A 1,151,111-nucleotide genomic window follows, 5' to 3' on the forward strand; every position below is an offset into this window, starting at 1 on the left:
GCCAAGAAGGCGAATAAGGTGATGGGGCAGGTCTGGGGGTGGGGAGAGAGATTATTTGGAAGGGATATAGGAGAAAGGAAGATGATATTCGAGTGCTTGATTAGAAGTGTTATGATGTACGGGGCGGAGCTTTGGGGGTGGAAAGAGCAAGGGCTGTTGGAAGGCGTACAGGCTAGGTATTGGAGATGGGTTTTGGGGTTGGCAAAAGAGACGCCGGAGTACATAGTCAGAGAAGAGGTGAAGGTTGATAAGTTAAGAGTGGAGGCGGGTAAAAGGGCGGTACGTTTTGAGGAGAGGGTTGAAGGGAGGTCTCGATGTAAAATTTTGGGGGAATGCTGGAAAGAGATTAAGGCAGGGAAAGGGGGTTACGGGCAACGAGGAAGGGAGGAATATTTTAGAAGGGTGGGGTACTCAGTGAAAGCGGTAGATGATAGAAGGAGGGAAGGGATTGAGATGTGGAAAGAGCTGGAGAGCAGGGATAGAGATGTACAGAGGCAAGAAAGAAGGGGGCAGATAAGGGAGAGCAGGTACAACCCTAAGTACGAGGAAATAATAACGGAGGGATTGCCGAAGTACCTGTCGGTGGAGGGGGATGAGGAGGGGAAGAGGATGGTGGCAAGATTCAGATGCGGCAATGAGGAGAGAGCGGATAGGTATTGGATGAGAGATGATGAGAGGGGTTATAGGCTATGTGGGGGGGAGTGGGAGTCGTTGGAGCACCTACTGAGGGAGTGTGACGAGCTAAGAGAGGAGGTGATCGGCTGGAAGCAGGTGCTGGGGGAGAGGGCAGAGGGAAGAGAATGGATGAGGGAGGTGGTGGCGACAAGGCAGCGTAGGGAGATGCGGGGAGGAGATGGGGAGGGGTGGGATAGGAAATAAAATGTATTGTATTGTAATGTGATATATGTAATTGTAGTATTGTTAAAATTTAATTGTTTGTGGAATGTAATGCTGATTTTGTAGCAATAAACTTAATTATTATATACTAATATATAATATTGAGAGCAAAATATTTACATGGGACCGAAAGGCAGACCGAAACGCTGTTGAAGAGCAGCTTATTGTTAATTTTCAGGCTGCGAGAGACAAAATATTAAAGCAAGGCTGTAATTCTCTCTTCCGACTCTTACATTATAGCAAGTATTTAAGTGTTCCTTATTGCACCGAAACAATAAGATTATGTATGACGAGATTTCGATACTTTTATGAGAGTGGAGGTTGCGAGACGAAACTTGATACAAAACTTATTAGTTCATCGGCGAGACGAGACAAGAGTTTATAGAAATCTCGTCTCGTTGGTCAAAATTTGCCATAAATATTCTATAAAGAATAATTTTTAATCAATTTTAAAGAATTGGTTGATTTTAATAATTAAATTTACAATTTACCATAAATATTCTATAAATAATGATTTTCAATTTAAACCCAATTTGATTACTTCATCTCAATTAGGAAGTAAGAAACATCTTGGACGTCTATCATTGTCAACATTTTAATTAAATTTTTTTTGTAGGATTTCTACATACAATATTTAATACTTATACAGGGTGTCTCAGCGAGATCGGTCATTAGACGTTTCTGGGGTTGTGGCGAAAATAAAAATTTGAGAATTCAGACTTAAATATTATCAATTACGATCTCTGCGTCTAAAATATTTTCAGATTTCTTGCACTTCCGGTTATACCGGAAGTCGCCACCAACTTTATTTTTTTAAATGGAACACCTGTATATTTTTACATATTTGGATTTGTCTGTTTTCAAGGTTTATAAATAACTTTACTTTTTGCAATTTGATTCGGTCGTTCTCGAGTTATTCGAATTTTTATAGAAAAATCTGCTCCAGCAGACATTTGTTCAAAAAATCAGAAAACACTCAATTTTTGGGATATCAATTTAGGATTGAGAACATGCTTAAGCAACATGATGGAGTATGTTTTGGTGCCGAGAACGGCTGTCTAGATCGTTTGGTCACTTCGATACGTTAACTTTTCGAAATTTAGAAGCACCATAACTTCATTTTTTTAAATGACACCCCCCATATTTTATTACTTAGTCGTCTGCGGCGTCTCATTTTACATCTTTTATATTTCATATGTCCTATGTCCTATGCCATATAAATTATTAAAATAGAAATTGTTAAAATAAAACCATTTTTTTAAATACTTATATATATACAGTTATTACAGTTATGTAAATACACAATAAATTCGTGTTTATGTACAGAATATATACGTAACTAAATACAGTCTTTCTAATAATTAAATTACATTTAAATAGACAACGTCCTCCAAAACGAATTCTTCACCAAGTCATAAGACATTTTTGGTTTTTGAACGGTTATGGCAACATCTAAGGTACACAACGCCGATTCCGACAAAACCAAGGGATAATACTCCAAACAACCGTTACTCTCTACTGATATTTCAGTTGTATTTTCTTTTCTGCAAACAACAACAATTAGGTTTCATAAAATAACTTAGTTCATTTTACTTACGACACAAATTTCGGCGTTACAAACATTGAATCCGTAGATAATCCGGTTGGATTTAACGTAATAACTTTGATACCCAACGGAGCCAATTCCGTTCTTAAAGCTTTGCTTGCTCCTTCTACTCCATATCTAGCAGCGGTGTACGCAACCAAGCCTGAGTCTGTTGGATTAACAGCTCCGATTGTAACGATACGGCCAGAAGCGGTTTTTAATAAATTTTGGAAAGTCCGTGCTGTTCTTAAAACACCAACGACGTTTGTTTTTAAAACAGCATCCCAATGAGTTATATCTTGTTGATCAAATCGACCGCGATATACAGAACCGCTTGTATTTATTACAGCCCATATACCTTAAAATTGTATCAAATTAATTAAGTTAGATTAAAATTGGGATTATATTACCGTCTTTTCCTGCTGGTAAATGCGCCCTAATTATATCGACCGCTTCATGAAGCAGATCTTCTCTTGTAACATCCAATGGTAAAGCCACCAAAGCGCCTTGATGACCAGAAATCGATTCTCTATGTTTTTGCCATGATCTAATAATTCTCGATGAAGTGGTATCGGGGGATTCCTCACTCGTTGAGATGTCTTTTAATCCAGCAAATACTCGAAATCCTCGATTAGCGAGATGAATCGCAATCTGAAAAATCTTAATAATAAAGGAAAAATGAAACTATATTCTTTTACCGACCTGTAATCCAACTGCGTTATCGCAACAAGTAACAAGAACTGGTTTTCCAGCACCTGGTGATAATTCTTGCGGTTCAGAACCGAAACCCACTCGAATTTTACAGATTAAATACAAAAGTAAAGCGCCGGCAATTGAAAATAACGCAACCAATTGAATGGCTAAAACTAAAGCGGTTTGTTCGTCCATTATCTGTAAACAAAGATTGAAATTAAAACGTACTCTATTTTATTTTATTTTATTTTAATAGCCCATTGTATTCAATGTATTCGACACTGTCATAGTTCCATTTTTATGAATCCATTACATCGAATACAAAATTGAGGCGTGACTCGACTTGAATAAGCAATTGTCCACACCTCATTTGATGATAACATCTCAATTAAGAATAACCAAAAAAAATCGCGATATTATTACAAAGAGAAAGTACGGAATCGTTTGAATCCAACACGGTTGTTCTAGCGTAACGGAAACAGGAACTATATCCGTTAAGAATATTATTGTAATAAATGTAGACAATAATAAACTTTCATTATATGAAAGTAAAATTTCTAAAGAATAGAATGCGACTGTAGGAAGTCTTGTATTAATTGTGTATGTGAGTAATGTGAGAGTGCGACGATTATGGTGGAACTAAACGATAAAATGCGTGTAAAGAGAACGGCCTCGTTAAAGATGTTAAAAAATTAGCACTTAAAAAATTTTATATGATATCACATTACATTTCTAACTGTACATTACATTACATTACATAGAATACATATCGGGTAGGTGGACCAACCAACCTTGCACCGCGACCCTAAGGATCTATTGTACCCCGATAGATATCGTTATCAAATTTCACCGTGCTCTTAACGAACATTAATACCTTGCTCGGCGAAAGGTCATTCAGATCTTTTGAGGAGATAAACTACGACCCAAAAATCGAGAATCTGATACGGTTAACGGCAGGGCAGTGGCATAAAACATGCTCAACCGTCTCTGCTTCCTCCGCACATAGTCGGCATTCAATATCGTCGGCTAAACCCAACAAGTTGAGGTGTGCTTTTAATCGGCAGTGCCCAGTAAAAACACCCATTAGAACTTTTATGCTACTACGGGCAAGTCCTAAAATATTTCCGGGTTTGACAGTGGCGATGTTAATAAACACCTTAGCATGTCTCATTCCAGGAGAACTGGTCCACAGTAGGCGAAGTCTCTCTTCAGCCCACAGTCCAATCCTATATTTGGCCATCGCAAATGATACACCAACTGCTGGTTCCGGCCCCACAAACGCTTCAGCGCTGCCATCTCGTGGTAGCTTATCTGCCGCTTCATTGCCAGCAACCCCAGAGTGACCCGGGACCCAGATCAGAGAGACTCTGTTATCACAACTCAGTGTGTTTAATGTTCTCTTACAATCATTAACCAGAGCCGACACCGTTTTCACGGCTTGCAGCGCCTGGAGAGCGGCTTGACTGTCTGAGAAAATTCGTACTGTCATGTTCTTCACCCCTCTTTCAAGAAGGATTTTAGTACCCATGTCAATAGCAAATACTTCCGCCTGGAATACAGTACAGTACGTACCCAGGCTGTAGGCTTGCTTAATTCGAGGTGTCTGGCAGTATACTCCTGCTCCTATCCCTTCAGGCGTTTTTGATCCATCTGTGTACAAGCAAATGTCTGCCCGAACCAGAGAATTTTCATTTTCGATCCAGGACTGCCGCTCAGGCAGTACAATGTGGTATCGAGCGTTAATCACTGATAGTGATACCGCCAAATCTGACGGCATTGATAGCACAGTATCAGTGCTTATAATGTCTTCCGCAGCCCATTGGTAGGACATGTCGGAACAGTTTTGAGCATATTGCTTAAATCTGTAAATGGTTGTTCTAGCCACTTTCTCTATATGCAAATGCAGAGGAGATAGGCCAAGCAGAACCTCCATTGCTAGAGTTGGCGTTGTGCCTATCGCACCAGAGATTGCCAATCCAGCTACTCGTTGAATTCGTGAAAGTTTACTGATAACTGAAGTCTGTCGGACTTTCCTATACCAGGCTGCTGCTCCGTATGTGATCATAGGTCTAACCACAGTCACATAGAGCCAGTACAGTCTTTCAGGGGTAAGACCCCAATTTTTTCCACAAAGACTGCGACAAGTCCACAAGGATAGTCTAGCTTTGTGCAAAACTCCCTGCAAATGTCCATTCCATGACAGAGTTTTGTCTAGGATTACTCCTAGATATTTGACTTCCTTTGAGAAAGGAATTTCTTCACCTTGGATAGTTGGGCGGATTAGTCCATCCAACTTTCGCTTCCTGGTGAAGGGCACAACAATTGTCTTTTGCGGGTTTATTGAGAGGTTCTCTCCCTTACACCAAGCGCAAATGGTATCTAGGGTCACCTGGAGGACATTAGATATCCTCGGCAAACAGGTTCCTTTGACCATAACGACAATGTCATCAGCATAAGCTTGTATTTCCACACCAACGGCTTCGACTATCGCAATCAGATCGTCAACTAGGAGGGACCAAAGCAGGGGAGATAACACCCCTCTCTGCGGGCAGCCACCTCCCGGGTTGAAGCGTATCGTATCACCGTGGAGTGAAGTAGAAACTATTCTACTATCTAGCATATTGCGGATCCAACCCGCTATAGTGGTATTAAGAGATTGTGGTATTGCGTTGTTGAACGCTCCCTCTATATCCAGAAACGCACAAACTAAGATTTCTTTATCCTGCAGCGTCCTGGATACTCTACCAACTAAGTTGTGTAGAGCCAATTCTGCTGATTTTCCCGCTTGATAAGCATACTGGTGGCGACTCAGTGGACCAGATACCAATGGCACCGTACGGATATACCGTTCCAGAACTTTTTCAAGGGTTTTCAGCAGAAATGACGTTAGGCTGATGGGTCGAAAGGCATTAGAAGTAGGGACCGAACGGCCCGCTTTGGGTATGTAAGATACCCGTACCTTAGTCCATTCTGCCGGCACATATTTCCAGGCGACACTCGCTCTGAAAATTTTTACCAAAATTGGCAACAACAAAGACCTCCCCTGCTGTAATTTTTCTAACTGTATCATAATAACTAAATCGAAATCTCATTAAAATATGCTTCGTTACCGTTACAAGAATAAAACGCATCAAAATTCTTAACAACCTAACTGTTCTTTTTCTTCAAACTCAGCTTAAGATACTGATATAGCTTTTATAAAATTTCAATCAATACCAATCACTCGTTCATTACAAACAGATGTTCGATTTAACTCGATACCTTCTTGCGAAATGAAAACGTTTTTTACGTAACAACTATCTTTGAGGCATATGGTATTTTCTTCCCATTATTTTGTAACTGTAGTTGTTTCACTTTCGTCGATATTCGCACTATTGTCTTAAGAAAAGTTACGTAACTAAATTGAAAAAAAGAAAATAAAAATGTAAGAATTATTTTTTAATAGTGCTAATAAATCGTTACATAAACCATTCGAGTCACGCGAAAATTCTATTAACGTTTATAAAAGAATAATGTTTGAGTAACGTTTAAAATTAATAAAAACCCACTTCATCTGAAATATCTTAATGTTTAAAGTTCAACGACCGAAATGTATTAAATCGGCTTCTTAAGCAAATGCATGTGTATAACATGCGGGTAATAATGGTTTAGGAATGTGTAACACTTTTGAAATTACTTTTTTATGGACTTGACGCAACCCAAGTTTAAATTGAAAGAAATGATTTTTAGAAACTCGAATCTTATTTTAGTAAATTTAACACATCTTCCTGTTGTTGGCCAGTTTGCGACTGGCGAAACCGTTCGGTCACGGTTCCGACTTTTTCCTGTGACTAATAAGTCACTTCCTCGAGTCACTGCACAAATATAACAAGAAACTGAGCTCTCCCATAACCACCGGGATGTGAAGAAATAAAAACGAACTTAATTGGTATACACAGTGATTTAATTAAAGAAAAATCACTCGATTTAAATTTAATTAAAAGTTATGTGTCATTTTGAAGAGAAAAGTTCGAAATTTAATTTGGTATAAAAATAGAGATATGAAGATATGATTTTTTAAATTTGTTATAAGTTCGTGATTAAAATCAAAATTGCAACATTTTCATTAAAAATTATTTTTGAAATATTTCAATATAAGATATTTATGTTATACAGGTGTCTCCGAAATGCGTGTACAACGGAAGACCACAAATTCCTTGACTCAAAATAAGTCGATTTAAGTTAAGTTATCTATATCCCAAGTTGCTTCGTTTCGCCGCTAGACGACTTCAAAATTAGCAACAAAAATTCTTTTATTTTTTATAACTCGAAAACGCGAAAACCATTTTTCAGAAGTGTATTCACGTTAAACATAAATTGCAATTAGTTGAAATCATTGCCAACTACGATAAGGTAACTTTTGTAACTGCAATGACGAAAATAAAGGCTTGCAGATATTTAAAAATACCTTTTTTCTGGCTTAACCACTTATGTAATCAAAATCTTATAAGAGACAAAAACGGTTTAGAACTAAATGGGCTATTCAGAAATTATAATAATGTAATTGTCGCCTGGCCAGAAAAAAAAATATGGAGTAATATCCGGTGAACACATGACATTTCCATCATTCCTGTGTTTCTAAAATCGTATCAAAAACCATAAAAAGACATTAATTGAACCTATAGGAACTCACTTCTGAAAAATGGTTTCAATTGATTTACATGTTTTCGAGTTATAAAAAATAAAAGAATTTTTTTTGCTAACTTTGAAGTCCTCTAGCGACGAAACGAAGCAACTTTGGATATAGATAACTTAACTTAAATCGACCTATTTTGAGCCAACGAATCTGTGGTCTTCCATTGTACACGCATTTCGAAGACACCCTGTATATTATTTTAAAGAGAAAACTTTACTCTTTAATTTGGTATAAAAATCATTTCTTAATCTTTATAAATAAATGAGGTATGATTTTTTAAAGTTGATACAATTTCCTAAGAATTAGGTTAAAATTAAATTGCAATATTTTCATTAAAAATTCTTTTTGAAGGATTTTGACATACGATTAAGAGTTATATATCATTTCAAAGAGAAAACTTTACCCTTTAATTTGGTATAAAAATCATTTCTTAATCTTTATAAATAAATGAGGTATGATTATTTAAAGTTGACACATTTTCATGATCGATTAAGTTAAAATCAAAATTGCAACATTAACATTAAAAATTCTTTTTGAAGGATTTCCACCTACAATATTTAATACTTATATATCATTTTAAAGAGAAATCCTTAATATTTAATTTGATATAAGAATCATTTCTTCAACTTCATAAATAAATGAGGTTTGATTTTTTAAAGTTGACACATTTTCATCGATTAAGTTAATATCAAAATTGCAACATTAACATTAAAAATTCTTTTTGATGGATTTCCACCTACAATATTTAAGAGTTATATATCATTTTAAAGAGAAATTTTTACTCTTTAATTTAGTATAAGAATCATTTCTTCAACTTCATAAATAAATGAGGTTTGATTTTTTAAAGTTGACACATTTTCATCGATTAAGTTAAAATCAAAATTGCAACATTAACATTAAAAATTCTTTTTTAAGGATTTCCACCTTCAATATTTAATACTTATACAGAGTGTTTTAAAACAACGTTTAAATATTTATAGGGGTTATAGGTTAATCAACGTGGGTCGGAAAATCAACCGTTTTCGAGATACAGAATAAGATATAGATACAGATAAATTTTTTGGGACTCTAGGTTTTTTTTTTTAAACTATAACTACTACAGATTCGATATTTGGCTAATCGACAAAGTATGAAAGTAGAAAGGCTGTGCTCTCAAACTATTTCCATTGGCACGGCCGTACATAAACACCATATCGCTCATTTCAGCATTTGAATACAAGACCATTGCAAACGATTTCACTTCAGGTTTCGCAAAATCAAATTACTGGAGTTTGGTTATTTCGTAATTTGAACGAAACGTTAAATTAATGTATGTTAGCAGATTGTACGTAAGGCAAAGCCTACTCCTTGTAATGGTCAAATTTTGGTAACTAATGGCATAACGTTTTGTAATGGAATAACTTATACTAACTGGAAGCAATGGAAACATCATACTACTCTCAAAAAGAGACAGTTTCATACTGTGTCGATTTGCCAATTATCAAATTTGTAGTAGTTACAGTTTAAAAGAAAAAACGTAGAGTCCCAAAAAATTTGAACATCCTGTATCGCGAAAACGGTTGATTTTCGGACCCATGTTGATTAACACTTTTCGACTTGTTTTCTACTGTAGCACTACCCCTATAAATATTTAAACGTTGTTTTAAAACACCCTGTATATCATTGTAAAGAGAAATCTTTACTCTTTAATTTGATATAAGAATCATTTCTTAATCTTCATAAATACATGAGGTATGACTTTTTAAAGATGACATAATTTCGTGATAGATTAAGTTAAAATCAAAATAGCAACATTTTCATTAAAAATTCTTTTTGAAGGATTTCCCAATACAATATTTAAGAATTATATATCATTTTAATGAGAAAACTTTATTCTTCAATTTGGCATAAAAATCATTTCTTACTCTTCATAAATAAATGAGGTATGATTTTGTAAAGTTGACATAATTTCCTAAGAATTAGGTTAAAATCAAAATTCCAACATTTTCATTAAAAATTCTTTTTGAAGGATTTCCACATACAATATTTAATACTTATATATCATTTTAAGGAGAAATGTTTACTCTTTAATTTAGTATAAGAATCATTTCTTAATCTTCATAAATAAATAAAGTATGACTTTTTAAAGTTTACACAATTTCGTGATAGATTAAGTTAAAATCAAAATAGCAACATTTTCATTAAAAATTCTTTTTGAAGGATTTCCCCATACAATATTTAAGAGTTATATATCATTTTAAAGACAAATCTTTACTCTTTAATTTTATATAAGAATCATTTCTTAATCTTCATAAATAAATAAAGTATGACTTTTTAAAGTTGACACATTTTCATGATCGATTAAGAAAAGATCAAAATAGCAACATTTTCATTAAAAATTCTTTTTGAAGGATTTCCCCATACAATATTTAAGAGTTATATACCATTTTAAAGAAAAATCTTTACTCTTTAATTTGATATAAAAATCATTTCTTAATCTTCATAAATAAATAAAGTATGACTTTTTAAAGTTTACACAATTTCGTGATAGATTAAGTTAAAATCAAAATAGCAACATTTTCATTAAACATTCTTTTTGAAGGATTTCCCCATACAATATTTAAGAGTTATATATTATTTTAAAGAAAAATCTTTACTCTTTAATTTGATATAAGAATCATTTCTTCAATTTCATAAATAAATGAGGTTTGATTTTTTAAAGTTGACACAATTTTTGTGAAAGATTAAGTTAAAATCCAAATTGCAACATTAACATTAAAAATTCTTCTTGAAGGAATTCCCCATACAATAATTATGAGTTATATATCATTTTAAAGACAAATCTTTACTCTTTAATTTGATATAAGAATCATTTCTTCAATTTCATAAATAAATGAGGTTTGATTTTTTAAAGTTGACACAATTTTGTGAAAGATTAAGTTAAAATCAAAATAGCAACATTTTCATTAAAAATTCTTTTTGAAGGATTTCCCCATACAATATTTAAGAGTAATATATCATTTTAAAGAAAAATCTTTACTCTTTAATTTGATATAAGAATCATTTCTTAATCTTCATAAATAAATGAAGTATGACTTTTTAAAGTTTACACAATTTCGTGATAGATTAAGTTAAAATCAAAGTTGCAACATTTTCATTAAAAATTCTTTTTGAAGGAATTCCCCATACAATATTTAATACTTATATATCATTTTAAAGAAAAATCTTTACTCTTTAATTTGATATAAGAATAATTTCTTAATCTTCATAAATAAATAAAGTATGACTTTTTAAAGTTTACACAATTTTGTGATAGATTAAATTAAAATCAAAATTCCAACATTTTCATTAAAAATTCTTTTTGAAGGATTTCCACCTACAATATTTAATACTTATATATCATTTTAAAGAGAAATCTTTGCTCTTCAATTTGGCATAAAAATCATGTCTTAATCTTCATAAATAAATGAGATATGACTTTTCAAAGTTGACACATTTTCATGATCGATTAAGAAAAAATCAAAATAGCAACATTTTCATTAAAAATTCTTTTTGAAATCTTATCCACATAAAATTTTTAATTGTTATACATCGTTCTAAGTCCTATTAAAATCTTAATCTCCAAAACTAAGGTTGATTAAATTTTTGAAAGATGACAGTATTTTTTATTAAATTAAGTTTATTCCAGTAGAAAGCTCTTAATTACTCTTGAAGAATCTTTCTCGGTTTCTAACCCATTTAAATATTCTTTAATTACATTTTATACATTCATCTTAACAAAATTAAATGAAAGCTCGATTTTACATCTTCCTGTTTAAACTCTTCTTGGAGACTATGTTATGTAAATTTTCAGCGATTAATGCAGAAGGCGAACTTCGCCATAAGTTGTTTGGTCAGTTCCATCAACCAGCTGGTTATACCAACAGGTGAAATCTACAAGAGAACCTGCAGGCGAATGTTAACCTTTGGTGAAACTGATTTTCTACACCGTATAAGAATGTTTAAGTTATCTATTAGCAAGCAAATCACATATGGCACACTTTAATAAATCAAATCAAGAATTTTTTGGCGAGATTTTTAAGAAAAAAAATTTAACCGTTAATTCGAATGTTTAAGAAACTTGAAATCCTTGGTAAATTTAAGAATCGCTTTCAAAATAACCTACAAACTAATTAAAAGTTGTCTTTAAACAATATTTATCAACATGCAACCGACAAATAAATTACGTCAAGGTCGGTTCATTTAGATGACTCAATAAAGGCGGTACCATCTCTGACTTACATTCTTAACGTAGATGTTCTATTGTTCGAAGACGTGCGTTTGGTAAAACGAAGAAGTCGGAGAATTTATCCCTGACCTTGCCGAGAGGAGCAGCACAATTGAAGGAGGAAAACAATACAACTTTTCGTTGCTTAAAAGATTGAATAGAATTGTTTTTTAAATCGTCATTGTAATTTTAGAACGGAGTTAATGTTTATAAACAGAACATGAAGAATACAAGGATACAGTCACCGCTATTTAAACTCAAAACTCAACCGATTATGATTGTTAAATTAAATTTGTTGGACTCGATTAAATTGTTGAATGTGATTAATTTGTAGATAAAAATGTTGTGATTAGGTAAAGCGTTTTAATTTGAATTAATAAAATAAAAAAATATCTCTTACTTTTATTTTTGTAATAAAATATAATCCAAAACTTTAGCACTATCTTCACTTATACACTACGCACATTATTAAATCGAAATATAAAAGGTTGGGTGTTAAAAAGTTATGTTCCATACAATATGTAAGAACGTAAGTGGAGAACTGCGGCGGACAAGCGTCCAAGATTGTTGTAATAGGCTCCTGGTCGAGTTGAAAGCATTCTCTGAAGACCAATCGGACGCAGTCGCACCAGTCCTTAAGGAATGTGGATAGCTTGAACTCTACTACAAGTTCTCCATCGAGTACAGTTTATATCAGAAAATACATTTAAAGACACAATTACCTAAAAAAATCATTCTGTGATTATGATTTAACAAGAAAATAGATTTAGGTTAACCTAGATTCCATAACAAAAAGAAGTAGTAATTAATTTTACGTAAATTTCGCACGTTATTAGCGTAACCAAGACTTCTTTGTTCTTCTCTTGGTATTTTTTAAAACAACAATAACATAGTAATAATAATAATGGGTTTGGTTTAAAGTTTAAAGAAAAGTAGAAAGATAATTTTTTTTAAACTTTGAAAGTAACACTTTCTTGGTAAATAATAATTGTTATTATAATAATACGGTTAGAAAATGCTTTATTTTTTAAGAAAAGAAAGTGTATATCTTTGCAAGATTTTATACTTGTAAATAGTTATTATGGAAAGTGACGTGCCATACAAATCGAAAGTAGAGCTAAGAACCCAAGATTTAATGGTATCTAGTGCAGAGAAAATTTCATTTAAGCGTTCTTCATCTCGATTGAAGAAATAAACAATTATAAAATAATTGAAGAATTATTTCTAAAGAAGTAGATCAAAAAAATTAGTTAAGGCAAAAATGGGTCAGAAAGAAAAGTATATCAACTTTAATTCTTATTAAGTTTAATCTTTAATTTCCGCCGATTACTAAAATTACCCAAAGATAGCCTAATTATTAAAATATCCGCATGTTTCAGCTTTTCCAAGAATTTCGAGGAGATTTACTCGATTACTAAAAAGTTTACAAGAGATATTATCCCAAAGAGTTAGTGTAACTTTACAATGCATAGCATTAAAGGGGTAGTGCCGAGGTCGCTTGCGGCCGAGGCTCTAGAATTTAATCTATTAACGAGATTTTAACAAAAACTCTATAATTTACAGTGTTAAAAAGATAGTGCCGAGGTCGCTTGCCGCCGAGGACCTGAAATGTACTCTATAAACGAGATATTAACCGAGATTCTATAATTTGCTGTGTTAAAGAGATAGTGCCGAGGTCGCTTGCGGCCGAGGCTCTAGAATTTAATCTATTACCGAGATTTTAACAAAGACTCTATAATTTACAGTGTTAAAAAGATAGTGCCGAGGTCGCTTGCGGCCGAGGCCCTAGAATTGACTCCATTATTGAGATATAAACAGAAACTCCATAATTTACGGTGTTAAAAAGATTATGCCGAGGTCGCTTGCGGCCGAGGCCCTGAAATGTACTCTATAAACGAGATATTAACCGAGATTCTATAATTTGCAGTGTTAAAGAGATAGTGCCGAGGTCGCTTGCGGCCGAGGTTCTATAATTTAATCTATTAGCGAGATTTTAACAAAGACTCTATAATTTACAGTGTTAAAAAGATAGTGCCGAGGTCGCTTGCGGCCGAGGCCCTAGAATTGACTCCATTATCGAGATATTAACAGAACTCCATAATTTATAGTGTTAAAAAGATTGTGCCGAGGTTGCTTCCCGCCGAGGACTTGAAATGTACTCTATAAACGAGATATTAACCGAGATTCTATAATTTGCAGTATTAAAGAGATAGTGCCGAGGTCGCTTGCGGCCGAGGCTCTAGAATTTAATCCATTACCGAGATTTTAACAAAGACTCTATAATTTACAGTGTTAAAAAGATAGTGCCGAGGTCGCTTGCGGCCGAGGCCCTGGAATCTACTCTATAAACGAGATATTAACCTAGACTGTATAATTTGCAGTGTTAAAGCGATAGTGCCAAGGTCGCTTGCGGCCGAGGCCCTGGAATTTACTCCATTACCGAGATATTAATAGAGACTCTATAATTTATAGTGTTAAAAAGATAGTGCCGAGGTCGCTTGCGACCGAGGCCCTAGAATTGACTCCATTATCGAGATATTAACAGAAACTCTATAATTTCAAAGATTGTGCCGAGGTTGCTTGCGGCCGAGGCCCTGAAATGTACTCTATAAACGAGATATTAACCGAGATTCTATAATTTGCAGTGTTAAAGAGATAGTGGTCGAGGTCGCTTGCGGCCGAGACCCTGGAATCTGTTCTAATTCTATTGAAGACATATGCGAAACTTTACAATGTATAGCGTTAAAGGGGTAATGCCTAGGTAGCTTGCGGCCGAGGCCCTAGAATTGACTCCATTACCGAGATATTAACAGAAACTCCATAATTTACAGTGTTAAAAAGATAGTGCCGAGGTCGCTTGCGGCCGAGGCCTGAAATCTACTCTATAAACGAGCTATTAACCGAGATTCTATAGTTTGCAGTGTTAAAGAGATAGTGCCGAGGTCGCTTGCGGCCGAGGCCCTGGAATTTACTCCATTGCCGAGATATTAATAGAGACTCCATAATTTATAGTGTTAAAAAGATAGTGCCGAAGTCGCTTGCGGCCGAGGCCCTCGAATTGAGTCCATTATCGAGATATTAACAGAAACTCTGTAATTTACAGTGTTAAAAAGATTGTGCCGAGGTTGCTTGCCGCCGAGGCCCTGAAATGTACTCTATAAATGAGATATTAACCGAGATTCTATAATTTGCAGTGTTAAAGAGATAGTGCCGAGGTCGCTTGCGGCTGAGGCTCTAGAATTAAATCCTTTACCGAGATTTTAAGAAAGACTATAATTTACTGTGTTAAAAAGAGAGTGCCGAGGTCGCTTCCGGCTCCGGCCCTGGAATCTACTCTATAAACGAGATATTAACCTAGACTCTATAATTTGCAGTGTTAAAGCGATAGTGCCAAGGTCGCTTGCGGCCGAGACCCTGGAATTTACTCCATTGCCGAGATATTAACAGAAACTCTAGTTTACAGTGTTAAAAAGATTGTGCCGAGGTCGCTTGCGGCCGAAGCCCTGAAATCTATTCTATAAACGAGATATTAACCGAGATTCTACAATTTGCAGTATTAAAAAGATAGTGCCGAGGTCGCTTGCAGCCGAGGCTCTAGAATTTAATTCATTACCGAGATATTAAGAGAGACTTTATAATTTGCAATGTTAAAAAAATAGTGCCGAGGTCGCTTGCGGCCGAGACCCTAAAATGTACTCTATAAACGAGATATTAACCGAGATTCTATAATTTGCAGTGTTAAAGAGATAGTGTCGAGGTCGCTTGCGGCCGAGGCTCTAGAATTAAATCCTTTACCGAGATTTTAACAAAGACTCTATAATTTACAGTGTTAAAAAGATAATACCGAGGTCGCTTCCGGCTCCGGCCCTGGAATCTACTCTATAAACGAGATATTAACCTAGACTCTATAATTTGCAGTGTTAAAGCGATAGTGCCAAGGTCGCTTGCGGCCGAGGCCCTGGAATTTACTCCATTGCCGAAATATTAATAGAGACTCTATAATTTCTAGTCTTAAAAAGATGGTGCCGAGGTCGCTAGCGGCCGAGGCTCTAGAATTTAATCCATTACTGAGATTTTAAGAGAGACTCTATAATTTACAGTTTTAAAAAGATAGTACCAAAGTTGCTCGCGGCCGAAGCCCTGAAATGTACTCTATAAACGAGATATTAACCGAGATTCTATAATTTGCAGTGTTAAAGAGATAGTGCCGAGGTAGCTTGCGGCCGAGGCCCTGGAATTTACTCCATTGCCGAGATATTAATAGAGACTCTATAATTTATAGTGGTAAAAACATAGTGAAGAAGTCGCTTGCGGCCGAGGCCCTGGAACCTACTCTATAAAAGAGATATTAACCAATACTCTATAATTAGCAGTGTTAAAGAGATGGTGCCGAGGTCGCTTGTGGCCGAGGCCTTCGAATCTACTTCATTACCGAAATATTATCCGAGTCTCTATAAGTTACAGTATTAAAAAGATAGTTGCAGCTATGTATTGTAATCTACTTCATTAAACAGATATTAACCGAGACTCTACAATTTGCAGAGTTAAAGAGATAGTGCGAGGTCGTTTGATACCAAGGAACAACAATCAACTCTATTGAAGAGGTATTAACTGAGATACCACATTGTTTAAGATTACTCAAGGTGTTCTAATCATTGCCAAAATGTTCAAGAGTTTCTAATGAGGTATAAACATAATTAAATAATTCTGCATTGTATTCGGTTAGGTTGAGTTGGCTTACTTTGGAGATGGATTACTTCGAGGTTGAGTTGCTTCGGGGTGCAGTCGCTTTGGGATTGAGATACTTTAACTAGGATTAGCTTACTGCCGAAATGGATTAAATTGTTTCTTCTGAGTTGGTCTGCTTTTGGATTAGAAGCATGCAGTAGAATTGAAAAGTCATCAACTTCAAAGCAACGCATCTAGTCCTAAAGCAACCCATCGTCAAAGGAACCCAACCTCGAATCAATGATTTAAGATAAAAAATAATCTTGGGTAATCTTAGTAATTCCTAAAAAATTTTTGGAAATTATTTAAAACATGGAAATTATTAGAAATCTTATTCAATCTTTGTAGTAATTATATGAAAATCATTAAAAATCGTCTAGATATCCTTATTCAAGCTTTTAACCTTAGGTTGGCTTTTTAAGATTAGCCAGGAAATTCTAATTATTAAAATATCCAGATGTTTCCAAGGATATTTAAATGATTTTCAATGATTTTCATAGAATTATTACAAACATTGAATGAGATTTACCCAAGATTATTTATTATTTTAGCGTTAACACTAACCTATCGCAAAGTTCCAAGAAGAAGATTCCAAGAATTTTTAAGGAATTGTTTCGAGGTTGAGTTTCTTTGATGATGTATTGCTTTGGAGCTAGATTACTTTGACGTTGCGTTGCTTTCAAGTTGAGTTACTTTACGATTGAGTTGGATTGGCTTAGTTTTAATATTGGAATACTTCAGAGTTGTGTTGCTTTGTCATTAGGTTACTTTAAGGTTGGGACGCTTTTAATTTTAAAATTGTCAATATGGTCAATGGTTTTCTATTTTGTCAAAGCTTTGAAACTTTTGAAGAGACTCCCTTTTAATTTTATTGTATTGTTTTATCTTTTCCCAATATTGTGGAGAAGTTTCTAATCGATTAAAATCATTTTGACACACACCAATAAAATCGTTCTGTTCCATGCCAACAAAAAAATTCTTCTGCAAAAATTTCAAATGAATTCTTTAGTTTAATCGTTTCGTATAGCGTAAATAATCATGTAAAGAATTTTTGTTACAACAAAAAAATTAAATAAATTAATTATCTTAATCCTTGAATACATCCATATATAGATAAAGTAACTTAACACATTCTTATAGATAAAACGGGATTTCGCTAAGAAACGGTGCCTAACCATCGAGTATTGAGAACGTTAAGGTCATAGGAGCAGAGACACGATTAAAATAGCTTGGTGTTGGCATCATTCGTGTTTTACTTGGTTGTCTTTGGTATGAGTGACACAAAGTAAAACATAACATCGGTCAGGTCATGTAACTGTAAATTCGATTTTACCATTTACAACAAATACTATTATTATAGCATTCATACCACATCTGAACATAATAGGTGTTAATTAAAATTTTTAGCGATCTAATGAAATTATGGCGTGAATAAATTCTTTTCTTATGTAATTTAAATCGATTACAATTAAAATTTCTAACCGCGAAGAGTTAGTCGTGCAAAAGAATCGTAATGCCCGTACAAGGCAGTGAAAGTTTAAGGATAACGAACGTTCAAGAATTTTTTTTTGCACAATCGATAAAACTAATTTACATCGAATAACAATTAAATTGCAACAATTTAAATTAATTTAAGGTGAGTTATTATTATTACCTTAGAATCTAATTTATTTAATTATGCATTCATAACTTTGCATAGCCTCCAAATTATTACAAAACTAACAAATAGAGCTTGTTTACATTTTGCTCGGTTCCTTGACCGCGTTCTGATTGATTTGTTACGTGCAAGAACCTTTCACGTTAGAACTTTCTAATGATAATATATTACAGATTGAGCCTCTTCGAATCAAAATGAACATATTTAATGTTTAAAAAAATCGCATGCTAGAAAATTCAACCGGACGTTAAATTACATCTACGCTTGTCCGGCTTTAATGTAAAATGTCCCGTTGCGTTTCTGCAATCAGTCATTTATTTGTGCTTGGTTTCACACAGTTAGAATTTCTCACATGATAGAATTTGATTGACAGGTAATTTAAGTTGTTTTATTTAAAGTTTAGCGCCAAAAATATCAATTTCTTTTTTAATAAATTGGTTAAGTTTTGAATGGGCTTCTTGATAATAAGGCGCCGCTTCTTTTTGAACTCTTTGCATCCAATCCTTTAATTTTTGATGATTCATTGTTGGATCAAATCCAGCCATTCCTATAATAGTGATTTATATTACAAGTGGGCTAAAAACATAATTACAGTACGAGTGTGGAGTAATCACACGAGTACTGTAATTATGCTCTAGCCCACGTGTGATATACAGCATTTTATCTACGACTGCTAAAAATTACTAAAAAATCAATTTCTTTAGAAAAGTCTATTTGACATTTATAAAAATATTTTGAAATGATTGTTGTCAATTTTGAATTGTCAGTTTCAACATGTTTACTCATCTGGAATAAGTGTTTCGAAATGTAAAAACATAACAATTAATGTTTATAATAAATAGTATTGTTTCTCTGTAAGTAGGTAGCACTTTTTCTTTTGTATTGTTGCTCGTTTCAATAAATTAAGTCTGTTCTGATTAGGCTAAAAATGCGTTACGTAATGAAACCAGTGCGGTAATGAACTTCATTACGTAACTCAAATGAGTGCGGTAATGATGACTTATCCAAGCAATCGTAGATAAAAAAATTTATTAAATTAATTTTATTAATACTTAATACTTACTTAATTGTTCGATTTCACAAGCAGCCCAAATATCAGCTGCTGTAAGATGATCTCCATTAATAAAAGGACCAGGGGTTAACCATAATCTTTCAATTTCACCCAAACATTTCTCAACGTTCCCTTCTAACGCTTCTAAACGATTTCGTGGAACTTCCTTTCCAAACAATTTAGGAAATAAGAACTATAAAAAAAGAACGTTTCTTTTTGTCTAATTTAAAGAGATTATTATTTACAGCTTTTTGGAAATAAGTTGCGCAAAATAATCGTGTGTTTAAATGTTGCCATTCTAAATATTCGTCGATTCTTGCTTGGGCTTGAGGATCGTCTGAGTACCAATTTGTTGGTAATTGTCTGGTTCGAGATAAATATCTTAAAATAGCGATGCTAAAAAAATATTTAATTTAATTGAAACAAATTATTTTTTTTTTTAATTTTACCTCTCGCTTAAATTGAAATCGTCGTCGGAAATAGCTGGAACTTTTTTTGATTTATTTAATTTGGCGAATTTTTCGGTTAAATGCTGACCTAAAAGTTTGCACATCATTAATTAAATTAACTTAATTAAATATTGTAAATTTTACCTTGACCGATCAGCACTTCAACCGGTTCAAAAGGAATATTATTTCCTTTTAGAATAATGTATATCGCTCTGGATGGTTGTGATAAAAAATCAAAATAAAGTTTGAGTACCATCTTTTACAACGTTTAATCGGAGAGTGACAAACAAAAATTTAAGTGGTTGTTGTAGGCTCAGTATCTGTTTTTATACAGCGATTAAAAAGTACAAACACTCTATTTTTAAATTTTATATCTACAAAGTGTCTACATATCTACAAATTTAAAACATTCTTCACTTCAAATTTTAGTATTTTCGAAATATATGCAACCCAATTATTTATTGGATATAATTCATAAATACGATTTTCGTGAAAATTCATAAATATAAATCGTATCTCAAAAACGAAATGAGATATCATCCTGAAACAAAAAACATTTTAAAGTAGATTTAATGAAGATTAAAGGTGCCATAAATAATTTCTTATTTCCCATAAGCAGCATTGTTATGATATTTTATTCAATCTCTGCATGTTTGATTATTATAGATTCTAAAAAAATCGTATCTCAAAAACGAATTGAGATATCATCATGAAATAAAGATCATTTTAAAGGAAATTTCATAAAGATTTAATGTGCCATAAATAGTTTCTTATTTCCCATAAGCAGGGTTGTTATGATTTTTTTAATCAAAGTCTGCATATTTGATTATTTTAGATTTGAAATGTAGATATTTTAAAAAATCGTATCTCAAAAACGAATTGAAATATGATTATGAAATTAAGATAATTTTAAAGCAAATTTCGTGTAGATTTAATGTGCCATAAATAATTTCTTATTTCTCATAAGCAGCGTTGTTATGATTTTTTTATTCAACCTCTGCATATTTGTATTTTATAGATTTTAAAAAAATCGTATCTCAAAAACGAATAGAGATATCACCATGAAATAAAGTACATTTTAAAGCAAATTTCATGAAGATTTAATGTGAAACAAATAATTTCTTGTTTTTCATAAGCAGCATTGTTATCATTTTTTAAGTCAACCTCAGCATGTTTGATTATCATAGATTTTTAGAAAATCGTATCTTAAAAACGAATTAAGATATCATCATAAAATAAAGAACATATTAAAGCAAATTTTATGAAGATTTAATGCGCCATAAATAATTTCTTATTTCTCATAAGCAGCGCTGTTATGATTTTTTTATTCAACTTCTGCATGTTTGATTATCATAGATTTAAAAAAAATCGTATCTCAAAAACGAATTGAGATATCATCATGAAATAAAGAGCATTTTAAAGCAAATTTCATGTAGATTTAATGTGCCATAAATAATTTCTTATTTTCTATAAGCAGCGTTGTTATCATTTTTTAAATCAACCTCAGCATGTTTGATTATCATAAATTTTTAAAAAGTCGTATCTCAAAAACGAATTAAGATATCATCATAAAATAAAGAACATATTAAAGCAAATTCCATGAAGATTTAATGTGCCATAAATAATTTCTTGTTTTTCATAAGCAGCGTTGTTATCATTTTTTAAATCAACCTCAGCATGTTCGATTATCATAAATGTTTAAAAATCGTATCTCAAAAACGAATTAAGATATCATCATAAAATAAAGAACATATTAAAGCAAATTTTATGAAGATTTAATGCGCCATAAATAATTTCTTATTTCTCATAAGCAGCGCTGTTATGATTTTTTTATTCAACTTCTGCATGTTTGATTATCATAGATTTAAAAAAAATCGTATCTCAAAAACGAATTGAGATATCATCATGAAATAAAGAGCATTTTAAAGCAAATTTCATGTAGATTTAATGTGCCACAAATAATTTCTTGTTTTTCATAAGCAGCATTGTTATCATTTTTTAAGTCAACTTCAGCATGTTTGATTATCATAAATTTTTAAAAAGTCGTATCTCAAAAACGAATTAAGATATCATCATAAAATAAAGAACATTTTAAAGCAAATTTTATGAAGATTTCATGTCCCATAAATAATTTCTTATTTTCCATAAGCAGCGTTGTTATGATTTTTTTATTCAATCTCTGCATGTTTGATTGTTATAGATTTTTAAAAAATCGTATCTCAAAAACGAATTGAGATATCATCATGAAATAAAGATCATTTTAAAGGAAATTTCATAAAGATTTAATGTGCCGTAAATAGTTTCTTATTTCCCATAAGCAGGGTTGTTATGATTTTTTTAATCAAAGTCTGCATGTTTGATTATTTTAGATTTGAAATGTAGATATTTTAAAAAATCGTATCTCAAAAACGAATTGAGATATGATTATGAAATTAAGATAATTTTAAAGCAAATTTCGTCTAGATTTAATATGCCATGAATAATTTCTTATTACCCATAAGCACCGTTGTTATGATTTTTTTATTCAACCTCTGCTTATTTGTATTTTATAGATTTTTAAAAAATCGTATCTGAAAAACGAATTAAGATATCATCATGAAATAAAGTGCATTTTAAAGCAAATTCCATGAAGATTTAATGTGCCATAAATAATTTCTTGTTTTTCATAAGCAGCGTTGTTATCATTTTTTAAATCAACCTCAGCATGTTTGATTATCATTAATGTTTAAAAAGCGTATCTCAAAAATGAATTGAGATATCATCATGAAATGAAGAACATTTTAAACCAAATTTCATGAAGATTTAATGTGCCACAAATAATTTCTTGTTTTTCATAAGCAGCATTGTTATCATTTTTTAAGTCAACCTCAGCATGTTTGATTATCATAAATTTTTAAAAAGTCGTATCTCAAAAACGGATTAAGATATCATCATAAAATAAAGAACATATTAAAGCAAATTTTATGAAGATTTAATGCGCCATAAATTATTTCTTATTTCTCATAAGCAGCGCTATTATAATTTTTTTATTCAACTTCTGCATGTTTGATTATCATAGATTTTTAAAAAATCGTATCTCAAAAACGAATTGAGATATCATCATGAAATAAAGATCATTTTAAAGGAAATTTCATAAAGATTGAATGTGCCATAAATAGTTTTTTAATTCCCATAAGCAGCGTTGTTATGATTTTTTTATTCAACCTCTGCGTATTTGTGTTTTATAGATTTTTAAAAAATCGTATCTCAAAAACGAATTGAGATATCATCATGAAATAAAGATCATTTTAAAGGAAATTTCATAAAGATTGAATGTGCCATAAATAGTTTTTTATTTCCCATAAGCAGGGTTGTTATGATTTTTTTATTCAACCTCTGTGTATTTGTATTTTATAGATTTTTAAAAAATCGTATCTCAAAAACGAATAGAGATATCACCATGAAATAAAGAACATTTTAAAGTAGATTTAATGAAGATTTAATGTGGCATAAATAACATCTTATTTCCCATAAGCAGCGTTGTTATGATTTTTTATTCAATCTCTGCATGTTTGATTATTATAGATTCTAAAAAAATCATATCTCAAAAACGAATTGAGATATCATCATGAAATAAAGATCATTTTAAAGGAAATTTCATAAAGATTTAATGTGCCATAAATAGTTTCTTATTTCCCATAAGCAGGGTTGTTATGATTTTTTTAATCAAAGTCTGCATGTTTGATTGTTTTAGATTTGAAATGTAGATATTTTAAAAAATCGTATCTCAAAAACGAATTGAGATATGATTATGAAATAAAGATAATTTTAAAGCAAATTTCGTCTAGATTTAATGTGCCATAAAAAATTTCTTAGTTCTCATAAACAGCGTTGTTATTATTTTTTTATTCAACCTCTGCGTATTTGTATTTTATAGATTTTTAAAAAATCGTGTCTCAAAAACGAATAGAGATATCACCATGAAATAAAGTACATTTTAAAGCAAATTTCATGAAGATTTAATGTGCCACAAATAATTTCTTGTTTTTCATAAGCAGCATTGTTATCATTTTTTAAGACAACCTCAGCATGTTTGATTATCATAAATTTTTAAAAAGTCGTATCTCAAAAACGAATTAAGATATCATCATAAAATAAAGAACATTTTAAAGCAAATTTTATGAAGATTTCATGTCCCATAAATAATTTCTTATTTTCCATAAGCAGCGTTGTTATGATTTTTTTATTCAATCTCTGCATGTTTGATTGTTATAGATTTTTAAAAAATCGTATCTCAAAAACGAATTGAGATATCATCATGAAATAAAGATCATTTTAAAGGAAATTTCATATAGATTTAATGTGCCGTAAATAGTTTCTTATTTCCCATAAGCAGGGTTGTTATGATCTTTTTAATCAAAGTCTGCATGTTTGATTATTTTAGATTTGAAATGTAGATATTTTAAAAAATCGTATCTCAAAAACGAATTGAGATATGATTATGAAATTAAGATAATTTTAAAGCAAATTTCGTCTAGATTTAATGTGCCATGAATAATTTCTTATTACCCATAAGTACCGTTGTTATGATTTTTTTATTCAACCTCTGCTTATTTGTATTTTATAGATTTTTAAAAAATCGTATCTGAAAAACGAATTAAGATATCATCATGAAATAAAGTGCATTTTAAAGCAAATTCCATGAAGATTTAATGTGCCATAAATAATTTCTTGTTTTTCATAAGCAGCGTTGTTATCATTTTTTAAATCAACCTCAGCATGTTTGATTATCATTAATGTTTAAAAAGCGTATCTCAAAAATGAATTGAGATATCATCATGAAATGAAGAACATTTTAAAGCAAATTTCATGAAGATTTAATGTGCCACAAATAATTTCTTGTTTTTCATAAGCAGCGCTATTATGATTTTTTTATTCAACTTCTGCATGTTTGATTATCATAGATTTTTTAAAAATCGTATCTCAAAAACGAATTGAGATATCATCATGAAATAAAGATCATTTTAAAGGAAATTTCATAAAGATTGAATGTGCCATAAATAGTTTTTTATTTCCCATAAGCAGCGTTGTTATGATTTTTTTATTCAACCTCTGCGTATTTGTATTTTATAGATTTTTAAAAAATCGTATCTCAAAAACGACTAGAGAAATCACCATGAAATAAAGAGCATTTTATAGCAAATTTCATGTAGATTTAATGTGCCATAAATAATTTCTTATTTTCTATAAGCAGCGTTGTTATCATTTTTTAAATCAACCTCACCATGTTTGATTATCACAAATTTTTAAAAAGTCGTATCTCAAAAACGAATTAAGATATCATCATAAAATAAAGAAAATATTAAAGCAAATCTTATAAAGATTTAATGTGCCATAAATAGTTTCTTATTTCCCATAAGCAGCGTTGTTATGATTTTTTTATTCAACCTTTGCATGTTTGATTATTATAAATTTTGAAAAAATCGTATCTCAATAATGCATTGAGATATCATCATGAAATAAAAAACATTTTAAAGCAAATTTCATGTAGATTTAATATGCCGTAAATAATTTCTTATTTTCCATAAACAGCGTTGTTATGATTTTTTTATTCAACCTCTACATGTTTGATTATTATAGATTTTTTTTAAATGGTATCACAAAAACGAATTGAGATATTATCATGAAATAAAGATCATTTTAAAGGAAATTTCATGATGATTTAATGTGCCATAAATAATTTCTTATTTCCCATAAGCAGCATTGTTATGATTTTTTTTATTCAACCTATGCATGTTTGATTGTTATAGTTTTTTTAAAAGTCGTATCTCAAAAATGAATTAAGATATCATCATGATATAAAGTACATTTTAAAGCAAATTTCATCAAGATTTAATATGCCATAAATAATTTCTTGTTTTTTTATAACCAGCGTTGTTATCATTTTTTAAATCAACCTCAGCATATTTGATGTCATAGATTTTTAAAAAATCGTATCTCAAAGACGAATTGAGATATCATCATGAAATAATGTACATTTTAAAGCAAATTTCATGTCGATTGAATGTGCCATAAATAATTTCTTATTTTTCATAAGCAGCGTTGTTATGATTTTTTAAATCAACATCTGCATGTTTGATTATTATAGATTTAAATCTACATTTTAAAAAAATCATATCTCAAAAACGAATTGAGATATCATCATAAAATAAAAAACATATTAAAGCAAATTTCATGAAGATTTAATGTGCCATAAATAATTTCTTATTTCCCATAAGCAGCGTTGTTATGATTTTTTTATTCAACCTCTGCATGTTTGATTATTATAAATTTTGAAAAAATCATGTCTCAAAAACGAATTGAGATATCATCACTAAATAAAGAACATTTTAAAGCCAATTTTATGTAGATTTAATGTACCATAAATAATTTCTTATTTCCCATAAGCAGCGTTGTTATGATTTTTTAAATCCAACTCTGCATGTTAGATTATTATAGATTTGAAACACAGATTAAGATTTGTTGTTTTGAACACTTCGATTAAATCAAGAAAACACGTTCTTAAAGAATTCCATTACATAACAAACGTGCTCATATGTAAATTAAATTTTTAAATAAGCATATAGTAGTACAACCAAGGTTAAATGTATCAAATACTGCACTTAATTTAGTTATATAACATAAATACCGTTACATACTTAAAATGTAATAAATACTATAACGAAGGATAATACACAGTTAGATTACTTTTTCTTCTTGCTCCATTAACATAAATAAATTTATTCAAAGTCATTTACAATAATCATGTTTTGATGATAAAAACGTATATTAAGATAAAATAAATCGTCGATCATTGCAATAATAAAATAAATGAACTTCTCATCACAACAAGTTAAGAGGTTAATAAATACTAAAAGAAAATAGGAAATTTATCAGTGTTTGATGTAAAACAGCACAAAGTGGTGCAAAATGTTTCTAATAATTTTTGTTATAACATCACTAATTTTGATCTATATAAAATTAACAAACCTTTATTCGACATGGACTAAAAAAGGGATAAAGCAAACGAAACCTTTATTTTTACTTGGAGATAATGCCGGAACAATTTTAGGGTCTCAGTCTGTGTACGATTCGATGAAAAATCTTTATAATTCATTTCCAAATGAGAGGTAAATCCAATTTTATTTAAAATTAACTTTATTTATTTGATTTTTTAGATATTTTGGAATGTATCAATTAACTTTACCGACCATACAAGTTAATGATCCAGATTTAATAAAAACTATAGCAATAAAAGATTTTGATCATTTTGTAAATCACCGACAATTTTTACCAGGCGGTGTTGAACCAATGTGGACAAAAAATTTACTTTCAATGCAAAATTCTGATTGGAAACACATGAGAACAACATTAACCCCATCGTTTACTTCGAATAAAATGAAAAGTATTTTCAATTTAATCTCAGAGGTTTCACAAAACTACGTTGAACATTTTAAAATTAATAAACATATTAACGAGATTGAATTAAAAAATTTCTCCACAAGATACACAAACGATGTGATTGCTAGTGTTGCTTTCGGAATTCAATGTGATTCTCTTAAGTATCCTGAAAATGATTTCTTTGTGGCTGCATCGAATATCACCAATGGGAAAGGATTAAGATTGTTTGCGTTTCTTGGGTACATCATATTTCCTAGATTATTTAAAATGCTAAATATACCAGCATTTTCACGTTCGGCAACGAATTTCTTAAAAAATGCTGTTTTAGAAACCATTAAAACACGAGAAAAACATAACATAGTTCGTCCGGATATGATCCATCTTTTAATGGAAATGAAAAACGATTCCAAATCAACTCAAATTGGATTTAGCGATGAAGATATTGCAGCACAAGCTTTTATTTTTTATTTAGGCGGTTTTGAAACCGTGTCAGCCACAATCTTTTTACTCGGTCATTGTTTAAGCACTCATCCAAACGCACAAAGAAAACTCCAAAAAGAAATTGATGATACCTTAAAAGATTGTAATGGAAAATTAACTTATGAGGCTTTATTAAAAATGAAATACTTAGATATGGTTATTTCGGAAACGCTAAGAATGTGGCCTTCACTCCCAAATACAGATAGAGTGTGTACCAAACCGTACACTTTACCTCCAAGCAACGAAAAAGGAAAACCTTTAGATATTTATCCAGGACAACCAATAATTTTTCCAATAATGGCGATGCATTACGATCCTAAATACTTCCCAAATCCGAATGAGTGGGACCCTGAAAGATTTAGCGATGAAAATAGAGAAAAAATCCATCCCTACGCTTATTTACCTTTCGGAATAGGACCAAGAAATTGTATCGGATCAAGATTAGCTCAACTGGAAATAAAAATTTTTTATTTTAACCTTTTATCACAATTTAACCTGGTAAAAACGGATAAAACTGTAATTCCTTTAAAATTACATAAAAGATCGTTTAATATGAATACACAACATGATATTTGGGTTGGTGTTAAAGAAAGAATTTAATTGGAAATTTGAATTTTTTAAATAAGCTCCATCTGTTAATGAAAAGCATAAACAAAAATTAAATTAAATTTATTTAGATTTATTGAATTATAAATTATAAATGATTATAAAATAAATATTAAATTTAAAACCATTTTTTTCTTAATATTTAAAAATAAATGATATTTTTAAATTATTTTGAATTAACTTTGAATACCACGTGGTGTGGTGTTTATCTGTCAATTTAGCTGTCACATTTATGTCAAATATCAGCTGATTCGGATTTCTTCGTTTTTATGTCATAATCGTTCGCTCGTTGAAGTGGGAAATTAAAATTTCAAGTTAGAAAAAAATTGTGTTAACAACAAATGTTCCTGAAACAATTCTAAACAAACTTTGTCAACAAATTTTTTTGATTTAATCAATAATTAAGGAGATAACCTCAAAATAATAATTTTTCCGTTTTTATACATAATTATACTTAGGCCCACTTTTACCACCTCTTGATAAATTTAACCGATAGATAATTACGATGGTTACAGCGGTTTTAAGCGCTCTCATTGGCTAAGAGCGCCAATTTATCTATCGGTTAAATTTATCAAGAGGTGGTAAAAGTGGGCCTTAGACGGTTAATTTTAGAGAAGTAAAAATTTTTTATTAAGATAATTGATTCAAAATCGAAATTGAAACAAATTTTATTTAAAACATTTTTTGATAAAAACAATAATTATTGAGATAATTAATTTTGATAGCATACTATTCAGAGGGAAATTAAAATTTAAAGTTAGCAAAAAGTTGTATTAACAAACACTGTTCCTGAAGTAATTCTAAACAAATTTTGTTAACAACATTTTTTGATTAAATCAACAATAAGGATATAACCTCAAAAATATTAATTTTTGTAGCATACTGTTCAGTGGGAAATTAAAATTTCAAGTTAGAAAAAAATTGTGTTAACAAAAATTGTTCCTGAAACAATTCTAAACAAACTTTGTCAACATTTTTTTTTTTATTTAATCAATAATTAAGGAGATAACCTCAAAATAATAATTTTTCCATTTTTATACATAATTATACTTAGATGCTTAATTAATAGAGATGTAATAATTTTTTATTAAGATAATTGATTCAAAATCGAAATTGAAACAAATTTTATTTAAAACATTTTTTGATAAAAACAATAATTATTGAGATAATTAATTTTGAAAGCATACTATTCAGAGGGAAATTAAAATTTCAAGTTAGCAAAAAGTTGTATTAACAAACACTGTTCCTGAAGTAATTCTAAACAAATTTTGTTAACAACATTTTTTGATTAAATCAACAATACGGATATAACCTCAAAAATATTAATTTTTGTACCATACTGTTCAGTGGGAAATTAAAATTTCAAGTTAGAAAAAAATTGTGTTAACAAAAATTGTTCCTGAAACAATTCTAAACAAACTTTGTCAACAATTTTTTTTGATTTAATCAATAATTAAGGAGATAACCTCAAAATAATAATTTTTCCGTTTTTATACATAATTATACTTAGATGCTTAATTAATAGAGATGTAAAAATTTTTTATTAAGAGAATTGATTTAAAATCGAAATTGAAACAAATTTTATTTAAAAGATTTTTTGATAAAAACAATAATTATTGAGATAATTAATTTTGATAGCATACTATTCAGAGGGAAATTAAAATTTCAAGTTAGCAAAAAATTGTATTAACAAACACTGTTCCTGAAGTAATTCTAAACAAATTTTGCTACCAACCTTTTTTGATTAAATCAACAATAAGGATATAACCTCAAAAATATTAATTTTTGTAGCATACTGTTCAGTGGGAAATTCAAATTTCAAGTTAGAAAAAAATTGTATTAACAAAAATTGTTCCTGAAACAATTCTAAACAAACTTTGTCGACAATTTTTTTTGATTTAAACAATAATTAAGGAGATAACCTCAAAATAATAATTTTTCCGTTTTTATACATAATTACACTAGACGCTTAATTAATAGAGATGTACAAATTTTTTATTAAGATAATTGATTCAAAATCGAAATTGAAACAAATTTTATTTAAAACATTTTTTGATAAAAACAATAATTATTGAGATAATTAATTTTGATAACATACTATTCAGAGGGAAATTAAAATTTTAAGTTAGCAAAAAATTTTATTAACAAACATTGTTCCTGAAGTAATTCTAAACAAATTTTGTTAACAACATTTTTTAATTAAATCAACAATAAGGATATAACCTCAAAAATATTAATTTTTGTAGCATACTGTTCAGTGGGAAATTAAAATTTCAAGTTAGAAAAAAATTCTGTTAACAAAAATTGTTCCTGAAACAATTCTAAACAAACTTTGTCAACAATTTTTTTGATTTAAACAATAATTAAGGAGATAACCTCAAAATAATAATTTTTCCGTTTTTATACATAATTATACTTAGATGCTTAATTAATAGAGATTTAAAATTTTTTTATTGAGATAATTGATTTAAAATCGAATTTGAAATAAATATTATTTAAAAGATTTTTTAATAAAAACAATAATTATTGAGATAATTAATTTTGATAGCATACTATTCAGAGGGAAATTAAAATTTCAAGTTAGAAAAAAATTGTGTTAACAAAAGTTGTTCCTGAAACAATTCTAAACAAACTTTGTCGACAATTTTTTTTTATTTAAACAATAATTAAGGAGATAACCACAAAATAATAATTTTTCCGTTTTTATACATAATTATACTTAGATGCTTAATTAATAGAGATGTAAATTTTTTTTATTAAGAGAATTGATTCAAAATCGAAATTGCAACAAATTTTATTTAAAACATTTTTTGATAAAAACAATAATTATTGAGATAATTAATTTTGATAGCATACTATTCAGAGGGAAATTAAAATTTCAAGTTAGCAAAAAATTTTATTAACAAACACTGTTCCTGAAGTAATTCTAAACAAATTTTGTTAACAACATTTTTTGATTAAATCAACAATAAGGATATAACCTCAAAAATATTAATTTTTGTAGCATACTGTTCAGAGGGAAATTAAAATTTCAAGTTAGAAAAAAATTGTGTTAACAAAAATTGTTCCTGAAACAATTCTAAACAAACTTTGTCAACATTTTTTTTTGATTTAAACAATAATTAAGGAGATAACCTCAAAATAATAATTTTTCCGTTTTTATACATAATTATACTTAGATGCTTAATTAATAGAGATGTAAAATTTTTTTATTAAGACAATTGATTCAAAATCGAAATTGAAACAAATTTTATTTAAAACATTTTTTGATAAAAACAATGATTATTGAGATAATTAATTTTGATAACATACTATTCAGAGGGAAATTAAAATTTTAAGTTAGCAAAAAATTTTATTAACAAACACTGTTCCTGAAGTAATTCTAAACAAATTTTGTTAACAACATTTTTTGCTTAAATCAACAACAAGGATATAACCTCAAAAATATTAATTTTTGTAGCATACTGTTCAGTGGGAAATTAAAATTTCAAGTTAGAAAAAAATAGTGTTAACAAAAATTGTTCCTGAAACAATTCTAAACAAACTTTGTCAACAATCTTTTTTGATTTAAACAATAATTAAGGAGATAACCTCAAAATAATAATTTTTCCGTTTTTGTACATAATTATTCTTAGACGCTTAATTAATAGAGATGTAAAAATTTTTTATTAAGATAATTGATTCAAAATCGAAATTGAAACAAATTTTATTTAAAACATTTTTTGATAAAAACAATAATTATTGAGATAATTAATTTTGATAACATACTATTCAGAGGGAAATTAAAATTTTAAGTTAGCAAAAAATTTTATTAACAAACATTGTTCCTGAAGTAATTCTAAACAAATTTTGTTAACAACATTTTTTAATTAAATCAACAATAAGGATATAACCTCAAAAATATTAATTTTTGTAGCATACTGTTCAGTGGGAAATTAAAATTTCAAGTTAGAAAAAAATTCTGTTAACAAAAATTGTTCCTGAAACAATTCTAAACAAACTTTGTCAACAATTTTTTTGATTTAAACAATAATTAAGGAGATAACCTCAAAATAATAATTTTTCCGTTTTTATACATAATTATACTTAGATGCTTAATTAATAGAGATTTAAAATTTTTTTATTGAGATAATTGATTTAAAATCGAATTTGAAATAAATATTATTTAAAAGATTTTTTAATAAAAACAATAATTATTGAGATAATTAATTTTGATAGCATACTATTCAGAGGGAAATTAAAATTTCAAGTTAGAAAAAAATTGTGTTAACAAAAGTTGTTCCTGAAACAATTCTAAACAAACTTTGTCGACAATTTTTTTTTATTTAAACAATAATTAAGGAGATAACCTCAAAATAATAATTTTTCCGTTTTTATACATAATTATACTTAGACGCTTAATTAATAGAGATGTAAAATTTTTTTATTAAGATAATTGATTCAAAATCGAAATTGAAACAAATTTTATTTAAAACATTTTTTGATAAAAGCAATAATTATTGAGATAATTAATTTTGATAGCATACTATTCAGAGGGAAATTAAAATTTCAAGTTAGCAAAAAATTGTATTAACAAACACTGTTCCTGAAGTAATTCTAAACAAATTTTGTTAACAACATTTTTTGATTAAATCAACAATAAGGATATAACCTCAAAAATATTAATTTTTGTAGCATACTGTTCAGTGGGAAATTAAAATTTCAAGTTAGAAAAAAATTGTATTAATAAAAATTGTTCCTGAAACAATTCTAAACAAACTTTGTCAACATTTTTTTTTGATTTAATCAATAATTAAGGAGATAACCTCAAAACAATAATTTTTCGTTTTTATACATAATTATTCTTAGATGCTTAATTAATAGAGATGTAAAAATTTTTATTAAGATAATTGATTTAAAATTGAATTTGAAACAAATTTTATTTAAAAGATTTTTTGATAAAAACAATAATTATTGAGATAATTAATTTTGATAGCATACTATTCAGAGGGAAATTAAAATTTCAAGTTAGAAAAAAATTGTGTTAACAAAAATTGTTCCTAAAGCAATTCTAAACAAACTTTGTCGACAATTTTTTTTTATTTAAACAATAATTAAGGAGATAACCTCAAAATAATAATTTTTCCGTTTTTGTACATAATTATTCTTAGATGCTTAATTAATAGAGATGTAAAAATTTTTTATTAAGATAATTGATTTAAAATTGAATTTGAAACAAATTTTATTTAAAAGATTTTTTAATAAAAACAATAATTATTGAGATAATTAATTTTGATAGCATACTATTCAGAGGGAAATTAAAATTTCAAGTTAGCAAAAAATTGTATTAACAAACACTGTTCCTGAAGTAATTCTAAACAAATTTTGTTAACAACATTTTTTGATTAAATCAACAATACAGATATAACCTCAAAAATATTAATTTTTGTACCATACTGTTCAGTGGGAAATTAAAATTTCAAGTTAGAAAAAAATTGTGTTAACAAAAATTGTTTCTGAAACAATTCTAAACAAACTTTGTCAACAATTTTTTTTTATTTAAACAATAATTAAGGAGATAACCTCAAAATAATAATTTTTCCGTTTTTATACATAATTACACTAGACGCTTAATTAATAGAGATGTAAAAATTTTTTATTAAGATAATTGATTCAAAATCGAAATTGAAACAAATTTTATTTAAAGCATTTTTTGATAAAAACAATAATTATTGAGATAATTAATTTTGATAGCATACTATTCAGAGGGAAATTAAAATTTTAAGTTAGCAAAAAATTTTATTAACAAACATTGTTCCTGAAGTAATTCTAAATAAATATTGTTAATAAAAATTTTTGATTTCATCGTTTAAGGTCATCCAGTTTGATTTTATTCTCCCTTATATATAATTATAATTTATTTAAATTTTTAAATAAGCTCCATCTGTTAATGAAAAGCATAAACAAAAATTAAATTAAATTTATTTAGATTTATTGAATTATAAATTTTAAATAATAACAAATATAAAATTTAAAACAATTTTTTATTTTAATATTTAAAAATAAACGATTTTTTTAAATTATTTTAATATTTTAAATTAACTTAGAATACCACGTGGTGTTTATCTGTCAATTTAGCTGTCACATTTATGTCAAATATCAGCTGATTCGGATTTCTTCGTTTTCATGTCATAATTGTCCTTCAAATGACTAAAAATTTCCGACTTCTTATCTAAAGTCTGCATGATAATGTTATTCCAAGTCGCATATATGCGCAGTTTTAGTCTACCTATTTAACAGTCAACTCCTAAGCGTCCATTAACTTGTTTATCGTTGAATTATTTTATTTTCTCCTATCACACAAACAACAATGAATTAACTTAATATAATTAAAGCGTATTAGGTACGTATTAAAATTTAAGTTATGTTTAATATTTTGTATAATCAGCGTTTCTTATCTTTAAGTACAAAGGCTAAATTTATAAATTAAATTATATTTGGACGTTGTTTTAGTAAGATAAATGTGTCTTGGCTGTTAGTTAATGTTTGAATTATAAAAGAGGTTCAATTACAAGTAAAATGGGTGAACAAGGAACGGATTATTCATCAGATAATTGTAATAGTGAAGGAGATCATTTGCCATCTGTTTTGAGTTTGAACAATAAACAATTAGACACAACAAGATTGGAGGAATATTTAGAAGAAATAGTGGTTAATGAGCCGGAAAATGTGCGAAAAATCGAAGTTTTAAAAGCAACAAATAATTTACTTAGATCTGTACCAAAGAATATTAATCATTTCACAAGTTTGAGAAAATTAGATATAAGCGATAATCGGATTACTTATTTACCCGATGTTTTTAAACATTTACCTTTAACTTCTTTGATTGCAAGAGGAAATTTATTAACTAATAACTCATTACCTAAAGTTTTTACATCGAGTAAATGGGTGAGAGAAATTAATTTTACTTCAAATTTATTTACTGGATTTCCTGAACAAATTTTGGTTTTTAAAAATTTAAGATATTTATATTTAGGTTCAAATAAAATTTGTTCTGTTCCAAATGCTATATCAAAACTTACTAAGTAAGTATATTTTAAAATTATTAAATTAAATTAACCAATTTTTGATTAGTTTAAGGCTGTTACATATTTACAACAATTTAGTAGAATCAATTCCTGAAAGTATAGCTAATTTAAAACATTTAAAAGCTTTAAGATTGCACGACAACAACTTAAAAACGTTACCAAGGGATATAGTAACATTGGACAATTTATTATATGTAAAAAAATTAAATAAATTACATTTTTTTATTAAAAAATGATTAAAATACTTTTTTAGTTAAGTTTACGAGATAATCCATTAGTAAATCGATTTATATCAGATATGACACACCAACCAACTAGCTTAATGGAATTATCAGCACGAGCTGTTAAATTGTTTAACATTCCAGTCCAAGAAGGTGAAATTCCAGCTACATTATCAGAATATTTGAGTACAGCTCATCGATGTGTTAACCCAAGATGCAGAGGTTTTCATTTCACTTAAAATCCAATTTAATTGTTTAATTAATTTTTAATTTGTAGGTGTATTTTTTAACAAACGCGTTGAGCATGTAAAATTCGTCGATTTTTGTGGGAAATACAAAATACCCTTATTGCAATATTTATGTTCGTCGAAATGTATAGAAGGCGAAGAAAATGGTTTGGAATTAACAAGTAATTCTGATATGATGAGAAAAGTGCTTTTGGGATGAATCAATTTCTAATATTTTTTTATTATGTGTAAATACAGGAAGGGGAAAAGTAATAATTACATTTTTTTTATGGTTATTAATATATAAAATATTAATTTATTTGTTTGTTTTTATATCCAATCTAAAAATTGAAATTCAATGAATGTTTTCAAAACAAGATAAATTTTGTTTATGTTTTAGTTTATCATAATTATGTTTATCACTTCCACTGGAGTCACTAATCTATATATTGTGATTCTAGACCTCTTCTCATCTCTGAAATGTAAACAATGTCATTTCACACTTTGAGATAGAGTTTAAATGATGAATCTATTTTTTGCAAAGCAATATCAACTCTTTCATGGTAATATCTAGTCCTCTACCAGTTTTATATCATCTTTTGTGAGCATTATTGTTGCAATATTCACATCTTGTTGTTCACTAGCACTAAGCTATCTCAAGCAGTCTTTACTCTTCCATTAATAGTAATAGTCCTCTATCAGCAATATTTTATCTTCTGCCAGCAGTATCTAGCTTTCTATGAGGTTACAAGCATTATTTTTTTGTCAACAAACACTAAGTGATTTTCTGAAAGCAATCACTACTCTTCCATTAATAGTATTTAGCCCTCTATTAACAATGTCAAGTCTTCTGCCGGCAGTGTGAGGCTTTCTATGAAAATCTAAACCTCTACAAACATCTATATACTGTGATTCTAAACCTCTTCTCATGTCTGAAATGTATACAATGCCATTTCACACATTGAGATAGAGTTAAAATGATGAATTAATAAACCTCAATTTGTAGTGTGAGCAGTGCAATTCGAATTTTTCTTATAATTTAGAGATTGATTCGAATCAAACAAAATACCTAATCCTTTTTCGACATTATCTAAATCTATTTAAGAAACAAAATATTGTTAGTGATGCAAATGTTTACTAGACATACTCAAAGCGTTTTTGACTCTTCATTTCAAATGTATATCCATAGTAAGCAGTACCTAGTCTTTTGGCTGGAGTAACTAGTCTTCAGCAAGCAATATCTAATCTTCTATAAGCACCAAGTCATTTTTTACGACCAATATCAACTCTTTCATGGCAGTATCTAGTCCCCTACCAGCTATATCTCATCTTTTGCGAACAATATCTAGCTTTCTGTGAGGATACAAGCAATATCTTGTTGATCACTAACATTAATCTGTCTGCTGCAAGCAGTACTCTTCCATTGATAGTATTTAGTCCTCCACCAGCATTTTTTATCTTCTGCCAGCAATGTCTAGTTTTCTATGAGGATACAAGCAGTATTTTGTTGTCAATAAGCACTAACTGATTTTCTGAAAGCAGTCACCATTCTTCCATTCATAGTATTTAGCCCTCTATCAACAATATCAAATCTTCTGCCGGCAGTATGGGGCTTTCTATAAAAATCTAAGCTTCTACAAGGACCAAGTGACCTTCTGTAAGCAGTATCTACTCTTCCATTGATAGTATTTAGTCTTCTACCAGCAGTATCTAGCTTTCTATGACGATACAAGCAGTATTTTGTTGTCCACAAGCACTAAGTAATCTTCTGCAAGCAGCATCTATTCGTCCATTGATAGTATTTAGTTCTCTACCAGCAACATTTTATATTCTGCTAGCAGTATCTAGCTTTTTATGACGATACAAGTATTATCTTGTTGTCCACAAACACTAAATGATCTTCTGCAAGCAGTCGCTGCTCTTCTATTGATAGTATTCAGTCCTGTACCAGCAAGTCTCTGTACCAGCATCTAGTTTTAGTAATCTTCTGCAAGCAGCATCTATTCTTCCATTGATAGTATTTAGTTCTCTACCAGCAACATTTTATATTCTGCTCGCAGTATCTAGCTTTTTATGACGATACAAGTATTATCTTGTTGTCCACAAACACTAAGTAATCTTCTGCAAGCAGTCGCTGTTCTTCTATTGATAGTATTCAGTCCTGTACCAGCATCTAGTTTTCTGCCAGCAGTATGGAGCTTTCTATCCAAACTTCCACAAGCACTAAATGATCTTTTGCAAGCAATATCTGCTTTTCTATTGGTAGTATCTAGTTGTCTTTTCTATATCAATCGATTTGGAAACATGGTACGCAGCAAATTCATTATTAATCGAACAGTATGGCATGTTACATCATCTTGCTGGAACCAGTAATCTTAACTAGTAGCATCTACTCTTACATTGGTAGTATCTACTACTCTGTCAGTAATATCTAGCACAATGAATGAATGAATGTCAACAAGCACTAACTGATTTTCTGAACGCAGCATGGTGCTTTTTATGAAAATCTAAACTTCTACAAGGACCAACTGATCTTCTGCAAGCTGTAACTACTCTTTCATTGATAATATTTAGTTTTCTACCAGCAATATCTAACTTTCTGTGATAATACAAGCAGTATCATGTTGTACACAAGCACTAAGTGATCTTTTGCAAGCAATATCTACTTTTCTATTGATAGTATTTAGTCCTCTACCAACAATTTCTTATCTTCTGCTTGCAGTATCTAATTTTCCATGAGGATACAAGCAGTACCTTATCGTCTACAAGCACTTAGTGATCTTTTGCAAGCAGTATCTACTTTTTCATTGGTAGTATCTACCATCCGTGCCAAAAGTCAAGGCCCCCACTTTAGAAATCGATATTTTCGCAACCACTCCATAAAAAAAATTGCGAAACGTACGTTCTAGAATCTAGACAGTACGTCGCGCCTTTATCTTACCTACATAAAGAAATAAAGGTGCGACGTCCTGTCAGTGGAACACACATCAGGACCATCTTTCCCTATTGGACAAAACTCTATCAGCAATGTCAAGTGGTTTGCAAGCAGTATTAGTAGCTTTCTATAAGATCTACAACTTCTACAAGCACTAAGTATTTCTTCCATTGATAGTATTTAGTTCTTTACCAGCAACATCTTATATTTTGCTAGCAGTATCTAGTTTTCTATGACGATACAAGCAATATCTTGTTGTTCACAAGCACTAAGTGATCTTCTGCAAGAAGTCGCTGCTCTTTTATTGATAGTATTCAGTCCTGTACCAGTAACATCTAGTTTTCTGCCAAAATTCTGAAGACCTAATCTTCCATCAGTAGTATTTACTAAAAACAATCCCGGCAGTATCTACTCTTATATTGGTAGTATCTAGTACTTTTCCAGCAATATCTAGTCTTCTGACAGCGGTATAGAGCTTACCATGAAAATCTAAACTTTTACAAGTACTACGTGATCTTTTGTAAGCAGTCACGCCTTTTTATCACGCCTTTTTTTTGCAATTTCAACCCTCCATTATGTTTACTCTTCTCCCAACAGTATTCTGCTTTATACCAGTAGATTATACCAGTAATTTGCACTGCTCACTTTGATAATTTAGGCTTTTATAATCATTAAATAACTTTCTGCAAGCAGCATCTACTCTTACATTAATAGTATCTACTACTTTGTCAGCAATGTCTTGTCTTCTGTCACCAGTCTGAACGTTTTTTTAAAGATCTAATCTTCCATCGGTAGTATTTAGACTTTTACAAGCATTAAATAACTTTCTGCAAGCAGCATCTAGTTGTACATTGGTAGTATCTAGTATTTTTCCAGCAATGCCTAGTCTTCTGATAGCAGTATAGAGCTTACCATGAAAATCTAAACTTTTACAAGCACTAAGTGATCTTTTGTAAGCAGTACCTATTCCTCTTTAATCTTATGCAATCAATATCTCGCCTTTTTTTGCAGTTTCAACTATCCCATTATGTTTAGTCTTCTACGAGCAGTATCCTGCTTTATACCTGTAGATTATACCTCACTTTGAGAATTTAGGCTTTTATAAGCATTAAATAACTTTCTGCAAACAGCATCCACTCTTACATTGGTAGTATCTACTACTTGGCCAGCAATATCTAGTCTTCTGACAGCAATATATGATCTTTTGTAAGTAGTATTTACTTCTCTTTAGTCTTATACAAGCAATATCTCGCCTATTTTGGCAGTTCTCCATTATGCTTAGTCTTCTACTAACAGTATCCTGCTTTGTATCAGTAGTACCAGACTAGTCTAATCTTTTGTTAGTAGCATTTAGGCTTTTACAAGCAATATCTTTTCTTCTGCCATCAGTATTTAGTTATCTGCAAACGATAAGTGGTGTTTTATAAGCAGTATCTAGCCCACCATTAGCAGTATCTGTTTTTTCTGCCTTCTCAAACGATGTTGATAGTACGAATCGTCATTCTTGGCATCATATGGAGTACATTGATGACAAAATCGTGTTATATTTGAGCATACAGTATAAATTTGCGCAATGTTTTCCATTAACAATAACTACATTGTCACAGACTGTTTTTTTAGTACTTCATAATTTTTCAATTGATATACTTACCGACAATAATTTGATGAGTTATTACATTAATTAAATGATTAAACAAATAGGTCGTTGAGACAGATTAATAAACGTGGGGTAATTTTATGAAAATAAATTTAAATAGAAATTAAAAATCAAACGTTTTTTGATAATTATTTAATTATAGTTTCACTTATTATATTGCATCGTCAATAAACATATAAGCGGTAAGTATTTACAAGTATAAAACATCGATGTTATAAAGGAAAAGAAAATTGTTAAATAAAATTTACTCAAAATTTAAAAAAATAAAAGAACCAAAAATACTCAAACCATGTTATTTTTTTAAATTTACTTAAAGCTGAGTATCTTTGGTGTTTTCTCTTCGCTAAATAATCTTTCTTATGCAAGATTCACCAATTTTTTTTAATAGTATAATAAATTACATATAATTTGTTTTTTTTTTTAGTAGTAGTAATAGTATTTTTTTATTAAATAACCTGATTCGTCCTACATTTATTTAATATAGATTTTTTTAAGGTTAAAGCAACAATAGGAGAATGAAGTTGATATTTACATTGATAAAAGCGACACAATTTTTATAGTTTATTAAATCACATTTTAATTTAAATTGTTTAGTATTAAAACTTCTTTCTCCTTATTCACCAAAAAAAAATAAATTAAATAAAAAGAACTATTTTATTTATTTTAATTTTTATAATTTCTATAATTAAGTCCAGCAAAGATTAATTAATTAATTGAAAATTTGTTATTCGAGAGAGCATTCATAGAATGCATAATTTTTTAAACAAGGTTGGTTTTAATTAAATTAAAGAATTTTTTTTTTGATACATTATTAGTTGAAGTAATTATTATATTACACATACATTGCACATATGAATACATAAAAATAAATTTAGTGAAATATATTTTAATATAAGATAATATAATATACCCTAGCTATTAGCTAAAGCCTATTTAAATTTCTACTCAAGTTTTAGCTATTAGCTACTTCTATTGTAAACACCCATCAAATACTTCTTTGTTTGTTAAATTTCCTTAAAAAGAGATAAATATTTAGATTTAAATCTAAATAATAAAATAAACAAATACTAATTTAATCCACTATTTATTTTTTTTAAATAACATTTTTTTAACATAATAAAATGACAGTTTTAGCAATTTAAATTTATATATATATATTTTGTTTTTTTTTTTTTAATTTGTTGTATAGAGACGTAAAATCGTTCATCAAAATGAACGTTAAGAGGAAATTACCTGCAAACGCCTTTTATTACGCAAATATATCTCATCAATCAAAATTATAGTTAATGTTAATAATAATATGTATGGACAAAACAAAAATGGGAGAAAAAGAAAAAAATTATATATAAAAAACGCACTCGTTTTATATTAACACAAAAACTGTACAAGTCACTCCTCCTCCGGTTTTTTTTTCTCTTTTGTGGTTGATACAGTGAGCATAAAAAAGATCTCCAAAAAAAGAAAATGCGAAAAAAAATAAGAAAACCATACACAAAGAGTGCACGTCTACACATAACTTAAGTTATATATATATATATAATGTTTATATATATTAAATTTTTATCTAAAGTCCATGTTTTTTTTTGTATCATTATTTTTTATCCTTGTAGTAGTAATAATACAGGCGTGACACAATTTTTTTTTTAATTTAAATGTATCTTTCGTTATTATTAAATTTTTTTGCTTACTTTGGTGACGAGATAATAAACTTGAATCATGCACGCATTGCACTTCTTATAAGCTATTACGAACATCTTTAAACTACGTTTTTTTATTTAAATTTTCACCCTTTTTCTTGTATGTCTAAAGCACAAGCTAGAGTTTACACAGTTATGCATAATTTGTCCAGTTGATAAAGAGTTTTACCCGGTTCTAAGGCTTGTCTCGAGCAATTCGTCGCAATCTACCCATCGATATTTTTGCTTTTTAGTATATATTTATTTTAACTTTGTGATCGCTACTTCTTCGGGCGAGTCTTCTGTGATTTTACGTTTTTACGGTTTTCTACGGGCCTCTAAAATAACATCGAGAAAACTTTAAATACATTCATTCATAAAAATTAAATAAAAATTAACTTAAATTAATATCAATTCATTTTGGAGATGAATTCATTTAATATTCATATCCAAAATAATTATCCACAAATATATTAATTAATTTGGGGTGATCTGCAAATTACAATTTTAATAAAAAGAGGATTTAATTTGAAGCAATTTTTTAAGATTAACTCCTACACAACTTTATTACTTCATCCTTGGTTAAAATCTATTTATAACATACACGTCATCTAAGGAAAAAATAATAATAAGTGGGGAAATTAAAAAAAAGGAAAAAATTGAGTGTAAAAAAAAAATACAAAAAATTTTATCGAACTAATTTATTTAAACCCAATAAATATATTTACTTATAATCTAAAAAATAATCTTTTTCTAGGAAAAAAATAAAAATAAGAAATACATCAAAATTCTATTTTGCAGATCACCTTTTTTATTTTTGCTATATTTGTGTTGCTCTTCAAATTCTTTAATTCGATATGATTTTAAAGCATGCGTGATAATCAATCTCTTAATTTGATAAATTGCACACGGCTCATCAGGTGATAATAATAATTAACAGATTTTTCGACGATTTCTTCTTCCTCAACTGCCTTTATTTTTGCATTCAATTGGATTTTATTTTTATTTTATGTTCATTCGGTTTATGTCGTTTTTAGATAAAAAATCTCGTCAATTTCTTCGCTAATTAATAAAACAATTTCGATCAACATAAACCGCAATGACGATAATTAAAAATATCGCGTGGTTATTGGCTAAAAAAAATGCCGTTTTACACATATCTTAAGTTTTTTTTTGTATGTAGTTATTCTGTACAACTGACGGATCGCGTATTATAATAATTAATTAATTAATTAACCTATGGTACAGCTGTATCTTAATTTTTTCCGATATTTTTTTTTAAACGGGAATCGAATCGTGGTCACACACGCAGATCATCTACCTATAGTAAGTTAAAAGTGTTCTAGTAGCAGGTCAGGGCAGGGCTAAGGTGCCACGCGTCATTTTTTTAAAGGGATATTTTCGATGGGCGATAGAGGGGAAAATAGTGATAACAAAAATTGGTAAAGTAATTTTTTTAATTTTACTTTAACCGATTCGGTTATTATTTTTTTTTAAATTGCGTATTGTGGGGGATTTGAACTACCTAAGCTATGCCTGACGCCGCGGCTTGTACCGGAGGACTTGTTGCATCGGTTGTGTCCGCGGCCGTTGAAGCTCCTGCTCCGTCCTGTGGACTATTTGATGCCTCCTGTACACCGCGTGGTACCAAAATTGTATTTAACGATGGCTGGATACTTAACTCTGGAACAAAAAATATAATTATTTATTATCATGATAATAATTATTTGAAACTACTTTACATATTTGTATTGAACTAAAACTAGAACTAACACTAGACCTAGAAATGTCTGGTATAATAAAACTTTTGAGTGTTATGGAAACATCTCATTTGAGATAATTAACTTCGTTTAACTTGGTCAAATAACGTTCAGACATTTTCCATCAATTAGAAGCATTTTAACGCACACCAACAACCTTTTTTATTATCTCGCAAATTCCAAGATGTCCAAAAACAAATGACACATATATATTATGATAGATAATTAAGAAACGTTCAAAATGAGTCCAAACTCGACCTATCTAAGTGTTGCGAACCCCAAAATATACTTGTTTTTATAAAATCAAGATGGCCGAAAACAAAACACTAATTATTTGTGTCATTTATGCTTTTAAAAGTGAATTTTATGATAAATATGGGATGTGATACATCAAATTAGGTCAAAATTTTCTGATTTTGACGAAAATCTTAGTTTTCTTTTAATGAAATTGAATATTTGTGAAATTCAAGATTGCCGAAAAAAAGCAATTCCTAAATATTACTAAAGATAATTAAAAAAGGTTCAAAATGAGTCCAAACTCGACATATCTAAGTGTTATAACCTCCAAGATATCATTATTTGTATAAAATCAAGATGGCCGAAAACAAAACACTAATTATTTGTGTCATTTATGCTTTTAAAAGTGAATTTTATGATAAATATGGGATGTGACGCATTAAATTAGGTCGAAATTTTCTGATTTTGATAAAAATTTCAGGTTTTTTTTAATAAAATTGAATATTTGTGAAATTCAAGATTGCCGAAAAGAAGCAATTCCTAAATATTAATAAAGATAATTAAAAAAGGTTCAAAATGAGTTCAAACTCGACATATCTAAGTGTTATAACCTTCAAAATATCATTATTTGTATAAAATCAAGATGGCCGAAAACAAAACACTAATTATTTGTGTCATTTATGCTTGTAAAAATGAATTTTATAATAAATATGGGATATGGCGCATCAAATTAGGTCAAAATTTTCTGATTTTGATAAAAATTTTAGGTTTTTTTTAATAAAATTGAATATTTGTGAAATTCAAGATTGCCGAAAAGAAGCAATTCCTAAATATTAATAAAGATAATTAAAAAAGGTTCAAAATGAGTTCAAACTCGACATATCTAAGTGTTATAACCTCCAAGATATCATTATTTGTATAAAATCAAGATGGCCGAAAACAAAACACTAATTATTTGTGTCATTTATGCTTTTAAAAGTGAATTTTATGATAAATATGGGATGTGGTGCATCAAATTAGGTCAAAATTTTCTGATTTTGACGAAAATCTTAATTTTTTTTTAATAAAATTGAATATTTGTGAAATTCAAGATTGCCGAAAAGAAGCAATTCCTAAATATTACTAAAGATAATTAAAAATGGTTCAAAATGAGTTCAAACTCGACATATCTAAGTGTTATAACCTCCAAGATATCATTATTTGTATAAAATCAAGATGGCCGAAAACAAAACACTAATTATTTGTGTCATTTATGCTTTTAAAAGTGAATTTTATGATAAATATGGGATGTGACGCATTAAATTAGGTCAAAATTTTCTGATTTTGATAAAAATTTTAGGTTTTTTTTAATAAAATTGAATATTTGTGAAATTCAAGATTGCCGAAAAGAAGCAATTCCTAAATATTAATAAAGATAATTAAAAAAAGGTTCAAAATGAGTCCAAACTCGACATATCTAAGTGTTATAACCTCCAAGATATCATTATTTGTATAAAATCAAGATGGCCGAAAACAAAACACTAATTATTTGTGTCATTTATGCTTTTAAAAGTGAATTTTATGATAAGTATGGAATGTGGCGCATTAAATTAAGTCAAAATTTTCTGATTTTGACGAAAATCTTAATTTTTTTTAATAAAATTGAATATTTGTGAAATTCAAGATTGCCGAAAAGAAGCAATTCCTAAATATTACTAAAGGTAATTAAAAAAGGTTCAAAATGAGTTCAAACTCGACATATCTAAGTGTTATAACCTCCAAGAAATCATTATTTGTATAAAATCAAGATGGCCGAAAACAAAACACTAATTATTTGTGTCATTTATGCTTTTAAAAGTGAATTTTATGATAAATATGGGATGTGATACATCAAATTAGGTCAAAATTTTCTGATTTTGACGAAAATCTTAGTTTTTTTTTAATGAAATTGAATATTTGTGAAATTCAACATTGCCGAAAAGAAGCAATTCCTAAATATTACTAAAGATAATTAAAAAAGGTTCAAAATGAGTCCAAACTCGACATATCTAAGTGTTATAACCTCCAAGATATCATTATTTGTATAAAATCAAGATGGCCGAAAACAAAACACTAATTATTTGTGTCATTTATGCTTTTAAAAGTGAATTTTATGATAAATATGGGATGTGATACATCAAATTAGGTCAAAATTTTCTGATTTTGACGAAAATCTTAGTTTTTTTTTAATAAAATTGATTATTTGTGAAATTCAAGATTGCCGAAAAGAAGCAATTCCTAAATATTAGTAAAGATAATTAAAAAAGGTTCAAAATGAGTCCAAACTCGACATATCTAAGTGTTATAACCTCCAAGATATCATTATTTGTATAAAATCAAGATGGCTGAAAACAAAACACTAATTATTTGTGTCATTTATGCTTTTAAAAGTGAATTTTATGATAAATATGGGATGTAATACATCAAATTAGGTCAAAATTTTCTGATTTTGACGAAAATCTTAGTTTTTTTTTAATAAAATTGATTATTTGTGAAATTCAAGATTGCCGAAAAGAAGCAATTCCTAAATATTAGTAAAGATAATTAAAAAAGGTTCAAAATGAGTCCAAACTCGACATATCTAAGTGTTATAACCTCCAAGATATCATTATTTGTATAAAATCAAGATGGCTGAAAACAAAACACTAATTATTTGTGTCATTTATGCTTTTAAAAGTGAATTTTATGATAAATATGGGATGTAATACATCAAATTAGGTCAAAATTTTCTGATTTTGACGAAAATCTTAGGTTTTTTTTTTATAAAATTGAATATTTGTGAAATTCAGGATTGCCAAAAAGAAGCAATTCCTAAATATTGCTAAAAATAATTAAAAAATGTTCAAAATGAGTTCAAACTCGACATATCTAAGTGTTATAACCTCCATGACAGTATTATTTGTATAAAATCAAGATGGCCAAAAACAAAACACTAATTATTTGTGTCATTTATGCTTTTAAAAGTGAATTTTATGATAAATATGGAATGTGACGCATTAAATTAGGTCAAAATTTTCTGATTTTGATAAACATTTTAAATTTTTTTTAATAAAATGGAATATTTGTGAAATTCAAAATTACCAAAATGAAGCAATTCCTAAATATTACTAAAGGTAATTAAAAAAGGTTCAAAATGAGTTCAAACTCGACATATCTAAGTGTTATAACCTCCAAGATATCATTATTTGTATAAAATCAAGATGGCCGAAAACAAAACACTAATTATTTGTGTCATTTATACATTTAAAAGTGAATTTTATGATAAATATGGGATGTGGCGCATCAAATAGGGTCAAAATTTTCTGATTTTGATGAAAATCTTAGTTTTTTTTAAATAAAATTGAAATTTTGTGAAATTTAAAATTGCCGAAAAGAAGCAATTCCTAAATATTACTAAAGATAATTAAAAAAGGTTCAAAATGCGTTCAAACTCGACATATCTAAGTGTTATAACCTGGAAGATATCATTATTTGTATAAAATCAAGATGGCCGAAAACAAAACACTAATTATTTGTGTCATTTAGGCTTTTAAAAGTGAATTTTATGATAAGTATGGAATGTGGCGCATTAAATTAGGTCAAAATTTTCTGATTTTGACGAAAATCTTAATTTTTTTTTAATAAAATTGAATATTTGTGAAATTCAAAATTGCCAAAAAGAAGCAATTCCTGAATATTACTAAAGATAATTAAAAAAGGTTCAAAATGAGTTCAAACTCGACATATCTAAGTGTTATAACCTCCAAGATATCATTATTTGTATAAAATCAAGATGGCCGAAAACAAAACACTAAATATTTGTGCCATTTATGCTTTTAAAAGTGAATTTTATGATAAATATGGGATGTGACGCATTAAATTAGGTCAAAATTTTCTGATTTTGATAAAAATGTTAGGTTTTTTTTAATAAAATTGAATATTTGTGAAATTCAAGATTGCCGAAAAGAAGCAATTCCTAAATATTAATAAAGATAATTAAAAAAAGGTTCAAAATGAGTCCAAACTCGACATATCTAAGTGTTATAACCTCCAAGATATCATTATTTGTATAAAATCAAGATGGCCGAAAACAAAACACTAATTATTTGTGTCATTTATGTTTTTAAAAGTGAATTTTATGATAAATATGGGATGTGGGGCATCAAATTATGTCAAAATTTTCTGATTTTAACGAAAATCTTAGTTTTTTTTAATGAAATTGAATATTTGTGAAATTCAAGATTGCCGAAAAGCAGCAATTACTAAATATTACTAAAGATAATTAAAAAAGGTTCAAAATGAGTTCAAACTCGACATATCTAAGTGTTATAACCTCCAAGATATCATTATTTGTATAAAATCAAGATGGCCGAAAACAAAACACTAATTATTTGTGTCATTTATGCTTTTAAAAGTGAATTTTATGATAAATATGGGATGTGGCGCATCAAATTAGGTCAAAATTTTCTGATTTTGACGAAAATCTTAGTTTTTTTTTAATGAAATTGAATATTTGTGAAATTCAAAATTGCCAAAAAGAAGCAATTCCTAAATATTACTAAAGATAATTAAAAAAGGTTCAAAATGAGTTCAAACTCGACATATCTAAGTGTTATAACCTCCAAGATATCATTATTTGTATAAAATCAAGATGGCCGAAAACAAAACACTAATTATTTGTGTCATTTATGTTTTTAAAAGTGAATTTTATGATAAATATGGGATGTGGGGCATCAAATTATGTCAAAATTTTCTGATTTTAACGAAAATCTTAGTTTTTTTTAATGAAATTGAATATTTGTGAAATTCAAGATTGCCGAAAAGCAGCAATTACTAAATATTACTAAAGATAATTAAAAAAGGTTCAAAATGAGTTCAAACTCGACATATCTAAGTGTTATAACCTCCAAGATATCATTATTTGTATAAAATCAAGATGGCCGAAAACAAAACACTAATTATTTGTGTCATTTATGCTTTTAAAAGTGAATTTTATGATAAATATGGGATGTGGCGCATCAAATTAGGTCAAAATTTTCTGATTTTGACGAAAATCTTAGTTTTTTTTTAATGAAATTGAATATTTGTGAAATTCAAAATTGCCAAAAAGAAGCAATTCCTAAATATTACTAAAGATAATTAAAAAAGGTTCAAAATGAGTTCAAACTCGACATATCTAAGTGTTATAACCTCCAAGATATCATTATTTGTATAAAATCAAGATGGCCGAAAACAAAACACTAATTATTTGTGTCATTTATGTTTTTAAAAGTGAATTTTATGATAAATATGGGATGTGGGGCATCAAATTATGTCAAAATTTTCTGATTTTAACGAAAATCTTAGTTTTTTTTAATGAAATTGAATATTTGTGAAATTCAAGATTGCCGAAAAGCAGCAATTACTAAATATTACTAAAGATAATTAAAAAAGGTTCAAAATGAGTTCAAACTCGACATATCTAAGTGTTATAACCTCCAAGATATCATTATTTGTATAAAATCAAGATGGCCGAAAACAAAACACTAATTATTTGTGTCATTTATGTTTTTAAAAGTGAATTTTATGATAAATATGGGATGTGGCGCATCAAATTAGGTTAGAATTTTCAGATTATTACGAAAATCTTATTTTTTTTTTATGAAATTGTGTTTCATTAAACTAACTAGAGTTTATAAAACGAACTAGTGTTAGTTCTAATTTTACACTAGCACTGTTACTATGCAGAACTAATACAAGACCTAGAACTAGAATCATTCGGGTTTAGCCGTCTTGAGAGACGTGCGGCTAAATCCGAATGTTTCTAGTTCTAGGTCTAGTACTATTAAGCTATGTTGCATTTTATGTGGGAAAGTGCAAGTGCATAGTAGTTTCGTAACTATGGTTACTGCATTCATATATTGTGAGTTATATGAAATTCCCGGTATGAGCCACTGCCTCAGCAGCAAAGCTGCTTCAGTCTCTAATAATTGCTTTGTAATATTTGAACCAATGCCTCTACAGCACAGGCGTCTAATGATAAATTAATACTGAAATTACATCTTTAATAACATAGAATTTATAAGCTACTGCCTCGGTCTTCACTACTACGTTAATATAGAAGAGAAACATTAATTTATTGTTTTGTAATGCTTAACCTTTGCCTCGGTAATCTAGCTGCCTCATTTACTAATAATTTTCGAAATAATTAAACTAAATATAATTATTTACCTTGTTCTGTAAAGTTAAATAATGGGGGCAACTCATTTCCGTTGGGTAGACGTGTATTCGGTTCTCTTAGTTCATTAAAGAACGAATGGGCACAAGCCTGTAAGGGGCTAATACGTGATGATGGTGTATATTCCAGCAATCGGGCGACCAATTCGATCGCTTCCGGTGGTGTACGTGCCCTAAAGACCTAAAGGAAACAATAAGAAGAATAACTAGAAATAAAAAAAAAGTTGCCCAACCCCAAACGGACGTCACAAAGATAGATATCATGTAAAAAAACGGGAAAAGTTATTTCTTGGTAGTTTTCAAAAACACCAAAAGAAACTTTTTTATTTTCATTTAAAATTTGTTTTTAATTATTTTTTGTATGTTGTTAGTTGGTGATCAAGCGACAAAGAGACGGCACAAGGCGATTAGCCTCTCAAGTCCACTCTCGCCTACTTACACGAATTCTTTGATGTTCAGTCGTGCATTTCGGCAGCGACATTCTAGTCAGCAATAACTGCAAACAAAGGTCCGTTTCTAGTAAACTTTTGTTGAGTGTCAAAAAGCTTAGAATGAGGAAAATGAAAAATCAAAGAAATTAAAAATCACACTATTAAATCGTTAGTTTTTAGATTAAAAGGTGTGTTTGTGTAATTTGTACCTGAGGACCAAAAGTTTGAAGTTATTGCGTTGATTCGTATAAGTATTCAAACCAAAAAACATTTTCTATTTTATAAAGTTAGTTAAATAAATAAGCATACACTCTATCTTTTAATTAATAACAAACAAAAATCTTACCTGTTGCCAAGGATGAGACTTAATCTGTGGAAATTTAAACTCGGTGTAATTGGGGTTCATTTCACGTATTTGTTCCCTCGTTGGCGTTCCAAGTACTTTAATGATTTCGACCAATTGGTCAACGCCGGAATCGCCAGGGAAAATTGGTTGACCAAGAAGCAATTCAGCAAGGACGCAACCTGCACTCCACACATCAATCTTCGTCGTGTAATCGATTGCGCCAAAGATGAGTTCTGGGGCGCGATAATACCGACTGCAAATGTACGAGACATTCGGCTCGCCTTTTACCAGGTGTTTCGCGCTTCCGAAATCGCAAAGTTTCAACACGCCAGTGTCCGGATCGAGCAATAAATTTTGCGGCTTGATGTCTCTGTGGCAAATACCCAACGAATGGATATATGCCAACGAACGAAACAATTGGTACATATATAACTATAATCAAAAGAAGAAATATTTAGTAAAAAAATTTTTTTTAATATAATATGATATATAAAATATATGAAATATATAAAATATATAAAATATATAAAATATATAAAATATATAAAATATATAAAATATATAAAATATATAAAATATATAAAATATATAAAATATATAAAATATATAAAATATATAAAATATATAAAATATATAAAATATATAAAATATATAAAATATATAAAATATATAAAATATATAGATTATAGATATATAAAATAATTTATTGTGACTAAAATAATAAATAAAATTTACGAGGAAAAAGATGATTCAGTTTAAAGTAAATTCAACTGATTAGTATTCATTATTGCATCAATGACGTACTTTTAAAACAAAGCCGATTCGAAACACGTGATTTTAATTACGCACCATTGTGATACGCGATGGAGTCAGTCATTTATAGACAGTGTCAAATGAAATATTTAACCTCTTTATACCTATAATTAAATGAATTTACTATTTCAGGGTCGATGAAATTTAACAATTCGATACTATTAATACGTTACCTTAATAAAGCTGATAGGTATAGTCTGCTTTGATTTGCTATAATGCCTCGCTACTTTGTATACTGTTTCCGGGATATATTCTAGCACCAAATTAAGATACACTTCGTCTTTCTGTAAAATACAAAATAAAAGATTTTTAGTGCAAATACATTTCGAAACGCGCATGATTAAACAAAGAAAATGTTAAAGCAACGATGCTAAAAGAAAAATATGATTTTGTAGTTATTCCAATGTTGTTAGGCGAAAAAACTCTAAAATTAATAAAAATTGGTCAATGTAGATCAAAGTCAAAGACGGTAGAATCAAAGAGGATCGCTACATCCCGGGAAACTGTGCATTGCTCGATGGCCCGTTCGTGACGTCACGCAACCACTTAAGTGGTTTTCTAAATCCGAATGATTCTAGTTCTAGGTCTAATATTACTTTTACTAGAAATATTTTGTACGTTATATCCGTACTAAAAAGTAAATCTAAAGTACAACACTTCCATTGAGGTGTTAATAATCTAGAGTGTGTATGTGGCGGTGAAACAATCAGAAAGTCAGACATGTTGGATGTACCGACCTGAACTTAGCTATAGTTTCAAGTTTTTATTGTCCCTAGAATTATAACAAAATGTAAGTTTTATTTCAACATTTTTTTTCTTAATATATTTCCAATCCAACCCAACAATTATTATACATCATTTTAAAGAGAAAGCTTTGAGCTTTAATTTAGAGCAAGTCTCATTCCTTAATTTCAATAAATACAACTTCCAGGATTTTTTAAATTAGCATCTTTTTTTGACACTTTTAGGTTATACGAAAATGTAAGTTTTATTTCAACTTTTTTTTTTCAATATTTTTCCAATCCAACCCAACAATTATTATACATCATTTTAAAGAGAAAGCTTTGAGCTTTAATTTAAAATAAGTCTCATTCCTTCATTTCAATAAATACGGCTTCCAGGAATTTTTAAATTAGCATCTTTTTTGACACTTTTAGATTCTACGAAAATTTAAGTTTTGTTTCAACATTCTTTTCTCAATATTTTTCTAATCCAACCCAACAATTATTATACCTCATTTTAAAGAGAAAGATTTGTGCTTTAATTTAGAGCAAGTCTCATTCCTTAATTTCAATAAATACGGCTCCCAGGAATTTTTAAATTAGTATCTTTTTTGACACTTTTAGATTATACGAAAATTTAAGTTTTGTTTCAAAATTTTTTTCTCAATATTTTTCTAATCCAACCCAACAATTATTATATATCATTTTAAAGAGAGAGCTTTGAGCTTTAATTTAAAATAAGTCTCATCCCTTCATTTCAATAAATACGGCTTACAGGAATTTTTAAATTAGTATCTTTTTTTGACACTTTTAGGTTATACGACAATGTAAGTTTTATTTCAACATTTTTTTCTCAATATTTTTCCAATCCAACCCAACAATTATTATACATCATTTTAAAGAGAAAGCTTTGAGCTTTAATTTAAAATAAGTTTCATTCCTCCATTTCAATAAATACTACTTCCAGGAATTTTTAAATTAGAATCTATTTTGACACTTTTAGGTTATACGAAAATGTAAGTTTTATTTCAACATTTTTTTTCTCAATATTTTTCCAATCCAACCCAACAATTATTATATATCATTTTAAAGAGAAAGCTTTGAGCTTTAATTTGAAATAAGTCTCATCCCTTCATTTCAATAAATACGGCTTCCAGGAAATTTTAAATTAGCATTTCTTTGACACTTTTAGGTTATACGAAAATGTAAGTTTTATTTCAACATTTTTTTTCTCAATATTTTTCCAATCCAACCCAACAATTATTATACATCATTTTAAAGAGAAAGCTTTGAGCTTTAATTTAGAATAAGTCTCATTCCAATAAATACGGCTTCCAGGAATTTTTAAATTAGCATCTTTTTTTGACACTTTTAGGTTATACGAAAATGTAAGTTTTATTTCAACATATTTTTTCTCAATATTTTTCCAATCCAACCCAACAATTATTATACATCATTTTAAAGAGAAAGCTTTGAGCTTTAATTTAAAATAAGTCTCATCCCTTCATTTCAATAAATACGGCTTCCAGAAATTTTTAAATTAGCATCTTTTTTTGACACTTTTAGGTTATACGAAAATGTAAGTTTTATTTCAACATTTTTTTTCTCAATATTTTTCCAATCCAACTCAACAATTATTATACATCATTTTAAAGAGAAAGCTTTGAGCTTTAATTTAAAATAAGTCTCATTCCTTCATTTCAATAAATACGGCTTCCAGGAATTTTTAAATTAGCATCTTTTTTTGACACTTTTAGGTTATACGAAAATTTAAGTTTTGTTTCAACATTTTTTTCTCAATATTTTTCTAATCCAACCCAACAATTATTATACATCATTTTAAAGAGAAAGCTTTGAGCTTTAATTTAAAATAAGTCTCATCCCTTCATTTCAATAAATACGGCTTCCAGGAATTTTTAAATTAGCATCTTTTTTTGACACTTTTAGGTTATACGAAAATGTAAGTTTTATTTCAACATTTTTTTTCTCAATATTTTTCCAATCCAACTCAACAATTATTATACATCATTTTAAAGAGAGAGCTTTGAGCTTTAATTTAGGATAAGTCTCATTCCTTAATTACAATAAATACGGCTTCCAGGAATTTTTAAATTAGCATCTTTTTTGGCACTTAGATTATGCGAAAATGTTAGTTTTTTCTCAATATTCTATCAGATTTCAAAATGTACTGCGTGCAATGTTTATTTATGTTGTAATGAAAGAAAGAACTGTTTTTCTGAATATCATAATGTAATTTAGCTAAAGCAAATGTTACTTATTTTTTAACGTAATAAAAGATGTATTATTCTTATATTAGCAACAAAAGGTTTTGTATACTGCAACATCACTAAAATATATTTTAATGCTTTTTTAATACTCTTAAGTACCATTATCCCCCTGGAATGGGGGGGTTGCATATTTTGCTAAAATTGATTCCAAAGGTCTTTACTGAGTGTATTTTGATAGCGTTTTAATTCTGCCACAAAGTTTCAAAATTTTTTGACTTCTTGGGACACAAAGGGTTAAGTAAATATAAGTATGTCTACGATAAAACTTTTAAAAACAGAGCGTGACACGTGTTATGACGTATCGTTCCGATACTGACGTCATTTTATAGAATACAAAAGAAAAAAGGATATAGCAGTCCTGTTAGATTCTACCGTCCTTGGATAAAAGCTATAAATTGGATAAAATTCTAAGAAAAAAAACGCTATTAAAAAAAAATTATTACCAGATTAGCAACTTACAAGTGCTTGTATGTTAAAAACCGTCGTATGTTAGGTGATTTTCGGTTCATAGCGGAACTAATTTGCCACACAAGGTACGGTAATATTTATATAAAAAAAAGGAAAAAATGTTTCAAGCTCTGTTCTAAATAAGTTCTATTAATGTACAGGGTAATACAATACATGATCGATAACTTGTAATAGCTTGATGAGTTCACTTTTGATAATGATCGAACACTGACGATTTACAATCAAAACATTTCTCGCAATCATTTTCAATTGTAAATCGACGCCCAAAATGTTTTTTTATGGAAACAAAACCAACAACAAGAAAACAAAGAAAACAAATTCAACAAATTAAAATAATGGATGAATAATCTAACAAAAACGCCTCAACCTCATTCATTTTTTGATTTCTGTACATTTACTATGTATGATTTATTTCTCTCAGCGTTCACATCATCGTACCTCACTTCTGGTTGCCATGAAAATACTCAGTTCACAAGGTATTTCTGCTCTCTAAACACACAAACACTTGTAAATTACGATGAAAACAAAGTTTTAATTGATAATTGAAAGTGTTTTGTTTTCAATTTAATCATTTAAAAATTAATTGTTTTTGTATCGATTAAATTAATATTTATATTATGGATATAACATTGAGATTTTTGAAAAAAAGAAAAAAAAATTAATGGGTTTATGATGATTTGAGTCCAATTATGAAATAAACGTGTTATTCCGATTAATATAATAACTATAAAAATAAAATCTTACCTTGTCCCCACTTGAATAGAAGAAATACTTAAGTTTTACTATGTTACAATGCTCTAGCCGCCTCATTATCTGTAATTCTCGATTCTGCAACAAAAAAAAATAATTAAGAAAAGTAATTTTGAGATTTTTTAAGAAAAATTATATTGGTGTGTGTCAAAATCATTCAAATTGATTAAAATTATGCATAAAATACTTAAAAATGATGAAAGAATTAAGAAAAATTATTTTGACATTTTTTGAAACTATTTCAAAGATATTAGGAAATAGGAAAAGATTATTGGTGTAAGTCAAAATAGTCCTAATCGATTGCAAGCACCTTCAGGTTATTTTATATAGCCAAAATCCGTTTTCCAGAAAATTCTAAAATTTTAGAACATCAGAAAAGGTCTAAATTCTTTGGATACTTAACAATGTTGAAAATTATTTTGGTGCCTTTGCAAAATGTTGTGCAAAACACATAATCGATTGTCTTCTGATATTCGAAGTAGTGTTAACTAGTCTCATTATTATTAGGAATATGTTAATTCATAAACGATTATCTAAATAAGCAAATATTGTTTCAAGTCAAAAGAGAAACACGGTGCCTAGCGCAAAAATGCGTGCATAATTGTTACCGTCAACATTGATGCAGACAATTACCACAAACTTTATACAACAAACATTTACGCCGTATCGTTCACATGATAATTGATCGGATTCGTAAATAGAAATAAAACCATTCGCGAATTTTGCGACACAACAAAAATATTATTACAACTTTGCATAAGAAATCAGGTTTTTTTTTAATGGAAAATCTTGTTTACCTTAAACCTCTTGTCTTGTAGGACTTTCTTAATTGCGACCATTTCGCCAGTATCACACAATTTGGCCTGATAGACCACTCCAAAACTACCATTCCCAATCACTTTGGTGTCCGTATATGAGACTTCCTGGGGTCGATCTGGTCCTTGACCCGGAGTCGCCACCACAGTGGTCACTTTACCTCCATCTTTACCTTTAAAAAGTAAAAAAAATAAAATAAATCATTTCTCAAAATCCGAGAAAATCCATGAATAATGGAACGAAATAAAAATATTTTTTAATGATGCCATCTTTTACGTAATCACCTTTTTTTATTTGACCGTGTTCTAAGCCGCACGGAATAGCGCAATTCAAATTGCAATGTAAACGGGACTTAATGAGGCACTTTGATGCTGACGGAGTTCTATAATTTTACGATTTCAATTTTCTTTGGATTTTATTTTTATTTTTTTTTGTATTTAAGTCCGGGAGGTGATTAGTTTTATCCGTGACCTTTAAACGAGGATAATTCTATCGATTATCGATTTTACAATTTATATACATTACTTAACCAAATTAAGCAATTCACAATTTCATTTATATTCCTAATCATTTTTTAATAAAATACAATAGTGCAATTAATTTTAATAACATACAATAAAAACCTCGATATAACAGATTAATACGGGGAAAGAAGTGTCCGTTATTGCCAAATGTACATTATATGAATAATTTTAATGCATACACATTCGGATAGCTCCACATCGTTGCATCAAGTCTACGTGGCTTTATATTTATACAACGATGGTAGAATATAAGAGGATGCTACATCCCGGGAATAGGACACAGCTCGAAGGCCCGTTCGTGACGTCAGTGCTGAATAATAATTAAAACTAGAAGTGTAACACTAGACCTAGAATTAAAAAGTTTCTGGTTTAGCCGTGCGTAAAAGTTTCTAGCTAGTTTTAGTTCAATAAAGGTACACAACCTAACTCTAGTGTTAGATCGGGTATTGCACTATCACTAGAACCAACACTAGACCTAGAACTAGAATCATTCGGGTTTAGCCGTCTTGAGAGACGTGCGGCTAAACCCGATTGTTTCTAGTTCTCAGTCTAGTGTTGGTTCTAGTATTGCACTAACACTATTACTAGAACTAACACAAGATCTAGAACTAGAATCATGCGGGTTTAGCCGTCTTGAGAGACGTGCGGCTAAACCCGATTGTTTCTAGTTCTCAGTCTAGTGTTGGTTCTAGTATTGCACTAACACTATTACTAGAACTAACACAAGATCTAGAACTAGAATCATTCGGGTTTAGCCGTTTCGAGAGACGTGCGGCTAAATCCGAATGTTTCTAGTTCTAGTGTTGGTTCTAGTATTGCACTATCACTATTACTAGAACTAACACAAGATCTAGAACTAGAATCATTCGGGTTTAGCCGTCTTGAGAGACGTACGGCTAAACCCGAATGTTTCTAGTTCTCAGTCTAGTGTTGGTTCTAGTATTGCACTAGCACTGTTACTAGAACTAACACAAGATCTAGAACTAGAATCATTCGGGTTTAGCCGCCTCGAGAGACGTGCGGCTAAATCCGAAAGTTTCTAGTTCTAGGTTCTACTTTTAGTTCAATAAAAATATACAACAGTCTAGTGCGGATTAACAATTAAAATAGAACTAACACTAGACCTAGAAAGTTCGGGTTTAGCCGTCTTTAAAGACGTTCGGCTAAACCCGAATGTTTCTAGTTATAGGTCTAGTGTTAGTTCTAGTTTTAGTTTTAAAACTAACATAAATATACAGGGTGTGTCAAATGTCTGGAATATAGCCAATAACATCGCCATTTGTGGTTTTAAAGAGAAAACGGGCGCATCATTATTAATTATTGATAATTGTTGAAACTGTATTTTCTTTGACATTTAAAGCTGTCAATGGCGTTATTTCGGCGTCTGCTTTGATTGTAATTAGCTGATTTAAGACTTTCAAAAAACGCATTTTTTCTCGATATTTTTCTTATACAACCATATGATTTGATATGTTCATCGCATAGAGGGACTTATCCTCTATCAAAGTATGAAAAAACATATATGCATTCCATTTAAAATAACAATATTGGTTGCCATAGCAACGAAACAAAAAACAATACAAACAAGCAAATATCGCCAAAAAATGCGCCATGATTAATAAAGAAACTTGTATTTGAAACATTTTTCTTTAAAACCACAAATGGCGAAGTTATTGGCTATATTCCAGACATTTGACACACCTGTATATAATATATCTATAAATATATACAGGTGTCCATTATGTATGGAATATAGTATATATCTTGGTAGGTATCAACTTTATAAAAAAACATTTTCTACAAAAGTTGTTTAATATTTTATTTGCCATAATAAGACAGCATTCAATTGTTTTTATTTCAGAAAACAAATGAGCAACGAATAACACTTGAAGTTTTTTAAATGGCAATGTACCCTTTCGTTAGATATCCGAGTCGTCAAGTACCTCGAATTATTGGAGATGTACACTAATTTTTCGTTTATTTGTTTTATTTTGTATGTAAATTTAATTTACAGTAATAATTCGAGGTACTTGACGATCTCGGATATCTAGATTAATGTTATTGATTAATTTTTATTAATAAACAATTTTTCTCAAACATTTTCTGATGTAAGGATACAAAAATTTTACGCCATCGTAAAGAGAAAAATAATCTCTATCAAATGAGCCTAAAGAAAGAATACATTGCTATTTAAAAAAATTTAAGTATTATTCTTTACTCATTTGTTTTCTGAATTAAAAACAATTGACTGCAGTATTATTATGGCAAATAAAATATTAAACAAGTTTTGTATAAAATGTTTTTCTATAAAGTTGATACCTACAAAGATATATACTATATTCCATACATAATGGGTACAGGGTGCCCATTATGTATTATATAAACATAAATATATATAAATATAAATATATATAAATATAAATATATATAAATATAAATATATATAAATATAAATATATATAAATATAAATATATATAAATATAAATATATATAAATATATATAAATATAATATATATTATAACAATCAAATTTTTTCTACTCATACTTGATACACCATGTATATATAATATATACAGGGTGAGTTATTAGTATCCCGGCGGACCGATAGTTGCTAAGAGTTTGAGAAAGAAAAAAATATTTTATACAAAAATTGTTTAACTCGCCGCTTTATTACGTAAAATTATTTTCACTTATACAGGGTGTTCCATTTAGGGGTAACGAAGAGTGTATAGATTTGTTTAAATGGAACATCTGTATATTTTATCATATTATGAATAGAATTAAATTTGTTTATACAACCGTATATGTCACTAACTCGTAGCGTTCATAGTTCCTGAGATATTCAATTGTTTTTCCAAAATGTGTCAATTGCAGGATCTTTTTAAAAACGATATAAAAACGACATTTTTTCCAATTTTATTTTGAAACTGTGTCAGATAATAGTAAAAGCCAGTAGGTAGATGATAGTATCCAAAGATATTAGATACGCTATACAGCGTGTTCATAGAGGTTACCTAGTTACTTTTGATGTTTTTTTAATGTCTTTTTCATAAGTTTATATTTTAGTTTTTAAGTTTTATATTTTTTGTTTCTCAAACGGTTTAGTAACTATCAACCACCGGGATACTAATAACTCATCCTGTATATAATATACAGTGTGACCCATTTGAAAGCGGAACACCCTTGTAAAATTAGTATTTATTATCCGATTTCGATAAATTTTGTTTTGAATTGTAGAGCATAAAAAACTGTACCTTAGGACAAAGAGTAATGCTTTTCTTAAAAAAAACAAGGCCTACTATTTCACTTTTTAGGTGCTAAAAATGAAGAAATCATATTATGAAATTTTTTACAAAAAATCTAAGTAAACCACTGCTTTAAGCGCCTTTTGAAATGGGCATATACCAAATTTCATCAAAAATGGTTAGAAATTAGAACCGTTACAGAAAATTGAAAAATATAATTTTTCATGAATTTATAAAGTGAAATAGTAGGCCTTGTTTTTTTTTAAGAAAAACATGACTCGTTGTTCTAAGATACAGTTCTTTACACTCTACAATTCAAAAAAAATGTATAAAATCGGATAATAAATACAAATTTTACGAGGGTGTTCCGCTTTCAAATGGGTCACACTGTATATAATATACAGGGGGATGATGGTCCCCTAAATTTTGACAGATTTTTTTAACCTTTAGGTGGATTTAATACATTATTACCTCATTTCATGTGGAATTTAATTCTAAAACTTTTTTTACTCTTATTATTTTTTAAAAAACATTGTCGTTTTCATAAAAAACTCAAATAACTAAAGACACGTATTTCGCTACTGCAGGTGTACAAATATATATATAATATATATATTTTTCTACGTCTAGTGTTAGTTTTAAAACTAAAACTAACACTAGAGATAGAAACATTCGGGATTAGCCGTCTTTAAAGACGTTTCTGGAGAGAAGTTCTGGGTCTAGTGTTAGTTCAATAAAAATACACAACCTAACGGTGAATAACAACTGATACTAGAATTAACACTAATGTTGCAACTAACACAAGACCTAGAACTAGAATCATTCTCATTTAGCCGTGCGTCTCTTACTTCTAGAAGAAATGTTTTATACGTTATATCCGAAGTCCGTTCCAACAAGGTTCGTTATATCGAGATTTAATAATTTAGTTAAATAAATTTATTATAGAACAAGAATTTGTAAAATTTTAATGTAACGTTACGTATATCATGTAATTAATTTATTTTAAGCATAAAAAAATAAACAGAAATAAAAACTTGAGTGTAACGATTAATAATAATAATCTTATCAAACTGTAACATAAATAAGAATGAAAAAAAAATCATCTTGTAGATAAAAGAAATATTTGAAAGTGCGCAAAAGAAATTGTGACATCAAACAAGAAGTGTATATACTAAGATATTTATCAAAAAACCACTTTAACCAGGTAAGCTACTTTAACCGGTTTAAACATTGATTAAAGATAAAAACTTTCCTCTATTAGAATTAAATTAAAAATACTTTGAAATGATTTCAAACCTCTTTTTTCAGTTTCCACCGATAAAACTATATTTTGAGAGTCAAATGAATCTTGTTGGGGTCTGCTTCTAGCTGCGTGGGGGGGAACGTTATTTGTAAGCGCCATAATTTCTCTTAATTTTTTTTTTAATGATTAATAATCAATCTTGTTATCTACAAAATAGTTTGCAACTTATTGTTCTTGATGATACGGTCAATTTCGTTGGGGGATGGGGACGGTTTCGGTTGTAGATAATGGCTTTTACTTTGCTGTCAGTGAACCTTGCCGCGTCCGTTCTTTGGGAAGCCGTCAATATCCATGTTCATGCAAAATCGTGTAGTGTTCTAGCAAACTAAAGAAATCAATCAAGAGTTAATAGGGAATCGAATGTTATTATTTAAAACCAGATAAGACTAGGTAAAAGTTATGACATTTATTACCTCTTTGACGTGTTAAAAATTTTTTTTGACGGATGACGCGATGACGGGCAACCCAGCCACACCACAACCGACTTTTTTATCATCAATTTTGACATTTTAAACAAAATAATCATTTTTCTTATGTCTCTACGATAATTTAATTAATTTTGTTTTTAATTTTATCATAAAATGTTTGTAAAAATCCCCAATATCTCCTCAACTCTTTATAATATATCGATTTATACTTATTTATAGCACACTCATTGTTTTTAGGTCATTAAAGATAATGGTTAACAAATTGATGGGGTATTATGTTATATCACGTAATGTTATAAAAATATATTTCTTAATTTAGTATTATTTAGATATATTAAAGAGCATGTTGATGTATGAAGAGGAAGATGTTGATTGATGAATCTCAATGAATGATTGAGAAAGACAAGGAAGGCATTGAATAACATTAAAAACAACGTTGAAGTATATCAAGAATAAAGATATCAAAGACGATGTTATTAGATGACAAGAGATGTTGACAGAGTCAGAACAACATTATGAGGAGAATGTTGAAGGAACCAAAACAGTTTTGAACAATTTTAATATCATAGATAATGTTGAGGAACGTAATAATCTAGAGTATCAGGTGCTATGTTGAGATATGTCAGGATTTAACGACATCAAGGACGATTTACATAGATAATAAGGAAAATATTGAGATACTACTCCAAGACAATGAATGAGGGGTGCCATAAAAAACTGAGGAAGGCCAGCGAAGATGTTGCAGGTTATCAAGGATGATGTTGAAGGAACCAAAACATGTTTTGAGGTATGTCAGAAACAATTTTAATGTTACAAAACTGAGAAAAGCCAGCGATGATACTAGAGACTATCAAGATGATGCTGAAAAAACTAAAATGTATCAAGAACAATTTTATTGTCATACACAATGTTGAGGAACTCAATAATGTACGGTATCAAGTTGCCATTTTGAGATGTGTCAGTATTTAAAGACATCAAGGACGATTTACATAGATAATGAGGAAAATATTGAGAGATACTACTAGAAGACAATAAAAAGGAATGCCATAAAAAACTGAAAAAGGCCAGCGAAGATGTTGCAGGTTATCAAGGATGATGTTGAAGGAACCAAAACATGTTTTGAGGTATGTCAGAAATAATTTTAATGTTACAAAGCTGAGAAAGGCCAGCGATGATATCAAGACTATCAAGATGATGTTGAAAAAACTAAAATGTGTCAAGAACGATTTTATTGTCATACACAATGTTGAGGAACACAATAATGTGGAGTATCAAGTGCCATATTGAGATGTATCAGTATTTAAAGACATCAAGGACTATTTACATAGATAATGAGAAAAATATTGAGAGATACTACTAGAAGACAATAAAAAGGAGTGCCATAAAAAACTGAAAAAGGCCAGCGAAGCTGTTGCAGGTTATCAAGGATGATGTTGATAAAAGTTGAAGGAACCAAAATATGTTTTGAGGTTTGCCAGAAACAATTTTATTGTTACAAAGTTGAGAAAGGCCAGCGATGATATTAGAGACTTATCAAGATGATGTTGAAAAAACTAAAATGTGTCAAGAACGATTTTATTGTCATACACAATGTTGAGGAACACAATAATGTAGGGTACAAAGTTGCCATATTGAGATGTGTCAGTATTTAAAGACATCAAGGACGATTTACATAGATAATGAGGAAAATATTGAGAGATACTACTAGAAGACAATGAAAAAGAGTGCCATAAAAAACTGAGGAAGGGCAACGAAGCTGTTGCAGGTTATCAAGGATGATGTTGATAAAAGTTGAAGAAACCAAGACATGTTTTGAGGTATGTCAGAAACAATTTTACTTTTACAAAGCTGAGAAAGGCCAGCAATGATATCAAGACTATCAAGATGATGTTGAAAAAATTAAAATGTGTCAAGAAAGATTTTATTGTCATACACAATGTTGAGGAACACAATAATGTAGGGTATCAAGTTTCCATATTGAGATGTGTCAGTATTTAAAGACATCAAGGACGATTTACATAGATAATGAGGAAAATATTGAGAGATACTACTAGACGACAATGAAAAGGAGTGCCATAAAAAACTGAAAAAGGCCAGCGAAGCTGTTGCAGGTTATCAAGGATGATGTTGATAAATGTTGAAGGAACCAAGACATGTTTTAAGGTATGTCAGAAACAATTTTACTGTTACAAAGCTGAGAAAGGCCAGCGATGATATCAAGACTATCAAGATGATGTTGAAAAAACTAAAATGTGTCAAGAAAGATTTTATTGTCATACATAATGTTGAGGAACGCAATAATCTAGAGTATCAGGAGCCATGTTAAGACGTGTCAGTATTTAAAGATATCAAGGACGATTTACATAGATAATGAGGAAAATATTGAGAGATACTACTAGAAGACAATGAAAGGGAGTGCCATAAAAACTGAGGAAGGCCAGCGAAGCTGTTGCGGGTTATCAAGGATGATGTTGATAAAAATTGAAGGAACCAACACATGTTTTGAGGTATGTCAAAAACAATTTTAATGTTACAAAGCTGAGAAAGGCCAGCGATGATATTAGAGACTTATCAAGATGATGTTGAAAAAACTAAAATGTGTCAAGAACGATTTTATTGTCATACACAATGTTGAGGAACACAATAATGTAGGGTATCAAGTTTCCATTTTGAGATGTGTCAGTATTTAAAGACATCAAGAACGATTTACAGAGATAATGAGGAAAATATTGAGAGATACTACTAGAAAACAATGAAAAGGAGTACCATAAAAACTGAGGAAGGCCAGCGAAGATGTTGCAGGGTATCAAGGATGATGTTGATACAAGTTGAAGGAACCAAAACATGTTTTGAGGTATGTCAGAAACAATTTTAATGTTACAAAGCTGAGAAAAGCCAGCGATGATACTAGAGACTATCAAGATGATGCTGAAAAAACTAAAATGTATCAAGAACGATTTTATGGTCATACACAATGTTGAGGAACACAATAATGTAGGGTATCAAGTTTCCATATTGAGATGTGTCAGTATTTAAAGACATCAAGGACGATTTACATAGATAAAGAGAAACATATTGAGAGATACTACTAGAAGACAATAAAAAGGAGTGCCATAAAAAACTGAAAAAGGCCAGCGATGCTGTTGCAGGTTATCAAGGATGATGTTGATAAAAGTTGAAGGAACCAAAACATGTTTTGAGGTATGTCAGAAAAAATTTGAATGTTACAAAGCTGAGAAAGGCCAGCGATGATATGAGAGACTATCAAGATGATATTGAAAAAATTAAAATGTGTCATGAACGATTTTATTGTCATACACAACGTTGAGGAACACAATAATGTAGGGTATCAAGTGCCACATTGAGATGTATCAGTATTTAAAAACATCAAGGACGATTTACATAGATAATGAGGAAAATATTGAGAGATACTACTAGAAGACAATGAAAAGGAGTGCCATAAAAAACTGAAAAAGGCCAGCGAAGCTGTTGCAGATCATCAAGGATGATGTTGATAAATGTTGAAGGAACCAAAAGATGTTTTGAGGTATGTCAGAAATAATTTTAATGTTACAAAGCTGAGAAAGGCCAGCGATGATATTAGAGACTTATCAAGATGATGTTGAAAAAACTAAAATGTGTCAAGAACGATTTTATTGTCATACACAACGTTGAGGAACACAATAATGTAGGGTATCAAGTTTCCATATTGAGATGTGTCAGTATTTAAAGACATCAAGGACGATTTACATAGATAATGAGGAAAATATTGAGAGATACTACTAGAAAACAATGAAAAGGAGTGCCATAAAAAAATGAAAAACGCCAGCGAAGCTGTTGCAGGTTATCAAAGATGATGTTGATAAAAGTTGAAGGAACCAAGACATGTTTTGAGGTATGTCAGAAACAATTTTAATGTTACAAAGCTGAAAAAGGCCAGCGATATTAGGACTACCAAGACGTTGAGGAACACAATAATCTAGGGTATCAAGTTGCCATATTGAAATGTATCAGTATTTAACGACATCAACGACGATTTACTCAAAGACAATGGAGAGGGTTGTCATAAACGAAATTGAGAAAAGCCAGCGACCATGTTGTGTAGGATATCAAGGTTGATGTTGATAAATGTTGAATGAACCAAAACAGTTTTGAGGTACGTCAGGAACGATTTTAATGTTACAATATTCAGGAAGGCCAGAGACAATACTCTAGAGCGTCATAATGATAATGAGAAAAAATATAGAGTGAGGGCACGATACTACTCAAAGAAGAAGATCACACCAAACGAAGCGGAGATTACCAAGATGATGTTGATTAATCTAGAAAGATCCAAAACATGTTTTGAGAAATATCAAGAACGATGTTAATATCATAGACAACGTTGAGGAAGACCATAATGTTGCAGATATTAAAAATAATGTTGATGGAATCTGAAGGGGGGCAGCAATATTGAAAGATTGTTGTCAGAGATTATGTTAGAACATGTCAAAGATAGTTTATGACAAGCTAAGATAGCAATTTTAAAATATTTGCATTAATTTCCCTTCAAGAGATTTACATTGAAGACCACTTACTCCCAATATGTACATATCGAGAATTTAATTTCCCACCACGATGTAGAAATTGATTTCCTCTTAGTTTCCGCTTCCAGAGACATCCATCTCCGGTATAAATCCATTATCACGGAGTTAACTAACCCCCGATTGTTTCAACGTCGGTTAACACATTTTCCGCTTCCCCGTCTTGTTATCTAACTTCGTAACGGCGTAAGAAGAAAATGTTTTGTAACTTTAATAAATATACTCGAATTTTCTCTATATAAACCACAAAGATAATTTTGGTCATATCGATTTAATCAAATTTGTCATACGAATAAGATGAATTGATATCAAAAGTATACATTGAACCAATAAAAGCTATAAATAAAATTTTTATTTTATTGATTTATTTTATTTAAGCTAATATTTATTTATCGACGAGATTAGTAAAAAAAAAAACGATTTATTTAAACTTACTAGTAATAGTTTTATGAATTTTTCTCCAAAATTGTAATAATTTACTAAAACCGTGCTTCTTCTTTTCTTCTTTTTCTTTTTTAACATAACCCAAATACGGTACAGAACATCGACTTTTATTGAGCTGCGATTTTTTCTCTTTTAAATTCGCTAAAGATGTAGGTGGAGTTTCCGTTTGCCCCAACGGTACATTTGTAGCTTTCGAAATCGGTTTTAAATCCAAATCACATTCCGATATCGATCTGAATCTTGGTCTCAACCGTTCCTTTTTATTATTAGTGTTATTATTATTATTCGTTGATTCACTAACAACTTTAATAACGTTCGTTTCACACGTGCAACTTTCATCGTCGCATCTTTCGCTATCTTTCGGTTCGAATTTCGGGGCCATCATTCACAGCGCGTTTCGAAAAACGACTGTGTAGATACGAAACTAAAACGCGACGCACAATCCAACTCGAGAGAATACAATCTAACTAGACGTGTAAACAATTGTATCATATGATTTAAACGAGTCATGTGATTTCAGTTTTTTCTTTTTTTATTTTAATGTTGTTTTCTTTTTAAACTGTAAAAATGGTGGGACCGTACGGTTTGAGGAGCGAGAATGAAATGACCTATAACGTTTACCGTTCTCCATTTTAGTACTGAGATTAAACAAAAATACAAAGTCCAGATAAGCTTAGAAAAATGTTATCTTGGCTGCCAATTTTCAAACTAGATAGATAAGGTTCTTGTCGATTGTGGCACAATAGTATCGAAGGTTAATGTAAATACTGACACGAGTATATACTAATATATTCTTTTATATTACTTTTTTCAAAAATAACAAAAAATAAATAAATATTGATTCAAGGCCAAAATACAAATGTTAAATGTATTAAGTATAACTTAATTCCATTCTTCTCCGATTTTAAATGAATATTTAAAAGGTGATGGCATTCATCAAGGTTAACAAAATATTTTGATGCAAAATCCGGTTATTTGTAGATTTAGATCTAACTCGATTAGAAGTAGTGTAATGGAAAAGTACTGGGTATGAAATAAACAAATAAATCGTAATAATTTGTGATGCTAAATCATCAAGTGACTTTGATATACAGTGTGTGGCAAAATTATGACAATGATAAGTCGGTAATAAAGATCGAAATTAGCCGCACGTCTCTCAAGATGGCTAAACCCGAATCATTCTAGTTCTAGATCTTGTGGTAGTTCTAGTAATAGTGCTAGTGCAACACTAGAACCAACACTAGACTGAGAACTAGAAACATTCGGGTTTAGCCGCACGTCTCTCAAGACGGCTAAACCCGAATGATTCTAGTTCTAGATCTTGTATTAGTTCTAGTGATAGTGCTAGTGCAATACTAGAACCAACACTAGAACTAGAAACATTGGGATTTAGCCGCACGTCTCTCAAGACGGCTAAACCCGAATGGTTCTCGTTCTAGATCTTGTGTTAGTTCTAGTAATAGTGCTAGTGCAATACTAGAACCAACACTAGAACTAGAAACATTCGGATTTAGCCGCACGTCTCTCAAGACGGCTAAACCCGAATGATTCTAGTTCTAGATCTTGTGTTAGTTCTAGTAATAGTGTTAGTGCAATACTAGAACCAACACTAGACTGAGAACTAGAAACAATCGGGTTTAGCCGCACGTCTCTCAAGACGGCTAAACCCGAATGATTATAGTTCTAGATCTTGTGTTAGTTCTAGTAATAGTGCTAGTGCAATACTAGAACCAACACTAGAACTAGAAACATTCGGATTTAGCCGCACGTCTCTCAAGACGGCTAAACCCGCATGATTCTAGTTCTAGATCTTGTGTTAGTTCTAGTAATAGTGTTAGTGCAATACTAGAACCAACGCTAGACTGAGAACTAGAAACATTCGGGTTTAGCCGCACGTCTCTTAAGGCGGCTAAACCCGAATGATTCTAGTTCTAGATCTTGTGTTAGTTCTAGTAATAGTGCTAGTGCAATACTAGAACCAACACTAGACTGAGAACTAGAAACATTCGGGTTTAGCCGCACGTCTCTTAAGGCGGCTAAACCCGAATGATTCTAGTTCTAGATCTTGTGTTAGTTCTAGTAATAGTGCTAGTGCAATACTAGAACCAACACTAGACTGAGAACTAGAAACATTCGGGTTTAGCCGCACGTCTCTTAAGGCGGCTAAACCCGAATGATTCTAGTTCTAGATCTTGTGTTAGTTCTAGTAATAGTGCTAGTGCAATACTAGAACCAACACTAGACCGAGAACTAGAAACATTCGGGTTTAGCCGCACGTCTCTCAAGACGGTTAAACCCGAATGATTCTAGTTCTAGATCTTGTGTTAGTTCTAGTGATAGTGCAATATTAGAACCAACACTAGAACTAGAAACATTGGGATTTAGCCGCACGTCTCTCAAGACGGCTAAACCCGAATGTTTCTAGTTCTAGTGTTGGTTCTAATATTGCACTATCACTATTACTAGACTGAGAACTAGAAACATTCGGGTTTAGCCGCACGTCTCTCAAGACGGCTAAACCCGAATGATTCTAGATCTAGACCTTGTGTTAGTTCTAGTAATAGTGCTAGTGCAATACTAGAACCAACACTAGAACTAGAAACATTCGGATTTAGCCGCACGTCTCTCGAGACGGCTAAACCCGAATGATTCTAGTTCTAGATCTTGTGTTAGTTCTAGTAATAGTGCTAGTGCAATACTAGAACCAACACTAGACCGAGAACTAGAAACATTCGGGTTTACCCGCACGTCTCTCAAGACGGCTAAACCCGAATGATTCTAGTTCTAGGGATTGTGTTTGTTCTAGTGATAGTGTAAAACTAGAACTAACACTAGACCTAGAACTAGAAACATTCGGGTTTAGCCGCACGTCTCTTAAGACAGCTAAACCCGAATGATTCTAGTTCTAGGTCTTGTGTTAATTCTAGTGATAGTGCAATACTAAAACTAACACTAGACCTAGAACTAGAAACATTCGGGTTTAGCCGCACGTCTCTCAAGACGGCTAAACCCGAATGATTCTAGTTCTAGGTATTGTGTTAGTTCTAGTGATCGTGCAATACTAAAACTAACACTAGACCTAGAACTAGAAACATACGGATTTAGCCGCACGTTTCTAAAGACGGCTAAACCCAAAGCATTCTAGTTCTAAGTCTAGTGTTAGTTCTAGTTTTAATTCAACAAAAATATGCAACATAGTGATATCTCATATTAACATTAAACCTAGAATTAGAAACATTCAGACATGTTACATTTTATATGGGACAAAGTAAGTAATTACGCCCTGATTTATATGGACAATATGATACAGTGTGTCCCAGGATAGATGTTACAAGAGGTATAATGACTTAAAAATTTTTGAACCTTATTTCAAGGCTGAGGAATTAAGCCCTGCTTGGTGTGGAGAGAATTTTAAGTATATTTTCATATTTTGAAAATCAACTCGGCATTGATAGTGAAGCGAAAACTATTTTGAGTTCAGGTAAAGTAAGCTTTTTGTTCATGATACGGCAAAATATCATCAAGAAAAATTATTCAGAATGAAAAATTATGGCACTATGCAAAATTTCAGAAAGAAGTACCTAGATTAATTAATCCACCATATTTTAGATTAGATCAAAGTGAAGAAAAAAAAAGCAATGAAAATGCCATGAAAAAAAAAATGACTTAAGTAGTCGCAAATATTGACAAATAAATTGTATTATCCTTCAGTTTTAGTTCATATTTCAATTACTATACAATATTTATGTTATTTAAACTAAAATGTGATGGTTCAACCAAAGTAGATAGATCCTTCTGAAATTTTGTATAGGATCATAATTTCTTATTTTGAACAACTTTTCTTAATAAAATTTTTCAGTATTATGAACAAAAAGGTTACTTTACCTAAACTAAAAATAGTTTTTGATTCATTGTCAAGACCGCCTTTGTTTTCAAAATATGAAAATATTCTTAAAATTCTCTTCACACCAAGCAGGGCTTAATTCCTTAGCCTTAAAATAAATTTCAAAAATTGTTAAGTCATTATACCTCTTGTAACATGTATCCTGGGACACACTGTATATTGCATTTTAAGTGAATAAGCGTTTTATTAAATTTATTTTGCTACACACTGTATATGAAACATAAAATGATTAAAAACATAATTTGTAGTTGTACAAAATAACATAAAAGCAACGTTGGTTGCAGATACACCGTTTATTAAATACAATATAAAATAATAAATCGAGATAACGATGTAATCTGTTTTAGAATAAAATTTAAACCGAAACAGATTCAGTTTCATTTTTTCAATGTCACGCCGATTATTCAATCAGATTTATCCTACTCTAATAATAGGTAATACGCATTAAGTTCTTTATATAACAAATTGTTTAAAATTGGCTTACCAATGAAAGAAATCATCCGTTTTAATTTGTTCACTATTATTCGAGTTTAAACACGTTTTCGATCGGTCATCGCCCAACGTTAATTAATTATTAATGCACTTCTTATTGGATAGTCAGAAAGGACTATCGTATCTTGCTTTATAAATCAGATAAGTTATCAGTCATTGTGGAACCGCGACAGCGTGGCCTTTAAATGCAACTTAACGACAAAAAATGTTTATTGTACGAAATCTTTTAATTTAGATTTTTAAATCATCGCGGGATTATAGATGATGTCAAAAAAGATATGATTAATAGGTAAATTAGTGGAGTAATTCCAAGAACTTTTTTTTTATTCCGATTTCAATTTTACCAGATTTTTTTAAATAAAAATTTGATGCAGTTTATCTAAACATGGCATTAAATTACGATAAATTGGATCATTATGTCAGTTATTGTTATCAATTAAATGTTAATGAACTTGTTTTGCGTTCATAAATTATACTATTAAATAAACACCTCGACTTTCAGTTTTAATTGAAAAAATTATTTCCTTAAGATTTATAGGACAACTAAAAATGTTATTTTAGATTGTTTTGTTTAGGAATTTTTTATAAAGAAATCGAATATCGCAGATATCTAAAATTATAACAAAAACAAAGATAAACTCTTCGTTTATATTTTTCCATGAAAGAAAAATATACATGACTATGCCAAAAATTATTTTGTTTCTTTTACCAATTTCGTGCATTTAATCATCATCAGGCGATTTCTTTGATTATATAGACCATCTTTATTACCGACTTATCATTTTCATATCCCGGAATTGTTATCTTTTGCAACAAAATCTGTATGATGTCATAACTTGGGTCGAGGTCATTTGCGGCTTAGTAATTAATACCTTATCAATGCGGAACTATTAGGGCGACCGGAAAATAATGTCGTTTCTGCGCATGCATATCGATATTCGATTGCCATTTCGTGTTAAAAACATGTTTCTCGTTATAGCGCAAGTATTAGTTCAATAAAGATAGGACTAACACTAAACATAGAATTAGAAACATTGTCTAGTGACTTTCTGATTGATACTTTAAATTAGGCGCCTCGCCCGCAAGCGACCTCGGCGATGTTATATGATATCGTTCATTTGAAGAAATCGTTTATTCTCACTCCGCCGAGGTCGCTTGCGGGCGAGGCGCTAGAATCTTCTAAAACTGACAAAATCGTCTAGTGATAGTGCAATACTAGAACTAACACTAGACCGAGAACTAGAACATTCGGATTTAGCCGCACGTCTCTTAAGACGGCTAAACCCGAATGATTCTAGTTCTAGGTCTTGTGTTAGTTCTAGTGATAGTGGTAGGCGATGGGGGAAAGGAGATAGCAGAAGAGATGGAAGCAGTGCTTAGGGGATTGAAGAAGGGAGAGCCGCCAGGTGAAGATGGGAACCATAACGAGGCATGGTTGGAAGCATCAAGGGTGGTGAGAGTGAAGTTGTTGGAGCGAATGAATAGCGTATGGAAAGCTGGTGGGATCCGGAGGGATGGAAAGTGGGGGTAATTTGCCTAGTATATAAAAAGGGTAATAAGGAAAGTGTAGATAGCTACAGGGGAACTAACCTACTAGACTCGGCATACAAGGTATACACGAAGATACTGTTGGGAAGACTGGAGGAGGAGATGGAGTTGGGGGGAATTTTGCCGGATGGGCAGGGAGGCTTTCGGAAGGGAAGGGGACCAATCGACAACAGGTATGTGTTGAACCATTCGGCAGATAGAGAGCTGGATAAGAAGGATGGGGGGGGGGGGAATTGTACGCCCTGTTTATAGATCTGAAGGCGGCTTTTGGTGGATAGGGGGAAATAAAAAAATAATAATAATAGCGAGAGTGAAGGAAATATACATGGAGACTAGGGCTAGGATAAAACTGGGGGATAAGCTAAGCGACGTGTTCTGGACGACGAAGGGACTGAGGCAGGGATGTCCACTGAGCCCAAGTCTGTTTGCATTGTATACGGTGGACTTGGAAGATAAATTGGGGAAGGGACAAATAGGAGGATTGGTGGTGGGAGGTAGAAAGGTGCATATGTTAGCATACGCGGATGACATCGTGGTAATGGCGAGAGAAGCGGTGGAGATGAAGGAGATGATAAAGACATTGGAAAGATATTTTAGGGGGAAGGGGCTGGAAGTGAATGTAGGGAAGACAAGGATGATGAAGTTTTGTAAGGGTGGGAGAAAAAGAACAGAAAACTGGAGATGGGAGGGAAAGGAGATCGAGGAGGTTAGGGAGTATACTTACCTGGGGTATGTGTTTATGGAGGATAACAGGGAGGGGTCGCATGTGATAGCTATGGCAAAAAAGGCGAATAAGGTGATGGGACAAGTATGGGGTTGGGGGAAGAGAATCTTTGGAAGGAATGTGGCAGCGAGGAAGATTATGTTTGAAGGTCTGGTTAGCAGTGTGATGATGTATGGGGCAGAGGTATGGGGATGGAGGGAGCAGGGACCGCTGGAGGACGTGCAGGCTAGATATTGGAGATGGGCGCTTGGGGTGGCGAGAGAAACACCGGGGTATATAGTGAGGGAAGAGGTAAAGGTGGATAAGGTCAGGGTGGAGGCGGGCAGGAGGGCAGTGAAATATGAAGAAAGAATAGAAGGGAGGCCAAGCTGCGGGATCTTGGGGGAGTGTTGAAGGGAAATTAGAGAGGGAAAGGTCAGATATGGGAAAGGACACAGAGACAACTATTATAGACGAGCGGGCTACTCGGTAACGGAGATAAATAGTAGAAGAAGGGTGGGTAGGGAGATGTGGAGGGAGTTGAGAGACAGGGACCGAGATGTGCAGAGACAGGAAAGAAGGACACAAATAAAAGAGGGAAGGTATAACGAAAGATACAGGGACATAATTACGGAGGGGCTGCCTAGATACTTGTTATTGAAAAGAGATGAGGAAGGGAAAAAGTTGGTGGCTAGATTCCGTTGTGGAAACGAGGAGAGAGCCAACAAATACTGGATGGCCGATGAGGAGAGATGGTGTAGGCTGTGCAGGGAGGAATGGGAAACGTTGGAACATATGTTGAATGGGTGCAGTGAGTTGAGGGAAGAGGAGATGGACCGAGGGCAGATCTTGGGAGAGGGAAAGCGATGGATGAGACAAATGGATGGTGGTGGCGTGGAAAAGTAGAGGTTTTGTGTAGATAATGATGTACAATGATGTAAAAATTGTAAACAGGTCATTGTCAACAATAAAACTCTTAATAATAGTGGTAGTGTAAAACTAGAACTAGCTAGAATCTCCAAAATTGACGATTTCATGTTGATATATTAAGTCTGGCGAATCATTTTGCAATTGAGATGTTTGTATAAACGATTGTAACCTCTAAATCATTGCTTTTCCATCTTCTCCCAGAAATACTCTTTATTTAGGAGGTTGGCAGTTAACTATTTTAAATATATGCCGGAGCAACATCAATTATGAACCATGTTGCAAACTAGGAAAAAACTTGTGATAGATAGATACAGCAAATGTCATTTGGAGATCTCTTCATTGCCATTCTGTGGCAATATTATATCGACAAAGTTTTTGAGCAAGCATTTTCATCTACTTTGCATGCTATTTAAGAGTTCCACCAAGTCTAAGAAAACGCATCTGTTTTGCAAGCACTTCAAGAATGCCTAGTCGATTATCGATATACCAAACTTATTTATAACATCTACAAGAATGTTACAATGACTGTAAAATTGCATGAAAGTACTGAAGAGAGTAGAAGTAGTTGAACACAAATTGTTCATCACAGTCCTGGAGAGTGCATTTAAACACTGGATTGGACCCAAAAAGGCAGAAACATTCCTAATGCAAAATTATTAGGCAAATGCCTAATTGGCGCTACGGCTTGGAGAGATTAAACTAATGATGAACTACTTAAAAGAGGTGTATGAAAGAGTCGGACTAAATATCAACGAGGAGAAATCAAAATTTATGACAAATCTTGTTCCCAACTCTAACATCAATATTGGGGATAATGAGATTGAGACGGTTGACAGCTATGTATATCTTGGCTATGAGGTTCGTGTATCGAAAGATAATCAGATCACACTCGTATGGGCAGCCTAGGAGAAACTTAGAGACATCTTCAAGAGAAAAGGTTTTCAATCAATGCGTGTTTCCGGTTATGACATACGGCTCCAAAACTTTAACATTAACGGTAGCCACTGCCAGGAGGATCCAAGTAACGCAACGATAGATGGAGAGATCGATCCTGGATGTAACTCTGAGGGACTACATACGAAATAAAGACCTATGAACGGTGGGTTACGTCGCGCGAATGAAGAATGAACAGTGGACAAAACGGTTGTATGAGTGTAGACCGCGAGAGAACAGACGAAGTAGACGTCAAAGAAATGACCAACAATTGGATTCATACAGCACAGAATAGAATCGAATGGAATAGGGGAGGTCTATGTCCAATAAGGGACGCAGAGGGCTGCTTGATGATAATAATCATAATAACTTGATCTAATCTAAATTACAACAGATTCGTATGATGATAATACGTCTTTGTTGATTGTTGACAATACCACGTCTTCAACGTCCATTTCATCATCTTCCTCTTAATTTTATTTTTTTGAATCTGACATATTTTCACTGGTATCACTTTTATACCCACTGTTTGGATAAATACCCATTTTAGAAATATCTACCCGCCGGGTATTTACCCAGCGCCCATCACAGGGCATAATACGTATCTTAGATGGAATATCTTTCAGAATATTAAGTTGTCTTGAATCAAATGAAGAACAAAAAGTAATTTAGAGAAGAGCAACTTGCAGAACATTTCCACATCATTTTAGTCAACTTGAAAAAAATTTCATCTTGAGTTATTGACATATTTGTGGTGGATCGCAGTTTACAAAATTCAATATTAATTCTATATATGTGACTCCGTATGTGACCTAGTACGTAATCAGAATACAATATCAGACATCAGAAGTTCTAAGATCTTCAGCCTTTCCTGGGAATGCATTTTAACATTTTTGAAAAGTTCTCCACATTGATGCATCTAGGAGCAAAAATGTTACAGACCATTGCGTTAAGGGTATAATTTGCTACAGCTTTTGTAGTAAAAGCTTTTCTGTATTATGCTCCGGATACCGTTTTTTTTTTCAACACTCTTCTAATTTTACCATTTTTGAAAAATTCCCCACATTGATGCATATGGGAGCAAAAATGTTGCAAACCATTGCGTTAAAGGTACAATTTGCTACAACTTTTGTAGTAAAAGTTTTTCTGTATTATGCTCCGGATACCGTTTTTTTCAACACTCTTGCATTTGAAAACGCACAGCTAAACCCGAAGCATTCTAGTTCTAACGATAAGTCTAGTGTTAGTTCAACAAAAATATGCAACATAGTGATATCTTATGTTAACTAGATGTTAAGAACATTTTAAGTGGGACAAAATGTCGTCTACTATGTCTATTATTTGTGCTAGTACATTCAAATTTTTTAAATTATTAAATAAAATAGTACGTTTTTTACTACGTAGTATTCGAAAAGAAAAGAAATTATTGGATCATTGACCGTGAAGATAAATATGAATTTTTATTGTGTGTCCAGAAGGAGGATCGTCTGTTGTTCCCAAAAAACGGTAACGTCACGTCTCGACGCAAAACCTTCGTAAACAGCGTCGTGGTCGATGACGTCAACGATCTATATTTCGTGAACTTCAAACGGTTGCCAACGTGGGTTGGTTATAAAAACGATGAAGTATTATTTCGTTTCGTCGTCGGCACGCAGATGTCACGGAAACACCTTTCTCTATTTTCATGCTGTACAAAACCAAAATTAAACATAGAAAAATTTGAAATGACTCAATAAAATGTTGTGGGCAATAACATTCAACAAAATCATAATTGAGTTGGTAAATCGTAATTGACTCAAAACCCTAAAACATACACACATAGCAGAGGGGGTCCTCTTGTCGTTGTGTCGAAGCATATCGATTTAACCGTAGAGGCAAATGAAAGCGAGGGCTTCGACGTTGGAATTTACACGAGCCGAAAATAGCTTGCGCTGTGGGGTGCTAAATGTGGCGTTCTGTTGCCCAGTCAAGTTTTTTTTGCGGATATCCCAAATGAAAATTATCCATAAAGAACTAAAAGCTAAAGAAGTAATCAATACAAAACAAGATTTAATCAAAATATTATTCGTTCAAGATTTTAATTTTTGATGATTTATAGATTTATAGCGGGTTAAATAAACTATGTATCTTTTAACAGTTGCAATTACCATGAAATCTTAAACGTGGTAAAATAAACGTGATGTTTTCGAGTTAAATAAATTTATTACAAATTTATGGTTTTATCATTTCTAAATATGACAATTTTTAGAATCGATTTGAGGTAATCAATGTCCTCTAGTGCTGAGTAGGTAATCAAATACATTAAGGTAGTTATATAGAGGATGTATCTGAATTCCTTGAGCAAAGTTCACCAACGTGATTGCTTATTGAGAATTCATTTTTATCGTAACGTGAGTTTCCTCCAAATTTCTTGATTGTTGGTTTCTTTGTAAAAAATTCCTAAACGCAAGATAACATATAATCGTGAAATACTTTCTTTTTTATTCCATTACTTTTAAATCTGCTGGTTAGAGATTAGTTATGATGAGGTTTTTAAGTCGGAATTTACTCCTTATTTATCTTGTTTCACGGTACAGTTGGTATATTAGATGTATTGGAAGGTAGATGGATCCACAACAACCATCAGAATTTTCAAAGTTTCTATTAAGTGAAGATATAGGTTGTAGCTTTGCTAGATGATGGTTCAAGATAAAGTCTTTAGACACATGGCTAAACCTGAAACTTTGTAGTTCAAGGTCTAGAACTAGAATCATTCGGGTTTAGCCGTCTTGAGAGACGTGCGGCTAAACCCGAATGTTTCTAGTTCTAGATCTAGTGCTAGTTCTAGTTTTGCACTAGCACTATCACTAGAACTAACACAAAAGCTAAAACTAGAATCATTCGAGTTTAGCCGTCTTGAGAGACGTGCGGCTAAAGACGAATGTTTCTAGTTCTCGGTCTATTGTTAGTTCTAGTATTGCACTAGCACTAACACAAGACCTACAACTAGAATCATTCGGGTTTAGCCGTCTTAAGAGACGTGCGGCTAAAGCCGAATGTTTCTAGTTCTCGGTCTAGTGTTAGTTAAATACAAATATATAACAACCTAACACTGAATCACAAGTAAAACTAGAACTAACACTAGACCTGGAACTAGAAAGTTTCGGGTTTAGCCGCACGCCTCTCAAGACGACTAAATCCGAAATCCGATTCTAGTTGTAGGTCTTGTATTAGTTCTAGTGATAGTGCCAGTGCAAAACTAGAATTAACACTAGACCTAGAACTAGAAACATTCGGGTTTAGCCGCACGTCTCTCAAGACGGCTAAACCCGAATGATTCTAGTTCTAGGTCTTGTGTTAGTTCTAGTGATAGTGCTAATACAAAACTAGAACTAACACTAGACCTAGAACTAGAATCATTCGGGTTTAGCCGCACGTCTCATAAGACGGCTAAACCCGAATGATTCTAGTTCTAGGTCTAGTGTTAGTTCTAGTTTTAGTTCAATAAAAATACACAACATAACAGTGAATAACAACTGACTCTAGAATTAATAATAGCATTGGAACTAACATTAGACCTAGAACTAGAATCATTCGGGATTAGCCGCACGTCTCATAAGACGGCTAAACCCGAGTGATTCTAGTTCTAGGTCTAGTGTTAGTTCTAGTTTTGCACTAGCACTATCACTAGAACTAATACAAGACCTACAACTAGAATCATTCGGGTTTAGCCGTCTTGAGAGACGTGCGGCTAAACCCGAATGTTTCTAGTTCTAGGTCTAGTGCTAGTTCTAGTTTTGCACTAGCACTATCACTAAAACTAACACAAGACCTACAACTAGAATCATTCGGATTTAGCCGTCTTGAGAGACGTGTGGCTAAATCCGAATGTTCTTTGTTGATTTTATATAATGCTTAACAAACATAAATCTCTAGTTAAAGGTAGCAGAAAAAGTTGTTATATTGTTATCAAAACAATTTTAAAATATATCTAAGAACGATTAAAATCGTTTAAATTTCTCCAATTAGTTGAATTAACGATAAAACTGATATTTTTTTATATTAGTTAATTAATAACATGAAGAAAGTACGAAAATCGATTTAAATCCCTTTCCAGAGTCGATAATAATTCATTACCAATCCCTCCCTCGACGAAAACTTTACCCGGCAAAGCTCTAAAGTTAAGACATAAATGAAACAACCCAAAAGTTAAACTTTTTTACATCAAAAAGTTTCAAATTATAAACGTTTAACAAATTTTAATCGAATTCATTCATAATAACTTTACGCTTTAGAAAAAGACAACGCTATTTATGTTAAAAACCAACAAAGAAAACTTGTTATTACATAATCGAATGAATCACACTGCTACTTTCACTTTAGTCTAAAGACTTAAGCCGATTTAACGATATATGATATGTTTAATTTCGAAGAGAAAAGCAAAGACAAAGAGAATCGGATTACATTAAACTTTGGTACGCATTCGATTATTTTGTAATCGATATTTCAAAATGTTTTTCATTGAAACACCAGTTGTAAGAGTAGTTTATTATCTGTTTTAAACATTTCTGATAACATTTTGATTAATCTTACTTCCTGATAAATGTTTTTTAACCTTTAGAAATTAGATGACAGATAAAAAAGTTAGGTTATGTGAAATTTCACTGAGTTATTTGGGGAGAAAAAAATTAAAATCGCTTTAAACAAATAATTTACACTTTAAATAAAACGTTTGCATGTTCAAAAACGTATTTTGTATTTTACTTTTATATGTATCTAAAATTTGTTAATTTTAGGAGGAAATAAAAATAAGACTTAATATGTGTGGTTACCGCTAGATGGGGTGAGGAAACTTGGATTGTAATAAATTAGTTGTTCTGACTCCTTCAGTGGGATGTTTAAACATTAATTTTTATAAATACCTTACAGAACAAATTTGGATTCATAACCGAAAGAATTAAAACTGCTCATTATGAAGTACGATTTTGATTAAAGTAATCGCTCAACACCATCGTGTTCTGTGGCTAACTTCACTTTCCCGTAAAATTTAAGTAATAGCCAAAAATATTGCTTCAAAATGTAAAGATATCGACTATGACTGTTTAAAAACGTTTTTTCTGTTATTATTGATGCTTTTTATGCATTTATACAATTAGTGTAACCGAAATTTATTTTGTAATAACAAATTTTTATGGTTCTGTATAAACGTCATTTTGACAGTTCCTGTCAACAAGATATTTTGACAGATAAATTAAAATAAAGCTTAATTTACATACAATGATCACAATAAAATACGAAATAATAATCGTAAATGTATTAAAATAAGATTGAGAAACTTTATGACCTAGTAAAAGAAAGGCGGTTCCTCTTGGTGAATTACTACAATTGGGTAGGCGTTAAACTTGAATCTTCTTGACATTTGAGTTGGATTCGATTAGAAATTTAGTTTCAATTCAAAACTGAATTTGACAAAGGGTTAATCTATGTAATTGAAATGGGGCAGGTGCATTTTCGATTTTGACAGAAGGGTGATTGTGTTAGGGAACAAGTGTCCGACATTTTCAAGTCGGTCAGTATCGTTTAAAATCTGAACGTGGTCAACTAGGTAGTTTTACTGGTGGGGGCCCCAACACGATCGATTACGGTCATCGGATTTCACACAGTTACGATCTAAAGTAGAGAAGAGAGAGTAGAGTTTTTTTTGTACGATTTGAGAGAGTCTTTTGAACGAGGATCATTCAGAGTTTGCGTTAGTTGTAATAAATGGCTACTGAGTGGCGCTCGATCGACTTTTATATACTATTCTCTCCGGTTGGATCCAAGTGCGATCTGAGCAGCCATGTTTGAATTGAAGCCATAGCCTACTCGGCACGGTATGATCGTCGAAACTTACTGCTAATTTTCACACCTCCCAGGGGAGGATTAAGAGCCTGTTTGTTGCCCTCGGCGAAGGACGTCGTCCTCGGGCGTCCGCCACTCATCGTCTATTTATAATAAATCTGCTACAACGCACGACACGAATCTATTCTTTTTTCAGTATAGAAACGGAATAAAAGAATGATAATAAAAAACGATAGTCCTCGCACTTATTATTTCTATTCCTGTTACATTGCTCGACGAGATCTTCCTTTTACTCCCGTCAAAAGTATGAGAGCGTCGATCGTATTCGCTTGTGTGTGGCCTCTTTACAAAAGTTTCTTGGTGCTCGTCGAGAGTTCGGGATGGCCGCATAAAACGGTCCGGGGGGCGCACCGGACTCCACCTGACACTTAATCGAACGGCCCGCACTGCGTTCCCGGAACGGCACAACTCGCGTTAAACCATTTTCGACACGCCACGGGTTTCACCTCACCACCATTAATTTTCACGAGCGCAGACATTGACCCACTCGGCCGATCCGGTAACTAATCACCTCGCAGCCGGTAACGTCAATACCGACACGACGACCTTTACGAACAAAGAACTTCAATCACATCATCTAACGACATCTATACTTGTTATACATTACTTTTAAACTTGGTTTTACAGATATCTGTAATTTTTCTTATAAAATAACCTCAATTTTTTATTATGATTTATTGGTAAGTTTTCAATCATTTTTATCGTCTAAATTAACATTTTTATTTCAGATTTGATGAAATTTTTAAATGTGGATAAGAAATTTATATTAAAATAGCAAAATCAGACGAATAACAATAAGATGACTAAAGATTCATGCTTAAATTACCTGTGGAGTATTGCTAGGTGCAAGAACTAAAAGCAATGTGAGTTCCAATTGTAACTTCTGCTATTCTTTCATCCTAGGTCTTCCTGTCTTTTTGTTATCGCAATATCCGTTATAATTCAATAAAAATATACAACAATCTGGCGCTGAATAACAAATAAATCTAGACTAACACTAGAACTAACAGTAGACCTGGAATTAGAAATCATTCACAGGAATTAGTATCTCTTCTAGATGTTGGACACTGCAGATAATAATCAAGTTCAACCCCAACAGGACCTTTTTCATTGAATACAACTTTATTTATATCAACCTCATAAAATCTCTTGTTGCAGTTTCGCCTAGTTTTCTTCTCTTTATTTGTAATTCATCATCACATTCATTACTAACAGAACTGTCGCTGTTATCACATTCGATTATTAATTAAAGTATTCTCTTTTTAATGCAAAAAGCCGTTTTGAAAAATCGCTTTTAGTTTTTGAGAAAACAATATTTGAAGTTTTGATAAAATTTTCGATGTTGCAATTTTCGTCGATAACTTTCAAAATTCGCTATAAAATTCATTTCTTGAAGGATCCTTGTGGAAATAGCACCAATTATTAATTAAAGTATCCTCTTTTTAATGGAACAAGCCGTTTTGAAAAATCGCTTTTAGTTCTTGAGAAATAAATTTTTGAAATGATCGACAATTTTTTCGAATTTTGCAATTTTCGCCGATTAAGTTTTAAAAATTCGTATAAAATCCAGTTCTTGGATTTAGTTCTTGGCCAGTTCTTGGCCTTACGACTCAGCATTTCCCGCGCGATTGGAAGACGTCTATTATAACTTGTATTCCCAAGAAGGATTCTTCTCTATCTGATCCAGCCAACTATCGCCCCATCTCACTGCTCCCCGTAATTGGAAAACTCTTCGAGACGCACTTGAAGAACAAGCTCCTGGCTGCGGTATCAAAGAAAATTCCGCCTTACCAATTTGGCTTCCAATCCGGCAAATCAACATCCCAGCCACTAACTATTCTGGTTTCCAACTTCCAGGCGGCACGTTTTATAAAACTGAAATCTGCAGCAGTTTTTCTGGACGTCCGAAAGGCCTTTGACTCCGTGTGGCACAAAGGATTGCTATTTAAACTGGATAAGCTAAAAACGCCATACTATCTTCTAACCCTGATAAACCAATTCCTGTCGAATCGCTCCTCCATCGTGAAGTTGAAAAATCATTTCTCCCACAGCTTCTCCGCTCAGCAAGGCCTTCCTCAGGGTTCGCCTATCTCTCCCTCTCTATACAATCTTTTCTGCCACGATCTTTACAACGACAACCCAGACGCCTTTAACCTCACTGCATACGCACTACTTTATGCCGACGACACAGCATTGGTCTCGCACAGTAGGGATATCACTTCCTCGGTCCGTAAGCTGCAGACGCTCATAAACGAAACGGAAAATTGGTACCGAAAATGGCGCATCCTACTCAATCCCACAAAAACACAATTTTTTGTCCCATTCCTCTCACCCCGCGCTCCCTCTCCCACAATTACAATCCAATCAACGGCAATCTCCGTCTCATCAACCTGTAAGTATCTGGGCATAATACTTGACAGAACGCTTAAGTTTTCCACTCATGCAATCAAGGTGAAGATGAAAGTAAAGACACGCGCCAAACACTTTAAATCTCTCTCGTTCAGCGGTCGCGGAATCTCTACCTCATGTGCCTCGCACATCTACAAGACCATATGCAGGCCCATCATAGAATATGGATCAATACTGCTAAGCAACGCACCAAGAAGAACGAAGTACCACCTGGAAGTAGCGGAAAGATCTGCACTGAGATCCATCACCCGAATTAGGAACCCCCGTAATCCCCTCTTTAACCCTAGCAATAATCTGCTATACCAACTTACCGATATACCCCCTATCCATACCCGTCTTCAATCTTTGTCCGATAAATCCATTCTAAATTTTCCTACCAACGCCTTGCAACACACGCTTATATCGACTCCATTACTCCACCCTCGCAACAACCCACCTCTTCTCTTCCAAAAACTCCTGGCCGTCAGAGAAGACTGAAGCAAGCCGCCGACTACAAAAATCACGGGCAGAAAGACCTTGGTCGGTAGCCCTATTCTCACCCCTTAACTTTTTTATTTTTGTTTTATACACATATAGATATTTTTATTGTTATTCTTATTTTTTTTTATGTAGTGGGTACAGAATAAAATTTGTTTTTCTTCTTCTTCCAGTTCTTGGAATATGAGTATGAAAATTTCCCAAAGTGTTAATAAAAGTGTCTTCTTTCCAATGAACCAACCTGTTTTCAAAAATAACTTTTAGTTTTTGAGAAAACAATATTTGAAGTTTTGATAAAATGTTCGATGTTGCAATTTTCGTCGATAACTTTCAAAATTCGCTATAAAATTTATTTCTTGAAGGATCCTTGTGGAAATATCACCAATTATTAATTAAAGTACCCTCTTTTTAATGCAACAAGCCGTTTTGAAAAATCGCTTTTAGTTCTTGAGAAATAAATTTTTGAAATGACCTACAATTTTTTCGAATTTTGCAATTTTCGCCGATTAGGTTTTAAAAATTCGTATAAAATCCACTTCTTGGAATATGAGTATGAAAATTTCCCAAAGTGTTAATAAAACTGTCTTCTTTCCAATGAACCAACCCGTTTTGAAAAATAGCTTTTAGTTTTTGAGAAAACAATATTTGAAGTTTCGATAAAATTTTCGATGTTGCAATTTTCGTCGATAACTTTCAAAATTCGCTATAAAATTCATTTCTTGAAGGATCGTTGTGGAAATATCACCAATTATTAATTAAAGTATCCTCTTTTTAATGCAACAAGCCGTTTTGAAAAATCACTTTCAGTTCGTGAGAAATAAATTTTTGAAATGATCGACAATTTTTTCAAATTTTGCAATTTTCGCCGTTTAAGTTTTAAAAATTCGTATAAAATCCAGTTCTTGGAAAATGAGTATGAAAATTTCCCAAAATGTTAATAAAAGTGTCTTCTTTCCAATGAACCAACCCGTTTTGAAAAATAGCTTTTAGTTTTTGAGAAAACAATATTTGAAGTTTTGATAAAATGTTCGATGTTGCAATTTTCGTCGATAACTTTCAAAATTCGCTATAAAATTCATTTCTTGAAGGATCCTTGTGGAAATATCACCAATTATTAATTAAAGTATCCTCTTTTTAATGCAATAAGCCGTTTTGAAAAATCGCTTTTAGTTCTTGAGAAATAAATTTTTGAAATGATCGACAATTTTTTCAAATTTTGCAATTTTCGCCGATTAAGTTTTAAAAATTCGTATAAAATCCAGTTCTTGGAAAATGAGTATGAAAATTTCCCAAAATGTTAATAAAAGTGTCTTCTTTCCAATGAACCAACCCGTTTTGAAAAATAGCTTTTAGTTTTTGAGAAAACAATATTTTAAGTTTTGGTAAAATGTTCGATGTTGCAATTTTTGTCGATAACTTTCAAAATTCGCTATAAAATTCATTTCTTGAAGGATCCTTGTGGAAATATCACCAATTATTTATTAAAGTATCCTCTTTTTAATGCAACAAGCCGTTTTGAAAAATCACTTTCAGTTCGTGAGAAATAAATTTTTGAAATGATCGACAATTTTTTCGAATTTTGCAATTTTTGCCGATTAAGTTTTAAAAATTCGTATAAAATCCAGTTCTTGGAATATGAGTATGAAAATTTCCCAAAGTGTTAATAAAAGTGTCTTCTTTCCAATGAATCAACCCGTTTTGAAAAATAACTTTTAGTTTTTGAGAAAACAATATTTGAAGTTTTGATAAAATGTTCGATGTTGCAATTTTCGTCGATAACTTTCAAAATTCGCTATAAAATTTATTTCTTGAAGGATCCTTGTGGAAATATCACCAATTATTAATTAAAGTACCCTCTTTTTAATGCAACAAGCCGTTTTGAAAAATCGCTTTTAGTTCTTGAGAAATAAATTTTTGAAATGACCTACAATTTTTTCGAATGTTGCAATTTTCGCCGATTAGGTTTTAAAAATTCGTATAAAATCCACTTCTTGGAATATGAGTATGAAAATTTCCCAAAGTGTTAATAAAACTGTCTTCTTTCCAATGAACCAACCCGTTTTGAAAAATAGCTTTTAGTTTTTGAGAAAACAATATTTGAAGTTTCGATAAAATTTTCGATGTTGCAATTTTCGTCGATAACTTTCAAAATTCGCTATAAAATTCATTTCTTGAAGGATCGTTGTGGAAATATCACCAATTATTAATTAAAGTATCCTCTTTTTAATGCAACAAGCCGTTTTGAAAAATCACTTTCAGTTCGTGAGAAATAAATTTTTGAAATGATCGACAATTTTTTCAAATTTTGCAATTTTCGCCGTTTAAGTTTTAAAAATTCGTATAAAATCCAGTTCTTGGAAAATGAGTATGAAAATTTCCCAAAATGTTAATAAAAGTGTCTTCTTTCCAATGAACCAACCCGTTTTGAAAAATAGCTTTTAGTTTTTGAGAAAACAATATTTGAAGTTTTGATAAAATGTTCGATGTTGCAATTTTCGTCGATAACTTTCAAAATTCGCTATAAAATTCATTTCTTGAAGGATCCTTGTGGAAATATCACCAATTATTAATTAAAGTATCCTCTTTTTAATGCAATAAGCCGTTTTGAAAAATCGCTTTTAGTTCTTGAGAAATAAATTTTTGAAATGATCGACAATTTTTTCAAATTTTGCAATTTTCGCCGATTAAGTTTTAAAAATTCGTATAAAATCCAGTTCTTGGAAAATGAGTATGAAAATTTCCCAAAATGTTAATAAAAGTGTCTTCTTTCCAATGAACCAACCCGTTTTGAAAAATAGCTTTTAGTTTTTGAGAAAACAATATTTTAAGTTTTGGTAAAATGTTCGATGTTGCAATTTTTGTCGATAACTTTCAAAATTCGCTATAAAATTCATTTCTTGAAGGATCCTTGTGGAAATATCACCAATTATTTATTAAAGTATCCTCTTTTTAATGCAACAAGCCGTTTTGAAAAATCACTTTCAGTTCGTGAGAAATAAATTTTTGAAATGATCGACAATTTTTTCGAATTTTGCAATTTTTGCCGATTAAGTTTTAAAAATTCGTATAAAATCCAGTTCTTGGAATATGAGTATGAAAATTTCCCAAAGTGTTAATAAAAGTGTCTTCTTTCCAATGAATCAACCCGTTTTGAAAAATAACTTTTAGTTTTTGAGAAAACAATATTTGAAGTTTTGATAAAATGTTCGATGTTGCAATTTTCGTCGATAACTTTCAAAATTCGCTATAAAATTCATTTCTTGAAGGATCCTTGTGGAAATAGCACCAATTATTAATTAAAGTATCCTCTTTTTAATGGAACAAGCCGTTTTGAAAAATCGCTTTTAGTTCTTGAGAAATAAATTTTTGAAATGATCGACAATTTTTTCGAATTTTGCAATTTTCGCCGATTAAGTTTTAAAAATTCGTATAAAATCCACTTCTTGGAATATGAGTATGAAAATTTCCCAAAGTGTTAACAAAAATGTCTTCTTTCTAATGAACCAACCCATTTTGAAAAATAGCTTTTTGTTTTTGAGAAAACAATATTTGAAGTTTTGATAAAATTTTCGATGTTGCAATTTTCGTCGATAACTTTCAAAATTCGCTATAAAATTCATTTCTTGAAGGATCCTTGTGGAAATATCACCAATTATTAATTAAAGTATCCTCTTTTTAATGCAACAAGCCGTTTTGAAAAATCACTTTCAGTTCGTGAGAAATAAATTTTTGAAATGATCGACAATTTTTTCAAATTTTGCAATTTTCGCCGATTAAGTTTTAAAAATTCGTATAAAATCCACTTCTTGGAATATGAGTATGAAAATTTCCCAAAGTGTTAACAAAAATGCCTTCTTTCTAATGAACCAACCCATTTTGAAAAATAGCTTTTAGTTTTTGAGAAAACAATATTTGAAGTTTTGATAAAATTTTCGATGTTGCAATTTTCGTCGATAACTTTCAAAATTCGCTATAAAATTCATTTCTTGAAGGATCGTTGTGGAAATATCACCAATTATTAATTAAAGTATCCTCTTTTTAATGCAACAAGCCGTTTTGAAAAATCGCTTTTAGTTCTTGAGAAATAAATTTTTGAAATGATCGACAATTTTTTCGAATTTTGCAATTTTCGCCGATTAAGTTTTAAAAATTCGTATAAAATCCAGTTCTTAGAATATGAGTATGAAAATTTCCCAAAATGTTAATAAAAGTGTCTTCTTTCCAATGAACCAACCTGTTTTCAAAAATAACTTTTAGTTTTTGAGAAAACAATATTTGAAGTTTTGATAAAATTTTCGATGTTGCAATTTTCGTCGATAACTTTCAAAATTCGCTATAAAATTTATTTCTTGAAGGATACTTGTGGAAATGTTACCAATTATTAATTAAAGTATCCTCTTTTTAATGCAACAAGCCGTTTTGAAAAATCGCTTTTAGTTCTTGAGAAATAAATTTCTGAAATGATCTACAATTTTTTCGAATTTTGCAATTTTCGCCGATTAAGTTTTAAAAATTCGTATAAAATCCAGTTCTTGGAATATGAGTATGAAAATTTCCCAAAGTGTTAATAAAAGCGTCTTCTTTCCAATGAACCAACCCGTTTTGAAAAATAGCTTTTAGTTTTTGAGAAAACAATATTTGAAGTTTTGATAAAATGTTCGATGTTGCAATTTTCGTCGATAACTTTCAAAATTCGCTATAAAATTCATTTCTTGAAGGATCCTTGTGGAAATATCACCAATTATTAATTAAAGTATCCTCTTTTTAATGGAACAAGCCGTTTTGAAAAATCGCTTTTAGTTCTTGAGAAATAAATTTTTGAAATGATCGACAATTTTTTCGAATTTTGCAATTTTCGCCGATTAAGTTTTAAAAATTCGTATAAAATCCAGTTCTTGGAAAATGAGTATGAAAATTTCCCAAAATGTTAATAAAAGTGTCTTCTTTCCAATGAACCAACCTGTTTTCAAAAATAACTTTTAGTTTTTGAGAAAACAATATTTGAAGTTTTGATAAAATTTTCGATGTTGCAATTTTCGTCGATAACTTTCAAAATTCGCTATAAAATTCATTTCTTGAAGGATCCTTGTGGAAATATCACCAATTATTAATTAAAGTACCCTCTTTTTAATGCAACAAGCCGTTTTGAAAAATCGCTTTTAGTTCTTGAGAAATAAATTTTTGAAATGATCGACAATTTTTTCGAATTTTGCAATTTTCGCCGATTAAGTTTTAAAAATTCGTATAAAATCCAGTTCTTGGAAAATGAATATGAAAATTTCCCAAAGTGTTAATAAAAGTGTCTTCTTTCCAATGAACCAACCTGTTTTCAAAAATAACTTTTAGTTTTTGAGAAAACAATATTTGAAGTTTTGATAAAATTTTCGATGTTGCAATTTTCGTCGATAACTTTCAAAATTCGCTATAAAATTCATTTCTTGAAGGATCGTTGTGGAAATATCACCAATTATTAATTAAAGTATCCTCTTTTTAATGCAACAAGCCGTTTTGAAAAATCGCTTTTAGTTCTTGAGAAATAAATTTTTGAAATGATCGACAATTTTTTCGAATTTTGCAATTTTCGCCGATTAAGTTTTAAAAATTCGTATAAAATCCAGTTCTTGGAAAATGAATATGAAAATTTCCCAAAGTGTTAATAAAAGTGTCTTCTTTCCAATGAACCAACCTGTTTTCAAAAATAACTTTTAGTTTTTGAGAAAACAATATTTGAAGTTTTGATAAAATTTTCGATGTTGCAATTTTCGTCGATAACTTTCAAAATTCGCTATAAAATTCATTTCTTGAAGGATCGTTGTGGAAATATCACCAATTATTAATTAAAGTATCCTCTTTTTAATGCAACAAGCCGTTTTGAAAAATCGCTTTTAGTTCTTGAGAAATAAATTTTTGAAATGATCGACAATTTTTTCGAATTTTGCAATTTTCGCCGATTAAGTTTTAAAAATTCGTATAAAATCCACTTCTTGGAATATGAGTATGAAAATTTCCCAAAGTGTTAACAAAAATGTCTTCTTTCTAATGAACCAACCCATTTTGAAAAATAGCTTTTTGTTTTTGAGAAAACAATATTTGAAGTTTTGATAAAATTTTCGATGTTGCAATTTTCGTCGATAACTTTCAAAATTCGCTATAAAATTCATTTCTTGAAGGATCCTTGTGGAAATATCACCAATTATTAATTAAAGTATCCTCTTTTTAATGCAACAAGCCGTTTTGAAAAATCACTTTCAGTTCGTGAGAAATAAATTTTTGAAATGATCGACAATTTTTTCAAATTTTGCAATTTTCGCCGATTAAGTTTTAAAAATTCGTATAAAATCCACTTCTTGGAATATGAGTATGAAAATTTCCCAAAGTGTTAACAAAAATGCCTTCTTTCTAATGAACCAACCCATTTTGAAAAATAGCTTTTAGTTTTTGAGAAAACAATATTTGAAGTTTTGATAAAATTTTCGATGTTGCAATTTTCGTCGATAACTTTCAAAATTCGCTATAAAATTCATTTCTTGAAGGATCGTTGTGGAAATATCACCAATTATTAATTAAAGTATCCTCTTTTTAATGCAACAAGCCGTTTTGAAAAATCGCTTTTAGTTCTTGAGAAATAAATTTTTGAAATGATCGACAATTTTTTCGAATTTTGCAATTTTCGCCGATTAAGTTTTAAAAATTCGTATAAAATCCAGTTCTTAGAATATGAGTATGAAAATTTCCCAAAATGTTAATAAAAGTGTCTTCTTTCCAATGAACCAACCTGTTTTCAAAAATAACTTTTAGTTTTTGAGAAAACAATATTTGAAGTTTTGATAAAATTTTCGATGTTGCAATTTTCGTCGATAACTTTCAAAATTCGCTATAAAATTTATTTCTTGAAGGATACTTGTGGAAATGTTACCAATTATTAATTAAAGTATCCTCTTTTTAATGCAACAAGCCGTTTTGAAAAATCGCTTTTAGTTCTTGAGAAATAAATTTCTGAAATGATCTACAATTTTTTCGAATTTTGCAATTTTCGCCGATTAAGTTTTAAAAATTCGTATAAAATCCAGTTCTTGGAATATGAGTATGAAAATTTCCCAAAGTGTTAATAAAAGCGTCTTCTTTCCAATGAACCAACCCGTTTTGAAAAATAGCTTTTAGTTTTTGAGAAAACAATATTTGAAGTTTTGATAAAATGTTCGATGTTGCAATTTTCGTCGATAACTTTCAAAATTCGCTATAAAATTCATTTCTTGAAGGATCCTTGTGGAAATATCACCAATTATTAATTAAAGTATCCTCTTTTTAATGGAACAAGCCGTTTTGAAAAATCGCTTTTAGTTCTTGAGAAATAAATTTTTGAAATGATCTACAATTTTTTCGAATTTTGCAATTTTCGCCGATTAAGTTTTAAAAATTCGTATAAAATCCAGTTCTTGGAAAATGAGTATGAAAATTTCCCAAAGTGTTAATAAAAGTGTCTTCTTTCCAATGAACCAACCCGTTTTGAAAAATAGCTTTTAGTTTTTGAGAAAACAATATTTGAATTTTTGATAAAATGTTCGATGTTGCAATTTTCGTCGATAACTTTCAAAATTCGCTATAAAATTCATTTCTTGAAGGATCCTTGTGGAAATATCACCAATTATTAATTAAAGTATCCTCTTTTTAATGCAACAAGCCGTTTTGAAAAATCGCTTTTAGTTCTTGAGAAATAAATTTTTGAAATGATCGACAATTTTTTCAAATTTTGCAATTTTCGCCGATTAAGTTTTAAAAATTCGTATAAAATCCAGTTCTTGGAATATGAGTATGGAAATTTCCCAAAGTGTTAATAAAACTGTCTTCTTTCCAATTATCTTTTCCATTTTGTCATCTCCTGGCCGGAATTATTCACCATTATTCTGTTCTTCTATTCTCGCATCGAAATTCGCCAGAGAAAAGAGTGTTTATCCACTGGAATTATTATGAACCAACCTAAAAGTCTATCCTCATGTTAGGCAGTATTTGTATCCATTAGATATAGGTGGGAGTCCAACCAAGTCAATGTAGTAGATGTCACCGAAGCTTTCAGTTGGAGGAATAAAATCTTCTTCTTTTCCTGATCCTTATGCCTGATGGCGTCGGATAAATCGGATTTTCTTATTCCTCCATCCACTTCTTCCACTCCCTCCTGTTCCTGGCTAATTCCTTTATATCTGCTAGAGTCTTCGCTCTCTTCATCCCAACTTCTGGTATTCTTTCCTCCTACTTCTTCCTAAGTTTAGCTTTATTTCGCATTATTTCTTTAAAAATTCTCCACCTTTTTTCCAGTGTTAAATTCTCTGTTTGTTCTAGTTTTTGAAATTCGCTGTTTATTTTTTCTTGGTATTTTAGTCTTTCTTCCTCTTGCCTTAGTTTATGGATTTCATCTCTTCTCTTTCGACTTCTATATTATTAATAGTTGCCATGACTAGTCTGAGGTTGGTTCTCATTTCTGCTTCTGCTTCAGTCTTTACCACCTCGACTCTGTTTTGGAGATTCTGGGTGTATGTGATGTAATCAATAATACTTTTAGCATTCCTTTTTCCGCCACAAATGTATATTTATCTTGTCTCCTCTGACTCCACATAGTGTTTGCGATCAATAGATCATATAAAGTCCATCATTCATTGTCTCCCAAAACTACGCCAATTCAGTTTGCCGCATCTTCTTTGCTCCTGTGATGGCTTGCAACACGCAGTTACTGATGTTCCAACCTCAATCGGGGGAAATTCTTATTAGATATAAACTTCATTTTCTCTGTCTGCTCTTTCAATCCATCGACAGCTTTCTCTTGATTTGAAGTCATCGTTTTTCTTTTTGCACACCGAAGACATAAAACTGATGCTCCGTAATCCTTGTTGGTATAACTGGTACTCTGGTTGTTGAGGTATACTTTTAATCGGCTGTGCCCAGTAAAGACACCCATTAGAAGTTTAGAGCAAGTCCTAAAATATTCCCGGGTTTGACAGTGGCGATGTTAATAAACACCTTAGCATGTCTCATTCTAGGAGAACTGGTCCACAATAGGCAAAGTCTCTCTTCAGTCTAAAGTACAATCCTATATTTGGCCATCGCAAATGATACAGCAACTACTGGTTCCGGCTTCCGGCCCCATAAACGCTTTAGCGTTGCCCTCTCGCGCTAGCTCATCTGCCGCTCCATTGCTAGCAATCCCAGAGTGACCGGGATTCAGATCAGAGAATCATTACCCAGAGCCGACACCGTTTTCACGGCTTGCAGCGGCTTGAATGTTTGAGAAAATTCGTACTGTCATGTTCTTCACCCCTCTCTGCAGAAGGATTTTAGCACCCATGTCAATAGCAAATACTTCCTTCCTCCGCCTAGCATACAGTACAGTACGTACCCAGACTGTAAGCTTGCTTAATTCGAAAACCCTTCCGCCGTTTTTGATCCATCTGTGAACATGCCTATATCTGCCTGAACCAGAGAATTTTTATTTTCAGGACTGCCGCTCAGGCTGTAATATCTGGTATCGAGCATTAATCACTGATAGACACTGTGTCAGTGCTTATAATGTCTTCCACAGCCCATTAGTAGGACATGTCGGAACAGTTTTGAGTATATTGCTTAAATCTGTAAATGGTTGTTTTAGCCACTTTCTCTATATGCAAATGCAGAGGTGATAGACCAGGCAGAACCTCCATTGCTAGAGTTGGCGTTGTGCTTATTGCACCAGAAATTGTCAATCCAACTACTCGTTGAATTCGTGAAAACACTTGTGGACTCTTGAAGTTTATTTTCGCATATGCAACAAACAGGTTCCAATTTTATCATAGCAATATCTAGGACAGGAGTTGTTCCTTTAGTATTTTCTGCATCAAGAAACGGAGTTGATCCTCCAAGACTTTCTGCATTAGGACCACAAGTGGAATTCTTCTGCTCCACAGTAGTTGCTTCAAGATCTTCTTCAGTTCTAAGAACATTTTTGATGGAATCAGGCAATGACTGTATTTCGATATGGGCGTTTCTTCTTTTAATGAAATAGAAACTGTTATTAATTACCGAACCTCACTTCAAAAGGTGTTTGTCGTATTCTGCATTGTTTTTCTGAAGCTGACAAAAACGAAAACCTTCGCTCCAATGCTTAGTCTTATTGTCTTCCATCCACGGAAATAACATATCTTCTACGTCCCGGTTAGATCTCTCCATACTCCCTTAACTTTGCGAGTGTCTGGGTTTGCCATGGACTATTGCTAGCTCAGGCTACTACCCGATTAGCAAATTCTCGTAAGTTGTGTCTTAAAATACAAAAAGCATCCGATAGTATGTGATCCACATACTCTGCTGTCTTCGTCTTCTTACTCGATTTCTTACTTACTTTCTTTACAGCTTCTACTTCTTGAATAATTTCCTGGTAGCGTTGCTTGCTTTCAATTAGAAATTAATACTTATTACTTGAAGAGTGCGTCGTGCGCATCACTGACAAGGAAAGCACGTGAAACCCAAGTTTGCCTGACCTACTTTAGGCAAAGTCCATAGTTAATTTACACTTTTCGGACTTTGCCTGAGCCTCATTTGGCACACCTAAGATTGCCTAGTTGCATACCAGACAAACCCCGAAATTAAAGTTATTTCAGACTTGGTCAAAAATGCTCGGGCAATGTGCGAATTGCCTAGTCAATTTCAGGTGTGCCGGCGTAATGGAGATTGCTGGTAACATAAATATAGAAATATGAGTTTTATTACAGGAATAAATATATAAGCATAAATGGGGATACAAAACTTAATTAAAAAGAGAAGTTAACACTTTACCGACCGATTAATCGACCGTTCACGATGAGCGAAAAGAATGGTATTGAAGAGTTTTATTTAGACGATTTATCAGATTATTCTGACAGTTATTCAGAAAGTGATAGTGATGACGAAAGTGATGACAGCGATATAATAATTCAAAAGTGGGGTTCTGTATTGCCAGTAAGATGTAGTTATTCAGAAGACGACGAGATGAGTAGCATCGAAGACGGTACAAATAACATTGAAAATATATGGTCGACAGAAGATGAAGCGATAATTTTGGAACCTTTTGAAGGCAGCCCTGGTATAAAAATAATGCCTAGTTCTACAGAAAATGTGATGGACATCGTCAATTTATTTATTGGAATAGACTTTTTCGAGCACTTAGTGAAGGAATCCAACAGATATCATTACCAGATCATACAAAAAGATAAAATTCCATCAAGAGTGAAAAAATGGACAGATATAACAGTAACGGAAATGAAAAAAATGTTGGGATTAATACTTCTAATGGGTCAGGTAAAAAAAGACGTGTTTTACGACTATTGGTCAACAGATCCAAGTATAGAAACTCCATTCTTTTCGCAAATCATGACCAGAAATAGATTTGTGCAAATAATGCAGAGCTGGCATTTTTGCAATAACAACAATATTCCTCACAATGCAAGGCTTGCTAAAATCCAGCCTGTCATTGATTATTTACAGCGAAAATTTAATGATGTATATAAGCCCAATCAACAATTATCTTTGGATCAATGTATAATTCCGTGGAGAGGTCGGTTATCCATTAATCCAGCAAAAATTGCAAAACACGGAATACATGTAAAAATGCTGTGTGAAGCTGTCACAGGATACATATGCAATTTTCACGTATATGCTGTCGATGGCAAAAAATCGGAAAATTTAACGGTTATTGAACCATATAAAAGCATATGGCACCACATTTATCAAGACAATTATCATAACAGCGTCAAAATGGCTAAAATCCTACTGCGAAATAAAGTGCGAGTATGCGGAACCATTCGAAAAAATAAAGGTCTTCCTCCATCTCTACAAACATTACGACTTTCAAGAGGTCAGCACAAATTTCGTAGGAATCGTCAAATTTTGTTAGAAGTATGGAATAATGGCAAAAAAAATATAAATATGATATCTACTATACATTCTGCACAATTGACGGAATCCACAAGCAAAACTAAAAGATCAAATGCCCCAATACAGCCCAATTCCATCGTAGATTTTAACAGATATACGAAGGGAGTAGATCGCGCGGAACAATATCTAGCATACTATTCCATTTTTAGAAAAACAAAAAAATGGACTAAACGGGTTGTAATGTTTTTTATAAACTGTGCGCTTTTTAATTCATTTAAAATGTACACAGTTTTAAACGGAAAAAATATTACGTACAAGAATTTCTTGCACAAGGTGGCAGTTTCGTGGATAGAAGATGGTGAAACTAATTGTATGGAACAAGATGGCAATATACCTAGTTCTGCACCCACGAGGAGAGCACCCAAATTAGACAATCCCGGAAGACTCGCGAATTTCGGAAAACATAAACTTATAAACATAGTAACTAGTGGTAAAAGTGTAAAACCCCAAAGACAATGTAGAGTTTGTGCTGTTCGAAAAAAAAGAAGTAGAACATGTTTTGTTTGCAAATTTTGTAATGTTCCATTACATAAAGGTGATTGTTTTGAACGGTATCATACCTTGAAAAAATATTAATTATTTGAATTATGGTATTATTACATAATTATTAAACTGAAAGCCGTTGTAATAGATAAAATAAATATAATTTTTTATTAATATCATGAAAACAAAACATTTTATTAATTCTAATTATCCTATAATATGTGTTTTAATTATTACTTAATAATAACTAGGTTATTTGATATCTTTCGAATTATGAATGGAAATTCAACTTTCGTTTCTTGTCACTTCAAGTTAACATTTTTTATATGCTAGGACTTCTTTTTGTGCCAACATTGTTTGATGGTTATGAATAGCTTTTCCGAATAACCTCTCATTTCTTCATACTATACTTAATTTGTATGAAGTAACTAAATGTTTCTCTCAAATTTTTAGTGAATGTTGCATAGCTGGCCAAATCTTTACAACCTTGTCAACGCAGAATTTTTAACATCGCCTTGATATGGTTTGAGATACTCTAAGTGTTGTAATCATACGATGTTGGTTGTTTCCAGAATTAGCTAAAGTTAAAGGCTGTCTTATCAGCTTTTACAGTTTTTTTAAAGTTATCCTCCTTTCGATTCAGTCTCTTTTTTCTTTCCAACATACATTCAGTCTTTTTAAAGCATCTTTCATCTCTATCTATTTTCTTTTTGAGTTTAAAGTGTATTATTTAGTCTCTTCTTTGTCTTTACAGTCTTTTTCTAGTCTTTCTTTTCTCTATTTTCATTTTTGAGTTTAAAGTGTATTATTGCAGCATTTGTTCAACTTTTTTCCCCTATTACTAGCTTTTTTCTTCTTTTTCTAGCTTTTGCTTAACATTTTTCCGCAATTACTAGCCTTTCTTCAGTTTTTTGTTCTCTGTATAGCATGTTTCTTGCACTTATAACTTCTTTCCAATCTCAGTCCATTCTGCACAACCTCATTCTTGTAGTATTACTTTATGTTCAGTCTCTGTCTTGCCTTTAGTCTTATTCTAGTCTTCCCCCCTTCGGTTTAGTTTCTCCTTTCTTTTTAGACTATGTTCAGTCTCTTTCAAGTGTCTCTCTTCTCTATTTATTTCCATTTATGAGTTCAAGGTGTATTATTCCAGGGTTTGTTCCACTTTTTTTCCTCTATTACTAGCTTTTTTCTTCTCTTTTTAGTTTCTGCTCAGTCTCCTGCTGCAATTATCTAACCTCTCTTCAGTTTTTTGTTCTCTGTACAGCATATTTCTTGCACTTACAACTTCTTTCCAATCTTAGTCCATTCTGCACAACCTCATTCTTGTGTTATTAGTTTATGTTAAGTCTCTTTCTTGAATTTGGAGTCCTTTTCTAATCTTCGTCCTTTTGGTATAGTCTCTCCTTTCTCTCCAGTATATGTTCAGTCTCTTTCAAGTCTCTCTCTTCTCTATTTATTTCCATTTATGAGTTCAAGGTGTCTTATTCCAGGGTTTGTTCCACTTTTTCCCCTATTACTACTTTTTTTGTTCTCTTTTTAGTCTCTGCTCAGTCTCTTTTCGCAATTAACTAGCCTCTCTTCAGTTTTTTGATCTCTGTACAGCATGTTTCTTGCCTTATAACTTCTTTCCAATCTTAGTCCATTCTGCACAACCTCATTATTGTGTTTTTAGTTTATGTTAAGTCTTTTTCTTGCTTTTAGAGCTTTTTTCTTGCCTTTAGAGCTTTTTTCTAGTTTTCCTCCTTTCAGTATAGTCTCTCCTTTCTCTCCAGTATATGTTCAGTCTCTTTCAAGTCTCACTCTTCTCTATTTATTTCCATTTATGAGTTCAAAGTGTATTATTCCAGGTTTTGTTCAACTTTTTTTCTCTATTACTAGCTTTTTTCCTCTCTTTTTAGTTTCTGCTCAGTCTCCTTCAACAATTAACTAGTCTCTCCTCAGTTTTTTGTTCTCTGTACAGCATGTTTCTTGCACTTATAACTTCTTTCCAATCTTAGTCCATTCTGCACAATCTCATTCTTGTGTTATTTGTTTGTGTTAAGTCTTTTTCTTGCCTTTAGAGTCTTTTTCTAGTCTTCCTCCTTTTGGTATAGTCTTTCTTTTCTTTCCAGTCTATGTTCAGTCTCTCTCTTCTCTACTTATTTCCATTTATGAGTTCAAAGTGTATTATTCCAGGATTTATTCCACTTTTTTCAACTATTACTAGCTTTTTTCTTCTCTTTTTAGTTTCTACTCAGTCTCTTTTCGCAATTAACTAGCTTCTCTTCAGTTTTTTGATCTCTGTACAGCATGTTTCTTGCCTTATAACTTCTTTCCAATCTTAGTCCATTCTGCACAACCTCATTTTTGTGTTTTTAGTTTATGTTAAGTCTTTTTCTTGCTTTTAGAGCTTTTTTCTTGCCTTTAGAGCTTTTTTCTAGTCTTCCTCCTTTCGGTATAGTCTTTCCTTTCTCTCCAGTATATGTTCAGTCTCTTTCAAGTCTCACTCTTCTCTATTTATTTCCATTTATGAGTTCAAAGTGTATTATTCCAGGGTTTCTTCAACTTTTTTCCCTTATTACTAGTTTCTGCCCAGTCTCCTTCCGCAATTAACTAGCTTCTTTTCAGTTTTTTGTTCTCTGTACATCATGTTTCTTTCACTTATAACTTCTTTTCAGTCATAATCCATTCTGCCCAGTCTTATTATTGTGTTATTAGTTTATGTTCAGTCCCTTTCATGCCTTTAGAGACTTTTTCTAGTCTTCCTCCTTTCAGTATAGTCTCTTCTTTCTTTCCAGTATATCTTCAGTCTCTTTCAAGTCTCTCTCTTCTCTATTTATTTCCATTTTTGAACTCAAAGTGTATTATTCTTGAATTGGTTCAACTTTTTTCCCAATTACCAGGCTCTCTTCAGTTTTTTGTTGTCTGAACTTCTTTAAAATCTTAATTTATTCTGCAAAGTCTTATTATTGTTATTAGTTTATGTTTTCCCTATTTATTTGTATTTTTGTGTTGAAAATGTGTATAAACTTACAGAGGTAACTTTTGAATAAAATAAAAAGTCAAATAGTACTTTCACACATTTATTTATAGAATGATGTGAAAACAATAAGATGATACTCGGAAACGAAAAACTAAAAGATCAATAAGCGACCACGAGTAGAGCGTTAGGAAGGCACCTAGAAGGCGTACAATACCTAAAACGTAAAGAATCGCACCGTGAATCGAATCCGAATGAACCGACCTCGCTAATAAACAACAAAAAACCGAACCGCTTTATCAATAATTACTTTCTTTGTTTCATTTAATTCTGTTGTGTTGTGTTTATTACTTTTAAATTGACTATGTAACGAAGATTTCGGAACTGTGATTTTATCTTTAAATCGATTTACGTTTGTATTGTATGATTTAGAAGAATACAATCCTTAAAAAATAAAATAACAAATACAGGAAAAAAAAATAATGCTATTTACGAGTTTAATCCTACCATGAAAAGGTTCTTGTTTTCGTAAATAAAATAAATTAAAAAATAACGTAACTTTGGCTACAATAATTTATAACGACTCGCTCTAGGGAGCAAACAAAATATATTAATAATTTTTTTTTCAATAATAATAATTGTTATAGAACTAGCAAAAAAAATTACATAATAATAATAATATAGAAATATATTAAGTATATAAGAAATAAATTGTTATATTAATTTCAAATTAACATAATAGTAACAAAAAAATTAAGGTTTTTTTAGTAACTTTTAAGATAAATTTTTTTTTATTATAAACACTGTAAATTTAACTTCTTTTTTTTTTAATTTATTATTTTAACCACCTCAACATTGATAAAATGTAAAGGATTTTTCTGGAATGTTGATTTTATTAATTTTTTTTCTTTGATAACGTGAATATCTAATTTTAAATGCGATTTTTTCGTTTTGATGTTATAATTGACGTACAATTATAGTAAAAGTGGTTAAAATAAATTTGTTAGTCAAAAAAATTAATATACAAGGTGTTGTTTTCTAACTCACCAAGTATAATTGTGATTTAATTAAAAAATAAAGAAACTACACGCGCTCCAGACAAATGCAAAAACTTATTGTAATTGAAATTTATATTACAACATTGACTTGCTATTCTCTATAAGCTCACACCATGTACACCGGCAATTCTATTACTAAAATTATAAATATGATCATCTGTATGTTAAATATATAATCTATATTTTTCTATACAATGTTTTCATTTTTTTTTCTCATTTTTTTTAGTAAAACTAATATACAAATGTTCCCACTTTTATATATATTTAAATATTTTGTAACAATATGTACTTTTTTAGTATCAAATAATACGTGTGCTTTTACGTGATTTTTTTAATTTTTGAAAGACCTACTAGGTAATGTTGTCACTTTGAATTTTTGTAAAACAAAATTAACTCGGATTCTTAACGATTCTTTTCTGTCGAAAATCGTAAACTCGACGACAGAAAAACACCAAATCCGGTGCTGTGACAACATTTGCCGGCGGTTGCCGTATTATTCTCGGATACGGCTCGTTTGTGGGAATAGTTGATGGTATTTCCTCCAAACCATGTTCTAATCTTCTTAAATTTTTGCGATACCTAAAACAAAAAACACAAATCCATTAACTTTTTTCCCTCTCGCTATTGTATTACAAACACGACGCATGATTTTGTTCATAAACCGAAAACAACCCCTCCTCGTTTATAATTGGCGAGCAACATGTGGTTTGAATCTCTCTTTAATGTAGAACCCAGCCCAGAGCTTTGTAATAAAAACGCGGTAATTGCCTCATGTTTACATCTGCCATTTTAACAGCCATTTCGAAATACATCATAACTAAAACACCTTACCTGCAGTATTCGTTAAATGTTAACACGTAACATTTATCTTCAATACAAGCCACGCTGTTTGAATCTTTGTGTCTCGATGCGAAAACTTCATCGATTTCATCCGAAAGGAGTCTTCCTTGATCGGTATGTTCTGGTCGATAATACCATAACAAACTAAACATCATTTCACCTAAAAAAAAATTATAACTGTTGATATCCATGTTACAAGTTTCGTTTAAATATAACTTCTTATCTTGCAAAATTCAATTTATTTAACGGAACCTGTTTCGACTAGTCATCTTCAGCCAAATCTACAATTATATTTTAATTACAATTTAATAATAAAAAGTTAAAATTCTTATAGAACTTACAGTCAATAAAATAAAATCAACATCACAAAGAGCAGACATATAAAAAACATTTTAAAAGTATGAAATTACACTTTAAAATACAATATATAAGTTCTAATCAGTTCTAATTAAGTTTAATAAACTTTTAATTATTAAATTGTAATTAAAATATAATTGTAGATTCGGCTGAAGATGACTAAGTAAAACTAGTCGAAATCGGTTCCGTTAAATAAATTGAATTTTGCAAGATAAGAAGTTATATTTATTTGTTTATTATTTTAATAAAAAAGAATTAATTTTATTTATTTACCATCTTCAGGATTTTCCCATAATGCGGCAACTTTCGCAACAAAAGGCAGGTCGTTCTTTTTTTGTCCAGCTTTTAATAAGACACAATCTCTTGGTTCTATTATATCACCTTCTTCGTGTCTCATCGCTGGGTAACATTTTCTTGAGATGTTAGCTTCATCACTCTGTAAAAAAAAATAATAATAATTAATATTTTTTTATTAAACTTTTAATTTTAGGTTTAGTGTTAGTTCTAGTGCTAGTGTTAGCTCTAATTTTAGTTGTTATTCAGCGTTAGATTGTTGTATATCCTTATTGAAGTAAACTAGAACAAACAGTACACCTACAACTAGAATCATTTGGGTTTAGCCGTCTTAAGAGACGATCGGCTAAATCCGAATGTTTCTAGTTCTAGGTGTAATGTTATTTCTAGTGACAGTGCTAGGTAATGCTAGTTAGCACTAGATATTATATTTTCATTGAACTAAAACTAGAACTAACACTAGACCTAGAACTAGAAATATTCGGGTTTGGCCGTGCGTCTGAAGACGCACGGCCAAACCCGAAACTTTCTCGGTCTAGGACTAGTGTTAGTTCTAGTTTTACTTGTTATTCAGCGTTTGATTGTTGTATATCTTTATTGGACTAAAACTAGAACTAACACTAAACCTAGAACTAGAATCATTCGGGTTTAGCCGTCTTAAAAGACGAACGGCTAAACCCGAATGTTTCTAGTTCTAGATCTACTGTTAGTTCTAGTGCTAATGTTAGTTTATACACAAAATAACACTAAAACTAGAGTTAACACTAGATTTAGAACTAGAATCATTCGGATTTAGCCGTCTTAAGAGACGATCGGCTAAATGCGAATGTTTCTAGTTCTAGGTGTACTGTTATTTCTAGTGACAGTGCTAGGTAATGCTAGTTAGCACTAGATATTATATTTTTATTGAACTAAAACTAGAACTAACACTAGACCTAGAACTAGAAACATTCGGGTTTGGCCGTGCGTCTGAAGACGAAACTTTCTCGTTCTAGGTCTAGTGTTAGTTCTAGTTTTACTTGTTATTCAGCGTTTGATTGTTGTATATCTTTATTGGACTAAAACTAGAACTAACACTAAACCTAGAACTAGAATCATACGGGTTTAGCCGTGTTAAAAGACGAACGGCTAAACCCGAACCTTTCTAGTTCTAGATCTAATGTTAGTTCTAGTGCTAATGTTAGTTTATACACAAAATAACACTAAAACTAGAGTTAACACTAGATCTAGAACTAGAATCATTCGGATTTAGCCCTGTGTCTCTCAAGACGGCTAAATCCAAATGTTTCTAGTTCTAGCTCTAGTGTTAGTTCTAGTGTTAGTGTAAAACTAGAACTAACACTAGACCGAGAACTAGAAACATTCGGGTTTAGCTGCACGTCTCTCAAGATGGCTAAACCCGAATGATTCTAATTCTAGGTCTAGTGTTAGTTCTAGTTTTATTTGTTATTCAGCGTCAGGTTGTTGTATATCTTTATTGAACTAAAACTAGAACTAACACTAAACCTAGAACTAGAATCATTCGGGTTTAGCCGTCTTAAAAAACGAACGGCTAAACCCGAATGTTTCTAGTTCTAGATCTAATGTTAATTCTAGTGATAATGTTGGTTTATACACAAAATAACACTAAAACTAGAATTAACACTAGATCTAGAACTAGAAACATTCGAGTTTAGCCCTGCATCTCTCAAAACCCGAATGTTTCTAGTTTTATTGTTTTTTCTAGTTTTAGCTAGAACATAGCTCCATTTTAACAAATTGTTCTGGGGCACGAAAAACTTTTCCGTAACAATACCCAAAGTCTTTTGCAATTAGTTTATTTTTCTGTTAGGTATAATCAAAGTTTCACACTGATTATAATCATTTTTAGCAAAATTAAAATTTCAAAAATTTGTTTATTCATAATTGTGTATATAATAGGAGCTACCTCGTTGTTACTATCAATTTACAAAAAAACTACTTTATTAGCATTTTATAGATGTTGAAACGCATTTACAAAATCAATCATTTATTTAAACAGCTATTCATTTGCGTCATCGTCAGTCATATCAATGTCATCATGATTTTCTACCACCTTACCAGATTTTAAGGATCTGTAGAATAGTAAATCATTTTCAGGTACATAAGGGATACAAGGGGTTCTAAAGGGATGTGTCTATTAGTTCTGGCTATTAGGAAATGTTTAAAAATCATCAAATTTTTAGGGAGATATTCATTTCAACAGATTCAAAAGATAGGTCACAAGGCAGAAAACTGTGGCCAGGCTCAGGAAAACGATGAACTATTTTTTTTGATTCTGTCAGATTGGACCAATCAATATAAATAACAGTTGTCGGAAAATAAAAAGCTTTTTTGGTGTCCTTTTACCTTGAGTTTCATGATACTAGTACTACTAGTTTAGTAGAGACTCTAGGCAGTGGAGCATTCTGTTGAAAATCAAGCGAAAGTGTGTCAACTGTAGGATCATTTCTCACCAAAGTCTGCTTAATTTTTAGATCATCATAAAATACTTGGCATTTATTGAGGTGCAACTTTTTTCAGTTTCTAGCTCGTTCTTCTGATCGTCGGTTAACTCCTTATTTTTAATCTTATTTTCTAATCTATCAAAAATTTGACACGTGTCACTTCTAGGGTGGCCAAAAGAAAGGTAAAAAGAAATCGTAAGAGACCAAGAGTTTTTTTTTTCGTTTTCATGTCACTATATATTGTAGGTTCATATATCTTCAAGTATAACTCATACAGAAGTTGCTTTGTTGTTGCCATAATTTAAAGATGGAGGCAGCTCCGTTTAACATTACCCTACCAGGATTTCATTCGGTTGGTGCCTCGCTGTTGCACTTACTTTATTAGATGCAACCGTATATTTAACTCATTTTTGACAATAAGTGGAGCTGCCTCGTTGTTGCTACAAGGTCTTCAATTGTTATTCAGCGTCAGGTTGAGTTGCAGGAGACGCATGGTCAAACCCAAATATTTCTAAATATTCTAGTTCGAATAATAATAGTCCTAATGTTAACTTATACACAAAATAACACTAAACCCGAATGTTTCTAGTTCTAGGTTTTGTGTTAGTTTTTGCAAATATCTGAGACAATGTTGCAAATGCTGGTAGGTTAATATTATAGTAGTATATAATTAATGTTTCAGTAACCACCGATATTCTGTGACGAATTTAAAATTTATGTGTGTAATCACATTGAGTATCAGATACCGTACTCTCTTATTAAACGGTTTATTGCGATCGGATTATAGTAATTTTACGATAATTATGGATTATTATTACAGTGATGATCTTATTGTGATTTCCTTGACAGTAAATACGAAATGATTTATACCTGTTTTAACAAAAATTCTAATAAACATTAACATTAATGAAATGTTGTACGTACAAAATAGATTAAAAAAGCTATTTGGCCAAATAGAACTCGAAGGCTCGTTCGTGACGAGATAACACTAGACTTAGAACTAGAAAGTTCTAGTTTTAGTTCAATAAAAATGCACAACATAACAGTGAATAACAACTGATTCTAGAATTAACACTAATATTGGAACTAACATTAGACCTAGAACTAGAATCATTCGGGTTTAGCCGTGCGTCTCTTAAGACGGCTAAACCCGAGTGATTCTAGTTCTAGGTCTAGTGTTAGTTCTAGTTTTAGTTTTAAAACTAACACTAGACCTAGAAACGTTCGGGTTTAGGCGTCTTGAAAGACACTCGGCTAAACCCGAATGTTTCTAGTTATAGATCTAGTGTTAGTTCCAGTTTTAGTTCAATAAAAATACACAACCTAACAGTGAATAACAACTGACTCTAGAATTAATAATAGCATTGGAACTAACATTAGACCTAGAACTAGAATCATTCGGGTTTAGCCGCACGTCTCATAAGACGGCTAAACCCGAATGATTCTAGTTTTAGGTCTAGTGTTAGTTCTAGTTTTAGTTTTAAAACTAACACTAGACCTAGAAACGTTCGGGTTTAGCCGTCTTTAAAGACACTCGGCTAAACCCGAATGTTTCTAGTTCTGGATCTAGTGTTAGTTCCAGTTTTAGTTTAATAAAAATACACAACCTAACAGTGAATAACAACTGACTCTAGAATTAATAATAGCATTGGAACTAACATTAGACCTAGAACTAGAATCATTCGGGTTTAGCCGCACGTCTCATAAGACGGCTAAACCCGAATGATTCTAGTTCTAGGTCTAGTGTTAGTTCAATAAATATAAACAACAATCTAGCACTGAATCAGAAATAAAACTAGAACTAACACTAGACCTAGAACTAGAAAGTTTCGGGTTTAGCCGTGCGTCTTTAGACTTTAGAAGATTCGGCTAAACCCGAATGTTTCTTGTTCTAGGTCTAGTGTTAGTTTTAGTGTTAGTTCTAGTTTTAGTTCAATAAAAATACACAACCTAACAGTGAATAACAACTGACTCTAGAATTAACACTAGCATTGGAACTAACATTAGACCTAGAACTAGAATCATTTGGGTTTAGCCGCACGTCTCATAAGACGGCTAAACCCGAATGATTCTAGTTCTAGATCTTGTGTTAGTTCTAGTAATAGTGCTAGTGCAATACTAAAACTAACACTAGACCGAGAACTAGAAACATTCGGGTTTAGCCGCACGTCTCTCAAGACGGCTAAACCCGAATGATTCTAGTTCTAGGGATTGTGTTTGTTCTAGTGATAGTGTAAAACTAGAACACTAGACCTAGTGTTAGCTCTAGTATTGGTTTTAAAACCTTTAGTTTTTTTTTAGTTTTAGTATATAACTTGTTCAGTTATTTTATATGTTATCAAAAATCAATTAATTTAACTTACATTAAGAAAAACTTTTCCTTCATATGGTTCACCCATCCAAGTCCATCCATTAGACCACTTAGGTGCTGGAAGACTTCTCCTTGGTTTAACAATAGGGGCAGCAGTAACAATAACTTCCGGTACTTTCTGCTTAATTTTTTTCTTAACAACAATCGGCGGTTTTTTAACTTCAACCGGCGCCGCAGGTTTCGGAATAGTTTTCACCAGTTTCTTCCTCATAACAGGCTCCTTCTTAATTTCGCACTTCGCTTTAACGCCGTTATTAGTCACTTTTTCACCGTTCGTTCTTTGGGTGTCACTTAACACTTTTGTCCGCGATTCATTCACAACACAATCGATGGTCCGGTCAACGTTGCTTTTCGGATAATTCTTTTCCGTTCCATTTCCTTTGATATTCTTTAAGTTTCTCGAACAAAATTTTTTTCGTTTGAGTTGGTGGTTCGGTGAGGGTTCGGTGTTTTCTATTAATTCGGAATCGTCGTTCGACGATTGTTTTGCGAGTTTGGTGTGTTTCTTGGCGTCGATTTCTTTTGATGTGCTTCTGGTTCGTTTGGGTTCTAATTTATTCGTTTCGGATGATTCTTGATTTGCGGCTAAAAGTTTTCTTTTACCGTTGCTAATTTGAAGTGTGTTATAGTTTTTATTGATCAAGTCTTTGTAACTTCCGTTTAATTTCGGGTCGATTTTTCGTTTTTTCGGCGGCGATTGCGGCGGTTCATCCGTTTTGGTACTAGAGGATCGTCGTTTCATATTTTTTACTTTCACGTTTTCGGCTACTGTTTTAACACAAGGTTCTAATAAATTTTTTTCGGGCACTGTCGGCAACATTTCTTCTATTTTTATTGTTTCTGGGTTCTCATTGGTTTGTTTTTCTCCAGATTTTGATAATTGAGGAGTTATTTCTTCGATTACTTCGTCACAATGACCAAGTTTTATTTCCGTTCTAGGACACTCTTCAATATTTTCGCAAGGCGATTGTGGTGGTTCAACTTTAGAATTTATTACAGCTTTGATTGGTGCCTCAATTACTTCTATGAGCACTTTCTTTGGATCCTCTTTAGGACTCTCTACTTCCCGCTTAACTTCCCCGAGAAGAAGACTTTGATTTTGATCTCTTTCCTGGCACATCAACAGCATCGTACTCGTTTGTTGCAAGTTATTTCTAACTGCCATCTTCCCCACTCGAGCTGTTCTTCGCTTTTCCGTGCATACTTTACTTTCCGGCTCGATAGCTTCTTGTTTTGGTGTTGGAGGTGCTTGGTAAGTACCTGCTACTGCTGGAGATGTTGGTGCTGGCATTCCTGCGGAGCCCCGAGCTGGACTTGGAGGTCCAGTTGCACTTGCTGGTTCAAGAGGAAGTGCCAAAGCGACCGGAAGCAACACTTTATCTTTGGTTAATGACGTGATATCTGACCTCTTACTACTACCAATAAGAGGTCCAGTATGGACGTTTTTTGGACAGGTGTTCATTGGGCATGGACAACTTTGATAAGCTCCATCTACAAAAAAATAAATAAATAAAAACAGGAAGTTAAACAATTCGAGATTAGATAAGAATTGAAATAGAAACATTTTGTGCACTTGACTTAAAAAATATTTGTTTTAGATTAATGCTTAATAATGTACTTCACCTAAACAGTGAAACAACATTTTCGTAACTTGAGGTCGACACTAGCAAAAGCAGCTGACGACAAAACACACAACAACAAACGAGGAGTGGAGTCTCTAACGAACTGGAGCAGACGACGACTAACAGTCTATAAACCAAAACATCCTTCTCGTCTTCTGTCTCGCTTTCCTTGCGGGGACGAAATGAGAGTTTTGCAGTCAGGTAAAACTTATCGCATCTGTTCCGGCCCTTCTTGCATCGAGGTCCGACCGGTATAAAGAGGGACAATGCGCCGAAAGAGATGAATGAAAAGGAGTTTGGAGAAGATTAACGGTGCGCGAATTGCCGATGACGACGCAAAACCCTCTGGCGAGACGATCACTTTCGTGGACGAAGGTTCATGTCGGATTAAGACCAGTAATCGACGCGAACGCCCCATTACGTGTTTTGGGTTCGGAATGATTTTCAACATTGAATGTTCGTTAATGTCAAAGACTTTCTTTTTATAATTTTTTACTTACAGGGTAACGTTCTGGCGGGCGGGTGTGAATAACACGGCGGCGGTGGTGCATATCCTGGATAATAATGCGGGGGTGGCGGATAAGATTCGACGAGCGTTGGCGGAGGTTGCGTAGGCGGTGGGGGATACGTATCTAGTATCGTAGGCGGTGCTGGTGGTGGTCCACTCGGGGGTGGTTGGTAACCCGTTGTTCCTCCGCTGCTTCCAGAAGTTGCAACGGCCGCTGATTGCGAAGCCGTCACCACCTGAGGACACAAATTACAAGACAAGTGTTGATGGTGAAGTTTCTGCAACTAGAAGATAAAAAGAAAACAAAGTATAATAATACGGACTATTTTCGTTAAGTTGTGTGATAAAAAATTGAAATTGAATCGTTTCAAAGATTGATCATGTAAAGAGATACTTTTCTCGGTGGAGGTGGTGAATGATGTTTTTCGCAAAAACAAACCTGTTGACTGGATTGCGACGAGACGGTCTGCTGGACCGGGGGTGGGGTGGCGTATAAATCAGCGGGGCCGGCGGGGAAATAAGGGCTGCTGGTCGAGGGCGGCATGTACCTTCTGTAGGGGTACTTGTGGAGGTACGCGGCGGCCGAAGGGTAACAGAGGTCGTGGTGAGTGTAGGTAGCCGCGGGATGCGGGGGCGGTGGGGCTGGATAATACGGATATGCGTACGGGTAGGAGTGGGTCGGGGGCGGCGGGTACTGCGCCACACGATATGTTGGCTGCTGTTGCGGCGGAGAACTGTCCTTTGTTATAACCGAAGTTATTATCACCTGAAACAATACAAATTACACTATCAAAATTAAAACCGTATTAATATTCTACCGTTTATACGAGTATTTAAATTAATTATCCTTAAATTATTTATTATTAATTCACTCTAAATATAACCTACAATAAACTAAAATAAACATATCACCACAACAACCACAAAATGATAGCTATCACATCGTATATACCCACCAAACATTTAATTGCAATCTAACATCACATTTTTATTATTGACAATAAGTATAACCACATTAATAAACTTTACAGAGTTGAGTTTCCAGGCCATTCAGGAGATTGATTGATCAAAAATTGTTTTATTTACACAAATAAAAAAAAGGGGTGTGCAGAAGCAAGATGGAAAAAGATTGGAACGACAAGAAGATTTGTAACAGATTAAGAATTTATTGAAGTACTACAAAGATACGAATGGGACTGATAAGATAAGAAAGACATGAACTGGAACTGAAACTGGGAGGAAAACAAAGAGACTGGACAGAAATTAGTGGTAATAATAAAAAAATATTGATTAAAGATGAATTGAAACAACAAGGAGATTGGTAGCGGAAGAAAGAGATTGATCAGAATCAGGAAAGAGAACAAAGAGAGTCGAGACAACGGAAATTGGACAGAAGAGGAAAAGTTTGAAAAAGATAGTAGAAGAAAGTAGGAGATAGCCATAGAAGAGGAAGAATGGAAAGTGACTGGTAATAGTAAAAAGATAATGCAAAGAAACTAGAACAAGAAGAAAGAGAGTCAAAAGAGAATGAGATTAGGTGACAAGGCGTAAAAATTGATTTTAAATGGAGTAGGTAGAACGAACAGAGTGCTGGAAGAGACTCGAAACAGAAAAAAGAGACTGAATAGAGACTGCTAAAAGACTGGACGGACAAGGAAAACACTAACACTCCATAAAAAAGCAAGTATGGAAACAGACTTTTAGAAAAGACTGGAAACAGAAGAAGATTAGTGCCAAAAGAAAGGCTGTATACACTCTAGACATTGAACAGAGTCTGGAAAGAAAAGAATGTCTATAATTAAGCAGAAAAGACTAATCATAGACTAGGAACTCTATAACGATACTGAAATTGCAATTATGAACGCATAAATAAACCAATCGCGACTACTATTAAAGTATACTTGATGAATGGGCAAAAAATGTATGTAATCAAGATAACCAAATAAGGTAATCAAGGGGAAGGATGAGGTTGCTAATTTCGAAAATGAAGATATTACCGAAACATAAATACTACCAGTTATATCTTTTTTGGGATGTATACTTTAGAGATATAAGAAAGAAACACGAAAGTGGGCTGAGAAGGGAAAGACCGAAAAGGAACTACAAATGCAAGAAGGTGATTATCCATAAAAAAGCAAATATGGAAATAGACTAATCAGAGTCTGGATAGAATAGAGAGAGGCTAGGTATAAGGCGTGAAAGTGGAAGTTAAAGAGACTGGGTAGAGCAAACAGAGCGATAGAAGAGACTGGAAACAGAAGGAGATTGGTATCAAAAGAAAGGTTGTACAGACTCTGGAAAGAGAAAACACATTGATCAGAGTCTGGAATGAAAAGAATTTTTGCAATTAAGCAGAAAAGACTAAACATAGAAAGAGATTGAAATTGCAATTATGAACACATAAATAAACCGATCGACTACTACTGTAGTAGACTTGATGAATGAGCAATCAAGATTGCCAAACAAGATAATCAAGAGGAAGGATGAGGTTGCTAATTTTGAATGTGAAGTTAGTTTCGAAACATAAATACTACCAGATATACTGTTTTTGGGGAAGTAGAGTTTAGAAAACAGAGACTTAAGCAGAGACTTTTCCAGAAATGCTGGGTTAGATAAATTGGTGAAGATTGGATTGTTATTATTTATTATCGTTATGAACCTTAGTTATTGAGTTTGATCCTTCAAATTAAGCTCATGAGATGGTTTTGTATCAATTGCAATAGATGGAAGTAGTTTTGCAATCTGCTGCATGGAGCAGTTCCTATCTTCCTATCGTCGATTTTGTTGTTGTAGTATGGTATTTGTATTTAATTCTTTATTTATTATAAAACTTGTATTTAAACTTAAACTTGTCCTCCTGAACTTGGAGATTTGTGCAAAATAATAAACATATTGTTTGAATTGCAAAGTAGATGTTATAACAATAAAAATTTTAAGATTTTGACGAAAAATTTTGTAAATTCAAAAACAACTTATTGTATGTAAATTTGTAGCGGTCTACTGATGAAGGGCATAGCCCGAAACCTGGTTTAGGACCACTTTTACCATCCTCCTGATAAACTATCTAGAGGATAGTTGCCATGGTTACGGCGGTTTTAAACGCTCTCATTGGCTGAGAACTGGATTTATCTATCGGATAAATTCATCAAGAGGTGGTAAAAGTGGGCCTTAGACAATTAAATAAAAACAAATCACCTTAGTATAAAAATTTTTCTTATAATACAGGTGTTTCATTTAAAACTCCCAAGCAAACTATATCTGGAATGGCTTGAGATATTGTACCGAAAACATTCAAAAATTTATCCACAAACTTTACCAATTTTGGAACATTTAAGAAACAGAAACGACAAAGAGAAAAACAAGTTCGATATGATGAAAACTGTAACGATCTTGCAAATAATAACTGACAACTAGCATAAATCATTACGGCAATTAAGAAAACTCGCAAATTTCTGTTACATGTCATCGAATTTAAAAAACAAATAAATTTCTGCCGTATAAATGCAATTTTGTTCAACATTTATAACCAGGCAATGATATACGTTGAGTTCAGCTCTTGGCTGAATTTTTAGTTTTAGCATAAACTCAATAACATTCTACGGTGCAAGGAAAGTAGTTTCCATAATAATGGAATAGTATGTAAGCAAGGCAATTGATGTTCTTTTTATTGCAGATAGTGTTTAATTTTAAAGAAACTTTGACCCGCTATATCTCGTTAAGGTGGCATTTGCGACCGGATGCATATTAAGACTATTCATCTTAATTTTTCATGTATTATCTACTCTAGATGTCTGTCAGCGGTTTTTTGAATCACCCTGTATAATAATTTTAAATTGTCGGATGAACATAAAAAGAGATATAATAAAGTGATATGACATTTGATAGTTTTGTACAAGAACTACGAAAACTGGTGAAAACATGCAACTTTACAGAAGCCGATGAAATGGTATTGTGTTGTTTTACTTGTGTGAAGTTTTATACACAAGTTATTAATCTATAAATTTGGGTTGCTTTAATTTTAAAAGACTCTTATTAAAAACTCAGGGTTTCGGGCAAGTTCAGGTTCAAAAGAATATTAATCAGGTTCGACAAAAAATTCATTTAATTAAACACAAAATCAAATTAACTCATTATATGAGTAACAAAAATAAAATGGTTTTCCTAAATTTACTTTAATGCTTATTTACAAGAGAAAAATTTTTAAATAAAATAGATAACTGCGGTTATCGACTGAAATATCGATATTAGAGAGAACCCGTTTATTATTTGAGAGAGAGAGAGAGTAGGATAAAACTAGTTAGAACCGTTCTTTGAAAATAACAAATGGCCGATGTCTTAAGTTATCAAACTCGTTAAAAAAAAATAGAATTAAATAAATGAACGTTATTCAAGAAAACTATTAAATCTTTACACACAAGTAAGTATTGATCAAAATTATAGGAAACTCTTGTGAGTTGTTCTTTGAGTTTGATTCTTTGAATTTTCTTTTTGTAGGTTATGTTAAATAATAAAATAAAATTATCATCCGACTCACTGTGAAAAAGAAAGGATTGGAGTTCAATGTGGTATCTGGATTATGGATTGTCTCTTGTGTTCGGGGCAGTAACTAATTTTCTGGATTGTCTACAGGATTCTTCTTACGGGAAATTGAACTGTTTGTTCTTCGGAAATAGGGTCTTGGATGATCTCGAAGAAGTATCGGAATAGGTTGTAGGATGATTCTCTTTTTATTTTAATTTATTTAAAATTATCTTAAATTTTTGAGGTTATCTCTCCAAAAATTCTTCTATCTGACGACGTAGACTCGACGCTGGTCCGACGACGACTCTCTCACTCCCGGTTCGCGATCTCCTTATATACCCCGGCACTCCAACTGTTTTTTCCTCGTTTCTGATTGGCCCTTAGCTTCGCGCCCTTTTCAAAATTCAAAATTCTTGCTTCGAAACTAGCGCCATCTCTTGATTTTTCTCGGAATTAACCTTCAAAATTTAATTCTTTTTTCGTTGATTTCTCCCTTATTCCTTTATGAAACGTAATAAAACTTCGTATTCAACGTTGTCTTTTCTTGTTTTTAGACATACATTGGAGTACACGCCAAATTTCAACAATGAGTAAAGTTGGAAAAATTCAAATTTAAATCAAGGATTTCTTCCTCAAAATAACGTTAAAACCTCAAACGATGGATGAAAAATGTGCTTTAGGAGCTGAACTACAATAATTGATACATTTGGAAGTAAACAAAACGGTTTAAGATAAGATTTTCACCAACAAAAAAATCTCTCTGTCACAAATTCTAGGTTATGTTCTCTCGGTGAACTAAGAGAATGTTAAAATTATTACAGTACAGGATGTCCCGTTAAGCGTACGGAGCGGCTGTATCTCAACAACAGTAAGGCCTAGAGGTTTGGGAAAAAAATCTTTATAAGCAAAGTGGGCAAGAGAAATAGCTGGAAATTATTTTGAAGTTTGTAATTCGACCGCTAGGGGGCGTAACTGCCATTGAGAAACATAAAATTCCCGCTATCTCAGAAAGTTAGACGATGAGCTATAACTTTGACAACATCATTTAGTAGCTTGGATAATACCGCATCGCTTTTGTTTTGCAATATTTTTCATATCTGTCATAATAAGGGAGGGGGAGGCCAATGCGTTTTCAAATGTTTACATTTTAATATCTCCTGGACCATTCAACCGATTTGAATATTTCTGGTCTTGTTTGAAAGAGCATTTCATGCTCTTTTAAAAGATATTTTCAGTAAGACCGCTTGGTTTAAAACAAATAAGCTAGAGGGCGTTATCTGCAGCGGTTACACATTTTTGTGATTTTTGAAAAAAAGTTAATTGGAACGGTACTATTTACTTCACAGACCGTTATTCACCATAAAATTTGCTAAATATTAGTGAAAACCGCATCGCAATATCTCCATCCATTCTCGAATTATAAAAGAAAATGTTAAAAATTCGTATATCTTAATCGGATCAAGTTACCTTAGGAAACAAATAAGAGAGAACAAAAATTTTATTATCTAGAACCTTCCTTCACACTTTATCCAAGCTTAGAACTGCTTCAAAACTACTTTTGAGGCGTGTTGAAAAGCCAACGGATCAATGAAACATCAACAATGATAATAAAACAAAATAAACCGAAATACTTAGAATAACTTAAATTTTTGGAAAAAATAGCTCACTAATGTTCGAAATGTCTTACATAAACCTCGATGCATTTATTTAATCTAGTTTCGACGAAAAAAAAGCGGTGCTAAGTCTCTTCCCTGGACACGTTTTTACTGGTATTTAGTGTTTTGTCATATTTTCCCTGGTTATTGGTTTTTCTTGAAAAGTCAGGTCGTTTAGTCTACCCAATAGATAAAGGGCTGAAAGCAATGTGGGTTTTGCTCGAACCAAGAATGCATATTATTCAAGTTTACATCAGCTTGTGGACAGATGCTTCATGCATCCATAGCATTTGTGATAAAAGGTTTGGATTTGCCCAAATCATATTTAAAAGTCAATGGTAATAGTTCAGTCTGTTATCATAATCGGTATCTGTTAAGGCCTGACGTAAAACAACGTGGTGGAGATATTATTCTCTTGAGAACTCTTGTGGACAATTGTTTTCGGAGTTCCCAGATTATGTGGGATCACATTGCGCACCAATATGATTTACGAATTCATAGAGACGTCTGAATGAGCTACACGTTGCCAGTTTTCCGTAATCGCTAAGTCAATCTTAAAAACACTTCTAGAGAAAAATGTCTTTCTTTGTCGTAATTGCATTGCACATTTTTGCCATGCAGTTGCATCGTATTCGAAACATTGAAAATAAATCATCATACGCTCTATCATACGCTTCTGCGTTAGTAAATGACATGTTTACAGTTACCATGATAATGTGATTTGTTTTTCTCGATGAGGTAACTGGATCCGATTGATGGCACTCGAGTTTTTAACATTTTCCTCTATAACTCGAGAACGGGTGGCGATATCGAGATGCGGTTTTCACTAAAATTTAGCAAATTTTAGGGTGACTAAGGGTCTGTGAAGTAAATAGTATCGTTCCATTTAACTTTTCTTCAAAAATCACAAAAATATGTAATCGCTGCAGATAACGTCCTCTAGCTCATTTGTTTTAAAGCAGACGGTCTTACTGAAAACATCTTTAAAAAGAGCATAAAATGCTCTTTCAAACAACACCGAAAACATTCAAATCGGTTGAATGGTCTAGGAGATATTAAAATGTAAACATATGAAAACGTATTGGCCTCCCCCTCCCTTATTATGACAGATATGAGAAATATCGCAAAACAAAAGCGATGCGGTATTATCCAAGCTATTAAATGATGGTGTCAAAGTTATAGCTCATCGTCTAAGTTTCTGAGATAGCGGCAACTTTATGTTTCTCAATGGCAGTTACGCCCCCTAGCGGTCGAATTACGAACTTCAAAATAATTTCCAGCTATTTCTCTTGGTCACTTTGCTTATAAGGATTTTTTTCCCAAACCTCTTGGCCTTACCGTTCTAGAGATACAGCCGCTCCGTACGCTTAACGGGACACCCTGTACTTATATATAATAAAGGATTGCAAGAAATTGAAAGCCACGAGGAATTAACAATGGAAAGGTTTATGGAAATTTGTAGAGCGTTTGAAGCGACAAAAACACGATGTAAAGATGTTCAAAAAGAAGAATTCAAATGCAAAAGATGTTTGAGGAGACACAAGTTCAAAGAATGCCAAGCTTATGGAAAAGTATGCAATAATTGTAAAAAAATATAATCATTTTACTATTGCCTGCAAAGCAAAAAGTGTTTATGCAGTAAAAAACGATATAGAAAGTAGTGAAGAAGAAGAATACACAGTGGGATTGGTAAAAATTGCTCAAGTGAGACAATATGGAGAAATGATTAGAAGAAATAGAGTACAGCTAATTAGATTTGACAATGATTTGGACATAGACTTGAATGTAAAGAATAAAGACCAGGGAGAGTAAGTAAATCAGCAAATACAACAAACAAGGACAAGAAGAGAAATAAGAAGACCAAGTAGATTTAAGGATTATATAATGTAAAAATAAGAAAAAAGGAGGATGTTATATACGGTGTTAGGTTGATGGCGTTAGTAGTAAGGTTGATAAAGAAGAGATATACATAGTAGAAGTTAATTAACGAACATAAGACCACCTTGTTGGGTTATATGAATATTTTTATTGCAATTATTTTTTCTTTAATGTTAAATATCTTCGAATCTACCAAGTTTTGAAAGTTGCACAGTTTTAGATGCTCTATCACATGCATCTAATAAAAAGTTTGTGATGATGAAAAAATTACTTATTCCAGAGATACTTGGCCTGGGAGTTTTATTAATTAAATTATACTTATTACTTATTTTCTACGTACATCATTATCGGAGGAATCTCCTGCAGAACCAGTGGTGGGTGGATGCTGCGTCGGTGGTGGTGTAATAGATGGAGATGGTTCCGATAGAGGAGCAGTTTTGCCCAGCGATTGTGGTTGCGTGTGGGCATGGTGCGGAACGTTTATCAACGGTCCAGCCGGTTGATAATATCCTGAAAACAAAAAAAAAATCAAAACGGATTAGTCACATCCTCTAAACACTTTTAAAATGCGATAAATTAAAATGATAAATAGATTGATAACTTCAAATCGATAGCTAAATTATTAAATCGATAAAAATAAACCGTCAATTTAGCCGATTTGATAAGGATAAATGAGTCAATAAAAATTTTTTTGTTGTTGTTAATATCCGGAGGTTATTAAAAAGAATAAAAAGAACCTAAAATATTCAAATGGGGATATTGGCGAACGGCTTGGATCGACGGCGCACCTGGTAACACGTGTCCGGGCGATTTTAAATTACGACTTATGTGGAACGCATAATTTCAGAGGCTTGTTGCCTTGAACGCTCTCCGCCAATGTGAGATGTGACTCGGTCTCATTAATTTGCCGCTCCAAGGTGAACGATACGGACAAGTGGGCCTTGGACACCACTCGGTCGAAAACGACGTCGAATTTCTTTTAAGCGTCGCGACGTCCAACGATTCCGCTACAGTTACTTTTATTATAACCGTTGCGGTTTAGCGAACGACGAAACACATGCTTACGTGACCGGAATCGTGTAAACTAATGGGCGAACAGCTTTCGAACGGATAAAATCAAATGACGTCGTTCCTATCGAGTATTATACTTGCTACCGCTTAAGAGAAATATACTTAAACGCCTATTTTATTATGCGGAACATGTACTTTAAACGCCACTTCTTTACATTTTAATTTAATTTAATTATACACATCTTAAATCGTTTCATGCACGACAAATTGTACTTTAATCATAACATTTTTTATATTAACAAAGTTTTTTTTGAGCTTTTCGAATGGTAATCTGAAAGTTTGTCAAATCGTGTGATTTTGGCTCAAAGTAGGTCTCTCACTATGTTGAGACCTCGGAGCTTCTGGTAGCAATGAGCCAAGCTCGACGGTTGGTCGATTTCGTGACCTGGATGACGTCGCCGGCGAGGTCAAGATCGTCTCTTTCTCTCGCGGCGACGTTATCGCTCCAAATGCCGCTACTCGAGATCCCTACGCGCGTACCACTTTACAAGACAAAAAAAAATGATCTTTGTAAGACACATTGTCTCCTTATACTTCTCAAGAAGAAGAAGAAGTAGGAGAAGAAAAGGGGCGTTATACATTTAAGAGAAAGTATAACAAGAATTTAAAATTTAATTTAAGTCAGTCGTCAAAATCTACATATTCAAGTAACTTTCTAAACGAATATGATCAAATCAATTCTTTACGTGCCTCAAAAGCAACGATGAAGAGTTTTAGCTATAAAAGTCAGTTAAAGACCTAGGAAGTCAACACATATTGACTTAACGATGTGTGTAGGTACAAAACACGCTTTAGCACATTTGCTATCTTTCTATGGAGATGCAATCAGCGATCATTACCACCATCAAGTACTTTACATCATTGAAAGCGTTTCCCGCTAAATTTCAACCATTCCAGAAGATAAATTCTAATCAGATCCTCGAATGGCAAATTCTCGCGAGTCGAGACCAACTGTGACTCCATCCTTTTCGCTCCTTTCGAAGACCTAACGGTAACAAGAATCGCCAACAATCGCGTTTTAATGAATTCCTCGGATGTGTAAGCTGTCAATTCGTTTCTGTGGACGTTTATCGAACCTTGTTGTGCGCATTATGAGCATCGAACGGAAAAGGTAACGCTTTGGATGGGCAAGAAGTGGTCGGCAACGAGAAAGAGATCGAGCGAAGGATCTGTTAAGAACGTGATGGATTTTCGGGCAGTTAAAACGGATGGGCTAATTAAATGTTCGCTTAATTTGGCGATAAATGCCGATTTACTGGATAAAATCGTAGCCTTTTTTTATTTAAAATTCTTCTTATTTAAAGTTAAAAAAGAAATTGAATTACCTAAACGGAATTTTCCCCACGATTAATGAATAATTTAATAGGCAATAACGAATTTGTACTTTATTAGAACCAAAAGGATTAAGAAAAGTTATATTTATTAAATGAGAATGTAAATATATACGAATTATACATTAATATTAAAAAAATTTTTTTTTTTGTACAATAACTTTTGATATTCCCCGTATGTAAAGATATCTCAACGAGTTTGTAAACACAGACGAACCGAAATCAAGAGCGCCGGGCGGTCGGCCATTTTATGCCTTGAGAGTGGTTGGTGGGGGGAGAGTGAACGAGAGAGATGGAAGTACGGCACGAAGCGAGACGCGTATAGGTCGCACGATAAACTGGGACTCCCCCACCATTTAACAAAACACATACGGACGCACGGCCGACGCGATTTACCGAATCCGCTCTTTTTGAACGCGGCAACTAACGACATCGACGGTGGCTCCACGCGATCCGCTTCTCTTTTATCAGTCCAATTAAAATTGCTAAAAGTGACGTTTTGTAACGGTCTAAACTCGAATAAAAAAGCATTTAGTACAATACAAATATCAAAGTATGTTAACGATTATTTTTAGCCGAAATTTATCAAAAAATATGTATATTATCTGTTACAGATAATTTTATGTACTAGGAGGTAAAATTTCTTCCAGATTATATTAGTCTCAACCCATGGGAAAGGTGAAAACTTCATTTTAGATGTTAGTATGTGGATCTTTCAATATGCCCAACCCAATCCAACAATAAAGCCACTCCTGTTGCTGCTGAAGAATCTAGTGGAAACTGATGAAGTTGTTGTTTTATGCTTGATGCATCAAATGATAACCACAACAAAGTTGCCAGCCATTAATATCACGGAATTTGCCCTAAAAACCTTTATGAAGATCAAAACCATCTATACTTCAGAAACCTTCTTTAAGTCCAAATATATGATCTTGTGTTCTTCTACCACTTTTTTCGATACCTTTTCTTTAATAGAATAGAAAAAACTCTTTGGTATGTTTCAAAATGGTTTTCAAAAAAGAAAAAATTGATTTTTTGATGATTTTGGTTCAAAATTGTTTTAAATGGTTTAAAATATCTCTGTGACACATAAAAAGGATAATTAAATTGAAAGGAGCATTTTACTGGGTTTTGATGGTGTTTCAAAGTTTCCGAAAGGTGAAAATGGTTGTTGATGAACAAATGGGATGTTGTCCATAAATTTGAAAGAATTCAAAAAATGGGAATAATTGATTTTGGATTAGATTGTATATTTCTATTGAATCTAGAACTAACACAAGATCTAGAACTAGAAAGATTCGGGTTTAGCCGCACGTCTCATAAGACGGCTAAACCCGAATGATTCTAGTGCTAGGTCTTGTGTTAGTTCTAGTGATAGTGCTAAGTGTAAAACTAGAACTAACACCAGACCTAGAACTAGAAACATTCAGGTTTAGCCGTCTTATAAGACATGCTGCTAAACCTGAATGTTTCTAGTTCTCTAGTAGTGTTATTTCTTGTTCCAGTATTAAACTAATAGGAAATAGAGAAAGCTCTTGAGTATGTGTCAAAATGGTTCTATTCAATAAGAAACATCTCGAGGATACTTAACAAAGTGAAAATAAGTTAAAAGGATGTTGTCCATAAACTTGAAAGAATATACGATCTTGTGTTCTTCTACCACTTTAGAATCCGCACTGTGACTCCAACAGTTGCAAGTCTTTGTATCGCCTTTTTTGTGTATTGTACTACTTGCCAATCTTTTTTGGCTGTCCTTCCCAACTTTATTCTTCTTATTGCAATAATATGCTATGATATTCAGTAAGTATATCAGTTCCTTCTCTTCCCAGGAATAAAACAAGGTGATAAGTTAAGCTCTACCTTTTCAATCTGATTATATACAAGAGATATATATTATATATCTAATAAACAATTTGACATCCTCCAAAAAGCTGTTTAGTTTTTGAGCGGTTTAGAGTTTTTGTATTAATGTAGCGCCTCGCCCGCAAGCGACCTCGGCTTAATTCGGTCTTATATCAATTTCTTTTTGAATTCTATTACAGATAATTTTATGTACTAGAAGGTAAAATAGGCATTCCCAAATTATATTACTCAACCCATGAGAAAGGTGAAAACTCCATTTTAGATGTCTATATGATTTCTGGCAAACTTAATATCGTAATGCAGTCTTCATTAATTAGTTCATGATATTAATTAATATCGTAAAGAATCCCTCAATCTTCATTAATACACAACCAAACACTTTTCAAGGATGTCAGGTCTAACTAATATAACCGAGATCGCTTGCGGGCGAGGCGCTACATCAACAGGATTTAAATTGCGTGACATCCTTCTATTGATCACCTTTACTAAACTGTTATCCTTGAACATTATTCACGTTTTGTGTCAATATGGTATCAATGTAGCGCCTCGGGCGTAAGCTACCTCAGATTAATTAGATCTCATGATACGAAAAAATTGGTATAATGCGTAGTTTACTTAATCTACTTCAGTACAGAAACTGAACAGCCTTATATTAGGTTGGATCTCGTGATACGAAAATTGGTAGATCACTTAAGCCGAGGCGCTACATCAATACTATAACTAAACAATTTGATCCTTCAAAAAACTGTTAAATTTTCGTATTAAGAGGTATCTTATATCAATTTCTTTTTGAATCGAGCACCTTATCCAGAAAGAACCTCGATTTTGCTTTTAAATTTCATCGTTGAGAAAAATAAAGCTACAGCGCTGACCTTGAACATTTCCTGTATACTCATTAAGAATTTTCATGGCTACAAGTCGAGTTAACAAAAATTTCATGATTCACAAAGAATTTTAAGATGAAGTTGTTGAGAACATATAAACATTTCAATAATATAAAAAGATGATTTAATGGAAAATATATTTTTTTTATTTTTTAATTCTCACATAATTCCTTAAATCCTTTTCCCATGTCAAATTATATTATCAAAATCGATCAGCTTAAGAATCACGCAATTTATAAGATGATGATCTTGCTCACGTTACCAACACATCATAGTTAATCGTTGAACGGGCAAATGATCACGGATCGAACACATTCTCAGGCTACTTCTTCGAGCATCATCTCTTCGGCTTCGTGTTAACACAACTCCGTGTTACCTCTGAAACTCTGCGTGCCGCCCAAAGACGTTCGTCTCTGTTTCTGAGCAGGTTCTCGTCGCACTCTCATCCTATGTAGTTTGGTGTAGGTTTATAAATCGATATCGGTGAGTGTCGGCTCAACGTCCATTAATTGAAACACGCAACACTGTGGTAACTTCCGTGAGCCCCGGCCTTTTGTCACCGCTCATCCCTCCCCTTTTTGTCGATCCAGTAATTATTAATCTCCCTATAACATTGTGATGTTATCAATTCATGTTGGAACCCTCGTTTTCGGACTATGTCAAAATTTACCGACAATGTACACCGCATTGCGATATTTATTGGACGAGCTAATTTGCGACACGAATTGATCGGCGTGTAAGTGATCAATCAGTAATTTCGGGTGGGGAATTTAGGTCAACCTATTATCATTAATACCAATAACAATATTATAGCAAGTTATTGCATTATGTTATTAAGAAAAAAGTTGCATAAAAATATGTACGTGATCTGGTTCATTAAAGATTTTATTAATACTTCCAAGACAAAAACTGGTCGATAAATTGCGGCTTATTCCCAATTACGAAGAGAGTTTTGATGTTATCGATTTGTAGGTAGGTTTAAAAAAGAATATGTATGAATTTATTAAAATGAATTGAAAACGCATTACATGCAATCTTTATTTATATGGTAATCGTTCGCGGTCAATGCTGTTCTATTAACAAATGAGCTATCTGCGAAACCTTGGCCGTGAACAAACCCAATAAGTGCCATAATTGCGGCGTAGATAACCGCAAACTCGAATCGACCAACCGCTTAATGTTTGGCCTTTGCGATAAGGCAATTAGATAATAAACTCATCATTTTCAAAAAAGAATCTACAAAAAAATGTTTCTTTAAGTTTCTTTCAATTATCTAAATCTCTACTTCGTCAACACAAATTTTATCCTTTTATTTCCTTTATTTTATTTTTTTTTGTAATTTCAATTCCCATCAGAAACAGTCTGGGTCGTTTTCTTGGCGCCCCTTTCAACCTAGGGATCAACCATCTAAAACACCTGTTTTCTACCCCGTCGACGTGCTACGAGGGGACGTAATCAGACGTATTTCGAGCGTAGATCGCAGGCCCTTTGTATGCAAATCTCAATTAGAATGAAGATTAAGCCGGCCGATTGACGTCTCTACGGTAGAGACTGGCGTCGGTCGCGTCCGGACTGTCTCCATGCCCGGAATCGTAAATCCGAGGGGGACGTTGTGCCGCGTGGGGCGCACCAAGAGAAGAAGAGAGAAAAGGAACGCGTCCAATTTGTGACCATCGCATGGGAAACCGTCCGTGGTTTCTTTATTGTGTGCAGCGTTGCGGAGGAAACTGCCCGCGTCCGTTGGGAAGCGCCCAACCGACGCGCCAGCGAATCGAAGAAGTCACTTAACGTGTGCGTGCACTAGAGAATAGGTTATTTCACCAGTGGTAATAATGGAGATTATCCATCAATCTTCATAGGGACAAAGTAAAACGAACATTGTTTTTAGAAAGCATTTTAAAAAATTCTACCTACAACCATTTTGACACATATTTTTAATCATTTTGAGCCAAAGTAATCAATTATTCCCATTTTCGGAATTTTTTGGGGTTTATGGACAACATCCCATTTAATTATTTTCACTTTGTCAAGTATCCTCGAGATATTTCTTATTCAATAGAACCATTTTGCCACATACCAAAGAGCTTCTTCTATTTCCTATTAGCTTTAACACTGAACAAGAACTAACACTAGAGGTAGAACTAGAAACATTCGGGTTTAGACTCTAAAGACGAATAAACCCGAATGTTTCCAGTTCTAGTGTTAGTTCTAGTTTCAGTTCCATGGAAATATACAACAATCTAGCGCTGAATTATATCTCAAACTAGAACTACCACTAGCACTATCAACAACCATTTTCTATTTTTGGCAAACACCATCAAAACCCAGTAAAATCCTCTTTGCAATTTAATCATCCTATTTTTGCGTCATATAAGTATTTTAAACTATTTAGAATAATTTGGAACCAAAATCATTTTGACACATACCAAAGAGTTTTTTCTATTTCCTTTTAGCTTAGAAACACTTTCTATTTAAATATCATATCGTTATAGGACTTAAAAAAAGTTTGCGAAAACTCTAAAATAATGGTTATTTGTATTACAAGTGGGCTAGAAACATAATTACTGTACAAGTGTGGGGAATTACACGACGAGGTCGTAGACTGAGTCGTATAATCACACGAGTACTGTAATTATGCTCTAGCCCACGTGTGGTATACAGCCTTTTATCTACGACTGCTAAAAATTACTTAAAAATCAATTTCTTTAAAAAGATCTATTTTGACATTTATAAAAATATTTTGAAATGATAAATAGTATTGTTTCTTTTTAAACAGGCAGCACTTTGTCTTTTATATTGTTGCTCGTTTCAATAAATTAAGTCTGTTCTGATTGGGGTAAAAATGCGTTACATAATGAAACCAGTGCGGTAATGAATTTCATTACGTAACTCAAATTACCTCAAATGAGTGTGGTAATGATGAGTTATCCAAGCAGTCGTAGATAAACATCTTTTATTAATACTGTTTGCATATATCATGTAAAAACAGAATTATCTATAAAACCTTGACAGAAAGCAAATATGTACAACTTCCCTTTTGAAGTTATGCAATTTTTATTCGATATACGGCCGTCACAAGGCGTACTTGTGCTCTTTTTATACGAGACCTGGAGAGTGGCCAACGACGCGGTAAGTAAAATGAACATTGTTTTTAGAAACCATTTAAAAAAATTATACCTAGAAACATTTTGACACACATTTTTAATCATTTAGAACCATTTTGAACCAATGTAATCAATTATTCCCATTTTCGGATTTTTTTTTGGAGTTTATGGACAATATCCTATTTAATAATTTGAACTTATTTTCACTTTGTCAAGTATACTCGGGATGTTTCTTATTGTATAGAACCATTTTGACACATACCAAAGAACTTTCTCTATTTCCTATTAGCTTTAACACTGGAATAAGAACTAATACTAGAGCTAGAACTAGAAACATTCGGGTTTAGACTCTAAAGACGACTAAATCCGAATGTTTCTAGTTCTAAATTTAGTTTAATAAAAATATATGAAATCATGGCGTTGGATAACAACTTCAAGTAGAACTAACACTAAAACTAGAATTAACACTAGACCTAGAACTAGAAATAATAATAATAATAATAATAATAATTTTATTCATGCTCGATATTTCAGTATACAATACATTATAATATGTCACACTTGTCATAATTCATATTAAACAATACATGTTAAAAACTACTTGAAATAAAACAAACAATCTACGGCGTAACAAACACAGCATAACAACTGATCGTTAATTAATTTTAATAACAGGTTCAAAATCACCCACATTTACAACATCATCCAAATACTCGAGGCACGAATAATAAGCCCTCTGAATAAGAAAAGATTTCATTTTTAGTTTAAAAAGCCTATGTGATAGCCTTGTAACTTCTGCAGGAATTTTATTGAAAAATTTTATTGCCACAAAATTAAAATGGCGTTGACTTCTGGTAAGCCTGCAGAAATTAGGTATCAAGTGTGCTCCATTCCTAGTTTCATATCCGTGCACACTATCGTGAGTAACACACTTGTGAAGGTTTTGCCTGACATAGATCACACATTCCAGGATGTACAATCCCGGGAAGGTTAAAATTTTTTGCTTTATGAAAGAGTTACGACAATCATCTCTGTATTTTAAGTTGTCTAAAATTCTTATTGCTCTTCTCTGAAGTCGAAATATTCTATCGCAGCTTGAGGCACCTAGAAAGTCTCGGGTTTAGCCGTCTTATGAGACGCACGGCTAAACTCGAATGTTTCTAGTTCTAGGTCTAGTGTTAATTCTAGTTTTGCACTAGCACTATCTCTAGAACTAACACAAGACCTAGAACTGGAATCATTCGGGGTTAGCCGTCTTATGAGACGTGCGGCTAAACCCGAATGTTTCTAGTTCTAGGTCTAGTGTTAATTCTAGTTTTGCACTAGCACTATCACTAGAACTAACACAAGACCTGGAACTAGAATCATTCGGGGTTAGCCGTCTTATGAGACGTCCGGCTAAACCCGAATGTTTCTAGTTCTAGGTCTAGTGTTAATTCTAGTTTTGCACTAGCACTATCACTAGAACTAACACAAGACCTAGAACTGGAATCATTCGGGGTTAGCCGTCTTATGAGACGTGCGGCTAAACCCGAATGTTTCTAGTTCTAGGTCTAGTGTTAGTTCTAGTTTTGCACTAGCACTATCACTAGAACTAATACAAGACCTAGAACTAGAATCATTCGGGGTTAGCCGTCTTATGAGACGTGCGGCTAAACCCGAATGTTTCTAGTTCTAGGTCTAGTGTTAATTCTAGTTTTGCACTAGCACTATCACTAGAACTAACACAAGACCTGGAACTAGAATCATTCGGGGTTAGCCGTCTTATGAGACGTCCGGCTAAATCCGAATGTTTCTAGTTCTAGGTCTAGTGTTAGTTCTAGTTTTGCACTAGCACTATCACTAGAACTAAGACAAGACCTAGAATCATTCGGGGTTAGCCGTCTTATGAGACGTGCGGCTAAACCCGAATGTTTCTAGTTCTAGGTCTAGTGTTAGTTCTAGTTTTGCACTAGCACTATCACTAGAACTAACACAAGACCTAGAACTAGAATCATTCGGGGTTAGCCGTCTTATGAGACGTCCGGCTAAACCCGAATGTTTCTAGTTCTAGGTCTAGTGTTAGTTCTAGTTTCAGTTCCATGGAAATATACAACAACCTAGCGCTGAATTACATCTCAAACTAGAACTAACACTAGCACCATCATTTCAACTAACATTATACCTAAAACTAGAATCATTCGGGTTTAGCCGTCTTGAGAGACGTGCGGCTAAACCCGAATGTTTCTAGTTCTAGGCATAGTGTTAGTTCTAGTTTTAGTTCAATGGAAATATGCAACAATCTAAACCAAAAGAAATTATTCCCATTTTTTTATTTCTTTCAAGTTTATGGACTACATCCCATTTATTTATTTTGACTTATTTTCTCTTTATCAAGAATCCTTGAGATCTCTTTTCGATTAAAAGAATTTTGACACACATCAACAACCATTTTCTACTTTTCGGAAACTTTGAAACACCATCAAAACCCAGTAAAAATGCTGTTTTCACTTTAATCATCCTATTTATGTGTCACAGAGATATTTTAAACCATTTAGAACAATTTTGAAACATACCAAAGAATTTTTTTCTATTTCCTATTAGCTTAGAAACACTTTCTATTTAAATATCATATCGTTATAGGAGCTAAAAAAAGTGTGCGAAAACTCTAAAATAAACAACTTTTATTGGTAGTGTTTGCATATATCACGTAAAAACAGAATTATCTATAAACCTTGACAGAAAGCAAATATGTACAACTTCCCTTTTGAAGTTATGCAATTTTTATTCGATATACGGTCGTCACAAGGCGTACTTGCACTCTTCTTATACGAGACCTGGAGAGTGGCCAACGATGCGGATGTTATTTGGCACAAATCGCATGTTTTTCCTCCCGCGACCCGCCTGCTCGCTACTACTAGATTTCCTCGCGCTCAAATCATGCGCAAATTGCATTTTAAATAATCGTTTCCCTACAACTCGTTTATTTCGCATCGCCGGTTTGTTCCTACTCGCATTTCCCCTTTCTTTTTATTTATTCATGCAATCAAAATATCAGAATTGAATGTAATAGAGTTGTTATATATATAATTATTTTTATATGTATTTAGTTTGAAGTTGGGTTGATTTTGTAATATACGATGCGTTAATGAATTTTTCAGGTAGCCGGGCAAGCTAATATTTTGGTGATAAATCACCGGTTAACCGCATTATGACGGGGCACGGCAAGGCCCCGCGCTCTCTGTTGGCACGGTCCTCCGGCCCCAGTTTATCATGTAGTCGGACGTGGCTGACGCCCGCAACACCCGTCCCTAATAAATCTCTCTTAATAACGACAATTAGCGCTTTACTCGGCTCTATCTCCCCGCAATCTGTCAACAAGAGCGTCGCGACGCCCGGCCACTGGGACCTTTCCCAAAACTGAAACGGCAATAAGCCCCATCACATCGGAAATAGTGCACGTCGTGATTTACGATGTTGAAGAAAGGAGGCGCCTAGAACAGTTTGCCGGTAGCGGTTATTTCAACGACGTTTTCTTTATTTCGCGCGAGTTGAGAACATTGAGGATTCTTTCGGCCGCCGCCGGTGAGAGGTTTCTGAGAGGAATAAAAGGTTGTCGGGGCTCTTTCTCTTCGCCGACGACACGTGAAAGCGACTTTCTTCGAACGGTCGACCCCAACGGATTCGAGACACGAACTCTTTGCCATCACCGTTCTTTCTCTCTATATCAAAACACGATCCATCGGAGTTTCCAGACTGTGACTTTACAAAAATTTTCTCTCTGTGTATTAGATACTATTTATATACTTTTTATTCTTATCGTTTTTGTTTCAAATACATTTTCATTTCAAAATTAATCTAGTTTGATACTTTGAAGCATCGTCAGATAATATAACTTCTCAATCCTTTTCAGCAACGATGTCAGCGATGTGTTTGATGATGAAATGATTGCTTGGACGCTCATCCAAGTTTTGTGAAATCCTCTTCTATAACTTGATCTCAACATTATGTCTCAAATATCATGTATTACCAAATTAACCATTACCAAAAAAAAATGTTAATGAACATATGTCCTATTTCAATTATTTACGAAATTATAACACTTTAAAGTTTTCTGCAGCGAATTTATTAATAGTCAGTAAAATCAAACACTCAACAGAAACAAAGTTGTCTCATTGTACTATGTCAGTTTGCTGTAAGGTTTAATTATTACATACAAGAAGAAACTCAAAATATACGCTTATAGCACTGAAGAGTATGCTGATATAATTTTCGTGTATGGTTTTTGCAATGGAAATGCTCGACAATCAGTACGATATTCTATTATCATTTGCCATATTATTCAGTTTTTAGCGATTCTTTCAGAAGACTTCGAGATACAGGTAATCCTGCTCCAGCAAAAGGTATTCGACCGCATGTAGTTAATGTAGAGGACGAAGAAGCTGTAAGAACCGCGAAGTCCTTCTCCGTATTGTAAAATGTTCAAGCTCTACAGCCAGGAGATAATCAGCAACGATTAGCATTTTGTGAATGGTTATTGCAACAACATGGCCAAAATAATGACTTCATTTCAAATGTTCTATAGACAGATGATACGTTGTTCCAAGTTGTTGTGGAAATAAAGTGCCCTTTCTGCCTTTTCATCCCAAAGATGCCATAAAACAAAAAAAAATACTTTCTGGAAATGGAATCAAGAAAGAGACTGTTTTAAAATAAATAAAAAGATAAATGGTACTATCAAGTACAAGGACAGTTGAAAATTACCAACAGAAAAGGAAGCATATTTGTGGTATGGACCGATATAAACTATCCATTACAAGTTTCATATATAAGACGTGATATGAAATTTTAGAAGGACAATATGGAAAGTAAATTACAACAGTTTTATAAAGGGTGTATGTTTTCAGAATTGATAAATTAAAGTTGTTGGTTGCGTTGGATATTTGGGCAATGAAAATAGTAATACCGCCGTAGGACATTATATAGCAATTTCATATTGAAATAGCATTAAATGGGTTGTAAAGATGTCGCTAAAGAGGTTCGGCCTACTTTGGAACTATACCAACATTAACTTTTATTAACATTAACATTTTACTTTTAATAAAATAACATTTTATCTTATTAGTTGTTTGTTGTTATATCTCCATTTCAAGTCATAGACCGGATGTGAAGTTAGCTCTACCTCACATATACATCATACTAAAATCGTCAATTCTGGTTTGAAAAACAACCGTGGTAATGTTTGATGATGTACAATAGTTTTGCTCACGATTTTAGTATGGTAATATTGAGCCTTACGTCATTAATACGCTACTATCGTAACTGTAAATGGAATACTGTAATTGGTCTTTAATATGACGTTATACCAATCCTTAGTAACGTTTGATGACGTGGGCGAAAATTTAAAGTATGCCTTTAAAGTGCAATACCTCAAAAATTATTCATAAAAAAGGACGCGACAAATTTGTAAACTTTACGACAAATTACAACAAATTATAAATTTTTTATTCAAATCGCAAGATGTAGTGCCAACTTGACAGACGTGAAATCAACCAGACATTTTAATTCGGCTGAAGAACTCTTTAATTCGTCGTTGTGAAGCATGTATTCTAGCAGAAGGATGTTATTTTGAACAATATTTGTTATATTTGTGTTTTAAAACAAATGTAGCAGTTAATTATGATATAAAAATTAAAACTTTAAAGTGTTATAATTTCGTAAATAATTGAAGTAGGAAATATGTTCATTAACATTTTTTTTTTGGTAATTAGATTAGCTATCATATTTCAAAATTTGATGGTGAGCTATTAAATCACCCTGTATAGTACCCCTCAGAGATTAGCTCATTTTTCCTCAAAGACATCATTTCTAATCCTCCATTTTTGGTTTTAGCATTCTCTGCTTCTATACATTCTTATCTGCCGCTATCTATTCATGGTCTTCCTTTTCTAAACAAACTCTCAGCTTCATCACCTAATACTTTCTCCTTTTTGAAATTTACTGATACTTGACTTATTTCATGTCGTTCCTGGTGGAGCATAGAGCAGCAGTATGTTTCCCGGTTTTCATTGCTTCATCGTAATTATTATTTGTTTCCATTATTGGTATTAAAATAAAGAATTGCACTTTTTGTAATGGATCTGTGATTTTTGTATCACACCCATGGATGTGACACATCCACCCATAATTACGCAACTTTTAAGTTCTTGATATCCTTACTGGTTTTTAATCACGAACAAATGTTCAATAATAGTACCATGGTTTTAGTTCAAACTGTGACGTGTTCCTGAAGATGACTCTAAGTTGAGTCGAAACCGGTAGAACGAAAATATAATAAACTATCCATTTCAAAAAGTGTAATTCTTTATTTTAATACAATTAGACAAGACTGATAGCTGTGACTGATAGAAATATACAAATAACAACGTTCATTTTTTTTATAAATTTCTCAAAAATTGATTAATAAACACTTTTGACCTCATCACGTTGCTGTTGAACAAGCGAAGTTTTGTTCTTTTTCGCCAGATAGGGTACAATTCATTCGTTTCTTCACATCCTTCTTTTCACAATGCTACCAAGTTATATGAACGTTTTAATTCGTTCCAGCTTCGACGATTTTTGAAAACATCTTTTTCGTCTACTAAATAAACATATCCATTTCCTGCTCAATATCTTCTTCTCAAGTACTCCTCTCCATCTTTATTTTCTCCGGCAGCAAATTATTTCTCATCTGCTAACAGATCCATTTCAACTTTCGGAAAAAACTTTGTTGATGATTTACCAGCTATATCTCATGATATGTTCCACATCTCCCATCTAACTTAGACGAGGTAGTGTGTAGCAAAGGTGGTAAAGTAGTGCGTTACTTTGCTTCTTTTATTTTACAGATGATCCAAAAGTTGCAAGGATCAATACACAAATGTAAAAGATGCATCACTTGTTCCTCTTGGTTGATTACACCAGAATTTTCCATTGGATGTTCTGTGTTCTCCTCTTAGTAAAATGAGGAGAAGAGAAAGCAGTATCAAGATTTTCTACATCTTATGATAATAATGTTTAAATAAAAAAAAATGTTAACATAAATAATTTTAGGTGAAACCCGTTAGGTAAATTTTCCTATGTTGTTGAAACGGTTACCTAGTATTTGCGTAAGATTTATAGGTTGAGTTAATTATTCTTGGCGACGCCTTAAATCTGTCAGTAATCTAGGCCTAAGTAACCGTAGTTTATAAAGAAGTAGTAGTTGAGTCGATGCGCAGTTAGTTTTCTTGGCGGCGACGACGACGATCACTTAGCATCGTTCGCTGTTTTGTTTTCCATGTGCGCACGTGTGACCTTTTGCGATTTCGCGCTCCTTTTAACGTTCGGACGCGCACGTTCGCGCACGTCCACAAACTACGACGCGATCGCCCGCATATAAATGTTTCCTAGCTCCTAGCTACTATACCCACTCATCGATTTGCACTTGACATTTTCGAACGCGCCACACACTCGTTGTTGAAGCTCACGTCTTAACACGTCAATGACACGTAAAAGAAAGGATTGTTTCAAATAATCAAAGAACGTAGAAAATGAGTAACGATGTTAAAAGATTTAAACCGGTAGCTAAATACGGTGGGTATGAATTAATTATACCTACCTACATCATAAATTGTAAAGATAATAATTTGTACTAGTTGTAATTGTTGAGTCGTTAACAATGGAGCACAACGTTTTAATTGGTTTGGAGGTGTCGAGTGTTTAACTTTGTCACAATTCTTAACGAGATTAATTTGTTTCTTAATTTATTACTTAATTTATTAGTTAATTTATTTGCTGGTTAAATTTGAACTGAACTCCGCCCTGTGTTTGGTTGTGGGAAGGCGGCAATAAATCCTATTAGTTTACATGACCTACAGTGACAAATCTAATTGGCGCAAAAAGCCATTAAAACGTTGTTTACCAGTCACTTTACCGAGAACCACCTTGGTTTTGTAAACATTTTTGAATATAAACATTTCACGATATTAAATAAATCGTTTCGATAAAGTTACAAGTGGAAGTGCAAATCGGAGGAGAGTAAATGATGAAGCTACAACCTTAACAAAGATAGGTTATAGAAGATATATGAGCAAATATGGACTACAGAAGAAATGTTTGAGGAGTGTAATCTGGGAATTATCTGCCAAATCCATAAGAAGCCTGGTCTAAAAATGTACGGCTAAACCCGAAACTTTCTAGTTCTAGATCTACTGTGAGTTCTAGTTTTGCACTAGTACTATCAGTAGAACTAACATAAGACCTAGAACTAGAATCATTCGGGTTTAGCCGTCTTGAGAGACGTGCTGCTAAATCCGAATGTTTCTAGTTCTAGATCTAGTGTTAGTTCTAGTTTTGCACTAACACTATCACTAGCACAAGACCTAGAACTAGAATCATTCGGGTTTAGCCGTCTTGAAAGACGTGCGGCTAAATCCGAATGTTTCTAGTTCTAGATCAAGTGTTAGTTCTAGTTTTGCACTAACACTATCACTAGCACAAGATCTAGAACTAGAATTATTCGGGTTTAGCCGTCTTGAGAGACGTGCGGCTAAATCCGAATGTTTCTAGTTCTAGATCTAGTGTTAGTTCTAGTTTTGCACTAACACTATCGCTAGCACAAGAGTTAGAACTAGAATTATTCTGGTTTAGCCGTCTTGAGAGATTTTTAATATATAAAACTGGTAGATTTCTCTTGCTATCCATACATTTTGACATATTTTGTACATTTTCATACATTTCCCTCCCTTTGTCTAAATCTCCCCACTTCCTCTTCCATGCCTTCATCACATGAGTAACTATTACCAATGACTTTATTCTTTATATAGTTTTTTGGGTTCATGTTAGATTTAAAGAAAAATGTGTTATCTGAAGCTGATGAAACTCCGTTCCAAGATAAGTGTCGGATGTGTATATTTTATTTGTTCCACAATAAGTGTCAATTTAAAAAAAAGTGAAATATAAGTAGTATTATATTTTAATTTATTAACAGAACTGTATTAAACGATAATTGAATCAAATTTTTTATAGTATAATTTAAATAAAAATTATAAACTATTTAATGCCATCCGTGCAGTTTCAACAGCTTCTTTTGAACAAATTACATTTCTTTGTAATTGTCCAGTAGACCGTAATTTTTCTTTCCCTGTATGAGAGATTTTGTAATTGTTACCTCCTTTATGAAGCATGGAGAAGCATTTCTGCAGTGTCATAAAAACATTGTCTAATTTATATGCAGGTGTATCATCCCATGCCTTCAAAACAGCAGCAATTAATTCATCTATATTATGCATCGACTGAATTGCATTAAAAAAGCCTAAATCAAGAACATTAAAGTCAGGGCTGTTTGGTGGCTGACAAATCAAACTAATATTCCATCCATCAGCTGTTCCGGCTCGAATTAATTCACCATCATCTATACTACAATGTGGTCGGGCATTATCTTGTTGAATTTTGATGGGCATCTTTTTGCTGCCCTTCGGCCACTTTTCTTTTATAGCTGGAATAACTTTTTTGGTAATCATGTCCACATAAATTTGACGAGTAACTTCAACAGGTGTTGTCACTAATGTACACGATTTTTTGAATTTCGTTTTGCAGCTAGAAACATGACTTTTGTTAAGAATCTTTTACATGTTCGATGAGGTGTTTCTTCTTCGGGAAGAAGGTAGCAGTTTGTTTTAGTTTTAGTTATGTAAAACCATTTTTCATCAATATGAACAAACTCATTTCTTGAAAATATAGGCTAGGTTCTTGAAAGTGCAAATACTAATCGACGCTTCTTATTGTTATTGGTCAAAACAGGTTTCAATGTTCTTGAAACTCTCTTTATGACTCCTTCCTTCAAAATTCTGTGCACTGTTATATAGTATAATTTAAATAAAAATTATAAACTATTTAATGCCATCCGTGCAGTTTCAACAGCTTCTTTTGAACAAATTACATTTCTTTGTAATTGTCCAGTAGACCGTAATTTTTCTTTCCCTGTGTTAGGGATTTTGTAATTGTTTCTTCTCTTCTGTTGTCTTTGTAACATTTCTGCAGTGTCATAAAAACATTGTCTAATTTATATGGAAATGTATCATCCCATGCCTTCAAAACAGCAGCAATTAATTCATCTATATTATGCATCGAGTGAATTGCATTAAAAAAGCAATGGCTCAAGAACTAAGTGAGATATCTTAATGAGATAAATAGCATGTTAAAGCAAATTTAATCAAGATTCATCACTCAAAAAATAATTTCTTATTTTCTATAACTCAGGTTGTTGTGATTTTTTTAATCCAACCCTGCTTTTTTTCTTGTTGCGGATGGTTTATAAAAATTGAAATTAATATATCTTAAGAACCAATTGAGATATCGTGATGAAACTAAAAGAGTTTAAAAGCAAATTTAATCTAGTTTTAATGTGAGAAAGCTCAATTTTTAATTTCGGTTAATTCGGTTGTTATGATTTTTTTAATTACACCCTGTCTATTAATAGTTAAAAAATTGAGTAAAAGCTCAAAATTAAAAGGGTCGTATCTCAAGAACTAAGTGAGATATCTTAATGAGATAAATAGCATGTTAAAGCAAATTTAATCAAGATTCATCACTCAAAAAATAATTTCTTATTTTCTATAACTCAGGTTGTTGTGATTTTTTTAATCCAACCCTGCTTTTTTTCTTGTTGCGGATGGTTTATAAAAATTGAAATTAATATATCTTAAGAACCAATTGAGATATCGCGATGAAACTAAAAGAGTTTAAAAGCAAATTTAATCTAGTTTTAATGTGAGAAAGCTCAATTTTTAATTTCGGTTAATTCGGTTGTTATGATTTTTTTAATTACACCCTGTCTATTAATAGTTAAAAAATTGAGTAAAAGCTCAAAATTAAAAGGGTCGTATCTCAAGAACTAAGTGAGATATCTTTACCATTTTATCCCTATTTTATAGCTATTATGGGCTTTATCTTTATGCTATGGAAATTTCCGAGATTTTCTTTTTTATACCTTCTCTGTCTTTACGTTTCCTTCCAGAATGTCCTTTTTTCTTTGAGTCGAAATTAGATGTACAGGTGTCCTAATTTCGATGGGTTTGCAGGGTATCTCAGTTATTATGAAAGATAGAAAGTTGTGGCTTTCGCTAACCCGAGCTATTTTTTTGTGAAACTTACAATGGCGCAAACCAAATTTTCATAGCCCTCTTCGTTTTTGATATACAGGTAGTGTTTGAAATTTACGATTTTCAGACACCTCCTGTATCTCGGCTATCCGGAAACCTAGTAAAAAAATAAAAACAGGTTCTAATAGATTTTTTCACGTGGAATCCAATGGTGCACGTAGAATTTTTCTAGTCATCGCGGTTTTTGAGTTATAAACACAACTCAAATACTGAATACTCAACTTCTAAAATACTTAACTCTTTATAACTCAAAACCCGTGATGACTAGAAAAATTCTACGTGCACTATTGGATTCTAGGTGAAAAAATGTATTAGACCCAGTTTTTACGTTTCCGGATAGACGAGATACAGGAGGTGTCTGAAAATCGTAAATTTTGAAACTCTTTATATCAAAAACGAAGAATGTGATAGAATCCATGTTGCAAGATTTTTATATAATTAAGAAATAAAAGACAATAACTTCTTTCTTGCCTTTTTATATTAAATTTCCTCGGTACCGGTTTCGACTAAACAGTCATCCTCAGCCGAATCTACATATATGTTAAAAATATTTTGCACAAAAAAATTAATTCTATAATTATTACACTTACGGTCAAATAAAATCTAATTATGAAAAATTGAGCACATCATATTGAAATAAATCTTGCATAAAACATTTTTTAGTGAAAATACTGGAAGTCAAATTCAAAGAAGAGGGATTCAAAATCCAAAATGGGGTTATGTTACGTTTTTTGAGAGAAGTAAAACTAAAATAGAAAAAATAAATGTAAACAGCAAAAAATGACCACTTATATGATAAAGTAAAAGGATAAAAACACTTTAATAAACGGATGTTAACAGATTAAAATGAAAAATTTAAAAAACATGAACACGACATGATATCAAAACGAAGAGGGCTATGAAAATTTGGTTTGCGCCATTGTAAGTTTCACAAAAAAGTAGCTCAGGTTCGCGGAAGCCACTTTCTATCTTTTATAATAACTAAGATACCCTGCAAACCCATCGAAATTTGGACACCTTGTATAAAATCCGACATTATAATCCTATTTTGCTGTATTCCAAATTCGGTTTATTGTCCGCGTACAAACGTTGAATTTGGTGCTGCACTGCTTTCAACTTTTCATTGCTTACATTTTTCAGCAGATATTGTAAGACTTCTTGTCGCTGCTCGTCGTTTTTTCAACGCTCCTTTACAATTTCGTATATTTTCTGACATAATTTTTTTCAATTTTTATACTTGGCGGAGAATATATAAAATTAACTTAAAAAAGAATTAGTAATTGACACTGGTTTAAATTTCTACTGTTATAAACATACTTGACTTACTATGATCAATGAATACGTGTTCTATGTAAATAAATAAACTCTTTTTTGTTTATCCAATAATCCTACAAAAAAATCTCAAATCTGACACTTATTTTGGAACAGAGGTGGTAATAGTTTAGATGTAGAAATATAAAAAAATGAATCGTTTCAATAAAATTACAAGTCTGTTTTTCTTTGCCATAGATAATTGACCATAATTGACCCAAACGTTCGTTCAAGTTTTACAGCCAACACCTTGTCTCCAATATACCACTTTTCTCCGACCTAATGACTACCTAAGAAGCCTATTGTTGTCGCGAACGGAAGGAGGCAAACTACAGGGGGAAATAACCGCCCCGAAGGATGGTAACCGTCATTAATAGGTGATCGGGACGCCCTCATGCCGTCGGTCTTTAAGAACCGGGACGACCGACAGCAGGTGTGCCAACCGCAAAGAGCTACCCAGGCAAGATGTTGGCAACGGAAGAAACCGGTTGGCCCGTTGGCCGGTTCTGCCTTTTGTGCGAAATCGGAAACTGGCCGACACCGCGTCAACGTCTACCTCAGGAAGCTGGAGTCTGTTATTAAAACATTACGTAATCGAGGACGTGTAATCAACAATGTTGACCCAATCTAAACTTAAGATTGATAATTAAATTTTAATTTGTTTTGTTAATGAAGACCTTAATATCGTACCCTTAATCTGTAAACATTAAAGATGTACCGCATTAGATCTCATTAATCTCGTCAAGATAAGAAAAGGAATGTGTTAAAGCTAAAACGGTGACATGAAAAAACGATGTTTTAGACCCATTAAGTTGTCAAGACGAGTAACACGGAGTAATATCGTAATCTACGCGAAACGCAGCTCGTAATCCGTTAATTTACCCGTTTATTAATAAGACTTCACAGCAGCTTTTAGTTGAAGGAATTGGAGAGCCTTCCAACTCTCGACCGAGTAAAGCAGAAGCATGGTTGATATTATTTCAGGAAGTGAAGGCAGCCATCCGACTCTAAATTTGCATCGCCAGAACAGCAACTTTCACCGTAAACTCTGACCTAAACAGACCCGACAAATGGTAGCGCTAATGAACCCAGTTAGGCAGGCGCTTAATCCACGAAATAAGGAGAAAGAGCCTTAGTTACAGTTACGTAGTTTTAATGCGACCTGCGTCGTGCCGCCTTTGCTGGAAACAGAAATTAATCTTCGTCGGGCGTCGTCGACCTAAGAGAAAGAGACGGAGGGCAAAAACGCGGTGCACCGGTGTCTTAGCTTTTTCATTATTCAACGCGTTAATCAACATCTTCACAGACATAAATTATTCAAAACCATATATCAACATATTTTTTAATAACATTTAAACAATAATGAACCAACTCTATAAGGCAGATGTTTCGAAACATTTAAGTCGAAACACTTAATACATCATTAAAACAGATTTTAAGTTTCTCTCATAAAAACAAGTCTGGAAAGCATAAAAGCAAAGAAACAGCTTGGCAATCAATGTGTTAACACCCTATTTGTAGTAAGATAAATGCGTTAAGTAGGGCTAAAGTAATTCGGGACAGCTGTTTATTAACGAACATTTTATATTTTATTTTTAAAACATAATAGAGTTAAAAAAGATTAAAAAAAAAGTTAAAGTTTTCGACTACACTCTTTCTTATTGTTAGTAAAAGATAAAGTGTAACTATCAAGCAGATGTCGCAATCATTCCAAGAAGAGAAAGAACGTTGATAGTTGGAAAAAGAAATGGTCAAAAAAATAAATGTTGCTGCAAAAATTTTCAGAACCAACAAAGACACTAAACGAAGAAGCTATATGATAAGATGGTGAAGTGTTTTGCAAGTGCAAATTGGAGGAGAATAAATGATGAAGAACGGGAAGCTCCAATCTGAATAATGATAGGTTACACAAAATATATGAGCAAATATGGACTATAGAAGAAATAAGAAAAATAAGTTATAAATAATTAATACTGAGGTCATCATTCTTTCTCTTTATTGTCTATACCAGGTTTCGGGACCCTTCCCTTCTTCGGTAGACCCTACAAAGTACAATAGACCTATTAGATAATTATTAACAATATCTATATATCTAATAGGTCTATTGTACTTTGTAGGGTCTACCGAAGAAAGGCAGGGTCCCGAAACCAGGTATAGACAATAAAGAGAAAGAATGATCACCTCAGTATTAATTATTTATAACTTATTTTTCTTAAACTCTCTGGTGAATATGGATATAAACGATATCAATATAGAAGAAATGTTTGAGGAGTGTAATTTGGGGATTATCTGCCAAATCCATAAGAAAGGGGACTGGTACTCTCGAATGTACTATATAAAAGAATGGCCAGAAGATACCTCGCTAAACCCGAAACTTTCTAGTCTAGGTGTAGTGTTAGTTCTAGTTGTGCAGTGATAGTGCTAGTGCAATACTAGAACTAACACAAGACCTAGAACTAGAATCATTCGGGTTTAGCCGTCTTGAGAGACGTGCGGCTAAATCCGAATGTTTCTAGTTCTCGGTCTAGTGTTAGTTCTAGTATTGCACTAGCACTATCACTAGAACTAACAAAAGATTATCCGCCTTGAGAGACGTACGGCTAAATCCCTATCACTAGAATACTATCACTACAACTAGCATTTGACCTAGAACTAGAAACATTCAGGTTTAGCTGTCTTAAGAGACGTGCGGCTAAACCCGAATGTTTCTAGTTCTCGGTCTAGTGTTAGTTCTAGTTTTATACTAACACTATCACTAGAACTAATACATGACCTAGAACTAGAATCATTCAGGTTTAGCCGTCTTGAGAGACGTGCGGCTAAATACGAATGTTTCACATTCTCGGTCTAGTGTTAGTTCTAGTATTACACTAGACCTAGAACTAGAATCATTCGGGTTTAGCCGTCTTGAGAGACGTGCGGCTAAATCCGAATGTTTCTAGTTCTCGGTCTAGTGTTAGTTCTAGTATTGCACTAGCACTATCACTAGAACTAACAAAAGATTATCCGCCTTGAGAGACGTACGGCTAAATCCCTATCACTAGAACACTATCACTAGAACTAGCATTTGACCTAGAACTAGAAACATTCAGGTTTAGCTGTCTTAAGAGACGTGCGGCTAAACCCGAATGTTTCTAGTTCTCGGTCTAGTGTTAGTTCTAGTTTTACACTAACACTATCACTATAACTAATACATGACCTAGAACTAGAATCATTCAGGTTTAGCCGTCTTGAGAGACGTGCGGCTAAATACGAATGTTTCAAATTCTCGGTCTAGTGTTAGTTCTAGTTTTACACTAGACCTAGAACTAGAATCATTCGGGTTTAGCCGTCTTGAGAGACGTGTGGCTAAATCCGAATATTTCTAGTTCTCGGTCTAGTGTTAATTCTAGTTTTACACTAACACTATCACTAGAACTAACACAAGACCTAGAACTAGAATCATTCGGGTTTAGCCCTAGTTTTGAAACACTTAACCGTCTGTTCTCCAGTTATTTTACATGGCACTAGCCAGTTGGTTGTGGATGAATCCATGATAATCTTCAAAGGGAGGTGTATGAAACAATGTAATCCCATGAAGGTCATAAAAAGAGGTTATAAGCTGTGGTGCCTAGCAGATAAGAAAGGGTACATAAAGAAATTTGATGTGTATGACAGAAAATGTCCTGAAACTGAAGAAAGATTTCAAGATTATGGATTAGATAAAAACATTGTCCTACAACTTACTGAAAATTTTTGGAAAAACTGAAAATTTAGAAAACCTTAGCTTGTGGAGCAATTAGGTCTCACAAAAAAGGTGCACTAAAAAATTTGGTAGATGATAAATGAACGAAATGAGGAGATTATAATTACGATTAAGTTATTAGTTATTACAAATGGAAGTGCCTGAAATTTTGCTCTAATTTTCATGGAACAGAAGATACCACCGTAAGAAAGAATGGAACAAAAATTGATGTGTGCTAAAAACATGGGTTCAGTAGATCCTGTTGATCAACTTCGACAAGTGTAAGCAATCGACCGCCGTTCCAAGAAGTGCTGGCGTTTCTTTGGTTTTGCAGATATATGCTTCGTCAATTCTTTTGCCATATATTCTGAATGTGAAGAGGAAAGGATGAAGCAATTGGATTTTCGTCGGTCTGTTAAATAAATATACAAATTTATTGCGTCCACAAAAATGTCATAACGGAAGTTCACCAGCCCAGTTACTCAAAAGATGAAAGTACGGCTATTCTGTTACTGACGACGAAAGACATTGGGAACCGTGGTTCAAACTGAATTACTTTTGGGAAAGAAAGAGGAAGATGTGAAAATTGTTCTGCCAAAGTTATTCAGTCCAAAGTTACTGCGTGCAATGTTTATTTATGTTGTAATGAAAGAAAGAACTGTTTTTCTGAATATCATAATGTGATTTTGTATACTGCAACATCACTAAAACATATTTGAATGCCAAGTACTATTATTGTCATATTTTGCCAAAATTAATTCAGTTCAAAATTTTTGACTTCTTTGAACACAGAACTAAATTACTTACATTACTTAACTTACCTAACTTTATTTACGGTTACATTTTACGACAAAGCACATAAAAGTAGAGTGCAAAGCGATTTTATTATTACATCTTCCTTAAATGATTCCTAAGTGAACTTTTATTACGTTCGTATTTTGATAGAAACAAAACGAAACGTACACTATATGATTTAAGCCTCTAATAGAGTAGATGTGCCGACAAGTACTAAAACCAGTTTTACGACGCATTTTAATTCGCAATGAATAATGTATTAAAACGTGTGACGCGTTATCGTTGTTTTCGGTAGATTGCCGTCATAAATTGCCGACCACGTTTTTATTGGTACGTGCCGCTAAACTTCGTGTTATATCTATTTACTAACGAAACGTTACCGAGATAACGCTTACTAAAGCTGTGTTAATCTTATAGTGAGGGTGCCTCGGAAACACTAATTAGATGGTGTTAGTTAAAGTCGACTGGTTATATGAAGTACGTATCATCCATGTCACAACCTTGATATTCCTTAATCAAGATATTTATCGCCTTATTAATTTTATAATTATTGCATAAAACGATTAAAAATTCGGTTCCTTATTAAATATTAATGGTCCTCATTAAGGATTCAGTGGTTATCATCGCATCCATCAGCATTTCTCTAATTATAACAGCGCGATCTCGACGACGAGAAAGGAAACGGCACTCACTCCGTGTCGTCCTTTTATCTAACCCACCTGCTGAAGAAGCATCTGCTTCTTTTATTCCGAATTGCACGCTGATCTCCGATCAATATCAAAAGACGATAATTACAATAATTAATTTTTGGGGCTCCAAAACATCGAAAAACCCCTTTGTCACGTGTCGAACACAATAGGATCCAGGTGATGTCGTCGCAATTTATCGGCGGCGATTCCTTTCCTTTTTTTTTATTGCTCAACCATCGAGAGATCGGTCGCGAATAGATTCCCAACAAGCATATCTCGGCGATAAAAAAGCGATCGCTGCACCTTTTCCGCCATTATACGGGCGACAATACAACACACCAGATAGATAGAAACAGTTACGGCGCGGCTATAAATCCGTTGGGATCTATAAATCACTTGCCCGATACTCGTGCTGTATATTTCGAGTTCTAGCTCTGCCAATCAATTAAAATTAACGCGTTCATCACCGCGAGCTTCGTAACCGGATACATGACTGCTGCAATCAGCATATGTGTTATGTATTGATGACCAGAGGTATAAACTCGATTTCATTAAAAAATTTCGTTGATTCATATTTTTTATATTTCTAAATCTAAAGTATTATTAACTTTCCAACATTATCCAAGTGTGATTCTATAGTTTCATGAGCTACAGATAAAACATTTTTCTTTAAATTTAACATCAACCCAAAAGAATATATAAAGAATAAAGTCATTGGTAATATTTAATGATGTGAGGAAGGTATGGAAGAGGAAGTGGAGAGATTCAGTTAAAGGGAACGAAATTTATGGAAATGTACATAGTATGTCAAAATGTATGGATAGAATGAGAAATCTACCAGTATTACAAATATACCACAATCTAACGCTGAATAACAATTAAAACTGGAACTAACACTTGATCTAGAACTAGGAACATTCGGATTTAGCCGCACGTCTCTTAAGACGGCTAAATCCGAATGATTCTAGTTCTAGGTCTTTTGTTAGTTCTAGTGATAGTGCTAGTGCAAAATTAGAACTAACACTAGACCTAGAACGAGAAACATTCGGATTTACCCGAACGTCTCTCAAGACGGCTAAATCCGAATGATTCTAGTTCTAGGTCTTTTGTTAGTTCTAGTGATAGTGTTAGTGCAAAATTAGAACTAACACTAGACGTAGAACGAGAAACATTCGGATTTAGCCGAACGTCTCACAAGACGGCTAAATCCGAATGATTCTAGTTCTAGGTCTTTTGTTAGTTCTAGTGATAGTGCAAAACTAGAACTAGCACTAGACTTAGAACTAGAAACATTCGGGTTTAGCCGTCTTAAGAGACTTACGGCTAAACTAGTTGTAGTCTAGTGTTAGTTCTAGTTTTGCACTATCACTAGAACTAACAAAAGACCTAGAACTAGAATCATTCGGATTTAGCCGCACGTCTCTTAAGACGGCTAAACCCGAATGATTCCAGTTCTAGTGATAGTGCAAAACTAGAACTAACACTAGACCTAGAACGAGAAACATTCGGATTTAGCCCAACGTCTCTCAAGACGGCTAAATCCGAATGATTCTAGTTCTAGGTCTTTTGTTAGTTCTAGTGATAGTGCAAAACTAGAACTAACACTAGACCTAGAACTAGAAACATTCGGGTTTAGCCGTCTTAAGAGACTTACGGCTAAACTACTTGTAGTTCTAGGTCTAGTGTTAGTTCTAGTTTTGCACTAGCACTATTACTAGAACTAGAAACATTCGAGTTTAGCCGCACGTCTCTTAAGACGGCTAAACCCGAATGATTCTAGTTCTAGTGTTAGTTCTAGTGATAGTGCAAAACTAGAACTAATCCAAAAAGGTAATAATCCAAATGTTTCTAGTTTTAGGTCTAATGTTAGTTGTGATGATGGTGCTAGTGTTAGTTTTAATTTGAGATGTTACTTAGCGCTAGGTTGTTGCATATTTTCATGGAACTAAAACTAGAACTAACACTAGAACTAGCACAAGACCTAGAACTAGAATCATTCGGATTTAGCCGTCTTGAGAGACGTGCGGCTAAATCCGAATGTTTCTAGATCTAGTGTTAGTTCCAGTTTTAATTGTTTTTCAGCGTTAGAAAATAATCTATAGGATTATTGCAAGTTGCAAAAGTATAATGGATAATCGTATCCTGTAATTTCAGTCTTATTTTCGTGTTTTCGCCATTTTCTATCAAATTTCTACCTTGTTCTTCTTCTTGGGCCTTTCACCACGTATTTCTACTACTTCAATGTCACTTTCCACATTTTAATTAGTTAGTTGTTCTATTTCTTCATCTTTCAGCACAGGTACCTCACTAGCATTAGTAATAACTGCCATCTTCTTCATCTATTTGTTCAGAATTATCCAACGGGAGATTTTTTAATTCAACTTTTTCAGCCTCAACCAAACGTTCTTCAACAGTCAAAGCTTTCTTCAAGTACCAAAACGTATCTATATTCGCTTGGCTCATTTTTACATTAATCTCAATATTGTAGCTGTTATTATCCTGGCAATATATTTACGTACCAAATACACAATGTAACTTTTTTCGAGATAAAAATAAGAAATGTTAGAAAACTGTTTACAAATCACACATAATAACCATCACTAAACTGCCAACCTCACATCTTGATTATTAAGGTTAAAAAAAACCTCAGTGTGGATTGTTTCATTTTTTATACAGAATCTTTCTTATATAGTAGGAGAGCTCTAAATGCGCCGAATAGATTTAAAATGATTGTTTAAAAGTACTTTAAAGTACTATCGGGATACAAAGAGTTAAGTAAGGTGCGTAATTCAAATGGAAAATTGGAAAATGTGACATCTACGAGGACATAACGTCATCGCATCGGCGTACTGTGCCGAAAATATGACACGTTTTCATCGATTTTACAACTCGGCTTCTGAGAAATCGTCCAGGAAGCCGTAAAACATAAATAAACCACGCGAAATAGTACTGGAGCTCCCTCATATAACGTGAAGAGCTGTTTGATTCTTGAAAACATGTTTACGAGCTGTAATGGGGTACGCTGCATATTCATGTTTAGCTTCCGAGTATTAAACAATAAAAGCTATTGAATAATTCCTTAATCATTAACGTTTTGAAACTCAACCAAACCTTAATTTAAAATATCAACCGTATAGAACAACCCGTATTAAAGATTGATTGAGACTTTTAACAAGGTTTGCGTTAGTATCTTTACAAGTATCTTCGGGTTGTAATTGAGTGGAGATTTATGGTTGCGTCAAGATTTTTTTTTATAGACAGTCGTTCGTGCTTAAAGTCCAGTTTGTAAGCTCAAACTGATACAAATTGGCTCGATTTTTTCGCCGTGACGGTTCCGCATTGAACGACCTCGTGGGACAAACGAATCGAAGGCGAACGAACGTTTTCGGCATCAAAGGAACGCGTCACAAAAAAACGACCACGGCATAATGACCATAATAATTTCGGGAGTTCGCTAAACTTCACAGTAGGATAGTGACCCGCGATTTTCGAATGGCATGCTAGAGATCCGATCTAGCCGAATGGAACGTTCGCGCAAAAACAAGTTTTAAAATAACTCCGTGATCTAATCTTGTCGAGAATCCGATATGGGCTAATTTTAATTCCGGCTTAAAAACTACGTTGTTATGCTAATTTTGCGTATCAAAATTTCAAACAAAATTATTATTTAGCCGAAATGAAAATTTCTTTTGTGTGCATTGGATAACAGGAACGTTACAAAACACTCGTCCCCATTGTTGTGCTCGTCCAGAAGGCTAAAAGCAAGCACACGATGGCCAAGGTCGAGTTATATTATAACACCTGGCGAAGGCGAAGCACCGGGCGTTTTGTGCTAATACCGTATGGATTATAAAAGAAGTGAAAAATCACAAGTTTAATTTGAGTTTTCAATCGAGAAGTCGGTAGACAAGAAACTTGATAGATACTACGTAGACTCCAAGTTCTCGTCCCGCCCACGTTTTAGCCGAGTTATGATAGTGCTGACGTAAACGGAACGTGACCGAGAAAACCTCGGTATATCCGTTAAGCAAAAGAGAGAAAGAAGGAGAGAAACGCCGGGAAGGATTCTGTCGCGAATTTCCACGCTAACACACAGCAACAAGTCGAGTACATATTTAATGTTGACCGGTGCCGCTGTCAGACCCCAAGCCTGTTATTCGCTAACGCGTCACAATCGTCCTCTCTCCTTTATATGACAGCGACATAAGTACTTTGATATAACACCCGTGTTATAATGACAGTACCACCCACGAACACTTCATAGAATACCAACTTAATAAAACATAATAAGCAATATTTTTTTTTATACAGGGTGAGTCAGAAAGAATGGGAAATCCGAATACCGGAAACACTACACACCAAAATATGATGATTTAGCCTAACATGTCTTATACAAATGTTCGAAATTTCTTGATAACTTTGAAGGTTTTTGTACTATTAACATAAAATTTGGTGATTTGTGATTACTCGTAGAGGGCGCTAGATACACAATGTACGTTTGAGATATCAAGTCATGACTATTTTGTCAGTTGAGGTATGGTGAATTAGAACCAGAAATCTGAAGGAGTTTTTAATTCTGCACAAAAAAGGTACTCTTGCTTACATTGTCTAAGTCTACTGGTTTTCAAGTTATCTGCTTTTAATTGTTTCAAAGTAATTTTAATGTTAGCATTTAACATGTAACTATAGCAATTAGTAACGATAATAATCGATAACAATAACAATTAATTAATAACAATAGAATATTGTGACCATTTTCAAAAATCCAGTCGACTTAAATCTGGATTTCTCACTATCAAAAAACTCATTATGTCGTGGCATTTTCAAATTGGTAATAACTTTATTGTTGGTAAAAATGATTATTGCACACGGAAATTAGATCAATATTGACAATTAACGGGCAATTGTCGAAACTTAAGCGGAAAAATAACCCAACTCTGCTTATGTTAAAAAATAAATATTTTAGAAGAAAAAATACATTTAAACATTTAAACGTAAAAAAAAACCGATAGACTTAGACAATTTCAATAAGAGTACCTTTTTTATGTAAAATTGAATGCTCTTTCTATTATGGATAGAGAGAAATCTATCAGTTTTATATATTACAAATATACTACAATCTAATGCTGAATAATAATTAAAACAGGGACTAACACTTGATCTAGAACTAGGAATATTCGGATTTAGCCGCACGTCTCTCAAGACGGCTAAATCCGAATGATTCTAGTTCTAGGTCTTCTGTTAGTACTAGTGATAGTGCTAGTGTAAAACTAAAACTAACACTAGACCTAGAACAAGAAACATTCGGATTTAGCCCAACGTCTCTCAAGACGGCTAAATCCGAATGATTCTAGTTCTAGATCTTTTGTTAGTTCTAGTGATAGTGCAAAACTAGAACTAACACTAGACCTAGAACTAGAAACATTCGGGTTTAGCCGTCTTAAGAGACTTACGGCTAAACTAGTTGTAGTCTAGTGTTAGTTCTAGTTTTGCACTAGCACTATCACTAGAACTAACACTAGAACTAGAAACATTCGAGTTTAGCCGCACGTCTCTTAAGACGGCTAAACCCGAATGATTCTAGTTCTAGTGTTAGTTCTAGTGATAGTGCAAAACTAGAACTAACACTAGACCTAGACCGAGAAACATTCGGATTTAGCCCAACGTCTCTCAAGACGGCTAAATCCGAATGATTCTAATTCTAGGTCTTTTGTTAGTTTTAGTGATAGTGCAAAACTAGAACTAGCACGAGACCTAGAACTAGAAACATCGGGTTTAGCCGTCTTAAGAGACTTACGGCTAAACTAATTGTAGTCTAGTGTTAGTTCTAGTTTTGCACTAGCACTATCACTAGAACTAACACTAGACCTAGACCGAGAAACATTCGGATTTAGCCCAACGTCTCTTAAGACGGCTAAACCCGAATGATTCTAGTTCTAGTGATAGTGCAAAACTAGAACTAACACTAGACCTAGACCGAGAAACATTCGGATTTAGCCCAACGTCTCTCAAGACGGCTAAATCCGAATGATTCTAATTCTAGGTCTTTTGTTAGTTTTAGTGATAGTGCAAAACTAGAACTAGCACTAGACCTAGAACTAGAAACATCGGGTTTAGCCGTCTTAAGAGACTTACGGCTAAACTAGTTGTAGTCTAGTGTTAGTTCTAGTTTTGCACTAGCACTATCACTAGAACTAACACTAGAACTGGAAACATTCGAGTTTAGCCGCACGTCTCTTAAGACGGCTAAACCCGAATGATTCTAGTTCTAGTGTTAGTTCTAGTGATAGTGCAAAACTAGAACTAACACCAGACCTAGACCGAGAAACATTCGGATTTAGCCCAACGTCTCTCAAGACGGCTAAATCCGAATGATTCTAATTCTAGGTCTTTTGTTAGTTTTAGTGATAGTGCAAAACTAGAACTAGCACGAGACCTAGAACTAGAAACATCGGGTTTAGCCGTCTTAAGAGACTTACGGCTAAACTAATTATAGTCTAGTGTTAGTTCTAGTTTTGCACTAGCACTATCACTAGAACTAGAAACATTCGAGTTTAGCCGCACGTCTCTTAAGACGGCTAAACCCGAATGATTCTACTTCTAGTGTTAGTCCTAGTGATAGTGCAAAACTAGAACTAACACTAGACCTAGACCGAGAAACATTCGGATTTAGCCCAACGTCTCTCAAGACGGCTAAATCCGAATGATTCTAGTTCTAGATCTTTTGTTAGTTCTAGTGATAGTGCAAAACTAGAACTAACACTAGACCTAGAACTAAAAACATTCGGGTTTAGTCGTCTTAAGAGACTTACGGCTAAACTAGTTGTAGTCTAGTGTTAGTTCTAGTTTTGCACTAGCACTATCACTAGAACTAACACTAGAACTAGAAACATTCGAGTTTAGCCGCACGTCTCTTAAGACGGCTAAACCCGAATGATTCTAGTTCTAGTGTTAGTTCTAGTGATAGTGCAAAACATATAAACAAAAAAGTCATGACTATTTTGTCAGTTGAGGTATGGTGAATTAGAACCAGAAATCTGATGGAGTTTTTAATTCTGCACAAAAAAGGTACTCTTGCTTACATTGTCTAAGTCTACTGGTTTTCAAGTTATCTGCTTTTAATTGTTTCAAAGTAATTTTAAGGTTAACATTTAAAATCAATAATTGTTTTTGGTTTTTCTTAACATCGTGTTGATTTAGATGAAAATACTTTTTCAATGTTATATTTATTTAAATTCTCTATTCTACATGTTTCGAGGATCCAGTCCTCATCTTCAGGAAAATTCGTCAATCAATTTTTAATAGTTTATTTCTGTTTTAATTGTTTAATCGTAAGAATTTTGAATTGTAATCCGAGGGATATGGTTATCTTTTATTCAAAAAATTGACGAATTTTCCTGAAGATGAGGACTGGATCCTCGAAACATGTAGAATAGAGAATTTAAATAAATATAACATTGAAAAAGTATAGAAAAAGTATTTTCATCTAAATTTAAAATCAACAACACACAGTAACTATAGCAATTAGTAACGATAATAATCGATAACAATAACAGTTAATTAATAACAATAGAATATTGTGACCATTTTCAAAAATCCAGTGGACTTAAATCTGGGTTTCTCACTATTAAAAAACTCATTATGTCGTGGCATTTTCAAATTGGTAATAACTTTATTGTTGGTAAAAATGATTATTGCACACGGAAATTAGATCAATGTTGACAATTAACGGGCAATTGTCGAAACTTAAGTGGAGAAATAACCCAACTCTGCTTATGTTAAAAAATAAATACATTTAAACATTTAAACGTAAATAATTCGAAAACCGATAGACTTAGACAATTTCAATAAGAGTACCTTTTTTATGTAAAATTGAATGCACTTTCCGATTTGCAGCTCTTATTGGTCGTAGCTGTCGAGCCAAAAAACTTATGATTTGATTTATCAAACGAGCAGCGTGTATCTAGCGCCCTCTACGAGCAATAACAAAACAAGTTTCAAATTCGTATTTCTCATGCTAGAAAACATAAAACTACCAAATTTTATATTAATAGTACAAAAACCTTCAAAATTATCAAGAAATTTCGAAATAAGAATTTAACTTTCAACATAGGGTGTTGAAAGTTAAAGCCTCGAAAACCACTGACATTTGTATAAGAGATGTTACGTTAAATCATCATATTTTGGTGTCTAGTATCTCCGGTATTCGGATTTCCCATTCTTTCTGACTCACTTTGTATAGTCGAAGTTGATGTAGTCCATTTTTAACCAGTTTTTTCTTTAATTTAGAGGTAACAAAGGTTTTTTTGTGAGTTTTGCACTTTTACTGGTTAGTAAAAAATTCTTGTATTATATAATAATACTACGTCTCTTTATTTACATGTTTCGCCTGTCCTAGTAGGCATCTTCAGAATAGCTACAAAAGTTAAATTTTTGGTAAATTAAATCTAAATAAAACGATACTTACAGAGTAACAAGTACAAGTTGAAAATAACATTTTTTTTGGACAGCGGAAACTATTATATTGTTAAAGTAATGGCGAAATTACGTTTAAAAATCACAAATGGGCAGATTTTAGAGATAAAACAATTTTTACAAACAGTCATGGTAACGTGTCGAAAATGTCTTAACAAGTGGATCGAAAAATGTAAAAAACTAACAGGACTGCTACATGCATTGTATTTTTGTAGCCCACTACGGGTTGGTTGCCCGCACTCTACGTCACACTATTTGCCACGCCCTGTTAACTGTCATTGAGTACTATGCGTTTGCTGTGTGTTTTTTGAGATTTAGAGGTTACATGATAGACATTAATACCACTAAAAAAATAAAACTTCAAAAATAATATGAATACGTCTACGATATAACCTCTAAAAATACACAGCAAACGCATAGAGCTGGGCGTGGCAAATGGTATGACGTAGTTAGCGGGCAGGTTGTCACAACAATGAATGTAGCAGTAAAAAACATGTTTTTATGTTGATATCTAAATTTAAAAAGTAACTAAATACGCATGTGCGTGGAATTTAAAGCGTGTAAAATTCGAAATTAAAATAAACATAATATACTATATCACAAATTAAAAGGTCGAAGAAAATAGACTATTCCTGTATGATATGTACGTTTTGTACAAGTTTTTACACGTTTTGTAATACACGTATTAATTTGAAAATTAAACCAAATTAAACACACACTGCATTACAAAATTAAAAGGTCGAAAAATGAAGAAGCCACTGTATTATGTTGCACAACGATTAAACAAAAGGATAAGGTCGGGATGGTGATATAGGAGGGGGGGGGGGGAAAGGAAAAGCCAATTAAAACCCAAAATCTGCGACTCCTATGTATGGCTAAGCTTAGGAGCCCTCGGTATTAGGGTCAGATAGGGATTTATATATTATAAACAATTTCATAGTTTTCGAGTAGGTTAAGTTTATGGCTTTTATTTTCTTGATGAAGCAGAGTTACGTTTTTGTCTTTATAGAAATTGTGATTGTATGTTGAAATGTGTCTACCGAAATTGGATTCCTCTCTTTGGATGTGTTTCTTCACCCTGATTCTTAGTGAACGACCGGTCTCACCCAGATAGTATGCACCACATGTGTCACAATCTAATTTATATACCCCGTTTTTATCTAGTACATCTATTTTATCTTTGGCGTTAAATAGTATTCGTTGTAGAGTATTGTTATTTTTATAGGATAGGGTGATACCATGTTTTTTACAGGCATTTCCAATATTATAGGCTATTTTTGCTGGGTACGGGATGGCTCTATATGTTTTACTTTCTGAATTTATAGGTTGGAGGGCTGTAGAATTTATGGAAAAAGGAGTTTATTTGTTTTAGTTGAAAGCCAGTATTAATACCAATTAATTTTATTAAATTCAGTTCTCTATTTTTGTCTTCTATAGATAGAGGAGTATGGTTCCATCGATAGGTAAGTTCCAAAAGTTGCTTATTGGTTATGAAAGGATATTTCTGGGATTATGGTGTCGGTCTGAGTTGGCTTTCTGTAAATTTTAAAGTTTATTGAATTGTCGTTGTTTATAAGAGTCAGGTCTAGGAAATTAAGTTCGTTATCAAATTTGATGTTATTATGTGAGCGTAAAAATCTTCAATTACACTCAATCCATCGTCGTTCCATATCACTAAGATGTCGTCCATTATATCTTCGCCACCGGATGATGTTATCGTTAATATTATTGTGTTTATCAAGTAAAGGTTAAGAAATAAATCACATAAAAGGCCACTCAAAGGTGGGCCCATCGGTTTTTTATATGGCAATAAAAAATTTAACAGTTGCGAATATTTCAAATACACACGATAACTGTCGGTGTACGGTTTATTTGCGCAACATCACTACGCAAACAAGTCGAGTGATGGGGGCTTGAAAAGGTAACGTGTGTGGGAAGGGACTGTTAGCTTATCTACTTATTATTATCACAGCTAATGGTGCTACCGATTATAAACACTACTCATGTTTTTGACACCACAAATAACTTATGATACATATACTCGATTAATCCCTAATAACTAATAATAATAACAATCACATCACCCTGGAATGGAATCATTTTATCCATCTCACTCCCAAACCACATTACGTTATTCCAACCATCACATTCCCTCCATTCCTTATCCACCGTATCTGATTCGAACCGCACACGGATCGGTAACGAGAAAAGACGACGTCATAAAACGTCGCGTATTAACAGCTTATTACAGGCGGTATTGCCGTTCAATTAGCATAACTAACGGCAAATCAATGCTCTCTCTTCCACCATTCGTTTCAAGAGAGAAGGCTTACAACAAATAGAAGTAGAAGACAAAACGGACAGAGGAGACAATCTGATAGTATAAGAAGAGGTAACACAAACACAAACGTGTTGGTCAGAGAGGCAAATAGAAAATCGTATTGAATAACGCGACGGCACTCGGTATAAATAGCTGTAGTGAGCCGTGATTGAAATAGCGAGTGCGGGAAAAGGGGAAATAAAGCAAACGGTACAAATGCGAGAGCAAATAGATGAGAAACTTTACGACCCAATAAGCAAGTGAGCCGACGCTGCCCGCGATGAGCCAGGCACAAACTCGATCGATATTATCCTTTTGTTTAATTATTTATCGTCCTCGCACAGAAAGCTAAACCTAAAGCTTGTTTCAGTTTTCTCCACAATTTCTCATCCGCATTGTGATGACGCAACTTCAAACAACGCAACCTTTTCATCCCCTTTCCCAATACGTCGAAATGCCGCGAGGCGGATATGTCGCAATGAGATGGCGCTGCGACGTGTTGTAGGGTACGTCAAGGTTACGGTATATTTTTAAACGGCTATACCGTTCGCATTGGCGGCAGTCGGAAATAGAAACTGGCATTCGAATATCGAATTGGACGTGTGTTAGCACTACCAAGAAGTTATCCAAATGTTTTTCAAACTATGCCTAATACCACTATAATTCTTTTGATGTTTCCGCAAGAATACGTTTGTATAGAACTAACATAACAGTATGTCAAGAGCACGTCATCAACCAGATGTTACAATACCTAATACACAATGTACACAGCTTAAAGCGTGCTTAAGTATTTGTTTACAATAGAAAGATTTAGAATTATTATGTGGAAGAAATTTTTATAAAGAAATCATTTTAGTAAATTAAAACACTTTAATTGGTGAAAATAAATCAAATTCAAATCAAAAAAACAACGACGAGATGAAGAAATTGCTGATAAAATCGAAGTTTTTATACCAAGAGATTTTAATGAATTCAACGGGAAGAATTATGCAAAATTTAATCAGATAAGATTAAGCATAAAGAATACCTAGATTTCTATGTAATGCAATTAAGGAATTTTTTGTGGAGTAAATTGGAAGATATGGATCTCAACGATATGTGGCTTCAAAAAGGAGCATTATTAACTGAAAAAATAACTAACTTAACTCTGAATTCAAGTTTCATGATTTTACCACATTTAAAAATGGTGTAGTAACACTATTATAGGAAATTGGGTTACTGTTGAAACTAGCTTGTTAGTTTGCATTAGATACCTACTAATTAATAATTAATCATTCTATTTAAGTCATTTTAAACCAAAATCTTCAATAAATCTAATTTTTTCAAGTTTATGGACAACTTTCCATTTAATTATTTTAACTTATTTTTTCTTTGTCAAGTATCCTTGATGTGTTTCTTACAGATTAGAACCATTTTGACACACACCAGTCACCCTTTTCTATATTTTTCTATGTACATTGTTATTGAAACTAGAACTAGAAACATTCGGGATTAGCCGTACATTTCTAAAGATAACTAAACCAGAATGTTTCTGGTTCTAAATTGAGTTTAATAAAAATATATGATACCATGGCATTTAATAATAACTTAAAGTAGAACTAACACTAAAACTAGAACTAACATTAGACCTAGAACGAGAAACTTCCTTAAACTCGAAAGTTCTAGTTTTATTTCCGATTCAGTGCTATGTTGTTGTTTATATTTATCGAACTAACACTAGACCTAGAATTAGAATCATTCGGGCTTAGCCGTCTTAAGAGACGCACGGCTAAACCCGAATGATTCTAGTTCTAGGTCTAATGTTAGTTCCAATGCTAGTGTTAATTCTAGAGTCAGTTGTTATTCACTGTTAGGTTGTGTATTTTTATTGAACTAAAACTAGAACTAACACTAGACCTAGAACTAGAAACATTCGGGTTTAGCTGAGCGTCTTTAAAGACGGCTAAACCCGAACGTCTCTAGTTCTAGGGCTAGTGTTAGTTTAAAAACTAAAACTAGAACTAACACTAGACCTAGAACTAGAATCATTCGGGTTAGTCGTTTTAAGAGGCGCATGGCTAAACCCGAACGTTTCTAGTTTCAGGTCTACTGTTAGTTTTAAAACTAAAACAAGAACTAACACTAGACCTAGAACTAGAATCATTCGGGTTTAGCCGTCTTATGAGACGTGCGGCTAAACCTGAATGATTCTAGTTCTAGGTCTAATGTTAGTTCCAATGCTAGTGTTAATTCTAGAGTCAGTTGTTATTCACTGTTAGGTTGTGTATTTTTATTGAACTAAAACTAGAACTAACACTAGACCTGAAACTAGAATCATTCGGGTTAGTCGTTTTAAGAGACGCATGGCTAAACCCGAACGTTTCTAGTTTCAGGTCTACTGTTAGTTTTAAAACTAAAACAAGAACTAACACTAGACCTAGAACTAGAATCATTCGGGTTTAGCCGTCTTATGAGACGTGCGGCTAAACCTGAATGATTCTAGTTCTAGGTCTAATGTTAGTTCCAATGCTAGTGTTAATTCTAGAGTCAGTTGTTATTCACTGTTAGGTTGTGTATTTTTATTGAACTAAAACTAGAACTAACACTAGACCTAGAACTAGGAACATTCGTGTTTAGCCGAGCGTCTTTAAAGACGGCTAAACCCGAACGTCTCTAGTTCTAGGGCTAGTGTTAGTTTAAAAACTAAAACTAGAACTAACACTAGACCTAGAACTAGAATCATTCGGGTTAGTCGTTTTAAGAGGCGCATGGCTAAACCCGAACGTTTCTAGTTTCAGGTCTACTGTTAGTTTTAAAACTAAAACAAGAACTAACACTAGACCTAGAACTAGAATCATTCGGGTTTAGCCGTCTTATGAGACGTGCGGCTAAACCTGAATGATTCTAGTTCTAGGTCTAATGTTAGTTCCAATGCTAGTGTTAATTCTAGAGTCAGTTGTTATTCACTGTTAGGTTGTGTATTTTTATTGAACTAAAACTAGAACTAACACTAGACCTAGAACTAGGAACATTCGTGTTTAGCCGAGCGTCTTTAAAGACGGCTAAACCCGAACGTCTCTAGTTCTAGGGCTAGTGTTAGTTTAAAAACTAAAACTAGAACTAACACTAGACCTAGAACTAGAATCATTCGGGTTAGTCGTTTTAAGAGGCGCATGGCTAAACCCGAACGTTTCTAGTTTCAGGTCTACTGTTAGTTTTAAAACTAAAACAAGAACTAACACTAGACCTAGAACTAGAATCATTCGGGTTTAGCCGTCTTATGAGACGTGCGGCTAAACCTGAATGATTCTAGTTCTAGGTCTAATGTTAGTTCCAATGCTAGTGTTAATTCTAGAGTCAGTTGTTATTCACTGTTAGGTTGTGTATTTTTATTGAACTAAAACTAGAACTAACACTAGACCTAGAACTAGGAACATTCGGGTTTAGCCGAGCGTCTTTAAAGACGGCTAAACCCGAACGTTTCTAGTTCTAGGTCTAGTGTTAGTTTTAAAGCTAAAACTAGAACTAACACTAGACCTGAAACTAGAATCATTCGGGTTAGTCGTTTTAAGAGACGCATGGCTAAACCCGAACGTTTCTAGTTTCAGGTCTAGTGTTAGTTTTAAAACTAAAACTAGAACTAACACTAGACCTAGAACTAGAATCATTCGGGTTTAGCCGTCTTATGAGACGTGCGGCTAAACCTGAATGATTCTAGTTTTAGGTCTAATGTTAGTTCCAATGCTAGTGTTAATTCTAGAGTCAGTTGTTATTCACTGTTAGGTTGTGTATTTTTATTGAACTAAAACTAGAACCAACACTAGACCTAGAACTAGAAACATTCGGGTTTAGCCGAGTGTCTTTAAAGACGGCTAAACCCGAACTTTCTAGTTCTAGGTCTAGTGTTAGTTCTAGTTTTAGTGTTAGTTCTAGTTTTAGTGTTAGTTCTAGTTTTAGTGTTAGTTCTAGTTTTAGTGTTAGTTCTAGTTTTAGTGTTAGTTCTACGTCAAGTTGTTGTTCAACGCCCTGATTTTATATATTTTTATTAAGTCGTCTTTAGAGATGCACAGCTATACCCGCATGTTTCTAGTTCTAGCTCTAATGTTAGTTCTAGCTTCAATAAACAATAGTACATAGAAAATGTAACTGGTGTGTGTCAAAATAGTTCTAATCTGGAAGAAACGTCTTGAGGATACTTGATAAAGACAAAATAAGTTAAAATAATTAAATGGAAAGTTGTCCATAAACTTTAAAGAAAGGGAAAAATTGTTTTAAATTTATTGTTTTGATCGATGACCATTCTTATTTTTTCGCCGAATTAAGAATGAATGTTTTAAGTAGACGTTAAGTAGCAAAGTAATATATGTTTTTACGTCGTTTACGATTAGAGGGGGTCGAACCCATCATCAAATTAAACGTAATTAAATGACGCACATGCAAAAGGTGCCGCCGTCATCGACTTTTATGGGGGACTAATTATGACGCCCGTGTTAACCTGACGCTACTGTTAGCCAGCGCCACTCTCTAACAATATTAGACGTGCCGAACGTAAATCCCTCGGCAGCAACACGGACGCGTAAAGCTCTTTAGAAAAGTCCAGGCAGCTTTAAAAGCAAAAGGAGGCGACCGCCACTCGAAGCGGAAAAACCGTATTTAAAAATGCTATTACGCCGAGAGTATCTCAACTAAGATCATTAGCTGTGCTTCTCTACAACGCATTTACGTTTAGTTTACGTACGCAGGTGGCTGCACCGAGAGACTTATTCTTTCCTTATTCCGTCTTCTCCGTTTATAATGGAAGTGTGGCCGCACGGGCGGTCCACAGTTTAATTGGGTGCAAAGAGTTATTTCCTTGTAACTAAGTCGTCTTGTTTTCGCAATAGTACAACCGAGTAAATACAACAGACTTATACGGTCACGGATCGTGCCCTTTTAGTTGTCTTATTGCAACGATCTTCCCCAACGAATTTTTCCCCTCGTTTTATACGCAATTGGAAACGTCTCGAGCTCGGTAATGTACGGTAATGAGGAGTTTAGGGAGGGAAACAAAGAGACGGTTAAACAAAGAAGCGAGAAAAGAAAGAATTCCGAAAGAAATACCGCTCGTAAAAGGTGTAATGTAATAAATTTCATTCTAATAATTTATATCTTAGATTTAATTACATTAGAATAGGAAAGTTTATGCGTATGAAAGTATTCAATTTCAATTTATTCATACATCATCAATTCCCTGCAGACGGAAACGTATGGCAAGGCTTCCGTTACAACACCAATGCGGCCAAATCCTGCCTTCGTGTAGAAATTTGCGCCGGCAACCGCCTCCGAGGCATTTACTCGTGCAAATAACTCCATAAATATTTAAATTTGCCGCGAGGAGAACGGCGCGGGTCTTCCTCAACACCGAGGGCGTAGGTGAAAGAGGACGCAAAGCTCCCTCTTTTAACGGAGCGGCGGCGCGCGAGCCAGTGGAAAGTGGCGTGTGATTTATGAGCGACTTTCATTCCGCCGTCTCTTTACGTAATAAAACTTTCATGTGTTAAAAGATCAACGGGTTCCATTTACCGCGAGCTGTGTGCGGCTATTCAGGGGGCCTACTTTCTGTTTGTCTATACTTGACAAACCAATTGGCCGACTCTGATTTACTACGTGCGTCCCGCAAACTTTATTATTGTTTATTGTTTGCACCTTTTATTAAACAATATGACACGAATATGATACAATTTCCCGTCATTTTGTTACCTCAGATGTGTTATGAAAGCAAATTGGCGTAGGAAACTTTCCATACGTAAATAACGAACCGCGTTTGAAAGGATTTCGGATAAAATATTTTTAAGTTATACTATTTATACATCAAAGCTAATAGGAAATAAAAAAAGCTCTTTGGTATATGTCAAAATGGTTCTTTTCAATAAGAAATACCTCGAGGATACTTCACCAAGAGAAAAAAAGTTGAAATAATTAAATGGGATGTTGTCCATAAACTTCAAAAAATTCAGAAAAAAATCCAAGAAAGTTGATTTATTGATCATTTTAGTTCAAAATTGTTCTAAATGGTTTAAAATATCTCTGTGACATATAAATAGGATGATTAAATTGAAAAAAGAATTTTACTGGGTTTTGAAAGTGTTTCAAAGTTGCCAAAAAATAGAAAAAGGTTGTTGATGTGTGTCAAAATTGTTCTAACCGACAAGAAACGAAAAAGATTCTTGATAAGGAGAAAATAAGTTAAAATAAATAAATAGAATTCTTTATTGAAACTAGAATTAACACTAGAACAAGAACGAATACTAAACCAAGAACTAGAATCATTTGGGTTTAGCCGTACATCTCTAAAGACGACTAAACCCGAATGTTTCTAGTTCTAAATTGAGTTTAAAAAAAGATATGAAACCATAGCGGTTAGTCTAGTGTTAGTTCTAGTTTTAGTTCAATAGAAATATACAACAACCTAGCGCTGAATGACAACTCAAACTAGAACTAACACTAGCACCATCATTACAACTGACATTAGACCAGAACTGGAAACATTCGAGTTTAGCCGTCTTAAGAGACTTACGGCTCTAGTGTTCTAGTGTTAGTTCTAGTTTTGCACTAGCACTATCACTAGAACCAACACAAGACCTAGAACTAGAATCATTCGGGATTAGCCGTCTTGAGAGACGTGCGGCTAAACCCGAATGTTTCTAGTTCTATGTCTAGTGCTAGTTCTAGTTTTAGTTTCATGGAAATATACAACAACCTAGCCCTGAATGATAACTCAAACTAGAACTAACACTAACACCATCATTACAACTAACATTAGACCTAGAACTAGAAACATTCGGGTTTAGCCGTTTTAAGAGACTTACGGCTCTAGTGTCTAGTGTTAGTTCTAGTTTTGCAATGCCACTATCACTACAACTAACACAAGACCTACAAGTAGCAACATTCGGGTTTAGCCGTACGTCTTATAAGACGGCTAAACCCGAATGATTCTAATTCTAGGTCTTGTGTTAGTTCTATTGATAGTGCTACTGCAAAACTAGAACTAACACTAGACCTAGAACTAGAACCATTCGGATTTAGCCGCACGTCTCATAAGACGGCTAAACCCGAATGATTCTAGTTCTAGGTCTTGTGTTAGTCTGAAGACGTACGGCTAAACCCGAATGTTTCTAGTTCTAGGTCTAGTGCTAGTTCTAGTTTTAGTTCCGTGGAAATATACAACAACCTAAATAACAACTTAAACTAGAACTAACACTAACACCATCATTACAACTAACATTAGACCTAGTAGAACTAAAAACATTCTGGTTTAGCCGTCTTAAGAGACTTACGGCTAAACCCAAATGTTTTTAGTTCTAGGTCTAGTGTTAGCTGTAGTTAGAGTGTAGTAGTATTATTACAACTAACACTACACCAAGAACTATCTACTTAAACATTAATTCTTAATTCGGCGAAAAAAATAAGAATGGTCATCGATCAAAGTAATAAATTTTATATGAGTTTGAAACGAATAATGGATATATCTACACATTTCCACTCGCTTATCGTGGAGAACACTTTAATATCTTTTTATTGTCTGCTTTATGTGCCCATTAACTTTGTCAACATAGTGAAATACCGCGGCGACTCGTGTTTGCGGACGACCTTTTTTTTTTCTTTTCTTTCTTTTTTAGCACTTGTCTGCGCGCGTTCGGGTCGGGAAGGTGAACAGCCACTAAATTATGTATAAAGGGAATTGAATCCGCCCGGTTAATATTTTATTAGGCACCCATCCCGCGTCCACGCCGATCGCGCGAAAATATGTTTCATTACACTTTTATAGGTCATAAAACTGACGTTCGCATTTAGTAATTACCAGACGTACTTGGCACAGGATTCTACTTACACAAGGAATTACCAGCAGGCCGGCTAATAACTGCATATATCGCCAGAGCTAATTAATTATAATACGTATAATTGCGTATCAATTTGTACACTCGCTAACGTAATGAATATATCCATTGTGCATATTCTCGAGAACGTATGTGTATGTGTGCATTGTTAATTTGCGGATACAGTAATGGGTATACTCGACTGACATGGGAATTCATAATGCGTTCACTTACACGAAGGGGAAATTAGTAGTCTTGTTTATAGATAATATATAATTTATAATGTCAATGTGGAAACTTAATGTGGTTTCATTCAGGAATTTGTCCCAATAAAAGAACTTTTCTCTACGAATATCTAACACTAACAATGAGAGAAAGCTGGATATTATGGGTGTATATAAGATTTATAGTATTGTAATAACCTGGCGTATATATAAGCGAGGTAAAATAATTATACAACAATAGAGTCGAGGTAACATTAAATAAATTTAAAAAGAATCTCCCAACACAACCTATTACGTGAGATCGTAAAGATATTAAGGAAGATTTCACTGAATACTATAATACTGGATAATATCATATGAACCCAGAACTGATCAATATACATTCCAGCGCTTTAGTTAATCTGATAGATATAGCTCGATTAAGCTCAAGTTGATTGCGGTTGAGACTACATTGTAGCGTATCGGTCGTAAGTGACCTTGGGTAGCCGAAACTCTGTACATGATATCATATGAACCCGAAACTGGTCAACACATCGCAACCTTGACTAAAAGCACAGAATACACTCCAAATCTTTACCACCAATAACAGCAAAATTTGGTGACCCTCCATAATATGGCAGAATACCGCCAGTGTCACTTCTGGTTATACGACAGCGTCGACAGAAACAAACCTCAATATATCATCCAAATGAGTAATGTTGGTCAAATACACATATAAGTTATTACAGAAACCGGAGTCGATCTAAACGCAACCTTGATGTACAACTCCATCTAAATGGTGAGATATGCAGATGACCTTAACATTCTTAGCAGATCAATGTAGACGGTCAAGGAATCTTTGGAAGCCTCACAATTTCAGCTACCTAAGCAGCAATGTAAATACCGACAACTCTGCTGGGCGGGTACAACGCATGCCAGAGACACGAATTGCAAAGAGAGTGTTTTTGAGCCAACCAGGCTGGTAGACTAAGAGCAAAATGATGAGATTCTCGGGATGAGAAGCTGAAAAACAGTTAGAGCAGGACTCGAAATAAGTAATATGATTTTAGAATAATGTTGACATTTTTTCAGCAACCTCAAAACTTTGCATCATTACTTTGTATTACTATTTAGTAATAAAATTCATTAAAAATTTAAAAAGGTGTCTTTTACCGTTTCATTTCAATTTTTATTTCCCCCCCGGCATTAACGCCAACAGAATTGCGTACGGCTTTAATTACGCGGATTTTAATTAAAATTACCGCTTTCTCCACATCCACGTTCAACTAGTACTACAAGTTAAACTACTATTTTAAGATTTACAGTAACAGCGAATTATTTGTACCAGTAGGTTTCGTACTCTAAATACAGTCGATAATAACGCTCGATTTTAAAGAGCTTTTAAGATTAAACGCCGAGTAGTAAGTAATTAACCGTGTTCCAACACTTGTAACACCAACAATAACCTTATATTGATTGCCGATTATCACCGGTTATAATCGTAAATGGTTTAAATGATTCGATTTCATCATTTTCCTTTATCAATAATTTTAGATATGACATATTTATTATAAATTTTTTTGCTTAAAATATCAGTTAAAGTATTGGTACTCAAACATTTTTAATAAGTAAAAGGATTATTTATTATTATCTCAGATACAAGCTTATAAAAAATCACTCAATTACACAAATACTATATTTGTTTAAGGTGGACTCAAAAAATAGACTGTTACCCAAACAAGAACTTATTCATATCATGTGACATAAACACATCATCACACTTACAATGATTAATAATAAAGTGTGTATAGCTGCAACCTGCACAAAATCAACAATGAAGTGTTATGTATGTGGCAAGACGTTTGTATATGCGTTGTTGTGTATATAGTGTCATTATGTCAATAGTGACCTTACCAAGATTTTGTCTCATTTTATATGTAAAAGAGAATGATATGTCAGAGATTCTACACATTTTGTGGAATCTAACAAAAATATAAAGTTAGATCCCCATTATAAGTATCTAGTTCTAGTATTGTACTAGCACTATCACTAGAACTAACACAAGACGTAGAACTAGAATCATTCGGGTTTAGCCGTCTTGAGAGACGTGCGGCTAAACCCGAATGTTTCTAGTTCTCGGTCTAGTGTTAGTTCTAGTTTTACACTAACACTATCACTAGAACTAATACACGATCTAGAACTAGAATCATTCAGGTTTAGCCGTCTTGAGAGACGTGCGGCTAAACCCGAATATTTCTAGTTCTCAGTCTAGTGTTAGTTCTAGTTTTACACTAGACCTAGAACTAGAATCATTCCGGTTTAGCCGTCTTGAGAGACGTGCGGCTAAATCCGAATGTTTCTAGTTCTCGGTCTAGTGTTAATTCTAGTTTTACACTAACACTATCACTAGAACTAACACAAGACCTAGAACTAGAATCATTCGGGTTTAGCCGTCTTGAGAGACGTGCGGCTAAATCCGAATGATTCTAGTTCTCGGTCTAATGTTAGTTCTAGTTTTACACTAGCACTATCACTAGAACTAACACAAGATCTAGAACTAGAATCATTCTGGTTTAGCCGTCTTGAGAGACGTGCGGTTAAATCCGAATGTTTCTCGTTCTTGGTCTAGTGTTAGTTCTAGTTTTACACTAGACCTAGAACTAGAATCATTCGGGTTTAGCCGTCTGGAGAGACGTGCGGCTAAACCCGAATATTTCTAGTTCTCGGTCTAGTGTTAGTTCTAGTTTTACACTAACACTATCACTAGAACTAGCACAAGACCTAGAACTAGAATCATTCGGGTTTAGCCGTCTTGAGAGACGTGCGGCTAAACCCGAATATTTCTAGTTCTCGGTCTAGTGTTAGTTCTAGTTTTACACTAACACTATCACTAGAACTAGCACAAGACCTAGAACTAGAATCACTCGGGTTTAGCCGTCTTGAGAGACGTGCGGCTAAATCCGAATGTTTCTAGTTCTCGGTCTAGTGTTAGTTCTAGTTTTACACTAGACCTAGAACTAGAATCATTCGGGTTTAGCCGTCTTGAGAGACGTGCGGGTAAACCCGAATATTTCTAGTTCTCGGTCTAGTGTTAGTTCTAGTTTTACACTAACACTATCACTAGAACTAGCACAAGACCTAGAACTAGAATCATTCGGGTTTAGCCGTCTTGAGAGACGTGCGGCTAAATCCGAATGTTTCTAGTTCTCGGTCTAGTGTTAGTTCTAGTTTTACACTAGACCTAGAACTAGAATCATTCGGGTTTAGCCGTCTCGGTCTAGTGATAGTGTTAATGTAAAACTAGAACTAACACTAGACCGAGAACTAGAAACATTCGGATTTAGCCGCACGTCTCTCAAGACGGCTAAACCCGAATGATTCTAGTTCTAAGTCTTGTGCTAGATAGTGTTAGTGTAAAACTAGTACTAACACAAGACCTACAACTAGAATCATTCGGGTTTCGCCATACTAAGAGACGTGCAGCTAAACCAGAATGTTTCTAGGCAGCCGGCAACATCTCGAATTATTTTCCTAGTGTAATTTTTGCTTAAAACTGCCCAATAGCAACCCTTCTTTTTGGCGCTTCAATTTTAAAACATTCCTCAGAATTAAAAAATAGAGTATAGAGAAATACTACACAAATTGTTTCATCAAAGGGAAAATTCTATGAGCAATTCGAAGACGCAGTCATTTGTTACGTGGATGACATCTCTGCGATCTGGCAACATGGAAAACTACAATACTACTAATACATATCAAATTTATGTCATTATTTGTATGAAACGCTGTGTTTTAAGTAAGTTATTCCACAAGATCTTCCAGAATATTCCAAAGTCGAAAAGAATCTACGCACTTCGAGAAGGCAGTGTTGACGGTTTTAATTTTATACAGGTCCAAATAAAAAGTAATGACACAAAAAATATCTATGCTTATTATGCATTGTTTGGGAATTACAAACAATTAAGATGATGATTTAAATGATGATAAATTATAATATCCCCACTATTTAATGACAAGAGGGATTATAAATTCAGCGTGTAAATGCGCCCTCAAGGTCGGTTCAGATTGGCGTCGACACAACAACACACGGGTGATATTTGCGCGTCCCGCTTTCGAGCGCAGGCCCCGCGGCAAGTGTTTCGCAAGACTCCTCTTACTCGGGTCGGTATTGGAGGGACCGGTGGAGAGTACAATCGCGGGACGGCTCATCGATTAGCCAAGGACGTGTTTCCCTCCCCGTGAACCCCCGAGGCTCCTCATAGTCGGCTCACGGCATACTTGACCGGTCCGCGCGGTACTTAGCGTAATGATATCCAGTTTCCTTGAAGGACTAACGTTGCTCGCTGGTTTTAGCCATCGGTAATCGACGCTTCTTCGTACGGTTGTCAGATTATTTGTAAGGGTTTATAAATCGTTTAAACTAATTTCAAACAAAAAAGTCGAAATTAATTTATATAGAAATAAAGCGTTATCTTCCATAAGCACGCATCCTCGGTGATCGTGATAATTGATAAAATCTTAATAATTAATTCCGTAGAATTCCTCGCAATGCTTCGATTAGATATGTTATGCAGATACGAAAATGGTTCGTACATCAACAGCAATTAAAATTAATGGGTATAGGGATCATGTCAATTTCATATTTAATGCGAAATTATGCAAATGCCGTCTTACTTACAATTTTGATTCGCATTTTTCTTCGTATTTTACTCGATTAGATCACATTTCCTGTATGGGACAGCTGCTTGGTCGATTTATAGTAAATCGTAAATTTGCGTTATTGCAATTCGATCGATGATTAAGAACGATGTCACGTTCCTCAGTGAATTCTTATTGCGTCGGCATCCATTATGTGCAAATTAATAGCCAGCAAACAGTCGAACCGGTGGCGGTGTTTTCTAGACCGGGACGAGTTTGTTTTCGATTGTTTGCTACTTCGATTGTAGTTTCTATTTTTAATAAGAAAATTTTTTAAAATTAAGCAATTACTCACTAAAATATTGTATCTATGCGAAAACGATAACATAAATTAAATTTAATTATACGTTTTTACCAAGAATGCAAATTAAGGTGTTTGTCGTTTAGCAAAAACAATATACTTAGATAACAAATGTTGCGTAATTCGTTATTCATAATGGTGAGATAAAGTTTTGTAGTAAGTAACAAGTTTTTGTGTTTTAAAGACTTTAAAAAAATTATTTATTTATTGTAGTCGAGACGTAACAGCTTGAATCTTTTTTTAGTATACTCTATTTTTTAATTCGGAGGAGTGTTTTCAAATTGAAGCACCAAAAAGATGGGTTGCTATTGGTTTCATTTCAAGACGGCTAAATCTAGTTCTACATAGATCTTGTGTTAGTTCTAGTGATAGTGCTAACATAAAACTAGAACTAACACTAAACCCGATATTTTCTAGTTCTAGGTCTAGCGTTAGTTCTAGTTTTAGTTCAATAAAAATATACTACATAGTAATATCTTATACTAACTAGCGGTACCTACCATTGCCACTAGAACTAACACTACACCGAGAACTAGAAACATTCGGGTTTAGTCGCACGTCTCTCAAGACGGCTAAACCCGAATGATTCTAGTTTTAGGTCTTGTGTTAGTTCTAGTGATAGTGTAAAACTAGGACTAACACTAGACCTAGAACTAGAAAGTTTTGGGTTGGGTCTAAATTTCTAAATTTAAACTATTATTAACTTTTCAACTTTATCCAAGTGTGATTCTATAATTTCATCAGCTACAGATAACACACTTCTGGGTAGTTGTTATCTACCCAAAAGACTATACAAGGTGATTCAAAAAGCCGCTGACAGACTTCTAGAGTAGATAATACATGAAAAATTAAGATGAATAGTCTTAATATGCATATAGCGGGTCAAAGTTTCTTTAAAATTAAACATTATCTGCAATAAAAAGCCCTATTTTAAAAATATTTTCAACGCCACGTCAAACGGGCAGTATTTAATAATAATAATAGTTTATTCTTCAACAATACATATACAGTGTATCCCCGGATAGGTGAAACGACTCTTATAAAAGGTAAAATTTTTTCTATATTAATTGTAATTTTTTTGGGTTTAGCCCTGCTTGATGAAAGACTAATTTTGAACATATTTTCAACTTTTAAAAAACAAGTGAGTCTTGACAGTGAAAGAAAAACTTTTTTTGTAGCAGGTAAAGTACCTTTTCTGTTTACAGTACGTGAAAGTGTTACTAAGAAGTTTTGTTCAGAATGAAAAACTATGCCCATACGCAAATTTTCGAAATGATCGGCCTACTTTGATAAAAATCCATATCAAACAATTTTATTTCTGAAAAAGACTGCCATGGAAAAACAAAATTGCTTTCCTGTCAATGTTAATCTGTCAAACTGTAATTTAGTTCACATTAGAGGAAAAAGTTTACGTGATTCAATGTTATGAAACCGGGGAAAAACCGATAAATATGGCTATTACTTTATTTAGTGGAACATTTTCAAATACTGGAATTAAAAGAAGTACTTGGCGTTTAATCAAAAGATTTCTTACAGCAGGACGTATTCACTCTAAAAAAATTATGATGAAACTGATTAACTGTTAATTATGATTAACTGTTTTCTTTTGTGGGCGAACACACAATTAATTTTTTGTGAAAATTTTAACAACGGTTTATTTATTTCTCCCGAACAATTTGAATCTCAAAACAAAAAATCTTGATAAAGTATCTAATCTTATAAAGTAGTACCATTTTTAGTAATATTTTACCATACTGTAAAAAGAAAAGGTAAACACACAAGAAGTTTTCGCTTCAGTGTCAACACTCACTTAAACTTTTAAAACTTGAAAATATGTTTAAAATTAGTCTTTAACTAAGCAGGGCTGAACCCCAAAAGATGACAATTAATATCGAAAATAATTTACATTTTATAAGAGTCGTTTCACCTATTCGGGGACACACTGTATACAAAAACTGTATTAATGCTAATTAAACTTAAAAAGAAAAGAAAACTTAAAAAAAAACAAAAGAAAAATAATAATAATAACTGTTGAAGAATCATAAGGTTGCGGATTCAGTGCCATGGCCAAAAGACCATTAGTGTTCTTCCACCGCAGTCTTAAATTTAAAAAAAGCTATCAAAACAGGCCAGTAAATGCCTAAAAAGAGCTAAAATTCCGTATTATCCCTAAATTACCGATCTTAAAGAATCAAAATTTAAACCAATGCTATCAAACAACATAACATAAATTTAAAAACTTTCCGAGATGTTGCTCAATGTTAAAATCACTGCATGTTAAAAAGGTAATTAAACAACAAACACTTATCAATCAATTATCTATCAATTGGTCTCTTACAAAACTTTAATTAAAGCAACAGTTTTTGATTGGATTAACAAATTTTCGACAAACGTTTTTGTTTGTTAAAATTAGTTCAGCAGATTATAAATATCTATATACAGGGTGTTTCGGTGACTCGGGGAATAAATTTAACCACATATACTAGAGTGAAAATGATGACGATTCATGTAAAAAAAAATAGTAATAGTCTTCAAATTTCAAAAATACAGGCCATCAAAGTTAGGAAATTTTAACACATTTTTCCAAATATCTTAAACATTATTTACAGTAAAGCGCTGAAATTTGGTACAGTATAAATCAATGTCGTGTAAAATTGTTAGGCAATTTATGAGTTGGATCTTCCTAAAGTTTGTTTGCTCAGAACTTTTTTATTCTTTCATAACCCTACATTTATTTTTGCAGTTTCTAATAGTAAATTTAGTTTAGAAACTTTTATTACTCTTAGATAATATTCATAAAAATCACCGTTTTCGTGTTAAATCCAAAAATGTTGGGTTCCGATTTCAATAGTGCTATTACTAAAAAAAAGAAATGTAAGTTTTTGAACATCCTTTAGTATTTTTTATTACTTGTCTTGTTATTTTATGTACTTTTTTTATTATTTCTGTTAGTGTTGTTGGTTTTTTGTTTATTTTTTGTTAATTTTTAATTTATTGTTTTTGAATTCTTTTATTAAACCAACTAAAACAAATTAAAAATGTGATTTAGCTAAATCTACACTTGGACATGTTGCATACATAATAGTTATGACAGCTCAGTTCGATTTTCACTTGTCATTGCTAATTCAAATTATTTATTTATTTATTTTTTTTAGTGTTATTGAATTCGGAGCCGAACATTCTTGCATTTAATACGGAAACGGTGGTTTTTAGCAATATTCTCTAAGAGTGATAAAAGTTTCTAAACTAAATTTACTATTAGAAAATGCAAAAATAAATGTAGGGTTATGATAGGATAAAAAAGTTCTGAGCAAACAAACTTTATGAACAGCCTGTATAGCATTGTTCCCGCGTACCGATCCAACTCAAAAATTGCCTAATGATTTTACGTGATGTTAGTTTACGCTGTACCAAATTTCAACGCTTTACCATAAATAGTGTTTAAGATATTTACAAAAATGTGTTAAAATTTCATAACTTTGATGGCCTATATCTTTGCAATTTGAGGACTTTTACTAATTTTTTTTACATGAATCGTCATCATTTTCACTCTAGTATATGTGGTTACATTTGTTCCCCGAGTCACCGAAACACCCTGTATATTATTTGTGTTCATTTTAACATGTTTGTAACAATTTTGTTTGTAATCGTTATTTGATTTCTTTGTAGTTCGACTGAAGATGAGCTTTGTACCTCGAAACTAGTTTCGAATAAAATATAATAAAAGCAAGTAAGAGGTTTTTATTCCTTATTTATTTAACCGATATTTTCTAGTTTCTAGTTAGAATGATTCTAACTCTATGTCTTGTGTTAGTTACACTAGTACAAAAATTACACTGTGTAAACTTGACTTTTCATTTCACTCCTCCGAATTAAAAAAAATAGAGTATAGTAATATTAGACGCAATTATAAATGAGTTACGAACTGCCCACTTGAATCGAATACTCTTCGCGTGCCGAGCAGTGATGATGTCGATGATAGACCCATCGCGGTAAAGAAGAGATCAAACAACTGGGATGCTGGGCGACGGATGTAAGAAGAGATAAGGCGGACGTGTACACGAGATAGAAACTCTCTACTATCGGTTTCTGAAGGAGCCAATTACGTAGCTCCCGGATATAAGGTGATCTTTAAGCTAGTGAGACACGGAAATTATATTTACGCAGATTGTATTAAAGCGTCGCGACGCTCGTCCTTCAACGGACTTTCTCACGGTGGATATGGAATTCCCGTTGAGTGTACCGAGATATTGATTTGTAAACAAGATCCCCGTATAACTTGAGATCAATAAAACGGGCAAAGTTTGTGTGATGCAATAACAACTCGTAGGAAACACTATTTAAATATAAAATATTTTTAAAAAAACACAAGCAAACAGCAGTCTAGTCAGCGTTAATTACCAAAGGAAGGCATATAGAGTAGAGGATTGTTAACAAACCATCCGGTTTAAAGCATTTCGGTCATCGACGACACAATAACAACTTCGTTCAAATCAGACGGTCGTAAATTGGTCGGGTTGCAAGTGTTCAGGGAAGTTTATCAACTTCCCGAGCAACAACGTTTGTTTGTGAGCTCGCGGCGTGCGTATATAGAGAACTTCAGAGGCCGTCAGCGGCGTTAATCAGTGAAAGTTGCTTTGTTCTCGAGCCCGGGTTTCATTTGAATACACCGAAGGTTGCTATTTTTCATCCGGACAGAAATTCCATCTCATTGTTACAAGTGAATATTAACCTTTAGGCTTCACATCTAGCCTAGAGTTTCATATTTTCATCACGAAAGTAGCCAAGTAATCGTTGAACCGAAAATACCTATTATCGATCGCCGATAATTTGAGTGAAGAGAAGACCCCGAGTTATTCGAAAGACGTTAATTGCCCGTATACTTCACTTTGTAAATTAAGCGTAGTGAGTGCTCCTAATTTTGAGCACCGTTCAAGGTCATCGATTATATACAGTTTGTGTACTCGGCTCGAGATAAATAAAAGAGGTCGTCAAACGCTAATGATCCTAAAGGCGACAGACTTTATTTTATCACTAAAAAAACCTTGCTCTTGACTATTATGAATGTCATAAAAAAATATTTTTAACAAGTATTGTGTTATTTAATAAATTAAAAATAAAGCTACTTGAAATTAATAATAATATTGGAGAAGAATATATTTATTGCTATTATTCCAAAAAAATTAAGAAAATTATCATTTTTAAAAAGAATGTAGAATTTTTCTGTATATCGTATGCAAAAATAGCTAAACTAAGAGTAGAGAATATATGACATCGACAATTAACACATTGGCTGCCACGTGATGACGTCATGAGTGTCATTCATATAGGAATGACATGGCAGCCAATGTGTTAAGTCGTATATGACCGAGGCACAGCAAATTAATACTACAGGAATACTTAATTGGACAACATATTAGTACTTCGGCTGCAAAAATATAAGATTTTCTTTGATTAAGCCGAAGCTCTCTATATGATATCATATAAACCCAAAACTAGCTATCACATTCAAGCAACCTCGGCTAAATTTATAACGAAAACCCTATGATATCGCGCGATTAACATGTATATTAATATGTATATGATATTATATGAACCCGAAACTGGTTAACACATTGTGGTGTCTCGGCCGTAAGCTACCTCGAGTTAATCGAACGATGTCGTAGATTCTTCGATCTAAATTTAGCCGGGGTCGCTTGCGGCCGAAGCTTGAGATATGATATCATATAAACCCAAAACTAGCTATCACATTCAATCAACCTCGGCTAAATTTATAACTAAAATCCTATGATATCGCGCAATTAACATGTATATTAATATGTATATGATATTATATGAACCCGAAACTGGTTAACACATTGTGGTGTCTCGGCCGTAAGCTACCTCGAGTTAATCGAACGATGTCGTAGATTCTTCGATCTAAATTTAGCCGGGGTCACTTGCGGCCGAAGCTTGAGATATGATATCATATAAACCCAAAACTAGCTATCACATTCAATCAACCTCGGCTAAATTTATAACTAAAATCCTATGATATCGCGCGATTAACATGTATATTAATATGTATATGATATTATATGAACCCGAAACTGGTTAACACATTGTGGTGTCTCGGCCGTAAGCTACCTCGAGTTAATCGAACGATGTCGTAGATTCTTCGATCTAAATTTAGCCGGGGTCGCTTGCGGCCGAAGCTTGACATATGATATCATATAAACCCGAAACTATTCAACTCATTGTAGCCGAGGCTTTGTATATGAAATCATATGAAACTTGTTAATACATTGCAGCATCCCCGCAAGCAGCTTCGATTTAATTTGTATGTTAATCTGTATATGACATCGTACAAATCCGAAATTAGTCATCACATTGAAGTGCCTCACTCAAAGACAACCTCAGCTTAATGTGCAGCAAAGAATCTATGATAATGCTGGATTAAGTCAAAGATCTACATATTATGATATATATCTGTATACAGGTGTCCTGTAAGTCGTGGCATAATTTTAATTACAAATACTAGAGTTAAAATGCTGATGATAAGATATAGGCTTTCAAAGTTGAGACATTTTTAAATATTTTCAATATGCTTTGTCTTAGAAAGATAAAACTTGGTAAACAATGCAACTTTATCTTGATAAATCGTTTAAGATCACTTTTGAAAATATGCAACCACGGGATCAATGCTATACAGAGGTTATTTCCTTAAAACTTTTTTGTTATGTCATAAAACTTAAATTTTACAACAGATTCTAAAAGCCTTCATTATAAAATTATTTTAACTCTTAGAAATTTTTATTTAGACGCATCGTTTCGAAGATACAACCTCGATTATGAAATGTTTTTTCATTAATCGGAGGGGCTTATGAAAACAAATTGTTACTGGAGCTGTAAAGCATCATTATGCCACGACTTACAACAAAACCTGTATATGATTACAATGTCTTTAAACTAAAACGTTTTTGAGGTTATACAAAATTGTTTGAGATTAGGTTGTATCAAAATCTAAGTTTCCAGGTGAACGATATTTACATAAAAATTTAAAAATCATTCATATCGATTTGACGGTTTTTGAGATAAGTAAGGTTACAGAAAAATATTCTTTTCTCCGAAGTAGGTTGGAATTACAAATTATAACTTTTTTGAGGTTGTAATAAATTGTTTGAAGTTAGGTTGTATCATAATTTATAAATATTTTATCGATTTGATGATTTTGGGAATCAGAAAAATTAAATTAATGAAAATTTGTTTTCTGCAAAGTGATTATAAACGCAATTTGTCTGTGTTGTAGATTGTAGAAGAACGTTTGAGGTTAAATTGTACACAAACTTTAAATGCGAGAAAATTGAGTGTAGCTTTTAAAATTGTGTAAACAAGGAAATTAAAAAAATTGTAGGTGTTTGCAGATATCATACATATTGATGTGCCTCGGAAAACATGAATAGAGCTAAACTGAGAGTTAATTAACACGTTGACTGCCGCGGGTATATCACGCGCATTGCTACACTACAGAAGTGTGTACCAGTTTTGATACACACGGCAGTCAACGTGTTAATTAAGTTGTATGTAGCCGAGGCATAGCAATTAATACTACAGGAATACTTAATGGACAACATATTAGTGCTTCGACCGCAAAAATATAGGATTTTCTTTGATTAAGCCAAAACTCTGTATATGATATCATATAAACCCGAAAGTAGCTATTACATTGAAGCGACCTCGGCTACATTTATAACGAAGAATCTATGATATCGCGCGATTAATATGTGTATGATTTTATATGAACCCAAAACATTGTGGCGTCTCGGCCGTAAGCAACCTCAACTTAATGGAACGATGTCATAAGGCCTGTTTTTGTTCAAGATTTCTGCAGATCCGAACGATTCTGAACGTTTCTGCGCATACATTTAATGCACTATGTATGCGCAGAAAGATTCAGAAATGAATCATCATTCAACATAGGCCTATAGATTCTTCGATCTAAATTTAGTTGAGGTCGCTTGCGGCCGAAACTCGACATATGATATCATATAAACTCGAAACTAGTCAACTCATTGTAATTTACCAATTGTAGAAATCCAGGTTCATCGTAACTCATTGTAGCGAGGCTTTTCATATGGCCGTAAACAAAGAATCTATGACATCGCTCGATTAAGCCGAGGTTGCTTGCGGCCGAGGCTCAGTATATGATATCACATGAACCCAAAACTTGTTAATACATTGCAGCATCTTCGCAAGCAACCTCGGTTTAATTTGCAGCAAAGAATCTATGACACCACTCGATTAAGCCGAGGTCGCTTGCGGGCGAGTCTCTGTATATGATATCATATAAATCCGAAATTAGTCATCACATTGAAGTGCCTCACTCAAAGGTGACCTCAGCTTAATGTGCACCAAAAAATCTATGATAATGCTAGATTACGCCAAAGATCTTAGAAACCATAAGAGATCTTAGAGCTCATCATTTTTCAACTAAGTTTTTGGATCTAGCCGTTTTAGTTTTTAAAATATGGCCGAAAAACAAAAAAATAACTTTTTCGTTTTTTGCCTATAACTTCTTTATTTTTTGTTTTTTCATGAATTTGAAAAAACATTCTTAAGGAAACTTTTGTATGAAAAATGTCATAACACAACTTGCTTACATGCTTACATAATAATAACTGCTTACATAAAAAATTTTAAAATCATTCATATCGATTTGACGGTTTTTCAGATAAGTAAGGTTACAGAAAAACATTCTTTTCTCCGAAATAGGTTGGAATTAAAAACTATAACTTTTTTGAGGTTGTAATAAATTGTTTGAAGTTAGGTTGTATAAATATTTTATCAATTTGATGATTTTGGGAATCAGAAAAATGAAATTAAAGAAAATTTATTTTCTGCAATTTGTCTGTGTTGTAGATTGTGGAAGAACGTTTGAGGTTAAATTGTACACAAACTTTAAATGTGAGAAAATTGAGTGTAGCTTTTAAAGTTGTGTAAACACGTGTGCAATAAAATTAAGCCTCTGAGAGGTGGTGGAATAAACGATATCGGCATGAGATTACTTACCTCTTATTAAATACGCCATCATCATCATATCCCTTAACTGTGGTGCAAAAGGATTATTCTGTAAATGTCCTAAATCCCCAGTAAATGGTAAAATAGAAGGAAATTGTGCTAAACCAAAGCTGTGGGTACAGTTCGAAACGCCCAACTTTTGATGGTCGATTTCACACAATTTGCACTGAGTTTTGATCTTCATTTTTGTGTTGATAAAATATTTTTCTTAAAAAAGTGATTCTTCTTAAATCTATCAATATGACGCCTTCGATTAAACAAAAATAAACGATTATCTCTATATAGGTAAATAGTAAATATCACAATTCCTCTTGAAAATCACACTCGAAAAATAATCCTATATGCGAAGGACGATTTGCTCTCGTAGAAAACTAGTTTTTCTTCATTTCTTGTAGGTAAATATATGCGCTCGTCTTCCGAACGGTGTGCAATTCGAGTCTCGCGCTGCTGTCATCATTTTCCTTGGACGAGAGACGACGCCGTGCGCCCGTTTGAGGACTTAATAGGGCTCTCGCGAGACTACAGCGGTGCCTGTGGTCTCTTTTTGCGAACCGACGAGCGGCTCCGGAATTCGAACGCAGACGTTCGCATCAAAATCCATCACGATTGTCTACCCTGATGCGTTCTCACAGCTGTTTTTTGTCTCTTTACCCTTTTTTTGTCGATATCTAAAAAAATAGTTTCGGATGAAGGGAAACATCCAATTTTACATTACGCCTTTGATTTATACAAACCAAAACTACTTTCGATATTAAAAATGTTATCATATAAAAACCAATAGTTTCTATATATAGAGTTATCTTTTTTTTGTGTAACGTCATGTGATTATCTTATCGAAAATCTTTCTGCATCATAAATATAGGTACAACTCAATATTTAAATTGAAGAAGAAATTTTGTAACAAAACGTGACATTATTTTCAAGTTGATCGGAAAACAACCGTATTACTTGCCAAATACCTGGTTAGAAAATACACCCGGATGAATTGGCATAGTTTTAGTAGTTCTGGCTCGATAAAATTTTGGCTAAAATGTAATGTTAGGAAGCGCCACTCACTTCGCAAAACGTTATCACACTCTTCCTTATATATATTAATCCAAAACTTTCATAAAACTCCTAAAAACTTCACAAATTTTATTTCTTGACACAAATTTCATTCATAAAAAACCATATATTTATAGATCACATCGTGGACGTCTCACTAAGTCATCATAATCTTAATTTTTTTTATTGCCAAAATAAAAAAACTTAACGAATCAAAACGTAAAAAAGAAACAACAGCAACACTATCACGACGACGTCCGATTCTCAACTAACTGAACCAGAATGTTCGTTCTCCACTCTCATAGACTCCGCGGTGCTGCTACTTTCAACCAATGGGAGTCGAGGACGTCACGCTACGTAGTAATGACGTCACGTTGTGTTCGCCGAAGATTCCTGACGGTGGCATTTGTACCTTTTTTTGTTGTTGTTCTTCTTCCGCCGTAGTTTAAACACACTTCCTACGTGGTTTTGCTACTAGCGACATCCCCAACAGAACGGTGACAGATTTACGACATTATCTTCATATTGTTTTCAACAACCTTTCTAGATCTTAATAGAATTTTATTTTAAATTTAAAATTCTTATATTTAATCGAGACGAAAAATAAATGAAAGTTAATTGGTAATTGAAACCGTGCGCTAAGATATAAAGGGATGGTATCGATCGGTTGGGTTTGCGGATGCTTTAACTTTGACGGATCAGCTTTTGGGGTGGACATACAGAGTGGGGTAGACAAAAGGGGTTTGTTACGGACTTACGGTGGTTGTTTTGTGACCTTATAGGGCGAGGGTTATTTATTTCGACGTGTTTTTACTTTGTAACTCAGTTTTTATTGTGCGTGTCTAAACACGTGATGACAAAGTGATTGAGTTATAAAATATAAGGGGTTATTTTTATTAATCATTACACTTAATATCAGATCTAAACATAAAATGAATAAATTAATTTTAAATTTTCATTATTTCGGACCAACTATGTTTATCCTTAACCACATCTATAATAACTTATGGTTGATATCATGTTATAAGTAAAATAGAACGAAGCTCAACAGGTAATTCTAATCAGATAAAAGGAAGCTAATGATACGACATTTACGAATACATTAACAATTGTTACAAGAACGTTTCCAATGAACCTGAAAAGCGCAGCTACATACTCCGTCAAACGTGGAGATGAAGAGAAGTTAACAGAATTGCTGAGAAGCAGACCGGAACGACTTCAAGATATACACAATGCTATGTTAGATATTTAAATAAATTCAATTTTCTTCTCAATGTCAGAATGACTGAAATAACCAGATATTTATTAGAACGTTTTTTATTAATATTATTCTCATTTAGCATTTTTGATTTTTTATTTGAATTACTTGCTATATTTTCTAAGAGATTGTGATGTAATTTTATGACAATATAGTTTAGATTGTATAAAGAAAAGATAAAGAAGTATTTCAGAATGTTTTCCTTACATTCCTGCAACAGTCAGTTATGAAGTTAAAGTCACTCTTAGAAAAGTTACATTATATTATGGCACAAAGTGAGTGACAATATCGACGCTCTTTATGTTATAAACAACAACTAGCATCAATTTTATGTGGAACACTTTGATTACAGCAACACTAAGAGGTACAACGTTGCCATAACGCGATCTTGAATGATTCTATTTCTAAGTCTTGTGTTAGTTCTAGTAATAGTGTTAGTACAAAACTAGAACTAACACTAGACCTAGAACTAGAATCATTCTGGTTTCGCCGCACTTCTTTCAAGACGGCTAAATCCGAATGATTCTAGTTCTAGGTCTTGTGTTAGTTCTGGTGATAGTGCTAGTATAAAACTAGAAGTAACACTAGAACTAGAAATATTCGGATTTAGCCGCACGTCTTTCAAGACGGCTAAACTCGAATGATTCTAGTTCTAGGTCTAGTGTTAGTTCTAGTTTTAGTACAATAAAAATATGCAACATAGTGATATCTTATGCTTACTAGCGCTACCTATCACTGTCACTAGAATTAACATAGACCTAGAACTAGAGTCATTCGGGTTTAGCCGCACGTCTCTCAAGACGGCTAAATCCGAATGATTCTAGATCTAGGTCTTGTGTTAGTTCTAGTGATAGTGCTAGTGCAAAACTAGAACTAACACTAGACCGAGAACTAGAAACATTCGGATTTAGCCGCACGTCTCTCAAGACGGCTAAACCCGAATGATTCTAGTTCTAGGTCTTATGTTAGTTCTAGTGATAGTGCTAGTACAAAACTAGAACTAACACTAGACCTAGTTTTATTTCTGCTTCGGTGCTAAGTTGTTGTTTATATTTATTGAACTAACACTAGACCTTGAACTAGAAACATTCGAGTTTCAACTAGAAACTTTAATTATGTAAATAAAAAACTTTGCTTTTCAGAAGGGTATTTTTTTTATTTTCGGCTCTACCGGTTTCGACTAATTCTTTTTAGTCATCTTCAGGAGCAATAGCCACGTCTGTTATACTTTTAATTTTCGAAATCTGGAATCATCTCTTCTTTCATCAGTACTTTCTTGAATTATTCGTTCTTAAATGTTGTTAAAATTTTCTCTATTTTTATGTTTTTCTTTATTTTTAATAGCATATAAAGAAAAACATTAAAATAAAAAACATAAAAATAGAGAAAATTTTAACAACATTTAAGAACGAATAATTCAAGAAAGTACTGATGAAAGAAGAGATGATTCCAGATTTCGAAAATTAAAAGTATAACAGACGTGGCTATTGCTCCTGAAGATGACTAAAAAGAATTAGTCGAAACCGGCAGAGCCGAAAATAAAGAAAATACCCTTCTGAAAAGCAAAGTTTTTTATTTACATAATCTAACAAGATGGGAAGTAATAATATTAATAATATAGAAACTTTAAGTTTTTATTTATTAACTTTCTTACTTCGGCATTATCTATGGTTAGGTAGCTTCAATTTTTGTCTTAACTTTTCTCTGGACTCTATAAGCCTTTAGAACAAGATCTTTATGCAAAATACGGTGTGAAGTGATTTATAATATCCTCAATCCCTATGTTTTCATACGATCTTGCTTAATGACCAACAGTTTGAGTTTTAACATTGACAACTTATCCGAAACGTTTAAATGTGATGATAAACTCGATGTTAGTTGAGCAAGCAGGAAGATAATTAATTTTGCAACAACCCACTCAGCTGCATCCATAAATTTAAGAGCTTCGAAGACAAGAACTATAATATGAATAATACTTCTTCATAAATTTTTTTATTAATAATTTCCATATAATATTTATTCTTAAAGAGTTAATTTGACAATTAAAAGGAACTAAAAATAAATGAGTTAAATGAAATTCGATTCGAAGGAATGTAAACTTAACCATGTGCTTCAACAAGAAAATACCCAGTATTAAATTAACAAAACCTCTTGGAAATGCCATCAGTAGAATGTCTCCCGGTGCCATTTCAAGTAGAAATAAAAATCAAAAAAACTAAGAAGCTCCGGACCAGAAAGATAAAAAAGAAGATAAAAAAATGTAGCAACCAGAAGCTCTTGGAATCAGCACCGAAGAGAATGACCCGTGGTACAATTTCCAAGAATACCTCTTTCATTTCGCCCCGATCACCTTGTAAATGGTGGGAAACGCACGCACAGATTCCGATAGTCCATCGGTGCTATAAAGGCGCTAGACCCGGGGCGTTATTAACACCTAATGAAGAGATTAGCCGATTGCTGCCTCGGTAAACCTGTTGTGGCTTGTCCTTGACGACTCGACGCCGGCGCTGAGACCATTTTCTTAAGCGCCAGTAGCAACGCATTTTCACATCTTGATAGTTATCATCGTAATCAACGTTATCATCATCACCGTGATCTCTATTACCGAACCAAAATCGTTTCGAATTTCCTTTCTTAGAATTATAAGGGAAATGTTATTTTAGTGAGATTATCAAGTAAAAAAAATGATGAAACAAGTTGATTTAAACTTTGATTTATCGACCACGTATATCACACCTATTCCTCGATTCATAATTTATTCTACGAAGTAAGAAACTAGATCGTTTCAATGCATTCTCGATAGCGTTGGTATTCCGTGTAAAATTCTATTAATAAATTTTGATACGGTTTATCATGAATTTGAAACCAATTTAGCGATTAAGTTAAACCTAATATATGCAGCATAATTATACAAGATAAGAAACTAACAAACATATTAAGAAAATATAAGCACGTGTTTTTAAGGATTACACGTCAAATTAATCTTAATCTGCCGGAGAATTCAAATTACTGACTTTAAAAGAGTTTTTAAAATTTGACATGGATTTTTGATGATAAAAATGGCAACCGAACGAGTTCGGAAAACTAGCGCCTCTTGTAAACGAAATACAATTACCCCTTCAACACGGAGGACTAACAATATTTTGATGTAGCGCGAACCAAAAAATGAAAAAAGATAACTATGAAACGGTATCACATAGACCGACCGGGCAACGGTAAATGAGCGTTTAAAAAGGCCGTTGTTTTATTCATTTTCAGCCACAGATTTTGGGAAGTTGGGGCAAAAACGACAAGCGTGCGAACAAAATGGGGGGGTGGATTTAAAAAGAGACAAAAAAAATTCGTTTGTCCCCCGACGCGTTTAAAAATTCATGCTGCATCACCCCTCTTTCCAGCTAAATTAAAAACTAACAATGAGAGAATCTGGTGTAGCTTTCAGTGTGATTAATTGCAGGAATTATCGGTTTTAATTTTAAAAAGGTCGTGAAGACAAAATGTGTTGAAGTAATAAAATTCTTGTGTTAGTCTAGTTTTAGTTCAATAAAAATACACAACCTAACAGTGAATAACAACTGATTCTAGAATTAACACTAACAGTGGAACTGAACCCGAATGTTTCTAGTTTTAGGTCTAATGTTAGTTCTAGTTTTAATTGTGCTGACGTCACCAACGGGCCTTCGAGTTGTACACCTGCTCCCGGGATGTAGTTCTCCTTTGGTATAAATATAAAGCGACGTAGATTGAACGCAAAGGTTACTAAAGCCCGAGGAGCTACAATCGAGACATTTACAGATAAAACACTGCAATTCTTAAAGAATAGTAGCATACAAATTGCATCTATATTTACTATTAAGATAATTTAAATTATAATATTTATTCTTCAACCTTTTATTGAGCACATATTAAGTTTATTAACACGTTGGCTGCCATGAGGATCACCGGTGTTCCTCAGAAAAATTTTACTAATATGCCGTGAGGATAACAGTGGATCCTCAAGTCAAAACCAATTTTGAGGTTAGTTCCTGAATATTTTCTTCACTTTCTGTTATTTATAACGACCAAGTGCTGAAGTGATAATTAGAATTTATTTATAATATTACAGATTTCATCATCGATTCCAAACCTGGGCCTAGTGGTGTAACTAGACGTAGGCCTATAAAAAAATTGAAAGAACATGAACCTGCAGCCGCACTTAAGAGTGATGATGATTCTGAAGGAAGCTTATTCTCATCATTCTGCCTGGAATTTGAGGTGGATGATGAGTCATCGGAATCTGGGGATGATGTGGATCCTGAAACGTCAGTTCAAGAGGAAACAGAAGAATGGCAAGAGATACGTGTGGACAAATTACCACTTCATATACAGTTTTTAGGCTCAGAATCATACAAAATTGATGACATTGATACACAAAATCAAGAAAGTGTAACTGGCATGCAGATATACTGGAAGTTTTTTGACACAGAAGTTTTGAATGTTATTGTTCGCAAAACAAATAAAAATGCTGCAACTACTATTCAAAACAGTCGACCAAGTCAGTCGGCCAGAAGCAATAAATGGATGGATACCAATGAAGATGAAATGTGGAAGTTTTTTGCTTTCCTTCTTTATATGGGATTTGTAAAGTATCCTAAAATAGCTGATTATTGGTCCACCAGCATTTTATACAAAAATTGTATCATTCCAAAAGTAATGAGCAGAAATAGATTTCAACTATTGCTGAGATTCGTTCATTTTGTTGATAATTCGACGGCTGACAAAAGTGATAGGTTATACAAAGTTAGAAACAATGATTCTGGACAAATGATAGCTGTTGATGAAACAATGATTCCTTTTCGTGGCCGATTATTATTCAGACAGTCAAAAGCCACAAGTATGGAGTGAAAATGTTCAAGTTGTGCAATCCAATTGGTTATACATTGAGCATGTCACTGTATTCTGGACAAATAGTTACTGGTTGCAGTCTGCTGGACTTGCTGAAAGAGTAATTATGGAACTTGCAGAGCCATATTTATCTGAAGAAAGGCTTATAGTAGTAGATAACTTTTATACATCAGTGTCATTGGCAATTTCGCTTTTACAGAGAGATACCCATTTATTAGGTACCCTAAGGAAGAACAGGAAGTACTTACCAAAGGATATCACGACAAAAATTTAAAAAAAAGGAGAAATGGTTGGTAAACAAAATTCGAAAGGAATTGTTGTTGGAAAGTGGAAGGTCAAATGCGATGTTTACTTCCTAAGCACAAAACATACTTTGGAAAAGATGACACTGGACGAAATAAGACGTTGGGAGAGGAAGTTTGTAAGCCAGTTGCTGTTTTAGAATACAACAAGGGCAAGCAAGGGATAGACATTTCAGACTAAACGTCAAGTTATTTTATGCCCTTCAGAGAAACCATCAGGTGGTATCATAAAGCAGTTTTTGAGGTTCTAGTGAATACTGCTGTAGTCAATGTGCTTTTCACATAATCATTTTCATAAAAGGAAAATTCATATTGCCTCTTTCAGGGAGATGCTTGTGCTTGAGATGCTAGGTATTGAAAAGAATAACGTTACACCAAAACGTTCAGATTCCTTGAAGCACAGCTTAGTGCAAGGTGAAGAAAAGGATAACAACAATCGGCAAAAAAGACGAAGATATACAAATTGTTACGCAGAAGCTGCAAAACAAGATGTCATGTTTGTGACAAGTATATGTGTCTTCCATGTTTTACAAAACTTCATTGAAAATACAAAAATAATTTTTGTAAGTCAAGATCTCATTGCCCTTGAATAATCCTGGTGATCCTCATGGCACTAAAGTAAAACAGTTGTTACTGCAGTGCCATAACTCACAAATATATATACTATTTACAGGTAAAAAAGATGTCGTTTTTCAAAAAAGAAACTCTAGTGTACCATTTTTTTACAGTGGCCCCTAGGGAATTACTTAATTGGTTGTATGGTGGCAGTCAACGTGTTAATAAATAATTTAATTGGTAGTTTGGATGTAGCCTAAAAAAAAAACATTAGGCTAATAATTGGTGGGTTTTGAAACGAGACGAATTACGTAAAACAAAAATTGGCTATTTGACCACGATCCGTTCCACTCTATAATTAATTCTCGTACATAATATATACGTGGTGTGCGATCGTGTTGAGTTGATATTCGGTAGTGTTGGCTTAGCGCCAACGGCATGCTCATAATCATCGATTGGGATAGATGTACAGTTCTGCGCAATCTGCCATAGATTCGCACTGCATATCGGACGTATGTTTGAGGTCGATACAATTTACGGCACCAATACTAATCCAGTTTGAATACCAATTACCTATCAGTTACAATTTAGAGCTATTGTAATCATATCGGATTGATTAAGATGTGTGGAATGCTTTGATTCTGAAACTAATTGATAACTATTCGTATTTGTTTAGTTGATTGTTGCGTTTTGTTTAAATTGTAGGTTAATAATATGGTTATAGTTGCGATTAATCTTTATTAAAACGATTAAATACTATTTAATTACTACTTCTGGTTGGATGCTTATTAAATCGGACTCTATTATTATGACCACCAACAAGGAAACAATAAAGCTATCTAGACGTAATAATTAATTCCTTCATGACAAGCAATTAATCACTTGTATAACTGCACATCGATACCGTTTTCCCAACAATATTTACGAACTTTGACATAAAGACATCGTAAAATATCCCCGTCATCCATATAAGATCCCGCATAACAAGAAGAAAATTATTTTCTCTCACTGACAAACGGTAAAAGAACCGAACAATGAAGAAAAAAAATGTCGATTACGTTTTCAATTTGTAGTGCGATTTTTAAAGGTGTACACGCAACCGAGAGAGAGCTTTATTTAGTTTTATTTTTCGTGTCTTTTTAACGCCAATTACGACCAATTAGTTGAAGCGTTTCGAAAAAGCGTCTCGACCGTTAGCGCTTATACACGCAGTTAATTTTTAATTGTGCAACAACTCGCTGGGCGAATTATTTCTTGACTACTCGCGCTCAGTTACCGTTAATTTAGGATCTCTGTCGCTGGTAGCAAACCAGTCAAGTTCATAATCTCCAAGTAACTAAGAAAACGAGACACGTGAAGTGAAAGGTTTAATCCATTTATAAAGAAGATTAAAAATTTTCAATATTTATAATGAGTTAACTGTTCGTTAAGGGGAGCTTTAGTTGGCTATTAAACAAAGCGATAACTTTAACTTTTAGATAGTTGGATATTAATGTCGGCTAATGTATGTCCAGTCGCGGTATCCATTATAACTTACCAAAAGCTGATAAGCTCGAGTTTCCCTATACGCGTGTATTCCCGGACGATTCAAACAAACTCTCACCAATTAATTCCGGGGAACCCCCACGGATAAAATGTTCATAGCCCGGAAGGGGGTTAGCTTTTAATACGCGAGAGTGAATGGACCGAAACCCTAGGCATTATTATAACGCGATAAATCCATTGTTAATTGGGGTACTTTTAAAATTGATTTTTTTTTAAATATTGTTTAAAACATCAGCGTTTAAGTACATCATCAACAAATCGACTTTATAGCGCCGTAAAAACGTAATAAATTACGTTATTGCGCGTATAAAATTACAACTTATTTAACATAAGTGTAAAATTTTTCTCGTTGCGTAATTTTTAGAATTAATGTAAAGTTTTAATAAATATTTAAAGTACTTACTGTATTTACGGCATTTTAAATATCTTAAAAGTTGACTCACCTGCAATGAAAAAGAATGCGTTAAGAAATATATATAAAGAACATTTTAGATTGAATTGTTTACTACAAGCTCTAAGTTTCTCTTGGATGAATCATCCTAAAGTAACACAACTTACAATGCGATCTATTGTGTTTTAGGCAGCAAAACAACTACCAGGAAGTAGTTGACGTCATTAAGGGACTTAAATCAACGTCATAGTAATAAAACAAAACTATAACATAGAAAACAAATTATGTAACATAGTTGCAATAATTATAGCTTTGAATTGTTGAATATTTTTTGCTGCTAATAACCATTAATATTCACCTGTTATGTAAATATGGAAAATACATTCTAACGAGTGGAATGTCCTTTTCCTCGACTTTTTATTTATGATAATTTAGGAGCAATTATGTTAAAATTATTATTATATCATATTATATAGGGATTCAAATATTAATCTATTCATAATAAATTTACACCTGATTAACAGTTTAGGAACGGCAGGGAAGAAGACTACAATTACAAGCGCGGCAATGGCCGCGGGACATAATTGTAAAAAATTCTCCCTGCGCTACGCTTTTTAATACAGCATTTTTGTCGCCACCGGCAGCAATTCTTCACCACAAAACGACCCCCCTTTTCATCCGTCCTCCGTTTTTAGCTCCCGTTCTACGCGGTCCAATCTACCGGGGCTCTCAACTCTTTGGACCAAGCGCGTTTCTTTGTCTTTGTCTATCGCACGTCGACGTCCCGGTCCCGTTATAATTCACAACATTAAAGCAGGTCGTAGCAGTTAACCGTTGCCGTAAAATACGTTCGCCGGGCATTGTGAACCGGCCCGAACAGAACCGCATCTGTTATTATCACGGCCGTTGAGCGGTAGTCGCGGTGATAAATGCACGATTGGCCGACGGCTGCCGGTAGATTTGCGGAAAACGGTGCGAAATTGACCGCAACCATGTCGTCGCCAAATAAATTTTCAACACTCGATTACCGAAACATTATCAAACTGAATGGTTTTCATTCAATTCTCATTTTCAAGATAGACTAACCATCTCGATATAACTAATACGCACTTCAAAGATTAAAAAATCGTATTCGGGCTAAATCCCAACAATAACTAAAACTAGAATTAACACTAAACCTAGAACTTGAAACATTCGGGTTTAGCTGCACGTCTCTCAAGACGGCTAAACCCGAATGATTCTAGTTCTAGGTCTTGTGTTAGTTCTAGTGATAGTGTTAGTGTAAAATTGGAACTAATACTAGACCGAGAACTAAAAACATTTGGATTTAGCCGCACGTCTCCCAAGACGGCTAAATCCGAATGATTCTAGTTCTAGGTCTTGTGTTAGTTCTAGTGATAGTGTTAGTGTAAAACTGGAACTAATACTAGACCGAGAACTAAAAACATTCGGGTTTAGCCGCACGTCTCTCAAGACGGCTAAACCCGAATGATTCTAGTTCTAGGTTTTGTGTTAGTACTAGTGGTAATGTAAAACTAGAACTAACACTAGACCGAGAACTAGAAACATTCGGATTTAGCCGCACGTCTCTCAAGACGGCTAAACCCGAATGATTCTAGTTCTAGGTCTTGTGTTAGTACTAGTGGTAATGTAAACCTAGAACTAACACTATACCGAGAACTAGAAACATTCAGGTTTAGCCGCACGTCTCTCAAGACGGCTAAACCCGAATGATTCTAGTTCTAGGTCTTGTGTTAGTACTAGTGGTAATGTAAAACTAGAACTGACACTAGACCGAGAACTAGAAACATTCGGATTTAGCCGCACGTCTCCCAAGACGGCTAAATCCGAATGATTCTAGTTCTAGGTCTTGTGTTAGTTCTAGTGATAGTGTTAGTGCAAAACTAACACTATACCGAGAACTAGAAACATTCGGGTTTAGCCGCACGTCTCTCAAGACGGCTAAACCCGAATGATTCTAGTTCTAGGTCTTGTGTTAGTACTAGTGGTAATGTAAAACTAGAACTAACACTAGACCGAGAACTAGAAACATTCGGATTTAGCCGCACGTCTCCCAAGACGGCTAAATCCGAATGATTCTAGTTCTAGGTCTTGTGTTAGTTCTAGTGATAGTGTTAGTGCAAAACTAGAACTAACACTAGAGCTAGAACTAGAATCATTCGGATATAGCCGCACGTCCCTAAAGACGGCTAAATCCGAATGTTTCTAGTTCTCGGTCTAGTGTTAGTGTAAAACTAGAACTAACACTAGACCGAGAACTAGAAACATTCGGATTTAGCCGCAGGTCTCTCAAGACGGCTAAACCCGAATGATTCTAGTTCTAGTGTTAGATTTAGTGTTAGTTCTAGTTTTTATTCAATGACAAATATAGAACAATCTAAAGCTGAATAACAATTAATTCCAGACCTAACACAAGCATTAGAACTAACACTAGACCTAGCCAATCACCAATTATAATATAATGTGATTAATATTTTTCAAATTATCAATTACTACAGGTTGCGTAATAGGTTTGATTGCTTTAATCAACCCTGGAATCACAACAAAATGATAGAAACGATAAGCTAAAGCTATAAAGAAGAAGAGTAATCTAGTAGGGAAATATTAAGTGAATGAAGAAGTCATGATGACTATAAAGAGTAACGATGGTGGTAACATGAATAAAGTGGATCAGCTAAATTTCATTGTAACTTTTTAGATGTTTTTTGTAAGATCTAGGATGTGGACTTTCAGGCTATTCAACAGTTGGCTAGAGTATCGAAAATAAGTCTCAAATATTGATATTTTAAATTTGATTTATTTCACGCTCGACATTATACAGCTGAATGGCTAATATTTTCCAGAAAAAAAAGGCAAACCAAGTAGTAAAGAGACAAACCATCAAGTACACAAAATTCTTCAACGGGTTTACCTTTTACTGTGTGTACTTCAACACAAAATAAAAAAATAGCATCCATTCCATTCGCAAGTTACATTAATACCCTAAATGTATTGGAAAAGCTCATATTTATTAGAAAGAAAACTGATTTACGGTGTATTAGGAACTTATAGTAAACAATAAATATGAAAAACTAAAGCAAGTATGGTTTTCCAAACTACTCCAATGTGTATAAGGTACCAAGATGAATAATATGAGAAATTTTGTTTTTACCGTAAAGAATCATGTCAATCATGATGGAAAGTCATGAGACAACGCTTTATAAATGATTAAACGGTGTAAATTAAAGAATTGAATGGTGTTGTAACCACAAAACACAAATATAAGAAAACATTTTAACAAGAAGAATTTATTCTGCTTGATCAAGTCAAGGTTGCTTGCAGCTGAGACACCACATGGATTGTGTTTTACCTTTAAAGGTAATCAGAATTGTCTACCATCATTGGTATAAAACAGTTTTGCGTCTGCAAGAAATCCCGAAACTATCTAGGAGTTCTAGTTTTAATTCAATGAAAAATATACAACAATCTAAATAAAATAAATAACAACTAATACCAGAACTAACACTAGACCTAGAACTAGAAATATTCGGGTTTAGCCCCATTACTCCCATTTTTTAAATTCTTTCAAGTTTATGGATAGCATGCCATTAATTATTTTAACTTATTTTCTCCTTATCATGTATCTGCAAGATATTTCTTGTTGATTACAACAATTTTGACACACACCAACAATCTTTTTCTACTTTTTGCCAACTTTGAAACACTTTCAAGTATCCAGTAAACTTCTTTCTTCAATTTAATCATCCTATTTAAGTGTCAAAGAAATATTTTAAACCATTTTGAACCAAAATCATCAATAAATCCCATTTTTTGAATTCTTTCAAGTTTATGGACTTTAACTTCCCATTTAATTATTTTAACTTATTTTTTGTTTATGGCTTTGCTTCGGTGGAGTTTATTGCACAATCTGTAATAACTGTGTCCCAACTTATTAAACAGATTCAAGTCTGGTGTGGAGATAGATATTTCGCCCCATGACCTCGGAGGATGGCGTGACTTCGATGCAGTCGAATCTTGATATCTTGGTGGAATGGTGCGATCGTAATCAGCTCAGGATTAATGTGGAGAAGTGTAATGCTATCACTTTTACATGTAGAACTACTTCTATCAATTCATCCTACTATATAGAATCTCCCTGCTTAAGTTGACTTCTGTCAGAGATCTGGGAGTGACTTTTCGTTTCTTGTGCTGCGAGGATGCTTGGCTTTGTGCTCCGTACTTCATGTTTATTCACAGATTTTACAGTATACATATAGCATTTTCGAGCGCTTGTTCTGCCGAGACTGGAGTAAGGTTCTGTTATAATCTTTGTTGCAACGTCACCATTTTTCTTCACTTGACACTCGTAGGGATGATCTCGATGTTAGATTTATTATAAAGCTGGTGAGTGATGAGACAGATTATAACTGGTTACTCTCTTGCATCAACTTCAGTGTGCCGAGATTGATCCTGTAATTGGTACTTTGTTGGGCAACAAAGATATATATTATTATTATTATCCTCAAGATGTTTCTTCCAGATTAAAACCATTTTGACACACACCATTTCGTCACCTTTTTTTATTTTTTTGGCAACTTTGAAACACTTTCAACAGCCATACAAATATTTTTTCGGCGATTGGCAGTTACTATTGGAATCGGAAGAAATGCTACTTCACTTAGAGAAAATCTTTTAAAGTTGCATAACATTTCGTTACATTACCAGTTATTCGAGTGATATTTTGCTGAAAATCTTGATAACAGAGTGAGCTGCATATAAGAGATGTCTTAGGACAAGTCTACATTGAAAGCTCTTTCTGATAGTTGGACTCCAAACAATATCTCTTGAGAGTATTTATAGATATATTCTTGTCCCTTAATGAGGTTTTGGTAGAGTATAATCTTCCTACACTTTGTTCTAGACAGCAAATCATTGGCAACCACACCTAGATAATAAAGTCAAGAAATCGAGATATATACTTGATAAACCTATCACCTCTGCAATAATAACATATTACAGAAGATGATGCTTTTTAACACTTTCCTTGATTTTAAAGCAATTAAATTGGAACCCAATTATTAAGAAATCTGTAATTCTAAACCTAGTTTTATGAAGTTAAAGTGTTGATGCTTCGCATTTGATAGTGCAATGAAAAATAACTTTAAAGTTAAGTTCTATTTCTCAAAGGGGAATTCAATTACCACCTCATGGACTTTCTTAGTGGCAAGCGGGTAGAAACTTTCAAGTAGCACGTTTCGTAAATAAATAAAAATCCTGACTTGTTTCGCACCGACCGTTACGTTATAACACGTTATGCCCGGCTATTACTTTCTCTGCGGCTCTCTTCACGGCCGTTCCCTACAGGCGAGCCCAAGCCCGAACTCGCCCATATAAAATGTATATTTTTTATAATCTTCGTAGTCCATAAACAATTTAGTAACCTATCGGAATGGAATCGATAAGATCGCGTGCCGCCGGCAAGTGCTCGCCCGCAACTCGAAGATGTACGGATTCGAATTAAATAGAATCGAAGAACAACAACAAGAACAGTCTCGATCTTTTACTAAACGAACCAACGAAGGAAGATCGGCGCTCGGTGTACGTTACGTGGCAATAAAATCATGAGGAGGGGAGGAATCGTGCCGTAATGCGGCCGTATTTGGCAACCTGCCAACTCGCCAGTGTGTGTCGTTGTAAATTTATATGTGCGGCCCGATAAACTAGACACACTTCGCGATTCGAGATTATCTCAAAACCGCGATGTTATGCCCCTATGCTCTTTTGATTATTATTGCGGCTGACATGTTATACAACAATTTCTAAACCATTCATGTATAGGTAATCAAGGATGAATTCATTTGCTTGTGTAAACTAAACACTTAATACCTCCCCTACTAACAGAAATATAATAAATCATTTTAAATTTATTATCATATTTCAATTAAATCTTATCTGAACATCATCAGTTACAGTCAATTCTCTCCGTGTAATCGATAAAATCTATTGGAGAATACCCACAGGAACAATTTATTATTGTTTTTTTACACATCGCAATTCCTTAATTACATCATTTATTTATTAAATAATATTGTGTAAACAAGGTGTAAGGTTTGTTACCCCATTAATCGGTTTATTATTTTGACAAAGTTTCACACGATCAAAGTCACGTACGACATCGTTTCCGCTAATGCTAAAAATAACGTTAATTGTACTATGAGGAGAGTTCGTTGCGAAGCCGACGGTAACGCGTTGAATACGTGAACGTTATAAAGCGGTAGCGTGTCATAACGAGCGGTAAATAACCTATTCCTGTGCAACAGGAGAAGCTCGAAGCCGCGTTTATTTTTCCCGAGCGTACGAAAATTTACGGTCGAATTCAGTTTGTACGTATACAGTACATACTTTAACGTTGTGAGATAACGGAGTTCGAAGAAATGAACACCCGGTAGGTGTTCGATACGCGTTCGGGCGATGAAATAACTGGGTACGCGCATGTGCGCGTAGTTAAGCCAGTGGAGTGTGAGTGTAATTTAATGTTCCATTTAACTAACTCGCACTTGTTTATGCAAACAGGCTGACCGTTTCGATCGGACATTATTAATGATTCGGTACAGTGAGGTACAACTATCTATCTTGACTTATATTTAAGAGTAATTCCCATTAGAACACGATCTTGCATATAAATGTCATTACAAAAAAAAATCCTTTTAAAACGTTCAAATCGGCTCGTCCATTTATTAGTGTCAAAACAAAACTACCAATTAGCGAAGCGTGTCCACAAATTTTTACGGTCGTAATTTCATAGCTCGTATAGCGAGGAGAAGGGAGCTGCAAACGGACACACGATACTTAAAAAGAGAACCCCTTTTACCGCTGCGCCAGAACAAATCATGTTAACTGCATTTTTGGTTGAGCCTTAATTAGCGGGGTAACATAATTTGAGGGGCTAATGGAGGCACGCACAGTTACTGGCTGGTAAAACAGGCCGCGACCGCGAAGCCGTGCACTTTGGGGGACCGTTCAATTTTGTTTATTAAGAGCGAACCGCTCCGCCCAGCTCTCGTTTCGAAATACACTTTTAATTAGGTGAACCCGTGCGACGTCGCGTGGTTCTGCGATACACCTGAGGAAAAAAAATACTATTAAAAATAACTTCCTGTGTGATTACGTTGGCTTTTAAGACCACCAACTAAGATTTATGAGTGCTTGTTGTCAACTCAATTTTTTCATCAAAATAAAATTTACATTTTTTAATTATCATCTTTGATCTTCCTGATTTCAACGTATCAGTTACTTTATTCTGCGTGCTCGTAACACACACAGAATCTTATATGAAAACTCCATTAAATGTACGTACTTTTCTAGATACTATGGGTTGGGTTATTGATTCATTACAATGCTATTTAGATCGTTCTGCAACACTAAACCTCCGATTTACAATATTCATTCAAATCCGATTTATTTTGTAGGATTATTACCACATCCATATAAAATTGACCTCAGCTAATCTTGTACCAAAGGATGTGTGATAACCCATATTTAAGTCAAGGTCGATTTCGGCCGAGGCGCTACATTATCTGTTGTCGTAATAGTGTGTCGGTATGATATAAATTGTAGCTCCTCAGCCGGAAGTTAACTTAATTCCCAGTAAAACTTTTAATTTAAAGATAAGCCGAGGTTGCTACGAGCATAGCATATAATGTAGCTTCTCGCCCGCAAGCGACCTTGACTAAGCGTGAGCCAGAGGATGTGTAATAACGCAAATTTATGCTGAGGTTGCTTGCGGGTGAAGCGCCAATATTAATACCATGTTGATATAAAATTACATAGCATAATGTAGCCTCGTTGCCAAGACTTCACATTCTATATTTATTATAAAATTTTGTTTTCCGCCATATTGACTTTATAAAAATGAAGATAACATCCAAGATGTTATAATATCTAGGTATATCGAGTTTGGACTCATTTTGAAAGATTTTTAATTTATCTACCACAATATTTATGAATACTAGATTGATAAGGTCGATTTTTGCTGAGGCACTCATTATATGTTGTCGTAATATTGTGTAGGTATGATATCAATTGTAGCTCCTCGGCCGCAAGCAACCTTAATTCAAAGTAAAACTTTTAATTCAAAGATAAACCGAGGTCACGGTGATATAAAATTGCATACCATAAAGTAGCGCCTCGCCCGCAAGTGACCTCGGCTAATCTTGTATCAAAGGATGTGTGAAACTCAAATATTAATACCACGCCGATATAAAATTGAGGTGCACATATTGGAGCGCCTCGCCCGCAAGCGATCTTGGCTAATCTTGTACCAAAAGATGTGTAATAACCCATATTTAAGTCAAGGTCGATTTCGGCCGAGGCGCTACATTATGTGTTGTCGTAATATTGTATCGGTATGATATAAATTGTAGCTTCTCGGCCGGAACCAACCTAAGTTTCATTCAAAGATAAACCGAGGTCGCTTGCAGGCGAATCGTTAATGTTATTACCACGTTGACATAAAATTGCATATCATAATGCAGCGCCTCGCCCGCAAGCGACCTCGGCTAAGCTTGAGACATAAGATGTGTGATAACGAAAATTTATGCCTAGGTTGCTTGCGGATGAGGCACCAATATTAATATCAAGTCGATACAAAATTGGGGAGCACATATTGGAGCGCCTTTTGTACCAAAAGATGTGTGATAGCCCATATTTAAGGGTGGAATTGCAGCTGTCAAAAATCGGTATATTTTTAATATGCTATGTTGGGTGCATAACTATAGTAATCCCACATAAATAAAGACTATTTTATGTTGGATGTTGGAGAGAGTAAGCGATTGAAGGGATGAAAGTGGCGTTGCCAGATCGGTGGTATCATATACCCCGTATACGACCTATACGGCATACAATATAATATTTATCATAGGGTAAAATTTAATCCCGCCATCTACTTCAGAATCGGTGAACTTTTGAAAATAACTAAATCAACTTATCTACACTAAATACCCTAAATTCTTTGTCAAAATTCAAACTTCAGTGATTTTGTCGAAAATATAATTTGTTTATATTGTTCCTCTCAGTATATGTATTATTATACCCATACTGAAGGAAACCATTCATCTAAACTCATAATTAAAGATTTAATTTGGAGTACTATCAATTGAAAGTTTGTATATAATAATATGAGTATAATATATGAGTATAATATGAGTATAATGTGAGTATATAATAATATGTATATAATAATATGTAATAATTTGAGGCGCTACATTATGTGTTGTCGTAATATTGCGTCGGTATGATATAAATTGTAGCTCCTCGGCCGGAACCAACCTAAATTCATTCAAAGATAAACCGAGGTCACTTGCTGGCGAATCGTTAATGTTAATACCACGTTGACATAAAATTGCATAGCATAATGCAGCTCCTCGCCCGTAAGTGACCTCGGATAACCTTGAGCCATAAAATGTGTGATGACGCAAATTTATGACGAGGTTGCTTGTGGGTGAGGTGCCAATATTAATACCACGTCGATACAAAATTGGGGGGCACATATTGGAACGCCTCTTGTACCAAAAGATGTGTGATAGCACATATTTAAGTCAAGGTGGATTTCGATAGAGGCGCTACATTATGTGTTGTAATAATGTGTCGGTATGATATAAATTGTAGCTTCTCGGCCGGAACCAACCTAAGTTTCATTCAAAGATAAACCGAACAAAGCTATCTTGGGTGTTATATCTAGATATATCGAGTTTGGACTCATTTTAAAAGATTTTTAATTATCTACAACAATATTTATGAATCATTTGCTTCATTCTTAAATTTATGTTCATTTCAGATAAATAACTTTTTAATACTAATAGGGTGACTAAAATAATGTTTTTATTATATGATATTTTAGATGAGAATAAAAAAAAGAAGTAGACATCCACATTTAATAAATACCCCCTAAAACTTTCTGCTATCACAATATCCGCCCTTCGCCCAACTCAGCTGTTATTTCCTGTAGGTTCGTACATCCGCTCTATTTCCACTGCATCCTTCCACACCACAATCTTCCACAAGATATATTATAAAGCCACTCCTTAATTACGTCCCGGTGCGCATAAAAACGGTAGTTTTATCACCCGTTTTGACATTTTAATTTGGATTATCGTGATAATCTCGTTCTAGATTACAAAATCTAGACTCAAGTGCAATTAGGGTCGATTGCAAACAGACTAGAAAGATCCCCTGGTGAACAAATCACCAAAGTTAACGAGGGATTCTCTTCCCGATGAATACATTCAAGCGACATTGACGCTTCTTTCAACCTATTGTTTGCGACCATTGTCTTGGGTAGATTGGGGTGTAAGAAAAGAACTCGTAAATCCGTTTCTTTCTAGGTTTCCGTAGTCAACGGGGAATTCAGTAAAATGCGATAATAGTAAAATGTACACATAAGGGACAGGAAAGTAAGTAAGGATCTGGATAACTAACGTTCTTCTAAAATAGTTTCACGTAGCCGGGAAAAAGTTCTTAAACCGACACGAAGTGGCCATTAGAGACGAGTCCGCGACGAAGCAATTTCTTACTGCAATTCGACTGCGTCCCACGAGAAGGGGTACACCCCGTACGGTACCTACTACCGAGTTTAAGTAACAAAGCCCCTTCGTCGGAACACTTTTAGTTAGATTGTTTTACAACGTTAAGTGATTGTGGGCAAGCGAACTTCCGAATGAAATTACTATCCGCTAAGGTAACACACAAAAAAGATGTAATTACAAGTTTTAAGATTATTGATTTGTTGAGTTAGTGTTTCGCTGAAAGATCTCACATGTTAAATTAAACGGTGTCAGATGTAGACATCATACTTTGTAAGCAACACGTTTCGTCCTTCGGCAAACCATGAAAACAATGGTCTGACCATCTGACTGAATAAAAACTGCCTTGGAACAGGTGAAGCGAACGCGACGGCGACGACTCGACAGGTGAGAGGTAATAAAACAACCCAATGTGTATCTAGTAGACACCAACAAACAAGAAACCTACTGTGACCACCCTATGAGATGGTTACCCTAACAGTTACACTACTTAGATCAAAGAAGACACGACTCAAAAAAGAATTGTATAAAAAAAAACAGATATGAATAACAACTTTCATATGTATACGAAAACCGCGTGGGATTAAAAAAATGGTCGTAATAAGAGAAAGGAACATACGGTATGTAGTTGTTTCTGGGTTCACTTTCTACCGCTTGTAGGTAACATCACGCATGTAGTGAAGTCCCAACCCTTTGTCTTGCAATTATTTCGCAGCTGCCGCCCGACAGCTGGTTACCGAATGGATTTCGAACGTTAGAAGAGAGTCCTTTGTGGTCGGTCTCTCTCCTTCTTTGTTGTGCCAAGTGTCACCTTCGAATCGGCTCTGCCTGATCCGAATGGTTAACAATGAGTATTAGAGTTAGTGAAGCGACTAAATTTCAGGTATACAGCTTCAAACGCGTAAAAACTATTTAGATGAGGCGGTTTTACGGTATGAATTACCGATCCCAGGATGATACACTGTTATAACCGTTTTATTCCTCATCGATCAACGTCTCGTTATAAAAAGGTGCGCAATAATATAAATAACATCAAAACAAAAAAATTTAAATCATGTATGACGGATATCGCAGAAGATAATAAACTCGAAATTATCTTCCCTCTCAATACATCACTTTTTTATTGTAGTCACTTGAAGACTTTTACGTATTGAATCAATTTTTGCAAAACGTTAAAACCCAATGTGACATATTACACCCGCGATTCTGAATCGTTTTAAATCCGGAATTAATGCAGTAATTATGCCGACTCATAAATCGTCTTTGTATTTCTGGAACAACAAGACATTTCCATCTTGATTTAAACACTTTAAAACCGTAAATTAATTGGAGGTTCAAGATTGTATATTTTACCGAGTAAGATTATTATATTTAACCACAAACAAAGAGATCTAATCGCTGTTACGAAAGCAGAAATGAACAGCTAAGCATATTTGAGCGGAGCATGCAAGGTGTCATAACTTTTTTTCTCAGATTAGTGATAAGTGCATTGTGACCGCGTTCAATCAAAATTAATACGATTAAAATAAATAATGTTATGCAAAAAGACGGTCAAAAAGTTAATGTTTGAGGTTGGTACTGCATAGCTACTACCAACGAACGGAACGCCATTTATCAATTTATGTGTGGACACGAAGTTAAGTCATTGAATACCGGTTTATATGGCTCCGAACGCTGTGGACTGTGACGAGAGAGACACAGACTAAACTCACAGTAATCGCCACGTCAATTATGTATAAAAGATGGTCACCTATGTTAATAAATTACAATTAAAAATTAATGGGCCATAATGTCTTCGTATTCAATACAAAAAACTCTTTGACAATAATTGACCAATTAATTTTTAAGTTCATATCACTGTCTAATTGTTTATTTAACCACACAAGAACATACGCAATTAAAATAACACCAACGCAGTACAACGCATTATGAATATAAAATGCTTGTACCTCAATAATTGGGTTTTGCAATATACAAAAATATATTTCCATAGAAACCATTTACTCTATCCCACATAAAATGTAATATGTCTGAATGTCTGAACACTAGACCTAGAATTAGAAACAGTTGGCAATGGGTTCTATAATTGTAAACTAGCCAAGTCATTGGAAATTGAAAAAAAGCAATTTTTACTAGCAATTTTCTCAAAACTACGTTTTTACAACTCTTGGACAAGATATACCAAAAACGAATATCATATAAATATAAACAACAACTTAGCACTTAATCAGCAATAAAACTAGAACTAACACTAGACCTAGAACTAGAAAGTTTCGAGTAGCCGCACGTCTTTCAAGACGGCTAAACCCGAATGATTCTAGTTCTAGGTCTTATGTTAGTTCTAGTGATAGTGCTACCGTAAAACTAGAACTAACACTAGACCTAGAACTAGAAACATTCGGGTTTAGTCGTCTTGAGAGACGTGCGGCTAAATCCGAATATTTCTAGTTCTAGGTCTAGTGTTAGTTCTAATTTTATACTAGCACTATCACCAGAGCTAACACAAGATCTAGAACTAGAATCATTCGGGTTTAGCCGTCTTGAGAGACGTGCGGCTAAACTCGAATGACTCTAGTTCTAGGTCTATGTTAATTCTAGAGACAGTGATAGCTAGCGGTAGTAAGCATAAGATATCACTATGTTGCAAATTATTATTGTACTAAAACTAGACCTAGAACTAGAATCATTCGGGTTTAGCCGTCTTGAAAGACGTGCGGCTAAATCCGAATATTTCTAATTCTAGTGTTACTTCTAGTTTTATACTAGCACTATCACCAGAACTAGCACAAGACCTAGAACTAGAATCATTCGGGTTTAGCCGTCTTCAGAGACGTGCTGCTAAACTCGAATAACACTAGTTCTAGGTCTATGTTAATTCTAGTGACAGTGATAGCTAGCGGTAGTAAGCATAAGATATCACTATGTTGCATATTATTATTGTACTAAAACTAGAACTAACACTAGACCTAGAACTAGAATCATTCGGGTTTAGCCGTCTTGAAAGACGTGCGGCTAAATCCGAATATTTCTAGTTCTAGTGTTACTTCTAGTTTTATACTAGCACTATCACCAGAACTAACACAAGACCTAGAACTAGAATCATTCGGATTTAGCCGTCTTGAGAGACGTGCGGCTAAACCCAAATGACTCTAGTTCTAGGTCTATGTTGATTCTAGTGACAGTGATAGTTAGCGCTAGTTAGCATAAGATATCACTATGTCGCATATTTTTATTGTACTAAAACTAGAACTAACACTGGACCTAGAACTAGAATCATTCGGGTTTAGCCGTCTTGAAAGACGTGCGGCTAAATCCGAATATTTCTAGTTCTAGTGTTACTTCTAGTTTTATACTAGCACTATCACCAGAACTAACACAAGACCTAGAACTAGAATCATACAGATTTAGCCGTCTTGAGAGACGTGCGGCTAAACTCGAATAACTCTAGTTCTAGGTCTATGTTAATTCTAGTGACAGTGACAGTTAGCGCTAGTAAGCATAAGATATCACTAGGTTGCATATTTTTATTGTACTAAAACTAGAACTAACACTAGACCTAGACCTAGAATCATTCGGGTTTAGCCGTCTTGAAAGACGTGCGGCTAAATCCGAATATTTCTAGTTCTAGTGTTACTTCTAGTTTTATACTAGCACTATCACCAGAACTAACTCAAGACCTAGAATTAGAATCATTCGAATTTAGCCGTCTTGAGAGACGTGCGGCTAAACCCAAATGACTCTAGTTCTAGGTCTATGTTAATTCTAGTGACAGTGATAGTTAGCGCTAGTTAGCATAAGATATCAGTATGTCGCATATTTTTATTGTACTAAAACTAGAACTAACACTAGACCTAGAACTAGAATCATTCGTGTTTAGCCGTCTTGAGAGACGTGCTGCTAAACCTGCATTCTGAATAAGACATTTTACCCCATCTCATATCAGTTCTAATATCTCCAAAAATAAAATCCAACCCAGAAAGAAGATCAGCAAATAGCTAAATCCAACATGGAAGGTCTCAAACTCATCGTTTACGCCAGGCTTCGGAAGATTGACCAGAAGAATAAAAGATGAAGATAATAAAAAACAAAAATCAACTAGATGAAAGCCACGGAAGTCCCAATAATGACGCAACCTCAGTTTAAATTCAATACATCTGGAGAAGAATATTGGTTCTTTTTCTCATCAGTCTCGATTTTGACTACGTAGTTTAGTTTTCTCTCTAAACCTATATTTCCAATCACACTGCTGATTCATGTCATAAAGAGTATCTCTACGTTGTCTTGTTAACCGCTTCTCGCCACCATATCGTAATATTGCCAATGTGAAATTAAACACAAAAATGTTATTACTTATTTCAAAAACAATGTTGGTATCAGCAATTAAGCTAATATCTTGTCTTATCTCACCTTGTTCAGGTGAGCTTTCGCCTCCTCACACCTTGTTTTTTGTGTTGGCGTATTCCAAAAACATTTAGTTCCAACGCATGTCATTCTCTCGCCCGGTTAAGCCCCCATTATACAAGATCGTCATCAATTTAATCAGTGTGAAAAGATCCTCTTCCAGTGGCAACAAAATCTCATCCCAACGAGTTGTGCTAGAGGCGTTGAAGATGTCAAACAGAGCAAAGGCTTCGAAAAAATTATAATTTGAAACACTTAATTTTGATTGAAGTAATTTCAACTTATATCTAGATAAAATAATGTAAATAATATGGTAATTGACGAGATAAATCAATTATATTAATCATATGTAATAACAAAATTTGTATAACAAATTTATTTGCATCAAATAAAAGCGCAACATGTTAACCACAAAAACAAATATTTCGTGGAAATTACGTGATAAAAGCGATCGAGACTATTTGCGCTAGCGCGGGAATGTATTGTTTGTTTTGAACTAATAACGATATTTCCATAATGGTGATATGTGTATAACATAGAGCGTAAATATATCAATTTATTTGTTGCGTCGAGTTAATTCTGGTTTAGGTTCGCTACAAATATAATTGTGGCAGTGTCATCAGTTGATATTTCGAGACGTGGCAATATTTCGCAATAACTATGTAGGCGAATGCAATGCGTGGGTTGTTATCAATGACCAACACTATTGAATGACCTCATCAGCCCTATTTAGTTGGAACAGTAATAAAATACGGTTTTATAACATTCTGAAATTAATACACAGGTATATCTATAGATAAATCGTTTTAATCTCTTTTATAACCTCAATGAAATCAAATTTCAACTCGAATTTCATTCAAATCAGCTTTGTTATTGTTTTATGTATATTTATTTAGAGTTATTTGGTTTTAGTTATTAAGAAAGGGACAAGCGTAAAACAAGCTGAAAGCCACTTTACAAGTATACATTAAGCAAACAAGGATTAAGTAACAGGTAGACGCGTGAAAAATACACGTGGAATTTAGTTCAAAACAGGGGGGTTCTGAAGAATGAACGTGGCAAGCACAGATAGGAAATGGCTCACAAATTACATGTTTACCGACCAGATGTGTAATTACTACTCGCCGCGAATTCTCGAAGGTGCAACTCGATAATTCCACCGCGTTCTAATAAATCAAATTGTGCGAATCATACGATGGAATCAACAACAAACATACAGCGAATATTATAGAGGTGGCGTGGCTTTAACAACAACTTACCGTTTTAAACAAAAAAAAATCCCTTCCTTAATTATCAAGAACACACATATCTCGACGAAAAATCACATACACCGCACCTAATTAGTGTCTGACTTTAATAAAGACCACGTTTTAATTTAGGATGTACTGTATCAAGCCTGTCGACGTTGTAGTTCGTCCGGCATTCATTAGATGGCGCCGCGCCATGTAACATTTATAGCTTAATTTCAGAATTTACATATTTATATAATTTGAAAAAAAAAAAATTTCCTTGTTAATGAATGTAGTGGAGAAAAATTGATTTATTATGAATCAATTAATACTTATTCAACCCGTTTTAAGTTGAAATTTGTATATTTAACTCCTCCTTAATTATCTACAAACACTTTGTAAATGTTAGAGGAAGTTTATTGTTTTATCGCAAATAAATTAAATGTTTGTGAGTTTTGATTAAACAAATCTTTTTTTATAAGTTATAAAACTTGTTGAATAAATATAAATTATTTCTAATATATAGGTGTTCTAAAAATAAGTTTAAACACCTACAATCTCATCCAGCTTTGATTAAAGGGAGGCATCCAAATTCTTGACCCCACTATTATATTCTGAGTGATCGACGTCGACTGTAGCTGATATGCTGATTCTCCAGTTGACCAGCAAACCACAAAGCTATCAGCAATTTCTCAAATTCATTACGCTTCTGTTAATATTCTTAAAAAAACTGCGTTGAGTATCCTTCTATTTTGTCTTGACTTTATCTGCAGCGTCTTGTCTACCCACTTCGTCATTATACTTGCCATCTCAGCTTTCATGTAGAGTCCTTGATAGGGATTTTGTACTATTCCTAGACTTACATATTTATTCCAAGCATGGCAGATAATGATGGTAGTCCAAGATATGCCAAGTTCTTTTGCAAGGACCTGTCAATACGGCAGAAATTTTTTTTGGCGTTTTTTCGCCAGATATGTCCAAATTGATGTCAGCACACCAATTTTCCACATCGACTAATGCCTTTCTTGTTCTTGTTTCAAGGTTTTTACCACTGTTATCAATCTGTATAGCTGTACCTCCCTTAGAAGCAATTGGATAATTCTCCAAGGGTCTACGAAAGCTGACATAAAGTCTTCTATATATACGTAGAGGCTAAGTACTTTCGTCAACATTATCATGGAGTACCCGGGCTCAACTCTTAACCTCCAAATCTTAGTGGGACTAACTCAAAATCCTCTCATTGCTACTTCAGCAACAAATTTTAAGGTCTCCAAAAGTCCAGACACGTTTTGGCTGAAACGTTCTACGCTATAATCTCTTATATTACATGACATACTTTTACAAAAGTCTTCAGTAAGTACATAAGGACACGTTTTGCCCAGCTCGTCAAAGAACTTGCTTGGAATCGAAGAGTCCCAAGAAACGCAGATACGTTTCTACAGTGCAGACTTGGGCAAATATTTCGACTCCGTTGTCTAAGCTACCATAAGCAAATGGCTATATCAGTGGTCCAACATTTCACCACACCATAGGGTTCATTCTTCAAAATCAATTCTAGAAATAGTTGGGTTTCTAACACCATTGGCTTCTGTTGCTGTAAGATAATGTGACTGACACAACTAATACCTTGGACTTGGACTACGAACATAATGACAAAACAGTCTAGTTATAATACAAAAATAAATGCCACGCTTGGAATATAATGTAATCTTCATCTTGGGTTGTTCCAAGAGTGATGGAACCTCGACAACTGGGTACTGGGCATTTAGGACTCTTGGATGTAATAAGAAAGAACTATTTGATTCTAGGAGTAGGGTTTTGATTCCAAAAGAAATTGATAATCATTTCTATAAAGAATTTTTGGAGACACCTATATATTCATAATTCAATAAAATTTGTTTCAATAGATTATTTGTCCTGTTAATTTAAATATTTGGATAAACGTGATTCTTTTTCCCAATTCCTACTGTCAATAAAACAGCGCTAAATTACTCGAAAAACAATAAAAATGACATACGATTTGGGTACGAGCCGGAAAAATCGATGTCCCGGACCGGTTACGCTTTGAACATCACGCCATAAAATGACGATAATTTATGTTCTAAATAAAAATAGGCGAAAAATCGCCCAACGGCGTTAAACCACTTGTTGCCGGGTAGCTATAAATTTCTTCGGTTGCGTATATAGGCTTCGCGTTCGAAAAATATTTTTAGAAACGGTTTCTAGCAAACAAAAACAGACTAAGAAGAGGTTTACTTTAAAACTTTACTATGCCGTTATTTGATATAACTCGTAAAGTCTTTTGTAAACTGAGGTTAATTTAACGATTGGATCAATAAATAACGTTAACTTATTGTTAGAGTCAATGAATCATTTATGTTATGAGATTGGAAGTGAATCATATCAGTTTTTATATAAACATTTTTTTATAAATACCACAAATAAATTCGCTGTAAATTTTTATCCGATAAAAATATTTGATTTATTCATGAAATGTTGTTGTAAAACAATCTGTGTGATTTTACAGTAATCGACATGCGAAATTGTAAAAAAATGAATTCATCGTTTTGCATATACCCAATTTATTAAAACTGATTAAGAGTATCCAGTAATGAATCTTTAAGGCGATTACCGAACCTAATTGGAAACCATCCTCTCGGTCTCGCAGGGTTGTAGGAAACCATTAAATTTATTATACAAATCCCCATCGCGTTTAAAATTTACGAACGACATCCTACCCCTTTTAAATAATAACGGAGCCCGCGACGGCACTTATCGCAACGGCATCGTCATTAACTATGCTTGGCGACCGTTTAATATTGATAGTGGCAGTCACAGTGTAAAGGAAGCGAAGGGAATTTAATTAAGCACCCCCCGCCGGTTCATGGAACTTACCGTGCACGTAACCCTGTTCCGGGTGGAGTTGCGTTTGTGGGTGGTGATGGTGGTGTCCGGTAGCTGGATAATGTCCTGGTGGGGCCGAGAAAGCGCTCGAACAACCGTGGCGACGCGGTAACGGTGACAACTGGGGACTAATATGCGGTGGCCCCAAGTGATGGTGTCCTATTGGTACTGAATGTTGTCCAGTTGTCCCCGTGGGGGGTTGCATATTCGATAATGCATCCAAAGGGGTGTAAGATTTACTTGGTGTTGATTCACCATTTGACTAAAAATAAAACAAAATTATTTTTTATTAGATGCATATGTTATAATTTATAATAAAAGAGTTTATATTAATATGGTTTATCCAACTCCCTTGTAATACTTACAAGGGAAGTGTCACAACTGTGTCTCACCGATTTCGATGCAATTTGGTACAGTCATAGAATGGGCCAAAATAAGGTTCGCACATTTTTTTATACGTGCGGTAAAAGCCCCTGGGGCGAGTTATAGGGGTTGAAAGTTTGGAGAAAAAGTACGTTTTCACTTATATTTTGAAAACGAAAAGTGCTATCAAAATTTGGTAAATTGTAACTGATATTCATTTTAAAAGAGCTTTCTTTTGATGTGTCACACATATAGCAGAGGGTTAAATAGGGCGAACTACCCCTATTTTTTTGGAATTATTTTAAAACCACCCTATCGATTTTGGCGGCATTAAGTATACTTCTAGTGCGTTCAAAAATATTAGTTAAGGGTTTTTTCCCATTCGCCCTAGATCAACCCCAGCGAAGTTACGGGGGTTAACATGTAAGCACTTTTCGTAAGAATGATGTGATAAAATTGTCAGGTATTTTGAAAATACTTTAAACAAAACCGTAAATTAGTCGCACAATAAAATGTTTAGTGTAAAATAAGGCATAATACACCATATAGGGGTTGTTGGGGTTATCCACCCCCTTAAAAATTAATTCTATCCCGGGCGTTATTTGTCGATTACGGCGAAATTTGGTACTGTGTTTGTTTTATATTTGAAGTAAAAATTTTTGAAAATGGTTATAAGGGTTACAAATTAGGGGTAGTTTTTTGTTTATACCTCGTAGATGAAAACTGCCATCGTAACTGTGGTATTGTTTTTTAAAAATCTATCTATCGATGTTCCACGAGGTAAACTACCCTCATTTTCTTTAAATAATAAATATAAAACTACTAGATAAATAAGATATTTTATTTATTTATGAGTTAAAAAGCAACTGACAAAAAAAATAGTTCAATATACCAAAGAAGTTTATTCTACATTACTAATTGACGTTTTTTATGTATTATATTAATTTTCAATATTAAATTTATTTTTATTCTACGTAGTGTTGGCAAAAATGAAAGTCGTGGAAAAAATGTTTTAAACATAAGGATTTTTTACACCATGCACATGTTATGACCGCTATATCCCCACAGATATCACACGTTGGCTTCTCACTCGAAAAGCAAACTTCCACGGGATTTTCAAAATGGTCTGGTCTCTCCTCTATATAGCCACTTGCAAACCATGCGTATTTAAAAACATTTATAAACCGAGGGGAAGCCAACTGGTTATGCGTCAACGATTGCAATTTTAATATGTTATCCCTCTGATGTAAATTGACATCATACTGGTAAAGAATAATCTGATCAGAGAATCTTCTAATAAAATTTTTCCATATTCTGAAACCAAATACATCTAGGGGCTGTATTTGACCTGTTGTCCCTGCAGGTATAGATAAATGTTTAAAATTAGTACCTGATGGAGTTATTTCACTAATAACTTCAGGACAATGGCCACTCCAAGAATCTAATAATAATAATGATTTAGAACCAGTATTTGGAAAATATACATTTTGGAGCCAATTTTTCATGTGTTCTGAAGTTAACTTTCCAGATTTTGATGCCAAAACGTATATATTGTCTGCTTTAAACATTGTATTTGCTACCCTCGGTCCAAAGCTGCCAGAGGGTTCTTTTAAAACAATAAAAAGTGGAGAAAGAAGTTTCCCATCAGCAGATATTACGGGTTGAATTGTGTAACTGTGCGTTGTAGATGACACCGACTGGACCACACTTTCTACGGTTTTAACTCCTAAATCGCTTAATGTTCTTCCCGAATGGAATTCCAAGTTAAAACCGCTCTGATCCGAATTGTAGGTGTTTTCAGGTCCATATATTTGGATTTGTAGCTTTGCCTCTTTAACGAAATCTTTTGCTAAAGTTTTTACTCGATCAACATTTCCAATTTGTTTTTGGGATAGAAATTTTGTTATTTTTCGGCTTACTAACCGATTTGCTTTCTTAAAACGTTGCACCCAGCTATGAGATGCTTTGAACAGTTGAGGAGATAAATTCTTTTCATTTCTAGCTTGTATAGCCCATCTGCGTATATCAATATCATGTAGTGGCAATTTATTATCTACGGCGGCTCTCGCTTGATTAATTACAAATTCGGTAATTTCTGCTAATTTTTCTTTGTATGTCCCTCTTTCTTCAATATATTTAGACCATCTGTGCAATTGGGTCTTTGACGTTACTTTTCGGTATTTGTTTTTTACGGTTTCTAGTTTCAAATAACCTTTCTTCCCACTTGTCCAGTAATTTACCGCCTCTAATTTGTACTCGTAGTCGATGTCATCCTTCAATGGACAATGAGCATCAGTATCTTCTACAAACCTGTCAGTTGTATCCTGGTCTTCAATAATTTGCTGACCGTCATTGATGCCATTGGATGAATCGAAAATTAATACAGTTTCGTCTTCAATTTGCATATTGTAGTCTTCCATACTTTCCATTAAAATACGCTGTATATTTTCTTTTAAACTAACTTCTGCTTCATTTACAGGAGTCTGGGGAATATTCATAACAGTAAAAACTGTCATTAGCAAATTTAAAACGTTTATTGGGTTTATTGTAACCATTGCTTCTGTCAGTTGCTCTGAAACTAAAATCTACCCACTGGGCACACGTTCTTTTATACTAGAAAAAACTATTTTGAGAAATGACCTTTAGCAAGCGGCACTAAAAAAACAAATATTGTGCCAAAATTTTTTTGGTAGGTGTATTTTTGGCAACATTATGTAGAATAAAAATAAACTAATAAACTATATAAAACAAACACAGTACCAAATTTCGCCGTAATCAACAAGTAATGCCCGGGATAGAATTAATTTTTAAGGGGGTGGTTAACCCCAACCACCCCTAAATGGTGTATTATGCCTTATTTTACATTAAACATTTTATTGTGCGACTAATTTACGGTTTTGTTAAAGTATTTTCAAAATACCTGACAATTTTATCACATCATTCTTACGAAAAGTGGTTACATGTTAACCCCCGTAACTTCGCTGGGGATGATCTAGAGCGAATGGGAAAAAACCCTTAACTAATATTTTTGAACGCACTAGAAGTATACTTAATGCCGCCAAAATCGATAGGGTGGTTTTTAAATAATTCCAAAAAAATAGGGGTAGTTCGCCCTTTTTAACCCTCTGCTATATGTGTGACACATCAAAAGAAAGCTCTTTTAAAATGAATATCAGTTACAATTTACCAAATTTTGATAGCACTTTTCGTTTTCAAAATATAAGTGAAAACGTACTTTTTCTCCAAACTTTCAACCCCTATAACTCGCCCCAGGGGCTTTTACCGCACGTATAAAAAAATGTGCGAACCTTATTTTGGCCCATTCTATGACTGTACCAAATTGCATCGAAATCGGTGAGACACAGTTGTGACACTTCCCTTGTTAGAAATAGTTTTCAGTATTCTATTCTATTAACGCGCAAGATTATATGAATAGGTGTCTTGAACCAATACAATCCCTATCTCGACATGGGAGCAAAAAACACTTCATTTTGACACTGTTTCCAGGCTGTGCAGAACATCATCTTTGGGAAATGATTAGATGATGTGATACTAAAATATTAAAGCGATATTCCAAGTATTTCCGGAGTAATCGCTGCTTTCCCTCAAAATATTGCTAGAAATAATCAAAAATGAATGTATTGGACATGTTGAAAAGAGCACGGTTTCTCGACTCTGAAATATAAGAAAAACACACAAGCTTGGAGGGAAAAGAAAGTTGATAGATGCTCTAATAAGAAAACTATGCTATGTTATTCGCAGAAATATAGACAGTAAAGAGAATATTAATAAGGCGAAAAGCAACTGGATCGTATCATTTAGTGATACATCCTTTAGCATTTCATCCAGATGTACAAAAACATGTACTGGCAATTTATAAAGATCTATCTCAAGATAATTTGCTAGTTAGATGTTTGGGAGATCACACTCTGAATGTTAACACAACCTTCAACTAGATGGTTTGGTGATTGACCCCAAAGCACCTACATTCCGGTTTAAAAATCGTAGAAATTTCTGCTTTTATTACGCCTGGTCTGTGTAATGAAGGACGCAGTGCCATTTTAGATATGATGAATTCATTAAATATCGTTATTGGCAAGCCAGCCAAAATCTACGCCAATAAAATCGATGAACAGAGAATTATGCGGCAAAAGCGATGTAATGAATCGCTGTACATAAAAGCTCGAAAAGAACAGTTGGCGATGGAAAGTTCATTTTATGAATCAACGGAAGGTTTATTGTATGATCCTACAATTGCAAATTAGCCTATAATAGGTCATTGGATGTTGAAAAAATCAATTTTGACTAGCAATTTTCTCAAAACTACGTTTTTGCAACTTTTAGAAAAGATATATCAAAAAAAAAATATTGGTAAAATACATATTCTATAAGTTTAGTATACAGCTAAGAAATGTTAGGTAAGGTTAGTTTTGTTTACAAATGTCAATGAACCCAAGAAAGAATGTTGGGTAAGGTTAGTTTTCCTTTGTAATGTCAATTATACCGTGAAGCCCACTACTAAACACGAATGTTTCTAGTTCTAGGGTTAGTTCTAGCGCTAGAATTAAAACTAGAACTAACACTAGACCTGGAACTAGAAACATTCGGGTTTAGCCGCACGTCTTTCAAGACGGCTCAACCCGAATGATTCTAGTTCTATGTATTGTGTTAGTTCTAGTGATAGTGCTAGTGTAAAACTAGAACTAACACTTAACAGTGCTAGGTTGTACCCGAAACATTCTAGTTCTAGGTCTAGTATTAGTTCTAGTTGTACACTAGCACTATCACTAAAACTAACACAAGACCTAGAACTAGAATCATTCTGGTTTAGCCGTCTTTAAAGACGTTCGGCTAAACCAAAATGTTTCTAGTTCCAGGTCTAGTGTTAGTTCTAGTTTTGCACCAGCACTATCACTAGAACTATTACAAGACCTAAAATCATTCGGGTTTAGCCGTCTTGAGAGACGTGCGGCTAAATCCGCATGTTTCTAGTTCTAGGGCTTGTGTTACTTCTAGTGATAGTGTTAGTGCAAAACTAAAACTAACACTAGACCTAGAACTAGAATGTTTCGGGTACAACCAAGCACTGTTAAGTGTTAGTTCTAGTTTTACACTAGCACCATCACTAGAACTAACACAATACATAGAACTAGAATCATTCGGGTTTAGACGTCTTGAAAGACGTGCGGCTAAACCCGAATGTTTCTAGTTCCAGGTCTAGTGTTAGTTCTAGTTTTAATTGTTATTCAGTGTTAGGTTGTGGTATATTTTTATTGATCGAAAAGTAGAACTAACAGTAGACTTAGAACCAGAAACATTCGGATTTAGCAGCACACAGAAACTCAGAGTTATCATAAGAACGTCACTTTTTCTAAGCAAAACTTTTCCTTTTCAAAACTTCCCAATGCCTGTACTATTAAGCTATGTTACATTTTATGTGGGACAGTGCGAGTACATAGTAATTTCGTAACTATGGTCACTGCATTCATATATTGCGAGTTATGAAATTCCCTGTATAATGTTCAGAAATGAAGCTGTAATACACAAAGGTGTATGGACTGATATGTTGAAAATTGAAGATGTTGCTTCATCGAAACATTTTGTTCCCAAATTTTTCAAGTATTACCAAAAGAAAACAATTTTGTATATAAATGTATTAAAAATGAATCTTGACTATTTTAAAAAATGACCCTACAAATACTCCTTCAAAGGGTTAGCAGAAAGCTTCGTGTGCAGCTGGCGGCGACGGTGCCGTTGGGTCGATCGGTAATTCAAATTGAGGCATTCATCTTTGTCTGCAGCCGTGGCGATTAATAAACGTCACGGTCGATATTTCGCACAGCGCCACGACAAATTAATACAAATGTTGCGATGCCGACACCGGTTTATCATTCCGCCGCGACGTAAGTTTATTAAATTTTTCCATGCGCTCGGTATGGCGCGGTAAACCCATTTTACGTGTCAATTAACTTCGATGTTTATTCCCGCTCCAATTCGCATCGAGCGCGGACTTACTGGTGACCATGCCACCAGTAAGTGAAGCAGAAGCTCATTCAGTAGCGATGTTCACCGGCGTTAAATTATTGGTTGTTACCCACGGAATTTATACCTACACTATCGTACCGGTTATATTAAATTTAATCAAAACCTTAATTTAATTCGTTTGGTAAATTATTTAAAATGAATAGAATACGATGACTTGAATGTTGTTTGAAAACTCATCCATCACAGAAAAATTGTATGTATACGTCGCATTCTAAAACCCTTCCTCGAGTTTCTTATCTCTTTCGTATAAGCAATCTTACAAATCACAAAGCCGTAGTAAACCCAACGAACCATTAAACTTACATTCTCCTGGCTGCTGCTCGAGGCGGACTGCAGAAGAGTTTCCGTGGCAACGGCGGTGGCAGCCGTCTGCGTATGGCTCGTGGCCGATATCCTGTACTGCATCCCGGCGATGCTGCAATATCCTTCGTGATGTGTTGACCTCGTAGTGCTATTCACGTAAACCCCGGTGATGGTGACGTCCGTGTCCTGATTCACAATAACGGCCACCTTCTTGTTCGATGGCGTGGCCCTAACCTCGATAACCTTATCGCTGTTGTCCTTTTTCGCGTCTTCGTCCGGTCTTCTGGGGATGTCGTAATCGTCGCTGTACGAGTCCGATTCAGTGTCTGAATCGCTCGAATTAAGGGGACTCCTCGAAGAATTTTTTTCTAAAGAATAACTAGCCGCTAAAATAGCGCTTGCGTTCAAACTGGCCATACGTTTCCTCACGACCATATCCTTCAGATCCATGATAACCTCGTTCCTCTTCCGACGTTTAACAGGCGCCTTCTTCTCCTCCGGTTTCGAAACCGGTTCGTCCTTCATTTTTTCAATTACGGATTCGTTGGCGCTTTCGTAACTATCTTCAGAACTTGAAGAGGACATCGTGTCGTGCATATCCCAATGTTTTCCAACTCCGCGAAGCCCCGGCGCTGTTCGCAATGTTCTCGTCGGCGGCGGATCTTCCGACGAATCTCTTCTTTCTCTCGCTTTTGGTTTAGATCTTTCTCGTCTATCGGACGGTTCTCGTTTAATAGGTGGGATGTTATCGATGAAATTACCACGAGATTCGTTTTCGTATAAACAATGAACTTTTGCTAACGCGTTCAACGAAGCGACGCGATGTCTTTTTGGGCCATTCCATAATGAAAAAAGTTTCATTTTCTTTTTTTGCTCATCTTTTGGACTTAACTTGGATTTATTAGATGATTTTGTGGGGGCTTTTTTCTTTGGTTTGGGACTTGGTGTTTTGCGTTCATCGTCAGTAACAGATAACGGAATGGATTCATCGTCGTGTTTTGGTTCTTCCTTAATTGTTGGTGCCTCTTCGATACTGATATTATCAGTTTCTTTCTCAATCTGTTTCTCTTCAATATTTTCAGTTGGGATTGTGGGCGTTTCTTCGACAGGTTCTATTTTTATTTTTGGTGGTTCGTCATTTTTTGGCGTTAAATCCGTCGTGGGTTGAGATTCTTTTGGGGAAGAAACAGAAACAGGTGTTTTCTTTTTAGGAGCGATTTTTTGGTCTGGTTTGCTTTTTTCTTTTGGTTTTGATATTTTTTTGTTGGGTGTGGTTTTTGATGATGTGTTGGTCCCGAAGGTTTTTGCGGTCACTAAAATCTTTTTACATTCCTTTTTGATTGTTGGTTTATTATTGGTTTTCTTTTCGGGTAATCCCGGGTTTTCTGATTTTGATGATTCCTCGTCCCCTTTTTGGTCTTTAACTTTTTGCTTCTTTTGCGAAGCGATGGTTTTGGAAGATTCCGTTGGTTTTGATGATTTTCGTTTTGGATTTTGTGCTTTAAGGCTTGGCAGATCTTTTTCTTCGCTTTTTCCGGCTGTCTCAACTTTTGGACCTGATTTTCCGCTTCTCGTTTGTTTCTTCTCATCTTGATTCGGGGATTCTTTCTGTTGCTTTCGTATTCGGCAAACTTTTTTCTTTTGCTTTATATATTTGATTTTGTGCTCTTGTAATTTTGGCGGTATTTTTTTCCTCAACCTCTTAAACTTTGCGTTCTCCATAGGTTTCAGCGGGGTTAACTTTCCTTTGATGACAAACGAGATAGTCTCGTTCATCGATTGCTCCAGGTCTTTCTTTTTCTTCTTTCGCACTATTTCCTTCGCCTTCTTATTGACAGAAGTCCTCTTCGTCATCGCTGCGTTTTTCATATGGAGTACCTCCGACTACTCGCCTGCTTCGCTCATCATCTTTGGCACTATAACACAGTCTTTATGTGGGGGCCCCCGACGCACCAAGAGCCCCACAGAACAATTCCGCACAGGATCTCGCGGTACACTGTGTCCAATACAACGTGGTGTTAACTTGAGTCCTGCGCCTTCGTCCACCCAATCACAATACCATCGATTTACCCTCAGCAAAGACGAAGAGATGTTCCCGTCCTTAGTTCATGATTGGGGGGAAAAAAGGAAAGAAAATTATTAGTAACCGTAACAGAACAATACGTTTTTCAATCACAATTCATGGAGTTTGTTCAAAAAACATTATCGTGAAATACCGCACTGATAGTTTAAAAAAAACAAGAGAGAGATGGAGCGCGAGTCACAATTGTTTACCTTCGATTGTCACGGACACATTTTCACACACGCACACGTATCATGAGCCACATTTCAAGTTTTGGGATCGATAGGAATCCCAATTCTTTACTGTTTAGATACCGGACACTTTTATTATATCATCCAGAATGGAAATTTTTGACGTATTTTCACAAAAACTTTACGTACCGAACGAAAACCCGAACGGCGATGTAAACTCCCCGCCCTATTTACGTGAGTGCCTGACAGACCACCATTTTACAGCTGGAGAATTTTATCTACACACCTTATACGCAGTGCCATCTGTGTTATTTCACGGAGAGTTTAAGGTAAAGTTGAAAAAAGTTTTCTACTTTACAACCAGCTAACATTTAAAATAACGGTTTCCACACACTGCAAAAAAAAGGAAAAAGCAGCTTTCATGCAACTATTTCTTAACAGAAGTGGTACAATATGGAGTAATTTTCATACCAACCTAAATTTACCATAGATCATAACATTCAGTTATTAAATGATGCGCCCTTATATCCAAAGGGACGCAAATTTTTCTGTCCTAGCTAGGCATATATTAATGATGAGATAAAGCTGATCCAGAAAAGTCTGCAACAGAAACGAATTATTGAGTTGAAGGATTTAAGAGTAAAAAATGGTAATGCAGTTAATTTGAGGAACATTCCCAGACGTTTAGGACATATTTTCTTGGAACAGGAAAAGAAATTCCTGGAAATAAATAAATTGAATGCATATTTTATTATATACAGAAATTGTAACATCATTTAACATGATTGTAATACTGATTAACGACAGTAATACATTACAAAATTCATACATCAGTCATTATTAATTTTTAGTCATCACCTAAATACAAAAAGATGTCCTTAAAAGCTTATATTCTTCACAGTGCGATGTTTGTTACGCTTAAAACCGATTTTACATAAATTTTCAAGAAATTGGACAGGTACTAAGTAAATCACTTTACAAAAAAATACAAAATAAATCACCATTTTGCCCGTTTCCCCCAATCTTTGGGCGTCCAATGTAAACATTTCGGATCGATTCGAATGTACCTAGTTTCCATCGCTTTTTTATGCGTTTGAATGATGTCTTTGTTTAAGGTGATGATGTATTGACCTTTGTAATAGTTGATGAGATTTAAATTTTGTAATGTTGAGATCACATCTTCTTTCTTAATACTAGTCAGTTCGCAGATTTCGCTTTAACAGAATCAAAACAGCAAAATTAAAAAGTTAAGATTTCTTTTTTGGGCTTACTTTATGGTAATTTGTGGTTTTTCGTTATCACCAACTGGTTTCATGGATAATAAAATTTCTAAAATCGTCTGCGCCCAATAACTTCTATACGAAAGTAAACCTAAATCGGATAATGGTTTTTCAGGAGATCCAGTCTTACCCTCAAATTTCGATAGTTCATAACCTAAAACAAATTTTATTTAAATCCATAAATCAAAATTATTTAAATGACTCACTAAATTCTATAAGTAATTTCCCATATCCTTTTCGTTGATACGGAGGCATCGTTAAAATACAAGCTACGTTATAATCTTCGGTAGATTCTTTTTCTTTCGAAAAATACCCGACAATGTGAAATCCTCGATTATCGAACACTGTCATTACGTAAAAAAGGAACGGATCCGTATCGTAGTACAAAGTTTTATGGTCCAAAAATAATTTCGCCAGCAAACACAAATTTTGAGCGTAACATTTGTTTTTGCGACCGTCGATTTCAAAGAACGATATGTTTTCTTTACGGTAAATTTCGTTACCGGGAGGATGTCTTAAATTACATTTAGCTAGGTGTCGTTCTAAACACTTGCGACTTTTACGATATTTTAAACAAAATTCGCAAATATAAATGCATGGAATTCCAACCATCTCCTTTTTTGTAACGGTAAAAAAGATGTTGCCCCAAAAGAAAAAAAAAATACAAATAAAACAATCTCAGAATCACACGTTTATTAGTTTTTATGGTACAATTCAAGAATCATCATGTTAAAGTTTCGACGTGACGTCATCGACCTTGCTACGGTTGTTGGATATCGTTGTTTACTATCTATAAACTAAAGATCACCTAAAATCTATACCTGATGCGCCCTCTTTAACTTATTGCTGCCTGAATACTAGATACTGTTGGAAAAAGACTAATTATTGCTATCAGAAGATTAAATACTGCTGATAAAAGACTAAAAACTGCTTGAAAGACGGAAATACTATTTCAAAAAATTGCCTACTGATTTTAAATGCTGGATATTGCAGAAAAAGACCACAACTTACTTGGAAAAGACTAGATACTGTTGTCGAAATAATACCTATTGCTTCCAGAATGCTAAACACTGCCGTTAAAAGTTTTGACCTACTTGGACAGGTGGAATAGAGATATTCTTTCCGAAAAGAATGTTAGATAGTGCTGGAAAAGACTAGTAACTGCTTGTAAAGAAGAGATATGCCTCCCAAAAAGCTACCTAATGCTGCCAGTATGCTAAATACTACTGGAAAAGACTAATAACTACTTGGAAAGAAGAGATATGCTCTCCAAAAACGGTACCTACTGATTACCAAAATGCTAGATACTGGTGGAAAATATTACATTCTGCTTGGAGAAGACTACATAGTGCTAACAAACAACTACAAACTGATTGGAAAGACGAGATACTGCATCCATGACTACTTACTGCTTTTAGAGCGCTATATACTACTAGAAAAGATTACGACCTGCTTGGAGAAGACTAAATACTGCTGGGAGAAACTATTATCTGCTTGGAAAGACAAGATACTGTTTCCAAAAAACTATTAACTACTTTCAGAATGCTAAATATTGTTGGAAAGACTACTAATTGCTTGGAGAAAGCTAGATATTGTTGGCAAAGACTATTTCATGGTTTCAGAAGACTATATACTGCTGTCAAAACGCTACTAAGTGTTTGGGGATTACAATACTACTAGCTGAAGACTATTTACTGAAACAATTCTTCTGTTGAGTGATATCTTTCTAAACGTTACACCTAATTTACTGATTTATGGACCAGAAGGTGGGTTGTAAATTCCGGGTTGTCGTTTGTCTGAAGACACACGACTAAACCCGATACGTTCTAGTTCTAGGAATAGTATCAGTTCTGGTTTTACACTAGCACTATCACTAGAACTAACACAAGACTTAGAACTAGAATCATTCGGGTTTAGCCGTCTTGAAAGACGTGCGGCTAAATCCGAATGATTCTAGTTCTAGGTCTAGTGTTAGTTCTAGTTTTGTACTAGCATTGTCACTAGAACTAACACAAGACCTAGAACTAGAATCATTCGGGTTTAGCCGTCTTGACAGACGTGCGGCTAAATCCGAATGATTCTAGTTCTAGTGTAAGTTCTAGTTTTGCACTAACACTATCACTAGTACTAACACAAGACTTGAACCTAGAATCATTCGGATTTAGCCGTCTTGAGAGACGTGGGGCTAAATCCGAATGTTTCTAGTTTTTGGTCTAGTATTAATTCTAGTTTTGCACTAGAACTAACATAAGACCTAGAACTAGAATCATTAGGGTTTTGCAGTCTTGAGAGACGTGCGGCTAAATCCGAATGTTACTAGTGTTAGTTCTAGTATTAACACAGAGTCTATTGTCACACAGTCTATCTAACGACAGGTAGTCAGTCGTTATGCATTGAAACCCTAAGAAAAACAAGGGTGTTTCAATATACGTTGTAACATCGCCGAGTTTAGTGAAAATAACTTTACTTTCAAGTTTATCAGATTGATTTTGTGCGTGGCTATAAAATAAACAATTTGTAGGTACATGTTGAACCAGTTTAATAGAAAAATGCATGGTTAACATTGCTTGTGACGTCACAAAACGTGATATCACATCGAAACTTTAATGTGATTTTTCTTTCTATTTTTAACGTGTTTTTTTGGGTCATTTCACATTGATTAAAAAAAAATCTTGGTATTTAAATAAAATAACTTTTATCACGCTATAAAAATTAATATATTCAGAACCAGTTTTGGCTAATAAGCCATAATCAGTTGAATCTTTAATTCAATATCTTTGTTAGTTTAGATTCAGCTGATGATGGCTTCTTAGCCAAAAGCGGTTCTGAATATTTAAATACCAAAATTTTATTTACATTTATGATTCACAACATGGATTGTCAAAGATAAAAAAAAATCGTCGATTTTTAAAATGATGATTCTTGAATTTTTCCTTTTTTATTTTTTTTTACCTGTGGATAAGGTGCAAAATACCACGGTTTAATCCTATGCCTTCCTAATTCGATCATATCAACATTTTTCATCCTAGTAATAACATCATCATGATGAGAAACCATACTACCTGATTGTCTAGGACCAGGGGGTGGTTGACTGGTTGGAGTTTGATTTTGTGTGGGTTGTTGAGGTTGTGGAGTATGAGGTGTTAAAGGCATTTGGGGTGTATGTGGAGTGTAAGGTAAAGAAGGAGGTGCATCCATGGAGTCTTCACTTTCCAACGAAGGCAACTTTCTTTTTTTGTTATGAATGGTTTTTCTTAAAGCAGCTGCTAAGACTGCACTTCCATTTACTAACTCACCACTACTTGATACAGGACTTGAGGGTCTCGACACAGACCCTCCAGCCCCAATGTGAACTTTTTTAGGCGTTGAAACACCCGTATTACTTCCACCATCTCGTCTGGGGAAATGGACTTTTCTCGTATCGAGAGATTCTTCGGTAACCCACTCATCCAGTCGCTTATTAACTGATTTATTTTAAAACGATTAGATGAAATAATAACCAATTAAATAATCAATTTAACTTACAATCAACATAATGAACATAGTATTGCCTTTTACCCTGGTTATCTTTTATACTTATTATTTCTGCCAAAGCTAAAATACACCAAATAGTAACGATTTATTATTAGAAACGAGATGACTTACGCCAATCGTCGGTTCCTTTCATATGAACCGGCAATCGACATCCTTCTATTAAAGAAGACTGAAATCGTGAAAACAAACAAAGTGAGGTTATGTTTGGCGAAGGTGGTTTATGTTTCGTTTTACTTACGACGGAATCGCATATTGTGGTATCGTCAATGTCTTCCATTTCCACTTTCATCGATACGGTTTTATCGGAATAGAAATATTTCAAAAACAAGGGTTTTAATACGAAAAAATCGTACTATTGTTAAATCGAGTACGGCTAACTTCACACCAATGATGCCAACATATAAATGTTTGTAAATCCAACAATGGAAATGAATTTTAAATGTTGAGGTGAAATGAAGAATAACTTGTTATAAATAATTAAATAAAAACAATTTAAATTAAAATAATAAAGACTATTTAAGTTTGACATTTTTGTACATAACCTAACAATTTCGTTTTTAAGAATTATTTAATATTACTTTTTGTTACCATACCTTATTGTATTTATATAATTTTGATTTTCAACTCCATCTTCATCTTCTATTTCGTTGTATTTATTTTATTACTAACTTTTAAAACAATTAATAAATATAAGAAATAAACTTTTAAACAAATTTTTATGTTTGGTTAGTGTCGACATCTATTATCATTATTTACCATTAACTTTGTGATAATTTTCGACGAAAATTAATTTTTAATTTTAATTAAAACTTAATCAAATAATTTAATTAGTTATATGTAAAAATTATATTAATGGTATTAAATTTATTTGAAAATTTAAACTTTGGGTATAAAATCTCAAATAGTAGCGCCATCTTTAAAGGATCTCATTATTTAATTTTAAATAAATTTTTCTATCAATAATTAATTATTTTATTGTTTATAAAGTGTTTTTTAGATTAAATTCATCTCACCAATTAACAATAAAGACTTATTTATCTTTATTTGTGATATTAGATATTTCTATTGTTATAATGTTGGTAGGTCTGATTTTAAAATAAATTTTTTTTAAAATGGAGCGTCCTTTATATTTTATCATATTATGAATACAATTATGGTGCTTTCATCTCTTCTATGGTGCGTGGTAGTTGATGACTTGAAGAGAAAAAGGATTCACGATTCAAGGATATGCTGTGGACCTGGTAATCACAATCCGAGGTAAATATAGCACAATCATAACCTAACTAATGCAGAAAGCCCTACTACTTAGAACTGGGGTCTTAAATACATAGTAATAATCAGACCATTGGCTGCTTATACCTCACTGGTTTGGTGGCCAAAAACAAATCATAAGAGAGCACAACAACAGCTGGTAGCTAATCCAGCTATTAGCATGTCTTAATATAACGGGTGTAATGAGATTTTGTTCGAGGGCTGCTCTTGAAGCCCTACTCGGTCTTACACTATCAACTCTTCACTCAAGTTGATGAAGGATAACTTCAGAGGATACTTTGAAATCCCCAAGGACCCATGTCTAAAACACTTGATTGAAATTAAAACGGACCTCATACCGACAGAATGTAATTTCAACCAGCCATATAAGGTTATATTTAGAAGCAGTGATGATTGGATGAAGGGTGAACCTCAACTTAAAAGACTTAAGCTTGTCCCTTAGCTTGGATGTAACCATTTTTCATGAAGAAGTTTTTGCTATAAACTTCTGCACCATTTTGAACCTAGAAGAAGGACAGAAAGATGCATCCATAAATATGTTCACAGACAGTCGGGCCAAGGATGTTACTCTATGGTGGGTTCCAGGTCACAGAGACATTGAGGGCAATGAAAAGGTGGACAAGCTGGCCAAAGAGGAAGTGAAAATGCCCTTTATTGGACCCCAACCCGGTTGGGAGACCTTAAAGGTAGCCTTACGCTGGAAAGAACTTCCAGGTCATAAACAAGCAAAGAATAACTTTGTCCCAAAACAAAACCAAAGAGATTTTATGCCTCAGCAAAGGGGATCTAAGGTTGCTCTCACGCTTCCTGATCTCTTCCACATTAGACAAGCTGAGGAACATATACTATGTGAATGCGTTGCCAGAGGCACAAAATTGTCGGTATAGAAGGCCTTACAACTACCGACATAAAGGAACAAGACTTTGGAGCAATAGTGAGGTTCATCCAGGATCTACATTTGTCTTAAACATTTGGAGGGTTTAAGTTACAATAGATCTTATAGGTCGCGCTGACGAGAGGGGCCGCTCCTCTCAGCCCGGCAGCAATAATAATTTAGCTTGGTGTGCCGTTAGTCGGCGAGTATTTGTTGTTGGTAAAATTGGACATGTTCTATTTTGGTAGTCAAGTAGCGGCGATTAGCAGGTCACGTAACTCACTCGCACCCGCTGCCATCAGCGAGCAGCGCAGTCTGAACACGCAAGCAGTGCATCAGCGTCGATAAATCAGTACATGCCACGTGGTTCTTTATTTATGTTTGATGTCTTTTCTGTTAACCCACTCTTAACAACTGCGTAATTAATTGTTTGCGTGGACCCACGGACGACATGGTTGTTGAAAGCGACTAAATCTGGCGAGTAGCAACAGGCATTGTTGCCCGCCGCCTGACAAGCAGCCTAGTGTGATCTGTGCTTATTCAAAGATATATGATGTATTTGATACGTGATGTATGATATATGATAGGGAAACTAGTGTGGATACGTCAAAAAGCAAGAAACACCGAAATGAGAACGCTAAGAACGATTAAAGGAGTAACCCTGAGAGACTAGATAAAAAGCTCAGCTCAGCAATATTCGTCTAATTTCTAAATTTTCTCGATATTTATGCATCTCAGAGTAAAACTGAAAGAAAACAATGTTATTAAGAATAGAATTTGCTACAACTTTCACTATAAAAGTTTTTTGTAACCTGCTCTGAATCCCGAACATAGTAACGCTAAGGATTATCTTTCAGATAATCATATAATCGTATAATTCGTGAAGTTTATAGAACAAATAATCTCTCAATAGTACTTAGGGTGGCCCACATCCATAAACTTCAATCATTGTAGATTTGGTTTCACGTTCCGAATTTATTTAGATAATTTTATTGATTAAAACAGACGATATATTTGTTCGTATTTTATTATACAAACTTACGGATGTATTTACAAATAATGGTCACATGTATTTTAAACTAAAAATTCCCCATTACACAAAAACGACGATAATGATGTAAATTCATATTTACAATCATTCAACAAATAGTAACTTTAAAAAGATGATTTCGATATAAATTGTAGCTAAAAACTAATTATATTATGGCAGTATATAAAATAATATACATTGATACAACATGATTAACTAAAAATAAATGGAACAATAATAATAATTAATAATACAATTATTACGTTTATCTTTTACAACTAGATAAAGAATGAAGATTAGATTTATTTAGGTTAAGAGGATTTGTGTTATTGTTTCTGGGGTTAATTTTAAGCACAAAGATTTTTTTTCTTATTCGATATACAATCATTCAAACATTTTAAAAACATTTAAGATTTTTGTGTCCATTATTTTTTTAATATATTCACGAAGACTAGAAGTTATTAAGTAAATTTTTTTATGTGATCATAACGAAAGAATGCACAACTTCTGATGCACCATGATTCTTGGTAAACAGTCAGTCTTTTTTTCGTTTATTTATAATAATTTAAAAATCGCCCAATCAATAAAAAAAAACTACTTACTATAATAGTTTAGAGAAAAAATGATTAAAATAATTAGTAAATATTTATTAGCTTGGCTATAATAAGTATATAATTTCTTATATTTATGAGAGAATGTAGGTTTAATAGAAATAAAAAAATAAAGAAAAATCTTTGTAACAAAATAAAAAGTTTAGGGCTTATTTACATCGCATAATAAATTAATATTACGATATTAATTAAAATTCGTAATGCGGATATGTTATTTTATATAATAAAAAATCGATAAATAAAATATTAATGATAAACTATTTACAGAAAAGAATGCAATTTTTATATACAACTCAAATACGGTATTACAGTTGTGCCCAACTTTGCAAATTACTTAAAACTAAACTAGGATTTCTACGCAATATATTTTTATTTTATCCATCGTCCTATGTATCATCAATATCAGAAGGGGGATCCAGCGCTGTATGTAATGTTACACTAACACCCCTATTAATGCTTACCGCCGGATAAAAAACTCCGTATAAATCCCGAAAAGCAATCGTTCCTTGCGGTTCTTCGTTCACAAAGAACGCCAACGTATGTCTGTTCAAATCTAAAAGAACTCCAACTGTTCCTCCGGCTGATATCCCGCCTTCTACACGTTGTTCGTGACCACCGGCGTGTTGAAACCAAGAACGTTGACGATCTATGTACATCGCCCAACCTTTATCGTCCTTACCTAAAGAAATTGTTATGATAAAATTTTTTATTTAATTTTTTTCGTATTAGTTTTCCATACCCAACATTTTATCTCTACAGACATCTATTCTGGCAATGCCAAAGGCAGGATCGGTGTCTGCATCGAATTTATCGACGGTGAACTCCCAATAGTGAACGCCCCTGCTAAATCCAACGCTGCCCAAGGCGACACGATATTCCCAACCTTCACAGGTCACCCTAGTACTATCCTCTGAATATTGTAGTCCAGGACCCGATAGGATCGGGTCATACGTGAACCAGGCCACTGAAAACGCAAAAAAAAATGTTTTTAAAATTATTTATTCACTTTGATAGTTTAGTAGACAAATATAGGTTTTGGAATGAGGAAGAAGACGCTTTCGAAGTTTATGTCTATTTGCATACCAAAGCTGAGAGGGCTTTCGGAAGATGGGTTGGTAAACAGGGGCAACTTGGGAAGCGGAGGGGGGTTTATTTTTTTTTGGCGAAACCAAACATCTTTATTATAAAAACATTTAAAAAGAAATTGAGTGATTAAAATGTTTTATAATAGTTCCCATCAAGTTTATATGGACCACAATAAAAATTTTAAAGGCGTCGCAAGTCATTACTCGACAATATTGCGAATAAATCGCCTCGCCCGTTCCATTACGTCCGCACGAAAAGTCGTAATTCATCGTATGAGATTTTCCGTTATAGCGAAGGTCCGGATTATACGGTGAGTTTTCTTCGTAGATAAATAACGTAAAAGGACGTACAAGTATATTTCAGTACACTTTAACATGCAATGTGGTACCCTTTTACGGTTGGCACAAAAATATTTTTGTTTTTCATTTTGAAGATATTAAAAGTTTTATGTCTCCTAAGACGACTAAACCTGAATGTTTTTAGTTTTAAGTCTAGTGTTAGTTTTAGTGCTAGAAATCTGAAGTCTGAAGACGTACGGCTAAACCCGAAACTTTCTAGTTCTAGGTCTAGTGTTAGTTATGGTTTTAATTGGTGTTCTAATGGTAGTGTTCTAGCTTTAAGAATGATGATACTTAAATGGAAACTGTTTCAAAGCTAATAAGAAATAGAAAAAGCTCTTTGGTATGTGTCAAAATGGTTCTAACAAATAAGAAACATCTCAAGAATACTTAGTAGCAAATTGTAGCCTTAACACAATGACTGTAACATTTTTGCTCCCAGATGCATCAATGTAGAGAATTTTTCAAAAATGTCAAAATTAGAAGAGTGTTAAAAAAAAATGATATCCGGAGCATAATACAGAAAAGACAGAAATAATACAGAAAAACTTTTACTACAAAAGTTGTAGCAAATTGTACTCTTAACACAATGGAAAACTTTATAGTTCTAGGTCTAGTGTTAGTTCTAGTTTTAATTGTGATTCAGTACTATGTTGTTGTATATTTTTATTAAACTAACACTAGACGTCTCACAAGACGGCTAATCCCGAATGTTTCTAGTTTTAGGTCTACGGTTACTTTTAATGCTAGTGTTCTAGTTTTAAAAATGATGATACTTAAATGGAAACTGTTTCAAAACTAATAAGAAATAGAAAAAGCTCTTTGGTATGTGTCAAAATGGTTCTATTCAATAAGAAACATCTCGAAGATACTTGATAAAAAGAAAATAAGTTAAAATAATTAAATGGAATGTTGCCCATAAATTAGAAAGACTTGAAAAAAAGTGGGAATAATTGATTTTAGACCTATTACAAGAAACATTTTGATTTAGTCTTTTTACGAGTACTCTAATGGTTGAGTTAACCGAAAGTTCACGAATCGAACGTTTTAGAGCCTTAGGCTATTGAAGCGAAATTGGAAGGGTGATCTTTTAGAAGAGAAGATTTTCTTTCAGCACGGTTACTCGACAGGCGGATTCGATACGGTGGATATTTCGATTTATATTTGGATTTATGTGCACGTCTTTGCCGAAGCCTCTGCCGCGAGTTCTGTGAAATAATGGCGATACGCTCTGGCTTGTGTAAAGGTTACCGAACGTGTTGGGAATGTGGAGCGTGTTGGGTCTAGTTCCTTCAATCGATAAGATGATGCGGAGGAGCGAACCTACCTTCGGCCGTCTGAAGGCCGATCAAGTCGCTGTATTCGCCTTCGCCGGAACTATTGAACGCCTTCACTCGGGCATTGTACATGCAATGAAAATGCAGACCATCCACCGTGCATATTGTCTCGGTCCCACAATAAACTTCCTAAAAAAGAAAGAAAAAAGAATTAATAAAAATTTCAATCAACGTTTTGTTGGAAGATAATAATTTTATTTGTTTATTTATGATGACATAAAGTATGGGGACCTCCTTGAAGATAGAGGTTCTCCTCTTCTAAAACGCTATTAAGCGTTCATAATGTTAGGTAGGTTTCACCCTGAGGCCACGTTTCCTCACTAATCGCCATCCAGAATGGAATTACCACATCAATCCCGACGGTTTGGTAGACGTAAGTGGCCGTAGCTGCCCGTTCATTTGCATACCTACCCGTTTGCTAAATTACACCGGGAGCAAATTGAGTATGGTGTAAATGGAGTATGGATGTGTTACTACATAGAGGAGGTGACTTTACCACGTTAAAGGATCGAACATGCTTTCTAACCAACTCTCTAACACATCAACATAATCTACAACATTCCAAAACGATTTTAATTATCTTAAGATTCAAACTTTATAATATATATATTTATATTTATTATATATAGTAATTCGTAGTGCGTCACGGATGAAATCTCGGATCGACCACAATAACATACAGTGTGTTCATTAATTATTAATTATTTAAGTATGCAACCAATATCACAGCGTAATACGCAAATCGCGTATACTGTGATATTGGTTGCATAGTTGCAATGATGACGTTGGGTACGATTTCATTAACACACTGTATATATAAAACAATTAGTTTTAAAGTTTCGCATTTATTTGCAAATTTTGCATGTACTAAAAGACTTTGTATAAACTTTGATTCATAAGTTAGTTTGAAATAGTGTACAAGAGGGTCGCATTTGTGGGTAGAAAAGTTTTTGTGCATTCTAACATCAGTCAACTTCGGCCGTCGGCTGCGAATGTCTGTTAATTAAAGTCAGTTGCCGAGTCCGCACACTCCTCTCTACGTATTGCGAAGCGGGCGCGTTCTGGTGATTACCACTTCCGGCAGTTGCCAATTTGCGAGTCTCCACGGTCGCGAAGACAATGCGGTTGTCGACGCCGCATCCGTAACAATTAAAATCGACGCCGTTTCGGAGATAATTTCGTGACTACGTCAACGTAAAGGAAGATTTTGCTTTAAAGGTGGTGCAAAAAAAATCTTTTATATAATATATTTCTTTGTATTTAGATACAATAACGTTCTTTGTATTCCCTTTTTTTCTTTCGTAACGTTTAGCTGCCAAATTCACTCCACGTTCGAACCATCCCCACATAATTGCGCAGTATAAAAAGCATCACCCTCGTTGAGAAAAAAAAAAATCCGTTGACGTTGCGTTCAAATCCAAAAAAAAGACGTCGTAAAAAAGCCATTAATATTCCCGTTTCGAGCCAATCAAACTCAGATTAAACGAAAGTTCGCGTGTTACGTATCGCGACGCCAACAACCCCGTCGCTCTGTCCAAGAGATGTACGGGCGCCATTCTTTGTTTGGTAAACTTTGGAGAGGTCGGTTTTTGCGGGACCGTCTAATTGAAATTGATTAAATTTTAATATGCGACCAACGGAGGTGAACTTGCCTTGTTGGTTGGTAAGTTGGGGGCGTCTCGCCTCATGAATATGTACGCGCGTTTTCTGGATAGGGGCAACCGCCCCCGCGATGCCATGAACTGCTCGATAAGGGCAATTTTCGTGTAGGCCAACTACGTATTACTACAGTTTATGGATAGGGGGTGGAACTCGGTGGGCTTTTGCTTGCTCGTCTTTATTAGATGGGGAGAACGAAAAAAAAATGTAAAAAATCAGTAGGGAATGTTTTTTATTCGTTTTCTTTTTCATAAATATGTATGAGAAAATGTGATAAGAAAATGTTTTGGTAATGGATTATTAATTATTATTTAAACAGATGGAAAAACCGTTATCTATCTTTAGATGTATCTACACAACAGTCACGTTTCGATGACATCAGCTGGTAGTGCGGTACGCAATCCATATTTCGTTCTGGCATTTGCATACAGACTGTGCGAAACCTGACATGATAACATCTATCAAATTAACGTGATGCTAGCACCGAATCTGGTTTAGTTCTATTTGATGTCAACTCAACCCCATCCTATAATACGATTTATTATATTTATATGTATCTATTAATTAATTTATTTATAAAGAAAATAAGTGGAAAATATCTTCGGGGTTACTGGATGATTTTGATGTTTATTTATCCGCAACGACATCACCGCTGGATATGAGCCCATATAGATATCTCATATATTTCTTAAATCCTAATCGTTGAAGATATGCAGAAAAAACAACAAAAAGGGTTGTACAAATTATAATTTTCTCCTAGATTGATGCGACCATGCAGGACTCTGGAATGAGCAAGTTTCATGAGTGCTAATGAAGAGACTGCCGATTTCCAGAAATTGCAAATCAACATCTAAAAAATCCAAAAAGATCGTCCACACCACATGAAACGCAGGCAGCGCAAAATGGATTATTCATCATATTGTGGCAGATCAAGCAAATGGAACGCGTTAGCCTAGATTGAAAAATGCCGCGGTCTAATCAGAATACTTATACACGTGGCATGAGGGTTTTCGTTTGTTTAGACATGGCTGTTTCGAGAATTGAGAACACAATCTCAAGTAAAGTGACATTCATCTGTTAAGAGAATACGCCGTGGAAATAGGGGCTCATGCAGCAGTGCAGAAACCATGTACAGAACTCAAAACATGGTACAAAATCGGCTGGAAGTAATGAATGTATCCTTTGGAGGTGATATGGACGTAGTTGTTATTCCTGCAGAACGTTCCAAACAATGCTGGGAGCAACATCATGCATACTGCATAATATTCTTCAACGTGATGCAGTATGGCCTTTTCCAATTTGGGAGTTCGGCGTCTTCTTGGATTGCCAAAGTTATTAGTGCAGGCGGTGAAACCGTTGTGTAATTGTGGAGCAGCTCTTCCATTACCTGTGTTCTGAAAACGTATTGCTCTAACACTGAAAGACACGTGAATGAGACTGAAACTAGCTCCGAGGGGTAGGAGACGTCAATTGACATTACCTCATCCGAAGTGAACACCTTACGTCATGTAACTAAGCAAACCTGTTTTCAAACGGCTGTAGCACACGGACACGGTATATTTTTGACATGGGTTCCAATTCAAAACATTATCTACTTAATCTCCTCTCCAAGTCCTAGATGTTTGTAAAGGGAATTTTAGATCACCCTGTAAACTCAGATGTAGGTATGTAAGCCCTTGAGATTTAATGCAAGAACTGTAGGCGCAAAATCTCGGCATTAATTCCTTGATTTTCTCTTTGATGCATTTCATGCAATGCTCATTTAATTTTACATCTCATTGGTCTTCGATTCTACAATTTTCTATACTCCAGACTGATATTTATAAGGAACGAACAGCTCCAAAGTGCAACGTGACTATCTACTTCTATGGCGTGATAGCACGATGTCAGAATTTGGTCTCCTTTATGAAGCTGCTTATCCCTAAACCAACACCTTACACCCAACCTAACTCAACCCACTTCAACTCAACCCAATCTAACCCAACCTTTTTTTTATTTACGAGGTCGAGGAAAATCTGCTACCAGACATCCGGCCTGGGATCTTGAGCGCCCACTAAAAACCCATTTCCTCATCTACCTGCGGAACCGCCAACAGACATTTCTTGAGGTGTCCATCTAACAACTGGGCTTCTTCCATTTTCGGCCTCTTCTTCATCACTCATCCCGTTTCATTCGGTACTGCATCCATGAGATAATATAAAATAAAAGGAACCCAACCCATCTACTTTTTGGCTTTCTCCGACACTCCTCTTACCATCAAAATCGTCTTAGGGAAATCCTATTTAATATCTTCGCGCGGAGCATGGACTATACGCATGGAGTACATGAAAATGTAAGTAGGTCTTTATTGTATCTCATTTTCCACAAACCGATCCACAGATTCGCCCCAAAATCTTCTAACACAACCATAGCAGAGTACATAGAGGCCCATAGAATCATTACAGTTTTATTTTATGGATTATTATGTTCAAATTAGTGTCATAACAAGCTTTTTAAATCGATTATTATAAAATTAAGTAATAATTTTAAAAAGTCATTTCAAAACCACAATAAATAACGCATTTCACGGTTATCAAGGCACGAATCCACGTTGTAGTGATCACCGGGGGGGATTCCCCTATACACGATCCAATTAAAAAGTTCATTTGGCCTGGTCCAGACGCGTTTATAGCGCTATATTGGCGCGGTAATTAGGCCGTTATGCGCTCCCGGACGTCGTCGTAGCAGGGATCGAAATCGCGAACGTCGCGACGTTCCGAGGGTCGATTCTAGAGACTCACGCGTCGAGGGGTGGAAAGATTAATGGTCACGGCGCGTCCTGAGTCCTGACTCATTGGCGATATACATGAAATGACGCACTGGAAATGGGCGGAGAAATAACAACAACAAAAATTGAATTAATAAATTATGTGGTTTAACAAAGATGCTATTACAAATTTGTATGAAGATTATCTCGCGGTGTGTTCTAGTATAGCGAAAGGTAATTAATCGGTGAGTAACGACCGGCTTCAACCCTCTGGATCCGGAGCAAACTCATTATTAGCGAAGTAATTATCCCTAATCGATCTGGTTTCAATAAACTACTTTATGGCAGCCGTTAATATTTGTTGGATTAAGCACTTCGATTAATTAGTTCCTTTTTAGAAATTAATGAAGATTAGAATTTTTTTTTAAATTTTAAATTAATAGGTAAAGTAATCTACCTTTACTAACTAACTTTAAATTGCAATTTGCGACGTCGTCATCGCGTATTACAACTTAACAATTTTGAGGGGCCACGCCCACGATCTCTCCGACGTCAGCTCACCCCCGAAACCGCATCAAGTGGCCAATCACAAACTAATTCGAGAGCCCGTCCAACGATGGTTCACCGGGTCCTCGAACGTCCATAATTAATAACTTTGGTAATAACTTAGCCAGACGGTTCCAACGGTCGCCCTACAATACCCAACTTCCGAAACAATACAACACAAAATTTCGAAATACCACTTTCAATGTTAATTCCGAATGAAAATAAGTAAAAAAAAGTACTTACTCGAAATTCGCCTCCATTTCCATCGTCTAATTCCAAGACGTAACCTTCGACGTGGCTCTGCGGAGGTGGTTGCCAAGCTACTGTAACGGAGTTGTTTTCAGCGCTGCACTCTTCAGGGATTATTGTCGGCGCTGCAGGAGCTGCACGTGCGAGAGATAGAAATACAAAAAAAATAAAACGTTTTAGAAGTTGTCGTGTTCAGGAAGTGACGCTATCTCAAGAACGAACTACTGGAGCGAAAACTACGTCGACGGGATCATGCAATATTAATAAATAGAACTATACAGTGAATTTCACTTAAAATGCAATATACAAAAATATATTTCCATATAAAGTATGGTGTACCATACTTATTTTGTTCCACATAAAATGCAACATGTCAATATTATTTCGTTCTAATTTTGCACTAACACTATCACTAGAACTAACACAAGACCTAGAACTAGAATCATTCGGGTTTAGCCGTCTTGAGAGACGTGCGGCTAAATCCGAATGTTTCTAGATCTAGGTCTAGTGTTAATTCTAGTGCAAAACTAGAACTAACTTTAGAACTAGGACCATTCGGATTTCGCTAACTCTGGAAAGACTTTGTGATCGATACATTAGAGATTTCTGTCTTCCAACTAAACCAGTAAATCCTAATTAACACGCTTACACTCAGGGCAAGTCCACACTAACGGTTCTTCACTCAGTGACCAGCTTTGTTGGTGGAGCGATGGACCTAAAGGAATCCGCCCTGGGTGTTTTCATAGATATAGAGGGAGCTTTTGATAAAATAACTTTCTCTGATATTAATGATGCCTTGTTAGAGCATAATGTTCCACCGACTCTTTGTGGTTGGATTGAGAATACTCTCAAACATAGGATAGTTAAGCTTAGTGCTGGCGATGTCAGTGTTCAAGGAGGAGTTACTCGAGGCTGTCCACAAGGGGAGGTACTATCCCCACTTTTGTGGAACCTCACCCTGGCTAGCCTTTTGAAACGCCTCGCTGAAGCTAACTTTACCACAGTTGGTTACGCAGATGATTTAACCATTCTCCTCAAAGGCAAGTACATAAACGTGCTTTTAGATAGATAGCTCTATATAGGATGCAGATTCAGATAGGATGCAAGTAGCTCTCAAATTGATGAGGAAGTTTGGCAAGCCCAGAATGCCATCCCTTGCTAATACTCCATTGGTGTTGTCAAAAGAAGTCAAATATCTGGGTATCACACTTGACAATAAAATGACATGGAGAGCCCACCTAGAAAATAGAGTAAAAAAAGCGTACGTTGCATTCGATCAATGCCGGAGGGCTGTTAAGACATGGGGTTTGTCAAAAATGCCCTCTGGATTTACACGGCTGTAATCCGACCTATGCTTACATACAGTCTACATCCACTGCTGCACTTAATAAAGTACAGAACCTTGCGTGTTTGTATGTTACAGGTGCGCCGCGGACTACCCCCACTGCAGCCATGGAAAACATGTTGAACCTAACGCCACTTCATTTGTTCATCCAAGAGGTGGCACTGGTGACCATGATTCGACTGCGAGCAGTAAGAATTTTAATGGGTGAGAGATATAGCAAAAATGCCATTCTCTGGAATGAAATGGTGAACTATTCACCAATTCTGGAATGTATAACGGACTACAACACATTTTTACGAAGAAATATCTCACCCACCCAAGTTCCACAGAAGTAGAGGTAAAAAACAGCCTTAAAATTTACACTGATGGTTCAAGGAGACAGGAAGGAGGAAATCAAGGAAACTTGGTAGGTAAGACTTTTACAATTTACACTGATAGTAGACAAGCTATTTTAGCCCTGAGTAGAATAACAATTATCTCAGGACTTGTTATGGGTTGTCATCTGACATTGGAGAAGGCCGCAGTCCATAACTGTGTTATACTTCAATGGACAAAAGGACACTCGACTTGTTCAGGTAACAAGCACGCTGATAGGCTTGCCAAAAGGGCTGCCAAGCGAGCGCCATGTTCGCCTGAACCGATAATCGCTCCGTCCTTATCAACTCAGATTGAGATAATTAAAGATTTTACTCACAAAAAGTTTATGAACTGATGGGATAGGGTTAAGGGCTGCGATCTGTCTAAGGAAGTATTACATTATCCCTCAGCAGTAGTTCTAGTTTTGCACTATCACTAGAACTAATACTAGACCTAGAAAACTCAGGGTTGTCATAAGAACGTCACCTTTTTCCAACCAAAACTGTTCTTTTGCAAAACTACCCAAAACCTGAATGTTTCTAGTTCTTGGTCAAATGTTAGTTCTAGTGACAATGCTAGGTAGCGTTAGTTAGCATTAGATACCATTGTGTTGCATATTCTTATTGAATCAAAACTAGATATCTAGTTTTGCACTAACACTATCACTAGAACTAACACAAGACCTAGAACTAGACTACCCAATGTCTGTACTATTAAGCTATATTGCATTTTATGTGGGACAGTGCAAATACATAGTAGTTTCGTAACTATGGTTATTATTGCATTTATATATTGCGATTTATATGAAATTCCTGGTATACCACTAATGAAAACAAGAAATGAAAAATTTTAAATTGGAATTATTACTCAAAAAAGTAATAAATAATGAACACCTCTGAAACATTTCAGCGGTATATTTTCCAACGCAATCGTTAAACAACGTCAACAGGAACGCGTGATTATTTTAAAATATGCAAAAGGTTTTATTTGGATGTTAACAATCTCAATTTTATCAAATAAAAATGTATGGGTGATATAAATTAAAAAATGTTTTAAATAATAAAAAGGTTTTCGAGAAATAATTGTAAGTTAGAGTCGATCCAATAAATATTGTTGGTCGACCATTATTTGAAGTTACTGTCCCGTTTTAGTCGCTCTCTCTTAATTGAGTTTTGGAAACTGTTCAATAAACGTAACCCGTCGGCAATCCAACAGGATTGTTCCTGCGGATCACGTCCATGGAACTATCCTCGAGCATTGTTCGCTAGCGAAGGTAAAGGAAAGTTCCTTTCACGCCGTACCGTCCAAATAAACAATACAAAGTTCCTTCCATCTATCTTTTTCTTATTTGATATTTGAGAACAATAGGAAGTGTGATTGGCAAACGTTGTTCAAGAAAGCTTTAGAAGTAAATAAATAAACAAAAACGAAGGAACGCGGAAAAAAGTTTTTTATTACTTTTACGTTAAAAAGTTAAAAGAATAAAACATGCCAATTGAATAAGTTAGCAGTAAACTTTTCAAATAGGAAAAAAGCATTCTAAATTTTTAAGGAACATTAATTATTTAGTATCCATGCTTCTTATAATAAAAATAAGAAAGATTCTCCAATTAGATTATTTTTACCTGCAGGAACTCTTTCTTCTCCATCTTTGTATGCTAACCAAATAAAATTGAAAGATAAAATAATCGTGTTGTTTACGTTTAGCAATTTATTAACAAGTTGAAATCAACTTTGATTATTCCTTATTAAAAGGTTAATTTAAAGTTCATCCTACAATTCAACGAACTATAAATATAGTAAATATCGATATAACGAATTAATATGAGAAAGGAAGTGTTCGTTATAGCCAGAAGTTCGTTATATATATAATTAGAACTAACACTAGAACTAGAAAGATATATTTCACTTTTTCACCTAATAATAAGCATTTGGAACTTATTATGTTTTTGACAAGATGTTCTCTTCCCCAAAATGATTTTAATTACACTTCTTCTCTTTATTTTTCGCTTTTTCATGTAATGATTTCTTCTGCCTTCATTAATAAAGTTATTTCCAGCAAGAATGTTTTGATTCCGACTGACATTTCCTTTCTAAACAAAATGTTTTGTTTCTGCACTCAATTTTTTCTTCTCCAAACATTACGGTGGAACTTCCACACTTGATATTTCACTTTTTACCTAATAATTTGTATTTGGCAATGATGTTATGTTTTTGACAAGATGTTCTCTTCCTCAAAATGACCTTAATTACGCTTCTTCTCTTTATTTCTTCTAATAATCTTTATATCTCGCTTTTTTATGTAATGATTCCTTCTACCTTCATCAAAAACGTTATTTCCACCAATAATATATTAAATTTTAGTGACATTTTGTTTCTGAACTAGATATTTTACTTCTGCACTTAATCTTTTCTTCTGTAAACATTATGGTGTAATTTCCACACTTGATATTTCACTTTTTCATCTAACAATTTGCATCTGGAAATGATATTATGTTTTTGGCAAGATGTTCTCTTCGAGCCCTCTTCGTTTTAGCCGTCTTGAGAGACGTGCGGCTAAACCCGAATGTTTCTAGTTCTAGGTCTAGTGTTAGTTCTAGTTTTAGTTCTAGCACTCAAACTAACACAAGACCTAGAACTAGAATCATTCGGGTTTAGCCGTCTTGAGAGACGTGCGGCTAAATCCGACTGTTTCTAGTTCTAGGTCTAGTGTTAGTTCTAGTTTTGCATTAGTACTATCACGAGAACTAACACAAGACCTAGAACTAGAATCATTCGGATTTAGCCGTCTTGAGAGACGTGCGGCTAAATTCGAATGTTTCTAGTTCTAGTGTTCGTTGTAGTTTTGTACTAGCACTATCACTAGAACTAACACAAGACCTAGAACTAGAATCATTCGGGTTTAGCCGTCTTGAGAGACGTGCGGCTAAATCCGAATGTTTCTAGTTCTAGGTCTAGTATTAATTCTACTGTTAATTCCATAGAAATCTAGATCTTGATTTATACATCATATAGGCCAAATCGGGGAATACCCCGAGTTAGATTTTATTTACAAGCACTAACAATAAAATAACTTAAAATGTTGTAAATAAAACCACCATCTTTTTTCTTTTATTTTCACGTTTCTCAACAAAATACTCTTTACTCGTCCACATTACACAACCGTATACATCGTTTTCACGTTTCCACACGTGCGGTTTTATTTGCGTCTGGCTCTGTCCGGAACCGCGCGGGGGGTTGTATGTAGGAGGAGGGTAAAGTTACGAGGCTGTTTGTCTATTTAGTCTGGAGGGCGAAAACGTACATTTACCTGGGCCAAAAACTTTTATGACAAACGCACGGATGAATACTCGCGAGTTTGCGGTGCTGGGTTAAAAGCAATTAAAATTTCTGCGGTTTTCTTTTCAACCTCTAAAACCTTTTGTTCGAATCGGAAAAGAATTTTTTTCATCGAACGTAAACAACACGTTTGAATTTTAAATTGAAAAAAATTAGCACTTTTTCTACTAACTTTTGGGGCCTTTTAAATTTTATTACGCCTCCGGGCGTTAATTGAATACCATATTTTTAAAGAGAAGAGGGGTGAGTTATTTCGGACTTCGAGTTCCGTCGAGTAATTCAATATGTCCACAAAGAGGGGCTAATTAGGAGTAGAAATAATTAATGGTTGACGAGGGATCTGACGTGGAGACGGCGGATAGGAGGATATTTCACGGGGACGGAGAGAATACCTTTAGAAATATTTTTTTTAAAAACCACCAATGAGAAATAAAGCCTCGAATTCTTGCAAATACGGCGGAAAAGGGAAGCGGAAGAAAGAAGGAATTAGACACGAAATGAACGAGACGAAGCTTACGTTTCATTTGTATAAAGTTGAGTTGGTCGATCGCCCTAAGCACGGACTTATCGTCGAGGGTGAGATCGAAATGAGGTGATACTCTTGGGGCCGACCATTCCTTGTGCCAAGAGTGATCTGTGTTAGCCACTCTGCTAATCAGCATTGATCCAACCTGAAAATAATTAATTCATTTTAAAATTGCATTTAAACTCATTAATTCTTTTTCATAAAAAAAATATGAACAATATTAAAACATTTCTCTTAGATATTATTAACAATCTACTTGGAATGGAAGTAAAGTTGTCTAAAAAAGACTATTTGGCTAACGAGGTTGGGTTGGATTGGGTAGGCTTTGATTGGGTTGGGTTGGGTACCAATAGACCTGATGGCTAAAAAAGAAAGGCGGCGATGGAAGAATCCCAAAATAAAATCGAATATTACAGCAAGCTATAGATAATTGGGAAGCCAGATGGGCTAAAGACACTGCTAAAGCTAGATGGACTAAAAGACTATTACCAAAAATAGCGGCATGGATAACAAGAAGATGGAGAGAAATGAATTATTTCCTAACCCAGCTTATGAGTGGACACGGGTGTTTCAAGGTGATCACACAAGTGATCCAACAGTGACCAGTGCATGTATTGTGGTGGGACGTGCGACGTGGAATACACCTTCTTCGAATGTGAAAGAAGGCGAGAGATGAGAGGCAAAACTAAAGAACACAATAAACTGCACTGACATTATGCTACAAATGAGGACAACTGGAAAACTATTGAAAGGTTTGTATGGGAAGTTGTTGAAACAAAAGAAATAGAAGAAATACTGCTACAAAATATGTAAGAAAAAGCTAGAACTTTTATAGACGACCAAGAATGGGAGAGGAGAGGGGACGGTCTATCATGCCCCTCCTTCCAGATACGTTTTTATAGGTAGATAACTAATTAAAAAGTTAACCGTATTTTTGTATTATAATTATTCTCATCCAACCGGAGAATTCGAAGAAGAGAACAGGAGCGAAGAACCAAGAATAGAAGAGGAGTGGGAGCTAATTAATTAAAAAGTGAACCCTTTTTTTGTAATTGTAGAGGAGGATGCAGTACGAATGAACTCTGGAAAAGAAGATCTACTCGATAAAGAGAATTAGAGAGATAAATAATGGAGCTTAGGTTGTATTCTTGACAGGACAGAAATCTTAGTTACAAAGTAACTCATTATCTAAGCAAGTCAATGTCTATGTAACCCAAACCATACCCAAACTAACTCAAACCTACCGAAACCAATCCAACCCAACCCGGCACTAAATCAAGCCAAGATAACTCCATAGCAAAACAATCCAGCATAAAGATAATAAGAATGTGAAATCAATTTAATGGAACATGAAAGCAAGCCGACACAATCGCAAAGCAAGCCAACCCAATCCCAAAGGAAACCATTGAACCTCAGAACAACTCTAGCCAATTTCAAAAAAATTTTACCCAATTAAAGACAAAATAAGTCAATCAAGCTCGAAAGCAACTCATTCCCAAAGCAGTTCAATCGTCAAAACAATCCAGATCTCTAGGGCAAATCAACCCAATTCTAAAATAACTCAACCACATGGTATCTATTAAGCAATACAATGATAAAGTGACCCGATAATTCAGCCGAACCTCAAATCAACCCAACCAAACACCAAAGCAAACCAACTTGATCCTAAAGCAACTCAATCCCACGTCAAAGCAAGCCAATCAAGCTCTAAAGTATGCCAATCCAATCCTAAACTAACTCAACCATAAAGTATTTAACAAGATTTTATGCGGTTTTGAAGAAGTCTTGATTATTCCTTATTAAAAGGTTAATTTAAAATTCATCCTAATTCAACGAACTATAAATATAGTAAATATCGATATAAGGGATTAGTATGAAGAGGGAAGTGTCCGTTATAGTCAAAAGTTCCTTATATGTATAACTAGAACTAACACTAGAACTAAAAAGATTCAGGTTTAGCCATGCCTCTTCACAGGGAACTTCCATACTTGATTTTTCACTTAATAATAAGCATCTGGAAATGTTATTATGTTTTTGACAAGATGTTCTCTTCCCCAAAATAATCTTAATTACACTTCTATATTTCAATATTTTGATTCCTAGTGACATTTCGTTTCTAAACAAGATGTTTTGCTTCTGCTCTCAATTTTTTCTTCTCCAAACATTATGGTGGAACTTTCACACTTGATATTTCACTTTTTCACCTAATAATTTATATTTGGCAATGATAATATGTTTTTGAAAAAATCTTCTCTTCCCCAAAATGAGTTCAGCAATCACAAACTAGTCTAAAATCCAAAATAATTCAGCCGAACCCCAAATCAATCCAACCAAACACCAAAGCCACGTCAAAGCAAGCCAATCAAGCTCTAAAGTATGCCAACCCAATCTCAACGCAACTTAACCACGAAGTAATACAGCCCGAAAACATCACAACTATAAAGTAGACTAACTCAACCACAAAGTATTTAACAAGAAGAAGTCTTGATTTAAGATGTAGCTTTGATATAAACCCAATTGAGATATGATACTGTGTTTTGTAGATTTAATCTAGTCTTGATATTGCTCAAATTATAGCATGATGACTTGATAGAAACACGGTGAAGAATCGATACAAAAATGACAAAATCAAATCAAGTCAAGAAGCATAACGTAGACTTTGAAGATATGGTGCAGACTTTATAACGAGGTACTGCGATTATATGCAATCTTGAATGAGTTTTGATGCACTCTTAGTATTGATACGGAGCTGATAAAGATGAGATATATATCTTATATATTTTACAAAACCATTAAATAGTGTTATTATTTTGAACCAAAATTTATACACAAAGACATAACACAAGATGCCTTACATTACAAGGTAGGAATGTTATAATGAGGTCCTGTATATGGAAAGACGACTTTCAGGCGCGTCATTTAATTAATGAAAGGGTCGTTCTCACCTGGAGGAAAGCCGCGCTATCTGTCTCCTTAAGGGCTTCTATGCAAAATTGTAGGAGAGCCGTCGTATGCTGTAACCGTGTTGTGCAAGTAGCCACTTGATCCTTCAACGCTCGGATCCTCAACTCTTTGTCCTGTCGGATGCACTCCATAAGCTGTGCTCTTCTTGCATGAATCGCCGCCACTAGATTTTCGCATTGAGCTGTTACTATACTCTCGAATTCTACGCAGTTTTCCTGAAATTAATTAAATTTATGTTACTTTGATATTATTCGAGATGAAACCGCAATAACTTATTCAATATGATTGAGAGCTTAAAAAAAATTGAAAGAGAATATCTCAAGGCAACGGTTTTCCGGTGACGGAACCAAATATCCATATTTTTAATAAAACCAGCACCACCCGCTTCTCTCTGAGAAAAGAATTAGAGTGAAAGCGGGATTTATTAAGTTCGCTTCTGGTACGTAAGGTCGTAAAAGGAAGTCGCGTTTGACTTGCAGATTCAATATTTCCTCTTGCAACGTTGCGCAATTGAAGCTACCGTTCGTGGCATTTGAATTTTTATCATCAAACGACTCTCATTGTTTCTTAATAACGAAATAAAAAATTAAAAAATATATTAATCTTACGTTCACTTTGTCGCTCATTCCTTTCAATCTTTGTATAAATTCCGTTGTCGATCTTGCTCGTTCGGATAATTGTTGTAGATTGTGTGATAATTCAGTCTGAAAATAAAAAAGAATAAATAATTTATTATTTATGAAAATGAATTTTGAGATGAGAATCTCGGGTTTAAAATATTTTGATATTTTGCATGCCGAGGAGATTCCAGTCATATTTCTAAATTCATAGAGAGTAGGGATCTTTTACAATGCAACGAGTTATTTTAATATTAATTTTGTGTTGAATTAAAATTTTGAGGGGTCAAAAGGTCATCGATATCAACAAAAAATCCTTCAAGTAGGAAGAAACAAAAACTCGTATTAAATTCCAAGAGATTGGCAGTATTACGATCCAACACAACCCAAGATACCATCTGGCGTCGTAACAATAAATTCACTTTTAAGACATCTCCGTCCCACCGAACGCTTGTTTTCACGTGAAATTAACAAAGGGTCTCGGAAGTGTTTGTTTTAGCTCGTGCCATTTCTTTCGTCGGATTTTCCTCGAAACGAAACCGCTCGTTTTTTTACTCTCCCATCGTTAAGTTTCACTGCCTCGTTATTAGAACCATCTAATATCCCTCACATATGTGCCTTACTACTCTTGAACAAAGCGCCATCAAACCACATCGATTGCGCGAGAATGGGCCGAACGTTACAGTTATTACCACATTTACGATTATGTGTCGGCCACGGTACGAAAAGGATCGCGAAAATTGAAAGTATCTTGATTTTATTTTTATTTTCAGAGAGTAGTATGCAATTTTAAACACGTGGGATATTAAATTCAAACCGAAAAAGGATAAAACAACAATAACCTTGGTTGTAAATCTTTAGTTGGAGAAAGTTACTTGTTTAATATGTTAAAATTTTTAGTGTTGCTTTTAAAATACAGGTTTATTATTATAAAGGAATAAGTATTAAAGGAATCAACGCTTCAAAGTTAGTAGGAAATAAGGAAAAGGTTTTTGGTATGTGTCAAAATAGTTCTATTTAATTAGAAACATCTCGAGGATACTTGACAAAGAAAAAATATGTTAAAATAATTAAATGGAATGTTGTCCATAAACTTGAAAAAATTCAAAAAATGGGATTTTTGATGATTTTGGTTCAAAATTGTTCTAAATGGGTTAAAATATCTTTGTAACACTTGAATGGGGTTTATACAGACGATTTAGCTGTAAATTTAAATTTAAAAATTTAGCTGTAAGAGTTAAATGTATTGAAACCCCATGTATCGTTTATACAAAGCTGTAAGATTTTGCTGTAAACATAAAGTTGGTCAACTTTTCTAAATTTACAGCGTCACACATGCGCAAGACGACCTCAATGAGCTGTATCCAATGATCGGCCGGTGTAAATAGCGCGTTCTAACCTAACCTCAACTGTTGTTTATTTCTGTGCCAACAAAATGAGTGAATTCGATGGAAAATTAATTAAAATAGTATGGAATACTATCCTTAGTTCTTATTTTGTGAGGAAACCTTAGCTGGAGGGAGATGTTTAGGTTTTTTCAAAACGATATCATAATGTTGCCCCACGTGAATTCCAATGGTAGTTATTCCAACAAGATGGCGACCACCGAAATGTGGTGGTACCACCGATCAGTAGTACCAACCCAACGCAAAAATAAAACCAAATTTTGGGGTTTTTGACGATTTTCAGTTATAACTTATTAATTATAAATGATGGAGAATTACTTTTCAAACAAAAAACGTTTAGAATTAACTCATAAAACGTATTGAATAAAGATATTTACTCCATCAATCAGTATTACCAACCCAACCTAAGTAAATTAGAAATTTTGACGTTTTCAAGAATTTTTTTATAACTTAATAATTATAACTGATGGAGAGCAATGTTTCGTACAAAAAAGGTTTAGAATTAACTCAAAAAGCATATGCAATAAGTTATTTTAATCCACCAATCAGTACTACCAACCCAACCTAAGTAAAATAGAAATTTTGACGTTTTCAACAATTTTCTTTTATAATTTGTTAATTATAAATGATGGAAAGAAACGTTTCATACAAAAAAGATTTATAATTAACACATAAAACATATGCAATCAGTTATTTTAATCCACCGATCAGTAGTACCAACCCAACGCAAAAATAAAACCAAATTTTGGGGTTTTTGACGATTTTCAGTTATAACTTATTAATTATGAATGATGGAGAAGTACTTTTCAAACAAAAAACGTTTAGAATTAACTCATAAAACGTATTGAATAAAGATATTTACTCCATCAATCAGTATTACCAACCCAACCTAAGTAAATTAGAAATTTTGACGTTTTCAAGAATTTTTTTATAACTTAATAATTATAACTGATGGAGAGCAATGTTTCGTACAAAAAAGGTTTAGAATTAACTCAAAAAGCATATGCAATAAGTTATTTTAATCCACCAATCAGTACTACCAACCCAACCTAAGTAAAATAGAAATTTTGACGTTTTCAACAATTTTCTTTTATAATTTGTTAATTATAAATGATGGAAAGAAACGTTTCATACAAAAAAGATTTATAATTAACACATAAAACATATGCAATCAGTTATTTTAATCCACCGATCAGTAGTACCAACCCAACGCAAAAATAAAACCAAATTTTGGGGTTTTTGACGATTTTCAGTTATAACTTATTAATTATGAATGATGGAGAAGTACTTTTCAAACAAAAAACGTTTAGAATTAACTCATAAAACGTATTGAATAAAGATATTTACTCCATCAATCAGTATTACCAACCCAACCTCAGAAGAATAGAAATTTTGACGTTTTCATCAATTTTCTTGTATAACTTGTTAATTATAAGTGATGGAAAAAAATGTTTCGTACAAAAAAGGTTTAGAATTAACCCATAAAGCATATGCAACAAGTTATTTTAACCCATCGATCAGTTAGTACCAACCCAACCCAAAAATAAAACTAAATTTTGGGGTTTTTGATCATTTTCGGATATAACTTATTAATTATAAATGATATTGAATTACTTTTTACACAAAAAACGTTTAGAATTAACTCAAGTATCATATGGAACAAAGATATTTACTCCATCAATCAGTATTACCAACCCAACCTAAGTAAATTAGAAATTTTGACGTTTTCAAGAATTTTTTTATAACTTAATAATTATAACTGATGGAGAGCAATGTTTCGTACAAAAAAGGTTTAGAATTAACTCAAAAAGCATATGCAATAAGTTATTTTAATCCACCAATCAGTACTACCAACCCAACCTAAGTAAAATAGAAATTTTGACGTTTTCAACAATTTTCTTTTATAATTTGTTAATTATAAATGATGGAAAGAAATGTTTCATACAAAAAAGCTAGAAACATTCGGGTTTAGCCGTCTTGAAAGACGTGCGCCTAAATCCGAATGCTTTTAGTTCTAGGTCTAGTGTTAGTTCAATAAATATAAAAAACAACCTAGCACTGAATCAGAAATAAAACTAGAACTAACACTAGACCTAGAACTAGAAACATTCGGGTTTAGCCGTGCGATAGTTTGATAGTCTGATAGTTTCTAGGTCTAGTGTTAGTTCTAGTTTTACGCTAGCACTATATATGTTATGTAGCACTATGTTCTAGTTTTACACTAGCACTATCACTAGAACTAACATAAGACCTAGAACTAGAATCATTCGGGTTTAGCCGTCTTGAAAGACGTGCGGCTAAATCCGAATGCTTTTAGTTCTAGGTCAAATGTTAGTTTTAGTGACAGTGCTAGGTAGCTGTAGTGAGCATTAGGTATCACTGTGTTGCATATTTTTATTGAATTAAAACTAGAAATATCACTAGAACATAAGACCTAGAACTATAATCATTCAGGTTTAGCTGTCTTGAAAGACGTGCGGCTAAACCCGAATGTTTCTAGTTCTAATTGTAAGTCTAGTGTTAGTTCTAGTTTTAATTGCAATTTACCAAGTTGTAGTATATCTTGAACACTTCGCAACTTGTTTCTGAAAACGTTATAGCGCTCGTGTTAGTTCTAGTTTTAGTTCAAAATAATACATTAATTATAATAAAAGTAGTAATAATTGTGTAAATAATAATCTATTATGATATTGTAGCCAGCGCGCATATTTTAGCTTAAAATGCAAATGGGTTAATTAAATTGAATAATAAAAGTTTACAATAACTTTTAACAATATATTTTAAAACGACTTCCTTTCTTAACCACATAAACTGTCGTTTTTCTTTATTTGAAGAAAAATAAACCGGGAACTTTACAGCCACCATTACGAACATAATCCGGAAAATAAAGATAAGCGAGGAGAGATGACGACGACGAAGCTTTTAACCCGACGAAACATTTTATTTTCGAGTTTATCAGAATCACCCGGATTTGCAGTAAAAAACCAAAAAAATGGAACAAACCGGGAAATAAAAGCGGAACCGGAAAAGGGGGAGGGCACGGGCGCAACATTAATCCGGCGCCCCGGAACAAAACATCGCGACGATAACGGGGGTCCGTTCGTTTGTTTTTCATTTTGGTTTTTCGAACCGATATATCCGTAGAATCGAAACAAAGTGGTCGAAATCGGGGTCAATAAAGAACAAAATGCGCTCGCAAGAATAACATTCACTATAAAATAAGCTTACAATGGGTTACAATCATGAAAAATAATGTAGTTAGGGAATGTTGAGGGAACAAATCAATATTTTTTTTTGTGAACAATATTAATTTGGCTTTTTTGCGAATTTGTGTCCTTTGTTTCATTTTATAACAAATACATCAAACAGAATGGGCGAGTACATCGCCTACAGTCATCAAAAATATTTATTTGATGAGATTCATATTGATATTTTATTCAGCATTTTTTTTCAATTTCAAATATTCGATTTGATTAAATAAATAATTCAGATAAAATATTTAAATTAAAATCTTTTAAAGTGCACGTTAACATCAATTTTCCACCCTAAAGACTGACGAAGGTAAAAGAGCCAACTAAGATTTTCTCTCTTTAACGGGGGAGGGGGCGGCAAGTTGTTTACGACTAAGGCATATAGAGCCCTACGGCGTTTACAGTCACGTGCACTCGGTGCCGCCGGCTGCATTTTGCCAGATAAGAGGATTATAAATTCGGTAATAATTAATAATCTGTACGGGATTTGCAGAACGGAATTTTAGATACAACACGCGGTGATGGAAAACGAGGGGGCGCAACGTTGTTTCGCTCGCGGCCCTTGTGTCGCATCCCCTAAGAGGTGATTAACCCCTCTGTAGGTAGATTTAACGTTGTAGGTGATTAGGATGTGTGTAATGTGAAATGAAACTGGGGAATTTTTAGTAGTTATGTACTTACAGAGGGTTGAACAGAGGTTTTTTTGAATTTTTAACATATATTTTCTTTTTATTTTCTGCCTCTATGTTCTGTTGTATACTTTGTATCCCTTTTCCCAAAACTGTTTCTGTGCTTACATGAGCTTTTAATACACCACACTTAATCACGAAAGAGCAAACACTGTAGTAAGACCAGCTGTTTTGTTAAAATCAGTACAGAACAGAAACGAATTCAAGTAAATCCAACCAAACCCAACCAAGTGATGATGTTCTTCCAAAACCAGCGAAGAATAAAAAACATCTTAGACACTTGGAGGCGGAAGTTGATTTTGTCTTTTATCCCATTATGCCATTCAAAATGGAAAACGGATATATTTCTAAATGTTCTGCCAAAGTTATTTTCAAAGGATTCCAAAGACCTTTTAGCCTCCAACAAAGTATCAAGTGTCACAAATTTGGGGAACGACTAGAAAACGCTTGGAGTGTCCTTTTTGTCTAAAACCAAGAAAAAGTAGACACTGCTTTTAGAAAACCAAGAGAATGAGCTGCTTCATAGAAAATAGAAGATAACAGAGATTGACATCGGCTTATTAAAGCAAAATCATACATTCTCACCCTAAACATGGGATTTTTTATGAATAAGTTGAGGTTGCTTGCGGATGAGGCTCAACAATTAATATTGTATCAATCCAAAACTGTCCAAAACATTAAAGCTGATGAAGAAGATGTAGAACTAGAATCATTAGGGTTTAGCCGTCTTAAAAGATGTGCGACTAAATCCGAATGTTTCTAGTTTTAGGTCTAGTGTTAGTTTTAGTTTTGCACTAGCACTGTCACTAGAACTAACACAAGTTCTAGAACTAGAATCATTCGGGTTTAGCCGTCTTGAGAGACGTGTGGCTAAATCCGAATGCTTCTAGTTCTAGGTCTAATGTTAGTTCAATAAATATAAATAACAACCTAGCACTGAATCAGAAATAAAACTAGAACTAACACTAGATCTAGAACTAGAAACATTCGAAGATACCTTCCAGTTCCAGATCTAGTGTTAGTTCTAGTTTTACACTAGCACTATGTATGTTATGTAGCACTATGTTCTAGTTTTATACTAACACTAGAACTAACATAAGACCTAGAACTAGAATCATTCGGGTTTAGCCGTCTTGAAAGACGTACGGCTAAATCCGAATGTTTCTAGTTCTAGGTCAAATGTTAGTTCTAGTGACAGTGCTAGGTAGCGCTAGTTAGCGTTAGATATCACTGTATTGCATTGCACTAATTAGAATGTAATGTGGAATGAAACTGGGGAATTTTTAGTAGTTATATATTTACAGAGGGTTGAACAGAAGGCTTTTGCAATTTTTAACATATTTTTTTCTTTTATTTTCTGCCTCTGTGTTCTGTTGTCAGAATGTCTTTTTTTTTATTCTGAACTTTCCTAGCTCTCAACTATTAGATGAATCGCGGTTTCTTATATTTTGCTAAGGTTTCTGTGTATTTCTGAACTCACTTTTCCCAAAGTGTTTTCGTCATTACATGAGCTTTTGATCCTTTCTTTTGCACCTTGTACTAGTTCTGTCATCAAACATAATCAGGAAAGAGCAGAAACTGTGTTTCTAAGACCAGCTGTTTTGTTAAAATCAGTACAGAACAGAAACGAACCCAACTAAACCCAACCAAGTGATGACGTTCTTCCAAAACCAGCGAAGAATAAAAAACATCTTGGACACTTGGAGGCGGAAGTCGATTTTGTCTTTTATCCCATTATGCCATTCAAAATGGAAAGCGGATATATTTCTAAATGTTCTGCCAAAGTTATTTTCAAAGGATTCCAAAGACTTTTTAGCATCCAACAAAGTGTCACAAATTTGGGGAACAACTAGAAAACGCTTGGAGTGTCCTTTTTGTCTAAAACCAAGAAAAAGTAGGCACTGCTTTTAGAAAACCAAGAGAATGAGCTGCTTCAAAGAAAATAGAAGATAACAGAGATTGACATCGCCTTATTAAAGCAAAATCATACATTCTCACCTTAAAAATGGGATTTTTTATGAATAAGTTGAGGTTGCTTGCGGATGAGGCTCAACAATTAATATTGTATCAACCCAAAACTGTCCAAAACATTAAAGCTGATGAAGAATAAGTAGAACTAGAATCATTAGGGTTTAGCCGTCTTAAAAGATGTGCGGCTAAATCCGAATGCTTCTAGTTCTAGGTCAAATGTTAGTTCTAGTGACAGTGCTAATATCACTGTGTAATTATTTATTTTCCTTATTTTCTGCCTTTGTGTTCTGTTATCAGAATGTCTTCTTTTATTCTGAACCTTACTAATTCTCAACTATTAGATGAATCGCGGTTTCTTATATTTGGCTAAGGTTTCTGTGTATTTGTGAATTTACTTTTCCCAAAGTGTTTCTGTCCCTACATGAGCTTCTGATCCTTTCTTTTGCACCTTGAAGTAGTTCTGTCATCAAACATAATCAGGAAAGAGCAGAAACTGTACTTCTAATGCCAGCTGTTTTGTTAAAATCAGTACAGAACAGAAACGAACCCAACTAAACCCAACCAAATGAGGACGTTTTTCCAAAACCAGCGAAGAATAAAAAACATCTTGGATACTTGGAAGCGGAAGTTGATTTTGTCTTTTATCCTATTATGCCATTCAAAATGGGAAGCGGATATCTCTCTAAATGTTCTGCCAAAGTTATTTTCAAAGGACTTTGAAGACTTTTTAGCATCCAACAAAGTATCAAGTGTCACAAATTTGGGGAACGACTAGAAAATGCTTAGAGTGTCTATTTTGTCTAAAACCAAGAAAAAGAAGACACTATTTTTAGAAAACCAACAGAATAGCTGCTTCAAATAAAACAGAAGATAATAGAGATTGGCCCAATTAGCTAAAAGCTGGAAATGTTTTCATAAATAAGCCGAGGTTGCTCAACAATGAATGTTATATCAACTCAAAATTAGCCAATACAATTCTCACCCTAAACATTGAATTTTTCATGACTAAGTTGAAGTTGCTTGTGGGCTGGGCGAGGCTCAACAATTAATATTACATCAACCCAAAACTGACCAAAATATTGAAGAACAGTTGGCTTCTATGAATTACCATTAATATACGAAATTTTTGCAAAACTAAGAGAAAGCAGAATATTTTTCCAAATCCAACTCAATTCAACCCAAGCAGAGTTGAGACTCTAGTTCCAAAATTAGGAAACACTACGATAATAGTTCGCAACTAACTTCACCAACAGAGTTTTCCAAAACTAACTGATAATGTCACTAGGAAAGAGAAGGGACAATTTTGTCAAAATGAAGAATCCCAACAAAAAAGATTGTTTTTGAAAAGCTAGAAACTAGTTCAAAGACTTCTTAATAATTCCTTTTCAGTATTGAGAGAACAACTAATCCATTAATTACTATTTCTTTTAATCCATTTATTACAGTCTGGAAAAAAAATCTTATTGCATGAGTAGATTCATCTATATTTTCTTTGGGTGTGAAAGCAGGTGAATTGACGTTGGGGTATAAAAGGCAACGATGTCAATCAGTTTAACCCTCAGGAGTTCGGTCGTACGGAAGGCGATCACGTACAAAGTTCCCCTGGAACATTGTACGTCTGTCAGAAGGGGAGTCTATCGGAAGTGCACGCGGAAGTGATGTATGGTTTTAATAAAAGGAACGATCGAACCGCGGTTGTCAAACGTCGTGTAATTAATATGCGCGTCGTCAGCGAAAATGAGAAAAACTCTCCGTTCTCTGCTTGTCAGAGAACTTGAAGGATGAAATTTCTAAGGATATTGATAAGAAACTTCAAGATAATAAGATTACGAACGACGAAGTGACGTATGATTTATTAAGAAAAAAAAACGATAAAACATTGTGATCTATTATAACAATAGATTTCATAAATCGATTTCCATATTAGTTGTATATAACAAATGGCCTAGAAAAGACTAGTTCCAGATCATAAAGTACAAATACATTTCTTCTCCCACGCAATAAGGCGGGTTATTAATTATACAAGATCTTTCTACGTGTAGAAATGGTGGTAAATAATTTCAACGATATCGCGTATTGTTTGCAAGCTAAAGGTCATAGTTAACCCAGCATCGAGTTTCACAAAGACGACCTCCTCTATTTACCTGTACAAAGAGAACGAATTTATTACACTCGGAACTGTTTACAAATTTCAGTTTAATAATCTCGATAACGGGTGAACTCAAATATAAATATTGAACGTCGTCGTTATTAAACAAGAGAATTTGAGAGGAGTATTAAATATATAAAGGTAAACTACGTACAATTCAATACAACACATTCTTTGTCCTTATTTTTTTTTTTGGGTCACATTTAAAACTCGTATGTTTGTCGAGAATTTAATAAAGACGACCCCTTTTTGAAGAGTAAGAGGACCCTTTACCATAAATTACGTGCACCACACGTGAGTTTGTCCCGCTTTACCAACTCGATTTACATACATATTGATCAACCCTTAAAGACCCCAACTTGCTTTGCCTAAACAAACAAACAAGAATTTAATAAAAAATTGTGACGTAAAGTAAGCAAAGTGTTTAACTTTGGGTTTCTCTTTCCGTCTACTATATTCTATTTTTTAATTCTGAGTAGTATTTTCAAATTGAAGCGCCAAATAGAAGGGTTGCTATTGGTCAGTTTTAAGCAAAAATTACACTAGTAAAATAAAAAATGTTGCCGGTCGCCTAGAAACATTCGGATTTAGCCGCACGTCTCTCAAGACGGCTAAACCCGAATAATTCTAGTTCTAGATCTTGTGATAGTTCTAGTGACAGCGCTAGTACAAAACTAGAACTAACACTAGACCTAGAACTAGAAACATTCGGGTTTAGCCGCACGTCTCTCAAGACGGCTAAACCCGAATGATTCTAGTTCTAGGTCTTGTGTTAGTTCTAGTGATAGCGCTAGTACAAAACTAGAACTAACACTAGACCTAAAACTAGAAACATTCGGGTTTAGCCGCACGTCTCTCAAGACGGCTAAACCCGAATGATTCTAGTTCTAGGTCTTGTGTTAGTTCTAGATATAGTGCTAGTGCAAAACTAGAACTAACACTAGACCTAGAACTAGAAACATGCTAGAAACTTTCTAGTTCTAGGTCTAGTGTTAGTTCTAGTTTTGATTCCATAAGAATACGCAACATAACAATATCTAATGCTAACTAGTGCTACCTAGCATTGTCACTAGAACTAACATTTGACCTAGAACTAGAAACATTCGGGTTTAGCCGCACGTCTCTCAAGACAGCTAAACCCGAATGATTCTAGTTCTAGGTCTTGTGTTAGTTTGAGTGCTAGAACTAAAACTAGAACTAACGCTAGATCTAGAATTGAAACTAGAACTAACACTAGACCTAGAACTAGAAACATTCGGGTTTAGCCGCACGTCTCTCAAGACGGCTAAACTCTAGTACTAGGTTTTGTGTTAGTTTGAGTGCTAGAACTAAAACTAGACCTAGAATTGAAACTAGAACTAACACAAGACCTAGAACTAGAAACATTCGGGTTTAGCTGCACGTCTCTCAAGACGGCTAAACCTGAATGATTTTAGTTCTAGGTCTAGTGTTAGTTCTAGTGATAGTGTAAAACTAGAACCAATACTAGACCTAGAACTAGAAAGTTTCTGGTGTAGCCGTGTGTCTTCAGACTAAATAGCTTTGGAAAATTACACCATATAAAAGTGACTTTTCATTTTACTCCTCCGAATGAAAAAATAGAGTATAGATAACATAATTTTTAGTTATTTACCTGTCTATTCAGTATCAATGATAAGCATTTAGGGTCGATGTAAATGAACCGTATTCACACGTTGATTCACGCGATCCCAATGAAATACAGCTGGCGGAGTCGAATAACAATCCACACCGCATTTACGTGAGTCCTGCAGCGCGTGAACTGTGCAAGGCTCCGTGACAGAAAGTCTTGGAAATTTATTATCTGGAGCCCCGGGGGTTGCGGATTTATGACCGCCTCGTTGCCTTCTTTCTATTTTGCCAGCGGATAAGTTTATAAGGCAAAGAGTAAAGGGATAATAAATTATCAATGAGATAATACGGGTTTTACTATTTTGTTAATCTTTTAAAATTGAGTTGAAATCGCGTGAGGATTTCAGATTTTCCTTTATAAATTATTCAGAAAATTTACAACAACCGTACATTTCTTTTTATTTCTTATCGCGACTAACTTAAAACAAGCTTACGTTTTAAACTTTTAACGTTCATAAAACCAGCAATAAAAAAGTACTTTCGTGAACTACAAAAGGGCTTTCACGATTCTCGATACCCCCCCGCGCACTTAAGATGTCATCGTAAAATAACTTTTACAATTTGACTACTTTGTTGGAGTCAATAATTTTTTTTTTCTTTTTATGGTGTTCCAAACAAATTAATTATTATTATTATCATTTTAATGTATCAAACACAATCTTGACTGTCTGACACCTATTTGATGGCTACAACATAATCCAATGAGTAATTCCTACAAATTTGGTCAAAATCATGTTTTCGTTTAAGCAAGACAATGTAGGTACTGCAAATTTTATGCCGGTAAAATATTTTGAAGAGTGCCATCTAACGAGAAATGCGCATACTTCATAATGTTGTCAGAAACACTAGATAATCATTTATCTCTCAGAAGTCTATTAGATCATTCTGATACTTTATTTTCTTTCACACACTTTGTTTTTCTCTGGTTCTCCTTTGGATGTAACCTTCAGTCATATTTTCCTCCTCTATTACTTGTCTACATTCCTCATCAAATCAGACAACTCATTTCTTTTTCTTTTTACCGTCTATAGTTGTTTTGGCTAATTTAACTACTGTTTTGATATTATTCAAATAGTCTTTAATATTCACCTATCAGTCTTGATCTTGTTCCTCTTTCTAAGTTTGTCATTGCGTTTTGCAACTGTAAACTTAGTGTTATATCTTTATGACCTCGAGTAGAAATGTTGAGCAAAGTTATGGATTGTACACAATGCCAGGTAGATTTGGAAAGATCAGGTTTATTTATTAAGGTTAATGACCGCCATGCAGAAATGTTGGGTAAAGTTATGGACGTTGCAGAATGCCAGATACATTGAAATAGATTAGGTTTGTATACCAAGGTTGAGCAAAGTAACGGACCATACGCAATGTTAGATAGATTGTGAAAGATCAAATTTATTAACTAAGGAAATCCACAACTATGACTTCAATTTTGAAATTTGTAGAAGAATTTTCAACTTTCCCAGAAATTTCTTTTCATGATCCTTAATAATTATAAAGAGATGTTAAATTTCGCATCTTGTACCAGAAAAATCCCAATCTTTTTTATACCAATATCACGCTACCTAGCATTGTGTCTAGAACTAACATTTGACCTAGAACAAGAAACATTCGGGTTTAGCCGCACGTCTCAAATCAAATCTTTCAAATGAGAAAGTGAAATATCAAGTGTGGAAATTGTACCATAATGTTTGTAGAAGAAAAGATTAAGTGTAGAAGCAAAATATCTAGTTCAGAAACAAAATTTCACTAAAATTTTATGTGGAAATAACGTTTTTGATGAAGCCAGAAGAAATCATTATATGAAAAAATGAGATATAAAGAGAAGAAGCGTAATTGAAGTCATTTTGGGGAAAAGAACATCTTGTCAAAAACATAATATCATTGCCAAACGCAAATTGTTATATCGAGATTTTATTGTATTTAAACTCGCCATGAATAGTTGGGGATAAAGATTTTTCTTGTATTGTTACCCTTCTCACGTAACCATCAAGGTTGTCTTGTCAAATTACGTTACGAATTTATTAACCCGGCTCAGAGTACAGTTGGGGAGTGCTTTTGACAAAGTGCCCCCCTTCTAACTTAAAATCCTCTTTCAGAATATCGACCGTTATAACTTCTTATAACTTATAAATCTAATTGTTTCGACTAGTTTAGTGTTGTTTAGCGACGATTTAGTCCCTTGGGAATTGGTAATAGACTAGGATTGAGATTTAAATGGATTTGCTGATCGAACAGAGTTCGAAATAGCCCACGGTCGTTAAGGGAACAGTAATTTTGGCCTTGTGCGTTGAACGGTATTGGAACAATTGCAATTTACCGGGCATTTTCGGAATCCTTAATTTTAGAGTGTACATGTAAAAATAATAAAAGTTTTTTTTATTAAATGATAAATGAACGATTTCTGACAGTCCATTACTTCCAATTAGTCACCATAAACGAAGAAACATTCTCCATTTCCACCTCGACAAGTGTTAGCCTTTGATCAAAACGTCGTTCTATATACGGTGGTCCCCCCTTTGAGAAATTCGAACTGAAACCCGCTTTCTTTGTACGAAACGATACTCGACGACGTCTCGAGACACTCGACAATGATATAATTTATTAGGTCCGATGTCAAGAGGCCGAGAACAAACCGTTTTCTCAAAACTTGTTCGTTCTTTACTTCCTCTTTTTCGTATTTTTCTACATATAAGCCGCAACGATCGCACTTTTGAGATCCTCTAAGGCGTAAAGAGTTTCCGCACGGACTCTTCCTTTATTGCTATGTTTATTCGGTCGTAACCTATTTTACTGCTAAAACCGTAATACATGTTCTAACTCGACGTTGTGAAACCCAAGAGAAATAAGAATCCGCCCCGGTTGATGAGACTTGCGACCTTTATATCATAACAAGAAAATTATTCCCCAACAATGATAATCGGAAAAATGTTAAAAAAGAAGCTTTAATTAAGTTTTAAAATTGGTTAAAAACATATTTCGGTGTAATTTCCATGGTTGCGGGTAACAGGTCCATCCATCCAAATTAAAAACGTAATTAAAGTTGGTAATTCGAGATTGGGGGGAGGACAGGAAAAAATAAAACTGAAAGAGTTGATTGCTGTTGTGAACTAGGCCGGAGTTTTCCGGTGTTTATCCGGGATAGTAAAGAATCCCGTGAAAAACTTCCTTCCATTGAAACAGACGGGAAGGCGGGCGAAACCTGCCACAAACAAACACCTCGTTCCCGCAGGGAAACGCTTAGGATCAGATTAATTGTTCGTCTTCATTTGAAGCAAAATTCTCATTTGGAAAAACAACTGGACGTAATGGAAATTTAAGGAATGAAAACGGTGGATGAATCTGTTTGGAGACTCTTTGGGGTGATTAGAATTAATGAACGATGTTGGTATAAAAAAGATTGGGATTTTTTTGACACAAGATGCGAAATTTAACATCTCTTTATAATTATTATAGATCATGGAAAGAAATACAAAATACACCAACGATAAAACAATATAATGAGTGCATTTGATTACATTATGGCAGAAGAAATCGTGAACTTCCCATACTTGAAATGAATTTATGAGAGTATCTTCTGGATACTCAATAGAGGATGGTTGAGACTCAATAGTGTATATTTTAATAATCGTAATTATTGTTGTGATTCCTTAACATCGTGTCTAAATTGGAAGTAAAGGTCGATTTATTTACACTTTAACGATGTTATTCTTTATTTATCTTCCTTCTACATGTTTCGGGGAGCTAGTCCTCATCTTCAGGAAGAAGTCGTCGGATGTATGAATATAATGTTACCATATTTGAATCTGTCGGTTGTTTTATATCTGTTGGATATATGTTCTAGTGTTAGTTTGAGTGCTAGAACTAAAACTAGAACACTAGGCACTAGTTCTAGGTCTAGTGTTAGTTCTAGTTTTATTTCTGATTTAGTGCTAGGTTGTTGTTTACTAAATAGATATGGTTTTCAGAAACTAGGAACTTACACAAGAATAGGGGGTAGTAGAGTTAGATAATGCTGGCAGAACATTAAACTCTGCTGAAACTAGACTTAATATAGATAATGGATTACTAGAAGTTGTGATCACACAATACTTTATTAAAATCTCTCTCTTTTAATCCAAAATACACCAACGATAAAAGAATATAACGAGTCTAGATACTCTATAGATAGTTGAGACTCAATAGTGAATATTTTAATAATTGTATTAATCGATGAGATATTTTCAAATTTATTATTATAGAACATATTCAATTCTAAATTGATTTCAATAAAGGCAATAAACTGAAATTGATCGGCGACATCCGCAGGGATACCCGAAGCTTTAAAAAATATGCATATAAACGACGCCCAGTCCATATTACGTTCTAAAATTTCCATAAAGCCCGTCATACAATCGGAACGCTAACGCGCAACTTCGTTAATTTACATTAAGCCACTGATTGACGGCGTGTTCAAGCCGAAAATTACTACCGCATAGAAACTAGGTTTTCAGTTAGATAATAATTTCATTTACGTTCATTTTACAAACAAAAATCAATAATTATAAGGTTTATTTGTTGTTACTGAAAATTAAATAGACAAATTCGTACCACACAACAGCATATTGCATAACCGTGGGGAATAAATGCGAATAAATATTTCGACAGGGTGGGGAAACGTTGGAAAAGCCGGTTATACGGTTCGGGGTGAAATTCAGCGTGAAATGAACAACCACCGCCCCACTGCTGTAAATCTACTGTACCGGCTGGTTCGCAAATGCTTTGGTGGAGGCGCCGGGATGGCATGAAACCACACGCTTTCAAACGATGAATCGTATTTTGTTAAAAAATATGATTATTAAGTTAGTTCATAATAAAATATCTATTAACCACAATATTCCCAGTATAAACACTATCTCATAAGATTAATCTCCCGCAATCCCATTTTAAACGTTGGATGATCGCCAGAATGATCCAGAGAATGCAACAAAAGTGATGGTGTAATTCCCATCTCTCGTACTCACTTGAGTAGGAAATCCTCCTCGAGTGGCTGTAAAACAGCTTTAGGTTTATATCGGGTCATTCATACTTGATATTTGGCCTCTTCCTATATCATCGGGTTATATTTAGAAAGGGGTTTGCGTTTTGAACTTTTCCAACGAATTCCACATCTGTTCGAGCACGCGATTTCAAGTACCATGTTTACTTTGCATTACTACATCCCGTTCTTTTTGTTTGACGATGGCGGCAAAATTGATTTTAAGATTTAAAATAACGTTTCTCGTGTTTGCTTCAGAAAAATGAATCATTTTAAAACTAAACACACATTTTTTTTTAATAAATTTTTGTATTAAATTAACGTTTAAAATACTTGTTTCTGACACAAGCCTAACGTTATCGAGGGGTGAATAGAAGTTGGACGAAATTGTCGTGGGGTGTATTTCACAAAAGACGGGAGTTGGCTTTAGGTCTCTTCCGCGTAATGACAAAGTTTTAATTGAATTCTCATTTGAGTTGAGAAAGGGTTGCGTGTATGCGACTCGATAATTCGTAATTATTTTGACGTTCTCAGCTCGACAATGAACTGCTGAACCTAAATCGACGAGTTCCACTGTTAATTTGTAATATAATTCAAATTAACACTTATTATAGTAAAGTCTCAATATAACGGATTAATACGAAGGGTGTGATCGTTTGCACTTTAAACTGTTTTGAATGAGTAATTAGTCTAGTTTTAGTTAGAATAAAAATACACAACAATTTAGCGATGAATAATAACCACTCTTTTATTTGTGGTATTTTGTTTTCTATTAGTAATATCAAGTCTCCTGCGAGTAGTATCTGGTCTTTTGCTTAGTCATCTGCAAACAGTATTTAGTCTCTTTCAAGCAGTATTTACTACTCTGGAAGCAGTATTTAATTTCTGCCAGAAGTACCTCGTCTTTTACAAACAGTTTTCCTACTACTTGCGGTTCCAGTCTTTCGTTAGTAATATTGAGTCCCCTGCAAGCAATATATGGTCTCTTGTAAGCAGTATCTAGTATCCTGGAAGCACTACCTAGTCTCCTTCAAGCAGTATCTACTACTCTGGAAACAGTATTTAACTTCTGCCAGAAGTACCTCGTCTTTTGCAAACAGTATCTAATCTCCTACATCCAAGGTCTTGTCTTTTATGTGCGGTATCTAGTCTTTTGCAAACATTATATAGTCTTCTATTACTAGCATCTACTCTCCTACAATCAGTATCTAATCTCCTATTAGCAGAATCCAGTTTTCAATTCACGGATTCTAGTTTGCCAACAATAATATTTAATCTCCTACATGCAATGTCTTGTCTTTTATTTGCGGTATCTAGTCTTCTTAATAATATCGAGTGTCCTGCAAGCAGTATCTAGTCTTTTGCAAACATTATCTAGTCTTCTATTACTAGTATCTACTCTCCTACAATCAGTATCTAATCTCTTATTAGTAGTGATGGGAATACCGCTCATAACCGTGTCGCGCTCCAGGAACGGTCGCTACACAAAAATACCGTTCCAAAATACCGCTCCAAAATTTGAGCAAAAACATAGCTGGTTTCGTAGCGAGGTAGAAAAAATAATATATTCGCTACCCCAGAATCGGGTAGTTTAAAAATCGCGCAGGAAAGGTATGTTCTATTAGAATAATGCTCCAAAATATCGTTTCTCAAATACCGAACCATCACTACAAATATGTAAGTATATTAGTAACGTTCTGTAACGGGTATTTCAAAATCGCGTGGAAGCGGCACGCTCCTCAAAAATACCGCTCCAAAATACCGTTCCTCAAATACCGTCCCATCACTACTTATTAGCAGAGTCTAGTCTTCAATTCACGAATTCTAGTTTTCCAATAATAATATCTAATCTCCTACATGCAATGTCTTGTCTTTTATTTGCGGTATCTAGTCTTCTTAATAATATCGAGTCTCCTCCAAGCAGTATCTAGTCTTTTGCAAACATTATCCAGTCTTCTATTACTAGTATCTACTCTCCTACAATCAGTATCTAATCTCTTATTAGCAAGTCTAGTCTTCAATTCACGGATTTCAGTTTTCCAATAATAATATCTAATCTCCTACATGCAATGTCTTGTCTTTTATTTGCGGTATCTAGTCTTCTTAGCAATATCGAGTCTTCTGCAAGCAGTATCTAGTCTTTTGCAAACATTATCTAGTCTTCTATTACTAGTATTTACTCTCCTACAATCAGTATCTAATCTCTTATTAGCAAAGTCTAGTCTTCAATTCACGGATTTCAGTTTTCCAATAATAATATCTAATCTCCTACATGCAAGGTCATATCTTTTATTTGCGGTATCTAGTCTTCTTAGTAATATCGAGTCTCCTACAAGCAGTATCTAGTCTTTTGCAAACATTATCTAGTCTTCTATTACTGGTATCTACTCTCCTACAATCAGTATCTAATCTCTTATTAGCAAGTCTAGTCTTCAATTCACGGATTTCAGTTTTCCAATAATAATATCTAATCTCCTACATGCAAGGTCATATCTTTTATTTGCGGTATCAAGTCTTCTTAGTAATATCGAGTCTCCTACAAGCAGTATCTAGTCTTTTGCAAACATTATCTAGTCTTCTATTACTAGTATCTACTCTCCTACAATCAGTATCTAATCTCTTATTAGCAAAGTCTAGTCTTCAATTCACGGATTTCAATTTTCCAATAATAATATCTAATCTCCTACATGCAAGGTCATATCTTTTATTTGCGGTATCTAGTCTTTTTAGTAATATCGAGTCTCCTACAAGCAGTATCTAGTCTTTTGCAAACATTATCTAGTCTTTTATTACTAGTATCTACTCTCCTACAATCAGCATCTAATCTCTTATTAGCAGAGTCTAGTCTTCAATATCGAGTCTTCTAAATAATATCGAGTCTTCTGCAAGCAGTATCTAGTCTTTTGCAAACATTATCTAGTCTTTTATTACTAGTATCCACTCTCCTGCAATCAGTATCTAACCTCTTAATAGCAGAACCTAGTCTTCAATTCACAGATTCCAGTTTTCCAACAATAATATCCAGTCTCTTGCAGACACTATCTACTTCTCTGACAGCAGCAGTATTTAATTATATACTTTGCAACATTTTCTTAAATCTGGAATTTATAACTAACTTATACAATTTAATTCCATACTACTTCCTAGAATCTAAAATCTATAATCAGCGTAGTGTAATCTAACAACTCCGGCTGGAGGTTAGAATCTGAATAAAGAATTCGTGCTAATGTAGGTAGTGGCAAAATATTTAAAAATATATATAAATTGATAAAAGTGGTGTTAACACAAGAATTAAAATTGAAAATTGTTGATTTAGCAAAAAAAAACAGATATCTCGTTGAAATTGCGAGATAAAAATCGTTCAAAACAAGAATTGATTGACAGATAAAATAGCTTTTAAAAAGCGTATTCAACAATTTTTCGGGTATTTAACAATTTCGCAAAATTAAATTTTACGTTCATAACGGAGTCGTGTTTACATAATTGAATTCAGCGTAAAATTGCCATTATCCCTTCGGAAATTACCTCGGAAATTGTATACTATAACCTGTTGACAGCACACCAAATAACTATAGTAAAGAGATTGGAAACTGTTTTAAACCGAACAAAGTAGTTAATTTAATAAATTTTCGATACCTTTTTACCGCATACATAATTTTTGTTTCGATACAAAGGATACGTGTTTGCGCTTCATTTCAATTAGTACATCGCTTCGTTTCCATTAAGGATTGATTAACAAACGTTTTAGTTTTCAATTGTGGTCTACCACGAAACGTTAATGGAACACGTTTTCATTCAATAAAAGCTTTAGCGGTCGAATCATAAATTATAAATTTTTATACATAAAATAAAATGAGATTTCTGTTATATACAAAAGAGTATTAACCGTCATTGAAATTTTTAATAAAGGAGCGTTGGGACGAAAATCGTCCAATTTAACGTTAGGCTATAACCGGGTGCGTTTGTGCTTTGCTAAAACACCTTTTTCCCCATTTCGAGCTGGTACATAATTGCGAAAGACGCGAAGGCGTCTGGTACGAGGACTCTTGCTAACGGGCAATCTCCAGTCGAAACGCCATTTTCATCCGGCCACGATAACTAGGTTATGTTTAGTGACGGAGGCTGTATAATTTCCGCAAAAGGGGACTTTTTTTTATCAAATGGAAGGAGACGACAACGTTTCCTCTGATCTCAGCACCATTTTCCAGGTGTTCAATTTTAATATCGTTATGGGTTCATGAACTTTGTTTTAAGAAGAAGTGCAGATTGTAATTAAATTGCCAAACACATTTACCTTTTAAAAAATTAAGGGGGGCAAAGAATTCTTTTAGGTCATAAATAAAATTATCGCACCTAATTGAACCGAAGAAGAACACTCGGAAAGTGCACCTTTTATCTTAACAAGTAATTTTAGATACGTTTTGGAAAGTTGCATCAATTCCATGAGGGCTTTGAAAATTTTGCCAAGAAATAGAAAAAAATGACTGGTGTGTGTCAAAATGGTTCTAATCTGGAGGAAACATCTTAAGGTTACTTGATAAACAAAAAATAAGTCGAAATAATTAGATGGGGTGTAGTCCAAATGGGATTTATTGATGATTTTGGTTCAAAATGGGTTTCGAAGGTGTTTCAAAGTTGCCAAAAAGTAGAAAAAAGTCGTTGGTGGGTGTCAAAATTGTTGCAATCGACAAGAAACATCCCGAGAAGTCTTGATAAGGAGAAAATAATTGAAGTGGATGTCCATAAACTTGAAAGAATTAAAAAAAAATAGGAATAATTGATATTTGTTTAGGATTGTTCTATTTTTTATTGAACGAAAACTAGAACTAACACTAGATCTAGAACTAGATCAGGTTTAGCCGTGCGTCTTTAGACTGAAACTTTCTAGGTCTCGTGTTAGTTCTAGTTTTAATTGTGATTTAGCGTTAGGTTGTTGTTTACTAAATAGATATGGTTTGCAGAAATTAGGTATTTCTGGCAGAATAATTCTGCTAGACACGGCACATATAGATTATGCTGACGCGGCATATCCTGATCTTCCGGTAACACTACGAAATAAACTGCAAAGACTTCAAAACAACTGCATACGGTATATCTTTGATCTCGAGAGATCTCAACACATAACTCCATACCGGAATTATTTGCAGATATTAAGCTGTCAGAACCGTAGATCGTTTCGTATATTAACTATGTTATATACTGTTCTTGACAATCAAACACCAAGGTATTTGTACTGTATATTTCAACGCTTGTCGTCGCATGGTTTACCCACTAAATCTCATTTAGATTCTGTGCTTATGTTCCCGACCCACAGTACCGAGATTTACCATAAATTTTTTACTGTGCAGGCGATAACCCTTTGGAATAGTCTGCCTACTGAGATCCGTAATATTCCTCACCTTGTGACATTTAAAAACCATCTAAAACGTCATTTATTTGTTCTCCAAGTATCTTCCTGAGTTCTTCATCTCCCTCTTTTTCCTGTTCTTCTACTTTTACTTCTCTTCTTCTTTTATTCCAGCAACTAGCTATCGTTATGCACCGTTTTTAGTGACCATAAGTTTAGCACAGCTGCTTGCCATTTATTTATTGTTTTTCTTATATAACTTAATATACGGCTGATTGATTAGGTCGTTTGGAAGATATCGCTTACGCGATAAATCGACCTTTTTGCCCGTACTTATACATTTTCTTTAATTTGTATTTTTTGTTTTTTATTATGGCAATAAATTTAGTTATTATTATTAATAGAAGACTAGATATTGCTTACACAAGAGTAGGGGCTGCTACTGGAAGACTAGAATCTGCTAGTAGGTTAGATACTGCTGGCAGACGACTAATCTCTGTTGGAACAAGACTTAACATAGCTAATGGATTACTAGAAGCTGTGATCACATAATATTTTATTAAAATCTCTCTCTCAGCAAAGGATGAACAAGCTATGGCATTTTGAACCATTCGGGTTTAGTCGTAAGTACATCTCTTAAGATGGCTAAACCCGAATGGTTCTGCTTTTAGGTCTAGTGTTTTTTTCTTGTGTGTGAATCACAATTAAAACTAGAACTAACACTAGACCTAGAACTAGAAAGTTTCGGGTTTAGCCGTGCGTCTTCAGAAACTTTCTAGGTCTAGTGTTAGTTCTAGTTTTGCATTAGTACTATCACTAGAACTAACACAAGACCTAGAACTAGAATCATTGGGGTTTAGCCGTCTTGAGAGACGTGCGGCTAAACCCGAATGTGTCTAGTTCTAGGTCTAGTGTTAGTTCTAGTTTTGCATTAGTACTATCACTAGAACTAACACAAGACCTAGAACTAGAATCATTCGGATTTAGCCGTCTTGAGAGACGTGCGGCTAAATTCGAATGTTTCTAGTTCTAGGTCTAGTGTTAGTGCTGGTTTTAGTTCTAGCACTCAAACTAACACAAGACCTAGAACTAGAATCATTCGGGTTTAGCCGTCTTGAGAGACGTGCGGCTAAACCCGAATGTTTCTAGTTCTACGTCTAGTGTTAGTTCTAGTTTTGCATTAGTACTATCACTAGAACTAACACAAGACCTAGAACTAGAATCATTCGGATTTAGCCGTCTTGAGAGTCGTGCGGCTAAATTCGAATGTTTCTAGTTCTATGTCTAGTGTTAGTTCTGGTTTTAGTTCTAGCACTCAAACTAACACAAGACTTAGAACTAGAATTATTCGGGTTTAGCCGTCTTGAGAGACGTGCGGCTAAATTCGAATGTTTCCAGTTCTAGATCTAGTGTTAGTTCTAGTTTTGCACTATCACTAGAACTAACACAAAACTTAGAACTAGAATCGTTCGGATTTAGCCGTCTTGAGAGACGTGCGGCTAAATTCGAATGTTTCTAGTTCTAGGTCTAGTGTTAGTGCTGGTTTTAGTTCTAGCACTCAAACTAACACAAGACCTAGAACTAGAATCATTCGGGTTTAGCCGTCTTGAGAGACGTGCGGCTAAACCCGAATGTTTCTAGTTCTAGGTCTAGTGTTAGTTCTAGTTTTGCATTAGTACTATCACTAGAACTAACACAAGACCTAGAACTAGAATCATTCAGATTTAGCCGTCTTGAGAGACGTGCGGCTAAATTCGAATGTTTCTAGTTCTAGGTCTAGTGTTACTTCTAGTTTTCGTTTCAAAACAAACACTAGACCTAGAATTAGAAACGTTCGGGTTTAGAAATCTTTAAAGACGCTCGGCTAAACCCAAATGTTTCTAGTTCTAGGTCTAGTGAACTAGAAACGTTCGGGTTTAGTCATCTTAAGAGATACATATAGTATGTTTTGTACATACTTTCCTTCACAATTTATTTACAGGAAAAAAATCCTTTTCTAAAAGATTAAGTAAAGTTCGATTGAGTAAAATTCCTGTTGTTATTGCGGTTATCGAAGATCAATTTAACTTCCCATACATATAATCATAAACTTTCACGTTATTCAAACGCTATATTTAACCATAAACTAGCTCAAATGTTAAAGGTTAGTAGGATGTTATTAGATCTTATAATTAAATTCAATCCGATATAATCTACGTGGAATGATTTGAATTTTAAATTTTCTCTCTTACTCAATTAATGTAGTTATGTTTAATCATCAGGGTAATGTAGAAGATTAAGTTACATGTTTTATTCAAATTTTAATTTTAATTTAAAATTGGGTACAAGAGAAATTCGCTTTTTTCTTGTTTAATCAATACTCGATCTCGGGGGCTAAAGTACTGTATGAGAATGCAATGAACAATCCCAGGGCAGGAAGATAGTGACAGAAGAATAAAAACAAAAAGGACAAATACGGCTTGGAATTGCGGCCAAAAAAGCCACGGATCCGGACTTCCAATTACTGCTGCCCGGTCTCATAACAGACAGTCCGACCCGGAAGTGGGAAAACCTCGAGCGCCGTTTGAATGTCAGTCTCTGGGAGGTCTGAAAAGGTTCAAAAGCCTCCGGTTGGTTCGTAATGACTGGCGATTATACCGTTTTCCTGTGGGTGCAGATTAACCCTTTTAAGCGTAATTTAGTCAAAAACGGTGTTTTGACCAACCTATAGCTCAAGGTCTTTACAACGAAAATGATAAGCCTTTAAGGATTCATTTATTATCTTTTCTTAACACATTATTATTCAATCCAAGTTTCTCTTGCTTTATTGAAAATATCTTTTCCCCCTTCTTTTTATGGAACTGATTTCTTTTTATCAGCACCACATCCCCAAAATTTGTTCTCCCCCTGGGTTGACTTTAAATTGAACAGAAACGGATTTTGTAATGACACCCCCGTTCGTAGGGCGTCTGTGCATTTTACGACGGGGTGCCATTTGTAATCTTATTGATATCGAGCGTTAGAAATTCCTCTTTGCGCTTGAAAGAAATTCGATTGAATCCGCTTTCCGTATTTCCAATGTTATTCCAACTAACTGTTTTAACGAGCGTAACAAAAACATTACTAAACCATCCCCCGTTTCTTTGTTCCTTCCTCCCACTAAACCAGCATCAGTAAGGTTTTGTAAAAGGGAATTTTCAAGCGGAAAGGGGGTCGTCGGTTTTAGTGTTGCGTCCGTTCACGCATACAGTCGGTATGAGGAGAGCCGTTTGTAGTCAATGGGGGGTTGCCAATGGTTGTGATAAAAGAAATTGTGCGGGAGGGAGAAATCCCAGGCAATCCAATTAAGAAATAGACCGCCTTCCATGGCTCACTTCCAACCTGACGTTTTGAATACTTCAAATCCGTTCGCACCGGCCTCTTTTGCGCAATTATCGTTTGCACGAGTAGGGGCGAACATGGCTAAATTGGCAACTTCATTATTTTGACGACAGCGATTCTTTTACGGATAATGGTTAAGAACTTTGGTCGGAGCATTAACAACGATAAAAACGCGTCATATCGAAGCTAGGGGGAATATTTAATAAATATGCTAATGAGTAACGTTATAGTGGGTTATAGCGTGTTGTTATTGATTAGCGTTGGGTAAATGTCTAATTAAAATACTCTTCAATAAATTGAATTACGTAATCCATTTAAATCCATAATTAATAGCAAGGGTTCAACGCATATGTAGGACTTTTTAATATCCTTATTTGCAATCATTTAAATACTTCTTCGATTCATGTTTTGATTAATGGATTCAAGTTTTTTTTATACAGATTAGTACAAAAAGTTAATACTAACTAGTACTATCTAGCACTGCTACTATAATAAAAGCATGTAACCATGCTTTTTAAGTGTCAGAGATATTTTAAACCATTTTGAACCAAAACCAACAATAAATCCCATTTTTTCTAATTCTTTCAAGTTTATGGACAACGTTCCATTTATTTATTTTAACTCATTTTTTCTTTATCCAGTATCCTCAATGTGTTTCTTCCAGATTAGAACCATTTTGACAAACACCAGTCACCTTTTTCTATTTTTTGGCACCTTTGAAACACTTTCAAAGGCTATTCTAAATTTTTTGGCGTTTATAGACAAGATCCCATTTAATTGTTTTAACTTATTTTCTCTGTGTCAAGTATCCTCGAGATGTTTCGAACTTTACTTAATTTTTTAAAAAAGGATGAATGTTCTAGGTCTAGTGTTAGTTCTAGTTTTAACTGTTATTCAACGTTAGATTGTAGTATATACAACCCAACCCAGTAAAATACATTTTTCAGTGTAACCATGCTTTTTAAGTGTCACAGAGATATTTTAAACCATTTTGAACCAAAACCAACAATAAATCCTATTTTTTCTAATTCTTTCAAGTTTATGGACAACATTCCATTTATTTATTTTAACTCATTTTTTCTTTATCAAGTATCCTCAATGTGTTAGTTCCAGATTAGAACCATTTTGACAAACACCAGTCACCTTTTTCTATTTTTTGGCACCTTTGAAACACTTTCAAAAGCTTTTCTACATTCTTTGGAGTTTATAGACAAGATCCCATTTAATTGTTTTAACTTATTTTCTCTGTGTCAAGTATCCTCGAGATGTTTCGAACTTTACTTAATCTTTTAAAAAAGGATGAATGTTCTAGGTCTAGTGTTAGTTCTAGTTTTAACTGTTATTCAACGTTAGATTGTAGTATATACAACCCAACCCAACCCAACCCAACCCAGTAAAATACATTTTTCAGTGTAACCATGCTTTTTAAGTATCACAGAGATATTTTAAAGCATTTTGAACCAAAACCAACAATAAATCCCATTTTTTCTAATTCTTTCAAGTTTATGGACAACGTTCCATTTATTTATTTTAACTCATTTTTTCTTTATCAAGTATCCTCAATGTGTTTCTTCCAAATTAGAACCATTTTGACAAACACCAGTCACCTTTTTCTATTTTTTGGCACCTTTGAAACACTTTCAAAAGCTTTTCTACATTTTTTGGAGTTTATAGATAAGATCCTATTTAATTGTTTTAACTTATTTTCTCTGTGTCAAGTATCCTCGAGATGTTTCGAACTTTACTTAATCTTTTAAAAAAGGATGAATGTTCTAGGTCTAGTGTTAGTTCTAGTTTTAACTGTTATTCAACGTTAGATTGTAGTATATACAACCCAACCCAGTAAAATACATTTTTCAGTGTAACCATGCTTTTTAAGTGTCACAGAGATATTTTAAACCATTTTGAACCAAAACCAACAATAAATCCCATTTTTTCTAATTCTTTCAAGTTTATGGACAACGTTCCATTTATTTATTTTAACTCATTTTTTCTTTATCAAGTATCCTCAATGTGTTTCTTCCAGATTAGAACCATTTTGACAAACACCAGCCACCTTTTTCTATTTTTTGGCACCTTTGAAACACTTTCAAAAGCTTTTCTAAATTTTTTGGAGTTTATAGACAAGATCCCATTTAATTGTTTTAACTTTTTTTCTCTGTGTCAAGTGTCCTCGAGATGTTTCGAACTTTACTTAATCTTCTAAAAAAGGATGAATGTTCTAGATCTAGTGTTAGTTCTAGTTTTAACTGTTATTCAACGTTAGATTGTAGTATATACAACCCAACCCAGTAAAATACATTTTTCAGTGTAACCATGCTTTTTAAGTATCACAGAGATATTTTAAACCATTTTGAACCAAAACCAACAATAAATCCCATTTTTTCTAATACTTTCAAGTTTATGGACAACATTCCATTTATTTATTTTAACTCATTTTTTCTTTATCAAGTATCCTCAATGTGTTTCTTCCAGATTAGAACCATTTTGACAAACACCAGTCACCTTTTTCTATTTTTTGGCACCTTTGAAACACTTTCAAAAGCTTTTCTAAATTTTTTGGAGTTTATAGACAAGATCCCATTTAATCGTTTTAACTTATTTTCTCTGAGTCAAGTATCCTCGAGATGTTTCGAACTTTACTTGATCTTTTAAAAAAGCATGAATGTTCTAGGTCTAGTGTTAGTTCTAGTTTTAACTGTTATTCAACGTTAGATTGTAGTATATACAACCCAACCCAACCCAACCCAGTAAAATACATTTTTCAGTGTAACCATGCTTTTTAAGTGTCACAGAGATATTTTAAACCATTTTGAACCAAAACCAACAATAAATCCTATTTTTTCTAATTCTTTCAAGTTTATGGACAACGTTCCATTTATCTATTTAAACTCATTTTTTCTTTATCAAGTATCCTCAATGTGTTTCTTCCAGATTAGAACCATTTTGACAAACACCAGTCACCTTTTTCTATTTTTTGGCACCTTTGAAACACTTTCAAAAGCTTTTCTACATTTTTTGGAGTTTATAGACAAGATCCCATTTAATTGTTTTAACTTATTTTCTCTTTGTCAAGTATCCTCGAAATGTTTCGAACTTTACTTAGGTCCATTACTACCATCTTTTAGTTAAATTTATCTTATAGATAAATCCATCTACTAGCCAATCAGAGCGCGTGAAATAGCCGTATCCATAGTAATAATCCCATAGATAGCCTTAGGCCCGTTACTACCAAACCAATGCTATCTGTCAGTTAAGCTATCTATAAGATATAATTTATCTCGTAGATAACAGGGTCGTGCGTACTACCACCTCCATTTATCTCATACTTAAGAAATCCTTGAGATAGCCAAGGAATCTAGGGATTTTTTGGTCTATTATGTTAAACTGACAGCTCTATGTGCTCAAAAGACCTACTATTAGGTATTTTGACGATATTCTAACCTGTTCAAATCTTAAAATTAAAATTTGAAGACTGAGAAAAGGCGACGAACCACTAATTTCATCAAAGAGGAATGCGAACATCTTGAATTTGTTATCAAACATAAAAACGTAATAGAAAACAAAAAAAGTGATGCAGTTACATGGCAAGGAAAGCAAAAAGTATGTATATCTCGTATTATTGTATATTAAAATGTGATGGTAAACAATAATGGCACAATTAACATGATGAACGACTGAAGATGCCAATTGTGCACTCACTCCTGCAAAATCAGCTATGGATAGCAACATGTTACTTATTGCATAAAACCGAAGAGTTTCAACGGTTGAAGGAGGTACAGCATTATTACTAAAATTTTGATGAATTTTACATTAAATAATAGCAATCAACAAATTGCTTGCATCATGGTGATGAAAACTTTTTTTCGAGAGACGAAATCTCATCATAAATTCAACATCTGAATGAATATTTGAATGGTCAACTCTACCCCTTATTATCCTTTCGCTTCTTATAGGAAATAATTCGTTAATTTCTTCAAAAATTTGTTCTCCATCTCCAATGTCGAAGAAATTATCCATGATGATTTTATCTAATGTTAATTATTAATAGTTTTTTATTTAAGTTTATATTACTTTTCTTATTTTAACTGAAATAGTAAAACGCTCGAATTTTATACGTCAGTATAAATCGTATTTGAGGTTAGATTATCCCTTAGATAGCAAATTATCCCACACCCAATCCACGGGTTACAGATATTTCAAAAGTTATCTCTTGGATAGCGGTATCTATAAGATAAATACAGTGGTAGTAACCAATTTTTAAGCTATCCGATAGATAACGCTATCAGAGACTTTCACTATGAGTGGTAGTAGTGGGCCTTAGGCCCACTTTTACCATCCTCCTGATAAACTATCTAGAGGATAGTTGCCATGGTTACGGCGGTTTTAAGCGCTCTCATTGGCTAAGGCCCATTATTACCATCTTTTAGTTAAATTTATCTTATAGATAAACCCATCTACTAGCTAATCAGAGCGCGTGAAATAGCCGTAACCATAGTAATAATCCCTTAGATAGCTTAACCAGAAGATGGTAGTAACGAGCCTAAGAGCTGGATTTATCTATCGGATAAATTTATCGAAAGGTGGTAAAAGTGGGTCTTAATCTTTTAAAAAAGGATGAATATTTTATGTTGGACGGTTATCCTGTAAATAAATTGTGAGAGAAGGTATGTAGAAAACAATGGAAGAACATAAATTATGAGGGGTTCCCCCAAAATAACAGAATTTGTGGTCGCTTTTGTTTAAAAGCTTCCAAAATAATAAAAGGAATTGTACGAAAGGGGACAAAAACACTTAATTTACTAAAATAACCCGTTCTAATACCGCGTTTTCTCCCCCTCCGGATATATAAGCAATACTCTTAATGTACGTCGTCTTCCGGTTTTCCTTCACAATGTCGATTGAATAAAAATATTTGCACAAAAATGTTCAAACAACTTAAGAAAATTAAATTTACTTACATTTTCACTTTTTAGGATGTTTATTTAATACATATCCGTTACACGCAAATATTGATCGTACCCAAAATCCATTATTTATCAGTTTGTTTTTTATCAATATTTGTTTGTTTTTTGATAAATAAGTTGATATTTGCCGGCGTATTACGTAAAAGTTATTTTTTAACTTTCCCGCTTATCTTTTACTGTCTCTTTTTATTTATTTTTTAACCGTCGAAGGATTTAAAATAAACCAACCGCTCTCGGCTCTGACAGAATCGAAGATAAGTAAAGAGGCGATGAGACCGAAGCTCGGCCGTTCAATGGATCCCTAAGGAACAGTTTATTAGAACGACGGGTGATCTCAAACTCCCGAGAGGTAGATAAAGAGTACGAAAAACGGAGATACAGAAGAGAAAATAAAAGGAATCGAAAGTTTACTCAGCAAAAAAGAATTAAATTTCGCCTATTTTATGGTCTACTTTTAGATATCATTAAATTTTTTATTTATTCATTTATACATCGAGAGCTATTCGGAGCAATTTTGCTATTTCAAGCAACAGATAGATATTTTCATGTACGAGAGTCAATCAGAACAAACGGGGGCATTTAAAATCATAAAGTATTGGGAGAATCAAGTTGCAAGCTATTTGTAACGAGCCGGATTCAATGAAAGACATTCGGAGTCATTAAGTGCCTTTAAAAGTGATGTTTTTAGAGATTAAGGCTTCTAGGCGTGTAAGCTTGAGATAACTGGGATCTATCAGCGGTTGATTGCAGATATCAATACTTCGTCAAAAGTTCGCAAAATAAGATTTCTCCTTCTGGAGAGTTGTTGTAACAGGAAAGTTAGTTCCGCAAAGTTTCTGGACATATTCTGCAAACATTAAGTTGATGAAATATTCTTTCCTAAATATGTTATACAAAACTGAGGAAGAGGTTTCATGGTGTCATGGACATGTCAACGTGATGCCTGAGCTACGCAAGGAAGCGTCAAGTTCCACAATTAGAAAGATCGTTGAAGACTTAAAATCTGACTTGAAGCAGATTCGAGCAAATCCATAAAAACATCTCGTGATTAATTTCTAATTCCTACTATGTGGTATATAGTAGAGTCCAACCATGCCTAAAAAAGTTTTGACAATGTAGTCAAAAGGAGAAAGTTCAATCCAGGTTGACACGAATCTTTGGACATTTTAGATTACAATAGAGCGGGAGCGAGGATGTCAAGCGACTTACTCTCCATAATGACGATGTGGTATTCATCTATCAGCGGTTCACAATTAGGTATGCTGAGGTATACTACATCTCTATTGCAGATATCAATGCTTCTTTTTAGTAATTTAGTTTTGCAAATTTCCTTCTTCCATCATCTAGAGTCTTCAAAAGTTCGCAAAATAACATTTGTCCTTCTGGAGAGTTGTTGTAACAGGAAGGTTAGTTCCGCAAAGTTTCTGGGCATATTCTGCAAACATCAAGTTGATTTAAAAAATTCTTTCCTAAATATGTTATACAAAACTGAGGAAGAGGCATTGGTGTCATGGACGTGATGCCTGAGATACGCAAGGAAGCGTTAAGTTCCACAATTAGAAAGATCGTTGAAGACTTAAAATCTGACTTGAATCAGATTCGAGCAAATCCATAAAGACATCACGTGATTAATTTCTAATTCCTATCATGTGGTATATAGTAGAGTCCAACCATGCCTAAAAAAGTTTTGACAACGTAGTCAAAAGGAGAAAGTTCAATCCAGGTTGACACGAATCTTTGGACATTTTAGATTACAATAGAGCGGGAGCGAGGAGGTCAAGCGACTTACTCTCCATAATGACGATGTGGTATTCATCTATCAGCGGTTCACAATTAGGTATGCTGAGGTATACTACATCTCTATTGCAGATATCAATGCTTCTTTTTAGTAATTTAGTTTTGCAAATTTCCTTCTTCCATTATCTAGAGTCTTCAAAAGTTCGCAAAATAATATTTCTCCTTCTGGAGAGTTGTTGTAACAGGAAGGTTAGTTCCGCGAAGTTTCTGGGCATATTCTGCAAACATCAAGTTGATTTAAAAAATTCTTTCCTAAATATGTTATACAAAACTGAGGAAGAGGCATCGGTGTCATGGACGTGATGCCTGAGATACGCAAGGAAGCGTTAAGTTCCACAATTAGAAAGATCGTTGAAGACTTAAAATCTGACTTGAATCAGATTCGAGCAAATCCATAAAGACATCACGTGATTAATTTCTAATTCCTACTATGTGGTACATAGTAGAGTCCAACCATGCCTAAAAAAGTTTTGACAACGTAGTCAAAAGGAGAAAGTTCAATCCAGGTTGACACGAATCTTTGGACATTTTAGATTACAACAAAGCGGGAGCGAGGATGTCAAGCGACTTACTCTCCATAATGACGATGTGGTATTCATCTATCAGCGGTTCACAATTAGGTATGCTGAGGTATACTACATCTCTATTGCAGATATCAATGCTTCTTTTAGGTAATTTAGTTTTGCAAATTTCCTTCTTCCATCATCTAGAGTCTTCAAAAGTTCGCAAAATAACATTTCTCCTTCTGGAGAGTTGTTGTAATAGGAAAGTTAGTTCTGCAAAGTTTCTGGACATATTCTGCAAACATCAAGTTGATGAAATATTCTTTCCTAAATATGTTATACAAAACTGAGGAAGAGGTGTCATGGTGTCATGGACATGTCAACGTGATGCCTGAGCTACGGAAGGAAGCGTTAAGTTCCACAATTAGAAAGATCGTTAAGGACTTAAAATCTGACTTGAATCAGATTCGAGCAAATCCATAAAGACATCACGTGATTAATTTCTAATTCCTACCATGTGGTATATAGTAGAGTTCAACCATGCCTAAAAAAGTTTTGACAACGTAGTCAAAAGGAGAAAGTTCAATCCAGGTTGACACGAATCTTTGGACATTTTAGATTACAATAGAGCGGGAGCGGGGAGGTCAAGCGACTTACTCTCCATAATGACGATGTGGTATTCATCTATCAGCGGTTCACAATTAGGTATGCTGAGGTATACTACATCTCTATTGCAGATATCAATACTTCTTTTTAGTAATTTAGTTTTGCAAATTTCCTTCTTCCATCATCTAGAGTCTTCAAAAGTTCGCAAAATAACATTTCTCCTTCTGGAGAGTTGTTGTAACAGGAAGGTTAGTTCCGCAAAGTTTCTGGGCATATTCTGCAAACATCAAGTTGATTTAAAAAATTCTTTCCTAAATATGTTATACAAAACTGAGGAAGAGGCATCGGTGTCATGGACGTGATGCCTGAGCTACGCAAGGAAGCGTTAAGTTCCACAATTAGAAAGATTGTTGAAGACTTAAAATCTGACTAGAGTCCAACCATGCCTAAAAAAGTTTTGACAACGTAGTCAAAAGGAGAAAGTTCAATCCAGGTTGACACGAATCTTTGGGCATTTTAGATTACTTTGTTATGCAATAGAGCGGGAGCGAGGAGGTCAAGCGACTTACTCTCCATAATGAAGATGTGGTATTCTGAAACCATACGAAGCATCAAACATGTTTATGGCAGCTTGGTGATCAACAGTATATATACAGACTTTGCCATTTATCGATGAGTCAGTCCATTCTTTGCCCCTATTTTTTCCTTCACGCGCTTGTTTTTTCTTAACGATGTGTTCATCATGAATTACATTGATGTTTCTTTGGAGAGTCATATGTATCTAGGTTCATTGCCTTGAATGTTGTCTAGAATGTTCAAAAACATGATCATTTGAAGATGGTTATTGTTTAAAAACCGAAACCAAGACGTTGAGTAACAACTTAAAGTAGAACTAACACTAAAACTAACACGAGACCTAGAACTAGAAACATTCTTCTGAAGACGCACGGTTAAACCCGATACTTTCTAGTGTTAATTTATTCAATAAAAATATGCTAGAATCTAATAAATAGAAAAGAAATGAATTTTTTAAGTGGAATTATACAATGTTTCGTAAATTCGAGGTTTAAACGTAATGTTAATCACATATATAATTTATTAGGTTTATTTAGATTTAATTTCTGTTAAAATCATCAATATTATTAATCACGCAATGCTGCAATTAACGTAGCACAATGAATAGGTGTTGTGTTTTTAAAATAAATGCATTTAAAAATGTATTGCAGTCTATAATTAAAGCTTGGATATTAATGACACGACAGTCGTGTACCCGAGTCTTAGTAACACCGTTCGATATTTCAAATTGACCCTTTCTAATTGTAGATAACGCCTTGATGAATATTAATAGATAAATATTTCGAATTCTTTTTTTGTGTGAAGGTTAAACAAGTTCGATTACTTATTTGTGTCTTATTCGTTTAAAAGTTGTTAGTGTATTATACAGCGCCATTGTTCATACTTATGATTGCAACGCGAACTTTTCTTGGTAGTTACGAATGCGGTCGTCGTAATTTGTCCGGGCAGAAGGCGTTCCTTGCTGTAATTGCCTTTTAATGGTTTCCTCTTTAAATTCAACCCCAGAAAACGGTTGCGAATTCTTTTCCGCTTGGTGTGGAACCTCCATTAAATCTCGTAGTACTTTCAAAAAGAGCACGTCATAAAATTTCCTTCTACGGATGTCTATGTGTCTCTCGGGATTTAGTCGCTGCTGGGGCAAAATCTATAGGGAAGTACTATCCAATGTGTTTATAGTCTTCCTTCTTTTTCTTCTTTTTTTCTTATTAATAAAAAAGTTGTTCGAAAAGAGTAAAATTAAATATTGATTCTTTCACAAACAATTTCCTTGGGAAATGACACAGCACTATAGAGGTTCTTTCAATTTTTATAGCAGTTCGAAGCTTGCTTAAAATAGCTTTCAGCTGGGAAATCCCAGCTAATTAAACGTCTTTAATGCACTCACTTCAATACATTCATTAAAACTTGTTATCCCAAATATTTGATGTGCAGCTTAACTGCGGTTTATATTTGACGTTCTCGATTGTAGCCCCTCGGGCGCATTGTCGTCAAACATAACATAGTTTCGCTGTATAAATATCCAAGGTTGCTTGCTTAGTTCTAATTTTAATTATTATTTTTGGTGAGAATTAACCTTACACGAGTTTGTTACACTCATTATATCTTCAATACATTTATTAAAACTTGTTATCCAAAATATTTGACGTGCAACTTAACTGCGGTTTACATTTGACGTTCTCGATTGTAGCCCCTCGGGCGCATTGTCGTCAAACATAACATAGCTTCGCTGTATAAACAGACAAGATTGCTTGCTTAGTTCTAATTTTAATAATTATTTTTGGTAAGAATTAACATTATCTAAATTACATCGCCGAGTAATTTTCGACGAAAATATTATCAACGTCTCAAAGGAGATTTATTACACGATCGATGGTGTTTGAATGCAATTTACGGTTCAACGTAATTCGGCGACACTCTGATCAGTGTTTAAGGGCACGAGTTTGTTACACTCATTATATCTTCAACACAACTTGTTATCCAAAATATTTGACGTGCAACTTAACTGCGGTTTATATTTGACGTTCTCGATTGTAGCCCCTCGGGCGCATTGTCGTCAAACATAACATAGTTTCGCTGTATAAACAGCCAAGATTGCTTGCTTAGTTCTAATTTTAATAATTATTTTTGGTGAGAATTAACTTTATCTAAATTACATCGTCGAGTAATTCGCAACGAAAATATTATCAACGTCTCAAAGGAGATTTATTACACGATCGATGGTGTTCGAATGTAATTTACGGTTCAACATAGTTCGGCGACACTCTGATCGGTGTTCAAGGGCACGAGTTTGTTACACTCATTATATCTTCAATACAACTTGTTATCCAAAATATTTGATGTGCAGTTTAACTCCGGTTTACATTTGACGTTCTCGATTGTAGCCCCTCGGGCGCATTGTCATCAAACATAACATAGCTTCGCTGTATAAACAGCCAAGATTGCTTGCTTAGTTCTAATTTTAATAATTATTTTTGGTGAGAATTAACCTTATCTAAATTACATCGTCGAGTAATTCGCAACGAAAATATTATCAACGTCTCAAAGGAGATTTATTACACGATCGATGGTGTTCGAATGTAATTTACGGTTCAACATAGTTCGGCGACACTCTGATCGGTGTTCAAGGGCACGAGTTTGTTACACTCATTATATCTTCAATACAACTTGTTATCCAAAATATTTGATGTGCAGTTTAACTCCGGTTTACATTTGACGTTCTCGATTGTAGCCCCTCGGGCGCATTGTCATCAAACATAACATAGCTTCGCTGTATAAACAGCCAAGATTGCTTGCTTAGTTCTAATTTTAATAATTATTTTTGGTGAGAATTAACCTTATCTAAATTACATCGTCGAGTAATTCGCAACGAAAATATTATCAACGTCTCAAAGGAGATTTATTACACGATCGATGGTGTTCGAATGTAATTTACGGTTCAACATAGTTCGGCGACACTCTGATCGGTGTTCAAGGGCACGAGTTTGTTACACTCATTATATCTTCAATACAACTTGTTATCCAAAATATTTGATGTGCAGTTTAACTCCGGTTTACATTTGACGTTCTCGATTGTAGCCCCTCGGGCGCATTGTCATCAAACATAACATAGCTTCGCTGTATAAACAGCCAAGATTGCTTGCTTAGTTCTAATTTTAATAATTATTTTTGGTGAGAATTAACCTTATCTAAATTACATCGTCGAGTAATTCGCAACGAAAATATTATCAACGTCTCAAAGGAGATTTATTACACGATCGATGGTGTTCGAATGCAATTTACGGTTCAACGTAATTCGGCGACACTCTGATCGGTGTTTAAGGGCACGAGTTTGTTACACTCATTATATCTTCAATACAACTTGTTATCCAAAATATTTGACGTGCAACTTAACTGCGGTTTACATTTGACGTTCTCGATTGTAGCCCCTCGGGCGCATTGTCGTCAAACATAACATCGTTTCGCTGTATAACAAGCCAAGGTTGCTTGCTTACTTCTAATTTTAATTGTTATTTTTGGTGAGAATTAACCTTATCTAAATTACATCGTCGAGTAATTCGCAACGAAAATATTATCAACGTCTCAAAGGAGATTTATTACACGATCGATGGTGTTCGAATGCAATTTACGGTTCAACGTAGTTCGGTGACACTCTGATCGGTGTTTAAGGGCACGAGTTTGTTACACTCATTATATCTTCAATACAACTTTTTATCCAAAATATTTGACGTGCAACTTAACTGCGGTTTATATTTGACGTTCTCGATTGTAGCCCCTCGGGCGCGTTTTCATCAAACATAACATAGTTTCGCTGTATAAACAGCCAAGGTTGCTTGCTTAGTTCTAATTTTAATAATTATTTTTGGTGAGAATTAACCTTATCTAAATTACATCGTTGAGTAATTCGTAACGAAAATATTATCAACGTCTCAAAGGAGATTTATTACACGATCGATGGTGTTCGAATGCAATTTACGGTTCAACGTAGTTCGGCGACACTCTGATCGGTGTTTAAGGGCACGTTACCGACGATTCATTGTTGTAAAGTGGGTCGACGTGAGTAATGGGTTTGCAGACATTCGACCAAACCCCTCTCAAACGAGTTGTGTGTATGTTAACCTCTTTTACAATGTTCCGATTAGGAAACATTAATTAATAGCAAATAAAATTTATTAATAAATAGAAATCTAATACCGTTAAGCCACTTCCAATTGAATACATTTATACTCAATGTTTAACAAGAAACCTTATATGGAATTAAGCTCCTTTCGCCGTTAATTAAGCGAATACGTCGTTCGTTGGAGCGTTCAAATATCGAACCAGTATTAGTTATTTAATAGTTTATATAGAAGAAACGCAATTTCATTTATTTATTTGAAATATTATCTGTCGTTATGGTCAAGGTGCCGTGTAATGGTACAAAATGTGAAGTGGACCGTAACCACACACTGTTTTACTTCCTTAGGAGCTTGTAGATGAATATCGAGATATCGTAAATCTGAGACAACCACAACATTCTTTTGTATCATCCAATACAAACTTGAAACTTTATATTAACATCGTAGTAGATACTTGAAATATAGAACAAATTCGAGGAACCGCGTTAATAGCAAGGGCGTTAAGGTGTGTGCAGAAATCGAGTTTTCCGATAACCCGTTACACCGAGCTCTCACGGCTTATGCTAAGTTTACCTGGTACCCAAGGAATTGCTTACGGCAGCAAGATCTTTTACAGTTCTCGCTTGATACAATGTAAAGAGAACACGACAACGTACTCAATTTATTGTTGTGTAAAGCGATTGTTAACCAGAACGAATCGCTTATAATTTTTTAACTTTCACTCCACACAATATTTTAAAATTAAAAATATTTGTTATTTTAATTTTGAAGTGTAAAGAATATTTGCGATAAGAATACGTGATAACTTGGTCGTAGTCTGGGAATCGGTCCCAAGAGACACAGCAAGTTTCATTACGAGGCAACATCTCCTTCTCCCTCACACAAGCTTAGTAGTTGCGTAGGGAGCGAGGTCTCTGCATTGGTGAGATGCTCTCACCAAGATACTCGCACAAAAGATCCAGACAAAAAATAGGGTGTGCGATACGACGCGGCGCCGCTTTCACATCTCTTTCTTCTCATCCTCTCCGGATGCTGGAGCATCATGTATATTTACTTTGTATGCAGATATCCTCTTTAACAAAACTTGTAATTTCAAAAATCGATCTCCTTAATTTATAACTAATTGAATCCAGTTTTTCTCCACAACCTAGTAAACAAGCAGGATTTCCGCAGAATCAGCTTTTCTGCAACTCATGAATTTTAAGCGACGTAGTAGCCCAAGCCAATAAAATAGTCGATTTTTTTATCCTGCTCCTCCACCAATATTTCACTTAAAACTAAACGGTTTTTCTCGGTGAATTTCGTAAATTCCCATCGGGTGATGAAAAATGCAATTGGAACGTTAACCGGAGTGAGAATTGCAGGTAACACGGAATTCCGTCGGGCAGATGTTCGATCGAGTACACGTCCAGACCGCAGCACGGCGGCGAAACATATTTTATTGACATACGCCCCGATCGGGCCCCGGTCATTGGACAGCAGACAATTTCCGTTGCCAACTTCGTGTTTAAAACGGGCAATATGCCTGCACAAGTTGAAATTCAATTTTCAAAAAATTCGATGGGATTCCATGCGCTGTACGAGGGGAATGTATGAAGAGCTTACAAAAAAATATGTAGCAGGAAGGGTTTTATTTCAATCTGCAAATCCATTTTTTACTAGGATTACGTGGTAATATAGAATTTCACGAATTTTTGAACTTACAAGAACACCGGTTTCGACTTTTAAATAATAACCATCTTCAGGCGAAGTCTAATTTAGATCGTATGTCAAAAAATGGCATTTTGAGCTTATTACGCTGAAGTAACCGCTATGTGGTGCTCTCTATATTCTTTATAAGAAAAAAAATGATCATGTTTCTGAACATTCATTTGGGTTTAGCCGTAAATACGCAATTTCCGTATTGCAATATCAATACTGTGATATTGGTTGCATACTTGTAATAATGACGTCGAGTACGATAATTAATTAATACACTGTACTTCTCCATTCGTGAAGCACTACGCACTACCAATACATATACCGTCTGCCGACAAGAGACTGCGACAACACAATGAAGATGCCAGGTGAGAGCTTGGCGAAACGTCTGCCCCTTTCCAAATAGAACTAGCAGGAAGAACGGATGAAATCTCGGACCGACCATAACAACTAATATATATACAGTATTGGAAAAAAGTAGAGAATGTTTTAATTTTACATTACTGTGGTAGTGTATATTATATTAAATTTATGTAGTGAATATTTCACAAACCTAGCCTTATTTTATTAGAAATAAAATAAAATTATAAATCTTGGGTTGGAAAAAGATACATTCGATAAGACCAGTCTTAAACATGCTTCATGGTGTAGCTGTTTGTAAAACTGTGAAAGATATGGTTATTAATGATTTTAAAAACCATGTTAAACAATGTGATATCGCTCGCAAATTCTCCTTACACAAATGTGTAGTATAGCAAATTATTAAAGAATATCGTGAGACGGAACTTGTAGACTTGAAGAAGTGTGGACGTCCCAGAAAAATTAATGGATGCCTTGATAGAATAATTATAAGAACAGCTAGAAAATATCAATTTTATTCTTCAGCCAAAATTAAGGCTGAGGTGTTACAAGAAACACACAATTTGGAGGTATCAACACGTACAACACGCAATAGATTAATTTAAAATAGACTATTTGCACGAAGACCAGCTTACTCTTAAAAGTCAGCTTACCAGCTGACTTCTAAGTACATGCAGCGAACATTAAATGGAACATGGAGGTGGTTCTGTGATGGTTTGGGGATGTTTCTCTAGTTTTGGCGTAGGCCCTATACATCGTATTATGGGAGTAATGGACAGATTTATGTACTGTGATATATTAAGAAATGTTATGGAACCTTATGCCGACGAAAATCTGCCTATCTCTTATAAATTTCCACAGGACAACGATCCGAAACGCACATCCAAAGTCGTAAACGAATGGTTTGAACAAAATAAAATAAATCCTATAGAAAACCTATGGAAAATAGTTGATGATAAAATTCGAAATAAAAATAGTAATTGTTTAGCTGCTCTTGTCATCATTGACAATTTAATAAACTCAATGTCACGAAGGTATCACGGTGACATTAATAATAAAGGAGATTGTATTAAGTACTAAAAAATCTTTGCTTTTTATTCAATTTAACTGTTATTTACCTAGAAATTGTTAAGTTGTTCTCTTTGATTATATATAATATGGATTGAGCTAACTGAATATATCTACTAACAAAAATGTGGCTCAAGGTGAATAGACGCAGATGGAAAGCGATAATGTGAAAGTGTAACAAAGATAGACATAAAACGGTACTAAACAGACGGGCGCATGCGCACAAAAGTGTCAAACCTCTTCCATTTGACGTTTATCGTTTTGTTGTGTCACAGCCAGTCACACCGTTATGTTTAAAAATGTATTGTTTCGTGTGCAAAGTTCGCGATAATACAGTTTCACATCACCTGTAAGTATTATAAATGTTACTTCTAATTGATAGTTTTTATCTTATAAATTAACGCACGCCCATTATATGTCAGTACGCTTCTATGTCTATCTCGGTTCGATCACCTTGCGCAAGCTATCTCTCTCGTTGGCTCAATCCATATTATATATAATCAAAGGTTGTTCTACTTTTTTTCCAACTCAACATTTGCAATTCTGTTTAATTTCTATAAAAATAAAACTATCTTTTTCAAATTTCGACTACATAATTACTACATAATACACATTACCATAGTAATTCTGATAGTAATGTAAAACCTGTCGAAAACATAATTTTAAAATTTAATATAAGAAAATTAAAAGTTGCTCTAGTTTTTTCCAATACTATATACAGGGTGAGTTATTAGTATCCCGGCGGATGATAGTTGCTAAACCGTTTGAGAAAGAAAAAATTCTTTTCTACAAAACATATTTACGTAATATATATTTACGTTTATCTATTATGTTCCATTTAGGCATAACGCAAGGTTTATAGAACATAAGGTTACCTCATTCCCTATGCCTCTGTAGTATCGATTATTACCCCGCAAATTGACGTCACTGGTTCGATACAGTCAGAATAAAAGATAGATACGTGCCAACGTGCCTATACTGTGGTACAGTCTATATAAAATATTTAAACCTCGCATCGTGTTGTCCTTGTTTATAGATATATCTATAAACAAGGGCGTTGTGTTGTTCATAGAAACAGCTACGTCACTGACCCACCTTGCCTCTCAGAGGAGGAGAATCGGTATTGGGTAACCTTATGTTCTATAGACCTTGGGCATAACGGAGAGTATATAGATTTTTTTAATGGAATCAAATTTGCTTATACAGCCGTATATGTTCCTAATTCATAGCGTTCATAGTTCTTGAGATATCCAGTTGTTTTTCCAAAATGTGTCCATTGCAGGATCTTTTTAAAAACGATGCAAAAACGACATTCTTTCCAATTGTACCTTGAAACTATGTCAGATAATAGTCAAAGCCAGTAGATAAATGATAGTATCCAAAGATATTAGATCTTTTATACAGCGCATTAATGCTTGTAGAAGAGAAAATGGGTGGCATTTCGAAAAACTTCTAAATATTAATTAAATTAATAGCTACTTGTTTAGCAACGTTTAATAATTGTTTATAGTTTGTTGCTGCATTTCCTTTAAATAAATTAGTAATTAAAAAAGGTATTTATTGTTTTGCCATTTAATTGTATGTTTTGTATTTTTATCACGTTTTGATTATTTAATTATTAAATTTTTTTCTTAAATTGTATTTTAATATAATATTACTGATTTATAAATGACAGACAAACAAAAAAGAAAAAACAAGAAATAGTGACAAAAAAGGACAGAATATATTACATTATGTCACTTTTTTAAGTACAATAATGACATTTTATTACACATTTTTCTTTAAATTCTAAATATTAGGAAAACTATTAAAGTTAGACATATGACATACTTAATTAATTAAAGGGAACTTGATGAGCAATTCAACTAGCACACAATATATAGGGTGTTCCATTTAAAACACTTAAGAAAAAGCCATTTGAAAAACATCAAAAGTAGCTAAACTTTATAAACAGCCGATATAGTGTATCTAATATCTTTGAATACTCTATCTATTATCTTTGAAAAAATGTCGTTTTTACATAGTTTTTAAAAAGATCCTGTAATGGGCACATTTTGGAAGAACAATTGAATATCTCAGGAATTATAAACGGTGTGAAATAGTAACATATACGGTTATATAAACAAATTTAGTTGTATTCATAATATGATAAAATAAACAGGGTGTTAAACTTAAATAAATTGACGTACTCTCCGTTATGCTTAAGTGGAACATCCTGTATAAGTGATGAATCAAACAACTTTTATATAAAATATTTTTTTGTTTTTCAAATGGTTTAGTATCTATTAACCGCCGGGATACTAATAGCTCTCTAATAGCGGTTTTAAGGAGCATGTTGAAATTCACCAAAAAAAGCTTAAAACCAAAATAAATCGAAAACGAAACACGCTAGGTACTAATAACTTTTATCAAAGTCAATCTATTTTTTTACATACAATTAAACGGTGTAATAAAAAGTATAGCATTCCTTTTCAAATAGCGAAGTTATGGTCTACTTCCGGTAGGCCGGAAATGGCGGCCATCTTGAAAATATTTTAGATCGAAAGTTCCGAATGAACAATCCATGCTACCAAAATTTCAAATCTCTACGAATAGTGGAACCTGAGAAAGTTCTAACGAACCAGTTACGTGAGCCACCCTGTATATTACAGCCGTGGCCATAAGTATTGAGCACCCAGGTTAACTTTGGAAATATCAAATTAATATACTTTTGCCTTAATCAGGGCCGAAATTCTTTTTGGTAAAGAGGACACAAGTTTTTTGCAGTCTTCGGAACTTATAGCGTTCCACTCTAGGAGCAAGCTATCTTTTAGCGCTTCTTTGAATGAATAGTGTAACGCCTAACTTTACGCTTCAATAAACCCCATAAGATTTAGGTCCGGAGATTGGGCAGGCCAGTCCAGGAGCTCTATATTGTTTTCTCGAAACCAAGTCATTGTGCGGATAGCCCAAGACATTTTTAGGGTATATTTCACTGTATATAAAATAAATAAGTATAATAAGTAAATAAAGTCTATCCGTAGGTGTATACGCGTGTCCCTATCTCGTTTTTTACAAGTAAATGTTTTTTTTTATTTTTGTCTATACTTTTAGCTTCCTGTACAGTTTTTCCTTTCTTCGCTATCATCCTGATTATTGCTTTATTCCACGTGTCTCTCAGTCTTCCCCCCCCCCTGCGTTCTCTATAGATATCCCCACCAACTGAGCTGCTTCTTTTCTATAAAATCGTTCACTGCCTCGATATTTAAATCTTTCCTTATATCATATTGTCTCTCTTCGTCACCTCCTTTACTCTTCTCACGTATTACAATAAGTATGTTGTTGTATTATAATTATAATAATATAATATCGATAATAAGAAATTAAATTTAAATAAACCAAATAAATTATATATATATAACCAACATTGCGTTTACATCCTCCACAATTTTTAAGATCGGATCGTGTCGGGAGGACAGATGAATCGCAAAACTTCGCAATGGGCTATTTTTAAGGTCGAATGGGAAAAACGCTCGAACATAGCGTAGCCGGTCCCATCCTTTCAGTGCCAAAGTATTCGGCGTGATCAAAAAACCAATACTAGTTAGTATCGTTTCGCTCAATCAACGTAACTCATTTGATTTTTTAATTAAGGTTAACTCGGTTTGAATTAGAAGTGAAATCATCGTTTGAGTCATCTTTAACCCAAACAATAAAGTGATAAGAACGATTTCAGGTTAGTATAGGAGGTATAGAAGCGAAATTGGTTCAGTTTGGTTGGTTTCTACGGTTAGAAAGTTAGTTTGTTGTAAACCAAGCGTGAGTTTGCGCTAATTCTCTCTTATAACCTTGTGTGAAGCATGCGGTGTGATAAAAATAAAAGTGAAGTCAGTCACATTTCAGCTTTTTAAGCGTCATCTTAACATCTTGACCTCAGGTAATAACCTCGATTTTACTAAGCATTGCATAACTCCATATAAAAAATTCATCTCCTTTCTATTTAAATCGTTAAATTATCCTTTAGTACATATTGTATTCATATCTTCCTGTATTTATCTTGGACAAAAAAGTTATTGACTTTAATACTTTGCGGCTTCGCATTACAATAGTAACCACGACAACTGCACAACCCTGACTAAAACGATAACCGTATCTGATCCACGTTCTCTCCAACTATATTGACACACGATTATCTATCCCTAACCAGACACGTGTCCAAAACACCGTATGTATTAATAATAACATGTTTCATATCTAAACGCACACCCATCGATCGTTATCGTTGCAAACATAAAGTTTACGTCAACTTTATTTTGAAGGAATAGGAAGAAAAAGGCTTCAAAATTAATCTTAAACTCGCAAAACGCCGTAAAAGGCGTAACAACAATCATCAAAGTAATAAAAAAAAAGAAATGGACCCAAATTCGGATTCGTACACGACGAAATTTAATCAATTAATAAACAGAAAAGGAAAGATTTTTTCGTACACGTTTTGGAGGACCCAAATCAACGGGGATGTCTTCTGGAGTATGCAAGGTCACGATGAAAACGGCGCAACATGGATAGCTACTCAGTATTTCGGCCCAACCGATGAAGCTTATAGATATCAACAAATAGTGATATTAACTCACCCCGTCGAAACGAAAATAAAAATGGTTTATAATTCGACATGCGAAGAAAATCGGAATAAAGTGTTCATATCAAAAACAATAGTGCAAAATTTCCGGAACGATGATAACTCGTTCAACTTTGAGTTTAAATTGATGAGGTTGAAACGAAGATCGAAACAAATTGTTGAAAATATGTATCGTAACGTACACAGTTGTTATTTTCCCATTGAAAATGTTGCTTAATTTATTGTATTAATTTATTAACTTATTATAAAATTAAATTAAAAAAATCAATTCGTTTTTTTTTTTTTTGTTAATACACACATAAAATGATCGAAGTAGAAAGTACCAAAGAGGTAGAACTAATTGGACGGGTAATTAGAACGGTAGATTACGAAAAGTTGAAGTTTAATGAAATCCGAACACCGTTAGGAGTTGGCTCTCGAACGTTCCTATCTATTAAAACGATAACAAGAGGGCAAACAATAGTCTCCGTTCAGTCTTGCGCAAGCTGAAAACGTTTCTAATGAAACGTTTTCATTCGTATAATCTTCATTTTCAAACGTAATCGTCTCATGCCACATTAAAACTTAATTAGCTTTTGATAGAATGAAGAGTCTGTTCATTAAATGATGGTTCATTTTGTGATTTATTTTAATGATAGAAAAAAAAATTAAAAAACAAGATTATGAAGTCAACAATTTTGATACACCAACAACTTTTTTTCTACTTTTTGACAACTTTGAAACACTTTTAAAAGGCAGTAAAATTCGTTTCTAAGTGTCACAGAGATATTTTGGACCATTTAGAACCATTTTGAACCAAAATCAACAATAAATCCCATTTTTTGAATTTTTTCAAGTTTATGGATTACTTCTCCATTTAATTATTTTAGCTTATTTTTTCTTTATCAAGTATCCTTAAGATGTTTCTTCCAGATTAGAACCATTTTGACACACACTAGTCAAGTTTTTCTATGTTTTCTATCTATTATTGTTTATTGAAACTAGAACTAACACTAAAGCTTGAACTAGAAATATTCGGGTTTCGCCATGCGTCTCTAAAGAAGACTAAACCCGAATGTTTTTACTTCTAGATTGAGTTCAATAAAAATATATGACACCATGGCGTTAAATAACAACTTAAAGTTGAACTAACACTAAAACTAGAACTAACACTATAACTAACACAAGACCTAGAAATAGAATCATTCGGGTTTAGCCATCTTGAGAGAAGTGCGGCTAAACCTGAATGTTTCTAGCTCCAGGTCTAGTGTTAGTTCTAGTTTTGCACTAACACTATCACTAGAACTAACACTAGACCTAGAACTAGAATCATTCGGGTTTAGCCGTCTTGAGAGATGTGCGGCTAAATCCGAATGTTTCTAGTTCTAGGTCTAATGTTAATTCTAGTGAGACTATAGTGCTATTTAGCATAAGATATCACTATGTTCCATATTTTTATTGTACTAAAACTAGACCTAGAACTAGAATCATTCGGGGTTGGCAATCTTGAGAGACGTGCGGCTAAACCCGAATGTTGCTAGTTCTAGGTCTAGTGTTAGTTCTATATAGTTTTGCACTAACACTATCACTAGAACTAACACTAGACCTAGAACTAGAATCATTCGGGTTTAGCCGTCTTGAGAGACGTGCGGCTAAATCCGAATGTTTCTAGTTCTAGGTCTAGTGCTAGTTCTAGTTTTGCACTAACACTATCACTAGAACTAACACTAGACCTAGAACTAGAATCATTCGAGTTTAGTCGTCTTGAGAAACGTGCGGCTAAATCCGAATGTTTCTAGTTCTAGGTCTAATGTTAATTCTAGTGAGACTGTAGTGCTAGTTAGCATAAGATATCACTATGTTCCATATTTTTATTGTACTAAAACTATCACTAGAACTAACACTAGACCTAGAACTAGAATCATTCGGGTTTAGCCGTCTTGAGAGACGTGCGGCTAAATCCGAATGTTTCTAGTTTTAGGTCTAATGTTGATTCTAGTGAGACTGTAGTGCTAGTTAGCATAAGATATCACTATGTTCCATATTTTTATTGTACTAAAACTAGACCTAGAACTAGAATCATTCGGGGTTGGCAATCTTGAGAGACGTGCGGCTAAACCCGAATGTTGCTAGTTCTAGTTCTAATTTTGCATTAACACTATCACTAGAACTAACACTAGACCTAGAACTAGAATCATTCGGGTTTAGCCGCCTTGAGAGACGTGCGGCTAAATCCGAATGTTTCTAGTACTAGGTCTAATGTTAATTCTAGTTAGACTGTAGTGCTAGTTAGCATAAGATATCACTATGTTCCATATTTTTATTGTACTAAAACTATCACTAGAACTAACACTAGACCTAGAACTAGAATCATTCGGGTTTAGCCGTCTTGAGAGACGTGCGGCTAAATCCGAATGTTTCTAGTTCTAGGTCTAGTGCTAGTTCTAGTTTTGCACTAACACTATCACTAGAACTAACACTAGACCTAGAACTAGAATCATTCGGGTTTAGCCGTCTTAAGAGACGTGCGGCTAAATCCGAATGTTTCTAGTTCTAGGTCTAATGTTAATTCTAGTGAGACTGTAGTGCTAGTTAGCATAAGATATCACTATGTTCCATATTTTTTTTGTACTAAAACTAGACCTAGAACTAGAATCATTAGGGGTTGGCAATCTTGAGAGACGTGCGGCTAAACCCGAATGTTGCTAGTTCTAGATCTAGTGTTAGTTCTAGTTAGTTAGTTTTAGTTCCATGGAAGTATACAACAACCTAGCGGTCAATAACAACTCAAACCAGGACTTTTTAAGGATCACGGAGATATTTTAAACCATTTGAACCAAAACCAACAATAAATCCCATTTTTTTTAATTCTTTCAAGTTTATGGACAACGTTCCATTTCATTATTTTAACTTTTTTTTCTTTATTAAGTATCTTCTTAAAGGCGATAGGGAACATATCAACAATTACAGACCAATAAGTTTACTCCCGGTGATGTATAAAATATTTATGTCCATAATCACAAGGAGAATAGAGCAACACCTACCATCCTCCGAAGACCAAACAGGATTCAAGAAGAACTTCTCCACGTTAGACAATATTTTAGTCGTGCAGCAACTGATAAAAAAATCGAATGATTATGACTTCCCAATGCTGTTATTATTTGTAGACTTTGAGAAAGCGTTTGACAATGTAAGACCAGAAACAATCTTATAGGTCATACAAACGTCTGGTATGGAAGATCAATGGAAACTCAAAACTAAACATCGAAATGAACAATAATAAAAGGACGATAACTCTAGGAAATGGACTGAAGCAAGGTGATGTGACTTCTGCAAAGCTATTCAATGCAGTATTGGAAACAATGTTTGTAGAAGAAGAATGGAAAGACCTGGGAATAAGAATAAATGGGCAATGGTTGAACAGGCTAAAGTTTGCAGATGACATAGTACTTATAGGAAAAAACGAAACGGAAGTAAGGAAAATGCTGGAAACAATATCGCGAAGAGGGAAGCAAACTGGTCTGGAGATAAATATGAGCAAGACAAAAGCAATGTACGTAAATTGTGAACAAAAAAATAAAATAATTGTTAATGTAAAGGAAATCGACAAAGTAGAGCATTTCGTATATCTAGGACAAAAGATTACAACTAAAAACACAGGAGAAGAAATAACACGGAGAATGGCAATGGGATGGCAGATGATTAACAAATACAAAAATATATGGAAATCAAACATAGAAATGGAGAAAAAGAAAAAATTGTGGGAAATGTGTGTCCTCCCTGTCATGATTTATGGATGCGAGACATGGATATTAACAAACAAAATAATTAAAAAGATAGAAGGATGGATAGAATGGATAAGGGAAAAGTCAAACATCGAGGATATTGGAAGAATAGTATTGGATCGAAAATGGAACTGGGCGGGTCATATTATAAGAGTACAAGATGAGAGATGGACCAAGAAAATCTTAGAATGGTACCCAATAGACAAAAAGAGAAGAAATGGAAGACCAACTGCCAGCTGGGAAGATGAGTTTAAGAGGCGTTGTGGAGGAGTAACATGGCACAGGGTAGCTTGGGACCGACAAGAATGGAAATATTCAAGGGTAAATATCCTGAATATATACCCGGGGGTATTTACCCAAGATGGGTATTTTGAGGTATTTATAAATTTAATTTAAATTGAGTTGATGGCAGTTTTGCAAGCACTTCAAGAATGCCACTGCCAAGAGGGTCCAAGTTGCGCAAAGATAGATGGAGAGGTCGATCCTGGGTCTAACTCTGAGGGACTACATACGAAATGAAGACCTATGAAGAAAAAGTGGCGTAAATGATGTGGTCAACATTGTGGCAAAGCTTAAGTGGAACTGGACGGGTCATGTCGTGCGAATGAAGAATGAGTGGACAAAACGGTTGCTTGAGAGTGGAGACCACTAGCGAACAGACGAAGTAGACGTCAAAAGAATGACTAACAATTGGATTCAAACAGCACAGAATAGGGAAGGTCTATGTCCAACAATCAGTGTTGTTAAATACCCGGGTATTTATTTTCAAGGGTAAATTTCCTGGATATATACCCGGGGGTATTTACCCAAGATGGGTATTTAGAGGTATTTATAAAATTTAATTTAAATTGAGTTGTTGGCAGTTTTGCAAGCACTTCAAGAATGCAGAGTCGATTATCGATACACCAAACTTGTTTATAACATCTACAAGAATGCTACAATGACGGTAAAATTGCATAAAAATACTGAAGAGAGTAGAGTGTTAGTAAAGTGCTAATAGTAAAGTGCTGATTGTGAGTAAAATAAAGCGATACAATGTTGAACCCAAATTGTTCATCACAGTCCTGGAGAATACATTTAAACAACTGGATTTGATCCAAAAAAGCATCAACATTGATAGCAAATACCTAAGTATTTTACGCTACGTGGACGATATAGTTCTTATTTTGGATAGGCTTGGAGAGATGTAACTAATGGTGAACGACTTAAAGGAGGTGTGTGCAAGAGTCGGGCTAAATATTAACGTAAAGAAATCAAAATTTATGACAAATCTTGTTCCCAAGTGTACCATCAACATTGGGGATAATGAAATTGAGAGGGTTGACAGATGTGTATCTTGGCCATGAGGTTCGTGTATCGAGAGATAATCAAACAAGCGAACTGAACAGCCTACAGGAAACTTAGAGACATCTTCAAGAGCGATATATTTGAAAAGAAAGGCTTTCAATCAATGCGAGTTTCCGCTTATGACATAAGGCTCCGAAACATTAACATTAACGGTAGCCACTGCCAGGAGGCTAAAAGTAACGCAAAGACCGAAATGAAGACCTATGAAGAAGAACTGGTGCAAAAATGTGGTCAACATTGTGGCAAAGCTCAACAATTGGATTCAGACAGCCCAGAATAGAATCGAATGGAACAGAATAGGGGAAGCCTATGTCTAACAATGGCTTGATGATAATAATCATAATAACTTGATCTAATCTAAATTACGACAGATTCATCTGATGACGTCTTCAATCGTTGACAATTCCTCGTCTTCAACGTCCATTTCATCATCTTCCTCTTCATTTTTTCGGAGTCTGATATATTTTTACTTGTATCACTTTTATACGTACCGTTTGGGTATTTACCCTGGGCCGGGGTAAATACCCGGATAAATACCCATTTTCTAAATACCTACCCGTCAGGTATTTACCCAGCGCCCATCACTGCCAACAATGGACGCAGAGGGCTGCTTGGTGATAATAATCATAATAACATGATCTAATCTAAATTACGACAGATTCGTCTAATGATAATACGTCTTTGATTGTTGACAATTCCTCGTCTTCAACGTCCTCATCGTCTTCCTCTTCAATTTTATTGGAATCGATATATTTTTACTGGTATCACTTTAATACCCACTGTTTGGGTATTTACCCTGGGCCGGGGTAAATACCCGGATAAATACCCATTTTAGAAATACCTACCCGCCGGGTATTTACCCAGCGCCCATCACTGTGGAAGAGAATGAAGGAAATATACAAGGAAGTATGGCTTTACACGGACTAATACCAAGAGCATACAAACTCAGTCCCATTATGGGAATGCCACGGTTAACACCGAAAAAGTCACCAAAACAAAAAAGGAGTAAAGATGAAATTTTGATATGTTAAATTGTAAAAAGTTTATAAGAGTTGTTTCTTTTGTTGGTAACAATAAATGGCTATCTATCTATCTATCTATCTTCAAGATGTTTCTTATTGAGTAGAACTATTTTGACACAAACCAAAGACCGTTTTCTATTTCCTATTAAAATGTAAATTATAAACGTTGACTTAAAATTAGATTGAAAAGAAAAAATGATTTTTTTTCAACCACCAAGTATTTGGGTTACGTAAATAAAAAGTGTTGAGTAATACAAATTATAGGAAGATTCGAAAGAAACCGATGACTAACTAAACCAAATCTTACGAAACAAATTTATTTTTTCTCAAAAATTGTTTCGATCCTTTTTTATTTCTTTCCAAACCATTATCCGATCGAGTTGTTTCAGTTTAACGCACGAAACAATCTCCGTTATCTGTGCGAGATTGATTTGAAAAAGTCCAGAAGCCACGGAAACCGATTACCTATATTTGCTGTTGTCGGTTTGTTTTCACTTCCGGTGTACGAACAGCTTGCAGGCTCCTGCTCGATCAGTCGAGGATTTCCTTCGGATCCTCTCAACACGGAGAATACTCTCGTCAAGGGTATAAATAGAACCGAATCCTATACGAAAAGAAAGACTCCTTCTTGCAAGGAAATACGCAAATGTTTGGTTTAATTCTAAAGTTTTTTTTAAAGAATTGGGTTAATGACTATAACGATGAGATGAACTAAGGCTATAAATCCTCAAAGTGATTTTGAAATGTCAGCTTAGAAGTAATGGAACTGAAAGTTAAAGAAACACCAAGATTTAGGGCCGGTTGTACAATATAGCGATAAACTTCCCGACAGCGTTATCTGGTAGATAAGTTAGTTTGTACTGTATTACAATGTACGGATATTTTTGTCGGTGAGATTATCGGCAGGATAATTTATCGGGTACTCAGCGGTGCCGATAAGACACTTATCCGGCAGATATTTATGGTTACCAAAATCATAATTCAAACTTCAGAGAAAGACGTTGGCGTTACCATTCTACGGCATAAATCACTAGATATGGGGAAAAACTACTACCAACCGACTCTTGTTTCGCCGATAGCAAACCTACCGACAAAAACAGTTTGTACAACAGCGAATATCTTTATCCTCCTGATAATTTTATCGGGCGGATAGATATCAGGTAGATTTATCGGTATATTGTACAACCGGCCCTTAATGATAATTATAATTATCTTGGAATGATTTTGCTGCAAACGAGATTGACGCAAAAGCGGGTTAAGTTAAGTTAAGCCAGATTATTAGACAATACTTTGCCAAAAACTCGGTATTACAATGAATAAACACGACTATAAATTTAAAGTTATTTTTGTTAGGTTCTTTTTCTAATTTTAAAATAACAATAGCTCGTTTCAAGTTTTATTTGAAACCCTTTTTTTTTAATCTAATCTTTGTGTTGATGTTTGTTTAGATAAAGACGATCGATGTAATGAAAAAAATTCAATAACAATTCGTGACAACCACAGCTCGCCGGTTGAGTCACCCAGAAAATATATTAATAGAGGCGCAGTATTTATAGTAGGTTTTGAGCGGTCGTTCGTTATATTCTGAAACGCCTCAACGATGAGAACTTGAAGAGAGGAGGTGAGGTGAAGGCAGAATTACTCCGGGACCGGTTCGCGATATGAAGAGAAGGCAAAAAGGAGAAGAGTAACCAACCTCTGTAATCTCAGCGCGCCGTCTTCGACTACCTGAACCAACTCTCTCAGGTTTTCTATTCCATAGAAAAGAACGTTGAATCTCCCCCAACAATACAACAACTATTTGAATGAAAAATCCCAATTTTTTAGTGAAAAAGATTGTTTTGAATAATTAAAAACACCCAACAAAACAACAAAAAATCGTACAAATTATTCATAACTCCTCTTTCCACGTCACGGATAACAATCGCGAATTAACGTGAGTACGGGATCAATGCATAGTACGCAGTCGGTGTAATTATTACGGACACGCTACAAACAGAAAAGCTGTCGACGTGCGCATTGATGCAGCTTTAAGCGAACAAACCCGGAGAATGCGTGAGAGAGAGATTGATAGCTTTTTCGTTGAATGATTGATTCGGTATTGATTGCGATTCGTCGCCAACCCCCTTCCCAACAACTCCAGTAACATTAAAGTCCAGGTGCGTTTCGATTTTCCATTTCCGGTCAATTTTAGGGTACCTTCTCCATCTACTATAACAATAAGAACGTCACTTTTAATTGAAGTATCATGTTTAAAGCGGTCACGCATAGTCTTTGAGTCACGAGTTTGTTTCAAACGCGTTTTTCACGCTTCAAGAATCACGCGAATGCTTTTCTACATATTTTTTTTTTTAATCAAGTAAACACTTTTTTATTGCTATGTTGACTTTTTAGTTATCTGCTTTTACAACAATCCATTATTCTTCAATGTGTACCATATGTGTGCAAAACGGCGAGTGCAAATGAAATCCCATTCGAAAACATTAATAAATCGCGCACATTTCCGCCAGTTGGTCGTCAAAGGGTAGAGAGTGCGCAGCCGAAATTCATTACAGCAGTCCATTGGAATGGAATAAACCAATAAACGCCCCTCTGAACTGGTTGGAACCGCCATCGTAGATGGGCATGGTATCCCATTTAGGGTGTTATTTAATTTTAAAGTATTTATTCAAGGAATTAATTTCCATAAACATATTTTATTAGCCTAACTACATATTACTGAGCTTTATGTCTGAATATTTTTGGTTGTAGGTCTAAAGCTACTCTCAACTCTGTGTCCACGTGAGACTGTTTTAGCTCTCCGAGAGCTTGTATAAAACTTCCGAGAGCTTTCTCTCAGACAGTTCTCTCAGGACCGTCTCCACTAGTGAAATGTGTCCGTGCTATGGAAAGTAAAATTTATTTTCTTTCAGTGCTTGGTGTTTGTAAACATGGATGTAAACAAAATTTCAAAAAAAAACAAACTGAAAAAAATAAAAAGAAGCTGTTGGGTGAAATCATGGATTTGGCGTAGATTAGAGCTGGGTGTCAACAAATATCAACATTCGTTGTCAAGTTGTTAGTTATTTGGCATACTGGATTCACAAAAAAGTGAATTCGATTGCTTTAATGGTACTTATAAATGCAAACTATAAGTTTATTGTCGTACACGTGATACCTTAGAAAATATAAACTTAAACGCCTCAATTGCTGAAAGAGACTAGATATTGCTGGCAGAAGACTAAGTACTACTAATGAAAGACTAGATGTTGCAAATGAAGCAGATTCTTCTCACAGAAGACTGCACACCACTACCAGAAGACGAAATACTGTTGGTAGAAGAGTAGATATTGCTGCAAAAGACTAGATATTGCTGGCAGAAGACTAAGTATTGCTAATGAAAAACTATATATTGCAAATGAAGCACATCTTCTTACAGAAGACTACACACTACTACTAAAAATCAAATACTTTTAGCAGAAGACTTAATTTTACTGCCAGGACACCAAATTATGTTGTCAGAAGTTACTATTACTAATGGTACAAATCCCGTTTAAATTTCTGTCCAATACTTGTTAAAATTGCATCCTTCGCTTCCCGATTTCTATGATCATTAGATTTGATATTCCAAATGCTTAATGCTAGTTCTAGTGACAGTGGTAGGTAGCACTAGTTAGCATAAGATATCACTATGTTCAATATTTTCATTCTTCAGACGCACGGCTAAACCCGAATGTTTCTAGTTCTAGGTCTAGTGTTAGTTCTAGTTTTACACTAGCACTATCACTAGAACTAACACAAGACCTAGAACTAGAATCATTCGGGTTTAGCCGTCTTGAGAGACGTGCGGCTAAATCCGAATGTTTCTAATTCTCGGTCTAGTGTGAGACTAGATATTGTTGGCAGAAGACTAAGTACTACTAATGAAAGACTAGATGTTGCAAATGAAGCAGATTCTTCTTACAGAAGACTGCACACCACTACCAGAAGACGAAATACTGTTGGTAGAAGAGTAGATATTGCTGCAAAAGACTAGAAGCACATCCTTCTTATAGAAGACTACACACTACTACTAAAAATCAAATACTTTTAGCAGAAGACTTAATTTTACTGTCAGAACACCAAATTATGTTGTCAGAAGTTACTATTACTAATGGTACAAATCCCGTTTAAATTTATTGTCCAATACTTGTTAAAATTACATCCTTCGCTTCCCGATTTCTATGGTCATTAGATTTGATATTCCAAATGCTTAATGCTAGTTCTAGTTACAGTGGTAGGTAGCACTAGTTAGCATAAGATATCACTATGTTCGATATTTTTATTCATCAGACGCACGGCTAAACCCGAATGTTTCTAGTTCTAGGTCTAGTGTTAGTTCTAGTTTTACACTAGCACTATCACTAGAACTAACACAAGACCTAGAATTAGAATCATTCGGGTTTAGCCGTCTTGAGAGACGTGCGGGTAAATCCGAATGTTTCTAATTCTCGGTCTAGTGTTAGTTCTAGTTTTAATTGTTATTCAACGTTAGATTGTGGTATATTTTTATTAAACGAAAAGTACAGTGGGTTTCAAAAGAAATGAACCACCCCGAAAGAAAAGACGCAGAACTTCAAAATTACGTAGAAATAGTTAGTGCCTAGAGATAAACAAATGACAATATTTATTGACAATATCGTTAATAATGTGTTGCATCTCCGCGTACTCTTATACATTCAGTAACCCTTCGTGGCATGCTGGAAATCAGATGGTCGATTGCCTCTCGGGGCAGCTCATTCCAGGCTACCTGTAGGTGTTGACATAATTCCTCTAAAGAGCAATTTTCTGTCCATCATATACCAGACATGTTCAATAGGGTTTGTTCAATAGAATATTGTTTTGTACTAGGAACTCTAACATTACGTGAGCAATATGAGGTTGCACATTATCGTGTTAGAAGATAGGCTCTGGAAGGTCTTGGAGGAAAGGCATTAACACGGGCTCCAGAATGGCGTCAATGTAACGGCGCGCGTTTAGGGTGCCCTGAATGAATGTCAAAAGAGACCTGCCACCATAGCGTATTGCTCCCCACAGCATTACACCAGGAGTTTGAGCCGTGTGGCGACGCTGAACAAACTGTAAATTTTGCCCCTGACCTCTAGGTCGTCTGATCCGTAAACGTCCGTCAGAATTCCATAAGCAAAATCGGGATTCGTCGCTGAAGACGATAGTTTCCCATTCATGTTCCCAATGTTGTCGGTTTTGGCTCCACTGCAGTCTGGCATCTTTATGTTGTTGAGTCATATGAAGATGAAAATAAGGACGATATGAACGTAGCCCAAATGTGCGTACTCCACGATAAATCGTACTCATAGACACTCTGCGACCAATTGCTTGTATCCAATTGATTGCAACAGCACGCGTTAGTTCTACTGGGTTTTGTCCACTGCCTCTACGATGGGTTTCTAAGTGTTCTTCCTGCCAATCCATCCAAGTCCGTCTGATAGTGTCGTAAGGTCGGCCCATGCGTCTACCAATTTCCCGAAAGCTTAAACCGTGTATCCCGATAATTCGTCCTCTTTTGAAGGGCTTAAAATGGCGAAAATTTGCACGTCTACTCCGAAAAATACTATTCAACAACACGCAATTTCAAGATCTAATAGACAGATAATTTCTATCAGCTGTGGCAGATGACCGTCAAAATTTAATCATTTGTTTGTCTACATGGACTAACTGATTCTACATAATTTCAAAGTTCTTCGCCTCCTCCTACGGGGTGGTTCATTTCTTTTGAAAAACAGAATATAACTAACCATAAACTAGAAACCAGAAACATTCGGCTTTAGCCGCGCATCTCTTAAGACGGCCGAAAATTCGGGGTTATCATAAAGTCGAGGTTGTTATGTCATCCAATATTGTAGCGATATGATATCAATTGAGACTGCAAGCGAGTTCTGCTTAATATTATAGCGATATAGAATTCTTTTTCTTCGTCCTCTTGAGCTCCTGCATAGTCTTCCCTCGACTGGCCGCTATTTGCGCCGCCACTTTGTCCCATGTTATTCTTGGTCTCCCTATCCATATACATCCGTTCTTTCCTGACCTGTTTCATTCATCCTCAGTCATCCATATTGAGCTTTCCTCAAATACACTTCATTTAGACCGCATTAACCAATATGGAATTAGCTGTAATAAAACATTTCCAGCTTAATCTCAAAACTTATCTATATTTGTCCTCAATTTGATTGTATTAATTAAAGTAGGTATCTTCCAGTTTCCATTTTGGTTTATTCCGCGTCCCGACGAAATCAAATCACAAATTTTTTGTTCCTTTCATTTCACACCATAAACGATGACAGGACTTCATCGTGAAAGACTGTTTTTTTAGTTACGCAAGATGAAGAGTTATTAACGATGCCTAAAAATGGACTGAATCGAGAGACGGTTCGGTAGTAATTACGATAATTGGGCGTCGAATTGACATCTATCAAGATAAAAATGTTGTTGTTAAACCGATACGGGTTGGACGCTTTTAAACTGATTAAATTTGGGGATAAATTCCTTAAAATTTTTTCAAACTTGAAATTCCCATCTTAATTTGATTTTCTTTACAAACAACCCTCACACACATAGTTAATCAAAGGTCTTCGTGTACCACGGATTTTACCTTCCGTCCCCGTATTCGATTCGGTTGAACGGCTGCAATACAACATCTGTCCTCGCCTTTGTGCCAAGCTCATTGTTAGGCCGTCCTCTATCTACTATACACCAAAAGTGATCGTCGACCCAAAATTATACCCTTCGCATATTCGAGGCATTGTGCTTTTCTGGATCAGATAAAAACGGGACAATAAAAAGCGACGAGAACATAAAGTTGTCGGTCGCGAATAATTTGCGGGAGTAAATATTGGTTGCAATATATCGGCTTGGTACGACCAACGTTTCTTATCGGTTAATAATAATCAAACCAATGTGGATTACGGAGGAAAACGCATTGCAAAAGTGTAGATAAGTGAAATTGGCTTTCGCTCTGTGCACACCTGATGCCCGTATTGTCAAACAAGCACGTTCGTACGTTTATTATGAAGTTTTATCGCTTTCCTGTAGTATATACTTCGATATCGGATTATCAAAAAGGATTTATTAAACCGTTATATTAAATTATTCAGTAACGATTTATTATTTCTTTAGAAATCTCTTCTCGGTGTATATTGTAACGCCTCGATCCCAAACCACCTTGGATACTGTCTGTTTTATCGGCATAGATTAGAGTGCCTCGGCCAGAAGATACCTCGGTTAGGTTGAGTTGCGTTTTTGATGATATATAAATTGTAGCGTTCGGACGCAAACGACAGTTACATAACCATCACCTCGAATCTCCTGAAAAAAGTCTTTCGGGGTTTCGAATCCCTAAATTCTACTCGCTCTTTGACGATATAAATTGTAGCGCCTCGGCCGCAAGTGACTCCGGCTACTATCTCTTTATTGGTATAAATTGTAGTGCATTTGCCGCAAGCGACCTCGGCTTCTATTTGTTTGTCGGCATAAATTATAGTGCCTCGGCCGCAAGCGACCTCGGCTGCTATCTGTTTGTCGGTATAAATTGTACTGCCTCGGCCGCAAGCGACCTCGACTGCTATCTGTTTATAAGTATACATTGTACTGCCTCGGCCGCAAGCGACCTCGGCTATTATCTCTTTATCGGCATAGATTATAGTACCTCGGCCGCAAGCAACCTCGGCTACTACCTCTTTGATGATATAAATTGTAGTGCTTTGGCCGCAAGCGACCTTGTCTACTATCTCTTTGATGATATAAATTGAAGTGCTTTAGCCACAACCGACCTCGGCTACTATATCTTTGATGATATAAATTGTAGTGCTTTGACCGCAACCAACCTCAATTACAATATCTTTATCGACGTGAATTGTAGTAATTGTAGTCACCGAAATCGCCTGATCTTAAACACAGCAGATTACTTACGATGCTCTTATTTAAAAAATTTGGTGTTTACAACGTGGCCAAGAAAGGTGGAATATTTTGTTGTTATTTCGACACTAAAGAAATGAAACCTTTAAGGTATAATTCCGTGATAGGCGACAGACTGCAAAGCCCAATCGCAAACTGCAGGCGACACTACCGGTTTAAGATAAGTACAATTCCGCGACAGGCGGAAGTGCAAATCGCAGATGACACTATTGGTTGCTAAGACATTAATTCCAAGTGTAGCGGTAGTATTCACATACAAATTATATATACAGGGTGATTCATTAGCTCTATGACAAACTTTGGCAGATGAAAGGTGATGCGATTCTAAGGAAAAAATGTTATATGAATATGGGTCCGATTCATTTTAGTTAAAGAGTTACAAGCCTTTGAAAATTTTACACAGTTTAATAGGCAAATGAAAATGTAACATAAAAAATAAGTTTAAAAATTACAAAAATTGTTCGAAATGTCCGCCTTCAGCTTGAATGCACGCTTCACATCGACGAAGTAAAGATTTGCAACAATCGCAACAATAATTATGAAACACAAATACAGAGTTGGCTGTGATAACAAAACTGAGTTCTTTATGTCAAACATTTCAATTTACTCTATTCTGTGTGTTTTAAAGTTTATAATTGTCAGAGTTTTGATCGAAAACGAAAATGCATGTATTTACGACTGAAGAATATGCAGATATTATTTTTGTATACGGGCTTTGTAACGGAAACACTCGGCAAGCAGCAAGAGAATACCTTCGTAGGTTTCCAAATAGACATCAACCTGCCCATACACTGTTTAGTGCATCATTTCGCAGACTGAGAGAAACAGGTAACCCCGCTCCACTACATTCCGTTCGTCCCCATGATGTGAATGTACAAAATGAAGAACGTGTTATTGATTTAGTACTTGACGACCCTTCAATTAGTACTCGGCGTATAGCGAGCATGTTACAAATATCCCAAAGTTTTGTATGGCGTGTATTGAATCAAGAAATGTTACATCCGTTTCATCGCCAAAATGTTCAAGCATTACATCCTGGAGATACTGAGCAACGCTTAGCATTTTGCCACTGGATTATTCAGCAACATGCTCAAAATAATAACTTCATTTTCCAAGTTCTGTGGTCTGATGAAGCGTGTTTCACTAGGGACGGCATAAATAATTATCATAACGAACATGTGTGGTCCTTGCAAAATCCACATGCAATTAGACCAGGAAGATTTCAGCAACGGTTTAGTGTAAACGTTTGGGGTGGCATTTTTAACAATTCTTTGCTACCTGTATGGGTGATAAATGAACGCTTAAATGCAAATATGTACAGAAATTTCTTGGGACATAACCTTTTCGATTTTATCGACGACGTATCACTTAACATTGTTCAAAATATGTGGTATCAGCACGATGGTGCACCACCACATCGAGGAAGAGAAGTCATCGCTTGGTTACATGAACATTTTCCAAACAAATGGATTGGCAATGGAGGTCCAGTAGTCTGGCCACCACGATCCCCAGATCTAAATCCGCTGGATTATTATTTCTGGGGACACATGAAGCAGCTTGTGTACCATGTAGAAATTACTACCCGTCAGCAACTACTGGACAAAATTCAAGATGCAGCTAATAGCATACGGAATGATCCAAATATCATACGTCGTGTGATAGAATCTTTACTTCGTCGATGTGAGGCGTGCATTCAAGTTGAAGGCGGACATTTCGAACAATTTTTGTAATTTTTAAACTTATTTTTTATGTTACATTTTCATTTGCCTATTAAACTGTGTAAAATTTTCAAAGGCTAGTAACTCTTTAACCAAAATGAATCCGACCCATATTCATATAACATTTTTTCCTTAAAATCGCATCACCTTTCATTTGCCAAAGTTTGTCATAGAGCTAATGAATCACCCTGTATACCAAAGTGATATATACCTTTAACGTTATAATTTAAGTTGTGCAGTGTTTGCCAACAATTAGATATGTCGCAACAAATGTGCAACTAATACTATTGCATAAAAGTTATTGTTGCTGTGTATATTGATGTGGATTTAGGCAATCTTGCATATATTAAATATTACAGCTTCATCCTCAACTGTTCAAAACTCGACCTCAATAAAGCATGACATTAAAAGAGTTGTTAACTTACTCACGATTGCTAAATTTAATAAAATTTTTATGATAAAATTGCAGGAAAAGAATGAATAAAAAAGGAACCTTGAAGATGGATAAGAATAGATAAGAATAAATTTGTATGTTAATGAATCACTTACCTTTTGAGCTTTACACATGTGAGCTATAGCTTGAACATCATGAGAAGTATGTCTTGAATCCATTAAACAAATCGCACAAACACCAACCTTACACACTAAACAATACATAGAAAGGATTTCATCTGAATGTTCTGGGCATTTAGTGTCTTTTCCTTTGGCCAAACTGGCCGTGTTTCTCTTCGGTTCGCTAAGTGTGTGTTTGGCCAAAGGGCCACGTGCTGGATGGCATGTTTCCTTGCACGAATCGCAATACAACACCTCACATTGCTCGCACATAACGGTCGCATCTTTCGCAGGCTCAATCTCGCACATCTGACACTTAAAAGTCAAGTTCTTGATCTCACCGAACTTGTCGACGATGTGCTGCATTACGCGGTACTTGGGTAGATTGTGTGCGCCATTCTCATCGAAATAAACCAACTTGTGGCAAATTGGACAAGACAAACTTAAAGCCGTTGGAAATAAGAGTCCGTTCGGTGTTCCGACGTAACTGTTGGGTCTTGAAGTGCACACGACCCCGCTATCTGTCTCGCTAAGAATCGACAGTTTATCACTTTCTTGGTAATCTCCCGAGGAACTTGATGCGACACTTTCGGCGTTTTCCGAATTCGCCAAAGACGACGAAACGGTCGCGGTCGCGTTTTGAGCAGGCTGTTGTAAATTAATCGCACAGTTTAAACAGAGTGCATGATAACACGGCAACAGCACCGGGTTCACGTAGAACTGTTTACAAGCGAAGCAACGGAGCTCGTCTTCCATAATAACGATAGGAGTTGTACAGAACTCCTCTGGGTTCGCCTGCGTACTACGTGGTACTACGCTCCGACACCGCAGTCAGGTTATGTTTGAAAACAAAAGACGAACAACCACGAATATAGACGAAAAGTTACGATTACCAACCCAAGAAATTATGCAATTTAAAAGGTCAACGATCTAAAATAATCATTAATTTTTTATTTATAGTTTTTAATTAATAACAATCAATTTCGTTATTAAATATGAAAAAAGAATAAAATTATTATTAATTTTAAATTAATTCTTTAGTGTAGCGCCATCTATGTTTTTGTGGGGGAACGAAAAACGCGTCCAAAACATTCAAAAATATAATCCTCATCTTAATTATTTAACGATCATTAATTAAATTCGAAATAAACCTCATTAATATAAATAAGATTTAATTAATAATAAACAATTAAATTTCATTTTAAAAGCTCCATCTATGACACAAGAAATTAAATGTCACTTTTTCTATATGTCAAATAAAACATAACCTAAAAATACAACACAAAATAAAGTTGTAAATATTCACTGAAAATTAACAACTTATTCAATCAAAAATGATCATCTCAAAAGAAGCACTAGTCGATCTTCAAGAGAAATATGAAAAAGTGAAAAAATTGATTGAAGAGGACAGCAAATTAGACCCGGAATCCGAACCTTATCTCTCAAAATACGCCGCTCGAAACATTTTGATTTCAATGAATGCTAATTTGGAGAATATGCTTCGTCAAAACTCTCAAGATTCTTCGGATCACATAAAACTTCTTGGTATGATAATAAATAATAATATAACTTGCTATAATTCAAGAATCATCATGTCGCTTCTAGGTCTAGTGTTAGTTCTTGTTTTAAATGTTGTTTAGCGTTAGATTGTGGTATATTCTTATTGAAAGAAAAGTAGAACTCACAGTAGACCTAGAAATATTTGGGTTTAGCCATGCGTCTCTTAAGGGGGCTAAACCTCAATGTATCTAGTTCTAGGTCTAATGTTAGTTCTAGTGACAGTGGTAGGTAGCGCTAGTTTTCACTATGTTGCATATTTTTGTTGCACTATCACTAGAAGTAACACTAGACCTAGGCCTAGAAAGTATTGGGTTTAACTGTGCGTCTTCAAACTAGTGTTAGTTCTAGTTTTACACTAGCACTATCACTAGAACTAACAGAAGACCTAGAACTAGAATCATTTGGGTTTAGCCGCACGTCTCTCAAGACGGCTAAACCCGAATGATTCTAGTTCTTGTATTAGTTCTAATGATAGTGGTAGTGTAAAACTAGAACTAACACTAGACCTAGAACTAGAAACTATCTGGTTTAGCCGTCTTGAGAGACGTGCGGCTAAACCCGAAACTTTCTAGTTCTAGGTGTAGTGTTAGTTTTAGTTTTATTTCTGATTCAGTGCCAGGTTGTTATTTATAGAACTAACACTCGGCCTAGAACTAGAAACATTCGGGTTTAGCCGCACGTCTCTCAAGATGGCTAAACCCGAATGATTCTAGTTCTAGAACTTGTGTTAGTTCTAGTGATAGTGACAGTGCAATACCAGAACTAACACTAGACCGAGAGTCTTCAGACTAGTGATAGTTCTAGTTTTACACTATCACTAGAACTAACACAAGACTTAGAACTAGAATCATTCGGGTTTAGCCGTCTTCAAAAATGTGCGGCTAAATCGGAATGTTTCTAGTTCTCAGTCTAGTGTTATTTCTGGTATTGCACTAGCACTATCACTAGAACTAATACAAGACCTAGCCATCTTGAAAAACGTGCGGTTAAACCCGAATGTTTCTAGTTCTAGGTCTAATGTTAGTTCAATAAATATAAACAACAACCTATAGTCTGTTTTTAAACCAGGAGGAGTGAATCCGAAAGTTAGATTTACACTAGGAAATATCACCAGAAAATATCACTAGATATTTTACCGGTAAATTTAAATTAATAATTATTATTTATTTTATTATTTATTACTAAACATACAAATTAACATTGATGTTATGAGTGTATTTATTTTAAAATATAATTTTACAAAAGTAAATAAAATAAAATGAAACTGTCGAATGATCAATAACCCAAGGTTTGTAAAGCGTATTGTACCAGGTTGACCAGAGATGGAAAAACTCGATTTGAAGAGTGAAGGGGGGGATGACGTCACCAGATCTGGAGATCCGAGTCGGAGTAGACAACGAACCTTTTTTGATATAAACAGAACAAAAAGTTAAGTCTTTATTTTGGTCTGTTTTATTTTTTATTCAACATTTGTTTAATTTTATTGATTTTGCACTTGCTTTACTGCTTTGATTTTTTTAACGATTCATACTTTTCATTTAAAAAGTTAATTTAAATAAAACGATATATTTAAACCAACAACTGTTGATACAACATAATTCGAACGACAATTTTTAATTGCACATGAAAAGGGCATCTAAAATTACAAATTTTGATATGGGGTTATAATAAATCATATAGCTTATCTGTAAATAATTACCTTGGTATTGAAATTATTGAAAAGTTTCTTAATACTAATTATAAATTTTCAACAATAAAAACCAGTAATAAACAAAAAAAACTATTTTATAATATAAAATAACATGAAAAAAACAGAAATCGTATTACGGCTGGATCTGGTGACGTCACGATGAGGGCATCTAAGGGGGGGAATATTTTCGTTTATTGAAAAGGTTGAGTCTGGCCAACCTGGTACAATACGCTTTACAAACCTTGCAATAACCTAACTGTCAAATTCAAAATTGCCTGTGTGTGAACCTTCCTCGCTTTCAACCAATCACGTGCAAGGTCAATCTGGTGAGAAATTTAAAATGCTCTTCCTGGTTTAAAAACAGACTATAGCACTGAATCAGAAATAAAACTAGAACCAACACAACACAGAGAACAAGAAAGTTTCGGATTTAGCCGTGCGTCTGAAGTGGTGGGTAGCGAAACTTTCTAGTTCTCGATCTAGTGTTAGCTCTAGTTTTACACTAGCACTATCATTAGAACTAATACAAGATCTAGAACTAGAATCATTCGGGTTTAGCCGTCTTGAAAGATGTACAGATGTAAAGATGTAGGTCTTGTATTAGTTCTAGTGATAGCGTTAGTGTAAAACTAGAACTAGAAAGTATCGGGTTGGGTTGTTTCTAGTTCTAGGATTAGCTCTAGTTTTAGTGCAATAAAAATATGCAACATAGTGATATCTTATACTAACTAGCGCTACCTACCACCGTCACTAGAACTAACATTAGAACTAGAAACGTGCATCTTCTTCAGACGTACAGTTAAACCCCATACTTTCTAGTTCTAGTGTTAGTTCTAGTTTCACACTATCACTAGAACTACCACAAGACCTAGAACTAGAATCATTCGGGTTTAGCCGTCTTGAGACACGTGCGGCTAAACCTGAATGTTTCTAGTTCTAGGTCTAATGTTGGTTCTAGTGACAGTAGTAAGTAGCGCTAGTTAGCATAAGATGCACTAAAACTAGAACTAAACGTAGACCTGGAATCATTCGGGTTTAGCAGTCTTGAGGGACGTGACACATTTAAAATTAACACGTGACTAATATTAGTTCTATACTCTGTTTTTAAACCAGGAGGAGTATTTTAAATTTGTCACCAGATTGACCTTGCACGTGATTGGTTGAATGCGAGGAAGGTTCACACACAGGCAATTTTGATTTTGAATTTGAAGGTTAGGTAATTGATAATTCGACAGTTTCGTGTCATTATTGTATATTTTGTGTTCTTAAACCCTTTTTTATTATATTTTGAAATAAATACACTCATAACTTCAATGTTAATTTGTATGTATAGTGTTGACGATAACAAACGAAAATAAATACAATAATAAGTAAATAAATAAATAATAATTATTAATTTAAATTTAACGCCAAAATATCTAGTGATATTTTCTGGTGATTTTTCCCAGTGTAAATCTGACTTTCGCGTTTACTCCTCCTGGTTTAAAAACAGAGTATAGTTCTAGTGCAAGTGTTAGTTCTAGTTTTAATTGTTATTCAGCGCTAAGTTGTATATTTTTAAGTTTCGGGTTTAGCCCTGTGCCTTCAGACGCTGAATATTAGGTAAGGTTAGTTTTGTTTACAAACATTAATTATACCATGAAGTATTCTTTGGCAATTTGTAATGGCAATTATAGCGTGAAGTTTTCTTTTGTAATGTCAATTATAGCGTGAAGGAATGTGAGGTAAGGTTAGTTTTGTTTACAAACATTAATTATACCATGAAGTATTCTTTGGCAATTTGTAATGGCAATTATAGCGTGAAGTTTTCTTTTGTAATGTCAATTATAGCGTGAAGGAATGTGAGGTAAGGTTAGTTTTGTTTACAAACATTAATTATACCATGAAGTTTTCTTTGGCAATTAGTAATGGCAATTATAGCGTGAAGTTTTCTTTTGTAATGTCAATTATAACGTGAAGGAATGTTAGGTAAGGTTAGTTTTGTTTACAAACATTAATTATACCATGAAGTTTTCTTTGGCAATTAGTAATGGCAATTATAGCGTGAAGTTTTCTTTTGTAATGTCAATTATAGCGTGAAGGAATGTTAGGAAAGGTTAGTTTTGTTTACAAACATTAATTATACCTTGAAGTTTTCTTTGGCAATTATACTCTGTTTTTAAACCAGGAGGAGTATTTTAAATTTGTCACCAGATTGACCTTGCACGTGATTGGTTGAATGCGAGGAAGGTTCACACACAGTTTCGACAGTTTCGTGTCATTGTTGTAAATTTTGTGTTCTTAAACCCTTCTTTATTATATTTTGAAATAAATACACTCATAACTTCAATGTTAATTTGTATGTTTAGTGTTGACGATAACAAACGAAAATAAATACAATAATAAGTAAATAAATAAATAATAATTATTATTAATTTAAATTTACCGCCAAAATATCTAGTGATATTTTCTGGTGATTTTTCCTAGTGTAAATCTGACTTTCGCGTTTACTCCTCCTGGTTTAAAAACAGAGTATAGTACTAACACAGAATCTATTGACACACAGTCTATCTATCAAAACGTGACATCACACGTGTTTCTTGGGTCATTTTATTTTGAAGCCACATGATTACTCTTGATTTTATCTCCTAACTTATTTATTAATTATTTACTTCCTTTTTATTAGGGATGATTGCAACGGTTCAATTACTATTAGGAATAGTTTCAATCGACACAGAAGAATTATCCGTAGGTGAGAAGCATTTAACAAAATGCCAAGAATTAATAGAAGGAAATCAAACTAAACCAGAATTAGCATTCGTAACGTTACACATGTACAATCAATTGGGGATTTTGTGGTCAAAACGTGAATCGGAAGTTGCTCAAAAATATCTCGAAAAATCCGAAAGCTTTTATTTTACAATTAAAGATTTAAATGTAATCCCAATTGACCCCAACGATCTTTTCGATAACAACCTAGAAAGTTACAATGAACAAAGCGAAAATATTCGATTTGAAAAAGGATACACGTTGACTTTGTTTTATCTCGCACAAATTCACGGTAGTTTAGGGAACGCTTTAAGAAGTTCCGTTTATTGCCATAATACGTTAAAAAGACAATTAGAATACGACGATTATGAATCGATCGATTGGGCTTTAAATAGCGCGACTTTATCACAATTTTTTATGCAAAAGCATGGTTTTAAACAAGCTAGACATCACTTAGCCGCGAGTAATTACATCTTAGATAAACATTTCGAGAAATTAAATGAAGAGGAAAATCAAGAATCAGAAGAACATCAAGCTAAATTAGAAACTTACAAGCATCGAAGTGCCGATGTAGCAAGATGTTGGTTAAAATATGGTTTGATGCTTTTAACAAGTTCTAAGGAGAGATTATTAAAGCATATTGAAAATATTGATGCTGAAGTAAACGATTGTGATTCAAGTACGGATTTATCTACGATGATTTTAGATGAATCTGATAAAATTAAATCGGAGGATATTCAAAATTTATTTTTTCCTTCGTTAGATTTAAAAAGTTATGAAGAAAAAATAACCGATCAATTTTTGTTGACATTTGATGACGCAAAACAAGTTTTTTTAATAGTCCAAACTTGGATTAATCAGGCGCGCTCTTATTACACGATAGATACATTAGCTTCTGATTACATTGAAATCGTTCAAGATGAAAGTCAATCTTATGATTCATTAGTTTTTTACGAAGAAAATCCAGATAACCAAGCAAAACTTTATAAACGAGCCGCAGATGCTTTAGAAAACGTCGTTAAACAAATAAATCCCACTTATTATCTTCACCACTGTCGACAAATTTGGTTTAGATTGGGTCAAATTTATTCCGACATGATCGATATTAAATCGGATAAATTAAAAGAAACGACCGGAAGACCAAGTCCCGTGGCGCTAACAAAAATTAATACTTTAACTCAAAAAAGCATCACTCATTTCCAAGCTTTCATCGATTCTTTTATGAACCCAAAAAAGGAAATGCCTAAAGTGATTGAGGAAGATTTTCAAAAACCTTTCTTACAAGCTTACTTTCATATTGGAGCTTTAAACGGACGGTTTATCACGTTGGATAAAAAGAGGCAATTGGAGAATAGCACGGCCGCTTTAGAAGCTTATAAGAAAGTTGCCGATTATTGTAAAGAAAATCCGAAAGCCGAGGAATTAATTCCCGCTGAAATGGGGATTATTAAAGAAATGCTTCAGTTATTACCGATTAAATTGATGAAATTGAGGCATGAAGTTCAGCAAAGTTCTTAATAAATTAGCGTTTAAATTTTTTTTTTCGCAATGATGCTTTTAGCGGTGTTTATAATTACTATTAATAACATTTGTGATAATTAATAGATATTTATTGCTTGGTTTTTGTATTTAATAAAGATGTTAGCCAAGAAAATTTTGTTTTAATTTATTGATTACAAAAAACGTAATCAAAAAAGCTTTGCACTAGAACACTAAAACTAGAAACATTCGGGTTGAGCCGTCTTAAGAGTCATCTAACTAGCTAAACATAAGTGTTTTATGTTATACAGGCTGTCTCAGCCAGATCGAGGTCTTTAGACATTTCTGGGATTCTGGCCAAAATAAAAATTTGAGAATTCAGATTTAAGTATTTTTCGATTTAAGTTCTTTTCGATTAAATATTTTCAGATGTCTAGAAAATTTCGGTTATACCGGAAGTCGCCACCCTGTATATTTTTACATATGTCTGTTTTGAAGGTTTATAAATAAAAAAAAAATTGGCTCCAGCGGACATTTGTTCAAAAAATCATAGAACACCGAAGTGTCTCATTCTACATCTTTTATACTCCATACCTAACATTGATAGTTTGGGAGATAATTAGAGTTTTTTGAAAAATGTACACATATATGAATATTTAGCCTAGTGTGCCATGGAAAACAAATGTTTAATGACTTATTGACAAACGTCAAAGTCTGATTTACATTTTCTGATGCTTGTGAGTCGAAAACCAGTTAAAATGGATATTAATAACGGAAATAATGCGGAAATTTTCCAAGAAAGCGTAAAACTTTAACACTTGAGCTAAAGCACAGTATTGTGAAAGATTTTGAAGAAGGCATGAAAACATACAATACTAAAAGATAAAGTGAATGTCAAAAATTATCCAAAAGATGAAACTTTTATAGCTAGCACAATATTGCAGGGAGTGGGGAAGCAGCAAGTGCCGATAAACTCGCAGCATCTGTTTTTCCTATCGCATTAAAGAAGTTAATAGAAGAAGGCGGTTATAGCACACAGACCATATTTAATGCAGACGAGACAGGGATTATCTGGAAGAAAGGGCCTCTCATAGAACGTTCATAACACGTAAAAAAAAAATATTTCCAGGATTCAAAGCATCGAAAGATCGATTAACAGTTATGCTTGGTGGAAATGCTGCTGACGATTGTAAACTAAAACCTTGTTGTATCGCCCAGAAAATCCAGCGGTAGCATGTCCTAACATAACGGGTGCAAGAGATCCTGTCCGACGGTTGCTTTAGAAGCCCTACTCGGTCTCACACCGCTCCACATATATATACAAAAGGAGGCAGCCTTAAGTGCCTTATCACTGAAAACAGTTTCTTCACTCAAGTTGATGCAGGGTAACCTCAGAGGACACCTCGAGATCCTCAAGGACCCATGTCTAAATCACCTGATTGAAATTAAAACGGACCTTATACCGACGGAATACAATTTCAACCAACCGTATAAGGTCATATTTAGTAGCAGGGATGATTGGGCGAAGGGAGGGCCTCAACTAAAAAGAGGAGCCCTAGCCTGGTACACCGATGCTTCAAAGACAGTAAGATCTGGAGTAGGCATGGGCGTCAGTGGACCAAATAGCCACATCAAATTGCCCCTCAGCTCGGACTTAACAATTTTCCAAGCAGAAGTTCTTGCTATAAACTTCTGCACCGCTTTGAACCTACAGAAGGGACAAAAAGGTGCATCCATAAACATTTTCGCAGACAGTCGGGCCGCCTTAAAGGCAATTCAGGCCTACATGTGTGGCTCCGCACTGATCAGAGAGTGTACCAACAACCTGAGAGAACTCGCTAGGGGCAATGATGTTACCGACAAGCTGGCCAAAGAGGCAGCAAACACGCCCTTCAGTGGACCCCAACCTGGATGTGGACTACAAAAAAGCCACCTAAAACAAATAATCAACAACTGGGAGGCTTCAAAGATAGCCTTACGCTGGAAAGAACTTCCAGGTCACAGACAAGCGAAGAGTATGATAACTCCGTCGCAAAACAAAACCAAAGAGGTTTTATGCCTCAGCAAAGGGGATCTAAGAACGCTCTCAGGCTACCTGACCGGCCATGTGCCCCTAAAATACCACTTCTTCCACATTGGACAAGCTGAGGATCAAACTTGTCGACTATGCAACGACGAGTCAAAAACTGCTAAACATATACTGTGCAATTGCGTCGCCAGAGGACGTCTAAGGCACAACGTCTTCGGTAAAACTCCCCTGTTACCTACCGACATAAAGGTTCAAGACCTCAGGACAATACTAAGGTTCATTAAGGACCTACATTTGCCCTAAACCTTTGGAGGGCTAAAGCTACAATAGATCTTATAGGTCGCGGTAACGAGAGGGGCCGCTCTCCTCAGCCCGGCAGCAATAATAATAATAATCGCTCTGAAAACCCCAGAGCCATAAAGAATGAAACAAAATCAGAATTGCCAGTAATTTGAAAGTCCAATCGGAAAGCTTGGGTTACTGCTTCTTTATTTGAAGACTGCTTTGGAAATCATGGAAGTTGAACGGTATTGTTCCTCTAGGAACATTGCATTTAAAGTGATGTTAATTATTGACAACGCGCCCTGGACACTCGGCAGCTAACCTTATCAACAATGATTCTCGCGTTAAAGTAATATTTTTGCTCCCAAACACGACTAGTTTACTTCAACCTATGGATCAAGGTATTATGAAAACGTTTAAGGCGTATAATGCAATGGAACGAAGTTTCTTCAAAAACAATGAAGGGAGCTTGGAAAAAGCTTTGTTTACTGATTCACTTGATACTATTAGAAAACGATGCTATACTCGAAATAGTAGCAAATATTGTTACTTTGAAAAAGTATGTCGATTTGGAGCATTATAGCGAAAATGTCATTGAAAATAATGAAGCACTTAATTCCATACAAAATGGAATAGAAATTTTAGAGGAAATAGATTACAATGAAGAGCACGTAATGACAGTTAAAAAGAATATACAACAATCGATTGAATGTTATCAAGAAATTCTGAGGCAGAAGAAAAAGAATTTATGTCGCCAAACTACCATCTCTAATTTTCTAAAACCATCACATTTAAATGGTTAAGGCCCACTTTTACCACCACCTGATAAATTTATCCGATAGATAAATCCAGTTCTTAGCCAATGAGAGCGCTTAAAACCGCCGTAACCATGGCAACTATCCTCTAGATAGTTTATCAGGAGGATGGTAAAAGTGGGCCTAAGGGCCGGTTTATCAATATCTAGTTAAGACGATTTATCTGTCAATTAAAATTGTAGCTGATAGATAACGTCGACGAATCGTTTATCCACCCGTAGCTTAGGGTAATCTTATAGATAAATATGACATTTGGATACCCACCAGATTGAAGTACTGGTTAAGGGTTTACCTATTAGATATTATCAAAAAAATGTGAGCACAAGTTTGGTTGCTTGGTGAAAGGAAATGACAATAAAATCAAAATATAACGTCAAAAATAAATTAAGCTTATCTTATAATTGTGGTGATGGATAAGCAAGAGAAAGAAATTATCATCAAATTTTAGTACAACAGAAAAGAACTTGCTGATGGATTTGGCAAACGAATATAAAAATGTTATAGAAAATAAATAATAATCTAGTAATTAAAAAAAAAAATAATATAATCTATAATCTAATAGAGTATAATCTCGTCTCAATTTTAACCAAGATTGACAAAACTGTGTCCTTTTTTAACCAAAATCTAACAAAAAAACGTGGTCGTCCAACTCCTCAAGGTGGTTTTGACATTTGTCTTTCTTTTATAATATATTTATGGTCGTCGCTTATAATTTAAGAGTTGGACAATATCCTCATCTTTATCGCTGTCTAATAAATATTCATGTAGCAATTCCATTATAAAAGAGGTTTTCGAAAACAAAGCACAATACCGAAAGCACACGGGAATGATAACCTCCAAAATACGATCAGCTGTTTATATCAACTTCATAAACTAAAGTCAATTATTCAAATTTCACCAATTACGTTTCATTTCCGTTTCTAATGTTAACACTCAGGGGTACCATCTATGTTCTATCTCGTAGGTTGCTGCCTGTCGAGTAGAAAGTTGCTGGATAAACGGTTCACTGAGGTTATCTGTTAGACAAGTTTATCCATGAGTTGCATATCTAACAGATTTAACTCGACATTGATAAACCGGCCCTAAATCAAGCTACATACATTGTAAAACAGTTAAATAATATGTTAATAATTATTGTTTCATAGAGTTTAATAAATACGTTTGAATGAAGATGTTTAACATTAATTTTGGTTCAAGCCTTTAGATACTCAACTATTTTCAGGGTATTACTGAATTTCAATATACAATTCTTCAATTAACCTATACCTTATAAATTTTTCTTTGTCAGAAAAAGTATTTAACGAGTTCAAGTATCAATTTGAAATTTTGGGAGAAAGTCGCCTTTATAGTTAAAGCTTGTTGGAATTGTATCACATTTCCAATCAACATTTAAATGATCTGCCTTTTGCATTTTATGCAGCTCAAACATTTCGAATTCATAAATTCCTTTGTATTAATTTTAAAGTTGTCTTTAACTTACCTTAAAGTATATATGTATGTAGTTTCATGTAGGGGTGAATTCTTACATAGCACTTAGGGGCCAGAAAACCAACCCAAAGTTTTAATGAACGTTGATATAGAAGGTATGTTCTTTATGTCCAAAATTTGGCGCCATGGTACGCCAAAAATGGGTTTCCTTAAGTACGCGAAGAGTACCGTCTCGTCTTCCATTTTACATCCTCTATAAAAGGATGTGTTCGCCAGCTTCATGTAGAATTACGTAACCAGCAGTGTCTAGTCAGGAAGTGGTCAAGTCACTTTTTGATTTTCCCAGGAACTGAGTTGATCTCTTCTGGTCAGGGTAGATTTCTTTGCAAAGACATCTAGTGCAGTCTCATTCCATCTATCGCAAAAAGCTCGATGCGAGGTGTTGGTGAGCAGCTTTGATGCTGTTTTAAAAGTTAGTGGTATTACTGTTTGGGTTCAGGGGAAATCGGTGACTTCTTAATCGCCCGTTTCGCCAACATGTCCACATGATTGCGTCCCTTATTTCCAGTATGTCCGCTGTATCGTGACATTGTTATAAACATTAGCCTCTTCAAGTGAGTGCCGACAGGACTTCACTAACGATGATGTAGCTTCTACCAACTTCTTTTTATAGCAGTTATTTCGGTGTAAGCAGTCGTGCAGTACGAAAGTAGCGAAATGAAAGGTGCAGCTGGAGATTGTGGGAGAAAATTCCTACTCTAGAGTTCTTTGATCCATCAGTGTAGATAGTTAGCGTTTTACCAGTCCTTAAGTTGGTGTGGGGTATCATCTCAATTAAGTAGGTGTGATGTAGTCTACGCGAGCTTTGAGGAGGGTGATATTGGGTGCACTTAAAATGGGGAAAACTTTCTTAAATTTTAATCAAAAACTTCTTTCAAATTTAAACTAGAAAAAAAAAATTGTGGGTTGATGATTCGGTAATACTATTGATCGATACAAATTTGGGTTTTGTATCATTTTGTCCTTACTTACATGGATCTGCTGCTATTACATCCCATCATCCACCATCGTCTTCATTTTTGTAATTGTTGATGCCACCAAAACTTCTAAGTTATACATTTCCCTCTAGTGTTGAAGTGGAAATTGGGATTGTGTAATGCGGAATTAGGATATAAAAAGAGCTACAATAAAAAAAAATAAATAAATTAAATACTTTTTATTTCCAAATAAAATAAATTGAGTATTGAAAAAAAAAATAACAAAAACGATTGTTGCATATATTTAATAATTTTTTTAACTTTATCAAAATGAGATACCTCCAAGACTTTTAACTATTGAAAAATTAACAATCAATTAGCGTTACATTTTAAATAACCCAAAAACGAAATCAATAAGTAAATAAACAATTTCAAAATTTATACCAATGCTAAGAAGACGGAAAAAAAACAATTTAATCAATAAAAGTCTGCAAATATCTCGTACAAATTTGGTTCTGCCAAAAATATTATTGTAGTTTTCCAAGAAAATATGCGTACAATATTAAAAATAGGAAAATCGGAAGAAAAATTTTATAAGAACATTTTTTTTTTAAGAAATATTCATGACACCCAGATAATAAACGTTCGGAAATAAATTAAAATCGTTTTGTAAGATGAATCGTTACCCAAAAAAAAATTACGTCAAAATAAAAACAATTAATTTAAATTACCTTACAAAACGATTGCAAAAATCGTTATTTTATTCGGTCCACCCCTCCCCAGAAATTACAACAAAAAAAAAAAACAAAGTAAAAGACATTGTATTCCCTATTTTGTCGGTTTACAACAATTTATCATGATATGCATCATCATTGTTTAAATTTAGAAAAAAAATCGCCAAAAATTAACGAAATTATTTTTGTTTTAATTAATTTCGTGTTAATTATTAAATTAAACCTCCGCCGAGTTAATTTTTTGTAAATATAAAATCCCGAAATGTGACAGAGGTCCTTCTCAAAATGTTACAACACTCAAACTGTAAAAAAATAACTCTGTTATATCGACACGTACAGATTTTTGAGTGAAACATTCTGAGAAGATTGTTTTCAGCCTCAAAATTTTTTTTGTAAGTTATAAAATTATTTTTTGGTCGGCTGATACACAAAAAAAAATTCATTTTATAGAATCTCCGTAAAAAAAAAGGTTAGAAAGATACACAACATCTTTCTTCATCTTCATTTTATTTATCTTCCCTCTTCTGCTTAATCACTTTTCATCCTTTTCTTATTTTTTGATGTTACACCAAAAAATTATCACTTGGAGTCTTTTTTCTCCTGATTAAAAGGCGTTGAATCACTCTTATCCACAAATAATCACATCTTAACTTTTCTTCTTCATCAGCATTATTAATAATAATGTCACTATTGTTATTATAAACAGTAAACTTAAAATTATATTGCGTGTGAAAAAAAATTAATTGAAAATTGGTGAGATCTAATTTTATCACGTTGAAAACTCGGAAAAGTCTCTGTAATAACGGAGATTCAGATGGACTAGCTTTAAATTAATGTTGTTTATATACAGAGATTCAACAAAGTTCTCATTTACCAACAATAAATCTTTTTCAATTGATTTTATTTAAAATTGTATCCATCTTTTAGAAACGTTGGGTAACATAAACGTTTCTAAAAATATTAAAAAATTTAATAAAAGCAAAAAAAGGTGATAAATTAGATTCTTTTTTTCATTTAGATAGTTACAATTTTTATGTAAAAAAATCAATTGAAAGAGTGGCGAAAAAAAATAATGATCTCACCGAAGAATTTTGAGGATCGCTTATTTTATTTGAAAAAAATATGAAAATTTCGATTTTTTTTAACCGGTTTTTCCCAAAAAAAAGTAGAATTTCCCTTTAAAAGTTCTTCTACTACTTTTAATTTTTTTTTTTTTAAATAAAAAAATATCCAACAAGAAAATGCAAAATCAATAAACGAAAACAAAATTCTTCCTTTTTTCCGAAAATAAAAAAATCACCTTTTTTTTAAATAAAAATTTTTCACTTTCGCTTCATTTGTGAACAAAATTTACGACTTATTCCACCACTTTTTCTTCTTTTGCGTTTAAATACATATACTATTTACAAAAAGTCTTTATCGATGCGGCTCGAAACCGATCCATTTTCTTTTTTTTCTTTAGATTGAACTCGCGGTGAAAATTTTTTTATTACAATTTTATTTCATTAATTTTTTTTTACGATGGAGCATTACCTCACCGCGTCACACGACGTGTATTGTTTTTATTTACTGCGCTTGATTACTCTCCATGCTGTCGTCGTCGTCGATTTTCGGCACGTATAAGGCCGGATCGATCACTTTTGGGATCGGTTTAATTTCCGTTCCCAATTCTTGTTCGATACGATGGAGACCGTAACGATCTTCGTAGGTTATTAAATTTATAGCGACACCGAGATGACCAAATCGTCCCGATCTACCGATCCTGTGAAGATACGTTTCAGCTATTTTAGGAAAATCGAAGTTAATCACTACATTTACTGCTTGGACGTCAATACCTAAAAAAATAAATTATATAAGTCAAAAAAATATCGTTTTAACAATTTTTATTTTTAATACAAAAAAATTAAAAGTAAAAATGTTTGAAACTCTAAAAATTATAAAATTAGAGGGAATTTTACAATGTGATTTTAGAGATACAAGAATTATTTAGCATATATGTCCCCCAATTCTGATTAAAAGAGCATCAGATTAGGTCTACTATTTATATGCACACACAAGGGACACAATATGGTGAAGAGATATTTGAGGTGTGTCTTGGGGTTGAGCAGAGAGATTCAGGGATACAGTGAGAGAGGAGATGAAGCTGGAGAAAATGATGGTGGAAACAGACCGATTTTAAGATGTTGGGAGAGTGATAACTCAAATCAGAGGAGACACCTAATTACACCTTAATATACAGAGTGTGTCAAATGTCTGGAATATAGCCAATAATTTCGCCATGTGTATTAATTTTATAATAATTTTAAAGAAAAATATCCCAAATAAACAATTCTTTATTAATTGTGGCGCATTTTTTAGCGATATCTGCTTGTTTACATTGTTTTTTATTTCGTTGCTATGGCAACCAACATTGTTATTTTAAATGGGATACATATGTTTTTTTTTTTGCATATTTTGTTAGAGGATAAATCCCTCTACGCGATGAACATATCAAATCATATGGTTGTGTAAGAAAAAAATCAAGAAAAACTGCGTTCTCTGAACATATGAAATCAGCAAATTACAATCAAAGTAGGCGCAGAAATAACGCGTTTGACAGCTTTAAATGTCAAAAAATTGACAGTTTAAACAAATATGGTGCAATAGACTGCCAAAGTCTGACATCACAGAGAACCCCCCCATACATTATTAATATTTGGATTCTTTTTCGTTCGCTTAATGGACAACCTAAGCCTTGACGTCATAGAGATGGGCGGAGCTTAAAATTTCGTTGCTAACGATAAATCGCCAAAAATGTCATTTGAAATGTCATCACTTAGTTTATTTTATTTTAACACTAATGAAAAATTGCATATGGTGATTTACCGTTAGCAACGAAAATGTTTGGAGTCGGTATAAGCTCCGCCCATCTCTATGACGTCAAAGCTTAGGTTGTCTATTAAGCGAACGAAAAAGAATCCAAATATTAATAATGTATGGGGAGTTCGGTGATAGAAAACGCACTTAAAGTAAATTTTGTACACTGCTCAACAATATTTACCCGTATACACAAATTACACAATCCACAGTGTCCAAAATATTAAAAAAATTCTTTAACACCGGAAGTGTTAAAAACCTTCCAAAAACTGGACGGCCGAAGACAGCTACCAATGACGAAACTACATTAAATATATCACCATATCCATACATTATTAATTATTCATAATTGTTGAAACTGTCATTTTCTTGGAATTTAAAGCTGTCAACGGCGTTATTTCGGCGCCTACTTTAATTGTAATTTACCGATTTAACATTTTAAGAAAACGCATTTTTTTCTTATACAACCATACGATTTGATATGTTCAGCGCATAGAGGGATTTATCGTCTATCAAAGTATGCACAAAAATATATTCATCCCATTTAAAATAACATTGTTGGTTGCCATAGCAACGAAATAAAAACAATGTAAACATTGTCAGCAAGAAATATTGCGGTAATTTATCTTGCACGCATGCGCAAATGACGCGTTCTTTTTGATATCCTTGCACTTGCAGATGATAGGTTTGGACATGTACAGGTGTATCTAAATTGATGCAAAAGATTTTAAGGGGTGATTTTTCAACGAAAGTTAAGGGGGGTCTTTCATATAACTGTTTGGTCAAAACCCCTTCTCCTCCAAGTTATAGCCCTTTAAAGTTAAGGGTAAAAATCTGCAACTTTCTTATCCCTTGACATTTTACAACTAACAAATTGTTAGTTTGATCACAAAAAATAAGATAATGATGAGATCAATTTGACATAACTTCATTTCTTTGACTAACAATAACCAATCTCTGAATTAATTCACCTGAACCTGTGTTATTTCATTTTTTTGTGATCAAACTAACAATTTTAGGAGAAAATGTCAAGAGACAAAAAAGTTGCGTATTGAATCCCACTATTTAAATGAAGTTTTTAAATAGAAAAATGTAGATGTATTAAAAAGTTCTAATGCAAAGTATTATGGGGTTGATTTTTGCAACCTCTTGTAAAAACATATTAGGGTTACAAAAATCGTCCAAAAATGTCACCTTATTTAAATTCCAACATAGTGGATTTATTATTTATAAGAAAAACAATTTTTTCCCCTAATTTTAGGGGGCTGTAACTTGGAGGAGAAGGGGTTTTGACTAAAAAATTACTTTAATTTTCGCTGAAAAATCACCCCTTAAAATCTTTCGCATCAATTTAGATACACCTGTATTTCTTGTACTTACGTTGAAAGTATGGTTAGTTTTTTAGTTACTTTTTGTGTTACCAACTGTGTTTTATTGGGGTGTTTGTGAAAAATATGTGTTAGCAGCATTGATTGCAACTGAACTATTGCAGTTCAAAGTTGCCAAAAGTAAAGCCAATTGCGTTAGAGATTGCTGCAATAACTTCGTGTAAGATACCTTGCATGCAAGAAAAATTACTTACTGCAAAGTGGCCTTTACGAAATTTATTTTTTATTGGCTTATTCGATAGTTTAGCAAAATTGAAGACTTTTATAAGATTTTATTTTTCAAACTGGGCTTTAGTTTTTCCAAAAAATAACGAAAATTTGTAAAAACTTTGGTGACGTCACCGACGTTTGGCACGAGGTTGGTTGAAATAAAAATCAATAAAAGGTGCATGAACGAGATGCCATAAGAATTTTATGCGCTAGAAGAAGAGATCCGAACGATGCACGTTTGTGTCTTCTTGATCTTACGCGAAAACTTCGTAAACGTCACCAAAGTTTTTACAAAGCGGATTTTGAATTTAATATTAATTATTGTAAAAATTAAACCATTTTAGGATCTGAAAATGTTACCAATCTTTCTATTTTTACATAGTTTATCGATTTTTTTGAATAATACTGAGAATTTCTATTCCCAGTAGTGTTATACCTCGCCTGCAAGCGACCTTGGGTTGGAATGAAAAGTACGATATTATTCTATTAAGCCAATATCGCTTGCAAGTGATGCGCCACATATACTAGCACATAGTTAGTATATTATATGTTAGGATACAAAATAGGACGTCATTTTATTAAGCCAAAATCTCTTGTGGCGGACTCAGCATATTTGATCCAGCACATAGTGTTATGCCAAGCGACCTTGGCTTATTATAAAAAGTACAATGTCATTTTATTAAGCCAACATCTCTTACAGATGCCATATTTGATATTAAGACATAGTGTTATGCCTCAAGCGACCTCGCCTTAGTTAAGACATAAAGTACCAAATTACGAATTTGATATCATATTAAACTTCACAAAAAATAATAATTTTAGTATTTACCTCTGGTAAATAAATCTGAACTGACAAGATTCCTACAGAGTCCAGCTCTGAAATCATGGAAAACTCTGTTACGATGAGCCTGTGCCATTTTAGCGTGAATATAATAACAGCAATAGCCGAGTTCTGTGATTTTCTTGGCGAGCAATTCAACGCGTTGAGTCGAATTGCAAAAAATGATGCTCTGATTGATTTGTAATTTGGAGAAGAGCGTGTTCAGGCAGTGCACTTTCTGACGTTCCTGGACGAAAGCGTAATACTGGGTGACCCCTTTCAGGGTCAATTCTTCCATTAAATTAATTTCGTACGGATCGCGCAGATGCTTCTCCATAAATTGTTTCACCGTCAGCGGGAACGTCGCCGAAAAGAGAAGGATTTGTCGCTCCTTAGGCAACCGGGAGATTACGTGGTCGAGCATTCCCTTAAAATCTTGCGAGAGGAGTTTATCGGCCTCATCAAGAACCAGCATTCGACACTGATCCATATTCGCAACCTGTTTATCCATCAAATCTAAAATACGACCCGGCGTTGCTATTATCACCTGAACTTTTTGGTAAATACGCATTATATCGTCGCGTAAATTTGTTCCACCCGTCGTTACCATCACTCGGACAGGGTGCATGTGTTTTGCGAGTTCTATACAAATCTGGGACGTTTGTAATGCTAATTCTCTTGTTGGGACGATTATCAATGCTTGTATACAATCTTTTTTTGGATCTATTTGTTCCAGTACAGGAATACTATACGCTCCAGTTTTTCCTAAAAAAATTATTTATTTAAGTATTAATAAATTAAAAATAAGGAGTTATATTTATCTAGACTGTATGTTTTTCTTGTTATCTTATCAATTATTAGTTTTAAAATCAACAACTATACAAAAACAAACATAAATTATCTCGCATATCTTTTCCCCTAAAGTTTGAAATGGATTCAATCCAAACCAGGTCTAGTGACATGCTATATTTGAATTTAAAAATAATAATAATAATACCTGTTCCGTTTTTAGCTCTTGCCAAAACATCCTTTCCAGATAAAGCGATTGGAATGGAGGCTTCTTGAATAGGGGAAGGTTTTTCCCATCCTTTCTCAAATATACCCATCAACAATTCCCTCTTCAAACAAAACTCCTCAAATTCGTTGCCTCGCGTATCAGTGACATCCTAAACAATTTTTATTAAAAAAAAAAAATTAATCACAAGTTTTATTTAATACAAAAAAGATTTAAAAATTAAATTATTATTCAGAATAGGATTTATCATTTATTTGTTTAAAATGAAGGGGAATCCACAAATCATCATATTAACCATTCTAAAAATCCTTCATACATAAGAAACGTTAAGATAATAAATTAATCTGCTGAACAAAGCGAAATGTGTTGAACAGATGGTTACTATACAAACAAAAAGAAAGAAAGACGGATTAAAATATCTTTATTTTCAAAACATCACCTCGATAATGATAAGAACAGAGAATTAAAAGATTCATTACCAAGCATGACGCGTTATATTTGAAATGTTAAGAGTTACGTGAAAGTTTGCAAAAATTCTTTTTATTAGAAAGTGTTGATTAAAAAAAAAACTTTCTAATTAATTTATTGTCTAGAAACGGTAATTTTCGAAAATGAATTGATATGTAATCAAATGTTATCTGTATCGCGTATCGATTATTAAAGTTGATATTATATTATCGAACATTAAAACAATGATTGATTGAATTGATCGGTTAAATTTTATAAATTGAAGTTTTGATGCTGCAATTAATCAATATCTATATATTTAGATTTTATATTAAATTTATATCTCATTATATAAATTGAAGATGTTTTTATCCTGGAAGATAGATTATTTCAGTTTTTGAGTTGGAGAGAGAAGCAATTCAGAAATTTACGAAGATTCAAGCAAACGGAAACGAGGAATCAATTACTTTGTTATATTAGAAAGAAAGAATAAATTCGCTAACAATGTTAGAGTAAAGAGAAAATGGGTAAACTGCTTACTTAGCTTAGAATGATACTGAGGAACATCTTTATACTGAGTTCAATACATGAGAAGGCGATACAAAGAACTTAACCACTTGTTCAAAGAAGAGCTTATCGCAGAATTCGTCAGGTTGCAAAGACCTGAAATAGAACGCTAAAAATGTTCTTAAGCAGCAGAATGCAAGGAGACCAAGAGGAAGGACATAAACTTGGAAGAAAGTAGCTCTTGATCGGCAGTGTTGGAGGCAAAAGATAAAGGAGGCTCAATTTGGGTTTTAAGGCCCAAAATACCATCACCCCCAAGATGATTTCATTAACCAGCGACTTGGGGAGATTGATCATTGATTGTTGCAAATAATACATCTAATTTAGACAAGCTGGAATTGTGATTTGAAAGTTATCATTAAATGTAATGAATTGCAAAAATCCCAAAATGTTGTTTGTCACTCAGAAAAATTTCATGGTGCAGTCTCAATTTGGTGGCTATCATTTCGCTTCTAAAAGCTTTGTGGCTTTCTGTGGTTCCTAAGGTTTCAAAAGTTTCCTTGGCCAGTTGCATTGATTTGTCAAGGGTGTTAAGGTCATCTGTATAACTCATTATTATGGTAGATTTGTTCATCAAAATTAGCTTTAGATCAAATCTGAGTTTTCTCATAATATGTTGAAAAAGTGTATGAGTTGGGTTGGCCCATTTCCTTATTTCAGTCCCAAAAATTAAAGTGTTCTTATTCGCTTGAGAGTTCCCTTTTCTATGCATTTGATCAGAATCACTAATTTGGATAGTACATTGATGTCGTCCATTATGGTGTAGAGCAAGGCTTTCCAACCTTGTTTTTAAGCCTCACCAGATTTTCTTTGATATAAGAAATAATCTCGCTCCAAGTATCACGAACAATACTTATGTAGCCACAGTATCGCCCACCGTTTGGGAAATCCTGGTGTAGAGTTAATCCAAACTCATTTGAAAGTTACTGCTTTTTGGTGTCTATCTCAGCCTAATGTCCTTCTAATTTATCTCTGATAATTGGAGTGAGTACTTTATATTTGTCAGCACTCCCATTATTACTACGTATTATATTTGTACTTTTAATATAAGAAAAAAGATTCACTTATCTTTATTATCACTCTAATTTTCAATTAATAATTTATTCATTACTGTTTGATAATAAATAATGGTCTCCATGTACAATAAATAAGATAGACAGAATCAACTTTTCTTTATAATAGTTATCTAATTTTTTTTCTTATCTATTAGTAAATATTTAAACAATTTATTAAACAGAATTTGTAAAGAAACTTTGAAATATTCATTCATATTTCACAACATTAAAGTGTCAATGTCAAAATGAACTAGATTCAATGGAACTTGATAAATTGGTTACAGAGATGATTATTGGTCAAAATTTGCCCTTTAATTTTGTGGAAGGTGTCTTTTTTAAACGATTACTGCAGGCAACGTCACCCAAATATAAATTAAGAAGTAGCCAATTTTTTACAGACATTGTGTGTGATGAGATTAAAGTGAAACAATAGCTTAACGAATTTGAAAAGCTAACATTCACTACAGATATTTGGTCTGATCCCAGCGCAGGCGTTTCACTTCTAACCCTAACAGCTCATGGAATAACGGAAGATTTAAAAAAAAAGTTAACATGGTTTTAAAATGTGAACCGATTGATAAACTAAGCTTAATGCTTAAAGAGTGGAACATAAGTGAAAAGGTTCACTCCTATATTCACGATGTTCAAATTTATTTAAAAATCAAGATGCCATAAAAATCGTTGAAAAATACCAAAAAATTGCAACCCATTTTAATCATTCCACGCTGGTGAAAGACGAACTACATAAAATTCAAACCGAAAGACTTGGCCAATCTTTCTTATCAATAATTCAAGACTGTCCAAGAAGGTATGATGGAACGTTTCTTGAAAATAAAAGATTCTATTCTTTATTTAAGTACTAACAATAGAATATCAGTATTGGTATCTTCTGAACACTGGGAAATTATGGAAAAATGTGTGAACATATTGAAGAACTAACTAAAGAATTAAGTAGTTACTCAACATACATCAACTGCCACCTCAAAATCAGATCATTCCAATATTAAGGATGTTTTGAAATATTTATTAGGCTCAAGTAGTGAGGAAGACAATGAAGAGGAAATGGTTATGAATGACACACATCCCAATACTGCATGAAGTCTCTTTTGTGGACTCTAATAAGCAGAAAAAAATACAGCTTTCAGAAAATCACTTGTTATGGTGGTACACTAATAGATTAAAGTACAAAGAGAACTAGTGAACAGTTGTTTAGCTGTGCTGATTTAGTATATGATCCTTTAAAAAATCAACTTAATAGTGATAAAGCAGCAACACTCCTTTTTCTAAAATACAATCTTTTTTTGTTTAAGTTTAATTATTAATTTGTTAAGTAGTAAAGTTAGTTACCAACAAAACATTTAATAGAATACTATATTAAGTAAAACTTATCTTTTGTGTTTTTTAATTTTGTTAAATGTTTTTCCTGTAATATTTTTGTTTAAAATTAGTAACAACCATAGTTCTAGTTCTGCACTAGAACACAAGACCTAGAACTAGAAACATTCGGGCTTAGAAGGCTCAAGAGACGCATGGCTGTATTGTTGTGCAGCGCTGACATCACGAGCGGGCCTTCAAAACATACGCAATTAAAATAACACCAACGCATTATGAATATAAAATGCTTGTACCTCAATTAGCTTTTGGAATATACATAAAGATATTTCCATAGAAACCAGGGCGTACATAGAAACCTACTTACTCTGTGCCATATAAAATGTAACATGTCAGAATGTTTCTAGTTCTATGTCTAATGTTAGTTCTAGTGATAGTGGTAGCGCTAGTTAATGTTACATATTTTTGTTGAAGTAAAAGTAGAACTAACACTAGAATTAATACAAGACCTATAACTAGAATCATTCATCAACCCTAGTTCTAGTTCTGTACTAGAATTAGCACTAGACCTAGAACCAGAACAACGCCATGCGTCTCTAAAAACGGTCAAAAAACTCAGGGTTGTCATAAGGAAGTAGGTAAATAATTTAAAATTTGAATCTGTACTTTTAAACTGGTTTTTATTTAATATAAGTCTAACTAGTTTCGTCCCTTGGCCATCTTCAAAGGCTATTTCTTATTAAAGAGGTCACAAATCGAAATTGAAGGTCATACCATTAATTACTAAATTTTGAAAATTAAAGTCCAACAAATTGTAAATTAAATTTAAGGACGAATTGTTGCACAGGTTGAAATTTAAGAAAGTTCTTATATTTTAACATGGACTTTAATTGTAAATTTTAAACAAGTTTAAAAGTACAGATTCTAACTTCAGAATTTAAATTATTTACCTATTTCAAAATTAAGAACTGGTAGAATGGATTTCAATTACAATTCTTGTTATAAGGACCTTACATTTTTCCAAGCAAAACTTTTCCTTTGCAAAAATACCCAATTATTATTAAGCTATGCCATATTTTATATGAAACAATGCAAATGCATAGTAGTTTTGTAACTATGGTTATTGCATTCATGTATTTCAAATTACATGAAATTCCTGGTATATCATTGCATGAAAGATGGTAAATATATCATACAAAAAATAACTTACACTGGTTTTTATCCTTTTGTCCTTGGGCGGTATTTTCAGTTTGGACTTCCAACCAATGTCGTCGACTTTTTCCATGTCCCTAAATCCCAAGGAACAAAAAAAAAACTTAAAAAAAAATTAATTTAATGAATAAAAACTTACAACTTCGTCTGTACAGGCATAACATGATTGTTAGCAGCAATCGACTCGGTCATCATCTTGTTTTCGTTTCTATACACTTTTGCAAAAGTAAAAATGTTTAAATGGGTTTATAAAACCCGCAAAAATCTGGGTTTCTACAATATGTAGGCTATATAAAATGTAATTCTCTTCTGTAGGGCTTTTATCTCTCTCTTTCTCGCTCCCCTGTAAAAAAAAAAGACAAAGAACATTCTGTTCCCGTACAAAACTCGAAACTCACGTGCGTTGAACTATCCACAAAGAGAAAATAATCCGTTAATAAATTTATTTATAGATTATTCTACGCAGTTTTATGGATAAATGCAATATTTTGATAGATGACATAAATTCTCTCTTTGTGTCTCAACGGTTTTATGACCCAAAAATTAACAAATATGAAAAAAAAATTATGGATTTAGGTCGAACGTAAAAATACACGTTGACTAATAATGGATGATAATACAAAAAACGAAATTTTAACGTTAAATAATCGATAATAATAATAAGAAACGTGATGATTAAGGATATAATCTGAACTCACAAATTTAAGATGGCTTCGTGAGTATTGCAAAAAGAGACCAACCAATATAACGCATATTTGTAAAAAATAACGTTTCCTCATATTTACCTCTTTCTTAATCTAATCTACGTGGAACGCTGCAAATCCGTATGAGACGTCCGCGCATTTCAAGCCACCAGAGTTCGTTTTTTAGCAGTAAACCGCTACTAAAAATTATAGTTTGTCGCGAATTGAACAAGTATCACACACCTTTCTTCGTCGCCAGGAACAAAATGATTTTTATCTACCAACCCGGACAGATGTTGCGAACTCTAACGTCCGTTTCCTCAAACAACCCATATCCCGCGGTTATTTAAAATTTTAACATTTCAAAATCGAAATAAACTTGGAAACCAACTTATTTTATCAAATCATTCAATTATATACAAATAAGTTACATTTAAATTTCATCTAATTTATTATACTAAATTAAAATGTAATTATTTATTAATTATTAATTTAATTCATCTTTTCAATCATAGATGTCACTTAATTTCGACAACTGTCAAAACTCCCGCTTAAGCGATACTTAACCGCAAATTTCTTTTAATAAGAGTTTCTTTTAAATTTCCACCATAAAAATGAGTACATCACAAAAACATCGAAATTTTGTCGTTGAACCCATGCAAGAAAAACCCGTTACGGACCTCGCTGGTGTAGGTGATGTTCTGGGTAGAAGATTAACGGAAGCTGGCTTCGATAAGGTTAAGTTTTTTCTTGATTAATCATTCATATTAATTAACTCATTTTCTTTTATTTTAGGCTTATGTGGTTCTAGGTCAATTTTTGGTATTGAAGAAAAACCAAGAGTTATTCCAAGAATGGATGAAGGAAGTTTGCCAAGCGAACGTCAAACAATCATTGGATTGCTATACTTGTTTGAAAGATTGGTGTGATGAATTCTTGTAAATAGGAGTTGTTTTGAATGTGCTTAATGCAATCATTATTTTGAATATGTGTAATAATTATGTGAAAACATCTTATTCTCTAACAAATTTGTACTAAAGTTTTTATTTTAAAAGAGTTTTGTAATAACTATATTTAATAAATATCCACGAAATGAAATAATGTAACAAATAATACATAATAATTTATTTTAATAAAGTATTGTTGTAACTTTATTTTTTCTAATTTAATCTAGATTTTGTATAACTTAATTCTTGATCCATTCAAATGGTTTATGTTATCTTGGAAAATAATTTTTTTTTGGATCAAAAACAAGCATGATTTTAAGTTTAACTAAATAGAACTCTCCAAAATAATTTCTATAGTAAGCACAAAACGTAATTATATGATACTTTGAGCCTTGAAGAACTGGCTGCTATAATTACCAATTAAAAAATATTTTTGTGTTTTCTTTTCAAAACGGTACTTCGCATATAAATACAGAATTGATGTCTCTTGTTATCACAGCAGTATGGAATAAAAGTCTCAAAGTACAAGAACTCACCCTAGAAACAAATTAACAACCTCTAAAATAAAGAATTGACGTCTTTTAATTCTGTAGCTCACGCTGCCAACTAGTTGGCAGACTGTAGAACATAGTATAGATGTTTTAAAGTACAAGAACTCATGCTGCCAATAAGTTGATAGTTTCTAGAAAGCAGGATTGATGTCTGTTTACAATAATCCATGCTGCTAACAAGTTGGCAGTGTCTAGAATGTAGGATTGATCTCTGCTGATCTTATAACTCATGCTTCCAACAAGTTGATAGTCTCTAGAATGCAGGATTGATGTCTATTTACAAGAACTCATGCTGACAAGAAGTTGGCAGACTATAGAATGTAGTATAGATGTTACAAAGTACAAGATTTCATGCTACCAACAAGTTGGCAGTCTCTAAAATACAGGATTGATCTCTGCTGATCTTATAACTCATGCTTCCAACAAGTTGGTAGTCTCTACAATACAGGATTGATGTCTGTAGACCTCACAACTCATACTGCCAATAAGTTGGTAGTCTCTAGAAAGCAGGATTGATGTCTGTTTACAATAATCTATGCTGCTAACAAGTTGGCAGTGTCTAGAATGCAGGATTGATCTCTGCTGATCTTATAACTCATGCTTCCAACAAGTTGATAGTCTCTAGAATGCAGGATTGATGTCTATTTACAAGAACTCATGCTGACAACAAGTTGGCAGACTATAGAATATATATAGTATAGATGTTACAAAGTACAAGATTTCATGCTACCAACAAGTTGGCAGTCTTTAGAATGCAGGATTGATGTCCGTTTACAATAATCCATGCTGCTAACAAGTTGGCAGTGTCTAGAATGAAGGATTGATCTCTGCTGATGTTATAACTCATGCTTCCAACAAGTTGGTAGTCCCTAGATTGCAGGATTGATGTCTATTTACAAGAACTCATGCTGACAACAAGTTGGCAGACTATAGAATATATATATAGTATAGATGTTACAAAGTACAAGATTTCATGCTACCAACCAGTTGGCAGTCTCTAAAATACAGGATTGATCTCTGCTGATCTTATAACTCATGCTTCCAACAAGTTGGTAGTCTCTACAATACAGGATTGATGTCTGTAGACCTCACAACTCATACTGCCAATAAGTTGGTAGTCTCTAGAAAGCAGGATTGATGTCTGTTTACAATAATCTATGCTGCTAACAAGTTGGCAGTGTCTAGAATGCAGGATTGATCTCTGCTGATCTTATAACTCATGCTTCCAACAAGTTGATAGTCTCTAGAATGCAGGATTGATGACTATTTACAAGAACTCATGCTGACAACAAGTTGGCAGACTATAGAATATATATAGTATAGATGTTACAAAGTACAAGATTTCATGCTACCAACAAGTTGGCAGTCTTTAGAATGCAGGATTGTTGTCCGTTTACAATAATCCATGCTGCTAACAAGTTGGCAGTGTCTAGAATGAAGGATTGATCTCTGCTGATGTTATAACTCATGCTTCCAACAAGTTGGTAGTCCCTAGATTGCAGGATTGATGTCTATTTACAAGAACTCATGCTGACAACAAGTTGGCAGACTATAGAATATATATATAGTATAGATGTTACAAAGTACAAGATTTCATGCTACCAACCAGTTGGCAGTCTCTAAAATACAGGATTGATCTCTGCTGATCTTATAACTCATGCTTCCAACAAGTTGGTAGTCTCTACAATACAGGATTGATGTCTGTAGACCTCACAACTCATACTGCCAATAAGTTGGTAGTCTCTAGAAAGCAGGATTGATGTCTGTTTACAATAATCTATGCTGCTAACAAGTTGGCAGTGTCTAGAATGCAGGATTGATCTCTGCTGATCTTATAACTCATGCTTCCAACAAGTTGATAGTCTCTAGAATGCAGGATTGATGTCTATTTACAAGAACTCATGCTGACAACAAGTTGGCAGACTATAGAATATATATAGTATAGATGTTACAAAGTACAAGATTTCATGCTACCAACAAGTTGGCAGTCTTTAGAATGCAGGATTGATGTCCGTTTACAATAATCCATGCTGCTAACAAGTTGGCAGTGTCTAGAATGAAGGATTGATCTCTGCTGATGTTATAACTCATGCTTCCAACAAGTTGGTAGTCCCTAGATTGCAGGATTGATGTCTATTTACAAGAACTCATGCTGACAACAAGTTGGCAGACTATAGAATATATATATAGTATAGATGTTACAAAGTACAAGATTTCATGCTACCAACCAGTTGGCAGTCTCTAGAATACAGGATTGATGTCTGTAGACCTCACAACTCATACTGCCAATAAGTTGGCAGTCTTTAGAATGCAGGATTAAGGTCTGTTAATCTAACAACTCATATTGCCAACAAGTTGGCAGTCTTTAGAATGCGGGATTGATGTCTGTTTACAAGAACTCATGCTGCCAACAAGTTGGCAGACTGTAGAATATAGTATAGATGTTACAAAGTACAAGATTTCATGCTGCCAATAAGTTGGCAGTCTCTAGAATACAGGATTGATCTCTGCTGATCTTATAACTCATGGTTCCAACAAGTTGGTAGTCTCTACAATACAGGATTGATGTCTGTAGAGCTCACAACTCATACTGCCAATAAGTTGGCAGTCTTTAGAATGCAGGATTAAGGTCTGTTAATCTAATAACTCATATTGCCAACAAGTTGGCAGTCTTTAGAATGCGGGATTGATGTTTGTTTACAAGAACTCATGCTGCCAACAAGTTGGCAGACTGTAAAATACAGTATAGATGTTACAAAGTACAAGATTTCATGCTGTCAATAAGTTGGCAATCTCTAGAATACAAGGTTGATGTCTGGTAATCTCACAGCTCATGCTGCTAACTAGTTGGTAGGTTTTAGAATACAGAACAGAAATGTTAAGGTTGGCAACTGCTAGAATGCAACAACGATGTCAGTAAAATACAGTAAATGTCAAAAAGTGAAGTGTCTGAAGTGATACAGAAATAAAAAAAAAGTTTATGTAAAAGGAAAAAATTTCCTCTAACACAACAAATAAAAACTCTCATTATTCTTGTATATAGATATATCTTTACTTTCATTTTTTTTCATTAATAGGGCGAAGAAATACAGTTTTTTTATAATTCTTTATTTAAAATCTAAAAAAAAACTCATCGCGAGCTTTTTCATTCTATTATTGGAGGTGTGTGATGCATTAAGGTATGTATACAATATAATTTATATATATATTTTTTAATATACTCAGCACTGTATCTTTTTTATTACGTTTTAACAAAAAAACGACTTAACCAACAATAGTCACAAGGGACCCTCTTTGCATATCTTTTTTTATTAATAATTCAATAACAGTCACAACAAACGAACGAACGCAAAGCACTCGATGCGACGACGCTACTTAATAATAAAAAAAAGTAAACTTTTTAATAATAGCATCGGCGTCTGCTTCCTAGTGTCATTACATTTTTTTTTAATTTAAAAGCATTCGTTTTTTTTTAATCATTATATTTTTTTTTTCATCATATTTTTTTTTCGGATAGAAAAATACACGTTTCCGTAATACCTCTATGTCTCTACGATAATAAATTACATAGTTTAGTCACCCTTCGTTAAACATCACAGACTACAATCATTTTTTTTTCGCTTAAATTTTGTTAATCGCTAGGGGTTAGTTTAAAAATCAAATTATAATTAAAAAGTTAAAATTTCAAAAAAAATTAATTATAATAAATCGAAGCTAAAACGAACATTTTAAAATAATAACGGTAAAACGGACTATTTTATTTTTATATACGTATATCGCCGTGTATAAAAAAAATAAAAATTAATTAATTAAAAGAAAAAATCGATTATACAACTTAAAATCTAAAACCTGATTTATGTGTTTTTTATCTTTATACAATTAATTAATTAAAGTCGGTGTGATTACTTATTTTTTTATCCCTTACATATTAATTGTACATTTTTAAACATTTTATGTTTTTGCAAATTAATTCATATAAACAAATGATGCAATTAATGAAAAATTAAAACCGAAAATTTGAATAAAATCCTGCTTAAATATCATACCCTATTTTCTTTTTTCGTCATCATCTAATCATTCCCTACATCTATTATTTTAACTAATATCTATTATTATTATCCATAAAACAATTATTTTTTTTATTACTATGTAGAGGGAGAGAGAGAGAGAGAAAAAAAGGTGAGCTTTGCATGCAACAATGTTCTTTTTATCTAACTGTATGTAATGTACTCGTATCTAACCTGTATTATTAATTTATATTTTTAATTATTTGCGGAGATTATTATTTCATATCGACGTGATTCTCATATTGTATAATGCGTTTTGGATTGCACTGATTCATTTGATATATTTTTTTATTAATATTGCGAAATCGTTTTTATTGAGTAATGGTGATTGCGAAATTAACAAAACAAATAGGATTAAAATCAATAAATTATATCTTAAATCTCGATTAAAATGGAATGTTATTATAAAATAGAAAGAAAAATATAATTAAAAAAAATTATTAATTAAAATAATAAAAAAAAACTGGTGTTTCATTAACGCTACAAAAGAAAAAAAAAAACTTAAAGTACAATTTAATTAAATAAGCTTGGTGCAATGCAGCTTGACAAAAAAAAATAAAAACAAAAAACCTATCAGTCAGATCTATACAAATGTAATAATACTGATTTGATAACCTAAATGGGGCGCATTATTTAGTTCTAATTATTTAAATTTTTGTTAATGATCCAAGTAATGATTAAAGGACGGCCCCTTTTTGTCATAAGTAACTCTTTAATTAATTAAAAAAAACTTACACAAGATATCAAATTATACAAGGTGATTATCAACCTATATGTGTAAACTTGATGAAAAAAATTGTAGTAAAAGTCATCAAGGAGATGTTACAAAGTACAAGAACTGCTGCCAATAAGTTGGCAGGCTGTAGAATATAGTACAGATGTTACAAAGTACAAAAACTCATGCTGCCAAATATTTGGCAGACTGTAAAATATAGTATAGATGTTACAAAGTACAAGAACTCAAGCTGCCGACAAGTTGGCAGACTGTAGAGTATAGTATGGATGTTACAAAGTATAAGAACTCATGCTGCCAACAAGTTGGCAGTTTTTAAAATTCCTTATTGATGTCTGCTAACAAGAACTTATGCAGCCAACAAGTTTCCAGCCTCTAGAATGCGTGATTGATGTCTGTTCACAAGATCTCGTGCTGCTAACAAGTTGGCAGACTGTAGAATGTAATATAGATGCTACAAAGTACAAGAATTCATGCTGCCAACAAGTTGGCACTCTCTAGAATACAGGATTAATGTCTGTTGATCTCACAACTCATACTGCCAACAAGTTAGAAGTCTCTAGAATGCGTGATTGATGTCTGTTTACAAGAACTCATGCTTCCAACAAGTTGGCAGTCCTTAGAATGTAGTATTGATGTCTGTTTACAAGAACTCACGCTGCCAATTAATTTGCAGGCTGTAGAATATAGTATAAATGTTACAAAGTACAACAAATTATGCTGCAAACTTGTTGGCAGCCTCTAGAATGCAGGATTGATGTCTGCTGATCTCACAGGTCATGCTGAAAATTAGTTGGCAGACTGTAGAATATAGTATAGAAGTTATAAAGTACAAGAACTCATGCTGCCAACAATTTGGCAGACTGTAGAATATAGTATAGATGTTACAAAGTACAAGAACTCAAGCTGCCAACAAGTTGGCAGACTGTAGAATACAGTATGGATGTTACAAAGTATAAGAACTCATGCTGCCAACAAGTTGGCAGTTTTTAAAATTCATGATTGATGTCTGCTAACAAGAACTTATGCAGCCAACAAGTTTTCAGCCTCTAGAATGCGTGATTGATGTCTGTTCACAAGATCTCATGCAGCTAACAAGTTGGCAGACTGTAGAATGTAATATAGATGCTACAAATTACATGAACTCATGCTTCCAACAAGTTGGCAGTCTCTAGAATGTAGTATTGATATCTATTTACAAGAACTCACGCTGCCAATTAATTTGCAGGCTGCAAAATATAGTATAAATGTTACAAAGTACAAGAAATCATGCTACAAACTTGTTGACAGCCTCTAGAATGCAGGATTGATGTCTGCTGATCTCACAGGTCATGCTGAAAATTAGTTGGCAGACTGTAGAATATAGTATAGAAGTTACAAAGTACAAGAACTCATGCTGCCAACAACATTTTTCGTTGGAAGTGCGTTGACATCTAAATAATGTAATTCCCTGAAGATGGATAGATTGAGGTTGCGATTGGTCGACCTAAATCCTCATGATTTTTATTTTTGAATTTAATACTGAACAAGAATTGCGAAATCGGATATTTGCTGTTATTGAGACAATCCGTCAATACTGAAGAAAAAGAAAAATTTACGGAATTACAATTTTTTGCATCTATTGCTCATTATTTTTAACTTAATTTTTTTTTTAATCCCCAAGTTTATGCGTATAGGTTGAGAATCATCCTGTATATCGTCGGTAGCACAAGAAAAACTCTAAAATACGTAAAATTTTATCGCTACTTATTTTTAATACATTTTTAGAGATCACAAAGTTGGATTTTAACTTGGTTATCTCAAAAACGTTTTTTAAGAGTCGTCATTTCAGTAATATTGGTTCAGTTTCAAATCTTGATTCGTATCATAACTCATCTTCATTTACATCAACAGCAATTAACACAATAACTAGCTGTTACTGTACTCAAAATAGTGACGAATGTGATGTTAAAGAAAACGACTATAGACTACAAAGACTCTAATATAAAAACTTTCAGATTAGATTTGCAAACAGTACTATTAGCACATCCTTTGCAGAGTAAAAATGTTTAGGGAAAATTATAATCATATACTGTGATAGTAGTTAGATAAAATATAACAATACTTTTGCGTTTTTTTTTGTGCTACCGATATCTTGGACATATGAATTATTATAACAACATTAACTCAAGAAATATCAAAAAATTTTAATCGATCAAGTTTCCAATTAATGAATAATAAACGTCCCTTTTTTAATAAATTCTTTTCTCTTGATATTTCTAGTGTTAAATAACAATAAAACAACCTGAAAATATTGTTTAAAAAGAATGGCAAGTAACCAATGCGCAAGTCCCGCTTACGCTTTCATTTTGATTCTAGTCTCTCACAATCAAACAAAGACAAATTAATTAATAATACAAAAATCAAAATTTAAAGCCCTGTTATAAATTTCAATTTTAAATTTACCTTTTATCATCCGCTAAAATACTTAAGTACTTCTACGTTTTATTTTATTTTATATTAGTAAATTTTTTTTCACTTAAATCTTATTGTTATGTGATTGATTTCATACTTCTTTGTAAATATTTTGTACGTTTCATACTCTTGTTATTATTTACTTTTTATTTTATTATTTTTTTTTTAGATTTAAAAGATATCTTAATCTTTTTTTCTTAATTTTTAATAATTAAAAATTTCTTTTAATTTATTCCCGCCTTGTTCGTTTAGGTCGAACGTTACCATCCTCACCCCGACTCTTTTTACCAATTTGCACCTGCGATTGTGCCGTTAAATGCAACGAAATCGCGTGCGTATTTAATTTCTCCGCCAATAACAAACCCTTTAATTCTTTCATTTTTTGACTATGCAAAATAATCGTTGGTTTAGATTTATCGGGAATATCAATTGGTTTTTCTTCTTCTTTTTCGATAATCTCCTTTTTCTCCTGAACTTTTGATGTACTTGGACTCATTCCATTCGTTTTTTCTTCATCACCACCTAACACACATAAATTAATTTTAATAAAATAATCCGCTCCTGGTATTTTAACAAGGAAACACGCGCGTAAATCGTACAGGAATAATAAACGTACAGTTTTGGAAAGATCATCGGACGATATGGAAAAAGAAAAAAAGAGACGTCCTATAAATCAAAAAACTAAGTGTAGAAAGAAGAGGAGACTTTACTGAGGATGCAAGAAGAAAATAGGAGAGTTATAAAGATGGGGACGTGGAATATTACAACTTTAACGGGAAAAGAAAGAGAAATAATGGAGGAGATGTTTGGGATAGAAATAATGGGAATTAGTGAAGCTAAAAAGAAATGAAGGCATACAATTATCAAATAATTGTAGTCAGGAGTCGAAGAAATACGTTTGTGGCAGAAGAAAGGAATGCTAAGAGTAGTATTGATTACATCACATACACCTGGAATCTCCAAAACAAATTCCAGGAGGTAAAGACTGAAGCAGAAAGAGAAATGGGAACCAACCACAGACTAGTCATGTTAACTATTAATAATATAGAAATCGAAAATAATACCAAGAAAAAACAAACAACGAATTTCAATAACTAGAACAAACAGAGAATTTAACACTGGAGGAAAAGTGGAGAATTTTTGAAAAGATAATGTGAAATAAAGCTATGGTAGTGTGTAGAATGAAGAGGTCCGACAGAGCAAATCCGAACGAGCAGAGATATAGCTAAGAATATGGTAAAAGAGGCATAAAAGAAAAGTTGGGAAGAATTAGGAACAAGCTTAAATGAAACATACGGATCAAATAACAGGAAATTCTGGAATAAAATAAGAAAAGTGAAGGGAGATCAAAGGAAACATATAAAAGCCGTTAAAGATAAAAACAACGACGTAAAGACAACTACAAGGAAAATTCTGGACATATGGGCGGATTTTTATGCAGAAAAGTTCAAGGACGGAAAACAGGCACAAACAATGGAGGAGAGAAGAGAAGATCAGATAAGGGAAGACACTACAGACATAGTAACTACTGAAGAGTTAACAATGAAAGAATTAGGAGAAGCAATGATGAAGATGAAAATACACAAGGCTTACAGCAAAGACAAGATAGATCCAGAGATCACAAAATATTTGGCAATAAAAGGAAAGGAGTGGTTTCTAAGTATATATAAAACCGTAATACATAAATAAAAGAAGTTACTTGAACTGTGAAAATTACAGAGCCATATGCCTATCATCTACAAGTTACAAATTGTACACATAGATAATAGAAAAAAGGTTAAGAAGAGTATTGGAAAATAAACTAGAAGATGAACAAGAAAACGAACGAACAATAACATACATGTAATCCGAAATATCATTGAAAGGAAAATAGAGACAAACTAAAACAATTAATGGTACCACAAAAACTAACAAAAATAATTGAAAACCTGTACAAGAAAGTCAAGGACATAGTACAAATGAAGGGAGAAACATCAAAATGAGCAAGGGAATAAAACAAGGCGATATCCTAAGTCCCTTGTTATTTATAATATTAATAGACAGAGTGATAAAAAATACAAAAACAAGAACAAATAAATATCAAACAGTAAGAGGTTATAAAAGTTTGGAACCAGTAAAAATAGATAATTTACTATATGCTGATGACATAGTGCAAAAGGCAAGGAAGTTGGTTGAAATATGGACAGAAGAAATTGAAAAGATGGGCCTAGAATTGAACGTAAATAAATATAAAATCGTGATAATAAATACAAAGGATATAAAAAATAACCAGAAAGAAATAGTTATTAAGGAACAAAAGATAGAAGAAGTATCATCATATGAGTACTTGGGCATTCAGTATCACATGATGGAAGGATAGACTTAGACATAAATGCAAGAATAAGGAATACAAACAACGTATATCATACTCTAAACAAGACAATTTTTGGGAAGAAGGAGATAGATAAAAAAATAAAATTGAAAGTATACAGGGATGGCAAATTTGGGTGTTATTATAGGCTATTTCAGAAACTATAAGAAATAGGAAAAAAGTAGGGGAGATCTTCTTTTCAAATTTTCGTGATTTCAAAAAATGCTCATATTTCGTTTATTTTTGAAATTAGAGAAATGGGGTTGATACGTTCTTAAGACACTTTTTTACTTGATGATTTTTGAAATACAACGCAAAGTTGTATTTTTTTAAATACAAACTATAGTTGATGTTATTGAAAAGAGCATATTTATAGCTTTCCAATGATGTATCGAATGTAAACGTTAATTTTCAGTTCTAAAATAGTACCTAAGCGCCAATATTCAAAATTTTGATAAAAATTTGACTTTTTAGCTATAACTTAAAAACAAAAGAAGATAGAGGTTTAGTCTTTGCGGGATTGGATTAGTCTCGAAAAAAGAGACCGGGACATGGGGCCCACTTTTTTTGTATCTCTTATAGTTTCTGAAATTAGTATATTAAAAAACAAGTTTCGTAAGACACGCTTGAAACGCACGAATTAAAGTTGAAAAACGAGTGGCGAAGCCACGAGTTTTTTAATGAGTGGGTTGCTTGAAGTCTTATGAAACGTGTTTTTTATGCTATTTTTTGTAATTCGCGTTTTCATCCTTTTTTTTAACAAAAATAAAATAAATTTTGACAATGTAGGGAAATAGGTATGCAGCAGTTGGTAACACCGTAACACTTGAAAATCGAAATTTGAATTGACAATTAAAAAGTGTCAAAACACAAAATGTATTCACATGAAAAAAATGTTTCATGTACACCTCCCAAAATAAGAGAAATTGCTCAGTGTTCAATGTCCTCATCATTGTGGACCTTGTATTCGATGCTAAGAACGTGTTTAAACATCCATAGACAAACATTGTCACATTGACAACTATACTCCGTTTTTAAACCAGGAGGAGTATTTTAAATTTGTCACCAGATTGACCTTGCACGTGATTGGTTGAATGCGAGGAAGGTTCGCACACAGGCAATTTTGAATTTGAATTTGAAGGTTAGGTAATTGATAATTCGACAGTTTCGTGTCATTATTGTATATTTTGTGTTCTTAAACCCTTTTTTATTATATTTTGAAATAAATACACTCATAACTTCAATGTTAATTTGTATGTATAGTGTTGACGATAACAAACGAAAATAAATACAATAATAAGTAAATAAATAATAATTATTAATTTAAATTTACCGTCAAAATATCTAGTGATATTTTCTGGTGATTTTTTCCAGTGTAAATCTGACTTTCGCGTTTACTCTTCCTGGTTTAAAAACAGAGTATAGTTCTAGTGCAAGTGTTAGTTCTAGTTTTAATTGTTATTCAGCGCTAAGTTGTATATTTTTAAGTTTCGGGTTTAGCCCTGTGTCTTCAGACGCTGAATGTTAGGTAAGGTTAGTTTTGTTTACAAACATTAATTATACCATGAAGTATTCTTTGGCAATTAGTAATGGCAATTATAGCGTGAAGTTTTCTTTTGTAATGTCAATTATAGCGTGAAGGAATGTGAGGTAAGGTTAGTTTTGTTTACAAACATTAATTATACCATGAAGTATTCTTTGGCAATTAGTAATGGCAATTATAGCGTGAAGGAATGTTAGGTAAGGTTAGTTTTGTTTACAAACATTAATTATACCTTGAAGTTTTCTTTGGCAATTATACTCTGTTTTTAAACCAGGAGGAGTATTTTAAATTTGTTACCAGATTGACCTTGCGCGTGATTGGTTGAATGCGAGGAAGGTTCGCACACAGGCAATTTTGAATTTGAAGGTTGGCTTATTAGGTTTGTTCCAACCAGCGATTTGACTCGTCGTGGACTCGTCAAATGCAATCACACAGTTAAATAATGCAATGAAATCCGCTGAAATGTGACGACATTGTTATGACGAATAGATCCCCAAGTTTATGCGTACATGTTGAAAATCACCCTGTGTTATAAGAGAACACTAGCAACTAGATAACTTATTTGATCGACTTTGATGATATATTTATAGGCATTTAGCTTATTCATATCAAGGTTGTTTTGATTCGTTTTGGCTTCAATTCTTGGACTTTAACGAGTTTGTTAAAAGAACAAAGAGGGTTGTCACACACATTGTGCAAAAAACGAATATATTAGAATATCCAAGAGATGATTCTTTTTTTTGCAAAGCTTTTATCTGCGTTTCGATTTTTACACCATATCATGTGGAATTCATAATGGATTCTTCTAATTCTTGGGTCTTTCTTGGATTGTCGTCAACCTTCGCCGAATGATCCGTAGCTTCGTCCTGCTACAGCTTTTACAGTCTCTATCTAGTCTCCCATGTCGTGGCTTAGTGTCTCTCTATCCTTGCGGTATCTCTTCAACCTTTTTCATTCATAGACAATCTCATTCCAGACACTATCTCCTCAATATAGACCTATTTTAGCTTTTATAGTATCTTTTCAGTCTCTCTTCTCATCGCATAATATTTTTCTTACCTGCTTGGTGTTTCTTTTGCTTTTACAGTCTCTTGTCAGGCTCCCACTTCGCTGCTCAGTCCCTTTTGAAGTTATTTCATGCATTATCAACTCTCTGCAAGATTTGTTCTCCTCTACCTAAGCCTATTTTTGCTTTAATAGTTCTTTTTCAGTCTCCTGCTTCGCTGCTCGATGTCTTTCATTCATTATTTGCTTTGACAGTCTGTTTTCAGTCTCCCTGCTCGCTGCTCAGTGTCTGTCTTGTTCTTTCAGTATTTCTCGAAGCATTTTCATCTATGACCAGCATCTCTCCAGGCTTCTTCTCCTCTACCTGCACCTACTTTTGCATTTACAGTCCTTTTTAGGCTCCCAATTCGCTGCTCAGTATCTTTTGAAGCTTTTTCATGCATTACCAACCTTTTTGTAAGATTTGCTCTCCTCTACCTGAGCCTATTTTTGCTTTAATAGTCCCTTTTCAGTCTCCTGCTTCGCTGCTCGATGTCTTTCATTCATTATTTGCGTTGACAGCCTGTTTTCAGTCTCCCTGCTCAGTGTCTATCTTGTTCTTTCAGTATTTCTCGAAGATTTTTCATCTATTACCAGCATCTTTCCAGGCTTCTTCTCCTCTACCTGGACCTACTTTTGCTTTTACAATCTCTTTTCAGGCTCCCAATTCGCTGCTCAGTATCTTTTGAAGTTATTTCATGCATTGCCAACCCTTTGCAAGATTTGTTCTCCTCTACCTGGGCCTATTTTTGCTTTAATAGTCTTTTTCAGTCCCCTTCTTCGCTCTTCAATGTTTTTCATTCATTATTTGCTTTGACAGTCTGTTTTCAGTCTCCCTGCCCGCTGCTCAGTATCTGTCTTGTTCTCTCAGTATTTCTTGAAGCTTTTTCATCTATTACCAGCATCTCCCCAGACTTCTTCAAGACTTGACATGTACGATTGCATTTGACGAGTAACGGAATTCGACAGTTTCGTGTCATTGTTGTAAATTTTGTTTAAACCTTTTTGCGTCTTCAATTTAATTGAGTGAAATCTGTTCTTTTTAGAACATGGTATGGATCGTGACCCTAATAGTCGTTCACAACAAATTTCACAATAATAAGTAAATAAATAAATAATTATTAATTTAAATTTACCGCCAAAATATCTAGTGATATTTTCTGGTGATTTTTCCTAGTGTAAATCTGACTTTCGCGTTTACTCCGCCTGGTTTAAAAACAGAGTATAGAAAAATTAATGATCCAATGTCACCAACTTGAACTGATTCCATAAAATGTTACTAAAATCTCATTACAGCATCGGATGTTGTAAGGAGTTTTATTACAGCACAGTTTGAGTACTGTTAGAGCTTTCATTACCGTCGCGAATTACAAAATAGCTTATAACATCCAAATTTGCCCACCCTATGCAACTCGGTGGCAGTCCCAATATTAACATATGCCAGTGAATAAGATAAACAAGAAGGAAAGATCACTGCAATGGAAATGAAATTTTTACAGAAAATAGTGAGGAAGGCGAAGTGGGATAGGATAAGGAATGAGGAAATAAGACTGGGAGTAGATGAAGAAGAGATAATCAGCAAAATAGAGAGAAAGCATAATGGAACATAGCACAATAGTAAAATGGGGAATTGAAGGAAAGAATAAAGATAAGAAAAAGAAGTTGGGAAAAAGAGAGGGATGACTCCAGCAGATATAAAGGAATTTGCCAGGAACTGGAGGGAGTGGAAGAGGTGGATGGAGAAATAGATGGAAGATAAAATAATTTTAATTAAAATAAAAAAATACCCATAAAAGGTGATCCACCTCCTTGTAATAAATACTCAGGGTTTAAAATTTTTTCTGAACACCCCGCCGTAAGGGCTTCAATACTTGGATGAAGATTTTCTTTAGTTTCTTGATCCCCTGTTTTATTTTTCGGCTCTTCAGATATACAATAATTATTGTTATTAAAACAATTAACACTGTTTCCATTCGTTTTATTAATCGATTTATCTTCATTAACGGGTTCCGCCTCGCAAACGATATTAACTTGAGCTCGAACGTCCGCATCGAATTTCGAAATCGTATTCACTAACGGCTTAGCCCACCCAATATGTAAAACCGGGGTGGCACTACCTTCCTCCCACTGACAAATTCCATCATAAAAACGTAATAAATTTGCGAAACATTCGGGTTTTTTAAGAATTGTGTTTGCACTAAAACCAGAACTTTCAATTTTCATGATATACGGGATTAATTCGTTGGCTATTTCAAGAAATTCTTTATAAATTTCTTCGTCGTCTCTTGAATAATTGTATCTATAAAAGAAAAATTATTATTAACAAAAAAAATTTGGATTAATAATGTTCTTACGATCGAATCACATCGCTACCGTTTGCCCAACTTTCAAAAGCTTCTTTATACATTTTATTACGATAAAAATACCCTCCTTGATACGTATATGGATAAACATGTTGATTATTATAATAAGTTCTAGATGAAAGAATCGCCTCTTGAAATAAAACGCTGCAAGGAACCCTCCCGGGAGTTGGAGCAATTTCCTCCAAGTCACCCAAATTTCCAATCGCCATCGGATATCTACTTAAATGCCCCAAATCGTATAATAACCACAATAATTCTTGTTGAAGAGTTGCAACTTCGCTTGCATCATGTGTTGCATCCAAAGATGGATTTATAGCAGAAACTAAAGCGACTACTTCCATGGCTCTTGTACAAACTACAGGTTTATTATTAACATATAACCAAGATCGTGCTGAGACTCCTTTCCCAATTTCTTGGCCGCGTTTATCTTCATTTCCTTTCCCATGCCAAGTCACCTCAGCTGTTTCTGTACCGTGTTCACCAAAAACAACCCATGCATGATCTTCTGATAAAGCTAAATGGACGTCTGCAAATCCTAATGAAAAAATAATCAAAAAAATTTGTATTCACATAAAATTTGAAATTTTACCTAACGCTTGACATCCAGCAACTACAGCAAAAGCAACTCCAAAACAATCCAATTTATTACCCGTCATTAAACTATACAAACTCTGCAAATGAGCTCTGTCTTTATAATAACTCCTCGTAAGAGTACTCCAGATGATATCGGATACTTTCTTGATAAGTTCCCTGGTGCACGGTTTATTCTTATGGTCAGATACATCAACTGAACCGTTTAAAACGGCGTGAAATTTATGATAAAGTGTTTCGATGGTTGCAAGTTCAATAATTGGAAGGGACATCTGCTCGGGTACCTGCATGATGCGCGTGGACCGGCACGTGAGGGTGTTCTCGACGGCGCCGGCGATTATCGATAAAAGCGTCAAGTCCGGTTCGAAGTTACTTTCAAGTTGATTTTTGAATATTTCAACGACGGACCCGATACCTTTTAATGGAAATAGGGCTTTGTCGCGCTCGGTAAAGCCCGCCATGTCGGGTATCACATTTTCTGTCAAACGTCAAAAAAAGCGTCGAACAGGTAAGGCCGGTTAGTTACTTTTATATCTTTTAAAACGACGGTTGGTATTAAATTGATATAAAATGACATTTATAAAACGTTGATTGAGGTTATGTTATTAATTACTCTAAAAATAATAAAAACTTAAAGAAATCAAGATATAAAATAGATATTAACTATAAGTACACGAATTAAAGTGGTTATGTCGACCCGAAAATCGTTTACAATTCAAGAAAAAGCTGAAGTTATCAAATTGTTAGAAGCTGGGGAATCAAACGGATCAGTGGCGAAGAAATTTAAGGTAAATTTATGTTTACAATTGAAATAAATAATGATTTAAATAAAATCTTTTTGTTTTTATGGTGTGTTGTGTATATGTGATGTGGAAAGCCAAAAGGGACCAGTTGTCTAAAAAAAATCAAATTTTTTTACACCAAAACAAAGTTGATATATTAATAAGTATCTTAGTTATACCTAATTTTAATGTATCAGACAGGACAAAGGGCATTTTGAGAGAAATGTGTTTAAAGTTTTCACACTTTATTTTTCATATTTAAGAAACAAGTAGTAATACATCAAATTCCTGTTTTAAAACAACACAATATGATCACATTATGATTTAGAACATTGAATCTGTCTATATTAAATGGATCATTTGTTGAGGTTCATTAGGATCTTCAACTACTTCAGGAATGTCAACAGGTGGGCATAGAATGCTCTTTGATTCTTCTTTACAGTACTTCCTTATATTTTTATAAAGATACTGTTTCCTTTCTTTAGTCATTCCTAAAAAAAATTTAATTAAAATGGTTATGAGGAGAAAATTAGTTTTTAAATACAAATTAATTTAACTTACCTGGTGGTGTTATTTCTTTTGGAAATCCTGAGGAACCTGTTCTGATGTGAAAATTGTTTCTATGGATATTAGTTTTGCATAGTACTTTTCCTTTGTTGTTTTCATTGAACTCAAAATAATTGTACTGAGTGATGAGAAGTATTTTCTTGGATTTAAAATCCTTAAAAAAGTTTAGCCAGTCAAATACCTGGATCTTAACATCGCCCTTTTCCAGAGTTTACTTCAGAAGTTGGCGTAAACTGAAATACGTAATCAATCAGTTCTTAGATGTACATTGTTCAGAACTTACCAGGCACCATAATAGAGGTGATAGCATTTTAGTCAGCGACTCGCCTCCCAGACTGGCTATGATCTGCCGACTTTTCAACATGGTTATACACCATTTTATTGTCTTTTTTATTATCTTTTACGTTTAGAGCCTTCTCTTTGGGTTCATAGGAGGTGTTATCAAACGCACCCTCTATGTCTATGAAAGCACATAAGGCTATCTCTTTGGTTGCAATTGCCTCCTCTCAAGTGCTAGTCAAAGCATGGAGAGTAGTAATTGTTAATTTTGCTTTCTGGTAAGCATGTTGGCTAGGCTGGAGAGGATTAGTGACAAGCACTCGATTCCTAAGGTATTGATCGATTACCTTTTCCATCCCTTTGAGGAGAAATGAAGTTAGGCTAATTGGTCTGTATGCCTTGGGGTCGGCAAGCTTTGAACCTTTAATAGAGCTTACACTTTCTGGGATTAGGTAGTTTGCCTGTTTATTAGTTGCTTCACACATAACCCTCCAAAATTCTGATCTTAAACAGCACCAAAAAATAAATTGGGCCAGGTTGTAAGAGGTTGCTGGGAACGTGAACTTGTTGGGCCATATCGAAACTGTAAAGGGCACTTGTCTCATGCGGCTTATCAAGACAGTCTGTGGTCGTTTTTATTGTATTTTTCTAAAACATTGGCTATTTTCTCTTTTTCACTTGCAACCACCATAACAGCCCCAGAAGTATAATGTTTTAGGCAAAAGGAGCACAGGCCTGAGTTTGGTCTCATGATGACAATGGTGGAGCATGTTTCTCGCCAAATGTTTGTGAACACAGTCAATGATACAGATTTTTTCTTGCTATCACTAGAAGGCAACAGTTTTAGATTGGTGTTATATACAATACTACTTCTGGCAGATAAATCGCATGTTGCTCAGCATAATTGTTCAGGATCTTCACAACGTACTTTCTGTCAGTAACTGAAGTAGCATTCTTATCAATTTTGTTGCAGCCTTTGCAACAAATCCACTGTCATTGTATATTTTCAAAATTCGTTTTCATCTCTTTGTTTTGATTTGGTGACAAAACATGTAAGTATCCCTACAGACCTGCTGACCTTTGATTAAATAAGTGTTTTGTAGTTGATTTCTGACAAAATTTTCTTCATTTTTCAAACATCGCAGTTGGCCCAATATTACTTGATCCAATATGTTTACGTTATTCCAGTATGGTCGATTTCAGCAGCTTCAAGACGCATTTTTGAATAGGTATTTATTGAGAATTTAGTTGCGCACACTTTCTCCAAAAAATCTACAATTAGCTGGCGGTCATTTTCACTGGCAAAGCTGCCTAAATTAACATTAACTTTTTCTAAAGCTACTATTTCGAGACCTTCGACATTTTCATCAACTATTTCTAGGTCATTTTGATTTGCTTCAATTTCTATTACAACATTTTCTTCAACAATAGGAATGTCGTCATTATCGAAATCCGCAGAATCCAATGTCGGTACTTGATCAAGAAAGTCATCTGTCAGTAGGCTTTGGCCAACATCCTGTTCAGCCTTTTCATTGTTTTCACTTGATTTGTCACTATTTCCTGATTGCACATCAAAATAATCATGATAAGCTTTAAAATCTTCCTCATTTACTGCTTTTTTCGGTCATACTGAAAATTTTACTCTACCGACAACTGGTCCCTTTTTGATTTCCGCATCATATATACTTAAAAATATAGTGTGTCCATAAAGTCATGGTGCACTTTTCAACAGTTCACAGGAAAGCAACATAGAATTGCGAAATCTTCATCAATTAAAAGAAAAACTCTCCAAGTCGCGTGTACAACGAAGCACCGCCACATAAGAATAAGAATAGTTTGTTGTTCTTGTAGGCCATCACTAAGTGTTGAGTCATTAAAGGAAAGCTACCTAAGGAATTCTCAAATGTCTATGATTCATAAGTACACAGAACAGGAGATCTATTTTCCTTTATTGCTTTCCTGTGACTGATTATGACTTTATAGACACCTATAAAATGAAAAAAATTAAAAAAAAATTAATTTAATTTGAAGTAAATCCAAAAAATGACGTCAGTAACGGACCTGTGTCACTCTCAATCAGCTGTTGTTGTGTTCATTGTGTGCTTTTAGGTAAATCGCAGATATATTTATCCTTCTTTCTAAAGTAAGTTTATTTTGGAATGACTTTAAGCTAATATTTACCACAAGTACGTTTTATTAATTAAACTTTACATTTATGTGCTTATAATCAATATACTTATAGTGCCAGGCCGGAATTGTGCCGTTTCAACCTGTAAGAACAGTTATATGAAAAGTAAGAAGGAAGGAAAATCAATAATTTATCATAGTTTTCCAAAAGATCAAAAAATGCAAAAATTGTGGGCAAAAAAAACCGGATGTACTAATGAACGGAACTTCAAGAATTGCCAGATTTGTTCCGATCATTTCTGCGAAGACGATTACGAGAGGGATTTGAGAAATGAATTATTAGGTATCGATTAAATTGATTAACCCTTTTAGTGCCGGGCGAAAAACTATATGTATATAATTCAAAAAGCAGTGTATTAAGGATGACAAAATGATGACACAAATTTTTCTATATTCATTGAAAATTATATAAATAGTAAAGGTATAAAATATAATAAAGAAAGTAAAAGATGAGTTCTCTCTTACAAAACGTATTTGTAAATATGAAAAGTCATCTTTACATCATAACTTTATATGGATCATTTATTACAAAGTATATGCTTTGAATTTCTAAGATATTTTGTAACAAAATAAATAATATTGGATGGGAAAAATAAAGAATAACTCCAAGGTACTTACATGATAAGTAACATTTCTAGGGTTCTGGCCAAAATAAAAATTTAAGAATTCAGACTTAAGTATTATCAATTGCGTTCATTTCGACTAAAATATTTTCAGATTTCCAGCACTTCCGGTTATACCGGATATCGCCACTTATTTTATTTTTTAAATGGAACACCTTGTATATTTTTACATATTTGGATTTGTCTATTTTCAAGGTTTATGAATAACTTTATTTTTTGCAATTTGATTCGGCCGTTCTCGCGTTATTCGAATTTTTCTAGAAAAATCTGCTCTAGCAGACATTTATTCAAAAAATCAGAGAACACTCGATTTTTGGGATATCAATTTAGGATTCAGAACATGCTTAAGCAACATGATGGAGTATGTTTTGGTGCCGAGAACGGCTGTCTAGAACGTTTGGTCACTTTACTATGGCACGTTAAGTTTTCGAAATTTGGAAGTACCATAACTTCATTTTTTTAAATGGCACCTCTCATATTTTATTACTTAGTCGTCTTCGGTGTCTCATTCTACATCTTTTATATCCCATGTGTCTCATACTTAACATTAATAGTTTGGGAGATAATTAGGGTTTTTTGAAAAATGCACACATCATATGGATATTTAGCTTAATGTGCCAACCCCAGAACCGTCTAATGACCGGTCTCGCTGAGACACCCTGTATATTTGTGATATAATTTGGCATAATACTTCATTATCATAACATAAATATTTATATTTAGATATTGTAATGTGTAATATGCAATTCTTTATTGCACCTATTGCAAATTGTGCATGATTTTCGTTTTGGTCCACCATCCTTTATGCTGGTGGATGTTTCAGCCAATTTTTACTGTCATCCATTCTCTGGTTATCGACTGAATAATATCGATTATAAATTCGAGTCGTGTTTAGATTCTGCCTTCTGTATTTTGCTAATACAAGATGTAAGAACCATTCGGAAGAAAATGGCGAAAACTACTTTTTTGTAATTCGCGACGGTAATGAAAGCTATTACAGTACTCAAACGGGTGCTGTAATGACACTCTTTACAGCATCCGATGCTGTAATGAGATTTTAGTAACATTTTATGGAATCAGTTCAAGTTGGTGACATTGGGTCATTAATTTTTCTAGTTGTCAATGTGACAATGTTTGTCTATGGATGTTTAAACACGTTCTTAGCATCGAATACAAAGTCAACAATGATGAGGACATTGACTCTGAGCAATTTCTCTTATTTTGGGAGGTGTACATCAAACTTTTTTTTTCAGGTGAATATATTTTGTGTTTTGACAGTTTCTAATTGTCAATTCAAAGTTTCTATTTTCAAGTGTTACCAACTGCTACATACCTATTTCCCTACATTGCCAAAATTTATTTTATTTTTGTTAAAAAAAAAGGATGAAAACGCGAATTACAAAAAATAGCATAAAAAACACGTTTCATAAGACTTAAAACACTCATTCATTAAAAAACTCGTGGCTTCGTCACTCGTTTTTCAACTTGAATTCGTGCTTTTCAAGCGTGTTTTACGAAACTTGTTTTTTAATATACTATTTTGTAATTCGCTACGGTAATGGAAGCTATAACAGTACTCAAACGGGTGCTGTAATGAGACTCCTTACAGCATCCGATGCTGTAATGAGATTTTAGTAACATTTTATGGAACCAGTTCAAGTTGGTTACATTGGGTCATTAATTTTTCTAGTTGTCAATGTGACAATTTTTGTCTATAGTTCGTTTTTTTTCTATAATACTTGTCAATGTAAATTATTTAGGGTTTCTGTTGGTATTATCTAGGACCCTTATAAAATTTATGTTGTTTTCATGATTTTTAGTAACATTAACACTAATTAGTTACTGACATAATTAGTTGAGGTTAAAATACTAATAAATTTTTAGATAAATACGATTTTGACGAAGTACATATTTGTTATAAAAACGTGCTACAAAGTAATTAAATAGAATAAAATACCTTTTCTAGGTAAGTAAATGGCAAATAAAAACCCCACAACACTTTTTATGCACCTTTTCTTTTTGAATAACGAAAGCTCAAACGTCAATGTGACATATTTACTTCAAAACATGATAAAACAAAACTCCCTGTTAATTTTGCCAACTTTACAACAATTTGACAGGTATTATAGAAAAAAAATGAACTATATGGATGTTTAAACACGTTCTTAGCATCGAATACAAAGTCCACAATGATGAGGACATTAACTCTGAGCAATTTCTCTTATTTTGGGAGGTGTACATGAAACATTTTTATCAGGTGAATACGTTTTATGTTTTGACAGTTTCTAATTGTCAATTCAAAGTTTCTATTTTCAAGTGTCACCAACTGCTACATACCTATTTCCCTACATTGCCAAAATTTACTTTATTTTTGTTAAAAAAAAAGTATAAAAACGCGAATTACAAAAAATAGCATAAAAAAACACGTTTCATAAGACTTAAAGCACTCATTCATTAACTTGAATTCAACTTGAATTCGTGCATTTCAAGCGTGTCTTACGAAACTTGTTTTTTAATATACTATTTTCCAATATTTGAGAGTTCTTCTTTCATCCAAATAGGAATATAACATCATGCCTGATGTGTCTACACTTCCCATATGTTTATTATATTCAATCATAATAGCTGAGTGTTTTATTGAGCCTTTTTCTATGTGGACAAGTTGTTTCGGGCGCCCTCTTGCAATTTCTGCTTCATAAACGGTGGAACATAATATTTTCTATTACTACGGATTGTGCCAGTCAGTTATGTCTGTTTTTCGAACTATGATCTTGCTACTAAGATGCTTGTAAATAAATTGTCGGCTTCCACATGATACCCTTTCATAAGATAATTGCCCATATTCAATAATTTATGCACTACGATGTAGCTAAGATCGTTTTCTCTTAACTGCATCAGTCAGCATTCAAAATTTTATGCCCCATTTACGATACTTTTTATTTGGAAGATATTGACTCAACGACGTTCTACATTTCGTGCCGACTAACGATTTCAATACTCAAATGTTGATAATTCGAATGAATGATATTTGAATTTATTATTTACGTGGGTTACAACTGGTTCAAATTTTGCTGTAGAGTCATATCCTGGGCTATCACGTGTTGCTAATTTGTTATTATCTACAACATGGAAAAACGCGCAAATTAATTGAAACCTAATTCGGCTAAACATTTGGCCAAACCATGGTTTGTTGACCAATAACTGAAAAGTGTCCGGCTACGTGCGATTCCTATTTTTAATAGAACGGCAGTAAAAGCCCTCATTTCTGACACTTTGGTTGTCTTCTGATTTGTTTCACTCTTCAATAAGCTCTATTTTGATGGCATAAGTTTAGGCCTATCAGCCTTCGGTACTAAAAGGGTTCAAATTGATTACAATAAATGATTTTATTTGTCATTTAGGAATCCCTCCACGAAAAGTTTTAAAAAAGACAGCTGTACCATCACTCAGATTAGAAAATGCGAATCAAGCAGAGGTGGAATACGCAATTACAAAAAGAAAAAAGCCACAACATGAATTTGATGACCAGGTTAAGTATTTAATATTTAGAATAAATCAAATACGCTTAAAAAACACTAATTGATAAATATTTTTATAATAAAGTTTTATTCAATACAAGATCTGCCTTTTATATTACATTTTGATACCATGGTTTAATTAAAACTTTGTAATTATCCCATTTTAATCATAAAATAATAATAAAATTTTATTATTTGTTTAGATGTCTTCATCAACAATTTCGACGATATGGAAAAGTCGCGATACCGTAAAACAAGTTTTTGAAAATAGCCCAGCTGCAAAAAGATTACGTCCTTGCAATGAAGTCTTAATAGATAAAGCTTTATTAAAATGGTTAAAAGCTCAAATGAGTAACGATATTGAAGTAACCACAACCGCTTTGCAAGAGAAAGCAAAAGAATGCGCTTTAGAAGTAGGAGTCACCGATTTTCAATGCACTGGTAGTTGGATTCAACGTTTTCGTAAAAGATACAAGAATATTTGCGGCAAAAAAAGCGAAATCGTGGATGTACCAGAAGAATTAAGCGTTAATTGGTTATCAACAGTTTGGCCAAGTTTAAGAAAATCCTACTTAGATGATGAAATTTACAACGCGGTTGAGGCAAGTTGTTTTTATGGATTTTCTTCAAATAGATCCTTTGTAACGAATGAAATTAATCCGCAAATTCGTCGCGATTTTTCAAAGGAACGCTTAACCATTTTAGTAGCAGCTAATATGACGGGGACAGATAAATTGAAACCTTTTGTTATTGGAAAATGTAAAGAATGTTTTTTTAACTCTTTACTCGTTGATTATGAATATCATCCGAAAGGATCGATTAATTCAAATATATTTGAGAGAATAATAAAAAAATGGGACGATAATTTTTATCAGCAAAAAAAGAAAATACTTTTACTTCTTGATAAATCCTCAATGCGTTTGATGTTGGACGATTTAGAAGCGATTGAAGTTGTATTTCTCCCCACAAATATAAAATCACCTTTCAAAACGGGCAAAAAATCATCAGAATCAGTTATAATAACCGTAAGAAATGATTTTAGATCATTAGAAATTAAAAAATTTCTCGAAAATATAGACAATTCAGATACTCCAAAGCAAATAAATATCGTTGAAGCTTGCGATATGATTTCAACGGCTTGGAATAACATTTCCCAAAGCTCCATATCAAACAGTTTCATCACCGGCGGTTTTAATGTTGACGCAAAATTTCAAGAATGTTCCAATGAGCCTTTACCCATAGAAGTGTGTCTTACTCCTTCGATAAAAGAAGAATTTATGGAGGAAGATAACGAAATTAAGATCAAAGAGGAAAATGAAATAAGTATAACTGAAAATCAAATTATACCAGGGAATAGTATCAAAATTAAAGATGAGGTTGATTCGGAAATTGTTCCACCAACGCTCGAAGATGCAGCTTTTGCAATTCAAACTTTAAGAAACTTTTTTACGTTTAATCAAGGATCTGATTATGACAGAACAACGAGTGCAATTTCTTATTTAGAAAATTTAATTGAAGATTCAAAAGTATTAAATAAAATGTAATTAATAAGATTATTTTTCTATATATTTTTTTTAATTTTACCCCGTTATGATTATAGTCCTGAAATGACATCCATTCTGTGCGAATTTACTTTATTCTGGTACTACATCTTGCACATTTTCTTCGCGTACTGCGTTTAGGTTGGTGATCGGAATTTATGGTTTTAATTTCTTCTGAAATCGTTCGTTTATGTTTGTTTATATCCATTTTTTGTGCGTTAACAAAACTAACTTTTCTGCCAGTAATCCATCAATCTTGCTTTCGAAAATCTTTATGCTTTATGGAATTGCCTAAAAGTTTGTACACAATAAAAGAATTCACTACACTGGCATCTAAACAATGAAAGAATATATGATGCCACAATTTCTGACTTTTTCTGTCCAATTCATAATTTAACTTTAATTGGTCAAACTTGGTTTCGTTATAATCTATAATAGTGATTTTTCAAAACGGCTTTTTGCATTAAAAAGAGGATACTTTAATTAATAATTGGTGATATTTCCACAAGGATTCTTCAAGAAATTAATTTTATAGCTAATTTTGAAAATTATCGATGAAAATTGCAACATCGAAAATTTTATCAAAACTTCAAATATTGTTTTCTCAAAAACTAAAAGTTATTTTTCAAAATGGGTTGGTTCATTGGAAAGAGGACACTTTTATTAACACTTTGGGAAATTTTCATACTCATATTCCAAGAAATCGATTTTATACGAATTTTTAAAACTTAATCGGCGAAAATTGCAAAATTCGAAAAAATTATCGATCATTTCAAAAATTTATTTCTCAAGAACTGAAAGTGATTTTTCAAAACGGCTTTTTGCATTAAAAAGAGGTTAATTTAATTAATAATTGGTGATATTTCCACAAGGGTCCTTAAAGAAATTAATTTTATAGCGAATTTTGAAAATTATCAATGAAAATTGTAACATCGAAAATTTTATGAAAATTCCAAATATTGTTTTCTCAAAAACGAAAAGTTATTTTTCAAAACGTGTTGGTTCATTGGAAAGAGGACACTTTTATTAACACTTTGAGAAATTTTCATAGTCATATTCCAAGAAATCGATTTTATAGGAATTTTTAAAACTTAATCGGCGAAAATTGCAAAATTCGAAAAAATTGACGATTACTTCAAAAATTTTTTTCTCTAAAATTTAAAGTGATTTTTCAAAACGGCTTTTTGCATTCAAAAGAGGATACTTTAATTAATAATTGGTGATATTTCCACAAGGATCCTTCAAGAAATTAATTTTATAGCGAATTTTGAAAATTATCGATGAAAATTGCAACATCGAAAATTTTATCAAATATTGTTTTCTCAAAAACTAAAAGTTATTTTTCAAAACGGATTGGTTCATTGGAAAGAGGACACTTTTATTAACATTTTGGGAAATTTTCATACTCATATTCCAATAAATCGATTTTATACGAATTTTTTAAACTTAATCGGCGAAAATCGCAAAATTCGAAAAAATGATCGATCATTTCAAAAATTTATTTCTCAAGAACTGAAAGTGATTTTTCAAAACGGCTTTTTGCATTAAAAAGAGGTTACTTTAATTAATAATTGGTGATATTTCCACAATGGTCCTTCAAGAAATTAATTTTATAGCGAATTTTGAAAATTATCGATGAAAATTGCAACATCGAAAATTTTATCAAAACTTCAAATATTGTTTTCTCAAAAACGAAAAGTTATTTTTCAAAACGGGTTGGTTCATTGGAAAGAGGACACTTTCATTAACACTTTGGGAAATTTTCATACTCATATTCCAAGAAATCGATTTTATACGAATTTTTAAAACTTAATCGGCGAAAATTGTAAAATTCGAAAAAATTGACGATTACTTCAAAAATTTATTTCTCTAAAATTTAAAGTGATTTTTCAAAACGGCTTGTTGCATTAAAAAGAGGATACTTTAATTAATAATTGGTGATATTTCCACAAGGATCCTTCAAGAAATTAATTTTATAGCGAATTTTGAAAATTATCGATGAAAATTGCAACATCGAAAATTTTATCAAATATTGTTTTCTCAAAAACTAAAAGTTATTTTTCAAAACGGGTTGGTTTATTGGAAAGAGGACACTTTTATTAACATTTTGGGAAATTTTCATACTCATTTTCCAAGAAATCGATTTTATACGAATTTTTAAAACTTAATCGGCGAAAATAGCAAAATTCGAAAAAATTGTTAATTATCAGTCTTCTCAAGACATTTGCACGAGTCACGCATGCTCTTGCTTTTCTCGGCTTTAGCGTGTTTAATAGCAGTGGTTTAATTAAATTTTAGTTTACTACCTACGTGAACAATTTTCCTATCTGTGGGGGTGTGATCACAACTATGGAAACGCAAGGTTCGGGGGCTTCGGCCTCGGAATCCGACCAGGACCCGGACGGTGAGTTCAGACTCCCTAACAAAAAACGCGGCCGCCCGAAAAAATACACACACACGGATCGTCCTCACAAAAAACAAAACACTAGCGGCAGTGATTCCGCATTTAAAGTTCCGCATCCACCTAAAAATAAAAATTATCCACCGCAAACACCAACAATTTTTCGAACTCCACGTGCTCCAGCCGCTAACCGGTTCTCTGATCGCCCGCTTACGTACCAACAACAGACAAAAATCTACAACTCGGTGTTCTTCATAAAAACAAGTCTTCCGCTAAGCAGGATTCAGTTGTCCGAAATTTGGACGAAACACTCACTTAATCCACGTGACATTATAATAAAAACAAAAGAGGGCTTTATTATTAAATCGGAAAATTCCAAACCACAACAAACCATCAATTTAAATCTACTAAAAAATCAAAACATCATCTCAGAGTTTTCTGAATCAAGAAATTTTACACCATCTATTAAAAAAATTCCATCGGCCTCATACTCTGCAGTTATTGCTTCCGTTGATCTTGAAATTACAGATCAAGAAATTAGCGAACATCTGAACTCGCTTAATATATCACACAGATACTGTAAAAGAATTATCTCTAAAGCCACAGATAAGCCCACCTATAAAATTAGGATAATTTCCGGGTGTGTCGACTCCTATCAAAAGCTTCTGCAAGCAGGAGTATTCTTCAAAAACAACCACTTTCCTGTGTTTGAAAGCCGCGCTCCACCGCCAATGCCGATCCCGTGTAGTAGATGCGACGAATTTTCTCATACCTCAGACAAATGCACTGCCACAGTGCAGTGCTCAAAATGCCTCGGCCCACACAGTACCACTAAATGCACCTCACAGCTACCTGAGAAATGTAAATCCTGCGGCCTAGAGGGACACAGTGCCTGGTCACTAAAATGCAAGAACCGCCCCACAGCTCCCATTCGAGGAGTCCCTAACGTTAGAATAAAATCGGCTAATAAAAAATCTGACCAAATTTCTACAAAAACAAAAGAAACACGCATACATAAACCAATCACCATTCACGACCACATTATTGATACCTACCTCTCAAAAATTAACTCACCCAAACCACGCGATCGTCAAGAGCTTATCAATTCCCTCAAACGGAAATTTGTAGAAAACTACCAAATCGATACGATTGTCGCATTTTCTGGAAGTTACATGTACGTTATCATGATTGATCTTCAGGACACCTCTAAGCCATCTCCTACAGAACCTATCCACGGCTACCAATCCTCGATTCCGCAAGATCAACAATGACCAGCATAAAATTATTGTACGCAAACATTAACAGCTACCACCCGAAATCACACCTGATCGGAAACTACATCATTGACAATCATATCCGTTGCGCAATGTTTGTGGAAACAAAATCGAAGTCTTCCATCACATTTAGAAACTGGACGTCAATCCAAAATCACGGCAATATTATAAATAGAGGAGTCAGAGGAGGAGCGGTGGCTATGGGCCACCCCGCGATACAATTGAGAAAATCCAACCCCCCCGCAATCAACTCTCCATTAAATAATGCACTTCATTTTTGTATCACTATCGGGACAGACTTAATACATGTTTTCTTAATTTATATCCACCCGTTTAGTAAAATTGAAGAATCCATATTTAACATGGCCTCACTGCACGACAAATGTCTCATAATTGGTGACTTCAATCCGAATCCAACCAAAAGGAAACACATAAGACATTTCCTGAATATGTCCAATTTCGTACAAATCACGACTCCCCCCACGTACGTTATGGAAAACAATCCGAACTCTACTCCTGATCTACTGTTCTGTACAAGAAACATCCGCGGTCTAATTACACAGGTAGAAGTTGTTCCGGATTTATGCTCCGATCACTTGGGCATTTTAGTTTATGTCAACGTCACAACCAACATACCTAAACCTGTTCCGACTTTAATTAAAAACTATAAGCTTTGCGACATGGAGACAGTTAACTCAATAATGAAAGACTTCATAGAAGCACATCAGACAATCACAGTTGACACGATCTCAAGGTTTAACAAATGTCTTAAGGAGTCAATAGACAAAGCGAGCCCATCCAGAACCACCAAACACTACAGTTTTCCGCTACCTCCATTTATTATCAGACTCATCAAGGAGAAAAGACGCCTATATCGAGACTTCAGGGTATATGAAGTGCCTGAGTTGAAAAAGAAGTTTAATGAGTTCAACAAAAAGATACAGAAACTAATTCAGCAATACAGAACGGAAAAGTACATGGAAGCCTGTGACAAAATAAAACTGTGTAAAGGAAGAAACTATTGGCACGAAATTCGAAAACTATCAAGATACCAAAAGACACCTGGAACGGAGGAGCTCATTGATCCTACCGATGGCGGTGTGCACTCCAACCCTGAAGAGATTGTCAACATACACGCTGACTACCTAGAAGGTGTATTCACCTTTACCGAGGATGTTTCGTTTTGTCCCCACAATAAAAACATTATAGATAATTGGTACGAATCCGCATTTTTGACACCGTTCGAGACACCCGAAGATGCTCTCATGTTGGAAGACGAATATTTTACTCTTCTTGGACAGGGAAAAGATACTGCTCCCGGTTATGATAACATCACAAGGAAACTGCTTAGAAGTCTAGATCTTAACATCCATGGCTTTATCAGAAAAATAATTAACTTTTGCCTTACGACTCAGCATTTCCCGCGCGACTGGAAGACGTCTATTATAACTTGTATTCCCAAGAAGGATTCTTCTCTATCTGATCCAGCCAACTATCGCCCCATCTCACTGCTCCCCGTAATTGGAAAACTCTTCGAGACGCACTTGAAGAACAAGCTCCTGGCTGCGGTATCAAAGAAAATTCCGCCTTACCAATTTGGCTTCCAATCCGGCAAATCAACATCCCAGCCACTAACTATTCTGGTTTCCAACTTCCAGGCGGCACGTTTTATAAAACTGAAATCTGCAGCAGTTTTTCTGGACGTCCGAAAGGCCTTTGACTCCGTGTGGCACAAAGGATTGCTATTTAAACTGGATAAGCTAAAAACGCCATACTATCTTCTAACCCTGATAAACCAATTCCTGTCGAATCGCTCCTCCATCGTGAAGTTGAAAAATCACTTCTCCCACAGCTTCTCCGCTCAGCAAGGCCTTCCTCAGGGTTCGCCTATCTCTCCCTCTCTATACAATCTTTTCTGCCACGATCTTTACAACGACAACCCAGACGCCTTGAACCTCACTGCATACGCACTACTTTATGCCGACGACACAGCATTGGTCTCGCACAGTAGGGATATCACTTCCTCGGTCCGTAAGCTGCAGACGCTCATAAACGAAACGGAAAATTGGTACCGAAAATGGCGCATCCTACTCAATCCCACAAAAACACAATTTTTTGTCCCATTCCTCTCACCTCGCTCTCCCTCTCCCACAATTACAATCCAATCAACGGCAATCTCCGTCTCACCAACCTGTAAGTATCTTGGCATAATACTTGACAGAACGCTTAAGTTTTCCACGCATGCAACCAAGGTGAAGATGAAAGTAAAGACACGCGCCAAACACTTTAAATCTCTTTCGTTCAGCGGTCGCGGAATCTCTACCTCATGTGCCTCGCACATCTACAAGACCATATGCAGGCCCATCATAGAATATGGATCAATACTGCTAAGCAACGCACCAAGAAGAACGAAGTACCACCTGGAAGTAGCGGAAAGATCTGCACTGAGATCCATCACCCGAATTAGGAACCCCCGTAATCCCCTCTTTAACCCTAGCAATGATCTGCTATACCAACTTACCGATATACCCCCTATCCATACCCGTCTTCAATCTTTGTCCGATAAATCCATTCTAAATTTTCCTACCAACGCCTTGCAACACACGCTTATAACGCCTCGATTACTCCACCCTCGCAACAACCCACCTCTTCTCTTCCAAAAACTCCTGGCCGTCAGAGAAGACTGAAACAAGCCGCCGACTACAAAAATCACGGGCAGAAAGACCCTGGTCGGTAGCCCTATTCTCACCCCTTCACTTTTTTATTTTTGTTATATACACATATTATAGATATTTATATTGTTATTCTTATTTTTTTTTTATGTAGTGGGTACTGAATAAAATTTGTTTTCTTCTTCTTCTTGTTAATTATTTCAAAAATTTATTTCTCAAGAACTGAAAGTGATTTTTCAAAACGGCTTTTTGCATTAAAAAGAGGATACTTTAATTAATAATTGGTGATATTTCCACAAGGATCCTTCAAGAAATTAATTTTATAGCGAATTTTGAAAATTATCGATGAAAATTGCAACATCGAAAATTTTATCAAATATTGTTTTCTCAAAAACTAAAAGTTATTTTTCAAAATTGGTTGGTTCATTGGAAAGAGGACACTTTTATTAACATTTTGGGAAATTTTCATACTCATATTCCAATAAATCGATTTTATACGAATTTTTTAAACTTAATCGGCGAAAACTGCAAAATTCGAAAAAATTGTTAATTATTTCAAAAATTTATTTCTCAAGAACTGATAGTGATTTTTCAAAACGGCTTTTTGCATTAAAAAGAGGATACTTTAATTAATAATTGGTGATATTTTCACAAGGATCCTTCAAGAAATCAATTTTATAGCTAATTTTGAAAATTATCGATGAAAATTGCAAAATCGAAAATTTTCTCAAAACTTTAAATATTGTTTTTTCAAAAATTAAAAGTTATTTTTCAAAATGGGTTGGTTCATTGGAAAGAGGATACTTTTATTAACATTTTGAGAAATTTTCATACTCATATTCCAAGAAATCGATTTTATACGAATTTTTAAAACTTAATCGGCGAAAATTGCAAAATTCGAAAAAATTATCGATCATTTCAAAAATTTATTTCTCAAGAACTGAAAGTGATTTTTCAAAACGGCTTTTTGCATTAAAAAGAGGTTACTTTAATTAATAATTGGTGATATTTCCACAAGGGTCCTTCAAGAAATTAATTTTATAGCGAATTTTGAAAATTATCAATGAAAATTGCAACATCGAAAATTTTATCAAAACTTCAAATATTGTTTTCTCAAAAACTAAAAGTTATTTTTCAAAATGGGTTGGTTCATTGGAAAGAGGACACTTTTATTAACACTTTGGGAAATTTTCATACTCATATTCCAAGAAATCGATTTTATACGAATTTTTAAAACTTAATCGGAGAAAATGTCAAAATTCGAAAAAATTGTTGGTCATTTCAAAAATTTATTTCTCTAAAACTAAAAGTTATTTTTCAAAACGGCTTTTTGCATTAAAAAGAGGATACTTTAATTAATAATTGGTGATATTTTCACAATGATCCTTCAAGAAATCAATTTTATAGCTAATTTTGAAAATTATCGATGAAAATTGCAAAATCGAAAATTTTCTCAAAACTTTAAATATTGTTTTTTCAAAAATTAAAAGTTATTTTTCAAAATGGGTTGGTTCATTGGAAAGAGGATACTTTTATTAACATTTTGGGAAATTTTCATACTCATATTCCAAGAAATCGATTTTATACGAATTTTTAAAACTTAATCGGCGAAAATTTGCAAAATTCGAAAAAATTGTCGATCATTTCAAAAATTTATTTCTCAAGAACTGAAAGTGATTTTTCAAAACGGCTTTTTGCATTAAAAAGAGGATACTTTAAATAATATTTGGCGATATTTCCACAAGGATCCTTCAAGAAATTAATTTTATAGCGAATTTTGAAAATTATCAATGAAAATTGCAACATCGAAAATTTTATCAAAACTTCAAATATTGTTTTCTCAAAAACGAAAAGTTATTTTTCAAAACGGGTTGGTTCATTGGAAAGAGGACACTTTTATTAACATTTTGGGAAATTTTCATACTCATATTCCAAGAAATCGATTTTATACGAATTTTTAAAACTTAATCGACGAAAATTGCAAAATTCGAAAAAATTCACGATCATTTCAAAAATTTATTTCTCTAAAACTAAAAGTTATTTTTCAAAACGGCTTTTTGCATTAAAAAGAGGATACTTTAATTGATAATTGGCGATATTTCCACAAGGATCCTTCAAGAAATTAATTTTATAACAAATTTTGAAAATTATCGATGAAAATTGCAACATCGAAAATTTTATTAAAACTTCAAATATTGTTTTCTCAAAAACTGAAAGTTACTTTTCAAAACGGGTTGGTTCATTGGAAAGAGGACACTTTTATTAACATTTTGGGAAATTTTCATACTCATATTCCAATAAATCGATTTTATACGAATTTTTAAAACTTAATCGGAGAAAATTGCAAAATTCGAAAAAATTTACGATCATTTCAAAAATTTATTTCTCAAGAACTGAAAGTGATTTTTCAAAACGGCTTTTTGCATTAAAAAGAGGATACTTTAATTAATAATTGGTGATATTTCCACAAGGGTCCCTCGAGAAATTAATTTTATAGCGAATTTTGAAAATTATCGATCAAAATTGGAACATGGAAAATTTTATTAAAACTTCAAATATTGTTTTCTCAAAAACTAAAAGTTATTTTTCAAAACGGGTTGGTTCATTGGAAAGAGGACACTTTTATTAACACTTTGGGAAATTTTCATACTCATATTCCAATAAATCGATTTTATACGAATTTTTAAAACTTAATCGGTGAAAATTGCAAAATTCGAAAAAATTATCGATTATTTCAAAAATTTATTTTTTATTTTTTTGGTTTCTGCGCACATTTTGCATTTTGGCTTCTTTTATCCCTCCATTTGAATCAACATCGCCTTATTTCATATCTATATCATGTCTCATTTGTAGTATACACTTTCTTGTATTATTTATTATACCACAAAAACACACTTTTTATCTCCTAATGTCCAAACTTTGTAGCCTCTTTTTATAGGTTTTTTTTTGCATCATTGTTTTATATTGCTTTTACCCTTGGATTTGATCATCGATTCATCGATAGCCAAAAATTCATCCAGATTCAAACATTTTTGAAAATTGTACACCAAGTCATTTAGAAACGCACATACTTTGTATAATTTGTCGAAATCAGGTGAATTTAGATTTGGGAGGAGAGTAAAATCGTTAAATCGATTCACTGGCATGAATTAACTAAGGTAACTATCATGTAGGGCAGAACTTAATCTTCAAAAATCTGTACAGCTAGATAACTGTTTTATTCCCATTAGAAGATTTAATCCTAAAAATATTTTGATTTCTGTACTATTTGTACACTTGAACGATTTTTCAGGTGTTGGGTTTGTAATTTCTTTGACAATATCCGTTATTCCAACTATTTTCATAAAATCATTAAGATCCAAATCAATAGATATGTCGTGCCAGTATGGACTTGGTTGAGTTTTTTGAACATTACTCTTAAAGCAAGAGGGTATGTTTTTATAAATAACCAAATGTTTCTCGTTCTAGGTCTAATGTTAGTTCTAGTTTTATACTAGCAGTGTTGCTGGAACTAACATTATACCTAGAACTAGAATCATTTGGGTTTAGCCGTCTTGAGAGATGTGCGGCTAAATCCAATTGATTCTAGTTCTAATGTTAGTTCTAGTTTTACACTAGTACTGTTGCTAGAACTAACACTATACCTAGACTAGAATCATTTTGATTTAGCAGTCTTGAAAGACGTGCGGTTAAACTCAAATGTTTAGTGATTATGCAAGTGTAGAACGTATCAAAAGTATTAAATAAAATTGTTTAAAATTTTTTTATTCATACTTAAAAAATATGAAACAACAAATAACTTATTATTTAAGAAACCTAAACGAACAAATTACTTATTGAATAAAGATTGTATTTTTAAGAAAGAGAAATAAAAAGAAAACACCTAAAGAAAAATTAAATACTATTTCCTAACATTATCAGGAACGTAATTGTCCTTATTTGGTATTCCCGTACCAGCGGCATCGCCCAACCACGGATATTGATTGGGACATTCCGCGCAAGTTTCCAAATATCTCGTATCGGTGAAGTTAGAATCGGCTTTTCGGAAAGGTAATGCGCATTTACTTGCGTTGTTGCACCCTTTCGGGGGATAATTATTATTTTTTTTGCAATCCCAAGGTTCGTAATTATTGCCTTTAATCTTTTGGGGTTCTCTAACCCATTCTAAAGCTTGCGATACAGTTACAAACCAAACGTTATCTCTAAAAAAAAAAAAATTAATTAAAAAATAAGTATTTATAAAAAAAAATGATTCAAACTCACAAAGTAGTAACCCAATCTAAAAATTTATGTAATCCTTGTTCTAATTCTTTAATCGAAAACCAATTGGTGTGGAACGGCATCATATAGGGCGCTTTATTTTGATCGTAATATCTACTAAAATCTTCTTGAAGCCATTCCAAGACGTCATCGGCGTCGTGATTGTGAAGAACGCATTGATCTAAATAAGGGCAATGTCCGCCTTCGTAATCTTCAACGTAATGAGCGTTTAACGGTACTTCCCAGATACCTGAAAAACTATGATTTTGAGCATTTTAATTAATAAAATGTGACGATGTGGGATGTTGAACCTGGGTATGTTTTAGATGGGCAAGTTCCCGATTTACATTCATGTGGGATTTTATAATCTAAAGTGTAAGGCCAAACTGGTACGGGAGATGGTGGAACACCTATTGAGCTATCATAAACATAACCAAAGTCTTCGAGAACCTAAAAATTAAAAAAAAATGATTTTGAGATTATTTTGATTTAAATTAATTTACTTTATATTGAGTATTTCTCCCCGGTTTTAAAAACGGGGCTCTCATCCCGATTACATCAGCTGTTGAAACATTAGAAAAGTGTTTTAAAATTTCTCTCATCCCAATCATTTCTCCAACCCATTCTTCGTAACCTTTATCTTGTAACCCTTGTTGCAATCTAAAAAAAAATTAATTAATACAATTATTAATAAATAATTTTTAGTAACACACGAAATTGTTTCAGTTGCTATTTCATGTCCTTCACTGGCTAGTTCTTGTATCATATGATAATTACTGTATTCGTGGGAGATAAAGAATGTTCCTTTTATCGCGCAACCATTAGGATTAAATCGCTTCTTATTAAAAACTTTTCTGTAATGATCGTAATTGTTTAAGTTAACCGCTCCGTCGAATGTCAATAGCATCATTTGTGGTGTCTAAAAACTTAATGTTACTTTAATCGCCCCTTTCCTCACTTTTAAAAAAATAAATTCAAAAAAAACATACATCTTCAGCATCGAAACCTCCCGGAATGATCGTTCCATCTTTTGAACAGAAACAATATGGTAATTGGCATTCGGATAAATCACATTTTGTGGCTAAATCGGTGGGTGGTTCCGTTATAGGTGCTGGAGCTGTTAATATAAAAAAATTAAGATCAGTTAAAAAATACGGGGAAAAAATTATTTACTTGTAGCAATTGGCCCGCATCTTGCTTCATTTTTAAAAGTACAAAATTTGCTTATATCATCGAAATAAAGTCCTGATGGGCATCTATTTACGTAAGGATAACCATCGACGCATTGATAAAATCTTCTACATGTTTGGGGATCTGCAAAATTTCCATTTCCTACGCCTTGAGGACATTCAAATTCTTTTTGTTCTTGTTTTTCAGGTTCTTTTCTTTGGCAATGTACTGAAAAATAAATATATCTTTATGTAATGATGCAAAATATTCAACACTCTTATAAGAAGACATGATGTATCATCACTCCGCCGAGGTCGCTTGCGGGCGAGGCGCTGGGTTTGATATATTAACATAAATTCGTCAGGTTTGGAAGGTTGTAGCGCCTCGCTCGCAAGCAACCTTGACAAAACTTTTTGTACATTTTGTACATCTTGCTAAAGATTAAATGTTTCTTATGATAAGATATTAACAGTAACTCCGCCGAGGTTGCTTGCGGGCGAGGCACTGGATTTGAGATATCAACACGAAATCATAAGCTTTGTAACATTCTAGCATCTCGCCCGCAAGTGACCTCGGCGATTTGAGCCAAAATCACTCTTTATACATCTTTGTGTAACGATGCAAAGTATTCAACACTCTTATAAAACAACATTTACTTTCTCTCCGCCGAGGTCGCTTGCGGGCGAGGCGCTGGGTTTGATATATTAACATAAATTCGTCAGGTTTGGAAGGTTGTAGCGCCTCGCTCGCAAGCGACCTTGACAAAACTTTTTGTACATTTTGTACATCTTGCTAAAGATTAAATGTTTCTTATGATAAGATATTAACAGTCACTCCGCCGAGGTTGCTTGCGGGTGAGGCACTGGATTTGATATATCAACACGAAATCATAAGCTTTAAAACATTCTAGCGTCTCGCCCACAAGTGACCTCGGCGATTTGAGCCAAAATCACTCTTTATACATCTTTGTGTAAAAATGCAAAGTATTCAACACTGTTATAAAACGACATTTATTTTCACTCCGCCGAGGTCGCTTGCGGGCGAGGTTTGATATATCAACACGAAATCATAAGTTTTAAGTGGGAGTAAATGTCTTTTTATAAGAGTAATGACTACTTTAGATCTTTACACCACGATATACAGTATGTCCCAGAATAGATGTTACAAGAGGTATAATGACTTAAAAAACTTTGATTTTTATTTTAAGGCTGAGGAATTAAGACCTGCTTGGTGTGGAGAGAATTTTAAGTATATTTTCATATTTTGAAAATCAACTCGGCCTTGACAGTGAAGTGAAAACTATTTTTAGTTCTGGTAAAGTAAGCTTTTTGTTCCTGATACGGCAAAATATCATTAAGAAAAATTGTTCAGAAGGGGAAATTATGGCACTATGCAAAATTTCAAGTCATTATACCTCTTGTAACATCTATCTTGGGACACTCTGTATAAAGAGTGACTTTGACACTGAGACATTGATTATTCGATTATTAAATTAGTTATTTTTTTTTATTACAAAAATATGGGGTTAGATAGGTCTATTTCTTATTGTTTTAGAATAAAGCTAAAAATAAACTTTTTTTTAGTGTCGTGAAAGAAATTTAGTTTACAGTTTCCTGTAAATTACGGTACTATAACTAACAATTATTCTACTAAAAATTTATATAAAATTTACTTTATTGTCTAATATGTAACATTCTAACATGTTAAACTTTTCGTAATTTTCATAATCCAGCTTAAAAAACAGGATTTTTAATTTGACACTTTAGAAAATTTTTCGAATTAAATAAAATAAAGCGCCATCTATCAATAATTTATCAAGTCACTTAATAATAATATTAAATATTAATAAAAATTGTGAAATAATGCAGTTTATTCCAACTTTTGTGTAAAACAAATATAAATTAAATAGTTCAACAAATGTATTTGTTTCAAATATCAGAAATATGTTTCTTTAATTTTTAGTTATAATTTACAGGAAACTGTAAATTCAATTTCTTTAACGACACTAAAAAAAAGTTTATTTTAAGCTTTATTCTAAAACAGTAAGAAATAGACGTGTATTTTTGTAATCACTAAAAAATAACGAATTTAATAAGCGAATAATCAGTAGTTATTTCCATTTAAAAAAACCAAAATTGTCATGATAACTCAAAATCTAAAACCGAAATTTTTTTTGACTACGTCATGTCCATATAATGTTTTAGTTATAATACTTCACCTATAAAAATAACCAAGATTATTGGACTTGTTGGTTTTACGATATTTACAGTGTTGGCCTTTAGGGGAAAAACAAAAGACACGCACTTAATTTAGAACAGGCTGTATAAGGAACATTTTTCTTCTCTTTGAACTCACTTTACAATTCCCTTTTTAGTTACAACTTATGTACTAAAATCAACATTTCAAATTCTGAAGCTATTGTATCTTCCATTTTTAAACAAAGTTACTTTAATTAGTGAAAATTGAAAATGAAAAGTGATCGCATTTTTAAGTCATTATACCTCTTGTAACATCTATCCTGTGACACACTGTATAAAGAGTGACACTGAGACATTGATAATTCGATTATTAAATTCGTTATTTTTTTTATTACAAAAATATGGGGTTAGATAGGTCTATTTCTTATTGTTTTAGAATAAAGCTAAAAATAATTTTTTTTTTAGTGTCGTGAAAGAAATTAAGTTTACAGTTTCCTGTAAATTACGGTACTATAACTAACAATTATTCTACTAAAAATTTATATAAAATTTACTTTATTGTCTAATATGTAACATTCTAACATGTTAAACTTTTCGTAATTTTCATAATCCAGCTTAAAAAACAGGATTTTTAATTTGACACTTTAGAAAATTTTTCGAATTAAATAAAATAAAGCGCCATCTAGCAATAATTTATCAAGTCATTTAATAATAATATTAAATATTAATAAAAAATGTGAAATAATGCAATCTATTCCAACTTTTGTGTAAAACAAATATAAATTAAATAGTTCAACAAATGTATTTGTTTCAAATATCAGAAATATGTTTTTTTTAATTATTAGTTATAATTTACAGGAAACTGTAAATTAAATTTCTTTAACGACACAAAAAAAAGTTTATTTTAAGCTTTATTCTAAAACACTAAGAAATAGACGTGTATTTTTGTAATCAGAAAAAAATAACGAATTTAATAAGCGAATAATCAGTTGTTATTTCCATTTAAAAAAACCAAAATTGTCATTATATCTCAAAATCTAAAACCGAAAATTCTTTTTGACTACGTCATGTCTATATAATGTCTTACAATTAGTTATAATACTTCACTTATAATAATAATAACCAAGATAATTGCACTCTAGGGGAAAAACAAAAGACGCGGACTTAATTTAGAACAGGCTGTATAAGGAACATTTTTCTTCTCTTTCAACTCACTTTACAGTTTCCTTTTTAGTTACAACTTATGTACTAAAATCAACATTTCAAATTCTGAAGCTATTGTATCTTCCATTTTTAAACAAAGGTACTTTAATTAGTGAAAATTGAAAATGAAAAGTGACCGCATTCTTTTCCGCCGTATTTGAACGATGGAAAAGCAGAAAATAATAGAAAGCAAGACGAACGAATTTTCAAATAAAGAATTTTTTGTGTAGATATAAATCTTGGAATGTTTATTTACGTGTTAACTTCTCTTTGGTTAGGTAAGGAACGTGTTATACATACATAATGGAACTAGAAGTCGCACCTTGGCATGTAAAGTATTTTAAATATAAAACAAGGTTAGACACTGCGATAGCAATGACCTCTACCGGTTTGCACTTTATATATATATTGAAAACGTCGCTTTTAAATCGAATTCAAAACGAAAAACAAGTCAGATCGTTACTACTTTCTACTGCAACCTCGTTTCATTGCCGGTACTTTTCAAGGTCCTCATATGAAAAAAGTTTTTAATCACAATCATCGTTATTATGTTTTAATGACATATTCTACGCCATTTTTCTTTTGATTTAAGTTAAAACTTTTTTAACCCGCTTGACCAGTTTTAACAAAGTTTTTATTTATATACACCATCACTTTTCCCAAATTACAAGGTTATTCTGCGGCTTTAATATTAATTCCAAACATTTCATAATCAACCTAACACACTAACTCGTAAATAAAAGAACGTTTTTAATTAACAACTTTTTAAAAAATGTTGACTTTTAAAAAAGAAAGTCCGCGAAAAAAGAATCGTTTAAGATTTAATTATTTTTTTATCCCTCCTTTTTTAGTTATAAGTGAAAATTATCGTTTTGTATTCTCTTCTTTTAGAAAGGAATCCAATTCAAAAATTTCTTCGTCACTGTATATTTCTTTAGGTAATTATTCGGTGAAATCAAATTTCGTTTACATAACGGAGAGGTTGCAAGATCGTTTTGCTCCTCCTACGGGTATTGTACCATAAAATTTTGAACATATGTCTGATTTCTCTGTCCGGTTTTATATTCGAATGGGTCACAGGTGGCACTCGAGAATAACTTACCAACGGAAATCACCAACAGCACCACCATCACGTTCCAGAACACATCTCTTCGCCGATTCAACAACATTCTTTCGCGGTCGTCTTCTGCTGCTTACTGAAAACCGAATCGAACCAAAGTCGTTCCGACCGCCTTCTACCTCCACTTTTTCTTCTTTACCACTTTTCACCTTCGCAATCGATCAGGTTTTCTTTCAATCGACGTGGAAGAGGTGCATCAAATGCATAAGATATGTTATAAGAGTTATATCGATTTAAGTTAAATACTCTTTGGTGGTGAGAAAGAAATAGAAAGTATTTTCAAAGTTACTTTCACTCGATTACCTTAGTAATACTTCGGTTATTTAGTGAATATTAATTTTTTTTATTTCGAATTCATTTGGTGACGTCAAATTGTACGTTGGGTTGTATTAGAAACTTTAATTTTATTGATTCAAAAAAAAGTATTGGCATTATATAATGAGATAATTCAATTTCTGCAATATTATAATACTTAACACATAAAAATACAGTTTTAAAATATTCCAAATAAGTTATTGAATACGATAAGTACTCATATTCAAAATTTGGCAATGAAATAAAAATGTTTCGCGGTTTTGAACACATTTTCCACAAAATGTTAGGAAATTAATTTTAAGCAAAAATTATTGGGTTTAAAAACACCATCGCAAAATTAACACGTTAAACATGGGTGTAGAATAAATTTTCTTTCACTAAGGACTGCAAACTATTTTGATAGTATTTCATTTGGAAAAAATTTATAATAAATGTTTTTATAATATATATTATTTTGAAGTTTTGTCATAAATGCTCATAAAATACACTGTAATTATGAAACATGTATAAATATTCGTGACCAACTAATATAAATTGTTCGTACAGACGGTGGATTTTGAATATTGTAGTGTGGCAAATAGGAAAGTCATGCCGTCTTTTTGAATTTATGAGCTGAGGCACTCATTGATGTCACGCCAGTCAAAGTAGAGCAGCCAGTGAGGCACTAATGCTGTACCACGCCATGCCGAACGTGTTAATAGATCATTAATTCACCCAGTTATCCGTTTCCTCTAAAATGCTTAATATCGAAGGATTTTGCAAAGCTGGGATGCACTTATCGTGCTCTATTTTATCTTAAAATGTTTAAAAAGACTTATTGAACACGATGAGTACTCACAATCCAAATTTGGCAATGGAATAAAAGAGATGGGTGTTTTTGAAAATTTGTTGTAACAGCTCAAATCGTATTCTACTGATTTCTCTGTAACCCAAAACGGTCTGCCAATCAGGCGTAAACTAGAATTTTGATTTTATTTAGAAATCATCTCCAAAGCATCCATATTTGAAGTACCTAAGTACTATGGCAAAGTAAGCATCATCGGGTCTGATGGCAGAAAGATAAAACGGGAGTATTCGGCTCAATTCTGCTAAGTTGTCCAATGTAGCCATCAACCATTACAACAAGTTTGCCGGGTATTTTCATCAGTTGCATATTCCTCTCAAGTTTATTCCTGTCAATGCTGTCAAAGGTTTTTGTTTGATACAAAATGTGGTTCGGTATTGGTCAGATACTGACGTTTCTGGATTACAAAAAAATCAAAGATGTGGTAGTCTTTTTAGATTCTACCGTCTTTGGTTGAAAAGCTGTTTACCGATTGGGGTTGGACAAGTTATACCAGTGATTGCTCATTTACCCGCTTTCTACAAAGAAGAGGTGCAAATTCTGACTTTTCCTTCATTAAGATTAAGATCAAAAAGCATTGCTTAATGCCATCAGAGATTTAGAAGGTATATTAATTATAAATTATATAAAATTTGATCTAATGTTCTGCTATCATAATGTATTAGAATGAAATTGGATATTGAAAAAACAATCCATGAAATACTACAAAAACTATCAATAGTGTCAGAAAATTAATCGCGCAAGTTCCCAAACAAAAACACTACTGTCTAATGACTAAACCAGATCATTGAAAACTAATTTGGCAAGCTTATCTGATTTCGAGATGTATTATTATATTTATTATTCATATCCTTAGTATCTGTTTTTATCGATTTTAATTTTCGAAGCAATTCCAAAGCGATAAGGAAGAAGCAGGACAACAGTTAACAATAATTGTGAAGTTCGCGCTATCTCTGCAATTAAAGCATTTCCAAAATAGACTATCAGTTCCATAATGTACTAATTCTCGTTAAAAAATTTTAACGCAAACGGCATGGAAATATTTGTCGCATCCTCCTCAATGCTGTAGATGTAGATGTGTTGCAGAATAAGATTTGTTATTTTGGAAATTATGCCAAAGGCACAGAATAACCAGAAGTGACACTGGTAGTATTCCGCCAAATTTTTAAAACCAATAGCAGCATATCTTGGCAACTCATTATAATATGGAGTCAGATTTGGTTATTCTGTGACTAGACCTAGAACTAAAAACATTTGGGTTTAGCCGTACGTCTCTTAAGATGGCTAAACCCGAATGATTCTAGTTCTAGGTCTTGTGTTAGTTCTAGTGATAGTGCTAGTGCAATACTAGAACTTACACTAGACCTAGAACTAGAATCATTCGGATTTAGCCGCACGTCTCTTAAGACGACTAAACCCGAATGATTCCAGTGCTAGGTCTTGTGTTAGTTCTAGTGATAGAGCTAGTGCAATACTAGAACTAACACTAGATCGAGGATTAGAAACATTCGGATTTAGCCGCACGTCTCTCAAGACGGCTAAACCCGAATGATTCTAGTTCTAGGTCTTGTGTTAGTTAATTCTAGTGCAAAACTAGAACTAACACTAGACCTAGAACTAGAATCATTCAGATTTAGCCGCACGTCTTTCAAGACGGCTAAACCCGAATGATTCTAGTTCTAGGTCTTGTGTTAGTTCTAGTGCTAGTCTAAAACTAGAACCAACACAAGACCTGGAACTAGAATCATTCGGATTTAGCCGCACGTCTCTTAAGACGGCTAAACCCGAATGATTCCAGTGCTAGGTCTTGTGTTAGTTAATTCTAGTGCAAAACTAGAACGAACACTAGACCTAGAACTAGAATCATTCGGATTTAGCCGCACGTCTTTCAAGACGGCTAAACCCGAATGATTCTAGTTCTAGGTCTTGTGTTAGTTCTAGTGCTAGTCTAAAACTAGAACCAACACAAGACCTGGAACTAGAATCATTCGGATTTAGCCGCACGTCTCTTAAGACGGCTAAACCCGAATGATTCCAGTGCTAGGTCTTGTGTTAGTTAATTCTAGTGCAAAACTAGAACGAACACTAGACCTAGAACTAGAATCATTCGGATTTAGCCGCACGTCTTTCAAGACGGCTAAACCCGAATGATTCTAGTTCTAGGTCTTGTGTTAGTTCTAGTGCTAGTCTAAAACTAGAACCAACACAAGACCTGGAACTAGAATCATTCGGATTTAGCCGCACGTCTCTTAAGACGGCTAAACCCGAATGATTCCAGTGCTAGGTCTTGTGTTAGTTCTAGTGATAGTGCTAGTGCAATACTGGAACTTACACTAGGTCTTATGTTAGTTCTAGTGCTAATCTAAAACTAGAACCAACACAAGACCTAGAACTGGAATCATTCGGATTTAGCCGCACGTCTCTTAAGACGGCTAAACCCGAATGATTCCAGTGCCTAGGTCTTGTGTTAGTTCTAGTGATAGTGCAATACTAGAACTTACACTAGACCTAGAACTAGAATCATTCGGATTTAGCCGCACGTCTTTCAAGACGGCTAAACCCGAATGATTCTAGTTCTAGGTCTTGTGTTAGTTCTAGTAATAGTGCTAGTGCAATACTAGAACTAACACTAGATCGAGGATTAGAAACATTCGGATTTAGCCGCACGTCTCTCAAGACGGCTAAACCCGAATGATTCTAGTTTTGGATCTTGTATTAGTTCTAGTAATAGTGCTAGTGCAATACTAGAACTAACACTAGACCTAGAACTAAAAAGTATCAGACACACGGTTATCAGAAATATATTTTTGTGTATTGCATTTTAAGTGAAATTCCCGCTATGGGAAGAATGGCATTGAACAGCGACATCTGTTGTTAAGTAGTTGCAACGATAAAGTTATAAATAGAAAGAATGTTATTGAACAGCGACATCTGTTGTCAAGTAGTTGCAAGATAAAGTTATAATAAATATAATATAAAAACCTTTAAACATTTTTTTTTATTAAACTTACAAATTATAATACTTAACATTCAAATTAAAATTTAAACATAGTCAATACATAATTAATTAAAAAAATAAATAATAAAAATTATCACAAATAAAATAAAAATTATAACCTTACAATTTTATTAAACTCTATAATTAGGTGTGGGCTCATAAACGGTGCCCCAAAACAACGTTAACCGCGTTTGTTCGTTTCTAATGAAGAACAAAAATGGAACGTCGACCCTAAACGTAACGATATCTCCTCCTCTGTACAAACTGGTCGATGTAACGGCGGCCGCTTCAGTCCCAGTTTCAGTAATATCAATATAAACTTTATGTAAAACTTTATCGGCGTAAAGTCCCGGATTTTCAACGTTTAATTTACTCGGATCGCCGTTTAAAACACTCCTTAATTTATCCAAAGAATCGATTCCGATTTGTCTTGTAACTCTTCGTCCTACTTTATCTCCAAATTTTTTATACGTCACTTGTTTGTGGGTTATTTTATCAACCTCTTCGCATCTTGTTATGTTGCTATTAGGATCAAAAATTTGCGTACAATTTGTTTCCGAATCGTTCGATTCATCATCATCATCGTTTCCAAATCGGTTGAATATAAGAAATTCGTTTCGATTATTTTTATGATTTTGCGGTATAACCGGGCTTCGATTTTCTAAATTACCAGGCCCGGGTGAAAGGAGAGCCAAATTAGCTAATTGAGGATTAAATAAAGCATTTACACCGAGGTTTTGTAAAGTTCCTTTTAAACTCATCGTCGATTCTAATCGCATTTTAGGAAAAAGAACCACGGAGCTTCGATATTTTGTGTTTGAAATTAATCTTTCGATATCGTTAGCTGTTAATCTCCTTTCGAATTGTTTCAAAACTTCTTTGTTGGATCCCGAGGGCATAATTACGTATAAAGTCGTTTCGTTTCCTTTGTAGGGGAATCCCATTATTTCGCAATTAAGCGATTGATCTTTGTAATAAGGAAATTGACCCCCATTCGCCATCATTTCCGCTTGAATATTCGATTGGGATTTTCTTCCGTTTGGGTAAAAATTTCTCCTTCTTGTGCTACCATCGAAAAAAGGCATCTCCCAAGCTCCGTTAAAATATAAAGCACTCACTATGATTACTTTTGTATCAGCCGGTGGGGGTTCATCAATTATGTTAGTGATTTTACCGTTGGTTTTTTCGTTAACCCAATTGTTAATTACGTTTTGGGCGTAACCTGGTTGGCTAGAAAATCCTAAATTTCTTATTTCCGTGCGATAAATACTCGTGCTTGTGTCTTTGTACAAACTCCTTATTGGGAAATAATTTTCAACAAAAATAGCAGCTGCGATTCTTACAATCCCATTAAAATCAGCAGAGTTTCTTTCTAAAGTTTTAAATAATTGTCCTAAATGCTCGTGAACATCTTGTGTGCGAGAAGAAACGTTTATGCCAGAACTTAGCCCCATTACATTCGTTAATTCTTGAAAAGTTCTTCCATTTGACGCCAACAAAAGCAAAGCTAACGCACTCGCTATGCTAACTGGCGAAAAAACGACGTTTTTATTCTCGTTTAAATTTAAATTATTTATTGAAATCGCCAAATTTGTTATTCCCTGCGATAAAAGCAAATCGATTTGATCGTTTGTGTTGATTCCTCGAGCTTGTTGAGTTGATGTGGGAGGTGATCCAAAAATATTTAAGACTCTATCATCTGGATAAACCAACTGGGCCAATGAAACGTGATAAAAAAGTATCGTTGTTATTATGACCTTCATCTGAAAAAGATTTAACAATAAATATTAAATATTAATAATATAAGTACGTATGCTTTTACGGCCGGTGTTAATTAAACTAAAACTAGTACTAACACTAGACCTAGAACTAGAAACATTCGGGTTTAGCTGTCTTAAGTGTTGGTTCTATTGATGGTGTTAGTACTAGTTTTAGTTTAATAAATATTAAGTTTACAAGAAAAATAAAAGATATAATCAATTTTTCTATAATGATGATTGTTTTCGTTCAAACAAACTCAACGCGAAGGTTGAATTTGAATTGGTCATATGAATAGATAAAATGGAATTGTTGTTACATGACTGTGGTAAATGAATTTATTTATTTCGTTCTTTCTGATTTAATTTAAACATGTAATTCAAAAAGTCGATGTGACCGTATTTGTGGAAATTAAATAATGATTTATATATCAAATTAAAGCGAAAACTGTCTATTTTGGGATGATATATAATAATTTGTGTATTAACTCTATGAAATTTTGAGATATACGGAGATAACGATGCTCTCGTTCGCTATTTTTATTAAAAAAAAATGATGTAATTCAAAAAATCGTACCGATTATATTTATGGAAATTAAGTAATGACTTATATATCAAATTAAAACTAAAACTGTCTATTTTCAGATGATATATAATAATTTGTGTGTTAACTATATGAAATTTTGAGATATCTGGAGATAACGATGCTCGCTTTAGCTATTTTTATTAAAGAAAATGAGGAAATTCAAAAAATCGTACCGATTATATTTATGGAAATTAAGTAATGACTTATATATCAAATTAAACCTAAAACTGTCTGTTTTGAGATGATATATAATAATTTGTGTGTTAACTATATGAAATTTTGAGATATCTGGAGATAACGATGCTCGCTTTAGCTATTTTTATTAAAGAAAATGAGGAAATTCAAAAAATCGTACCGATTATATTTATGGAAATTAAGTAATGACTTATATATCAAATTAAACCTAAAACTGTCTATTTTGAGATGATATATAATAATTTGTGTATTAACTCTATGAAATTTTGAGATATACGGAAATAACGATGCTCTCTTTCGCTATTTTTATTAAAAAAAAATGATGTAATTCAAAAAATCGTACCGATTATATTTATGGAAATTAAGTAATGACTTATATATCAAATTAAACCTAAAACTGTCTATTTTGAGATGATATATAATAATTTGTGTGTTAACTATATGAAATTTTGAGATATCTGGAAATAACGATGCTCTCTTTCGCTATTTTTATTTAAAAAAAATGATGTAATTAAAAAAATCGTACCGATTATATTTATGGAAATAAAGTAATGACTTATATATCAAATTAAACCTAAAACTGTCTATTTTGAGATGATATATAATAATTTGTGTGTTAACTATATGAAATGTTGAGATATCTGCATATAACAATGGTCGCTTTAGCTATTTTTATTAAAGAAAATGAGAAAATTCAAAAAATCGTACCGATTATATTTATGGAAATTAAGTAATGACTTATATATCAAATTAAACCTAAAACTGTCTATTTTGAGATGATATATAATAAATTGTGTGTTAACTATATGAAATTTTGAGATATCTGGAAATAACGATGCTCTCTTTCGCTATTTTTATTTTAAAAAAATGATGTAATTAAAAAAATCGTACCGATTATATTTATGGAAATTAAGTAATGACTTATATATCAAATTAAACCTAAAACTGTCTATTTTGAGATGATATATAATAATTTGTGTATTAACTCTATGAAATTTTGAGATATACGGAAATAACGATGCTCTCTTTCGCTATTTTTATTAAAAAAAAATGATGTAATTCAAAAAATCGTACCGATTATATTTATGGAAATTAAGTAATGACTTATATATCAAATTAAACCTAAAACTGTCTATTTTGAGATGATATATAATAATTTGTGTGTTAACTATATGAAATTTTGAGATATCTGGAAATAACGATGCTCTCTTTCGCTATTTTTATTTTAAAAAAATGATGTAATTAAAAAAATCGTACCGATTATATTTATGGAAATAAAGTAATGACTTATATATCAAATTAAACCTAAAACTGTCTATTTTGAGATGATATATAATAATTTGTGTGTTAACTATATGAAATGTTGAGATATCTGCATATAACAATGGTCGCTTTAGCTATTTTTATTAAAGAAAATGAGAAAATTCAAAAAATCGTACCGATTATATTTATGGAAATTAAGTAATGACTTATTATCAAATTAAAGATTAAACTATCTAATTTGAGATGATATATAATAATTTGTGTGTTAACCATATGAAATTTTGAGATATCTGGAGATAACGATGCTCTCTTTCGCTATTTTTATGTAAAAAAAATGATGTATTTAAAAAAATCGTACCGATTATATTTACGGAAATTAAGTAATGACATATATATCAAATTAAACCTAAAACTGTCTATTTTGAGATGATATATAATAATTTGTGTGTTAACTATATGAAATTTTGAGATATCTGGATATAACAATGGTCGCTTTAGCTATTTTTATTAAAGAAAATGAGAAAATTTAAAAAATCGTACCGATTATATTTATGGAAATTAAGTAATGACTTATATATCAAATTAAAGCTAAAACTGTCTATTTTGAGATGATATATAATAATTTGTGTGTTAACTATATGAAATTTTGAGATATCTGGAGATAACGATGCTTACTTTAGCTATTTTTATTAAAGAAAATGAGGAAATTCAAAAAATCGTACCGATTATATTTATGGAAATTAAGTAATGACTGATATATCAAATTAAAGCTAAAACTGTCTATTTTGAGATGATATATAATAATTTGTGTGTTAGTTATATGAAATTTTGAGATATCTAGAAATAACGATGCTCTCTTTAGCTATTTATATTAAAAAAATAAAGTAATTCAAAAAATCGTACCGATTATATTTATGGAAATTAAGTAATGACTTATATATCAAATTAAACCTAAAATTGTCTATTTTGAGGATGATATATAATAATTTGTGTGTTAGTTATATAAAATTTTGAGATATCTGGAGATAACGATGGTCGCTTTCGCTATTTTTATTATAAAAAAATGATGTAATAAAAAAAATCGTACCGTCTATATTTATGGAAATTAAGTAATGATTTATATATCAAATTAAAGATTAAACTATGTATTTTCAGATGATACATAATACTTCGTCTGTTAACTATATGATATTTTGAGATATTTGAAAATAACGATGCTTGTTTTAGCTTATTTTAATAAAAAAAATTGATACTACTATTATTTAAAAAATCGTACCGACTATATTTATGGAAATTAAGTAATGATTTATATATCAAATTAAAGCTAAAACTATCTATTTTGAGATGACACATAATAATTTGTATGTTAACTATATGAAATTTTAATTCTAGCGCTAGAACTAACACTAGACCTAAAACTAGAAACATTCGGGTTTAGCCGTCTTAAGAGATGTACGACTAAACCCGAATGGTTCTAGTTCTAGGTCCAGTGTTAGTTCTAGTTTTAATTGCAATTCAGGGTTAGATTGTTCTATACTTTTCATTGAATTAAAACTAGAACTAACTCTAGACCTAGAATTAGAAACTTTCAGGTTTAGCCGCGCGTCTCTCAAGAGGGCTAAACCCGAATGTTTCTAATTCTAGGTCTAGTATGAGTTCTAATGATAGTGTTGGTTCTAGTTTTAGTTTAATAAATATTAAGTTTACAAGAAAAATAAAAGATATAATCAATTTTTCTATAATGATGACTGTTTTCATTTAAACAAACTCAACGCGAAGGTTACATTTGAAATTGATCATATGAATAGATAAAATAGAATTGTTGTTACATGACTGTGTTAAATGAATTTATTTATTTCGTTCTTTCTGATTTAATTTAAACAAGTTTTTCGTTTAATTTCATAGTTTTTTTTTGGTTAATTTGGAGTGTGTTCATTTAGATTGAGGTCACATCATCAACGAGAAGGTCGTTGGTATTTACATAAATTTAAATTTAGAAAGTATTATGCATGCACACTTTACAAAAATTGTTACGACTTGTTTTACAAAGTTCTTTTAGTAGTGATGTTTCAAAGAAATGAATAAATTAAAAAACTTACATTTAGTATTTCTCAACATCAATTTCTTTCTTTAACTTCTTTTTTCATTAAACTGTTTGTTTCACACAAAATCAAAATGATTTTTTTTTGGTCACGTTCCTTTCTGCGACCGCTCGCAACACATGAATGACTCTCGGACATGTGCAACCTCTGGTTTGTACACCAGTTGACCTTCCCCACTAAAACTTGATGACGCTCTCGATTTTTGCCTGGAATTTATCTAATTTTTGCTTTGCGCATATTATCTCAACAGCATCCACTCCTTTTCAGAGTACAAAAACCTGTTCTACCAAACTTAAATGTTACTCAATTTTTGTTTTATTTCGTCTTGGTCCAAACCTTGACTTCAGTTTTTGAAGTGCTAAAAACTTTACCGTAAATCGCCCCAGGATACTTAATTTTTTTTATGCATGCGGTGATGAAGAGGTGATCTGTTAATTCTAAAGAAACGCGGGGATTTCTTTATCATATCATTTTTCCTTTCTTATGGTAATTAGTTTAATTTTTTTATTGGACTTTAAAAGTTTTTGTGACGTTAATTTCTTATTAACGCAATTTTCTCGGAGATTAAATGTAATTCTGCAGAAAATCTTTCTTCTAAGAATCAGTTTTTTTGTGTAGTGTGGTCTGAGTCATAATTGGTTTAAATTAGGCTTTATTTTTTTATATCAAATTAAAGCTTAACCAATCTAGTTTCAGGTGATATATAACAATTTGTATGTTGGATGTATGAAATTTTAAGATAACCATGCTCGTTTTAGCTCATTTTGATACAAAAGTTAATAAAATTCAAAAATTCGTTCTGACTATATTAATGGAAATTAAGTAATGATTTATATATCAAATTGAAGCTAAAAGTATCCATTTTCAGATGATATATAATAATTTATATGTTGAATGTATGAAATTTTGAAATATCCAGAGATAACGATGCTCGCTTTAGCTTCTTTTTATATAAAAAAATGATGTAATTCAAAAAAATTGTACATACTATATTAATGGAAATTAAGTAATGATTTATATATCAAATTGAAGCTAAAAGTCTCTACTTTAAGATGATATATAATAATTTATATGTTGAATGTATGAAATTTTGAGATATCCGGAGATAATGATGCTCACTTTAGCTTTTTTTAAAAAGAAATTGATGTGATTCAAAAAATCGAATTTGTGGAAATTAAATAATGATTTATATATCAAATTAAAGCTTAAACTATCTATTTTGAGATGACACATAATAATTTGTATGTTAACTATATGAAATTTTGAGATATCCGGAGATAATGATGGTCGTATTAGCTTCTTTATAGAAAAAATGATGTAATTCAAAAAGTCGACGTGACTGTATTTGTGGAAATTAAATAATGATTTATATATCAAATTGAAGCTAAAACTATGTATTTTGAGATGATATATAATAATTTGTATGTGAATTATATGAAATTTTGAGATATCCGGAGATAACGATATTTGCTGTAGCATATTTTTATTAAAAAAAATGATATAATTCAAAAAATCGTACCGATTATACTTATGGAAATTAAGTAATGACTTATATATCAAATTACAGCTTAAAGTATGTATTTTGAGATGATACATAATAATTTGTATGTTAACTAAATGACATTTTGAGATATCCGGAGATAACTACGCTCGCTTTAGCTTATTTTCATTCGAAAAATGATGTAATTCATAAAATCGTACCGACTATATTTATGAAAATTAACTAATGACTTATATATCAAATTAAAGCTTAAAGTATGTATTTTGAGATGATACATAATAATTTCTGTGTTAACTATATGAAATTTTGAGATATCAAGAGGAAACGATGTTCGCTTTAGCTTCTTTTTATAAAAAAAATGATGTAATTCAAAAAATCGTACCGATTATATTTATGGAAATTAAGTAATGATTTATATATCAAATTAAAGCTAAAACTATCTATTTTGAGATTATTCATAATAATTTGTGTGTTAACTATATGAAATTTTGAGATATCCGGAGATAACTATGCTCGCTTTAGCGTCTTTTCATATAAAAAAAACGATGTTATTCAAAAAATCGTACAGACTATATTTATGGAAATTAAGTAATGATTTATATATCAAATTGAAGCTAAAAGTATCTACTTTAAGATGATATATAATAATTTATATGTTGAATGTATGAAATTTTGAGATATCCGGAGATAATGATGCTCACTTTAGCTTTTTTTAAAAAGAAATTGATGTGATTCAAAAAATCGAATTTGTGGAAATTAAATAATGATTTATATATCAAATTAAAGCTTAAACTATCTATTTTGAGATGACACATAATAATTTATATGTTAACTATATGAAATTTGGAGATATCCGGAGATAACGATGGTCGTATTAGCTTCTTTTTGGAAAAAATGATGTAATTCAAAAAATCGACGTGACTGTATTTGGGGAAATTAAATAATAATTTATATATCAAATTGAAGCTAAAACTATGTATTTTGAGATGATATATAATAATTTGTATGTGAACTATATGAAATTTTGAGATATCCGGAGATAACGATGTTTGCTGTAGCATATTTTTATTAAAAAAAATGATATAATTCAAAAAATCGTACCGATTATACTTATGGAAATTAAGTAATGACTTATATATCAAATTACAGCTTAAAGTATGTATTTTGAGATGATACATAATAAATTGTATGTTAACTAAATGAAATTTTGAGATATCCGGAGATAACTACGCTCGCTTTAGCTTATTTTCATTCAAAAAATGATGTAATTCATAAAATCGTACCGACTATATTTATGAAAATTTACTAATAACTTATATATCAAATTAAAGCTTAAAGTATGTATTTTGAGATGATACATAATAATTTCTGTGTTAACTATATGAAATTTTGAGATATCAAGAGATAACGATGCTCGCTTTAGCTATTTTTATTAAAAAAAATGATGGAATTAAAAAAATCGTACCGATTATATTTATGGAAATTAAGTAATGACTTATATATCAAATTAAAGCTTAAAGTATGTATTTTGAGATGATATATAATAATTTGTATGTTAACTATATGAAATTTTGAGATATCTGGAGATAACGATGCTCGCTTTCGCTTATTTTTATTAAGAAAATGATGTAATTCAAAAAATCGTACCGATTATATTTATGGAAATTAAGTAATGATTTATATATCAAATTAAAGCTAAAACTATCTATTTTGAGATTATTCATAATAATTTGTGTGTTAACTATATGAAATTTTGAGATATCCGGAGATAACGATGCCCGTTTTAGCGTCTTTTCATATAAAAAAAACGATGTAATTCAAAAAATCGTACAGACTATATTTATGGAAATTAAGTAATGATTCATATATCAAATTGAAGCTAAAACTATCTATTTTGAGATGATATATAATAATTTGTATGTTAACTATATGAAATTTTGAGATATCTGGAGATAACGATGTTCGCTTTAGCATATTTTTATAAAAAAAAATGATGTTATTTAAAAAATCGTACCGACTATACTTATGGAAATTAAGTAATGACTTATATATCAAATTAAAGCTTAAAGTATATATTTTGAGATGATACATAATAATTTGTGTATTAACTATATAAAATTTTGAGATATCCGGAGATAACGATACTCGCTTTAGCATATTTTTATAAAAAAAATGATGTAATTCAAAAAATCGTACCGACTATATTTACAGAAATTAAATAATGACTTATATATCAAATTAAAGCTAAATCTATCTATTTTCAGATGATACATAATACTTTGTGTATTAACTATATGAAATTTTGAGATATCCGGAGATAACGATGCACGCTTTAGCTTATTTTTATAAAAAATGTGTAAAAACTGTAAAAAAGAAACAACCAAATATAACTATAACTGCACAAATAGTTCTTGGAACGATTCTCATTTAAATAAATACGTAACTTATTTTAATATTTGCTTTACCCAGATATTTCGGTGACACGCTTTGGTAAATTTACAGTTTGTCATTCATATCGCTGCAGTATCCACTTGGAAAATCCATCCCTTTTATTTTAGTTTCTTTATTCTCGTATAACTCACCATTCCGATTGTTAACTTTTACGGTGATATTGCGTCATTCTTTGTTTTGTTGTTTTCTAATCTCTTTTTAAAACCACAAGATTAAATCTTATCGCTTCAGAAATTAATTGAATAAAAACATATTTTCGTATCGTTTCACGTTTTTTTATGTGCAAAACGTGTTAATTATTGAATAGGTTATAGATTAAATTAAAAAGAAACATGTGTTTTTATCAAGATTAAATTTAAATAAATTTTTATTCTGATTATCAAGAAATTAATATAAATTTTTATATAAACTTTAATTATAACTTAAAAAGTTTTAATTTTTTTTAGATTTGAGTCGTAGACGATCTTGAGCATGGGAAAACCACAACATCGTCGCTCTTTGAATATCGCATTCTTTCGCGTTAGCATGCGTCATTAAAACAGCGTCTCTAACAGCGTTATTTAGTTTCATATTTCTTAGGCAGTGTTTTCCATTCGCTCCGGTCCAACATATTTTTGCGGCTAATGTTGTGGTACAAAGTTTGTTCCAAATTTTTCTTGTTGTTGCTTCGACGGTTTTTCCCCCAATTTTTCCCATGATTACTACCTAAATTTAAAAGATAAAATTTAAAATAATCAACAAATTATTTATTAAGTACTAATTCGTTGTAATTCCATTTGATTTTGATGTATTCCTCGATCGCCAAGAATTCTTTTAAAGAGTTTGCTGGTTGGGAAAAATCAATCTCTGGGATATGTTCACCACAAGCTACAGAAAGTATAAGATCAACACTTTTTTGAAGTTTTATTAACATCGCCTTGTTTTCGATCACGTTTTGAATCAAATTTTCAAGGATTATTTCTAAAAAAGACCAATTTATTAACACATTTTAGACCAATTTTGAATTTCTTACTTACTTGTACTTTCAGAATAAACTGGATCTATTAAGAATAATCCATCAGTTTTACTAGATCCGGATTCTGGAGATTTTACATTAATGTTTTCTTCCTCGTCTACATATTTAAGTAATTTATTTATTAATCACTTAAAATAATCAATTTCTTACCTCTTATTGAGTTATCTATATCCGATTTTAACTCAATGTCCATTGAGGTAATTTCCTCGAATACATTTTCAAAATTATGAGACATATTTTAAAAATTTTACCCAGAAAACACGTTGAATTGTAAGAGAGTTATAAAATAACACGTTTATTTTATATTAAAAGGTTTTTTTGGGTGTTTTCGAAAAAACTCGTTTTAAACAGCGCCATCTATTTTTTAAAGAACTTTTCTGAATTTAAAGAAAATAATAAATTTCTTTTTATAACATTAAATTTTAAGACATTTTAATAATAATTTATTAACTTATAATATTAATACTAAACAATATAATCATTTTTAAACTAATTTAAACAATAACTCAAACAGTTTCCTTTTTTATCACAGTCAACGTCAAATTTGTTTGTCAATAACCTCAAATACAAACATCATGAATTTCGACGACGATTTAGATTTTATTTCGGGAAAAAAGGTAAAATTTATTTAGTTTCAACTAATTTTTCACTTATTAAATAAATTTTAGGTGTCTGCTTTACAAGGTCGAAGATCCGGAGGTAAAGATAGTAATAAATCGGATTCTTTGGATGATGAACCAAGTAATTCACCACCGGAGGCTTTAATGTACGCTAGAAAAACTGGGAAATGGGCTGAGGATAGTGCGAAATCTGGAAAGTACGATTTTAATTTGTTAGTTAATTAAAATTTGTATAAAAATTTTGATTTTAGGCGTAAAAATTCAACAAACATCATTGAATTGTATGTAAAAAGATAAAAAATTTTTTTAATCAAACCAAGTTTATTTTAGGGAACGCTTCCAATCGGAAAAACACGAATCAGATGAAGATGATATCCCAATAATACCTGATATTGAAGATTTTCAAGATGATAGTAGCAGCCCAATTGATGATCAAAATCTTGTGTATGCCCAAATTAATTGATTTTATAAAAAAATAATGGTTACATGTTTTAGTTCCCATGGATTTAAATCAACTTATAAAGAACTTGACTCAGAATTGGTTAAAATAGAGACTCACCAACAATTTGTAAATAAATCAAAGATTGATTTATCTTTATTAACATCAAAATTAATCCCCGAAAAGGATATTAAAGAAAATGATGAGATTTGGACGATTGAGAGTTTATTTGAGAACGTTATGTCATTCGTAAATACTTAATTAGATTAAGAATTATTTATATTTTTTAAAATCGCAAATACGGTTAGAGGTTAAATTCTATCAACCTCTATTTTTATCCAAAGCACAAACACTTTCAGTTTAATCTTAAACTTCTTTTAAACAAGATGCTTACAATAATTTTTATTTTTCTATTGTTAACATTATTGTTTATAAAAATCGTTCAAACACAAAAATATTGGAGTAGACGAGGAGTTATCCATGGCTCTTTATTGCAAGATTTCGTTCGAGTTTTTATTAAAAGAGAATCATTTTGCGAAGCTCTTATTAGAGTTTATACAACATTTCCTAATTCGAGGTAAAAATTTAAATAAATTATAAAATGTCAATTCTAACCTCTCAAACTTGCGAAATGACACATGTCAATGAAAGTTTAATTATCAAATTTACAATAAATAATTAGTGTTTTCAATTGATTACACTTAATGTTAAACGTTATATATATATATGATAAATATATATAAATAAATAAATGTTTATAAATAAATTATATTAAAAAAATTTTTTTTTCAAATTTATGTTGGTAATAAAACTTATTGACGTTTAAAATCGATCATAACCTCACTTTTTTAAATTTAAATTTTTTTTAAATTCCAGTTTTGTTGGATTATCTCAAACTCTTCTCCCCGATTTAGTTCTTACAAACATAGATTTAATAAAAGAAATTTGTATAAAAGATTTCGATCATTTCACTGACCACAGATGGTTCATCCCGGATGGTGTTGATGAATTATGGTCAAAAAATTTGTTTGCATTAAAAGGAATCGAATGGAAACACATGAGAACAACGCTAAGCCCGTGTTTTACATCAAACAAAATGAAAATACTTTATAATTTAATCGCTGAATGTTCTCAAACTCACCTCGAATTTTATTCAAATAAAATAAGTAACATAAAAACCGTCGAGTTAAGTGATATCTTTACACGTTATACGACTGATATTATAGCAACGGTCGCTTTTGGTTTAAAAAGTGATTCAATTACGAATAAAAATAATGATTTTTATGTGATGGGGGAGAAATCGACTTCTTTTGGATTTTCAACAAAAATTTTTATGTTGTTATACACGATAATGCCTGCAATTCCGAAAATGTTGGGTTTAACATTTTTGAATAGAAAAGTAAGCGAAATATTTAAAAGGACTGTAAATGATACTATTAAACTAAGAGAAGAAAAAGGAATTTTTCGGCCAGATATGATTCATATATTATTAGAAGCTCGAAAACATCGAATTAAAGAAGATGAAAATCAAACGATAAACGAGAACGAATTCGCTGTTGTTAACGAAATGTTAAAAGGGGGTTACAAAAAGCCTTTTATTACCAATAATGATATTGCATCTCAAGCTGTAATATTTTTCTTTGCCGGTTTTCACACAGTTTCAGTTTTATTATGTTTCATGGCTTACGAACTCGCTTTAAATCCACAAATACAAAAGAGATTACAGCAAGAAATCGACGAAACTTTAAATAAATGTAAAGGAAAAATAAATTACGAATCATTAATCGGAATGAAATACATGGACATGGTTGTAACCGAAACTTTTAGAAAATGGCCTCCAGTTATCGGTGTTGATAGAGCTTGTACAAAAAAATACACCTTTAAACCTACAAATAATAACGAAAAATCATTAAAAATTTATCCGGGTGAATTAATTTGGATTCCGGTTGGTGCTATTCATCGAGATCCAAAATTTTACCCAAATCCCGATGAATTCAACCCCGAGAGATTTAACGAATACAATAAAGACAAAATTAAACCGTACACTTTTTTACCGTTTGGATTGGGACCAAGAAATTGTATCGGATCTCGATTAGCTTTGTTAGAAATAAAAATGTTTTTCTTTTTTATTTTAACTAAATTTGAATTTGTTCCAAATCAAAAAACCGATAGAAATTTAAAATTAAAGAAGTCATCGTTTAATTTGCTGGAAGCGAAAGAAATTTGGGTTGATTTAAAATTACGTGATTTATAATATATTGTCACATAAAATTTTTTGTAAGCACAAAAGAGTTTTATTCTTTAACTATGCCAAAACATAGGACCTCTCGACTGAGAGATCGATATCATTCATTTGATGTTTTGGAAAATAAATCAAGCATATAAAATTTTAATTTATACTCACTTCGCCGAGGTCGCTTGCGGGCGAGGCGCTAGATATTTAGTTATATGAACGTAAATCCAATATAAATAATCGTTTTTAGTGCTTCGCCCGCAAGCAACCTCGGCGGTGTTAGACGATATGGTTCATTTGATGTTTTGGAAACTAAACCAAGCACACAACATTTCAATTTATACTCACTTCGCCGAGGTCGCTTGCGGGCGAGGCGCTAGATATTTAGTTATATGAACGTAAATCTAGTATAAATAATCGATTCTTGTGCCTCGCCCGCAAGCGACCTCGGCGGTGTTAGACGATATGGTTCATTTGATGTTTTGGAAACTAAACCAAGCACACAACATTTCAATTTGTACTCACTTCGCCGAGGTCGCTTGCGGGCGAGGCGCTAGATATTTAGTTATATGAACGTAAATCTAGTATAAATAATCGATTTTTGTGCTTCGCCCGCAAGCAACCTCGGCGGTGTTAGACGATATGGTTCATTTGATGTTTTGGAAACTAAACCAAGCACACAACACTTCAATTTATACTCACTTCGCCGAGGTCGCTTGCGGGCGAGGCGCTAGAGTCTTCCAAAACTAACTGATAATGTTGTGTTGATATATTAAGTCTGCCGCCTCGCCCGCAAGCGATCTCGGCGATTTGAGATGATACCGTTCATTTGATGTTTTGGAAAGTAAATCAAGCAAACAAAATTTTAATTTATACTCACTTCGCCGAGGTCGCTTGCGGGCGAGGCGCTAGATATTTAGTTATATGAATGTAAATCTAGTATAAATAATCGATTCTTGCGCCTCGCCTGCAAGCGACCTCGGCGGTGTTGGACGATATGGTTCATTTGATGTTTTGGAAACTAAACCAAGCACACAACACTTCAATTTATACTCACTTCGCCGAGGTCGCTTGCGGGCGAGGCGCTAGAGTCTTCCAAAACTAACTGATAATGTTGTGTTGATATATTAAGTCTGCCGCCTCGCCCGCAAGCGATCTCGGCGATTTGAGATGATACCGTTCATTTGATGTTTTGGAAAGTAAATCAAGCATACAACATTTTAATTTATACTCACTTCGCCGAGGTCGCTTGCGGGCGAGGCGCTAGATATTTAGTTATATGAACGTAAATCTAGTATAAATAATCGATTCTTGTACCTCGCCCGCAAGCGACCTCGGCGATGTTAGACGATATGGTTCATTTGATGTTTTGGAAACTAAACCAAGCACACAACATTTTAATTTATACTCACTTCGCCGAGGTCGCTTGCGGGCGAGGCGCTAGATATTTAGTTATATGAACGTAAATTTAGTATAAATAATCGATTCTTGTGCCTCGCCCTCAAGCAACTTCGGCGGTGTTAGACGATATGGTTCATTTGATGTTTTTAAAACAAAACCAAGCACACAACATTTTAATTTATACTCACTTCGCCGAGGTCGCTTGCGGGCGAGGCGCTAGATATTTAGTTATATGAATGTAAATCTAGTATAAATAATCGATTCTTGTGCTTCGCCCGGAAGCAACCTCGGCGGTGTTAGACGATAATGATTCATTTGATGTTTTGGAAACTAAACCAAGCACACAACATTTCAATTTATACTCACTTCGCCGAGGTCGCTTGCGGGCGAGGCGCTAGATGTTTAGTTATATGAATGTAAATCTAGTATAAATAATCGATTCTTGCGCCTCGCTCGCAAGGGACTTCGGCGGTGTTAGACGATATGGTTCATTTGATGTTTTGGAAACTAAACCAAGCACACAACTGTCACAAACTAGCTCTCGAGAACTTCTCGTTTCCCGTAGTGGGTTTCCTAGCTAGGTCCACGGAGCGGCTCGCGTACCCAACTGTCCACGCACTACCGTTTTCTTGATAGCTAGCAATGACTGAGTTAGGGTTTGGCACACTGCATTCGTTCACTTGAAAGCGAACGGCAGTAATTTGAAATTAAGAATAAAAATAGATTGAAAGAAAACGAAATTTCACTGCTAAAGAATAAGTTTGCTTTATTTTTGAACAAGAACGTATTATATTATATATAAAAAAAACAACTGACAAAGATTTTAAAAAGTAAAAATTACATGACATAAGCTATTCAACAACATCATTACGAAATTTGCCGAGGTGGTTAGCAGGTTCAATGAGAAATCGGAAGTTTAAGATTTTAATAACGCTTACCCGTTTGTTAAAGTAAAATATTCATCGAAGAAAGAGAATCCAATTCAACGAATTTTATAACTAAATTGCTATAAGTTCAAATCGCACGACTCGAATTTAAAAACACAACAAAAACTTTAATTTCCCGGTTTCGCCCGATGCTTTTCTGTTCCAATCCCGTAACCGACTCCCCGATTTTTTCTTCATTTCTTCCCTGCTCCATCTACTCTAACTGCCACCTCGGCACATTCCTGCCAGAACCGCCTACGTAGTATTTAGTCTGGACCCTCGGTTCTCAAGACGCAACTTCGTAATTAAATTACAAAGTTCTGCCTGTATTGCGTTTTATTATTTTTTTTTAATCGCTTTCGAATCCCAAAATGCGGTTTGTTACACAACATTTCAATTTATACTCACTTCGCCGAGGTCGCTTGCGGGCGAGGCGCTAGATATTTAGTTATATGAACGTAAATCTAGTATAAATAACCGATTCTTGTGCCTCGCCCGCAAGCGACCTCGGCGGTGTTAGACGATATGGTTCATTTGATGTTTTGGAAACTAAACCAAGCACACAACATTTCAATTTGTACTCACTTCGCCGAGGTCGCTTGCGGGCGAGGCGCTAGATATTTAGTTATATGAATGTAAATCTAGTATAAATAATCGATTCTTGCGCCTCGCCCGCAAGCGACCTCGGCGGTGTTAGACGATATGGTTCATTTGATGTTTTGGAAACTAAACCAAGCACACAACATTTCAGTTTGTACTCACTTCGCCGAGGTCGCTTGCGGGCGAGGCGCTAGATATTTAGTTATATGAATGTAAATCTAGTATAAATAATCGATTCTTGCGCCTCGCCCGCAAGCGACCTCGGCGGTGTTAGACGATATGGTTCATTTGATGTTTTGGAAATAAAACCAAGCACACAACATTTCAATTTATACTCACTTCGCCGAGGTCGCTTGCGGGCGAGGCGCTAGATATTTAGTTATATGAACGTAAATCTAGTATAAATAATCGATTTTTGTGCTTCGCCCGCAAGCAACCTCGGCCGTGTTAGACGAGATGGTTCATTTGATGTTTTTGAAACAAAACCAAGCACACAACATTTCAATTTATACTCACTTCGCCGAGGTTGCTTGCGGGCGAGGCGCTAGATATTAAGTTATATGAACGTAAATCTAGTATAAATAATCGATTCTTGTGCCTCTCCCGCAAGCGACCTCGGCAGTGTTAGACGATATGGTTCATTTGATGTTTTGGAAACTAAAGTAAGCGCACAACATTTCAATATATACTCACTTCGCCGAGCTCGCTTGCGGGCGAGGCGCTAGATATTTAGTTATATGAATGTAAATCTAGTATAAATAATCGATTCTTGTGCCTTGCCCGCAAGCGACCTCGGCCGTGTTAGACGATATGGTTCATTTAATGTTTTGGAAACAAAACCAAGCACACAACATTTTAATTTATACTCACTTCGCCGAGGTCGCTTGCGGGCGAGGCTCTAGAGTCTTCCAAAACTGATTATGTTGTGTTGATATATTAAGTCTGCCGCTTCGCCCACAAGCGCCCTCAAGACAAGAGTATACCAGTAGAAGAAGTCTTCCAAGTTAATACAGGTAAATTAAAGTCGCCAACTACGAAGATGACATCATCTGGATTACGATCATTAATCCTCTGCAGCTGTAGAAGAAAGCTGTCGATCTCAACAGTATCATTGGAAGGCAGATAAACAACACGACAAAACAAGCGACATTAGAGACACAGGAATACTCCTTTTGGCCGCCACAAGAACACCACCTCCATCGAGCTTGGTAGATAAAGAAGATCTGTCACAACGGTAGGTCACATATCTATCGCGGAGAATCTTCCCACTAAGCACTGAGTCGTTCAAAAATGTCTCCGTAAGAAGTATAAAATCGTATTAACGCTGTGGAAATTAATAAAACATTTAGTGGTTTTCGTATGTAGACTACGGACGTTTTGGTAGTAAAAAGACCAGACCATACAAGATTAAGAGAAAATCACCAAAAAAAAATCACATCTTAGAGTCTCAACAAATCAACATGAGACTTTATAATCACCATCCTCGATCTGTCATCCTTGCGGGCATGAACAACGCAATTTTTAGTCCATATATACAGGGTGATTCACATAAGAACCGACACAGAGCAGAGACATGTAGAGGACAATAAATTAAGATGATTTAACGCAACTTATCTCTATACTAAGTTGTACCCCTGAGGAGTTATAGGCCTTCAAAGTTGGGTCTTACATTTTTAAAATATTGAATATCTTCGTAATACATTAAGCTAGAGAAACCAAATTTGGTATACGTTATGAGTGTACCGAGGGTATTAATTGGTAGCAAGTTGAGGCATTCCAAAGGATTGATTAAGGGTGATGGTCCCCTAAATTTTGACAGATTTTTTTAACCTTTTGGTGGTTTTAATGCATTATTACCTCATTTCATGTGGAATTTAATTCTAAAACTTTTCTTACTCTTATTGTTTTTTAAAAAACTTTGTCGTTTTCATAAAAAACTTAAATAACTAAAGACACTTATTTCGTAATTTTATTTAAAATAAGCGGAAATACAGTAGTCGGCTATGAAATTGTACGTCAAACTTGACAAATAGATTATAAAGTTATTTGACAACAAGGTTTTATAACCTATTTGTCAAGTTTGACATACAATTTCACAGCCGACTACTGAATTTTCGATGATTTTAAGTAGCTTTAACGAAATACGTGTCTTTAGTTATTTCAGTTTTTTATGAAAACGACAATGTTTTTTAAAAAATTATAAGAGTAAAAAAAGTTTTAGAATTAAATTCCACATGAAATGAAGTAGTAAATTATTATATCCGCCAACGGGTTAAAAAAATATGTTAAAATTTATAGTACCATCACCCTTAATCAACCCTTTGAAATGCCTCAATTGAGATCAATTTGCTACCAATTAATATCCTTGGTACACTCATAACGTATACCAAAGTTGGTTCTTCTAGCTTAATTTATTACGAAGATATTGAACTTTTTAAAAATTTAAGAGCCAACTTTGAAGGCCTATAATTCCTCAGGTGTACAACTTCGTATAGAGGTAAGTTACTTTAAGGCTCCTTAACCGAGTTTGTCACCGTAGATTTCGAATTACTTCCTTATTTATTAATGGATTGGATTAATTTATCATTTGTCATGTTTCTACAATAGTTATGAATCCGGGACAAGAACAGAAAATGAAATTTGAAGAAAAATATTGCCTTATTTTTGAAAATAGTAAGATTTTTACGATTTTTCTTCTTGGCCCGGATGTAAAACAATAAAATAGAAACATTATTCCTGTAGCACTTTTACGAAATATTAATAATAAACCCGTAATTAGTAATTTACGGTTTTACATTAAATTTTAATATTTTGGAATATATTTTACTTCCCGGATCTCACGAGCGATGATTGGTTAATGAAAAAAACATGTGGGCTGGCTATGTGAATCTCTGGCGAGTGGTTTGTAACGTAAAAAAACCGCAGACATAGATAAAAAACAAGTTTGTAGACATAGTTCTTGTCTACCGACTGCATACTATGAAAGGGGAGGAAGCTTACTTTTTCTGATATCGTGCTATACAATGTTCTGATTATCGATTTGCGCGTAAATACGAACCAAAAGTGTATTTTTATATTATTATTATTTTATATAAATACAGGGTGATTCTCAACCTATACGCATAAACTTGGAGATTTACTACTCACGACGAATAATGACTAATAGGCAAAAAAATTTTTAGTAAAAGATTTTTTGTTTCATAGATATCCGTGATATTAACTATCAAGAATACATAGAACATTTTAAAATAACATCACAGCAAGTGTTCGACGTGATTTCCCATATTTTCTATCAATTGGCCTCCCGGAATCCACGATCTCCCATTAGCGCGGTCTAAACCAGGGTGTTGGCGAATTGTCTGGGCAGCAGCATGTAAATGATTTTGCAATATTGGCTCAGTATTAACTTCCGTTACGTACACTTTGCTTTTTAAGTGACCCGACAAGTAAAAATCAAGAGGGTTAAGGCTGGGCGATCACGGTAGCCAGGTCATTGGACCATCTCGACCTATTCATTTTCCAGGAAACACATTATTTAGATTTAGAGAAACTAAAAAACTTTTACTAATAATGAATAAATCCTCGAGTTTATGTGTATAGGTTGAGAATCACCCTGTATACTTTCAAGTAACACTAGGGAAGTGCCATACGGCGATTTTCTTGAAACTTGACATACAAGTAGGGTATGGAAAAATATTCGACACGTGTATTGTCATTTCTGCCCGATCGCCGTTTTAAGGGTAGAAATCACCCTTTCCGATTTTAGAGATATGTTCGATTATTTTACGAATTATTTTTACGATTGTTGAGAAATTATGTCACTAGGGGTTTTTCTTCTATTTTCTTCTGGTTTACTTCTGTTTCAAAAACTGCAACAACTTGTGTGTACTCTGCAATAATATTGCAATAATTAAATATGCTTGGTGTTTGACATCAATGTACATGCAGCACTTCTTTGCGGTAACAAACGGCAACCCTTCACATTACTGTCTGTACTAATTTTAAAGTATAGGTCAAAAAGCTCCCCGCTTGCAAGCAACTATTTACTAATTTTGGGTTTCACCGATATTTAATTTATTATTTTTATTCAATATTCTTAATGTTCTTAATTGTTTCAGGTTGTAAATACATTATTCATAAATCTATTTATTCATTCCTTTATTGATAAAATGCATATTACCCAATAGGAAAACAGTGGGAATGTCTTGCCAGTACATGCTATCCTTTTTTGAACTTTCGTTTCTCTGTCGTCAAATATATTCTCATCAAGCGGTTAAGGAGCCTTAAATGATCTTAATTTATTGTCCTCTACATGTCCCTGCTCTGTGTCGGTTCTTATGTGAATCACCCTGTATTTATAATTTTTATCACGATATGATACGATACGATATGGATAGAAATAAAAAGGATGAGGGTTACCAGCTTCTAGTGGAAGTTTGAGAACACTGTTTCCGTATTTTCAGACAATTTTTTACCCATTTTGATCTCTTCCTTTCTTTCTTCTTCTTCACTACTATTGCGGTAGTAGTAGCAATTAAATAATATAAATCATGTTGCCGTATTACATTCATTATAGTTTTTCATTTCACATTTGCTCTCATGCAAACATGCTTCAGTTTTGCATCACCGTGTATAGGCCTCATCATTTCTCAACTAAGTTATTGGATCTAGCCGTTTTAGTTTTTAAAATATGACCGAAAAACAAAAAAATGACTTTTTCATTTTTTACCTATAACTTCTTTATTTTTCGTTTTTTCGTGAATCTGAAAAAACATTCTTAAGCCAACTTTTTATGAAAAATGTCATGACACAACTAGAAATTTTCTCTAGTTTCGTCTCCGTGAAACTATCATCAGGTTTTAATTCAATGTTTTTTTAAATAAAATACATTATGTGACAATATCATTGAAATTAGAATTAATCCTATTTTTTGGTGTGAAAATGAAATATGGCGTTCATAAGAAAAAAATAACCTGATGATAGTTTCATGAGAACGAAACGTCGGAGAAAATTTCTAAAGTAAACGTTAAATACTCGCGTTGTAGGTAAAAATTTCGGATAATGTCCGAATTCGGGTATAGCGAGCGACATATATAATATATATAATGAAGTAAATACAACTCCCACCTTCTTTCCTTTTTGTTAATTCCCTCTCATTCTCAAAAATGGAAACGAAACTCAATATGTTATAACGATACATAAACAACGAAACAGAAAGAGATGTGGAAATTACAATTTTTGTATTTATATTTATAGTAGGTGTATTACCTAACTTAAACATGAAAGGAAATGGATATGAGAAAGAAAGAGACGGAGAGTACGAAGAAAGAAAGGATTAAAGACACCCAACTCAAGTTAAGCCTCAACTTAACACACTTTTTCTACCCGGTTCGCTCGAAATGTGGGACATTCACTTCTCAGTCTAGATTCAGTAAGCTCACGTTAAAACTCGAAGAAAAAAAGCAGCTTGTTTAAGATTCGTTTTAATTGAAATATTTAAATTTAAAACTTGATGTTTTGATAACTTTCTATTATCTATATATACAATTTTTAATTTTTTTGGGTGTTATTGTATTTCAAAGTTAATGCGGTTTACTTTCAAATTGGGTGAGTAATTAAAAAAAAATCTTATCTTTTAATACACGTTTATTAAATGACTCTTATTCTTAACGAGTGATTCAGACGTTTTTAGTGGAATTCTTAAGAAAAAATTTTTGTTGTTGACCTTGGATGACCAATATGATAAGTTAACAAATCTTATAAGAATTTAGTGGGTTATAACTTTTTAATAAAATTTATATTTACTTTATTAATATTTGCGGCTTGTTGTTTGTAACTGAAGAGCAGATCGGTCGTTGACCTAAAAATGATGAACTAAATAAGAAGAAAGTTATGCTTCAATTTCAACTCGATTCTTATTTAAATTCTTATTTGAAAAACTTAACTTGCATCATTATTTTCTTTTTGTGCCAAAAGAAAATATGTTAATTAAATTATTTCTTCACCCAACCTACTTATTAAATAGATTTAGTTGATTCCTTTTTAGTTTTAGAACCTTATTTATGAATATAAACAATTTTAGGATGTTTTTTACGATTTTCATCGTTTTAATCATCGCATATTTACCAACATCAAACGGACACGGAAGATTAATTGAACCTCCAAGTCGAGCTTCAGCTTGGAGATATGGATTTAACACACCCCCAGATTACAATGATCACGAATCGTTTTGTGGCGGATTTACCCGGCAATGGGTGAAGAATTCTGGTAAATGTGGGATTTGTGGAGATGCTTGGGATTCAAGGTAAATTACTAACTCAAAGATACAAATTTTAATAAAAAAATGAATTATTTTTAGTGTTCCACGTCCTCATGAATTCGGCGGTACTTTTGGTAAAGGTGTTATCGTTAGAAATTATTTTCCAAACAGTGAAGTTCCAATAAAAGTCGAATTAACCGCCTCGCATATGGGATATTTTACATTTTCCCTTTGTCCTGATTACAAGAATCCTACCGAGAAATGTTTAGAAGATAACTTTTTGGATAATTCGCACCCCCAAAACGAAGTCGACCACAAAACGAAACGTTTTTACCCGAAAGATGGAAACAAAATTTACGAAATGACGTTCAAACTACCGCCACAACTATCATGTAAACACTGCCTATTAATTTGGAGATACATTTCCGGAAATAACTGGGGCGATTGCCCAAATGGAACATCTTCCATCGGTTGTGGACCTCAAGAAGAATTTAGAGCATGCGCGGATATCTCAGTTTCAGATAAATTCGAGATTACAACAAGAATTCCTTTCCAAACAACTCAAACTACTTTCATAAATACTTCATCTACAACAACACCAATTCAAGAAAACGTTTATTCCCCATTAAATTCGATTTTAATTATATTAATTACTTTTTTAATAGTATGTTTGGGTATGTTTATGATTTATTTTTATTTCTATCAAGTCGGTAAAAGAATTAAAGATTGGATTGACAAGATACTTTGTATAAATGATCATCAAAACGAGAAAGATGCCAAAAATGACTCCAATTCAAAAGAATCCAACGAAATCGGGTCATTTCCGGTTGTACCACCCAGAAATAAAAAGAATAAACCCGTAGGAGACGTTGATATGGAAGAAATAGACTTAAATACCGTTCAAGTACTTTAAATAAAGACTGTAATATAAATAATTAGTTAATAATTATTATTAAGGTTAATTCCCCAAACAATTTTATTTAATTATAAGGTAAATAATTCACTTGAGAATTAGTAGAAATAAAAATAATTTATTTTATGTAAATATTGATATAACCTCAATTTTCATCGATTTTGACAAAACGTTTATGAATTAATAAATAAAATTTATGATATGATTAATTAATTATTTAAATTGTGTTTTTATTTTTACCCATCATTTTTAAAAACGTTAAGAATTATTGAAACCAGCAAAAAACATAAAATAAAGATTTGCTTGGAAAGAGATGACATCGAATGTTCCTAATTCTAGATGTAGTGTTAATTCTAGTTCTAGTGATAGTGCAAAACTAGAACTAACACTAAACCTAGATCTAGAATCACTCGGGTTTAGCTGCACGTCTCTCAAGACGGCTAAACCCGAATGATTCTAGTTCTAGGTCTTGTGTTAGTTCTAGTGATAGTGTTAGTGCAAAACTAGAACTAACACTAGACCTAGAACTAGAAACATTCGGGTTTAGCCGCACGTCTCTCAAGACGGCTAAACCCGAATGATTCTAGTTCTAGGACTTGTGTTACTTCTAGTGATAGTGCGTCTGAGGACGCACGGCTAAACCCGAATGTTTCTAGTTCTAGGTCTAGTGTTAGTTCTAGTATTAATTCAATAAGAATATGTAACACAGTGATGTCTAATGCTAATTAGCGCTACCTAGCATTGTCACTAAAACTAACACAAGACCTAGAACTAGAATCATTCGGGTTTAGCCGTCTTGAGAGACGTGCGGCTAAACCCGAATGATTCTAGTTCTAGGTCTTGTGTTAGTTCTAGTGATAGTGTTAGTGCAAAACTAGAACTAACACTAGACCTAGAACTAGAAACATTCGGGTTTAGCCGCACGTCTCTCAAGACGGCTAAACCCGAATGATTCTAGTTTAAGGTCTTGTGATAGTTCTAGTGATAGTGCTACTGCAAAATTAAAACTAACACAAGACCTAGAACTAGAATCATTCGGATTTAGCCGGACGTCTCTCAAGACGGCTAAACCCGAATGATTCTAGTTCTAGGTCTTGTGTTAGTTCTAGTGATAGTGTTAGTGCAAAACTAGAACTAATACTAGACCTAGAACTAGAAACATTTGGGTTTAGCCGCACGTCTCTCAAGATGGCTAAACCCGAATGATTCTAGTTTAAGATCTTGTGTTAGTTCTAGTGATAGTGCTACTGCAAAATTAAACTAACACAAGACCTAGAACTAGAATCATTCGGGTTTAGCCGCACGTCTCTCAAGACGGCTAAACCCGAATGATTCTAGTTCTAGGTCTTGTGTTAGTTCTAGTGATAGTGTTAGTGCAAAACTAGAACTAACACTAGACCTAGAACTAGAAACATTTGGGTTTAGCCGCACGTCTCTCAAGACGGCTAAACCCGAATGATTCTAGTTTAAGATCTTGTGTTAGTTCTAGTGATAGTGCTACTGCAAAATTAAACTAACACAAGACCTAGAACTAGAATCATTCGGGTTTAGCCGCACGTCTCTCAAGACGGCTAAACCCGAATGATTCTAGTTCTAGGTCTTGTGTTAGTTCTAGTGATAGTGTTAGTGCAAAACTAGAACTAACACTAGACCTAGAACTAGAAACATTTGGGTTTAGCCGCACGTCTCTCAAGACGGCTAAACCCGAATGATTCTAGTTTAAGGTCTTGTATTAGTTCTAGTGATAGTGTTAGTGCAAAACTAGAACTAACACTAGACCTAGAACTAGAAACATTTGGGTTTAGCCGCACGTCTCTCAAGACGGCTAAACCCGAATGATTCTAGTTTAAGGTCTTGTATTAGTTCTAGTGATAGTGCTAGTGCAAAATTAACTAACCCGAATGATTCTAGTTCTAGGTCTTGTGTTAGTTCTAGTGATAGTGTTAGTGCAAAACTAGAACTAACACTAGACCTAGAACTAGAAACATTTGGGTTTAGCCGCACGTCTCTCAAGACGGCTAAACCCGAATGATTCTAGTTTAAGATCTTGTGTTAGTTCTAGTGATAGTGCTACTGCAAAATTAAACTAACACAAGACCTAGAACTAGAATCATTCGGGTTTAGCCGCACGTCTCTCAAGACGGCTAAACCCGAATGATTCTAGTTCTAGGTCTTGTGTTAGTTCTAGTGATAGTGTTAGTGCAAAACTAGAACTAACACTAGACCTAGAACTAGAAACATTTGGGTTTAGCCGCACGTCTCTCAAGACGGCTAAACCCGAATGATTCTAGTTTAAGATCTTGTGTTAGTTCTAGTGATAGTGCTACTGCAAAATTAAACTAACACAAGACCTAGAACTAGAATCATTCGGGTTTAGCCGCACGTCTCTCAAGACGGCTAAACCCGAATGATTCTAGTTCTAGGTCTTGTGTTAGTTCTAGTGATAGTGTTAGTGCAAAACTAGAAATAACACTAGACCTAGAACTAGAAACATTTGGGTTTAGCCGCACGTCTCTCAAGACGGCTAAACCCGAATGATTCTAGTTTAAGGTCTTGTATTAGTTCTAGTGATAGTGTTAGTGCAAAACTAGAACTAACACTAGACCTAGAACTAGAAACATTTGGGTTTAGCCGCACGTCTCTCAAGACGGCTAAACCCGAATGATTCTAGTTTAAGGTCTTGTATTAGTTCTAGTGATAGTGCTAGTGCAAAATTAACTAACCCGAATGATTCTAGTTCTAGGTCTTGTGTTAGTTCTAGTGATAGTGTTAGTGCAAAACTAGAACTAACACTAGACCTAGAACTAGAAACATTTGGGTTTAGCCGCACGTCTCTCAAGACGGCTAAACCCGAATGATTCTAGTTTAAGGTCTTGTATTAGTTCTAGTGATAGTGCTAGTGCAAAATTAACTAACCCGAATGATTCTAGTTTAAGGTCTTGTATTAGTTCTAGTGATAGTGCTAGTGCAAAATTAACTAACCCGAATGATTCTAGTTTAAGGTCTTGTGTTAGTTCTAGTGATAGTGCTACTGCAAAATTAAAACTAACACAAGACCTAGAATTAGAATCATTCGGGTTTAGCCGTCTTGAGAGACGTGCGGCTAAATAGTAGTTCTAGGACTTGTGTTAGTTCTAGTGATAGTGCAAAACTAATCTAAAACGTGTAGTAAAAGTGTAGTTCAATAAAAATGTGTAACATATTTAAAAAAATTTCTCATTCTAGGTCTAGTGTTAGTTCTAGTCCTAGTGTTAGTCTAGTTTTATTTGTTATTCAGCACTAAATTATTGTATATTTTTATTGAGCTATAACAAACACCGTATTAATCGAGGTTTTACTATAACGTCAAATTATATTATTAGATTTAATTCTTTATTTAATTTTTGTTAGTTTGCGCATGCGATTCAAATATGTATTGATTATTGTTGAAAGCTTGACTTTGAGGAGGTGAGCTTGAAAGCTCACTCGCAGTTGGATGCGAGAATTGAAGGAGAATTGTGGTATGCACACAACTTTTCCTACACGTTTGTTGAATTGGTTCAAAACGCGATCATAAAATGGTAAGGAAATTGTGTATTTATAATAAAATTTGGTTTGAAAATATTTTTTTGTAATTTTCAGTACGGTTTTGTAAACTACGCGTTGGAATTGCTCGTAATTAAAACGTTTGGAGAGGAAATTTGGGAGAAAATTAAGTTGGGTTGATGAAAACGTTATAACGATTCAAATAAATTCGACTGTTCATTTTGTAGGAAAGATGCTGAAGTTCAAATGGAAGGGCAATTTTTGGTTCGGCAAATATACGAAGATGAGTTAACTTATAATTTAATTTCTTCGGCTGTTGATATTTTAAGTTGGCACAAATTTTATTTACGTTATACAGAAATAACTAATTTGTGATTTCCAGATATTCCAGCAACTGCAATTTTGGAATTGTTTGGAAAAACATTTTTCGAATTCTGCCAAGACTCCGGTTACGATAAAATTTTACAAGTTTTAGGAGCCACACCACGAGATTTCTTACAGGTAATTAATTAAGTTACATAATGAGACGAATAATATTTAATTTCAGCCGCTGAAATGTTTTTCTTGGAACCATTTCATTTTAAAATAAATATTTAGTTGAAAACGTTTAATTTATATTGCAATTAATCTTAAATAATAGATTTAACTTGTCTTTTCGAGGTAGTATTTACGAACAATCATAACAACGTTTGTTTCTAAACAAAGTTTAATAAACGAGCTCTTCATCTGTAGATGTAGGCAACCACTTTAACATCAGATGCAAATTAGTTGTAAATGAATCTATAATAGACCAAGTAATGACGTTTAACTATCTGGGGGTGGAAACATCTAGCAATAGGAGTCTAATGGATGAAATTGAGTAAACATTCTGTATAAGGTTATCCAACTCCATATGAACGCTGTTGTTATGAACGTATCCACCCGCAAAGGCCTTGCTGTGACGTCATTGGAAGAATTGACATTTCTATGTTTTTATTTATACAGTGTTTTTCAATTAAGAAGCAATACACAAAAATATAAAAATATTAAAAAAAATATTAAAATATAAAGCGAAATATTAAGACTTATAATTTTATTATTGTTAGGTTATCCAACTTGACTCGGTTACCATGGTGATTAAGATCCAAATATTGCAGGTGCTTGTCAAAATTGAAATTGAATTTAAGTTCTTTTAAGGAAAAAGTCTTATTTAATTGGTTTAAAAGGCTGTATTTAACTCAAAATTGGTTTATTTAGGGAATTATAAACAAGGTAAGTGGTTTAAATCATAAAAAGATATTTTTAATTTATCTCTCGTAATTAGAATCGATTTAAATTAATTACAATTAACGAATTTGTTATGAATGCAAGATAATCGTAAAGAATTCGAATTGTTTTAAAATTAATAAAAATTAGGTTAGAATTGATAAAAAAATCGAAATAAAATTTTATTATTTTAAGGTTATCCCACTTAACTCGGTTACCATGGTGATTAAGATACAAATATTGCAGTTGCTTGTCAAAATTGACGTTGAATTTAAGTTTTTTTAATGAAAAACACATAGTTAATTGAAAATATTAAACAACTTTTGTATAAAATGGTTTTTTATAAAGTTGATACCAAGATATATACTATATTCCATACATAATGGGCCTCCAATGACGTCACGTTTCCTACTTCACCAGTCAATGTCAATTTGTTCGAGTTGGATAACTTTATAACCAATACTCAACGGACCTTGAGTCTGAATATTATACAAGACCTGTACTCATCTATGCGCATGAGCCATAATAAGGACTAAAAAAACGGGAACTTTAAGAAATGGAACAATGTTGATAGAATGAGCCCGACACGAATTGCTAAAAGACCCAACCCAATCGAACTGAACCTAACTAAGAGACGAGTTGGAATTCCGGCCAAACGCTACACAGCTTCATTACAAAAAAGAATGATACAGAATAATCAGAACTTGGCCCAATAGCAAGAAAAGGAGCTTTTATTGAAATACAACTCATTTAGTGTGATTCCAAACCTCGTCTTATACTTGAAGTGTAACTTAACACCTAGTAGTAGACTTTGAGCAGTGTAATTCCTCCATGTTGTGACATTTAGTTTCTGGGCAGTGTAATTTCAGACATCTAACTAAGTCTAGAACCTGTAATCTATTTGGTGTGATACCAAACTTCTTATACCTGAAATATAACTACTTCCTCTTTTGTTGTTGAATTTCTGACTATCTTTTCTGGTCCTACCTATTATTTGCCTTAAGCACCTCATTTCTGCAGCTGTTACTTTGGTTTTGTGCTTATCCTGCATTGGCCAAGTTTCCGTATTGGTCCTATGCAATAACCAGACAAGTCCATTGGTTTCTTGTTCATATTCTTCGCATTTTGTTTCTTCTGAACAGTAATTTCAAAGTCTGGTCTTTCACCAGTATAATTCTTAATTTTTTGCTAAAATATGGATTATGATCATCCATATTTATATATAAAGATATCTTTAAAGTTGTATTTTTAAATTAATTTCCACAACCATAAAAAATAATTATAATATTAATACGAACTTTTTTTAAGAATTTAGATGCTCTTCACGATCATTTAGGAACTTTATACCCTGGAATGAAAGCGCCATCATTTCGATGTACGGAAAGACCAGAAGACGGAGCTTTAGTCCTTCATTATTATTCAGATCGACCAGGTTTAGAACATATTGTAATTGGAATTGTAAAGGTAATAAAAAAACATTTTTTTTTAATTTAGTATTAATAATTAAAAACTTAGGCTGTCGCGAGTAAACTTCATAACACCGAAGTTGATGTTCAAATCCTTCTAACGAAACAAGAAGGAGATCACGTCCAATTCGTTATAACGGAAACGTCCGCTCCTAAAAGACAGCAATTACCGGAAATTGAAGAAATCGAAACATTATCTTTAGGTAAGAATGATCTTTTTTTTTGTAATTTGATTTTAATTTTTAATTTTTGATTTTTAGAACCAAAATTAAGCACTGCAACGTTTTGCCACATTTTTCCTTTTCATATAATGTTCGATAGGGATTTGCAAATCGTTCAAACTGGCGATTCCGTAGCGAGAGTTATTCCGCAAGTTTTATTATCCGGTTGCAAAGTAACCGATGTTTTGGATACGGTAAGAAAATAATCTTATAGAAATTAATTTCTCTTCGCTGTATCTAAATAAATTAAAGAGACACCATCTGGTACACTCTCGTGTTTTCTCATTTAAACTTTTCGTATCGTTTCTGTAACATACAAAAGAACGAAACCGGCACAGATCCATACGAAACGAGTCTCTTCTATTACATATTTTCTAGGTCCGTCCCCATTTAGATTTTACATTCGCCAACATCCTTTCGCACATCAACACGATTTACGTTTTAAAAACTCGACCAGGAGTGATGTGTGTCGATGATAACACCACCATGGAATATCGCACTTTGCGTTTAAAGGGACAAATGTTGTATGTTCCCGAAACGGATTTAGTTATTTTTTTGTGTTATCCAAGCGTTATGAATCTCGACGATTTAGTCAGGTAATAAAAACCGAAGAAGAAATTTATCTTTAAGTCATGGTTATTTTTAGACGGGGTCTTTTTATCAGCGACATTCCTATTCATGACGCGACGAGGGATTTGGTGCTTATGTCCGAACAATTTGAGGCTGATTATAAACTAACTAGGAATTTAGAAATATTAACCGATAAACTTCAACAGACGTACAGGGAATTGGATAGTGAGAAGAAAAAAACTGATAGGTGAATTAATTTTATCTTTTAGTGAATTTATTCGAAAATTATTTTCTTTTAGATTGTTGTATTCGGTTTTACCGATTAGCGTTGCAAACGAATTGCGTCATAAAAGACCGGTTCCAGCGAAACGTTTCGACTGTGTCACTTTACTGTTCAGTGGGATCGTTGGGTTTGCTAAATATTGCGCGAGCCACTCAGATTCAAAAGGTGCCATGGTTATTGTTAAGATGTTAAATGAATTGTACACGGAATTCGATGAATTAACCGATCCCAAACAAAATCCTAATGTTTATAAAGTAAGAATAACATATTGGGAAGGAAATAATGTCTTGAACTAAAACTAAAAGTAACACTAGAACATATAACATTACACCTAGAACAAGAAATATTAACTTGATGTTACACATTAAGTTAAGAGATTGAAACCGAGGTCGCTTGCGACCGAGGCAGTAGTTTGATCATATTTTATGTGTTAGTTTATCGATTGTATACGACTTATGAGACTAAAGCCGAGGTCGCTTGCGGCCGAGGCAGTAGCTCGATCATGTTTTATTATTAGTGTTTCGATTGTATACGAGTTATGAGACCAAAGCCGAGGTCGCTTGCGGCCGAGGCAGCAGCTCGATCACGTTTTATTTTTAGTTTTTCGATTGTATACGAGTTATGAAACTAAAGCCGAGGTCGCTTGCGGCCGAGGCAGTAGCTCGATCACGTTCTCTTTTTAGTTTGTCGATTGTATATGAGTTATGAGACTAAAGCTGAGGTCGCTTGCGGCCGAGGCAGTAGCTCGATCACGTTCTCTTTTTAGTTTTTCGATTGTACACGAGTTATGAGAATAAAGCCAAGGTCGCTTGCGGCCGAGGCAGTAGCTCGATTAACGTTGCTTATACGGTCATTGGTTGAGAATAAATGGAAATGTATCAACGCAAATAAACCAGAGGGAATTAATTACTAAACAGAAATAGTAATTAAAACATCGTTTTCATTTCCATCTAAAAGTTACGACATGTAATATATATTTATGCTTACTACAGAAAATTAAATTGTGTATTGTTTCTATTCAATTTACAAAATTTAAGATAAACAAAATCAAACTTTTTACCCCGTGGAAAATAATAATGGTGACCTCCAACCTCGCTAGGTCGAGAAAATCCTGATTTATCGAAGAATGCGCAGCAGATTTAATATCGAGTATCATTTCTACTAAATTTATTTCGGGTCAACTTCACTTGAATAAAATACAGATAAAATGTGATACCACAGTATTTCCCACGAAATTGTAACTTTGCCAGGAATTCAACAGTTTAGTATCCATTATGATGGGAAGCTGATTTATACCTATTCACTTAATGAGAACATTGTCACATATATCACACAAAAATGTGTGTTTAACAAGAAAATTGTAATAAATTTCACGAAAATGTTTGTAATTCTTTTTTAAAAGATGTAAATTCCGACGATTACTGATGTTTTTGTTAAAAATCTATTCTATAAATCATTATAGTCTATTTTTAATGATGACCTTAAGCTGAGGTTAGAATGGATACATATACATGTATTATCAATTTCAAGTCTACTCAAGTTTTTATTATAAGTATCCGGTTTTTTAGAAGCAAAATATAGTTTTCTGCAAGCAACATTTGGTTTTTGTCAAGCATCATACAGTGCTTTGATCTCGTTTAAGCAGTATCTACTTTTTTTTAAACAATATCTAGTCTTTTATAAGCAGTAGCTAGTCTTGCCCAAATAATATCTTCTCCAAGTAATATAAAGTCTTTTGCAAGCAGTATGTAATCGTTTACAAGCATTATCTAGTCTTCTCCAAGCAATATCTTGTTTTCTAGCTAGAATCCTGCAAGAGCAACGATTTGGTATTCATCTATTGACTCCGCCGCCTTGCACACAAGCGACTTTGGCGATGCTATATAACATCGTTCATTTGATGTAATGCAAAGTAAACCAAGCAAACAGCATTTTAATTTACGCTCTCTTCGCCGAAGTTGGTTTTTTTTGAACCTCAATTATAGCGTGAAGGAATGTTATAATAGGTCAGTTTTGTTTTGAAACCTCAATTATAGCATGAAGAAACTGCAATTATAGCGTGAAGAAACTGCAATTATAGCGTGAAGGAATGTTAGGATAGGTCAGTTTTGTTTTGAACCTCCAATTATAGCGTGAAGGAATGTTAGGATAGGTCAGTTTTGTTTTGAACCTCCAATTATAGCGTGAAGGAATGTCGGTTTTCTTTTGAACCTCAATTTTAGCGTGAAGGATAAATTTAAATTCTTAAACCCATCTCAGCGATTTTTCCATAAATTTATTCCGAATTTATCCGTTACTTTTGGGAAGCCCTGTATAATTATATTGACGTCTCGTGATCTTTAGTTTCGTAACTCATAGTAACATTGAGATTTGCTCTCGGCCGGAATCAACTTCGGCTTCAGTCTCTTATCTCGTGATAACATCGAGCTAATACCTCGGCCGCAAGCGACCTCGGCTTTGTTTTCTTAACTTGTGACAGCAGGCAGCGAGAATATATCTACTGAAACCCAGGTCATACAATCGAAAAAGTAAAAGTAAAACGTGATCGAGGTACTGCCTCGGCCGCAAGCAACCTCGGATTTAGTCTCATAACTCAGGATAACATTAATATGAAGCTTCGGCCATAATCGATTTCGAATTCAATCTCTTAACTTATGATAAGGCTATATAATCGATAAACTTACAAATAAAATATGATCAAATGAGGCCGCAAGCGACCTCGGCTTTAGTGTCCTAACTTATGATAATGTTTCTAGTGATAGTGCTAGTATTAGTTCTAGTTTTAGTTCGATTAACACCAACCGTGAAAGCTTTCGTACTTACATAAATAAATTCTTATTTAACGGTTGAATATCAATTCATAACGAGGAGATTAGTGAAAGTTATAAAACGTTTCTAGTTTCTACGTAACAATTTTTTTATGCACTTTGTATTTTCGCGGAAGTCTAAGATTTAAAATCAAATTTTTTATTTATTAATCTTTATCAAGGTAGAAACTGTTGGTGATAAATACATGGCTGTTAGCGGCCTCCCAGAGCCATGCTCAACCCACGCAAGAGACATGGCGAGATTAGCTTTGGATATGATGGATTTGGGTAAAAAAGTCATGATCGACGGCGAAACTGTGGTTGGTTATACTTAAATTTAATTAAATTGATTTAATAAATTAATTTTAATTTTTATTGTAGAGAATTACAATTGGAATACATTCCGGAGAAGTTGTAACTGGGGTAATCGGTCATCGAATGCCTCGTTATTGCCTCTTTGGAAACACGGTAAATCTAACGAGTCGAACTGAAACAACGGGAGAACCAGGAAAAATAAACGTTTCTGAAGACGCTTATAAGTAAATACAATTAATTTTTAATCCTCCATAATATCCAAGTATCTAAACAAAATCTTAGGAATAGGAAGTTTTCGAATCCCTCCAGGAAGCTCGTAATTCTCCCACAATCTTTTTCTAATCACACATCGACACAAATGTTTTAATTCCGCCGGAATCAATCCACACCTCGTAGGGGGAACAACCCCATGAGTAATTAATTCGGAGTAATCCTCAATTAAATCATCTTTTTGGAAACTCCTCGGTAAAACTCGTAATAAAATTTGTAAGCAAGCAACGAAATTATAAGGGTACCTCCCTTTAAATTCACTTAATTTATTAATTAACCACATCAAAACATCATCATCATCGTTTTTATTAATCGTGGCACCGTATCGAAGTAAAATTAACATCTTATCCGGTAACCCTAGTTGTATCGAAATTTTTAAAGGTGTCATCTTCCCGCAACTCTCAATTGGGACATCGATAAACCTTAATTTTTCGATTAAATATTCGTATTCTAACGAAGCGTTCGTGGCGTGATCCAAATAATAAACGACGGCTCTTAAATTTTCTTCTTGATCGCGAAAATCGCTTTTCCAGCCGGCGATATAAAAGGGGGCCCTGGTTCCAAATAAAGCCCCGATAAAAATTCGTTCAAACGTATGTTCGCAACTAAAAATCGCGTCTAATAACGTCGCAACCATTTGGGTGTCTTTTAATTCCCAATCGTAACATAATTTAATGGCGATATACAAGATGTCGTGGTACTTTCCCATTAAACACACGTTGCCGTTCTCTCTACGTGCTTTTTCGTGGAAACGAAGTATTTCTCGTATCGCTTCTCTAACAACTTTCTCCGATGATACATTTTCACCTTAAGAGGAAAAGAAAATAAATGGGATCTGTTTTATTTAATCGTTTGAGTTATTTAAAATTACCTAATCGACAACCTTCTATGAGCGTATTAAAATATTCCACCATCACCTGTCTCTTGTATCTGGCGTGGAGACTGTTACGCTCTGATTCTGAGAACTTTTCAAAAAAATAACTCAATAATGCTTCCATTTTAGAACACACAAAGAGTACATTTAGAACAAAAATCAACTAAAACTACGTGTCATTGAATAATTTGATTATTCGTCGAGGGAAACCTTGTCATGGTTACAAGATTAAAAGATTAAAGATTTTTTTTTTTAGGTTTTTGTGTAAAGAGGAAAATCACGACGATAGTTTTCATTTCGAATACCGAGGACCGATCGCGATGAAAGGAAAAGCGGAAGCGATGAATGTTTGGTTTTTAACAAGAGTTAAAGTTTAGGATTTAAAGTAGAAAGGTAAATATCTGTTTAAACTATTCTTTAAAGCAACTTTCTTTACGTTTATTTATTTTAAATTTTCTTGCAATTTCACTTAATGTTTTGAATTTGACTCAAGTTAGCATAAAACCGGAGGTGTACAATACTTTTTATCATGACGCATAGATAAAGCCTTTCCCAGATATTCTCCTTAATTTTTCATGTCATTTCCGGTTTAATGGCAGTCACGTCCTGCCAAATTTAGCAACGGTGAAATAAACTGTTACATAGAGGTTCTAAGTTGTCGTTGGTAAAGTTTCCGAGTTTTTTCTACTGCTCAATAGCGAAAATTAAGTATGGATTGTATATTTAAGGGTTCTTCTCGCACTCTTATCAAACAATGCGGAAAGCTGCACAATGAGTACTTGATATAGCAGAGTATCGTCTTGCTCCATATAGTCTCTAAAATTTGTCAACCTCGTTTCTGGCTAACCTCATTAACCTCATTTACTGTCTGATATTCCACGATGTCATTCAAGATAAATCGGGCCACAGTACGTTGACAAGTTTGAGGTTGATATATGATAATTACTGAACCTCGGTCACAAACGACCTCGGCTTAATTAGTAAAAGATCTACAACAGTAGCCGATAAAGAAAAGGCCTCTTGTGGCGAGGAGCCATAGTATGTTGACCAGTTTGAGATTGATATATTGATAATTACGGAGCCTCGGCAACACGCGACCTCGGCTTAATTAATAAAAGATCTGCAACTTTAGCTTATAAAGCTGAGACGGCTTGCAGCCGAGGCGCATCAATGTGGTGATCAATTTTAGGTTGACATGGCATTAAATGAAGATCCTCGTCCGCAAGCGACCTCGGCTTAATTAGTAAAAGATCTACAACTTTAGCAGAGAAAGCTGAGACTGCTCGCAGACGATGCCTGCCACTATGTTGACAAGTTTGAGGTTGATATCTTATTAATCAATGAGCCTCGGCCGCAAAACCTCCGCAAACTTCTGTTGATAAAGCCCAGACCGCTTGCAGCCGAGGCGCAGCAATGTGGTGATCAACTTTAGGTTGATATGACATTAATTGACTAGTAAAAGATCTACAACTTCAGCTGATAGAGCCGCAAGCGACCTCGGCTTAATTAGTAAAAGATCTACTAGTTCAGCCAATAAAGTCGAGGCTTGCAGCCGAAGCACCACAGTATGTTGACAAGTTTGAGGTTGATATATGATAATTACTGAACCTCGGCCACAAGCGACCTCGGCTTAGTGGCTAATGGCCGAGGTATTACAGTATGATGCCACCGATGATTAGTTGACCAGATGATCAGGTTGATATTTCCTAGGACGTTTGAGGTTAATATACGATAATTAATGAACCTCGGCCACAAGCGACCTCGGCTTAATTAGTAAAAGATCTACAACGGCAGCTCATAAAGCTGAGGCCCCTTGCCGCCGAGGCGCCACACTATGTTGACAAGTTTGAGGTTGATATCTTATTAATCACTGAATCTAGGCTGCAAGCGACCTCGGCATAGTGAGCAAAACGTCTACAACTTCAGTTGATAAAGCCCAGACCGCTTGCGCCGGAGGAACAGCAATATGGTGATCAGTTTTAGGTTGATATGACATTAATTGATGGGCCTCGACCGCAAGCAACCTCGGCTTAATTAGTAAAAGTTCTACAACTTCAGCTGAGAAAGCCGATGCCTCTCACTATGTTGACAAGTTTGAGGTTGATATCTTATTAATCACTGAACCTCGGTCGCAAGCGAGCTCGGCATAGTGAGCAAAAGGTCTACAACTTCAGTTGATGAAGCCCAGACCGCTTGCGGAGTAGGCACAGCAATGTGGTGATTAGTTGTTGGTTGATATGACATTAATTGATAAGCCTCGTCCGCAAGCGACCTCGGCTTAATTAGTAAAAGATCTATTAGTTCAGCTAATAAAGCCGAGGCTTGCAGCCGAAGCGCCACAGTATGCTGACAAGTTTGAGGTTAATATATGATAATTAATGAACCTCGGCCACAAGCGACCTCGGCTTAATTAGTAAAAGATCTACAACGGTAGCTCATAAAGCTGAGGCCCCTTGCAGCCGAGGCGCCACAGTATGTTGACAAGTTTGAGGTTGATGTATGATAATTACTGAACCTTGGCCACAAGCGACCTCGGCTTAATGGCTAATGGCCGAGGTGCTATAGTATGATGATTAGTTGACCAGATGATCAGGTTGATATTTCCTAGGACGTTATTTACATTTTGAGATCATCAATAAACTTCTCCTAAACTTTCTCAACTTAAATTTTAAGTTCTTAAACATACCAAAAAATTGTTTGCTTTCAACTTGAAGGGAATATTTGTCGAAAAAAGTGTTCTAGAGTATGTTCAAAGTATGCACTCTGATAATTGTTGATATTCAAATTCGTTTTGCCAAACCATTACCAGGTCATCTTTTATACGATGAAAAAGTATGCATCTCTTCTTTCTGTTACTACCATAAGAGCTGAGTCAAAGCTGAAATTTTTACAAATAATTTGTATTTATTTCAGTAGTAAATCATAACAATTGAAAAATAAAATACCAACAATTTATGTCAATAAAATGTTACATCACCACGATTATTTATGCATTGTCTAACTCTACGAGAGATGCTCTGAATGAGATAATCAATGGTATCTTATGAAATCTCATCCTAGGCTTGCTGTAGATGACGACGAAGTTCCTGCAAGGTGTTTGCTGATCACAATGCTCGATCGGGTTTAAATCCGGAGAGTGAGGAGGCCAGGGGTGAATTTCTACTCTTTCTTCATGTAGGAAGTTTTGGCAGATGTGGACGATATGAATTCGGGAGTTATCTTGCTAGAACATGATGTCAGGGCGTTCGTGCATGTATCGGCGTGTATTTAAACTTTAAGGAATAACAACAAGAGGAGACTTAATCCTCTAAATTTTAATACTTTCAAGTATAACACAAAAAAAGAAAAATACTAATTAAAAGGAACTGGACGTGTTTACCAATATTATAAACAAAGAATTACAAACATCTTCAATAAAATCTTTTATAATTCGGAGGTTTTGTTCCTGAGAACTACAAACTTGCTCGTAATACGTCGTTCATTATACAAGCAACGCTTAACTAAACATGTCACAATAAGATCGACGATCCTAACACCCCACACATCATTGACGTCCCACACATTGTCAACATCCTACACAATTCTCACAACCTCCACTCCCTTAGATAACGAAGATCCAACAATGTGTCATCAATGAATATTGTTAATTTAAAAAGTCGAGATGCATTTTGTGCTCTAAATTCTAAATATTGTTTGTTGCTCTCATCTACTTGTCGGTCGTTAACACAAATCGCAGCTGGATTGCGGACCACATCTTTCTTTAACGACATAAAAAAAACTACCATAATGGACTATTATAACAATAGTTGTGACAAAACTGGGCCGACACGGGAATTAGGTCCGGTTCAGATTAAATTGCTAACAAGAAAATGTAAATGTAATTTCCATCTTTTTAGAAATGCGTGTACAATAAATTTCTTGAGCTGATGTTTTTGGCAACCCAAATCAAAATCTTACGAAATGCGGTCGTTCACCTGTTCAATCGTAAAAGTAAAAGCTGTAACCGTTGTGAAACCGATATCTTATCGACCACAGTAACATTATATCAACGTTTCTTAATTAAGACGATCGGATTTCTCAATTATATTAATAGAATCGAGAAGAATCAATTTCTAAATCAATAAAATCTTATTTTCAGCGAAAATTCTATGAAGAAATTTAAAATCTACTTATTGAAGAAATTTAAAGCTTTTGATGTTTATTAATAAGAAAAAATATTGTGTAGAGATAAATTAACTAAAAAAATATAAATAAATAAAATTATTAAAACACGAGTTGTTGTTTATATTGAAATATTCTTTACAAAACGAGTTCCAAGTTCCACCAGACGGTTATTAAAGCAGACAAAAAAATATGGAAATGTTAAGTGTGTTGTACGTTTCAAACGAAGTGGTTTACCTTCGAGTTCTTAAGAATAACGCGATGACGACGTCGAATAATCTTAACACTATCTCCAAAATAAAAAAAAGAATCTTTTTAATCTTAACACAAAAGACATTGTTTCCTCATAATTCCTTATTAATTAATCCTTTTTTAATTAATTTATTACATCAAAACCGTTATTTACTTTTGGATCATCTAAGATTATTTGAAAACATTAAAAATTATAAAAAATAAGAAAGTGTAACTTATTTCACTTATTTCATTTTGTTCGCGTGTATGGTTGAAAACGTGGAAGTGCAACAAGTTAAGTCGAGCTAAAAAACACAAATCGATCCATTTACACAATAGCAAATTACCGTTTTTACTTTTACTCGAACACTTTCACTGATTTCAAACTAACTCGGTTTATTTAATTTATTTAAGCAAATACAATTTTTTTTTTTTGATTAAATTGCTAAAGAAAATATTTTGTATTTATAAATTCACTCTTAATAAAACACGTGACCCTGTTTTTATCGAAAACGTTTGCTTCTATCACGTGTCCATAATAAGACTTCCACTCTTTACCAACACGGTTGATTTTACACTTTACACCTGCGGTTTTTTTTTTTGCGTGAATAAGAAAACGATTGCGTAAAACTTTATGTATCCACCAAGAAAACATTCTTTGTACAAATTCCTTTTGTTGACTCATAACTTAAAGATCTATAAAATGTTTATTACAAAGGATCTTTTAAAAATGTAAAAGGTCATTGGTTCAGTAAAAAAAGGAAGGTGTTAAACTGGTTTTTGGGTTCTTTTGAAGGTCGAAACGCCCGAAATAAACCGATCCAACATGGAAAGACAAGAAATTTTATTTTCATTGTTCTATTATTATTGATAGTGTTTATCGAAACGAATAGAAATAGCAATAAATTTAATATAATGTTATACAATTAACCGATCTGAACGGTCAAGCTTACTTTCTTCGGTTAGAAAGTTAATCAATTGGTTATTTGATTTCTTTTTTTGGGTTATTTTAATTAAGCTGGATCTTATTAAATGTATTTGTCTTAAAAGTGCTTATAAAATAAGATTATAATGTAACGAAAACATCTAAAAAGAAATTATTTGACTTTTATTAAAAGTGAGGTTAAGATAAAAAAGTTTATTTTCTTCGAAACGGTTAAGATTTAAACAATGAAATTTTTTGAGGTTATAAAGTAACGTTTGAAATTAGGTTGTACCAAATATTAAGTTTTCATGATAGATAGTTCATTAAATATATTTATTTAAAAATTACCTGTTTAATTTGACGTTTGTTAGAAGTGAGGTTAAGGAAAAAAAATATTTTCTCCGAAACAGTTAGGATTTAAACAACGAAACTTGTTGAGGTTATAAAGGAAGGGTTGAGGTTGGGTTGTACCAAATTTGAAGTTTTCATAGTGAACAGATTATTTTATATCATTGTTTAAAAATCACGTATCTAATTTAACGTTTGTTAAAAGTGAGGTTAAGGAAAAAAATTATTTTCTCCGAAACGGTTAGGATTAAAACAATGAAACTTGATGAGGTTATAAAGGAAGGGTTGAGGTTGGGTTGTGCCAAATTTGAAGTTTTCATAGTGAACAGATTATTATATATCATTGTTTAAAAGTCACGTATCTACTTTAACGTTTGTTAGAAGTGAGGTTAAGGAAAAAAAATATTTTCTCCGAAACGGTTAGGATTAAAACAATGAAACTTGATGAGGTTATAAAGGAAGGGTTGAGGTTGGGTTGTGCCAAATTTGAAGTTTTCATAGTGAAGAGATTATTATATATCATTGTTTAAAAATCACGTATCTAATTTAACGTTTGTTAGAAGTGAGGTTAAGGAAAAAAATTATTTTCTCCGAAACGGTTAGGATTTAAACAATGAAACCTGTTGAGGTTATAATGGAACGTTTGAGGTTGGGTTATACCAAATTTAAAGTTTTCATGGCGAATAATTCATGATATATAGATGTCTAAAAATCAACTACAGTGATACAATAAAGTAGCTACATACACCCTAGAAAATGATAATATCTCAGCTCCTAAAATATAATTCAATGACTTTTTTAAACGAAGGATATTAGAAGTATATATTATTTTAATACAAAGTCTTGTGTTGGTTCTAGTGATAGTGCTAGTGCAAAACTAGGTGAACTTGAACTTGCTATAAACTAGTTCCTATTCATTTAGATAAGTTTTTCATGACTATCAACTAATTTTTAGTCATTTTGAGCAACATGGATTGTTTAAAAACTAATTATTAATCATTTAAACAAGTATAAAACTATGCTCAACCAGTTCTCAATGATTTTGAACAACATGAGATGGCTATGAACTTATTTTTAATCATTTTGAACAATTTTGCTACGCTATAAACCAATTTTGGACAATGTTGGTGCAGTTTTCAGTCGTTCTAAGCAACCTAGTCATTTGCTATAAACTAGTTTTTATACATTTAGACAAGTTTTTAATGACTATCAACTAGTTTTCAGTCATTTTGAGCAACATGGATTGTTTAAAAACTAGTTGTTAATCATTTAGACAAGTATAAAATTATGGTCAACCAATTTTCAATGATTTTGAATAACATAACATAGCTATGAACCTATTTCGAAACATTTTTCTACCTTATAAAGCAATTTTGGACAATGTTGGTGCAATTTTAAGTTATTCTGAGCAACCTAAACTTGCTATAAACTAGTTCTTATACATTTAGACAAGTTTTTAATGACTATCAACTAGTTTTCAGTCATTTTGAGCAACATGCATTGTTTAAAAACTAGTTGTTAATGATTTAGACAAGTATAGAATTATGCTCAACCAATTTGCAATGATTTTGAATAACATGACATGGCTATGAACCTATTTCGAAACATTTTGCTACCTTATAAAGCAATTTTGCACAATGTTGGTGCAGTTTTTAATCGCTCTGAGCAACCTAGAACTTAGATACTTTCTAATTCTAGGTCTGTGTTAGTTCTAGTTTTACACTTGCACTGTCACTAGAACTGATATTAAACCTAGAAACATTTGGGTTTAGGCGTAGGAATGATTCTAGTTCTTGGTCTAGTGCTGTATAATAATTAAAACTAGAACTAACACTAGACCTAGTTTTACACTAGCACTGTTACTATATAGAACTAACACTATACCTAGAACTAGAATCATTTGGGTTTAGCCGCAAGTCTCTAAAATTTAATTTTACATTTGTTAGAAGTGAGGTTAAGAAAAAAATCATTTTCTCCGAAACGATTTAAGCAATGAAACTATAGAGATCCAACTCAAGATTTTCAATGTTTTAGCGCCCCCGATGGCCGGGGGCGGCCGATGTCTTCGAAAACGGCCGTGTTGATACTCGAAAATGATGTTAAGGATTCTGAATCTCACTTTTCCGACACAACCTAACCTCACTTTTTCAAATGACATTTTTTTTGACGTTTCATTAAAAAAAATTATTTAACTTACTCAGTTTTTGATTTAAAACTAAAAAGGAATTTGCGTGATAGACGTTTTAGTCACTCGTACACATTTTACATTATAAAGAAAGTAATTCGTGTTTAACGTGGTTCTAAATTAGGTTAAAATATTTGACATGATGAGAAGATAGTTACAAACGTATATTTTAAGGCTTTTTGCGGCAGATGGCGCTATCTCCTATGCGTCTTAAAGTGACATTTTTTGACGTTTCATTAATAGTTCGAAGTATTTATTGTGTAAGTATTAAGTATTTAATTTTAATTTTCTTAAGTAAAAAGCATTGGGAGGTCTTGAATTGTTGCTATTTATTTTCGATTGTATATCGACTCCAGTTGTAACATTTGCACGTCTTTCAAGACGGCTAAAATCGAATGATTCTAGTTCTAAGTCTTGTGTTAGTTCTATGCTGGTGTAAAACTAGAACTAACACAAGACCTAGAACTAGAATCATTCAGGCGAAATATTATCATTTTTGGGCTGTATGTAGACTTTATTGTATCACCGTATCTAATCTGACGTTTTTTGAAAGTCAAGTTAAGACAAAAAAATTGTTTTCTCCGAAACGGTTATGATTTCTGAGGTGGTAAAGGAACGTTTCAAGTTAGTTTGTACCAAATTTTCAGGTTTCATCTTCAACAGTTCTCTTTACATAAAATTTTAAAAATCACCTAATCAAAAATTGACGTTTATCAAAGTGAGGTTAAGTAAAAAAAATTAATTTCTCCTAAACGGTTAGGATTTAAGCAATGAAACTTTCTGAGGTTATAAAGGAATGTTAGAGGTTGATTTGTACTTAATTTTAAGTTTTCAAATCAAACAGTTCGTTTTGCACAAGTATTTGAAATCACTTGTTAAAATTGAGGTTAACGAAAAAATTTATTATCAAAAATTTTTTTTCTGTCAATTTACATATTTATTTTATTTCAAAATTTTAGTTAATCAATAAGAAGAATGTTAAAACGTTAGACGTCCGTGTAGAGGTCGTTTGGTTGTTGTGAGTAAAAGAAGAGAGAGTGTGTGAGAGACTCATTGGCGACGCCTCGCGATGTTCCTCCAACGTGTGCACGTACGAAGACGGTTGTCATTGAGAAAGCCACTCAGCCACGTTCTTGAGGAGACTGCAACGTTGGCGCAAGTGGCACACCTTCAGTCGTATCGTAGCCGGTCTACAACGCGGTTTAACAACAGTTAAACGCTAGTAATAAAAAAATTTTAAATAATTTAAAAAAAATTCGTATCGTTATCATAATCGAAAAATTGATAAAAAACTTATAGTGTGAGATAAGACGCGGGGTCTTATCGGAGTGGAAAAATGAAGCAAATTTCAGTTTCCTCGCCGCCGCCGCCGCTGCCTCCAAAGACCCGTAGCCGAAGTTCCCCACCAGAAGAAGAAACAACGGTACCTGAAAGATCCGTTGTTGTTACTGGTACTGCTGATGGTATTCCTTCAGATTCCGCGTTCATCTCGCATCAACCCGACCTCAACTTAAATCGTCATGTTGTTAAAATCCATATTAATCCAGAAGAATCAATATTAAACGAAGACCCAACAGTTAGTAGCAGCAGTAGTATTCGGATAAGCGTTAATAACGAAGAAATGATCGCCACATCAGGGATATCAGAAATCCATCAGGATAAATCAACGTTTTTTTATTACGGCAGTGGTTTTAACGGAATGTCCAGCGGGCAAATTTCGCCAAGTGATACCCTCGATTCGGGTACTTGCAGCGACATGGACGGAACACCACCACCGTTACCAAAGAAAAAATCCTCAAATGGTGTAACCGTAACCTTGATTCAATCAACAACAAATCAAAACAAACGATTATTTCAACAGGAAGATAGCGATAACGATAGCAATATAAGTTGCGATTCATTAAACAGTTCCGATTCGAAACAAGCAAGCGCGTATTTACCTCAAGGACTACTTAAAGATATCCGGGAAAGGTCGTCGAAGATAACCACGCAATCTCAATCACCAAATATCATCGACGAGGACGAAGAAAACACTAAATTATTAGACAAACCTATCGTTACAAAAGAAATCAATAATTTAATTATTACGAAAAAAATTCAAGTTGACGAAAATTCGTATCAATCGAGGAAAGAATTGGAAAAGGAAGATCGACGACTTTCAAAAATGATGATTTACGACACCGATAAATACTACAAGTTCCACTTAAACGAGAACGTTATTGATCCGGATGAAGAAATCGGGAAGACGAAAAAAAATCATCCCGACGATGAGTATTTTGCGGGATACAAGGATTTTTCGGGGGCCGTTGAAGGCCCAAAAACGATTCGTAGCGCTAAAGGAACGGTGCGAGGTGTTAAGAATCGTGTTCGAGCCGGTATCGCGACGTTTTTACAAATTAACTCAACAGAAAAGGTAAGTTATTAATGTTATTGTAAAATCACTTTGGATTAATAATTTTAATACACACAAATTCGACCAGCTATATGTACAACAATCTAGTGCTAAATAACAATTAAAACTAGAACTAACACTAGACCTAGAACTAGAACTAGAACCATTCGGGTTTAGCTGTGCATCTTCAGACGTACGTTCACCTTGAAATCTTAAAATTAAGTACAAATCAAGCTCCAACATTCCTTTATAACCTCAGAAAGTTTTATTGCTTAAATCCTAACAGTTTTGGAGAAATTAATTTTTTCCTTAATTTGACTTTCGATAGACGTCAATTTCAATAGGTGGTTTTTAAATATTCCTATATAATGAACTGTTCACCATGAAAACTTAAAATTTGGTACAACCCAACCTCAAACCTTCCTTTATAACCTCAAAAACTTTCATTGTTTAAATCCTAACAGTTTCGGAGAAAATAATTTTTTTCCTGAACCTCACTTCTAGCAAATGTCAGATTAATGAGGTGATTTTTAAACAATGATATATAATGAACTGTTCACTATGAAAACTTAAAATTTGGTACAACCCAACCTCAAATCCTCCTTTATAACCTCAAAAAGTTTCATTGTTTAAATCCTAACAGTTTCGGAGAAAATATTTTTTTTCCTGAACCTCACTTCTAGCAAATGTCAGATTAATGAGGTGATTTTTAAACAATGATATATAATGAACTGTTCACTATGAAAACTTAAAATTTGGTACAACCCAACCTCAAATCCTCCTTTATAACCTCAAAAAGTTTCATTGTTTAAATCCTAACAGTTTCGGAGAAAATAATTTTTTTCCTGAACCTCACTTCTAGCAAATGTCAGATTAATGAGGTGATTTTTAAACAATGATATATAATGAACTGTTCACTATGAAAACTTAAAATTTGGTACAACCCAACCTCAAATCCTCCTTGATAACCTCAAAAAGTTTCATTGCTTAAATCCTAACCGATTCGGAGAGAACAATTTCTTTATCTTAACCTAACTTTCAATAAACGTCAAATGAGATAGGTGATTTTTAAACGTTTATATATCATGAGTTACTCGCACTGAAAACTTAAAATTTGGTACAACCCAACCTCAAACCCTCCTTTATAACCTCAAAAAGTTTCATTGTTTAAATCCTAACAGTTTCAGAAAAAATAATTTTTTTCTTGAACCTCACTTCTAGCAAATGTCATATTAATGAGGTGATTTTTAAACAATGATATATAATGAACTGTTCACTATGAAAACTTAAAATTTGGTACAACCCAACCTCATACCTTCCTTTATAACCTCAAAAAGTTTCATTGTTTAAATCCTAACTGTTTCGGAGAAAATTATTTTTTTCTTAACCTCACTTCTAACAAACGTCATATGAAATAGGTGATATTTAAACAATGATGTACAGGGTGTGTCATATGTCTGGAATACGTCAATGGCGTTATTTCGGCGCCTACTTTGATTGTAATTAGCTGATTTAAAACTTTCAAAAAACGCATTTTTTCTCGATTTTTTCTTATACAACTATATGACTTGATATGTTCATCGCATACAGGGACTTATCCTCTATAAAAGTATGCAAAAAATATATGCATCCCATTTAAAATAACAATATTGGTTACCATAGCAACGAAACAAAGAACTGTGTAAACAAGCAAGTATAGTCAAAAAATGCGCCACAATTAATAAAGAATTTTTTATTTGAAACATTTCTCTTTAAAACCACAAATGGCGGAATTATTGGCTAAATTCCAGACATTTGATACACCCTGTATAATGAACTGTTCACTATGAAAACTTAAAATTTGGTACAACCCAACCTCAAACCTTCCTTTATAACCTCAAAAAGTTTCATTGCTTAAATCCTAACCGTTTCGAAGAAAGCAATTTTTTTTTCTTAACCTAACTTTCAATTAACGTCAAATTAAGTATTTGATTTTTAAACGTTTATATATCATGAATTATTCATCGCCAAAATTTTAAAATTAGTACAACCCAACCTCAAACCTTCTTTTATAACCTCAAAAAATTTCATTGCTTAAATCCTAACCGTTTCGGAGAAAATAATTTTTTTCCTGAACCTCACGTCTAGCAAACGTCAGATTAATGAGGTGATTTTTAAACAATGATATATAATGAACTGTTCACTATGAAATCTTAAAATTTAGCACAACCCAACCTCAAACCTTCCTTTATAACCTCAAAAAGTTTCATTGCTTAAATCCTAACCGATTCAGAAAAAACAATTTTTTTATCTTAATCCAACTTTCAATAAACGTCACATGAAATAGGTGATTTTTATACAATGATATATAACGAACTATTCACTATGAAATCTTAAAATTTGGCATAACCCAACCTCAAACCTTCCTTTATAACCTCAAAAAGTTTCATTGCTTAAATTCCAACAGTTTCGGAGAAAATAATTTTTTTTCCTCAATCTTACTTAGCCGCGTCTGAAGACGCACGCCTAAACCCGAAACTTACTAGTTCTAGGTCTAACTTTAGTGCAATGAAAAATTTAAGGTTTTACTGTCTTTTAAAACAATTTAAAAAAAAACAATTTTGATATAAAACAATCGCGTATAACCAATAATAATAATTAAGATAACAATTTAAATCGTATTAATTGTATAATTGTGATTGACTCGCGATTAAAAAAAAAAGGTTGAATTGGTTGTTTTTAAAGTTATTATTCCAATTAAAAAAACGAGTTTTGAAAAAATAATTTCTAAATTGTGACGTATTTCATTAAAATTCCATTGCGATAACATCCTTCCGAGAATAAAAAGAACCATTTCATTCTACTTACGTTCGTTTTAGCCGTACTTAAACTGTACAACTGTACATTTTCCGGTTTACAAAATGATTTCTTTATCTAAAATTGAAATAGAAGTTGTTTTTGTAATTTTGTTCTCGTAATGAGCGAAAACAGAAAAAATCCATTTTGATATCTCCGATATAAATTGAATACAATGCTCAATTAAATAGATTTACGTTTTTGTTTGATATAAGAGTTTATAACACGTAAAGGTAGTTTACAACGAAATTTGTATTGAATTTTTATGGGGAATTAAACTTGAAAAACGCCTTGATTTATTTAGGGTTAAAATAGGTTCATTTTTTTTTGTTGTTGTTGCAATTGGAATTCTATTATGTGGTAAGGTTCTGCAATAGAAGACTGTTATAGATACTGCCATTGGAATAATATATTTGCTAATAAAAGACTATAGTATTAATAGACGGGTAGATACTGTTGATAGAAGATTTCTGCTAATGCAAAAGCCTAGGTACTGCGTATTAGAGACCAGTTACTGCTAATAGAAGACCAGATATTGTTGGCAAAGGGCTAGATACCACTTAAAATGGACTACTTACTGCTAATATAATTCTAGATACCGCTGGCAGAAAGTTAGATACTGCTAATAGAAGACCACAAATCCTGATATGTTGGCAGAAGACCAGGTACTTATAATAGAAGACTAAATAGTGCTAGCAGAAGTGTAATGTTGCATGTTGCAAATAAAGATCTGCTTACTGAAGACAAGATACTTAATAATGCTGGCAAAAGATTAGGTATTGCCAATTAAAGCCTATATATTGCTAATAGAAGTCTAGCAGGTTCTATTGGTAAAGGACTCATCATTTAATTTTCCGAATTCATCCATATATTTTTGTTTTAAGTTGACATCCTGCGATACTGAAACACGTAAATAGAAATAATTTCTAAGTTTGCTGTTAGTAACAGCCGATAAGAGTAGCTAAAAGAAGTAGATACTTCATTTTCTAATTATGCAACAACTTTTTACATATCTATCGATATTTATGCATGTCTATCTTTTAGTAATTTTGTCTCAAATTTAAGCTTAATCAAATAAATGTCTTTGGTATTGAAATATTTGAAATTCCTTAACGCCATCTAATAGTCGTCGGTTGTAAATGTAAAAGACTGTCGTTTCTGATTGTATAGGTGAAATTAAATAACTGTAACGCTTTTAAATTCCGATCGATTTTCTTATTTGAATCAAACAAAGAAAATTCCCGCTTAAATCCAATTAATTTGAGACATTTCCATAATGTTCTGTTAGAAATAAACCGTTTGAAATTAAAATAAAATCAATTTACAATTATTAGATTAAACAATTAGTATCTAAAATATGTTATCAAATAAGCAGTAATTTTAAAGATAAACTAAACGACCTTACATAAAAATGTTAAACGCACCTTTCAAGTTAAGTGCTTAAAAATTCGTATTTAATTACACTTAGTTTCGAAATATCGCTTCGGGATAGAATAGATATGGTATAATATCAAAGTTCATAACGAAATATGTGAATATATACCATAATATACCATTGAGTGGAACGTTGTAATAACTAATAAACGACGTCAATGCTATCGGAATTTATGTGGAAAAATGATCTCCATTATTTTAAGATTTATTATCGGAAAACAATAGGAGTCGCAAATGAACGTTTAATTCTAATTCAACTTCAACGACGTTTTGTATTCTTTTTTTGTAAATTTTTACTTTGGGGAAATCGAATTTTTGTTTCTTTGACCCGCTTTCTCCGGATAATTCGGGCGCACCTGTAAGTTTTTTTTAAAAGAAGAAATCTTTTTAAAACAACCATCAAGTAATTAACCAAATCAATTTTTTTGTTCATATATTAACAAATTCGTATCATATATACTTAGATATGCTGGAAAGAAGATTTGTCATAAATTTTGATTTCTCCACATCGATTCTTGCACACACCTTTTGTAAGTCGATAAGTCAATAAGGACTACCGGGAATTTTATATAAAAGTATATGAAAGCAGTAACCATAGTTACGAAACTACTATGCACTTGCACTGTCACACATAAAATGTAATATAGCTTAATAATACAGGCATTGAGTAGTTTTGTAAAGGAAAAGTTTTGCTTGGAAATGTTTCTGTTTTAAGAGACGCACGGCTAAACCCGAATGCTTCTAGTTCTAGGTCTTGTGTTAGTTCTAGTGGTAGTGTTAATGTAAAACTAGAACTAGCACTAGAACTAGAAAGTATCGGGTTTAGCCTGAAGCCCAAGAAATTAAAATTTAATTTGACATTTGTTAGAAGTGAGGTTAAGAAAAAAAATCATTTTCCTTGAGTTGGATCAAGATTTTCAATGTTTTAGCGCCCGCGATGGGTGGGGGCGGCCGATGTCTTCGAAAACGGCCGTGTTAATACTCGAAAATGATGTTAAGAATTCACACTTTTCCAACACAACCTAACCTCACTTTTTCAAATGACATTTTTTTTGACGTTTCATTAAAAAAAATTATTTAACTTACTCAGTTTTTGATTTAAAACTAAAAAGAAATTTGCGTCATAGAAGCTCGTTTTAGTCACTCGTTTTACATTTTACGTTATAAAGAAAGTAATTCGTGTTTATCGTGGTTCTAAATTACGTTAAAATATTTGACATGATGAGAAGATAGTTACAAACGTATATTTTAAGGCTTTTTGCGGCAGATGGCGCTATCTCCTATGCGTCTTAAAGTGACATTTTTTGATGTTTCATTAATAGTTCGAAGTATTAATTGTGTAAGTATTAAGTATTTAATTTTAATTTTCTTAATTGAATAAAATCTAAAACACGCATGCAATACAACGTTTTATCCACAATCACACTCATTTAGAATCAGAATCGCCAAAATTTCATCTGATGCACAGAGTAAGGCAGAGAGTTAGCTCACCGGGAAAATGATAGGCCATTCTCTATCTCTTATTATCACATCATAATACCGATATTTTCTCTTTGTCATCTTGATAGAAATCCTTAGTAGATGGCGTACATGTCGTTAGTAATATTACAGAAAGCTGTTGACTTTGTTTAAGCGGTTTTGACATTTTATGTATGTCACATGTCACACAGTCCAGTGAGGTTAAGGAAAAAATCATTTTCTCCGAAACGGTTAGGATCAAAACAATGAAACTTTTTGAGGTTATAAAGGAACGTTTGAGGTAGGGTTGTACCATTTTTCAAGATTCCGCGACAAATAATTCATGATATATAAACGTTTAAAAATCACCTATCTAATTTGACGTTTATTGAAAGTTGGGTTAAGATAAAAAAAATTGTTTTCTCCAAAACGGTTAGGATTTAATCGATGAAACTTTTTGAGGTTATAAAGGAAGGTTTGAAGTTAGATTGTGCCAAATTTTAAGGATCACACTCGAATGGGTAGCCTATAGGAAAGTTAGAGATATCTTCATGAGCGATATTCCTGTATATTTGAAAAGAAAGGCTTTCATCAATGCGTGCTTCCGTTTATAACATACGGCTCTGAAATTTTAACATTAACGGTGATCACTGCCAGGAGGCTCAAAGTAACGCAAAGCTAGATGCAGAGATCTATAGATAGATGCGAGAATATTAACTTGATTTATGATAAATCTTTAGGTCTCAGTAAATTTTATCCGAAGGTTCTCTTAAAGTTCGAACTTTCTAACTCTAAAGGACCCTTGATAAGTTGTTTCAAGGATGACTACTTGACGTAAAAAGGGAAATAGGTTAAAAGATGAGAGAGGTTCACGTTTTACGAACGAAAATTAAATTTCGACATTGATTATATGTGACGTGTTAATTTCCGATTTTACTTCTCTTCCCTTTTCGTTTTATTAAATGAAATCCGTTCTCGGTAGATCCTAGCTATATGATAAAGGACCCCGAAAACAATGGATCCGGTAGCTTTCGAAACAATAAGCTCCGTACAATGAGGAAGTATTAAGTTCGTTTCAAACAATTTATTTGTAAAAAATTTCATTAAAATTGACTCGAAATACTTAAAGAGATTTATCCGCCTACGTTAAAGAAAGTGGTGAAAGAAGCGGAAAGATTATTTATGGGTATGTGAATCCGGTGGCAAAATCTCGTGGCGAAGTCACATTATTACCTTGGAAGACTCCTTGTCACGTTGGTGCGAAACGTGCCGTGATTAAATATATATTATCTCTGCTAAATATACGAGATTTTGTGCTACTGACGCACGAAATGTACTCTATTAACAAAACCGGACGCAAAACGAAGCAACTTTGAATGATTATTATGCAACGAATGATTGTGTTAGTTTCTGAAAATGTTATTTCATTAATAAGACGAATACTTTTTTTTAACCAACTTTCCTTTCACTTTCAAACCGATTAAGTTGTAAAAAGAAAAATGCAATAAATAAATATATGATTGCACATTCTTGTAGTGATTCCGAGAGCGAAACTTTCGTTTCGAACAAAAAATTAATAAGAACTTTTAAAAACATCACACGCGATCCTTTTAAAGTGAAGCGAATCGATTCCGAATAGAAACGAATCTATTAATATGATTTAAAACAAAGAATTTATAAAATTATGAACAAAGAAAAAATTACCTTGACTTTCAAAAGCATGTTTTCAATACGTTCCCAACACGTGTAATTAATCGTTTTCTCAACACTCACCGTGTGTTAATTCATAATTTTTCAATGTCAAACTTTTAAAATGAAACCTACTTTCTTAGGTTGTGAATTTTAATTGAAACGTGTTTATTATAAATCGTGTTTCAATAAAGTTCTTTATCATTTTTTAAAATATTATTTTAAAAACAAAAAAGTTTTATTTATCCTTGTTTTTCTTTTCCATCTACTTTACAAAGCGGTATATCTTCGTTGTTTTTAGAGATAGCGCAATATTAAATACACCACTAAGTAGAAAACTTGATTTTTTCTTCATCTAACTAAAACATAGAAATAGAAACATTTTCGTTTAGCCGAATGTCTCTTAAGACTTAAGATTTGTTAAAAATCAACCTCTATTATGAGGTTATAAAAGTTCTATTGTTTAAATTTTAACCGTTTCGGAGAAAATAATTGTTTTTATTTTAAGCTGACTTTCAATAAACGTCAAATTAGATAATCTATTTCGTCCTCATATCAGTATCTTGTTTTTTCTACGTTTAAACCTATTTGGCCTTCTTTTGCAGTTCGTTGTAAGTTTCCTTGAGTTGGTTTTCGTTCCTGGCAATAATGACGATGTCATCCGCATAAGCAAGGATCATCTTGGACTTGTAGATAATTATCCCACTATCCACGATGTTTGTTAGTGCCAGGTTGAATAATATGGCTGATAGGGCGTCATCTTGTCTTATACCAGTGGTGTCCATAACGTCGATCGCGATCAACTGGTCGATCGTCAAGAAAATCATGAATCTGAAATATCTATATCTGGGCCTCAGAGCCAGAAAGTAAGGGAAAAAGTAAGGTTAAACCTTTCAGTCGATCTTGGCAAGACATTTACATATATAAAGAATCGACTTTGATCAAAAATTAGTGGTTTTTGGTAAATTGATTAAACGTCAAAATTGTTGATTTTCGAAAATTAACTCAATCATAACTCAAAAACTAAAATCGATGGAGAAATATTTTTTATACATAAAACCTTAGTAATAGACCATAAAGACTAGATCCATAAAAAGATTGAACCCAATTATTACCATTTTTTATTTATAAGCTCAAAATCGATTAAACATCAAAATTGTTGATTTTCGAAAATTAACTCAATCATAACTCATAAACTAAAGGCGATGGGGAAATATTTTTTGTACATAAAACCTTAGTAATGGACCACAAAGACTAGATCCATAACAAGATTGAACCCAATTATTACCATTTTTTATTTATAAGCTCTAAATCGATTAAACATCAAAATTGTTGATTTTCGAAAATTAACTCAATCATAACTCAAAAACTAAAAGCGATGGGGAAATACTTTTTATACATAAAACCTTAATAATGGACCATAAAGACTAGATCCATAACAAGATTGAACCCAATTATTACCATTTTTTATTTATAAGCTCTAAATCGATTAAACATCAAAATTGTTGATTTTCGAAAATTAACTCAATCATAACTCATAAAATAAAAGCGATGGGGAAATATTTTTTATACATAAAACCTTAGTAATAGACTATAGAGACTAGATCCATAAAAAGATTGAACCCAATTATCACCATTTTTTATTTATAAGCTCAAAATCGATTAAACATCAAAATTGTTGATTTTCGAAAATTAACTCAATCATAACTCATAAAATAAAAGCGATGGGGAAATATTTTTTATACATAAAACCTTAGTAATAGACTATAAAGATTAGATCCATAAAAAGATTGAACCCAATTATCACCATTTTTTATTTATAAGCTCAAAATCGATTAAACATCAAAATTGTTGATTTTCGAAAATTAACTCAATCATAACTCATAAAATAAAAGCGATGGGGAAATATTTTTTATACATAAAACCTTAGTAATAGACTATAAAGACTAGATCCATAAAAAGATTGAACCCAATTATTACCATTTTTTATTTATAAGCTCAAAATCGATTAAACATCAAAATTGTTGATTTTCGAAAATTAACTCAATCATAACTCATAAAATAAAAGCGATGGGGAAATATTTTTTATACATAAAACCTTGGTAATGGGCTATAAAGACAAGATCCATAACAAGATTGAACCCAATTATTACCATTTTTTATTTATAAGCTCTAAATCGATTAAACATCAAAATTGTTAATTTTCGAAAATTAACTCAATCATAACTCAAAAACTAAAATCGATGGAGAAATATTTTTTATACATAAAACCTTAGTAATAGACCATAAAGACTAGATCCATAAAAAGATTGAACCCAATTATTATCATTTGTTATTTATAAGCTCAAAATCGATTAAACATCAAAATTGTTGATTTTCGAAAATTAACTCAATCATAACTCATAAACTAAAGGCGATGGGGAAATATTTTTTATACATAAAACCTTAGTAATGGACCATAAAGACTAGATCCATAAAAAGATTGAACCCAATTATTACCATTCTTTCTTTATAAGCTCTAAATCGATTAAACATCAAAATTGTTGATTTTCGAAAATTAACTCAATCATAACTCATAAACTAAAATCGATGGAGAAATATTTTTTATACATAAAACCTTAGTACTGGACCATAAAGACTAGATCCATAAAAAGATTGAACTTAATTATTACCATTTTTTATTTTATAAGCTCTAAATCAGTAGTGGCCATAACGTCGATCGCCAAGAAAATCATGAATCTGAAATATCTATATCTGGGCGTCAGAGCAAAAAAAAAGGAGGGTTACTTTAAACCCTTCAGTCGATCTTGGCAAGACATTTATATAAAAAGTCGATCTTGATCAAAAATTAGTGGACACCACTGTCTTATACTAATATGAACTCTCTGCCACAGCGTCGATTCGCAGAAACTCTTGCCTTAGTATTCTGTAGCGTAGCTCTTGTCATTCTGACAAGTTTTTTTGGTATGCCACTTCTCTCCATGAAAACATTTTGAGTTTACATCATGAATGACCGTAACATCACTCCAAATTTAGCTAAAATAATCTTTCCACAGTAAAGCTAACGAATTTAATCCCAGCATCACTCTGTAAAGTATTTTTCCATAACATTGCCTACCGTAGATTTTATTTTGTATTATTGTATATTTTTATTTGCTCTGTAAATTATAATTCTTTTTAAGGTGGTAAACTTAGTTACTGATTACCAACGTTAGACTCAAAGGATAATTAAAGGGACAAACGCTTAAATTATTACATTTCAACTCCCAAGCACTGTTATGCATTTATAATGGCTTAGTTCATCATTAGCAGCTAAACCCGTTCCTGCAGGTAAATTCAAGCCGATAACATATTTCCCAGAGGTACCTAACGTAAAGGAAAAAAGCGACCTGCGTAACCACAGGAAATAGTAGTTCATAATCCTGTTAGCGTAAGTAAATTCTAGAAATTTTATAGTATATTCTCCTCTTTTGTCTGTAATTATTTTGATATAATAATTTTTTTTTAATTGAATTAATTTATAAGTGAGTTTATGAGATGGTGAATATCTTAAAGAAGGAAATACCTTGTATACAAGAAATTTCTACAGAGAGGGGATTAATAGAAGAGAAGTATTACATGCGGTTATGGTGACTGGTTTCCGACGACCCAGTTAATGGATCAGAAATCCACTTTTCATCGATGTCGCCGGCTGGCTAAAATTAGAAATCTCGCATTGTCCATTATTGTTTGGTTCGCGGCGACGTTTCAATACGGCACACAATAGAAAATGCATCGTCGAGAATGAAAATTGCAACTTTTAGTATTTCCTAGATCACATCTTTCTTCAAATCCCCGATCGCAATTACATTTTATCAACTAACAAAACAAACAATTCCAAGCAAACTTATTGAAGGGATCCGTTTTAATTCGCAACGAAACTTATAAATCACGTTTCCAACTTTTAGCACATATTAACTCGGCCATAATTTGATTCGATTTTCAATGATGAGAATTCTGAGTTTACATTGACTTTACCAATTAATCATCACCTAAATTGCATAAATTCCTTCATGGAAGGTTTAAACTTGAACAGTTTTGACCAAGTTGTTTCGGATTCCCCGACTCTCAACGGTCGTTATAAGTTAGTTCAAACAACAGTTAATATTCGGTTTTGAAGGTTAAACTTAATAACGGCGAAAAGATGATTTCGAAATCCACAGGTTTAGTTTTTTCTATTTATAGAAAAACATCTTGATGACGAGTTCTTAAAATTTATCTCGGAATGGGAACGATTTTAATCTTGAGGATTTTGAAATCACATTTTGTAACTAAAATTATTTTAATTTTTTCTTTTTTTTTTTTGAGATAACATTGTATTAAAATAAGTATTTCATTTCCTTTTTTATATATTTACGTAAAACCAAGTAAAAACTTTCATTCATTTCATATATAACAAAGAGTATGGGCTCAACACTGATTTCTATGGTACTTCTCATTTTGTGCGCCTATATTCGAAAGAATCTATCTGTGATGTAGGATTATAGTCTTTCTATGAACTGTTTTGGTAGATAAGAGTTAAGTTTGTGTATCAATCGTCAAAGAAAAAAACTATTTTCTCCGAAACGGTTAGGATTTAAACAATGATCTTTTTGAGGTTATAAAGGAACGTTTGAGGTTGAGTTGTCCAAATTTTAAGTTTTCGTGACGAATTAGCTATCCTAAAGAAGGAATGTCCTTTTCCATCAGTTTTAGTACTTACGCTATAGTTGATTTTATTAAAAAAAATCGTCCAATTTTGACATATTGTCATTTATGCTATGTCACTAGAAACTGGTGACAGATAAACATGAAATAAGTGCGGATTATATTTTATTGATGCATTAGGAATAGTTTTTATTCATAACATTTTTCTCCATCAGTTTTAGTACTTAGGTTGTAGTTGGTTTTATTAAGAAAAATTGTCCAATTTTGACATTTTGTGATTTATGCTATATCACTAGAAACTGGTGATAGATAAATATGAAATAAGTCTGCATTATGATTTATGGATACATTAGGAATATTTTTTATTCATAATGTCTTTCTCCATCACTTTTAGTTACTACGTTATAGTTAATTTTATTAAGAAAAATCGTCCAGTTATGACATTTTGAAATTTATGCTATATCACTAGAAACTGGTGATAGATAAATATGAAATATGTCTGGAGTATGATTTATTGATGCATAAGAAACATTTTTTATTCATAATGTCTTTGTCTATCAGTTTTAGTAATTAGATTACAAGTGATTTTATTAAAAAAATCGTCCAATTTTGACATTTTGGGGATATATACTATATCTCTAGAAACTGGTTATAGATAAATGTAAAATAAGTCTGGATTATAATTTATTGATGCATTACGAATATTTTATATTCATAACGTCTTTCTCCATCAGTTTTAGTACTTAGGTTGTAGTTGATTTTATTAACAAAATTCGTCCAATTTTGACATTTTGTAATTTATCCTATATTACTAGAAATTGGTGATAGATAAATATGAAATAAGTGTGGATTATGATTTATTGATGCATTACGAATATTTTATATTCATAACGTCTTTCTTCATCAGTTTTAGTACTTCCGTTATTGTTAATTTTCTTAAGAAAAATCGTCCAATTTTGACACATTGTCATTTATTCTATATCACTAGAAACTGGTGATAGATAAATATGAAATAAGTGCAGATTGTAACTTATTGATGCATTAGCAATATTTTTTATTCATAACGTCTTTCTCCATCAGTTTTAGTACTTCAGTTATCGTTGATTTTATTAAGAAAAATCGTCCAATTTTGACATATTGTCATTTATGCTATATCACTAGAAACTGGTGACAGATAAACATGAAATAACTGTGGATCATGATTTATTGATGCATTAGGAATATTTTTTATTCATAACATCTTTCTCCATCAGTTTTAGTACTTAGGTTATCATTGATTTTACTAAAAAAAATTGTTCAATTTTGACATATTGTAAATTATGCTATATCACTAGAAGCTGGTGATAGATAAATATGAAATAAGTGTGGATCATTATTTCTTGATGCATTAGGAATATTTTTTACTCATAACATCTTTCTCCATCAGTTCTAGTACTTCAGTTATTGTTGATTTTATTAAGAAAAATCGTCCAATTTTGACATATTGTCATTTATGCTATATCACTAAAAACTGGTGACAGATAAACATGAAATAACTGTGGATCATGATTTATTGATGCATTAGGAATATTTTTTATTCATAACGTCTTTCTCCATCAGTTTTAGTACTTCAGTTATTGTTGATTTTATTAAGAAAAATCGTCCAATTTTGACATATTGTCATTTATGCTATATCACTAGAAACTGGTGATAGATAAATATGAAATAAGTGTGGATCATTATTTCTTGATGCATTAGGAATATTTTTTACTCATAACATCTTTCTCCATCAGTTTTAGTACTTAGGTTATCACTGATTTTACTAAAAAAAATTGTTCAATTTTGACATATTGTAAGTTATGCTATATCACTAGAAACTGGTGATAGATAAATATGAAATAAGTGTGGATCATTATTTCTTGATGCATTAGGAATATTTTTTATTCATAACGTCTTTCTCCATCAGTTTTAGTACTTCAGTTATTGTTGATTTTATTAAGAAAACTCGTCCAATTTTGACATATTGTTATTTATGCTATATCACTAGAAACTGGTGACAGATAAACATGAAATAACTGTGGATCATGATTTATTGATGCATTAGGAATATTTTTTATTCATAACGTCTTTCTCCATTAGTTTTAGTACTTCAGTTATTGCTGATTTTATTAAGAAAACTCGTCCAATTTTGACATATTGTCATTTATATCACTAGAATCTGGTGACAGATAAATATGAAATAAGTGTGGATCATTATTTCTTGATGCATTAGGAATATTTTTTATTCATAACGTTTTTCTCCATCAGTTTTAGTACTTACGTTATAGTTGGTTTTACTAAAAAAAATTGTTCAATTTTGACATATTGTGATTTATGCTATATCACTAGAAACTGGTGATAGATAAATATGAAATAAGTACGGATCATGATTTATTAATGCATTAGGAATATTTTTTATTCATAACGTCTTTCTCTATCAGTTTTAGTATTTCCGTTATTGTTGATTTTATTAAGAAAAATCGTCCAATTTTGACATATTGTCATTTATGCTATATCACTAGAAACTGGTGATAGATAAATATGAAATAAGTGTGGATCAATATTTCTTGATGCATTAGGAATATTTTTCATTTATAACGTCTTTCTCCATCAGTTTTAGTACTTCAGTTATTGTTGATTTTATTAAGAAAAATCGTCCAATTTTGACATATTGTCATTTATGCTATATCACTAGAAACTGATGACAGATAAACATGAAATAACTGTATATCATGATTTATTGATGTATTAAGAATATTTTTTATTCATAACATCTTTCTCCATCAGTTTTAGTACTTAGGTTATCATTGATTTTACTAAAAAAAATTGTTCAATTTTGACATATTGTAAATTATGCTATATCACTAGGAACTGGTGATAGATAAATATGAAATAAGTGTGGATCATTATTTCTTGATGCATTAGGAATCTTTTTTATTCATAACGTCTTTCTCCATTAGTTTTAGTACTTCAGTTATTGTTGATTTTATTAAGAAAAATCGTCCTTTTTTGACATATTGTCATTTATGCTATATCACTAGAATCTGGTGACAGATAAACATGAAATAACTGTGGATCATGATTTATTGATGCATTAGGAATATTTTTTATTCATAACATCATTCTCCATCAGTTTTAATACTTAGGTTATCATTGATTTTATTAAGAAAACCCATCCTATTTTGACATTTTGGGGATTTATGCTATATCACTAATAATAGAGGAAAAGTTCTAACAGGTATTTAGAGCTATTACTTTTTAGAAACAGGAACATATTGTACTAGTTTATAACATCCCTACGCAGAATGACTATGGTGGTTTGCAATATTTGCTTAATCTATCTAGTATGCGCCAATCAATGTATCTGAAATTTTAGTAATTTCTTGGTCAATATCTAGAAAAGATTTCCTATCAGAAATGAAGTATTGAAACTCAAATATTTCAGATTAAAGTTAACCCACAGAACTATACTATATACTATATATTTCTATAGAAACCAGGGCGTACCTACTTACATTGTATCACATAAAATGCAACATGTCGGAATGTTTCTAGTTCTAGGTCTAATGTTAGTTCTAGTGACAGTAGTAGGTAGAGCTAGTTAACATAAGATATCACTATGTTGCATACTTTTATTGAATTAAAACTAGAACTAACACTAGAACTAACATAAGATCTAGAACTAGAATCATCCAGATTTAGCCGTTTTGAGAAACGTGCGGCTAAACCCGAATGTTTCTAGTTCTCGGTCTAATGTTAGTTCTAGCTTTTCATTTCCAGTTTGGTCGCACGTCTCTTAAGACGGCTAAACAAGAATGATTCTAGTTCTAAGTCTTCTTTTAGTTCTACTGATAGTGATTCTACTAGACGTGCGGTTCACCTTTTTCCAAGTAAAACTTTTCCTTTGCAAAACTACCCAATGCCTGTACTATTAGTTATTTTAAGATAAAATGTTATTTATTATCATCTCAAAGTATTTTTCATGATTAAAAACTTTTAGCATAAATTTTCTTTTCAAACAACTTAATAATTTTTTTGTATAGGTACGATTAATCTGTTGAAATAAAACGAGTCGTTTAATACCCTTGTCGTCGCGATGTTGCGTGCTTTCCAAGACAAGGTAAAACGTAGCTTGTCTTGTCTACCACATTTTTTGCTTTTCCAAAGAAGGTGAGTCTTTAAAGAAGCCGCGGTCACGGTCTGTTTAAAATGCGACGTAACTTAAAGTTTTATTTTAAAGTGAAACATGTTATCCATTTCATCGTCGTTTCTTTTATATAATTTTAACCTGAATTATTCTTTTAATCGAACCATCTGGTGCGTCCCAATTTTTTATTAATTACAAACAAAAAAATTTCCAATTTATTTCTCTTCGGGTTATTAACTCGATTAAACGATGTGTTGAGTTTTCCCGTTATTTCTAGCAATAAAGATTTATCAGATGACAAATCGATTTGATAATTTTCATAAAGGACCGAAAATTAATCAGAGAACGCGTTTTAATCGGACAGCAGAAGGTTTCCGCGGTTTATAGTAATGGGTTAACTGTGGACAACTGTCTCGTGTTGACCTCGTTACAATGCGTTCACCTTGCGAAAGACGTCGAGAGAGAACAAGTTTAGCAATTTTCCTGTTATATCCACGCATATACAACTTACCAGAAATGAAAGAAGAAAATTTTTATAAATTCTGCATCATAATTTACCATTCTATGCTGAATTAAACAGCCCCTAAGGGGGTTTTAGAAATCATAAATCGAAAATGATAATTTTGTGCAAATTATTATTAATAAATTCAGGATATTTCAAATATTTTCATAACAAAAACAAGGTTATTTTTTTATTTATCAAGGTGATACCGCTAACTAGATTTTTAATTTTGTTACGTTGCGTTTACCTTTTACAAATTATTTATTGATCCGCAATTATAAAAGCTGGAGGAAGACAATTTGTACTCTAACATCTGGGTACGTTCTATAATGGAAGAGTTCCTATTTCCCATATGGTGTCCACTAAACATTCTTGCATTATACGTAATAACAAGGAAAAAATTCTTTTAATTTTTCCTTTTAGTTTTGCAACGTCGAGAAACTTTGCAGACCGAGTTATCTTGTAATGAACATCTATTGAGTAGGTTTCGCGGAGAAAATATCCAAAAATATCTAATATTTCTTATATGGATAGAACATTGGGGGGAAGAGATTTATCTGGAATTAAGGTTTAAATCCCGAACTCCCAACGTGTCCATTCTCCCCGTAAACAGCTTTTACGAAATCCTCAAGACACCGGTATCAAGTTCAGGCGCGTATTTAGGATCCAACCTAAATCTCCTCCGCAATATTCGCGGCGTACCCAAGGTATTTTATCCACTCTATTTATTTACCAGCAAAATAGAGACAATTATTTTATTCAAACAAATTTTTGATTTGATGATCTAAATGGGATGATCTGAATCTGATTCTAAATCGTTAACTAGTTAAACTAACTAATAGTGTTTCCAATTACTCGGGCTAAAATTACATTCGTATTAACCCGACCTCAACATCAAAGAGGTGATCTTAATTATAAACGTGCATGTGCCAATATTAAACAGGGAGAATTAGAGGCGATGTCCCAAAAGGTTTAATCCAATTTTAATTTTAATTATTATTAATCAACAAATAAGTTTCGATTTAATAAAGAATTTGGTGAAATTCAACCCCGCAGGGACAATCTGCAACGTCCTTGTCCTGAAAAACCTTGCTCCATTTCCACAATTTATGCATTTAATCAAACTTCACACCGAATTAGGTTAAAACATAAAGTCTCAACATTTAGATCATGAAACTAATAATATCCTTTTTAATTCTAGACCTATAAAGAAAAGGATGGAGGAAAAGTGGTCGTTTACACGACAACAATGGGAATCGTTCGTGAAACTTATAATTCCTGTGCGAAGGTCAAACAGATTCTGCGGACACTTCTCGTAAAATACGAGGAAAGAGATGTATTTATGAGCAGCGATTACCAGGCGGAGGTGAAAGAGCGCATGCGTTTGGACCACATCTCCGTGCCACAGGTGTTCGTCGACGGCCAGTACATAGGGGTAAGTTTCGATCGGAACAAAGGGGCGAAAAGGGGGATGATGACCTTGATCCGGGCGAAAACGGGGAGCGAAGAGAAATCGAACGCAGCGAGATCGAGCTTTCGTTGCAACAAACCGGCGTAAACACGAACCCCGCACCTTTCTCGGCATGAAAATTGTATTTTAGACAGGGGGAAACCTGTGCTTTTAATAGTTTCCTTGTAAAATGATTAGTGGTTGTAGTACATCGCAGCAAAAGCAATTTCATTAATTACAGTTAATTTTCCACGAGAAATTGAGCAACAGTGAACTTTAATTTTAATTAAAATGTCGATATTGACGTTATGAAACGTCAGTTATGTGTCAAATTTGACATTTATACCAAGTTTAATTCTCGTCAAATTCATTTAATAACTCCTAATGACGATTTAATTGCCGAAATCTTAAAGCTTATAGTAATAATAATAATAATTCCTCATTTTATTTAGTTATGACGTTGTAAATCATCGTGTAAACATCTTGTATTGTTATATGTTGATGTTAGTCTAAATAGGTTCATATGATTGAATGGGTGAGCTGTTCTATTCAGTTGTGCAGTCATAAATTATCGTCTTTGCTTTCGCCCTCTTAACCTTGCAGTCCATTTATTATCAGAAATTTTTGTTTATTTCTTTATATTAACTAAACCAGCACTAAACCTAGTTCTAAGTCTTGTGTCTAAGTGTGTTCTAAGTCTAATTAACAAAGAAAAGTAGACCTAGAACTAGAGCGGCTAAACCCGAAACTTTCTAGTTCTAAGTCTAGTGTTAGTTCTAGTGCTAGTGTTAGCTCTAGTTTTAAAACAACCAAGCAGGCGCGGCTAAGTGAGATTAAGGAAAAAAAAGTATTTTCTCCGAAACGGTTAGGATTTAAACAATGAAACTTTTTGAGGTTATAAAGAAAGGTTTGAGGTTGGGTTGTACCAAATTTTAAGTTTTTACGACGAATAATTCATGATATACAAACGTTTAAAAATCACCTATCTAATTTGACGTTTGCTAGAAATGAGGTTAAAAAAAAATTATATTTCCGAAACGGTTAAGATTTAAGCAATGAAACTTTTTGAGGTTATAAAGGAAGGTTTGAGGTTGGGTTGTACCAAATTTTAAGTTTTCACTGCGAATAATTCATGATATATAAACGTTTAAAAATCACCTATCTAATTTGACGTTTGCTAGAAGTGAGGTTAAAAAGAAATTATCTTTCCGAAACGGTTAAGATTTAAGCAATGAAACTTTTTGAGGTTATAAAGGAAGGTTTGAGGTTAGATTGTGCCAAATTTTAAGTTTTCACGGCGAATAATTCATGATATATAAACGTTTAAAAATCACCTATCTAATTTGACGTTTGCTAGAAGTGAGGTTAAAAAAAAATTATATTTCCGAAACGGTTAAGATTTAAGCAATGAAACTTTTTGAAGTTATAAAGGAAGGTTTGAGGTTGGATTGTGCCAAATTTTAAGATTTCGTAATGAACAGTTCACTATATATCATTGTTTAAAAATCGCCTCATTAATCTGACGTTTGTTAAAAGTGAGGTTAAAGCAAAAATAATTTTCTCCGAAACAGTTAGGATTTAAATAGTGAAACTTTTTGAGGTTATAAAGGAAGGTTTGAGGTTGGGTTATTTTAAGTTTTCACTATCCAATTTGACGTTTATTGAAAGTCACGTTAAGATAAAAAAACTAAATAAGGTTCACAAACAAAAACTTGTATGTTAGGAATCTCGAGGTTAATTAGGAATTAATTCTCGGTTTTGATGATCTTTTATAATCTCTTCTCCACCATATCTGATGAATTCAAGGCGAAACATTTCTTTTTATCCATCTATTGTAGCTAATGTATTTATTGTACAAGCCTTCATGTTCTCTAAAAGGTATCTTTTGTTGAAAGATTGCTGATTCATCAAGTGTGAATTCTGAGATCTTTCTGTCTCAAATTACATTAATTATCAGCTGTTGGTAAGAATTTAGGAGTTATGAGATAAATTTTTGAGTTCAAATTTGTTGCTGAAATGTCTAGAAACTTAGCATAAACATAAAAATCTAATACTAAGTCCAGTCACAACTTTCCAATATTACAATCCAAGCCAAAATTAATGCTTTCTGACAACCCAACCCATCGTCTTCATCTCTCAAATTAATATTACCAACATTCACAACCTAAGTTCAAGTTTAATCCAATCTGATTCTATCCATCTCAACCTTATTCTCGCCCAAAAGTAATGTATTGAAAACTCAAAGCTATCTCAAACATACTCATCCTAATCCATCATCTAACAAATAATTTCCACAACCATAACCTAATCGTCAACTTTAAACTCAAACACGACTCAAATCCAATCACATCTTTTAGAACATCAATACGAATCTGAACAGAATTCCAACTCCATCTGAATCTAATGCCAAAAATTACAACCTAACCCATTTCAATGCAACTCATCTCAATTCTTACCTAAATCAACGTTAAATCCTCGCATAATGATGACCTTATCGATTATCTTGAGAAAGTGATCCTTTAAAAAGTGATTTGATGTAATGGAATGAAATTTTCGAAGAAAAGAATTTTTTTATCTTAACCTGACTTTCAATAAACGTCAAATTAGATATGTAGGTGATTTTTAAACGTTTATATATCATGAATTATTTGCTGTGAAAACTTAAAATTTGGTACAACCCAACCTTAAACCTTCCTTTATAACCTCAAAAAGTTTCATTGCTTAAACCCTAACAGTTTCGGAGAAAATAATTTTTTTATCTTAACCTGACTTTCAATAAACGTCAAATTGGTTAGGTGATTTTTAAACGTTTGTATATCATGAATTATTCGCCGTGAAAACATAAAATGTGGTACAACCCAACCTCAAACCTTCCTTTATAACCTCAAAAAGTTTCATTGCTTAAATCTTAACCGTTTCGGAAATATAATTTTTTTTTAACCTCACTTCTAGCAAACGTCAAATTAGATAGGTGATTTTTAAACGTTTATATATCAAGAATTATTCGCCGTGAAAACTTAAAATTTGGCACAATCCAACCTCAAACCTTCCTTTATAACCTCAAAAAATTTCATTGCTTAAATCCTAACCGATTCGGAGAAAACAATTTTTTTATCTTAACCCAACTTTCAATAAACGTCAAATTAGATAGGTGATCTTTAAACGTTTATACATTATGAATTATTCGCCCTGAAAACATAAAATTTGGTACAACCCAACCTCAAACCTTCCTTTATAACCTCAAAAAGTTTCATTGCTTAAATCTTAACCGTTTCGGAAATATAATTTTTTTTTAACCTCACTTCTAGCAAACGTCAAATTAGATAGGTGATTTTTAAACGTTTATATATCAAGAATTATTCGCCGTGAAAACTTAAAATTTGGCACAATCCAACCTCAAACCTTCCTTTATAACCTCAAAAAGTTTCATTGCTTAAATCCTAACCGATTCGGAGAAAACAATTTTTTTATCTTAACCCAACTTTCAATAAACGTCAAATTAGAGGGGTGATTTTTAAACGTTTATACATCATGAATTATTCGTCCTGAAAACTTAAAATTTGGTACAACCCAACCTCAAACGTTTCTTTATAACCTCAAAAAGTTTCATTGTTTAAATCCTAATGGGGTCATACACACTTATTAAATTTAGAGAAAATTTTTATGTCAAACGATATATGCAAGTATATGCATGAACACAAAGTAAAAGAAATATTTTGATCAATTTTATATTTTGCGTAATTTGAAGTGAAAAATAGCAAATATTCAAACGAAATAATTTCGCGGCTTTTCTGTGACGTAGGAACCGCACTGCCTAAAACAAGTTAAATTGTCCGTTAGATAGCGCTTGCGGTGTGACAGTGTCAAAATAAAACCATGGATGTAATAGAGTGTCTCTATTACATCCATGAACAAAACATAATAAACATAACCTACAAACACTCTATCTCTTTTCAATACAACCTAAATGACGTTCATCTCTTTCTCGCATTTGAGCGGGGAGCAGGGGACGCAAAAGTGAGAATCGTACGTCATCAACGCGGGAATTTTAAAAGCGCAAATGGGTATATAAATTTTCAATAATTTTTTTAACAATGACTGTTCGAAAATAAAAAAAAAAAAAATAACGGTAACTATATTTTTATATAAACTTTCAGAAAATATAATAAAAAAAAAATCGTGTATGACCCCATTGTTTCGGAGAAAATTATTTTTTTCCTAACCTCACTTCTAACAAACGTCAGATTAATGAGGTGATTTTTAAACAATGATATATGGTGAACTGTTTACTATCAAATCTTAAAATTTGGCACAATCCAACCTCAAACCTTCCTTTATAACCTCAAAAAGTTTCATTGCTTAAATCCTAACCGTTTCGGAGAAAACATTTTTTTTATCTTAACCCAACTTTCAATAAACGTCAAATTACAGAGGTGATTTTTAAACGTTTATACATCATGAATTATTCGTCCTGAAAACTTAAAATTTGGTACAACCCAACCTCAAACGTTCCTTTATAACCTCAAAAAGTTTCATTGTTTAAATCCTAATTGTTTCGGAGAAAATTATTTTTTTCTTAACCTCACTTCTAACAAACGTCAGATTAATGAGGTGATTTTTAAACAATGATATATGATGAACTGTTTACTATCAAATCTTAAAATTTGGCACAATCCAACCTCAAACCTTCCTTTATAACCTCAAAAAGTTTCATTGTTTAAATCCTAACCGTTTCGAAGAAAACAAGTTTTTATCTTAACCTGACTTTCAATAAACGTCAAATTGTTACTAGTTTTATTTGTTAATTAGAGCTTTGTTATAAATATATATTGAAGTAAAAGTAAAACTAAGAATTTTAGAATTAAATTCCACATGAAATGAGGTAATAACGTATTAAATTCGCCAAAATGTGTATTATGTGAATCACCCTGTATATATTCTTTTCAAAAATTTTAACTTTTCATGATCAAATTTCTAGTTCTAATGCTAGTGTTAGTTCTAGTTTGAATTATTATTCAGCACCAAGTTGTACATTTTTCTTAACTCGTATTAACTTACACAGATTAATATAACCACATAAATCCAGTTTAGAACATTTTGAAACAAAATCGTCTGGTTTTTATGCAACACCACCTATAAAAAAAAAGTGTTCCGTCTCGCTTGAATTTACCCTCAGTAAATGGAGACGTAAACTTTTTGTTAGTCATTTTTCGCCCTTTGAAGTATTTTTACCCAGTAATAACCGCGCTTTCAATTAGAGTAGAAATATGTACTCATTTTAACATCTCTTTTAAAACGACTAAAAAGTAGCGTTGTTTATGTATCAAGGCCGGAAAGCTGTTAATCTTTTTGTTGATACGAACCAAATTACTTTATTTCTTGAATCTTTAATTTAATAAGATTATTATTATTAGATGTTCGTTAGAGGTGACACTAAAAATAATTATAAAACAAAAATCAAACCTTCAAATTAAATTAATTTGACGACAGCTAAAGTAATTATCCACCTGGATCGAGTAATTACCCGGAGTTAAGCTCGAAACACGATGAAATCTACACCATTAACTACGTTCCCTTTAATACTGAGTTTAAGACGACTAATAAAAGCGCATAGCTGTTTAATTAAAAGTTTAAGTCAGGGAGATGGAAAACGTATCGTTATCCAGCTACTAAAATAGTTGTAGTTTAAATTTCGAATGGATGAGGAGGAGAGGGGATAAAATTGAGGAGGATCTGTGAGGTCGCATTCAGTTCAAGGTCGTGGGTTTCCCAGGGTCCACCTCGGAAAGCGAAAACGGGACGGGTACAATTTTCCGAGGACCCTTTGGCAGCCGCTGCTTTTACCAAACAAGCCCTTTTACCTGTCCCCTTGGTGTTTGTTTTCCGGGGAAATCCTTTTGGATTATTTAACGGAAATTGACTCATATCCTTTAATCTCAATTAAGATAATCTCTTTGAAAGGTAGAATTTTTTTAAAATATAGTTTAAATTGGATTTAAAAATATTTCTCGCGCTACAAAGTAGTGTACATACAGTGTAAAGCAAATGATTGTAAGCAATAAACATCGCGCAACGTTCCAGATACTGTGTAATTGTTGCTTAAAATTCTTTTTAAAACATCTGTCTCCGGAGATACCGTTTTCATTAACGGTCTCAGGTGCCGGCCAGCCTGAGACCGGTCGATATGCCCCGTTTTGCGAACGCGAGGGCCCCCCCGAGTATCGAACCGAGGGCACCAGCCACAGCAACAACACACCAGTTGCTTCCAACGACCGTTAATCTCCCGCAAAAGCAACAGAAACCACTTACGGGTGCACTTTTATAAAACATTATTTAACGCAAATTAAAATTTAATTGTCAAAATTTATCGTAGAAATAAATTTCGTTAAAAATATGTACCAAAAAAAATCTTTTTCGTTGATTAATTCATCCGCCGAGTCGTTCACCTTCTCTTTTCTCTTTATTGTCTCATAATAATGGAAATGTCATAATCACGAAAATAATGGAAATATAAACAAAACGAGAAACTCGATGATGAGATGAAAACAAAACGATCGGCTCGGCGTTTAATTAAATTACAAGTTTCAAACTAATTGTTACTAACTAATTAATGAGTAGATAATAGAGATAACATAGTTGTCCGGTAATTTTATTCACAAATACACATTCAAATTTAACCGTGGCATTGTCGTATTGATCCTTGAAACCTAACAAAGGGTGTCGGAACGGAACTAATTACAATCAAATTTTATGATATATGTATTTATATAATTGTAATTTAATTGTATAAATCATAATGAGTTATGAAATTTAAAAAATTTTCCCCCGAAAGTATTGTATTTAAAAGATTGCGTGACTCGCATCAAAGATTACTTCAAGTAGGATTATTTTATAAAATGGGCTATTTTCTAGTTTATGAAAGCCGTACTTCATTTCGAATGCAAGAACTACAATACAATGCATAAAGTGGCAGGCAATTATATACGAGCTCACTTGAATGCATTATCCTCCCCTAAGCTTATAGGGAGTACCTAAAACAACCCAATAAAACTGTAATCACAACTCAGTTTAGATCGACGATTCGTGTAAAATTTGTTGAAAAAAACTGTTGTAGAGTTTGATTTTGTACTTTTAAATTGGTTTTTATTTTATATAGATTAAAATCTCTCATCTTATCCATTTTACAATCAAGTTTCTTAATATTTCTTTTTGTTTTGTTAAAAAAGATTACACATCAAAGTCGAAATCAGATTATTAGTTACTAACTTACAAAATTAACGTTTAAAAAGTTAAAAATCGACGATTCTTCTTATCAATGTGAAATGGCAAACAAAAAACACGTTAAAAATAAAAAGAAAGTGCGGAAAAGTGATTAAGACTAGATTAACTTCAGTTATTAAACTTCTCTTATATGATAACTAACTTCAGGTTTAAAATGTCAACCTCAATTTTGACATATTTGTAATCTTCATTAAAAATTCTTTAAAATGAGTACAAACACGACATATTTATCTTCAATATTAATGAAGTTATGGTCAACATCCGGTTAAGAATGTCAACGTCAATTTTAACATATTTGTAATGAAAAATCCTTTAAAATGAGTCCAAACATGACACGTTTAATTCCAATATTACTGGAGATATAAGCAACTTCCGGTTTGTTATGTCAATGTCATTTTGACATATTCTTAATTTTTATGAAATGTGTTAAAATTTGTCACAAAAACGGAAGTATAATAAAAAAAATCAAAAATTAAGGTTGGTATTAATATTTAAAAATTAAATTGCTATCTTCATTGTTGCTAACTTCGGGTTTAATGTTTTTTATTCTAACTTTTTGTTTTTTTTGTGTTGACACATTTTAAAGGTTTTTTTTTAATAAAGAATACATCTTGAAAGAACACCATGAAGTTGTCCATTTGTCTATTATATGATAACTAACTTCAGATTTAAAATGTCAACCTCAATTTTGACACATTTGTAATCTTCATTCAAAATTCTTTAAAATAAGTACAAACACGACATATTTATCTTCAATATTAATGAAGTTATGGTCAACTTCCGGTTAAGAATGTCAACGTCAATTTTAACATATTTGTAATGAAAAATCCTTTAAAATGAGTCCAAACATGACACGTTTAATTCCAATATTACTGAAGATATAAGCAACTTCCGGTTTGAAATGTCAATGTCATTTTGACATATTCTTAATTTTTATGAAATGTGTTAAAATTTCTCACAAAAACGGAAGTATAATAAAAAAAATCAAAAATTAAGGTTGGTATTAATATTTAAAAATTAAATTGCTATCTTCATTGTTGCTAACTTCGGGTTTAATGTTTTTTATTCTAACTTTTTGTTTTTTTTGTGTTGACACATTTTAAAGGTTTTTTTTAATAAAGAATACATCTTGAAAGAACACCATGAAGTTGTCCATTTGTCTATTATATGATAACTAACTTCAGGTTTAAAATGTCAACCTCAATTTTGACACATTTGTAATCTTCATTCAAAATTCTTTAAAATAAGTACAAACACGACATATTTATCTTCAATATTAATGAAGTTATGGTCAACTTCCGGTTAAGAATGTCAACGTCAATTTTAACATATTTGTAATGAAAAATCCTTTAAAATGAGTCCAAACATGACACGTTTAATTCCAATATTACTGAAGATATAAGCAACTTCCGGTTTGTTATGTCAATGTCATTTTGACATATTCTTAATTTTTATGAAATGTGTTAAAATTTGTCACAAAAACGGAAGTATAATAAAAAAAATCAAAAATTAAGGTTGGTATTAATATTTAAAAATTAAATTGCTATCTTCATTGTTGCTAACTTCGGGTTTAATGTTTTTTATTCTAACTTTTTGTTTTTTTTGTGTTGACACATTTTAAAGGTTTTTTTTTAATAAAGAATACATCTTGAAAGAACACCATGAAGTTGTCCATTTGTCTATTATATGATAACTAACTTCAGGTTTAAAATGTCAACCTTAATTTTGACACATTTGTAATCTTCATTCAAAATTCTTTAAAATGAGTACAAACACGACATATTTATCTTCAATATTAATGAAGTTATGGTCAACTTCCGGTAAGAATGTCAACGTCAATTTTAACATATTTGTAATGAAAAATCCTTTAAAATGAGTCCAAACATGACACGTTTAATTCCAATATTACTGGAGATATAAGCAACTTCCGGTTTGAAATGTCAATGTCATTTTGACATATTCTTAATTTTTATGAAATGTGTTAAAATTTGTCACAAAAACGGAAATGTAATAAAAAAAATCAAAAATTAAGGTTGGTATTAATATTTAAAAATTAAATTGCTATCTTCATTGTTGCTAACTTCGGGTTTAATGTTTTTTATTCTAACTTTTTGTTTTTTTTGTGTTGACACATTTTAAAGGTTTTTTTTTAATAAAGAATACATCTTGAAAGAACACCATGAAGTTGTCCATTTGTCTATTATATGATAACTAACTTCAGATTTAAAATGTCAACCTCAATTTTGACACATTTGTAATCTTCATTCAAAATTCTTTAAAATAAGTACAAACACGACATATTTATCTTCAATATTAATGAAGTTATGGTCAACTTCCGGTTAAGAATGTCAACGTCAATTTTAACATATTTGTAATGAAAAATCCTTTAAAATGAGTCCAAACATGACACGTTTAATTCCAATATTACTGAAGATATAAGCAACTTCCGGTTTGAAATGTCAATGTCATTTTGACATATTCTTAATTTTTATGAAATGTGTTAAAATTTCTCACAAAAACGGAAGTATAATAAAAAAAATCAAAAATTAAGGTTGGTATTAATATTTAAAAATTAAATTGCTATCTTCATTGTTGCTAACTTCGGGTTTAATGTTTTTTATTCTAACTTTTTGTTTTTTTTGTGTTGACACATTTTAAAGGTTTTTTTTTAATAAAGAATACATCTTGAAAGAACACCATGAAGTTGTCCATTTGTCTATTATATGATAACTAACTTCAGGTTTAAAATGTCAACCTCAATTTTGACACATTTGTAATCTTCATTAAAAATGCTTTAAAATGAGTACAAACACGACATATTTATCTTCAATATTAATGAAGTTATGGTCAACTTCCGGTTAAGAATGTCAACGTCAATTTTAACATATTTGTAATCGTCGTGAAAAATCCTTTAAAACGAGTCCAAACATGATACGTTTAATTCCAATATTAATCGAGATATAAGCAACTTCCGGTTGGAAATGTCAATGTCATTTTGACATATTCTTAATTTTTATAAAATGTCTAATAATATTAATATTTGTCACAAAAACACAAATATGTATAATAAAAGAAAATAAAAAATTAAGGTTGGTATTAATATTTAAAAATTAAATTGCTATCTTCATTGTTGCTAACTTCGGGTTTAATGTTTTTTGTTCTAACTTTTTTTTTTTTGTAATAAGTGCGTCTTGTGTTGACTCATTTTAAAGGTTTTTTTTAATAAAGAATACATCTTGAAAGAACACCATGAAGTTATCCATTTGTCTATTTTATGATAACTAACTTCAGATTTAAAATGTCAACCTCAATTTTGACATATTTGTAATCTTCATTAAATATCCTTTAAAATGAGTACAAACACGACATATTTATCTTCAATATTAATGAAGTTATGGTCAATTTCCGGTTAAGAATGTCAATGTCAATTTTGACATATTTGTAATCGTCGTGAAAAATCCTTTAAAATGAGTCCAAACATGATACGTTTAATTCCAATATTAATCGAGATATAAGCAACTTCCGGTTTGAAATGTCAATGTCATTTTGACATATTCTTTAATGTTTAATGTTTTTTGTTCTAACTTTTTTGTTTTTTGAGATAAGTGCGTCATCTTTGGACTCATTTTAAAGGGTTTTTAATGAACATCACAAATATGTCAAAATTGACGTTGACGTTTCAAACCGGAAGTGATTGTATTTCCATTAATATTAAAGTTAAATATGTCGAGTTTGGACTCATTTTAAAGGATTTTTTATGAAGTTGACGAATATGTTAAAATTAAACGTTGAAAGTTCGAACTTTTTGGTTTTTTGAGATACATGCGTCAAGTTTAGACTCACTTTAAAGGTTATTCTATGAAAATTACGAATATAATAATAAAATTAAAGTTAACATTGACAACTGAAAGTTTTTTTCACGACAAAACCCGAATGTTTCTAGTTCTAGGTCTAGTGTTAGTTCTAGTTTTAGTGCAATAAAAATATACAACATAATATCTTATGCTAACTAGCGCTACCTACCACTGCCACAAGAACTAAAACTAAACCGAGAACTAGAATCATATGCAAATCAGACTTAAAATCGTATAACGTGATTAGCATAATCTTTACAATTAAGTGCATATGCAATATAAAATTGCATCTCTAAACAGATTCGGGATTCTTGCTGATATTGAATAACCATAAGCTTAAAATACTTGATCCTTTTCATCCGAAATTTGACACCTTCATCTTTGAATCCCTTATTAGAGAATCCTTTAGTAAGTGATGAGTTTTATGATTAAGAGGAAAATTTCAAATGAAAGGAAAATATAAAGTCCACTCATTTTCTAACAACGCTCGGGGATTAACGTTTAAATAACTAACGAGAGAATGGGTTGGGGGGTAGATTACAGCCGGTGTTACCGGGGTATGTTTATTTTCAACTAACAAACACAACCGGATGTACTACTATGTATATCGAGTTTCATGGCATTATTCAGAGTTCTTCACGTTCATCCAATTTACAGCTTTATTTACACTTACAAAAAAGTAATTCTTTTTTACATTGCATCTTTCTTTTTTTTTGAAATCGCCCACGTACACGCAATCTTCTCGCAAATAACCTGTTGGGTTGTTGGGCAGGTTGGGCGACCTGCTTTAAAGACCTAGTTAACTTCCTGCCCGATTATAAATCGCGTCGTCTACATGACCGTTACCCGAGTTGTATCATAATAACACTCATAAAACACCACTTTGAACATTTTTCTTTTTGTTGTATTAATTAAATTATTTCTTCTTTTTTTTTTTCGTTGTTTTCGATGACCTCGTTTCGATAACATTTTCTCGTTTCCAATTCTTGGTACGTGTATGTGAAAGATGGGCGATTTCCTTCGCATTCCGCGGATACCGCGTCGTTTATTTCCGAACAAGACAAGTTGTTCGAGTACAGCTTAGTCGATAACAACGAAATGAAATTTCTTTTTTTAAACTTGAAACATTTTTGTTTCAATTTCGGTGTCAATGACTGCGAAACATTTCCCTATGAATGTTTTTTTTTGTCGCTGTCCCGGTTGTTTAAGCTTTCACATCGTTATTTAATACAAAACGATATATTTAGTAGGCAAATTGAAAAGTGGCTTTAACTTTGCAGCTGGAATATTTTAAATTTTCAATGAGAGTGTTGATTATACAAAGAGATTTTCTTTGGTGGAATTTTTCTTTGCAATTTGAATGATTATTAATTAATAAATAATTTGAAATGTCAACTTTTTTATATAAAAAAAAAAGATTTTAATCTATGTGAGTATTTGTTAGTCGTTTTAGATTAAAATCGGGAAAGTTAGCAGACCGTTTCAAAACTCCCTATACGTGGACTGTTTAATTGCGAAATTATTTATACAAAACAACCCAAAACGGTTGTTTGGTTAATTGCTTTACGCTCCGAGTGGTTTTATCTAACTCTTTACTTTAAAATTTGTCTTAATACATTTTTGCAAAACTTCCCACAAAGTTTTGCAAAAAAATCTAATAATAATAATATGAGATTACTTCTCTGGGAGTTTTTTTTTGAAACAAAGTGAAGATTCAGCGTGTGAATGATCTTTCTTCTTTTTCATGTTGTTGCTGTTGTTAAATAGGGTCTCTTACAAAAAAATAGTGTTTAATTAAGTTTTCTTAACGTTAAAACAATGCTTTGGTATACTTTTACTTTCCAATTTTCTTCACGGTCTTCTGATAACATTGTTTTACGTTTAATTATAATTCTTTTAATTAATAATTTATTATTTCTTTTATAGGATGCTGAAGCTGTTGAGAGACTCAACGAGTCTGGCGAATTACGCCTAATTCTGAAACCTTACAAGGTAAATAAATAAATTAATTAACGCTTAACATTATAATGAAATTAAAATTTGCAGAGCATGGATGTTTGTACGACTTGCCAAGTATGTGGTGGATACCGTTTACTTCCGTGTCCGGTTTGTAATGGAAGCAAGAAATCAGTACACAGAAATCATTTTACAACCGAATTCGTCGCTTTAAAATGTATGAATTGCGATGAAGTCGGACTTGTGAAATGCAATTCGTGTTAAATGTTACAAAAAAAATCTAAAACATCTTTATTTAAAGAACGTTGATGTTTTTTTCGTGTAAATAAGTCCAATTTGTAAATAATTAAATAATTATGACTTGTTAAGTTTTTTTTACGTGCAATCGAATAATTTAAAAGATTTAATAAATAGGGATAATAAAATATTTGGTAAGTAACGGATGGGACATAAAAGTAAATAAAAATTAGCTAATTAAGAAGTATAATCGGTGATTTTTTTGTCTATTCATTTTAGAATTGTAGTTGTAAATATTTTAGTGTAATCGATTAATTTTTACAATAAAATAAACGTTTATTAATAATTAATAATGTATACAAAGAATATAATAAATCAAATAAATTATTCGCTTTCGCCTCATTTCTCAAAATAAATCAAAATTACTTAATTATTACTAAATATAAAATTAATTTTTTAGTTTATAATTAGCAAAGATATAAACCACAACAATTTATTTGTATTTCAAAAGATGGCGCCACCGAAGAAAACTTCAATTTCTTCATTTGACAGTTTAAATAAATTAATTAGGTTATAAACAACAAATATCGCGAAAAAGGCGATTCCACGTAACAAAATGGAAATATTATTGAGTTCAGATTTCACTTTTCACTTGACTGAGAATAAAAAGATGCAAACCATAATAATTTATTTGTATTTCAAAAGATGGCGTCACTGAGATATCTCTTCAAAATCTTCCTTTGACAGTTTAGATAAATTAATTAGGTTATAATCAACTAATATCGGGGAAAAGGCGATTCTACGTAAGAAAATAGAAATATTATTGAGTTAAGATCATGTGGAGAACGATTACGCGACAATAAATCGTTAAAAATAGTCCAACTTGTGACATCAAGATCATTTAGTTTATTGGTAAGATTTTCTTTCATTGCTTTTTTAATAACTCATACACGTAAGATTAATGAAACTAAAGTGTGGGAAGGTGTTAATTCACATACGATTCCAGTTTTGACTTGACTAATCTAAAATTAATTTTTTAAGTTATAATTAATACAAACCATAATAATTTATTTATATTTCAAAAGATGGCGCCACCAAAGAAAGCTTCAATTTCTTCCTTTGACAGTTTAATTAAATTAGTTAGGTTATAATCAACAAATATCGCGAAAAAGAAACGATTCTACTTAAGAAAATGGAAATATTATTGAGTTAAAATCATGTGGGGAACGATTACGCCACAATAAATCGTTAAAAATAGGCGAACTTGTGACATCAAGATCATTCAGTTTATTTATTGGTAAGATTTTCTTTCGTTCCTTTTTTTGATAACTCATACACGTAAGATTAATAAAACTAGAGTGTAGGAAGGTGTTAATTCACATACGATTCCAGTTTTGACTTAACTTATCTAAAATTAATTTTTTAAGTTATAATTGGCAAAGATACAAACCATAATAATTTATTTGTATTTCAAAAGATGGCGCCACCAAAGGAAGCTTCAATTTCTTCCTTTGACAGTTTAAATAAATTAGTTAGGTTATAATCAACAAATATCGCGAAAAATAAACGATTCTACGTAAGAAAATGGAAATATTATTGAGTTAAGATCATGCGGGGAACGATTACGCGACAATAAATCGTTAAAAATAGGTGAACTTGTGACATCAAGATCATTCAGTTTATTTATTGGTAAGATTTTCTTTCATTGTTTTTTTAATAACTCATACACGTAAGATTAATAAAACTAGAGTGTAGGAAGGTGTTAATTCACATACGATTCCAGTTTTGACTTGACTTATCTAAAATTAAGTTTTTAAGTTATAATTGGCAAAGATACAAACCATAATAATTTATTTGTATTTCAAAAGATGGCGCCACCAAAGAAAGCTTCAATTTCTTCCTTTGACAGTTTAAATAAATTAGTTAGGTTGTAATCAACAAATACCGCGTAAAAGAAACGATTCTACTTAAAAAAATGGAAATATTATTGAGTTAAGGTCATGTGGGGAACAATTATGCGATAATAAATCGTTAAAAATAGGCGAACTTGTGACATCAAGATCATTCAGTTTATTTATTGGTAAGATTTTCTTTCGTTGCTTTTCTTGATAACTCATTCATTTAAGATTAATAAAACTAGAGTGTGATCAAATGTAATTAACATTTGATACGATTCCAGTTTTCACTTGACTAATTCAAAATTAATTTTTCAGGTTATTATTGGAAAAAATGTAAACCATAATAATTTATTAATATATCAAAAGATGGCGCCACAGAGAAAACTCTTCAAATTCTTCATTTGACAAATTAGATAAATTAATTAGATTATAATCAACAAATATCGGTAAAAAAACGATTCCACGGAAGAAAATGGAAATATTGATGTCTGTCAAGATTAGCCATTCTAAGTCCTATAAAATTTGGAATTCTGAAGATTCAAAATGGTCTAGAGTGAAAACAAGAAGAAAATATAAAATTATAAAGGAAACCTTGTTACTTTTGGAATCATAAATATTTCCATAACAATCTCTAAAGGGAATCTGTTCCCCCGTTTCACAATTTTCCCCTGACCTGTTTTACCACTTGGCATCGATTTTTCTTTTTCACCACCTTCATGCCATTCATACAAATGATAGATAAATATATGAAATAATCTAAAATTCCATCTTATCCGCGAAGAAAAACTCTTTTTACGTTCGACGCATAAAAAAATTTAATAATAATAATAACCCGGTAGCAACAACATTGTTGATAAAGCCGTTATTAAGGCGATAAAAAACGAAGAAAGTAGTAAAGACAAAAATAGCGATTGGTTTCGGTTGTAAAATGTCGGATACATAATAAAAGCGTTGTTCGCTCGTCGCGAAAAATTGCATGCAAATTTTATAGAAGAGATTCGACAAGTTAGCAAAACTGCACTCGCTTAAGGTCAAGGTTAGTTACCGATCAAATAACGCGCAGTCGTAAAAGTTCTATTGACGACGAAGACATAAAGTTTTGCACACATACACACAATAAAAATAAATTTCATATTTACATTTATCATGATGTAACTAATAAATTCACATAAAGATAGCTTTACATCATCTAGTTTTTGATACTTTGTCATGTCGCTCAACGTTACTGTCACTGTACTTGATAAGTCCGCAATTTACAACCGCCACATGCTAACAGTTTCACATTTTTAAAACGTCAAATCAAAAAAGAACAAAAAAAACCCAAAAAAATGAAAACATTGTTTACCACATACAATCGAATCGATTCCCGGAAACGCTTTCTTTGTTTACAAAATACCTCAGAATTTTTCCAACAAACAATTTTCCCCTATTGAAACGGAATCAAAATCAATGATTTCATTTCTTACTCCTTGTTGAAAAGAAGTAACGTCTGCAAGCTTTTTTCTTTACCCCGTGGAATTTTTATAAACACTGCAAACGACTTCGTTGTGGCCGTCGTCGACTTCGGGATTCTAAGCGAGAGTCGATTGCCAATTTCCTTGCATCGTCGTTTTCATCGTCGATACAAAAGGAAATGAGACGCTTACGAACTCTTCTCAAACTTGGCTTTCTTTGAATATTTCATGAAAACATTTTATGTAGGTATAGAGAAATTTTCTTTTTTAAGAACAGATTTTTAAAAAAATCGTGTCTCAGAAACTAATTGCGATATCATCATGAAATAAAAAGCAATTTAAAGCAAATTTATTTAGTATTTAATGTTTTGAACATCATTTCTTTGAATCTTCAAATTTCGGAGTTATGATTTGTTGATTACAACCTCAAACATAAATGTTAGGGTAATTCAACTTTATGTATCTCAAAAACTAATTGAGATATCGTTATGAAATAAAAAGCAATTTAAAGCAAATTTATTTAGTATTTAATGTTTTCAAGATCATTTCTTCGAATCTTTAAATTTCGTAGTTACGATTTTTTGATTACATAACCTCAAACATAAATGTTAGGGTAATTCATTTTTATGTATCTCAAAAACTAATTGAGATATCGTTATGAAATAAAAAGCAATTTAAAGCAAATTTATTTAGTATTTAATGTTTTGAACATCATTTCTTTGAATCTTCAAATTTCGGAGTTATGATTTTTTGATTACAACCTCAAACATAAATGTTTGGGTAATTCATCTTTATGTATCTTAAAAACTAATTGAGATATCGTTATGAAATAAAAAGCAATTTAAAGCAAATTTAATGAAGAGTTGATGTATTGAAGATCATTTCTTCGAATCTTCAAATTTCTGAGTTACGATTTTTTGATTACATAACCTCAAACATAAATGTTAAGGTAATTCATTTTTATGTATCTCAAAAACTAATTGAGATATCGTTATGAAATAAAAAGCAATTTAAAGCAAATTTAATGAAGATTTGATGTATTGAAGATCATTTCTTCGAATCTTCAAATTTGGGAGTTACGATTTTTTGATTACATAACCTCAAACATAAATGACAGGGTAATTAATCCTTATGTATCTCAAAAACTAATTGAGATATCGTTATGAAATAAAAAGCAATTTAAAGCAAATTTAATTAAGATTTGATGTATTGAAGATCATTTCTTCGAATCTTCAACTTTCGGAGTTACGATTTTTTGATTGCATAACCTCAAACATAAATGTTAGGGTAATTAATCTTTATGTATCTCAAAAACTAATTGAGATATCGTTATGAAATAAAAAGCAATTTAAAGCAAATTTAATGAAGATTCGATGTATTGAAGATCATTTCTTCGAATCTTCAAATTTCGGAGTTACGATTTTTTGATTACAACCTCAAACATAAATGTTAGGGTAATTCATCTTTATGTATCTCAAAAACTAATTGAGATATCGCTATGAAATAAAAAGCAATTTAAAGCAAATTTAATGAAGATTTGATGTATTGAAGATCATTTCTTCGAATCTTCAACTTTCGGAGTTACGATTTTTTGATTGCATAACCTCAAACATAAATGTTAGGGTAATTCATTTTTATGTATCTCAAAAACTAATTGAGATATCGTTATGAAATAAAAAGCAATTTAAAGCAAATTTAATGAAGATTTAATGTATTGAAGATCATTTCTTCGAATCTTCAAATTTCGGAGTTACGATTTTTTGATTACAACCTCAAACGTAAATGTTAGGGTAATTCATCTTTATGTATCTCGAAAACTAATTGAGATATCGTTATGAAATAAAAAGCAATTTAAAGCAAATTTAATGAAGATTTGATGTATTGAAGATCATTTCTTCGAATCTTCAAATTTCGGAGTTATGTAATTTTTTGATTACAACCTCAAACATAAATGTTTGGGTAATTCATCTTTATGTATCTCAAAAACTAATTGAGATATGGTTATGAAATAAAAAGCAATTTAAAGCAAATTTAATGAAGATTTGATGTATTGAAGATCATTTCTTCGAATATTCAACTTTCGGAGTTACGATTTTTTGATTGCATAACCTCAAACATAAATGTTAGGGAAATTCAATTTTATGTATCTCAAAAACTAATTGAGATATCATCATAAAATAAAAAGCAATTTAAAGCAAATTTATTTAGTATTTAATGTTTTGAAGATCATTTTTTCGAATCTTCAAATTTCGGAGTTATGTAATTTTTTGATTACAACCTCAAACATAAATGTTAGGGTAATTCATCTTTATGTATCTCAAAAACTAATTGAGATATCGTTATGAAATAAAAAGCACTTGAAAGCAAATTTAATGAAGATTTGATGTATTGAAGATCATTTCTTCGAATCTTCAAATTTCGGAGTTACGATTTTTTGATTGCATAACCTCAAACATAAATGACAAGGTAATTAATTTTTATGTATCTCAAAAACTAATTGAGATATCGTTATGAAATAAAAAGCAATTTAAAGCAAATTTAATGAAGATTTGATGTATTGAAGATCATTTCTTCGAATCTTCAAATTTCGGAGTTACGATTTTTTGATTGCATAACCTCAAACATAAATGTCAGGGTAATTCATTTTTATGTATCTCAAAAACTAATTGAGATATCGTTATGAAATAAAAAGCAATTTAAAGCAAATTTAATGAAGATTTGATGTATTGAAGGTAATTTCTTCGAATCTTCAAATTTCGGAGTTACGATTTTTTGATTGCATAACCTCAAACATAAATGTTAGGGTAATTCATCCTTATGTATCTCAAAAACTAATTGAGATATCGTTATGAAATAAAAAGCAATTTAAAGCAAATTTATTTAGTATTTAATGTTTTCAAGATCATTTCTTCGAATCTTCAAATTTCGGAGTTACGATTTTTTGATTGCATAACCTCAAACATAAATGACAGGGTAATTAATCCTTATGTATCTCAAAAACTAATTGAGATATCGTTATGAAATAAAAAGCAATTTAAAGCAAATTTAATGCAGATTTGATGTATTGAAGATCATTTCTTCGAATCTTCAAATTTCTGAGTTACGATTTTTTGATTACATAACCTCAAACATAAATGTTAGGGTAATTCATTTTTATGTATCTCAAAAACTAATTGAGATATCGTTATGAAATAAAAAGCACTTTAAAGCAAATTTAATGAAGATTTGATGCATTGAAGATCATTTCTTCGAATCTTCAAATTTCGGAGTTACGATTTTTTGATTACATAACCTCAAACATAAATGTTAGGGTAATTCATCCTTATGTATCTCAAAAACTAATTGAGATATCGTTATGAAATAAAAAGCAATTTAAAGCAAATTTATTTAGTATTTAATGTTTTCAAGATCATTTCTTCGAATCTTCAAATTTCGGAGTTACGATTTTTTGATTGCATAACCTCAAACATAAATGACAGGGTAATTAATCCTTATGTATCTCAAAAACTAATTGAGATATCGTTATGAAATAAAAAGCAATTTAAAGCAAATTTAATGAAGATTTGATGTATTGAAGATCATTTCTTCGAATCTTCAAATTTCGGAGTTACGATTTTTTGATTGCATAACCTCAAACATAAATGTTAGGGTAATTCATCTTTATGTATCTCAAAAACTAATTGAGATATCGTTATGAAATAAAAAGCAATTTAAAGCAAATTTAATGAAGATTTGATGTATTGAAGATCATTTCTTCGAATCTTCAAATTTCGGAGTTACGATTTTTTGATTGCATAACCTCAAACATAAATGTTGGGGTAATTAATCTTTATGTATCTCAAAAACTAATTGAGATATCGTTATGAAATAAAAAGCAATTTAAAGCAAATTTAATGAAGATTTGATGTATTGATGATCATTTCTTCGAATCTTCAAATTTCGGAGTTACGATTTTTTTGATTACATAACCTCAAACATAAATGTTAGGGTAATTCATCTTTATGTATCTCAAAAACTAATTGAGATATCGTTATGAAATAAGACGCAATTTAAAGCAAATTTAATGAAGATTTGATGTATTGAAGATCATTTCTTCGAATCTTCAAATTTCGGAGTTACGATTTTTTTATTACAACCTCAAACATAAATGTTAAGGTAATTCATCTTTATGTATCTCAAAAACTAATTGAGATATCGTTATGAAATAAAAAGCAATTTAAAGCAAATTTATTTAGTATTTAATGTTTTCAAGATCATTTCTTCGAATCTTCAAATTTCGAAGTTACGATTTTTTGATTGCATAACCTAAAAACATAAATGACAGGGTAATTAATCCTTATGTATCTCAAAAACTAATTGAGATATCGTTACGAAATAAAAAGCAATTTAAAGCAAATTTAATGCAGATTTGATGTATTGAAGATCATTTCTTCGAATCTTCAAATTTCGGAGTTACGATTTTTTGATTGCATAACCTCAAACATAAATGTTAGGGTAATTCATCTTTATGTATCTCAAAAACTAATTGAGATATCGTTATGAAATAAAAAGTAATTTAAAGCAAATTTAATGAAGATTTGATGTATTGAAGATCATTTCTTCGAATCTTCAAATTTCGGAGTTACGATTTTTTGATTGCATAACCTCAAACATAAATGTTAGGGTAATTCATCTTTATGTATCTCAAAAACTAATTGAGATATCGTTATGAAATAAAAAGCAATTTAAAGCAAATTTAATGAAGATTTGATGCATTGAAGATCATTTCTTTGAATCTTCAAATTTCGGAGTTACGATTTTTTGATTGCATAACCTCAAACATAAATGTTAAGGAAATTCAATTTTATGTATCTCAAAAACTAAATGAGATATCGTTATGAAATAAAAAGCACTTGAAAGCAAATTTAATGAAGATTTGATGTATTGAAGATAATTTCTTCGAATCTTCAAATTTCGGAGTTACGATTTTTTGATTGCATAACCTCAAACATAAATGTTAGGGTAATTCATCTTTATGTATCTCAAAAACTAATTGAGATATCGTTATGAAATAAAAAGCAATTTAAAGCAAATTTAATGAAGATTTGATGTATTGAAGATCATTTTTTCGAATCTTCAAATTTCGGAGTTAGGATTTTTTGATTACAACCTCAAACATAAATGTTAGGGTAATTCATCTTTATGTATCTCAAAAACTAATTGAGATATCGTTATGAAATAAAAAGCGATTTAAAACAAATTTAATGAAGATTTAATGTGCTATAAATATAATTCTAAATATTTCTTATTTTAGATAATCATCGTATCTTAAGAACTATTGGATTATGAAATAAAGAAGATTTTGAAGCAAATTTGATGAAGATTTAACAACAACCTGATGACGCTGAATAACAAGTTAAACTAGAACTAACACTAGACTTAGAACTACAACTAAGAAACTTTTTAGTTTAGTCTCAAAAGTAAAGAATATTAATAGAACATGAATATATTAAACTCGTTATCCCCAAAACCTTATTACATCCTGAAATGAAGAATATATAGTGTTGAATCGTCCAGGTGGGAAATACTGGTAGTCGTTGTCGCCGAAGGAATTGAAGGGAATAGGGATAAGGGAAGGTCAACGGGAGGGTAGAATCGTCGCCGCCGCCGCCAGCCTTAACCTTAACCCGCGGCAGCATCCACCAATTGCGCTGGAGGTCGCCCGTGACGTCACGGGGGTGCGTACGACGGTAGCACCAAGTTTACTGCCATCCACTACTGCAGCCAGCCGACTAGAGGTGTACACTCTCACACTCACTCATCCACCGACCATGGGACTAGTGAGAACCCCAGCAGGACTAGTGCCAGCAGGAAACCAACTACCACCAGAAGAAGTTAACGGTTCAAATATTTTATTACAAGATAATAACGGTGAGTAAAAAAAAGTTTTAATTAATTTTTACTTTAATTAATTAAATTAACAAGTTTATTTAAGATAACAATAAATAAGTCATCTTAATTTATTTGTTGTTAACAATATTATCGGGCTCGAACTCGGTGTAATTAGATTTAATATTATTTTTTCTTTTTTTGGCTCTCTTTATCTCGATTATTATTGTAACGCTAATTAGATGAGTAATGAGGGAAAGGAGGGTTGTAAAAGTGAAATGTACACCGCGGAAAATGTGCGTAAAGTGAGAGGAGGTTGATGTGAAAACGGCGGTTCCGGCGCGCGTAGTAAAATCAATTTTGCAAAAGCACCGACGACCTTGGGACGAACGGATAAAGCCCAACTGTTGCGCCGCACCTCGCGTTCAGAACCGCACGAAACGTTTTGTTGTTATTCGCTTTCCGTTTTTGTTGCAACGCATTTCCAATTCTGCACAAAATCGATTCATCAACCCAAAATAATTCTTTTTTAATTTATTCCAACTCAAATATTGCATAATGATTTGGAAACGACTTATTATTATTAATAATAATAATAATACAGGTTAAAGACTTATAATTAAAATGAGATCTTATGCTAAATAACTGATTAAATAGCTGATTTATTAACGTTCCAGAAATAAACATTTCCATAATATGTCGTTTAAAATTATCCCATATTTGTAATTTAAATAAGGACTTACACGCAAAGCAAATTTTCTAAAACACGCAAAATTATTTTTTTAATTTCAGTTGAAGTGTGGAAAGAAGCTTTACCATATCAATTAGTAATCGGAATAATAATTTTCGTGATGGCTTTAGTTCTTTTCGCGGCTGTTAGTTATCAATGTGCCGCGACGTGGAGATGGATTTTAGATAGAACTTGTCGGGATCCTTTCGAAGGCGAAGATGGGCTCTCGTCGTCGAAACAACCCGCCATTCAAATCAGTCATTCTTTACCCGATTTGCAAACGGAACCATTAAAACAAGAATACGTTCAAGATCATAAAGAAGCAGCAAAAAAGGTAAGTAATAAGAGAAAAACTTAAAATAAATAAAAACGCAATATAAAACCCTCTTCGCGAAACTTAATAAAACGATTTCGAAATTTTCGACGTCGACCTCTCGGTATTTGTAGCAATTTCAATACGGAATTTTTGCAATTCTTTTTCATAAACTACGAGAGCACCCTCAAATAATCTTTATAATACTTCTCATATTGAAACGAACGCTTCAATTGCGTGATATTACTTTTTTTCATTACGTTTAATTCAAATTATTAAGAACGGAAATATTGAAAGTCAATAATCACTCTTAAAGAAAATATTAAATTTTATTTTTTATTTAATTAATTAAAATGATATATATTCAAGAAACGAAAATAGCAGCGAAACGAGAATAATAAGATTTTGACTTTAACGAAACGATAGGAAAAGGAAATTTTATTATTGGATGTTTCTTTTGGTGTTATCCGCATTATTTCTACTTTTCGTGAGGATTAATCCAGCTCGGCTTATCTCCAAGACTTCATAATTACTTTTATTGATTATCTTCTTAATTGTATTGATGTTTCGTGGTCCTTTTTACATTTATATTGTTTTCTTTTTTGTTCTTTGTAAGAAATTTCTTTGGATAATTAATTTAATCAAAGTTAATTTATTTAGGTTGGTACTATTGTTTATTGAAAGTAGAACTAAAACTAGAGCTAGAACTAAAAACATTCGGCTTTAGCCGTCTAAAGAGACGCACGGCTAAACACGAATGTTTCTAGTTCTAGGTCTAGTGTTAGTTTTCGTGTTGGAAGTAAAACTAGAACTAACACTAGACCTAGAAACTAGAAATTTTCAGGTTTAGCCGTGCTTCTTGAGAACCAAATCTTTCTAGTTCTAGGTCTAGTGTTAGTTCTAGTTTTAATTGTGATTCAGTGTTAGGTTGTTATATATTTTTATTGAACTAACACTAGATCTAGAACTAGAAACATTCGGATTTAGCCGCACGTCTCTTAAGACGGCTAAAGCCGAATGATTTTAGTTCTAGGTCTAGTGTTAGTTCTAGTTTTAATTGTGATTTAGTGTTAGGTTGTTATATATTTTTATTGAACTAACACTAGATCTAGAACTAGAAGCATTCGGGTTTAGCCGTCTTAAGAGACATACAGCAAAACCCGAATGTTTTTAGTTCTAAGTTTAGTGTTAGTTCTAGTTTTAATTGTGATTCAATGCTAGGTTGTTATATATTTTTATTGAACTAACACTATTTCTAGGTTTAGTATTAGTTCTAGTTATAGTGTAGTACTATCATTAGAACTAACACTAGATTTAGAACCAAAATCATTCGGGTTTAGCCATCTTAAGAGACGCACGGCTAAATCCGAATGTTTCTAGTTCTAAGCCTAGTGTTAGTTCTAGTTTTAGTTTACTAGAAATATACAATAATTGAAACCATATCAATTATTCCCAATTTTTTAATTCTTTCATGTTTATGGACAACATCCCATTTCGAGATATAAAAGGGATGAAATTATTCCCCATATTTCTCAAAAATTAAATAATAAAAATAGGAAAAAGTAAAAACTTTTTGTGAGAAATCTAATAAGTTAATTTCCAAGAAATTTAAAGGATTTTATTTAAGGAAAGAAAACCAAAACTCATTCCTATTTCCAACATATTTTAAATTTATCCATCAATTTGTAATTATTTCAAGTACTGAAGATGAAACATTTGTTTCGAAACATGTTTACTTTTTGAAATAAATTAAGTATTTTTAATAATTCTCACAAAAAGTTTTTACTTTTTCCTATTTTTATTATCCCCGAGATGTTTCTTGTCGATTTACACACACCAACAACCTTTTTTCTCAATTTTGAAACACTTTCAAAACCCAGTAAAATTCTTTTTTCAATTTAATCATCCTATTTAAGTGTCATAGAGATATTTTAAGCCATATAAAACCATTTTGAACCAAAATCATCAATAAATCCCATTTTTTGAATTCTTTCAAGTTTATGGACAACATTGTATTTAATTATTTTAACTTATTTTTTCTTTGTTAAGTATTCCCGAAATGTTTCTTCCAAATTAGAACCATTTTGACACACACCTTTTCTATTTTTTGACGACTTTGAAACACTTTCTAAAGCCATACAAATATTTTTTCAATTTAATCATCTTACTTAAGTATTACCCCAATTATAGTGTGAAGAAACCCCAATTATAACGTGAAGGGATGTTAGGAGAGGTCAGTTTTCTTTTGAACCCCCCAATTGTAGCGTAAAGGAATGTTAGGATAGATCAGTTTTGTTTCCACCTGTCAATCATCCTGGAAAAAATGTTGGGTAAGGTTAGTTTTGTTTACGGCTGTCAATTACATCGGAAAAGAATGTTTGGTAATAAGTCAAGGAATATACACAACAAACTACATATATTTGTTAGTTCGGCAGTAATTATTGCGAATAAATAATAACTGTCTGTATGGAAAGGACATTTTGAGCAAAATTTATTTCTATTTATTATCGTATCATATCTTAAGAAGAACAACGAATGGGATATTGTATTATAAGAATTTTTTACCATTACGCCTCTTACTTCTATTCTATTCTAGGTCCAGTGTTAGTTTTCGTGTTGGAACTAAAACTAGATCTAACACTAGATATATCTAGATAGCCGTATGTCTCTTAAAACGGTTAAACCCCAATGTTTCTAGAATTAGAAACGGGTTTAGTGTTAGTTCTAGTTATAGTGTAGTACTCTCATTAAAACTAACTCTAGACCTAAAACTAGAAGCATTCGGGTTTAGACATCTTGAGAGACGCACGGCTAAATCCGAATGTTTCTAGTTTTAGGGACATATCAACAACCATTTTCTACTTTTTTGGCAATTTTGAAACACTTTCAAAGCCCATTAAAGTTGTTTCTTCAATTTAATCATCCTATTTAAGTGTCATAGAAATATTTTAAGCCATATACAGGGTGTATCTGAATGACTGCAACAAACTTCAAGGGGTGATTCTTTAGTGAATTTTAAGGGTACTTTGATATATGAACCATGGGCGACTTCGGCTCCCCTAAGGAGCTACACCCCTCCAAAAATGGCGGAAAATTTTGGTTTAATTTTTTTTTCTCGAAAACCATAAACGCTAGGAAAATGAAAAATTTGGGGAATATGTTTAACTCATGATAAGGCACGTTTTGACCCTATTTGTACTTTCAACCTATCCTTCTAAACTACTAAACGTAACCACCCCCGTTCAATTTATGCTTAGATTTTTTTTATGAAGATGATAAATACATTGGAAAAGTTTCAGTTAGATAGATAAAACTATTCTAAAACTTTTTTGTCTCTCTGATGTTCTTCTAAAAATTAATAATTTCTGAGAAAAAAAATAATTAAGCAAACACTAACTGTTAAGCTGTAGGGTTGTTAATCGAAAGTTGGAATGAATTTTTAAAGAAAAAATCTTAGCAGGCTTAGCAATCTTTGTCAGAAATATTTTTGACTTTTAATTTCAGTGGTTTTCTTATTTTATTATTGTTTTATTTAAAATTTTGAAACGTCGAGTGAACGAGCGTAAATGCGATAGAACTTTATTCAAAAATTAATTTGAAAAACAATAATAATAGTAAGAAAAACTGACATTTAAACGTCAAAAATATTTCTGGCAAAGATTGCAAAGCCTACTAAGATTTTTTCATTCAAAAATCATTCCAACTTTTGATCGACAACCCCGTGTTTGCTTTACTATTTTTTTTCTCAAAAATTAGTCGTTTTTGGTAAAATTTCAGAGAAACAAAAAAGTTTTAGAATACTTTCATCTATCTATGTAAAATTTTTCTAATGTATTTATCATCAGCATAACAAAAATTTTAGCAAAAATGCAAAGGGGGTGGTTACGTTTAGTAGTTTAGAAGGGTAGGATGAAAGTACAAATAGGGTCAAAACATGCCCTCTTATGAGTTAAACATATTCCCCAAATTTTATTTTCCTAGCGTTTATGGTTTTTGAGAAAAAAAAATTAAACCAAAATTTTCTGCCATTTTTGGAGGGGTGTAGCTCCTTAGGGGAGCCGAAGTGACCCATGGTTCATATATTAAAGTACCCTTAAAATTCACTAAAGAATCACCCCTTGAAGTTTGTTGCAGTCATTCAGATACACCCTGTATACTATATAGTTCGTTTTTTTTTTATAATACTTGTCAATGTAAATTTTTTAGGGTTTCTGTTGGTATTATCTAAGACCCTTATAAAATTTATGTTGTTTTTCTGATTTTTAGTAACATTTTCACTAACTAAATAGTTAAGGTTAAAATACTAATAAATTTTTAGATAAATACGTTTAACGAAGTAAAGTTAATTAGAATTAAATAGAACAAAACACCTTTTCTAGGTAAATAAATGGCAAATAAACACCCCACAACATTTTTTAAGCACCTTTTTTTTTGAATAACGAAAGCTCAAACGTCAGTATGACATATTTATTTCAAAACATGATAAAACAAAACTCCCTGTTAATTTTGCCAACTTTACAACAATTTGGCAGGTATTATAGAAAAAAAATGAACTATACAATCGTTTTAAAAGGAACAAAAAGTTTTTGTTAATTATTCAATTACTATTAGAAATATACCCAACAAACTACACATATTTGTTAGTCTCCCTTTGTTAGTTAATGTCTCTTTTAGTTTCGGAGGTAGCTTATGTGGACAAAGAATTTGGGAAACCATGTACAGGGTGGGCAAATTTGGGTGTTATTATAGGCTATCTCAGAAACTGTAAGAGATACGAAAAAAGTAGGTGCCATGTCCCGGTCTCTTTTTTCGAGACTAATCCAATCCCGCAAACACCAAACCTCTATCTTCTTTTGTTTTTAAGTTATAGCCAAAAAGTCAAATTTTCGTTATTTCAAAAAATGCTCATATTTCGTTTATTTTTGAAATTAGAGAAATGGGGATGATACGTTCTTAAGACACTTTTTTAAGTAGAATTTACTGCCGTTGAAAAATTTTAAAAATATTTGATGATTTTTGAGATACAACACAAAGTTGTATTTTTTTAAATACAAACTATAGTAGATTATGGTGTTACTGAAAAGAGCATATTTTTAGCTTTCCAATGATGTATTGCACGCATGGTGTATTTGGGGAAAATAAGCGTTATTTTTTAATTCTAAAATATTGAAGATTAATATTCAAAATTTTAATTATAGTAGGCGAGGAAAACGTTAAATGCCACTTAGTTACTATAGTAACGTGAGTTTACTGATCATTTCATTCATGAATTTTTTGAAACTAGTTTCCCGTTTAAAAATTCCTCATTATCTTTAACTACATAAAGCGATAAAATTAAAAAATTAATCTTTGAAAATGATAGATAAGGCTCCATATTATCTCATATAAACATCGTTTCAATGGAAAGTCCGCTGCCCAGTTTATGATCTCCAATCTTCCTCTATTTCACCCAATGTCAAAAGAAAAGGTTGCTAATATGAAAAAACTTCTAAATCTCATGATTGGGGAAAACTGGGAAGATACTACCGAAGATTTCATTCATTGATACCCAGCTGTGCTAACCTTACAACCAGTAAGTTTAGTAGAAGAAGATGACAGTTTGTGACTGTTTAGTTCCTGAAGTTGTCCATATTTAATTATTCATTAATTAATACATTTCTTGTATTTTTAATAAACAAACTTTACTTGCTAACCATTTTTTATTGGTGAACAAAGTCAGGGATAAAATGTTGAGAAATTTAAATTAACTATTCAAAGTTTTTATTCGTTGGTACAAAACCAACTTTATCCTGAATAATAGTACAAAACCATGCTACATCCATTGTGGTGACAACCTGCCCGCAAACTACGTCACACCATTTTCCACGCCCATCTGTTGTTATGGTCTATGCGTTTCTGTGTATTTTTAAAGGTTATATCCTAGACGTATTCATATTATTTTTGAAGTTTTCCGTCCTAGACGTAATAATGTCTATCATATAACCTCTAAAAACACAGACATTTACCAGGCGTGGCTAATAGTGTGACGTAGAGTGCGGGCAACCAACCCGTAGTGGACTACAAAAATACAATAGATGTAGCAATCCTGTTAGATTCTACTGTCCTTGGTACAAAACCACTTTTATTCTGTCATATTATAGCCACTAGGTAGTATTTATTGTCCGGACCCGCCTACTATAATCAAAATTTTGAATAATTTGGCTCTTACTATTTTGAAATTCAAAATTAACGCTTACTTTCTGCAAAGACACCATACATGCGATACATCATTGGAAAGCTAAAAGTATGCTCTTTTCAGTAACATCATAATCAATTATAGTTTGTATTTAAAAAAACACAACTTTGTGTTGTATCTCAAAAATCATCAAGTATATTTAAAATTTTTCAACGGCAGTATATTCTACTTAAAAAAGTGTCTTAAGAACGTAACAACCCCATTTCTGTAAATTGAAAAATAAACGAAATATGAGCATTTTTAGAAAGCACGAAAATTTGACTTTTTGGCTATAACTTAAAAACAAAAGAAGATAGAGGTTTGGTGTTTGCGGGATTGGGTTAGTCTCGAAAAAAGAGACCGGGCCATTGCACCTACTTTTTTCGTATCTCTTATAGTTTCTGAGATAGCCTATAATAACACCCAAATTTGCCCACCCTGTACACATGTACCTTCTTCTTTATATAAACGTTCGGTGACTTGAAGACATACAAGAAGGCAAAACAGAGTCCATTAGCAAGAATAGCGCGCCTTTTTATTTCTGAATTTTGCTTTCCATCGCTTTCAAGATTTCATTCCAAGATAGTACGTTCGATGTTGTCATCAGTTATCATTAGCAGGATGACCACAGCATCTTTTGGCTGTATTAGGATCTTTAATGTATTTGCGTTGATTTCCAGTCCCATATTTTTCGCATTTTCTTTTAATAAGTTTCTTTGAATACGTAAATGGTCAAATCAGGTATGAGTAGAAAAAATTTATGAGATGTCAATGTCCCATTCTTTGTCCTTCTGAAGATATGATACGATAGAGTTAAGAGTTTTCAAGTTTAAATAGTGCTGCATAAAGAATTAAGAATAAGATAAAGAAGCAGGCTTTGATTATCCATATAGCTTTAATTTGACAACATAAAAGCAATTTTTTCGCCATAAAAGCGAGCTCTTCGGTGTGTTTGAAGTTTTTAGCTGCAAATTTGTTGTTTCTTAGGACTTCCATTATGCCTCTTACTTCTATAACTGTTGGTTGGTGCTCTTCAATTTATTTCCTTTCTCGTTTCTTTCGTACACAATTTGTAGCTCTCTCGTTCTGGCACTTAAGAGTTCTTAAAGTGAGCTGTACATGTGTTTTTGATGTCTTCCAGATCGCTGGTTATCTCACAGTCTTTGTTTCTACACTCACTTTCGCATATTTGGTCTATAGCCTTGTCTGCGTTTTCATGCATATTTTATCTGCTTTTTCTTTACAAATTTTTTCTCTTCCTCGATTTATCCCAAAAGAGAAATTCGTATTTTTGGCTTGTTAAGTGTGTCATCAACGAACGCTTCCCCCGACAACATCGATTTTGAGATTATTTGTACAAAATTGAAAGTTACTACAAATAATGCTTCGGTGGTACTTTATGTAAGAGCCATCTTTATGTATGTAAGAGCTTATTGTACCTCTTGGGAGTTGACCTTCACGACTAGTGGATTGGGATAACGTTCGTCGAATATCTTTTTGGCTGTTCCCAACTATTAGATCTGATAACAACCTTGCATAATTTGACTCCGTTTTCCACATAGGTTATTAAGAGTCATCACGAAGAAGTGAAAAAAAACTTTATAGATTGATTAAAACGATCTTTTTTTATACGACGCTAAACCTTACAAACATAAATTTTAAAACCAGGTGTTTTCCATTACTTTAATACTCAATTTCGACGCACTTTTAGATTACTATCAGTCGTAAAAACCGCAATACGACGTTCGTCCTTTCAAAAACCCCTTTTTTACAACAACCCCGCGTCACCATAAAACCGGATGTTTTATATTTTTATCCGAACGTTTTTAATCCATCGGTAAATGTAAACAAAAAAAATCTTTTCGTTTCGTTTTCGCTCCGTTACATTTCTTGAATATATTAAGGGCCATTGTAACATCACTTGAAATTCCATTTCCCGAGTACTCTTACTATGAAATAGTATAAACACGCAAGACGGGGTCGGGGTTTAATTCAATTTGGGTTGTACAGGTCCTCAGACAGACGACTTTACCAATAGTTCCGACGAGACATCAAACATTCCAAAGGCAGCTATCTCATCGGCTGGAAATGCCGGCAACAATTCAATTCAGTATATGCAGTCTTGAACACAAAAACGATTCGAGTATTATTGGGTTAATAAAGGTAAATATAATAAATGATTTTTTTTATTATTTTATTATTTATTTTTGTTTAAATCCAGCCGGAGCTTTACAAAAAAGATTTAGTTCGACAAGCTTCCACGGAAAGCGGAGGTCCCGATATGGAATATTGCGGAAAATTGCATTTCGCACTCCGATATGATAAAGATGTTGAAGGACTCGTTGTTAAAGTAAGTTTTTTTTTGAATTAATAGTCAAGTTAAGGATAAATTCGCGTGATAAATTCCCATTGCGTTTATTGCATCGGGGACGCTTCTCCTATTAGGTCGCAGATAGGGAAGGTTTTCCAATCGATTTTTACGATCCCGAAGGACGAAAAGTGAAAAAAGAATGAGTTTAAAGCGAGTAACACGCCACTCTACAAAGATTAATAGGCGAATTAAAACGAATAAATATTTAAAAATAATCTTTACTACATTTCAAAGCGAATTTGATGGATTTCGATCGTGTAACGTTTACAACTACAAATGTGCACTTCAACTTTGCCTATTATCCAAAACTGGGTTTGGAATCGAACAATACTCGTGCTTCTAAACCATTCCAATCTAAACAACAAGTTAATGTCGACGATATTGAATTTAATTTTTAAACCAACCGTTTTCTATGTTTAATTATTCCTGTTTTATTTATTTTCTTTAGGTTCTTGAATCCCGGGACTTACCTATAAAGGATGTATCTGGCAGCAGCGATCCATACATTAAAATTTATCTTCTCCCGGATCGCAAGAAGAAGTTTCAGACAAAGGTTCACCGTAAGAATCTTAATCCCGTTTTCAATGAAACATTTATCTTTAGGTGGGTCTTAAAAATGTATTTAAACTTAAATAAATCAATCACAACTTCTTAATTCATTTTTAAATCTTTTCAGCGTTTCTTACGATGACTTAAAACAACGTTACATCCAGTTTTCAGTCTACGATTTCGATAGATTTTCAAGACATGATCTCATTGGGCATGTTGTTCTTAAAGGATTATTAGACAATACTGATTTACAACAAGAAATTGAGTACACAATGAATATTCTTTGTCCACCTCAGGTAAAAAAATATATTAAACAATTTTAACATTTAAATTATTTTCTTTGAAATTGATTGGTTTGGTTGTCAATGTCAATTAATACCAACATAAAAATTTATTATTTTTTTTTAATATAATTATAATTTATTTAAATATTTGTTAGATTACATTTAAATCAATTAATTGATACGATTTAAGTGTATATTTTAAATTAATTTTGTAAGTTGAACCAAAAATACATTAAAAAAAACTCGATTTAAAATTAGAGCGCCATCTCTTATCACAAATACGAACTAATTATGAATAAATTAAGAATTAAACAAATTTAATGTTAATTTGCAACTTTAAATAAAAAGAGTTTGTGAAAAAATACAACTTTAAAGGATGTCGTCGCGGTTGAACGCTAAATTAATGGATTCAATGAGCAGCATAATTTTTTGGTCGCGAATAATCAATAACTTATTATTTCCAGTTGATAAACAAAAATAATCTAAAACAATGTTAACCCTTAATTTAGGAATTACGAGATTTGTTTTATTTATTTGATATTTTCGTTTTCTTTAGGATAAAGTTGATTTGGGGGAAATAATGTTATCATTGTGTTATTTACCAACTGCTGGAAGATTAACATTAACCGTAGTGAAGGGACGAAATTTAAAAGCAATGGATATCACTGGCAAATCAGACCCTTACGTAAAAGTATATCTTTTATGCCAAGGAAAACGAATAAAAAAGAAAAAAACCTCTGTGATGAAAAACACTTTATCTCCAGTTTATAATGAGGCGATGGTCTTTGATGTTCCCGCTGAAAATATAGAGGATGTCAGTATAATTATTAAAGTTTTCGATTACGATCGAATTGGTTCCAACGAGCTAATGGGTTGTACAGCAATCGGGTCGAGTTTTATTGGGATAGGAAGAGAACATTGGATGGAGATGTTGGATAATCCGCGGAGGAATGTTGCCCAATGGTACCCTTTAATGGAATCTATACCGGGATTCATCCCACAAACTAATTCAAATCAATTGAGATTAAGTTGCATTAATGCCAGGTGAAAGAAAATTCGCAAAAATAAAAAGGAAGCGACGTGAATAAGAATCGTTAAATAAAGGAGTTATAAAGAAAAAGATTTTGGAAGATTTCGAATAAAAATATAAAAAAATCAATGTTAAAACTTATAAAGTAACATGTATTCGAAAAGAGTTTGTATTATCATTATAATTTAAGATTTTCTGTGTACATAACCTAATTAATTTCCAAAGTTATGCAACCAAACATGCTTAATTGTATCATTGGTTGCATTTGACATACACATTTTAATTTAATCTTTCTTTAAATTAAATTAAATAGCAAAATAAGAAACAACACCTTTAAAACAACTCTCCAACTGTTTATTTTTATTCATCATACACCTAACTATCCTTAAAACAATTTAATCTCCTCAAAATACCTCTCCAATTAGCACAATCAAATTTAAAGACACAAGTTGGATTGTTTATTGGGTGTTATTTCTTTTTATCGATATATTTAATAGTGATAAGATGTACTAACTTCTGTGTTAGATGTCAAAAAAAATGAGGAAATGTTAAGCTCAAAGTGATCGCGCAATACTAATTGAAATAAAAATTGAGTGAAAATTGAAGTAGTTTTGAAGAAAAATTAAATAAAATAAGTGTAATATTATAAGAAAACTTTAAAAACATGGTAACAATAATGTAGGATGTATAAAAAAGAAAATGATGGTTGTTTATTAAATTCTAAACAATTCTGTACTAAAAAGAAAAATAAATACACATTTACATAAAAATATAATTGAAGAGAAGATATTTTTGTATATTTGTTTTAAGACTATTTTACGATTCTAAGGTGTGGATTTAGCACACTAACTACATGTTAACTGGAACTCAAATATTTATTTTATTGTACTCTATAAGGATTTAAGAATAAACTATTTCTTTTTTGTAAAAAAATAAGACTTAAATGCGTAAAGAAAATCGTTTTAAATCGTATCGTAATGAAAAGAAGATCTGTTTAGTAGCATTTTTATGTATGGTGATTGTTACAATAAACTTTAAAAACGATTTAATTACAGTTTTTATTTAAGTACTTATCCTTCAACACTTTTTTAATAAATTCAATTTTATGAAACAAATTAATTATTATAAACAATTCTAATAAGATAAAATAATTTTATTCTTACACGAGACATCTAGTGTTGAATAGACGAATTTAAAATTGTAGAATTATGACAATTAACATAAAAGACCTCCTCATAACATTTCCCATCCTTTTTTAATCAATACAAAACAATATTTCCATCCCTTTTCTTTTTCATTGTATTGACGGCCGAGTAGAAAATCGAAATGACGTCATGTTTTGACGTTTGACGTCTTGCCATGCTAAAGCTGTTAAAAATAAAATAAAAAACAGAAAGTTAAAATAGAAATAATTAATGATTTAAAGAGCGAAACGTAAAGGAAAGTTGTTTAGCAGGAGCTGAGTGAGAATGATATTATTCTGGTGAATCGTAAAATCTGTGTTATTAATAAATTAAGTCGATTGAAACGGAGATGAACAAATTTGCGGATTATTTTGTAATTTGTGGATTGGATTATAATTCAGGATTGGAATCGGATAGATTTACGGGTAATTAAGTGATGAAGACGTTAATTAAATGTTAATTGGTTTATTTTATTTTCTTAGTAGATGATAATTTGCACACTTCACCTTTGGAACGGCCTTATAAATCTAAAATTTTAGCACATTACCCCGAAAATGTTAAACATAATCCGTTTGATCCGGCAGCTGTGGCAATGGTAAAATTAATTAAATTCTACAAAAATCAATATAATAAATAAATTTATAATTTTAGTTTTGTTTGCCAAACGGTCTCAGATTTAGAACACAAAAACACTCGGTTACTCAAGTACCTAATTTTCACTCATTTATGATAACGAGAGAAGATGGAAAGCGTTCATACGGATTCAGTCTTATTTTTTATGAAGAAGTTAAAAACCGAGATATTTGTAGTGCCATGCAAACTTTACAAGCTATGTATGTTACCGAGTTATCCAGTGGGTTAAAACCGAAATCGATACAAAATCAAACAATAACACCCCAATCGAGATCACTGCCAAGACATTTTAAATTAAGCACTCCAAGTCCTGGAGGAGTATCATTAACTTATTACGATATAAGTAACGATAAGCTATTTGTATCAAAAAGTATTGGAATTATTTGTCAAATTCCTTATGTTCAGGCAGCTAAAACGTTTTTAGAGAATCTATACAGGTTAGTATTACATTTTTTAACTAACACACATTTTTTTAAATTTTTGTTAGGTTATGTTTTTATGTTATGTCAAGGAGTCATGTTGACAATGTTGTTGCCATGACAACTTGGTAGATCCTTCATTAAATCCCCATGGCAACAGTAAATTATAACATAACCTAACAAATGTGTGTTAAAGAATTATAAATGTAAATAACAATAATCTTAATAATGCTTTCTAATCTTTTTGCTTAGATGTGTCCCCAAAAGATCTACCCCAGTAGGGCTAAGTTTAGAAAGTTATATATTTAATTTATTATACGAGGTATCATCTCTATTTTATGTAATCACCTCATAAATCTAAAATTAACCAAATTATTCTTTTTAGGTTGAAACACCATCACCAGGTCGAAGCTTATTAGTTCATTTACCACCTTGTGATCCAAAACTACCGTTAACAAACGTAATACTCCAAAATCCTAGTCCTATCGTTGAATTACCTCATTTCGATTATTCCTTAAGACTTATGTTTCTTTGGTTAGGCGTTGATATCGTCGTTCAATTATTTACCTGCCTCCTCCTTGAAAATCAAATTTTATTAAGAAGTGCCGATAGTCAAAGGTTAATGGTGGTCGCAGAAGGGATCACTGCATTGTTATTTCCATTTTCTTGGCCACACGTTTATGTTCCAATATTACCAGCGTCGTTACATCACTTTTTGGACGCTCCTGTACCGTTTGTAATGGGTAAAATAATATTTATAATTAATAATAATTAAATTGAGGTTATGTTGATATAGAAATGTCAATAATTTAAATCATAACCTCACTTTTGAAAAATTAATTAAATATGCAGTTAGTCACAAAAGTTTACATACACCAAGTAAATTCACTCCAGTTAAATAATACGTCATATTATTGATGATTTCGTTTTAAAAATATTTATTACTACCTGAATGTAGAGAATTTTGAGACATCATAACTATTTTATCATAATACAATCTAAGAAAAAAATTTAAACTAAAGCTAAGTTTCCACATGTATGGATTACTGGTACCAGTTCATTTGCATTTATTTCTACTTTTTGGCGCCAAACGTGTTCGTGCAACTAAAATGAACAAATCCGCTAATAAACCGTCCATAAAATGGACATCAGAACAAATAGTACTATTTCTAGAAACGTATAAACAATATCCTTGTTTGTGGAATCAGAAAATTTGACAATATAAGGACCGACTGGCACGAAATGAAGCTGTCAGAAGGATAGTTGAAATTATGAAGAAAACAGTTTCTAATTTTGACGAAACCTCGGCAAAAGCAAAAATACAAAGTATACGAAATGCGTATACAATTGAATACCCTAAAGTACTTCACCATAAAGCACTTTACATATAAATTTAGAAATTGTGATACATATATTACAAGGATGTAGAAGAATCTAAAAATCTTAAAGTTGCTTGCAATTTTACGTGAGCTGAAATGGCATCTCTCATATGCGTATGTTGTTTTTGTATTTTAGAGGATACTTGCCTCAACAAAAACATGAAACTCTCTTTAGGCATTCTTAAATGATTAAAAATCTTCATGGAATAATTCTCTAATTAAAGTACTAGACGCACCTAGGTTATTTCTACATGCAATCCACGATCTATCCCAGCAACTATGTTTTTGGTTTTTTTTGTTAATAACGTGTGCAGTTCCAAGAAGCACATTTGGAGTACCATATTGATGCGAAGTACATCACTTGCCGCCATTTTTATTACTGTGCCAGTACACAATTATAACATTTATGTGGCAACAACTTCTGGTGTCACTAAACTGGCTTCGTACTGGCGCCAGTTGCATGTGGAAATTTAGCTTTAAATTAACAGCTCACAAAAGTCTACATACACATGTATAAAACTTGAAATTATTAAGTTAATCATAGTCAAATACAAAAATTTTAATATTTTGTAGGTCCACCTTGGAAATTGAGAACTGCGTGGAGTCATCTTGGCATAGAAAGAACAAGATTCTTTGTTACACTGATTGGTATTTTAGTCCAAGCTTTATTTAGCGCATCGTTTGTTGGATTGCTTATTCTTATATTTTCAAATATGCCTTGAAATATTTCCAAATACCGTCTATGGTCCATGATATCATCAATAAAAATCAAATTTCCTAGCCCACAAGCCACCATTGAGTCCCAAACGATTATCAACCCTTTACCACGTTTAAAGCGGCCCTTACACGATTAATAATATTGATAATACCTTAGCATATTGACAATGTAAGGTGAAAAATTTTATTGATGGAGTATTGATAAAAACCCGGATTTTCTGATTTTCGGGCATCAATACTGAAAATTGGAGGGGATATTGGCAATACTATTGACCATGTAGGGTTGGAGCCAATATTTCCATCAATACTCAGTGTATGAGTAATAAACTCAACACTCAAAATTAAATACCTACTTTTATTTAATTGTAACAATAACAAAACATGTGTATCAACACACTGAAAAACATATGTTATTTTAACCCTTTAACGGGCAAATTATTTTTTCGTTTTTAGAAACGATTTAGTTGTGGTAATGCAGCTATTTGACCTTATTGATAACTAGTCTCTATAGAAGCCACTAACCATTAAAGGGTTAACCGAGATGATTTGAAAACAAGTTTAATTTTTATTTTCTAAATTACACTCAGTTTAGTTCAAGCCGCGCGCCCGTTCAACACGATGATGATACTGTTGGTTCATCCTGTTCATCCAGCTTTGCTGATAGTTGCTGAGGACATTATAACAGAAAACTTCAAGTCTTCAAAATTTCTTCCTGTGGCCAAATACCTCAGGGTTAAGGCTAATCTTTCCCTAACACTTGTACTTTCTCTTATATTGCTATTCTATCTTCTTCAAAAATGGTTCAACCATCTGTAACAGTTGATTAAAGGAACTTTCATCCATTCAAACGTAGTTCTTGAAATCATCAACATTGCAGAGGTTGATTTCTGTCAACAGTACTAGATAAGAATATTCATCTCTCTTCTTCAACCATTCTTTCATTCCGTATTTGCGTTTCACTCGAAGAGTAGTTCCAAGCGCCAAAATAAAGCTACGCAAGCTTTTGTACGTTTTTATCCTTATTTGGAAAGGAAAAACTAGCAAATAACCCAGTAAAACTACGTAGATTCACCCTGTTCGTGGTAAAAAGGTAACTTATTGACAAAAGTATTGACAATAATATTGATCGTGTAAGGTTGGGAGCAAATTTTTTGCTTCCATTTCTTGGTTTGCTCTCCGTCAAATTTTTCCTCTACCATCCGATCCGAAAATATACTTACTTTCGTCAGTAAACAGAACTGTTTTCCAAAATTCAAAGTCACTTGCAGGATAACTTATAGCAAATTCAATCCTTTTCTGTCTGTTTTGTTGAGAAATCAAAGGTTTTTTTCATGGAATTCGTCCATTAAATCTATTAAATCTTAACACTCTACATACAGTTTCTGAATGGTCGATTTTGTAGGTAGCTTGTTGAATTTCTTCTGCCAGTTGAGGAGCACTTGTTCTGGCATTTTCTTTCATCCGTTTTAAAATTGTACTAATAGTGCTAGACATAGACTGATGTTGCTCGACTTTTGCCAACAGTTCACTTTCACCATATGATTTCCGCTCACTTCTTAACTTTATTATTATGGTGAACTTCCTGTGTAAGCTGTTTTGTATCAAATGCGTAACTGTATGTTGACTTTTGTGAGGGTTATCTATCAGTATTAAATTTTTTGCTCCGTCTATGGAGCATTTGATTTAGTTTTATTCTATGTGGTATGCTCATCAATAAGCACAAGTAGTTTTAAATGTAATACAAAGATTAATTTAATAGTCTTTATTTCTATATCGCTATTTTAGGTGGTGTATGTAGACTTTTGTGACTAACTGTAAGTACGAAGGCTTTCACGGCCGGTGTTAATTAAACTAAAACTAGAACTAACACTATAACTAGAATTAACATTAGATCTAGAACTAGAAACTTTCGGATTTAGCCGTTTTGAGAGACGTGCGGCTAATCCCGAATGTTTCTAGATCTAGGTCTAGTGTTAGTTCTAGTTTTAATTGTTATTCAGGTATATTTTTATTGAACGAAAAGCAGAACAAGACTAGACCACAACTAGACAACACTAGACCGAGAACTAGAAACATTCGGGTTTAGCCGCACGTCTCTCAAGACGGCTAAACCCGGATGATTCTAGTTCTAGGTCTTGTGTTAGTTATAGTGATAGCGCTAGTGTAAAACTAGAACTAACTCTAGAACTAGAAACATTCGGGTTTAGCCGCACGTCTCTTAAGACGGCTAAACCCGAATGATTCTAGTTCTAGGTCTTGTGTTAGTTCTAAAGCAAAACTAGAATTAATACTAGAACTAGAAACATTCGGATTTAGCCGCACGTCTCTTAAGACGGCTAAACCCGAATGATTCTACTTCTAGGTCTTGTGTTAGTTCTAGTGATAGTGCTAGTATTCGTTCTATACTCTGTTTTTAAACCAGGAGGAGTAAACGCGAAAGTCAAATTTACACTAGGAAAAATCACCAGAAAATATCACTAGATATTTTGGCGGTAAATTTAAATTAATAATAATTATTATTTATTTATTTACTTATTATTGTATTTATTTTCGTTTGTTATCGTCAACACTAAACATACAAATTATCATTGAAGTTATGAGTGTATTTATTTCAAAATATAATAAAGAAGGGTTTAAGAACACAAAATTTACAATAATGACACGAAACTGTCGAATTGTCAATAACCTAACCTTCAAAATCAAAATTCAAAATTGCCTGTGTGTGAACCTTCCTCGCATTCAACCAATCACGTGCAAGGTCAATCTGGTGACAAATTTAAAATACTCCTCCTGGTTTAAAAACAGAGTATAATTGCCAAAGAAAACTTCAAGGTATAATTAATGTTTGTAAACAAAACTAACCTTACCTAACATTCCTTCACGCTATAATTGACATTACAAAAGAAAACTTTACGCTATAATTGCCATTACAAATTGCCAAAGAATACTTCATGGTATAATTAATGTTTGTAAACAAAACTAACCTTACCGAACATTCCTTCACGCTATAATTGACATTACAAAAGAAAACTTCACGCTATAATTGCCATTACTAATTTCCAAAGAAAACTTCATGGTATAATTAATGTTTGTAAACAAAACTAACCTTACCTAACATTCAGCGTCTGAAGACACAGGGCTAAACCCGAAACTTAAAAATATACAACTTAGCGCTGAATAACAATTAAAACTAGAACTAACACTCGCACTAGAATTATACTCTGTTTTTAAACCAGGAGGAGTAAACGCGAAAGTCAGATTTACACTGGGAAAAATCACCAGAAAATATCACTAGATATTTTGGCGGTAAATTTAAATTAATAATTATTATTTATTTATTTACTTATTATTGTATTTATTTTCGTTTGTTATCGTCAACACTATACATACAAATTAACATTGAAGTTATGAGTGTATTTATTTCAAAATATATTAAAAAAGGGTTTAAGAACACAAAATATACACTGACCGGCAAAAAAAACCGGCCACCAAAATGTAGCCACAATTTCAAAGCTGGCTTACTCGCGAACCACTCATTCGATTTTGATGATTCTTTTTTTGATCGAAACGTTGATTCTTCTGTAATAATCCTGCGATAGAAATTTTTATTCGGATATTAATTTGAGCATATACGGGGTGCAAGAATGAGAAAACCTTTTTTTCCCGAAATTTGTAATACCCTATGGGGTGCAGCTGCTACAGCAAAGGGTGTTAACTGGAATCAAATGGTAGCCCAATCTATTCTGAGCATTTTATTTTTTTATTCACTCTATTATCTCTGTTACTAATGAAGATGCAGTATTTTCAAGTGATCGCCTGTGAAAACAAGACGAGTGACAATAGTAGCTGATGACCGTTTTATTGTTCTAAGCAATCGTAGAACGACAGCTGTAGAAGCTCGGTGTCGTCTTCAAATGGTGCATGTCGTTGATGTCAGTGAGCAATTGCGGTAAACTCTTCTTCAAAAGCAATTTGTAACTTTTGAAGGTTGTCCGGTAGGACAGGACGACGACGAATGCGTCTCTCAAGTTGGTCCCAAAGATATTCGATAGGGTTAAGGTCCGGGCTGCACGCGAGCCACTCTATCCGTTCAATACCCTACTTCATCAAGGTATTCGTTAACCACACGTGCTACGTGCGGTCGCGCATTGTCATGCATTAGCATGAATCCGTCACCAATAAAATGGGAATAGAACCTCCATGGAAAGGTACTCTTTCCGAAATGGTGTAGGTCGCAAACCTTTCATTACGACGTCTCCACAGTCACTCTCGACCATCAGGTGACCGGAGTTGTTCCATTCCCTAATTCATACGTATATACGCGCCCAAATTGAAGACGTGCTCGCCGATGTCTCTGGAGCAGCCGAGGTCTTTTGGCAGGTCTTCTTGCAGTCAGATCACTTTTATCAAGTCTTCGATGAATAGTTCTTTCACTTACGCCAACCCCACGCACCATCTGAAGAGGGTGCCGAGTTTCTACAGCTGTCGTTCTAAAATTCCTCAGAGTGTTTAGAACAATAAATCGGTCATCAACTGCTGTTGTCACTCGTCTTCTAGCGAAACCTTGCCGCCTAGTGAAATTTCCTGTTTCCACATATTGGTTCCAGGCATCCTGAACTGTTGTTCAGGGTACACCCAACGTATGGGCAACGTATTGCTGACTTTTGCCATCCTCAATTAAAGTAACAATAGCCGCAACATCAGTTACTGACAACGGGATTGCTATTATGTTAAAAGACTGTAAAAATCTTTAACAACTGTCAATCTACTATTCGAAACAAATGACATACGCTACCTAGCGCGCCACCTTAGATTTTTTTATGCTTGCTTGTCTTGTTTTTATAGGCGTTCGCTTTAAAACACTGCATCTTCGTTAGTAATAGAGATAATAGAGTGAATAAAAAAACAAGATGTTCAGAAAAGATTGGGCTACCGTGTGATTCCAGTTAACACTATCTGCTGTAGCAGTTGCACCCCACAGGGTATTACAAATTTCGAGAAACAAAAGTTTTTCTCATTCTTGCAACCCGTATATGCTCAAATTAAAACCTAAATGAAAATTTCTATCGCAGGATTATTACCGAAGAATCAACCTTTCGATCAAAGAAACAATCATCAAAATCGAGTGCGCGGTTCGCGAGAAAGCCAGCTTTGAAGTTTTGGCTAATTTATAGTGGCCGGTTTTTTTTGCCGGTCAGTTTACAATAATGACACGAAACTGTCGAATTATCAATTACCTAAACTTCAAATTCAAAATCAAAATTGCCTGTGTGTGAACCTTCCTCGCATTCAACCAATCACGTGCAAGGTCAATCTGGTGACAAATTTAAAATACTCCTCCTGGTTTAAAAACAGAGTATAGTTCTAATTTAATTAATTAAATAATTTTTAACTGATGTTTAGGTTTATATGCTTCATCTGAAAACATAAAAGTAGCCTCAGAGGCGAGTTTATGCTACGTAGACATCGATAAATGCAAAGTACAACTTCCGGAAGAAATGCCGGCGTTTCCCAATCTTGACTCATTTTCGGATGAAATTAATTGTACTTTAGATAAATACGGAGTTCATACACCTAACATTGAAAATACACGCAATAATCAAGTATTATAATCATATTTATTGTTAATTTTAAAGTTTTAACTCATTTATTGTTTAGGATATTATGTCACGGAGTTGCACACTCCCTGGGCGACCACAAAACCGGCGTAAATTATCAATTCACGATACTTTAGATACTGATAGGCCTCCATCTCCACCTGGTTCAGCACGATCGGAAGCTTTACAAAGAATAGCCGATATTGTACGAAGAACCGGTGTGGCTTTAGATCAAAACGATGCTCCTCAACAACCGACGGATTCTTACATGGAAGATTTAAGGTTTAATAATTCAATTCGTGAAATTTTTTTGAATCGTTTCGTTCACATTTTTCAATCGTACGATAATTTCGTAATTTTTCCCAATCAAAGTCGTGAGGATTGGCTTAATAATCGCGATACGATGCAGAATTTCGATAAGGCGTCGTTTTTATCCGATCAACCCGATCAACATCGATTATTTTTATGGCGCTTTTTGGAGTCGCAAATGTTTACGACGTTCGTTGATAATAAAATTTTATCGCAATGGGGCGAAATCGACAATAATTTGCAAATTTTCGATACTAGAATAAAAATTTTAAAGGAAAGGTACGGTGGAGAACATTTTTTGACGCGATCTACATACGAACCGTGCACGAGCGCGCATGATACCCAAAAATTATTAGATCGTAGAATGACGAATCCCGATTTCGAATCGCCGTATCCTAAAGAAATTATGAACCATCCAAGTTCGATATCGCGCACTTTTCCTTTATTAGACAAAGAAATTTTGAATAAAACCCCAATCGTTAATAAGGGAAGTATACCGAGGGCGAATGCTTTAAAGAAAACGTCTTTATTTTCGTTTAATTCGCGCACAATTAATTTAAACATTGAGAAATGCGAGAAACAAGGGATTAATCAATCGGATATGTCGCCCGCTTTACTTGCGCAAACTAATTGGAGTTTTGTTGAGAAATTATTAAAAGATTGTAAGGTTAAAACGAAAAGGATGGTTTTGGCGAAATTGGGAGCTGAAGGAGTTACGTTATCTAGTACTAATTGTATGGATAGTTCTGGGTCGGTTGAGGAGAATATTTTAGTTGCTTCATTGTGCGATTTTTTGGAAAGGGTGTGGTCGCATGGGGTGCAAAGGAAACGAGGAAAATCTGCGTTATGGTCCCATTTGCTTATTTATCAAGAGTATCATCAACCAATTAAAAAATTGGATAATCAACATTTATCACCAGGTTAGAAATAAATTCTATAATAAAGTTTATTTTATTAATAAATTTATTTTTTAGCTGATATTTCTAGGTTAGCTTTAGGAATGGAAAATTGGTCAAGTAGTAGTAGCACAGAAAATAAAAACATGAAATGTGAATTACCACCACTTCCAGAATCTCTTTTATTCGATATCACGTAAGATTATCAAATAAATCAATAAATATTAATAATGAGATAATTTTATGATACAGGAACGTTCAAATGATGTCAGATGTAAAAAGTGGTATTGGAATGGCTAGAACTTGGGTTCGGCTTGTTTTGGAAAAGAAACAACTTTCAAAACATTTCCGAATGTTACTTTCGGACCAAAACATCTTAAAAACGATTTATAAACGAGCGGCTTTTCTACGATGCGAAGAGGAAAAAGAACAGTTTTTATATCACCTTTTAAGTTTAAATACTGTTGATTATTTTTGTTTTACTGGCACATACCACACCACTGGTAATTAAATTTGTGTATTTATTGCGGTGACCAAAGTGTAATGATATAGTGTTAGTTCTCGTCTTAGTTTAATAACAACATAAGAATAACAACTAAAACTAGTACTATCACTATAACTAACACTAGAACTGACACTAGACTTATACATTTAGGTTTAGGTGTGTTTAAAGAATATACAACTAAATCCGAATGCTTCTAGTTCTAGGGTTAGTTCAATAAAAATACACAACCTCGCGCACTGAATCACAATTAAAACTAGAACTAACCCTACACGTAGAACTAGAAAGTTTCGAGTTTAGCCGTGCGTCTGATTAGATTTTGGAACTTTTCGCTTTATTTCTAAAAAATGTTAACCGTTAGAAGAAAATTTTGTTATAAATTATTCTTTATTAATGTAATATCAACAATTTTAATGCAAAACATTTTCTTCTATCGATTATAGTCTTTGGGTAATGATCAATTTTCATAATATGAGTCATATATTTTGACATTTTGAAGATTTTCGCCTTATTTTTAAAAAATGTTAACCGCTAGAAGAAAATGTTGTTATAAATTATTCTTTATTAATTTAAAATCAACAATTTTCATGAAAAACATTTTCTTCTATCGATTATAATCTTTGAGTAATGATCAATTTTCATAATATGAGTCATATATTTTAACATTTTGACGATTTTCGGCTTATTTCTAAAAAATGTTAACCGCTAGAAGAAAATTTTGTTATAAATTATTCTTTATTAATGTAATATCAACAATTTTCGTGCAAAACATTTTCTTCTATCGATTATAATCTTTGAGTAATGATCAATTTTTATAATATGAGTCATATATTTTGACATTTTGACGATTTTCGGCTTATTTCTAAAAAATGTTAACATCTAGCAGAAAATTTTGTTATAAATTATTCTTTATTAATTTAAAATCAACAATTTTCATGCAAAACATTTTCTTCTATCGATTATAATCTTTGAGTAATGATCAATTTTCATAATATGAGTCATATATTTTGACATTTTGAACATTTCCGCTTTATTTCTAAAAAATGTTAACCGCTAGAAGAAAATTTTGTTATAAATTATTCTTTATTAATGTAATATCAACAAATTTCATGCAAAACATTTTCTTCTATCGATTATAATCTTTGAGTAATGATCAATTTTCATAATATGAGTCACATATTTTGACATTTTGAAGATTTTCGCTTTATTTCTAAAAACTGTCAATAGTTAAGAGAAAACTTTGTTATAAATTAATCGTTATTAATTTAAAATCAACAATTTTCATGCAAAACATTTTCTTCTATCGATTATAATCTTTGAGTAATGATCAATTTTCATAATATGAGTCACATATTTTGACATTTTGAACATTTCCGCTTTATTTCTAAAAAATGTTAACCGCTAGAAGAAAATTTTGTTATAAATTATTCTTTATTAATTTAAAATCAACAATTTTCATGCAAAACATTTTCTTCTATCGATTATAGTCTTTGAGTAATGATCAATTTTCATAATATGAGTCATATATTTTGACATTTTGAAGATTTTCGTTTTATTTCTAAAAAATGTCAACAGTTAGGAGAAAACTTTGTTATAAATTATTCTTTATTAATTTAAAATCAACAATTTTCATGCAAAACATTTTCTTCTATCGATTATAATCTTTGAGTAATGATCAATTTTCATAATATGAGTCATATATTTTGACATTTTGAACATTTCCGCTTTATTTCTAAAAAATGTTAACCGCTAGAAGAAAATTTTGTTATAAATTATTCTTTATTAATGTAATATCAACAAATTTCATGCAAAACATTTTCTTCTATCGATTATAATCTTTGAGTAATGATCAATTTTCATAATATGAGTCACATATTTTGACATTTTGAAGATTTTCGCTTTATTTCTAAAAACTGTCAATAGTTAAGAGAAAACTTTGTTATAAATTAATCGTTATTAATTTAAAATCAACAATTTTCATGCAAAACATTTTCTTCTATCGATTATAATCTTTGAGTAATGATCAATTTTCATAATATGAGTCACATATTTTGACATTTTGAACATTTCCGCTTTATTTCTAAAAAATGTTAACCGCTAGAAGAAAATTTTGTTATAAATTATTCTTTATTAATGTAATATCAACAAATTTCATGCAAAACATTTTCTTCTATCGATTATAATCTTTGAGTAATGATCAATTTTCATAATATGAGTCACATATTTTGACATTTTGAACATTTCCGCTTTATTTCTAAAAAATGTTAACCGCTAGAAGAAAATTTTGTTATAAATTATTCTTTATTAATGTAATATCAACAAATTTCATGCAAAACATTTTCTTCTATCGATTATAATCTTTGAGTAATGAGCAATTTTCATAATATGAGTCATATATTTTGACATTTTGAAGATTTTCTCCTTATTTTTAAAAAATGTTAACCGCTAGAAGCACATTTTATTATAAATTATTCTTTATTAATTTAGTATCAACGATTTTCATGCAAAACATTTTCTTATATCGATTATAATCTTTGAGTAATGATCAATTTTCATAATATGAGTCATATATTTTGACATTTTGAACATTTCCGCTTTATTTCTAAAAAATGTTAACCGCTAGAAGAAATTTTTTTATAAATTATTCTTTATTAATGTAATATCAACAAATTTCATGCAAAACATTTTCTTCTATCGATTATAATCTTTGAGTAATGATCAATTTTCATGAGTCATATATTTTGACATTTTGAAGATTTTCGCCTTATTTCTAGAAAATGTCAACAGTTAAGAGAAAACTTTGTTATAAATTAATCTTTATTAATTTAAAATCAACAATTTTCATGCAAAACATTTTCTTCTATCGATTATAGTCTTTGAGTAATGATCAATTTTCATAATATGAGTCATATATTTTGACATTTTAAAGATTTTCTCCTTATTTTTAAAAAATGTTAACCGCTAGAAGAAAATTTTGTTATAAGTTATTCTTTATTAATTCAATATCAACAATTTTCATGCAAAACATTTTCTTCTATCAATTATAATCTTTGAGTAATTATCAATTTTCATAATATGAGTCATATATTTTGACATTTTAAAGATTTTCTCCTTATTTTTAAAAAATGTTAACCGCTAGAAGAAAATTTTGTTATAAATTATTCTTTATTAATTCAATATCAACAATTTTCATGCAAAACATTTTCTTCTATCGATTATAATCTTTGAGTAATGATCAATTTTTATAATATGAGTCATATATTTTGACATTTTGACGATTTTCGGCTTATTTCTAAAAAATGTTAACCGCTAGAAGAAAATTTTGTTATAAATTATTCTTTATTAATGTAATATCAACAATTTTCATGCAAAACATTTTCTTCTATCGATTGTAGTCTTTGAGTAATGATCAATTTTCATAATATGAGTCCTATATTTTGACATTTTGAAGATTTTCTCCTTATTTTTAAAAAGTGTTAACCGCTAGAAGAAAACTTTGTTATAAATTATTCTTTATTAATTTAATATCAACAATTTTTATGCAAAACATTTTCTTCTATCCATTATAATCTTTGAGTAATGATCAATTTCTATAATATGAATCATATATTATGACATTTGGAGATTTTCGCTTTATTTCTTAAAAATGTTAACAGTTAGGAGAAAACTTTGTCATAAATTATTTTTTATTAATTTAAAATCAACAATTTTAATGAAAACATTTTCTTTTATCGATTATAATCTTTGAGTAATGATCAATTTTCGTAATATGAATCATATATTTTGACAATATGAAGATTAACTCCGAAACTAATCGAGATGTCTCAAAATCTAATGTTTCAAAATTCGAATGTTTCTAAATCTTTAACAGTTTCGAGTTTAACCACACGTCTTATAAGATGGCTAAACATATTATTATATTTATTTCTTTAAATCATTGCTTTTGATTAATTAATTTAATAATTTTTAGTGATAACTTATCGTATAGTAATTGTGCCAACAAAAAGAGGAACAATAACATCCGCAAACGTATGGTTCGTAGCTTCCGGTACACTACTTGAAACCGGAAGATTATCCGTGCCAAGAAACGCGCTTAATTTCGAAATTAAACACAAAAATCTCGGAGTTTTAACCACACTACGAATTGGCCATGATAATTCCGGGTTATCGGCGAAATGGATGATCGATTACGTTTTGGTTCGCAATGAAATTACTGGCCATACTTATCAGTAAGTTAAAATCAAATTTAATAAATTAATTTAATAATTTTTTTTTAATTAAGTTTCCCGTGCGGTCGATGGTTAGGAAGAGGGGTGGATGATGGCTCAACTGAACGTTTACTCGTTGGTACATTAATAAAACAACAAACCGATGATGAATCTGGATCGTCTTCTAACCCTGGAAGTTTAAAAAAGCGAAACACAATTCGTAGCCAATCACCTGGCCCACCAAGAAATGAGTTTAAACCATCGCAAATCCAACACATGCTTGGTGATTGCGTTAATAATATAGTAAAATGGCATTATAGGCGTAGTTCAGAACGAAATACTACACTTACAGCTTTGTTATGTGGTGATACCGGATTGGTTAAGTGTTTAGAGTTGGTGTTTTTGCTTGGGTTTCGATCGGCTAGATTATTCGTTTTTAATCATTATCTTTGGGATTATTTTGGTATTAATAAATTAGGTACTAGTTTATTATTAAGTATTAATGTTGATGAAATTTTTAGTAAGAGTTAAAGAACAATTTGAATATGATTTAATGGAAGAAACCTCGGGAAATCGTTCAATTTCCGTTGAAAGAAACCATCAAGAAACCGTTGCAGTTTGGCGATGTTATTGTCATTTAGTCGATGAAATCCAATCGGGGAGTAAAGCGTTAGGGAAAGATGGAAAATTCCAATTATTTATTTGTTTGAGTGTTAGGTAAAGTGGGTTAAATAAAATAAAATTATATCGTTTAATTTTAATTTGTTTTAGAGAACATTTGTTACACAGGATGTTGTTGCCTATGGCTAATTGTAAAGTAACGACGGAAATGTACGAAGAAAATTCGTTTTTAAGGAAGCAAGGTTTATTAACGTTCTTACGACAAATTTTATTGCCACTGGACGAGTTAGATGTCGTCTTGGAAAATTCGGTTACTCACGGAATCCCTTCACCATCAACACATTAATTAACGAGTCATTTGTTCAAGACAAATTATTAGTACAAATAAGAATTTTTCCTTTTTTTTTTTGATTTGAAGAATTAGATGATAATAAGTATCTAATAGAAAATTGTGTGTTATAACTTATAACTAATTAAGATGAGTTAAAATGAGTTGAAATTGAAGATGGTAGAATCTAAAAGGAGTGTTATATCATAGTTTAATAGAAATGTGAACAATTTAACACTGAATAATAACTAAAATTGAAGCTAATAGAACTAACATTAAACATAGAATTAGAATCATTTAGGTTTAGATGGATGTGTCTTAAGATGGGTAAACTCTAATGTTTCTAGTTCTAGATCTAAGTTTGTTTTAGTGTTGGAACTAAAACTGGAACTAATTCTAGATTGAGTTCAATAAAAATATAAAAAACCCCGGTATTGTGTAACAAACTTGTACAGGGTGTCCCAATTTCGATGTCCGCATAGGCTATCTCCGAAACTAAAAGAGATAGAAAAAAAGTAGCTTACATGTCATGATCTCGTTTTTCGAGAAAATGCTAATGCCGAAAACTCCGAACAGCTATCGTCTTTTGTTTTCGCCCTATCGGCAAAAACTGAAAATTTTACAAAAACGACAATCGCGAATATCTTACTTATTATCAAAGATGGAGTATTATAAATAAAACATTATATGGGCAACTTTTTACGAAGAATTCAGTGGCGTAGGTAGAATTTTTTTCCCATCATTTATTTTCGAGATTTTAGACGTAACTTTATTTTTTTAAATGGAAACCATAGTTGGCTATGACTTAAAACAATTTGTTATTTTCTTCTGATAACAAATATATATAGTTTGTGGGGTATATTTCTTATGGTTATTGAATAATTAACAAAAATTCATTTTGTTCTGTCTAAAACTAATGTATGTATTTAAAAGTTAATGTTGCTATGGTGATAACCATACATACTATGATGGAACATAATGTATCAAATAATTACCAAGGTTTGTATTTAAAAATTTGATAACAACTCTGGCATTATGTGCTGGTACGAAGCACCAGCATGTTAAGTGTCAAAGTATAACAAAACTGAATAAAACTTTACAATGAATTTCGAAAATTATGAAAAATGTAACATGATGGAATGCTATATGTTATCAGATAAGAATGCGATGTTAGCCGCGGAATTTTATTTCACAAGATATCCAGAAAGAAAACAACCGCACGAAAAAACCTTCAGCTGATTAGCAGAAAATTTAATAGATATTTGGTCCTTTCCCAAACCACATACAAAAACATACCAAAATGACCTGCAAGAGTCCTAAATAATCTGCTGTTTGTTCAAAATGTTATCTGGACCGATGAAGTCTCTGAGTGTTCAAAGAAGATTGGGGTTTAATGTATGGTGCCCCCTTTTAGATAATAGAATTTTGGCATATAGTATCTACCATAAAAACTTAAACTCAGGGAAATACCTCAATATATTAAGGCAGCACATTGAGCCTTTGGTCGACAATTTGCCACTAAATATGTCTCAAATGATATATTTTCAATATGACGGAGCACCAGCACATAATGCCAGAGTTGTTAGTGAATTTTTAAATACTGCCATTGTTGTGACAGCCTACCCGCAAACTACGTCACACCATTTTCCACGTCCAGCTGTTGTTATGGTCTATGCGTTTGCTGTGAGAGGTTATATCCTAGACGTATTCATATTAGTTTTGAAGTTTTATGTTTTTAGACGTATTAATGTCCTTCATATAACCTCTAAAAACATAGACAGTTATCTACCAGGCGTGGCAAATAGTGTGACGTAGAGTGCGGGCAACCAACCCGTAGTCGACTACAAAAATAGAATGGATGTAGCAGTCCTGTTAGATTCTACTGTCCTTGCTACAAACTTTGGCAATAATTGGAAACAATGCTTTCCCTCATGGTATGGTTATCACCATAACAACATTAAGTTTTAAATACACACAATAGTTTTAGAAAGAACAAAAAAAATTGATACATTATATTCCATCATAGTATGTATGGTTATCACCATAGCAACATTAACTTTTAAATACATACATTAGATTTAGAGGGAACAAAATGAATTTTTGTTAATTATTCAATAACTATAAGAAATATACCCTACAAACTATATATATTTGTTATCAGAAGAAAATAACAAATTATTTTAAGTCATAGCCAACTATGGTTTCCATTTAAAAAAATAAAGTTATGTCTAAAATCTCGAAAATAAAAGATGGGAAAAAAATTCTACCTACGCCACTGAATTCTTCGTAAAAAGTTGCCCATATAATGTTTTATTTATAATACTCCATCTTTGATAATAAGTGAGATATTCGCGATTGTCGTTTTTGCAAAATTTTCAGTTTTTGCCGATAGGGCGAAAACAAAAGACGATAGCTGTTCGGAGTTTTCGGAATTAGCATTTTCTCGAAAAACGAGATCATGACATGTAAGCTACTTTTTTTCTATCTCTTTTAGTTTCGGAGATAGCCTATGCGGACATCGAAATTGGGACACCCTGTACTAAAACTAGAACTAACATTAGACCTAGAACTAGAAAGGTTCCAAATGTTTCTAGGTCTAGTGTTAGTTCTAGTTTTAATTGTGATTCAGTGGAAGGTTGTTATACAGGGTGTCTCACCTAACTGGTTCGTTAGAACTTTTTCATTTTCTACTATTCGTAGAGATTTGAAATTTTGGTAGCATGGGTTGTTCATTCGGAACTTTCGATCTAAAATACTTTCAAGATTGCCGCCACTTCCGGTCTACCGGAAGTAGACCATAACTTCGCTATTTTAAATGGAATGCTATAGTTTTTATTACACAGTTTAATTGTACATAAAAAAGCAGGTTGACTTTGATAAAAGTTATTGGTACCTAGCGTTTTTTGTTTTCGAGTTAGTTTGGTTTTAAACTTTTTTTGGTAAATTTCAACATGCTCTTTAAAACTCCATATCTCAGCCAAAGTTCATTCAAAAAAGATCTACTTTGGCACGATTACTATTCAGATGTTGTCAAATAGATTGCCATTTGTTGTATCGGAGTATCTTATACAGGATGGTCAAAAATTGAATTACTGTTTCTCCATATTTAATGGCGAGAAAGTCGAAAATTTTAAATGGAACGCCCCATATTTTTTTAGGCTATCAGGAAGAGAATCTAATTCTCTACAAATTACCTATACACATTCCCATACCTATTTATTGTAGTTTGCCTCATATTGCGATATTTATTAAAACATGCACGAAATGCAGGAAACCGTTTGTATTTTTATTAGAAGGCCATAACATTTTGACAGTTTTTTCTTTAATTTATTTCTATTATTATTTGTACTATTAACTACGATTGATAATCTATTTGACATTTGACTATTACTACGTATGACAATCTATTTAATTAAAAACACTAGGTACCAATAACTTTTATGAAAGTCAACATATTTTTTTACGTACAATTAAAAGGTGCAATAAAAACTATAGCATTCCATTTAAAATAACGAAGTTATGGTCTACTTCCGGTAGACCGGAAGTGACAGCCATCTTGAAAATATTTTAGATCGAAAGTTCCGACTGAACAACAAATACTACCAAAATTTCAAAACTGTACGAATACTGGAACCTAAAAAGTTCTAACGAACCAGTTACGTGAGACACACTGTATATTTTTATTAAACTAACACTAGATCTAGAACTAAAAGGAGAACTAACACTAGAACTAGAAATATTTGGGTTTACTTGTGCGTCTGAAGACGTTTAAACCCGAATGTTTCTAGTTCTAAATCTAGTATTAGTTCTACTTACAGTTCTTTTTTAGCAAGTTCAGTTGCAATAGCTGGTGCAGCTTCCCTCATAGTCAAAATTGGCAATAAATATCCATTGCTTTTACTCCCAATGTTCGATGAAATCCAATTAACCGTTGAGGATCTCTCAAGACCAGAAAATCCAGCTGGTTTAAGTATCGCAGGCAAATGGTTATTTCAGGTAGATAGCTTTTTCCTAGGCAAACAGTAGTTCGTTACAATTTTATCATTTAATGTCTAGGCAAATACTTTTGGACAAGATAAATCGTATCTGTCTAAGCTTGTTTTAGGCAAGTACTATTTTTTCGATACAACAATGCAATATATAGTAGAAACCACGAGAGCTGGCAGTGACAGATCGCTTAAAAATGGTATGAATCAAGATATGGAGGTACGACTTAGATTATTTCACCACATACATTTAAATGTAGGTTATGTTAGTAACGGAGGTTATATGTCAAACATTGTCAAAGATATTATTTAATGATTTTCCTTTCAAAGGAAACATTTTCGGCTTGTGAAAACACAAACAGATTCATGACAACGCTGACAAGACGTTTCGATTTGAGGTTATAATTATAGAGTGACATCCCTTAGAAGAACAGACGTACTTTTTCGACGTGGCCATTTGAATTGTACAGCAGACATATTAAACTAATGCTATCTCTTTCTATCACACATTACTCTCTAGCGGTTTGTGAACTACGTATGGCATTTGTAAGAGCGGAAAACGATGATTTACTGCCAGCTCTCGTGGCGTCTACTATAGATAGTTCCTAGTCAAATACTGACTGCCTAGGCAAACAGTAGTTCGTTACAATTTTATCATTTAATGTCTACGCAAATACTTTTGGACAAGTACCATTTTTTCGATACAACAATGCAATATAGAATAGGTACCTGTTCACAATAAAATGAAGCAGTTCCTATCGTTATCAACCGAACTTTTCTTAAATTAAAGTCACTAATGAGTGTCAAACGAGTCAAATTATTTGCGTATCATTTTCAAAAAATGCATAACAGTTTCATATATTTTTATTAAGTTTAATCTTTGATTATATATAATATGGATTGAGCCAACAAGCTGACATATAATGGGCGTGCGTTAATTTATAAGATAAAAAACTATCAATTAGAAGTAACATTTATAATACTTACAGGTGATGTGAAACTGTATTATCGCGAACTTTGCACACGAAACAATACATTTTTAAACATAACGGTGTGACTGGCTGTGACACAACAAAACGATAAACGTCAAATGGAAGAGGTTTGACACTTTTGTGCGCATGCGCCCGTCTGTTTAGTACCGTTTTATGTCTATCTTTGTTACACTTTCACATTATCGCTTTCCATCTGCGTCTATTCACCTTGAGCCACATTTTTGTTAGTAGATATATTCAGTTAGCTCAATCCATATTATATATAATCAAAGAGTTTAATAAAAATACAAATAAATGATTTATTTCTTGAAGACTTAAATACTAAATAAAAAAATTTTACTTGTTTTGACATTTATTGCTGGAATTGCACATCATCATATTTTTGAAACAAATGTGGCGTTTTGACATCCCTTGCCCAGAAAACAGTGACTGTGAAGTGTAGGCCCAAGGTTTATATATAAAAGGTTGTCTAGGTTCGTACGCAACCATACTGCGCATTACGTCACATGTGGAAAATAATACCGCCAAGCAATTCAAATTAAACAAATGCATGGAGCACCACATGGCCATGAGGTTGCGTGCGCAATCCGTGATCGCTTACGTCACGAAACACTCCTGCTCTTGCCCCTCGCCCACAAACTAAAATCAAAGTATTGCAGCATAGGAACTTAGACAACCTTTAATATATAAACCTTGGTGTAGGCCTCCCTTAAAGAAATAAAGCATTCCTGGGGTTGGGTTGGTTTAAAGAGCTATTTGCCTGAAAATATTTTAGCCATATGCTATTTACATAGGAAAGTAGAATTTAGACTGAAATTAATGGAATAAAACTATTTGCCTGCGACATAAGCACAATTCGCACGATTCTTAATTTTCCTGCACGATTTTTATCAAGTCGATTACACCTTTCTCTATAAATCAAACCTGCATTAGAAAATAGTTTTTCTGAACAAACAGAGCTTTATGGTGTGATTAAGTATCATTTAGCAAGCTTACTTAAAATGCGAAATCCATCCTTATTGGTACTCAAAGCCCACCATTCATATGGATTTATACTTCTGTCAGCGTCGTAGATTCTTCAAAACATGCCTAAAATAATTTATAAGTTTCCGAATCGACATTCCCACTTTCATTGTCTAAACGAGGTCTTTTCGATGCCATTTCTGGATCTGAATCATCATTTTCGTCGTGAAAGAAGTCTAATTGTAAGAACTTTGAAAGTTCTAAAAGAAAGTTCTTGTAGCGAGGATCGAAATAAAAATGTCGACAAGTAATATGTGCATCTTTCATTAGGTACATGATTAATGACACTGTTCTAGATATTACATCTGACATAGGTGCATGTGGAACTCGTTCTTTTTGTTATTTCTTCGAGAGCTTCAGAGCTTCATCAATTCACGCTCCTTGATTCTGAGATATACACTGAAATTGCTCTTTTTTGTTCAAGTAGACACTCCAGTAGGTAATATGTTGAGTTCCAGCGAGTTTAAATATCTTGAATCAGTTTATGTTTAGGCAGTCCGAGTTCAGATTGAGTACTTTCAAGTTTTGTATATCCCGTATATCCTGTGATTGAAATGTGTCACAAAGTGACGGGCATTAGTCAGAGTTTCTGTTATTGGAGGACTATTTCTTAATGCATCATTTATCACCAACTGGAGAGTATGGATGAAGCAACGCTCTCAAGGAAGTATCATTATCGTGAACAATCGACATGATTCAATTAAGTTTTCTGATATCCAGTGTCCTGTGCAACTCAGGCTAAACCCAAATGTTTCTAGTTTTAAGTCTAGCGTTAGTTCTATTTTTAGATTGTGATTCAGTGCTAGGTTGTATATTTTTATTGAACTAACACTAGATCTAGAAGTAAAAGTAGAACTAACACTAGACCTTGAAACATTTGGGTTTAGCCACACGTCTCAAAAGACGGCTAAACTTGAATGTTTCTAGTTCTAGTAATAGTTCTAGTAACATTCGGGTTTAGCCATACGTTTTTTAACCCGTATGTTTCTAGTTCTAAATCTAATATAGTCTTTTTAGATTCTACCATTCTTGATTGAAACAAAAAAAAAACAAATTTTGATATCTTTGAATACTCATTGCTTTAAGATGATTTAATATGCCCTTCTTGCCAAATATAACGATTTAATTGTAGAACAAAAGTTAACTAATGAGATTTTAAGTTACCAAGAATCTAAAATGTTTTTATTTATTTTACTTTTCCTATATCTTAATCTTATGCGGAATAAAGTAGTTTTTTTTTTAAGTAGGAACTGTAATAAGGAAGTTTATGTCATGTGATCTGTGTTGTATGTGATAAGAAATAAACCATATTTACTTACATATTTGTAATTCTATTAATTTTTTATTTTTCTCAATTATTACATAAATCTTAATATGTCACATCAGTAGATCCATAGTAAAGTTCTTTATATCAAAAAAGCAAGGACAAATATTTAAATAATTACCAAAAAATAGTTAAAAAAAGAAAACAAAAAAAATCTAACAAGAAGTATGTACAGAATATAATAGGTGAATTCCTTTTTCTTCAGACAATCTCAAACAACGGTGGAATGTTGTACAAATTAACCAAAAATAAATTAAATATTAATAACGAACGACGACGCCATTTTTTTTATGTTTTTTTAATATGTATTATGAGTTGAAAATGTTTCTTAAATCCGGCACGACTGGTTTCGGTTCAATTTTTTTTGGAATCACAATTGTTGGCAAATCATGGATTTTTACTTCTTTTTTAAATAATTGTCCCACACTTTTTCCCATTAACTAAAAAAAATCAACACAATTAATAACAAATTAAAAAAAATGTTTAATTCAAAACCATGCAACACAAACAAAGCAACAAATCAAAAAAAAACCAATTTACTTTGATTTTCTGTTGATAAACACAAATTTTGGTGACAACTCGTTGTTTTTTGTACAAATTCCCTCAACTACTCATAAAAAAAAATTAATAATAAATAATAAATCAATCAATTTAATCTTACCGTTCCAGTAATTTTTTTAAACAGATCCTTCTTAACCTTCTCAATTTTATTCCCTTTACTGGTACTCCCCGATATTCGTTCATCTAATTTTTGTAAATCAACCGGATTTACCCCGGGAATTTGTTGCATAACACCTAAAACTTCCGAAAAAGTCGGCCTCAACATCTCGTACATTTGAGCACCCAACGTTAACAACGACCCTTGATTCGCCTCATGTTGCCCGTGTAACGTTAAAGCATTCAAAACAGCAGCCATAATATGCGCCGCCATCTCCCCATTTAACGAGTGATCCAACATTAATTGTCTCACAATCGGGCCGGTTAATAAAGTCGCCTTTAACGAAGCCGTACTATCTATCCAAGATAAAGCCCCCAAAACAACCAAAACCAACGATTGGCAAGTTTTTTCTGACCGTAAAAGCAAAATCCCCAACTCAGAAATAACCTCGGTCGTCATGTTATTACGAGTATGAGAAGGGGGTGAATCCATACTGTGCTCCTCAGTTTCCATGATACTATCATGAGCAACCTCCGGGGTTAAACTCCCCCCTACGAGGGCTACTTTAAGTACTTCGAGACATTCTCGAGTTAAAGCACGCGTTAAAATATCTTCAAGTACTTCTTGAGTATCCGCATTATCATCGGACGCTTCCCGGCTACGTACTTCATTAATATGCTGCCATTTCACATTTAATTTCGTCACCACTAAAAATTAAAAATCGATAATAATTTAAATTTAATAATCACAAAATTATTTACTTATTGGTCCAATATGAGCAATAATCGGTAAAATAACAGCTTCGTAATACAATTGTGGGCACGAATATATAAAAGCTTTCATATAAACTCTAATAATTGGCCTCAATCGATAATCTGGGATATATTGTAAACAAGCCAACACACTATTTACAATCGCAGGGCCTAAATCAGGTAAGCTATATAAATCTCGTCCGAGCGATGATCCAACTGACCCCATCATATGATAACAACTCTCATGTAAACTCATTAAAAATCTTTGCATACTCTCCGTGGGGGAATCTTTTCCGACGTTGTGTTCAGCGGCCCCTGCATCGTATATATGACCAACTTGTCCTAAAAGATTCGCTTTTTCCGTCTCCATCATATTCAAACAATCTTTGTAAGTTTCGTGTAGCGCGCTTTGAGCTTCCGGGGTAAATAATTCATTAAAAATTCGAATTAATGACAAAATGTGGGGTAATAATGGAACGACGTGAGGCGCAGCGGGATTTCGACAAATCGGATTCCCCGATTCTGTTAATCCGACGACGAATCCGCCTCTAGTTGCTCTTTCGGGGTCGTCAGGCCAAGCGCAACGTTTCACAGCACCCAATAATAAGTTGACGCAAAAGAATAAATTCCTTCTATTCGTACCGAAATTATTCGACTCGCTCGGCGGTTTATTTAACCCAACGAACGACATGAATTCAATCGCCCCTTTAAAAGCACCAGCACTTGCCATTGTGAGCCATTGAACATTCGCCTCTCGCATTATCTCACCGACGAAAGAACTCTGTCGATCGTAATCACAGAAATGATTCGAAATCAACAATAAAGCTTCGTGTAAAGTTACTTTTTCTAATGTGCTTAAACCAGCTGGACTTTCTGGTCTTGAGAGATTCTCAACGGTTAATCGGATTTGATCGAACATTGGGAGTAAAAGCAATGGGTATTTATTGCCAATTTTTACCATGAGGGATGCTGCGTGGCGTCTCACATTTTTTACAGCCCTCGAACGCGTTTCTCGAGTTTGATTGGGCGGGGAATACATGAGAGTTGAAAAAATTTTATCTAGGACTTGAGGTAGAAGTGCAGCACCAGACATTGCAACTGAACTCGCTAAAAAAGAAAAATAAATAAATAATTTTATATTTAACTTTTACTTAAAGGTCCATTCTGGTTAGTTAAATCAAATATTAGGCAAATTTTATGATTTTCTTGTAACTATATTGTAAAAAAAATATCAATCAATTTTATTAACTGACTGCAGCGAAATACAGACTAGACGGAATTAGAGTGTGCCAGACCTAGGCTCACTCTAGGTCTTAAATGTTATCTGAAACAATCAACCATATGATTTTTATGTTTTTGTTGACAGCGCTAGGTAGCACTAGCTAGCATAGCATTTTTATTGAGCTAAAACTAGAACGAGAACTTGAAACATTCGGGTTTAGTCATAAAAAAAAACTTTCAGCTGTCAATGTCAACTTTACTTTTATTATTATATTCGTAATCTTCATAAAATAACCTTTAAAGAGAGTCCAAACTTGACGTATTTATCTCAAAAACCCAAAAAGTTCGAACTTTCAACTTTTAATTTTGACATATTTGTAAACTTTATAAAAAATCCTTTAAAATGAGTCCAAACTCGACATATTTAACTTTAATATTAATGGAAATATAATCACTTCCGGTTTGAAACATCAACGTCAATTTTGACATATTTGTCATTTTCATTAAAAAACCTTTAAAATGAGTCCAAAGATGACGCGCACTTATCTCAAAAAGCATTAAACCCGAAGTTAGCAACAATGAAGATAGCAATTTAATTTTTAAATATTAATACCAACCTTAATTTTTTATTTTTTTTTATTATATTTTTGTTTTTGTGATAAATATTAAGACATTTTATAAAAATTAAGAATATGTCAAAATGACATTGACATTTCAAACCGGAAGTTGCTTATATCTCGATTAATATTGGAATTAAACGTATCATGTTTGAACTCATTTTAAAGGATTTTTCACGATGATTACAAATATGTCAAAATTGACGTTCACATTCTTAACCGGAAGTTGATCATAACTTCCTTAATATTAAAGATAAATATGTCGTGTTTGTACTCATGTTAAAGGATTTTTAATGAAAATTACAAATATGTCAAAAGTGAGGTTGACATTTGAAACATGAAGTTAGTTATCATATAATAGAAGTTTTATAACTGAAGTTAATCTAGTGTTAGTCACTTTTCCGCACATTCTTTTTATTTTTAACGATGATTAATGCACTCCAATAATATACAACCAATCAGAGTAACGATCGTTTAAAATTTCGACCAATAACGTGAATTTCTTAGTGGATAAAAGTTACCTAGGTTTTTCAACTGAATAAATCACACGTGATATTTTATAACTGATTAAAACGCGACTACCATATATATACTTTTGTTTACGTCACATTTTTGACAACTATAATTAAGTCAAAAATAGTTAATAAATAATTAAAAATTGTTGATAAATCGTGCAATTGTCGTGTATTAATCTCCCTAAAATACGCTCGAGCTTGATTTTAAATCAGGATAATTTTATTTTTAATTCACTCAAGTTTTGTTACCCTTTGGAAATAACTCTCAATCAAAATCAGAAGATAAAATCGCTCCAGCTAAAGCTGTCGCGATTTTATCATGCTTTTGATTTCGAGTTATTTCCATGGTAACAAAACTTTCGTGTAAAAATAAAATTATCCGATTAAAAGTCAAGCTCTTGTGTATTTACCCCCGATTAAAATTCTTGAATTTTTCCCAAGTTTCTTAATATTTCTTTTCTTAAATAAGAGTGTGTGTAAATTTTAACCTGCAAAGTTGTAACACTTCGATATACAGGAGGGTGTGTCAAATGTCTGGAATATAGCCAATAACTTCGCCATTTGTGGTTTTAAAGAAAAATGCTTCAAATACAAGTTTCGTTATTAAACGTGGCGCTTTTTTTAGCGATATTTACTTGTTTGTATTGTTATTTGTTTCGTTGCTATGGCAACCAACATTGTTATTTTAAATGGGATGCATACGATTTTTTTGCATACTTTGATAGAGGATAAATCCCACTATGCGATAAACACATCAAATCATATAGTTGTATAAGAAAAAAATCGAGAAAAAATGCGTATTCTGGAAATATTAAATCATCAAATTACAATCAAAGTAGGCGACGAAATAACAGCCTTAAATGTCAAAAAAATGACAGTTTCAACAATTATGAAAAATTAATGTAAGGGTACGGTGACACACATTTAATGGAGTTTTATCATTAGTAGCTGTCTTCGGCCGTCCACTTTTTGGAAAGCTTTTAACACTTCCGGTATTAAAGAATTTTTTTATATTTTGGATACTGTGGATTGTGTATCCAGGTAAATATTATTGAACAGTGCACAAACTTCATTTTGAGTGCAGTTTGCACATCATTAATATTTGGATTCTTCGTTTAATTGCGCCATATTTGTTTAAACTGTCAATTTTTTAACATTTACGGCGTTATTTCGGCGCCTACTTTGATTGTAATTTGCTGATTTAATATTTTGAGAACGCATTTTTTCTCGATTTATTTCTTATACAACTATATGATTTGATATATTCATCACTTAGAGAGATTTATCCTCTATCAAAATATGCCAAAAAACCATATGCAGCCCATTTAAAATGACAATGTTGGTTGCCATAGCAACGAAACAAAAAACAATGTAAACAAGCAAATATCGCCAAAAAATGCGCCACAATTAATAAAGAATGTTTCTTTAAAACCACAAATAACGAAGTTATTGGCTATATTCTAGACATTTGACTCACCCTGTATATCCATTGTACTCGTTTTTTTAGGTCTTTTACTATTTGTAGCAGTTCCTCTTCCTCTAAGTACTCGTAATCTGATCAAGCGATGTATTTCTTTGATTCTGCTTCGATAGTAGAAATGAATTTGTATTAGTGTTTTTTGTTTGTTTACGTTGGAGCTGCGATATACGATAATAGCGACGATACTAGCAAAACAACGAAATTGTTGTCATAGTTTTATATGCAGGTGTTTATATTGGAGCGACGCTAATTGTATTCCCTATTTTCTTTGCTATTATGAGGTGTGGTCGGCAATAATAGCAAATTTATACAGAAAAATGTATAATTCTATATCTCCAATAATACTGTTTAAATTAGATTACGACAAAGATGCGTTTTAAATATTTTCAGCAGATTCTTTTGGTCTTCCAGTATTACTTGGGGTAATATTTCTTGCTTTGGTTGTGCTTGTTTCTTGAACATGATGGTTAATGCTTTCTCTATCAATTACAATATTATGTAGTAGATATATGTATCGCTGTTCCTAGAATTCTCCCCTTAGTATACAATATTTCAAAACAACATTCAACAGTTTTTCGTGCTCTTGATAATCTAGCATTAAAGTAGTCTTTATCTGTATCAATTTATTGTCTTCTATAAGGTTTCAATAGATTAGGGATAAGTGGAAAGGCTTCAGCACCTATGATAACATGGGGTACACTGATGTATATTCCATGAATTTTGCAGGGTGTTGCCTTAAGTGTTTATAAAGGTGAAGAAATTCTCTAAACGTATACCGTTTGGTATTTATTATATTATAATATTCACCTACAAAGAAGAGATCGTCGCTTTTATCAACGCTCCACAATAAACGGCATATCATAGAAATGAATTTTGCGCAGCTCTTATCGTTTATCGCAGCTCCAAACGTACCTCCGTAAACGCACCCTTAGGCGAATTGTTGCTAGAGTTTAATTGTCTGTAGTTTACGAATGAGTTATTCAAAACGTTTATGTCTAAATTAGAGGGCTTCCAAGCGACTGCGATCTTATTCTCAGAACTTTGAATAAATCCACCATTTGCTTCCATCTTAGCCACATCTACGCCTTAGCCACGTTTAGTGTGAGGTCTAGAGTTACGGATATTATTCTGTTCAAGGCGTCTAACTGGTTTTTCATTTTTTTTTAATGTTTCTGTTTCCCATTTTTTACAATTCATTTTTGCCTCGTTTGTTATGAGTTATGATTTTAGAAAAAGTTGAATTATAACAGTGTAGGTAGTTAGCATGAAAATATGTATAACTATTTTGTGCATCTGCATTTCGTCGGCTTAGTAAGAAAACCACGTAACTCTAATTTTTACCAAAAATAAGATTTTGATGTAATTATGCAACAAATTATTAAATCTACCAATTCCGAAAACTTCGCGTATATTGAAATACACGTTTCCGCTCAAATGCTTAAAATAAAAAGCATTTAACTAGGATTGTCAATGTAAAAATTCAGTTTTTTCTGTCTCATGTAAAATTTTCAGAAACGGAGTTACGTGGTTTTCTTACTAAGCCGACGATTTGCTATGTAAGACCAGAACAATCCGTCAGCAAAACTTTGAATCATTCAATATCTCTCATCGTAAAGTTGCGGCGTTTAATCGTAATAATAAGCAATATGCCAATAAAAGTATTCATTTCATCTCTTGTAACAGACTGCCAAGTCTTTTGGTGCGTTCTACTGCTAGATAAAGAATTATTTATGTATTGTGCAGCATATTCTAGTATGTAATTCGTGAAAAATTAGTTTCTATAAGGCAAGAGGGTCATTTTAGTCAGTGTTTTGCAATAAAAATTCCTCTTCTTCTTAATACTCATTTATTATTGAAGTTCTTTCTCTTACTTCTGGCCATTCTTCATTCTGATTTAGACTCAAAATCTTCTTCCTCCATGACTGTTTGCATTAACAAAATCCTCGTCTGATGACGAAGAAAGTATCCTTAATCTTGATGTCTTTCGCCTGCTTCCATTTATAGATTCATCAGACGAATCACTTATTTCCATATCCATGTTATCTACCGAGTCTTTCACTAAGCGCTTCCTATTTTTAAAGTTAAATAAAACAAAGTGTGTGTGAGATATCTTCGAAATTTTTTATTCGGTTGAAAGGCCTATCGATGCCATTATGTGTGGAATAAAACATCGGGCAAATGTCCGCCGCGGCATCCGAGATGTCCATTTTCCATGACTCTGGCGCATAAATCAGGCTGAATTTGACCGACGATTTGGATTATGTTGTCTTGGAGGGCCGCTGTTGTTTGTGGCTTATTCGCATAGACCTGCGACTTAAGAAAACCCCACAAGAAAAAGTCTAAGGGAGTCAAATCGCACGATCTCGGTGGTCAGTTCACATCCCCTCCACGTGATATGACCCTTCTCTGAAATTGCTCGTGCAGAACGTCCAATGTGGCACGTAGCGCTCTCCTGTTGAAACCACATGTTATTGAAAAACATAAATACATAATAAAAGGAATAACAAAAGGAGCTTGTAATCATCGCCCTATAGCGTTCGCCGTTGACGGTGACGGCTTGGCCAACGTCGTTCTGAAAGAAATATGGACCGATGACGCCGTCAGCCTAAAATCCACACCAAACAGTGACTTTTTCGGGATGCATTGAACGCTCCTGGATCTCATGAGGATTGATATCGTCCCAAATTTTGTTTATTGACGTACCCATTCATTCAGAAATGGGCCTCATCGCTGAAGATGACTTTTTTGAAGAAAAACTTTGACAGTTTTCAACTGCTCCAGGACCCATTCAGCGAACACACGTCGTTGTCTATCGTCGTTTACCTTCAGCTCCTGGGTCAGTTGAATTTTGTACGGGTTTTATTATTTGCATGTGTTATTGAAGGCTATATTTGTCCATGATGATTTAGCAAAACAGACTGAATAAATCACAGCCAATCTGACAGATGTAGCTTCAGTAATATGGCTGCTACCAACTGTCAAAGTTCAGAAGTCCTTAATGAAAGACCCTTTATTATTTAATTATACTTACTGGCAGAAATCTGTGATTTGGATGAAAAAACGGCACGATTTACACAACTTCCACAATAAGCACTCACTGTACTACTGAGATGTAACGCGTATACAAGTCTGAACAAGCAACAATCATGCGCCGCCTCATTATAAAATTATGTCTAACTAACCAGAATGGACTTATAAGGTTACAAATTAAATTAAATTTACCCGATGGTGCCATTTGTCCAGAGGACATACTTAGGAACACGAATAAGGCAGAAATGCAAGTCAATAAAGTCGATAAAATTAACGGATCAACCGGTTGATAAGTTAAACACATTTGAAGTAACCGTAACCCCGACGAAATCGGTGGCCTTTCTTGCGCTTGAAGCACCCGGCTTAAAACACTTTCCAAACAAGTTCCCAAAGCCTCCCACTCCTGATGGAACGGATCACTTAGCGACAACCCAAACGTCGTATTCGGAACCAATAAACACTTCAACAACCACTGCTCAACATACGAAAACGTAACCAGCGGCGAAATTACAGTCGCTTGTCTAAACGTGTCCAAAAAATCACTTCGACACCTATAAAAATAAGCTGAATATTCCTCTTCCGAATCAAAATCGGAATTACTCCGATCGACATTTTCACTGGTATAATTCATTTTAATTATTTTAGGAGCGGTGCATTGCACCCACTCGGGGATGTAATTCAAAAAAATTGGTTCCCTACAAATCTGATCGTGCTTCATCATGCTGTTCCAAGTGGGGTTAGCCAAATGAGCCAACGTTAACGAAGTGTGCCGCGAAAACGCTAAAATCGCATCCAAATAATTCGCAAAATTTGGCGGTCGTCCAATATTTTCTTTCCCCCACAACGAGCACAATTGCGCCCCTAATCCAGCTAAAACTTGAATCAATTTCTTTTTAAACAAAAAACTTTGCTCTTCAACGGCCATTGTTGAAGAATCAATCGATTTAGCTGCCGAAACTAAACATCCCATAGCTTCATCATTAAACAATATCAAAATCGGTTTGCGCTCTTCCAATTTTCCTTTACGATTAACGATTTGTAAAAGACATTCGGCCGCGGCGCAACGAAACGTGTTATCATCGTTCAAAAGGAGACATAAAATTTGTACGAGACGTCCGTTTTGGGTCATTACATGCGTCATTGAGACCCATTCGACGAATCCCGTTAATGTTAAGAGTACTACTTGAACCACTCGACCGTGAGAACTGGCTTTTGATGTTTCGTTAGTTTCGCAACACGCGCGAAACCTCGTGACGTGCAATTCAATTAATTTTAAGAAAAATGCAAAAATTACTGCCATATTTGTTGTTAAGGCTTGGTAAATGTCTTTTCTTCGTTGATTCGACTCCAAAGTCTGTTACAAAAAACGATTTAAATAAATAAAATTATTAATTTGTTTTCTATTTACTTGTAATAAAGCAACATCTTCAACCAAACGTAAAAAAACCAACAAAACAATTTCAGTCTGAATCTCTCCATAGGCACAAGCATCCGACAATTCATTAAGTAAGCTGGGCCATTGTTGGGGCCACTCCCGTTTCACCATTTCAACGATAACCCTACTTAACGCATCCTTCATATGGGGTTCCTCACTGATACTTCCAGCAGATAACAATTTCATTGCATTCTCCTAAATTTACACAATAATTTACTAAATTTCATCATTATTATTTTAATTGATTTTTACCTTGATGTAAAGTTTTTCTTGTTGTGAAATTTGCGTCCATCGATACTTAACCGTATGTTCCATAAGTTGTAATCCAAAATGCCTGGATACTAATGAATGTTGAGTCCCCGCGGCCAAAAACAACCCGGCTTCAGCGCAAAGTGGTGATGTTTCTTTAAAACTTTCGCAGGCTGTGTAAGCTTTCTGTCTATCCGATTGTGAAGCATTAGGACTCATTGTTAATTCTACGGCGCGTGCTAAATCGGCCGCGAGCGCGGCTACGTCCGGTCCGGCCATTGCTCCACACTTCAAGTCATCCACGGGGGCCCCCTGAAATTAAATCAACGAAACGTGGATTAAAATCACATGTTGTTGAACCATGCTTGTTTGACAACCGCATTACAATCTCGTTAGAGGTTGGTTTTTCGCGAAAATCAATCAATTTGAGGTGTTAAATAAAGATAAACTCACCGAATTCGATTTATTTAGTTATAACATATGAAACTGAGGTGAAAATCGGAATTAATAATATTTTATTGTGTGGCGGTTGCCGGCTACGGCACTGCCATCTCACGGATAGATTAAAAGATTAATTTGGATCTTTATATGCGCGAACACGTATTCAATATTACAATCGAAATTAACATAAAAAATTTATTACACACAAAATAAACGTTTTAATAACATAATAAATAATTAATAATAAATTATTTTAATTCAAACCCCGATTAATTTATAAATTTTAACAGTGGCTAACTTCAAGTTAAAAACAAAAAATTGGCATCCATGACGACTATATTCACTTGAATCGCTCTTCCTGTGTCGTGTTTTGTGAAATAAACAGGCGCAATGGTGAGTTCTGCTATATTTTTTTAATTTATCTTAATAATCGTTAAGAAATAAGCGAAAAATCGTTTTGATTCGAAATTTTTGTTTAATAAACAATCTTTTTATCTATTAATTTTTGCGTTTTAGTCGGCCCATAAGACGTTTATTATAAAGCGAAAACTCGCGAAGAAATTAAAACAAAATAGACCAATTCCTCAATGGGTTCGAATGAGGACTGGAAATACCATCAGGTAAAGAGTCTTGTTTAAAAAATGATATAAAATTTTTTTTATAAACGAAAAAGAAAATTTTTTTGAGGTTATGTTTTTCTTTTTAGGTATAATGCCAAGAGGCGTCATTGGCGTAGAACCAAGTTGAAGTTGTAAAAATTCATTTGTAATTTTCTCTTCTTTAATATATTGATAATTACATATTATTGTGGTGTTTTATTTCTTCTAAATAAGTTACATATTCCATTTGGAATGTTTTTGATACAAAATATTTTTTAAATTTGACAACTTTGCTTTTAAAACATGAAATAATTTTCTTTGGGATTGTTAATATGTTCACCTAATTATATTTTAATGTTTTTTTAACTATTATTGAAAGTAATACAAATCTCTGATTATTCAGGCCAAGAGATAATCATGGATAAGGTAGTAAATGAGAATTTTAGGTAAAACAACACGAAATTGAGAGAAAAATTGTTTAAAAGATTAACCAATAACACTTTAGCACTTATTTTAGATGATTTATTTAAATTAAAAGTGTTAGCATACACTTTGAAACCTGAACTCACCTGAAATTTTCTAGATTTAGTTTAAAACTGAACTTAGAACTAGAAACATTCTGGTTTAGCTGTGCATCTCTTAAGACAGCTAACTCCTAATGTTTCTAGATCTAGGTTTAGTATTAGTTCTAGTTTATTGAAAAATATACAACATTCTAACACTGTAAAGCAGTTAAAACTAGAACTAACACTAGAACTAGAAATATTCGGGTTTAGCCGTGTGTCTTCAGACTTAATCTTTAGTAGTACATTAACCATTATAACCAACATGCGTTACTTTTTATTCTCTTGCTTATTCACTATCCACTTATAGCCATTTATCAGGCTTCTTATAGACATTTGGTAAGGTGGTTTACGAAGGTTAATGACCTACAAGTATATAAGGTTAGGTTAGTTTTGTTTAGAAATGTCAATCATCCGGGATGATGGGAATGTTAAGTAAGGTTAGTTTTCTTTTGAACCCACAATTATAGCGTGAAGGAATGTCGGTTTTCTTTTGAACCCCAATATAGCGTGAAGCAGCAATTCTCAACCGTCGGTCCGGCGGACCGACACCGGTCCGCAGAGAAATTTAACCGGTCCGTGGACAATTTTTATCCGCCCAAGTTAAAAATTTTTTTTAAGATATTGTTATTATTCAAAAAATAATATCATTTCATTTTACATAATTTACAATTAGCACAACATTAAACCGTTTACGATCGGCTCAACGAACAAAACTATAATGCAATGTTCGGGATTGTTCGGGAATGTTCGAACATGTATGGTAAAAGATGTGCTTATGGTTGTAATTTGTTTAAGTATCGGAGTCGTGTAATCAGGGTGTGATGGCATTTATTTGAATACAAGTAAGTTTATTAATAATTTTTATAATTTATACAGGCACTAGCAAAAACACATTTTTTAGCACTTATTTCTTTGATTCTTCTGCTTGTACTTTGAGGTTAAGTGGTTAATAACATGAACCGTAAACGAGGAACGCTATTAAATTTTTTAAATACTAGTTCAGCGTCTCAAGAAAAAGTCACCGAAACAGAACTTGGTTGTCGAAGATGTACGTCCGATGTGTATCATTTGTCATGAAGTCTTTGTAAATGATGCTATGAAACCATCAAAAATGTTACGACATTTGAAATCTAAACATATCGAGTTGGAAAATAAACCATGTGAATATGTTGAACGAAGGAAACAAGAATTAGGATTACAAACAAAGGCATTTAAGTAAAACTTTGTTCAAAATAAGTCACTACTGAAATGCTCATACCTAGTTGCTCTTCGGATTGCTAAAACCAAAAAATCATTTACCACTGGAGAAAATTTAATAAAACCAGTATTAATAGACGTTTGTTCAGAAATGTTTGGACCCTCCGCTGCTGACAAAATTAAAACAATTCCCTTATCTAATGATACCATAAGAAGAAGAATTGAAAAAATATCAGAGAATGTGGAGTCTCAATTAATTCATAAGATAAAGGAATCAATTTTTTTTGCAATTCAATCAAATTGATGAGTCGTGCGACATTGCTAAAAAGGCCATATTAATTTGTTATGTTAGATACGTTGATTTTGTCTTTAGAGAAATAAAAGAAGAATTACTGTGTTATATCGAATTGGTTTCATACACAACAAGTTCTGAAATTTTTAACGCACTCAATGCTTATATTATTAAACACTCTTTAGAATGGAAAAACTGTGTTGGTGTATGTACTGATGGGACGGCTAGTATGATTGGCAAACATTGTGGTGTTACGAAAAGAATTCAGGAAGTAGCTAATTCTGATTTCCTAATTACCCACTGCATAATCCACAGACAGCATTTAGCAGCGAAAAGTCTATCAACCGAATTAAATGAGGTTTTAGCGGAATCTATAAAAATTATAAATTTTATAAAAAAGGCGATTTGAATAGTAGGTTATTTGCAATATTTTGTCAAGAGATTGGTGCAGAATATGAACAATTATTGCTGCACACAGAAGTAAGGTGGCTTTCGCGAGGTAGGATTTTAACTAGGCTTTTTGAGTTAAGAACGGAAGTCGAAATATTTTTAATTGACAAAAAGAATCCTTTAAAAGTACATTTATCAGATATAGAATGGGTTGCAAAACTCGCATATTTAAGCGATATATTTTCATATATCACTGAATTAAATTTAAGTTTACAAGGAACTGCGATAAATGTGTTTCATTTGTTTAATAAAATAGCTGCGTTTAAGAAAAAAATTAACTTTTGGTTGAATAAAATAAATAGTAATAATATTGATATATTCAATAATTATTATGATTTTGTTAATTCACAACATGATTTAAACCTAGCAAAATTAAACATTATTATTGCACACCACTTACAATCTTTAAATAGTAGTTTCGAACGATATTTTCCATCTGACAACACCAAATATGAAAAAAATTTGTGGATAACAAACCCTTTCATAACATATGACAATAGTCAATTAAATTTAACTCACAGAGAATATGAGTTCGTCCTGGAGATTAGCTCAGACATAATGTTGAAAAGAAATTTTTCAAGGATGTCTTTAGATAAATTTTGGGTCAATACGAGAAATGAATATCCATCTCTATACGAAAAAGCGATGAAAATGTTACTCCCTTTCGCAACAACATATTTATGTGAAACGGGATTTTCAGCTATGACTGTTATAAAAAATAAGTTTAGAAATCGGCTTTCGGTTGTTTCACCACTCCGACTTAGCCTGACTAATTTAGAGCCCACAATTGAAAAGTTAATTGAAGAGGAGCAGCAGCAATCGTCACATTAATGCCAAATAAACAAAAATTGACATTTAATTTTTTGCTAAACTTAGGATTGATTTTTTATTTTGTTTATATGCAATGATTATGTGATTTTGTTTTAATTTTCTGTTTTTTGTTAAAGATTTATTTATTTATAAATTATAATAAATACTTATTTTTCTATTGACGTACTGTTGTAAATAAATGATAATAAAAATATTATAATAGTAGTTCATTAATATCTATTGAAATTTTTTGTTCAAAATAGTTGACCGGTCCGTGCAATTTTTGGACAAATTCTACAGGTCCGCAGGTCAGAAAAGGTTGAGAAACGCTGGCGTGAAGGATCATTTAGATGAGCATAATCTTGTTTATTTTTTTGAGATTATGTTATGATTCTTTTGACAACTCAAAAATTTGACATTTCATTTAAACGTCAGATGCGAATCGTTGATTGGTCGCAGCTATTTTCTATGATTGGTCGGATTTTCATGATGGATGACGATTAAATTTAAAAAAATTAGGAAATATTTTATAGAAAAAAGGATTTTATTTTCATAGAAATATCGATCTAGATCACCTTAATCACGACTCCTCTTATATATATAATAATTAAATAAAAATGTTTATAACTAATTAATTAAAAATAAGATTGCTATTGAGTGCCATCTATTATTAAAATTACACATTAAATCAAAAATAATTTAAAATATTTATTTTTTCAATATCTGTCACATTTATCAAAATTCTATTAAAATATACATTATATATATTTACAATCATTCAAACTAAACATACATTATATATAATTAAAAAATGAACATAATCTTGTCTATTTTTTTGAGGTTATGTATGATTCTTTTGACAACTCAAAAATTTGACATTTCATTTAAACGTCAGATACGTTCGATTAAACTTAAATTTAAAAAAATAAGAAAATGTTTTATAGAAAGAAGGTTTCTATTTTTATAGAAATATCGATCTAAATCACGTTAATCACAACTCGTCTTATATATAATAAATAAATAAAAAATTTATTTAAAATTTATTAATTAAAAACAAGATTGTAATTGAGCGCCATCTATTATTGAAATGACACATTAAATGGTTGCTGAAGGATACGGTAGATAGGACAGATAATTTCAAAAATATTTATTTTTCTCAATATCAATTTACATTTATCAAAATTCCATTACGATTATTGAGTTTTGAAACTCTCTTCGATGAATATTTCCTGTCACAAGCTCATTTACACCAAATATTTTACGCTCAAATTTGCAACCATATTCTATTTCTTATTTAACTAAATATCTAATTAATGAAATTCAAATATATTAAACGTTAGTTAACATAAAGCTTTCAATAAAATATATAAAAGGCGTGGTTATTAAATGGAAAAGACGTAAACATCATAAAATTCAAAACAGTTCATTTATAAAATCATCCCACTCCACCTTAACTTCTAGTCTTTACGTTTTTAACACATTCTTTTTCTTTCATCTTTTCGTTTTACGCTGAAACTTTAATATCAAAGAAAACGTTAATAAATTTGAGATCAAAGAGTTTTTTATTAAAATGAAATTTATTGTTTTAAGTAAAAATTTGTGTTTTTTTACTATGTCTTTAAAATGTAAATGGTTAAAAGGTGGTTTGAGTACCCAAAAATAGCTCGCATTGCGATGTCTTGAAGGCGGTAGCCAGTTGCTTTTAGTATTAATATTACACGTACACATGGTCACGGCTTGCACGAGCCAAAATTAGAACACCCATTTTTCAAAAATTATAATACAATCGAACGATATTAAACAATAAATTAACACCGTCATGGATGCGCTTTTAATGTTCGATGTGTTGATGTATTTAAATTTTTTTTATTATCCAATGGCCGCGTTTTACCATCCCATTATTATCTTGGCAAAATTTTATTCGCCATCGGATGATGATACCACGAGGAATGATATTATCGTCGTTACAGCTATGATTTTTACCGATCTTATTAAATTGGGAGTGTACAAGAAGATTAGGGAAAATAGAAAAGGTAAGTTAAATTTGAAAGTGAAAAATTTTCACTTTTCTTTACAATGACCTATTTAATTGAAGCAAATAACACGCACTTTAACCAGACGGGATATTTCTAAAGCAATTTTTAGATTGTTGCGTTTATATGACTGAGAGTAACAATAGGATTGCATCTAATATTTGTGCCAAAATGCAGGGATGTAATACTTAAAATTTAATAACCACAATAACACTTTTATTATAATTATCTATTTAATTATGTCTCTTTGAAGTTTTTTTTTTTTTACTTTTAGTGATCGCCGTTATTATTACTATTTTACTTTCGTCTATTACTTTTTGTTGTACTTTACACATTGTTATTGTACAAAAAAATCCTACGAAAATGGAACGCATTTTTTCATCGATGACGGCAACACTTTATTTTTTGGAGTTAATGTTTGGAATTTTGCAATTTTTTCCTTGTTGTCAAAAGACTGAATACAATTAATATAAACAATTTATTATAAAATTCTATATTTATATTTTTATTAACTCATTAAATTAATTTTTTCAACTTACCACTTTTTTTTGCCTCTCCTGACATTTATATTGACGTTTAAATGTCAAAAATTACCCGTTGACAGCTTCAACTAAAAAGTTAACTAATAAATACATTACAATGGCCTCTACGACATGGTATATCCACTTTATTCATTAAAATCTTCTTCTTCTTCCTCTTTTTAAGGCCTATAATCCAGAGATGTGGCTGGTATGATGAATTCCAACAGTCTGTTTGATCTTGGGATACCATCCCTTGCAATTTTCGGCAATCTGTTGTCATCCATCCGTTCAACATGGTCTCTCCATGCGCGACATCTAGTTCGGGACCAGCAGAGTTCTCTGATGACTTCGTCTCTCTTATGGTCCTTATGGTCCAGAGTCTAGCCTCATCTCTGCTATTCGAATGATTCTTTTCGTTGTAGTGTTTTCAGCCCTTGTTTCTACAGCGTACGCCATAATAGGTCTTGCGCAGATCTTGTATTTGTTTCGCCATATCATATCTCGCAAATACCCTGATATTAAGGCTGCTTCGGTTGTTTGAGCTTCGACTTCCTCGCGGAGGTCTTTGCTACTTGTATCCTCCGAGATCAACACAGTATCGTCTGCGTAGCAGATTATCTTTAGTTCTTTGTTCCTCAATGTGTATCCCTTTCCAACCTTCTTTACTTCAGTTATTAGTTTATCCATAATCAGATAGTAAAGGGTACGGCTTAAGTTATCGCCTTGTCTTATTAAAGATGTCTTTTAATCATATCTGCATAGTTATTCTTCTTCCACTTGTATTTGGGTCCAATTGTCCATATTCAACACGACTAATATGTTTTTATATCTGGGTGCACATTTTTCTTGTTGAGGAGCCTCACAACGTTTGGAAGTGTTACGAAGTGTATTGTTCATTAAAATAGATGTTACAACCTTTAATTTACCTTAAATAAATCAACGAAAAATTTTACTAAAATTTCTCAAAATTGACACTTCATAGGGGTTAAAAATTCAAAGGTACCAACCTAAATCTTATTACTTTTAAACATCGTTGTTATTTAAATTAAATTTTTAATAATTAAATTAATTACTCAATATAACTTAGTTTTTAACTAATTTAATAGTTATTTAATTTTAAATTACTAAATAATCTTGAAAAGAAAATAAATTTCATCAACTAAACCTCAAAAAAATTAAATTTTAATAATAATCATTAATAGGATTAAAAATAATAATTTATGCGTTAAAAATGTTCAAAATAAACAATTAAATTTTAATTTTTACAATTAATAAATAAAATAAATTCATACCAACCCAAAAATTTTACCTTCAACTTAAATCTAACCTCATTTTTGTTAAAAGTTACAAGATTTAAATTTTTTTTTAAGACTTGTTTTAAACAGACTTTTTTGTATATAGCCTTCAGGTAAGATAAAAATAGTAAAGTAGGGCTTCTTTTATAATCGGCTAGTACATCTCTGGTAGGCTGGCAATAGTCAACTAGAAACTGTTTGGGCAATTAACATTGAAGCACGGGATCTAAAAATAATGCCAGGGAGAGATTATTAATTACCAACATTTTTGGTTCGGACCATTTGGTATAATACTTACCTGACTACCGGTGATTCGGTTTTTAGTTCGTCGTACGAGCCCCAATCGAAATGGACGGTACATTGTGTTTCGAAGTGCTCCTCTATCTCAATTCATTCTATTTCTTATTGTTTGTTTTCGCCGAATTTGTTATCGTTTTAGCTAAATACACCAGCGAAGAGTTTTACACGCCCAACATCGATTTAGATGCCGCCGTTTTGTGCATCATTTTACTTGCAGAAACTATTAAGTTAATTATGTTTAGGAAAATACGAGATACTAAACCAGGTAATTTAGATAATAATATGATAAACATAATTTTAATATAAATACAATTTTCTAGGTTTATCAACATTTTTAGCAATAACTTTATCAATGATATCAACAGCTGGTTTAGTGTATGTTTTAGTGATTCAACACCCTGTATTAAAAATGGAATACATGGTGTGCGGGGTAATGTTAGCGCTGTTAATTGGAGTCTTAATGTATGGATTTTTACAATTTACACCTTGTTGTAAAAAGAAACAAAACGTATGAATTAAATTATACAAGAATTTTACAAAAAAAGGTTGTTCGTTTATTAATCTATAAAAATATTATTTACAAAGTTACTCGTTTTATAACTAACAATAACCTACGAAATTATATCCATTTTATATTTAAATAAGAGTAAAATCTAAATTATTAACTATTTAACCTAAAAATATTGAAATTATGAACTGTCAAAAAAAAATTGAGGTTATATCCTATTGATTTAAAATTATTTAAAATCTTTAAGAAATCATAAATTTTATGAAAATTAAAAAACTACCTAAATCATAATAATAAATAAAACAATCGTTTTTAACCTCACTGTTTCTTAAAACTCTTCAAAATGGGATAAATATTTTCAAAGGCTTCATAAATTTCCTGTCGGACCTTCGCCCCGGTAAGCACCACCTTACCCGACACGAATATCAACAAAACAATCCTCGGTTTCACCATACGATAAATTAAACCGGGGAATAATTCCGGTTCGTATGAACTGAAAGCACCATGAGTTAAAACCAATCCTTCCAAACGGATGGGAAACTTAACATCGCAACTTCCCACCATATTTTGAATCTTAAAGTCTAAAAATTTCGCGGGAAAACCCAACTTTTGTATGATCCTTGCGTATTTTCTAGCGGCCAAACGTGAATCTTCCTCACTTTTGGCTCCTGTACAAACCATTTTACCCGAGGAAAAAATTAAAGCGGTCGTTCGAGGTTCTCGAATACGCATTATCACAGCTGCGAAACGTTTTGGGTTATACTCGGCGTTACGGGCATGTAAAGCGATTTTTTTTAGATCAAGTTTGCAGTTTAAGTTTACAGTTGAAACGATATTCCTTAAAAAAAATTATTAAATCATAATTGTTTTAATTAATTTATGTTTTTTGATTTACTGTAATTGTGGTACTATTCCCGGATCGGTTGAATGAGGCGTCATTGGGGTCATAGGACTGGCTGGAACAGCCCCGATGCTTGGTGGAGGTACAGAACTGCTTGAACCACCGATATTTACCATTGGAGACGCTCCGGATGGTTGCTTTATTAAAAAAATCAAATTATTTTGAGTTAGAAATAAAATAAGTAATTTTTAATTAATTTAATTTTAATTACGGGCGTTTGAGGTTGCATTATGCTTGGTGATGCACCAAATCCTGGCACATAAGTGTGTTTTGTGGGGGGAATCATACTCATTCCCATTCCTAACCCTAACGTAGGTGTCATCCCCCCAATGCAAACGGGGGTTAAAGGCGGCATTTGTTGGTGGTGTTGTTGCTGTTGTTGCATAGCATTGGGAAGGATTTGTTGGTCCTCTTCGGGTTGATGCAACGGAGTTCCTAAAAAATTTAAGAATTAAAGTTTTATTGAATGAAATGGGATTAATGAGATTGCTAAAATTAGATATTTACCTATGCTGGGGATGCTAAATCCCGGGCTGGGTAACATATTATCCATTTTTATCGCTTTGAATAACTTTAATCGATGAAATCGTGAGAAAAATTTTTTAGGTTATGTTGTTGAATTTGAAATTAGTGATACCAACCGATTTTTTTTTTCTTTTTTTAATTAAGAATAAATTATTTCATATTTTATGTTATATTATTAATAAATGTTTATTTTTAAATGTTATACATTTATTAATACAATAAATTAAATTATTTCTTTTAAAAATGTTTATTATTTTTATCTTCTTAATTCCTAACGTCATTTCAAATTGAAACGTCACCTGTCATTTATCATTGTCAACCTAAAACACGAAGATTTTTTTAATGGTTAAAAACATTAATAAATTATTTATAAAAATGAATTGAAAAGTAATAATCACTCACTATACATATTAATGTAAAGGCGAAGTCCGCCTTTACACCTGCTTTCAAAATTGACCAAGCGTGTTCACTTGGGTTTAGTATTGGACTATAAGAAGTTAGCCTTACAAGTTTATGATGAAGAAATTCTTGTTCTTCAACACCACAATGACAAGGAGCATTATCAATGATTAAAGCCACTGAACATTAGCTATCTTCAGCTCTCCTTAAGCATTGCCTAACAAACTCATTAGCCTTTTCTTTTAAATGACCCCCTTCTTAATTCATAACAAATCAATCTCAAGCTACTGGTACATCTGATTAGATGAACATTTGCTCCCCGGCTACTGACAGCAATGAAAGTAACTTCTTCTTCTTGATTTTTTATTCATTTCAACTGTTCTTTTTGCAACACCAAGAATTTCAGCTAAATAATACATATAAATGGCACAAATTTGGCGTTTTACGTTTGCTGCTTCCTTTTTCTTAATACAAGGCATTTTGTAGATACAATAGTTTGTTAACAGTGACAATTTGTAATTGATTAATGTCATTTTGACTTTAATTAATGCCAATTTGACTATGACAGTCGCCAAATTGGTTGTGTTAATGCCATTTTGAGTTTGATTAGTGCCAATTTGAACTTGAAATGGTATAGACCTAGAACTAGAAACATTCGGGCATAGATAACTACGGGTTTAGCCATGAGTCTGTTAAGGTGGCTAAACCCGAATGTTTCTAATTCTAGGTCTGGTGTTAGTTCCAAAGCTAAAACTAGAACTAACAACGTCTTCAGACGATATTTTCTAGTTCTAGGTCTAGTGCACAGAGTTATTAGGATACTCTGTGGTCTAGTGATATTTTATGCTAATTAGCGCTACCAACCGATTTCTTTTTTGTTGTTCTTTTTTTAATTAAGAATAAAGTATTTATTATTTTGTTATATTATTAACAAATATTTATTTTTAAATATTATATATATTTATTAATGCAATAAATTAAATTATTTCATTTAAAAAATGTTTATTATTTTTATGTAACTAACGTCATTTCAAATTGAAACGTCACCTGTCATTTACCATTGTCAACCTAAAACTGGAAGATTTTTTTAATGTTTAAAAACATTAATAAATCATTTATAAAAACGAATTGAACCGTAATAATCACTCACAATACATCTTAATATAATTATTTGTAAATAAAACGAATTTATTATGGCGTAAGTAAAAAATAGTTAACCTCAAAATTTAATCCATATGTTAAAGATTAAAAGTATTTGTTTTTTAGTTCTAAAGTAACGTTTAAGATTACATTAACATCAGATCCAAAGTTGCCGTTTAAAGTGTAAGTAAACCATATAAAAAAAAAAATGGAAAATTTATTATCGAGTGTAAAATTATTTGTGAATTTATGCGAAACTAAAACCTGGTTAAAAACGGCGCAAAACGAGGAATTAAAGAATGCGTTTAAATTGGGATTATTTTTAGAGAAAAGCGTTTCAATTTTAAAAACGAAATGTTTACAAGAAAAATTCGATTTGATTTTAAAAGAATCAGAAATAAAAACTTGTTGTGGTGATTTAGAAAAAAGCTGTGATGAGTTATTGGAAATAATTTTAACATATCAATTCGTTTCTTTTAATAATACCGATGCAGCTTTTAGAATTTATACATCGATGTTTCCCCAAGATGGATTCAAAAATGTATTAACTAAAACGATTATAAATAATAATTCATTAAAATTAATTAACGATTTTACTTTTAAAATCGATCGGATTGAATTAGAATCATCAGCTTTATTTGGTGAATTCTTCGAATATGCATCAAATGAAGATTTTTATAACATCAAAATTTGTGTGAAAACACTTCTAGAAAGTGATGAAAATGCTTTAAAAATTGTATTTAAATTATTATCTATTGAAAGTAATAATCGATGTGTACAAGATATTGTTTTTTTGGAAATTAAAGAAAAATTAATTGATTATAATGAAGTAAATCATAAAATATGGTTTTTTATATGTAATAATTTAAATCAAACTGATTTATTAATTGTGTGTAAACACCACGAGGAATTTATTTACTTAATCATAAACTTTTTAATTCACCTTGGAACATTTATGATTTTCAAACATAAAAAGTGGGTTATTGACCCTAAAAAATCATCTTTTGAAATTAAATATTTAAATATTGTTGCGTTATTTCGAACTTTGTGTAGTATTGGAAAAGAAATTAGAAATGATCTTATTAAAAAAGTATTAAATAGTAATAATTTAAAATTATGGAATAATGTCTTACATGATTGTTAATTAATATAGACTTTTTTAAATTTGTTTTTATTTATTTTTTTTTAGTTTAAGTGTTCCTGAAGCTACTCCATTCACGGCAGTTCTAAAGTTTGCTGCTGAAGAATTTAAAGTTCCCCCGGCCACATCTGCTATTATCACCGACGATGGTGTTGGGATAAATCCCCAACAAACGGCAGGTTTGTTTATAATAATTGTTAAAATTATTTTGATTATTATTTAAATTGTTTTAGGAAATGTGTTTTTAAAACACGGATCTGAATTGCGATTGATACCGAGAGATAGAGTTGGTTATTATTAATTTTTTATTAATTCAAATTTGATTTTGTATTATATTTTATTAAATAAATGGATTTATAATTTCGTTCAATTTATTATTATAAATAAATAAAATTATTTCATGAATTCATTTTTAGGTTATGTTTTGGTGTTAAAAGTGGTGCCAACCAAAATTGATTTAACCTAATTTTACATTAAAACGAAATTTTTTTGTTATGTAACTTTAATGTTTATATATTTTTTTATTGTTGTTATAAATTACACATTTCATTTTTAATTAACTAATTTTTTTAGTAAATAGTATAATTTTATGTTGGTACTAATAAAGTGTCAAATTTTTTGACAATTTCGTTTCATTTATATTGTAGCAAAAAAAAAATAATTAATTCCTCAAGTTTCATTTATTATGTAAAAATTATTTATTTGCCATAATAAATAAACAATGGGAAACGCTGGAAGTGGTGGTGTACCCCGCGATAGAACTAGAACCGGGGAAATAGCCCCACCTTCACCTGGTAGAGATGGCCAAGTATTCACGTTTAATAGAAACGTAGATGCAAAAATTATAAGTCAAGGTTCGCAAGACGATGATGAGCCATATTTCACAAAACCCGCCTCGCAAGATACCGATCCTTCAAGACCTAGGTCTAACACAGTCTCTGAAGGAACTAAAATTAATATATCGGATAAAACCCCAACCGTTTTTCGATGGGAGGGTGGTGGAAAAGATGTGCAAGTTAGTGGAACGTTTTCTGATTGGAAAACGATTCCTATGGTGAAAAGTCATGGGGATTTCGTGACGATTATTGATCTCCCGGAAGGCGAGCACCAGTACAAATTTTATGTGGATGGAGAATGGAAAAACGATCCATCCACGAACTTAATTGAAAACGAAGGGACTAAAAACAATATGATAGTGGTGAAAAAATCAGATTTTGAAGTATTTCAAGCTTTAGCTAAAGATGGGGAAGCTCCCCCAACCGATTTACAAGAGGAGTATTCACAGATTATTCCCCCAAATAATCCGTGGCAAAAAGCCGCGGGGCCCCCTATTTTACCCCCACATTTATTGCAAGTTATTTTAAATAAAGATACACCTTTATCGGTAAGATTTTATTGGTTATTAATAAACCATTTTAATTATTTATTGTTTTAGTGCGAACCAACATTGCTTCCAGAACCCAACCATGTAATGTTGAATCATTTGTATGCTTTATCAATAAAGGAAGGGGTTATGGTGTTGAGTGCAACACATAGATATCGTAAAAAATATGTTACTACTCTTCTATATAAACCAATTTAGATTTTGATTTGTTAAATAGTGTATTGTTGTAATTTTAGGGGCGTATGTTACAAGAAAAATTGCTCATATTGGTGAATAATTATTTTTTTGCACTCATAGAGCTAATAGTATTATATAAATATTGACTAAAAATAATTTTGTCATTCTTTTTTGGTAGATTATTAATTTTAAGGTTATTTAATATTATATAATGGTATTTAATAAAGTTTTAGTGAGTTAATCTAACTCTATCAAAGCTTTTTCTTTTTAAACTTTATTTTGGTGAGGTTTCTAAAGTATCTTTTTATTATGAGAAAACCATTCGTTTTTGTGAATCTCAAAGATGCACTTTTTATGAGTAATATTGTATGTGATGGCTGATGGCAGTGGAAATAATCATAATAAAATCAATTATTTGGAACAGACCATTAATTTCTTGGCTGTTCGTCTGACCAAGTTGTTGGTACCAATGACGTTTTGAGTGACAGTAGATTCTCAATTAAACTAAAAAAATGAAAATTAGTAACATACCTGGATAACTATTCTTCAATCGGTCTTCTTTGGATCTGGTGTCCAAAGAACAACTAAAAATTAACTCAACTGAATTCCTTCTAAATTTCTAAAACGCCATCTAGCGGATTTCTTACTAACTACTCAAAATTCCAAAACTTATTTTATTCATATCTTCTTTAATTCTTCACTAATCAGGATGAAACTTCGTATTTGATGAGTATATGTTTCAATTTCAGCCGTCCATTGCAGGTTTCAAGATTCTCCAAGTAGAAATGAAGTTTGAGTCTTACAAATTTAAATCCAATTTTCAAAGGCTAAAATCGTTCAAAATCTTCCGGAATCAAATAAATTAGATATAGCTGACACCAATCTTCCCGTTTTGGGATGGTTTAGAAAAAATATTAAGATTTAAGAGAATTATGAGCAACTAAAAATTAACTGTCAACTGAATGGGGTCATACACATTTATTAAATTTAGAGAAAATTTTTATGTCAAACGATATATGCAAGTATATGCATGAACACAAAGTAAAAGAAATATTTTGATCAATTTTATATTTTGCGTAATTTGAATTGAAAAATAGCAAATATTCAAACGAAATAATTTCGCGGCTTTTCTGTGACGTAGGAACCGCACTGCCTAAAACAAGTTAAATTGTCCGTTAGGTAGCGCTTGCGGTGTGACAGTGTCAAAATAAAACCATGGATGTAATAGAGTGTCTCTATTACATCCATGAACAAAACATAATAAACATAACCTACAAACACTCTATCTCTTTTCAATACAACCTAAATGACGTTCATCTCTTTCTCGCATTTGAGCGGGTAGCAGGGGACGCAAAAGTGAGAATCGTACGTCATCAACGCGGGAATTTTAAAAGCGCAAATGGGTATATAAATTTTCAATAATTCTTTTAACAATGACTGTTCGAAAATATTAAAAAAAAAAATAACGGTAACTATATTTTTATATAAACTTTCAGAAAATATAATTAAAAAAAAATCGTGTATGACCCCATTGCTTCTAAATTTAGAACACCATCTAGCGGATTTCTTACTAACTACTCAAAATTCCAAAACTTATTTTATTCGTATCTTCTTTAATTCGCCACTAAATTAGGATGAAACTTCGTATTTGATGAATATACGTTTCTATTTCAGTCGTCCATTGGAGGTTTCAAGATTCTCCAACCAGAAATGATGTTTGAATCTTACAAATTTAAATCCAATTTTCAAAGGTCAAAATCGTTCAAAATTTTCCGGAATCTAATAAATTAGATGTAGCCGACACTGATCTTCGCGTTTTGGGATGGTTTAGAAAGAATATTAAGATTTAAGAGAATTATGAACACCTAAAAATTAACTGTCAACTGAATTCCTTCTAAATTTCGAAAACGCCATCTAGCGGATTTCTTATTAACTACTCATTATTCCAAAATTTATTTTATTCATATCTTCTTTAATTCTTCACTAATCAGGCTGAAACTTCGTATTTGATGAGTATATGTTTCAATTTCAGCCGTCCATTGGAGGTTTCAAGATTCTCCAACCAGACGTGAAGTTTGAAACTTACAAATTTAAATCCAATTTTTATAGGTCAAAAACGTCCAAAATCTTCCGGAATGTAATAAATTAGATGTAGCCGACACTGATCTTCTCGTTTTGGGATTGTTTAGAAAGAATATTAAGATTTAAGAGAATTATAAGCTACTAAAAATTAACTGTCAACTGAATTGAGGTTATGTTTCTCTACAAATAAATTATTATTTATTTATTTCAAAAAATATAATACTAAAATCATCAACGGCAAGTCTTTTTACAATTTAGTTTTCAGTTATTTAAGTACATCTTGTATAATATAAACTTAAAATCATAAATAATACAAGTACATTATCATAATAAAAGTTAAAAGCGGTTATAAAATAGAAAATGATTTATAAATCGGTCGTTCGTGCGAATTTAACCCTCTTTTCATTCTCAAAACGGTCCTCATCATCACTTAAATGCCCATCAAGGCTTCTCACCATCGAACTCGTAAAACTAAACGCATCACTATCAGTTGAAGCATCCAAATCTGATACTAAATCGTCTTTACAGCAAATTAATTTAATCAAATTTTGATTTTTAACGTAAATCCCTTTCTTTGATGACCCTAAATACTTCGGACTAGCTAAATCGATTTTAACCCGCTCAAAATCAACGTTATCATCGTCTTGATTACTCGTTGAAGGAATTTTAATGATTTCAACGGCACAAAATTGTACCACGAATAAATGATTACTGATAAAATAAAAAGCACTCGGCAAATGGTTAAATTTGATCTCATTTTTTCGACTATTCCTTCCATACTCGTCCACAAAAATTGCGAATTCGTTGTAACACAACAAATATTCTACGGGATGTTTTGAAACTTCTAAAATAGCCAAAGGAAACGATTTTAATTTATAACAACCAATGGCCAAGCTTAAATTCCTATCGGAACTATCTAAAAACTCATCAACTTCGTAATTATTTAAATCGATTTCAAAAAATTTATCGGCTCCAATTAAAACGGTGTATTCGGTGAATAAAATGCAACTTGTTGGTTCAGCCGTGTCTAAAATCCTTTCTGGAATGTATTCTCTTAATTTTGAATCGTAAAACATTATGATTATTTGACGCGCTGTTGCGGCGCATAACAAATCCTTCTTCGTTGAAACACTAAAAATATGAAAACCGTCGATATTTTTTACATTAATAGTGTTGAATTGAAGCGTTGGTTTTGAACATGGTGCGCAAAGTGATAAATTTTGAACGTGTTTATAATCGCAAGTGATTAAAACTCGATTTTCATCGACAATCATCACAATTAAATTCAATTTTTGGATGGATGTTATTTGCTGAATGTGTAACGGACCGGAAATATGAGATAGAGTTTCATTTTTAAACGAAAATAATCCTCTATCGCTTCCTAACAATTTCAAATCATCCCCAAATTCAATTAAACAATTCACTTCGATTTCTTCTTGTAATTTTAAAACAACATCTCCATCATATTTTCCATTCGGCGAATTAAACAATCTATCGAGAGCTTTATACCATTTATCTTTATCTTCAACACTTAAAGTCATAAAAATAATATTTTTCGGGGGCCAACAGGTTGTTTCGGGCGAAATTTCCACTTTAATAACAAACGGAAGATCGCTATTCGCTACGGAAATTCCAATTTCGGATTCAACAGGTTCTAAAGTGACTTTTCCATGCGTTCCAAGTTGATTTAATTTGAGTTTATCGACGATTTTCGTTGATGTAGTATTCGGGGGTTCTTCGTAAATTGTTAATGATTTTGATGTGAGACACGCGTAGTATTTTTCCCATGACGATTTACTAAAAAATAATAATTTTTTAAAAATGAATTTAAAAAATTAAATTGACATTTGACATTGACATTTGAAATATTACGATTTTAGTGATTTTGTAAATTAGGTAAATTGACATAAAGAAAATTAATGACAGCTGGAAATGTTAAATAATAAAAATATACAATTATTTAATGCTGAATAACAATTAAAACTGGAACTAACAATAAGATTAGCACTGTCATTAGAACTAATACTAAACCCAGACTAGAAACTTGTCTTTAGTTGTAGGTTTACTTTTAATCCAATAAAAATACAACAATCTAGCACTGAATCAGATATAAAACTAGAACTTACACTAGACCTAGAACTAGAAAATTCTAGGTCTGGTGTTAGTTCTAGTTTTAGTTCCAACACGAACTAATACTAGACTTAGAATTAAAAACATTCGGGTTTAGAGACTCACAGCTAACCCAAATAGTTCTAATTCTTGGGTTAATGTCGGTTCTAGCTTTAATTTAATATAAATATACAACAATATAACGCTTAAAACAATTTAATTTTGTGTATCTGTATCAATAAATTCATTAGAAAAAAAATTTATGAAAAAATTGTATCGCCATCTGTTATCAGAAACAAGTACTATTTGACATTAATGATTTGACATTAATAATTTGAAATAATGAATTTAAAATTAATTTTTTAAACAATTATTACTTACACAGGAACTTTAACATATCCTTCAACATCAAAAACAACATTTCCATCATCCTCATCCTCAATTTGTTCATTATTCCCATCAAATTCTTTCTTCGTTTTTAACCGACTCAAACTGTCTGAATAATGTTTAGCAAAGCCTTGAGGTAAACCGCAAGTTCTAGGTACATTTTTCGCACAACCGCTATGAACTTGAATCAAGCATTCTCTACAAACACTCGATCCGCGTCCAATTTGTACTGAATCACCGCATTGGCCGCAAACGATGGATTTGGTGCATAATTTCGATTCGAATCGGTGTGGGATGTTATGTTGCATTCGTTGAACGGAATTTTGGCGATAAAGGTCGTTTTTTTGCGGAGATTGAACGATTTGTTCTAAAAGTCTTTTTTGGTCTTTAATGTTCATTTTAGAATCGAGTTTGTTTAAATTTAAATTCGGTAAGGTTATCGATTTTAATTTAATAATTTCTTCTTGAAGATTTTTGTTCGTTTCTTTTTCTTTAAATAATTGGTGTTCTAAATCTTTATAATTTAATACGATTGATGGAGGGGGATGATTTTCCTTTTTCGATCCACCAAAAAGTTTATCTGTTAAAGTTTTTTTCTTTTTTTCTTCAATTTTTGATTGCAAATAGTCGATCAATTTAATTTGTTGATTAATAGTCGCGTCCATTTTGATTTGTCGTTCTTTGAAACACATTTCTTTTTCTGATAATAACGTTTCTAAAGAATTAACTTGATCGATTACTGTTTTATTAACGGTTTTGTATTCGTTTAAGTTTTGGGATAATTTAAAGTTAGATTCTTTTAAGTTGTTTAAATAAGTTAATTGACTCGAATTTTCTTCTTTGATTATTACATTTTCTGCCAGATAATTTTCTAATCGTCGCTTACAATCTTTTAATTCTACGTCTAAATCGGTTATTTTTTGTTCGGCTGCGGTTAATTCATTCGCTAAGCCGGAAGAATACGTTTTAAAATCGGCGCATTCTTCTCGATAACTTTCAAGTTCTTGTTGTAAACTTTCTACATCTTCAATTAACTTTTTCAATTTTGTCTCGGCTAAAAGACGAAGTGATTTTTCCTCATTTATTGATCGCTTTGCTTCTTGTACTTCATTTCTCGTTGTTGATAATTCAAAATTTAATTTTTCAACTTCACTTATTAATGATGTTCGTTTTGATTCTGATACTTGATATAAATGTTCAAATTCTTCTAATTGAGTTTCTAATAATGAACATGCTTCACGAAGAGCATTTTGATTCTAAAAATTAAAAAAATTAGTTTTTTTCTATAATCTTGTCAAAATTCAAGGTTAAATTTTCTGTTGGTATTACCAACTTTACAACAATTTGACAGGCGCCCCAGATATCTTAGATAATCCCACCGCGAGAGGGCATTAGCGTCTATACTGAAATAATTTAATTAAACTAACAATTTTGTTATTAATAGTGAAAATGATGAGAGACAGCAATAACAATTATTACCAGTATGATTTTTTTAATTTAAAAAGTATAGATTCCAATTTGTGTTATATTTTTAAATTTGCTGCTAAAAAATTTTAAAAGTTGAAGTTTCTTCAGAATGACATGAAAACGTCACTTTAAAGTGATTTTTCGGTTAATAAAGTAATAATAGTATGATTAAATAATTAGATTATAATTGACACTACAGCTTTGTTTCAACTAACATTATAACTGGTTGGAAGCTCGTCAGATGCAATCTCACATGTCATATGATGCAATGAAATTCAAATGTGGTGTAATTGCATCAGGAATTCCCAGCCAGTCGGAACGTTCTATTTGCTATTGCTATTTTGTGGTTGGAGCTTTTATATAAACACCCAATCCAACCTGTATTCTAGTGGTTCGGTTCTTAGCTGAATAACTTCAAAATATCCCCAACAGATGGCGCCACATGCGTTCAATTTTTAGATTTTTTTTTTTTTAGAGAGATTTATACAGAATTTTAACTTACTTGTTGTGAATTATTAATTTTACGTTTTAAATCTTCAATTTCCTTCATTAAAATGTTCTTTTCATTACATTCTTTATTAATTTTAACATTAATAAATTCATTTTGCTTAGTAATTTCAAAAACGCGACGTTCCCATTGGTTCTTTTCGCTTTTTACCTCACTTATTTCATTTCTTAATTGTCGGATTTCTTCATCTCGTTTCCGTAAATCTGCTCTTAAATCGTTAAATGCATCCTTTTCGCCATCCGATTTTTCACGTTGAACGCTTAACTTATCTTCTAAATTCTTAACCAATTCTGATAATTTAATAACTTCGGTGGTGAGATTTTCGTTTAAACCATTCAATTCTAAAAGGGCTCTTTCGTGCGTTGTTTTAGTTTCGTTTATTTTTAAAATCATCGCTTCGATATCTTGAGTTAATTGGTTATTTTGGTCTTTCGCCTCTTTATAATCGCGCTCGATAATTTTTTTGTCCAAATTTGAGTTTTGTAATTCACGTTCCATCCGCCAATATTTCGATTTTAATTGAGATAGTTCTTGTTTTTCTAACGCAAATTGTTCGTGAGTCTAAAAAAATAAATAATTATTTTAAAATTAATCATCATTATTAGCTTTTAACCTCAACTAATTGTTGTTCTAATCGCTCAACTTGTTTTTGCAAAATGCTTTGTTTATCAGAAGTAACCTCGAGTTCGCCAACTCCGCGTTCAAGTTCTTTCACTAAACTCTCCAAAGCATTAATTTTTCTTTTATGATCTTCCTCTTTTGATTCGGCTTCTTTTAATTTACAATGAAAGTCGTTTTTTTCTGCTAATGCGTCTCTTATTTTTACTTCTAAAGCACGAATTTGTAACTTAAAATTAGAGTTAACTTCTTCTTGGGATGACTTATTAGAAAGTTTTTCAAAGTTTAACTCAGTTTTTAAATCCTAAAAAATAAAATTATAATTAAACGTCACGTCATAATAAACGTCAAAGAAATGTCAAAAAAAATATTTAACCTCAATTTGTTGTTTGAATTTTTCGTTAATTTCCTGCTCAAATTTAATTTTGCTTTCAAGAAAATCTTTATTAATAATTTTTGATTTTAATTCATTTATTTCATCTTTATAAATTTCGATTTCTTTTTTATAACCATCTATGGATTTTTGAAACTCTTTATTAGCAACTTTTTGGTCTTTTAGGTTAGATTCGACGATTTTTTTCTTAAACTCTTCTAATTCCTCAGATTTTTTATTAATTTCTTTTTTAAGTTGGGCGTTAATCGCTTTTAATTCGTTCAAAACTTTTTCGTAATCGATATTTTTTTGATTTTCTTCCATTAATTTAGTTTGTAATTCGTTTAATTCCTTTTGGCTTTGATGCGTTAATTTTTGAAGTCTTGTTTCTAACCCGACCACGCTACTTCGTCGTAAATTTTCGACTTTTTCTAACGAAACTTTGTGTTTATTTTCTAATAAAGCCACCTGGTTGATTTGATCGATTAAATTTTTATTTTCAATCTCAATTTTTGCAACTTTTTCTTTATAATTTATTAGCTCCACTTCTAAAGCTTCCATTTTCGGTTTTTCCGCTGCTTCCCATTTCAATTTCGAAGCTTTGATTAACTCCAACGCCTTTTTTTCGACTTCACTTCGATCTTTTCGCTCTAAATCTAATTTCCGCTTTAAAGCTGAACATTCTGCGATGGTTTTAGCTAAATCTTTTTCTAAATTTTTCCTAACATTCTCAATACTTTCTAACTTCCTCGATTTTTCGTCCAATTTTCGTTCAAAATTTTCTTTTTCTCCAAAATCAGAAACTTGCATTAATTTCTTTTGCAACTTTTCAATCTCCTTTTTTAAAGTTGTGATTGTTTCATCTTTAACAATACATTTCGTCAGACCTTCATTGTTAATTTCAACAAATGGAGTATAAGTAAATCCAATAAAAGGCAAATTTCTCCCAGAAAATTGAGTTTTCTTCTTAAAATGATCAATATGAGGCTCATTTTTCGTTTTTGCAACATCAATAAAGTTACTTGTATCATCGATAGAAGAAATTTTTGGAACATAAGGAGGAACTTGGTCTCGCAATGAATCAAAATCGACGTTTTTGTACACCGGGTGTTTTAAAATCCCTTCATATGTCAACCTATGGTCTTCATCCGTCAATAAATTTCGAATTAACGCAACAAAACCTTGTGTTAAAATTATATCAGGGGGGAATTTTAAGCTTGTTTGATGATTCATTATCTTCGAATATGTCACAGTGGTGTTTGAGCCATTAAATGGAGTATTTCCCACAGTTAATTCATAACCTAGCACCCCTAAAGACCAATAATCACAAGAAATCTATAAAAAAATAACCAAAAATTAACACAAAAACATGTTTAAAATGATTAATATTACTCCATAAGTTTTTTTAGTTCGATTATCAAATGATTGAAGAATTTCTGGGGCTATATAATCTGGAGTTCCAACAGGGACAACATCAGACATTTCCCCTTTAGAATTCAACAAAGCAGCTGATCCAAAATCGACTATTTTAACATGACCACATCGATCTAAAAGGATATTATCTGGTTTTATATCACGATGAACATAACCCATTTCGTGCAAATCATTCAAAGCAACAACCTAAAAAATTATTAAATTACTATTAAATATTTTAACTTAAATTTAATCTAACCAATTCTGCAATATAAAATCGAGCAGCACTTTCTGGTAATGTTCCTCCTTGTCTATATAAAAGTCCAACTAAGTCGCCTCCGGGGTGATAATCCATAATAAAATATAAATTAGCGACATCTTGAAAAGCGTATTGTAAAGAAGTTAACCACGGTGACGTTGAAAAAGCCATGATATTCCGTTCCACCTCAAAACTGGCATTTTTTGCTTCCAAACTTTTATGCTTTTTAATCGTTTTCATAGCGTAAATATGTCCCGTTTGTTTCTCCTTAACAACATGCACCTCTCCAAAATGTCCCCTTCCGATAACATTCTTTATTTCGAAATCGGATAAATTCACCCGTAACTTTTTCAAAACCCCAATCGTTTTTTTATGCCGCTCAACGAATTTTTTTATGTTTTTATCCGCGTTTTTGAGGCATTCCGAGCTGCATTCTTCGTATAATACATCTAAAACGTCCAGTAATCCTTCTCTAGTTAATAATGATAACGTTTCTTCTACACTTGAAGCATTTCCTATTATGTGGTTTATTATTCGCTTCGTTCGTACGTTGATTGGTTCCTTTGACGGTTCCATCATGAATTACTTTAGCTTTTCCGCATTGATAACGATAAAAATGGGGTACAAACACAAAAACTAACACAACTCGTTGACTATTCGGTCAAATCAAAACGATGTAAAAACGGTTAAGATTTGAAAAGTTTGACGCATGGCATTTGACGTTTAAAAAAAAATGGTGGATTCTGATTGGTTGCTTATTAAATAAGGGTACGTTCCTAAATATTATTTATAAATTTAATTGTTTTGTGGAAAAATTAAAAATATTTAATTAATTGATCGGATTAATTAATTAATAATCTCAATACGAATCATTTTTTCAAATCTTTTTATTCACTTTTATTATTATTAGGATACGTTCATTTATCAATACACAAACTAATTTTAATCATTTTCGCTTTATATCAGAAATTAAAGTTCTAAAAACAATAAAAAATTTAATTCCTAATAAATTTTTATTTATTTTCTACAAATTAAAAAGATATAATTTATTTATTGATCATTTTCATAATCGGCTGGATTTTTACGCTTTAATTTTTCATGTGTAGTTTCGCCATAGTTATAAACCAAATATCCAAGAACGAAAGCTAAAAAAACACGCATTAATAAAATTATTCAAAAAACTTTACCCAAAATTACTTACGAGGAACAACATACAAAACAGAATCGGTAATCCTTCTAACCGTGTTTGGTATAGCATGGGAAACCAATTTAGCGAAAGCTTTTTGCTCAAATGGAGACAATCTGTACATAATAATTCCGCGGAGTTTGTATAATTCCCCGAATCCGTGCCCCATTTTTGCTGAAACGGATTAAATCGAATTAGATTACATAACACATAACCTCACACATTTTAAAACAATCTTTTTATGATTTCCTTTTTAAATAATTAATGAATAAACAATTATACACGATAATTGTCACCTAACATACTTACTTTTTGATTATTAAATGATTAAATCTGAAAGAAGTTGAGATTTGGGGTGCGAATCGATAACAGAACCTCAAATGTCAAATTTGCTCATGTCACCAACTTCATATTGGTGATGCTTGTGTTGCCTATCTACCAAAAATAATAACAACATTTTAATCTTTGCAATTTTTATTTATATATTGTTAAACAATTATTTAAAAAAAAACAACTGAGTTGCAAAAATAGCTGCCTAATTAAGTAGTAATTTTTCATTAATACTCAATGTTGAAAGGGAAATGGGGGTGAGTTTTGAAGCACTCAAAAAAGCAAATGCGTTGGTTCTTATTACAAGAATCCAAGTACTTGGTATCTTCATCATCCAATTTGAAATCAAAAATATCAATATTTTCGATGATTCTAGTTCTTGTAACGGATTTCGGGACAACAGCGATTCCCAAAGAAACGAGATAATTCAAAATAATTTGTCCAGGAGTTTTTTCATATTTCTCCGCCATTTCAATAACTTTAGGATCCTTAATCGTTGGAGTTGGAAATCCGGGAATTCCATCGTTTTCAACACGTCCCATGGGGCAATAACCAGTGACAACAATATCACGATCGGCGCAGAATTTAATCATTTTCTTTTGGTTGATATTCGGGTTTACTTCAATTTGATTAACGACCGGTTTAATTTTGCACTTTTCTAATAAGCGGGTTAATTGCTGGCTGTTAAAATTCGAGACACCAATGCTTTTTGCCAAACCCAATTTTACACATTCCTCCATTCCTTCCCATGTTTCTAGGTAATCGACGTCTGAATAAGCTGAATCTTCACCCATTGGCCACATTCCTGCATCTTCCTAAATAAAAATAGAATTGTTTTTTATTTTTTTTGTAATTTGGAGTAACTTAATAAAAAAGTCAACCTTAAATCCAAATGGCCAATGAATCAAATACAAATCAATGTAATCCAATTTTAAATTAGCCAATGTTTCCTTAATCATAGGAACAACTAATTCTTTTTTATGATAATTGCACCATAACTAAAAAAATTTCACTTTTAATTTAATCATTTTATTAAAAATAATTTAGTTACTTTGCTTGTAATGAAAAGATCTTCTCTTTTAACGCTTCCATTTTTTATTTTTTCTGACAAAGCATCTCCAATTTCTGATTCATTTCCATACAACCAGGCGCAATCAAAATGTCGATAACCAGCGTCTATTGCGTCTCTTACGGCACGTTCTACTTCCCCGGCTGGGGACTACAAATGTTTTAATTTTACTTTAGCATCATTTCGTTACTTTAATATTTATTACCTTGTAAGTTCCCAATCCAATAATTGGAATTTCACGCCCATTATTCAATTTCATAACTTTCGAAGACATTTTAGGTTAGCGATCGCACCAAGTGGACGTTAAATCTAACCGGCGAATACTTAAAAAATCACGATAACACTAAAAAAATGAAAATTTTATAATCTTACTTGAGTTGAAGGCCAAATACCTATCAAAACATATTCAATGCCGGATATGCGTAAAATTGGTTGCCTACACTAATAAATTCAAACGTGTATTTCATGTGTGATTAAAATAATTAGATTATATCTAATTATTATCGTAATACTTACAGATATTAAAGAGTTTTAAATTAATTAAATTTGATTAATTAAAGAGAAATATATTTTAGAAAAATTATTTATATCAAATGAAATGACAGTTGACAGTTAAATGACAGATTATCAATAAAGGGGATTTTTATGTATTAAAATGCAATAAACTTTAATTATTTAAAAACTGGAAAACACTTTAGTGTTTATAAACGATCTACACATGAATTTGGGTATATTTAATAGGGTCAACTTAAAGGTAAATTATAATCTTAATCTTAATTGTTGTTAATTAAAATTGATAATAATAGGATAACACACAAAATAGAGGGATGTATTCAGAATGGACTTCCCTAAACCCACTGTTGGAGCATTCAGATTCAGACGAAAGTCGCAGCGTTTTACAAAAATTCACCTCGTCGGCAAGCAAAGAAGTTACGATTAATATCGTACGTCCTTTGGCGAGTAATTTGGGGTTAACCCAACCGGCGGAACCGTGTCCTTTGCAAACGGACCGCGAGGTCCAATGGTGTATGGAAGCTATTTGTTATGGATTAAGTTTACCTTTGAGTGAGCATGACACAATTAAAGATTGTGTGAATGTTTATTGTGAATGGTTATCTGGGTTATTACCAAATGTTAAAGTTTGTGTACCCAAACCGATATTGGATGATCCAAATTTATATGCAAGGAAGATTATTAAACATTTTTATTACTTGTTTATACCACGAACACCAGAAGGTGAGTTAATTTTTAAAAAAATTTCAAAAATTCTCTTCATTTCGTGTTCTTTTTTCACAAGACTGGCCATTTATATATCAGGATATTGGTACAGTAACATTAAACTTACTCTTAAAAACTAAATATATATTAACCTGTTTCATTTAAATTTTTTTAGGAATCGATACAATAAATAAACAAGCAGTTTTATGCCACCGAGTTTTAAGAACCCTACAACAAGTCGCTCACGAATCTCGAATTTTAGAAAGCACCACTTGGGAAGCTCTCCTTCTATTTTTACTGGCAATAAACAACACATTATTAGCCCCGCCAACCGTAAAGGACGACGTTGCTGATCAATTATGCGAGCGGGTACTTAGCGTTTTATTTGAAATTTGGTTATTGGCTTGCGCTAATTGTTTCCCCTCACCTCCGCTTTGGAAAACATTACGTGAGAGTTGTATGAATTGGAGACATCGAATTGCTTTGATAGAGCAATGGAATAGGATTAACTTGGCTTTAACATCTAAGTTGTTAATTTTTATGTATGGACCAACATTTCCTGAGTTAAAAATTGGTGAGGTTATAAAATAAGTTTTAAAAAAAATAATTATAAAAAAATTTTAGGCGAAGATGATTTAATTCCACCAAATATGACCAATGATTGTATTGCGCAAAGTTGGTATCGATTTTTAAACACCATTGGAAATCCAGTTTGTTTAACAAAGCCTGAAGTGATTAGCCGCACCCCTACATTTCTTCATTTTGCGATTAGTAGCGGCGTTGTGGATCCGTGTCATCATTCGTCACTACAAGTTTTGCCATTAATCTTTTTGAAGGCAATGAAAGGACTTGCAGGACAAGTTGATGCTTTTTTAGGTATTAAATTGATTTTGAAGGCTTTTTTGTTGGGTTTTTCTGTTGTTATTAGGTGGTTTTTTTTGAATTGATTTGATTTAATGTTGATATAGGTATAGCACAACCGGTTTATTGGGAGGCGATGGTGATGGGTGTTGGTATAGACAAAAATAAGGATTTTTCAATACAAGCAAGTACACCTTCTGCACACACTCCTACACCCCCAGCACAACGTCGTATTGCAAAAAGTTTCAGTGTTGCTCCTTCTTCTATTTCTAAGGGTATGGATACACTTTATTATCTTCTTAAATAATCACATAATCGAGACGTTTTCTTTGTAACTTGGTGAGAGGAAATAAATTATTTCTAATATTATTAATTAGGTATTCCAAAAACATCTTTAATCGGATTAACAAGCAGTCGAGCTTCTACAAGCATTCCAAATTCCGTTCCAAGCTCGGGACCATCATCAACGTCCAGCATATCATGTAATTTTTTTAATTTTATTGTTATCATCATCTTTTTATAATATTTTTAGCTTTAAATTCGCTGGTTTATGAATCAAAAGTGAAGTTAGCTCCAGGTCGACCAAAATGCAACAGCATTTTACACTTATTTGGAGAATGGCTTTTCCAAGCTGCTTTTATTGGAACCGATTTAAATTCACGTAATAATTTAATTTGTTAGCGCCATCTTTTATTAAATTTTCAAATTACATAATTCAAATATTCATACTAGATGGCACTAGTATCGCATTACAATTTAATTATTTTAGGTTCATCTTCAGAAATAAATAAACGACCAAATTCAATAATAATGGAAACTAAACCGGATTCATTATCCGAAATTCCGGATCTCCCATTGGCGATAACGATCGATAAATATGAAAGTGGACGTGCTGAAGCTTTGGGAACTTTATGTAAAATAATGTGTTCTAAGAAAACGGGGGAGGAGTTATTACCGGTTTATTTAGCCCGATTTTATTTGGCGATTCAGCACGGATTAAAAGTAACTACGAATCACGAATGTGGCGAATGCATGGTGGCGATTTTAATGAATTCGGCGGATTTGTTTCGAGTCGATTTAGATGGAATTCGGAGCTTGTTATCGCCGTTTATTCGCGCTTTGGAAATTGTTTTAGCGGATAAAGATATTAAGTTAAATCCCAACGTTGCGAAAGTAGAATTAAGAAGATCGTCGATTCACATTTTGTTATCAATTTTGGTTTTACCGTTACATTTTCAAAACGCTACGATTAAGCCGCTTATAAACACGGGTTAATTTATATTAATTTATATAATTTTTATCTATTTAATTATTATAAATAATTGTTTTTAGGATCGGAACGTTCCACAACATTTTCTGAGTTAAAACCACAATTAATGAATTTGATAATGAACGCACTTTATTTAGAAACTGATCCACATAACACTCACATGTTATTAGGGGGGCTTTTTCTTTGTGTTCAAGATTCCGCTATTTTCGAAACTATCGAGTCGATTACTCAACCGTCAACGGAAACTTCGTCAAATCTTTTAGCTTCGGGTAAAAAATGTTCTTTTTTTGTCATGTTTAACCCTTTTTTGTATCATCATCCTATTTGTTAATGTTATTATTGCAATTTTGTCGTTTTGCATCGCTTTTTTATTTTATTTTTGTGATTTATAATTCGTTGCTTGCGTAGTATCGGACACTGCTAGCACAGTGAGCGCTGCCAGCAGTTTTGATCGGCACTCGCACAACTCCGATTCAATGGGACTCCCCGCTGATTTAGCAGATGTCCAAATTGGTACGTTTTTGTGTTTCTTCCCAAGAATGATAGAATCTAATAGCATTACTACATCTTTATAATCCACTAAATGAAACGTCACATAAACTGTCAGTCTCAATCAGCTGTTGTTGTTTCATTGCTAATTTAAAGTACACTGTTAATTAATTCATCATTACAAGTATGCAACCAATATCACAATAATAGTATTGTAATACGCGACTTGCGTATTGGGTTGCATACTTGCAATGATCACGACGGGTACAAAAATTAACACAGTGTATTCTCAAGATGTAGCAGTCCTCTTAGATTTCAATTTTTTCCTTGCTTATTTTTGTATATTCACATTTCATAAGATTTATGCATGCTTCAAATGTCATAATTTTTTTAGATTGTATCAAAATGACTTAAATTTATTTACTTTTAGACTCAGCGCACGCAATGTTCGTAAGAGCAACTTACTTAGTATGTCATCGCTTAATATCGACATGGAAAACGGATTTAAACGTCTCATTAGCCGCTTTAGAATTACTTTCTGGATTAGCTCGAATTCACATCAAAGATTCTGGTAATAAATTATTAATTTCTAATCTCCACATTTATACTAACGAATATTAAATAGATGCTTTAGAATGTAAACGAGCTGTTAAATGGTTATGCGACTACATAGTGCATCAATGTTCAAGACCACCACCCTCTCATTCCAAAGATCTTCACTCAACAATCGTTGCGGCTTTCCATTGTTGTTCAATTTGGCTTTTAGAACACCCGTATTTGTTGAAAGATAAAGATTGCCTCGCCACGGTTTTAGACGTAGCCGAATTAGGAATATCGGGAACTAAATCGATAACAAAACCGGGTGATCCCGTTAAAATGAAAGAAGAAAAAGAATTAAAACCTGTTTCAATGCGCGTTAGAGACGCCGCTGAAAATTTATTGATGCTAATTTTAGAACAAGTCGGGTATTTTCCGAGTGAATGTGGCCCCGAATCGATTTCGTCGCTTTTAGATGAAGTATCTTTGCTTCAACATTGCAACTCTTGGCTCGGTGACGGAAACAACCAAGAAAAAGCGGTGGAGAAGTTTCGATATTTCGTTACTGAAGGCTCGGTGATGCTAGCTTTGTTGGAAGAACCATTAGGAAACGATCAAGATCCTCAACCAACGGTTACTATTTTAATTCGAGGTCCATTTGGACGCCACGCTTGGACGATGCAATTAAGACATTTACCAAGACATCGATCGGGGACGAAGTATCATGGAAATAATTTAGGGAGGCCCGTTGTTATGAGTGAGACTCCTAATCGGCCGGAGATTAAACAAAAATACTTCCCTGATAGCGTTGATAGAATTTCACAATGCAAAGTGTAAGGTTAACAAAAAAAAATGAGATTAAAAATTAAATCAAACTAGAACTAACACTATAAAAATATACCATAATCTGACGCTAAATAACAATTAAAACTGGAACTAACACTAGACCCAGAACTAGAAACATTCGGGTTTAATCGAACGTCTCGTAAGACGGCTAATCCCGAATGTTTCTAGTTCTAGATCTAGTGTTAGTTTTATTTTTAGTTCTAGCACTAAAACTAACACTAAATCTAGAACTAGAAACATTCGAGTTTAGCCGCACGTCTCTTAAGACGGCTAATCCCGAATGTTTCTAGTTCTAGATCTAGTGTTAGTTTTATTTTTAGTTCTAGCACTAAAACTAACACTAAATCTAGAACTAGAAACATTCGGGTTTAGCCGCACGTCTTTCAAGACGGCTAAACACAAATGTTTCTAGATCTAGTGTTATACAGGCTGTCCGGAAATGACGTGTACAACGCAAGACCACAAGTACCTTGACCAAAAATATGATGATTTAACTCAACTTATCTATACAGGGTGTCTCACGTAACTGGTTCGTTAGAACTTTTTTAGGTTCCAGTATTCGTACAGTTTTGAAATTTTGGTAGTATGGGTTGTTCATTCTAAATTTTCAATCTAAAATATTTTCAAGATGGCCACCACTTCCGGTCTACCGGAAGTAGACCACAACTTCGTTATTTTAAATGGAATGCTATAGTTTTTATTACACCTTTCAATTATACATAAAAAAATATGTTGACTTTGATAAAAGTTGTTGGTACCTAGCGTTTTTCGTTTTCGAGTTATTTTGATTTTAAGGTTTTTTTGGCAAATTTCACCATGCACTTTAAAACCCTATATCCCAGCCAACGTTCATTCAAAAAAGCTCTAAATTGGCACGATTACTCGTCAGATGCTCTCAAATAGATTGTCATATATTGTATCAGAGTATCTTATACAGGCTGGTCAAAAATTGAATTACCGTTTCTCCATATTCAATGGGGAGAAAGTCGAAAATTTTAAATGGAACGCCCTATATTTTATTAGCCTACACGAAAGGGAATTTAATTCTCTACAATTTATCTATAAACATTCCTATACTTATTTATTGTAGTTTCTCTCATATTCGTAAATTTATCAAAACATGCAGGAAATCGTTTGTATTTTTATTAGAAGGCCATAACATTTTGACAGTTTTTTTGTTTAATTTATTTCTATTATTATTTGTACTATTAACTACGATTGATAATCTTTTAGTTTACTAACTTTTACTTACCAAAAATAACAAACAGAAGATCAAATAAATGAAACTATTAAAACAAAAAGTTAATGACAAAAATTAGATTTGAATAAAAATATAAATTTGTTATTAAATTGAATTTGGAAATGCAATAAAATACATTATATTATTTATTTCGTTGTCTTCATCACTGGTGACCGGAAATATGCGATTTCTTTTGGTCTCGATATATCCAAAACTAATAAATTCATTATCAATTTTTTGTTGAAAGTTTATTACATTCGCCATCAATACAAAATAAATTTCAAATATTGGCGTTGGAATAATTCACCATGATGTTCAATTACTTACACCCGTCGTCAAATGTAACTAATGGCAACAATAATACAAACATGCACCAAAACCTGTCAACATTCCATAGCTTTCTAATAAAAAAACTTGCATTTCATGCATGTTTTAATAAATATCGCAAAATGAGGCAAACTACAATAGATAGGTATGGGAATGTGTATAGGTAATTTGTAGAGAATTAAATTCTCTTCCTGATAGCCTAAAAAAATATGGGGCGTTCCATTTAAAATTTTCGACTTTCTCGCCATTAAATATGGAGAAACAGTAATTCAATTTTTGACCAGCCGGTATAAGATACTCCGATACAACAAATGGCAATCTATTTGACAACATCTGAAAAGTAATCGTGCCAAAGTAGATCTTTTTTGAATCAACTTTAACTGAGATATGAAGTTTTAAAGAGCATGTTGAAATTTACCAAAAAAAGTTTAAAACCAAAATAACTCGAAAACGAAAAACGCTAGGTACCAATAACTTTTATGAAAGTCAACCTATTTTTTTACGTACAATTAAACTATGTAATAAAAACTATAGCATTCCATTTAAAATAGCGAAGTTATGGTCTACTTCCGGTAGACCGGAAGTGGCGGCCATCTTGAAAATATTTTAGATCGAAAGTTCCGAATGAACAACCCATGCTACCAAAATTTCAAATCTCTACGAATAGTGGAACTTGAAAAAGTTCTAACGAACCAATTACGTGAGACACCTGTATACAAAATTGCTCAGTTTAGCCGCTAGAGGGCTTTAAAAATAATAAGTTTTTTAAATTTTTTTTAAATAAGTCGAAGAATCCTCAATACATTTTATTTATTTTTTGGTCATGCATTTCTATCAGTAGACTACAGCTATTTGTGGAATAAATTCTAATTTCGAAAATTGTAGGGTGTTTAAAAACTTTGTAACAATAAATTATGCATCCATATCTGTTTAACCCCCTGTACAAACAGTACCATTTTATTTTTCTGAATTGTTACTTCAATTTAGAAACTATTTTTTCTCTTACAAAATTTTGGTTGGGTGAACGGTTTAGCTACAAAAAATATTTTGTAAATGCCCACAAGCGCGAATGAGTGATGCAAGGTAACTAATAACGTTTTTTTTTTAATAGTTGGCTAGGTATAATTAATTATAAAGACAAAAACAGTTTGTCACCTAAATTTGACAGCAGTATTCGCATTTTTCGTTTTGTGTTTTATCTTTGATTCATCTATAATTTTCAAAACCTAAGGACAGTAGAATCTAACAGGACTGCTACATTCATTGTTGTGACAACCTGCCCGCAAACTACGTCATACCATTTGCCACACCCAGCTCTAGGCGTTTGCTGTGTATTTTTAGAGGTTATATCGTAGACGTATTCATATTATTTTTGAAGTTTTATTTTTTTAGTGGTATTAATGTCTATCATGTAACCTCTAAATCTCAAAAAACACAGCAAACGCATAGTACTCAATGACAGTTAACAGGGCGTGGCAAATAGTGTGACGTAGAGTGCGGGCAACCAACCCGTAGTGGGCTACAAAAATACAATGCATGTAGCAGTCCTGTTAGATTCTAGTGTCCTTGTCAAAACCTTCTAGCGACTAAACTATTTCATATTTTTGGTCAAGATACTTGTGGTCTTCCGTTGTACACGTCATTTCCGGACACCTGTATATAAGATCTAGAGATACATAGATCTAGTGTTAATATATCTTGCACTGAATCACAATTAAAAGTAGAACTAAGAGCCTTCTTCTTTCTTTTAAAAATTAAATCATTTTAATTTTAGTGATCAATCAATTCCTTCATTAGAATCAGTTTTGCTCGATGATGAAGCGAATGCCGATATCACAAAATTAGCGGGATTATTAGAAAAGCAATGTTTAGCTGAAACCAATTTAGCCTCAACGTTACTTCAAACGGTCGAAAATGTTCCTCCTTCGGTAATTCATGAATTTCAAACCGCAAGATTGTTTTTGTCGCATTTTGGATTACTTAATTTAGACAACAACAACGATGTAATTAATTAAATTATTTAATTTTTTATTATTTTAATAACTTTTTTTGTTAATTTTAGTCTGAACAATCAACGAGAAATTTGATCGCTTTAGACAGTAGCGACTCGGATTTTTGCAAAGATCTCCTCGCTTTAGATAATATGAGTCCGAGAACTTGCGATACAGTCCACATTTTCTACGTAAAATCCCAACAAACCACCGCTCAAGAAATCGTAAACAACGCAACTGATTTAAGCGGGATAAACCCGCATTTTTTGGAGTTTATAAAATCGTTGGGTTGGCCCGTAGACGTTGATAAACATCCGGGTTGGACGGGGCATGTTTTAACCAGTTGGAAAAACATTAAAAATAATAATAATAACGATACTAATAATAAATCGTTAATTTTTGATGGGCAAAATCAAGTTTTGTATTGGGCCGACGCTTGCTCAGAAATCGCTTTTGTTGTACCATCACAAATAAAACCGATTCATAATTCTGGTGGATCTTTAGAACAATCAAGTTTTAATGCAAATTCTTTATCATGTACGATGTTTTAATGTAATCGAAATTTGAATTAATTCAAAATTATTTTAGCGTGGAATGAAAAAACTTTCATTGAACCCCTCGCTAGAGATAAACGCACACTCTCTCTTGATTTAGACCAAAAAAGTGTTCCATTAAGAAAACCACCACTTAGATGTAGCCTCCATCCTCACACAAACACGAAAATTATGGTTGTTTGGTTGGAAAGTTTTGAGGATCATCTTAATTTACCAATTAGTAATTATCATATTTATTTTTTTTAAATATCTTTTAAACATTTCTTTTTTAGCTGATTTAGTAGGATGTATGTCAACTGGTTTAGAAACTGGATCACGTTCAAGCGACGTTTTAGTTATTGGATTACATTTGATGGCTTCTGGATTGCTTCGGGTGCATCTTCAAGGGCCAAATAGCCGAGTGGGGTTAGCTTCACCTTTAGTGGATGGAATGGTGATTAATCAGAGGTCTTTAGGACCGTTGGTGAGACATACAGCTTTGAATATGTCGAGAAGAAAACGATTAGATTCAGAAAAGTAAAGTTTTTAATCAATTAAGCTTAAATTAATTATTTTTTTTTAGTTATCAGCCACCACACTTAAGAAGGAGATTAAAAGTACAAGAAATTGTACAAAAATATAAGAGGGAAATGACGTTACCCGAATTATTAACTTATTTATTTAGTAATATTTAATTTTTAATATAATTTTCTCGTTAACAAAAGTATTTTTAGTATTTAAGAAAAAAATATAGTATTAATGTAATGTTGGTTGCATATATTCACTTTTTTTAAATTATTAAAACAAAGTTAAAATTTCTCATTGTTTATTTAATAATCAAAACATATATTTATAATTACATTGTAGTTACTGGTCCTTGAACTACTTCAGGTGGATTATTTAATGTACCAACTATTTTTACGTCATTTATCCTAACCATGGTTTGTTGTACTCTATAAACTGAAAAAAAAATCAATAAATTTTTTTTATTAAACAATTTTTAATATTTACAATTTATCCGTTTATATTGTTTCCTTCTTTTCTTCCTAAAATGCGTCTTTGTATGAGATAAAGTTTTTTCAATAACGGTCCCTGTAACTTTCATTAACCCTCTTTCTATTAATGGAGTTCCAATTAATGAAAAATCTGATCCAGCGGCAATCATAATTTTTTCAAAATTTAATTTATCACCAATATCCGGGGGCCAATAACCTTCGACGACAATCACATCACCTTCAGTGATTTTAAATTGTTTTCCCGCAACATGTATTATAGCGAAAAGTCTTCCTTCGTTATTATTAGCAACTTGCTCATTAACTTTATTAATTATTTCTAAAAAAACATCAATTACTTTTATTAGTTAAATAGAATTAAAATTAACCTTTTGATAAAATTTCTTTCTCCTTAGGATTCTTAACCTCATAAGCAACCGAATGTTTATAATTAAACCCATTCAAACCTGAACCAACTTTATTCAATAAAACTCCATTCCCCCTAAAACTTGAAAGCGCATTTATCCCGTTTTTAATCGTTTGAGCTTTACTCAATAAGTTTTTAAATAAATTCGACATGATGGTGTCAAAACTAAAAAAAAGTTAGGTTAATTCGCGAAAGTTGAGGTTATGTCATAAAACGAAGATGACAAACGTCAGTTGATGTGATACATTTCGCGAAAATAGATGCGTGCCTTAATAATATGACCCCGAATAGAAACTTTTTAGTAAGTTTTTCAATTGCTGCAGACGGTGATTGAAGAATTATGTACCAAGATCCAAAGAAAATTGTTTATCGGAAAATTGAGACTACAGAAGGTAATGACAGGTACACATTTTAAGCTTCTTTTTTTAATTAATTAGAAATATTAGAATAACCGGCTGTTATGAACCCAATTTATCTCTTGCGAGACACCAACTTTGATAAGAATTTTATGATTATTATTTATGAACTTGTTTAGATGTAAATTGATAGTTTTTACCATGACATTTATAAAATTGAAATAGAAATGATTAAAAATTTTCCTCTTACACAATTTGTTCTAAAAATGGACGAGTTTTATAACGGTTATAACAAAGTAAATCGTTTGAAGTTAATATTTAAAATAATTTCGGCGTCCATCTAGCGTAATATATCCGAATTAATTTGTTTTTACCTCTCAATAGATGGCAGTGGTTGCGATTTTTAAAATTATAAATCAATTAATATTTAATTTTAGTAATATTAATTTATTTATTGCTATTTATGTTAAATTCGATGAAATTAAATTTTTTTTGCTTACTCAAATTAATTAAAATATTGCATGTAAAAAGCTTTAAAACATACAAAATACCATCTTTGACGTTTGTAACATAACCTAAAAGTTTAAAGAGCTGTCAAAAAACTTGAGAATAATCAATAAATACAATCAATCAAAAGCAAGGTCTTTTTAGTTACAAATTTAAAATGCTGATCTTAATTTAAAATCAAAATATAAATAGTGTTTATTGGCCTTAATTTAAATATTTATTGACACCAATTGTTTAGTTGCGCGTTTCGCTAGATGGCGCAATTTAAATTTAATTAATTTGCGAAAAAAAATTAAAATAATTTAATTAAAATCGTTCAAGCAAACGAAAATGACATAATTAGAGCAAATTCATTACACAATGACATTTTCTAGGTGTGTTTAGGGCGCGTTTTTTCACCACCCCCTAAAAGGGCACGTTCTTGCAGGCTTGGCACTTCCGTTATCATTATTGTGCGACCTTCTAACGAATCGTTCTCTCTCTGTGATTGATATTTTTAACCTCAACTTTGTCCTAGTTTTTTTCGTTATCAACAAAAAAAAATGATTGAGGTGTAGACTAAATTTGATGTTTAAACGTTCATTAATAATTCGTAATAGGAAATAACTTCCTAAGCGATCCTTTGATTAAGATTTGAATTGATCAAAAAGCAGTTAAAAGCTGGCATAGTGTGTATTGAGGGGTTTTGCTTGGTTGGGTTGGGGAATCGATCAGAGGGAACCTTTTAATGTTGAAATACCATAAAAAGGGCTTCGCGGATCGTTAAAATAAACGTGGATGGGAAGAAAGGTCGATTGGACGTGAGACGTTGACGACCAAGGTGGTTGGCGGGGAAAGTTCGTGATTTTCAAACCCTATCTCAGTTCAGTTATGTGGCACGTGGACTCAAGATCATCTAGCTTTGTTAAATCTTTTATAAAGTCTTAAGATAATTAAGGTCTTTTTTGTGATTTTATATTAAATCATTCATTTTCATTTATTCTTTATGTTACCTATCTATATCTTTTAGGCGGGTATCCTTTAACGGATACTCTAGAACCGGATGTCTCGCCAGAGCTTCGAGCTTCATAGACTCTCAGTAAGGGAACCAAGGAGGGCCAATTCGCACCAAGGTACAAAGATTAGAACGCTTTTGTACATCTAATATCTTTAATTTACCGCTTTTGTTGTTATTTCAGCTTTTATTTCTTCTCGTTTTAACATTTATAGTTTAATTTGTATTTTTCTGTTTTGTGGTTTTCATTTTCCTGGCGTATTTACTTCAATTAACAATTAATAATATTCCGTGACTCGCTTTCTTTTCACATATGTTTGTATATGTGGCGCTTTTTTGTAGGACATTGTTTTTTTATTGACCTTATCTTTACGACATGCGACTTTTACGAGTATCGATTAGATTCGATTTTATAAATTAATTTTTAACCATTTATTTAGTATTATTTATTAAATAAATAAATTTTAATTTAATTTAAATTTTTTTAATTATTAGTGTATGCAACCAAATATGCAAATCTTATATAAGTAACTAACTTCATCTTCAAAATCCTGTCAGTTGTCATTGACGGGAGCGAGATTAAAGTATGCAATAAATTTAATAATAATTTCATTAAAATCCTTTAAGGATTTTTATTTAATCTTAAATTTAAGAACAATCCAAATCAATAAGAGATAAAAACTTATCTGATTAAAATTATAATACCGCACGCTTAAATTAATCATTAAAAAATGAATTTTTAATGTGCTCAAAATCAATTAAAATGTTTTAATAATGATCTTGAAGGTAAAACAATTAGGTGTGTCATCGCTGCAACAAAATACGTCTACGTAATCGTCTACGTTTCTAAAATGACTTTAAAAACAAGCTTTAGCTGCTAAATATGAATTGCGTTTATCAGATTTATCAGAAAAATGTTTATCAGTTGTATACGCGTTTTAACGCGTGTTTTAATGTTAATTTTAGGGATCTGTGTGTTTTAAAACGTAAATTTTGCGGTGTAATGAGTAAGTTTACATAAAAAAATGGATTTCTTAAAATTTAAAATGTAAATTTATTTAATGGACTTGCGCTGTACAATTTTCCGATTAGAGAAAATCGATAAGTTTCATTCAGTGTTTTCATATGTCCTCAACCCAACTTTTCACCAATTTCCCAATAAATATGTGCATTATTGTAGTGTTTTTACGATAAACCAAACACCATGGATCGAGCTAGACATCTGTATGGGGCCGTTAGATACATTTTCCAACGATGTAAGAATTTTCACGACCTTGATTTTCACACCCAAGTGTGTGCTGTTTGTTTCCTATTTTCCGGAAGCGTTTATTTCATTGTGCATTGATTTTGATCACTTAATCTTTGATTTAATTTTCTTTTTCAGCGGATGATGGGGCAGCTTCATCGACGGCTGAAAAACGCACTGAAACGAGTAAGACTTCGGTCAGTAGTGAAAGTCGTATCATTTTTATCAACAAACCACAACCGGTAGCAAGTAAATTTATGAATAATAGGGTAACTACAGCCAAATACAGGTAATTTGTTTTTAATTTCCTTTTTTAATTGTATTAAAAATTACTAAAATCTAATTAATTAATTGAATTATTACATTTTATCAGTGCCATCTAACAATGATTAGATGTATTAAATTTTTAGTTAAAATTTCATTCAATTTAAAAACTAAATTCTCATTTATATCAATGAATCAAAATTTATTAATAATAATTAAAAAATTTTAAATTAATCATTATTAAACAAAGCGTAATATTCTCTGAAATTTTTGATATTTTAATATAAAAATTTGACACATTATTATAAACATAACCTCAAAATTTTTAGATTTTAATAATTTTATATTAAAAATTCATTTTAACACATTATGTTTTTAATCATGCTAAATAAATTATTATTAAACCAAGTGTAAAATTCTGTAAAGTTGGAGTGCATGGTTTGTTTGTAATATCAAGATGAAAATTTAACACAAGTTATAAACATAACCTCAAAATTTTTAGATGTTAATAATTTTATATTAAAAGTTCATTTTAACACATTATGTTTTTAATAATGCTAAATAAATTATGATTGAACAAAGCGTAATATTCTTTGAGGTTGGAGTGACGAGAGATACATACTAAACGAGAATTAATACAACATAACCTCAATTTTTTTTAATTAAATATTTTCTTTTTAGTTTTCTTCGATTTTTACCACTTTTTTTATTCGAGCAATTCCGAAGATGGGCAAATATTTTCTTTTTAATGATAGCACTACTTCAACAAATTCCGGATGTTTCGCCAACCGGAAGATATACAACTCTAGTTCCTCTCGTATTTATATTATCTGTATCGGCGATTAAAGAAATAATTGAAGACTGGGTGAGTAAAGTTAAAATTGTTGATTAATTAATTATTATTAATTATACTTTTAATTTAAAGAAAAGACATAAAGCAGATGAAGAAACGAATCATCGTATGGTTGAAGTTTTTCGTGATGGTCAATGGGTTAATTTGAAATGGATGAATGTGGGCGTTGGAGACATAGTAAAAGTGTATAACAATAATTTTTTTCCCGCTGATTTATTGTTGTTATCGTCCAGTGAGCCACAAGGAATAAGTTTTATAGAAACGGCAAATTTGGATGGTGAAACGAATTTAAAAATACGTCAAGCGTTGCAAGTAACGAGTAATATAACGACGTCGGAAATGTTAAAAACGTTATCTGGAACTATTGAATGTGAACAACCGAGTCGGTATTTGTACGAATTTACTGGAACTTTAAAGAAAACGGATGAATTAGCACAACCGATTCGACCAGACCAAATTTTATTAAGAGGGGCTATGTTAAGAAATACAACTTGGGTTTATGGATTAGTTATTTATACAGGACATGAGACTAAATTAATGAAAAATTCAATGAAAGCACCTTTAAAAAGATCTAGCATAGATAAATTGACCAATTATCAAATATTATTATTATTTCTTATTTTATTAATTATGTGTACAGTTTGTACTATCGGAAGTACAATTTGGACAAATTGGCATTTAGATTACGATTGGTACATTGGTTTAAATGATATCTCACATAATATAGCGTTTAATTTTTTGACTTTTATCATTTTGTTTAATAATTTAGTCCCGATTTCTTTACAAGTTACATTAGAGGTCGTACGATTTATGCAAGCCATTTTTATTAATATGGATCGTGAAATGTATTACGCCGAAACGGATACGCCAGCAATGGCAAGAACATCAAATTTAAACGAAGAACTCGGTCAAGTCAAATATATTTTTTCGGATAAAACCGGAACTTTAACAAGAAACGTTATGGAATTCAAAAAATGTAGTGTTGGTGACGAAATTTATTCATTAACTGAAGGTGAAGAACAACCTTTAATACTTACCGTAAGCTTATTTTACTTCATAACTAATTATTTAATAAAAAATCATTAAATATTTAAGCATATTAAAAATAAACACAAAAATGCTGAAGTTCTCAATCAAATGTTGACTCTTATGTCTGTTTGTCACACTGTGATACCGGAAAGGATGCCTGATGGAGAATTAAATTATCATGCTGCTTCACCAGGTAACTAATTATTAAACTGTTTTAAATGGTCAGTTATCTCCTAAAGTAAGATAGTTAGCGAAAAATGTTTAAACTTGAAATCTATTACAATAAACACAAATTATGTATACAGAGTCAATCAAAAAGTTATGACGAAACAAAGTTACGGTTTCTTTAATGGAACAGCCTGTATATTATTCCATATTTCAGTTCATCCCGAAATTCTAAACAAAATTCATGTAGCATATCATAGGCCTAAACTTAACCGTTTTCCAGATATCGAGTTTTTAAAAATTTACGAATTTATCTAATTAGTGACATAATTGGACCGCGTTGTGCATCACTTGACTAAGCTACAAATGAACAATGTTGAGAAAAACGGAATTTTCATTTTCATCTCTCTAAAAATGTGACTTCTCAGAATAGACAGGCTCAAACTATTGAAAATTGTTTGGTTCGCTCTGTTTTAACAAAAGAAATATTAAGAAACTTGGGAAAAATTCAAGAATCATCATGTGGCTTAAAAATCGACGATTTCTTTTTAATCAATGTGAAATGACCCGAAAAACACGTTAAAAATAAAAAGAAACTGCTGAAAAGTGACTAACACTAGATTAACTTCAGTTATAAAACTTCTATTATATGATAACTAACTTCAGGTTTAAAACGTCAACCTCAATTTTGACATATTTGTAATCTTCATTAAAAATCCTTTAAAATAAGTACAAACACGACATATTTATCTTCAATATTAATGAAGTTATGGTCAAGTTCCGGTTAAGAATGTCAACGTCAATTTTGACATATTTGTAATCGTCGTGAAAATCCTTTAAAATGAGTCCAAACATGATACGTTTAATTCCAATATTACTCGAGATATAAGCAACTTCCGATTTGAAATGTCAACGTCATTTTGATATATTTTTAATTTTTATAAAATGTCTTAATATTTGTCACAAAAATATAATAAAAAAAATCTAAAATTAAGGTTGGTATTAATATTTAAAAATTAAATTGCTATCTTCATTGTTGCTAACTTCGGGATTAATGTTTTTTTATTCTAACTTTTTTGTTTTTTTGTGATAAGTGCGTCGTGTGTGGACTAATTTTAAAGGTTTTTTTTTAATAAAGAGTACATCTTGAAAGAATACCATGAAGTTGTCCATTTGTCTATTATATGATAGCTAACTTCAGCTTTAAAATGTCAACCTCAATTTTGACATATTTATAATCGTCGTGAAAAATCCTTTAAAATGAGTCCAAATATGATACTTTTAATTCCAATATTACTCGAGATATAAGCAACTTCCGGTTTGAAATGTCAATGTCTTTTTGACATTCTTAATTTTTATAAAATGTCTTAATATTTGTCGCAAAAAGAAAAATATAATAAAAAAAATCAAAAATTAAGGTTGGTATTAATATTTAAAAATTAAATTGCTATCTTTATTGTTGCTAACTTCGGGTTTAATGTTTTTTATTCTAACTTTTTTGTTTTTTGAGATAAGTGCACCATCTTTGGACTCATTTTAAAGGGTTTTTAATGAAGATGACAACCATGTCAAAATTGACGTTGACGTTTCAAACCGGAAGTGATTGTATCTCCATTAATGTCAAAGTTAAATATGTCGAGTTTGGACTCATTTCAAAGGATTTTTTATGAAGTTGACAAATATGTAAAAATTAAAAGTTGAAAGTTCGAACTTTTTATAAAATGGGTAAGATGAGAGATGTTAATCTATTTGTAGAGTCTCTGAAGATGGCTAAGGGCCGAAACTAGTTAGACTTAAATTGTATATAAAATAAAAGACATAAACTTTTAATTTTATACTAACATCTAAGAAACGACACTGCATTTTTGTATTTTTGACATGTGTTATGTCACTGCGTTGCTATGGAGATGAGAAAGTTTCAAAGGTAACTTGATGAATTATAAACATATTTTTGTCTAATTTATAAGAGTGATTTTCAAAGTTCAATATCACGAAAATGGTTAAGTTTAGATTTATGATGTGCTACATGAATTTAAAGAAAACACAACTTTGTTTCGTCATAACTTTTTGACTGACCTGTATACTTAATTTGTCTTTAAAACACTAAATCTTTTATATCTTAACATTTTCTTGCTAGCTATCTTACTTCAGGAGATAACCGACCGTTTCCATACATATCAGCGACCTGTATATTCAACTCAAACGATTTTATTATTATTTTTTTAGATGAAAGAGCTTTAGTATACGGAGCCTCTAAATTCGGTTATAAATTTGATGTACGAACGCCTGATTATGTCGAGGTGATCGCATTAGGTGAACGACATCAATATAAAATCCTCAATGTGATAGAATTTACTTCAACTCGTAAACGGATGTCTGTGATCGTACAGGGACCCAATCAAAAAATTTATTTGTACTGCAAAGGCGCTGATACGGTAAATTCTTTACTATATTATTTTTATTTTACACAAAAATCATAATTTTAGGTTATTTACGAACGTTTATCAACGGAAGGCCAAGACAACAAAGACGCTTTACTTCAACAACTCGAGGTGTTCGCAACGGAAGGCTTACGAACATTATGTTTGGGATATAAAGAATTAAATTCGGACGTTTATGAACGTTGGAATGACGAGTTTCACGCTGCAGCAATTAACGTACACAATCGAGAAGGTATTTAACATTTCTTTAATGACTCATTAATCATTACTTTTTCTATTTGTAGAAAAAATGGAGGAAATTGCGGATTTAATAGAACGCGATTTAACTTTAATCGGAGCGACTGCAATTGAGGATAAACTTCAGGACGAAGTACCAGAAACGATCGCAGCACTTTTAAAAGCAGATATAAACGTGTGGGTTTTAACCGGTGATAAACAAGAGACTGCGATTAATATAGGATATTCATCGCGTTTAATCGGCCAAGGAACTCCTTTAATTATTCTAAATGAAGGCAGCTTAGATGTAAGTTATTTAAAATTAACTTTTTTTTGTTAATTCTTGAGGTTATGTTTGAAGTTTTGTCAAATAATTTATTAATGTTAAAAATTAAATCATTTAAACTTAAATATAAATAATAACCAATTTTATTTTAAATAAATTTATATAAACTAAATTTATTTTAAATAATTAAGTTCCGCTATTCCCTAATAGATGGCGCTAATTTAAATTTCGTAAATGTCAAAAAAATTACGATCTAACCTCACAATTTCAAAATTTGATTAATAATTAATTAATTGTTTTTTTATAGCATACAAGAGAAGCAATTTTCCGCCACAACGCTGATTTCGGGGAAAATTTAGGAAAACAAAACGAAGTGGCATTAATAGTGGATGGAAAAACGTTAAAATACTCTTTAGGTTGTGATTTACGTACTGATTTTTTAAAACTTTGCGTCTCTTGCAAAGTAGTGATATGTTGCCGAGTTTCCCCGTTACAAAAGGCTGAAGTTGTAGAGTACGTAACGAAATACACAAAATCGGTGACTTTAGCGATCGGAGATGGGGCTAACGATGTCGCAATGATTCAAAAGGCGCACGTTGGAGTGGGCATTTCGGGCGTTGAAGGTCTTCAAGCGGCTTGCGCCTCGGATTATAGCATAGCCCAATTTCGATTTTTGTTACGCCTTTTATTGGTACACGGCGCTTGGAACTATACACGCATGTGTAAATTAATTTTGTACAGTTTCTACAAGAACATTTGTTTGTACGTTGTGTCGTTGTGGTTCGCAATTTATTCCGGCTGGTCTGGTCAAATAGTATTTGAACGGTGGTCGATCGGGCTATATAACGTGTTTTTCACGGCTTTACCACCATTAGCAATTGGGTTATTTGATAAGAATTGTAGTGCCAATTTAATGTTGACCCATCCGAAGTTATACAAACCATCCCAAAGCGGGGAATTATATACGTTTAAATTATTTTGGTTGTGGGTATTTAACGCTATTGTACATTCGGCTATTATATTTTGGTTTACCATGTTGGCGGTTCAACATGATATTTTATGGCACAGTGGACGCGACGGGGGCTATTTAATGTTCGGAAATTGTATTTATACGGTAAGTTTGGTTTAAAATCAAATATTTTTATAAAAAATGTTTTCTTTTTAGTTTGTTGTCGTGACTGTGTGTTTAAAAGCGGGGTTAATAACAAGTTCGTGGTGTTGGCCCACTCATTGCGCAATTTGGGGATCGATTGTAATTTGGTTTTTATTTATTATAATTTATAGGTGAGAATTTTATTATTTTATTATTATAATAATTTTTAATTAACACTATTTCTTATTTAGCAACTTTTGGCCCGTTTTACCCGTTGGAACCGTTATGACAGGGATGTATATAATAATGTTTACTTCGGCCGTGTTTTGGTTAGGTCTTTTCATCATACCAATAATCGCATTGATTCCAGATTTTACGATACGAGTGTAAGTTTTGTTAATTCCCTTTAAATACCTTATATAAATATATTTTCTTTAGGATATTGGGTACTATTCGAAAATCTTACACAGAAACCGTTCGAGAGAGGGAAATTCGACATCAACCCATCGAAGTTTCAAGAGAGTCAAAAACTTCGTAAGTACAATTTTATTTGTTTTATCGTAATTCTTTGTTGATTGTTTGTTATAGTATGTAGTGGTCATAAATTAATGCTTATTTGTCTTCTCTTATTTTTATTTAGCTTAACATCTTTGTTTGCTATTAATAGTTTAAGTTGGATAATTTAATTAAGTGAGAAAAAAACTGTTTTATGGCACATGTACAGGGTGATTCAAATTCGATGTCTGAATAGGCTAACTTGGAAACTATAAGAGTTTGAAAAAAAGTGTCATGATCTGATTTTTCTTAATGCCGAAAACCTCAAAGCGCTATCTTCTTTTGTTTTTCCCCTACAGGGCAAAATTGAAAATATCGTAAAACCAACAAGTGTAATTATCTTGGTTATTATTATAGGTGGAGTATTATAACTACGACATTATATGGGCACTTTTTTACAGAGAATTTGATAACGTAGTCAAAAAAATTTTTTCGGTTTAAGATTTTGAGATATGACAATTTTCGTTTTTTTAAATGGAAACGACTACTGATTATTCGCTTATTAAATTCGTTATTTTTTTCTGATTACAAAAATATAGGGTTTAACAAGTCCATGTCTTATTGTTTTAGAATAAAGCTAAAAATAAACTTTTTTTTTAGTGTTGTCAAAGAAATTAAATTTACAGTTTCCTGTAAATTATAACTAAAAATTAAAAAAATATATTTCTGATATTTGAAACCAATACATTTCTTGAACTATTTAATTTATGTTTGTTTTACACAAAAGTTGGAATAGATTGCATTATTTCACATTTTTTATTAATATTTAATATTATTATTAAATGACTTAATAAATTATCGATAGATGGCGATCATATTTTTTTTAAATTCAAATAAACATGAAGTGTCAAATTAAAAATCCTGTTTTTTAGGATGTATTACGAAAAGTTTAACATGTTAGAATGTTACATATTAGAAAATAAAGTAAATTTTATATACATTTTTAGTGGAATAATTTTTAGTTATAGTACCGTAATTTACAGGAAACTGTAAATTTAATTTCTTTGATGACACTAAAAAAAGGTTTATTTTTAGCTTTATTCTAGAACAATAAGAAATAGACCTATCTAACCACATATTTTTGTAATTAGAAAAAAATAATGAATTTAATAAGCGAATAATCAGTAGTTGTTTCCATTTAAAAAAACGAAAATTGCCATAATATCTCAAAATTCTCTGTAAAAAAGTGTCCATATAATAACATCTTAGTTATAATACTCCACCTATAATAATTACCAAGATAATTGAACTTGCTGGTTTTACTATATTGTCAATTTTGGCCTCTAGGGGCATATTTTGGCATTAGCAGTTTCTCGAAAAACGAGATCATAACATCTAAGCTACTTTTTTTCTAACTCTTATAGTTTCCGAGATAGCCAATCGAATATCGAATTTGAACCACCCTGTACAGCTAAACCTGAAAGTTTTTAGGGCTAGTGTTAGTTTTAATGCTAGAACCAAAATGGAATTAACAGCAGACCTAGAACTAGTAACATTCCAGTTTAGCCGTCTTAAGAGACGTACGGCTAAACGCGATATTTCTTTTAGCTTTCGTAATGGAACTAATATTAGTTCTAGTTTTAATTGCGATTTCATCTTTTTTGGACTAACAGTAGATCTAAAAACATTCTGGTTTAGCATTCTTAAGAACCGTACGGCTAAACACGAATGTGTCTAGTTCTAGTGTTAGTTTTTAGTATGTATTTTAGGGCACATGATCGTTGAAACCATCGTTATAAATTATTATTTCATTTCATTCTTTCGTAAAACTTGAAAATGTTTATAATTTGACAAGAAACGGATGCTTAAACCTACATCTTTAGGATGTAAGATGAATTCAGCAATAAATGTGTCATCATACGTTCTTAGGATTTATCCCTATCATTGATTAAGACGATGCTGCGAAGTTTTCAGCAATGAAATATCTATTTTAATCTCATAATTTTGATTTCAATAATTAATATGTTTTCCACAACAAGATAAATCCGTTTTCTGCTTTATCCTATTTCCCAGAAGACTCATTTTGGTTAATTCTATAAGTCGTTATTGTTACTTGTTGAGACTCCACTTCCACAGAGAATGGAAAACTAAAAATGAGGTTGAGTAGAGAATATAGAGGCTAAAGACATGAAAGAATGAATGCTTGAAAGAGAAGCTGTCCGATGTCTACACCTGATTTAATTCCATTATAATCAATAATTATTTGTGGTTACAACTTCTTTATTTTTCTTCAACCCCTGTTATTGCCTCATCGTCTCATTTCAAGATTAAGTGATATGTTATGACCCCCTCTAGGCCTTGATTAGTCTATATGACTTCTTTTCTACAAAAATACCTAAAAAAACATGTTTATAAAAACAACTTCCGTACATTAATTGAGTTTAAAATGAAATAATTACTCAATTTTTACTATTTTATCTGTAACACGCAAAATAGATTTTAAGTCAAAAAGTAAGGTTAACTGTCACTTTTTAAAAGTTACCTGTTGAATTGTTGTGAAGTTAGTTACGGTTGGTAAAATTAACAATTTTGAACTTTAACTTTCGTTAAACTTTCGTTAATTTAAAAACACAAAATTTTTGGATTGCACAAATAATTGAAACAATCAATCTTATTGAGAGGTATTTAAGAAAGATTAAAAAAAAAATTATAAATTATAACTCAAAATAAATGTCAAAATTTGACATTGACAGGTATTATAAAAAGTTTCTTTTTATTTAATTAATTAAAATTATCCAACATGCTTTACAAAAAATCTGTCTTTGTCACTAATTTTATTTATGTGTTTTTGATGCATTTAGTAATAGTCCTGCTTGTTGTGTTCCCCTAACAAGAAAGCAAAAATATTTAACCTTAGTAGCCTCTTTGGAAAGAACTCGTTAATTTCCTTTGGCAGTAATTTGGGGCCTGATACAATTGTTGTTGGTACTAAATGGCAACCCGTGGTTAATTCCCGTATTACTCCTGTATTCTTCCGGCATGAGCACCAAGCACAGCACCCGACATTACTTCAACATCAAATATCGTAACATTTCTTGTTGTTTAGGTAATAAAAAATTAATTTTTATGTAGCTTAAAAGAAAATAAAGAAAAAATAACATATAGATGATAAGTACAAAACAAAATAAATTAATAAAACACGTTGTTATTACTGTTTTTGTTCTCGATAATTAATTGTTTGTTAATTATTTTGCAAGACCCATGCATGCACTGGAGATTTTCGCAACCTGTAAGTATATTTAGTTTAAGCATGATTTTTCCCACTTATTTCCAAGGAATTGTACAAAGTCGTTTTATTTTATGTTTTGTAATCACTAATAATATAGCACGAGCATGTTTTGCGCAAAGCACCGTCCTAAACACATTAAAAATTATTATAAACAAATAAAAGGCTGTAAATTTATGCGTATGGTAGAGAGATTATCAATAATTTTAGGCTGTCTGAGACGGCGAGGCTGCTCAAAAATGTTCGCAGCGTCTTTCTGAGGCGAAACAACACCCAAGTCGACTTAGAAATGGCCCGTAAGTATAAATTACAACAAAAAAATAAGATTTTTTTATAAAAAAACCCTTCCACGATTGTTTTCCTAATCTTAACTAACGCTTTTAAACTCGCACTATTAATCAAAAAGTAGTATATTCGGTTTTAAAAACGTTTATTGAGTCAAACTTTGTAAAACCGAGAACTTTTGTATATAAAGTTAGATTCATGAAATTAACAATTAAATAATCACAGCTTAATTAATTTTATTTGTTGAATTAATTTCTTTTTTATTATTTTATATTAACTTGATGTTTTTGTTAGATGGATTTGCCTTTTCCCAAGAAGAAGGTGGATCAGTTTCACAAACGGAAGTGATCAGAGCTTATGATACGAATGCACCAAAACCATCAGGGAATTAATTCAAATTAAGCACTTATTAAAACACTAAAAATGGTAATGCCAAAATTTTAGTTTTTTTTTTACTTCGACTCGTCGGAATTGTGAAAGATTAAGGTACACAAATTCTTTATGCAACCTTTTATCCATAAAAGATGTAGATATTGATCTGGTGTATAACATAAATATAACATATATTTTTTAATGTCTGTACTTGAGAAAATGTGTCAAAATGTTACAATCACTACACCTAAAAAAAAAAGAAATTAAAAAATATTAATGTTTCGTCTATTATCTACACACGAAGAACGTTTAAACGTGCCTTGAATGTACTTGGTTGTTTTGTGATAAAAAAGAACGAATAAAATATCTATCTGTATCTTATATCTGTCTAAAATATGTTTATTAAAATCTTTGCGTGAAAAAGTGTCACAAAAATGTTTTGGTTATGTTATGTTACTAACTTTTTAGGACTTTTATTTTACACTAGTTAATCAATGCATTATCTACCTATTTAAAAATATATAAAAGTTGATATAAATAAATTTAAATAAAAAAATTAATTATTAAAACATAGATATTTGATGTTATTGATGGATTTTTAGGGATATGTCTTTGGCTTTTGACGTGTACCTGAAAATAAAAACTATTAAAATTCTACATTGAAATTTTTGCGCTTAATTTTTATAATTTTTTATGATACTGAAAGTTTAATTTATTCGCAATGTTGCACTTCCTATTTGCACTGGGTTTTTAAGCAAAAATGTAAATTAGATTATTTAGTTTTCTTCGAATACGTTTGTCCAATTATTTTTGATTGACCATTCTTTACAATTTATTTGGTTTCATTTTGAACAGAATCAAGTGTAAAAATGTATACCATTTCAAATAAAGTTTTCAGAAGAAAAATGTTTATTTATTAACACTTCAAAACAGTTGGGAGCGAGCTCTGAAGTGAGGCTATTCATAAATAACTCCTCCTTGAAGCTCGCACAGACTACATCACAACTACTTTATTAAACAAGCCACATTTTGGCGTTGAGACGATACCCCAGAGCAACTTTAGCACTGGTAAAACTCTGACCATCTACACTGATGTATCAAAGAAGTCTGGAGGTTCTAGAGCGGAAATTTTTTCGCAAAATCTGATGCACCTTTCGATTCGAAATTACTGTTTCTACTGGCCGTAATTATCGTTCTATAACTAGAACTAACACTAGAACTAGAAACGTTCGGGTTTGTAATTCTAGGTCTGATGTTAGTTCTAAAACTAACACTAGACCTATAAGTAGAAACATTCGAGTTAAGCCGTCTTAAGCCCCAATTTTTCTAGTTCTAGTGTTAGTTCTAGTTTTAATTGTGTCGGAATTATTTAATGGTTTTTGGGAATAAACCATACGAATTATATATTCCTGGCGTGCAACCTTTTTCTTTTAAAAACCTAGAATCACGTCTCGCGTTTGACCAACGTCGAAATAAATTTTGGGAAAGATTAATGTATAAGCAATTTTATGGCGAAGAAGTCGTTAATAATAAAATAGACGTTAGACGACGTAAAGTTTGATGGGTCCCACAGTTTGGGATTTACGTGATGATTTTTGGGATTAGCTAGTGGCGGATGTTATCTTCTGGCCCCGTGGTCAAAAATTGTTCCCTTCCCCAAATTCCCTCATTGGCTCAGAAAATTATTGTAAAACATCCGCCTCGTATTTTGGATTGGCCCCAGGCGATAGGAACGCTTCAAGAAGGTTTTTGCACCCTTCCAACACCCGAAGTTACTTAAGAGCTTGTAAGGCCTTTTTCGAGAGAATTACAATCACAAGACAATCAGAATCAAATTATAATCATAACCTAAGAGATTTTTGAGACGAAGCGTCGTCAGCACTCCGTTAGACAGTAACTTAGAATTCGCTTTAACGCCAACTCTTAGTTAGTTTCAATTGTGAACATTCTTTACACTTCGGGCATCCGGGTCGTGTCGGTTATTTGTGTTTCTATTGAGGATTTAGTGTAAGTGTGGTATTGAAACCTTCCTGGTTAAATTCCGAGAAGCCACCAAAAAGGGTCCAGGTTTGCGATCCATCGACGAGCCACCGAATCGGAATACAAGTCCTGAGTAAGTCTGTTTGCCTGTTTTCCTATCTGTCAACGAGTATTAACTGCCGGGATTAGATTCAGAAACATCTCTTTTTAAGTAACGTCGGGTCATAAATAAACGTAGGTAGATTTTAAGCTTCATTTTGTTCATCGCCAATTCTTGTTATTTTGTTAATATAGTTTTAAGTGTGGTTAGAACACTTGTCTTTTGATTTCCCTTTTCCCGACAGAGCCTTAGTGCAAGAACCCACGGTTCTGAAATAGTGACCACGCGCTTGTCAGTTAGTTTTGATTGATTTGCTAAGATCAATTAGGGGTCCTTCAGGCTAAGAATTAGGAAGCGCGAAATACTGTTTCTGGTGGCAGCGGGGTATTACCATAGGTCGAGACCGTTCAGAGGCGGCCTCATCACTGATTCACTGCTAGGTTGTTATATATTTTTATTGAACTAACACTAGATCTAAAACTAGAAACATTCGGGTTTACTGATAGTTTTAGTGCTAGAACTAAAAGTAGAACTAACACTAGATTTAGAACTAGAAACCCAAATGTTTCTAGTTCTAGGTTTAGTGTTGGTTCTAGTTTTATTTATTATTCAGCGCTAGATTATTGAATTTTTATTGGATTAATGTAGAACTAATACTAATCCTAGAAACATTCGTGTTTAGTCATCTTAAAAGACGTATGGCTAAAGTCGAATATTTCTAGTTCTAGTGTTAGTCACCCATTTCCTGATCGGACACTACAGGTTACGTAAGTACATGTTCTACATGAAGCTGGCGAACACACCCCTTTGTAGAGGGTGTGAAATGGAAGAACATACCCTTCTGTTCTATATTAACGTTCATTAAAATCTTACTCTGGTTTTCTGACCCTCGAGTGAACTGTAAATTGTAGGGATGTAGAAGGGGCCTAAGTGCTGTAAAGGAATTCACTTCATACAACGATTTATCCTTAATTCGTTTTATATTTTTTAAAATTACAAGCAAATTTTGCACTTATGCAACCCAAATTTCATGACATTTCAAATCAAATTAAAATATTTTTTTAAAAAATGTATTTAAAACAAACATTCAGAACTAACACAACATTAAAAAATTAATAATAAACATGAATTACATCACAGTAAAAAAAATTACGAATCAAAAACGATACAAATCCCAATTAAAAATCATTTTAATCTTTTCTCTACTCCTTTTTGTTGATTACTTCCATCTATAACTGGAAGGTTTCGGTTGATATCGATCGATCATTTCCATATCTTCCTGCATATTAATGAGATCTTCATCGATAAGAAGTTCAAAATCGCCCATGGCTTCTTTCGAAGTAATTTTATTCCATCTAACACTAAAACAAATCTAATTATAAATCCCTTAATTTTAAATTTGAAATATTTTACTCTGGATATCCACACGGTGCCACAATAATTGAAAAGATATTATCTAAAAGTTTATGTTTCAAAATCCTATCATTTGCGGTGGTTGAACTCAACGATGGGGAAGCATTCACTTCAATTAACCAAGGCTTCAATTTATTATCAATTATAATATCATAACCATAACACTCAAAACAATGACGTTCGTTCGCAATAACCGGAGCAACCGCTTTTAATGAGTGAACAATTAACCAGCTAATTTGATCGAAAAGTGTTTCTGTAACTGCTCTTCCTCGAGTGCTTTCTAAATATAAACGAAGATTTTGAACGCTCATTTTCCCACCGTGTAAAGCGTTGTATTCGGTCTAAAAATTATATCTGAATTAATTGATTAATAATTATTTTAATAAATTTTATTACGCCGTGTTTTTGAACTGAAACATTGGTTAAATGAACGTACATGTTGTCCATTTCAGCAACACTCGAGTCGTATTTAACCGTGCAAAAGCGACAAAAACCGTGTTTAAATTGATAAGCTTTTAATGGACGAAAAGATGTCACCAAAACGTAAAGTCTTAAATCGAATTTTTTCCCACCGATTAATAAAGGATTTTCTATGTATCTAAAAAATTAAATAATAATTTATGATTTTACTTAATTTTAAATTTTACTTCGATATAACGTAACTTTCTTTAGTTAATTGTTGTTGAAATGGATGTTTTGATTCTCTCGACCATCGTTTTAACTTTGAAAGTTTATTAATTAGAAAAATTCCAGATCCTTGTGATCTCCCGCATGGTTTCATAATCCAGGTGCTTTGGGGTGCTTTCCGATACTCCTCGACAAATATATTATAATCAGCCGGAAGCACAAACGTCACTGGGATAAAATCTAAATACAAATACTTCGAATCGCCCCTTTCTGCCATTGAATTTCCTTCTTTCTCTAAGTCTCGTCGATAGCGCTTAATGTTTTTTACTAAAAGATCTTTTCGAGAGATTTCGTAATGATTTGGAAAATGATTTATAATTCTAAAAGGAAACAATGTTTATAAGAAATCACTTAAATAATCATTAAACTCACTGGTTGTCGTTCATTCTATAACCACTATCTACACTAAATAAGCTGCGGCATGTTAATGTCCCTGCCCAATAAACATTCCAATCATCTTCCGGACCTACTTGAACCCATCCTCGTTTTTCACAATTCGCAACAACCACGCTTTTATCTAAATCCGTACAAAATGCTACCTTCATTTTTGCTAAAATAAATTAATTTTTAATACAAAAAAATTTTGATTTTATTCTGACAATTTTGACAAGATCAAAAGTGACAAGTAAATAAACAAGTTTCCATGGTTACGATATAATTTAGGTTATGATTTGATTTTTAAAATTATAAATTAATTAAATACTAAATCAATCGAAATTTAAAGATATTACCTTTAGGCTATAACAACAACATTAATTTTATTAAAAAACTTTAATATTTCCTCTTTACTACATTCTAAAATAAAATTAAGGTTATAAACATAACCTCTAAATTATATGTCACTTTTTTTTAGGTTATAAATGAATTAAAACAATTTTAACTAAACTTCTACCGTAGATCTCCCACGTACAAAACCGTACTGATTGTTAGATGGGGGATTATCTAGCCTAGGTCTATTTTATTTAATAATCTGCTCTTAATTATCGCTTCATATAACTTTCCGTAACAGTTCAGCATGCATAGAGGTCTGTATTTCTTCTCCTTTTCCTTCCCGGCTTCTCTATCAATACTGATCTTCCTTCCTTCCAGTTCTCCGGGAAGTGGCATTCCTTCAATAATTTGTTGTACATGTTTACTAAAATTTGTGATCCCACGGCGATGACGTCTTTGATTATTTCGGGCGTTATTCCATCTGGGCCAGGCGCTTTTCCACTGTTCAACCTTTTTGATAGCGCATGAAGTTCTTCTATCGTGATTTCCTCGCAATTCTGCTCTTCATCCATGCGTTCTTTTTCCCAGCGTTCCTTTTTCCCTTCTGGGAAAAGTTCTTTTATCAGTTTATGTACTGGTTTTTTTGGTTTTTTGTCCTTTTTAATACGCAAAGACATCACCCCACACATTCTCCTCAAGTTCGTTACATAGCTTCCTCCACGCCTCTTTTTTTGAGTTCTTAATTTCCCTTTTTAATTTCTTTTTTGCCTCTAGGTATTCTAATTTAGTTTTTCTTTTATAGTCTTTATTGTTATTTTTTGCATTTTCTCTTCTCATCACTCGCCTACATCTACTGGCTTCATCATTAGCTTCCTTCATTGTGCTATTCCACCAATATACTTGTCCCTGCTTAATTCCAGTATTCCTCCTTCCATAGATTTTGTGATATGTCTCCGTTGTTATCTTAAAGTGTTACCTTCATTTTTGCTGAAATAAATTAATTTTTAATATAAAAAAATTTTGATTTTACCTGACAATTTTGACAAGATCAAAAGTGAGAAGTAAATAAACAAGTTTCCATGGTTACCATATAATTTAGGTTATGATTTGATTTTTATAATTATAAATTCCAAGAAAATTAATTAAATACTAAATTCAAAGACAACCTTTAGGCTATAACAACATTAATTTTATTAATAAAACTTTAATATTTCCTCTTTACTACATTTTAAAACAAAATTAAGGTTATCAACATAACCTCTAAATCATATCTGTCACTTTTTTTTAGGTTATTAATTAATTAAACTAATTTTAACTAAATCATATTTATTCATTTTTAATCGTCATTAAACACAGTAAGTGGAAGTTTTGTAACAATCAACCCTTTCTCCAACAAATCCCTGAGAACATGCATCAACTCAACTTGATACTTATTCGATAACTCCTCAATTATTTACATATAATTCGGATGAGTTTTTAGTAGAACTTTAAAAGTTGCCACCCTCTCTTTGTTAACCTCCAAACATTGTTCTTCTTCTCCATGATAAATATTCCAATCATCTTCCGAGACAACTTAAACCCATCCTCTTTTTTCACAATTCGCAACAACCACGCTTTTATCTAAATCCGTACAAAATGCTACCTTCATTTTTGCTGAAATAAATTAATTTTTGTAAAAATTTTGATTTTATTCTGACAATTTTGACAAGATCAAAAGTGACAAGTAAATAAACGAGTTTCCATGGTTACCATATAATTTAGGTTATGATTTGATTTTTATAATTATAAATTAATTAAATACTAAATCAATCGAAATTTAAAGATATTACCTTTAGGCTATAACAACAACATTAATTTTATTAGTAAAACTATAATATTTCTTCTTTACTACATTCTAAAATTAAATTAAGGTTATATTAACATAACCTCTAAATTACATGTCACTTTTTTTTTAGGTTATAAATTAATTAAAACAATTTTAACTAAATCATATTTATTCATTTTTAATCGTCATTAAACACAGTAAGTGGAAGTTTAGTAACAATCAACCCTTTCTCCCACAAATCCCCAATAACATGCATCAATTCAACTTGATCTTTATTTGGTAACTCCTCAATTTTTTTATAATTCGGATAAGATTTTAGTAAAACTTTAAAAGTTGCCACCATCTCTTTGTTAACCTCCAAACATTGTTCTTCTTCTCCATGATAAACATCGGCATTTTCAGTGCAATAATACAACTTAAAAACATTTTCCTCTAAAACTAAGCGAATACTGTGATAACGGATTAAACGAACTTCAGTGTCTGGTTCAAAAACACCGCGAGAAACTACTTTTCCGTTTGTTAGAAAATCACCGTCTTGTTTACAAGTTCTAACTCGTTCGGATTCTGTTAATTGAGGTGGTAATGAATCGTACATGAATTTGCGCCCTAATTGGTCCGCGCCGTTATCTACAGAAACATATTCAGATAACTTTCCTATTAGATTTTTAACGGTTTGAATTATTTCGGTTCTTGTGTTACTTTTAATTTTGTTGTTTGCTAATCCGACGTGTTTTAAATATTGCAGGGGTAATCCTCGTCTAAAATTTAATAAAAATTAATTTAAAACGATTTTTTATTTATTATAAATTTACCGAAATTCAATATCTGAAGCAGAAGCAGCTTTTAAACTTTCCATTAAACACTTCTCAATCAAATCGACATACGAAGTGTTCTGATAAACAGATATCGTGATATGCAACGAATGAGAATCTGCATCGGTTCTTGCTTCGTGAATAAATCCGCGAGGAAAATACAATAAATCGCCCGCTTCAAGAGTTAATTCCGTTGGTTCTCCAGGGAGCTCATTTCTCATAAAATTCTTACTCGAATATCTTGGAAGCGTCATTTCAATGTTAGGTTTATAAATTTTCCAATGTTTTCTTCCTTCGAGTTGCAATACGAAAGCTTCAATATCATCGAAATGAGGTGCAAATCCTTGGGAACCCGGTGGAGTTAAATAGATGTTAGCCCCTGCCATTGTTCCAAAATATTCTTGTAGAATTGCTAATATATTTCGAATTTTGCTGTTATATGTTTGTGGATTCAATAATCGGACGCTGCAACCGTTCAAATAATAATCCCAAACTGATGCAGGAACCGCCCTTCCCTCAGGATTATGAGTTTTTCGTTCACCACTTTCATAAGTTACAACATCAATGTTTCTTGTGTAATATAAAGGATTGTTACGAAGAATATTATCGAATTGTTTCGAGGAAAATATATTTTTGAAATAACCTCCATCTTTTCGATTGATGTGTAAAGGATTTTTTTCCCAATATGTTGTAAAAAAATCTGATGAGGGTAACGGTGAAATTATGTAAGATAATGTTTCTTCCGGCGTTTTATTCAAGGAACTTATTTCACTTTCGACGTAATTATTAGAATCTAACGATTTTTTATCACTTTTATTATTCTTTTTCTTAATTACTAGTTGCTTTTTGGTTTTAACAATGTTTTTTGGATCAATTAATTTTGTTGTTTTTGCTTTAACTAATTTTTTCTTATTTCTCCTATTCTTTTTGGTGATCTGATCGTTTTTGGTAGTTTTCTTAACGATTTCATCTTTTTTTTGCGTCTTATAAACAGCAAATGCTGATTTCCCCATTATTTTATGGATTAATAATCACATGGGTACGAAAATATAGGTTATGTTTTGAATTGCGTCAACATTCAAAAATATCCTTAAATAAATTTATTTAATAAATTGTTTTTATAACAATGTTTTTATTTACAACTTTATTTATTAATTTTATTCATTTTTTAGATAACATTTGTAAAAATATTCTAAATTATTGGTTTTAAATTTAAATGTACCACCAACTTAATTATTTTAAAACAAAAATAACTAGAGTGATTAATAAATTTACAAATTAATTATTATTATTAGTTTAATTATCGAAATTTTGTTGATTAAACATTATAAAATTAAAAAGTGGTGTTAAATTTCTATAAAATTTTGTTAATTAAAGTTTGATATTAATTATAACTTTTAATGTTGACGGTAATAAATTGAACATAACCTAGAAATAAGGAATCAAAATAAAACGGAGATTATCGGCGGTTGATTTATTTAAACAGCAATACTTGTGGTGATGTTTTAATTGTTGCAATAACGTCCTATTTTAAATAGAATTTATCGGAAAAAGAACTTTTTGAAAAGTTTATTTTAAAGAAAATCCTGAAAAAAAAGTTTACGAAAACATGACTAAGCTCATGCGGTATCGAATCCGGAATTCTGATAAAGTGTTTGTAAAAGCGTTTCAGGAAAGCAGTGACGTGTTTTTAATAATTTTTTAACTACTTTTAAGAGTACTTAAAAAACTTTTTTGTAATGATTGTGAGGTTATCTTTGTGATGGCTTTTAAACGGGACGAAATTGTAAAAGAAGGATTTATGATAAAACAGTCCCAAAATAAAAAAATCTACACCGTGGTTAACTACAAACAACGATGGTTCATTTTAACAAGGGAATTTTTAATTTATTACGACTACGACACGGGACAGGGGGTAAGTTTTTCTTGTAGTAGTCGATTTTTGCAGCTAATTTCGCGTTTATCCATGAATCGAGTTGAAAGGGCGCATGTGATGCATTAGAAGGGTGCGCGAGTTTTAGGGCGGGTCTTAAGGGCGTCGGGACGCTCTATAGAAATGTTTTTACTATTTAAGAACGAATAAAGTTTAATTGTAAGTTTATTTTTGTTTGGTTCCTTTTTATTTGGACCCCATTGTTAGATTTTTTTGGTTAAGTGGTTATTTTTAAGGTAGATTTTGTTGTAGAAACGGAACGAACGGGGACGGATTTTATTAGAAAACGTTCAGTACATCGAGGCTATTCAAACCCCCAACAACAATGAGGATAAATCTTTAAATCTATCGTTTCCACTTCAAGTTGGTTATCAGGAATCCGGGAAGGAATATCTTTTGTATTTGTACCCACAAAAAGAACAGGATAGGACCGATTGGATTTTAACATTAAGAAGGGGTAAGTAACCCAATAAAAATTGATTGTAAAATTAAATAAATAAAGTGTAACTAAAAACTTTGAGTTTTAAGGGATATTTATTGACATCTCGGAATCAATTTTGTTCCTCGATTTAAACATTGTTGTATAACCTTACTAATAATAATTTATTAGCAAATTGAAAGAGAAATAACATTTATATACTGAACATAACCTCAATCATTTTTATCATAAAACCTACCAATATTTGTATTGCTCATTAAGTATGAATCTTCATAAACCATAACAAAGCCTTTTTTGTCAATTTAGAGAAAATTTAGAGCTTTATTTTCTTTGTTTCTTTACAATATGAACTTTTAAAGTGAGAAGTAATGTTGAACTTTGTTTTCAAGTTATTATTTATAATGATTTTAAGCTGCTTTTTAATTCCAAATAAGTTGCGGCAATCACTTTAATTACTTTTTTTTGCAAACAAATATAAAAATCAATAAACTTTATCGGTTTGAATAAAGAAAGTTAAAACGTCACTGTGACACAAATTGTAATCTATTACCAACTTTAAAATAATTTGATTTTTAAAAAAATAGATGGCGCTATTAATTAATTTTGATTTTATTTTATAAATAATTTGAATATTATAATAATTAAATATGTGGAATTTGGACTCATTTCACACGTACATCTATTAATCTAACAATAAAACGTTAATAATTGTAATCATGGCTTTGTTCTCATAAAAACTAATTTTTTAAAACGATTATTACTACACCATTTAATTTTACAGTTTGCAGCAAGAATAAAAACTTAAAAATACTATAAGAGTACCTTTCATATTTCGTTATTAGTTATATAATTTCATTAAAAAGAAAATGATTCAAAATTTGTTTAAAGGTAAATGTCAAATTTTTAGGGTTTCTGTTGGTATTACCCAAGGTTGTTATAAAATTTGTTGTTTTTTGATTTTTAATAACATTTTTAGTTGCGATTTTTTTTGCATTGATTTTATTTTAATTATTTGTGGATAAATATAAAAATTAAAATTTTTTATCATATTGAATAACGAAAGTTGAAACGTCACTGTGACACAAATTGATTTCAAATCTATTACCAACATTAAAATAATTTGACAGGAAAAAGAGACTATTTTATAAATATTTATTTATTTTGAGTATTATAATAATTAAATATGTAGTGTTTGGGCTCTTTTGCACAAATAATATGCAAAGGTTAATAATTGATGATTATGTCTTTGTTATTATCACAAAAACTGATTTTTCAAAACGATATTATTACATTATTTAATTTTATAGTTTGCAGCAAGATTAAAAACTTAAAATACTATAAGAAAACATTTTATATTTCGTTGGCTTATTAGTTATATAATTTTATTAAAAAGAAAATTATACAAAATTCATGTTTAAACATAAATGTAAACTTTTTAGGATTTCTGTTGGTATTACCCAAGGTCGTTATAAAATTTGTTGTTTTTTTGATTTTTAATAACATATTCCGTAATTCCAAATAAGTTGCGTGTTTTCTTGCTTTGATTTTATTTTTTTATTGTTTGTGGATAAACATAAAAATTAAAAAATTTATTGTTTTGAATAATGAAAGTTGAAACGTCACTGTGACACAAATTGATTTCAAATCTATTACCAACATTAAAATAATTTGACAGGAAAAAGAGATTATTTTATAAATATTTGTTTATTTTAATTATTATAATAATGAAATATGTATTGTTTGGGCCCTTTTACACAAATAATATGCAAACCTTAGTAATTGATGATTATGTCTTTGTTGTTATCACAAAAACTGATTTTTCAAAACGATTTTTTAGATCAGCATCTACATTATTTAATTTTGTAGTTTGCAGCAAGAATAAAAACTTACGAACCACTTACCATAAAGGTGTATGGTACGCGAAAAAGTGGACTTGTTGTAAAAGTACTCAAAAAAATTCAACGGTGGCCTGTTGCGATTGTACTTCTTGGTCCATCATTGAGCCTGAACAAAATTCAGAAAAAACAGGTTGGTGATTTTGTATTTCTTTTAAACTTATTAACACAATAGCTAATTCTAAAAGGATGTCCCCACCGGAAATTACAAGTCGGCATACAAATCAAAAAATTTACATATTATTTATTTGCAATATTAATTTGGTTAACAACAATTTGTGCTAAAATCTTTTTTTTATTCTTGGGTTTTTTCCTATTTCTTTTTTTGATAATAATTTCGAGGTAAAGAAGTAGTAGGGAAAGTGGGTAGAGTTAAACGTCGCGGTCTTTCGCGAGTAACGGTGCTTCTCGGTCGGTGATCGTTATCCTTGAGGGAACGAGCGCGTTTAACGCCATGTTGACGACGTACGACCAACTTTTTCGTGTTTTTCGATCGAAAACGAAACGTTTTTAATCAAAACTGGAGTCGTTCAACGTGCTCGATATGTTGGCCTCGGTGTTAAGAAGCATTCCCGGTAAGTTTTCGACACGTTCAATCCCGTTACAAATTCAAATTGGACTTTTTTTGTTCTATTCCAAATTGACGAAGTGAAAGCAAATTGTGCCAGATTTAATAATTAAAAAATAATTTTTTTTTTATTGTTATATTTAATTGAAATGATTTATTTTTTTAGGTGTGCCCAGTTCCATTATGCCCGGGGGTACCACGGTGGCCCCCCAAATTCCAAAACAAAAGGATAAAACGCGACCAAAAATTGTAGTCGCTTTGTATAATTACAATGCTATTGAATCGGGAGATTTATCATTGGAAAAAGTATGTTTTTAAGATTAATTAATTAAAATTAAATTTATTTTTTGATTTAGAATGCTGAATATGAAGTTGTGGATGATGGGCAAGAACATTGGTGGAAAGTGCGTGATGGTCATGGGTAATTATTTAATTAATTAAATTAATAAATTAATTTAATCCTTTTTTTATTAAAGAAATGTTGGATTTATACCAAGTAATTACGTGAAAGAAAAAGAACTTGTAGGACTCCAACAATATGAGTAAATTCTCATTGTGATGTATTTATAATCGTTTTGAATGATTTTATTTTTAGTTGGTATGTAAATGATATGTCTAGACAACGATCGGAATCGCTTTTAAAACAAGAAGATAAAGAAGGATGTTTTGTAGTAAGAAACTCATCTACCAAAGGACTTTATACGCTCTCTCTCTTTACTAAAGTGTAAGAATCAATTAAGTTTCAATTATTTAAGTTAAATTTAATTAATTTATTTTTTAGACCCCATCCGCATGTAAAGCACTACCATATCAAACAAAACACGAGAGGGGAATTTTATTTATCTGAAAAACATTGTTGCAATTCAATACCTGACCTCATCAATTACCACAAACATAATAGCGGAGGATTGGCTTCTCGACTTAAAACCAGTCCATGTGATAGACCCGCGCCAGCTACAGCAGGTTTAAGTCATGGTAAGAATTAAAAATAAGATTCCTTTCTAATAGTGTTAGTTCTAACCTTAAATGACATTCTCCCTTGTCATTAAACTATTTTTGTCATTTCACCTAATTTACAAAATCACTAAAATCAAACTATGTCAATCGTCAAATTTAAAATTATTTCACATAAAAATTAGATCAATTTGATATTAAACTAAAATATTTCAATGTCAAAGATGACAAATAAACTCAGTTGACGTTTCGAATATTTAATTAAAATCAAATTATTTTTTAAATTGATTGGATTTGGTACTAAAACTAACACTAGACTTAACACGAAGGTAAACACGAATGTTTTTAGTTGTAGGTTTATAAAAATACAACAATCTAGCGCTGAATGACAAATAAAACTAAAGTCCTTAGATTATCAAAGTACCGTGGTTTGCCGCCATTTTGTCTCGAAAGTCAAGCGGGAAATTTAAAACTATTTCGTTCTGTTGATAAAATTACGCCAAATTTTTTTTTTTTCTCGTGGTACTCTGAAGAGTCGAAAGCTCTTCTTACTGCTATTTTTGCAACTCCAAAGGCAACAAGACGGCATTATTACACGTGCACTTTTTTAAATAAGTGGTGACAAGCACTGACAAGCTGTCATTTTAGCTCAAATACACAGACTTCACGAACCGCGGTAGTTTAATAATCTAGGGACTTTAAATAAAACTAGAACTCTAGACCTAGAAATAGATATGCGTCTTCAAACCCGAATGATTCTAGTTCTAGATCTAGTGTTAGTTCTAGTTTTACACTAACACTATACCTAGAACTAGAATCATTTGGGTTTAGTCGTACGTCTCTCAAGACGGCTAAACCCGAATGATTCTAGTTATAGGTCTTGTGTTAGTTCTAGTGATAGTACTACTGCAAAACTAGAACCAACACTAGATCTAGAAACATTCGGATTTAGCCGCACGTCTTATTGTTAGACGGCAAAACACTAGACCTAGAAAATTTCCCCAGATATTTCTAGTTCTAAGTATATTTTTAGTTCTAGTTTTAGTTATTATTCAGCGTTAGATTATTGTATATTATTTAACTAAAATCTGACATTTTTAGTTGTCACATAAGAATTAATTAGATTCAATGGAATTTTACTATATTTTTATTTCATTTATATTTAAACATTCTTAAAAAAAAGATAATAATCATGTAAAAGAAATGTAAATGAAATAAGTAAAAAAAAATTAACAATTAAATCAACAAAATTAAGGATGAAAATAACAAAATAAGTAATGTATCGATCTTGATGATATTTGTCATTACACCACCAGATCTAGCTCGAATGTTTTTGCGTTCTTTAACTTCTGCGGGTTTGTCGGTTATCTTCGCTATTGGAGTCACCTCGCATAAAATCGAACATTCACCAGACGATTTTTTATCTTTCTTATCTTTTTTATCAGTCTTTTTATCATCCTTTTTCTCATCTTTATCCTCTTCCTTTACATCTTCATTAGCAGCGTCATTTTCGTCGTCATCTCGTTTCTTTCTATCTTTCGGAGGGGGAGTTTCTTCATCTTCCGGTTTATCAGTACCTAAAAAGAAAATTATTTTTAATATGATTCAAATTAAATTAAATTGTTTACCAGGAAATGTTTCTTTAGTTTCTTCTTCGACTGTTGTGGCCTCTTCCTCGATTTCCTCAGTTTTATTTTGAGTTCCGTTCGGAAGTAAATGATGTACGAGTCCGACTAATTTACCATCACACTTCATCGGCGCACCTAATTCCGCGTGGCATATTTTACCGGAAGTCGCTTCGACATTGTACGCATCATCTTTGGCAGACGATATTTTTACCGAGACATTATTTTTCTGTAAAAAATTCTTTGCGTTATTAATACATAAATAAAATTCGACGAATGAAGACAGTTTTTGAGCTCTGGTATACAGGAATTTATTATGAAATCGATTTTTAATTAATCATTCAAAAAAATCCTATTAAAGCGACGCTGATTATCAAGGTAATGATATCTCGATAGCCAAAAATTGAAACGGCTCCACTTAATTTAGTCAATTCGTTAATATTAATCACAGGATATGCGTTAGTACATTCTGTGTCTGCTCGAGGTTCTAAAGAAACTTCATTGCGTTTTCGTCGAATGTACGTTTGGTGTGGCGTTTTGGCTCCTTGCGCACCACCGCTAACAATCCCCACAAGTTTTTTGTCGCAAACTAGAGCGGCCCCTCGATCCGATTGGCAAAACGATGGACTTTTTAAGGTGATTAGTTTCTCGGTAAAAATATCGACATGGGCGGCTACAGATACAAAAATTTGTTGATTGTTATCCTAAACAATAATTAAAACTTAGAATTTATAATAAATATTTAAATTTAATTTAATTTAACATTTAATTTTTTTGGTTAGGCAACCAATATCGCACGCGAAATGTCACTTTAATGTCAATTTTTTTATTAATTTCCTTTGATATTCTTATTTAATTAAATAAAAAAGTCATTACCGATCCAACAATTTCACAAGTTCCACTTGGTGCTGCATCTCCCGTGTAATGATCTCCAATCGGTTCAACTGCGTCTTTGTAACTCCAAAAAGTCCAACCTCCATTTGATGATTTTCGTTCAAGCGCTGTTCCTCCCACTTTTGGGTTTGCTACGATTCTAATTAAAATTATTATTTATGTATTAAGTAAGGTTATATTAATTCTATAACTTTTAATATACTGTTAAGTACAAGGTCAATTTCTTTAAATTTCTGTTGGTATTACTTAGGGTCTTTATAAAATTAATGACATCTAATTTTTAGTGACATTTTCGGTAAGTAAGTAAATAATTGAGGTTAAGTAACGAATTAATACGTTTTTAAATATAATTTTAACAAAATACAAATATATTGAAAAGTACTTACTAAATTTAGTAAAAAGCAATGAAAATAAACAATTAGAGGCCAAATTTTAATTATTTAAGTGTGAGTTTAAGACCGAAATGTGTCGAAAGTTCAAACGTCAATGTGACAGCTAAAAAATGATACTAAAAACTATTACTAGACCTAGAACTAGCAACAATTATACAACAATTTAACGCTTAATAACTAGAACTAGAAACTTTCGGGTTTAGCCGTCTTAAGAGACATGCGGCTAAATCCGAATGTTTCTAGATCTAGATGTAATGTTAGTTCGAGTGTTAGTTCAATAATAATTAACTATCTAGTGCCAACTAATACTATTTAGCACTATCACTAGAACTAACATTACAACACTAGAATTAGAATCATTCTGGTTTAGCCGCACGTCTGTCAAGACGGCTAAATCCGAATGTTTCTAGTTCTAGTGTTAGTTCTACTTTTAGTTAAATAAAAATATACAACAATCTAATATAAAGCTAACAAGCAACAGGATGTCGCTAGTGTAAAATTAGAAATTTAAATTGCGGGTATATTAATTAGACATTACCTGTCAAATTGTAAATTTGGTGACAGTTGGCAACATTAATAGGGAATTTTATTATATTATGTTTTCAATGTAATTACTGTGACGTTGACGTTTAAACTTTCGTCATTCAACAAGATCAAAATTTAGTTTTTTTTTAATATTTATACACAAATAATTGAAATAAAATAAACAGAAGTGTTAAGATAAACGTAAAACAATACTTAACTACGTTTATTAATGTTGCGGATCAAAAATCACTTTTGTATTCTTAATTGTTGTTAACTTACCCGGGTAAAGCAATGAGTTGATCTCTAAATACAACAGCAGTCATCGGGCCTTTATCACTACTTACGGAAAACTAAAAATTAAGGAAAAACGGTATTGAAAATTAGATAAAAAAGGATCCTTTTAATATTAACCACTGATTTTGTTTTGTCCGTAACTGGAGCTCCTCCCAATAACAATAATTTCCGATTTTGACGACCCTCCCATGGTAACTCCTTTCCGTATCCTCCACTATCTTAAAAAATTTTTAAATATAAATTAAATATTAGTGAAAATAATTAAAATTAATTTTTATATTTTGACAGTTACAAGTGGCGACATCTACCGACATAAAATTAACTTAAATTCAAAAAAAATTAATTTATTAAATATCATAAAAATCTAATAATTACTTACTGCATAAATATAAATCGATAATGAGCACAATCACAAAGCACCTCATAGTATAAACGAATAGAAAATGTGAAACTTTTAATGACAATCCCCTTTTTTGATGTTATGAAGATTATAGTTTGTTGTTTAATAAACAAAACAAGAAATCGTGTCGTTAAGTTTTTCTAATTGAACAACTTGATTTTTCGGTTCTAATCATTTTTTTTATAGATAAGTGGGAAATAGATCCACACGAATTAATGTTATTAGAAGAATTGGGTTCGGGCCAATTCGGTGTAGTAAGAAGAGGTAAATGGAGAGGTTCTATAGATGTAGCAGTAAAAATGATGAAAGAGGGAACTATGTCTGAAGATGATTTTATAGAAGAAGCTAAAGTGATGACGTAAGTAACAATAAAATTATGTTTTTTTTTGTGTTAGATCTCTATTTATTTATTTTAGTAAACTTCAACACACGAATTTAGTCCAACTTTACGGCGTATGTAGTAAAAATCGCCCCATTTACATCGTAACAGAATACATGAGACATGGTTCTTTATTAAATTATTTGAGACGACACGAACAATCGCTTCTACCAAATCAAGGTCTTTTATTGGATATGTGTATACAAGTAAGTTCAAAAACATCCCATATTCTTTGTTTTTATTAATTTTATTAATTTTTTGTGCAGATATGTAAAGGAATGGCGTATTTGGAGCGACACAATTATATCCATCGAGATTTGGCCGCTCGTAATTGCCTCGTGGGGCATGAAAATGTAGTTAAAGTAGCCGATTTTGGGCTTGCACGATACGTTTTAGACGATCAATACACTTCTTCGGGTGGGACGCGATTTCCTATTAAGTGGGCACCACCGGAAGTTTTAAATTATACGAGATTTTCGTCGAAAAGTGATGTTTGGGCTTATGGTATATAAAAAATAATTTAATTTTAGTTAATTTATACAAATTAATTGCTTTGTCCACGACTACCTTATAATATATATCTTATAAATGAGTTTTCTGAAACAAAGAGTGAATAACTTGACAGACCAATAATAATTATTTGAAACGTCAAAATTTCAAAAAACGTTTAATTTAATTTAATTTTTTTTGGACTTTCTAAAGGTTTGACATTAAAAAAACGTAAACAAATTCCTTTTTTCCTATGATTGAAGCATAAATTAATTAATTTTCGTAAAACAAAACGACGTTTCATAAAATTGACATTTAATTTTGACAAATTGTTGTGAAGTTGGTTACAGTTGGTAACAATGAATTTGTGTCACATTGACGTTTAAACTTTATTCAAAATTTATTTAAAAAAATAAATTTATGGAATCAAGTTCAATAGTAGTCGTGGGCAAAGTATAGTATTCTACTTGCATATAATAAGCTATTATTCACTCAAGTTAATTGGACCGCGGTATGCATCACTTGACTAACTGACAAATGAATAATGTTGAGAAAAACGAGATTTTCGTTTTTATCTCTCTAAAAATATAAGACTTCTCAGAATAGACGAGCTCAAACTATTGAAAATTGTTAGGTGCCTGCCCATTTTTATCACAGAACACTGATGACAGCTATCACAAGCACAAAGGGCATACAGGGTGTTTTTATAAGTCGTGGCATAAATTTAGTCACCAAAACTAGAGACAAAATGATGATTCGTGTAAAAATTTTTGAAGAAAATAATCTAGAATTTGATTTTGTACTTTTAAACTGGTTTTTATTTTATATAGAATTTAAGTCTAACCAGTTTCGGCCCTTGGCCATCTTCAAAGACTCTACAAATAGATTAACATCTCTCATTTTATCCATTTTACAAACAAGTTTCTTAATTTCTTTTTGTTTTGTTCAAAAGGATCACATATCAAAGTCGAAATCAGATTATTAGTTACTAATTTACGACATTAAAGTTTATAAAGTTGTAAAATGAAATTAAGGCTGAAGTGTTACAAGTTTATAGGTTAAAGTTAAAGGTTAAGTTAGGTTAAAGAAACTTGGGAAAAATTCAAGAATCATCATGTGGCCAAAAAAACACGTTAAAAATAAAAAGAAAGTGCGGAAAAGTGACTAACACTAGATTAATTTCAGTAATAAAACTTTTATTATTTGATAACTAACTACAGGTTTAAAATGTCAACCTCAACTTTGAGATATTTGTAATCTTCATTAAAAATCCTTTAATATGAGTACAAACACGACATATTTATCTTTAATATTAATGAAGTTATGGTCAACTTCCGGTTAAGAATGTCAACGTCAATTTTGACATATTTGTAATCGTCGTGAAAAGTCGTTTAAAATGAGTCCAAACATGATACGTTTAATTCCAATGCTACTCGAGATATAAGCTACTTCCGATTTGAAATGTCAATGTCATTTTGACATATTCTTAATTTTTATAAAATGTCTTAATGTTTGTCACAAAAACATAAAAATAATAAAAAAAATCAAATTAAGGTTGGTATTAATATTTAAAAATTAAATTGCTATCTTCATTGTTGCTAACTTCGGGTTTAATGTTTTTATTCTAACTTTTTTGTTTTTTTGAGGTAAATGGTTCATGTTTGGACTCATTTTAAAGGTTTTTTAATAAAGAATACATCATGAAAGAACACCATGAAGTTGTTTATTTGTCTATTATATGATAACTAATTTCAGGTTTAAAATGTCAACCTCAATTTTGACATATTTGTAATCTTCATTAAAAATCCTTTAAAATGAGTACAAACACGATATATTTATCTTCAATATTAATGAAGTTACGGTTAACTTCCGGTTAAGAATGTCAACGTCATTTTTGACATATTTGTAATCGTCGTGTAAAATCCTTTAAAATGAGTCCAAACATGATACGTTTAATTCCAATTTTACTTGAGATATAAGCAAGTTCCGGTTTGAAATGTCAATGTCATTTTGACATATTCTTAATTTTTATAAAATGTCTTAATATTTGTCACAAAAACAAAAATATAGTAAAGAACTAAGGTTGGTATTAATATTTAAAAATTAAATTGCTATCTTCATTGTTGCTAATTTCGGGTTTAATGTTTTTTATTCTAACTTCTTGGTTTTTTGAGATAAGTACGTCATCTTTGGACTCATTTTAAAGGGTTTTTAATGAAGATGACAAATATGTCAAAATTGACGTTGACGTTTCAAACCGGAAGTGATTGTATTTCCATTAATATTAAAGTTAAATATGTCGAGTTTGGACTCATTTTAAAGGATTTTTTATTAAGTTTACAAATATGTCAAAATTAAAAACGATAAAATGTTGCTTAGTGAAGTGGATGTATAACGCGGTCCAATTATGCCACTCGCTATGTTCATAACATTAGTGAATAATAGCCCTCATTATATGCTCGTATAATAATATACCCATTTTTTAAGGTGTTCTTATGTGGGAAGTTTTTACTTGTGGTAAAATGCCTTATGGGAGGCTTAAGAACACGGAAGTTGTTGAAAGAGTTCAAAAAGGAACGATTTTAGAAAAGCCAAGAGGCTGCGACAAAGATATTTATGAGGTTGGGGTTTTAGTATAGCTTATTTAATTTTAATTAATTTACTTTTGATTTAGATAATGAGAAAATGTTGGAGTGCACTTCCTGAACAACGACCATCTTTTAGAAATTTAAAGGATTTGTTGCTGTCTACGTCACAAAAATTGTTGGTCGACTGACTGACGCAATTTGTATGCCAAACAATACCAAGGAATTCAACAGCAACCGGAACTACATCAATGACAGCATGTAGAGAGTGTTCTAATTATGAAAGAACTTGGATCGGCTTTTGCGAGAAGCTTTGCCGAGATGCAATCAACAAATCAAAACCGTAAAACAAAAATCATTTAAAATTAATCCATAATTGATATAATTGTATAGGGTGATTTTGAATTAAACCGAAGTCAAAATCATCCTGTAAATGATTTTTTTAAGTTCATTTACTTATTCCTAACAAGAAATACTGCCTATAAAATTATCAATGTATTTGGAATTTTTTTTTTCGATAATCGCTAGTCATATTAATACTGGACCAATACTCTTTAAATAAACTGAATTAAAAATTAAAAATAAATTAAAGTAAATGAACGATAACAATAAGTAGCCGGCAGAAAAAAATCCACTCCTAGACTAAAATGCGGTTAAAACATTAAAAAAAGAATAAATGTTAATGTATTTAGTATTTATACCGAGTGATTATTTAAATTAATCTCGATAAATAAACACTCCGTATATTATATTATTCCGTTTAGATTTTTTCCTTTCATTTTTTACGTTTTTATTTTTTTTTTATTTTCCTTTTTGTTTATAATTTCTGGTCATTATTGAGTATACATAAATTGTGATAGAGAGAAGAAATATTTGTTAGTGTTTGTGTGATGATATATTGATTCTGGGAGATAAGTGGAGTAGTAAAATTGTTTAAGTCGAAAATGATTTATGTAGAATATTGTTTAGATAATGTAAGTTAGATTATAATAAATAAATAAGCCTCCCCCACCTCCAAATGAATTAAAGAGAAACAAAACTCGTCGATTCGAATTTTCCGATTGAATACAATTTTTCCATATGTCTTGTATTTATTTCTACTGAAATAAAAACAACGTTTTAATAATGATTTTTGTATTTGTTTTATTTGTTAGTCTGAAGACGCACGGCTAAACCCGAAACTTTCTCGTTCTAGTGTTAGTTCTAGTTTTACTTCTAGTACGAAAACTAACACTAGACCTAGAACTAGAAACATTCGTATTTAGCCGCACATCTTGTAAGACGGCTAAAGCCGAATGTTTCTAGTTCTAGGGCTAGTGTTAGTTCTAGTATGAAAACTAACACAAGACCTAAAACTAAAAACATTCGGGTTTAGCCGCACGTCTCTTAAGATGGCTAAACTCGAATGTTTCTGCGTTGTTGAATGTTGTTGTTTGTTATACATAAATAATATATATTTAATGATTTAAGTTGTTTGTCCACGACTAGGTACCTTATAATATACTTTATAAATGAGTTTTCTAAAACAAAAAGGTAGTTGGTAATCAACTTGACAGACTTCATTAATTATTTGAAACGTCAAAATTTCAAAAAACGTCAATTTAAATTTTTTAGTACTTTATAAAGGTTTGACATTAAAAAAACGTAAACAAATTCCTTTTTTAGTATGATTTAAACATAAATTAATTAATTTTCGTAAAAAAAACATGACGTTTCATAAAATTGACATTTAATTTTGACAAATCGTTGTGAAGTAGGTTACAGTTGGTAACATTGAATTAGTGTCACATTGACGTTTAAACTTTATTCAAGAATTTATTTAAAAACATAAATTTATGGAATCAATTTCAATAGTAGTCATGGACAAAGTATAGTATTCTACTCACATATAATGAGCTATTATTCACTCAGGTTAATTATGCCACTCGTAGCGGGTGGCATAAACTTAACCTCAGTGAATAATAGCCCGCATTATATGCTCGTATAATAAAATACTATTTTTCACTTTATACTACATTTTGTGTGCGACTCGTGTAACGGTTGTCTATCAAATGACGCTTTTAAAATATGTTCTGACATTTAGGCAACTTACATTACAACAGTTCCAGGTCTACTGTTAGTTCCATTTCAGTTCTAACATTAAAACTAACACTAGACCTAGAATTAGAAAATTCAGGTTTAGCCGTCTTAAGAGAAACATGGTTAAACCCAAATGTTTCTAGGTCTAGTGTTAGTTCTAGTTTTAGTTCCAATCTTAGTTCTAGCACTAGAACTAACATACAGGGTGTGTCAAATGTCTGAAATATACCCAATAACTTCACCATTTGTGGTTTTAAAGAGAAATGTTTCAAATGAAAGTTTCTTTATTAATTATACAGGGTGAGTCGGGAGGAACGGACCAAACTTTAGGAGTGTATTGTACGCTTGAAAATAATGTAAAAAACTCATATGTTGTTATCCAATTTTAATTATTTTTTCATTTTTTACAAGAGCTCTTAGTAAACGAAGCTGGAAATGGTTAGAAGTTAATGGCAATATTTTTGAATTATGAATTATTAAAATAACACTGATGATCAATATTTAATGTTAATGTATAAGATTTTGTTTAATAAATTGTAGTTATGCAGTTAATTTGGCGATATTTGCTTGTTTGCATTGTTTTTTGTTTCGGTGCTGTGGCAACCAACATTATTATTTGTAATGGGATGCGTATGTTTTTTTGCATGTTTTGATAGAGCATAAATCCCTATACGCGATGAACCTATGATATCATATAAGGTTGTATAAGGTAGGTGTAACGAAACGCAAGAGGCAACTTTTATGTTAAACGGCATAGTAAATCATCATAACAGCCTATATTGGAGTGACATCAATCCACATTGGATTCAAGAAGACCATATTCAATATTCACAAAAGATAAATATTTGGGCTGGCATTCTTCGTGGACAAGTTATTGGACATCATATTGCAGCAAGATGGAGCACCTCCGCATTATGGTGTTGACAGAGTGTACGAGAATCGACCTAAAAATTTTACACATTGTCATTTATATGAGAGAATAACAACCGTAAAACAAAAAATCTCAGTTGATTATTGTTTTGAGTACTCTGGATAGCTTTAGACGTCTTTAAAATTGTTTGGATGCAAATGGTGCCCAATTTGAACATTTATTGTAGTTTCCATATCTAGGATTAGAGTTTTTAAAGAATTTTTGTTTTTGTGTTCCACGTTTTGTGTAATCTGTGTAAATATTATTAAACAGTGTACAACTTTCACTTAGAGTGCACTGATAAATGATAACTGTCAATTTTTTGACATTTAAAGCTGTCAACGACGTCATTTCAACGCCTTTGATTCTAATGCTGATTTAATATTTTCAGGAAACGCAGTTTTTTCTCGATTTTTTTCTTATACAACCATATGATTTGATATTTTCATCACGTAGAGAGATTTATCTTCTATTAAAATATGCAAAAAAAAATATGCATTTAAAATAACAATGTTGGTTGCCATAGCAACGGAACAAAAAACTGATTTATTGGCTATATTCCAGACATTTGACACACCCTGTATATTTAATGATATAGAATGTTAAATCGCCACGGTTGCAGCGACATCCACTTGATCAATTAAGGTCTTATATTTTTTCTTTTTAGTTGCTATATGTGATTTAACCAGTTTTGAATGAATACGTTTTCAAAAAATTTTTTGACAGTTACGCTTTTTGAACACTTTTCTGTTCCTCTTAATAGTGATAAATTGTTTTTTTTAAGTTGCTCCACAAGTTATTATGTAAATTCTAAATAACATTTTACTATAAATATATCATAAAAATTTTGATTTGCTTTCAATCAAGATGAGTAAATAGTAATGTGTGGCGCCATCTATGATCAGTTAGAAACATTATATATTCTTTTTTTTTAAATTGTCGTTTAAATAACAGATGTCGTTGTTAAAAATTTTGAATTAATTTTGATTTAATAATAGATATCAAAAAATATAATTTTGAATATAAAACGAGAAATTGCGTTAATGAGGTGGGTGTTGAACGTGGATGAAGTTACACCCGATATTAATCAAAGTTGACAGAACTATGTCAAATATTTGCTTGAATATAGACGTTTTTATCTATTTATCACACACGTACATACACACACCGGCTATAACGCCGCATCAGTAGTAGATATCTTAAGTAAACCGAGCAGGTATGTAAACAGAACACGTTGTGTATGCGCCTCGATCATCATTACGAACAACATCATTGCCAGCCAGCGAGTCAGCTTTCGGAGGATTAACTTTATAAACTGTTTCTCACTGGTTTATTACCAATAACGCGACGGCGTTAACTTTCACATCGATCACAATAAAATGCTAATCAAATCCGTTTATATTTATTATTACTTCCTCCTATAAAACAGCTACTGATATTATTCGAAGCTTAACTTTGGATTAATTCTCTTTTTTGATTAAAAAAGAATACATATTTTTATAATTTCCCGATTATAACATATGGCCCTTTATTTGATTTAGGTTTGTCTCGAATATAGGACATAATACATACATGTAATTTCCATTAGAGTGGAATAGATATCTTATATGTAACCAAATAAATAAATTAAAGGGGATTTTTATGTTAGTTTCGATGTTATAAATAATATTTAAGATCGGAGAACAATACGATTTGATTTAGTAAAGAATAGGGTTAAATAAATAATAAGGCTACTTTCTTAGATAAGAAAAACCAGTATTGTTTATGTTTATGTTAAGATTATGATATCCTTGAAAAAAAAATCATTTACTTCTTCTTGTATTCTTATAATAACCTAACTTGTTGATCGTTTTCTATCAAATACCACCTGGGTGGGAAAACGCAACGTTATCAGTTTACGAAGGGAATGATTCGAACACCGAGAATTGATATCGTTATTATCAGCAAAAAAAACTCGATCGAATCTGTATAGCATAGAACAGAGTTGAAATCGTGTCTGATTTGAACGGGTTTTAGTTGCATCTGTCCGATGGACTGGTGAAGTGGTGTTTAGAAAATTAACCCCCTCATTATTTTCCAACGAATATCACCAATACATCAAGAATGGCCAACGGTTACGAGGAATGTTACGATAATTCATGGCACATCATCCCGCCGGACTACGTTAATTTAGAAGACGATTATAGATTTTCGTAAGTAAATGCTTATTACAATTAGAATAAGATTTATTTATTCGTAAGTAAAAGATGAAAATGAAAGTTTTAATCGATTATTTCTTTCTTTCCGTATTAAAACGGATTTCGTTGTGATGCAACTAAGGTAAACGTCCTCGTCGTCTGATTAAATTTCATCAGCTCAATCGGATTATTAATATTGTCATTTTTATGTGCGAAAATAAATTTTACAATCGTTGTTGCAATAAAATTGATGATCAATAAAAAAAGGTTGTGTTTCGCAAAATTCATTTCAAATTAGTTGTGTTTCTTCATTATTTTATTGATGGAGTACAATAAAACACAATAAATTAAAGTTTCTCATTATGTTGCTAAAGAATAAGAATCCTCTCTTTTTCTATTTTACACAAATAACTTGGTGAATTGAAAAGATATTGAATGGGACTGCTTAGTTGTAGTATTACTATGTGTAGTAGTGGAATTTCGTAGTAAAACCCGAAATGAATCGTCCGGAAACCAAGGTGAATGGAAGAGAATTGTTGCGAGATGTGTAAGTCACGAGACAACCGATGGGGTACAGGTAGAAACGGACACGCAGCCGGACCAACAATAAGAACCACTTTGCACCCCGGAGTTCTTCTAACGGAAGTAGTTTTTGGCCGGTTTAAAGAATCGAAACTTGTATTCCGCCAAAGAACGTTCCCTTTTATTTGAGTGGTCTACAAAGATTGATGCGAAAAGGAAGATTACAATGATGGTGGGAATTTGTTAATATTACGTATTAACAGATCCAAGTTTAGAGAGGTCTCTAATAATTATTAGGAGTGTTACCTAAAAAAGATATAACACAAATTACAAGATTTGCAATTTCAAAATGCATATCATGATCCACCGTTATATTAATATAGAAAGTTTTAGATAAAATAAAGAAATCACTTAGCTTTGATGAATTACACAAAGACTTTATGATTAATAATATCGCAAATATACACTTAAACAAGCGAAGTGGCGGTACCGTTTAAAGAAAAAAAATTACAAAAATGATTGAGCGATCTCAAAGTGAAATAATTACCCTAATGAAGTGTTGAAACAATAAGTGCAATAATTAACACCGATGTTGAAACATACAGCCTCAGTTTAATACTATAACATCATACTTTCGTCATCATTAAGCCGAGGTCGCTTGCGGCCGAGGCAGTAATTTAATTGACATCATATCAATACAATATTGCAGTCGGACAAGATATATTGCAGTAGCTCGGCTTAACACCACAACATTACACTTTTGTATTAAATAAGCCGAGGTCGCTTGCGGCCGAGGCAATACTTTAATTGAAATTATATCGATATAATATTGCAGTCGGACAAGATATTGCAGTGGCTCGGCTTAACACCACAACATTACACTATCGTATTAAATAAGCCGAGGTCGCTTGCGGCCGAGGCAGTACTTCAATTGTCATCATATCGATACAATATTGCAGTCGGACGAGATATTGCAGTGTCTCGGCTTAACACCACAACATTACACTTTCGCATTAAATAAGCCTAGGTCGCTTGCGGCCGAGGCAATACTTTAATAGAAATTATATCGATACAATATTGTAGTCGGACGAGATATATTGTAGTGCCCCGGCTTAACATCACAACATTACAGTATCGTATTAAATAAGCCGAGGTCGCTTGCGGCCGAGGCAGTACTTCAATTGTCATCATATCGATGCAATATTGCAGTCGGATGAGATTATTGCAGTGGGTCGGCTTAACACCACAATATTACATTTTTGTATTAAATAAGCCGAGGTCGCTTGCGGCCGAGGCAGTAGTTCAATTATCATATTGATACAATATTGCAATCGAACAAGATATACCGGGAATTTTATATAACTCGCAATATATGAATGCAGTAACCATAGTTACGTTGTTAGCACTTGCACTGTCCCACATAAAATGTAACGTAGAGCTTAATAATACAGACATTGGGTAGCTTTGCAAACGAAGAAAAGTTTTGCTTAGAAATAGGTGTTTATAGTTCTACTTTTCGTTCAATAAATATATACCACAATCTAACGCTGAATAACAATTAAAACAGGAACTAACACTAGACCTAGATCTAGAACCATTCGGATTTAGCCGCACGACTCTCAAGACGGCTAAACGTGAATGATTCTAGTTCTAGGTCTTCAGACGCACGGCTAAACCCGAATGTTTCTAGTTCTAGGTCTAGTGTTAGTTCTAGTTTTAGTTTAATAAAAATCGATTGTTGTATTGCGTTCCCCGTATTGATCCGTTATATCGTGGTTTTACTGTAATATCAAATTATGTTGACATGTTGCATTTTATGTGGGACAAAGTAAGTACAGTGTATTAATTAATTATCGTACCCGACGTCATCATTGCAAGTATGCAACCAATATCACAGTATTTTTATTGCAATACGCGATTTGCGTATGATGCGTATTGCACTGTGATATTGGTTGCATACTTACAATGATGACGTCGGGTACGATAATTAATTAACACACTGTACGTACGTCCTTGTTTCTATGGCAATAAATAAACAGTGAAAAAACAACATCACACTTTCGTCGCCATTAAGCCAAGGTAGCTTACGGCCGAGGCAGTACTTCAATTGTCATTATATCGATACAATATTGCAATCGGACAAGATATATTACAGCGCCTAATAGCATCACTGCTATCGGTGCCAAAAATCAAAACGGTAAAATTTGTTGTAATTATTGAACATTTCTACGTACCATATGTGAATTTGAAAATGTTCGGCTCCGCGGTTTTTTGTTTATCGCGAGGTAAATGTAAAAAGTACCCAATTTTTGAGGGTGCCGGCAACTTTGTCCACTTTGCAATTCTTTTCTCAAAAACTATCCGACACAAAAATTTCAAATTGAACAGGTGGTAGCATGATGTGTTCTTAATGAGGGGCATAATTTATTTTTTCGATATTCCCTATAGTTTCGCGAAAAATCGGGATTTAGTAGAATGGTTGGTTTGAACGGTGTTTTAATCAAAATATGTTAAATAATTGCATTTGCTGAATCCAGTTATCTTTTTACTATAGTTAAGTCTCTCTATTTCTTTTAGAGCGATTTACGCGAATTATAAATTAAAAAGAAACAGAAATAAGCCAGACAGAATGTCGCCCCTTTATTTTATCTACATAAAGAAATGAAGGCGCGACGTCCTGTCTCGAACACACATCAGCACCATCTTTTTCGATTGGATGGATATAGATCTCTAAAGTCTTTAACGTTTGACACGGATAGTAGTTTTGTAAAAATAATTACATTCTCGAATGCAGAATAAAATAAGCTTTGGAATGATGTCAATTTTAACTAGTGGTACTATTTAAAAAAAAATCAAATTGATGCTGCATCTTGAAAAGTTTGACAGCTAAACAGTTGAAAATTTTGTTAACAAATCTCATGTTGATCCGACAAGTACTTTTGAAGATCTTATGGGACCGGTTTCATACTTAATAAACACCTGGTACATCAATGTCACAATAATTAAGATAAACTTCAAAAGTATAAAATTTAGGGGGTTAACCTAGGAGAATGATAAACGTACAATTCCGTGGTACATGTATAATTTGTATGTGAAGTGCCGCCGCGCTTGAAATCATAAAGATACATATAAATCAGTAGTGTGGCCTGCGGTTCGCAGTTTGTCTCCTGTCACGGAATTGTACCTCAAAGCAATAGGGCGATTGTGTGCAACTCAACTACTATAGTAATGTAACGTTTAAATTGTACAACTCTACATGAAAACGGTCGTGGAATGACAATTAATTAAATGTCAAAAAAATTATTACCAACACGAATCTCCAAAAAAAAATTATGACAGTCCTAGTGACTTTTAATTTAACCAAACAGACGTCATTTTGATACAATTTTACCAACATTTTCTCATTTACAATTTTAAGTTAATAACTTAAAATATAAATAAGTGTTTTGATGAATTCAATTGCTTATTTTATCTTTGAACGTGTTGTTGTCGTATTCGGGTTGTTTTGTATTATTTTTCATTTCCAACATAAAACTTTGTTTTGTTATGTACATTCTTCAATTGAGGGTAAAACTTTCATAATTCATTCTTTTTTAATGAACAATTTTATTAACACAATGATTTTTTGTTGTTATAGTGTTCGCAAGAGATATTTAATAGAATCATGAGTCTAATATCTAATTATTATAACAACTTATTTCGATAAGTTTTAGTTTAAAATGAAGGTGATCTTTTTAATATTTAATTATTGTCCGAATTGTATTATTATTTCAATAGATCCAATCACTCCTTTCATTATACAAAAACACAATCTTGATTTGCGATTATCACAGCGGGGTCATATGATATATTTTTAATTATTTGATAATAATCACCAACATTGTTCTCGTTTCGACCAAAAAAAATCCAAATCGATTCGTAATAACAATGTAAATTAATTTTTACTTTTTATATATATTATGTATTATTATCTATCTGTTTGTGCATAACGACGTAAAAAGTAATCGTGATGATCCTTTTATTTTACCCCTACTGTCCCAGGGTTTTCCCCTTCTTTAACCTGATCTTTTTTACTATACACCTACCGACGTCGAGGGAACGGTCACATTCTGTCTTAGAGGCGTGGGAGTTGTTGGGGATTGGTGGAGGACGCACTCTTACGACCGCTGAGTGTCCTCCACAGTCCTGATGACGATCACAGGAACCCTCTCACACCCAAATACAATGAAGGTAGATGGGGATATTTCACCCTCTCCCCACTCTTTACTATATTATCCTCAAAAAAAGAACACTTTATACACTCAATGACCTTAAATTAAAATTTTCATCCTTAAAAATTCCCCGACCACAAAAATAATAAAATAAAATTTTTAACCTTCAAAAAAAAATCGTGGAGATGACGAAGGACGTATTAAGTGGGTCCGTTTGACCATCTCTTTCTTTTCATTTATACTTCTCACCTTTAAAAAGAAACCTAAAGCGAGAACGACCGGATGTGGACTCTCGTAACTCCGTTATGAAAGTTAAACGTTTGTGAATGAAGAAGAATCGCTTTAAGGATAACCCGACGTAAGGGGTGGTCCGAAGAAAAAAAAAACTTGTGGCGGCGAGCTGTCTGGGAGAGAAAATTTACCTGGTTCTTCGAGTCTTCGAGCACACAGGTGTCGAAAAACTCCAAAATAGGATAGACTCAAAGTGGATGTTTGAATATTATTAGGGTAAATTCTTTAGGTGGAAGAAAATAGAAACCTTTTAGGGTTATGCTAAGTTTCGCGCTTTAGGATAAAAGTCTTCAAAATCGAAAGGTTTCGAGGTAGGTGTTAAATTAACTAAACACCGAAATTTCTCACCTTCAGTCAAACAATTTTTTTTTTTCGGTTATCCTGTTAATTCTATTACGATATCAAAATGGATTTAACGCTTTAAAAAAAAAATTGAGGTAAATTGGGAATTTGGGTTCCGGTATTGTATCAAAATGTGTGTACGAACAAGATAATCTCCGGTAATCCTCGCGTACTCACCTGGATTAATACCAATAATCCCGATATCACTGTTTACTGCCTGTTATTACGAAATTTTGTCATGTATAAATACACTCTGGTGTAATTTTGTTTGTATTATTTCATTTCGTATTCAACGTTTTCAAGTGGATTGTATAAATAAGATATAAAAGTTAAAAAAAAAAATTTTTTACATTCTATCTCTATACATATCTCTATATATAATACTATAATTAATAATATAACTAGAAACAGTCGAAATGGCTCCTAAACCCGAATGGCTCTAATTCTAGATCTAGTGTTAGATCTAGTTTAAAATTAATACTTCCACTAATATTAGAATTACAGTACACCTAGAACTAGTTCTAGGTCTAATGTTAGTTCTAGTTCAATGCAAATATACAACAATCTAGCGCTGAGTAACAATTAAAACTAAAACTAACACTAGACCTAAAACTAGAAAGTTTCGGGTTTAGCCGAACGTCTTTAAAGACGGCTAAACCCGGACGTTTTTATTTCTAGGTCTAGTGTTAGTTTCATTTTAGTTCTAGCACTAAAACTAACACTAGACCTAGAACTAGAAATATTCTGGTTTAGCCGTCTTAAGAAATTTACGGCTAAACCAGAATGTTTATAGTTCTAGGTTTAGTGTTAGTGATAGTGTTACTTCTAGTTTCAGTTTTTAGCATTGAGCACTAACACTAGACCTAGAACTAGAAACATTTGGACTTAGCCCAAATAAATATTGAAAAATCGATTCAAACTTGAAAAATTTATATAAAACTTTCGCCTTCTATCAATTAAAGTATCTACTTTTTAATGAAAAAGTCCGTTTTGAAAAATCACTTTTAGTTTTTGAGATAGAGCATGTTAATTTCGATCAAAATTTTACGTAACTTTCTAAGGTTTTTGAGTTAGGCTTCAAAATGTCACTTTTACCCATATTTAATCTTAAACCTGAAATGAACCAGCCCGTATCATTTAGACAGGTTTTTAAATAAAAATCAATTAATTCGCAATCACTTTGAAGTAATTTGAAATCATTTAGATGTTTTTGCAAAATTGGTTCATAAGTTTTAAGCAGTTTTTACTGATTTAGAACAATTTTGGAAACCTCTAATTAATTTTCAACTGATATCCAATGATTTAGAATAGGTTGGGTAACAGCAAATCTATTCTTTGGCATTTAGACAAACATTTTTCAGCGTTCAATAGAAATACACAACAATCTAAACCAAAATCAATTATTCCCATTTTTTTAATTCTTTCTAGTTTATGAACAACATCCAATTGAATTATTTTAACTTATTTTCACCTTATCAAGTATTCTCGAGATGTTTCTTGTCAATTGGAACAATTTTGATACACATCAACAACTATTTTCTACTTTTTGGTAACTTACATTCAATTTAATCATGTTATTTAAGTGCCACAGAGATATTTTAAACCATTTAGAACCAAAATAATCAATAAATCCATTTTTTTTAATACCTTCAAGTTTATGGGCAATAATCCTTTTAATTATTTTAACTTATTTTTTCACTATTAAGTATTCTCAAGATGTTTCTTCTAGATTAGAACCATTTTGACACACACCAGTCACTTTTATTTACTTTTTTAGCAACTTTGAAGCACTTTCAAAAGCCCTTTTTCAATTTAATTCTCCTTAATCGAGCTTTTTCTATTTCCTATTAGCTTTGGAACGCTTTCTATTTAAGTATAATCATTTTTAAAACTAACACTAGACCTACAACTAGAATTAAAAACATTCGGGTTTAGCCGAAGTTGTAGATCTTTGGGTAATTAAGCTTAAGTTTGTGACCTCAGTAATTAAGATTATATAAATCTATAACAGGTCATTATCTTGTTATTATCCTCTATTTTTGTAATTGGCATCTTCTAGAATTGTTTATATTTAATCCGGACTTCATTGTTTTGGTTTTCTTCTTAGGTTTGTTTACTATTTCCATATTCTTAGTTTCTGAAACATATTTTTCAATATCCCAGATTGTTTTCCGATTCCTGCTTAATTCTGGATTCTTAATTTTTGGTTTCATGGCTTTCATTTCTTTGGTTTTCTATCATTTCATCTGGTCATCAATAAATGTTATGGCGTCTTCACCTTTTTAATTCTGCCACATATTTTTCCCTTTATTGATTTTTCTTCTCTCCTCTCCGCATTTATTAGCATCATTCACAATTTCTGATTAATTTTTTTATCTGAGCCAACTTTCTTCTTTACCATCTCCATCTCCCTTGTTTCTGGCATATTGTCCTTATCAGTTATCCTTTATTTTTATAATTTCAGACATTCTGGGTTTTATGGTTTCTTCTGATTTATATCCTGCTTCTACCCTTCTGGATTCGTTCAAGTTTCTGTCTTTCAAGGTATTCAATATCTATATCTTATTTCCTTTTTTCTTTCAAGTATTTTTGTTTCTGCCACATTTTAGTTTTTGGTTCTTTCTTGATATCTTAATATTTCCTGAATTGCTATAATAAATTTAACCCCACCGCACAACTCAAATACACTTTTCAAACTCATCTTGAACGAAAATCTTCTAAGCAAACTTATAAATCTTCCAATGTGAATACATTTAAACCACAAAACATCTGTACCAATTTTAAACCAGTCCCCAAAAAGAAAAAAGTAACCAGTACATACTTTTCAACCCCTTTTTCAAAACGAAACAATTACCACTCACCTTCATCCCGATGTAATTCCCTCTTTTTTTTGTTGGGGGGGTTGAAATAACTTTTACGGGATCTCTTTTTATCGTTTCTCTCTCCCCCAAATTCAACCCCACCTCTGTTACCTTTCACATTCTAACCACATCTACCCGGTTCGATACAAAACCATTTCGTTCTTTCATTGGCCCCCTAAAACTCCGCCTCTGGTCGTCTTCGTGCGGATTGGAGCGCCGCCTAAGAGCGGCACGAGGACCATCGAGTGGAGAGTCTCTTCAGCGCTATTCAGTGGTCCTCCAGAAGACCTCAAGAGTTCGCGTGTGCGCCACTCAAAGGTATCCCAAGAACTCAGTTTAAAAACTTTTCATAGTGATTCAAAAAAAAATTTTGCAATTTTTGGATACACATTTCGGGTTATTTTGTTAAAAAAAACTTGATTGGATTTTTTTTGTTTGGTGGTTTTGTTAAAGTGATTCAAAGTGGCTCAAGAAGAGAAAAAAGTCACCCCAGGTGGTGGTGCTGGTGGTGAAGGAGTCGGTGTTGGGGTTACTATGCCGCCGGCAACTGCATCTTCGGCGGCTGCTGCTGCGGCTGCTGCTCCGTTTTTAGCGTGGCCACCACTTCTTTTACATCCGTGGGCACCTTTATTACCCGGAGCTTGGTGTTCACCAGCTGCCATAAGGTCAGCATTAATAATTAAGTTGCAAAAAACTAACTTTTATTCCCATTTATATTTTCAATTATATTAAATTGGATCAAATCTTGCGTGAAATTAATAACGAAACGCTCTATGTTAATTGGAAATTGTTAATACAACTTTGTAATGCAATAATTATTTAGAAAATCAACTTTCTTTTTCAACACTTTTTCTTAAAACTAAGAAAAAAGAAAATAAAAAAGTAATTTAAATTTCAAGTGGAGTATTGTTTACTCTTTAAACTGTTTAAACAGCGTTCGTTGTAGATGGTTCAGGTGTTCCATCATCTTTTCAATAGCCACTTGGGGGTTTTTAACCTGGTTAGGAGCTGTTAAAACGGCACTTGTCCACCGGACACGTTCTGATTGCCTAAACGTGACTTTTCGACATTCCCGAAGATTTCGGTCTCATTGTCACCTGATGTTAAAGAGAAAAAAAAATCTTTCAAATACCTGAGAGGTTACTTATTTTTAGTTACTTATTCAAAGAAAAGATTTTTATTATTATTTTTTTTTAAAGAAATCTCTTCGTTTCAGATTATTAGATACCATGAAAGCTACAACTGTCGGTCAAAGACAACCGGCTGGTTTTGCAATAAGCGATATTCTCGAACTGAACGATAGGACACCCGGAGGTTTAGAAAACGGAAGTGATCAACCCTCAAATTATCCAGTACATCAAGATCTCATTACGACCCAAACTATGTTAACATCACCACCAACAAGACATTGGCCTTTAACATCACCCGCAGAAATAGGTAAGTTAAATAAAATGTATATATAGGTCGACATAGATAACTTTGCGAGTGATATGAAAAAACTTGACATTTTTTAACAAAAGACTATTTTTTTTAGTACTTTTTTATAGCCATAGATAAGATTTGCCACAGGTTTATTAGCTAAGTTGACCCGGACGCTTGGGAAAGAATAATCTCACTAAGAGTATGACCTACTGCGTTGTTCTCGTTTCTCAAACTTCACCCCTAAAGTTATTTGAGTTGACCTATACTTTATTATTGTAATAATTGCTAATTGTTTGCAAAAAGTTGCGTTTAAGATGCGTTAAATTACGTTAATGTTGTCTTAGATTACGATTTAGTATTGGAAAGATATGTCTTGAGCTTGTTATTCAGCGTTTTATTGTTCTATATTTTTATTGAACTAACAATAAAACTAACACTAAATCTAGAACTAGAAACATTCAAGTTTAGCCGTACGTCCCTTAAGACGGCTAACCTTGAATATTTCTAGTTTCTAGATTTAGTGTTAGTTCAATAAAAATATATAACAACCTAGCACTGAATCATAATTAAAACCAGAACTAACACTAGACCTATAACTAGAAACATTTGGGTTTAGCCGTCTTAAGAGACGTGAGGCTAAACCCGAATGTTTTTAGTTCTAGGTTTAGTGTTAGTTCCATTTTAGTTCTAGGACTAAAACTAACATTAGACCTAGAACTAGAAACATTCTGGTTTATCCGTAAGTCTCTCAAGACGGCTAAACCATCTTGAAACATCTTGGGCAATCTGAAACAGCTACAAACTAGTTCTCAATTATTTAGAGAAGTTTTTAACTATCATAAACGAGTTTTCAATCATTTTGAACATCATCAATAAGCTATAAACATGTTTAGACACGTTTTCATGGCTCATAAAATAGTCTCAAATTATTTCAAGATGAATTTCCAATGATTACTATTCAGTTTTCAATCATTTTGAGCAATTTAGAGCGGCTGTTAACCAACTTTCAATCATTTTGACAAATGTTCAAAGAGTATTAACCTAAAAATTGGTTGATCATTATAGACAGTCAGTTTTGGTTAGTTTTGAACCAGTTCTCAAATATTTATACAAGCTTTTATAAAAATCATCATACTTTCCAATTAACGTCATTATTTCTTCGACGCCTCCCAAAGATTCATTCACTCTTCTTCGTAATTGTAGGCTTTTTTTTACTTCATCACTGCAAAAGAAAATTTAAATTATTTCGGAATTATATAAATAATCCAGTTTCAACCTAAGACATTGAATAAGAGCGCGTAACTGTGTTAATTTTTGTTGACGTTTTGGCTGTCAAAATTGAATGTCAACTACCTTTATGCGACAAACTTCGCTATGTAACTAACCTCAGAAATAAATTAAAGAAATAACAAATTTTTAAATAAAAATAAATGTTCCACGTTGTAAATTATATGTTTGTATATTTATTAGTCCGATAACAGGTTTTTATAAGTTCCGAAATCGGAAAATAAATAAAATAAAACCTGTTAAATCAGGTTCAATTGCCTACTACAGCCATCTATTAGAGTTATTGCAAATCAAAAAAAATTAAATTGTCATTAATTAATTAATTGTTATTAAATAATTTATCAACGAAGATTTTGCAATTTCTTAAACTAAATTAAAAATGTTTGTTTTATTTTTTATTTACATTTTTAATTACGAGGGTTATTTAAATGAAATAAAATTTGACAGTTGTGAAGTTAGTTATTAACTTATTTTTTAAATAATTATTCTAATTAAAAAGTTTAAATAATATAATTTTTGTTACTTGTAGAATTAAGAGAAAATAATTTTTAAATCTTATCATTTCGGTAAAGTCAACAGAAAAATAGAAAAAATTAATTTTTAAATAGAAATCGTGTAATAAGTGATAGAGGAGGAGATTGGTATCTCATATTTTTTTTTGAGAATTAGATAGTATTAAAATGATCGTAAAAATAGTAACCTTGCAACACACCTAAAATATTTGAGTTAACGAAAATATATTATACAAAAAAAAAATTGATGTAATGATAAGTGAAATAAAACTATTTCTTATCGTTGTTTTTATCAAGTGTAGATGATGCATTTTATCCATTAGGTTAATTGAAAATATTCCGTGGGTTTATGATAAAAATTTAATGATCTTAAATAAATTTATTTTACTCAACCCAAACTAATCTGAAATTTACAACAACCCTCGCGAGAACAATCGGGGTTGCCATGGCGGTTGTTGACAAATGACATAGATGTAACAAAAGCAGCTGCCACCATCCACAGCTGTCTAGTACACAAAAAAAATAATGTACAGTTCGAAGGCGTGCAACAACCACCAATCAGGGTAGAAGACCAACCCTCTATTTAAGAACCTTTTGGAAACGATTTATAAAAAGATTTTTACCCCTCCCGTCAAAATGAATTCTTCACCAACCTTTTTTTCTACTTGTTTTCAGGAATATTACCACATCATCATCAACAACTTAGTCCGGATAGCACGAGTCCGTCAATTTCGGAGAGATCTCTGCCGGCGGAGACCTCCTCGAATCACCATCACCATCATCATTTAGGAGAAAATTCTGGGTTGCAATCGCCCGATGAAGAACATGACGACGATGAAGAAGTGGCGCAACAACAACAATCCGGCGGCGGACATAAAAAAAGGAAGCGGAGGGTGTTGTTCTCGAAGGCGCAAACGTACGAGTTGGAGAGGAGGTTTCGACAGCAACGGTATCTATCCGCACCGGAAAGAGAACATTTGGCTTCGATTATTAGGTTAACGCCGACTCAAGTGAAGATTTGGTTTCAAAATCACAGGTTAGTGTTGAGATTTGAAAAATTTAAAATGATATGTAGAATTCAAAGTTATTTGGCGTGTGTGTATCCAGCAAGTAGTTTAAAAGCAAATTTTATTTTTATAGCAGGCCAAGGCCGCTTGCGGCCGAGGCAGTGCTTCAATTGACATCATATCAATACAATATTGGAATTGACAAGATATAATGATGTGCCTCAAGCGGCCTTGGCTTAAAACCACAACATTACACTTTCGTTTTAAATAAGCCGAGGTCGCTTGCGGCCGAGGCAGTACTTCAATTAATATCATATCGATACAATATTGCAACTCATCGTCTGGAAGCGACTTCGGCTTAACACTACAACATCACACTTTCTTTTTAACTTAGCCGAGGTCGCTTGCGGCCGAGGCAGTACTTCAATTGACATCATATCGATACAATATTGCAATTAGACAAAATATATTGCAACTCATCGTCTGGAAGCGGCTTCAGCTTAACACTACAACATTACACTTTCGCATTAAATAAGCCGAGGTCGCTTGCGGCCGAGGCAGTACTTCAATTGACATCATATCGATACAATATTGCAATTAGACAAAATATATTGCAACTCATCGTCTGGAAGCGGCTTCAGCTTAACACTACAACATTACACTTTCGCATTAAATAAGCCGAGGTCGCTTGCGGCCGAGGCAGTACTTCAATTAATATCATATCGATACAATATTGCAACTCATCGTCTGGAAGCGGATTCGGCTTAACACTACAACATTACACTTTCGCATTAAATAAGCCGAGGTCGCTTGCGGCCGAGGCAGTACTTCAATTAATATCATATCGATACAATATTGCAACTCATCGTCTGGAAGCGGCTTCAGCTTAACACTACAACATTACACTTTCGCATTAAATAAGCCGAGGTCGCTTGCGGCCGAGGCAGTACTTCAATTAATATCATATCGATACAATATTGCAACTCCTCGTCTGGAAGCGGCTTCAGCTTAACACTACAACATTACACTTTCGCATTAAATAAGCCGAGGTCGCTTGCGGCCGAGGCAGTACTTCAATTAATATCATATTGATACAATATATTGTAACTCATCGTCTTAAAGCGGCTTCGGCTTAACACTACAACATCACTTTCTTTTTAACTTAGCCGAGGTCGTTTGCGGCCGAGGCAGTACTTCAATTGACATCGTATCGCTACAATATTGGAATTAGACAAGATATTTTGTAGTGCCTCAGTCGCAAGCGATTTCGTCTTAACACCACAATATCACACTTTTGGTTTAATTTAGCCGAGGCAGTAGTTCCATTGACATCATATCGATACAATATTGGAATCGGATCGAGAAGTGTAGGATTTTATCTTATTAAGCCGAGATCGCTTGCGGCTGAGGCTCAGTGCTTAACATTATATCAACCTCAAACTGGTCAACATATTGCAGCGGTCTCGGCTTTAATTGTAGTGGAAAATGCATGATTTTATCTGATTAAGCCAACGTCGCTTACAACTGAGGTTCAGTGAATAATATTATAACAACCTAAGACTGGTCATCATATTGCGACGCCTCGGCCGCAAGCGGCGTCGGGTTTAAAATAATAAATGTATGACTATCTGATTAAGCCAAAGTCGCTTGCTGTTGTTCCTCGGTTTTAATTGAAGCAATCCTAGTTAAGGCGAGATGTTTGCGGCCAAGACTATGCAATTAATATCGAGTTAATATTGAGATCCCTTGCGGCCGAACTACCGAAGTTCCATCTTTGCAAAATGTGATCCTAAAATGTGATACTAGACTAACACTAGCACTAAAACTAACACTAGACCTATAATCATTCGGGTTTAGCCGCCTTGAGAGGCGTGCGGCTAAACCCTAATGTTTCTAGTTCTCGATCTAGTGTTAGTTCTAGTTCTATACTAGGACTATCACTAGAACTGACACAAGACGTAGAACGAGAATCATTTGGGTTTCATTTGCGGGCAAGACTATGTAATTAATATCGAGTTAATATTGAGATCCTTTACGGCCAAGGTACCGAACTTAATATTATATTCATCTTTGCAAAATGTGATCATTAGTTTTGAGTTGATATGATAATTACGGACTGCTTTATTAAATTGTACAGTAGAAGTATGGAGCTATAAATCAAGTCGATTAAGAAAGTATCAGTAATACTTTCTTAAAAGATCTTTTTCCATTTATTATAAACTTGGAACATTCTGATGAATTCAACGATAAAGATGATGCATACTAAATATTTTGGGGTATTAAAATCGCGCCTTTTAAAATAAATGTTTTTATATTAATTTCTTAACCTCAATTAACTAATTACTGAAAATGTCATTTTAAATGTCACCCTAAGTAATACCAACCGAAACTCTAAAAACTTTTAATAAATTTTAACAATAAATTTTACTCAGTTTCTTTCATACGCTGCTATTTGCTGGATATCCACCAATCAATAACAGATTTCATACGGTAATGTTACGTAAAAGGTGCCATTCCTGTGGCTATTCGTCATATAAAGGCAATGTTAAAACAATAAGTCATAAAATAACGAATTGAAAGTCACTTTTTATTCTATTAATAAAGCAATAATAATTATTTCTTTTCAATTCGCCAATTTATTTGTTTTGTTTTTATTTGTTTATAGATATAAAACTAAAAGGGCAATGCATGAAAAAGGTTTGCACGATCAACAAAACAATAATACAACCCCATCACCGAGAAGGGTGGCAGTTCCGGTTTTGGTACGAGATGGAAAACCTTGCTTAGGCGGAAGTGGTCCAAAACCAAGCGACGGCACGCTACAAATTCCCCAACACATAATGATGCCTTCTTATACCCATCAAATTATGCATGGTCAACCGAGAGTATGGTGGTAGAGGTTTTATTTAAACAAATCTCTTTTTGTAGCCGAAAAAAAATGTTTAAAAAAATAATTTTTTTTTAAGATAAAAGTTAGTTTCATAATAATTTTTGGGTAAACAAAATAATTTTTTTTTCGGTTGCAAACAGAGAGGGAAAGTGAGAGACTATGTATTTTATCGCCTGTGTATAGTTTGTACAGATAAATTCGTCAAATAAACATGTTCTCTTTATCGGGCCGATCGTGGCGATAAAAACGGTACGCACGAAACTAAATTAATTTTTTTTTTTGAGAAGATACGATCGAGACATTTACAAAAAATAAAAAAAAAGATCTCCATCTTCAAGAATAACATGAAGGTAGAGATAGAAATTCTTTAAAATTAATTTTTTTCGTACCTCATTATTAAATGTGTAAATAGATTTTAAGAAGGCCAGTACCAAAATTTTAAAAGAAAATTTAAAAGTGTTTAAAATACAAAAAAAAATCGAAGAATTTAGTTTATAAAGACGTGAACATTCCTATTTTGTAGATATGTTTTAGTAAAATCGTGTGTGTAGATAGCCGGGTTTTAAAAAAATCTTTAAAAAAATCAGATTGTGTACAAAAAGTTATTTATTTCTTTTAAAATATAAATGAATTATATAAAAAAAAGATGTTTTAATTCCCCCCAAAAAAAAATCCTACTTAAAAAAATATACTTAATAAAGATTAGAAATTGGATTGTATAACATCGAATAAAATAAACAAACACCTAATTACATCTTTATGACAAAATCTCTCCAAATTATCCTCATCAGTACATACAATTGATAATAAGCTGTGATTGGAGTCATCAAGTGGTACCATAATTCAAATCGGTACTAAAAGATAAGATTCCTTTTTCAACCCAAAATCAAAATTTATATCACTAATTAGTTTCGGTTATAATTTTTGATCCAAATTTGAAAAATTAATAAACTATAAATAAATTTTGAAACATCGTGGAAGTTTTCCACAAATTAATCGGCGTTTATCGATGATTTGTTTCGATTTTTTCGTATATTTTTACATCAACGCGGGTAGATACGGTTTTACGCTGCCAAGTTGTCCAAGATAACGTCAGCAAACATATTTGTAGATAAAACCAAAAGGTAAAAATTAATGATTCGAATAGGTTTGTTTTAACATTCAATTTGTGGATTATTACCGAGTTTTTAGCTTTTAGAATTATTTCTTAAAAAATAGCAAATTACATGACGTTTTGGCTAACAAAATTCAATATGTCAATTTTGATGGGAATTGATATTGTTAAGGGGTTGGTATTATATAATCAACTTCAATATGTAACTAACTTTACTCTGATATGTAACATGAAGATATGTCAAAATCGAAAAATTGTTTAAAATAAACGCTTTATTTTTTTATTTTTGAGTATAGTTTTGGAGAATTCAAATCTTGAAAGGTAACCAGATGATATTTGTGTTATTTCAAAGAGATACAAAAAAGATACAATTTTACAAATTCCGATAAATTTGTGAATCCGACTATATAAGAACGATTCTCGTCGTAATTTGATGCGCCAAATCCGAATCTTCAATCCGTTTGTCAAGATTGGTTCTGGATGTTGAGTTTTTTATGAATTTGGAGAAAACTGTGATAATTTTATAGAATGTTCAAGTTTAAGTTGGTAATATTGACATTTGACAACCAAAACCTAACCTAAAACGGGTGAAACATCTATTGAAGTTAGAACTAAGTTCTGTACTAGATTTCTGATTAGAAGTCTTAATAAAATCGATTGTCTAGTGATCAACAGAGTAGATAGGATTTCGCAAATCTTCATCTCACGGCCGTTGGCAAAGAATTGCCCTTTGATTGCTAAAATCTACTCAAAACTCAAGCCTGCTATCACGAATTTATACAGAAAACTAACGTAAGATATGCACAAAAACGTCAGAATGCTGGTACCGATGATAACATTTGTCCCCGGATTATATAAATGCTTAAGATCAAATAGTGGAATGATTAGTATGGTAGGTAAGGAGACACATGGCTCACTGTGAGTAATATCCATTATATCAATATACATTAATCTGGCAAGTTTATGTGGCACACCCAACATTTCTGCCCATAATCTATGCATAATTAGTCTAATCTAATTGAAATGGAAGAGATCACGCCAAGATATGAACATTGAGCTTTACTGAAGATCAATGTCTTCCCTATTTCTTTTGCATTATTGTCAACCAAATATATATAATTTTTAAATCTTGTCATATCAAATTTAATTTTTTGATTTTGCGTGCGACTCAAATATTGTTAGCACTTACAAATATGAAATATATATTGATAACTAAATCCGGAACACCGGTGTGTTCCAATTAACACCTGTTAAGGTACAACATTTTATAGAGCAGTTTTCTGACTCCATATCGGGGATTTTATTTTCTGTTCTGATTTCTTACTACTTTATATGGAAGAAAACAATATCTGAACGTAACAGAATTTTACAATCGGTTTATTAGGTACTATTTGCTTCTAAAAATGGTAAGAAACAATTTTTTTTTTTTTGAGTTAATAATTTTAGTTAAAATTTTTAAGTTTTTTTAAATAGACGCCCGCTTTGGTTATGGTACGAAGATTAGTATAGTTAAAGAAGTATTCTAAAGAGACGTTTTGGGTATCCTCCTCGTACCCATATCAATCATATGTCGCTAATGGTTTGCCGGTGGTCGTACCAACAGAAAACGTCGGCAACTCTCTATAACTAACCGCCCAGAGGTCCGTAGCAATTTCTATAAGGCTTTGGCCTCGACGGTTGTGATGTGCGTGTGGCCCGTGCAGAGGCTCGTTTTTTTTATTCATTATTATCCGCCCGGTAATGGGCACTCTGCATTCAATGCCTGACAGATTACGAATCGCCTCTAATTGTAACAGCTACGCCGTTGTTATTCACCGTCTGCTTTTAAAACCATTTGATGATTACCTCCAGACACCATCATCATCCTAACCGAGAACCCAGCTACCGTTTTAAATTCAATACTAATTATATTCTTGGAATTTGATTCACAACAAAAATTTTTTTTGTGATTTGTATTATTTTAGCTTAGTTGCGTGATATTGTCAAGAATGGAGAAATAGATTGAGTGGTACTGTGGCGGCAGAATGTCGACGGAACAGAAGTCGGTTGGTTGGCTAATTACGTTACTCGGCCAGTAATTGGGTACTTCATCCGGGGCGACCTAAACAATCGGCTGCGGTTTCAACCTCTGATTGCCTCTGTCGCCTTTCTTGCCCCGTTTTCCGCCTTTATTTCGATCGTTCGTTGTGTGATTCGGCGTGAACGCTCTGCGGAATTGAAAATTCCAATCCAATGAAGACCTTTTACATCAAACAAAGAAATTCATACAATAACACCTTTTAGATTAATCATGCACACAAAAAGCACATTAATACAATATACATTTTGATATAATACATAATATTTTTTTAACTAACCCCAGATAAAAATACAATCGACATTGGCCTGTATCTACGCGAGATAAGAAATCAATTGAATCGACCAGATTGATTTTTCTCTCAAACAAAACACAATGACTCGATAAAATGATCGCGATCCGGCGCTTATCTTAACGATTTAAAAGTTTATATTTAGGCTAATAACTACAAATCAGTACAATTCTTTTTAATACATTTTTTTTTAATAATTTTTTTCGCTCCTAAAGGGAATTTAACTTCCCCCTTAGGACAAGTTAAATGAAAATAAACGAGATTCGGTGAAAGCCCCCAAGTTGATGAAAAAACCAGACTTAGACAAAGCTTTAACATCACCTTTATTGCTCTTACAATAAACGTAACTTCCAAAACTGTTTAATAACAAAAAAATTAATATTAATTTAATATTATTGGTATAATTAGTCGAATGAAGTGGATAGGATTTAAGAGATTAAGCGAAATTAAATTTAATTCGATTTTTGAGTATTCCACAACAACTTTGAGAGTGTATACTCAAATAGAGAGGTAATAAACTTAAAAGTCGAGTGTTAATAGGTCATTTTAGTCGCTTAATTGTTCCAAGTAAAGGCGTTGTGGCTTTCAAATCACTACGAAACGACAAATGTTATATTATAGTTCCGACGGGCGACGTCTTCGTCGTCGCGACGGAACAATAAAAGTAACTAAGACGGAATGTCGTGGGAATGAGGTTGCCGCCGTCGATCGACAATATCCAATAATCGCAATATATGGGGTTTGGTGGCAAGAAAGTGGCGATAGAAAAACGATTCTGCGGATTTAATGGCGCCGGGTACGAAAGAGTCGCAGATGCAATAAGCACTTGCGACACACAACGACGCCTTATAATCTTTGAATCTTGAGAATGTCTTTTTTATTACATTATATTTTTTCCATTATTGAAGAATCTGCTTAAAAATCTTTTAAAACAATAAATTTTAAATAAGATGACATTTTATCTGTCATAATTCGATGTGTCATGTTAAGGGGTTGGTACTATGTAACTAACTTCAGATAAATACGCAAGAAATGTCAAGATTGTCAAAAAACGCTTTATTTTAAGAATTAAAATCAATATAAATCATTTAGATAGTTTAATAATAATAATATATAGGAATAAAAGTGAAGTTTTAGGAACTGTGATGATATTAAAAGGGGAATAGGAGAAAATAGGAAATTATTTGATGTTGTGTATAACATAGAAGATGTCAGCCCCGATGAATCCAATAATGTTTCATCCCGACAAGTTATTAATTTGTTATTCAGTGCTAGATTGTTGTACATTTTTATTAAAGTAAGTGTAGTACACTAAACCTAGAATTCGCTAACACTTACTAAAAGTAACACTAGACCTAGAACTACGGCTAAACTCGAATGTTTCTAGTTCTAGGGTTCGTTCTAGTTTTATTTGTATAAAAGTATACGATAGAATTTATAAGAAATTTTCCGCTCTATGCAGTGGCATATACTTTAGTGGATCGCATGGTAGATGCAATAAGCACTTGCGACACACAACGACGCCTTATAATCTTTGAATCTTGCGAATGTCTTTTTTATTACATTATATTTTTTCCAGTATTGAAGAATCTGCTTAAAAATCTTTTAAAACAATAAATTTTAAATAAGATGACATTTTATCTGTCATAATTCGATGTGTCATGTTAAGGGGTTGGTACTATGTAACTAACTTCAGATATATACACAAGAAGAAATGTCAAGATTGTCAAAAAAAGTTTTATTTTAAGAATTAAAATCAATATAAATCATTTATATAGTTTAATAATAATAATATATAGGAATAAAAGTGAAGTTTTAGGAACTGTGATGATATTAAAAGGGGAAAAGGAGAAAATAGGAAATTATTTGATGTTGTGTATAACATAGAAGATGTCAGCCCGGATGAATCCAATAATGTTTCACCTCGACAAGTTATTAATTTGTTATTCAGTGCTAGATTGTTGTACATTTTTATTAAAGTAAGTGTAGTACACTAAACCTAGAACTAGAAACATTCGCTAACACTTACTAAAAGTAACACTAGACCTAGAACTACGGCTAAACTCGAATGTTTCTAGTTCTAGGGTTAGTTCTAGTTTTATTTGTATAAAAGTATACTATAGAATTTATAAGAAATTTTCCGCTCTATGCAGTGGCATATACTTTAGTGGATCGCATGGTAGATGCAATAAGCACTTGCGACACACAACGACGCCTTATAATCTTTGAATCTTGGGAATGTCTTTTTTATTACATTATATTTTTTCCATTATTGAACAAACTGCTTAAAAATCTTTTAAAACAATAAATTTTAAATAAGATGACATTTTATCTGTCATAATTCGATGTGTCATGTTAAGGGGTTGGTACTATGTAACTAACTTCAGATATATACACAAGAAGAAATGTCAAGATTGTCAAAAAGTTTTATTTTAAGACTTAAAATCAATATAAATCATTTATATAGTTTAATAATAATAATATATAGGAATAAAAGTGAAGTTTTAGGACCTGTGATAATATTAAAAGGGGAAAAGGAGAAAATAGGAAATTATTTGATGTTGTGTACAACATAGATGTCAGCCCGGATGAATCCAATAATGTTTCACCCCGACAAGTTATTAATTGGTTATCCAGTGCTAGATTGTTGTACATTTTTATTAAAGTAAGTGTAGTACACTAAACCTAGAACTAGAAACATTCGCTAACACTTACTAAAAGTAACACTAGACCTAGAACTACGGCTAAACTCGAATGTTTCTAGTTCTAGGGTTAGTTCTAGTTTTATTTCTATAAAAGTATCTGATAGAATTTATAAGAAATTTTCCGCTCTATGCAGTGGCATATAACTTTAGTAGATTGCATGGTTACACAAGCTTTTCAAACAATAGTTATTGCAAATTCTGTTCTTAACAATATTGTTCTCTTACACTTTGCTCTCAGATGCATCAATATTGAGAAAAATATGAAAATTCGATGATATTGTTGCTTTTCCTGGTTATTAATGGTAACACTCGGGAAACTGGGCATTTTATAAAAAAACTTTTAGAATAAAAATTGTAGCTTATTTCATTCTTAATAATATTTCACGTTTACTCTCAGATGCGTAAATAATTAATAATCAAAGTTTTGAAAATTGATAGTTGGTTGGCAAAGCTGCGTTGAATAACTTCCTTTAACATCACTATTATTTTGCTATCAAATATGTTCTTTCCGCTGATTATCTAGGGTATTAATTAATCTATAAGTTACAATTTCCAGTATGAGATGAGTTGTGTGGTCAAAACCAACAAAATTCTATATATCCTAACATCCTCATGTTATTTATAACCTTACTTCTCTCTCCTCATCAATCAGAAACATCATTATCAATGCAATAACCATCACCACCCTTGTATTTCACTCTCATTTTTGATAAATTACGTTAATCCTCTTCAGATGTGCCTTTAATAAACCGCTATCAACCCTGTCTTCAATTTAAAATCACCCCCTCAGTCAATTTAATTTAAACTTTAACTTGGCATAAGATTTAAATCGAGGATCGTTCTCCATCCCTGTATAGTTAAGGTCGTAACAAAAAGGGGGAAGGCGCGGACAGAAAACCAATATGTTAAAATGCGAACGTAGAGAAAGAGAGAAACACCACGACGACGAGTAAATTGGGCGAGACGACTTGATTTTACAGTCGTTTGTTTTATGTCGTAGAGGGTAGCTTTGATTACGGCGATCCCTTTCGCTCCGATAGTTGTCTCTTAATATATTGCTCGGCGACGGCCAATTTAGATTTTCGGTTTGGTTCTTGGAATGAATTTCGTTCGTTTGGAGGAAAAGGATAAAAGTTTTCGTGTTTTTTATGTCCACTAGCAAATTGAAAACGGACGAAAGCACGGGAAATGAGGAAATGAGGTAATCGTACTTTGGATAAACAACTTAACCATGGAAACAAATGAAATTGAGTTATAAGTTATAACTTTCAAGGATTATTAGATAATTACTTGTGTAGTATTTCACGCAATATCTCATATAACTAATAAAGATGTCCAAACCGCAAATTACATTCCAGGAATTATTAAGTTTGCAATCTTTTGATTTGTTGAAAAGTCTTGTTTTAGACGCAATCACATATTACAAGGTGATTCTGGGTGTGTTCTCTTCTCTTTTCACGGTTGATCCGGCGAAAACCCCAAACGCAATTAACCCACAATAATAGAATGAACCCAAAAAAGGAAATCCCACACGTTTATCTCTATCCATTTTCTTTTTCTTTATTTTTTTTTTGCCAACAAACTAAAAGAGTCGATGATTTTTATTGTTGTATAATTCTTATCGGTACGTGTTCTTCCGTGTGTAGTAAACATTACTCTTGGCGTTACGCGAAGGGTGAAATCGTATTAAGCTCAGGTAACCGTCGAAGGCCGATCGATTCGTCGACGTATTGTATTGTTATAAAAGCGTAAGCGGTAGGCGAGACGAATCGTTTTCTGGCCGTGACTGGACACCAGTGTTACCGGGGAAGATGAAGACAACATCAACGATAATCAAGTACAGCTTCCGATTTTAAACGTCGCACCGTGAAGTGGCAAAATTCGTGTTCAACAAAAATATTCTTCACCCCGTTTTACAATAAATATGGTGGTAAAGTTATCTCAGTTTCAGGATGGTTGATTCCGACCGGCTAGTGCATACACAATATGTTATATGTATGATGAATGGGATACCCCAAGAGATTTTCGCATCGTCATGTCCAGTCCATTGGCTCCCTTATCTCTTTGACTCGTTTGGACGTCATAATACCCGACGGCTTCGCCCGGTTATTAACACCAACCCAACCGCTACGTTCGCCACCTCTTATCGCACCAAAAAGCCCAACCAAGCGGATTAATACACAACTGAAAGGAAGTTTAGTTGTATTTTTTCCTTCCTTCCGATATTTAAAAGAAGATTCAAATAAAATTGTTAAGAAAAAGAAACGTTTAACGGATTAGTAAAGTATAGAACCGGGGAAGTTCGGAAATTCCAACGGGGATACCTTGACAGGTCTTTAGAGGGTGGCGAAATAAATAGGAACGAATAGAAGCGAGATTAGAAAACTTTCTAATCCTATTTGTTGGAAACTAACACAACATTCAACGCGGACAGTTTAGTTTTTATTTGGAATAAAAAAAATAAAAAGTTTTTGTTTTGTATTCAAATAAAGCAATATAAAATTGGTTGTTCGCGTACTAAAACGTAATTGACCAATTTAGTTCGGAATCAGTTTAGGAAGTGCGTGCGATGAGCTTTTTGCCCCTCACCGATACATTCTAAAAACAATGTGAAAGGGCAGATGTACCGTTTAATAGGCGATAATGCGACCCCGTGGTGCGTGGGGCACGGTCCCGAGCAGCTGATTAGGCGTGATTCACACCACCTGCACATCCAAATTAAACGCGGGGTTCCCTTAATCACAATCATCGGTTATCGATTTTTATGCTAATTTATATTAATTTTATTTTACTATAATCAACTACAACATGCTATATTAATCGTATTGTTTAACTTAATTAATTAACGTCGTACAAAGTTATGGTACTTTATTTTGTTATTTAATAAATCAACTCCTATAATTTGTATTGCCATAAAAGTAGAGCTAACACTAGCAATAAAACTAATACTAGAGCTAGAACTAGAAGCATTCGCGTTTAGCCGTGCGTCGCAACTTGTAATCTATATGGTCTTGGAGGTTTGTTCGTATCATATAAAAAAGTTATGACGCTGTAAATATTGACATATGGTAATTATACGCAGATTTTGAAGTTCCTTAGGGCGAAAATTCTAATGCAACCATGAGATTTACTAAAATTATGTATCATTGCATAGAGTGGAAAATTTCCTATGGATTATATATGGTCTCGGAGTTTTGTTCGTATCATATAAGAAAGTTATGACGTTGTAAACATTTACTTACGGAAATTACACGCGGATTTTGCAGTTAATGGAGACAAAATTCTTGTGCAACCATGGTATTTACTAAAATTATGTACCATTGCATAGAGTGGAAAATTTCCTACATATTCTATATGGTCTCCGAATTTTGTTCGTATCATATAAGAAAGTTATGATGCCATAAACATTGACATATTGTAATTATACGCAGATTTTGCAGTTTTTGGGGAGAAAATTCTTGTGCAAACATGCCACTTACTAAATTTATATACGACTACATAGAGTGGAAAATTTTCTATGGATTGTATATAGTCTCTGAGTTTTGATCGTATCATATAAGAAAATTATGACGCCGTAAACATTTACATACGGTAATTACAGGCGTATTTTGCAGTTTTTGGGAGGAAGATGCTTCTGCAACTTTACGATCCACTAAAGTTATATCCCACCGCATAGAGCGGAAAATTTCCTACATATTGTATATTGTCTCGGAGTTTTGTTCGTATCATATAAGAAAGTTATGACACCGTAAACATTGACATATGGTAATTATACGCAGATTTTGCAATTTCTTAGGGAGAAAATTTTTATGCAACCATGAGATTTACTAAAATTATGTACCATTGCATAGAGTGGAAAATTTCCTACATATTCTATATGGTCTGCGAATTTTGTTCGTATCATATAAGAAAGTTATGACGCCGTAAACATTGACATATGGTAAATATACGCAGATTTTGCAGTTTTTGGAGAGAAAATTCTTGTGCAAACATGCCACTTACTAAAGTTATATACGACTACATAGATTGGAAAATTTCCTATGGATTGTATATGGTCTCAGAGTTTTGATCGTATCATAAAAGAAAATTATGGCGCCGTAAACATTTACATACGGTAATTAAAAGCGCATTTAGCAGTTTTTGGGAGGAAAATGCTTATGCAACTTTACGATATACTAAAGTTATATACCACCGCATAGAGCGGAAAATTTCCTACATATTGTATATTGTCTCGGAGTTTTGTTCGTATCATATAAGAAAGTTATGACACCGTAAACATTGACATATGGTAATTATACGCAGATTTTGCAGTTTCTTAGGGAGAAAATTCTTATGCAACCACGAGATTTACTAAAATTATGTACCATTGTATAGAGTGGAAAATTTGCTACATATTCTATATGGTCTCCGAATTTTGTTCGTATCATATAAAAAAGTTATGACACCGTAAACATTGATATATGGTAATTATACACAGATTTTGCAGTTTCTTAGGGAGAAAATTCTTATGCAACCACGAGACTTACTAAAATTATGTACCATTGCATAGAGTGGAAAATTTCCTACATATTCTATATGGTCTCCGAATTTTGTTCGTATCATATAAGAAAGTTATGACGCCGTAAACATTGACATATGGTAATTATACGCAGATTTTGCAGTTTTTGGGGAGAAAATTCTTGTGCAAACATGCCACTTACTAAAGTTATATACGACTACATAGAGTGGAAAATTTCCTATGGATTGTATATGGTCTCGGAGTTTTGATCGTATCATATAAGAAAATTTTGACGCCCTAAACATTTACATACGGTAATTACAAGCGCATTTTGCAGTTTTTGGGGAAAAATGATTATGCAACTTTACGATCTATTAAAGTTATATACCACCGAATAGAGTGGAAAATTTCCTACATATTCTATATGGTCTCCGAATTTTGTTCGTATCATATAAAAAAGTTATGACACCGTAAACATTGATATATGCTAATTATCCGCGGATTTTGCAGTTTTTTAAAGAAAAAATTCTTGTGCAAACATGCCATTTATTAAAGTTATATACGACTACATAGAGTGGTAAAATTTCCTATGGATTGTATATGGTCTCAGAGTTTTTGTCGTATCATAAAAGAAAATTATGACGGCGTAAACATTTACATACGGTAATTACAAGCGCATTTTGCAGTTTTTGGGAGAAAAATGCTAATGCAACTTTACGATCTACTAAAGTTATATACCACCGCATAGAGCGGAAAATTTCCTACATATTGTATATTGTCTCGGAGTTTTGTTCGTATCATATAAGAAAGTTATGACACCGTAAACATTGACATATGGTAATTATACGCAGATTTTGCAGTTTTTTAGGGAGAAAATTCTTATGCAACCACGAGATTTACTAAAATTATGTACCATTGTATAGAGTGGAAAATTTGCTACTATTCTATATGGTCTCCGTATTTTGTTCGTATCATATAAGAAAGTTATGACGCCATAAACATTGACATATTGTAATTATACGCAGATTTTGCAGTTTTTGGAGAGAAAATTCTTGTGCAAACATGCCACTTACTAAAGTTATATACGACTACATAGAGTGGAAAATTTCCTATGGATTGTATATGGTCTCGGAGTTTTGATCGTATCATATAAGAAAATTTTGACGCCCTAAACATTTACATACGGTAATTACAAGCGCATTTTGCAGTTTTTGGGGAAAAATGATTATGCAACTTTACGATCTATTAAAGTTATATACCACCGAATAGAGTGGAAAATTTGCTACATATTCTATATGGTCTCCGAATTTTGTTCGTATCATATAAAAAAGTTATGACACCGTAAACATTGATATATGGTAATTATACACAGATTTTGCAGTTTCTTAGGGAGAAAATTCTTATGCAACCACGAGACTTACTAAAATTATGTACCATTGTATAGAGTGGAAAATTTGCTACATATTCTATATCGTCTCCGAATTTTGTTCGTATCATATAAGAAAGTTATGACGCCATAAACATTGACATATTGTAATTATACGCAGATTTTACAGTTTTTGGGGAGAAAATTCTTGTGCAAACATGCCACTTACTAAAGTTATATACGACTACATAGAGTGGAAAATTTCCTATGGATTGTATATGGTCTCGGAGTATTGATCGTATCATATAAGAAAATTTTGACGCCCTAAACATTTACATACGGTAATTTCAAGCGCATTTTGCAGTTTTTGGGGAAAAATGCTTACGCAACTTTACGATCTATTAAAGTTATATACCACTACATAGAGTAGAAAATTTCCTATAGATTCTATATGGTCTTGAGGTTTTGTTCGTATCATATAGGAAAGTTATGACGCGTCAAACGAATTTTGCAGCTTTTTGGGGGGAAATTCTTGGGCAATCATGCGATTTACTAAAGTTGTATACCATTGCATAGAGCAGGAAATTTTCTATACATTTTATATGGTCTAAGAGTTTTGATTGTATCATATAAGAAAGTTATGACGCCGTCCAATCCACCAATTCTATATGTAAGGTTGTAGATATTGATCGAACAAAACCCGGATTTAGATAGTTCAAAGTGTGTCCTTTTCAAATTGATAAAGCTTTTTTTTAATTCGAATCCATAACGGCTACACGCAGGCTTGAAGTTCCTTCTTTAATTTTTTTCTGCCGTTGATATCATAATATTGACACCGGATATAGATGAAGAAAAGATAAGGATTTCTAGTGATGTATTTAATATTAAGCTATCACTAAAGATAACGAAGTTAACAGCTTTTAAAGTAGTTTGTTGCTATTATAATCAACGGAAATTGTGATCCAAAGATCTTATTGGTCCATCTTATTGTGACATAACTATGTATTCATCATTATGGATAGATGTTTTAGTTTTAAAATTTTTGTTTTATGATTGAAACTAATTTATTGTATTGGAGAGTGATAATCCGGTACTGGAAAGTCAGTTGGTTCCGGTGCGGCAGACCACAGAATCTATCGGCGTCGACGTCGACGTCGGCAGTGATGGAGGTGGTGGCGGTGGCGTCGCGCTGGGGCCCTGATGGCAGTGCGGCGACCGCAGACCGACGGCGGGCGCCGCGTCATCCGCGTTCCCGTAATGATTTCATTAAAACCGAGCGCTGCTCGTACGGCAACCGTGAAATTACTGCTGTTAAATTGATTACCGCAATTTGGTTATATTGGCCGGCGTAAACCCGAAGCCATTGTCGCGCCTTTACGCAACTCGCGCGACCACAATATAGATATCAAGGGCCCGGCGGATTTAATTACCTCCGGAGAGCGTTTCCCGGCCACAACCGTTACTCCTTCTTCCAGCCAACGCCGTTGCCACGTCCATCTTTTTCTTTAACTTCTACACCACAGGATTCCCAATAAATTATTGATGAAAATAATAAAAATTAAATTTCATTTTAATTCATATCTTTGTTATGTTGAAAGAAACTCCCAATAAGAATAAAAAGAAAATCGGTTCACACACTATTTTAAATGCCGATGTTCAGGCAGTTAGCGACGTCCATATGAAGAAGAAGTGAAAGAAAAATGATGATTACACCCCTGGGTAATAAATCGCGGCGATAATTAAGTAGCATAAAACAAGATGTTTTCAAACTCACCTCCTTTTATCGAGTGTGTAAAGAGGTGGCGCGGTGATTTAGACTCGGGCAATCAATCTTTGGTCCGTCGGTTGAATGGAACTTGACTGAAGACGAGAAAACAGGCCCGAACTAAAGACCCACAAAAAAAAACGTTTCATAATGAGATCTTATTAAAGAAATTATTATAATTATTATTTTAGTTAGAAATGAAGTGTTAAAAATAAATATATATTATATAAAATTTATATTAAATGTAATTTGGTAATATTTAGGATCAATCTGAACAAAGACGTCCGAGCCGACGATGAAACCATAAAGGGCAGATTGGATATTAAAAAAAAAATAACAATAAAACCGGGGATAGCGCACTCCTCGCCGAGGAATGGGGCTAGCACCTGGTCAGCAATTAGTGACAGCGAACCACACACCGAGCCATTGTGGTCCCATCTTCCTTCGTACCACCTTCAATACGTGCTTCTATAGCCAACAGAAGGCTGATGATGTTCACTTTCAACTTATAGTCGAAATCATTAAGATACAGAGACGGTTTCAGTTAAATAAGAAAAATGTATAACAATCTAACGTTGAATAATAACTAATACTAGAACTAGAAACATTTGTTTCTAGTTCTAGATGGTAGCTGGTAGTTCAATAAAAATATATAACAACCTAACATTGAATCACAATTAAAGCTAGAACTAATACTAGACCTAGAACTAGAAACATTCGGGTTTAGCCGCACGTCTCTTAAGACGGCTAAACCCGAATGTTTCTAGTTCTAGGACTAGTGTTAGTTCTAGTTTTAGTGCTACAATAAGTTTTAGTTATTATTCAGCGTTAGGTTGTTGTATAATTGTTTCTAGTTCTAGTAAAAGTTTTTAGTATAATTTTTTAGCTGTCACATTGACGTTTTAACTTACATAATTCACATCTCGATCTTAAAATCACATTTAAATAATTTAAATTTGACTTCTAATTGTTTATTTTCATTACTTTTCACTAAATTTAGTAAGTACTTTTGAATAAATTTGTATTTTCTTAAAATTATATTTAAATATGTATTAATTCGTTACTTAACCTCAATTATTTACTTAGTTACCGAATATGTCACTAAAAATTCGATAATGTCATTAATGTTATAGGGACCCTAGCTAATACCAACAGAAATTCTAAAAGTTTGACCTTGATATTTAATTGCACATTAAAAGTTTTAGAATTAATATAACCTTACTTAATGCATAAATAATTATTTTAATTGGAATTGTAGCAAACCCAAAAATGGGAGGTACAGCACTTGAACGAAAATCTGACTTTTTGGAGTTACAAAAACGGAATTGAACCGATTGGAGATCATTACACGGGAGATGCAGCACCAAATGGATCTTATGAAATTGTTGGATCGATAAATACTTTTTTATTTAATTAAATAAGAATATTAAAAGAAATTAATAAAAAAATTGACATTAAAATGACATTTCGCGTGCAATATTGGTTGTCTAACCAAAAAAAAACCAAATGGCTCTTAAGACGGTATACAGCGTGTCCCGTATCTTCCGCATCAGAGCATTATACGGTTGTAGAATACATTATTCTGAAGCGATCTTTCTAATAAATTTTTTTCGAAATGTTTATAATAACCGCACGGGAACTGTTTAACGACGACCAATAACGGACGACTTTGATTCACCGAAAAAGTTTATTTCTCTTCCCGTGACGAATCTATTGGTGAGTACGCGTGGGAAACAAGTTATCATCGGCGTAGCGGACCGGCCGAGGGTGGCACCGATTACCTGAGTCTGATTTGCGATCTGCTGATTGGACGGAAAACAGTTCCTTTAAACAGTTCCCGTGCGGTTATTATAAACATTTCGAAAAAATTTTATTAGAAAGATCGCTTCAGAATAATGTATTCTACAACCGTATAATGCTCTGATGCGGAAGATACGGGACACGCTGTATAGACAAGTCGGTGAATACCCGGAGTTTAATAAGGTTTTATTGTACTCCAGAAAATATAATATATATACAAATAGAAGAATTGGGTTAAAAGTACCATCTGGAATTTTTTCAAAACAGTATCCGCCCACATGATTCATTGACGAAAACGTTGATTCATAAATAGAGTAGCACGCCCTCAAGTGGCTTAAAATTTGTTTGGTTCAAAAAGATGCTACAACAAAGACCTATTTGTACAAATTTTCGCTACACACGTCAAGGTGGCTCCTTTGTGGTTTTTATGACCATTACAAACCAACCATTCATACCTTTATCCGCATGGCAAATCACTATGACCACCCACGAGATGAATGAACGAAGTTAAATCGAGTAAAATCGTTTCAATGAACGAAAAAGCTTAATAAATTATAAACCATTATTATCATCAGTACGATTAAATACAATTACTTAGGAAGGAGAAATATAGGGAAGTAAATATGTTTCAATCCAAACTGGACGAGTGATTTCGGATAAAAAAGAAAAAAGAATTGGGGTTGATTTAGTGTACTCGGACATGTCCAGAGTTCACCCCAATTTCTAATAACATAAAAAAACGTTGAATCTCTCCCGCTGGTAGCCCATTTCATGGTCGGCCCCTTCGCGTCTGCATCGGATGGTTAAAGACCGGACGGGAATTAAGGCGGATTAGCCGCCGAAGGGGACACAAAAAAAACACAATGACGAGAAAAAAGATCTTGAGGAAGCGGAAAAATAAATAAGGATTGCTTCTATTTATCTGACCAGATTTCTATACAAAATAAATCTTTATATTCAAGAATTGGACATTCAACGAAATCGATTTAAACAAGAAGTTGGAACAAAAAAAAAATTAATGGTTAGAAAAAGAGGAAAATCCATTATAAGCAAATTATTTGAGTTTGGTCGAAAATGAAATGAAGGGGGATGGATCGCGTGCGTGCGTATAAACGAGTGAAATGGAAGCGGAGGGGTTGTTGGTTGCCGTGTACGCATCATAACCGCGAGAGTGTTAAATCTTGTTCCGACGGGCGACCGGAAACCGGAAGTTCGGGCCGACGTCCGAATAAAGAGCCGCGCAGTCGCTGATAATGCTCCCGATCATCTTTCAGCTCTAATTGCCACCCCCGGTTCGCCACGAAAAAAAGGGCTGACTTATTGTTTTTATGGGGGTTGTTTCCGCCCCATTCATGATTTATCGGCGTCGCATCCTCAAATATTTTTGAAAGGGGTTTGTTTTGATAGAGTTAGATATTTCATAATAATATACAAACACAAAATTTTACCTTAATATATTGTAATAATATTGGGTTCCACTCATAATTTTATTAATTAATTAATAAACAATAGTTTTGTTATAAGAAATAATTACAATAAAGAGGAAATAATGACATTCCGTAGAAAAATCCTTGTAAATCGAGAGCCTAGAGAGTTTATTAGTACTTCTTCAAATCGTTCAAATTAAAATATAAAGAACAACTCACGTATTGATATCAAAGTTGATACACCGAGGATAGTTAAAGCTGATTGTTGAAAAATTTCATAAAAGTTTGTTATAGTTCTCATTGATTTCGTTATTTGTAAAAATGTTTTAATCAATGATAAATCCGTCCGTATTTCCGCCGTAGATTAAGAAATATTCTTGTATTTAGTTAAAAAGAGAAAAGAGGCCACAAAAAAAACGAAACATAACCTCCAAATCCAAAGTATTCAATTTATGGGTGATTACAGCCAAAAAACTTCTTGAAATACCTAAAAACATAAAGCTTATAATGAATTACATCAGATTCAAGTGATTTTGATCAGTTTAAAACCGAAATGTTGGAAATTAAAAATGTGAAGATTTTGAAAGAAACGGAATATAAATTTTGGAGTTAAAGAAGAATTAATGTGAAAAATTGTGTCAAAGGGGAATGAAATAATTCAGAGTATTCAGACATTGAAGGATTTCAATAAATATAGTTTATTTAAAAAGTAATTTTTGAAAATTTGGAAGAAAAACCAAATGTCAATAAGAGATGGCGCTCACAAATACAAATTGTTTACACTTTTTCTTGTGGTATCAAAGAGGGTGATGGACAAAAAAGAGAAGTTTTTGCCGAAAAAAGGGTGAAAAATGAATAACGAGGACGCTAGGATTCGCTTCCTGATCATCATTGAGTAAACATCTATTTCGAAACGCTCGTGAAATCCTACGAAGATAAATTTCTGAAGAAAAAACATAACCAAAGAAATTCACAATTGAGGGAGAAGAAAAGAAGCTAAAATTAATTAAGAAGAGTACGATAACCAACCTGGGAAAGAAGACATCGGAATAGTTTTTCCGGAAAGCCACCAAGGGGGTACCAGCACATTCCACCAAGGGGAAAAAAGGAGCAGTTCAAACCAAGATTTCAATCAATTCCACCAACATCTGTAAAACCAAAGAAGTTAAGATTTTTTTTTTTTTATTTTCGATATACAATATCTAAATATTTCTAAAATCACCAAGTACTACTTAAAAGTTTTTGAGTTGAGCTTTTATCTCATTATGGTGAACATAATTAATGATGGCCTAATGATTTTAGAAATTCTCAAAAACTAATTTGACATATTTCCAGATGACGAGACTGATTCTATTTCATATTTTTCATAGAACTTTTCTTTCCAAACTTAAGTAAGTTGATGATAAACAGCTGCCAAGGTTAAATTAATGGTGTTTGGTTGTTTTTCAGATTTCTGCGATATCTTGCAAATACCATCCTTGCTTCAGACATTAATTCTTCTTTTAGTACTCGTGTGATATGGTTTTTACCGCAACGCCTTGGCTTCAATTTTACCTTGTTTAGGTAAAATCGTATATTTCCATCATAATCATGGTGCTGCAGTATTTGGTTACAAGGTTTAGTTGGATGTAACAAAATCTCCCCATTACAATGAGTTTAGCAACAGAGTAATTTAGCACAAAAGTAACACAACCAACATCATGGTCCTCTGGTAAAGATTTCTTAACTTACTTACACAACATCTTTCACCCATCTCTTAGTAACTTGAAGTTGATTTTCTTATAAATTTAATTGATACGAAATAGAAAACAACTTTTTGTTTGAATTATAACTAATAAAATCAACAGATAAAAATACCCAGTCAGGTGTATCAACATAATAGCCTCGATATTATCCATAAACTGGTCCGTTTTGTTGGGTTTAGGGGAATCGAACGTTATCGCTTACGATACATTTACCAAATAGAATCAAATTTCAAATCATTACATAAAAGGAAACAAAAAAAACTCGATTTAGCGAGTAACTTTTTGATGGGCTTATCGCGCATTAAAATAAAGCATCCAAACAAGAAACACAATGGATGAGTTTACATTATTTCTCATATGCTCTCACCCCCGAAAATTTCAATAGACCACGGGGTGCAATTAGAACTCGGGGTGACTTTACTAAGTGGATCACATCAGATATTCAATAAGCGCACCCCACAATGGCTGAGTTTCGCCCTCCGAAACCCGTGCGGATGTTATATTAGCCCAGAAAGGCTTTACTTGTCAAACTTTATTACTCGGGGTGACTACAGAAAAGATAACTTTATATAAAAGTTTCGCGAAGAAATCTTTAAAAGTTCTTGATTCATGAATTAATTTCGATTCATGACATCGTTTAAATGGGGCAATAAACGGTACCAATATGGCCATGGGAATCAACCCCATGTAATTCGTATGTAACTAGGGTGGGGCTTTTGTTAATACACCATCGAAATCAAAACGAGTACGAGACATTCAAAATAAATCCCTGGTGTTATATTTGGTAACATCGGTGTCGTATTATACGATATTTACCAGGGAATCACGTCACCACCCTATTCGAAATGTACTATATGTATTACACACATCGCATACAATCAAATTTACCAGAAAATAAGTTTGGATTAATTCCTTTTTGACGTTTTAAAGAACAAAACCCAAAAAAAGTTAATTAAAAAGGCGATAATAAGTCTTTAAAGAGATGCTCTCAATTAACGTCCATTAGTTCTCAGATCTTGGAGTCTGAGTCAACGGCGCTCCTTCATGAGTCCCCCTTCTCCTTTCCTTTAACAAGTTATTTAATAAGGAGGCGATGTAATGAAGAAATACGGAGGCAATCGCCGGTCTCGGGAGGCGGAACGCCCGTTTAGATTGCGCCTCATTATCGCCTGCGGAGGTCGTCTGTTAAAGACGTGAAAGAAGTGGTGGTAAAGAAGGAGGCGTTGATGAGACACGGAGGGGAGATAAAACTACAAAAATTAATTTTGTTTGAAATCAACGTTTTTCATCAACTTTTTTTAATAAATCGCAAAATAATTTTTAATAAACCTCGATATAAAACTCCGTTATATGAAAAATTCTTAATTTGTACTTTAAACTGGCAAAAGACCAGATACTGCTTGCAAAAAACTAGATAGAAGACTAGATTTTACTAATTGAAGACTAGATCGTTCTTATAGAGGCCTAGATATTGCTGGTAGAGAATTAGATAGGTGCAAAAGATCAGATGCTGCTTATAGCAAGCTAAACTCTAACTGAAGACTAGATACTGCTAGCAAAAAACCACTTATTGTTTGTAAAAGACTAAATATTGCTTGTAGTCTTCTGCAAGCTATTAGTGGAAGACGATGTACTTTCTATAGAAGATTAGATACTACTGGCAGAAGACTAAATACTGATGGCAGAGGATTAGATAGTGGTCAGAAGACTAGATAATATTAATTGAAGACTAGACTTTCCGGAAGACGATATACTGCCTATAGAAGATTAATACTGCCTGCAGAAGACTAAATACTGATGGCAGAAGAATTTCAAAAGACTACATACTATTAATTGAAGACTAGACCTTCCGAAAGACGATGTACTGCCCGTAGAAGACTAAATATTGCTAGATGCTTGCAAAAAATTAGATAATGCTTATAGATAACTAAATTCGGCTGATACTGCACGCAGAAAACCACTTGTTGCTTGCAAAAGATTGAATACTACCAATGGAGGCTTAGATCATCCATTTTGACTTACAATTAGTCAAGACTTGATCCAAAACAAAAACTAACATTAGACCTAAGTTTGATTTTATCTACATATACTTAAATATACTGATGTATTAAATAGATAATATTAATAATATGACTTAAAATATTGTGTCCGTTCTAACGAGGTTGTTTCGTTATATCGAGTTTTAACTGTAATAATAAATCGTTAATAATTTCGTTTTCTTGTTTGCGTGATGTTTTCAACCAGGTGCTTCAACGTTGAAATGCTCCCATGTTAATTCTTAGTAACAATCTTCTGGGTCCTCAATCCTCCAAATTTGTTTGTTCGATACGACGAAGGTTTTGTCCCCTTTTCGATCATTTATTCTCGACGAAAAACAAACCCGTTGCCTCCACCACTTTGCATGACCATCGTAATATTACCTGAAACGCGTTCCGATTGGTTCCTAGTAATGGTAGGTCATCATTAACTTGGTTCCTTCGCGAAGCTTTTTCCAACTATCGTGGATGTTTTCAGGAAATAGGACTTACGGATTGTTTCCGTATCCGGGCTGGCGCGAATAACGCTGATTACTTTCCACAACTTCTTCTTACGACCCATCATAAATCACCGGGTTCTCGTTCTTGTTTATTATTCGATCTAGGTTACTCACTTTATTACTTTATAAATAAATCCAGGTGCGATTTCATTTTTATAACGACTTTTAAAATGTTCTTCTTTTCAATGCATTCCCTTTTTTTTTCTTGTATCGTTTTTGAGGTGCGTTTCCGGGGTTGCGTAATTTGAAATACAAGAAAGTCATCCGAGAAATCAATATTTGCGGCCGTGTAGAATCTCGGCCCAGTTTCAATGGTCGAGAACACGTGTAAGTTTTTGTGGGGCGCGACCAGAAAGGAAGTTCCGCCCTCTGACGCGAACGCCGCTCTTTATGTTACCCAGTGATGGATGCGCGCACCCTGAAAACGGTCCTTATTGTTCCCGTTCTCCCTTTTTCCAAAACGATCCCATTGTGTCGCAATACCTAAAATCGTTATATCTTTCCAGGTATATATCGTATATATATAATTTCGTAATTTTTATCTAATGATTATAACGTTATACTTAATGTAATATTTGAGTATATGAAGCTTATTTTTTTTTTTTAGATGGTACGGGTGTTAAAGTCACGTGTCGAATACAAAAGCGCATCGTTCGATGGGCACGTGCGCCGCGTTGATATCGCGCACGCAGATCGACTAATATACTAACCGATAATGGAGCGTCACCGGACGTGCATACACCGATGTATCATAAATTTTGATCAATGGTCGATGGCTTTGATAAATGTCCTAGAATGTGGATGCATTAACTTTGGTCACGAAACCTTCTGAAATTCGATATACACATTATACTATGTATATCGGGAATTTATTATAACTGAGATACATGAATGCAGTATATAAAATGCAATATAGCTTAATAGTACAGGCATTGGGTAGTTTTGCAAAGGAAAAGATTTGCTTGCAAAAACGTGACGTCTTTATGATAACCCTAAGTTTTCGGCTGTCTTAAGAAACGCACGGCTAAACTCGAATGTTTCTAGTTCCAGGTGTAGTGTTAGTCTAATTTTAAACTAGCACCATACCTATGTAGAAATAACACTATACCTAGAACTAGAATCATTTGGGTTTAGCCGCACGTCTCTAAAGACGGCTGAACCCGAATGATTCTAGTTCTAGGTATAGTGTTAGTTCTAGTTTTACACTTGCACTGTCACTAGAACTAACTCTAGACCTAGAACTGGAAATATTTGGGTGTGGCCTAGTGCCTCTAGTGCCGTTTACATCAAGCGATCAAACATTCCTAGAATATTCCCTAGAATCTCTGAGAACACAGAGAGAACAACGAAAGAATGCTCTACATCTGTTTACACTAAAAGAATATGATAGAGTGGGGATATAATGAGCATTCGCTCGTCTGATGTAAATCGGCCCTAAAACAAGAACTAACACTACTTAGACCTAGAAAGTATCTAGAAAGTGCGTCTGAAGACGCACGGCTAAACCCGAATATTTCTAGTTCTAGGTCTAGTGTTAGTTCTTGTTTTAATTCAATACAAATATGCAACATAATGATATCTGTCACTAGAACTAACATTACACCTAGAACTAGAAACATTCATGTATACTATTTATAATATTTTTATTTAATATTTATATACAGGGTGATTCTCAACCTATACGCATAAATTTGGGATGTTATTCCTCATGACAAATAATAACTCATAGATGAAAAAAATTGTAGTAAAAGTTTTTCAATTTCCTAGATATCGATAGATCGAGATGGTCTAATGGCGTGACCACGGTGATCGCTCGGCCTCTATCCTCTTGAGTTTTACTTTTCGAGTCACTTGAAAAGCATAGGTTACGCCACGGAAGTTAATACTGAACAAATATTGCAAAATCAAGTACATGCTGCTGCCCAGACATTCTGCCAACACCGTGGTTTAGGCTGTGCTAGTAGGAGATCGTGGATTCGGGAAACCCAACTGATAAAAAATATGGGAAATAACTTCGAACACTTGCTGTGATTGTATTTTATGAATACATAAAATGTTCTATGTATTCTTGATTTGAAAGTAAATATCACAGATATCTATGAACAGAAAATCTTTTACTACAAATTTTTTCGCCTATTAGTCATTATTTGTCATGAGGAGGAAATCCCCAAGTTTATGCGTATAGGTTGAGAATCACCCTGTATAATATGCTATTTCTGCCATTAATACATTTAATAGTAATGGTACAAAATGTAAACACTGTAATGGTATTCTATTTTTCTTGTTCTTCATAATTAACTTTATTTGTTAAAACTATCTCAGTTAGGTTTGAATTTATTAGGGATTATATTGCTTTGGTGCAATGAGAAGACAGCACTGACTAATCGTTTCTTCTACCAGCACAATCCAGCCTTCTGCCAGCATATTCTGGTCTTTTTCCAGCAGAACCTAGTCTTCTGTCAGCAGTATCTAGTCTTTCATAAGCAATATCTAGTCTTCAGTAAGCAGTATTCAGTCTGCTATTTGCAATATGTAGTCATCCATTAGCAGTATTATTCTTCTGCCAGCAGTTATATAGTAACACTTACTATAAAACAACACTTTATCCATTTAAATATTACCTCATTTAACAGTAATACAACAACAGACTTGTTTGAAAATTACATTAGAAATATTCTTTCTTCTTTGATTCTAAAAAGGTATTAAATTAAAGCTTTTGGACGAATTATCTGTAATCACTTTGTCAAATTTAACTGTAGTAACGGATTAAAGAATTGTATTTGTAAGAAAAATATTTTGTGGATAAAATTGTAACTGAAAAACGGAGTAAAAGGCAGAAAGGGGTTAATGAGGTTGCGTAAAAGGATCTGGAAAAGGATCGAAAAGGATAACGGGAAAGTAGCACCCGTCGTTGTTGCCATGGCGACACCTGAGCGAAAGACTCTAGGATTGGTCGTCGCCGCCACGCCTAAAACAGGGCCGGAAATTAGGTATCCTTCCAAAGCGCATGAACCTATCAAAAAAACCTCGGAGAACATTTAAAAAAAGTTTCAGACGTTCCTGGAATCCCAACGAAAATACATTAAAAATTTCAGGGAAACGTATTCGAAGGTGTGGTATTTAGTAATAAAAAAGAAAGTGACGAAACGGGAGTAAATATTTGCGAGGATCAAATGAGCGTAATTTCATGGACGCAGGGTCGTTGTTGACTTCAATTAGGGGGAAAGCGGCGGCGGGGGTTGAAAACGCGACGGCAACGGTAGTGAAAATTGGTATAGAACCCCGTCGGTGGTAAATATTTGTTTTGTAAAGGTGGTGCAATATGCGGTTTGTTCCCGGGAGCTTCCTTGCCGAACGTTTCACATGATGAGGTGTGAAACACCCAAGATAAACACAAATTAACTAACACTAATAAGAAAAGTAATGTATAAAGTGATTATTTAATAATATACAATTTGCCAAAGTTATCATATTTCTATTAACAACTCTTTTTAGTGTATGTAGGATACAGCGACACCTAAGATCAACAGGTATTAACAGTATAAGGTCCTCTGACAACAGTAATTAGTCTTCTATAATGATCAATATTAATTGCATTTAGTATTTTGCCGGCAACATTTAGTCTTCTGCCAGCGGTATCTAGTCTTGTAAAAGCAGTATCTAGTCTTTAGTAATGAGAATCAAGTCTTGAATAAGTCAAAATGGAGGATCTAAGCGATGTATGTAGCAAAACACAAAAAAAACATTAGCTGTGTATTAAATCAGAAGAAACTATTGGAAACCCATGAGGATTTCGCTTTTTGACAAACTAAGAAAATTCATATATTTGTTTTATTCTAAAATTTTGAGTTAGAGACTACTTGCTGGTTATAGAGTTCTAGATACCAGAATATGTTGGCAGAAGGCTAGACACTGTTAATGAAAGACTAAATATTGCAGGGAGAGGACTACCTACTAATTGCAGAAGACTGGATACCGCTAGCAGAAGAATAATACTGTTAATGGAAGACTACATATTGCAAACAGAAGACTAAATGCTTCCAAGGAAAGACTAAATAATGCTGGCAAAAAAAAACTAGACACTGCTGGAAAAACACTAGGTTTTGCTTATTGAAGACTCAATTCTGCTGGCAGAAAACAAGATTCTGCAGGCAAAAGACTATGTATAGGTGACAGATTATTAGATATTTGTTTTTCTAAGTGACGTTATGGCCTATTTAGAAAGAAATAAAGCGAACGACGTTTCCAGATCGTTGGTTGTCAATGTCATGAGTTCACCTATCTCACTTTAACGCTTCCACAGCCCGTTTATGCCGAACGGCAATTACATTACTTTCAAAATAAAGTTGATGTTAGTAGCAATGATTAATCTTTTAATGACACATGTCAGAAAAATAAATACTGTTAATGGAAGATTAGAAACTACTATAGAAAACTAAATATTGCTGCAAGAAGACTAGATACTGCTGAGAAAGGACTACGTTGCTGCTTATATAGTTCTAGATACCAAAATATGTTGGCAGAAGGCTAGGCGCTATTAATGGAAAACTAAATATTGCAGGAAGAGGACTATCTACTAATTGCAGAAGACTAGATACCTCTGGCAGAAGAATAATATAATAAATAGGAGACTGAATACTGCTCACTGAAGACTAGATACTGTTAATGAAAGACTAAATAGTGCCGGCAAAAAACTAGTCACTACTGACAGAACACTAGATTTTGCTTACAGAGAACTAGATTCTTCTGACAGAAGACAAGATTCTACAAGTAACAGAGTATCTATAGTTGACAGAGGATTAGATATTGTTAATGGAAGACTAAATCCTGCTTACATTGGCCTACCTATCACAGTACTTACTCTTTTACATTAAGGTCCATTACTACCATCTTTTAGTTAAATTTATCTTATAGATAAACCCATCTACTAGCCAATCAGAGCGCGTAAAATAGCCGTAACCGTGTAATAATCCCTTAGATAGCTTAACCAGAAGATGGTAGTAACGAGCCTAAGTAGTTTACTTTCAAATTGTAAGGACTGAATGCTTTTACTCCCAGTACTTTGCTCAATTTGTACTGGATACTTCAACGAAAAACCGATATGATTATTAAACGATCATTCTCTTTTGCTGAAATCATAAATGTATCTAGATTACATGCAATAAGCGACACACATCTTATAGTTTGTATCATCACAATAAATTCATGAAGAGCAGGTCATTTACAAGATTTCTTCCTATTAAGATGAAGAAATGTAAGAAAACATTATTACCGCAGAGAATAAGTCTTTCAAGATATTAAGACATCATTACTGCCTCACTAGAGTCTTCTTGCACACTCAATTTTATAATTTTTCGAAAAAGCCTAAAGATACACTTCCAAGGTGATCAAAAACTTGTTCCAACAAGATCATAATCTTGTTGACACATATATTTAATTTAGTTAATTAATTTTGGTAAGGATAAAATTTTAATTCAAAATTTGTTTTTCTAAGTGACTATGGCCTATTTAGAAAGAAACGAAGCGAGCGACGTTGCCAGATCGTTAGTTGTCAATGTCATGAGTTCGCTTATCGTTAATTATGTTAATACACATTTAATCTTTTTTAATATTTTTAGAACATAGAGACGCCAAAATGACAGATTAATCAGAATGCACATAACCTTACTTCTTATTTGGTAGAAAATAATATACAGGCTGGTTTTTTTATAAAATATTTACAATTTAAAAAAAGAATAGATTATGAATCATAGAGTAGATATTAATAGAGACATAAAAAAGAAGTGAAATAAAAGGAAAATGAAAAGATAAAAAGAGGGAGGAGGTTGTAACAGAGTTGTAAAATCCGTCGCCGTCGTCGTTTTTACGATCTCGCGCCGCTGCGAGGAAGAGATGTGAAATAAAAAAAAGGGGTAACAAAATAATTGTCAATTAGAGCCGCGTCGCATCGTTCAGAGGCAATCGCCGTTTTTATAGGCCGCCCCGTACACAAAGGAAATTTGCCGTGGCCAACAAAACTTTAAAAAAGAAATGTAATAAAGAATCTACAAGGAAGACATTACACAAAAAAAACAATCCAAAAATAATCGAATAACAATAGAAAATTACTTTATTTATTATAAGTAAATTTACCCAATAATACCAACGTAAATTGCCTATTATATTCAACAGTCAAAGCACACGACGAAGGTTTTTGGTTTAGAATACAGCCCCCAAAAACCTAATACTACTAAAATAGAATCGAAATCGTATTGAATACGGCAGGGTGAACGTTAAAAGCAATTTTATACCAGGAGAAACGAAGTGATGTGAAACGAAGAGATGTGAATAGAAGAGGAGCGCCGTGTGGTGTGAATGTCGTTTCCGGTACAGTTAAACTGAGTTAAACATCGACAAATCCGCGTGAAATACGGGGGGCGTGTTAGGCTTACGGCCAATTGCCTTCGTAAACTGTAAACCGACCCTGCTGCAACACAACCTCTTTCGACGGGGTTTATAAAAGGGCGTTTAAGGGCGTCAAATCGATCGCCAACAACCCCAGGTACGGTGGCTTCGCGAGAATAGGGCAATTTGTCCAAACCGTTTACTTTTAATCCCCGATGGAACTGTCGATCAGGATTTAGCGAAAACGTATTAAGTTGGTATTTCTTCCCGACGCCGTCTTTTATTAAAAAAAAATGAATCAAAAGAATTTTTTCGAAATTACCATCAAAATTTTATCCGAGTAGTTTTTTTTTCCTTTAACAAAGCCTTGATGGACATTCTCTCTTTATGCGGATGCTGCCTTGAAATGAAAAGCGATGATCCCCCCGAGAAAGTTATCTTCTTGACAGATGTCCGGGGCTTTGCTATGCACGAGTGGTTCGGACACCGGAAAAGAGCAGTAAACATCGAATAATACCCGGAGCAGTGTTCCGGTTCCCGAGTTCCCGGCTTTCCGCCCGCCAGCTCCATCTATCGGATGACGTCACAACTCATTCCATCTTTTTTTAACTTTAATGCGAAATGACCAGAGATGGAGCTAACCGCGAACGTAATGAAAACGAGACGGAGAATGTAAAAGAAATCGAAGAAGGGTTTCACCCCATTTCTCCAACTCGAATTGAGAGTTTAATGGATGAAAAGTTTTTGGTTTGAGAAAGTTTTTTCGATGTAAATAATTTTTTTTGTTTTTGTTAAAACAATTTATAAAAAAATACTTAAGCAGATACATTAGTAAAATAAACATATTTAAGTATAAAAGCTTTCACTACCATTAGAACTAACACGACTTAGAACTAGAAACATTCTGGTTTAGCCACGCTAAACCCGAAACTTTCTAGTTCTAGGTCTACTGTTAGTTATAGTTATTCAGCGCTACATTGTTGTACTATACTAGACCTAAAACTGGTGTTAGTTCAACCCGAAATTTTAAAAATATAATGGAAAACTTATTTTGTAATGAAATAGGAGCTGACAGAAGTTTTTTTTTTAATATTTACTGTTTTAGACATGATGAGAAAGCTGCTGCAGCTCAAATTAAGCTGATCAAAGATTCTGCTCAAGCTAAGATTTGCTAAAAATCATGGAAAACTACTTTTATAATGAAATCGAAAATGGGAGAAGTATTTTTTTAAAACATTTGCTGATTTAGACATGATGAGAAAGCTGCTGCAGCTCAAATTAAACTGATCAAAGATTCTGTTCAACCCAAAATTTTCTAAAAATCATGGTAAATTAGTTTTGTAATGAAATAAGAAATGGGAGAAGTATTTTTTTAAATATTTGTTGTTTTAGACATGACGAGAAAGCTGCTGCAGCTCAAATTAAACTGATCAAAGATTCTGCTCAACCTAAGATTTGCTAAAAATCATGAAAAACTACTTTTGTAATGAAATAAAAAATGGGAGAAGTATCTTTTTTAAACATTTGCTGTTTTAGACATAATGATAAAGCTGCTGCAGCTCAAATTAAACTCATCGAAGATTCTGCCCAACCTAAGATTTGCTAAAAATCATGGAAAACTAGTTGTATAATGAAATAGGAAATAAAAGATTTATTTTTTTAAAGCATTTGCTGATTTAGACATGATGAGAAAGCTGCTGTAGCTCAAATTAAACTGATCAAAGATTATGTACAACCCGAAATTTGCTAAAAATCATGCAAAATTAGTTTTGTAATGAAATAAGAAATGGAAGAAGTATTTTTTTCAATATTTGCTGTTTTAGACATGATGAGAAAGCTGCTGCAGCTCAAATTAAGCTGATCAAAGATTCTGCTCAACCTAAGATTTGCTAAAAATCATGGAAAACTACTTTTGTAATGAAATAGAAAAGGGAGAAGTATTTTTTTAAAACATTTGCTGATTTAGACATGATGAGAAAGCTGCTGTAGCTCAAATTAAAGTGATCAAAGATTCTGTTCAACCCAAAATTTTTTAAAAATCATGGTAAATTAGTTTTGTAATGAAATAAGAAATGGGAGAAGTATTTTTTTAAATATTTGTTGTTTTAGACATGACGAGAAAGCTGCTGCAGCTCAAATTAAACTGATCAAAGATTCTGCTCAACCTAAGATTTGCTAAAAATCATGAAAAACTACTTTTGTAATGAAATAAAAAATGGGAGAAGTATCTTTTTTAAACATTTGCTGTTTTAGACATAATGATAAAGCTGCTGCAGCTCAAATTAAACTCATCGAAGATTCTGCCCAACCTAAGATTTGCTAAAAATCATGGAAAACTAGTTGTATAATGAAATAGGAAATAAAAGATTTATTTTTTTAAAGCATTTGCTGATTTAGACATGATGAGAAAGCTGCTGTAGCTCAAATTAAACTGATCAAAGATTATGTACAACCCGAAATTTGCTAAAAATCATGCAAAATTAGTTTTGTAATGAAATAAGAAATGGAAGAAGTATTTTTTTCAATATTTGCTGTTTTAGACATGATGAGAAAGCTGCTGCAGCTCAAATTAAGCTGATCAAAGATTCTGCTCAACCTAAGATTTGCTAAAAATCATGGAAAACTACTTTTGTAATGAAATAGAAAATGGGAGAAGTATTTTTTTAAACATTTGCTGTTTTAGACATGATGAGAATGCTGCTGTAGCTCAAATTAAAGTGATCAAAGATTCTGTTCAACCCAAAATTTTCTAAAAATCATGGTAAATTAGTTTTGTAATGAAATAAGAAATGGGAGAACTATTTTTTTAAATATTTCTGTTTTCGACATGACGAGAAAGCTGCTGCAGCTCAAATTAAACTTATCAAAGATTCTGCTCAACCTAAGATTTGCTAAAAATCATGAAAAACTACTTTTGTAATAAAATAAAAAATGGGAGAAGTATCTTTTTTAAACATTTACTGTTTTAGACATAATGATAAAGCTGCTGCAGCTCAAATTAAACTCATCGAAGATTCTGCCCAACCTAAGATTTGCTAAAAATCATGGAAAACTAGTTTTGTAATGAATTAGGAAATAACAGATTTATTTTTTTAAAGCATTTGCTGATTTAGACATGATGAGAAAGCTGCTGTAGCTCAAATTAAACTGATCAAAGATTCTGTACAACCCGAAATTTGCTAAAAATCATGCAAAATTAGTTTTGTAATGAAATAAGAAATGGAAGAAGTATTTTTTTCAATATTTGCTGTTTTAGATATGATGAGAAAGCTGCTGCAGCTCAAATTAAGCTGATCAAAGATTCTGCTCAACCTAAGATTTGCTAAAAATCATGGAAAACTACTTTTGTAATGAAATAGAAAATGGGAGAAGTATTTTTTTAAACATTTGCTGTTTTAGACATGATGAGAATGCTGCTGTAGCTCAAATTAAAGTGATCAAAGATTCTGTTCAACCCAAAATTTTCTAAAAATCATGGTAAATTAGTTTTGTAATGAAATAAGAAATGGGAGAACTATTTTTTTAAATATTTCTGTTTTAGACATGACGAAAAAGCTGCTGCAGCTCAAATTAAACTGATCAAAGATTCTGCTCAACCTAAGATTTGCTAAAAATCATGAAAAACTACTTTTGTAATGAAATAAAAAATGGGAGAAGTATCTTTTTTAAACATTTACTGTTTTAGACATAATGATAAAGCTGCTGCAGCTCAAATTAAACTCATCGAAGATTCTGCCCAACCTAAGATTTGCTAAAAATCATGGAAAACTAGTTTTGTAATGAAATAGGAAATAACAGATTTATTTTTTTAAAGCATTTGCTGATTTAGACATGATTAGAAAGCTGCTGTAGCTCAAATTAAACTGATCAAAGATTCTGTACAACCCGAAATTTGCTAAAAATCATGCAAAATTAGTTTTGTAATGAAATAAGAAATGGAAGAAGTATTTTTTTCAATATTTGCTGTTTTAGATATGATGAGAAAGCTGCTGCAGCTCAAATTAAGCTGATCAAAGATTCTGCTCAACCTAAGATTTGCTAAAAATCATGGAAAACTACTTTTGTAATGAAATAGAAAATGGGAGAAGTATTTTTTTAAACATTTGCTGTTTTAGACATGATGAGAATGCTGCTGTAGCTCAAATTAATGTGATCAAAGATTCTGTTCAACCCAAAATTTTCTAAAAATCATGGTAAATTAATTTTGTAATGAAATAAGAAATGGGAGAAGTATTTTTTTAAATATTTCTGTTTTAGACATGACGAGAAAGCTGCTGCTCAAATTAAACTGATCAAAGATTCTGCTTAACCTAAGATTTGCTAAAAATCATGGAAAACGGAAAAAGTTTTGTACATTCAGCTAGATACTTGTATATTTTGTGTCAGTGTCACAGTCAAAGATGCCATGCTTGATCTTTGACAGAACCTCATTCGCGATTAACGAAGATCTAAGAACAAAGACGAAGTTATTCAATCGTAGAATTCAAATTGAATTGGGCAGAGCTTCTAGCTCGTTTAAAGAAGGGAAAATGGATGAAGAGTGCTTGAATGGATAAGAAAAGTAGAGGATGATGTCAAAAGAATGACGATTTCAAATTCTTAGTGTATAAATATAAACCCAAAATAATTTTTTTCTTTTTGAATAACGAAAGGTTAAACGTCATTGTGACAGATATCGATTTCAAAACATGATATAAAAAAATTCCCTATGAATCTTACCAAATTGTTACCAACTTCACAACGATTTGACATTTGTCAATGTCAAAAAGAAAAACATAATGTTAGTGAGAAATTTAAAGAATTTCAAGGTAAGTTTATTGTAAATTCAAAAAAATCTAGGTAAAATAAACTTATTTTCACGATCTTGTGCCATTTAAAAGTAAAAACAACCTAATTTAAAATCTATTTTTGGTTTAACACTCACTTTCATCGCAGCGAAAATAAATCAGCCCACACTGGAAGCAAAAAAAAAAAAAATAAAATAAAAAAGAAATCATAAAAATCATTCGAAAACTTTCCAAAAACAACATCGAAATTAATCACACCACCGCGTTTATTATTATAAACATCTAAATATGGAAATTTGTATCGGGCGAAAGATAAATTTCGCGATCTCGCTTCTTTAATGTATTTTTAGCCAAATTTAAAATTAAAACGGAAACCCGGATTTGCGTCAAAACGGACGTAACGCTGGGTTTTCGGCGAAAATTTGTTTGCCATCTACCAGAAATAATATTCGACGTCATTACTTTCACATTTTCATCTAAAATACTTTTATAATCAATAAAATATTTAAAAAAAATAAATAAATTAAGTATTAGTATACGTTCAGAAATAATTTGACAGTTAAACGTCAAAAAAAATTTCAAGTTTCGATTGACAACCAAATTCTTAATTTTAAGTTTTAAAATTTTACAAATTGTTTTATATATTTTAAAGAAATATTAAAAAAATAAGTTATGAATATTATCTGAAAGTAATCATCCGCATAAAATGAATTATTTAAACACTCAGAAATAATTTGACAGTTATATGTTTATGTAGGAGTGAATTCCTTCACAGCACTTAGGCCGTAGCAGCCCCTTCTACATCCCCACAATTTACAGTTCATTCAGGGGTCAGAAAACCAGATCTAGGTTTTAATGAACGTTAATATAGAATAGAAGGGTTTGTTCTTTATGTCAGAAATTCTGCAAATTTAGCAATTTTTCTGTTATTTCATAACTCATAAACAAGAAATTTTGTGTTGATGCCAAAGATCTTTCTTCTAATAACATTGGCAGTGACTCTCGAATAAAACCACCTCCTTACCTTTTGATTAATTATGTAATTAAATTTTGATTAAAAAATTATTATTAAAATAGATTTTTAATCATCTTTTTAAATAGAATTGAAAAATGTAATTTTTTAAAATATGAGACGGTGACCCATTTCGGTAACATATTTCGCTGACCTGGTTCATTTATTCGGAGTGGATGATCGTAAACATTTTTAGCCACATTTCAAGTGGCAGGCGCAGCTATTTTAAACAAAACCACTTCGCTCAGCTGTGTGGCGACACTAAACTGGCTCGATTCGAGACGGTCAAATGTCGAAAATATCCTGGCACAGTCAAATTACAAAACTATGTTTCATAATTTTCGAAAAATTTTCAAAAAAAACTAAACCAAAAACAAAATTGGTGTAGATATGATTTTATCCGACGTATTTGTTTTATATCGTAATAATAAACCCTAAAATAAACCAAAAGTCGTCAATCACCCACACGGAGTGAATAGAGAAACTCGTGTGCGTTTTCAAAAACTCAATGTCATGCAATAATAACAACGTTACACGTTTTCTCGTCCTCCAAGGCTGTTGAATGCTGATGCCGATTTTCCTGGGCCTCTGAAATACAATTCGCTGGTTACGAAAATAGATTTTCGGCGATCGTTTATTTACTAAATCTCCGAGAATCGTTAGCGCATGCTCAATATTTTTATTTAGAAATTAAACTCTTTGAAATTCATTTAAATCCAATTTAGCTTATTAATTAAGAAATTAAGAAAGAATTTGTAATTATTACAACGTATTTTCTTGGCAAGTTTAAAACAGAAAAATTATCGTGGCTGAATCTTTTAAAATAGACCAAGTTATAATTATACCCACCTTTAAACAAGCTGTGGAAGGTCATGTATTTCTTATTCATTTAAATTTTCATTAAAAATTATTTTAAAAAGAAATTGTATGGTTACAACAGCTTTTTAGAAAAGTATTCAAGATTCACGCCAGAAATTCTTATTCTTATAATAATATCAGTGCCATTTTGGCAACGGCTTAAGAGCTATTATGTATTAAAAGATAAGTACTCACACGAGAAGTATGTTAAACATTCTTTTAAAATCCTTAAAATACATAAAAGGAGTTATAAAATTTTAAAATTACTTATTCGGGCTAAACCCGAATGATTCCAGTTCTTGATCTATTCGGGTTTAGCCGTGCGTCTGAAGAACTTTCCAAGTGTTAGGGAAATGCTTTTATTTCAGTAATTGCAATTCCATAGGAAATGGAACGTCTAAAAAACAAGATATGGCAGTTTTATCTTTTATAAATAGTTTAGACGCAAAAATGATTTTTATCTTTACATCGTTGTAGCCTTTCTAGTCTTTTTTCCAATCAATAACGTCTATTGGTTCCTCCGTGTAATTTCGTAAACAATTTTCAAGTGTAAAATGAGTAAAAGATGAATTCTGCAGAATATTGTAATAAACTAGTGCTGATTTTGGGAAAAGCCGGATATTCGGCATCCCCTTCGGCCGGATATCCGCCCATTATGGTTATAATTTCTGAAGTGATACCCTACATTCCCACATTATTGCGATATTTGAGTAAAACTGAAATTAATAAGAAAGCTGATAAGATATGTTAACTTATTTGGATCCAAGATACAAAATGAACTTTTTTGATGCTGATTTAACTAACGAAGCAACTATAAAAAGGGGATACTTTAATTAATACGATATTTCCACAAGGATCCTCCAAGAAATTAATTTTATAGCGAATTTTGACAGTTATCGATGAAAATTGCGACATCGAAATTTTATCAAAATTTCAAATATAGGATTCTCAAAAACTAGAAGTTATTTTTCAAAACGGGTTGGTTCATTGGAAAGAAGACACTTTCATTAACATTTTGGGAAATTTTCATACTCATATTCCAAGAAATCGATTTTATACGAATTTTTAAAACTTAATCGGCGAAAATTCTAAATTCGAAAAAATTGTCGATCATTTCAAAAATTTATTTCTCAAGAACTGAAAGTGATTTTTCAAAACGGCTTTTTGTATTAAAAAGAGGATACTTTAATTAATAATTGGTGATATTTCCACAAGGATCCTCCAAGAAATTAATTTCATAGCGAATTTTGACAGTTATCGATGAAAATTGCGACATCGAAATTTTATCAAAATTTCAAATATTGGATTCTCAAAAACTAGACGTTATTTTTCAAAACGGGTTGGTTCATTGGAAAGAAGACACTTTCATTAACATTTTGGGAAATGTTCATACTCATATTCCAAGAAATCGATTTTATACGAATTTTTAAAACTTAATCGGCGAAAATTCCAAATTTGAAAAAATTTTCGATTATTTCAAAAATTTATTTCTCAAGAACTGAAAGTGATTTTTCAAAACGGCTTTTTGCATTAAAAAGAGGATACTTTAATTAATAATTGGTGATATTTCCACAGAATCCTTCAAGAAATTAATTTTATAGCGAATTTTGACAGTTATCGATGAAAATTGCAACATCGAAAATTTAATCAAAACTTCAAATATTGTTTTCTCAAAAACTAAAAGTTATTTTTCAAGACGTGTTGGTTCATTGGAAAGAAGACACTCTTATTAACACTTTGGTAAATTTTCAAACTCATATTCCCATAAATGGATTTTATACGAATTTTTAAAACTGAATCGGCGAAAATTGCAAAATTCGAAAAAATTGTCGATTATTTCAAAAATTTATTTCTCAAAAACTAAAAGTAATTTTTCAAAACAGCTTTTAGCATTAAAAAGAGAATACTATAATTAATAATTGGTGATATTTCCACAAGGATCCTCCAAGAAATTAATTTTATAGCGAATTTTGACAGTTATCGATGAAAATTGCAACATCGAAAATTTTATCAAAATTTAAAATATTGTTTTCTCGAAAACTAATAGTTATTTTTCAAAACGTGTTGGTTCATTGGAAAGAGGACACTCTTAATAACACTTTGGAAAATTTTCAAACTCATATTCCAAGAAATGGATTTTATACGAATTTTTAAAACTGAGTCGGCGAAAATTGCAAAATTCGAATTCGATTATTTCAAAAATTTATTTCTCAAAAACTAAATGTGATTTTTCAAAACGGCTTTTTGCATTAAAAAGAGGATACTTTAATTAATAATAGAAAGTGATAACAGCAACAGTTCTGTTAGTAATGAATGTGATGATGAATTACAAGCAAAGAGAAGAAAACTAGACAAAACTGCAACAAGAGATTTTATATATCATATTGGGATTGTTACAATGAGGTGGCATATATTTTTCCACCACTATTATAGACCATTCCAAGTATCTATCTCATATTTGGATTGTATTGCCATTATTCTAGCTTACTCATGACAATACAGGACAATTTCCACCAGAATTCCAAGAGGAGGTTTGTGATTTTGTAGCATCGAGATGCAAAAGACTCACACTTTGACGCCTCCAGAGATGTCACAAACTTCTAAAACGCTTCTCATGGAGCTCAAAGACAACCTCTGTACTGATGAATGAAAGATTCATGATTGAAAATTCTTGCGTACACGGTTCAGGAAGCGAATGAGTTCTCGAAAGAGTCACGTCACTACTTTTTGTGGATCAAGGGGTTAAAATCAACTCTCAGAACTATCTTGATGAGATTCTGATAAAGCAACTATGTACTTCCTTCAAAAACTGTCTTTGGACATTCCAAAAGAAATGTTCAGCCTCAAAAACGTTTCGGGTTATCCGTGGTATTACTTCTTCATGTATGGCGTTTGTTGCTAATTGCTTGAATTTCGCAAAACTGATACAGAGTCTAAAATCAATGTAGATATAAATCAATCAGGCAGTATGGTGAATTGAGATCTATTTTAGTCTAAGAACATCAAAACGCTAATTTTGACAACACCACGCGTCATATCATCATATTGAAATTATGTAGCTGTTAAGACAGTTAATATTGGTTCGTTAATTTAAATTGCATTACTCAGATCTGGCGTCAGAACAGAAAATTGTTCGAGTTTCAAAATGTTGAAGCGCCTCAAAAGTACAGGAATAAGATCCTTGAATGGAGTTATAAACAAAAATTCTCTCGCGGTCGTGACGTTTTTTGATGAGAGGCTGTAAACGCGGGCGTTCGTATCGCGCGGTGGTGGGGGTGGTCATATTCGACGTCTTGCGTCGCGACGCCTCGATCGCAGTTTAGTGCTGGACGACAGTCGCCGCAATCGACTCGTTAAGAGAACACTTAGGTCAGTAGAAAGAACCAACTTTAGATTATCTTGAAATCAGTGACTTGAAAAGAAAAATAAAAAGCTTTCAAGCAGTGTCCAAAAAGTTCTTTTCGGGTTTTAGTTCAAGTTTTCAATTTTATTTTTGGTTATCGTAAGTAAATGTCAAAATTTTTTGATTCGATTCGATCAATTTTGAATTTTGTGTGTTAGGTAATCGTTTTAGTTTGGATTTTTTTGATCAAACTCAAAATTAACTCGTTAAGTAACTTTGATTTGACTCAGTTGTAATAGGAGGTGAGCTATAAATAACCATGCTCCATATTAGTGATCCCAGGTCTTTTTCGGTGACGTCACTCACCTTAATCGGTTCATCAATCTTTTCAATCAACAAAGACATTTTTTAAAATTTTATTTTCAAAAAAGTTAAAATTAGAAAATCGTTTGAAATCTTTAAACGTAAACTTTGGGAGTTAAAAAAAATGAAATAAACTGAAATAACAGTGGGAGTGAGAACCTCTATTTTTGAACATTCCAACCTTGGCCAGCAAAACGTTTTGCCAAAAAGTTGCTGTACGTGTATGAACTCGTTACGAATTTACGGGTGTCGTTTCTCTAACGGCATCGACCAAAATAGATTCGTTCGGGCCAAAATTTGCTTTTGGCGAGCGTTACCTCGACTTGCATCATCATCAACCTGATTGATCAAAAAAATTTGATTTTTTAAATATTTAGAGGACCGACCGACACGCATAGAGAACCGCCAAGATGTTCAAAAATCACCTGGAGATGATAGGCCGGAATGAAACGGCTTCGAAGAAAGCCAAATTTTGGCAATCTTTTGTAAGATCCCTCAAGGGTGAGTTCAAAAATTGACCTCTTTGAATTTGTAAATAAAATAATTTTTTTGCGATAGGATCTGATGATATTAGGGCAACCGACCCGATTTATAGACCTCGCGGAATCTTCAGACCGATCAATGAATTCGCCGAGTTCTCCTCGACATGGCCGAAATCGATCTACGACGATCCCATTCACGCGGGAGAACGCATCCACGTTCCGGGATATCGTTATGATCCACTTCATCGCGATACTTACGGCTACTCACCCAGACCGATTTTCCCACACAACTACTCGACCTTAGACAGGTACCGACCTGGTAAGTCTGGCCATTAAATTCGAGATTCGGAAAAAAATCTCGTATTATCTTTTATTATTATTGTAAAATTTGTAAAATCACAAGATCTTTACTCTATATAATCAACGCCATACTCAGCGGCGACTTCGGTGACGAAGTGGGATTGATAAATATTAATTAAATTTATTCATTTATTTTCTATAAGTGTAAAAACTACTTCTTACAATTAGTTTGTAACTTCTTTGTCCAGTGGAAACTCGTGTCTAGTTAGCGAAAAATTTGTAAATAAGGCGACTGTTTATTATTACATGAATTATACTTGAATAAATGTGTTTTGAAAGACAAGACTACTCGAATATGTCTAATTGCCCGTGCAAAAGCTTGAGCACTTCACGTAATTCCATATTCACGCCGATTCTTTTTAAAAAACTTATTTTTTATCTTTTTACTTAAGTACTACTGGATCACGCCAAAAACATTTAAATTTATTTCGAAGAAATTTGAGAAGAAAGTATGAAAAAAATCCCGTTTTTGGCTACACTATAAATTTGGATTTTGGCCACAGTTTATATTACGTCACATATATTTTTAGATTTTACGATTCTAATATAATGGGTTTAAAATTCTCATTTTTGATCGTTTTGGCAAAAGATTTCATCTCATTTCAATCGGATTTAACTCTTGGTTGTCCATAATAATGTTTTACATAAGATTTAATCAATGTCATGATCCTATTTGACTTTCTAAAGTTGTCCATAGCAGTGAAAGTTGTTTGAAAAGATGTTACTGCTTGTGTACATACTCCTTGGTTCACCATTAAGGAATAAAAGCAACGAGAAGTCTTTCGTTTCAATCTTTTGGAGAGGATTAAGTGTTATCTCTTAGTCAATATTTGCATAAGATTTACAACGATTTAATCAATCTCATGATCCTATTTGACTTTCAAAAGTTGTCCATAGCATTGCAAGTTATCTGAAAAAATGTTACTACATACTCCTTGGTTCAACATTAACTAATATAAGTATTATCTCTTAGTTAATAAAGATATTCCGTTCTTAATTTCCAAACCTATCCAAAAGATGTTTAGCAAACACCCTATAATGGGTTAATAGTCATAAAAGGTGAAGATACAGGATAAGAAATCGACGTTATTGGAGTTTTAGTCCTCAACACATATTGCTGCTTTTATCTAGAACGATGCATCATCACAAAACGGTCCAGATTCAAGCTTTAGTAACTTAATGAAAAAAGAGTCTGAAACAAAGATGATTAAGAATTGAAATTCTTGCATAAAGAAAATGAGGATGATGTAAAGAGATATTAAATAGAAGATTAAATAGAACTTACGTCAAAAGGACGATTTTGCTAACAGCTGGATGTTCCTGAGAATATCATTGATTAAGATTAACTTCATAAATATATTTGCAACAATCAATTTTTTTTTATATCTGTCAAATTTGGTAACAATTAGAAAGATTAACAGGGAATTTTGTTATATCAAGTTATAAAATAAATTTGTGTCAAATCAATTTTTTGTATATTAATAATTTTTAGTTTTACATTAATACGCAAATAATTGAACTAAAATAAACGTAAAGAGCGCATTATTAATCTTAATCGTAATACAAAGAAAATTTAAGATTGACAGATATCAAAAAAAAAGGGTGTACAAATTTGTAAAAGTAAATTCGGGATTTATCAATAGATGGCGCTAGCTGTCAATGTAATTAGCGTCAAGTCGCGTCATTCATTTCAATTCGTTAATATTTATAAGATTTTGAATTTTCAACGCTAAAAATTTCATACAACGACATAGTTTGTAATTGCGTTTAAAAATTTCAAATTTGGAAAATTAATATGTGACGATTTTGAATTATGATGAAAAATGGACGCATTTGAAACGAACTTCATTCGAATCACTGACATTGACGTTGCATTTATAACCTCAACAGTACCGATGATAACATTTGTCCCTGGATCATATTAATGCTTAAGAACTGTGGAATGATTGGTGTGGTATTTAAGCAATACATAAAGAATACATGGTCGGATGCACATTGCGTATATATGGACGCTTCGCTAGTTCAAGAGCCAAAAAGTGTTTCATGCGGGATTTATCCCTTCATTGGAGAATGAAGAATGCAGAAGAACCACTTGCACTAACTTTGGAAAGGAGAATCTCGAAGCACACTCGAGCGTATTAAGAACCCAAATCTTATAAAGAAATTACTTCTTTATATCAGTGGAGCTTTAAGTCTATTAAATTTGGCATATCAGAAAGATATTGATATCACACTGGTATGGGGTACCGGGGCATATGGGAGTAGAAACGAAAAAGCTGACGAATTGGCGAACAGGGGACACCAGGAGGAGGTTCACAGAGTAAAAATCTATGGAAAAGAATTACATCAGCAAGATGTTAATGACATAAACCATTAATGCAAACAAGAGTGGACTGAATGTTTCTAGTTGTAGATCTAATGTTAGTTCTAGTGGCAGGGACAGGTAGCGCTATTTAACATAAGATATCACTATGTGGCATATTTTTATTGAACTAACACTAAAACTAACACTAGACCTAGAAAGTATCCTAGAAAGACCTAGAACTGAAATCATCCAAGAGTCAGTGAAAACTCTATAGCTGAAGCATGATATGAACGAAAAGTTCGAACTCCAAACCCCAACCGGATGTCAATCATCATCAAATCAAAACCTCAACAACAAGTTTGTTAATGTAGAAACGCTTGATTATTATAAATAATAAAAAAGGGATTTATTTCACACTACGATTTTAAAATAAAATGGTGCAATCCAGTTTTACTTGACAAAGTAGATAATTAATTCCATAAACTAACGTTAGTGTGCTTACAAAGCAGCTTTTTAACCCGCTCCAGCGATTGCCAGGGCGATGACTTATTTTAATTTCACTTTTTGTTGTCTCCACCACGTTGCTTTTACCATAACCACACCACATCCATTAATTCCTCCCCCGAAAAAAAAATGATTAGACAAAAATGTATTAAAATAGTGATTTTATCCATATTTTTTCTTTAAAAAGTGTCAAGAAAGAACATCACCACCACATCTTCCGAGATTGATTAAAAAAAAAGTAAAAAGCTTATTACTAATTAATCACCATATAAATGTCATTATAACGGCATTAAAAAAATTTTTTTTTTGATACGTTATCCAAGACGTGATTTTTTTGAATAAGGTAAGACCGATTTTTTGTCTCCTTTTTTTTGATAATGTCACAATCACTGTCACAACAATGAGCTTAGCTGCTGCTCTTAACTGCTTTTTAAGACAAGCAAGTATTGGTAGTAGTCAAAATTATATACATAAATGATGCATGATTTAAATTTCAACAAATAAATAAAATAAAGAGGGATAAAGAAGAAGTGATTGGAAAAGCTTTGCTTCCACGCTAAATAAACAACAATATAAATATTTACAAATTTAAAATGAGATTTAGATTTAGAAAAAAAAATATTTCGATTTTCTTTTGTAAATTAGTATACCACGTGTCAAAACCAAGGAGCCCTTTTGACGCTGATAAGGCATGGCAAGATCATTTGGATCGTGTCTCCAAGAGGGAACCAAGCATCTTCCACACGACTTATCCATTCAGCCGTTACCCGCTTTACTTAGTCTACAGCAAGAGACCACCACCACCACTTCCGCTTGACCCCAACCGCAGTTGGTTGGATCATTTGGATCGTTTGGGAATGTTGGATAGGCTCGGTAATTACTGGCCGAGATACTTATCACCAACACCCATCAAAGTAAGAATAAATATTTTAGCTAAATCAATTTTGATTAATTTTCTTTTTCGTTGCGTTAGGTTGGAGATTTCGCCCCAAGGCCATCCGAGGTAGCTTACAACTACGCTGGTCAACCGATTTACACCCGAGGAGGCCTGCTGCCAAGTAAGAGACTCTATCATGAATTATTGAATCCCAGCCCCTATCGTCCCATCTCCTCCTTCGTTCGCAATCCCTGGTGGTGGGATTGGCCCTATCTTCGTCCCTACAACCCTCTGTTCAGGTGGAGGCCACCGTTCTACCTTAGGGACTCTTACCTCTCCCCGGTGAAGAGGACCTATCTTTGGGACAAGCACCCCATTCGACCTTTCGGTAAGTCTTCTTAAACGGGCTCCTCAAATCCATCTTATTCTCAAAAAGACTCTTTAATCAATTACGATTTCTCCAAATTTTTTCCTTAAAACAAAAGTCTATTGAGAATAAAAAAACATTCACTAAACACCATCGCAGAATTTTTTTTGAATCAAATTTTGGAAATCGGACAGCAACTTTAGGCACGGGTCGCTTTATTCTAACACCAAAATCATAAAGAGTTTCATTTTTGGGTAAGTAAAATTGAATTGATTCCCCAAAATTTACTTTTACCCTTTTTTTCTCTTATCTTAGAGATAGAAAATTTGTCCCTTTTCAGCTGTCCTCTATGTAAATCGTTTTTTTACTATTTATTTTTGTGTTTTTAAAACAAATTTTCTAAATTACTAACTCACTTTAAACGTTAATTAAAAACCAAACGATTAATTTGATTTATTTGATTTTTCAGCGGCTGTCTTCTAAGTGCATCTTCTTACTGCAACTTAAAGTTCAACCAAAAATCGACGAAGAATTGTTTAAAACGAAACACCACGAATTGCGGCAAGATTAAGCAAGCAGCTATTTATAATTTAATTTTAAAAACAACTAAAAGGATAAAAAAATTATTAAAACTGTAAACTAAACAAAATTGAAAAAAAAAATCATGTTAATAAATAAGATAAAAATGCTAAAATCTTTTAACATAAACGGCAAAAATGTTATTATTACAAATTACGACTGCACTTCTTTGGGTTTTACCGTTCGAATGAAACACGTGTCTCGCATTCCACCCCCCCAAACGTAATAGGTAAAATGTTCCTTAGAAGTGCAGATTAATTGAGAGAAAATATGTTTTTATTTTGATCCCTTAGGCATGTCACCAAATAAATTATTTACAATTAATTAGTTTTTCTTTTAATCCAATTAATTTCTCCTCTTACAACTTGACAAATTTATCATGGCCGATAATGTAAATCGTTAAAGTGAGATAGGCGAACTCATGACATTGACAACCAACGATGTGGCAACGTCGCTCCCTTCGTTTCTTTTTAAATAATGTAAGTAAATAACATGATATTCGAAACGAATATGTATATAGAAACCAGGATGGTTTTGAAACTGGCATAACACCCGCAAGTTTCTAGTTTTAGTTTTATTTCTGATATCATCGGCTGTCAAAGCAGCGTTAAAGAGAGATAGGCGAACTCGTGACATTGACAATCAACGATCTGGCAACGTCGCTCGCTTTCAATACTTTAAACAGTAATTAGTCTTCCTTTAACAATATCTAATCCTCTGTCAACTCAATACATACTCTGTTGCCTGAAGATTTTTGTCTTCTGTCAGCAGAATCTAGTCTTCTGTAAGCAAAATCTAGTTCTCTGCCAGCAGGGTCTAGTTTTTTGCCAGCATTATTTAGTCTTTCATTAACAGTATCTAGTCTTCAGTCTCCTATTTGTAATATTTAGTCTTCCATTAACAGTGCCTAATCTTCTGCCAACATATTCTGGTATTTAGAACTATATAAGCAGCAACGTAGTTCTTTCTCAGCAGTATCTAGTCTTCTGCCAGTAAAATTTAGTCTTCTATAGCAGTTTCCGGTTTTCCATTAACAGTATTTAGTCTTCTGACATGTGTCATTAATCAAAACATTAATCATTCCTACTAAGATCAATTTGATTTTAAAAGTAATGTAAGAAATGACATTGACAACCAACGATCTGGCAACGTCGCTCGCTTTGTTTCTTTCTGAATAGGCCATAACGTCACTTAGAACTTATTTCTGAAGGAAGTTCTAACATAGCATTCGAAATCGTGTTACGGATTCCCGGATTACCCGAAAATTTCTAGTTTTAGTTTTATTTCTCATATCATCGGCTGTGGAAGCAACGTTGCTAGATCTACGACACATGGCATAACCTCAGAATAACCATAATTACTGTTATTCTGTGGCGAAGCAAGCGACGTTACCAGATCGTTGTCGATGACTGTAGAAATAGCGCCCGCCAAAAATTTAGTACATACAAGTGTCAAAAAATGTCGAGTCCTTCTTTTAAATATTTCAACAGGTTGTTACAACCACACAGCGAGTACCAAAGTCGTTTTAAGCGTTTCTACAGTGGCGTATCGTGTTCATGAGATTTTTTGGTCTAAGATGGACCGACAAGTGTGACGACACCGTCTTGCTGAAGAATGAATCCTTTTCTTCATGGCGTAGCAAACCATCATAGAAGGTTCTTGAGTAATTAACATTGGTTTTGGTGGTTGCGAAGCGACTTAATCGTAAAAATCATCTCAACGGTTAAAAGAACTTTTAATAAATGAGCACCAGCGATCAGGCGAATCGATACTGATGCTTAGCTAGTTTACCATTTTCCTGATCGAACACTCCGGGTTGCGTTGTGTTTAGGAACAACATTACATGAGGAATCCAATAAAATTAACGGAAAAAACAATAAATCACAATGTAAAAGTCAATTCATTAAAAAAAGAAGACGGAAACTTTTTCAACACTCTGTATATCGTAATATACAAGCTTCTCAGAAATACATATAAGGGGAAAGGAGATGTTTTGACTAATTATGTCGAGGTTGTTTGCGGTCGAGGCTCGGTGAATAAGATTAAATTATCCTAAAATTAAGTATCATAATGAAATGTCTCGGTCTCATGTTTTGAATAAATTAGTCGCTTGCGAGTGAGGCTCTGTGATTAAGACTGTATTAACCTAAAACTGATCATATTATAACGATAATTAAGCCGAGATGGTTTACAGCCGAAGCTCATTGAATATGATTATCTCAACTTGAAGCTGCTCATCATTTTGTCATGCCCATATGAAACACACTGTGTTAATTAATTATCGTAACCTACGTAACCTGTGTAAAATTGGCTGCATATCTCAATATGTAGTGGTAGCTTGCATAATTTTAAATTATACTCTGTTTTTAAACCAGGAGGAGTATTTTAAATTTGTCACCAGATTGACCTTGCACGTGATTGGTTGAATGCGAGGAAGGTTCACACACAGGTAATTTTGAATTTGAATTTGAAGGTTAGGTAATTGATAATTCGACAGTTTCGTGTCATTATTGTATATTTTGTGTTCTTAAACCCTTTTTTACTTTGATTATATATGATATGGATTGAGCCAACGAGAGAGATAGCTTGCGAAAGGTGATCGAACCGAGATAGACATAGAAGCGTACTGACATATAATGGGCGTGCGTTAATTTATAAGATAAAAAACTATCAATTAGAAGTAACATTTATAATACTTACAGGTGATGTGAAACTGTATTATCGCGAACTTTGCACTCGAAACATTTTTAAACATAACGGTGTGACTGGCTGTGACACAACAAAACGATAAACGTCAAATGGAAGAGGTTTGACACTTTTGTGCGCATGCGCCCGTCTATCTTATGTTACTTTATCTTATGTTACTGTATCTTATGTTCGTATGTCTATCTTTGTTACACTTTCACATTATCGCTTTCCATCTGCGTCTATTCACCTTGAGCCACATTTTTGTTAGTAGATATATTCAGTTAGCTCAATCCATATTATATATAATCAAAGCTTTTTTATTATATTTTGAAATAAATACACTCATAACTTCAATGTTAATTTGTATGTATAGTGTTGACGATAACAAACGAAAATAAATATAATAATAAGTAAATAAATAAATAATAATTATTAATTTAAATTTACCGCCAAAATATCTAGTGATATTTTCTGGTGATTTTTCCCAGTGTAAATCTGACTTTCGCGTTTACTCCTCCTGGTTTAAAAACAGAGTATAGTTCTAGTGCAAGTGTTAGTTCTAGTTTTAATTGTTATTCAGCGCTAAGTTGTATATTTTTAAATTTCGGGTTTAGCCCTGTGTCTTCAGACGCTGAATGTTAGGTAAGGTTAGTTTTGTTTACAAACATTAATTATACCATGAAGTATTCTTTGGCAATTAGTAATGGCAATTATAGCGTGAAGTTTTCTTTTGTAATGTCAATTATAGCGTGAAGGAATGTTCGGTAAGGTTAGTTTTGTTTACAAACATTAATTATACCATGAAGTATTCTTTGGCAATTTGTAATGGCAATTATAGCGTGAAGTTTTCTTTTGTAATGTCAATTATAGCGTGAAGGAATGTGAGGTAAGGTTAGTTTTGTTTACAAACATTAATTATACCATGAAGTTTTCTTTGGCAATTAGTAATGGCAATTATAGCGTGACGTTTTCTTTTGTACTGTCAATTATAGCGTGAAGGAATGTTAGGTAAGGTTAGTTTTGTTTACAAACATTAATTATACCTTGAAGTTTTCTTTGACAATTATAGTCTGTTTTTAAACCAGGAGGAGTATTTTAAATTTGATACCAGAGTGACCTTGCACGTGATTGGTTGAATGCGAGGAAGGTTCACACAGGCAATTTTGAATTTTGATTTTGAATTTGAAGGTTAGGTTATTGACAATTCGACAGTTTCGTGTCATTCTTAAACCCTTCTTTATTATATTTTGAAATAAATACACTCATAACTTCAATGTTAATTTGTATGTTTAGTGTTGACGATAACAAACGAAAATAAATACAATAATAAGTAAATAAATAAATAATAATAATTATTAATTTAAATTTACCGCCAAAATATCTAGTGATATTTTCCTAGTGTAAATCTGACTTTCGCGTTTACTCCTCCTGGTTTAAAAACAGAGTATAGTAACCAGATGTTGACAGCTGATCGAACGTTATTGTTGAGATTATAGTACGCTTTGTATTTTTCTCGCGATCGTTTTTAGGAACTTTCGTCGCGTTGCAATACCAATTTGTGATATTGGTTGCATACTTTATACAATAATAAATTAACACACTGTACGTACTGGAATACTTTTGTTGGGCACTGTATACCGTATCACCAGCCAAGATAGGTTTGCCAAAATGATCATGGGACATAAAATTATAGGAATATTTTATGGATGTGAAAATCGTAGGAAAAATTTAAAAAAATATTCCTTTCATTTACGAATAAGAATACATTTTATTACAAAATCAACGCAATAATATAAAGTTTTAATCCAAAACTATTCCATTAATGAAATTCCTTAAACATAACCCCAAGATCAGAGTACATAAAAAATACAGTCAACCTCTATGTTTATGTTTTAACTTAAATTCTATTTTTATTACCTGACACTATTTGTTAATTTATATACAACCTCGCGTAAAAAAAGCACTTATCCTCCTAAATCAACTAATCATAATCATTAGATAAAGCTTTAAGTTTTACACCTACCGAGATTACATTGCAGCAAATATTTTCATCGAAAATAAAAAAAAATATTCAACCACTTCACGCACTTATTTACGGCCGGCGAAGGTCCCAAAGATGTGCATTAAGAGATTAATAATTAAAAATAATACTGTACATACTTGTTTCGGCTCACTTTGAGAATTTCATATTTTTTTTTAATTAATTCGCACTCACTTTCCGAGGACCCATTTGATTCGTGCATAAATTACAATCTTCATCCGATGAATCCGAACTGGAACTATCCGAATCGGAACTCGTCGTATCTGAATCTGAACCTGAACCATCCGATTGGCTGTCATCATCATCACGAACAATCGATAAAGTTTGATTCATCATTGTATTTAATGGTAAATTATATATTTCATTTGGAGAATACTCCTATTTAAAAAAAAAAAACAAAATTAATTATAAAATCGCAACCTTAATAAACATTTTACTTTATAATGATCGGTGTATTGCCCAGGAACCAAAGCGATTGGATAACTCCCAACTTTTCCTTTATCCAAAACTTTAAATCTCCCTTTCGGATAATTAATAGTAAAAGTTTGCAAATCCATACAAGCTTTACGATCCTCCTTTCTTGTACGATTAAACGACAGGTTCCAAGACGCAGCCGATTGCATCGCTTGTTGGGTTAAATCGTGTTTACTCTTCTCTTGGCTTACAACTAAATTAAGCGCTTTTTGTTTATTGATGATGTCTTTAGTGTGTCGATCACGCTGATGTTTACAATACTCCTCGTATTTTGGCTGAAAATCCGAGTACATAATATCTAAAATATCCGCACTCGCCACAGCTGTTAATCCCATATCGCACATTGCTTCCGAAGCTAAACAACTTTCCCTTATAAAATCCCTTTCTTGCATATCAACAGGTCTTCTTTGAATACCTACAAATTAATAATCGTTAAAAATTTATTAAATAAAAATTAATAAACATTACCTGGATATTTTCGTTTAAAAGATTTTATCCCTAAAAATTGGGCAACTTGTTCCTGGATCATGTAAGGCCCGGATCCGCTCCAATAATATTCAGCAAGTTGATCAGGGGATATGATGTCATCTTGTTCCGGGTGAACTTCAAGCCGGCTACCTTTTCGTACTTTAACACTTTCGGTAGTTGCAGTGCTTTGAACGGAACTTTGGGTATCATCGATATCAGCAACAGCAAGAACCTAAAAATAAATAATTTGCATTTAATTTAGTGGTTAATTTTAAATGTCAAATTTATTAATACAAAATATACTCCGCCATCTATCGGTGGAAATTTAAGTTAAAGAGGCGCGGTAAATTCAAATTAATATAAACGTAGACTTTAATTATTAGATAACATATTAATAATTAACAAGATCAATTTATTATGAATAGCGATATCTTAATTCAAATTAATATAAATATGGGCTTTAATTATACATTAGATAACACATTAATAATTAACAAGATTAATTTATTCCCAACAGCGACATCTTAATAATTCAATCAGAAATGTAAACGCAATAGAATAAAATATGATAATTTTTAAAAAATTGGAATTATGTTAATGTTAACATGTTCGTTATAAGGGAAATGAGAAGATAAAACTGGAAAACTTTTTAATGATAATAAATTTGAACAAATGTTTTTATATCTACATAGATTAATTGAATTTTGTGTAAATAGGTGGTGCTGATAAGAAATGTCATATAAAATTAAATGGCAGAGAAAAAATTTTGACATTTAATGAAAAAACGTTTCTAAGTAAAGCTAACACTGTCCCAAGTAGAATGCCAAATACGAATACAAAACGACCTATCTCACAACACATACGGGTTTGCGACAAGGAAATCCATTATCAACCCTTTAATTTCACAAAAAAAGCTATAAGACAAGCGAGTATTAATAAAAGAGGGACAAATATAAATAAGAGTGTACAAATACTGGCATATGCCGATCATATGGACGTCATAGAACTAAGATAGATATGGTAGAAGCGAAATCACACACGTGTGGGCCTGAATTACCTTTAGGGCGGCCCGACTGTCCGTGAAAATGTTTATCAATGCACATTTCTGTCCCTTTTCTAGGTTCAAAATGGTGCAGAGGTTATAGCAAGAACTTGAAAAATGGTTATGTCCGAGCTGAGGGGCAATTTAATGCGGCTATTTGGTTCCAACTGTCTTTGAAGCATCGGTGTACCAGGCAAGGGCTCCTCTTTTAAGATGAAGCTCGCCCTTCACCCAATCATCCCTGCTTCTAAATATGACCTTATAAAGAAGATACTTATACACATATATAGAGGAATCCAAGAACAGGGACAGTGACGCAGACGTTTTAACCATGAACTGTATCAAAAATACAAGGAACCGGATATAGTAACTATAAAAAATTGAAAGACTGAGATGGATAGCATATGTGTAGCACACGAATGATGAAAGTGGAATGAACGGAACAAATAGATAGACAAACACCGGTAGGACAGAGATTGAGAGGAAGGCCAAAGACGAAATATATGGACTAGGTGGAGAAACTAGAGAGCAGTGGCCCGTAATAACGAGGAATACATTTCTAAACAAGCTAGGGATGTTAGATGAAGTCTAATAATGTTCATAAACGTCTTTATACATTTAACGGTGATAATAGGCCATACAAACAGACCGAGTTTGAATTGATGTTTGTTTAATTGAGAGTTTGAGTGCTAAATGCTATCTTAAATCTTGAAGGTAATTTTCGGCTTGGTTCTCCATATTCTTTTAAAAGTATGGAAATTTTCTTCTTCTAAATGAGAAACATTCCTCCCAAGTAATACGAAAACGTTTATTTTCGCATTTTCTTATATTATTTTCATCTTGATACCCAATAACTTGTCGTAAAGTTATTTAACGTAAAAAATAAATAATTGAATAAGTACTTACATTTAAAAATAGTATAAATTCCCAATAACCACATCAAAACTACATATATCAAACACTTCCTCTCCCGATTTAAACTAGATTGTTTAAGTAGTAACAACTTTGAATTTTTCTTATAATATTTATAAAGTTTAATGAATTTTATTAATATCAAAAAAATTACTTACTTTAGCTGGTGTATGAGCCCTACTGGAATGAATATCAGCACTCATCCTCGTTTCTTCCTCAATGAGTACAACATCGCTGCCGCCATCTGAAGAAATTTTCTCACCGGTCACACTTTCTGTATTGCCGGTATCGTCAACGCCAGGAGGTGACTCAATTACTTCTCGATGATGATGATGATGCGTTGGAGGCAAGGGTTGAGGAGGGTGCTCTTCTTCTTTCGGATCATCGTCCGGTATTTCGATAATTTCGTCCACAGCCAGTCGCCTGTAATCGGATGTCTCGACGATTTCTTCTTCGAGCAGCAGCTTTGATCTCGTCGACACTCTTTGCTGCTGCATTCACACAAAAATCCAAATGTCAGTTTCAGTTCAGTCAATTTTTGGAAGGCGGTGTTGTTGGCATTTTTATTTTATTCTTGCACGTAGGGTCTTATTTATATATATATATGTGTATTTTTTTTTTTGATTAATAATGTACGATTATAAAATTAAACATATTATTAAACGTATGTGTGAGCTTAGAAACGAGGCTTTAAAAATAAAATTTTGTAAATAAAATCGCATCGTGGGGTACCCCACTTTTTTCTATAAATATCACTCTAGGCACTGCACGTGGGAAATCAGAAAGAGATGTATATACGATATTTTTAGATAAATAAATGATTCAAAAAAAATTTAAATAACATACGTTTAATGTTTCCTCTTTTTTAATTAATTTTATTTATTTTTTTTTTAACTTTTTTAATTTTAAGGTTTATTTTCCACTTTCAACTCACCCTATTCCCACCTCTAGAGCCTCCTCTCGAGCCCCTACCTCTTCCCCTGCCTCTCGTCCCAGCTCCACCTCCGCGAGGTTTTCTCGGTTTGATCCCGAGCGTCGTACAAACGGACGGCCCCCTACAACTACGTTTAGGCCTTCCGGTATCTTCAACGACCGGCGTCGTCACTTCCGTTTCTTCATCTTTCGGATCTTTAAATTCTTCCCGAACAACCAGCGGAATTTTTCTGGGTCGTCCTCGTTTTCGAGGCGGCGGCGGCACAACAACCGGCGGAATCGCAACAATTTGACTTTGAACTTGCGGTTGCAAGTTTTGTTTTTGTTGGGATTGGGTGTTAATTTGAAAGGTGGGAATCGCATCGATCGGGTCTTCAACGATTGATGTGTTATCTTTGACTTCGATTTCTTTCTCACTAAAACTAGGCAAATCAATCAAATCAATTTTAGCACGCTTAGTTTCGCTGTCATGTGATTGTTCCGACCCCCTCTTTAATTTTTGATCGGAAACTATATGGGCGTGACCCCCTTCTTTAGAAAATTTTAATTTTATTTTCGCCAATTTTTCGATTTCTTCGCTAGCTTCTCTTTTTCGACTCTCTTTAGTGTTAATTTTTAAAACAATTCGTTCTTGTTTTATTTGATCCTCGAAATCGATTGATTCTAACGTTTCATCAACCGGTTTTACAATCGGTTTAATTTTAATTTTAGGACTCCCTTCTTTTTTTTCGTGCCGATCTTCTTCTTGGGGTTTTATTAAAGGTTTTATGGTGATCTTAGGGGAACATTCTTCATCATCAGGGGGTTTAATCGGCTTTATTGTAATTCTTGGGCTATGCACCATTTCTTCATTTAACATTTTCCCATCATCCCCTTTAATTGGTTTTATTGTAATTCTGGGACTATGAGAACGATCATCATCTTTTAAATCTTTCAAATCTTTGTAATCTTTATAATCCTTGTAATCTTTTGAATCATCATCCGGTCGAATTAAAGGTTTTATTGTAATTCTTGGACTAATTTTAGGTTCATCTTCGGGTTTAACAATCGGTTTTATCGTTATTTTAGGGGTAAAATTCTCCTCGTCGTTTTTGATCGTTTTAACAACCGGTTTAATCGTGACTTTAAGTGACGATGACGATGAGGAGGTTTCGATTTTTTGATGTTTAACTTTTGGGCTACACGGTCGATTTGGACTCATATTTCTAATTAATAATTTTGGAATCGATTGTTCTTGCTCGTCAATTTGGGGGCTTTGTGGGCGAACGGGTTTTATTATCAACTTGGGAATCACATCTTTTTTTTGACTTTTTTGATCTTTCGGGTCGTATATTTTCAAAATCGAATCTTCTTCTTTAGGACTATCAATCTTATGTTTTGTTATTGTGAGTTTTAACACTTCTTTCGTTGACATTTTAGAACTATATTGAGGGGTTAAAACTTCCTCCTCTTTACCCTCAATTACAGGTGACTCAACATCAATCACCAAAGGTTGAATTTGTGAACAAGATTGCGATGATATTTGAGGAAGCAAATTTGATTTTTGCGATTCTTGTTCGATCATTGATTTATTTCGCGACGATTTATTTATCTTCGTCGTCTCAATTATATGTTGCACTACAACATTCTCTTCTTCAATATCTAATATTTCTAAATTATCTTTATTTACATCTTTATTAACCTCAATTTTCATTTCATCACTTTGAGTTTGATTCGCTGTTAAAGCAGCTGCCGTTGCGATCACTTCAGTATCATCAGCTGTTGGATATCTAATTCTCTCCTCAACATGAACTGACTCAATATCTTTCTCATATTCAATAACTGGGGTATCCACAACTGATTTATTATCAGTTTGAGTCAAATCAATGTGATAATATTCCATATTCGATGGCTCACAAATCGCTAAAGCAGCTATATTCCCCTCATCTAAAGAATCTGGAATCACTGAAATTGACTTAATTTTTTCTTGGACTATTTCAGATTGTGTATTATACGATTCATCTTGTTTTAAATCAGAATCATCTGATTTCATTGGAATTTCATTATCTTGAATCGTTAAAGTATCTTCTTGTCTTTGATTTTCATCACATATTTGAGAAGATTCAACGTTTTCGGAATTATTTAATTCAATAATTTCTTCTGATTCAATTTTCTCTTGGAAATTTTTAGTATCTAATTCTTTTTCTTCAACAATTTCTATTTTATTTTCCTTCAATTCAAGGACTTTTTGTATTAAACTTTCAGTTTCAACTTTATCACTTTCTTTCTGTTCATCAACCAGTTTTAAATCAGTTTCTTCTAGTATTTGAGGTACTTCAATTACTTTTTCTTCCTCTTTAATTATTTCTTGTTCAATATTAATATTTTCTGGAACAGCTTCAGAGGTTGTTTGATCATTTACCTCAGTATTTTCAATGGTGCATACTAAACTTTGAGATTCATCAGGAATTTTGATCTCATTTTGAGGATTTTCGGTTTCAACTATTTCTGGGATGCTTACAATTTCGACTTTATCCATTTCTTCCTGAATAGCTTCTTCAATAATACTTGTTATTGTCATCTTTTCACTTTTTTCATCTTCATTTACCGTTTTAATCAACAAATTCTCATCATTGTTAACATTTTTGGACTGAATTGTCTCATTAATTACTTCTGATACATTCTCAACTTCCATTTCTTGAACATTTTCAATTTTCTCATTAATATTTTCAATTTTTTCTTGAACATTTTCACTTGATTCAACCAATTTTTCTTCCATTTTTTCCTTTTCCTTCACTTCATCTTTTCTTTGTATCAAAACTTCCTCAATGTTAACTAATTTAGAATCCACATTAACATTTTCTGATTCAGCAACATCTTCCAATACCACCTTTTTGTCTTCAATCTTATCATCAACTTCATTTGGAACATCAGATTCTTGTAAATCCATTTCTCCACTTTGAGTTGATTCAACTTCCTCAATTTTTTTACTTTCTTTAAAATCATCAGAACTCTCTGTTACAGGTTCACCACTTTCTAAAGGTATTAAATCTGCCTCAAAAGGCTCACATGGTTTGATTTCAGCCTCTAACTCAACTTTTTTATCATCAACTTGATCAATTTCTGAAACTTCTCCACTTTCTGATGAAACAACTACTTCAATCTTTTCATTTTCTTGACTTATTTCACTTTCTACCTGTTTATCATCAAGTTTCATGTCAGATTCATTTTCTTGTCTTATTTCATCTTCAACCTGTTTATCATCAAGTTTCCTGTCAGATTCATTTTCTTGACTTATTTCACTTTCAACCTGTTTATCATCAAGTTTCCTGTCAGATTCATTTTCTTGACTTATTTCACTTTCAACCTCTTTATCAACAACTTTCCTGTTAGATTCATTTTCTAGACTTATTTCACTTTCAACCTGTTTATCATCAAGTTTCCTGTCAGATTCATTTTCTTGACTTATTCCACTTTCATCCTGTTTAACATTAAATTTTCTGTCAGATTCATTTTCTTGTCTTATTTCATCTTCAACCTGTTTATCATCAAGTTTCTTCTCAGCTTCATTTTCTTGAGTTATTTCACTTTCAACCTGCTTATCATCTAATTTCCTGTCAGATTCATTTTCTTGACTTATTTCACTTTCAACCTGTTTATTATCATCAAGTTTCTCATCAGATTCATTTAATTGATCCATTTTTAAAGTTTCTGGATTTTTTTCATTAATTTCCTTCAATTCATTATTTTCCAACACTGGCTTCATCTCAACTTCTTCCTCTACCATTTTAATTTGACTTTCAACCTCAATTTCATTTTTATCTTTTTTTTCAACAATCTCATTCTCTTTACATTCAAGAGAAATTTCCGGTAACAAAACATTTTCTGATTCTTGAACTTGTATATCATTAACTTCATCATCTTTCTTATCTTTAACAACTTCTTGAACCTCTTCTGATACTTTTTCTATTTCCTCTGTCTCATTTTGTACGAAATTAATTTCCTTAGCATCATTTTGTGCTTTATTTACTTCTTCAACTTCTTTTAAACATTCTTGAACCTCTTTTGGACATTCTTGAACTTCTTTTGAGCATTCTTGAACTTCATTGGGGCATTCTTGAACTTCATTAGGACATTCTTGACCATCTTTTAAACATTCTTGACTTTCCATTAAACTTTCTTGAGCTTCTTTTGGACATTCTTTATCTTCAATAGAAGATTTTTCAATTTCTTCCTTCCCAGCATCATTTAAATTAACTTCCGATTCTAAATTAACATATTCAGAACTTCCTACAACTTTTTCCCCGCCTAATTTATCATCATTTCTTACATTAACTAAATTAACATCAATAATTTTACCATTTACATCTAAATTTGTTCCTTCGTTTAAAGAATTTTCTAAAATGTTACTTTCTGAGCACGATGTAGAATCTAACGTTGTTGATTCTTTTTGATCCTTAATCTCATCATTTTTAATGTATTTTTTATTGGTAGAATCAACCTCTTGATTCTCGGCTATTTTGTTATCGTCATTTCCATCTATATTAGTGGGTGATGTGGACACACCTTTTTCTTTATTTTTATTAAGGGGAATCAAATAGTCGTTGCTCGTCTCGCCTAATAAATTCTCCAAGTCGGTGGCGATGTCTTCGACGTCCTCGTTAATCTTCTCCGTGCGAATATTTTCGATATTTAAATCTGAAGAGAAAAAATCCTCTTTTTCATCGTTAAAATTGTAAGTGCTTACGGAATCGGATGTGCTGCTGATGGGGTCGTCTTGGATCGTTTTTGAATAGCTGCTTCCTAAATTTGCGTCTGAGGAAGAACTGGGGACCGAATCCCCGGTTAAAGTTTGGGTAGCGTCGTTGCTGTCAGTTAAAGTTGAGGTTAACTCCGCAGACGCGGACGAATTTTCAGTCGTTTCCATCGTTTATAAACGTTCGAAACCGAGTTTTCACTAAGATTTTTAAACTTAAATTAACAATTTTCCCACTTTTTTGTCACATTAACACTTCGTTTTATGCTTGACATTTTTTAAGTTTTCTGAGCGAAGAGACGCACAGTTGTCAAACTTATTATACCAACTGCTAGACACAAAATGTCACTAGTCACAGTAGTCACTAAGAAATTACTTTCATATATTTTTTTAATAAAAAATTAATAAAATAAATCAGAATATTAATAAATATTAATATATAAAATAAAATTTTACTTAAATTAAAAATATAAAATAAATTAATTTTAAGTGACATCTATCAAAATTTAGATGACATATTTAATGTCAAAAAACTAACCTAAAATTTTTAAGTAAATCCTTTTAAAGAATTATATTTAAACATTAAAATTAATCAACATGCACGAAGCTTATAACATAACAAACATTTTACAGCTTACAGTTCAAGTGGAATGTTTAACAGCATACGGTAATGAATCATGACTCAAATCATATCAATATTAATTGATTAATTATTTGTAGATGAGAGTTTATTTTTGGGTACAAGACAAGGTCACTTATACATGTACAGTGTAACATTAAAAGATGATAAACCGGAAGTTAGTTTAATGAGATTAAATAAATCGTTTAGTAAAAAAGCGATCCAACAAATCGAAATAGTCCCACATCATGATTTGCTTATATGTTTATCAGGTTTTTTTATCTCATTTAGCTTAAATTTATTTACCCATTTCATTTTTTAGATAACATTATTCAAGTGCATAACACAAAAGAAGTCAGCTTTCCAGTTGTCCAGCAAATAGAGAGTTCGAAAGGGGCCTCATTTTTTGCATTGCACACCCAGGTGCAAACCTCATTAACTGGGGAAACAGTGTCTTTAGTCCGAATGTGCATAGCAATCAAACGCAAGCTTCATTTATTTTATTTAAAAAAAAATAATTTCACCGCATTCGAAAATTCAACAGTTAATTTAAAAGATCTTCCAAAAACGATAATTTGGTGTGGAGAAACAATTTGTGTGGGTTATAAAAACGAGTATTGTCTGTATACTTTAAATTCGAAAGATAAACCCCAAGATTTATTTACAACAGGAAGCCGATCCACAGAACCTTGTTTAGTTAAAATAACCGAGAACACTTTCGCCGTTGGCCGTGAAAATCAAACTGTGGTTGTAAATGATCATGGCTCGGCGGCGACCAGTAAAGTTTTGAAATGGTCAGACACCCCAACTGGGTTAATTTGGGATAAACCATATTTATTGGGAACCTTACCGGATGCAATTCATGTACAAAACTTAGAACCCGGTGGGATGACCCAAATTTTAGGAAATCTCCCCAAAGTTAGGTTAATTACTCGCGCGAAACAAGGATTATTAATCGCAGCTTCAATTAGTAACGTTTGGTGTATTTACGCGGTTGATGTTGCAGCTCAACGAAAAGTTTTATTGGATGATAAACAATTTCAATTAGCAATTCAATTAACTGTAATTAAAAAGTTCCGAATTCGGAGATTTTTACATACAACGCGTTGCAATTTCTTTGGTCATTGAGTAGCGGAAAATACTAACAAAGTACCTAGAACGCGATGTGAGTATTTCACGGTTGCTCACAACACGTTGTGGCTATTCAATTTTTACCCACAATCGATTGCTTTCATTTTGCAGCCAGCACGTATCGCGCAGCGTCCATAGGGGATTCCCCTGACTTTATTTCTAAACATTTTTGCACTTGTTTGCCGTTACAGTACGCGTTACTGCTGTTTTAGGTGAAATTTGGCGATGCAGGCAAAATTTGAGATTGCAAAACGTCAAATGTTGAATGCTAAAAGTGACAGCTCATCTTTAATGACCTATGATCGTTATAATACAATATTAAATCAAGTAAAATTGGTGAAAAAGAAAGAAAAGACGAGATTAAGATAGAGATTAAACTAGCACGACCATTCAACAAAGTTTAAAGTACCGCGTCCACTAAAAACAAAGACTACTGAAGAAGTACCAGATATCATTTTGTATATACAGGGTGATTCACATAAGAACCGACACAGAGCAGGGATATGTAGTGGACAATAAATTAAGATGATTTAACGCAACTTATCTCTATACTAAGTTGTACCTTTGAGTTATAGGCTTCAAAGTTGGGTCTTAAATTTTTAAAACATTGGGCGAGTTCACCAAAGGATTCCGTTTACGTTGGCAAACGCAAACTGATTACGATTGCGTTGGTGAACGGCCAATTTTTCTATAGACATATGGTTTGATAACAACAGGTGGCGCTTTAATGACATTTATGTACAATTTTAATTAATTTATAGGTATATATAACTCAATTTATCATTAATTTCTTCATTTTCAAAGATAGTATACACTAACCCATTAAATAAATAATTTCGGGCTTCTGTCATTCTTTTTTGTTGATTTTTAAATTAGCATCTTTTTTGACACTTTTAGGTTTTACGAAAATGTAAGTTTTATTTCAACATTTTTTTTCTCTATATTTTTCCAATCCAACCCAACTATTATTATACATCATTTTAAAGAGAAAGCTTTGAGCTTTAATTTAGAATAAGTCTCATTCCTTAATTTCAATCAATACGGCTTCCAGGAATTTTTAAATCAGCATCTTTTTTGACACTTAGGTTATTCGAAAATGTAAGTTTTGTTTCAACATTTTTTTTCTCTATATTTTTCCAATCCAACCCAACTATTATTATACATCATTTTAAAGAGAAAGCTTTGAGCTTTAATTTAAAATAAGTTTCATTCCTTAATTTCAATAAATACGGCTTCCAGGAATTTTTAAATTAGCATCTTTTTTGACACTTTTAGGTTATTCGAAAATGTAAGTTTTGTTTCAACATTTTTTTTCTCTATATTTTTCCAATCCAACCCAACTATTATTATACATCATTTTAAAGAGAAAGCTTTGAGCTTTAATTTAAAATAAGTTTCATTCCTTAATTTCAATAAATACGGCTTCCAGGAATTTTTAAATTAGCATCTTTTTTGACACTTTTAGGTTATTCGAAAATGTAAGTTTTGTTTCAACATTTTTTTTCTCTATATTTTTCCAATCCAACCCAACAATTATTATACATTATTTTAAAGAGAAAGCTTTGAGCTTTAATTTAAAATAAGTTTCATTCCTTAATTCCAATAAATACGGCTTCCAGGAATTTTTAAATTAGCATCTTTTTTGACACTTTTAGGTTATTCGAAAATGTAAGTTTTATTTCAAAAATTTTTTTCTCTATATTTTTCCAATCCAACCCAACTATTATTATACATCATTTTAAAGAAAAAGCTTAGAGCTTTACTTTAAAATAAGTTTCATTCTTTAATTTCAATAAATACGGCTTCCAGGAATTTTTAAATTAGCATCTTTTTTGACACTTTTAGGTTATACGAAAATGTAAGTTTTATTTCAAAATTTTTTTTCTCTATATTTTTCCAATTCAACCCAACTATTATTATACATCATTTTAAAGAGAAAGCTTTGAGCTTTAATTTAAAACAAGTTTCATTCCTTAAATTCAATAAATACGGCTTCCAGGAATTTTTAAATTAGCATCTTTTTTGACACTATTAGGTTATACGAAAATGTAAGTTTTATTTCAACATTTTTTTTCTCTATATTTTTCCAATCCAACCCAACTATTATTATACATCATTTTAAAGAGAAAGCTTTGAGCTTTAATTTAAAATAAGTTTCATTCCTTAATTTCAATAAATACGGCTTCCAGAAATTTTTAAATTAGCATCTTTTTTGACACTTTTAGGTTATACGAAAATGTAAGTTTTATTTCAACATTTTTTTTCTCTATATTTTTCCAATCTAACCCAACAATTATTATACATCATTTTAAAAAGAAAGCTTTGAGCTTTAATTTAGAATAAGTCTCATTCCTTAATTTCAATCAATACAACTTCCAGGAATTTTTACTTTTTGGTGTCTTGAGTAAACATTAAATACTCACAACGCGTTCTACTTACCTTTTGGTGTCCACAATGTGCAAAATTCGTTAATTTCGGCTATTGAGTAAACCTAAATACATTTATAGTGACTCACAACGCGTTGTAGATAAAAATTTTGACCAATATCCGAATTCGTATATTGCGAGTAATATAAAATTCCTGTTTTTTTAGCACACGTCAAATGAATCGGAAGAAGAAAAAAAAGAAATAATAAATCACATCCACACCCTTTTAGCGTACGATTTATTTCGTAAAAAAGAATTTTTTAACAGTATGAAAGAGTTTTTGGCTTTAAAAAGTGATCCTTACGAAGTAATTCGACTTTATCCGGATCTTTTACCTCAATCTTCCTCAACGGAACGAACAGAAACTTACGAAAAATTAACCGACGTCGATCATGAAAAAGCAATCCAAGCCTTAATCGATTATTTAATCGCGATTAGACCCAACACCCAAGCGAACGTCCAAGCGAACGTAAACGCATCGGGAAATTTAAACGAAAAACCTGTAACAACAAAATCAACTCAACAATTACTCCAAATAATTGATACAACTCTTTTAAAATGTTATTTACAAACGAACGATGCTTTAATAGCTCCTTTATTGCGGTTAAATTATTGTCATTTAGCTGAAACTGAAAAAACTTTAAAAAAACATGGTAAACACAACGAATTGATTATTTTGTATCAAACGAAAGGTCAACATAGAAAAGCTTTGGAACTGCTTCAAAGCGATGGAACTATTGATAGAACGATAAATTATTTACAAAAGCTTGGGCCTGAATTAATGGGATTAATTTTTGAATTTGCTGATTGGGTTTTAAAAAAATCGCCGGAAGAAGGATTAAAAATATTTATCGAAGAAGCAACGGAAGTTGAAAAACTCCCCCGACCGAGAGTTTTAGACCATTTAATGCGATCCCACACGTCTTTAGTTATTCCTTATGCTGAGCATGTAGTTCATAATTGGAACGATACGAATCCGTTATTCCATAACACCTTGGTACATTTCTACAAAGAAAAAGCGATTTCTAATGATACCTCATCGATACACGCAAGAAAAAAATTACACGATTTTTTACAAACTTCGCCTTATTATACCGCTGAAACCGTTTTGGCAAGTTTTCCAACTGATGAATTATTAGATGAACGCGCAATTCTTCTTGGAAAACTGGGCAGGCACGAACAAGCACTTTTAATTTATATTAGAATTCTAGGGAATATCGAAAAAGCCAAAGAATATTGCGAGCAAGTTTATAATCCGGATAACCCGTCGAATAAAGACGTTTATTTGCATTTATTACAAATCTTATTAAATCCACAACAAAAAACTTCTTTACCAATACCAAACGCAAATTTATCGCCGTTAACGGCCGAACCAAATATGGATTTAGCGTTGGATTACTTAGAAAGGTACGCTTCAAAAATCGACCCGTTCAAAGCGTTACAATTTTTACCGAAAAATGTACCGATGTCGAGGATAAATAAATTCGTTCAAGTTGCGTTGCATAGAAAGACGAAAGAACGACGTTGGGTGCAATTATTGAAAGGGTTATTGTATTCGGAAAATTTGCAATGTCAAGAGATAAGGTTGCAATTATTGAATAGAAGTTTCTTGATAAACGATTTAAATTTATGTTCGGTTTGTAAGAAGCGATTTGGAAATCAAAGGTAAAAAACCTAAATTTAATCCTTCGTTTATTTAAATTATTTATTTGTTTAGCGCATTAGTTCATTATCCCAATGGAAATATTGTTCATTATTCTTGTCAAGATAAAAATATTTAATTTATAAAGTATTATGTAAGAATAAAATATTTAAACTATCTAAAATGTAAGAGTCATCTATGAGGGAGGAAGAAAACGAAAAATGAGGTTGGTAACAAGTGACAGAAAATAATTTATTATTGAGGTAAACAAAGAGATTGAAAAATTGGATGTTTAATAAATGTAAAACTTTAATGTGAATAAAATACACCAAAATATGGCCTTTTCATTACATAGTTAATAATTAAATAGTTTAAGGGGCAAAGAGATAAATACACTGATTAACATTTCTAAAGGATGTTACTTTGTCAATAACAATTTTTTCCATGATTGCCTCACTAAATTTTGTTGTTTTTGATAAAGAATATACTTATAAAATACAATAAAGGTTCAATATGCTTTATTTGAGTATCAAATTACGGTTTATTATATAGGCAACCCATTATACACCAAATTCTAATCTACAATCAAAATCATCTAATTCATTATCTGTATTTTGTATGGTTTAAATGTATTCTTATCTAATACATGTAAGATTGAAGAATGGTTTACATTACATATTTATGTAGTGAATCATTAATAATTCTCTGCATTGTGTCTAAAGTTTCCTTAAAACGATTAAATGCAGAATTCTTAAAAACAAATATTTTCAAATTTCATAAGCATTTGTTTAAATCGTTTTGACAACGTCAACGTTCAATGTTATTTGTTCTTTTAGCCCAGAATTTATTAGTTAGATAAAAATTATTAGTTCAAACCACGTCAAGATTTAACAAAATGTATGACCCAAACGCTTTTGTAAATGTTGTTATCTCAAAACCGAAAGTAATTAATTTTTTTTGATTTAATCGTTTTTTAATGAATAATATTTCAGGAAAAATTTGTTTGTCCAAAACCTGCACCACCAGAAACCTTATTAGCATGGTTTGATAGACATTGTGAAAAAGAATTAAACAAGCACAAAACACAACTAAACGTGTCTATAGATACTGCAACAGCCGTCCAAGCTTCGATAACAGAAAAAAGTGTGTGCGCGCCCCGCGACCAAAAGCAGAAAAAATTAATTTCGCACAGCGTTAGCGGAATTGATTTAGCATGCCGATTAAGAGGCGAACAAGAGACAGAGTTGTTAACGGCAGTGGAAAAGTTGGCCAAAGCGGAAGCTATGGTGGCGTTTGAAGGAGCCGTTCGCGCCGCCGAAGATGCAGCTACAAGAGTCCCCCCGGAATTCGCCGAAGAAGCTGCAGCAGCGACTGTTAGATCTTACCAAGCTGAATTAACCGAAGTGGTTAAAGAGGTGCTCCCAGGAACGAGACCGATTGAAGTTGTGGGATACGTTGGGATAACTCGGCCAAAAAATCCGGCAAAAACAGCGTATACTTTTAATGGTTAAAAATTTTTTTTGTTTTGTTTAATGTTTAATCTAAATTTTAATGAGATAAATTTTGTTTCATTCTTTTCGCTTTAAATTTTGATAATCGTTAATCTCAAAGTTATTTTTGAATTCACGTGTCTCAACTTCTCTTCATTGATAAATAAGATAATTATTGTTTATTTGGTTTAAAGGCGAAGCAAAAAATTTATAAACAATAACGAAACAATTCATTTTCTATTTTTAAAAATCGTAGAAACATCGTTAAATCTTGAACGAAACAATTATTAAGGTCAATAAAACGGCAATAAACAAGAGTTATTTTGCGTAATTAGAGCAAACGTAAAAGTAATGCCCTCAAAAAACCAGTTTCTCGCGTAATTTCAAATGATTTTCGTCAGAAATCCAAAGCGATAATGAAGAATAAATTTTTTTTAATAAACAATGATCGGTTTATTGTCCTTTTGTTTACGATTTCTTGCAATATCTTTATCAGCTTTTCGTCTGTGTGTACATAAATGCGCTCGAGACGATTATTTTAGCCGCTTGTTACTGGTGATACTGAAGAAATAAACGTCGAAGGTCAAAACGGAGTGTGTGTGGTGTGTTTTGATAGTCAATTTATTGGATAGCCGCTCATCAAATTGAGTTCGTCGCCGTCCGTCGACTTGAACAGTACATTTTGAACTATTCAAAAAAGAAAAATAAAATAATGTTTCGTTCATCTCAACATTTTTTTAAGAGGCACAAGAAATTAAACGTTAAAAGAATAGATGCGAAAAATTTGGCAACGGAAGTTAATGTTCCTCAACAAGCAGATGTCGTTATTATTGGTAAATTTATTTTGCAACTAAATTATTTATGCATTTAACTTTGACCCTAATCCTTATTAAGAACATAATTCATTTAAACCATTTAATTAACTTCTAGGTGGTGGAAGTATTGGATGTAGCACATTATATCAATTATGTAAAAAAGGTGTAAGGGCTGTTTTATTAGAACAAGGGAAAGTAACTTGCGGAACGACATGGCACACGGCCGGTTTGTTTTGGAGATTACGCCCAAACGATGTTGAAATTCAATTATTAGAGAAAACGAGGCAACTCTTAACGAATTTGGAGAAAGAAACGGGAGTCGATCCGGGGTTTATAAACAATGGTGGATTATTTATCGCTCGGACTGCGGTAAGAATCTTTGCACTTTGACCCATTATTTTCGAGATCTTTCAAATCGAACAGTTCGTTTCTAAAATAACATGTAAAAACAGCCAAATAGTTCGAATTTGAATGTTATGTAATCGTAGTAAGATAATGAATTAATAATAAATTTGTGATTTATAACGAAAAAATTTGGTTCGATGATTTCATTTTTATTTCTTCATTTTTATTACCAATTAGAATCGCATTTTTAAATATCATAATTGGGTGTTTTTTTAAATATTTCAACAAATATCTCGTTGATTTGATTTGAAACACTATGATTTTTTGGGATGCTCGATTTGCTCTAAACTTGGTGATGTAAAGATAACTTTAGGAATGGAATTAGAACCAATCTTAAGATACTCCATGTAAATTTACATCGCAGCAGAACAGCACTCGATTTTGTCTTGCAAATTACAACTCGAAATGAGCAATCTTGTTATTATCGCTTATAGCTTGCAGACAACCTTGATCGTATTGCTGATAAATTGATTGTATTGAACCAATCTAGCTTAATCCATAACTAGTTACAACCTAGCTATCTCCATTTTATAGAAGTAAAGCAAAAATTTCGGGTGGTTTAGAAATATTACATAATTCATCACAACTCAAAAACTATAATCGGTAGAGAACCAGGAGATGCACGAAAATTGTTCGTATTGGACAAAGCTAGCATAATCCATTACTAGTTATAGCGTAACTAAATCCATTTTCTAGATACAAAGCGAGAATCGCCAAAATCTCCATTTCAGAGGATTTATATTAAATTATTCATAACTTCTCAAAAACTATAATCGGTAGAGAATTACGATATGCACGAAAATTGTTCGTATTCAACCAATCTAGCTTAATCCATAATTAGTTACAGCCTAACTATCTCCATTTTCTAGGTAGAAAGGGAAACTTGTCAAAATCGCTATTTCGGGTGGTTTAGAAATTCATCACAACTCAAAAACTACAACCGATGGAGAACCATGGGATATACAAAAATTATTCCTATTGAACCAATCTAACTTAATCCATAATTAGTTAGAGCCTAGCTATCTCCATTTCTTAGGTATAAAGCGAAAATCATCAAACTCTTCATTTTGGGTGATTTACCTTTATTAGATAATTCATCACAACTTAGAAACTATAATCGATAGAGCACCATGACATACACCAAAATTGTTCGTATTGAACCAATCTAACTTAATCCATTAGTAGTTATAGAGCAGCTATATCCATTTTCCAGATTCAAAGCGAAATTCGCCAAAATCCCCATTGTCGAGGGTTTATATTAAATTATTCATCAGTATTCAGAAATTGTAATCGATAGAGAATCATGAAATGTATGAAAATTGTTCGTAGTGAACCAATATAGTCTAATCCATAATTAGTTACAGCCTAGCTATCTCCATTCTCAAGGTATAAAGCAAAAATCGCCAGACTCTCAATTTCGGGTGATTTACCTATATTGGATAATTCATCACACCTCAGAAACTATAATCGATAGAGAACCATGAGATACACAAAAATTGTTCGTATTGAACCAATCTAGCTTAATCCATAATTAGTTACAACCTAGCTATCTCCATTGTCTAGGTATAAAGCGAAACTTGTCAAAATCGCTATTTCGGGTGGTTTAGAAATTCATCACAACTCAAAAACTACAATCGATGGAGAACCATGAGATGTACGAAAATTATTGCTATTCAACCAATCTAGCTTAATCCATAATTAGTTAGAGCCTAGCTATCTCCATTCCTTAGGTATAAAGCAAAAATCGTCAAACTCTCCATTTATGGGGTGATTTACCTATATTAGATAATTCATCACAACTTAGAAACTATAATCGATAGAGCACCATGACATACACCAAAATTGTTCGTATTGAACCAATCTAACTTAATGCATTAGTAGTTATAGAGCAGCTATATCTATTTTCCAGATACAAAGCGAAATTCGCCAAAATCCCCATTGTCGAGGGTTTATATTAAATTATTCATCAGTATTCAGAAATTGTAATCGATAGAGAATCATGAAATGTATGAAAATTATTCGTAATGAACCAATATAGTCTAATCCATAATTAGTTACAGCCTAGCTATCTCCATTCTCAAGGTATAAAGCAAAAATCGTCAGACTCTCAATTTCGGGTGATTTACCTATATTAGATAATTCATCACACCTCAGAAACTATAATCGATAGAGAACCATGAGATACACAAAAATTGTTCGTATTGAACCAATCTAGCTTAATCCATAATTAGTTACAACCTAGCTATCTCCATTGTCTAGGTATAAAGCGAAACTTGTCAAAATCGCTATTTCGGGTGGTTTAGAAATTCATCACAACTCAAAAACTACAACCGAAGGAGAACCATGAGATGTACGAAAATTATTGCTATTCAACCAATCTAGCTTAATCCATAATTAGTTACAGCCTAGCTATCTCCATTCTCTAGGTATAAAGCGAAAATCGTCAAACTCACCATGTCGGGGGATTTACCTATATTGGATAATTCACCACACCTCAAAAACTATAATCGACAGAGAACCATGAGATACACAAAAATTATTCGTATTGAACCAATCTAGCTTAATCCATAATTAGTTGCAGCCTAACTATCTCCATTTTCTAGATATAAAGTGAAAAACGTCAAAATCACCATTTCGGGTGATTTATGTTAGATAATTAATCACAACTCAAAAACTATAATCAATAAAAAACCATGAGTTCCATAAAAATTGTTTATATTGAACCAAGGTACCATAATCCATAACTAATTACAACCTAGCTACCTCAATTTTCTAGGATTAGAGAAAAAATAACCAAAATCTCCATTTCTGATCAAATTAATTAACATTTTTTTGTAATTGTTTTAGGAAAGAGTACAAGAATACCAACGTCTCCACACAATCGGTCATTTCTTCGGAATTGATAGCAACATGTTATCACCATCCGAAGCCGTCCGAATAGCACCCGTTTTAAACCCAAACAATTTTACCGCCGCCTTACACAGTCCAGGTGATGGTTGCATAGACCCAACGATGCTTTGTTCTGCTCTTGTCAAAGGAGCAACAAGCAAAGGAGGAAAAGTGTTCGAAAATTGTCCAGTAACGAACATTCTAACCGATCCAAGTTCGGGAATAACAAAAATAACCGGAGTTGAAACACCGCACGGAGTTATTAACACTAAATGTGTTATTAACGCATCGGGAGCTTGGGCTAGAAATATATCACACATGGTTAGTTTAGATATACCGTTGTCTCCGATGAAACATGCGTACGTTGTAACCGAAAGCATCCCGGAAGTGAAGAATATGCCGAACGTTCGCGATCACGATTATTCGGTGTATTTCCGAATTCAAGGTGACACAATTTGTATCGGCGGTTACGAATCGAATCCAGAATTATTAAAAGACGTCGCCAATAACTTTCAATTCGGATTGTACGAACTCGATCAAAGCATTTTCGGCGTTCACATTGAAAACGCAACGAAACTTTGCCCATCATTAGAAAAAGCCGGGATTAAATCAAATGTTTGCGGCCCAGAAGCTTTCACACCAGATCATAAACCTTTAATGGGCGAAGATCCAAGAATGGTCGGATTGTTCCATTGTTGTGGATTTAATTCCGCCGGGATGATGTTAACGGGTGGTTGTGGTGAAGAAATGGCAACTTGGGTTATTAAAGGTCGCCCGGAACTCCCAATGTTTGCTTATGATATTCGACGGTTTACCCCTCAAATGAGAAGTTCTAGATCTTGGGTTACCGAGACTAGCCATGAGAGTTATGTTAAGAATTATAGCGTTGTTTATCCGCACGATCAATTTTTATCAGGGAGAAATTTCAAAATTGGTCCGTTCCACGAAAATTTAGTCGCTCATGGAGCCGTTATGGAACAAGCTCAAGGTTGGGAAAGACCTGGTTATTACGTTAAAGATAGAACAGCCCCGGTTCGTGGGTACGATTGGTATGGGCATTACGACCATCTTATCAACGACGATCAACGATACGTTCACGAATTAGAAGTCGATTACACATTTGGGTTTTCTAAGAATCACGATTTGGTAAACATTTTAATTTTTATTATTGCAATTAATTAATTTAAATCGTTTTAGATTGGAGAAGAAGCTTTGGCATGCAGAAACAACGCAGTCCTCTTCGATTTATCTTATTTTGCCAAACTTTATTTAACAGGACCTGATTCCCAAAAAGCAGCGGATTGGCTTTTCACTGCTAACACGGATAAAGAAGCCGATAAAATAATTTATACCTGCGCGTTAAATCATCGGGGAGGTGTAGAAGCTGATTTAACGGTTATGCCGTTAAAAGAGGGAATTGGAAGATTGGTTGGACCAATTTTAAAAGGTCGGGGTTATTACATCGTTGCTGGAGGAGCCTCAGGTTATCACACAACATGTCATCTCCGCAATGAAATCGAAAAGAAAGGCTTCCGGGCTGTTATTTCCGATGTAACCGAGCGTTTAGGAATATTATCGTTGCAAGGACCTAAAAGTGGTGAAATCCTCCAATCAATCACTGAAACTCCCATAACTGATGATCGTTTCCCCTTGGGGATGTCTCATTTAATCACGATAAACGGCCATACTTGTCGTGCGATGAGAATTAGTTTCGTTGGCGAATTAGGATATGAATTGCACATCCCCGTCGCTTCTTGTATCCCGATTTATAACAAACTCACGGAAGCTGGGGCAAGTTTCGATATGAGACACGCTGGATACAGAGCTCTTTATTCTTTAAGTTGCGAGAAAGGGTATCATTTATGGAACCACGATTTAAGATCTGATGATAACCCGGTCGAAGCAAACTTAGGGTTTGTTTGTAGAAAAGAAGGTTCTTATATCGGAAAAGATAAAGTTGATAAAATGAAAACAGAAGGAATCAAAAAAAGAAGAGTTTTCTTTACAATCCCCGATAAACGAGTTGCAGTTTATGGATTAGAAACGATCTGGAGGGATGATGTCATTGTTGGATTTTTAAGAAGGGGCGAATTTGGGTATCATTTAGATTGTAGTATTGGTATGGGCTATATCGAACATCCCAAAGGGAAAGTTGTAGACGAAGAGTTTCTTAAGAAGGGAAATTACGAAATCGAAGTTATGGGGCAAAGATATCCGGCTATTTTACACGTTAGGAGTCCGTTCGATCCGAAGAACCAAAGGATGTTAGGGCATTACGAACACCATTTCCAGGAACAAACCCATTTCGAAGACTGATTGAGATTTTTTTTTAATCAACGTAATTTAATTTGTTAATCGAAAAAATTAAAAGAATTTTGTAAATAAGTTGTTAAAATTTAATTAATAAAGTTTCAATTATAATTTATATTTTTTATAAATGTCAAATTGATGTTAAGTTGGCAATGTTAATTTTGTTGTGTCATGTTTTGGAATTAATTTGTACTTTAAATTTTCGTAAATCAAAAAGAAAAAAATTGTTTTTTTAATTTTTATAAACATTTTATGTAGATATTTTAGAAAAAAATTAAAATATTAATTAATCTTTAAACACGTGTTTATAGTCGCGGTGAATTTGTCCGAAGTTGCCGAAAGATGGCGCTAATTAGACGTTATTAAATTTATTGTTTAAATATTATTTACTTTTTTGTATTAAATTTATATAATTTAACTCATTTTCACTTCTATTATTATTAATGTATCATATTGAACTATAAATTGCGTCTATCAACACGGCTAAACCAGAACATTTCTAGGTTTAGTGATCGAGTTTTAGTTCAATAACAATATACAATAATTTAACAACAAAAGCTAGAAAGATTCAGGTTTAGCCTATTTTATATACACAACATTTCTTAAATATTAATATTTATTTATTGAATTAATTTAATTATTGTAATTTGAAACAGCTACCTATCAAAAGAGGGCGCTAGTGAGAAATTAGAAATTTAATTTATAAAAAAGTAAGGTTAAAATAATATAATGCAAAAAGGCTTAGAATACCTACTCCAAGTAATAATATCCCTATATGTATGTATGTGTAATTATTACGCACGCACTTAGGCCCCAGTGGGCCCCTCAATATCCCTATATATTGCCAGCTATACCTTCAGCTAGGCGTTCAAACGCCGATCCCAAAGCATACAGATGGAGAAGGTAATCGATCAATACCTTAGGAATGGAGCGCTGGTCACTAATCCACTAAACATGATTATTAGAAAGCAAAATCAACAATTACTGCTCTCCATGCTTTAATAAACGAGATATGTGCCCCTATGTGCTTTTATAGACATAAAGGGTGGTTTTCATAACATCTTCTGTCGACGACCAAATGGTGTATAGCAATGCTGAAAAGTCCGCAGATCACAGTCAGCCTGGGAGGTGAGTAGTTGACTATTAAAGCACTTAGAGGATGTCTAGAAAAGGGGAGTGCTTTCACCTCTTCTATGGTAAAAAATGGATTCATGGTAATGCTGATGACCTGGTGATCACAATTCAAGGTAAATATGACACAATCATAACCCAACTTATGCAGAAAGCTCTCCTACTTGCTAGCACTTGGTGCAGAAGCAATGGGCTTAGCAATAATACAAACAAAATCGAAATAGTCCCTTTTCAAAGGCTGCTCTTGAAGCCCTACTCTGTCTCAAATCACTTCATTTATACATACAAAAAGAGGCTGTATCATTGAAAACATGCTCTTCACTTAAGTTGATGCAGGGTCAGCTCAGAGGACACCTCGAAATCCTCAATGACCCATGTCTAAACCAGTTGACTGAAATTAAAACGGACCTTATACCTGGCAGCAATAATAATTATGTTAAAATAATATAAACTACATTTTATATAAAATAACATTTATTTACTTTTATAAAAAAATAAGACTTAATTACACTTAGTCAAGTAACTTATTATAAATCAATAAACAAATATCTTAAACTCTCAATAAGTATTACAAAAATGAAACAGAATCTCGATCTTAAGATAAATGAACTATTCGTTTACAAATAATATAATTGCGAATTAAGAACCTCTGATGGTTCCTTTCCAACATAATTTCCAATCAAATACGCCAATTTATGAGCGTATTGACACGGAGCTGGAACACGAATAGTCCCGGACCAATTATAATACAAATGACACAACTTAAACGACAACCTTTGTAAAATATCCGGCTTAATTTGTGCGGAATTGTTAAGAACAACGTAATGCGTGGGTGTCACTGTACCTTGATTAACGTTCTGAGGAACCAAAAAATAATCAAACAAATACTTTCGAGTGATTGTAGTGTCAACGATCGTCCCCGGAAGAGGATTCGAATACCCGCCGTTACTTTCGGCAAAAATCCTCGTATTAATTCGCTTTTTAACCACAACAAACGTCATCGTCATACTCAACTCGAATTGTTTGATAACGTCCTCGAATTGCGGCACCTCGAACTGCGAGCAATAATTCATTTGTCCGTCACCGACCCCATCTCGGAATACAATAATTTTATCGGGAAATCGTCCCCAAGAATTTTTATAATTCTCTAAACTTTTCGCGAAACAATGTTTTAATTGAGCCGAAATCTCGCCGCGTTGAATCCTAGCCAAACTGTACCAAGACGTGAAAGTGTTATTCGAACTGCTTACGAAACCCAAAACAGCTTGTTTCGAGCTCCCACTTCCACTGTGGTAGACATCGATACCAATCACCATCCAATTTTGGCACGGAATTTGAAGCGCCCAAGGTGAACCCCCGATTTTACACAATATTTGGACCGCCACTTTGTAAATTATTGTTCGAAGTGATTTTGGGTTACGAAGCGTTTTTGAAATGATGCATTGTATCGGGACGGGTTGTTGTAAGCAGCAAACTTTTTTTACTGACGAGTAGAGATCAGTTCGAAGATTTGGGAAAATAAAAACGATCATCTAAATTAAGAATATAAATTAAATTAAATCACTTAATTATTTAATTAATTACCTGATACCCATTTTTAGAAATTTCTTGACATTTACTAACGTAACTACTTGTTTTATCGTTATTTAAACAACACATATAAGGATGGCTTATTTGCATCCCTAAAGTGTTACTCAAAGCAACCGTACTTTGCACGTACTCATTTGCTAACCTAAAAAATTTATTAATTGAAAACTTATTAATATGCAAACATTAATTTCATAAAAACTTTTTGGATTATTTAGGGTGATCTAACAATTTTTGAAAGGTGCTGAATCCGAAAATAACAGTTTTTCCGCAACTCAACACAATAATCTAAAACTAACTGGTATAAATATGACTGTTACTTTTCCTCTTGTGAGTAACACCTGGATTCCCTCGGCGAAATGACCATCATACTGACGTTCCAACTAGCCTGATATCTCCTCTCCATGACCTTAATATCCCGATTGAAACGTTCACTGGTACTACCCAAGTTTTCAGGGAAAAAATCCAAATAAGAATGTAGAAAGGGAACTTTTATGCTCATCAGGCAGCCAAATTTTTCTATTTTTTTGAGAAGATTATTGACAATACTGATATACTTAGGGTCTTTTTCATTCCCTAAAAATCTAGTGATCACCTTTTTGAAAGCATCCCAAGCTTCTTTTTCAACACCTGACATTGTGTACTGAAATTTCTCATCAAATATTAGTTTACGTCAGGACCCACAAAAATCCCTTCTTTTAGTTTTGCCTCTGACAAATCTGGAAACTGTGTGCAGAGGCATTGAAAGTAGTCGCCAGTGTTGGGTAAAGCTTTAACGAATTGTTTCATGAGTCCTAACTTGATGTGAAAAGGGGGAAGACAAATTTTCACCTTCTTTTCACCTGGCCCCTATGTTTGTTGAGTTGGCCATACTTTTTTAGACCAGTGTTCATTCCTTACTCTGCTATCCCATTCACAAATTAAACATGGGTAAAACTTAGTGTTTTCTGCAGACCAAGCATCATGCCCAAAATTTTTAAATCGCCACAAACTATCCAGTTATGATCTGCATATTTAATTTTATTTAACACCTCTTTCAAATTCTTATAATTTTCTATGAGGAATGCCCTAGAGCAATGTTCTGACGATGATGATGCACTTTTAAATAGTTTCAAATACTTGGTGTATAAGTAGATATTTTGTTGTTTAACTCTCACAAAGGCAAGCGGTAGTAAGTTAATTATTTTATAATAAATTGTGCTTTGTTTGAACCTAACCTAAAATCTTTCAGAAACATAATGCAGAATTGGCATCAAACTGGCAAATTGGAATCAAAATGACAAAAACAAGCTTTTTGTTCTCTAGAAAATTCGACCAGTTTTTCGCCACCATTAAACCCAACGGATAATAGTAGAGAATAAAATAAATCCGGATTAACAAGCCGAAAGAAACGAAAGTATGATGATTATATGAATTTTGGATTTCTTGGATTGGTGATAAAAATGAGCGAAATGGGTTTTGTGTAATATGTGAGAAAGTAGTGAACAACAGCAGTTTAAATTCTGCAAAGTTAAAGCAAATATGAATACCTTTGAAAGGTATGTTCGTAATGATAATAAAAATGTACTAAAAGCATCGTATTTAATTAGTTTGCACGTAGCTAAACAGAAAAATTGATTAAACCTAATCATATTCATGAGTGGTGAAAAATTTGCAAGCAAAATTGACCTTATCCCATTATCTGATGCGACGATTTCACGATGAATTAAAGACATGTCAGATTTCTGCGAAGCCGAACTAATGAATCGTTTGAAACACGCTAAAGATGGCTTTGCTTTACAAATGGATGAATCTACAGATGTCGCTGGATTAGCAATTTTGTTAATATTCGTCAGCTCAAACAACAGGTGAAGAAATATTTAATTTACTTAATGTTTACTTCGAAAAATATATACAAAGCTGTAGTTGGTGTCGTAAAGGGCGTAATAGCACGTATAAAGAAACTAGTTTCGGACATCAAGGCTAGCCATTGCTCAAGAAGTTCTCAATGACGCCGTTAAAATGGTTAATTTGATCAAATCCAGACCCTTAAATGCCAGGGTATTTACTTTATTGTGTGATGACCTGGGAAGCTTACATAAAAATCTCCTTCTTCATACTGATGTAAAATGGTTATCCAGGGGAAAGGTTCTAACCTCATTCTGGAAATTGCTTGATAAAATTCGTATCTTTTATCTGAACGTGAATTTGAGTTTTCAAGAAAGCTTCAGAAAATGTAATATTTAATAGGTATTATGACTAATGCAAGGACGAATTCAATGGTAATTTTTAGCTTAAAACTGGGTATTTTGTAGAGAAATGGATTGAAGCTACTTTCTAATGATTTTGTGCATTATAATTATAATTAAATACTCGTAAGTCATTTTCATGAAAATATGTAGTTACGTTCTTGTGACCCTAAATCCTTGACTTAATGACACTAGTTGGCTTCAAAATTTAGCCGACCTTGCAGACATATTTTCGTATCTGAACGTAGTTAATCTTTCACTTGAAGGACCAAATACTACAATTTTTAAGGTCGATAGTAAAGTAAACTCGATAAAATTTAAACTTATATAGTGAGTTTAGACATGCATGAATTTAGTGGCGCCAATACAAACTAGCGCGCCAGTAAAATTAAATGGCATGTGTAAACATCAACTGGCATGCAAATTGAAATCATACATGCATGGATCGAAAAAGTCTGCACCCTTCTGAAATCACTGGCGCGAGTGATGAGTCTAAAAACATATAACCATGACAACATAGATGAGTATTCACAAAAACACAACATTTTTTAATGTCAAATTTAGGTTATGTTTCATTGCATTCATAATTAAATCCCAATTGCGTTAACAGATTCAAAGATAACGTTTAATTACCCACATTAAACCTAGAATATATCTATTTTCGTTTAGGTTGAGGTCTTAATATGTGTATATAGTTGTAGTACACTTTAAAAATGAAACTGGCCTGCAAATAGAACTGGCGCAACTACTGGCGCCACTAAATCCATGCATGTCTAAGCTCACCTTTAAGCTTTGGAAGGAATGCATCACCAAAAATAGTACAGAATGTTTTGCTAATTTAAACGATTTCTTTTAAAACGAACATTTAACTAGCTTGCAAAAGAGATTTTTGGAATATATTCCCCTTACTTGCAATAATTTAAGTTGGGTTGAAAATCCTTTTAATGAGTGCAGTGGTGTGGATACCTTCCCAATTAAGGAAAAAGATCAACTTATAGATATAAGTACCGACACTACATTAAAATCTACATTTGCACATGATGGCATTGGTCCATTTTGGATAAAATTAAAAGATGAATATCCGGAAATTTGGGTTCCGCGCGATGACAAAGGTTGAAAAACATTGCCCTAGAGGAAGAGAAGCATATGTGTTACCATTGTGCAGGAGTACAGCTTTCAGGCTACTTTTTGAAGAATCAATGAAAAGCCTCCATTTACCAGCTGTGGATTCAATTCTAAATTTTTAAACCAGGAACATCATAACAGTAGACCAACTCGCCTTCTGTACTAATAATCTGTACTAATAAAAAGATGTTCCAGCAGCCAGTAGCTTTTTTTCTTGTAAAGTAGAACCCAAGAGTTCAGCATTCTCTTTAGTAAGTCTCAACTGTCTCACCAAATCATCAAGCTCAGATTGAGCGAAAAGTTGTGGGGCGGCATAATCTGAAGGATCTTGGAAATCACAGTCATCTTCATTCACATCAAATTCACTAGAGCTCATCTCACTTAGCGTTGGTGGAGGCTGAGGTAGAGACACATCTGGTCCATGAGCTACAGGTCGCATTGCAGAAGAAAGGTGTAGCAGAGTTAGAGTTATAGCAATTAAAATCATAGTAGTAAAAATAACAGTCATCACTGTAATTTTTTGGTTCCCTCCACACTTCTTGAGGTTTCTTCCACACAAATATAAAACACTTTTGTGAGGTGCCCATGATTTGTCCTAGTTCCCAAGTCTCACACTGAAGTAGGTACCAAGGTCTGTAATGTTTCTCTTTTATTATAATCAAAGGAAATAGGAAAAAATTAAGAATGATGGAAATTTTTCATTATTATTCCCAGATTCAGCACCCAAAAAAATCAATAAAGATCGCCTTTCAGTATCAAAAAAGTTTTTTTGTGTAATTAAAACAAAATCTAACCGATTATCTTTATCAATAAACACAACAGCCCATGACCGTAAATGAACAGGTGATACAACCGGATTCCTCATAGCATCCCTGGTAAAATCTGCTTTGGAATCGCATGGTCTTTGTTGATTATTCCCAAAAACGATTACCTCATTGTTTAAAATTCGCGCGTTTAAATCGATATTGGCCGATTTTAATTTTAAACCCCAATCAGCTAAGATTTTTTGTGCCTGTTCAGATTCGGCAACATTTTTTTGGTACTTTCGCATCGCCTCCATGCGTTGTTGTGGGGTTATTCGAGTATACATCGCTACATCTTTCATAATCTAAAAAACAAAATTTAAATAATTTAATTAATTCAACAAAAAAAATTTAATTAACCCGATAATTCCCCCTCATTTCTTCAGTTAACCCGGTTAATGTACACAATTCTGGAACCAACATAATCTGTCGTTCGGCCACACCTTCCGCGGTATTCGTACGAATTTTCTGGACGTGTAACAATAAAGGTTGTTGCCTATCCACGATTGTAATCCCATGGTGGACTTGGTAATACTCTAAATATGACATTACTTTTCCCGTTTTCGTTTCAAACGTACTTGAAGGAGTTGCATCCCATATAATATCGTCGATAATATAAGTCTTGTTATTATATTTTGTTAAAACAACCGCTCCAAGTAAAGCCGATTGAATTAAATCTTTATATTTTTCGCGACCTGTCATTCTCAACTCGTATATTAACTTTAGAGCTGTGTCAGTTCTTAAAACTCGATGTTGAGAATCAACACAGACCATCAACCCACCTTCATATTCATCAACAGCCAGCGCATACCCCGGCAAGACTTCCAAACGATGTTGTGGAATCATAAATGGAGAGTTCATGTTGTAATAATTTTGGCCAACTCTCCCGTATTCTAAAGCAATCATAACTCGTTTAAATAAAATGTTATAAAAATGGACGCATTGAGACATCCGTCGCTTTTTCTTATAAATAATTGTTAAAGTTACAGTGCTTTGATCGCTCGGGTGATTCCCTTCTATAATTGTTTGAACATCCGGAAGCTTTATAGGAAGATAAAGAACACTTCCACCATCGAACATTTTAATCCAACCACGTTTAATAACTTGTTCATTCAAAATTTTTACTCGAAAGAATTTTGAGTCGACAGCCGGGGTGAAAATGAGCTCATATTCATAGATACCCTTATTAGGATCTACTTCTAGTCCAATATAATTGGCTGTTACATAGATCGGTTTACCCGAAGAACCTAAAACAATTAGATATTACAATTTGAAATAAACATCAAAAAAAAATCACCTTTAAACGAACAAATAGTTGGTTCAACTTCTTCTTTTGTGCTTAAATCACTAGTTGAGCTAGTTTGAGGCCCAACTTGTTCCCGTAAGGCTTTAAGTTGATTCAACATCGCAGCTCGACCACGAGGTTTCGGGGGCTCCTCACTTTTTTGAGTTTGCTCCCCCGGTTTACTAATATTCATATCACGTAATGCCTTGAGAAGAGCCCCGCGCCCTCGAGGATTCGAAACTTGATCCATTGCTACAATATTAACCATGATTATATTAAATTAAATGCAAAATAAGCAAAATTTTTTAGGTTATAAAAAATAACCTTAATTTAAAAAAAAAAACAAATGAATAACTTACCTTACGACTACTTTGATCAAACGCGTTCAGACTTGTTCTTTAAAATAAGCTTTATATGAAATGAAACGAAAAAATGCTTGAATAAAAAGTGGTCTAAACGAACAACTACCACAACAACGAAGAAAATTAGAAATAGAATGAATAGAATAGAGGATTTTACCTGAAATTTGAACTTCCTTTGTTATCGTTTATATCGCGCAATAGATGGTGCTGATTAATAAACGCAATTCGATCTAATCTCAATAAAATTAATTTATGAGATTCTTACAGGGGAATTTTAAAATAAATTATGCAAATTCTTCTAAATTTATTTATGTAATTATAGTATTACAGAATAATAAAGTTTCGAACCAAAAAGAAATGCGAATTCGATATTTCTTAATACAGGAAACTGTTATTTAGGCGTTTATAAAACAATTTAAAGATGGCGATATAATTTACCATAAAAATTCTTTATTAACTAAATACCACTAATGAAATCAATTTTATTTCACTAAAATTATAAAATATTAAACAATAAAAAATACCAACAAAAAATAAATATTTTTAATCCATTTTATCATCTTTATCAGGTTTGGTTTTGCCTTGATCGGAATACGCCTTATAAATATAAAGACCTAAAGCAATATGAAGCACGACAACCGCAATAACCGCAGACCAAACGTTTGAAGTAACATTAGAAGTCCCCAAAACCCCTAAAAACAAATTGAATTATAATCACGTGATTTATACCGCACAATCAAAGTTTATACTCACCATCAAAAAAGAATACTTTTGCTAAGAAAAAGGAGGAAATCGGCGCTAATAATATAAAAATCGAGTAATAAAACACCGTTTTAAACACGTTAAACATCGTCGGTTCTACCATTTTTTTAAAAATCACTAAGTAGAACACGAAATGAAGGAAACTTATAGGTTATGTATACAATTCTAGTGGTAAATTCTAGTAACATTTAGTTATTTTAAGTTGTTTGACATTGACATATTTTGATCTGACTAATGTCAACTGTGAATCATTCCTGTTTTTAACTCAACTCAACTTCTCGTTCTTTCTTACTTAAAAAAATTTAAGTTTCAGCAAAAATGGAGTGGTTATTTGGTAAAAAATTAACTCCCGAAGAAATGTTACGCAAAAATCAGCGGGCGCTGAACAAAGCGATGCGCGATTTGGACCGAGAAAAAATGAAAATGGAACAGCAGGAGAAAAAGATAATAGCCGATATTAAAAAAATGGCTAAAGAGGGTCAAATGGACGCTGTAAAAATCATGGCAAAAGATCTCGTTCGTACTAGACGTTCGGTGAAGAAATTTATGCTAATGAAGGCCAACATCCAAGCTGTTTCGCTTAAAATTCAAACTTTACGCTCGCAAAATGCGATGGCTCAAGCGATGAAAGGTGTTACAAAAGCGATGCAAACTATGAATAGGCAATTAAATTTACCGCAAATTCAAAGGATATTACAAGAGTTTGAGAAACAAAGTGAAATTATGGATATGAAAGAAGAAATTATGAATGATGCTATGGATGATGCAATGGCCGATGATGCAGATGAAGAAGAAACTGACGCGATTGTTACTCAAGTTTTAGATGAATTAGGACTTCAATTAGGCGATCAATTATCAGGGTTACCTCAAACTTCAGGAAGCTTACCAGGAGCTGCGGCTAAACAACCAGCTGCTGTAGCTGCCGGAGCTGGAAATGGAGGACTTTCAGATGCTGATGCAGATTTACAAGCACGATTAGATAATTTGAGAAGGGAATAAAAGAGTTTAAAATTTTCGCACTGATTAAAACAAGAATTGTAATTTTTGTTTATAATATTAAGCTTTTTGATGAATATATCTTATTATTTTTTATAATAATGTTAGTGAAAACACACGTATTATGTAATTTGTTAATGCTAATAATGTAAATATGAATTAATTAGCGATTATAAATATATTTGAAAGGTAATTTTTGTTTACTTTTGATGCAACCTGTATACTCGAAAATATTTTAGGTTATGTTTACGTTACCTCGACGTCAAATCAAAAAATAATTTGAAATAAAGTTTAAATTTAGCGTGAATCCTTAAATCGTCCAAATCTATTAATAACATTTTTTTTATATGTTTTTTTATACGTATGGCTTAAAAGTGGTTTAAAATTGTAGTGTTGTATTTTTGCAAGGTTATGTTAAAACGTCAAACTTGACAAATCGTCATCAAATTGTAAAGAAAAATCGAAATATTTTCGTTAATTTCCTTTTAAAGTGTAAATGAAGTGGAAAACTAATAATAAATTGTGTAAAATTCTTAGGGATTTATACAATTTATAACAACGTGCGTCATTTCCGAGTTGTGTGGGCCACTTAACTGGTACTCATTCAATTTGGGAAGAAAAATCTTGTCTATTTAACTTTTTAAAAACATTATTTATAAGCTATAAAGTGTTATCTATATATAGAGACGCACAGAAGATAAGATGATCCAGCCAATGCTCGAGAAAGGATGGTAACATTTAGGTTATGTTTGTTTCTAAGGCTAATTCGGATTATTTTTAGGCACATATCGGATGAAGGATACAAAATAATATCAAATAATGGCTCTATAAACGATTTACGCGTTTTAATTCAAAACGCTTTAGATGTAAATATGGTAAAAATGAATCAAAATTTAATAAAATAATAATTTTGTGTTTTAGAACGACTTAAAGGACATCGGCAAACCTTCTTTGCCTTCCGATTTAAATAAATCAACAATTAAAAACGTAATTTTGCAAATACAAAAGATTAAAAACATATCCGCTGCAAAAAGTAATCAAGATTCCCAAGTTGCCCCTCGGATGCTTAAATTAATATTAACCGATGGCCAAAAATATTGTGAGGCAATTGAAATTAACTCAATACCCTCTTTGAGTTACTCAAACACTCCGTTGGGGACGAAACTTTTAATTAACTCGGCTACGTTCGAATTTGGATATTTATTATTAGATTCGAGTTGTTGCCAGTTTTTGGGGGGCAAAGTAGCCGCTTTGTATGAAAAATGGGAGTTAAATAAGTCGTTGTTAAAGCAACGAAGTCAACATAATGGGGAAGGGCCACCTCCTTGGGTTAATTTTGGAAAAAGGATCATTTCAGCCGCTGAATTGCATTCAATAAAAGCTGAAGAAAAAGAAAAAAATAAAGAAATGACCGAATTTGATATGCAAAGAAAAGATGCAATTGCCGGGGTAGCAACCGGAGCTACTAAAAAAGTTTTCGGAGGTGGAGTTAAACAACAAAATTTAGCCCAACAAAAACCGTTTGAGCCTAAAAGGAATACTCAACCTCGGCAAGAACGTAAAATTAATAAAAAAGAAATCATCCTTGAAGAAAAGCAACAAAAACCATCCGAAAAAATTTCTTTATTTGATTTCTTAGAAACTAAATTACCTCAAACTGAAGAAAATGATTTAATTCAAGCTAATAACAGTAATTTTCATCAAAAACCATACAAAAATTATTCTGGTAATGATTTTAATGCAACAAGACCTAATCAGAATCAACGAAATCGTTATTCTAATCAAAATTCTTCGTATCAAAACCAAAATAACCATTATAATAAACGCGAAAATCAATTTAAACAGGTTTCGCAACAAAATTTTTATAAAGATAACCAAAATTATTTTAAAGATAATCAAAATCATTACAACCAGAAACCGTATTTAGAAAAAGGTGACCAAAAATCCTTCAACACCGAGAAAAATCCAGAAAAAATATTACAAAAAAATACTGATTCACTTTCAAATTCAATGTCTAAGTTATCATTAAACAGTGAGTTTGCATCGAGAAGCTTAAAACAACATTTAAATTTAGAATCGAACGAAACGAAATTAACATCTTGGAAAATTGGGGATCAATGTTTGGCTAAGTATTGGGAAGATAATAAATTTTACGCTGCCACGATTACCGCAGTAACCGATAAAACTTGTGTCGTACAATTTAACGATTATGGAAATATTGAGGAAGTTTTACGAGGTGATTGTACGCAATTCGGTGCTAATCGCCAAAAGGATCATCATCAAGGACAAGGCGTGGAATTTAGAAGAGGCGGAAATAGACCGTATAAACCTCATACTAGAAATAATTTTTGATTGTTATTTCAAGTAATTTTTTGAATGAAGCTGAGTGATTTAATTGTAATAAATATTTATATACTAAATAAATTCTTTCATTAAATTATGTTAATTAAGTTTGAGGTTATGTTAACATAACCTTAAAAAAATTTGACATAAGAAAACGATTTAATTTTTTTTTTTAATTAATTTATTAATTCTTTTTGAAACTTTTCAAAATTGGATAAATATTATCAAAAGCTTCCTTAATATCCTGGAATAGACCGTATTAGCCTCATACTAGAAATAAAGTTTGATTGTTTGTTTCAAGTAAATTTTTGAATAAAGCTGAGTGATTTAATTGTAATAAATATTTATATACTAAATAAATTCGTAATTATTTTATATATTAACGAATAATATAAAAAATTAAAAAAACTTACTAAATCGAGGTTGTCAATTAACTTTGAGGTTATGTTAACACAACCTTAAAAAAATTTGACATAAAAGAAAACGATTTAATTTTTTTTTTAATTAATTTATTAATTCTTTCTGAAACTTTTCAAAAATCGATAAATATTATTAAAAGCTACCTTAATATCATGGATCGTGGAACTTAGAAGGGGACGGAATAGACCGTATAAAGCTCATACTAGAAATAATTTTTGATTGTTATTTCGATTAATTTTTTGAATGAAGCTGAGTGATTTAATTGTAATAAATGTTTATATACTAAATAAATTCGTAATTATTTTATATATTAACGAATAATATAAAAAATCAAAATAACTTTTATTAAATTGAGGTTATATCAATTAACTTTGAGGTTTTGTTAACATAACCTTAAAAAAAATTTGACATAAAAGAAAACGATTTAATTTTTTTAAAATTAATTTATTAATTCTTTCTGAAACTTTTCAAAATTGGATAAATGTTATCAAAAGCTTCCTTAATATCCTGTCTTGTTTTAGCGCCGGTAAAAACTATTTTGCCGTTCACAAAGATTAAAAGAACCAATCGTGGTTTAACCATCCTATAAATTAAACCAGGAAATAATTCGGGTTCATAACTACTAAATTGGCCGTGTATTTGATTCAAATTCTCCAACTTAATTGGAAATCTTAAGTCGCAAGAAGCAACAATGTTTTGAACTTTAAACTTTGTAAATTTCACCTAAAAGAAAAAACGATAAACTAAATTGTAACAATAAAAAATTAAATTTACATTAAAATTTAATTTTTGAATAATCCTGGCGAATTTTTTTGATGCTAGTAAACCGTCGTGTTCATTTCGTGCTCCCGTTACGATTATTTTCCCTGTTTTAAAAATAAGAGCGGTTGTTCTGGGGTCTCTTATTCGCATTACAACTCCATTAAACCTAGCTGGATTATATTCAGAATTTCTTGTTCGAAAATTAATGGTCATCAAATCTAATTGGCATCCAACATCAACGGTTGAAACACAATTTCTAAATTAAAAAGTATAATTATTTAATATCTTGTAAGTGGTGATTTAACATACTGAAGAGTTATATTAACAAATGGGTCAGATGTTGAGGCTCCCGGAATCGCCACAGTCATATTAGAGTGCGATTTCATCAACTAAAAAAGAAAAAAAGTTATGAATGAAATCGTTTTTATTTTGCGGAATTTACGTTTTGAGGGGGTAGCATTTCGGATTTAGATGTATTTGGCGCGGACCAATCTGGAGCTGGAACAGCTGGTGTTCTCGTAGCTAGGATTGTCCTTAAAATTGAATCGTTCGGTTTCTCCATGTTCCAAAAATTCTTTTTACCAGGAACTGTATTAAATTATTTAATCACATTATTTTAAAGCAATTACGTTGTTACGTATTATACTCAATCACAGTTTAATTAATTACATAAATAAGATGTATTACAAAAAGTAATGTAAGAAAGTTACACATTTTTATTCTGAATATCAAAGCGATGTGACGTTTCTTTGAGGCTAAATTCAGGTTGAATTATTGATTTTGTTTTTAATATCTTTAATTAGTAATAAAAATAATACGAAATGTTTTATTAAATTAATTAAGATTTGATTAATAATCGGAATAATTTAAATTTAATTTTAGAAAATTATATTTTATTTAAATTAAAAAAAAATTAGGTTGGTAATAAAAGTGAAATTGACTTATTCGTTTTGACAGTTTGACGTCTAAAAGAGGTTGTTTGCTAATATTTGCGTCTAATTCTAAACTATTATATTTATGGCAAAGAGCCAAACCGTACCCGCTATTTAATTTTGGAAATAACGTATTATGTTCGCGTTTACTTAATCTAACGCATTAAAATTACGCATTCGTTAAGTAATAAAAAAAGTGAGAAAAGAAAGTTAAAAATGAGCGCACCACCACCACCATGCGACTGGCAGACCACCAGGCGCGAAGTGAAAGAAAGGGGTAGTTATCTTCTCGAGACGGGCGTTTGGAGCGATTGCCGCTTCATTGTTGGTACAGAGCCTAACCAGCAGGTCCTGGAGGGTCATAAATTGTTCTTGGCGATGGCCAGTCCAGTTTTTGAGGCAATGTTTTATGGGGGAATGGCCGAAAAGGATCCCATCGCGATCTTAGACGTTCAACCAGACGCTTTTAAAGCATTACTCGAATACATTTACACCGATAAGATTAATTTAACCTCGTTCGATCAAGCTTGCGAGTTATGTTATGGGGCGAAAAAATACATGTTGCCACATCTTGTCGAGGAATGTACCAAGTACTTATGGTCCGATTTGTTCCCTAAGAATGCTTGTAGAGCGTACGAGTTTGCCAAGTTGTTTGAGGAGCCCGTTTTAATGGATAAATGTTTACAGGTAAAAAATTAATTGATTAAAAACAAAGGATTTAATTAAGCATTTAGATCATCAGAAATCAAACTCAAGAAGTGTTAAGCGAGAGTAGTTTTGACGACGCCGAGATCAGCACCATCATAACGATTTTCGAACAAGAAATTTTAAATATCACCTCCGAATTGGACCTTTTCAACGCCCTAACAAGATATGCGGCTCGTCATAATCATAGTACAGGTGCGAAAGTACCTAGACTAGAAGGTATTGGTAATAGAAGTGTTTTAATTTTCTTCTCTTAAATAAAAGTAAAATGAGCCAAAATTTTTTGTATCATTAAATTTTTTTTATTAAAAATAAATATTAACTAATTTTTTCTTATAGGGAATTCCTCAATAGATGGAGCTGTCCCTAGATATCCGACGATCCGAGACGCTTTAGTTAAAATTCGCTTCTTAACTTTAAGCCCACAGCAATTTGCCGAAGGCCCGGCCGCCTCCAACTTATTAACCCAACAAGAAAAATTCTCCATTTTGATGAACATTTCCTCTCCAAGTACAGCTGTTCAAATGCCGGATGGATTTTCAAGCGCAGCTTCAAGAAGGCGCAGAAATAGCGGATCATCAAACAATGAAATTCTTTTTAAGGTTAATTTATACTTTTCATTTATAATCCCACATTATGGTATACATTTTTCTTTACAATTTGTCCCAAATTATGGTATACAAAACTTTGAAAACTGTTTTATTGTATTTGTTAAATTAGTAATTTAATTGGTAACTTAATTTAAACATACATTAATGAAAATTTTACACATTTAAACACCTGTTTTAATAGCAGTTTGGTTACACATAATAGAAGCAGGTAAACGCCCCTTTGTGGCGAAGTTTTTCTTTATTCATGAATTTTCATATTTTTCTCGAAATCTGTGTGTCTGAGAGGAAAAGTGTAAGAGAGCAATTTTGTTAAGAATACAATTTGCTACAACTTTTGTTTGAAAAGTTTTTTTGTAGCATGCTCAGATTCAAATTTATTCAATTTTATAGTTGTTGCCTCCTGAGGCGATCATGGTTCACTTCATGCACTTTTGTCGCAAGTCGCAAAAAGAAGAAAAAAGAAAAATATAATAATACATTCTTAGAAAATAGACTTATTTTCTGGACGAAGTTTAGTTCGGTTATTAACCAACTGCTCTTCCACTTAATCCAGAATAAAGTCCCTAGATTTACAAACTACCACGGTTTGCCGCCATTTTGGCTCGAAAGTAAAGCGGGAAATTTAAAACTCTGTCGTTCTGTTGATAACATTACGCCAAAAATCCATTCCTTTTTCTCGTGGTACTCTTAAGAGTCGAAAGTTCTTACTGCTATTTTTGCAACACCAAAGGCAACAAGACAGCAATATTTTTGTAAATAAGTGGTGAGATGCGTGACAAGTTGTCAAACCGCCATTTTGGCTCGAAAACAGGCGTCATGAACCGCGGTACTTTGTAAATATAGGGACTTTAATCCAGAATATATAGAAAATACCTAAGTTGCCTCAGTCCAAACCCGAATTATGATTGCGTTTTTCAAAAACTGTTCGCATCATATTGTACATATTTTAAAATTAGTTTCAGTAATGGCGGACTTCCGCTTCTACCAAAAATGGATATCAACTTTGTTATTTTAATTGGAACACCATATATATTATTGCATTTTTGGATTCTATGTGAAATTTCAATGATACTTTGTTAAGGATATCTTAGGTCTAACTGGTATCGTTTTTGAATTATACGACGATTTTCGAAAAAAATTACATTTGCAGCGTCTTATAAATTTGGTAATATTGCCGAAACTGTGAAAGCTAGAAAGATTTGGTTTTCTCATTTGGATTCACAATAAAAGAGCACACGTTTGCTAATACAAAAATTATGCATTTATATAACGCAGTTTTTAAGTAGGGATCTGTAATTTTCGAACTTTTTAACCATGGATAACTTAATTTTTTTAAATGGATCAATGTACCAGTTTTTACATCACTGGATGTAAAATTTAATTTCCTTTCAATTTTATACGGGTATCATGGTGTCTATCTTCAACGGTTTTGGAGATATTCTCGATTTTTCAGTTTGTAACGATAGATACTTATTTCGCAGCTCCAGCCACCTTCCCCTCGTATTTTACTAGGCTTGGGACTGGCAGAAGTGGTCAACAAAACACAATAAGACCACTGGAAACAAAACAAATAAAAAAACGTCAATTAACTGTCAATTTTTTGACATTTAAAGCTGTCAATGGCGTTATTTCGGCGCATTTAAGACTTTCAAAAACGCAATTTTTCTCGATTTTTTCTAATACAACCATATAATTTGATATGTTCATCGCGTAGAGACATTTATCCTCTATTAAAATGTGCAAAAAAAAACATATGCATCCCATTTAAAATAACAATATTGGTTGCCATAGCAACGAAACAAAGAACAATGTAAACAAGCAAGTATCGCCAAAAAATGCGCCACAATTAATAAAGAATTTTTCATTTGAAACATTTTTCTTTAAAACTACAAACGGCGAAGTTGTTGGCTATATTCCAGACATTTGACACACCCTGTATATGAAACTGAAATGAAAATCAATATAAATAATAATAATAATAGTAATAAAAACAAAATAAGAAAATACGACGACATGCCAGTATAAAGCGATGCTAACAAAGAAACATATATATATAAAAAACCAAAAATCATGATGACTCAAGCAGGAGGGAGGATTTTAACCTACTCTTGAACGAAATACAGCTCAATCCCATAAGATTCACCGGTAGATCATTGTACGTTTTGGCTATCTGGTAGGAAAAGGATTGGTGCGAGGCGCGGCGTGGTAGATAATAGAAATGACAGCTCTTCTGGATACGACGCCCACGTTAAATTTGGACCATAGACAACGCCGCAGTAATTTAATGTGCTTAGAACCAAGCTATCACCTAGCATAATTTTTTATTTAAGACATCCCTATAGGCAAACAAGAGACGGAGGGCGCCATACCCACCTGTTAAGCACCTGGCCATGCTCCTCAAACCTCATCTGATGATCCAATATAACTCCTAAAATTTTTATATCATCAGAAACAGTAAGAGGTTCACCATCCACCACCAATTGACCAGAAATCAAAGGTTTAATTGGTCTCCTTGTGACACTACTGCAAAACAGAACCACAGAAGACTTGGATGGATTATGCACAAGTTTATGTCAGAAAATAATGCTACATCTGAGTTAAATTTTATGCAGGCATCATCCCAATTATTTGGATTAAAATTCAGCAGAAGCTGTATGAATCTGCGACTGCTCAAGAATTTGGTTAAAATCAGATGTATAAATAGAGAAGAATAGTGGCCCCAAAATGGACCCCTGAGGAACACCACGAGTAACAGACAGAGTGCTCGACATCTGACTATTAATCTTCACAACCTGAGACCTATCCGACAAAAACGACTTGATCAAAATTAAAGTCTGAGCTCCAAGACCAAAATAATGAAGTTTAGATGCAAGTATATTATGATTTATTGTATCAAATGATTTGGTGAAGTCCATCGATAACAAAAGTGCCTCTCTAGAAGCAAATACTTCATCAGTAAGGTTGAAACCCGAACGAAACCCAGATTGTTGATCAGGCAGTATGTTATGACTTTCGCACTGTGTTCTAAGTTGCCTTTTCAAGACTCTCTCTAAAAGTTTTGACAATGAAATTTTTCTCTTCTTTTTTATCTAATTTTTCTTTAGTTAATGCGTCAAATGCACTTTCTACACAATCTATTAATGCATCGTTATGCATAGTTTTTAAAGATTTTGTGCTGCAAAGACTGAATAGCTTTGAATAAGCCAAGGTCTAAAACATTCAAATCAGGACTATTCGGTATTCGGCGATGTTTTTGGTCACCATTGTTCCTTTAACCCGGTTCTTGCTGTTTCTTTTTGCAAGTTCTTTATAAACAAAAGGGCAGAGTCCTATTTTGCCGTTGAAATACTGTTTTCTGGCACTGTCATAGCGTGCTCTGGTCACTGCAGCCATAAACATAACTTTAGTGATTAACCGTTTGCTTTTACAGCGCCTTTTTGGTACTGCTTCGTACAGCGTGATGTAGTATGACCTTTTAGCTTGACCAATAACACCGCGCTTCAATTTGCTGTCGGTTTTGTGTTGTAACAAGAACTGTAAAGTTCCAGTATCTCTTTTGTACATTTTGTGACAAATAAAAATTAAAATTACATTAGGTTATATTAAATGTATAGAAACTCGTTAATTCTCCAACTGTATACCATAATTTGGTACAGAGGAAGTATTTATTAATTTAATTTTATTAATTAATTGAAATTGTAGCAAGGATATTTAATGGATACATCAAGGACATCAATGATATCATTTCCAAATCAACCAGGGAGTTCGTCAATGTCGGGAATGAACGGAAACGGCGAGCCAATGCCTAAACAATACTGCAATCGGCAACTTTTAAGAATCACTGAGTGCATGAATACGAGCGTTTTAGATTGCGCCGTTACGTTTACTTGTGATAAAAATATTTGTGTGCATGGAATTCAAGTACCATCTCAAATTTTGGTCGACGTTGAAGATCGACAACAACAGTCGATAAGTAATAGTACATATTCCGAGTTGTTGTATGCTCATTTATTGGATGCGGATGGAAGTCGCTTAACTTACACTCATTTTACAAGCCGAGTTAAATACCGATCGTTAATTGATATATCGTTTAATAGACCCTTTTATATACAAAAAGCTAAGGTGAGTTTAAATTTAATTAATAAATATATAATTAAAGTTTGTTTTATTTCATTTTTAGGTATATAAAGTTGGTGTTGTTTTAAATAAAATTGGTTGGTATCCAATTGGTACCTACACAGAAATGTCATCATCGAATGGGATGATTTTTACATTCGGAAATGGGCAGTTGGGGGATTCTGTGAGGGATGGATTGATTCGGTCGATTATTTACTCCATTCCACCAGCGAATCAGAGCACTACAACAAGCTCTGTGCCTGGTAATCGAGATGGAAGCCTTTAATGATCTAATTTTTTTATTTTCTTCTTCTATGGTGAGATGACAACTTAAATGATTACATAATCAAGAGAACTTTTTTAAATATGTTTTTTTTTCTTTATAATTAAAGGTAATTTATGTTTATTTTAGATTTAAAAAAGAATAGAAATAATTTTTTGAAAATATCTTAATATTTTCTCGTTATTTCGTCTCAACATATATTTTTTTTTAATGTGTGTATAGAAATTCGTTTATAATAAAAACATATTCAATCTTTAACTTATTTTTTTTAATTTTTATGTTATGAATATTATGGTTTTATTCAATTGACGTATAATTACAGATTTCTTTTTTTAAATCAACTTATAATTGTTGATGAAATCACAAAAATTAAAATGAAATGGAACATAAAAACGGGAATGTGGACAAATATACGAATAACGATACATTTTCCGTATTATTCGTTATAAACAGAAACAAATAAAATTTCTATGAATCAAAGCACTATAATCGAGTTAGATTCTCATTATTTCGCCTCAACACATTTTTTTAATGTGTGTGTAAAAATTCGTTTATAATAAAAACGTATTTAATCTTTGACTTAATTTTTAAATTATATAAATAATTAAAAATTAATAATAATTAGACCTGCTATGTAGTGGCATTGTCTTTAAATATTAATACTATTTAAAGACAATGGTAGTGGTTTTATTGAATTGACATATAATTACAGATTTCTTTTTTTAAATCAACCTACTTGTTGGTGAAATCACAAAAATTAAAATGAAATGGAACATAAAAACGGTAATGTGGACAAAAATGCGAATAACGATACATTTTCTTTATAATTCGTTATAATCAGAAATCAATAAAATTTCTATGAATCAAAGCACTATAATCGAGTTGAATTCTCATTATTTCGCCTCATCACATATTTTTGTAATGTATGTATAAACATTCGTTTATAATAAAAACGTATTCAATCTATAACTTATTCTTTTAAATTTTTAAATTATAAATAAATAATTAGAATTTAATAATAATTAGCCCTGCTATTTAGTGGTTTTATTGAATTGACATATAATTACAGATTTCTTTTTTTAAATCAACCTAATTGTTGATGAAATCACAAAAATTAAAATGAAATGGAACATAAAAACGGTAATGTGGACAAAAATACGAATAACGACACATTTTCCTTATAATTCGTTATAATCAGAAATCAATAAAATTTCTATGAATCAAAGCACTATAATCGAGTTGAATTCTCATTATTTCGCCTCATCACATATTTTTTTAATGCGTGTATAACTATTCGTTTATAATAAAAACGTCTTCAATCTTTAACTTATTCTGTTAAATTTTTAAATTATAAATAAATAATTAGAATTTAATAATAATTAGCCCTGCTATCTAGTGGTTTTATTGAATTGACGTATAGTTACAGATTTCTTTTTTTAAATCAACCTATAATTAATTGTTGACGAAATCACAAAAATTAAAATGAAATGGAACATAGAAACGGTAATGTGGACAAATATACGAATAACGATACATTTTCCTTATAGTTCGTTATAAACAGAAATAAATAAAATTTGTATGAATCAAAGCACTATAATCGAGTTGAATTCTCATTATTTTGCCTCAACACATATTTTTTTAATGTGTGTGTAAGAATTTGTTTATAATAAAAACGTATTCAATTTTTTACTTAATTTTTTTAAATAATAAATAAATAATTAAAATTTAATAATAATTAGCCCTGCTATCTAGTGGTTTTATTGAATTAAGGTATAGTTACAGATTTCTTTTTTTAAATCAACCTATAATTGTTGTTGACGAAATCACAAAAATTAAAATGAAATGGAACATAAAAACGGTAATGTGGACAAATATACGAATAACGATACATTTTCCTTATAGTTCGTTATAAACAGAAATAAATAAAATTTATATGACTCAAAGCACTATAATCGAGTTGAATTCTCATTATTTTGCCTCATCACATTTTTTTTAATGTGTGTGTAAGAATTTGTTTATAATAAAAACGTATTCAATTTTTTACTTAAATTTTTTAAATAATAAATAATTAAAATTTAATAATAATTAGCCCTGCTATCTAGTGGTTTTATTGAATTGACGTATAATTACAGATTCCTTTTTTTAAGTCAATCCAAAATAATTTGTGTCGATGAAATCACAATAAAAATGAAACTGAACATAAAAACGGTGATGTGGACAATAATACGAATAACAATACATTTTCCATAAAATTAATTGGTTATAAACATATAAATTTCTATGATTACGATAAAATCAATTCTTCGTCAAAGTTTGGTGAATTCAAGTGACGTTCATTTTAGTGGGGTGGATTTATGTTGAAATGATAAAAATGCCCCGTAATAACATCGAAAAATGCACACTTTTTATGATAATAGCATTAAATTTAATTGGGTTAAACGATTGTTTACCAGATGAGGGAAAATGGGATTGTAACCTAACAAAAGATCACACCGATTTACTAATCTCCAAAAGCTTATTTAATGGGACACAAATATTCATAAAACGTAATTAAAATTTACAACAAACACCTCTTTGTTTACTTTTTTTAATACAAATTAATTTTAGTAAATTGTGAGACGACAACGCAACATCCCACCAACATATCGATCAGTTGGGTTGTTATTCAATCACAATGTTGGGATTTTAATGATTATTTTACGAAGGATTTTGGGGAGGTAATTATTACTCAACTGGAAATAAATCCTTTTAATTTTTACCATTTTCATTAGTTTCTCAACACAAAGATCCCATTTAATGTATCCGGAGCTCAACGTTCCTTAGAAAACATCTACAAATGTGACGATCACATCTTATTAAAAGAAGAAATTTTAGAAAAAGATGAAAAATCGCTTTTTTCAAAATCCCACCCGTTTTATAAAACGCGAAAAGATGGTCTTTACGTGTTGGGATTTCGGGTTAATTCTGTTATTCAGAATAATCCTTCGGATGACTCCAATGAAAATGATTTCACACTTGGAGTTCACATCGAAATGCTTTCACCGCACGGATTTTTATCAGCAGTTGATTACCCTTTATTACCATTTTATGCGATAATGTGTGGAACTTACTTTGTGTTTGGTACAATTTGGTTATTTTGGTCTTTTACACAATGGAAGGATTTGCTTCGAGTCCAATTTTGGATTGGAGGTGTAATTTTTCTCGGAATGTTAGAAAAGGCTACTTTTTACGCTGAATATCACAGCGTGAACGCTACCGGCGTTCGAGTTCAAGGAGCGGTTTTATTCGCCGAATGGATTTCTTGCGCAAAAAGAACCTTAGCTCGTATGCTGGTTATTGTAGTCAGTTTAGGTTTTGGAATCGTTAAACCACGTTTAGGTTCAACTTTGCATAGAGTGGTGGGAGTTGGTGGATTATATTTTATTTTAGCCGCTTATGAATCGTATTTAAGAGTAATTGGTCCCAAAAACGAGCTTCGTCGAGATTTACTCGTCGCTTCGGTTCCTTTAGCCGTTTTAGATTCCGCAATTTGTTGGTGGATTTTTAGCGCTTTAGTTGCAACGACTCGAACACTACGATTACGACGCAACCAAGTTAAATTAACACTTTACCGCCACTTTACCAACACCTTAATCTTCGCGGTACTTGCGTCGGTCGTTTTTATGATGTATTCGATAAAAGCGCATCATATGGTGGGGTGTTTAAGATCTTGGAAGGATTTGTGGATCGACGAGGCTTATTGGCACGTTTTATTCAGCGCTTTATTGTTGGTTATTATGTTTTTATGGCGCCCGACGAGGAATAATCAACGTTACGCTTTCGTTCCGATTTTCGAATCGGGCCGAAACGGGGATGAGGAAGACGACGAGGAGGTTGAACAATTGGTAAACGACGCGTACGGTGTTAAAATCCGCGCGCAACACCACCACGGCGATAACAACTTAATGAAACAAGCTAAGAATGGAACGACGCAAAAATCGGGGGTTGAAGATAGTGTTGAAGACGAATTAAAGTGGCTCGAAGGCAATGTTCCCGCTACGGCGATCACTGCGCTTCCCATTTTAGATTCGGATGAAGAATTAGTTAACACTAGATTTGAAGTATCTAAAATGCAATGAGATTAAAAAAAAAATGCTTTGTATATAAAGAGGTTAAGTATATGTGTGTTGGATGTCTATTTATGATTTTTTTAGCGTTATTTGTCTCGTTATTATCAAAGAAAAATAATAAATAAGGTTAAAATTAATAAGAATTTTTATTTATTATAAAACGTCAAATTGACAGTTGATTTGACAGTTGTCAAATTTGATGAAATTAGGTTAGAAATAAGAAACATGTTGATTTAATCTTTTTAATTATTATATTATACAGCCCTTTACATATTATCTTAAAGTGTTAATCTTAAAATATCTCTTTAAAAAATAGAAATCGTAATAAAACTAAAACTTAACTTAATTACTTTTTGTTTGAATTTTATAACGAACTACTAGAATCACCAGGAAAATGTAATAGGTTATCTCCGTTGTAAGAAGGTGTGGGCGAAGCCCTACTAGCTGAACTGATGCTACTTCCCGAACTTATATCTTCAGCATCACGGTAAGCAGAGTCCGTTACTGATTGCTCACCACCTGTAACTAAGACAAAAATACAAAGAAAACATTCAAAAACAGAAAGCAAATGGGATATGTTGATGATCCAACTAATGCAGAAAGCCCTACTACTTACTAGCACTTGGTGCAGCGGTAATAGGCTCAGCATTAATCCAAACAAAATCGGCTCCAAAGGTTAGCTAGTCCGACGGTTGCTCTTGAAGCCCTACTTGCTGTGACACTACTTCATTTATACATACAAAAGGAGACTATATCACCGAAAACATGCTCTTCACTCAAGTTGATGCAGGGTATCCTCAAAGTCCGCAAGGATGCATGTCTAAACCACTTGATTGAAATTAAAACGAACCTTACACCGACAAAATATAATTTCGACCAGTCATATAAGGTCATATTTAGAAACAGGGATGATTGGACGAAGAGTAAACTTCAAATTAAGAGAGGAGCCTTTGCCTGGTATACCGATGCTTCAAAGACAGTTAGATCCGGAGTTGGTATGGGCATTAGTGGACCAAATAGCAGCATTAAATTGCCCCTCAGCTCGGACATAACCATTTTTCAAGTTTTTGCTATAAACTTCTGCACTGTTTTGAACCTAGAAATATCCATAAACATTTTCACAGACAGTCGGGCCGTCCTAAAGGCAATTCAGGCCTACTCGTGGGACTTCTCTGATCAGAAAGTGTACCAACCAGAAACCTGAGAGAACTCGCTAGGGGTTCCAGGTCACGGAGACATTGAGGGCAAGAAGAGGCAGCGAAAATGCCCTTCATTGGACCCAAACCCGGCTGTGGACTATAAATATACTCTGTGAATGCATCGCCACACACAACATTTTCGGTAAAGCTCCTTCCGACATAAAGGAACAAGACCTTGGAGCAATACTAAGGATCACCAAGGACCTACATTTGCCCTAAACTTTTAGAGGGCTTCAGTTACAATACATCTTATAGGTTGCATTGACGAGGGGCCGCTTCTCTCAGCAATAATGATAATAATACTTACTAATTCTTAAATAAAAGTGTTAATAAAAATAAATATTGGAGATAAGCAAAAACAACATGATTCTTCTTTAATCATATATTTTTAAAATTTTTTTTTACAGGTTTCAAATAAATTCTTAACAAATTTAAAAGCAATGTAAATATTTACAGCTCATTTTACTATAGATTGAAAATATTTACAGAAATAACAATAAATTTAATAATATTTAGTACATTGAAGATTAAATCAGAACACAAATTATCAACTTAACAAGTTAAAATTAAATTAAATCGAATAAAAACATTCCGATCAAAAACTAAAACTACAAAAAAATAATACAAAGAGGAAAAATCCTATTATTTATTTATTTATAAAGATTTCTAATAATAAATTCTTGTTATTCTTACAATTAATGAATTAATTTTTTTTCTTAACAATTAATTTCTGCATATTTTTGCTTACCACAAAAGCGTTCAATAGAACACCTGTATATTATTATATTATGATAATACAAGAATTCATTTTATGATATTGCATCTTTTTTTTTGACTTTTTTTCAATACATTCATTCAAATAAAATAAATTTCGGAATAAATTATAAATCAAAATAATTATTATTAATATTGACTAGATTTGTGATGTTTCTGACATTTCTTTGACGTTTATGTCAAAATCGATTCTATGGAAACGCAAGATACCCAACTTAAAAAAAAAAATTAAGAAAATGTTAATTAACTTATTCCGAGATTTAATTTTTTATTAATTAAAATTAAAATATTTATCTCTTTTTCTTTTTAGATTTTTTCTTATTCGTTTTTATAACCGTTGTTGAGGCAATTTTAATTTTCTCCTCTCCGCCATAATCTTCTTCTGTATCCATAGCGATCATTGATTCCTCCTCATTCGCCACCTTATTATTACTGGAATCATCGCTTTCCGTTGTCGTTTCCGTTTGTGTGGAACTTCCGGTCGTATCAACCTTTTCTTCTTCATCGCTCGATTTATTTATTTTTAAAAACTCCCCCTTTTCCGTGTTTATATCCTCGTTTATAGTCGTTTCTTCGTCTTCTTCCGCTTCAATTTTCGACGTCGCCGCAACGTTGCTCCAAGAACGTTTCGGTTGAACATCATCGACGATCAACAAAGGTGTAGGTGCTTCGATTGGTTTATTTAGATTCGTTATGCGAACTCCAAGTTTAGTTTTTGGTTTGCGACTTTTTTTTGGAACGATTCGTTCTTCCTCGGAAGACGAAAAAGCGACATCTTTTGTATCTTGAGTTAAATTTGAATCTTGTTCATTCCCCTCGTTTATGTCATTTTCCGATTTTTTTAGGAATTCAATTAAAGCTTCTTCTTCTCGTTCCGTATCGGGTTTAAAAACATCACCATCGCGATCTTCATCAAAACTAACTAAAATATCAGCATCTGAAATATCACAGATTGAATCAACTTTGACTTGTTTTGAGTCCGAGTTCACCGGGTTTGGGTCAAATCTTCCTGAATCAACTTCGCTAAATTCATTTTCAATCTTTTTGATGTTATCGTTACGTTTGAAGCTTGAGGGCGGTTTGAAGTAGCTTAAATCGATTAAATTATCTTTGCGGGAGACTTTATCTTTGTCTGGGTTAATATGTAACGAGCTGTATGAAATTTTTGTTTGTACGTTTTTGGGTTCGGCGAAAACGACGGCTTTCGAGGCAACGACTGGTCGAAATAGGGCTTCGTCGCAATTCTCGTGGATCACTTCTTCTTGGGTTTCCAAAATTAACTCGGAATCTTGATCTGGAACCGTTACAACCGTGCCAAGAGGATTCACCACCTTGACCACCCCCACCGTACGCGATGGTGCTTTTGAAGACATAGAAGAAGAGAATACGCGACGATGACGACCACCTACAGGCAGAAAAAGCCAATGGCAGGTCAAAGAAAATCGGATAAATTCACATTTTTTTAATTTCAATTAAAATCGTTGTAATTCCGTTTGAATGTGCAAGAATAAGCGGGGGCATGCAAAATAAGTAAGAATGATGTGAGATTTTATTTCATGCATTTATTAATAAAAAAAAATCAACCAAAAATCCTGCCGTTGGCCTTTTCTGGGGGATTGTCTTAAATAAATTAAGGGGCCCAAAAAATTACCTCTAATCTCGTAAAAACCCAAAAAGATAGAAAATAAATATTAGAAAAAGGTAAAAAAATCAAACCCGATAAAAAAGTGTTATTTTTTGTTAGGAATTAGCAAAAAAGAATAATTTTAGTAAATCCAACAACAAAAAAAACTTGAAACACTCCTTTAAAACATCAAAAACACTCTTAAAATAATAAAATCATCACCTTGATTAATCATCATTAAAGTTAACAAAGCTACATTTCATTATGAGTGGCTACGTAAACTTTATTGATTAAGATTTGTATCAAAAACTTGGGGGAAACTCATACAGAGAAATAATTAAAAGATATTGATGTAATAAACTTACCTCCTTCTCGCGCACCAGGAGATTCCAACATAGCATCAGCAAGATCTTCCTTTAACTGCAACTCGCTACACCCAGTTTCATCGAAATGTCTTTGGCACGCATCTAATAACTTAGGGGAAGGCTCACAGCTCCCCACGGAACCCGCTTCAATCAAAACGGGGTAAGCCCCGGTTAACGGCATATTAACCGGCTTTGATCGTCTCACATCGATCGGTTTTGATTCTAAAATACTCCCGGGGGATCTAAAAAAAACAACCAAATTAATTTTTTATTTAATTAATTAATTTAATTCGTACCCAGCGGTTGTTGTATAAGTTTTAAAAGTAAATTGTGGCCCCATCCACAACCTCCGATGAGGCCCCGCATGGGTAACAATTTCAACTTGACTTAACCACCTATCATCGTTATGATCCGGCTTTAATTTGGTCGATGGCGCCTCCGTTTCTAACAGTTTCAAAAATTCCCCGCTTAGAGGCAACGGAACATCATCACGGCGCGCGTTCGAATCTCTTTGTAGCCCCCATTGCGCTTTCGCCCTAACCACTAATTCAATTGGGGTGTCATCGCTCACTTTTTCCTTTGGCACATTCGAGGCATGCTTCGGGTCTAAATCGTATTGAATCAACGAGCCGTAACAAGACATTACGAAAAGCGATTCGACGGGTTTTATTGAGGATGATTTTAGTGATGGGGTTGTTGTTGTAGGGGTGGGATTTAAAATCCAAGCTCTTGGAGGGGCGAAACACGCGCAAACTCTTAAAATGTCTTGAACGGGATCTTCGGTGGATGATGTCGAGGATGATGAACTTAAACGTTGGCGATTCGAAACGGTTCTTTGTTGATTATGGGTGGTGGTTTGGACATAAACTGGTTGTCTAACCTAAGAGATCAAAAATGGGTTATGATAATAATTTAATTTGGAAAAATTCAAGAATTATCATGTCGCTTAAAAATTGATAACTTTTTTTAATCGATGCGAAATGACCCAAAAAACATATATATTTTCAGATGGTGTTTTTCTTAGCCTTTCGAAGCATAACGACTGACTTGTCGTTAGATAGACTGTGTGTTCACTGATACAAAAACCCACAACGACAGTAATGTCTTTATATACCATCTACCTACTTTCATGGATCTGAATGTTAACGTTCTTTTGTCAACCAACCCAACCCAACCCTGAATTTACAACCCACTTTCTGCTCCATGCTCAATCCGACATTTGGGAAATTCGCATTAGTTTAAATGTTAATTAACCTAACTCAATAAGTCAGTAAATTAGGAGGATCTGAATATTTACCCTTTTTTTCAACAGACCAACTCGGAATTTACAGCCTACCCCCATTTTAGTAATAATAATAAGTTTATTGCCACCAAGATTTACAATAATAACAGAACAATACATTATGATAACCATGACATTAACCCTTTGTGTCCCAAGAAGTCAAAAATTTTTAAACTTTGTGACAGAATCAGACAGAATTAAAACGCTATCAAAATACACTCAGTAAAGGCCTTTGGAATCAATTTTAGCAAAATATGCAATCCCCCTATTTTTGCATATCTAATTAGTGCCAAAAAAGATGCTAATTCAAAAATTCCTGAAAGCTGTGTTTATTGAAATTAAGAAATGAAACTTATTTTAAATTGAAGCTTAAACCTTTCTGTTTAAATCGATGTATAATAATCGTTGGGTTGAATTAGAAAATATTGAGAAAAAAATGTTGAAATAAAACTTACATTTTCGTATAACCTAAAAATATCAAAAAAGATGCTAATTTAAAAATTCCTGGAAGCCGTATTTATTGAAATTAAGGAATGAAACTTATTTTAAATTAAAGCTCAAAGCTTTCTCTTTAAAATGATGTATAATAATTGATGGGTTGGATTGGAAAAATATTAAGAAAAAAAATGTTGAAATAAAACTTATATTTTCGTATAACCTAAAAATATCAAAAAAGATGCTAATTTAAAAATTCCTGGAAGCCGTATTTATTGAAATTAAGGAATGAAACTTATTTTAAATTAAAGCTCAAAGCTTTCTCTTTAAAATGATGTATAATAATTGATGGGTTGGATTGGAAAAATATTAAGAAAAAAAATGTTGAAATAAAACTTATATTTTCGTATAACCTAAAAATATCAAAAAAGATGCTAATTTAAAAATTCCTGGAAGCCGTATTTATTGAAATTAAAGAATGAAACTTATTTTAAATTAAAGCTCAAAGCTTTCTCTTTAAAATGATGTATAATAATTGATGGGTTGGATTGGAAAAATATTAAGAAAAAAAATGTTGAAATAAAACTTACATTTTCGTATAACCTAAAAATATCAAAAAATATGTTAATTTAAAAATTCCTGGAAGCCGTATTTATTGAAATTAAGGAATGAAACTTATTTTAAATTAAAGCTCAAAGCTTTCTCTTTAAAATGACGTATAATAATTGATGGGTTGGATTGGAAAAATATTAAGAAAAAAAATGTTGAAATAAAACTTACATTTTCGTATAACCTAAAAATATTAAAAAAAGATGCTAATTTAAAAATTCCTGGAAGCCATATTTATTGAAATTAAGGAGTGAAACTTATTTTAAATTAAAGTTCAAAGCTTACTCTTTAAAATGATGTATAATAATTGATGGGTTGGATTGGAAAAATATTGAGAAAAAAATGTTGAAATAAAACTTACATTTTCGTATAACCTAAAAATATCAAAAAAGATGCTAATTTAAAAATTCCTGGAAGCCGTATTTATTGAAATTAAGGAATGAAACTTATTTCAAATTAAAGCTCAAAGCTTTCTCTTTAAAGTGATGTATAATAATTAATGGGTTGGTTTGAAAAAATATTAAGAAAAAAAATTTTGAAATAAAACTTATATTTTCGTATAACCTAAAAATATCAAAAAAGATGCTAATTTAAAAATTCCTGGAAGCCGTATTTATTGAAATTAAGGAATGAAACTTATTTTAAATTAAAGCTCAAAGCTTTCTCTTTAAAATGATGTATAATAATTGATGGGTTGGGTTGGAAAAAAATAAAAAAAAAAACGTTGAAATAAAACTTACATTTTCGTATAACCTAAGAGTGTCAAAAAAATGCTAATTTAAAAATGCCCCGAATAGATGACTACAGCTTAAAATGAGTGTTTCAAAGTACCGGTACTTTAGAGTACCGTCGGGACACAAAGGGTTAACAAAAGTTTGACAAAAGGTCAATTTATAGCCAGAGGCTATGTTTTCAAAAAGACCCAACCAGCAATGTATGCATGGAATTAAGATAAATAATTAATATGGCAACTATAGGAAAAAACAAAAATAACAAGTCTACATGTCAAGTAACAGAAAAAGAATAGGAACAAAAAAGGAAGAAAATCGGATTAAAGCTGTCAGCTGAAAAGGGAAAAGAGAAGAAGCAGATGGCATCAAAAATCAGTCTCAGATAACTGTAGAGAGATTTATTCCACAGATTTATAACATGTACAGTGAATGATCTGAGACATCAGACTATGGTCTAGTAGGAAGACCGCGAGACGCTTTTAACTGAAATGCAGTGAACAGGTAAATTGGAGATTTAGAAGAAAGTATCTTGTAGAAGGTAGTTAATGTGGGAAAAGGATCTACGCTTCTCAACGGTGAGCATCTCGAGATGACAATTATTTTGTAACCTCTCTAATTTGTAGGGGAGAATTAAAGAGTAACAGGGGTTGCGACGAACAATAGGTGGAAGAAAACAACCAAGTTTGCGTAGGGAATAGAAACAGAAATAAAGTTTCCTGCAGACAGACTGAATCTGGGATTGCCAGGACAATGCAGAATCCATCATCACCCCCCAAGCTTTTAACTGTTTGAAAGAATTGTATGATCAAGTGTCAGATGGGTATTATTGATGGGATAAAATTTTGTTAGCAAAGGTCTTGTTCCGAAAGCAATACTTTGAGTCTTTGCTATATTCAACCTCAAGCCATGGTATCTAGACCAGTCTAGAACACTAGCAAGAACCCTATTAAGCCGCATTACCGCTGCTGGAAGTTCATCCACAGCTGCAGATGTATAAATTTGGAGGTCGTCTATAGGGCATATAGGTGAAAGTTGCACTTAATTATCTTAGCAATGCAATTTATGAAGACGGAAAAGAGAAGTGGACCCAAAACATAAGGAACGATTAGAAAAGTATGATGACAAAACGTGAAGTCACATCGAAACTTTAAAGTGATTTTTCTGTAATTTTTACACTTTAAAAAAAAATGCTGATTTTTAAGCGACATGATGATTCTTGAATTACACCTTTAATTTAATATTTTACCTGTGCTAAAGGATTCACAAGTGTTGGTTGCGCAAACGGCGGTAATCTGGGGTTATGATATGGTAAATGTGATATAACGGGCGCTTCGAATATTGAAACGGGGCTATTTGATCTTCCTTCGGCGGTTAATCCGGCGGATCGATGAAACCGGGACATTTTATTTACAACGTACGGAGTGGCGTGGGTTCTTACACCGACGGGACCTCCGTACGGCGTTATCGGGAAAACGTGGGTTGTTCCTCGTAACGTTGAAACGGTCGCCCAGCGGGAATCGGCCGAAAAACACATATCCTGTACTTTCGCGGTGGTATCACCTCTGTGGAGGATGTAAAGATGATGAACCGCCGCTAAAGAGGGCCCCCCGGGATGCGGGTTTATTCGAAACACATGAAAATCGTGCCCGCGTTTATCCGCCGTTAAAAGAAGCATCCCACTCGGATCGAAACACATCGAAACGATCGCTTCGGTGTGAGCGGTGAAATGGGATACGATCGCGTCCGGTTCGACGGTTTTATCTATTTGTGATGATTTTTCAGCCTAAAATAATATATTATTATACGAGCATATAATCATCATCATTATATGTGAGTAGAATACTATACTTTGTCCATGACTACTATTCAAATTGGTTCCATAAATTTATTTTCTTAATTAAATTTTTAAATAAAGTTTAAACGTCAATGTGACACTAATTCAATGGTACCAACTGTAACCAATTTCACAACAATTTGTCAATTTTATGAAATATCATGTTTTTTTTACGAAAATTAATTAATTTATGCTTAAATCATATAAAAAAGGAATTTGTTTATGTTTTTTTAATGTCAAACCTTTAAAAAGTACTAAAAAAATTGAATTAAATTGACGTTTTTTGAAATTTGACGTTTCAAATAATTATTATTAATCTGTCAAGTTGATTATCCGTGAATAACGATTATTCACAGCTATTATGCACTCTGTGAAAAATGACTACCCTTTCGTTCTAGAAAACTCATTTATAAGGTATATATTACAAGGTAGTCATGGACAATAGTATATTATATGAGCATATAATGAGGGCTATTATTCACTAAGGTTATGTTTATTAACCTGAGTGAATAATAGGTCATTATATGTGAGTAGAATACTATACTTTGTCCATGACTACTATTGAAATTGATTCCATAAATTATTTTTTTAAATAAATTTGTGAATAAAGTTTAAACGTCAATTGTGACACAAATTCAATGTTACCAACTGTAACCAACTTCATAACAATTTGTCAAAATTAAATGTCAATTTTATGAAACATGTTTTTTTTACTAAAATTAATTAATTTATGCTTAAATTATAGGAAAAAAGAAATTTGTTTGTTTTTTTAATGTCAAACCTTTAGAAAGTACTAAAAAAATTGAATTAAATTGACGTTTTTTAAAATTTTGACATTTCAAATAATTATTATTAATCTGTCAAGTTGATTACTCATGAATGATTATTCACCCCTATTATTCACTCTGTGAAAATGACTACCCTTTCATTCTAGAAAACTCATTTATAAGATATATATTATAAGGTAGTCATGGACAAAAATATTTTTTAATTCCAAATTATTTTTTTTACCTCAATATCTAAAATTGTAATAATCCCTTTTTGTAAAACATTGCTGGGGGAATGAATATTGGGTGGGGGTTTATATGGTGTAGTTCCTGTTAAACTATTAGCAACAGTTTCTCCAAACTCCCTTAAACCTCTCCCTAAAGATTTCGCCGCATGCAACACAGTAGCTGTATAACTCTAAAAAAAAAATTAATTAATAAAATTAACCTAATCAAATTAAAATCCTTACTTGTATCCCTTCCCCATCATTTCCTCCACTACTTCTTCTTGAAGGAATCAATTTATTTTCAGCATAGGCAACCCATCTTGTTCCTAAAGCAACGGGGTTCGGATTAATTCCAGGGCTAAGATAACAAGTGGTGATTACAAGTTTATCTTCTAAAGTAAAAGCATCAAAAACGGCGATTCTTTCGGTAAAAGTCACAGCGACCGACGTTCTATTAGCCAAGACGTCTAAAATGGGGAGTTGAAATTTGATCAATTTAACCTGCTCGCTCGTTTTGAGTGATAAAAAACTAAGGGAGCAAAAATGCGGACTAGGAGTTGCGTTATCACAAAGTGCTATCAGCGGTCTTTTATCTGAAAATTCATCGACGATGTTTAACCCTATTTTTGATGGGTTTGGAAGAATTTTTAAAACTTTTACTGTGCCATGTTTCCAAGATAATAATAAGACAGCTTCTCCCGTTGCGGGAATCGACCATACTTGGAGTCCGTTGGAGTATCCCAAAATTAATATTAACGGGGATGGTATAAAATTTTCGCTCTCTGCATCTTGGGAATATTCCTCGGAGAAAAGCTCCTCAAATCTAGCCCATTGAACTTGATCTTTCGTCTCGCCAGGGACATTATAAGCAGTTGGGACTACGTCGCTTATAAATCCAGCTACACTGTCTAAAATCGATGGGTCAGTAACGTGTTGAGGGGACACAGTAACAGATTCTTTTCCATTTTTCCCATGATGATGGGATCTTGATCGAACTTGAGCATCCGCTGACATTGTTTTTAATAACTTCTTAATTCTAAAAAAAGTTCAAAAATTTAAATAAACATACATAAACAAAGTTTGTTTTTGTTTTCAAACAAAGGGTGTGGAAAGTGAATGTTGAAGGACAAAGGCTTTTGTTAAAAACTTTAAAAAAAAAATTAATTTAGCCCTCAAAACGTTTTAATTTTTATTACCAATTAAGTAATTAAACATTTACCTCGTTTTTTATACCAAATGATTCACATTTTCTTTCTAATTGCACTGCGTCATTGTCATTTTACCACAGATGACAGATTTAAACACCAACCGAAATATGACGTCAACCTGTTTATTATGCCCCGTTTTACAACACTACGAAAAATCTTCACGCTTATAACACCTAATCAACGAATTAATCGAATTAATCATCCAGAAGGAACCGAATTTTAATCAAAACTGAACTTATTTCGCACACAAAACCCAATCTGTCATAACATAACAGAAATCAGCTGATTGGGTAACCAACAAACAAAGCCTGTCGAAATATTAAAAAATAGGCAACCACATATACCCTAAAAACCTTCACTTTCATAAATTAATTTTAATGAAGGTCAAAATTAAATTAATTTATTATTTTTGAGTTAAATAGAATTTATTGGGAAATTATTTAATGGGAAAATCGATTTAATTAAAATGAAATTTATAATATAATAATTAAGTAATTGTTGTTAGTATAGGAAACTGTAATAATTTCAAGTTTAAATTCAAAAAAATTTTATAATTTTAATATACAAAGATTCTTAACATAACAAATTTATTTAATACATTAAAAATTAAGAACAAAATTAAGAACAATTAAAAAAATCGATTATAATTAAAATTTAATCATTTAAAAGTAAAAAAATATTTTAGGTTAAGTCCTCCTAAAAACGACCCCATTATTTACACGAAAACTGATTTATTCCTTTGTATACTTTAAATTGTTTACTAAACCTTCACACCTCAACTTTACATTAATTCATAATTAATAACGTTATTTTTAACAACAACAACAAAGATAGTACACATAGGTTGGCAATATCTCGAGACGAGAAGCGATAGAAATTTTTAAGTAGAGAGAATTATGCTACCGAGTGTTTACGATTTTGTTGCGGCTCATTTTAAACTAGATTTAAACGTTTCGGTAAGTTTATGTGTTCGGAAAGTGTGTAGAATTTATCGATTAATGGTTTAGGCGTCGATTAACCCCCAAAATAGCGTAAAAACCGCTTTAAATCCCAATCATTTTTCCAAACCACTCTCATCCAAACGCCAGCCATTTTTATAAATCACCTCTCACTCGGTTCAATTTCAATCAACAATAACTTTAGAATTACCGGATTAAACATTCTTTTGGAACCCTTAAGTATCATAAAATGTGTTATTTACATTTTTAATAAATAATTTGATTGTGGGTCATTGTTATTGATTAAAATGATGCCTCCTAATGAGAACACTGAGTTAGTTTAGTCGTTTCATTAAAAAATTTTTTTTTGTAGTCTTAATTATTAAAAAAAGTTAATTATGGCTAATAATGAATTGCCAGTAAGCTGTAAGTTTATCCTTGATCAACAAATTCCGATAGATGAGTTATTAGGCTCTGTAACCACCTATAATAACGTAGAAGGATCTGAAGCCAAAAACATGCAAATAAGAGCAAGTGCCAGGGTTTTTAAAAAAATGAAATTGGATTCAACTCCGACTCAAACACTTCCATCACCCATAATCGAGAAAAAAGGTTATTTTTAATCAGATTTATTATTAAATTAATAATTGTGAGTGTTTTGTAGAGCCAATTAAAGAGGAATCCAAACCGGAGGGTCGAAGGCCTTTAAGATTATGGGATTTAGAAGATAAAAAACTTTTTTTTGAAGCTCTAAACGAGTATGGTAAAGATTTCGAAGCGATCCATGCTTACATCACAACTAAATTAAAGAAAAAAGGAGTTCCCGAGTATCAATATAAAACCAGAGAACAAATTAGGCACTTATATTACAGAACTTGGCACAAAATTTCAAAACATTTAATATTTTCAGAGGGTAAAATATAATTTATTTTAATTCCTTTTTAATTCAATTTATTATTTAGAGGTTAAAAAGGTCGCTCAAGAACTATATGGCTTAATTAATTATGGAGAATTAAGAAAAAAATTGTTATTTGTCAGCGAAAAAGCTTGTATGAAACTTAACGAACTCATATATAGGGGCTCCGTTGCGATTAGAACCCGAGGAAAAACGATTAGGGTGAGGACTCCGATTTGTAGAGCTTTGAGGATTTTGAATCAATTGGATGGTAATTAATAAAACAAAGTAATAAAGTTATAAAATTTTTAATCCAAAAATAATTTAGATGGGCACAATGACCTCAAGTTACCATTAAAAATCAACGTCGAACTTAAACCGAAAGATATGGATACGTGGATGGTCGTTCAAAAACTTTCGCAAAATCCTCGAATAAAAACAACCGTTCCTTTACAGAGGAGAGTAAGCGCTTTATTGCTTTATTTGAATGATAAATGGAAAACTTATGAAACAACCCAGGTATGTTATCCTTAGAAAGGTAACCTTCACTAAATATTATGATGCTACACTTTTATAATCAATTTTGAGAAGAGAGGATAGGTTGTGTTAATAACAACAATGAATTAGTATCTAAATGAATGCGTTAAATTAATTTCATATAACTTTTTGGTCAAAATCACTTCTCCTCCAAGTTACAGCCCTCTAAAATTAGAGGAAAAGAATTGTTTCTCTTTAATAAATCCACTATGGAGGAATTTGGAAGGATGAAATTCAGATTCAATTTGGTAGGCTGATGTCATAATGACAAATTTTTAAATAATGGGCGCGTTCACCAACTGTCAACGTTTGCAAATGAAGACCAAACTGTTGGCAACATTTCTGGTGAATGCAACCCTAACTTCAAACGTGTTTGGTAAACGGCCGCCATTTTATCAATCGTATGATTTTTCCGTTAGCAATTGCAAACGGTGTTTGTGTCATCTTAAATTTAAAATCAACAAAAAAGAATGGCAGAAGCCCGAAATTATTTATTTAATGGATTAGTGTATACTATCTTTGAAAATGAAGAAATTCATGATAAATTGAGCAGTATGTACCTATAAATTAATTAAAATTGTAAATAAATGTCATTAAAGCGCCATCTGTTGTTATCAAATCATATGTCTATAGAAAAATTGGCCGTTCACCAAATCACCAACGCAATCGTAACCCGTTTGCGTTTGCCAACGTAAACGGAATTCTCTGGTGAACGCGCCCATTAAGGACAGTTTCTCCCAAAATTCTTAATTTAATCCAAAAAAAATAAATAAATAATAATACACAGACACTAACAATAACAATTAACAAAACTACAAAAACAAATAATAACAACGTTAACAAAATATTAATAATCATAATAAACGTTGTAAACACCGCCCCTCAGCAGCGACACACGATTCTACCCTTCGCCTCATTAAATTTCGTATTCTTTCAAATATTCCTGGTGTATTCCTGATAGTTTCACATGATGCGATGATACGATTCCATAAATCATTAATATTTTCAACAGAAGTTGAATAAACCAGGGTTTTAAGAAAACCCCAAAGACAGAAATCTAATGGATTTAATTCCTGAGATCTGGCTGGCCAATTCTGAGGACCACCGCGGCCTATCCAACGATTTGTATAAACTTCGTCTAAATAGCGACGATTGTTAATACTAAAATGCGCTGGCGCTCCATCATGCATGTACAGAGTGGGCAAATTTGGGTGTTATAGGCTACCTCAGAAACTATAAGAGATATGAAAAAAGTAGGTGTCATGCCCCGGTCTCTTTTTCGAGACTAATCCAATGCCGCAAACACCAAACCTCTATCTTCGTTTGTTTTAAAGTTATAGCCAAAAACGTATTGCACTATACAGGGTGATTCAAAAAACCGCTGGCAGATTTCTAGGGCAGGTAATACATCAAAAATTAAGATGAAAAGTCTTAATATACATGGGGTCGCAAATGCCTCCTTAACGAGATACAGCGGATCAAAGTTTCTTTAAAATTAAACATTACCTGCAATAAAAAGCCCTTTTTTAAAAATATTTTTGTAATTCGCAACGGTAATGAAACCTCTAACAGTACCCAAACGGGTGCTGTAATGAGATTTTAGTAACATTTTATGGAACCAGTTCAAGTTGGTGACATTGGGTCATTAATTTTTCTAGTTGTCAATGTGACAATGTTTGTCTATGTATGTTTAAATACGTTCTTAACATCGAATACAAGGTCCACAATGATGAGGACATTGAACTCTGAGCAATTTCTCTTATTTTGGGAGGTGTACATGAAACATTTTTATCAGGTGAATACGTTTTGTGTTTTGACAGTTCTATTTGTCATTCAAATTTCTTTTTTCAAGTGTTACGTTGTTACCAACTGCTACATACCTATTTCCCTACATTGTCAAAATTTATTTTATTTTTGAGAAAAAAAAGGATAAAAACGCGAATTACAAAAAATAGCATAAAAAACACGTTTCATAAGACTTAAAGCACTTCAACTTGAATTCGTGCATTTCAAACGTATCTTACGAAACTTGTTTTTTAATATACTATTTCAACTCCACTGCTAATTTTGTCAAACGGGTAGTTTTTGATTGAATTAACAAATTTTCTACAAACGTGTTTTTCTTAAAAACTATTGCTTTGATCAAAGTTTTGTAAGAGACCAATTGATAGATAATTGATCACTTTACACGCGTAGAAAGCAATGGCGTAGACAATATTTTTAAAAGAGGGCTTTTTATAGCAGATAATGTTTAATTTTAAAGAAACTTTGATCCGCTATATCTCGCCAACGAGGCATTTGCGACCCCATGTATATTAAGACTATTCATCTTGATTTTTCGTGTATTATCTACTCTAGAAGTCTGTCAGCGGTTTTTTGAATCACCTGTATATTGTATACTAAACTTCTCTTAGGTGTTCGCGAAACTCTCTTGTTGGTTCTAATTGTTGACAGGTACATCTTTTCCATTGATTTTATTGCATTCGTTTGCTGGTAATTGCCGTCTTCTCTTTGCACGGGGACATGACTCATTATCAGAGATTACATTTGTATTCATCTTTATCGGATGATAAACATTTCACTCTCCGCTTTCTTCAGAATCCCATATTCATGCACATGACTGTTTTCTATTTCATCTAGAAATTCCTTTTCAGTTAACAGTCGATTTCTCTTCCGATTAACCGCCATACCAGATTTACACGGGATTTACTATATTTTAGCATGTATCAAGAAATTACATTAAAGGTAACCTTAAAAATTACAACTTCTCACCTCGAGAAACAGTGTAAACAACAAGTGCAACCGATGTAAATGACATACATGTACAGGTCGATAGACCTAGAAGTTAAGAGACAAAAACAAAAAGCTCGTAAATATTACGATGGTTACTCTTCTAGGGTGTGTGTAACAATGCAATACACAAAAATATATTTCCATAAAGACCTGGGCGTACCTTTGTCTCACATAAAATGCAATATGTCAATATAATTTGACATTACAGTAAAACCTCAATATAACAGATCAATACGGGGAACGCAGTGTCCGTTATAGCTCAAAATTTACAACAATCTAGCACTGAAGAAAAAATGAAAAAGCTATACTAACACTAACACTAGACCTAATGTGAGACATAGAACTAGAAACATTCTAACACTAGCTCTAGTGTTATTTTAATTGTTATGCAGCGCTAGACCAAGAATTTAAGAGACGTCACCTTTTCCAAGCAAAATTCTTCCTTTGTAAAACTCCCCAGTGCGTGTACCTATTTGCATTTTTTTAGTTACATTTTATGTGGGACAGTGCCAGTGCATAGTAGTTTTGTAACTATCCTATTGCAAGTTATATGAAATACCCGATATATGATTTCTAATCATTTTTATTATTAATGTCAAATTTGACGTTTAACTGTCATATGCGAAATTTTTTCGGCTACATTTTTGGTGCTTAAAATAAAACTTGTTATTTTAGTTTCAACATTACAATTTTAACATATTTATTTATTGCATTATCCCGCTTGCCGTCTAAGCGCCAAATTTACGTCTAAAAAACAGTTTTTAATTAGAATTTTTGTTTCTATAATTCACAAGTTTTAATTTTTGGGTTTTTGTTGGCATTACTTAGGGTTCGTATAAAATTTATATCGTTTTTCTAATTATTTTTGATAAAGTTTTAATTTTATTTTAATTATTTGTATATAAATAAAAAATCCAAAAACTGATTTTTTTTTTAAATAACGATATTTTGAGACGATTTAGTATCAAAACAAAATTCCCTGTTTATCTCACCAGCTAACTATACAACAATTTGACAGTTATTATAGAAAGAAAATGAACTGCATCTATTTTCCAACTTAATTACTAAATTTGCTCAATTTAACTGTAAATATTTGTGTTTATCTTGATTTTTCACGCCAAATTAAAAAAAAATATATTTTTAAATTATTTTTGGATTTGTGATGATTTTTGTTAGATGGAAGTAATGTGGGTTGCAGATATCATAATTTATTATTCTTAATTTATTTCATTAACATTAAAATTATTAAAAATTTTATTTTTTAGTACGAAACAGCATTAAAACAAACCGAACAAGTAAACGAATCCCAAATAGAAGATTTTAAACCCCCAATAAACCTTTTAAGATTCTCCCCGCCGCCAAATTGCAAATTAGATGTCCCCACTTTAAACGTAACCGAGTACTTAACGAGTCAAAATGTGTGTTTGAATTCGTACGAAGAACGTTTCGGCGTCGAAACTAAAGGCGAAGATTTATGGTTAACATCGCTGTCGAGTAGCAGCAAAGCTAATTTGAAGAAGATTTATACAAAACGGGCTCGCCATGAAAGTAATAGCAGCACAAACGAGAAATTATCCCCTTTAACATCAACAATAAACACAGTAATTAATCAAAATAATTGTGCTAAATGTGAAGGTGAATCTGTTAGTCAACAAAAAGAATTGGTTGTTACTGATGTTGTTGATCAAGCCGTTAATACGATATTATCGCTTCAAGTTAATTTATTGAAAGATGATAAACAGAATGAGGCGAATAATTCGATGGAGATTAAAATTGAAAGTGACGAGATTAATGGGAGCATCGCGTTTAATGAGAAGAAGGAGGTTGAAGTTACTGAATTGATGAAAGGGTGGACGGTTAATAATTGTGGTACTTTATGTGTTGGGGATTTATATTTAATGGTAAAAAATCGCTTTTAAATTTTAAATAAATTTAAAAAAAAATTTTTTTTAGTATGGGTCGGATTCTAAGTTAACATTGGAATATAGTTGGGATCAAATCGAAAATAAAGAAGTAATTGAGCATGATATAACTAATCAAGACGTTGTTGAAGAGTACTCAAGTCAATCAAATAAAATTTCGAACATCTTAAAGCGCCTTTTATCAATGGCGAAATTACATTATCGCAAAAATCGCATTCAATGTCCTTGTGGTCATATTTGTGGGGGAGTTTCGAAAAATAAAAATCGAACCACCACCAAAGTCATCACTGGCAGAGAAAAATTTTATAACAACGCCGATGTAATTACAAAATCACCACAAAACTTCATTTATTTAATTAATTTTATTATAGAAACCAACATCGATTGACCCCCAACTTAACAACACAACCTTAAATAATGAACCAGCTTTAAGACGAGTTTCACCTTCAGTATTATTCAGGAGACCAGGTTCCCCCAACGATTTATTAATGGCACAATTAGATGTAAATCAAAAATAATTAATTTAATTTTTAATTTAAATCAATATTTTTTAGTCAATACAAAAATTACGCCCTCGATACTGTAACCGTAAAGGTCGTCGCCCAAGAACTAAACCAGTCGTTGTAGAGAGAAAACTTCCAATTTTAGCAAATCGCCTCGAAGACGGGCGACAAATCGTTCAAATGAGCATAATATCACAAGAAAACGTCGCTGGCTCCACTCAAAACACAAATCCTCGCCCAATCGCGCCTAAAACCACCCAAGAAAACGAAACGCAACTCAATAACTCCGAAAAATCCGTTTCAACATACAGTTTAGTTTCGATTTTAACCCCTCATCAAACCGTTTCAGAAACTGTAAATGTTATTAATGATAATGCGATAACTCCAAGCCGAGCCGGTTCTCCCAGTGATATTTCAAATTTGATTCAATTGGCGCTTAATTCGAATAATGGGGAGGAAAATGATGAGGTGGCGGGTGAAGAACCAACGAGTTTTGTGGGGCTTTTACCTACAACGACAATTGTAACATCGGCGACACCACCAACGAGTCCTTCTAGAGTTTTAAAAGAAAACGAAGATCAATGGTTAAATGCGGAAGTTGCCGATTTTTCGTTCAGCAGTTTTTTAGGGCATTTAGAGTCGCCGATTAAAGCCGCACAATCTAATGCGAGTTGCGCCAGCGAAGACTCTAGGTTGTGTTTAACTCAAGCGGTGCGTATTTGAGCTTTTAATTTATAGATGGCGCTAAATTTTTTTAATTATTTCAGGTACAATCACTTTTAACTGAAAGTAGTTTGGATTATACTGCTAAATTTGCAGATTTGGCAGCTAAAGTAACTGATATTCAAAAATAATGCCAATCAATTCGATGTTGATTAATTTATAATTAAAAATTTGTAATTGTTTATTAAAAACTATTTAATTTGATGATTTTTTTTAATAAAGTATTTTTTAATAGATAATTTTAAAACGGTTTATTAATTCGTAACAATATTAAAAGATAAAGTGGAGAAAAAAATGAAATAAAATTAAATTAACCTCGCCTGTAGGCAGTATCACAAGGAAAAACTGAAAATAGAATAAAATAGGAAAAAAAAAACAATAAATAAGAATTTACAATGTTAAATGTAATAATAATAAATGCACGTGTAAGAAATTACATAATAATGAGAAGCTATATGGAAGAATTGGCCTCTTTATTTTTTGAATTTGATTATCTTTGTAATAACGTCTAAAGCACACAGAAAACACGCACCAATTAATTAAAAATGTTCAACCATCAAAACAGTTTATCGCTACACGATTATTACAATAATTTTAATTTTATATTGCACATTAATTATTTTTAGAGCACCCCATTTTATCAAAACAAATGTCAAAATTATTTTTTTTTTATAGTTATTTAATCATTACAAAGTTGTACAACCTTATTTGAGATAGATGTTTAAATCAATTTGACACCGACCTAACCTAACCTAAAATTAATTTTTTGACAATTTGTTTAAAATAAAATGGATTATTTTAAACCATACAAAAATACGTTATCTCGATTTTCTTTTTATTATAATTAATTAGTAGTATTTATTTTTTGCTTTAAGTAGTATTTAAAAAGTAACAATGCTAACATAAAAAAAAACAAACTGTTAAAAGTACATCTACACGGATGTAATAAAAGTCAAACTGCTGGTCGATTTATCCCTTCACCCCCTTCATCATAAAATAACCGCATACTATTAATAGTCTAATTATCTTTTTTATCTTTTGCATCACCACCGCTTGATCCACCAGTTTCTTCTTCTTCATCCGAATAATTTGTTGGTTCTTCACCCGGCTTTAACAAACGTCCAACTAAATCGTATTTTTCTAATAAAAAAAAAACATCTATTAATATACAATCATTGAATCAAAGGATAAATATTTTTTAATTTCATTCCCGGTTAAAGTTCAAGATCTTTCAAATTAACTTTAAATTGAAAGTCACTAAATATATACAGGGTGATCAAGGCTTATTTGAATTATAAAGAATAGAGGTTAAAAAGGTTTTGATAATCGTCTTGTTTATCATAAATTGATAGTCATTTTATACGATAATTTAAATTTTGTGTCACCTCTAAATTGTGCTTCCCATTCTCTTATCGAGTCCATTTCAACCGTATTAAGGTCACTTAAATCATCGTAGGAATCACCGTCTTTCGCTGAAACGCTAAATGTTGCTAAACCTCTCGAAGCATCTCTCCCGGCGAATGGAGCGTAAGGACCGCCTAAACAAAATCAATTAATTTAAATGGTTCCTATTAATTGGTGTTGAATTAAATTGTACCTGGTCCATAAAATCTTTTTCCTCTTGTTACATCAAAAACATTACCATTTACAGCAACAAGTACTCTACCATCCGGTTGATTTCCGTCGTATTTTTTGAGCTCTTCCACGGTAAAATCTCGTCGCAATTTCGGTAATTGTTGTTGAGGAGGTGGCGGAGTCGGTCTGTTACCTTTGAATATTTTGTAGGCTAACAATGCTATTAGCGATACTAAAATCAAATTGACCGGACTATAAATAATGTCCGACACGATTTCCATAAGAAAACTATCTTGATTTTCCATCTCGACCGGTTTATCTTCCATTTTTCGCAATTTTTCGAGTTGTTTTCGTTCGTTTAATAATCGGTTGACTTTACGGTTTTGAAGTTCATTGAATACTCGCAACGATGTCAGCACTTGTTAATAAGTTTACTTAACAGCGCATGCGCTTAATTTAGTTCGTTCTCTTTTAAAATATTAAGAAACAACATTACGTTTTAGTTTTTTATATATAAAGTAGAAAAGAGTAATGTAATGGTGACAATTAACGTTTATAACCTAAAAAATTTTTTTAAATGTCATTTTTGTTTTTAATACACCTACTAGATCTTTAGTATTAATTTTTTGAAGTAAAAAGGAAATTTTTATTTTATATTTCTTTATTATTCAATAGTAATTGTTAATTAATTTCATAGAAAAGAATTATGTTGAAATTTAAGTTTAAATTCACCTTAATAATTAATTTTATTTTGAATAACAATAACAAATAAAATTTCGTTAGATGTCGCTGGCGAAATTTTACATAAACTTAAAACTAACCTAAAAGAGTTTATTTTAAACATTTTATTCCATAAAGATAGTTATCCAAAGCTAAATATTTATATAAAACAAAGTGTTTATTTTCCAACAATTTCTTCAACTGCAAAATTAGTTTCAAGGAAGAAACAGTTAATACCAACAAAAACCCTAAATTTGACATTGACAGGTATTTATTAATTTAAGAGGTTATTATTTTAAATAAAAATCATTTAAATTATAATAAGATAAATTTATTTAAAGCTAAAACAAATTATATGGAAATAAATAAAAAGAAATATATAACTTTTTAAAAATACTTTATCTTACAGCTATAAACAACACGTTTTCAATACGTAAAATACGCTTAACATTTTTTTTTAAGGACCGTTTCACTTTTAAGAACAAAAATTAATAAGTACATACAACGTCCATCTAACCACGATAAAACTCTACAAAATTCTAACGATTTTCTTGCTTGCAATTAAATTAATCTTGATTTTTGAGATGGTTCAAAATCTGTTCAGACACAACATTCGTAGCTTTTGCCGCATTTGGAATTAAAAACTTATCCATATCGGTAATATGGAGTTGTTCCCCATCCAACACTCCGTATTTAAACGTTATTAATTCAGGGTGTCGTTTTTTTGCTGTTATCTTTACGATAGATGATAAAGGCCTTTTTACGATGATCTCGGCGATTCCTTTTTTATCGTAAATTTCTCTTAAAACCACCAAATGTCTATCGGTCACCATCAAATGACTTTTATACATAAACCCGTTTAATTTCACCTCTTGACAAGGAAAATGTTCGATGACATCCGGATTTTTTAACCAACTTTGTATCGGAACCAATTCCCTTTCTTCATCTTGGACGTTATTAACATCGGCGAAATTATCAACTTCACCATCAATACTAAAAACAGGCGCAACATTTCGATATCGTTTCCCCATTTTATCATTACTCGAAACGTGACGTTCTTGTACGGGGCTGTTGTTCGGGTTAACAATGTAATCAAATAATTTTCCTTTAACTTCAGCCGATTTCGATTTCATCGCTGCTGAAATCTTCCCAAAGAGATCGTTGGATTGGCTGTTAGTTGTCGATTTTGAATTGTTCGAACAATCGAGAGATGATTTCGATGAACCATCCCCGTTTAAACCGCCTACATCGCAAACAATGCATTGAGAAGAATTATGATCTTGCAAAAACTCATTCAAATTATCGCAAAAATAATTATGAACAGCCATATAACCTCCTGTTAATAACGAAACGTATTGGGTGTGCTTTTGGAGGAATGAAGCAACAACCATGTGAGTGTATTGATCTTCTTCGTTACGTCCGGAACCCAAAAAACATAAATGCTCACCACCTAGAAATTAATTATTACATTCATTATAATGTGAGTAGCTTAGGATCAAAATCAAAAGCGGCCAAATCCACAATTTGTCATTTTGCAATTCTAGATGGCTCTCTGCATGTTTCTCTTTCTCATTTGTGTCAAAACAGATCATATCCAATGGAAATTGTTGCCTAAATTTTGATCTGAATTGTAAAATCGGCCAAATCCATTGCCGTTTGTGCATCAAAAGCATCTGCGCATGCGTTAAAGCATTTATGATAATGTATTCGGCAGCGGTTGATGATACCTCCTTAAGTATCTTATAGAAACGCCGAATTCTTGTTCATTGCAGTTATTATATTGTGTAATATGGAAATTAGCATTGAAAAAGAAACTGATAAACTACGGAAACGCCAAATACGATCAACATCGTGGAAAAGAAACCGTGATAAAATAATGAGGTGTATATTGGCCGCAAATTTTAGATGCTTACATGTGGGCACAATACAAAGTTCTTCAGATGCTCAACAATCAGTAAAGAACTTATTTTGGATTAACATAGGCGATACTATATGCAGAACCCCCGAAAAATTAAAACAAAAAAAAAGATTCTTTTATACTAAAACATATTGAGATGAATTTAACCAGACGAAGAAGATCAGTCGATAACAGCAAGACAGAAAAATTATTTTCCCATGTCTGCCAATATTTCTTAAAGTTCTGGGTATTACTAAACACAGGGCAGAAGGAGTGGCACGACGTTACTTCCTTGAGGGTAAGATTCCACAAGAAACGAGGGGCGGTGATAGAACATGTGGCTTAACCCGAATGTTTCCAGTTCTTTGTTTAGTGTTAGTTCTAGTTTTACACTAGCACTATCACTAGAACTGACACAAGACCTTGAACTAGTTCTAGGTATAGTGTTAGTTCTAGTTTTACACTTGCACTGTCACTAGAACTAACATTAGAACTAGAATCATTTGGGTTTAGCCGATGCGAATGATCCTAGTTCTAGGTATAGTGTTAGTTCTACATTGTAGCAGTGCTAGTACGATTTTCCTGTCCTGCTGTTATCGACTGGTCTTCTTCTTTAATTTATTGTTGTATATTTGAACTGGTCTTCAAATATACCACAATGTAGCGGTATATAGAAGTAGAAAGTTTTGGGTTTAACCCGAATGTTTCTAGTTCTAGGTCTCGTGTTAGTTCTAGTTTTAATTGTTATTCACCGCTAGATTTTAGTATATTTGAAGACCAGCTCAAATATACAATAATAAATTGACGAAGAAAACCAGTCGATAACAGCAGGACATGAAAATAGTTTTCCCTAACTTTTTTGATTTTGGATAAAGGAAAAAACCACAAAGCATGTCTGCCGTCCAAAATTTCTTAAAGTTTTGGGTAGATATTACTAAATACAGGGTAGGAGTGGCACGACGTTACTTCCTTGATTCCACAAGAAAAGAGGGACGGTGATAGAAAGAGTACTAAATTTACTTCAAAATGCGCTGCCATAAAAGCATTTATTAGGCAATTCAAATGCACAGAATCCCATTACTAATAGATCCAAGATCATCATGCAAGATCCCGTCTTTAGTGTTAAGCAATGCTATTTCCGTAAGGTTTTTGTAACTTTTTTTATTATTGGGTTGGAACACCACAAACGAACAGTGTGTTCTAAATGTCTTGAATTAGAAGAAAAATTAAAGATAGAAACCGACAAAACTAAAAAGACTGCATTTTTAATGGAAAAAAGGATCTATAAGCTTCTTGCGAAGGCTTTTTTAGCCTGTTGAAGGAAAAATAGACGGATTATTCACTATAAGCTTTGACTGTCAAAAAAGTTTCGCTATTCTAAGACTTCCTGACAACATCGTTCGCTTCGCTACTCTCTGGATTGGCCATAACGCATTAAAAACTGTCCTATTGATATACATCGAATGTTTGTAAACAGCTTCGGTATTTTGATTTACTTCTGTTTATAATATTTGTAATTAAACATGGATTAGAAAGGGTTGAATTGGGCTAAAACTAATTGATAAATAGACTTACTGAATGTAAAGTTATTATTTTGTATTGTGGTTACTTCCCAGTGGATGGAGGGGGTCGGGGATTACTGTATATGTCTTTATGTCCCATCCAGAGAGAAGCAAAGCGAACGATGTTGCCAGATCGTTGTTTCCTGATCAGACGACATACTACAGCCGGCAGTTTTATTTATATAACTTTCCTATTGTCAAATAGTTGTCTAAGGTAGTTCCAAGGATCCTTTAAAAGGGAACACTCTTTTATACACCTGGTGAGAACATCAGTTACCAAAAGGATCTAATGAAATAGCGTCTTGTATTTATCACCGACATATCGATTTTACAGCAATTTCTCTACTACGATGCGTTGCAGATGACTGTGGAGGCCAACAGAAATTCGATTCTTATGTTAATGCGTCTTCAACTCTTGAAAAAATAGAATGCAATAGAGTGTTTGCATAGATAGAAAAAGTCGTCAGAAAGAAGGAGGTACTTTCTCAACCAGAGGAATTTTACACAATTTTGCAAAGCTATGGCCAGGTATTTCACTTGGGAGGTGAAGTTCGTGATCTTGATTGGGGAAGTGAAGTTAATGCTATTATGAAGCCACCAGGATAGTGGCAGGGGTTGGGTTGGGTGTAAACAAAGCAAATCCTGATATGATGATATGATATGATGTTGATAAGCTTTTAAAAAAACATTATGACGATAATTGGCAGCAGATCGATTCCTTTGAGTTTTACAAAAACATCATTGTTTCCCAAATAGCTTCTAGAAACGAACCGGGCGAGGAAGAGTTTACTGTAGAAAAGAATATTCTTTGTGAAAAGACCCCAGAAGAAACTGAAACAAGAATTTAGTAGATCCTTCAATGCGTTGAGCAATGTATTTCTGTTTTATCCTTTAAGTTAAAGTTCTCTGTTATAATTTTGGTTAAATACAACTTATTTTGTATAATTGAGGTGTTATTGAACACAAATAAGTGTCAAAAACGGCCAAATTTCAAGTTAAATTCAAAATTTTGAGAAAAATGCTTGAAATATTTCATTTTGACTCATATAATGATGATCTTAAATATTAAGCAGTGAATAATAAGATGTTATTTTTGCTACTACTTCATATGCTTTCCTGAAAAAAGGTGTTTTTTGCCGCTTTTGATATTAATGTAAAAGGGTTTTTACCCGCGTTTGATTTAACTGCTAAAGCTTGTTTTTGGGCACTTAAAAGTCCTTGAACAGCGGTAGCAAAGGCACTTGGCTCCTGCAGCATTAAATTACAATCCAAATGAAACGCCGTTGGTAAATGTCCCGCGTTATACTGTTCAACAGGTCTACAATCGACCAAAAAAAATCTCACAGCATCCACATTCCCCGTCTCCATATTAACATTTTCGATTAACTCCCTCACTGAAACCGGTAAACACAAAGCTTGGGAAATAGCCGCATTATCGCCTTCTTTTCCCCCATACAAAGTTTGCATCAAATCGGTTTTAAAACTACTCGGCGTTTTCATTGCGTAATACTGCGCCAACGAGCAAAAATCGCTGACATCTTCAGCCTCAAGAGCAGCCGGCATATTAGTTAGATTAGTCACGATGTTTTCGCGACTTTCATTTTTCATTGAAATGATTTGATCCCGAGCATTAACAACCATAATGAGCGACAAAAAAAAGATGAAAAACGGATCGGATTGTTGGAAATAAAAGTCCCACATGTTGATAACAACGCTTAAGGTGCAAGTGCTCGCAAATAACGATTGAAACCACGACAAACAGTACATATCGGGAGTTATTCGTTTCGTATCTAAAAAACTGCACAATTCGGGGTCGTGGTATAACAGTAAAAGGCGTAAAATGTGAAATGCGTTGCCGTTTTTTTGGCAACTTTGAGGAACGTAAGCGTCGTGTATCGCCTCGAATAAGTTGTAAGTAGTGGATCGTTGCACTTTTAAGGTTAATAATGGTAATAAGAGCTCTAAGAAGCCGTTATTTTTCTCGTATTTCATGTTACGAGATTTGCAGTAAAACGTTAAGATCGATTCTAAATCGGAAACTACTGAAAGCTTGTCATCTTCTTCATTTCCAAGTTTTGACACGAAATTTACGCAATCTTCACGCAAAACCGCTTGATTTTGGAGATCAAAAACTTCGTTGAAATGAATTAATTGGTTACCTTTATCACGAATATCTAAGCATATCTAAAATTTATATAAATATGATTTTTTTTTTTAAGGTTAGAGTGATTACTCACCTGCCAGATATCCGCTCTTAAATGATCAGGTAACGGCTTTCCCTTGCAAATACAATAAATATCTGTAGCGGAACATTCCTCTAATAAAGCCGTTTCCAATTCGGTAATCCTAAAGATTAAAAAGTAATTTGATTTTTAATTCCGATTTTTAAGAGTAACTTACCAAACGGTATCTTCGTCGCATGCCATCTTTTACATGTTATCTTTGTTCCAATTTCGGTATTTATTTTAGATTTAGATTAAAACGTGTCACGAATTTGCACAATTGACAAACAGCTGATTCTTTGAAACGACGTTTTGGTTCTTTGACAGATAAAGTGGAAAAAGTTTGACCAACTTAATTTTAAAAAAATATTATTTATTAACTAATTAATGAATTATAATAAAAAAAATTAAAATGCAACGCTTAATTTGTATTAAAAAATTAATTTTTTTATGATTCACTTTTAATCGTAATTAAAAATTAAATTAATTCAAAATAAAACTGTTTGTAGCACTGCTTTTACGAATCGCTTTTATTTCTAAATTAATTTTTAATAAATACGAATTTTTATTTAATTAAGTTTTGACGCGCGTATTTTTGATTGAAATTTTATTTTAATCATCAAAGTCATTTTGAACTTGTGTCAATAATTTTTCAAAAAAAAACCCATTTTCAACAACATGTCGCCATATTAGCTTCGCAAACTCGCCGTCATCAACGATTCTAACCTCTTCTTCTACGAACGAAAATTTCATATAATCCGCGACCGGTTTATCATTAAATGCCGAATTAGTAAACTCGAAGTGAAATTATGACCTCGTCGGGTACGGAAACGGGGACGTCCTTGCCGAAATGGCAAATAGCGGCGATCGCGTTGGGTGCCACCGGCGCTTTGGGGTTAGGTTATTGGTACTTCAAGTCATCTGGTAAATCTAAAGGGGTGCTAAAAGGTAGTGACAAGGCGATATCGATAGACGATGTCAAAGAAGAGCCGATAACAGTACAACAACCTTCGACCCCATTAGAAGAAGCGCAAGAGTTCAAAAACCAAGGTAACGCTTACTTTAAAAAAGGTAAATACGATGAGGCTATTAAATGTTATAACAAGGCGATTGAAACATGTCCCGAAGAAAATAAAGCCGATCTAGCAACGTTTTATCAAAACAGAGCGGCGGCTTACGAGCAATTAAAAAAATGGACCGCCGTTATTGTCGATTGTACAACAGCGTTAGATTACAACCAGAAATACGAGAAAGCATTGAATCGCCGAGCAAGAGCTTATGAAGTTTTAAAAGATTGGGAAAGTTGTTTAGATGATATTACAGCGGTGTGTTTAATGCAAAACTTTCAAGATCAAAAACCTCTTTTGATGGCCGATCGTGTTTTAAAAGAATTAGGAAAAATACATGCTGCAAAAGCCTTTAGCGTAAGAAAACCAAAATTGGCTTCACACCAATTCATCAAAACTTATTTCGCCTCATTTCCAAACGACCCCGTTTACAAAAAATTATTAGAAACCGAACCTCCAATAGGCGAAGGTGAAGTACAAGGATTTTTAAGAGCAAAAATTGCTTTTGCCACAGAGAAATACGACGACATCATCCAAGCGTGTACCGAGGAAATTGCAAACAGCGAATCTGAATCACAATTTTACGTCGAAGCGTTATCACTTAGAGCTACTTTTAATATTTTATCCGGATCTCACAACGAGGCATTAATCGATTTAAAAACAATCATAGAAACGGATGGCATCGAAGTGGGAATTAAAGTAAATTCGTTAATAAAAAGGGGATCTTTATATTTACAATTGGATAATATGGAGCAATGTACTAAAGATTTTAGTTTGGCCGCCGAGTTAGGACCGGATATTTCCGATATTTACCATCACCGTGGTCAAGTTTATTTACTTTCGGATCAAACGGATTTGGCGAGATCTGATTTCGAGAAAGCTGTGAAATTGAATCCTGATTTTCCGATTGCGGTGGTGCAAAAATGTTATGCAAATTATCGTTATGCTTTAGCGACTCAAAACGCGGCTTTATTGGTGGAGACTTTGGAGGGATTCCGAAAGGCTACCGAGCGTTTCCCGAGTTGTTCGGAAGCTTTCGTTCTTTATGGTCAAGTTTTAGCCGAACGAGGCGATTTTGATAACGCGGAAAAATTGTATTTGAAAGCGCAAGATGTTGAACCGAAAAATGCAACGATTTTGGTTCACCGAGGAGTTTTACAACTGCAATGGAAAGGAAATGTCGAACAATCAATTGAGTTGATGAAAAAAGCTATAGAAGTAGATGAAAAATGCGAATTTGCTTATGAAACTTTAGGAACTGTCGAAGTACAAAGGTATTTTATTTAATCAATTAATATTTTATTAATAAAACGATTGTTTTATTTCATATTTTAGAGGTAATTTGGTGATAGCAATAGAATATTTTGGTAAAGCTATAGAATTAGCAAGAACTGAAATGGAATTAACCCATTTGTTCTCTTTGAGAGATGCAGCGGTGTCCCAACTCAAAGTCTCAACGAAACTGGGGATTGGCCCCCAAGGTTTAAAGTCCACGTAAAGAGTTATAGCACACTGCCACTTAACAAAAAAATATATATAAACATTTATTTTGTGTCTGTTATGTTTTTTTTAAAGACTTGTGAAAATTTGTATTGTTTTCAAATATAGTTCATTTTTTTTGTTAAACTTTTTTCCTATTAAATAAAACCCCGTAATTGCATTTATTAAAACAAAATTATATTATTTATAAAAAAAGAATGTGTTTTATTATATTAATCATTATTAAAATTAAATCTGAAAGTATTATTAAGTATTATTACAAAATTTAAATTTGATTTTTTTACAAAAACCGCTTTAATACTGGGAACAACTTTCTAGACTTGATCATTCATATTATTATAACATTTTACTTCAATTTAGGGTTGTTACTACAGCGATTTTATTCCAAGTAAATTTCTAACCTATTTTTGTCAATTTTGACAGATTAATCTGTCAATTTTGACAGATTAATCTGTCAATTTTGACATCTTAAACTGTCAATTATTCAAATTATTTTTTTTTACATAATTTTTCGGAAAAAGCTGAGTAAAAAACTAGTTTTGGTGCTGACTATCTTAACGATAACGGCCTTAAGACCGCAAGAGATTCATCATCGATTTTCACCACCTTTACGATTACGAATTTATTATTTATTTTCATACAAATCCTTTGTTCTTGTTTTGCTGGGGTTTACAACGAACATTTATAAAAATCCGCGGGAGCCGAAATAAACATTTTTATGTATTTAGATTCGATTGGCGGGATTCTATTGGTGCAAGAAAAGTTTTTAGCGGCGATAAGTTCCCATAATTTAGAATAAACCTTTAATTTAGGAGTGATTTTGGTGGTTGCGAGCAACGCAACCATTGCAATTATAACAAGTTTTTTCTTAAAAACTTTAAATTCGATCTTAAAAATAAAATAAAACCCCGTAATTGTACTTATTAAAACAAAATTATATTTATTCATAAAAAAAGAATGTGTTTTATTATATTAATCGTTATTAAAATTAAATCTAAACGTATTATTAGATGGCACAAAATTTAAATTTGATTTTTTCACAAAAACCGATTTAGTACTTGGAACAACTTTTGAAACTTTTACTTTAGCAACCGCCGAGGCATTCTTTTTATCTTCCTCAAGCATTTTTGTCCTATAATCGCCAAAAGCCATCCTCATCACTTGCCGTTTCTTCACCAAAGGGGCCGTTTTACTCATCAACGTGTTTAATGTTTTTGTATGATCCTGTACTTGTTTGGGGTTAAGTTTTCCTAACCTCAAACCGGACTGTAATTGTTGAATACACCAATACAATTCCAATTCAAATTGTTGAGCCGCTTCCGGGGAAATTTCTACATTAGCGGTGTTTGGTGGAGCACTCGCTAAATTTTTTGGTTTTTTCGGGGCCATTTCAAAACTTTTTTGTAGGTTATGTCAATTAATTCATATGAAGTTGTTACAAAGCGAAATTTTTTTAAATTAATATATTTATTGATTTAATAAAACTTAATATTAATTTTTGGTTTTAATATTAATTTAAAATCAAATTTCCTAAATAAAATTATCATAATTCTAATAATCAATGTTTCATTGAAGTGAAGTTTGCATCAATTCACCATTCGGCTCTTGGATCAAATTCCAGTTCGTTTCACAAAATTCGTTTAAATCGCTTAAAAAATGGCAAAATTAGTAACGGGGGCACCAGCTCTAGTCAGTAGTAAGTACCACGCCACCAATTTAATCATTTATAATAATTATTAAAGATTATACACCTTATTACATAACATAACCTAACTTTTAATTGTCACTTAAAATTTTTTCTTTTTTAATAAATAGAACTTATGGCTCAAGCACAACCTAAATTCGCAACGTTTCTTAAATACGCCAGTGTTGAATTAGCCCCACCGAGTCCTGGTGATATCCCAGCTATTCGTCAAGGAATCGCCAAAATTATTCGTGGTGCAAAAGATGGCAAATGGAAGCAAACCCCGGTTAGGGAGGCTTGGTTGAATACTCTTGTTACTGTCGAAGTTTTATGTTGGTTTTATGTAGGTGAATGTATTGGAAAACGTCATCTTGTAGGCTACGATGTTTAAGTGAATATTTTTGAAGGGTTATAAAAGAATATTTCGATTAGTGGTTATGTAATAATAAATATCGATTATAAAATATTAATTGTTTTATTTCTTAATTGTTTATTTATTAAAATAATTAAAATTACAAATTTACTTAAGCATTTTAGTTGAGCGCAACGTCATTAGATGGCGTTTTTTAGATGCAATTTTTTTTTAAATTAATTTCAACGTGATTTAGGCGTTATTTTTAAAATTATATATAATACATTAAGGGTTATACAAGTTAGTTTTACTAAATTTATATTAATTTTTAAGGATAAGTTTATTTTAAACTCGTATCGCTAGATGGTGCTGTTTTTGACGTTTAATTTTGAGGTTTTGTTGTGGTGTTTCAACTGGGATGTAAAGATAATATATCACAACTAGTTTAAATGTTAACGTTACCGGGCGTAACGTAAAATCGTGTACAATGGGTAAAATATCTTGGTCGGAATTATTTCCGACGAATGTCAGTTTCGTAATATTCGCCTCCTATATCTTGCTGTTTTCCATTCAAGGTAAGTGTTTTGATTAATCATTTTTGATCATTCCACGTTCTTGTTGTTTGCAGGGGTTATAGTAACCTCTTCGCAAAGTGGTAATAAATACAATTACGACGTTACAACCGTTGTACTTTTAACGGAATTCGTAAAGTTAATTGCTTCATCAATTTTGTATTGTAAAGAGTAAGTTTTGAGGGAAACCTTTTTGTTTTGATAAATATTTTTATTATTTTAGTAATAATATTCGTTCTCTTTTCCTCGAAGTATGTGAACATTGGAAATTATTGGCTTTGTATCTTATCCCAGCGTTTTTATATTCACTTTATAATAATTTAGCTTTCCATAATTTAACTCAATTTGATCCAACCACTTATAACATTCTACTCCAATTTAGGGTTGTTATTACAGCGATTTTATTCCAAGTAAGTTTCTAACCTATTTTTGTCAATTTTGACAGATTAATCTGTCAATTTTGACAGTTTAAACTGTCAATTATTCAAATTATTTTTTTTTAGATAATTTTTCGGAAAAAGCTGAGTAAAAAGCAGTGGTTATCTTTACTTCTTTTAACTTTAGGTTGTATTATTAAACAAATTAGTTTTGGTGCTGATTATCTTAACGATAGCGGCCTTAAGACGGCGACAAATTCATCATCGATTTTCACCACCTTTGCGATTTCTAGTTTATTATTTATTTTCATACAAATCCTTTGTTCTTGTTTTGCTGGGGTTTACAACGAACATTTATTAAAATCCGCGGGAGCCGATGTAAACATTTTTATACAGAACGTTTTTATGTATTTAGATTCTATTTTGTGTAACGCCGGGATTCTATTGGTGCAAGGAAAGTTTTTAGCGGCGATAAGTTCCCATAATTTAGAACAAACCCTTAATTTAGGAGTGATTTTGGTGGTTGCGAACAACGCAACCGTTGGAATTATAACAAGTTTTTTCTTAAAAACTTTAAATTCGATCTTAAAAGTGTTCGCAAGTTCTTTGGAGTTAGTATTAGTTGCAATTTTTACTTTCGTTTTTTTAAACGTGCCAATTTATTTAAATACGGTTATCTCGATTATAACTATTTTAATTGCGGTTTATTTGTATTCTCAAAATCCGGTGAGTAATGCACCGGTTAATAAGCGGGTTACTAAGCATGATGATGAAGATAAGTTATTGGAGGTGTAATTTATTTTTTTTATTAGCCAAATTAATTTAAGTACTTATTAAGAAGTATTTTTTTATGTAGATAAATATGTGATATTGTTTTTGAGTATTTACAAGAAGTATTTGACTTTATCTGTATCTACACAACGTTAATTAAGTTACAACAATAAACTTTTTGTTGTTTTATCGATTCGTTTCAATTGAAACCGATCCAATTAACATTCCCGAACTATTTTACGATAAAGAAAAGGAAAATTTAGGTTTTAAACGTTCACATTGGCTAAGAATTAGATTTATCAAGAGGTGGTAAAAGTGGGTCTTAAAGCAGAAAATTTATTTATTGGGGAACATCTGTTACTGAGGGAGCTAATGATAAAATTAAACATCCCTTTAGGTGAACCACCTGCGTTCTTCCGTTTTCATCTCCCGAGGGATTCGATTCCTTTTCGATCTCTTTTTATTCTTATTCGGGGAAATAACTCAAAAAGTTATTTATTTAATCACTTAAATGCGTGTTACGAAGTTGTTATCTAATCGGGGAGCAGATTATTTTGTTAAAATCAAATAAATGCATTTTTTTTTCGAAAAAAATTTTATTTCATCACAAAAAATAAATAAATTCAATAACAACATTTAATTTAAGCATCTAGGACGTGATTAAGATAAGCAATGTAGCAAATAGCTAATCTGAGGATTTCAATTTTTGATAATTTCTTATCGGGTGGTAAAGTTGGTAACAATTTTCTCAGCTCCGAAAACGCAACGTTAAAAGCTTCGACTCGGATTCTTTCCCTTGTTGCGTGAGCTGTTCTATATTTTTGAGTGGCACGACGTCTCCTGCGGCGCTCTTCCCTCGAAAGCGTACTCATCTCAGAGTTTCGATCTCTATCAAACATCAAATAAGTATTTACAACCTTGAATCGAATCGTTTATAAAGTTCTTTTTACCGTCGTTTTTGTTGAACTAAATTTCCACAAGAAGTAATCGTTTGCAGGACCTCCCTGTTTTCGGACATATTCATAGCATGTTTCATCAGTTTTTTATGACTCTTCCTTTAGGGTTGCGATTCTAAAATAAATCGAAAAAGAATTTATGGCTCATCTTATTAAATAATTCAAACCTACATTTACATTTTTACCGATTTTTATTTATTTATTTTTATCATAAAAATGTCTTATTATTGCAAGTAAGTCTAAATCGAATTATTTTCGTGTTAAGTTAATTCGATGATCAATCGTTCATAATTCGATGGTGCTAACTAAGGCCACGTGTCCGACGTGTTTCCCTTGGTGGTACGTTCGAGCATGGTCCCCTTGGGATTCGAAACGAGATCGAATGGGATGAGAACGTGTTAGAAACGGCAATTCTTTATCCCACCCGTCACGGAAAATTGCAAATTGTATTGTAAATACGCGTTTTTGTAAACACAACCCTCCAATAATATAAAAAAATCATTTTTTACATTGTAAGACTATTCAAATTAAGATAAACGTCAAATTTGATGTTAACATTTTCATTCTAATGTAATTTCACGTTTATATTCGCTTTAAAGGTTAATATCTAAACTAAAATCATTATTATACATGATTATTGTCTCAAATTAATTAATATTAATCATCAAAATTAGAGTGAATTTTACTTGAAATGCAATATACAAAAATATATTACTTACTTTGTTCCACATAAAATGCAACATGTCTGAATGTTTCTTGTTCTAGGTCAAAGTTGATTCTAGTAACAATAAATAGCGGTAGTTAACATAAGATATCACTATGTTGCATATTTGTATTAAACTAGAACTAGAAACATTCGGGTTTAGCCGTGCGTCTTCAGATGCACGATACTTTCTAATTCTAGGTCTAGTGCTAGTTCTAGTTTTACACTAGCACTATCACTAGAACTAACACAAAACCTAGAACTAGAATCATCCTGGTTTAGCCGTCTTTAGACACGTGGGGCTAAATCCGAATGTTCGGACACAAGGCCGAGAAATATAAACATTCAGATGTAGCTGCACGTCTCTCAAGATGGCTAAACTCGAATGATTCTAGTTCTAGGTCTTGTGTTAGTTCTAGTGATAGTGCTAGTGTAAAACTAGAACTAACACTAGACTTAGAACAGAAACATTCGGGTTTAGCCGTTCCTCTTAAGACGGCCGAAAACTCAGTGTTATCATAAGGACGTCACTATTAAGCTATGTTGCATTTTATGTAGGACCGTGCAAGTGCCTAATAGTTTCGTAACTATGGTTAGTGCATTCATATATTGCTATTATAGTTATATAAAATTCCCGGTATATGATTTCTAATCATTTTTAACATTCATGTCAAATTTGACGTTTAGCTGTCATAAGCGACATTTTTTTTGGATCTATTTTTGATGCTCATAATAAAATTTCTTATTTTAGTTTCAACGTTTCACTTTTTACACATTTATTTATTACATTTCCTCATTTGACGTCCAATTGCCAAATTACGTCTAGAAAACAATTTTTAATTAGAATTTTTTTTCTATTATTCTCAACGTCAAATTTTTAGGGTTTTTGTTGGTATTAGTTAGGGTTTGTATAAAATTTATATAGTTTTTCAAATTATTTTTGGTAAAGTTTTCATTTTATTTTAAATATTTGTATAATATAAATATAAAAACCAAAAACTGAATTTTTTTTAAATAACGATGTTTTGAGACGAATTAATTTCAAAACATAATGTAACAAAATTCCCTGTTTATCTCACCAACTGTACAACAATTTGACAGGTAGTACAAAAAGAAAAGAAACTGCATCTATTTTCTAACTTAATTACTAAATTTACAATCTAAAATATCAATTTGATTAAATTCAACTGTAAATATTGATGTTTGTCTTGATTTTTCGCGCCAAATTAAACAAAATAAATAAATTTTTAAATTATTTTTGGGTTTGTGATGACTTTTGTTACATAAACGGAAGTATGTTAATAGACGTTGTTTTTCTTCCTTTATCGAATTATTTCGAATCGTTCCGAATGTATCAGATTAATCCCTACTTTAAAAAGTCGATTAGGTTCATCTATATTCGGATTTCTTCTTATTTTCGACAAAATTAAGCTGTTAAAGTTGATTATTTGAGATGGGTTCTTTGAAGGACATCGAAAAAAGGTTATCATGGTAAAGGAACCTCAATTTGTACTTCACGTTCAGAAATCAGTGATAAATTTAATTTTAGTACTCTGTAAAGTGTATTTAAATATTTAAAAAGATACCAAATTTATAATAGTTTGTACCTCCTTCAAGAATTTTTACCAGAACAAACTCATTTTCAAGATATTTAATAATACAGGTTTTCCAGAGTTATTTTCACATTATTATTAACAAGATATTAATAATATTATCTTGGTTTAGATTATTTTAGATATTATTTAGTGCATATTTTAACATTTATTTCATTAAATGTCATTGCGTGGTCATTATTCCTAATTTTTTTTTGATCTTAATTAATTGAAAATATTATTAGCCCAATTATTTAGGTTTGGTTATACGCTCATAATCAATGTGGCACATAAATGTTTATTTATCAAATTCACACACTTTTAAATAAATTAAAAAAAAATTAATTGTATTGAATGTTTTTGGGCTAAACTATATTAGATATTTTGACCGTATTCTAACCTCAAAATCAAAAAAGAACATTCAAGCTGTCAAGTGTAATTCGAAAGGTGTGAAATTCATAAAGTTATTAATAATAAAGAAATAATAACGAAGAATGAGAAAAATGGATATCGCATCGTAACTATAAGGTAAAAACAAACTAAAACAAATATTTACTGTGTTTTTAGACGGAAAATCTTTCTTTTTTTGGTCAATTTGACAGATGATGCAATTTTTAAGATTGTTTAAATACCACACCCATTGATTATATTTGTTGAGACAAAATTTTAATTCAAAAATATCCAAAAAGTTGTTGAAATATCTTGATTTATTAATTACTCGTTTTAGGGACTTTGAAAATTGATATAAGCGCCATCTCAGTGTCGAAAATTACATTACAAAATGCATTGTCAAAAAATTAAGAAAAATCTATTTTATTGATATTATTAACGAATTGCATAACAATATTAAGTTTTTAAAAAGTTTTGAGACATCAACACCTTTTTTATTGCATATTTTCAATAATAATGATAAGTATCATTTTGATTGAAGTCGATAAAACAGTATTCTAATTATGTCATTTAATGACGTTTAAATCAAAAAAATTATTTATTACTTATAAAAAAAACTTTTTTTGTTATAATTTGGATTATTAAAGTATGTTCCGGCGCCTCCACCAAATAAATATAAAAACTCACCATAAAAATCAGTTTATTTCTTCTATTTGACCACTATAACAACACAATATTACCACCGTCGACAACCGTTCTGAACGATTTCAATCGTATAACGGGGAGAGATTTGCCGGGAATAGGATCTCTTGCAAAGGGGATGGTCCACAGCATCCCTACGAACGCCAATGGTATTTTAGGGATGATGTTGGACCGCCCCAAAATCAATAAGTCCATTGTGAAGAGGTGTTACTCCACAAGAAGTTGTAGGCGGTGCTACATTTATAATTATGATAATGAATTTTGTTAATAAAATTTTGTCCTATTTCTTTGAAAATCGATTTAAAACTTGGTACAATAAGTGTTAGGTAGTCATGGTAAAATCCATGGTTTCCATGCAACAACCCGTCCAGTTGACGGATGGTTTCGCGTTTATTTTCAATCTTAATTCCGATTTCGCGACGATTTCGTAAAAATACCATTTTTTTTGTTTAAAAAAGAAATTAAATCAAAATTTGTAAAGATGTCGATGAATTTTACAGCGTATCAAGTAAGTTTTTTATATTAAATTTTCTTTCTTAAGGTGAACACAAAAAATCTTGATTTATAAAAGGTTTCGATTTGGTGGGAAATCGATTTCTTTAAATATCTAAAAATAACGGTTTGGAGTGAATGGGTAAAGTTTTAAATAAGGCGTTGATAAAATCGTTTACAGTTTAAAGTCGTAAATCAAAAGATTTTTTTGTTTATTTCAGATATAGTTCAGATAATCAAAATCTTTTGTATATTCAAGGTAATTTTTTTTAATTAATAAAAATTAGTGTCACTTAATCCAGAAATTTTAAAATATACTATATTATGAGTATATTTTTTAATTCAGCACTTCACCAATCCTTTCCTTTAATTTAAGAACCCCCAAATACAAATTTCTGTCAACTACCAAGTTTCCAATCAATCAACAAAAAAAGGAAACGTCAACCCGCCCTCATTTAAATGTTGATCATTTCCCCATTATTAAACTGTCCCTGATATTAAACCGCAGATGTACATTTAAAAAAACACCCCTTCAATGCACAAAACATTTTAACATTCAACCCCTTTTATTTCTATTTTCTTATTTTACATTTTTTTCCTTAATTAATCATTATTTTAGTATCCCATATGTTACACTTGTTACTTTTTACCCCAATTTGCGAAGAGCTTTTGAGCTATTAATCCAGTATTTACACAAAACAATTTTTTAACGCCCTCAAACCGTCTGTTCGATTCTATCTCACCCCCTCTAATACACAAGTGTCTCTATGTTTCATTGAAGGGGCTTAAACTATTCGGAGTGGACACCTGTTCTCGTCCCTAGGGTAAATCGGGGGCTACAAATCATAACCGTGTAATACTTTTAACACCATCCGGACAGTTAACAAGCCGAGTTACTGGTTCCCCCGATAAAGGGTCGTTTTAGTCGCGTGCACAATTAGTCGAATACTTTCGAATAGGGACTTTCCAATGGGGCGAAGCATCTTCATTTAAATTATCTGGTGGGATACATTTCCAAAGAGTTTCAATTTGTTTGATTGAGTGTAATAGGTTATTTGAAATGTCAGTTTGACATTTACGCAGTGCCATCTAAGAATCATTAATATTAACTAAAAATGAAATTAATTATCTAATTATTATTGTTTTAGTTTAAAATTTTATATTTTATTAAATTAAATTGACGAATTGAAAAGAATTTTCAAAAACTATAGTTTAAATCATTTAATATTGACAAAAGAAATAAGTTTAATTTTCGCTTGCTTTTTGACATTTGCACTGTGCCATCTAACGATAAGAATCATTAATATTAACTAAATAAGTTTAAATTAATTAACAAATTATTATTATTCCTGCTTTAAATTCATTATTTATTAACTTAAATTGACGAATTAAAAAGAATTAAAAAAAAATATAGTTTAAATCATTAAAATTGAAAAAAAAAAATTAAGTGTCGTTTTTTTGAAATTTGTACAGTGCCATCTATGAGACGTTAATATTAATTAGTTTAAACTTATTTAAACTAAATATCAATTTTTATTATGTTTCTTATTCCAGGTTAAAATTTATTATCTTAATTGACGAATTAAAACGGATTTTGAAAAATTTTATTGTACATAATTAATATTGAAAAAGAAATTGAGTTTAATTTTCGCTTTTTTGACATTTGTACAGTGCCATCTAAGAATAATTAATATTAACTAAATAAGTTTAAATTAATTATCAAGTTTTTATTATTCCAACTTCAAATTAATTATTTATTAACTAAAATTGAGGAATTAATCGACGAATTTTCAAACATATTTTAAACCATTAACATTGAAAAAAAATTAAGATAAATTTTTTATTTTTTGACATTTACGTCATAGTATAAATGTCATGTTAACTGTCAAAATTATTTTGATTTAATATTCGTTAATTAACAATTTAAAGCGAGTACTAATTAAAAATGATTTTTCAAGTTTTATTAGCAATTTAATTTATCCTAGCGTATAAATATCATAGTTAATTTATGTAAAGCTTTTAAAGAATGTCATTAAAATTGATTGCGAAACATTTACGATAGCGTTTTAGCTTATATAAATTTCTTGGATATTATTTGTCCGTGACCCGCAAATAGTAATTTAACCAATAAAGCACGCGGCACCATCACAACACGACAATAGGACTAAAAAGCGGTACCCGTCGCCCCCTTGTCTCGTCGTCAACGATCGACGTCCGCTTCCGCACCCTTTTTTTCCAGTTCGACGAAGAATACAAAGCGTCTAGGTTAAGAAACTGGGAAATTCCGCGTTGGCATCCAGAGCGTCCTTGCGGCCATAAAGGAAAAACTAGAGTCGTTTCGAACGAGAAGGGACATCTTTTACCCGGAGTGCCAAGGTCTTACACAAGCCCTTGGGGTAATTTTGTCGGTACATGGGATTTACCGAAAAAAATTTCAAGAGAATTAGGTATTAATTTGTTTATAAACGTTATCGTAAGTGATACCGATGTCTTTTTAAGCGTTTCGTTTAAGCGCACCTCCTTTGGATAAAATTCAAAAGTGGAGAAAACATTGTGAAAGATCTCACTGCCCACCTCCCCCAATTCCTGAGATAACATCGCGTTCGAAAAAGAGCAAAGAAACCGAAGCTAAATTAGAGGCGTTGAAGAGACAAAAAGCTTTAGAAGAGAAAAAGAGGCAGCGAGAAGCAGCTTTAGGTGTTAAACAAGAACCAGTTAAAGAGGAGGTTCCAAAAAGTGAGGAAAAACGAGATATTAAAACATGCCCTTGCCACCCAGCGGAAGAAAAGGTTGAGGTTTTGGTTGTCACAGATGGGGAAATAGTTGAGGAAGCTCCCCCAGAAATTGAGGTAATAATTAACAATGTTTTAAAGTTTTATTATTTTGATTTTTTTTCAGCACACCCTTTGCCCTATCCACGATGTTCCTTAAAACATTTTATAAACGGGATTTATTAAAATTATGAATAAAATTATTAAATAAAGCACATTTATGTTTCTTTAATTTATTTTTATTTTATTAATTTTAAATTTTTTAATTAGGAAATGGATACAGTTTTTGAAAGCAATTCACCTCGTATAAATAAACATAAATACATCCCAGGACAATTAACAGATTTTAAATATCGGCACCCAAGTCACCAAGAATTAGTGTTAGAAATCTTCGATGAACACATCAAGGAAAACCCAGCTAAAGGTTATCCGAAGTACAGAGAAGATTTTTTATCACCCCCGATTGATAAACCTATTAATAGTAAACAGGCTGTTGATGAATTTATGAAAGAAATGTCTCGTATTAATAAAACAGAAAGAATTAATGAAACTGCTTCAAAAGAAAAACTAAAAAAGATATCACCTTATTTAGCAGCGGCTAAAAACTTTGTTTTTGCTAAAAAGCTTCATAAAGAAAACTTGGAACATAAACCTTTACCTGATACAGTAACAGATGCAATGTATAGGAAGGCCCAAATGATGGGGGGAGAACCGGGGTTAATGCTAAAAGATGGGAATTTTGCGACTGGAGTCGGTTGGAAAGGTTATCCAGGTTATGGAGCAACTCGTTGCACAAAATTAAAAGTGTATCGCCCAAAAACTTGCGAAAATTTCCCCCAAAATAAACGACCAAACACAGCAAACAGTTTCGATAAAAAATGGAGATTTATTCGCCGCCAAAAAGTGACTCCAATCGAACTAGCAATCTGTTGGGATATGACCCCAATTAATCCCCATGATGAACCTAAACGCACAGTTCACATTGATGGGTCAAATGGGTCGCAAGCCCCCGCAATTTTTACATCGGTACATACCCCAAAAGAAAACATCGAAATAATTCAAAACAAAGATTGTAATTGTTCGCAAAATCTAAATTTTAAAACACTTCAACGTAACGAACGTCCGAAAACTGTTTATGATTTTCGGAGACACAAAAGTACCCCGGATTTAAAATCAACGTCGACTTTTTCATGTTCTTCTTCTTGTCCGAGTTGTTTGAGGATGAAAGAACTTCGTCCAAATGGAAGATTATGCGTCGCTTGCGAATTAAAAAATATTAAACCAAATCATACTAAGAAAACGGAATTTAAAATGGCATTCAAAGCGGGCGTTCCGAACAACAATAAAATTAACGTAAGTGTGACTAATAAAGAAAAGAAATTAAAAATTTTCCAAGTAAAACGACCACCGGATCCATATAAAAAAACCGGTTATACAATAACCAGCTTAGCGCCACCTTTTTCTTTCCAGACTGGCAAACGTCACGAGTATCCCGACCATTGGAGGCTCGCCTCCGTTTACCAACACTCGTACAAACCGGTACACGCGAGGAAGAGATCGTTGCTCGCTACAGTTTTTCTTTAAACTTTTCTTTTATGGCATTAATTTACTGTACTCGACAAAAAACGAACTCTTTTTCACGTGATCCCAAACTTTCGCACTATAAACCAACCAATTCTTTTCGGATAATTGAACATGGGTTAAAGGATATTTTGTTGAACTCATTAAACCAGCTCTTAATTTACTTATTAATTCTTCTAGTGGTGGGTGTCCTTTAAAAATTCCTTCTGAAAAAGAAAAGAAAAATTTAAGGTTAAGTTAATTTAATTAATTATGGTATAATTCAATAATTATCATGTCGTTTATCAATCGAATAGAAAGACTGCCTTTCAAAACTATACTTTGTCCACGACTACTAGTGACATTGATTCCATAAATTTAAAATTTTTGAATAAAGTTTAAACGTCAATGTGACACAAATTCAATGTTACCAACTGTAACCAACTTCACAACTATTTGTCAAAATTAAATGTCAATTTTATGAAACGTAAACTATAAAAGTCTTTAATTTTGCTAAACTAGCGAAAAAGCCAATAAAAAAATGTATAACATCTCCATTTGTAGGTTAGGTATTGACCGGTTCAATATGAGAGCATGGCTTGTGACGTCACAAAACGTGACGTCACATCAAAACTTCAAAGTAATTTTTCGGTATGTTCTACACATTTCCGTACTTTCTTTTTACTTTTAACGTGTTTTTTGGGTGATTTCACATTGATTAAAAAAAGAAATCGTCGATTTTTAAGCCACATGATGATTCTTGAATTTTTCCTTAATTATTATTATCAAGAGAGGGCGCTACCAAAGTTATTAATTAAAAATAGTTTAATAAAATTTACCCGTTTTTTCGTTATATTCAGGCAATAAAAACAAATTAATAGGTGCCTCTGAACTTTCTGCGCACAAAGTATTCATAATCCTTCCATTTCCAATCCCCAAACCCGATTCCAAATGCATTTTAGTGGTGCTAAAGACGTTTTTGTAGACCTAAAACATCCTTAATTATTTTTATTTAATTTTAAATCGATTTATTATTACCTTTTGCATCTGTTTAAATCTCGCAGGAGTAAAATCCTCCATTTGAGCCTTGTTTTGAAGCAAAACCAAATGTGGAAAATAATCAACAAAATCTTCATCCGGATTTGAAATTGTCGGTTTTAACATTTCAGCTGTTTGTAAAAATCTAATCGAATAAAATATAAATTGTTAATCATCCCAGTTCGTTTTAATATTTATTACCTAATAAAGTTAGTATCAAAAAACCAATCGTTAACAGCGACCAAAACATGACAAACGCTCATTAAAAAAGCCGTTAATTGAAGCCCTTGAATTTCCCCGCTATTTTCAAGGGGCGAAAACTCGCTAATAACATTCGCACGTTTACTCTCGCAACGCATTAACTCATCGAGGATCGAACAAGATAGAACCGGCTGACAATCGAGTAAAATCATTCGATTTTTTGTTATGAAAATATCGATTCCAGACGTTGTGTGCAAATTTCCATCGACATGTTCGATTTGTTGTTGATGAAAAATAGCTTTAAAATTATCTTTTTGCTCATTAAACGGTTTAAATCCGCTTTGAAAAGCTTCATTGAGGATTTTAATGTTACTCTCTAAATTGTCTTCATCTTTACTTTTAGGAGTTTGAAATATAAACTGTTTAAATTCTTCGCAAACGGCGTCCGAAGTTAATAAATTTAAAATTGTCGATTTTCCCACTCCTTGTTTACCAATGAACCCGACGACTAAAAAATCGTTGTTTTCTAGGAGATAATCTTGAATGTTTTCTGATAATAAATTCCCATCTTCAAGTAATTTTATGCTTTTCGACATTGATTTTATTATCGTGTGGGACGCATCTAAAGGAGGAAACAGTAAATTAATAAATTTTAATTAATTATTGTTATTAAATACGTTCGTGCGAAGTATTAGTGACAATGGTTATTTGCGAGGGATCACTTTTTGCGTCATCTTTTTGTTTAGGAGAGGCTGAGCGCTCTTCGGCACGTTCAGGCGCTTTTAATAGAAGCGTAGGTTGCTTTATACTTTTAGGTTTGGCTTCTCCTTTATCGGAATCTTTCGAAAAATCTTTATCCGGCTTGTAAATGTTTTTACTGTTGAAACATCGACTACCGAAGGCATTATTTTCCGATTGCTACAAAATTAAATCGTTAATCATTAAATTTATTCATTAAAAAAACTTACTCTGTGATTGGGATAACGCTTTTTATTATAAAATTTTCCTCTTTCGTTGGAATCACTCATATTGAAAAAATATTAATGTTAACATAACCTAAGAAAGTTTAAGTTGACACTGACATCTGTCAAAATAGGGGCAACCTAAATATTTTCTCTTTTAACTCTTTTTTTTTTAATTATTTGCTTATAAAAATTAGTTGAAATGTGTAATAGAAACAAAATTAATTGATTTAAGTTTTAAAATATAAATTATTTATATATAAAACAAAATTATTAAAAAAAATTTAGGGAATTTTATTCGATTTGTTTTGGCACCTCTGACCACGTGCTTTTTATTAAAAATATTAAAAAAAAATCAATTTAAAATAATCCTTTATAATGGAAATAGATATTTCTCATTGTACTAACCGAGAACAGTAAGAAAAATTAAAATTAAAGCCGTTTTTAATGACGTGCGGCTAAACCCAAGTGATTCAAGTTCTAGGTATAGTGTTAGTTCTACATAGTAACAATGCTAGTATAAAACTAGAACTAACACTAGACCTAGAACTAGAAAGTTTCGGGTTTAGCCGTGCGTCTTCAGCAAGTGATATGAAATTCCCGGAATAACAGAGATAATCTGGGTAGATAAATAAAAACGTTGTGTGAAAAGTTGGTAATATTGTGTTGGTGATACAATAGATGTGATAATGAATGATGGAATGTATTATTGATGGAACCTATTAGTATTAGTACTGATAGGATACATTTAGACGATGATAATGAATTTCAGATTAAAATGATTTAAGATGTAAAAAATTAGCAAAAATCTTGTGAAAAGTAAAGTTGGTTGCATATATTTTATTTGTCAAATTAAACTTCAAATAATTTTTTTTTATTTAAATCTATTTTATGAGATATAACTTAAATCCCGACTAGTCTTGACCCAACAGCATCTAAAGCTGCATTTATCGTTTTATCAAGATAATCTTTAGCTTTAAAGGGTAAATCGACGACATCATTAACCTTTTTATCAAGACCATCGAAACCATATACCAAAGCTTTTGCAATTCCACGATGTTGCTCACCATCGTTTCCATATTTTTCATGTTCCTCAATCGTATCAACGTTGGTTTTAAATTTAAGAAGTCAGCAGCTTTCTTTTGAGCCCTGTTATGTATTGAAACAATTTTACTTATACAATGTTCATGTTCTAAAACTGCCTGTTCTCGACTGCATTATTTAAAATTTGGGTAATAACTTTTAGACTAAAAGGACTTAATTGTAATTTTGTAATTTTTTCAATAGTATAGACTTACTTTAATAATGTTAGTTAGTATTTTATCATTAGCGAAGATTTCTTCATTTGTAATTGGTTTAGAGTTACAAATAGTAATAAAAAATAACGATAATAACAATAATTCCATTTTGTTTTTATTCTAAATTCAATCTCTTTAAGATGTTACCAAATTTTAAAATTATACAACTTTCTCGGAATGAATGTCAAGGCTATTTTGCATTAGCCGATGTTTCCAGTGATATAAAATGATATAACGAGCTTAACTCGGTCAGTTTTTCCTTTCGAAACGATTCTTGCACTCAAAATTTAAAACTCACCGTTTATTTTTAAAATTTTTTTTTGGTAAAAATTGAAAGAAAATTGACGCTGACATCTGTCAAAATAGGGGCAACCTAAATATTTTCTTGGGGATTAAACTCTTTTTTTAATTATTTGCTTATAAAAATTAGTTGAAATAAGTAATAAAAAGAAAATTAGTTGATTTAAGTTTTAAAATATAAATTAATTATTTATAAAATAAATTTATTAAAAAGAAAAATTTAGGGAATTTTATTCAATTTGTTTTGGCACCTCTGACCACGTGCTTTTAATCAAAAATTAATTACTTAATTCAAATAAAATCAATTTAAAATAATACTTTACAATGGAAATAGATATTTCCCATCGTACTAACCGAGAACAGTAAGAGAAAGTTAATTAAAATAATGTACTAATGATTAAAAATTATTTTTTAGGTTAGAATGTCTTCCTTCAACATCAACCGGGAGTAGCAAACTCGGAAATTGCGAAGTTTGCTCAATAATTGAGGCGAAATATACTTGCCCAAGATGCGAAGTAAAAACTTGTTCCTTAAAATGTGCGAATATCCATAAAAAAGAATTAGAATGCGATGGTTCTAGAGATCGGACTAAATTTATTCCATTAAATAAATTCTCCGATTTAGATTTAGCGAATGATTATCGTTTATTGGAGGAAATTAGTCGGTCTTTAGAGGGTTATAAAAAAGATAAAACGCGAAGATTTTTGCAAAGAAATATAGTTTTGCCACATGTAAAAAAAATTTTTTTTGTATTAACTAAAAATTAATTTTATATTTTTTTAGCATTTATATAAATTAAAAAATGGGGCTCAAAGAAGACAAATAACCTTAAAATTTTTACCCCCTAATTTCGTAAGGCACAAGCAAAACACAACGCGATTAAACTACGCAAAAGACACAATTTTCTGGAGAATAGATTGGATTTTTCCTAACTCAAATAACCTAAAATTAGTCGATGAGAAAGTTCGCGAAACGGAAAAATTATCAAACATCTTACAAAAGTATTTTGTGAAACAAGACAATTTAATTTTACAAGAAAAACTCCAATATTATCAATCCTTAGGGATGAGTAATATCAAAGTTTATTTACGAGCCGAACAAAAACCTGGAAATAAATTCTACGAGTTAGATTTAAACGAAAGTATTAAAGAAAATTTGAAAGGAAAAGTTATTATCGAATATCCAACCGTAATCGTTTTAAACAAAGAACACAAAGAAGTTGAAGTTATCGATTCCGATGATGATCATGAAGATATTGATGAAAAAAGCGTTTCAGGAAAAGTTGTTATCGAAAGAATGTTAAAGAGGCAAGAAAGCGAAGAAAGCTTATATAATTCTTTAAAAAATTTATTGTTTGTTTCTGAAAATTCAAACGATGAGATGGATGAGTAAATTTCAAACAAATTTTTGGGGTTAAGTATTAGTTGGAATTAAGAATATATTTTAATTTCTTTTTATATGTGATAATTATTTTAAGTTTTGTATTTTTAAGAATAAATTTTTTAGTTTTTAATTCATTTCAATTTATAACATAACCTCAAATTTTATTTAAAATCAATTTTAAGGTTATGTTATAATAACCTCAAAATTTATTTTTAATTTTGAGGTTATGTGAGTCTATGTTACCAAAACCCCAACAATATAAGTTCTAAACATTTTACTTCAATTTAATTAAGTAAAATTAGTTGTTCTAAGAACTAAATATGAATCGAATGAATAGTAGCTCATAATAGAAATAGGAAGTCAATGATTTACTATGTGATTGAGGAATGTAAGGGTATTCGAAAGGTTGTAAATATCAAATAGATAAGAAAGTAATTCTTACCATTAGAAGGCAATATTTGATGATTTTATCAAGGTTTTTATACATCATATTATACGTAGTTTTTCTTATAAAAATTACTTTATTTATCAAAGTTTGATTGACCATTTTGCCTCTAAATGAGAGACTTAATGTCAATATATGTAATTTGCCATTACAGTAAAACCTGGATATAACGGATCAATACGAGAAACGCAATGTTCGTTATAGCTCAATCTAGTTCTAGGTCTAGTGTTAGTTCTAGTTTTAATTCTAGCATGAAAACTAATACTAGTCCTAGAACTAGAAACATTCGGATTTAGCCGTGCGTCTCAAAAACTCAGAGTTATCATAAGGACGTCACCTTTTCCAACCAAAAAGATTTCACGGTATAAAAGAGATAGTCTGGGTAGATAAAAGCAACAAAAATTGTTGTTTATTAGGAAAACTTGTGTGAAAAGTTAGTAATATTGTGTTGATTATACGATGGATGTGATAATGAATGAATTCGATGGTATTATTGATCGTACTAATTCTCATGGGATACATTTAATGTGGTTTTAGACGATAATAATGAATTTCAGATTAGATCGAAAGGTGTAAAGTTGGTTGCATACATTTTATTTGTCAATTAAAACTTCAAATATTTTTTTAATTAAATCTATTTTATTAGAAATAACTTAAATACCGACTAGTTTTGACCCAACAGCATCTAAAGCTGCATTTATCGTTTTACCAACATAATCTCTAGCTTTAAAGGGTAAATCGACGACATCATTAACTTTTTTACCAAGACCATCGAAACCATGAACCAAAGCTTTTGCAATTCCACGATGTTGCTCACCATCGTTTCCATATTTTTCGTGTTCCTCAATCGTATCAACGATTGGTTTTAAATTTAAGAAATCAGCAGCTTTCTTTTGGGCTCTGTTATACATTGAATCAATTTTACTTATCCAATGTTCATGTTCTAAAACCGCCTGTTCTCGACCGTATTGTTTAAAATCTGGGTAATAACCTTTAGGCTAAAAGGAATTAATTGTAATTTTGTAATTTTTTAATGATATAGACTTACTTTAATAATGTTGGTTAGTATTTTATCATTAGCGAAGATTTCTTCGTTTGTAATTGGTTTAGAGTTACAAATAGTAATAAAAAATAACGATAATAACAATAATTCCATTTTGTTTTTATTCTAAATTCAATCTCTTTAAGATGTTACCAAATTTTGAAATTATATAACTTTCTCTGAATGAATGTCAAGGTTGTTTTACACCAGCCGATGTTTACAGTGATGTAACTCGACGAGCTTAACTCGGTCAGTTTTTCCTTTCGAAAAGGTTCTTGCACTCAAAATTTAAAACTCACCTTTTATTTCTTTACAAAAATATTTTTTTGGTAACTTTAAACCTCACTTCACATCTTAAAATCAAATAATTTGATTCAACCTCGTATTTTACTTGCTAAATAATAATTCAAAACTTTTTTAATCAAAATTTAGACCTTAATTTGGCGAACTCAAAAAAATTGCAATTCGTGGTGAATATTGAACGGTCAACGTTGAATTAAACCAAAAGAACAAGGCCGATTGGACTTCGCTTTCGCTTTCAAACTTATCTGGTTACCCCACTATGGTTAAAAGGTATTGCTTAAAGGTATCGTGTTATTGCAATATGCAAGGAAAAAGAAATCAAACGATTATTGAATATTAACGAATTCAGGGGAAAAGAAAGTTTTTGAGTTGAATTAACACCTTGATTGCATGTTTTTGTCCTCAACAACAAATTTTATCGAAAAATTAGCTTTTAATTTATCCCTCAATCAATAATTAATTAAATTATTTAATTAATATTAATCGATTCCTACATTACCCACTAAAACTTTAAATTAGAATGGTTTAATCGCTAGATGGAGCTACAAAGCTTAATAATTAAATAATTAATTAAATTTAGTTCAATTTTATTAAACAAAAAGAAATGTTAATATCACAAAATACATTTAAAAAAGTACGTATAATAAAAAAGTAATTAATTATATTTCTTTTAAGGTTATTTAATATTTTGTGGAATCCTCCGGAGATTTGGCCGATTTAAACGGATTTTGAAGCAATTTCGCCACCGATTGCAAAACAGTTATTGGAATCTAAAATCAATTGTATTATTATAAACGTTACTAAAAAAGATAAATTAAAAATTACGTTGAATATGTCATCGATTAATCTTCCAAAAGCGGTTGCCGGATGAGGATTTTTTTCCGTTTCGGTTACAACGGTTTGAGTTTCCCTTTTTTCCTCGTTTTCAACCTTCGGAAAATCGTTCGGATGCACAGAGTTTGCGTAAACATCATTAGCGGTAGCCTAGAAATAAATTATTCTCAATTTATGAATAAAAATGTAATAAAAATTAAGCAAAAACCTTATCAAGGACGTTGTCGTTAGCCGGTACAGCTAAAGTAACCCCTAAAATGACCATAAACGCGATTGATTTAATCATTTCGAGATTTTCTAGAACAAAAAGAATTAAAATAATGTTATTTCCGACCTTCACGATTTTAATTTGTATCCTTTAACTTGAAAGTTAATGCGTAAGTTAATCTAATATTGTCATTGAGAATAAATTAATGAGGAACAATCATTGCGATGAATCATTAAATAAAGTGGAAATATTATTTTATTTAACTTTTACAAAAAGAACGATTTTTAATGAAATGAGGAAATCATTTTCGAGAATGTGCATTTTATTTCCAGTTAAAAGTGAAAGCGAATCTTGCACCAAACAAAAATAACATGATGTAATTGATTTTATTTTATTTGATAAACTTTAAAACAAATCTTTTTAGTTAAAAAATTTAATACAAAATGATACTCACCTCTTTCTTAACGTAGCAGAGTCAAATAAGAAGAAATGGGATTCTTTCTTGATTGATTTAGTTACTTTGGAAAATACACGACTTACCGGTTTCGCTCCTGGTGGACTATTGCTATTCTCGCTCTCAACTTCTTCATTCTATTTGTGGCGTGAACGCAGAACGAATCCGGTGAACGTTAAATTACGTTTAAATTGTTCATAGATTCATAATTTCAATAAACAAACTTAAATTGATATTAAAAACTTTATTAAAGTATAAAACTTAAATATTACAACCTTAAAAACCACTTAATCAGTCCACGGAGAGTCATCGGGAGCATAATTCTTTAGCACCGTATCATACATAAATGGAAATGTGGCGTTATTTTCGCCGTTAATTAATTCAAAGTATTCCTGGTTGAAAAAACTGGGGAAAAACATAACCCCAGCTTCATACGATCTCACACAAACACCCTCATTTTTTCCGATACCAGAACCCCAACCAGCCCTCGATATATTTGAACTCGTTAATAAAAACCAAGCCAATTTTGATTTACACGGTGATATTCTGCAGTAAGTTTTAATATGGGGCATCGCTTTCGTTCTCGATGAGGAATCTGCACACCATTTCCTTAAATAAAATTAAAATTATTCACTTAATACTTATGACTAGTGATGGAACGGATAGTGGTTTTGCGAAAAGCCGGATACCGAATATTCAGCATCTCTTTCGGCCGGATATCCGGTTATCCGCCATATCTATCCGGCCATTATGGTTATAATATCTGGTGCATTTCTGAAGTGATACATTGTCACATTATTGCGTTATGTCAACGTATTTGGATCCAAGATACAAAATGAACTTTTTTGATGCTGATTTAACTAACGAAGCAACTCTAAAAAGAGGATACTTTAACTAATATTGGTGATATTTCCACAAGGATCCTTCACGAAATGAATTTTATAGCGAATTTTGAAAGTTATCGATGAAAATTGTAACATCGAAAATTTTATCAAAACTTCAAATATTGTTTTCTCAAAAACTAAAAGTTATTTTTCAAAATGGGTTGATTCATGGGAAAGAGGACACTTTTATTAACATTTTGGGATATTTTCATACTCATAGTCCAAGAAATCGATTTTATACGAATTTTTATAACTTAATCGGCGAAAATTGCGAAATTCGAAAAAATTTTCAATCATTTCAAAAATTTATTTCTCAAAAACTAAAAGCGATTTTTCAAAACGGCTTTTTGCATTAAAAAGAGGATACTTTAATTAATAATTGGTGATATTTCTACAAGGATCCTTCAAGAAATGAATTTTATAGCGAATTTTGAAAGTTATCGATGAAAATTGCAACATTGAAAATTTAATCAAAACTTCAAATATTGTTTTCTTAAAAACTAAAAGTTATTTCTCAAAACGTGTTGATTCATTGGAAAGAGGGCACTTTTATTAACATTTTGGGAAATTTTCATATTCATAGTCCAAGAAATCGATTTTATACGAATTTTTATAACTTAATCGGCGAAAATTGCGAAATTCGAAAAAATTCTCAATCATTTCAAAAATTTATTTCTCAAAAACTAAAAGCGATTTTTCAAAACGGATTTTTGCATTAAAAAGAGGATACTTTAATTAATAATTGATGATATTTCCACAACGATCCTTCCAGAAATTAATTTTATAGCGAATTTTGCAAGTTATCGATGAAAATTGCAACATTGAAAATTTAATCAAAACTTCAAATATTGTTTTCTCAAAAACTAAAAGTTATTTTTCAAAACGTGTTGATTCATGGAAAAGAGGACACTTTTATTAACATTTTGGGATATTTTCATACTCATAGTCCAAGAAATCGATTTTATACGAATTTTTATAACTTAATCGGCGAAAATTGCGAAATTCAAAAAAATTCTCAATCATTTCAAAAATTTATTTCTCAAGAACTAAAAGCGATTTTTCAAAAAAGCTTTTTGCATTAAAAAGAGGATACTTTAATTAATAATTGATGATATTTCCACAACGATCCTTCCAGAAATTAATTTTATAGCGAATTTTGCAACTTATCGATGAAAATTGCAACATCGAAAATTTTATCAAAACTTCAAATATTGTTTTCTCAAAAACTAAAAGTTATTTTTCAAAATGTGTTGGTTCATGGGAAAGAGGACACTTTTATTAACATTTTGGGATATTTTCATACTCATAGTCCAAGAAGTCGATTTTATACGAATTTTTATAACTTAATCGGCGAAAATTGCGAAATTCGAAAAAATTCTCAATCATTTCAAAAATTTATTTCTCAAAAACTAAAAGCGATTTTTCAAAAAGGCTTTTTGCATTAAAAAGAGGATACTTTAATTAATAATTGGTGATATTTCTACAAGGATCCTTCAAGAAATGAATTTTATAGCGAATTTTGAAAGTTATCGATGAAAATTGCAACATTGAAAATTTTATCAAAACTTCAAATATTGTTTTCTCAAAAACTAAAAGTTATTTTTCAAAACGTGTTAATTCATGGGAAAGAGGACACTTTTATTAACATTTTGGGATATTTTCGTACTCATAGTCCAAGATATCGATTTTATACGAATTTTTATAACTTAATCGGCGAAAATTGCGAAATTCGAAAAAATTCTCAATCATTTCAAAAATTTATTTCTCAAAAATTAAAAGCGATTTTTCAAAACGGATTTTTGCATTAAAAAGAGGATACTTTAATTAATAGTTGATGATATTTCCACAACGATCCTTCCAGAAATTAATTTTATAGCGAATTTTGCAAGTTATCGATGAAAATTGCAACATTGAAAATTTAATCAAAACTTCAAATATTGTTTTCTCAAAAACTAAAAGTTATTTTTCAAAACGTGTTGATTCATGGAAAAGAGGACACTTTTATTAACATTTTGGGATATTTTCATACTCATAGTCCAAGAAATCGATTTTATACGAATTTTTATAACTTAATCGGCGAAAATTGCGAAATTCAAAAAAATTCTCAATCATTTCAAAAATTTATTTCTCAAGAACTAAAAGCGATTTTTCAAAAAAGCTTTTTGCATTAAAAAGAGGATACTTTAATTAATAATTGATGATATTTCCACAACGATCCTTCCAGAAATTAATTTTATAGCGAATTTTGCAACTTATCGATGAAAATTGCAACATCGAAAATTTTATCAAAACTTCAAATATTGTTTTCTCAAAAACTAAAAGTTATTTTTCAAAATGTGTTGATTCATGGGAAAGAGGACACTTTTATTAACATTTTGGGATATTTTCATACTCATAGTCCAAGAAGTCGATTTTATACGAATTTTTATAACTTAATCGGCGAAAATTGCGAAATTCGAAAAAATTCTCAATCATTTCAAAAATTTATTTCTCAAAAACTAAAAGCGATTTTTCAAAAAGGCTTTTTGCATTAAAAAGAGGATACTTTAATTAATAATTGGTGATATTTCCACAAGTATCCATCAAGAAATTAATTTTATAGCGAATTTTGAAAGTTATCGATGAAAATTGCAACATCGAAAATTTTATTAAAACTTCAAATATTGTTTTCTCAAAAACTAAAAGTTATTTTTCAAAATGGGTTGATTCATGGGAAAGAGGACACTTTTATTAACATTTTGGGATATTTTCATACTCATAGTCCAAGAAATCGATTTTATACGAATTTTTATAACTTAATCGGCGAAAATTGCAAAATTCAAAAATTATCGATCATTTCAAAAATTTATTTCTCAAAAACTAAAAGCGATTTTTCAAAAAGGCTTTTTGCATTAAAAAGAGGATACTTTAATTAATAATTGGTGATATTTCTACAAGGATCCTTCAAGAAATGAATTTTCTAGCGAATTTTGAAAGTTATCGATGAAAATTGCAACATTGAAAATTTAATCAAAACTTTAAATATTGTTTTCTCAAAAACTAAAAGTTATTTTTCAAAATGTGTTGGTTCATTGGAAAGAGGACACTTTTATTAACATTGTGGGAAATTTTCATACTCAAAGTCCAATAAGTCGATTTTATACGAATTTTTATAACTTAATCGGCGAAAATTGCGAAATTCGAAAAAATTCTCAATCATTTCAAAAATTTATTTCTCAAAAACTAAAAGCGATTTTTCAAAAAGGCTTTTTGCATTAAAAAGAGGATACTTTAATTAATAATCGAAAGTGATAATAGCGGTTCCGTTAGTAATGAATGTGATGATAAACAATGATGAACACAAGAGAAGAAAGGAAAACTAGACGAAACTGCAACAAGAGATTTTATATATCGTATTGGGATTGTTACAATGAGGTTGCTAAGACAAACCTGATATAAATAAAGTTGTATTCAATGAAAAAAGTCCTATTGGGGTTGAACTTGATTATTATTTGCAGTGTCCAACACCTAAAAGAGATACTAATTCCTGCGAATGGGGGAATACCAAGTAATAGGTTTTTAATATCCGGTATCCGGCCGGAGTTTAAAAATTGGCCGGATACCAGATTTTTGCCGGATATCCGTTCCACCACTATTTAAGATATAACCTAAATGATTTGTGACATAACCTAAATGAATTATGACATAACCAAAATAAAAAAATTTCTTAATTAAATATTATTTTAATATGGGACATCGCTTTCGTTCTCGATGAGGAATCTGCACACCATTTCCATAAATAAAATTAAAATTATTCACTTAATACTTATGACATAACCTAAACGATTTGTGACATAACCTAAATGGATTGTGACATAACCTAAATAAAAAAATTTCTTAATTAAAAATTATTTAAAATTTTAATTTTACCGTAAATACGTTTGCAACCATAATTGTTTTTTATGTAGGTCTTTTTGATAATGTAAGCATCCAGCACCATCTTCTCCAAAATAACATGAAACAGCATCATCAACGGTTGGATAAATAATATTGATATTAACTTGAGGGTCCGGTATTGGCGAATAATTTTGTCTACAAGCTAAGCTTCGTAATAACACACTTTGTAACCAATCTATAGGGCGTTTTCCGAATGAACCCAAGCTTGAAGCTTGAACGTTAACTTCCCAAGAATCCGGATCGGAATCTATTTTACAATGAGAAGAAAGAAGATTTAAAGTTCTGTAAAAGTGGCACTTCGTGCCGTTTGGGTAATGAGTTCCCGGAGTTGATGCCACAAAAAAGACACTGCGTACATAAATTATTAATAAAAAAGAAATCATAAAAAAAATTTTTTTTTTACTTCACGCTTGAAAAATCTGCGTTTGAAATATATCTCATAAAATCTTTAATGAGATATAGTTTGTATGTTTTCAAATATTTTAATAAAGTCGATTTAAACCCTGTGGGGCTTTCTCCTTTATCACAGGGTGTGTTTCTGGGTAATTGAGGACATCTCGGACTCACCCATAACCTAAAAAATTCAATTTTAAATAATTACGATTAAAATTATTTATTTAATTACCCGTTATTGTAATGATTCCAATCTTCATAATACAAATTAGCTGTTGACACAACAATTCTTATAGAGTTATCGGTATAAACGTAAACGCCAATTTTACTTTAAAAAAATTATTAAATTGTACACTAAAATAAATGTTAAAAATTATCTTACCAATGATGATGTCCCATCGGATTCTTTAATTTCATTAGATGGTGTTTAACGTTAGGTAAAAATTTTTGAATGTAATCGGTCATATCGGGTAAATCCCAACCGTATACCACTGTTAAGGGTTTGGTGCTAATATCAAAAAAGGATCAAATAAAATTGTTTTTTTTTTTTTTTAGATATAACTTACTGGACATTATGAACTTTATATTGTTCAATTAACCATTCTATCTCTACGAGAAAATTTAATTGTAACGAACATTTTAATTCACCTAAACTTGGGCAGAGTAAATCTATAAAAAGATTTAGAAAGAAAAGGTTTCCATAAAAACATGTATTTACCTGAAAATGTAATTGAATTTTTTTGATTCAATGTATCATGCAATTTAGGTATCGTTGTGAAAAATAAATTGTACGGATAGTTGCTTTTCATTTTATCTGCCATGGTGTATTTTTGATGTTTCGGGGAATTTACAGCCCTTGAAGTGATTTTGTTTGAGTCAGCATTAGATGTACTTGGTTCATCTTTGCATGCATCTTTTTGTGTACTGATATCATCAATTCGTAATGTTTTTAAAACACTTAGTTGCTCCATAACAACTTGTCTACTTTGAGGAAAATTATCTGGCAGATACAAATTATCACCTTGTTGTAACAAATCGTTTACTAATATAAAAATGAAAGATTTATTAAAGAAAATACAAAAAAATGTTGATTTTGCTTACAATGAGGGTGTTTGTATTCGTCAAAATGATCAGGATTTAATTCACAACATTTTTCTGATTGTGGACAAACTTTGTTCATCTTTTACTAATTTTTTTTGTGAGATTTTAGCAAAATATACAGTTAATACTACGCAGATATAGAAATCACTATCTTATGTAACCAATTCAATTTATATAGTTATCATAGATAAGGAACGTAATAGTTATCTATTTTATTATTTATCGTGTTTTCCACTCATTTTTATGAGAAAATATTAATTAATTTTGAAAATTAAAACGACATAACCTCAAACGAGTTGTTTATGATGGAGGTTGTCAATTTCATAGTACCAATTTAAAAAAATTACTTAATTGAGAAACGTCTAAATTTTGTGATTATGTTGCAACCCAATTAATAATTAACAATTAAAAACAAAAAAATAGTATAATAGTAGTATATAATGTAATTAAATCAAAATAAAGTTATTTAAAAAATTTATTTAAACTTAGTGACATTTAATCATTTCCATTACCAACCTCACAGTTCAACTGATTTTCTGGAGTACTCATTTTCTTAAAAGGTACAAAATAAGAAACTTTGAATCATTCTGAATAAGATAAAACGAAACTCCTCGTTTTTTAGCGAATAGAAAAGTTTTGGCGATTACTTTGAAAATTAATATGCAATTTTAATAAAAAATTATCCATTAAAAAATAATTTAACCCATTTCGAGTTTCTAGGTTGGTAGTAACGACAGAAATTCCCTGCTAAATTAGGTTATGTTTTAACCTTAACGTTTATTTAAATATTAATATTTATAAAAATAATCGGAAATAATTGATAATCAAAATTAAATAAATAAATTTAATTTAATTATTTTTTAGTATATAACACAAGCTGTTTATGCAAAATATCAAAAATTATCGAATTTTACCTTTAGCTTTCCAAGCTAACCCAAACAGAACAAATTTGGTTGGAAGCCATAAATTTGCAATCAGAAAATCACGAATAGAAGCAAGTTGTTGGCGAAAATTCAGGGTTCAACCTCAACCCCAAGAGTTATAATGAAAAGTGTTCACAAGCTACATGATTATAATAATTATTATAATTATCTGATAATTATCTATTTTATTTCGGACCACCTGAATTATCATTAAAAATTACAGGTACCTATAATCACTTCAATTTATGTCATAATTATTTATTTTTATTTAATAAATATGAATAGTGTAACGAGTGTAACAAAGAATTAAGAAAAATATAAATAAATAAGAAAGAAAACAATATTTAAATTCTGTTTAAACATGCCCTGACATCTAGTAACACGATCTCAAATTTAGTAACCATATTGAACCATATAAACAAGCCTTTTTAACGTATTGATTAAATTGGAGCTTAATTTGGTTATTTATTTATAAATTTAATAAGTAAAACATCTCTTTAAGAAGATTTAATGGGATTTTCCATAATTATAAATCCCTCCACATTATTTATAATCAATACAATGGAAAAAGAAAGCCTGGTAAAGACAATGTCTAATTTAATCAACATTTATTTAATATAATACAAACTTTTCTTTTTATGATAAGAACAAAGAAGCTGTTTATAATATAAACTGGTATGATGTAGATGTGTCAACACAAGAAGATTTTTTTATGCCTCAAAGAATCGCATGTGATGAATGTGATTAATAAATATGTTTTAATATATTAACTATTATTTTAAATTAAGTTTATAATTGCTAATTTGGTGAAATAATCGGTCCCAAAACGTCGTTAACATAATGATACAGCAAGTTACATTTAATTCGTGAACTAACATCGTTGCTACTACCCCAAATAATAAATCCGTCAACTTTTAGAGCCTTTAATAGCTTTATTACGCTATTTAAATCATCTAAAGGCATATATCTTTGTGTGTCTCTGTATTTTAACCAAACGTAGGGTAAAATTTTCGGTTTAATCAACATTTTATTTTGATTATTTAGTATTCTTATAGCTTCTTGTATACGTCCTTCGATTAATTTGAGATTATCAGATAAGCTTTGTTGCTTTTCGGATAAATAAATCGATGGGAAATACGCTGTCGATGATGAAAATAACCAATTTAAGCTAAAAAAAATTATTAAATAAATTTAATTTTTTGTGTTATATTTACCGGTCATTTTCGTCCATAACTTCTTGGGAGCATTTAGTGTTGTTATTTCCTGGGGACATATTGAAACAATAAGGATAAGCATAGTAACCCCAATAAGCTTTAGGTCTCATTTCTTTAGCGATTAACAAAGTTTCTTCAACAAAATCTCTTCCGGTTAATTCAAATCGTTTTTGCGCCTCCAATTTTATTTTCGGTTGGGTCCAAGTTGGATGGAGGGTTTCTTCGATTTTGTATGAAATTTCTTTGTATGGGGTTAACGTGCCGAAATTTTGACGAAAAATTGGGCGCCAACTTTCAAAGTCTATTATTGCGATTCCTATTAATAAATATATTTTGTTAATTAAACAAATTTTTAATTAAAAAGGAAACGTACCGCTAAAATTGTTGTTAATAATAAGTTCTTGTAAGGATTCCTTAAAAATTTCTAGGTGTAAAGATAAGTTTCCTTGTTGCGGGACGCCCCCATTTCGTAAAAAGATTTTGTCCGTTTCGGAGTTTTCTAAAATCGCTGGGAAATTGCCTGGGTCATATAAGATGGAGATTTTGTCGCCTCGGAAATCGTCGTTTTCATTTTGGATGATTCCGTATTTTTTTGTTAAATCCGTGAAGGGGATTTTGAAAGGTCTGCATTGAAACGAAGGGATGTTCCAATATATTTGGAAATAATCCGATTTTTCAATTAAAACCCCGCTTTAATAATAATTATAATAATAACAACAATAAAAAATGATTTAATTAATTTAATTTTTTACCTAGCGGTTTTAACAAAGAAATAAAAAAGGAGTACTTCTCTCCACATCGTTTCGTTTAAAACTGAGCACGAAAGAAAAACAATTCCCTGCAAAAACCCCTCTATTTTCTTTTTTACTTTTTTTTGTTGTTCTCTTTTCATTTATGTAAATAAATTTTGAAATGCAGATTATAGGTGCTACGTCAACTGAAACGACGGGCTTCTGCATTATCATAAATACAACTCAATTAATTTGCATTTGTGCCAGAAAAAAATTGTAACAACAACGAGAAATTGTGAGTTTTAAATTGTTTGTTCAGCCTCCACGTTTAGAATCAGTTCTTTAACACGGTTAAAAGAATTGCACAATTTCCAACTTGGGTCTCATTGTTTAAATTAATGCGAACCGCACGCAACGTTTTTGTGTGTTTAACTCGGTTGCGTGCTTTAAACGGAAAATTGGTACAAATCAAGTTGTTTTTTTTTTTGCACAATATGAAATAATGCAATTAAAAACTATGGAAATAAAATGTTTCTAATATATAATATGTTTCTAGTTCTAGTATTTAATTCAAATTTTAATTTTATTAGACTAAAATGAAGTTAAAATGTCAAAATGACAAGATAAGATGTCAAACTGACAACTGTATGTCACGATTACAGGTTATATTGGGGAAATGACAGCTTTATAACCAAATAACAAGATGAATTGTCTTAATGACAAGTTGAAACGTCAAAATACCAAGTTATGTATTCGATGTAATGTCAATATTTATCATAAAAAGTCAAAATGTTGAGTTAAAATGTCATAGTGACAAGTTAAAAAATCAAAATGACAGGATAGGGAGCCAAATAATAACTTTATGTCAAGACGATGGGTTGTAACGAGGAAATAACAGCTTTATAAAAAACTAACAAGATTAAATGTCATAATGACAAGTTGAAACGTCAAAATGTCAATTTGTGTAATCTCAATACTTATCATAGAATATCAAAATGTTAAGTTAAAATGTCCTAGTGACAAGTTAAAAATTAAAATGACAAGATAAAATGTCAAAATGATAACTTTATGTCAAGATGATTGATTATATTGGAGAAATGACAGCTTTATAAAGAAATAACAAGATGAAATGTCATAATGACAAGTTATGTATTCGATGTAATGTCAATACTTCTCATAAAATGTTGAAATGTTAAGTTAAAATGTCATAGCGACAAGATATAGGTCAAAATTACAGTATAAGATGTTAAAACGATACCTTTATGTCAAAATGGCAGTTTATAATGAGGAAATGACAGCTTTATAAAAAAATAACAAGATTAAATGTTATAATGACAAGTTGAAACGTTAAAATGTCAAGTTATGTGTTCGATGTAATGTCAATACTTATCATAAAATGTCAAAATGTTAAGTTAAAATGTCCTAGTGACAACTTAAAACATCAAAATGACAAGATAAGATGTCAAAATGATAACTTTGCAAGATTATAGGTTGTAATGGGGAAATGACAACTTTATAAAAAAATAAGAAGATGAAATGTCATAACGACAAGTTATGTATTCGATGTAATGTCAATACTTCTCATAAAATGTCAAAATGTTAAGTTAAAATGTCATAGTGACAAGTTAAAAGATCAAAATTACAGGATAAGATGTCAAAATAACAACTTTATATCAAGATGACAGGTTATATTGGGGAAATGACAGCTTTATAAAAAATTACATGAAACGTCAAAATATCAAGTTATGTATTCGATATAATGTCAATACTTATCATAGAATGTCAAAATGTTAAGTTAAAACGTCATAGTGACAAGTTAAAAGATCAAAATTACAGGATAAGATGTCAAAATGATAAGTTTATGTCAAGTTTTATAGTTTTCTTTATAAGTTTTTATAAAGATGTCAATGGGGAAATGACAACTATATAAAAAAATAAGATGAATTGTCTTAATGACAAGTTGAAACGTCAAAATATCAAGTTATGTATTCGATGTAATGTCAATATTTATCATAAAAAGTCAAAATGTTGAGTTAAAATGTCATAGTGACAAGTTAAAAAATCAAAATGACAGGATAGGAAGCTAAATAATAACTTTATGTCAAGACGACGGGTTGTAACGGGGAAATAACAGCTTTATAAAAACCTAACAAGATTAAATGTCATAATGACAAGTTGAAACGTCAAAATGTCAAGTTGTGTAATCTCAATACTTATCATAGAATATCAAAATGTTAAGTTAAAATGTCCTAGTGACAAGTTAAAAATTAAAATGACAAGATAAAATGTCAAAATGATAACTTTATGTCAAGATGACTGATTATATTGGGGAAATGACAACTTTATAAAAAAATAAGAAGATGAAATGTCATAATGACAAGTTATGTATTCGATGTAATGTCAATACTTCTCATAAAATGTTGAAATGTTAAGTTAAAATGTCATAGCGACAAGCTATAGGTCAAAATTACAGTATAAGATGTTAAAACGATACCTTTGTGTCAAAATGACAGGTTATAATGAGGAAATGGCAGCTTTATAAAAAAATAACAAGATTAAATGTTATAATGACAAGTTGAAACGTCAAAATGACAAGATAAGATGTCAAAATGATAATTTTATGTCAAGGTGACTGGTTATAATGGGGAAATGACAACTTTATAAAAAAATAACAAGATGAAATGTCATAATGACAAGTTGAAACATCAAAATGTGAAGTTATTCAACAAACATATACAAAAACCCAACACTGAATCACAACAAAAACTAGAACTAACACTAGACCTAGAAACATTTAGGTTTAGACGTCTTAGTGATAGTACTAAAATTAGTTCTAGTTTTATCTTAAATGAAATATCTCAACTGACACGACGTTATCATAAATACAACTTAATTTGCATTTGTACCAGAAAGAAAATTTTAACAACAACAATGAATTAAATTGTTTATTCAGCCTCAAAGTTTAGAATCAGTTCTTTAACACGGTTAAAAGTATTGCACAATTTCCAACTTGGGTCTCATTGTTTAAATGAATGCGAACCTCACGCAACCGTTTTGTGTGTTTAACTCTGTTGCGTGCTTTAAACGGAAAATTGATACAAATCAAGTTGTTTTTTTTTCTTTACACAATTGGAAATAATGCAATTAATAAAAAGAAATAAATAAATAAATAAAACATTGAGGTTTTGACTACTATTTATTACGCAATTGGACATCAAACAATATTAATATTGATATTTACCATGTAATTTGTTTGTTTTTGGTGGAATGAGGCAATTGAAACATTTAGAAAATAAAAATAAATGTAAATTGCGAAAAATAATACAAAATAAAAAAGAAATTCGTGTTTTCTTTATACCAAAATGTACAAAATTCAATTGAATGAATCAAAGAAAGGGGTTATTTCATTTTTAATGTTTGTTAATAAATTTGATTTAAGCCAAAAATTGCTGGGTGTATGCGTGTTGTAATAATGTATTATTAATATATAAATTGTTAGCTAATTTAAGAAAAAAATTGAAACTGTTAAAGAAAAAACAGTTACTTGCGGAACTAAAAACCAACATTAATTTAATTTAACCGTCTACATTCATTTCTGTTTCTTCAGGAGCATCATGATTCTGCTGTTGTTGCCCGTCGGTGTGGTTAACGTCGGCTGGTTTGGTTTCTTTTGGTGGTGTGGGCGCCTTAGGCATTGGTTTATTCAAAATTGGATCGACCTGCGATCGGAAACCCACCAACGTTTTTTGCATATCGTCGACGGTAATACTCGGATCAACATGTTTTTGTAAATTTGTGTGCTCGTGATAAACTTTTCTCATATACTCATCTAAATCCCCAAAAGCTTTCTCAACTTTTTGGAGTTCTTCTCGCGTAAAATGAGATGCTCTTTCATCTTTCCCAGAGATAATCCCCTCATAGACTTTACGACAATGTTGTAGGGCACCACCAATTTTATCTAGCATCATCGGTCTTCTTTCAGCCTCTAATTTTCGTTTTTCAACCGGTTCACCTCGCTTTTTTAACGCTACCAAACGGTCTTTGTACTGTTGTTTTTCACAATCTTCACCTTCCTCGTATAACCAATTTTCCATTGACTCTAAATCGTTCACTAATTTTGTACGTTCATTTTCAATGATGAATGCAGCAAGATCTTCTTCTGAGGACAGTTTTCCTCTTAATTCATATACATATTCTTCTAAAGCGTTTCGGGCATCAGCTCGTTCTTTTTCTCTTTTATCATCTGTTAACAAAAAAAAATTATTTTTAATTCCACCAAGATTAAATTAATTTAATAAACTTACTTGCAATTAATTTATATTCCTCCTCTTTTAACTCTTCTATTTGTTTATGAGATAAACCATAAATTTCTGATTCAACGGTTAATACAAGATCTTTCTTAACGGTTTTTTTCTTTTTCTTCTCATCACCATTCTGCAACAAAAATCGTTTATGAATTAAAATTAATTTTAATTTAATCGAAAACGAGTAAAAACAAAGAAAATAAAACAGAGTAGAGCCTTGTATGCATTGTAGGCAACACTACAAAAAAATACAACAAAAAATTAACAACAAAAATTGAGGGGGAAAAGAATTAGAACAACTAAAAGGGTAGTGCCAGGTTTTATGCATACCCGGCTAAACAAGGCTGTTAATTTTCCCGTCCAGCCTACCTCTGGTGTGCTGTTTGCCTCAACAGACGCCTTATCCCCCCCATTTTGATCCGCATTTTGACCATCAACCTCCATGGGTTGTTGTGGTTGTTCCGAATTATCCACAATTTCGGTACATTCAATCACCGCTTTCCTCAACGAAAAAATACCACTTTGATTCGTGTTAAATGTTATCTTAACCGGTTGATTTCTACCTTCGGCTATTTGTTTAACATCTTTTACATGCCAAGTACCTAAGAAAAACATTCATTATTAAATTATTTATTTATTTATTATAATAAAACCTCGATATAACGGACCATGCGTCTCTTAAGACGTTATGTTTCTAGTTCTAGGTCTAGTATTAGTTTTAGTGCTAGTGTTAGCTCTAATTTTAGTTGTTATTCAGTCTTAGATTGTTGTATATCATTATTGAACTAAAACTAGAACTAACATTAAACTTAGAACTAGAATCATTCGGGTTTAGCCGTCTTAAAAGACGAAGGGCTAAACCCGAATGATTCTAGTTCTAGGTTTTGTGTTAGTTGTAGTGAATGTGTTGGTGTAAAACTTGCTATGTTCTATTCTTCAGGTAGGACTCGACAAGAGCAACAGCGTCACTAGCAAGGTTATACACTTTAGATAGTTTCCTCAAGAGAATCTGATGTGACATGCAGTCAAATAGCCGCGTCAGATCCAAAAACGTTGCAATGAAATGATTCTTTCAAAAGGATTCTTCGAAAAGGATTCTTTCAAAAGAATCCAAGGACATGTCAACGAACTTGACAACGACATCCGACGTACACCTACCCTTAAATAAATTAAAAAACTCAAATAACTACAGACAAGTATTTCGTCAATGCTACTTATAATCAATGAAAATTCAGTAGTTGGCTGTGAAATTGTACGTCAAACTTGACAAATAGGTTATAAAACCTTGTTGTCAAATAATTTTATAACCTATTTGTTTGACGTACAATTTTATAGCCCACTACTGAATTTTCGCTTATTTTAAGTAACATTACGAAATAAGTGTCTTTAGTTATTTAAGTTTTTTATGAAAACGAGAAAGTTTTTTAAAAAATAATAAGAGTAAGAAAAGTTTTAGAATTAAATTTCACATGAAATGAAGTAGTAATGTATTAAATCCGTCAAAAGGTTAAAAAGATCTGTCAAAATTTAGTAGTTTATTATTTATTATTAATGCCTCAATTGAGTTCAATTTGCTACCAATTAATACCCTTGGTACACTCATAACGTATACCAAGTTTGGTTTTTCTAGCTTAATTTATTATGAAGATATAAAACTTAAGAGCCAACTTTGAAGGCATATAACTCCTCAGGTGTACAACTTAGTATAGAGGTAAGTTACTTTCAATCATCTTAATTTATTGTCTTCTACATGTCCCTGCTCTGTGTCGGTTCTTATGTGAATCACCCTGTATAAAAAAACATTTTATCATACATTGTACGCTCAAACACCTTGGAAAAAGCTGGCAGTACACTTATTGGCCTATAATTGGAGCAATCCGTAGTATCTCCTTTCTTATGCACGAGCACCACGTTATCTATTTTCAATATAACAGGGAACTGAGAATCAGCAAATACTCATACATGTCTACATTCCTCTTTATAAAATAAGTTGGGATGGAAAAAATATCAAGTGTAGGACTACTCTTCAATGAACAGAGCAGCTCACGTACTTTAATAGGACCAACTTCTGAAAATGAAAATCAACGAAAAACCTATTCAGCACATTCGGATCAAGATTACTATTTAGATTGCTTTTAGCGTTGAGTAGAGTTTTAGCATTTATTATTGACCACACTGCACTAGCTTATACAGATGAACCAACCACCAAACTTGCAATACAACATTTATTGTTAATCTGAAGCGAACCAAGCGTCTAGTTCCTTCCAGTTAAATGCATTGTATTGAACTGTGGCGCTTAGCTCCGTTCGTGCGATCGTTTGTTCAATTATTTGAGGTTAGGTTTTGATGATAAACGGGTTGTGTAGCAGCTGTGAAGATATTACATCTAAAAATAGCAACAGCCCATCTAGTAGTGAAAATGAAGACAATGTAGATGAAAATGAGATCAGCGAACATATTGGAAGACCTAAAAAAGGAAGAAAAACAAAATTTAAGGGACAAACTTTCAAAGCGAAGAAGAAATAACAGTATGTCGACCGATCTATTATACGAAAAAAGGAAAAGTTGTAGCGGCAAAAAATTCTTAGGCGATTATTGATGTAACTGTACTCGCAATTGTGCCAACTTAATTAGCGAGGCTAAAGGAAAGCACATCTTTGAAAACTTTTACAAGTTAGCTAACTATGATGCGCAAACAGCTTTTATTGCCGCAAAATAAAACATAAACGAAATAAGATCTTTGTAAAGAGGTCTTTCATCCGGAGTTATTGTTTGGACACTGTTCCAGTATGTAAAGATTTTTTTATAAATACACTTAGATTAAGTTCTAAAAGAATAAATATTACTCTGTGCAAACTTAGGAGTGGAGAAATTAAAGATGGCAGAGGCGAGATGCAAGGTGGAAAAAATAAACTTCCTGAAGAAGTGGTTATTACTCACATAAAGCGGTTCCCCACATACAAATCGCATTCGATATCATAGAGCGTAAAATGTATAATTTGTATAAGAGTGAAAACAAAGATATTAAGGTATCTTTTGCTAGCTATAAAAGTATCTTTTATAAAAATTTTAATCTGCTTAGACACCAAGAATAAAGGACAAGTGCAGTTTATGAAATTCATACAATATCAAAATACAAAATGCTGTATTGGAACAGAACAGGGAGGAACTAAAACTAGCACACAATTTATATCTAGAAGTAGCTGAAATAGCAAGAACAAAAATTAGAAATGATTTTGAGATATCCAAAGAGGATGAAAAACTTCAAACTTTAAATGAAACTCTAATTATGTGGTTAGATAGCTGTTGTAGCCAAAAGGGAAACGTTAAAATACATCCTTAGTTGCCACCCTACATTAAAATCGATCTATTTTAAGTACTTAATATGACCACAGCTATCTACCAAATGATTCAGATTTTTTGGGCATAGAAAAGGCAATTAAATAATGAAACATTACAGGCGAAAAATCCACTGATTGTGACAGAGATGAACATGGAACATTTTTGTTCTGTAAAAAACTTAGAAAAAGAAATTACTAACCGAAAAGTTGACATAAACAAAAACAAGGTTAGGTGGTTAGAAACCAGAGTAATAAAATTAGAAAGTCTTCATTTTCAATTTCCTTAAAATACACTCATAATGAAAATGGCGCGTTCCATGAAGCATTACTGCAGAAAAATCCAAAAAGAAAAGCTCAACAGTACAGAAATTTCAAACAAAAAGTTGCAGGACATTAAGTCTTTAATGCCCTTTATTCCATTGGGTGGTAAAAATTTCTACAACAACCTCAAAGGCATGGATTTTGACGACGATTTAGATGTCTTTGGCGAAAACCTCGATTTTGAGCCAGACTCAGATAATGAAAAAGCATAAATACATTTATTATTGTATTCAACCAAAATTTGGTATGTTTTAAAATACTGTTTAGTTTATTTTTTTGTAGTATGAAAAATAAATGAGTTTCTAAACTAAAAACTTGTTTAATTTAATTATTTGTTTCATACTTTCATTCTGAAAAACTAATCCTTGTTTAAATATTATTCAGAAAGGCACAAACTAAGTACCAAAACTGTAAAAAATAAATAGAATTTATAAATAGAAGAGATACTCATAAACCTATAAAATAAAAATATTACTAAAATCTTCAATATGTAATGCCATTTTTATAATTTGACAGTTGGTCCCCTTCTGATAAACATGGTCCAATTAAAATTAGAACTACCATCCCTGATTTATACATCATATAGAGAACTCAGAAAATACTCCAAGTTTATTTACCAACATGGAATAGATCAACTTGGGGAATAACCCAATTTGTATTCTATCTATGAGCGCTAATATTTGTATTTAAATATGCTGTTGTATTAAATAGATAATATTAATAGAATCCATTATATCAAGGTTTAACTGTAATGATTAATTTATTTATTTATTTATGTATTTACCTATTGTTTTGCTTTTAAAATGAATATCCTCCTCTTCAGAATAATAAGCACTAATTGCAAACGAATCGTTTCTATTAATGGTAAGTTTCCTGGTAATGGGCACCTTGGTGTATTTAGGGAAAAGTTCGTGCACCTCATCAGGTCCACTTTTCAGCATAATCGAGTAATTTTGGACATCTTCGACTTTGAAATCTTTCACACGCACCGCAGGGGATAAAATAGCACATTGCAGGGCGCAACCACGACTAACAGCTTCGTCTTGATTCAAAGTTGTGCTCGGGGTGCGTCCGAAAACCTCCGTGATTAACTGTTTAATGGCTGGAATTCTCGTCGAGCCACCAACGATTTCGACGGAATGAACCATTTCGAGATCTAAACCGGAATCTTGTAAGCACTTGACCAGCTTGTTTCGAACCCTATTAAATAAATCTTTGCAGAGCTCCTCCATATCCGCCCTTTTCATATCTCCGCGAACATCTTTATCCTCCATAAAACACTCGATATTTAGCGGCAAAGAAGTTGAATTCGCCGACATTTGTTTTTTTAATTTCTCAACCTCAGCTAATAAGCGGATATAAGCGCGTTGATTACTTCCCGCATCGATTCCATATCGTTTCATAAAATCTCGCTTGAAATATTCAGCCAGTTTATAATCGATATCGCGCCCTCCCAAATTCGGGTCTGACGTTGCAGCCAACATTTTTAATTGACCCTTGTGGAAGGCGCAAGCTGAGACTTGCAACGAAGCGTAACCGCAATCAACGAAAATTACGTTACGTGGTGTTTCTTCAGGTGCAGGCAAATCTTGTTTGTAAATACCGTAAGCGAGAGCCGTTGCTGTTGTTTCGTTTAATAAACATAAAACGTTTAAATCTATAAAATAATAATAAATTAATTAAATTAATATTAACAAAGAAAAAAATTTTTTTAACCTTTCAATACACAAGAGAAATTTAAATTTTTTAACTAGCGCCATCTTTTGGTGAATAGCTGATTTTAATGGTAATGTTGACATTGACAGATTGAAAATCTTTGAATTTTTGACAGATAATAAATATTAATATACATAGATGAAATGTTAATGTAAAATTATAACTAAAATTAGCACTACAAGTAATACTAGAGCTAGAACTATAAATATTTGAGATTCTAGATCTCTTACTTTTTGTTTTACTTCAATAAAAATGTACAACAATCTAGAGCTGAATTACAATTAAAACTAGAACTAACACTAATTCTAGGTTTAGTATTAGTTCTAGCTTTGTTTCACAAATATCTGCGCTTATGATACAAAAAAGTTAAGTTATATAAAATTAATACAAAAAAATTAATAATAAATTAATTGGGATAATAAATATTAAATTTAATAATTCCTAACTAAAGCCATCTATTAGCTGGAGATCATTTCTCTTAACAACTACAGATTCAATCAATTTCCTATGATGAGCAAGTGTATTGTAAGGTTAAAAAAAACTTTTTTTAATTATTTTACCGGCTATTGCAGCCGCATCAAGTAAAGCTTGTCTTTCAGCATGTGTATAATAAGAAGGAACAGAAATGACACAATCCTTTAATGCAGTTTCGATAGCAGCAGATGATGTATCTTTAAGTTTTGTAAAAAGCATAGCAAGACATTGTTCCGGGGTAAAAACACGAACTTCATTCAAATATCTCGTCTAAAAAATAAAAAAATTAAAACATAACATAAAAAAATCGTTGAATTAATCACCTCAATCCCCAAAACATCATCAGGTAACTGCTTGGTATTAAACGGTAAATGTTTAAGTTCGTCTTGAACTTGTTTGTCGCTATATTTCCTACCAAGAAGTCTTTTTAAGCCATAAATGGTGTTTCGCATATTGGTCACCTGCTGATTCTTTGCGGCGACCCCCAAAATTCTGTTCTTCTCCGAGAAAGCAATGCATGTCCTTCAAAAAGAATTTAAACAACCAAATAAGTCGATATTAGTCACATACGTAAATCTCTTCACCCTTATTTGGTAATGACAGGTTATTAACAGTGAAAATAACGAAATCTTTGAAAGAAATGTCACATCTATATGATTCAAATGAATTTAAAAAAAATTTTTTTAATTAATTGAAATACTTACGGTGTGGCTCTTAAACTGTAATCGTTTGCGATAGTTTCGATTCCTCCGGCTTTCGCGACGGCCACATAACACGATTCATTTCCGAAATCTATACCAATAACTGACATAGCAGCCATGACTTAAAAATTATTTAAAAACAAAAACCAATAAAAGTACGTGACCGGTACGTTCGATTTGGGTTTGGTGGGAGTCGGGGGCGCGCGTTTAAATGCACACTGGAATGAATATCAAGGGGCGAAAGTATTCGCTCAATAGAACCAATTTGTACACTCGAAAAACGTGCAACCGGGCCTGTGGTACCGATTGAAACTGTCGGAAGTGGCGTGAAGTCAGCCGCAATACAGCGATATTCAGCGTTCCAGAAAGTTCCTCAAACGATGACTTCGATCTATTTTATTCTATACGTCAAAAACGTCACTTTGGGAGTTTTTAAAAATTTGTGGTTATGTAATAAAATTTTTAATAGACACGATTTGAGATATTTACGCGTTTTATTGCGTTTGGGGATTAGTTAGTTACGCATTTCTAAGTTTATTTTGAATTTTTTTCTTATAAAATGCGGGAAATTTTAAATAATTATGTCAATATTAAAAAAAAATATTAATTAATAAATATTCGATTAATAATTGTCACAACTATTTTTTATTAAATAAGAAATAAAATTATATTTTTCAACGTTATTGTTATACTCATAATTGATATTACTTCATTTAACCTTGGTTAATAAATAATTGATTCGTTGGGTTGGGCTATATCAAATTTTTTTTGTGCTTTTTCTACAAGTTTAAAATTAATTTTTTTCTTAATAAAGCGAAAAACTGAAATAACCACAATGGTGGTTAATTTAGTTTCGGGCCAAAATCGATTAAAATATTATATTTTAATTTTTACTTAAATGTCATTTGTAAAATTGGTTGCCTATTTTAATTTTTGTAATTATTTTGAATATTATATTAAAATTTGCGAAAAAATTTCGAAATTTTTTATAAATAGCGTTAATTCGTAACTATATCTCGCTTTTAAACTTAGGGAGTATTTAAATTTGTAATCAAAATGTCATTGTTCATGATTGGTTAACCTAATCTATAAAGTTAGATTATAAATTTACAAATGCTGCTTTATTAACAACAAAATAGTGTACACCGATAAATAACATCAAATTTCACCACTTGTCCAATGGTATTAATGAACATTGGTATTATTAACAACAGGGCGAGGTAAACTACGACCCAAAAATCGAGAATCTGATACAATAGGGCCGTTAAGTTTTCTTTTATTGGCTTATTCGAAAGTTCTTTAAAATTGATTGACCCTATATTTTTTAATTTTTGATTCTGAGGCTTAGTTTTTCAAAAAAAAAAAAATAATAAAGTTTGAAACTACAGGAACTCCAAAGTACGTCACTCAGATTTGAGCGTACGATTGGAGCGTATAAAAATCAATAAAATTCCTGGAGAGAGACAATGCTACGAATCTTATACGCTAGAAGAAAACGGAAGCGAACGTAACGTCTGTGATTTCTTTCTTTTTACTTAAAACGTCATCTGGAGTCGGGGAATTTTAAACTTTTACATTAATTAAAAAGACACCCATTAGAACTTTAATGGTGCTACAAGCAAGTCAAAGTTTGTAGCACAAACTTTGTATGGGTTATGATTTATGAAATACAGTGTGTTAATTAATTATCGTACCCAACGTCATCATTGCAAGTATGCAACCAATATCACAGTATAGGTATTGCAACAGCGATTTGCGATATTGGTTGCATACTTGCAATGATGACGTCAGGTACGATAATTAATTAACAATTTATCGTATAATTAATAAAAATAAGGAAATGGGAAAGTTTAAGATTCCTAACTAATTAAGAGGAGATTACTCAGAGATTAATTTTATCAACGATTCTATACACCAAAGCATTTAAAGTTATAGTTCTACTTTTTAAGTTATATTTAATTTTCCATTAATACAATATTATAGAAGATAATAATTAATACACATCCTATACCTAATTTTAAAATTGTTGTTACATCGTATCGATGATAATAAATAATGAGAAATCGGGAACCTTTCAAATCCTAGATTTGTTCCGTATCGCTCCTAGACGAATTTGAACGATCTAAACAAAAAAAAAACGTTTAAAAATAATAATAAATCTAAAAAAGAGCTTTACCCCTGGAAGTGTTTATTTTTGATCTACAATGCGCGCTACTGAGTCTTGTCGGAACTTGATCTAAACCGTGCTCGACTAATTCGGCTTCGACGACGTTTGTAAAATCCAAATTTGATGTGTCAACTAATTCTTCTACGCCTTGATCGTTTGCGGTTTCGTTTAAAGGGCATAAAATGCCGCCTATTGCGCCTTCTTCTTCTTCCTCCTCGATATCCATCCTGCTTTGATCGGCTTCGGCTAAATCTCCGTTTTGTATTATCGGTTGTTGTTGTTGGAGAGTGTCTGTAGTTGTTGATGATAACTCCGATTGCAAATTAAAGGGGTAAGTTTGACTTAATGGTTGGTCATTAATGGAAAGCTCGTTTGCCTCGGAAATACTATCTCGCATCAAACGAATTAATGATATTTCACCCCTTAATAATTCTTCGATTGTTTGCAAAATATCTAAACGTACTTCTTGCACTCTAAAAATTTATTTTATTTTATTTATTATTTTATGTTATGACACAACTTTACTTTTTTCCTTTAAACTGTTCGAAAGCTCCGGCCACTAAGCAAGCAAAATGTTTATGAATGATGCTATCTTTAGGATTGTTTGAGGAGTTTGTAAAAACCGACGAAAAAGTCGATTCGATTAAAAGCTCCTTAAGATAATCTAAAAGGTTTTGTTGAAGAACTTCCTCACTGTGGAGATTTAAAAACGTTAAGACGTCGGATAAATAAGTTGGGCAATCCGGATCCAAATTATTTTCATTCTAAACAAAAAAGAATTAGTTAAGTACTTGAATAATACAGGTGTCCGGAAATGACGTGTAAAACGGAAGATCACATGTACCTTGAGCAAAAATATGATGATTTGAACCTTTTAAACCTTTTTCCAAAGGTATTTTTCATTGGGTGATGAGCCAGGTCACCCAATGTACCTCTTCTGGTTTTTTTTGTTGAGCATTTTTAAATAGTATTCTAAGAATTAAGTACTAAAGACAATGTATCGAAGCGGGTAGGAAAATGTTTAAAAATTCAAAAGATTTTTGAATTACTTTACTTTTATCTATAGATTCAGATTTTGCAATCAAAAACATAGGGTGCCATTTAAAAAATTGGCCGTGACCTTCACATGACCTTGAAAATAAGGTCAAGGTCAAAAAAAATTATCGTCATATGGTTTCCTCCTTCGCACAGAACAACTTTCATTTGGTTCATTTTTATGTCAAATAAACCGTTTTCGAGATAATCGGTTGTCTCATGTTAAATGGACCCCTGGATAGATAACTTGAGTTAAATCATCATATTTTTGGTCAAGCTACTTGTGATCTTGCGTTGTACACGTCACTTCCGGACACCTGTATAAATAATTTTATTACCAAGTGATTTCCAAACGATGGTAAAATAAAATACGATTGAGATTGACTTTCCAAGGCGTCATTTTCCAAACTTTCATCGTGACTAACCTGTCGTAAACTATCAGTTGCGCTATTTGAAGTAACCAAAGAATTTGAAACTAAACTTTGTATACTTTGCAACGTTTGTCTCCTTAACGGATCGGAACTAATTAATTGTAAGTCTCTAAATAATTGTAACAAAAAATGGGGGCGCCCTTGATTGGCCGAAATCAATGATGCCACCTCTTTATAAACATTCTCCCTTAATTCCTCAAATAATTTCGATTTTTGCGTCGTACTCGTCGCTTCATCACTCGTAGTCCATTCGTTTCTATCATTTCTAATTTGGGGTGGTTTCTCGATTTCTTGTTGTTCCTCCACATTCGATTGTGTAACAACTTCCGGTACCATCGCATTTTCGTTCGATTTGTCGCTTGAAATCGATTGTTCCGGTTCATTTTCCGTTAATCTTCTTCTCGGGGTATTTTCCACCGAACTTACCGCGGTGTCTTGTTGAAAAATAGTGTTGCGTTTTTGTGTTGTGGTACCACTCGAAGTTGAAAAAGGATAAACGAAAGCGGTGCCATCAATCGAGTTGTTAAGGCGATCGTTTGAGAGCGGTTGTTGGTGTGATGATGCGTTTTGAAGACCTTCGTTACTTTTTGTTGATAAAAGGTTTTGGCGGGAATAACTAAGAATAAGGTTGAGGGTACATTTAATTGTTATTATTGTTAAATCAAAAAAAAATCAAACAAAAAATTAATTAATAAAAATTAATTTTAATTTAACCTACCTTCGAAAATTGTCCCAATAATTATTGGCTCGATTACCGGGGGCAACCTGATTATTAAGAGCTGGTCCGTTCCAAATTTGCGACGGTAACGGAGGTTGCCCCCCTTGATGATGAATACTATGGTTATTCAAAACAGCGGCATTCTCTAAAATACGCGCATTATGCAAGTTATTATGGTGAGCGGCGTACTCAAGATTAGTAGTAACATGCATCGGATGATTTAAATTTGGGAGGGAAGTCGCTGAAGATACTTGTTGTTGTTGTTGTTGGTGATTCAATTTCGGGGGAATTCCATTCGAATAAAGTGGAGGTGGAGGAGGGAGAGGATTCGATTGGTGTTCGAAAGATAACTTTTCTTGCATCTAAAAAATAAAAAATTAAACCCAACCAAAAATAATCACCAAAATCTTTACCATCATAACATTACTTCTCAAAGTTGCAATTTCTTTTTGTTGTAACCACAACATTTGGCAACATTGATTCAACGTATTCAACATATAAGCTTGCGTTTGCAAAGTGTTAGTTGCGATCCAATTTTGATAATTCGAATTAGGATCGAGATTAAAATTCGGAGGTAAAGAATTCGCCGCGTTAAAAATATTATCAAACCCTCCCGTTTGATTCGACGAACCACTCGGGGCGTTATTAACCACATTTAACGCGTTCATCGGGTTCGGTGACGACGAAAATTCCCGACGCGGTTCCGAATACAACGGAGAAGGAGTTAAATTATTCCTAACGTTTTGTAAAGACCGCCTTGGTTGCTTCGTAATCAAATTTTGTTGCTCCAACATCGAATCGCAAACGCTTCGAATTAACTCTAATTGTTTTTGAGTTTGAGTTTTATTTTGGGAATCTCTTTCGCTGTTACTTCGAATTCGTTGCTTTGGTAATCCGGTGGTGTTCGAAATCGGTTGTATCCCGCTGTTATTGTCGGCAGTTCTCGAGGAGGCCCTAGTTTCGGAAGCTCGTTCGGGGCAAAAAAGGAATTGCCTCGCTTGTTGTTGATTTTTTAAGTAATCATCGATCGTTGTAACTTCAATTGGGATCATTGCTGAAGGTACCGGGTTACTTGCCACGTCTGAATTTACATTTTCATCTGAGTATTCGTTAGCGTCCCCTTCTTCTTCGGCTTCATCACTTGAGTAAGCCCCACTTTTCGGGGTGGTTGGGTACATCCTATAAAAAGCCGCCGCTTCAAACGTGTTATTAATCGTTGCCATATCGGGTTTATATTCGCATTGAACGTCTTGATTTAGGTTAGATGATGCAGCTTTGTGTTTGCACATTAATTCCTCGAGTTCGCGTTTTTTCGCTTGTAATTCCCCTTGGAGTTTTAATCGTTCCTTTTCTTGGGCGTTCATTGTTTTTTTGTTAACTTGTTTGTCTTTGAGTTTTTGTTCGTTTGACGGGTTTGATCGGGTCGGGTTATCATCTAATTGATTGCGTTGGATTAAGTTGTGTGATTTCGAGGTTGTTACAATTTCATTAATTTCGTTATCGGATTCGTTAAAGTTTAACTCAGAGTTTTTAACCACCTCTAACATATCTTTTAATTTCGATAATTGTTCCTTCATGACAACAATTTTTCTCACTTGACTCCCCATGTCATCCTCTTCTGATTCGTCATTCATCGTTTGTAATTGCGACACTAATTGGTCGACTTGTCTCTTTTTATTTTGTAGTTCCCAAAGTTTTCCTTGCAACTCCGCGTGTTCGTTTTGTAATTGAACATCGCGTTTATCCAGCATTTGTATTAAATGGGTCCGATTATCGTTAGTATCCCGTAATTGCCCCACTTTATGTTGTAAAACCTCAACTTGATTTTGCAAATTCTCCGTTAAATTATTCGAAGTAGATGGCTCCAATCTCAACGCATTCCAACGCTCCTCTAATTCCCGAATATCTTGGTTACCCTTTTTGCTGCTTGCGTTTTCGGAGGAAGAATCAACGTCGTAATTTTGGTGCGAAATTAATTTTTGCTGTGCTAATCGAGCCTCACGAAGTTGATTTTCGGCTTTTTGTTGGAGCGTTAAGAGGAGATTTTCTTGTTCAAGGAGCAGTTCTAATTGGTGGTTGGTTTGTTCGACCTTTTTTTCAATTTGATTCTTCGGTAATCGCATGATTTGCTCTTGTACGGTGTCAATTCCATTTTCAATCGACTAAAAAAAAAAGATATTGAGGTGATATATTTCAATTACCCTAATTTTGTTTTTTTTATTGGCCCCACGTTGGGCGACATGATATATTTTAGATAATTCAAATAAATAATTCAACACTGTTCTACAACGTTGTCAAATGGCTCAAAGGTAAGCTTAACAAAACTCTCAGTGAAATAATTAATAATAATATCTTTTTATTTGTAGTTAATACGAAGTAAATTAATTAATCAATTCTAAAAATTGAATTAAACATAATGAAATTGTAATAACATAACCAAACCAAAATAACTCAAATTAATCATATTTAAGGTAAATTTCAAATGAAAATTGAAAAAAATTAAAACGAATAATAATGAAGTTGAAAATTATAACTTAGCTTATCTTGTAGTTTTCGGTAAAGGAAACTTGGACTCTCCAAGGAATAGGTAACAATGATTCTTGATTGGAATTGGAATAATTGGATCTGGAACCACTTAATTTCCTTTTTTATTATTAAAGGTGATTAATTTTAATTCGAATAATCTTCTTATTTAACTTGTTATAAGTTTCTATTTTTTGAGGTTATGTCACAATGGTGATTGACAGGTAACCTAACTTTTTTGGTTTTTAAAATGATCGCGGACAAAAATCAGCGTGCGCTCCTCACGTTCGGAATCACACTAAAATCTGCCAGTTTCGTTTGTTTATTGCTAAAACGTTTTAAATAACGTTTTCTGATTGGTTAAATTCTTCAACTTGAAATTCGTAATTTAAATTTCTCCGGTATAGCCAACATGAAAATGTCAAATATCACCAATTAAATTTTATCAAAAAATTATTGAAATTTCTATTTTAACAATATTTATGTATGAAATGTTGTAGTTTTATTGCTTTAACTTTGTTTCGCTAATTTCGGAACATTTTTCTTTTAGATTTCAACGTCCATCTTCAAAAATACATTCAAATATTTAATCTACGGATTTTCGTCCAATTCTTCATCAAAACTCCCATATAATGGATAGTTTTCGTTCTTGATATGCTAAGATTATCGTTTTCAATAGTTTCAACGGAACAAACATTAATTATAATATAAAAATTAATGAAAAATGAAATTTGAGGTTATGTCACTGTCATAACCTCAACTACTTGGTTATATTATTACAATTTTAATAAAATACGCATTAATAAATCAAAAAAGGGTTAATTCATGCTTCAATCAATCAAAGGTGAGTAAAAACACATCAAATAAATTTAAAATCACCTTTAAACGATCACCTTGATTATCACTATTTTCAAATTCCTCAATATCAGACAACATTTTACTCAATTTATTTTCGCTATCTTTTAGATCGTTATAAGTCTTTTCGATTTCTTCTTTTTCGATTTGATCGTACTAAACATTTTTTGATTTATAATAATTACCAATAATTAAAAATAAACTTTTTTTACCTGATGATGGTCATCGGAATTTTTCATATTTGAAACGATCGAAGAAGTAATGTTTAAGCACTCCCTAATTTGGTTTAATTTGTCTTCTATTTGCTTTTTATCGGGATATTTAGTGATGTTATCGCACTTTGTAATCGTTTCCGTTGAATTACGTCTTGAATCGCCTTTCGAATCAATCGGCTCTAAAATAAATGAGATAAGACAAATTTCTTTTCAAAACTTTCTTTATATTTACGCTGCAAAGAATTTTGCTCCTCGAGAGTGTGGTCCATGATGTGAAAAGAACTCCCCGGCGATCGCTCCGAGTTCCCAAAGTGTCTTGTCCGGTTCACGACATACGAATCTCTGCCCTATAAGTTTCGAGAAAAAATGGCAAAGATGTAACTTTAAATATAGGTCGACTATTTATAGATAGAGTGAGAAACGGGGGCCCAAAGTGCAGTGGGAGCTTTTATTAAACGTCTCGTTTACTACTCACCAGGTTGTTCGACAACAAATTCGGATCTTGCTCTTGACTATGTATGGTATTTTTAGCATATTTTATTTTAGGAACGGTCCCGGTTCCCTTTTTCGAATAAAGTTTACGTCTGTCGTCAGACATTGCAAGTTTCTTTAACTTTTAAAAACGTTTAAAACACCACGCACGAACCTATAATTACAACCAAAACTAATCACTACTTAACACATTAATACATCGATTTATATTTAAGCGGAAACAACATTCTCTTTAAGTTTTTTTCGATAATTTTAAAAGAAAAATAAAACAGAAATGAACTGTCAAATACCGGTATAGGTTAAGCATATGGCGCCATCTAGCGATTTGTACGAAGAACTATCAAAATTTGAAACTATCGTTCTCTTTGAACTAGCTTTTCTACATTCGTTATAATAGCAAAGGATATGAACGAAACAATGAACGTGGTATCTAATGAACTAAAAAATTAGTTCTTTTTTAGAACTATAACTCACTTGGAAGCAAACAGTTCAAATCAGATAATGACTATTATTATGGTAGGTAGATGGCGACATAATACATATTAATTTCCCATTTCAATTTTCAACCCGACATTGAATTTGTTTCTGTTTAACCATTAATAAATTACTGTAACTAGTTAAAACAAGTTAAAAAATTCATTTAGAACTACTTCAGAAATCAAATAATCTTAAAATGAACACTCATCATAAAGAACCACTTTTCCCCCACCACTAGCGCGATCTATCATTGAGATATAAAGTTAAAATCACTCTAATTTAAAATAATTTGTCACTTTTTGAGAGGTTATTTATTTAAAATTATAAACGTCATTTTGATCAAATTAAATTAAATAAAATGGTAAAATTACATAAAAAATTATTAAATAAATCATCAATAAACCTCATCAATGAGATCATAACTAAAACCGGCACAACAAAAAGAAATATTTAAACGGCACCTCAAGGTCGGGGTGATTGAGAGTTTTTTAAAAGAAATGACTGAATAGAGGAAAGAACTTCTGCGTTTGCGCCGTTTTAAAAACGGGACCAAGAACCGCCAGCGAAATGATGACAGTGTTGAAAGTGTTCTTTTTTCCTCATCTATTTAATTAAAGATTCGCTGTAAAGTGCAAGATTATTTTTAAGATCGCGTTGTTTTAGAAGAGCAGGTGGTGTATCAAAATCGTGTCTTATTGAAATCGTTTTAATTTTTTAATGCACACATGTTTTGGCCAGCACTTTGCACCGTAGAATGGGTATTAAATAAATTACTACTTTTATTACAACGTTATTTGATCTTGATTTTGTTTGATTCAATTTTGAATGAGTTTCCTAAACGTTATCTAACCTCAATTTGTTGCTGTAATCTTTGACCTTGAACTGTTATCATTATGCATTTCCTCAATGTTACATATTTATTAAATATTCTATTTATTCCAATGTTATTTCTCTATATTAATCAAAAATATTATTTTTATAAACAATTCCTTATTTTCTTCATATAAATTAAGTTGTTTTTCGACATAACCTCACTTTTTTTTTTCTAAGTTTTTTCCAAATTAATAAATCTAAAATGATTTCGTTCACTATCTCTTGATGATATCAATTATAGTAGTTCGTTACAAACGTTATTACTCTATAAATTGTAATAATCCTTGAACTGTTGTACTCTAACGTTATTCGTTTTGTAAAAAATCTCGTTTTTTTCTCCCATTTCCAATTTTGCTCCCAACCCGTGCATATTTATATTTCTTAATATTTAGTTACATTTTAATTAGACTTTTTTGTGTGATTTGCAAAGGAAACTTAAAGAAAAAGAAGTGCGATGGATGAAGATGATGAATTTTATGACACAATTTCCTTGAATTCTCAAGCTCCAATACACCGGAAACGAATTAATAATAAGGAGTACATTAGTTTATCGAGAAATACGATTTATCATTCAGCTATAGAGTTAGATAATATGGATAATCATGATGCTACTTCATCAGTAAGTATTATTTAATAAACATTAATTGTTTACCTTTAAGTGGGTTTAAAGTCCACTAATTTATATCCTCATTCCCAAGGTAGTTTAAGGAATAATTTAGCCTAATTGATAATTTCCTTTATTTATTATTATGCATTTTTAATTTATAGAATTGGAGGAGTTTCTCTATGGAAGATTTACCCGATTATGTTATTGCTTATGACACAACAACGGATCCTATTAAATTAAAAAAGAGGGAAACCTTTGAACAAAATTTAATTGACGTTGGTTTGATTTTAAAAAAAGACGAGCACCAACACAGAATAAATTTCATCAAGATTTATGTTCCCAGAGAAGTTTTATGTCAATACGCAGAACTACTTAAACTAAGACTACCAATCAAAGATGTAAATAAAATTTAAAAAAATGAATTAAACCTTTAAATCAAACTGATTTTAGCCGGAAGGTTTTACCCCTAAAGAAAATATTTTTTCATCTGTGATAAAAAGGTGTTTAGATAGGTGCAAGGTGAGATTGGACGAAAAAAAATTTCCACCACAACAATATAAATTAACGGCCGAGTTCTCCAGGGACAAATATTATTTGTAAATACATAACAATACTTAATAATTAACAATTAAAATTAATAAACGAGTTTGCTTTTTTGTAGATTTGATGTTGACGATCCAAATTTTTTTAATATCGGAGTTCGAATATCTGTCATCTCTTACATTTTAGATCGAGAGAAATATGGAAAGGAAGATCATAGTAAAGGGATTAAAAATTTAATTTCTACAGATGTTTATAAAGCTGCATATCCATTACATGATGTTAGTATTAATTAATTTAGTTTTTTTTAATTTGAGGTTATGTCAAAAATTAATGTGTCAAAAATTAATATGTCAAAAACATAACCTTAAACATAACCTAACTTTATTAATAAAATTTGTAATTATTTTTTTTAGGGCGATTTAAACAACAAATCATCAAAACGCAAATTATTATTAGATGAATGGGCATCAGTTTCAAAATGGGTTAAATACCAACCAATCGATGATATAAAAGATTATTTCGGCGTAAAATTCGCTTTGTATTTTACATGGTTAGGATTTTACACCCACATGTTAATTCCTGCCTCAATCGTTGGGATTCTTTGTTTACTTTATGGCATAATCAGCATACAAAACGATACTTTAAGTGGAGATATATGCAACAAAGATATAGTAATGTGCCCACTATGCGATCGTGTGTGTAATTTTTGGCAATTAAAAGATAGTTGTGTGTATTCGAAAATCGTGCGATTAATTGATAATCCAGCGACGATTTTTTTCGCTGTGTTTATGAGCGTTTGGGCCGCAGTTTATTTGGAGTTGTGGAAAAGATACAGTGCTGAGATTGCTCATCGTTGGGGTTTAACCGGATTTGATTTGTTAGCAGAACCTCCTAGACCCGAGTATTTAACGCGATTAGCCAATGCCAAAAAGAAAAAGTTAAACGTTGTTACATCGTTGGAGGAGCCGGTTGTTCCGTTTTGGAGGGTTAAGTTACCGTCGATTATTTTAAGTTTTTCCATCGTTTTACTTTGGGTGAGTTAATCTCAAAAATTGAAATAAATGCCGGTATAATTCAAGAATCATCGTGTCTCTTAAAAATCGACAATTTTTTTTAATCGACAAAAACTTCGTATTAAAAATTGAACGCATATGGCGCCATCTGTTGGGGATATTTTGGAATTATTCAGCTAAGAACCGAACCACTAGAATATAGGTTGGATTGGGTTTATATATAAAAGCTCCAACCATAGAATAACTGTTTAGAAAGTGTTTGAAGCGACTGGTTGGGAATCCCTCAGATGTAATTAACTATGGCAATTACACCTGTCAAATAATGCCGCACATTTGAATATCACTGCATCATATGACATGTGAGATTGTATCTGACGAGCTTCCAACAACTTATAACGTTAGCTGAAACAAAGCTATAATGTCAATTATAATCTAATTATTTAATCATACCATTATTACTTTAACATACTCTTACCGAAAAATCACTTTAAAATGACGTTTTCATATGTCATTCTGAACAAACTTCAACTTTATAATTTTAAAACTTGAAGTTAGCAGCAAATTTAAAAATATAACTTTAATTGGAATCTACTTTTTAAATTAAAAGAATGATACTGATAATAATTGTTATTGCTGTCTCTCATCATTCCCACTATTAATAATAAAATTGTTAGTTTAATTAAATTATTTCAGTATAGACGCTAATGCCATCTTACGGTGGGATTTCGACATACAATCAGTCCCAAGTTCTCCTATCAAAGATCCTGGGGGCTGCTTTGCCATTACTAATTGCCAAAGAAAACTTCACGGTATAATTAATGTTTGTGAACAAAACTAACCTTACCTAACATTCCTTCATGCTATAATTGACATTATAAAAGAAAACTTCACGCTATAATTTCCATTACTAATTGCCAAAGAAAACTTCATGGTATAATTAATGTTTGTAAACAAAACTAACCTTACCTCACATTCCTTCACGCTATAATTGACATTACAAAAGAAAACTTCACGCTATAATTGCCATTACTAATTGCCAAAGAAAACTTGATGGTATAATTAATGTTTGTAAACAGAACTAACCTTACCTCACATTCCTTCACGCTATAATTGACATTACAAAAGAAAACTTCACGCTATAATTGCCATTACTAATTGCCAAAGAAAACTTCATGGTATAATTAATGTTTGTAAACAAAACTAACCTTACCTAACATTCAGCGTCTGACGACACAGGGCTAAACCCGAAACTTAAAAATATACAATAACTTAGCGCTCAATAACAATTAAAACTAGAACTAACAGTTGCACTAGAACTAATACTTATTGTTACACCAAATGAATTTAATTTCAAAACATGACATAATAAAATTCTTTGTTAATGTTGCCAACTTAATAATTTTATTCTAATTGTCACTTTGACAGAAAAATCTCTGTAGTACATAAAAATTAACAATTTGTTTTGTTATTATTTTGCAATCATTAAAAAATCTTAATAAAAAAATTGTTTTTGTAATCAATTAAAAAAAACATTTTTTTTAATTAATTAAAAAAAATATTTTTGGTTATAATCGCTAACCAATATGAAATTAGTTACATAAAACGACATCCAAATTGTGCGTCTCGTAAGACGGCTAAACCCTAATGTGTGCAAGTCTATTGGTAGTTCTAGTTCAATAAGAATATACAACAAACTAACGCTGAATTAAAATTAAAACTAGAACTAATACTAAATTGAACTAGAATGTTTCGGGTTTAGTCGTGCGTCTTCAGAGGCAGGTCTAGTGTTACTTCTAGTTTTACTTTAATGAAAAATATACAACAATCTAACGCTGAATAGCAATAAACCCGAATGTTTCAACTTTTAAGTGTTCTTAATTAATTCCAGTTCTAGTTCAATAAGAATATACAACAATCTAAGGCTAAATAAATATTAAAACTAAAACCAACACTAGATCTAGAAGTAATTGAGTTTAGCCGCACGTCTCTCAAGACGGATAGTTCTAGTTTTACACTAGCACTATCATTCAGACCTAGAACTAGAATCATTCGGGTTTAGCCGTGCGTCTTTAGTGCAATAAAAATATGCAACATAGTGATATCTTATGCTAACTAGCACTACCTACAACTGTTACTAGAACTAGCATTAGAACTAGAAACATTCAGGTTTAGCCGTCTTAAGAGACGCACGGCTAAACCCGAATGTTTCTGGTTCTAGGTCTAGTGTTAGTTCTGCCTTTCTTTCAATAAAAATATACCACAATCTAACGTTAAACAACATTTAAAACTAGAACAAACACTAGACCTAGAACTAGAAACATACGAATTTAGCCGCAGCAGGTCTTGTATTAGTCTTGTACTAGTTAACACTAGACCGAAAACTACAAATATTCAAATTTAGTCCCACGTCTCTTAAGACGGCTAAACCTGAACGTTTCTAGTTTTAGGCCTAATGTTAATTATAGTGACACTGCTAGTGTAAAACTAGAACTAACATTAGACATGATGATTCTTGAATTTTTCCTAAATGCAATTTTTAATAAATTTTTTTTTAGGTTATTTTAGCTCTAGGTGTTGTAGCCGGAATAGTTTTATACAGGATGTCTTTGTTATCATCATCAGCTTTGTATTCGGATAAAACTAGTTATAGGATTTATGTTGTTCCCTTAACGGCTGGTTTAATTAATTTAGTTTGCATCGTAATTTTGAATTTTCTTTATGATCGTTTGGCCCAATGGTTAACGGAAATGGAACTTCAAAGAACGCAAACCGAATTCGATGATAGTTTATCCCTAAAAATCTATATGTTTCAATTCGTTAATTATTACTCTTGCATTTTTTACATTGCATTTATAAAAGGGAAATTTGTTGGATACCCGGCTAAATACAACCGAATTTTTGGGCATCGCCAAGAAGAAGTAAACTTAATTCCCTTTTTTTTTCATTTAATTAATCAATTAATTAATTAATTTATTTTTAGTGTAATCCCGGAGGGTGCTTGATGGAATTAACGATGCAACTTGCAATTATAATGATAGGGAATCAATTTATAAGTGGAATAATAGAAATGTTACTCCCGGTTTTATTAAAAATCTATAATACGATATCAAGCGGATTTAAATCGAACGAAAAAACGCATTGTAACAATGTAAACGAGATAAACGAGGTTGATTGTAAACAATATAAAGAGGATTATAAATTAAATTCGATGGATTCGAGAACTTTATTCACGGAATATTTAGAAATGGTCTTGCAATACGGTTTTGTTACGATTTTTGTTACTGCGTTTCCTTTGGCTCCTCTTTTCGCATTGATTAATAATATTTTTGAGATGCGTTTAGACGCGAAAAAGTTTATTAAGTATTATCGTAGGCCGGTTCCGCAACGGGTGAAGAATATTGGTGTTTGGTACAATATAATGAACATAATTGGAAAAATTTCGGTCGCATCAAACGCTATTATTATCGCATTTTCATCAAATTTCATTCCAAAATTGGTGTATACCATTAAATTAAATCGAAATCATACAGAATCGGGATTTTTAGAGCACTCATTAGCTTATTTTAACGTAAACGATTTTCCTAATACTACAGCTCCTTTAGAAAACTTCTTAAATGTTACTACTTGCCGTTACCCTGAGTATCGAAATCCTCCCTGGCATTCACAAAAGTATAAACGCCCCGTTGAGTATTGGCACGTTCTTGCCGCGCGTTTAGCTTTTATTGTGATTTATCAAAATTTAGTTAATGTTATTATAACGGCGATTCAATATGCTATACCGGATGTTTCTCGAAAATTAAGAGATCGAATTAAAAGGGAAGCTTTTAAAATTAACGAGACTATTGTTAAACATGAAATGGAATATCGATTAAGAACGCGGAATAAAAAAGGGGGGAGCGTTGTAAGAAGGAAAAACGGAGATTTATCAGGAGATACAATCTTTAGAGATGTCTCTTCGGAGAATAACGGGGATATAATGTTTATCGATGCAGGTGGGGCGTTAGAAAGTGGAAATGATGCTGTTACCGAGCTTTAGATGGGTGCCTTTATTCCGTTTATAAATTTAATAAAAATTGGGGGACCTTAAACTCGTATTAAACAAAAACAACTTTAAGTACTTAAAATTAATCATTAACATTTTAGGCGATGACAATAAAATTATTTTTTCGGAAAATGTGATAAAAAGGTTAAATTTAAAGGTGTCTGAATCAATTAGATTAGGATTCTTTTTTCTTCGATAGTTAATTTCTTTTCTAGTCTATTTTCTTAACGATATATACATAAAATGGGGCACAGTTTTTCATATACTAACTCTCAAATCAAAAAAAATCACAAAAAAGTATTTTTTTACTAAGAGTTTCCTAGAATCTCGCTTGAGGAGCACAAATCGTTTTTATTTAAACAATTTTAAATTTTATATAATTTTTTTTATAATTCTTTAACCATTTTGTTATAAATATTAAATAAAAATCTGTTAAAATAATTTTTTTTTTAATTTTCCTTAAAAATCTTTAACATTTAAAATATTTTTTTTATGAATAATAGATGGCGCTAATCAAGATGATAACGTCATTAAAATAATCATCTATTTATTATTAATTATTTTTACTATAAATTTATTATTTATTTATTTTGTTATTAATAAATATGTTATTTACATTTTAAATTAATTTAATAAGAATTAAGTGCAAAAATTACACGAAATATTCCGCCATCTAACAGCCATAACATTAACTTCCATTTATTTAAATTTTCGATATATGCCTCATAAAAATATCCTCAAAAAAGATCAATTATGTCTTTTACGCCGAAATCTCTCAATTTGCGTCTTTTAAAAGTCCTCCTTAACTTGATAATGAATTGAGTAATGAATTAATCAATTTTTAAGTAAAAAGAGACCCAAAATCCCGCCATCTAACGGCCATAACATTAACTTAACAATTATTTAAAGTTTTGATATATGCCTCATAAAAATATCCTCAAAAAAGAACAATTATGCCTTTTACGCCAAAGTTTTACAATTCGCGTCTTTTAAAAGTCCTTAACTTGATAATGAATTGAATAGTTAATTAATTTTTAAGTGCAAAAAGAGACGAAATATCCCGCCATCTAACAATTATAACATTAAGTTCCCATTTATTTAAAGTTTTGATATATAAAAATATCCTCAAAAAAGAACAATTATGTCTTTTACACCGAAATCTCTCAATTCGCGTCTCTTAAAAGTCCTCCTTAGCTTGATAATCAATTGAATAATGAATTAATCAATTTTTAAGTGTAGAAAGAGATGCAAAATATCCCGCCATCTAACGGCCATAACATTAACTTCCCATTTATTTAAAGTTTTGATATATGCCTCATAAAAATATCCTCAAAAAAAGCAATTATACCTTTTACGACGAAGTTTCACAATTCGCGTCTTTTAAAAGTCCTTCTAAACTTGATAAAGAATTAAATAATTAATCAATTAATTTTTAAATGTAAAAAGTGACACAAATATCCCGCCATCTAACGGCCATAACATTAACTAATTGAATGTTTTGATATGGCGTCATAAACATAACCTCAAAAAAAGAACAGTTATGTCTTTTGCGCCTTTTATTTCGCGCCGAAATCTCACCATAGTCTTACAATTCGTGTCCTTAAAAAGTGCACCTAAACTTGATTAAGAGTTAAGTAAATAATTTAAAAAGAAAATGCCAAAATTAAGCTATCCTCAAGCTTTAATGAGTCAACAAATGGGGCTATGTAAGTACTAAATAATTAATGTAATTAAGTTTCATATTTGATTCCACAAATTTATTCTTATTTTAGATAATTGGCGAACGTGTGATAGTGTTATGAAAAGGTTAGGTTGTTCTGCCAATGAAGATTTTTCATCAACAGAACTTGAAGATTACAACGTAGATTCTGTTAATAGTTGTGATTCGCCCGTATTTGCATGTAAATTCGCCCAACAACAAGGTTGTTACATCATTTTAACTGTTTTTATTCAATTTGTGGAGTAAAAATTGTTTTTTTAGGTTATGAACACATTTTAGCATTAGCTAATGAAGATGGTCGAACAGGAATTTTAGACACCAAAACCATGGAAAGAACAAGCTCAAAAGTCCATTATAACGCTATTTTCGATGTAGCATGGATGTTTAACCAAATGAAATTAGTTACAGCTTCAGGAGATCACTCCGCAAAATTAGTTGATGTCTCAAATGATGGTTTAAAAATAGTCAGATGGTTTACCGGGCATAATAGATCTGTTAAAACGTTAGCGATTAAACAAGATGATTCCTCAGTGTTTGCTTCTGGGGGTCGAGATGGAAAAATACTTTTATGGGATACTCGTTCTTGGGAATCTTGTGCTAATTTTATAGCAAAACCAGATAAATCAATTCCTTACGCCCATTTTAAACAGTCAAAATTAAAAAAGAAACACACTGAGACCACATTATCGGCGTTAAATTCAGTTACAGGGCTTGCATTTCAAGATGAAAACACTTTAATTTCATGTGGTGCTGGTGATGGGATTATTAAATTGTGGGATTTAAGAAAAACTTATAATAATAAACGTGATCCTACTCCTAAAAACATAATCGTAAATCCCATTAAAAAATCAGGATCGAGTAATTTAATTGTTGATAAAACCGGAAGTCGCCTCTATGTTAGTTGTTTAGATAGCATTATTTATTGTTATAACATATTAACTTGTAATCCATCCCCTATAATGACTTATAAAGGTCATCGAACAAACACTTTTTATGTCAAATCATGTTTAAGTAATGATGGGAATTATTTATTAAGCGGAAGTAGTGATCAATATGCCTACATTTGGAATGTAAATTCATCAGAACCTATTGTAAGATTAAGTGGGCACAGAGCTGAAGTGACTTGTGTAGCTTGGTGCCATAGCGGTGATACAACTTTAGTAACATGTGCCGATGATTTTCGCCACAAAATATGGCGAATTGGTCCAGAAACGTTTCCGAATGATTGGAACGTTATAGGTAAAGGCCAAGCTCAAGTTTTAACACCAAAAATACCGATTAAGCGACCATTTGAACCAATCGAAAATGAATTAAAATCGTTCCGATTAAAATCATGCGAGTTTTGTTTAGATGTAAGTGATATGAGACGATGTGAGAATTGCGGAAGTAATCAGTTCAATTTAAAACGATTAAACACAAGCCCTAAAACTCCCACGAAAAGTAAAAAATTAAAATCTCAAAGTGATCCGATTTCGGTGCGATCATTATTTGGTAAAAGTGATGTTAAAATCGACGATGTTTTATTAGAGAATTTACCGAATTTTAACGTAGATGGTTCAGCGCCCCATTTGCATCATTCGCCCCAAAAGAAAATCGATCGTGATTGGTTGACAAAGTTACGAACTGAAAAACATATTTTAAGCCCAACTTCTCCAAGATGTGAAAGAGATGAAAGCCCAAGAACGAGATCGGCTAAGAAGCGAAAAATGGAAAGAAGCGAATCACCGCATAGCCCCCTTTTAAAGTTTTTCCGTGCAACAAATAATAGTATTATGAAAGATTCAAATTGTTGCCTTTCGAAAGCTGGTTTGGTACAAGAATCGACTATTAATACGTAAAAGATGTGTTTTAATATTTTTTTTTTACACGTTTGTTCCTAATTGGTGTTATTTAAAGAGATTCTTAACCCCACTTTTAAATTTCAAACGATTTACTTTAAGTTTGTGAGACTGAAACGATTTTAAATTATTTTAAATGTATAAATAATGTATTTTTTTTTAATTTGTGTATGGAATTGATATTATAATGTTGTGTTCCAATTAATAAATAAAAATCTAACATAAGAGAATATTCAAAAATCATCGTGTGGCTTAGAAATCAACGATTTTTTTTAATCAACGTGAAATGACCCAAAAAGACACGCAAAAAATAAAAAGAAAGTGACGAAAAGTGTAGAACATATCGAAAAATCACATTAAAGTTTCGATGTGACGTCACCAGCAATTTTGACAAATTGTTGTGAAGTTGGTAACATTGGATTTGTGTCACTTGACGTTTAGACTTTTTTCAAACATTTATTTAAAAAAATAAATTTACGGAATCAATTTCATTAGTAATCGTGGACAAAGTATAGTTTTGAAAGACGATCTTTCCATTATTTATTTTATAGCCATGCACAAAATCAATCTGATAAACTTAAAACTTATACGAATACTTCGGGAGTATTCGGCATTATTATTATAATATTTAAAACAAACAAGTGTATATAGTATTAAAAAAACTGTAATAAACATAAAATAATAATAAATAACAATATATTGTGCTGTTCTACTTGTGTGATGTTTTATACACAAGTTATTAATCTATAATTATTTTTTTTTAATTTTAAGAGACTCTTATTAAAAACTCAGGGTTTCGGGCAACTTCAGGTTCAAAAGAATGTTAATCAGGTTCAACAAAAAATTCATTTAATTAATACAAAAAATTTTTTAAATAAAATAGATAACTGCGGTTATCGACTGAAATATCGATATTAGAGAGAACCCGTTTATTATTTGAGAGAGAGAGTAGGAAAAAACTAGTTAGAACCGTTCTTTGAAAATAACAAATGGCCGATGTCTTAAGTTGTCATCAAACTCATTAACAAAAAATAGAATTAAATAAATGAACGTTATTCAAGAAAAACTAATAAATCTTTACACACAAGTAAGTATTGATCAAAATTATAGGAAACTCTTGTGAGTTGTTCTTTGAGTTTGATTCTTTGAATTTTCTTTTTGTAGGTTATGTTAAATAAGAAAATAAAATTATCATCCGACTCACTGTATAAAAGAAAGGATTGGAGTTCAATGTGGTATCTGGATTATGGAATTGTCTCTTGTGTTCGGGGCACTAACTAATTTTCTGGATTGTCTACAGGATTCTTCTTACGGGTAATTGCACTGTTTGTTCTTCGGAAATAGGGTCTTGGATGATCTCGAAGAAGTATCGGTAATTCTCGGAATAGGTTGTAGGATGATTCTCTTTTTATTTTAATATTGTAAGTTGGTTTGACTTTTTTTTTTTTTTAAATTATCTTAAATTTTCGAGGTTATCTCTTCAAAAATTCTTCTATCTGACGACGTGGATTCGACGCTGGTCCGACAACGACTCTCTCACTCCCTGTTCGCGATCTCCTTATATACCCCGGCACTCCAACTGTTTTTTCCTCGTTTCTGATTGGTTCTTAGCTTCGCGCCCTTTTCAAAATTAAAAATTCTTGCTTCGAAACTAGCGTCATCTCTTGATTTTTCTCGGAATTAACCTTCAAAATTTAATTCTTTTTTCGTTGATTTCCCCCTTATTCCTTTATGAAACGTAATAAAACTTCGTATTCAACGTTGTCTTTTCTTGTTTATAGACATACATTGGAGTACACGCCAAATTTCAACAATGAGTAAAGTTAGAAAAATTCAAATTTAAATCAAGGATTTCTTTCTCAAAATAACGTTAAAACCTCAAAAGATGGATGAAAAATGTGCTTTAGGAGCTGAACTATAATAATTGATACATTTGGAAATAAACAAAACGGTTTAAGATAAGATTTTCACCAACAAAAAATCTCTCTGTCACTAATTTTAGGTTATGTTCTCTCAGTGAACTAAGAGAATGTTAAAATTATTACAATATATTCAGAACGGTAAAGTCCCTAGATTTACAAAGTACCGCGGTTTGACGCCATTTATTTACTAATTACTTTTAAAGTAATGTCTTTAAAGTCATCGTATGATACATATATCTGGTAAGTTTTAACTGGTTTGAACATTATTTAACACTGGTGAAAGTGTTAAGTAATCAAACAAAAAAGGAATACAGGAATAATCTAAAGAATCTTAATTTCCAGAGATGTGCTTATCACCAATGTCCTACAAATACATTGCCTCTGGAGCAACGTGGAATTATGTTCTGTTTTCCAAGAATGGACGGACTTCGGAGGCAATGGTTTGAAATTTTGGACCAGCGTAAATTTTTTGAACTAACATATAAGCAATTGCTTAACAAAAAAATAAGAGTATGTGCATTTCAATGACAAACAATTTCAAACAATTAGAAAAGAAAAGTTGTTAAGAAACCAATTGCCACATGTTGTTAGATTTGGTAAGTTAACATCTCAAGTAACTATTAAAGTACATGTTTATTTTAAATGTTTCTTTAACAATACCAATTAGATGATACATTAACATCACCAGAGCAATTGGCTTCAACATCTGGACAGATGCCTGATGTAGAGGTACCTACTTCACACCCATCTGGTGTAAAGAGAAAAAATAATGGTAAATAATATTTTATTTCAAACGATTTACTTTAAGTTTGTGAGACTGAAACGATTTTAAATGTATAAATAAATGTATTTTTTTTAAATTTGTATATGGAATTGATATTATAATGTTGTGTTCCAATTATTAAATAAAAATCTAACATAACCTAACTTTTTTGTTATGATTATCTTATCCCGTTCCAAGTAATTTCTTAAATTGGTGAATTATTTGATTGAAATGAATTATTATACGATATTAGAGTGTTCGCCCACGTCTACTTTCGAAGATCTAAAAAAGAATTATCAAAGATTGATTAAAGTTTATCATCCGGATAAAGGTGAAGAAAACCCGGAGGAATTTGTGAAGATAAATGAGGCATGGTCCACTTTGAAAGATGATAAATTAAGGAAACAATACGACGCGGAAATTCTACACAAAAATTTAAACGATAAACCTTTAATTTATGCCGAAATTAACTTTAAAGATCTTCACTTTGAAAATGAAGAGGCTAATTTTAATTGTCGATGTGGTGATAATATAACGATTTATTTAAATGAAATCGAAGACGGGGAAAGTTTATTTGAATGTAATGAATGTTCTAATTGTATTTTAATTAAAAAATAAATTTATTTAATTAATAAAAAGTTGATTTTTTTTTGTATTTTGAGGTTATGTTTTTTTTTATGAATCACCTCATAAAAGTCGAATCTACTAGATAAAATATTATTGAATGTTTGTTTCTAAATACAAATTTAATTTATTTTCTAAATTAATGATTAAAATTTGGTTAAATAATTTAGGTTGGTATTAATTTAGTAACAAAACTGTCATCGAAAATAAAAAACGTCATATGTCAGTAGAAAACGTTCAAATGCTTCAAATGTACGAAGTGCGAGATAAAAACGGAAAAATCGTTTTATTTTTATTAAAAAATTAAATTTTAATTACGTTTTAATTAAAAAAATGTCGGTTCAAGCGCGTTACAGACTACTGTACGATGAGAAGGATTCGTTTATCTTCAAACTGCCATTCAGTAAGCTTTCCTTGCTAACGGTGACTTTGCCGTTGGTGGCCTTCCTATTTTGCATAATATACTCGATCATTTTCAATTTTGAGAGTGTCAACAAAACCCATTGTAACGTTTACAATTTCTTACCGTCCGTCTCGTCAGCAATCGGCGGTTATTCGCCGCAAAAAGAAGTCTGGACTTGGGCTATTTTCCTGCATGCCGTGCCACGATTATGCATTCCAATTATGTACTTTCAATATAACAGCGAAGCTTTGTATCCTCGTGCTTTTTCTATTATGGTCGTCGCTTCGTTTCTAAATACAGTTGAAAATATCGCTCTCATTGTGTTATCGTTTTACACTTCTTCGGATAATTACCGTAAGTTACATAATTGCGTTTTTATGTGACAATTTTAATCAATTTTATTTTTAGCTGTACATAGAAGAGCTTTCATAACTTTTATTATATGTTCAGAGCTTTATATGTTATTGTTGGTGTATTTACACACGAGGTATCGAAAATATTTGACTGAAATTGATAAAGTTAGTTTGAATTTGAAGAAGAAATTGGTGTTTATTAATATAATTTCGATTTTGGTTGCTACATATTGTTTTATAAGGCATAATAGTTCGTGTGAGGATTATGGTAAGGTGAAAAAATGTGTAAAAGGATTTTATTAATGATTCTTTTTCTAGTTTATTCGTTTTTCGCATTTTGCGAATACATTGTTGTTTTAACAAATATGGCTTTTCATATGACGGCCGCTTTGGATTTCAAGAACAGACATCTTCACATTTACAAATGTGGCGTGTGCCTTTCACCCAGATAACAGATGATTATATAGGTTTAACTTATTTTTTAAGTTTCCTTCTAATCGATTTGTTAAATTGTTTCGTACCTGGTGTATTTAAGTGTTTTAGGGTGTTATGTATTGTTTTTTATTTAAAGATGTTTATATTAAAGCGTTAATTTGAAGTTACACTCAAACTAGTCCAAGGAATAAAATAAAAATGTTGAAGAATTTTATAAATAAATAATTGTTGAACATATCATGATGTACAAAGGTCCAAAAGAAGTTAAAAAAATTGTATAAAGTGCTTTACTATAAGGAAGAGTGTTTTTTTAAATTGTATTTAAAAATTGTGAGATAAATTTGACTGAACTACAACTACCACTACGTTTAATTCGAAATGTGATTTTTAAATTAAATAATGCGGATTTGATGGTTAAAAGCGTAGTTTTTGGGGTTTAAACTTGCACAAACGTGAAATCTTTGCGAATTGTATAATGCACAGATAAAAATTTGTTTGAATCGTGTACTTGAACGAGATAAAGATTAGTTCTGTCGCTTTAAAAGATAAATTGAATCAACTTGTACATATTCGAGTATTTTGTAATATCGAAAATAAATTATAAAAGTGTTTTATCTGTGAACCTTGACAAAAAAATACTTGACAATGTCTTATTATAATTTTTTTTTAATAAAAACTGTCTGTGATTGTATCAAAAACCGTTTTTTGGTTTATATATTAAAAAGATACAAATAAATAGGTTACAATAAACGAATTATTTTTAAACAATCTTTTTTTCTTTAAATTATTAAATTAAAATTTGCATTATTTTACTTATGCAACCAATGTCACATTTACCTAATCTATTGATTTTAAATTGTAATTGTAAAATCTAATCATTAAATTTTGTACACATTTAGTCAACATTTATAATATTAAACAATATCATAAAACCAAAAAGGATAAATTAAAATAAATATTTTTTAAACAATAATTAGCGCCCTCTGTTAATAACGAACCGAAATCATTTTAATCTATCAAAAGTCAAAAAAACTTTTAGGTTATTTCACTTAATTTAGCTATTGAGCTATTAATTAACGAGGACCTTAACGAACAAGGTCCGTTGAGTAAACATACTGTATAAGGTTAACCAACTCCATATCAACGCCGTTGTTAAGAACGTTTCCCTCCCAAAGACCTTGCTGTGAGGTCATTGGAAGAATTGACATTTCAATATTTTTATTTATACAGTGTATTTCACTTAAGAAGCAATATACAAAAATATTATTAAAATATAAAGCGAAATATTAAAGGTTATAATTTTATTATTGTTAGGTTATCCAACTTAACTCGATTACCATGGTGATTAAGATCCAAATATTGCAGGTGCTTGTCAAAATTGAAATTGAATTTAAGTTTTTTTAAGGAAAAACTCTTATTTAATTGGTTTAAATGGCTGTATTTAACTCAAAATTGGTTTATCTAGGGTATTATAAACAAGGTAAGTGGATTAAATCAAAAAAAGATATTTTTAATTAGGTTACAATTGATAAAAAAATCGGAATAAAATTTTATTATTTTAAGGTTATCCAACTTGACTCGGTTACCATGGTGATTCAAATCCAAATATATATTGCTTGTCAAAATTGACGTTGAATTTAAGTTTTTTTAATGAAAAACATAATTAATTGGATTTAAAGGTTGTATTTAATTCAAAATGGGTAAATGGATGAAATTATAAGCAAGGTAAGTGGATTAAATCAAAAAAAAATTTTTTTTAGGTCAGTTAAAATGTACAAGAATTTATGATTAAATAACAATTAAAACTAGAAACTAACACTAGACCTGGAACTAGAAACAGTCGGGTTTAGTCGTGAAAAAAACTTTCAGTTGTCAATGTCAACTTTAATTTTATTATTATATTCGTAATCTTCATAAAATAACCTTTAAAGTGAGTCCAAACTTGAGGCATTTATCTCAAAAACCAAAAAGCTCGAACTTTTAACTTTTAATTTTGACATATTTGTCAAGTTCATTAAAAAACCTTTAAAATGAGTCCAAAGATGACGCACTTATCTCAAAAATCAAAAAAGTTAGAATAAAAAACATTAAACCCGAAGTTAGCAACAATGAAGATAGCAATTTAATTTTTAAATATTAATACCAACCTTAATTTTTTATATTTTTTATTATATTTTTGTTTTTGTGACAAATATTAAGACATTTTATAAAAATTATGATATTGACATTTCAAACCGGAAGTTGCTTATATCTCGATTAATATTGGAATTAACGTATCATGTTTGGGCTCATTTTAAAGGATTTTTCACGACAATTACAAATATGTCAAAATTGACGTTGACATTTGTAACCAAAAATTGACCATAACTTCATTAATATTGAAGATAAATATGTCGTGTTTGTACTCATTTTAAAGGATTTTTAATGGAAATTATTGACAAATATGTCAAAATTGAGGTTGACATTTTAAATCTGAAGTTAGTTATCATATAATAGACAATTGGACAACTTCATGGTGTTCTTTCACGATGTATTCTTTATTAAAAAAACCATTAAAATGAGTTGGATAACCTTATAACTAATACTCGACGGACCTTGGCTCAATAATTAACAAAAATATATATTATTTCTAACTAATACAATATTAATAATGCGTATTGTATGTTAATTAAACTATTAATGAGTTTTTATACAAATGTTTAACATATGTATTCGACAGTAAAGGTTAAAATTGACAATTGGAACGTACATAACTTCACTTATTATTATTATCACTAAATTTATCCAATATTTATAATAACATCATAAAATTGAAAGAATAAATTGAAATAAATATTTTTAAACAACAATTAGCGCCATCTTTCAACAATTAACCGAAGAAAATTCATCAAGGTCATTGGGTTATTCTAACCTCTATATTAATAATCAGTTTTTATCAATTTCTCTAAACCAACATTTAGCCCACCGCTTCATTTAATAAATTAATAAATAATTCTCGAAATTATTTAATAAATGGCAAAGAATATAAATAAATTATTTCCCATAATATTACGATCTCGAAATTATTCCACGAATCACCCAGAAAAATGGTAAGTTTTCGTTACTTTAAAAACTTTTAATTAAATTAACAATAAATTTAATAACAATTAATTCACATTCAAACATTAATTAATTATTAATCACATTAACCTAACCTTTATATTAACTTATATTACTTTATGTCAAATTGGTTGCATAACCTAATTAATTATATTTTAATTTATTTTATTTTTTTAGTAACAATTATGATTTGGTTGTTATCGGCGGTGGAATTGTAGGAATGAGCTCAGCGAGAGAATTAAAAAATCGCCACCCCAATTTAAAAATGGCCGTTTTAGAAAAAGAATCAAAATTGGCCGCTCATCAAACGGGCCACAACAGCGGTGTGATACACGCTGGGATTTATTACACACCAGGTTCATTAAAAGCAAAATTATGCGTTGAAGGGATGAAAAAGCTTTATGATTACGTTGAGGAGAAATCGATTCCCAAAAAAAGGATTGGAAAATTAATTGTGGCAACGGATCAAATTGAAGTTGATCGATTAAACGTTCTTTACGATCGTGCCTTAAAAAATAAAGTAGATAACGTTGAATTAATCGATGAGAAAGGTATCAAACAGATTGAGCCTCATTGTAAAGGGCTCAAAGCGATTTGGTCGCCGAATACTGGAATAATTGATTATTCGTTGGTTACAGAAGAATATGCGAAAGATTTTAAAACTCAAAATGGCGAGATTTATTTAAACTTTGAGGTTAATTCGTTTTCGTCGAGTGATAATCCCGATTATCCAGTTCGAATTTCTTCGAAAGATAACAACACGGTTTTAGCTAAACACGTTTTAACTTGCGGTGGGTTACATTCCGATAGATTGTCGGAGTTATGCGGCTGCAACCCAAACCCGAGAATAGTTCCATTTCGAGGAGAATATTTACTTTTAAATAAATCTAAAACTAACATCGTCAAATCGAATATCTACCCCGTTCCGGATCCAAGATTTCCATTTTTAGGGGTTCATTTCACCCCGAGAATGAACGGAGACGTTTGGTTGGGCCCAAACGCCGTCTTAGCCTTTAAACGGGAAGGTTACAGTTGGTTCGATGTTAACCTTAAAGACGTTTGGGAGTCGATTTCGCACAGCGGTTTTCAAAAATTGGCCTACAAATTTTTATCAGCTGGATTAGACGAGATGTATCGCTCGATTTTCATTGATAAACAAGTTAAGATGTTGCAAAAATTTATTCCTGATGTTACGATAAATGATGTGAAACGTGGACCAAGCGGAGTTCGAGCCCAAGCTTTAGATGCGGATGGGAATTTAGTCGACGATTTCTTTTTTGATATGGGGAAAGGGGATTTTGGGAAAAGAATTTTACATTGTAGGAATGCCCCGTCACCTGGAGCTACTAGTTCACTTGCTATTGCAGGAATGGTTGCTGATAAAATGGAGAATCAATTTAAATTATAAGAAAACATTGCATTTTTTTGTTGAGTTAATAATAATTTGAATTATAAAATTGAAATAAAATTTTTTTAAAATGGCGTTTGTGATACTCATTCTTGCCAACCATTTAAAAATGAATTTTACTCTGTCAAAAGTCAAAAAAAACAAACTTTTAGGTTATGTTATTAATTAATTTCAATTAACGGTGAAAACGTGTATTATTATATATTAATCTAATATTAGAATCAATATAACCTTATTTATTAGGTTTGTTTGATTTGAACTTACTTTATAAATAAATAAATTGGTACTTATCTGGGTTATTTTTATAGGTTAAGTTTCTTTGGATTGGGGTGTTAGGATCTCACTGCTGGTTGAATTAATTCTGGTTCATCTCGTCCAATTTAACTATAGCTTAAATAAACTAATAAAATATTTGATTTAAATTCTAAAACTAATCACCAACTTGAACGATTTTTTAAATAATATTTTTTTTTAGGTTATATTGACATATACAGTCTACTTGGATCAAGATTTATTGTCAGCTTAAAATCATTTTGGGGAAATTATTTAAAGTTTCTGATTAAAATTAACCTCACTTTCATTTAATTTTAAAATTATTTATTGAATAAAATAATTTTGATCTCTTTCGTAGTGTAAAGTTAATATTTAACGTAAAAATAAACATTTTAACATTATACATTAAGAATTCCTTTCGTTGTTAACTTCATGTAAGTCTTGGTAATTTAATAGAAAAGTCTATGGAGATTTATTTTTGATAATTTTCCAAATCTAGAAGTAATTTTGATCTCTTTTATGGTGTAGAGTTAATATTTAACGTAAAAATAAACGTTTTAACATTATACATTAAGAATTCCTTCCCTTTTTAACTTTATGTAAGTTTTTGTAAGTTAATAGAAAAGTCTATGGAGATTTATTTTTGACAATTTTCCAAATCTAGAAGTAATTTTGATCTCTTTTATGGTGTAAAGTTAATATTTAACGTAAAAATAAACGTTTTAACATTATTCATTAAGAATTCCTTTCCTTTTTAACTTCATGTAAGTCTTTGTAAGTTAATAGAACAGTCTATGGAGATTTATTTTTGACAATTTTCCAAATCTAGAAGTAATTTTGATCTCTTTTATGGTGTAAAGTTAATATTTAACGTAAAAATAAACGTTTTAACATTATTCATTAAGAATTCCTTTCCTTTTTAACTTCATGTAAGTCTTTGTAAGTTAATAGAAAAGTCTATGGAGATTTATTTTTGACAATTTTCCAAATCTAAAAGTAATTTTGATTTCTTTTATGGTGTAAAGTTAATGTTTAACGTAAAAATAAACGTTTTAACATTATACATTAAGAATCCTTTGCTTTTTAACTTCATGTAAGTCTTTGTAAGTAATGGAAAGGTCTGTGGAGATTTATTTTTGAGAATTTTCCAAATCAAGAAGTAATTTGGGTCTCTTTTATGGTTTAAAGTTAATATTTAACGTAAAAATAAACGTTTTAACATTATACATTAAGAATTCGTTTCGTTTTTAACTTTATGTAAATCTTTGTAAGTAATAGAAAGGTCTGTGGAGATTTATTTTTGAGAGTTTTCCAAATCAAGAAGTAATTTTGATCTCTTTTATGGTGTAAAGTTAATATTTAACGTAAAAATAAACGTTTTAACATTATACATTAAGAATTCCTTTCCTTCTTAACTTTATGTAGGCTTTGTAAGTTAATAAAAAGGTCTGTGGTGATTTATTTCTGAGAATTTAAAACAAAATCTTAGTAATTTTTATATTATGGGGTTAATAACATAATAAGGAATGTGTAATAAAACGAAATTCTTTTTTTAGTTTTAAATTTATTAAATAACAAAGACGAGCTGTAGGAATTTTATAGATGACGGCATATGCATAAACTTACACTATAAAACTGTTCTACAATTGTTGTTTAAACTGCGTATTCCTGATATTCTCTTGTATTTGCTCATTATTTTTCGCTGTTGTTATTCATTTCCGTATTTCTTTTAAATTTAAATTAACATTTTAGGTTTTTTTTTTATTCCATCTTTGACCAACTAAAGTGTACGATTATGACGACTGCCATGACTTATTTTTTCGTTTTTACTTTTTTTTGCAAATAAAATAAATAAGTGTTTATTTTGTTAAATACATTTCTAGTGATTAAGTTAGACTTATTTACAAAATAGTTATCCTCCACTTGGGTATTGTACCTTACGGTGTTCTAAGATAGTCTGTGGTATAAAAAATTTGTATAAAAATTTAGAAATTTCTTTATTTATGTTTATTATACACATCTGTAAAGTAATTCTGTATAAACATTTTTTTTTATCGGGAAATAATACAAGTATATTTGTGTACAGGCGGCTTTTTCTTTTTATTTTTACATTATATATTTTTGTGGTTTTTTGAACACAGTAAAGTAGACACCCAACGTTTTGTTTTTTATTTTCTTTTTTTTTAATTATTTTTTTATGTAAAAACTGCTATTATATTTGAACACATTAACCACTGTATTGCAGTAGTAGATTGAATAGGCCCCGGTTGCAAAAATGATTTATTTTTTTTCGAAATTAATTAATAAAAATGTAGTAAGAACAAAATAAAACGATAAAATGAATTTAAAAGTAAATAAAAATCTATTTTTTAGCTTGTTTTTCTCTGAGGGTTTCGGGAAGTAGTAATTACAACTAATTACACTACTATTTTACAACGGGAACTCTTCTTTTTTCTTTTAATTTTTATTTTTATCATCGAAATGCGTTTCCTCCTCTTTTCTTTCTTTTTCTTTCATGTTTCTTATATACAAATAGAGCTTCAACTAAAATAGTACACAATTCCGTCATAATTCCCAATTATAATCGTTTAATCGTACTTTTTTTATCGAAATTAATTTTAAGTGGCGTATTTATCTTTTTTTAAAAAACCAGAGCCATCTTGCACGTTATTTTTTCTTAATAATTTTTTTTAAATAACTTACAGTTATTTGAAATTATAGGAAACATGTATACTTCTTATTAACTGGATATTTTTCACTATAATGATACCTCCTTAAACTCTAGGCATAAATTACATTATTTGTTAACTTATCAATCTAAAAGTGTTTTAATTTCGATTTCTTCGTCTCTTCTTCCTTTCTTTCTTTCTTTGTTATTATTATTTTGTTGTAATAAACGCGGATAAAGTCGTACAACAGAGCCGAAATTAAAACTCGCCCTAAGTCTGTTGTTGGATCACTTTAATATTAAAATTAACCCCGCGTTTTCTTTTATTTTAATCGGTTTTAGTTAACCATCTTTCCGTTTGTTTATTTATCTTCCTCTAGAATCTAATTCACCTAAAAATTTTGGTCATCACATTCTCGTTGATTAAAAAATAATAAATTGAAAAATCGCGCGCACTCAATATCTAAGTTATAAATAAAAATTTTTTCGTTCAAATTTTCTCAATGGATCGCGACGGGACTTTTTTGAACGCACACCCCAACCATTGGACTGTCCTCTCTATCGTTCTGCGAGCTACTGTTGTTGGGTCCGTTTTGTGAGACGACGTGTTTCGACGTTGGGGCCAAACCAACATCCGGCACGATAAAACCACCGTACGATACCGGATACATCTTGTGTTGTTGCTGCTGCTGGTGGTGATGGTGTCTCGATGGTGATGGATCGCACTCCATCGCCAAAGTGTTGTAATTCTGTTGCGGCGTTTGATAATTGTTATGCTTCGTCGGAATGTCTCTTTGTCGTCCCACCATATTTAACCCTAAACATTAATTAATAATGATTATTATAACATTTCAAATTCAATTTAAAAATTAATGACAAGAATTAAACTGATCAAATAAAGAAATGAATCTACAGAGATGAAGTTGTGAAGAAGAAAAAGCATGCGGATGATTTTTATAAGATGATGCGGGGAAATCCAATACCTGTGTTAGTGAATAAACGACCGGTCGCCGTAAGACTATGTTAGTCATCGCTGTGTTCCTGCCATGTCTGTATAGAACACAATGTATCAAAACTATGACTTTTACAAGATCGAAAAGAATCATTCTACTATTTAAATAAATAATTTGCAAATAAGTTTTAGGGGAATTTCATGTTTTCAAATTAATTTGTCACAATTGACGTTTGAAATTTTTTTAATTTGACATTGACAGGTGTTAAGACACTAAAAAAGATTTTTTATTATTTAGAATTTTTGTAGATTTGATGCAACAACTAAAAGAATCAGGACACTTTTTGTGTGTACAATTTAATTATTAATGAGTTGTGTTCAGTTTGAGGAATTCAAATCAAATTTTAAAGATATCTTTTAATGTTTCCATGAAAGTATTTTATGCAGATTAATAGCAAGTTTGAACTCGTTTTATATCTAACTCATCTTAGAAATCATCTCTTGTGTCAAATCCGAAATTGACAGATTTTATTACAACATCACTTTTCTACAAATTATTTATATCTTACCCAGGTTTATTAACAGCTTACTCAAAAATAGAATCTTTAAGCTTTAAATATATTTACTGATTTACTTTATAAATCATTTTTTAACTTCTCAGAATGGAAATAGGAATGATTTTTTAAATTTTCACAAAAAAAATTTATTTTTACGGAAATTATGCAACCCAAATTGCTTTAGAAGAAAACAATAAATTAAATATAAGATAGTTAGCTCACAACAGCTCTTGTAATGATTTTGTATATGTTAAAAGTACATAAAAATCCTAATATTCTATTTATATCTATATTTCATCTGATTTCCAGGACAAAACTATGCTAGCAATTCATAAATTTTTGATTTTCTTAACCTAATCTCATCCTTTTAATTCCTTAACCCAAATGGCTTTGTAAACAAAAAAAGTTATTGCAACACAATTTATTCAATAAACTTGTAATATTAATAAACAAATTAACTATAAACATTCGATTATTTTTATAATTTAACATCAAATGGGGTCCTTAAAAGTTCTAATGAGACTCTAATAATTCTAGTTTCCAAATAACCTGTCAATTTATTGTCAAATTTTAATTTATTAATTAAAAAAATTAAATTTAATTAATTCAAGTAGAATGATTCTTTATTTTTAATCCTTTAACGCATCTTTTTTATAAATTAAACAAACAACAGCGCCATCTTTCAATGAACATTAAAAGTAATTGACATTTAAATGACACATAACCTAAAAAGTAAGCAAAAATTATTTACAATTTTAATAAAGTTGTTGCTTTAAAGGATTAAAACACATTAAATGCCCAAAGAAATTGCAATGATAAAAAAAGCAGCTCTGGTAAATGTTTTGCAATAAATTACATTAAATGTGATGTATTAATTATTTCCATTTTTGTGATTGTTTCGATTAACTCACCATGTTGACTGTTTGAATTGGACATGTCCATATTAACAGCGGGGCTAACACTCGCACTGTTGGCGGTGTTAGTGCCTTCATCCGCCGTTCTCTTAAAGAAATTATGTTGTAACGCATAATAGGGCGTTATGCGCGTCTTTGGATCGTAGTCGAGCATACGCAGGATCAGATCTTTAAATTTGAGGTAGTCGAGCATTAGGTGGCCCTGTTCGCCGTATCGCCGACCACCAGGACCCCCCGTTTCAACACCGAGGATATCATGGAGTTTCTTCGTACCCGGTGGTTTATATTTTTTACTGTCTTTTGTCTTACGAAGAACGTATCTAAGAGAGAAACGATTTATCGAGGTTAAATGGATCAATTTAAGATAATTATATTTAATTGTTTACCGTCCGTCTGGAAGTTTATCAAAGAATTTTCTCACTTTCGTTCCTTGATCAAGGAGATGTTTGGGTGGCATACCTAAGACTTCAACGATTTTATTCATTTGGTCTGCTTCGTTTGCACCGCTAAATAAAGGTTCCCCGGTGTGCATTTCAACAAGAATACAACCTAACGACCACATATCGATGGCCAAATCGTATTGAATACCCAGTAAAACTTCGGGTGATCGATAAAACCTCGATTGAATGTATTGGTATATCTAAAAATAAATTAATTTTATTAAAACACGTCCATAATAATTAAATAAATAAAATTACCCTATGGCCAAGTTGACAGGAACTTCCAAAATCAACAATTTTAATTGCCGATCGTTTTGGATTGCACAAAAGTATATTTTCCGGTTTTAAATCGCAATGAATGATGTTAAGTTCGGGCGTCGAAAGGAATAAAAGTGCCGTACACAGCTGCTGCGCGAATTTTCTCGTTAAATTTAAAGATACTCCACGGAAGTTTGTGTTTCGTAACAAATCGTATAGGTTGTAGGATAACAATTCGAATACCAAACACAGGTGGTTGCGCCACATAAAATGACGTTTTAATTTGACTAAAAAATTGAAAAAAAAAAATTAATTACATTAATTAAAACCAAAAAAAATCTTACCTATATAATACTTGTTCTCGAGGTCAGCTCGATTCATCATTTCGAGTAGTTTGACCTCGATTTGGGCTTGATTAAGGAAGGGTTTCTTGTTCTTAATGATCTTGATGGCCACGTGACACTGTTCGTCGTGGTCAAAGGCCTTCACCACCTGCCCGAAGGACCCTTTACCTATCAGCGAGTCAATCTCGTACCGGTCGAGGAACTTTTCACCGTTTTTCACGATATAATCGTGATTATCATCGTCGTAACCATCATTGTACAGCTTCCTCTCCTTCTTGTGTGAGCTGTCCTCGCCCTGCGTTTGCACCGCCCGTCGTTTCTTTTTCGCGTAATACACCTGCCGGGAAAAAAGACTAAAATTAACATAAATTCGTCGTTTACGAAACGAGAAAAATGGAGGTTGTTGAAGAAAAAACGCCCCCTTAATATTTTTGCCCTCGAGTAAATGCGACTGGCGCGGTGCTAGTGGAGTAATGGATGTCAATTAGAGATGTTGCGAAGGCGGTTGTGGGCCACAGACCCTCCCCAACAATTAGTCTTTCTACCGTCGAGTTAACCGCGGGAGGTTATCTCCTTCAAAATGATACTAATATAAACAAAAATAAGAAACTTAATAAATAAAAATTTTACTTTTATTTATCATTTCTCTATTCTTACGTGGTGATTCTTTTGAGTTGTACAAGGTTATGTTTTTTTTATAACTGTCAGATTGTAGTAAAATTGACAAGATTAATGGGGAATTTTATTATGTCAAGTTTTGAAATCAAATCGATTTTCGCTATCCAAAATGAAAAAAAATTAGTTTTTGGTTTTATATTTATACATAAATAATTGAATTAAAATGAAATAAATTTTTCTTAACTTCAATTACTAAATAAAATCAATCCCAAAAGTTTGACCTTGAAAATTAAAGTACTGCAGAAAAGTGAAACTACTTCTAAAAGACTTTTGTATTAATGGCTAAGATAAAGTATTACGAGAGGATATTAACAAATTAAAAGAATTTAACATAAATAATGACGTTTAATAATATTTTTGCGGGTTGGTACCAACGAAATAGTTTCAAGTAACCTGTCAAAATGACGTTAATATATAAAATGAAATAAAAGTGCCGTATTTTCACCTAATTCGTAGAAACAAAACTGGTTAAAACTGTTTTTGGTTTTTCCTTTACATTTCACGTTTAATAAAACCGTAACAAGTAAAGGGTCCAGATTTAGTGTAAATCTGACATTATTTTTGTGAGGTTAGGTTTGAAGAGCTTTTTGAGTCAAAATTACAAAAGAAGTTAAACAAGCCTTACGACTCTTAAAAAATCGCTAAATTATGAGTAAGTTTAATAAGTTTTTTGATAATTTGTAATAATTAAAATAAGCTAAAATAATTTTTTTAGTGGCGAATTATCATTCACCCTCAATAGAGGGCGGTGTTGGAGATTTAATGTAGATAGTGACATTTGTTACTTCTGTCAACGTCAATGAATCTAGTAAAGCAAAGTTTTCGATCCTGCGACTAGTAAAGAAATATTAACAAAATAATCTCCAAAGAAATTTAATTAATTTAAAAACAAGGTATAGTTATTATTTTTGTTGTTAATTTTTATAGTAATATACTTGTGAGTTGGTACCAACGATATCGTTTTTGAAGACAGCTGTCAAAAGGACGTTAATATAACCTAAAAGTAAGATTAATATACCGGGAATTTCATATAATTCGCAATATATGAATGCAGTAACCATAGTTACGAAACTACTATGCACTTACACTGTCCTACATAAAATGCAACATAGCTTAACAGTACATTGGGTAGCTTTGCAAAGGAAAAGTTTTGCTTGACGTCCCTATGATAACTCTGAGTTTCCGTCTTAAGAAACGCACGGCTAAACCCGAAACTTTCTAGTTCTAGGTCTAATGTTAGTTCACTAGCACTGTTACTATGTAGAACTAACACTATACCTAGAACTAGAATCATTTGTGTTTAGAATAGTGCTAAAGTCCTGTCAGCAGTATTTAATCTTCTACAAGCAGTATCTAGTCTTCTGCCAACATCATGTATGTTTTTTCAAACAGTATCTTATCTTTCTTTTGCAGTATTTAGACTTTTCAGGAGTATCTAGTCTTCAGAAAGCAGTATTTAGTCTCCATAAAGCAGTTTTAGTCTTCATAAAGCACTATTTAGTCTCCAGAAAGCAGTACTTAGTCTTCAATAATGTCAATGTAACGTCAAATTATATTGACATGTTGCATTTAATGTGGGACAAAGTAAGTAGGTACGCCCTGGTTTCTATGGATACATATTTTTGTATATTGCATCTTAATCGAAATTCACTATAGATCATGTACTGAATGAGATTATAGATAATATCGTGTTATGTTATTTATTATTTTTTTGATTATAAGAGTTCAATAAGTAAATGAAAAGTTATATGTTTGAGAGAGTTTCGGCTACAGGTTGTTTCGCCGATTTCGGGGCGAGTTTAATTAATTTTCCGGTCGTACATTACGAGCGCGACTTTATTAATCCGGCGATCGAGTATTTTCGCGTTGACAGGAGCCAATTGGGGCGCCGCCGCGTACGAGGACGGACGTTTATCACCGGCGCCTCGACAACTTGTCGCAGACGACGACGACGACGCCGTAAACCGTGCTTAATAATATACGCGCGACCGAAAACGAACGAGGTTAGACATGAGATATCGACGTTATTAGTAATATATCGAAGGGGTGCTGCCAACTTATTATCTCTTTGGCTATGCCGGGCACGTTTTCCACACACGACACACACCATCCCAAAAATTACAACGAACGATCAACGATTCTTCTGTCATATTATTATATATATATCTCTTTTATTCTCTATTTTAACAATGAAATTTATTTCAGTTTGATTCCTTTTTTTCGTGCGTACTGTTATTTATGGTACACATCTGCGACGAGAAGATAGAGGGACTTTGACGTCGCGACGTTGCATACGAAACAACTTTCCGAGGGATAAGAAAGAAGGGGATGAGGAACGCGAAGATGAAACGCTTGGAATTAGATGAAAAACGAGGGAGAGACTTGGATGGTCGGAAAAATAGCTGATAAGATTCTAATCTAAGTGCATTTTTCAAGATGTCACTCTCTTTCGCTTTTAGACGCGAAAAAAAATTTAAAAGAATTAATTTTTTTTTAAATGTTTATGATTATTATAAGTGACACGTGCTTATAACCCTTCTTTCGTTCCCCGATTTCTCGGCGTAATCTCGCTACATTGTCCGAGTCGTTGAGAACGCGGTGTATCTCGGCCTTCACAGCGGAACGTCTGGCGTTATTGACCCATTTCGCGTCGTTATGGCGGCGCGGATCGGGGCCCCGTTGTGAATATTAAGGCCGGAAGGAACCCGCCGTCGACTGCCTTTTCGTAGATTAAAACGACGCGAACAAAAAAAAAATATTTTAAAACTTTTTTTGTACCCTTTTCTATAGAAAAATAAAATGAAATGAAAATAATCCCCCGGTGCTAATTGTGGACTTGCGCTACGCAGACGACGACGCTGTCCAGAAGAACGTGACCGCGCGGCTAATTGGTTAAAATTAAAATTTCAAATGAGGGGGGCTCGCTCACACTCACCTCGTTAATGTGCTTGTACGTTTTAATTAGGTCCACGCTGAGCTTCCGGAGAGGTGCAGATCCCGGTTCCCGGAACGTCCGCGGAATCCGAGCTTGCATCGCCTGGATATCCGCCGGAGGGGCTCCTTGGTTTAGGGACGCCGCAAGCTGCTCCTCCGCCACCAGCCGACCGTAAAGGGGCGCGTGCCGCCTTTGTGACGACGTTTCATTATTGCCCCCTCCGCCCGAGTGCACTAAAAAAAATATTACAAGTTTTATTAATTCATTTCATATTATATTAAGCAAACTAAAAGTTAATCGATGATATTAATATCTATAATAATTATTGCTAAAAAGTTTCATTTTTAGGTTAGGTGCATAGCCTCGATAACGTCGCAGGTTTATCTTTGAAAATGAATTTCGTAGGATTAATAGCTGTTAAAATTCTACAATTCTATAAAGTTATGCGAAAATGACGAAAAGTATTATTAAATGACGCTACAGATTATTTTTTTTTTCTATAAACCTGGCAAGTAATTAAGTTGGTAGCAGTTGGTAAAATTAACAGGGAATTTTGCAATGTCATGTTTTGAAATCAATTTGTCACATTGACGTTTGGACTTTTATTAACTAAAAAAATAAAATCAGGTTTTCAGTTTATTTTTTATAGACGAATAATTGAAATAAAATAAATTTTTTTTTATTGAAATGTAACACCAACAATAGAAACCTTTAAAAATTTGACTTTGACAGGTTGAGCCATTTCTAACTTCACATACGCCGTTTAAACGTTAGAAGTTACATTTATAGTTTGACACATGACGTTTTTAACTTGATACGCGACATTGAAACTATAAAAACGACATTTCTACTTTCACAATGACATTTCCAATTTGACATGTGACACTCAACCATAAAGTTTCTTATTTAAAAATGATATTAGTAACTTGATACGCGACATTTAAGCTATAATAATGACATTTCTACTTTGACAGTGACATTTCCAATTTGATATGTGATACAAGTTTCTTATTTCAAAATGACATTTGTAACTTGATACGTGACATTTAAACTATAAAAATGACATTTCTTTTTTGAAAATGACATTTTTAATTTAAAAATGACATTTGTAACTTGACATGAGACACATTAAAAAGAAAAAGAGACATTTCCAACTTGACTTTAAACATTTACAACTTTAGAAACGATGTTTATAGCTTGACATAGAACATTTTTATCTAAACACATGACATCTAAGCCATAGAAATAAGATTTCTACCATGAAAATGACAGTTCCAACTTGACATGACATTCAAATTATAAAAGTGACGTTTCTCATTTAAAAGTGACATTTGTAACTTAACATGAGATACTTTAAGAATAAAAAGAGACATTTTCAACATGACTTTAAACACTTAAACTTTAGAAATGACAATTATAGCTTGATATATGACATTTCTAACTAAACACATGACATCTAAGCTATAAAAATGATATTTTTACTATGAAAATGACAGCTCCAAGCTGACATAAATATGTCGTTCGAACTATAAATCTGACGCTTTTGATTTAAAAATTACATGTGACACTAAGAATAAAAAGAGCCATTTCCAACTTGACATTAGACATTTAAACCTTAGAAATTACATTTAGAGAATGACATATAACATTTCTTACTTAACACAAGACAATTAAGCTATAAAAATGACATTTTCATGATATTTCTAATTAAAAATGACATTTCTAACTTGGCATGTGACAATTAAACTATGAAAATGGCGTATCTACTTTAAAAATGACATATCAACTTGACATGTGACACTCAAACCATAAAAGTGACATTTCTAATTTCAAACTCACGTTTCTAACTTAACAAGAGACATCTTAAGAATAAAAGGTGACAATTCCTACTTAACATTAGACGTTTAAACCTTAGAAGTAACATTTATAGCTTGAAATATGACTTCTTATTTGACACACGACAATTAAACCACAAAAATGACATTTCCAACTTGACATATGACACTCAAACCATAAAAGTGATATTTGTAATTAAAAAATGACATTTATACATTTGATATATGACATTTCTTACTTGACAGACGACAATTAAACTATAAAAATGACAGATCTACTTTGAAAATGACATTTTCAACCTGACATTTGACATTACTTACTTGACACACCACAATAAAACTATAAAAATGACATTTCTCTTTTGAAAATGACATTTCCAATAAACATATGACGCTCAAATTTTAAAAATAACATTTCTAATTAAAAAAAGATATTGATAACTTGACATGTGACATAAAGAATAAAAAGAGACATTTCCAACTTGACGCGTTCAAAACTATCGAGTTTCTTTTACCTTTGTGAATAATGAAATGGAAGAGAGTTAAAAAAAACGTGGTTGGAAGAGAGATAACGAAAAGTAGAAAAGAACATTGTAACAAATCAGAAATGTCAAGCTAGAAGAGAGACAAACAAAACAGATTGTAAATTATCGGGTAGACCGAAATTACCGGCGTCGTTAAGAGACGTCGCGACGCAACCCTATTTATCGTGTCAACCCCCGAACATAAAAAAGATTATGCTTCGTTAGTGATCCTCCAGACCACGACAATACTATTGAAAAATAATTATTTATAACAATTTGAAACTAGAGAAAATAAAAAACGATGAAATTTTAATATCTGGAAATAAAGGGGTTGAAAACGGTTTAAATTCTGGGACAAGAACGCGCCATAACGTGACGCTATAAATTACATAAATAATTAGTGCGGACGCATTGCATCCGTAGAGAGAGAGGGTATGGGGGGGAGAGGGTAGGCGGCGATTTGAGGGTTCACCTCTTTGCCCCCTCGCCAACCACCCCCCGACTTATTACGTTCATCCATCTTTCTCTTTTCCGTCGTCACCCTCCGCTTTTGGGGGATGTTTTAATTTCGCGAATGTTGAAATTTGCGAGCGCGCGCCGATTTTACGGTCTACGGCATAAACTAAAACTCAAAAATTAATTTCAAAAAAAAATTGTAAGATAACCTATAATTTGTTATAATATATTTTAATACATTTTTTTCTTTTTTTTAAGGAAAGATCTTAATCCTATTGTAATAGGTGGCGAAATGATGATGAAGGGGGAAAGCGTAGGAAGCGAAACTTTCCCAATTTCAAGCGTCGAGGCGGGAAATTGCATCGCGCGTAATCGCGGCGTCGCGACGACGTCAACGAGATTTGCTCGCACGTTATTTATGGGAGGGTGGGCGTTAATAAATAGTAGAAAAATCGTAGAAAACCCTCAAGAAAATTGAAAAAAATTCTAAAAAAAATCCAAAGGGTACCGGCTTTGGGGTTTTCGAGTGCAACACCCAAATAACGAAACACCAGAAAGAACTGGCGAACAGATGGCGGCGGCGTTGGTCGTCGACGATGTTCAGCGTGACGAGAAATATTAAAAAAGTTTCCCGGATGTCCCTCACGATTGATCCCCCCCATTTTCGTCTCTTATACTTGTGTCAAATGACGATTCATATCTTGGTACCGGAAGGAAATTTGCGGTTTTATCGAACAAGGGGTGACTTGATTTGCGGTAGGAGATGATCTGCAGAACCAGCGCGAGCGCGACTCCAACTTGTTCCACCGCTTTTAAACCGATTAGTGAAGAAAACTAGTGTTAACTGAATTAAAACTGCACGAGGGCGTTTGTGTCGAGAGGGAATTATCCTTTCTATACGAGCGATAGCGGCTGGCAATTTAAATTTAACAAACCCTCATCGTTTTAAATTCAATTTCATTTCATTTTTTTTATTTGATAATTTCTACGATTTAAAAAAATCTTTAATGACATTTACTAAGCACTAAAAAAAATTGAGGTTATGTTACTAAATGTCAGGCAAGTTTAATAATTTTTGTTTACTCATTTATTTAAACTTTATTTATTCTTTAATTAATTGTTGATGTGTGTAAGAGTACTTTTATACTTAATAATTAATAATTATTTCAAAAATTCAAATTACCTTCATATGGTTAAAGGAAACAGTGACATCTAGTAACTAAATTTAATAACAGATTAACAAACGTCATTGTCAAACGTAAAATTATCTTCAACAAAACGTTTTTCACCCAAAAATCATAAATTAAAAGAATTTTTATTTGAAGATTCATTAGTAAGTAGCAAAAATTAACAAAGAAACTTGAATTAAGTTCAAATTTTAGTTTGAAATTAGTTTAATCACATTTTTTTTTTTTTAGGTTATGTTTATTATGATTTATTCCAAATAATTTGATCCATTCGAATTGAATATGGAGTATGCAGTAATTAAGGTGCCTATCAAATATCTAGGAGTAATTCTTTACAAAACCTTTTCATGGAATAGATATTTGATTTGTGGAAAAAATTGGGGTCTTATCCCTGAAAGACTGTCTTGAGCTATGTGACTGTGGTTAAGGCTGTGATCACATACGGAGCGGCATCCTGGCATAGGAAAGCCCGACAGACTTCAGTTATTAATAAACTTTCACGAATTCAACGAGTAGCTGGATTGGCAATCTTTGGAGCGGAAGACACCATAAGCACTGATATCGTGCTATCAATGCCGACAGATTTGACGGGATAGTGAGTTACCATAAGATATTACTATGTTGCATATTTTTATTGAACTAAAATTAACACTAGACCTAGAACTGATGCAAATATCTGCCTGAACGAGAGAATTTTTAGATTATTTGATTCACCCAAATTGACCTTTAATAGAGCGTGTAGAAGGAAAAAATTACAAATCTTAAATTTCAATTTCTTCTTGTATCTTTGGTAATAAACCGATTTCTAAAGAGAATACTGTTTGAGAGAATTTGTAGTGATTTGAAAGCTTTGAGAACTACTGGTTTAGAAAAAGAATGGTGAGGGTGAAATTTGTCTCTGGAATGAAATGTATTACCCATCTTTTTGCATATTTTGTCCACGGGTACAAAATAAACGCAAATAAACAAGAAGTTGTTTACCAAGTACGGGGCGGTGATGCTGACGGCGACGGCGAGGATGGCGGTAACTCCCCCATCCTAAATTCGGGTTAAGTTATGCACAGAACGGACACTAAATCTCGGACTTATCGGCGATTTCATTTCGCGACCGATACAATCTCTAAATACGTTCAGATAACCGACCTCTTATTCTTCTTTTGGACGTACTTTTACTTTAATCACGATCCAATCTTTAAAATTAGTATTTTTTGGTAATGTAAATATGTATTTCAAAGTAATAATTTGAATAAAGGAAATGAGACGTTTATTGTTAGTACATTCGCGTTTGCTCACTCCATTTGGGTCGGGGATTTAATTTTTCCGCACAGTTTGGATGAGGTTAGTCGGCCGTTATTGCCGGGGCCATTGTCGGCGCTGGATTAGCGACTAAATCCGGGGTTGAGCCCCGAGACTTCTCCATCCGTATACACGTCCGTCTGTCGTCGTCGTTGTCGTTCTACGGTTTCATAAAAATACCCCGACGGTTGCATAATATGCAAAAATTCTTTTTCATTTTTTCCCAAAGATATACGCGAGGAACGTGATTTCCCCAAAAATGACTCCATAACTCAAAAAAAAACGAAACTAATTTTATTGAAATTCCAATTAATCGTTTCTTTATTCGAGTGTAGCACGTAACGTTGCGACCAACCGTACAAGAAACACGAAAAAAGAATGAAGTAACTAAGTAGAAGGGGGGCGACAATAAATTATACGATTTGTGAATCCGCGCAAAGTTATGGTTGCAAAAACGAAATCATTATTAATGGTGGTGCACTTAAAATAGGATAAAACCACAATACGCAGCATCTCCATCTCGCGACGTTCAAAATTAAATAAAAAAATTTCTAAAAAACATAAATTATTGGGCGGAGTCCCCCGCATTACTAATACGACAACGAGAATTATAAGTGAGGGGGCTCGGGCCAAAGTTTTGTTTTATTTAATGCGACTGCGAGGGTCGCCGCTATTCCACGTGCAATAAATTTACATTAACGGCTGTGTTACCGGGAATTTCGCCCGGCAACAATAACAAGACAGATAAAATTGAACGGGAAAAGGACGTAAATAATAATAAAAAAATAAATCAAAATCAAACCCGATTTTGTGGTTAATTTTAAACATCTTTTTTGCAACAAAATTGTTTTACTATTTATTGCTGGTGGACGAAGAGGGGGACAACAGGTTGTGAGACGGGGATGATGGTGAACACAGAATGTGGGGGGCTTCTCTCGCACAAAACCGGTTTATCGGAGTCGGCCCCCGACTATAAATAGCCGTACGACTAGGCCCCCGGCTACTTCATTCACATGGGGGGGAACTATCGTCGCGACGCCTCTCTCTGAATGGAAACGACGCCGCGGAAGCGACGCCTATGTTTCACATACAAGAGGAAAAAAGTTGGTTTCGACATGATAACAGAAAAATCGTAGAAATGTCTATTTTTGAAATGAATAAAACGTTCAAAAAGTTTGTTAAATATAAAAATTTAGAAATACCTCTAAAATGTATAAATTCTTCCTTAAGGAATTACTACATTAACACAAATTATATAACATTGTCAAATTTCACCGTGCAGTCCAAAGCCCTAAACGAACATTATTGCCTTGCTCGGTGAAAAATCATTCAAATCCTTTGGGGAGATAAACTGCGGCTCAAAGAAGAATCTGATACGATTAACGCAGTGATATAAAACATGCTCAATCTTCTCCTCGTCCTCCGTACTTAGTCGGCATTCAACATGATCGGCTAGGCCCAACAAGTTGAGGTGTGTTTTAATCGGCAGTGCATAGTAAAGAAACCCATAAGAACTATAATGCTGCTACGAGCAAATCCTAAAATGTTACCGGGTTTGATAGTGGCGATGTTAATAAATAACTTAGCATGTCTCATTTCTGAAGAAATGATATACCAACTGCTGGCTCTTGCCCCACAAACACTTTAGCACTGCCCTCTAGTGCTAGCTCATCTGCGGCTTCATTGCCAGCAACACCAGAGTGACCTGACCAAATCAGAGAAATTGTGTTATCACAACTCAGAGTGTTTAAAGTTCTTTCACAATCATTAAACTCATTAACCAGAGCCGAATGTTTTTAGTTTTATGTCTAGTTTTATGACGTGTTTTGGACGACGAAGGGACTGAGGCAGGGATGTCCGCTGAGCCCAAGTCTGTTTGCACTGTATACGACGGACCTGGAGGATAGATTGGGGAAGGGGCAAATGGGAGGGTTGGTGGTGGGAGGCAGAAAGGTGCATATGTTAGCATACGCGGATGACATCGTGGTCATGGCGAGAGAAGCGGCGGAGATGAAAGATATGATAAAGACATTGGAAAGATATTTTAGGGGGAAGGGGCTGGAAGTAAATGTGGGGAAGACAAGGATGATGAGGTTTTGTAAGGGGGGGAGAAAAAGAACAGAAAACTGGAGATGGGAGGGAAAAGAGATCGAGGAGGTTAGGGTGTATACTTACTTGGGGTATGTGTTCAGGGAGGACAACAGGGAGGGGTCGCATGTGATAGCTATGGCAAAAAAGGCGAATAAGGTGATGGGACAAGTAGAGAAGAGAGTCTTTGTAAGGAATGTGGCAGTGAGGAAGATTATGTTTGAAGGTCTGGTAAGCAGTGTGATGATGTATGGAGCAGAGGTATGGGGATGGAGAGAGCAGGCAATGCTGGAGGACGTGCAAGCTAGATACTGGAGATGGGTGCTTGGGGTGGCGAGAGAAACACCGGGGTATATAGTGAGGGAAGAGGTAAAGGTGGATAAAGTCAGAGTGGAGGGGGGCAGGAGAGCAGTGAAATATGAAGAAAGAATAAAAGGGAGGCCAAACTGCGGGATCTTGGGGGAGTGTTGGAGGGAAATTAGAGAGGGAAAGATCAAATATGGGAAAGGAGACAGAGACAACTATTATAGACGAGCGGGCTACTCGGTAACTGAGATAAATAGTAGACGAAGGGTGGGTAGGGAGATGTGGAGGGAGTTGAGAGATAGAGACCGAGATGTGCAGAGACAGGAAAGAAGGACACAAATAAAAGAGGGGAGGTATAACGAAAGGTACAGGGACATAATTACGGAGGGGCTGCCTAGATACTTGTTATTGGAAGGAGATGAGGAAGGGAAGAAGTTGGTGGCTAGGTTCCGTTGTGGAAACGAGGAGAGAGCTAACAGATACTGGATGGCCGATGAGGAGAGGTGGTGTAGGCTATGCAGGGAGGAATGGGAAACGTTGGAACATATGTTGAATGGGTGCAGTGAGTTGAGGGAGGAGGAGTTGGACCGAGGGCAGATCTTAGGAGAGGGGGGTGAGGAGACAAAGGGATGGATGAGGGGAGGATTGGGCCGGGGAGCCGAGGGTATGGAAATGGAGGAAGAGGGTGAAAATAATATACTAATGACATATATTATATTAGGATGTATTAAGGGGAAAATTGTAATTATCAAAAACAATAAATGCTTATTAATTAGTTTTAATTGTTATTCAGCCTTAGTTTGTGGTATATTTTTGTTGAACGAAAAGTCTTGTATCATCAGCAAAAAAATACAACAATAACTCTAAAATCGGTGCCACAACAAAAATCATTTTATTTGTAGAATACAAACAAAATATAAGGCTAGTCGTCAGTGTATTAAAAGTTTATCAATTATCCTGCATGCAATGCACCATCGATTTCGCATTAAGGAAGAGGATATATTTTAAAAACGACCCCACATGTTTTCTAAAGGTCCGATTATAAAAAGAGAATGATTCTAAAAAATCTAATTGAAAATCGAAAAACTTATTTGTATATTTACTTAAAGTTTGTGTGACTGAAACTCTCTGTATTCATGGATAACGCAAGATAACGAAAAGTATCACGTTTTTGGGTTGAGTAAAATTTTAAATGTTTTCCAGCCCTCGTAAAACCAACGATCGTAACTGTTCACATCAAGTGGTTGTAAAATGACAACAAAAAAAATTAAACTTCTTCGCCAATCCAACCCCAGCCAGGGTCAGTTATCGCCTATAACGTTTAAAAAAAAACGAAATGAAAAAATTGTGGTTGGGTAGTTGTGATTCTAGGTTGGTGTGATTGGCGTAAACCTGTCGATATTCCGACAGAAAGAGTTTTAAGTATTTAGTCGCGTACACGTCCCATTGTTTCAACCCCGGTTGAACTTCGCGCTGCATTTTTAATGGGGGTCGAACGACGCTACTGTCCCATATAGACAGGGTCACAGTTACTCTCCATCCCCGCAAACCCCTTAATTGACTGTCCGATAGTACTACTACGAGAATACTACTATGTATGCATTTAGGGGACGTCCGGTTATATTTGGACGTGATCTATTTATCGATTGAAAATGTATTAATTTTGAAATCAATCCCTACTATATTCGTATAACTCAATTTATTTTCTAATGTGTGAATTGCAAAAGGGGTGGAGAGGGGTATGAATGTTGGGGGCGTTGTAGATATCGATCCGGAAGTGGCTGGAGGAAACAGTGGCACACGTCTGGACGTTCAGCATCCATTTCGTTGGTGCTCTTCGGAATGTCAAAGGTTTGCGTGACCCGAACCGAATCGAATGATGTTACTCTTGGACAAACTCAAAACTTTTTTAATTCATCCTCTTTTCTTTGATAGATTAAGACCCAACGAAGCGACACGTTATCACTCCACCAAACAATTTTATTTATTTATTATTTTTAATTAATTAATTCATAAAAAAGTGTTTTCAACATAGTTTTCTATGTCGACGACGCTGAAAAACTCCCAACCCAACCCAAGAGATGGACACAGAGCTGGTTCCCCTCGTCTACAGAGTAAAATCCCAAGATAAAGCTTGACAAACAGGGCTACATCCCTAGTCGAAAGTAGAAGAAGAATTAATTCACTTAATAGTATTTAATTTTATTATAAACAAACAAGTAGGTCGCGGAATTTTAAAATTCGCTTCGTTGGCGTGTCGTTGTACGTTGGGGTCGAAATATTCGGATCAATGGGAAAATAATGCGGTGGCGGTAAGTGGAAAAGACTGTTCGTAATGGGACGGCCCGCTTTCAGTTGGAAATATTTTCCCGGTGTCCTTCCACGAAAAACGGGAGGTAGGGTGATGGTGTGGTAATTAGGACGTCGTAGTCGACGTTGTCGTTGTCGTCTGAGGGTACAAAATGGCTTTATGAACGGCTTGACCCGCTTGAACATCACCCCATTCATAAAACGAAAAAATAATTCGCACAAAATTGATATAAATTGTCTATGTACACATTATATCTTGTCCCAAAGAAAGGAATTAACCAATTTGGGTGTCACAATGGTTACAATAGGTTTAAAATAGTTTGCTACAATCACCTGATCTTTATTATTTAAACTGAGTAACTTAACCGCAAAAAAATAAGAAATGAAACAACATTCGAAGATGTTGGGATTTCTTGCGGTTTCTAGTCACTTGTTGATACCGGCGTAATTGATCATCAATTGTCAGGGTACATTACCGGAAGAGGCTACAGTCAAGTTCTAGCAAGTCGGTTAAGGGGTAGAAGGGAGATGGCAGTAAGGCAACGTGTTGCTCCTCCACGGGACGCCGTAAAGAGCTAATTTGTCATGGAGCCGTCGCGACGGCGGCATCAAGAAACTTGTATAGAAAGACTCCCTGTCCATTCAAATATAGAAACAACCGTTAATTATTAGATTGTAACAAGATTAATGGGAATACATTAAAAATTGTTTTATAATATATCTAAATAAGAAATATAATTAATTTTCCATTATTTATTAATGAAAAACTTTAAAAAAATTAGTCACCCCATCTATTATTAACTAACCGTATTAAGTAATATTATTGATATTAAATAAATTAAATTTCTTTCTATTATTATGAAATTGTACAAAAAAAGGGTTTTTTTTTATTTGCATTTTTAACACAACTAATTATATTTATTTATATTTAAAAAATTCTGTTTATAAACTTGCCCCATCTAGTGTCAACCACTTATACTAAACAGTATTTTTGACACTTATAATTCTTAAATTGTTTAATTTTACGAGAAACAAGATTAATTAAACCGAAAAATGTATCAAAATACGTTTTTTAACACAATTTATAGTGATGTTAACCCCCAAGAAGTAATTTTTTCTCTTCAAATGAATCGGTAAAGTTTTTTCAAGGCTAAAATATAACTTTTTATACCTTAATATCAAATTTTTGGGGATTTTTGATAATTGGAGTAATTTATAAAACAAACAAAGAGTAAGTCTATTCAATTAATTTTAAATTACTTAATCATTAATTAATTCAATAATTTATTTTTCTAGGAAAATTGCTCCATCTAGCGTTAACCACTAAGTAATATCTTTGACATTTAAAACACCCCAATGAGTTTCTTTTCTAAATTGTTAAATTTTGCAAGAAAAAAGTTTAATTATACCGAGAAACGTATCAAAACACGTCTTTCAACACCAAAACTAATAATTTAAAGTGATATTAGCTCCATCGAAGCAAATTGTTGCCCTCAAATTAATCAGGAAGTTTTTATTACCAAACATAACCTAACTTTTTTCGTAATTGTCAATTTAAAATTTTTGAGGATTTTTATAAATTTAAGTAATTTATAACACAAATAAAGAGTAAGTGACTTTTAATAATTTTAAATTACTTAATTATTAATTAATTTCATAATTTATAAGATTTTTTTTGTGGGAAAATGGCCCCATCTAGCGTTAACCACTCATACTAAGTAATATTTTTGACATTTATAACTATCCGGTAAGTTTCTTTTATTGTTAAATTTTGCAAGAAAAAACATTAGTTACACCGAGAAACGTATCAAAACACGTCTTTCAACACCAACTAATAATTTAAAGTGATATTAGCTCCATCGAAGCAAATTTTTGCCCTCAAATTAATCAGGAAGTTTTTATTACCAAACATAACCTAACTTTTTTCGTAATTGTCAATTTAAAATTTTTGAGGATTTTTATAAATTTAAGTAATTTATAACACAAATAAAGAGTAAGTGATTTTTAATAATTTTAAATTACTTAATTATTAATTAATTTCATAATTTATAAGGTTTTTTTTTGTGGGAAAATGGCCCCATCTAGCGTCAACCGCTCATACTAAGTAAGTAATATTTTTGACATTTAACCCTATCCGGTAAGTTTTTTTTATTGTTAAATTTTACAAGAAAAACATTAGTTACACCGAGAAACGCATCAAAATACGTTTTTCGCCACTCAAATTATTGATTTAAGTTTAGTTTTAAGTGCTATGAAAAGATTTTTCTTATAAAATCATCAGTGAAGCATAAAGTCACAACATAACCTAACTTTTTATCCCGTCAATTTTGAGGTGAATACAAATTACATTTTTGCGCATTGTTTAAATAGAACAATTACGAAAACCTGGATTGTTTCAGAAAACTGAAAGATTATTTTTATGGTATTAGAGAGTTGTGAATTTATTTTCTTTACATCTGAAAATATTTGAAAACAAGTTCATGACTGCCCCCGAACTTAAAATCAATTAAAAATCGTTTCGACCCAACACGTATATTGAAAAATGGACTGATAATTACGGTACAGTCCCCCAAGTGACGGGCGTAATAAATAATTTTGTTTACACTGAAAGGCGTCGGACCGTTATTTTACCTGCAATTTCGCCATTCATCATTAACGCCCTCGTCCCAAGCCCCCCAATTCCCCACTCGGCCACCTCTACCAACCCAACGATTAATTACTACATTCTCATTTCGACCTACCAAACCCTTTTTTCGTTCCTCCTCTTTTTATTTATTTATTTTTTTTATTAACAATAACGGTATCTTAATTTAAAATGATTTCGGTTTTTTTAACACCCGTAGGATCGTTTCGACACCAATTAGGCAACGAGCGGTCGTCACAATCACCACTAGGGAAAGTTTTAAGAGCCCTTCCTAAAATGTTCATCAACTCGAGTGGTCCTCCCTTATAGTTCCCCCAGTTTCAAATCGTGGAACAGGAATTAAGGGCTAAATTTCGCGAAAATAAGCGATTTTTGAAATAATTCGCGTGTTATATAAATTAAATTTTAAGTAATAGTTTTCGGAAATAAAGTACGTGTTTAAATGGGATTTTAAATTTTGTCGAAAAACGAGAGAAGGTTGCCAAAAAAGGCCGTAAAGTACTCGGTTTCAAAAAAAAGAAAAGAATGAAGACATTAACATAAAAATTCATGCGCGAACGCGTTTATCGTAATTCTTTTTCCGTCTTTCAAGGAACTTTATAAAATCCCCCAGTTTCCGTTAAAACTGACCACTGTCCGATTGTATAAATCAATTTTTACACAGTTTCGAGTCCATTGTGGTCGGCATCCGTAGGAAAATCACAAAACGTGATATAACAGAAACAGTAATAACCGTAATCGTAACAATAACAGTAGTCGAAAAGCGTCGTAATGAATTCGAGGGGGTTTTCTCAAGTTTTGGCACGCTTCCTAACACATGCACGACGATGTCGACGACGACAGCAGTGGCGTCGTAGTCTCGACGGCGAGGGGGCAACCCGAGACTCTCTTTCGTAACGCACTAAAGAATGCCTTCCGGTTTCAATAAAGTATCCGACAAAACTTTAGACATAATTCGCTCGCTTTTCACAACCCTAATATATATTATGGAATAATTCACTGAAAAAAAAGTCTTATGATTCCAAACTCTTTAAATTTTATTCTTTTCTTTTACTTATTGTTAGAAATAAATTGAAGAAATAGTTTTTAAAAAATAATTTAAAATATAATCCGGATATCTTCCGCTCTTGGATGACAACGTGGGTGTTAATTGCGTGGGCGAAATTTAACATCTAAATTTACGCTGACCTTTGAACCGATCATCCCACATTAGTTGCTTTACCAGGAAACGTCCAGTTCGTTTTATTCTATTTAAATATTTTTTAGCAAAATTTAACTCGATTGTTTGGAGTAAAATTCCTCTAAATTATAATAACAATTTCTTCGAAAAATCCTTATTTCTTCGAACATTCTACCTGGTCCGCTCCAAATCTTTTGGATCTTTTTTATAAATTTTTTTTTGTTGTGGCTGGTGCAAAAGTTAGCAGACGACGACGATCCCGCGATTTAAAGAAACAGCGTTTTCGAGTTTTCGAGGGGGGATTAAACGGAACCAGGTTTCCGGGAATGTTCCCGTCAATCTTTCTCAAAATCCCTTCGGGAAACAGCCGGTTTCTAACACCATTTTCCCTCACCACATTTATAAAAGGTGTTTACTTCAAAGTTCTTTTTTAATTTTATTTCGAGTTAAAATAAACGTTAGATTTTGTATAAATCTAAAGAATCAATTTATATTATAAACCTTTATAATTTTAGGCAGTTTTAGTAGGACGGTTTATTACCCTAAAATTTATCCCGAAATATTACCCTAAATTTATAAAGAGAGTGGTTTCGACACGAAACCACGAATAATATCACAAATCGTTTTTCCTTCGACCGAGATTATAATAAATTCGACATTGCGATACAATCACGTAATTGATTACTCTTAATAGTTATAATTATTTATTTTTACTTTATTATTATTAATTTGTTAGAAAAAAGGGGTTTGAAAGTTATGTGGGGAAATAAAGATATCGCGACGTTATTTTTCAAGGAAAATTTGCGATTCTGTTTGTTTCGTTTTCCTGTTTTCGTTATATACCCTGTTATGACGAGCTCACATCGACTGTAAAATAGAATATTCCAGAGATTTTGTGACTCGTAATTGTTAAGTTACGCGAGTTGTCTTCAACGACTCCAAATAAATTTTGTTTGTTTTGGACACACTCTTACAAAAAAATACTCTCATTTTTGGCACACTTACTTTTACACATATAACTCTACTGGACTAATATAAATTGCAATGTGCTGGACAAAAAGTAATGTTTTGTCTGAATATACTGTTGTACTTTTGGAAAGAAATATTGAGTGGGACACTGAAGATGCTTTGCTGCTCCCCACATTGAAACCAAAACCAGAAAAGAAGTGAAAATGTAAAAAAGTTGCTATCGGAATGAAATATTCCAGAAAATGTGGTACTGTTCAAAGGTTCTGAAACACTTCCTAACACACCCAACATTAATCGGAAAGGGGTCTGTGTTACAGACTGACTGACACAAAAGATAGGGATAGGAATGTGTAAGCTTAGGAAGCACGTTAATTAACAATGAAGTATAGGGAAAGTTTGGGGTGAGGCAAGAAAGGTCGGAACTAAACTGCCATATCAGAAAGATTGGTGCGGGTTGAATTTGAGTTCACTTATTGTTGAAGTAACAATAACGAAAAATTTTGGAATACCTTGCAGTTGACTTTAACGCAAGGGTGGGAAGGGATTTTAAGCAGTGATGGGCGCTGGGTAAATACCCGGCGGGTAGGTATTTATAAAATGGGTATTTATCTGGGTATTTACCCCGGCTTAGGGTAAATACCCAAACAGTACATATAAAAGTGATACAAGTAAAAATATAACAGATTCCGACAAAAATGTAGAGGAACATGATGAAATGAGCGTTGAAGACGAGGAATTGTCAACGATCGAAGACGTATTATAATCAGGTAACCACTGCTCATTCTTCATTCTTGCGACGATGATCCGCCCAATGTTGACCGCATCATTTACGCCAGTTTTTCGTAAGTCTTCATTTCGTATGTGGTCCCTCAGGGTTACACCCAGCATCGACCTCTCCATCTTTCTTTGCGTTACTTTGAGCCTCCTGGTAATGGCCACCGTTAATGTTAAAGTTGCGGAAGCGTATGTCATAACCAAAGGAAGCACGCATTGATTGAAAACCTTTCTTTTCAAATATACAGGAGTATCGCTCATGAAGATGTCTCTAAGTTTTTTGTAGGCTGCCCATGCGAGTATCATCCTTCTGTTTGGTTCGCTTGTTTGATTATTATCTCTCCATACACGAACCTCATGGCCAAGATATATGGCTGCGATGCGAACCAACAGAGATGAGTACTTTAAGAACAATAGTGGAAAAGACAAGAAGAGGTAGAGTAAGGAACAAAATTATAAAAGAATTGTGTGGATTCGGAGATCTCATGAGATTTGCTAGGGGAAAAATAAAAAAATTTAATGATTACTTCCAAAGAATGGAAGAAACCTAGCTGATTAAGACAGCAAGATTAGCTAAGAGATCATCCCGGGAGACCAGGAAGTTGGATTTCCAGCTCTAATGAAACACCATGAATGATGCGTAAAAAACAGGTTACAACCTGAATAAAAGAAGAAGAATAATAAGATCTTAAACAAACTACTTAATTTTCAATTGGAAATCAACAATCTCATGGATCTTGGAAACTTGGATTTGATGGAAGTGCAATATGACTAGAAAAGAATCAAACAAGAATTAATGATTGAATTTGTTAGACAGTTAAGACAAAGGCACAAATCGCACGTAGCTCTATGCTGAGATGGAACAGGAAAAATAATATGTGATAGTGAAATGAATGACATTTGGAAAAATTATTTCCCAAACCTGTTAAGCATAGAAACTGATTTGGAAATAGACAGCAGTCCGTCACACCAAAAAAAGGATAGCGTCATGGAACCTATATCAATTAGTGAGGTTCAAAACGCAATCACTGCGTCAAAACATGGAAAGGCATCAGGGATTAATGACATACCATCGAAAGTATTCAAGATAGAAGTATTCATTATCACCAATATTGATGTTAGAGCTTGGAACAAGATTTATCCTAAATTTTGTTGATATTTAGCCCGACTCAGTTGCATACTTCAGCATCAGTTTCATCTCTCCAAGACTATCCGAAATAAGGACTATATCGTCCGCGTAGCGCAAATTACTTAGGTATTGCCATCAATGTTTATACCTTTTTGGGTCCAATCCAGTTGTTTAAATGCACTCTCCAGGACTGTGATGAACAATTTGGGTTCAACATTATATTGCCTTGTCTTACCCCACGCCCAATGAGTATTCGGTCAATACTTTCATGCAATTTTACCGTCATTGTAGCATTTTTGTAAATGTATAATAAATAAGTTTGGTGTATCGATAATGGACTCTGCATTCTTGAAGTACTTGTAAAACTGCCATCAACTCAATTTAAATCAAATTTTATAAATACCTCTAAATACCCATCTTGGGTAAATACCTCCGGGTATATATCCAGGGAATTTTCCCTTGAAAATAAATACCCGGGTATTTAACAACACTGATTTTAAGAGATGGAAAAGACTAATGGGCGGAAGGCTGTTAGAATTTTGCGTGGACAATAACCTGATGTTGACTAACTCCTAAAGCACCAAGCAAGCAAGGCGAGAATGAAAAAATTGGTAGAAGCATTGATTATAAATACGGCATATGACGAGGATCTGGATCAAAAATGAGAAAAATTTAAGGCAACAGTGAAGAAAGTGGCTCTAAAAGTTTGTGGTGTGCAAGTAATGAATACAAGACAGAAACGAATTACTTGGATAGAATGATAAAGTTAAGAGGGAGATAAAGAAGAAGACGAAGATGCTGTGGAGAGTCTATCTAGCGGATAAAACCAAGGAAACGTAAAAATCAAATAATAAACATTAAACAGAGCCTAGGTCGCTTGCGGCCGAGGTGCTGTGTGGTCAATACCATATTAACACAACACTGGCGTAGAACACCGTACAGTCATGTTCACGGGAAATGCACACTCAAGGTCAAGCGCTGTTGTGAGATCCGACATGCCGCTGGCTAAACGGGCTGAGCCGAGCGCACACGAAGCTCGTGGCTCGTGGGCGTTCGGCTCAGCCCGTTTAGCCAGCCGAGCCAGCGGCATGTCGGAACTCACAACAGCGCTTTGACCTTGAGTGTGCATTTCCTGTGAACATGACTGTACGTTGTTCTTGACCTCAAGCAGCCTCGGCTTAATACACTAACACTAACATACTGAAATACACGATGTCATTATATTAAGTCGAGGTCGCTTATGACCGAGGCGTTACACTAAATACCATATCGACACAAGACTGGCGTCAAACAACATACAATTTTATCGATACCAGTTTCGACCCTATAACTCATCTTCAGCCGAATCTGTATCACATATTCGTACATTCGGCTGAAGATAAGCTGTAAGATTCGGAATTAGTACCAATAAAATAAAAATTACTTCCAATAAGACGTTAAATTGTTTAAAAAAAAAATTTTTTTTACTTTTACGAAAAGTATTATAGTTAAATTATCGTCTAATAAATTTGAAAGTGTGAAATCGCGACGGTAGACGTTAATTTTCAAGTAGCTAGAGGGCGTTAGCGAGACGACGACGACGAAGGACCTCGAACGGTCATAATTTCGAGAACGGCGAACCGAGATATGTATCGAAGTCGAGACTCGTGGTGTATAATAAGACTTTTTAGTGAATTAATCCATACATTATGGGAAGTCCGAAACTGCGCACTCTGGCGAATTATGTCCAAAGTTTCGAGAGGAGTTTATCTTGAAAGCCACCTGGTCACGGAATCATTCAAAACACAAAGAATTGTAGAAGAAAACTGTGGTGTTTGTTAGAATTTGAAATTTCAATGTCAAAGTGTTTGATTTTAGATAAAAATGGGATAAAGCGTAGTTATGGTATTATTATGCACTGTCTCTTTCTGATGTCGGTTTAAAATTCAGAGTTGCACTGGCGGTGAAACACGGTCGTTGTTGGGTTGCATGGTGAGTGCAGCGCCGTTGGATGAGATTGCAGATTCTATTTATAGAAATCCTTGAGGAGAGCGTGTTTTTATATAGAAATTCATAACTTATGCGCCTCAGTCCTTCCGCCTACGAGGCCTCCTTCTATTAGCGATTTTTATAAATAGAATATCATCCATCTCGTTCTACCCACAAAGCGGTGTTAGGGATGGGTATCTAAAATATTCATCGGGGCATATAAAAATTAATACTTCTTTCGTTTATTGAACTTTTCGAATATTAAACGAGGGCTGGCTGGAAAATTTTCGGGTGTTAGTCATCGTGTGCTATGAATAATTCACTTTTACACGCCCTCTAGACGTAAGTAACGGAGAATTATAGGGTACAAGAAGAAGGTCGCAGTGGCTAATAATTAAACCGTTATAATTACGACGGCGAAAAAAAACGTGGTCTTACCCATTAAATTGAAGTGAATTAATTATTGTTTGGTAACAGCAAACTTACCTGAAAATAAAAAGAAAAAAATTATTATTATTATTATTAATAATAAAGGAAAGGGGGTTATTTTATTTGATAATTTAGTGGTGTATTATTTTATTTAACACCTGTTTTTAAATTCGGACTATAAAGTCCGATTCGCAGTAAAGTCCGATAGACGTCTGGCGGGCGTCTACTCGCCGCCCAAAGTTCAAGGACGTCGAAGCCTTATTTTAGCGCAACTCGGGACACTACCGCGTCGACTGCTTTTTGACGACGTTTTTGGGTACTGTTAACCGGACACTAAACCAAAACTTACACAATTAAAGTAGTCAATGTAAATATCTTCTCTTTTCTTTAACACATTTCATCATAAATTTCAATATCAATAAACCCAAGTTCTCCTCAAATCAAAATTGAGGTTAACAATTCTTTTTATAAAACATTTTTAGAACAAAATAATAAAATAAATTTTTTTTTTAAGATAGTAGGTGTGATATGGCGGGAGAGATATTCTGAAAATCTCGGGATTTTAGAGAGAAACATCGTGGTCGGGCGTTGGTGACGCAACCCACCAACGACGTATCGTCGATGATAGAAAGAGAAAACTCTCTTGTTGCTAAGCGCGGCGTCCGCATATCCCTCTTCTCGACGTCGTCGTCGTGGACCGGAGCGCAAAGGACGCAGAACGACGCCGATAGGCGCGGCGTCGCGACGCCTAAATTATCTTAAACCACTCTCAATCGTTTAATAATTAAATTATTATCATCATTTTAGTTCTCATAGAAATGAAATCAAAGTTTTTCTTGTAATCTTTTTGATATCTTTTTGACACAAGCTAGTTATTTTTGACATCGTTACTTTTCGTTGGTAACTTTTCATTAACCGAGTGATTTACATGGAAAGATTTTGGAATTGGACTTATAATGTGACCTTGTTGTCTTCTACAAATATATAAAACCCTTAGTCCAACCTAAACCCAACGTAGATTCAAAACCAATTTTTTGACAGTATAAAATCTAAAATATCCTGAAATCAAGTTTTTAAAAGTTCTTAGACAATCCTGATCACAACATAAACATGGTGATACTTTTTATCTTTGTCAATGTTATTGCCCCTTACCAAAAATATACAGTGCTTCCCGAAAGTAACGGATAAATTTGTTAAAACAATTAAAAACGGTTTATAGAAAAATCACTCAGGAATAAAACTTTTTAGATTTTAATTTTTTTCCGCCATTTTTAAGCTAGTTATGACGTCATCGCTATTTTTTTCAAATTTTTATTACGGAATATGAAAGACGATTTTTTTCTGAATTTGGTACAGCAAAAATTAATATTAGTTGCATAAGAAAATTTTCGGAAAAAATTGCCTTAAAGTTTCATGATTTTCCATTCATTTGAGGTAGAAAAATAACAGTAACCATGCGTAACCATGGCAACCAGTTGTTTTAGATATTTTATTAAGACAATGATTAATTTTTGATATCTGAAACAGTTGGTTGCCATGGTTACGCATAGCTACTGCTATTTTACTATCTTAAATGAATGGAAAATTATGAAATTTTAACATAATATTTCTCGAAAATTTTATTATATTAGCTATATTAATATTGATTGTAGTCTTTCATATTCCGTAACAGAAATGGGATGTTGTTGCTATTTGAACGAAATATCGATGACGTCATTACTCGTTTAAAAATTTTTAAATCTATACCAAACAATTGCAAAAAATTTAAATTTTTAGACCCGTTTCAACGATTTTTCCATAAACTGTTCTTAATTGTTTTAACGAGTTTATCCGTTACTTTTGAGAAACCCTGTATGTCGTCTATCAATTATATTTATGGAAGTTTTTTGAACGAGATAAAAATTTCTTGTTTCACTACGTGTATCAGAAAGCCATGATGTATTTTAATTCAGGTTTCATTTCTTCAAACCATTCGTACAAACGTGTATCATTTTCAGAACTGCTCATTTTTGGGTTGGGTTGGGCTGCGTTGCTTTCAGCTAGTTTTATTTGATTGGGTTGCGTTGTATTGTTTTCGATTTGAGTTGCACTGCTTTTAGGTTGCCTTGTTTTCGGGTTGGATTGTTTACGAGTTGGGTTGCTTTTGGGATGTATTATTTTCGGGTTAGTTTGCTTTTGGGTTGGATTATTTTCGGGCTAGCTTCTTTTTAGTTTGAGTTGTGTTGCTTTCAGGTTGGTTTGTTTTTGGTTGGGTTGCGTAGCTTACTGGTTGCGTTACTTTCAAATTGGGTTGCGTTGCTGTCGAGTTGCTTTGTTTTCGAATTAATTGGGTTGTTTTTAAGTTGCATTTAGTTGGTTCACGGTGTCGGTTTGATTAAACTACAGTACAGTGTGTTAATTAATTATCGTACCCGACGTCATCATTGCAAGTATGCAACCAAATACGCAAATCGCGTATTGCATTACCTATATTGTGATATTGGTTGCATACTTGCAATGATGACGTCGGGTACGATAATATAATTAATTAACAAAGTGTATTTATTAGTTAAGCCAAGGCGTTACAACGTATGTCGAGCTAATATGCGTTGTAATTAATATTAAATGATGTTGATATAGTACAATATGGTATAAAATGCAGCGCCTCGGCCGCAAGCAACCTCGGTATAGCTAGATAGAACTAGTCGATACTTTAAACGAAATGGCTTGCACTTTAGGTTTTGCAATTAATATTATGTGATATTAACATGACATTTAATGCAACGCCTCCGCTTAATTAATATATACAGCCTAAATTATCTTAAACCACTCTCAATAGTTTAATAATTAAATTATTATCATCATTTTAGTTCTCATATAAATGAAATCAAAGTTTTTCTTGAAATCTTTTTGACATCGTTACATTTCGTTGGTAACTTTTCATTAACCGAGTGATTTACATGGAAAGATTTTGGAATATAGACTTATAATGTGACCTTGTTGTCTTCTACAAATATATAAAACCCTTAGTCCAACCCAAACCCAACGTAGATTCAAAACCAATTTTTTGACAGTATAAAATCTAAAATATCCTGAAATCAAGTTTTTAAAAGTTCTTAGACAATCCTGATCACAACATAAACATGGTGATACTTTTTATCTTTGTCAATGTTATTGCCCCTTACCAAAAACATACAGTGCTTCCCGAAAGTAACGGATAAATTTGTTAAAACAATTAAAAACGGTTTATAGAAAAATCACTCAGGATTAAAATTTTTTAGATTTTAATTTTTTTCCGCCATTTTTAAGCTAGTTATGACGTCATCACCATTTTTTTCAAATTTTTATTACGGAATATGAAAGACGATTTTTTTCTGAATTTGGTACAACCAAAATTAATATTAGTTGCATAAGAAAATTTTCGGAAAAAATTGCCTTAAAGTTTCATGATTTTCCATTCATTTGAGGTAGAAAAATAGCAGTACCATGCGTAACCATGGCAACCAACCAGTTGTTTTAGATATTTTATTATAAGGGCCGGTTGTACCACCTCCCGATAAGTTTATCCCATAGATAAATTGACGCACTTAGCCAATGAGAGCGCTTAAAACCACTGTAATCATGGTAATTATCCGCTAGATAGTTTATCGGGAGGTGGTACAACCGGCCCTAAGACAATGATTAATTTTTGATATCTGAAACAGTTGGTTGCCATGGTTACGCATAGCTACTGCTATTTTGCTATCTTAAATGAATGGAAAATCATGAAATTTTAACATAATGTTTCTCGAAAATTTTATTATATTAGCTATATTAATATTGATTGTACTAGATTCAGAAAAAAGTAGTCTTTCATATTCCGTAACAGAAATGGGATGTTGTTGCTATTTGAACGAAATATCGATTTCGTCATTACTCGTTTAAAAATTTTTAAATCTATACCAAACAATTGCAAAAAATTTAAATCTTTAGACCCGTTTCAGCGATTTTCCATAAACTGTTCTTAATTGTTTTAACGAATTTATCCGTTACTTTTGGGAAACCCTGTATGTCGTCTATCAATTATATTTATGGAAGTTTTTTGAACGAGATAAAAATTTCTTGTTTCACTACGTGTATCAGAAAGCCATGATGTATTTTAATTCAGGTTTCATTTCTTCAAACCATTTGTACAAACGTGTATCATTTTCAGAACTGCTCATTTTTGGGTTGGGTTGGGTTGGGCTGCGTTGCTTTCAGCTAGTTTTATTTGATTGGGTTGCGTTGTATTGTTTTCGATTTGAGTTGCACTGCTTTTAGGTTGCCTTGTTTTCGGGTTGGATTGTTTACGAGTTGGGTTACTTTTGGGATGTATTATTTTCGGGTTAGTTTGCTTTTGGGTTGGATTATTTTCGGGCTAGCTTCTTTTTAGTTTGAGTTGTGTTGCTTTCAGGTTGGTTTGTTTTTGGTTGGGTTGCGTAGCTTACTGGTTGCGTAGCTTACTGGTTGCGTTACTTTCAAATTGGGTTGCGTTGCTTTCGAGTTGCTTTGTTTTCGAATTAATTGGGTTGTTTTTAAGTTGCCTTTAGTTGGTTTACGGTGTCGGTTTGATTAAACTACAGTACAGTGTGTTAATTAATTATCGTACCCGACGTCATCATTGCAAGTATGCAACCAATATCACAATATAGGTATTGCAATACGCGATTTGCGTATTTGGTTGCATACTTGCAATGATGACGTCGGATATGATAATATAATTAATTAAGGCGTTACAACGTAAGTTGAACTAATATGCGTTGTAATTAATATTACATGATGTTGATATAGTACAATATGATATAAAATGCAGCGCCTCGGCCGCAAGCAACCTCGGCATACCTAGATAGAACTAGTCGTTACTTTAAACGAAATGGCTTGCAGTTTAGGTTTTGCAATTAATATTATGTGATATTAACATGACATTTAATGCAACGCCTCCGCTAATTAATATATACAGGGTGATTTAAAAAACCGCTGACAGACTTCTAGAGTAGATAATACATGAAAAATTAAGATGAATAGTCTTAATATACATAGGGTCAGCGGTTTTTTGAATCACCCCTGTATATTTTTCAAAATGGGATAATTCTGTATCGGCTTGGGATTAATGTACTGCCTCGTCCGCAAGCGACCTCGGCTTAATTACGCGATATATTCTTAAATGGAGAATGCTTTTGTGTCGACATAGCATCGAAGTACTGCCTCGGCCGCTAGTGACCTCGGCTTAATCAGTATATACAGGGTGGTTCAGTTTTTAATCGGGAAACTTTACTAGGACGTAGTACTAGTGACTAGAACTAATGAATAAGCTATACAACCCATATTTTTTATTTCAATATTCCATGGCGTTAAAAAGTTGTTATAAAAAAGTCAAAGGGGTTGTGAATTTTATCCCCTTAGAGGGCGCTGGGTAAGTTTAAGGTATGGTTGAAAAGAAGGTATTAATAAGTAGTACACACATACAAAATTTCAAATTCTACGGTTTACTTATACCCGAAATAAAAGATAAAATCCTACTAAAGTCCTAGTAATGTTGCCCGATTAAAAACTGAACCACCCTGTATATTCTTGAAAACGGAATAGTTCTGTATCGGTTTGGGATTAATGTGGTGCCTCGGCCTCGCCATAACCACTCAGAACTAGTCGTTTCTCAACTTTAGGCGGTTGAGGCTTTACAATTAATGTTATATGATAGTAACATAACATTTAATATAATAACGTTGTATACATTTTTATGTTGTCACAACTTGTCACAGATTTGCATAATGAGTAAGCTGCAAAACTAGTTTGCTATCTTCTAGCAATAAACCCCTTCAATTAAAATGATGGTTTATTTATAACAATTAAATGATGATTTACACCCCTAATTACAACGGCAACTCGTATTTTATGTAAATTTATAATCACTGATACATTTATCAAAGAAATTATTAAGAATATAATTTCTAACAGAAATTTATTACACAAACACTTGAAAGATCCTTGAAATAACTCGACATATCTTTGCGGATGCACGGAAAAGGTCACTTAATGACTTCGGAATTCCAATCTTAATTGAAAATCCCAAGAAGAACTATCTAAACAAACCTTGCGAGGACGCTAAATAATGATTTGATAGTTTGAAAAAGAGTTTTAAAATTCTTTTTTGATTATAATAAGTTTAATAAAATTCTTGAACGAATCATCGTCCAATTAAGGATTAATTAGACGTGAATTTCTACTACTTCTTGCAGATTTTCATCGTTTCGGGACATTTCTGACATCGTAAAATGAACCCAAACTCGATTGTTCTTAGAGGCTTATAAATTACGTTTAAAGTTATAAATGCCGGAACTGTTGTCGAGATAAATGAAACGTTATGAAAACAAAACACTTGTCAGGGAACTTTCCGAACTTGAAGTTTCAGTTTAGTGTACTACTATAAACTGGGCGTCGAGTCTCTCTAGACTTCTTCTTCTTCCACTGGTAAACTGATAATGTTCTCTTTGGATAACTGAACGGAATTGAATGCAATTTGTCGTTTCTATTTAACTTTTCGATTACTTGAAAACAAAAATTACTTTCATAAAAAATATCCTTTCCTTAAAGCTAGGATGTAGTTGCTGGAAAGATTTAGGTCGATTCAAGAAGCTGCGAAATAGAATGTCCCGGCCACAGGATGATAACGCGGACAATGGTTCTTATTTTCGTAGCTAGCGCCTACACCAGAGGCTATTTGAATGTCATAAGAGACGTAGATAACGTGCAACCCCTTGGGGCACTATCATCAAAGGACCACCACCACGAAAAGCGTTAGTGCGAGAAGATTTACGATTTCTTATTCTAACTTGAATATATCGTCAAGTAATTCGTAGCTGTTTCATCAAAATATTTAACCATAAAATGTTGGGGTGCGTTAATTTCTGCAATAGGGTCCGAAGAATTCAAGAAGGGACGTGATAACGATTTCAATGAAGTTGGATTATTTATTAAAGATGCTTTAGCATGTTAAGAATTTTAATTTTTTATGTTATTAATTATAATTACGACATTGGTTTCTTGAAATTACCGCGATAATAAAGACAGGATCACCTCCTAATGGATTCACGACGTGCTACAGATACGATGTTAAAAATTTACAACTCAAACCCTAAACACTCCTACTTAATTGGTTGGTAAAAGGCATCTATTAACCGGAGGTATTAAAGTATGAAATATTAATTTAGGTCGAGATGTTTAGATCTAAAACTACGGTGACCTCGTTGTTATTAATTAATTTAATAATTTTTCAGTTTTTATCGTGGAAGGCAACAGTCCGGGATCAATGATTAACCCTTACTTCCGCTTGAAAAATGCAAATTTGATCTTGTGCTACCAGAAGGAAGGGTCGAGTGAAGTAATAATAAAATTGGGTCAAGGCTCAGACCCAATTTCAATTCAACACTCAATGTGACCTAAAAGAAAAATAATAATAATATATATATTTGGGATCCATGTTGATCTTACTTGCTTTAAATTTATATATTTATTCGGAACCGATTTCGAGCAGTTCTACCCATCATCAGCCGAATCTACGTTAAAAAACATATCATGTGACAGATATTCGAATATAAAATAAGTAAAAAAGGTAATATATTTACAACTTACTGTTATAAAGTTAAAAACATAGTTAGGTTTTGTTCCAGCACTGTTACTATGTAGACTTAACACTATACCTAGAACTAGAAACATTTGGATTTAGCCGCAAGTCCCTAAAGACGGCTAAACCCGAATGATTCTAGTTCTAGGTATAGTAGTGTTAGTTCTACATAGTAACAGGGCTAGTGTAAAACTAGAACTAACACTATACCTAGAACTAGAAACTTTCGGGTTTAGCCGCACGTCTTTTAAGACTGCTAAACCCGAATGTTTTTAGTTCTAGATCTAGTGTTAGTTCTGCTTTCAATTCTAGCACTAAAACTAACACTAGACTGAGATGTAGAAACATTCGGGTTTAGCCGGACGTCTTTTAAGACAATTTAACCCGAATGTTTCTAGTTCTAGATCTAGTGTTAGTTCAATAAAAATATATAACAACATAGCACTGAATCACAATTAAAACTAGAACCAACACTAGACCTAGAACTAGAAAAATTTGGATTTAGCCGCACGTCTCTAAAGACGGCTAAACCCGAATGATTCTAGTTCTAGGTATAGTGTTAGTTCTACATAGTCACAGTGCTAGTGTAAAACTAGAACTAACACTAGACCTAGAACTAGAAACATTCGGGTTTAGCTGCACGTCTTTTAAAACTGCTAACCCCGAATATTTCTAGTTCTAGGTCTAGTGTTAATTCTAGTTTTACACTAGCACTATCACTAGAACTAAAACAAGACCTAGAACTAGAATCATTCGTATTTAGCCGTCTTGAGAGACGTGTGGCTAAATCCGAATGTTTCCAGTTCTAGGTCTAGTGTTAGTTCTAGTTTTACACTAGCACTATCACTAGAACTAACACAAGACCTAGAACTAGAATCATTCGGATTTAGCCGTCTTGAGAGACGTGCGGCTAAATCCGAATGTTTCCAGTTCTAGGTCTAGTGTTAGTTCTAGTTTTATACCAGCACTATCACTAGAACTAACACAAGACCTAGAACTAGAATCATTCGGATTTAGCCGTCTTGAGAGACGTGCGGCTAAATCCGAATGTTTCCAGTTCTAGGTCTAGTGTTAGTTCTAGTTTTATACCAGCACTATCACTAGAACTAACACAAGACCTAGAACTAGAATCATTCGGATTTAGCCGTCTTGAGAGACGTGCGGCTAAATCCGAATGTTTCCAGTTCTCGGTCTAGTGTTAGTTCTAGCTTTACACTAGCACCATCACTAGAACTAACACAAGACCTAGAACTAGAATCATTCGGGTTTAGCCGCCTTGAGAGACGCACGGCTAAACCCGAATGATTCTAGTTCTAGGTCTAGTGTTAGTTCTAGTTTCACACTAGCACTATCACTAGAACTAACACAAGACCTAGAACTAGAATCATTCGGATTTAGCGGTCTTGAGAGACGTGCGGCTAAATCCGAATGTTTCCAGTTCTCGGTCTAGTGTTAGTTCTAGTTTTACACTATCACTAGAACTAACACAAGACCTAGAACTAGAATCAATCGGATTTAGCCGTCTTGAGAGACGTGCGGCTAAATCCGAATGTTTCCAGTTCTCGGTCTAGTGTTAGTTCTAGTTTTACACTATCACTAGAACTAACACAAGACCTAGAACTAGAATCAATCGGATTTAGCCGTCTTGAGAGACGTGCGGCTAAATCCGAATGTTTCCAGTTCTCGGTCTAGTGTTAATTCTAGTTTTACACTAACACTATCACTAGAACTAACACATTAGCCGTGCGTCTCTCAAGACGGCTAAATCCGAATGATTCTAGTTCTAGGTCTAGTGTTAGTTCTAGTTTTACACTAGCACTATCACTAGAACTAAAACAAGACCTAGAACTAGAATCATTCGGATTTAGCCGTCTTGAGAGACGTGCGGCTAAATCCGAATGTTTCCAGTTCTCGGTCTAGTGTTAGTTCTAGTTTTAGTTCAATCAAAATATACAACAATCTAAACCAAAATAATCAATTATTCCCATTTTTGAAATCATTCAAGTTTATGGAGAACATCCCATTTAATTATTTTAACTTATTTTCTCCTTGTAACATATCCTCAAGATGTTTCTTATTGAATAGAACGATTTTGACACATACCAAAGAGATAATATTAATAGTATGCCTTAAAAATGTGTAGTCCGTTCTAAAGAGGTCCGTTATATCGAGGTTTTAGTGTAATATTTTATATCAGTTAATGGATCGACGATTTTGTTCACGGTAAAGACATTATTTTCTAGTTTTTGGATGACTGCCTGAATGCTAGAGCGGTGCACGACGATAACACAAAGAATAACGGGGTTGCGCTACGTTGCCAAGAACAACCCCTCTGATTTAATTGTAATAAAAAGACATATATGTACTCCTTTCAACGATACATAGAAAAGGGGATTTATTTACGAGCACTAACAAATAAACTTGTAAATCTAGATTTTGCTATCTGGAAAATAATAGAAACGGGATTGGTTGGACAATTTTTTTTACCTAAGTATCGAGAACAAAAAGAGAAAGATTCGAGGAAAACCCCGGAAAGTTTTAATGCCACTACAAGTCGTTCATTAGAAACTTTAAAACACCACAAAACAAGCAATCGACGTCCCCATTCTGGGGAACCCCACTAGATATCTCCGATTCCAGTCCATCGAACTTTTTCAAATGTCCTCTTCGTCCTCATCCTCAACATCGTCGCTGTCGTCGTCGTCGTCGTAGTTGTACCAAATGAAATGATAAATCTTATCTGCAGCGTGTAATCGACTGGTTGAGCCCCCGGGAAACGGAACCAGAACGGAACGGAGGGTTGGGGGGCAAAGCACCGGTGATTGAATTTTCCGCCGTCGCGGATTCGCCGAAGTCTTCGATCCAGACTCTCAGGGGTCACGTAGCTAATTGTACTGCGGACATAATGAAAAGCCTCGAAACCGGCGCGATGATTAAAAACCCAGAAGCGAAAAGTCCTCAAACAACCGCACAAGATTTTATTTACTTAACCATCAAAGTGACAATCTCACCGGGGGATAAAAAGTAATTGGGTGAATACATTTATTTTTAATTTAAGGTTTATTTATGGGCGTTTAAGGTTCCGTTTCCCACGCGACAAAGAGAAGAAGGTACAGTTTGTCTTTAGCGACTGCTGTTACCTTCACGGGTAAAAGCGGGTGGTCCCCATTGTCCGTCGATGACCGGTGCGCGGCATTCCGCAAGTTCCTCCGGGTCTTTCACCTCTTCGGCCGTCGATCGCAACGGCGTTGTCGGCTGCAGAAGCAAGAGAAAGAAGAGGTCGGAGGTATTTTGGTTGTGCGAACTCCTGGCACGGTTGGCAAAATGTCGCGCGCCTCGTTGTTATTATTGGAAAGTCGGCCACTTCCGTGGTCCTCCTCCTCCCATTTATACTCTTCTAGACCCGTTTTCAGACACGAACGTTAAAGTTGTTACACATCATTATAATTTAAATTCCTATTATTATTATTTTATTTCTTCATTTTATTTAACATCATTTACATTTAGATTAAACGTTGTTACTCAAATAAAATTATGAAAAATTGAGTGTAGACCATAAGAGTGGCTTCTAACCTTATAACGTCATTTATATTTGTTAATTTATATTTATTGAGTTATAATTTGGATTTTGAGGATTATTATATGTTGTTGGCAAAATCTGCGCAATGTGAAGTACACTGATTGGTCGAGATGGTATTAATTGTAGAATCTCGGCCGCAAGTGACCTTGGCTTAATCTAACGAAATCATACACTTTCATCATAATCATATGACGTCATAGTTCATATAGTTCTACTTTTAGTTAGACTAGTTTCGATTTTGAGTCGCTACGAGTAAGATCTGCACTTTTTGGGCGAAATGATATTAATTGTAGAACCTCGGCCGCAAGTGACCTTGGCTTAATCTAGCGAAATCATACACTTTCATCATAATCATATGACGTCATAGTTCATATAGTTCTACTTTTAGTTAGACTAGTTTCGATTTTGAGTCGCTACGAGTAAGATCTGCACTTTTTGGCCGAAATGATATTAATTGTAGAACCTCGGCCGCAAGTGACCTTGGCTTAATCTAGCGAAATCATACGCTTTCATCATAATCATATGACGTCATAGTTCATATAGTTCTACTTTTAGTTAGACTAGTTTCGATTTTGAGTCGCTACGAGTAAGATCTGCACTTTTTGGCCGAAATGATATTAATTGTAGAACCTCGGCCGCAAGTGACCTTGGCTTAATCTAGCGAAATCATACACTTTCATCATAATCATATGACGTCATAGTTCATATAGTTCTACTTTTAGTTAGACTAGTTTCGATTTTAAGTCGCTACGAGTAAGATTTGTACTTTTTGGCCGAAATGATATTAATTGTAGAACCTCGGCCGCAAGTGACCTTGGCTTAATCTAGCGAAATCATACACTTTCATCATAATCATATGACGTCATAGTTCATATAGTTCTACTTTTAGTTAGACTAGTTTCGATTTTGAGTCGCTACGAGTAAGATCTGCACTTTTTGGCCGAAATGATATTAATTGTAGAACCTCGGCCGCAAGTGACCTTGGCTTAATCTAGCGAAATCATACACTTTCACCATAATCAGATGACGTCATAAATTTTACGACGTATTTTAGCCAAGCTTGTTTGCTAACTTTTGATTGATAACTTTTGGCTTCATATTTCTTGTTGGATAGAAAGGAGGCAAACTAAGAAGACTAAGTGTGAAGGTTAACTTTCGTAAATTCAAAAAATTCTACCTTGTGGATCAAAAACATATATAGATATTAAAATATAATTTTGTTATGAAAAAAAAATTAATTATTTAAATGAATAGAAGGTTTGAGAGCAGCTGCAGTATTATATGGAGAAAGCTGGATAGTTGGAGGAAGGTTTGTTGCAGCAGCAGCTGTCCCATCTGATTTAAAACTCTCGAAAGTATCTGGATTTGTTCTTCGTAGTCTGTTGGTCGGCCCGCGCGGTAACCAGAGCGTGGAGAAGCCGAGGTGACGGCTCTATTCTACGATTACGTAGCCGATATGGTCCCGTGGGCGAGTGACAGTCCGGCAGATTTATGCTGATAGCCCGCGGAGAAATTGCGGCCGATACACAATAAGAGCCGGGATAATGTAAATTTCTTGCCTCTACTCTAACGGAGAACTTTGTTATTTATGGACACATATTCCATTTCCATCGAAACAATTAAAATCTATGACCAACCGCACGATAATTGATGATAAGTCTTTCGAGAGAAAGGACTCGTCCTCGAAATTAGAAAACGACTATGATTTATGAGAGAGCAAAAAGTGTAACAACTATTAACGTGAAAGTCGTATTAAAGGATTGTTGTGTTTCATTTTTAACCCTCGTAGGTCATTCGCCCTCTTCCCCTCCCATTTAAATATGGGGGCAACAGCCTTGTGCTTCAAACTGGGGGCCCCGACGACGACTTGCCATCTACGAACCAAGGTCAAGCGTCTCGCAGATGACGGCAGGTGGCCGATACTTCTTTTGGAAATAAACAGATGGCCAAAACGACCACCAACAATATTGTTCCACAACTAATTTCTATTAATATTAAATCCACCCCAACTCCTCACTAAAAGGATATAAAACTTTCTCTTCCTTCTCCTTCTCACCTCCTCTTGTAATACTTTATTTCTTTTAATGATTTTTGATAATATTAATAAGGGTGTGGCACAACACTAGGGACAGATGCATATATAAGAAAGGTGGACTGTGTTTGTGAATACATATGTGTCTATATGTGTGTGTGTGTGTGTGTGTGTGTGTGGGCGGAAGGAAAGTAGCACCATGCCAAATTTGGCACGTTCGAATACTATCGTTCTTGGTGCATTTAATCTTAAAACTAGGCAAACAAATGGAGGAGGAAAGCAGCTGCTCTTCAAAATACAAAAGAAAAAAGAACATCTGTTGGAGGTAAATCACGAAATAAATTGGGAACCCATAAACATGTTGGAATTAAAATATTTCAATAAACAACTTCAATTAGCGAGTATGTCAATTATCTTCTCGGCGGCAAACAACCGTACCACGAAGCCTAACGACTTTCTTACCATCGTCCTGATGACGGCTTATGACGAAATTCCAGAAATTCCACGACGCGCGACAGCAAAACATTGCGTCGAAATGCGGCCGGAGCCAACTCAAGTATTTGTGTCTCTAGCGTGTATTATTTAGAATTGAAAAAAAATTTTCAACTGTAAACAACAACCTTCATCTGTAATTAAGTGTGTACATAATAGTAAATGATTAAATTAGTTGGGGATCGGCGAAAACGTTAATAAACGCGTTCCGTCAAAGAGAAATAAAAAATGATGGTTGTCGCGCGCGAATGAAAAATAGGGGGGCAGGGAAGGCAATTTACACGTCGTTCTTAATTAAATATCACTCGTTGGGTCGCGGAAATGTTGCGTGCCGTGAACTGTTTGCATATCAATTGAGATACAACATAAATTTTCAAAAAAAATTAATAACAAAATTCGAAATAAATAAAACTTCGCTTGGAATAGGAAGTGTTACTGATAAAGGAGGAAGGATTCTAAGTGAGGTTAGAAATGAAGATATAGACTAGGAAAATAAAACCGACAAAATTAATAACCAGACTGAAATGTCAGCTCCTAACATCACCATAACCTGGATTTATGCAAAATACGAATGGAACGGCCAACCAAAACCAAACAGCAACCCATATACATGGAAAAATACAAGGCAGAAAATTTCATGCACAAAAACTCTACGAAAACAGACTGGTAGATAAACGAGAAACACAAGAAACGACAGCGAAGTCGAGAAATGCTGGCAGAAAATAAAAACCAGTGTACAAGAAGTTGCAGAAGAGAGCTACACCAAACCATGATTTTATGAATAAATAGGAGAGCTTGCAGAAATAGAAAAGAAAAGTTACTAATCCTATAAAAGCTCAACCAACAGAAGAGCAATGTATGATTCAAGGTCATCAAGAGGGATAGTTCACAAATGACATGGACCACGAACAGAAAGAAACTAACAGAGAAAATAAGAAAACTGGACGTCAGCTTAGGCTCACTCCTACTCAACTTTCTAATGGGTGAGATTATGCTCAAATGATGCCACCTGTTGTGGCATCATTTGAGCTGGTATATAGAATGAGTAGCAAAAGGATAAATAATTCTGTATAGACTACATGTAGCGCAGTGACGTCTACGAGTTATATCTAGCCTTCTGCCAACAGTATATAGACTTCCTTAAGCAGTGCATAGACTACTACGAACAGTATATAGTCTTCTGCCAATAGTATGTAGTAGTAGTGGAATGGATATCCGGCAACTATCCGGTTTTGGCCGGATATTAAAAATCTATTACTAAGTACTCCACCATTCGCATGAATTAGTATCTCTTTTAGGTGTTGGACACTGCAGATAATAATCAAGTTCAACCCCAATAGGACTTTTTTATTAAATACAACTTTATTTACATCAGGTTGTAGATCAAAACAATATTTGAAGTTTTGATAAAATTTTCAAAGGATTTTTGTGGAAATATTGCCAATTATTAATTAAAGTATATCCTCTTTTTAGAGATACTTCGTTAGTTAATCAGCATCAAAAAAGTTCATTTTGTATCTTGGATCCAAATGGATTGACATATCTTATCAGCTTTCTTATTAATTTCATTTTTATTCAGATATCGCAATAATGTGGCAATATAGGGTATCACTTCAGAAATACACCAGAAGTTATAACCATTATAGCCGGATAGATATGCCGGATATCCGGCTTTTCGCAAAATCACTATCCGTTCCATCACTAGTATGTAGTCTTTTGTAAGCGGTGCGTAGACTTTAGTCAACAGCATGTAGTCTTCTGCCAACAATATATAATTTTCTGCAAACACTACTTTCTCTTTCATCTGCAGTATTTATTCTTCCGCATAGTTTGCATTTTTTAGCAGCAAGATTAAATCTTGTGTTAACAATCACTAGTCCTCTTTCGACAATATTTAGTTTTCTGTCGCTACTACAATAATTTTCTATACACTTCCTCAACTATTCTTGTTAGTGATTTCCTCAAGTGAGACTTATTACTACAAATTCATATGTTTTTTTGTTGTTAGCAGTCTTTGACGCACGGCATAACCCTCGAAAGTTTCTAGTTTTAGTTTTATTTCAGACTTTTTACTTTTACATAGCAAGGGGTTAGTCACCATGATTACGGCAGGTCTCTGCAAACAGTATATAAACTTCCACGAGTAGTATCTAGTCTTCTGCCAATAGATATCCGGCTTTTCATAGCCTAGCAAAATTCACATAACCTGGATTTATGCAAAATACGAATGGAACGGCCAATCATAACCAAACACCAACCCATATACATGGAAAAATACAAGGCAGAAAATTTCATGCACAAAAACTTTACGAAAACAGACTGGTAGATAAACGAGAAACACAAGAAACGACAGCGAAGTCGGGGAATGCTGGCAGAAAATAAAAACCAGTGTACAAGAAGTTGCAAAAGAGAGCTACACTAAACCATGATTTTACGAAGAAATAGGAGAACTTGCAGCAATAAAAAGGAAGAGTTATTAATCTTATAAAAGCTCAACGAACAGAAGAGCAATGTGTGATTCAAGGTCATCAAGAGGGACAGTTCACAAATGACATGGAAAATGTTAAGAAACAGAAAGAAACTAGCAGAAAAAATAAGAAAACTGGAAGTCAGCTTAGGCTCATTCCTACTCAACCTTCTAATGGGTGAGATTATACAACAAGTGGCATCATTTCAGCTGGGATATAGAATGAGTAGCAAAAGGATAAATAATTCTGTATAGACTACATGCAGTGCAGTGACGTCTACGAGTTATATCTAGCCTTCTGCCAATAGTATATAGTCTTCCGTAAGCAGTGTATAGACTACTACGAACAACATATAGTCTTAAATAACATATAATATTACTTCTTCTTACTTCTTACTTTTCTTCTTATAGTCTTATAGTAGTGGTGGAACGGATATCCGGCAACTATCCGGTTTCCGGCCTATCCAGCCATTTTTTTAAATTCGGCCAGATACCGGATAGTTACCACATATCCGGCTTTGGCCGGATATTAAAAATCTATTACTAAGTACTCCACCATTCGCAGGAATTAGTATCTCTTTTAGGTGTTGGACACTGCAGATAATAATCAAGTTCAACCAAGATCAAAACAATATTTGAAGTTTTGATAAAATTTTCGATGTTGCAACTTTTATCGATAATTTTCAAAATTCGCTATAAAATTAATTTCTTGAAGGATTTTTGTGGAAATATTGCTAATTATTAATTAAAGTATATCCTTTTTTTAGAGTTACTTCGTTAGTTAATCAGCATCAAAAAAGTTCATTTTGTATCTTGGATCCAAATGAATTGACATATCTTATCAGCTTTCTTATTAATTTCATTTTTATTCAGATATCGCAATAGTGTGGCAATGTAGGGTATCACTTCAGAAATACACCAGAAGGTATAACCATTATGGCCGGATAGATATGCCGGATATCCGGTATCCGGCATCACTAGTATATAGTCTTTTGTAAGCAGTCCGTAGACTTTAGTCAACAGCATGTAGTCTTCTGCCAACAATATATAATTTTCTGCAAACACTAGAAACTAGCAGAAAAAATAAGAAAACTGGTAGTCAGCTTAGGCTCATTCCTACTCAACCTTCTAATGGGTGAGATTATACAACAGGTGGCATCATTTCAGCTGGGATATAGAATGAGTAGCAAAAGGATAAATAATTCTGTATAGACTACATGCAGTGCAGTGACGTCTACGAGTTATATCTAGCCTTCTGCCAACAGTATATAGTCTTCCGTAAGCAGTGCATAGACTACTACGAACAACATATAGTCTTAAATAACATATAATCTTACTTCTTACTTTTCTTCTTATAGTCTTATAGTAGTGGTGGAACGGATATCCGGCAACTATCCGGTTTCCGGCCTATCCAGCCATTTTTTAAAATTCGGCCATACACCGGATAGTTACCACATATCCGGCTTTGACCGGATATTAAAAATCTATTACTAAGTACTCCACCATTCGCAGGAATTAGTATCCCTTTTAGATGTTGGACACTGCAGATAATTATCAAGTTCAACCCCAATAGGACTTTTTTCATTGAATACAACCTTATTTACATCAGGTTGAAGATCAAAACAATATTTGAAGTTTTGATAAAATTTTCGATGTTACAATTTTTATCGATAATTTTCAAAATTCGCTATAAAATTAATTTCTTGAAGGATTTTTGTGGAAATATTGCCAATTATTAATTAAAGTATATCCTCTTTTTAGAGTTACTTCGTTAGTTAAATCAGCATAAAAAAAGTTCATTTTGTATCTTGGATCCAAATGAATTGACATATCTTATCAGCTTTCTTATTAATTTCATTTTTATTCAGATATCGCAATAATGTGGCAATGTAGGGTATCACTTCAGAAATACACCAGAAGTTATAACCATTATGGCCGGATAGATATGCCGGATATCCGGTATCCGGCATCACTAGTATATAGTCTTTTGTAAGCAGTCCGTAGACTTTAGTCAACAGCATGTAGTCTTCTGCCAACAATATATAATTTTCTGCAAACACTACTTTGTCTTTCATCTGCAGTGTCTATTCTTCTGCATAGTTTGCATTTTTTACCAGCAAGATTAAGTCTTGTGTTAACAACAACTAGTCACTGCAATAGTTTTCTTTGCAGTTTCTCAACTATTCTTGTTAACAATTTCCACAAGACAGACTTATTACTACAAATTCGTATGCTATCACGGCCGGTGTTAGCAGAAATAAAACTAAAACTAGAAACTTCCGGGGGTTATGCCGTGCGTCTTTAACGCCATTTTTTTCTGTGCAAGTGGCAGCCCCGAAATTTGACAGCTATCAAGCGCCACGGACTATTCCCGAGCTCAAGGACGAGATAAAACGCGTCATCGGTGAGTTAGAACCGCAAATCTGCAGAAACATCATCGAAAATTTCATGAAAAGAGCAAGGATCTGTGTGCAAAGCCGCGGGAGTCATTTACCGGATATTTTATTTCATGCTTAATCGGAACATGTGTGCTTTATAATCTGGTAAAAATATCACCACTCGATCAAAAACTATGCGTTTTATTGCTAAATTAAATCGGGCATTCTTATTGAGACACCCTATACATATCAAGAGGGTTAGTCACCATGATTACAGCAGGTCTAAAAGAAATAGTATGCAGTCTCTGCAAGCAGTATATAAACTTCTACGAGCAATATCTATTCTTCTGCCAATAGTATGTACAGGGTGGTTCAAATTCGATGTCCGAATAGGCTAACTCGGAAACTATAAGGGTTAGAAAAAAAAGTAGCTCACAAGTCATGATCTCGTTTATCGAGAAATTGCTAATGCCGAAAACCTCAAACCGCTATCGTCTTTTGTTTTTCCCCTAGAGGCCAAAATTAAAAATATCGTAAAACCAGCAAGTGCAATTATCTTGGTTATTATTATAGATGGAGTCTAAGAGATAATCACCATGATTACAGCGGTTTCAAGCACTCATCCACTCAAAGACTTGGATGTATTTATCAAAAAGTGGGCCTAAAAAAAGCAAAAGTCATAACATTTGCCAAAGAACCAATAAGGTGCAAATTTGTTGTGAACCCAGCTAGAGCAGTCAGAAGTTATTCTAAGGTTTGCTGAGAGAGTGAATTATCCTAGGGCAAAACGGGAATACAGGAACACAACAGGTTTAAAGAGAAAGAAGAAAATGAAAATAAAATTTTTAGAATATCATTCGAATTAAATCGTCGGAATCCTAATAAAGTGATACATTATTTCCGCGGAATTTTTCCCCTAATGTCTTATTCATACAGCATATCGTCTTCATGAATGAGTTATTTCGGCAGTCGCCGGCGAATTGTCCGCATAAACGAAAGTGGTCACGACTCACCACCAAGTCTTCGTGTTAAAATCATTAAAAAAATTAACGACCATCATCTTGTAGTAAACGATTACGTTTATATAAATGTCTTTTGTGTGTTTTCTAACCTAATTTCTAAAGCTCCTTTGACGTCAAGCGTCGCGGCGTCGGCGATGCTTTTCCCTCATCCACCCACGTGGCTTTTATTTTGTTTATCACGTTCTGAGTTATCCCGATATAGAAGCTCTACGTCAGCGTGACGATAGAAGCTAGAGATACTTTTAAAATTTTTTTTAAATAATTTAGGAGATGTTTTCGTATCAACGAGACACTGGGTTAGTTGCACAAAGGCCGGCCCCACACTTTTTTATGTTGTTCTGAAATAGAGCGAGGTATTTGAACTGGCCTCCCCTTATTTAACTTGGGTACGATCCAAAATATGCGGTGTAAATATAGATGTTCACTTAAAAAAAAACTATCTATCTCTAAATTATCATTTTCTTTTTCAACAATTGATTAAAAAATGATCTCGTTAGCAGAGATAAATTTGTTGTTTGTATTAAAAAAAATTTTAATTAGACTCGACAACCAACGAAAAACGTTCGTGTTGTTTGAAATCTCAATAAGTTACCCTGAATTATGCTACCACAAGTCAAGCAATAAACTCGACCGATATTACCGCTCGTATTTTTGTTGTTCGAACGAGAGTCACGCCATCCGCTGGTTATATTTTTCGTGTACGAATGCAAAAAAAACGCATAAATTTTTCAATTTTTTAACTGCCGAAAAAAATTGGTTCAAATTAACCGCAACGAAACGGAAGGAGAGGCGGCGGGAAGGGCTTAGTTCTGTATAAGACGCGATATGATGAGGGGTGGTGGTTTTTAAAGCCCTGCTTGAAAAGCCCTCGACAAAGCTCCCGGTTACCTTTTGAAATCGCGATCTCTCGCCATTCTGGCTGCATATTTTGACGGCCAAAACTCTTTGATCTCTTCTTTCCCCCCTTTAAAAGTAAGCAACCGGGATCCAAAAACTGGTAGGACACTACTTCTTTTCTTATGGAATCCACAGTAAAAGTACACAAATGTAATTGTTATTTTAAGAAAAAAAAAATAATAATCATAATAGAAAAGAGAATTTTGTATTGTTTTTAATGAATGGTTTATAATGATTTAAGTGGATCTAATAAAATAAAAATGAACACGTGTGGAAAATGGATATAATAATAATACATGTCGAGTGGGTGATAATATGATGATAATAATATATATAAACGAATTAATTACAATTAAATTAATAAAAAAAGGTTATCCCAGGAATTGGGAAACTCATTTAAGCAACATAAGCACAAATCGGACATTTTACTATAAGTTCGTAGGCTTTTTCGAGTAGTATCAAGTCTTCTGCCAACAGAATGTAGTCTTGTGTAAGCAGTGCATACACTTCTACAAGCAATATCTAGTCTTCTGCTAACAGTATTTAGTCTCTGCAAGTAGTGCATAGACTTCTACGAGCAGCATCTACAGTATCTAGTCTTCTGCCAACAATATCTAATCTTCTGGAAACGCTACTTTATCCTCTGCATAATTTGAATTATTTTACAAGCAAGATTTAATCTTGTATTAACAATAATTTGTCGTCTTTCAACAATATCTAGTTTTTTGTCACCACTGCAATAGTTTTTTTTGCACTTCCTCAACTATTCTTGTTAGCGATTTCCACAAGTCGGACTTATTACTACAAATTCGTATGCTTTTAAGGACCAGTGTTGGCAGAAGTAAAACTAAAACTACTAAGACATTATATAGACATGGAAACCACGATTATTCGCTTATTTAAATCGTCTTTTTTCCTGATTACAAAAATATAGGGTTCGACAGGTCTATTTCTTATTGTTTTAGAATAAAGCTAAAAATAAATTATTTTTTTTAGTGTCGTTGAAGAAATTAAATTTACAGTTTCCTGTAAATTACGGTACTATAGCTAAAAATTAAAAAACATATTTCTCCAATCCAAAACAATGCAATCCATTAAATATTTCCGTATTAACAATTGGTGTAATAGACGTAATTATTTGTTTATAAATACCAGAACAATAATACCCAGTAATTTACAGGAAACTGTAAATTTCATTTCTTCGACGACATTAGATTTCGGCGAAATTTTATAAAAAATGTTTATTTATAGATTTATTCTATTGGGTTCGACAGGTTTATTTCTTATTATTTTAGATTGCATTGTTTTGAATTGGAGAAATGTTTTTTTTTATTTTTAGCTATAGTACCCTAATTTACAGGAAACTGTAAATTTAATTTCTTTGACACTAAAAAAAAAGTTTATTTTTAGCTTTATTCTAAAACAATAAGAAATAGATTTTAATGTCAAAGAAATTAAATTTACAGTTTCCTGTAAATTATAACTAAAAATTAAAAAAAAACATATTTCTGATATTTGAAACAAGTACATTTGTTGAACTATTTAATTTATATTTGTTTTACACAAAAGTTGGAATATATTGTATTATTTCACATTTTTTATAAAAATTTAATATTATTATTAAATGACGTAATAAATTATTAATAGATGGCGCTCATATTTTTTTTGTTTGTATTCAAAAATTTTGAGAAGTGTCAAATTAAAAATCCGGTTTTTTAAGATGGATTACGAACATTACGAAAAGTTTAACTTGTTAGAATGTTACACATAATAAAATAAAGTAAATTTTATATAAATTTTTAGTAGAATAATTTTTAATTATAGTACCGTAATTTACAGGAAACTGTAAATTTAATTTCTTTGATGACACTAAAAAAAGTTTATTTTTAACTTTATTCTAAAACAATAAGAAATAGACCTATTTAACCCCATATTTTTGTAATCAGAAAAAAATAACGAATTTAATAAGCGAATAATCAGTGGTTGTTTCCATTTAAAAAAACGAACACGAACAAAATTTGAGATAATTGTGATATTATCTCAAAATCTAAAACCGAAACCATTTTCGTCATCAAATTTTCTGTAAAAAAGTCATCCATATAATAACCAAGATAATTGCACTTGCTGGTTTTACGATATTTTCAATTTTGGCCTCTAGAGGAGAAACAAAGATGATTTGAGATTGATCGAGACATTTTTTCCTATTCGGACATCGAATTTAAACCACCCTATACATATACATTGTATAGACAACTCGGGGAATACCCGAGCAACTTAGAAAATAACCCGAGTGGGATTCTATCTATAACTGCTAACATTTATATTTAAATATACTGATGTATTAAATAAATAATATTGTTATATCCAAGTCTGTTATATCGAGATTTTACTATATATAAATTCCAAATTGACCATAAGATTCAATAATATCTGACCTTGATGTGAAAATCGCGAAAAATTTTCGCCGCTCATCTGGCGCCAATGTTTATTGTTGTTTTCGTTGGGAAATTTCAGGTGATTGTTTGCTTTTGCGGTCGTTGTGCAACTTTGCAACAGTGCACGCTCCGCACCGTGAGTAATGCAAACAAGGACGTAACATTTCAATTTTGAGTGGATACCTACTTCATATTTAAAATAATATAATGTTGAGGGGTCTTTAGTTATTAAAATAAAATTTATTTTATTAAAAAAAAAAGAAAAAAATAAAACGGTAAATATAAAATAATTTCGTCACTTTTTATCGTTATTTACTTTAAGTACGTAGAAACACGTGCACACCACGTCATTTCTACACCAAACGAAAATCTCGACAAAACCGAGATTTTCAAAAATTAATGCTAAACGATGTCCACGTTTTCAATTAAATTTAAGATAACGTAGTTGTGTGTAAATAAACAAACTCAAAGTCCGAAACTGTTAGAACTGCGTAAATATAACTTTGACAACAACTTAATTTCTATTGCGATGTTTAAAAAAAAAATTGAATAATAAGATTAAAAATAACCACTCAGAAGAAACATAAATATATATGTAGAAGTATTTGTATTTACCGCGAAATACTAGATGATTTAATGTTTTGAAATCCGCGAAACGTTGGCCGCAGCTTTGTAACTTGTGACACCTTCAGGGGTTTCCCGCGACGGTGGCGCCTCGGTGTAAGAAGATCTCCTTATCTGATCTAATTACACGATTAGGTTGTGGCGGCAACGACGACGAAGGAATTTAGTCGCAAAAGTAACACTTGTTGAATCGCTTTTAAATAAAATAGAGTTTATTTTAAAATATTCTTTAAAACAATCATAATATATATTTCTTATTTAAAAAAAAAACTTTTTTTGAATCATCGTAGTAGATGGGGATTTTGTTTTAAGTGAGTAATTAATGTAGCGCTTGTTAGCGATCACCACACTTGAAAAAAAAGAAAAAAAAATAGAAAGAGGGTCTGGATTTAGGGCCGTGGTGTCAGCTAGGGGTCATAAATAAAAGCCAGGGCCGGTTTTTGAACGGGACCCGTGCCGAGTGCGCAGAGCTATAGTGCTAAAATAGGTAGAAGCAGAGTGCATTCTACTGTAACTGTGGCGTCGAGAGGCGTCCTCGACGTCTACGACGACGACGGTGGCGGCGGCGTCCGTCGCGTCCAACCCCTAAGATCCCTAACCCCAACCCCCTAGTGCTATCTATCGACCCTTACGGATCGAGAGGCGACAGAATAAATACTTTCAGATTCAGAAAGCAAATCGCAGTATTTGATTTTCTTGCGAACAAAAAATTTTGATCAAGAAATTTTTTTATTTCACTTCCTAATATTCTGCAATATTCTTATACACTGCGATAGTTTTTTGGAATTCGTCAACTATTTTTGTTAACAATTTCCACAATTCAGCCTTATTACTACAAATTCGTATGCTTTCATGGTCGGTGTTAGCAGAAATAAAACTAAAACTAGAATCATCCCATGGTTATACTGTGCGTCAAACATGTATAAAGCAGTATCTAGTCTTCTGCCAACAATATGTAATCTTCTGAAAACAGTTAATTTGCAGTATCTCTTTCTCTGCATAGTTTGAATTTTATACCAGCAAGATTTAATCTTGTATTAAAAATTACGCTACTACAATAATTTTCTATACACTTCCTCAACTATTCTTGTTAGTGATTTCCTCAAGTGAGACTTATTACTACAAACTCATATGTTTTTTTTGTTGTTAGCAGTCTTTGACGCACGGCATAACCCTCGAAAGTTTCTAGTTTTAGTTTTATTTCAGACTTTTTACTTTTACATAGCAAGGGGTTAGTCACCATGATTACGGCAGGTCTCTGCAAACAGTATATAAACTTCTACGAGTAGTATCTAGTCTTCTGCCAACAGTATTTAGTCTTCTGCCAATAGTATGTCCAGGCTGGTTCAAATTCGATGTCCGAATAGGCTAACTCGGAAACAATAAGAGTTAGAAAAAAAGAAATTGTTAATGCCGAAAACCTCAAAGCGCTATCGTCTTTTGTTTTTCCCCTAGAGGCCAAAATTGAAAATATCGTAAAACCAACAAGTGCAATTATCTCGGTTATTATTATAGATGGAGTATTATAACTAATTTTTTGTAATTCGCTACGGTAATGGAAGCTATAACAGTACTCAAACGGGTGCTGTAATGAGACTCCTTACAGCATCCGATGCTGTAATGAGATTTTAGTAACATTTTATGGAACCAGTTCAAGTTGGTAACATTGGGTCATTAATTTTTCTAGTTGTCAATGTGACAATTTTTGTCTATGGATGTTTAAACACGTTCTTAGCATCGAATACAAGGTCCACAATGATGAGGACATTGACTCCGAGCAATTTCTCTTATTTTGGGAGGTGTACATCAAACATTTTTTTCAGGTGAATAAATTTTGTGTTTTGACAGTTTCTAATTGTCAATTCAAAGTTTCTATTTTCAAGTGTTCCTGTGTTACCAACTACTACATACCTATATCCCCACATTGCCAAAATTTACTTTATTTTTGTTAATAAAAACGCGAATTACAAAAAATAGCATAAAAAACACGTTTCATAAGACTTAAAGCACTCATTCATTAAAAAAGTCGTGGCTTCGCCACTCGTTTTTCAACTTGAATTCGTGCATTTCAAGCGTGTCTTACGAAACTTGTTTTTTAATATACTAGTAAGACATTATATGGACACTTATTTACAGAGAATTTCATGACGTATGCAAAAAAAAATTTTAATTTTAGATATTGTTTTAGAATAAAGCTAAAAATAAACTTTTTTTTTAATGTCAAAGAAATTAAATTTACAGTTTCCTGTAAATTATAACTAAAAATTAAAAAAAAAAAAAACATATTTCTGATATTTCAAACAAGTACATTTGTTGAGCTATTTAATTTATATTTGTTTTACACAAAAGTTGGAATAGATTGTATTATTTCACATTTTTTATAAAAATTTAATATTATTATTAAATGACGTAATAAATTATTGATAGATGGCGCTCATATTTTTTTTTTGTATTCAAAAATGTTCGGAAGTGTCAAATTAAAAATCCGGTTTTTTAAGATGTATTACGAACATTACGAAAAGTTTAACTTGTTAGAATGTTACATATAATAAAATAAAGTAAATTTTATATAAATTTTTAGTAGAATAATTTTTAATTATAGTACCGTAATTTACAGGAAACTGTAAATTTAATTTCTTTGATGACACTAAAAAAAGCTTATTTTTAGCTTTATTCTAAAACAATAAGAAATACACCTATTTAACACCATATTTTTTAATCAGAAAAAAATAACGAATTTAATAAGCGAATAATCAGTAGTTGTTTTCATTTAAAAAAACGAAAATAGTCATAATATGTGAAAATCTAAAACCGAAAAATGTTTTTGACTACATCATCAAATTCTCTATAAAAAAGTGTCCATATAATGTCTTAGTAATAATACTCCACCTATAATAATAACCTAGATAATTAACACTTGCTGGTTTTACGATATTTTCAATTTTGGCCTCTAGGAGAAAAACAAAAGACGATAGCACTTTGAGGTTTTCGACATTGGAATTTATTTAAAAAAAGAGATCGAGACATGTAAGTTACTTTTTTTCTAACTCTTATAGTTTCCGAGATAGCCTATTCGGACATCGAATTAGAACCAGCCTGTACATATACATCGTATAGACAACTAGGGGAATACCCGAGCAACTTGGTGAATAACCCCTGTTGGATTCTATCTATTATCACTAATCAAAACCGTACAGTAAAACCCCCGGAAGTTTCTAGTTTTAGTTTTAGTATTACAGCAGATTTAAAATAGAAAATTTAGAAACTTTGAAGATTTTTTATATCACTTCCTAATATTGTTAATAACTTTGCTAATTATGTTCTTGGAATATGTTTATGGGGATAAGTTAGAATCCATCAATCTTCTATGTGGAATTGTTTAGGAATAGTTTATTGTGCCGAAACCAGTTACACACGCCCTTGATTAAGATCCCGGTCTCATCCTGACCGCTAACAAGACTTCGGTAACATTACAATATCCTTATATATAATATTAGTAGACAAGAATTTTATTTTCTTTACTTTTGCAACTAAATTTTTAGTAGTTGCTTACCTATACGTGACGTCACGAACGGGCCTACGAATAACGCATCTGATGCAGAAATCCTTTTAAATTCCATAAAGCCAGGTAGTGTGTGAGCTGTCCAAATTTATGTGCATTAAACTTATTTATTCAAATAGTTTAGAGTTGAAATTAAAATTCTCTCCCCAGTATTAATTCGTTATATCCAGGTTTTACTGTATATTTATATCAAAGTTAGTGTTACAATTACAAAGTTGTTTTTGTTTGTTTGCATTCTTTTACGTCAGCGCCGCATTCCAGGAACGAAAACTGTTGACGTAGAATCAGAATTTCCGAGAAAAAAACATTCATCATCATTCTAAATCGTACGTAAAATGAGATGGGTTCGATTTTCGAGGTTGGTAATTAGGAGATAGATTGAGGAAGGCGTCGCCTCCACCTTTAGTAATAACGTCGGAGGAGGAGAGAACAAGAGGAGCACTCTTGTGAAGGAGATTCCCTACTCTCTTTCGTTCTTTCTTCTTCTCCATCTTCACAGAGTCGAGGAGGAGAAGAAGAAAATAGATAAGTTTTAAAATTCTAGCGTCGCCGGCCTCATTCGGACTGAGGAAGGTAATTTCTCCGCTTTTATTAAACGCCAACGCCACCTTTATTGTCGCTCGGCTCGGCTCGGTGCCATTATTCGCCCGGAATCGATTGCGCGCGGCCGGAGAATTACCGCGTGCAGATGGGAATTTCATATTTTCCTTCTGAGGACTCCCGAGGAGTCACAGAAAAATCTCAACCGCCCAAAATTCCCAACTTTACATCTAATAATCCAATTGATTCCCACATAATTTGCTTACTGCAATTTAGCTTAGGTACTCGGTACAATAATGATAGGTTAGTGAGGGCGGTTTTTGGTTATCGCGGTCTCTATAATATCCCTCAATTACCATAAGTTTAACGGGAGAAATTGTATGTGACGTACAAAAAATTACAGATTAATTGTAGTTGAGTTTCTCATGCACATTCTAAGGAAATCCCTATTTGAATGGGAACACAGGTGTGCATCGTAACGACAACGATGGAAAATATCTCTTAGACATCGTCTCTTGACAGCGACGGCGGCGTTGAAGGCCGGATGTCTCATTGTCGTCGCCATGAAGACGACCGTGATTGCGTCCCGTCTGGAGGAGAGGAGCGCCGGGACGCCTTCTCCGTTGTCATTTAAATTGGGTCGTCGCTGCTGTTCAATCGGGCGACCATCTTCAACGACTACAATTCTCAATTCCAAGGTTAACGAGGAACAAGACGGAGATGTACCGACAGAAAGAGAGAGAGCAAAGTTTTGGTCGTTAAAATAAAAAGAACAGAACAAGATGAAACCGAAGAAGGTGAAGAAAAATGATAGTTTTCCGTATATGTTATACTCTCGAGCCTTTTTAATAGTGATACCGCGGGTAACCACAAAGTAACCACTAATTGGTGCTGAAGGATGGCTTCTTTGAGTGCTGGTAAAACAAAACGAAGAATTTTTCATCATTTTTATACATTGACAGCATAAAAGTTAGGTTATGTTTTTCTAAAACGTCAAAAAATATGTAAACAAATTTAATTTTGGAGGTTAACGTTAGATGGAGTGAGTAATTCTTTAAAATTAGGACTTTTTTTTAATTTAAAAATTTATTTCATTTAAAAAAAAATTAATTTTTTTGATTTATTTAATTTGGTTAATTAATTAATTTAATTTATTTTAAATATTTCAATAAAAATCCTTTTTAAAACAGTATTTAACCCCATCTAGCGGTAATTAATCATATTAAATCATATTCACGAATTTAATATAAAAAAAGTTAGTTGAAACTTGGAAAACCCTGAAAATGCCTTTTTGAATACTCGAACTATTTATTTTTAGTGATTTCAAATCCCTTGAAGTGATTTTATTGTTCCAAATTAATCGGTAAAGTTTTTGACAGAAAATATAACCTCACTTTTTTAGCCTGTCACTTTTAATTTATAAGTTTTGTGTAAGATGTATTTTGAATGAGGAAGTGTTTTTAAAAACTTTTAGTTTCGGAATTCTGGATATTCTTTAATATGGATTGAGATCTATGAAGAGAAAACTCGTGGAAAAACTCTCGGTAAGTCTTTCGAGCATCTCGTCACTTGAAATGAAAGGAAATGCTTCAATGAAAGTGCTTCAAAACTTAAAGAACTACTTGGATAATCACAAAGAACTCTACAAATCCTGGAAAGTTCAGATAGATTTTCTGGAAATTCTCCGAAATACTTTACAAGTTATAATCTATCTAATTAGAACTGAAATCGTTGTGCAGTGAATTTCACTTAAGATGCAATATAGAAAAATATATTTCCATAGAAACAAGGGCCCAAAATTACAGTAAAACCTAATCTAGCACTCTTAAGACGGCTGGTATGCAATTAATTGGATTTCTCGAGGTGAAAATGCATTTTGAAATATATTTAAAATCTTTTGGTTTCAGAATTCTGGAAATTCTTTAAAACGGATCTCAAAAACCTTCTAGAAAATTCTAGAAAACTTCTCGGTAAGCCTTTGGAACATCTCATAGCTAGAAATATGGGGGAAATGATTCATGGAAAGTGCTCCAAAACTTATGATCATAAAACAACTCTAAAAATCCTAGAAAATTCAGATAGATCTTCTGGAAATTCTCATCCCAGAAATTTGTAGCAATTAATTGGAATTCTGAAATTGAAAATTTGACTATAATAGATAATAAGTGAAAAGGTCAATCATCTTAGAGTTGATCCAAAAAGTAACATCGGACGTTAATGGAATCGCCATCGTGAGGTAGTTTCCAAGAAGGGTCCTACATAAAGGTTGTTCTCTTCTTACGCGTGGTGAAGTAACGGTCGCGATGTTTACAGTGGCCGATGTAGAATGCGGCGACCACCGCCAGCGGCATCCAATTCAGCAATCAGCTTAATTAACTTGATCGCTAGCGCCCTCCGTCGGTCGATTTATGGTAATTTTGTTTATGCAAGCGCTATGCGTTTCCAATCGAGACCCCTTTCCCCGTTTAAATTCTCTGAAATTCCCACTTTTCAGGTTGTATCATACCGCTAGGCTACGGTCATGTTTACAAACTCGTCCCTCCGGCTGGGGATAACATTTCATTACGCGTTATAAAAACCTAAAAACGTCTCGTCGACTGACCGAAGACGGTTTCGCACAGAGGTAATGGCCCCTCTTTCGGGTCGACCGCCCGAATTTCGCCGCTCCACCTGCAAAAGGTGACCCTCCTCCCAGCGACGCCGCCGTCGAAAACCCCCCCTTTTCTCCGCTCCTCCTTTTGCCAGTGCGCGTCTGCTCGGCGTATTGATCGCGGTCGGCGGCGCTCTGGAGGCGCACGCACTCGAGCCGTGCCGATGTTCAACTACGAATCATCCCGAGGTTGGGGGGCGGCCGAAAGAGGAGAAGAAAGCAAAAAATAAAATGAACGAAGCCACCGGAAGAGGGCGACTCTACCAATCCTTTCCTTTTCTGAATATTTTAACAAAATCAAAGCTATATTTAATATAAAATTAAATAATTATTTAAAAAAAAAAGTAATAATGTAGGTTCTCGTACAGTTAGTTAAAAACAACATTGTTTTGTTGAATTGCATATACAACACCTGGCAACGTAAAAGTTAAGTGTCGGCGGCGGTTGTCTTTGTGTTTGAGCGATTCTTGAACACGGTTGTTGCACAACTCCCCGTTCTTGCACTTTTACACTTTCGAAGGACGTTCTCACGAATAAACACAGCGCCTCGGTCGCGGAAACATCGAAATTACCCGCATTGTAATTATTTCCCGCCAAGAGACCTTGTGTTGACGCCGTTCTTGGAATTGCGCGAGGTTAAATTTCGGCGATTTCGAAAAATTAAAACAACACTTTCCCCAAAAAATTAAATTATTAAGACGGAGATGGCGTGAAAAGTTTTAAACTTACGTTTGCGTTAATCCAGATAGGGTGACTAAGTGAATTAAAGGTTCATTACGTGTTAAATACATTAGCGTTTAACAAATGCCTGGTTATGTTTTATTTTTTTACGATTCCGGGTGGCATTAATTCATAGCCGGCGACAAGTTTAAGGGAAAACGCACGAACCTATCATGTTCCCTCTCTTTTCCTCTTTATTTGAATACGCCCCTTGGGTTAATTACGTACCGTTCCACGTGCAAAATGCAAAACAGGATTTGTTTGAGTTAACGTATCTTAATGAGCGATCTCTTTCAGCTGTTGAACCCAAGCATATACGTAAATTAAGAATTTATTTTGTGCTGAAAAGATTTTTCAAAAAATATATTGCGGTTTAAAAGAAAATTGAAGTAATTAAATATAATGCTGGAAATTGTAATAATTAAATGTGGGTGTTGTAGAAAATGCAGGTGGGGTTTGTAAGGGGGTTGTATTAAAGGGCCCTGTAGTTTGTGGGGACGGCTCGGAACAAATACCTTTGTCCCGCAGCCCGTTTTCAGCATTGTCTGCCGGACGAAAATCTAATCAACGCGTTGGACGCGCGGCATTTCCTCCTGTTGCATTTGAATGCTCGTTCCAAACAACTTCTGCGCGACCATTTGATGCGTCATTTAGCTTTCCAAAAAAATCGTCAATCCAATACAAGACCAATCAAGAAAATACTACTTTTTAACATAAAATAAATTTATCTTACACAAACAGTATTGGTGATGAGGCGAATTGAGCTCAAATCGAATCTGTTTCGAATTAATATGAGAATTTTATGTAAATATAAACATAACTTCACAATATTTAATTACAGAGTACGGCTAAATGCTTTGTCAAAGGCAACAATTGTTAATGATGTTGTTAATTAATGATGGAGAAGCTGTTGAGGGAAGTTGGAACAATGTTGTAATATGTCATTCACCAAGTAAAGAGACGCTGATGTTGAGAGAGACATCAGGAATGATTTTGATAGATGATGAGGAAGATGTTGTTGGGGACGAGGATAATATTGAGAGACGACAAAAACATTGAAACTTTAGCAATAACTAAACTGTTAGTTAAGAAGGAAGTTATATCGTCCTAATATCATATAATCTTCTACTCAGCTGAGATACGTCTCCAATAGGAATTATGTAAAGACCTCTCCCCAACCACAAACAAATTAATACAAAGAAAGGCATAAATACTTAAAGAAGTTTAATCTCAACGTATATAGTTCATTTTTTTTCTATAATACCTGTTAATTTGTTGTAAAGTTGGCAAAATTAACAGGGAGTTTTGTTTTATCATGTTTTGAAGTAAATATGTCACATTGACGTTTGAGCTTTCGTTATTCAAAAAGAAAAGGTGCATAAAAAGTGTTGTGGGGTGTTTATTTGCCATTTACTTACCTAGAAAAGGTATTTTATTCTATTTAATTACTTTATCTACGACTGCTTGGATAAGTCATCATTACCGCACTGATTTGAGGTGATTTGAGTTACGTAATGAAGTTCATTACCGCACTGGTTTCATTATGTAACGCATTTTTAACCTAATCAGAACAGACTTAATTTATTGAAACGAGCAACAATACAAAACAAAAAGTGCTATCTACTTACAGAGAAACAATACTATTTATTATAAACATTAATTGTTATGTTTTTACATTTCAAAACACTTATTCCAGATGAGTAAACATGTTGTTGACACTGACAATTCAAAATTGTCAACAATCATTTCAAAATATTTTCATAAATGACAAATAGACTTTTCTAAAGAAATTGATTTTTTAGTAATATTTAGCAGTCGTAGATAAAATGCTGTATATCTCACGTGGGCTAGAGCATAATTACGTAATTATGTTTCTAGCCCACTTGTAATATAAATAACTATTATAGCACGTTTTTATAACAAATATGTACTTCGTCAAAATCGTATTTATCTAAAAATTTATTAGTATTTTAACCTCAACTAATTAGTTACTGACAATGTTACTAAAAATCATGAAAACAACATAAATTTTATAAGGGTCCTAGATAATACCAACAGAAACCCTAAATAATTTACATTGACAAGTATTATAGAAAAAAACGAACTATAGATTAAGTAGTGTCAGATGAAGAAGATATAGATGCAAACGAATAATAAATTCAACACTCAGCTAAGTTAATGACATGTCATAGCAATACAAAGTTAAACAACAGCATATTTGCCTCGACTGTAAGCGACCTCGGCTAAGTTAATTTAGTTAGTTTCTTCATCCTACTATTCTGTAGATATTTTTACTATTCTCTCAGACATTTTAGGTAACAAATATAACATGTACTGGTTTAATGACAGAATGAATTATGTAAGTGTGTTAAAGCCGAGGCGCTACAACAGATTTCACACCAATATAAAGTTAAGCAACACTTTTGCCTCTGCCACAAGTGACCTCGGCTAAGTTAATGACAGAATGAATTATGTAAGTGTGTTAAGCCGAGGTGCTACAACAGATTTCACACCAATATAAAGTTAAGCAACACTTTGGCCTCGGCCGCAAGCGAATTCGGCTAAGTTAATGTCAAAGTTGTTGAATTGTGTAACTTTAACCATGTTGGAAATCTGAGCGAAAGACTCAACTTGAGAACGTCAAGTTAAAATATAAGCGATTCCAAATAACTTTATTTTTAATTAATGAAATTTAAATATAATGACATCTACGTGGAGGTTTCCCGGTGTTGTGCCGACCACCTGTCGACCTCCTCTCATCACGTTGTCTTGTAAGGCATCCAGACATAGAAAATTATCGACCAGACCACGCGTTCTATTTAATATTTATCACTATGATAATTAGATATATTTCGTCTACAAACAATCCATTATAAAAGAAATAATTTTCGAGAGATACCAAAATTGGATTTATGGATTGGAGCGGTTATGTTAGAGTCGCGATGACGCGTTCAACTACCCGTGTAATTTATTTATTCCAAACTCGAAGAGCAAGAACCGTATAACCGTTCTCCATTGACAGTCGCGTTAATTCTCTTTATATTTATTATTATTGTTGTGTTTAAGTACTAAAAATCGTTTAATTCCATCCGGTTTTGTAACGAATTAAATTAAATGAATCATTAAATCATTTATTTAAAAAAAAGTTAAAACTTATTAAAATTCTTAATTATGAACCCATTTGTAAATCGATATTAATGAGTATAATTCGTTCGAGTTAAATAAAAACGAGCCAAGTTCTTTGGTGCTGTTAAAAGGAGGTTCTCCAACCCAACCATTGACCGAATGACTCATAAAGTGAGTGCAATTAGCGACGCCTTATTCACCGTTGACAATGCACTTCCTAATGCAGTTTGCCGCGAATGCGATTCGACCTTAAGAAGATCGCGAGGAATTTCCTTCAACCGGTCTCTAGAATACGATGAATTAAACATATTGCGTTCGCTCTGGGTATCGCGATCGCGTAATTGCGGTTTCGATTTAAAACCAACGCAGAACAATCCGCTGATTCAATAATAATGATAAATAAATAAAATCGTAGGCGGAAGTGCCGTTGAGTGCGTTATAAAGTTTCGCCGAGTAGTTCGGTGGATCTGGTGTTGTTTAGGCGACGGCGACGATGTCTCAAAAATATCGAGAATCTAATTTTGGAGACGACGACGAACCTTTCTCCTATACTGCATGACTTAACGGGTACTGCTCCCGCGTATGACTTTTTGTCGCGGTTGCCAATCTATTTCAGTGATGAATCAGTGTGAAAATTACCAGGGCGTTGTGGTATTAAATTTCCTGTAGGAAGAATTATAAAAAAATCTTTTATTAATAAACAAAAATTATGTTATTACATCAAATTAAAATTATTATGTATTTGTACGTGTAAAATGAGCCGAGGTCGCTTGCGGCCGAGGCAAAAGTGTTGCTTAACTTTATATTGGTGAGGGATCTGTTGTGGCGCGCGTCTTGACTCAACAAAATTACTTAATTCATATATTGTTGTTAACTTAGCCGAGGTCGCTTGCGGCCGAGGCAAAAGTGTTGCTTAACTTTGTATGGGTGTAAGGTTTGTTTTGGCGCATCGGCTTAACAAAATTACTTAATTCATTAACTTAGACCGAGGTCGCTTGCGGCCGAGGCAAAAGTACTGTCAATATTATTGGTAATATTATATTGGTGTGAGGTCTGTTGTGACGTCTCGGCCTTGGCTTAACAAATTTACATAATTCACTCTTTATTATTAACATAACCGAGGTCGCTTGGGGCAGAAGTAAATGTGTTGCTACCTAATTTTGTATCGATTTTAAGTCTATAGTGTCGCCTCTACTTCACTTTGATACTGAAATCTAGCATCAGATTACACATACAGTAGAACCTCAATATAACGAACCTCGTTAGAACGGACTTTATTAATAAGTGTATTAATATTGTCTATTTAATACATGAGTAATACATGATAGAATCCAACTCGGGTTATTCCTCAAGTTACTCTATTCCATGTTCATAGATAAACTCGGGGTATTTCCCGAGTTGTTTATACGATGTATAATTAAGGACGGTAGTTCTAGTTTTAATTGTTAATTAGCGTTGGATTGTTGTATATTTTTATTGAACTAAAAGTGGAACTAACACTAGACCTACAAATAGAAACATTCGGGTTTAGCTCTGTGTCTCTTAAGACGGCTAAACCTAAATGTTTCTAGTTCTAGGTCTAGTGTTAGTTCTAAAGCTAAAACATTTATAGGATCTAAATAGGATACTTTCTAGTTCCAGGTCTAGTGTTAGTTCTAGTTTTACACTAGCACTATCACTGGAACCAACACAAGACGTAGAACTAGAATCATTCGGATTTAGCCGTCTTGAGAGACGTGCGGCTAAATCCGAATGTTTCTAGTTCTCGGTCTAGTGTTAGTTCGAGTTTTGCACAAGCACTATCACTGGAACTAACACAAGATCTAGAACTAGAATCATATGGCTAAACCGAAATATGTTTAGTTCTAGCACTAAAACTAACACTAGATCTAGAACTAGAAACATGCGGATTTAGCCGCACGTCTCTTAAGACGGCTAAACCCGAATGTTTCTAGTTCTAGATCTAATGTTAGTTCAATAAGAATATGATAACTTAGCACTGAATCTCAATTAAAACTAGAACTAACACTAGACCTAGAAAGACCTAGAAACCTAGAAAGTTGTAGACGCACGGCTAAACCCGATAGTTTCTAGTTCTAAGTCTAGTGTTAGTTCTAGTTTTACACTAACACTAGCACTAGAACTAACACAAGACCTAGAACAAGAATCATTCGGATTTAGCCGTCTTGAGAGACGTGCGGCTAAATCCGAATGTTTCTAATTCTCGGTCTAGTGTTAGTTCGAGTTTTGTACTAGCACTATCACTGGAACTAACACAAGACCTAGAACTAGAATCATTCGGATTTAGCCGTCTTGAGAGACGTGCGGCTAAATCCGAATGTTTCTAGTTCTCGGTCTAGTGTTAGTTCGAGTTTTGCACAAGCACTATCACTGGAACTAACACAAGATCTAGAACTAGAATCATTTGGCTAAACCGAAATATGTTTAGTTCTAGATCTAGTTTTAGTTCTGCTTTTAGTTCTAGCACTAAAACTAACACTAGATCTAGAACTAGAAACATGCGGATTTAGCCGCACGTCTCTTAAGATGGCTAAACCCGAATGTTTCTAGTTCTAGATCTAGTGTTAGTTCAATAAGAATATGATAACTTAGCACTGAATCTCAATTAAAACTAGAACTAACACTAGACCTAGAAAGACTTAGAAACCTAGAAAGTTGTAGACGCACGGCTAAACCCGATAGTTTCTAGTTCTAAGTCTAGTGTTAGTTCTAGTTTTACACTAGCACTAGCACTAGAACTAACACAAGACCTAGAACTAGAATCATTCGGATTAAGCCGTCTTGAGAGACGTGCGGCTAAATCCGAATGTTTCTAGTTCTCGGTCTAGTGTTAGTTCGAGTTTTGCACAAGCACTATCACTGGAACTAACACAAGATCTAGAACTAGAATCATTTGGCTAAACCGAAATATGTTTAGTTCTAGATCTAGTTTTAGTTCTGCTTTTAGTTCTAGCACTAAAACTAACACTAGATCTAGAACTAGAAACATGCGGATTTAGCCACACGTCTCTTAAGACGGCTAAACCCGAATGTTTCTAGTTCTAGATGTAGTATTAGTTCAATAAGAATATGATAACTTAGCACTGAATCTCAATTAAAACTAGAACTAACACTAGACCTAGAAAGACCTAGATACCTAGAAAGTTGTGGACGCACGGCTAAACCCGATAGTTTCTAGTTCTAAGTCTAGTGTTAGTTCTAGTTTTACACTAGCACTATCACTGGAACTAACACAAGATCTAGAACTAGAATCATTTGGCTAAACCGAAATATGTTTAGTTCTAGATCTAGTTTTAGTTCTGCTTTTAGTTCTAGCACTAAAACTAACACTAGATCTAGAACTAGAAACATTCGGGTTTAGCCGTCTTAAGAGACGTGCGGCTAAATCCGCATGTTTCTAGTTCTAGATCTAGTGTTAGTTCAATAAGAATATGTTAACTTAGCACTGAATCTCAATTAAAACTAGAACTAACACTAGACCTAGAAAGACCTAGAAACCTAGAAAGTTGTAGACGCACGGCTAAACCCGATAGTTTCTAGTTCTAAGTCTACTGTTAGTTCTAGTTTTACACTAACACTAGCACTAGAACTAACACAAGACCTAGAACTAGAATCATTCGGATTTAGCCGTCTTGAGAGACGTGCGGCTAAATCCGAATGTTTCTAGTTCTCGGTCTAGTGTTAGTTCGAGTTTTGCACTAGCACTATCACTAAAGCTAACACAAGACCTAGAACTAGAATCATTTGGGTTTAGACGTCTTGAGAGACATATTCGGCTAAACCCGAACGTTTCTTGTTCTAGGTCTAGAGTTAGTTCTAGTTTTAATTGCTTAAACTTTTGCCTATAACCGACACTGCATTCCCCGTATTAATCCATTTTATCGAGATTTTATTGTATATTATAATAATAAAGACAAAAACGCCTCTTCTTCTCTAAATATTATATATTATTTACATGGTACCAGTTTCGACATGTTTACATGTCATCATCAGCCAAATCTACAAATTATCAGATAATAAAAGAGGAACAATAAAATTAAACGTATTTCTAGAAAATCTTTAACTTACAGTCATAAAAAAGGTCACAACGTAAGAACATATAAAATCACTAGAAAAATGACAGTAACAATGTAAAAATTTTACAATAAAACGAACAGATTAAAACTTTTATAAATTAAGAAGAACTTTCATGAAAACACATTCGATACAACCGACAACTATTTTTTGTGTCTGGAACGGCAATAGATCTGATCTTGATAACTTTCTGGATTATATAAACAACATTCATATGAATCTTAATTTTACTTTAGATGTTGAAAATGAAAATAAATTGAACTATTTAGATTTGACAATACTTAAAGGTGACCACAGTTTTACCTAGGACATTTTCAGAAAACCTTCTTCCCTAAACACTATAATTTATAAATAATCATATATTATATTACTAGATTGTTGAGATACCTTTAGATAGATCCGCTCAATTCAGAGAAACAAAGTTTATTAGCACTTTAGCAAGAAATAATAGTTGTCCGTCTAACACTATCGATAAATTACTGTTCAAAAACATCATTAAGCAGGATCCTCTTTATAATTATGATAAAGACAGATTTGAGAATTTTTGATCACTGACATACAATAAGATCAACTGCAAGATTAAGTCTATTCTATAATCATACGGTGTTTACGGTGTTTCAAGTCTAGTGGAGCGATTTATTGGCCAATCATAAACAGAAAGAAGACATTTTGGACTGTAGTGGTGTTTATTCTATCGGATGTGAGACTTCTTCACAAATGCGATAAGGGTATGAGAATGGATTTTTTGGAGGGTTTTGAAATCGATAAAGTTAAACATAGAAATGATTCTCACCTAGTGAATGATCAATTAGAAAATTGTTATAAGCCTTTGTACGCTTTTTTAAAGCATTAGATTTTCCTTATTTTTAGTTCTTTTATTATCTGATGCTTTGAAGATTTGGCTGATGATGACATGTAAACATGCCGAAACCGGTATCATGTAAATAAAATATAATATTTAGAGAAGTAGAGTCCTTTTTGTCTTTATTAGTAAATGATACCTCTAAATCGTGGATTTTTTAAGATTTATTGTATATGGTGTAGTAATTATTTCTTCGGAGTATTCCAAAACCTGATTTCTATGTCAAAATCCAAAAACAGTTACCTACCTTAATAACGAAATTCGAATTAGTGGCTATGAATAAACCAGCTGTCACCACTAGATAGGGATTAACATCAAGTTAACTTTCAATTCTATATGCTTCTCAATTAAGATGTGGTAAAATGGTTTTAACAACTTATTGTTATTAGACCTCACACTTTGATTGAACACCAAAGTATGATGACAATAATATGATTAATACAGTATTCGTCCAAAGAAAACAAAACGGTAATTTATTTGCGTAGCGTGGTAGGATTTATTAGAGCCGGAATTAATTAATGTTCTGCTACCGTAATGCACTTATAATCCTTGTTGGAGCCGTGTGGCGTTTTGCAGCGAGGCTCGCGCCGCTTCGGGTCAACACTGCGCATAATTACAAACAATTACAAGGGAATTGAGGATTATTCTCGTCTCGTTAGACAACGACGATGACGCGACGTTCTTTCAAAATTAAACTTTTATATACATACTAATATTCCATTAAATTTTTTGGAATTGTGCCGATTTAATCGCTCTTGGCTCGCATTCAAAACATCAATCGAAAACGATTTTTTTTTCTTCTTCCAAGAAAGTGTTTTTGTTTTCGGTGGAAAAGAAAGAAACGAAGAAAGAAATGAAAATAAATTCGGACCGGGAATACACGTTGGCTAGGAGTTTTGTCGTCGTAGACCTAGAAATAGAGGAGCTCCGGAGTCGCAGCATTGTTTAGGAGTCAAGAGCTATTATCAAATCGGCGTCGTGACGCAACAAAAGCGGCGTCGTAACAACTAACGAAGCTTGGCGACGCGCGTTCGTTTATCCATCATCGTGTATCGCGAAAGAGGGACGGGGTCAAGAGAGAAGTGGTGATTAAAATTGTAAACCCGGAACGGCGGTTACAGCATGGTAGAGGTCGCTTCGATCGTGGCGAATCCGGTTCCGGCATGAAATTGTTTTCACCGGCACAGGTTCCACTTAATTTTGAACCCCTTTTTCGTTTCGATCCAACACAAATGAGCAAATCCAATTATTAATTATTATCTTACGTAAATTAAATTAACATCTTCGAGTACAACACTAAATTGTCGCTTTATCCTATTAAATTAACTTATTAATGTTATCGTGCGTACGCAGACATATTTAGAACGAGACATCTTGGAATTATTATTAACAACTCGGTATCTTCGTTCTAACACTACTTGGACTTGTGGGAATTTCTGAACCATTTTCTGGGTTATATAGTTCTAATTCTGTTGTTGCGAGCAACATAACGAGTGAGTGAGAACGATGCTCTGTATTCTTCGATAAATCCGCGTGCGGAAGGCGGTTAAAGATAATAAACACACACGTTAACCTAATTCCCTTGATTCCATTCTTATCGGAATGGCAAGGACAAATATCGTTTAGAATTCGTTTCATTTATTACATTGAGATATCTAGTTGGGATATTTGGCGATTCACGCATTGAGATGATATGCAAATTAGGTCGCTGATAGATTCCTGGCATTCCTTCTTCGCACTAATTACCGGATATATATAAATATATATAATCAATATGAATATGGTGGAAAGCAAAAAAGGGGTTGTCAGAACCCGGGAGGGTGGCAAACCGAACGGTGCGGCGGCGAATTACGGCCGCCTTTAATGTCCACTTAATATTCCCTGTGACTAAATAAAGGACCGCCGTCGCGGGCCGCATTTGCATTCCGGAAGGCCGGTCGACAGGAAGTAAGGAGAGAAGAAAAAGGACGTCGACGACGACGCCCACCGACGCCAACTCAACCTCTCCTCAAACCCTTCTCCTTCAATCCTTGTACTATGATGATTAATATCGGTTCTTTTAATAAATTAAAATTATTGCCATTAATTTAGCCGAGGTCGTTTACGGCCGAGGCAAATGTTTTGCTTAATTTTGTATTGATATTAGGCTTGTTATCGCGCCTCGGCTTAACATGATTACTTAATTCAACTTTGTCATTAACTTAGCCGAGGTCGCTTGCGGCCGAGGCAAATGCGCTACCTAATTTTGTATTTTGTACTTAACTTTGTATTTTTGTGTCGCCTCTGCCGCCAGCAGCCTAGCCTAAAGTACTACCTAATGTTGTAGTGGTGTCTATTGTGTCGCCATAAAATAACCAGAAATGACACTGACGCCGATTCGTTTGATCTTGGTAACATCTCGTTTTATGACCTCGATTTAAAATCCGCCATCTTATCGCGAGGAACAATATGGGCGATGAACGTACAATAAGAGAATAACCGAGGTCGCTTGCGGTTGAGGTAGTGTAATATGTGTTGTCTAATTTTATATGCAAGTCAGATCAATTGTTGCACCTCGGCTAAGTTACTAAGAGAATGAACTATTTTTTATGAAGCCGAGGTTGCTTACGGCAGAAGTAGTGCCAATATGTGTTGTTCAATTTTATATGCATGCCAGTTCAATTGTTGCGCCTCGGCAAAGTCACTAAGAGAATGAGGTGTATCTTACAAAGCCGAGATCACTTGCTGCCGAGGCAGTACCAATCTGTGTTATCCAATTTTATATGCATGTCAGATCAATTGTTGCACCTCGGCTAAGTTACTAAGAGAATGAACTATTTTTTATGAAATCGAGGTTGCTTACAGCAGAAGTAGTGCCAATATTATGTGTTGTTTAATTTTATATGCATGTCAGTTCAATTGTTGCTCCTCGGCAAAGTCACTAAGAGAATGAGGTGTATCTTACAAAGCCGAGATCACTTGCTGCCGAGGCAGTACCAATCTGTGTTGTCCAATTTTATATGCATGTCAGATCAATTGTTGCACCTCGGCTAAGTTACTAAGGGCCGGTTGTACAATGTAGCGATAAACTTCCCGACAGCGTTATCTGGCAAATAAGTTAGTTTGTACTGTATTACAATGTACGGATATTTTTGTCGGTGAGATTATCGGCAGGATAACTTATCGGGTACTCAGCGGTGCCGATAAGACACTTATCCGGCAGATATTTATGGTTACCAAGGTTTTTATATAAAAACTTTGTATGATTACTGCATAGGTTAACCTCTAACATTAAACGTTAACCTTATATGTACGATGTGTCAGTGAAAATTTTTTTAAACAATTTATATTGTCAAAATCATAATTCAAACTTCAAAGAAAGACGTTGGCGTTACCATTCTACGACATAAATCACTAGATATGGGGAAAAACTACTACCAACCGACTCTTATTTCGCCGATAGCAATCCTACCGACAAAAACAGTTTGTACAACAGCGAATATCTTTATCCTCCTGATAAGTTTATCGGGCGGATAGATATCAGGTAGATTTATCGGTATATTGTACAACCGGCCCTAAGACAATGAACTATTTTTTATGAAGCCGAGGTTGCTTACGGCAAAAATAGTGCCAATATTATGTGTTGTTCAATTTTATATGCATGTCAGATCAATTGTTGCGCCTCGGCTGAATTACTAAAAGAATAAACTGTTTAATCTTAATAAGCCGAGGTCGCTTGCGGGCGAGGCAGTACCAATATGTGTTGTCTAATTTTATATCGATGTAAGAGCACAGAATAATGACACTGACGGCGATTTGTTTGAAGTTGGCGGCATCTCGTTTTATGACCTCGATTTAAAATCCGCCATCTTATCGCGAGGAACCATAGGCGCAATGAATGAGAGGGACAACTTAATTTACCACCAATAGCAGCAATAATAATGTTTATTTGTCGAAATGTGCATACAATAGTCAACAATACAAGAAAATAATAATAATATTCAATAAAAAATGCAATTTAAGTATTCCTCTATTGAGTATTCTAGTAACAATCGCTTCACTTTCCCTCTGAAGATGGGCAACGGCAACTCAGAATAGGCTGGTGGCAATTTATTATATAATTTTATGCACATATAATTAGTGCTTTGTTGTGCTCTTTTGATGCGGTGTTGTGGAATGACGACCCTGTTCTTCTGCCTAGTGTCATGTTGGTGGATATCACTATGAGATGAATACTTCATTCTGTTCTTATGCAGAAAGGTAACTGCCGCCAGTATGTAGACGTTAGGGACAGTTAATATTTGTATCGCTTTAAATATGCTTCTGCAGCTATCTCGCGGTCCTGCACACGCCAAAGCTCTAAGGCCTTCCTTTTGCTGGATTAAGAGCTTGAAAGTTTGAGAAATTGAAGTATGGAATTAAAGTGGCTGAAGTACGCGGTTCTAGCAGCTTCATGGGTTGAGATAATCCTTATTCTTCTGATGAGGTAGGTCGCTGTGGCTAACTTTTTTGTAACGTATTCTATGTGAATTCCATTTCAGGTGGGAATCTAATCGTATGTCCCTGTATCTGGCTCTCTATTGGTAAGTATAAGTGATTGCGTCTTTTTCCAATTCAGTCTTAGCTTAATGCTGGCGAACCACTCATTCGCTTCCAGCTAGACTTCTTCGGACTTTCCGAGGAGTTCCTGTCTGTCTCTTGATGTCACCAACAGCGAAGTATCATCAGCGAAACGGCACATCAAATCAGCCGTTAAGTTTTGTGGTAAGTCATTGATATAGATCAGGAACAAAACCTGGCCAAGAACAGATCCCTGTCTTATCTGTCTTCTTACCGAGAATCTTCCTTTCTATTAAACCATTTATGTTCTATCCTGGAGATATGTCCTGGAGAGTGAAAGTGAAATACCCCTTATACCGTAGTACTCTAGCTTAGCGAGCAGAATCTGGTGGTCGACGCAATCAAAAGCCTTTGTTAGATCGCAACATTTGAGTAGTGCTTCTTCCTTTTTGTTGAAAACATTTGCTATCAGTTCCAAAGGACCCGTAACAGCTGATGATGTGGATCATAGGATGGAGATACCTTGCTTCCTCGCAATAATATGGCGTCAGATTCGGCGGGACACCGCTAGTGCCACTTCTGGTTATTCTGTGGTGTCGCCTCTACTTAACTTTGTATTGTTGTGCCGCCTCGGCTGCAAACGACCTTGACTAATATGCTACCTAATTTTGTATTGGTGTTAAACCTGTTAAATATATATATTTTTTAATAAATTAAAATTATTGTTGTTGACGAGGAATCTAAAAATAACTTAAACGCGCCCACAATACGCACATATTATACGAAGCGACGACCTAACCTCAATATCGTGTTGCGGCCTTGAAAAAGCTACCGGGGAAAATAAAAACGGGGACACATTAGCGCACACGGGCAATACTACTACCAGCAGCAGAAGCAGAAACAGAAACAGTCTTTCTCTTTTCGATTCGCCCTAATCTCGCGCCGCTTACAAATAACTCGCGGTTTATTGGACGTTTTACGGCCCCTTTGTTAAATGAGTTTCTCGGTTTCGTTCCCGTCACGATTCGAATGAATGTTAAGGTTAAAGAGAGCTTTCAAATTCTTCCGCGAGTACGCGCGTCTCGTCTCGTCTTTCGATCGTTTCCCCGATTAATAATTTCTAATATTTTGATGGTTTATTTACCGTTGAACCTCGCCACCGTTTGCAGCAAACAAAGTCCATCGAAACTATTATAACACAGAGGGACGAACTCGAGAAGGCAAATATAATTTTCACAAAGTCAAACATTAAAACACTTTGAACTGTAACTAACTTATATAAAAAAAATAGGCGATTCATATTGTTACAAAAAATTTTTGGATTATACTTCAGGATATAATCAATCAACTTAATCATGAAAAATTTCGATATTTTTCAGGTTTCTCCCGCTGCCAAAACGGAGTTGCAACCGGATAATTTTAATACGGATCATACAAGGGGGTTGGGATAAGGCAGTATTGGCGGTGTACCTCGAGGATTCCGCGTTGCAAAACTCTAATAAGCGAAACGTCTGGGATTATTCATATTAAGGCGGTGCAGCGGCGCGATCGGTTCCCGTTCGTTAATTAAAATATCCTCCTCCTCCGAGGATGTTGCCCCTATTCATAAGGGAGGGCCCACAACCGCATTGTTGGCCACCTTTCAATATGGAAAATCGGAGAATACTCAATCCAGGTATTTTTAACGATTTATTTGTTGTTAATGCATTTTCTCTTCTTCAATGGATAAAGTTAAAACAAAAAAAAAGGAAAAATGATTTATGTAAAACCGCGTTCGGTTCGCTCCACTGTTGGTAAGTCCACTTTCAAAACGTACATTTTAATGTTCTTTTTATTAACGCGCAAGGCACGATACGCGGGGAGCTTGTAGATCACGCACCGAACACGTGAACGGGCATTTTACGTGGCGCATTAGCATAAAGGTCAATCATTATGAGTGGAATACCTGGAGAACCCCCCTCCGGTTGTTGTTATTAACGTCGCATTACCAATTCCATACGTATATAGGAAGTTCAACTTCCTCCTCCTTGTTTAATTTTTATAAGGAAACGAAGTTTACTTATATCTTTTAAAAAAATTTTTAAAATCACAAAAAAATTACAGTATAATTAAATTAAAGTGTTTCAAAGTTAATAGGAAATAGAAAAAGCTTGTTGGTGTGTGTCAAAATGATTCTAATCTGCAAGAAACATCTTGAGGATACTTGATAAGGAAAAAATAAGTTAAATTTATTAAATGGAATGTTGTCCATAAACTTGAAAGAATTCAAAAAATAGGAATATTTGATGATTTTGGTTCAAAGTTGTTCTCAATGGTTTTAAATATCTTTGTGATACTTACATAGGATGATTGAAAAAAATTTTGTGTTTTTAAGTTGCCAAAAAGTAGATGAAGATGTGTCAAAATGGTTCTAATCGACAAGAAACATCTCAAAGATACTTGATAAGAAGATAATAAGCTAAAATAATCAATTGGGATGTTGTCCATAAACTTGGAAGAATTAAAAAATGGGAATAATTGATTATTTTGGTTTAGAATGTTGTATATTTTCACTGATCTAGAAGGGTCTAGGTCTAGTGTTAGTTCTAGTTTTAATTGTAATTTAGTGCTAGGTTGTTATATATTTTTATTGAACTAACACTAGATCTAGAACTAGAAATATTCGGGTTTAGCCGTCTTAACCTTCTGTGTCCCGGCGGTACTTTAAAGTAATGGTAGTTTTAAACACTCTTTTTAAAAAGAAAGCATTGAATTTTAGTTTAAAATAAGTCTCATTCCTTAATTTCAATAAACAGGGCTTCCAGGAATTTTTAAATTAGCATCTTTTTTTACACTTTTAGGTTATACGAAAATGTCAGTTTAATTTCAACATATTTTTTCTCAATATTTTTCCAATCCAACCCAACAATTATTATACATCATTTTAAAGAGAAAGCTTTGAGCTTTAATTTAGAATAAGTCTCATTCCTTAATTTCAATAAATACGGCTTCCAGAAATTTTTAAATTAGCATCTTTTTTAACACTTTTAGGTTATACGAAAATGTCAGTTTAATTTCAACATTTTTTTTCTCAATATTTTTCCAATCCAACCCAACAATTATTATACATCATTTTAAAGAGAAAGCTTTGAGCTTTAATTTAGAATAAGTCTCATTCCTTAATTTCAATAAATACGGCTTCCAGGAATTTTTAAATTAACACCTTTTTTGACACTTTTAGGTTATACGAAAATGTAAGTTTTGTTTCAACATATTTTTTCTCAATATTTTTCCAATCCAACCCAACAATTATTATACATCATTTTAAAGAGAAAGCTTTGAGCTTTAATTTAGAATAAGTCTCATTCCTTAATTTCAATAAATACGGCTTCCAGGAATTTTTAAATGAGCATCTTTTTTAACACTTTTAGGTTATACGAAAATGTCAGTTTAATTTCAACATTTTTTTTCTCAATATTTTTCCAATCCAACCCAACAATTATTATACATCATTTTAAAGAGAAAGCTTTGAGCTTTAATTTAGAATAAGTCTCATTCCTTAATTTCAATAAATACGGCTTCCAGGAATTTTTAAATTAGCATCTTTTTTGACATCTTTAGGTTTACCGAAAATGTAAGTTTTGTTTCAACATTTTTTTTCTCAATATTTTTCCAATCCAACCCAACAATTATTATACATCATTTTAAAGAGAAAGCTTTTAGCTTTAATTTAGAATACGTTTAATTAATTAATTTAAATAAACACAGCTTCCAGGCATTTTTAAATTAGCATCTATTTTGACACTTTTAGGTTATACGAAAATGTCAGTTTAATTTCAACATATTTTTTCTCCACATTTTTGTGATCCAACACAACTATTATTATAAATCATTTTAAAGAGAAAGCATTGAGCTTTAATTTAGAATAAGTCTCATTCTTTAATTTCAATAAATACGGCTTCCAGGAATTTTTAAATTAACATCTTTTTTGACACTTTTCGGTTTAACGAAAATGTAAGTTTTGTTTCAACATTTTTTTTCTCAATATTTTTCCAATCCAACCCAACAATTATTATACATCATTTTAAAGAGAAAGCTTTCAGCTTTAATTTAGAATAAGTTTAATTAATTAATTTCAATAAACACAGCTTCCAGGAATTTTTAAATTAGCAACTATTTTGACATTTTTAGGTTATACGAAAATGTCAGTTTAATTTTAACATTTTTTTTCTCCACATTTTTGTGATCCAACACAACTATTATTATACATCATTTTAAAGAGAAAGCATTAAGCTTTAATTTAGAATAAGTCTCATTCTTTAATTTCAATAAATACGGCTTCCAGGAATTTTTAAATTAGCATCTTTTTTAACACTTTTAGGTTATACGAAAATATCGGTTTAATTTTAACATTTTTTTTCTCAATATTTTTCCAATCCAACCCAACAATTATTATACATCATTTTAAAGAGAAAGCTTTCAGCTTTAATTCAGAATAAGTCTCATTCTTTAATTACAATAAATACGGCTTCCAGGAATTTTTAAATTAGCATATTTTTTGACATTTTTAAGTTATACGAAAATGTTAGTTTTAATTCAATACTCTTTTCCTCAATATTTTTCTAATTCAACCCAACGATTATTATACATCGATTTAAACAGAAAGCTTTAAGCTTCAATTTAAAATAATTTTCATTTCTTAATTTCAATAAACACGGGCTCCAGGAATTTTCGAATTAACATCTTTTTTAACACTTAGATTATGCGAAAATGTTAGTTTTTGCTCCATATGTTTTTTCTCGTAGCGTAAATTCAAAAGAAAGAGGAAGTTGTGGAAATTGTTCTGCCAAAGCTAGACCCCACTCAAAATGTAGGTACTGCGTGCAATGATTTAGCTAAAGCAAGTAATAAAAAATGTATTATTTTTATATTGGCAATAACAATTTTTGTTTACTGCAACATCACTAAAATATATTTTAATGCCTGATGGTGCTCTTAAGTATTAGTAGGGATTGCATATTTTGCTAAAATTGATTCCAAAGGCCTTTACTGAGTGTATTTTGATAGCGTTTTAATTCTGTCACAAAGTTTCAAAATTTTTGGCTTCTTGGGACGCAAAGGGTTAAAAGACGTGCTGCTAAACCCAAATGTTTCTACTTCTAGGATTAGTTTTCGTGCTGGAACTAAAACTAGAACTAACACTAGACCTTGAACTAGAAATATTTGGGTATCTGAAGACGTACGGTTAAACCCGAATGTTTCTAGTTCTAGATCTAGTGTTTCTTTTAGTGCCATAACTAAAAGCACAACTATACTACATATAATTCTCAAGAAACCCCAGAATTAACTCAAATCAGTTTTTAACCAGAATAGCAATTCTAATGAATTAAGTGAATTCTCTCCAAAACAAAAACATTGGATTTTCTTAAACAATTTTGAAATTATCAAACAAATTTTTACAAATTCACGGTACAAAGACACTTTCTTTCTCTATAAATAGCGCCACTCAGCTTTAGCTTTTATTTACATCGCCATCCATAGTCTCCGCAATTAGTGTGAGTTCGGGGGGTGTCGTGACCGATGAATCCTAAATATAGGTGCAAGCACTTTGTGTTGTTGTCAAAATAATCCTTGATCCTTTTTTTTTGATACTTTCCGAATAACTTCGTCTCAAATTAAAATCCAAAAATAAATCAATTTTCTTTTTTTTTTCAATTAAAATTATATTTGTCCTTGAGGTTGTTATTGTTATTTGTTTACTGTTGTGCTTGTTCGATTTTCTTCGAAATGCATATCGTTGATAAATAAAAACCGAATCGTTTGATTCCGTCATTATTTTACTTTCTTCGGGTTATTCAGTTCCCAAAGCGAAGTGAATTAATTTTTATTAATAAAAATAACTCGCGCTTTTATTTATAGATACTTTTATTATCAAATAAATAGGACGCGATATAAATGACGATAACGATTAGTACTAAAATTAGACGATTCTAATTTCTTCTTTTAAGTATTTGACCTTGAATATCCGATTAGTGTTTAAAATATCTTGATTTTTATTAAATTTTCGGATGTAAGGGAAGAGTTGAGTTGGAGGATGGTTTTGCGGCCTCATCGTTTAAATAAGCCGGGGCAAATTAATCATTGTGTCAGGGGCGGTGTAGCCGTGTTGCTGCCAGTGTGTTCCGTCCGGCAGCGGCGTCCCCTTCCCGCCGAAAAGGGGATGCGTATCTCTCCCCTGATGAGATAATGAAAATTGACGATCCTCCACATAAAATTTTTTCAAAAAATCAAAAGCTACTTTTTTTTAGGCATTTAAATAATCCTAAGTAGGTTATTTAAATATTGAGTGACAAATCCTTTTTAAACATCTCTTATTTAATCTGACGCAAAATGAAATAAACGTGACGTAGGGGAAAAAAGTCGTTTAGATTGAGGTCCACTCACTATAACAGTGGTGGTTTCGGGGGTGTGAAGCACCCTCTCAAAGAGGAAATGGTTTTTCCAAAACGCGACCTTCCCGTTACAAGTGGCTCCTTCCCGTTTTCACCCCGTTTTTCGTTTCTTACCATTGTTTCTTTTCTAAGTGATAGCGCAAGAAGTAAAGAGGGTGATTCAAAAAACATTTTTTTTTTGTGGTTAAGATTTTTTAAATGTAAATAAATATATAATGGTAATGCTTCAAGGATGGAGAAGTATGTGTTGTTGTTCCCAATGGGAACCAACAGGATGAAATCTCAGATCGATCATAACAACAAATATGTATATGTATAATGTAGTAGTATAAAAATGAAATAAAGTACTTACTTTTCGCTTTCGACTTGTCCATGAGCATGAGGTGGTCGTGTTTATGCCACGCCATGGGTTGCTCCTGGGACACCATAAAGGGGGCCCCGCGGCACCCTCCGGCCTCCAGTTCGACCCGATCACTCGACGGCACTCCGCATCTCAGCACGCGGCGTTCAGCGAAAAGATAACGAGACGCAACGGCATCCGAATCATCATCATCATCATGATTGTAACCATCCCCCTCACGACATTTGTAGGAAGCTCCCGCCAAAAACCCCCGGACGCCAATGCGTGTGTGTGCGTGTGCGAACGGAATCCGAACGACGGCGTGCTCCAGGGGTTAGTAACCTCCCGGACTCAAGGCCAACACTCTGGATGCTGATGCCTCGGCACAACAACACACAAGCTTCCAGCAGCAGCAGCAGCAGACACTAGCTACTTCCGCCCCAGACTAGTATTAGAGTGAGATGGAACGACAACAAATCGACTTTGAGTACAAAACAGACCCAAATCAAACAAAATCGGTCGAATTTCCGCGTGAAAACAATCAAACAACGAATTTAGATGGCAATTTTTCGATTTCCACGTCTACTTGTCGGTTTTTCCGGGAAAAATCGCGCGAAAATCGCGTAGTCACTGGCGGGTCTTAACCGGACTCCCCTCCGTCTCGTCACTAATGGACTCGACCGTGCACTGCTATTACACTCAGGTCAAAAACACACCGACGAAATAACAACAAATCCTCGGCACAAACCCTGATTCACGTCGAAAAAATCGATAAACACACTAGATCGAATAATGGGAAATAAAAACACGGCTTCTTCGATTGCGAATCCCGCCCGCACACAATCCCACGTGCGAGAAAAACTATTTAAATCCCAAAACGAAACACCACCGTCGAACTACACCGAAATAGAAGAACGCTGGCGTCCTCTACGATACACCACCGCCACGATAACTGCCGCGACCGACTTTAAACTTTATTTTTTTTACTTAACCAAAACGGAAATTATTCGACGGACGCCGAACGAAAATACGTCTCAGTTGGCTAGTAACATGGCAACTGTTACCGGGCGCTGCCAACTGGGATGTCGACGACGCGCACAGTCAACGTATCAGAACGCAAACAAAAACGACTTTAAACGAACACCCCGAAAGAAACCGATCTTCATTTATACGGCCCTTTTCGCGAAAATTACCATCGGATTCGTCGAAACCACGTCAATTAGAATAATTTTTATTATTTCGCAATATTACCTGAAAATTATAATTAGTTCCCACATTCGTCATAGGTTGCGCACTTCCTCGTTTACGTCTCCATCGACGGCAGTGATGAATCGTGACGTAGCGATTACGTCACTGACGATGACGTTTTCGGCAAATTCGGGAATTACGAAATCGACCCCGATTTTTATTACTGATTTTACGAGCGAGGACATAAAAAAAGAGGGGTATTTTTGCGGGGGTGCTGATTGTATTCTTTTATGGATAAAAGTGAGGTTAAAAAAAACAGAAAAATAATTTAAACAATTTTTATCAACTAAAATACATATCACATTTATTTACATATTACGTTTATGAAAATTAGTCATCACTCAATGACGTGCAAATCTGGACAAAAATCAGATATATTATTTTAATTGTGAGCAGAAAAACATAAATATAATTAAAAGCTAATCATAAAATTGAATTTACTAACAATAAGATTAATTTAACAGACAATAAAAATCATCTGCCGAACCATGCTCACTAAAAGATTGATAAAGTCACTAGACAATCAAGTCATGGAGATGGTCTTACTCTAGAGATGAACTTATTGCATGAAATATCGACAATTTTGAGATCACATCTCTCTTGCAACCAAATTAAGTGCATGGATTTGACTACAACATGTATTAAGTGTATCATTAGTTTCTAAGACATGCAGAAATAAAGTATCCATCTTAGTGCTCCTCGAGGGCACCTTAAATTATTAGAACACATGACATATTGTTGGTTTTGTCTGACTCATGGTCTTTAAATATCATTTTTGATGAGAACACAACAATTAACGATGCCATGTAACAGTGCCTCTCAATTGTAGAATGGCTGGATCCCAATGTTGCCCTGGGAGGGTTAAACCAAGACGTATCATCACATAGCCCAATAAGATGAAAAATTTGAGATCAACAAGATAAAAAGTTTTTTCGCACTTTTTTCACAGGACCACGAAGATACGTGCTTGTAAAATAATTATTAAGCTTATCCAAGAGCCAACAATAATGTAAAGTTCTGAAACATGGAGCTTTACACAGATCAGCAAAAATACAATTGACATCTTGGAAAGAAAAGTATCCAGGCGTATAGGTATCAGAGTTCGTGATAATACAGATGCTGGTGTGAGCAGGGTATGTTATAAGGATGAGTGAAGATCGTCTACTAAGAAAAACAGTAAATAAAAAGTGGCAAACGGCAAATTAACTGGAAAGGCATGGCAACGAAAAAGGACGAGTAGGAACTGAGCTGAATTTAAGGGAGACCAAGGCCCAACAAGTGAAATCATTTCTCAAGGTTTCCAGCATCGTTTCTGCAAAGTTTTTGAATCACTATGATTTCCAAGTGCTTCAATGAGTTATAGTTCTTTTCGTTCCAAAGTTGTTAAACCACTTCAATATTGTGTAATCTTCGCTGTGTTTACACTACCGAATGACCGGTAGCAACAAAGGTGCTGTTCAATCAACCACTCCATGTCGACTCATATTATTCTTATAATAAAACATTATTACCATCTAATTCCTTTCTTTCCATTAAAATATGCCGATACAGTAGTGTTATCTGTTCATTGCAAAACCTCGGTTTAATTAGGCCGAAGTCGCTTAAGTTTAGCCGAAGCATTTATCAAGGTTGGTGTGGTTAATTAAGAAATCTTAACTTAATCAAAACATCTTACATTTTATGTTTTCAGTTTAAACATGATTATTTGTAGCCGAAACACTGCAGTATGTGTCAACAAGTTTTAGGTGAATGTGGTATTAATTCTAATGCCTTGGCTACAAACAACCTCGACTTAATTAGGCGAAGTCATAAATTCGGCGCCTTAAGTTTAGCCAAAACGCTGTGATGATGTTTTAACTATTTTTGTAATATAAGTACGTAGTATAATTCTCCCATCTATCAGCTAGCAAAACACCTTGCCAAAACTCTGTCTCCTTTTACAGGTAAAATAGGAGTATGAAGCTAGACCCTCAGGATACCAGTCAAAGATTCCGTGGATGGTCTTCGCCATTAACTCATTCCAGAGGGTTTGCTGAAATATGTCTCAGGATTAGTGGAGTACTGCCTATCGTCGACATATTTTAGCTGGAAGGAAGAGTTCTACGAGCAATATGAAGGGGCAGCCTTGGGATGTTTGAAGAAGAGTCCGTCGAAACCGAAGCTATGGCTCCGTTACGTCGATGACACTTTAGTGATCTGGCAACATGGAAAAGAGCAACTCCAGGAATTTCTAGACCACCTCAATTCACAGCACCCCATGATAAAATTTACTATGGAAACAGAAACTTCAAAACAGTTGCCATTCCTGGATGTGTTGGTCACTAGGAAGATAGATCGGGACATGGAACTGGGAGTATATCGAAAGAAGACACATAAGAATAGGTATCTGCACGCTTCATCCCACCACCACCCACAATAGAAGAAGTCCGTGATTTAACCCTTATTCCAACGAGGAGAGAGGATATGTAATAAAGAGGACCTGAGGAAAGAGAAAGATTCCTAGAAGATTTATTGTTGAAGAACGGCTACGATATAAGGGATATCCAACGAGCCACCAAACTGCAAACAGAAGGATGACTCGGTAAGTACTACACCCTCCGGTTTTTTTTGCCTTCCTTATGTTTCAGGTGTGACGAAACGAATTCCGAGGTACTATAAAGTACGGTCAGCAAAATACAAAACGCTCTTCCGATAGCCAAAGGCAAACTAACCCCATTAAAGGGAGGGGAGTCTATCGGCTATCGTGCAGTTGCGGGAAATATTACGTTGGCCAAACTGGACGTAACATCCAAAACCGCATCAACAAACACGAGAGGGATGTCCGATTGAGTAAAATCCAACAATCTGTAGTCGCAGGGCATTGCCACAAAGGAGGACACACCATAGAGTTTGACAAAGCCAAAGTGATAGCAAAACGGACATTACTTCCAAAGATTGACGATAAGTGATAGAGACGTCAAACATTTTTTCCAAAATGGCGCACGGCTTAACCCGAAAGTTTCTAGTTCTAGTGTTAGTTCTAGTTTAATATTTTTGTAATCTTATGGATTTATATCTAATGCCTCGGCTGCCAGCGACCTCGGTTTAATTCTCTGCTTTAAGTTTAGCTGAGGCGCTGTAATGTTAACAATTTTTGAAATTTTATGGATTTATTTCTAATGCCTCGGTCGCAAACGACCAAAACCGCAAAACGCGAACAAAAAATGAATTAAGTTTAATCCAAAACTAGATTGTTTTGAAATATTTTTAATCGAAATTATATATTTTTCACCTTAATTCATGAATACATTCTAATTTTTGTAATAATAGATCGATAGTAGATTGATGTGCCTACTATAATAGGGGCAATGTGGCGTCCTAGTTTCCGATTAGTTTGCCGGACAACGAGCGCCGTGACGCTAAATTATAGTAGCGCTCGCGCATCTATTTTAAGAACCTCCTAATTGTCTTCAGAAATAGTATCCACTTGAGCCACTACAGTTTAATTTTAGTGAGTCACGGTCCGGCGTCCCTTTAATTACATAATTATTCGGTTCTATTCTTAGAAAATTTAAAAAGATTTTTTTTTTTTTAAACAAAAAATCAATTTTAGTTTTTTTAATTTTGAGGTGACAAAAGTCTCCTAGACTTTTCCGTTTAAAAATTTAAAAAAGATCGAAAGTTTTATTCGAGATCGTCAAGGGTACAATAAAAAATCTTTTTTCCACGTGCCATTACCGTTAGCAAGACCGAGTTTTCGCCATTTTATCGTCTTCACCTCGGGAAGTACTTTGCGTTTATCACAAATTTTTTTTTAAATCCAATTTCTAAAAATTCGTTAAAATTAATTTATTTCTAATTTTTTTATGTGTGAGGGTTTGTTCTGGTTTTAGGTAGGCTGAACGAAGTGTTCCCTGAAGTGAGTGAGAGCCTAAGTCTCTCCCGGTATTGATCTCCCGTTCTGTTTCCTCTTCCCTCTTGCTCCATATCCACGAACCTGTGAAAAGCATTGACGGCCACCTTACTCTGACTGCGCGCCATCAAACCAGCTTCCAAACTAAACTAATTACTTTATCATTACGCCTCCGGTCGATGCAGTACTAGATATTTCGAATATGGGAAAAATAAAGATCTTTTTGCGCTTATTTTTATGGTTTATATTTAATTCTATTTACATTATGTGTTATAACAGGAATATTTAAAAAAAAATCACTTCCTTTTTTGATCATTTTCCACAATTTGATAAATAAAGTCGATATTGTTGAGGTTAAGTTCTTCTCGAACCAAAAAAACATTCACTATTTATTATAACTAGGATTAAATTGAGACAAAATAATTATAATAAAAAAAAAACATTGTCATGGTTATCAAATTAATATATAAATCATTTTTCGATTAACAATTTATAACCAAAATTATAAATCGGACAACTATACACAATAAACTTAAACCTTAACCTATATCTAACTTAATACCATCTTCCATCACGTCCTCGATACCCCATCTGTCCCGGTGGTGGATTAAAATTACCCATCCCATCTTCCTGGCGTTGAAAACCAAATACGGGTGGTTTGGGTTGATACCCAAAATTTCTTGAAACGCCCCCAAACCCAACGTCCCTATTTATAGTGGATCCAGGTCCTCGATCACGTTCAAATATGGCACTTCCTTTCACAGTTTCACTTCTGTACCGATCGAATTCATTGTAATCGCTGAAACTATCCGGGGAATTAAACGAGCGTTGTTGATGATTCCTCTTGGCAGTTTCCGGGGATTCAAAATTCGGTTGGTGATACTTTGAAGATGAAGTTGGTGAAGCATTCGCTAATAATTGCGCCGGGGTCATGCTAGCCAACGATTGATTATTTTTCAAGATACTCTTCGGTTTAGGAAAATCTTCTGGAGAAACTTGGCATGCAACATCGAACGTCATCGAATCATTAGTTTGGGTGGGAACTGAAGCTGTTACTTTTGCGTTTCGAGTCTCGCAATCCGCGCATTTATAACGATCAGTTTGGGTGAACATTGTATGTGTGGGTGTATTTATTAAAGAAATTTTCGTCGATGGTGTTTTATCCGTTTCGAAAATAACGGGGGGTGGTGGTGGGCTTTGGGTACCACTATTTCTTGACTCAATCGATGGTGTTTTTGGTAAATCCTCAAACGTAAATTCTTTTCCGAATTTACGGAGAAGTTTGGAGAGTTGGGAGGCCATCGTGGGGGAATCTTCCGATGTTTTAGATCTATTCGTAAATTGGAAACGAACCACCGGGATCTTCTTCAACGGCGATTGATGTTTATGATCGATTTTTTCCGGTTTGATGAGTTTCCTTACGGTGAAACGACTCGAAGATTTTGGTTCCCCGGCGAGTTCTTTTATAACATCTTGACAGTCTGAGATGACTAAAAGTTGCATATTTTGATAATGAGTTAAAATTTTTTTTTAACCTTCGAGCGGGCGCACCCGATTTTATAATACGAGCGGGCGCGTGGCATAAATTTTATGACATCAGGTCCGGGTTAATAAGTATTACGTTATTTTTAATAAAACAGTTAAAACACATATTTTACTAGAGTAAAAATATTTAATTTATATTAAACAATTGTTAAAAACATAAATTGAAATCGATTAATTTTTGAAACAAACTACATACCGGGAATTTCATATAAGTCGCAATATACAGGGTGATTCTCAACTTACACTCAAACTTATATTTAAACTTGGGGAATTTTTTCCCAACGGGAATAATGACTAATAGGCTACATATCACAGCAAGTTTTCGAAGTTATTTCCGATATTTTTTATACACAATTGGGCTCCCCGAATCTACGATCCCCCACTAGTGCGGCTTAAACCAGAATGTTGCAAACCAGATTTTGCAATATTGCTCAGAATTAACTTCCGTGGCGTACACTCTGCTTTCTAAGTGACTCCAAAAATAAAAATCAAGAGGATTGAGGTTGGGCGATCACGATGACCTATCCATCTTCCAGGAAACCCATTATCTAGATGTCACCGATTATATCGGATATCTAGGAAACTAAAAAACTTTTACTACAATTTTTTTCACCTATAGTCATTATTTATCATAAGGAATAAATCCCCAAGTTTACCGTATAGGCTGAGAATCACCCTGTATGAATGCATTAACCATAGTTACGAAACTACTGTGCATTTACACTGTCCCACATAAAATGCAACATACCTTAATAGTACAGATATTGGGTAGTTTTGCAGAGGAAAAGTTTTTCTTGGAAACAGGTCTACCACTAAACCCGAATGTTTCTAATTATGGGTCCTACTTTTCGTTCAATAAAAATATCCCACAATCAAACGCTGAATAATAATTAAAACTAGTTAAATAATAATTGGAATTAATATAAACGTGTATGTAACATATAAATGAAACACAATCAGAAGGAAGGATACCTTTACACGTTAAGGACAGGAATAACAGAAAGGAAAAATTAGCAGCGCCGGGACTATTGAAATTTTTCCTTTCTGTTATTCCTGTCCTTATAAATTAAAACTAGGATTAATACTAGACCTATAATCCTACTATAAGGTTGTTAGGCCATACATATCAAAATATTTCATAGTTCTTGCTTTTAAACCATATTTGCATCAATTCTTTTCTATTGAAAGTTTCTGTTCAAAATATACATATAAAACTATTTTTAGTGCATAAAATTCTTTAAAATTTTAACATTTGCAAGTTTTTAGTGCATGCTTTCCTGATATATTCTTATTTGAATCCATGTTGCAAGTTCTTATATAAATTTAAAATGATGATTAATTAGAAATAATTAAAATACTTCTTGTACTTGCTGTTTAAATATTTATTGAAACCGGTTTCGAAGTATTACTTCATCATCAGTCAAAACGTCAAGTCCTTAAAAAATGTAAATCATCATAGAATAACACACCTATTGAAAATAAACATTCAACGAACAAACCTCATTAAGAAACTATCGAAACAAAATCTTATAGTTAACACGTTACAATTTGTCATGAGATAAAATGATGCATTGAATGATTCTAGTTTTAGGTCTTGTGTTAGTTCGAGTGATAATGCTACTGTAAAACTAGAACTAACACAAGACCTAGAAAGTTTCGGGTTTAGCCGTGCGTCTGAAAACGAATGTTTCTAGTTCTAGTGCTAGTTCAATAAAATATGCAACGTAGTGATTTCTTATGCTAACTAGCGCTACCTACTAATGTCACTAGAACTAACATTAGACCCAGAACTAGAAACATTCGGGTTTAGCTGCACGTCTCTCAAAACGACTAAACCCAAATGATTCTAGGTCTTGTGTTAGTTCTAGTCTTCTAGTGATAGTGCTAGTATAAAACTAGAAACATTCGAATGTTTTTTGTTCTAGGTCTAATGTTAGTTTTAGTTTTATACTAGCACCATCACTACAGAGCGTTCAACAATGATTCTGAGGTGTTTGAATTTCCCGCTTTTGCGTTTAATTTTTAAGGTTGGTATGAGAAAACTAATAAGCATAGGCGTATCATAGGAAAAATGTTTAAGATTTATCAATGTGTAACTTTATTAACAAAATTTAAAAATGTATATGAAATCAATTGATATTTATTCACATTTTGTTATAATAATTGTTGAAACTTGTTAACTCGAAAGCAATTAAAACATCCACAACCACGCCACTAATTGTTAAAAATACGTCGAAAACACAAGCCGGTACCAACGTTGTTTGTCAAATGTTACTAAAAGTCAAGCGCGCCAAATTCAAATACCTTACAATTATTGTTGAACGCTCTGTGGAACTAACACAAGACCTAAAACTAGAATCATTCGGGTTTAGGCGTCTTGAGATATTTGCGGTTAAATCCTAATGTTTCTAGTTGTTGATGTAGTGTTAGTTCTAGTGATAGTGCTAGTATAAAACTAGAATTAATATTAGACCTAGAACAAGAAACAAAAATATGCAACATAGTGATATCTAATGCTCCTTAGCATTGTTACTAGAACTAACATTTGATCTAGAACTAGAAACATTCAAAATGTGGTAAAAATTTAAAAGAACTCTTTCTCAGTTTTTTAATAAATATACTTAGAGGACCGGTTTCGACAAATACTTATGATCATCAGCTAAATCTACAAGCGAAATTATAATTAAAAGTATATAGAATTAAATAAAATAGATAAAAAAATAAATAAACTTATAGTCAAAAAATAATAAAACTCACAATATAAAATGATTTAAAAACTAAAATAACAGAAAATAAAGATGTGAAGTGGACGACACTGAACAGGTTAAATTGGAGTAATCACATAAGAATAAAACAAGTTTCACGATATGTTAAAAACTAGAACTTTAAGTATGAGTATAGAGGTTGATAAATGGAGCAAAGCTGATTGTTCATTAATTTTTGATTTTTATGTTTGTGTTTGTCTATCTTAAGTTGTTGTAATACGTCTAATTTTTTACCCTTCTTACAGTTGTGTATGAGAGATACGTTATTATAATCTATGTTATGATTAAATACTATTCTATGTTGGTAAACATTTGATGAGGAAGTATTTTTATGTTTCTTAATTCTTTTTGCGAGTTTTCTACCTGTTTGACTGATGTATCTTTATATTTAATAGAATATACACAATTTTTATTTAACATATGTTCTTTGACAATATATCTATAAGTTTGTAGTTATTTTTAAAACCAATATTGATATTATTTTGTTTAAGAATACGTTTAAGTTTATAATTTATGTCATTATAGGGTAAAGAACGAAATGTGGTGTGTTCATTAGTATCCATAGTAAACAATGGGTCTAATTTTATTATAACATTATATAGTATTTTGTTAATTATATTTGGGGGATAGTTATTTTCTATGGCTAGTTTATTTATGAAATTAAATTCGTTTTGTATAGAAGTTGTATTAATAGAGTATCGTATGGAATAGTAGTGTTCAAATTTGTTGATTTCCTATATATGTCAAAAGTTAGGTCTAGGTCATTTTCATTTATAGTTAAGTCAAGAAAATTGATTTTTCTATCTATTTCAATTTCTAAAGTGAATTTCAACTTCTCATGAATATTGTTTATATATTTTAACATTGCTATAAGATCTTCATTGGTACCTTCCCATAGACAAAAAACATCATCCACATATCTAATCCATTTTTTGATGTTGTTAGAATAAGCATTAAGTTTGTAGATTTTAGCTGATGATGATAAGTATTTGTCGAAATCGGTCCTAAGTATATTTATTAAAAAACTGAGAAAGAGTTCTTTTAAATTTTTACCATATTTTAAATCATACACCTTAGTTTATGCATTTATTAGAATAGAAACATTCAGGTTTAGCCGTCTTAAGAGACGCACAGCTAAACCCCCTTGTCTTAGTTCTAGTGCAAAACCAGAACTAACACAAGACGTAGAATTAGAAACATTCTGGTTTAACCGCACGTCCCTCAGGACGGCTAAACCCGAATGATTCTAATTCTAGGTCTTGTGTTAGTGCTAGTATAAAACTAGAACTAACACTAGACCTAGAACTAGAAAGTCTGAAGACGCACGGCTAAACCCGCATGTTTTAGTTCTAGGTCTAGTGTTAGTTCTATTAGAATATGAACTAGAAACATTCTGGTTTAGTTCTTAAGACGACTAAACCCGAATGTTAGTCCTAGTTTAGTCCTTTGAATATACAGGGTGCCCATTATGTATGGAATATAGTATATATCTCGGTAAATGTTGACTTTATAAAAAAACTTTTTATACAAAAGCTGTTTCATATTTTATTTGCCATAATAAGACAGCATTCAATTGTTTTTATTTCAGAAAACAAATGAGCAACGAATAACGCTTGAATTTTTTTAAATGGCAATGTACCCTTTCGTTAGGTTCATTTGATAAACATTTTCTTTCTCTCTACGATAACGTAAAATTTTAGTACCCTTACATTAGAAAATTTTTGAAAAAAATGTAAAAATTGTTTATTAAGAAAAATTAATCAATAACATTAATCTAGATATCCGAGATCGTCAAGTACCTCGAATTATTACCGTAAATTAAATTTACATAAAACAAATAAACGAAAAATTAGTGTACATTTCCAATAATTCGAGGTACTTGACGATCTCGGATATCTAGATTAAATAACTTAACAATTTTTGAAAAAAAATTTCTGATCTGAGGGTACTAAAATTTTACGTCATTGTAAAGGGAAAAAAAATCTCTATCATATGAGCCTAACGAAAGGGTACATTGCCATTTAAAAAACGTCCAGTGTTATTCGTTGCTCATTTATTTTCTGAAATAAAAACAATTGAATGCTGTCTTATTATGGCCAATAAAATATTAAACAACTTTTGTATAAAATGTTTTTTTATAAAGTTGATACTTACCAAGATATATACTATATTCCGTACATAATGGGCACCTTGTATTGAACATTTCCATAAACTAACGAAAAACCGTAGATTGAAATTTTGAAAAGATAAAAAACGATCCGCAACCTTCATGTATGACTCAAAATCTGTTTATAATACATTTATATCCCTTAATACATCCCATAATATAAATACGGCCTTAAACACAGCAATGAATGTGTAAATTTTTTGTCATTTATAACTTTTTTTGCCATAAAGACAATTTTTTTAAATCATGTTCTAAATACATAGTTACATTGTGCTAAATAATAAATATATAAATACTTTAGCGTTAAATCCTTTCAAATGCATAATATAAAGAGATATATTATAAAAACGAAAACTGTCATAAATTTTGACAGCGCGCCAGCTCGAAGGTTAAAATGGGTTTAAAAAAATTTTACTCACCTTTTATTTTATTTTGAATATTTTGAGGTCTAGATTCATCTAAATTTCATGGAAAAAAAAATCGTTTTTCAATTAAAAACCACTTTAAAATTCGACACATTTCAATTAAAAAAAAAAATTATCCCACCTGTAAATTTTCCTGTTAAACTGAGATAGTCACTTAACATTATCTTCTTATCATTAAAAAGCTGCAAGATAAATCCACAATAAAATTTCAAATTCTTCTTTGAATTTTTTAATAAATCGAATACCTTTGATAAAGCGTCCTTTCCTAAAAGTGGCGACGTTGATGGTTTTTGCAAAATTTGATTGTGAGCGATAAAATCGTTGGGCATTGGGACGGGTTGGGGATTTTCCATCATATACGGTATATGTGTCGGTTGTAACGGGATCATATGATCGGGGGGAATAAATCCTAAAGATCTAGGAGGAAACATTGGTGGCCCCATATCCGATTGGCCAATAAAAAATTGTTGATCATAATCCGATTGGGGGGGAATAATCAAAGTTTGGGGAATAAAATTTTGAGGTGGCGGAACTGGAGTGGGTAAAAATCCCGATAAAAGCGCGCTAGATTTCGATAAAATATCCGGTAAAGTGTCTTTAAATAAAATTTTATCTTCCGGTTTTAATTTATCACCTAATTCCTGCAAAAACGTTTTGTTTCTTCTTGGACTCCTCGAGCGAGATCTCCTCCGCAACCATCGTTCTCGTTCTGAAATATCCGATTGAGGGGTCTTCGAACGTCGTCTTCTTGGACTCCTTGAAACACTGTTTCTTCTTCGGATATCCCTCCGATCGTCAATGCGTCTATTTCGTTTTTCACCTCCTGGTTGCGAGATTCTTCTGGGGCTTCTAGTTCGCGATCTTGTTTTTTGGGGGCGTCTTAAAGGGCTCCTTCGTCGAATTGGACTCCTTCGAATCCTCTCTGGAGATGATTTCCGATGTTTTCTACCAATTTCTTGGCTCCGATTTCTTTCAACGCTTCGACGAATCTTCTGGAGTTTAGTTGTAACCGTGGATGAAGATAATTTGATGATATCCACTTCCATTTCCATCCCAGGGGGGACCAAACCGGTTTCAACAACTTTTAATTTTTCTGATATAAATTTCGCTTTTTGATCTTTCGCACATTTATCTTTATCCCGGAGAATATCCCGTTGTGTTTTTGAGGGATCCCGACGATCGCGTTCCTTTTCGTTTTGATCCGAAGAGCGGTGCCGGCGGGGTGATTTAGTACGTTGACACTTCCTTCGAGGTGAACGGCTTTTTTGAGGTGATTTTTTAACTTTATCGTTTTTCTTGGACTCCTCTTCATCCCAAGTATCAACAACATTTAACCCATCAATAAAGTCTTCGTTCATAAAGTCATCAAAGAAATTCTCGGGGACATCCTCTTCCAGTTGTTGCTCTTTGTCATGTGATGGGTCACTATCGTTTTCAATTTCCGTCGATTTTGTTTCAGCATTTTCCATTTTCGTTGAGTGCTTTTTACAAAAACCAAAATAATTTACTTATAAGCTATTTAAGATAAAAATACAAATAATGCTTCACTTAAAACTTCTACATAATCCTCAAAATTTATTACATTCCTTGGAGCGACTCTTTTCGTAGATTATCCACAGAAATATTTACCTAAACGTATCCTTTGTTAATTTAAGTGGATTTTCACTAAAAACACCCGTTTAGAGCATAATTTTAATGCAAATCCTTGCACTAAAAGAAACGTCAAATTTGTTTGGTTATGAAGCGAAGATGGCTACGTTCTAAAATTGGTACAATTAATTATAAATTCCCACATAATTATAATTTAACAAATAAAAATAATCGACTTTTCTTTAATTTCCTTTTAATTTATTCTCTGCATTAATTAAAATCGTTACCACAAAAACCTCAAATAAAACATTTTCCTAACTTACCGACATCTTATTGACGTTTACTACGTCAATTTTAAAATATCAATAAATAATCAAAAAGCTTGCAAATCAAAGGTTAAATTAGATAATTAAAGGCTTTTTTGTATCACTTTAATTTAGAAAATTCCCTATAATTATATTCAACTATATATTATAAAAGCAAAGTTCTTTTTGTACCTAATTTCATAATGTACAACTATGGAACTTAAAAGATTCAGATCTGAGATAGAAATCTTAAAAAAGTGGAAAATATGGCCTGAAAATGAATCTGAATTAAAATACGCATTAAAAGTAACCTTACAGTACTCGATTATAACGTTTCCACTTCTTATTGGAGTCATTAATAATATTTATCACTTATTAACAGGTTTTTCACTTTTACCCTGTTTTTTTATTAATTAAAATTGTTTTTAATTTTAGAGAATTTGCCGTTTAAAGAAATTTTAGTAAACTCAGTTGTACCATTAACTTCAATTAACATTTTTTACTCAACCCCTCTTTTAGCGATTTCCGCAAGAAAAATCTCGAAACATTTGTATGAGTTAGAAGATTTTACACGATTCGGAATTCCATCGAACCATAAAAAGAATTTGGACATTCTCAATAAATTAATTGACTTTTTTAGATGGTCTGTAAGAATTGGAATCATTCTTTGTACATTAATCGGTTATATCACCCAAGAAAAATGTAAATCCAAGCAATTAGTATCCAAATTGAGTACATGCGGATTATTTATCGATGTTAGATATGAATTTGACGTTCATAAATCGCCCATTTTTGAGGTTTATCTTATTTATCAATGTGTTTCTTTGTGTATATCTTATGATATCGCCGTTCATGTTGGTTGTTTAATCTCCGTTGGGAACCTAGTTTTATGCAATATGTTGGATCACTTAAAATCGATGATTTGCGATGGATTTACTAAAGAATTTAATAAGAAAACGTTAATTGAATGTATTCAATATCACGTTCATATTATAAGGTTGCAATTTGGGTTGCCTACATTTATTGTCTTTTAATTAATTAATTTAAAATTAATTTTTAGATTATGCGATCAACACAATCAAAATTTTAAACAAATCGTTTTAGTTTTGATGTTATCTTTACATATTTTTATTGGAGTCCCCGCTTTTGTGTTTATTATGGTAAAATAATTTTTGTTAGGTTAGGATGTTTTATAATTATTACAGTGTATTTTTTTAGACTTTCGATTTAAAAGCTCTCGTTATATTATTTTGTTGGATAATTGGGCTGGGGTTGGGCCCATATCTCGGACAATTATTAATCGATAAAAGCACGGAGATATCTTACGTAATTTATGATGTAAATTGGTACGATTTAGATGTTAAAACTCAAAAATTAATTTATTTCATAATACTTAATGCGCAAAAAGAATTGAAATGCACCTCGTCAAATTCGTTATATACTTTAAACTTTGAAGCTATTAAGCAGGTAAATTAACAATTTAAAAATAAATTAGGCAACTCATTTAGCGTTGTTATTTGGGTTGCCTATATAGTTTATAAAATTTTTTTTAGACATTAATAGGGGCTTATAATTACATCGCATTACTTTACACATTATTAAACAAATAATAGTCTACGTTTATACCTAAAGTATAAAAATATTTGTAAAAGCAACGATGAATTCGAGATAAAAACTTCATTGTTAAGAATTGTTGAATCTAGACTATTGTTCGTCCATACAAAAAAAATAAACAAATTTATCAAGTTAATTTGCGTTTTACTCCAAATTTAAGATAATCTTAAAACTAGGTTAACAGTATTCGTTAATTTAAAGGTGCGTGTCGTTAAAAATGTATCATTTCGTTTTAATTTTATGTGTTTGGTGTGTAAAAGCTCAAGAAATCAACTCAAACGATTTATTAAATAATTTAGACTTAATAAGTAACATTTTTGCGATCCAAAACGATATCATTTCTTCAGTACCTAATGGGGAGTGTAAAGAAGATTTATTTAAACTTTTTTCGGCGGTGGGTAACCATGAAATTTGGGGGTTAAAAAGTAATGCGTATTAAGTTGCCTACCCTATTTTTTAATTAATTTTATTTCTTTAGTGGTAGATTCTTGGGCAAAACCCCAAATGGGGTTATTAACTGGTAATATAATGCATATAGGGAATTATGATGAATGTTTAGAAGACGACGTTGATGGCCAATATTGCTCGGTGATCATCAAACCAACAGTTTCAAATTCTTCCAATTCCACCAACATCATTTTTGAAGAAATATTAAAACAACTTGTATGTAAAAGAAGTTGTATTTCGGGGATTATAAAGAATTTTCTTGTAGCAACAACAACTCGGAGATTTAGGAAATATTAAAACATCATTCGGAATTTGTACCCCAAAATCGTGCTCTCCCCCTACATTACAAGAAATTTTTAATAATCTCTCAAACAAATTTAATTTAGATTTAGAGTTTGTAATCGAAGACTTTTTATGCGATTTTAAAGGAAAAAAAGTGTTTACATTCGAAGCTTTAATAGGAATTATAATTTTTTTTGTAATTATCTCATTAATTATTGTAGCAACAATTTACGATTTATTAACACTTCAAAAAAAAGGTTACAAAGAAATAACCTATCAACACAAATCTTATTAATTTATTTTTAGGTCGTATCAACGTTTTAATTTCAATCTCAGCTTATGAGAACACAAAAAAAATCTTTTCAACAACCAAATCTGATGAAAACATTTCCTGTTTAAACGGAATTAAATTTATTAGTATGTTATGGATCATTTTAGGCCATAAATACATGATAATCGTGTACGTTCCTTATATTAACACAAAAATTTTGGAGAAATGGGTCGAAAATCCTTTTAATTCAACGATTATCGCCGCGAGTTTTGCGGTTGACACATTTTTTTTAATAAGCGGCTTATTAGTGTCTTATACATTTTTTAAACACCATGGGAATAATTTCCAACTAAAAAATTTTAATATTTTAAAGTATTGGATGCACCGATTAATACGGTTAACTCCATCTCTCGCCGCTTTAATTTTATTCTTAACCACTTTGGTGCAGTATTTCGGTAACGGTCCTTTATGGGATATAATGTTGAAGATGACCCAAAGTGATTGTAAACAAAATTGGTGGGCGATTTTGTTGTATGTTCAAAATTACGTTTATCCAAGTAACAATGTAAGTAATTTTTTTATATACATATAAAAGTTTTTATTGTTAACTCAAAGTTTACAATTTTCTGTGCAATACATGACAAATCAAACTTAACTTCTCTTATCACCACCTCTTCCTGAGTTCCCTCCTCCCAACCACCTCCCTCATCCATCATCTACCTTCTTCCCCCTTTCTTCTTCTCTCAGCTCAATCTTCTTCCAATCCTCTCCGTACAGCCGACACCACCTCCCCACATCATCTGCCCAGTACCTGTTCGATCTCTCCTCATCGCCCTTCCTCACTCTCCTTTTTCACCAAGTATTTTGAAAGCCCTTCCGTTATTATCCTCCCATGTCTTTCACGTCCTTATCTCCTTCAGTCTCTGGACGTCCGTCGTTTACCTGTCTATGCGTATCCCCTTCACCCTCCTCTCCATCTCCTTCCATAACTTCTCCCTATCCATCTTATCGAATGCCGTCTTCAAATCTATTGGGGCATACAAATTCCCTCTCTTCTTATACAACTTTCTATCCACCAGATCTCTTATGATGTACAGGGTGGTTCAAATTCGATGTCTGAATAGGCTAACTCGGAAACTATAAGAGTTAGACAAAAAGTAGCTTACATGTCATGATCTCGTTTTTCGAGAAACTGCTAATGCCGAAAATCTCATAGCGCTATCGTCTTTTGTTTTTCCCCTAGAGGCCAAAATTGGAAATATCGTAAAACCAGCAAGTGCAATTATCTTCGTTATTATTATAGGTGGAGTATTATAACTAAGACATTATATGGACACTTTTTTATAGAGAATTGGATGACGTAGTCAAAAAAATTTTTTCGGTTTTAGATTTTGAGATATCATGACAATTTTCATTTTTTTAAATGGAAACAACCACTGATTATTCGCTTATTAAATTCTTTATTTTTTTCTAATTACAAAAATATAGGGTTCGAACGGTCTATTTCTTATTGTTTTAGAATAAAGCTAAAAATAAACTTTTTTTATAAAATTTCCATCTAGTGTCATCGACGAAATTAAATTTACAGTTTCCTGTAAATTACGGTACTATAACTAAAAATTATTCTACTAAAAATTTATATAAAATTTACTTTATTTTCTAATATGTAACATTCTAACATGTTAAACTTTTCGTAATTTTCGTAATCCATCTTAAAAAACAGGATTTTTAGAAAATTTTTGAATACAAACAAATGTTGCTATGTTTAGGTTGAATTAAAAAAATATATATGAGCGCCATCTATCAATAATTTATTAAGTCATTTAATAATAATATTAAATATTAATATAAAAATGTGAAATTATGCAATCTATTCCAACTTTTGTATAATTACATATATAAATTAAATAGTTCAACAAATATATTTGTTTCAAATATCAGAAAAATGTTTTTTTAATTTTTAATTATAGTACCGTAATTTACAGGAAACTGTAAATTTAATTTCTTGGAAGACACTAAAAGAAAAGTTAATTTTTAGCTTTATTCTAAAACAATAAGAAATAGACCTGTCAAACCCTATATTTTTGTAATCAGAAAAAAATAACGAATTTAATAAGCGAGTAATCAGTGGTTGTTTCCATTTAAAAAAACGAACATTGTGATAATATCTCAAAATCTAAAACCGAAAAATTTTTTTTGACTACGTCATCAAATTCTCTGTAAAAAAGTGTCCATATAATGTTTTAGTTATAATACTCCAGCTATAATAATAACCAAGATAATTGCGCTTGCTGGTTTTACGATATTTTCAATTTTAGCCTCTAGCGGAAAAACAAAAGACGATAGCGCTATGAGGTTTTCGGCATTAGCAATTTCTCGAAAAACGAGATCATGACATGTAAGCTACTTTTTTTCTAACTCTTATAGTTTCCGAGTTAGCCTATTCGGACATCGAATTTGAACCACCCTGTACACTCTACCCTTCCAAAAACCTGTCTGTCCATCCGGAAACATCCCCCCTATCTCAATCTTTTCCTCCAATCTTCCCAGCAGTATCTTCGCATAAATCTGGTATGAGGAGTTGAGTAGGCTGATTCCATTCTAATTAACCACTACTCTCTTACTTCCCTTCTTGTGCACTGGGCATATTATACTCATCCTCCAACTGTTCCTTCACACACTGTTCAACGTCTCTAACAGCTTCCCTCTCACCTCTCCTACCGCCTCCAACCATGCCTCGTTCTGTATCTCATCCTCAACCCCCTCGAAACTGTTATCAACTCTTCTTCCATAATCTCCTCACCATCCTTAGTCGTCTCCTCCTCCTCGACCGCCTCCAAGTGACTCCTCCATCTGTATTTCGCTACCGACCTCCTCCTTTCGCTTTCTCAACTTCTTCAAATACCTCCACACATCTCCTTCCCATCTTAACTCCTTAATTTTTGCTGCCTCCCTCAACCTCAGCTCCCTTTTCTTTGTCCCACTTACATCTTTGTGTCTTCTTCTTGTCTCCTTATAACTGTTCACCAGAACCTCTCCTCTCCGCCACTGCTTCAATCTTCTCCTTGTCTCCTTTTCGCCTCCCTGCATTCTCCATCCCATCATGTAAGTAATTTTTTTTTAATTAATTTTTAGTGCGCATCACAAGCTTGGTATTTAGCGGTTGATACTCAAATGTATTTCTTAGCACCCATTTTATTGATACCTTTGGTGAAATGGCCGAGAAAAACAATTTTTGCAACGATCATTTTGATCGTTGCTTCGATTATTTGGGCTTTTTGTGTTAGTTGGAATAAAGATCTCGATTTAATGTATTATAAGTATGTATTAATTAATTATCTAGAGTGGTTTTTAATTTTAATACTTTTTTTTTAGTTATTCGTTAGATTTTTATAGTTTTTACATCTCAACTCATTTCCGAGCTTCATCTTGGCTGATCGGATTAATTTTAGGCTATTTTTTATTTACAATTAGAAACAAAAAGTTATTAATTAATAAAAAATTAATAATCTTGTTGTGGATTATCTCAATTTGTGTTATATTAGCCGTTGTTTTCGGGCATTTCTCTTTTATTGCGATTAACCAACACAGCCGAATCAGATCAAGTATTTTTAACGCTTTCTCAAGACCCGCTTGGTGCTTAGCGATTTGTTGGATCATTTTTGCTTGTTCCAAAGGATTTGGAGGTATTTTTTAAATTGATTTTTACATTTGTTGACTCAAAAAATTTTAGGGGTTATCAACAGATTTTTATCGCTGAAATTTTTCGAAATTGGAGTCAAAATAAGTTATGGGATGTATTTGTTGCATGTATTTGAAATTTTATACACAGTGGGAATGGGTAGAGTTGCAAAATATTTTTCAAACGAAGAGGAATTAAAGATAATTTGGTCCGATTATGTGACGGTTATGTTTTTTGGGCTAATTTGGGTTTTAATTTTTGAATTACCCCCAATTCACTTGGAGAAACTCTTGTTTAATTACAAACAAAAAAATAAAAATGTTTTAAATGGAATTGTTTTAAATAAATAAATTAAATATAAATGAATAGGCAACCAATATTGCATAAGCTAAATTTACGTCATTTTTATTTTGGTTAATTAATTTTAAATCGGACATTAAATTAATTAAAGGATTAATTGGGATTGCTTTAAATAAATAAATTAAAAGTTTTTATAATACTGCCCTTTATTTTTTCTTTTTTTCCTATATAAAAGTAGATAACCAACATAGCAACTTTGTTATCTGGGTTGCTTTGTTGGGTTTTAAAAAATTAATTAATGTCATTATTATTATCACAATAATTATAAATTAGAATTAATTTTAATTCAGTTCTCACACGTGTATTGCGCAAAATTAAAACAAACCAGAAGAATCATCCTGATAAGATAAAGCAACTCATCGTTTAAACAATCATGATTGTTTCATTTTTTACAAGTTCATGGCAGTTTCATCGCCGTTGTTTAATTCGCCGCTATCAAATTCTATGGCCAACCGATTTCTATCAATACAAGTTCCATCATCAGCCATCCGACACGCCTCCAAAACGTATTTATTAAAAACTTCCGCTTTATCAGCATAAACATGATGTCCGGCACCGGGGATAACAAAGCTTTGTACAAAACAATCCGGTCGTTTCTCTTTAACGATTTCAGCCGCGGTGTTATCAACCCAAGATCTTGACCCATAAAGCAACGTAATTGGAACTTTAGGACTTAATTTATCGATGCGATTAATCATCGGTTGTTTGGCCCATCCAAACCCGGCCATCATCGCGTGAAACGCGCTTTCTCCAGTTGGTGGTTGCGCATTACATTGATAAACATATTGCGAAATTAAATTTTCGTCGCCAACAAAATGTTGGAATTTCTTCGAAATATCCGGCCTCGCTTTATTAATTAACCATTGTCCTAAAGGACCAGCTACTCTTACCGCGAATAACGGATTAAAAGGTTGAAAACTGTAGGAAAGAACTCGAACCCATAAAGGTAAGTTGGGTTTCTCCGCTGGTTTTTCTGGAAATCCCCATGGATCGGCCAAAATTAAATGGGCAACCCGTTCCGGGTGACAAATCGCGTAAGAAGCGGCCAAAAACCCACCCAAACTATGTCCCAAAAGAACGAAATGGTCTAAATTCATCTCTCTTCTCCATGCTTCTAACGCGTCAACCATTTGAGTTTCAGCTTCGGCTGCTTCTTTGCTGAAAGCGGGGCGAGAACTTCGCCCAAAACCCAAAAGATCCATTGCGTAAACTGGACGTTCCATTGCGAGAGAATCCAAGTTTAAGCACCAAAACGCAACACCCGCGCCTAAACCGTGTAAGAGAACAATCGGAGTATTTTTATTTGGTGTGTTCATTGAGATTGTCCAAATTTTATCGGAATGTCCAACAACGGGGCCAATATCCGTGTACCATCCCCGATATGGCGTTTTTACATACGAAAGAATCTTCTTTTCGGCGGTTCGTAATAAATTTTCGGAGAATTTGTTCCAAGAAAGCCATTGCGAACTCATCCAACCGACTTGCTGCTGTTGTTGCGGTGATCGGTCATCGATTTCCGCAATAGCTTTGTTATTATCAGAAATATCCGACATTTTTCTTTGGAAATTTTTAACTAAATATCACTTGTAAGATGTTTTGGATGACTTTTATTGTTTTGAATCCGTTTTTGTTTTACTTTCACATCGTCATTATCACTTTTTTTTTGATTAATTTTTTTTTTGTTGCGTTTTATTACTTGGTAAATTTTGAAGGCAGTTAACTGTCAAAAAAACGACCGCACCTTGTCGAATCGCTAACTGCTCTAAACGTTATCGAGATTCCTGAAATCATTTGCTGCTCTCGATGATAACGACTCAATTCAATTCGAATTCTTTTTTTAGATATGCGTATTAGAAAACGAAACGCTTTGTTAATGAATAGATTAGAGTCCAACTCTTTGTTTATAAACGTCACAATTCACCATTGACATAAGTATTAATAAAAAAAAGCGGATTTTTATTATTTTAAGGAAGCGAGTAGGAAAATTATTGTGTCGATAAGACTTGATATGAATTGAATTGGTAACCGTACTATTCAGAGGGAAATCAAAAATATTCGTATACAGATTCCCATGTAGGAAATTCGAAAAAATTTTATTAACAAAAATTATTACAAATTTAATTCTAAACAAATTTTATTTAAACAATTTTTTGTTAAAATCAATATTTATTGAGATAACTTCAAAAATGGTTCTTTTTATACCAGTGTACAGCGCACCCTAGTGGAAATATTAAAAAATGTTTATTACAAAATAAGTTTTAAATAATATTTTAAACAAATATTATTAGAAATAATTTTTGATAAATGCAATAAATATCATGGTAAGCCCTGATATAAATTGAATTGGTAACCGTACTATTCAGAGGGAAATCAAAAATAATCGTATACAGCTTTCACCATAGGAAATTCGAAAATATTTTATTAACAAAAATTATTACAAATTTAATTCTAAACAAATTTTATTTGAACAATTTTTTGATACAATCAATAATTATTGAGATAACCTCAAAAATGTTTCTTTTTATACCAGTGTACAGTGCACCCTAGTGGAAATATTCAAAAATGTTTATTACAAAATAAATTTTAAATAATATTTTAAACAAATGTTATTAGAAACAATTTTCGATAAAAATAATAAATATGATATTAAGCCCTGATATAAATTGAATTGGTAACCGTACTATTCAGAGGGAAATCAAAAATAATCGTATACAGCTTTCCCCATAGGAAATTCGAAAATATTTTATTAACAAAAATTATTACTAATTTGATTCTAAACAAATTTTATTTAAACAATTTTTTGATACAATCAATAATTATTGAGATAACCTCAAAAATGTTTCTTTTTATACCAGTGTACAGCGCACCCTAGTGGAAATATTAAAAAATGTTTATTACAAAATAAGTTTTAAATAATATTTTAAATAAATATTATTAGAAACAATTTTTGATAAATGCAATAAATATCATGGTAAGCCCGGATATAAATTAAATTGGTAACCGTACTATTCAGAGGGAAATCAAAAATAATCGTATACAGCTTTCCCCATAGGAAATTCGAAAATATTTTATTAACAAAAATTATTACAAATTTGATTCTAAACAAATTTTATTTGAACAATTTTTTGATACATTCAATAATTATTGAGATAACCTCAAAAATGTTTCTTTTTATACCAGTGTACAGCGCACCCTAGTGGAAATATTAAAAAATGTTTATTACAAAATAAGTTTTAAATAATATTTTAAACAAATATTATTAGAAACAATTTTCGATAAAAATAATAAATATGATATTAAGCCCTGATATAAATTGAATTGGTAACCGTACTATTCAGAGGGAAATCAAAAATAATCGTATACAGCTTTCCCCATAGGAAATTCGAAAATATTTTATTAACAAAAATTATTACAAATTTAATTCTAAACAAATTTTATTTGAACAATTTTTTGATACAATCAATAATTATTGAGATAACCTCAAAAATGTTTCTTTTTATACCAGTGTACAGCGTACCTTAGTGGAAATATTAAAAAATGTTTATTACAAAATAAGTTTTAAATAATATTTCAAACAAATATTATTAGAAACAATTTTCGATAAAAATAATAAATACGATGATAAGCCCTGATATAAATTGAATTGCTAACGCAATGTTATGTCAACTTCAGCAATTTTTTTCTCCAAAAGTAATCGAGATATCAAAAAGCTGTTTGCAGGATTAAAATCGTCATTTAATTATGTATAATTCCACCAAGTTACGTTTTTTCAATTTTATAACTAACCTAGATATAAATTTTTGAATCCAACCTTAACAAAAATTTCCTGAAGATGGAGATTTTTTTAATGTCAACTTTAAGAATATTTTTCTCCAAAAGTAATAAAGATATCAAAGAACGGTTTTCAGAAATAAAATCGTCATTCAATTGTGTATAATCCCATCAAGTTACGTTTCTTCAATTTTACACATAACCAAGATATTAATTTTTGAACCCACTCACACATATTTTACAAGATAGTGCCAATAAAAAAAATAAATAAAAACTCACACATTTTACAACACTTCTATTATGAATTACTTAAATAGCGTTAACGTAATCGACGATTTTTTTTTTTTTTTTTGAAGATAAACGATGATAACAGTGTAAATTCAAACTTTTCCTATCAAAGTTTATTTTTAAATCTTTAGGATCAAAGGTACAATAAAACTTTATAATAACATGATTTTAATAACTTTATTTTTTCTTAATATAATCAATTTTATTTTACTCCTAAATTAAAACGATTCTCTTCAAACCGACGATAATATTTCAAAATTATTTTAATTGCAATTACACATGTCAACGTAAGTTTTCCTAAATAAATAAAATCCTTTACAAATATTTCATTCCTGCATAAAATCTTTCGTTAAATACAGTATAAACATACAAAATAATCTCATATTTAATAACGCCACCTTTTTATCGCTTTAATTCAACCACCAGAACAATAATTAAAACAATCAGGATAACAGTACCAATTAAAGCTAAATAAAAAAGTTTCTTTCTGTAACGATTCCCATATCTAGCTGCTTTTTGAAGTTCTTCAGTTGCTTGAGTTACCGTTCCGGCTGTATAATCAATATTATTTTCAATTGAATCTAAAAAAAATACAAATAATTCTTGTTATTACCAATTTATTAAATTTTTTACCAATAACTTCACGATCTTGATATACAAGAACACTTAATTCCCTCATTATTTCATTCACATCCAAAACATCAGCTTCGATTTTTTTAATTGCAACCTCTCTATCCATTAACATGTCATTTTCAAAAGCTAACTCCCTGGCTAATAATATTTGTTGTTGGGCTTGAGGATCATCTTTATCCATTTCCTCTAACTCAACGGGCGACATTAACAAATTCGCTTTCATCTTATCAGCGCACGTTTTTTGTAGAGATGAATAATTAGCAACGGCATCTTTAAAATTATCGGTGAGCTTTTCACATTGTAATTTTTGTTGCTTTTCCCCTTTTTTTACTACTCTACTTAATTTTTGTAATGAAGTTGTTGTTGCGGAGATAATTTGATTCGTACTTAATTGTGTTACATGGCTAAAAAATTCAAAAATAATTATTTTCGAAATATAAAGTTAACTACTTTACCGACATTGTACGTGTGGTTGCATACATTTAAACAAATTATAATAATGTTTTTAATTATTTACATTTTATCTCTGAGGCCTCGATTATCCTTTGAAGTACCAACGTTCTTTGTTAAATTATCTAAACTTTTCCAAGAGGAATTGATGGTATAAATGTTAGTAACAATGCTGTCACACAATGTGTTAAAATCCGAAGTGGATGTTCCAGAAAAAGCCACTTCCGCCGTATTTTCCATGGCCCCATAACTAGGCGCTGGTTTCCTATTCATCTTGAATTTCAACCCACTTAATTTCTTCTTAATTAACCCAAAAACCTTGACTTACACCGACATAACCTATCAAACACTTCCTTTTTGTAATCTTTTTAAGCACATCACCACCAATACTATTAGAATTTAGAAATAATAGAACTGTATCGAATTACATTATTATCTCCCCTTTTTGTTTGTTGTTTTAATAATAAAATAGATGTGTGGAATTCAACAGCAAACACAACTGACGTTTTAATGCAGATAAAAAGTTGATTTTAGGAAACCGAAATCACGTGATTTTATTTATAATCACGTTGAGTTTTAAACCGATTATGAGTAAACAAGCTTAGTAATAAATTGTTGAAACATTAATTTTATTAAATGAGGTCATGTTTTAACAATGATGGTGAATTGATTTTGTACGTATACGACCAATTATATTGTGTCGTATTGACTCTTTTAATTTAATTGTTTTCGATAATTATTCATAAATAAACGTAAATAATTGTTTAAACAAATTAAAAAATATATATTGAAGTTGATTTGACTAATACATATAAATAACATCTATGACAGCACAGCTGTCATTTTTGACATTCACTTTTTAAGGTTATCCAATTGACGAACAAATTGACATTGACGGGGTGAGGTAGGAAACGTGATTGGAGGAAAAATATACATATAATATTAATATAATAATAATATTTGTATTAATAATTATTTAAACACTAAACAAGTGTTATTAAACTTAAGAAATAAAGAGTTTGTTTGTTTTCGTATACCGAGAATTTCATGTAACCCGCAATATGTATACAGGTGTATCTGAATGACGTTCCCAAACTTCAAAGAGTGATTCTTTAGCAATTTAAGGGTACTTTCTTATATGAACTATGAGCAACTTCGACTCCCCTGGGGAGCTACACCCCTTCAAAAATGGAGGAACATTTTGGTTTAATTTTTTTTTCTCGAAAACCATAAACACCACAAAAATGAAATTTGAGAAATAAGTTCAGCTCATAATATAGCACGTTTCTAGAATGTAGTAACCATAGTTACGAAACTACTATGTACTTGCACTGTCCGACATAAAATGCAACATAGCTTTATAGTACAGGCTTGGATAGTATTGCAAAGGAAAAGTTTTGCTTGGAAAAGGTGACACCCTTATGATAACTCTGAGTTTCCGTCTTAGGAGACGCATATAGTTCTAGGTCTAGTGTTAGTTCTAGTTTTACACTAACACTGTAGAACTAGAATCATTTGAGTTTAGCTGCACGTCTCTAAAGACGGCTAAACCAGAATGATTTTAGTTCTAGGTATAATGTTAGTTCTAGTTTTACACTAGCACTGTTACTATGTAGAACTAACACTATACATAGAACTAGAATCATTTGGGTTTGGCAGCACATCTCTAAAGATGGCTAAACCTGAATGATTGTAGGTCTAGTGTTAGTTCTAGCTTTGGTGCAATAAAAATATGCAATATAGTAATATTTTACGCTAACTAGCGCTATCTATCGGTTAAACGGTATGTCTCCAGTTCTACTTTTCTAATGCTAGAGTCTACAGTGTGTTATAGTATATTGTGTCTCAAGGGAAGAAAATAAGCATTAGCAGCCCGAGGCTGATAGATAAGGGCTGCTAATGCATTTCTGCACGTGTGACACACAACTATTTTTCGCCTCCCATTAAACCAAACAAAATTGCAAAAATATAAAATAAAACTAATTTTATAATTTTGTCGCAGTTTTGATTTCAACTGACGTTTAATGAAAAATTATGAGAAACGTCAAAAATGTCCGCAAATGTCAATGAAGACTAGCTAGATTGTGATGAAAAACTATAAAGATTCAGAGTTTAGAATCCCAAGGGCCGAAAATCTAGTTTTCAGTTATTTTTTTAGGGCTGATATGATTTATTTTCAGGTATGGGAGGCGAAAAATTCATTATCGTACCCGATGTTATCATTGCATGTATGCAACCAATAGTGCAAATCGTGTATTGCAATACCAATATTGTGATATTGGTTGCATACTTTCAATGATGACGTCGGATACGATAATTAGATAACACACTGTAGGTTTATTTGTTATTCAGCGCTAAATTGTTGTATATTTTTATTGAGCTATAACGGACACTGCGTTCCTTGTATTGTTCTTTTTTATCGAGGTTTTACTGTAATGTTAAATAAACGCTCTGGTAAATATATATTGTGTCGTATTAAACGTATAAATCTTTTAATTTATTGTTTTTGATGATTAATAATAAATAAACGTAAATAGTTGTTTAAACAAATTAAAAAATATATGTTGAAGTTGATTTGACAAACTTGATTTGATTAATATCTATGACAGCTGTCATTTTTGACATTCACTTTTTGGTTAGAATTCTTATTTAATTATAAATAATTTAATAACAATAAATAAATCATGTTAAATCATTTTATTCGAAATTAAATAATATCGGAAAAACGATAGATTATTACAATTAATGACAAATATGACAATACGTGTGAAAAGCGATTTTTTTTTTTAATTTAATTATAAAGCAAAGTTAAGTATGAATCCTAAATTCATTGTGATTCCTGTGCAGAACGAACATCATCGATCTTAAGAATCATTTTAACCAATTGAGTAGCAAGCTTAATTTGTTGCCTCTTCGATTTAAGAGATTCTATAACGTGTTGATCTCTCATATTAACATTCCCAGTTTGCATGCAATCAATTCCCAAAGCAGAATCGCCGGTTCCCGCTTGTTTAGCTTTAACTTCGGCTAAAGCGTGAATAGCGCTTAATCCGCTATTTTCGGCTAACGCCAAAGGAATGCTTTCTAAAGCTTCGGCGAATGCTCGAAAAGCGTATTGTTCTAAGGAAGCTAACAAGTCAGCTTGAGCCGCTACGTATAAACTACAAGCAATTTCAGAGGCTCCTCCTCCATAGACAATACGAGGTTCTTGGATGAGACTTCTAATAACGCATAAAGCATCATGTAAGCTTCTTTTAGCTTCAGCGACTAACATTGCGTTACCACCGCGTACTAAAATAGTAACGGCACGCGAATTCGAACATTCTTCGATAACCAACATTTTATCTTTGGTTGTACCGAAAGATAATTCACGAACAAGACCGGCTTTTCCTAATTTATCCGGTGTAAGTTCCTCAAAACGAGGTACGATTCGTCCACCGGTTGCAATAGCGATTAATTCAATCTCAGGACCTCCAACCCATCGAACCGCCGGTAACTTTTGTTGTAACAACAAATGATTAGCTTCATCGTCGAAACCCCATTGGCAAATAGCCAAAGTTGTCCCTGCATTTTTAACTTGAGTAACCATTTCATTAAATTTCTCTTGTTCATATTTCCTTAACTCCTTATAATCTTCAGTGCTAGTTACATCTAACTTATGTTTAGTTTTTGGTTTTGGTGGTTCAAAGGGACAAGTTAAAATTGCGATTTTAACATCTTTTAATTCTTTAGGCATTTGGGGGTGACTCATTGTTTTATCGATCACAACCCCTTTAACCAAAACGGTGTCTTCTAATCGACCCCCAACTTTTCCCTCAACTTTAATCAGTTCAAAGTTAACATCCCTTGTTTCTAAATTAGCAACTTGTAGTACGGCTTTAACAGCAATTTCAGCCATTTGGCGATGACATTTGTTAATGATTTTTGATCCCAACGTGGTCATAGCTACTTTTATGAGAGGTTCAAGGTTATCTTCAGCTACTGGAAAGAGTTCGGCGATTTTATCTAGGTGCTCCACAGCTTTTTGAGCTGCTAATTCAAAACCATCCGCTATTCTGATTGGGTGAATACCACGATCTAATAAAGCCCCAGCTTGCTCTAAAAGGGCCCCAGCTAAGACCACAACGCCAGTTGTTCCATCCCCGATTTCGTCATCTTGCGATTGGGACAATTGAACGAGTAATTTACCAACTTCGTGCTCGACATCCATCATTTTTAAAATGGTGGCACCATCGTTGGTTACGGTTACATCACCGTCAGGTGACACCATCATTTTGTCTAATCCTTTGGGGCCCAATGACGTTTTGATGGTGCCTGCGATTTGTTTTGCGGCCATAATATGGGACTAAAATGGATTTTTTCATATTAATTGAGTTATTATAGACAAAATTAAGGTTTTTTTGAACATGTGTGAAATTATTGTGGGTGTTTACAAATTAGACATAACCTCACCTTGAGGGCATCGGCTCCTGTCAAACGTTTTTGCTTGTCTTGGTCCCTAATGATTATAAAAGGTCTACCGTATTCATCAAAGGCGATACTTCCTGGGAGGGAAGCCATGATTCGTTTTTGGATTTAACTTTTCGTTCTTTGGATGATTTTAGATGTATTTCGGTCGTTCTAGAAAAACTACACCCGTTATGCCGGTCAATGGTAGCGACATCTATTTTGACTTTTGACAAATAAGTGTTGTCATGTGATTTTTTTTAATATTTATTTATTATTTATAAAAAACAATTTTTATTTAAAAGACATTTGTATTAATTTAATTATTAAACATTTATGTTTATAAATTTCTATTTTCTAACGACTTTTTTTTCGATCGAAATTGTAATTATTGCAGATTTCTGTAATAGATAAATAAAGACAATAAAAACACACCAATAATTTTATAAATTAATTATTTATTTCTATATATTAATTTAATGTTTACATCAAAAATCACATTTATTTAATAAATTAAAATCCAAAATAATTACTACCTTCACATTATACCTCTCTTTATAACCTGTCAAAATAACCATACGTTTTTTGAGATTTTTCTTTTCAATTTCTCTATAATAACTGATAAACCATAACTTTACAACAATGGCAGAAGCTATGAAACAAGTCGTAGCAGATATGCTAAAAGGAATTGAAAGGTACGCACAATTTATTTAAAAAACGCAATAAACATAACCTCACTTTTTTAGATACAACCCGAATAATCTCCCTACGTTAGAGCGTTACGTTGAAATTCAATCCAGAGAGAATGCTTACGATTTAGAAGCAAATTTGGCGGTGTTAAAACTGTATCAATTAAATCCGCACAAATTCAACATGGATATAACAAGCCAAATCTTATTAAAGGCTTTAACGAATCTGCCACACACCGATTTTATTCTGTGTAAATGCTTGTTGAGTGAACGTAAATTGGTTGTGGAACCTATAAATCAAATTACTTATTTGGCTGATATCCTGGAACAATGTGATTTTCAAATCTTTTGGACGAGGGTTCATTCGATGCCGGAATTAACGCAAAGAATAACGGGATTTTTGGATTCGATAAGAAAGTTTGTTTGCCATGTTGTTGGAATTACCTATCAAAGTATTGAAAAGAGGCATTTGGCTCAACTTTTGGGCGGAGTTGATGATATCACTTTGAAACATTGGGTTAAGAAGTACGGATGGAAAGAAGAGGGTAATTTGATATTCATTTCCAATCAAGATGAAAACATCAAGACAAAAAATATTAACGAAAAGATCGATTTTGAAAGTGTTGGAGCTATTATGGCTGCAAGCCGTTAATAACTTTTTAAATTTAATTTCTTAATAAAAAGATCAAGTAATTTTTTTTTGGTTTTATTTAAGTTGGGCGCATTGTTAGCTACATTCGCAGTTATTTATGTTGTGATTAACCTTAAAATGTCTTATGTTTATAAAGAAACTTTTGTAAGAAACTCAAATAAGTATCTTCCTGGTTTTCTTACTATTTTTATTCAAGATCTTTTGTGTTGTAACAAAACTGATTCAAAAGTCTTTTATTTGAGTTTTAAAGGTATTCCTTTCAAAGTGGTTAGAATTCGTGGCACAATAACGGAAGTGATGAAACACCCAAATAAATGGAAATTGGTGGTAGATGATGGCACAGCATGTATTACTTGCTATTATATGATTACAAAATCGATGATTTTGAATCAAAAGAAAATTGTTGATTTAAAAAATAAGTTGGAAAATAAAAATAAAAGTGTTTTAAATGCTGCTTCATTATTGTTGGTGAATTCTTCGTTAGATGTAATGGATACTGTATCACGAATATATAAATTGGGAGAAACCGTTGAAATTATTGGAAATGTTCGGGATTACAATGAAAGACTTATTTTTGTAGAAAAAATTACAATACACGAATATAACGATGTAAATGAGGAAAACGAATATTTTCTCCGAATTTATAATTTATTTTATAAAAAATAATCATTAATTTTAGTTTAAATTAAATTTAATTTCGTTTCTGAGCTAACTTCATTCATATTGTTAAAACATTTAATATGGCGGATAGTGTTTTTATATCGGAGAGGTTATCCACAAAATCAGTGTTCAACATCACAAAATCAACGACTAAATCGAAGCGGAGTCGTAACAGGTATTTAAGAAGAAAACGTAGTCGGCGTCATTACCGAAAAACCGTGCGAGAAGCGAGAATCCGAAAAAACTCGAGTTGTAATAACCTATTAACGGAAGTGTCAGTTTACGATTTTACCAACATGGCCGGAGAACAATACCCGGATCTACCAAAAGAGGTCTCTGATTGGCAGTATTATCATCAATTGGCGTATTGGAAATCGCGCGCGATTAGTTTAGAATTTGAAAATAAAATGTTGCACGCTCACTTAAAGAAAATGTGTACTAAGGATGTTGAAGATTACGTCGAGTACGTTCAAGGAGGTTTAACTGAATCGAATGTGGAGCAAAATCGAAGTGAAATCGAGGACGCGAATTTGTACGGAGTGGCTAATTCTAAGATTAAAGCTATGGAAATGGCGATGGATGTTAATTTTAAGATGCAAGTTGATAATAAAAAACCTGTTTTGTGGCCGAATATTCCATTAAATTTATAAGTTAATTATATATATTTTTTTAACTAATTATAATTATGACTTTTGAGTGTGTTTATTTCATTTAAATGTATTAATATAACTAAAACTAGAACTAACACTAGACCTAGAACTAGAAACATATGGGTTTAGACGTCTTAAGAGACGCACTGCTAATAATATATTACAATCTAAACCAAAACAATCAACTATTCCTATTTTTTGAATTCTTTGAAGTATATGGACAACATCCGATTTATTTATTTTAACTTATTTTCTCCTTATCAAGTATCCTCGAGATGTTTCTTGGGGATTAGAACCATTTTGACACACCCCAACCCAATTAAGCAATAATTCCCATTATCTGATTTCTTTAGTGTTTATGGACAACATCTCATTTAATTATTTTAACTTATTTTTTCTTTCTCTAGTATCTACGAGATGTATATAACTATCTAATGCATTAAAAGACATGGCATCCGTGTACATGCTCTTGCGTTTGGTTATTCATCATTTCTTCTCTGCTAATCGATGGTATATCAATTATCATTTCTTATGTCTTGTGCCTCTTTTTTTTCTTGTCGTCATATTTCTTCCATAGTTATAATCACCATTAATGTTTTGAAAGCGTGTCTAAATGTAACCCAACTGATTCCTAGTGTGTCTAAATGTCCCCAACTGCATCCAAGTATGTCTAAATGTCCCCAACTGCTTCCAAATGTGTCTAAATGTGCCCAACTGATTACAAGTGCTCCGAACTCATTCTGACGATTTGGACGTGTTATGTAATTTTGCTCAAATTGCTTTTGGACTAAACGTAAACGCTATAAAATCATAACCGTTCAACCTACCGCCTTGTGGGTCGTCTTACAAAGCGCGTAACGATGAACTCTGTTTAAAAATTAAACGTATTGAACCCAAACAATTTTATGCAAATAATATTAATATGTTAAGTGCTTTAACTCATACGTAATGGATTTGTTTTATCTTACGATAACAGTTTGGGAATCGCTGACTTGAACACTAAAAGTCACCAACCTAAATTCAATATTAGTACCATTTCTAAAAAGATTTCTTAACTTTGACCAGCCGCTTAAAAGTTATTTTTTCGAAAATGCATTTTTCTGGTAAGTATATTTGCTCGACTTAAGGTTGTTTGCGTTAGAAATTCAATACAACAATCGTTGCGCCCCGTTTTCTTTCTTCGTACCTGACTCTTTTTGGTCGCGTTCGTCGTCGGAGAGAGCGCGGGGTGAAATCGGGGGGCGGCAGGTAGTCCCAAGAGAAGAAGGAGACTCCGCTCTAGCATGAAATTAATTGTGGCTCGTTTGGGCGACACCTGATGGCCCCATAACGCGGCCGGTTAACTCCCCAAAGTTAAGTAAATGTCGCTTGTCAGTGGAACCATTTTTTTCAACGATATCGCAGAAACGATTCTTTTCTGAACAAGTCACTAAGTTCTTCTAAAAACATTATCTTTCTAGTTATAGGGTATACACAGAAAAATCGGATTAGCTATTAGCCGAGGAGGTGAGCCCACGTTTACTACTAATGAAGGAACTAATCAATTACGAGATGTCGTTAAGTGTGCAACTTTAAGAGTTAGAGGGGGGGGGTTAAAGAAATAAACCTGGAGGCGTCTCACGCACCGCGCGGATTTCGGTGCGATTCTTGAGCTGCCGCTTCTTCTTCTTCTTCGTTCTCCTTCGCCTTGTCGTTCTTTGTTTTTCGCCCGCGCCTTTTTGCGTCCTCAACGCTCTTCTAACCGATTCTCTATGGTTTCCCTGTCTTGTGCCGTAATGGTAATAATAGTACGCGGTTTCGCCGAGACGTTTTTCTCAACATTTTTTTTCCTTTTTCGACGGGATCCATTGTTTTGGAGTCGCGGTGATGATAAACGATTACCATTTTAAACTGCGGCCGCGAAAACAAAAGAATTAGACGGCGAAGGTGGGGTAGATTGAAAACGCTGCGACTTTGTCGGTGAAAAATGTTAGATCTAAAGTTAATCTTAAATGAATAAATTTTTTTGGTAACGGCTTTAGCTTAGTTAATAGATGGGGATGAGTGTGTGCTCTCTCACATTGTTGGTACTTATTTCTTAGGTTGGGTACGAATCTGCGAAGTTAATTTATTTTACGACACCATTAAATTTCGGTTCGCGGTAAAACCCACGGCTTAAATCAGTTGATAATTGCGTTTTTCTGTGCGGCCTGGGATTGGCTCCTCGGCTACGCTTGGCCTAAGCTCGCCGTTTAGCGCATGATGGGCAATAACGGCTACCATAACGAGTTAGCGTTTGGACGAGAAAAAGAAACGAAGATGGTCTTTTGAAGAAGAAGAAGAAGCATCTTCGGGTTTCTTCGACGAATTCTATTCTGATCTTTTCGAAACTTACTTTAACAATAAGATAATTGAAAGCTTTTTGTTTTCTTGTTTAAATTACGTTCCATAAAAAACATTTAAACTTTATTTCAATTTCCTATTTGAGTTTTTCTTCTTGTTTTGTTCCAACAACATTTTGATTTCCAATTAATTTTTCTCATCCACTTCTTCATTTAAAATCCATCGAAATTCCTATCATCCAGTCAATTACACTCAAGTAATCGTTTTCGCTACATTGCTGCTTTATGGACAAGTACTCAATGTAATTATCATTTTTATATTAACGGTTACAAAACTTAATGTCGTTTTATAAGTGTTATGGCGATATTGATGATTAAGCGATAGAAATAATATAGCTATTTTGTCAGGTGTTAACAAATTTATTTAATTTAATTGAATATACAGTAAAACCTCGATGTTACGGACCTCATTAAACTTTTTAGTGTTAGTTCTAGTTTTAAAAATGATGATACTTAAATAGAAACTGTTTCAAAGCTCATAGGAAATAGAAAAAGCTCTGTGGTATGTGTCAAAATGCTTCTATTTGATAGGAAACGTCTTGGGGATACTTGACAAAGAGATAATAAGTTTAAAAAATGAAATTGGATGTTGTCCATAAATTCCAAAAAATTCTGAAAATGGGAATAATTGATTACTTTGGTTCAAAATGATTCTAAATGGTTAAAAATATCTCAGTAATACTTAACAAGGACGTTTAAATTAAAAAATATACTTGTGTGGCTTTTGAAAGTGTTTTAATGTGGCAAAATGTAGAGAAAAGTTGTTGGTGTGTGTCACAATAGTTCTAATCGACAAAAAACATTTCAAGGATACTTAATAGTGAGAAAATAAGTAAAAATAATTAAATGGATTGTTGTTCATAAACTAGAAAGAATACAAAAAATGGAACTAATTGATTATTTTGGTTACTAAACGTAAAATCTAGAAAGTTCTATAACTATAACTATACCTAATATGTAACTATAACTATACCTAATATATAACTATAACTAATACCATACCTAGAACTGGAAACCTTTGGGTTCAGCCGTCTTGAAAAACGTCTGGCTAAACCCAAATGTTCCTAGTTCTAAAACTTACTTTTAAAACTAAAACTGGAACTAACAGTAGAACTAGAACTACAAATGTTTGCGCCGTGCGTCTTTAGACGTGGTTCCTTAACCCTTTGTGTCCCAAGAAGTCAAACATTTTGAAACTTTGTGACAGAATCAGACAGAATTAAAACGCTATCAAAATACACTCAGTAAAGGCCTTTGGAATAAAATTTTAGCAAAATATGCAATCCCCCTATTTTCGCATAGTCTAAATGTCAAAAAAGATGCTAATTCAAAAATTCGTGGAAACCGTGTTTATTGAAATTAAGAAATAAAACTTATTTTAAATTGAAGCTTTCTGTTTAAATCGATGTATAACAATCGATGGGTTGAATTAAAAAAATATTGAGAAAAAGAGTATTGAGTTAAAACTAACATTTTGTATAACCTAAAAGTGTCAAAAAAGATGCTAATTTAAAAATTCCTGGAAGCCGTATTTATTGAAATTAAGGAATGAAACTTATTCTAAATTAAAGCTCAAAGCTTTCTTTTTAGAATGATGTATAATAATTGTTGGGTTGGATTGGAAAAATATTGACAAAAAACATGTTGAAATAAAACTTACATTTTCGTATAACCTAAAAGTGTCAAAAAAAATGCTAATTTAAAAATTCCTGGAAGCCGTATTTATTGAAATTAAGGAATGAAACTTATTTTAAATTAAAGCTCAAAGCTTTCTCTTGAAAATGATGTATAATAATTGTTGGGTTGGATTGGAAAAATATAGAGAAAAAAAATTTTGAAACAAAACTTACATTTTCGAATAACCTAAAAATGTTAAAAAGATGCTAATTTAAAAATTCCTGTAAGCCGTATTTATTGAAATTAAGGAATGAAACTTATTTTTAATTAAAGCTCAAAGCTTTCTCTTGAAAATGATGTATAATAATAGTTGGGTTGGATTGGAAAAATATAGAGAAAAAAAAAGTTGAAATAAAACTTACATTTTCGTATAACCTAAGAGTGTCAAAAAAGATGCTAATTTAAAAATTCCTGGAAGCCGTATTTATTGAAATTAAAGAATGAAACTTATTTTAAATCAAAGCTCAAAGCTTTCTCTTTAAAATGATGTATAATAATTGTTGGGTTGGATTGGAAAAATATAGAGAAAAAAAAAGTTGAAATAAAACTTACATTTTCGTATAACCTAAGAGTGTCAAAAAAGATGCTAATTTAAAAATTCCTGGAAGCCGTATTTATTGAAATTAAAGAATGAAACTTATTTTAAATCAAAGCTCAAAGCTTTCTCTTTAAAATGATGTATAATAATTGTTGGGTTGGATTGGAAAAATATAGAGAAAAAAAAAGTTGAAATAAAACTTACATTTTCGTATAACCTAAGAGTGTCAAAAAAGATGCTAATTTAAAAATTCCTGGAAGCCGTATTTATTGAAATTAAAGAATGAAACTTATTTTAAATCAAAGCTCAAAGCTTTCTCTTTAAAATGATGTATAATAATTGTTGGGTTGGATTGGAAAAATATAGAGAAAAAAAAAGTTGAAATAAAACTTACATTTTCGTATAACCTAAGAGTGTCAAAAAAGATGCTAATTTAAAAATTCCTGGAAGCCGTATTTATTGAAATTAAGGAATGAGACTTATTTTAAATTTAAGCTCAATGTTTTCTTTTTAAAATGATCTGTAATAATCACACCTAATAACCATTTATCAAAGAAATACCTTTTTGAACAACAAAATTCAACAGCACCACTTTTCACCAAACTTCTAACCTCACATCTGGATGAATAAGTTTAAAGTGTACCTGAAAATCCTACAGTGCGGATTGCGACGTTTTTTATACAGATTCTCTCTTGTATACACTTGTATAGTAGAAAGTACCGACAGCTTTAAATGCGCCGAATAGATAACTACAGTTTAAAATGAGTGTTTAAAATTACTGGTACTTTAAAGTACCGTCGGGACACAAAGGGTTAAATATCCTATGATGCAAATGGGTTAAGTTATTATGATTTAATACAAAAAATTAAATAATAAAGTTCTTATAATCAATTTTAAGTTTAATAACTTTACAGATTCACAATTATTTGACTTTTAAACGTCAAATTGACAATTAAACGTCAATATCGTTAAAAATCTAGATCTCAAAAACTCAAAAATCAGGTAATTTTATGTAAAAAATCTTATGGAAATACTAAAATTAGCGAAAAATATTACTATAAATCAAAAAATTTATGAAAAAACTGGTATGAAATATGCGATATCAAAAGTTTTTCAAAAATTTAGGTTGGTACCATTTTTGTTGTGGTTTTTAAGAATGTCAAAGTGACGTTTAACGTTACGATGACATTTGTATGTCAAAATTATTAAAAAAATCAAAAACGGTTAGAAATAGAACGAGAAAAATAAAATATCAATAAGAATGTTGGATGGAAAACTATAGCATTTATCAAATTTATCAGAATGAAATAATTAACACCATTATTGTAAAATGATCTGTACAAAAAATATTTGACTTTTAAACGTCAACTTGACAATTAAACGTCAAACTAACACTAGACCTAGAACTAGAAAGTTTCAGGTTTGCACGGCTAAACCGTCTGACGACGAATATTAAACCCGAAACTTTCTAGTTCTAGGTAGAACTAACACTAGACCTAGAACTAGAATCATTCATTAGTCTTGAGAGACGCACGGCTAAACCCGAATGTTTCTAGATTTAGTGTTAGTTCTAGTTTTAATTATTATTCAGCTGTGACGTCACAAACGGGCCTTCAAACTGTGTCCTCTTAGATTCTACCGTCCTTGGTATAAATACTAATAATCTGAACGAGAACGGGTAGTTGTCTGAATAAATGCGCATTGATATTATTGATATAACAGACTCTTCTTTCCCCGCATTAATCCGTTAAATCGAGGTTTAACGGTATTAAAATTTTTTTGCAAAATCTTAGCGTAAACAATGGTTAATAAGGGGCTCATCGAAAAAGTACATCGGCTTCGAGGACGAAGCGACCTTCTCTTAATGTCGAGTGAAGTCGGTGCGTGCGAGCGCGAAAGGAAAATCACTCAATCAATTAAGACGTCGGGTAATTATGGACGCGGCATTAAAATACCGATTAAATTTCTTAGATAGGTTAATTAGAAAAACGTCGCCGTCGTTCCGAGAAAAAATAGAAGAATTTAATTTTTAAGTTTGATTGCTTAATACTTATATTAAACGGGTATGCCTTCTCCCGAAGTGTCATCTTTAAGAAGACATAATCGCCCCGGCGCGAATTCTCCTAAAGTCGACGAAATTTATCTGAATAAGCCGGGTCTCTGTTCGATAATCGGAGATTTTTCGAGAAGCTGATTATGCTTTTTCGAGCTCCTAAATTTGGATCAGCCCTCACATACGATTACAATAAATCCGCGGTTTATGTACCCCGTTTAGTTGTGTATTTATATAGTCGGTAAGAAAAACGGAAACGTTCAAGACATCGCGAACGTTGTTTAGAAGCCGTCCCATTTCTCTTTAATATTCATGGGGATGGCGCGGTCGGCAAATTAATCGAATTTGTTGTTTGCACGTCGGCTCTGTCGTTGCAACACCGCCGAGGACACATAAATTCCAACGAACGTCCAGACTCGTCCTGCTGTTATTTACCTTATTTGACACGTTTGCGACGGTTTTATCCATTAATTAATCCGTGAAAAAAAAAAAAATTCTAATTTTATTCGAGCTTTAAACACATTTTTTATACTTAATTATATTTTAATTATTAATTTAAATTTGTAATGGACAAAAATTACAATTCGTTGACACCTATTTACAAGATGACAACCTAAAGTTTATAATTTTTTCTTTTCCTGTTAGAATAAATTTGTTTCAATAAATTTCGTCTACGTTCAAAATATTTAGGTTCTTCAAACAGACTTTAAAGCCAAATTTGATGATATGTTAATGAATAATCTTTAAAAGCAAAAAATTAGGTGAAAAATACACGTTGATTAATGAACGTATCCTATTCACTGTCATTTTGACAACTGTCACTGCCAAATTTTAAAACTGTCAATTAATCAATGATGTAAGAGCATTATTAAATAATCACATTATTTATATTCTATATTTGGTATAAAAAATGTTTTAATTCAAGCTTAATTCTTAATTATATAGATTTAAGTCATTAAGTGAAATGAAGAAGACTTGTTGGAATTTGGAATTTAGGTACACACGATCCCACTTATATTCGATTAAAATTTATCGGAAAAATTATTAGGATGGCGTAAGAAACTATTTTTTCCTCCTATCGAAACTCTCATTAGTTTAATCGTGATTAAATAGTTGAAACGCTTAACTTAAAAAATACGGCCTTTAAGTTTTGGAAACCCAAATAATTTCAAACTTTCTTAAAAAAAATTTTTTCTCCATCTTTTTTTATAAATTTCTTAAAATAATCGGATTTAATATAAAAATCGTTAATTATAACATGGTGAATTAATAAGAAGATGCCTGTACAAGAGGGGAAACGGCTTGGAAGTTTTTCTGAGGTCGCCCTGGTTTATTTGTCAAATCCTTATTTATGGGCGGCCGCGATAATGAACCTTCTTGCCTCTAAAATAATGCGATTGTTGTCCCGCGTCTTCTAGCTTGGAAAGACCGAAGAGAGGAGAAGAGAAACCCCCCTCGACAGAAGCCCGACAGACGACCTTTAATGCTGAGTAATTTAGTAAATGCGGGATTACGTCGGGTTAGTTCTTACGCAGCGTATAAATTCAAATTTGCCATCCTCGGCAAAAAAAAATATTTTTATTTTTTTTTTTTTAATAAAAAATGTGATAATAAATTTTAAAACAGTCAACATCAAATTTTATTCATTTTTAATACATTGCAACTAAAACTAGAGTAATACTAGCATCAGAACTAACAATACACTTAGAACTAGAAACAATGTCTCTAGTTCTACGAATGTGAAAATGTACCACATTCTAGCATTGAATAACAATTAAAACTAGAACTAACAGTAGACCTAGAACTAGAATCATTTGGGTTTAGCCGCACGTCTCTAAAGACGGCTAAACCCGAATGATTCTAGTTCTAGGTATAGTGTTAGTTCTAGTTTAACACTAAAACTGTTACTATGCAAAACTAACACTATACCTAGAACTAGAATCATTTGGGTTTAGCCGCACGTCTCTAAAGACGGCTAAACCCGAATGATTCTAGTTCTAGGTCTAGTGTTAGTTCTAGTTTAACACTAAAACTGTTACTATGCAAAACTAACACTATACCTAGAACTAGAATCATTTGGGTTTAGCCGCACGTCTCTAAAGACGGCTAAACCCGAATGATTCTAGTTCTAGATATAGTGTTAGTTCTAGTTTAACACTAAAACTGTTACTATGCAAAACTAACACTATACCTAGAACTAGAATCATTTGGGTTTAGCCGCACGTCTCTAAAGACGGCTAAACCCGAATGATTCTAGTTCTAGGTATAGTGTTAGTTCTAGTTTAACACTAAAACTGTTACTATGCAAAACTAACACTATACCTAGAACTAGAATCATTTGGGTTTAGCCGCACGTCTCTAAAGACGGCTAAACCCGAATGATTCTAGTTCTAGGTATAATGTTAGTTTTAGTTTTACACTAGCATTGTTACTATGTAGAACTAACATTATACATAAAACTAGAATCATTTGAGTTTAGCAGTACATCTCTAAAGATGGCTAAACCCGAATGATTCTAGTTCTAGGTCTAGTGTTAGTTCTAGTTTAACACTAAAACTGTTACTATGCAAAACTAACACTATACCTAGAACTAGAATCATTTGGGTTTAGCCGCACGTCTCTAAAGACGGCTAAACCCGAATGATTCTAGTTCTAGGTATAGTGTTAGTTCTAGTTTAACACTAAAACTGTTACTATGCAAAACTAACACTATACCTAGAACTAGAATCATTTGGGTTTAGCCGCACGTCTCTAAAGACGGCTAAACCCGAATGATTCTAGTTCTAGGTATAATGTTAGTTTTAGTTTTACACTAGCATTGTTACTATGTAGAACTAACATTATACATAAAACTAGAATCATTTGAGTTTAGCAGTACATCTCTAAAGATGGCTAAACCCGAATGATTCTAGTTCTAGGTCTAGTGTTAGTTCTAGTTTTACACTAGCACTGTTACTCATTTGGATTTAGCCGCACGTCTCTAAAGATGTTGACGCTTAATTGTCAAGTTGACGTTTAAAAGTAAAAAATTTACTTTTTGTACAGATCATTTTACAATAATGGTGTTAATTATTTCATTCTGATAATTTGATAAATGCTATAGTTTTCCATCTAACTTTCTTATTGATATTTTATTTTCTTGTTCTATTTATAACCGTCTTTGATTTTTTTAATATTTTTGACATACAAATGTCATCGTAACGTTAAACGTCACTTTGACATTTTTAAAAACCACAACAAAAATGGTACCAACCTAAATTTTTGGAAAACTTTTGATATTGAATATTTCATACCAGTTTTTTTATAACTTTTTTGATTTATAGTAATATTTTTCGCTAATTTTAGTATTTCCATAAGATCTTTTACATAAAATTAACTGATTTTTGAGATCTAGATTTTTAACAATATTGACGTTTAATTGTCAAATTGACGTTTAAAAGTCAAATAATTGTGAGTGTAAAATTATTAAACTTAAAATTGGTTATAAAAACTTGATTATTTAATTTTTTGTATTAAATCATAATAACTTAACGCATTTGCATCATAGGATATTTAAGGAACCATGTCTGTGTTAGTTCTATAAAAATATACAACAATCTAAACCAAAATAATCAATTACTTCCATTTTTTGATTTTTTTCAAAATTATTGACAACATTCCATTTAATTATTTTAACTTATTTTCTCCTTATTAAGTATCCTCAAGATGTTTTTTGACGATTAAAACAATTTTGACACACACCAACAACCTTTTTCTACTATTGAATTATCCTATTGAAGTGTCACAGAGATATTTTAAACCATTTAGAGCCATTTTGAGCTAAAATTATCTATATAAATCGATTTAGCTATCAAAATTTCTTTTTAATTCTAAATGAAGTTTATTTTTCGTAACCACGATGTACATTTATTATGTATGATGATAAACAATGAGTGCGACCGGGAATGGAAACGTAAAAGCAACAATCTGGCTTCTTGGGTAGCTTTCTGGTAGTAATAGTAATAAATCGCATAACTGTATTTCTATTTTGTTGAGTATAGAAACTCGGCGTTCTGGTATTTAGGCTTCGGAATTCGTCACAGAAATTTACAGAAAATCAAAGACCTACTATGTACGACTCGCGTCTAGAATAACAGAGAATGGTTATCGATCGTATGGAATTAGCGATTACTTGGAAATTACACCTAACAAAAACTGGTAATAATAAGTGGTAATAAAAGCTTGCGGTTAGATATTAAATATTATGAGAAAATGTTAATCGTATAGATATAAACCCATTCGCCTTAAATTATTCATCAATTACCAACACTTTATCTTTAAAAAATTTTTTATGTTAGTGAACAAAAATAAATTATCTGTTATTCTTATCATAGAAAAAAATTATATATATATATAGTTATCATAGCCATATAACTTTGGTTTTCAAATATATATAGAATATATATAGAAGTTAATGACAACTCGTTGTAACGGAGATCCCATGGTTGCTCACAGATCATAGATGACATCATAATGTCATGCAAATTTTCGCAGCATGATGTTAAAAAAGGGGTTCGTCGCTTATCCATCATTTGGGTTACCACAACTTACCGCGAATATGGATTCAGAAAATTCTGTTTTTTTTTGTTGAACCTGAAAAAAAAAAGTTTTTTATTTGGGGGGATTTGAGGGGGCGTTTCAATTTCGTCCCTTTCGTCCCCACTGTCGCATACATTACCCCGTCGGGTCCTTCGCGGAGAGTAACGCGACAGTCGCCAAATAGACAAGACAATAGGGCCGGGGGCCCCTCAGCCGTTTGGACAATGGCCCGTTCCCGGTCTCCGCTTTCAAACTTGCCGCCGCCGTCGCGGCCTCCGTCTTCTTTCCTCATCCCTCGCCCTTCCATTCTCCTCTTGGGGCCTTCGAGTTGTGTCCCCCCCTTGTCTTGCGAAGCCGAACGGAGCGGGGCCTTCTCCTCGCGTACGTGCGGCCGCGCGTGTGTGTGTGTGTGTTGGCCGGGACAGGTTACAGAGGCGCGGCGGGAGGCAGCTTGGAATGCTGAGAGGGCATTGCAGTCGCCTTTTGCCAGTCAGTCCAACTGAAGAGACGCAGCGGGAACGACGCGACGCGCGCGACCTCTCGTTCCGATTTTGAAAACCGGAGGATTTGGGCGAGTTTTTCGGCGACTCCGAATGCGTTGAGGGAGATTATTGTGCCGCGTCGTTGAATTTTCTTTTATGTGAAGTGATTATTTTTGAATTTGGTTCTTTTTTGTTCGCGAATTGTTTATGTAAACGCGTGTATGTACGCGGACATAAGACGTGCTGCGGTGCTTCTTCTTCTACATGTGTTGAAGCTCGCAGAGGATATTCTAATTACATGTTAGGGTTCCGAGTTCGGAAGCCTCTTCGTCTTGGGAAGAACTAAAGTATAAAAGGTAGATTTTATGATTTAAAATAAAATCGCGATTAAAATTATTAAAAAGGATTTAAAAGATTTTCGTTTTTTAATTCGAGATGTTTTCAAGGTGAATAGTATATTTTTGTTCTACTCATTAGCCCTACGGTTCTTTTGGAGGGTAAAACTGTAGGTAGAAAAACGTTACCTATAGGGCCAGGTAACTACTACTAGACTTGGAGGTTCTAAGTAACCTTCGGTTGGCAACACCTTCGGGGCCCCCGAAAGCAATTATCCCTGGACTATTGCCCGTAAGGTCCTCGAGAGATGAAACTGGAAACTCCTTATTAAGCGCAATAAACATTTGAGGAAATCGCGGCGATAATTACGATATCTCGACTCGAGCGCCTTTAATTATCAAAGATAAAACGACGATTCGGCGGCCACAATGGGGCCCCCATAAATAATCGTAAATAGATTCGTGTCGTGTATAATTAAGTGGCGCGGTCTCCCGGTCGCGTAATAAAACCCATCATAATAATCCCGTAGATTGAATAACATCGGAAACGAACTGATTTATCGTTACTTTTCGTTTTAAAAACTCCTACCAGGTCTTACTTTAATCGATTGTGACACAATCCCAAAGTGACACCATTTCGATCGATTAATTACGACAAACGGTAATTGAAAATATCCCCTCGGGTAATTATTCCTGCATATTAATAAGAAACTCGCCAACAGATGGTGTATTAATAGGCGGATAAACTTTTCCGATTTTTAATTAATACATTCGAAGACTACTTTTATTACTCAAGAAATTCTTATTTGTATAATAACATCTTTATTTAAATGATCCCAACTCATTATCTTGTCAATTTAGGTAGCCGCGAGCGATCTTTGCAATATTATTAATATATTAACTAATTTAGACTGCATATGGTTTTAATTGAAACAACCTCAAGCTTAATAAAACAACATCATAGATGTGTTATGAGATTCTATGATGTGTTATAAATTATCGCCTATTGTCGATATGTTAAGTAATTTAGATGAGATATGGTATAAGTAACCTTAGAGATATAAAACAATATCATACAATCATCGCTTTAGATTTAACCGAGGTCCCTATCGGCTGAGGTGATGTAATACGTTATAAATTGTAGTTGTATTTTAATACATCAACTAATTTTGCGGAGATATGATATTAATTGAAGCTCTTAGGTTACAACCAACCTCACAATAACAAAACAATATTATATAAATCGTTTTACATTTAACTGAGGTTCATTTTGGTTTAGCTGGTATAGTATGTTATAAATTGTAGCGCCTCGTCCTCAAGTGACCTCGGCGCTTTAATATATCAACTAATTTAACGAGGATATAGTATTAATTGAAATGAGTAGATTTTCGACAAAACAATATCATATAAAATCGTTTTACATTTAACTGAGGTTCATTTCGAATGTAATACGTTAAAAATTGTAGCGCCTCGCCCGCAAGCGACCTCGGCGCTTTAATATATCAACTAATTTTGCGGAGATATGATATTAATTGAAGCTCTTAGGTTACAACCAACCTCACAATAACAAAACAATATCATATAAATCGTTTTACATTTAACTGAGGTTCATTTCGGTTGAGGGGATGTAATACGTTATAAATTGTAGCATTAATATATCACCTAATTTTGCGGAGATATGATATTAATTGAAGTTCGTAGGTTACAAGCAAACACATTAATAAAACAATATCATATAATCATCGTTTTATGTTTAACCGAGGTCCTTTTCGGTTTAGCTGGTGTAATATGTTATAAATTGTAGCGTCTCGCCTGCAAGCGATCTCGGCGCTTTAATATATCAACTAATTTAACGGGGATATAGTATTAATTGAAATGAGTAGATTTTAAGCAACCTCACCTTAACAAAACAATATCATATAAAAATCGTTTTTCATTTAACTGAGGTTCATTTCGGATGCAATACGTTATAAATTGTAGTGCCTCGCCCGCAAGCGACCTCGGCGCTTTAATATATCAACTAATTTAACGGAGCTATAGTATTAATTGAAATGAGTAGATTTTAAGCAACCTCACCTTAACAAAACAATATCATATAAAAATCGTTTTACATTTAACTGAGGTTCATTTCGGATGTAATACGTTGTAAATTGTAGCGCCTCGTCCGCAAGCGACCTCGGCGCTTTAATATATCAACTAATTTAACGGGGATATAGTATTAATTGAAATGAGTAGATTTTAAGCAACCTCACCTTAACAAAACAATATCATATAAAAACCGTTTTACATTTAACTGAGGTTTATTTCGGATGTAATACGTTAGAAATTGTAGCGCCTCGCTCGCAAGCGACCTCGGCGCTTTAATATATCAACTAATTTAACGGGGATATAGTATTAATTGAAATGAGTAGATTTTAAGCAACCTCACCTTAACAAAACAATATCATATAAAAATCGTTTTTCACTTAACTGAGGTTCATTTCGGATGCAATACGTTAAAAATTGTAGCGCCTCGCCCGCAAGCGACCTCGGCGTTTTAATATATCAACTAATGTTGCGGAGATATGATATTAATTGAAGTTCTTCGATTACAAGCAAACTCACATTCATAAAACAACATCATATAATCATCGTTTTATGTTTATCCGAGGTCCTTTTCGGTTTAGGTGGTGTAATATGTTATAAATTGTTGTTGTTCTTTAATATATCAACTAATTTAGCGAGAATATGGTATTAATTGAAGCAACCTCACCCTAACAAAACATTATCATACAATATCAACAATAATCATCATTTCAAGTTCAGCCGAGGTTCTTCTTTTGGTTGAAGTGGTGAAATATATTATAAATTGTAGCCCCTCGGCCGCAAATAATTTCGGTGATTTAATATATTAATTAATTTAGATGGGAAATGTCTAATATTTTATTGTCTTAATAAAACAATATCATAAAATCATCGATTTTAGGTTTAATCGAGATCCTGTTCGGCTAAAATGTTATAAATTGTAGTAACGCAAAAATTGATCAATAAAATTTATTAAACACACCTTGAAACTACATTAACAACGATTTATCGTAATTAACTTTCGAAATTAATTATTATCTAATTATAAATCTAAAGATACTAAAGTTCCGTTATTAAAAATGTTTAGTTATTTTAATTTTAATTTCAATTACAGGATGGGAGCGCCTCCGCGATAATCCGCCAGAAAAGTGTCGAAGATGGAGCCTTTCTGGATCCTATTGCCGCTCTTGCTGGCTTTGGCCCGCTCGGAATTGGTAAGGGACCTAGAGGTGTCCGAAGGTGCTCCCGTTGGTACCAGAATCGGATTCATCGAGGAAGGTGTCACCACCGATAGCGGGCCGCCTTATTTAGTAGTTCCGGTTGGTAACAGCGTCAACACCGACCTATTAATCGATTTGACAACTGGTGAAATTAGCACGAAAGTTCTTTTAGATCGAGAAACTCGTTCGAGTTACTCGTTAGTCGCAATCACGATAAGCGGTTATAACATACAAGTCCACATCAAAGTTTTAGACGAAAACGATAACGCCCCAACGTTTCCCGTTGGCGTGATGACCATCGATTTTCCCGAAAACACCCCGTTAGACGTTAAAAGAACTTTACACCCAGCGAAAGATTTGGATTTGGATCAATACAACACTCAAAGATACAACATTGTATCGGGAAACGTCAACAATGCTTTTCGATTGAGCGCGCATCGAGAACGAGACAGCGTTTTATATTTGGATCTCCAAATAAACGGATTTTTAGATCGCGAATCGATTGCTTCGTACAGTTTATTAATCGAAGCTTTAGATGGGGGAACCCCACCTTTAAGGGGCGAAATGATGGTTAACATCACGATTCAAGACGTCAACGATAACCAACCGATTTTTAATCAAAGCAGATATTTCGCGACAATTCCCGAAAACGCAACCGTTGGAACAACCGTCTTACAAGTTTTCGCAACGGACACCGATTCCAACGAAAACGGAAAAGTCGAATATTCAATTAATCGAAGACAAAGCGATAAAGATGTAATGTTTCGAATTGATTCAACGACCGGGTTTATATCAGTAAATAAACCGTTAGATTTCGAAACTAAAGAACTTCACGAATTGGTGATAGTAGCGAGAGATCGGGGGTTACAACCGCTGGAAACGACAGCTTTCGTCTCGATTAAAGTGACCGATGTTAACGATAACCAACCGACGATTACCGTCATCTTTTTAAGCGATGACGCAACCCCGAAAATATCGGAATCCGCCCAACCAGGCGAATTTGTTGCACGAATCTCGGTGAACGATCCCGATTCAAAAACGGAATACTCAAACATTAACGTAACGTTAGATGGTGGCGAAGGACATTTCGGTTTAACAACTCGAGATAATATCATATATTTAGTGATCGTTTCTCTTCCGTTGGATCGCGAAATCCAACCGAATTATACTTTAAATGTGGTTGCAACCGATACCGGAACACCACCGCTTCACGCATCGAGAACAATTTTATTAAAAGTGACCGATATTAACGATAACGCCCCGGAATTCGAAAAAGATGTTTATCAAGCGAATGTTATGGAAATTTCCGATCCGGGAACGAGTGTTATCCAAGTGTCCGCGACCGATAAAGATGAAGGCAATAATAGCGCGATCACCTATTCGTTAGCCGAAACGTCGGATACTCATTATTCGTGGTTTCAAATTGATCCGCGTAGTGGTTTAGTGACAACGAAGGTGCACGTCGATTGTGAAACCGATCCGGTGCCAAAGTTGACGGTGATCGCGACCGATAATGGTTTTCCACCGTTGTCTTCTTCCGCAACGGTTCACGTAACTATTCATGACGTCAACGACAACGAACCCATCTTCGATCAAAGTTTTTACAACGTTTCCGTTGCGGAAAATATCGCCGAAGGAAAATGCATTTTAAAGGTAAGTCGTTTAAATTAATTCATTGATTTCAAATAAAATTTCATTTATTATTTATCGTTACGGCGACGCCCTATTTTTCCATAAATGATACCGAGTAATTGAGACGTAATCGTAATTTAATCAATGTTGAAATGTTGTTTTTCTTGTAAATCATCTGAGACAACCTGGAAATTATTAGACATTTTTGGATATTCAATGAAGTTCTTAAATGTTCCAGATAATTCATGAATATAAAAATCGTCCAATTTTGATATTTTGTGATTTATACTATATCATTAGAAATTGGTGATAGATAAATATGAAATAAGTCTGGATTATGATTTATTGATGTATTAGGAATATTTTTGATACATAACGTCTTTCTCTATCAGTTTTAGTATTTACGTTGTGGTTGATTTTATTAAGAAAAATCGTCCAATTTTGGCATTTTGTGATTTATTCTATATCACTAGAAACTGGTGATAGATAAATATAAAATAAGTGCGGATTATATTTTATTGATGCATTAAGAATATTTTTTATTCATAACGTTTTTCTCCATCAGTTTTGGTACTTAGGTTGTAGTTGATTTTATTAAAAAAAATCGTCCAATTTTGACATTTTGTGATTTATGCTATATCATTAGAAATTGGTGATAGATAAATATGAAATAAGCCTGGATTATGACTTATTGATGCATTAAGAATATTTTTATTCATACCGTCTTTTTCCATCAGATTTAGTTCTTACGTTGTAATTGATTTTATTATGAAAAATCGTCCAATTTCGACATTTTATGATTTATGCTATATCATTAGAATCTGGTGATAGATGAATATGATATAAGTGCGGATTATGATTTTTTGATACATTAGGAATATTTTTTATTCATAACGTCTTCCTCCGTCAGTTTAAGTTCTAACGTTGTAGTTGATTTTATTAAGAAAAATCGTCCAATTTTGACATTTTGTGATTTATGCTATATCACTAGAAACTGGTGATAGATAAATATGAAATAAGTGCGGATTGTATTTTATTGATGCATTAAGAATATTTTTTATTCATAACGTTTTTCTCCATCAGTTTTAGTACTTAGGTTGTAGTTGATTTTATTAAGAAAAATCGTCCAATTTTGACATTTTGTGATTTATGCTATATCATTAGAAACTGGTGACAGATAAATATGAAATAAGCCTGGATTATGACTTATTGATGCATTAAGAATATTTTTATTCATACCGTCTTTCTCCATCAGAATTAGTTCTTACGTTGTAATTGATTTTATTATGAAAAATCGTCCAATTTTGACATTTTGTGATTTATGCTATATCACTAGAAACTGGTGATAGATAAATATGAAATAAGTGCGGATTATATTTTATTGATGCATTAGGAATATTTTTTATTCATAACGTTTTTCTCTATCAGTTTTAGTACTTAGGTTGTAGTTGATTTTATTAAAAAAATCGTCCAATTTTGACATTTTGTGGTTTATGCTATATCACTAGAAGTTGGTGATAGATAAATATGAAATAAGTATGGGTTATGACATCTTGATGTATCAGGAATATTTTTTATTCATAACGTCTTTCTCCATCAGTTTTAGTACTCACGTTATAGTTGGTTTTACTAGAAAAAATTGTTCAATTTTGACATATTGTGATTTATGCTATATCACTAGAAACTGGTGATAGATAAATATGAAATAAGTCTGGATTATAATTTCATGATGCATTAGGAATACTTTTTATTCATAACGACGTTCTCCATCAGTTTTAGTACTTAAGTTATAGTTGATTTTATTAAGAAAAATCCAATGCTAATGTCCAATTTTGACATTTTGTGATTTATGCTATATCACTAGAAACTGGTGATAGATAAATATGAAGTATGTCTGGAGTATGATTTATTGATGCATAAGACACATTTTTTATTCATAACGTCTTTGTCTATCAGTTTTAGTAATTAGATTACAATTGATTTTATAAAAAAATCGTCCAATTTTGAAATTTTGGGGATATATGCTATATCACTAGAAATTGGTGATAGATAAATATGAAATAAGTGTGGATCATGATTTATTGATCAATAAGGAACATTTTTTATTCATAGCGTCTTTCTTCATCAATTATAGTAATTAGATTATAATTGATTTTATTAAAAAAATCGTCCAATTTTAACATTTTGTGATTTATGCTATATCTCTAGAAACTGGTGATAGATAAATGTGAAATAAGTGTGGATTATGATTTATTGATTATTTTATATTCATAACGTCTTTCTCCATCAGTTTTAGTACTTAGGTTGTAGTTGACTTTATTAAGAAAATTCGTCCAATTTTGACATTTTGTAATGTATGCTATATCACTAAAAATTGGTGATAGATAAATATGATATAAGTGTGGATTATGATTTCTTGGTGCATTAGGAATATTTTTTATTGATAACGTTTTTCTCCATCAGCTTTAGTTTTTACGTTATAATCGATTTTATTGAGAAAAATCGTCCAATTTTGACATTTTGTGATTTATTCTATATCACTAGAAACTGGTGATAGATAAATATGAAATAAGTGCAGATTGTAACTTATTGATGCATTAGGAATATTTTTTATTCATAACGTTTTTCTCCACCAGTTTTAGTTCTTACGTTGTAGTTAATTAAAAAAAAATCGTCCAATTTTGACATTTTGTGATTTATTCTATATCAACGAAAACTGGTGATAGATAAATATGATATAAGTGAGGATTATGATTTATTGCTGCATTAGGAATATTTTTTATTCATAGTGTCTTTCTTCATCAGTTTTAGTACTTAGGTTATAATTGATTTTATTAAGAAATCCATCCTATTTTGACATTTTGGGGATTTATGCTATATATCACTAGGAACAGAGAAACGGTTGTGACAGGTATTTGGAGTTATTACTTTTTAGGACACGAATGTGTTTAACTCTAGGTCTAGTGTTACTTCTAAAATTAAAACTGGAACTAACACTAGACCTAGAACTAGAAATATTTGGGATTAAAAACTGTTAAACCAGCCGTACGTCTCTCAAGACGGCTAAACCCGAATGTTTGTAGTTCTAGATTTACTATTAGTTCTAGTTTTAGTATTAATTCTAGTTTTAGTTATTCCGCAAATATCTTAGCTAATAATGCGAATGGGTTAAGTTACTTTTAACTAACGCCATCTTTTGCCCGACGATCGTTTCTATTGACAATTACGGACTGACAATTCGCTACGAACGTCTGCGTGTATTAGGTTAATTAAACGTCAAAGTAAAATTGTTACCAACATGAAACGCAAAAATAATTATAACACTCCTAGTAACTTTTTGTTTAATGAAACGTCATTTTGACATGTCTAGAATTTAATGAATTAATTAACTTTTTTTTTAATAAACTTTTATAGATTTTAAGAATAAAAATTCCTAAACTATTTCGACAATTTCTTAAAAGGCACTTTATAAAATAAATTTTTTGTAAATTGATTTCCATCATTTCGGTTACACACCTGGGGCGTAATCACACGGTAGGTGAGAAGCTAATAGCGGACGGCTCGGTCGTTTTACCGATAACAGCTAAAAGCCACTGCACTTATTAGGATTTTACTGTTTTGCTTTACGATTACAACTGTATATAGCGCGAGGAGAGAAAAGATATCGACCGCACGGCAGCGACGGAAATCGATCGTTTTTCTCGTTTATTTTATTTTTCTTAATTTTTTTATTAACACCAATGGGCAAATTATTCAAACCGATTCCGAACCGAAGGACGTTTCAGCGGAGCCTAATCAGTACCGCGGCGTTTCGAGCTTTTACGACGAATTAAATCATTAGCGACGTCTTGGAACGATAATTGGGTACCGTAAAGATTAACTTAAATATGCAAAAATAAAAGGAGGGGATGCAAAACATTTCAAGAATTTTTCTTTATAAATTCCATCTTTAAATATCCGATTAAATATTAAGATAACGCAATTTTTATTGTTAAGTTGCGGAAAACAGATAAAAAACTGTTATATATCGGAAGTCGTAAACGAAACGTCGCGGACCGAAAAGGAACAACACGAATCGGGTATTTAATTGATTAAGGACGGATTTATCTGAATGTGCCGGGGTCGTAAACGGTCGGCGTCAGAGAAGAATTAACTTCGTAATAGGCCTGTTCTCGTCGGTATGCGGCTTTTTAATTTATTAATTGAGTGGCAAAACCGCGAAATAAAGACGATTATTTGCAGATTGATGTTGTTTGAGACAATCGGCAAAGAATAGCCTATGAATATCTTTAGAATACATTAACAACTGTAAGAAGCGCGGGGATTTCGTCGACTATCCTATTGTCTAACGTATATATTTATTTTCAATCTAAACATTTCTTTTTCTTGCAAGAAAATTGTATAGAACCGCGCAATATCCTGACATTAAATTTTACAGTTATTTATTTTAAGCATTCAGTTATATATGTGAGCAATTAGCTCTCTTAATAGAGAATTGTTTACGTTTAAGAACGTAAAAAGTAGCTTTGTTCTTACTAAAAATGTTACTTTACAATCGACTAATTGAATTTGTAATGAAGATCATTTTAATTTTAATTAATTTGCTTATAAAGATCATTAATGTTAAAGTGTTATTGTCGTTGTTAAGAATCAAGAATCACAACAAATTCCGAGATGAGAAAGAGAAATTTCTCTTGTTGAAGAAAAAAAAATCATTTTCTCTTTCCCAATACCACGAGAAATTAAGAATGGCACTCCAAGAGTGGTTGGATCGTTAAGAGGAGGTAAAAGTGAAGTGCCTAATTATAGATGACCGAATGAGCACCCAACAGCAGGACCACGCTACGCCAGGCGGGGTACGTGAGACGTTCAAGAGAAGAAGAAGAAGAAAGTCGTGCGTCTCCTAAATCGTACGCGAGCCTGGTTTACGTCAATCGAAAAAACTGGGCGCATAAACCGATGAAAGTGCACCGACGAGTTCCGTTTTTTGACGGTACCACCTTGCCCTGAAAGAGAGAAAGAACGAAACCAACCGTGGACAGGACCGGCCCAAAGCGACGTCACATTTCATTTCGTAGAAATCGGCGAAAAAATCGAGAATTTTCTGACTCGTACTAAGAAACATTTTTATTTTTATTTATTCAACTCTCCCAAGAAATAGTTTTTAGGTGATGAAGGAAGAATAATTAAGAAATTTTCTAATCTCGGTTAGTATCGGGTTGAGCGAGCCATTGTGGCTAGTTCGAGAACGTTATCTAGTGTTTACGGTGTAGGTGCTGGATGCCGTCGAGGTGGATTATTGCCGTTTTATGCCGCCAATCGAAATAAAACGAGCCGGCTTTTTAATGTCCGTTTGATGTGTTTCTTCCATTAGCGTAAATCGAACCCCGAGGAACATGTCGAGAACCGCCGGTTATTTTAACTTATTTTACATAGGCTAGTGTAAAGTAAAGTGAAAGGAGACGACCGAAACTGATTGAAACACACTGGAATAAACGCAAAACACGAATGTCGAAGTCGAAGTCGCCGAGACTTGGCCAGCCATAAGTGAAAGTTCGTATTGGAACTTTTTTTTCAGCGCGAATATTAACAAGTGAAAATCCGCGTAGCTAATTAATAATTTAATGGCGTTATTAATCCGACGAAAGGTGGGTAGGGTTTTTGAGACTCTTAAGCTTGACTACATTTGTATATAAAAAAATAAACACGTTTCGAAAGTTTCTTAAACAAGCTGTACTTTCGTAAATTACATTTCTTTATCAAAATTCTTTTTTTATTCGACAGCAAATTATCTTTAACCATGCTAAAAAAGAAAAAAAAAAGAGAAAACGTCTTGTTCATTTTCGATTACTATTATTATTATTATTTTACTTTGGAATCGTTTCATTTCACGTAACTCGATCTAGTTTATAAATAGAAAGAAAAAGTCATCGTGTTATTTATGCTCGACTTATGAAATATCAACCTGTGCAAAAACGTTATGGATTATAACGTAATCGTAACAACTAAAAATATGACAATAAAATATATATTAAATATAATGTTTGTCGGTATAATGCAAATATGAATTTTTTAATTTTTGATTTTCCAAGATGGTCAAATTTGACATCAATTTATTATTTGACAATTTTGACCCATTTTATATCATATCATCTTAAAGTACATACTTTCAGCTTTAATTTGACATAAAAATCATGTAATAATAACCCGAAATAAAGGAGATATCATTTTTTTAATTTTTCGATTTTTTCGAAGATATTATTTGACATCAACTTATTATTTGCCAATTTTGAGCCATTTTTCATTAATAAACACCCATGTTACACCAAATCATCTTAAAGTACACATTTTCAGCTTTAATTTAATATAAAAATCATTTCATAATAACTTTAAATAAAGCAGATATGGGTTTTTTTAATTTTCGATTTTCCAAGATGGTCAAATTTGACATTTATTTATTATTTGACAATTTTTAGCCATTTTTCTTTAATAAACACTCATTTTATATCATATCATCTTAAAGTACATACTTTCAGCTTTAATTTGATATAAAAACCATGCAATAATACTCGAAATAAAGGAGATATGATTTTTTTTAATTTTCGATTTTTCCAAGATGGTCAAATTTGACATCAATTTATTATTTGACAATTTTGACCCATTTTGTATCATATCATATTAAAGTACATACTTTCAGCTTTAATTTGACATAAAAATCATGTAATAATAACCCGAAATAAAGGAGATATCATTTTTTTAATTTTTCGATTTTTTCGAAGATATTATTTGACATCAACTTATTACTTGCCAATTTTGAGCCATTTTTCATTAATAAACACCCATGTTACACCAAATCATTTTAAAGTACACATTTTCAGCTTTAATTTAATATAAAAATCATTTCATAATAACTTTAAATAAAGCAGATATGGGTTTTTTTAATTTTCGATTTTCCAAGATGGTCAAATTTGACATTTATTTATTATTTGACAATTTTTAGCCATTTTTCTTTAATAAACACTCATTTTATATCATATCATCTTAAAGTACATACTTTCAGCTTTAATTTGATATAAAAACCATGCAATAATACTCGAAATAAAGGAGATATGATTTTTTTTAATTTTCGATTTTTCCAAGATGGTCAAATTTGACATCAATTTATTATTTGACAATTTTGACCCATTTTATATCATATCATATTAAAGTACATACTTTCAGCTTTAATTTGACATAAAAATCATGTAATAATAACTCGAAATAAAGGAGATATCATATTTTTAATTTTTCGACTTTTTCGAAGATATTATTTGACATCAACTTATTACTTGCCAATTTTAAGCCATTTTTCATCAATAAACACCCATGCTACACCAAATCATCTTAAAGTACACATTTTCAGCTTTAATTTAATATAAAAATCATTTCATAATAACTTTAAATAAAGCAGATATCAGTTTATTTAATTTTCGATTTTTCCAAGATGGTCAAATTTGACATCAATTTATAATTTGACAATTTTGAGACATTTTTCTGTAATGAACACCCATTTTATATCATATCATATTAAAGTACATACTTTCAGCTTTAATTTGACATAAAAATCATGTAATAATAACCCGAAATAAAGGAGATATCATATTTTTAATTTTTCGATTTTTTCGAAGATATTATTTGACATCAACTTATTACTTACCAATTTTGAGCCATTTTTCATTAATAAACACCCATGTTACACCAAATCATCTTAAAGTACACATTTTCAGCTTTAATTTAATATAAAAATCATTTCATAATAACTTTAAATAAAGCAGATATCAGTTTTTTTAATTTTCGATTTTTCCAAGATGGTCAAATTTGACATCAATTTATTATTTGGCAATTTTGAGGCATTTTTCTTTAATAAACAACCATTTTATATTATATCATATTAAAGTACATACTTTCAGCTTTAATTTGACATAAAAATCATGTAATAATAACTCGAAATAAAGGAGATATCATTTTTTTAATTTTTCGATTTTTTCGAAGATATTTGACATCAACTTATTACTTGCCAATTTTGAGCCATTTTTCATTAATAAACACCCATGTTACACCAAATCATCTTAAAGTACACATTTTTAGCTTTAATTTAATATAAAAATCATTTCATAATAACTTTAAATAAAGCAGATATCAGTTTTTTTAATTTTCGATTCTTCCAAGATGGTCAAATTTGACATCAATTTATAATTTGACAATTTTGACGCATTTTTCTTTAATAAACACCCATTTTATATCATATCATCTTAAAGTACATACTTTCAGCTTTAATTTGACATAAAAATCATGTAGTAATAACCCGAAATAAAGGAGATATCACTTTTTTAATTTTTCGATTTTTTCGAAGATATTTGACATCAACTTATTACTTGCCAATTTTGAGCCATTTTTCATTAATAAACACCCATGTTACACCAAATCATCTTAAAGTACACATTTTCAGCTTTAATTTAATATAAAGATCATTACATAATAACTTTAAATAAAGCAGATATCAGTTTTTTTAATTTTCGATTCTTCCAAGATGGTCAAATTTGACATCAATTTATTATTTGGCAATTTTGAGGCATTTTTCTTTAATAAACAACCATTTTATATCATATCATATTAAAGTACATACTTTCAGCTTTAATTTGACATAAAAATCATGTAATAATAACCCGAAATAAAGGAGATATCATTTTTTTAATTTTTCGATTTTTTCGAAGATATTATTTGACATCAACTTATTACTGGCCAATTTTGAGCCATTTTTCATTAATAAATACCCATGTTACACCAAATCATCTTAAAGTACACATTTTTAGCTTTAATTTAATATAAAAATCATTTCATAATAACTTTGAATAAAGCAGATATCAGTTTATTTAATTTTCGATTTTTCCAAGATGGTCAAATTTGACATCAATTTATAATTTGACAATTTTGAGACATTTTTCTGTAATGAACACCCATTTTATATCATATCATATTAAAGTACATACTTTCAGCTTTAATTTGACATAAAAATCATGTAATAATAACCCGAAATAAAGGAGATATCATTTTTTTAATTTTTCGATTTTTTCGAAGATATTATTTGACATAAACTTATTACTTGCCAATTTTGAGCCATTTTTCATGAATAAACACCCATGTTACACCAAATCATCTTAAAGTACACATTTTTAGCTTTAATTTAATATAAAAATCATTTCATAATAACTTTAAATAAAGCAGATATCAGTTTTTTTAATTTTCGATTTTTCCAAGATGGTCAAATTTGACATCAATTTATAATTTGACAATTTTGAGGCATTTTTCTTTAATAAACAACCATTTTATATCATATCATATTAAAGTACATACTTTCAGCTTTAATTTGACATAAAAATCATGTAATAATAACCCGAAATAAAGGAGATATCATTTTTTTAATTTTTCGATTTTTTCGAAGATATTATTTGACATCAACTTATTACTGGCCAATTTTGAGCCATTTTTCATTAATAAATACCCATGTTACACCAAATCATCTTAAAGTACACATTTTTAGCTTTAATTTAATATAAAAATCATTTCATAATAACTTTGAATAAAGCAGATATCAGTTTATTTAATTTTCGATTTTTCCAAGATGGTCAAATTTGACATCAATTTATAATTTGACAATTTTGAGACATTTTTCTGTAATGAACACCCATTTTATATCATATCATATTAAAGTACATACTTTCAGCTTTAATTTGACATAAAAATCATGTAATAATAACCCGAAATAAAGGAGATATCATTTTTTTAATTTTTCGATTTTTTCGAAGATATTATTTGACATAAACTTATTACTTGCCAATTTTGAGCCATTTTTCATGAATAAACACCCATGTTACACCAAATCATCTTAAAGTACACATTTTTAGCTTTAATTTAATATAAAAATCATTTCATAATAACTTTAAATAAAGCAGATATCAGTTTTTTTAATTTTCGATTTTTCCAAGATGGTCAAATTTGACATCAATTTATAATTTGACAATTTTGAGGCATTTTTCTTTAATAAACAACCATTTTATATCATATCATATTAAAGTACATACTTTCAGCTTTAATTTGACATAAAAATCATGTAATAATAACTCCAAATAAAAGAGATATCATTTTTTTTAATTTTTCGATTTTTTCGAAGATATTATTTGACATCAACTTATTACTTGCCAATTTTGAGCCATTTTTCATTAATAAACATCCATGTTACACCAAATCATCTTAAAGTACACATTTTCAGCTTTAATTTAATATAAAAATCGTTTCATGATAACTTTAAATAAAGCAGATGAGTTTTTTTAATTTTCGATTTTCCAAGATGGTCAAATTTGACATCAATTTATAATTTGACAATTTTGAGGCATTTTTCTTTAATAAACACCCATTTTATATCATATCTTCTTAAAGTACATACTTTCAGCTTTAATTTGACATAAAAATCATGTAATAATAACCCGAAATAAAGGAGATATCATTTTTTTAATTTTTCGATTTTTTCTAAGATATTATTTGACATCAACTTATTACTTACCAATTTTGAGCCATTTTTCATTAATAAACACCCATGTTACAACAAATCATCTTAAAGTACACATTTTCAGCTTTAATTTAATATAAAAATCATTTCATAATAACTTTAAATAAAGCAGATACGAATTTTTTTAATTTTTGATTTTTCCAAGATGGTCAAATTTGACATCAATTTATAATTTGACAATTTTGAGGCATTTTTCTTTAATAAACACCCATTTTATATCATATCATCTTAAAGTACATACTTTCAGCTTTAATTTGACATAAAAATCATATAATAATAACCCGAAATAAAGGAGATATAATTTTTTTAATTTTTCGATTTTGTCGAAGATATTATTTGACATCAACTTATTACTTGCCAATTTTGAGCTATTTTTCATTAATAAACACCCATGTTACACCAAATCATCTTAAAGTACACATTTTCAGCTTTAATTTAATATAAAAATCATTTCATAATAACTTTAAATAAAGCAGATATGAGTTTTTTTAATTTTCGATTTTTCCAAGATGGTCAAATTTGACATCAATTTATTATTTGACAATTTTGAGGCATTTTTCTTTAATAAACACCCATTTTATATCATATCATCTTAAAGTACACACTTTCAGCTTTAATTTGACATAAAAATCATGTAATATTAACTCGAAATAAAGGAGATATCATTTTTTTAATTTTCGATTTTTCTAAGATGTCATTATTTGACATCAACTTATTACTTGCCAATTTTGAGCCATTTTTCATTAATAAACACCCATGTTACACCAAATCATCTTAAAGTACACATTTTCAGCTTTAATTTAATATAAAAATCATTTCATAATAACTTTAAATAAAGCAGATACGAGTTTTTTTAATTTTCGATTCTTCCAAGATGGTCAAATTTGACATCAATTTATAATTTGACAATTTTGAGGCATTTTTCTTTAATGAACACCCATTTTATATCATATCATCTTAAAGTACATACTTTCAGTTTTAATTTGACATAAAAATCATGTAATATTAACTCGAAATAAAGGAGATATCATTTTTTTCAATTTTCGATTTTTTCTAAGATGGTCATTATTTGACATTAACTTATCACTTGCCAATTTTGACCCATTTTTCATTAATAATTTATTAATTATTAATAATTAAAGTTTTCAGTTTAATATAAAAATCATCTCATAATAACTGTAAATAAAGGGGACATGACTTTTTGACTCTCCCATAAAGGGATCAAATTTTTAAGAAATTACCATTATTATGCTCAAATGACTTATACCTTAAAAAGCCACACCTTTTAAGAAGCACCTCGTTTCAATGATTCGTTTCAGCATTAATAATTCCATAATCTTTTTTATGATATATATATTTTTACATCTAATGTTTTTAAGTAGATAAAAAGTGATGTAATTAGTCGACTGAAAAAAAAAAAATATAACGTAATTACAACCAATTAAAATCGAGTTTCACTCTCAAAAGAGATAAAAATCGTCGCCCCGGAGGATTCGAGCTTGGTGCACACACAATGACGTAACGCGACCGAACCTCGATGTCGTCGCAGTCGGAATGGAGGGCAAAAGCAGCGCGATGAGAACACGAGGCACCTGAAATATGTGACACATTCCACTCATCTTCAGTAACCGCCCGTGTCATACTGAATGTCCAATTAACAGGACTTCTTCTTCGTCGCGAAAACCACTTTTACTTTTATTATTATCTCCTTTAACCCAACATAACAAAACGATTGTTATTAATTTGTTTATTTATATATTTATTTAAGAATTTACGTATTTTTCTTTTTCTTTCTTAACTAATTGTAAGATTTCGTCCCAAACGATTTAGTAATTAACGTTCCGTTTGGACGCAATTTAAGAAGTAAACCGAATAACTGTAAATCGAACGAGCTGTTTTGTTCTCGTATATTATTGGTTCGAAGGAGAGAAGGGAAAGCTACAGAATATAGCAGAACATAGCCGCGGCGAAGAGTTCGGGTTATAAACTCTCCGGGCAAACGATAGTTACGTGTTTACGGAGCCTTTATGTGTGCCCACCTATACTATATTATATACCGGTATCTGTATAGATATACGCCATTTTCTTGATTTGAACTTTATGTAACAGTGACTCAGAACGAGTTGCAGGTGAAATTGACCTATTCTAAGGTTAAATTGAAGATATTGTGATATTTTTGTGACACACTTTTGATGAAAATAACGTTAATGACCGAACGTAAATCAACTTCGTTATTAACATTTCAGTCAGCTTTCGCTCGTAAGATACCGTAATTACCACGTATCTCCTTTCAGTTTTGCGCTTTAAGATGAGCTACGTTTGCGCAACATTTTATTGGCATCGTTTGCGGAAAGAGAAACCGGATGTTTTTGCGCCGACGCGCGTCGTTAGCAAGAATGTCATTTTGTAATTTATGTCGTCTTTAGAGGAGATCTTCGGAATAGAAGAGAAAGCATAACTCGTCGGAATTTCATAAATGCCTGTAATGGTCTTAGGGATTAACTTCTGGAATGCACCGGTTAATGCTGAGTTATTAATATAAGGTAGCTGGTGATATAAATTTACAGATACTGTATTAAGTTTTTAAACATCAATTTTATTTTCTATAATATACAGTGGCCGACAAAAAGTCAATAACATTCCGATGTTTTTTTTTGGTTCTATTTCACACTGTCTTAACCAGAATGTTTCTAGTTCTAGGTCTAGTGTTAGTTCTAGTTTTACACTAGCACTATCGTTAGTGATATAGTTATGAAACTACTATGCACTTGCACTAACTAATGCTATCTAGCACTGTCACTACAGCTAACAGTAGACCTAGAACTAGAAACGTTCGGATTTAGCCGCACATCTCTCAAGACGGCTAAACCCGAATGCTCCTAGTTCTAGGTCTTGTGTTAGTTCTAGTGATAGTGTTAGTGTAAAACTAGAACTAACACTAGACCTAGAACTAGAAGAATTCGGGTTTAGCCGTCTTGAGAGACGTGCGGCTAAACCCGAATGCTTCTAGTTCTAGGTCTTGTGTTAGTTCTAGTGATAGTGCTAGTGTAAAACTAGAACTAACACTAGACCTAGAACTAGAATCATTCGGGTTTAGCCGTCTTGAGAGACGTGCGGCTAAACCCGAATGCTTCTAGTTCTAGGTCTTGTGTTAGTTCTAGTGATAGTGCTAGTGTAAAACTAGAACTAACACTAGACCTAGAACTAGAATCATTCGGGTTTAGCCGTCTTGAGAGACGTGCGGCTAAACCCGAATGCTTCTAGTTCTAGGTCTTGTGTTAGTTCTAGTGATAGTGCTAGTGTAAAACTAGAACTAACACTAGACCTAGAACTAGAATCATTCGGGTTTAGCCGTCTTGAGAGACGTGCGGCTAAACCCGAATGCTTCTAGTTCTAGGTCTTGTGTTAGTTCTAGTGATAGTGCTAGTGTAAAACTAGAACTAACACTAGACCTAGAACTAGAATCATTCGGGTTTAGCCGTCTTGAGAGACGTGCGGCTAAACCCGAATGCTTCTAGTTCTAGGTCTTGTGTTAGTTCTAGTGATAGTGCTAGTGTAAAACTAGAACTAACACTAGACCTAGAACTAGAATCATTCGGGTTTAGCCGTCTTGAGAGACGTGCGGCTAAACCCGAATGCTTCTAGTTCTAGGTCTTGTGTTAGTTCTAGTGATAGTGCTAGTGTAAAACTAGAACTAACACTAGACCTAGAACTAGAATCTTTCGGGTTTAGCCGTCTTGAGAGACGTGCGGCTAAACCCGAATGCTTCTAGTTCTAGGTCTTGTGTTAGTTCTAGTGATAGTGCTAGTGTAAAACTACAACTAACACTCGACCTAGAACTAGAAGCATTCGGGTTTAGCCGTCTTGAGAGACGTGCGGCTAAATCCGAACGTTTCTAGTTCTAGGTCTAGTGTTAGTTCTAGTTTTACACCATCACTAGAACTAACACAAGACCTAGAACTAGAATCATTCGGGTTTAGCCGTCTTGAGAGACGTGCGGCTAAACCCGAATGTTTCTAGTTCTAGGTTTACTGTTAGCTGTGGTGACAGTGCTAGATAGCATTAGTTAGTGCAAGTGCATAGTAGTTTCATAACTATGGTTACTGCATTCTGTATGAAATTCCCGGTATAATATAAATACAAGACTGATTTTTTGGCAGTGTATAATAAGATAAAAATATTTTTGTTCTATTTTGATTAGATTTTGATTATTATTCTTGTAGAGATAATTCATGTAATACAAATTTATGTAAATTGCGTCCGCGTTCGAGGTCTCGGTCTGGATTAACCGTTTATTTATTATTTCTTAAGAGGAGCTGGTCGCGAAATAATTCAGGATTAGTTTTACGAGCGGTCCAAAAAATCCCGAATTTTATCGAGGAACGCGCGAGCGCGGGTTCAGGGCGGAGGGAGATTTTAATAAGCCTCACACCGCGGCATAAATTCGACGATTTTACGGCGGTTTGACGTAAGGACCTACCTGTTTTCGACGCTCTACGGATCGTCCGGCATAATATGGATAAATGAATGCGAACGACCAACATAAAACCCTAATCCCTTTTTAACCGATTCAAAAGGATTTTTCTTGAAAAAGTTTCAATTAAAACCAATATCAAAATAATCTAATAACATTATAATTACATACCTACATATATGTATTAAGCAGCTTTAGTTTATACTGTTGTGGATGGTTGTGTTGTAACCTGTTGAACGGGGCGTAATTACGACGGAAATTTTTCCACGGTGTGTTCGGTCGAAACCTCGTCTCCTCTTCCTTTAGCCTTAATAAGATTGGTTACTCCTTCGACATCATCAGCGAAGAAAATTAGATTTCGTCGCTGCGCCCCCGCCCCCCGGCGTGGGTGTGGTCGCCCGGATTATTAATGAACATGTTTTGACACTTATTTTGTTATTGGTTTTCTGGGGTAATCAGTAGGCACGGCACCGACCGGATTAATTATCAGGATTCTTTCGGCATTTTTTTAATTACAATACAAAAATTTATTGGTTTCGTGTCCGTTTCGTTTCTGGTACTGTACACGAAACATTTCTTTATCTCAACATGATATCTCTTCACACACACCTTAATTTTTTTTAGAAATTATTGTCTTCATTTTTCGATTATTTACGTAACACATGTTTAACGTTAACTAATCTCATGTTCTTATTCTGCAATTTTCTATCGGAATCTTTTTACCAACAATGATTTCTACAACGTTTCTCACAACTCTGTTTGTTGTATTCTAAGAACAGAAAATCCAAAAAGTACTTTTTTACATAACAATTTTTTAAAGGAAAAATAATTAATTTATTATGGATAGTTATATACCATCTTAAAGAGAACATTCTTAGCTTTGATTTGATATATAAATCATTTCTTAATTATCATAAATAAAGTACGAGGAATTTTTTAAAGTTTACCCATTTTGATTACGTTAAGGCAAAAAACGCTATTTCATGTAATAACATTTGGAAGCAAAAATAATTTATTTATCATTGATTGTTATATACTATCTAAAAGAGGACATTCTTAGCTTTAATTTGATATATAAATCATTTCTTAGTTTTCATAAATAAAGTATGGGAGATTGTTTAAAGTTTACCCATTTTAATTAAGTTAAGCCAAAAAACGCTATTTAATATAATAACATTTGGAAGCAAAAATAATTAATTTATTATTGATTGTTATATACCATCTTAAAGGAGACATTCTTAGCTTTAATTTGATATACAAATCATTTCTTAGTTTTCATAAATAAAGTATGAGGGATTTTTTAAAGTTTACCCATTTTGATTAAGATAAGCCAAAAAATGCTATTTCATATAATAACATTTGGAAGCAAAAATAATTAATTTATTATTGATTGTTATATACCATCTTAAAGCGGACATTCTTAGCTTTAATTTGATATACAAATCATTTCTTAGTTTTCATAAATAAAGTATGAGGGAATTTTTAAAGTTTACCCATTTTGATTAAGTTAAGCCAAAAAAGCACTATTTCATATAATAACATTTGGAAGCAACAATAGTTAATTTATTATTGATTATTATATACCATCTTAAAGGGGACATTCTTAGCTTTAATTTGATATATAAATCATTTCTTAGTTATCATAAATAAAGTATGCGAAGTTTTTTAAAGTTTACCCATTTTAATTAAGTTAAGCCAAAAAATGCTATTTCATATAATGACAGTTGGAAGCAAAAATAATTAATTTATTATTGATTGTTATATACCATCTTAAAGGGGACATTCTTAGCTTTAATTTGATATACAAATCATTTCTTAGTTTTCATAAATAAAGTATGAGGGAATTTTTAAAGTTTACCCATTTTGATTAAGATAAGCCAAAAAAGCACTATTTCATATAATAACATTTGGAAGCAACAATAGTTAATTTATTATTGATTATTATATACCATCTTAAAGGGGACATTCTTAGCTTTAATTTGATATACAAATTATTTCTTAGTTTTCATAAATAAAGTATGAGGGATTTTTTAAAGTTTACCCATTTTGATTAAGATAAGCCAAAAAATGCTATTTCATATAATAACATTTGGAAGCAAAAATAATTAATTTATTATTGATTGTTATATACCATCTTAAAGGGGACATTCTTAGCTTTAATTTGATATACAAATTATTTCTTAGTTTTCATAAATAAAGTATGAGGGATTTTTTAAAGTTTACCCATTTTGATTAAGATAAGCCAAAAAATGCTATTTCATATAATAACATTTGGAAGCAAAAATAATTAATTTATTATTCATTGTTATATACCACCTTAAAGAGGACATTCTTAGCTTTAATTTGATATATAAATCATTTCTTAGTTATCATAAATAAAGTATACGAGGTTTTTAGAAGTTTACCCATTTTAATTAAGTTAAGCCAAAAAACGCTATTTTATATAATAACATTTGGAAGCAAAAATAATTAATTTATTATTGATTGTTATATACCATCTTAAAGAGGACATCCTCAGCTTTAATGTGATATATAAATCATTTCTTAGTTATCATAAATAAAGTTTGCGATGTTTTTTAAAGTTAACTCATTTTGATTAAGTTAACCCAAAAACCCTATTTTACATAACATTTTTTTTAAAGAAAAATAATTTATTATTAATTATTATGTACCATCTTAAAGACGACATCCTCAGCTTTAATTTGATATATAAATCATTTCTTAGTTATCATAAATAAAGTATGCGAAGTTTTTTAAAGTTTACCCATTTTAATTAAGTTAAGCCAAAAAACGCTATTTCATATAATGACAGCTGGAAGCAAAAATAATTAATTTATTATTGATTGCTATATACCATCTTAAAGAGGGCATTCTTAGCTTTGATTTGATATATAAATCATTTCTTAGTTTTCATAAACAAAGTATGAGGGATTTTTTAAAGTTTACCCATTTTGATTAAGTTAAGCCAAAAACGCTATTTCATATAATAACATTTGGAAGCAACAATAATTAATTTATTATTGATTGTTATATACTATCTTAAAGAGGACATTCTTAGCTTTAATTTGATATATAAATCATTTTTTAGTTTTCATAAATAAAGTATAGGGGAGTGTCTAAAGTTTACCCATTTTAATTAAGTTAAGCCAAAAAACGCTATTTCATATAATAACATTTCGAAGTAAAAATAATTTATTTATTGTTGATTGTTATATACCATCTTAAAGAGGACATTCTTAGCTTTAATTTGATATATAAATCATTTCTTAGTTTTTATAAATAAAGTATGGGCAATTTTTTAAAGTTAACTCATTTTAATTAAGTTAAGCCAAAAAACACTATTTTTCATAACAATTTTTTTAAAGAAAAATAATTTATTATTAATTATTATGTACCATCTTAAAGACGACATCCTCAGCTTTAATTTGATATATAAATCATTTCTTAGTTATCATAAATAAAGTATGCGAGGTTTTTTAAAGTTTACCCATTTTAATTAAGTTAAGCCAAAAAAACACTATTTTACATAACAATTTTTTTAAAGAAAAATAATTTATTATTAATTATTATGTACCATCTTAAAGAGGACGTCCTGAACTTTAATTTGATATATAAATCATTTCTTAATTTTCATAAATAAAGTATGGGGAATTTTATTAAGCATTTTAACTTAATCAAAAAAGTACTTTTCAACAAAATATTTTTTAAAACAAAAAATAATTAAATTATTATTAAACACTATATTATCACCTTAAAGAGGATGTACTCAACTTTTTCTTGACGCATAAATCATTTCTTAATTTTCATAAATAAAGTTTTTTTTGTGATTAACGAGAAGATATCGGGAGGAAAATTAGGTATAAAAACTAGATTAAAACTTTATTGATGGGCTTTTTATTTAGTAAACGTTCGCCTTAATGAAGTCTTTAGCCCGAACACCCTAATAATTCGCGTTCACCTTTTCCGTTGAAAGAATTAACTTTTATTGGTGCGATACCCGAGGCACGAGACTCGAAGCACTTCGCATGGTTTGCATTGTTCGTTCCTAATAGTACCCAATGACCTACTGGATACGCTACATTCAAATAACAGGGCCGTATTTGGTTTATCAAAAATTATTTTTTATGCTAAATAAGGAAATGGGGTGTTTTTGAGAGAGGGGGAAATCAATTTTGGGAGTTAATTTTGATTAATTTTTTTAGTTTTAGAAATTTTTTGAATCCCTCCCTGTTGTTCGGGTGGGGTTCAGGTACGTGGCCCTCGTGTCGACCTGCGTCCGGTATTTTTCTCCACGGGACGCACGGGCCTGGATCTCCCAGGGTGACGCTTTGAATAGGAACCAGATTGATACAATTAACAATAACATTCGGTTTGTCGACACCGCTATAAGGGACGCGTTATCCGCTTCACGGTGTAAATTAAATTACTTCTCTTATTTTACTCTTTTCCCTGATTCCTATTCATATTCTTCCACCTCCCCAAAAAGATCGAAACCCTCCTTATCATCATCTCAAACGAACCCAGTTAAATCGCTCATCTCAACGTGCTTAGTAATTATATATTAATCGATTTAGAGAGATTGTTAGTTGTTGGTTCGTCAAAACGGTGAAGACAATTAAAATATCGTTGCATAGATGTGTGAAAATAGATAAGGAGCGTGGTGGGATTATGAAAATTTATGTGAGTCGGCGAAGATATGCATCTGAGCCCGTCCACGGCGGAAAGTTATTCGACTCGGGTACGTCGATAAATCCGTTTTTTGCGCGCCGTTTAATTGTTGAATTAACTGAATCTATTACCGGCGTATGTACTTATAAGTAATATGAAGTTGTATCATGGCCTCTCTCGCGATTCTCGAGGCTGCTTGTATCCAGCGGTTCTTAACCCCGTACGCCGAAGAAGTTCCCATCTATTCAGACAGTTTCCAATCTAAAATCTCTTTAAAACGAACCCAAAAGAAAAATGATTTAATAAGAATTTCAACGAAATTACTATTTTTGGATTTATTTTTTAATAAATGATTTCGAACGAAAGTTTTGGTATCTCTGATTATATATCTTGAAGAAAGGTCGAGCCGGGTCGTAGATGGCAGCAGCAGAATGCCGGACGTGTACTCGACCAGTCGACCGGCGTTTTATTGTTTCATATTCGCTGCTGCCGGTCTAAAAACCGATCGGCAGAGTCTCTAGTTAATGGTTTCATCGTTATGGGGCTGCGCTACCGATGTACGAACACCGCCGTTGTCGTCGTCGTCGTCGTTTCTTCGTCGATTTCATTTTATTTTCTCTGTTAATCGATTTCTGAGTGCGGTCGCGTCCTATGGAGGAATCGCACTCGACCGGACTACGTACTAATTATTTTACCTAGAAGAAGAATACGTTGTTGCGATCTTTATCTTATCCCGCCGATTTAAATTTTCTTCACGTCGATCCTGGCGAATACTTAACGGTTAATAAAAGTTAAAACAAATCACGCAATTTACCTCCTTAAAATAAATTCTTCGTATTATACAATAACAACACGTAATAACCAAGATTAAGTATCTTTTTAGTTAGAAATTTCTTAATTTTGAGGTGATAGTAATCGTTCGAATGATTCTAGTTCTAGGTTTTATGGTAGTTTTAGTGATAGTGCTAAAAAAATTAGAACTAACACTAGACCTAGATTTAAAAATATTTGGATTTAACCGCACGTCTCTCAAGAGGGCTAAACTCGAATGATTTGTGTTAGTTCTAGTGATTTAGTGCAAAACTAGAACTAACAGAAGACCTAGAACTAGAATCATTCGGGTTTAGCCGCACGTCTCTCAAGACGGCTAAACCCGAATGATTCTAGTACTAGGTCTTGTGTTAGTTCTAGTGATGGTGTAAAACTAGAACTAACACTAGACCTAGACGGAATACAATTTCAACCAACCGTATAAGGTCATATTTAGTAGCAGGGATGATTGGGCGAAGGGAGGGCCTCAACTAAAAAGAGGAGCCCTAGCCTGGTACACCGACGCTTCAAAGACAGTAAGATCTGGAGTAGGCATGGGCATCAGTGGACCAAATAGCCACATCAAATTGCCCCTCAGCTCGGACTTAACAATTTTCCAAGCAGTTCTTGCTATAAACTTCTGCACCGCTTTGAACCTACAGAAAGGACAAAAAGGTGCATTCGTAAACATTTTCACAGACAGTCGGGCCGCCTTAAAGGCAATTCAGGCCTACACGTGTGGCTCCGCACTGATCAGAGAGTGTACCAACAACCTGAGAGAACTCGCTAGGGACAATGATGTTACCCTATGGTGGGTTCCAGGTCACAGCAACATTGAGGGCAATGAGAAGGCCAAAGAGGCAGCGAACACGCCCTTCATTGGACCTCAACCTGGATGTGGACTACAAAAAAGCCACCTAAAACAAACAATCAACAACTGGGAGGCTTCAAAGATAGCCTTACGCTGGAAAGAACTTCCAGGTCACAGACAAGCGAAGAGTATGATAACTCCGTCGCAAAACAAAAGCAAAGAGGTTTTATGCCTCAGCAAAGGGGATCTAAGAACGCTTTCAAGCTACCTAACCGGCCATGTGCCCTAAAATACCACCTCTTCCACATTGGACAAGCTGAGGATCAAACTTGTCGACTATGCAACGACGAGTCAGAAACTGCTGAACATATACTGTGCAATTCCGTCGCCAGAGGCACAACGTCTTCGGTAAAACTCCCCTGTTACCTACCGACATAAAGGTTCAAGACCTCAGGACAATACTAAGGTTCATTAAGGCAATACATTTGCCCTAAACCCTTGGAGGGCTAAAGTTACAATAGATCTTATAGGTCGCGGTAACGAGAGGGGCCGCTCTCCTCAGCCCGGCAGCAATAATAATAATAATAATAATAATAATACTAGACTTAGAACTAGAAAGTTTTGAGAGACGTGCGGCTAAACACGAACGTTTCTAGTTCTCGGTCTAGTGTTAGTTCTAGTTTTAGTTCAATAAAAATATGTAACATAGTGATATCTAGTGCTAACTAGAGCTATCTAGCTTTGTCATTAGAACTAACACTAGACCTAGAACTGGAAACATTCGGGTTTAGCCGCACGTCTCTCAAAACGGCTAAACCCAAATGATTCTAGGTCTTGTGTTAGTTCTAGTAACAGTGCTAGTGTAAAACTAAAACTAACACTAACACTAGACCTAGAACTCCCTTCAAGCTGCAGGGGAGATCTCAATGTAAAATTTTGGGGGAGTGCTGGAAAGAGATTAAGGCAGGGAAAGGGGGTTACGGGCAACGAGGGAGGGAGGAATATTTCAGAAGGGTGGGGTACTCAGTGAAAGCGGTAGATGATAGAAGGAGGGAAGGGATTGAGATGTGGAAAGAGCTGGAGAGCAGGGATAGAGATGTACAGAGGCAAGAAAGAAGGGGGCAGATAAGGGAGAGCAGGTACAACCCTAAGTACGAGGAAATAATAACGGAGGGATTGCCGAAGTACCTGTCGGTGGAGGGGGATGAGGGTGGCAAGATTCAGATGCGGCAATGAGGAGAGAGCGAATAGGTATTGGATGAGAGATGAGGAGAGGGGTTGTAGGCTATGTGGGGGGGAGTGGGAGTCGTTGGAATACCTACTGAGGGAGTGTGACGAGCTAAGAGATGAGGTGATCGGCTGGAAGCAGGTGCTGGGGGAGGGGGCAGAGGGAAGAGAATGGATGAGGGAGGTGGTGGCGACAAGGCAGCGTAGGGAGATGCGGGGAGGAGATGGGGAGGGGTAGGATAGGAAATAAAATGTATTGTATTGTAATGTGATATATGTAATTGTAGTATTGCTAAAAATTTAATTGTTTGTGGAATGTATTGCTGATTTGGTAGCAATAAACTTAATAACTAGACCTAGAACTACAAACATTCGGGTTTAGCCGCACGTCTCTCAAGACGGCTAAACCCGAATGATTCTAGCTCTAGCTCTTGTGTTAGTTCTAGTGACAGTGCTAGATAGCACTAGTTAGCAATAGATATCATTATGTTACATATTTTTATTGAACTAAAACTAGAACTAACACAAGACTTAGAACTGGAATCATTCGGGTTTAGCCGTCTTGAGAGACGTGCGGCTAAACCCGAATGTTTCTAGATCTAGGTCTTGTGTTAGTTCTAGTGATAGTGCTAGTGCAAAACTAGAACTAACACTAGACCTAGATTTAAAAAAATTCCGATTTAGCCGCACGTCTTTCAACACGGCTAAACTCGAATGATTCTAAATTAAATGACTTAAAAGAAAAACTTCTTTTACTTGCCAAATTTATTTATTAATTCAATAAAAAACTAGTTTCGGGTTTCAACCCCATCATCAGTCTGAAACTATGAATAGATGAAAATAGACAAAACATACACGTTAAAATATTAAATAAATGTTAAAAAACTTACATTCAATGAAACTAAATGTAAGTTTTATATGTAAGTATACGTATGTAAGTTTTTTAACATTTTTCACATTTATTTAAAATTCTAACGTGTATGTTTTGTCTATTTTCATCTATAGATTCAGACTGATGATGGGGTTGAAACTCGAAACTAGTTTCTGATTGAATTAATAAATAAATTTGGCAAGTAAAAGAAGTTTTTCTTTTAAATCATTTAATTTAATTATTTAACTTGCAACATGGATAAATATGAATCATCAAAACTAGAACTAACACAAGACCTAGAACTAGAATCATTCGGATTTATCCGCACGTTTCTCAAGACTGCTAAACCAGAATGATTCTTAGTTCTAGTTTTAGTTCAATAAAATTATGCAACATAGTGATATTTTATACTATGCTATAAATTTCCCTCATTACAATAAATTTCTCATATTACACGATAACAACACGTAATAACCAAGATTTAAGTACCTTTTTAGTTAGAAATTACCTAATTGTGAGGTGGTAGTAATCGTTCGAAATTAGAATTTATCGATTCACATCTGTACTACTCAACCCGGAAAATAGTCAATTATCGTTTAATTGCCGTTCGCAGGTCTTCGGGGGCCGTTAGAATCGATTAGACAGCACGAAATTCCTGTACGGTACTACGCGAAACATTAGCGCCGCCCGAACGCTAATGTTTGAAGTTTTAATTAAAGTCCGCTTTTAAAAGCGAGGTTAAAGTTCGCGACGACCACTTTACGAAAGACACATTTTGTAAAGATGAAAGAACCGCTTTCACTCTCGGCGAGGAGAGAGCTTTTAGACGACTCTTCTTGTATTTTCCGATAAATAGACCGTGTTTCAAACTAATAATTCTTCATTAGCGTTTAGCGTCACGCTCGATCCCGTTAGTTAAGAATTTATGCGCGACCTCCGCCGGTCGAAACTGTAAATTTTCGGCTTGAATGGGTTATTTGAATCTGCTGCCGTTCAAAAATTAATTTGATTTATTTGATAAATAGGTAAAAAGAAAGGAGAGATATTAATATTCTAGTTTCTCGATGTTCTTGTTTGGGGTTGGACTATAAGCCGTACCGAATAAGCGGGAGGAATAATTTACTTAGAGAGCCGTTCGCTATCCGTGATTATAATATAGACGAAAAGCCGTAAAACTCATTAGTGAGGCAGTATAATTGATGAGCGCTGGGCCGTCTCGACATATGGAAGACCCACCTCTAAGACTTCTCTTAGCCGAAGACTTCGGAGAGCGGTTCCGCCCTTCGGGGGTCGTTCTCCGTACAAAGCTGAGCGCGCCATCATCGCCTCGCCCGTAAAAACTCAGGGTCAAAGGTCGCGCTTTGGACTTTTTAGATACGTTCGACTTGACTTGGTGAGGAAGGAGGTAACCCTCGCCAAAGCTAATATTGAAGCGTTTTGTCCTCATTTCTCCTGCTGGGCACCTCTCGCTATCCGACGCTTCCTGCACTTCTACATTCCACAACGGCGCTTTATGAAATATTCATTACGTAAACCCATAATTGTACCGCGGACCTCTATCATTAGAACATTTCTTTTATTTAATTTTTTTAAACATACACATTTATGTCATGGTTTTCTCGAATTATGGCTACGATCAAAATCTCCTATATATACTCACTTTATTAAACCCATCGTTAAGTATACAAATTTTAAATTCTCCATTTCCACTTATGTATATGTAAATATATGTTTAAATTTTAACATTCTTTTATTAGTATCACCAAATTACACGTTTTCAGTTATTCATTATTTGAAGGACTAATAATTGAATTATTTTTAATTGTTATATACCATCTTACAAAGAACACCTTCAGCTTTCATTTGATGTATTATATCATTTCTTAGTTTTCATAAATAAAGTATGGGGAGTTTTTAAAATTTACCCATTTTAATTCAGTTATGACAAAACCCGAATGATTCTAGTTCTAGGTGTTGTGTTAGTTCTAGTGACAGTGCTAGTGTAAAACTAGAACTAACACTGGACAGAGAACTAGAAATATTCGGATTTAGCCGCACGTCTCTCAAGACGGCTAAACCCGAATGTTTCTAGTTCTAGGGCTTGTGTTAGTTCTAGTGATGATGTAAAACTAGAACTAACACTAGACCGAGAACTAGAAACATTCGGGTTTAGCCGCACGTCTCTCAAGACGGCTAAACCTGAATGATTCTAGTTCTAGGTCTTGTGTTAGTTCTAGTGATAGTGGTAGTGCAAAACTAGAACTAGCACTAGATCGAGAACTAGAAACATTCGGGTTTAGCCGCACGTCTGTCAAGACGGCTAAACCCGAATGTTTCTAGTTCTAGGTCTAGTGTTGGTTCTAGTTTTAGTCCCATAAAAATATGTTACATGGTGATATCTAGTGCTAACTAGTGCTATCTAGCATTGTCACTAGAACTAACACTGGACCGAGAACTAGAAACATTCGGGTTTAGCCGCACGTCTCTCAAGACGGCTAAACCCGAATGTTTCTAGTTCTTGGTCCAGTGTTAGTTCTAGTGATAGTGGTAGTGCAAAACTAGAACTAACACTAGATCGAGAACTAGAAACATTCGGGTTTAGCCGTACGTCTCTCAAGACGGCTAAACCTGAATGTTTCTAGTTCTAGGTCTAGTGTTAGTTCTAGTTTTAGTTCCATAAAAATATGTTACATGGTGATATCTAGTGCTAACTAGTGCTATCTAGCATTGTCACTAGAACTAACACTAGACCGAGAACTAGACACATTCGGGTTTAGCCGCACGTCTCTCAAGACGGCTAAACCCGAATGTTTGTAGTTCTAGGGCTTGTGTTAGTGATAGTGGTAGTGCAAAACTAGAACTAACACTATATCGAGAACTAGAAACATTCGGGTTTAGCTGCACGTCTGCCAAGACGGCTAAACCCGAATGTTTCTAGTTCTAGGTCTAGTGTTAGTTCTAGTGATAGTGGTAGTGCAAAACTAGAACTAACACTAGATCGAGAACTAGAAACATTCGGGTTTAGCCGCACGTCTCAAGACGGCTAAACCCGAATGATTCTAATTCTAGGTCTTGTGTTAGTTCTAGTGGTAGTGCTAGTTTTAGTTTAATAAAAATATGTAACATAGTGATGTCTTATGATTAACCATCTTAAGAGACGCACGATGGAATGTTTCTCTTTCTAGGTCTTGTATTAGTTCTAGTCCTAGTGTTAGGCTAGTTTTATTTGTTATTCAGCACTAGATTATTGTATACTTTTATTGACCTATAGCGGACACTGCGTTCCCAAAATTGATCCGTTATATCGAGGTTGTACTGTAATGTTAAATTATATTGAAAGTAAGTAGGTTTCTATGGATATATATTTTTGTATATTGCACTTTAACTGAAATTTAGTATATAATAATTTTTTGCAGCAAAAATAATTAACTTATTATTGATTTCATATTTAATTCCATCTTAAAGAGGACATCCTCAGCTTTCGTTTGATATATAAATCATATCTGAGTCTTTATAAATACAGACAAGGTGATTGAATAAAATTTTAATTATTGCTTGGTATAGTTCGTAATTCTATAATTTGCCTTATTAAATCCACGCTTTGTATCGTTGTATAATGATTGCATGATAACCTGTTTAAAGATAATTTAATGGCTATAGAGCCCTTGACTCTTCTTGAATGGACCCCCTTCCCCTTAATTGACTTATAACTAATTTTCACGCGATCGATTACCATAAATATCCGGGGTAGAGACAGAGGTGCGGCGTTCGACCAAATCGAACGCTTTCTATCAATTGCACACGTTCGTAGATGGCGCGGCGATATGCCTACATCTTAATATATGCAAATTAGACGTACATCTGTGCGCCGAGCCCCCCTCGGGCGAAATGTAATTTAATAATTTTCTCAACTCTCGATAGCATCGGGAAAAAGGAAAGTGTTTTCGAATGGTTTTGCGTTTATGAAAAGGAGCTTTCACGGGATACTTTCTAAGGGGGGGCATAGGTCATCCGACAAATTCGTCATTCAATTGGTGAACGGTTATTTTCGATAATGGCATTATTTTTTAATTCGGTTTCTATTGTGGTAAAGAAGACTTTTAAAAAGCTGATCCAAACAGAATTAATACAAACAGATAACGATCTTGGACCGGGAACGGAAAGAGGCTGGAGTCCAGCAAGAGCAACAGCAGCAGAAGCTTGTCGAGTAAACAGCCGACCTAAAAGCGTCCCTAAACGGGGCAGGTCTTGTATAAATATTCATGGGTGCGTTTCGGAACGGGGCCGGCGACTCTCGAACGAAACGAACAACGCAGACGGGAGCGTCGTTAGTAAAAATGCCAAATAGAAAGCGGCTTCGGAGAGGTCGCCGGTCGAGAGCTCACCGCAGCCTTTCGCAGGTGCACCAACTCTCCGCGCGGCGAAAAAACTTCGCCGGCAATGTTGCGTGATTAATGTACTAGTCGGTCGATCTTTTTATTGTTGGCGCTTTTTCGCTCGCGCAGAAGACGGTTATCGAGAACTGAAGCTTTGTCCGGGACCGCCGAAGGACAATTCTTACCGATTTTTAAACATTTTTCAATTCCAAATTTTCATTTTCAGCCATATCGAATCGAATCTTCTTTGAATTGTGTTCAAATAAGTTTTTATGGTCGAGTACATTTAACCTTTTAATGGAAACGCAATTGAACCTACTTTCCATCGATTTATAGGTTAAAGAGGAGCGGCAACTATCTATCTAAGTAAGTAAGTAACCAGTAAAACGTTTAGTTATCGGAGATATATTATAAAGAAATTGAAGTTGTATTAGTGCGAATATCGTCACTCTGTCTGGCGATAATCGGTGGAAAACGAAACGGTTGAGCCGTTATGCCCGCGGGCCGTTGCGCCGGTTCGGACGGTAGCGCGTCGTCCGGCGATCGAAACCCGGTATTATGATGGGGGCCGGTAGGCCATAGCCGATAATAATCTATACGGTCTGTCAAATGTTTAATTTGTTCGGACTATTTATTAATGCGCCGATATTTATGGAACGATAAATCGTTCTTTTCTGCCTGCATCGTCTCTACCCCGCGATAGAGACGACCCAATCTGCGTTATCTACATCGAACGACGCGTCGCGTGCAAACAGGTTTCGCGCTTGACGCGTCGTTTCGTATCGCGTAACCGTGAACCGGGCATTAATCATTCCACTTTAAGTAAATATTTATGTAATTTACTTTCTATATTTGTTTCTTACTATAGCTAGGATTACGAGGTTAATATCCTAATAAACTTTTACAATTTGATTAAGTTATTAATTTTGCGTTTTGACATATTTACATTCTGAATTGGACGAGGAAGCAAACTTGTTAAGGTTTTAGCCATCACTATCATCTGTTTATAAATTTATTATAAAGCTTTCAGAACTTCTTTTAGTTTTGTGCCAAACCATTATGTGCTTTAAGTTCTTTCATATGAAGATTACAAGGTTTTAGACACATTGCTTCATCTGGAAGTAAAATGTATGTATATAATATTATTGAACTACAACAAATTATTTGCCTCTTGGAAAGAGATTTCAAATTGAAAACGATCCAAATCTAAATACTTCGGATCGTTTTCAATTCTTTCAATAATAGTTTTAGCAAAACAATCCTCCTTCTGTTTATCTGCTATTGTCTTTATCTCCCCGGTGGTTAAAGAATTTACTGCTGCCTCTATTTGCACTCTGGATTATGTAACTATGTATTATTTCAAAATCGTATTCTGCTAGCGTTAATGCCCATCGAGCTAAACGTGAACTTGGATCTTTGATTGACAATAACCATTTTAATGATCGATGATCTGTTATGATTTTAAAATGTCTTCCAAATAAATATACCCGATAATGTTTAACGCCCCATATCACCGCCAAGCATTCTCTTTCTGTAGTGGAGTAATTCATTTCTGCTTTTTGTAGTTGCCTACTGGCATATGCCACAGGTTTTTCATGTCCTCCAACTTTTTGACTCAGTATAGCTCCTATTGCTATTCCTGAAGCATCCGTGGTTAGATAAAAAGGTTGTGTGAAATCAGGATAGTGTAAAACAGGTTTATCACACAAGGATTTCCGAAGTAAAGTAAATGATTTTTCCTGTTCTTCTCCCCAAATAAAAGGTTGATCCTTTTTGTACTTTATTTTAACCTTCGGCCGGGCGCGTTGTCATAAAATTTATGACAATTTTCATTTTTATAATATATCCTTATATTATGCATTTGAAAGGGTTTAACACTAAAGTCATGTAACTATGTATTTTGAACATGATGAAAAAAAAACTTCTTCAGATGCACGGCTAAACCTAGGTCTAGTGTAAGTTTTAGTTTTACACTTGCACAATCACTAGAACTAACACAAGACCTAGAACTAGAATTATTCGGGTTTAGCCGTCTTGAGAGACGTGCGGCTAAATCCTAATATTTCTAGTTCTCGGTCTAATCTTAGTTCTAGTGACAATTTTTATTGAACTAAAACTAGAACTAACACAATACCTAGAACTAGAATCATTTCAATTTAGCCATCTTTCGGGTTTCAATCCAACCCAACCCGAAACTTTCTAGTTCTAGGTCTAGTGTTAGTTCTAGTTTTACACTAACACTATCACTAGAACTAACACAATACCTAGAACTAGAATCATTTGGATTTAGCCGTCTTTCAGGTTTCAACCTAACCCAACCCAAAACTTTCTAGTTCTAGGTCTAGTGTTAGTTCTAGTTTTACACTAATACTATCACTAGAACTAACACAATACCTAGAACTAGAATCATTTGGATTTAGCCGTCTTTCAGGTTTCAACCTAACCCAACCCAAAACTTTCTGGTTCTAGGTCTAGTGTTAGTTCTAGTTTTACACTAATACTATCACTAGAACTAACACGATACTTAGAACTAGAATCATTTGGATTTAGCCGTTTTTCAGGTTTCAACCTAACCCAACCCAAAACTTTCTAGGTCTAGTGTTAGTTCTAGTTTTACACTAACACTATCACTAGAACTAACACGATACCTAGAACTAGAATCATTTGGATTTAGTCGTTTTCAGGTTTCAACCTAACCCAACCCAAAACTTTCTGGTTCTAGGTCTAGTGTTAGTTCTAGTTTTACACTAATACTATCACTAGAACTAACACGATACTTAGAACTAGAATCATTTGGATTTAGCCGTTTTTCAGGTTTCAACCTAACCCAACCCAAAACTTTCTAGTTCTAGGTCTAGTGTTAGTTCTAGTTTTACACTAACACTATCACTAAAACTAACACAATACTTAGAACTAAAATCATTTGGATTTAGCCGTCTTGAGAGACGCACGGCTAAACCCGAATGTTTCTAAGTGTAGTATTAATTCTAGTTTTAATTGTTATTCAGCGTTTGATTGGGGGATATTTTTATTGAACGAAAAGTAGAACTAACACTAGACCCAGAATTAGAAACATTCGAGTTTAGCCGTGCGTATCTTAAGACGGACGAAAACTCAACATTGTCATAAGAACGTCACCTTTTTCCAAGCAAAACTTTTCCTCTCTTCCATTTTATGTTTTTAACAATTGTTTAATATAAATTAAATATTTTTAAAGCTTTCTGGAATCAGTTACCATATTCTAATATGTATCTTACTGTACTGTATCTTTTTCTGCCAACTTGCAAAATTTAATGTGAACACTTAGAACTGAGTCTGATAAGTTTTACTATTTGCCAAAAGATGTAATAATGTAAATTCCAGGTTTGGAATTAGGAAAGTTTCAAAACACAGCAGAATCTATTATAAGTATGGCAATAAAATAAAGTCCAACCTCAACGTTGTCTAAATACTTAGAACTGAATCTGAACTTTCTGGAATCAGTTACCACATCCTAATATGTACTGTATCTTTTTCTGCCAACTTGCAAAATTTAATGTGAACACTTAAAACTGAGTCTGATAAGTTTTACTATTTGCCAAAAGATGTAATAATGTAAATTCCAGGTTTGGAATTAGGAAAGTTTCAAAACACAGCAGAATCTATTATAAGTATGGCAATAAAATAAAGTCCAACCTCAACGTTGTCTAAATACTTAGAACTGAATCTGAACTTTCTGGAATCAGTTACCACATCCTAATATGTACTGTATCTTTTTCTGCCAACTTGCAAAATTTAATGTGAACACTTAGAACTGAGTCTGATAAGTTTTACTATTTGCCAAAAGATGTAATAATGCAAATGGAATAGGTTTGGAATTTGGAAAGTTTCAAAACACAGCAGAATCTATTATAAATATGACAATAAAATAAAGTCCAACCTCAACGTTGTCTAAATACTTAGAACTGAATCTGAACTTTCTGGAATCAGTTACCACATCCTAATATGTGCTGCATCTTTTTCTGTCAACTTGCATCTCTCAACATTTTCTTCAATATTTTACGAAGATAATAAGCAATACTCAGGTCGAGCCAATGGGGTTCTTATTTCATTTAGATTTTGACGAAATCTTCTTTTTGACTTAACATTATTTTGTGAAAAATATTAATTAATTTTTTTTGTTGGAAAAACTATCTTTTAAGTAAAACATAATATGCATTTATTTTCTGACGTTCATTTTAGCAGGGAAGAGAGTTGGAGGTCTCAAGAGGGGAGAGGCCGGATGAAGCTTTCTCGGTCGCGTTAGCGTGCTGCCATATAATTATCAAGTAATTGAATTTGGAATTTGCAATCACCGCGCCGCCGGATCGTCGTTCCATTAAGAACTCCGACCGGGATCGGCCTAAAACTAACACGAACGCGAAACGGGGCTTTGATTAACTTTCGCATCGCCGCCCTTTTTGTCCACTGAAACCTTCTCTCATTTTTCGCATTTCTCTATAAATCGAACCAAATTAAATCTTTTAGCTCGGTTTTATTAATTAAAGAAGAAATTCAATTTGAACTTGCAATAATTTTCGTAATTTAAATAGTAATGGATTAAATTACTGATTACCACCATCAATATTTACTTTTCGCGTTGCATAACCGTGTATAATCGTTACAAAGCGGCGCGGTTGCATCTGGTGCGCTGCCGCCACCGCATTCAGTGAACTTTCATTAGCCACCGGTAGTGGTCGCTGCCATTTTTGCCGCGTGGCGCCACTAAATAGCATAGGAATGCGCAGCGGAGTTGGTTCTTCGTACGCGGAGAGCTCTTTTTCTTGCGGGGAACGAAGAGGAGGGACGCAAAGGATCGATCGCGGTCCTCGGTAATGAGGTACCACCGCTGGAAAAGACGACGACGACGACCGAGTGTGGGTGGCTCGGTATAACGCGATGAATGTCCCGGGTTCCAAGAGCCCGGCTCGCCGGGGCACTTGTTATGCAATTGTACGTCCTTATCTGTCTGTCCGCCGCCCGACGACGGCCAACAGAACTAAACAGAACTGCTGCGCAGCCCGGGTTTTATCTCTGGAACCGTTACGTTTCCGGAAAAGCCATCGCGCGCGTGTGTTTGTTTGAATGTGAGTGTCTGTTTGTGCATTAGAAGCCAATAAAACTCGGACGTTTTCCGTTTAAGACGCCGTACTTTCCATTGAAACGACTTCTCGCTATCGTAGAACCCGCATTAATGAAACTCGAACCACATCAATACGTGTAAATAATAAAAACATTTTCGATTTATGGTTTTCATAAAAAAAAATTAATTTCAGTTCCAATCGACATAGAGATGGTCATTTCGCGAAGCACGCGTCGCGCTCACGAATTAACCTTCGACCTCGAGTCAATTACAGCGGGTAACGCGACGACAGAAGCACCTCGGATAACAATGGAGACACCGGAGTCAATTAAGGACACCGAGTTTAAACGGCGCCCCGTTCTCTCGTACAGATGCCATGGCACGGATACCCGGTCCAATTAAAAGCAAACCGGGGACGTGAAGAGATCGACAAAAAATCAACGCGAATTGCGACTGATTTTATATCAAAAACGGAACTCAATTAGATTCCTCGATAAGGTTTCACAGAATTGATGATTAAAAAAAAATTTTTCACAGAGTTATATATACAGGGTGTATCTGAATGACTGCAACAAACTTCAAGGGGTGATTCTTTAGTGAATTTTAAGGGTACTTTGATATATGAAAATTTTGGTTTAATTTCTTTTTCTCAAAAACCATAAACGCTAGGAAAATGAAATTTGGGGAATATGTTTAACTCTGAATTTAGATTTTTCTAGCATTAGACGAGTTAATTAGAATAAAACGGAACTCTCATGGCACACTTAAACTGAAAATTAAACAAAATTCTAAAAAATATTGACGTTTGAAATGTCACTTATGTGGTACCATTGGATTCAGAAAATTGTTCAGATTTCAAAAATGTAATAATATACAGGGTGTTCCATTTAAAAATCTAAAATTAGTGTCACTTCCGGCGAAACCGGAATTGAAAAAAAAATTCATTCTATGTCAAAAAGTGTCATGTGTATAGGATGTCCCAAATTTGAATCAATTATCTTCAAAACTAAAGGACATACGGTTGGTGTACCATGATCCTGTTACACCCGGTATATCACTAAAATGTAGAATAGTTTATAGAACTAAAAATAATAAGGGTAAAATATCCGAATACAATTTTTAAACACGTCGGGCGTTTGAAAGTTATTGAAAATCCAGGATTTGAATCTGAACGTACTCTAACGGTAAATAATAGTCAGGGAAACCCAATTTTATGTCGACGTTGCACCACGTAAGTTTGTTCGCATATCTTGTGTATGAAGTTGTATGAAGCATTCACTGCATTGGAGATAGTAATGTCATAGTACAAAATGCAGCTGGAATGTAATCTATGGGAAGTAAGGGAAGTCTTCATATGAGTGTTTGCAGAAAAAAATTTACAAATAGAGAGCATAGTGCGATATAGGTTAAAGATCTTAATTTAGTCGTGATGATGTGTCTTAGCCTTGTGGTTGGGTTGCGTTAGGTTAGGTTCAACCTGCAAACGAAATAAAAAATTAAGTCTGTTATATACATATATACAGGATCGTGGATATGTATGGAAACGGCCATAATGCTAAGATTCAAAAGTTTTAGTAATTTTTTGAAGTCTATTACAAAAAACTACCTACAAATAAAGTATACAGGGTCAGTTAAAAAGTAATGACGAAACAACGTTACGTTTTTTTAATGAAACACCCTGTATATTGTTCCATATTTCAGTTCACCTCGAAATTCTGAACAAAATTTTCTATATATATACAGGGCCCATTATGTATGGAATATAGTATATATCTCGGTACATGTTGACTTTATAAAAAGCTTTTTATACAAAAGTTGTTTAATATTTTATTTATCACAATAAGACTGCATTCAATTGTTTTTAATTTAGAAAACAAATGAGTAACGAATAACACTTGATTTAAAAAAAATATAGCAATGTATCCTTTCATTAGGCTCATTTGATAGAGATTACTTTTCTCTTTACGATGACGTAAAATTTTTGAAAAAATGTAAAAATTGTTTATTAATAAAAATTTGGTACAGTGCCATTTAAAAAACTTCAAGTGTTATTCGTTGCTCATTTGTTTTTTGAAGTAAAAACAATTGATGCTGTCTTATTATGGCAAATAAAGTATTAAACAACTTTTGTATATAGTTGCTACTTACCAAGATATATACTATATTCCATACATAATGGGCACCCTATATATACAGTGTGTCCCATGATAGATGTTACAAGAGGTATAATAACTTACAAGTTTTTAAATTTTATTTTAAGGTTGAGGAATTAAGCCCTGCTTGGCGTAAAGAGAATTTTAAGAATATTTTCATATTCTGAAAACAATGTCGGCCTTGACAGTAAATCAAAAACTATTTTAAGTTTAGGTAAAGTAACCTTTTCGTTCATTATACGGAAAAAGTTTATTAAAAAAAGTTGTTCAAAATGAGAAATTATGGTCCTACACGAAATTTCAGAAGGATCTATCTACTTTGGTTGAATCATCACATTTTAGTTGAACTAACATAAATATTGTATAATTTTATTTTATTTATAAATAGTCTAGGAAATCTCTCGTTAAGCTGCCGGTGTACTTTGCCCAAGCCCATAACACTGCACGATGTAAATTTTTTGTTCTAATGTTAACAATGCAAGAGTAATTGAAATGTGAACTAAAACTGAGAGATAATACATTTTTTTATGGCATTTTTCATTGTTGTTTTTCTTCACTCTAATCTAAAATATGGTGGTTTAATCAATGTAGGTGAAATTTTGCAGTATCATAAACAAAAAGCTCATTGTCAAGGCCGAGTTGATTTTCAAAATATGAAAATATACTTAAAATTCTCTCCACATCAAGCAGAGTTTAATTCTCCATCCTTAAAATAAAATTCAAAAAATTTTAGGTCATTATACCTATTGTAACATCTATTCTGGGACACACTGTGTATCATCAATACACATTCATCTAATCTTTATTTCCTTAAATAAATTATTAATTGAAATCTTAACATTATCTCGTAACGCTATAACATAATAAAACTATTTATTTTATACTTGCTAATTTTGCTTGTAGTTGTCTACTTATCGTAGATGTAATCGTGCGGATTTACATAATAATAATTAAGGTTGAGTTGAATGAATGATTAATGAATAACAATAGTTAAAAAAGAATAAATGATTTTAGTAAAAATAATTTTTTATCTTGTATCTATGTATAGGTATAATATGGTTGGATGTAAGATTTAGTAAGTGAGATTGGTGTATAAAGGAGTTAGAACACAAGTGATAGGTTCGGTTGAGGTTGTGTAGGGCATAGTTCGTGGTGAGTGAACCGATGCGGTGGCGTCCCCGGACGATCATTTATGCCGGTAATTGACACATCAATGGCGCTAGCTCAGCACTAAATAGGGCCGGGGCTTTTTCCCAGCCATCTGCGTCCGGAGAACTCTCCTCGGTTGCGCATAATGAAGACACAGTTTATTTGCGAGAACGCCGACTCTCGTCCTCCTCCTCGGTGGGCCGCGATCCGTTCTTGTCATTTGCATTCGGCGGGACGACGACGCGGCTAACGAACAAAGGGTGATTCATGGGGCGGCCGAAAAGTCCAAAATCGGGGGCCGAAACGAGTGAAATACCCACGGCCCTTGCGTCCTCGACGTCGTCGTCTGTCGGCAACGCGGGCAGATTTACGGCGCCCGATAGAAATCGGCGCGTTTCGAAGGACCTCGCGGACGACGACGACGACTACGACAGCGGCTGACGTCCGTCCCCCGGTCCGTGACTTGTATATACAGCTCCAAATAAGCAAGGAGTCGTGAATGCCCGTGTTCTGGATGGGCTGCGGATCGCGACGGCTGATCGACAACAACGCGAACGGGCCGTGTTCGTGCATCCATGCGCATAGGTGACTACAAGAACCTCTATACCCAATAACGACTTCCACCTTTTCACTACCTTTTACTTACTTACCATCGAATCGATGGTAACAAAAAAACGGTACATTTTAAAGACGATTTTCAACCGAGATTACGATTGACAAACTTACAACGACAAAAATACGATCGTTAAACCAAACCAACTTTCTTTATCGTTTATCTTAAAAAAAATTTTTAATTTTTTTCTTTTTTCAAAAATAAATACGAAAATATGTCCCCTTTTAAAACAAACAGTAAAGTGTTAATGCTTCCGTTTCTGAATGCCACCCGCATTTGTAACAGGAAAATTCAAACCCATTACCATTGACGTGCTAAAACGTGGTTCCAATATTGACTCAGTCGTTACGACTAATGTATTCGCCCTAATATAACGAGGTAACAAGCAAGCACAAAACCAACCAAAGGACGACGTGATGTCGCAGTCACGATATTCTCTCTACTTCTGTTTTCATTTATTCTCGATGTCCGCAAAACTAAGGGGGACTTGAAAAAAAATCGTACAAAAACGGACGGGGATTAATTCATTTTTGCCGTCGTCGACTTCTTCGTTCTCCTCCTTGATTGGCGCGTTTTCGTTCCCGCAAATTGTCAGCGGGTTGGCAACAACTGGTTTCAGCCCGTAAAAATTTCTAGATAATTGATCTCGATATTAGAAACGCAAATACGCGAGGCGAGTTTTCCATTAAAACCGGGCGGCCTTTTTTTTGATCGACTCTCGTCTTGTTTTACCCTCTTTTGCTACTTCTCTTCGCGAAGGAGGCCGGCAAACCATCGTCGTCGCCTATTAACAAAACGGGATGCCGCGGCTATCGGCTTACGCAAGTTTAATTGGTTTTTCCATAAGAGTACTGCGGTCAAAGAGTAATTGTCTACGACGACGACGACTACGAAGACGACAACGTACACTTGACCACCATCTAAAAAAAACGTTCACCAAATCGTATACAATAAACCTCAAAAAAAATATATAAAATTAAAATTGTATAAGTAGTTTTGTAATTATCGAAGAATTTTAAAGAAAAAATAAATCAAGTTTCCTCCAAAAATTGGACATTAAAGACATTAAAGTAAGCGATAACACGACGAAAAGATATTAACCATAATATACTATAAAAGTACACCAGTCCGGGGTCGTAATGAGTCCATATAAAAACGACCATCATTTACCTACATTATTCTAAATTCTTGTTATTATAATGCGATTTGGACTCGGGTTTAAGGAGGGTTAATAGCAGATTCAAGAATCTCACGAAAATATGTTAATAGATATTTTTATTTAGAATAGGTTCACCATTTAAAAAAAAATTTCCAAAAGAAACCAAATTTATTACTTTTAATTTAGGTTGTTTGATATTTTTAAAAAACAAAACCATTTCTTGATATCTCAAATAGTTTTTGAAAAATTATAAGTTTAAAGTTAACCTAAAAATCCAACAAGTTAAATTGTCACGAAACGAAATTTGGCACTCCCAAACAAAATTGTTCAACAATTTGAAAAATTGAAGCCGTTTTTAGATATCTCAATTAGATTTTGAGAAACTACGTTCCAAAGTTAACCTAAGAAAACTCAGCCATTTTGATACATTCTTTTTAAGTCCCAATCGTGTTTAAATAGATCAATAATATCGGGAATTTCATATAACTCGCAATATACAGGGTGAGTCAGAAATCCGAATACCGGAGATACATGGTGTGCAATCTCACTACTATAAAAATGTAGACCCAGGTTTTAGTACCCTCACAATCCATTGGATGTCGTTGTAGACTGAATTTGTAGCAATCTGCATTATCTACACAAACAAAGCGCTTGTAACCATAGAAAAATTTATATGTCACGTCAAACCCGTCAAACTCAAAGGTGACAGCAAACGTCACATTTTTGTTTTGTCGTTTGGTGTGATAACTGGTGATAACCCAGTGTATATTCTTTCTTACTTTCCTTTGGCTTAGTGTTTTATATCCTTTAGTTAAGTGTTTAAATAAGTTAGGGCCACGTTTACCACCTCTTCATAAGTTTATCCGATACATAAATTGGCGCTCTTAAATGAGAGCAATATACATATATTATATTTAAAATTATGAATTTTATCTTGGAAAAACTATAAATTCATATTTTTTTGCATTTATTTGTAAAATGTACCTGACCTCTTCAAAATAAAGTATTGGTATAAACCGGTATAGAAATACCTATATTTAAATTTCGCGCTTTAACCTAATTAGTTCCCTCACAATCCCCTTGGGAGCGCTGAATGTACCAAAAAATAGTGGGGAGATGACCTTCTATATACATAATATATATAAATTTTTCTATGCGGAGATACTAGACATCAAAATATGACGATTTAACATAACATCTCTTATACAAATATCGATGATTTTCAAAGCACAGGGTGTTGAAAGATAAATTCTTATTTCGAAATTTCTTGATAATTTTGAAGAATTTTGTACTATTAACATAAAATTTGGTAGTTATATATTTTCGAGCATGAGAAATACGAATTTGAAATTTGTTTTGTGATTACTCGTAGAGGGCGCTAGATACACACTGCACGTTTGAGATATCAAGTCATGACTATTTTGTCAGTTATTAGAGGTATGGTGAATTAGAACCAGAAATCTGAAGGAGCTTTCAATTCTACACAAAAAAGGTAGTCTTGCTTACATTGACTAAGTCTACTGGTTTCCAAGTTATCTGCTTTTAATTGTTTCAAAGTAATTTTAAGGTTAACATTTAAAATCAATAACACACAGTAACTAATAATAAAAATCGATAACAATAGCAATTAATTAATAACAATAGAATATTGTGACCATATTCAAAAATCCAGTGGATTTAAATCTGGATTTCTCACTGTTAGAAAACTCATTGTCGCTGCATTTTCAAATTGGTAATAATTTTATTGTTAGTAAAAATGATTATAATTAGAGTATTGGTAATCCATTATCATTTTATATATACAGGGTGCCCATTATGTATGGAATATAGTATATATCTTGGTAAATATTGACTTTATAAGAATACATTTTATATAAAAGTTGCTTAATATTTTATTTGCCATAATAAGACTGCATTCAATTGTTTTTAAGTCAGAAAACAAATGAGTAACGACTAACACTTGAATTTTTTTAAATGGCAATGTACCCTTTCGTTAGGTTCATTTGATAGAGATTACTTTTCTCTTTACGATGACGTAAAATTTTTGTACCCTTACATCAGAAAATTTTTGAAAAAGATGTAAAAATTGTTTATTAATAAAAATTAATCAATAACATTAATCTAGATATCCGAGATCGCCAAATACCTCGAATTATTACAGTAAATTAAATTTACATACAAAATAAAACAAATAAACGACAAATTAGTGTAGATCTCTAATAATTCGAGTTACTTCGAGGTATTTGACGATCTTGGATATCTGGATTAATGTTATTAGTTAAATTTTCTTAATAAACAATTTTTATATTTTTTCAAAAATTTTCTAATATAAGGCTACTAAAATTTTACGTCATCGTAAAGAGAAAAAAGATATTGTCATTTAAAAAAATTCAAATGTTATTCGTTACTCATTTGTTTTCTGAAATAAAAACAATTGAATGCTATCTTATTATGGCAAATCAAATATTAAACAACTTTTGTATAAAATGTTTTTTTATAAAGTTGATACCTACCAAGATATATACTATATTCCATACATAATAGGCACCCTGTATATATATATATATTATTTATTAAAGAAAGACGTTATACTAAGTGATATTTTTATATTCATGTCCTTATGAAGGAGTATAATATATAATAGAGAATATATATTTATATTTATATTAAAGTCTTTCTTTGATAAATAATATATATAAAAATGATTATTGCACACAGAAATTAGATCAAAATGTTGACAATTGACAAGCAATTGTCTAAACATGAGCGAAAAATAAGCCAACTTTGCTTATGTTAAAAAATAAAGATTATACTTAGACAATTTAAATAAGAGTAGCTTTTTTATGTAAAATTGAATGGTCTTTGTGATTTGTAGCTCTTATTGGTCGTAGCTCGACAGCGAAGAAACTTATGATTTGATTTATCAAACGAGCAGTAACAAAACAAGTTTCAAATTCGTATTTCTTATGCTCGAAAACATAAAACTACCAAATTTTATGTTAATAGTACAAAAAGCTTCAAAAATTATCAAGAAATTTTGAAATCAGAATTTAACTTTCAACACCCTGTGCCTCGAAAACCACTGACATTTGTAGAAGAGATATTAAGTTAAATCATCACATTTTGGTGTGTAGTATTTCCGGTATTCCGCACGGCTAAACCCGATCTTTCTAGTTCTAGGTCTAGTGTTAGTTCTAGTTTTACACTAGCACTATCACTAGACCTAACACAAGACCTAGAACTGGAATCATTTGGGTTTAGCCGTTTTGAGAGAGATGCGGCTAAACCCGAAAGTTTCTAGTTCTAGGTCTAGTGTTAGTTCTAGTTTCAGTACAATAAAAATATAGAATATAGTGATATCTTATATTAATTAGCGCTACGTACCACTGTCACTAGAACTAACATAAGACCTACAACCAAAAACATTGCATTTTATGTTTCAATGGAAATAAATTTTTGTATATTGCATTTTAAGTGAAATTCACTGTATACATTTTATTTTATTTTAAAAAATTTTTCTTGTTATTCAAGTATCTTTCGAAAATATGTAAATAGGGGTCACCATAAACGAAACAAGTTCCCCTCGACTCGACGACACCCGACAAATGCAAATGGCAATGGTAAAAACGATTTCTGCCATTCGCATCGGCAGCGGTAAGAAGAATCGTGGACGTCGGTAAGCAACCGGGGCACGTACCGGAGGTATAGGACCCCCCTTCGACATCCCCAGAGAGGTGACATGTCTCTCCGCGGGGGGGCTCCTGCGGCACAAATTGATAGCGTTCACTGATCACAGCTGTCATCACAATTATAAAACGCGTACTCGGTGACGCTATACGACCTTTTAACATACCTTTAATACAATTTCTTTTTGATTCACAAAATGCTGCAAGTATTTAATATTGTTTTTCCAATCAACGAGTTGGTAAAAGCGACAGAAGGCTACTAAGCAGCTGGTTTTCCTATCGCTAAAGGTTGCAGGCTCGCCGATTCGCAAACTATCCCAATTATTGAGTATGACTTTGCAGTTTCTGGGATGCCCTCGTCATTAAGACCTATGGGAGACTACTTAAAGCGGAGACAAGGTATCATCTGGGTGTCGTTCCAAGTTAAAATTGGTTATTTTTCTTAAATTATTAAGTAAAAAGCGTATTCTTTAAACTGAATAGAAAATAAATTCACAGCAAGAAAGTTTCCATTTCAATTTGTGGACAAGTAGCAAAAAAGTTTCGGGATCCGGATCCTCTCGCTTCGATTTCTCCTTGTCCTCGCTCCTTGTTCTTCTCGCTAGCTTGAACAATGCCGAAACGTAACGATATACTTAGTTAAAATACCTGGTTCGTAGCGGGCTCGCAGAAGGCATTCGAAGGCGCGAACAATGCCCATAACTTCATTTCTTGACGGCGCGTTCCTCAAATTTATCAAACGCGTACCGCCATTAGTCACGTGCACGGTTCATTCTGAGTGGATTTTGCGAAAACGCACTCAAAAATTGATCGGATCCCATTAGGTGCCGAGACCCTAAACTCGTCGAGCTGTGGGAAAACCGACAATGTTGTTATGCGTGAGAAATGGCGCGACATCCGTGTTTAACTGTTACCACTGTATTCTGGGGCTTTAAAGATTGCGGTGTGTGAACAAACGGGGTTTTATCCAATTTGTTCGTCGGTAAACCTTTACAGTTAAATGTGGTTAACATCGATTTTGATGTATTTATTGAGTATTATTGACACATTAATAAAAAATCATTACGCTAAAAAAATAAATAAAACATCAACCATTTTATTTTATCTCTAATTATTTCTCAGTAATCATTTCTTAAACTAAAACATTTCTTTTTCTCGTAACTTATTTACAAGTTTTTTTTAATTTTAATCAAGATATGTATTAAATGCCCCAGCTTATGTATAAGTAAGGTGTAGATACATCAGAACTAGACCTTGAGACGTACATTCCTTTCTTAGGATCGATTAATTGTAAATCCTAACGAAGTAATCCATAAAAACATCATCCTCGGTGTATATACGAAGGAAATGGTCATTTCTTAACCGCGTTTAATTAAAACATCAATAATTGTATTAGCAAACTCCTTTTTTTAAATTGTCATTATACGTACAATATAAATCAAAGTAAATCCCTTTAAACCATTTAATTGGTGTGGAATTTTTACTGCGTCGTTACTAATCTCTCTCTAGAGCAGCCTAATTAAAATAGATGGTCGAACCTATGGCGACCCTTTTGGTTCTACCCCAACGTCACGTTCGTGGAATTAAAATCAATTAAAATTATATGTTCATTTTGATACATTATTTTTGGTTTCTTAGTCTGTTTCAAAATAAGTCTAGAAACGACTTCGATTTTTCAAATCGTTGAATAATTTTGATTGGGAATACCAAATTTGGTTTCCTCATTTTTATAAATAATTTTTAAATGTTAACCTAAATGATTTAATACATTCATCGGAGAGCGCGTATTGGAGCAAGATAGTGCTAATGTAAAACTAGAATTAACACTAGACCGAGAACTAGAAAACATTCGGATTTAACCACACGTCTCTCAAGACGGCTAAACCCGAATGCTTCTAATTCTAGGTCTTGTATCAGTTCTAATGATAGTACTAGTGTAAAACTAGAACTAACACTAGACCTAGAACTAGAAAGATTCGGGTCTTCAGACGCACGGCTAAACCCGAAACTGTCTAGTTCTAGGTCTAGTGTTAGTTCTAGTTTTAGTTCCATAAAAATATGTAACATAGTGATATCTAGTGCTATCTAGCACTGTCACTAGAAGTAACACTAGACCTAAAACTAGAAAGATTTGTGTTTAGCTGCACGTCTCTCAAGACGGCTAAATCCAAATAATTCTAGTTCTAGGTCTTGTATTAGTCCTAATAATAGTGTTAGTGTAAAACTAGAACTAACACTAGACCGAGAACTAGAAACATTCGGATTTAGCCACCCGTCTCTCAAGACGGCTAAACCCGAATGCTTCTAGTTCTAGGTCTTGTGTTAGTTCTAGTGATTGTGCTAGTGTAAAACTAGAAGATAGTGCTGGTTTTAGTTCCATAAAAATATGTAACATAGTGATATCTAGTGCTAACTAGTGCTATCTAGTACTGTCACAAGAAGTAACACTAGACTTAGAACTAAATTTGATTTCCTCATTTTTATAAATAATTTTTAAATGTTAACCTAAATAATTTAAGGTGCACTAAGGTGACATCACCAGGCCTTTTCTTACCTCAAGATGTCTTATGTATGCTGACGACATTAAAATATTTTCTTCTGTTGCTGCTGTTGCAGACTGTGTTAACCTTCAGAATGACCTGAACAGATTTTATGATTTTTGTGAGATTAATAATTTGTCACTTAACATATCGAAGTGTCGGACTGTTACTTTTACGAGAAAAAAGCAGTTCTTTAAATTTGATTACCGGTGCGGAGCATGCTTATTGGATCGTGTTGACACTATTAAAGACCTGGGCATTACTTTAGATAGCAAACTACTGTTTGATCAACACGTCGATGCAGTGGTGGCCAGAGCTAATAGGATGCTGGGATTTGTAATGCGCTCTTCTGAATCGTTTTGCATACATTACAGAATAGAGAGGATTCAGATAAGGTTTCTGAAGTATCTCTCGCATAAATTGCATCCTTATACAGATTACGAATCTGCCTGTCAAATGTATCATATGCCCACACTTCAGCAGCGCAGAACTTGCAGTGATGCCTGCTTTCTGTTCAGGTTGGTCAGAGGTTACTGTGATTCTTTCTATCTTCTTTCACGCATTGATCTGCATGTTCCCCCTCGTCGGCTGCGCTATGACTTTCTGTTCTATGCGCCGACTGCCCGGACAAATTCGTATAGAAATTCCCCAATACTTCGCATGGAGAGGACAGTGGACCGTCTTGGGTTGGACATATTCGCCGTCACGCCTCACAACTTCAAACAAATTATTCGTAATGCCGTGCTCGCCCTATCAGTTGTGTGATTTTATGTACATTATCTCGTTGCAGCGGCTTGAGTTCTGCCTTGAATTGATTTGATCACATATGCTTAAGGCCATTATCAATTGATCGATTGTCAATTTTGTGTTCATACAATTTATTGTATACAAAATGTATTATAGTGGAGTAGCTTTTATGTGGGACTGTGTCCTGTTGCTACCCCCGTGTGTGTAATAAAATAAAAAATAAAATAAAATTTAATACATTATAGAATTTTTATTGCTTCGTCACTAATCTTTCTCTAAACCAGCCTAATTAAAATAGATGGTCGAACCTAATTGAACCTACGGCGACCCTTTTGGTTCGACCCCAACAACATCACATCAGAGGGCGCGTATTGGAGCAAGATAGTACTAATGTAAAACTAGAATTAACACTAGACCGAGAACTAGAAACATTGTATCAGTTCTAATGATAGTACTAGTGTAAAACTAGAACTAACACTAGACTTCACTAGTCTTCAGACGCACGGCTAAACCCAGAACTTTCTAGTTCTAGGTCTAGTGTTAGTTCTAGTTTTAGTTCCATAAAAATATGTAACATAGTGATATCTAGTGCTATCTAGCACTGTCACTAGAAGTAACACTAGACCTAAAACTAGAAAGATATGTGTTTAGCTGCACGTCTCTCAAGATGGCAAAATCCAAATGATTCTAGTTCTAGGTCTTGTATTAGTTCTAACAATAGTGCTAGTGTAAAACTAGAACCAACACTAGACCGAGAACTAGAAACATTCGGATTTAGCCACACGTCTCTCAAGACGGCTAACCCGAATGCTTCTAATTCTAGGTCTTGTGTTAGTTCTAGTGATAGTGCTAGTGTCAAACTAGAAGATAGTTCTAGTTTTAGTTCCATAAAAATATGTAACATAGTGATATCTAGTGCTATCTAGCACTGTCACTAGAAGTAACACTAGACATAGAACTACATTTGATTTCCTCATTTTTATAAATAATTTTTAAATGTTAACCTAAATAATTTAATACATTATAGAATTTTTATTGCTTCGTCACTAATCTTTCTCTAAAGCAGCCTAATTAAAATAGATGGTCGAACCTAATCGAACCTACGGCGACCCTTTTGGTTCGACCCCAACAACATCACATCGGAGGGCTCGTATTGGAGCAAGATAGTGCTTATGTAAAATTAGAATTAACACTAGACCGAGAACTAGAAACATTGTATCAGTTCTAATGATAGTACTAGTGTAAAACTAGAACTAACACTAGACTTCACTAGTCTTCAGACGCACGGCTAAACCCAGAACTTTCTAGTTCTAGGTCTAGTGTTAGTTCTAGTTTTAGTTCCATAAAAATATGTAACATAGTGATATCTAGTGCTATCTAGCACTGTCACTAGAAGTAACACTACACCTAAAACTAGAAAGATTTGTGTTTAGCTGCACGTCTCTCAAGACTGCTAAATCCAAATGATTCTAGTTCTAGGTTTTGTATTAGTTCTAATAATAGTGCTAGTGTAAAACTAGAACTAACACTAAACCGAGAACTAGAAACATTCGGATTTAGCCACACGTCTCTCAAGACGGCTAAACCTGAATGCTTCTAGTTCTAGCTCTTGCGTTAGTTCTAGTGATAGTGCTAGTGTAAAACTAGAAGATAGTGCTAGTTTTAGTTCCATAAAAATATGTAACATAGTGCTATCTAGCACTGTAACTAGAAGTAACACTAGACCTAAAACTAGAAAGATTTGTGTTTAGCTGCACGTCTCTCAAGACGGCTAAATCCAAATGATTCTAGTTCTAGGTCTTGTATTAGTTCTAACAATAGTGCTAGTGTAAAACTAGAACTAACACTAGACCGAGAACTAGAAACATTCGGATTTAGCCACACGTCTCTCAAGACCGCTAAACCCGAATGCTTCTAGTTCTAGCTCTTGCGTTAGTTCTAGTGATAGTGCTAGTGTAAAACTAGAAGATAGTGCTAGTTTTAGTTCCATAAAAATATGTAACATAGTGATATCTAGTGCTAATTAGTGCTATCACAAGAAGTAACACTAGACTTAGAACTAAATTTGGTTTCCTCATTTTTATATAAATAATTTTTAAATGTTAACCTAAATAATTTAATACATTATAGAATTTTTATTGCTTCGTCACTAATCTTTCTCTAAAGCAGCCTAATTAAAATAGATGGTCGAACCTAATTGAACCTACGGCGACCCTTTTGGTTCGACCCCAACAACATCACATCGGAGGGCGCGTATTGGAGCAATTAAAATGAGTTAAAATATTAATAACCAAGTCTTGAAGGAAAAAAAAAAACTGATTGTGAAGTGGTGGGGGCGATCTGTTCATTAGTTTTTGTGGCCGTCGAAGAAGAGGTACGCGACGTTCGGAGGGCACTCTTAAGAAACCAATCAAAACCCGATCAGCAATTTCCTATACGCGCCCGGTATAATCAAAACAAAGGCAACCATTAATTACAAACTCGAGGGGCCGTGAACGAACCCACGAAGAAGAGAATCCCGAACCCGGTCCTGCGCGTTCCCCACCTTACAAAGTAATTAAACAACTCATTAAGAATCCTACAATCAAAATTTTACGTCGCCAAACAAAATTTAAAAGGATATATTTTATAATTTTTTTTTTATTTTCAGGTAAGCAACACTTTCCTATCATCTCCACATAAATATGTAAGTTATTTCTTTTCTAAATTCGAGTTAATTAACCGGACAAAGCGAGAGAATTTCTTTTTTTTTCATTTCGAATCTGGAATAGTAAAAAGAGTTGTTTTCACAAGCTCGTTCCAAGAAACTAAGAAAGAAACTCCTCTCCTAACATACGACGTTCTTCGAGTAACCAAATCCGGTGTTCGCGAGTTGTGGTGATAAATCGCGTTTCTTCGGTCGAAGTAGGTGTTGAGAGAGCGGGTCCCCCTTATTTACTCCGGCGATAATTACGCGAGGCCCCCGAGTACGTGGACACATTTCACCCCCGATTCTCGCGCGGAATCCGCCCGCTCCGGGCGCGCGGAAATTAACAGCTCCACAACGGTAATAAGATATTGCGAACAGAGCGCGCGGGTCGACGTCGTCGTCGTCGTCGCAAAAACGACCAAGACGGAGGAAAGAGAGCCCCGATGAACGCGGAGGAGGAGGAGGAGGAGAAGAGGGACAAAAAGAGCGCACCGCCGCCGCCGAAGTTGCGCGGGAACGTTTGTTTCTGAAACCGGCCCTCGTCGGAATTTAGCGTTTCGCGCTGTCGAAAATGGGCTCTGGTTTCGGGCTCCGCGCAACTCCGCCGATTGGAATTTGAAGAGATTTATAACTGACCTTTTCGCCGTTTACCACGTCCTGTCAACGGACAATTTTAACGTGAAAATCTTACATGGAAACTCTTCAAAAAAAAAAACTAAACAAAAATTTCTACTTGGGTTTAAGAATTTTTTTTCTTTGGTTGCTTATAAAAACAAAGAAACCAAATTTAATTTAATTTATTGCTTCAAATTTAAATATTTCTTACCAATTCCAAGTTTTTCGACGTAAGGTTCCTGGAGTGCTACTTCTGTGTTTAGGTGGTGATATTATCCTAATGTAAGGTTCGTCCTTGGTAATTAATTTTTCCTAGAAACAAAGAAAGTATCTACAGTGTGACAGAAATGCCTGGAAAAATGTCTTATATACAGGGTGTCTCAGCGAGATCGGTCATTAGACGTTTCTGGGGTTCTGGCCAAACAAAAAAATTTGAGTATGCAGACTTAAGTATTATCAATTACGTTCTCTTCATCTAAAATATTTTCAGATTTCTAGCACTTCCGATTATACCGGAAGTCGCCACCTACTTTTTTTTTTTAATGGAACACCCTGTATATTTTTACATATTTGGATTTGTCTGTTTTGAAGGTTTATAAATAACTTTACTTTTTGCAATTTGAACCAGCAATTCTCGAGTTATTCGAATTTTTCTTTCGAAAAAGGATTGAGAACATGCTTAAACAACATGATGGAGTATGTTTTGGTGCCGAGAACGGCTGTCTAGATCGTTTGGTCAATTTACTATGATACGTCAACTTTTCGAAATTTGGAAGCACCATAACTTCATTTTTTTAAATGGCACCCCACATATTTTATTACTTAGTCGTCTTCCGCGTCTCATTTTACATCTTTTATATTCCATATGTCCTATGCCTAACATTAATAGTTTGAGAAATAATTAGGGTTTTTTGAAAAATGCTCACATATCATATGGATATTAACCTAGTGTGCCATGGAAAACAAATGTTTAATGACTTGTTGATAAACGTCAAAGTCTAATTTAGGTTGTTTGATGCTTGTGAGTCTAAAACCAGTTAAAATGGATATTAATAACGTAAATAATGTTTATACAAATGAAGAAATCCATAATTTATTCTTTGTGCACAAAAAGCGCGACAAAGTAGAACTTGCAGAATGTTTAATGAAAATTATCCGCATTTACCTCCCATGACAAAAGATAAATTTAGAAGAATAGAAGCAAATTTTTTGCATTTTGGACTAATTAATCACGTGTTAAACTGACCAAAAAATGTAGTAGATAATGCAACGGAAGAGGTGAATACGTTGGCTTATTTCGAGCCCAGTCCCAACACCTCAATTCGAGCTGCCAAAGAAGATCTGGGAATCATACTACGAACTTTGTCGCGCTTTTCCTGCAAAAAAAATAAATTAAGAATTTCTTGATTTGTGTAAATATTACTTTCGTTATTGTTATCGATTTTAACTCGTTTCAGTACTAATATTAAGGGACATAACAGAGAATTATTAGCTCACATGCATCAAGTGACGTAAACAAGTGAGTCTTTGACAAGAACTCATTGAGAAGGCTTGTTTTTCATGGCACACTAGGCTAAATATCCATATATGTGTGCATTTTTGAAAAAACCCTAATTATCTCCCAAACTATTAATATTAGGTATGGGCTATATGCGATATAAAAGATGTAGAATGAGACACCGAGGACGACTAAAAAATAAAATATGGGGGGTGCCATTTAAAAAAATGAAGTTATGGTACTTCCAAATGTTGAAAAGTTAACGTGCCATAGTAAGATGATCAAACGTTCTAGGCCGCAGTTCTCGGCACCAAAACATACTCCATCATGTTGCTTAAGCATGTTCTCAATCCTAAATTGATATCCCACAAATTGAGTGTTTTCTGATTTTTTGAACAAATGTCTGCTGGAGCAGATTTTTCTAGAAAAATTCGAATAACTCGAGAACGACCGAATCAAATTGCAAAAAGTAAAGTTATTTATAAACCTTGAAAACAGACAAATCCAAATATGTAAAAATATACAGGTGTTCCATTTAAAAAAGATAAAGTTGGTGGCGACTTCCGGTATAACCGGAAGTGCAAGAAATCTGAAAATATTTTAGACGAAGAGATCGTAATTGATGATACTTAAGTCTGAATTCTCAAATTTTTATTTTCGCCTGAACCCCAGAAACGTCTAATGACCGGTCTCGCTGAGACACCCTGTATATATTGGCTATGATGCATATTATAATAAGGTAGTATGACCAAAAAATCGTGCGCTTTCAATAACAGATGCAAAACTTAAGGGGAAGCACTGAATCTGGATGGTTCAATGCCAATCTGGGAAGAATTAGAAATGAATTCCAGATCCAGAAGAGATTATAACTTTTATCACAGCTCGCAGATTGGTTATTAGAGTGGCACATCTGAGGAGAATTATGTTCCTCTTATATATATAACTATATATATATATCGACCACAACAATATACAGTGTGTGTCCAGATTTCGATGCTCATCATTGTCGTCTAACGGCATTGTTAACTTTGTAGTTCGCTTGTTTCTGTTCGAAGCTTCCACCAGACTTCTGATAATTCTGTTGAAAATTGCAAAAATCCAATATGGGTCCATAAGAAAAACAAAAGTCGTGCTAATAACTTGAAAACAAATGAATATCGATAGTTTCTGTTCAGACCAAAAAGCTAGTCTTAAAAAAGTATCTTAACAATGTAAAAGTTTAAAAGCAGTTGCATTAGGCGATTTATTAAAAAAATTAAAATCGGCAAATTTCAGTTTTTTCAAAATATCTCAAAAACGAAAAAACTCAGGATGAATTTGAAATATGATTTGTTGCGAGCATTGAATTCTGCGAAACATTCCCCATTTAACCGTTGCTCTATCTCTTATAATATCGGATATACCAATGGTGAGCAGCGAAATCTGGACACACTGTATATATTGTTGTGATTGATCCGAGATTCCGTATGTCGATGTATCATGAAGGTTCTTTTTCGAGATACTGAAAAGCGGAGTCTTGATACAATGTGTACAAGAACCCTTCATAGCAAGTGTTCAGAAATTCCCAACACGGAAGACGATCATAGTTGTACTTCAAGATGATGAACACTGTGTATGCGTGAAGAGTAAAAGACGAAGAAGAACTTCTGGAATGCCAATTATAGAGAAAATATGCAGAAGATAGACCAAGAAAACATTACTAGAGAGTGTTGAGCAAATGAATCTTTCCTGCAAATCTATATTTTTGGACGTCTCAATGGAAGATTTATTAATGCCATTGGACCTCAATCATTTAGTAGAGACTGATAATTGAAGTCATATAGAGCAAAAGACCAAAGCAGCTATGGATAGGTACTGTATCTAATAGATACAGTAACAAACAAGTTATATGAATGTTGGCATAATGATGTATGGAGGGAGTCGAAGTATCATGAAGGTTCTTTTCCGAGATACTGAAAAGCGGAGTCTTCATACAATGTGCACAAGAACCCTTCATAGCAAGTGTTCAAAAATTTCCAACACGGAAGGCGATCACAGTTGTACTTCAAGATGATGAACACTGTGTATGCGTGAAGAGTAAAAGACGAAGAAGAACGTCTGGAATGCCAATTATAGAGAAAATATGCAGAAGATAGACCAAGAAAACATTACTAGAGAGTGTTGAGCAAATGAATCTTTCCTGCAAATCTATATTTTTGGACGTCTCGATGGAAGATTTATTAATGCCATTGGACCTCAATCATTTAGTAGAGACTGATAATTGAAGTCATATAGAGCAAAAGACCAAAGCAGCTATGGATAGGTACTGTATCTAATAGATACAGTAACAAACAAGTTATATGAAAAAAAAAAAATCCTTCGACTCGAGCGATTGATCAGCTGCATATTGGCATAAAAAAGATGAACATGACAAAATAAGCCAGATTATTAGACAAAAATTCTTGACACTACTATATTTGGATTATTTCCCAATGAAAAAGAAAGAGTGAAATTGCCAATAACGTTCTCGAGTGAGGTTATCCAGTTTACGAGGTTTCTTTGCAATTTATGAAACACGTAAAATTTTTCGCAAATTCAATGTCATAAAAAAATAACAATGCTATTCTATCAATGTCATATAAAAATATGAAGAAGTTGAATGTAGGGCATTCAACTTCCACACAGTTAGTTGATTACATATTTTTTTTATTATTACTATTTTAATTAGTAATTTCCAAGTAACGATTTCGGTTAATAATAATTAGGTAAGCAACGCGGTCGAGGTGGTCGCGTACATAGAAAACATCACGTTCAATAGACGCCACGATAAATATGTATGACTTCAGACAATAACCTGGAGATCCATTAATAACCGGCGAACGTCAAGGAGAAAGGGTGTCGATGAAAGCGGCGGTTACATAACCGGCGGTCGGTCTTCTTGGAAACTGGGTTCGGCGGCAGCGCATCGTTTCAAAGCACTTTGAACTCGGTTTTGGAGATAGGTTAGAAAGGGCGCCGATTGTGTAACTTGTATGCAAATTTGTTCACTTCCTCCTCGTACGCAACGGAAACTTTTAAAATAGATTTTAAAATAACCCTTAGAAAAGGAAATTTAGACGAGAAGAAAAAGCGTTGTGTGGAGAGTTGTATCGAAAAGGTCCAAGGTATTTCTTTGCTACCCTATAATTATTATAACAGCTTTAACCTTGGTCAGAGGCCCGTAAAATCGTTGCCGGGCTTGGTGTTCTACGAACGACTATATATGAAAAAAGCAAAGAGATGCAGCGAGGAGGGGGCCCCACGTAGACTAAGAAAAAATAATAATACCCGCGCCCGAACACAGGGACACCAATTTTTGGGGCCGGTAATTGTACGGCTGCCTCGAGAAAATTAGAAAAATCCCCTCGAACTACTATCCCGTCACGCGAGAGCTTCCCCGAAAAAAATTAACCGTCTACAAATGTTCAGATTTTCGGGGCTATTATCTTGCGAATATTCTTGAGATTCCGATTGAAAAGAGACAAAACAAAAAAAATTAAATATTAACAAGTTTTAATAGTAAACGTGAACTCTTGTTGGTTTCGATTTTGGTCTTGGTGTACAAGTTGCCCTCGCCTCTTTAATTAAAAAAGCTTAATCTGGGAATATTATCGCATCGGCTCATTTAATAACTTTTATGCGGCAGTAATTACGCGATAAATTTGTTAAAAACGAAATCTTAATTATCATCTGGTCCAAAAAGTAAATTAGCGCCGGGTTCGTTTTGGGGGAGAGGGCGGGGTCGGGCGCGTTCGATGGCGGAAATTAATTGTCACGGATTCCGCACAATGCCTTTCCGGAGTTTATTTAACGAAATTACTACCCTCCGCCAAGTTTTAATTTAAAACAAACGACGCGGTCTTGATTGATCGATCGTTGATATCTCCTCGTTATTTTAGTCTCGTTGAAACGAAAAAGTTGATTTTGGTATGGTGTGGTGTGGTTTGGTTGGTTATAGATGTAAGGGGACGAATGCGAAACGATTATTTCCTGGAAGGAATAAAAAGAAACTTCTCCGGCGTGGTCTCTTTTGCGAAAGTTATCCGCCGGCGATCTTTTAGGTCTCCAAAGCTACGCGCGCGCGCCCATTTACATAAACAACCTGCCAAGTGACCGTATAGAAGATTTCACTTAACCTCATGTTAACAACCATCGATAAGAGTGAGACGTTTCTGGGTCTCAGCCGCACATTTCGCGCGACCAACGTAACTCGGTGAACTTTCCTATTGCCCAATAACGGGAATGTTCTTGCGTCCTCCTCCGCGAGCGACATCCGTCCTTGTCACTCGCAAACCGTTCATTCTCGATTTATGGAATTCTTAGTAGTAGTGCAGCGATCGCGACGTTCCTCCGCCTCTCTCTCCTCGCTTCGCCTTCGTTTCAAACCATAAGAATAAAGATATCTTTTCTCTTTCTCTGTTCGCGTTCTTGTTCGGATTCGAACAACACCGGGGACAACTCAAACTCGAGTGATCGCGCCGCGGAAATAAGTCAGTAGTAGTGGACCGATTTTTAAGACTTCATTCGGGGTCCATTCTTTCTAAAGAATACCATAAAAACCAGTTAACCATTGAAAATATGCGTGACTAATCGACACGAATAAGGTATTGATGTCATTAAAACGGGATGATCTACAACTTTTTCGGACCCAACCTTCTTCTCTCTGTGTCTACTCCGAGGATACTTTTTTTTCTTCTTCGCCCGCTCCTTTTCACAGTTCTCAGCAAGCACGAATTAACAGCGTAAATAGAATTTACTATTACGCTTCAAAAAAATTCAATAATTTCTCGTCTTTTCAGGATTTTTTCTTCTTCAATGTGGAGGGTAGAGTTATTTATATGCAGTATTTACGATCAAGATTGCAGCGGTTAATTGGCGTCGTCAGCCGCTTCGGTAGCGATCGTAGCGCCCCGGGCGGCACTTTCCGGCGTCATATCGCTCATCGGACGAGGGGCCCTTAAATTTATTACTAATTGTTTGCTAAGAAGGGGTAAAAGCGTGACCATTTCATATATTTAAATATTAGGTATTCTTCATCAACGGGTTTTAAAGAATCTTTGACGATGTCTCCGTGATTATATTAAATTAATAACGAACGCGCCATTAACGAACAAATTGAACACGATATGGGCAGGTTCCTAACCGAAATGGCTCGATTTATGCTAATGCCGGTTAATAAAGACGCCGCGGATGCGTTTTTCCTTTCTTGTGGGTCGCTTTTTCTCGGGAATGCAGTTCGTTTCTTCGAGGTAATTTGTTTGCGTTCTACGCTATATAATTACCATGGATTGGGAAACGAACCTTGGGCATTTAATTTGCTGGCGAACATCAATCGATCAATCAATCACTATTACAATAGGGACTTTAAAGAACAAAAATTTATTAAATCGTCACTAAGCAAAGCAAATGATCGTGAGGGAAGACGATTTTTTTTGTGTTTATTCGACGATATGCTCGAAACCCGTCGGCTTGTCTCCTCTCAAAGGATTCGGAAAGCCGTGTAAAATTCTACAGTGAACGATTCCACCGACTCAACACAATGGAAATGGTAAGCCAAAGCCGCTACCACCTTAAGCTCTCCTTTCGGTAAAGCACGACGATTCAAAAATGTCATCTTCGTCGCGTCGTTGGTAATGGTATTAACATTAGGCGGACTTAATTGTACAAAAAATTTGTTACACAGTCATCTAAGATAATTATACAGTTTCTTCATGGATTGTTTTGCGCGCTCTCGAAATCAACGCATTCCTTCTAGTCATTCTGTAAACATTACACCCAGCAGTGTATAAACGAAACGGTTAATTTAACGTTCGTACAGCAAATAAAAATCGTTAAGGCCGCCTGGTTTTCCTTCCGAATCGCGCCGTTAATTAATCCGTGCCCGGTTTTGCTCGATTTTTAGGTTATCTCGCCTCAGATAATATCGTTGCGATCGTGAAGGTCGTTACGGTAATTAATCTCGGAGGGTTAATTCGAAATTTTATTAATTTTCGATTAATTATCGTAACAAAAAAGATTCCCAATGAGTTATGAAAATTAAAACGTCAATTTTAAAATTTTTAGCTTGATCGAATTGATCGATTACTGAAAACGTTTTTTTTCACATAAAACATTGGGTGGGCGCTGTTAATTGTTATTTCTTTTTTGAAAGCAGTTTCCGAAGGTGTGAGTGACAGATGTCGCTATCAACGGCGTCGTTAGCGACGTCCAGTTCTTCGGGGTTCGGTAATGGTCGAAAAAAACACGACCATCCGCGTGTTTTTATCGCGGCTCTCGATTCTGGGGGTCCCCCCGATTTAATTGAGCCGTTTTATAGACGCGCGGATCGGTCGTTATTGATGGGCCGCGTCAAATTCGCCAAAGTTAATTAATCGCGCGCATTACGCGTCGCCCCGGTCTGGGGGCCCCGTGGTCGTTAGATAAATTAAATTGATTACGCCGAGAGGAGACGCTGCGCCGCTATAATTACGACAACGGTTCGGAGACGAAGAAGAGAGCCGAACGCGGGGGGGCCGCGGACGACGACGACGACGGAGGGGCCCCCGTCCACCGCGTATTAATGACCGCAATAAAATCTTTAATACGAGCACATTTCAGCAGGTCGCCTCAATGGTTCGATGAGGCGACAGAAATTCCCCTCCAACACCTTCGAACGTTTACGCCACCTATAAATCTTTTCTTTATAAACTATATTATTGAAAACACTTTAACCTAAAAAAACTAACTTTTTTTCAATTTCGACAATTTTTACTTCTTTTTAAGTATCACGTACACTTAGCATTCAGTATTGGTATCCGAGGCCGAGGCAGCATGTTTGAGATCTACCACACCCGTTATGTCTTGAACATACGAAGTACTAGATACACCAAGTTGCTATATATTACGCTCATCAAAAAGGAAACCTCAAAGTCTTGACGTATTATAAGGGCCGAGGCAGTATGTTTAAGACCTATCATACGCATCGTGTCTTGAAGATATTAAGTGCCAAAGTTAAAACTTTAAGATATGATAAGAGTTGTTATATATTTTGTCGCATGCCAACTATAATGTTTTATCTGTGATGATACGAGTATCTAATAGTTAATATCTCCAAAAAGGTAATACATGTAGCAAGTAGACATACTGCCTCGGCTATCAATACATCTTTAAACAACAACAATGCAGTTTTATCGTTGATAAGCGTAATATACAGTGTGTCCCCGGATTGTGTCCCCGTAAGGTATAATTGACGATAAATTTTTGATTTCAAATTCCATCTTTTGCATTTAAAGTCTGGATGTCATAAAACGAAATATAACCAAGTTTTACGTCAAATATCCTCAAAGTACCAAAGTTAACGCAAGAAGTTTGTTAACCGTTGCAGGTAAAGTGGTCTTTCTGAGCAATGTACAACAAAAGTTGATTAAGATAAAATGTTTGTTATGTTAAATTATAGCGATATGCCGAATTTTATTAATTTAGCATATAAAAGAAAAAATGAGTTTTTTCTTGAAAATTCTTTTGTAATATTCCGTTTTACAATAAAAACAAATGATCTGAGTGAACTATCAATTATCATTTGATAACTTAGCTTTAGTCTATTGTCAAATATTAATTGATCATGTTTACATTACAACATAAAATATTTATAATGCTGTGCTATGGATTGGGGAACAATTTGAGGAAAAATTTCGATTTTTAGTAGATAAAGAAACAATTAAGAGAGTTATTTTCGGAAACGGGAAATGTGAAAAATAAAAGGAAGGAAAAAAAGCTTTTAGATGAACATGATGCGGGGTCGATTGTTGCAGTAACGAACGCAATGGATGCAAAGGGTAGTTCAAGTCGGTATAAGTAAATCCCATTTACAAAGAATTTAAAATTTAGTTTAAAACAAAAAAATTGAAACTGTTATTAGAGAAATTCCGTTGGACCATATTAGAAAAAGTTATAAACAATGTCGGAAAAGGGCTGAATTATGTGTTAGTGTTGGTGGTGATATCATTGAATAAGCTTTTATGTTAATTTAGATTAGATCGAAAATGTTTTGTTAATCTTATGATTTAAAAATCTGCATTTTGCTTTTATATCCTAAATTAATAAAATTCGGCATCTCGCAACATAGCAAATATTTTATCTTAATCAACTTTTGTTGTACATTGCTCAGAAAGACCTTACCTGTAACGGTTAACAAACTTCTTGCGTTAACTTTGGTACTTTGAGGACATTTGACGTAATACTTGGTTATATTTCGTTTCATGACATCCAGACATTAATTGCAAAAGATTGAATTTGAATTCAAAAATTTATCGTAAATTATACCTTACGGGGACACAATCCGGGGACACACTGTATACAGGTTATAGCTCATCGTCTAACTTTCTGAGATAGCGGGAATTTTATGTTTCTCTATGGCAGTTACGCCCCCTAGCGGGTCTCTTGCCCACTTTGCCTATAAGGATTTTTTCCCCAACCCTCTAGACCTCACCGTTGTGGAGATACAGCCGCTCCGTACCCTAAACGGGACACCTGTGTATATACAGAGTGTTTCAGGTTTATGTAGCAGGACTTTAACAGTCATAGATCTTTTAAAATTAACACAAAAACTTCTTATATACATAGGTCGACAAACGCTTTATTTTGGAGATACAGGGTATTCAAATTAAATTTTTAAATTGTTTTTTTTATTTAATATTACATTAATATTGTATTTCAACCGATTCTATTCAAATTTGCTATACGGGGGTTTTTTGGCATGAGAAAGACGATTATGGAGTCCGTGTTTGCTATAGCCGGTAGAGGCTCTGTAAGCCGCTCTGTAACGTATTCTTTACGGATTAAAATAACAATAACTTTTCTGACAGTATACTTTTTGGCTTTTTGAATAAAAATTATTCTCTGTACTTTTTTGAGCAAAAAGGGTACTCTTATCAAAAATTTTGCTTGCATAATTCTAACCGACGAATTACTGATCGAGTAATGGTGTTTAAGAACGGTCTTATGTCATTACAAGCATTCCTAATCCTATTAATAATAATTCCTATTAATAAGTTCATCCCTTGTGGGAACAGGTGTCTCATACAATTTTCTTTTCAAATATCTCCACACAAATAAGTCTAAACCATTAAGGTCTGCATATCGTGGGGGCCTTACGACTAGGCCACCACGACCAATCCATCTTGTAGGAAAATGGTTGTCTACATATTGGGATGATCAGCTACCAAATATTACAAGAATAAATGGGTATAATTTATTTATTAATAAAAATATCTATGTCAAGTGGCATGCCATTAGAATCGTCATGGCCAACTATGGTTTCCATTAGAAAAATTACAAGTTTATGTCATAACTCAAAAATTATTGCTTAAATAAAAAAATCAGTTAGACTGTTCTATTAAACACATGTAATACCCTACAAATTTTTCCTAAAATTAATAATAGCGGAGCCATAGGTATTTAACGATATAACAAAAAAACGGCTTTTTCGAGATATCTACTTAGTTAGCCATGCATTTCATCCAAAAAACAAAAAGCTCATTAAATTAAGTTAATGAAACTACAATTGTTTCCCTATTTAATCGTCTTTCTGTCTCCGCTAGTTTTCGAGATCTCCATACTAAACATAGAAAAAAACTCACCCTGTATATATATTTATAAAATTATTTTTTTATTTTTATCTTATACGTGGGTGAATATGTCATCATTGTCGTAATCCTCATAAAGCGATGTATAAATTCGGTTGAAAATACTAGAGACAGCGTGTATCAATAAACTTCGTCTCTGGGATACTATGTACGCCTACGCGGAGACGTAGCGCGACACTCTGGGGCCACAATCTCAACTCTACACGCGTACTCTCTCCGATACATAAAATATGAGATGATGTAAACGATACGGTTTCAGATGCGTGCTTCGCGTCTAACAAGTCCGCTAAGTTATGGCGACGATCTTATAACGCGGCGGATAAGGCAACTAACGGAATTTATTCAGTTTCGAATAGGCCGAGATGGTTCGAGAGGAAAAAAAAAAGGCAGAAAGATATCTTTCCTCGACGAGCCGGTGCGATATCGGCGATATGAAGCTATTATTCTTGTTTGTAATTCGTCGGTATCGCATCGAACGGATCGCAAACGCGCGCGCACCTCTATGGACGCGCCACGGTGCTCAAAGCAAATTGCCAGGTGCGCGAATCCAATCTCGAGCGCAAATTGAAATATTAAATTGAATCTCGCTCTCTACCCCCTCAAGTTAAAACCATTTGCGCGGGGCTTCCTCAAATTTAATTGTGTCGCGTCTCTCGTTATTAAGGCGAATATGATACCCGAACGATGACGGTGCCATCCGCATTTCGCCAACAACGCATCTTGCTGCCGTCTCGTTACCGATGCCATTGTCACCTTACAATAACACAAAACAGTGGGACGCCAACCGGCATCGCATCACACTCTTAATTGATTTCCAAGGATTTTAATCAATTTTCTTTAAAGAGCGGACAAAAAGTCGAATTGTTATAGTTATTATCGATTGATTTTTCAATCAAAAAATAAATAAAACTTTTAGAATTAACATTTAAAGTATCGATTTGAGTGGCCTTAAGCAATAAATGGGTGAGTGATGCCTCTCCCGAAACCAACGTACCTCCTTCTTCGCTCTTGCAATTCCTTCTGGGAAGTCGTCCCCATGTTATTATGTTGCGGCCGAGGAACAACACTGTAACGTCGGCCGTCGTTCTTTGTATCCTCTGTTCCTCCCCGCTTTCGCGGAACGACGCAGTTTCTGTCTCAGGCCATGCGAAAAACACGTCCACCGTCTCGCCGTATCATTATCGAAAAAATTTGGCCCGTGTAATTGAAAATCAATTTCTGGACCCCATAGGTCCATTATTTCGTCCTTCCTCCCGCCGAACCATTCGCCCGACCGACGACCGACGCGACGGTGGTGGTGCTATTATTATTTGGCCACGAAATAAAAAAAGGTGAAAAAAGATTTGGTCGGGGTGCCCGTTCCCGGTGCAATCACGCTTATGGGATGAGATCGGGACCGCGATAAAGACTGATTGCGTCTCAAAAGTCGATTTAACGACACCTTGTTATTTTTCGGCAAGACCTCGCCATAGACAACACAATCCAAACAATAATTATAAACGAAACGCGGCCGCGCGTAATCACAAGCCCCGGAGTCCGTGGCGTGTCATTGCCAAGGTTGCCTATCTCTCTCTTTCTCTAAGACGGTCAGCGCCGTAATTAGACTCCTCTACCTGGGACGAGACAAGAAGGAGGAGGACCCCATTGCCTAGAAAGGACCGTGGAATCTAAGCGTCGCCGTTGATGTTCAAGGACGCCCGGAGAATAGAAAAACCGTCAACCAGATAACAAAACTAGCCGTTATCTATCTCACGGAGTTAGTTATCTCGTGTAGGAAATAATTTAAAGGGGAATCCATATCTGTAAGTGTCAACGCAATGGAGAGTTTAGTTTTCGAACCAGATAACCAACTACAATCCGACAACAACGAAAAAGAAAATCTTTTTAACAAAATTATCAAACCAAAACGTGAACAGAATCTTAATTTAAAACAACGTAAAAAAAGATCGGCTTAGTTAAAATAGATTAATTAGTTGCAGGTGTGCGTAGACGTGCTCGAGAGGTCGTCATAAAAGAAAAAGAATGGTTGAAAAAAAAGGGTAGTGCTAAAATCGAGTTCTCGAAAAGTTTAAGGAACAAAAAAGGGTTGTGTGGCGTTTATGGCACCGCAGCGATGTGGTCCTTTTTCGGTGCTTTTATCGTTACATAGAAACAGTAAAAATCCGGTAGAGCCCAAGTGCGAATTCATCAAATTATCGCGCTTTAGTGACCAATAAAACTTGCTGTATTGTTCCTCTCTTGGTCAATTTCGAATGGCCACGATTTTTAGGGCTCTATAATGTGTTTTTATGTGTCTTGCGGTTCAACCCTCAATGACAACAAAAAATATATAACTTAAACATTAACTTTTTAGTTAATAAAGATTACTGCGTTTTTTATAACTGTTTGTTAGTAACAATTAAAACTTGAACTAACAATAAAGCTAGAACTAATCTAGAACTAGAATCATTTGGGTTTAGCACTGAGACGTGTCTTAAAACGGCTTAACCCAATGCTTCTAGTTCTAGATTCTAAAAATTAGAACTAACACTAGACCTAGAACTAGAAACATTCGGGTTTAGACACGCACGGCTAAACCCGAATGTTTCTAGTTCTAGGTCTACTGCTAGTTCTACTTTTCGTTCAAGAAAAATATTCAACAATCTAGCGCTAAATAACAATTAAAACTAGAACTAACACTAGACCTAGAACTAGAAAGTTTCGGGTTTAGCCGTGCGTCCTCAGACGCACGGCTAAACCCGAATGTTTCTAGTTCTAGGTCTAGTGTTAGTTCTAGTTTTAGTTTTAGAACAACTACTAGATCTAGAACTAGAAATATTCGAATTTAACCGTACGTGTCTTAAGACGGTTGAACCTAGTTTTGTTTTTAGAACGAACACATGCGCCTGAAGATGTACAGGGTGGTTCAAATTCGATGTCCGAATAGGCTAACTCGGAAACTATAAGAGTTAGAAAAAAAGTAGCTTACATGTCATGATCTCGTTTTTCGAGAAACTGCTAATGCCGAAAACCTCATAGCGCTATCGTCTTTTGTTTTTCCGCTAGAGGCTAAAATTGAAAATATCGTAAAACCAGCAAGCGCAATTATCTTGGTTATTATTATAGCTGGAGTATTATAACTAAGACATTATATGGACACTTTTTTACAGAGAATTTGATGACGTAGTCAAAAAAATTTTTTCGGTTTTAGATTTTGAGATATTATCACAATGTTCGTTTTTTTAAATGGAAACAACCACTGATTATTCGCTTCTATTTGTTATTGTTTTAGAATAAAGCAAAAAATTAACTTTTCTTTTAGTGTGTTCCAAGAAATTTAATTTACAGTTTCCTGTAAATTACGGTACTATAATTAAAAATTAAAAAAACATTTTTAATTTAATAATATTAAAACACTATTTAATTTATATATGTAATTATACAAAAGTTGGAATAGATTGCATTATTTCACATTTTTTATTAATATTTAATATTATTCTTAAATGACTTAATAAATTATTGATAGATGGTGCCATACGTTTTTTTTTGAATTCAAATAAACATAGCAACATTTGTTTGTATTCAAAAATTTTCTGAAGTGTCACTTTAAAAATCACGTTTTTTAAGATGACTTACGAAAATTACGAAAAGTTTAACATGTTAGAATGTTACATATTAGAAAATAAAGTAAATTTTATATAAATTTTTAGTAGAATAATTTTTAGTTATAGTACCGTAATTTACAGGAAACTGTAAATTTAATTTCGTCGACGACACTAGATGGAAATTTTATAAAAAAAAGTTTGTTTTTAGCTTTATTCTAAAACAATAAGAAATAGAGCTTTCGAACCCTATATTTTTGTAATTAGAAAAAAATAAAGAATATAATAAGCGAATAATCAGTGGTTGTTTCCATTTAAAAAAATGAAAATTGTCATGATATCTCAAAATCTAAAACCGAAAAAATTTTTTTGTCTACATCATCAAATTCTCTGTAAAAAAGTGTCCATATAATGTCTTAGTTATAATACTCCACCTAGAATAATGACGAAGATAATTGCACTTGCTGGTTTTACGATATTTTCAATTTTGGTCTCTAGGGGACAAACAAAAGACGATAGCGTTATGAGGTTTTCGACATTAGCAGTTTCTCGAAAAACGAGATCATGACATGGAAGCTACTTTTTTTCTAACTCTTATAGTTTCCGAGTTAGGCTATTCGGACATCGAATTTGAACCACCCTGTACAGCTAAACCCGAAACTTTGAATGTTTGTATTCATTTATACAGTGTGTCCCCGGATAGGTGAAACGACTCTTATAAAAGGTAAAATTTTTTCGATATTAATTGTCATTTTGTCAATTTTGAACATATTATCAATTTTTAAAAAACAAGTGAGCCTTGACAGTGAAAGAAAAACTCTTTTTGTGGCAGGTAAAGTACCTTTTCTGTTTACAGTACGTGAAATTGTTACTAAGAAGTTTTGTTCAGAATGAAAAACTATGGGCATATGCAAATTTTCGGATTGATCGGCCTACTTTGAAAAATCCATATCAAACAATTTTATTTCTAACAAAGACTGCCATGGAAAAACAAAATTGCTTTCCTGTCACTGTTAATCTCTCAAACTGTAATTTAGTAAACTTAAAGTGTTTTTTAAACAGAATGTTAACATTAGAGGAAAAAGTTTACGTGATTATTGCTTTATTTTGTGAAAAATTTCCAAATACTGGAATTAAAAGAAGTACTTGTTGGCGTTTAATCAAAAGATTTCTTACAGCAGGAAGTATTCACTCTAAGAAAAAAAAATTATGATGAAACTGATTAACTATGATTAACTGTTTTCCTTTGTGGGCGAACACACGCTTAATTTCTTGTGAACATTTTCAGAACGCTTTGTTTATTTCTCCCGAATATCTGAATCTCAAAACAAAAAGTCGTAATAAAGTACTATTAACGAAAATATTAAATAATGGGTTTTATCAAAGTAGGCTGATGAAAATTTGCATATGGCCATAACTTTTCATTCTGAATAAATTTTTTTAGTAACATTTTACCATACTGTAAACAGAAAAGGTAAACACACAAGAAGTTTTCGCTTCAGTGTCAACACTCACTTAAACTTTTAAAACTTGAAAATATGTTTAAAATTAGCCTTTAACTAAGCAGGGCTGAACCCCAAAAGATGACAATTAATATCGAAAAAAATTACATTTTATAAGAGTCGTTTCACCTATCCGGGGACACACTGTATATTGTCATTTGGAACAACTAGCCACCAAAAGATGGCGCTAATGTGAAATTAGAAATTTAAATTGCTTCTACTGATAGTAACTAAATTCATATCTGAAGTTATGTGCTTCTTTTTAACCTTAAGCATGAAGTTAACGTTCCCTTCACTTGAAAAGCTGCTAAATCACGCGATACACGTTCGATAGGTAAAAAATTCGATGTTTATTGGCCGTTCGCGCCAGGTACGGCCGACTTTTCATTGAAAAAACTTTTAACAATGCCTGGGTGTTGCGTTCACCTCTGACCCCGTCCGGGATTTTATCTCGAATTCCAACGGTATATCGCTGTCATTAAGCACGGCCGGGGGAGGCGGTACATTTCAAAATTTCACCGATCACAATTCGTACTTGACAAATTGACGGGCAACAATACTAAATTCTCTCGAAAACGGTCAATTATCCGTTATAAATCGTCGTCGTAGCGGGCGTATCGTTTCATAAGCGCTCACACAAGGTCTAAACCATGAACAATAAACGGTAGCGAGCGGTCGTTGAAATAATAAAATCGTTACTTAACCGATAATTAATTTGCCGTTAATAAACGCTTCTGCGTGGTGCAGAACTTTTAAAAGATTTTTTTTCTCTTCCATCGAATCATGTGACCTTTTTGGCATTTAGATCCATCTGTTCGATTCTTGCAAGGTGCGTTTTCACGACGTCGTATTTTTATTTGTACACAAAACGATCTTGTAGAAGTTGCGCATTTGTGCAACGATCTCTCGTTGTGAAATCTGTATTTTTTCGAGTTGAACGCGCGGGCCATAGACCGCAAAATAGCTCTTTAATTAGCAATTTAATTTTAAACGCGCCGGTAATTTAGAAATCGTGTTCACTCATTGTGTTACGCTACCTAATTACCCGTTGATTTTGACGTTACACAATATCAAATATCGAAACACGAACCTAAAAATTATTTAATATTTCTATTTGTGTCGTAAAATCGAAAAATATTTTGAATTGACCATAAAAGAGGAATGATGCGTGCGAGGCTGTGGTAATGAGCCGGTTTCTACCTGAACTTTTTCAAAATAAGTCCGCTCTAATGGGCCGTCTATCAAAAGCTGGAACTCGACGGAACCCCGGTACGAAATTACAGTGGATTTCGTCGGCCCCACTTGTTAGAAACGATGACTGAAAGCTCACGGAATTGCCGGAAAATTACGCACTTACCAGCGGAATGTCGGGTTGCGTAAATTAGAGTGACTTCACCATCGTTTGTTGGACGCCCAACTCTTATTTACATCATTTCTAACTGTTACTATTCCAAAATCACTACAATTTTATTTATTATTTATTGCAGTTCAATTTTTTTCATTTCACTTCTCCTCACTATGTTCATCCAATACAGCACTGATTAGATAATATATTTCCAAATAAATTAAATCAACCCTAATCTTTTGGCATCAACCTCGAAATTAAGGGAACTCTACTCAGCACACCACAGACCAGAAGAAGAACTTTGCAAAAAAGTATCTGGATACTATCTTTTAGATCATGAAGACAAGACCCTATCTATATTGGATTAGGTTCCTTTAGGGTTGGGATAGATTGGTTTGAATTTGGCTTGGGTTTGAGTTAAGAATTAGAGAATTGAGTTGATAATTTTGCAGATAGCTTACTTTACGTTATTTGTGTCATATCCCAGACGTCTTTGTTCGTCTCATCTTCCTATCTTGCTCTTAGCCTTCTCATAGCCCATATACTTTATTGGCCAGCAGTATTCTTTTTCGAATTTTCCCAGAATGTCTGCCTTTCCTGGCCAACTCCATTCCAAACAATACGAATAGCGAGATCACCTCCATGCGTTCCTTCGTGCCACCAACCACGACTCTGCTTGATCTAGTCAGCATCAACAACATCACTACATTAGTCCGCGAGTTAATCAACCACTATCATATTATCTTTTATACACTTAGCCGAGGTCGCTTGCGGGCGAGGCATGACAATGTGTTGATTAATATGATTTTAATTGCAACGTCTCAATCGCAGATGAGCTGGCTTATATTTACCTGGATTTAAGCTTTATCGAGGTCGCTTGCGGACGAGACGCTACATTATTTTAACCAACAGTAATCGTATCCAAATTGGATCATAAATTCTCAATGGGATTTATGCCCAAGCTTTGGAGTGGCGTTTTCATTACTTGAGGAGAATTCTACAAGACAATAAAACCTAGGTCTTGGTAAATTTGTCAATACCACATTTCGAAGTAAATTGGTTCTTAATCCTAGAACACTGGGTTATTGGTAACAGCTGATAGACATTTTAGGTAGTTGTGTATCTAAGTTCATATATGTAGATGTAGTAGATTTCGTACCAGTATCTCAAAGTTGATTGATTGACAATTTTTAATAATTTCAAATAAACGCCCTGTATATATAAATATTTTTGTGATACAAATGAGATATATTTGCGATTATAATATAATATTGCAATCTCATTCTAGAGAATAACTCTTGTAAATTAATTCATATAAGTTGGGTCGAAGGCACTTAGAGGTTTTCGAGAAGCAACATCAGGCAGCGAATTTCACACAAGTTTGGACTTGAGGCCGCTTTCCCCCGGTAATTACAAACACAACTTGCAATATTCTAATTAATTTTTTTCGTGCAGCGGAGCGCCCGGCGTAGGGCGTCTCCGAACCCGGAGCCGCTTCTCACACATTGTTTCTGCCCGGACGCGCTCTTAATAAATTAATGAACGTTTGCCAGCGACGGCGCAGAAGAAGGGGGCAGAGCGACCGAGCCCCGGCGATTGGGCGTTTCAAGATGGCCGAATGGTATTTACATTTTAATTGAGAAAAGTACCGATTATGATTTATACTTAATTAAAAGTTATTTCAAATACGAACCTCTTCTTCTCTTTCGCTCATCGATTCTCGGTAGAAAAGCCAATTCAAAAGTGGTAAATCATATTATCCAAGAAGATCTTTCGTACGAACGCGCTACAAAGTTGCAACTTTTCAGATGAAACTAATATTAAGATACATTTAAACGTGCTTTTAGTCTCTTTCAAACAAAACGATAATAAAACGGCCGTTTTTACTACCTAAGAGTTTACTTTTCGTTATGGTTTGTTTGAGGAAACCGGCCGTTATGACTAACAAGCGAGACTACTGTACCAGAAGACTACTAAAAACAGGTAGCGTAAAGGAAGAAGAAGAATTTGTGAAGAGAGGACCTCGTCTCTCGTTTAGTTATCGCGTTCAGGATCTCACCGCATTAAGGGTAATGCCGTCATGTCCCTTAATAAATTAAAGAAACGCGCGCCGCGGTTCGCGACGGGTCACAGACGTAAATTAATTAATAAAATTAAGGTGACGGCCCGGTTAAAAAAAAAATGAATAAAACGAATTAAAAACGAAATAAAACAAAGTTGCTGAAAATATGCGCTCGCCACCGGTGTAGACTCACTTAACGCCGTAATAAACGGCGAAACGTAAACAAATAAAACTTTTTATGGATTTCCATACAATAAAGGAGCGAACGACGATAAGGATCGGCCTTTTCGACGCGCGCAAGCAGAGATTACATCGCCTTCAGTTAATAGGCGAAAATAAAACGGCTACGCATTTTCCGCATTTGACATAAATTTGATACTTAACTTGAACGCGGTAAACGAAAATAACAGTATTTCACGTCCGATTAAGTTACAAATAAAATCTATCAGAATGATTATTTCAACTCAAAAAAAATTCTCTTTTCGATCTCTACCGGATCGTTCCACGAAAAGTTTCTCAAAGAAACTTTGCGTTTACGACGATGTCGACGTCGAAGAAGTCGTGCCGTTTATAATTTTGCATTCTGCGGTTGTTATTTTAAAGGATATTGGTCGCGAGACTTCGAATTATTGCCCGGCACGCGTGGTACTTTGCCCGTTTTGTTGTTTCGTTTCCAAGAATAAGCGGGGCGGAATTTTGTACAACTCTCTTCTCGTATTAGTCGTCGTCGTTCACGTCCATTGTTCCTCTTCCTTTAGATTCTTTAGAATCGATTGCGGAATCTATTAGAAGAGGAAGTCGACTCGACAATAAGCTATTCTCTTGGAATGTTCTCAAATTCGGAATAATTAAAGAAATGGGGAAAAATTATGGTAAAAAAATCCCGCACCGGGAAACGTAAAATTAGTAAACGACTTAGGAGGCGGCTTTAACCGCTCTCGGAAATCTAATTACACGATCTAAACAATTTTAATTTATAGGTTCCGCGCCCGCTAACGGTTTTGAACGGCCTCATTTTCTCGTAATGAGTTTTACGGACTCGTGGTTGTTCCTTTTCATTTTTTTTATTAATAATTTATTTCTATTATATAAGTTATATATATTTCCCATCTTCAATTTTCTACCATTTTAAGTAATATTAGCAAAATGTATGCGTATTCATGTAAAAAGTTGAGCTTAGGCCACTTAAGTACCTTGCATTATGAAGTCTTCAGACGCACGGCTAAACCCGATACTTTCTAGGTCTAGTGTTAGTTCTAGTTTTAATTGTGATTCAGTTGTAGATTGTTGTGGTACATCTTCATTGAACTAAGACTAAAACTAACACAAAACCTAGAACAAGAATTATTCAGGTTTAGCCATGCGAGTATAACCTCAATGTTTCTAGTTTTACGTTTAGTATTAGTTCTAAAGGTAGACTTGTGGTGATAGTGTTAGCTCTAGTTTTAGTTGTTCAGCAAATATCTGAGCTTATGAAGCAAATTTAAATTAATTCGGATAAAGTGATGTATAAACGCATATTCTGGAAGGTTAAATAATATTAGATATCAAAAAAATCTACTCATATTAATATAAGTTAATATAGGAATAAAGTGCTTACCTTCATTCACGCTTCAAAACGTATTTGTGTTTATAACTTAATAAAATCCATTTAATTTAAACAAATTAACTCCATAAACACAAACATAAATCACCCAACAACAACATAACCTCAAATGTCAAAAATTAAATTAAAACTTGTAAACAACACATATTTAAAATTTAATTTATTAATTAAATCTTTAATTAACTTTAATAAAACGAATTAAAATTGTTTATTGATATAAATTGCGATAAAATCACTTAATAAATAATTTTAACCAATAAAATTTTTTTTATTTGATGTTGGTAGTCTTGATTTTTGACGAACTAACTTCAAGTTTAAAATGTCAAAATTTACTTAACCTCAAATGTGTTGAAATTTATTGAAGCTAAAAAGTGAGGCGTAAACGAAGAAAATGATGTAAGGTAAAAGTTATGAATTCTTTTTAGTAATAAGAAAACGTTATTGACCACACTTGACCTAGTTTTCGATATGCAATTCAAAGTGTTTCTATCTTCTATTCTAAGTAGTGAACGGTTGGAAGAAACTGGTTCGCTCGGTAAACGCGTACCATAAATTTGAGTCTTCGACCGTGTGCTCAAGTCGAGTGAATTTTAACTGGCCGCCCTACGCCGGGGTCATTATTTAAATGTATAACGCATTAGTCAACGATTGCTCGGTTATATATGCGGCTAATGATGTATATCGCGTCCCCGCGGATGATGGCCAACCATTCTCTCGAAGAAGTAAGTGCCCTCCGGTTGTATTTTCCGCGATTTATTGCATCCAGTCGCGTAATAGCGGAGGTCGGCAATAGAATACACGGTTTGGTTCATCATCCGATCGATACGATACATTCCCGTTAATAAAAACTAAAAACGAACGTTTTTTGGTGGTAATTTATAAAGAGTTGGGTCAGCACGAAAGCCATAAACGCGACCAGTTCCTTATCGTGTCGCGATAAAACCGAAATTTTAAGCCGTGTAAGTGAGCCCATTTATAGCCGCCGTTTTATATCTTAAAAGCTCTTAAATTAAAATTCCCTTATTATGCAAAAATTTGAACGGGAGCCGTCCAACTCCGATGGCTTTATTAACGCATAAATCAACACGTCGAAAGAAACTTGGAGGTTTTGCTTAAACGCAATTAAGAAAATTGACACCCACGGTACACGACATCAACTCACCAAGAAATGGATATTGAATCACTTGTGGGTAAATCATCTTTTTATTTATTTTTGATAAAAAATTTCCTTAATTAATCGAAAATCCTAGATTTTATTATTATTCCAACGAGAGTAAAACCCGAAACCCAATACGCGCGGTGTATTGCAAATAATTGATCGGCCACAATAAATCTTTTTATCTCGGGCGTCCAGTAATATATGGAACGCGAGGCGGACAATATTTTACGCGGTACCTAATTATTTTTAATTTAGTATCCCAGCTTGGATGTATTATTAACGTCCCGGTTGATATTTTCCTCGATATCGAACGGGTTAGGTCGAGGAACTCGCGCAAATGACGCGTCCTTATTCTTTATTTCGGCCGAAAATAAAAATTTTATTTCGACAGAAACGAATGTAACTATTTTTTTTTTTAATTAACCGTTTTAACAAACTTTATTAACTACCTCGCCGTTAAAATGACTTGAGGATGTATTGAAATTGTTGTCATTAAACATGTTTAACCTTTTGTTTGAATAGACACGTTATCTGTAGTAATCTTTCAAAACAACTATTAAGAGAAAAGTTCGTAGACCCGTGTGTCTAATCTCACGAGAGTGGCCAGTAAATTCTTTTTATGCAGTCGTAAAGTGGATAATGGCAAAAGTTATAACGGGAGGAAACGTAAACTTATAAATTTTTTATTACTTTCTTAAGATAAATAATATTTGAGGATATGTTGAAATATTATACATAGTCTATAGTGAATTTTCCTCTCTTACCTCTCTTCTTCTCGTACCTCTCTTAAGACGGCTGATAAGTGGTAGGTAGCGTTACTTGCCATAAAATATCACTATGTTGCATATTTTTATTGAACTAAAACCAGAACTAACACTAGACCTACAACTAGAATCATTCGGATTTAGCCGTCTTGACAGACGTGCGGCTAAACCCGAATGTTGCTAGTTCTAGGTATAGTGTTAGTTTTATACTGGCAATGTCACTAGAATTTACATTAGAGCTAGAACTAGAAACATTTGGGTTTAGCCGCACGTCTTTCAAGACGGCTAAACCCAAATGATTCTAGTTCTATGTATTGTGTTAGTTCTAGCAACAGTGCTCGTGTAAAACTAGAACTAACACTAGACCTAGAACTAGAAACATTCGGGTTTAGCCGTCTTGACAGACGTGCGGCTAAACCCGAATGTTGCTAGTTCTAGGTATAGTGTTAGTTTTATACTGGCAATGTCACTAGAATTTACATTAGAGCTAGAACTAGAAACATTTGGGTTTAGCCGCACGTCTTTCAAGACGGCTAAACCCAAATGATTCTAGTTCTACCTATGTATTGTGTTAGTTCTAGCAACAGTGCTCGTGTAAAACTAGAACTAACACTAGACCTAGAACTAGAAACATTCGGGTTTAGCCGTGCGTCTGAAGACGCACGGCTAAACCCGAAACTTTCTACTTCTAGGTCTAGTGTTAGTTCTAGTTTTAATTGTGATTCAGCGCTAGATTGTTGTATATTTTTATTGGAGTAGTTGAAAGGGTAAATATTCGTATTACAAAATTTTATAGTTTATTTTTATTGAACGAAAAGTAGAACTAACACTAGACCTAGAACTAGAGAGTTTCGAGTTTAGCCGTGCGTCTCTTAAGAAGGAAACTCCGAGTTATCATAAGAACGTCACATTCTCCAAGCAAAACTTTTCCTTTGCAAAACTACCCAATGCCTGTACCAAGTTATGTTGCATTTTATGTGGGATAGTGCAAATGCATAATAGATTTGTAACTATGGTTACTGCGCTCATATATTGCGAGTTATATGAAATTCCCGGTATAGAGAAAGCCATCTTACAGTTATATTGTTTTCCGTTTCTCTATTATCGCGTTCTACACCGTTTTATCGATAAATCAAAACTAAAGGGCTTTCATAGGCTAGAAAAATAAAGTCAATTATTACCGCACCGCTATCTAGTTGCGGTAGAAATGGTAGTTAAACATTAATTGAATCGTTAACACGCCTAGATGCGACCAATCGATACAGTTTGGTAAATTGTCCCTACGTTTGTATTTTCCCATTTTAAAACGCCGCCGGCGATAACCATATCTAATAAAAATATCATCACATAATTGTTTTATTTATTGGCTTCTATTAACGTTACTGATTACTAAATACTCTTTTTTTACTTTTGAGCTTGGCGAAGTAAAAATTAATCGTAAATTTTATTATATACGGTGCTATATTTTATGGCTAAATTCGCAAAATATAATGATTATATAGTTGCCGATACAAATTTGTTGCTCAACTTTGTATTGGCTTGACAAAATTTTATCATTTATTCTTTGTCATTAACTTAGTCCTGTACTATTGTGAGATTGCTCAACTTTGGTGTGATTTCTGTTATGGCGCCTTGGATACAAGCTGTCTCGGCTTAACCCTTTGTGTCCCGACGGTACTTTAAAGTACCTAAAGGTAGTTTTAACCGCTCATTTTAAATCATTTTAAAAATAAAACATTGAGCTTTAATTTAAAATAATTCTCATTCCTTAATTTTAATAAACACGGTTTCCAGAAATTTTTAAATTAATATCTTGTATGTTTTGTTTCAACATTTTTTTTCTTAATATTTTTCCAATCCAACCCATCAATTATTATACATCATTTTAAAAAGAAAGCTTTGAGCTTTAATTTAAAAGAAGTTTCATTTTTTAATTTCAATAAATACGGCTTTCAGGAATTTTTAAATTAGCATCTTTTTTGACACTTTTAGGTTATACGAAAATGTAAGTTTTATTTCAACATTTTTTTTCTCAATATTTTTCCAATCGAACCCAACAATTATTATACATCATTTTAAAGAGAAAGCTTTCAGCTTTAATTTAGAATAAGTTTCATTCCTTAATTTCAATAAACACAGCTTCCAGGAATTTTTAAATTAGCATCTTTTTTCACATTTTTAAGTTATGTATACGAAAATGTAAGTTTAATTTCAAAATCTTTTTTCTCCATATTTTTGTGATACAACACAATCATTATTATACATCATTTTAAAAAGAAAGCTTTGAACTTTAATTTAAAAGAAGTTTCATTTTTTAATTTCAATAAATACGGCTTTCAGGAATTTTTAAATTAGCATCTTTTTTGACACTTTTAGGTTATACGAAAATGTAAGTTTTATTTCAACATTTTTTTTCTCAATATTTTTCCAATCCAACCCAACAATTATTATACATCATTTTAAAGAGAAAGCTTTCAGCTTTAATTTAGAATAAGTTTCATTCCTTAATTTCAATAAACACAGCTTCCAGGAATTTTTAAATTAGCATCTTTTTTCACATTTTTAAGTTATGTATACGAAAATGTAAGTTTAATTTCAAAATCTTTTTTCTCCATATTTTTGTGATACAACACAATCATTATTATACATCATTTTAAAAAGAAAGCTTTGAGCTTTAATTTAAAAGAAGTTTCATTCTTTAATTTCAATAAATACGGCTTTCAGGAATTTTTAAATTAGCATCTTTTTTGACACTTTTAGGTTATACGAAAATGTAAGTTTTATTTCAACATTTTTTTTCTCAATATTTTTCCAATCCAACCCAACAATTATTATACATCATTTTAAAGAGAAAGCTTTCAGCTTTAATTTAGAATAAGTTTCATTCCTTAATTTCAATAAACACAGCTTCCAGGAATTTTTAAATTAGCATCTTTTTTCACATTTTTAAGTTATGTATACGAAAATGTAAGTTTAATTTCAAAATCTTTTTTCTCCATATTTTTGTGATACAACACAATCATTATTATACATCATTTTAAAAAGAAAGCTTTGAGCTTTAATTTAAAAGAAGTTTCATTCTTTAATTTCAATAAATACGGCTTTCAGGAATTTTTAAATTAGCATCTTTTTTGACACTTTTAGGTTATACGAAAATGTAAGTTTTATTTCAACATTTTTTTTCTCAATATTTTTCCAATCGAACCCAACAATTATTATACATCATTTTAAAGAGAAAGCTTTCAGCTTTAATTTAGAATAAGTTTCATTCCTTAATTTCAATAAACACAGCTTCCAGGAATTTTTAAATTAGCATCTTTTTTCACATTTTTAAGTTATGTATACGAAAATGTAAGTTTAATTTCAAAATCTTTTTTCTCCATATTTTTGTGATACAACACAATCATTATTATACATCATTTTAAAAAGAAAGCTTTGAGCTTTAATTTAAAAGAAGTTTCATTCTTTAATTTCAATAAATACGGCTTTCAGGAATTTTTAAATTAACATCTTTTTTGACACTTTTAGGTTATACGAAAATGTAAGTTTTATTTCAACATTTTTTTTCTCAATATTTTTCCAATCGAACCCAACAATTATTATACATCATTTTAAAGAGAAAGCTTTCAGCTTTAATTTAGAATAAGTTTCATTCCTTAATTTCAATAAACACAGCTTCCAGGAATTTTTAAATTAGCATCTTTTTTCACATTTTTAAGTTATGTATACGAAAATGTAAGTTTAATTTCAAAATCTTTTTTCTCCATATTTTTGTGATACAACACAACCATTATTATACATCATTTTAAACAGAAAGCTTTAAGCTTTAATTTAAAATAAGTTTCATTTCTTAATTTCAATAAACACGGCTTCCAGGGATTGTTGAATTAGCATCTTTTTTGACACTTAGATTTCACATTTTCACATTTTCGTCGTTCTGTAGCTACAGGTCTGATAAATAAATATTCAAATTTACTGGTCCACGAAAATGTCGTAGCGCAGGTTCAAAAGAAAGAGGAAGTAGTGAAAATTAACTAGTGCAATGGACTAAGTTGTAATGAAAGAAAAATCTGTTTTTCTAAATATCATAATGTGATTTAGCTATAGCAAGTGTTACTTATTTTCTAACGTAATAAAAAATGTATTATTATTATATTGGCAATACAAGTTTTTGTTTACTACAACATCACTAAAATATATGTTAATGCCTGATAGTACTCTCGAGTACCATTATCCCCCTGGAATGGGGGGATTGCATATTTTGCGAAAATTGATTCCAAATTCTGACACAAAGTTTCAAAATTTTTGACTTCCTGGGACACAAAGGGTTAATGATATATAAAACGTCAAATTTTGCTCTTTAGTGCTTTTAAATTTTCTCAGTTGGTAACAATGAATGATACTCATAATATATTTATTTGAGATATAAAAATAGCAGTAGCCACGCTATTTTAAAAACAATGATATCGATTTTTGATACCCGAAACAATTGGTTGCCATGGTTACACATGGCTACTGCTATTTTTTCTATCTCAGATAAAATAACATTTTCTCCATGATTTTTAGATTGTTTATGATGATATTTATAGGTCGGTGTTAAATAAAATCAAGATGATTAATATTAATTGTAAAGAATCACTTTCGTTTACCGTTTTGACGGTTGGTGAAAATAAATGAGCGGTCGTAAGAAGTCGTGTGGGAGTTGTTGAAGAAGCGACAACCGCGGTTTCGTCGCCGAGGCCATTCGTCTTAAGACCACGAGTAAGATTAGGGAAGAGGGCTTACAATTACCAGCGATATCGCGGCGTAAATCACGCGAATTATTAATTATTAACTCTCTCTTTCCCTCTCGTCTTAGCGTTTTTTCCTTTTTTATAACCGCCCGCCAGTCGCATAAATCACAATTATCAGGATTAAACGCGCAACATATCAACGCTGCCAGCGAAAGATACTAAAACAAATAGATGGCGTTCGCTGTAAAACATTTACCGCCGCCAACGTGATTATATGACCAGGACAGAAGAAAATGCGGCGTTCCCTTTTTGTTTGTTTTTTCGATTAAACGAAGGAATTACTTGAAAACGCGACGTTGACAAGGTCGGATGTAGAAAAAGTACTTAAACAAGTAGTTAATCACAGTTGCAACTTAATGGGTGGCCGGAGATCATCAACGGTCAGTCAACGAATCGGAGTGGAGAGTATATAAAGCTCGATTCCGCTAAATTAGTAATTAGAGGGGTCGTGTTGCCATCTATCGGCTGCGGCTGCGGCCGTGAGGCAATCGGTGAACCCCGCCTTCCCCCTAATTATAAGATCACGTTTCTATCATTCCGCTTTTATTGTTCATTCCTGCGAGGTGCCTTTCGGTGCGGCACCCAATAAGTTATGTCGCGCCGGCATAAAACCGTGTAATTAAATAGGGACCGAATAGATTGGTTTTTTGGTATCGGGGGGCTCGACCGAGCCGGTAACCGGATTATTTCGAAGCGGGCGCGGAGCATTCCAAAATGACCGCGAAGAAAGAGGTTATTGTTCTCCCGGACCGAGATTTGACGGCCCCTCCGACATTTTTATCCGAAAATCCGACGGACGTTTTTCCGCGCGGACCGCAAGGAGCGCGCGCGGCGCGTCATCGCTTTATGATAGTGTTTAAAATACGGCCCTAATATGTTATTATCGTGTAATTTCGTGCCCATCTCCCCATACCATACGTGAGATTATGAAAATTTCCCCAAAGATTGGGGCCGATTCGTGTTTCGGGACCTCGACGTCAGCTCCTCGCTATTATACTTTTAATTTTGTAATAAAATAACGGAGACTTTGCATGCAATTAATTTTAAATCGGTTTTTGCGATATTATTAAAGATAAGTGGACGGTTTTTCGGTGGACGCCGCACCATTTCGGATGGGTACTTATCAAAAATTAATCTCCTCCCGTCGTCGTCTACCTCCTTTACTACCTCCTTCTTCTTTACCTTACCCTACATTACTATTTTTAATACATTTTCATTATTGTTTTTCTGCTCCAAACTTTTTCAGGTCTATTTCATTCGTATTCGTACTGGTCGTGGTCGTCTCTTGAGACGGATATACGTAATGCCCTTCACTTTATATCAAGTGTCGGCGGGTACATGGCAAGCGCGGCGTCTCACCCATTACTCCTCGGGCCCGTGATATATTTAGTGTCTAATGTTGGCACTTTGACGCCTCTCCCGCGGGTTCGCCTGACGGCGCGTCGCTTTCTCTTCTTGTTAGAGAAGAATGCGCGCGATAAGGACGGACGTGGAATGCCGCCACGTTTGACGGCCGCTGCCACACGCAAGTCGCACGAACAACAAGAATTCCAAATGATCCACGCGGAAATTTAAATCACTTGGCCGAAATTTCAAAAAAAAAATTGTTTCGGATACCTAATAATTATTAATACTAAATCACCCGAATGCCGTTTTTGTTTAATTAACGCCGACGACGGTATCAGATCAAGACGAGGCCCGCAGCTAATTTCATCTTCTCCTTCTTCTTCGTCTCCACCTTTATTTCTACAAAAAAAACCACCACAACATTGCTTGGACAAATATTATCCGTGCGGTTTATTTTGCAGGTAAAACCTCTAATCGCCCGCAGATGATTCTCATTGGTTCAAGGCAGACGGTACTTAGGCTTATCCTTAAAACCCTCCGTAATTACGACTAAGAGTTATGACCGGTTATGTCTTCGAAACGAACGTTTAGTACTCCTTTTCGCGATTGTATTACATCTAATAAAAAGAAAATCCATAAACAATTAAAACTCCATTCAAACTAAAACCATCCTGAATTAAACAAAAAAAAACAAAAATGTGTAGTCGATTTCGTTCTTGCGATATTTGCCATTTTTGCAAAAAAAAATCTACATTGATGGATTTAAAGGGTGATATCTCAAAAATGCAAGAAGCATTCCCATAGAAGTCTTATTTTTGCAAAATCGGAGCAAATTAAAACGAAAATCAATGGGATTCGAGTGTAAGGTCCAAAAGATTTAAAAATTGTTGTATCTCATAAAGTTATCAAAGTGAGAGAAAACGAAGCAGTCTTTCCTAATGACTTCTTCTCGCGAGAAATCTCTCCGTTGAATCGTAGAAACTGTTCGTCGCGACATTTCCAATCTCTAACACCTTTCAGTGGTTCAATAAAAGAGCGACGAGCAATTTCGGCGTCGTCGGCAGATTGGCCGGGGCCCCATCAGCCGTTTACTATCGCGATTAAGTGCGTTAATAAATTTCTAATTGCCCCGGTCTTTCTATTTGCAATAACTCGGCGGTGAATTGCCCTCCGAAGGGTCTTCGTCAATTTTAAAAGCCCCCAGCTGTGAAATACCCCGACCGAGTTCACAACGGTTGCCAACAGGTGTTGAAATTAAAAATATAATCTAATATAAAATGATTGTAAGCGATAAAGAAGGAGGTAATCTTTATACAGAAAGATTAGTGTGTAGACTTCTGTAGTTTAAGATTAATAACTGGTGGTAACGGATTAAACGCGTAAACACGTCCCAACATTCCGTACGGCTTTTGTGCAAGTTATGTACACAAGGAGGTGAACCAGTGGACCGAGAGTGCGCCGTAGAAGAAGAGTAGCAAAGAAGAGAGTAAGGAGGCATTAGCGGTCGATTCTATCCGGGCCGCACTTATGTTATGCACGGTCCGGACGGGACCTTTGACCCCAAAATACCATGAATCAACGTCAGTTCGTTTCTAGTAGATGCTTACCAGAGCTGGTAATTTACTTTCGGGAAATTAACCACGTCTTCTTGTTGTTCGATCTACATATCTTCAGCGGCAGTTGGTCGTCGCGTCGAATAGTTCTTCTTTTGGAAGAACGGTGTGGAGGGAAGAAGAAGAAGAAAAAGGGATCCAGTCTCGGGCGCACTATGCCATCATAAAACACAATTAGCGCGACCGAGTGGGCCGTGGAACTTCAGCGCACTTGTTTCGTGCGGCACGGGCGTGAACTACGCTGTTAAATGGCCTACTTGCGGGGACCTCGTGTCTCTTTTTCTCCTTTTATTTTTATTTGATTTCATTTTATTTTTGTTTTTAGCACAAATTTGTACCAGTTTTGTTTCGGATCTTAATTGTCTTCATTATTTAAGTTTAGCAATTTCGAGTATGATTATTATTATTATTATTTGTTTATTTTTTCTCTTAACCGTAACTCAAACGTTCAGAAACGCGCAACGGGGTCGCCCATTGAAAAGGGCGAAATTCGGTCCCTCGGTGAGCTTTTGATCCGAAAGCTCGGCCGTTAATCACGGCATTGTCGCGCGATTATGAGAGGCCGTATGCTCTCTCGCGCTGCGCTTATTTATTGCGCCGTGTTAGCGTCCGTGGTCCGCCGAAAAACAGTATTTCTTCGCCACCGCGGACGCCGTGTACCTGTTCCATCGGCGTTTCGTTCTCACCGTCTTTAATAACCGTATTTTATAATTAGCACAAAGGGCCCACTCGCGGCCCGTCTCATTACCGCGCATAAAACACATAACTCACATTGTCCGCGGGCACCACGTTTATTTATCTCGCTCCTCTGAGAAGAAACGCTTCTTCTCCTTTTACAAAAGAAACGTTTTCGTGATCTCCACTCTATTGAAGTCATCGAAAGAATCGTTTTGAGAATGTTGGAACTGAAATTATTAACTGAAACTTCATTTTTCAGGTTATTGTAGGCGTGTTGGGTTTACATTCAACATAAAGTTGTTGTGATTAACATGCAACATTGACAGTCGAGAACGTAGAACATAGGAACGGCATCTGGTAGCGGGTAATTTCGCGTTGAATTCGAGTACTAAACCCGTTGAATTACGTAATATCCAGGTCGAGAACGAATGCAAATGGAATATAGCCGCTCACCGCGCCGCGTATAGGCGCGGGGTCAAGGCGCAAAGAGCCGCGGGAGGCATTTGAATAATACATTGTGTTTTACGGCCGCGCGTCCGCCGATAAACATGTCAGCGTCCGCCAGGTCCCCCTATTGACAAATTTATAACTCATTTTAATGGCCGCTAATTCTGATTTGTATTTGACAAGAGCCGGGGGGCGCAAAATGAAAAAATATCGCTATAGTGTTGTGCTATGTCGATTTACGACGACCGCGCCGTGATTTATTCAGGGGCAATTACGGGACGCGCGATCACGACTTTGCCGACCGGCTGGGGCTCGGTAAAGTTTGCGCGAGTGAGCTGTGTTTGCTGGCTGCTGCCCTTCGAGACTTGTAAATGACGCCGCGAACCACGCCGCCAGACGTGTCTCCTATACGTGTACCAGCACTTTTTCTCTTTTCCCCCCTTTGCGGAAAGCCGGATTCTAAACGGCGACTTGTAATTTCGATGTTACCACCAGTCTTTTTCAATTCCAACTCGTCCGTCAAACGACACTTCTCTCTCCTACTGAAAGAATACAACTCTCCTACTATAAGCGAACAGAAAACGAAAACTTTTCTTTCTTACAACTACTTAAAATGTTAAGTATAATTCAATCGTATTGGTACAAAACTTTCCAAGTTTTCATTCCCTTGAGGTATGTCCAAATTTAGCCTTTAAATGCTTTGCCTGATTTGTCAAAATTTTAAGTCAGAATTAGTATGGCAGTACAACAATGGGATGCTTGATGAGGTACAACTTCTGCTTCATGGTTAAATTTGGCATAAAACTAAGATTGAACATTGTCAGAATTAATATCTTCCTCAGTTTTATGCCAAATTTCTAGAAAGAAACTAAGATTCTTAGGAATTCATTTTAGTATTTACATTTTCAATATCTTGTGAATTCCTCTTTACTTCTCCTGCAGTGTGTTCGTCGTTCTCTATCAGTTTATCTGCAGTATTAGCTAATAACCAGCTATTTTGCAAAGTATTGTAAATCCCTCTTATAACTCCAACTTTTGCTACGTATATGGTTTTCTCAATGATGTATGTATGTATGGATTGGGGAGTGCATGCAAAACCGCACGCCACACTTAGGCCCAATTGGGCCCCTTGTGCATCCTCCCATTACACGCTCTGGTCACATCAACCAGCCTGAGGATTTACCAAAGGCTAGGACAGCTCCTAGAGGTGCATTCCTGATGTCATCTGTGGTTGGCCATTCCTCCCCGAAGGTCCTCATTCTGAGGTCAGTGTCCCGTGAGGAGACCTGTGGCAGTGCGAAGGCCACTTTTACCGAGCCCTACGAAAAACTGGGCTGTTGCGGCTGAAGGATATTTTAACAATTCCTTAGCGAGATGACAGCCCGGGGTACGGTCCCACCCGTTTAAACATTTTTTGTGGGTAATGTGCTTTATTAACTCGATATGAGTGGCTAAGGGGAGGGTAATTATCGGCTCGGGTGCACAGGGCGCTCTACCGGCAGCACGTTTGGCTAGCCGGTTGTTACCCTTGGAGCCGGAATGCCCTTTAATCCACTGGATTCTGACAGAATTGTATTTCGCGGCCTCCTCCAGTGCTTTGTGACAATCCATAACTACTGCAGACGTTATAATAACTCTGCTTAAATCATTTTCTCAATGATAATACATGAGTGTAGAATGCAAAGTCCTAGTATACAAGACTGATGTCAGACCTGTACTCAGCTATGGGTCCGAGACTAGAAGCGAAACATCTCACACAAAAGCCAGAATGAGAGCTGCAGAAATTAGTACCTTTAGAAGTATATAAGGCAGTACAACACGAGACACACTACGAAAGATGGAGAGATCTGGGAGTGTAGGAGGTTGTGAGATGGACGAGATCGCAACGTTGGCAAATGAGAGATGTTGATAAGATGAGCCTGACACGAATCGCTAAGTTGAATATAAAATTTTATATCATACTTCTTAGGTATATTAAAGATATGCCAATTATTACTTAGTAGATAATTTTTGAAATAAACTTTTTTAATTTAAAAGTACAAAGCGAATTTTAATATCTCTATATATGTTTATTGTTAATGGTATATTGTTTGCGGGATTAGTTGAGAGTTGTAAAAGTAAAAACAGGTTTTCGCAAACGCTTTAAAAATCTTCGGACATAATTATTGTTTTATGACAACCGGCGTTGTAATAGACGACGTACGGCATCGGTGTGCTTGTGTAGACGAAATAAAGCAATTTTAATTGACTACCTGGAGTCTACGGCGCCCTGTAATCACTGGGTCTCTCGGTATAAAGTAGTAGTATACCGTGGACGTAGTTCGCTTCGCCATAAGTATTACCAACCCATCAATATAAACCGCGACCGACCTTCGCGAACGATTGTCCTCTTTTACGTTCCATTCCGTTTGCAAGTTTTTCTATTTAAAACTAACAATTTTTTGTTAAGTTTGGTAAAATTAAAAACTAATAAGATTAAAAAGGTGGTTATAAATCTTGGACGAACAGTGTAGATTTCACTTAATCTTATTAAGCGAGGAGATTTAAGGGCGAAGAGGGGGATTAACTGCGGACCATTTGTACGGGAAACGAGGTCCGATTCTCACCTTAACTCATCTTGCACGCAGCATCCTAGAGTCTCGGTTTCGGTCCGTGCATAAACGGTAACCGATAAATTTGCCTTCCGAGGCATTTGCAAATTATTTGAGCTCTCTACCAGCAGCTCCATATACGGTCTCGGACATATCCGCGTTGCCCGGACGAAAGAATCTTTCTTCTTCTTCTCTTCTTCTTTATCATCTCTTTCTACACGGCCCGGCGAGGAGAGTCGAGCTCGTGACTATTAAATATTTATACGCGCGTTGCGAGCACTTCTTTTGGCGCTACACAATCTCTTTTTCATGGGGGTTATAGTGCGGCGCCGGATGGTGAGCGTAACATGTTAACGCCCGAGAAGATAGTGTTACAACCAAAAACTTGGATATATCAGCGGTAGATAAAGAAACGAATCGTGTTTTTCGGGCGAAAATTGTCTTGAGCAAGCTCGAGGTGGGCGAGTCCTCGATGGTCATTGGTCGAGACGAAGAGAGCGCACGAGCTACTGGTTGGTCAAGACGACGCGGCGCTCGCATAATAATGATAATAATAACAGTAGCGGTAATGATGAACCCGCGACGATCGCCTGGTAATTGTCGAAGACAGAATGGCCACCGCACCGTGGACCAACTCTCGCTCCTCAGCTGTCGGTGGTCGTTCTCTTCTTCCACTTCTTCTTCATCTTCTTGCAGGTGGCGAGAAGATCACTTCTTCACCTCAGCGGCCATTGCAAAGCAACATTTACCTTTAAACGAATAAGCGTCAAAATAAGTTTTCCTTTTATTGTTATTATTTTTAAAATTAAAAATTCTATCCTCGGCTCTTCGCGGAGTTTGTACTCCCCGGTAAAGGTCGTGATCACAGTCGTCTCCTTTTAAATTGAATTAAAAGAAGCAAAATAGCGATAGCATCGCGACTGTCGCGCCACTGGTTCCCGTCGGCGAATGAAAACGGCGGCCCGCAAATTAACAAGGCCTTTGTGCAAACTTCATTCGATTATCGCAGAGGAGATGGCGCGCTACCGTTCTCCGATTAGAAATCATCAAGCGAAAGAATCCCGAAAATAAAAATTCAACCGCAAAAAAGTTTTAAATATGCGTGTAATATATACACGTGTATAAGCGTATATAAATAGTCGTTTTAAGTTGGTCAAAACAGATAGGTAGATGTAAATGAATGCGCCGTCGTGTTTGCAACGGCTTAAATCGCAGCTATTTTAGCGCTTTGCTATCGGGATGGGACACGTCCTGGTGGTGGCGGCGGGAAGCGAGGGCTGATCTAGCCGCATGTAGATCAGCTCGGATGCCGCCTCCACGTTCATGAATAGTGAGTAAGCTCATTAGCGAGCCACAGACAGTAATGACCAAGACCGGTGACAGTGTAGCTCCGGCTCCGCGACTCTCCTTCTCTCTCTTTCTTTTGCTGCCGACCCGCGTCCAAGAGGCCGAGCTTTTCTCGGAATAAGAGCCAAAGAGGCGAATAAAAGAATATCACGAGTATGGTAATAGGACAGGGTTTTCAGTTAAATTAGATCGGTAACAAGGAGGGTGACGTATCGATTTCGGTTCTGGTATGTGTGTGTGAAAAGCTTGAAACAGGAAGAGAAACTTCTTAACATCTTTCAACTACCGCTTATTTTACTATGGACATAAACGTTTTAATTGTCATCCTAAGCTTAAGATTCCTTGTCGTCGTTTACCATTAAAATCGTATAAGAGAACATTAAAGTTTCGTTTAGTGAGAAGCTTAAAATATTACAAATTGATTAAATAATAAAATTTATGTTATTCTCATCCAGTAGAATAAATTAATCAAGAATAAGTAGATTTCATCACCATTTATTTGTTTGTATTTCGATGTTATTGTGGTTCTAATTAATTTCTAGTCATGGTAGATCAAAGTGGCAGATCTTGGTTGGGTTGGTTTGGGTTTAGTTGGCTTGGGTTGGGTCTGATATCGTAGTAAGTTTTATTTGCTAGAAGAATTCTTCTTTTAATCCAGTTTCGATTTATGCTCTCATGTGGTCAAGTTTTGCAGATGCTCTCTTTAATAGGCAGAAACCTTAAAACATATCTTTTCATAACTTTGCAATGATGTTAACATCACTACCAAAATCAGTTCTTTTTTTGGCATAGAGTTCTAGTTTTTCGAATATCATAATAGATAATGTCTCTTGTAAGTTGAGTTCAACATGGTGATTCTTTTTAGCTGAAATGAAGGAGTCAATCGCTTTTTGTGAGCATGTAAGGTTCCATTACTTATTCTTGTTCTCTGTTGTCTGATGAGTTCCACAAAACCTCTTCGCCTTTCTTTTTGTTCCGTTCTCTCTTTTTCTTCATAGCAAACAATCCATCTTTTCAGTATTTCATCTTTTCATGTTAGCAGCTTTGATAAAATTCATAGTTTATTTGGATTGAGTTGGATCGACTTGGTTACATGGATCACACTAAAACATGGGGTTACATATCGCAATTCGGGCAATGATATCGCGTTTCAAGTCAAATTTTCTTGCCACTACCTTCCCGCATTCTACTGCAGACCACACAGATCTTCAGGTAGAAAGCGTTTTCCAATCATGCAGAGAAATTTATAAATTGCTGTAAGTAAAGGATAAAACGCGATAGATGTAGCGCCTCGGCCGCAAGCGACCTTCATTGCCTCATCCGATGAAGGTAATAAATTGCTGTTTAATCACACTAATAATTGTGGCCGCAAGGCGTCGAGTTCAACATGGTGATTGTTTTTAGCTGAAATGAAGGAGTCAATCGCTTTTTGTGAGCATGTAAGGTTCCATTACTTATTCTTGTTCTCTGTTGTCTGATGAGTTCCACAAAACCTCTTCGCCTTTCTTTTTGTTCCGTTCTAACTTTTTCTTCATAGCAAACAATCCATCTTTTCAGTATTTCATCTTTTCATGTTAGCAGCTTTGATAAAATTCATAGTTTATTTGGATTGAGTTGGATCGACTTGGTTACATGGATCACACTAAAACATGGGGTTACATATCGCAATTCGGGCAATGATATCGCGTTTCAAGTCAAATTTTCTTGCCACGACCTTCCCGCATTCTACTGCAGACCACACAGATCTTCAGGTAGAAAGCGTTTTCCAATCATGCAGAGAAATTTATAAATTGCTGTAAGTAAAGGATAAAACGCGATAGATGTAGCGCCTCGGCCGCAATCGACCTTCATTGCCTCATCCGATGAAGGTAATAAATTGCTGTTTAATCACACTAATAATTGTGGCCGCAAGGCGTCGAGTTCAACATGGTGATTGTTTTTAGCTGAAATGAACGAGTCAATCGCTTTTTGTGAGCATGTAAGGTTCCATTACTTATTCTTGTTCTCTGTTGTCTCATGAATTCCACAAAACCTCTTCGCCTTTCTTTTTGTTCCGTTCTCACTTTTTCTTCATAGCAAACAATCCATCTTTCCAGTATTTCATCTTTTCATGTTAGCAGCTTTGATAAAATTCATAGTTTATTTGGATTGAGTTGGATCGACTTGGTTACAGTATGGATCACACTAAAACATGGGGTTACATATCGCAATTCGGGCAATGATATCGCGTTTCAAGTCAAATTTTCTTGCCACGACCTTCCCGCATTCTACTGCAGACCATACAGATCTTCAGGTAGAAAGCGTTTTCCAATCATGCGGAGAAATTTATAAATTGCTGTAAGTAAAGGATAAAACGCGATAGATGTAGCGCCTCGGCCGCAAGCGACCTTCATTGCCTCATCCGATGAAGGTAATAAATTGCTGTTTAATCACACTAATAATTGTGGCCGCAAGGCGTCGAGTTCAACATGGTGATTGTTTTTAGCTGAAATGAAGGAATCAATCGCTTTTTGTGAGTATGTAAGGTTCCATTACTTATTCTTGTTCTCTGTTGTCTGATGAGTTCCACAAAACCTCTTCGCCTTTCTTTTTGTTCCGTTCTCTCTTTTTCTTCATAGCAAACAATCCATCTTTTCAGTATTTCATCTTTTCATGTTAGCAGCTTTGATAAAATTAATAGTTTATTTAGATTGAGTTGGATCGACTTGGTTACAGTATGGATCACACTAAAACATGGGGTTACATATCACAGTTCGGACAATGATATCGCGTTTCAAGTCAAATTTTCTTGCCACGACCTTCCCGCATTCTACTAAAAACCACACAGATCTTCAGGTAGAAGATTTTTATATTCTTCGTCTAACGCAGTCTGTTTAAGTGAAGGATAAAACGCGATAGATGTAGCGCCTCGGCCGCAAACGACCTTCATTGCCTCATCCGATGAAGGTAATAAATTGCTAATAACTGTGGCCGCACCATAAAATAAATCTCGATCAAAATAGCGATGATATATCAGAAATATATGGAAAAACATTATTTGCAGCAAAAACTGTGATAAACAGCAAAATATCTTTCTAAATTGACCAATTATGTTTTTTTAAATTATTTTTTTGTAAGCTTTTTCGTTGTTTGTTCTTATTCATCCCGACAAATACTTATATCGTGATGTTATGCTTGGTGCTTAATGATTTTCAGGCGGTGGGTCTTCACTATGGGACTGTTTTTAGATCGGGCACAGTACGTCGTTACCGGGAGATGATTACATGCTTCGGGGTGATTCAGCAACATTAGTGGGACTAATTGGGATCGCGGCAGTCGACCGCGGCCGTCCCAGGGACCCCGGTGCTAATTATCGGTTATTTTCCCAATTCACGATTTCACCGCAGCTTTTTTCTACAAATCGACAGCGCACGTTAATTTAAAAATAATGCGATAAAACGTTGTAGAGCTAATACGTTGTTGCTACATTACGTCCTAACGGTACGCGTATAGGTAAATTTCACGGTACTCAATGTTAGATGATTAAATCCAAGCAAAAACTTAGTATTAGGTATATAGGAGTAACTTCTTTTCTATAAGAGAAGATAACTTCCACACTTAATAAATTGTAACCAATGTCTGGTAATCGAGGTACGGTTTGCTACGTTCTCCTCCGCCAAAAAGCAATTACGAAGACGTGACAGCTGCCAATTAGTAGCGACGTCGGAATACGTGGGTTTAGGTCGATTTGGAACGTTAGAAAATGGGATTTCGCGAAAAAAGAAATTGATTGGAGATCTTCATCATCACATAAAGTCGGCGTATTTCGTGCACACACTCACATAAGCTATTAATCTCTTACGTAAACTCTATTAGCTTGCGACTTTTCCGCCGCGCTCGTAAATTAATGTCCAATTAATAACAATCTGTTTTTGTAGTATTTACGAGAGTATGACCTTGTTCTGCCCTATTAACAATGAACGGATGCAAATATAAACTCGAATCGGCGAGTGCATAAAAGTGATTTATGCACCGCGATATATTTTAATTGTGCAGTAAAACAAACAATGTTGATAGCCGGTCCCGTAATGGACGGAAAATAGGCCCTATTAACGATTGATCCTCGCTACAACCGACACCCACACCATATGGTGACCTTCTGGCGAGGCCCCATCTCTTTATTTCGATCATAATAAAAACAGAAAAGATATAATAAAGAAACGTTGTTGGGTTAAACAACTAATTTTATAAATAATTAATTTATGATATTTAATAGATGAGGGAATTGTTTCAGACTGCGTGTCTCTGTTGAAGCAACACAATTCCAAGGTTAGCCGCCTTCTCATTGGAAAAACTACGAGGCAACGCCTTGTTTTCAATTATCCTGGGCGATTGAAGGTCGCCGATCCAATATTCTACTTGGCTGCGCTCGAGAGATCCCAGATCAAAACTGTAATTTCACCGCCATAAACCAGGGCGACTTCCTTCAGATGCAAGACCAGATAAACGACGAGAGATATTCATAAAATCGCGTTTATGGCTTCCCCGCGCTCCCCTCGAAACCATTCGTTTTGGTCAAAGTTTAACCGTCCGGTGACGGTTTTCCACTAAAAATAATACCAATCGTTAATGGACGAGAGCGTCTCCGTAGCCTTCCGAATCGGGTCTTTGTTTTTGCCGTTGCGGTCACGGAGATCGTCCTTCGGGAGAGGAAACCGCAGGAGTCGGCGGTTTCGAAAAAGTCCGCCGGGGAAAGCGATCGCAAATCGAGTAACGGCACGGTTTCCGAAAAAAATCGATTAGCGCGGTGAGTTTTGATTTTTCGATCGAACCGACTTGTAATTTATCAGTTAAATTGCTTACGGTTTCTTGTTTCGTAGCTTTTTTACGTAATTAACAATAACATGATGAGATGTAAAAAAAATAAACATTTATTTTGCTTTTTTTCGATTCCTTGAAAATTTTAATAGTTTTTTGTCGTCTGGTTACTGTAACATGTACAGCGTTAGTGAAATATTTAGCATGGAACCGAGTACAAGCGGCTTGGGCCCGAGCGGTTAAGTTATGACGCGGTTTGCGCATAGCTTCGACTATTGTGCAAAAGGTAATTAGCGAGTGAATGTGGCTTATAAATGAGGCTATCGAGTGGGTATTTCTTGGGTTGCTGTCGCGGTGCAACCGGCCTCCGAGAGCTAAACCAACGATACCGTATCCGACGACGTAGGAAGAGAGCTTAGTCCTCATCTGGAGGAGACTTCCAGAAACGTTCGATTTTTTAATACCTCCAACTTTCCCAGCTACTAATTGCCAGTGCGTGATTCGAATAACTAATGAAGAAAAGTTTAAAGAAAGATTCCCTCGGGCATACGCGGACCCGTTTAAAATAAATAATTCGCGAGCTCCATCTGTCGTTGTACGAGATAATTTCCTTTGCACTTTTGTTTGGGGCGCTTTCCTGGGATTTCAGTTAGTTTTTTTTTTGCTTACACGTACGATGTCTCGTACTTTCAATAGAGTCGGTCATTAAAATTTCAAATTTCTTCCACGCGAACAATCGACGTTTTCTGTACTTGCTTGTAGTTTCTTTAAATTTCCGGTCGTGCTAACGCATAACATTTTTCATAATCAAAATTTCGAAATACAAAATAAATTCTTTGTTAATCCAAATTCAACTGTTTTAATAACCCATTTTATACTGGAAATTTCATATATAGTAGAAACCACGAGAGCTGGCAGTGACAGATTGCTTAAAAATGGTATGAATCAAGATATGGACGTACGACTTAGATTATTTCACCACATACATTTAAATGAAGGTTATGTTAGTAATGGAGGTTATATGTCAAACATTGTCAAAGATATTATTTAATGATTTTCCTTTCAAAGAAAACATTTTCGGCTTGTAAAAACACTAACAGAGTCATGACAACGCTCATAAGACGTTTCGATTTGAGGTTATAATTATAGAGTTACATCCCTTAGAAGAACAGACGTACTTTTTCGAAGAATTGTACAGCAGACATATTAAACTAATGCTATCTCTTTCTAACACACATTACTCGCTAGCGGTTTGTGAACTACGTATGGCATTTGTAATAGCGGAAAACGATGATTTACTGCCAGCTCTCGTGGCGTCTACTACACGGTGTGTTTACTTATACTTATAAAATGAATACGTATATGTAGTACTAGTACAAACCTAGAGATGGCGCTGCGAGCGCTATTTGCAATCTGTATTATCTGCACAAAACAAAGTGCGCATGCGTGGTTATACTTTCAACAAGTATCAGTGTTTTGTTCGACAGATTCAATCATTTCTATTATGCCAAAAGAGGCTTGTCAAACTGCCCAAATTTTAAAATTTTTTGATAATGTGTTTGACTCGGTGAATGGAACCTTAAAAAGGAACAAAGAAGGCAAACCACTCAAGATGGTTGTGACCAAATCGAGTGAACACCGAAACTTTTGGAGATGTATGGTAATGAAATAGTAAAATGCAATGTTCATCAACATTGCATTTTACTATTTTTTTTTTATGCATTGTTGTTTTAGATATCTAATTTTCTTTTTTATTATTATAATATATATATTATTATATATAGTAAATTTTAAATAAAAATATTTAATTAATAAATGTAGCTTTTTTTTATTTAAAAACAAATAAACAAAACCACTATACTATATAAAAATTATCCATTTAAATTTCGCGGCTTATCGAAAGAAGTACTAGTACATTCCGCTAATGGCGCTGAATTTCATTTCGACCAAATAATGGTGGGGAGTAAAGCTTCTATATACATATATATAATATATTTTTCTATGGTCTACTATAACTCGCAATATATGAACGCAGTAATCATAGTTACGAAACTATTATGCACTTGCTCTGTCTCACATAAAATGCAACGTAGCTTAATAATACAGGCATTGGGTAGTTTTGCAAAGGAGAGGCACGGCTAAACCCGAATGTTTCTGGTTCTAGGTCTAGTGTTAGTTCTACTTTTCGTTCAATAAAAATATACCACAATCTAACGCTGAATAACAATTAAAGCCGAGAGACGTGCGGCTAAACCCAAATGATTCTAGTTCTATAGTCGAGCCGTCGAATTTGTGCAGTGGTAAATCACCGTGACAGGTACTTACAAAAAAAGGGGTAGTCGGTTCCTTCGTTATGTAACCGCCTACTCCCGCCAGGGTCTATAAGGCGCAGCTACACTATACGAGAATACACCTTCCTTTACAGTCAGATAAGAAGTTATGAATACCGTTCACAGTGCGTCGGCGGCTTTTATTATTTTTTTTGTCCCCAGTAACGCGCTCAGTGCGCTACCCCCAGGAGGGGTGTGGTCACTTACTTTGACGAATCTGGACGGGGCGACCTTCGATGTGAGAAATTTACCTACCTGTCACGGTGATTTATCACTGCACAAATTCGACGGCTCGACTATAGGTCTTGTGTTAGTTCTAGTGATAGTGATACTGCAAAACTAGAACTAACACTAAACCCAGAACTAGAAAATATAGAGTTTAGCCGTGCGTCTAAAGACGTATATTTAACCTTTCAATTATTTCAATAAAAATATACAACAATCTAGCGCTGAACAACAATTAAAACTAGAACTAACACTAGACCTAGACTAGAAACACTAGTACTTTTCTAGTGTAGGTCTAGTGTTAGTTCTAGTTTTATACTAGTACCGTTACTGTGTAGAACTAATACTACACCTAGAACTAGAATCATTTGGGTTTAGCCGCACGTCTCTAAAGACGGCTTTCTACAAAAGTAGTTTGACTCACCACTTTCTATGACGTCAAATTATTTTCACCTATACAGGATGTTCCATTTAGGCGTAACGGAGAGTATGTAGATTTTTTTAAATTGTACATCCTGTATATTTTATCACATTATGAATAGAATTAAATTTGTTTATACAATCGTATATGTTACTAACTCATAGCGTTAATAGTTCCTGAGATATTCATTTTTTTTCCAAAATATGTCCATTGCAGGATCTTTCTAAAAACGATGTAAAAACGGCATATTTTCCAAAGATATTAGATACGCTATACAGCGTATTCATAAAACTTAGTTACTTTTGATGTTTTTCAAATGGCCTTTTCTTAAGTGTTTTAAATGGAACATCCTGTATATGGTCTGCTAGTTGAATTGCTCATCAAGTTACCTTTAATTAATGATAAGTATGTCAATGTCTAACTTTAATAGTTTTCCTGATATTTAGAATTTAAAGAATAATGGGCGCGTTCACCAGAGAATTCCGTTTACGTTATCAAACGCAAACGGGTTACGATTGCGTTGGTGATTTGGTGAACGGCCAATTTTTCTATAGACATATGGTTTGATAACAACAGATGGCGCTTTAATGACAATTATTTACAATTTTAATTAATTTATAGATCATACCGCTCAATTTATCATGAATTTCTTCATTTTCAAAGATAGTATTCACTAACCCATTAAATAAATAATTTCGGGCTTCTGCCATTCTTTTTGTTGATTTTAAATTTAAGATGACACAAACACCAAACACCGTTTGCGTTTGCTAACTGAAAAATCATACGATTGATAAAATGGCGGCCGTTTACCAAACACGTTTGAAGTTAGCGTTGCGTTCACCAGAAATGTTGCCAACAGTTTGATCTCTGTTTGCAAACGTTGACAGTTGGTGAACGCGGCCATTGTGTAATAAAATATGCGTTATTGTACTTAATATTATATTCTGTCTATTTTTATCAGTTTTTTTGTTCTTCCTTTTATTATTTGATTAATATTTTATAATGTAATATAATTTTGCTGCCATATACCAAGTTTTAATGCGACTAGGTATTGTAGGAGATTTAAAAAGATATAAGTTATAAAATATACAATTGTTCTACCATATAATTTACGACTTTAGAGAAAATAAGATGCATATGTTAAGAGATACCTCAAGGTCTTTTATACAGCGCATTAATGCTTGTAGAAGAGAAAATGTCACTTCTGTCACTTTTTTAAGTACAATAATGACATTTTATTACACATTTTTCTTTAAATTCTAAACATCAGGAAAACTATTAAAGTTAGACATATGACATACTTATCATTAATTAAAGTGAACTTGATGAGCAATTCAACTAACACACAATATACAGGGTGTTCCATTTAAAAAACTTAAGAAAAAGCCATTTGAAAAACATCAAAAGTAACTAAGCTTTATAAACAACCTGTATAGTGCATCTAATATCTTGCAATACTATCATCTACCTACTGACTTTGACTATTGTCTGAGTTAGTTTCAAGGCAAAATCGGAAAAAATGTCCTGTATAAGTGAAAATAATTTTACGTAATAGAAAGTAACAACTTTTGTATAAAATATTGTTTTGTTTTTCAAATGGTTTCATCCTGTATATATTATATTATTATAGTAGTAGCCATGCGTAACCATGGCAACCAATCGTTTGAGATATCAAAACATTGTTTTTAATGAAATATCTCAAACAAATAGGTTGCCATGGTTACGCATGGCTACTACTATTTTTCGATGGGGAATTTATACGTTACTTTTGGGAAACACTGTAAACACACGCAAGAAAGTTGTAACATAATAGTTTTTCTCTTTTCTTGATATAAATCATCAAAACTAATAAAATAACGTCAAAGTAACCAGTACTAAGCCGTTTATCTCGAATCGCGCGCGTCTCCTCGTTCGCGTCCCGTTTAAGGACAAAACAAAAACCTTGTAAACCAGTCGTCTTGCATTTGTACGGTGTATCGGCGCGACGGGTTCGCATAAATAGCCTATGTGCCGTGGTCGGTCGGCCGTTGATGCGACCTGGGCATCAAGGAAAAATGGGAATCGCCGGACGCTCTTCCATCTCCGTAAACGGGGGGGAACACCGTGTTATTCAATCACGGTCGTCGTCGAGCTTTCCTCAATTAGTGCCAATCGCTCGTGCCACGGCCCGCCGAAGGAGCCGTCTTCGGATTTCCACGGACGTCACTTAAAACCGACACTGAATTGCATCTCGACCGTTTCACGTTTAATTGAGAAGATGCAATTAAAAGGGATGTTGTCTCTTGGAACGGTTGGAAACGTTGAAAAGGAACAAAAAGAAATAAGAATAGTTTTTATTATTTCGAAATTTGATATGAGGTCAGATAGTGTTCGGGATCCGGTTTGATTGTGGGCCCGTAGCCAGCTACCGATGCATAGGTAAATACAGTAATGACGCCCATGAATATAAACTCGAGTCTTTATCATAGTCTGGTATCGTTAAGGGCGCGGCCCAAACCACTCTCATTGTCACCGCTTCATTCCTGAATAACAAGATCACTCCTGCTTGACTTGAAGAAACCAATTTATTCATTTTGATTCAAAATTAAATCAAAAATTGAATCTTCGAAATTAAAAATGATTATTCACGTGTGAATCGCGGACGACACAGTTTACAGAGTTTACAGCGATAGAGAATGAGGAAGTTGGGTCTCCTTCGAAGCAGTACGAAAGCAAAAAGCTGGTTGGTTCAGCGGCAGCACACTTGCATAGCAATTTATTGGAAATTGTTCGCGAGCCGCTGCCAATATTACCCGTGTGAAAAAGTGCTCGTTTGGTGAAAACCGCGCTCGCTATCGACAAATAGAGAACCGACCGCGAAGTACAACAGCACGGTATGTGCCGTTAGATCGCTCGCTCGCTCTTCCGTCTTCGTTTCGTCGGAAAGTTTCTCTTTATCGCATCGAAAATAAACTCATCTCCTCTATTTTACTATTTTACAGCAGAAGTAGCATTTATGAGCCAATAATCTCTGGTAAATCTAATGAACGGAAAGTGGACGAGTCCGATTTCGATGTTAATGTAGAACGTTTTATGCTAAGTTGGTGTCAACTCGGAGTGATTTCTTAATAGGGGGGGGAATTTTTCGAGAGGATTGTTGACCGCGGCGTCTCGAATTAACACCCCGGTGTTAATAAGGTAACAAAATCGCGACTTGGTCCGAGTGCAATAAAAATAATTTACACTTTATAAACATAAAGATTGTGTTACACGCGGGAAATCGTCTTAATGTGTAATCGATAGGGGTCGCGCGGCGCGCGATAAGATTCATATCATTAGTGTCGTCCTTGCGGGCGGCCTACAAGAACAAATCGACGTCGCATCGATCAAACTCATCATGACATTTTCGTGTTAAATATCCATTTCATCCATTTCAAACTCTGTGCATAAACATGAAAAATTATTAAATTGATACAATTGGTTTGAGAAAATTTTCTTGCTCAATAAAGCTATAAAATCGACGTTGTCGACCATTTATTACGGTTCGCGGGGTTTATTTGCGGTGCCACCAGCGGTGCGTCGAATTTTCGAGGTACGAAGAACTGAGACGAAGAGGGACGAACAAAGCCCGCCGGGTAATTTGTAACGTTTAACACTGCGGGTTAATTTAGGTAACCCCTTGCCCGGCCATAAAACTGTTCCAGATCTTGAATTACGAATTGCCAAATGTGCGCACACGTGTCGGCCCGACCGGAATGCGTGATTTGTGCAAATGGACGCGGCCGCAACCACCGTCGTAGTCGTCGTCTTCGTCGTCATCGACTTTACGGTCCGCGGCCAAATTGGATTTTTTCAAAGTAATTATCCGCCGGTGCCGCGCACCGACAGCAAGAGTTATCTTTAAAGACCGAACTCGCGATGTTATTGTATCGAAAAGAAGACTTACGACACCGCTTTTTTTACGTTTCTTTCGGTAGATGATTTTTTAAAATTGAATACACATTTGTCACAAACAAAGGATTTTCATTCAAGCGAACGTATCTCGGCGTGGGCCGAAGTGAGAGCGGCTTGCGTAATACGCTCTCGACGTTATTCAATAAATATTCGCGTGCTTTCTCGCAAAACACCTGTAAAACGGTCACGATGCTTATTTACCTGACACTTAAATCATACAAGAACGTACAATCACGCAAAGTTTCCGTGATTATCCTATTTATGCTAAGAAAAAATCTTATCGATCACTATTGGCTCCTTAACCCTTTGCACTCGTATATATGTTCTTTTGTGAGTACACTGTACTCGGACTATTATTTTATCTACTTATCTGTCTACTCGGAATTTTTTTTATATGGAATTTTTTTTTAAATGCGCTAATATTGCTTGGTAAATACACTTAGTGTAAAAACCAAATAAAAATTTGAGAAAATTAAAAAAAAATCGCTTAATGTTAAAACCTCTTTGATGTTTTTTAAAAAATATTTTTTTACACAGATGTTTATTCAAATTAAACACAATAATTTATTACAATTATAACATGAAAAATAACTAAATAAAAAAAACTTGAAAAACACTAAATAAAAAATAATGGATTACAAAAATAATAAATCTTGAGGATAGAGAAACACAAATAAAACCTAACGTTATCATAATCACTACCATTATCATTAAATAAATTTATACACAATTTACAAAAAATTACGTTTTATAATGTTGTAGTGTATGGTACCGTTCGAAGCAGTCACCAATATGTAGTCCAGGCTTACGTGTGCAAGTGTCACAAATATACCTAGTTTCCCGCCTGCCGCCTTGTACTTTACGCTTAGAACATACCGCACAGTCTCTTTTCTTCCCATCATTTTGGCGTAAAATATGTAATTTACCATTTAGCCGTTCTTCTGTATCTACAGATGATGGTCTGCCAGAAGTTTTGGACCCCTGCCGAAAGTTTTTTGTCATCTCGTCAACCAATTCCCGAACAAACTTTAGATGTGTCATTGGTTTTTTGTTTTGGCCCCGTTGTGAAAATTTATATAATAAATATGCATTGACACTGGACATTTCGAGTCCCCAGAAAAATAACTTTCGCCACCACTTCAAAGACTTCCTCAGGAAACAGTATGACGCTGAATAAGTCTGCACGGTCGACACCTCCCATAAATTTATTGTAATTGACCACTACATTTGGCTTATTTACAACTTGTAAGTTGCCTCCACGTACTCTTCTGTTGATAGGCTGTGTTCCTGAAATATCCCACGAAGTAAGTATGGTGACGACACTTTTATCTTTCCATGCCAATAACATCAAATTACCTGATCTGCATGCAAATGTGTTGTCTTCGGCAAATGTTGGTTTTTTGATAGAATCAGGTATAAATTTGCGGTTTATTTGAATAGTGCCTGTCGAATGAACATTTAGTTTTAACAACTCTTCTGCAAGTGGCAAGCTAGTATAGTATCTATCGGTGTAAAAATGATATCCTTTACATCCTGGGTTATTGTTTAATAATTTTTGACAAAGATGTAACACTATCCTTGTACTTACAGGTAAATCAGGTCTCACTAAATCTTCCGATGTCAAGCTTCCATAGTACGGCAAAATTGAATAAACATACCCGGTGTTAGCATCCGCCATTACATAAATTCTTATCCCCCATTTCGTAGGCTTGTTAGGGTTGTAAGTTAAAAAACTAATTTTACCCTTAAATCCAACAACAGATTCGTCTACCGATATCTCTCTTGATGGAACAAAATGTTCTTTGAATTGTTTGTCCAAATAATCTAAATATTGACTGACTTTCTGAGTTCGAGCCCTAAGAGTTTGGTCATTTGGATCGTTTTTATGCAAGTGGAGCATCAAAAAAAAATGTAAAAATCGTTCTCTTCTAAATATGCTACTAAAAAAGGTATTTTGGCATTAAACTGTTGTGACCAATACTCTTGGATATTAGATACGGTTATCGGACCCATATTTAGGACAACCCCAATAAATGCGGTAAACTCTTCTACTGTAGTATCTACCCACGTGTGCCATGTAGAACGTTTTGACAACCTATTCTGTGCTATTTTATGTCTAGCGTAGTTATTTGTTTGTTCCACTATTTTTATTATTAGCTCATCGGTAAAAAAGAGCTTGAAAAAATCTATGGGTTTGGTACAAGTATCTGGAATTTGTGGTCCTACCATTTTATCCCGAGAAGTAAATAGAATCCTGTCTGGTACCTGATCGTGGCATGTGACGTCCTGCCATGGACCAAAATTGCCAGGTTATGTTATATTCTCGTCTTCTGTACTGCTGCTTGAACTTGATGGTAAAGGTATGGTTCCCTGTCTTTTAGTAACTATAATATCACTACCACTACTAGAGTCACTTTCTTCACTAATATTATCACTATCCAATCTATCATTTTCAGGCGCGTCAATATAAAATTCATCGTCACTACTTTGCAACTCATTTTCAATTTCATCTTGTAAAAATTTCTTGGGCATTTCAAATATTTTTTTTTCGAAATATAACGAAAAAATACACCGAACTTTACCCAATCGTGTTGGTTATAAAACTGACAAGGGAAGTGTCACAACTGTGTCTCACCGATTTCGATGCAATTTGGTACAGTCATAGAATGGGCCAAAATAAGGTTCGTACATTTTTTTATACGTGCGGTAAAAGCCCCTGGGGCGAGTTATAGGGGTTGAAAGTTTGGAGAAAAAGTACGTTTTCACTTATATTTTAAAAATGAAAAGTGCTATCAAAATTTGGTAAATTGTAACTGATATTCATTTTAAAAGAGCTTTCTTTTGATGTATCACACATATACCAGAGGGTTAAGAAGGGCGAACTACCCCTATTTTTTTGGAATTATTTAAAAACCACCCTATCGATTTTGGCGGCATTAAGTATACTTCCAGCACGTTCAAAAATATTAGTTAAGGGTTTTTTCCCATTCGCTCTAGATCATCCCCAGCGAAGTTACGGGGGTTAACATGTAACCACTTTTCGTAAGAATGATGTGATAAAATTGTCAGGTATTTTGAAAATACTTTAACAAAACCGTAAATTAGTCGCACAATAAAATGTTTAATGTAAAATAAGGCATAATACACCATTTAGGGGTGGTTGGGGTTAACCACCCCCTTAAAAATTAATTCTATCCCGGGCATTACTTGTTGATTACGGCGAAATTTGGTACTGTGTTTGTTTTATATAGTTTATTAGTTTATTTTTATTCTACATAATGTTGCCAAAAATACACCTACCAAAAAAATTTTGGCACAATATTTGTTTTTTTAGTGCCGCTTGCTAAAGGTCATTTCTCAAAATAGTTTTTTCTAGTATAAAAGAACGTGTGCCCAGTGGGTAGATTTTAGTTTCAGAGCAACTGACAGAAGCAATGGTTACAATAAACCCAATAAACGTTTTAAATTTGCTAATGACAGTTTTTACTGTTATGAATATTCCCCAGACTCCTGTAAATGAAGCAGAAGTTAGTTTAAAAGAAAATATACAGCGTATTTTAATGGAAAGTATGGAAGACTACAATATGCAAATTGAAGACGAAACTGTATTAATTTTCGATTCATCCAATGGCATCAATGACGGTCAGCAAATTATTGAAGACCAGGATACAACTGACAGGTTTGTAGAAGATACTGATGCTCATTGTCCATTGAAGGATGACATCGACTACGAGTACAAATTAGAGGCGGTAAATTACTGGACAAGTGGGAAGAAAGGTTATTTGAAACTAGAAACCGTAAAAAACAAATACCGAAAAGTAACGTCAAAGACCCAATTGCACAGATGGTCTAAATATATTGAAGAAAGAGGGACATACAAAGAAAAATTAGCAGAAATTACCGAATTTGTAATTAATCAAGCGAGAGCCGCCGTAGATAATAAATTGCCACTACATGATATTGATATACGCAGATGGGCTATACAAGCTAGAAATGAAAAGAATTTATCTCCTCAACTGTTCAAAGCATCTCATAGCTGGGTGCAACGTTTTAAGAAAGCAAATCGGTTAGTAAGCCGAAAAATAACAAAATTTCTATCCCAAAAACAAATTGGAAATGTTGATCGAGTAAAAACTTTAGCAAAAGATTTCGTTAAAGAGGCAAAGCTACAAATCCAAATATATGGACCTGAAAACACCTACAATTCGGATCAGAGCGGTTTTAACTTGGAATTCCATTCGGGAAGAACATTAAGCGATTTAGGAGTTAAAACCGTAGAAAGTGTGGTCCAGTCGGTGTCATCTACAACGCACAGTTACACAATTCAACCCGTAATATCTGCTGATGGGAAACTTCTTTCTCCACTTTTTATTGTTTTAAAAGAACCCTCTGGCAGCTTTGGACCGAGGGTAGCAAATACAATGTTTAAAGCAGACAATATATACGTTTTGGCATCAAAATCTGGAAAGTTAACTTCAGAACACATGAAAAATTGGCTCCAAAATGTATATTTTCCAAATACTGGTTCTAAATCATTATTATTATTAGATTCTTGGAGTGGCCATTGTCCTGAAGTTATTAGTGAAATAACTCCATCAGGTACTAATTTTAAACATTTATCTATACCTGCAGGGACAACAGGTCAAATACAGCCCCTAGATGTATTTGGTTTCAGAATATGGAAAAATTTTATTAGAAGATTCTCTGATCAGATTATTCTTTACCAGTATGATGTCAATTTACATCAGAGGGATAACATATTAAAATTGCAATCGTTGACGCATAACCAGTTGGCTTCCCCTCGGTTTATAAATGTTTTTAAATACGCATGGTTTGCAAGTGGCTATATAGAGGAGAGACCAGACCATTTTGAAAATCCCGTGGAAGTTTGCTTTTCGAGTGAGAAGCCAACGTGTGATATCTGTGGGGATATAGCGGTCATAACATGTGCATGGTGTAAAAAATCCTTATGTTTAAAACATTTTTTCCACGACTTTCATTTTTGCCAACACTACGTAGAATAAAAATAAATTTAATATTGAAAATTAATATAATACATAAAAAACGTCAATTAGTAATGTAGAATAAACTTCTTTGGTATATTGAACTATTTTTTTTGTCAGTTGCTTTTTAACTCATAAATAAATAAAATATCTTATTTATCTAGTAGTTTTATATTTATTATTTAAAGAAAATGAGGGTAGTTTACCTCGTGGAACATCGATAGATAGATTTTTAAAAAACAATACCACAGTTACGATGGCAGTTTTCATCTTCGAGGTATAAACAAAAAACTACCCCTAATTTGTAACCCTTATAACCATTTTCAAAAATTTTTACTTCAAATATAAAACAAACACAGTACCAAATTTCGCCGTAATCGACAAATAACGCCCGGGATAGAATTAATTTTTAAGGGGGTGGATAACCCCAACAACCCCTATATGGTGTATTATGCCTTATTTTACACTAAACATTTTATTGTGCGACTAATTTACGGTTTTGTTTAAAGTATTTTCAAAATACCTGACAATTTTATCACATCATTCTTACGAAAAGTGCTTACATGTTAACCCCCGTAACTTCGCTGGGGTTGATCTAGGGCGAATGGGAAAAAACCCTTAACTAATATTTTTGAACGCACTAGAAGTATACTTAATGCCGCCAAAATCGATAGGGTGGTTTTTAAATAATTCCAAAAAAATAGGGGTAGTTCGCCCTTTTTAACCCTCTGCTATATGTGTGACACATCAAAAGAAAGCTCTTTTAAAATGAATATCAGTTACAATTTACCAAATTTTGATAGCACTTTTCGTTTTCAAAATATAAGTGAAAACGTACTTTTTCTCCAAACTTTCAACCCCTATAACTCGCCCCAGGGGCTTTTACCGCACGTATAAAAAAATGTGCGAACCTTATTTTGGCCCATTCTATGACTGTACCAAATTGCATCGAAATCGGTGAGACACAGTTGTGACACTTCCCTTGTGAGTAATATTCATAACGCAAAAATGGTGCACATGTGAACTGAAGTGGTTTAACATGGTGTGCCACCTATACGGCGACATACGAGTACAAAGGGTTAAAATGGGAATGTTAAATAAAAAATGGGAACTATAATAGTTGGGTTTAAAAAATCCTAACAATCATGTTTGTGGAAAATAAGAAATTATTTATGGCACATTGAATACTCATAAAATTAGCTTTAAAATGTTCTTAGTTTCATCTTAATATCTCAATTCGTTCTTGAGATACAACTTTTCAAATTCTATTCTTCAAATCCATAATAATCAAATATGTAATTGTTGTTCTGTCTTCTTAACATCGTGTAGTAATGGATATGAGGTCAAATTATTTTCTTTGTACTTTATCGATGTTATTTATTTTTGTTTTTTCGACGTGTTCTGGAGCCCAAGTCTGTTTGTACTGTATACGGCGGACCTGGAGGGTAGATTGGGGAAGGGGCAAATAGGAGGGTTGGTGGTGGGAGGTAGAAAGGTGCATATGTTAGCATACGCGGATGACATCGTGGTCATAGCGAGAGAAGCGGCGGAGATGAAAGATATGATAAAGACATTGGAAAGATATTTTAGGGGGAAGGGGCTGGAAGTGAATGTGGGGAAGACAAGGATGATGAAGTTTTGGAAGGGTGGGAGAAAAAGAACAGAAAACTGGAGATGGGAGGGAAAAGAGATCGAGGAGGTTAGGGAGTATACTTACTTGGGGTATGTGTTCAGGGAGGGGTCACATGTGATAGCTATGGCAAAAAAGGCGAATAAGGTGATGGGACAAGTATGGAGATGGGGGAAGAGAGTTGTTGGAAGGAATGTGGCAGCGAGGAAGATTATGTTTGAAGGCCTGGTTAGCAGTGTGATGATGTATGGAGCAGAGGTATGGGGATGGAGAGAGCAGGCAATGCTGGAGGACGTGCAAGCTAGATACTGGAGATGGGTGCTTGGGGTGGCGAGAGAAACACCGGGATATATAGTGAGGGAAGAGGTAAAGGTGGATAAGGTCAGAGTTGGAGGCGGGCAGGAGAGCAGTGAAATATGAAGAAAGAATAGAAGGGAGGCCAAACTGCGGGATCTTGGGGGAGTGTTGGAGGGAAATTAGAGAGGGAAAGATCAGATATGGGAAAGGAGACGGAGACAACTAGATAGATAGGGAGAGATAGATAGGGACCGAAAGGTGCAGAGACAGGAAAGAAGGACACAAATAAAAGAGGGGAGGTATAACAAAAGGTACAGGGATATAATAACGGAGGGGCTGCCTAGATACTTGTTATTGGAAGGAGATGAGGAAGGGAAGAAGTTGCTGGCTAGGTTCCGTTGTGGAAACGAGGAGAGAGCTAACAGATACTGGATGGCCGATGAGGAGAGGTGGTGTAGGCTATGCAGGCAGGAATGGGAAACGTTGGAACATATGTTGAATGGGTGCAGTGAGTTGAGGGAGGAGGAGTTGAACCGAGGGCAGATCTTAGGGGAGGAGGGAGAGGGGAAACGATGGATGAGAATGGTTGTGGGGGTAAGGAGACAAAGGGAAGGATGAGGGGATGATTGGGCCGAGGAGCCGAGGGTATGGAAATGGAGGAAGAGGTTCAGTTTTTAATCGGGAAACTTTACTAGGATGTAGTACTTGCCAAAATAACATAAATTTTTTATATAAACATAGGGTCGCCACTCATTTATTTTTGAGCTATGAGCGATCAAAGTTGAGAAAAAAATTTACATTTTGTTTTGTATTTCGGCTGTGAATAAACCGTAGAATTTGAAACTTTGTACGTATGTACTACTGGTTAAGACCTTATTTTCAAGCATACCTTAAACTTCCGCAGCGCCCTCTAAGGGGATGAAATTCACCACCCCCTTGATTTTTTTTATAATAACTTTTTAACGCTATGGAATATTAACATAAAAAATATGGGTTGTAAAGCTCATTCTTTAGTGGTACTTTTTTGTCTCTTTAGTATTTTCCTTAAAGTTAATAGTTTCCGTGTAAAAAAATTAAATATCGTGCCATGTACCGCTATGTGCCGTCATGTTTAGCTAAAATTATTCTAAAAGTTGGCTCTGAGAACTTGTAAGTTTCATTTACAGTGATTCCTCATAATTATTGCTGGTTATTAATAATTTTTGACGGTTATTGAGCAAGAGTATCAATTTTTAATATTGTTTAAAACAACGTAGTTTGTACCTTATTTATGGTTTTTCTTATGAAAATCTCAATTAATTGGTGGTATTTAGTTAGTACTAGATCCTAGTAAGTGCACAACTTCCATAGCCACCTACAAAGAAAAAAAAAATTTTATAATAGCAGCAAATTTCAAATTCTATGGTTTACTCATACCCGAAATAACAGATAATATGTAAATTTTTGGTTTAACTTTGAAAAGCTCGAAAACAAAAGAGTTGCGACCCTATGTTTATATCAAAAACTTTTGTTATTTTGGCAAGTACTACGTCCTAGTAAAGTTTCCCGATTAAAAACTGAACCATCCTGTATATATATTAGAATGTATTAAGGGGATAAAAACTGTAAATATTAAAAACAATAAAATGCTTATTATTTTTGTTTTCTCTACATGTTTCGAGGAATCTGAGCCCTCATCATCAGGAAGAAATCGTCTATTTTTATGAATAAATTTCCACCATGTTCCGCCGTTTTTCTATTTATTGTTATTGATGATTATCGATTATTTATAAATTTTAATTTTCTCGTTGTTGTGGCGTGTTCAGTAATGGAGGGAGAATGGAGAGTAATGGAGAATCCTCCATTACTGAACACGCCACAACAACGAGAAAATTAAAATTTATAAATAATCGATAATCATCAATAACAACAAATAGAAAAACGGAACATGGTGGAAATTTATTCATAAAAATAGACGATTTCTTCCTGATGATGAGGGCTCAGATTCCTCGAAACACGTAGAAAAAACAAATAACATCGATAAAGTACAAAGAAAATAATTTGACCTCATATCCAATCGAATATGTAGTGTTGGGTTAAAAAGTTGTAACAACCATGTTTGTAGGAAATAAGTAATTATTTATGGCACATTGAATACTCATTAAATTAGCTTCAAAAATATTCTTTTTTCATCGCTATATCTCAAAGCATTCTTGAGATACACTTCTTTAAATTCTTTTCTTAAATCCACAATAATCAAACATGCAAGGTTAAGTTTAAAAAATCATAACAACCATGTTTATGGGAATTAAGAAATTATTTATGGCACATTGAATACTTATAAAATTAGCTTTAAAATGTTCTTTATTTCATCGCTATATCTCAATTCGTTCTTGAGATACAACTTTTTAAATTCAATTCTTCAAATCCACAATAACTCTTCAACAACATACTTTGGCGAAATACTTGTATATATTGAGCTGAATGATTGTACATCCAGTTTTCGTTATTACCAGACTGCAAAATTTTAGATAAAACATTTACAGGGATGTTTACAGGTTATACATCTAATACATCTTGTTTAAAGCGTCAAAAACGTTGCTAAAACCACAATCTTGGTAGTCTTGTTTTGTTGATAATCAAGATAATTCCTGTTTGAAATAATTTGGGGGTTTAAAATTGCGGGGTAGTCATCAAAAACAATGATAATCGTCATTTTATTAATATTAAAATGTTGTAGTTGGGTGCAGGCATGATCACGTATAAGCGAGAAACGTGTTCAGGCTGCTATATTACCCAATTAAGACGTTCAGGAATTTTTATCTGATGTCACTACTAACTTGAAGACGTGCGCAAAGCGACTGAAATAAAGACACCGGTGTATTGTAACGAACGCAAACAAAGATCGCCGCGGGCGAAGATTTCGTCGTGTAAAACGTTTTAATATTAATTTGCGACTTGTTCGCGTAATTTTTCGATAAACAAGAATGTATCGGTGTGAATTTTTCATCCGGCCCGAAACGCATACCAGCGTAGCGTTCGGTAGCATTATTAAGATAACTGTATCCGCGGGTATGTGGTCCGCAAACCGTTTATTATCGAAACGTAATATTATGATAGGTGTATACACGAGCCCGTCTTTGTCTTGCCAATACGTTCGATTTAGAATAGTGTTAATTAGATATGAAGGGGGCCGGACTTCGTTGCGAAACTCTGTTATGCTCTGAAATTACACGGACGAATATATAATTTTAAGGGGGGGAACTTAATTACCGACTAATTAGAATTAAAGCATACCATAATCGACCGGTTATTTATATATCCTGCCGTTGATTGAACTCCTAGATCTGTTTTAATTAACGTTCTCTACTGTTTTCATTATTATTCGACGTGATCTATTGAGCCGACACTTTTAACTGAACTTAAACGGTTCATAATAATCGTTTATTATTAATGATTCGATTACGTTTCCGGTTTTCCAGCGTTCATTTTTCGGGTGTCATCCCCGATGGAAAAATATCATTAAAATCCGATCGAAATTTATGCGCACTCATCAATTATTATCGGAGCCGCGAATGAGATACGTGAGAACTTTGCGTAATTTAATTTGTGACGCGAAAAACCGACGGCCAGAAAAAAGAGAAAAAGAAAATTGCCGGGTTTCAATTAGTCCATGAACCGCGGGGGTTTATTAAATTCCACCTCGTGATTGACTTGGAAATACATTGATATGAAATCGAATAATTGAAACTCGTTGTGGGCCGTCAATGAAAACCAGGCCGTTGGTACAATGATGCGTTTCTGCGGAGAGCTCAAGACCAGCACAATGATGCAGCATCTATTTCTCTATACCTTTGCGAAAGCAGGCTTCAGAAACGACCGCGAGAAGAAGAAGAAGAAGACGCTTCCTCTAGGGCGGCTTCGCAACGCACGTGACCACGCTCCCGAGATTATATCGATATCTTATATTTTCGGTTGACAACGCGCGGTGGTTAGTAGTTGAGTTCGTATCTTGAAAACGACTACGACAACGTTTCTTGAATACAAATCTTCTACTTTTCGGAAACTTTTACAATAATAACTAACCGTCTCTGGTTTTCAGAGTTTTTCTACGAAATCATCTCTCTCCCACATAAACTTAAACCCAACTGAAATAACAACATTTATTACATGATTAAATCTTAAGACTTAATTTGATAGATGTAAAGCAGTAGTTTAAAATCTGATTAAGCAATTGTCGAAGGTCTCTTTCCTAATAAATTGTAGGCAGCAGCTTGTAATACCACGCATTTTAACAGCTGGACAAAGTGCAGGTGAGACACCGACGACGACTACGTTATGAGATCACCATGACTTTACGCACTCTCGCGCCTCGTTCAATTAAGTACGCCCACGCCGAATATTAATTTCAAATTAACGCATTAGAAACCTTCCAAAAAAAAAAAACTTTGTACCGCACCCATTTTGCGCGAGGAGAGTAACAGCGTGTACCTCCCGGTTACGGCGTTATCAACGTCGTTGATCAAAGATGGCCGCCGGTACAGTTGACACAAACTGCAGCAGCTTGACGTCTTTGCGGTCGCCGTGTGATCGAGATAGAAGTGCGCGCGGAGCGGCCCCGAAAGAAAAAAAAAAAATAGAAAGAGAGGCATACGCGAGGTGCAGGTGTTTCTCCAATGACATCGTGATTGATTTCATATTTAAATTCCATGCTAATTCAAGAACAAGAGGTTTTCCGCGTTGTGATTATTATGGTATGGTTTGGGTTGGGCTGATCTCGATAGCTAAGGAAATTTCTAAACGGAACTAAAATGTTATGTGTAAGATTCATTCATTGATAATCCTTTGGTTGAATAAGTATGCACATAAAAGACTTCCACCTCTATAAAATAATATTTATATAATTCACTGTGAATTTCACGATGCAATATACAAAAATATATTGCCATATCAAACCAGGGCGTACCTACTTACTTTGTTCCACATAAAACGCAACATGTCTGAATGTTTCTAGCTCTAATGTTAGTTCTAGTGACAGTGGTAGGTAGCGTTAGTTAACATAAGATATAACTGATATAAACTAGAACTAACACTAGACTAGTTCTAGGTCTAGTGTTAGTTCCAGTTTTACACTAGCACTATCACTAGAACTATTATGGTGCCTGGTAGTTGATGATTTGATGAACACCCAACAAAAAACGGATTCAAGATTCAGGGCTATGCTGATGACCTGGTAATCACAATCCGAGGTATACAGTGTGTCCCAGGATAGATGTTACAAGAGGTATAATGACTTAAAAAATTTTGAATTTTATTTTAATGCTGAGGAATTAAGCCCTGCTTGGTGTGGAGAGAATTTTAAGTATATTTTCATATTTTGAAAATCAACTATTTTTAGTTCAGGTAAAGTAAGCTTTTTGTTCCTGATACGGCAAAATATCATTAAGAAAAGTTGTTCAGAATGAGAAATTGTGGCACTATGCAAAATTTCAGAAAGACCTACCTACATTGATTAAACCACTATATTTTAGATAAGAATTTTTTTTGCTGATAGAAAGACAGGCAATTTACTTCCAACACGATGGATGCTCTGCACATTCTACAGTACGTGTAGCTGAATGGTTAAATTTAATATTTCGAGAAAAGATTATATCTAGAAATGGTCCAATTGCGTGGCCTCGAAGGTCTCCCGACCTTACAATATTAGATTTCTTTCATGGGGTCGCCTTAAACAACTAGTTTTCGCTCAACCAATACCGAATAATCGAAAAATACTAAAAGAACGGATAACAAATGCTATACGACAAATACGCATCGAAGAAATTCAGAACAGCTTTAGAGAATTTAGGCATCGTATAGAAAAGTTAAGTTTACGTTCGATTTTTTATAAATAAAATAAAATTATATAATATTTATGTTATTTAAACTAAAATGTGATGGTTCAACCAAAGTAGATAGATCTTTCTGACATTTTGCATAGGAACATAATTTCACATGTTGAACAATTTTTCTTAATAACATTTTTCAGTATCATGAACAAAAAGGTTACTTTACCTGGACTAAAAACAGTTTTCTCTTCACTATCAAGGCCGAGTTGATTTTCAAAATATGAAAATATACTTAAAATTCTCTCCGCACCAAGCAGGGCTTAATTCCTCAGCCTTAAGATAAAATTCAAAAATTTTTAAGTCATTATATCTCTTGTAACATCTATCCTGGGACACACTGTATATGATACAATCATAACTCAACTAATGCAGAAAGCCCTACTACTCACCAGTACTTGGTGTAGAAGCAATGGGCTTAATCCAAATAAAATCGAAATAGTCCCTTTCACTCGGAGAAGGAGGCTACGAATAAAAGCACCCTCCATTGAAAGCAGAACTATTAACCTCAAAACGGAAGTTAAATACCTAGGGATAATACTATACAGTAAATTAAACAGGAACAGGCCATCATGACAAACCAGATCTGCCTCAGACTCCTAGGAAGGAACTGGGGTCTCAAACCACGAATGGCTCATTACGCCTACGTAGCAATAATCAGACCCATGGTCGCCTACGCCTCATTGGTTTGGTGGCCAAAAACGGAACATAAGACAGCACAACAACAGCTGGCACAAATCCAGCGGATAGCATGTCTTAACATAACGGGTGCAATGAGATCCTGTCCGACGACTGCTTTGGAAGCCTTACTCGGTCTCACACCGCTCCATTTATATATACAAAAAGAGGCAGCTTCAAGTGCCTTATCACTGAAAACAGTTTCTTCACTCAAGTTTATGCAAGGCAACCTCAAAGGATACCTCGAAATCAAAGGACCCATGTCTAAATCACCTGATTGAAATTAAAACGGACCTTATAAAGACAGAATACAATTTCAACCAGCTATATAAGGTTATATTGAGAAGCAGGGATGATTGGGCGAAGGGAGGGCTTCAAGCAGAAGTTTTTGCTATTAACTTCGGCGCAGGTCACAGACAAGCGAAGGGTATGATAACTCCGTCGCAAAACAAAACCAAAAAGGTTTTATGCCTTAGCAAAACTCAGGGTGGTCATAAGGACGTCACCTTTTTCCAAGCAAAACTTTTCCTTTTCAAAATAAGTATTAATACGTTTTTGCTGAATGATTAACTATTTGCTTCATGGGGAATCACAGCCTATGATGAGGCAAAAAAGATTGGATACTACATACACTATTTACATTCACTAGTTTAGTAAAGTCCTGCTATATCTTTATCCACTGCTTCTTTTCTGGGACAGTTTTTCGCAAAGTTGGAATTACATATCTGGACCTCAAAACCAAACAGTATTAAGTCACATTCTTTAAATTTTACAGGAGAGCAATTTGAAGATTTTGAACAAATGTATTTTTCAAACCGATTACTATTGTAAATAGGAGAGCATAGGTTTTTATTTTCCCTGTTATGATTTTGTAAGCTAACTAAAGCTGATAATAACCAACCTCCTACATTAATTTATTGAAATAATTTTAAATTAATTGTGGGACTTAATACTGTTTGGTTCTAACAATGGACTTAATATCTTGTGACTTAATACTCTATTTTGTGACTTAATACTGTATAGCTCCTACGAATTTATAGATACGTGCGACTTGATACTGAATTATTATTAAGAAACTCATAGTAGAACAATCCAAAGTAGAATCAAAATGAATTAATACCAATTATGACTAATTAATAAAGGGTAACAAAAGGCAAAAAGACACTAAAAATAATTTTTCTTACATTTGAGGCAATTTTGTTTGAGGGTTCATGTTTACCCCTTTGGTCGGGTATTACGATACCACCAAGTTGTCTTTTCGATAACGCATTACGTACAGAGGTTTGGGATATATTTAAGGTGTTAAGAAAATAAGTACGGCACACACTAAACTTCTTACCATCTACACTAAAAAAATACTTCAACGACGTTTTTCTTTTACCAGCACGAGATCCCGTTCTAGCACGTACACGCTCAACTGGAACTTCTTCTATGCAGCTAGCTATAAATTGTCTTTTCTGGTCAAGTTCGATGCTACCATTCCAAAATTGTGAGTGAATTAGAGCACGACTCTCAACTGATATGTTCTGCTTGCACTGCTTTTTACATTCATCAGGACAAGGTGCTTTCATTTCTTTTTTTCCAGTAAGCTTATTGGTGGCTGACAGATATTCTTCACCAGCAGCTCTCCTTTGCTTTCTAATGTTTTTCTTCCAATTAACGGAATTTCTTTTTCTTTTCTTTCCCTTAGTTTCTCGGATTTCTACAGCTCCTTCCTCTTGTTCTTCTTCCAGTTCTTTTGTATCACTATTTTCCTCAGGTAGATAAGGTGAGTCTTCAGATTCGATATTATAGTCTTCTTTGTGTTGTAAATTATTTGCGTCTACGTCATCTGCTTTATAGTGAGGTCCATCGTCATTATTTTGAATAATAATATTTTGTAGAATATTGATTTTAGAAGGTTTCTCGTATTCGTGATTTTTATCTTCATTCCTATTGCCTTGAACAAAATGCTCTGGTGAGCTTTCTGCTGGCTGAGACTCGTCTGTATTATCTCGTAGGATATCTTCGGTATTGGAAAAAGGCACATTATTTTTACTAACAAAGATGGTATTGTACACATTGTTATTCAAAGAAATAACATCCTCTGCAGCATTGCCATAACCGGTTGCAAGAATTTTCAAATTTTCATGAGGGATATCCTGCGTACTATTAGTGGTTGGATATATTTCCATAACTATCTCAGCATCTTTTATAATAATATTATTATTTAATAATATTTATTATTAAATAAATTATCTTATTTACCGTTCTCCTCAGTCAAAAGTGAGGTTATAACAGGTTTTTCAGATATTTCGTTGCACTTGGCTTGTGTTAGTGTCATTTGTAATATCTTTTGGCCTCTTGAAGACATCATGTTGATCCTATTCACTTATTAAATATTAAAACTATAAAATTATCAAGCATTTCTTGTTAACTTCACGAACAAAATAATGTGACTTAATATTATGACAACTGATGTACACTAAAACAAAACAGTATTAAGTCCAATCACCTAACCTCACATTTGGACTTAATAGCTAAATACTGGATATCTTCCAGAGCCAAACAGTATCAAAAACCTTTAATACTGTTTGGTTCTATTTAATACAGGACTTAATATCAATAATCTACACCTATCTCGTAAACGGGAAGAAACTGGACTTAATACGCGTCGTCATTGGAAAGAGCGGAAAAAAATACTATAGGAACAATCATAACCTCAAAAACGAAAAAAAATGGACTTAATACTGTTTGACTCTGAGGTCCAGATATATAGATAATTGAACAGAAACATGCAAGGTTGGGTTTAAAAAATCATAATAACCACGTTTGTGGGAAATAAGAAATTATTTATGGCACATTAAATACTGATAAAATTAGCTTTAAAATGTTCTTTGTTTCATCGCTATATCTCAATTCGTTCTTGAGATACACTCTGTTGCATTCGCTTATGTCATATTCTTTATTGCCATAGAGATTCTTTAATCAATCGTATTGTCACAAACGAAAAGATTGTTGTTCAAACCTATTAGTGTTGACCTGGTATTTAAATCTCCATCAATACCGTCTTTGTTTGATTGTCTTAAGTGGAGTTGCATGTCTTATAAAAACTCGCCTACAAATGTAATTGGAGACACGATCCTATTAATAATCATACTTAAAGTAGAGTCTTAAAGACAGCTTATTGCGTTACGAAAAAGTTAAGTTTTATCATATTATTATGATTTATGTTTAATGGCTTCTTAGTAAATTTAATACTCTATCGATAGAAAGTAGTTGAATGTTTAGTATTTTAAAAAAATGAAAAGTGCGTATATATCGTGAGAAATTAATGGTGCAGGGCGTTAGGAATCTAGGCAATGCCGCAGTGGTCCATATAGCATCACGGGAGACCATAGTCGAGCGGCGTGTCTTTGATTTAGTAGGGGCCGCGTCTCGGGCGATACCGAGGAGTACAAATCCGCTTAAACTAATATGTACGGGTATACGAAGAGTCTTCCGAAGTCGAGTCCGAGGCAGTATTTCGTAGTTACGTCGCCCAATAAATACCGTTCATTGTGCCGTACGACACGAAAAACTCCTTAGTTTAATCGAGCGTTAGAGAAGCCTTTTAATCTGATACGGTAACGTGTGGGATAAGACCGCGCCACCTGCTTTTGTTGTCGTTCCTAGAGTTTTCGTCGTCGAATCTGCTTGGCCAGGTTGGCTGGAAACGTGTGTGCGTCACAAATCGGTCATAATTCGGCCATAATTGCCAACCATATAAAGACAAAACGGCTCACGCTTGCCTAACGCTTCCTGGAAGCTGCGAGTCCACGAATAACATAATCATTCCGCGGCTAAAAGCGTCCGATAGGCGGAGCACACCATCGTCGGATTCCACGGAGGTCACGTGGTCCGAGAGAGGCGACGACATATATGGCGCGTATATTGCGAGAGGTCGTCCTTTTTTTTAGCGACGCCGCTTAATGTATTTTAATATTAACCATAAATCGCGGCCAGTGACGTCCGGCATTTACATATTAGCGGTTTACTGTTATTGTGAGTTAATTGCAAACCTTTGCGCCCGATAGGCCCCTTAAGGATACACTACTCCCGACGACGCGACGTTTTAAGCGAACTTGAGAGCCTAACCAAACCTGTTCGCGAACCGGGCGTATTTGGTAGTGAATAGAATTAGACAATTCGTTATCGCCGGTTCTGAAACTTAATCGGGATAAGTTAAGCTTTTTAAACGGTGGTGGTTTACCCCAAAAAGGCCACCTACAGGATAATTACAAGAAAATAAATTACCACACCGTTTACGACCAATAAATACTCGAGCTTTAATTTACAAGCCTCTCCCATTGGTGTCGCACGCATCCGTGGATATTAGGAATTTAGAATCCTGCCACCGAATAAAATTATCATTAATTTAACGCGTTCGGAAACTGAAAATGGCGTACAATTGTCCCCTGATCTGTTTACGACGCACAAAGCGACGAGATAAAACAACCCGTCGACGATGATTTTCACGTTTCCAGATTTCGAAATCGTGGGTCGTTACCCCTCAGGTTGTAATTTATCCGATTTTTTCCGCCCGCGGATACTAAATATAATTATTCACTCCTGGATGAATGAATAACACCTACCGCTTGAATAAATTCTCTATTAAAAGCTGCTCCGCAATAAAAATCGACCAGTTATCCAATGTACTTATGCAAGCGATAGCTGCCATGTTGTGCATGATCTATATTTTCCGTATTTGGATTCCGTTTTGACACGTTAAGCTTCGAAGGAGATGATTTAAACCTATTTTATGTAATCATTTCGCATTGGGTTTTCAATAAGTCTTTGAGATACGATTTTTTTAATTTAATTCTTAAAATCGATAACAATGAAATATGCAGAGTTGGGTTTAAAAAGGCATAACAACCATGTTTGTAGGAAATAAGAAATTATTTATTGAGTACTCATAAAATTAGCGTTAAAGTGTTCTTTGTTTCATCTTAACATCTCAATTCGTTCTTGAGATTACAACCTTTTAAATTCTGTTCTTCAAATTTATAATAATCAAACATGCAGTGTTGGGTTTAAAGAATCATAACAACCATGTTTGTGGGAAATAAGAAATTATTTATGGCACATTGAGTACTCGTAAGATTAGCTTTAAAATGTTCTTAGTTTCATCTTAATATCTCAATTCGTTCTTGAGATAGACTTTGTTAAATTCTATTCTTAAATCTACAATATTCAAACTTGCAAGGTTGGGATTAAAAAAATCATAACAACCTTGTTTGTGGGGAAATAAAAAATTATTTATGACACATTGAATAGTCGTAAGATTAGCTTTAAAATGTTCTTAGTTTCATCTTAATATCTCAATTCGTTCTTGAGATACACTTTGCTAAATTCTATTCTTAAATCTACAATAATCAAACATGCAGGGTTGAGTTAAAAAAATAATAACAACTATGTTTGTGGAAAATAAGAAATTATTTCTAGCACATTGAATACTCATAGAATTAGCTTTAAAATGTCTTTTATTTCATCTTAATATCTCAATTCATTCTTGAGATACACTTTGTTAAATTCTATTCTTAAATCTACAATAATCAAACATGCAGGATTGGGTTTAAGAAATCACAACAACCATGTTTGTGGGAAATAAGAAATTATTTATGGCACATTGAATACCCATAACATTGGCTTTAAAATGTTCTTAGTTTCATCTTAATATCTCAATTTATTCTTGAGATACAACGTTTCAAATTCTAGTCGTCAAATTTACAACAATCAAACATGTAAGGTTGGGTTTAAAAAATCATAACAACCTTGTTTGTGGGGAAATAAAAGATTATTTATGACATATTGAATAGTCGTAAGATTAGCTTTAAAATGTTCTTAGTTTCATCTTAATATCTCAATTCGTTCTTGAGATAGACTTTGTTAAATTCTATTCTTAAACCTGCAATAATCAAATATGCAAGGTTGCGATTAAAAAAATCATAACAACCTTGTTTGTGGTGAAATAAAATATTAATTATGACACATTGAATACTCGTAAGATTAGCTTTAAAATGGTCTTAGTTTCATCTTAATATCTCAATTCGTTCTTGAGATACACTTTGTTAAATTCTATTCTTAAATCTACAATATTCAAACATGCAAGGTTGAGATTAAAAAAATCATAACAACCTTGTTTGTGGGGAAATAAAAAATTATTTATGACACATTGAATACTTGTAAAATTAGCTTTAAAATGTTCTTAGTTTCATCTTAATATCTCAATTCGTTCTTGAGATAGACTTTGTTAAATTCTATTCTTAAATCTACAATATTCAAACATGCAAGGTTGGGATTAAAAAAATCATAACAACCATGTTTGTGGGAAATAAGAAATTATTTATGGCACATTGAATACTCATAAAATTAGCTTTAAAATGTTCTTAGTTTCATCTTAATATCTCACTTCTTGAGATACAACTTTTCAAATTCTATTCGTAAAATTTACAACAATTAAACATGCAAGGTTGGGTTCAAAAAGTCATAATAACCATGTTTGTGGGAAATAAGAAATTATTTATGGCACATTAAATATTTATAAAATGAGCTTTAAAATGTTCTTTGTTTCATCTTCATATCTCAATTCGTTCTTGAGATACAACTTTTTAAATTTTATTCTTCTAATTTACAATAATTAAACAACCATGTTTGTGGGCGATTTTACAATAAATTCTTATCTCATCGTTATATCTCAATTCATCTTTGAGATACGATTTGTTTTTGTAATAATAAAACACCCACGATTGCGGAAGAACGTCATTAAAAGAAAAAGAATTTTTTGAACAATTCTTAACTTTTTAGAGTCGAAAATCGCGTGGTGCTCACCTCCACATAAAAAGCTTGAGAGTGCTTATTTAGCCTGTGGTAGTCTATCATTAGAGGGACATTTCGAATGTCCTTCTTGCGTTATCGTCATTAAACAAGATTTTTTTGTCCTCTCATCCCGTAGTTATTATTTAATTATCTCACGTAATTTGTGGGTAATCTGTTTCGTGGCATTTCGTATCGTTAATTCCCTTAAAAATTACTAAATAAACCGTAATTTCCGCGATATCGGGGGATTGTTTAAATCTAAAATCTGCATTGTATGCAGATTCGGAGGAACGTTTACAATGACATGATCGCATGGTTATAATTGAATCTATAAACCGACAAATCAAGTTGTAAATAATCCGTTATTAACCATAAAGAGGGCAATTACGGTAATAAATCACTCAGCAGTACTTCGGGTTGGCGTGTAAATTGGTGTTTTTGAGTCGATAGTCACCGAACCGTTACCACCTTCTTCTTTTCGGTGGAGTGAGTATCGAAAAATTATTGTCGCCGATGAAGTCGTTTTGTTGGGGTACAAAGCACGTTATGCGGCTGTTTATAATTCATTATTTAGCGCGCGTTCATATCTCGGGGTCTTATGAACAATAGGGAAAATGCCTGGCGCGTTCTCGAGCACGTGTTTGGAAGTAATGAGACGAGACCGGCACCTTATAGCTTCGCGAGCTCGCCGCTCTAATCGTCGATTGTGAAGTCGACCGGAACACGTTCGTACAACAAGACGAAGAGGAGTTGTAAAAAAATGGGGTGGCTGTTGGATAAAAAATAGCTCAATTTCCTTTCTTCTCGGGTTAAAGTCACGTTCGCCGGCGGTGTACGATTCGTTTTTCGGAAAGCCGTCCGATTTTTCCATGGAAAACGGTCGTGACCGGGTCAGAACCGGTCCCGCGCCAACGTTCAGGAAGACCACGAAGTCGTGCGCCTCCAGCTGCGAGAACACTACCGTCTACCAGCTCATCGAACAGTTAGGACACAATTATATGGTGAAATTAAATTGTTACCGTATCGGAGGCTACCTTTTGTACCGGCTGACCCAGGCTCCACGGTGCCGAAGAATGTCGTACGCCTAACTGTGGTTTTCTTTGGCCATTTCCTGACCTTTATCTCCTTCAGCTGATCGCCTCCCGAACCAAATCGATAAACCGAAACCGTTAGTTTTGCATTTTCTCGAATCTCATTTTCAATACTCGCTTACCTTTCATGGTCGAAACCAGTAAAAATGAACGATCGGTATATTTCAGACTTTCTCACCTGCTAATGGGCAATGGATCTGGTCGCGGTGAAAATCTCGCGCTAATTACGTAAACTTTGATCGCCGTGGGAACTTTTTCAGGCGAAAATCGCTGCTTTTTCCCATACACAGCGACGTTTCCTTGTTTCTGTTCAGATAAGCGTGCTTAACAGGAAGTCAACGATGCAGGTGGTTTTAGAAAGGGATGTTTGCGAAAGTTATTACCATCTTCCTGTTTAGTACCAATTTGGATCTTTCTCAATTCACTTCACTATGAGATAGAAATAAATAAGTAATAAGAATGCGCAAATATCAATGATCACGTTATATTAACCACATCAAGGATAAAACTGTAATTATTATTGCACACCTGCACGAAACGAACGATAGAGTGTGCCCGTGGGGTAATAATACTGAAAACACGCGGTTACTCAACAAGATTCGTCTAACGTTCCTATTGAAGGCCGGCGCGATTAATAAATACCTCTAACGAGCCTGTTTCGCACTTAACCGTATAATCATAACCCAAGCAGCGATCGTTCTCTCGACAATAATAACGAAAGGAAAGGTATTAATCATTTTTACGCGACTATTGACATCTGTAGAATCGTAAAAAGCCGTAAGTTAGTGTAACAAACAGTCGGTTAGCGGACCATTATTGCCCGAATAAGTTATCACGTAGCCATGACAACGAAACGGTAGTGCAGCGGTCCGGGACCTCTGCTACGTATAGTTATGGCTGAGTCGCGCTATAACTCAGTCAAACGGGGTTCGTGACCCCCAGCTTCGAACCGAACGCGTTCTGGTACAGCGGTAACTTAACCCGAGGAGGATTTGCAAGTCGAAAAATACCGATGACGACTGCGACGACGACGGAATACGACGGAACGAAAGGAATTTCAAAAATGCTTAACGCGGTAATTCAGGAAACCCCGTAAGAGCTACAAAGTTTCGCGACCGGTACCGTGCCGCAGAAATCTCCTTGGCTTTTGTCTAACGTCGTGGTCTTCCACTTGCGGTATATGAAATATCATCGTCCATATTTCGCGACGTGTTCAAACCGCAAAAAGCTTTGTTGAAATCGAGTGGGTTCGCAGCGTGCCAATTTATTGCGTCGGAAGAGAACGAGATGGCCTTTGTTTACTGCCATTTTACGTCGCGGCTTGTCTTTCTCAACACACGTCATCCGCGGCCTCTCGTCTACTTGCGATGACTGACGCGACGCCAACGATTACGATGACAACCTCTACGACGACGACGACGAAGAACGTTTTCGCCGATCGACTTCGAAAGCAGAAAAGTTCCCTCCAAACAGAGATATTGAATTCTTGGCATTCGGAAAATTATCGCTATCGTAAATGTCCGCAATTACTGGGAGTTGCGGTGCAGTGCTATAGAGAGAACTTGATGACCAATAACGGTGGAGCACCTGCCTACGAAGCATTATTTGAACCGACAATAAAGACCTAAGGCGACGGTTTACAAAGATATTAATCTGACATCGAGCTGTGAACGCGAGCTTCCGAAGCACCAAACGATATCGTTTTTTTTTAACTTATTTCCGAATTAGTTTCAGTAAAGAGCCGAAAATATTTTAAGTTGTTTTTCGATCAAATATTGAAGGGGATTTGATGGTAAAATCTTGTAGGGTTTGATGTACATCGTCATAACGACATTCCCGAGTCGAAAACAAGAAGATAAAACGGTTCCCCATAAAAACCCCATCTTCCCGGACGCAAGAGCAATAAGATTTTATCTCGCCGACGAGACGCTATGCAGATTTTCCTCATTGTCCCCCGGTTACTGTTTTGCATGGACATACCCCTGCGTCTCAGTGGGAATTGTTTAATTACATGTTAATTAAGAACGAGGGTCCAGGGTCGGGCCCAGGAGCGGTTGCTATCTGCGCGGTCGCGAGTCGCCGTAAATCGAAACGGACCGCATTCCCATCGACCACGACCGGGCCGTTTATATGTTAATGCCTTAGGACGGTGCTATATGGAGTTTGATGTATCAAGACGACGAAGACGAAGAAGAAGACGACGTCCGCGCACTTCCCAGAAGAGTCGCAGAAAATAGACGAATCACAACGAGAAGCGATAACCTCTATTCCTTTTCAATTGAAAAACTCGTACCATTTACAATGGCCGCCTCGGCGCGGATCTGAATACAATTCCTGAAATCGCAGAAACTGTTCGAAAACTATTCGCCCGCATCGAGCGTGTTAAACGGGCGGCCAGGAATGCCATAGATAACCATTTAGAGGCGAAGTACACGGCCGATTACCGAAGGACGAAAGCAGCGTTCGTCGGCATTCGCCACCTTTGTTGGCGGTCACGCACGATTTAAGCCGTGGGCCCCGAAAATCGAGGAATAATACGCGTTGATATACGGCCCTCGGCAAATTGCGAGAGCCGTTTTTGCCGACGACCGGTAATTAGTTCGGATTTCGAGTGAGTGAGTGGGCGGCGACGCTAACTGACTTGTCAACCGTCGTCGTCGCCGTCTTCGTCGTCTTCGATATGCGCGAAGCGTGCTAATGGCGGCAGTAATTTACCGCTTTATTGGGAGTATAACCGATGATCGTCTTTCGGACCGACGACCGTTAATTGAGAAACGTCGCGACAAAGAAAACACAATTAGTAACAGTTGGGAATAAATGAATAATCGCCGCATTTGTAACACCGAGAGTAAAGAGGTACCGTTTTCCTCGCCTTTATACCTATACGATCACCGATATTATACCAAACCCACTTGCGGTTTATAGTTATATACAAATACATCTGGATATATTCGCTCGACGAAACTGTTTGGTCGTTTTAACTTGTTTATGGAGGGCTCGTTTACACACGTTCGTTCGCATGCCAAGTTCTTCTCGACTGGTAGGTCACCCGCTAAGCAGTACTATGGCCGCTACATGAACAAGTTGTCAACCGCAGTTGTAAACCTCTTCTTATATGCGCGCGGCGAGTTCGACCTTTTAAAAATCCATTAAACAAATTGCGTTCGTACCACACGGAATAACGTGGATTTAAACGAGTTTTATCGTTCCTAAAAGTCGATTGGTTCCCTCAGCCGTAATTGTAGTAAACCACCCGGTCATTATAACCGAGGTGTTAAGTAGACAAAAGGGGTAATCGAACGATTAAAATTAATTACGAAAAAATGTTTGGGGCGCCGCCTAATGCGTTTCCTCGTTTTACGATTACCGGACCGTAAATTTCGAAAATTATATTCGTGTTATTAGACGGCGAAACGGGCATCGTAAAAGCTCGAACGAAAGCACACGACGACACTCCACTGTTTTACTACTTTATTAGGTCGATAATTGTTTAGTCGGAGCTTTACTAACGTTTATTGTTGCTCTAACCCGAACCGCGACGAGCTTTTTCTTTCTTATTCTTGCCGTTTTCGTTTTGTTTTCGACGAGAAGAGTGGAAATGAGTCGGCGCGGAATTCAAACCGCCGCCGCCGCCGCCGCCGCGACCGAATACGTGTATCCGATTGAAAGAGAGCTGCACAAAAAGACGACACCCGGAGGGTCGAGTAGCCCGGCTCACATGGCACATAAATACAGGCGCAGTGATAATAAAATAAGTAGGTACGCAACGGCCTTAGACGTGTACACGGCGATCCGATAAATAAAGAAACGCGAGAGGCTCCGAGGCCGACCGTCCCCCCGCTCGCCCCCCTTTGCCCTCCGAGGCCCCGATGAGGAGCGGGCCGGGGGATGATTAATAAACGATTATATTTCGGCCGCTTTCAGGTCTTAAATAATGCCGCGAAACGCACGCGAGAACTCGTGAAACGCCGACGAACGTCCCCGAGGTATGTAGATGCGGCGCGGCGACGGCCCCGGGATATTAATTGTTTATGCCCAACGATTTGTCCCGGAACGAAGATGGACGCGATACCGACTCGACGACCCTCTACGGTCGCGCACGGTTCGATTTCTATTTCAAACCTTTTTCCACCATACCAGAACTCGACATTCCAAACCTTCTCCGTATTCTATACCTTTTATACATACATATATATATATATATATCTTTAGTCTATATCTAGTGCTGTTTGGAAAATTTTCTCTTCTAAATAGTTGCTAAGGTTGCCTTGAAGTTACTATTTGAGAAAATACTTTTTTTACTAATTTAGGTTATTTAAAAAAAAAAAAGATATAACCAAGGACAGTAGAATCTAGCAGGACAGCTACATCCATTGCTGTTTTGTAGCCCACTACGGATTGGTAGCCGCAATCTACGTCACATTATTTGCCACGCCCAGTTAACTGTCATTGCGTTCTATTCGTTTGCTGTGTGTTATATGATAGACATTAATGGGTCTATTAATATGAATACGTCTACGATATATGATATAACCTCTAAAAATACACAACAAACGCATGGAGCACAATAACAGCTGACTGGGTTGTCACATCAGTCCGTTATATCAATAAATTTGTTCAGTCCACGTGGTTCAGTATACCAAGAACGGTAGAATCTAAGAACTGCTACATCTCGGAAACAGGTGCACAGCTCGAAGGACCGTTCGTGACGTCAGCGCTGAATAACAAATAAAACTTAAATTAACAGTAGGGTTGGAACTACAGTGTGTTAATTAATTATCGTACCCGACGTCATTATTGCAAGTATGCAACCAATATCACAATATAAATCGCACAATACGCGATTTGCGTATTACATCACCAATACTGTCATATTGGTTGCATACTTGAAATGATGACACCATGGGTGCTTTAGTACTTCGTTTTTAGAAATGGTGTGTCAAACTTAATAGAGATAAATTTTTTCAATCTTAACTCAATCAGATTAATATTTTTTCCGCAAAACTACCGACTTTTGTTGTTTGATTTGCGACTTTTATAGTAGCATGCTTAATAAGGATTACATTATTAAAAGAATCAAAAGTTGACCTTTCACGCGGTACCCGCTTGACGTTGAGTTTCGGGACACCTGTATATATCGGGTCACAAATAGAATATTATGAAATTTGAATACAGAATCAAGAATAAACACAAATATACAAGAATATTATACGCCAATATAACCAACGAATATATTGTGTGCAATTAACGGCGATTTTTCTCATTGGTTATATTACAGTGTGGTTCATTGAGCAGCATTTTACGCCATTTTGCATACAGTATGTATTTTCTTAAATTAAATTACAGATTTCTAAATTACCGCACATTTTTGTATGGTATTCCCCTTTGGACCGTAGACATAAACTACGTTTCAGAAATGTAGATGCAATGGAACAGAAATAAAACAGGTGTTGCTGAATTTTTGGCGGACACTGTATAATAAAACTAGATTAGCAACTTTCTAGTTCTAGGTCTAGTGTTAGTTCTAGTTTTAGTTTAAACGAGGTCCGTTATATCGAGATATAACTGTATTTTAATTTTGAAAATGATTGTATATAGAGTGCGTGTGAGGTGATCAGACGAAAAAGGTTTGTGGTCGAATGTTGTACGTACAAGAAAGCGGATCTCGGACGGGCACATGCGAGTCCGGCACACGAATTATGCGCGCGAGCCGGAATAAATAAAGCCGATACACAAATATTTACGAAAATAAAAGTAAGTCCGCGGCGGCGATGAGAAATGCGCCGGCGTCCGTAATTTATAAACGCTCTCGACAAAGGTAACCGCGTTGTCGATGTAAAATGGCGGTGTAGAACGATTATACGCCCGGCGTATCATAATTCCTCATTGATATTCATAAGCGGACAGTGGCGTAGATGTTTCTACTTGTGCCGGGGCAATAAATAACGGCAATCGTAACAATTAATATCGCGCTCCCCTCTCGACCAACGGATTACCGCGGATTAATCCGGCAGTCGGCGAAAAAAAATCCGTCCGCGAAGATTATTTGTAACATTTGTAACAATCAAGGATCAGAAATCCCCGCACAAGGACGACTCGTTCGGTCGTCTTTTTTCGTTGGGAAGAGGCCGCTAACATCACCACCGCGTCTCGTCGCTTTGTCTCATCGCGTCTCTAATTTTAAACGTAATTAAAAAACCGGTAGCTTTTTCTGCGAGTCGAGAATGGTGCCGCATTTCCCTTCGACGCAGCAAGAACTCTTCAAATATTTATACCTCATCGCGCGCGCGACCGTCTCACTAAAAGCACTACATTTCTCTTACCAAAGAGACTCTTACCACCGTAAAAAGCGGCGGTGGTAACCCTTTTACACGCCTATTAACACTTTTACTAAGACTAAGCACCACGTTAATAAGCTTTGTCAGCCTTTTCTTAATTGTTTACTATTCCATTTGCCTCTAAGCGTACCATGACACGAAATGTAACTGTAAATTCCATTTTGTCGTTACAACTCCCGACATATTACGACCGAAACGAATTTCAACTTAAACTTTAACTATTACATTCTTACATGTATTGTATTATAGATGTCTTAAAATTTGGAAAATATAGTAGATGTTTAATTAATGATACCTGCTAAAACGAAACACCTTAGTCGTAGAGGTTATTAACATTCCTGTAGACGCGCGGCCTGAAATCTCTAACCTCATAAATAGGCGGAATGCTCTCGGGGTCAGGCGACTCTGCGGACCCCTGCGGATGGTTCGCTATCGGGAAGAAGAAATCGCGCGACGGTGGTCGCGGATAGTTCCTCCACTTGGAAAGGTGAATTACGGCTGCGGTCGCGCATCTCCTCGCGTAGATTTATGCCGCCATATTCATAATGAGGTTACGGCTGACGGAAGCGTCCCCTACATGTCCCATATCCGAACGAATTTATGCGATGGGATTCCAACTATACATACACCACGTACATATACTACCTTAGAATATAACTTGCGTACAAGGTTTACATAAAAAATTCGTCATGATTAACTGCGCCTTCTCTTCATCTTCTTCTTCTTTGTGAACGATGACTCTGACGCCTACATGGTGGAGAGTCTCAAAACTAAAACAAAAATCGTCACGAAAAGACGATCTGGTTTCGGGTTTGCTGTCCGCCTGTCCCTAAAGTAATGGATGATCCACAAAAACTGTCAACCTCATTATCGTACACCCGGCGTCCGTTAATCGATCATCATGTGCCCCCGATGTAAGGATAAAGAACGACGCGGAGCGTCTTGACGCCGCCGGATGTTGTCGATTCGCGCCTCCCACCTAACAGTAAAATCGGAAAGGAGTAAAAGCAAGCCACCGGTGCGGTCTTTTTATTTTTTCGGGGTAATGAGCGATTTATATGAGCGCGCGCCGTTATCTGCCCGGCCCATCGCCGATACTATCTCTGTTTTGATGTTGAACTATCGAATTCAATTTATTACATGGTTTGATAATTACACATGCGTGTCGTCGTAGTCGTCACCGATCGTATCATCTATGAGGGTCTTAAATGGAAATTTTCAACGATAGCCGAAAGAGGGACGACATCGTCGCCCGTTGATGACGACTTTATAGCCGTATTAGAAGCGAATGCTATGAGGACAACTCCAATTAGAAAAGAGTTTATTTTTTTAAAATTGATCCCGATAACCTAATCGTCAGTTTTATATCATTTATTTTTTCCTTCTAACGATGGAATTTTAAAATAATATAAACATATTCAATAACTCACTTTTCTTTATTTTGCTGGTCAAAAAATTCAAATTATTGACTTTTTTATTTCATCCTTGGAACAGGTGCACAGCTCAGATTCGTTCATGACGTCAGCGCTGAATAACAATTAAAATTTAGCCGTACGTCTCTTAAGACGGCTAAATTCGAATGTTTTTGTTCTATTTTTAGTTCAATAAAATTATATAGCAATCTAACGCGGAAATCCAATTAAAAGTTTCTAGTTTTTATTTTAATACTAACACTAGATTTAGAACTAAAATAATTTGGGTTTAGCCTTACGTGTCTTAAGACGGGTGAACCCGAATGCTTCTAGTTCTAGTGTTAATCCTACTTTTAGTTCAATAAAAATATACAGGGTGATTTATTAACTCACCATCAAACTTTGACATATAATAGCTAATCCAATTACCCAAAAAAAAATGTTAATGAACATATGTCCTATTTCAATTATTTACGAAATTATAAAGTTCACTTTATAGTTTCTGCAGCGAATTTATTAATAGTCAGTAAAATCTAAAATTCAACATAAACAAAGTTGTCATTGTAATATGTCAGTTTGCTGTAAGGTTTAATTATTATTTATTACATACTTTGATTATATATAATATGGATTGAACTAACTGAATATATCTACTAACAAAAATGTTGCTCAAGGTGAATAGACGCAGATGGAAAGCGATAATGTGAAAGTGTAACAAAGATAGATATATTATATGTCAGTACGCGTCTATATCTATCTCACTTCTATCAGTACACCCATTATATGGCAGTACGCTTCTATGTCTATCTCGGTTCGATCACCTTGCGCAAGCTATCTCTTTCGTTGGCTCAATCCATATTATATATAATCAAAGATTACATACCATAGAAAAATTTATATATATTATGTATATAGAAGATCATCTCCCCACTATTTTTTGGTACATTCAGCGCTCCCAAGGGGATTGTGAGGGAACTAATTAGGTTAAAGCGCGAAATTTAAATATAGGTATTTCTATACCGGTTTATACCAATACTTTACTTTGAAGAGGTCAAGTACATTTTACAAATAAATGCAAAAAAATATGAATTTAAAGTTTTTCCAAGACAAAATTCATAATTTTAAATATAATATATATTGCTCTCATTGGCTGAGCGCCAATTTATCTATAGGATAAAGTTATGAAGAGGTGGTAAAAGTGGCCCTAGTTTATTTAGGCCCACTTTTACCATCTTCCTGATAAACTATCTAGAGGATAGTTGCCATGGTTACGGCGGTTTTAAGCGCTCTCATTGGCTAAGAACTGGATTTATCTATCGGATAAATTTATCAGGAGGTGGTAAAAGTGGCCCTTAAACAGTTAACTAAAGGATATAAAACACGAAGCCAAAGGAAAGTAAGGAAGAATATTTGCTTATACAACGGGGTTATCACCAGTTATCACACCAAACGACAAAACAAAAATGTGACGTTTGCTTTCACCTTTGAGTTTGACGCACAGATTGACAGATAAATATTTCTATGGTTACAAGTGCTTTGTTTGTGTAGATAATGCAGATTGCTACAAATTCAGTCTACAACGTCATCTGGTGGATTGTGAGGGTACTAAAACCTGAGTCTACATTTTTATAGTAGTAAGATTGCACACCATGTTACATACAAGAAGAAACTCAAAATGTACGCTTATAACACTAAAGAGTATGTTGACATAGTAAATGTGGAAATCCTGGAAATCGACCATACAAGGGAATTAACCGAGCTTTCGAAATAATTTTATTCCTTCTTCAGGGCAAAACTAATCAATTAAAACAAAATAAAGGCCAAGACTTACAATTAAAGAAAAATTAAAATTGAACAATACTTACAAATGGAAGCATAAAAAGCCAAATACATAACGTAAGCCTGGATACTCAGTTTAACACTTCAATACTCAAAAATATTATAGTAAACAAATACATTATCAAAGTTACAAAAATTAAGCACAAAATAGCGTTAAATTACAATTTAAAATTATAAACATCTATATTATAAAGTTCGGCACGAGCCACGTTAAAAGTTGGAAAAACCAGATTTACATGTAAGAATCAAATAGGGTCAAATGTGTCAAAATGGGTCAAATGAAACCAATTGTATATCAAGTAGAAATTAACACACGAGAACAGTTATTAAACAGAATACTACTGAAATACTAACTGAAATAAGAAATCAACCAGACATTTTAATTCGGCTGAAGAACTCTTTAATTCGTCGTTTTAAAGCATCTATTCTAGCAGAAGGAGGCTATTTTAAACAATATTTGTAATATTTATGTGTTTTAAAAAAAATGTTGCAGTTAATTATGATATAAAAATTAAAACTTTAAAGTGTTGTAATTTCGTAAATAATTGAAATAGGACATATGTTCATTAACATTTTTTTTGTGGTAATTGCATTAGCTATCATATGTCAAAGTTTGATGGTGAGCTAATAAATCACCCTGTATATTTTTATGGAACTAAAAGTAGAACTATAATTAGAACTAAAACTAGAATTAACACTAGGAACTTTTAGGTTTTGCCGTGCCTGTTTTAAGAAAAGGTTTGACGTGAAGGATGCCATGTTGGAACCTTCTTCAGAAACTGGTTCGAAGTGACCACCCTGTATATTTTTATTGAACTAAAAGTAGAATTAACACTAGGAACTTTTAGGTTTTGCCGTGCCTGTTTTAAGAAAAGGTTTGACGTGAAGGATGCCATGTTGGAACCTTCTTCAGAAATTGGTTCGAAGTGACCACCCTGTATATTTTTATTGAACTAAAAGTAGAATTAACACTAGACCTAGAACTAGAGATATTCGGGTTTAGCCACACGTCTCTCAACACGGCTAAACCCGAATGATTCTAGTTCTAGACATAAAATAGCACAGAAGAGGTTGTCAAAACGTTCTACATGGCACACGTGGGTTGATTACAGTAGAAGAGTTTACCGCATTTATTGGGGTTGTCCTAAATATGGGTTCGATAACCGTATCTAATATTCATGAGTATTGGTCACAACTTTTTAATGCCAAAATACCTTTTTTTAGTAGTATATTTAGAAGAGAACGATTTTTACAAATTTTTTGGATGCTCCACTTGCATGAAAACGATCCAAATGACCAAACTCTTAGGGCTCGAACTCAGAAAGTCAGTCACTATTTAGATTATTTGGACAAACAATTCAAAGAAAATTTTGTTCCATCAAGAGAGACATCGGTAGACGAATCTGTTGTTGGATTTAAGGGTAAAATTAGTTTTTTAACTTACAACCCTAACAAGCCTACGAAATGGGGGATAAGAATGTATGTAATGGCGGATGCTAACACCAGGTATGTTTATTCAATTTTGCCGTACTACGGAAGCTTGACATCGGAAGATTTAGTGTGACCTGATTTACCTGTAAGTACAAGGATAATTTTCCATCTTTGTCAAAAATTATTAAACAATAACCCAAGATGTAAAGGATATCATTTTTACACCGATAGATACTATACGAGCTTGCCACTTGTAGAAGAGTTGTTAAAACTAAATGTTCATTTGACAAATAAACCGCAAATTTATACCTGATTCTATCAAAAAACCAACATTTGCCGAAGATAACACATTTGCATGCAGATCAGGTAATTTGATGTTATTGGCATGGAAAGATAAAAGGGTCGTCACCACACTTACTTCGTGGGATATTTCAGGAACACAGCCTATCAACAGAAGAGTACGTGGAGGTAACTTACAAGTTGTAAATAAGCCAATTATGGGAGGTGTCGACCGCGCAGACTCTTATTCAGCGTCATACTGTTTCCTGAGGAAGTCTTTGAAGTGGTGGCGAAAGTTATTTTTCTGGGGACTCGAAATGTCTAGTGTCAATGCATATTTATTATATAAAATTTCACAACGGGGCCAAAACAAAAAACCAATGACACATCTAAAGTTTGTTCGGAAAACTTTCGGCAGGGGTTCAAAACTTCTGGCAGACCATCATCTGTAGATACAAAACAGCGGCTAAATGGTAAATTACATATTTTACGCCAAAATGATGGGAAGAAAAAAGACTGTGCGGTATGTTCTAACCGTAAAGTACAAGGCGGCAGGCGGGAAACTAGGTATATTTGTGACACTTGCACCCGTAAGCCTGGACTACATATTGGTGACTGGTTCGAACGGTACCATACACTACAACATTACAAAACGTAATTTTTTTATATTGTGTATAAATTTATTTAATGATAATGGTAGTGATTATGATAATGTTAGGTTTTATTTGTGTTTCTCTATCCTCAAGATTTATTATTTTTATAAGCCATTATTTTTTATTTAGTTATTTTTCATGATATAATTGTAATAAATTATTGTGTTTAATTTGAATAAACATCTGCATAAAAAAATATTTTTTAAAAAACATCCCATAGTGTGAAAACATCCATTTTTTTAACATTAAGCGATTTTTTTTTTAATTTTCCCAAATTTTTATTTTGTTTTTACACTAAGTGTATTTACTAAGCAATATTAGCGCATTTAAAAAAATCCCATATAAAAAAAATTCCTAGTAGACAGATAAGTAGATAAAATAATAGTCCGAATACAGTGTACTCACAAAAGGACATATATACGAGTGCAAAGGGTTAAAACAAAAACTAGGACTAACACTAGACCTAGAACTAGAAACATTCGGGTTTTGCCGAATTATAGCGTATTATATTATTAACTTCAAACGTTCCTTTACAACCTCAAAATGTTTCGTTTCTAAATTCCGGCAAGATTTGGAGAAAACGCTATGGTTTACAAAATGAAAATATTTTAAGTGGATTTTGTTGCTGAAAACCGTTGATATATTTCACTGGAATAAAGTGTTCACAAGTTATTCAAGTTGATTAATAATAATTATTTATTTTGATATTTTTGAAAAGTTGAGATTCCTCTCTGCGCGGGTTAAAGTCATGCAATGAAGGCGGTATCGTCTTTATCTAAACAAGTCGGGGCACTTAAGCATGTAGCCGGTATCGCGGACCGTTCGGGGTCCGATAGCGACACACGCCGAAGGGAAATTAAGATGTGACCGCTCACTTTACGGACTCGATCCATCAACGTAACGCCTTGCGGTCAAGAAATAGGTCCCCCCTTAAATGTCGTCCCGCTTTCAATAAATACACCGCGCCGTCGTCATACAGTTTTCTTATCTTTATAATTGACGCGCCTTCGTTTCGGTAGAAATATTCTCAAACATGTCCGGAACGTAACTCAATTAGCTCACGAATAACCGTTACGAAGGATATATTCATTCTTATTTCTTGTTACAATATATTCATTAAGGATCCGTTTGGAGTGAAAATAAAGGGTGGAGATACCGTGATTAATTGAATCGTAAATGCGCCGAGCGAAAAATAAACGAGGAAATAAGGAAAAAGAAGTGAAGATGAAGTGTGGAAGAAGGGAGGGAAGGTTATCCCGGTAACGGTCATAAAGTAGAACGGGTGACACCGGGTCGTCCCGAGGCAATTATGAATGAACACCTCGGACCGGAGCGGGCCCCATTAGGTGCAGCGCGAAACCATTATCGCAATGGTATTTTAATACTATAATTTATTGTTAATGTTGATTCGCATGCGACTGTGTAATATCGCGGTGAGGTTGGGACCGCTGCCAACCTCACCGGATCTTATTAACCCGGCGAGAGCGTTGCCAAAATATTGCCGAAGCGTCCCCGCGGCCCCGGCACCAGGACCGCATATTATTGCGGTCATAATGTCGTTTTTAATTTTACCGATTAATTTATTACGTTGCCCGTACGATATGATAAATTTTAAACCGGATTATTGCTGCAATAATCCTTACCGCAGCTCCCGAACTCACAAGAACTTCTCCTTGCCTCCCGAGTAACAATTTCAAATTTAGCGTAAACATAACAAATATATAAATAAATTTTTTCGTTCGATTAAGTAACTAATTTCGAAATGAAATAATTTCCGATACTAAGTTCCTAAAATAACATGTTTTAGTGTTAATTTGGTTTGTCAAATTACATACATTCGCCATAAATTTTCAAAGACTAATTACATTCCGACGGTGTAACTTGATGGTAGGTATGCGATGCGTAACTGTAAAAGAAGCGAAGAGACGAACGACCGTGAAACGGTGGGCGACAAATATGCACTGCCACGCCGATTAAGGAACCAATAAACCGGGTTCGTTTTAGGAGCGGTTCCGCTCACTAAATCTCGAGGATACGTCGTTTCATCTCGAGACGTGTGTGACAAAGCGAATTTGGTAGACAATAGGCGATAGGTAAAAATACAGTTACGGGCTTCGCGCGAACAATAACACATCTCGGATCTCTCGCGTCACATCCCACGCCGCAATTTCGTCACGACTATGCATACTACGTACAAGCGAAAAAGAAGAAAGAATCCTCGATTTCCATATGGTTTTACTTACGGTATTACGTAAAAATCCCATATTTAAATCGCGACTATCTCTTTAAACCTGCGAGACCGATCTCGCGGCGAGATAGCGCGCCACTTCGTTAGGAAAAAGAGCGACGTGCGCCAGGAGACAATGGTAATTTATAGGGAGCGCTGCCAGCGGCGGCGGCAACGGCGATAGTGCCGCTCCGCACGTCCGGCCGTTCCACTTTATTGGTCAAACGCCGAAGATTCAAATTTCATCGGTACCGATACCGATACCGCCGCCGGAGAATGTGCGCGATTTCGAACGATAACACCGACGCGACTATGGCGGTAGCGTCTCCTCTTTGCATTTCAAATCACCACCACCACAACTAAACCCAACTGGACAGATTCACAGAATGATAAACTAGAATTTTCTTTTCTATACAGAGAATTTCACTTAAGATTCAATATACTAATATATATTTCCATGGCGTACCTACTTATTTTGTCCCACATAAAATGCAACATGTCAATATAATTTGACATTATAGTAAAACCTCGATATAATAGATTAACACGGTGAAGGCAGTGTTCGTTATAGCTCAATAAGAATATACAATAATCTAATGCTGAATAACAATTAAAACTAGACTAACACTAGCACTAACACTAAACCCGAATGTTTCTAATTCTAGATCTAGTGTTAGTTCTAGTGTTGCATTGACACTATCACTAGAACAAACACAAGACCTAGAACTACAATCATTCGGGTTTAGCCGTCTTGAGAGACTTGCGGCTAAATCCGAATGTTTCTAGATCTAGGTATAGTGTTAGTTCTAGTTTTGCACCAGCACTATCACTAGAACTAATAGGTTTGTTCGAGCAGAGAATTAGGTATTAGTTTGTGACAAATTAGTGCATTCATGAATGCGCATGCGCATTGCGAACTAGTACGATATTTGTCACAGCTCGAACAGTAAAAATATGAAAACATTGTATTAAACATTGTATATGGCCATTGTATTACTTCGTCTGATAGGTTGCTTATAAAATACACTGTTCGCTGGATTACAGTTTGTAGGGAACTTATACTAATATTAAATCTATCAGCTACATCTCGGAAAGAAGCCGTCTAATGACCAGCAAACCACAGAAATACTAATATATGTTGTTTTTCTGTTAATTTTCCATTTCCTCCGGCTTGATAATTATAATACTGGCTGGCTTTAAATCGATTTGCTAGATCTTCAGCAACTACTCTACTAAAACGAAAATGTTCCATAAATTCTGAGTCGCTATACTGTTGTACTGTTATTTCGAAGTACTCTTCATTTTTTGGCCTTATTCGCACTGGTGTATCAAGTAATTCACCTTCTAGGTCATCATCACTTGACTCAAAATTTACTAAAGGCACATCTTCACTTGACGACGAAATATCGGACATGATTATTTATACTCTGATTTATACTAGGTACTTAAGAACGTGTTAACAACAATTACAGATTAATAAAGCGGATATTGTGTTTACAAATATAAATCGATTGTGTCGCCCTCTCGACGTGCTACGTTTATTACCAACAAACTCGCAAAGTATCCACTGCGCATGACAGTACACAATCCGTCAACAATTTTTCGAAAGTCAGCAAATTGTAAAAACTATACCCAACCAGTACCCAACTAATCCTAAATTCTGATCGAACACACGACTGGCAGTCGAAAAAGTCAGAATTCGGGATTTATTTACTGCTCGAACACCGTTACCAGACTGCACATGCGTCTCCCAATTTGCAGATTGGTTTTGCCGCTGCTCGAACAAACCTAATACTAGATCTAGAACCAGAAACATTCAGGTTTAGCCGTCTTAAGAGAGGCATAACTAAACCTGAATGGTCAAGATGAATGGTCAAGAAGATCAAATGTTAGTTCTAGTGACAGTGCTAGGCAGCGATAGTTAGCGTTAGATATCACTGTGTTGCATATTTTTATTGAAATAAAACTAGAACTAACACTAAACCTAGAACTAGAAACATTCAGGTTTAGCCGTCCGTCTTCAGAAACTTTCTAGTTCTAGGTCTAGTGTTAGTTCTAGTTTTGCACTAGCACTATCACTAGAACTAACACAAGACCTAAAACTAGAATCATTCGGGTTTAGCCGTCTTGAGAGACGTGCGGCTAAATCCGAATGTTTCTAGATCTAGGTCTAGTGTTAGTTCCAGCTTTAATTGTTATTCAGCATTAGATTGTTGTTATATTTATATTGACCGAAAAGTAGAACTAACACTAGACCTAGAAACATTCGGGTGTAGCCGTATGTCTCTTAAAATGGTCGAAAACTCAGGGTGGTCATAAGGACGTCACCTTTTCTTGATTTTTGCATAATGTGAAAAGCTCGACGGGCGAAAAAGATCTTTTGCAAATTTACTCACCCCACATCATAATCCTCACAATTTGAAGCAGCAAAAAAGTTAATGTTGCGACGGGATGTTAAGTTTTTGTTTGGTTCTCATGTAGACATCATGTTTCCCTGAATAAAATCGAGGTTCTTCATTAAACACCACCTTAGGCAACTCTAAATTTGAATCCAATCGCAACCTCATCACCCCAAACATAGCTCATGAAGAGTGTAATCACATACTGAATGATCTTGTTCAGAAAATGTTAAGAACAAAATTGAGAAATCTGAAAAAAAAAAGAAAAATGGCATGATTTGACACTGAAGCAATTGCAAAGATGGGAATTGTTGTTCAAGCTTAAAGAAGGTATTGATCTTTTACATAAAATATCCAACATGATATCTCATATTTAACTGGAGAAAAAGATACATAAATTATAACACCTTGAAAATAAAGCGATAACGAGGGCTGTTATAAAGACATCACCTTTTTCTTGTAGATTCTCTTTTCTTCTTCTTGATACTTGCATAATGTCAAAAACTCGACGGGCGAAAAGATCTTCTGCAAATCTACTCACTCCACATCATAATCCTCACAATTTGAAGCAGCAAAAAAAATAATGTTGCGACGCGATGTTTTTGTTTGATTCTCAATTTAAATCCAATCGCAACCTCGTCACCCCAAACGTTGCTGTTGGTCTTGAGAAGATTGCAAAGCTGGCATTTGATACTACAGAATCGATCTTGTGATCTTCTTCTTTCTTATTGGTTGCTATTCTGATCTTTCTGCCAATTACGCATTTCCTATGTCCAATTCTTTGGTAACGATGACTCCAAAACCTACCAAGCAGTAATGAAGAGGTCATCACATACTGATTGGTTTTGTCCAGAAAATGTTGGGGACAACATTGAGAAATCTGCAAAAAAGAAAAATGACTTAATTTGACACTCAAACACTTGCAAATATGGGAATTGATGTCAAAGCTTAAAGAATGTATTGATCTTTTACATAAAAGAATCCAACATATATAAATTACAACACTTTGAAAATAAAGCGATAACGACAATTTTCTTAGCTACTCGTTGATTCCATTGAACCGGGTTCTAATCGCATTTCACATTAGCATTTCAAATTCTCGCACTTATGAGTAATCTAGATTATATGTAAATCTAATAGGTAATGCTTAATCCATCAATTATAACCATTATCTGGAACCGATGTTTTATTATTGTGTTGAGATAACCTTTTTGTTTATGCAGTGTTTAAGCAGCCCACTCCGGCAAGGTAAACAATAATAACGCATCAATTCGATTCGGTGGTTTTCTCAGAGTCGCAGTGAATTGCGAAATTAAGTATTGCATGAAAGGAGTATCGTTAATATTTTTTTTTGTTTTTAATTTGATATTTTAAGGTTAATATTTGAAGTGGTTAGAGATATTGTCGCTGATAAGATTGCTACCAACAAAACAATCAATTACGAAAGATCTACGGGGGACGATTCGAACAGTCACGCTCCAACGACGACGGAAGAAGAAGAAGAAGAAGAAGCGGAAAGGTGTCATTCGGGGCGCGGCATCGTTTCGGCTGACTCACAGTACATAACTAGCAGAAGATATTTTCATAAAAGACCCATCGAGTGTACTTAAGCTAACCATTAGCCACCCGAATTAGCATGGCTAATTCGAACTACCCTCTTCAACTCATACCTTTTTTTTAGTGACCGAGAAACCATCAACTTTTAATGGACGTCGAAAACTTTTTTTGCTATTTTTCACTACTTAAGTGTTGTAACACTTGGAGATCGTACCCCGTTGACACCATCGTTGTTGTTCAGTGAACGAACTCGGTACGCACATTTCTCACAAGACTTGAAAACAAGAATCCAAGCTTAGACCACTGTGACACCGTCGTGTTCTCGGTTGCCTCTCGACTTGTTTTGTCCTCCGAGGTTTGTCCATTAGCTCAAAGCGCTGCTAAGTAACTCACGCGAACCCTGTTTTCTTCTATATATTTAAACCTTACCGACATCTTAACGTCTTATAAAAATCGATTTCCGCTACGTACTCAAACAGAACAAAAAAACAAGATTACAATAAAAATGTTGTTTCGGATGTGTATATTTAATTAAATCGGGTTTTATAGAGATCTGTATCAGGATCGTGAAGCAACGCGCGTCAAAACTCGATCCGAGACCGTTGGAACGGTTGCAAAAACTTCGGTCGCCCTGTTAATTACGAAATAATTCACTTAAGTAGCTTGTAAATCAATCGGCGCGCGGACCACACTGTCCGTGGCATATAAATACGGAACCTGCAGGCGAATCGACCTAGAAGAAAAAGGATGATTTTAAAGAAAATTTCAATTTAAAATTTTGGTACTTAAATAAATTATACGAAACTAAATCGAAAAATTTTTTGAAGTCAAAAAATATATTTTTTAAATAATTTTCCGTAAAGAGAGAAATCGAGGTAATGCCTTGCCCGCAAGCGAGGCTATAAGCCGAGGCGCTACATCAATCTTACTTTGGGTTCAAGGTCATTATTGTAGCGCCTCGCTCGCAAACGACTTCGACTTATATTTTTCTTATTACTAAGTTGGGTTGATCTATAATAATAATAATTAGATAGAAAGCGATCACGATAACGCTTCGACGGCAAACCTTAAATATTTCATGATAACTAAGTCGAGGTCGCTTGCGGCCGACGATCTTTATCTTTAATTTTCTTTGTAGCAACTTTGGTAGTATCAAGAATATAAGCCGTGGTCGTTTGCAACTACATCAATCGTGATTTGTGTTTAGGAGTCATCATTGTAGCACCTCGGTCGCAAGAGTCTTTGTCGTATGTTGGGTTGGGTTGTAAGTGATCTCGGTTTGAGTATTTTCGATCATTTTTTTGTCTCTAACTATCTTCTTTGTAGCAACTCGGTGAGGACAAGAATATAAACTGAGGTTGGTTGGGGCCGAGGCGCTACATCAATCGTTAAAGCACTGGATTAAAGTTACTTTAAGATGATTTTAAGACAGTTTTTAGATTTTCATCTTATATATATTATATTTATATATATTTTCAGCTTATACCGGGAATTTCATAACGTAGTTTTCTAATACGTACATTTAACCTTTCAACTACTTCAATAAAAATTTACAACAATCTAGCACTGAATAATAATTAGAACTAGAACTAGCACTAGACGTAGAATTCTTCAGACATACGGTTAAACCCGATATTTTCTAGTTCTAGGTCTAGTGTTAGTTCTAGTTTTACACTAGCACTATCACTAGAACTAACATAAGACCTAGAAGTAGAAACATTCGGGTTTAGCCGCACGTCTCTCAAGACGGCTAAACCCGAATGATTCTACTTCTAGGTCTAGTGTTAGTTCTAGTGACAGTGCTTGATAGCACTAATTAGCACTGGACTATGTTACATATTTTTATTGAACTAAAACTGGAACTAACACTAGACCTAGAAATAGAAAGTCCCGAGCGTTTCTAGTTCTAGGTCTAGTGTTAGTTCTAGTTTTGCACTGGCACTATCACTAGAACTAACACAAGACGTAGAACTAGAATCATTCGGGTTTAGCCGTCTTGAGAGACGTGCGGCTAAACCCGAATGTTTCTACTTCTAGGTCTAGTGTTAGTTCTAGTGACAGTGCTTGATAGCACTAATTAGCACTGGACTATGTTACATATTTTTATTGAACTAAAACTGGAACTAACACTAGACCTAGAAATAGAAATTCCCGAGCGTTTCTAGTTCTAGGTCTAGTGTTAGTTCTAGTTTTGCACTGGCACTATCACTAGAACTAACACAAGACGTAGAACTAGAATCATTCGGGTTTAACCGTCTTGAGAGACGTGCGGCTAAATCCGAATGTTTCTACTTCTAGGTCTAGTGTTAGTTCTAGTGACAGTGCTAGATAGCACTAGTTAGCACTGGATATCACTATGTTACATATTTTTATTAAACTAAAACTAGAACTAGAATCATTCGGGTTCAGCCGTCTTGAGAGACGTGCGGCTAGTGTTAGTCTAGTTTTATTTGTTATTCAGCTCTAGATTGTTGTATATTTTTATTGAGCTATAACGAGCACTGCGTTCCTCGTATTGATTCGTTATATCGAGGTTTTACTGTAATGTCAAATTATATTGACATGTTGCATTTTATGTGGGACAAAGTAAGTAAGTTTCTATGGAAACATATTTTTGTAATTGCTACTTAAGTAAAATTCACTGTAAATAATAAGTAAAAAATAATTAGTTCTTATTATAGATGAAATTTACATTAAAACGCTTTTTATTTAATTTTAATATCGTGGTATAAAATGCGGAAAAGGTTTGTCAAAATAAATAAGGTTGTAGATTAAGTTGTCTTTCAAACGTTGACTTTTCAAGTTAGTAAATTCTTTGTAAATAGGTGTTCTTAAATGTGGGGTTATTAGAAAATAAGTGTTTCTGGTGGTAAGAGGAAATAATATAATTACTGTTTTCTTAGAAACGGTCAATTAAAGTACGGTCTTTAAATAAACCGTACCGATATTTCCAATTATCCTAATCATCTATTATTGTCTGCGAGTTGGAATACGAGCAAGACAAATTATTTTAAACGGACACCTAATGCTTTCACATGAATAATTTAACCGCGAACGAGATTTACAATTATTTACTTTACTCCGCGTATTTTCTTATCTTGTAATCTCGCGGGACGTGAATTTATCTCCGCCAAAGATTTTTATTAACTTAACGAACGGTGCGTTAATTAGATTTTAATTTCAAATTCCACCGCTATTAGCTAGGCCATTAGTCTCGAGCATTAATAATATTTACAGTTCGCGTTCGCCCCAATGCAAATTTATTCAAAGCCACCATCCGTCAAGCCCGGGCGGCTTTTAATTAACAACAACTTATTGGGACAACTACTCGGACTGAATTATTATTTAGTGGAGCCGAGTCGCGTCGGGATTCGATTCCCATGCGAAATTGATACCATGGCGCGTCGGAAGCCATACATCGCCGTGAAGTGACAATAATTCAGCGCCGTAGTCGAACGTGAAACGATAAAGGTATTGGTTACATCGCAACGTTCAATCATCCGTGCATAAATTAAATCCACAATTTGTCCGTTATCACTTTCCTTAGGTGCTAATAAACAAATTGATTCTCGAAAAAAAAATTTATTTGACTCGGTTATTATTGCATTTAACACTATTGAGTCATGTTCAGTATTTTTTTCTTTCTTCTCTTTACGTTACACTAATTAACCTGGAGGTTGGTCCAAAATAAAACAACGACAGGAATAAAAAAAAAGCAGCTAACGCCGAGGAGCTGAAACCGGTAAATACTCCGATACCGTGCGAAAGGTAGATCAGATATTAGCCGAATAATTTATTTACACGCGGGCGAGTGCTGCTAATTAAAATACATATCAGATATAGCGCATTGTACCGAGGCCCGTTCACGACCGCGATCTCCTATCATCGGTTGTAGGAAAACCCGGTTGCTCCCGCGTCTTCTTCTTCTTCTCCCAAAATAGGAAGCTTCTCACGAGCCGTCACCCGATTTCGTCGGGTTCTAATAAAAATACCGACACTTTCGGTAAGGAAAAGGCACGTTTTCTATCACCACCGATTAGGATCGTCAAGAAATCTTTGAAATCCCTTTGGTATCTGTAAAAGCTAAAACATTTCTTAATTGAATCTAGTCCTCTATTAAATTTTGAGTTATTATTTCGTGAGCTTCCACCAAGTTAGAGAGTTTAAAAACGGACGCTAAACATCCAAAAAAAGGATTAAGAAAAGAAGAACATTCATAGCTTTTTAGAGCCCCCGAAAACAAGTAGAAAACACCGTAATAAAACAACGCGTCGATAATTATGTTATCTCAACGATCTAAACTAAAGATCCCGGCGGTTTGTTGTTGCGTTTCCGCTCTCGCTCAGGTCACGTATGATTTATATTCCTTCTTCAAGTTAGCGTCTAAACGGCCGGTTTTCGACTTTTATAGGCTATTATTCAAGTGACACCGCGTCAGCTCCTAAATAAACAGTACATTGTGTATCTGATGGCTGTCTCCATACAAGCGTCCGATCCCAGACGCTCTAAAGCCTTACTACTACTAACTTCTATTTCTCCTTTATCTTCTTTTATTACTATTGCATTATATGTTTGTTTAAAAACATCTTTATTTTTTATTATAATTCTACGGAATAATTTGGCAATTATTGTAACAATAACAATTAAAACTAGAACTAACACAAGTAGTTCGTAGTTAGTATTAAGGCCCGTTACTACCAAACCAATGCTATCTATCAGTTAAGCTATCTATAAGATACAATTTATCTCGTAGATAACAGGAGCGTCCGTACTACCACCTCCATTTATCTCATAGTTAAGAAATCCTTGAGATAATCAAGAAATCTAGGGATTTTTTGGTCTATTATATTAAATTGACAGCTCTATGTGGTCAAAAGACCTACTATTAGGTATTTTGACGATATTCTAACCTGTTCTAACCTTAAAATTAAAATTTGGAAATGGAGACTGAGAAAATGCGACGAAACACCAATTTCATCAAAGAAGAATCTCGTATTATTGTATGTTAAAATGTGATGGTAAACAATAATGGCACAACTAACATGATGAACGACTGAAGATGCCAATTGTACACTCACTCCTGCAAAATCTGCTATGGTTAGCAACATGTTACCTATTGCATAAAACCGAAGAGTCAGCAACAAACGGTTTGAAGGAGGTACAGCATTATTACTAAAATTTTGATGAATTTTACATTAAATAATAGCAATCAACAAATTACTTACATCATGGATGGAGGTTTTATTACATCTTCTATTTGATTGAAAAGGTGATGAAAACTTTTTTTCGAGAGTCGAAATATCGTCATAAATTCAACATCAGAATGAATATTTAAATGGTCAACTCTACTCCTTATTACCTTTTCGCTTCTTATAGGAAATAATTCATTGATTTCTGCAAAAATTTGTTCTTCATCTCCAATGTCGAAGAAATTATCCATGATGATTTTATCTAATGTTAATTATTAATAGTTTTTTATTTACGTTTATACTACTTTTTTTATTTTAACAGAAATAGTAAAACGCTCGAATTTTATACATCAGTATAAATTCTATTTGAGGTTAGGTATCCGCAGTTATCCCTTAGATAGCAACTTATCCGACACCCAATCCACGGGTTACAGATATTTCAAAAGTTATCCCTTGGATAGCGGTATCTATAAGATAAATACAGTGGTAGTAACCAATTTTTAAGCTATCCGATAGATAACGCTATCAGCGACTTTATCTATAAGTAGTAGTAGTGGGCCTAAGACTGCTATACCCGAATGTTAAAGTAATATTAAATCTAGTCCAGAAAGTTTTGATTTTGAGTTTACCCATGCATCTTCAGACGCAAGAAACCCACAAACATTTAACAACATAGCGAAACAATTCAACATGTCCGTTGCATCAAAAAACTAAATGCATGACAACAGCAAAAGAGTCACTTCGATGTAAGCTGGAAATTAACCAGAACATAATAGAGCAGGACATGACATTCAGTTACTTATGAGTTGAACTATCAAGTTAAGGTAATATTGAAGAGGAAGTATCCCAACATTCAGGAAAACCAGTAAAATCGCAGGCTGCATAAACGATACTTTATGGAAGTACAAACATCTACATATTAATACAAAATCGAGAATATACAAAAGCACAATAAGATGACCTATACGGCTGAAACTAGATCTGACACATCTAAAACAAAACGGATATTGGAAATAACAGAAATGAAGATTCTTCGCGATACGATAGAGAAAGAAGCGAAGAAACGAAGTCTGGAACGACCAAGGAAAAGATTGAACGACAATTTGTGCACAGAATAGAGGCATAATTCTTCATCTGAGTGGAAAAAGAAGAAGAAAAAATTTTACAAACATTAATATTTCTTAGAATCGTTATAATTGCCTATTTAATACATTTAATAAAGATAAAAAATGATTGTGAATTAAACAATAAGTATTTATGGTGCTTGGATTGGTAATTGGCATTGTAGAGGGCGGATCACGCGTTACCCTACCAATTTACATGGTCCGAAATGGTCGAGGCGGTTCACCGGAGGGCCTCGAACGTCGACAATAGCCTGGGCAGGCATAATAGGAACCCTCTTTATCAACATAATTGGGCCTCTTTGTACGGTACACGTCTCATCGCTAATTTGTGCCAAACCACTTCCTTCTCTTTCTTTGCGTACCCACCGCAAGAATCGTTTTCGGTGGAATGAAAGTTGAGTGGGGTTGTTTGTTCTTTTCTATAGAATCCAACATATTTATTTGGTTTTACTTATTTTTTAGTATTTCTACGTTGGTATGTTAATAAAAACAAGTTAAAAATAAGAAACTTGTGTCTTGTTTCGTTTTTTCTTTGAATTGATATATAAAGAACAGTGTTTTTGTAAGCACCTTTCCTGTACTGTGAGTACATACCACGACTGTGAAGGAGTATTAAATCGTCGTGAAGCGCTATTCCGTACGGGAGTAAAACGAATTGCGAAGGGAGAAGTAGATTCTTAACAGTTGCTTGGCGTCGTCCATTTAATTTAGAAGGGCCTCAAGGAGAACTCGGTCCGAAGGAACAATAAAAACCGAGACAGCGCTGTCCGAAGTGAACCGGTGCAGACGGAGGCCGTTAGTTTTAGTAATGGACAACCGAAGTAGGGTTGGAGATATATTAGCAGAAAGTGATGTGTCCCGTGGCCCACACGGTCGCTATCCTGATGCCATCTCGCGGCCGGTCAGCGCCCTCTAAAGATTTCATGGACACAATTCTAATTGACAGGGCGGCATTTTTGAATTAATCTAACTCTAACCGTATCTACTAATTCAATTAGGCTATCTAAAGGAGCCGGTTCCGAAACTTTTCTTTGCTTCTCTCTGTTCCCCCTTCAACTCGCTCTCGGCCATTCTTCTCCCTCTTTTTCGTTCGTCGGAGCCCGCGATACGTTAATTAATAAATATACATGAAGTTTATTATGACAACTCTTTTAACGGCATGCCGTATAATCGATGCGACCGGAGTGTGAAATAATATTAACCGGTTCTTTTCGAGGCGTGACGGAGAAGGAGACCTTTTCCGAAATCTCTCTCGCTTCCACTCGACACGAACTGAAAAATTTCTCCCGTTCTGATTGATAAATCAAAGGGCGCTCGCGTACCTTATTCAATTTTGTGGCCGCGGAAAAATTTACGGTCACATTTGTTAAGAGGGAGGGCGGTGCCTGGCCGTTACAGGTTATTGTTTCGATTGCGAAATGTCACCTCTGAAACGCCCACGGAATAGCTACAAGAATAGCGACACCTAGATTTTCTTTCTTGACAAAAACAACAAAAATAAAAATCTTGGTGGAGGCGTTTCTAACAATTTCAATCAATTAATCAACATCTTTTTGTGTTTAAAAGTACAAAGTGTAAACATCGGTGGTGTGAGAATCTTCTTTGGAAGGCAAAGAAGTTGGAGACTGAAAGTTCTTGTTCTTTGGTTCGATCGAGCGCCTTACCACGGGGTAATTGTTATGTGTCATAAAAACCTGCATGGACATGTTTGTCTTCGGCGCGGCGGCAGCGCATCGGCGGTAATTGCGTAAACTAGCCGCGCGAATTCGCCGCAAATGACTTAATCCGCGTTCCCTTCCAGGAAGATAACAGCACGACCGGCAATACCGGCCGCTCTAATTGGCAGGCCGCTCCTTTTGTTCGCCCTTAATAACTTTCGGTCGTCGATATTTCGTGCGGACGCGTAATTGCGTCCTGGAAAGGCAATTACTACACTGTACCACCTAAAATTTAACGTTACATCCCGAACTACAACATAATAAAATCAGATTTCTAAAAAAAATCATATACAGGAGGATGTTCATTTGTAAACTCAATCACCTCAAAACACGGATATAAATAATATTTTTTTTGTATTCCATGACAGGTTGTAATCCTTTAATCTTCATAAAAAATCGTTTGAAATTAGTCCAAACATGACCTATTTTAGAATTTTTTTTATAAAATCAAGATGGTCGAAAACAAATGATTCGTAAATATTATGATAGATAATTAAAAAACGTGTAAAATGAGTCCAAACTCGATATATCTAGGAATTATAACGACGAAGATAGCTTTATTTTTATAAAAGCAAGATGGCCGAAAACAAAACACTAAAAAATGGTGACTTCATGCTTTTAAAAATGAATTCGATGATAGATATAAAGTGTAATACATCAAATTAGATTAAAATTTTCTGATAATCACGACAATCTTATTAACTTTGCTTTTTTTGAATAAGAATTTGTTTTGAATTGTCGATTAGACGCTTCATCATTACATTTCTAGAAAAGATTTAACCAACCTAACCTAACCTGTAAGAAAAATAATCCAAGTCTCATAGATTCTCATGGTCTAAATAATATCCAGATATATTTTTGCTATCCTGAAAAGCTTTCTAGGTTGTATTCGAATGAGTTAAAAGTACTTCTACAGGTTTGTGGTTTAGTGAGTAGGGTTCTCTTGATTTGGAGGTAAATGCCAAAATTTTGGACAAGTTGGAAACGTGAAATCAGCTTAACAATATCTCCGCATTAATTTTGCGTTGCGACGAATAAAAAGCAATCTAACTGTATCTCTTGGAGGATGTTACATTACTCAAGCAGAATCAATATAACATAAACTGAATTGTTATGGCATCATGTTAGACAGAAACTCTGAGCTGTTTATGTTATGACCCACTCTGAGTAAGTTTATCTTTTTTATTTTTGAGATATTCATTAAATATTTTTGTTATAAATCTTGAAATGAGGTGGGAAGTTTTCATATCGACAAACAACTCATTTACTGGAAGTGGTAATTTATAGTGGATTAGAACAAGATTCTTTCATGTGTTTTTGCCATATTAATGCATTTCGTTTCCTGCTTACAAAACGAGTCGACCGATTCATAACGTGCTCCACATGGAAGATTATCTTAAGCCGACGACGATGCCATCGTATTTATTACGCGTTACTTACCGGGTCGAAATCTTAAAGACTTAAAGTACTGAAACTCGAGAGAGGTGTTTGAGAAAATCCCTCTTGTAATTACAAGGAATATTTCACAGATTAGAGAATCGTTAAGCCGTTTTAAATTAATTAATTTAGGTGAGTACAAAGAGATTTTGAGGTCGTGAAAAGTATTTTTTTTTTTTGCTGTAAATGGGGGCGATTTTAAATACAATTGACGGTAAAAGTAGTTGGTCCGGTCACGAGACCGAGCGAGAATTCCCGTATAATCAATTCGTTCGATGTACGATCGACCAGACCGGGAATTATTACATCTTTGTAGGAAGCGTGTGAAACGGCTGTCGACGGGGCGCGACGTAGATGGCGCAGCTCGCGCGCGTATCCGCTCTGTTTGCAAATCCGGTATCTCGGGATCTCTATGGGGGATTTGAATACGATTTTGGTACATGTAAAACGGGCGCGTATGCAGATGGCCGGCCATTACCATCGTTTACCATAATGTTTGTAATATTGTCGCGCGACGGCGAACAATGGTAGGTGTTGCTCTCTACGTTCGAAAACCTCGCCGACGTTTTCCCTTTTCGTCGTTTTGGGTAACGCCCTCCGCGGCTCCGGACCGAATAATGATTGAAGACCCAGTCTTCTTCCTCCGTCCAGCTCAACCCACCGTAATACCTCCGTTACAAACCAAATTCTATACGGGGTTCGGCTTTATACGGGCACGAGGAATTCAACAACATTTCTATATGATGCCCACTTTGAAAGTTTTAATTTAATAAAAATAATAACAACATCGGCAACTAATACTTACTTAAAGAGCTGTTGAAAGTTGTACCAAGTCTTTGTAGACTTCGGACATCGCGATTTTAGTACAATACAGAATCTTAATCTCGACATTGCAGCGTAGTAAAATACTGGATTCCAGCATCAAGAGTCATCTTCAATAAATCCAAATTCCATAAAAGTAGAATCTCACAATTACCTGAAAATAGAATATATCATATATACAATGCTAGTGTCACTTCTAGTTATTTATTAGTTAGTTATTCAGCGTTGATTGTTGTATATTATTCGTTGAAGTAAAACTAGAACTAACACTGGACCTGGAACTAGTAACAATCTGGTTTCGTGCTCTTGAGAGACGTGCGGCTAAACCCGAATGTTTCTAGTTTTAGGTCTAATATTAGTTCTAAAACTAAAACTTATAGAGATAGTGTTAGCTTTAGTTTTAGTTGTTCAGCAAATATCTGAGCTTAGAAAGCAAAGGATTTAAATTAATTTGGATAAAGTGATGTATAAACGCATATTCTGTAAGGATAAATAATATCAGATATCAATAAAAATCTACTTATATTAAAATCACTAAGAATAAAGTACTTAACTTCATTAACGCTTCAAAACGTATTTTTTGTGTTTATAACTTAATAATAACTAACAAAACCCATTTAATTTAAATAAATTAATTCCATAGACACAAACATAAATCACCCCAACAATAACATAACCTCAAATGTCAAAAATCTATCTTAAATTAAAACGTGAAAACAAAACATATTTAAAATTTAATTTATTAATTAAATCTTTAATTAACTTTAATAAAACGAATTAAAATTGTTTATTGATATAAATTGCGATAAAATCACTTAATAAATAATTTTCACCAAAGAAAATTTTTTATTTGATGTTGGTAGACTTGACATTTGTCGAACTAACTTCAAGTTTGAAATGTCAAAATTTATTTAACCGTGATTTAACCTCAAATGTATTGAAATTTATTGAAGCTAAAAAGTGAGGCGTAAACGAAGAAAGTGATGTAAGGTAAAAGCTATGAATTCTAGTTAGTGTTAGTTCTAGTTTTACACAATCACTAGAGCTAACACAACACCTAGAACTAGAATCATTCGGGTTTAGCCGTCTTGAGAGATGTGCGGCTAAACCCAAATGATTCTAGTTCTAGTGTTCTAGTTTTACACAAGCCCTGTTGCTAGAACTAACATTATACCTAGAACTAGAATCATTTGGGTTTAGCAGTCTTGAGAGACGTTCGGCTAAACCTAAATAATATGTAGTGAAATTAATATCGGGTATAGCAGCCAAAGCGCTGAATTAAAAGAAAACTATCCTTTTATAACGTTAAGCTTTCGGTCTTTATTTAGGCCTTCATCAGAACATTACATCTACAATAAATCAAAAAATGAACAATAATAACAAAATAGACGCAATAAAACTTACGGACAGAGCGCCAAAAAAAGTGAGGTTAAGAGCATGTCAACGGTTGAAGACCGCTGAACAACCAGCAAACGGCCTGGAAAAACAGGTGACGGGGGCGTCAAGGAACCACCAAAAGGCACGAGGCAGGCGAAAACCAAACCAAAGAGCAGGAGAAAACCAAAAAACTCCAAGAGCCAACGAGATGCACAACACGCTAAAAAGACTTTTTAATGTCTAAATAAATAAATAACCCTAAATAAAGACCGAAAGCTTAACGTTATAAAAGGATAGTTTTCTTTTAATTCAGCGCTTTGGCTGCTATACCCGATATTAATTTCACTACAATTAGTTAACAAGTACAGCCGGTACTTCTACCGGTACTCTACCTAAATAATATGGTTTATTAAACATAAATTATTATTATTTATTTTATTAAACATAAATGTTTAATAAACTTTCATAAATGTTTTAAAGCATAAACTTTCTAGTTTTGGGTCTAGTGTTAGTCTAGTGTTCTGGGTAGTGTTAGACCGAATAATGATTGAAGACCCAGTCTTCTTCCTTCGTCCAGCTCAACCCACCGTAATACCTCCGTTACAAACCAAATTCTATACGGGGTTCGGCTTTATACGGACACAAAGAATTCAACAACATTTCTATATGATGCCGACTTTGAAAGTTTTAATTTAATAAAAATAATAATGAAAGAGGTGAAATTTTCATAATATAATAATAATCGATTACTCGCTGACGGCGCGGAATAACGATTGGCGTTGTTTTGGTGGCGTTTCAGCGCCGACGCCCGCGGATCTCGAGAGGCGCGATAAAAGTGGCGGAGCGCACGTCGGCGGCAAACCGCCATCCGCCGGCGGCGAGTATTGTAATAACGCTAATAAGTGGCCGATTACAAGAAGTTTGCGATCGTGCCAGCCGATCGGGTCGTGTCGAGAGGCGAACCTCGTCCGTTCGTCGTCGTCTTCGGGGACGTCAGGTAGCAGTGAAAACGACGAACGGTGGTAGTGCGCGGGGTGTGTCCGCACGGTAGCAGCCCTTAGGCGACAAAAGCGGGGCAACACTTTTATGCAAAACCCCACACGCGCCGCGATCAACTGATTTTCTCCGCGCAATTTTGTTTTAACTTACAGATTTTAATTTTAACAAATAGAAACGAATACTAACACAGGAAGAAATGATCGATCGGCTCGGGGCATTCTTCGAAAAGATTTTTTTTCGAAACCGTGCAATTAAAAGCTCGTTAAAAAACAGATACGAGCGCTTAGCTTGCGTAAGTCACTCCTGGCTATGAATATTCATTTGTGTCGTTTCCCCCCGCGCGCACCCCTCGTCCCGAAAAAAAGCATAAAGACCTATCGAACGCCGACCGTCGGACACTTCTGTAAGAAAGCGACGACGATGATTTATGGTTCCCGGACGGATCGCGGTTGTAATTCGAAAACGAGGTTTTCCGCTTTCTCCGTGATGGAACAAATTAGCCGGTTACCGGTCGCGGCCATTAGTGCCCCGTTAATATCTTTGCGACTACCGCAAGAGTGGCGCGCGTACGAGATTTATAAGCGACCGCGATGACCGTACATTTGTATTAGAAGAAGGGCGGGAGTTGGTTTTTTTATGGTACGCGACGAAAGCTCCGGGGGTCATAAATCCGGTCGGTAAACGCTTGTAGCCGCCCGGTCCGATATATGCGCGGCGTTTACATTTCGCACATTTAATAATTCACCGGGTCGCGGTGATAGATATACGCGAGGACGTTGCTTGATACACGGTCCTTGTTCGTTGCGAACCCGTTGGCTTGGCTCTCGGTTCCTTAATTTTAATGCCCCGCAGATAACCAACAAAAAAAAAAACCAGCAGCCATACTCACCAAGTATAGGTGTCTACAGATACATACGAGTTCTACCCGAGACTTACGGTTGCTTTTATTCCATTTTGATGTATTGCAATATATTATCTATCGATGATCGCGTTTTATTTTCTTTATATGATATATAAAATATCATTTCCGTTTACATACTACGAGTTATGTTATATTTTTTACAAAATCAAGATAGCTGAAAAGAAATGATTCGGAAATATTATTATAGATAATTAAAAAACGTATTAAATGAGTCCAAACTCGATATATCTACGTATTATACTACACCTAAGATATTGTTATTTTTATAAAAGCAAGATGGCCGAAAACAAAACACTAAAAAATGGCGACATTTATGCTTTTAAAAATTAATTTAATGATGGGTATAAGGTGCGATACATCAAATTGGGTTAAAATTTTCTGATCTTTGCAAAAATCTTATTAGATTTACCATTTTTGAACGAGGATTCGTTTTTGAATTAGTTATTTGTCAATGAATTCTGGATGAGATGCGATAGAAGCTGCATTTGAATCACGATAGATGAAATATTGCTGAGAATACCAGAGTTTCTCCGCTTTATGGTTTCGATATAACTTTAAGCATCAGGTTAAATTTGGGAACATATCTTTAGCCACTTAATTACACTGGCTCTACTCCAGTTTGCTTCTACATTATTATCTTACTTTTCCACATTACTTTCCCGGAATAATTGAGCTAACCTTATTTCCTCACGGTATAATTGAAGTTTGAATAGAAAACTAACCTTACATAACATTCTTTCCCGAGATGATGGACATTTGTAAACAAAACTAACCTTATCTAACCCATGTAAAGGTAGATACAAAAACTTAAATCAACTTCAGAAGTTGGCAACTAATACTTACTTAAGAAGTTGTTGAAAGTTGTGAAAAGTCTTTGTAGACTTCTGCCATCGCGATTTTAGTACAATACAGTATCTTAATCTCCACATCGAAGTAAAATATTGGATTACATCATCAAGATTCATCTTCAATAAATCCAAATTCCATAAATGTGAATGCCGCAATTATCTGAAAATAGAATATATCATATATATAATGCTAGTGTCAGTTCTAGTTTTAGTCATTCAGCGTTGATTGTTGTATATTATTCATTGAACTAAAACTAGAACTAACACTAGACCTAGAACTAGAAAGTTTCGAGTCCAACCCAACCCAACTCGACTGTTTCTAGTTCTAGGTCCAGTGTTAGTTCTTGTTTTACACGAGCACTGTTGCCAGAACTAACACTATACCTAGAACTAGAATCATTTGGGGTTAGCCGTCTTGAGAGACGTTCGGCTAAACCCGAATGATTCTAGTTCTAGGTCTTCTGTTAGTTCTAGTGATAGTCGTGGTGCAAAATTAGAACTAACACTAGACCTAGAACTAGAAATATTCGGGTTTAGCCGCACGTCTGTCAAGACGGCTAAATACGAATGATTCTAGTTCTAGTGATAGTGGTAGTGCAAAACTAGAACTAACACTAGATCGAGAACTAGAAATATTCGGTTTTAGCCGCACGTCTGTCAAGACGGCTAAACCCGAATGATTCTAGTTCTAGGTCTTGTGTTAATTCTAGTGATAGTGCATAACTATAACTAACACTAGATCGAGAACTAGAAACATTCGGTTTTAGCCGCACGTCTGTCAAGACGGCTAAATACGAATGATTCTAGTTCTAGGTCTATTGTTAGTTCTGGTGATAGTGGTAGTGCAAAACTAGAACTAACACTAGATCGAGAACTAGAAATATTCGGTTTTAGCCGCACGTCTGTCAAGACGGCTAAACCCGAATGATTCTAGTTCTAGGTCTTGTGTTAATTCTAGTGATAGTGCAAAACTAGAACTAACACTAGACCTAGAACTAGAAAGTTTCGGGTTTAGCTGTCTTAAGAGACACACGGCTAAACCCAAATGTTTCTATTTCTAGGTCAAGTATTAGTTCTAGTACTAGTGCTAACTCTAGTTTTAAACAGTTTAAAGTGCAAATTAAAAATTATCGATATAACGGTCTTTCGGCTATAACACTTCCTTCCCCGAAGTTATATCGAGCTTTTACTGTGTATTGGAGAAAGAATCATGAAAGAATGATAATGGTAAGAACATAGCGTATGAAAGGATAAAATTCGAATTCTTTCATAAATAGATAACATCAATACGGGAGAAGAATTGTAAAAGACGGAGGTCTTTCGGTAGTGATTTGGGTTGCTTTTATGGCCCATAATAGGGTGAAATTAACATCCACCGGTGCACATAATTACCGCGGCGTGTAATTTAGAAATTTCGAGAGTCGTAAATATCCGCTACACGGGTAATTTTGCCGGCGCTCCTTCGAAAGTGAAGCCCTAATCCTTTTATAGGATGGAAATATTTCCGCGCGGTCTTCGGTTTCTCTTTTCTTCGTAGTGGAGAAGAAGATCGCTCAACGACACTCCGAGGACCGCGCTCGCGCGATCTAAGCGAAGGTGTAAACGAAACCGACCGGTCCGGAGACTTCGGGGAACAAATCTCACCCGTTTTAATCTTGTGTTCTTCACACAAATAATCTATCAAAGTCCCTGGACGAGGCGAGCGCATAGGTGTTCGCCAGGACATGAGTGATGGGCACGGGACGCGGTGGACCTAAGGTGGGATGTTCGTCATTAACGCCGGCTCGTCGATGACTAAAAGAGACGGAGAAGGAAAAACGAACTGTCCGCGGATGAAGGGAAAGAGCAAATTGAGACGAGAACGAGAGAGAGATCCGATTGTACCGGGGATCGTTAGCAAATGAGCAAGATGGATCCCGCGTAATTATTACTTTAAATAAGGACGGAATGTGAGTACTAGAAGAAGATCGAAAAGCCGCGATGGAAAACAACAACCGGTGTAATTATACACCACAATGTAATGTGCGTGCGGTGTAAAAAACGCGGTGATTAATCGTTTACACCAAATACAATCAACTTAAACACACGTTCCCGTGGCAATTCCACAAACTCTCCAGATCTCCTTACCTCCGTTCCGTTCGTTCTCGGATGAGGATGAAAAATGGCGCTAACAACAAATGGCGATTTGTCGGACCACCCTTTCTCTACGATCCATTCCGCCTGCTTCTTTCATTCCTTTTAGCTTAGATCGTAAATAAGACCAAGCCGCTCCCGCCGCCGCCGTTCGCCTGCTTTATCGCTAAACGGTTTCGATTCGAGGCGAAAAAACCTTCTCTTCGCGGTCCCTAAACAATACGCCGTACATCTTTGCCTTACAAGGAATGCCGTACATTCTGGAATTTATTAAGTAATCTCTCCTGTGATTACTTCTTATTTAACTTATAGTTTTCTTCAACATTTTTTTTATCTTATTCTCATTAATTATTTATTACTAATTTTGCATTTATTTTTCAGGTTTCAGCCACGGATCCAGATTGCGGAGTAAACGCGATGGTGAATTACACTTTAGGAGATGGTTTTGGAAAGTTAAAAGAATTCGAAGTTAAATCGGGATCCGGAGAAGTTTGTATCACGTCAAGCTTAGATTACGAAACAAGAAATGTTTATGAATTTCCTGTCATAGCTACAGATCGAGGTATTTATTAATTAATTTAATTTAGTTAAATTAATAATAAATTAATTTTTGTTTCAATTTAGGTGGACTTAGTACAACAGCAATGATAAAGATCCAAATAACAGACGTAAACGATAACCGTCCTAATTTCTATCCAAGAGAATACAACGTTTCTTTACGTGAAGGTGACACATCTTCGAATTCTCCAAAAACTCCCGTTGTTATCGTCGCTGCAACGGATGCTGATTCTGGAAAATTCGGCCAATTAACTTACGGGATAGTAGCCGGAAATGGAGCTGGTTTATTTAAAATTGATAAGAACACCGGGGAAATTTCAATAAATCGTCCGAATCTTTTATCGACTCGAACGCAACGTTATCATCGTTTGAATATCTCTGCAACGGACGGTGGTGGACTGCAGTCTTCGTCGGACGCGGAAGTCTTCATCAGTGTCATAGATGCGACACAACGACCCCCCATCTTCGAACACCCGAGATACACGTATTCCGTGAAGGAGGACGTGAGGCGAGATACGATTGTCGGTTCCGTTAAGGCGTCTGTCACCGAAATAGGTAAAGTAGATGGCGCGATTGCGCTGCGCCCAGAGTTCGGTATTAGGAAACTCCAAGAAAGTCTCGAAAGAATTCAAAGAATCGCGTGTTAAATCAACAACAAAGAATCGACCTTCGTTTTTAAACCAACATCATTTTATTGCCCGTCAGGCAATAAACGGACATCACGCACGCGAAATTATCTAATGTGTTTAGTTTTAATGGCTTTATTACTTAATTAAATATGAACGGAACTAGAATGATGTTATTTCCAATTCAAAGATATTTAAAGTTTAAATGTTGATTCTGGAACGTGCGCATAAATTGGCGGCAAAAGGGGGCACCCGCCGTATTAATATGTAAATATAGTTCGCGCTCGCGGTACTCTCCAATAATAAAAACATCTATACGTCTCGGCCAATTAGTGCGCTCGTATTCCGTCGGGCGTCTCTGCCAGGCTCACACACACACACCAGCTTACGGCGAAGAACGTTCGTGTCCGGTCGATATAAATATTTTTCGCCTCCCCGCTGCCCGAAGAAGTCCTTGGTTTGATTCGACAATGCGGAACACCGGTAGCAACGCTACCTGTCGACAATCTTACCGAACTATTTAGATTTTTTATTTTCTTACTCTTGATTTTCGGTTTCTTTTGTACCCAAATATTAAATCTAACTTATTTTTTTACAAAAAAAAAAAATGCAACCCTAGATTCCATTAATTTTTCTTTCTTTTTAAGCAATTTTGAAAAATTGTTTTGTCAAGATCCGCTATTGTGAGTTAAACATGCAAGTAGCAAGTAGTTTTCTGCAAACAGTATCTGGACTTCTATTAACAATATTTAATCTACCCTTAGCTGCATGTGATTTTCTGCCAGTACTATAAAGTCTTCTGTTAACAGTAAGCAGCCTTCTGCGTACTGCGTCAGCAGTGTTTAGTCTTTTGCCAACAGATAATGCTGTCTTCTATCAACATTATCTACTTCTACAAGCAGTCTTATGATGACCATATTTAGACTTCTGTTAGCAGTATTTTGTTTTTTGCCAACTATGTTTGATCTTCCATCAACATTAATCCTCTGCAAGCAGGTTTAGTGTTAGTACTGGTTTTAGTTCAACAATCTAGCGCTGAATTACAATTAAAACTAGAACTAACACTAGACCTAGAACGTGCGTCTGAGGGCGCACGGCTAAACCCGAAACTTTCTAGTTCTAGGTCTAGTGTTAGTTCTAGTTTTAGTATTACCACTAACACTAAACATAAACTAGAAACATTCGGGTTTAGCCGTCTTAATAGACGTAGGGCTACACCCGAATGGTTCTAGTTTCAGGTCTGGTGTTAAGTTTCGGGTTTAGCAGTACGTCTCTTAAGACGGCCAACCCCAAATGATTCTAGTTCTGGTATTAGTATTTTTAGGTTAGTACTAATTACAATTAAAGCTAGAACTAATAGTAGACCTAGAACTAGCAGTATCTAGCCTTATGTTAGCAATAATTGGACTTCTGCCACCAGTATTTCGTCTTCTATCAACATTATCTACTTCTGCAAGCAGTCTTATGTTGGTCATATTTAGACTTCTGCCAGCAGTATTTTGTGTTCTGCCAAAAATATTTAATCTTGTATCAGCACTAACTTTAAAACCAAAGGCACCAAGCAAGATTTTGATTGCTAGAATTGGCATGGTACTTATCACAGTAGATACATATCACAATCCTACAAGACTTGTTACAATTTCACTACGTTAGTATTGCTTAGTAGTTTAGTACCCGTTTTTTTAACTTAATAATATATTAAGTTGTGTCACAATAAGATTTAAACGGTTCTATTTAACGATGAGATTCCTTTCAAGATATAAAATTGTGCGCATCGTAAACAGTTTACGTTAATCGAGTAATTTTATAACTTTGCCTATATTAAGTTATAAACGACACGTTGAAGATGAGGACGATGACGGTGAGTGCGGTAATGATTGTCGATGGTAATAAAATATTGAATGTTTTCGATGCGTGATAATCCCTCTCGATGCGACGGATCAGGCGAGTAACCCGGAATCTCTTTGTTAGTTTATACGCCCATTGTGTGGCATTTATATATTTCTATAAACAACGCGATACGATCGCCGAAGTCAGGTTTTCAGGCGGCCGGCGCCATTATTGTGCAACCGAGAGAGAGTCCATTCGGTTGTAAATTAAATAAAATACGCGAGATCGCAGATAATTAAACGGAATAACTCAAACAATGACAATAGGTTTTCTATTGGGGCGGCCCGTAATATGCATATATTTCAGTTCACCTGTACGCCGAATGGAGGCGTTCCGGCGCTGCTGCCACTATTGCCTAACGACGCTTGGTTATAAATTAACTTGTACCCATTGTATTTCACTCAGTAGCCGGACCACGGGATCACGGAACCACGAACGATCGTGCATAATAATTTATGAATATGTTATCGACGATTAACGCTTCTTTTTCGAAAATCGAAACCGAATTTATAAGAGTTCGGCGCGAATGTATTATCAATTAAAATAAAATATTGATGTCCCATTATTGCGGGGCGCAGTCGTATTTGTTCGAAGCGGCGCAATAAATGAAACCGCCGCGAACAATGGAACGCACGGGCGGACGCGAACGATGGACAAGACAATAGTTACCGGGGAACCCCGCATTTTACCCTCTTCGAAGACTTGTTTAGAAAACGCCCTACTCTCTCACAGCAACGAATTTCCATTAAAACGCTACGCTGTGTATTGTCGCCAAATAAACGATTCATATGGTTAATTGTACAGGGTGTATAAAAAAAATGTACTCACACTTCGAATGACGTGAAAAACATTATTTTGAAGATAGAGTAAAATGGCTTCGAATACAGAAATTGATGACCATAATTGTCCAGTCATATGTCATTATGAATATCGTGACATTGTCTTTTAATTTCCAATTTCAATGCATGAATTATTCTTGGTTTGGTGCGATAAACTTTATCTTTGAGATATCGCCACAAAAAGAAATCCATCTGCGGATATTCCACACCACACTATTACTCCTGGTAAGTTTACATAATGTTCAAGTATTACATGAGGATTTAGAGGACTCCAGTAGGTGCAATTGCCTCATCGCTCCACACAATTTTGTGTGGAAACCACGCATCTTCTCCACATTTTGCCAGGTACCATTTAATCCGGTCGTTTGACGCTATCTTTTGAGCAATTTGTCGAAGAGATTTCTGTGGTGATCGAAGGAGTGCTCCCCTTTTCCAGGGCTCGTGATCGTCCAGAACATTTCTTGTTGACGTTCTGCTTCCAATTTGTCTCTGATACGAGCAATGGTCCGTCGCGTTGGTTTGTCCAATAACATTTCAGAACAAACGTCCTCTCTTTCAAACTAAGTTGATTTCCTACCATGCCGTGATTAATTAATTCCACCTGCAATACAAAAAAGGCAGTATGTTAGTGACAATTAAAGTGTGAGTACATTTTTTTGAGACACCTGTATTTTTGTGACTTTTTAAAATTTTCAAATCAACACAATCGAATTGAGTAACCCGAGTACCTAACTAATACGAACACGGAATCAAGCATAAAATTTTTATAGCACCTCCTAATCAAATGCCGCCCGCCATAAACAGCGTATAAATCTCCGGCGACAACAGATCAATTTATACCGAGCCAATCTGGCGGGGCGACGAAGTGCCATTATTTACGAATGCATCTGATAAGTGCAGGGCCGGACGGGCGTAATGGCCCGTGAGCCCGCAAAAACGCCGAGGATATTATTTATGCGAATCGGTCTTCACGGGCCGTGTGCATTGATAATGAACCCGGACCGGCACAAAGCGAAATCTATTATTGGAATCTAACGCCCACAACGAAAACGATCCCGAAACCACAACATCGCAATCGCGATATGTTTATGGTCACCCGTTCACGTTGATATAGTTTTCATTCATAAAAATTTAATTTCTGAGTGTATTTGAGGTGGAAGAAAGTAAGTTGGTGAATTTGATTAAAAAAAAGAAAGTAAAAGGAATAATGTCGCAAACGATTCTTTCTGTGGACAGTTGAACAAGAGACCCGTTTCGGCGAATAAGAGTTGTCCCGTCTCGCGTTCGTTGAATACAATGGACTGTGGTAGAAGAGAGGCAAACTTTTCACTTAGCGGTGCCCTCGCAGCCTGCCGAAATGTCGTCGACAGTCCGGGAGATGTACGACTGCCTCGATTCTGCCCCCGAAATAATTGCCCTCTTTTATACCTAGATTCTTCGTCTTCTTCTTCTTTCCGTTCCCCGGCTCCTTTACATTCATGCAAATTGCCATTCTCTTTTATGCGGCTGAGCCTTCGTTTGAGACGACACAATGCGTCGCCGTCGGTCTACCCTATTCTTTTGTTTTCACGATACTCACTTTTTTTTCCTTTTTTCTCTACTTAAATGCATACGCACTCAAATTTTGCTGAAACGAAGTCTAAAAAAGTGATACACAATAGGGTACGTATAGTGAAATCGTGAATTCTCACCGCATTCTGATTTCAAAGCAAACAAATTCACAAACGTTGTTGTTGAAGTCGTAAACAATTCGCAACATTAGAAATCAGCTTATGTGAATGAGGTCCGTTCGGTGCCGATATGGTATGGAGAGGAGCTTTTGCAAGCAAACGGAATAACTAGAATAAATTGTGAAAGTTGGGTTAATTCTAAAACGGATTTGTTACGGACCTGATCGTTCCTAGCCTTATTTTTATTTAACCTGGTCTCGAATGTATCGAGGTCCAAAAAGCTCGGCGCGCCGCCCGAGCATGTTAACGCGGCCCCCTTGTCCCCGCCGCTTGCCTCATACGTCGGTAACCCGTTTGAGACGATTTTCGGAAGTTTGCTATGGCGAACTTTTAGCCGGGCAATAAATAACGTGCGCGAAGCCGGAGACGGACACAGAGGCGTCCGCGAGTCGAGGAGCCCTTTGTTTTCGAGATGGTACAAGTGGGCGAGGGTCGAACAAAGTTTTTTCCCAACGTTTTTCTAGGGTTTTTTGTAGCAAGGCGCCTCGGAAAAAAACCAAGTAATTTATGTGGTAATACGGGTGAATTTGTAACGAAAAAAAAGACAACCCATATTTTCTTGATGCAGTAGCAAATTGCCGACGAACGCGAATCGATCAATTCCTCAATAAATTTCCCGGAATAGCGCGGCGATCGACATAATTGCAGCGAAGAAACGACCATCGTCGTTAACGCTTAGTGGTTGCCTAACATTCATATTTGCATCTATTACCAACTGCATACAGAAAAAGATTCCTCTTAAAATATATATGTCTTAACTTCCCTTCGTCTTAACGGATGAGTTTCGTTAGATTAATTTCTTGGGGTTCTCATCAACCTATCTCGGTTGTACGTAGTTTGGCGAAGAACGCGACTGTTAGACGCCGCGTCGCGAGATCGAAGGTGCACGTAGATATGTAAAACAGGCGCTTTTCGACACCGGGAGATGTGCTCTTGCGCTCCTCCGAGCGCTGCACGATCGCCATAAATCTCGTCCGGTTCCAGCCACCGAGGTACGGAAAATACATAATCCGGCTCGCCGTACGTGACGAAACAACGCTCGAAAATGGCGGATGGCTCGGGAAACACCTCACGATCCGGCTTAGAATACATATATTAGGGACAACGAATAAAATTCTCTCTTTCAAGGCTTGTACACAACTAGGGTTGCCAGATGTCATAATGAAATTTCCGGTACAATCTAAAATTATATAAATAAATAAAATCTATATATAGTTTACTCTAGATTAAAGCTTATACACCCCGAAGAACAGAAACAGGCGTAGAAGTTAGAAAAATTGTCATAAAATTGCATAAGGGTCGTTCCATACGTCAAATAGCTAAATACTTGACAAAACTGCTTCTACTATTCAGTACATAACTAAAAAGTTTGTTGATACCAGAAATATTGAGAATGCACTGTGCTGCTAACTCCCCGAGATGAACGTTAGAGCATTAGAAAAGAAATTATTGCAAATCCTTGGACAAGCGCCCCAAAAATAATAGAAAACCTTCAAAATTAAGTTAATAACACTGTAAGTGCAGATACTGTGAGAAGAGATCTACCAGCTATAACGAACGAGTACCACGAAAGAAATCCTACATTAGCGACGTGAATAGAAAGATACTTATTGAATTCGCAAAAATGCACAAAGAAAAAGATATGGATTTATGGAAAAGGGTGATGTTTACAAACGAATCAAAATACAATATTTTTGGATGTAATGGTAGAGGTAAAATTTGGAGGAAGGCGCTAGATTTAAAAAATCTTCTACCGACAGTTAAGCATAGGGATGGATCTGTTATGGTGTGGGGACTATGACCGCTTCAGCAGTAGGGACTTTAGTTTTTATCGATAATATAATGCACAAATGGCAATATTTGAATATGAAACAAAATGCTATACAATTGGGCCTTGGAAACAGTTGGATCTTGCAACAGGATCAAGTCCCGAAACATACTACATACTGAAATATATTTCCATAGAATCCAGGGCGTACCTAATTACACACAAAATGTAACATGTCAATATAATTTGACATTACAGTGAAACCTCGATAAAATATACAATAATCTAGAGCTGAATAACAAATAAAACTAGACTAACTCTAGAATAAATCTAGAAGCCGTGCGTCTCTTAAGACGGCCAAACCTGAATGTTTCTAGTTATATGCCTAATGTTAGTTCTAGTGACAGTGGTAGGTAGCGCTGGTTAGCATAAGATATCACTATGTTGCATATTTCTATTGAATCAAAACTAGAACTAACACAAGACCTAGAATTAGAAAGATTCGGGTTTAGCCGTGCTTCTCTTAAGACGACCGAAAACTCTGAGTTGTCTTAAGGACGTCATCTGTGCCAAGCAAAACTTTTTCTTTGCAAAATATTTAATTTATAGAACGTGCAAATAACTCTTTCTCATGGCTACATGGAAGGGTCAGCTTCTACCTAACACATTTGCATTAAATACGTCACTGTGCCTTATTTCACTACTAACTACTCTCCACCGCCTCAGATGAAGCTTATATATTGTATAAAGTCTTACTGTATACTTTTTGGATAGTTGAATCACTGCCTCGGTGAAAAATTTTAATGAAATTTTTGATAAAATGTTAAAAAAATTTTGAATGTTTTTTCATTGAAGAATAATATTGAATTGAAAAAGATAATCTGTTTTTTCCACTTTGTATTCGCATGTTGGAGTCTGCACGAACAGGTTTGGAGTTCGCATCTTGTTCGTCTCAATACGGACGCATGCGAAATTTCTTTAAAAGACTGTAAATGCAAACAAAGAGAACGGTACACGGTGGAAACGTCGCGGCGTTTTTATTTATGGGTTTTATTTGCTTATTCATCGGGTTACGCAAGGGGGGCGAGGGTAACATATTACCCCTTTTTTCCCGTTTTGTTAAGAGATGTTGCGCCCGATTCGTATATTATTGCTCGGCGTATAGAAGTTGGGATCCGAATAAGTTGAGGTTGGGGCGATGTGAAGTCGCCTTAAAACTCGGCGAGTTGTTTGGCGAGTCTCGCGGACGACTCCTTCCAAAAAAATTGAAGAAACTCGATACACTGCCGTCTCGGATTTATAAATTCGTCCGCTGACTGCTACAAGACCCCTTTTAATTTGAAACGGGCTAATTTTTGAGCACATACACCGGCTTCCCCGGGTGACAAACACATTAATCGCGGGATTCCGCCGCCCGGGAAAGACGTATCGACGCTATTGCGAGCATAAATTGTAAAATAACACTGGGCCCGTTGTTTTTGTTAACTCTCGATCTTTCCTCCTTCGTTCTTCGTCTTCTTCGTCTCTTCCGTCTCTCCTCATCGTCGTCGTCGACTTATTTACGGCGTCTAAACGGGCCGGACGCGCCGAGACGCGAATACAAAAGCGGTCTCTGTATACCCGACCAATCTGTCTTCTATCGCGCTCCTCGGACCTACAAATTAAGTCCGTTGTATTTACTAGCGGGGGGCACTAGTATCCCGTAGTACACGCCATTGTTCTGACGAACAATTTCTAACGCCTCCTCCTCAAACTCTTCTCATCCTCATCATCCTCATCTTCATCTTCATCTTTATCCTCCTCGTCGCTCTAATAAAATCGTCAAAACCAAAAACTTTCGATAGATCCGCGTCCACATCTCTTGAATACTCAATCGCGCCCCGGAATTATAAATTACCACGGCGATCGCGTTCTCTCGCCTATACCACATTCCACACTGACTCTACTCTCAACTACGTGTGAATAGATGTGCCCCGGCCATAACTGTAACAAATTGAAGCAATATCGCGCTCACAAAGAGCTCCAATAGAACCGGGCACGGTTCGAAGTCGGACTCCCAACGGAGTCCAAGAAACAAAAGGAACGTAATTAATAAAGAGTCTCGTTTTTTCCCTTCCGCGCCCATCGATAGATGGTGCTATGAAAACGCGATAATTAACCCGTAATTAGCATTAATCTTAATAATTAATTTCCTTGTTCGCAGGCGGTCGCCAGCCGATCAGATACTCGATATACTCGGGTGACCCCGATGGCTACTTTAGGATAGATGCTGTGACCGGCGCGATTAGGACCGCTTCCACATTGGACCACGAAACCAGAAGCTCCGTTTTACTCAACATTCAAGTCAAAACCGGTGATCCACCCATATACGGACACACCCAGGTTAATATCGAAATTCAAGATGTCAATGATAATGCACCGGAATTCGAATCAAACACTGTGAGGATTTCCGTCCCTGAAAACGTTGAGATTGGCGTACCTTTATACGCCGCTCACGCTCGGGATAGAGATTCAGGACCAAACGGTGTCGTGAAATACAGAATAGCGAATAAAGCCGCAAGCGGGGGGATATTCGATGTTGATGCCAAGTTGGGTCATCTTACTCTGACGAGAAATTTGGACTACGAGACCGTGCATAGGCACAGTTTAATAATAACCGCTACAGATACAGGTGTTCCTCAATTATCGGCAAACCTAACAGTTTCCGTGGAAGTTCAGGACGTGAACGATAACCCGCCGATATTCGAGAGGAACGAGTACTCCGCGAAAATTCTTGAAACTCTACCAATTAACTCGCAGGTAAGTGGCCATTACCTCACCGGCCGCGGTCTCCTTTTTTTGTCCCTTTTTAGATTCCGGCCGATTATTACCAGCTCCCGGTCGGTTCTAGTTAAACAGCGCGAGAATTGTTGACATTTTACCGTCTGGGGCGATTTATAAAACTGTAAAATCCAATAATTCTCTTCTTTTAGATCCTTCAAGTCACCGCGACGGATTCGGATACCGGCAACAACGCCAGACTAACCTACAGAATCACATCGAATTCCACCAAAACCACCACCAACAACAACAACATCAACAACGACAGCGATGTTTTTGGGATATTTCCAAATAGCGGATGGATCTATCTTAAAGGAACACTCGATAGAGAAACGAAAGATCTTTATAATCTTACAATAGCGGCGACCGATAACGGAACTCCTTCCGAATCGGCATTAACTCGCGTCATCATCAAAATCTTAGATGCTAACGACAACGATCCCGTATTTTCAAAGGAATCCTATGAATTCATCGTAGAAGAAAACTTGAGACGTGGTACGGTTGTTGGTAGTGTTTCCGCCAAAGACTTGGATGTTGGACCTAACGGATCTATCAAGTACAGCATCATCCCGAGTAATGCCAGTTTTCAGATCAACCCGATAAGCGGTAAGTTTATACAGACATATACAGGATGTTCAATTGAAAACTTTCCAATTTAATTTATGGAAACCTAGATATTTATATAGCCTTTTTAAGATATATTGAGGCCGTATATTATAGGCTAAGGAATTTGTAATAAATCGGCTATAAATTGAAAACTTTTTGGATTCTGGCAATATTTGGATATCTATTTTTTTTTTGAATTTTTTCAAAATATTAACATTTCTTTTTAGAAGACTTAGTGTTTTAGTTATTATTCAGTGTGACATTGTTATATTTATTATTGCGTCTGTTAGTTTTAGTTTTGGTTTTCGAACTAACACTAGTTCTAGTGCACTAATGTTTCTAGTTCTAAGTCTAATATTAGTTCTAAAACTTAAACTAGAACTAACACTAGATCTAAAACTAGAAACAATCGAGTTTAGCCCGTTCTGCTTTTAATTGTTATACAGCGCTATAATATACGGGTGTCTCACGTAACTGGTTCGTTAGAACTTTTTCAGGTTCCACTATTCGTAGAGATTTGAAATTTTGGTAGCATGGGTTGTTCATTCGGAACTTTCGATCTAAAATATTTTCAAGATGGCCGCCACTTCCGGTCTACCGGAAGTAGACCATAACTTCGCTATTTTAAATTCAATGTTATAGTTTTTATTACACAATTTAATTGTACTTAAAAAAATAGGTTGACTTTGATAAATGTTATTGGTACCTAGCGTTTTTCGTTTTCGAGTTATTTTGGTTTTAAACTTTTTTTGGTAAATTTCAACATGCTCTTTAAAACTCCATATCTCAGCCAAAGTTCATTAAAAAAAGATCTACTTTGGTACGATTACTTTTCAGATGTAATCTTGTCAGTCTAATTCTTGTCATTAACTTTTTGTTCTAATAGTTTCATTTATTTGATTCTGTTTGTTATTTTTGGTAAGTAAAAGCTAGTAAACTAAAAGATTATCAATCGTAGTTAATAGTACAAATAATAATAGAAATAAATTAAACAAACAAATACAAACGGTTTCCTGCATTTTCTGCATGTTTTGATAAATTTACGAATATAAGAGAAACTACAATAAATAAATATAGGAATGTTTATAGATAAATTGAAGGGGTCGGGAGAAAAAAGTACCAAGCATCATGTTTGTTGTTTTGAGATATAGCAAGTTGAAAGTTTGGCTAAATCCATAAATAACATTTTAGTGCAGACAACAAACCAAAGTTTTTTAATACAAAGGTTATGTATCTATATACCGTTAAAAGTGAAGATGTAGGTAAAAAAAAACGCTATTATAAGATAAAAATGGTTGTATAGAAAAATATGCACTGAATAATCTTGCTTGGCATTTTTTCCCCAAAAATAAAAGACATTAGGTTTGTTTGTACTTTTATTAAAACACACACTGTCATCGACAAAAAATACTCTTAACCAAAAAGGTACTTTTCAAATAGGCCTATATTACCACAACATCTTCCTTTTGGTCGTCTACTTCAGCGGAAGACTGTAGGTCATTGTAATATCCATGGTAGATGGGAGGAATGTATTGCATCAAGGATTTGACATCATCTAATTTTTTCTTATTGATTTTGTTGGGCGCATTTCTTTTTAAATGTAGTGCTGGAATAGAACTCCTTCCACGTTTCTTTAGGTTCAACACTAAAAACTCTTCGTTCATCAAGTGTTTGAGTTTCATTTGAAAAGGTTCTTCGCTGTCAAATTTAAAGCAAATAGCTTTGGAAAATCGTGGAGGAGTAACACCATCTGTACAAAACTTGCTTTTTGTGTTAAAGTAGGTCTCTTGCACCCTAGACAAATCGAGGAAATCCTCACTCATCATGCATGTTACGATGAAGTTCAGTGTTTTGTTCCACACTTTGCTACTATCTCTCTCCATTGCCCAGGACTGTACACATTTTGGTAGTGCTTGATATGATACTTTTCTATTTTTGAAAAGTCACGGTCTGATGGAAGATAAGTATGCCCAGTTATCAGGAAGTAATGTTTTATTGTTTCAAAACGTTTACTAGCTACAAGGTGTGACCAAAGCGACATTATGTTCCAATTTTTATTTTGTCCTCCGCAGTTGTCGGTAAATATTACCAACTTCTTTGCGTGGACATTTGCTACTAATAAGTACTTTACAATACAGCTTCCTATTTCATCACTACCCCTTTTTCCAACTGATTCATCCCACATGAACATAAAACCTTGTCCAGAAGTGCAGTTATGGATACCTACGTTATAGGTCCACAGTTTCCTGCAGTAAAATGCAGGTCCACATGACAGTTTTGGTGTAGGGAGGGTTTGTTGCTAAATAATTGGGATCGCTGTCACTGTCATCAAATTCTTCATACAAGTCTTCTAGGTTTTCATAATAATCTTTAAGATTTCTAACACATTTCCTCTTTCCCTCCATTTCTCATGAGGAGCTTGACACTGTTTTCCCCAAAACTTTGCAAACAACCAGTTGAGGTAATAAAATGCAATGCAAATACAGAGCAATCTAACGGCAATAATTGAAATCTAAACAGTGCTGCTTGTAATTTGTTCAATTTACTCATAGACAGCACTGCTAAATTCGGTTAGGCCAAAATGATGCTTGGCACTTTTTTCTCCCGACCCCTTCAATTGTAGAGAATTAAATTCCCTTTCGTGTAGGCTAATAAAATATGGGGCGTTCCATTTAAAATTTTCGACTTTCTCCCCATTGAATATGGAGAAACGGTAATTCAATTTTTGACCATCCTGTATAAGATACTCTGATACAATATATGACAATTTATTTGAGAGCATCTGAAGAGTAATCGTGCCAATTTAGGTTTTAAAGAGCATGGTGAAATTTGCCAAAAAAACCTTAAAATCAAAATAACTCGAAAACGAAAAACCTAGGTACCAATAACTTTTATGAAAGTCAACATATTTTTTTACGTACAATTAAAAGGTACAATAAAAACTATAGCATTCCATTTAAAATAACGAAGTTATGGTCTATTTCCGGTAGACCGGATCTTGAAGATATTTTAGATCGAAAGTTCCGACTGAACAACCCATACTACCAAAATTTCAAAATTGTACGAATAGTGGCACCTAAAAAGTTCTAACGAACCAGTTACGTGAGACACCCTGTATATATTATTTATTTATTCTTGTGCTAGGTTTAGTGTTAGTTCTAAAACTTAAACTAGAACTAACACTAGGTCCAGAACTAGAAACATTCGGGTTTAACGGTCTTAACAGACACAGGGCTAAACTCGAATACTATTTTTTTTACATACATTTTTAATATTTCTTAGATATTCCACCGATACCTTCTCTCATGTTCCTTTTTCTTAAGATTTAAGCCTTTTCTTTAGAAGAAAAATTAAGATGGGAAGTTTTCAAACATCCTGTATATAAACGAATATTTTTATTGAATATGTACAGAAGATAACGGTACTATTCCAGCATTCGATTCGAATCGATTGCACACGGATTTGTACGCGCGTTTGTCTTAACACAGATTCGTCGGATTGGATTTGTTTCGGTGCTAATAGCTCATCGTCGTTCGTGACCGCGGCCACTATAAGCGGCTACCGCAATTTACCACAAGCCGTAGGCACAAGAAATGACAATTTCAAAGAGTCGAAAGTAATTAGTATGTAATTATAATAAAATTGTTTTTGCTCATAAACCAACTTGGCATTTCATTAAATCTTTTTTTTTTTAATTTTCTATTATGTAAATGAAATACTCAACTTGATTTATTACAATTATTGTTTGTTGATTATTTAATGTCAACCATTTATAGTGACCACTATAAATATAAATATAAAGAGATTAAAAGAAGTTCGATGTCCTAAGGTTAAATCATTTCCTGGTTGTAAATTAATTGGTTATTGGTGTGGCGTTATTGTACTTATTATCAATTATCCGCGGTGAAAACTCCTTTAATAAGTGACTATATAAATATTAAGGTGGGATCATGGGAATCGGAAAACCGAAACGGCAAAGACGATTTAGTTTTCATTTCGGTCGGTTGTTTTCAAACGCCACCGCGAGACTCAGTCCCCCGATCTGCATACAATATATAATTGTACATTAGCTCGTCGTAGTCGTCGTCGTGCGGCCGGCGAATCTCAATGGGCAAGCGTCTACGGGGCCTTGTAAAATTAATAGCGCATAAATACATATCTGAAGCTTGAATAGAAATAAAGGAGAGGCTCGCGATCACTTTCGAAAAGTTATTTTGCATCGTTTTAAATTGAAAATTTTTGGGCGTGTTCAAACATTTGTCACTTCAATTTTTTTACTCTAACGATAATTTTATCCTTACATTTTCATAGAATGAGATATAAACCATTCGAGTTCTCGATTCTAATTCGGCCGGGTGACGGACGGGCGACGTGAACGTCGTTTCCTGGAAGCGTTTAACGTAGAGCGGGAATCGAATCGGACGAGGTTTGTGCAAAAAGGGGGCCCCCGGTGGGGATTCAAGGGGGCAACGGCGTCTCTCTACGCGAGTAGTAAATCTGCAAGTGAATGGTGTAGCGGACCATGCGAAGTCCTCTCGGAGTTTTGCGGGAATGCGGCCCGACGGGTCGGCCCCCGCTTCCCCGCGAACCCCCTTAGCCCCAACGCGGATTCCTGCGGAGATACTTCACGCCGGGGGAACGCCAGCACTCGGAAGCCGCGATAGTAAAAGGGTACAGCTGTGCTCGTTTCGGGAAATTGATAACAAAAAATTCTAATCCGTTAATCTTCAAAACCACTTCATAATTACGTCTTGGGCAATTAACTAATTATTTATTTAAAATATTTGTTCCAGGTGAGCTAGTCACCAAAGAAATTCTCGACAGGGAATTAAAGGAAGTCCACGACCTTGTAATCGAAGCTAGAGATCAAGGATCTCCATCGAGAAGCACGAGAGTGTCGGTGAAGATTTTCGTCTCGGACGTCAACGACAACGATCCGGAAATTATTGATCCACAAGAGGATGTTGTAAGCGTCCGAGAAGAACAACCTCCCGGAACCGAAGTGGTCAAAATCAAAGCGATCGATATCGATAACGGGAATAACTCGACCGTTTCTTATTCGATTTTAAAACGAAGAGATTCAGATGGATACGGGGTGTTTAGCATCGACCCAGTGAATGGTGTCATTAGAACCCGCATGATCCTCGATCACGAAGACAAAACAATTTATAGGTTATCGGTAGCCGCCACTGATAATGGAAATCCTCAACGACAAACGATCAGAACGCTACGAGTTGAAGTCCTAGACCTAAACGATAACAGACCAACGTTTACTAGTTCAAGTCTTGTGTTTAGAGTACGAGAAGACGTTCCGATCGGGTTTATAGTCGGATCGGTTGCCACATCGGATCAAGATCAAGAAAACGTCATCACCGGAAGTTCCGGAGGGCATATCACTTACACCCTTAACTCTTTAATGCCCGAATCCGTCAATAACGCGTTTGATATCGATCGAAACACGGGTTCTTTGGTGGTTGCGCGAAAATTAGATCGCGAATTTTTTGCGGAATATCGCTTCGAAGTTAGAGCTTTGGATACGAGCGCTATGAATAACCCTCAAAGTAGTGCTGTTACCGTAAGGGTTGATGTAGCCGATGTTAATGATAACGCCCCGATTTGGGGGGAGGACCCCATTACGATTCAATTATCGGAAGATACTGAAGTGGGGAGTGTTATTTATAATTTTACAGCAACCGATGCTGATTCGGGAAGCAACGGGGATTTGAGATATACGATTTTCAAGAATTCCCCGAACGTTTTTAGTCTCGATTTTTTAACTGGGACTTTAGTATTAGCCTCCCCGTTAGATTTCGAAACGTTGCAAGAATACACGATCATTATTAAAGCCACCGATCAATCATTAAACGTTTCTGAGAGATTAAGCACTTCAGCAACTGTTAGAATTTTGATAACAGACTCAAACGATAATGTCCCAAAATTCGTTATACCCCCAACTAACACGATTTTCTTCAGCGATTCAATGACCGTTGGGATGCTTGTAAGTAGAATCGTAGCCGTTGATAGCGACTCAGGGGATAACGGAAGAGTCACTTACGTTATATCCGGGGGAAACGAAGGAAACACTTTCGCTTTGGGTTACGACACCGGAATTATAACTTTGGCCCGATCCGTTAACGCAAACGACAAAAAATTATTTCTTTTAAACATAACAGCCAGCGATCACGGTTCCCCAACAAGACACGCTTATTTAACACTTAAATTAGCGTGCCAATCATCGACGGAAAACCCCCCAAGATTCATCAACTCGCTTTATTACGCCAACATCCAAGAAAACGTCCAAATCAACACCTTCGTTATTAAAGTAGCTGCAAGATCCCCGCAACAAGACGACGAAGGAAATTTAACTTTCAGCATTCCAAATGGAATCGCCGATGATGCTTTTACGATTCACCCGATTAATGGGATAGTGAAAACGCAAAAAATTTTGGATCGGGAATTAAAAGATTCTTATGAAATCCCGATTTATGTCACAAGTAATCTTGGCTCATCAAAATTTGATCTGGCCACTCTTCACGTAACCGTAACGGATTCAAACGATCATGCCCCCGAATTCACTCCGGGTTCTTGCTACGGTTTGTACATCCCCGAAAACGCTGATTATTCGATTATTCACACAATCATAGCGAGCGATAAAGACACGGGAAATAACGGCGAAATTATTTATAGTATTTCAAGTGGAAATATTGGAAATAAATTTTCGATCGATCCAAGAACCGGCGAGCTTTCAGCGAAACCTTTAGATCGAGAGACTCACCCGAAATATAACCTAACGATTTCAGCCCAAGATAAAGGAAATCCTCCCCTTCAAAGTTATTGTAATATAACCGTTCACGTTGGGGATCAAAACGATAATGACCCAAAATTTGATTTACCGAATTATTTCGCTAGCATCATAGAAAACGTTCCTGTTTACACCTCAGTGATGAAAGTCCACGCTTCCGATCCCGATTTAGGAATTAATCGGCAAATAATTTATTCGTTAGCAAACGAAAGTCAGTGGTTATTTCGCATCGATAACAAAACCGGGGTTATTACAACCGCGGGATTATTCGATAGAGAACTAAAATCGTCGTATCAATTTTACGTGGTCGCTACGGATGGTGGCAAATACAATTCGAGGTTTCAAAAAGTTCCTGTAACAGTTACCATATTAGACGCAAACGATAATAAGCCGATTTTTACTAAATACCCCTTCAAAGAAAAGGTAGTCGCTTACATCCAACCGGGGCACACAATTTTACAAGTATCAGCTAAAGATATCGACCAAGGAACCAACTCCGATATCGTTTATTCCCTCTCACCCTCAAGTTATCACTCAAATAAATTCCGAATTAACCCCAACACCGGGATTTTATCCGCATCCCAAAGCTTAGGAAGCGAAAACGGAAAAGTGATTCACTTAAACGTAATAGCAACCGATAAAGGGAATCCCCCACAAAGTTCAACCGGATTAATCGAAATATCAATTGGAGAAACAAACGATCATTCCCCAAAATTACGATTTCAAAACGCCACCTATCGAATTAATTTACCCGAAAATCTTGATAATTACCAAGAAGTTATTCAAGTAATCGCCGTGAGAAACGACGGGAGGAAACAAAAAATTTCTTATTCTTTCGGGGCAGGAAACGAGGACAACATTTTCGTCATTAACGCGGAAACGGGACAAATTCAAATTAAAGATAATCGACTTTTAGATTATGAAATAAAAAAGGAAATTAATTTAGTGATCGAAGCTAAAACCGATTCAAACCCGATTTTGCACTCGTATTGTAACGTTATCGTTCAAATAACCGATCAAAATGATAACACGCCGAAATTTTCGCAACAACAATATTCCGCGTCCCTTTTCGAAGGGAACAACAAAAGCGAATTGGTTTTGCAAGTTTTTGCGTTCGACGCGGATGAAGGTCAGAACGCGAGGATTCTTTATCATATAGTCGATGGTAATCACGATAATGCGTTTAAAATCGAACCCGCTTTTAGTGGAATATTAAGGACTAATATCGTTTTGGATCGGGAAATTAGAGATATTTATCGATTAACCGTTATTGCGACGGATGAAGGTGTACCTCAAATGACCGGAACTACGCGGGTTCATATTAAAGTCGTTGATATCAATGATAATCAACCTACATTTCCACCTCATAGTATTATTACAGTTAGTGAAGGTAAATTGATTGTAACTTTAATTAATTTTTGTTTTGTTTATTTGTTGCATTTATTTTTTAGCCACAAATGTTGGAACGGTTCTTACGAGCGTAACTGCGAATGATGTGGATACTAATCCTCCGTTGGTGTATAGTTTTGCAGCCGATAACGATAAGGAGTCTTTGAAAAACTTTAGTATTGATCGATACAACGGTAAAGTTATTTTAAAGAAAAAATTGGATTTTGAAAATCAACAAGAATACAATTTAAGGATTAGTGCTTCTGATAGTGCTCATATTGCTTATAGCACTTTAACGATAAGAGTGACTGATATAAATGATAATCCACCGGTTTTTACACAAAATGCTTATTATGCAACTTTACCAGGTAAGAAATTATTTTAAATTTTATTATTTTCTTTTTAAAATACTTAGCCGAGGTCGCTTGCGGCCGAGGCATTGGCTTGAATGCAATTCGGAACAGTTTCAGGGAAATTTGGCTTTTATCTGACAGTACTCTAATATAAATGATCTTTCGTTAGAGTGTTGCATGTTTATCACAAAAACTAGAACCCAAAATGGACGATATCGTTTAACTTAGCCGAGGTCGCTTGCGGCCGAGGCATTGGCTCGATTGCAATTCGGAACGGTTTGAAGTAAATTTAGCAATTTACCTGACAGTGCTCTAATATAAATGATCTTTCGCTAGAATCTGGCATGTATATCACACAAACTAGAACCCAAAATGGACGATATCGCTAAAATGAACTTAGCTGAGGTCGCTTGCGGCCGAGGCATTGGTTTGAATCCAATTCAGAACAGTTTCAGGGAAATTTAGCATTTTATCTGACATTACTCTAATATAAATGATCTTTCGTTTGAGTGTTGCATGTTTATCACAAAAACTAGAACCAAAAATGAATGATATCGTTTAACTTAGCCGAGGTCGCTTGCGGCCGAGGCATTGGCTCGATTACAATTTGGAACGGTTTCAAGTAAACTTAGCAATTTACCTGGCAATGCTCTGCTAAAAATGATCTTTCGCTAGAGTCTGGCATGTATATCACACAAACTAGAACCCAAAATGGACGATATCGCTAAAATGAACTTAGCTGAGGTCGCTTGCGGCCGAGGCATTGGCTTGAATCCAATTCAGAACAGTTTCAGGGAAATTTGGCATTTTATCTGACATTACTCTAATATAAATGATCTTTCGTTAGAGTGTTGCATGTTTATCACGAAAACTAGAACCCAAAATGGACGATATCGTTTAACTTAGCCGAGGTCGCTTGCGGCCGAGGCATTGGCTCGATTGCAATTCGGACCGGTTTCAAGTAAACTTAGCAATTTACCTGACAGTGCTCTAATATAAATGATCTTTCGCTAGAGTCTGGAATGTATATGACACAAACTAGAACCCAAAATGGACGATATTGCTAAAATGAACTTAGCTGAGGTCGCTTGCGGCCGAGGCATTGGGTTGAATGCAATTCAGAACAGATTCAGGGAAATTTGGCTTTTATCTGACGGTACTCTAATAGAAATCATCTTTCGTTAGAGTGTTGCGTGTTTATCACAAAAACTAGAACCCAAAATGGACGATATCGTTTAACTTAGCCGAGGTCGCTTGCGGCCGAGGCATTGGCTCGATTGCAATTCGGAACGGTTTGAAGTAAATTTAGCAATTTACCTGACAGTGCTCTAATATAAATGATCTTTCGCTAGAGTCTAGCATGTATATCACACAAACTAGAACCCAAAATGGACGATATCGCTAAAATGAACTTAGCTGAGGTCGCTTGCGGCCGAGGCATTGGGTTGAATGCAATTCAGAACAGATTCAGGGAAATTTGGCTTTTATCTGACAGTACTCTAATAAAAATCATCTTTCGTTAGAGTGTTGCGTGTTTATCACAAAAACTAGAACCCAAAATGGACGATATCGTTTAACTTAGCCGAGGTCGCTTGCGGCCGAGGCATTGGCTCGATTGCAATTCGGAACGGTTTGAAGTAAACTTAGCAATTTACCTGACATTGCTCTAATATAAATGATCTTTCGCTAGAGTCTGGGATTTATATCACACAAACTAGAATCCAAAATGGACGATATCGCTAAAATGAACTTAGCTGAGGTCGCTTGCGGCCGAGGCATTGGGTTGAATGCAATTCAGAACAGATTCAGGGAACTTTGGCTTTTATCTGACAGTACTCTAATAAAAATCATCTTTCGTTAGAGTGTTGCGTGTTTATCACAAAAACTAGAACCCAAAATGAACGATATCGTTTAACTTAGCCAAGGTCGCTTGCGGCCGAGGCATTGGCTCGATTGCAATTCGGAACGGTTTGAAGTAAATTTAGCAATTTACCTGACAGTGCTCTAATATAAATGATCTTTCGCTAGAGTCTGGGATTTATATCACACAAACTAGAACCCAAAATGGACGATATCGCTAAAATGAACTTAGCTGAGGTCGCTTGCGGCCGAGGCATTGGGTTGAATGCAATTCAGAACAGATTCCGGGAAATTTGGCTTTTATCTGACAGTACTCTAATAAATATCTTTCGTTAGAGTGTTGCGTGTTTATCACAAAAACTAGAACCCAAAATGAATGATATCGTTTAACTTAGCCGAGGTCGCTTGCGGCCGAGGCATTGGCTCGATTGCAATTCGGAACGGTTTGAAGTAAACTTAGCAATTTACCTGACAGTGCTCTAATATTAATGATCTTTCGCTATAGTCTGGGATTTATATCACACAAACTAGAACCCAAAATGGACGATATCGCTAAAATGAACTTAGCTGAGGTCGCTTGCGGCCGAGGCATTGGGTTGAATGCAATTTAGAACAGTTTCAGGGAAATTTGGCTTTTATCTGACAGTACTCTAATAAAAATCATCTTTCGTTAGAGTGTTGCGTGTTTATCACAAAAACTGGAACCCAAAATGGATGATATCGTTTAACTTAGCCGAGGTCGCTTGCGGCCGAGGCATTGGCTCGATTGCAATTCGGACCGGTTTCAAGTAAACTTAGCAATTTACTTGACAGTGCTCTAATATAAATGATCTTTTGCTAGAGTCTAGAATGTATATCACACAAACTAGAACCCAAAATGGACGATATCGCTAAAATGAACTTAGCTGAGGTCGCTTGCGGCCGAGGCATTGTGTTGAATGCAATTCAGAACAGTTTTAGGGAAATTTGGCTTTTATCTGACAGTACTCTAATAAAAATCATCTTTCGTTAGAGTGTTGCGTGTTTATCACAAAAACTAGAACCCAAAATGGACGATATCGTTTAACTTAGCCGAGGTCGCTTGCGGCCGAGGCATTGGCTCGATTGCAATTCGGAACGGTTTGAAGTAAATTTAGCAATTTACCTGACAGTGCTCTAATATAAATGATCTTTCGCTAGAGTCTAGCATGTATATCACACAAACTAGAACCCAAAATGGACGATATCGCTAAAATGAACTTAGCTGAGGTCGCTTGCGGCCGAGGCATTGGGTTGAATGCAATTCAGAACAGATTCAGGGAAATTTGGCTTTTATCTGACAGTACTCTAATAAAAATCATCTTTCGTTAGAGTGTTGCGTGTTTATCACAAAAACTAGAACCCAAAATGGACGATATCGTTTAACTTAGCCGAGGTCGCTTGCGGCCGAGGCATTGGCTCGATTGCAATTCGGAACGGTTTGAAGTAAACTTAGCAATTTACCTGACATTGCTCTAATATAAATGATCTTTCGCTAGAGTCTGGGATTTATATCACACAAACTAGAATCCAAAATGGACGATATCGCTAAAATGAACTTAGCTGAGGTCGCTTGCGGCCGAGGCATTGGGTTGAATGCAATTCAGAACAGATTCAGGGAACTTTGGCTTTTATCTGACAGTACTCTAATAAAAATCATCTTTCGTTAGAGTGTTGCGTGTTTATCACAAAAACTAGAACCCAAAATGAACGATATCGTTTAACTTAGCCAAGGTCGCTTGCGGCCGAGGCATTGGCTCGATTGCAATTCGGAACGGTTTGAAGTAAATTTAGCAATTTACCTGACAGTGCTCTAATATAAATGATCTTTCGCTAGAGTCTGGGATTTATATCACACAAACTAGAACCCAAAATGGACGATATCGCTAAAATGAACTTAGCTGAGGTCGCTTGCGGCCGAGGCATTGGGTTGAATGCAATTCAGAACAGATTCCGGGAAATTTGGCTTTTATCTGACAGTACTCTAATAAATATCTTTCGTTAGAGTGTTGCGTGTTTATCACAAAAACTAGAACCCAAAATGAATGATATCGTTTAACTTAGCCGAGGTCGCTTGCGGCCGAGGCATTGGCTCGATTGCAATTCGGAACGGTTTGAAGTAAACTTAGCAATTTACCTGACAGTGCTCTAATATTAATGATCTTTCGCTATAGTCTGGGATTTATATCACACAAACTAGAACCCAAAATGGACGATATCGCTAAAATGAACTTAGCTGAGGTCGCTTGCGGCCGAGGCATTGGGTTGAATGCAATTTAGAACAGTTTCAGGGAAATTTGGCTTTTATCTGACAGTACTCTAATAAAAATCATCTTTCGTTAGAGTGTTGCGTGTTTATCACAAAAACTGGAACCCAAAATGGATGATATCGTTTAACTTAGCCGAGGTCGCTTGCGGCCGAGGCATTGGCTCGATTGCAATTCGGACCGGTTTCAAGTAAACTTAGCAATTTACTTGACAGTGCTCTAATATAAATGATCTTTTGCTAGAGTCTAGAATGTATATCACACAAACTAGAACCCAAAATGGACGATATCGCTAAAATGAACTTAGCTGAGGTCGCTTGCGGCCGAGGCATTGTGTTGAATGCAATTCAGAACAGTTTTAGGGAAATTTGGCTTTTATCTGACAGTACTCTAATAAAAATCATCTTTCGTTAGAGTGTTGCGTGTTTATCACAAAAACTAGAACCCAAAATGGACGATATCGTTTAACTTAGCCGAGGTCGCTTGCGGCCGAGGCATTGGCTCGATTGCAATTCGGAACGGTTTGAAGTAAATTTAGCAATTTACCTGACAGTGCTCTAATATAAATGATCTTTCGCTAGAGTCTGGGATTTATATCACACAAACTAGAACCCAAAATGGACGATATCGCTAAAATGAACTTAGCTGAGGTCGCTTGCGGCCGAGGCATTGGGTTGAATGCAATTCAGAACAGATTCAGAGAAATTTGGCTTTTATCTGACAGTACCCTAATAAAAATCATCTTTCGTTAGAGTGTTGCGTGTTTATCACAAAAACTAGAACCCAAAATGAATGATATCGTTTAACTTAGCCGAGGTCGCTTGCGGCCGAGGCATTGGCTCGATTGCAATTCGGAACGGTTTCAAGTAAACTTAGCAATTTACCTGGCAATGCTCTGCTAAAAATGATCTTTCGCTAGAGTCTGGCATGTATATCACACAATCTAGAACCCAAAATGGACGATATTGTTTGTCTTTGCCGAGGTCGCTTGCGGCCGAGGCATTATCTTGAATTCAATGCGGGACAGTTTCAGGGAATCTTGACAATTCATCTAACAGTGCTCTAATATAATTGATCTTTTGTTAGAGTGTTGTATGATTATCGTACAAACTAGGACCCAAAATAAATGATATCGTTGAACTTAGCAGACGTCGCTTGCGGAAGAGGCATTGGCATGAATATCATATCGCTACAAAATGGGACAGTTATCATTGATGTTTGACAGCACCTTAATATAAAAAGTCTTTCATTGGAGATAGCTGAGGTCGCTTGCGGCTGAGGTATTGACATGAATATTATATCAATACAAAATAGCACAATGGATAATATATATCTGACAGCATTTTTATATAAGTGTTCTTTCATATAAGACTTAGCCAAGTAACAATTAACCATGAGTATTATGAAATAAACTGTGTTTGGTGGAAGGCACGCCGCTGGCGGCAATGTTCACAGGTGCAGCAATAAGACCATCACCACTAGTAACTGCAGAAGAATTTCTGTCGCGACGATAAACGATCTAATGATAGCTTGAAGAATTTCACCAATAGACTCGTTTAGATTAGTCATTGTTAAAGCAACCTAGTTCAGAAAGGTCGCATAAAAGTTTAACCACATGATTAAGAGGAGAAGACTTATAAGAAAAAATATAATCGTTTCCAAATTAAATTAAATTTAATAAAAGGGTACCTTAGTTCCGTATGTTCCACGCATGACGTCAAATCGGTAAAAAATCAGCATTCATGCTCTATTTATGTTTGAAAGCAAGTTGGGATAAAATAAGAACCACTGTCTTTTTTCCGCCAAATTCTTTGACTCTTCATCAGATTTGACCTTCAATCAGAGAATTTTAATATTATTAATATTAGTGATAATTAATTATTATTTATGTCAATACTTACAAATTCTCACCTTCTAATTTGATTAGAACCAATTTAATTCACGCAAACCAGCTTTTCACATATTCTAAATTTCCTGGAAAGCATCGCCATTAAAGATATTAAGTTTTCTTGGTTTTATCATATAATCTAAAGATGTTTCCAATCAATTTCCACCATTTTGACACACACCAAAATACTTTTCATATTTCCTCGAATTTTTTAAGGATTTCCAAAAAGATCACAATCAATTTCTTTAATCTCTCCATCCTCGTTAACCTATAATAAAAATCAATAATAAAATGTTAAAATTAATTATTAATTAATTATATAAATTATAATTATATATTTTTTTTGTTTTAGATGGACATTCAACAAATCTAATCGATTTAATTTCCGTAAACGCAAGTGATATGGACACCGGCGAAAACGCAAAAATAAAATATTCAATCGTCAATCAAATTCAAGGATTTCTAATAGACGATTACAGCGGAACGATTCGCGTTAATCAAAGCAATATTTCCGTCCCAATTCACGATTATCAATTAACCGTAAAAGCCGAAGACTTAGGAACTCCTTCTCTTCACTCATTAGCGGCCGTTCGAGTTAAGGTGAACAGCGGAGGTGGACAACCGAGACAAAAAGATAAAGATTACAAAGTACAAATTCCTGAAGATACGCCAAAAGGGACGAAAATTTTACATTTGCCGCATTCGGGACAAAACAAAATTAGTTACTTAATAATAGAAGGTAACGATGATGGTGTTTTTGAGATTGCGAATCCGAGTGGGGTCATTATTTTGGTTAAAACTCTCGATAGAGAACACAAAGATTTTTATAATTTAAAATTATCAACCGGCGTTGGATACTCATCGAATTATTCAATGATTTCCGTTCAAGTTTCTGTGGATGATACCAACGATAACGCTCCAGTTTTCGAACAGGAAGATTACGAGTACACCATTAAAGAGGACGTAGCTGTAGGAACGACCATTTCTGTAATTTCCGCAAAAGATAACGATCAAGCGAACACGTTACATTCAGAAATCCTTTACGATATAACATCAGGAAATGATTTAGGTTTATATAGGATCGATGATTCCGGAGATTTTCTTGTTAATAACACCCTTGATTACGATAACGGCTTGAATGTACATAATTTAGTGATTAGAGCTTGCGATAAAGCTCCAAATCCTTTGTGTACTTTAGCCACTTTACAAATCATTTTGGAAGATTCGAACGATAACGAACCGAAATTTCCTGTTCAAGAATATTTAGAATTCGTCGCTGAGAACGAGGCTGTTGGAACAGCTGTTTTTACAGCACAAGCCACCGATTTGGATAAAGGCGTTTTTGGATTTTTAAATTACTCGATTGTGTCATCGACGAATCATCAAGTTTACACAAACAATGATGACGCGTCGAAATTATTTCATATCGATGCTTTAAGCGGGGTGGTTGTTACAAACGCCGTTTTTGATTACGAACAAAGAAATCGATACGTTTTTATTGTAAAAGCGAGTGACGTTGGGGGGAAATCGGCGTTTGTTAAGGTTCGAATTGAAATTGAAAGTAAAGATGAGTTTCACCCGCAATTTACGGAGAGAACTTATAAATTTGGGTTGGGATCTTCGATTAAATTTGGCGATATTGTTGGGCATGTTACGGCTACGGATAGGGATAAAGGACCGGATGGAAGAGTTGTTTATCAATTGACGACTCAAAATCCTTATTTTAAAATAAATAGAACAACGGGGGCTGTTATTATTAAAAAGAAGTTTGATAACGCTGAATTATTTTCGAGTCGCGATGTGAGTTTGGTGATAACAGCAAGTTCTGGAAGGCAAGGATCCTTAACTAATATGACCGTTGTTGAAATTTCGATTGATCCCTTAAACGATATTAGTACAAATTTAGCTATTAATAACAAAGATGGAAAAACGGTTCAAAATTCGAGCGGGATCGCCGATTGGGCTTTGGGGTTATTAATTTCATTAATTTTGCTATTAATAACATTCGGGGCTGTTTTTGTGTTTTTACACATGAGGAATAAGAAAAATAAGAAAGTAAATAAGCCCAATTTAGGGAGCGAAGCGGTTAGTACATCAAATAATTACGTCGATCCTTCCGCTTTTGATACAATTCCGATTAGAAACACCCCGGGGCTCTCCAACAATCAATTTGCGCCACCGAAATACGACGAAATTCCTCCTTACGGTGGTGGACACGCTGCTAGTTCAAATTCGGGGGCGGCGACTACTTCAGAATTATCGGGATCGGAACAATCGGGTTCCAGCGGGAGGGGATCAGCTGAAGAAGGTGATGATGGCGAAGACGAAGAAATTAGGATGATTAATGAGGGTCCGTTACAAAGGGATTCGGGGATTCACCGACAAAATGATGACGAAGATAATTTATCGGATGTTTCTGTAAGGAATACCCAAGAATATTTAGCGAGATTAGGAATTGTTAATAACGGAAGCGCGGCGCAAACCGCGACGAGATTATGTGGAGATCCAAGACCGGGAAATAGTCATCAATCCGTACCTTTAGATAGTTTACACATGTTTGACGAAGACGGTAACGCTGAAAATATCTCAAATTTTTACGCCAAATTAAACGACGTCGCCGGTTCAGATAGAGCTAGCTCATCGGATGAAAATTCAAACGCGAATAATTTAACGACGGCGATGGATCATGTTATGGCGATAGGTTACGGGGATGTTCCAACGGTAACCCATCAACCATCAATGAACGGATCGTTAAGTTCAATTGTACATAGCGAAGAAGAACTTGCTGGAAGTTATAACTGGGATTATCTTTTAGACTGGGGGCCTCAATATCAACCCTTAGCCCACGTTTTCTCCGAAATAGCGCGATTAAAAGATGATACCGCTTCAGTTCAAAGCGCGACGAGTGGGAATTCAAGCGTTAAAAGTAAAAATTCTATCGTACCAGCGAAAAATATTCCCCCGCCGTTAATAACGAGCGTCGCACCGAGATCGGTGATTAATTCACGAGCTGGTCCTAGTCATCATAATCCGAATCATAACCAAATTATTATTTTACCAAGATCACCGATAAGTCATGATGCCTCCGGGGCGACGTTTAGTACATCCGCGGCGATGTCACCGAGTTTTTCACCTTCTTTATCACCGTTAGCAACAAAATCACCATCAATTTCACCGTTAGTCACTCCAGGGTTGTCTACAGCTCATCATATGATTCCAAGACAACCACCTCAAAGTAGATCGAAAACTGTGGTGGACACTGAACTGAGACTTTAGTGAATTTTTTTTTAATATGGAAAGTTAAATTAATAAAGATTTAGTGTTCGGCTGTGTAATGGAAAATTTAACTTTAAAGTTGTGGAATTAAACATTTTTTTAGTTTAGTTAGAAAAAAAAAATAAATAAATGACTTTTTAATTAAATGAATGCTATTAATGACTGCAATAAAAATGTGTATATATTATTATATTTTTATAATAAACGTGAAATCGTATTTTTTTACTTTTTTAGACTGTATGTAAATAGTAATTTGTAATAAAAAAAACGAAAACATTGTGCTCATTAGCTAATAGTGCTTCTCGAATGCCATTTTTAGCCATAACAAAACTAATTTCCGTTTTTTTTTTTTTTGTACTGTTTGTTATTTTTGTATATTTTTGTACGACTTTTTTTTGTAAACCAAAAAAAAATTAAAACCATAAATTATATTAATTTATATAATTATTGTAATTAATTTTACACAAAAAACAAACCGAATCTTTTTTATTAATTAATTGTAGATATTGTACATGTAGCAGCGATTCCGAAAAATGTAGCGACGTGTGTATTGTGTATGTGATTCCCGATTTATATCGATTTTCTGTAAACTCAAAGAAAATCCAGCCTTTTTAAACTGTATGTAAAAAAAAAACACGCGGTATAGTAAATTATTTTTTGTTAATAACATCGAAAAAAAATCGAATAGAGTTTCTTGATGCGCAAAGAGTGTCATAAATGTTAGTTATTTTTGTAAATGAAATGTACAAAGAAAAATAAAAGTAAATAAATAAACATGTTTGTTTTTAATTGTTTTAAATAATATACAGGGTGATTTATTAGCTCACCATCAAACTTTGACATATGATAGCTAATGCAATTGCCAAAAAAAATGTAAATGAACATTACATTCATAAGAAAACTACAAAAAAGTTAGTGTTTTCATCAAAAAGGAACTTTTAATGTACAGGGTGTCCCAATTTCGATGTCCGCATAGGCTATCTCCGAAACTAAAAGAGATAGAAAAAAAGTAGCTTACATGTCATGATCTCGTTTTTCGAGAAAATGCTAATGCCGAAAACTCCGAACAGCTATCGTCTTTTGTTTTCGCCCTATCGGCAAAAACTGAAAATTTTGCGAAAACGACAATCGCGAATATCTCACTTATTATCAAAGATGGAGTATTATAAATAAAACATTATATGGACAACTTTTTACGAAGAATTCAGTGGCGTAGGTAGAATTTTTATCCCATCTTTTATTTTCGAGATTTTTGACGTAACTTTATTTTTTTAAATGGGAACCATAGTTGGCTATGACCTAAAATAATTTGTTATTTTCTTCTGATAACAAATATATATAGTTTGTGGGACATATTTCTTATAGTTATTGAATAATTAACAAAAAATCATTTTGTTCTATGTAAAACTAATGTATGTATTTAAAAGTTAATGTTGCTATGGTAATAACCATACATACTATGATGGAACATAATGTATCAATTTTTTTTGTTCTTTCTAAAACTATTGTATGTATTTAAAACTTAATGTTGTTATGGTGATAACCAGACCATGATGGAAAACATTGTTTCCAATAGGGCCGTTAACGTCAATCGATTAGAAAGACCGTCTTTCAAAAAATCGATAATGTAAATTAAATTAGACGGATTAGTAACGTTTTCACGTTCGAAAATTGTTTAATTTTTGCAATAATTAATGTGAAACTTTAAAATTCCCCACCCCTGATTCATTGTGACGTTTTAAGTAAGAAGAAAGAAATCACGTCCGTGATTTCTCTCCCGTTTTCTTCTGTTTTCGTCTAGCGCGTAAGATTCGTAGCATTGTCTCTCTCCAGGAATTTTATTGATTTTTATATGCTCCAATCATACGCTCAAATTTGAGTGACGCGCTACTGAATTCGCGGCCTGTAATTTCAAACTTTATTATTTTTTTTTGGAAAAACTAAGCCTCAGAATCAAAAATTAAAAAATATGGGGTATCAATCAATTTTAAAAAACTTTCGAATGAGCCAATAAAAAAAAAATAGTTAACGGCCCTATTATTGCCAAAGTTTGTAGTAGTATTTAAAAATTCACTAACAACTCTGGCATTATCTGCTGGTGCTCCGTCGTATTGAAAATATATCATTTAAGACATATTTAATGGTAAATTGTCGCCTTACAATGTGCCGCCTTAATATATTGAGGTATTTATCTGAGTTTAAGTTTTTATGGTAGATACTATATGCCAAAATTCTATTATCTAAAAGGGCACACCATACATTGAAACCCAACCTTCTTTGAACACTCAGAGAATTCATTGGTCCAGATGACATTTTGAACAAACAGCAGATTATTTAATTTTTTTAAATATCATCTACAAAATTCTAATCTTAGATTGGCACCTCTGGCACGTAAATAATGAGGTAGCCCCGCTTTGTATGGTTTATACATATTTTTCTTTCATACTCGGGAGCAGCGGCTTTTGGGTCAGACGTCTTGTTCAATTTCTCTGCAAGACGTTGATGGATTTATCGCAACTGAAGCCAACACATTGAGTTCATCCTCTTACAGGTCATTTTGGTATGTTTTTGCACGTGGTTTGGGGAAGGACCAAAAATCTATTAAATTTTCTACTAACCGGCTGAAAGTTCTTACGTAATATAATTCCGTGGCTAACGTCGCATTCTTATCTGATAACATATAGCATTCCATCATGTTACATTTTTCATAATTTTCGAAATTCATTGTAAAGTTTTATTCAGTTTTGTTATACTTTGACACTTAACATGCTGGTGCATCGTACCAGCATATAATGCCAGAGTTGTTATCGAATTTTTAAATACAAACTTTGGCAATTATTTGATACATTATGTTCCATCATAGTATGTATGGTTATCACCATAGCAACATTAACTTTTAAATACATACATTAGTTTTAGATAGAACAAAATGAATTTTTGTTAATTATTCAATAACTATAAGAAATCTACCCCACAAACTATATATATTTGTTATCAGAAGAAAATAACAAATTATTTTAGGTCATAGCCAACTATGGTTTCCATTTAAAAAAATAAAGTTACGTCTAAAATCTCGAAAATAAAAGATGGGAAAAAAATTCTACCTACGCCACTGAATTCTTCGTAAAAAATTGCCCATATAATGTTTTATTTATAATACTCCATCTTTGATAATACGTGAGATATTCGCGATTGTCGTTTTCGCAATATTTTCAGTTTTTGCCGATAGGGCGAAAACAAAAGACGATAGCTATTCGGAGTTTTCGGCATTAACATTTTCCCGAAAAACGAGATCATGACATGTAAGCTACTTTTTTTCTATCTCTTTTAGTTTCGAAGATAGCCTTTGCGGACATCGAAATTGGGACACCTGTACAATATCCAGAAATATGCATATTGATAGTTTCTGCAAATGTAGGTTATCCAGAAAACAGCATATTGGAAGTTTGTCCAAATGTGCATATTGGTAGTTTCTACAAATGTAAATTATCTAGAAACCAGCGCATTAGCAGTTTCTGCAAATGCAAGTTATCCTGAAATATGCATATTGATAGTTTCTGGAAATGTGTATATTGGTAGTTTTTGGAAATGCAAGTTATCCTATACTTAGCCTATAGAAAGAATAATCAAATCAACACCACACTTGTCATTTTATCTAACGCAGACATCGAAATATTACTTGGTTAACCCATTTGCATCATAAGTTCAGATACGCTTTTAGTACGGAGCGAAATAGATATTATTTACACAATTATTACCTTCTTCAGAAACAAGTTTGAAGTATTATACGATGATGGGGAAGTTGATTTGTAACGCGACTCGTAAAAGTGAACATCAGAACTTTTTAGGAGGAATGGACGTAAAGAAAGCCCAGATTCCGTTTCGGTAAAAACTCATAGATTAAACATAGATGCACAACATACATCTGTGGGAAACTTCCAAGTCAAATAAACTTTAATTGTTTAAAGGAAGATGTTTAAAATATTATTTCGCTTACAGATTTAAGCAAAATTCTTTGTCGTCGAATTTGTGGTTGTGAATACTTTTTATCTTACCTTAATTGCGATAGAAGGTCTTTGGGAGTATGCTACATTAAGTTTCGCCATGGAAAGGAGTGCACAGGAATTTAAGGAGAAATTCTTCTTTCGGTCTACAAATTAAACATTAATTGACTAATATCTTGTATTCAAAATATTATTATTTTGCATTCAAATATATATATCACCAACATACGATTCAACATAAATTATATTTACGTGTTTTACCAACAAATTTGTTTATCACAAACAAAGGTTTTTAAAGTTTTTTGTGTTAACAATCGAATTGCATGAGTGGGAATGGCAGAATTATATAAAACACACAAAATGTTATTATCAATTCTCGCAGCATGACATTTATGATATTCCGAACACCAATAAGTTTCGTTCCCCATCGAAATATTTCTCAAAGAATCCTCTTTTTTAATATACCCACATTCGTTTTCTTGATTTCCTTGAATTTTATCTTTATCATTATTTAATACATCCATTACCGCTTGATAATAAAAGCTCCTTAAAATATCCAATCGATGAGATCCGCTTGAAGCTCGTTTACCAATCGATTGATGTGGACATCTCGACATCATATATTTCCCAATTGGTATATTTATTAACAAGAGTCTAATAAAACATTTATTATTTTATCATACAAATGATGTAGAATTTAATTTATTTTACCCCAAAATTCCTTGATCGAATTGCAAAGAACTTGGAAAATTTTTAGGATAACATTGTCCGGCAGCTGCTAAAACTTCCAACAAATTTTTGAACGATTGCGTTGAAAATTGTTCGACTTCTTCTAAAGAAGGCGTTGGGCCACAAAGACAACAAAGTTGAACATCCGGAATTAAAGTTACCGATATGAAACGAAAAGCAGCCTAAAATTAATTTTAATTAAGAAATTAATTACTCCCTCTGTCCCAAATTATGATATACAAAACTTTGAAAACTATTTTATTGTATTTGTAAAATTAGTATTTCAATTTGTAACTTCATTTAAACATAGCTGTTTCAATGGCAGTTTGGTTGCACAAACATTATAATAGAAACAGGTAAACTCACTTCGCGGCAGTTTTTCTTTATTAATGTGCTCAATTTTATTATGTTGCCTCCTGAGGCCATCATTGTTGACTCCATGCACTTTGTAGTGTCAAGAATACGTTATCTAATTTTTCTTTAGTTAATACATACGTCGAAGGCACTTTCAATACAATCTATTAATTCATCCATAGTTTTTGGCGATGTTTGGTACTGCTAAGACTAAATAGCATTGAAGAAGCCAAGGACTGTTCAGGATCTCTTGATCTTTTGATCCTTTGGCCATCAATTCCGTATCGTTTTCATAAGAATACGGTTTTGCATTATCTTGTTGAACATAAATTTTCTTGGCTTTATGCGCTTTTGGGGAATTTGGATATAATCGCTGGTAAAACGTTATTGATAATCATCTTTTTGCATTCTGCTGCGTTAATAGACTCGATGTTTTTGGTCACCATTGTCACCTCTTGCCCAGTTCTTGCTGTTTATTTTTGTAGATTCTTTATAAACAAAAGGCCAGAGTCCAAACTATGCGTCTTTTAAGACGGCTGAACCTGAATGTTTCTAGTTCTAGGACAAATGTTAGTAAATTCTAGTGACAGTGCTAGGTAGCGCTAGTTAGCATAAGGGTAGTCATAAGGACATCACCTTTTTCCAAGCAAAACTTTTCCTTTGCAAAACTATCCAATGGTGTTTGTTCAAATTAGCATCAGAAAATCTTGACTAAAAACCGATGGAGCATAGAAAACGAGTTAATGTACGAATTTTTCAGTGATAACATTGTAGAATACTTATTATTATACACAGGGTGTGTCAAATGTCTGGAATATAGCCAATAACTTCGCCATTTCTGGTTTTAAAGAAAAATGTTTCAAATAAAAATTCTTTATTAATTGTGGCGCATTTTTTTACGATAATTGCTTGTTTACATTGTTCTTTGTTTCGTTGCTATGGCAACCAACATTGTTATTTTAAATGGGATGCATACGATTTGATATGTTCATCGCATAAAGTTACTTATGCTCTATCAAAGTATGCAAAAAAAAATAATTAATTAAGTTTATTGCTACCAAATCAGCAATACATTCCACAAACAATTAAATTTTTAGCAATACTACAATTACATTTATCACATTACAATACAATACATTTTATTTCCTATCCTACCCCTCCCCATCTCCTCCCCGCATCTCCCTACGCTGCCTTGTCGCCACCACCTCCCTCATCCATTCTCTTCCCTCTGCCCTCTCCCCCAGCATCTGCTTCCAGCCGATCACCTCCTCTCTTAGCTCGTCACACTCCCTCAGTAGGTGCTCCAACGACTCCCACTACCCCCCACATAGCCTACAACCCCTCTCCTCATCTCTCATCCAATACCTATTCGCTCTCTCCTCATTGCCGCATCTGAATCTTGCCACCATCCTCTTCCCCTCCTCATCCCCCTCCACCGACAGGTACTTCGGCAATCCCTCCGTTATTATTTCCTCGTACTTAGGGTTGTACCTGCTCTCCCTTATCTGCCCCCTTCTTTCTTGCCTCTGTACATCTCTATCCCTGCTCTCCAGCTTTTTCCACATCTCAATCCCTTCCCTCCTTCTATCATCTACCGCTTTCACTGAGTACCACACCCTTTTGAAATATTCCTCCCTCCCTCGTTGCCCGTAACCCCCTTTCCCTGCCTTAATCTCTTTCCAGCACTCCCCCAAAATTTTACATTGAGACCTCCCTTCAACCCTCTCCTCAAAACGTACCGCCCTTTTACCCGCCTCCACTCTTAACTTATCAACCTTCACCTCTTCTCTGACTATGTACTCCGGCGTCTCTTTTGCCAACCCCAAAACCCATCTCCAATACCTGGCCTGTACGCCTTCCAATAGCCCTTGCTCTTTCCACCCCCAAAGCTCCGCCCCGTACATCATAACACTTCGAATCAAGCACTCGAATATCATCTTCCTTTTTTCCATATCCCTTCCAAATAATCTCTCTCCCCACCCCCAGACCTGCCCCATCACCTTATTCGCCTTCTTTGCCATTGCCCTCACATGCGCGCCTTCCTTGTTGTCCTCTCTAAATCTGTACCACAAATATGTGTACTCCCTCGCCTCCTCTATCTCCTTCCCTTCCCACCTCCAGTCTTCGCTCTTCCTTCTACCCCCTTTACAGAAGTTCATAACCTTTGTCTTTCCTACATTCACCTCCAGAGCCTTCCCCCTAAAATAACTCTCCAAACAAAATATATGCATCCCATTTAATACAACAATGTTGGTTGCCATAGCAACGAAACAAAAAACAATGCAAACAAGCAAATATTGCCAAAAAATGCGCCATGATTAATAAACAGAGCCCGGACAGTTTAGGAAAGTGATCCTAAAACGCCTCCCACTCCAGTCTCAATATTCAATGAATTAAATCGAAGCGTACGCTTATGAAGGCATTCGTTTAGTGTGGAGGGGCGCACGTTTCCTAAACTGTCCGGGCTCTGTTGATAAAGAACTTGTATTTGAAACATTTTTTTCTAAAACCACAAATGGCGAAGTTATTGGCTACATTCGACATTTGACACACCTGTATATTATATACTATTAATTCATCCATAGCTTTTGGCGATGTTTGGTGCTGCAAAGACTGAATAGCATTGGAGAAGCCAGGGTCTAAAACATTCAAATCAGGGCTATTCGGTGGCTGACATAGAGCCATAAAGCCAAGACATAAATTGTCAAGACATAAATTGTCTTGGCTTTATGCGCTTTTAGGGAATTTGGATCTAATGCTGGTAAAACGTTATCATCTTTTTGCATTCTGCTGCGTGAATAAACTCGATGATTTTGGTCATCATTGTTCGTCTTGCTCGATTCTTGCTGTTTATTTTTGTGGGTTCTTTTGAAAGTTCCGTTGAAATACTGTTTTCTGGCACTGTCATAGCGTGGTCTGGCCACTGCAACCATAAACATAATTTTAGTTATGAACCGTTTACTTTTACAGTGCCTTTCTGGTTTTACTTCGTCCAGCGTGATTTTGACCTTTTAACTTGCGATAAGTAAAACCACTTTTCGTCTATATGTACGTAGTTGTAAAAGTCTCGTTCTTTCGTTACAGTCCATTAGTAGTGGCTTCATTATTGAGGATATTATTTTAGAGTCGTCCCTCTTTGAAAATGCGAAAAACGATCGATTTTGGAATGTTTATTGCAAACGACAAACTCCGAATTGTGCCATGTCGGCGATTAAGTGGAGATTCTTTGATTTTATCAAAATTCTCCCAGTAATTGTTGCGCTTTCGGCCACAATACCTTTTTCTGGAAACCACAAATATTTCGTTCAGCCTATTCCAAATACGCGTAAAATTTAGTCAGGAAACATCAAACTTCCTTGCAACTTGACCAATAACATCACGCTATTAATATTTGATATTATATCTGATATTTTTTATTATACAATTCAAGACAAATATCTCCCATAATTTTGACACAACAAGTATCTTGTAATTGTCAGACAAATTGACATATCTCAACATAGCCGCCTAATACTTAATTAGATAATATAAAAGATACTACTAGATTATATTAAATGGGTAGAAACTTGTTAATTCTCCAAACTTTCCTTAACCCAAAAATTTTAGAGAAATGTATACCATAATATGGGACAGAGGGAGTAATTAAGAGATTACGAAATTTACATTTGGGCTTTTATATGGTAAAAAAACCGGGATATCTTTACTACTTGATGTATTTTCTACTACAGCCAAAAAGGATAACAATTTTAATTCATCCGGGCATAAACTCCACCAACTTTCAGTTGCAACAGCAATTTTTCCATGAATTAAAATGCAACTAAACATTGTATCAATGGTTTCTGTGAAAGAATTAAGAACGCTTTGTATGTTTTGATTTTCTGGGCATAAAATACATTCAACTAAATTTACTAAGTCGCTACTGTGTTTATTTGACGAATCCCCACAATCTAATGTATCTAATAATCTATCTATTATTGGATAACAAGTCTATAAAAGAAAAAGATTATAAATTATTCATTTCTAACTTACAAATCTTACTCGTAATTCTCGTTTTAATCGTTCAACATTTCTTTGTTGCTTAATCTCATCGAAACCAACCACTAAAACCATCGCGTTAAACATCGAATCTAATAACTTCTCAAAAACATCGACGGTACATCCCGAAGCGATTCCAATAAGAACCACACTATCATGGAATTCCTTCCAAACAACGCAATGATCTTGAGTTTCCGTACTGATTAAATTAATTAGGTGCGACTTTGAGAACATGTGTACACCATTTAAGGAGCCAATTATTGAAAAAGATAACTAAAAAGGGCTAAAATAAAAATTAATACCTTGGTTTTTGCGACGTACATTTTCGGTACATCCTTTACTTCTCGTGAAAATTGGAAGACCTCCTCCGGAAGTTACACAAATTATATGAGCGGTCATATTTTCGTTTATTTAAATTAAATGAATCGAGAAAATTAAAGATTGAGGTTATGTTTTGATGTTATTGTGGGTTAAGGACCTATGTTGACGGAATTTAGCGCCATCTCTGTGAAATATTTTTAATTTTATGTTTCGGGGTTAAAAATATAGATGGCGAATTAAATTTTTATAAATAAATAATTAATTTTTAATAAAAATTAATTCATTTCTATAAAAAGAGATTAATTTGTGGTATTTTTGGTTTTAATAAAAGAATTTGTTAAAATTTGTTAATAAATTTTAAATTTGATTTATTTATTAAAATTATTTTCTTGGTGATTTTTTTTAAATCACTTTTAATTTAAATAAAAATTAATTTATTTATTTTTTGCGCATTAAACCGCAATCATAAACCTCTTTCGCGTGTTGAAAAGCTAACCTCGCGCAAAGCTTGGCGGTTTCGCCGTTGCGAATCGACGCGGGCGCTGTCGTCGTTTTCGATTTTCCAAAGCTTCCACGATCAGTTTGCGATTGTATATAACGACGTCGACGTCGCGACGCCCTCACCAACGCATTGGTGTGTCAATTTTCAATTTTTCCCTCTCGGGACGTAGCAAAAATGTAAATCTTTAAGATCGCGAGCCAAGAAACGCTCCGAATCGATACGATTTCATTCGCAAACAGATTTTAATCCTGTTTTTCTCGCAAAGAAATGGAGCTTTTAATAATAATTGAAGTGTTAATATGATAATAGAGGTTCGCTTATTAAGGAGAAACTCAGTGTTGTCATGTGCAACTTTATGGATATTCCACGTAGTATAGACGTCAAAAAGAAGATTACAATATGTTAAAAAAACTGAAACACATCGATTCCGGTTAGAGAAGAAGAAAAAAATAACATCACAACGGGAACGAAGATAACGAGTTCGTTGTTTTAATATTAATTATTAATTGACAACCGAGTAAACGTTCAGTTTTATGTATGTAAGTGGTAAGATGCTGCTTCTGGTGATGTTGAGATGACAAGAAATCATTGAAGATGCCTGGAGGAAGACGGGGCTTAGTCGCCCCACAGAATACATTTTTAGAGAACATTATAAGACGTTCAAATCAACAGCGTAAGTATTGAAACATTTTTCTTTCAGTGAACATAAAATAACTTGTTAACATTCATTCTCTTTTCACCCCCTTTTTTGGTGCCTCCGAGTTCTCAATGGCAATAAAATTAAATAAATGAACTCCCTCTTTACATCTACAAGCAATGAATTAGAATCCCTTAATTTTTTTATATACACCAGATTGCTTTGGGGGAGTGCTTTCTGTTGGTGTTGAAAAAAACCTAATTATTCTCTGTGTTGGAGGGTAAAAAGCGCGCGGATTTGAAAAGCTATCTTTGGCTACCATCCAGTTGATGGTCGTCGTCGCAAATCGTAAATGTGGAAGCCCCAGTAAACCCTTAACGACTAATCGATATCACTCACTGTTGCATATACGCGAGCAAGTGCAAGCTCGATCGAGTTTCTTATCTTTCACCGTGACCTTGAAAATATCTTGAAAACACTTTCAAGGAGGTGATGTTATCACAATATTTTACTTTTTTTTTGTTTAACTGCCAACTAATAGTTTCGATTGATTCTAAATGGAGATGATGTTATCTGGATGACGTAGCTAAAAATGCACGTCACCCTTTAACCTAGAAGTGAGTCGAGTGCGTCCGAACAAAGTCGAATAAGGGGTTGTTCACCCCAAAGTGCACACAGTACCGGAGGTCCAGAAATAGAAAATGAATCTATTAATAGCGAACCATGCATATGCAACGTTGCGTTCAATGTTGATGTTATTCATCCCCAAACAACATCAACATTAATCTTAAGATGTCAAAAAATAAATGAATAAACAAATAAAATGAAAAAGCTTTAAACCAAAAAATAACTTCAAGTTTTATAAAAAGAGTCTTCGAAAAAGTTTCTCACTTCTTTTTATGGAAATAGTTCCAAGCGAATTCGTGGAAAACTTTAAATGTAACGCTCTTTTCATGCCAATTTGTGTATTGGAGATATCTCAGTATCGATTTTCAGTATTTATGGAGAACTTAACATTTATTAGTAAAACAAATTTTGAGTTACAAAATTAATATTAATTATTAAAAGCGGGTTAATTCTGCATATATTCGCGCCGAGATTGATTTTATTCAAATCTATTATGTAAACACTTGTTAACAAAACTATCAATTTTCTTCAATCTTTTATCAAACTAAAACTAGAATTAAGACTTGCACTACTATTAGAACTAACACTTGACGTAGAACTAGAAATATTCGGGTTTAGCCATGCTTCTCTCAAGACGGCTAAATCTGAATGTTTCTAGTTCTAGATTTAGTGTTAAATTTAATTTTGGTTCAATAAAAATATAGATTAATCTATCATTAAATAACAATTAAAACTAGAACTAACACTAGACCTAGTACATCTGAAGACGCATGGCTAAACTCGAAACTTTCTAGTTCTAGGTAACTTTCTAGTGTTAGTTCTAATTTTAGTTTTAGAACTAACACTATACTTAGAACTAGAAACACTCGGGTTTAGCCGCACGTCTCGCAAGACGGCTAAACCCGAATGATTCTAGGTCTTGTGTTAGTTCTAGTGATAGTGCTAGTGTAAAACTACAAGTAACACTAGACCTAGAATTAGAAACAATCGGGTTTAGCCGCACGTCTCTCAAGACGGCTAAACCCGAATGATTCTAGTTCTAGGTCTTGTATTAGTTCTAGTGTTAGTTCTAGGTCTTGTATTAGTTTGTAGTGTTAGTTCTAGTTTTAGTTCAATAAAAATATGTAACATAGTGATATCTAGTGCTAACTAGTGCTATCTAGCATTGTCACTAGAACTAATACCAGACCTAGAACTAGAAACATTCGGGTTTAGCCGCACGTCTCTCAAGACTGCTAAACCCAAATGATTCTAGGTCTTGTGTTAGTTCTAGTGATAGTGCTAGTGTAAAACTAAAAGTAACACTAGACCTACAACTAGAAACATTCGGGTTTAGCTGCACGTCTCTCAAGACGGCTAAACCCGAATGATTCTAGTTCTATGTCTTGTGTTAGTTCTAGTGATAGTGCTACTGTAAAACTAAAACTAACACTAGACCGAGAACTAGAAACATTCGGGTTTAGTCGCACGTCTCTCAAGACGGCTAAACCCGAATGATTCTAGTTCTAGGTCTTGTATTAGTTCTAGTGTTAGTTCTAGGTCTTGTATTAGTTTGTAGTGTTAGTTCTAGTTTTAGTTCAATAAAAATATGTAACATAGTGATATCTAGTGCTAACTAGTGCTATCTAGCATTGTCACTAGAACTAATACCAGACCTAGAACTAGAAACATTCGGGTTTAGCCGCACGTCTCTCAAGACTGCTAAACCCAAATGATTCTAGGTCTTGTGTTAGTTCTAGTGATAGTGCTAGTGTAAAACTAAAAGGAACACTAGACCTACAACTAGAAACATTCGGGTTTAGCCGCACGTCTCTCAAGACGGCTAAACCCGAATGATTCTAGTTCTATGTCTTGTGTTAGTTCTAGTGATAGTGCTACTGTAAAACTAAAACTAACACTAGACCGAGAACTAGAAACATTCGGGTTTAGTCGCACGTCTCTCAAGACGGCTAAACCCGAATGATTCTAGTTCTAGGTCTTGTATTAGTTCTAGTGTTAGTTCTAGGTCTTGTATTAGTTTGTAGTGCTAGTTCTAGTTTTAGTTCAATAAAAATATGTAACATAGTGATATCTAGTGCTAACTAGTGCTATCTAGCATTGTCACTAGAGCTAATACCAGACCTAGAACTAGAAACATTCGGGTTTAGCCGCACATCTCTCAAGACTGCTAAACCCAAATGATTCTAGGTTTTGTGTTAGTTCTAGTGATAGTGCTAGTGTAAAACTAAAAGTAACACTAGACCTACAACTAGAAACATTCGGGTTTAGCCGCACGTCTCTCAAGACGGCTAAACCCGAATGATTCTAGTTCTGTCTTGTGTTAGTTCTAGTGATAGTGCTACTGTAAAACTAAAACTAACACTAGACCGAAAACTAGAAACATTCGGGTTTAGTCGCATGTCTCTCAAGACGACTAAACCCGAATGTTTCTTGTTCTAGATTTAATTTTCATTCTAGTCTTACGTCAATAAAAATATACAACAATCTAGCACTGAATAACAATTAAAACTAGAACTAACACTAGACGTAGAACTAGAAAGTTCTAGGTCTAGTGTTAGTTCTAGGTCTAGTGTTAGTTCTAGATCTAGTGTTAGTTCTAGGTTTAGTTATAGAACTAACACTAGACCTAGAACTAAAAACAATCGGGTTTAGCCGTGCATCTCTCAAGACGGGTTAAACCTAAATGTTTTTAGTTCTAGGTCTAGTGTTAGTTCTAATTCTAGTTTTAGAACCAACACTAGACTTAGAACTAGAAACATTCGGGTTTAGCCACACGTCTCTCAAGACGTCTAAACCCGAATGTTTCTAGTTCTAGGTCTAATGTTCATTCTAGTCTTAGGTCAATAAAAATATACAACAATCCAGCACTGAATAACAATTAAAACTAGAACTAACACCAGACCTAGAACTAGGTCTGACTAGCTTAACGCTGAATATCAACTAAAAGAGTTAATATTGTTGTATTCGTTATTTCTTTCCATTTTAAAGCATTAAATAAAATAACAATGTCTTCTGTTTGTACTTTTATTGAAAAATGGATTATTTGTTTTCAATTCTACCGGTTTCGGTTCAATAGTAGAACCATCCTCAGGACCCTCGAATTTCGTCAGTTTATTTTTAAGTCTCTTGCGATAGTTAACATGTTAAAAATTTTTCTTCAATTCACAAGAACTTGTGTTTTTTACTTGTAGGGTATTAGCTATTAAGTTCAAAGTTAGTTTGGCAGGAATATGTGTGATACATATTCATCATATTTAGTCCTGAGGATGGTTCTACTATTGAACCGAAACCGGTAGAATTGAAAACAAATAATCCATTTTTCAATAAAAGTACAAACAGAATACATTGTTATTTTATTAAAAGAGTTAACACTAGAGTTAACACTAGCACTACAACTAAGGCTACACCTAGAACTAGATACATTCAAGTTTAGTCGTCTTGAGAGACGTAAGACTAAACCTGAAACTTTATAGTTCTAAGTCTAGTCTTAGTTCTAGTTTTAGTTTTAGACACAGAGTTTCACTCAAGACGGCTTAACCTGAATGTTTCTAGTTCTAGGTCTAATATTAGTTCGTCTTCAGACGCACGGTTAAACCCGCGTTCTAGATCTAGTGTTAGTTCTAGGTTTAGTTATAGAACTAACACTAGACCTAGAACTAAAAACAATCGGGTTTAGCCGTGCGTCTCTCAAGACGGGTTAAACCCGAATGTTTTTAGTTCTAGGTCTAGTGTTAGTTCTAATTCTAGTTTTAGAACTAACGCTAGACTTAGAACTAGAAACATTCGGGTTTAGCCACACGTCTCTCAAGACGACTAAACCCGAATGTTTCTAGTTCTAGGTCTAACGTTCATTCTAGTCTTAGGTCAATAAAAATATACAACAATCCAGCACTGCATAACAATTAAAACTAGAACTAACACCAGACCTAGAACTAGAATCATTTGGGTTTAACCAAACTACATTAAAAAGTAATTCTTAAAACGTTATATGCTAATATAAAAAAATCTAATTTCGCAAAATAAATTTTAAATCGTTTAAATATAAATAAATAGTATAAACTTAGTTTTTTAATTTGTTTTGTTAATGGGATTTTCCGGTAAATATCCAAGTAGTACTTCACGTGAGGGTAAATCGAGAACGTACTTAATCGGTTTTCCGCTCCCCACCGAACGACCGGAAACCGGAATCAATCGATTCGTTATTTCCGTAAAATTTCAACTTAAAAATCGGGCGAATTTTATTTACGTACGTTGATGTGAAATCTTTTGCATTCAAACTTATCCCGTGTAAATATCCGCCAGGAAATAAACGCGCTATTTGCCGGGCGCTTCTAATCTAATTCTAGAATCCTTGCGAGGTTTTATGGTCAATAACTTCGAGATAACCTTTGACATTTCACGTTGCTGCCGCATTAGTTACCTATCTACATCGCGGACGAAAATTTAATTTTAAAAAGAAAATATTGGAGGAAAAACGGGGTTTAATAATAATAATATTTGATGAGAAGTTGTCCTTGACGGGAAACATCTAGGGCAGTAGGACGTTTTAAAAACGATCTATAAAAAGGGTTTAAATCACACTGCGGGATGATCGTATCGTTTCAAACGCGGCTTAACATGCCAAGGGTAAAGCAATCAAGAGCTCTAACTATTCCATTTTCAATAAACACACGCATTTTGATGATTAACAAAAAATGTTTAAATAAAAATAATCTTTGGCGTTGCGAGGTTATAAATTATTTTGAGTGGTAATAAATGTTATGTTTAGTTGTTACGCCGGCATTGTGCTCGTAAACTTTAGAGAGGTCATCGGGTCTAACGATCTTGTTGGAGGTTTGATGTGAATTTTTGGCATTTGCTTGGTTTCTATTACGTTGGTTGGATCCAAATCCAGCGTAGCTAGTCGTCTTTAGAGACGTGCGGCTAAACCCAAATGATTCTAGTTCTAGGTATAGTGTTAGTTCTACATAGTAATAGGGCTAGTGTAAAACTAGAACTAACACTATACCTAGAACTAGAATCATTTGGGTTTAGCCGTCTTTAGAGACGTGCGGCTAAACCCAAATGATTCTAGTTCTAGGTATAGTGTTAGTTCTACATAGTAACAGTGCTAGTGTAAAACTAGAATGAACATTAGATCTATGTAGTGTTAGTTCTACATAGTAACAGTGCTAGTGTAAAACTAGAACTAACACTATATCTAGAACTAGAATCATTCGTGTTTAGCCGTCTTTAGAGACGTGCGGCTAAACCCAAATGATTCTAGTTCTAGGTATAGTGTTAGTTCTACATAGTAACAGTGCTAGTGTAAAACTAGAACTAACACTATACCTAGAACTAGAATCATTCGGGTTTAGCCATCTTTAGAGACGTGCGGCTAAACCCAAATGATTCTAGTTCTAGGTATAGTGTTAATTCTACATAGTAACAGTGCTACTGTAAAACTAGAACTAACACTATATCTAGAACTAGAATCATTCGGGTTTAGCCGTCTTTAGAGACGTGCGGCTAAACCCAAATGATTCTAGTTCTAGGTATAGTGTTAGTTCTACATAGTAACAGTGCTACTGTAAAACTAGAACTAACACTATATCTAGAACTAGAATCATTCGGGTTTAGCCGTCTTTAGAGACGTGCGGCTAAACCCAAATGATTCTAGTTCTAGGTATAGTGTTAGTTCTACATAGTAACAGTGCTACTGTAAAACTAGAACTAACACTATATCTAGAACTAGAATCATTCGGGTTTAGCCGTCTTTAGAGACGTGCGGCTAAACCCAAATGATTCTAGTTCTAGGTATAGTGTTAGTTCTACATAGTAACAGTGCTACTGTAAAACTAGAACTAACACTATATCTAGAACTAGAATCATTCGGGTTTAGCCGTCTTTAGAGACGTGCGGCTAAACCCAAATGATTCTGGTTCTAGGTATAGTGTTAGTTCTACAGAGTAACAGTGCAAGTGTAAAACTAGAACTAACACTATACCTAGAACTAGAATCATTCGGGTTTAGCCGTCTTTAGAGACGTGCGGCTAAACCCAAATGATTCTAGTTCTAGGTATAGTGTTAGTTCTACATAGTAACAGTGCTAGTGTAAAACTAGAACTAACACTATATCTATGTAGTGTTAGTTCTACATAGTAACAGTGCTAGTGTAAAACTAGAACTAACACTATATCTAGAACTAGAATCATTCGGGTTTAGCCGTCTTTAGAGACGTGCAGCTAAACCCAAATGATTCTAGTTCTAGGTATAGTGTTAGTTCTACAGAGTAACAGTGCAAGTGTAAAACTAGAACTAACACTATATCTATGTAGTGTTAGTTCTACATAGTAACAGTGCTAGTGTAAAACTAGAACTAACACTATATCTATGTAGTGTTAGTTCTACATAGTAACAGTGCTAGTGTAAAACTAGAACTAACACTATACCTAGAACTAGAATCATTCGGGTTTAGCCGTCTTTAGAGACGTGCAGCTAAACCCAAATGATTCTAGTTCTAGGTATAGTGTTAGTTCTACAGAGTAACAGTGCAAGTGTAAAACTAGAACTAACACTATACCTAGAACTAGAATCATTCGGGTTTAGCCGTCTTTAGAGACGTGCGGCTAAACCCAAATGATTCTAGTTCTAGGTATAGTGTTAGCTCTACATAGTAACAGTACTAGTGAAACTCTGTGTCTAAAACTAAAACTAGAACTAAGACTAGACTTAGAACTATAAAGTTTCTGGTTTAGTCTAGCGTCTCTCAAGACGACTAAACTTGAATGTATCTAGTTCTAGGTGTAGCCTTAGTTGTAGTGCTAGTGTTAACTCTAGTTTTTGTTGATATTCAGCGTTAGGTTTATTCTCATTAGATATGATAAACTTACGATTCTTCACTTTAACATTATCACCAAAATTCTCTTCTAGGTCATCGTTAGCACATCTCACTTTTTCTTCCAGCTCATTGTATTAATCAATTTATGTATAATGCTTTATTTTTAAGAATGAAGTGTTGATTTTTACACCAAATAGTAACTTCCAATTTTTGAAATAATTTCGCAACGAAACTGGATTGGATTATACAAGTTAGTACACTCGTACAAGTTTTGACGGGTACAAACGATGTAAACAAGGTAGTTTGCTAGCGGGCAAATTAATTTCGAGTTTTACAACCGAAAGCTCCCCGCTTTGAACGTGTTAATTTGTACGAATAGAACGCCAGTAAAAGGCAGAAATTTAAAGAAAATAGATTTAAAAAAAATCTCTCTCTCCGTTTTAGTTTGACGCTTTTTTCTTTTTATTGTTAATCGATAGTATCCAAACTAAACAAAATCCGTGTAGCGTGACATCGGCGACCTTATTAATGCCCGCTTAGATTTTCGTGGAACAGTTATCGAACTTGCTTTGCATATTACAACTATTTCGCACGATTAGACCGTATTTCGTTATCGCTTATAAGAAAAAGTTAGTTTTGTGTAAACTTAAAATAATAAAAATTAATCAAGTTTTATTTTATCTAAAATTAGGTCTCGTTAATCACAGTATGACGGGTTTAAGGTTGGATATTAAATCAATTCGCCGAGGGTGGATATGAATTAGAAAAGTTGAAGGAGAACTTGATAATATGCTAATTTTGTGAGTGCACACCGTGGGGTGTAAATACTCATTCAAAGTGTTCCTCTTCCGATAATTGCACCTTTATAACCAAGAAGGGTACTGCACGACCTAATAAAGCCCCCTTACGTGCGACCTTCGAAACATGCCGGGCAAGTTCATCATGCTTTTTGACCCCTGCTGCACCACTTTCAATCGATCTGTAGGGTGCAGAAGCATCATGCTTTGAATATTAATTAGAAAGAGGGTGTGGACATTTATCCCAATTGATCCAATCTATTTTTAACTTTAAACTATCATTATTCTTTTACAGCAGACAGTAGTTTCTTACTGGCCAACGCTCAGATTGTGGACTTCCCGATTGTCTATTGCAACGAGGCGTTCTGCAAGATATCAGGGTACAACAGAGCGGACGTGATGCAAAAATCTTGTAGGTGCGCCTTCATGTTCGGCGAACTAACCGACAAGGAGACCATCGGCAGGATCGACCACGTACTCGAGCACCAGCTCCACGACCAGTTCGAAATATTGCTTTACAAGAAAAACAGTAAGTTTCCGATTCCAACAACACCAAACCCAAACAACACAAAATCTTTGAACATGCTTGTTTATTTCTCCTCCATACTTTGTTCTACAGAGATGTTCTCGACACACCAATTCAAAAACAAAAAAAATTAATTAATTATTTGCATTTGCAGGATTGAAACGTTTCAAAAACATTAATTTGTTTTCTCGTACCATGTTCTCAACGATTAAGTCGTTCAATCTCGTTTTAATTGACGAACATGTGTTAGATTTTAATATTTGATTAATGGTTACGTAGCGAGGGGTAAGATTAATTACCATTTCCCGAAATTCTCCTTTCTCGTTCAATTAAATAAATCGTTCTATTAATACAATTTATTATTCAACTTGATACTTTAAAATGGATGTTTTTAAATAAGAAATTCCAAATCAATACTTTATATTAATTACGTATTGTTTACACAAAATGAATCAAATTGAATTTATCAAATAATTAATTTAAAAAATAAATCAAACCGATAAGTCTATTATATGATATATGATATATGGAGAAGTATGTGGTTCCCTTTCCATAGGGAACCAACTGGAAGAAAGGATGAAATCTCGGATCGACCATAACAACATATATACATATATTATTCCAGAAATGAGTTATATTTGATTACCAGGGCACGGAACTTTTGTAACAAAACGATTTCCCCCCTCCACTCGTTCTCAGAAAATCTTGATTAAAAGAATACCATACTGTTCAGTGGGAAATTAAAATTTCAAGTAAGAAAAAAATTGTGTTACCAAAAATTGTTCCTGAAACAATTCTAAACAAACTTTGTCAACAACTTTTTTTGATTTAATCAATAATTAAGGAGATAACCTCAAAATAATAATTTTTAAATTTTTATACATAATTACACTTAGATGGTTAATTAATAGAGATGTAAAATTTTTTTATTAAGATAATTGATTCAAAATCGAAATTGAAACAAATTTTATTTAAAACATTTTTTAATAAAAACAATAATTGTTGAGATAATTAATTTTGATAGCATACTATTCAGAGAGAAATTAAAATTTCAAGTTAGCAAAAAATTTTATTAACAAACACTGTTCCTGAAGTAATTCTAAACCAATTTTGTTAACAACATTTTTTGATTAAATCAACAATAAGAATATAACCTCAAAAATATTAATTTTTGTAGCATACTGTTCAGTGGGAAATTAAAATTTCAAGTTAGAAAAAAATTGTTTTAACAAAAATTGTTCCTGAAACAATTCTAAACAAACTTTGCCAACTACTTTTTTTGATTTAATCAATAATTAAGGAGATAACCTCAAAATAATAATTTTTAAATTTTTATACATAATTACACTTAGATGGTTAATTAATAGAGATGTAAAAATTTTTTATTAAGATAATTGATTCAAAATCGAAATTGAAACAAATTTTATTTAAAACATTTTTTAATAAAAACAATAATTGTTGAGATAATTAATTTTGATAGCATACTATTCAGAGGGAAATTAAAATTTCAAGTTAGCAAAAAATTTTATTAACAAACACTGTTCCTGAAGTAATTCTAAACCAATTTTGTTAACAACATTTTTTGATTAAATCAACAATAAGAATATAACCTCAAAAATATTAATTTTTGTAGCATACTGTTCAGTGGGAAATTAAAATTTCAAGTTAGAAAAAAAATTGTTTTAACAAAAATTGTTCCTGAAACAATTCTAAACAAACTTTGCCAACTACTTTTTTTGATTTAATCAATAATTAAGGAGATAACCTCAAAATAATAATTTTTCTGTTTTTATACATAATTATAATTAGATGCTTAATTAATAGAGATGTAAAAATTTTTTATTAAGATAATTGATTCAAAATCGAAATTGAAACAAATTTTATTTAAAACATTTTTTAATAAAAACAATAATTGTTGAGATAATTAATTTTGATAGCATACTATTCAGAGGGAAATTAAAATTTCAAGTTAGCAAAAAATTGTATTAACAAACACTATTCCTGAAGTAATTTTAAACAAATATTGAATTTTTATATATATATTCTTATATATATTTTTTATTGAGAAAATCGTTTTAGAATTTAATTTAGAACAACTTTTGTATGAAATTTTCTGCTGAGAACGAGTGGAGGGGGGAAATCGTATCGTTTTGTTACAAAAGTTCCGTGCCCTATTGATTACACGGCTGGTGTGTTTCAGACTGTCTATTTTACCTACATAAAAAAATAAACGACCCAAGCTTTCTTATTAAATTGTCATTAAACTCCTAAACTCTTTTTAATTTAACAGAAAAAGATCTGTTTTAAATACTTTGTTAGGCAGAATGATATATAACACTATATATCAATATGTATAGATATTTATATGTCATTAATTAAGTAATTATATATTGGTCCATTTTGTGTAATAAATAAATAATGGAAACATTATAAAATGATGATGTAAGCGAAGTTTATCGTGAGGTTTTTGCAACGATTGTAATCAAGCCAAGTACAATTAAGCTCGGTGCTGTGGGAGCTTTTGGAAAATTGAACGACTTAATTTCAGAGTTAACTCGAATTTACATAGTCTCATCATCTGAGCCAGGAGCAGCATGTCGTTATCAGTTTTTCCATATAAATAAAAAATATGGGGAGGGCGTGATTTTGTTTTATCATTATTATTAATTATTATTGATTATTATTATCCCCCCCCCTATTATATATTTTATATATTTTAATAAGACAGACTTAATTCTAATATTTAAGATAATGATATCTAATTATTAAATCTTAACTAATATTTATATCCCTTTGTAATTGTACGTATGTCTGTCTGTCTTTGTTTTGCTCGCTCTTCCCTGACCGTCCGCACTCCGCATGCTCTGTATAGAGAACAAAGGTACGTAGACTTGCACCATTTCTCTATAGAGGGCATTGTTTTTTTTTCGACAGCATGGAACAAAGCCCATAGGATTATAGCTCAATGTAAACGAATGTAAACAGCATGACAACTTTATTATTATTTTTTGTCGAGCATTTCGGTGACCAGTACTCAATGTTTTAGTTTTAATAAAATGTTATCGAAAATAATTGTTATCAATGTTCTGCTATGTGTGTTATTCTGGCTTTTTAGAATCAACATTTTTACAAATTCGATGAATCAAAAACTCGTAAGATTGCCTTTTTTTTAATTTTTATTTAAAAACACATCACACAAAACTTAAATTAATAATTAATTGAAAAGCGAAAATATCTAAAAGCACTGATGTCTCTTGTATTCTTTATTCTAACAGGCACTCCCGAAGGTATGTAGAATGTTTTCAGTTTCTTGAACTACGTATTTTCCTACGTATATTTGAATATTATCTTTTTTGATAATTGCACACTTTTAGTAGAAAGGTTTGACTGTCTTTTTTATTTTATTACAATAAAATCTCGATATAACGGATTAATACGGGGAAGGGAGTATCCGTATTTTAACTTATTTTTTCTTTATCAAGTATCCTCAAGATGTTTCTTCAAGATTAGAACCATTTTGACACACACCACTCACCTTTGTCTATTTTTTAGCAACTTTGAAACACTTCCAAAAGCCATAATATGTTTTCCACTTAATTGTCCTACTTAAGTATTACAGACATATTTTTTTTTTTTAGAACCATTTTGAACCAAAGTAACTAATTAATCCAATTTTCTGAATTTTCCGGAGTTTATGGACTACATCCCATTTAATTATTTTAACTTATTTTCTCTTTGTCAGGTATCATCGTGATGTTTCTTATTGAATAGAACCATTTTGACACATACCAAATTAGCTTTAAAACTTTCTATTTAAGTATCATCATTTTTAAAACTAGAACTAAGACGACCAGAAGTACAGAGAATCCAAAATCCGTTCTAACGAAGTCCATTATATCGAGGTTTTACTATTTTATCATATCTTTACAGCTTGAAAAATCCCACATATTTTTGCTTAACTAAATTAAAAAATCTTTTCATAAATCTTCGCAACGTTTATTAATAAAAATACGTAGTTGAACGATCAATTATGTCAAGGTCTACCCATCCAGTAAGTACTTTCAGCCATAAATCTAATATAATAATAAAATTAAAGTTCAAAACTTACAACGGAATATTTTTAGCAAAAATATTAAAACATTTATCGCTGATTGTATAATTTTTTTTTGGTTCTTTTTGTGGGGTGCTTTTCTTTTGTATAAAGTAGCTTATAACGCCTGATTCGAGTGAGGTTTAAGCAACTAAAATAATGTCGCAATGAAATGAAGAAAATAAAGTGGTAAATCTATAAATCGATATGTGAAAACGAAAGGTGGATAGGAAATATAGGTTAAAGCAATTTTATATTCTTGCGCTTTGTATGTTGTCTTTGTATATTTGGTTTGTAACGGCATGGTTTAATTGATTATTATGTCGTCTGTAAACCATAATATTTTTGTAAAACGTCCCAAAGAACAAAATAATTAAGCTTACTAATTAGTTAAAGCACCGAAATAGCATGTAGAGTAATTATTAAGTAGTTTCCTTATAAACCACAAAATTAAATTTAAAAAATAACTCATCTATTAAAATTTCTTAGGCAACTCCAGCTTTTCTAGTATATCTAGTATACTCAGTAGATGCATGCTTGTAAGAGGCATCTACGTAATTTCTTCTTCTTATTTACTGTGACTTTTCCATTAAAAAAGAGTAAAAAAATATTTATAACAAACTAAAAGGGGCGTAATTTGTACCATGTAAAAGGAGCCAATTAAATAATTAATATTGAATAAGTACATTTTACGTTGTCTTAAGTAGAAAACTCCACCATTATTAATTTATTTAAATGACGATAAAATAAATTTTGATTTCCTATTTTAGAAACACCACTATGGCTGCTCTTGCAAATATCGCCTATCAAGAACGAACGGGATCTCGTTGTCCTGTTTTTGCTCACATTCAGAGATATTACCGCTTTAAAACAACCTATAGAAACCGACGACACCAAAGGAGGTAAATAATTTTAATATAAATTTTAATATTTATGCATCTGAGAGCAAAAGTGCAAGAAAGCAATATTGTTAACAATAAAATTTGCTACAACTTTTGTTCTAAAAGTTTTTTTGTACTATCTCATTAACATAGACTGAAATCAAGATAGTGCAGATAGGCCCTAGACAATTGTTTACTGAAGTTGAAAATATAAGCATCCACATAATTCCTCAGATGCTTAGAGATCGTCTTACCATGATGCCCAAGACTAATTTAATTATTATATAGTATATACAGCCTGATTCAGAGTAAGCGCCTTATTTTTTTTAGCCACACTATGGGTACTACTTTCAAAATATTTGGCAGTAATATGTTTTAGGACACTCTCTACACGATGGTGATATCATATTTTCAATTGGACGAATTATTTCAAAATGGCGACTGTCAATTTTTTTTTTTAATGGAATGCAAAAATTTTTTTTGTTATTTAGATCTTAAAAGCATTCTTTTTACGACAGTATTTTGTTTTTCTTAAAAATTAATTTCTTTCCCCATCCAAAAGGAACCTAATATTTTAATCTATACTCTGTTTTTAAACCAGGAGGAGTGTTTTAAATTTATCACCAGATTGACCTTGCACGTGATTGGTTGAATGCGAGGAAGGTTCACACACAGGCAATTTTGAATTTGAAGGTTAGGTAATTGATAATTCGACAGTTTCGTGTCATTATTGTATATTTTGTGTTCTTAAACCCTTTTTTATTATATTTTGAAATAAATATACTCATAACTTCAATGTTAATTTGTATGTATAGTGTTGACGATAACAAACGAAAATAAATACAATAATAAGTAAATAAATAAATAATAATTATTAATTTAAATTTACCGCCAAAATATCTAGTGATATCTTTGATTATATATAATATGGATTGAGCCAACGAGAGAGATAGCTTGCGCAAGGTGATCGAACCGAGATAGACATAGAAGCGTACTGCCATATAATGGGTGTACTGATAGAAGTGAGATAGATATAGAAGCGTACTGACATATAATATATCTATCTTTGTTACACTTTCACATTATCGCTTTCCATCTGCGTCTATTCACCTTGAGCAACATTTTTGTTAGTAGATATATTCAGTTAGCTCAATCCATATTATATATAATCAAAGAGTGATATTTTCTGGTGATTTTTTCCAGTGTAAATCTGACTTTCGCGTTTACTCCTCCTGGTTTAAAAACAGAGTATAGTTCTAGTGCAAGTGTTAGTTCTAGTTTTAATTGTTATTCAGCGCTAAGTTGTATATTTTTAAGTTTCGGGTTTAGCCCTGTGTCTTCAGACGCTGAATGTTAGGTAAGGTTAGTTTTGTTTACAAACATTAATTATACCATGAAGTATTCCTTGGCAATTTATAATGGCAATTATAGCGTGAAGTTTTCTTTTGTAATGTCAATTATAGCGTGAAGGAATGTTCGGTAAGGTTAGTTTTGTTTACAAACATTAATTATACCATGAAGTTTTCTTTGGCAATTAGTAATGGCAATTATAGCGTGAAGTGTTCTTTTGTAATCTCAATTATAGCGTGAAGGAATGTTCGGTAAGGTTAGTTTTGTTTACAAACATTAATTATACCATGAAGTTTTCTTTGGCAATTAGTAATGGCAATTATAGCGTGAAGTGTTCTTTTGTAATGTCAATTATAGCGTGAAGGAATGTTCGGTAAGGTTAGTTTTGTTTACAAACATTAATTATACCATGAAGTTTTCTTTGGCAATTAGTAATGGCAATTATAGCGTGAAGTGTTCTTTTGTAATGTCAATTATAGCGTGAAGGAATGTGAGGTAAGGTTAGTTTTGTTTACAAACATTAATTATACCATGAAGTTTTCTTTGGCAATTAGTAATGGCAATTATAGCGAGAAGTTTTCTTTTGTAATGTCAATTATAGCGTGAAGGAATGTGAGGTAAGGTTAGTTTTGTTTACAAACATTAATTATACCATGAAGTATTCTTTGGCAATTAGTAATGGCAATTATAGCGTGAAGTGTTCTTTTGTAATGTCAATTATAGCGTGAAGGAATGTTCGGTAAGGTTAGTTTTGTTTACAAACATTAATTATACCATGAAGTTTTCTTTAGCAATTATACTCTGTTTTTAAACCAGGAGGAGTATTTTAAATTTGTCACCAGATTGACCTTGCACGTGATTGGTTGAATGCGAGGAAGGTTCACAGACAGGCAATTTTGAATTTGAAGGTTAGGTTATTGACAATTCGACAGTTTCGTGTCATTATTGTAAATTTTGTGTTCTTAACCCTTCTTTATTATACAGGGTGTCTCAGCGAGACCGGTCATTAGACGTTTCTGGGGTTCTAGCCAAACAAAGAATTTGAGAATGCAGACTTAAGTATTATCAATTACGTTCTCTTCATCTAAAATATTTTCAGATTTCTAGCACTTCCGGTTATACCGGAAGTCGCCACCTACTTTATTTTTTTAAATGGAACACCCCGTATATTTTTACATATTTGGATTTGTCTGTTTTGAAGGTTTGTAAATAAGTTTACTTTTTGCAATTTGAACCAGCAATTTTCGAGTTATTCGAATTTTTCTAGAAAAATTTGCTCCATCGGACATTTATTCAAAAAATCATAGAACACTCAATTTTTGAGATATCAATTTAGGATTCAGAACATGCTTAAACAACATGATGGAGTATGTTTTGGTGCCGAGAACGGCTGTCTAGATCGTTTGGTCACTTTACTATGATACGTTAACTTTTCGAAATTTGGAAGCACCATAACTTCATTTTTTTAAATGGCACCCCCCATATTTTATTACTTAGTCGTCTTCGGCGTCTCATTTTACATCTTTTATATTCCATATGTCCTATGCCTAACATTAATAGTTTGTGAAATAATTAGGGTTTTTTGAAAAATGCTCACATTTCATATGAATATTAACCTAGTGTGCCATGGAAAACAAATGTTTAATGACTTATTGATAAACGTCAAAGTCTAATTTAGGTTGTTTGATGCTTGTGAGTCTAAAACCAGTTAAAATGGATATTAATAACGTAAATAATGTTTATACAAATGAAGAAATCCATAATTTATTTTTTGTGCACGAAAAGTGCGACAAAGTTCTTAGTAGAACTTGCAGAATGTTTAATGAAAATTATCCACATTTATATCCGATGACAGAAGGTAAATTTAGAGGAATAGAAGCAAATTTTTTGCATTTTGGACGAATTAATCACGTGTTAAACTGATCAAAAAATGTAGTAGATAATGCAACGGAAGAGGTGAATACCTTGGCTTATTTCGAGCCCAGTCCCAACACCTCAATTCGAGCTGCCAAAAAAGATCTGGGAATCATACTACGAACTTTGTCTCTTTTCATGCAAAAAAAATAAATTAAGAATTTCTTGATTTGTGTAAATATTACTTTCGTTATTGTTATCGATTTTAACTCGTTTCAGTACTAATATTAAGGGACATAACAGATAATTATTAAGCTCACATGCATCAAGTGACGTAAACAAGTGAGTCTTTGACAAGAACTCATTGAGAAGGCATGTTTTTCAGGGCACACTAGGCTAAATATCCATATATGTGTGCATTTTTCAAAAAACCCTAATTATCTCCCAAACTATTAATATTAGGTATGGGTCATATGGGATATAAAAGATGTAGAATGAGACACCGAAGACGACTAAAAAATAAAATATGGGGGGTGCCATTTAAAAAAATGAAGTTATGGTACTTCCAAATTTTGAAAAGTTAACGTGCCATAGTAAAGTGATCAAACGTTCTAGACCGCAGTTCTCGGCACCAAAACATACTCCATCATGTTGTTTAAGCATGTTCTCAATCCTAAGTTGATATCCCAAAAATTGAGTGTTTTCTGATTTTTTGAACAAATGTCTGCTGGAGCAGATTTTTCTAGAAAAATTCGAATAACTCGAGAACGACCGAATCAAATTGCAAAAAGTAAAGTTATTTATAAACCTTGAAAACAGACAAATCCAAATATGTAAAAATATACAGGGTGTTCCATTTAAAAAAATAAAGTTGGTGGCGACTTCCGGTATAACCGGAAGTGCAAGAAATTTGAAAATATTTTAGACGAAGAGATCGTAATTGATAATACTTAAGTCTGAATTCTCAAATTTTTATTTTCGCCAGAACCCCAGAAACGTCTAATGACCGGTCTCGCTGAGACACCCTGTATTTTGAAATAAATACACTCATAACTTCAATGTTAATTTGTATGTTTAGTGTTGACGATAACAAACGAAAATAAATACAATAATAAGTAAATAAATAAATTATAACAATAATTAATTTAAATTTACCGCCAAAATATCTAGTGATATTTTCTGGTGATTTTTCCTAGTGTAAATCTGACTTTCGCGTTTACTCCTCCTGGTTTAAAAACAGAGTATAGTATGAATGTTTTACACTCGATGTTATTTTTGTCAAAATAAATAAATAAGTAGATGTTTATTACAAAATAAAGTTTAATTGTTTCTTTTGTGTCTAGCGCTACTTGATATTTGGACAAAAATAACATCGAGTGTAAAACATTCATGCGCTACTAGATTAAAATGTGTGCTTTTTGATGGGGAAAGAAATGAATTTTTAAGAAAAACAAAATACTATCGTACAAAGAATGTTTTTAGGACGTCAATAATAAAAAAAAAATTTTGGCATTCCATTTAAAAAAAAAAAGTTGACAGTCGTCATTTTGAAATAATTCTTCCAATTGAAAATGTGGCATCACCATCGTGTAGAGAATGACCCAAAACATATTACTGCCAAATATTTTGAAAGTAGTACCCTGAATCAGGCTGTATATAATATTTAATTATATTTACTGAAGTTTCTTGTAATAATTTTTATTGTGATTTCCACATAGGTTTATCAAAATTTGCAAAGTTAGCAAGATCAGTAACAAGAAGCAGATCAGTGTTGGTGTCACAGTTTTCATCTCATTTGCCAAACTTGAAGGACACCACGAAACAATCACACCTTGCTCAAGTCAGTAAATCAAACGAATTCAAACCGGATCAAAACTGATTTAAGAACCTTTTTCATGCTGCTTTTTGGAATTATGTTTTTATATATAAAAATTTTTGATTGTTTAAAAAAAATCTTTCTAAAAGATGATGAGTTTAAGTGCGGATATAATGCCACAATACAGGCAGGAGGCTCCAAAAACACCACCTCACATCCTCCTGCATTATTGCGCTTTCAAGGCGATTTGGGATTGGATCATTTTGTGCCTCACCTTTTACACCGCTATTATGGTACCTTATAACGTAGCTTTTAAAAATAAAACGTCCGAAGACGTTTCGTTGTTGGTGGTGGACTCGATTGTTGACGTTATCTTTTTCATCGATATCGTTTTGAATTTTCACACAACCTTCGTTGGACCAGGTGGCGAAGTCGTTTCGGATCCCAAAGTTATACGAATGAACTATTTGAGAAGTTGGTTTATCATCGATCTATTAAGCTGTTTACCGTACGATGTATTCAATGCCTTCGATCACGACGAAGATGTATGAAGAAAATATCAATTTTTTCTTAGTTAATTTTAATTATTTTTAGGGTATCGGAAGTTTATTTAGTGCTTTAAAAGTGGTGCGATTGCTCAGATTGGGTCGAGTTGTAAGGAAACTCGATAGGTATTTAGAGTACGGAGCGGCGATGTTAATTCTCCTGCTTTGTTTCTATATGCTGGTTGCTCATTGGTTGGCTTGTATTTGGTATTCGATAGGAAGATGTGACGCAGATAACGGTGTCCAATACAGTTGGTTGTGGAAATTAGCTAATATCACTCAGAATCCGTATTCATACGTTTGGGATAATGGATCGAGTACGTCGGAACTTATTAATGGACCATCTAGGAAAACCATGTACGTTACGGCGCTTTATTTTACCATGACTTGTATGACATCCGTTGGATTCGGAAATGTTGCTGCAGAAACTGATAATGAACGAATATTTACTATTTGCATGATGATAATAGCCGGTAAGTGTTTTTAATTTTTCCTACACTCACAAATTTGATTATTCCCTTGTTTGCGGTCACCCCTTACAAACGGCTGTGGGAAAACTCAATTAATTGAACAGGCACAAACTTTTGTCATTTATTTCCAAGGGGAGCCCTTAACCAACAACGATACATATCAATACAAGTTACCCCCAAAAAAAATTGTACATGCTTTTATGTGAAAACGACACACAATAACCGCGAATTCCTTTATGTCGGAGGAATCTAAAGCATTCAAGCGAGTTTGGCATATTTCTAAAGGCGTTCGTTCTCTTATTAATCCTAGTGGAATACCGGGTTGCGCTGTAGTACAGATGGTCATTAACCCTTAAGCGTGTCAGCGGATTCCGCAAAAACTACCAGCGAATAACAATGGGGGCGAATGGTAATAGCGGGTGTTTCTACTGGAACACTTTAAAAGATTAATCGTTTTTAATGGATTTATTACAAAGAAATTATTCCTTTTCTTTAAGTAATCTTTAAATCACTCATTTCCAAACTTTGCATCTTATTAATGGAAATTAAAAAATTATTTTTGTTGTAGTAAATCTGGATTAAATTTGCTTGAAAATGGTTGTTATTTTATTACGATATCTCATTTAGTTCTTAATATATAAAATTTTTTGGATTTTAGAATTCTAGTTCTAAATCTAGTGTTAATTCTGAAACTAAAACTATCGACGCACGGCTATCAGGTTTAGCAGTGCGTCTCTTAACACGGCTAAACCCGAATGTTTCTAGTTGTATGCCTAGAAACTTTCTAGTTCTAGGTCTAGTGTTTACTTTGTGTTATATTTTAATCGACCTAAAACTAGAACTAACACTAGATCTAGAAAGATTCGGGTCTTAATAATATACAGTGAAAGCTCTCCTTGCGGACAGCTCTAATAAGCGGACATCTCTTATAAGCGGACAAAAATCTTGGAACCAACCCCAAACCTATATTTTCATGTACATATTTATTTCCCATAAACGGACGCTCTAATAAACGGACGCGGACACTATTTTTCTTTACATAAAGGGCAAAAATTTCTAATAAACGGACGCGTAGGTAACTAAACGCACACATCAAAGTAATCTGTAATAGATATTTACCGACATGTGTTCGGGGATTCCTCGTTTTACGAGTTCCGCTTGTTAACGAATCCCAAAACATTAGTACATAGTTATTATTAGTTGCTCTATCTAATTTATACGGCTGCTTTACCAAAAGTACTAGACTATTGCACTGCTCACATGTATGCTGACGATACTCAGGTCTATTACTCATTCAATGAGAATAACATTGACAAGGCTGAAAGAGCTATCAATTCTGATTTAGACAAATTGGCCCACGAAGCTTCAAATCATTGTTTGATTATTAATCCGTCTAAATCAGCAGTTATGGTATTTGGGAGTGGTGGTGTGGTGAACAGGGTCAAGGGGTCTCTGAGTGTCGGAGTGGGTGGTGTTAAATTGAATTTTACGGACGAGTGCAGTAATTTGGGTATACGTCTTGATACCGCACTCCGATTCCGTGGACATGTTTCTTCACTAATTCGTAGAGCCTACGTGACGCTTAAATTATTGTACAGTAACAGGAGCTTACTTAACCAACGTTTGAAAATCCAATTATGTGAAGCTCTTGTTCTGTCCATATTCAATTACGGAGATGCTTTATATCATCCATGCTTAGACTCTGTAACCAAAGTGCGTATCCAAAGAGTGCAGAACTCATGTCTGAGGTTTATATATGGTATTAAAAGACGGGAAAACATATCACACACTCTGAATTGGGCAAATTGGTTGAATATGACGCGTCGTAGAATCCTTCACAGTGCTTGCCTCTTTCACAGAATTATTATGTATAAATGTCCACCATATTTAGCCAATAGAATCAGGTATCGCAGTGACGTGCACAATATTAATATACGACATCGGCACATGTTATGCATACCACGCCATGAACTTCAAATCTTTAAAAGATCTTACTCTTATAATGTAACTACTATTATGAATAGCCTTCCTGATTCAGTCAAGCAGCTGAGTGAGCGAAGTTTCAAGTCATATTATAAAAAAATTCTTTTGATTGAGCAGAACAGCATTTAAATTTAAATCTTAAATTTAAGTTCTTATTAAGAGGTAATATTCACTTTTTACATTTCTGAATTGTATGACCTAACAGGGCAGGGGGAGATTGTTCGCGGCAGCTTGTTCAACCTTTTCTTCATTTTGCTATGTTTTTGTTCTTTAATTTTGTTGTATTTTTTTTTATTATTCCTTATTATTGTTATCTTTCATTGCTAACTAATTTAGGTGCTTACTTCTGTTAATATAGTTTTTTTATATATATATATAGTTAGTGCTATCTTGTTTGAAACCAATTTATTTATTATTTCTATTATAAAAGGGCCGATGAAAAACAATAGCAGACAAGCTATGTCTGCATTGACTCGGCTCTTTTTGATGATGCGCTGTTATTAAGTCCGGTTTTGTTGATAATTTCAGAGTGTTTATTATTTTATTTACTTTTATGTATTATTTTTTGTGGGCTTGTAAATTCTTTGTTGCATCATCAATAAACATATATATTGTTCGTTTCGGTGTAACGTGCGTTGAAATGGCTTCCAAGGTGGTAAAGAAAAAGATGCTTATGTTAAAGGAGAAAATGGAAATAGTGTGTTTATTAGATAAAGAAAAGTTGTCAGTTCGTGATATTGCTAAAAAATTTAAAATCGGGAAAACACAAGCGGCAAAATTAGTCAAAGATAAAGAAAAGATTCGAAAGAAATGGCAGTCTGGAGTCAGTGTAAAAACGAAGAAAAACTTTTTGAGTAGTGAGGGTTCAAAGATCGACAAAGCCTGTTTCGAATGGTGTGTGAAAGCTAAAAATCAAAATATTGCCGTATCAGGATCATTCGTAGCAAAAGAAATTGCAGAAAAATTAGGAGTGAGTACCTTTAAAGCGTCTGATGGGTGGTTACAAAAGTGGCGTTTGAGAAATAATGTTGCATTTGAGTTGTTTGGTTTCAATATCCCCTAAATCCATTTTTGGGCAAAAATGAGATATATACGCCATCTGTTAGAAAAAGTTGTTTTCTATAAAATACTCAATGATTTGTATTAAAAAACGCAAATATTAAAGAGAGCTACTTTCGATTTATTTTTAATACTTCCTTCAACATCGGCTTTGGATCTCCTAGCACCGATGTTTGCTCTAAGTGTCTTGAACTCCGGGAAAAAATTAAAAATGAAAAGGTTGCATCTATTAAAACAGTGCTAACTACAGAATACCGAATACATAAGCTCAGGGCCAAAGCATTTTTTTAACAGTTAAAAGAGAAACGGGACGGCCTTCTGACAATTTCTTTTGATTGTCAGAAAAACTTGGTATTGCCCAAAATACCAGATCAAAGTACCTATTATAGTAGACAACTGTACATTTACAACTTCACTACTGTAGTGGCGCACTCACATGCTCCGTTAACAAAAGATAATGTTAAAATTTTCACGTGGACTGAAGATGAACATGCCAAGGGCGCCAACGAAATCGCAAGCTGCGTCTTTTACACTTTAAACAATAGTAACTTAGAGGGAATAGATACACTTCGATTGGTCGCCGATGGATGCGGCGGCCAAAATAAAAATACCATTATGATATGTATGTTGTTCAAATGGCTAAGCAGTATAAGCAGTTCTATTAGAACAATCGAGCTGGTATTCCCAGTGGTTGGGCACTCCTATATTCCACCTGACAGGGTTTTTGCTACTATCGAAAAAAAAATAAGAAAGAAAGAAGAAATTGTAATGCCAGAAGAATACATAAATATTTTTCAAGAACATGCTACTGTTTTTAAACTTGGAAAAGATGTTCCCGATAGTGATTGGAAAGGTGCTGGTCAAAAAATCCTTAAGCCAGTGTCTCAGTGGCATTTTAAATTTAACCAATGTAAGAGATATATTATACGACGTGGCAACAAAAACGCCATCACCATTCGAGGTGAGTTATCTTACCGTTCAGACACCGGAACATTCAAAGGAGTTTTTAGGAAAAACCAAACCGCGATGAATATCCAGCCAAAAGAAATTCCTACCGGAGTGAAACCAAAAGATCTGAAAATGAGAGATGTAAATAACTTGTTAAGCAAACATTATGGAAAGAACTGGTGAGCGGTAGAAAATTTGGCTTATTATAGAGATGTGTTGGGAAAATTTCAGAACAATAATATAGTGGGGACGAAGAGCCTAGTTTATGTGAATCAACCGAAAATATACCTGATGTTAGAGTTTAAGAGTTTTTTAAGTACAGTTTTTAAATAACATATCTTTCAAAAAATAAAGTTTCCTGTTATTAGCTACAAAGAGATTTGATTCACTTTCAATTCATGCCTAATCCATTTTGTTCAGATTCAAATGAGCCTTAATCCACAGTTTGGTAGCAAACGCAACCAAACACCATTTTTAAATCCACTTTGTGATTTTTATATCTATTTCAAAAGACGTGGTTATAGAATTTTTGAAACTTCAGTAAGTCTTCTAATAACAAATAAATTACGTTTGAATTAATAACGCCAAAATCATCCCAAAATACTTTTTTGCCGTTTTTCTCAAAATCGAAAAATTTGGACTTAAGGGTATTTGAAACCAAACAACTCATTTAAGTGTATCTCCGGAGAAGCAGCAGATGTAAATGAAGAGGGCATTAATGAATTTATGAAAAAATTACCGACCTTCTTACTAGGCTATCGACCAGAGGACATTTTCAACGCAGATGAAAGTCGGCTCTTTTTTCGTGCATTACCAAATAAAACTTTAGCTTTAAAGTCGGAAAAATGCACAGGAGGAAAACTGCCCAAAGAACGATTAACCGTTTTGTTCTGTGTAAATAGTATAGGTGAAAAAGAGGAGTTGCTAGTTATTGGAAAGTCGGCACGTCCCCGAGCATTAAAAAATGTTGCTCCCAAGGATTTACCGGCTATCTGGAAATCAAACAAAAAAGCATGGATGACACGAGACATTATGACGGAGTGGTTAAGTAATTTCGATAAAAACATTGGTATAAAAAAAAGAAAAATCATTTTATTTCTTGATAATGCCAACATGACTTAAAATTAAAAAATATAAAAATTATTTTTTTACCTCCTAATACAACATCTGTCTGCCAGCCGTTAGATCAGGGTATCATACGCAATTTTAAATTTTATTATCGCGATTTAATAGTGAGTCACCTATTGTCAAAAATAGATTTCGCAGAATCGGCTTCTAAATTATCAAAATCTATTGACATATTAGAGAGCTTGTACTTTATAAAATCTGCGTGGCAGAAGGTCACTCCAAAGATAATTAGAAATTGTTTTAAAAAAGCTGGATTTCTGATGGATCAAGGAAGTTCAACTGACAGTAACTACGATGTTGAAGATAATTTGCCACTTGCGAGACTAGCTGATTTATTTAAATGTAGTAAAAGACTGGGAATAGATAATGTAAAAACAGCAGAAGAATATTTAACTGTTGATCAAAACGTCGATATAGAAGATAATGACTTGGAATTTTCGGTAGTCACAAAAAATGTTGAAAATGAGACAGAAGAGGTAGAAGTGGAGGAGGACAAGGAACGTAATCCAATCACATCTTATAAAGAAGCATTGAATGTAATTTCCAAACTAAAATCATTCGTGAAAAATGATTTTACTGCATTTCAACATGTGAAAAATTTAGAAACACATATTGAACGTTCTTTCTTATTACAAAGAGAAACTTCATTGCGGCAAAGCAGTATGCTAGATTTTATTCAAACGAAAAATAAATAGTTTTAGTTTTAAGTTTACCTTTTTTATGTATGAACGTTCGTTTTTAATAAAAAAAAATATAAAAAAAAGTTTGTTTTATTAAAGCGAAATTTTCGAAAACTGATCAAAATAATACATGTATGTGTATGTACTTTAATTTGAGTAGTCTTTTCTCATAAGCGGACAAAAGTAACGGAACCGTCACTGTCCGCTTATTAGAGCTTTCACTGTAATATATAAGTTAATATTCTTTTCTTCCAATTCGACCTGAATTCATTTTAATTATTCTTTTAGCGCTCCTATACGCTACAATTTTCGGTCACGTAACAACAATAATTCAGCAAATGACAAGCGCCACAGCAAAATATCACGATATGTTAAACAACGTAAGAGAATTTATGAAGCTGCACGAAGTTCCTAAAGCTTTATCGGAAAGAGTTATGGATTACGTGGTATCCACGTGGGCAATGACGAAGGGTTTGGATCAGGATAAGGTAAACGCACAGGTGCCGCATCCGATGTTTTTTTAAAAGAATAGTAAAAACAAACGTTTTTATGTCTTTGTTTGTTTGTTGAACCAGGTCCTGAACTTTTGCCCTAAAGACATGAAGGCCGACATATGCGTTCATCTTAACAGGAAGGTATTCAACGAACACCCCGCCTTCCGGTTAGCTTCCGACGGATGTTTAAGAGCTTTGGCCATGCATTTTACGATGTCCCATTCGGCACCCGGAGATCTCCTCTATCACACGGGAGAGTCGATCGATTCTTTGTGTTTTATAGTAACCGGTTCGTTAGAAGTTATTCAAGACGACGAGGTGGTAGCGATCTTGGGTGAGTAATAATCGGCAAAACTCTTTTCAAGGATATTTTTGCGATAATATCGACATCGCGTGATTTCTCCAACAACTTGACCTAGTAAATTAAAATCTTTTTCCAGGAAAAGGTGACGTATTCGGAGATTCATTTTGGAAGGGAAAAGCTGTGGGTCAATCTGCGGCGAACGTCCGCGCTTTAACTTATTGCGATCTCCATACAATAAAAAGAGATAAACTTCTTGAAGTGTTAGATTTTTACGAGGCCTTTGCGAACAGTTTCGCAAGAAATTTAGTTTTAACTTACAATTTACGAATGAGACAGATTTTTCGAAAAGTTGCCGACGTTAGACGCGAAAAAGAATTGGCCGAGCGACAAAAAAACGAACCTCAATTAGATCAAAATCAAGACCATCTCGTAAGAAAGATTTTCTCAAAATTTAAAAGAGATAGATCTCAACACGCCCCGGCTCCTCCACCATCAGATGTCGAAAAAGGAGATGAAACCGATAAAAACATGGTTAGGGTGATGTCTACCACTAAATTATCTGCCGTCGCTGAAAAAGATGACGCAAGCGGAAACGGATCCGTAACCACAAAAGTAGCAAGAACAACACCGGCAAGAACCAGTAAATGGGGAAGATTATTAGGTTCATCTAGCTTAGATTCCAGCTCGGAGGCTCCTCAAATCTCATCAGCTTTCACAAGAAGTTTAAGTGCAAAAGATGCATCAAAAGAACGTCCGAGTTCATCGTCATCGGGAAGTAGTGGGAGCCAAAGTGGAAGCGGCAACAAAGTTTTCCCAAAACTTCAAAAAGTCTCCACAACATCCAACCCGGGAATAACAAGACAAGACACCATCGAAGAAATCGTCGAAATCGAAGCACCTCATCGCGGGGTTCAACTAAGAAAAATGCAAAGTTACGATTGCGGATTAAGAGATCCATCCACAGCATCGTTATACCAATCATCTCATCATCAACAAGCATCGATCGCACCGCCCGAATACAAAGAATTAATGACCAACTTAATGGACTTTAAGGTTGACGTCAAACTGGAGATTCAAAGACTCAATCAGAAAATGAGTCGAATGGAGGAGATGCTCGTCGAGCTTCTGGCGAAAGTAAGCGCTCAAAGCAGTTCCTCAACGTCTCCGCAAGGCGATGACACAAAAAAAACGTCTTCCATCAATACTCCTCCAGAGCGACCGACCGATCTTTTACCGTACGCCGAAGGAACCGGTTTGGGGCCTTTAATTTTAAGGAAAAGGAGATCGAAAAGTCGAAATAAAGGAACCGCACCGCAAGCGCCAACACCATCGAAAGGAACGCCGGACAGTGCCACCGCAAGTCCAACGGAAACGACTAAAATGTTAGATGACCCGTCCTCGAGGAAATCTGCGGATTTTCTCTAGCACCATTTTGTAGGATAGAGTAGATATTAGTTGATGCCTGCCACCGGTAAAATTCTTTAAATAGATGGATATCGTAATGTAATAAGTAAAATTTATAACCCTTTAACACACAAAATTTAAACCAAACAAATTTATTTAGCACTTTTTAATGTTAGCAATTTATTAGATTTATTTTTAAAGGGTCGTAAAAAATTTATTTCGTTAGGTATCGTTATGAAATTTTCATGAATTATAAAAAAATTATTAGCTTTTTAATGAAAGAGGGCTATTTCGATAATATCTGGCGATTAATCTTTGAATATAAGTTTTAGAGTGAATAGAGATTTAGATTCACAAAAGTATTTTAAGTACAATATAATGACAAAAATTTTTATTGTCGAGATCATCCGTAACTTATAAATAAATGGTGATATAGGAAAATTTTTAATTGATTCGCACAGAAAAATGAATTTTAAGTCGAAAAAGAAGAATACATTTTTTTCTTATATCGTTTCATGCTTGAGATATTCGCCTATAACGAATTGATTGTTAAAAACGTCGTTCTGTCACATTTGAATTTAATTGGAAATATCTCAAGAATTAAAGAGAATTTGAAAAAAATTTATTCTTTATTTTCGAGTTTAAATTTATTGTTTTCTAAGAAAATGATCTTAAACATACAGAAAATAAATGATTCTAGTTTTAAAATTGAGTTTAACCAAATACAACATACGTTTTTACTCACAAAATCATCCATATCTTATAAATAAGCATTGATAAAGGAAAATTTTTAACTAATTCGAAAAATAAGAATAAGCTTTTTTCGTACATCGTTTCGATCTTGAGATATTCTACTTACAATTAGAGTCATAATATTTTTCAAACACTTAAAATACTTTGAAGCATTTTCGGTAAGATTCTAACTTTAACAATTACCTTCGTTTTCAAAAATCAATTTCTTACGATATCTTAATATACAGGGTGTCCCGTTAAGCGTACGGAGCGGTTGTATCTCAACAACGGTAAGGCCTAGAGGTTTGGGAAAAAAATCCTTATAAGCAAAGTGGGCAAGAGAAATAGCTGGAAATTATTTTGAAGTTCGTAATTCGACCGCTAGGGGGCGTAACTGCCATAGAGAAACATAAAATTCCCGCTATCTCAGAAAGTTAGACGATAAGCTATAACGTTGACAACATCATTTAGTAGCTTGGATAATACCGCATCGCTTTTGTTTTGCGATATTTCTCATATCTGTCATAATAAGGGAGGGGGAGGCCAATGCATTTTCAAATGTTTACATTTTAATATCTCCTGGACCATTCAACCGATTTGAATATTTTTGGTCTTGTTTGAAAGAGCATTTCATGCTCTTTTAAAAGATATTTTCAGTAAGACCGCTTGGTTTAAAACAAAAAAGCTAGAGGGCGTTATCTGCAGCGGTTACATATTTTTGTGATTTTTGAAAAAAAGTTAAATGGAACGGTACTATTTACTTCACAGACCGTTAATTATCATAAAATTTGCTAAATATTAGTGAAAACCGCATCTCCATATCTCCATCCATTCTCGAATTATAAAAGAAAATGTTAAAAATTCGTATATCTTAGTCAGATCAAGTTACCTTAGGAAACAAATAAGAGAGAACAAAAATGTTATTATCTAGAACCTTCCTTCACACTTTATCCAAGCATAGAACTGCTTCAAAACTACTTTTGAGGCGTGTTGAAAAGCCAACGAATCAATGAAACATCAACAATGATAATAAAACAAAATAAACCAAAACACTTAGAATAACTTAAATTTTTGGCAAAAATAACTCACTAATGAGCGAAATGCCTTCCATAAACCTCGATGCATTTATTTAATCTAGTTTCGACGAAAAAAAAGCGCTGTTTAAGTCTCGGCCCTGGACACGTTTTTACTGGTATTTAGTGTTTTGTCATATTTTTCCTGGTTATTGGTTTTTCTTGAAAAGTCAGGTCGTTTAGTCTACCCAATAGATAAAGAGGTGAAAGCAATGTGGGTTTTGCTCGAACCAAGAATGCATATTATGCAAGTTTACATCAGCTTGTGGACAGATGCTTCATGCATCCATAGCATTTGTGATAAAAGGATTGGATTTGCCCAAATCATATTTAAAAGTCAATGGTAATAGTTCAATCTGTTATCATAATCGATATCTGTTAAGGCCTGATGTAACAACGTGGTGGAGATATTATTCTCTTGAGAACTCTTGTGGACAATTGTTTTCGGAGTTCCCAGATTATGTGGGATCACATTGCGCACCAATATGATTTACGAATTCATAGAGATGTCTGAATGGGCTACACGTTGCCAGTTTTCCGTAATCGCTAAGTCAATCTTAAAAACACTTCTGGAGAAAAATTTCTTTCTTTGTCGTAATTGCATTGCACATTTTTGCCATGCAGTTGAAAATAAATCATCATACGCTCTATCATACGCTTCTGCGTTAGTAAATGACATGTTTACAGTTACCATGGTTATGTGATTTGTTTTTCTCGATGAGGTAACTGGATCGGATTGATGGCATTCGAGTTTTTAACATTTTCTTCTATAACTCGAGAACGGGTGGCGATATCGAGATGCGGTTTTCACTAAAATTTAGCAAATTTTAAGGTGACTAAGAGTCTGTGAAGTAAATAGTATCGTTCCATTTAACTTTTCTTCAAAAATCACAAAAATATGTAATCGCTGCAGATAACATCCTCTAGCTCATTTGTTTTAAAGCAAACGGTCTTACTGAAAATATCTTTAAAAAGAGTATAAAATGCTCTTTCAAACAACACCGAAAACATTCAAATCGTTTGAATGGTCTAGGAGATATTAAAATGTAAACATATGAAAACGCATTGGCCTCCCCCTCCCTTATTATGACAGATATGAGAAATATCGCAAAACAAAAGCGATGCGGTATTATCCAAGCTATTAAATGATGTTGTCAAAGTTATAGCTCATCGTCTAAGTTTCTGAGATAGCGGGAACTTTATGTTTCTCAATGGCAGTTACGCCTCCTAGCGGTCGAATTACGAACTTCAAAATAATTTCCAGCTATTTCTCTTGGTCACTTTACTTATAAGGATTTTTTTCCCAAACCTCTAGGCCTTACCGTTCTAGAGATACAGCCGCTCCGTACGCTTAACGGGACACCCTGTATATATAAATTTGTGTGTTAAAGTAAAAATGAAAAAAATAAAACCACATGAATCTGTAAATAAGCATCGGTTAAAACTGAAAAGAAATCGCAATATTCCTTAAAAAAAATAATCAGGGTTTATAGAGATTATTATAAAACGAGATGATTTATTCCTATTCTTGCATCAAGTCAACGAATATTCAAAACAATAAGCATTCAAAGAAGGCACCAATTAGAGTAAAAGTCTGACGATTCTTGTCTTATTAAAACGCGTTTTTTAATAATCTCTATAAATAAATCTTATTATTGTGCTGAAATAACGTCAATTATCGTTTTTGGTTTAAATTAATTGAAAGTTAGCAAGCTTCCAAAAAGAAATCTAACAATGGAAGCCTTCTCCGTCGTCACTTTAACGATTCATCAAAACTATTCCCTTTGTAAGTATGTCACAGTACACTCTCCTCTAGATTCACTTTTTTTATATTTAAACTTTATTCCTAAAACGAAAAAAATTTAAAAAAAATTACCTAAAAGCTTTAAGCGTTGTTTAAGGCGGCTGTTAATCTTGTAAATAAGCAATACTATTTAAGGACTTAGGGTAAACCTATTTTTTCGAAACGGTCTATATTACAGCTTTTCGAAGTGATCTTATGACGAAAAATGTATCAAAGGGACGGAGAGCCGATTATAATAAAAAACTAATGAAAAAACTACTTCACATAGCTTGCATATCTCATTAAGTTTTTCTATTTTAACTTGTTGGCGAGTACAGATAACAAGATTGACGGTTGAACTCTATTTACTTGTTGTTGAAAACGAGAGTTTATTATTCTAAAAATTAAAAAAAAAGATGAGGGCTTTTTGTACCTTCGGGAAATGTACACGAACAAATGCGGAGCAACAAAACTATTTATAAAAAAAACGATATTATACAATAGGGCGTAATTTTTGAACGAAAATGAATTATTAAACAGAATTATAAAAAAAGGAAAACTACACTGTGTCTTAAACTTGAATTGTATAATTGGAAAGTTGAAAAATAAATAGATTTGTCAAATATATTATATATATATATAGAAAAATGCTCTGAGATTAACGAAAAATAAAGCTTACTATTTAATAACAAATCTTTTATTTTATCTTCTCATTAAAATTAAAAAAATTAATTTAAAAAAATTAAATAAAAATTTTTTAAAAATTAATGCGGCTTTTACTTTATAGGTGGCACCAGTTGGCTCGTTTCTTTAACTAAAACCTCAACGATTATTTTAATTTTTCCGCTTATTAAAAGATGGCGCTAATATTCTTGATTTATACATGAATACTTGAATAGTTAACACAGAATCTATTAAGTGTATATGAGGTTCCCTTTCTAGTGAATGTCCCACAACATTCCTTATATACATTGCAAGTGTTAAAAAAAGGATTTAAATTTAATCGCTTCATTTAAAAGAAAATTAAATTAAAGAAAAAGCGTATTAATTTATGAAATGATTATTTTACGGTTTACATAAACAAGTTGAAATGTTTATGTAAAACAGTAAAATATTAAGTAAGTAGTAACAAGAAGGAATTGAGTACTGTTAGAAATTGATTTGTCTGGAGGTCGCGAAGGCGGCGCTGCGGGACTAATTAAACGAGGATCGCGGCAGCAGTTTAGTCGCCTCTATTAGTTAATCATTGTCGAAAACAGATTGTAAAGTGTTGCCCGAGGGCCAAACGCGGCGTATCGATCCGGAACAGCGATATGGAAGCCGGTGCCTGGCGTTTCGACGCTACGATCCCACCTAACAATAATTTACTGGGTCCGTTATCGAACCTATTATCCTGTATCGGAACCGTTCTATCGACGACCTAATCGCCTACGATGATAGGTGTTGGTTTTCCTGCATGTATACTCTTTAACTTTATGATCTAAAAAACATGTTATTTCATTTTCTTAATAAAGTGGTAAAAATTACTAAAAAGATACAAAAAAGATGATTAATAATTCTTCTTCATCTCTGAAGATGGCAAAAAAACCGAAACTTCTTAATACTATGTGTTATGTATAATAGACAGTATGAGTCCACTATGGCAAAAATCTTTACTTATAGACTACGCAAAATATCTTGCGGTGATGATCCACCTGCTTCTCATCAGGTGATGGATGTTTTTAGAAATTAACTTCTCAATGGGTATGATCATTAAGGAAGCCATTAAATATGTGGACATCACGTTAGATAATTAAATTTCTTATTGTGAACACCTCAGCTTGGCTAATAATAATAAAATAAATATATATATATATCAAGTAAATAACTTAATACATGAATTTAGTTACTATCAGTACGCATGTATAATTTCACATTAGCACCATCTTTTGATGGCTAGTTGTTCCAAATGACAATATTTAAATGAATACAAACATTCAAAGATTCGGGTTTAGCTGTACGTCTTCAGACGCACGTGTTAATTGTAAAACCAACACTAGAAGTAACTCTAAAACTAGAAACATTCAGCTTCAGCAGTCTTGAGAGACGTATGGCTAAACCCGAATGTTTCTAGTTCTAGATCTGGTGTTAGTTCTAAAGCTAAAACTAGAACTAACACTAGACCTAGAACCAGAAACATTCGGGTTTAGCCGTCTTTAGAGACGTGCGGCTAAACCCAAATGATTCTAGTTCTAGGTCTAGTGTTAGTTCTAGTTTTACACTAGCACTGTTACTATGTAGAACTAACACTATACCTAGAACTAGAATCATTTGGGTTTAGCCGCACGTCTAGGTGTAATGTTTCCAGTTCTAGGTCTAGTGCTACTTCTAGTTTTGGTTTTAGAACTAACACTACATCTAGAACTAGAAACATTCTAGTTTAAGTTTTAGAACTAATATTAGACCTAGAACTAGAAACATTCAGGTTAAGCCGTCTTGAGTGAAACTCTGTGTCTAAAACTAAAACTAGAACTAAGACTAGACTTAGAACTATAAAGTTTCAGGTTTAGTCTTGCGTCTCTCAAGACGACTAAACTTGAATGTATCTAGTTCTAGGTGTAGCCTTAGTTGTAGTGCTAGTGTTAACTCTAGTTTTAGTTGATATTCAGCGTTAGGCTCATTCTCATTAGAAATGATAAACTTACGATTCTTCACTTTATCATGCACGGCTAAACCAGAAACTTTCTAGTTCTAGGTCTAGTGTTAGTTCTAGTTTCAACTGTTATTCAGAGCTAGATTGTTGTATATATTTATTGCACTGAAAGTAGATCTAACACTAAACCTAGAATTAGAAGCATTCGGGCTTAGCCGTCTTAAGAGACGATCAGCTAAACCCGAATGTTTGTAGTTCTAGGTCTACTTTTAGTTCTAGTGGTAGTGTTATTACTAGTTTTAGTTATTATTCGCCGTCAGGTTGTTGTATTATATAGGTTGCTGTTTTGGTGATGATGAAGAACACGATGCAGTTTAAACTAAGTTGATCAGAAGTTCTGCACAACTCAAAAATTGCAAGAATTCAAGAAAAATCGGAAATTGATAGTAATATTTTTCTTTACGTATTTGTTGCTATAAATGATGAGAAATGCGATACAATTCAAATTAAATTAATCAGAAATTCTGCACAACCCGAATTTTGCAAATATTTAAAAAAATTCAATATTCTCGAATACAAGAAAATGACAATAATAATTTTCTTTCTGTATTGGCCGGTATAGCTACTAAGAAATAAGAAACCATTCAAATTAAATTGATCAGAAATTCTGCAAAACCCAAAATTTTCGAAAATTTAAGATAAACAGATTATTTTATTAGTTTTATTAAAATTTTTTGGCGCCAAATTTATCATTTTCGCTTATTATTATACGTGTTTACTACAGAGGCAATCACGGAGCCTCCGAGAGTCTTCTCGTAGCTCGTCCTTTGTATGAGAAAGGATCTCGGGAACACAGGGAGAGCGAGGAAGAGGCTTCGAACAGATGTAGAAGAGAGAAAACGATCCCCCTCCCACCAAGTAGGACCGGGTCCCCGCAGTCCGCCGGGAGTTTTCCGGAGCTAATGTCGTTCGACTCGGAATATAAAGTTTGCTCGAGAGAAACGATTGATACTGAAAGAGAGAGGAGAAGGAGAAGGTGCCGGACGCGACAATTCCCATCGAAGAAGAAGAGATGACCAGACTGTTTCGGTCGGCGGAAATCTACCGGGGAATTAGGATTGTGTTCTTGGAATTATACGAACCCTTCAAATAATTGATCAATTTAACCTCAAACAAATCACTCTATAATGTTTTTTAGTATATACTTTTTTTTAATAAATTCTCTAGTTGTATAATCATTAAAAATTACGCGAGTAGTAAAGTTAAACAGCTGTTGAATGATTTATTCTCGTCTATGTATTGATCTGGCCACGACCTGCCTATAAACCTGAAATGCTAATTGGCCTAACGCAGTCAACCCGACGTTGATTCATTGCCGTCTCGGTTTATAAGAGAGCGTCGAAGTCGTTGATCGTCGAAATGAATCCGGTTGGTGTGTAATCGGAAAATAGCGACGCGCCATTTTTTGGAAAAGTCGCCAATTACTGAAACGAGGAATCGGTTCGTAAAGCGTCCTCTAGCGAGCGTCGGTATCGTATTAAACATGTACGCGAATACCCATTAGTAATTCCATCTCCGCTAACTTGGTGCTAACATAGTGAACCTCTGTTTGTGTAGCAATATCTACGGCGGTCGACCAAATGAAACGTCGACCTCTCGCCTTTGTGTCGAAGTCGAGAGCTTGAACTAAACCGTTGGTCGATTACATCGGCAGCATTTGCCTGCTAACAGGTTATGTTGGAATGGACCTGCCTGTGCGCGCCATCTAGCGATGGCACAAAACCAGGTCCGGGCTATGAAATTTTCAAATAATTTATCTCTTTTTATTTCCTTTTTTAATAATAAAAAAAATATATTTAAATTAGTTAATTTTCTATTAAATTATGATAAAAAGACGAATTTTCATAATAATAAAATTGTAACAAGTGTTTTGGTGTTTTGTCGCTTATGTACAAAGAGATTAAAGGCTGTCAGTGTAATTTCATAGATAAGCAGCGATTGTCGTATTTACGAGAGTACCGAGCCCTGGGTTGAAAAAGTTGCAGCGTAAATTTCGAACGTCGAACGAGCTTTTTTACTGCGCCGAGCGAACGGAGCGACATCTTTCTCTTTCTCCCTTTCGCGCAACTCCCGTCTCGCTCGGTCGTCGTGCTCCCGCCGCCGCCGCTTTAATTTATATTCATGTTTCAGCACCGAGGGCAAATAATAGCGAAAACAAATCAACCGTCCAAATAACGGCTCTCTCTCTGCACAATCCGAATGAAACGTCACAACGCCCGAAAACTGCAACAGTTTTCATACGCCACCGTTAAACCATCATTACCACCCCCCAAAACCCTAACAATCACAACGGAAAAAATTATCCCTTCCCTCACCAAAAAGCGGTATCAATATCGCGATTGGGTTGTATGAGTTTTATCAGCGAGCATCATTAGCACGGTTATTTCGTTATAACCCAGTAATTGGATAATTGTTTTTATAGGTGTTTTTTCTCTCCGTCAACAAAAAACTAATTGGAATAAAATAGAGATATTTTTTTTTGTTTTTAATATCGTTGTTGCGTCGCGTTATTGAGGCGTGCTTTGTCAAATACAGACCGTAAAACCGTTATTTATTTCAAAAAGTAAATTAAA

At 33.4% G+C, this 1,151,111-nt stretch overlaps 90 protein-coding genes, 12 long non-coding RNA genes and 1 pseudogene across 154 annotated transcripts; 54 read left to right on the forward strand and 49 right to left on the reverse strand.

The window, feature by feature from the left end:
- Positions 1-2,157: 2,157 nt before the first annotated feature.
- On the reverse strand, positions 2,158-12,588 carry LOC111425043 (D-beta-hydroxybutyrate dehydrogenase, mitochondrial). Its single transcript, XM_023058795.2, has 5 exons — positions 12,497-12,588; positions 3,185-3,373; positions 2,893-3,133; positions 2,495-2,840; positions 2,158-2,441 (listed from the first exon to the last, which is right to left on the reverse strand). Exons 2-5 carry the CDS (start codon positions 3,368-3,370, stop codon positions 2,270-2,272), a joined length of 945 nt encoding a protein of 314 aa, XP_022914563.2. The 5' UTR covers positions 3,371-3,373; positions 12,497-12,588; the 3' UTR covers positions 2,158-2,269.
- A 6,185-nt stretch (positions 12,589-18,773) lies between these two features.
- Positions 18,774-20,311, reverse strand: LOC111425058 (glutathione S-transferase theta-3-like). The gene is made up of 5 exons (XM_023058816.2): positions 20,126-20,311; positions 19,982-20,069; positions 19,778-19,928; positions 19,545-19,725; positions 18,774-19,028 (listed from the first exon to the last, which is right to left on the reverse strand). Exons 1-5 carry the CDS (start codon positions 20,235-20,237, stop codon positions 18,874-18,876), a joined length of 687 nt encoding a protein of 228 aa, XP_022914584.2. The 5' UTR covers positions 20,238-20,311; the 3' UTR covers positions 18,774-18,873.
- Positions 20,312-26,825: 6,514 nt separating this feature from the next.
- Positions 26,826-28,613, forward strand: LOC111425057 (cytochrome P450 9e2-like). Its single transcript, XM_023058815.2, has 2 exons — positions 26,826-27,129; positions 27,178-28,613. The coding sequence occupies exons 1-2, from the start codon at positions 26,930-26,932 to the stop codon at positions 28,478-28,480; spliced, it is 1,503 nt and encodes a 500-aa protein (XP_022914583.2). The 5' UTR covers positions 26,826-26,929; the 3' UTR covers positions 28,481-28,613.
- A 6,013-nt stretch (positions 28,614-34,626) lies between these two features.
- On the forward strand, positions 34,627-36,320 carry LOC111425055 (leucine-rich repeat-containing protein 58). Of its 2 annotated transcripts, none has more exons than XM_071200627.1 (5): positions 34,627-34,868; positions 34,931-35,550; positions 35,600-35,747; positions 35,807-35,996; positions 36,052-36,320. In XM_071200627.1, the coding sequence occupies exons 2-5, from the start codon at positions 35,045-35,047 to the stop codon at positions 36,219-36,221; spliced, it is 1,014 nt and encodes a 337-aa protein (XP_071056728.1). In that variant the 5' UTR covers positions 34,627-34,868; positions 34,931-35,044; the 3' UTR covers positions 36,222-36,320. The 2 variants fall into 2 exon arrangements, with proteins under 2 accessions (XP_071056728.1, XP_071056727.1); XM_071200626.1 differs by having other exon boundaries at positions 34,979-35,550.
- A 5,340-nt stretch (positions 36,321-41,660) lies between these two features.
- On the reverse strand, positions 41,661-82,112 carry LOC111425073 (glycogen synthase kinase 3 beta homolog shaggy). Of its 6 annotated transcripts, none has more exons than XM_071199718.1 (9): positions 67,634-68,487; positions 57,095-57,285; positions 56,292-56,375; positions 55,986-56,036; positions 52,243-52,353; positions 51,257-51,688; positions 50,474-50,660; positions 43,795-43,952; positions 41,661-42,607 (listed from the first exon to the last, which is right to left on the reverse strand). In XM_071199718.1, the coding sequence occupies exons 1-8, from the start codon at positions 68,025-68,027 to the stop codon at positions 43,795-43,797; spliced, it is 1,608 nt and encodes a 535-aa protein (XP_071055819.1). In that variant the 5' UTR covers positions 68,028-68,487; the 3' UTR covers positions 41,661-42,607. The 6 variants fall into 6 exon arrangements, with proteins under 6 accessions (XP_071055819.1, XP_071055820.1, XP_071055821.1 ...); XM_071199719.1 differs by lacking the exon at positions 67,634-68,487 and adding exons at positions 62,181-62,512; positions 62,601-62,669 and having other exon boundaries at positions 41,661-43,952; XM_071199720.1 differs by lacking the exon at positions 67,634-68,487 and adding an exon at positions 82,025-82,112 and having other exon boundaries at positions 41,661-43,952.
- Positions 82,113-82,594: 482 nt separating this feature from the next.
- LOC111425054 (piggyBac transposable element-derived protein 4-like) lies at positions 82,595-97,533 on the forward strand. Its single transcript, XM_023058808.2, has 3 exons — positions 82,595-82,712; positions 82,761-82,895; positions 95,652-97,533. The coding sequence occupies exon 3, from the start codon at positions 95,740-95,742 to the stop codon at positions 97,426-97,428; it is 1,689 nt and encodes a 562-aa protein (XP_022914576.2). The 5' UTR covers positions 82,595-82,712; positions 82,761-82,895; positions 95,652-95,739; the 3' UTR covers positions 97,429-97,533.
- A 2,850-nt stretch (positions 97,534-100,383) lies between these two features.
- Positions 100,384-215,019, reverse strand: LOC111425062 (Histone gene-specific Epigenetic Repressor in late S phase). Of its 2 annotated transcripts, none has more exons than XM_023058821.2 (9): positions 212,488-215,019; positions 205,768-206,038; positions 118,204-118,373; positions 110,249-110,575; positions 109,802-110,045; positions 107,672-109,170; positions 102,823-102,985; positions 102,184-102,352; positions 100,384-101,931 (listed from the first exon to the last, which is right to left on the reverse strand). In XM_023058821.2, exons 1-9 carry the CDS (start codon positions 214,354-214,356, stop codon positions 101,742-101,744), a joined length of 4,902 nt encoding a protein of 1,633 aa, XP_022914589.2. In that variant the 5' UTR covers positions 214,357-215,019; the 3' UTR covers positions 100,384-101,741. The 2 variants fall into 2 exon arrangements, with proteins under 2 accessions (XP_022914589.2, XP_022914588.2); XM_023058820.2 differs by having other exon boundaries at positions 109,802-110,093.
- A 452-nt stretch (positions 215,020-215,471) lies between these two features.
- Positions 215,472-220,006, reverse strand: LOC111425051 (Histone acetyltransferase Tip60). 2 transcript variants are annotated; one of them, XM_023058805.2, is made up of 7 exons: positions 219,793-220,006; positions 219,666-219,723; positions 219,546-219,614; positions 218,973-219,484; positions 216,227-216,632; positions 216,012-216,174; positions 215,472-215,954 (listed from the first exon to the last, which is right to left on the reverse strand). In XM_023058805.2, exons 1-7 carry the CDS (start codon positions 219,841-219,843, stop codon positions 215,738-215,740), a joined length of 1,476 nt encoding a protein of 491 aa, XP_022914573.1. In that variant the 5' UTR covers positions 219,844-220,006; the 3' UTR covers positions 215,472-215,737. The 2 variants fall into 2 exon arrangements, with proteins under 2 accessions (XP_022914573.1, XP_022914572.1); XM_023058804.2 differs by having other exon boundaries at positions 216,227-216,635.
- Positions 220,007-222,711: 2,705 nt separating this feature from the next.
- LOC111424972 (E3 ubiquitin-protein ligase Trim9) lies at positions 222,712-302,749 on the reverse strand. Of its 2 annotated transcripts, XM_023058711.2 has the most exons (9): positions 301,946-302,749; positions 240,442-240,537; positions 239,815-240,048; positions 236,861-237,014; positions 234,630-234,662; positions 231,297-231,436; positions 226,093-226,231; positions 224,081-224,305; positions 222,712-224,020 (listed from the first exon to the last, which is right to left on the reverse strand). In XM_023058711.2, the coding sequence occupies exons 1-9, from the start codon at positions 302,702-302,704 to the stop codon at positions 223,728-223,730; spliced, it is 2,073 nt and encodes a 690-aa protein (XP_022914479.1). In that variant the 5' UTR covers positions 302,705-302,749; the 3' UTR covers positions 222,712-223,727. The 2 variants fall into 2 exon arrangements, with proteins under 2 accessions (XP_022914479.1, XP_022914480.1); XM_023058712.2 differs by lacking the exon at positions 234,630-234,662.
- On the reverse strand, positions 269,883-274,211 carry LOC139431663 (uncharacterized). Of its 4 annotated transcripts, XR_011641714.1 has the most exons (4): positions 272,627-274,211; positions 271,747-272,572; positions 271,467-271,692; positions 269,883-271,353 (listed from the first exon to the last, which is right to left on the reverse strand). It is a non-coding gene; the product is annotated as an uncharacterized lncRNA (long non-coding RNA). The 4 variants fall into 4 exon arrangements; XR_011641713.1 differs by having other exon boundaries at positions 269,883-272,572; positions 272,627-273,440; positions 273,495-274,211; XR_011641716.1 differs by having other exon boundaries at positions 269,883-271,933; positions 272,047-272,572.
- Positions 302,750-303,194: 445 nt separating the features above from the next.
- Positions 303,195-309,600, forward strand: LOC111425031 (KIF-binding protein-like). The gene is made up of 2 exons (XM_023058782.2): positions 303,195-303,493; positions 307,864-309,600. The coding sequence occupies exons 1-2, from the start codon at positions 303,283-303,285 to the stop codon at positions 309,462-309,464; spliced, it is 1,812 nt and encodes a 603-aa protein (XP_022914550.1). The 5' UTR covers positions 303,195-303,282; the 3' UTR covers positions 309,465-309,600.
- A 7,471-nt stretch (positions 309,601-317,071) lies between these two features.
- Positions 317,072-327,555, reverse strand: LOC111425078 (ATP-dependent RNA helicase me31b). Its single transcript, XM_023058845.2, has 6 exons — positions 327,378-327,555; positions 326,732-326,935; positions 326,591-326,669; positions 321,962-322,130; positions 320,974-321,729; positions 317,072-317,525 (listed from the first exon to the last, which is right to left on the reverse strand). Exons 2-6 carry the CDS (start codon positions 326,785-326,787, stop codon positions 317,257-317,259), a joined length of 1,329 nt encoding a protein of 442 aa, XP_022914613.1. The 5' UTR covers positions 326,788-326,935; positions 327,378-327,555; the 3' UTR covers positions 317,072-317,256.
- A 254-nt stretch (positions 327,556-327,809) lies between these two features.
- Positions 327,810-328,429, forward strand: LOC111425021 (barrier to autointegration factor). Its single transcript, XM_023058772.2, has 2 exons — positions 327,810-328,012; positions 328,071-328,429. Exons 1-2 carry the CDS (start codon positions 327,890-327,892, stop codon positions 328,215-328,217), a joined length of 270 nt encoding a protein of 89 aa, XP_022914540.1. The 5' UTR covers positions 327,810-327,889; the 3' UTR covers positions 328,218-328,429.
- Positions 328,430-336,186: 7,757 nt separating this feature from the next.
- Positions 336,187-344,379, reverse strand: LOC111424982 (menin 1). Its single transcript, XM_023058721.2, has 4 exons — positions 343,917-344,379; positions 343,319-343,862; positions 342,752-343,263; positions 336,187-336,549 (listed from the first exon to the last, which is right to left on the reverse strand). The coding sequence occupies exons 1-4, from the start codon at positions 344,377-344,379 to the stop codon at positions 336,257-336,259; spliced, it is 1,812 nt and encodes a 603-aa protein (XP_022914489.2). The 3' UTR covers positions 336,187-336,256.
- A 228-nt stretch (positions 344,380-344,607) lies between these two features.
- On the forward strand, positions 344,608-353,430 carry LOC111424983 (tigger transposable element-derived protein 4-like). 5 transcript variants are annotated; one of them, XM_023058723.2, is made up of 5 exons: positions 344,627-344,706; positions 347,656-347,732; positions 347,789-348,016; positions 351,758-351,885; positions 352,078-353,430. In XM_023058723.2, coding segments are annotated over exons 2-5 (1,698 nt in total). In that variant the 5' UTR covers positions 344,627-344,706; positions 347,656-347,731; the 3' UTR covers positions 353,419-353,430. The 5 variants fall into 5 exon arrangements, with proteins under 5 accessions (XP_022914496.2, XP_022914491.2, XP_022914494.2 ...); XM_023058726.2 differs by having other exon boundaries at positions 347,656-347,689; XM_071200645.1 differs by lacking the exon at positions 347,656-347,732 and having other exon boundaries at positions 344,652-344,706.
- Positions 353,431-363,511: 10,081 nt separating this feature from the next.
- On the reverse strand, positions 363,512-369,806 carry LOC111425024 (chitin deacetylase Cda4). The gene is made up of 8 exons (XM_023058776.2): positions 369,696-369,806; positions 365,196-365,420; positions 365,012-365,139; positions 364,736-364,941; positions 364,526-364,682; positions 364,334-364,472; positions 364,026-364,272; positions 363,512-363,964 (listed from the first exon to the last, which is right to left on the reverse strand). Exons 1-8 carry the CDS (start codon positions 369,760-369,762, stop codon positions 363,664-363,666), a joined length of 1,470 nt encoding a protein of 489 aa, XP_022914544.2. The 5' UTR covers positions 369,763-369,806; the 3' UTR covers positions 363,512-363,663.
- Positions 369,807-373,851: 4,045 nt separating this feature from the next.
- On the reverse strand, positions 373,852-380,145 carry LOC111425028 (Serpin 28Dc). The gene is made up of 2 exons (XM_023058780.2): positions 379,771-380,145; positions 373,852-375,633 (listed from the first exon to the last, which is right to left on the reverse strand). The coding sequence occupies exon 2, from the start codon at positions 375,631-375,633 to the stop codon at positions 374,002-374,004; it is 1,632 nt and encodes a 543-aa protein (XP_022914548.1). The 5' UTR covers positions 379,771-380,145; the 3' UTR covers positions 373,852-374,001.
- Positions 380,146-384,082: 3,937 nt separating this feature from the next.
- LOC111425076 (uncharacterized) lies at positions 384,083-385,047 on the reverse strand. Its single transcript, XM_023058843.2, has 4 exons — positions 384,891-385,047; positions 384,742-384,837; positions 384,483-384,685; positions 384,083-384,430 (listed from the first exon to the last, which is right to left on the reverse strand). Exons 1-4 carry the CDS (start codon positions 384,973-384,975, stop codon positions 384,158-384,160), a joined length of 657 nt encoding a protein of 218 aa, XP_022914611.1. The 5' UTR covers positions 384,976-385,047; the 3' UTR covers positions 384,083-384,157.
- Positions 385,048-385,272: 225 nt separating this feature from the next.
- Positions 385,273-386,186, forward strand: LOC111425042 (intraflagellar transport 43). 2 transcript variants are annotated; one of them, XM_023058793.2, is made up of 5 exons: positions 385,273-385,357; positions 385,409-385,557; positions 385,612-385,641; positions 385,691-385,804; positions 385,856-386,186. In XM_023058793.2, exons 1-5 carry the CDS (start codon positions 385,316-385,318, stop codon positions 386,058-386,060), a joined length of 540 nt encoding a protein of 179 aa, XP_022914561.1. In that variant the 5' UTR covers positions 385,273-385,315; the 3' UTR covers positions 386,061-386,186. The 2 variants fall into 2 exon arrangements, with proteins under 2 accessions (XP_022914561.1, XP_022914562.1); XM_023058794.2 differs by lacking the exon at positions 385,612-385,641 and having other exon boundaries at positions 385,856-386,060.
- Positions 386,186-388,088, forward strand: LOC111425040 (cytochrome P450 9e2-like). Its single transcript, XM_023058792.2, has 2 exons — positions 386,186-386,376; positions 386,676-388,088. Exons 1-2 carry the CDS (start codon positions 386,186-386,188, stop codon positions 388,051-388,053), a joined length of 1,569 nt encoding a protein of 522 aa, XP_022914560.2. The 3' UTR covers positions 388,054-388,088.
- Positions 388,089-396,302: 8,214 nt separating this feature from the next.
- On the forward strand, positions 396,303-398,263 carry LOC111425048 (uncharacterized). Its single transcript, XM_023058800.2, has 3 exons — positions 396,303-396,566; positions 397,042-397,263; positions 397,318-398,263. Exons 2-3 carry the CDS (start codon positions 397,043-397,045, stop codon positions 398,129-398,131), a joined length of 1,035 nt encoding a protein of 344 aa, XP_022914568.2. The 5' UTR covers positions 396,303-396,566; position 397,042; the 3' UTR covers positions 398,132-398,263.
- Positions 398,264-401,580: 3,317 nt separating this feature from the next.
- LOC111425037 (guanylate cyclase soluble subunit beta-1-like) lies at positions 401,581-413,981 on the forward strand. The gene is made up of 14 exons (XM_023058789.2): positions 401,581-401,691; positions 401,753-401,826; positions 401,884-401,984; positions 402,039-402,157; positions 404,210-404,365; positions 404,417-404,570; positions 404,628-404,782; positions 404,967-405,184; positions 405,235-405,405; positions 405,458-405,695; positions 408,431-408,568; positions 408,630-408,787; positions 409,964-410,100; positions 413,846-413,981. Exons 1-13 carry the CDS (start codon positions 401,689-401,691, stop codon positions 410,082-410,084), a joined length of 1,806 nt encoding a protein of 601 aa, XP_022914557.1. The 5' UTR covers positions 401,581-401,688; the 3' UTR covers positions 410,085-410,100; positions 413,846-413,981.
- Positions 408,599-417,794, reverse strand: LOC111425038 (SOCS domain-containing protein stops). Of its 2 annotated transcripts, XM_071199924.1 has the most exons (3): positions 417,570-417,794; positions 409,705-409,798; positions 408,599-409,640 (listed from the first exon to the last, which is right to left on the reverse strand). In XM_071199924.1, exons 2-3 carry the CDS (start codon positions 409,745-409,747, stop codon positions 408,805-408,807), a joined length of 879 nt encoding a protein of 292 aa, XP_071056025.1. In that variant the 5' UTR covers positions 409,748-409,798; positions 417,570-417,794; the 3' UTR covers positions 408,599-408,804. The 2 variants fall into 2 exon arrangements, with proteins under 2 accessions (XP_071056025.1, XP_022914558.2); XM_023058790.2 differs by lacking the exon at positions 417,570-417,794 and having other exon boundaries at positions 409,705-409,957.
- Positions 417,795-418,512: 718 nt separating this feature from the next.
- Positions 418,513-451,885, forward strand: LOC111425032 (glutaredoxin domain-containing cysteine-rich protein CG31559-like). Its single transcript, XM_023058783.2, has 4 exons — positions 418,513-419,970; positions 437,920-438,153; positions 451,230-451,295; positions 451,350-451,885. The coding sequence occupies exons 1-4, from the start codon at positions 418,894-418,896 to the stop codon at positions 451,521-451,523; spliced, it is 1,551 nt and encodes a 516-aa protein (XP_022914551.2). The 5' UTR covers positions 418,513-418,893; the 3' UTR covers positions 451,524-451,885.
- Positions 451,886-452,896: 1,011 nt separating this feature from the next.
- On the forward strand, positions 452,897-473,251 carry LOC111425046 (synaptotagmin-10-like). Of its 2 annotated transcripts, none has more exons than XM_071199997.1 (9): positions 452,897-453,185; positions 453,710-454,430; positions 460,142-460,758; positions 461,509-461,780; positions 469,984-470,136; positions 470,195-470,323; positions 470,793-470,947; positions 471,021-471,189; positions 471,734-473,251. In XM_071199997.1, exons 3-9 carry the CDS (start codon positions 460,659-460,661, stop codon positions 472,223-472,225), a joined length of 1,470 nt encoding a protein of 489 aa, XP_071056098.1. In that variant the 5' UTR covers positions 452,897-453,185; positions 453,710-454,430; positions 460,142-460,658; the 3' UTR covers positions 472,226-473,251. The 2 variants fall into 2 exon arrangements, with proteins under 2 accessions (XP_071056098.1, XP_022914567.1); XM_023058799.2 differs by lacking the exon at positions 452,897-453,185 and adding an exon at positions 453,396-453,576.
- A 290-nt stretch (positions 473,252-473,541) lies between these two features.
- On the forward strand, positions 473,542-496,323 carry LOC111425034 (DENN domain containing pinstripe). The gene is made up of 13 exons (XM_023058785.2): positions 473,542-473,816; positions 473,874-473,986; positions 474,043-474,461; positions 474,696-474,765; positions 474,829-475,186; positions 481,943-482,142; positions 482,198-483,365; positions 483,420-483,537; positions 483,594-483,844; positions 487,814-488,072; positions 488,126-488,514; positions 488,573-488,768; positions 488,823-496,323. Exons 1-13 carry the CDS (start codon positions 473,741-473,743, stop codon positions 489,016-489,018), a joined length of 3,813 nt encoding a protein of 1,270 aa, XP_022914553.1. The 5' UTR covers positions 473,542-473,740; the 3' UTR covers positions 489,019-496,323.
- Positions 496,312-506,846, reverse strand: LOC111424985 (exportin-5-like protein Ranbp21). 2 transcript variants are annotated; one of them, XM_071200110.1, is made up of 8 exons: positions 506,736-506,846; positions 506,286-506,594; positions 506,007-506,228; positions 504,791-505,952; positions 497,745-498,842; positions 496,987-497,690; positions 496,866-496,932; positions 496,649-496,765 (listed from the first exon to the last, which is right to left on the reverse strand). In XM_071200110.1, exons 2-8 carry the CDS (start codon positions 506,559-506,561, stop codon positions 496,734-496,736), a joined length of 3,561 nt encoding a protein of 1,186 aa, XP_071056211.1. In that variant the 5' UTR covers positions 506,562-506,594; positions 506,736-506,846; the 3' UTR covers positions 496,649-496,733. The 2 variants fall into 2 exon arrangements, with proteins under 2 accessions (XP_022914499.1, XP_071056211.1); XM_023058731.2 differs by lacking the exon at positions 496,866-496,932 and having other exon boundaries at positions 496,312-496,765.
- A 174-nt stretch (positions 506,847-507,020) lies between these two features.
- LOC111425075 (ribosomal protein L39) lies at positions 507,021-507,528 on the forward strand. Its single transcript, XM_071200111.1, has 3 exons — positions 507,021-507,116; positions 507,240-507,343; positions 507,430-507,528. The coding sequence occupies exons 1-3, from the start codon at positions 507,114-507,116 to the stop codon at positions 507,476-507,478; spliced, it is 156 nt and encodes a 51-aa protein (XP_071056212.1). The 5' UTR covers positions 507,021-507,113; the 3' UTR covers positions 507,479-507,528.
- Positions 507,529-507,830: 302 nt separating this feature from the next.
- LOC139431913 (uncharacterized) lies at positions 507,831-508,447 on the reverse strand. Its single transcript, XR_011641944.1, has 2 exons — positions 508,348-508,447; positions 507,831-508,251 (listed from the first exon to the last, which is right to left on the reverse strand). It is a non-coding gene; the product is annotated as an uncharacterized lncRNA (long non-coding RNA).
- Positions 508,448-508,653: 206 nt separating this feature from the next.
- LOC139431912 (uncharacterized) lies at positions 508,654-509,573 on the forward strand. Its single transcript, XR_011641943.1, has 2 exons — positions 508,654-508,730; positions 508,790-509,573. It is a non-coding gene; the product is annotated as an uncharacterized lncRNA (long non-coding RNA).
- A 2,883-nt stretch (positions 509,574-512,456) lies between these two features.
- LOC111425077 (uncharacterized) lies at positions 512,457-513,204 on the forward strand. The gene is made up of 2 exons (XM_023058844.2): positions 512,457-512,670; positions 512,945-513,204. The coding sequence occupies exons 1-2, from the start codon at positions 512,457-512,459 to the stop codon at positions 513,136-513,138; spliced, it is 408 nt and encodes a 135-aa protein (XP_022914612.1). The 3' UTR covers positions 513,139-513,204.
- Positions 513,205-514,512: 1,308 nt separating this feature from the next.
- On the forward strand, positions 514,513-515,358 carry LOC111425066 (uncharacterized). The gene is made up of 4 exons (XM_071199820.1): positions 514,513-514,599; positions 514,659-514,841; positions 514,926-515,051; positions 515,107-515,358. The coding sequence occupies exons 2-4, from the start codon at positions 514,835-514,837 to the stop codon at positions 515,298-515,300; spliced, it is 327 nt and encodes a 108-aa protein (XP_071055921.1). The 5' UTR covers positions 514,513-514,599; positions 514,659-514,834; the 3' UTR covers positions 515,301-515,358.
- On the reverse strand, positions 515,318-516,832 carry LOC111425013 (TATA binding protein). The gene is made up of 4 exons (XM_023058763.2): positions 516,703-516,832; positions 516,407-516,630; positions 516,190-516,332; positions 515,318-516,132 (listed from the first exon to the last, which is right to left on the reverse strand). The coding sequence occupies exons 1-4, from the start codon at positions 516,746-516,748 to the stop codon at positions 515,613-515,615; spliced, it is 933 nt and encodes a 310-aa protein (XP_022914531.1). The 5' UTR covers positions 516,749-516,832; the 3' UTR covers positions 515,318-515,612.
- A 1,327-nt stretch (positions 516,833-518,159) lies between these two features.
- LOC111425026 (Ubiquitin-fold modifier 1) lies at positions 518,160-519,764 on the forward strand. Its single transcript, XM_023058778.2, has 4 exons — positions 518,160-518,317; positions 518,386-518,442; positions 519,449-519,579; positions 519,634-519,764. Exons 1-4 carry the CDS (start codon positions 518,313-518,315, stop codon positions 519,699-519,701), a joined length of 261 nt encoding a protein of 86 aa, XP_022914546.1. The 5' UTR covers positions 518,160-518,312; the 3' UTR covers positions 519,702-519,764.
- LOC139431709 (uncharacterized) lies at positions 518,449-519,427 on the forward strand. Its single transcript, XM_071199817.1, has one exon. The coding sequence runs from the start codon at positions 518,468-518,470 to the stop codon at positions 519,401-519,403; it is 936 nt and encodes a 311-aa protein (XP_071055918.1). The 5' UTR covers positions 518,449-518,467; the 3' UTR covers positions 519,404-519,427.
- Positions 519,765-520,011: 247 nt separating the features above from the next.
- Positions 520,012-521,207, forward strand: LOC111425011 (5'-AMP-activated protein kinase subunit beta-1). The gene is made up of 2 exons (XM_023058761.2): positions 520,012-520,784; positions 520,836-521,207. The coding sequence occupies exons 1-2, from the start codon at positions 520,122-520,124 to the stop codon at positions 520,980-520,982; spliced, it is 810 nt and encodes a 269-aa protein (XP_022914529.1). The 5' UTR covers positions 520,012-520,121; the 3' UTR covers positions 520,983-521,207.
- Positions 521,208-523,207: 2,000 nt separating this feature from the next.
- LOC111424988 (citron rho-interacting kinase sticky) lies at positions 523,208-530,879 on the reverse strand. Its single transcript, XM_023058735.2, has 7 exons — positions 530,178-530,879; positions 529,898-530,125; positions 528,509-529,840; positions 528,128-528,436; positions 527,509-528,075; positions 525,534-526,795; positions 523,208-524,840 (listed from the first exon to the last, which is right to left on the reverse strand). Exons 1-7 carry the CDS (start codon positions 530,754-530,756, stop codon positions 523,409-523,411), a joined length of 5,709 nt encoding a protein of 1,902 aa, XP_022914503.2. The 5' UTR covers positions 530,757-530,879; the 3' UTR covers positions 523,208-523,408.
- Positions 530,880-531,171: 292 nt separating this feature from the next.
- LOC111425071 (Ubiquinol-cytochrome c reductase ubiquinone-binding protein) lies at positions 531,172-531,782 on the reverse strand. The gene is made up of 3 exons (XM_023058832.2): positions 531,673-531,782; positions 531,379-531,537; positions 531,172-531,322 (listed from the first exon to the last, which is right to left on the reverse strand). The coding sequence occupies exons 2-3, from the start codon at positions 531,530-531,532 to the stop codon at positions 531,228-531,230; spliced, it is 249 nt and encodes an 82-aa protein (XP_022914600.1). The 5' UTR covers positions 531,533-531,537; positions 531,673-531,782; the 3' UTR covers positions 531,172-531,227.
- Positions 531,783-531,819: 37 nt separating this feature from the next.
- On the reverse strand, positions 531,820-533,171 carry LOC111425069 (aldo-keto reductase 1B-like). The gene is made up of 4 exons (XM_023058830.2): positions 532,968-533,171; positions 532,745-532,912; positions 532,575-532,691; positions 531,820-532,508 (listed from the first exon to the last, which is right to left on the reverse strand). The coding sequence occupies exons 1-4, from the start codon at positions 533,034-533,036 to the stop codon at positions 531,921-531,923; spliced, it is 942 nt and encodes a 313-aa protein (XP_022914598.1). The 5' UTR covers positions 533,037-533,171; the 3' UTR covers positions 531,820-531,920.
- A 203-nt stretch (positions 533,172-533,374) lies between these two features.
- LOC111425067 (ral GTPase-activating protein subunit beta) lies at positions 533,375-543,071 on the forward strand. Of its 6 annotated transcripts, XM_023058826.2 has the most exons (18): positions 533,375-533,516; positions 533,569-533,998; positions 534,060-534,086; positions 534,156-534,554; positions 534,605-534,856; positions 534,949-535,116; positions 535,219-535,323; positions 535,374-535,502; positions 535,611-536,111; positions 536,174-536,380; positions 536,520-536,624; positions 537,031-537,171; positions 537,226-537,970; positions 541,325-541,553; positions 541,613-542,078; positions 542,130-542,315; positions 542,368-542,611; positions 542,658-543,071. In XM_023058826.2, exons 1-18 carry the CDS (start codon positions 533,481-533,483, stop codon positions 542,767-542,769), a joined length of 4,482 nt encoding a protein of 1,493 aa, XP_022914594.2. In that variant the 5' UTR covers positions 533,375-533,480; the 3' UTR covers positions 542,770-543,071. The 6 variants fall into 6 exon arrangements, with proteins under 6 accessions (XP_022914594.2, XP_022914596.2, XP_071055915.1 ...); XM_023058828.2 differs by lacking the exon at positions 536,520-536,624; XM_071199814.1 differs by lacking the exon at positions 534,949-535,116.
- LOC111424981 (mitochondrial ribosomal protein L21) lies at positions 542,884-543,819 on the reverse strand. Of its 2 annotated transcripts, none has more exons than XM_071199819.1 (4): positions 543,739-543,819; positions 543,456-543,658; positions 543,086-543,406; positions 542,884-543,034 (listed from the first exon to the last, which is right to left on the reverse strand). In XM_071199819.1, exons 2-4 carry the CDS (start codon positions 543,643-543,645, stop codon positions 542,931-542,933), a joined length of 615 nt encoding a protein of 204 aa, XP_071055920.1. In that variant the 5' UTR covers positions 543,646-543,658; positions 543,739-543,819; the 3' UTR covers positions 542,884-542,930. The 2 variants fall into 2 exon arrangements, with proteins under 2 accessions (XP_071055920.1, XP_071055919.1); XM_071199818.1 differs by having other exon boundaries at positions 543,722-543,794.
- Positions 543,797-558,287, forward strand: LOC111424980 (ATPase phospholipid transporting 8A1). The gene is made up of 16 exons (XM_023058719.2): positions 543,797-543,885; positions 545,366-545,468; positions 546,735-546,885; positions 547,542-547,725; positions 547,786-547,890; positions 547,947-548,751; positions 548,809-548,935; positions 551,134-551,342; positions 551,394-551,580; positions 551,633-551,871; positions 552,158-552,964; positions 553,016-553,134; positions 553,195-553,329; positions 553,382-553,477; positions 556,914-557,020; positions 557,304-558,287. The coding sequence occupies exons 5-16, from the start codon at positions 547,871-547,873 to the stop codon at positions 557,399-557,401; spliced, it is 2,949 nt and encodes a 982-aa protein (XP_022914487.2). The 5' UTR covers positions 543,797-543,885; positions 545,366-545,468; positions 546,735-546,885; positions 547,542-547,725; positions 547,786-547,870; the 3' UTR covers positions 557,402-558,287.
- On the forward strand, positions 546,555-547,752 carry LOC139432148 (probable phospholipid-transporting ATPase IA pseudogene; annotated as a pseudogene).
- Positions 558,288-560,515: 2,228 nt separating the features above from the next.
- LOC111425056 (Tubulin tyrosine ligase-like 1B) lies at positions 560,516-562,331 on the reverse strand. 2 transcript variants are annotated; one of them, XM_023058814.2, is made up of 6 exons: positions 562,293-562,331; positions 561,934-562,111; positions 561,522-561,881; positions 561,271-561,472; positions 560,875-561,215; positions 560,516-560,822 (listed from the first exon to the last, which is right to left on the reverse strand). In XM_023058814.2, exons 2-6 carry the CDS (start codon positions 562,104-562,106, stop codon positions 560,681-560,683), a joined length of 1,218 nt encoding a protein of 405 aa, XP_022914582.1. In that variant the 5' UTR covers positions 562,107-562,111; positions 562,293-562,331; the 3' UTR covers positions 560,516-560,680. The 2 variants fall into 2 exon arrangements, with proteins under 2 accessions (XP_022914582.1, XP_022914581.1); XM_023058813.2 differs by lacking the exon at positions 562,293-562,331 and having other exon boundaries at positions 561,934-562,252.
- A 1,917-nt stretch (positions 562,332-564,248) lies between these two features.
- LOC111425061 (Bifunctional lysine-specific demethylase and histidyl-hydroxylase NO66) lies at positions 564,249-565,972 on the reverse strand. The gene is made up of 2 exons (XM_023058818.2): positions 564,910-565,972; positions 564,249-564,855 (listed from the first exon to the last, which is right to left on the reverse strand). Exons 1-2 carry the CDS (start codon positions 565,920-565,922, stop codon positions 564,276-564,278), a joined length of 1,593 nt encoding a protein of 530 aa, XP_022914586.2. The 5' UTR covers positions 565,923-565,972; the 3' UTR covers positions 564,249-564,275.
- A 342-nt stretch (positions 565,973-566,314) lies between these two features.
- On the forward strand, positions 566,315-578,706 carry LOC111425002 (tyrosine-protein kinase Btk29A). Of its 2 annotated transcripts, XM_023058748.2 has the most exons (13): positions 566,315-566,824; positions 567,095-567,299; positions 569,148-569,309; positions 569,911-570,050; positions 570,101-570,165; positions 570,221-570,286; positions 570,340-570,468; positions 570,526-570,719; positions 575,015-575,186; positions 575,245-575,413; positions 575,474-575,711; positions 578,184-578,317; positions 578,371-578,706. In XM_023058748.2, exons 1-13 carry the CDS (start codon positions 566,672-566,674, stop codon positions 578,470-578,472), a joined length of 1,929 nt encoding a protein of 642 aa, XP_022914516.1. In that variant the 5' UTR covers positions 566,315-566,671; the 3' UTR covers positions 578,473-578,706. The 2 variants fall into 2 exon arrangements, with proteins under 2 accessions (XP_022914516.1, XP_022914517.1); XM_023058749.2 differs by lacking the exons at positions 566,315-566,824; positions 567,095-567,299; positions 569,148-569,309 and adding an exon at positions 569,560-569,751.
- On the reverse strand, positions 571,828-574,974 carry LOC111425003 (uncharacterized). Its single transcript, XM_023058751.2, has 6 exons — positions 574,808-574,974; positions 574,546-574,646; positions 574,414-574,484; positions 573,200-573,356; positions 572,327-572,552; positions 571,828-572,275 (listed from the first exon to the last, which is right to left on the reverse strand). Exons 1-6 carry the CDS (start codon positions 574,851-574,853, stop codon positions 571,935-571,937), a joined length of 942 nt encoding a protein of 313 aa, XP_022914519.2. The 5' UTR covers positions 574,854-574,974; the 3' UTR covers positions 571,828-571,934.
- Positions 578,707-583,250: 4,544 nt separating the features above from the next.
- On the forward strand, positions 583,251-599,096 carry LOC111424989 (homeobox protein Nkx-2.2-like). Of its 2 annotated transcripts, none has more exons than XM_023058737.2 (4): positions 583,251-583,462; positions 592,891-593,111; positions 595,571-595,931; positions 598,568-599,096. In XM_023058737.2, the coding sequence occupies exons 1-4, from the start codon at positions 583,374-583,376 to the stop codon at positions 598,797-598,799; spliced, it is 903 nt and encodes a 300-aa protein (XP_022914505.1). In that variant the 5' UTR covers positions 583,251-583,373; the 3' UTR covers positions 598,800-599,096. The 2 variants fall into 2 exon arrangements, with proteins under 2 accessions (XP_022914505.1, XP_022914504.1); XM_023058736.2 differs by lacking the exon at positions 583,251-583,462 and adding an exon at positions 591,753-592,339.
- On the reverse strand, positions 592,359-638,726 carry LOC111424993 (uncharacterized). Its single transcript, XR_011641963.1, has 4 exons — positions 638,639-638,726; positions 594,232-594,318; positions 592,589-592,771; positions 592,359-592,533 (listed from the first exon to the last, which is right to left on the reverse strand). It is a non-coding gene; the product is annotated as an uncharacterized lncRNA (long non-coding RNA).
- LOC111424994 (uncharacterized) lies at positions 615,878-617,486 on the reverse strand. The gene is made up of 2 exons (XR_002707674.2): positions 616,866-617,486; positions 615,878-616,323 (listed from the first exon to the last, which is right to left on the reverse strand). It is a non-coding gene; the product is annotated as an uncharacterized lncRNA (long non-coding RNA).
- On the forward strand, positions 623,710-631,417 carry LOC111424992 (uncharacterized). 3 transcript variants are annotated; one of them, XR_011641917.1, is made up of 17 exons: positions 623,710-627,828; positions 627,894-627,984; positions 628,038-628,272; positions 628,325-628,415; positions 628,468-628,545; positions 628,611-628,701; positions 628,755-628,989; positions 629,042-629,132; positions 629,185-629,417; positions 629,471-629,705; positions 629,758-629,848; positions 629,901-629,978; positions 630,043-630,133; positions 630,187-630,421; positions 630,474-630,564; positions 630,617-630,694; positions 630,759-631,417. It is a non-coding gene; the product is annotated as an uncharacterized lncRNA (long non-coding RNA). The 3 variants fall into 3 exon arrangements; XR_011641915.1 differs by having other exon boundaries at positions 628,325-628,545; XR_011641916.1 differs by lacking the exons at positions 630,474-630,564; positions 630,617-630,694 and having other exon boundaries at positions 628,325-628,545.
- Positions 636,330-642,330, forward strand: LOC111424990 (myofilin). Of its 3 annotated transcripts, none has more exons than XM_023058739.2 (6): positions 636,330-636,527; positions 637,242-637,365; positions 637,423-637,665; positions 641,161-641,429; positions 641,489-641,780; positions 642,229-642,330. In XM_023058739.2, the coding sequence occupies exons 2-6, from the start codon at positions 637,275-637,277 to the stop codon at positions 642,240-642,242; spliced, it is 909 nt and encodes a 302-aa protein (XP_022914507.1). In that variant the 5' UTR covers positions 636,330-636,527; positions 637,242-637,274; the 3' UTR covers positions 642,243-642,330. The 3 variants fall into 3 exon arrangements, with proteins under 3 accessions (XP_022914507.1, XP_022914508.1, XP_071056336.1); XM_023058740.2 differs by having other exon boundaries at positions 641,489-641,573; XM_071200235.1 differs by lacking the exon at positions 636,330-636,527 and adding an exon at positions 636,560-636,660.
- A 4,796-nt stretch (positions 642,331-647,126) lies between these two features.
- LOC111425005 (enhancer of yellow 3) lies at positions 647,127-655,960 on the reverse strand. Its single transcript, XM_023058752.2, has 5 exons — positions 650,898-655,960; positions 650,122-650,454; positions 648,010-648,241; positions 647,505-647,956; positions 647,127-647,445 (listed from the first exon to the last, which is right to left on the reverse strand). The coding sequence occupies exons 1-5, from the start codon at positions 655,800-655,802 to the stop codon at positions 647,227-647,229; spliced, it is 6,141 nt and encodes a 2,046-aa protein (XP_022914520.2). The 5' UTR covers positions 655,803-655,960; the 3' UTR covers positions 647,127-647,226.
- Positions 655,961-656,139: 179 nt separating this feature from the next.
- On the forward strand, positions 656,140-661,796 carry LOC111425007 (vacuolar protein sorting 39). The gene is made up of 5 exons (XM_023058756.2): positions 656,140-656,298; positions 656,352-656,522; positions 656,573-657,312; positions 659,974-661,472; positions 661,525-661,796. The coding sequence occupies exons 1-5, from the start codon at positions 656,229-656,231 to the stop codon at positions 661,586-661,588; spliced, it is 2,544 nt and encodes an 847-aa protein (XP_022914524.1). The 5' UTR covers positions 656,140-656,228; the 3' UTR covers positions 661,589-661,796.
- Positions 661,797-662,249: 453 nt separating this feature from the next.
- On the forward strand, positions 662,250-663,010 carry LOC111425008 (uncharacterized). Its single transcript, XM_023058757.2, has 2 exons — positions 662,250-662,392; positions 662,442-663,010. Exons 1-2 carry the CDS (start codon positions 662,345-662,347, stop codon positions 662,958-662,960), a joined length of 567 nt encoding a protein of 188 aa, XP_022914525.1. The 5' UTR covers positions 662,250-662,344; the 3' UTR covers positions 662,961-663,010.
- Positions 663,011-663,567: 557 nt separating this feature from the next.
- On the forward strand, positions 663,568-669,473 carry LOC111425006 (Sarcosine dehydrogenase). The gene is made up of 4 exons (XM_023058753.2): positions 663,568-663,772; positions 663,870-664,123; positions 667,007-668,194; positions 668,246-669,473. Exons 1-4 carry the CDS (start codon positions 663,652-663,654, stop codon positions 669,362-669,364), a joined length of 2,682 nt encoding a protein of 893 aa, XP_022914521.1. The 5' UTR covers positions 663,568-663,651; the 3' UTR covers positions 669,365-669,473.
- A 1,472-nt stretch (positions 669,474-670,945) lies between these two features.
- Positions 670,946-678,010, reverse strand: LOC111425010 (Argonaute 3). The gene is made up of 6 exons (XM_023058760.2): positions 677,877-678,010; positions 677,530-677,769; positions 676,593-677,479; positions 676,224-676,537; positions 672,074-672,221; positions 670,946-672,021 (listed from the first exon to the last, which is right to left on the reverse strand). The coding sequence occupies exons 2-6, from the start codon at positions 677,765-677,767 to the stop codon at positions 671,107-671,109; spliced, it is 2,502 nt and encodes an 833-aa protein (XP_022914528.2). The 5' UTR covers positions 677,768-677,769; positions 677,877-678,010; the 3' UTR covers positions 670,946-671,106.
- A 331-nt stretch (positions 678,011-678,341) lies between these two features.
- Positions 678,342-678,786, reverse strand: LOC111425045 (vacuolar ATPase assembly integral membrane protein VMA21 homolog). The gene is made up of 2 exons (XM_023058798.2): positions 678,633-678,786; positions 678,342-678,571 (listed from the first exon to the last, which is right to left on the reverse strand). The coding sequence occupies exons 1-2, from the start codon at positions 678,742-678,744 to the stop codon at positions 678,423-678,425; spliced, it is 261 nt and encodes an 86-aa protein (XP_022914566.1). The 5' UTR covers positions 678,745-678,786; the 3' UTR covers positions 678,342-678,422.
- Positions 678,787-678,854: 68 nt separating this feature from the next.
- On the forward strand, positions 678,855-679,830 carry LOC111425044 (vacuolar protein sorting 2). The gene has a single exon (XM_023058797.2). The coding sequence runs from the start codon at positions 678,960-678,962 to the stop codon at positions 679,638-679,640; it is 681 nt and encodes a 226-aa protein (XP_022914565.1). The 5' UTR covers positions 678,855-678,959; the 3' UTR covers positions 679,641-679,830.
- Positions 679,831-679,851: 21 nt separating this feature from the next.
- LOC111425053 (tudor domain-containing protein 3-like) lies at positions 679,852-682,077 on the forward strand. Its single transcript, XM_023058807.2, has 3 exons — positions 679,852-680,368; positions 680,419-680,503; positions 680,559-682,077. Exons 1-3 carry the CDS (start codon positions 680,340-680,342, stop codon positions 681,987-681,989), a joined length of 1,545 nt encoding a protein of 514 aa, XP_022914575.2. The 5' UTR covers positions 679,852-680,339; the 3' UTR covers positions 681,990-682,077.
- Positions 682,078-682,818: 741 nt separating this feature from the next.
- On the reverse strand, positions 682,819-683,903 carry LOC111425012 (TBP-related factor). Its single transcript, XM_023058762.2, has 4 exons — positions 683,605-683,903; positions 683,472-683,551; positions 683,175-683,418; positions 682,819-683,123 (listed from the first exon to the last, which is right to left on the reverse strand). Exons 1-4 carry the CDS (start codon positions 683,722-683,724, stop codon positions 682,848-682,850), a joined length of 720 nt encoding a protein of 239 aa, XP_022914530.2. The 5' UTR covers positions 683,725-683,903; the 3' UTR covers positions 682,819-682,847.
- Positions 683,904-684,128: 225 nt separating this feature from the next.
- On the forward strand, positions 684,129-689,973 carry LOC111425019 (BTB/POZ domain-containing protein 1). 2 transcript variants are annotated; one of them, XM_023058770.2, is made up of 5 exons: positions 684,129-684,781; positions 684,829-685,018; positions 685,139-685,401; positions 689,113-689,532; positions 689,591-689,973. In XM_023058770.2, the coding sequence occupies exons 1-5, from the start codon at positions 684,311-684,313 to the stop codon at positions 689,810-689,812; spliced, it is 1,566 nt and encodes a 521-aa protein (XP_022914538.2). In that variant the 5' UTR covers positions 684,129-684,310; the 3' UTR covers positions 689,813-689,973. The 2 variants fall into 2 exon arrangements, with proteins under 2 accessions (XP_022914538.2, XP_022914539.2); XM_023058771.2 differs by having other exon boundaries at positions 684,829-684,994.
- A 1,989-nt stretch (positions 689,974-691,962) lies between these two features.
- On the forward strand, positions 691,963-694,264 carry LOC111425025 (transmembrane protein 87A). The gene is made up of 3 exons (XM_023058777.2): positions 691,963-692,355; positions 692,417-692,526; positions 692,581-694,264. Exons 1-3 carry the CDS (start codon positions 692,172-692,174, stop codon positions 693,925-693,927), a joined length of 1,641 nt encoding a protein of 546 aa, XP_022914545.2. The 5' UTR covers positions 691,963-692,171; the 3' UTR covers positions 693,928-694,264.
- A 1,220-nt stretch (positions 694,265-695,484) lies between these two features.
- On the reverse strand, positions 695,485-705,266 carry LOC111424986 (breast carcinoma-amplified sequence 3 homolog). Of its 3 annotated transcripts, none has more exons than XM_023058733.2 (7): positions 704,985-705,266; positions 704,009-704,801; positions 703,783-703,956; positions 702,184-702,720; positions 698,177-698,760; positions 697,881-698,122; positions 695,485-697,251 (listed from the first exon to the last, which is right to left on the reverse strand). In XM_023058733.2, the coding sequence occupies exons 2-7, from the start codon at positions 704,777-704,779 to the stop codon at positions 696,182-696,184; spliced, it is 3,378 nt and encodes a 1,125-aa protein (XP_022914501.2). In that variant the 5' UTR covers positions 704,780-704,801; positions 704,985-705,266; the 3' UTR covers positions 695,485-696,181. The 3 variants fall into 3 exon arrangements, with proteins under 3 accessions (XP_022914501.2, XP_022914500.2, XP_022914502.2); XM_023058732.2 differs by having other exon boundaries at positions 695,485-697,296; XM_023058734.2 differs by having other exon boundaries at positions 695,485-696,828; positions 704,985-705,265.
- A 578-nt stretch (positions 705,267-705,844) lies between these two features.
- Positions 705,845-713,523, forward strand: LOC111425023 (cramped chromatin regulator). The gene is made up of 10 exons (XM_023058775.2): positions 705,845-705,929; positions 706,285-706,523; positions 706,576-706,824; positions 706,874-707,077; positions 707,135-707,325; positions 711,402-712,037; positions 712,090-712,377; positions 712,430-712,561; positions 712,613-713,272; positions 713,329-713,523. Exons 2-10 carry the CDS (start codon positions 706,310-706,312, stop codon positions 713,413-713,415), a joined length of 2,661 nt encoding a protein of 886 aa, XP_022914543.1. The 5' UTR covers positions 705,845-705,929; positions 706,285-706,309; the 3' UTR covers positions 713,416-713,523.
- A 215-nt stretch (positions 713,524-713,738) lies between these two features.
- On the reverse strand, positions 713,739-715,259 carry MSB (membrane steroid binding protein). The gene is made up of 3 exons (XM_023058788.2): positions 714,882-715,259; positions 714,670-714,822; positions 713,739-714,424 (listed from the first exon to the last, which is right to left on the reverse strand). Exons 1-3 carry the CDS (start codon positions 715,183-715,185, stop codon positions 714,303-714,305), a joined length of 579 nt encoding a protein of 192 aa, XP_022914556.1. The 5' UTR covers positions 715,186-715,259; the 3' UTR covers positions 713,739-714,302.
- Positions 715,260-715,894: 635 nt separating this feature from the next.
- On the reverse strand, positions 715,895-721,577 carry LOC111425017 (TBC1 domain family member 23). The gene is made up of 4 exons (XM_023058768.2): positions 721,439-721,577; positions 721,276-721,384; positions 720,208-721,222; positions 715,895-717,029 (listed from the first exon to the last, which is right to left on the reverse strand). The coding sequence occupies exons 1-4, from the start codon at positions 721,462-721,464 to the stop codon at positions 716,146-716,148; spliced, it is 2,034 nt and encodes a 677-aa protein (XP_022914536.2). The 5' UTR covers positions 721,465-721,577; the 3' UTR covers positions 715,895-716,145.
- Positions 721,578-721,879: 302 nt separating this feature from the next.
- Positions 721,880-723,953, forward strand: LOC111425029 (translocase of outer membrane 70). Its single transcript, XM_023058781.2, has 2 exons — positions 721,880-723,601; positions 723,663-723,953. Exons 1-2 carry the CDS (start codon positions 722,070-722,072, stop codon positions 723,823-723,825), a joined length of 1,695 nt encoding a protein of 564 aa, XP_022914549.2. The 5' UTR covers positions 721,880-722,069; the 3' UTR covers positions 723,826-723,953.
- Positions 723,954-724,741: 788 nt separating this feature from the next.
- LOC111425000 (UPF0488 protein CG14286) lies at positions 724,742-725,245 on the reverse strand. The gene has a single exon (XM_023058745.2). The coding sequence runs from the start codon at positions 725,214-725,216 to the stop codon at positions 724,800-724,802; it is 417 nt and encodes a 138-aa protein (XP_022914513.2). The 5' UTR covers positions 725,217-725,245; the 3' UTR covers positions 724,742-724,799.
- Positions 725,246-725,400: 155 nt separating this feature from the next.
- Positions 725,401-725,977, forward strand: LOC111425001 (ATP synthase, subunit G). Its single transcript, XM_023058746.2, has 2 exons — positions 725,401-725,523; positions 725,643-725,977. The coding sequence occupies exons 1-2, from the start codon at positions 725,484-725,486 to the stop codon at positions 725,900-725,902; spliced, it is 300 nt and encodes a 99-aa protein (XP_022914514.1). The 5' UTR covers positions 725,401-725,483; the 3' UTR covers positions 725,903-725,977.
- Positions 725,978-726,239: 262 nt separating this feature from the next.
- On the forward strand, positions 726,240-727,772 carry LOC111424999 (UDP-galactose transporter senju). Its single transcript, XM_023058744.2, has 4 exons — positions 726,240-726,438; positions 726,492-726,606; positions 726,659-726,845; positions 726,939-727,772. Exons 1-4 carry the CDS (start codon positions 726,351-726,353, stop codon positions 727,605-727,607), a joined length of 1,059 nt encoding a protein of 352 aa, XP_022914512.1. The 5' UTR covers positions 726,240-726,350; the 3' UTR covers positions 727,608-727,772.
- A 394-nt stretch (positions 727,773-728,166) lies between these two features.
- On the reverse strand, positions 728,167-731,988 carry LOC139431928 (helix-loop-helix protein 1-like). 4 transcript variants are annotated; one of them, XM_071200218.1, is made up of 3 exons: positions 731,912-731,988; positions 728,534-728,654; positions 728,167-728,471 (listed from the first exon to the last, which is right to left on the reverse strand). In XM_071200218.1, the coding sequence occupies exons 2-3, from the start codon at positions 728,617-728,619 to the stop codon at positions 728,225-728,227; spliced, it is 333 nt and encodes a 110-aa protein (XP_071056319.1). In that variant the 5' UTR covers positions 728,620-728,654; positions 731,912-731,988; the 3' UTR covers positions 728,167-728,224. The 4 variants fall into 4 exon arrangements, with proteins under 4 accessions (XP_071056319.1, XP_071056322.1, XP_071056321.1 ...); XM_071200221.1 differs by lacking the exon at positions 731,912-731,988 and adding an exon at positions 729,259-729,439; XM_071200220.1 differs by lacking the exon at positions 731,912-731,988 and adding an exon at positions 728,717-729,088.
- A 281-nt stretch (positions 731,989-732,269) lies between these two features.
- On the forward strand, positions 732,270-737,963 carry LOC111424996 (uncharacterized). Of its 2 annotated transcripts, XM_023058742.2 has the most exons (5): positions 732,401-732,434; positions 732,640-732,677; positions 734,658-734,865; positions 734,918-735,267; positions 735,460-737,963. In XM_023058742.2, the coding sequence occupies exon 5, from the start codon at positions 735,463-735,465 to the stop codon at positions 736,771-736,773; it is 1,311 nt and encodes a 436-aa protein (XP_022914510.2). In that variant the 5' UTR covers positions 732,401-732,434; positions 732,640-732,677; positions 734,658-734,865; positions 734,918-735,267; positions 735,460-735,462; the 3' UTR covers positions 736,774-737,963. The 2 variants fall into 2 exon arrangements, with proteins under 2 accessions (XP_022914509.2, XP_022914510.2); XM_023058741.2 differs by lacking the exon at positions 732,640-732,677 and having other exon boundaries at positions 732,270-732,434.
- Positions 736,244-739,096, reverse strand: LOC111424997 (nonsense-mediated mRNA decay factor SMG9). The gene is made up of 6 exons (XM_023058743.2): positions 738,957-739,096; positions 738,666-738,906; positions 737,989-738,610; positions 737,788-737,932; positions 737,589-737,736; positions 736,244-736,976 (listed from the first exon to the last, which is right to left on the reverse strand). The coding sequence occupies exons 1-6, from the start codon at positions 739,014-739,016 to the stop codon at positions 736,783-736,785; spliced, it is 1,410 nt and encodes a 469-aa protein (XP_022914511.2). The 5' UTR covers positions 739,017-739,096; the 3' UTR covers positions 736,244-736,782.
- A 1,694-nt stretch (positions 739,097-740,790) lies between these two features.
- LOC111425027 (box C/D snoRNA protein 1) lies at positions 740,791-742,061 on the forward strand. Its single transcript, XM_023058779.2, has 3 exons — positions 740,791-740,910; positions 740,964-741,279; positions 741,332-742,061. The coding sequence occupies exons 1-3, from the start codon at positions 740,873-740,875 to the stop codon at positions 741,938-741,940; spliced, it is 963 nt and encodes a 320-aa protein (XP_022914547.2). The 5' UTR covers positions 740,791-740,872; the 3' UTR covers positions 741,941-742,061.
- An 893-nt stretch (positions 742,062-742,954) lies between these two features.
- On the reverse strand, positions 742,955-743,929 carry LOC111425052 (uncharacterized). Its single transcript, XM_023058806.2, has 2 exons — positions 743,425-743,929; positions 742,955-743,374 (listed from the first exon to the last, which is right to left on the reverse strand). The coding sequence occupies exons 1-2, from the start codon at positions 743,530-743,532 to the stop codon at positions 743,030-743,032; spliced, it is 453 nt and encodes a 150-aa protein (XP_022914574.1). The 5' UTR covers positions 743,533-743,929; the 3' UTR covers positions 742,955-743,029.
- Positions 743,930-744,291: 362 nt separating this feature from the next.
- LOC111425050 (uncharacterized) lies at positions 744,292-745,334 on the reverse strand. Its single transcript, XM_023058802.2, has 4 exons — positions 745,218-745,334; positions 744,764-744,852; positions 744,547-744,705; positions 744,292-744,491 (listed from the first exon to the last, which is right to left on the reverse strand). The coding sequence occupies exons 2-4, from the start codon at positions 744,839-744,841 to the stop codon at positions 744,402-744,404; spliced, it is 327 nt and encodes a 108-aa protein (XP_022914570.1). The 5' UTR covers positions 744,842-744,852; positions 745,218-745,334; the 3' UTR covers positions 744,292-744,401.
- A 112-nt stretch (positions 745,335-745,446) lies between these two features.
- Positions 745,447-751,693, reverse strand: LOC111425049 (probable tyrosyl-DNA phosphodiesterase). 2 transcript variants are annotated; one of them, XM_023058801.2, is made up of 8 exons: positions 751,532-751,693; positions 751,149-751,472; positions 750,997-751,099; positions 750,813-750,938; positions 750,663-750,758; positions 750,441-750,611; positions 750,011-750,385; positions 745,447-745,826 (listed from the first exon to the last, which is right to left on the reverse strand). In XM_023058801.2, the coding sequence occupies exons 1-8, from the start codon at positions 751,608-751,610 to the stop codon at positions 745,505-745,507; spliced, it is 1,596 nt and encodes a 531-aa protein (XP_022914569.2). In that variant the 5' UTR covers positions 751,611-751,693; the 3' UTR covers positions 745,447-745,504. The 2 variants fall into 2 exon arrangements, with proteins under 2 accessions (XP_022914569.2, XP_071056640.1); XM_071200539.1 differs by lacking the exon at positions 745,447-745,826 and adding an exon at positions 745,934-746,091.
- A 1,249-nt stretch (positions 751,694-752,942) lies between these two features.
- LOC111424979 (uncharacterized) lies at positions 752,943-753,237 on the forward strand. Its single transcript, XR_002707670.2, has 2 exons — positions 752,943-753,033; positions 753,101-753,237. It is a non-coding gene; the product is annotated as an uncharacterized lncRNA (long non-coding RNA).
- LOC111424977 (hyaluronidase A-like) lies at positions 753,163-754,577 on the reverse strand. The gene is made up of 4 exons (XM_023058716.2): positions 754,421-754,577; positions 754,042-754,358; positions 753,669-753,984; positions 753,163-753,622 (listed from the first exon to the last, which is right to left on the reverse strand). Exons 1-4 carry the CDS (start codon positions 754,558-754,560, stop codon positions 753,253-753,255), a joined length of 1,143 nt encoding a protein of 380 aa, XP_022914484.2. The 5' UTR covers positions 754,561-754,577; the 3' UTR covers positions 753,163-753,252.
- Positions 754,578-757,737: 3,160 nt separating this feature from the next.
- On the reverse strand, positions 757,738-765,579 carry LOC111424976 (heat shock protein 70Cb). Of its 2 annotated transcripts, none has more exons than XM_023058715.2 (7): positions 765,260-765,579; positions 764,879-765,077; positions 764,642-764,825; positions 763,150-764,022; positions 759,073-759,305; positions 758,704-758,833; positions 757,738-758,642 (listed from the first exon to the last, which is right to left on the reverse strand). In XM_023058715.2, exons 1-7 carry the CDS (start codon positions 765,373-765,375, stop codon positions 757,975-757,977), a joined length of 2,403 nt encoding a protein of 800 aa, XP_022914483.1. In that variant the 5' UTR covers positions 765,376-765,579; the 3' UTR covers positions 757,738-757,974. The 2 variants fall into 2 exon arrangements, with proteins under 2 accessions (XP_022914483.1, XP_022914482.1); XM_023058714.2 differs by having other exon boundaries at positions 759,034-759,305.
- Positions 765,580-767,185: 1,606 nt separating this feature from the next.
- Positions 767,186-773,961, reverse strand: LOC111424984 (combover). 2 transcript variants are annotated; one of them, XM_023058729.2, is made up of 10 exons: positions 773,676-773,961; positions 773,433-773,547; positions 773,198-773,379; positions 773,010-773,141; positions 770,021-771,769; positions 769,608-769,969; positions 768,797-769,505; positions 767,949-768,187; positions 767,433-767,896; positions 767,186-767,378 (listed from the first exon to the last, which is right to left on the reverse strand). In XM_023058729.2, exons 1-10 carry the CDS (start codon positions 773,796-773,798, stop codon positions 767,338-767,340), a joined length of 4,116 nt encoding a protein of 1,371 aa, XP_022914497.2. In that variant the 5' UTR covers positions 773,799-773,961; the 3' UTR covers positions 767,186-767,337. The 2 variants fall into 2 exon arrangements, with proteins under 2 accessions (XP_022914497.2, XP_022914498.2); XM_023058730.2 differs by lacking the exon at positions 773,010-773,141.
- A 715-nt stretch (positions 773,962-774,676) lies between these two features.
- LOC111425009 (anoctamin-1-like) lies at positions 774,677-781,337 on the forward strand. 2 transcript variants are annotated; one of them, XM_023058758.2, is made up of 8 exons: positions 774,677-774,927; positions 775,473-775,661; positions 775,811-776,047; positions 776,100-776,245; positions 776,311-776,470; positions 776,606-777,226; positions 779,761-780,123; positions 780,186-781,337. In XM_023058758.2, exons 2-8 carry the CDS (start codon positions 775,497-775,499, stop codon positions 781,239-781,241), a joined length of 2,748 nt encoding a protein of 915 aa, XP_022914526.2. In that variant the 5' UTR covers positions 774,677-774,927; positions 775,473-775,496; the 3' UTR covers positions 781,242-781,337. The 2 variants fall into 2 exon arrangements, with proteins under 2 accessions (XP_022914526.2, XP_022914527.2); XM_023058759.2 differs by having other exon boundaries at positions 774,715-774,840.
- Positions 781,338-782,708: 1,371 nt separating this feature from the next.
- LOC111425039 (WD40 domain-containing protein denticleless) lies at positions 782,709-785,035 on the forward strand. Its single transcript, XM_023058791.2, has 3 exons — positions 782,709-782,953; positions 783,020-783,169; positions 783,229-785,035. The coding sequence occupies exons 1-3, from the start codon at positions 782,902-782,904 to the stop codon at positions 784,803-784,805; spliced, it is 1,779 nt and encodes a 592-aa protein (XP_022914559.2). The 5' UTR covers positions 782,709-782,901; the 3' UTR covers positions 784,806-785,035.
- Positions 785,036-785,670: 635 nt separating this feature from the next.
- Positions 785,671-787,654, forward strand: LOC111425022 (uncharacterized). The gene is made up of 5 exons (XR_011641768.1): positions 785,671-785,892; positions 785,970-786,226; positions 786,587-786,967; positions 787,070-787,323; positions 787,395-787,654. It is a non-coding gene; the product is annotated as an uncharacterized lncRNA (long non-coding RNA).
- Positions 787,655-787,721: 67 nt separating this feature from the next.
- Positions 787,722-788,108, forward strand: LOC111425074 (DPH4 homolog). The gene has a single exon (XM_023058841.2). The coding sequence runs from the start codon at positions 787,722-787,724 to the stop codon at positions 788,106-788,108; it is 387 nt and encodes a 128-aa protein (XP_022914609.2).
- Positions 788,109-788,316: 208 nt separating this feature from the next.
- Positions 788,317-789,689, forward strand: LOC111425064 (Post-GPI attachment to proteins 2). 2 transcript variants are annotated; one of them, XM_023058823.2, is made up of 4 exons: positions 788,401-788,517; positions 788,601-788,871; positions 788,926-789,138; positions 789,189-789,689. In XM_023058823.2, exons 1-4 carry the CDS (start codon positions 788,482-788,484, stop codon positions 789,320-789,322), a joined length of 654 nt encoding a protein of 217 aa, XP_022914591.1. In that variant the 5' UTR covers positions 788,401-788,481; the 3' UTR covers positions 789,323-789,689. The 2 variants fall into 2 exon arrangements, with proteins under 2 accessions (XP_022914590.1, XP_022914591.1); XM_023058822.2 differs by having other exon boundaries at positions 788,317-788,871.
- A 703-nt stretch (positions 789,690-790,392) lies between these two features.
- On the forward strand, positions 790,393-793,886 carry LOC111425060 (L-2-hydroxyglutarate dehydrogenase). 2 transcript variants are annotated; one of them, XM_071200026.1, is made up of 5 exons: positions 790,393-790,646; positions 790,711-790,785; positions 790,869-791,030; positions 792,159-792,394; positions 792,582-793,886. In XM_071200026.1, exons 4-5 carry the CDS (start codon positions 792,318-792,320, stop codon positions 793,810-793,812), a joined length of 1,308 nt encoding a protein of 435 aa, XP_071056127.1. In that variant the 5' UTR covers positions 790,393-790,646; positions 790,711-790,785; positions 790,869-791,030; positions 792,159-792,317; the 3' UTR covers positions 793,813-793,886. The 2 variants fall into 2 exon arrangements, with proteins under 2 accessions (XP_071056127.1, XP_071056128.1); XM_071200027.1 differs by lacking the exon at positions 792,159-792,394 and having other exon boundaries at positions 790,395-790,785.
- A 1,898-nt stretch (positions 793,887-795,784) lies between these two features.
- Positions 795,785-874,418, reverse strand: LOC111425035 (minibrain). Of its 2 annotated transcripts, XM_071200299.1 has the most exons (8): positions 873,349-874,418; positions 803,832-804,064; positions 800,219-800,555; positions 799,875-800,161; positions 799,563-799,816; positions 799,174-799,496; positions 797,737-797,803; positions 797,213-797,570 (listed from the first exon to the last, which is right to left on the reverse strand). In XM_071200299.1, exons 1-7 carry the CDS (start codon positions 873,422-873,424, stop codon positions 797,781-797,783), a joined length of 1,533 nt encoding a protein of 510 aa, XP_071056400.1. In that variant the 5' UTR covers positions 873,425-874,418; the 3' UTR covers positions 797,213-797,570; positions 797,737-797,780. The 2 variants fall into 2 exon arrangements, with proteins under 2 accessions (XP_071056399.1, XP_071056400.1); XM_071200298.1 differs by lacking the exon at positions 797,737-797,803 and having other exon boundaries at positions 795,785-797,570.
- Positions 801,289-803,710, forward strand: LOC111425004 (uncharacterized). Its single transcript, XR_011641997.1, has 3 exons — positions 801,289-801,548; positions 801,612-801,789; positions 803,102-803,710. It is a non-coding gene; the product is annotated as an uncharacterized lncRNA (long non-coding RNA).
- Positions 874,417-878,708, forward strand: LOC139431971 (uncharacterized). The gene is made up of 2 exons (XR_011641998.1): positions 874,417-876,458; positions 876,528-878,708. It is a non-coding gene; the product is annotated as an uncharacterized lncRNA (long non-coding RNA).
- Positions 878,706-887,145, reverse strand: LOC111423565 (uncharacterized). 2 transcript variants are annotated; one of them, XM_023056819.2, is made up of 5 exons: positions 887,008-887,144; positions 885,624-886,859; positions 885,500-885,560; positions 885,373-885,411; positions 878,706-879,966 (listed from the first exon to the last, which is right to left on the reverse strand). In XM_023056819.2, exons 2-5 carry the CDS (start codon positions 886,845-886,847, stop codon positions 879,032-879,034), a joined length of 2,259 nt encoding a protein of 752 aa, XP_022912587.1. In that variant the 5' UTR covers positions 886,848-886,859; positions 887,008-887,144; the 3' UTR covers positions 878,706-879,031. The 2 variants fall into 2 exon arrangements, with proteins under 2 accessions (XP_022912587.1, XP_022912588.1); XM_023056820.2 differs by having other exon boundaries at positions 885,624-887,145.
- A 341-nt stretch (positions 887,146-887,486) lies between these two features.
- LOC139432149 (odorant receptor 30a-like) lies at positions 887,487-888,883 on the forward strand. Its single transcript, XM_071200515.1, has 5 exons — positions 887,487-887,655; positions 887,709-888,270; positions 888,334-888,433; positions 888,492-888,740; positions 888,827-888,883. Exons 1-5 carry the CDS (start codon positions 887,487-887,489, stop codon positions 888,881-888,883), a joined length of 1,137 nt encoding a protein of 378 aa, XP_071056616.1.
- A 72-nt stretch (positions 888,884-888,955) lies between these two features.
- LOC111423553 (nose resistant to fluoxetine protein 6-like) lies at positions 888,956-894,026 on the forward strand. The gene is made up of 7 exons (XM_023056807.2): positions 888,956-889,312; positions 889,366-889,550; positions 889,600-889,873; positions 889,923-890,452; positions 893,023-893,207; positions 893,263-893,573; positions 893,621-894,026. Exons 1-7 carry the CDS (start codon positions 889,105-889,107, stop codon positions 893,917-893,919), a joined length of 1,992 nt encoding a protein of 663 aa, XP_022912575.2. The 5' UTR covers positions 888,956-889,104; the 3' UTR covers positions 893,920-894,026.
- A 31-nt stretch (positions 894,027-894,057) lies between these two features.
- Positions 894,058-895,687, reverse strand: LOC111423571 ((Lyso)-N-acylphosphatidylethanolamine lipase-like). The gene has a single exon (XM_023056828.2). The coding sequence runs from the start codon at positions 895,480-895,482 to the stop codon at positions 894,319-894,321; it is 1,164 nt and encodes a 387-aa protein (XP_022912596.1). The 5' UTR covers positions 895,483-895,687; the 3' UTR covers positions 894,058-894,318.
- Positions 895,688-898,233: 2,546 nt separating this feature from the next.
- LOC111423573 (syntaxin 13) lies at positions 898,234-899,715 on the reverse strand. The gene is made up of 3 exons (XM_023056829.2): positions 899,139-899,715; positions 898,622-899,025; positions 898,234-898,569 (listed from the first exon to the last, which is right to left on the reverse strand). The coding sequence occupies exons 1-3, from the start codon at positions 899,342-899,344 to the stop codon at positions 898,391-898,393; spliced, it is 789 nt and encodes a 262-aa protein (XP_022912597.2). The 5' UTR covers positions 899,345-899,715; the 3' UTR covers positions 898,234-898,390.
- Positions 899,716-901,753: 2,038 nt separating this feature from the next.
- On the reverse strand, positions 901,754-903,741 carry LOC111423557 (chaperonin containing TCP1 subunit 5). Its single transcript, XM_023056809.2, has 2 exons — positions 903,524-903,741; positions 901,754-903,416 (listed from the first exon to the last, which is right to left on the reverse strand). The coding sequence occupies exons 1-2, from the start codon at positions 903,629-903,631 to the stop codon at positions 901,899-901,901; spliced, it is 1,626 nt and encodes a 541-aa protein (XP_022912577.1). The 5' UTR covers positions 903,632-903,741; the 3' UTR covers positions 901,754-901,898.
- A 316-nt stretch (positions 903,742-904,057) lies between these two features.
- On the forward strand, positions 904,058-904,900 carry LOC111423569 (eukaryotic translation initiation factor 3 subunit k). Its single transcript, XM_023056826.2, has 2 exons — positions 904,058-904,212; positions 904,264-904,900. The coding sequence occupies exons 1-2, from the start codon at positions 904,160-904,162 to the stop codon at positions 904,856-904,858; spliced, it is 648 nt and encodes a 215-aa protein (XP_022912594.1). The 5' UTR covers positions 904,058-904,159; the 3' UTR covers positions 904,859-904,900.
- A 12,990-nt stretch (positions 904,901-917,890) lies between these two features.
- Positions 917,891-1,104,674, forward strand: LOC111423548 (dachsous cadherin-related 1). 2 transcript variants are annotated; one of them, XM_023056794.2, is made up of 9 exons: positions 917,891-918,233; positions 921,391-923,149; positions 1,075,592-1,075,772; positions 1,075,835-1,076,323; positions 1,084,825-1,085,420; positions 1,085,594-1,086,047; positions 1,090,841-1,094,239; positions 1,094,301-1,094,606; positions 1,100,977-1,104,674. In XM_023056794.2, exons 2-9 carry the CDS (start codon positions 921,434-921,436, stop codon positions 1,103,898-1,103,900), a joined length of 10,065 nt encoding a protein of 3,354 aa, XP_022912562.2. In that variant the 5' UTR covers positions 917,891-918,233; positions 921,391-921,433; the 3' UTR covers positions 1,103,901-1,104,674. The 2 variants fall into 2 exon arrangements, with proteins under 2 accessions (XP_022912562.2, XP_022912563.2); XM_023056795.2 differs by lacking the exons at positions 917,891-918,233; positions 921,391-923,149 and adding an exon at positions 1,071,489-1,071,599.
- Positions 959,997-992,772, reverse strand: LOC111423551 (uncharacterized). The gene is made up of 3 exons (XR_011641860.1): positions 992,653-992,772; positions 971,635-971,735; positions 959,997-960,943 (listed from the first exon to the last, which is right to left on the reverse strand). It is a non-coding gene; the product is annotated as an uncharacterized lncRNA (long non-coding RNA).
- On the reverse strand, positions 1,057,081-1,079,720 carry LOC111423552 (uncharacterized). 2 transcript variants are annotated; one of them, XR_011641863.1, is made up of 5 exons: positions 1,079,113-1,079,720; positions 1,073,073-1,073,237; positions 1,068,915-1,069,085; positions 1,057,492-1,057,964; positions 1,057,081-1,057,334 (listed from the first exon to the last, which is right to left on the reverse strand). It is a non-coding gene; the product is annotated as an uncharacterized lncRNA (long non-coding RNA). The 2 variants fall into 2 exon arrangements; XR_011641862.1 differs by lacking the exons at positions 1,057,081-1,057,334; positions 1,057,492-1,057,964 and adding an exon at positions 1,068,181-1,068,859.
- Positions 1,104,675-1,108,068: 3,394 nt separating the features above from the next.
- LOC111423550 (fuzzy planar cell polarity protein-like protein) lies at positions 1,108,069-1,113,508 on the reverse strand. 2 transcript variants are annotated; one of them, XM_023056805.2, is made up of 5 exons: positions 1,113,344-1,113,508; positions 1,113,026-1,113,295; positions 1,112,651-1,112,974; positions 1,108,616-1,108,815; positions 1,108,069-1,108,558 (listed from the first exon to the last, which is right to left on the reverse strand). In XM_023056805.2, the coding sequence occupies exons 1-5, from the start codon at positions 1,113,419-1,113,421 to the stop codon at positions 1,108,162-1,108,164; spliced, it is 1,269 nt and encodes a 422-aa protein (XP_022912573.1). In that variant the 5' UTR covers positions 1,113,422-1,113,508; the 3' UTR covers positions 1,108,069-1,108,161. The 2 variants fall into 2 exon arrangements, with proteins under 2 accessions (XP_022912573.1, XP_022912574.1); XM_023056806.2 differs by having other exon boundaries at positions 1,113,026-1,113,305; positions 1,113,364-1,113,463.
- Positions 1,113,509-1,113,944: 436 nt separating this feature from the next.
- Positions 1,113,945-1,146,533, forward strand: LOC111423549 (ether a go-go). Of its 2 annotated transcripts, none has more exons than XM_023056802.2 (9): positions 1,113,945-1,114,518; positions 1,123,022-1,123,255; positions 1,128,113-1,128,244; positions 1,133,146-1,133,267; positions 1,133,393-1,133,788; positions 1,133,838-1,134,261; positions 1,140,345-1,140,556; positions 1,140,632-1,140,884; positions 1,140,991-1,146,533. In XM_023056802.2, the coding sequence occupies exons 1-9, from the start codon at positions 1,114,440-1,114,442 to the stop codon at positions 1,142,277-1,142,279; spliced, it is 3,141 nt and encodes a 1,046-aa protein (XP_022912570.1). In that variant the 5' UTR covers positions 1,113,945-1,114,439; the 3' UTR covers positions 1,142,280-1,146,533. The 2 variants fall into 2 exon arrangements, with proteins under 2 accessions (XP_022912570.1, XP_022912571.1); XM_023056803.2 differs by having other exon boundaries at positions 1,140,345-1,140,544.
- Positions 1,146,534-1,151,111: the final 4,578 nt, after the last annotated feature.

This window comes from Onthophagus taurus, chromosome 11 (assembly GCF_036711975.1).
Source record: "Onthophagus taurus isolate NC chromosome 11, IU_Otau_3.0, whole genome shotgun sequence".
In the NCBI taxonomy this organism is placed as follows: domain Eukaryota; kingdom Metazoa; phylum Arthropoda; class Insecta; order Coleoptera; family Scarabaeidae; genus Onthophagus; species Onthophagus taurus.

What these genes read in the sequence shown, in the direction of transcription:
- LOC111425038 (XM_023058790.2), bottom strand. Translation starts at nt 409,831, where the DNA reads ATGGAAGCATTATTGAGTTATTTTTTTGAAAAGTTCTCAGAATCAGAG. An exon ending in CATAGAAGGTTGTCGATTAG is followed by an intron (nt 409,641 to 409,704) that starts GTAATTTTAAAT and finishes TTTCCTCTTAAG; the next exon opens with GTGAAAATGTATCATCGGAG.
- LOC111425017 (XM_023058768.2), bottom strand. Translation starts at nt 721,464, where the DNA reads ATGGCATGCGACGAAGATACCGTTTG. An exon ending in TAAGAGCGGATATCTGGCAG is followed by an intron (nt 721,223 to 721,275) that starts GTGAGTAATCAC and finishes TATAAATTTTAG; the next exon opens with ATATGCTTAGATATTCGTGA. An exon ending in AGCAGTTAAATCAAACGCGG is followed by an intron (nt 717,030 to 720,207) that starts GTAAAAACCCTT and finishes ATTAATTTCTAG; the next exon opens with GTGGTGAGCATTTATGTTTT.
- LOC111425008 (XM_023058757.2), top strand. Translation starts at nt 662,345, where the DNA reads ATGTATGACCCAAACGCTTTTGTAAATGTTGTTATCTCAAAACCGAAA. An exon ending in TTGTTATCTCAAAACCGAAA is followed by an intron (nt 662,393 to 662,441) that starts GTAATTAATTTT and finishes ATAATATTTCAG; the next exon opens with GAAAAATTTGTTTGTCCAAA.
- LOC111425045 (XM_023058798.2), bottom strand. Translation starts at nt 678,744, where the DNA reads ATGGTAGAACCGACGATGTTTAACGTGTTTAAAACGGTGTTTTATTAC. An exon ending in AAAAGTATTCTTTTTTGATG is followed by an intron (nt 678,572 to 678,632) that starts GTGAGTATAAAC and finishes ATTTGTTTTTAG; the next exon opens with GGGTTTTGGGGACTTCTAAT.
- LOC111424988 (XM_023058735.2), bottom strand. Translation starts at nt 530,756, where the DNA reads ATGATGGAACCGTCAAAGGAACCAATCAACGTACGAACGAAGCGAATA. An exon ending in GAACTAAAAAAACTTATGGA is followed by an intron (nt 529,841 to 529,897) that starts GTAATATTAATC and finishes ATTTTTTTATAG; the next exon opens with ATTTCTTGTGATTATTGGTC. An exon ending in AAATTAATAATTCACAACAA is followed by an intron (nt 526,796 to 527,508) that starts GTAAGTTAAAAT and finishes TTTAATTTTTAG; the next exon opens with AATCAAAATGCTCTTCGTGA.
- LOC111425060 (XM_071200026.1), top strand. Translation starts at nt 792,318, where the DNA reads ATGGCAAAGAATATAAATAAATTATTTCCCATAATATTACGATCTCGA. An exon ending in ACGAATCACCCAGAAAAATG is followed by an intron (nt 792,395 to 792,581) that starts GTAAGTTTTCGT and finishes TTATTTTTTTAG; the next exon opens with TAACAATTATGATTTGGTTG.
- LOC111424996 (XM_023058741.2), top strand. Translation starts at nt 732,408, where the DNA reads ATGTCGATGAATTTTACAGCGTATCAA. An exon ending in AAAAATTTCAAGAGAATTAG is followed by an intron (nt 734,866 to 734,917) that starts GTATTAATTTGT and finishes TGTCTTTTTAAG; the next exon opens with CGTTTCGTTTAAGCGCACCT. An exon ending in AAGCTCCCCCAGAAATTGAG is followed by an intron (nt 735,268 to 735,459) that starts GTAATAATTAAC and finishes TTTTTTAATTAG; the next exon opens with GAAATGGATACAGTTTTTGA.
- LOC111423553 (XM_023056807.2), top strand. Translation starts at nt 889,105, where the DNA reads ATGTATCATTTCGTTTTAATTTTATGTGTTTGGTGTGTAAAAGCTCAA. An exon ending in TGAAATTTGGGGGTTAAAAA is followed by an intron (nt 889,313 to 889,365) that starts GTAATGCGTATT and finishes TTATTTCTTTAG; the next exon opens with TGGTAGATTCTTGGGCAAAA. An exon ending in ACGTTTATCCAAGTAACAAT is followed by an intron (nt 890,453 to 893,022) that starts GTAAGTAATTTT and finishes ATTAATTTTTAG; the next exon opens with TGCGCATCACAAGCTTGGTA.
- LOC111425007 (XM_023058756.2), top strand. Translation starts at nt 656,229, where the DNA reads ATGCACGAAGCTTATAACATAACAAACATTTTACAGCTTACAGTTCAA. An exon ending in AATTAGCAATTCAATTAACT is followed by an intron (nt 657,313 to 659,973) that starts GTAATTAAAAAG and finishes CTGTTTTTTTAG; the next exon opens with CACACGTCAAATGAATCGGA. An exon ending in AAGCGATTTGGAAATCAAAG is followed by an intron (nt 661,473 to 661,524) that starts GTAAAAAACCTA and finishes TTATTTGTTTAG; the next exon opens with CGCATTAGTTCATTATCCCA.
- LOC111425044 (XM_023058797.2), top strand. Translation starts at nt 678,960, where the DNA reads ATGGAGTGGTTATTTGGTAAAAAATTAACTCCCGAAGAAATGTTACGC.
- LOC111425055 (XM_071200627.1), top strand. Translation starts at nt 35,045, where the DNA reads ATGGGTGAACAAGGAACGGATTATTCATCAGATAATTGTAATAGTGAA. An exon ending in GCTATATCAAAACTTACTAA is followed by an intron (nt 35,551 to 35,599) that starts GTAAGTATATTT and finishes ATTTTTGATTAG; the next exon opens with TTTAAGGCTGTTACATATTT. An exon ending in TGTTAACCCAAGATGCAGAG is followed by an intron (nt 35,997 to 36,051) that starts GTTTTCATTTCA and finishes TTTAATTTGTAG; the next exon opens with GTGTATTTTTTAACAAACGC.
- LOC111425053 (XM_023058807.2), top strand. Translation starts at nt 680,340, where the DNA reads ATGATCCAGCCAATGCTCGAGAAAGGATG. An exon ending in CCAATGCTCGAGAAAGGATG is followed by an intron (nt 680,369 to 680,418) that starts GTAACATTTAGG and finishes GATTATTTTTAG; the next exon opens with GCACATATCGGATGAAGGAT. An exon ending in TAATTCAAAACGCTTTAGAT is followed by an intron (nt 680,504 to 680,558) that starts GTAAATATGGTA and finishes TTTGTGTTTTAG; the next exon opens with AACGACTTAAAGGACATCGG.
- LOC111423557 (XM_023056809.2), bottom strand. Translation starts at nt 903,631, where the DNA reads ATGGCTTCCCTCCCAGGAAGTATCGCCTTTGATGAATACGGTAGACCT. An exon ending in CAGGAGCCGATGCCCTCAAG is followed by an intron (nt 903,417 to 903,523) that starts GTGAGGTTATGT and finishes AATCCATTTTAG; the next exon opens with TCCCATATTATGGCCGCAAA.
- LOC111424972 (XM_023058711.2), bottom strand. Translation starts at nt 302,704, where the DNA reads ATGGAAGACGAGCTCCGTTGCTTCGCTTGTAAACAGTTCTACGTGAAC. An exon ending in ACATGTGTAAAGCTCAAAAG is followed by an intron (nt 240,538 to 301,945) that starts GTAAGTGATTCA and finishes TTTTATTTTCAG; the next exon opens with ACTGAATTATCACACAATCT. An exon ending in GAATGAGCGACAAAGTGAAC is followed by an intron (nt 240,049 to 240,441) that starts GTAAGATTAATA and finishes AATTAATTTCAG; the next exon opens with GAAAACTGCGTAGAATTCGA.
- LOC111424989 (XM_023058736.2), top strand. Translation starts at nt 592,209, where the DNA reads ATGCCGCCGGCAACTGCATCTTCGGCGGCTGCTGCTGCGGCTGCTGCT. An exon ending in TGTTCACCAGCTGCCATAAG is followed by an intron (nt 592,340 to 592,890) that starts GTCAGCATTAAT and finishes TCTTCGTTTCAG; the next exon opens with ATTATTAGATACCATGAAAG. An exon ending in AACATCACCCGCAGAAATAG is followed by an intron (nt 593,112 to 595,570) that starts GTAAGTTAAATA and finishes ACTTGTTTTCAG; the next exon opens with GAATATTACCACATCATCAT.
- LOC111425049 (XM_023058801.2), bottom strand. Translation starts at nt 751,610, where the DNA reads ATGAACAAAGTTTGTCCACAATCAGAAAAATGTTGTGAATTAAATCCT. An exon ending in TATAAAGTTCATAATGTCCA is followed by an intron (nt 750,939 to 750,996) that starts GTAAGTTATATC and finishes TTTTGATATTAG; the next exon opens with CACCAAACCCTTAACAGTGG. An exon ending in TGGAATCATTACAATAACGG is followed by an intron (nt 750,612 to 750,662) that starts GTAATTAAATAA and finishes TGAATTTTTTAG; the next exon opens with GTTATGGGTGAGTCCGAGAT.
- LOC111425031 (XM_023058782.2), top strand. Translation starts at nt 303,283, where the DNA reads ATGATCATCTCAAAAGAAGCACTAGTCGATCTTCAAGAGAAATATGAA. An exon ending in GGATCACATAAAACTTCTTG is followed by an intron (nt 303,494 to 307,863) that starts GTATGATAATAA and finishes CCTTTTTATTAG; the next exon opens with GGATGATTGCAACGGTTCAA.
- LOC111425028 (XM_023058780.2), bottom strand. Translation starts at nt 375,633, where the DNA reads ATGAAGGTCATAATAACAACGATACTTTTTTATCACGTTTCATTGGCC.
- LOC111425026 (XM_023058778.2), top strand. An exon ending in CCAAAGTTGCCGTTTAAAGT is followed by an intron (nt 518,443 to 519,448) that starts GTAAGTAAACCA and finishes ATTTTTTTTTAG; the next exon opens with TTTAAGTGTTCCTGAAGCTA. An exon ending in AAATCCCCAACAAACGGCAG is followed by an intron (nt 519,580 to 519,633) that starts GTTTGTTTATAA and finishes AAATTGTTTTAG; the next exon opens with GAAATGTGTTTTTAAAACAC.
- LOC111425039 (XM_023058791.2), top strand. Translation starts at nt 782,902, where the DNA reads ATGCCAAAATTAAGCTATCCTCAAGCTTTAATGAGTCAACAAATGGGG. An exon ending in GAGTCAACAAATGGGGCTAT is followed by an intron (nt 782,954 to 783,019) that starts GTAAGTACTAAA and finishes TTCTTATTTTAG; the next exon opens with ATAATTGGCGAACGTGTGAT. An exon ending in TAAATTCGCCCAACAACAAG is followed by an intron (nt 783,170 to 783,228) that starts GTTGTTACATCA and finishes TTGTTTTTTTAG; the next exon opens with GTTATGAACACATTTTAGCA.
- LOC111425032 (XM_023058783.2), top strand. Translation starts at nt 418,894, where the DNA reads ATGAAGCAAATTTCAGTTTCCTCGCCGCCGCCGCCGCTGCCTCCAAAG. An exon ending in AAATTAACTCAACAGAAAAG is followed by an intron (nt 419,971 to 437,919) that starts GTAAGTTATTAA and finishes TTTTAATTCTAG; the next exon opens with ACCTATAAAGAAAAGGATGG. An exon ending in TCGACGGCCAGTACATAGGG is followed by an intron (nt 438,154 to 451,229) that starts GTAAGTTTCGAT and finishes TTTCTTTTATAG; the next exon opens with GATGCTGAAGCTGTTGAGAG.
- LOC111424990 (XM_023058739.2), top strand. Translation starts at nt 637,275, where the DNA reads ATGTTCAAAAATCACCTGGAGATGATAGGCCGGAATGAAACGGCTTCG. An exon ending in CTTAGACAGGTACCGACCTG is followed by an intron (nt 637,666 to 641,160) that starts GTAAGTCTGGCC and finishes TTTGTAAATTAG; the next exon opens with TATACCACGTGTCAAAACCA. An exon ending in TATCACCAACACCCATCAAA is followed by an intron (nt 641,430 to 641,488) that starts GTAAGAATAAAT and finishes TCGTTGCGTTAG; the next exon opens with GTTGGAGATTTCGCCCCAAG.
- LOC111425001 (XM_023058746.2), top strand. Translation starts at nt 725,484, where the DNA reads ATGGCAAAATTAGTAACGGGGGCACCAGCTCTAGTCAGTA. An exon ending in GGCACCAGCTCTAGTCAGTA is followed by an intron (nt 725,524 to 725,642) that starts GTAAGTACCACG and finishes TTTAATAAATAG; the next exon opens with AACTTATGGCTCAAGCACAA.
- MSB (XM_023058788.2), bottom strand. Translation starts at nt 715,185, where the DNA reads ATGGAAGATAAACCGGTCGAGATGGAAAATCAAGATAGTTTTCTTATG. An exon ending in AAAAAGATTTTATGGACCAG is followed by an intron (nt 714,823 to 714,881) that starts GTACAATTTAAT and finishes GATTTTGTTTAG; the next exon opens with GCGGTCCTTACGCTCCATTC. An exon ending in ATGGGAAGCACAATTTAGAG is followed by an intron (nt 714,425 to 714,669) that starts GTGACACAAAAT and finishes TTTTTTTATTAG; the next exon opens with AAAAATACGATTTAGTTGGA.
- LOC111425003 (XM_023058751.2), bottom strand. Translation starts at nt 574,853, where the DNA reads ATGAGGTGCTTTGTGATTGTGCTCATTATCGATTTATATTTATGCA. An exon ending in CTTGTGAAATTGTTGGATCG is followed by an intron (nt 572,553 to 573,199) that starts GTAATGACTTTT and finishes AATTTTTTACAG; the next exon opens with AAAAATAATGTCTCGGTAAA. An exon ending in AACTAAAGAAACATTTCCTG is followed by an intron (nt 572,276 to 572,326) that starts GTAAACAATTTA and finishes TTTTCTTTTTAG; the next exon opens with GTACTGATAAACCGGAAGAT.
- LOC111424976 (XM_023058714.2), bottom strand. Translation starts at nt 765,375, where the DNA reads ATGGCTGCTATGTCAGTTATTGGTATAGATTTCGGAAATGAATCGTGT. An exon ending in TGATGCGGCTGCAATAGCCG is followed by an intron (nt 764,023 to 764,641) that starts GTAAAATAATTA and finishes ATTATTTTATAG; the next exon opens with ATTTAAACGTTTTATGTTTA. An exon ending in TAACAGCCTTGTTTAGCCGG is followed by an intron (nt 758,834 to 759,033) that starts GTATGCATAAAA and finishes TTTTTGTTGCAG; the next exon opens with AATGGTGATGAGAAGAAAAA.
- LOC111423548 (XM_023056794.2), top strand. Translation starts at nt 921,434, where the DNA reads ATGGAGCCTTTCTGGATCCTATTGCCGCTCTTGCTGGCTTTGGCCCGC. An exon ending in GGCGTCTGTCACCGAAATAG is followed by an intron (nt 1,076,324 to 1,084,824) that starts GTAAAGTAGATG and finishes CCTTGTTCGCAG; the next exon opens with GCGGTCGCCAGCCGATCAGA. An exon ending in TTATTATGCAACTTTACCAG is followed by an intron (nt 1,094,607 to 1,100,976) that starts GTAAGAAATTAT and finishes TTTTTGTTTTAG; the next exon opens with ATGGACATTCAACAAATCTA.
- LOC111425002 (XM_023058748.2), top strand. Translation starts at nt 566,672, where the DNA reads ATGGCTTTTAAACGGGACGAAATTGTAAAAGAAGGATTTATGATAAAA. An exon ending in AAAGTGCGTGATGGTCATGG is followed by an intron (nt 570,166 to 570,220) that starts GTAATTATTTAA and finishes TTTTTATTAAAG; the next exon opens with AAATGTTGGATTTATACCAA. An exon ending in GCGACAAAGATATTTATGAG is followed by an intron (nt 578,318 to 578,370) that starts GTTGGGGTTTTA and finishes CTTTTGATTTAG; the next exon opens with ATAATGAGAAAATGTTGGAG.
- LOC111425013 (XM_023058763.2), bottom strand. Translation starts at nt 516,748, where the DNA reads ATGGATAATATGTTACCCAGCCCGGGATTTAGCATCCCCAGCATAG. An exon ending in TAATGCAACCTCAAACGCCC is followed by an intron (nt 516,333 to 516,406) that starts GTAATTAAAATT and finishes TTTTTAATAAAG; the next exon opens with CAACCATCCGGAGCGTCTCC. An exon ending in GGAATAGTACCACAATTACA is followed by an intron (nt 516,133 to 516,189) that starts GTAAATCAAAAA and finishes ATTTTTTTTAAG; the next exon opens with GAATATCGTTTCAACTGTAA.
- LOC111425000 (XM_023058745.2), bottom strand. Translation starts at nt 725,216, where the DNA reads ATGGCCCCGAAAAAACCAAAAAATTTAGCGAGTGCTCCACCAAACACC.
- LOC139431928 (XM_071200218.1), bottom strand. Translation starts at nt 728,619, where the DNA reads ATGAAACATGCTATGAATATGTCCGAAAACAGGGAGGTCCTGCAAACG. An exon ending in TTAGTTCAACAAAAACGACG is followed by an intron (nt 728,472 to 728,533) that starts GTAAAAAGAACT and finishes GATGTTTGATAG; the next exon opens with AGATCGAAACTCTGAGATGA.
- LOC111423571 (XM_023056828.2), bottom strand. Translation starts at nt 895,482, where the DNA reads ATGTCGGATATTTCTGATAATAACAAAGCTATTGCGGAAATCGATGAC.
- LOC111425042 (XM_023058793.2), top strand. Translation starts at nt 385,316, where the DNA reads ATGAATTTCGACGACGATTTAGATTTTATTTCGGGAAAAAAG. An exon ending in ATTTTATTTCGGGAAAAAAG is followed by an intron (nt 385,358 to 385,408) that starts GTAAAATTTATT and finishes AATAAATTTTAG; the next exon opens with GTGTCTGCTTTACAAGGTCG. An exon ending in ATTGATGATCAAAATCTTGT is followed by an intron (nt 385,805 to 385,855) that starts GTATGCCCAAAT and finishes TACATGTTTTAG; the next exon opens with TTCCCATGGATTTAAATCAA.
- LOC111425069 (XM_023058830.2), bottom strand. Translation starts at nt 533,036, where the DNA reads ATGTCTTCGAAAGTTATGAAATTGAATAATGGGCGTGAAATTCCAATT. An exon ending in ATCTTTTCATTACAAGCAAA is followed by an intron (nt 532,692 to 532,744) that starts GTAACTAAATTA and finishes AAATTTTTTTAG; the next exon opens with TTATGGTGCAATTATCATAA. An exon ending in ATTGGCCATTTGGATTTAAG is followed by an intron (nt 532,509 to 532,574) that starts GTTGACTTTTTT and finishes ATTTTTATTTAG; the next exon opens with GAAGATGCAGGAATGTGGCC.
- LOC111425052 (XM_023058806.2), bottom strand. Translation starts at nt 743,532, where the DNA reads ATGGAATTATTGTTATTATCGTTATTTTTTATTACTATTTGTAACTCT. An exon ending in TACTAACCAACATTATTAAA is followed by an intron (nt 743,375 to 743,424) that starts GTAAGTCTATAT and finishes AATTCCTTTTAG; the next exon opens with CCTAAAGGTTATTACCCAGA.
- LOC111424981 (XM_071199819.1), bottom strand. Translation starts at nt 543,645, where the DNA reads ATGTCGAATTTATTTAAAAACTTATTGAGTAAAGCTCAAACGATTAAA. An exon ending in GAAAGAAATTTTATCAAAAG is followed by an intron (nt 543,407 to 543,455) that starts GTTAATTTTAAT and finishes ATGTTTTTTTAG; the next exon opens with AAATAATTAATAAAGTTAAT. An exon ending in ACAATATAAACGGATAAATT is followed by an intron (nt 543,035 to 543,085) that starts GTAAATATTAAA and finishes TTTTTTTTTCAG; the next exon opens with TTTATAGAGTACAACAAACC.
- LOC111425067 (XM_023058826.2), top strand. Translation starts at nt 533,481, where the DNA reads ATGAATTTGGGTATATTTAATAGGGTCAACTTAAAG. An exon ending in TTAATAGGGTCAACTTAAAG is followed by an intron (nt 533,517 to 533,568) that starts GTAAATTATAAT and finishes TGATAATAATAG; the next exon opens with GATAACACACAAAATAGAGG. An exon ending in AATTCACATCAAAGATTCTG is followed by an intron (nt 537,172 to 537,225) that starts GTAATAAATTAT and finishes AATATTAAATAG; the next exon opens with ATGCTTTAGAATGTAAACGA.
- LOC111423550 (XM_023056805.2), bottom strand. Translation starts at nt 1,113,421, where the DNA reads ATGACCGCTCATATAATTTGTGTAACTTCCGGAGGAGGTCTTCCAATT. An exon ending in GTAAAGGATGTACCGAAAAT is followed by an intron (nt 1,113,296 to 1,113,343) that starts GTACGTCGCAAA and finishes AGCCCTTTTTAG; the next exon opens with TTATCTTTTTCAATAATTGG. An exon ending in GATTAAAACGAGAATTACGA is followed by an intron (nt 1,112,975 to 1,113,025) that starts GTAAGATTTGTA and finishes TTTCTTTTATAG; the next exon opens with ACTTGTTATCCAATAATAGA.
- LOC111425071 (XM_023058832.2), bottom strand. Translation starts at nt 531,532, where the DNA reads ATGGGGCACGGATTCGGGGAATTATACAAACTCCGCGGAATTATTATG. An exon ending in TGTTTTGTATGTTGTTCCTC is followed by an intron (nt 531,323 to 531,378) that starts GTAAGTAATTTT and finishes GTGTTTTTTTAG; the next exon opens with CTTTCGTTCTTGGATATTTG.
- LOC111425037 (XM_023058789.2), top strand. An exon ending in TTGTAATTGGAATTGTAAAG is followed by an intron (nt 404,366 to 404,416) that starts GTAATAAAAAAA and finishes TTAAAAACTTAG; the next exon opens with GCTGTCGCGAGTAAACTTCA. An exon ending in AATCGAAACATTATCTTTAG is followed by an intron (nt 404,571 to 404,627) that starts GTAAGAATGATC and finishes TTTGATTTTTAG; the next exon opens with AACCAAAATTAAGCACTGCA.
- LOC111425035 (XM_071200298.1), bottom strand. Translation starts at nt 873,424, where the DNA reads ATGGTGTCCCAGGAGCAACCCATGGCGTGGCATAAACACGACCACCTC. An exon ending in CCTGTCAACTTGGCCATAGG is followed by an intron (nt 799,817 to 799,874) that starts GTAATTTTATTT and finishes ATTTATTTTTAG; the next exon opens with ATATACCAATACATTCAATC. An exon ending in GATAAACTTCCAGACGGACG is followed by an intron (nt 799,497 to 799,562) that starts GTAAACAATTAA and finishes TTTCTCTCTTAG; the next exon opens with ATACGTTCTTCGTAAGACAA.
- LOC111425027 (XM_023058779.2), top strand. Translation starts at nt 740,873, where the DNA reads ATGGAAATAGATATTTCCCATCGTACTAACCGAGAACA. An exon ending in CATCGTACTAACCGAGAACA is followed by an intron (nt 740,911 to 740,963) that starts GTAAGAGAAAGT and finishes ATTATTTTTTAG; the next exon opens with GTTAGAATGTCTTCCTTCAA. An exon ending in GAAATATAGTTTTGCCACAT is followed by an intron (nt 741,280 to 741,331) that starts GTAAAAAAAATT and finishes ATATTTTTTTAG; the next exon opens with CATTTATATAAATTAAAAAA.
- LOC111425021 (XM_023058772.2), top strand. Translation starts at nt 327,890, where the DNA reads ATGAGTACATCACAAAAACATCGAAATTTTGTCGTTGAACCCATGCAA. An exon ending in CGGAAGCTGGCTTCGATAAG is followed by an intron (nt 328,013 to 328,070) that starts GTTAAGTTTTTT and finishes CTTTTATTTTAG; the next exon opens with GCTTATGTGGTTCTAGGTCA.
- LOC111425024 (XM_023058776.2), bottom strand. Translation starts at nt 369,762, where the DNA reads ATGTTGTTGAATCGGCGAAGAGATGTGTTCTGGAACGTGATGGTGGTG. An exon ending in ATGCGGGCCAATTGCTACAA is followed by an intron (nt 365,140 to 365,195) that starts GTAAATAATTTT and finishes TTATATTAACAG; the next exon opens with CTCCAGCACCTATAACGGAA. An exon ending in GAGGTTTCGATGCTGAAGAT is followed by an intron (nt 364,942 to 365,011) that starts GTATGTTTTTTT and finishes TTAAGTTTTTAG; the next exon opens with ACACCACAAATGATGCTATT.
- LOC111424982 (XM_023058721.2), bottom strand. Translation starts at nt 344,379, where the DNA reads ATGGCGGGCTTTACCGAGCGCGACAAAGCCCTATTTCCATTAAAAGGT. An exon ending in TGCTGGATGTCAAGCGTTAG is followed by an intron (nt 343,863 to 343,916) that starts GTAAAATTTCAA and finishes TTTTTTCATTAG; the next exon opens with GATTTGCAGACGTCCATTTA. An exon ending in AGGTGGATCACCTTTTATGG is followed by an intron (nt 336,550 to 342,751) that starts GTATTTTTTTAT and finishes TATGTGTGTTAG; the next exon opens with GTGGTGATGAAGAAAAAACG.
- LOC111425073 (XM_071199718.1), bottom strand. Translation starts at nt 68,027, where the DNA reads ATGATGGCCCCGAAATTCGAACCGAAAGATAGCGAAAGATGCGACGAT. An exon ending in TCTATTCAAGTGGGGACAAG is followed by an intron (nt 56,037 to 56,291) that starts GTAAGATTTTAT and finishes TTGTGTGTTTAG; the next exon opens with AGAGCAGAAATACCTTGTGA. An exon ending in ATTTAACTTTACAGAACAAG is followed by an intron (nt 43,953 to 50,473) that starts GTAAATAATTAT and finishes TTTTTGTTCCAG; the next exon opens with AGTTAAGTATCCAGCCATCG.
- LOC139431709 (XM_071199817.1), top strand. Translation starts at nt 518,468, where the DNA reads ATGGAAAATTTATTATCGAGTGTAAAATTATTTGTGAATTTATGCGAA.
- LOC111425078 (XM_023058845.2), bottom strand. Translation starts at nt 326,787, where the DNA reads ATGATGACCGAGTCGATTGCTGCTAACAATCATGTTATGCCTGTACAG. An exon ending in ACAAAAGGATAAAAACCAGT is followed by an intron (nt 322,131 to 326,590) that starts GTAAGTTATTTT and finishes AAAATTGTTTAG; the next exon opens with GATGTCACTGATACGCGAGG. An exon ending in TTCAGATTTATTTACCAGAG is followed by an intron (nt 317,526 to 320,973) that starts GTAAATACTAAA and finishes TTATTTTTTTAG; the next exon opens with GTATTGACGTCCAAGCAGTA.
- LOC111424999 (XM_023058744.2), top strand. Translation starts at nt 726,351, where the DNA reads ATGGGTAAAATATCTTGGTCGGAATTATTTCCGACGAATGTCAGTTTC. An exon ending in CTTGCTGTTTTCCATTCAAG is followed by an intron (nt 726,439 to 726,491) that starts GTAAGTGTTTTG and finishes TGTTGTTTGCAG; the next exon opens with GGGTTATAGTAACCTCTTCG. An exon ending in TTACAGCGATTTTATTCCAA is followed by an intron (nt 726,846 to 726,938) that starts GTAAGTTTCTAA and finishes ATTTTTTTTTAG; the next exon opens with ATAATTTTTCGGAAAAAGCT.
- LOC111425061 (XM_023058818.2), bottom strand. Translation starts at nt 565,922, where the DNA reads ATGGGGAAATCAGCATTTGCTGTTTATAAGACGCAAAAAAAAGATGAA. An exon ending in GCTTCAGATATTGAATTTCG is followed by an intron (nt 564,856 to 564,909) that starts GTAAATTTATAA and finishes ATTAAATTTTAG; the next exon opens with ACGAGGATTACCCCTGCAAT.
- LOC111425043 (XM_023058795.2), bottom strand. Translation starts at nt 3,370, where the DNA reads ATGGACGAACAAACCGCTTTAGTTTTAGCCATTCAATTGGTTGCGTTA. An exon ending in ATAACGCAGTTGGATTACAG is followed by an intron (nt 3,134 to 3,184) that starts GTCGGTAAAAGA and finishes AAGATTTTTCAG; the next exon opens with ATTGCGATTCATCTCGCTAA. An exon ending in TTTACCAGCAGGAAAAGACG is followed by an intron (nt 2,841 to 2,892) that starts GTAATATAATCC and finishes TACAATTTTAAG; the next exon opens with GTATATGGGCTGTAATAAAT.
- LOC111423573 (XM_023056829.2), bottom strand. Translation starts at nt 899,344, where the DNA reads ATGAATAGGAAACCAGCGCCTAGTTATGGGGCCATGGAAAATACGGCG. An exon ending in CGAGGCCTCAGAGATAAAAT is followed by an intron (nt 899,026 to 899,138) that starts GTAAATAATTAA and finishes TGAATTTTTTAG; the next exon opens with CCATGTAACACAATTAAGTA. An exon ending in TCAAGATCGTGAAGTTATTG is followed by an intron (nt 898,570 to 898,621) that starts GTAAAAAATTTA and finishes TATTTTTTTTAG; the next exon opens with ATTCAATTGAAAATAATATT.
- LOC111425040 (XM_023058792.2), top strand. Translation starts at nt 386,186, where the DNA reads ATGCTTACAATAATTTTTATTTTTCTATTGTTAACATTATTGTTTATA. An exon ending in ACAACATTTCCTAATTCGAG is followed by an intron (nt 386,377 to 386,675) that starts GTAAAAATTTAA and finishes TTTAAATTCCAG; the next exon opens with TTTTGTTGGATTATCTCAAA.
- LOC111425050 (XM_023058802.2), bottom strand. Translation starts at nt 744,841, where the DNA reads ATGATTAAATCAATCGCGTTTATGGTCATTTTAGGGGTTACTTTAGCT. An exon ending in ACGACAACGTCCTTGATAAG is followed by an intron (nt 744,706 to 744,763) that starts GTTTTTGCTTAA and finishes ATTTATTTCTAG; the next exon opens with GCTACCGCTAATGATGTTTA. An exon ending in TAATCGATGACATATTCAAC is followed by an intron (nt 744,492 to 744,546) that starts GTAATTTTTAAT and finishes AATTGATTTTAG; the next exon opens with ATTCCAATAACTGTTTTGCA.
- LOC111425046 (XM_071199997.1), top strand. Translation starts at nt 460,659, where the DNA reads ATGGGACTAGTGAGAACCCCAGCAGGACTAGTGCCAGCAGGAAACCAA. An exon ending in ATAAAGAAGCAGCAAAAAAG is followed by an intron (nt 461,781 to 469,983) that starts GTAAGTAATAAG and finishes TGGGTTGTACAG; the next exon opens with GTCCTCAGACAGACGACTTT. An exon ending in ATATTCTTTGTCCACCTCAG is followed by an intron (nt 471,190 to 471,733) that starts GTAAAAAAATAT and finishes CGTTTTCTTTAG; the next exon opens with GATAAAGTTGATTTGGGGGA.
- LOC111425057 (XM_023058815.2), top strand. Translation starts at nt 26,930, where the DNA reads ATGTTTCTAATAATTTTTGTTATAACATCACTAATTTTGATCTATATA. An exon ending in AATTCATTTCCAAATGAGAG is followed by an intron (nt 27,130 to 27,177) that starts GTAAATCCAATT and finishes TTGATTTTTTAG; the next exon opens with ATATTTTGGAATGTATCAAT.
- LOC111423565 (XM_023056820.2), bottom strand. Translation starts at nt 886,847, where the DNA reads ATGGAAAATGCTGAAACAAAATCGACGGAAATTGAAAACGATAGTGAC. An exon ending in TTTAACAGGAAAATTTACAG is followed by an intron (nt 885,412 to 885,499) that starts GTGGGATAATTT and finishes CATGAAATTTAG; the next exon opens with ATGAATCTAGACCTCAAAAT. An exon ending in TATTCAAAATAAAATAAAAG is followed by an intron (nt 879,967 to 885,372) that starts GTGAGTAAAATT and finishes TGCAACTTTTAG; the next exon opens with TCATCTCAGACTGTCAAGAT.
- LOC111423549 (XM_023056802.2), top strand. Translation starts at nt 1,114,440, where the DNA reads ATGCCTGGAGGAAGACGGGGCTTAGTCGCCCCACAGAATACATTTTTA. An exon ending in ATTGCTTTACAAGAAAAACA is followed by an intron (nt 1,123,256 to 1,128,112) that starts GTAAGTTTCCGA and finishes TTCCTATTTTAG; the next exon opens with AAACACCACTATGGCTGCTC. An exon ending in TTGCATGATGATAATAGCCG is followed by an intron (nt 1,134,262 to 1,140,344) that starts GTAAGTGTTTTT and finishes TTATTCTTTTAG; the next exon opens with CGCTCCTATACGCTACAATT.
- LOC111425066 (XM_071199820.1), top strand. An exon ending in AATACGAGATACTAAACCAG is followed by an intron (nt 515,052 to 515,106) that starts GTAATTTAGATA and finishes ACAATTTTCTAG; the next exon opens with GTTTATCAACATTTTTAGCA.
- LOC111425029 (XM_023058781.2), top strand. Translation starts at nt 722,070, where the DNA reads ATGACCTCGTCGGGTACGGAAACGGGGACGTCCTTGCCGAAATGGCAA. An exon ending in GGAACTGTCGAAGTACAAAG is followed by an intron (nt 723,602 to 723,662) that starts GTATTTTATTTA and finishes TTCATATTTTAG; the next exon opens with AGGTAATTTGGTGATAGCAA.
- LOC111424997 (XM_023058743.2), bottom strand. Translation starts at nt 739,016, where the DNA reads ATGAGTGATTCCAACGAAAGAGGAAAATTTTATAATAAAAAGCGTTAT. An exon ending in AGCGTTATCCCAATCACAGA is followed by an intron (nt 738,907 to 738,956) that starts GTAAGTTTTTTT and finishes TTAATTTTGTAG; the next exon opens with CAATCGGAAAATAATGCCTT. An exon ending in GATTTAAACAGATGCAAAAG is followed by an intron (nt 737,737 to 737,787) that starts GTAATAATAAAT and finishes AGGATGTTTTAG; the next exon opens with GTCTACAAAAACGTCTTTAG.
- LOC111425005 (XM_023058752.2), bottom strand. Translation starts at nt 655,802, where the DNA reads ATGGAAACGACTGAAAATTCGTCCGCGTCTGCGGAGTTAACCTCAACT. An exon ending in GGGCTCATACACCAGCTAAA is followed by an intron (nt 648,242 to 650,121) that starts GTAAGTAATTTT and finishes ATTTATTTTTAG; the next exon opens with GTTCTTGCTGTTGCTGATAT. An exon ending in TTTTAAACGAAAATATCCAG is followed by an intron (nt 647,957 to 648,009) that starts GTAATGTTTATT and finishes ATTAATTTGTAG; the next exon opens with GTATTCAAAGAAGACCTGTT.
- LOC111425054 (XM_023058808.2), top strand. Translation starts at nt 95,740, where the DNA reads ATGAGCGAAAAGAATGGTATTGAAGAGTTTTATTTAGACGATTTATCA.
- LOC111425076 (XM_023058843.2), bottom strand. Translation starts at nt 384,975, where the DNA reads ATGTCTCATAATTTTGAAAATGTATTCGAGGAAATTACCTCAATGGAC. An exon ending in TATAGATAACTCAATAAGAG is followed by an intron (nt 384,838 to 384,890) that starts GTAAGAAATTGA and finishes TTAAATATGTAG; the next exon opens with ACGAGGAAGAAAACATTAAT. An exon ending in AGTTTATTCTGAAAGTACAA is followed by an intron (nt 384,686 to 384,741) that starts GTAAGTAAGAAA and finishes GGTCTTTTTTAG; the next exon opens with AAATAATCCTTGAAAATTTG.
- LOC111425062 (XM_023058820.2), bottom strand. Translation starts at nt 214,356, where the DNA reads ATGAAAAACGCAGCGATGACGAAGAGGACTTCTGTCAATAAGAAGGCG. An exon ending in GAGATTCCTCCGATAATGAT is followed by an intron (nt 110,576 to 118,203) that starts GTACGTAGAAAA and finishes GTATTGTTTCAG; the next exon opens with GTGATAATAACTTCGGTTAT. An exon ending in AAGGAAAAGTTTTTCTTAAT is followed by an intron (nt 102,986 to 107,671) that starts GTAAGTTAAATT and finishes TTTTTTTTACAG; the next exon opens with AGTGATGAAGCTAACATCTC.
- LOC111425025 (XM_023058777.2), top strand. Translation starts at nt 692,172, where the DNA reads ATGATAAAAATGCCCCGTAATAACATCGAAAAATGCACACTTTTTATG. An exon ending in GACACAAATATTCATAAAAC is followed by an intron (nt 692,356 to 692,416) that starts GTAATTAAAATT and finishes AATTAATTTTAG; the next exon opens with TAAATTGTGAGACGACAACG. An exon ending in TTACGAAGGATTTTGGGGAG is followed by an intron (nt 692,527 to 692,580) that starts GTAATTATTACT and finishes CATTTTCATTAG; the next exon opens with TTTCTCAACACAAAGATCCC.
- LOC111424980 (XM_023058719.2), top strand. Translation starts at nt 547,871, where the DNA reads ATGTGGGCGTTGGAGACATA. An exon ending in ACTGCAAAGGCGCTGATACG is followed by an intron (nt 551,343 to 551,393) that starts GTAAATTCTTTA and finishes TCATAATTTTAG; the next exon opens with GTTATTTACGAACGTTTATC. An exon ending in AGTCGACTTAGAAATGGCCC is followed by an intron (nt 557,021 to 557,303) that starts GTAAGTATAAAT and finishes TGTTTTTGTTAG; the next exon opens with ATGGATTTGCCTTTTCCCAA.
- LOC111425075 (XM_071200111.1), top strand. An exon ending in AGGACTGGAAATACCATCAG is followed by an intron (nt 507,344 to 507,429) that starts GTAAAGAGTCTT and finishes TTTTCTTTTTAG; the next exon opens with GTATAATGCCAAGAGGCGTC.
- LOC111425006 (XM_023058753.2), top strand. Translation starts at nt 663,652, where the DNA reads ATGTTTCGTTCATCTCAACATTTTTTTAAGAGGCACAAGAAATTAAAC. An exon ending in AGCAGATGTCGTTATTATTG is followed by an intron (nt 663,773 to 663,869) that starts GTAAATTTATTT and finishes ATTAACTTCTAG; the next exon opens with GTGGTGGAAGTATTGGATGT. An exon ending in TTTCTAAGAATCACGATTTG is followed by an intron (nt 668,195 to 668,245) that starts GTAAACATTTTA and finishes AAATCGTTTTAG; the next exon opens with ATTGGAGAAGAAGCTTTGGC.
- LOC111424983 (XM_023058723.2), top strand. An exon ending in TTTGAGAAATGAATTATTAG is followed by an intron (nt 348,017 to 351,757) that starts GTATCGATTAAA and finishes TTTGTCATTTAG; the next exon opens with GAATCCCTCCACGAAAAGTT. An exon ending in AACATGAATTTGATGACCAG is followed by an intron (nt 351,886 to 352,077) that starts GTTAAGTATTTA and finishes TTATTTGTTTAG; the next exon opens with ATGTCTTCATCAACAATTTC.
- LOC111425058 (XM_023058816.2), bottom strand. Translation starts at nt 20,237, where the DNA reads ATGGTACTCAAACTTTATTTTGATTTTTTATCACAACCATCCAGAGCG. An exon ending in TGAAGTGCTGATCGGTCAAG is followed by an intron (nt 20,070 to 20,125) that starts GTAAAATTTACA and finishes GCAAACTTTTAG; the next exon opens with GTCAGCATTTAACCGAAAAA. An exon ending in CAACTTATTTCCAAAAAGCT is followed by an intron (nt 19,726 to 19,777) that starts GTAAATAATAAT and finishes CTTTTTTTATAG; the next exon opens with TTCTTATTTCCTAAATTGTT.
- LOC111425051 (XM_023058804.2), bottom strand. Translation starts at nt 219,843, where the DNA reads ATGAAAGTGGAAATGGAAGACATTGACGATACCACAATATGCGATTCC. An exon ending in ATTTTGCACCTTATCCACAG is followed by an intron (nt 216,636 to 218,972) that starts GTAAAAAAAAAT and finishes GTTACAAAAAAG; the next exon opens with GAGATGGTTGGAATTCCATG. An exon ending in GAAATTACTTATAGAATTTA is followed by an intron (nt 216,175 to 216,226) that starts GTGAGTCATTTA and finishes AATTTGTTTTAG; the next exon opens with GTTATGAACTATCGAAATTT.
- LOC111424984 (XM_023058729.2), bottom strand. Translation starts at nt 773,798, where the DNA reads ATGTCTGACGACAGACGTAAACTTTATTCGAAAAAGGGAACCGGGACC. An exon ending in ATCAAGGTGATCGTTTAAAG is followed by an intron (nt 771,770 to 773,009) that starts GTGATTTTAAAT and finishes TTTTTTTTTTAG; the next exon opens with TCGATTGAAAATGGAATTGA. An exon ending in CATCGTTTGGAAATCACTTG is followed by an intron (nt 768,188 to 768,796) that starts GTAATAAAATTA and finishes TTTTTTGTTTAG; the next exon opens with AATGAAAATAATTTGGATCC.
- LOC111425019 (XM_023058770.2), top strand. Translation starts at nt 684,311, where the DNA reads ATGAGCGCACCACCACCACCATGCGACTGGCAGACCACCAGGCGCGAA. An exon ending in GAAAGTACCTAGACTAGAAG is followed by an intron (nt 685,019 to 685,138) that starts GTATTGGTAATA and finishes TTTTTCTTATAG; the next exon opens with GGAATTCCTCAATAGATGGA. An exon ending in ACAATGAAATTCTTTTTAAG is followed by an intron (nt 685,402 to 689,112) that starts GTTAATTTATAC and finishes TTGAAATTGTAG; the next exon opens with CAAGGATATTTAATGGATAC.
- LOC111425074 (XM_023058841.2), top strand. Translation starts at nt 787,722, where the DNA reads ATGAATTATTATACGATATTAGAGTGTTCGCCCACGTCTACTTTCGAA.
- LOC111424986 (XM_023058732.2), bottom strand. Translation starts at nt 704,779, where the DNA reads ATGTCAGCGGATGCTCAAGTTCGATCAAGATCCCATCATCATGGGAAA. An exon ending in ATGATGGGGAAGGGATACAA is followed by an intron (nt 703,957 to 704,008) that starts GTAAGGATTTTA and finishes TTTTTTTTTTAG; the next exon opens with AGTTATACAGCTACTGTGTT. An exon ending in TTGTGAATCCTTTAGCACAG is followed by an intron (nt 698,761 to 702,183) that starts GTAAAATATTAA and finishes TTGATCTCTTAG; the next exon opens with GTTAGACAACCAGTTTATGT.
- LOC111425009 (XM_023058758.2), top strand. Translation starts at nt 775,497, where the DNA reads ATGGATGAAGATGATGAATTTTATGACACAATTTCCTTGAATTCTCAA. An exon ending in ATCATGATGCTACTTCATCA is followed by an intron (nt 775,662 to 775,810) that starts GTAAGTATTATT and finishes TTTAATTTATAG; the next exon opens with AATTGGAGGAGTTTCTCTAT. An exon ending in TCCAGGGACAAATATTATTT is followed by an intron (nt 776,246 to 776,310) that starts GTAAATACATAA and finishes GCTTTTTTGTAG; the next exon opens with ATTTGATGTTGACGATCCAA.
- LOC111425048 (XM_023058800.2), top strand. Translation starts at nt 397,043, where the DNA reads ATGTTTTTTACGATTTTCATCGTTTTAATCATCGCATATTTACCAACA. An exon ending in GGAGATGCTTGGGATTCAAG is followed by an intron (nt 397,264 to 397,317) that starts GTAAATTACTAA and finishes AATTATTTTTAG; the next exon opens with TGTTCCACGTCCTCATGAAT.
- LOC111425023 (XM_023058775.2), top strand. Translation starts at nt 706,310, where the DNA reads ATGGCTAATAATGAATTGCCAGTAAGCTGTAAGTTTATCCTTGATCAA. An exon ending in TTGGGGATTTATATTTAATG is followed by an intron (nt 712,038 to 712,089) that starts GTAAAAAATCGC and finishes AATTTTTTTTAG; the next exon opens with TATGGGTCGGATTCTAAGTT. An exon ending in AATTTTATAACAACGCCGAT is followed by an intron (nt 712,378 to 712,429) that starts GTAATTACAAAA and finishes ATTTTATTATAG; the next exon opens with AAACCAACATCGATTGACCC.
- LOC111425077 (XM_023058844.2), top strand. Translation starts at nt 512,457, where the DNA reads ATGGATGCGCTTTTAATGTTCGATGTGTTGATGTATTTAAATTTTTTT. An exon ending in GATTAGGGAAAATAGAAAAG is followed by an intron (nt 512,671 to 512,944) that starts GTAAGTTAAATT and finishes TTTTACTTTTAG; the next exon opens with TGATCGCCGTTATTATTACT.
- LOC111423569 (XM_023056826.2), top strand. Translation starts at nt 904,160, where the DNA reads ATGGCAGAAGCTATGAAACAAGTCGTAGCAGATATGCTAAAAGGAATT. An exon ending in ATGCTAAAAGGAATTGAAAG is followed by an intron (nt 904,213 to 904,263) that starts GTACGCACAATT and finishes TCACTTTTTTAG; the next exon opens with ATACAACCCGAATAATCTCC.
- LOC111425012 (XM_023058762.2), bottom strand. Translation starts at nt 683,724, where the DNA reads ATGGAGAAACCGAACGATTCAATTTTAAGGACAATCCTAGCTACGAGA. An exon ending in TTTGTTAATATAACTCTTCA is followed by an intron (nt 683,419 to 683,471) that starts GTATGTTAAATC and finishes TTTTTAATTTAG; the next exon opens with AAATTGTGTTTCAACCGTTG. An exon ending in TTCAAAAATTAAATTTTAAT is followed by an intron (nt 683,124 to 683,174) that starts GTAAATTTAATT and finishes TTTTTCTTTTAG; the next exon opens with GTGAAATTTACAAAGTTTAA.
- LOC111424977 (XM_023058716.2), bottom strand. Translation starts at nt 754,560, where the DNA reads ATGAAAAGAGAACAACAAAAAAAAGTAAAAAAGAAAATAGAGGGGTTT. An exon ending in TATTAACAACAATTTTAGCG is followed by an intron (nt 753,985 to 754,041) that starts GTACGTTTCCTT and finishes ATTTATTAATAG; the next exon opens with GAATCGCAATAATAGACTTT. An exon ending in GTTATGGACGAAAATGACCG is followed by an intron (nt 753,623 to 753,668) that starts GTAAATATAACA and finishes AATTTTTTTTAG; the next exon opens with CTTAAATTGGTTATTTTCAT.
- LOC111425056 (XM_023058814.2), bottom strand. Translation starts at nt 562,106, where the DNA reads ATGAAGGTAGCATTTTGTACGGATTTAGATAAAAGCGTGGTTGTTGCG. An exon ending in GAAAGTTACGTTATATCGAA is followed by an intron (nt 561,473 to 561,521) that starts GTAAAATTTAAA and finishes TTAATTTTTTAG; the next exon opens with ATACATAGAAAATCCTTTAT. An exon ending in TTTCAGTTCAAAAACACGGC is followed by an intron (nt 561,216 to 561,270) that starts GTAATAAAATTT and finishes TATAATTTTTAG; the next exon opens with ACCGAATACAACGCTTTACA.
- LOC111425011 (XM_023058761.2), top strand. Translation starts at nt 520,122, where the DNA reads ATGGGAAACGCTGGAAGTGGTGGTGTACCCCGCGATAGAACTAGAACC. An exon ending in ATAAAGATACACCTTTATCG is followed by an intron (nt 520,785 to 520,835) that starts GTAAGATTTTAT and finishes TTATTGTTTTAG; the next exon opens with TGCGAACCAACATTGCTTCC.
- LOC111424985 (XM_023058731.2), bottom strand. Translation starts at nt 506,561, where the DNA reads ATGGCCGGACCGGACGTAGCCGCGCTCGCGGCCGATTTAGCACGCGCC. An exon ending in AAGAAAAACTTTACATCAAG is followed by an intron (nt 506,229 to 506,285) that starts GTAAAAATCAAT and finishes GTGTAAATTTAG; the next exon opens with GAGAATGCAATGAAATTGTT. An exon ending in TGGACAAATGGCACCATCGG is followed by an intron (nt 498,843 to 504,790) that starts GTAAATTTAATT and finishes TTTCTTTTTTAG; the next exon opens with CGAGTTCAGTTGCAATGTCT.
- LOC111425034 (XM_023058785.2), top strand. Translation starts at nt 473,741, where the DNA reads ATGAACAAATTTGCGGATTATTTTGTAATTTGTGGATTGGATTATAAT. An exon ending in ATCCGGCAGCTGTGGCAATG is followed by an intron (nt 473,987 to 474,042) that starts GTAAAATTAATT and finishes TTATAATTTTAG; the next exon opens with TTTTGTTTGCCAAACGGTCT. An exon ending in ATTACTGGCCATACTTATCA is followed by an intron (nt 488,073 to 488,125) that starts GTAAGTTAAAAT and finishes TTTTTAATTAAG; the next exon opens with TTTCCCGTGCGGTCGATGGT.
- LOC111425064 (XM_023058822.2), top strand. Translation starts at nt 788,448, where the DNA reads ATGTCGGTTCAAGCGCGTTACAGACTACTGTACGATGAGAAGGATTCG. An exon ending in CACTTCTTCGGATAATTACC is followed by an intron (nt 788,872 to 788,925) that starts GTAAGTTACATA and finishes TTTTATTTTTAG; the next exon opens with CTGTACATAGAAGAGCTTTC. An exon ending in TAGTTCGTGTGAGGATTATG is followed by an intron (nt 789,139 to 789,188) that starts GTAAGGTGAAAA and finishes TTCTTTTTCTAG; the next exon opens with TTTATTCGTTTTTCGCATTT.
- LOC139432149 (XM_071200515.1), top strand. Translation starts at nt 887,487, where the DNA reads ATGGAACTTAAAAGATTCAGATCTGAGATAGAAATCTTAAAAAAGTGG. An exon ending in TATCACGTTCATATTATAAG is followed by an intron (nt 888,271 to 888,333) that starts GTTGCAATTTGG and finishes ATTAATTTTTAG; the next exon opens with ATTATGCGATCAACACAATC. An exon ending in CCGCTTTTGTGTTTATTATG is followed by an intron (nt 888,434 to 888,491) that starts GTAAAATAATTT and finishes GTATTTTTTTAG; the next exon opens with ACTTTCGATTTAAAAGCTCT.
- LOC111425010 (XM_023058760.2), bottom strand. Translation starts at nt 677,767, where the DNA reads ATGGATCAAGTTTCGAATCCTCGAGGGCGCGGGGCTCTTCTCAAGGCA. An exon ending in AACTATTTGTTCGTTTAAAG is followed by an intron (nt 677,480 to 677,529) that starts GTGATTTTTTTT and finishes TAATTGTTTTAG; the next exon opens with GTTCTTCGGGTAAACCGATC. An exon ending in TTTATTGATAAAGATAATCG is followed by an intron (nt 672,222 to 676,223) that starts GTTAGATTTTGT and finishes TAAATTTTTTAG; the next exon opens with GTTAGCAAATGAGTACGTGC.